The sequence below is a fragment of the Carcharhinus amblyrhynchos genome, chromosome 14 (genome assembly GCF_965287045.1).
Source record: "Carcharhinus amblyrhynchos chromosome 14, sCarAmb.v2.hapA, whole genome shotgun sequence".
NCBI classification, from domain to species: domain Eukaryota; kingdom Metazoa; phylum Chordata; class Chondrichthyes; order Carcharhiniformes; family Carcharhinidae; genus Carcharhinus; species Carcharhinus amblyrhynchos.
Genome location: NC_137337.1, coordinates 41,029,430 through 42,182,862, shown reverse-complemented (window position 1 = coordinate 42,182,862; position 1,153,433 = coordinate 41,029,430). Strand labels below are relative to the sequence as shown.

At 42.2% G+C, this 1,153,433-nt stretch overlaps 8 protein-coding genes, 2 long non-coding RNA genes and 4 other non-coding genes across 25 annotated transcripts; 5 read left to right on the top strand and 9 right to left on the bottom strand.

Moving 5' to 3' along the window:
• Positions 1-261,633: 261,633 nt before the first annotated feature.
• On the bottom strand, positions 261,634-274,558 carry dact1 (dishevelled-binding antagonist of beta-catenin 1). The gene is made up of 4 exons (XM_080202792.1): positions 274,016-274,558; positions 271,342-271,474; positions 268,394-268,549; positions 261,634-263,760 (listed from the first exon to the last, which is right to left on the bottom strand). The coding sequence occupies exons 1-4, from the start codon at positions 274,355-274,357 to the stop codon at positions 261,884-261,886; spliced, it is 2,508 nt and encodes an 835-aa protein (XP_080058918.1). The 5' UTR covers positions 274,358-274,558; the 3' UTR covers positions 261,634-261,883.
• Positions 274,559-347,132: 72,574 nt separating this feature from the next.
• Positions 347,133-889,129, bottom strand: kiaa0586 (KIAA0586 ortholog). 2 transcript variants are annotated; one of them, XM_080202790.1, is made up of 32 exons: positions 888,542-889,129; positions 881,236-881,315; positions 859,609-859,684; positions 856,637-856,703; positions 833,572-833,752; positions 825,216-825,452; positions 815,102-815,309; positions 805,391-805,567; positions 751,375-751,495; positions 670,246-670,402; positions 666,206-666,244; positions 665,992-666,057; positions 633,605-633,831; positions 609,376-609,448; positions 590,766-591,044; positions 584,069-584,261; positions 580,475-580,678; positions 547,281-547,468; positions 540,505-540,621; positions 479,360-479,440; positions 454,368-454,561; positions 454,128-454,246; positions 452,313-452,497; positions 446,482-446,656; positions 441,868-442,111; positions 433,322-433,572; positions 428,561-428,637; positions 414,037-414,168; positions 405,490-405,673; positions 400,114-400,253; positions 390,454-390,541; positions 347,133-347,477 (listed from the first exon to the last, which is right to left on the bottom strand). In XM_080202790.1, the coding sequence occupies exons 1-32, from the start codon at positions 888,753-888,755 to the stop codon at positions 347,335-347,337; spliced, it is 4,917 nt and encodes a 1,638-aa protein (XP_080058916.1). In that variant the 5' UTR covers positions 888,756-889,129; the 3' UTR covers positions 347,133-347,334. The 2 variants fall into 2 exon arrangements, with proteins under 2 accessions (XP_080058916.1, XP_080058917.1); XM_080202791.1 differs by having other exon boundaries at positions 590,772-591,044.
• LOC145352811 (U1 spliceosomal RNA) lies at positions 386,422-386,590 on the bottom strand. Its single transcript, XR_013888586.1, has one exon. It is a non-coding gene; the product is annotated as a U1 spliceosomal RNA (small nuclear RNA).
• irf2bpl (interferon regulatory factor 2 binding protein-like) lies at positions 735,167-738,344 on the bottom strand. Its single transcript, XM_080202789.1, has one exon. The coding sequence runs from the start codon at positions 737,775-737,777 to the stop codon at positions 735,795-735,797; it is 1,983 nt and encodes a 660-aa protein (XP_080058915.1). The 5' UTR covers positions 737,778-738,344; the 3' UTR covers positions 735,167-735,794.
• LOC145352643 (uncharacterized) lies at positions 861,693-887,722 on the top strand. The gene is made up of 3 exons (XR_013888563.1): positions 861,693-861,944; positions 865,842-865,946; positions 886,068-887,722. It is a non-coding gene; the product is annotated as an uncharacterized LOC145352643 (long non-coding RNA).
• A 457-nt stretch (positions 889,130-889,586) lies between the features above and the next one.
• On the top strand, positions 889,587-895,766 carry timm9 (translocase of inner mitochondrial membrane 9 homolog). Of its 3 annotated transcripts, none has more exons than XM_080202787.1 (4): positions 889,587-889,815; positions 892,756-892,832; positions 892,951-893,046; positions 895,355-895,766. In XM_080202787.1, exons 2-4 carry the CDS (start codon positions 892,797-892,799, stop codon positions 895,490-895,492), a joined length of 270 nt encoding a protein of 89 aa, XP_080058913.1. In that variant the 5' UTR covers positions 889,587-889,815; positions 892,756-892,796; the 3' UTR covers positions 895,493-895,766. The 3 variants fall into 3 exon arrangements, with proteins under 3 accessions (XP_080058913.1, XP_080058911.1, XP_080058912.1); XM_080202785.1 differs by lacking the exon at positions 889,587-889,815 and adding an exon at positions 889,823-889,956; XM_080202786.1 differs by lacking the exon at positions 889,587-889,815 and adding an exon at positions 889,964-890,262.
• LOC145352638 (mitochondrial import receptor subunit TOM20 homolog) lies at positions 895,612-913,182 on the bottom strand. Its single transcript, XM_080202784.1, has 5 exons — positions 913,006-913,182; positions 905,990-906,039; positions 900,776-900,857; positions 897,572-897,714; positions 895,612-895,836 (listed from the first exon to the last, which is right to left on the bottom strand). The coding sequence occupies exons 1-5, from the start codon at positions 913,130-913,132 to the stop codon at positions 895,783-895,785; spliced, it is 456 nt and encodes a 151-aa protein (XP_080058910.1). The 5' UTR covers positions 913,133-913,182; the 3' UTR covers positions 895,612-895,782.
• An 11,322-nt stretch (positions 913,183-924,504) lies between these two features.
• arid4a (AT-rich interactive domain 4A) lies at positions 924,505-1,027,606 on the bottom strand. 5 transcript variants are annotated; one of them, XM_080202779.1, is made up of 25 exons: positions 1,027,540-1,027,606; positions 1,026,415-1,026,469; positions 1,008,753-1,008,863; positions 1,008,554-1,008,619; positions 1,001,626-1,001,716; positions 988,409-988,488; positions 988,237-988,334; positions 983,601-983,736; positions 982,587-982,666; positions 980,978-981,054; positions 979,934-980,088; positions 963,580-963,652; positions 961,776-961,870; positions 957,336-957,433; positions 950,242-950,446; positions 947,103-947,371; positions 946,166-946,381; positions 943,801-943,885; positions 936,921-937,116; positions 936,469-936,531; positions 931,219-932,349; positions 929,772-929,876; positions 929,480-929,680; positions 928,120-928,266; positions 924,505-926,417 (listed from the first exon to the last, which is right to left on the bottom strand). In XM_080202779.1, exons 2-25 carry the CDS (start codon positions 1,026,418-1,026,420, stop codon positions 926,314-926,316), a joined length of 3,888 nt encoding a protein of 1,295 aa, XP_080058905.1. In that variant the 5' UTR covers positions 1,026,421-1,026,469; positions 1,027,540-1,027,606; the 3' UTR covers positions 924,505-926,313. The 5 variants fall into 5 exon arrangements, with proteins under 5 accessions (XP_080058905.1, XP_080058906.1, XP_080058907.1 ...); XM_080202780.1 differs by having other exon boundaries at positions 1,027,528-1,027,574; XM_080202781.1 differs by lacking the exon at positions 1,027,540-1,027,606 and adding an exon at positions 1,027,200-1,027,249.
• Positions 1,027,607-1,027,784: 178 nt separating this feature from the next.
• Positions 1,027,785-1,071,524, top strand: LOC145352636 (uncharacterized). The gene is made up of 3 exons (XR_013888562.1): positions 1,027,785-1,028,001; positions 1,062,574-1,062,712; positions 1,065,318-1,071,524. It is a non-coding gene; the product is annotated as an uncharacterized LOC145352636 (long non-coding RNA).
• Positions 1,071,525-1,083,513: 11,989 nt separating this feature from the next.
• Positions 1,083,514-1,111,092, bottom strand: psma3 (proteasome 20S subunit alpha 3). Of its 2 annotated transcripts, none has more exons than XM_080202778.1 (11): positions 1,111,002-1,111,092; positions 1,092,765-1,092,847; positions 1,092,182-1,092,305; positions 1,091,839-1,091,940; positions 1,089,870-1,089,943; positions 1,089,515-1,089,587; positions 1,088,520-1,088,585; positions 1,087,494-1,087,540; positions 1,085,304-1,085,371; positions 1,083,866-1,083,930; positions 1,083,514-1,083,778 (listed from the first exon to the last, which is right to left on the bottom strand). In XM_080202778.1, the coding sequence occupies exons 2-11, from the start codon at positions 1,092,785-1,092,787 to the stop codon at positions 1,083,734-1,083,736; spliced, it is 687 nt and encodes a 228-aa protein (XP_080058904.1). In that variant the 5' UTR covers positions 1,092,788-1,092,847; positions 1,111,002-1,111,092; the 3' UTR covers positions 1,083,514-1,083,733. The 2 variants fall into 2 exon arrangements, with proteins under 2 accessions (XP_080058904.1, XP_080058903.1); XM_080202777.1 differs by lacking the exon at positions 1,111,002-1,111,092 and adding an exon at positions 1,098,570-1,098,689.
• trnak-cuu (transfer RNA lysine (anticodon CUU)) lies at positions 1,109,214-1,109,286 on the bottom strand. The gene has a single exon. It is a non-coding gene; the product is annotated as a tRNA-Lys (tRNA).
• On the bottom strand, positions 1,109,539-1,109,626 carry trnay-gua (transfer RNA tyrosine (anticodon GUA)). The gene is given in 2 exon segments: positions 1,109,539-1,109,574; positions 1,109,590-1,109,626. It is a non-coding gene; the product is annotated as a tRNA-Tyr (tRNA).
• Positions 1,110,832-1,110,904, top strand: trnak-cuu (transfer RNA lysine (anticodon CUU)). Its single transcript has one exon. It is a non-coding gene; the product is annotated as a tRNA-Lys (tRNA).
• Positions 1,111,093-1,111,176: 84 nt separating the features above from the next.
• On the top strand, positions 1,111,177-1,150,673 carry LOC145352632 (uncharacterized). Of its 4 annotated transcripts, XM_080202773.1 has the most exons (13): positions 1,111,265-1,111,372; positions 1,117,018-1,117,166; positions 1,117,297-1,117,475; positions 1,120,316-1,120,404; positions 1,124,855-1,125,040; positions 1,128,743-1,128,861; positions 1,137,778-1,137,929; positions 1,141,006-1,141,078; positions 1,142,737-1,142,848; positions 1,143,430-1,143,554; positions 1,145,537-1,145,612; positions 1,147,634-1,147,749; positions 1,150,328-1,150,673. In XM_080202773.1, exons 2-13 carry the CDS (start codon positions 1,117,152-1,117,154, stop codon positions 1,150,454-1,150,456), a joined length of 1,371 nt encoding a protein of 456 aa, XP_080058899.1. In that variant the 5' UTR covers positions 1,111,265-1,111,372; positions 1,117,018-1,117,151; the 3' UTR covers positions 1,150,457-1,150,673. The 4 variants fall into 4 exon arrangements, with proteins under 4 accessions (XP_080058898.1, XP_080058897.1, XP_080058900.1 ...); XM_080202772.1 differs by lacking the exon at positions 1,117,018-1,117,166 and having other exon boundaries at positions 1,111,177-1,111,372; positions 1,147,658-1,147,749; XM_080202771.1 differs by lacking the exon at positions 1,117,018-1,117,166 and having other exon boundaries at positions 1,111,177-1,111,372.
• The last annotated feature ends 2,760 nt before the right edge of the window (positions 1,150,674-1,153,433 follow it).

The window sequence follows — 1,153,433 nt, the reverse complement described above, 5'->3', positions numbered from 1 at the left end:
TTTCCTGCTGTCCACCCTCTCTTTAACCACTGTGTGCATAGTCATTTGCATAACACTTGCGATTTTCATTTCTAATATCTTATAACTACTTCCTTTTTAAGGCTTCCCTGTCAGTGCAGCTTCTTTCTCATGGGTATCCTTTGCAGTTGCAACTTTCCACCATCTGCGTACGTTTCCAACGCTGCAATATTGCAGCAATATTCAAGCATGACCTTAAATCAAGGCATTTATCACCTCCTGCCAAATCATTTAAACTCTTGAGGTGATGTTCATCATGCCCCCTTCTCTATCTACTTGGGGTACTTCCTTACTCACCAAAAACATTGATGTGCTATTGCAGCGGTCGGGAGAGCTTGCAGCATATCATTCGCAAAGCTGATATTCCTTTAACTTCCCTTGTTGTTCCTCATCATAAATCTGCATTTTACAAAAGACTAAAGCTTAGTTGCTTGTGATGTGTTAATTGATCCTCACTGTTGATGCATAATGATCATCTGATATCTCCGACAGTTAGTAATTTTGAGCCCACAGTTAATAAACCATTCCTCCCTAATGGATTTCTTAGCACAATCACATACTCCATGTTTTAAAATTGAACAACTATTTTCTATTAAAAATCTGAAGCACAATTAAATTTCAATAGCCCTCAGAAACTGACCAACCCTCTGCTTGCTCTCACCACACTGTGAGTTGCTGAGAGTGGCAGAGGTCAGACATCTTGTGCCGAGTGAGATCCTGACCTCAGCAAAGCTGCAGTGGGAGGTGTTGATAGAAGGCCTTTGCATCCCAATGGGATCGGACCTGGAGTCAACGCACAGACACTTATGTACTTCCCCCACTGGCTGTTAGAGAGTGTTGCCAGGATCTGAGAACAGGCCTAGTCCCCCACTAGAATTGGGCCTGTGGCACCAAGGGGGGAGGGGAGGGCGGGGTGGTCAGGAGGGAGAACTTGACAAACAAGGAGGAAAAAAAAATACAAAATTATACACTTTTATGTGTGAAAGCGTGCAGTAAATAAATCAGCAACATGTCCACCGATTGCAAGGGTCACAGGAACGATTACACAATTTGTAAGTGCATCATTGTGCAACAGAAGTCGTACCAGATACATTTATTCAGTCGCCAATTTGACATTAAAATTAATTGACCTGATACTCGTTTTTTTCTGAAAGTCAGTGGGAGAGTTTTAAACTTCACGGAAATATTGTCACAATTGAAATACATGGCTGAAATATTTCTAGGTGAGTTATACTGTAAAGAGGGGCTGAAGGGGTTAAATTCATTATCCCTAAAAATGGGCGTGAGATTGTGCAATGAATCCATGCCTGTTCAATGTAATGCAGAAACTATTCTGGCTGATTACTGTGTGCGGCCAACATTAACCATGCTGTTCAGTGGCTATACATATCACGAGGAGGCCCAAATTCATCATTTCCCAGCATTATTTAAAGCCAGCCTGCCCTGTTGAAAGGTAGTTTGTGATGTTTAAAACCACCCTGCACTATTTAAAGGCAAGCCACACCTCTTAACTGGGAGATGCATCAAACCTGGAGGAATGCAGGAAATGAAGCCAACCTGGCGAATGATGAAGAATGGTACGGTAGGGGAAAACGCAAACTTCAGGGTTTTCAGACTCTGCACTGGGGTCTTTGGCAAAGGAGCTCAAATATATGAGGGATGTTCTGTATCGCACACTTAGCACTGCTGCAAACTCACACCCAGACCTTAGCACTTGCACACACTGCCAGCCATTCAAAATGAAAACTATATCATCCAAACAGAAAGTCCTAAACTCACTGACATGCTGTCCTCTGTTACAGGGAAAGGTGATGGACAATGGGAGGCAGCCGGAGATAACCAGACAGTTCTGTGTGTCCTACTCCAATGGCGGAGATGGTGCTGGCCATTATTGGGGCACCCATTTGCTAAGGCCATTACTAGTGATGGAACGAAAACCAAAGATGTCGCCTCACGCTCAGCCTCATACCTTATCCTCCTTATTTAAAAGGATGTCCAAAAGTGTGCAGGTTAGGTGGATTGGTCATGCAAAATTGACCCTTAGGGTTAGGGGCATTAGCAGCGTAAATATGTGGGGTAATGGGCATAAGGCTTGGGTGGGATTGTTGTCGGTGCAGGCTCGATGGGCCGAATGGCTTCCTTCTGCAGTGTAGGGATTCTACGAGATCTAGTTCTCACTGAATACTGGACTGTGTGAGGTTTTCAGATGGAAGTAGTATCCTTGTATGTTCAGTCAGCTGCATTCAGTATGTAGGATGGAATGACTTGTTCCTTAAGTACTCCCACCTCTCACTGATGGCTCCAAGCACCACATCCTGGCACACTGTCTCAGCTGCTGGGCAGAACATAGTCAGGAAAGAACTGATGAAGATGACCCCACTTGGGAGGATGTCTTCCTTGACAAAGATAATGACCAGGGTGGGAAGGATTCCATGCAGCTCAAATGACCCTCATGTTCTGGACCAAATGCATGTCACACAAATACTGTGTGGACTATTGTTGTAGGTATACCACCTATGGGTAAAATAGCCAGGGTAGGAAGGCACCTTCAAGCCTTGGTCAGCAACCCATCTCAGAGAGGGAACTCTGAAGCCAAACCTCTGGCCTAGTCACCTTCACAGCCATTGGCAATGCTGTTCTTGCCCTGCTCTGATGTTGTAGGTGTGCCTGCAGGTGGCACTTCTCAGTGAGGACATCCTTGCTGAGGCACACATGTCTGACTCCTGGCTGAAGGTCAGGAGGAGAATTGCTTCTACTGCGGGTGGAAATGCCCTCTTGCTAAGAATCCTTTTCACACTCTCCACCATCTCTTCCAACGGCATGTCGTGTTCTGTTTCTTTTTTGCCTCAGTTCATTTTCCAAGCTACGTTGTATTCCAAGGAACGCTCACCTATGTCTGGAAGCAACAGGTTTGTGCAGAAGTCAGCAAAAGCTCCTTCAACACCTCCCACAGAAAGTTTTTACAACAATGGAAGGCAGCAACTACATGAACTGTTGTAATGCAAGCCAGAAGAAATCAACCAGCAACTAACCAATGAGTAGTTAATGATTCCTTTAATAACACTGTTGGGGGTCTGCTTCTTGCTGCTGAACGTGTGTCCAGCCGTATAAAGTTAAGAGACAACACTAGCTGGAGCCTTGAGCTCTACAATGACACAGCTGACCTCAAATCAGTGTTGCAAGCTGATTGATGGCGTGATCTGCCTGCACTCCCGAATTCTGTATTCACTGCACACACACGAACACTCGCACCATTTATATCTTCTTTGATTCTCCTCAGAAAAGTAAACTGCTTTTTTTTTTAGCTCTAAGGACACACATAGCACCTCAGAAACAAATGCGACCAGGCCCAGTTTCACACCCTGGCTTGCCAACTGTGCACAACCGTCGACAGAGTAGACAAAATAGATAGCTATACTCGCCGACTGTGTTCTTGTCTCCAACAAATAAAATAAAAGATTTTTCAATGCAACGTGAGCACATAGTGGAGACTCCCCAGAGATCAGAAAAGAGAGGAAACAGAAAGGAAGGAAATCCCTATTTTCATAATGAAGGAAACAGAGGTGCCTTGAGAATAACATCAAGAGTTGGCAAAACTTGATACATGTGAAATTCAATCTGATGGCTAATGCTCTTTGAATGTGGAAATTCAGAATTTATACCACCTGTGGGGATAATATAAACAAGCTGAGGTAACTGCAGCACAAGCCAGACCTCAAGACTACAGAGAAGGTTCGAGCTTATATTTTCCAATTACACCTTGGAGAATCTGGATTTCATTCCAGGATATCTAATGTGTATTTCAATTTTTCCATTCTCTCACTCCATATGTAACATAAATGTCAGGGTTGATGTACATTGGCATATTGTCACAATAAATTAAAAGTTTGTCACATGCAAGTATTAATCACTTTCTGCCAGCAAAAAACTACAAGCTGATTTTGAAAACGATTTAATTTGACAGGGTGACAGACCAGAATGTTGCAGCGTGAGCTGGTAAGATACAATTTTCAACTCTTGCCAAGATCTGCGTGCAGCAAGTTCCCGACCTAAGCTGATGTTTAAAGATTGTATCAATCAGGAGCACAGTGCTTGCTAAGAAAGTGTTTTCAGGGAGCAAGCCAGTCTCAGGCGCCCTTTACAAACTGGCTCAGAACCACGTTGGCAGGGGACCTGATACCTGTCATGTGCCTGGCAAAATCCTTCAGAAAACATTGCATGTGGAAGGAAAAGGAACTGGCTGGAATTTTCCAGACCTTCCCGCCAGCAGAATCTTCCAGTCCCCCCAAAGGATGGATAGGCTTCACAGCGGAGGAATGGGTCAGCTGCTCAAAACACCGTAGACATCGGTAAGTAAGTATTACTTCCATCTAGGACAACAATCCAATCTCTACCATTCCTGCAGCTAAATGGTTTTTAACTCTAACACACCATTCCATCCCAAGCATTAATTAATCCCCTCAAGAACAGCTTCCTGATTTTAATCCTAAAGTTACTCTTTATTGGTCTTAAGGGCTGAATTTCACATTCCTCGTCAAACAAAAGTATAATTCTAAATGAACCTTTTTCACACAGTGTATGTTCCTCGAAAAGTTTATTTCTCAGATCCCTCCTTTACATAATGTATAAAACTAAGTCTGAAGTGAACTGAAGACAGTGAAAGTGGCTCTTCCCAGACATGGCCAAGTAGGTGTCTCTGGGCTGGAAAACATTCCTGGGCTGATTCCAGATAGGCGCCAGATGCAACACAACTGTCTTTTTACCCTCTGCATGAACTCCTCTTCTTCCTGCATTGGCTGCCTGATGGAATGTTCCTACACAGCAGTGTGGTTAGAGCCAAAGTTGGCAGTCACTCACAGCAACAATGTTGTGGTTAGAGGTCAGCGGAGAAGTTCTTCTGAACGACAAAAAAATCTGCAAACACTACAAAATCAATTGCTAAAGCAATGCTGCAGAAGCAGCAGTTTGACAAGTAAAAATAAATTAAAGCAGCAATAAACAGCTCTGCAAAACCTTGTCACTTCCCGTTTTATTGAGAAGCACACATCCTCCAGTGAATAATGGAATCTCCAATCAACAACAACTGCTTAAGTTGATGTAGCACCTTCAACGTGATAAAACATTGCTTCACAGGCGCACTAACTGCCAAAATGCACAAATCCACAAAAGCATTTGGACTGTAAGAGCGATGAAGGCTTGCTGCAATTAGATAGGGATTTAGTGAGACCACACCCTGGCATCCTCTGCACAGCTTTGGTTTCTGTACCTAAGGGAGAATATGCTTTCAGCATGGTGGTACAGTGGCTAGCACTGCTGCTTCACAGTGCCAAGGACCCAGGTTTGATTCCCAGCTTCCCAGAGTCTGCATGTTCTCTCCATGCCTGCGTGGGTTTCCTCCGTGTGCTCCGGTTTCCTCCCACAGTCTGAAAGACGTGCCAGTTAGGTGCATTGGCCATGCTAAATTCTCCTTCAGCTCACCCAAACAGGCACTAGAGTGCAGCAATTAGGGGGTTTTCACTGTAACTTTGTTCTGGTGTAAGCCTACTTGTGAATGAATGAATAAACTTTCTTCTCTGAAAAACTTTCCGTAGTGGATGTGCAACAATTTTTGGGAGCTTCAAAAAATGAGATGAAATGTATAAAATCCTTCGAGGGCTTGATCAGGTCAGGCTGTTTCTCTTAACTGGGGTGTCTAGAACTACGTCTTAGCCGAAGGGGTAAGCCCATTTAAGACTGAGGGGAGGAGAAATTTTTTCACATAAAGGATTGTGAATCATTGGAATTCTCTAACCCAAAAACTTCAGTCATTCAGTCTACTTAAGGCAGCAATTGGACAAGAATCAAGGAATGTGGGAAGAAGGCAGGAAAATGGAGTTGATCACATTGAATGTTGGTACAGTGTCCAGGCACTGTATCTTTACTTCTGTTCCCAATTCTTATGTTCTTATAAGAGTGCCTTCCAAACCTGCAACTTCTACCAAGCAGAGGACCACGTCAATATGTGCTGGGAATACCACTACTTCCAAATTCTCCTCCATGTCACACACTATCCTGACTATTCCTTCATTGTTGCTGGGCTAAAACCTTGGATCACCACTGTCTTCTGAAGGATAAGTTGTGATGGCCAGTAAATGCTTGACTTACCAGCGGTGCCCAAATCCTGGGAATGAATACCTTTAAAAATATATTGAACAAGACTTGTATTGATAAAAAAAATTGAATTAGGCTTGTATTGAGATAGTACTTTTTTGCACGGAAATAGTCAAATTTCTTTAGGGATAATGTTACTTTCTGATGTACAATTGCAGTGGGCACAGTATCAGTGTTTCATTTTAAGCTCCAAACATCCTTGTGGGCAAGAGCTTGGCATTGAAAGTAGACAAAGGACTTTACATGTCGGAGAGTTGGCCACATTTACACAGCAGCACAAGACTACTCCCAAGTTCTCCTTCATGTCACATACCATCCTGACTATTCCTTCATTATTACTGGGTCAAAGCCTTGGATCACCACTGCCTTCTGAAGTTTTGATGGCCAATAAATTCTGGACTTACCAGCGATGCCCAAATCCTGGGAATGAATACATTTAAAAATATATTGAATCAGGCTTGTATGATTTTGCATGTAGTTTGTGAAATTATCCACTAGAGGGTACTACTTCGTCATCTGGTATTTGTTGATGAGCTGCACAATCATCAAAATCTCTGGTTTTGTGTTTTGCATTTCCCGATTTCCCCAAGGACTTTATTATATATTGCTTTCATTTCCAGTTTCATTATTTATGTCTGTAAAATCCAGCTGAACCTTTTTTTCTCTTTAATTCAGTGCATAAAGATTTGTTAAGAGGCCAGATAAATACACGTTAGTCTGAAACGACCACTGAAGCGTCACGTACCAGGAAAGGGGGAGAGCTGGTGCCACACTGACAGAATAACCAAAGCCCAATCCAAGAAAGGTGAGCTCACTGCGAGGGCTCCAAAGTGAAGCAATATCCAGAACCACAACATTGCAAAGGGAAAGAAAACAATATGAATCATTTGCCTGGCTGCTTAAATCATGCCTTGCAGGTAGAAGGCAGAGCCATAGTAGGTTCCAGCTGACTTGAATTGGTCTAGCTGGGCCCATTGGCAATCAAGCCAATTTGAACATTTTCTGTTTATCCCTTCAAAATGATAAGTTGGGTAAGCTCTGTTAAATTTCTCTAGTTAAGTGGAGGACAATTACCCACCGTCAACAGTGATTGTTTTTGTTTGTTAAGTGTTTAGAAAGTATCATATTTGACAGCAGGACCTATAATTAAAACAAAAGCTTCCAATCCTCCAATACATTTTTTTTTACATTTTGAATGTTGTATTTTTGTCGGTTGTAGGGGGAGGGAATGTGTGCTCTGAGCTGACAGTGGCAGTGATAAATGCTCATAGCAAAGGAATGGAAGTTCTTAACTCAATTTCCTAACAAAAGGCGAACAATCTCTTACATGCTTTCACCAATGCTGAGTAGTATAACAGCAGTGCCATTTTGACTTTTAATTCTTGTAGATTCTTCTCGGCATGTTCAATATGAGATTTTGTGACAAATTAAATAGCTGCATATTCATGGAACCCATTTGTCAACTGATTAAGAATCATAGAATCCTTGCAGTGCAGAAGGAGGCCATTCAGCCCATTGAGCCTGCACTGACAACAATCCCACCCAGGCCCTATCCCCATAATGTCATGTATTTACCCTGCTAATCTCCTTGACATTAAGGAGCAATTTAGCATGGCCAATCAACCTAACCCGCACATATTTCGACTGTGGGAGGAAACCGGAGCACCTGGAGGAAACCCACGCAGATACGGGGAGAATGTGCAAACTCCACACAGACACTGACCCAAGACAGGAATTGAATCCGGGTCCCTGGCACTATGAGGCAGCAATGTTAACCGCTGTGCCACAGTGCCGGCCTTTGTCTCCTGATTTCTAGCATTCTCATCATTCAAGGTTTCAGAATTTGGATTTGGAGTATCAGAATTTTGGAATCGAGTCAAAAACGAAATGCAAACTCTGAAAGGCTTAACCGCACAATTGGTCCACTCGAGAGACACGGTATTAATCTGACAAAATTCCCTAAAGAATCGAGGATAACTTAACTCAAACTGAACTTAGAACCAAACCACTTGTGGGTACATGATCTTGATCTCAATCTGGAGCCAATTACCATGGAAATGCCTGTCTGAATTTATTTAAGGATTGGCATGATGCAATACTTTATACTAATGACAATGACGACAGTGCAAATACCAGGAATGCAGATGCCTTACGATACAGAGCAATTCGCAAGGATTGGAATTAACCTGCTATAGTTCAGCAAGAATCCATCTTTCCTATATTCAATAGTCTAGGAATCTCATATCTCAACATGTTTTCCCTTTCTTAGACTAACAGGACTTTCCATTCATCAGCTTCAGAGGAATAAAAGCTGATGATGATTTATTGATTTAAAGTGGCACATACAGACATATGTTTTCTCCAAGGATCTTAAAAGAGTTATTTTGAAGTAAGAGTAAAATGCCTGAAACCTTTATGGTGTATCTGGTTTTAATAGACACTTCATTTTCTTTCAAGGCCTGAAAGGGTTCAGAACAGTCATTCTGACGCTTGTGTATATCTGAATTAACATCTGAACTATAAAGATAATACGAATGTAAAGGAAAGATGAATTTTCATCACAGGACTTTAATTTTAAAATCTGTCAAAGCAAAGTTTTAATATTTTTGTTTAGTCTCTATTGCACTGAGCATATTACCATTCTCAATAATCAGAATAATGCTAGAAATATTTTATTATACATACCCATTTGATTTCAGAGAGATTTTCACAGTCAATATCACACTTGTATGAAAATATAAATATAAAGGCTTGATTAGTATTATTACTGAGGCAATTGTAATTCCAAAACAGCTTCAAACTTCTAATCTGTTCAGGCAGTGAAACACATGTCTCAACAAAAGATAGCAGCAGGAAGGCAGCTTTGATGTTTCCGATAAACTGGCCACATTCAGTGGAATATCTCATCTATTAATACCAGCTCACAGTCTTTCAGTTGTCTGCTTCATCCACTTGCAATTTTAAGGCCTGTAACAAACATAACTAGCTGTTTTTTTCACTAGTGTCACAAGTAGATTTACATTAACATTGCAGTGAAGTTACTGTGAAAATTCCCTAGACGCCACACTGCGGTGCCTGTTCGGTACACTGAGGAAGAATTTAGCATGGTCAATGCACCTAACCAGCACATCTTTTGGACTGTGGGAGGAAACCGGAGCACCCGGAGAAAACCCACACAGACATGGGGAGAATGTGCAGACTCTGCACAGACAGTGTTCCAAGCCGGGAATCTAACCCAGGTTCCTGGTGCTGTAAGGCAGCAGTGCCAATCACTGTGCCACCATGCTGCTGAACAAGATATTAGAGGCACAAAGACTAAAAACACACTAAAACACACAAATAAAACTAATATCACTTCAGTTTTACTTTCACTCGACGGGCAGATTCTATGACCTCGCTGGAGCTACTCCGGAAATTCCCGCCCAGGGTTGACGGACATTTCCGTTGTCTACCCCTTTCCCGCGCCAATTCCATGGCACGCAAGACAGTAAAATTCCAGCGAACATATTTAAATAACTTGTCCGAAACCAGTTTGGCTGGACGTGACTGACATTGCAATTGGTGCTACAGGATCTTCTTTAGGAGTTGTCAGAAATTGCAAGTCCAGCCCATGCTTCATCTGGCACTACAGCCTTGCACAAGTAGTGTGACTACTTGGGAGCTAAGGAAGAGGGAAATCATAGAACATGCAACATGGAAATATTATTGCTCTAATTTACAAAGAAGAATATGATAGCCTAATATCACCACATAACTGTAATTTCTTATTGTTGGTATCCTTCTGAATTGATGCTGTAGGAACACTAATATTTTATTATAATTTCTTTAACAGGGCATCTAAAGCTGTATAAATTTGGATACTCACAGTAACCTCTTTTAATTTTTTTATTCATTTGAAGGACATGGGCCTCACTAGCTGACCAGAATTTATTGCCCTTCGCAGTTTCCCGAGGGCAGTTGAGTCAACAACATTGCTGTGGCTCTGGAGTCATATGTACACCAGACTAGGTAAGGGCAGCAGATTTCCTTCCCTAAATGACATTAGTGAACCAAATGGGCTTTTCCCGAAAGTCGGCAATGGTTTCATGATCATCAGTAGATTCTTAATTCCCGAATTTTTAATTCAAACTTCATCATTTACTATGGTGGGATTCGAGCCCGGATCTTCAGAACATTTGCTGACTTTCAGGATTAATAGCCTAGCAATAATACCACTGGGCCATTACCTCTCCAGTGTTGCTATGAAGTCAAAAATCTGAGATTCTTTAAATCTTGCTCCATAAGGAAACTCCTCCAATATCATTTTATGATGCAATATTCATTCCAGCCGTCCCTGGATTAAATAAACGAGCCAAATGTTTGTATGCTTGTCTCACTCATATTGTTGATACAATCCATTCCATCAGTTTTATATCCACTCTAACAGCACGCAGGGAATCGTTGCAGAATTTTTCAATCAATTTTACAAGTTTCTCAAAATGTGCCAAATAATGAACATGCACATTGCCACAGTTGTATATTCCCCTTCTGGCACAAAAGCACAAGAAAAGCAGCTGAACTGTAGGAAACAAAATAACTTAAGGATGGTGTCAGATCCAAAGAGCAGTCATATAGGGTTGCTAGAAAAAGTAGTAAGGCTGAGGATTGGGAGCAGTTCAGAATTCAGTAAAGGAGGACCAAGGGATTGATTAAGAGGGGAAAAATACAGTGTGAGAGTAAACTTGTTTACTGTAAAAGCTTCAATAAGGATCTTGTAAAAACTTCAATCAGGCTATTGAGGTTGGCCTATTGGAATATGAAGTCTCTGATTAAGGAGTCAATTGATGGGCCAGTCAGGGAGTTTTTTCCTTGTGTTTAACTGGGAGTGTCAGTTCCTCTGGCATTCCCAAAGGTAGACTGTGAACTGATAGCCCTCTGTGTGCACTGTTGTTGGAATTGTAAATAAAGAGATTTTGGTGAAGGGACTTCGGCCTCCAAAGACTTATTACAAACCTAAAAAGAAAAACACTATTAAATCAAACATAAGTCCTGACAGTCCAAAGCAGGATAATTTATCCTAGAGAACAAATAAATGACAGAGTAATTAAACAACTACTTTGGTTTTGTTTTCACAGACGAATATACAAATAGCTTCCCAGAAATGCAAGGGAACCAAAGGTCTAGTGAGAAGGAGGAATTAAACTAAAAAAAAGTGCTGGAGAAATTAATGGACTGAAAGCCAACAATCCCCAAAGGCCTGATAACTTACTTCCTGGGGTACTAAAAGAGGTGGCCTTGGAAACTGGATGTGTCCAAAATTTTAGAACAGTCCCAGCAGACTGGAGGGTGGCAAATATAACCCGGCTATCTAAAAAAGGAGGGAGGGAGGGAGAAAACAGGGAATTATAGACCAGTTAGCCTAAAGTCAGTAGTAGGGAAAGGTTAGAGTCTATTATAAAGGATATGACAACAGGACACTTAGAGAATATTACCAGGATTAGACAAAGTCAACATGGATTTATGTGTTGTGTTGAGTTACAGGATCAGCCATGATCATACTGAATGGTGGGGCAGGCTCGCAAAGCCAAATGGCCCACTCCTGCTCCTGTTTTCTACATTTCTATGTTCTATGTTTCATCCTGCAGATAAAAAGTGCTGGAAAAGTGTTAACATTTCATGTAAAATATGACTTTTCTTCTGGAAGGAAAATGAGTCATATCGGACTCAAAGTTAGCTCTGTTTCTCTCTCCACAGTTGCTGCAAGACCTGCTGAGTTTTTCCAACATTCTTTTTGTTTCAGATCTCCAGAATCCGCAGTATTTGGTTTTTATTTTTGTGATTGCCATGCAGTACCTTTGCTAAGTGTCTCTTCATTCTCCGCGGCATGTCTTGCTCATCATTTTGCCAAATGTAGTCAGTGAACTTATTCCTTTGTAATTGCAGCATTAGCTGGTCTTTTTTGAAGATTAGTATCATCATGATCATCTTTCCCTAGTCTTCAGGTAATTGCTCTTCTTCACAAATGTTGTTAATCAGCTGTTTGTGTAATAAATAGGAATTTATAATGGGGAGGAACTAAGATTACGACAACACTAAGTGTAGGAAATTAAGATTTTAATATGTTATAGATATCTTTAACAAACTTTCAAAACTAGGTTTCTTCTAGTTCTACCCTGACTTTGTCTAGTGTTTTACTATTGAATGCCTTTACAAAAAAGATGTGCTGGTTAGGTGTATTGGCCATGCTAAATTCTCCCTCAGTGTATCCATACAGGTGCTAAAATGTGGCAACTAGGGATTTTCAGTAACTTCATTGCAGTGTTACTGTAAGCCTACTTGTGACACTAATAAATAAACTTTAAATGTTTAAGACTTCATTTCATTCTATGTTATCTGCAAGCCTTTTATCAGTCATATAGTTCTTTCCACACTACACTTTTTATATTCACATGACTTCATTTAGTATTTTTACCATGGCCAGAATTCTCTGGTCTTGCACGCCCTACTACTGCTGCCAGCAAGAATGGAGAATTTGGCACTTAGCCAAATCTCCATTTATTACAACGGAACTGGGAAAATCCCAGTTGCAGGTGAGGTCAGAGGATTCGAGTCCATATATCTCCTGAATTTCACTTTACTTTTAATCTCTCCATGGAAGTCCATCTTTTGCTGCCACATATATTTGAATTCCACACAATCAACATACAATTGAAAACCTTTCCATATGTACGTGCAGCTCAAACATCAAAGCATTGAAACTAAACCTAGTTGCAAGGTGCATTGGTCCCAGATTGCCAGTAGACCAGCCATGATGATCAGAATTTTACTGCCCCGCCTGCCACGAAATCGGAGTGGGCGAGAGGCGGACAATGGATATGTTTGTTGACCTTGGGCAGGATTTTACAGTTTCGGGACATAAAATCCCACCCATTGTCTGCCATCTCAAGGCTGCTTTTCTGTTTGCCAGACAAGAATGGGGGAAGTTTCAAGCTTTCAGGTCCTAAGTGGAGAAAGACTCACAAATCACACACCATTCAATCCCTTGGAGGATGCTAATGCGGATATCCTGGCTTATCAGTGCAAGGAGGGAAATTCCTGGTGTCACATTATGTATTAATCCACTTCCCATTCACTCATATGAGCACAAGCACATAAACAGAGCTTTACAATGCAATTTCTGGAGGAATGCCAAGAAACCAGCATATACTCTATTTCCATTTTCTATCATCATTAATTTGGGAGAGCAACATCTCACCAATTTTGAAGACATTAGCTAATACAGGGCTATCAGTCTGCAGGTGCCCATTGCGTTCTGTCCTAAATAGTGAATGGCCAATATCAGACTATCCAACAATGGGTGGCACACTAGCCATAACACAATGTCAATAAGCATGTGACAGTCACTAGCTAGCAGTGGAGTAGAAACCTTGTTAATATAATCCCCCATCCCAAAGGTGCTCATATTTCTTGTTTTTCACTTTTGACACTTTGTTATAATGCAGCTTTTAACAGTTTTAAGATTGTTGTTGCGACTTAATTTAAATGCCCAACTTCCACTGCCATGGAATTCAGTACAATGGGAGGAGTTTTCCAGCAATTCACGTCGGTGGGATTCTCTGGTCCCGCTGCAATGAACAGAGATTTGGTGGAGCTCCAAATTCTCCATCCTCGATTGCAGCGGTGGCAGGGTGTGAACGGCTGGAAAATCACGGCCCATGTTTTTCCCTGAAATATTAATACGAATTTTCCAGTGAGCCCTCTTATAGTATAAGGTATTAAGCTAACTTTTAACTGTGTGTCTTTTCTGAATTTCAACCCTCCCCCCACCCCCCCGCTCCCCATTTTAGATCAAAAACAACATATATTAATGCTTCCAGTTGAAATAATGTTGAATAAACCTTTACTTTGCGATGTCCCCCCTTTCCAAATCTGGCAACCATAAACTCAAGCAGCCTCCAGCAAAAATACTCTTGACAGGATTCTAAAATGTATTCTTATTGCAATATCCAGAGCAAGTGTACCGAAAAACCATCATAACGACTAATGCAGAAAAATCCTTCTATTTACAATTGACAATTGTTCCAGTTTCTAAATATCACTGCATTAAAATAACAGACTCTGTAAATTTTATCTGACAGAATTATTGATAGATTTGGTATTTCTACTGTTCGCTCACACAGCTGGGAGTCTCATCATCTCATCTCTTCCCTCTCAAGTGCTCGCCATTTACTATAAGCAGTGGAATGAGCTTTTTGTTTTATATGAACAGATCTCTATATCGCTCCCACAAATGTAGCTTTCACAGTTACAGATTTGTTTAAAAATACAAACAGCGCGCACATTCACTTAACGGTCCTTGGCAATCAGTCGTTGAAATGTGAAGTTTGGAGTTATACTTAATTTGGCAATGGATGTGATTTGAACCGTAAAAAGCCACTTTGTGACCAAGGTGAGTCTCTGCTGAAGCGTATCTGTTTATAACACACCCTTGCTCAGTGTGTGAGTTGTACGAAATGTTGACAGCTAAAGGTTGACCCCCTCAGTATCCATGTACACAAGGAACAGGCACTCTCCACAGACAAAACAAACTGTCTCCAGGCAAACAGATTGGGAAAAATGAACCCATGCTAATTAAAAATACACAAAGGACAACCCTGATTAAACACACATCAGGATTTAGAAATGTGGCGTAAAATCAATGCATCTGTAAAATCTGGATTCTGTGCTCTGCAAACCCAGGCTTCATGACATGAATTTACAGGATTACAGGATTAATGCAATTCTTCTTATCTCCTTCATGATGTACTTAATGTGTAGATGGGATTAGCTAAATGCAATTCACAAGCAGCCTCTCTGTCTAAGTAGCTCAGTTGGACGGTAATAGATATTACATTGAAACCACATAAGTGTTGCATTATTAAAAAGCTGCACTTCCTGGCTAAGTACAAACTCTGTTCATAGCACAACCTAAACAAAATACAGGACCTCTTCTGCTCCCTCCCCACAAAAAAAAACACAATGTTATGAGGCAACAACTCAGAAACGGCCAACTTGCTTCATTTTTGATCTAATTAAGATGTCATGGGATATTTTACTGTTTTAAAAACACAACAAACATGAGCGGGCACAGCCATCTGGAGTGATGCCTGAGCTCTGAACTCTCAGACGCTTTGAAGAGTGAGCCCAGGACTCGGCTAAAGTAGAGGAAGAGCGCGCCTGCGCTGCTGGTGAAGTGGGGGCAGCAGAGAAACACGAGAATCTTCAACCCAAATGCTGTCGTTCCTCAAGTCTCAGTGAGTAATCAATGTTCCCTCCATATCCCCTGTAATGCACTGATGCCATGTCCCTTCTCTTGCAAGTCGGCCAGCAGAACATGCCAGACCATCCTCACATCCCCAGGGACCCCAAACTCTAACAAGGTCAGATTGGGATTCCTTCAACCCCAAGATTGATCACAGTTGTGACCCACACCCGGCACCAGTGCAGATGCTCACACCTCGGTGGGTTCAATACGTGTGTCCAGGCTCACTGGTAAACACCTCACAGCTGAAGATCCATAGCAGCCAGAGGCAGGGATGTCCCAAGGAACCGGCACTCGGAGGGATACCGGAACCCAGGACTCTGCTGAATACCTTGCTGATGATATTCCCCTGGGTCCAGTCATCCCACAGCTGCTGGAGCTCCAAAGGCAGAGTCATGAATATCAGGAAGGGATGACAGCAGACCCCCTTGGAGTGCCAGGTCTTTGGAGGAGTCCCACTGCCTTCTATCCAAGTAGATAGTTCCATCACTTCAGTGCACCGAGGCCAAGTTGGCATCCTCAGTGGAGACTTTGGTGCAGGACATGCACTCCATGGCAGGAGATCTCCATGCCTGGCATTGACTGCATGATGTAGGCACTGGTGGGAATCCATGACTGTCAGCACCAGAGGGCGATGGGGCTTCAGGATCTCACTCCAACTGCCCCTCCGTCCCATGGAGGAGGAAAAGGTCCCAAGAACCCGAAAGGAAGAAGATCGGCAGGAGTACAGCCCGAGGCCCTCCAGCCATGGGACCTTGGGCATCTCCAGCCTACCTGACACCACGCTCACTGTGAGTGACACACTTCCAGCCCCTTACATCAAGGAGGGAAGGTCTGGATTCTCAAAGACCGGGCTCCCCCAGGGACGTCTTGTCAAGGTCGTATCAGGCAAAAGGGTATGGAAGTCTTCAGGCCATCTTAACCTCAGCTCTGAATCCCAGGGATACACCAGAACATAGTGCGAGAGTCAGGAAGATTAAGAAACTGTCAGCACTTGGTGGGTACTAAGGTCACCATTGTGTATTGAATGTTTGGCATTAGATTTCATTTTGTTAACCCAAAGAGCTTTCAACCAGCCTGTTCATGCCAACAAGCTTGGGGAACCACTGTGCTCACCCACCACCTCATCCCTATGGAGTGTGGGAATGGCACTGCTATGTTTCTCCCACCTATTTGCCAGATCCCGCTAAGGAAGGGCATTGTCTCAGCTGCAGTATGGACAGGAACCCAGGAAGGACACAGGAAGTGCTGCCTGCATAGCACCTTCACAACCCTTTTAAAGCAAGAGGCGTCCCCTCGTGAAGAGAAAGTAAGGCCTTCATGACCCGTACCAGCCCTGCTCCCCGCAATGGTGATTCTGGGATCCTCACCTTCAGTCCTGAGTTGAACTTATCCATGTACCCCAAATTCCCTCCAGTGCCCCATGAGCGGTCCATACCATGGTGGGTGCTACTGCCTGAGCACTCACCTCCAAAATCCCCCTTCAGAGGTGAAGGCACTGGGTTTACACTTCTGTAGACCTGTTGTAAATGACACTGGCATGATGTCACGCCACTGCCCGGTGAGGGGGGAGGTCCCGGAAAGATTGCTTGCTAATAATATGCTAAATGAATTTAGATGAGCTTTTTGCAGTCCAGTCACTCCACCAGTGAGGGGCCAATAAGATCAGAACTCAGGAATTTGTTGGTGGGATTCGCACTGTCTGGATTTTGAGTATGTGTGCGACCTCATTCCGCAAACAGAGAGTGCGGGCTCAAACTCACCCCGAGCGGAGTCAGTATTTGAGCATCAGGTAGGCCATCTCCTTCCATTTATTTCTCTAATCCATCCTGGGTTTTAATTTCCCTGATCAATAATTTTAATTGAAAGGTCAGAATAATTAGAATGATATATGGCACTGTCGAAAGTAGTGATGAACTGTTCCACTGTAGGGATTCCTCCGTCAATGGATTAACATGTTTTCGCAGAATATTTGGAGGACATGTAAATTTTTGCTGTGAAAACCTGATTAATGTTGTTGACCTGACATAAAATTACCAAAACTGCAAGTCGATATGCGACTCGAGGTCAGATCTGGAGATAGTGAGCTATCAGTAGCAAACATCCCACAGGATACAGAAACCATCAGCCACTATGTCACAGTGAAGCAGAGAATGACAAGGACACTTACTCAGATTTAATAAGGCAGCATTCCTTGAAAATACACAATTTTAAAAAGGGTACCAGTGTAAAGGAAGTGCTCTATCAATTGTATTTACAACTGAAGAATTTGCACAAGTGATCTTTTATTTAGCTTATTTACTCACAATAAAAGTGTGAATAAAAGAATAAAGGATCTTTGACTATTTTAAAGTGTTGATGCATTTTCCTTTATGTTGTACAGCTAACAAAATAATTCAAATATTGGCATGCTTCATTTCTGACATTGAATTGGAGATTTAATTCCAAGGAGACAAATTCTAGTTGGTATTCATACTGAATGAGTAGGTGATAATTTCAAGAATGGTACAGTCCTTATATTTCCCTTCCTATTGTATTATTTATTGAAATGTAATTCTGAAATTTGTTCTGTTTTGAAGAGTCACCCTGTTATGTTACCTTGACATTTGTCACTGAAAGGACCAGAAAATGATTGCATGTTTCATTCAGATTATACCACATGTTGATTACCCCAGCATAGCTTCTTTCAAAGAGTACCACTGAATTATATATTGTGATTGGAGTGGTTCTGAAGAAGCAGCCTGCATCACAATTAGTCAGGCATTCACATTTCTCATTCGAGCTGTTCAGACTGATGTCAAAGCTTCCTTTAGGAAGAAATGCCTTCACAAGCACTCACCCTTTCCATAAACCTAACACGTACACCTTGGGCAGGTGGGCAGACCCTATCTCTAGTGTTGCCTAATCTGTCCAGCAATTCTCTAACCATTGTGGTTGCGTTCCTTGGAAATGATTAGTCAAGTGATTCCCACCGGGAAACTTTATTTGGTAGCAGTAATGGAACTGAGAGCAAAGTGATGATGCGGTGCTTTGTTTGGCAAATTATACATAAGGATCCAAGTGCAAGAGGAATAAAACTAGACACAAAATGAAGAAGAGTGACTGATAAATATTTAATAATAGTGTGTTATGTAAATGAACTTACAATGACCTCACAACTCTGAATGGCCATTTCACATGAGTATGGATATGAGTCAGTGTAGAGTCTGCATGTTCTTCCTGTGTCTGTGTGGGCTCCCTCCAGGTGCTCTAGTTTGTTCCCACAGTCCAGAGACATGCTGGTTAGGTGAATTGACCATGCTAAATTCTCCCTGTGTGCCCGAACATGTGCTGGAGTGTGGCGACAAGGGGATTTTCACAGTAACATCATTGCAGTGTTAATGTAAGCTTACTTATGACACTAATAAATAAACTAAAGTAAACTAAACAAGTACTTCACAAGAGAGTTATAAAGCAAAATTGACACGGGGCCACATGTAATCAAAAGATTTAAAGGAAGGCAGAGGGATTTAGGGAAGGAATTCTAGAATGTAGAATTCCAGCTGGAGGAGCTTCCAGAGAAAGGGTGGGATGCAGATATGGAGAGTAGGAGCAATTTAAACCTATGCGCTGCCGAAACAAGAGTCAATGTAGGTCAGTGACTAGAGAGGTGATGTGCGAATGAGACTTGTGACTGCTTTCTACACACCTCCCGAGTGGGCAGCCCGTTTTTTTAATACTTCAAAGGGTCACGCACAAGGGAGGTTCTAGCTTCAGAGGCTGCCCCCTCTAAGATAGAACCTTCTCCCTTTCTTCCTACGTGACTGCTGCCTTAAAACCAATCGCTGCCAACCACCCCCCCAACACCCCCCACCCCCCCCCACCACCACCACCACCACCACCCCTCCTTCCTACCCTGTCCAAATGCTGCCTGCCAAAGATACTGGACTTACCAGTTTCCAAGGATCCAAGATCCATTGGGCTCTCTTGTGCTTCTTCATTGCAGTCCCAGCAGTGCCCACAAAGCAGGCCTGGCTCTGCTGACAAAGTTGTCAATTAATCCAATTGGCTCCCAAAGGTGGGACCTGCTCCGCAGTGAAGGGCAAACGTTCCACCTGGCCTCTGTTTAGGCCGCCTGTAGTGCTTTATGGCTGTTGGAGTGCCAGCACCATGATAACTTTGCCTCCATTGGGGACAAGTTTGTCCACACTTCCACCCCAACCCCCAATAATATTCTGCCCTTTTTTCGATGACCTCAACTTCACAGAGGGTGAAATGTGAGAAAAGAGCCAGCAGGACATTTAAATAATCAAGTTTCAAAACTAAAAAGGCAGAGATAAGGTTTGAACAGCAGGTGAGCTCAGACAACTGCAGAGTCGGCAATGTTATGGAGGTGGATATATGGTTGGAAGCTTCTCCAAGGTCAGATACGACACTGATTAACAGTTCTTTGAAGGAACATGGACGTTGCCTGATTAACCTTTTTGGAACAGAAGAACATCCTTCGCTATGGGTATGCTGATGATTCAGTGTAGTGTTTGCATGTTCTCCCTGTGTCTGCATGAGTTTCCTCTGGATGCTCCTGTTTCCTCCCACAGTCCAAAAGGCATGTTGGTTAGGTGCATTGGCCATGTTAAATTCTCCCTCAGTGTGCCCCGAACAGGTCCTGGAGTGTCTAGGGGACACCGGGGACGAGGGGATTTTCACAGTAACTTCATTGCATTGTTAATGTAAGCCTATTTGTGACGCTAATGAATAAATTTAAACTTTAAATCAGCATATATCTGGAACTGACATTATTTTAACGGCTGCTGTCATCGAGTGGAAACATGTATATGAGATATAGGAAGGAGACAAGGGAAGATCCTTTTGGGAAGAGAGCAGGAGACAGGCCACTGCTGACAATTAGATAGTTAAGAATGGAACGAGATGGGAATAATCCCATCCAGAAGGATAACATTGGAGAGGTTTTTGCTAGAGGATGGTGTGGTCAAGGGCCGAGGAGGATGAGGAGGGATAGCTTACCTTTGTCGCAGTCACACTGAATGTAATTTGAGGTTTTGATATCATTCATTTTGGTACAGTGGCAGAAGTGAAAATCTGATTTGAAGAATTCAAACTTAGAGTTCCGGCAAAGATGGGCACAGAACTGGGAGGTGTGAGCATTTTCAAAGACTTTGGAAGGGAAAGGGAGGTTGTTGACGGGATGGTACCTGGAAGGACAGTGAGGTCAAGAATAGCTTTTTGAGAACACAGGTAATGGCAGCAGTTTTGAAAGGGAGAGAGCGTTAGCATCTGAAAATGGAGGATCATTGGCAATATCAGCCAATATGGCACCAGGAAAGGAAGTTTGGTAGTCAGTAGTTTAATGGGAATAAGACTGAGGCAGAAGGAATTGAGATGTGCCGGGGGCAGAAGGGGAGGAATCAGAGAAGTTGGGGAATGATGTGAGGTCAGGGCAAAGGCAGGGAGAACTTTAGAGAAAGTTTAATCCAGCAGACTGGGGGGAGGGAGAACAGTCACAGCGGGAGTTGATTCAATGTTTTCAATCCTTCTGACAAAGAAACCCACGAGCTCTTCACAGTTGTCCCTGGAGGTGAGGGTGGAGGAGATGATTTGCAGGGTTGAAAGAATCTGGGGCTATCTTTGCATCCCAGATAGAGCTGACAACTGTGTTTAAATGGAGATTTCATCACATGACATGATCCCCCTCCCCTCTGCACCCCCCCACCCCCCACAACTCTTGCCATTAGTTGGCGACACATCCATCCTTGTGACGCACTCGGCCAATTGGAAGCAAATACTCATTAAACAATTGGATGCTCTTGAATGCCAACTAAACAATCCTTTCTCCTGATTTTCAATATTATATCTGGGAAAGAGAAATGTTAAAAAAATGACTAAAATGATCCTTTTTAATATCTGTTTTTAATGTGATTTTTTCAGTACCCTGGAGATTGATCTTGAAATCCTGGAGACTCCAGTCCAGGAGGGTCAGCAATTCTAATTCCAGGATGACCCTGACATCGTGTGGGCTTTGGCAAATGACCAAGATCTGAAAGTGCTTTAAAGTTTTTTTTAAAAGTTTAAAGTTTAATTTGTTTTAAACCTTGAAGTTCAATCAGATCTGGTGGTGAGTGGTTAAACTAGTTGTCTGCCATCCTTTCAAATCTGTGACCGTTGGACTTAAGGGATGGGAAATGAGAATTGTACCAACCAGAAAGGTGAGAGAGAGCAATGGTTCTAATGCAACTGTGGCATCAAAGGTGGAGCTGAGGGTGAGGGTGAACAAATCAACCTGCGCAAACATTGTGCTGAGCAGGAAAAGTAGAACATAGGACAGTGCAGCACAGTACAGGCCCTTCGGCCCTCAATGTTGTGCCAAGCTATGTCCGAACCCAAGATCAAGCTATTCCACTCCTATCATTCTGGTGTGCTCCATGTGCCTATCTAATAACTGCTTGAAAGTTTCTAAAGTGTCCGACTCCACTATCACAGCAGGCAGTGTATTCCACACCCCAACCACACTGAATAAAGAATCTACCTCGGACATCCCTCCTATATCTTCCACCATGAAACTTACAGTTATGCCCCCTAGTAACAGTTACATCCACCCGAGGAAATAGTCTTTGCACGTCCACTCTATCTATCCTCCTCATCATCTTATAACCCTAAAGGAAGCCAAAGACTTAATAGTTGAGATTTTTTGAAAGAACAGTTATAAGAGAATTCATTGGGAAGAGTCATTTTTTTGAGGGGTGGAAACAGATGGAAGTGGATTGGATGGGAAAGGATAATATGGGTGGAGAGCATTCAAAGGAAATGATTAGAGATGGCTTTACCTGTGATCAGTATAATTAGTAAAATCAAGTGTGGCAGTGAATTCATAGCATAGGAGGAAGAGGGAACAAAGTAGGTGACCTTTATGATGGAGTAGGTTGTGGAGTCAGAGCCTTATCTCAGGACTGAAATGGGTGCTAATGTTGCAAAGAAGAACAAGCTGCATTTATAGAGTACCTTTATTATAGTAACATGTCACAAAGCACTATAGAGTAGCATTTAAAACAGGGTAGCGATATAAAGGGATAAATGTGATTGTTTGAAATTTGGTATTCTTGTATTTGTCCCGATCAGTGCAATATTCAATTTTTTCAACAATTTTAGTGTAAAAATTTGCAATTAAGGATTTTAAAACAGAATTGTAATCCAAATAAAATATACTACTATCTCCTAGAGTTACCTTTCTGAAACACAAGCAAATTTAGTTTGCAATCATTCATGATAAAGCATAATGAGCGGAATTTTACTATCCCACCCATCTTGGGAATTGCAGCAGGCGGGACATGGACCATGCAAAGGTCAGTTGACCTCAGGCAGGATTTTCCAACATTTGAGCAAGCGCAGCTGAAAAATCCCACCCAACATTGTCCGTACATATCTAATGACTATGTATCGATCCTGGACATCGTGGATTTTGATCTGATTTTAGTACAAATGTAAATGAATATTCATATTAGCAGCAGCCATGTGTGGCTGTACAAATAAACAATATCTCAGATAACAAATTAATGCAGGGGACATGGTATAAATAATTAAAACAGCTGCTGTAAATTATTCCTCATAGGATGCTAATTATCCGTTCTCATCTGCATTAAAAATACATAATGGATGATGCAGTAAATCCCCTGATTGCAATGTTCTTTGTTCTGTGCACTCTTCCCTTTATCACCATGCCAATGATATTGTCAATTTTCACTACCATAACATTAAAGGGAATAGAAAGCAATTGGACTTCTAAATGGCACGTGGAATATTCACTACAACAGCTCTCCTTCCACTCAATGTGAATCTGCCGTTTTATGTCAAATACCAGATACTTGGGATTGGTTATGAAGCCATTCAGATGAAATTATGAAGCATAAAAGCAAGTGTGGCGTGATTATCATCTGTATCTAAGATTAGCATAATGACTTAAAATTGTTTCACAGTTTTGTCATTTTAAAACACATGCTGAATCATTTTGAAGATTGTACATACTTTGCATTAAATGGAAACTATGCAAAACAATGTGTTATGTCTTGTGAAAGTAATAAACAGCTTCCCCTCAATCTATCTGAACTGTACTCTCAAATTCCCAACGCCCTCACCTTTGGCTCACTGATCATCAAGATACATCTGCAGCCTTCAATCTGCCCATGCATTTCCTCACCTTTAACTTTGATGCCGTTGTTCACAACATCTCTGTTCTCTCACTTCCTAATTGGTTTCCCTGTTGTGGCTTTCATCTCGGCTCCCTCAAAACCAAATAGTGAGATATGAGGTGTCGTTATGCCTTGCTCTGCCCTGCCACAAATTACTCAAGAATTACTCCCCGAGAGCACAAATAAAGATGTTGGCCGGAATTTTTCCAGCCGTTCACACTGGCATCCCACTGCCCCTCTGGTCTCACTGCAGATTTGGCCGAGAGTCAAATTCTCTATCCTCGCTGGCAGCAGGGTATGTGCGGCCAGAAAGTTCTGACTGTCTTCTTTAATCCACTATAAATCACTTCTGCAAACAACTCTTCCCACCCTGAAGACTGAAGCCAATATCTTAGCTCCCAACACTAAGATGATACAATTGCTATTGATACAATTTCCTTCCTTTGTCATTGTTTCAGATTGAGCCTGTCTGCCCTAATCCTTAACCTGCATCTTTTTCTCTAGTTTCCCCTCTCTTACCCTTTCCAAGTTCACCTTGTCCAAGAGACCAACATCCTGCTTCCTCAATCCTATTCCCTCCAATCTAAATTGTTAACACTTCATTTTCCTCAAATACTTTCCCACTCCTCTTAAAATCCATTGCAAAAATTCTTCTTCTTAAAAGAAAACATCCTCGACTCATTCATCTTTATTTGGAATTTTGAATTTTTCAGAATTATTCTGAGTTTAGAATTTTGGATGGCACAGTGGTTGGCACTGCTGCCTCACAGCACCCGGGTTTGATTCCCAGCTTGGGTCACTGTCTATGTGGAATTTGTACGTTCTCCCCGTGTCTGCATAGTTTCCTCTGGGTGCTCTGGTTTCCTCTCACAGTCCAAAGGTGTGCGGGTTAGGTGGATTGGCCATGCTAAATCGCCCCTTAGTGTCGGGAACTAGCTAGGGTAAATGCATTGGGTTATAGGGATAGGCCCTGGGTGAGATTGTGGTCAGTGTAGACTCAATGGGTCGAATGGCGTCCTTCTCCACTATAGGGATTCTATGAAAACTTGTGTCTTATCTCTAATCTCCCCATCGTCTCCAAAGTCCTAAGACAGAATTTAGATTTGGCGACAAAATCCCACCCACTGTTAATTATAAGTTAAACAGGCACTTACCTGGACAATGTTGGGCCTCCCATCGGATTACATCCCTAATAGGACTGAAATCCCACCCCTGGCCTGTCAGGCCCTGCTGCTCTCCATTACTGGCAGGGTCACCAGCAGCGGCAACTGCTGTGTTTATCATACAGGGGCCTCTAATAGGGATCATGCCGTGCAGAAGAGGTTGCCAGCAAGGATGGTTGGGAAGGGGGAGGTGTCAGATACAAGGGTGAGGAGATGTCTCTCAGCCAACTCAACCCCCTTCTGAATGCAGGCCCCTTCATCAGGTTATTTCACAGGCAAGTGAGTGACAGGCATTTTAAATAATGCTGGTGCCTGTTGCAGTTGAATGATTTTTGATGAGTGGTGTACAAAGTTGTTGAATAGACGTGCATGATCCAAGTTAGAACAATAAACTTCATGTCAGCTAGTAGCATTGTGTGGCACCGGCACAGAGTCAACTGCTTCTGGTACAGGCAGGGGACACATGCTCAAACACCGAAATGGCATGGTAGAGCAACTGGCAGCTCAGGGCGCACCCCAGGAGGTAGAATCAGACTATAGCACAACCCCAATTTTGATCTGTGGCTGCCAACAGAATGTAACGCCTGGCTCAAACATTCTATTCCAACGTGGCTCAAGGGAAGAAGTACAAATAATTCTGAAACTTCATTTTTAATGACAATCATGAACTAGGACAGATGTGAACAAATTCTAGGAACAAAAACAAAACAACTGGAAAGAAGCCACGAGCATAAAGACCACACACAGGGTATGAAAGAAAACAGCAGAAATGAGGAACAGACATCCCCGCTGACTCAGCAGATTATCTGAGCCAAGCCCCAGTTTTTGTTCGGTTAACTGATCCCACTCCGGGTGGCCAAGCTTCCAGCTGCTGTGGACCCCAGTTCTGGATTTGCTTTCCAAACCTCTTTGTCTTGCTCTCCATCTTTATCATGAAACGTTGGTCGTTTCTCCTGATGTTTCTTTATGTGGCTTTGGACCAAGTTTTGTTGGAGAAACTGCATGTGAGGTGCTTTGGGACATTTTACCACATTAAAAGTTCTAAGTAAATCAAATTGTTGTTATTGTTGCCGACCACAAGACCATCACGGGAGGTGGTGGCCTCGCGGTATTATTGCTAGACTCTTATTCCAGAAATTCAGCTATGTTGTGGGGACCTAGGTTCAAATCCTGCCATGGCAGGCAGTGGAATTTGAATTCTGTAAAAAACCATTGTCAATTATAGGAAAAACCTATCTGGTTCACTAATGTCCTGTAGGGAGGGAAATCTGCGTTCTACATGTGATTCCAGAACCACAGCAATGTGGTTGACTTGCAATTGCCCCCCTGAAATGGGCAATAAATGCTGGCCAGCCAGCAACGTCCATATCCACGAATAAAAAAAATTACAACTGTCTTAATTAAGGAGAAGAAAATTAGCCACAGTTTCTAATCCTGATCACCATCCAGCAAAGCCTCACTAAAGGCCTTATACATGGTAAGGACAGATACATGCTCTTCCTATCGATGAATAACCTACAACCCTCAATGTCAACGATCACAAATTAATAGTAGTTACTTTGTTACAAGGAATCACGGTCAGCTAAAAATGTGAGAAAAAAATCAAACTAATGGCATTTTGCAAACTTTGCCATTTTGTTTAAGGTATAATTATCAGCCAATAAAAAAAAGCTTAAATGCTGTTTTTTTTTTGGTGATGAAAGGCTCTCACTATAAAAAAGCTGCTCGAGCAACTTCTGCCACAGGTTTAAGTGAAGAAATTCACTCAGGAGCCATTATCATGTTGAAGGAAAACAAATTTACACTGGACTATGCGTCAAATTGTTGCTGCATACATTACTAAATTATATAAACAGTCTCGAATTACAAAAGTCAGAAAGTAAATAAAACACTGTCATGTGACTGATTCCATCGCTCCACATCTTTTGTATAAAAGATACAAGGAGATAGATTGCCATGGTGATGCAGTTCCTTCCACGTTTGTTTTCTTAAATATGCTGTTATGCAAAAACATTACATTATAGCCAGCAGTGAGATATCATATTGTGTAAATGAGATTGATAATTCATGAATAAAAGACAAAAATCCATCCATCAGTTATGGTTAGTTTCCTGAGTGGACATAGTTATTGTGTCTCACTGCTGGTCATGACTTATCAGAGCCACAACAGTATAAGTCCATTTCTAACTGAAAAAATAAATTGTGTTAAATTTATTTATGGGAAACTTCTGGCTTAGTGATCAGTGTGATATATTATTGAAAGTAGATTTTTTTCTTTCCAATGGTACTGCTTGTTACAGTCTATGAATTAAAGTACAGTAGACTCCTTCATACAGTTCTCTACACAACATGGCTTTTATACATTTCCCAAAAGAATCTTTATAAATGGGTTCCATTGTGTCTTCATTCGCTGCACTGTAACATTTGTATGGAATTATTGAACTACTTTAAGGCATGAGCACTTACTTTTCATCTAAATTGACATTAACTCAAACACGAGAGCACAGTATCACTATTAGGCAGAACTGTGAAAGTCATATGATGGCACAGATTGTAAATCGCCTCTGTGTTTGGTTTCCATTTGTTTGTATCAGTTGGAGAGTGAATGAAAATGCAATTCCTGGGTGATTATATCACTATTATTGCAGGGTTTTCTTCTCCCAAAAAATATTCCATTGTGTGTATTTCATTGCTGTCTGATACAAAACAAGAAACAGACACATCGGCTGGAATTTTACCACCACTTCCATCCCGGAATTGGGGCGGGCACGACTTGCAGAACGGAATTCTCCGTTGGTCTCGGGTGGGATTTTACGAGACTCGCCCAAGCGAGGCCACAAAATACCGGTCATCATGTAATCTCTCGATTTAAAACACTGGTTTTTCCCTCCTGAAAGTTTTTGCCTTATTTCTTCTCTTTTAAGATACCCCTTAAAGCTACCCCTTGGACTAAATTTTTGATGAACTGTCCTAATAGCTAAGGACCAAATGCTGCAAGTGTGATTATAATAGATAGATGCTTGGTGACCAGCACAGACATGATGGGCCCATGCTGTCCTGTAAAATTCTATGGCCGGAGTTCTCCAACCTCATCCTTGGCTGGGATTTTCCAGTCCCGCTGCAGTGAATGGGGCTTTGGGTTTCTGTTTTCATTGGCAGTGGTGGCCAGGTTCGAAATCAGAAAACAATGATCCCATGTATCGATAACTGTATCTCTTTATGCGACTTAGGTCAATAGGCAGGCTGATCCAATTCTGGGATTCCTGCCTCCATTCCTGCCACCGGCAATTATAATTGGTACCAGCCAATGGTGCGGCACTCGCCACCTGGCCAGCTACATTGCAGGGGGAAGGATGTCATACTCAGCCATGCCCCTCTCTGGAATTTTCATGGAATCATGCCAGCTTCTTGAGGATACATGGTTCACAACCCCTCAGAGAATCTGTGAGCCACTGTCTGGATTTGGGAAATTTTTGGAAGTATCTATGCCCCCGCCATGGTCAAACAAGTGTTTGTCTACATTATAATTGCTATGCTCAATTCCAAAGTTGTTAATGGATTGGCAGGAATCTGCATTCACAGGTTAAAGTGAAGCATTTACTTTGATCGAGGGACACCTTGATGAGGTTATAATTTTTTTTTTTAACTCTGGCTTTCAATGTATGTATTTTTTTTGGACAAGATTATGAGATTTGAAGTGAGTTAAAGTTTCCATTGTTGAAGCTGGACTGACTCTGGTGGATTAACACTTTTACAAGTTGTAAGAGCAGCAATTATTTTCAAAGCAGATTTCTGAACTTTTTAAAGTGCATTCCAAGACTTGCCATTGTCATTATATGACTTACTGGTTCTATAAATGAGTGGACATAGAAGATGTAATGGAGCTATAGAAGAGATGTGTAGGTAGTGTGGGGCCACAGAGATGGCATGTGGAACGTGGAGGTAGCATGGGGTGTGGAAAGGCTTGAGACTGTGTGAGGAGTGAGGGCTGGAGAGCCTTTAAAACAACTGAGATGATGCCAACATGACCCTTCTAACCAGCTCACCACGGCACTCCTCCACCTCTGTGGCCACCTCCAAACTGCCTCTGGTGGCAGTTTAATCCCAATCTGCCCCTACCACCCCAGGTTGAAAATTTGGTTGGTGTGGGCCCATTTTAAGCAGACAGGTCTGCCAGGTCAGGAAATTTCCCAACTCCAGCTTCCTGCCTTCATGGTGAAAATTGAAATTTTTGTCTCATAATTTCTTTGGTAATCAATCCAATAACCCTGCCCCCCCACCACCCAATAAAGTGCCTTGGGATGTTTTACCACATTAACACAAGCTACTGTTATTATGTATACATTTTCGGTCTGCATGCACTTCCTGTCAAATTTATGCGTTATTAATTCTTACGTTAATATTTATAATGGCGACACACCTACATAAACTTGTCATCCTGTGATTGCAACCTTCTGCCTGTGGAGATTAGGGTTGAATCCTGTGAGTACAGATCCAAAATATTCCATGGAGGCAATGAGTGAGAAAATGAAAGCAATATCTTTTTAGTTAAGTGGCAAGATTCACAAAATATGTGACAAACACCATTGTCTAGCATAATAACTCTGAGTGGCATGATGGCACAGTGGTTAGCACTGCTGCCTCACAGTGCCAGGGATCCAGGTTCCATTCCCGGCTTGGGTCTCTGTCTGTGCGGAGTCTGCATATTCTCCTTGTATCTGTGTGGTTTCCTTCGGGTGCTCCAGTTTCCTCCCATAGTCTGAATGCTAGTTAGGTGCATTGGCTGTGCTAAATTCTCCCTCAGTGTACCCAAACTGGTGGCAGAGTGTGGAGATTAGAGGATTTTCACAGTAACTTCATTGCAGTGGTAGCGTAAGCCTACTTGTGGCACTAATAAATAAACCTTAACTTTAAACTCCTTTATGCAGCTTCTGCACTAGTTGACCCCACAAAGGAGGTTAAAAACAGCTCTGCAATCCTTGCTGAAACCAGGAAAATGATTAAAAATTATCACTGTTAGGGGTAAACAAAATTTTCACTGCTGCGGCAATGCAGTTATTTAAGTGGTATACATATAAATTGCATGCAAAGTCATCTAATGATTTTGTCATTACTTTTTTCTGAAAAAGATGCTCTTCTGAGGCCTTAGAAAAACTATGCACACACTTTTAGAGAACAAAAAAAGCTGCCAGCCCAAATCCACTCTTCCTCACCATGAACTTTATTACACTGCAGATGTTCATCTGGAAAATGGATTGTATTACAGAAAGGATATGAGTCTGGTCAAAATGTCTGGCTGGTTTACTGTACATCAAGGGAAACTCTGTCTGCAGTAGAATGGTCTTGAGGCGGCCGTTGTATATTTAAAGTGTGGAGTTGACTGTGAATGAAGAACTAATGACCCAGTGTGTGATTTATAGACCCACAAACTGACTTATATTTCATGCAGAAAGTAAATAGCAGGTAGACTTGCTACTGTGACCAAAAATGTGAAGTGTCCCATAATAGTAATTGAACAGCCAGCCCAGCATTCAATTTCTACTGATGTGAGTGAGAAAGAAACTCAGGCCTAACAAAAAAAAGTTCCTCCCTTTCAAGACATCTCCGTAGTGAAAATTGACACTTAAACGAGGAACGTGGAGCCTTCTGTGCCATTAACGCTGTCACTGAGAAATATTTTTAAAATCGCCAATCAGGAAACTAAGTCCCCTACCTAACCTGCCAATGAAACTATCTTAGATAAAATAGAGAATTTTAAAAAGGACCCATCAGAAAGTAAATTTGAGAAAAGGCAAAAAGAGCATGCTCGAGAAGCAATGTAAATTGTCCACCTGCTCATCCAACAGGAAGAAAATGGAAACACATCCAGTTTCTTGCACTCAAACCACGCGCTCTCCCCCTTCAGATATGTTATTACTCAATGTGCACAAAATTGCAAGAGCTAATGAGCAAGGAGAGAAATCCAGCCAACTGGACAAGTTCACATTCACTTCCCATCAAATTAAATCCTTACGAGTGCCTGGCTGAGAAATGGCAGAATTAATCCGATGCAGGTGTTTCACACAGGTGGAGTGGGTATCTGGAATCCTCTCCTGCAAATGGCTGGCTCGATTCAAATTCCAAGACCGCAATTGATAGATTTTCGATCAGTAATTGTATTGAGGTGATCTGGAACAAAAATGATCAATGGAACTGAGCTGCAGATCTGCTTCGAGATGCTCAATGATGGTGAAAAGTGTTGTATAATTCAAGTCTTCCTTTTCTTAGTGGCACAGAATGGGATTATTCCTGTTTTTATGACAGGAAATAGAACTTAAACTCACAACAGTGAGCTCCATGTCTCCAATGTTTCAGAATGAAGAAGCATACTTATGAAGTTGCATATCCATCAGTAACATATTGAAATTCTTGTGCTAGGGGATGACTACTTTCAGCTGTCACTTTTAACACTTTTGTAACATTAGGTAATAGTTTGATATGACACTTGAAGTGTAACATTAATACTTACTCCACAAAGGACTCCCCATGGACGCATTTGAGAAAATTACATTTATTTAAGCCCTAAGTTCTAGAACAAAGTATATCCTGACTTTAAGGAGATGGTTACTTTCGGCATTAAGGAACCTCCAAGGTGGCCAAGATAGGGTTCTCTAGCTGCAATGTTGGTTTAACCTGCATTTAAATCAAGATGCCATCTTGATAAAGAAGTTGAGGCCCCTGTTAGGAAAGGCCACCTGGAGGGTTGCTAAACAACTGTTTTGATGCTTAAAATGTCTATCGTAATAATGAAAGAGATTGAATGGTATTTTGATGACTCTTGTCTCAACTAACATTTTATCCAAATAGTGACTCCCAGCTGTTTAGGAATAAACTTGGCATTGATTCCTACTTAAAAGAATGCTTGGCATTTTGTGTTCATTACTATGAAGAAGCCTTCTAAAACATATTGGGAGACTTTCTGAAAAGCATTTGGAACACTTTGTCGAGACCTCACGAACACTGGAGCAAAACTAATTCTAAAAATTCTCTGAGAATTTCACCCAAGGGAGTTAATGCTTTGTTATTCCATCTCATCGGAGTTACCTGGAAAAAAAGGAGTCTTCGTTGTAAGCACCCCTAGCATCATGACTACTGTACCCCCATAACATGTCTGCCAAATTCAGATAAGACTGGGTCCTCAGAATCAGGGGGGCCTTTTTGCTGCCTGAATAAACCTCCGATTGGTTTGCAAGAGCCAAAAACAATCCCAAAGAAGCTGCAACGAAAATGTTTTCAATATTGTCTCTTACTCCCAAGATCCAGAAGGGCAGAATTGGTGTGTGATCCAGGTATAGGGCACACACCTAATGAGGCCAGTGGCACGACGGTGAGAAATTGCTCCTGATGGGCTGTGGGTTCCTGTCACAGCCTCAGTGGTAGTTTACCAGTCTCGGATTAACAAAGATTAGCCAGATAAAACCCTGGTGTAAGCCGAATCTGGAACAGGAAGAGGACTGAAGGTAATTGGGGGGGTGGTGGGGGGGAGGGTGTTGAGTGGCAAGCTGCACCAGCCCCTAAGTTTAAAGTGTAAATAAAAAATAATTTCTGGAGGTAGCACTCACCGTCAGAATCTGTGGTTTGTTTACTAAATACTTGAGGTTACAAACTATAGCACACACGGGCAACCTTAAATAGTAAAATGGAGGAGCTTTCCTTGGATTAGCCAATCTTCTTATGACTTAGGATTCCACATTGCAGCATCTAATCCATGTCAAGGACCTCAAACCTAGTTAGGCCACTCAGTTGGGATTGCTTAACCACAGGTCTGTTACTGCAGGCTTGAAATTACTGTTTTCAATTTCTGGCGAAGATTGGAGATGAAACAACATTGTTGTTTGTTCATGGATTCTGGTGAGGAGATATTTGCAGGATAATGGGGAAGTTCATCAATTTTCTGTGATGTGGGATTCAGTAGGTCACAAGTGTCACTGCAAAAAAGTGTTTATGGGGCAACTAAAAGAAAACTCCACATTTGGAGATGTATAACCAGTGGTAAGTATATCACCAAATCGACAAATAAAAGTGTTATTTAGGCAGGAGCACAAATTATGTGGTCAGATCTGGCAGCCCACAAGTCACATTATTCAATTGTTCTTTCAATGAATAAGGCAGGACTCTGAAAAAATGAATACAGGCCTCTACTGCTGATTTTGTGTTTCTTCCAAAATTGTATTTCATCTCCTTTAAGATCACAAAATTAATACTATTTATGAAGGGAGGAGAATCTGAACATGCAATCCAGCATCTTAGAATCATAAAATCCTTACAGTACAGAAGGAGGTCATTTGGCCCATCAAGTCTGCACCGACCACAATCGGACCCAGGCCCTATCCACGTAATCCCACATATTTACCTTGCTAGTCTCCCTGACACTAAGGGGCAATTTAGCATGGCCAGTCAACCTAACCCACACATTTTTGGAGTGTAGGCAGAAACTGGAGCACCCGGAGGAAATCCATGCGGATATGGGGAGAATGTACGAACTCCACACAGGCAGTTACCTAAGCTGGGAATTGAACCCGAGTCCCGGGTGCTGTGAGGCAGCAGTGCTAACCACTGTACCACCGTGCCGCCTTAATCTTAAAAATTAAAGTGGACATTTTACTATCTGCATTAGGCGTAACAATTTATGAAAACACTTACGCTTTGGCTCGTACATAGGGGAAGATTAAAATGGCATGTGCATGCAATAAGAATCTGAAATAGATAGTTTCATTCTCATTCTAATGTTTAATTACTGTACGAGGCTTGCTGATGGCACTTATAAATCGCAAATCACGAAACAGCAGGATTGTGTTAATTTTCAATTCAATGTCATGATCCCTGTAGTAGGGGTTAAAGGTCTTGATTTTTCCTTCTGCCTCTTTTAAGTATGTTTCTGAGATATCAATTTCCACCTTGTTCCATTCCAGAGGCTGGTCACCTCACTCTTGAAAATGATCCTTGGTCCTTCTACAATCCCAATATAATTGTTTGTTTAGGTGCAACTTTGGACTGCAGTATATATGCTCAAATATATTTGCAAGAAAATTGAATATAATAACTACCGGTGACAGAGTCACACAGTGGGTCAGTGCGTCAGAGTCCTGGGTTCAAATGTAGCCTGGGATAATAGGATGAAAGTCCGCTTTGTCTGTTGACTGCAAAGATCCTCAATGCAATGATTTTGACCAAAACATTCTGGTAGAAATGGAATCACAGGACATGACCTATAATAAGGCACCAATTGGTGATCCCACCCAGAGAGGTTAAGTCGATTGTAGTGAGGAGAAGACTGCAAACATGCACACTGCTGCAGTAGACGCACCTTTCAGACTGTGGGACTCAGCTACACTGTTGAAAGGGTTATACCCGACTTTTGGCTGTGTGAATCTGGCCTTGATATCTCAGTGTGGACATAGTGATGAAAGTGGTGATATGCTGCACTGCTATCTCTTATCATGAGGAACACAAATTAAGGATATAGGTTAGACACAAAGGTGCTGTTTGAAAACTGGTCTAGTCATTATTTCAGAAATAATTTTATTTCATTATGTAAATACCATAGGAACATATCAGATGTTCCTCCAGAATCTGATCTGGTTGGGTAGCTTTGCATTTCAGTAGATTGTGAATTGCAGGTTGTGAATTTTGGATGTGTGAAAAGTGGATGCCTGTGTATAAAAAAGGATTTGGTTCAAAGTTCAAAGGCATTGTGGGTGGAAGTCTACAATTTTCAGACTAAGTGCCTGCTAGCACTATGAAGGCTCAAAAACTTGAAGTAAGGCTGAGTCAACAGTTGTGGAGATGAGAATTCACCCCTGCCAGTGAAAGTGATTGTTTTCTGACAGTCAGAGGACTGCAAAGGGATCTGCTCACACCTGCAGCTTCCTAGACAGAGAAAGGGAAATCCCTTCTGCTGAATGGAGTGCTGCAGTGATTTGGAAGCCTTCCTGCTGCCCAGGGGTCATAGAGGTTAAAGTGATTAGGGAACTTGAATGATTTTCAAGGACAGAGACGATAATGAGTCGGATGGTGTCTGAATTCACCATCCTGAAAATTAACACCTTTCCCAGGGCTGAAAGGGGCAGCCATGAGAACCGCACCTTGAGAGAAGAGTGCTAAGGTCAACCAATTGCTCCCAGCCCAAGCCCATCAAACCCCCAGGACCCTTGGCAGACCACCCTCTACAGCCTGGCAGTATCAGAGAGGTACTATCTCCTTTACCCCCCTGCCAGTGTTCTCCCCCTCCTCTTACACCAAATGGAGAGCCAGCGAGGCCTCTGCACCCCCACTTTTCAAAAGGTTATGCCCGCTGAGATCAGAGTGGTGGGGGCATGGGGTATTACTGGTACAAAGGAGAAGAAGCAGCTTCAGGGTGTCAACAGCAAAAGCGTGACTGTCAGCAGGCCCCATCTTCCTAACGGCGGGTCCCTCAACCAAGCACTGGATACTTTCAAACCAATGGACACATTGGGAGTCAACAAGCAAACATGCTAAGGCTTACTTGTCATGGTCCCCACATGGTGATCCCACTGCCTGTCACTGGGTTAACACCAGTGCTGGTAGAATGGGGTCCTCCAGTGGCTGTTAATTGTCACCACTTAAGGGCCTCAATTGGTGTCAGAGCAGAAACTCTGTCTATGGGCCTTCCCACGAAAGACACAATCAAGGTGGAGGGTGGCAGTGACCCCATCTTCCACCCTCCCACCTGAAACAGTGCCGTCTCTGCATTGTTGGGAAGGAATTTGGGACTGAAGGCCAGGAAGCCTCAAGTTATTATGGAGGGAGGTCAATAAGTGAAAGGGCATGTCTCCATAGAACAGCCCAATTTTTGCCAGGCTTTGACTTTGATGGTTTTTTTCTCAGAGAGCTGAGGATTCTCATTTCTGCATTTTAAAGTGCCAGCAACTAAAGATCAGGTCCGTTTCTGGAACTTACAAGGAATCATCAGCGCTCATGAAACAAAATGGCAGCCTAGGTGGGTCCCTCAGCAGGCCCACTCTACAACCATCCCACCTTACATCTGCTGACTGAGGCAACAAACAGCGGGACTTCCACCAGGGAAAACACACTTACCAGCAGACGACAGAGTCAGGATTGGGAAATCTGAATTAGTCTCACCTACTAATTCCCACCTCTGACATAAAAATATGGGCTGAAGTCAGCAATGCGGTAGTGGCAAGTCAGGCCATGACTTGGTTGCTTCCCACTTGCAAAATATGAATACTTATTAAATTAAAATATTTGGAAATAAGTTTGAAATTCAAGATTAAGTCAGCATGTGAGATTCTCATGGTAAACGGTTCATGTTCATTTAAAGTTGGCCTGTGATAGTTATCTCGTGCATTATAATGATATAAAAGCATTCATAAGGGATTGTACAAAAATGTTTGGGTTAATTGATGAAGAATAGGCACTTGTGAACATAAACATGGATAGAAAACTTTGATTGAAGACATCTCTCTCTGTGTGGTTGCCCAGGCCAAAGCGAAACTGAGGCTGGATCACATGACACTTCCCTAAAAATGATGGCATGCTGCTATCCTTTAAAGGCATATTGCAGCATCCCTCTTTCTTTGTAAAGCTACTGCCCCCCATTCCAACAAAGTATAACTATTTACATACATGCCCATGTTTAGTTCCATGACATAAATGTATTAGACTAGTGTATCTGAATTTCTAGAATATTGGTATAATCTGCTCGTAGGCCCAGGTCTTGTGATGCTAGCCTTGTCTGGAAGTTTCTTTCATTACCCACAGTGTTATGCAGGATTGTCATTTTTTGACGTTGTTCCCAGTTGCATTTTGAATCTTATCCTACATGCAATAAGACTGTGTGGTGGTTGAGGATCTGGAGTGGATTGGATTTGTCCTCAGTTACTCTCACTGTGGCATCTTTGTGTGTACTGACTTTATCGGACCTTGGGTCTGAACAAATCCTTGTCACTTTGGCTGGCTAGCTATACATTCTGTGGGATCTTGGATGCTAACTTGATGTCCCCAAATATAAACATGACAATTCAGTATCTGCATTTTTATTGTCTGTTGGTCACCTTCTGTTGCAGTTTTAAAAGTACTCCCTAGTTTCTGAAAGAGTAGAATGGATAAGAGTAGGTAGATTTTTATGCACTGGTCTGCCAAACATAAGCTCTGCCAGTAATGGAATAGTTGCACTTAAAGTTGTCACTCTCAGATGTAATGTTGCAATGTGTAGATCTTAATGGTTTGAGAATTAGGGATTTCAACATGTGAATCATTCATTCAGCTTGGCCAAATCTACGGGGTAATGAGCAGAAAAAAAATAGTGCGATCGACATTCCATTTCTCACAAATTTTCTGACATGACTTAGTAACAAACTATGCACCAATGACTTCCCTAGGCACACCAAATAAACTGAAAATAGCACTTAGAGTGTGCACAACAGTTGTACCTGGTGTATCGTTCAATTGTTGAATAATGGGGTATTTAGTAAATAGTCGATGATGACGATGAAGTTAGTACCATGGATCTGAAGGAGGTCAGATGCAATTTTGGATCAAGGATGTGTAGGAACCTCGTGTGGAATGAATGATTCTTTATGCTGACTTGGCATGTGCTCTTGGCATGCCTCACAGTTCTTGATGACAATTTCAATGTCATTGTTCATATCCAGCCAAAAGACTGTCTCTTTTGTGGATCATCACAACAGATCTATGCCCATGTGTGAATAATGAAGTTATTGAAGAATATCAGGTCACGAAGATTTCAATATAATGACCAGCCTGCCTTTGAGTATGACTCCCCAGGCAATGCCAATCTTGTCTTGGTAAAACCAAACTGGGCTCACATGTTTTTGGACATGCTGAATTGCATCAGGCCATCCTTCAATAATGTTTTCCACAGTTTCTGGAGTGTAGAATCTTTTGCTATTTCTTCTTGTAACTGTTGGCATTTGTGTTGCATAAAATGTACTGCATCAATTGACAGACTTGCATTCTCCTGCAAGCATAACATCACAGCTTCTGTCAAACTGCAAAATTTGTCAAAACATTCTGGATATTTTGATGTTTGGCTGTGCACTGAGGTAACAAGAGTAATTTCTGAGGTTGATTTGCTGTATGAGATCCAATTAATTCTGTGGGTTGTCACTAGTGAGAGTTCACAACATTTTGATTACCTGTGAGTAAGCAGCATGATGGCACAGTGATTAGCACTGCTACCTTACAGTGCCAGGGACCTGGGGTCGATTCCAGCTTTGGGTGAATGTGTGGAGTTTGTACCTTCTCCCTGTGGCTGCGAGGGTTCCCTCTGGGCACTCCAGTTCCTTCCACAGTCCAAAAATGTGCAGGTTAGATGGATTGGCCATGGCAAATTGCCTCTTAGTGTCCCAGGGGCTAGCAAGGTAATCATGATGTGGGTATGCCGGCGTTGGACTGGCGTAAACACAGTAAAAAGTCTGACAACACCAGGTTTTAGTCCAACCATAGATCGGCAGTTCCGATGCGCCACAGCAAAAAACCGCACCGATCTCCTCAGAAGGCAAACACAGGACACAGTGGACAGAGTACCCTTCGTCGTCCAGTACTTCCCTGGAGCGGAGAAGCTACGACATCTTCTCCGGAGTCTTCAACATATCATTGATGAAGACGAACATCTCGCCAGGGCTATCCCCACACCCCCACTTCTTGCTTTCAGACAACCACACAACCTCAAACAGACCATTGTTCGCAGCAAACTACCCAGCCTTCAGGAGAACAGTGACCACAATACCACGCAACCCTGCCACAGCAACCTCTGCAAGACATGCCGGATCATCGACACGGATACCATCATCACACGTGAGAATACCATCCACCAGGTACATGGTAAATACTCTTGCAACTCGGCCAACATTGTCTACCTGATACGTTGCAAGAAAGGATGTCCCGAAGCATGGTACATTAGGGAGACCATGCAGACGCTACGACAACGGATGAATGAACATCGCTCGACAGTCACCAGGCAAGACTGTTCCCTTCCTGTTGGCGAACACTTCAGTGGTCACGGGCATTCAGCCTCTGACCTTCGGGTAAGCATTCTCCAAGGCGGCCTTCACGACACACGACAGCGCAGAGTCGCTGAGCAGAGACTGATAGCCAAGTTCTGCACACATGAGGACGGTCTCAACAGGGATCTTGGGTTCATGTCGCTCTATCTGTAACCCCCATGACTTGCCTGGGTTTGCAAAACCTCACTTACTGTACTGTCTGGAGACAATACACATCTCTTTAAACTGTGATCAGTGCTCCTTCCACTCACATTATCAGCCACTTCAGGTCTTGAACAGCAGGTTAGGTGTAAGGATTCGCATTTTAATCAGTAATCTCTAAACTGTCTGTGCTTTATATGCTCTGTCTGAGGCCAGAACTCTCCATTCACCTGACGAAGGGGGTAACCCCGAAAGCTAGTGAGTATATTATCAAATAAATAGGTTGGACTAAAACCTGGTGTTGTCAGACTTTTTACTAGCAAGGTAACACATGGGGTTGCGGGGATGGGACAAGATGCACTGTTGGAGAGTCGGTGCAGACCCAATGGGCCAAATGCACTGTAGGGATTCTATGACTCTATAGCATTCTATGACTTTTTGTCACCATGATATAGATTGGACCTCCCTTCCAGGAATATGGACTCTGCTCATGGAGTTAGTGAACCATTGTACACTAAAAGTTTAACAGCAATAGGTTTTGCTGTGGCCTTCCATGTCTGCAGATGCATGTCTTTCAGAATTTGCAGGGATAGTATGTTGGCACTGGCCCCTGTATCAATCTTGGCTAATGGCGAACAGTTGCCAACTTCTTTTGGACAGATGATTTGAATTTTGGTAAACACCCCTGATGGCGTGACTATATCTATGTTTTCTATGGATTTAATGGTGTGAAATTGTTTTTATCGCTCTTCATCTTGGCGTGCACACTATTGTCATTTTCGGGTTTGTTAATCACCTCCTTTTTTTTTGTCAGGATACCAGAGGTTCATTTTTATTGCTTGAAGGTAACCATTGTGTATGGTCTGTTTGGATCAGTGCACAGCTCTTTGTAGCTTTGCTCCTGGCACTGCCACTGCCGTTGCCTTCCCTAACATATGCTTTGCAGAATGGAAATAAAGCTGAGAATTTTCTGGGTGCATCCAGACTTGCCACATATTTTGCTAGGTTTAGATATTCTAATAAATGCATCAACAATTGGGGTTGTGCTTAGGTCCTGTAAGTTTCATTGACCTACAAGGATCACTTTGTACTTCTGTCCATCCTCCTCTTCAATGCTATACATTTGGATGTATTGAGCAGACCTTTCTGGAATGCTTCCATGGGACTGGATGTGATCATCAACTCGACAATTCTGTCTGCTAGCTCAGCATTTGAAAAATCGTAGTATTTTCTGTATCTGCTTGATGAAGTGGTCCTGTCGATTGTTGAAATGATATGAACTGTGTTCACTGAATACTGAAGTTTATCCTGATTCTGAACTAGCCTTCCAATGTAGTTCATAATCGTTTTGGGGATCATTTAGCTCTCCTTCTGTTAATCCTGATAGATTCAGCTTGTATAGACCTTTGTTCCCAATTGATAGGCAAACGTTTATGGTTTGCTTTCCTGATTTATTTACCCCTGAATCAGGAAACCATGACCAGAATTCTGCTGCCCTGCCCACCTAAGGAATTGGAGCAGGCGAGGGGCAGACAATGAGAATGCCCATTGACCTTGGGTGGGATTTTACTGTTTTGGGATGAATGAGGACATAAAATCCTGCCAATAGCTCTGAATGTTATTTAAATATTTTGAATTTGAATAAGAGGTCAACTACATCTCAATTTAAAGAGGGGAATTTTGTGGACACTTTGACAATATCCTTTTGACCTCTTTTCTCTGATAGTTCCTGGGATGCATGTCACTACAGCTACTTTTGCATGCTTTTCTGAAGCTCCATGCAATAGTAAACGCAACTTTCTCTGGTTCTCCACCCATGATCTTGTTTTTTTTGTGTTGTTGGACTCTCTCTCAATCACAATTGATCCAATACACACCTTTCCCAATAGAATTAACCTAGTGCTGGTCCTTTCAATGCGCTTTCTTATTAACCTTGAGGGATGCGTCTGATGGCCAGCTCTTTATTTGAGCACGATTCCAGCACTGTTTCTTCAATGCTTCTCTGTGCAGTCACCACAAAGTGATTCCAACACTCTCTGATGCTGCAGCTTAGTTGCAACCTGAGCATAATGACAATGGTCATCTCATGCTATGTAGCATGATCTAAGACTGTAAACCATATTGCATCTTTAGTTAATCTGTTTTACCACTACTGTACACTATGTCATGCATATTATACTGATATAAAGGCACAGATTGCTCATAACAGATTGTGTTAACATGTTATGGGTTTGTTTATTAAGAACAGGCATAGGTGAACATATACGTGGATAGAGAGCTTGAAGGCATCAGAGCTACAGAGCTGTCTGTTTGAGCTCTGCTCCAGGCCAAAGTGAAACTGAGGCTGAATCACAATACACACTTCCCTTAAAGTGATGGCTTGCTGCCATCCCTTAAATAAATAAATAAACATTACAGTCATTGAGGTTTACAGCATCAAAACAGGTCCTTCAGCCCAACTTGTTCATGCCACCCTTTTTTTTTAATGACCAAGCTAGTCCCAATTGCCTGTGCTTGGCCCTATCCCTCGATAACCATCTTACTCATGTAACTGTCTAAATGCTTTTTAAAAGACAAAATTGTACCAGCCTCTACTACTACCTCTGGCAGCTTGTTCCAGACACTCACCACCCTCGATGTGAAAAAATTGCACCTCTGGATCCTTTTGTTTCTTTCCCCTCTCACCTTAAACCTATGCCCTCTAATTGTAGACTCCCCTACCTTTAGGAAAAGGTATTGACTATCTAGCTGACCTATGCCCCTCTATTTTATACACTTCTATAAGGTCGCCACTAAGCCTTCTATGTTCCAGTGGCATTTCTATAATAGGATGACCAGAACTGTACACAGTATTCCAAGTGTTGTTGTATAACTTCAACAAGACATCCCAATTCCTCTATTCAATGTTCTAACCAATGAAACCAAACATGCAGAATGCCTTCTTCACCACTCTGTCCACCTGTGCCTCCACTTTCAAGGAGCTATGAACATGTACTCTGAGATCTCTTTGTTCTATAACTCTCCCCAATGCCCTACTATTAACTGAGTAAGTTCTGTTCTGATTCTATCTACAAAATGCATCGCCTCGCATTTATCTAAATTAAACTTCATCTGCCATTCATCAGTCCACTGGCCCAGTTTATCAAGATCCCATTGTAATCCAAGATAACCTTCTGCACTGTTCACTATGCTATCAAGCTTGGTGTAATCTGCAAATTTACTAACCATGCCTCCTAACTTCTCATTAAAATCATTAATCACGTTGACAAATAGCAGTGGACCCAACACTGATGCCTGAGGCACACTGCTGGTCACAGGCCTCCAGTTTGAAAAACAACCCTCTACAACTGCCCTCTGTCTTCCGTCTTCAAGAAGTCTCACAACACCAGGTTAAAGTCCAACAGGTTTATTTGGTAGCACAAGCCACTAGCTTTCGAAGTGCTGCTCCTTCATCACACATCTTTCTGTGTTTACGCCAGTCCAACGCCAGCATCTCCACATTCTGTCATCAACCCAATTTTATATCCATTTGGCTACCTCATCCTGGATATTACAAAAACAGTTGGCATTGTGCAACTGCATTTGAGGTTAGCATTTTTCCCTGTTGAACTCTGCAGCACAAGGGGTGGGGGGAACAGGAAAATGGCAGCTTTAATAGAGGCTCAGGACCAACAAGAGCAAGTCAGGGCCAAGCTCAGATTTTCAAGGGGGAAGGGTTTGTGGCCATGGGCATGGGGAAATGGGGAATCCAAAGGATTCCAGAATATGAGATTGGCAATGGTCTGATCAGCTGGGTGTGGCATGGGGGAGGCAAATGCAGTAAATAAGAAAGTAGGGAGTGATGTGAGGAGAGGTTTGTGGGAGGTGGGGTTCAGGAAAGAAAGGGTCATGATCTGTAGAACTCGGAAAAGAATGAGATTACGGAGGCAATGGAGTTTGGCAGGAAAGTTGTTGTCATGATGCACAGACTCCCTGTTGGTCCAGGAAGTTCTTCCTTAGCCCTCTCATACTTACTAGTTTGTCCACTGACAGCAGATTCAGCTGCCCACTGAAAAGCTATTCTTATTGTTCAATCACACGTATCTCCCAGGCCCACTGCTGGCACTTCAGATTTTCATTAGAATCGCATGAGAGCCAGCTCCTGCCACGAGATCAGAAATGAAAACTTCTAGTTCCACCATTGGGAATGGCTCGCCGCAGATAAAATACCACCCATAATCCCCATCAATGCTGCTTATGTTTCCATACTGTTTTGCTTGGATCGCTTCCAAAGGACCATGTGACTCCTTAGTTTATCCTAGTCTGAATATTCTGTCTGCAGACTGAACATAAAGGCTTCTTACTGGCACACAACGCTTCCCTCAATCCTCTCAATTGCTTTGCTTGTGGTAACTTCACAGTCTGCCTGAAATGTTATCAACCAAAATGACTGCTGCGGCTTGCCACATTATAGTGTTGGAAGTTAAAATTAATCGAGATCCTGTTAAGCTTACACTCTATCCAAATGATATAGCTACCTGAAAGTAATTTTTAGCCCTTCACATACACACCCCTGGGAGCAAGAATTATTTGTCTTGGTTTGCTATATGAAAGTTAAAAATGGCAAGTAGCTTTCACTAAAACAGTGGCTGGTTGAAAAAGAAACTACACTTAAAACTTCCTCCCAGTTCAGTTTTTGAGCTATTACTGATCCTATGATTTTCGGTTCCTGTCACATTATCTTGCGTAATTTCATCCATCTGGGAGTACCTTGATCTAGAGTGATTTATTGCAGGATTATAGCAAGGATATTGCATGCATGGATAAAATTCATCACATTCTCAAATAAATGATCCGACATGAAAAGAAAGTGATAAAGGAGAAGTGCAAAGATTAAAAATGGAAATTACTTTCTTTAGATAAACATTGAGATCATTGTCTCTAGACATTTGTGGTGAAATTACTAAATCCCATTCTAAAAGAGTGGGCTGCATCAGGAACTTGGAAGCAAGGCAGGGTTACACAGTAAGAATTTATGGTTATGAATAAGTTGTTTACACAGCAGAGCTCCATTACATCTGTTCCTGTGACTATCCACTGTTCAGCAATGAACAGTGGCTGGAGTTCCTCCTTACGTACAATCTGGAAGTGGGATCTGGGGTACTTGCATTTACACATTTTCACGCTCATTTTGCCGATATCAGGTTAAACGCGAGTTTCCTGCCACGCTTATTAGAACAGTCCGGAATTTAATAATGAGCAGAAGTCAGCATAAGCAATCGGGACCCAAGTGATGTGCTGAACATAACTTCTTCCTTTAAGAATGAAAATTTATGCTTCATCTCATTTAGAATTATAGAAGAAGGCCATTCAGCCCACTGAGTCCGCACCTACCACAATCCCACCCATTCCCATAACCCCACATATTCACCCTGCCAATCCCCTGACACTAGAATCAATTTAGCATGGCCAGTCAACGTAACCCGCACATCATTGGTCTGTGGGAGGAAACCGGAGCACCCAGAGGAAACCCACTCAGATATGGGGAGAATATGTAAACTCCATATAGTCACCAGAGGCCAGAATTGAACCCGGGTCCCTGGTGCTGTGAGACACTTTCCTGCCAAACTCCATCCGTCTAACCATCACACACGCTCATTGGGCACAGCAGAATTGACAACTTGTGAACAGGATAGCTTTTCAATTTTTAATGTACCTTATACGATAACAACACATCCAAAGAATTAGAAAATTCATTCAAATCATCAGGCAAACATGAAAAACTGCTGAATAAACTTATTCAGATTTACTCAAATAATATTCATAAGTTGCAATGTATATGCGACCTACCCACTTCCAGGGATATGGATCTCAATGAAGATAGAATAAAAGTGTGCTCAAGAATTGCAATAAAAAAAATTAAAATTATCTGTTTCCTATTTCATCTGATTGTAATTTGAAGAAAGCAACTGAGTGAGCATAATTGCCAAAAGCTCCAGTCTAAGGTTCTACAACTTGGCAGCAAGGCCACTATTATGGATGGAGATGCCTTTGAGCAGAAGGATCATTCAAGAATCATAAAATAGTGAGGAGATTTAAGGATATTGCATGTACCTTAATTACACCCAAAATTACATGATAGTTTAGCCCACGTAAATAGTTTGCCTTCCGTTTGCACATGTCTGTGCAGGAAAGTACGCAAGGTTCCTGATCCACATGGTTTGCAATGCTTTTCTTTAATTACATATTGTTGAAAAAAAAACACATTTGGTTATCTATTCATATATCGATAACACAAGCTTGCTGCCAAATACATGTCCATCATACCTCAAAGTAACCTCTCAAAAATATTGCACATACCACCATGTCACAAACTAAGGGCAAAAGAAAACAGAGATACAGGAGGAACCTTTTTTCAACTAACAGCTGGGAAATATGTGGAACAGATTATTGGCACGGATTTTGGTATAAGAAACTTAATTGAGTTTCAAGAGGAACGTAGGAGATTAAAGGGCGAATTTTTTTGTGGCTTTTAGGATTTTGACAGGAATTATGGAGGAGTTGGAGTTTAGTCTGGGACAAGATGACATAATCGAAAGATTAGACTTAGGGAATTTAGGACAGTAAAGCCAAGAGACATTTCTTTACTCAAAAACAATACAGACATATGGGCTGCATTTTCATCTCAGGTTCGGTAAATTCGAGTTGAGGCAGTTCCTGTCTTCGCCAACCCGAACCTATCACCTTCCCCCATGCCCACCACATCTTCATCTCCTAAAGATTTGGGCATCAAAGTTTTGGATTCCACCTCCTGAGACAGGTTTGAGGTAGCATCAGAGGAATGCAAGTGCTAAAGTGAGCTAGTTATAAGGCCCACATCTGTTCTCAAAGACATTGGTCCAGCCCTCCGCATCTTCCCTATACCTCCCTACCTTTCACCTCCTCACCTCCACCTACCCCTGGGCACAGCAAATTAACAACATGCAAACAGGGTAGCTTTTCCATTTTTAATGTACCTTATACGATAAAAACACATTCAAAGAATTAGAAAATTCATTCAAATCATCAGGCAAACACCAAAAACTGCTGAATAAAATCATTCAGATTTACTCAAATAATATTCATAGGTCTCAATGTGTGTGCAAACTACCCACCCCCGGAGGGGGTACATGTGTCAATGAGGATAGAATAACAATATGCATCCTCTTTTCACCCCTGCCCCCTCCCTTTTCTTATATATCCACAGGCCCTCTCTATTCCCCACATATACACTCTATGCCTCCTCATATCACCCTTTACTTTCCAATGCCTGTTCCACACCCCATCATATTTTCATGCCCCCAAACCCCTCATGTATCCTCCGTAGCCACGCACACAGGCCCAGATTTCCTTTCCTGAGATGGGCAGCGTGAGTTAGGAAACTTCCTGGCTCACTGCACCAGCCTCAGGAGAAATTCCTCTGAATGTCCAGTCAGAGGGCAGCCTCACTGAGCATGTGGAACCCAGGGTCTGATTGGCCAATCTGATTTTGTGTTTTGTTCTCTTGCTGGGCAGCTAGTATAAAAATGGGCCAGAGCAGCTGAGTGACAAGAGGATTGGCCTATCCAGTGAAGGAGAAAATGGTTGGTGAGGAGAAAAGAAGAGCAGTGGGTGAGGAGAATAGCAGTGGAGACAATGCTTGGAAGAGGAGGAGGCAGTGGAGGGAACGAGAAAATTCTCAGTAAGAGAAATTATGTGATAAAGATTCTCCCATAGGAGAGGCTGATGTGAGGGGGACCAAGGGAGAAGGGCCATGGGGAGGGGGGGGTGAATGGTAGGTGGGAGGGGGCATGGGGGAATCATAGAATCTACAATGCAGAAGGAGGCCATTTGGCCCATCAAGCCTGTATCGACAACAATCCCAACCAGGCCTGTCATCTTGGCCCCACACACTTACCCTGATAATCCCCCTGACACTAAGGGACAATTTAGCATGCCCAATAAACCTAACCCGCATACCTTTGGACTGTGGGAGGAAATTGGAGCACCCAGAGGAAACGCGCACAGACATAGAAAGAACATGCAAACTCCACCTGAGGCTAGGATCGAACCCAGGCGCTTGGCACTGTGAGGCAGCAGTGCTAAAGACAGTGCCACCATGTCGCTCGAGGAGGAGGGAGTCCAGGTCAGCAGGAACTAAAAGAAGGGGGCCATGGGAGGAGGGGATAGAGGAGAGTTGCCATGCTAGGGAGGGGGCCAAGGGAGGGATGGTCCAGGGATGTGGGGGGCACAGCGGTAGGAAGAGCAGCATGGCAGAGGGCCATGGGAAAGGTTGATGTGAGTGAGGCTATGGAAGGGAAATAATGTGCGAGGACTATGGGGAATGGGACATGGGGGATATGTACATACCATGTAGCTTTATCCAGATAGCTGGGAAAGATTTGCATACATTTTGTTTCTGTGTTTGCACTATTTCACAACAGAAGATGTCTGCAACGTGATAAGAATGTTTGGGGCTCCCCAGTGTTCTTGGGAGGTCACTAGGTGTCCCACAACTGGAAAGCAATCTAATGCAAAGTTTTTTCACCAGTGTGACATCTGTCTGGGGATTCTCATGGGGGGAAATTCAATTTTTCAGTCCCACTCACTATTTCATTTTTGCTAATTCCCGCACCTATTCCCAACCTACTCTCTCAATTAACAAAATAATTCTCAGATTGTTTGGTAGCCAAGTACATTAAAGGATATGGGTCCAGGATGAATGCATGGAGTTAAGGTACAGATTAACTATGATCTTATTGAATGGTAGAACAGGCTTGAGGAACTGAATGACCGTTTATTCTTTCCAAACAGGTTCCTGTCAACAAATGAATTTCACAGTTATTCTAAATGCACCAAGAGAATATTTTAGGTAAGTGGGCTAGATGGAGAAATGCTTTTCACTTGTCTGAAACTAATACTGAAACTGAAACTAACTGATGCAATTGTTGAATTTAAGTTTATTTATTATTATCACAAGTAGGCTTACACTGCAGTGAAATTACTGTAAAAATCTCTGAGTCGCCACCCTCCAGCACCTGTTCGGGTACACTGAGGGAGAATTTAGCATGGCCAATGCATCTAACCAGCACATCTTTTGGACTACGGGAGGGAACTAGAACACCTGAAGGAAGCTCATACAGACATGGGGAGAATGTGTAGGGTCTACACAGACAGTGACCTAAGCCAGGAATCTAACCCAGGACCCTGATGCTGTGAGGCATCAGTGCTAACCAGTGTGCATGCCACTGTGCCGTCCCACATTATGTTAACCACTGTATTAACATTGTGACTTACTCAAGTTTAAACTTGCAGGAAAATGATCAAAAAATCCAAAAAGCAGGAAAAAAATTACCAATAATATTATTCAAGTTTGCTTAAATCATATGACGACTCATAGATAGCAATCCATACCCATCCCACCCAGTCCCATGAACTATCACCCTAAATACTTTGTGCTTCCTCTGGCCCCTTTCACTTAGTGAAAGTACAAGTAGTGTCCTTTGTGCTGGGATCAAAAATAATAAGTTAGAAACAGCTATAGCAAAACTGATTGCAAACACACCCTCTCTACAGAGGATAGGATCAAGATCGGGTTATTCCTTGTATTGCTTCTAGTACAGAGTTAGATGTCTTATAGAGCTCTGTGGATTACATGAAAGAGCTAAAGTCTATTTTACATTTCAGAAAACAATTACTAGAATACTTCAGGTTTTGTTCTTGCGGTAAATTCATATTCACTGCAAAAAAAAGGTAACTTTTATGAGCATACCTCTGTCTTCAATAATTGGAAACCTGCATGCTCATGTCTTACATAAAAATAATAGCCACAAGACGAATAATTATCTTATTACCACAACATTTTGCACAGTGATTCCATGGGACTGCCTATTACATTATCTTGCTTTCTTCAAAATGTGTTAAAATTCACATTACTAGTTTCTATCACTCAAACTAAAATTAATTGAGCACTGATGCAAAAATATGTGGTAAATAACCAGTAAGACAAATCTTCACTTACACATTACTACTACCAACAAACATTTTAGTAACTTCTCCCAGAATCTTTCAGCTGAGATGCCGATGAGAAGGTTTTGTGATTGATTACTTTTATGGGATTTTTGCATCAAGGAAATGGAGACACAAGAAATGCCATATCCCTTATGAATCTATCCAGGCCTCCAAGTGGGTAAATCTTCTTTGAAGACTGAATCCTTTGTTTCAAAATGTTCTTAATCTTTGCTGTTAAGTAAGGTTGGGTGCAAACAATAATCTCTTTGACTTTTGCCCAGTTGTTTCTCTGGACATCATTTGTGGAATTTTCCTGTCCCGCTCACCACGGGAATCATAACGGGCAAAGGTGGACCATGTAAAGGTCCGTTGACATTGGGTGGGAATTTCTGGCCTTGGGAATGAAATGGCCAAAAAATCCCACTCTATATTTTTGAACATGTAAATATTTCAAGGACATGATTGACTAATCAAACCAAGTTAGCATAATTAACTTTTGATCAAAAGTTTAGTTTTTTTATTATAGGCACAAGTAAGGCTTACATTAACACTGCAATGAAGCTACTGTGAAATTTCCCTAGTCGCCACACTGCGGCACCTGTTCGGGCCAATTAAGTAAGTTTGGTTGCAAGCAATAATCTCTTTGCCTTTTGTTCAATTGTTTCTTAACCAGCACCCCTTTCAGACATTGGGAGGAAACCCATATAGGCATGGGGAGAATGTGCAGACTCCATATAGACAGTGACCCAAGCCAGTAATCAAATCTGGGTCCCAGGTGCTGTGAGGCAGCAGTGCTAACCACTGTGCCACTGTGACAGCAACATCAGCATCTTGACTGGCTGTGTTATATTATGTGCTCCTTTCGGAAGTTGGAGCCACAGGAACACAAACAATATAAAACAAAAATGTGAGTTATTTAATTGTAACTTAATCTGGAACATTTATACACAACGCAGCACAGCAACATCTCATACACCTCTTACATCCACAACATTTGGCTCATGTGAGATGTAATGTCATTTTCTTTGATGCCTTTCTACTTACAGTCCCTTAAAATGATCCCACAACATCTTCCCTCTTTTGCAAAGATGACAATATGTTCCATTAATCAGGAAACAAGTATACAATATACAACAATGTTGTCATTTAGAGTAATTATGCAGGAATCAAACAAAATGGAATTTACAAGTACACAAAACTAAGAATCTCATAAATATAGAAGAAGTCTACTTACTTTTCCAGATCTTGTGATCATAAGCCTCTGCTCAGCAATGTGATCACCTTTATGACATTTTCTGATTCACTGACAACTCAGATATTTTGTCAAGCAGTTCTTCATATATACATGTCCTCACTGTCAAAACATGTTTCTGACTTTATCACTGGCATAACATGATTGTCAGATGCAGTAACATCATATAACTCTGTGACTTGACTTAGTTCCAACTGAGAATAGCACCATCAGGTGTCTTAGTTCTTTATGATCTGAACTGGTCACACATCCTAGCAACCCCTGAAGGATACCAAGTTCCCGATGAATGATGGAGAACTCTGACCCTCTGCCCCATTGTCAATTGTACCAAATCTGCTCCTGCAGGTCCATCAGACAACTTCTTCATCTCCCCTTATTTAGAAAGAAGCATATCTCTTATTATTGAAAAATGATAAAATTGAGGGCCGGGATTCTCCCAAAAAATATTCTAAGTGCTGAATTTGCATAAAAACTGGAGTAACCCCCGTTTCTTTTTTAATGGGATTTTCAAAATGAGTCTCTACTCTGAGCATTGTAGAACGCCCAAGCGAGACTCACGATGAAAATCAGTGAGCGGAACCTATTCCCGCTGGAGAGGCTGGCAGCATAGAACCCAGCTCACGTCCATCTCGTCGAAGCCCTGCCATCCCTCTGGCAGTCCCAATCACACCAACCCGACCCTTCCGCCCCTTGGCAGTTCTGAACCCCTCCCCCATCCTGATGGCCAGCGCTGATCAGACCCTTCCCTTCCTCTGCCACCAACCCTAGTACAGAGTGGCAGCAGGACCCTCCATGCCCACTGATCTGTCCCCAGTAGGCCTTGCCCCAATAGACCCCACCCCCTTGGCATTGCTCAATGCCTAATGGGAGTACCATGGTGCCTCTGAGGCAATGCCACTTTTCCCTTTAGGCAGTGCCAGGCTGATAATGCCCAAGGGGTGCCACCCCTTACCCTCAACATCCTGGAGGACTTTCATGACTTCCTTTCACTCCAGAAGCTGCAAGCTCCTCATGAGTGAGGTGCAGTTGGAAACCCCATTGGAGTGAAATACTCCTGGCAGGTTGGGAGAAGAAGTCCCAGGCCCACTAATCAGATGGAAATATTTAAATCATCTCCATGCTGATTTTGGGGCGGGGAGCCACTAACGGCCTCCACTGATGTCTCCCAGTCTGTTGAGCTGCATTCGTATCCAAAGGAGCAGCTCAGAGGTGCAGTATTGCAACCTTTCTATACTGGTGGCAATTCTCCGATTGCCTGGTACAGATCGTGCCGATCCCGGAAAATAGCGTGCAGGCCAAAGAAATAGTTTTTGCACCCACGCCAAACAATATGCCAGCGTCCCAGTCCCTTTCTAATGACGCAAACCAGATACACCTAGAAAGGGTGTGAGGTCAATTAGCGTATTTAAAGTAGCATTTAATAGACATAGCCCATTCGACACTGCATTCTCCCAGCTCCCAGGACCTTTGGGCGCAGTGTGAGAACTGCAAAAATCACTGCTGGTTTCCATTAGCAGAGGCAAGGTGCAATAGCCAGGACTAGGGACACAGAGACCACTTAAGTCCACGGGTGGTCAGGAGAATGACCAAGAAGTTCCTATCGGGCAGTGCCTCCCTGGCACTCCGGTAGTGCTTACCGGACACCCTGAAGGTGCCAGTGTGATCTTAATTTTTACTATTTTTTTCTGTGGTTCACTCACTCCTTCATCCAGGAAACAAAAATTCCATTCATTGGCGAAATCATTTGAACTCATGGACCATATCCAATGTCTTCCAATGAGCAAGTAGGTATTTAAGTGCCACTTTCTCTATGTTCTTGCTTCTTTAACAATATTGGCTTCATCATAGGCACGGTATTTCCAAAGGTTTGCCTTGTTGCTTTTTTTTTGGGATATTTTCTGCACAGGTTTTATTCAGGCTCCATTTTATCGGGTTTGGTTATTTTTCAGACTCTATTACTTTTAGAGTATCGCAGCTGGAATTTCCCTGATGCTGCCATGAGGACACTCACACACTTTCAGAGTAAGGCCACAGGCAAAGCCACTCAGTACAGAAGTCCCTGCACAGCAATGGTGGCACACTCGAGCCTGCTGTGGGGTTATTAATGAATATCAGATTGCTCCAAAACTGAAGGATTGGGGGAAATACACCACCACTTATAAAGGGCAAATAGAAATTCAAAAACATCTTTCTGTTTACAGATGGGTGATGAGGGGAGAAATCTTTTAAATTAAACCCCCTCCTGTCTCTAATACTAATTCATATTTTTTGCATTTCTCTGTAATTTCCTTGTTCTTCTACATCTTTCCTATTGTACTTGCCCTATAGACTCCTTCAATTCTGAATCCATACACCTCTTTCTACCTATTGGTACTAATGTGGACCGTGACTGCTCACTGCACACTCTTTGTACTCAGAGTGCTCTGCAGCCATTCAGTGACATCCCAGACCTTGGCAGCACAGAGGCAACACATCATCCTGAATTCATGCCTGCAGCCATTGAAACACCTATCTATTCCCCCAACTGTCAAATTTCCGACCACAATTGCTCTTCTCACATTCTTTGCAACTCCCCTGTGGCACCCCAACTAAACCAACCACGATGCCATGGACTTAACTTTGGCGGCAGTCCCCAGATGAACCATCGTTCTCAACAGTATTCCAAATTAAATCCTGGTTGGGAAGTGGGACGCGCCCAGCAAACTCCCGAACTCCCTGCTGGTTTCTTCTTGATAGTCTGGTGGTTACAGCTAACAAACTTTACTACTGTTAATAAACCTTACCAATACTAGTAAACTTTACTAACGCTAATAAACTCTACTTAAAAATGGAATTTAAGTGACTCCCTTTCCTTCTGTTGCCTTGGATTCAATCCCTAAGGTGGGAGAAATGGAAACACAGCAGCAATACTCAGCAGCCAATCACTTTGATTTGATGTATTGTTATCACATCTATTAGTATGCAGTGAAAAGTATTTTTTCTTGCGCTATACAGACTGGGCATACCATTCATAGAGAATGAAAGGAGAGGATGCAGAATGTAGTGTTACAGTCATAGCTCGGGTGTAGATAAAGATCAACTTAATGTCACGTAGGTCCATTCAATAGTTGACATCAGCAGGGAAGAAGCTATTCTTGAGTCGGTTGGCATGTGACCTCAGACTTTTGCATCTTTTTCCCGACAGAAGAAGGTGAAACCTCATGGCTTCCCCACGGTATTACGTCTGAATTTTACCGCCCCCTGCCCAGTTGTTTTTCAGCTTGAGGTTGTCTTGGATACGGAGACGGACACTGTGGCTACTATTGCCTCAGGTCATATGAGACATGGCATCACTTCCTTCAGTGGCTGTCCACTTATAGCGAACCCACAACAAGATATCTCTCCACAAAGCTAATGCTCATTCAAGCTAACTTCATTTTAATTCCTGACACCATCAACATAATTTAAATGAGGGCAATTTTCATGATGTTTATTGCCAATGGAAGCCTCACCATCTAAAAGTGGGAGCAAAAATTCTAGCGTGCACTATGCACCCCATTAAAATGTTGAAGAGTTTGACTATTAATTAGTCATTCATAACAGACAGATGGTTGAGGGAGAGAAGAGAACTTAGAACGGTTGTCAGTTAAGTATTAGTTGGCTATTTTGTGATGGATTTGGAAGTTGAGGTACTATCTTTTCAGAGCAAAAAGTTTCTGTAAATGGACTTAGCTTCCAATGAGAGCTGAGGCTGCATCTTGGATTGGTAGGAAGATTATTGATAGGTAGAATGCAGATGGGAAGATGTTTCTCCAAGACCCAAACAATCATTAGCCTTGTTTAGTTACTGAAGCAGGCACACAGCTGTTGCTGACGTTCAATATCACACTTTCTGTCTGATAATAGTATTTTTTTATTTATTCATTTGTGGAACATGGGGGTTGCTCAGTTTGTGAGCTCTGTGGAAGCTACAGGAAAGTCTTTTAACCTTCAGAATGAAGGCATCAAGAGGTGTTGGGGGTGGGTGTGGTGACTGAGCAGTGAAAGGCTGCAAAGGGAGAAACCACTTTCTTCGTTGACACACACACGGGATGAGAGGTTGTGCTTTTAAGTTGAGTTGGACCACCCACAATTGCGGGCAATTGTTTACATATTTTTGTAATAATGGGTGCACCAATTGTACCAAGTGACTCTGATCATCCTCTTTGTGTTTCACCTACCGGGGAATAAAGAAACATATGATTCAAGTGAAACTTCATCAATGTTCATTTCGCCTGTCTTTATTAAAGGATTAAAGGAATGCACAGAAAACCAGCGCAGTACACAAAGGCTGTTTACACAATGAAGCTCCCTTGTGCTTGGACCAGGTGTCAATACCACACTGGTCGGTACTGGGCAGTGGGAATCAACTTCGAAAGGCAGTTTACTTAAGGCAGCAACTGATCTGCTGAACAGTATCCCCAAATTACTAACGGTGGATACAAGGAAACACTTCACTTGTACCTCCATGAATTTTTCAGCATTCAGCAGTGTCTCTTGCTGCGCGTTTTGTTGCTGTAAGTAGCATCCTCCGAATGAAGGTATTGACCTGTAAAAATGGGTTGCACCCATGTATAAATAATTCACAAAAGCATGTGGCAGTAAACCAGCAAGCAAGCAGTATTCCATAAGTGCCGTAAATCTGCAAAGTGGCACGTTGAGACTCAAATTACAGGAGCTTCAATTTCCAGTTATTGACCTGCAGACAGTACAAAGAATTGCTGTTGATATATTTGACAATATGGATTTACTTTCCTTAATGACCACTTGACAGTGAGGTGAAAAGCATCACCGGCTCCTCCCAGACATGAGCCATTATGTTCAGCTGAAGCCTCAGTTTTAGTGAAATCTGGACAGTGCATCATTGGAAACAGCTGAGGTTCAATGTCACATTTTCTGTCTGATAATGCTTTTTTTTGTTTATTTATTTGTAGGACATGGGTGTTGCTGGCTGGCCAGCATTCATTGCCCTAGTTCTCCTTGAACTGAATAGTTTGTTGGACCATTTCGGAGGCCAGTTGAGAGTCAACCACATTGTTGTGGCCCTGGGGTCACATGTAGGCCAGACCAGGTAAGGACAGCAGATTTCCTTCCTTAAAGGACACTAGATGGATTTTTTTTCCCCTGACAATCAACAATGGTTTCATGGTCACCAGTAAGTCCTTAATTCCAATTTTTTATTATTGAATTCAAATTCCACCATCTCCTATGGCAGGATTCATGCCCAGGTCCCCAGAATATTAAAGTTTATTACTTTATTTATTAGTGTCACAAATAAGGCTTACATTAACACTGCACTGAAGTTACTGTGAAAATCTCCTAGTTGCCACACTCTGGCGCCTGTTCTGGTACACTGAGGGAGAATTTAGCATGGCCGATACACCTAACCAGCACGTCTTTTTGGACTGTGGGAGGAAACTGGAGCACCCAGAGGAAATCCACGCAGACATGGGGAGAATGTGCAGACTCCACACAAATGGTGACCCAAGCTGGGAATCGAACTAGTGTCCCTGGTAATTCCCAGGGCCACTGCTAACCACTGTGCCACCATGCTGCCCCATTAGCTGAGTTTCTGGATTAATAGGCTAGCAATAATTCCACTGGGCCATCACTTGTGAAAGCTTCTGAGGCATTTATATTAAATTAAAGATTTGTTGGTGTTAACTCTATTAGTTTCCAGGGCAGCCTGATCTACATGTGACAGACAAGCCCTTCAGTAGTGTTGAAGAAGCCTTGTCAGACTGCTGCACTGCATTTCTCAAGGGTTCACATTGCTGCCGCTATGCACTGGTGATGGAGAAAATTGGTGTTTCAGGTAGTGAATCTGGTGTTGGATTGTGTTGAGCTTCTTGAGTATTGTGAATTTATCCAGGCAAGTGCAGAGTATTCCATCACACTCCTCACTTGTAACTTATAGATGGTAATAAGGCTTTGGGGAGTCAGGAGGTTAGTTACTCATCTCAGAATTCCTAGTCTCTGACCTGCCTGTGTGGCCACATATTTATATAGCTGATCCATCTGAGTTTCTAATCAATGGTACATTACTGGTGGGGATTCAGCAAGGGCAATGCTGTTGACTGTCATAGTGACATGATTAGATTCTCTCTTGTTGCAAATGGTCATTGCCTGGTATTTGTGTGATGTGAGTGTTACTTGCCTGAAGCTTGCGCAGGTCTTGCTGCATGTGAGTTGTTCAGTATCTGCGAAGTTGTAAATGAAACTGAACAATGTGCAATTATCAATAAACATCCCCACTTCTGGAAGGAAGGTCATTGATGAAGCAGCTGAAGATAGCTGGGCCTAGGACACTACCCTAAGGCACTCTTGCAGCAATGTCCAAGGGATGAGATATGTGGCCTCTGACAACTACTTTGTGCTAGGTTTGACTGCAAATAGTTTGACCCCAATTCCCATTGATTTCAATTTTTAACCCTTTGAGTCTCATTCGGGTCAAATATTGCATTAAAGTCAAGTACCTCACCTCACTTCTTGGCCTCAGCTCTTTTGTCCACCTTTGGACCAAGGCTTTATACATGCCCTGGCATACATCCTTGGCATGCATGGCACCTGGAGTTACCTTGTCTTCACATAATTTTGTGGCCCTTTGAATGATTCCCACAAATGCCCATTATGCAACATGATGCATTTTGTAGAAACATCTACTCCTGTAGATACCTTTCCATATGATAAATCTATTCATCTTCCATACCTGTGTGAAGAATACTGCTGTAATCACACACTCTATGGACTACATGTTGTCATGTAGCCCATATGGAGCACAATCCCTGAACTTTGGGAATCAATCAAGGACATCCATGTCGAAGACACAATTAAGGTAACAGCAGATGTCAAAATAGGAAATGGGAGAAGGGTGCTGATTTAAAATAAATAACACACAAATTTGGGTGGGGTGGGGGAAATGTGATACAAAATTAACCCACACCATTTAAAGTGAAACAGGCAGCACACAAACGTTGTGTTACCTGCTAATTATATGCTGTATAGCCCTGCTCTGAATGCACTGTTGGCTGACAGCGTGCTTCAGTAGGGAGCCCGAGTTTGTGTGAGGCTTGTGTCACTCAAACCAGCTTACATTAGATAAAGCCAGCCTGTATCTTTTATAGATGACACGCATTCTGGCTGAAGCAGGGACTGAGACTGGTTAAAATGGAATTGAAAACCAGGCAGAACCTACAATAATGGCAAAACAGCCAGAGAGGACGGCTCAAGGTTACCTGATGCTACTCTGGAGTTCTTGCTTCAGAAGGTGTACATGAGGAGAGTGATCCCCTTTCTCAGGAGGTTCTCCAGACAAATACTGAGTAGGCATAGATTGCCTTTGTGGTCAATGCCAGTAGTTCACCCCCAAGAACCTGGATGTAGTACCTAAAGCAGTTTAATGCCCTCACACTAGTGGTTAAAATCAGTGGCCGCAATTTAGCAACTGCATTCGCCATGTGAGAGATTCTGTAATGGCCACTAAATTATGCAGAACCTAAAGCACAAATCTCGACGGCAAGATTTGAGTTTCTGAGTTTGTCCATGCCCTGGGGGTAAGGTGATCAGGTTCACACCTACTTAAGGACGCAACTGATCTGGTGAATAGTATCCCCAAATTAATAATAATCGATACAAGGAAACACTTTGCTTGTACCTCCATGATCTTTTCAGCATTCAGCAGTATCTCCTGGTGTGAACTTGGTGCACATAGAAACATAGAATCATAGAATCCCTACAGTACAAAAAGAGGCCATTCGGCCCTCAAGGCTGCACCAACAACAATTCTATCCAGGCCCTAGCCCCGTAACCCCATGTATTTACCCTGTTAATTCCCCTGACACTAAGAGTCAATTTAGCAGGACCAATCAACTTAATCTGCATATCTTCGGACATACTTTTAAATAAATCATAATAATTATGAATAAATCATAAAATTGAATTAGTTTATTTATTACTGTCACAACTAGGCTTACATTAACACTGCAATGAAGTTACTATGAATATCCCCTAGTCGCTACACTCTGGAACACTGAGAGAGAATTTATCGCGGCCAATCTACCTAACCAGCACATCTTTCAGACTGTGGGAGGAAACCGTAACATCCAGAGGAAACCCACCCAGGCATGGGGAGAATGTGCAGATTCCACACAGACAGTAACCAAAGCCAGGAATTGAATCTGGGTCCTTAATGCTGTGAGGCAGCAATGCTAACATAAGTGTATGGGGAGGAGGGAGGTTCCCCTTATCTATGGCAGGGTGATGAGGCATCTCCTTTCTGTAGATGTTCCTCTTATCCACCAGTGTATCGCAATGTTCATATGGGGGGGTCCCTTTAATTAAATTTTGAGACTGTGCCGCCCCTGATACTGTCAGCTTTTTTAGGTCCCACCTCTCCAGCTGGCTGTGTGAACTGTGCCAGCCCTTAGAAATTGCAGAGAGTGCCATTAGATCTGATCAGGAAAGCCAGCTGTGAAGTCTGTCAGGTTGACACAGGTTTTCTCATCCGATCCTGCACTCTGCCAATATTAGGAAGATAATATTCAGTGAATGTATTTTCAAATGCCATCTCATTATAAATGATCCGATGGCCTCACACACTGCTCCATTCACCACTACCTGATGACTTGTCTACCATCAACCATGATTCATACCTCAAATTCAGAGGCTCACCTCACCTGCATTCGCTTAGCACCGCTACATGTCTTAAACCTACATCTCACACATTCGTACACACTGCTAGCTATTCAACCATAACAGGCACATCACCCAAACACCTTACACCACACTTGCTGATACAGTCCTCTCTCACAGGACAAGTTGGCCCATAATAAGGTGGACGTTGAAATGATGAGCGGGATTTTACAGTCTCACCTGCCCCAAAATTGTAAAATCCCACCCAAGGTCAACGAACCTTCCCTTTGTCCATCCCTCATCCAATCCAATTCCTATGGGAAATTCCGGCTGCTATTTCCTCTTGTGGGTGAGCCCAGAAATAGGGGGCACGGTTTTAAAAATAGGGGTCACAGTTATAAAATAGAGATGAGGAAAATCCTTTTCTTTACTTACATAGGATTATATGGTTGGCAGTATTACTGAAAAACTCTGGATCAAGGTTACAGATCTCAAGTAATTGCTCTCTCACACTGGCCTGGATTTTTAGCCTTCAGGCATGTAGCAGAAGTTGAATTAATGCATAGCTTGGCCTGTCTGCCTTGGGAGAAAATGCCCACAAAGAAGGGGTCTTCATTGCACAAGGGTGTGTGCAGCTGGGATTAAACAGCTGACCCAAGAAGACATTTGGAGGCAGGCACAAGGGCTGCTGGGTGTTGTTGAAGGTTATTTAAACCTCTCCCTCCCCTCTTGGTGCTGTGGAAATTTGCCCCAGTTAAAACAAAAACACAAAGGCCCTCCAGCTATTACCTCTCACATCCCTTCGTTCTACAAATGCTCCCCGTACCCCATCCACATCGCCTCATGTCCACTCCGGTTCCAGTGCCAAGCTCTGCCCTTTCACCCATTCCTTATAGCACCTCATTGTGCTCATGCCAAGTTCTTCCCTCTTCCACCCACCCACTATGGCCTCCCCATGCCGCTTAAGCCAAGCTCAGGCACTTCCGTGCTCATTGACCCACTGTACTTTACATAGAACCAATGAACCCTACAATGACTATATTGTGTGTAAAAATGTTTTGGAAAAAAATCATTTTAATGAAGCTAAAAATTGTGTGTGGGTCAAAGACCTCACCCATCTATTTCATGAAATATATATGGAAATATGTTTATTGCTATCTCTAAACAAAATAAGCTATCTGGTTGTATCAGAGAAACCTGCACATCATTATCCCTAAAAAGACACTAACAACTTCCCCATGGGCTGCACAAACCAAATTCAAAGAGAGCTATACAAAGGCCATCTGCATTTCTTAGCTCAGACTGGCCAACAGGAGTCTGCTCATCTGCTAAGACAAAGGGCCCTGCTTCCTTCTTTTCAATTCTCAATGGCTGAGACATTTAACAATCTCTGGGACCCAGGCAAGAGATACACAGCCTTTGTCAAAGAGGGTGTGGAAAGATGGGAGTCAAAAAACAAAGAAAATTACAGAAAAGGAAGAAGCCTGCTTGCAGTGACCATACTGCCTGACTGAACTAAACCCCCCCTTCTGGGGACCATATCCCTCCATTTCCATCCGATTCATGTATTTATCAAGACGCCCCTTAAAAGTCACTATCATGTCTATCATGTGATTCACCTGACGAAGGGACAAACCCCTAAAGCTTGTGAGTTTACTATCAAATAAATTGGTTGGACTTAAACCTGGTGTTGTCAGACTTCTTACTGTGTTTACCCCAGTCCAACGCCGGCATCTCCATTTCATGACTACTATCGACACCCCAGGTTGGACACCAGCCCCAGCTACTGAGCACTGCTGGAGAATCAATACCATCACCTACAAGACTGATGAATTACTGTGTGCCCATCTGATGGTGTGAAGTCAACACCGCCAGATAAGTGATTTAAACAGCATTGTTTTTCAGTACACCAACCAGATACCTCATTGGGCTTTGATTTTGGACCCTGGAACCTGTATAGAGCAATATTTATTTTCTTTATGATCTCTGCACTGGAAATCTTTCTTTTGACTATCCCTCTTTTACTGCATGAACATAAAGGAGGCAATCTTGTGACCCTCCTTCCACTTTTGAGTGTGTACAAATAAACTAACCCTTTGAGTTCATCCTACCTCAAGTTTGCTGTGGGGTTATTTGTAGATGATTGGATCACAACAAAACTGAGGGGTTGGAAAATATGCCACTGCTTATAAAGAGGGGAGCAAATTGAAAACTCCTTTCTGTTTACAGATAGGCGGTGAGGAGACAAATTAGTGCTGTTTATATTAGATCCACTTCCCCATCCCCTTCCTGTCTGTAACAAGTGACAACACTAAATCTAGTAATGATGTGAAATATCATTTACTTAACAGAAAAGGTAAATCTTAAAAGGGAAAACCTTGAGTAACATTTAGGGCAATGGGCTTATGGTGACTGCAGAAGATAAATCCCTTGATTACATGGGATTAAGTGGGATGATGGCTAGGGGTGGCACAATGGCACAATGGTTAGCACTGCTGCCTCACAGCACAGGGACTATTCAATTCAATTATTCAATTCCCAGATTGGATCACTATCTGTGTGGAGTTTGTGCATTCTCCCCTTGTCTGTGGGGGTTTTGTCCAGGTGCTCCAGTTTCTTTCCATTGTCCGAAAGACGTGCTGGTTAGGTGCATTGGCCACGCTACATTCCCCCTCAGTTACCCAAACAAGCATCGGAGTGTAGTGACTAGGGGATTTTCACAGTAGCTTTACCGTAGTGTTAATGTAAGCCAACTTATGACACTAACAAATACATAAACTTAATTAGCTGTCCTGTGACTCGGTTTCTCCATGTTTTGTTAAAAAAAAGGTAAAAATTACAGTCTTTTGAGACAGAGCTCCATCCTGAAATCTTCCAATCCCAGTTATATCAACTGGGATTGTAACAAAAGTCAGGGCTCTTGCAGAATTTCAATATGTGGAGAAATGATTATTGGATGCTGATTAGTAGTAATATGTTGGGATATTTTGAAATGTGGAAAGCATGTTACTGGATGCTGAATAGTAAAAATTGGTCTGAGATGTATTGTTAGATGGTGGGATCTTTGAGTCAGTAAAAAAAATGTAAGTCTATTATTTCTGGAAGCTAGTTTGGTTGGATAGTTAGTTTTGGCCCCATTTCAAAATCATGGCAGAAGTTACAATGGGGATTTTCACAGGAACTTCACTGCAATGTTAATGTAAGCCCAGTTGTGACACCAATACTTAAACTTAGAGGATTTTTGGGGTTCGTGCTTTGTCCACTTTTCCTCCAGACCCTAATCCTAGAGCTTTGCCAACAACAGTAGAAAAAGATGCTGCAACTGGAAAGCAAAATACAACCACAACCCAGTTGGAACCAGAGGGTTAAATACCAAAACCTTAACAAAAAAACTCTTTGTTTAGCAAAGGCATTAACATGATTGTTTCACAAATGAAACCCGATTATATTATTTTCCTAGATGCTGTGTTTACTTAGCGGCATCTTGAAGTTCCTGGTAAATAATAGCAATCATCTATCCAAACACAGGACCAGCAATGACCCATTGCCTTGGCCTGCACTCTACAACCAAGTGTGAATATGGAAATACAGCAGCTGTGTGTGGCAGCTATAACATTAACACAGTCCATCACCAGAGCAGCAACTGTCAGCATCTATTGGAAAAATGTCCTTAATTCTTTGGGCTCATTTCCATTAATGACAATGTTCCACATGGTGCACTGCAGAAATCGGATTCATTAGGAATCTCTTCATTACCATTCGGACAAGGAGAAGCTGGGGATAGTTGCCTTTTTTATTTCATTAGAAAACACAGGATAACATTGGTTAGCATACACAGATTGTCTTTTAGAACTAGTGGGTTCACAGCTAGCTAGCTACAGCAGATAACAGATGGACAACTACAGGCATTTTTTAATGTTTCGCAAGAGGTATTGTTTTTGACAAATTTGAAAATAAAGCCTTCCCAGACACTCTTATTGCTAATGTGTCACTACTTCACAAGGGCAAACCAACCGTTTCTCTTGCAATGATTTGATCTTTTGCAATGATCTGATATCACATGAGTAGTGTTCTAATCCTATACATTAGCATGCAGAATACATGGACATGCCAGGTCACAATATGTTGCAATTGCAAAGCAGGCAGTCAAAATGCTTTAATAATGGCCTATTTGGCACCTCTCTGTCCTTCACCCATGGTCCATGTCTTCAACGTTTCTAGTTAGTCCACGGCATTCAAAGTTACAGAAATCTAACTACTCAGCAGACATATATAAAAGGTGCATGCACTAAATATACTGTGAGACATCAGTTTAAAATGGCAGTGAAAGGAGACAAAGCTGATATATCCATTAATTATTATCTATTCATAGATAGGTAGATAATCCTTCATCATCGCATCAGTTAAAATCCATATACAATAACATCATTAGGATACCTATTCATAGAATCTTTCAGTGCAGAAGGAGGCCATTCAGCCCATCGTGTGTGCACGTACCACTATCTCACCCAGGCCCTAGCCCCATGACCCCTTGCATTTAGTGAGTTGTTCTGACACTCAGAGGCAATTTAGCATGGCCAATCTGCCTAACCTGCACATCTTTGGCCTGTGGGAGGAAACTGGAGCACCCAGAGGAAACCCATGCAGACACAGGGAGAACGTGCAGACTCCACATAGACAATGACCAAGCTGGGACTTGAACCCGGGTCCCTGGCACTGTGGGGCAGCTGTTATGCAAGTATACCAAACAAATCAGAAATAGAGTGGAAGCACCATCTGACCTTTTCAGATACGTCATACTGTAAGGACAGGAAGCCTAATAATACCCAGCGGAACTCGTTCCAACATATTATCATGCACAATGACGTAAGGCCATGTTCCCAATGTCATCGTACCCAAATGCAACAATATAGTAGGCAAGCAGACCTAGAAATCAGGATGGAGAATGCCCACCCTGTTCAAATTCAAATTAATTGCTTAGCTAAAGATTGTTAATGTCCCAACTGACTGGAATAATATGTGCTGAGAGCAATAAAACATTTAAAGAGTGCGAATCACCCCAGGTGGGAATCTCATTTTCACACAAAAAGATTGGAAAGGCTGGTTAACAGTCACCAGCTGGGTCCCTTATTTGACCTCTGCAGTTCAGGCTGATGTGAGTGCAGCCAGGATTTGCTATTGAAAACTATAGTTTATTTATTTATTAGCATCACAAGTAGGCTTACATTAACACTGCAATGAAGTGACTATGAAAATCCCTCAGCTGCCACACTCCGGCCTGTTTGGGTACACTGAGGGAGAACTTAGCGTGGCAAATATAGCTAACCAGCACATCTTTCAGACTGTGGGGGGAACTGAAACACCCAGAGGAAACCCACACAGATACGGGGAGAAAATGCAGACTCGCTCAGATGGTAACCCAAGCCGGAAATCGAACCTGGGTCCCTGGTGTTAAGAGGCAGCAGTGCTCACCACAGTGCCACTGTGCTGCAAAAAAGCTGTGTATCCAGGGGATACACTTACTGTTTGGTGGTTTCAATTTTCCCGCAGAAAGGTGAATTTAGAACCTCAACTGTACCTCAACCTGTTAGTTAGTAAAATCATGGGCGTGGTCTCCATCTTCCAGTGAGGATGAGAGGAGGGGGGAGGAGATCGAGAGGGAAAAAGGGCAGGTGGCAAAGTTCAGGAAGTATAGGTGGTCCGTGAGGGTTGCAGACCTGCTGGGGACAAATTGCTGACAAAGGCAAAATGCTACATCAATGGAGGCTCAGAAGGATTTATGTTGCTAATGGAGTATATAGACAGAGAATGAGCTATCTTCAGATGTTAGGGACACCATGCCAGTGCAGACTTGGGCTTTCCAGAACCACAGAGCCCTCAGTGTGAGATGCTGGCAGGAAAGAACTCTTCCAACTGCATTGATGATCATCTAAAGTCAGAAAGCACAAAGATGACTTGCATTGAATTGCTCTACCACTGGATCCTTTCAGGTTGCCTTTGATTTGATTTGATTTGGTTTATTATTGTCACATGCATTGGGATACAGTGATAAGTACTGTTTCTTGCCTGTAAAGACCTCAGTGGCAAAATGCAGCCTGCTGCACACCACTGCATTAAGGCCTTTACAGATGTAATGCCTGAAAGGGAGGGTCATTGCATTGCATTTCAAATGCACCTCCAGAATTAGCTGGAATAGAGCCAGAGGCTTTGTGACGATTGCAGAGAAGCACTAGATTGTACTGATATTCAGCCTCTTCTTGCTTTGCCTCCAGCTTTAAGGGAAGACCTCTCCCATGCTGCTGACCTCCATGATAATCTCTGTCCAGGCTGGGTCATAAAGGAAGGTCTTCTCTTCCAACCAGCTGGCGTAGACTTCACATCAGGTGGACACAGCCTGGGGCAGGGCATGGAGGGGTCACCCTAATGCAAGGCTGTTCTAGCCCTTCTCCCCTGCCTCTCCCTTCACTCCTGTGTCTCAGCCGTCTTGGGAGCTAAAACTAGACAGTTGTTCAATTTGAATATCTTGTCATCATATTCGTGAGCAGAGTTAATGCCATTTGTGTTCACTGGCAACAAATAATTCAAAGCCTCTGCAGAATTTAACATACTTTCTGAAAACAAACACCTCCTACCTTTAGACAATTGCAGGGTCACCTGACACTGCCCCATGCCAGTGAGTGGCCATATCTTCCTTCTGCTTTATAACCAATGATTACAGCCACTGGTCATTCCGCCCTCCTGTTTGGATTGGGTGGGTGAACAAGAATCCATTGACGTTGTGGGTCTAAAACTGGCCATGAAGCCATTAACTGGTTTATTGCCATTTTATATAACATTCGACGAAGGCAGGACTGGGAGTCAACAATCCACCCACTTCCGTGTGTGAGTCCCACCCACCAAAATGCGACATGTAGCGGAAAAGTAAATGATTGTGCATGCTGGCAATCTGAAATAAAAACAAACAACTCTGGAAATAATCAGCGCATCAGGAGAGAGAAAAACAGGGTTAACAGGTGGAATTTTACAACTCCTTTGGTGGTAGGCTGAAATGTGGGCAAAATGGCACATAAGGATTGTGTGGATGCCAATCCCTTCCATTTTGTCAGTGGTGAGAAAGTTGGCAGATCAGTTCCAACTAAGCCACCTTAGTGGCCAATAAAGATCCATGTGCCACCTCTGTAAGGCATTTTGCCAGCAGCTACAGGCCCCACCGCCATGTGGAGAGACTGCCACATGAAACCTAACGGCTTCCCTATGGGCTCCAGGATGACCTTCCATGTTGCGTATTCCTTATGCGGCAACGGCTATCCCTGTGCCAAAAATGCTGCCAGTGCTGAATGACTCCCACCACAGACTGTTGGGGCCTGCCTAACTGGTGCCAGAGACCCCCAATCCCATTTACCTCTCTTTAACATGCCCTCTCCCTGCAACATCAGCCTCTGCATTGGCCATTGCTAGCAGTGGTGCTGCTGAGTTCCAGTCCTCCAATTGCGTTGGCTCTTCTTGGATACGGGTCACTATTCTTAACTGAATGGCAACCTTGGTGGTGTCAACTAAATTGGCCACCATTGGGAATGCACCTCTGTGGGTCTTCCGCCAGCCAAAACTGTGACGCGTCCCATTATAACCCCTAAGGACAGGGCTTCTACCAACTCACCAAATTCAGCCCCATGTTTCAGGTCGATGATTTTTGTCAGAACACATTCACCTAATTTAGTTTGGCCCCTGTAAGATTATCAAGTGAGCCTTGACACCATTCCACATCAAGCATGGGGCATGGTAAGGAGACAAGCCTCCATGAACTCCCAAAGTCATTACAGTGATTGAACCCATTCTATTATTATCATTCTGCATCACGCACAACATCTAGCCAACTGAGCTAGCCAAAAAGTAGTGCACTGATGCATAGGGTAACTAGTACAAATATTCGGACACTGCAGAAGTACAGGAGTGGATTTTTCCCTTCTTGCCCACCATGGGAATCGTAGCAGGTGGGGCGGACCATGCAAAAATCCATTGACCTTGGGTGGGAATTTCCGGTCTTGGGGCAAGTGTAGCTGGAAAATCCTACCCCTGCTAAATACAGTCGTTATGCATTACCAAATCTACAATCTTGGAGCCTGTTGAATCTGGATTTTTCACAGTGTCAGGTTAAAGTCCAACAGGTTTATTTGGTAGCAAACACCACAAGCTTTCAAAGCGTTGCTCCTTCATCAGGTGAGTGGGAGTTCTGTTCACAAACAGGGCATATAAAGACACAAACTCAATTTACAAAATAATGGTTGGAATGCGAGTCTTTACAGATAATCAAGTCTTAAAGGTACAGACAATGTGAGCGGAGAGAGGGCTAAGCACAGGCTAAAGAGATGTGTATTGTCTCCAGCCAGGACAGTTAGTGAGATTTTGCAAGTCCAGGCAAGTCATGTGGATTACAGATAGTGTGACATCAACCCAAGATCCCGGTTGAGACCGTCCAAGGCATGGTACATTGGGGAGACCATGCAGACGCTACGACAACAGATGAATGAACACCGCTTGACAATCACCAGTCAAGACTGTTCTCTTTCCTGTTGGGGCACACTTCAGCAGTCATGGGCATTCGGCCTCTGATCTTCAGGTAAGTGTTCTTCAAGGCGGCCTTCACAACACACAACAGCGCAGAGTCGCTGAGTAGAGACTAATAGTCAAATTCTGCATGCATGAAGACAGCCTCAACCAGGATCTTGGGTTGATGTCACACTATCTGTAACCCCCATGACTTGCCTGGATTTGCAAAATCTCACTAACTGTCCTGTCTGGAAACAATACACATCTCTTTACTTGTGCTTAACGCTCTCTCCACTCACTTTGTCAGTATCTTTAAGACTTGATTAGTTATAAGAATAGCATTCCAACCATTTTTTTGTAAATTGAGTTTGTGTCTTTATATGCCCTGTTTGTGAACAGAACTCTCGCTTACCTGATGAAGGAGCAGCGCTTCGAAAGCTAGTGGTGTTTGCTACCGAATAAACCTGTTGAACTTTAACCTGGCGTTGTGAGACTTCTTATTGTGTTTACCCCAGTCCAACACCAACATCTCCACATCATGAATCTGGATTTGCCAATGAATACCCCCCTTTCTCTTCTCCTCAACACAATTAAAGTGGATCTAAATTCAGTTCTATGTTCAGAGAGTTAGAGCTTTGTTTCAATTCTAAACCAAATGAATCAGTGACTAATTAGAGAAAGAAAATTGGGAGAAGTGTAAAACGTGCTGCTGACTTATCGTCACCCTTTTTTCACCTGGCAAAAAAAATGAAGATTGAAGATTTGACTTCTGCCAACACCAAGAATCAACTGGCACGCAAGCACAGGGAAGAAAATGAAAGAGAGTTCTCAAAGGTCACTAGAACAGATCACTATTACCCATCTGTCAATCTCCTGCCATGTAGTGATCCCAGCAGCAAATTAAAAATTGCATTTTAAAAGCTTATTAAAAAACGCCACATTTAAGCACCCAGCCAGCATTATCCAGCGACATTATTTGCTCTATCTGTGATCGGTTGTGGGAGTACTGAGCACCAAGCATTCATAACAAACACAGCTTTGCTCTTTGCATGACGTAAACATATACAAATGTGTGAAATCAGCAAGCTTCAGGTAACCATCACCCCACATGGATAATAACAGTGACAAACCGATGATTTGAAAACCTTGGATTATTTTAGATATTTTTAAATTTGTGTCAGTAAGATGCCAGGGCCATTGACTATCAACAATTAGGTTTAGATCAGCCAACAGCATTCCAAGGAAAAGAAATTTACTCAGGCCAGTTACGGGGACAACTCGCTAAACATAAACATCAGTGAATCCTGCAAATTTCCTGCAGTGTTTGAGGACATTATCAGAAACTAACAGTGGCAATTCAAGGAGAAATTTCAAGATGACATTAGACATAGCTCTTGGGGCAAAAGGAATCAAGGGACATGGAGGGAGGTGAGATTAGGATATTGAATTTGATGATCAGCCATGATCAAAATGAATGGCAGACCAGTCTTGAAGGGCCGAATGGCCTATTCCTGCTTCTAGTTTCTATGTTTCTAAAACATCTCATTACATTCAATGTTACAATGATATCCATCTAATGCCATGAAAGTAACAGTTTGGATACAATTTCCAACACTGCTGGGTTTTTCTTATTCATTTACAAGATGTGGGAGTCACTGACTGGGCCAACATTTGTTGTTGATTCCTAACTGCCCTTGATTTTCAGAGACCATTGAGAGTCAACCAGATTGCAGTAGATCTGGAGTCATATGTAAGCCAGATCAGGGAAGGGTGGCTGATTCCCTTCCCGAAATAACATTAATGAACCACTTGGACAGAGTCAGTCACCACCCACTGTAGAATCCATTCAATATTCTTCCCATTGGTTCCTTTGAAAATCAGGCCATTTCTTCAAGAGCTGTGTGATCAGTTCTGACATATTAATGTCCATGGAATCTTAGCATCATAGAAACCCTACAGTGCAGAAAGAGGCCATTTGGCCCATCGAGTTTGCACCAACAACAATCCCACCCAGACCCTACCCCCATATCCCTATATATTGACCCGCTAATCCCTCTAACCTACGCATCTCAGGACACTAAGGGGCAATTTTTAGCATGGCCAATCAACCTAACTCGCACATCTTTGGACTGTGGGAGGAAACCAGAGCACCCGGAAAAAAACCATGCAGACATGAGGAGAATGTGCAAACTCTACACAGGCAGTGACTCAAGCCAGGAATGGAACCCAGGTCCCTGGAGCTATGAAGCAGCAGTGGTCCAGCTGGTGAATTATCTCCTATAGGGTGGGTTATAACTACCAAGCAAGCATCTGGCAAAGTTGACAACGTTAACATAGGACAGAGCAGCGGTTCACCTTATTCTTGTGGAGCCCAGAGAGGTTTTTCTACTCTTTCTCAAAACTAAATTTAGCACTTCCCTATGTGTACCCTTCTGTCTGGTGGAAAAGTGTGAATAGGTAAGTAAGTCCACAATATTCACTTTAGACCCTTACTTCCCTGTTACCAGCTTGCTGAGGAGGTTAAAGGTCTCTCCTGACATGTCTGCACGCATTGGTGTTATGCTACTTTCAATTTTATGATAATAGATACTTTTGACATTGACACATTTTAAATGTAAAAGTCAAAGAAACTGAATTCTCAAAGATAGAGACATTTCTTAATATTTTTCCGGTACAAGTAAAACAGGGATTTGCTAACAACTGTGATATGAGCATTTCATGACATCTTTGTCTAATCAAAATGCATTAGTCAGAAACATACACAACACATAATGCCAAAAGCAACATAGATAGCTCAGAATAAAATCTTCAATTGTCTCGTTCAGCTGATGATGACCTTGAATATAATTGATACATTCTGCCGAATAAAAAATTGCTATTTTTAGCGTTGGATGACAAAACCTTTTTGTGTCCAAGACCCCTCTCGTGCTTACAAATGTTCCTATTTTCTTTAAAATAATTGGAACTGCACTCCATTGCATTAGTACTGTTGTCACGACAGTTTTTCTTTATCTATCTTCTTCTTAAGTTAGAATGAACACTTATTTTAAATTTAGAAATGCAACTATTTTGTTTTGATTAACCAAATCTTTGGGGCTTTTTTGAAGGTTGTGGAGTATTAATGGGAACGTTGCATGTGGTTTATTTTTACAATTTTTTGAAATATGGCTTGCATAAGCCAACATAAAGGGGATACTGTTTCTTTAAAGGGCCTCAGAATGTGAGTGGAATTTGACATTTGCCTGCAGCAAGGGCTGTTTAATATTACACACGCTGGAGACGCGATCCCTTGAGAGGTTAGGTGACTGTGCTCTAATCAGGACATCTATTTTCTTACCATAGCAGGGGTTCGCTGTCTTGAAGCCTTGAACAAGGTCATTGTTCAACCTCTGAATGAACATAGCAGTTCTTCATATTCAAAACATTTTGACTAACTGTACCCAAATATTTTAGCTCTTATGGCTGTTTTTGGCTCGAAAGCACAATGGTCAGGATAAATGAGTAATAGTTATACCCTTATGAGGAGCCATGGTTCACAGCCAATTAAAGTATAAATGTAGGTTCTGCAAAGTAACCCATGTATTTTATGACTTCTGATTCATTCTTAACATAGAAAAAATAAAACTGACTGCACTGTCCACCCACCTCATCTTGGTTAGAACTCAATGAGCTTTGAGAGTTCTTTCCTTGTAGCCTGCGGAATGGGAAATGTTTTGAAACAAGATGATTTGAACATTTTACCAAAACACATACCAGAAGTAATCAAATACTGCAGCACATTATGAATCATACAATTATAGATACGTTTCTGGAAACATCTTACTTTGTGATGTTACATCGTCATGGAGGTTTCAATCAGTCAAGATATGCCAAGAATTAGCAATGACTAGAGTTCATATTAACACAAGCAGCAAAGGTAAAAGCGAAGTAACAACAGAATTTTTTCTTAAATAAAACCACTTTTCTGGGGAAATCTGACCAAAGGCTGGTGGAGTGTTGTTTCCAGCAAAAAAACCGGCATGTTACTCTCCAGGTCTTACGACATTCTGCCAAAATGAATTAAGGTGTGCTTGACGGTGCCATGCAGGGGGGCAGGGTCTCAACAAAGCAGCAAAATCCCACTATACAGACAAACTGAGTAAACCTCCTACCAGCCCACCATGGAGGTCTTAGGGTGGTCCTCCCTACCCCTGATTGACACTTCTCTACACCCCTCCAGATCAATGGCCCCTTCCCACATTTACCCTCTCTCAGCCCCCACAGTCTTCACTTTCTCCTTTACACTCTGCACTCTCTCCTTTCCTTCTCTATGTACGGCATGCTTTGTCTGTATAGCTCGCAAGAAACAATATTTTTCACTGTATATTAATACATGTGACCATAGTAAAGCAAATCAGTCTGAGGCAGCACCCACGTCCAGCCCCCCAGTGGGGCCCAACCCCTGGCATGGTGCCAACCTGGCAATGCCAACCTGTGCCAAGACGCAGTGCCGAGGGGGTGCTAGGCCATTGCCTGGTCGGTCCCTCTCTCCCAGGGGCAAGACTTACCTTCATGACCTTGGGGGAAGCCACCCTCGACAAATTTGCATCCAAATGACCCTGTTGTAAATGGCTCCAGCACATCTTCATGCTGGCACCTGCTAAATATCCAGTCAGGGGGAAGGGTGCTAACACATAGTGCTCACTAATGACATGCTAATGTATTACAGTTATCTTTCTGTGGTCTTGCGGCATGTTTCACATCACTCCACCAGCAAGGAGCTGGTAAGATCGGAACTCGGAAACCCGCTGGCGGGAATCGCGCTCTTTGGACTTTCAGCTGCCATTCCTGCAGACAAAGAGTGCCGGCTCAAAATCACCCCTCGCCCCCCTGTATTTTTGTTCTTTCGGTGCAACATTTAAGATGTTCAACTATTTGGCATTGATCCTTCTTCTCCCAAAACAGCAGAGATTGATTCCTTGACTTGGCATAAAATAAGTGCTGCAAACCGATTTGTTTGAGTACTGGACTGCATTTTACAATCTGACCAAAACAAAACCTACTCATTCTGATTCAGCCTCCATTGATTCCTCCTCCAACCCCACTCTCCCAACAGCCCAGGGCCACTGAGTCCAGTTGTAACACTATTCCCTCCATTGGCTGGAAGCACCTAACTCAGCACAGCCTGATATCAGGCTTTGGGCCTCATTAATCTACACAAGTTTTGGTGACACTCAGGCAAAGCTGGTCCCAATGCAGGATCCCGGTGGGACATTTAAGATGTACAAAGACTTCCTTTCATACATTTCGCACACACTCAGGGTATCCCAAAGTCTCTTGCAGTTAATAAAGTATTTTTGGAGTGTATTTATTGTTGTAATGTGGGAAAGATGGCAGCCAATTTGCTTACAGCAGATTCCCTCACACGCATAGTAATGAAAGAAATGACAGGATCATTTGTTTTAAGCGTTAGTTGAGGAATAGATGTTGGCAGATCAAGAGACCTCCAATGTTCTCCTTCAAATAATGCAGTAGGGTTATTTACATTGACTTGAGAGTCCAAAGATGTGAGGTAAGGTTGACTGGCCATGCTCAATTGCTCCTTAGTGTCGGGGGGTTAGCAGGTTAAATACGTGGGGCTATGGAGATGGGGCCTGGGTGGGATTGTTGCCAGTGCAGACTTGATGGGCTGAATGACCTTCTCCTGCACTGTAGGGCTTCTATGATTCTATGATTCTACGACACCTTGACAATATAGCACTCTCTTAATACCACACTGAGGTGTGGCCTAGGTTACAGCTCAAGTTTCTGGACTGGGACATGAACGTACAACTTTCTGACACAGATGTGAAAATGCTACACACAGAGCCACAATTCCCACGTTAAGAGATGTTACTTAAGTAGAGTAAAATCAATGGTTCCTTTGGTGCTACTCCAAGAACCAAAACTGAACTTTAACTCCTGAGTCAGGAGCCAACATCGGGAAAATTCCCAACTTCGGAAATCCAACTCAGGAGAAAGTTCCTCAAATATCCCGATCTTGGTTCTAAGGGTGATGGTTGCTGACAAGAGTTGGGCCCATTAACTCTGGAAAGAGTTCAGAGGCAGCCAGGGGTGCTGAGGCCAGCTGTTTAAAAGGTTCGGGTTCAATGCTCTAGGGTCTCGTCCCACTGGTAAAATAAAGCGGTAAAACCAAAAACAATCCTCAAGCCCTCATCCCTCACATTCTCTCACCTCCCCCCCTCACACATTCCCCATTCTGCATCCATGCCAATTCATGCCTCATAACCCTCACTCCCCCCTATGGTCCTCATATCCTCCATGCCAACACATGCCCCTCATTCAGTTCCAAGGCCCTTTATAGTCCCATACTAATAAAGTGGCAACCTTTGAGCATTCACCCATGTCCTTTCCTCATACATCCTCAACTCACCCAGTATCTACCATAGGCAGATTTCAGGCGCCATGGTGAGGTAAAATAAAATAAAGTTAAAAGTGTTTACCATACACCACTATATTAAAGAAAACACACTTTCAATGATAACACTCAAATCCCTTCAAGTGCCTAATCTCTTTTGAGAACAAAAATTCCTTCAAATGCTTTCATAGAATTCCTACAGTGCAGAAGGAGAGCATTCGGCCCATTGCGTCTGCACCGACAACCATTCCACCCAGGCCCTATCCCCAAAACCCCATATATTTATCCCATTAAATCCCTCTAACCAATGCAATCTGGGACACTGAGGGGCAAATTAGCTTGATCAATCAATCTAACTTGCACATCTTTAGATTGTGGGACAAAACTGGAATACCTGGAGGAAACCCACACAGAAACAGGGAGAACGTACAAACTCCACACAGACAGTGACCCGAGCTGGGAATCGAACCCAGGTCCCAGGAGCTGTGAGGCAGCAGCACTAACCACTGCGCCAGCGTGCCGCCCTACTTAGAACATAGAACATAGAACACTACAGCACAAACAGGCCCTTCGGCCCACGAGTTGTGCCGATCACATCAACACCTACCAATCTATAGACCTATCTATAACCCCCAATCCCATATACTCATCCAGAAGTCTTTTAAAAGACCCCAGCGAGTTCGCCTCCACCACCACTGACGGCAGCCGATTCCATTCACTCACCACCCTCTGAGTGAAAAACTTACCCCTAACATCACTTCTGTACTTTCCTCCCCGCACCTTAAATCTGTGTCCTCTCATAGCGACCATTTCAACCCGGGGAAATAGCCTCTGAGAGTCCACCCTATCTATTCCTCTCAACATTTTATAAACTTCTATCAGGTCGCCTCTCAACCTTCGTCTCTCCAGGGAAAAGAGTCCCAGCTCCCTCAACCTATCTTCATAAGGCATGCCTCCCAGTCCAGGCAACATCCTTGTAAATCTCCTCTGTACCCTCTCAATAGCTTCCACATCCTTCCTATAGTGAGGCGACCAGAACTGCGCACAGTACTCCAAATGAGGCCTGACAAGGGTCTTATAAAGTTGCAGCATTACCTCCCGACTCCTAAACTCAATCCCTCGATTAATAAACTGATACGTAAACAAACATTTGCATTCATAGCCCCATGCCAAAGATGGTTAATCTATTTCTAACCACTTGGAGCTGTCAATAAAACTATGAATTTCCAAGATGCCCACATTGATACTGATAGATTGTGGGGGAAATCAAGCTGCACTAATCCCTATGTCAACAGTGAAATAGCAAGCTCCAATTTCTTTTAGCTGAAGGCTGAATTATTTTTTCAGAAGTTTAGAAGACCTGAGAATATCAGTGATTTAACTGCTTGGCGCACAAAGCTTAACCATTTTTTATGTACGTTCGTGTCTACTCTTAATAACCTGAAATGGCACCTGAACTCTCCTAAGGATATCTGAGATTTGCAAAATGGTGCACTAGCCCTCAAAATAACTTTGGCAGCTTTAGTCATTTTCCTCAAATGTCTAAAGCCCGAGATTTGTGTTTTACGAATCCCAGTAATAAAAGTTTGATCTGTTTGAAGGCAGTTGCAGTTTCACATGTATAGCTTCCTCCATGATCCGTGAAGATGTAAATTGTAACCCATCCCTGTTTCCATCCAACCAATACTCCCTCTCCACCCACCACCAGTGACAACAGAAATCCTGGGTGCCAGGTTCGGGGGCAGGACTTCTGGAAAGGGTATTCCGGTGCCATTTTAGCTAAGGGGCAGAGCTCTCCCATCTCCTCAGAAATCTAGATCCGAGATCCATATTCGAACACACATCACTGGATCAATTTGAAGAACTATGACTATTGATGGCTCAGTAACACTATTTCCCCACGAAAGAACTGAGAAAGACTGTGAACGTATTGGAGCATTGCTAAAGTTTATAGTTTTTTAAAAGTTCATTTATTAACATCACAAGTAGAGTTATATTAACACTGCAATGAGGTTACTGTGAATATCCCCTAGTCGCCACACTCCAACACCTGTTCGGGTACACTGAGGTAGAATTTAGCACGGCCAATACACCAAACCAGCATGTCCTTCGGACTGTGGGAGGAAACCGGAGCGCCTGGAGAAAACCCATGCAAACACGGGGGAAACGTGCAGAGTCCGCACAGACAGTGACCCAAACCGGGAATCAAACGTGGGTCGCTGTCACTGTGAGGCAGCAATGCGAACCACTGTGTCACCCTGCCACCAGTTCTTGGAGACTCAGTTCTTTAAAATCTGTTGCAGCTCTGCTGCTGCACCATGCTTGTATTAAGCAAATGCTGTGCATCACTTCATTTTCATTAATTTAAAATACATTGATGACAAATAATTAATAGTGCAATTAAATTGCCAGCTTTATTATCTATATGTGAACATGTATATTTGTTTGGCAGGAAACATTACCACAGTGTGTCAGCCCTTTAATTGAATTAGATTTTGAATTAAAATATGTCAGTTTTACATGCAGCCAGACAAGGTGAAGGGGGAGTTGGAGGGAACGGCGGGTTGGTGTCAGGTAGAATCTTCCTTTCAATTCAGTATAAATATCAGAGAAAGGAGACAGGTTATGTTTCCTGGCAGTTTTATCTTTGTATTAAACTGTTAAACTGAAACAGAATATTCTGAAGAATTTATCATCGTTCAGCAATTTGAGCAACAAAATAAATAAATTGCCACAATCTCTGAGCATCACTACTGGGCTCGGTCACTCCATCTCACTGGCAAAATGGTCATTTGCTGCAATGCATTTAAGGAGTGAATTCCATCTCTGTACATTAAGGCGTCTGTTTAAATGCAATTGCGGCATTCCTAACAAGATGCAGGGAAAAAAAAAGCATGAACGAAACAGCTGAATACAAATGAGACAGCTCTGAGGCGGAAAGGGAATTGTACAGTTTCCTACCAGCAGCGCTGTCACTTGTGCATTCACCTACACTTGCACCATTTTAGTTCTGCAATCGAAAGACCAAACGGTAGACACAACATAATATTCCAGCAAAGCAGTCTTGCTACACACAGAGTGAAACGCAAGTGTTATTCCTGTCAGACATGATTATATCAAGATCGTTTGAACATTGCAGTTCTGTGTCTCGTGGCGAAGTGCAGAGTGAGTAATTCCCCAAGTGGCCAATAAAATTCTAGTAGCAGTAAGGTATTGCAAGGACACCCGGTGTGCAGTGTAATCTTATTACATGGTTAGTTTAATTTTTCCAATCTTCTGTAACAATAAGGAATTTTTCTGCAGGTCGTGGGCTCAACGAGTGCTTAAGAAATGCTAACCAAACCTGGGCAAAAAAAAAAGATTTATTAACATTTGCTTTCTGTTTGATGGGGGGGGTGCATTCTTTTGTTTGTTTAACATCCATCTGGCATCCCATGGGAAGAAATGGAAAACAGCAAGATTATGATAACAGCTTGGAGTCGCATACAACTATTAACAGTCCTCCTGGGGGAGGTGGGGGGAGGGCAGGATGATTAATAATCAATAAAATCCAAAACAATTACAAAAATTGAAGTCCACCCAATTACGTCTTTGAAGTGTTTAGTAATAAAACTCCAATCTTAACAAATCTTCTCCTCTGCCACATCCCTTAACCAACGAGAACAAGGCGGCTGTACAATATTAACACAGTGACACTGATCACATCCGCACTGCATGTGTTCATGACGCCATTTTAAACAGGTCTCATGTGAAGCTGTTGCCCCAGGCAATCAAACATCGACATGACTTTCACTCACCTTCTCCAACTGCAATCCTGGGTGTCTCATCCAAATTGCTTGCCTCACTGCTGGGGATATAGTTCCCCACAGATCTCCTGCTGCGGCCTCCGGCCTACTGGCCTTACATCATTGATATCCACTTCAAGCAAGAGTCAAGCCTAGTACACATAAGGCCACCGGCCTCACATTGAGGAATTGGGACACCCAACACTCATCCTACTGGTCTCATGCTCATGCCCCAGTTTAGGTTTCACAGTAATGGTTATTAATATAAATTTTCCAAATCCACTCGCCCACATAAGAGCGTTCTTTTCCATTCTTCAGGATCCAGCATGTGAATAATAGGCTGACACAGGGGGCCACTGCAACTGTTGCATGTTAACATGATGAATTTCTACTCCCAGGGCCTCATGTACATACAATGCCAGGGACATTTATCTCTGGTTTAACCACTGGCCAAATGGCAAAATACAAAAGCACTCTTTATGAGATAGAGTGAGCTCTGTAAAGCAACTGCGAACTCTAATTCTCCGCTGTACATATTACGCTACTCTTTTTGACTTTAACTGGTGTGAAAAACGGGGCTCAAGGCTGCGGAACCAAGACTCACATTTATAGGGCAGGACTTTACGGCTTGGCTCAGGCGGGACTGGAAATCCCCACCCGACGTCGATGGAGATTTCCATTGTCAGACTCCGCCCCGCCACCGCCCATACCAATTCCATGGCGGGCGAGCTGGTAGAGTTCCGACCATGGCTTAAATACAGGGCATGTTCGAGGTTGCCACGTGGTAACACGGTCTTGCAGCTAAACAGACTCATTTTGTAATTCTAAGAGAAAGAGTGGGTTTGTATGGCGAGCTTTCCACTTTGAAGTACAAGTCTTACACAGGGCACAGTATTCATTCTATAAATAAAAAGTAAATTCCATTCCAAGTCACAGCAGTCCTTCCACAATAAACAAAAGTCGGCTCTGGAATTTTCTGAACAGCTTATGCCATTTTCTAGCAAATCATGGTAATTTTCTTTGTATAAACAAACCTTTAAAATCTACCTACGTAATTTAAAAGCTTTCATAACATCCGAAAGCTTTCCCCGCAATGGCTCAATGCATGAATGTGCTATTGAGTCATACAAATCACCCTGGGCTCATTCTACTGAAACGCTATGCTGTCTTATAACATTGGCAGCCATGGTCTAATAAAGTGGGGTTTGGCCTGGTCGTGGAGAGAGGGGTGGTGGTAAGCCCAGTGATGGTGAGAAAGCAAAATAAAATCACAGGATAACTGCTGCTAATTTCGACTGAATTGCCCCACCTACATTGCTAGGTGGATTGTGCTTCGCTATGATGTCCCCCTGATTAACCCTCTCTCCCATTGAATATCTTAAAGGACTGGCATCTCCCATGGATCATCTAACCAAGTTAGATCGAACGCATTTAGGAAGCAACCTATGGAAAGCAGCTGGCCTGGATGGGGTACCCGGACGTGCACTCAGATTCTGTACAGATCAGCTGGCGGAGGTATTCACAGGCATCTTTAACCTCTCGCTACAACAATCTGAGGTGCCCATCTGCCTCAAGAAAACGACTACCATCCCGGTACCTAAGAAAAACCAAGCAGCTTGCCTTAATGACTATCGACCGGTGGCTCTGACATCCATCATTATGAAGTGCTTCCAACCTCCCGGACAACCTGTATCCACTACAGTTTGCCTACCGCTGCAACAGGTCCACAGCAGATGCCATTTCCCTGGCCCTGCACTCAAACCTGGAACGCCTAGATAACAAGGACACCTATGTCGGACTCCTATTTATTGACTACAGCTCAGCCATCAACACTATTATTCTCATGAAACTCATCTCCAAACTCTGTGGCCTGGGCTGCGGCACCTCCCTCTGCGACTGGATCCGGAACTTCCTAGCTTACAGACCACAATCGGTAAGGATAGGCAACAACACTTCCACAATCATCCTCAACACTGGTACCTCACAGGTCTGTGCTCTCAGCCCCCTACTATACTCCTTATATACCTATGTGTGTGGCCAAATTCCCCTCCAATTAGATTTTCAAGTTTGCTGACAACACCACCATAATGGGTCGGATCTCAAACAATGACAAGACAGGGTACAGGAATGAGATAGAGAATCTGGTGAACTGGTATGGCAACAATAATCTCTCCCTCAATATCAACAAAATGAAGGAGATTGTCATTGAATTCAGGAAGCGTAAAGGAGAACATGCCCTGTCTACATCAATGGGGATGAAGTAGAAAGGGTCGACAGCTTCAGGGCTTGAGGTGTCCAGATCACCAATAATGTGTCCTGGTGCCCCCCATGCTGACACTATAGTTAAGAAAGCCCACCAATGCATCTACTTTCTTAGAAGACTAAGGAAATTTGGCAGGTCAGCTACGACTCACCAACTTTTACAGATGCACCATAGAAAGCATTCTTTCTGGTTGTATCACAACTTAATGTGTCTCCTGCTCTGCCCAAGACCGCAAGGAACTACAAAAGATTGTGAAAGTAGCCCAATCCATCATGCAAACCAGCGTCCCATCCATTGACTCTGGCTACATTTCCTGCTGCCTTGGCAAAGCAGCCACCATAATTAAGAACCCCATGCATCCCAGACATTCTCTCTTCCACCTTTTCCTTTTGGGAAAAAGATACAAAAGTCTGGTCACATACCAACCGACTCAAGAACAGCTTCTTCCCTGCTGCTGTCAGACTTTTGAATGGACTTACCTTGCATTAAGTTGATCTTTCTCTTCATCCTAGTTATGACTGTAACACTACATTCTACACTCTCTGGTTTCTTTCTCTATGAACAGTATGTTTTGTCTGTAGAGCGCGCAAAAAAAATGATACTTTTCACTGCATGTTAATACATATGACAATAATAAATCAAATCAAATCAAATTAAATCAAAGAGGGGCAAGGTCATAACTGGCACTGGAACTAATTGCCAATTCATTCAAAACCCATTCTATGACCTGGGCATTGGCACAGCTTAAACAGTTCTCACTAGGTAATGATTAGTAACATTTATTCTGGATATCCCAAATATATCTCACTGTAGGGTGGTTTTCTCTACCCCTACAGTAAGATTTCAGGCTTCATTAACTCAGCGCTTACATCAGACTGCACAATCCATGCAGCCAGGCTGCACTGGCATTTACACTACTAACTTTAATTTAGATTCGAGTGACAGAATCGTAATCCCATTACAAATCTGGCTCTAGGATGGATTAAGGGATAGATGCGATAATGTGAGCTCCCAGCGCTGAGCCCAAACAAGCAGCAATGTAGAAGCAGATTCAATGGACTGACCGAGCTGGAATTATTTTGCTACATAAAGAATGTCTTATTTCAAGATGTATTTAGACTGCAGATACAGCCTCAGGTTTCATCCAGGCAACCTTCAATCTTCATGTCTGGATGAAATGTCAAATCTGCAATGCTGACAGGCAGAGAACTCCTCTCCCGTTTATTCCATTAAATTGCTTATCCATTCCAGTGGCAACACTAAGGCTGTCTAACATTTCAACAATTATCCAGGAGGTGTGAAGGACAGTTTTTACAAACGCTTTGACACTGCTTCTTGTGGAAAGAATATTCTTATCTGGGATTATACAATAACCAATCTTGATAGCTGTAATGTAAATGTGATCCCAAAATCCTAGGTTGCCAAAGGGGTTAACAATCACATTTCTGGGCAAGAGTGATGCAGAATTAGGCTTTGATACTGTAAACCACTAAATATGCCTAATGGTGCAACTGAAAGTAGGATGGGTTATTTGTGAGTTCAACTGTTGCGGCACTACTTCAGATAACAACCCCACTGGTGCCTATCTGCCCCTGCCTCATGATATTTGTGTACATTGCTCCTCTCACCCATACACCCTTTGAGATATGGATATCACAGCTCACTCTTCAGGCAATGAATCACTCGATCAGGCAGCAACCAGATGGGACAGAGCTGAAGCCAAAGATTAGGTACGTATTCTGGGTAAATCAACATCTGTCTATGCAAAGGGAGGCACTGAACCCGGTTCGAAACTGGGGCAAGTTTCCTTAGCAACAGAAACAGAAAATGCTGGAATATCTCTGCAGGTCTGACAGCGTCTACAGAGAGCAAATAAAGTTAACGGCTGCGACTCTCCCATCCTGCCCCGCCAGCATCTGTCAGCACCGGATTTCCGGCATGGTCTGCTCCACACCAGGAATCAGCGGGGAGGCGGGGCTAGTGTTTCAATAATACTTTATATATCATTTCAATGCTATTAGCAGGCCTGGGACTCAATTTTCTGGATCCGCTAGCTTCTCCCACCCGGCCAGAGTGTTTCACTCCGATGGGGATTACAGTAGCTCCGCACTTTCGGGGAGCTAGTGGCCTGACCCCGCTGGAGTGAAGGCGGGGGATGGTGTCCCCTGGGCATGGGCACCCTGGCAATGCCAGCCTGTGCCCCCTAGCACTGCCCAAGGGTCAAAGTGCCAATGCCTAGGCACTGCCCCTCGGGGGTATGGGGCAACGCCAAAGGGGCAGTGTCTGATGGGGCAGGCCTAGGGGGCAATCAGTGGGGGCAGGGGGTTCTGCTATTGGGATCAGTCAACTAAGGAGGGAGGACAGTGATCGGGGTGGGCTGGGGGAGGTTGTGTCTGCCTGCTGCGGGGGGAGGATTGGCACTCCTGGAGTAGGGTGACTGTTAAGGAGCGGGGTGGGAGCTGGAGATTAGCATGGTCTGGAATCGGTGGTGGGGGGGGCATTGGGATTGGTCCAGGAATGGTTGGGGGGCCACAATCAGGTTGTGGGGGGCTCAGAGGGGCAGCACTTTGGGGGTCGCGGTGCTGGCCGACGTTCGAGTTGGTCAGCAAGTGAGTGATTGACAGTTTGGGGCCACTGTGCGTGTGCAGAGGCCTGCTGGTTTCAGCCTCCTAGGTGGGACTAGGCCCCACCCACTTATTTATAATGATATTCACACTGATGACAGTGCACTGAATGTGGGAGATTCTAGTGTGAAGTCCCACTGTAAAAACGAACATGAATTACTCCAGTTTTCACACAAATTCAACACTTAGAATGTTTTGGGAGAATTCCGACCAACATTTCGAGTCTGGATGACCCTTTGTCAGAGCCTTTCCTTAATCTTTGTTTCAATTTAATGGACGGAATTTGTGTTGCTCATGGAAGAAGATCAAGAAAGGAGGATCATATAAGAACATAAGAACATAAGAAATAGGAGCAGGAGTAGGCCATCTAGCCCTTCGAGCCTGCCCCGCCATTCAATAAGATCATGGCTGATCTGTCGTGGCTCAGTTCCACTTTCCCGCCCTCTCCCCATAACCCTTAATCCCCTCTCTTATCAAAAACCCATCAACCCGCGTCTTAAAAATATTTAGCGAGGTAGCCTCCACCACTTCAACGGGCAGAGAATTCCAGAGATTCACCACCCTTTGAGTGAAGAAGTTCCTCCTCAACTCCGTTCTAAACCGCCCCCCCTTTATCTTGAGGCTGTGCCCCCTAGTCCTATTATCCTTTCTGAGCAGGAAGAGTCTCTCCACCTCTATCCTATCCATCCCATTCATCATCTCATACGTCTCAATGAGATCTCCCCTCATTCTTCTAAACTCTAACGAGTACAAGCCTAGTTTATTCAGCCTCTCCTCATAGCTCAACCCCCTCAACTCCGGCATCAGCCTAGTAAACCTCCTCTGCACTCCCTCCAAGGCCAAAATATCCTTGCGTAAGTACGGCGCCCAAAACTGCACACAGTACTCCAGCTGCAGCTTCACCAATGCCCTATACAGCCGCAGCAAGACCTCCCTACTTTTATATTCAATCCCCCTCGCTATGAAGGCCAGCATCCCATTAGCCTTCCTGACCACCTGCTGCACCTGCAGGCTGGGTTTTTGCGACTCATGCACAAGGACCCCGAGGTCCCTCTGCACCGTCGCCTGCTGCAGTTTTTTGCCACGTAAGGGATAATCCTTCCTACCATTATTCCTACCAAAGTGGACCACCTCGCACTTGCCAACATTAAATTCCATTTGCCATTTCCTGGCCCATTCGCCCAGCCTATCTAGATCCTTCTGTAGACCCTCCACACCCTCCGCGCAATTTGCCTTTCCTCCAATCTTGCTCACACAGAAGCATGCTTAACATTTAAAACATCAATTCCAATGGCTAGAATGATGGGTACGTGATCCTCTCCAGCAGAGTATTCTCTAAGTCCTCAATATTCTCAGGCTAGCGGATAGGAATAGGAAGAGGGAAACCTTTCCCACTGTGCTGAGTATTGCAATAGAATGCTCCTTTTGCACTCTATTTTCACGTTTGGAACAGCCTCAGTGTACTGATCTCCCCAAGTTGCACTCTGCCATGTTGAGCCACACCACGAACAAGGAGGCCCAAAAGTTATAAATTCAAAGAAATGGCCTACTGCGTTTATTTTGTTGGATCAGTGAGCCTTAGTCTGATGGAAGAGTCATGGACACACACTGCCACGAGTTTAAAATGTTTTCAATTCTCTGAACATCAGCATTTACACTAACAAAGTGGAAAAACTTGTCATCTGCTGCACTCCTCAAATGTAAAATCCTTTTGAAATCCTAAATGATATAAATTGAGTTACTACAATTCCTGAAACTAAAGGCACCATGAGCAGAATTCTGTTTTTTTTGAAGTGCAATGGTGGGAGGTTCCGGCAGTTTCCACTTGCCGAAGTCACAACAGATTCAGCGCTCAAAGCTTCATTAATTATGCACACGCGAGTCTCTCTCTGAATCAAGTTGGGAGCTGATTCTTCTGACCGCTGTCATCTGTCGGGTTCAAAGGTCCTGCGCCATATTTAAACACCAATGCAACTCACTCATTTCAGGCTCTCAAGCTCACCTGTCTTCACTAGGCCGTGCATGATGTCAGCAACCCAGAGACAAAAAGCTTGCAGCCTCAAGTAGAAATCTGCCTGTTTCAATCACTGCGCCTTCAAGGCCTTGGTTAGAGAAGTCCGGATACAAAGGCATGTCCTCCACCTCGGGATGGATGGAGGAAGCATGGCAAGCTTACCTCTCTGATGTAGGAAGCCTCATTGCCCAGGAAGTCAGTGCAGCTGGCAACTGTGCGAGAAGTGCCACGCAGTGCAGGAAGCAGACAAATGATTTCACCCGCTCTGCCAGGGTAAGTCTTCTCTCAGCTTCCTCTTGTATCAAATTCTCCTCACAGCATCATGTATTCAAACAGCAACTCTCATCATGTAATTCACACATCCAATAACAACCCCTAATAAGACTCGTTCTCACAGGCACTTACACATCAGCACCATCTCATAGTCATGTTTTGCACAATCCATCTTCTGGCCCTTCTGAGGATATGTCCCCACACAGGAGAGATGCATTTCACTCAACCTCTGCTCCATCCGCTCTCTGATCACATACCTTTCCTTCATCTTCAAACAGGCCACACCAACGTGCAGGAGAAATGAGCAAGCCCAGATCAAAGGAGGGATGACAGAGATCAGCATCCTTACAGAATTTGAGGAGGCTGCAACTGATCTGGGACCAGGGATCACTCCTGCAGTGATGAGGAGATTGGCCATTCCCAACAACACAGTAAGGATCTCAACACTGTCCCTTATCAAATCCTGACAATGGCAGTGAGTCACATGGACTCTGAAATCCCTTCAGGTCTTCCGCTGAAACTGCCATTTATTTCTTGCAGGCACCAGCAGGTTGCAGCCACAGGCAACTGAGCAGCACTCCGAGCCCCGGGGGGACACATCTGTGGAGGAAGGAGTCAGGAAGAACTGTCACAGCACTAACTTACACCCTCCCCTAGAGCAGAGCCACACCTCGGTAGGGTGCTGCTTTAAATACCTCACAGAAACATCCCCTCGGCAGTCAGAGACAGGGTCAGCCCAGACCTCCAGCTGGTGGCCAGCCACCCGCTCAGTCTCAGTCAGACAATGAGTCTCTGCAAGTAGCTAGCAGCTCACTGGTGGAAATGCAATGAAGGGCAGCAGAACATTGGGCAGAGATTCGAGGGTCACTCAGCAGACTGGAGCGAACGATGGAGGAGTCTCATCGTGCTCTGTCTGATGTTATTGCTCCAATATGCGAGTGCTTTAAAGCCACCATGAGAAGGTTAGGGAACACTATGGAGATCTTGGTTCAGCAGGTCTTGTCGGATTTGCACTCGGCCCTACACTCTGTGGCCACACACTCTTATGGACATCATCAGGACGTAGGCAACATGGGGACAAGGCACCTTGACTTCCCTCCAGGTACGTCATCTCCTGTAGGAGTCAGACTGGGACTTAGACATCAATTCACAGCAGTTAATGAGGCTGCCTCCATCTCTGTCACAGATGTTGGGGCTGCACCAAGGGATTGTGGTAGGGTTAGAAAGGTTAAAATATTTTGATGTCACCTCTGATTCCCAGGTGTGCGATCGCTGTAAATAAAGTAAACTTAGAACCATAGAATCATAAAATCCCAACAGTACCAAATAAGGCCATTCGGCCCATCGACAACAATTCTACCTGGGCCCTATCCCCATAACCCCAAGTATTTACCCTGCTAATCACCCTGACAATAAGGAGCAATTTAATTTATTGAAACTCAATGCATAGGTATGTGAATGTCCTGGTCAACTAAAAGCTTTTTGATTTTGGAATCCTCTTATCTCAAGGTTCAGCCATCCTCACAGCCCATCAGAGTGTCCCATTAAACTGATTTGCATCCCACTAATGAGACGGAGATAAGGGCCAAGCACCCATGCCCAATTCTCTGTGACGCCAGCGGGAGAATACGCCAGTGCAGAACACCTCTGGAACAATATGGTGCGCAGATGTTGGGACTCGCCTGAACAATGCCTGAGGCTGCCTCGAGGGTTCGGGGTGGAGGTTGGACCCCAGAAGAACACAGCAGTGGGTGGAGGGAGTGTCTCCAGGTGAATCTTCCAGATTCAGTGTCCAAGAGGAAATGCACCTTCCAATCTCAGGATGTTCCTGGTTATCCATCTTCTTTCTTCAAAAATGGGTCAGTGATTTGGCCCCCTTTACAAAGTGGCGACCCAATTGATGGCAAATTATGCACCATCAGGACTGCCCCACTACAATACAGAATTTATGATTTGAATTGATTTAATTTATTATTGTCACATGTATTGGGATATAGTGAAAAGAATTGACCGGAATTTTACTGGTCCAGCTGCCACAGGAATCGGAGCGGGTGAGGGGGGGGCCATGGAAAGATCTATGATTTTACAGTTTTGGGATGCTTGAGGCCATAAAATCCTGCTCATTATTTCCTGTGCTCTATATGGCAAAGCAAACCGTTAATAGAGTACATAGGGGAGAAGGAAAGGAGAAGGTGCAGAATATAGCATTACAGTCATAACTAGGGTGTGGAGAAAGATCAACTTAATATAAGATAGATCCATTCAATAGTTTGATGGGAAGAAGCTGTTCTTGAGTGGGTTGGTACGTGATCTCAGATTTTTGTATCTTTTACTTGATGGAAGAAGGTGGAAGAGAGTATGTCAGGGTTGCGTGACGTCTTTGATTATGCTGGCTGCTTTTCCAAGGCAGCGGGAAGTCGGTGGAGTCAATAGATGGGAGGCTGGTTTGCGTGATGGATTGGGCTACGTTCACAATCCTTTGTACTTTCATGCGGTCTAGATCAGAGCAGGAACCATACCAAACTGTGATACAACCAGAAAGGATTCTTTCTATGGTGCATCTGTAAAAATTGGTGAGAATCATAGTGGACATGCTGGATTTCCTTAACCTCCTGAGAAAGTAAAGACGTTGGTGGGCTTTCTTAACTATAGTGTTAGTGTGGACGGCCTCGGACACGTTGCTGATCTGGACATCTGGAAACATGAAGCTTTTGACCATTTCCACTTCATGAGGTTGGGACCAAAAGATATGGTGTGTTTTCCCACTAGTCTCCACAACGGGAAACACTCCATGTTCCCAGCCGCACCACGGGATACAGTCCTCAGCTGGGAGAATTCCGCCCAAAGATTAATAGTATGTAAATTGCCAGAGCATATGAGCACTCTAATTTCCATATCAGTGCGGCTGTGAGCACTGTGATATTTGGAGCTGTATGTAATGATGTCCCCAATTCACTACATACCAAAGGCTTCTTAAAAAAAACACAATCTCAATAATAACCTAGCCTCCAACAAGTATTATTTTAATCCTAGAATAAACTAATGTATTTTACCCACCAAAGGTTTTAGGATATTTTGTCTGAAAACTGGTCCAATCCAGTTGTGTTCTGAATATGTGTGGTGACCTCTTGAACTCCCAGCAGCTACACAGACAGTAATGACTCAAAGCAAACCTGTCTGCTGTAATCCATATTTATCCAAGTATCATTAAAGCATCTGCGCATTTGCTCCAGCATTGCTTTTGAAGGAAAGAGCTTCATATTTGTCAATTCCCTTGCATTGAAGAAGGTAAAAAGCACTGCACATTATTATATATTGTTGATATGAAGCACAAATTAATTGAAGAGATGACAGCAACGATTCCCTGCAGTAGCTACACATGGGTAGTTTTAGGTGTGGTACGACGACAGTTACAACAACATCGTTTTCAGTATCCATGTATACTGTTTATCTCAAACTCAAACTAGTTATCCTGCCTCAGACAGAACTTTAACGTGCATAGGCATATGTGTTTGTAAAATCTACAAATCTTGGTTAAAATTTTAGCCCCGGATATTCCTCCCCTGTTGCAGCAAGACAGGTCAAGTACTTTGAATGTGCACATCACCAATCCAGGCTAAAAATATCCAACTTTAGGGGGTAAGATGGTTATTGTGGCCTTGTGCACACTTGGCATGCCCCTGTTCCCTGGCAAGGATTAACGCTGGTAAATTAAGGGCAAAATCAATGCCTGCAGTCCTATCTATTGGGTCACCTAACAGCAGACAAAGGGTCTAATGGCTCTGAATAAAGCAGTGTGAAAACGGTAGTGGTAAAGTGATGATGTAGCCATGCTGCTGGACCAGAGGCTCAGTTTAATGCCTTGGGAGCATAGGTTCAAGTCCCACCGCTGGTGGAATTTCAATTCAGTTAATTAATAAAGCTAAGTTGAAAGCTAGACTGAATAATAGTGATCATGAAAATAATATCAGTGATTGTCATGAAAACCCTTCTGGTTCACTAATGAAGGAACTAGTCATGTAGTTGTCAGAACTTGAGCATTGCTGAAAAAAAGAGACATGCTGTCAAAGCTTTTCATCTTACACTCATCAGGACACTTCACAATACCAAGAGTAAAGGGAACAACAACTTATGTTGCATGAGAAAAGAGTTGGCAAGTGGACTCTAATTGTAGAAACGTTGCCATGGAGAATGCAGCAGTGAACTGTTAATGGTTAACTACCAAGTTTTGTTTCAAATACAAACAGGCAGGTTGACTCTGATTGGTCAAGGCTTTGCCATGGTGAATGAACCAGGGAATGTCTGTCCGCATGGAAAAGAGTAATGCGTGGACAATCTCCTTCTACCCACAAAGAACGGGTCTCTGTGTGTGGTTATATGTGATTCCTAATGAAGGAAATCTTCATTCTTTTCTGGCCTGGCCTAATTGTGATTCCAGACAATGTGACTTTTAACTGAAATGGCCCAGCAAGCCACTCAGTTACACCCAACTAAAAGTCAAAAGGAAATCAAACCAAACAAACAATCTGGTATTAACTTAGACACAGGAAACAACAAAGGAAAACCCAGCCCTGTCAACCCAAAAAATTGTCCTGGGGCTAGTACTAAAATTGGGAGAGCTATCCATAGGCTAGTCAAGCAACAACCTGACATTGTCATACTCATGGAATGATACCTCACAGACCATGGGTGTCATTTTCTGACCATGCTCGCCCCAATGCTGGAAAATCCCGCCTGAAGTCAACAAACCTTTGCATGATCCGTGTCCCGCCTGCTGCGATTCCCATAGCGGGCGGGATGAGAAAATTCCACCCACTGTCTCAGTCACCACCATCACCTTACCCAGACATGCTCTGTCCCACTGGCAGGACAGACCCAGCAAAGGTGGTAGCACAGATGCATCGAGAGGAAGTTGCCCTGGCAACCCTAAGTATTTACTCTGGACCCCATGGAGTCACATGGCATCAAGTCAGACATGGGGAAGGTTTGCGATTTAAGTTGCATTTTCAAATGCTTTCTCGTGGAAGACGTCTGAAGTTTCCAGACAATTGCTGTGAAATCATGCAATCCTTACCTGGGAACATCCAGTAAGAGGTTGGGGGTGGGTGAGGGGTGAGGGGGTCGCCCAGTGCATCTTAAGAACTTAGGGATATCCCCCAGGTACACTAGCTCAGAGCTCAGACACTATGAGCTCCAGTGTTCTCAGACTCCTTCAGCTATATTCAATCTTGGAAAAATCCAATCAAGATTTGATTCCTGTAAGCTTTAATTTTTGCCACTTTGAGACATACTTGCTATATAGAACATAGAACATAGAACATTACAGCGCAGAACAGGCCCTTCGGCCCACGAAGTATAAATACATCTTCAAACGTTTTAACTAAAAGTGAAAATGCTGGACCACAAACCCTTATTTCATCTCTACAATGAAGAGGATATAATGGTTGACAGTGTGTACAGCACTGCAGGAGGGGAAGCAAAGAGAGAAATGGGCAGCATGGTGTTCAGTGGTAAGCGTCCTGCCTTAAAGCTCCAGGGAGCCAGGTTCAATACCAGCTTTGGGCAACTGTCTGTGTGGAGTTTGCTTGTTCTACCCATGTCTGCATGGGTTTCCTCTGGGTGCTCCAGTTTTCTCCCATATTCAGGTTCAGTGGAGTGGCGATGCTAAATTGTCCCATGGTCCTCCCATTATATGTAGGATAGATGGATTAGCCATGGCAAATGTGTGGGGTTACAAAAATAAAGCAGGGGAGAGGACCTGGTTAAGGTGCTGTGCAGACTTGATGGGCCGAATGGCCACTTCTGCACTGTAGGGATCCTATGATTCCATGAAATCCAGGCAAAAATGATTTTGGAAGTGGGTATTGAACAGGGTTTAACGTATTCAGTTTTCTAGTTAGGACATTCTTGTGGACTGTTAGACTCAGGTAAAATTGCCACAGAGGCGCATGTTTCAGCATCACAAAAACAGCAAACGAGAGCAAGGAAAACTCACTCTGTGTTCCCAGCTGACAACCTACAACAGCACAAAGGTTACATTGTAAGTAGGTGATTTCTGCCAACTTTTTAAAACAAAATACAATTAATGTCACCACAGCACATCAAGAGCATTAGTTCAGACTGGTTGTATCAGCAGAATTCTTAGCTCATCTTCCCAGGCTGCAAAGCAGAGGTCACTAAACTTTCATTATCCCTCTCTAATTCTGACTGGGGTCACAGTGCTTCTCATCAACATACTGGCTCCACGCAGTCCAGGCACTATTGCTGTAGCATCAACAAACTGGCTACTCACTTGAAAGCGTGTTTAGCGTGTTCATGGGAATGACTCCAAATTACAGTAAATTATCATGGCACTTAGGTGAATGACCAGGGAACCAATTACAAGTGATCTCCTTGGTTTTGAGCCATCCCTCCTAATGCCAGCTTGCTACAATGGCATTTCTGAAAATAAAAGATTTTATAAGCTGCTCTCTCACTTAACTGATGGCTTTTGTAAAGCAGCCAGTTTGCAAGATAACTCTGACTGCCTGTCAACCACTGATCTCTGCTCAGTGGAGGGCGCATTTTTAACGCTAAAATGCAAAATGCTAACGTTGACACTAAGAATGGACTGTTTGCCAGCTCTTGATCTTCATCCACCGGTGTAGTCCCCCTTCATTTGAATCAGAGAATGCCTTTAATGCAAAAGAAAACCATTCAGCCCATCAAGCCTGCAACACCAACAATCCCATCTAGGCCCTATCCCCATAACCCCACGTATTTTACCCTTCTAAACCCCCTGACACTAAGGGCAATTTGCCATGGCCAATTAACCTAACCTGCATATCTTTGGACTGTGGAAGGAAATTGGAGCACCCAAAGCACCCCCCCACAGACACGGTGAGAATGTGCAAACTCTACACAGTCACCCAAAGTCTGGAATTGAACCCAGTCTCAGGTGCTGTGAGGCAGCAGTGCTAACCACTGTGCCACTGTGCTGTGGGAGAAGTAGTTCATTGAGAAATGTGTTCAGACATGAGAAGATTAGAGCCATGGTACAACTGATTTGAATTCAAAACCTTTGTTGCAAATCAGATTGAACTATTTTGCGAACAGAGGAACATCAGAAAATGAGCAATTCAAACTGAAGAAAGGTGGAGCGTGCACTATATACAATGAAATCATTGATACATCAAACACAATCCAAAACTAAACCTGGCTTTATTTTACTTGTAGGCTGTTTGCCATTTTGCAGTAAATCAAGGGGCTAATATAGATCCTTCATAATTTGGATTGGATTTTGATTCAAGCACTGAAAAAAAGCACAGATAGCCAGCTCAGTTGATAGAACATGGCAAACTTAATCCCAGGGTTGTGGGTTCAAGCCCCATGTTAGGCACTTAAGTTTGGGCTGGCATGGTGGCACAGTGGTTAGCACTGCTGCCTCACAGTGCCAGGGACTTGGGTTCAATTCCAGCCTTGGGTCACTGTCTGTGTGGAGTTTGCATGTTCTTCGCATGTCTGCGTGTGTTTCCTCTGGGTGTTTCAGTTTCTTCCCACAATCCAAAAAATGTGCTGGTTAGGTGGATTGGCCATGCTAAATTCTCCCTCAGTGTACCCCATTGTGCTGGAGTGTAGTGACTAGGGGATTTTTGTAGTAACTTTATTGCAGTGTTAATGTAAGCTTGTTTGTGACTAATAAATTAACTTTACTTTAAATGACTTTCCAATGTCATATGCAGTACTGTTTTACACACATCTAGATTAAGAAACATTGGCATATGTTTGTGCCTTTATTCTTGCCTCAAAAGTAAGACTATGGGTGGGATTTTATGGCCTCACTCAGCTCGAAACCATAAAATCCCCCCCAAGGTTAACAGACCTTTCCATGATCCAGCTCTTTCCATTCTGATTCCTGTGGTGGGTCAGCAAAATCCCAGCCTATGTGATAGCATGGCTGCTTTAAGGGGGCAATTCCTAAGGACCCCATGATCTGGCTGAACCTTATGAAAAGCCAACGTGGGAAGCCAAATCCAGCGGGAGCAAGGGCGCCTGACCAGAGTGGGGGGAAATCTCAGTTGGAGCCAGGGAGCAGAGAGTGTAGTCATGTCTTCAGTTCTGTATGACCATTGCTTGTACAGAGATATTTATATTATTGGTAATAAACCCTTCTTAACTTGAAGTCATAATGAGTCGCCCTCAAGTCACTGGCGATGAGAACATCTTTTTTTCAATTGTCATTGGGAGTTTGCAGTGTGCAGCTAGAGGGGGAAGAGAATGAATTATGATGCTACGAAGAAGGAAGATACAAAAGAAACATAAAATGTTTTGAATTGGAAAAATTGAGTTGTTTGACCCAGAGTTGGCAAACCAGGAGTAATATATTGAAAGACTATTATTTATTTACAGTAAGTGAAATAACAACAGAGGAAAAATGAAATGTGATTCTCTGTACAGATTGTGACCCACAAACCTACAGCCTAGTGAGAAGTTTAATATCACCAGACATGAGGGGGGGGTTGCGGAACTTACCAGCTTGTCACATCAGTTGATCGCCATGGCGAGCAATAAAATCAGGCAAGAGATGAAAAACTGGGTTCGTGCTAGTTTCTCACCTCTCGCGATGATACCAGTCCTGTTCTGCTACCGTAATCAGCCCCTTGCCTGAGATGTGTGAGAGGCTGATTTAAACATTAATGAGGTGATTTCAGTATAACTAATGAGTACCAGATGCAATTGTCCGTACTCACTTGCCTTAATGACTTCGCTGGTCAAGATCCTCACTGGCAAGGATCACGTATGGTCCCCACCAACAGAGATCAGATGTGATGTCCTCGCTGGTGGGACCACAGGCCTTTGAGGCCCTCTGGGTGGTCAGGCAGGGCCTGGCAGTGCCCTTCGGTCAACAGTAGTTCCTGTTTCCTACAGAAACCAAATACTCAACTATTTTTTCTAGTAATTGAGGGTCACAGACTCTGCCTAATGGGTTGGGATTGGTTGAAGCAGATAAAATTAGATTGGTTGGAAATAGTAAATGTACGGGATGGAGGTTTTCAAGAGTTACTGTGTAAATACTCGGAGATCTTCCAAAAAGAATTGGGGCAAATCAGTAAGGAATTACCTCAGCCTAAAGATATGCCTGAATTAAAATTATCCCTGAGAGTGGTAAACTATTATGATAGATTCCTGAAAAATGAACCTACAATCTTAACTCCACTGCAGCAGTGTTTGAAGAAGCATCAGCGTTGGAAATGGGGGCAAAACCAGATGGAAGTGTTTATAAAATTGAAGTGGGCTTTGCACTTGTCAGCACTGCTTGTACACTACAATCCAACAAACCATTGGTAATTACGTGTGATGCCTCACCTTGTGGAGTGGGAGCAGTTTTGTCCCACAAGTTGCCAGATGGACTAGAAAGGCCAATTGCATTTGCCTTTAGAACATTGTCCAATGCAGAACAAAAGGTTTTTGCAGATAGACAAGGAAAGCCTTGCTGTAATTTATGTGGCTTTACACTAGATAAAGACTTTGTCAATTTCAGCAAATCACATGTAAGCTCAGACTGAAAGAAATCCAGTAATGTCTAAGGTTGCGAGATGGTAATGCAAGGATGGCAATATAAGTCAGAGCAACTTAAACATACCAGTAACATCAAAAAGAAATGCAAGGGTGGCATGTTATTGGGGGACTGGAGGGGGAAGGGGTGGTATCATGGTTATAGTGTCAACCCAGTGGAGGTGACTTTTATTACTAGAATTGCATGACGCACACCCAGGACAAAGTAGTATAAAAGCACTTGCTCAAAGTTATGTTTGGTGGTCATGCATCGATAAAGAAATTGAGAGAATGATTAGCCATTGCCCAAATGGTGAAGCCAAATAGGCATTGCCGCCATTGGAGCGTATGCATTCCTGGGAATGGCTGGGTAGCCTATGGACAAGGTTACCTATAGTCAGGTTCCTTCATGGAACGTATATTTCTCATACTCATCAATACCCATTCCAAATGGTTGGATGTCCAGTTAATGAAGTCCACAATAGCGACAGCCACCATTGACAAGTTGAGACAGATTTTAGCCATCTGTGGCATCCCAGAAGTCTGAATGTCAGACAGTGTCACAGCATTTACAGTGGAGGAATTTCAGAAATTTGCAAAGTCAAATGGTATTCGCCATGTTCGCTCAACAGCTTATGACCCAGCTTTCAACGGATTCGCAGAATGAGCTGTACAAATATTCAAAACATCAATGAAGAAGCAAACTCATAGGCCTTTGCCTTTACATATAGCAAGTTTCTTGTCATACAATACACGACAAATGCAACCACAGGGGTCATACCAGCCCGATTACTCATGAGACATTGCCTGCGGACCCGGTTGCATTTAATATTCCTGGATTTGGCAGGGAGCATGGAGGCTGGACAAACCTCCCAAAAGTAAAATCATGATTCGAGGAAGTTGATGATTTAGTCCTGGTCAGGAACTTTGCAGCAGGACCAATATGAGTGCCTGAAAAAACTGTGCAAAGGACTAGACCGGTCTCCTGTGTCAGAGGAATATCAGGTCAACGTGTAAAAAAACATGTGGATCATTTGAGGAAAAGAGTTGGGTTAATATTGAAGATCAACAGACTCCTCCTGTGGAGGATTTGAGTTCATCAGTTGCTGATACAGGGATCTCTGTTATTAGCATGGTGCCAAGGCACTCAGTGATTACTGAAAGCAAGGAGACAGCAGCTACTGAAGGAGGGTTGATCCCAGACTGATGAGTTTACCTTTTGTAACAGCTTTCCCAGATGCCTTATTCACTGAAGATTGGAGTGCTGAATTAAGATGTTCCTCCAGAGTCAGGAAAGCTCCAGACAGATTGAATTTGTGATGAGTTTTTCCTGATGGTTCCCTCTCTTGTCTTGGTGAGTTGTGCTTTCCTATGTTTAAAGGTGCTCCTTCTGTTTTATTCATAAGTAAACTTTGAACTTGGGCGGCGGTGGTGGGGAAAGAGTGTGGTAGCGTGCCTCCTTTAAGGAGTTAATCCCTAAGGGCCAGGTGATGGGGCCAGACTCAATGGAAAGCCAGCACAGGGAGATGAGCCACTCGGGAGCAAGGCCGTGCCTCCAAGGTGGGGAAGAACCTCAGTCAGAGCCGGGGAGCAGAGAGTGTAGTCCTGTCTTTAGTTCTGTCTGACCATTGCTTGTATGTACATATTTATATTGTTGGCAATAAACCCTTCTTATCTTCAAGTCATAACATGTCGCCCTCAAGTTATTACAGACTACTTTAAAACAAGTGGTTCTTTACCAAATTGCACAGCAAGCAACCACATCAATGGAGCCATAAGCTAGTGCAGCAGCCAGCATACAAATGAAGGAACTGCTGGCAACAGCACAAACAAAGAGACTGACTTTCTAAAACATGGGCTGATTAACATGAAGAGAATATGAAGGACAATTTTCCAAATAAGTTTATGTTGTATCTGTTATTATTTTCTGTGGGTCTGCAGTCTTAATTGCATTTATTTAATTACAGTTTACAAAGTAAGAACCGCAAAAACCATAATTTCACCGTGGAAGAGTTTGAGTGTATAAATAGGTCGCAAAGGATTTTTAAAGTTTATTTTTCCACAAGTACTTCCTACCTTCTCCTCTTCCTTTCCTGATAATTTGAGTGTGTTCGATACCTTTGGTTGGCATGATAGACCAATGGAAGGCACTAAAAATGCCCAAATATTCTACAGAGGGGATCTGACTGGCAATGATTACAGGACTAAATATAGCCAGCATTTTTGCACAAATGTTACAGTAAATATCACATCAGAAACATTTAATAGTGATGATGTATTTATGATATGTTTAAATATCATATTTTAATTACATTTTCAAATGCAATTTTAAATAATATTTTAACATGATTAACATAATGGGTGGCACAGTGGTTAGCACCACTGCCTCACAGCGCCAGGGACCCGGGTTCAATTCCGGTGTTGGGAATCAGCAGCCATTCCACATGGAGTGGCTCTTCGCCACTCATAAATGAAGCTGAAAAACGTAAATGTTGATTGATTTGGTACATGTCCCAATTTGAAACAAGAATCAAGATTTGCAGACTAGTACACAATGAGCTATGCTAACTGTCATGGCACATGTCTAGCAGTTACTATGTGATCTGCTGGATCTGGGCAGCTGCAACCCTTACCATGGTGGCATCCATCATTATGAAGTGCTTCAAAAGGCTAGTCATGGCACGAATCAATTCCAGCCTCCCGGAGTATCTGGATCCACTACAGTTTGCCTATCACCACAACAGGTCCACAGCAGACACCATCTCCCTGGCTCTGCACTCAACCCTGAAACACCTAGATAACAAAGACACCTATGTCAGACTCCTATTTATTGATTACAACTCAGTCTTCAACACGATTATTCCCATGAAACTCATCTCCAAACTCCATGGCCTGGGCCTCGGCTCCTCCCTCTCTGACTGGATCCTAAACTTCCTAACTCACAGACCATAATCAGTAAGGATAAGCAACAACACCTCCTCCACAATCATCCTCAACACCGGTGCCTCACTAGGCTGTGTTCTCAGCCTCCTACTATGTTCCTTATACACCCATGTGTGTATAAGGAGTGTGTGTGGCCAAATTCCCCTCCAATCCGATTTTCAAGTTTGTTGACAACACTACTGTAGTGGATCGGATCTCAAACAATGACGAGTCAGAGTACAGGGGTGAGATAAAGAATCTGGTGAACTGGTGCGGTGACAATCATAGAAGAATCATAGAGACCCTACAGTGCAGAAAGAAGCCATCTGGCCCATCGAGTCTGCGCTAACCACAATCCCACCCAAGCCCTACCCCCATATCCCTACACATTTACCCGCTAATCCCTCTAGCCTACACATCTCAGGACACAAAGAGGCAATTTTAGCATGGTCAATCAACCTAACCCACACATCTTTGGACTGTGGGAGGAAACCGAAGCACCCGGAGGAAACCCACATAGACACGAGGAGAATGTGCAAACTCCACACAGAAGTGGAGAAGGGAATTGAACCCAGGTCCTTGGAGCTGTGAAGCAGCAGTGCTAACCACTGTGCTACCGTGCCGCCCTAATTAAAAAATTATCTCTCCTTCAATGTTAACAAAGGAGATTGTCATCGACTTCAGGAAATGCAGAGGAGAACATGCCCTTGTCTACATCAATGGGGACGAAGTAGAAAGGGTCAAAAGCTTCAAGATTTTAGGTGTCCAAATTGCCAACAACCCGTCCTGTTCCCTCCCTATGCCATTACTATAGTTAAGAAAACCCACTAACGCCTCTACTTTCTCAGGAGACTAAGGAAATGTGGTATGTCAGCTACGACTCTCACCAACTTAGGCAGATGCACCATAGAAAGCATTCTTTCTATCATATCACATCTTGGAATGGTTCCTGCTCTGCCCACAACCACAAAAAACTACAAAAGGTCATGACTATAGCCCAATCCATCACACAAAGCAGCCTCCCATCCATTGACTCTGTCTACACTTCCCACTGCCTCAGCAAAGAAGCCAGCATAATTAAGGACCCTATGCACTCTGGACATTCTCTCTTCCACCTTCTTCCATCAGGAAAAAGATACAAAAGTCTGAGGTCACGGACCAACCGACTCAAGAACAGCTTCTTCCCTGCTGCCGTCAGACTTTTGAATGGACCTACCTTGCATTAAGTTGATCTTTCTCTACACCCTAGCTATGACTGCAACACTGCATTCTGCACTCTCTCGTTTCCTTCTCTATGAACGGTATGCTGTGTCTGTATAGCGCAGAAGAAATAGTACTTTTCACTGTATGCTAATACATGTGACAATAATAAATCAAATCAAATCAAATCAAATCCAATCATTGCACACTGGAGCCACAACATTGGACAGAATGTCTGCACATTGCCTCTGGCTGATGTCCCCATGTATGTCTCTGCATCTCCAGCAAATCCAGAGACTCGTCATCTGCACGGGGTTGAATAGGGCTTTGGACTCGAGCAGTCCACTCAGTGTCGGCAGTCACTTCATCCACCAATTGTGGACCCGTATCAGTGATGAGCTCATGAGTTTGTGATCCCAAGCCTATTCTAGAAGACCCACTGAAATGAATGTCTCTGCACTAGTGGAGGGTTCAGGTCCAAACTGTGATAATGCATTCTCAGCAGACTCTGAGGCACCATCCTCAGAGGTGGGGTTAGAGCTGCTTCAGTGGCTGATCTTCCTCCTTTGTCTGCCCTTTTCTTGCTGGTACCTGCAATGAAGAAAAGAAAGATTTTGTTGAAGCCTAAGCAGAGTCCCTTATTAAAATAATGGCCTGAATGTTCTAGTCATCCCTCATTGCTGTGGGTTTAATGGTGAGCAGGAACAGACAATATAACAGCATCTACAAAGTCTATTTCACATTGGCGTGACCTGACAGCAGGAACATGCACCACTGCCCATTGCGACAGCTCCCAATTTCTGCCAGAAACCAGTGTGAAGCCACTTCGCATCCTGTTAATCGAAATCCCAACCAGAACTGACGGCCCTGAGCAATCATCCATGCTAGCAACCGGATAGCATGTTGCTCTGGATCATGTCGGAGCAATGTGACATGGATATATCAGGACTCACCTGGAAGAAGAGCTGGTGCAGCTTGGGGAAGGGGGAAGATGGAGGCCTCCAGGAACTGTAGACCCTACCAGGTCAGGTGTAGCAGTGGGTGGGTGGAGCACCAGCCCCGTGGATCCTCTCACTGCAGGAGTTTCCAGGGTATAGATTTTCTCACTGCTGTTCGTCAATCTCATGACATTCTGTTGAGCTGTAACCATTTGTGTTGTGAAGTGATATCAGACAGAGGGGAGCAGAATAAGTAGGAGGGGCTGGTGTGGAATCTTGGAGTGTTGGGGGTATTTGGGGGTAATAAAGGAAATTGAATGACACTGAGGGGTCATGGAATGATTGAAATGTTTTGTGGAGTCACAGTCACAGGGTCATTGAGTCATAAAGTACCAAAGAGGCCCTTTGGCCCATCAGGTCTTCTCCACAAAATTATACTAAATCTAGACTAACCCTACTTTTCAGCATTTGGCCCATAGCCTTGATTGCTATGACATTTTAAGTGCTCATCCACGTCTATTTTTTATTGTGAAGTTTATTGCCTCTACCACCCTTCCAGGCAGTGCATTCCAGACACCTACCACCCTCTGGGTAAAAAAGCCTTTCCTCAAATCCCCTCTGACTTCCCTGCCTCTCACTTTCAACTAATGCATCCCCCACCCTCCTTTACTGACCCTCCAACTAAGGGGAATAGCTGCTTCCTATCCTGTCCAAACCCCTCAATCTTATACACCTCAATCAGATCCACCCTCAGCCTTCTCTGTTCTAAAGGAAACAACCTGAAACTATCCACCCTACTTCATAACTCAATGCTCCATCCCAGGTAACATCCTGGTGAATCTGCTCTGCACCCTCTCCAGGACAATCACATCCTCCCCATAGTGAGGTATCCAGAACTATACACACTACTCCAGCTGCAAACTAACCAATATTTTGTACAGTTCCAACCTAACCTCCCTGGTCTTCTGCCATGACTGATGAAGGCAGGCATCTCATACCCCTTCATAACTACCCTATTAACCTTTCGTGCTGCTTTCAGCATGCTATCCTCTGCTGCGACCTCTGCCAAGGCCACTGTTCTCAGGCAGAAGAACTTCCTGCTGATACCTCTGACAGGAAATTATCAGAGGTACCTTCTGATACCCGATTGGTGAGTTTTCGCTATGTCAGTTCAAATAGGCTTATGGCTCTTAATAACAGGAGCAAGAGAAAGAAAAATAATTGTTAACATGGCAGAATATTCTAACAGTTAATGATTCAGACTTCTTGCTGTGTCTGCGCACTAAAGTCACAGCCACTTCAAGGTCAGCTTGGTTTAGTAGCTCAGTTCAGTAGGTTTGGAAGTTCAAGCTCCACTCTTCGATTTCAGCTGAACTAGAACAATTTTTAGCACTTTCACCTGTGGATATGGATGCAATGATGTTCATTCTGTCCCTTCTTGCAGCCAGTGTCTAAACAGATCCAGAACATATGAGTAAGGCATTCAAATATTGATCTGCTCAACCACAGCCTGACATTGTCCCTCCGAATACCATGCTGCACCAGTGAAAGAACTAGTAATTGCCCACCAAAAGGAATAGGGGGTTGAAACTGTCTGTAATCAATAATCTAAAGGACTTTGACACTGATATCACTGACTGCAGGGATGTTGCACTCCCACCGTGATGACCCTTGACCCGGAATCTGTCAGTCTTTTTAACAATGTTTTAAAAGGCCTTTTAAGAGTTAGCATCAATTGTGAATGGGTCAATCATAGTTTTCCTGAATAATAAAAATTACTGGTCTATGTGAACTGGCAATCCTTGGTCTGGAAGCAGTACCAATGGGAAGGAAGGAAGTGAAGATCAAAGTTGTTTGTCCAGACACAGGGTTGCAAGATAAAGGAGAGCTGGAGGTTGAAGGTGATCAGCATACAGATGCAGACACAAGGAGAAAGTGCACTGGGACAGAAAGTGGGATACATTGGATCCTGGTGAGGAGAAGACATAAATCTCTCTCAGGAAGGGGTCAGTTTGTCTGTTCAACAGGAGACAGGAGCTCTTGGAGGTACTTTGTGAGCTAGCTGAAAACCTGTGGAAATCAGGAATAGCTCTGAGATGCTGGGTGTTTCACCTGAAGTAGCCAAACTGCGAAATGGATTGTTATTGGTTAGGTGAATATAAAGGAATTCTGGAGAGCTAAATCTTAAGGATTGTCATGATCCAATGGGAGAGAGGATTGGGAGAAGTGTGCCCTGCTGATAATAATCATATCTGTGAAACTAAACAGTGAAAGCTATCATCACATTGATCTCCCTACATAAATAAAGACCACCAGCATACTGTGAACTGGGTAACTATATCATGCCATACATGCTGAAGAGGAATATTTGTGGTTTTATAAGCTGTTTCTTTGTTGTATCAACTATTTAAAGTGAAATTTATCTTTTTGTTTGAAGTATCATTTGCCTGTTAATTGATGTTTAACTTACATTGGTTGTGATTTGCATTAAAGTAAAAATTAAATCTAGTTGGTAATTGCAACTTATTCAGTAAAGTTTGTTATTTTGGTTTACAGTTTTCCTCAGGGAGCACAACGTCACAATCAGTTTTTTGTTCATGTATTTTATCATGGAATGTGGGCATCACTGGTAGGGCCAGTATTTGTTCCCCATCCTTAGTTGCCCTTGAACTGAGTGGTCTGCTATGCTATTTCAGAGTCAATTTCATTGCTGTGAGCCTGGAGTCCATGTAGGCCAGGCCAGATAAGGATAGCAGATTTTCTTCACTAAAGGAACCAGTGAACCGGATAATCAATAACACTTTACATGTGTCACTTTTACCGAGACCACTCGTGCAGCATGTTCGGTGCAGGCTTGGAGAGGCAAAGGGCCCATTCCTGTGCTGTAATTTTCTTTGTTCTTTGTACTTTTTGTGGCTAAACGGGCCATCTAAAATGGCGATTTGTAAGGCATTCTGGGACAGTTGGACAAGAACTTAAAATGACAGGCTGCAGCCTAAAAGACAGAGATAAACAGGATGCAATCCTGACGAGTGAATACACAGGATATGGGTCATCTCCCAGGACAAAGAGACTTTCTGGTCAAACTGGGTTGTTTACCAGACATAGGGGCATCATAACCCTTTATTTGGGAGGGAAATGTGTATTCTACATGCTCTCAGCACCTACAAACATGGTCACTGGGGACACACCCAGAGATTGGTGTGGCAACACCTGATTGGACTTTATCGATCAGGGTGATCAAGTCCTGATCAATTGATTGGCAATGGCCAAAAGGGGCGCAAAACTCAACAGGGTATAAAGGGTGCTGCGCAACCAAGAATCTCTCTCTCTCTCTGACCCCACAAACAAGCTACAACAACGGTGACCATCGCCAGCGATGACCAGCACGAGGATGACCACCACACCCAAGGAAGGAAGACCAGAACCAGGGTGCCACACCAGACCAAAGGACCAGACTATGCAGAGGACGACCGAGACCAGCACACAGATAAAGGCCACTATCTGTTTGGGTACTTGCCAGTCACGTAAAGTTAAGTCAAGGTCTTGTATTGGACTTGAACTCTAGTATTTTCTGTAAGATAACTTATTGTTGGTTGGGTGGGTGATTATTGATTGTGTGTCTTAAATAAATATCAGTTATACTAACAAGACATCTACTCACAGTTATTTGTCCACCGTATTAGGGTTAAAACAGACTGTGCAGCAGGCACAACACTTTGAATTCCAGATTTTCTGCATTGAATTTTACTAGCAGTGATGGAAGGTGAACTCCTATCCCCATCGTGCCCCTCCTGGGTACCTGGATTACTAATCCAGTCATATCACTACTTTGTCACTGTCTCCCCTCATACACCGGAATGTAAAGACGTTGAACTCTTCACCTCTAATAAGGACATGAATTGAAATTTTAAACTATTCCAAAGATACAGAGGCCAGACACAGAAACCAAAACCCTGCTTGAATTGGATCGTTAACCAAAAATGAAGCCACACGGAGCATTTAGAATTGAACAGTGGTTCTTTTAGTATGCAGTCCTTCACCTGAATGTTGTTTTCCTCAATCTCCATTAGATTCATGTTCTGTAGATGGGATGTTCTGTCTTGGGATATTTGGCTGAAGTTAGTGTTCTTGAGCTGTAGCATATTGAGATCTCAATTATTCATGACCTCTTAGAGACGTTAACAGGGAACAAAAGGTTTATCAATATTATAGTGATGAAATCATGATGCTATCATTTTGCAGAGCCTTTGACAGAGAATATAAGATCGGATGACATACTAAAGTGAGGGTGAGATGAGGGCTTGTAGGGCCTTTGAGATGAGGACAAAGATTTATAGAATCATAGAAACCCTACACTGCAGAAGGAGGCCATTTGGCCCATCGAGTTTTCACCGACAACAACCCCACCTAAGCCTTATCCCTGTTATCCCATCTAGTTACCCCGCCAGTCCCTCTAATCTACACATCTCAGGACACTAAGGGACAATTAAGCATGACCAATGCACCTAACCCGCACATCCTTAGAGTGTGGGAGGAAACCGGAGCACTCGGAGGAAACCCACGCAACACAGGGAGAGCATGCAAACTCCACACAGACAGTGATCCAAGCTGGGAATTGAACACAGGCCACCGGAGCAGTGAGGCAGCAGTGCTAACCACTGTGCCACCCTGCCACCCAATAATCATACATCATTTATATACAAAGCAATAGAAATGGGAAGCTAGTGTAAGGATGAGGTGAGGATAAGGCAAACTTGGTGCTGGGCAAGATATAAGTTGTAAAGTTTTGAACAAGCTGTAATTTATGGAGGATGGAAGTCACCAAAGTTTGGTTTGTCTTCCACATGTATTTTGATGATATCCATGGCTGCCTTTTCACCTCTTTTGATTCATCAACTAGCTTTGTGCTGTCAGAGTTCATTGAGTTTTAGATACGTCATAGCTTTCGGTGCCAGCGAATTTGATTAACAGTAACTAGCATTTCTCACGTCATAAAAATGAACAACTGCTAACTTTCTGCAGTGAGTTTAATTTGTATCTAAAGTGCAATTACAGGAAAGTCACTTTATCCAGTGCATTTGAATGGGGAGCCAGGTACCTTTCTCATGAAGCTAACGGTGGAGCAGTACATCTCGGATAGCAAGTTCTGCAATTCCGCATGAAGGCGGCACAGTGGCACAATGGTTAGTGCTGCTGCATCACAGCACCAGGGACCTGGTTCAATTCCGGCCTTTGGTCACTGTCTGTGTAGAGTCTGCACATTCTCCCTGTGTCTGCATGGGTTTCCTCCAGGTGCTCCGGTTTCCTCCCACATTTCAAAGATGTGCAGCTTAGGTTGATTGGCCATGCTAAATTGCTGCTTAGTGTCAGGGGGTTAGCAGGGTAAATAAGTAGGGTTCTTGGGGATAGGGCTTGTGATGGGGTTGTGGTCAGTGCAGATTCAATGGGCCAAATGGCCTCCTTCTGCACTGTAGGAATTCCATGATACTGTGGCATTTGAACATAAATGATATGAGTGCTTTTGGTCTCACCATTCTTTTGAGTGCACTTTTGGTCTCCTTTATTCAATATTGAAATGGACCGAAACTGTTATCAAAAATCATCACAGTAGAAAATTGTCCAAATGCTCTAATGACAGATCCAGCAGAAATAATTAGTCAAAATTTTGCATATTATGCAAAATATAGTCTTTGCAGTGTACGCACTTCCCACTAGTCTCATATTTACTATCCATCCCAATTTATACATCACAACTTGTTGACTGCACCCATGTTGGATGGGACAGTGGCACTGCTGCCACACAGCGCCAGGGACCCGGGTTCAATTCCAGCCTCGGGGCGACTGTCTGTGTGAAGTTTGCACATTCTCCCCATGTCTGCGTGGGTTTCTCCCGGTGCTCTGATTTCCTCCCACTGTCCAAAGATGTGCGGATTAGGTTGATTGGCTATGCTAAATTGCCCTTTAGTGTCAGAGTGACTAGCAGGGTAAATATGTGGGGTTACAGAGATGGGGCCTGCGTGGAATTGTTGTTGTAGTGCAATGGGCCAAATGGCCTCCTCCTGCACTGTAGTGGGGTAAGTTCTATGTTATTGTGAAAAAAATAAGGAATGCCCTGACAGATCTTCTGGTGTTTTATTAAAATTTCACCTTTCCTTAATCATTCCTCCTATATATTGGACACCTGCTTATGTGTTGTGCTATATCCTGCACTGAAAGAATTAAATCTTTGCAGGACCCAGTGTAACTTAAACTGAAGAAAATGATTTTGAAAGCCATACAAAAGCTGTTTGAGAAGCAGCAGGAATAGATTTATAATAATAATGTGGTGGATATTTTGTACTTTTGAAACACAGCCCAGCCAGGCTAACAGAGAGGGGACGCAGTCCCTTTCATCTTAAAGAGAAGCCACATTTAAGTCACAGCTTAAAGGGAGAGTAAAAAAACCACATCAGCTGTTTATGGATTCCAGCTCCTCAACTCTCCCGCTGACAGCTTTGCATTTATGACGCTAGGATGCTAGAAGCAAAGCTTTGCAGTCTGGAGCCATGCAGTCTGGCTAACCCTTATTACCTGTTTCAGAAAGATGGATAAAGAAAATAAGCAGGGATAATGTCTGGGCTGCACCGTTACATGAGAGCACGCAACCTAAAGAGAAAACACCAACCTGCAGAACTTCATATCAGTTCTGCAACAAAATAAGTGCAACAATGAGCTAGGAAAAATGATTGCACTAATGAAAACTACTTATTAATTTCTACACACAAATTTGCACTATATGATTTCTCCCTCCCCCCCACCACTCCCAACATTCCCTTTAGCAGCAATTAAAGGATTAAATAGCAAAATAGAAACATCCGGATTTAGAAGGATGTACAGTTTCCAGCCCATAACGAATTAAAATTACACACGTCTTCAGCTTTTTAAAATCGTGCGCATGACCCTGGGAAATGGGCAATTATATCTGACTGCGATGCAGGTCCAGGCTCTCAATCAGCCAGGATCTCTAAAGGCTTTATTATTTGACTGAATTAGGGCAGCTCAGCCTACAGAGAGGAGGTGCGTGACACAAAGCTGAGAACACGTGCCTACCTTCATCACAGTCCATCAAGGGTCGGTCTTGCTGCCCTTACCTTCACCCTGTGCTTTGAAGTAGCAGGAATGCATGTCTGAAGTAGCCTTTCCTCAGAAGGTTTGTGTTTGCCAAGTACACATCTCCACATGTCTGTTTCACAAGTCACCACGGAGCTGTCTGAACTAAGATGCTAAGATTAATGATTAACTTACCATGTACCTATTTTAAAAATAAGGAGGCCCTTGGAATTGCAGTGCAGGTACATTGTACAAACATTAAATATTAATATCATCTGGGAGGTTGGGCTTTAATTCTCATCTTTCAAAAAGTTTAAGATGAAGCACAGAGAAGATCACAACTGAATTATGTTGTTTGGATTACCAAATACTACAACACACAACAAAAAGATTTATTTATTAGTATCACAAATAGGCTTACATTAATACTGCAATGAAGTTGCCCTGAAAATCCCCTAGACGCCACACTCTGGTGCCTGTTCGGGTACATTGAGGGAGAATTTAGCAAGGCCAATGCATCTAACCATCACTTCTTTCAGCTCTCAGGCAGCTTGCCTTTATACAGGGGGTGATAGTTGCACTCTATGCTGGCTGGAGCGAGGGAACTGAGTTTTCTCTCCAGATTCTCTGCCTCTCTGTGCACTGAAAATCTGGGGGTGTGGTTTCAGTCACCACACTGGCAGAGTGGGGCCTGAGCACTGCCAGGGCATATCTGTCTCCCCTGTCCCCGGGGTTTACTTACCTTTGCACTCCAGGCGGGTCTCCTTCAACATCATCCCATTTCTCAATACCTGCTGTAAGCCTCGCTGATCAGCGAGTGGGGAATTCTTTACATGAGGGGAACATATGGTGGGGAGACTTTTTAACAACATTTCACTGAGGTTCCCACCCAGGAAGGGAGGGACCTCACTCCATCACCAGCAAGGGTGGAGAAACTGGAAAACAATGGGCCCAATGTTACCATTGCATTGCGCCAGTTTTCGTGTGTGAAAACTTGGTAAAGTTGGGTGTGAGGCGAATAGCACGATCCACGCCCACGTCCGCGCCGATTCCCCCTTTATCAAGGCCCAAAAATGTCACGATCAGAACTGTGTCTGAAGTAGGTGTGAATTAGCTGTGGATGTCCAGAACCAGATGTTATAGTGTAAGGATGCATGCTAAACCATTTAGGAATGAGGTGAGGAGAAATTTCTTCACCCAAAGAGCAAAAAATATATACATACAAGTAGGGGGAGAGGAGGAAGCAGGTCAGATCGTTCTCTGTTGGAAGGGGAGGAGGGAGGCCAGATCATTCTGTGGTGGGGGGGGGGGCAAGGGCAGGGGGTCCCACTGCCACTCTGTGGGGGAATCGATGGGGGGGAAGTGGGGGAGGGGGTTGCGATCGGTCTGGGTAGTAGGGGGGCTGGATGGATAAGGGGGACAGTTACGTTGTGGGGGTGGGGCAATGTCTATGGGGGCCATTGCTTCCGGGTCGCTTTATCTGCTTTACATGGCCCAGAAGCGTTGTGGCAGGAGAGCGTTTTTCAAATTTTTTTACTGTGCATGTGCAGTTGAAGGCTCTGATTGAGGCAGCAGCATTTCGGCACGATAAGTCCTGCCCACAGCGCGATTCAGACTCACGACTTTTTTTCCAAGCTGAGTGCGTGTGGGGACACAGGTTTACAAGTCTGATCTGAATCACACCCAGGTTCAGCACTTAGAATCAAAATCGCCCCCAGTGTCTCGCTGGTGAGAATCCCATTTTCAATTCTCCCAAGATTTCACGCGGTTTACGCTCACAGCAAACGTGGATGGAAAATCACTCACAGTTCCTATAACATTGGGTAGGATTTTCCAGCCATTCACCCCAACAGGGTTCTCTGGTCCCACTGCAGTGACCGGAGGTTTGGCCGAACGCCAAATTCCCCATCCTCGCTTGCAGTGGTGACAGGGGGTGAATGGCCAGAGAATTCTGGCCAGGATAAACACTTCCTGGCACTTCTCAGGAATGTTGTCAAACAAAGTTTGCCACTGGACCAAAGTAAAAATGTATTAGGGCAGATAAGAGAGGTCATGGGCAGAGAGCTTGAGGGTGGGATATCCACAGCTGAAGGCTCAGTCACCAACAGTGGACTGATTAAACCCGGGGCCAGAACTGGAAGAGCGTAGATTATTTTTTAATTCATTCATTGGATGTGGACATCACTGGTAAAGCCAACGTTTGTTGCTCTTCAATAGTTGCCTTCGAGAAGATGGTGGTGAGCCACTTCTTAATCACTACAGTCCTTGTGGTGTAGATAGAGCCACAATGCTGCTAGGTAAGATTTTGACCCAATGACAATGATGGAACGGTGATATAGCTCCAAGTTATAATAGTGTGTAATTTGAAGGGGAACTTGCTCTGGTGCTATTCCCATTTGCTTGTTGATCCTCATGTATTTCTCTATGTTAGAAGTCTCAGGTTTAGAAAACCTGTTACAGAAGCCTTTGCAAGTTGCTGCAATACATTTTTCAGATGATGGCTATGAAATACCAGTGATGGAGGTGGTGGATGCTAATCAGGCTGCCTTGTCCTGAATTGTGTCAAGTTTCTTGAGTATTGTTGGAGCTGCATGCATCCAAGCAAATGAACAGTCTTCCATCACACTCCACACTTGTACCTTCCCGATGGTGAAAAGGCTTTCATAATTCCCAGTCTTTGATCTTTTCAGTTGGCTATTGTATTTTTGTGGCTACTTCAGTTAAATTTCTGGTCAATGGTGATCGACAGAATGTTGTTAATGGAAGGTTGCAACAACAATAATATTGTTGAATGTCAAGATGAAGTGGTTAGACTTTCTTATTGAAGCATTGCCTGGCACTTTGATAGCATGAATGTTGTTCTGGTCTTGCTGCTGCTTCATTACCAGAGGAGCTGTGAATGGAACTGAACACTATGATATCATCAGCAAGCATGCTCAATTCTGACCTTAAAGTGGAGGCATGTCATTGATGTAGCAGTTAAAGATGGCTGGGCCTCGGGCACTAATATGCAGAGCTCCTGCAGCAACATCCTGGAGGTTGGGATGATTGGCCTCTCACATTGACAACCATCTTCCTTTGCACTGGGTGTGACCCCAGCCAGTGGTAGGCTTAGCTTGCCTCTGTTTCCCATTGACTTCAATTTTGGTCAGGCTTCTTGACATCACACTTGGTTAAATGCATTCTTAAAGTCACAGTCACTTTCATCTCACCTCGGGGACACTGCTCTTAAATCCACGTTTGGACTAAGGCTGCAATGAGCTCCAAAGATAAATACTCCTGGCAAAATGCAGTGAGCAGATTACTACTGATCAACAGCCACTAGAAAACTCTGCCAATGACAACTTGCAATTGGCAGTGGGGCCTGTCAGCCCTTCACAGGCCTTCCCACCACGGGTTTGATCAGTCTGGATGTGGAGTCCCGACCCATCACTCTCCTGCCTGATTAACTGCTCCCCACAGCCTCCAAAACTGCCACAGAAAGTTTCAGTTTTCCCTCATGAGGGAATCTAGAGCAAAGAGTTTAAATTATGCAATTCCCGTTTTAGACGACAATGGAGAAGAATTTCTTTGCTCAGAGAGTTGTTAATCTTTGGAACTCACGATCCCAGAGAGCAGTGAGGCTGGGTGATTGAATATATTCAAGGTTTGTGAAGTTAGACAGATTTTGGGGATTGGCAAGAAAGTGGAGTTAAGGTCACAGTCAAATCAGCAATGACATTATTGAATGGCAGAGAAGATTTGAGCAGAATTGGACTGCTCTTGCTCCTATTTTTTATGTTGTTTTATGTTTTGAGATGATGTCCCTGAGGTGAAGCATGTAGATGAGAAACAAAAAGGCGGAAGGAGAGACCCTTGGGGGACAGTGGAGGTAATGGCAGACTAATTCCTGGGATGGCAAGATTGACATATGAGGAGAGATTGAGTCAGTTAGGATTATATTCAAGTTTATTTGTTAGTGTCACAAGTAGGCTTACATTAACACTGCAATGAAGTTACTGTGAAAATCCCCTATATTTGCTGGAATTTAGAAGAATGAGATGGAATCTCATAGAAACTTATAAAATTCTAATAGGACTAGACAGGGTAAATGCAGGAAGGATGTTCCTGAAACTGGGGATGTCCAGAACCAGATGTTATAGTCTAAGGATGCATGCTAAACCATTTAGGAATGAGGTGAGGAGAAATTTCTTCACCCAAAGAGCGTTAAGCCTGTGAAATTCACCCATACAAAAAGCAGTTGCGGCCTGAACATTGTTTGCTTTCAAGAAGGAGTTAGATATAGCTCTTGGGATGAAGGGGTCAAAGGATATGGGGGGAAGGCGGGTCCAGGCCATTGAGCTGGATGATCAGCCACGATCACGATGAATAGCAGAGCAGGCTGAAAGGGCTCAATGGCCTACTCTGCTCCCAATTTCTATATTTCTATGGAACAAGAAGAGAAACCATTGCAAGTGGATCTCCGGCTACAATTAGTTGGATAAGAATGGAACCAAGAGGGTATCCTCCCATCCAGCTGAGTGGTGTCAGAGAAGCTTTTGGAGGAGGACGGTGCAGTCAAACTCATTGGGACAGCTCCCTGGTGCATTCCTGTAGTCAAGGAGCATTCCTGAGGACAGGGCAGGAAGCTGGCTGGCTATACAGGAAGATGGTTGGCTAATTTGCATAGTTAATCCAGTTAGGGCTGGGTTAGCAACCTCTCCACTATTTTTCCAAAGGTGAAGCAGCCTCCACTATGTTTAGAGACCACCAGCCTAATGGATGTAGCTTCCCTGCAGCAGGTGTGGGGTTGCCCACAAGAGTCAGAGCATGAATGGCACAAAGAGAGGGCTCAGTTGTGACTGAGACCTATCCCACTGAGGGGGTTTCCCCTCCAAACTGATCCACCAGCTGTTCTGCATCCTGCTTTTTCAGGATCTGGTCTGCTTGCCAGCTGGGGCCACGCTGAGTCACTCTCACAGTCACCCTCAGGGGCACCTACCATTCTAGTAAACTGCCCAGACCCCATCACTACTGGCCCTCCAATTGGGCCTGCAGAATCAAGAGCCCACCTGCCTTTCTTAATAGGAAGACAAGCTCAGAGCAATGAAGTGGCTGCTCCCTGGAAAACTGTGGGCCTGCCTTGCTGCTGGATAGTGCTGGCTCATAACTCCAATTTGGCCCTTCACTGAGGTCCTGAAGCTGGCAGGAAAAATCCAGCCAGATTTTCAAGTCTTCGAAGCATGGTTCACTTTGCATGTGACTCACTCCTTTGAAATGCATTCAAATTCACGGAAAATCCAATGATAACCTCAGTTTTTAAAAAATGCTTTTAAAATGGCAGCAAAAGCAGAGAAGTTGCCTTTATTTTCTCCTGTAACTGAAATGCTTTCCATAATATTACATCTGTTTTGAACCGATGTAATTGCAGGAAAATTGCAGCTTAACCTGGGGGCAGAGCGACTCCGGCTGCCACTGGGAGAAGAAAGTTTCAAAGTATAAATGATTACCATTCATTCCCAAATGATGGATTGAGAGCAGTTCTAACAAAAAGTCAGCAAAACTTCAAGCCCACCTGAGATTAGAAAAGCACCTTTCCGAAAGAGTGCAAAATTCACAAAATGCCAACAATTTTCTAGGATGCCACAGCCCATCAGACACTCCCTCCAAGAAAATAAATGTAATTCAATTTCTCTTCTGTGTTTCTATTGGTCGGAGGGAAAAGGAACATAAGCTCAAATGAAAGAATGAGGAGCTTATGTTTGCAAGCTTTCATTACGATTTGATTTTTCTACATTACAGGTTTTTCATTCATTTTGGAGGCTGCTGTAACTCTTTCTGAAACTATTGGTTAACATTTGCCCATTTTTGGCTTTAGCTGATATGTCGAAGCTTTGTCTGTGAACTCCTCACCTTCTCCCCAGAGTGACTCATCTGATTGACCTGAATACGGAGCTGAGATTGATAAGAGCCAATGTGTTAGGACCCCAGTGTATTGAGGAGATCTAACTAAGTACAACCAGTCAATGTCATGCAGTTCACAGAATCCCTACAGTGCAGAAGAAGGCCATTCTGCCCAACGAGTCTGCACCGAGCACTCCAGGCCCTGTTCTCATCACCTCACTTATTTACCCTGCTAGCCCCCTGACACTAGGGTCAATTTAACATGGCCAATCCACCTAAACCACACATTTTTGGACAGTGGGAGGAAACCCAAGCACCAAGAGGAAACCCATGTAGACATAGAAGAATATGTAAACTCCGCACAGACGTTGACCGAGGATCAAATTGAACCCATGTCCCCTGGCGCTGTGAGGCAGCGGTGCTAACCACTGTGCCACCCCACTGTGCCACTGTGCCAAAGTTCCACATTATAGAGATTCCTGTCATTAACCCAGGTAGGACCACCAAACCCAATAGAGTCCTCTGGTCTAAACCCGGAGTGGAAACAAGCCCCAGCTCACAGCAAGAGATTTACCCTGTCATTAATGGGCCATGCTGGCTGCCCAATCATCATTAGGATCCTGAGGGACTGCAGATAAATCTTTAACTTGGAAAATCTGCCTCAGAAAGATGACAGATTTTCAACATCAGGTGCCTATATTTTTGTCAAGTCAATCCCACTCAGGCTTGCCTCATGATAGCCGCAACTGACAATTTGATCTGACCCACCGTGTTTTCATCACTTGAGGATGTAACTAGTGTCACTCTGCAACCCAGTTAGAATGTGTTGGACGCTTTAAGAACACATTCTTATACCCAATCTATTGGCCATGCCTTTCAACAGTGGTATCCAGCCTGGATATCGCTACCTTCAGCATAACAGAGATCCTATTGAAAGACAACTTGCAATGTGTCAGCCATCTTGAAGTTCTAAAGGTCCAAATCTAAATACATGTCAGGCTTCCTATTGGAAACTAGTTGGCAAAGAGGCCTGCCCTACCTGAAAATGATTCTCCTGCTTGGGTACCCAGTGGTATGTTGGTATAAGTTAAGACCATTTCGCCCTTGCAACTTGTGGTAGTGTGGTCCCTTTAAGAGGTGATCCATCGCAGGCTAAGTGTCCTTGTAACCTGGCCAGAACCAATGGAGTGCGAGCGCATGAACCTCAGCTAGTCGGGAGTGAGGGCGGACATCTCCAGAGTTGGAAGTCAGCAATTGGAATCAGGGTGTTGGGAGCAGATCTATATATTTGTGCTCTTAAACCTATAAATAGTTCTTCATATTCAATAAATCTTCAAGTTTGTAATTATCACATCTCTTATCTAGGCTGAAGGGGCAGTAATGGCCAACAACAGAGTTAGCTAATCCAGCCACTCACCCTGTGGATCCTGTGACTTCAGCTGCTGAAGGGTCCATGGGGGCAATGCGCATTCTGCCAGGATCCAGAAGCCTCTGGACCGACTTGACATTATAACCCCTTCCCCAGCCCAGTGTCCTGGATGCAATCTTGTTGCTGTATACCTATGTGTGCAACTGTTCTTCTCTTTTGTTTTGTCACCGATATAGCACAAGGAGTTGAGGAGGAAGGAGTGTGGTAGTGTGGCCCCTTTAAGAGGCAATCCTTCAAGAGTCACATGACCACATGACTGAGTCAGAATCAATGGAGAGTGAGTGCATGAACTTTGGCCAATTGGAAGATTCCTGGGGCTGGAAGTTGGCAGTTGGAATCAGGGTGTTGGGAACAGATCTATACAGTTGAGTTGTTAAACCTATAGTTGTGAAAAGTTCTTTGTATACAATAAATCTTCAAGTTTGTTAATTGCCTCATCGAATCTCCTTGATACAACAATTTTCCCCTTTTGCACCTATAGCCTGTACAATGGTAAAAGAGACTTTCCCTGTCACACTGAGGCATTTTTCATCACGCCTCCCGTGAATCACGATATAATCAGTGGGTAGGGCCTATTCCCACTGTAACAGCCAGCAGCATAGCACTGAGCGGGCCATTGTGCATGCGCCCATCTGTCAGAGCATGTGCAACAGCCCCACACTGCCAGCCCCCTGATCACTGGCCAGCTCGATTGCTGGCCAGCCCCGTGACCCCGCATCACTGACCGACCCCGCGACCCCAAATCGCTGGCCAGCACCGTGAGCCAGCATCACTGACCAACCCCACGACCCCATATCGCTGGCCAGCCCCGTGACCCTGCATCACTGACCGACCCCGTGACCCCGCATCACTGACCGACCCCGTGACCCCGCATCACTGGCCAACCCCACGACCCCATATCGCTGGCCAGCCCCGTGACCCCGCATCACTGACCAACCCCGCGACCCCATATCGCTGGCCAGCACTGCGAGCCAGCATCACTGACCGACCCCGCGACCCCATATCGCTGGCCAGTACCGCGAGCCAGCATCACTGGCCGACCCCGCGACCCCATATCGCTGGCCAGCACCGTGAGCCAGCATCACTGGCCGACCCCGCGACCCCATATCACTAGCCGACCCCGCGACCCCGTATCGCTGGCCAACACCACAACCCCGCATCACTGGCCGACCCCACGACCCCATATCACTGGCCAGCACCGCAAGCCGGCATCACTGACCGACCCCGCGACCCCATATCGCTGGCCAACCCCGCAACCCCATATCGCTGGCCAGCACCGTGACCCCGCATCACTGACCAACCCCGCGACCCCATATCACTGGCCAACACCGCGAGCCAGCATCACTGACCGACCCCGCGACCCCGTATCGCTGGCCAACACCACAACCCCGCATCACTGGCCGACCCCGCGACCCCATATCGCTGGCCAACACCGTGAGCCAGCATCACTGGCCGACCCCGCGACCCCATATCACTGGCCAACCCCGCGACCCCGTATCGCTGGCCAACACCACAACCCCGCATCACTGGCCGACCCCGCGACCCCATATCGCTGGCCAACACCGTGAGCCAGCATCACTGGCCGACCCCGCGACCCCATATCACTGGCCGACCCCGCGACCCCGTATCGCTGGCCAACACCACAACCCCGCATCACTGGCCGACCCCGCGACCCCATATCGCTGGCCAACACTGCGAGCCAGCATCACTGACCGACCCCGCGACCCCATATCGCTAGCCAGCCCCGTGACCCCGCATCACTGACCGACCCCGCGACCCCATATCACTGGCCGACCCCGTGACCCCATATCATTGGCCGACCCCGTGACCCCATATCACTGACCGACCCCGCGACCCCATATCGCTGGCCAGCACCGTGAGCCAGCATCACTGACCGACCCTGCGACCCCATATCACTGGCCGACCCCGTGACCCCATATCACTGGCCGACCCCGTGACCCCATATCACTGGCCGACCCCGTGACCCCATATCACTGACCGACCCCGCGACCCCGTATCGCTGGCCAACACCACAACCCCGCATCACTGGCCGACCCCACGACCCCATATCACTGGCCGACCCCGCGACCCCGTATCGCTGGCCAACACCACAACCCCGCATCACTGGCCGACCCCACGACCCCATATCACTGGCCGACCCCGCGACCCCGTATCGCTGGCCAACACCACAACCCCGCATCACTGGCCGACCCCACGACCCCATATCACTGGCCGACCCCGCGACCCCGTATCACTGGCCAAAACCACAACCCCGCATCACTGGCCGACCCCGCGACCCCATATCGCTGGCCAGCACCGCGAGCCAGCATCACTGACCGACCCCGCGACCCCATATCACTGGCCGACCCCGTGACCCCATATCACTGGCCGACCCCGTGACCCCATATCACTGACCGACCCCGCGACCCCATATCGCTGGCCAGCACCGTGAGCCAGCATCACTGGCCGACCCCGCGACCCCATATCACTGGCCGACCCCGCGACCCCATATCACTGGCCGACCCCGCGACCCCGTATCGCTGGCCAACACCACAACCCCGCATCACTGGCCGACCCCGCGACCCCATATCGCTGGCCAGCACCGCGAGCCAGCATCACTGACCGACCCCGCGACCCCATATCACTGGCCAAAACCACAACCCCGCATCACTGGCCGACCCCGCGACCCCATATCGCTGGCCAGCACCGCGAGCCAGCATCACTGACCGACCCCGCGACCCCATATCACTGGCCGACCCCGTGACCCCATATCACTGGCCGACCCCGTGACCCCATATCACTGACCGACCCCGCGACCCCATATCGCTGGCCAGCACCGTGAGCCAGCATCACTGGCCAACCCCGCGACCCCATATCACTGGCCGACCCCGCGACCCCATATCACTGGCCGACCCCGCGACCCCGTATCGCTGGCCAACACCACAACCCCGCATCACTGGCCGACCCCGCGACCCCATATCGCTGGCCAAAACCACAACCCCGCATCGCTGGCCAACCCCGCGACCCCACATCACTGGCTGGCCCCACGACCCCGCTTCACTGGCCAGCCCCGCAATCCCACATCTTTGGACAACCCTGCGACCCCACATCGCTGGCCAGCACAGTGACCCTGCATCACTGGCCAGCCCCACGACCCCACAAAGCTGGCTGTGCAAACCCCCCCCACCCCCCGCCCCCCGTCACTATCTCGATCGCTGGGCTCCCGGCTATCTCTGGGCAAGCCCAATTCTTCCCCACCCGCCTCAATCGCAAAACCCTCCCAACCCAGCAGTCCCAATCTCCCAAAGTCCCCCCCAGATGGCTAGCTCTGAATGGTGTCCACCCTCCCTCTGTCACTGATCCCAAGTATAGAGTGGCACCAGGAACTCACACCCCCACCAATCGTCCCCAGAAGCCACCAATTCCCCACTAGTGGGGAGCTATTGTAAACCCCACTGGAGTGAACCATTTCTGATGGGGGGAGGTTAGCGGCCAGGAGACTTCAGTCCAGGCCCAGTAATAAAATTCAAATGTCAATTTAAATATTTGAATCAGCTCTGCCCCGATCTCTAGCACTGCAGTGGGCTGGGGGAATCGCCACCCCCATATCTTACACATTAAGCACCACATGCAAATCCTCCATAAAGATGAGGAAGACAAAGCATCTTTCATGCCTTGTTACCGTGAATCCATTGCCAGGTATTGATATGAATCACTCATTATTTGAGATAGATTAATGCATTGTGGTTCTCTGTTATGAAGATCAGAAAATTCCCAGATTCAATTCATGGTGAGAGCACAAGAATTGGTTCAAGTTCCCCTGCGCTGGAGGAGAGAAGAAATCTTCCTCCTCTTGAACAGTTTTCTTAGTGGAATTGTGCATATTATCAAGAGAATGTGACTTGGCTGGGGTCCCAGTTACATTCCCCCAGCCCATCATGTCCAAAAGTCCACACGCACTCAATGTCTAGACTTGCATGTGAATAATGGTCACTTGGGAGATAACATTGTCAGCATGATTACTTTCAAGAAAGGAGGAGGAGGAGGAGGGGAGAGGAAAAGACAGAAAAAACAAATTTTCCGTCCTTAAGATGCGAGTTCCTCTCCTCATGCACCTCTGGGGTAAGTATGGGGAATGCAAAGGTTGTGCCATTCAGCCAGTTTCTTTCCCCATTAGTTAGCTATCTTAATGATGAAAAAGCAGAATTGCTTGCCTAACAGTAGCTGCATAATCCAATACATTTTGATTAATCACTCCATCATCCTGCTGTAGCAAAGCAAATCTAAGTCGCTCATTTTGAGAAATCCCACATATGGAATCTTTTCCAGAATATGATCTGGAGTGAGGAATTCTGTTCCACTGGCAAGGGTGAGGAAGAGAACTGATAACATAGGGGTTGATACAGAGTTAAATGTGAGGACACATCCATTTTAATCACAGGTTTCATTAGCATTTGGCAGCTCTTGTCTTCCACTGGGAGACTGACACCAAGAGTCCAGGCAGAGGCATGCAGTGTTAAACTTGCTGGGGATGTTAGACTGTTCTGCAGCACTCGGAGAGAGAGATCTGTTACTGACCCCTCCCTCCACATACCACAACTGATACTTTTGCGTGACTTGGACACAGAGGAATCTGCATCCAGGAATCCGCACCCAGGAGTCTGCACGTAGTGTCTGTACCCAGGAGTTTGCACCCAGGAGTCTGCACGTACTGGACTAAAACCTGGTGTTGTCAGACTTTTTACCGTACTGTCTGTACCCAGGAATCTGCACCCAGGAATCTGCACCGAGGAGTCTGCACCCAGGAATCTGCACCCAGGAATCTGCACCCAGGAGTCTGGATGTGGAGTCTGCACCCAGGAATCTGCACCCAGGAATCTGCACCCAGGAGTCTGCATCCAGGAGACTGCACATGAAATCTGCACCCAGGAATCTGCACCCGGGAGTCTGCACCCAGGAGTCTGCACCCAGGAGTCTGCATGTGGAGTCTGCACCCAGGAGTCGCTCCCAGGAGTCTGCTCCCAGGAGTCTGCGCCCAGGAGTCTGCACCCAGGAATCTGCACCCAGGAATCTGCACAGAAGAGTCTGCACCCAGGAATCTGCACCGAGGAGTCTGCACCCAGGAGTCTGCACCCAGGAGTCTGCACCCAGGAATCTGCACCCAGGAGTCTGCACCCAGGAATCTGCACCCAGGAGTCTGCACCCAGGAGTCTGCACCCAGGAATCTGCACCGAGGAGTCTGCATGTGGAGTCTGCACCCAGGAGTCTGCACCCAGGAATCTGCACCCAGGAATCTGCACCCAGGAATCTGCACCCAGGAGTCTGCACCCAGGAGTCTGCGCCCAGGAATCTGCACCCAGGAGTCTGCACCCAGGAGTCTGCACCCAGGAATCTGCACCCAGGAATCTGCACCCAGGAGTCTGCACCCAGGAGTCTGCGCCCAGGAATCTGCACCCAGGAGTCTGCGCCCAGGAATCTGCACCCAGGAGTCTGCGCCCAGGAGTCTGCGCCCAGGAATCTGCACCCAGGAGTCTGCACCCAGGAGTCCGCGCCCAGGAGTCTGCGCCCAGGAGTCTGCGCCCAGGAGTCTGCACCCAGGAGTCTGCACCCAGGAATCTGCACCCAGGAGTCTGCACCCAGGAGTCTGCGCCCAGGAATCTGCACCCAGGAGTCTGCACCCAGGAGTCTGCACCCAGGAGTCCGCGCCCAGGAGTCTGCGCCCAGGAATCTGCACCCAGGAGTCTGCACCCAGGAGTCTGCACCCAGGAGTCCGCGCCCAGGAGTCTGCACCCAGGAATCTGCACCCAGGAGTCTGCACCCAGGAGTCTGCGCCCAGGAATCTGCACCCAGGAATCTGCACCCAGGAGTCTGCACCCAGGAGTCCGCGCCCAGGAGTCTGCGCCCAGGAATCTGCACCCAGGAGTCTGCACCCAGGAGTCCGCGCCCAGGAGTCCGCGCCCAGGAATCTGCACCCAGGAGTCTGCACCCAGGAGTCCGCGCCCAGGAGTCCGCGCCCAGGAATCGGCACCCAGGAGTCTGCACCAAGGAGTCTGCGTGTGGAGTCTGCCCCCAGGAATCTGCACCCAGGGATCTGCACCCAGGAGTCTGCACCCAGGAGTCTGCCCCCAGGAATCTGCACCCAGGGATCTGCACCCAGGAGTCTGCACCCAGGAGTCTGCGCCCAGGAGTCTGCACCCAGGAGTCTGCACCCAGGAATCTGCACCCAGGAGTCTGCACTCAGGAGTCTGCACCCAGGAGTCTGCACCGAGGAGTCTGCACCGAGGAGTCTGCGCCCAGGAGTCTGCGCCCAGGAGTCTGCGTCCAGGAGTCTGCACCCAGGAGTCTGCGCCCAGGAATCTGCACCCAGGAGTCTGCACCCAGGAGTCTGCACCCAGGAATCTGCACCCAGGAGTCTGCACCCAGGAGTCTGCGCCCAGGAATCTGCACCCAGGAGTCTGCACCCAGGAATCTGCACCCAGGAATCTGCACCCAGGAGTCTGCGCCCAGGAGTCTGCGCCCAGGAATCTGCACCCAGGAGTCTGCACCCAGGAGTCCGCGCCCAGGAGTCTGCACCCAGGAGTCTGCACCCAGGAATCTGCACCCAGGAATCTGCACCCAGGAGTCTGCACCCAGGAGTCCGCGCCCAGGAGTCCGCGCCCAGGAGTCCGCGCCCAGGAGTCTGCACCCAGGAGTCTGCGTGTGGAGTCTGCCCCCAGGAATCTGCACCCAGGGATCTGCACCCAGGAGTCTGCACCCAGGAGTCTGCCCCCAGGAATCTGCACCCAGGGATCTGCACCCAGGAGTCTGCACCAAGGAGTCTGCGTGTGGAGTCTGCCCCCAGGAATCTGCACCCAGGGATCTGCACCCAGGAGTCTGCACCCAGGAGTCTGCCCCCAGGAATCTGCACCCAGGGATCTGCACCCAGGAGTCTGCACCCAGGAGTCTGCGCCCAGGAGTCTGCACCCAGGAGTCTGCACCCAGGAATCTGCACCCAGGAGTCTGCACTCAGGAGTCTGCACCCAGGAGTCTGCACCGAGGAGTCTGCACCGAGGAGTCTGCGCCCAGGAGTCTGCGCCCAGGAGTCTGCGTCCAGGAGTCTGCACCCAGGAGTCTGCGCCCAGGAATCTGCACCCAGGAGTCTGCACCCAGGAGTCTGCACCCAGGAATCTGCACCCAGGAGTCTGCACCCAGGAGTCTGCGCCCAGGAATCTGCACCCAGGAGTCTGCGCCCAGGAGTCTGCGCCCAGGAATCTGCACCCAGGAGTCTGCACCCAGGAGTCCGCGCCCAGGAGTCTGCACCCAGGAGTCTGCACCCAGGAATCTGCACCCAGGAATCTGCACCCAGGAGTCCGCGCCCAGGAGTCCGCGCCCAGGAGTCCGCGCCCAGGAGTCTGCACCCAGGAGTCTGCGTGTGGAGTCTGCCCCCAGGAATCTGCACCCAGGGATCTGCACCCAGGAGTCTGCACCCAGGAGTCTGCCCCCAGGAATCTGCACCCAGGGATCTGCACCCAGGAGTCTGCACCAAGGAGTCTGCGTGTGGAGTCTGCCCCCAGGAATCTGCACCCAGGGATCTGCACCCAGGAGTCTGCACCCAGGAGTCTGCCCCCAGGAATCTGCACCCAGGGATCTGCACCCAGGAGTCTGCACCCAGGAGTCTGCGCCCAGGAGTCTGCACCCAGGAGTCTGCACCCAGGAATCTGCACCCAGGAGTCTGCACTCAGGAGTCTGCACCCAGGAGTCTGCACCGAGGAGTCTGCACCGAGGAGTCTGCGCCCAGGAGTCTGCGTCCAGGAGTCTGCACCCAAGAGTCTGCGCCCAGGAATCTGCACCCAGGAGTCTGCACCCAGGAGTCTGCACCCAGGAATCTGCACCCAGGAGTCTGCACCCAGGAATCTGCACCCAGGAGTCTGCACCCAGGAGTCTGCACCCAGGAATCTGCACCCAGGAGTCTGCACCCAGGAATCTGCACCCAGGAGTCTGCACCCAGGAATCTGCACCCAGGAGTCTGCACCTAGGAATCTGCGCCCAGGAGTCTGCCCCCAGGAGTCTGCGCCCAGGAGTCCGCGCCCAGGAGTCCGCGCCCAGGAGTCTGCACCCAGGAGTCTGCACCCAGGAGTCTGCACCCAGGAATCTGCACCCAGAGTCTGCACCCAGGAGTCTGCGCCCAGGAATCTGCACCCAGAGTCTGCACCCAGGAGTCTGCACCTAGGAATCTGCGCCCAGGAGTCTGCCCCCAGGAATCTGCATCCAGGAGTCTGCACCCAGGAGTCTGCACCCAGGAATCTGCACAGAAGAGTCTGCACCCAGGAATCTGCACCCAGGAATCTGCACCCAGGAGTCTGCACCCAGGAATCTGCACCGAGGAGTCTGCACCCAGGAATCTGCACCCAGGAGTCTGCACCCAGGAGTCTGCACCCAGGAGTCTGCACCCAGGAATCTGCACCGAGGAGTCTGCATGTGGAGTCTGCACCCAGGAATCTGCACCCAGGAATCTGCGCCCAGGAGTCCGCGCCCAGGAATCTGCACCCAGGAGTCTGCGCCCAGGAATCTGCACCCAGGAGTCTGCACCCAGGAATCTGCGCCCAGGAGTCCGCGCCCAGGAGTCTGCACCCAGGAGTCTGCACCCAGGAATCTGCGCCCAGGAGTCCGCACCCAGGAGTCTGCGCCCAGGAGTCTGCACCCAGGAGTCTGCGCCCAGGAATCTGCACCCAGGAATCTGCCCCCAGGAATCTGCACCCAGGGATCTGCGCCCAGGAGTCTGCACCCAGGAGTCTGCGCCCAGGAATCTGCACCCAGGAATCTGCACCCAGGAGTCTGCACCCAGGAATCTGCACCCAGGAATCTGCGCCCAGGAGTCTGCACCCAGGAATCTGCACCCAGGAGTCTGCGCCCAGGAATCTGCACCCAGGAGTCTGCGCCCAGGAGTCTGCACCCAGGAGTCTGCGCCCAGGAATCTGCACCCAGGAATCTGCCCCCAGGAATCTGCACCCAGGGATCTGCACCCAGGAGTCTGCACCGAGGAGTCTGCACCGAGGAGTCTGCGCCCAGGAGTCTGCGCCCAGGAGTCTGCGCCCAGGAGTCTGCACCCAGGAATCTGCGCCCAGGAGTCTGCGCCCAGGAGTTTGCGCCCAGGAGTCTGCACCCAGGAATCTGCGCCCAGGAATCTGCGCCCAGGAGTCTGCGCCCAGGAGTCTGCGCCCAGGAGTCCGCACCCAGGAATCTACACCCAGGAGTCTGCACCCAGGAATCTGCACCCAGGAGTCTGCACCCAGGAGTCTGCGCCCAGGAGTCTGCACCCAGGAGTCTGCGCCCAGGAGTCCGCGCCCAGGAGTCTGCACCTAGGAATCTGCGCCCAGGAGTCTGCACCCAGGAATCTGCACCCAGAGTCTGCACCCAGGAGACTGCACCCAGGAATCTGCACCCAGGAGTCTGCACCCAGGAGTCTGCACCCAGGAATCTGCACCCAGGAGTCTGCACCCAGGAGTCTGCCCCCAGGAATCTGCACCCAGGGATCTGCACCCAGGAGTCTGCACCGAGGAGTCTGTGCCCAGGACTCTCCGCCCAGGAGTCTGCGCCCAGGAGTCTGCACCCGGGAGTCTGCACCAAGGAGTCTGCGCCCAGGAGTCCGTGCCCAGCAGTCCGCACCCAGGAATCTGCACCCAGGAGTCCGCACCCAGGAGTCTGCACCCAGGAATCTGCACCCTGGAGACTGAACCCAGGAGTCTGCACCCAGGACTCTGCACCCAGGAGTCTGCACCCAGGAATCTGCACCCAGGAGACTGCACCCAGGAATCTGCACCCAGGAATCTGCACCCAGGAATCTGCACCCAGGAGACTGCACCCAGGAATCTGCACCCAGGAATCTGCACCGAGGAGTCTGCACCCAGGAATCTGCACCCAGGAATCTGCACCGAGGAGTCTGCACCCAGGAATCTGCACCCAGGAATCTGCACCCAGGAGTCTGCATCCAGGAGTCTGCACCCAGGAATCTGCACCCAGGGATCTGCACCCAGGAGTCTGCACCCAGGAATCTGCACCCAGGAGTCTGCACCCAGGAGTCTGCACCCAGGAATCTGCACCCAGGAGTCTGCACCCAGGAGTCTGGAGCCAGGAATCTGCACCCAGGAATCTGCACCCAGGAGACTGAACCCAGGAGTCTGCACCCAGGAGTCTGCACTCAGGAGTCTGCGCCCAGGAATCTGCGCCCAGGAGTCTGCGCCCAGGAGTCTGCGCCCAGGAGTCTGCATCCAGGAGTCTGCACCCAGGAATCTGCACCCAGGAATCAGCACCCAGGAGTCTGCACCCAGGAATCTGCACCCAGGAGTCTGCACCCAGGAATCTGCACCCAGGAGTCTGCACCCAGGAATCTGCACCCAGGAGACTGAATCCAGGAGTCTGCACCCAGGAATCTGCACCCAGGAGACTGAACCCAGGAATCTGCACCCAGGAGTCTGCACCCAGGAATCTGCACCCAGGAATCTGCACCCAGGAGTCTGCACCCAGAAATCTGCACCCAGGAGTCTGCACCCAGGAATCTGCACCCAGGAGTCTGCACCCAGGAGTCTGCACCCAGGAATCTGCACCCAGGAGTCTGCACCCAGGAGTCTGCACCCAGGAATCTGCACCCAGGAATCTGCACCCAGGAGTCTGCACCCAGGAATCTGCACCCAGGAGTCTGCATCCAGGAGTCTGCACCCAGGAATCTGCACCCAGGAGTCCGCACCCGGGAGTCTGCACCGAGGAGTCTGCGCCCAGGAGTCCGTGCCCAGGAGTCCGCACCCAGGAATCCGCACCCAGGAGTCCGCACCCAGGAGTCTGCACCCAGGAATCTGCACCCAGGAGACTGAACCCAGGAGTCTGCACCCAGGACTCTGCACCCAGGAGTCTGCACCCAGGAATCTGCACCCAGGAGACTGCACCCAGTTATCTGCACCCAGAAATCTGCACCCAGGAATCTGCACCCAGGAGACTGCACCCAGGAATCTGCACCCAGGAATCTGCACCGAGGAGTCTGCACCCAGGAATCTGCACCCAGGAATCTGCACCCAGGAGTCTGCATCCAGGAGTCTGCACCCAGGAATCTGCACCCAGGAGTCTGCCCCCAGGAATCTGCACCCAGGAATCTGCACCCAGCAGTCTGCATCCAGGAGTCTGCACCCAGGAATCTGCACCCAGGAGTCTGCACCCAGGAGTCTGCACCCAGGAGTCTGCATCCAGGAGTCTGCACCCAGGAGTCTGCACCCAGGAATCTGCACCCAGGGATCTGCACCCAGGAGTCTGCACCCAGGAATCTGCACCCAGGAGTCTGCACCCAGGAGTCTGCACCCAGGAGTCTGCACCCAGGAGACTGAACCCAGGAGTCTGCTCTCAGGAGTCTGCGCCCAGGAATCTGCACCCAGGAGTCTGCACCCAGGAGTCTGCACCCAGGAATCTGCACCCAGGAGTCTGCATCCAGGAGTCTGCACCCAGGAATCTGCACCCAGGAGTCTGCACCCAGGAGTCTGCACCCAGGGATCTGCACCCAGGAGTCTGCACCCAGGAATCTGCACCCAGGAGTCTGCACCCAGGAGTCTGCACCCAGGAATCTGCACCCAGGAGTCTGCACCCAGGAGTCTGCAGCCAGGAATCTGCACCCAGGAATCTGCACCCAGGAGACTGAACCCAGGAGTCTGCACCCAGGAGTCTGCACTCAGGAGTCTGCGCCCAGGAATCTGCGCCCAGGAGTCTGCGCCCAGGAGTCTGCGCCCAGGAGTCTGCATCCAGGAGTCTGCACCCAGGAATCTGCACCCAGGATTCAGCACCCAGGAGTCTGCACCCAGGAATCTGCACCCAGGAGTCTGCACCCAGGAATCTGCACCCAGGAGTCTGCACCCAGGAATCTGCACCCAGGAGACTGAACCCAGGAATCTGCACCCAGGAATCTGCACCCAGGAGACTGAACCCAGGAATCTGCACCCAGGAGTCTGCACCCAGGAGTCTGCGCCCAGGAATCTGCGCCCAGGAGTCTGCGCCCAGGAATCTGCGCCCAGGAGTCTGCGCCCAGGAGTCTGCATCCAGGAGTCTGCACCCAGGAATCTGCACCCAGGAATCTGCACCCAGGAGTCTGCACACAGAAATCTGCACCCAGGAGTCTGCACCCAGGAATCTGCACCCAGGAGTCTGCACCCAGGAGTCTGCACCCAGGAATCTGCACCCAGGAGTCTGCACCCAGGAGTCTGCACCCAGGAATCTGCACCCAGGAATCTGCACCCAGGAGTCTGCACCCAGGAGTCTGCACCCAGGAATCTGCACCCAGGAATCTGCACCGAGGAGTCTGCACCCAGGGATCTGCACCCAGGAGTCTGCACTCAGGAGACTGCACCCAGGAATCGGCACCCAGGAGTCTGCGCCCAGGAGTCTGCGCCCAGGAATCTGCACCCAGGAATCTGCACCCAGGAGTCTGAACCCAGGAGACTGAACCCAGGAGACTGCACCCAGGAGTCTGCACTCAGGAATCTGCACCCAGGAATCTGCACCCAGGAGTCTGCACCCAGGAGTCTGCACCCAGGAGACTGCACCCAGGAATCTGCACCCAGGAGACTGCACCCAGGAATCTGCACCCAGGAGTCCGCACCCAGGAATCTGCACCCAGCAATCTGCACCCAGGAATCTGCACCTAGGAGACTGAACCCAAGAGACTGCACCCAGGAGTCTGCACCCAGGAATCTGCACCCAGGAGTCTGCACCCAGGAATCTGCACCCAGGAATCTGCACCCAGGAGTCTGCACCCAGGAGTCTGCACCCAGGAGTCTGCACCCAGGAATCTGCACCCAGGAATCTGCACTCAGGAGACTGAACCCACGAATCTGCACCCAGGAGTCTGCACCCACGAATCTGCACCCAGGAGACCGAACCCACGAATCTGCACCCAGGAATCTGCACCCAGGAATCTGCACCCACGAATCTGCACCCAGGAGTCTGCACCCAGGAGTCTGCACCCAGGAGACTGAACCCACGAATCTGCACCCAGGAGTCTGCACCCATGAATCTGCACCCAGGAGACTGAACCCACGAATCTGCACCCAAGGATTCTGCATCCAGGAGTCTGAACCCAGGAGTCTGCACCCAGGAAACTGCACCCTAGAGTCTGAAACCTGGCCACTCAACCTGGAAACTGCACCCAGGAGTCTGCACATGAAGTCTGCACCCGGGAGTTAATACACTCCAGTCTACCTGATTGAGTGATATAAACGTGCCTGATCTGTGCTGAGTCAGCCCACTACTGCCGGACATTGCAATCGTCGAATGTTACAGGCCTCAGCAACTCTGAACTGAATTGAAAATGGGAAGCAAAGTGGGCCTCCTACTTAATTTTATCCAGTGATTCTTGTTGAAAGTTTCTCCTAGAGTTTGCTCCATTACCTTGAAAAGCAAGAGAGGAATTTCACAAGTGATTTGACTGAACTGACTACTTATTTATTCTATTTGCTGTGTTGTGCCTTCTCCGGGAAACACAGAGAAGGGGGGGATGTGGTTTGGTGTGAAAGTTTGACACATGATGGGTGGATATTTGGGTACCCAAGAGCAGATGGTGAAACGGTACCACAGCAGGGATTAGCAACTTCACAGGAACAAGAGTGAAAATTGGGAGGTGTTCCAACAACATTACAAAAGCGGGAAAGAGGCAGAGAAAAAAACAAACAGAAAGTCACAGCTAAGGAACAAAGGGATGGAAATAGAGACAAGATATTAAAAGATGGAAAGGCAACCCGGCAGACAGCTGGAAGAAAGAAATACTGGAAAGATGAAATAAAGATCAAAACAAGAATCAAATCAATATTAGAAAAGACAAACATTGAAAACAAGTAACAATAGGTGGTTAATAAACTTGGCAAGCATTAATCCATTAGTAAAATGTCTGGAGTGACACACCCTCAGGACAATCCTGTTTTTCTAAATGGTACAACTAAAGTGCTTTTGCTGTTTCTTCTTCATACCTCTGCTAACTCCCTCCAGCAATGCTTTTAAGTGAATCAGTACATCCTGCCTCCTTCACTGGAAAGTGCTTCTTTAAAGTCTGACCTTCTTTCCTGAAAACAACAAAGTAAACTCGTACATCAAAAAGATTCGCAATGATTCTGCCCACCTATTTGTGCTCTTGCAAAACACCAGTTAGTTTTAGGAAGCTGATGTGAGACTTAAAACAGTGCTACCTTCTTAGCAAGGGACATAAAGTAGATTGAGTCTTCGATCCGAAATTTGGAGTGTCATTTTATGTAGCGTTTCAAGAGATGGATGAAGGCCCGTGTGAGTAGTTTAGCTTAGTTTATTTATTAGTGTCACAAGTAAGGCTTACGTAAACACTGCAACGAAGTTACTGTGAAATTCCCCTAGTTGCCACACTCTGGCACATGTTTGAGTCGATGCACCTAACCAGCATGTCTTTCAGACTGTGGGAGGAAACAGGAGTAGCCAGAGGAAACATATGCAGACATGGGGAGAACATGCAAACTCCACACATGACCTAAGCCGGGAATCAAACCCAGGTCCCTGGCGCTGTGAGGCAGCAGTGCTAATCACTGTGCCACTATGCTGCCTCATAGCTGTCTCTTGTGCTTGCCACTATCATTACTAATACCAGTTTGCCAACATATGTCAATATTGGGATTGTTTCCTATTACAAGGTCAATCAGATTTTGGGAATATTGGCTAGAATCTCCCAGTCCCGCCTGCAACAGGAGGGTGGGTGGGTGGCAGAAGTTAATTTGGCACGAGGGTCTTTAAAGGTGGGCCAGACTTCTTAATGGACAATGTCTGGAAACACATTTGGATCCATTAGCATCTCAGGCATGCTCATTAAAAAGCCAGTTCACCAGGATTAAGTGCCCCCTCAAATTAATCTCTACGCTAGTCAGAAATTAGGACACTCACATTTACAACTATTTATAAGTGAAGTATACCTGGTGACGTTGATTTCTTCCAGGTTTTTGAAGTGAGTAGCCGCTGCTTTCACCATCTTGGGGACCGCTCCAAAATGCCAGCCTCTTGATTGAGGACAGGTGCTGGTACCCGAAATGCACAATGGCTAGAAACAGGAGGCAGGGCCAGCGGGGAAGGGGTGGGGGCAGAGGCTGGATGGGAGAAGCAGGCTAAGGAGGAAGGTAGGAGCGGAGGCTTGACAGGGGAAGGGAGGAACCAACAGGGAAGAGTGTAGCAAGCTGGACCAGGGAGACAGGGTCAGCAGGGAAGCTTATAAATATTGTGAACTGTGAAGAGGACAAGTGCAAAACTTCAAAAGGACAGACATGTTGGTGGAGTTAGCAGACAAGTAGCGAATGAAATTTAATGCAGAGAAATGTGCGGTGATGTATTTTGGTAAGAAGAACATGGACAGACAATACCAAATAAGAGGTACATTCTTAAGGGGCTGCAGGAGCAGAAGTCCCTGGGTGTATATGTGTGTAGATCATTGATGGTAGCAGGAGAGAGCAGTTGATAAAGCATACAGTATTCTGGGCCTTATTAATAGAGGCATAAATTACAAGAGCAAGAGGTTACGCTGAATGTATGCAAGACACTAATTAGACCTCAGCTGGAGTTTTGTGTACACTTTTGGATGCTACATTATAGGAAGGATGTGAACATGTTGGCAAGAATGCAGAAGGAGGTTACAAGAACAGTTCCAGGGATGAGAAACTTCAGTTATGGGGAAAGATTGGCGAGGTTGGGACTGTTCTCCTTGGAGAGAAGAAAGCTAAGAGGAGATTCAATCAAGATGTTCAAAGTCATGAAGGGAGTCGACAGAGTAGAAACTGTTCCCGTTTGTAAAACGATGAAGAATGAGAGGGCACAGATTTAAAATGATTTGCAAAGGAAGTGAATAGGATATGAGAAAAAGCATTTTCAAACAATGAGTGGTTTGGGTCTGGAATGTACTGCCTGACAGTGTGACGGAGGCAGGTTCAATTGAGGCATTCAATAGGGCATTAGATGATTATTTGAATAGCAACAATGTGCAGGGGTATGGGGAAAAGGCAGGGGAATGGCACTAAGTCATAATGCTCATTTAGAGGATCGGTGCAGACATAAGAGCTTTGGAAGTTGCTGTAACCATGGAATTAAAGAAACTCAAAAGTTGCATCTGAGCACAAGAATTCATAAGATGTTGGCTGGACAGACAGCCAGTGAAAGTAAAGGTGGACACTGGAGCCACAGTTTCAATCGTACCAGCAACTGTTTAACAAGAAACCCTTCAACGTATTGCCTTGAAACCCTTGACAATAGTGACAAAAACATAGAGTGGAAAAGTGGTTGTGTCGAGGGGCCATATTGATGTAACTGTGCAGCTGAATGGACAGACTGCAGACTTGTCCTTGCACATGAGTAAAGGAAACTATCCAGCATTAAGGGGAAGAAGCTGGCTGGAAACTTGCCATTGTCTTCAATGGTGAATTGGGAACCATGAGGGATAGCTCAATGAAGTTAAGGGTTAAGGATGAAAGTCAGGCAAGGTGTTTAAAGATTAAGTCAGTGCCACACACAATCAGACCTAAGGTAGCGGCAGAATTGGGCAGGTTGTTAAATGGGAACTCTCAAACCCCTTAATGTGAGTGATTGGGCCATGCTGATTGTACTCGTGATGAAGAGAAACAGATCAGTCCAATTTTATCATCACTATCAATCCTGTACTATGTGTAGATCAGTGCTCTCTGCCTCTGATTGATGATTTATTCACCGGGTTGGCTGGAGGCCAACACTTCAGTAAAACTGGCCTCAGTAAAACATTACTTCACATGAACATGGATCCAGATTCACAACAAAGATTGATGAATGTGATACACAAAGTGTAATTTCAATATAAAAGACTTCAATTTGGCATCACACCCACACTGCATTGTTCCAACATCCAGTGTTACTTAGACAATATCTCAGTTATTTGAAAGAATGAGGAAGAACATCTCTGAAATCTATATCCCGCATTAGAAAATGACAAATTAAGAGTCCAAGAAGACAATGTGAATTCTTTCCATTTTCAGTTGAATATCTGGGTCGTGTTATAGACACAAAGGGACTGCACAAGTTGCCTTCGAAAGTCAAAGGCAATATTGAGGCACCGGCATCTCAAAATGTCAATCAACTTTGATTTTTTTCTGGGCTTACTAAATTATTATGGGAGGTTTGTCCCTAATCTGGCAACCATTCTTAAACCCTTACATAACTTATTGTGTCAGAACAGGAAATGGAAATGAGCGGATCAGTGCGATAAAGTCTTCATACAAGTAAAGGAGGCACAACTAAAGTCAAAAGTCCTGACATATTTTGATCTGAATTTATTCTTGCAACTGGCATGTGACACATCACCTTATGGGGTGGGGTTGGTGGCTTCCCATATAGCGCCCACAGGTGAAGAGAACCGATAGCTTTTGCATCAAAGTCCTTGAATAAAGCAGAGATCAATTATGCACAGAAGAAGAAAGAATTCCCAAGGAACTATTTTTGGAATAAAATGGTTCTATCAATTCCTGTATGGGAGAAAATTGACTTTATTGACAGACCATTGTCCACTAACAATGATATTTGGACCACATACTAGGATTCCATCACTGGCAGCGAGCAGGATGCAGAGTGGGCATTGCTGTTGTCAGCACACATATCCACAAGAGAATATCGAACCAGCATGGGAACGCTGATGGACTCTCCCAATTACCCCTCCCCAACAAGTTGTCAAAGGAAAGATTGTGTGGTAACATTTTCTACTTTGCGGAAGTAAGTAACACTCCTGTAACCTCAGGCCAAGTTAAGAAACATACCAGAAATGATCCAATACTGTCAGAAGTCATGGACATGGTGCTTTGTGGCAAGACCTTAGGAGCAATGAGTCAAAGCCATATTCCATCCAGCCATAAACTATCCATACAGGTAAATTGGCTCCTCTGGGGAATGAGAGTCATCATTCCGCCATTGTTAAGGGAAGGTATGTTAAACAAATTACATGAAGGCCATTGTCCCATTGTAAGGCTGAAGGAGGTATCCAGAAGCTACTTTTGGTGGCTGGCACCCGATGCTGAAAGCCAGGAGAAGGTGGGAATGTGCAAAAATACAGAACCTGCCAGCATTAGCTCCATTACATCCACAAAAATGGCCAGAAGAGGCCTGGCAGAGATAATGCTGACCATTCGAAGGACATATGTTTCTCATTCTGGTCAACATGCACTCAAAATGGCCTGAAGTTGTCATTATGAAGACAGCATCCTTGGAGAGAATAATTGAAAGACTGGGTGAAATTATCAGCCCAGTACCTTGGACTCATGAGCAAAAATAGGCCGCAGTTCATTTCACAAGAATTCAAAAACAATTTGAAGGAGAACGGGATTCAACACATCTGATCTGCTCTTTATCATACTCTCACAAATGAGCTGGCAGAACACTTTGCACAGATGCTGAAACATTTTTGTAGGTAACTAGAGCAAGGTTCATTGTCTAAACATCTGAGCCAATTCCTGCTGACGTACAGAAATACTGCACACTCATCAACACAAGTTTCTCCAGTTTTGCCCATGGTTAAATGTCAACTGCGCACAGCATTTGATTTGCTTAAACCGCCCAAGACAAGAAGAATTGTCAAGAGAAAACAGCAAGATTGGGTTATACAACGAGAAAACAAGGCAAAATGTTGTGTTTTTTGTCAGGGTGATCAAAGCTCTGACAAGGACCTATGCCACAACTGAAAAGGGGATACCTGCCATCATCTTAGCACAGTCAGAACTGGTCTCCTACACCGTACAAACATGAGGTAACGTAATAGGGAGAAAACATGTGAATCAACCTTTGGCAACAAGAACCAATCTGCCAGAGGCAGAACTGACAGAGAGTCCACAGCAAGCTGTGCCAAGAGAAGACCTGGGCCTTCCCGAGAACATGACACGACTCAAACCAATTGAGGAGACATTTCCTCAGTTGAGAACACTTCAACACCAAGTCAACCTCAGAACATCAACTTGACAACCACGGATGAGGTCCAAACCAAGCTGAAGCCACCAAAGGTTGCAGTAAACACAAAAAAAGAGATGCCTGAGGTTCGCCAAAAACCACACAGAGAACAATGGCTCCCAAAACGGCTGACTAATTGACTGCTGTTTATTAAGTGTTCCTACAGCTAATTTTGATTGTTAAGGTATAGTGTTATTGGTGTCAGAAACCCTTGAGTTAAAAGGGGACAAAAGTGTTGTGCATTCATGTTATTTCTAGTGTTTCCTCACTAACAGCTTTGTAGTGGAACACTTTAGAGTCATAGATATTTACAACATAGAAACAGGCCCTTTGGCCCAACTTGTCCATGCAGCCCAGTTTTTACCATTAAGCTAGTCCCAATTGCCCACATTTAGCCCATATCTCTCTGTACCCATCTTACCTATGTAACTGTCTAAATGCTTTTTGAAGGACAAAATTGTACCTGTCTCTACTATTGCCCCTGGGCAACTCGTTTGAGACACTCACCACCCTCTGTGTGAAAAAATTGCTCTTCTGGACCTATTAAGTCTTTTCTGCACTCTTTCTAGTTTAATAATATCTTTTCTTTAATAGGGTGACCATAACTGTACACAGTACTCCAAGTGTGGCCTTACCAATGTCTTGTACGACTTCAACAAGATGTTCCAACTTCTGTATTCAGTGTTCTTACCAATGAGACCAAGCATTTTTCACCACTCTGTCCACCTGTGACTCAACTTCCAAGGAACTATGAACATGTACTTCTGGATCCGTTTTGTTCTATAACTCCCTCCAAAGCTCTATTATTAACTGAGTAAGTTTGATCTACCAAAATGCATTACCTCGCATTTATCTAAATTAAACTCTGTCTGCCATACATCAGCCCACTGGCTCAATTGATCAAGATCCCGTTGCAATCTGAGATAACTTTCTTCACTGTCCAGTCTGCCACCAATCTTGGTGTCATCTGCAAACTTACTAACCATGCCTCTTAAATTCTCATCCTAATCATTAATATAAATGACAAGTAATAATGGACCCAACACTGATCCCTGAGGCACACGGCTGGTCACTGACCTTCAGTTTTAAAAATAACCCCCTACAACCACCCTCTGTCTTCTGTCATCGACAACATGGTCAACTCTCAATTGTCCTCCAAGGGCAACTAGAGATGGGTAATAAATGCTGGCCAGTCAGCAATGCCCACATCCCACAAATGAATAAAACAAAAGCCAATTTTATATCCATGTGGCTACTTTAAGAGACCAGTCATGTGACATTATGGTGATGATGTCAGTCATTTGCATAAGCAAACAGATAGGCAGTTTATTTTTATAGCCTGTAGTGTTAATACCCTTTCAATAAAGTTCTTCCTTTTTTCAACCTTTGAGCTCTGCAGCTTACCATTTAAAACCGCCATGCTATGTCTAACTGCAGGCCCAATGTCACCAGCTGAGGTGAAGGCAGCCTGCTGACTGCTGTGCCTTGTTAATTATGATGACTTTGGTTGGCATCCTCTGGTGGCCTGAAGCCTGGAGTGCCCCAACCTGCCCAGGTGCAAGTGTACCATTGCCTGTTCTGCTGGGTCTGGGTCTCCAAGACAGCTGTCACCCTTTACATGGAGGCTGCCAAAAGCTCATATGTTGGAGCCATGATATCAGACAGAATGTGGATGACTCTGCAATCTTCCATCCACCCTTGCCTCTGACATCTCTGTCTGCTGTTGCCCTGCCTATTCCTGATCTCCAGGAATGAACTCAAAATGATCTCCAATATGTCTCCTAGCACTAAGTCCAGAGGCTCATCACCTGTATAGGCTGAGCAGAGGTCTAGTCTCCAATCTCTTAGAGACCCAGCTGACAGCGGGCCTGTGTCAGAGATGTGTTCATCAGGTTGTGACTCTGAGTTACTCTAGAATGTGCATCCAGTGAGGTAAGTGTATCTGTGCTGTAGGAGGTTACAGGTGAACACAGTGATGTTGCATCCCCTGAAGCTGATTGTTGGGGTACCGGCTGGTTCAGTGGCTGATCTCCCTTGCGGGCTGCCCCCTTTTCTAGCTGATACCTGGGGAAAAGAAAGATTTGGGGAATGCCTAAGCAGGCTCCCTTATGAAAGCAATGTCTCACTCTGTGGGCACATTGTACAATTGCAGACTGGAGGCATCCTCACTGGTTTCCTGAGAGAGTGCTATCCTGCTTTCAACATAGGCACAGTCCTGCCCCTCCCTGGCTAATTTGGTGACTTCATCCTCAAATCGGGGTCGGGGTTCAAATATTGGGCAGATCGCCATGAGTCACTTGTGTTGTGAGCGTTCTGATCCTGCAGTCAGACAAAATGATTGATTGTCATCCCACTGTGGGTGCATGAGCAGTTTAGATGCACGTATGCCCACGTCACCTCCTGAGCCTTCCCCAATCAGTGATCAATAAACAGGGTGTCCTGCAACTGATAGAACATTGAGAACATGAAATTCATGTCCCATCTGCTGATGAGAGCTTCATCCCAAACTGCAGTGTGACATCCCTGTGCACTCACACATAGATACTGCCTGATACTGTCATAAGTATTAGTTTGTCACAATGCCCTGGCAGAGTGTAGCAGATCTTTCGTTCATCTTCTGCGCTGCTGGGCAGTTATCCTGTAGGGCACATGGGTGCTAACCTCTGCTGTGATCTCCTTATAGGCCAGCATGGTCAGATAGGAGGACCTCTTGTTGCCACCTCTGGGCCCATGCCCAGGGGGCACCTTGGATGGCCTAGAGGGGAATCTGTAGCGAATCTTCACAAAACCGTGGGTACAAACCTTGTTTTCCCTGTGGAGTACTGACTGATCTGTGGAATATGGAGATCCTAGTCTGCAGTGAGTGAATAGCTGTCCAGGTGCCCTTTCAATATGGCGCCAGGACCTTTGACCCTGTGGGGTAACCTCAGGGTTGGTAGCTTCCTGCCCGCCCATTGCACAATTTGCCAAGCTCCTCAAGGATGCAAATACAGTGAGCTGAACAGCACAAGATCACACATGGCTAGCAGTCTCTTGTCCCCCTACCCAAACATAATGGAGTTCAGTCTTACTTCCACTCTAGCCACCAAACTTAAACTCCAGAATAAAAAATTCCAGACCATTGTGTCAGTAGCAAGTGGAAAAACCTGGAACTTGGAAAGCACACACTGCATCTTATTCCTGGAGGAGGCGGGGTAGAATCAGAGAGGATTGGATTTGCACCAAAGCCGTGGTGATTTTAACACCAATTTTAACACCAATTGTGTGAGAATTGGTCTCAAGTCACTCGGTGGGTACATTGAGTTGTGAGGGATAATTTTATTTGCCAGCGCTGTCAGTCAGCAGCCTCAGGTACTCCGCATTTTCTCCCCATCGATTCTGGTCAGGAAACCATGGGCAGTGCAGATGAGAATTTCCTGTAGACTGTGACAGTGACTGAGCCTCACAGCATGCAGCATTGATTTGTAAAACATCTCTGCCGATCTTGCTTAGCTGATCATTAAAAGGGATCGATTACCCTTTGATCAAATGCTGTCCAATGCTCTTCGTCAATCTCAGCATACATTGGCTTGAACTCTGTACCAAAGCCAGAAGCATCCTCCCAGCAACTAATGTGTAGGCAGTTGATGATTCTTTTCAATAGGAATCATAAAATCCCACAGTGCAGGCAGAGGCCGTTCAGCCCATCGAACCTGCACAATCCGCATAGGCCCTATCCTCTTAACCCCATGTATTTACCCAACTAGTCCCCCTGATTCTGAGGGGGAATTTAGCATTGCCAACCAGTCTCACCCACATATCTTTGGAATGTGGGAAGAAACCGGAGCACCCGGAGGAAACTCACGCAGACACAGGGAGAACATGCAAACACCACTCAGGCTGTAATCCAAGACCAGAATTGAATCTGAGTCCCTGACACTGTGAGGCAGCAGTGCTAACCATTGTGCCACTGTGCCACCCAAAATAGCACGAGTGGGGAGTCATGTCCCTCACCCACTGCTAAATACACGTTCAACCCAGCATGACGAAACCCAGCTGTCCATTCAGTTCATTTAACCAAAAAAAAGTTTTTGCAACTGTGAATTAACCTTTAGTGATTGGCGAGCAGATTCCTGACCCCTGACTGAGCTGCCACATCAGTGATTTCCTCTTTAGATTATATTCCATCAGCCACAGGGATACTTTGGGCCTGATTCTCCCAAAAAGTTCTAAGTGCTGAACTCACGGGAAAACTGGTATGATTCACAATTGTTTCTTCAATGGGAATTCAGACCTGAATCTCCCACGCTCTGCGCACTGCAGAGATCACAATCGTGAATATCATTAAAAGCTCAGGGAGGGTAGGGCCTATTAGCACGATCGCTGGCCAGCCCGGGGAGCCCTCGCACTGCTGCCCCTCACAATACCCCCAAGGCTCAATCGCAGCCCGATCACAGTCAGCACAAGCATTCCCAGGCTAGCCATGACCCCCCCCATGCCAGAGCACCACAATCTCCAGCACCCTCCCAACCCCCGCCCCGCTCCAGCAGTGACAATCCACCTCCACAACCCCACCTGGCAGACCGCCCTCCCTCCCCTGCTGACTCCCTCCTCACCCCCTCCTCACAGGGGGAGAGGGGCAGACCCCCCTGGAAGGCAGACTCCCCCCCAGCAGACTATACCCCACTAGCCTGCCCCAATCACTAGCCTCGCACCAACCCTGACTGATCCTATTTGTAGAGCAGCAGTGGGAATCCCCACCCCTACCGATCACCCCCTAGGCCTGGCTCATAGTAGGCCCCACCTCATGGCCCCACCCCCTTGGCACTGCCAGACGCCCAGTGGGCAGTGCCAAGGTGCCCCTTGAGTATGAGCACTTTGCTCCTTGAGCAGTGCCAGGATGCCCATGCCCAGGGGCACCACTCCCCTCCGTCCAAACCTCTGGGGGGGCCTGATTGCCTCCCCCTTCACCTCTCCTGGTAGGGAGCAATTGGGGAGTGATTCTCAACCCCACCTGAATGAAATAATCCTGACGGGGTGGGAAATGCTATCGGGCCCAGAGAATTCAGTCCCGGGCCCGATAACGACATTTAAAATAGATTAAAAATACATTTAAATCACTTACCTTGACTTCCTGCCAGTTTCCAGCACAGTCCCGACTGTGCCTGCTTTCCAGCTGTGGGAGATAGGAATGCATGCGAATTCTGTGATATGACTGACACATGCATCTCCCAAGCCGAGGCACCAAAAAACGTGCACATCGGGATGGGAGAAAAGGACCCTTTGTGTCCAGGACTATCTGCGGAAGCGTTCCCGGTCAATCTCTGTGAACTAGACATATTTATATAATTGACAGCTAAAGGAAGCACGGCTGGTGAATACAAATCACATATTTTGAAACTTACTTTACAAATAGCAATTACAGATTATTCTTTATTTCATCCTTCTCTTCTGGTTCTGTAGACACCTGTTGCCCTATAGCACCATTCATTGTGTGTGAGTGCATCGACAGGCTTGAGTATCACTGTCAAAGTTGATTCTGCTCTCACCTAAAGTCCACACACTCCTTTTTCACCAAGGGTCACAGGACAGTGATTAGAAGGAACACGGCCGATATTGCTCTACATCTAGTGTGCTAAGGCCAGTTATAGAACATACAACAGTACAGCACAGTACAGGCCCTTCGGCCCTCGATGTTGTGCCGGGTTATGTCCGAACCCAAGATCAAGCTATCCCACTCCCTATCATTCTGGTTGTTCCATGTGCCTATCCAATAACTGCTTGAAAGTTCCTAAAGCGTCCGACTCCACTATCACAGCAGGCAGTGCATCCCAACCACTCTCTGAATAAAGAATCTACCTCAGACATCCCTCCTATATCTCCCACCATGAACTTTATAGTTATGCCCCCTAGTAACAGCTACATCCACCTGAGGAAATAGTCTCTGCACATCCACTCTATCCCCCTCATCATCTTATAAACCTCAATGAAGTCGCCCCTTATCCTCCTCCACACTAAAGAGAAAAGGCCCTGCTCCCTCAACCTTTCCTCAAAAGACCTACCCTCTAAACCAGGCAGCATCCTGGTAAATCTCCTGTACACTGTCACCAATGCTTCCACATCCTTCTTATAGTGAGGTGACCAGAACTGCACACAATATTCCAAATGTGGTCTCACCAACGTCCGGTATAGTTGCAGCATAACCCCACGGCTCTTAAACTCAAACCCCCTGTTAATAAACGTTAACACACTATAAGCTTTCTTCACGGCTCTATCCACTTGAGTGACAATCTTCAGAGATCTGTGGATATGAACCCCAAGATCTCTCTGTTCCTCCACATTCCTCAGAACCCTGCCGTTGACCTTGTAATCCACATTCAAGTTTGTCCTACCAAAATGAATCACCTCGCACTTATCAGGGTTAAACTCCATCTGCCACTTTTGACCCCAGTTCTGCATCTTATCAATGTCTCTTTGCAGCCTGCAAGGGCCTTCTAACTCATCCACTACTCCACCAATCTTGGTGTCGTCAGCAAATTTACCTTTCAGCCCCCTCTTCCAAGTCATTGATAAAAATCACAAATAGCAGAGGACGCAGCACTGACCCCTGTGGTACACCCCTGGTAACTGGCCTCCAGTCTGAAAATTTTCCCTCCACCATCACCCTCTGTCTTCTATGAGACAGTTTGGTATGCAATCGGCCAGATTTCCTTCTATCCCACACCCCCTTACTTTCTTCATGAGCCTACCATGGGGAACCTTATCAAATGCCTTACTAAAATCCATGTATACGACATCAACTGTTCTACCTTCTTCTACATACTTAGTTACCTCCTCAAAGAATTCAATCAAATTTGTGAGGCAGGACTTACCCTTCACAAAACCATGCTGACCATCCCAGATTAAGCTGCATCTTTCCAAATGGTCATAAATCTTATCCCGAATGACTGTGACAGCTGAAGTGTTCGCCAACAGGATAGCACCAACTACTTTAACAGATGAGCCTAGACAGTGGTTTCATGGGAAATTTTGAGATAAGTTTATTTATTAGTGTCACAAGAAGGTTCACTACAATGAAGTGAAAATCCCCTAGTCGCCACAATCTGATGCCAATCGGGTACACTGAGGGGAATTTAGCATGGCTAATGCATCTAACCAGCACGTCTTTTGGACTGTGGGAGGAAACCAGAGCACCCAGAAGAAACCCATGCTGACATGGGGAGAATGTGCAAACTCCGCACAGACAGTGACCCAAGCCAGGAATTGAATCTGGGTCCATGGCGCTGTGAGGCAGTAGTGCTAACCACTGTGCCACCGGGCACCACTCCCCTCCGTCCAAACCTCTGGGGGGCCCTGATTGCCTCCCCCTTCACTTCAGCGGGGTCTCTTGGTGAGGAGCAAGTGGGGAGCGATTCTAAACCCCACCTGAGTGAAATAATCTTGATGGGGCGGGAGATGCAAGGGGCTTGAAGAAAATGTACCAGTCATATCATGCCTTAAATCTACTATTATGTTGTTTCCTTACATATTAGTCATTTTAGACCCCAGTCATTAGTAAAACTATCCTTTTTAAGAGACAAATATTAGTGCCAGCAGTTATTCTATTTCAAACCATGTGGTCTTTTGAAACATTAGCCTCAGTAGAATTTACGGAGGCAACAGTTAATTATTTAACTCAATCCTATTAAAAAAATGAAAGACTTACTTCTGACTGGGGACCAATATATGGAGGGTTATATTTACAGTCAAGACCTGGGTGTACAGGGCACTATTTCAAACTTTGAAAATGGTGTAACACTTGGAAGTATTGTGAGAAGGAAAGTGATAAGACTTCAAGAGAATACAGACAGGCTGGTGGAATAGGCATATATGTGGCAGATGAAATTTAATGCAGATAAACATGAAGTGATAAGTTTTGGTCAGAAGTACAAGGAGGGGTGACATAAAATCAAGAGTGCAACACTAGAGGAAGTGCAGGAGCAGAGAAAGCTGGTGTGTATGTGGCGGCAGGACAGGTTGAGAAAGAAAATTATACTGAATCCTGATAAATAAGACTGAATCCTAGGGGCATGGAGTACAAAAGCAAGGAAGTTATGAACCCTCTTTAAGACACTTGTTCAGCCTCAACTGGTATGAAGGGTTTAGAAAGGATGTAGAAAGATTGACAAGAATGGTTCCAAGGATGAGAGACTTCAGTTATATGATAGATTGGGCGAAGCTGGGGCCGTTCTCCTTGGAGAAAAGAAGGTTGAGGAGATTTGTTAGACATGTTCAAAATCACAGCGTGAAAGGGAAGAAACTGTTCCCATCGATTAAACATCAAAAACCCTAAAATGATTAACAAAAGAAACAAAGATGAGATGAGGAAAAACCTCTTTCTGCAATAAGTGGTTTGGATCTTGACTGCTGGAATGTGCGGTGGAGACAGATTCAGTTGCAGTTTTCAAAAGGGAATTGGATAATTATCTGAAGAGAAAAACAGGGAGAAGTGGGGGAGTGGGACTAACTGAGTTACTATTGCAGAGAACTGACACAAAGACATGCTGAATGGTCTTCTGTGCTGTAAACATTCTATGAATCTAGTAGATCTACATTCGAAAAAGTTGATAAACACATGAGGAAGGAAAAAGCTGAAGGTTGCTCTGATATTGTGATCAAGAAGGGTGGGAGGAGGCTTGTGTGGAGCATACATGAGGTGGCTGAAATGGCCGTTTTCTGTGCCGTAAACTCCATGCAAAGCTGCCAGCAGGGAAGACAAACAGTATCCCGCATTTCACATCCTTAGGCCTTACAGCCAAGGAATGAATGTGAATCACATCTCTTCCCATCCTCTCTGCCCTCACACTGTCTCTCTCCGCCGTCATTCACACTTTCTAACCCTCCACCCCCTCACACTGTCTCTCCCTCCACCCCTCACACTGTCTCTACCTCCACCCCTCACATTGTCTCTCCCTCCACCCTTTCACACTGTCTTTTCCTCCACTCCCTCACACTTCTGTCTCTCTCCTTCTCACACCCTCTCTCCCCCAGCCACTCTCATACACTCTTCCTCAAGTCCTCATACTCTCCCTCTCTGTCTCTGCACTCCTTGCACTTTCTTTCCCTCCACCCCCTCAAACCCTCCCTCCACTTCTTCACACTCTGGATCCCTCCACCCGCTCACACTCTTCCCATTCACAGTCTCCAATCAATTTAATTTGATGCCAGTGGGTTCCATTTCTCCCATTGCTTCACACACACGCCGCACTGCCACTCCAGCTTCCTCTCATGGGCCCGGCACTGTCACTCTGGCTGCCTCTCCTGCACCTCGCACTGTCATTCCAGCTGCCTCGCCAGGATCCCATTTCCCCACTCCAGCTGCGTCGCCTGGGCCTCACACTGCCACTCCAGCTGCCTCACTTGGGCCCTGCACGGGCCTCCAGCTGCGGGTCTTCACCCCACACTGTCGCTGGTCCCTGCACTGCCTCACTCACTGCCTCGCCAGGCCCCCACTGTCACCCCAGCTATTTCACCTGGTCGCACACTGACCCTCTGGGTGCTTTGCTGGGCACGCACCATCGGCCTCACCGACTTGTGCTCTGAATATATCAATAACAAATGCCGGAAGAAACTAGCCTGTGATTGGACCTGAGCTTTAATCATTTTCAGGCACTTTAATAGTCATCTACTAGAGGCAGCTGAGGGACTTCACTGGTGTATTCTGGGAGAAGTCAACCCAGCAAAATCTACTCAGAAATGAGAAGTGGAAGAACCCCTCTGACGATAAACAGGTGACAAAAATGATTGATGAGGGTAGGGCAGTGGATGTTGTCTACATGGACTTCAGTAAGACCTTTGACAAGGTCCCTCATGGCAGACTAGCACAGGAGGTGAAGTCGCATGGAATCAGAGGTAAGCTGGCAAGGTGGATATAGAACTGGCTCGGTCATAGAAGATAGAGGGTAGTAGTGAAAGGGTGCATTTCTAATGGAGGACTGCGACAATGGCATTTCTCAGGGAACAGTACAGGGACCTTTGCTGTTTGTAATACATATAAATGATTTGGAGGAAAATTTAACTGGTTTGATTAGTAATTTCGGATAGTGATGAAGACCATCAGAGGATACAGCAGGATATAAATCGACTGGGGACTTGGGCAGAAAGATGGCAGATGGAGTTTAATCCAGACAAATGTGAGGTAATGCATTTTGGAAGGTCTAATACAGATAGGAAATATACAGTAAATGGCAGAACCCTTCGGAGTATTGATAGACAGAGGGATCTGAATGTACAGGAATGCACGTCAATGAAAGTGGCAGGTGGAGAAGGTAGTCAAGAAGGCGTATGGCAGTCTTGCCTTCATCGGCTGGGGTATTGAGTTCAAAAATTGGCAAGTCATGTTGCAGCTTTATAGAACCTTAGTTAGGCCGCATTTGGAATATAGTGTTCAATTCTGCACCACACTACCAGAAGGATGTGGAGGCTCTGGAGAGGGTACAGAAAAGATTTACCAGAATGTTGCTTGGTATGGAGGGCATTAGCTATGATGAAAGGTTGAAGAAATTTGGTTTGTTCTCATTAGAATGACGGAGGTTGAGGGGTGACCTGATAGAAGTCCAAAGATTATGAGGGGCATGGATAGAAGCTTTTTCCCAGGGTGGAAGAGCCAGTTACTGGGGGCAAGGTGCGAGGGGCAAGGTTTAAAGGAGATGTACAGGGCAAGTTTTTTTACACAGTGGGTGGTGGGTGCCTAGAACTCGCTGCTGGGAGAGGTGGTGGATGCAGATATGATAGTGACTTTTAAGGGGCATCTGAGCAAATACATGAAAAGGATCGGAATAGAGGGATATGGTTCTGAGAAGAGTAAGGGGTTGTAGTTCAGTTAGGCAGTATGGTCATTGCAGGCTTGGAGGGCCAAAGGGCTTGTTCCTGTGTTGTAATTTTCTTTGTTCTCTGTACTCAGGTTATGGTGGGCCGCTTTGAGTTTACAGGTCTGTGTGAAATCAAAGGTTACAGAGTGGCACTCCAGTGCACTCCAGCAGCACTACAGCACTGAGCTTAGCTAACTCAGCACAGGCAGATATTCAAACCTGATATTTTCAAGCTTGGCAATGACTCAATTACACATTTATTTTAACACTGAGCCATTGAGAGTTTATAATAAATCTATAAGCAACATGTTTTTAACATGAAAGTTTTTTTGTCATTGTATTCTTGTGCATACAATGTTAAAATACATGTATCTCATAAGATATCCTTGGGTAGAAATAAGGAAATTCACATTTATCGCTTGCTCAACGCCTCAGTGCATTGCTTTTGGCTTGCTGAAGTACAGAATTTTAGGGTGCTCTGAAATACCAGACCAGAAAATATGATGCCAACAAAACTTCTCTTACTTAATCTGTCTCTCTTTACCTCCTTCCCTCTACCATCCTCTCCACCAATGCACAGGTCCCAGTTTGCCAAGTTTTGCCCACATTTCAGAAGGCTGAAATCCTGAACGTCTCTCTGCGGGGGCAGTCCTGACAGAAGTCAAAAGGATAATTCATAAAGAATATTTAATATTCAAAGAGTTAGATGCATTGTCTTAGCTTCACATTTTTATTCACCGAAATTACATTAAATACATCAACTAATTTGGGGTTATCAATGGTTCCAGGAGCTGAACAGGCAATGGGAGGCATCTTACCCTGAAATTAAGTAACCCTCTACAATTCAAGGGCAATTAGGAATAGTCAACAAATGTTGGCCTTGGCAATGACACTCAGATCCCAAGAAAGATTAAAGAAACATGGTATATTAGAAAAGAAAACACAAACCTTCAACAAAGATGAACATTGATTTGGTGCAAAATTTAGATATGAGGCACCCATTTTTTGGGGAGCAACAAATGGCTTTGTAATCCAAAATGACAATCGTGATACACTCAGATGGCACATTGGTGACAGTTGGCGAGTGTGGTTAACATCTGTTAGATATCAAAAGACTAAGCAGACTACAAGTTAATGGGCAACAGCACTTCCATTTCAGAGTTCAAGCAAATGTCTTCTCTTACTCACATATGGTTGAATACATGTCCAACAACAGGTAAGTTGCTGCACCAGTGCTACTTGAAGAGGTCATTAACTATTTTTCAGGTTACCTGTCAATTGAATTCTATTAGCTGTTGGTAAGATTGTACAAGTTTTTTGTGTTTTTGAGGGTTCTTTAAAGTTGCTAAAATCTACAGAAAGTGGTGTGGCGGGTGCTGAACGACTTCTTCCTTACTTCAAAACTTATATACAAACCAGTTCCTCCTACATATGGATGCAATAGTAAATATTCTTCTGGGTATATAGCATGACAGGGAGAATGAGCAGAGGATGTGCAAAGCAGAACATGTTGCTGGAAGTGGGAGGAGGAAGAAAAAGGGGAGAAAGACACTCAACAGGAAGTAATACCTGTCCAGAGTGTTCAGGGAACAATTCTACTTCCAGATCCTCAGTAAAGAACACTTCTACAGTTCCCCATTTTTGGGGCTATTGAATTTAGACCCCTAATACACTGCTGCAAATTACACATGTTAGTTTAGCATAATAAAATGAGAAAATAATTAAAGCCATTATGTTTTGCAGCCCATGTTTTTCTCCTCTTGGAATGATTAAGTTACTTTTTTGCACACCAGCATTTCCAAGAGGTTATTCATCAAATGCAGCACTCTTTGTTGTAAGCAGTCATGGATTTATGGAGCCTCCACCTCTGGAGAGTGCTAATATTGGGCTTCCATTCCTGGAAAAATAATCATCCTTTCTCCACTGTAGGAACAACGAGTGTTACAGATGGTAATCTCATTGTGTATTCCACTTAATCATTCCAGGCTTAGCTCAAAGCAACAAGAACTAGTCAATATTTCATTTTACTCTAGCAGGCTGCTAGGTTCTAAATATAATTATGTGCAGCAAAGTGCGAATTTGGGAAGCACTGTAGACCTAACTATAAATATTGTCTCTGGGAGATCCTCAAAATGCAAATGGTAATGAAGAGCGTGTTAAACAAGCAATGTCTCAGAAGACTGATGAATTTCAGCTATGGCTTACGCTGAGTCAGAGGCATATAAATTCATTTTGAACAGTCATGTAAAACAGATGATCGTGAATCAGCGACTCATGTTGCACTGACTTCAACAGGAATAGAAAATCAGGTGAAGAGGTAAACAGGCCAGTGATTTCCCCCTCGTCTATTTTGCATAATTGGACAGACTTTTTCCCCCCTTTTTCAAACATGAGATGTAGCCTTCGCTGGGTAGGCCTTCACTTATTGCCCAATCTTAATTGTCCCTGAGAAGGTGACGGTGAGCTGTTTCTTGAGCTGTTTCAGTCCATGTGCTGTAGGTATGTCTACTGTGCTGTGAGGGAGGAGACTCCAGGATTTTGACCCAGCAACACTGAAGGAACAGTGGTATATTTCAAGATGGTGAGTGGCTAGGAGAGCCCAAGGTGGAGTGCAATGCCTTATCTTGCCCACTTTGATCTTGTTTGTTTCTCAGTTAGGACCATGATTGGATTCTTTTGGAATTTGAATTTGTTCTTTTGGAGCAGGCAAGGAATGGATTTCCCAATCCATTCTGAGCGCTGGCTTTTGTAACTTTAAGGATGGAGTAAAATGTTTTAAAGAAAGACATTTCCATGTGGTATTGTTACTGTATATCTGCTGCTGTTATCCTTCTGGATGGTAATGGCTATGGGTTTGAAATGTGCCGCCTAAAGAGTCTTGGAGTTCCTGTGGTTCATCTTTGGTACACACCGCTGCTATTGTGCATTGCTGGTGGAGGGAGTGAATGTTATGGCAGAGGCTGCCAATCAAGTGAGTTGCTTTGCCCTGGATGATGTCAAGCTTTTGAGTGTTGTTGGAGCTGCACTTATCTAGGCAAGTCAGTATATATCATGTTTCACATATTATATATACTTTATACCGCAAATGGTCCTTGAGTTATGACCTATTCCTGGACTTGGCTACATAACCCACACTGACACTTCAAGCTTAGTATTAAGTAAGGGCATGTTGCATTGCCAGAGACACCATCTTTTGGTTGAGATGTTAAAATGCCACTGTACCTGTCTGCACAGTTGAGCATGAAAAGGATCCTATGCTGTCATTGAAAGAGCAGGGAATGGCTCCTGGTGTCTCAACCATCGCAAAATAGACTAATTAGTTATTTCGCTGTTGGCGTTTATCAGATCCTAATGTACAAATTGGCTGCAATCCTTCTCCACTGTATGCAGTATATTTGCTGTGAAGCACTCTGTACATGCTGAGGGCTGGAAGGCATGATATGAATGAACATTTTTTATTTCTGTAATAGAGAACCAGGGCCAGGATTTTATGGTCCCTCCCATCCAGCGGGATATTACGGTCCCATCAAATTGAATGGAGATTTAAATAGCTCGCCGCTGGGGGAGATGTGCCACAGCGGGGCTATAAAACCTTGGCCCAGATCACCATTACTGGCTAAAATATATCATTTGGGGAAATAGCTTGATGCCTTCAGAAATTTGTATCTGGTTTCAATACATTCAACTGTGAATCTGCTACATAGATCAGAGTTCTATTAAATATCTAAAACAAATCCAGGACTGCAGCGAGATGTTAATCAAATCATGATATAGTTCACTGATGTTTCAACCTTTTTGTTTGTAACTCAAGAAGAAAACAACCATATTCACCATCTGGGATGTTCGGGTGGGTATGTAGGTGACTGCTAAGGCACCTGGGCATTTCTCCGGTGAATAGGACAGGGTACTGCAGACGGTTTGAGTTTTGGATGAGTTTCTGACTCGGGATTTCCTCTCCTTGCATTTTCTTCTTGCCTCTGATATGCGTTTGCTTTTGAAGAAAGTTGCACCATTTTTTATTCAGTTGCACTGGGTGCAGCGATCCTGGGCAAGTTACTCCCCAGACTTGAGCTGATATGAACACTCCTAAGTGAAACCTTTAGAATGTCATTGTAGCATTTCCTTCAACCACCAGGTGAATGCACCCCAGGCTCAAGTTCTGTATCGAAATTTAGTTTTGATAAACGAGTGTCAGGCATTCTGGCTACATGACCAGCCCAGCTCAATTGTGACTGTCTCAGTATGGTGTGGATACCTGGGATGCCAGCCTGGGTGAATATCTCAGTGCCTGGGGTATTTTGTCCTTTGATCTGGTTCACACAATCTTCTGGAGACAACTCAAGCAAAAGTGGTTGAGCTTCTTGGCAAGAGATGCTGGTACAAAATCCAAGTCCTGTATGTATAGAGCAGAATGGGCAGAACTATTATTCTGAAGGTTTTCAATTTGGTCGGCAGACTGATTCCTCTTCATTCACAGGCTGCTACATAAAGTCTGCCAAAGACTGTACTTGCTTGGGTAATTCTTGTGTGTGTTTCATTTTCAATGTAGATAACTTAAGAGAGAGTGCGGTGCCGAGATAAATGTATTTATCCACTGCTGACAGATTGTGGTCTGAGTTAAAGATAGGATTCCCCTGGAGCAGGCTGGTCCATTGCTTCAATTTCCTTTGTGCTGGTTGGAAGGCCAAAGTTGTTATCCGCATTGGAGAACAAGTCTATGTTACATCATATTCCCAGCACTGAACAGGAAGCTAGTGCACAGGCATTGGAAAACAGGGAATTGGGGACATTGGTCTTTGTTTGTGAGTTATCTCAGATTAAGCAGCTTCCCGTCCAAGCGATATCATGGAAAGCATCAGAGAGCCTGGTGGAGAAAAACATGCTGAAGAGAATTGGTGCTGGCCCACAGCCCTGTTTAACACAATTAGTGAGTGGGAAAGGATTAGAAGACCCACCATCATGCAGGAAGGACAAGTGTGTCTTCATGGGATCCTTAAACTAATGTGACCAATTTCTCAGGGCAGCCAAATTTCTCCATTATCTTTCAAAGACCCTCATGCATCAAAGGCCTTGGTCAGGTCAACAAACATGATGTAGACATCTATGTTCTGTTCTTGGTATTTCTCCTGGAGCTGCCTCACTCCAAACGCCATTTTAATGGTTTCTTGACCTTTTCTGAAACTGCGCTGACTCGAATGAAACAGAACTCGGTCAAGATGTTGCACTAGTTGGATCAGAATAATTCTGGTGATGATTTTGTTGACAGTAGAGGAATGAAACTCCTCTACAAATTGTGCTGCAGATTTGTCAATTTCTTTTTTTGCTTGTACAGGAGACATTTTTGTATTCTTGTGGGGTGGATTCTGATTCCTGTATAGACTGAAAGAGCTCCAAACCAGCCATTAACCTCCAGCCTTGTAGACCTCAGATGCGATACCGTCAGCCGACACCCCCACACTCCATGACCTCCCTCCCCCACCGAGGTCTCCCTCCACCACCCAAGGTCCCACACGCCCCCAAGATCTGACCCCCCCACCTCATATCCCCCCAACCCCCTAAGTCCATCCACATACCTTAAAGACTAGCCTTCTCCACGGTCACTCAATTTCAGAGTAACCCTTAACCTGCCTGGCTAACGCAGCTAGTGACTTAAAAAGGGGATATGTTCTCTTTCAAACCAGCTCTTCTGGGCTTCAATGCTGAACCTCAAGGCCAGCTGCACTGCCTGGATCCCGCCTAGCCTGAGTCCGAAGGTCGGGCTTGACAAGCACAGAAGAAAATCCATGGAGTTAAGATGCTGATTGCCACTCCGAGGAAGTTAGGGCCAATGAACAGAACCATGCTCAAATTCCAAGTTGGCCTCCCCCAGTTTTCCCACTCCATCTCCTCAATTCACAAAGTACCTGTTTCTCTCTCCATGCATGCGACAAAACCTGCTGAGTGTTTCCAGTATTTTTTGTTTTTATTTCAGTTTTCCAGAATCTGCAGTATTCTGCTTTTTGTTTTATTCTTATAGTGAACGCATTATTGTTACTGTTCGAAATGGCTTACTGATGATCATTTTCATTGTCATGGGAAAGTTGGATAATCACTTAATGAGTGAGAGGTTGCAGTTACCTGGGATGCTCATTTTAAGAAATTAACGTAAATATCATTTAAGTCAAAGTTTACACCTACACAGTTGATACCATAATCCAAAATGCTTAGTTCAGAGAATCTTACAAAAATAAAACCATTCATACACTGGAAATGCATTATATAATCATAGAATCCCTACACTGCAGAAGGAGGCCATTTGGCCCATCAAGGCTTCACCAGCCACAATCCTACCCAGGCCCGATTCCTGTAACCCCACAAATTTACCCTGTTAATCCCTCTGACACAAAGATGCAATTTAGAATGCCAATCAACCTAGCCCACACACCTTTGGACTGTAGAAGGAAACTGGAGCACCCAGAGGAAACCCATGCAGACACGCGGAGAACATGCAAACTCCACACAGACACTGACTCAAGGCCAGCATTGAACCCTGGCTCCCTGCTACAGTGAGGCAGCATTGCTAACCACTGTGCCACCGTGCCACCCAATTATACATTGTGAAATGGTGAGACATGGATTGCCCTCCCTCACATATATGGTTAAGGTTGGTAGCTTGCCAGGGCAGTATTCTTATGACTTAAGTCATGTTGGGACACATTTTGTGCAACTCTGTGGCCGGAATTTTACTGTCCTGCCCGCCACGGGAATCAAAACAGGTGAGAGGTGGAGCATGGGAAGGTTTGTTGACTTTGGGCAGGATTTTACGGTGTAGGGACAAGCAAAGCTACAAACTCCCGCCCTGTAAGTCTAGCCTGAGAGCTATTTTGGAAGATGCTCAAGAATAGATGATCCATGTGATTTATTGGATGAAGAAAGATGGTAATGTAAAGGCCTTGGTGACACCACGGCTGGAATTCTCTGGCTGTTCACGCAGATGGGATTCTGTGCTCCCACTCTTGGTACACCCCTGGTTGTGTGGACTGGCTTCAATGGGAATTCCCATTGACAGTAGCAAGACCAGAGGATCCTGTCAGCAAGGAATGATACGCCATCTCTCATCGCTGAGAAAATCACTGAGGGGAGGCGCATATCTGGAGTACTGTGTACAGTTTTGGCCTCCTTATTTGGAAAAGGATATAAATGCATTAAGAACAGTTCAGAGAAGGTTCAGTCGACTCATCCCTGGGACAAAGGACTCATCTTATGCAGAAATGTCGAACAGGTTGTGTCTTTACAGAATTAGATCATGTCTCATAAGAACAATGAGACATGATCTTAGGAAAACATATAAGACCCAGAGAAGGTCTGATAGGTGGACATTGGAAAGATGTTTCCTCTTGTGGGGAAGATGAGATCTAAGGGACACAGTTGAAAAATAAGAGGTCTCCATTTTAAGATGGCGATGAGGAGGGGGTCATGAATCCATGGAATTCTCTTCCCCATGTCATTCAAGACTCAGTTAGATAGATTTCTGTTTGACAAGGGAGTCCAAGTTATGGGGGGCAGATAGGAAATTGGAGTTGAGGCTACATTCCAATCACGTGGGTGGTGGGGAGGGAGTTGATTCTCCCAGCCTGCTGCATTCCGCGAGCAGTGCAACAAGCTGGGAGACAGCAGTGGAGACTGTTTAGCAGACTCCCCACTGGGTGCTTGGACCCCCGCGTATCTCTGGGCCAAGATTTCTGGCGTCATCAGCTCTGCATCAGAAAGCGATATTTAAATATTAAATTCAACATTTAAGAATCATTAATGGAACTGGAATTGAAGTCTCTTGGTCCGCTAGTCTCTCCCCCACCCCCCCAACCGCCAGGAGTATTTCATTCTAGCAGGATTTACAACAGCTCCCCACTAACAGGGAGCTGGCAGCCTGACCCAGCTAGAATGAAGGGGGGCCATGGAGGCCCTCCCAGGAGGATGGGGATTGGAGAGTGCCCCCAAGGCATTGCCAGCCTGGTCCCCTGGCACTGCCTAAGGGGTAAAGTGGCAATGTCCAACAGGTACCTTGGCACTGCCCACCATGCATCGGGCAGTGCTAAGGGGGCAAGACAAGAGGAGATCAGAGGATGTGGGGGGGGGGTTCCCACTGCCACTCTGCAGTCGGGAACAGTGGCAGAGGGAGGGAAGGGGCTGATCGGGGCTGGCCATCACGGTAGGGATAGAGGAACTGCTAAGAGTGTTGGGGGACTGCGGAAGTGGGGATTGGGACTGTCGGAGGTTGGATCCAGGAAGATTGGGACTACTGTGGGGGCGGTGGGAGGGCTGGCCTGGAGACATCCACGAGGCCAGTAATTAAAGGATGGGGTGATCGTGCGGTTCCTGTATGATGTGGGAACTGGTGGACCCCAGGGTCCTTCCCAGTGACCATGTCTGCAGTAAGTGCAGGTTGCTGGAGGAGCTCCAGCTCAAGGTGGATGAGCTGGCCTCTGAGCTACAGACACTGAGGCTCATCAGGGGGAGAGAGGGTGCCATTGTCAATGGGGTGCAAGTGACATCCACCCCCTCTAGACTGTCTAAATCTAAGGGTCAGGAACAAAAGGGGGCTGCTGGGAGGAGGAAGGGGGGTGAGGAGCGGAGGCCTCAGCCTCTTAATCTGCATAACAGGTTTGAGGTTCTTGCTTCCACTCTGGAAGAGGACGAGGCAGGTGAGGTTGGTGAGCAAACTGCACACGGTACAGTGATGCAGCAGGACATAGGCAAAGAGAAGGGGAAAAGGAACGTAGTAGTGATTGGAGATAGTGGGGTGAAGGGTATTGACACTGTCCTTTGTCACAATGACAAAGTGCACAGAAGGGTGTGTTGTCTGCCTGGTGCTCGGGTACAGGATGTCGCAGCTGGGCTGCAGAGGAACCTGGAGTGGGAGGGTGAGAACCCAGTTGTGGTGGTACATGTGGGTGCCAGCGACGTAGGCAAAGTGCGGACTGAGGATCTGGGGAGGGAGTATGAGAAGCTGGGAATGGAATTAAAAAGTAGAACCGACAAGGTGGTCTTCTCTGGGCTACTGCCTGAACCGAGTGCAGACGGGCGTAGGGTTGACAGGATAAAGGAAGTGAATGGGTGGCTCAGAGATTGGTGTGGGAGGAATGGGATCGAATTTATGGGGCATTGGCACCAGTATTGGGGTAGGTGGGACTTGTTCGGGCGGGATGGGGTTGGTCTGAATCGTGCTGGGACCAGAGTGCTGGCGAATCGAGTAAAGAGGACTGTAGACAGGGCTTTAAACTAATTAGGGGGGGGGAGGGTGCGAGGGTAGGTGATGTTAGGAGGTCTACAGTTAAGGATAGGGTACAGGTAAGGGAAGAGGCTGAGGATGTCCCAAGTGGCGGCGTTATGGCAAATAGGGTCCAGAAGAAGGCTGGGATGAAAGCGCTTTATCTGAATGCACGAAGCATTCGGAATAAAGTGGATGAGCTGGTGGCGCAGATCGACACAAATGGATACGATCTGGTGGCCATTACAGAGACGTGGCTGCAAGGTGACAGGGACTGGGAGATGAATGTACAGGGCTATCAAGTGTTTAGGAAGGATAGGCAGGAGGAAAGAGGGGGTGGCGTAGCTCTGCTGATTAAGGACAGCATCAAGGTGGTAGCAAGGGATGATATCGGAGCCAAAGAGCAGAAAGTGGAATCGTTGTGGGTGGAGATTAGGAACAGCAAAGGGAGGAAGACGCTGGTGGGTGTCGTCTATAGGCCCCCGAATAATGATCTGGAGGTGGGGCGGGCTGTTAACGCGCAAATAAGTGCGGCGTGCAGGAATGGGACGGCAGTAGTTATGGGGGATTTCAATCTGCATATTGATTGGTCGACCCATGTTGGACGAGGTGGGCTCGAGGAGGAGTTCTTGGAATGCTGCCGGGATAGTTTCCTGGAACAGTGTGTGTTGGAGCCGACGAGGGAGCGAGCTATCTTGGATCTGGTGCTATGTAATGAGGCGGGTAGAATTAGGGACCTTGAGGTGAAGGATCCTCTTGGAGAGAGTGATCATTGTATGGTGGAGTTTCTGTTGCAGATGGAGGAGGAGAAAGTGGGTTCCCGGACACGTGTCCTTTGTTTGAATAGAGGGGAGTATGGTAGGATGAGAGAAGAATTGGCGAATGTGGACTGGGGGAGCGCGTTGGAAGGTAGGTCTGCTGAGGAGCAGTGGAGGATCTTTAAGGAGATCTTTCTTGGTGCTCAGCAGAAATTTATTCCGATGGTTAAAAAGGACAGTAGGAAGAGAGGTAATAAGCCGTGGATAACGAAGGAGGTGAAGGAAAGTGTTAAATTAAAAGCGGAGGAATTTAGAGTAGCTAAGAGCAGTGGGCGAGAAGAGGATTGGGAAAGGTTTAAATGTCAACAAAGATTGACAAAAAAGTTGATAAAGGAGGGTAGAAGAAGCTATGAAGCTGGGCTAGCGCTTAATATAAAAAAGGATAGCAAGAGTTTTTATAAATATATAAAAAGGAAGAGGCTGGCTAGGGTGAACGTTGGTCCCTTAGCGGATGAGAAAGGGGACCTAGTGGTAGGGGATGGGGATATGGCTAAGGTCTTGAATAACTTTTTTGTTTCTGTCTTCACGGAGGAGGACGTGAATAATTTGCCGGGTGTTAGCGATGGAAAGGTGGTAGGACTGGAGGGTCTTAATGACATTACTGTTACTAGAGAGGTGGTGCGCGACAGACTGGAGGGGCTGATTGTGGACAAGTCCCCAGGACCGGATGGAATGCATCCGAGGGTTCTGAAAGAAATGGCGGAGGTGATAGTGGATGCCTTGGTGGTTATTTTCCAGACGTCGCTGGATTCCGGGGAAGTGCCGGAGGATTGGAAAACGGCTAATGTTACGCCGTTGTTTAAGAAGGGTGCCAGGCAAAAGGCGGGGAATTACAGGCCGGTTAGTTTAACGTCTGTGGTAGGTAAAATGTTAGAATCCGTCATTAAGGAGGAAATTGCGAGGCATCTTGAAGGGAATTGCTTGATAGGGCAGACGCAACACGGTTTCATTAAAGGGAAGTCGTGTCTGACAAATTTACTGGAGTTCTATGAGGATGTGTCTAGGGCGGTGGATAGAGGAGAGCCGGTGGATGTGGTCTTTCTGGATTTTCAGAAGGCGTTTGATAAGGTACCTCACAAGAGGTTACTGCAGAAGGTCAGAGGACATGGAGTTGGGGGTAGGGTGTTAGCGTGGATAGAGGATTGGTTGTCAAATAGGAGGCAGAGAGTGGGGGTCAATGGGTGCTATTCGGATTGGCGGTTGGTGACTAGTGGGGTGCCCCAGGGGTCGGTGCTGGGGCCTCAGCTATTTACCATTTATATAGATGATCTGGAGGAGGGAACCGAGTGTAGGGTGTCGAAATTTGCTGATGACACCAAGATTGGGGGAAAGGCAAATTGTGCGGAGGGTGTGGAGAGTCTGCAGAAGGATCTAGATAGGCTGGGCGAATGGGCCAGGAAATGGCAAATGGAATTTAATGTTGGCAAGTGTGAGGTGGTCCACTTTGGTAGGAAGAATGGTAGGAAGGACTATTACTTACGTGGCGAAAAACTGCAGCAGGCGACGGTGCAGAGGGACCTCGGGGTCCTTGTGCATGAGTCGCAAAAACCCAGCCTGCAAGTGCAGCAGGTGGTCAGGAAGGCGAATGGGATGCTGGCCTTCATAGCGAGGGGGATTGAATATAAAAGTAGGGAGGTCTTGCTGCAGCTGTATAGGGCATTGGTGAGGCCGCAGCTGGAGTACTGTGTGCAGTTTTGGGCGCCGCACCTGCGCAAGGATATTTTGGCCCTGGAGGGAGTGCAGAGGAGGTTTACTAGGCTGATACCGGAGTTGAGGGGGTTGAGCTATGAGGAGAGGCTGAATAAACTAGGCTTGTACTCGTTAGAGTTTAGAAGAATGAGGGGAGATCTCATTGAGACGTATAAGATGATGAATGGGATGGATAGGATAGAGGTGGAAAGACTCTTCCCGCTCAAAAAAGACAGTAGGACTAGGGGGCACAGCCTCAAGATAAAGGGGGGGCGGTTCAGAACGGAGTTGAGGAGGAACTTCTTCACTCAAAGGGTGGTGAATCTCTGGAATTCTCTGCCCGTTGAAGTGGTGGAGGCTGCCTCGCTAAATATTTTTAAGAAGCGGGTTGATGGGTTTTTGATAAGAGAGGGGATTAAGGGTTATGGGGAGAGGGCGGGAAAGTGGAACTGAGCCACGACAGATCAGCCATGATCTTATTGAATGGCGGGGCAGGCTCGAAGGGCCAGATGGCCTACTCCTGCTCCTATTTCTTATGTTCTTATGTTCTTATGTTCTTATGTAGGGGCAGCTATGTGGGGTTGTGGGACTGGCCAGTGATTGAGCTGGCCAGCTATCTGCAGACAGGAAATGCAATGCTATTGCGCGAGCGCCAATCTCCGTATGACAGCCTGGCATGTGTGCAATGGCCCCCCTCAGCGCCATGTTGCCAGCCTCTCCAGCAGGAATGAGTCCCACCCCTAGATTTTCAGCATGAATCTCTTTGAGACACTTGCAGTGCTCAGAATGTGGGAGATACATTTTGAAAATCCTGCTAAAAAAAAAGCCAGCAGGAATTACTCCTGTTTTTATGTGAATCCAGCACTTAGAATATTTTGGGGGGATCCTGATTGTTACCTTATCGAATGGCAGTGCAGTCACAAAAAGCCAAAGGACCTGATTTTATGCAGGGAAGGAAAATGAGATGGAAGGGAAAATTATAATGCAGTGAATGTTTGTAGGTGACTGGGAGGTTAAAACCTGCTAAAGACAGTTTATTCGCAACGAGGGAAATTAATCCCAAAATGAATGGTATCTCACATAATCTTGCTTAACAGATGCAGTACTAATGGTAAGTAGGATTTGGCCCAAAATGCTGCTTAATTCTTTAGCAGAAATAAAAAGCAGCTGCTTAAGAACAACATTCCCATTATTGCAGCTGTACTAATAATTATTGTTTTGTGTCTCTTGCAAAACTCGCTTTTCCCACTTGTAATGGAATCTATGTGTAGAACAGCAGCATCAAACGGAAAGAATATACCCATTGCCAATAGTGTAACTGATAATACAGCTGAACCCAGTAAAATGGCCGAACGTCATGCATTCAAACATACAATTACATGTTTTCTCTGTGCGGTGTCATTTTGTAAAAAAATCTACTGGAGTCACATCTTTAAAACTCTGGAGATTAATCCTTTGTTAAGCCGGTTTAGAACAGCTGGCAAAGGAATTTGTTTCAGTTCCAATCTGCATATGAGTTGGATTAAACTGATTTAAAAATGAATCAAGTCCAAATGAAATTCATATGCATTAGATTAAGTTGCACGATCGAGTCCACTTTCTCACATATGACTGATCCCAGTCAGATGATTAGCCAGTTAGTGGTATGAAAGGTCTCATTCTATGTGACAGTTAACAAGTATAATATTTCATCCAATATTAAATTGCATATAACACTGCGGAACGTCAGCAGAGTCACAAACAAACGCGAAGCTGTGTTGCTATCGCAATGCACTGCAATATGGAGCAATAGGAAACAAAAAGGCGCTCACAATCACAACTGGGCTTAGGACAGAATTCCCATTAAGAACTTTCAGAAAGGAGAAAAGTGTAAATCAGACCGACGTTTTCATGTTGTTTATGCACCTTTTTATTGATGACTATGTTGCAGCATTGCTGAAACCTGGGAATAGACTGACTGTGAACATCTTAGCTGAGGAATGGCACCCAGTGCACGCAGATTTAACAGGACAAGAGCTTAAACATAGGGAATGTTTTGTTTTCTAAGTCAATGCCATCATAGAGCCATGATATTCAAACTGTAGTTATAGTCCACTAAAATGAGCATTGAATGTTGCTAAACCAAGCACAAAAACAGCTGGATAGTGTAGATGATTCATACAGAGCACTTAGAATAGAAGACAGTAATTTTAATTATTCCCTAGGCAAAGTTTAAAACTACGAGACTTTGGATAGACTTCATGCTTCATTATTCCCACCACATGGGAGGGTTAAGCTGAAGCTTTTTGTTTCATTCCCTCTGCTGCACAGAAAGAAAATGATGGAAAGATTAAAATAGCGTTGAAGTAGATATCACTCTATTCCTGCCAACATCAAGAAGTCCACCATTTTGCTTAAGACCTACAAATGAATATCCCAGGAACCAGGAAGGAGCTCCATTAACCCAACTGGAGAAACACACCGACTGAAGGTGTGGAAAGTAGTCCAGTCCAAAAGTTAATGTCACCTTCTGTCCAAACTACTCTACCAATAGCAAAAGAGCTACTGAAGCCAGAAGTATAAAAACTGGCGCAAGTGAAAAAAATCGGGTGAAAATGGCAGAACGTAAATGTTCATTTTGATAAGAATGTCGAACCATTGTCAGAGTTGAACATTGGAGAGTCAGTCAGAATATAAACCTTCAATTCTCTCAACAGGAGTCAGCCTGCATGAAAACACGGGGCATGCATAGAGTAGCCGCCTCTATCATATGCGATGGAAATGAATGACCAAATATACCAGCGTATCCATAAGCATATACGAACAACTAGCCAAACTGTTCCTTCACTGTAGGTGGCTGAGCAGGAAGCTGGGACCTCACCAGCTGCACAGAGTGCAGAACAACCATCACTCCCAGACATCCATCAACACCCAACAATGAAAATGGAACAACAGCAACAACTATCATGGAGACAAGTGCCATGGGAATGACAATCTCTGGAGAAGGAACATTACCTCCTGGACAAACAACCAATGACAACTTGTATGCATACTACGAAGCTTGTGTGCCTTTGAGAAATGTATTTTTTTTAAATCATGTTCTCTGCAATCTGCAGACTCTGCAGGTCTTTTAGTTTCATTGTGGCATCACTGCCTGTTTATTTGTCTTTTTATTGCTGTTTTAATGGTTTAAATGGGGCTTTGTTTATTTTTACTCTGGTCCTCAGGTACTTTCTGGGATTTGTTTTGTGACCCTGCATTATTAGGGGGAAGAATGATTGACAGGTCAGGTGACAGTAGTTGTTTCATTTTCAGCTTTGAGCTGCTGTTTTAGTTTAGAAGGTGTTTGGACATCAGACTGAAAAGCAGTGTTTTTCTCTCACTCTCTCCCAGGTATTGGAAATTCTGCTGGTTAGCTGTAGCTGGTCTCCTTACCTTCCAGGAGTGAAAATTCTGCTATTGATAATTTGCTAGCTAGTCTCTCTCTCTCTCCCTGTATTTTGGGAAGCTGTTCTGACTTCAAGCTTGTCTGTGTGTGTATCAAGAGAACTGCAGCATCCAATTGAAGGACTAAGTTTCAGCGTCACGTAAGCATTCATATTTTCTGTGCTAAACCTGTGACAAGGATTTTTTTTTAAATGGAATTTGTTTGGTTGGAACAGTATTTAGCTGTTAAGGTTTATACAATATCATGTTTTTTTCTTGTTTGTAATTGGATAAATTTATTGCCAGTTTTCTTTCTATACATGTTAACTGTATTCGTAAATAAACTTTGTTTGATCAAAGCTCCCTAATTGGTCTGTTGAATTATACCGGAAATAAAACACCTCATGTTTATCCTAGCCAAATCCAAATGGCAAAACCTATGATCCAGGTGGACTTCATAAAACACTCTGGACTTTCTGACCTGAATTATTACAATACCATTAAGGGACCTACATGACTTAATGACTATATATGCAATGCATGTGCAGAGACTGACTAGAAAAATGAGCAGTTAGTTAATGAATGAAAATAGTTGTGGTATAGTGGCTCACATGGTAACTCACAGTTACACATGATAGTGCATGTAAATTTGTTCTTCATTACGAAAAGGGGGATGTTTGTGATTTTTGTTTGTTAAGTAAAGGGAGACATTTGTGTTTTAAATGCAATCATTACTCCATATATTATTTGGCTTGTCATAGCCATATAATTTCTATTATGAGGCACAGGGCTGGAGGCAACCATGTTACATTCAGCTCAACAAAGACATTAATCTAGAAAAACTGTTGCCTTTGAATTCATAACAATAGTCTGCTATAAAGATGAAATCGAATAACACCTTAAACAGCCCAATGTCACAATGAGGAACTTTGCTAATAACAAAAGATGTTTGAAATGATAAAGAACAGCTTCCTTGGCTGATTTATCAATGAATGCATCAATCCTCATTGTGTGTGGACCAAAACAAACGTACACATAGAGGAAAATCGAGTGGACAAGCATACTGATTCAAATAAAAGAGAAGAAAATAGTGTTGCCTTAGGAGTTAACTCTTTACATGCTGATCCATCATTTATAAAACGATAAAATGTAAAGAAAAACACATGCAAAACTCCAGTTGCCACAGGCTAAGCCTGCACTCTGTATAAAGCAGAAAGTGGAAAAAAACATCAAGCAAGATTTGCACATAGGTGATATTCAGCAAGCCAAATTGCAAATACACAATGCAGTCATCAGGCAGAAATACAGTGCAAAGTGATCCAATTTTCAAATGATATCAAGCTAGATGGAAATTAAAAGAGGCAACTTGGAAATATCATGCAGCTGGGCAAGAAATGTAAGTGGATAGACAATGGAAAATGAAATTACAGCAGATAAATGTAAGGTGCCACATTTAGAGCAAAAACACAGATGATGTCCACTAATAGTGTCAAATCGGAGGATCATTGAATAATACAGCACAGAAGGAGACCATTCAGTCCTTCACCTTTTGGTGAAAATTGTCAGGTCCAAAGCCTTCTCAGTATCTCGTGCCATCAGCCCTCAGCTGTTTCTTGATATCACATGGAGTGAATTGAATTGGCTGAAAACTGGCATCTGTGATGCGGGGGATCTAGCTCTGCAGGAGGTCAAGATGGATCATCCACTCGGCAAATATAGCTGGCATTCACTCAAGATAAAATTGAAAGAGATCTCGAAATGTGCAACCACTCTGTAAAAGAAGGCAGACATTAAAAGGTTTGCTCCATTTCTACACCAGCCACTTCATGACGTATTTATGGATTTTGTTAAATTAACATGATCATTAGCGTGCAACGTACTAAGCACTATTACCTCAGTATTCTAAAATTAATTAGCATAATACAAAGCATCAAGCACCATTGCATGCGTGTCTGTAGAGTGTTAGACAATGAATGTGTAGGCTACACTCACACAATTGCTATTGAATCCTCCACTTACTGAAGGAGGGGTTGTGTTTGTGAGCAACCAGGCTGCTGCAATGTACTCATGGCCCTGAAATACTGAGAAAGGTCTTGTGGTCAGGTCCACTGAACTTCCACTCACCCATATATAAAAGAGTCAACATAAAAATGAGGTGCCAACCTGGTGAAGCTACAACACAGGGCAACTTGTGTGCCAACCAGCATAAGCAGCATGGAGTGGGCAGAGCTAAGTGATTCTGCACCAATGCATCAGATCTAAGCTCTGTAATCCTGCCACATCCTGTCGTGAATCGTGGTAGGCGATAGAACAACTCACTGGAGGAGGAGGTTCCACAAATATCCCCATCCTCAATGATGGGGAAGCCCAGCGCATCATGCAAAAAGGCTGAAGCATTTGCCACAATCTTGAGCTATATTTGCCGAGTGGATGATCCATCTTGATCTCTTGCAGAGCTAGGTCCCCTATATCACAGATGCCAGTCTTCAGTCAATTCAATTCACTCCATGTGATATCAAAAAACAGCTGAGGACTGAAGGCACGAGATACTGAGAAGACTTTGGACCTGACAATATTCCGGCAATAGTATTGAAGGCTTGTGCTCCAGAAATTGTCGTGCCTCTAGCCCAAGCTATTCTAATACAGCTGTAACACTGGCATCTACCCAGAAATGCAGAAAATTGCCCAGGTACGTCCTGTACAGAAAAAGCAGGACAAGTCAACCAAAGCCAATTACAACCCCATCAAATGCTTGATTAGTAAAGTGATGGAAGGGTTATCAACTATGCTATCAAACAGTACTTACTCAACAATAACTTGCTCACTGACACGAGTTTGTCTTCCACCAGGGTCCCTCAGCTCCTGACCTCATTACTTTTCCAAACATGGACAAGAGAGCAGAACTCCAGAGGTGTGGTGAGAATAGCTGTCCTTGACGTCAAGGCAGCATTTGACCGAGTGTGACATCAAGGAGCCTAGCAAAACTAGAGTCAATGGGAAATGGAGAAAAACTCTCCACTGGTTAGAGTGATACCTAACACAAAGAAAGATGGTTGTGGTTGTTCGAGGTCAACCATCTCAGGGTATCAGGATGCAGTGCGGGGCATGGTAGCACAGTGGTTAGCACTGCTGCCTCACAATGCCAAGCACCCAGCTTCAATTCTGACATCAGGTGACTGTTTGTGTGGAGTTTGTATTATTTTCCTGTGACTGCGTGGGTTTCCTCCAGGTGATCCGGTTTCCTCCCACACTCCAAAGATGATCATGTAAGGTGGATTGGCCATGATAAATTCCCCTTAATGTTCCAAGATGTTTAGGTTAGTTAGATTAACCTTGATAAATATGTGGGGATATGGGGATAGGACAGGGGAAAGGACCTTGGTTAGATACTCTGTCAGAGAGTTGGTGTAGACTCAACGGGCCAAATGGCCTCCTTCCGCACAAAAGGGATTCTATGATCACTGCAGGAAATTCTCAGCACAGTGTCCTAAACTCAACCATCTTCAACTGCTTCATTAATGATCTTCCTTCTTTCATATGTTCAGAATGGGGATGTTCGCTGATGACTGCGCAATGCTCAGCAGTATTCATGACTCCTCAGATACTGAAGCAGTCCATACCCAAATGCAGCAAACCTGGATAATATCCAAGCTTGGACTGACAAGCGGCAAATAACATTCACACCGCACAAGTGCCACACAATGACCATCCCCAACAAATGGATTCTGACCATTACCCCTTGACATTCAATAGCATTTCCATTGCTGAAGCCGCCACTATTAGCATCCTGGAGGTTACCGTTGACCAGAAACTGAACTAGACTAGCTATATAAATACTGTGGGTAAAGCAGATCAGAGGTTAGGAATCCTACAGCAAGTCTTCTTAAAGCCTGTCCACCATCTACAAGACACAAGTCAGCAGTGTGATGGAATATTCTCCACTTGCCAGAATGAGTGCAGCTCCAACAACACTCAAGAAACTTGACACCATCCAGGACAAAGCAGCCCACTGATAACCCATCCACAAACATCTATGCCCTCCACCACCAACACACAATAGCAGCCATGTGTACCACCTCCAAGATGCACCACAGGAATTCACCAAGGCTCCTTACACAGCACCTTCTAAACCCACAACCACTCCCATTTAAAAGAATAAAGGTAGCAAGCACATTGGAACACCACCACCTGGAATTCTCCTCCAAACCATTCACTGTCTTGACTTGGAAATGTAATGTCATTCCTTCACTGTTGTTGGGTCAAAATCCTGGAGCTCCCTATCTACAGCACTGTGGCTGTACCTACACCACATGGACTGCAGTGGTTCACGAAGGCAGCTCACCACCACCTTCTCAAGGACAATTATGGAGGGGCAAAATACAGGTCTAGCCAGCAACTCCCAGAGCCTGAGAATAAGTTAAGAAAAAGTGTGAGGGGGAGGTTTTTGCACATGATCTTTTCCAGATGAGGAGAAGGAGGGTCCTGATACATGGCCAGGAGGAGAAAGGGCCTGAGCAGCTTGAGGCAGTGAGATCACAAGAAAATCAAGATGCTGGCAAACAGGGTCCAATGCAATGGTAAGAATTGGTTCAACAATGGGTGGATCACGGGCAGTATTCCTATCAAGAAATAAGTGAAAGGCAATGCAGGACGCATCTCCATATGTCCTGGGATGTTTTTGCAAACATCTGCCAGCCCCTCCAGTTCAAGCTCAACTGCAGGCACTCTGGAGAAGTAGTGCAGATCTCCTGGCCTGCCTTGAGTGAATGGCTATCCAAGTGCTATTTAAATATGGCGTTAGGATCGCCAACCCCATGAGGCAACTTCCTGCCCATCCCACTTTGAGATTCACTGTGCTCTGAGTGAATGCATAGTTAATAAGCTGACCAAGGGAAGAGCACTTGTGATCCAGCTCAGTGCAAATCATTCCCACTTTCCCACCCATCACTGGATTTGGACTCTCGGATGGAAGATTCTGTCCAATATCTAAAATCTCCTTTTCAATCTGTTTTTATTTTGATTTTATCGCAGAATATTTTTTTAAATGAGTGGAACGCAGTCCAGTTTATTATGCATACCACATGAATATGCAACATTCTATATTAATTATAGACACTGCCAATTTAACATTGAACCTCTGAACTCTTTGTCGGAATCTGCCAATAATTATAATGCTTAAACTGAGGAGCAAGGAGAAGGTGACCTGAGTATAATGACTAAAAGCAGCTCACTTCCCATAGTAATCCTTCCTGAATGGAGACATGGGTTACCGCAGCTAACATAAATAAACAATGCACTGGAGTTTGGAGGCCTGTTTTGATAACTCCTGTGATAAGTCCCACCACCCTGGATTCAAGGATGTTTTCAGAGTCTTTGTTGGTCAATAGCAGTGCTGGGGAGATATTTTCCCATCTCACAGATGGAATGGAAGCAGCTGCCTTTTGCTGATCAGCAATGAGATTCACTTGGCAGGAAACCAATAGCTTTCTCACAGTTAAAACTGATCTGACTTCCTCTCTAATAGAGTGCAAAATCTGGTATTCATTGGCATCCAGCGCGGATTCAGGGATAAGCAAAAATGTTTTCTGATCTCCAGGGTGTTCAGAGTAGTGGATAAAGAGCTGGCAAAGGCTTCACTCACATTACTTACATGATAGTGTAAAGAATATTCTGGCAGTCGGTTACGGAGTGATTGAAAACAGAAAGAATTAGGTACAAAGAGTTTGGAGAATTTCGAATGAAACCACTTTTTGCTGAATACTGTTTATCTATGGAACAACTCACTGTTGATCAGAATCTAAACCCAGAGCCAATTTGGATGAATAACTGCGACGAGAATCACAGCCTAAAATTCTCGGTCAACAGCAGTTGGTATCTGAAATGTTGCATGAAAGTTTTTAACAGAATCCATGCTAGAAATTATTCAATTAATCTCATTCGCCAACATTGTTTTCTTCGATATGTTCTGCCACCGTTGGACTTCGCTTTATTCTTTCTCTTCCCATTCTCTGCTTCAAGTCCATAGGGAAAACTATTCCTCATCAATGCTTTTTCCTCTCTGATTCAGGGTCACCAAGGTTTAGGGTCATGTAAAATGCTTCAATTTCCTGCCTGTTGTTAATTTTAGCTTTTCATTGGGTATAGCTTCCTGACTCCCCAGCATTGTAGTGAGGGGGGTACCCCAGTGATGCACTGGGAAATCCCTCTCGGATGTTCCGACGTCAGGGTTTATCTAGCAAATGCCTGCAAGTGCTAACTTCCTCTGGACAACTGCCCTGGGATGGGAACCACCCTACTAAGCGATTTAAAGTGCTAATTTCAGATAATTCGGCCAGTTTTACCCTCATGGTTATTCTGGAAGAAATTGAAGGGGGAGAAAAAGCACTATTAACATGTCTGGAATCCTCCTCCTGATAGCCAGACTGCCACCTGTCCCCAGCCCCACCCCCCAACCCTCCCCCAATGTCTGGATAACCCTCTTCATGTCTGGATTTCCATCTTTCCCCCTGCCCCCACCCCACCACCCACAAATGTCTGGATACCATTCACTGATGTCTGAACCTCCCCCCCAACTCCAGTCCCACACATCCCATTACCTTTGAAAATCACCTTCTCCCTTTCAATAAGACCTTTAAGCTCACTTGCTTTATGGCAGATGGTGCTGTAAAAAGGGAGCATAGATTCCTTCACTCCACTTCTTTTGCCACTGGTGCTGTGGACATTTTAGGCTCACACGCGAAAACTTTCATTGTGACGGATAAGCTGAATGATAAGAAATGGCAATAAGACATAATGAAGAAACAGTCAGAAAATGTGGAAATCTTTAGCAGGTTGATTTTAATATAGACATAGGCCTTCTGTTCCCTTTCATTTAGTGACCAAGATTTATATCCCCGAAATGTTGAGAAATATATAGCAGATTTGAGCAATGGCTCAAGGCTCAGGTTTTTAATCAGTAAGTTTGTCGAGGGATAATGGATATGCAGTTATGGTGCTGTAACCTACAGGACCATAGGCCAAGACTGGACTAATTCACTTGGATCCAAAATAAAGTCACTGAGATTATTTAACTTGCCATGCAACAAACCTAATGACAGCATAATACAAAGAGGGCTGAAGTAGACACTGGCCCTGATTAGACCTGGATTGTTCATTTTTAGCCAGTGCAAATACAATGGGCCAAATGGCCTCTCTCTGTGCCATAAATCTTTCTATTCTTCTATGTTTCACTACAAATCACGGAAGGTGAAGGATGATGGTGGAACAGGTTTGAGAGGCTGAATGCCCTACTCCTGTACCTATGCTATACATCTGTAGTACAAAGCTTTAATAATTTCAGTACCGTAACTAAGTATAGTGTATCTTTTCGAATGGAATAGAGTTGTTGATCCTTTACTTCTGGACCTCACTTGCTGCTGGAGATAAGCTGTCCTGTGTAACCTCCTGTTTCTCCTGGATATCCTGCTCATGATCGGTGATCTCCCTCTTCATGTTCTGTGGATGAAAAGTCCTGAATTATGAATATATACATCTCCTGCTGTGCTGTTTTACAACAACCCCATTGACAAAACAATGGATGCATAAGACTGATAAAGCAATGGCGTGATCAATAATTATGCATACAGCTCTAAAGGTTTGATTCTTCTCAGTCTACATATGATAAAATAATGTCATCAGCCAAGTGGGTCAGCAGCCTTGGTCTCCAAGCAACAAATCTGACACATTGATTTGGCAGAGCGACTTTAAGTATCTCAGGCTGTTGAACAACAAATGGATCCTAACAGCTTCCGGAGCAGCATGGATTCAAATGCAGAAAGATGTGGCTGGCATCTCTCACATGCTGCAAATGCCCTTCACATTAGGGAGGTTTAGCAGCTTAGAAATTGCATCAAATTCAAATGGGGCCACAATGGCGCTGCTGTACCTGCTTCACACAGTTGATGAGATTAGAGCAGGACCAGAGCAAACTGGTCGGATGGCCTCCTCAGGATAATATTGCAAACTGCAGCTGCTATTTGCAGTGCCGGGCGCTGATCGCCGGTTACAGTGTGATCAGCCGGCTTAGATAGCAGTGAACATCTCAGTGGGCAGGGTAGGGAATCAGAAGGATTGCTAGAGGTGGCTCTGAGCACCTTGCAGTTTCAATGTGGATCTGGGAGGAGTCCATTTGGATACCCAATAAAATCGTTTAGAATTTTTAGCTTGCCTTTCAGGCGATTGCCTCTCGATGAAACTAACAACAGCACGCACAACGGACTGACCTAGACACTGCCCCTGATTAGGCTATGCAAAGGACCTTAACACTAGTTTCAGCAACATACTCCAAGGTGTCTATTGAGAAATTCATGCAAGCCTGGCCCGAAATGACAGCTCACAGGCCATCCATTATCTGTGCCATTTTGACAGTCTCTGCTGCCTCACAGATCCAGAGATCCAGGTTCAATTCCGGCCTCGGGTCATTGTCTGTGTGGAGTTCTCCCCACGTCTATGCTGGGTTTCCTCCACAGTCCAAAGATGCGTAGGTTAGGTGAATTGGTCATGGTTAATGCATGACATTGCGGGGGTAGGACAAGGGGATTGGGCCTGGATAAGGTGCTTTTTCGGAGAGTTGGTGCAGATTCAATGGGCCAAAAGGCCTATTTCTGCACTGCAGGGATTGGATGATTCTACGACAGCTGAATCCTGCCTGTAAAAGGCATGCAGCACGATCCAGTTTCTAGACCATGCTGTTTACAGTTGAGGGTTTTGCTGTCATGTAGGTGGCAGTGACATTTTGAACTTGGAGAAATCCTGGCCCTCAGTTAAATCCCAACACTGGCTGCTTCTGTCCTGGTGTGCCCAGACAAGAAATTTTGGCCCACCTAAAATCCATGGCCTATTTAACACAATGATTTGACTATGAATCATAGAATCCTGATAGTGCAGAAGAAGGCTGTTCGGCCCATCAAGTCTGCACCGACCATAATCCCACCCAGGTCCTATTCCTGCAACCCCACATATTTACCCTGCTAATCCCCTGACACTAGGGTCATTCAATAGAACATAGAACAGCACAGGCCCTTCAGCCCTCAATGTTGTGCCGAGCTATGTCCATTCCCAAGATCAAGCTATCCCACTCCCTATCACTCTGGCAAATTTAGCTTGGCCAATCAACCTAACCTGCACATCTTTGGACTGTAGGAGGAAACCAGAGCATGCGGAGGAAACCCACGCATATATGGGGAGATTGTGCAAACTCCACACAGAGAGTGACCTGAGGCCAGAATTGAACAGAGGTCCCTGGCGCTGCGAGACAGCAGTACTAACCACTGCGCCACCATGCTGCCCTGCAGTGAGATGAGGCTCATCTCACCTTAAGGCTGACTATAAACATCCAGTGGCTAAAAACTGAGAGTTCCTATTAAAACTGCAGCCACTGACATGGCTGTGCCTCTGGTAAGAAGAGTTTTCAGGTTCTAGTACCAACATCTGGCACAGGAACAATGGAATTCCAGGAAAGAAGGTTGCTATTTTCCTAACACTAATATAATTTTGAAAAGTCTGTATAGAATGTAGAATCTACTTCTAATCCCTTATTTTTCAGGAAACATGGATTTTGGAAAATGCTTTCAGGCTTTAACATCGAAAGCAATTGCTGGGAACTGTCAGTAATAGCCTTCACTCTGTTTCTCTGAATTTAGGAGGGGACTGATTCCAGTGGTGTTTTCTTAGGGAAACCTAGTATTAATTTAGGAAAACTCCAGGCAGAGGGTTGCCTCTCCTCCCTACTTTAATTTAAATACAGCAGGTATTGATTTTGCAATATTTCTTTGCGGGGAAAGATTTGACTCGATTTATTTTTTTAAAAGGACAATTTTGACCTCGGGAAAGAAACAGCAGCAACATCTGTGTAACATCACACAGGCCAAGTCATTTTTCCCAGATGGAATTCCAGCTTCCTGATTGAAAAGTGCAGCAGAAATCTGAAATAATTACAAGGTTATAAATATTTGTTCAACAGCATGAAACACCATTTGAAGGCGTGAATCGCATCTAACCAAATGAAGACTGCACACATTAAAAGCATCTCTGATAGCAAGAAATAGCTACTATTCGGCACTGGTTCGCTAAAAGCAGTTTACAAACTGTAATTTGAGTGCCTTTAATTTCAAATAATATGAGAGGAGAAAGTTGCAAAGCTTTACCAAATGGCTGCAAAATTATCTCCAAAGGTCCGCCCTCTCATATGAACGCTTCAGAACAGCATTTGTATGTTCCCTCGGAAGATTGAAAATGAGGTTAGCACTATGATATGGTACATAGAAAGAGGGGAGGAAGGTAAAAGGTCAATCAGTCCATCATACCTACTTCTTTCAGAGTTTACAGCAGATTTGTCTTGTCTTGCCCGGAGCAGGGATTGTGGTGTAGAGGTGTTCTTCATTTGGCAGGAGGCAAAGAGATCTGTTTTTGACTGCAGGATAAACTGTTGGAAGTTTTGTTCCCCCAACTTTCATGACCTCTTACAATTGGGTCAAGCTTCCTGATGATCAATGTCTTATTTGCATATCATGCATACTCATTAAAAGGCAACCTTGGCAGAATTAAATTCACCCACTATTCCCACCAGCAAGAATTTCGATGTTCTGCTTTACAACTATATGTAAGTGGCATGCACCTGGCATGCTTCACTTCTTCCATGACTTTGAGGTCTATCAGCATTGCTTACTCCTCCTTGGGGACCTCACTTAACTTCACTCAAGTGTCATTATCAAACACTGTCTCCAGAGTGGAAAATTCCACCCTGTGTTAAAATAAAATCAGCCCTCAAGTATTTATGTTGCTTCATGTTTTTTCCTGTCAATGATACCTGCATGGAAATATTGGACTGAAAATTTGCTACACAAAATAGGTGTCTGAACAGCGTGCCGTTATTAATATGCAAATCAGACAACTTGTGATGAGGAAGAGATGGTGAATTGACCTCCAACAGCCAACAGGCATTGACCGCACCCCTGCCCCAACTTGTCATCAGATCCCACCATGTCCGAGGCCTTCAATGCTCCATTAGCTCCCCCCAATCCTCCCTCCCTGATCAATCCATCTCCTCTGCCCCAACTAGTCTTTCTCCTTCCTCCCTGGTCAACCCATTTCCTCCCGCCCTGATCAGCCCATCTTCTCTGTCCCAGATAAAACCATCCTCTCCTCCCTGGTCAAACCGTCTCCTCCCTTTCGAGTAATCCATCTCTTCACCTCTCTGGTCAACTACCTCTTCCCCTCCATCAACCTCTCTTTCTCCCATTTTCCCTGAACAAATTGCCTCTGACCCACCTGACTGAACACATTTTCTGCTCTCTTCACCGGCACAGACTGACTCTGTACCTGATTGGGGGCCCACCTAGTGATAGTGCAGTGTGGGGGATCCCAAATTGCTGTTTCCTCACAATTTTCTGACTGACCTGCCCCCACTCACTGCCCCCCACCCTGCCCCATAGATCCGTCAAGTAACCAGTAAGTACCAGCAGAATCTTCCAGTCCCACCGATGTCAATGGCAATCTGAATGGCTCACTGCATTTACCATGGAGAATTCCACTGCGGCAGACTGGAAAATCCTGGCCTATGAGTTTACAAGGCTCAGCAGAATTAGCGTGTAAGAAAAACAACTATTTATGGCAGGGAAAGGATGCATTTACAAGTTGATAATTACTGTTAGCTTTGCAAAAATGGGGACTCATTAATCTGCCTCCCATGAGTATCAAGAAATTACAAAATATGCAACATAAAAATGAAGAAAGCTTGATGCAGACATTTAGGACCATTATTTCAGACTGAAAGGACCCTTTGAATGATGAGATTTATGTGTTTGCAATGCTACCCAATCTTGAAGGCTCAAGAAGAAACTGTGAAATTTCACTTGGGCAGGTACTAAATTGTTTAGAGAACTTTTTAATTATTTTTTCTAACTTTTCCTCTCTGCCCCCTTTCCCTCTCAATCCAATCTTTATTTCCATCTGTATATTTCTCCTGCTTTATCTAATTTGACTCCAATTCACCCTATTTTATTCTTCCTGGTTCAATCTGTTCCTTTCTCTATCTTTAGATTTCACTGGTTAGGGAGATAGACTGTGGGACTAAGGAGCCAGATGCCCTTTGACCTCACCAAGCTGTTATCAGCTCGCATGAGCAGCAATTTACAGAACACAAATAATACAATCTGAAGGATGAGATAAAAAATCCAATTCACAGTGCTCAGCATTTAATGCCTCATCCAACAATCCCCAAGTCATTGAAATTCTGAAAAATGGCAAATAAACATTGTTCTTCTTTATTTGTAATTAATTAAAAATACAAATACATGCGTGGCTGCACTAACGAAAAAATGTACATCTCAACAAAATGGTCATACATAAAGAGAAACAAAATAACATGAAAGCTGATCAGACTCAAACTACTTGGAACGCAGGGGGGAAAAACTCAGTGATGGAAAAGATACAGAAGACACTAACCAGAATAACTGAAGCACTGCAATATGAGAAGCAATTAAACTGGGTATGTTCTCACCAGGAAAGAGAAGGCTGCGAGGTGGATATGATGACTGTTTTTGATATTTTAAATGGGACAGAATTCCATAGAATCCCTATGGTGCAGAAAGAGGCCATTCAGCCCATCGGATCTGCAGCCACCCTTCAAAAGAGTACTCGACCTAGCCCACTCTCCCCCATCCTTGTAACCCTATGCATTGATCATGACCAATCTACCTAACTGACCCATCTTTAAAGTTTATTTATCATTGTCACAAGTAGGCTTACATTAACATTGCAATGAAGTTACTGTGAAAATCCCCTAGTTGCCACACTCTGGCACCTGTTCAGGTACACTGAGGGAGGATTTAGCATGGCCAATGCACCTAACCAGCATGTCTTTTGGGCTGTGGGAGGAAACCAAAGTACCTGGAGGAGACCTACACAGACACAGGGAGAACGTGCTGACTCAGCACAGACAGTGACCTGAGCCACAAATCAAACCCAGGTCCCTGGCACTGTGAGGCAGTTGTGATAACCACTGTGCCACCGTGCCTCCAATCTTTGGACTATGGGAGGAAACTGGTGCACTGGGGGGGTTGGGGGTTAGGTGGGTGAGTAGTGAATTTATGGAAGAGGCTGTTGTGTGTGTGTGTGTGTTGGGGATGGGGGGTGGTAATCTGCAAAATATGGCACAATGGGGAGAACAGGAAAATTTTGAATCTGAGTTCACAATGCTTTTTATCACCAGCAAGTTTTCCTCACCCTATGTCTAAGTTGTCTGAGTCTGTTGTAGACTATCTGATAAAGATCAATTACCATGATTAGTCATCAAATGCATTATTGTTGGAGCATGCAGCTACCAAATTGTAATACTCAGACTGCAAAAAGGCTAACTCCAATTAGACTTGTGGCCTCTTGGGTATTCTAAGGTTATATCACTACACAGATCAGTGTCTTTCCCCGCCAGGCTATTGTAAAACTATCATTTAGTAGTTTGAATTCCCTGCATGAATACCCTTGCTCTGTTCTGTCAAAACAGAGTTTAAAATGAATTTGACAGGGAATTATGTGTTCTGTTGTAAAATTTGCACTCCTACTGCATCCCACTTCTCCATCATTACCCCTTGCTCCTTACCCAGTGAATGAAGCAAACTCCAGGGCAATCGGTATTGCATAGCTTCCTGGAGTTTCACACTATGCTCAGATGTCTGAAATTTGGCTGAGTACGGGCATTTCATTTATTCCTTCTTTAGAAGCAGTTAACAAAATGGATTAAAAGGGGCACCAAGGAGTCAGATTAATCCCTAAGCTCTTATCTCTGCAGTTAGCCAGCACTTTAATATACTAAATTTTGAAATAAAATTAATTAAGTTGGCCACAATCGGATTTTTGTTTGTTGTAATAATCTACAGAAAAGCTAGAATATTAGTATATTTTTTATCGGACATTTACTGGATCTCTTTCACAAATGCGCCATACATGACTGTGCAGGATAGGTGTAGCTTTCATTTGTTAAGTGTCCCCTTCAGAGTCAATATAAGAGTACAGTAGGGCGATCAGAAACATCTCCATGGTAAATGTTTTTAAAAGGCCTTCATTAGGAGCAGATCATTAGGGTGCGTGAAGATGAAAGGCAGCCCATGTTGTTTGGACTCCACTTTCGTTTACATTTAGCTTTTTATTTCCCTCTACCAGGGAAAGAATGAGTCATTCCCTTTCTTCTCAAGACGGAGCGTCACCAGTCAAGCCAGTTGGTGGCCAAAGTCATTATCAGCTCCCACAAGTGGAAACCTCAGATCTCAAAAGGTTTGCACAACAAATGGCTGCAGCAACATCAGCATCACAGAGAATTAGCACGGGGAACAAAATGCGTTAGAAATTTGAAGGCTTTGATGGATTAGAACGAGAGCCCTTTGAGATCCTTAAGCTTTAGTGGTCTTTGGTTTGGTAATTTAACTCCAGTGCAAATTATCTACTTTAGCTGGGGACAATATGCTGTTTGGCTACACAAAAGGATTCTAATCCAGAAATAATGATCTTTGGATTCCTCGCTAAACAGAATAAGAGTTTGCATTGCAAATTGAAAGTGGACAAAATCGCGTGGATTGCTTTTTGACAAAGAAATTGCATCGAGTTAGTGTAAGAAATCAGTTGGTATTGAATAATACAGCCAAATGACATTTGACAAATGAGTTTCACTGGCAATCTGCTGAGGTAAATTGTTGGGATGTGATTATTTTAAAACAGTTTTGTTATACCTGGTGGCAGTTAAGATCGGGGAAGTATCTAGTAAAACATACTTAAGCTTTGAAAATAGGGAAGTCAGGAGAGAGTTACATTGCAGCAAATACATTGGCCCCAATATTTACAGGGCGGCAATGAAGGAGCAGCGCAGAGGGGTATAGTCATGGAATAGAGGGGAACCTAGAAATCCTGGAAACACAGAGAAGCTGCCAAATCTAATAGCAGGATCTCATTAAGGAAGATTTTCAAAGATGGAAAGAGAGGTGGAGCAGTTTAGGGAGAGAGAACCAGGCAGCAAGAATGAAGCAGCTGGCTGACACGTGTTATACAAAAATCTAAAAGCAGCAACGTAGCTTCAGACAGATTGCCAGGGCTGAGAGAATGTTTGTCACGTCCATTAGAATTGATGTGGCTGGGGTACATCGTGTCAGTCTCGAGCGGTGGTGCCTTTACTGTAGGAGGTGGCTTCAATCTTGCACCTGATAGTAATTTCACAATTTTTCAGGGGTAAAGGGCGTTGCAGCAAAATTCCTAGATCCTCCCTAACACCCATCAATGATTTGCAGGAAAGGGCACATGAGGTCACCAGGTGGGTATGCCTGATCCTCCATTTTGTCATCCAATTTCCATGCTGAGCAATAGACACAGATTGATTGGATTAAACAGGAGCAACTGCCACATATAATTGGTTAAGCAACAGTTATGGTTACTTAGAAGAGGTTTATCCCAAGGATCTGAACAAGAACTTTAACCTGGATATGACACCAGCATTAAACGTGAGCAAAGAGCCAAATGTTAACAAAAATAGAAAATAGGAAATCACACCTGCATATTTTTATCAGAGTTGCAAAGGATGGCGCCATCCATATTCGTAGAGAACTTGGAGTCTCCATTACTTGTATGATCTGAAAAGCTTCCAGACCTTATTTTCATCATTTTCAACAGTGCACTGAAGGACTTTGGAAGCATGTCCTCAGCAGGAAATGTCGTTGGAGAGCAGGCTGAAGGTATGAATCTTTACACAAAGTTACCCCAAGCTGGTAATTGTTAGTTTTAAGTCACCGGGATATCACTGTTCAAAGTTCTGGGATTACAGTTGGAAGTGGTAGACAATAATGCTGTGGTCACCTCTGCTGGTGCAGCAATATCTGGCAGAAAAGTGGGCACCAAGCATTCCTGCCAAGCTTTCACAGCAACTCTACTTCTCTGAAGGCAGCCTCCTATTATAAAATGGGAGCAGCTCCCTCAAACATCTGGGCCATCGAGGTAGGCAGATGAAAGCTGCAAGAGCAAGAGTGTGCGGGGCAATGAGAGACAGAGCCTCAAGGGGCACAGCCAAGCAGGAGGACAGGCAAGCACAGGATATAGCCAGCCATCTGGAAATATTAAAGCGCCAGTGTAGGAGCAGCCTGCATATTTCCAAATGGTTACGGACATCTGTACATCGTGTAGGAAGGACAGACACCTTAAACCAATCGTCGACAAGGCGTGCCAGAAGCAGTCAAAGTGACAGCGACCTTAATGCTTTTCACTCCTGGTTCATTCTAGGGCTCTGGTTAGACCTGTACAGCATTTTACAACAACAGCCTACCAATGCATAACCACAGTTACAGAGGCCCTGCTTGTGCTGATGGCAGACTTCATCATTTTCCCACAGACCCAACCTCGCTGCAGAGGAATAATCGGGTACGCACATGAACTCCCATTTTTAGACATTTGAGATTCAGCAATTCGAAGGCTTTTCATTCTATCAATGTTCTGCTGAGTGTGACCACAGGAAGAGATTCCTGCCCATGTGTTCTCGATTCCCAGGCAGTTTTCATGATGCTTTGAGCCTGTGGAAGACATACCTGCCTCAATTATTCCATCTCATTCTGCTGGCCACTTGGCAACAGCTCTTCACTCCTCTAAGAAACTCACAGAAGGAGGCCCAAGTGCATTTTAATATTAGGCACATTCAGATGTAGATCATCATCGAACAAGTAGAGACACAAGAGACAGAATCTTCCCATCTTGCCTGCCACAGGAACCGTAGCAGGCGGGACACAGACCATGCAAAAGTCCATTGACCTCAGGTGGGATTTTTCCAGTCTTGGGGCAAGCACAGCTGGAAAATCACACACAAGGTCTCACATAGCTGATTACTTTGTAAAGTTAAAGCACATGGAATTTCGAGTAGTGTCTTGAAATGGATAGAAAGTTGATTATGGACACAAAGCAAAGAGTTGGAAATAAATGGGTCTTTTTCCAATTGGTAGACGGTGACTAGTGAGAACTGCAGGGCTCTGAGATAGGACCCCAACTGTTCACATTATATATTCATGATTTGGACATGGGAACTAAAGTATTATCTCCAAATTTGGGTGTGAGGATGAGCTGTGAGGAAGATGCAGAGATGGTTCAGAGTGATTTGGACAGGCAGAGGCAGTATAATGTGAATAATGTGGCAGTATAATGTGAGGTTGCCCATTTTAGTAGCAATAATAGACAGGAAGATTATTATTTGAATGGGTGTAAATTAAGAGAGGTGCATGTTCAATGAGACCTTGGGAGTCCTCTTGCATCAGTTTCTGAAAGTAAGCATGCTGGTGCAGCAGGCAGTAAAAAAGGCAAATGGTATGTTGGCCTCTATAGTGAGGGGATTTGAGTATAGGAATAGGGATATTCTACTGCAATCGTACAGGGTGTTGGTGAAGCCACGCCTGGAGTATTGTGTGCAGTTTTGTTGTTCTTATCTGAGGAAGGACGTTCTTATTAATATTAATATTATCCATATTAATGATTTGGAGGAAGGAATAGAGTGCACTGTGGCCAAATGTGCAGATGATACAAAGGTGGGAGGGAAAACAGGTTGTAAAGAGGATATAAATAGTTTACAGAGAGATATTGACAGTTAACTGAGTTGACAGAAAATTGCAAAATGAAATCCAATGTGGGAAAGTGTGTGATTGCGCATTTTGTAAGAAAGAATGAGAAGGCAGCTTATAATTTAAATAAAGAGAAAATGCAGAAAGCTGTAGCGCAAAGAAACCCTGAAATCTAGCATACAGGTGCAGAAAGAAATGGGGAAGGGAAGTGGAATACTGGCTTTTATGTCAAGGGGGCTGGAGTATAAAAGAAAAATGTGTTGCTGAAACTGTGCAAGACACTGCTGAGACCATATTTAGAATACTGTGTAGAATTTTGGCCTAATGGTGCAAGGAAAGATATGTTATCATTGGAGGCAGTTCAAAGAAGGATAAATCATAAAATCCCTACACTGCAGAAGGAAGCCATTTAGCCAACTGAGTCAGCACCAACCACAATCCCACCCAGGACCTATCCCTGTAACCCCACATATTTACCCTGCTAATCCCCCTGACACTAAGGGGTAATTTAGCATAACTTGGATGATCCCAGGTATGGAGGAGCTTCCACATGAGGAAAGATTAAATAGTTTGCTATGTACTCCTTGGAGCTCAGAGAGTGACAGGTGATGTGATTGAAAAATATTAGATTTTTTGGGGGGCGCTGTCAGACAAGGTAAATGCTGGGATGTTTCCACATATGGAGAGTATAGGAAGAGAGGACATAGTCACGGAATAACAGGTTGCTCATTTAATATTGATTAAAGAAAGAATTTCTTCTCTCAAAGAGTGGTAAATCTTTGGAATTCTTTACCCCAGGAAGTTGTGGAAGCCATGTCCTTGATCATTTTCAAGGCTGTGATCAATATGTTGTAATCAATCGGGGAATTAAGGATTATAGACAGAGGCAGGAACATGGACTTCATCAGTGTTAAATCAGCCATGATTTAATACTGGAGCAGACTGGAAGGGCTGAGTGGCCCACTCCTGTTCATATTTCCTATGGTCTAACAGTCCTCTAACTCCACAACCTAAGCTCTCAGGCTGCCTGGAGGGAGTCAGCTGCTGGAACACACTGCCGCCCCCTCCACAGGTGGAACACTGCCATGTCCTCCACATCAGGAACACACTGCCATCCCCTCCACATCAGGAACACACTGCCATCCCCTCCACATCAGGAACACACTGCCATCCCCTCCACATCAGGAACACACTGCCATCCCCTCCACATCAGGAACACACTGCCATCCCCTCCACATCAGGAACACACTGCCATCCCCTCCTTAGCTGGAACACACTGCCATCCCCTCCACATCAGGAACACGCTGCCATCCCCTCCACATCAGGAACACACTGCCATCCCCTCCACATCAGGAACACACTGCCATCCCCTCCACAGCTGGAACACACTGCCATCCCCTCCACATCAGGAACACACTGCCATCCCCTCCTTAGCTGGAACACACTGCCATCCCCTCTACATCAGGAACACACTGCCATCCCCTCCACATCAGGAACACACTGCCATCCCCTCCACATCAGGAACACGCTGCCATCCCCTCCACATCAGGAACACGCTGCCATCCCCTCCACATCAGGAACACGCTGCCATCCCCTCCACATCAGGAACACACTGCCATCCCCTCCACATCAGGAACACACTGCCATCCCCTCCACAGCTGGAACACACTGCCATCCCCTCCACATCAGGAACACACTGCCATCCCCTCCTTAGCTGGAACACACTGCCATCCCCTCTACATCAGGAACACACTGCCATCCCCTCCACATCAGGAACACACTGCCATCCCCTCCACATCAGGAACACGCTGCCATCCCCTCCACATCAGGAACACGCTGCCATCCCCTCCACATCAGGAACACGCTGCCATCCCCTCCACATCAGGAACACACTGCCATCCCCTCCACATCAGGAACACACTGCCATCCCCTCCACATCAGGAACACACTGCCATCCCCTCCACATCAGGAACACACTGCCATCCCCTCCACATCAGGAACACACTGCCATCCCCTCCACATCAGGAACACGCTGCCATCCCCTCCACATCAGGAACACGCTGCCATCCCCTCCACATCAGGAACACACTGCCATCCCCTCCACATCAGGAACACACTGCCATCCCCTCCACATCAGGAACACACTGCCATCCCCTCCACATCAGGAACACACTGCCATCCCCTCCACATCAGGAACACACTGCCATCCCCTCCACATCAGGAACACACTGCCATCCCCTCCACATCAGGAACACACTGCCATCCCCTCCTTAGCTGGAACACACTGCCATCCCCTCCACATCAGGAACACGCTGCCATCCCCTCCACATCAGGAACACGCTGCCATCCCCTCCACATCAGGAACACGCTGCCATCCCCTCCACATCAGGAACACACTGCCATCCCCTCCACATCAGGAACACACTGCCATCCCCTCCACATCAGGAACACACTGCCATCCCCTCCACATCAGGAACACACTGCCATCCCCTCCACATCAGGAACACACTGCCATCCCCTCCTTAGCTGGAACACACTGCCATCCCCTCCACATCAGGAACACGCTGCCATCCCCTCCACATCAGGAACACGCTGCCATCCCCTCCACATCAGGAACACACTGCCATCCCCTCCACATCAGGAACACACTGCCATCCCCTCCACATCAGGAACACACTGCCATATCCTCCTTAGCTGGAACACACTGCCATCCCCTCCACATCAGGAACACGCTGCCATATCCTCCACATCAGGAACACGCTGCCATCCCCTCCACATCAGGAACACGCTGCCATCCCCTCCACATCAGGAACACACTGCCATCCCCTCCACATCAGGAACACACTGCCATCCCCTCCACATCAGGAACACACTGCCATCCCCTCCACAGCTGGAACACACTGCCATCCCCTCCACAGCTGGAACACACTGCCATCCCCTCCACAGCTGGAACACACTGCCATATCCTCCACATCAGGAACACGCTGCCATCCCCTCCACAGCTGGAACACACTGCCATGTCCTCCACATCAGGAACACACTGCCATCCCCTCCACATCAGGAACACACTGCCATCCCCTCCACATCAGGAACACACTGCCATATCCTCCACATCAGGAACACACTGCCATCCCCTCCACATCAGGAACACACTGCCATCCCCTCCACATCAGGAACACACTGCCATCCCCTCCACATCAGGAACACACTGCCATATCCTCCACATCAGGAACACACTGCCATCCCCTCCACATCAGGAACACACTGCCATATCCTCCACATCAGGAACACACTGCCATCCCCTCCACATCAGGAACACACTGCCATATCCTCCAGCTGGAACACACTGCCATCCCCTCCACATCAGGAACACACTGCCATATCCTCCAGCTGGAACACACTGCCATCCCTTCCACAGCTGGAACACACTGCCATATCCTCCAGCTGGAACACACTGCCATCCCTTCCACAGCTGGAACACACTGCCATATCCTCCAGCTGGAACACACTGCCATCCCCTCCACATCAGGAACACGCTGCCATCCCCTCCACATCAGGAACACGCTGCCATCCCCTCCACATCAGGAACACACTGCCATCCCCTCCACATCAGGAACACACTGCCATCCCCTCCACATCAGGAACACACTGCCATCCCCTCCACATCAGGAACACACTGCCATCCCCTCCACATCAGGAACACACTGCCATCCCCTCCACAGCTGGAACACACTGCCATCCCCTCCACATCAGGAACACACTGCCATATCCTCCTTAGCTGGAACACACTGCCATATCCTCCACATCAGGAACACGCTGCCATCCCCTCCACATCAGGAACACGCTGCCATCCCCTCCACATCAGGAACACGCTGCCATCCCCTCCACATCAGGAACACACTGCCATCCCCTCCACAGCTGGAACACGCTGCCATCCCCTCCACAGCTGGAACACACTGCCATCCCCTCCACAGCTGGAACACACTGCCATATCCTCCACATCAGGAACACGCTGCCTTCCCCTCCACAGCTGGAACACACTGCCATGTCCTCCACATCAGGAACACACTGCCATCCCCTCCACATCAGGAACACACTGCCATATCCTCCACATCAGGAACACACTGCCATCCCCTCCACATCAGGAACACACTGCCATCCCCTCCACATCAGGAACACACTGCCATCCCCTCCACATCAGGAACACACTGCCATCCCCTCCACATCAGGAACACACTGCCATCCCCTCCACATCAGGAACACACTGCCATCCCCTCCTTAGCTGGAACACACTGCCATCCCCTCCACATCAGGAACACGCTGCCATCCCCTCCACATCAGGAACACGCTGCCATCCCCTCCACATCAGGAACACGCTGCCATCCCCTCCACATCAGGAACACACTGCCATCCCCTCCACATCAGGAACACACTGCCATCCCCTCCACATCAGGAACACACTGCCATCCCCTCCACATCAGGAACACACTGCCATCCCCTCCACATCAGGAACACACTGCCATCCCCTCCTTAGCTGGAACACACTGCCATCCCCTCCACATCAGGAACACGCTGCCATCCCCTCCACATCAGGAACACGCTGCCATCCCCTCCACATCAGGAACACACTGCCATCCCCTCCACATCAGGAACACACTGCCATCCCCTCCACATCAGGAACACACTGCCATATCCTCCTTAGCTGGAACACACTGCCATATCCTCCACATCAGGAACACGCTGCCATCCCCTCCACATCAGGAACACGCTGCCATCCCCTCCACATCAGGAACACACTGCCATCCCCTCCACATCAGGAACACACTGCCATCCCCTCCACATCAGGAACACACTGCCATCCCCTCCACAGCTGGAACACACTGCCATCCCCTCCACAGCTGGAACACGCTGCCATCCCCTCCACAGCTGGAACACACTGCCATGTCCTCCACATCAGGAACACACTGCCATCCCCTCCACATCAGGAACACACTGCCATCCCCTCCACATCAGGAACACACTGCCATATCCTCCACATCAGGAACACACTGCCATCCCCTCCACATCAGGAACACACTGCCATATCCTCCACATCAGGAACACACTGCCATCCCCTCCACATCAGGAACACACTGCCATATCCTCCAGCTGGAACACACTGCCATCCCCTCCACATCAGGAACACACTGCCATATCCTCCAGCTGGAACACACTGCCATCCCTTCCACAGCTGGAACACACTGCCATATCCTCCAGCTGGAACACACTGCCATCCCTTCCACAGCTGGAACACACTGCCATATCCTCCAGCTGGAACACACTGCCATCCCCTCCACATCAGGAACACGCTGCCATCCCCTCCACATCAGGAACACGCTGCCATCCCCTCCACATCAGGAACACACTGCCATCCCCTCCACATCAGGAACACACTGCCATCCCCTCCACATCAGGAACACACTGCCATCCCCTCCACATCAGGAACACACTGCCATCCCCTCCACATCAGGAACACACTGCCATCCCCTCCACAGCTGGAACACACTGCCATCCCCTCCACATCAGGAACACACTGCCATATCCTCCTTAGCTGGAACACACTGCCATATCCTCCACATCAGGAACACGCTGCCATCCCCTCCACATCAGGAACACGCTGCCATCCCCTCCACATCAGGAACACACTGCCATCCCCTCCACATCAGGAACACACTGCCATCCCCTCCACAGCTGGAACACGCTGCCATCCCCTCCACAGCTGGAACACACTGCCATCCCCTCCACAGCTGGAACACACTGCCATATCCTCCACATCAGGAACACGCTGCCTTCCCCTCCACAGCTGGAACACACTGCCATGTCCTCCACATCAGGAACACACTGCCATCCCCTCCACATCAGGAACACACTGCCATATCCTCCACATCAGGAACACACTGCCATCCCCTCCACATCAGGAACACACTGCCATATCCTCCAGCTGGAACACACTGCCATCCCCTCCACATCAGGAACACACTGCCATATCCTCCAGCTGGAACACACTGCCATCCCCTCCACATCAGGAACACACTGCCATATCCTCCAGCTGGAACACACTGCCATCCCTTCCACAGCTGGAACACACCGCCATATCCTCCAGCTGGAACACACTGCCATCCCCTCCACATCAGGAACACACTGCCATATCCTCCACATCAGGAACACACTGCCATATCCTCCACAGCTGGAACACACTGCCATCCCCTCCACATCAGGAACACACTGCCATCCCCTCCACATCAGGAACATACTGCCATATCCTCCACAGCTGGAACACACTGCCATCCCCTCCACATGAGGAACACACTGCCATATCCTCCACATCAGGAACACACTGCCATATCCTCCAGCTGGAACACACTGACATCCCCTCCAGCTGGAACACGCTGCCATCCCCTCCAGCTGGAACACGCTGCCATCCCCTCCAGCTGGAACACGCTGCCATCCCCTCCACATCAGGAACACACTGCCATCCCCTCCACAGCTGGAACACACTGCCATCCCCTCCACAGCTGGAACACACTGCCATCCCCTCCACAGCTGGAACACACTGCCATCTCCTCCACAGCTGGAACACACTGCCATCCCCTCCACATCAGGAACACACTGCCATCCCCTCCACAGCTGGAACACACTGCCATCCCCTCCACAGCTGGAACACACTGCCATCCCCTCCACAGCTGGAACACACTGCCATCCCCTCCACAGCTGGAACACACTGCCATCCCCTCCACAGCTGGAACACACTGTCATCCCCTCCACATCAGGAACACGCTGCCATCCCTCCAGCTGTTGTCTTGCACCAGCACAATTGTTCTGCATTGAGTCTGCAGCTTCTGGTGTTGTTTTATGTCGATCAGTGCTGATGATATGAATGGATTAGCCCAGGTTATTTATTCTGTATTCTCCCCTCTACAAAATCTCAAGCTGCTCATGAATGCTCTCCAGATGCTGCCACATGTGATCTCCATGAGGTTGGCCAAACTCTCCTGGGGGAGGTTCTTCTGCTTGAGTGCCATCTGTACCAGGGACCCTTCAATTCACAGAGCATGAGTTTACATTGCCACAGGGAATTCTGCTCGTTGTCTGCACATCTGCTGTGGTGTTCCAAGCACTAAGCTCCATTCTGAAACGCTTCAGGCTCTTCCTCAGAACATCATTGTGCCTTCCCTCCTTCCTGCACAAATATCACTTACTCTGACACCTCCTTCTATATTCCAGTGTTGTACCTCAGACAGTGACCCCCCACTCTAATCACACGTTGGAACTTACTGAAACACAAGTATCTGCAATCGTATCTATGCTTGTCTGATGTGATGCTGTATCCTCAGATATCTCTTCCTCTTCCTGATACCCGAGAGATGATCTGGATCCTTGATTGAAAATTGGCTGGCTAACACGAAGCAAAGAATAAGGATAAATTTGGATTGGCAAGATGTGGTGAGCAGTGTGCCACACAGATTAGTGCTGGGGCCTCAACTATTTACAATACATATCAATGACTTGTATGAAGGCATTGAATGTGTGGTTGCTACATTTGCTGATGACACAAAGATAGGTAGGAAAGGAAATAGTGAAGAAGACATAAGGAGTCTGCAAAGGGAAATAAGTAGGTAAAGGGAGTGGGCAAAAAATTAGTAGATGGAATGTAATGTGGGAAATGTGAACTTGTTCACTTTGACAGGAAGAATAGAAAAACAGCGTATTATTTAAATACAGAGAGATTGCAGAACCTGAGGTCCGGAGGGATCTGGGTGTCCTGGTACACAAATCAGGAAACGTTAGTATGCAACAGAATGTTGTTGTTTATTGCAAGAGGAAGAGAATATAAAAGTAGGGATAGAAATGTGCTAGAAGCAGTTCAGAGAATATTCACTCAACTGATACCTGACAAGAGACAGCTATAACATAAGGAAAGGTTGGCCAGAAAGGGAGTTTAGAAGAATGAAAAGCGTGCCAAAATCTTGCTGCCGTTCATGCCGATGGGATCTTATTGTCCCACCGACAGTGCACCCCTGCCATGGGCTTCCTGATGGCAAAGAATGCGTTCAACAGGAAACCCCATTGACAACGGTGGGACTATAAGATTCCAGCACCAGCAAGTGGTACTCTGCCTCCAGGTGCCATGATACACACCACGGAGAGGGAGGAAAGTCCCCCCCGCCAGGATATATAAGATCCTGAGGGGCTTGACAGGATGAATTCGGAAAGGATGTTTCCCCTTGTAGGTGACACTAAAACTAAGGGACACAGTTTAAAAATAATGTGTCTCCCATTTAAGACAGAGATAATGGCTGGAATTTTACTGTCACAGCCACCAAGGGAATCAGACCGGGTGAGGGGCAGACCATGGAAAGATCCATTGACCTTAGGCGGGATTTTCCAGTTTTGGGATAAGCAAGACTAGAAAATCCCACCCAAGAAGATTTTTTTGCGCTCAGAGTATCATGATTCTTTGGAATTCTCTTTCCCAGGAATCAGTGTAGACAGGGTGATTGCATATTTTCAAGATAAAGATGAATAGCTTCTTGACTAATAAGGGAGTCAAAGGTTATTTGGGATAGGATAACTATAGGGTTTGAGCCACAATATGATTAGCCAGTCATCTTATAGAATGGTGGAGCAAATGGCCTATCCCTGTTCCTAACTTGTATGGTCGGTGTGGCAAGGGTAGATAATGAATGGCCATAACTCATAAGAACATATAAACTCAGACTCAGCAGTCTATTGCACTCTAAGGCACTCAGGAGCATGACAACGGGTGTGAGGTGCCAAGTGGCTTGAGGTAACAAGGGTACATTTGGTTTACACCTCCAGCAAGCTGCTACAATTGGGGGTCTTCTGACTGAAAGCTGCTTGCACAGAGTACACCCTATACTGACCTCCTGGTCACAATTGTTGTAGGGTGCAATGGTGGGAGAGCAGGGATGAGCACCAACAATGAGCCAATGCCATGTGCTGCAGTTACATGAGAAAATGGAGGCAGCCAATCAGGGATTTACAGCTTCCATAGGGTTGGCTGAAACTGGGCCTACTTTACCACAGCTAAAGAGCTATTGGCCATCACATACAGCCGGAGAAATCTTCACTACTCCACTACTAATAAGGGTTAGCAATGACCTCACATAACTGAGTCAACTGTCTCCTCATCAGTCACACCTTCCAGCAATGGTGTCAGAGGCATGCCTCATAACAAAACCCCCGGCACAATTTACCTGCCACCACATCCAGACCCACTCTGGTTTGTGCAGCTTTCAGAGTTGACAAGCCAGTCTCTATCACAAACCCACCTCCCTGGCATAAAAATAGGATAGATGGGCACCTCACAATGGAGACAGGATCATGGGTTAGGAAAATTCACACACCAGGCAAAAAGATTGCCCTTTGAATTTGCTTTTATAAGTTCTTGGGAAATAATTGCACTCATGCAAGTTCTGGCCTAATATTAAAAGCAACTGATTTGATTGTACCATTATCTAATGTAGAATTTCCCCTACTGTGATTGATGCAAAGGATAGTTTGTTTTATGTTCTTGCTGCACATGAGCTAAAATACCATCTGAATAAATAATAACACATAAAGAATTCTCTTTGTTTCGCTGCACAGAGTCTGAAAACACTCAAGTGTGATTGCTGACAATATTTTTATTTTTAGGTGAAAGTGAAGTTTCCACATTGCTTCTTTAATGTGATATCTTTCACCATTTCCAAAATATGATGTGGAAACACTGGCTTTGGACTGCGATAGGCACAGTAAGTAGTCTCACAACACTAGGTTAAAGTCCAACAGGTTTATTTGGAATTATGAGTCTTCGGAGCACTCATAAGAACATAAGAAATAGGAGCTAGCCCCTCGAGCCTGCCCTGCCATTCAATAAGATCATGGCTGATCAGATAGTGGTTCAGTTCCACTTACGCGCCTGCTCCCCATAACCTTTAATTCCCTTATCAATCAGAAATCTATCTACTTGTGACTTAAACATATTCAACAAGGTAGCCTCCACTGCTTCAATGGGCAGAGAATTCCAAAGATTCACTACCCTCTGGGAGAAGAAGTTCCTCCTCATCTCTGTTCTAAATTGGCTCCCCCTTATTTTGAGGCTGTGCCCTCTAGTTCCTGTTTCCTTTCTAAGTGGAAATAATCTCTCTGCTTCTACCCTATCTAGCCCCTTCATTATCTTATATATCTCTATAAGATCTCCCCTCAGCCTTCTAAACTCCAACGAGTACAGGCCCAATCTACTCAATCTCTCCTCATAAACTACCCCCCTTAAGAACATAAGTACATAAGAAATAGGAGCAGGAGTAGGCCATCTAGCCCTTCGAGCCTGCCCCGCCATTCAATAAGATCATGGCTGATCTGTCGTGGCTCAGTTCCACATTCCCGCCCTCTCCCCATAACCCTTAATCCCCTTGCCTATCAAAAACCCATCAACCCGCGTCTTAAAAATATTTAGCGAGGCAGCCTCCACCACTTCAACGGGCAGAGAATTCCAGAGATTCACCACCCTTTGAGTGAAGACGTTCCTCCTCAACTCTGTTCTAAACCGCCCCCCCTTTATCGTGAGGCTGTGCCCTCTAGTTCTACTGTCCTTTCTGAGCGGGAAGAGCCTCTCCACCTCTATCCTATCCATCCCATTCAACATCTTATACGTCTCAATGAGATCTCCCCTCATTCTTCTAAACTCTAACGAGTACAAGCCTAGTTTATTCAGCCTCTCCTCATAGCTCAACCCCCTCAACTCCGGCATCAGCCTAGTAAACCTCCTCTGCACTCCCTCCAAGGCCAAAATATCCTTGCGTAAGTGTGGCAACCAAAACTGCACACAGTACTCCAGCTGCGGCCTCACTAGTGCCCTATACAGCTGCAGCAAGACCTCCCTACTTTTATATTCAATCTCCTGGTACCTTTTCCGGTATCAGCCTGGTAAGCCTTCTCTGTTCTCCCTACAAGACCAATATATCCTTTTGCAAATAAGGGGAACAAAATTGCACACAGTACTCCAGTTGTGGCCTCCAGTACTCCAGCACCTTGTACAGTTGCAGCAAGACCTCCCTACTTTTATATTCTATCCCCCTCGTGATAAAGGCCAACATTTCATTTGCCTTCTTGATCACCTGCTGCACCTGCAGACTGGGTTTTTGTGATTCATGCACAAGGACCCCCAGGTCCCTCTGCACAATAACATGTTGTAATTTTTCACCATTTAAATAATAGTCCATTTTACTATTATTCCTTCCAAAGTGGATAACCTCACACTTACCAATGTTATACTCCATCTGCCAGATCCTCGTCCATTCACTTAGCTCCTCCTTCTTCAGGTGAGTGGACGGGTACCTCTCCACTTGCTTGAAGGAGCAGTGCCCTGAAAGCACGTGATTTCCAAAATAATCAAAGATTACCTAGCTCATTGACCAAGCTTTTAATGACCTGTCCTCAATCTTTTTCATGTGGCGTTAAGTTTTGTCTGAATTGTGTTGGGACGGTTTTAATTTACCAAAAACACTATGACCGGGATTCTCCCAGCCCACTGCACTGCTCAAGAGGGCTGAGAGACATCGGTGAGGAGGTGGGGTGACTGTAGTGGGACTCGTGACTGGCGTACGATCATTTCAATTTACCAAAAACACTGTATAAATGCAAGTTGCTGTTGTTATAAAATCCATTGCATTGCAACGATAAGTGCAAAGAATACAGTCCCATCGAGCCACAACTTGGCAGTGTTTCTGTTGGGAAAATTTCCCAACCTTTTTCAATCCAATGCTATCATGAATATTACATGAACAATAATGTGCAGTCCCAAAATGTATGGTTGACATGTTGCTTTTTTGGAACTGGAAAATTTCATCAACCTCTCCAACCTTCATATGGGCTGCTGGTGATTCTTCCCTTCCCTTCCTTGACTTTTCTGTCTCTATTTCTGAGTATAGACTATCAGTCAATATTCACTGTAATTTCATTGACTCTGTCACAACCTAGGTCAAAAGCCTGGAACTCTCACCCTAACAGCACTGTCGATGTACCTACATCACAGGGACAGCAGCAGTTCAAGAAAGCAGCTCACCACCACTTTCTCAAGGGCAATTAGGGAAGGGCAATGAATGCTGGCCTAGCCACTGATGCCCACATCCCGTGAATGATTTTTTAAAAATTCTGCTTTGTACGAGGGTCTTATTTGATTCTCTTTGTTTTTCAGCTACTGCAAACCTGTTGCCATGTGTTCAGATGATGCAATATTCCATGCTAGTGCTCCAAAATGTCCTTTTTTCTCAACTAACCATTCTGCCTACCATAGCTGGTAGAATCCTCAACCATATCCATTCCATATATGTTCTACCTCTTCCTCCGCCTCCTAGAACCATGAAGATTTTCCTTTTTGCTCTCACCTTCCAACCCTGTATTCAACAAATCGTCGTTCCCACTACTCCAGCATGATGCCACCAGCAAAAACATTTTTCATCCTCTCTCCTTTCTGCAATCCTAAGAGACTGTTCCCTGCATGCCACTCTAATCTACTCCTCAAACAACACCAACACTCCTTCCCCTTCCCACAGCATCTTCCGTGCAAGTGTGGTATGCGCAAGGCCTGCTTTTCTACCTCCTTCCTTCTCATTATCCAAGACTCAAAACTCTCCTCCGAAGCAAGACAGCGTTTTACTTGTTCTTGCTGCACGCTAACGTGATCTCTTCGACACTGAGCAAACCAAATGCAGATTTGGTGGCTGTTTGGTGTAACATTTCTATTCTATCTGCAAGCATGACCCTGAGCTTCTAATCACTTGCCATTTTAACTCTCCACCTTACAGACATGCTAACTTTGCTCTCCCCGCCTTTGCATTGTGTTCCAGTGAATTTAAGCTAGAGGAACATTATTTCATCTTTCGATTAGGACTTTGAAGCCTTCAGATTCCAAAACTGAATTCAATAACTTTAGGTCTTCTCGTTTTGGTTTCTCTCTCTTGTTTTCATTTGGCTTTCGGTTGGTAGCTGCTCATGATTCTGCCATTCACACCTCTTCTTTGTTTGTTAGTATTCCCTTTGGCCTTGCACTGGGTGAATCCTTAGTCATTAATGTGGGCTAACTCCCTACTTCTGGTCCAGAGGTTTAGTCTGGGTAACAACATCTCAAGACAACCAATTTTCTGCTTATTCAGCATTCCAAAATCTTACATTCAGCTCAAATTATATTCACACATCCACATGGGCAAAGTTGCTTGGGTCTGTCTGAGAGCCAGAAAGGAGCAAGTGATCTGTTCCCTCCTTTCGTTCTCCAAGTAGTTGTTCAGACTGTTCTGTCCAGAGCTAGCGAGCTATTACCTTGGGGCACAATTTCTTATACCTGCTCTGCACATGCTGTGCTTGCATGATTGGCTCTGGATAGGCCGAACCTGTCTTCTTGAGGTTCAGTCATTGGCTGATTCTGTGAGTGAGTGACATCAGCCACAGTCAGTCTTGTCATCCACTTGATTATTGGCAATCTCATCATGTTTTGACCATCTTGCATAGCTGGTTCCTTACCCTTCAGCCCCTACATGATACATGGGGAGCCTAGTGGTATTATCATTAGACTATTAATCCAGAAATTCAGCTAATATTCTGGGGACCCATATTCGAATCCTACCACGGCAGATAGTGGAATTTGAATTCAATAAAAAACATTTGGAATTAAGAATCTATTGATGACTATGAAACCATTGTCGATCATCCAAGAAACCCATCTGGTTGACTAATGTCCTTTAGGGAAGGAAATATGCTGTTCTTACCTGGTCTGGCCTAATGTGACTCCAAAGCAAAGTGGTTGACTCTCAACTGCTCTCCAAGGGCAACTAGGGATGGGCAATAAATGCTGACCAGCCAGCATGTTCCAGGAATGAATTAAAAAAAAGATATTAACTCGTCCACACCAATTTCCCAGGCTCCAAGCAACCAGTTCCTATGGCATTCCAGATACAAATTCAACAATAGATTGAGCATATTTAGCTTTTCCACTTGTTTGTTTTGGTGCAATTAATTCATCGGTTTTTCTGTGAATGCTTCATCTATTCAGCTTTGAATATAGCCCCTGAAATCACCTTAGTTGTTCCTGTCATATTCCCTTTATTAAGCTCCTTCTGCTCACACTCATGTGTTCAACACCTGCCATTCCCCTCTCTTATCCACGATTGCTTTTCTTCTGGTTAACCGGTGCACTCTGCTAAGCTGTTTCGCACATCTTCAGAATCTTATATCAGAGCACACGTTATCCCCCTCCCAATTCTCTTGCAAGGAGAAGCTGATGCACAGTTGAAGGGAATCTCCAAGAAATGACAAAGCTGCTGATATCTTGTAAAATCTGACATCAGTGGAGGACACAGCCATCAACATGACTGACAGAAAGAGAGCACACAGAGTGGGGATGCTGAGGCTGGAAGCCATGCGCAGCAGTGTGCCTTTAGGCATTATTTTCTTCCTGTTCTACTTAACTCTCTTGCATGCATGCTCACATACACAGCATGAAAACCTGGTGCTGCAAAATCTTCCCTCGCAGCTGCCATATCATCCTCTTGCCATTCTGTGCTAACCATTGTCCCTTTGCCCTTTCCCTGGCTCCAACAGCTAACTCAGACATAGGGGAGGGACAACTCTTTTGAAGATGTATTGACCCTAACTCTTCCAACCTTCAGCACAGAAATCAACATATTGCATGGTAGAGAGAGAGTGAGCTCAAGGGATCTGCACAGGGTAGTTCACAGATCACAAGCCGGCAGGAGCACATCTGGAACTGAGATAGGGTTACCAATCCTCCAGGATTAGCCTGGAGTCTCCAGGAATTCAGGATCAATCTCTGGGATACAGCTCTGTGTAACCCGAGAGGAAAATCATCAGGACATTTAAAAAAGTTTTTTTTTTGTCATTTTCTTTGAACATTTCTCTTTATCAGATTCACAAATAAGCTTATTAACGACACAAATAGGCTTGCATTAACACTGCAATGAAGTTACTGTGAAAATGCCATAGTCGCCACACTTTGGTGTCTGCTCGGGTACACTGAGGGAGATTTTGTCATGGCCAATACACCTAACAGCATCTCTTTCAGACTGTGGGAGGAAACCTGAGGAAACTCACACAGACACAGAGTGAATGTGCAGACTCCACACAGGCAGTGACCCAAGCTGGGAATTGAACCTGGGTCCCTGCTGTGAGCACAAGTGCACTGTGCTGCGCCAGATAGTGAAAATGGGGAGAATAAAGGCTGTTTGGCTAAACTCAAGAATCATCTAATTGGTAGAGTCTTTTTGCTTTCCAATTAGCGTGGGAAGTTAGTGTGTCACACGGATGGGTATTGGCTGACTAAAGGTTGGAGCGGTGCAGGGGGTGGGGGGAGGGAGAAAACAAGTCATATAGTGAAACCCCCAGGAATACATTTAATCACAGTTGGCAACACTAATCCTAGTCTATTGAAGGGGCAACTAATGCAGGCATAAACTGTTCAACCTCTAAAAGAAATATATTTTGGTGTACCAGTAATTCCTAAATGCATTGTACTGCATATAAGGGTTCTACTATAAAGTCAGTGAGCATGGAGGATTTTACAATCAATTTGTGTCTGTTTCTGATGCACCCAAGGAGCATGTGGTCACCTCAGTGGGTGCCCTCCATGCAGGAGTCTGTTTATCAGGGATGTTTATCATGCAAACTCTGACTCCAGCATCTTCTCCAGGCTAGGAGACTAAATGGATGGCACTTCAATCACACCACAGGCCCTAATAGTTTTGACTATCATAAATCAATGTTCCTGAGCAGAGTGGAAAGGATGGTGATTTGTGCAATATAGAAGGGTCATTGCAGCTGCCTGGAAAGCAGACATACCTCTGAATGATGCACAGATGATAAAAACCCTCCTCAGCCAGACCACTGGTTGTATTTTAAGGCTATCCAACAGCTAATAATTTGCCATCAGGACTCCTGTCACTTTCAACAAGAGGAGACCACCTCCAAGGGCTGCTGGTCAATTGGAGGGCTGGCGTTCAGCAGTGCCCCTGGGAGTAAGTGGCCACTGCTGGCACTGCACCCAATTGAGAAGTACAGTAATGGATGCCACCCCGACAACTAGTTGAGTGGAATATGGGGTTGCCTAGGCCTACCTGAATGGCCCCAACAAGAGAGTGGGGCAGAAGAAAACAAACAGCCTGCTGAACATGCTCTGCCATTCAATATGATCATGGCTGATCTTGGGTTTAATTTCACTTTCCCAGCTGCCCCCCCTTATCAATTCTTTGTGAGTTCAATTAGTTGTCATTCCCAGCCTTAAATATACTCACCAATGGCACTTCCGCATCCCTCTCGGGTAGAGATTTCCAAAGGTTCACAATCGTTTGTGTGAAGAAAGTTGTCCTCATCTCAGCCCTAAACGATCAGTCCCTTATCGTAACACTGAATGCCCTTGTTTTAGATTCTCCAGCCTGGAAAACAATGCTTCAATATCTACCCTATCAAACCCCTTCAGAATCCTGAATGTATCAATAAGATCACCTTTCATCTAGACTCTTGTGTGGAAGCTGTGCCCTCAAAAGCAGCATGATAGCATGGTGACACAGTGGTTAGCACTGCTGCCCACACTGCGCCAGGGACTCAGGTTTCATTCCTGGCTTGGGTCACTGTCTGTGCAGAGTCTGCATGTTCTCCCCATGTCTATGTGAGTTTCCTCTGGGTGCTCTGGTTTCGTCCCACAGTCTGAAAGACATGCTGATTAGGTGCAACGGCCATGCTAAATTCTCCCTCAGTGTACCCGAACAGGTGCCGGTATGTGGTGACTAGGAGATTTACACAATAACTACGTTTCAGTGTTAATGTAAGCCTATTTGTGACACTAAAATATAAACTTGAAACTAAACTCCAATATCGACCCAATTTGTTAGCCGCTCATCATAGGACAACTCTTTCATCCCTGGGATTTATCTAATGAACCCAATGCATTGATTCCAATGTATTGTATAAGACCATAAAGTATAGGAACACAATTAGGCCATTCGGCCTGTCGAGTCTGCTCCACCATTCAATCATTGCAGATAAATTTCTCAACTTCATTCTCCCTCTTTTTCTCCGTAATCCTTGATCCTTTAACAATCAAGAACATATCTACCTCTGTCTTAAATGCACTCAATGACCTGGCCTCTGCAGCCTTCTGTGGCAATGAATTCCATAGATTCACCACCCTCTGGCTGAAGAAATTCCTCCTCATCTCAGTTCAAAAGGGTCATCCCTTTACTCTGAGGCTGCGTCCTCCGGTCCAAGTCTCTCCTACTATTGGAAACATCTTCCCCCGTCCGCTCTATTCAGGCCTTTCATTATTCTGTAGGTTTCAATGAGATCCCCTCATATGTCCTTTCTTAAATATGGAGACCAAAACACTATTCCAGGTTTACTCTCATCAAGGCTTCTTTCATGAAGGCCATGGGCCTGTCTAAGTAGCCTGCAGGGTCATGTGGGTGAAATTAATGAGGTGGAACAATCCTGCAATCTGTGCGAGCCTCCGAGTCCCAACTGGCTGTTTCCAAATGTCCAGATGGGAACTCTTTCCTCCAGCAAACACAGTATCAGGCAGCTGCTTGATGACCTCCAGCCTAACTGTTGTCACTGATCACTTGTGTGAGGCAGAAGGCAAAGATGTTCAGATCTGTGGTGACCTGGATTACAAAAAGGCAATGCTGTGCTAGCTGTGGTTGTTAGTTCTAAATCTTGAGGCGATCAACTCACTTATTGCCTCCCCAAAGAGGCGCAACATCCTTCTGTAGTGTTCCTCATAGGATTGCTGGTATGTTGTCCTGAGCCTGTAAACTCTAACGAGAGGATAAAGATTCCCGGGAGCGTGCCTCCTTCTGTTTTCTCTTTCCGTAGCTACAGTATCGTTCGCAATTACCTCCTGTTACCCCTTCTACCCTAGTTAGAATGGAAGTGCTAGGAGTCACTAAGAGCTTAGGATTTTTTTTTGTTTTATTAGTGTGACAAGTAGGCTTACATTAATGCTGCAACGAAGTTACTGCGAAAATTCCTTGTCGTCATACTCCGGCCGGGTACTGAGGGAGAATTTAGCACAGCCAATCCACCTAACAAGCATGTCATTTGGACAATGGGAGAAAACCAGACCATTGGAAGAAACCCATCCAGGCATGGGGAGAATGGGCAGACTTCTCACAGTCACCCAAACCAGGAATCAAACCCGGGTCCCTGGCACTGTGAAGCAGCACTGTTAACCACCACGCCACCGTGCCAATTGTAGAATCATTAACCATTACGGGCATTTTAAAATTGCCCTCAAGCTATAAAAAAGCAAAATCTCTCCTACACCAGTGCTGCATTCTAGCTGAGAAAAGATCTTATTCTTATATTCTTCTCATCCCACTGGAAATGGTCACTTCCTGATTTGTACCCCTATGGTTTGCTAACAACAGCAATGCTCTTGAATGGCATTGTGTCTTGGCTGTGTCCTTTCATCCTTGTCTACATACATCCACAAGTTCCACCCTATTTCCAGCAGGAATGCTGGATGCCAATTAAGGGCTATCTGAAATTCTGAAAAGACGAATATCCAGCCGCAAGTCATAGAATCCTACAGTGCAGAATTAGGCCATTCGGCCCATGAAGTCTGCACTAACAACAGTCCCACCCAGGCCCTATCCCCCGTAACCCCACATATTTACACTGCTAATCCTCCTGACATGAAGGGGCAATTTTAGCACGGCCAATCAACCTAACCCGCACATCTTTGGATTGTGGGAGGAAACTGGAGCACTCGGAGGAAACCCACGCAGAGACAGGGAGAATCTGCAAAGTCCACACAGTCAACTAAGGCCGGAATTGAACTGAGGTCTCTGGTGCTGTGAGGCAGAAGTGCTAACTGCTCTGCCACCATGTCACCCTAAACACTAAATTGGACACTCAAATTTGAACCAACTACCTCTTGATCTACAGTCAAATGCTCTACCGCTGAGCTATACCCCATCAGTTTAAGTCAGGGAAACTATTTTGCAATTTTCACCTCACTATCATGCTATTCACAGATACAAACACAGCAGCAGAGGCAAAGATCAGCCCACAGATCTCAAATATTATTAGTGTATGTTGTTGGCTGTCCCTCGATGCGAGGATGGCATTTATGCCCAGTCACAAATTTCTGCCATGGGTCTTCTTGTGACAGATGACTAGGGCGACTAGTGTGATTAGCACTGCTGCCTCACGGCGCCAGGGACCTGGGTTCAATTCTGGCCTTGGGTCATTGTGTGGAGTTTGCACATTGTCCCCATATCTGCGTGGGTTTCCTCCAGGTGCAATGGTTTCCTCCCACACTTCAAAAATGTGCTGGTTAGGTGGATGGTAACTTGCCCCTTAGTGTCAGGAGTTCTAGGATGAATACATGGGGTTACGGGGCTAGGGTCTGGGTGGAATTATTGCTAGTGTGGCTCGATGGGCCACATGGCCTCTTTCTGCACTGTAGGGATTCCATGATTCTATGAACAAGCTGGTTCTCAACCCACTGATCTTTGGGCAGAATGTCCCATGAGGGGGTGGGATCTGGACTGCAGGATTTTCTTTCCTTCCTTGGCAGCACGCTGCCTCATCTTTAAGAGGTTGTGACTCAAAAGAGAAGCTACTTCATAGACACGTTGTCGCCATTTTGAATGATTGATAGCAAACCCCTTTCAGTTCATAATGTCAAAGAGAGCTTCAGGGTGTCTTTGAAGCATTTTCTTTATCCTCTCCTGGAATCTTAGCCATTTCAGAGTTGAAAAAACAGGATCTGGTGTGGGAGAAGCTTTTCAACCATCCAGCCACAGTATCCAGTCTATTCCTTTTGGTTGAATACGTGTGGAGTTGGCTTCAGAAAGGGCACGAGCATTTGAATTAGTCTTCCAGTTGAATGTGAAGGATGCGGCAGAAGTATTTCTGGTGGAATTCCGCTAGTGCACTTCTGTGTTGCTGATGCATAATCCGGGCCTCACTGCACTACAGTAATGTGGTGATGACAACTGTAAGATTGGACATACAAATCACTGGAGTACAATCCACAGAGCCGCATGAGGCTTTACTGAGCCAAATACTTTGTTCAGCTCCATGAATGCAATGAAGAGTTCCTGGTGCTGTTCTCGACATTTTCTTTGGATTTGTCTGGCAAAAAATGACCATGATGTAGAGATGCCAGCGTTGGACTGGGGTAAACACAGTAAGAAGTCTCACAACACCAGGTTGGACTCTAACCTGGTGTTGTGAGACTTCTTACAAAAAATGACAATGTCAGAGATAGCTCTGGAAGATGAAGGAGCAGCGCTCCAAAAGCCTGTGATTCCAAATAAACCTGTTGGACCTTAACCTGGTGTTGTGAGACTTCTTACTGTACCCACCCTAGTCCAAAGCTAACATCTCCACAGCATGGCTGTGGAAGATGTGAAGCTACACTATTATCCAAACCTTCTGGTCCTGCCATGGCCAGTGTTCTTGCAGTGGATGCAGCATTCCACACTCAAATCCCTGTTGACTTCAGTAAGACTCAGATCCCACCATTGGTAGGAGCCAGAGACTCCCCTTCTGTGCCTGTGGGGGGATTTCTTCCACCATGGGAAGTAGTTGCTTCAGGAGAATGAACATCAGGAAGATTTGTCTCTGTGGTAGTTGAAGTGATGGTCGCTGCAATAAGTCAATTTCTGACTGCCAGATCTTGAGTAGTTGGGATACATGGGCTCCAGGTTTGAAGGGAAGCTGGTTTGAACAGGCTCCTTCCATTGTCTGCACCTTTCTTCTGCAGTCTTGCATGCATTTCCTTCAAACTTGTAGATGTTCTTCCTGATTGTTTCCAGATTGTTCTGCACCAGTGTTTCTGTCTCTCACACCTGTTGGTCAATATCAGCCAGAGAGTGTTCTCTTTTCAGCTGGTCTTTGAAGCATTTGCAAAGCATACCTCAGTCTTGCATAGATCACCATAAAGTATTGCTTATTTAGCGATCTGGAATCCTCCATACATAACGCATGCCCTGCCCAGCATGATTGGCATTGTAAATGAATGCAATCTAATGAGTAGATTTGTTTTGCTGAGGACTACATTGTTTGTAATTCTGTCATCTAATAGTCATGATGGATCCAAGATAGCATTAATGGAAGCACTTCAACAACTGCATTTGTCTCCTTCAGAATCCGTGATTCAGACCCATGCAATCGCTCTACACATTTAACTTTTGATAGAGATGTGCAGTGAATGGTTATGCCAGACATGCTTCAAGAGGCAGCCATTGGAGTATTGGTTTTGGATGATTGATTGTCTATCTCCTTGTTGACAGTACCATCATTTGAGATAACACTACCTAGACAGGTAAACCTTTCTACTGTGCTGAGGTTACGGCTATCAATGCTGATCTGTGGTGCACTGTAATTTTCTCAGAGCTGTGGTTGGTACTGCACTTCTGTTTTCTGTCGTAAAGTCAAAAGGTATTTTCTACCTCAGAGAAAGTTTACAATGAGCTGCATTATCCCCTGTGTGTGCCAGAAGGGCACAATTGTCAGCAAACAGAAGCTCCATGATAAGCTTTTCTGTGGTTTTGGTATGTGCCAATAGTGGTCGCAGATTGACGGGACAGCCATCTGTTCAGAAGCTGCCCGCTTTCATGCCTGTCTGTGCCTCTTGAAGCATCATACTGAAGAAGATAGTTAAGATCAGTGCCAGAACTCACCCTTGCTTTACACCATTGCTGTGTGAGAGGGCGCCAATTTGTCTGACCTTATTCTGGCAAGCATGGATTTCTTTCCTCCCAGTTGCCTTCAATTATTCTTTGCTTGCAATTTCCCATCGCAACCCAATTCCAAACCTATAAGACTGCAGGAGTAATTTTCTGACTATGCAATTCCAACAAGGTATTTCATCCATTGGGAATGCACATCGGGCATGTGTGCGCTGCACATGTCATAATGAGCATTTAAATTAGTTGGTGGAAATTAGTGCAGCACAATTCAGTATGTAATCCTGGTGGACACGGATCCAAACCAGGAGCGCAAAATCAAAAAAGTGCCCTTAATCGTGTGCAAAATTGTTCACAGATGTGTGAAATTCTTCTCATTGTTCTACAGCTGTAACCTATGTGTTGCTAGGATGTATATGATAAATACACCATGACAAACACCTCCCATACACCAGGAGAGAAAGTAATGGAGCAGAATAGTAATTCAAAATAGAAAAGATTATCCTTATATTTTCTCCACATATTTATCACAGCTCCTTTTTAAATTTTTCCCCTGCACAATTCCAGTGCCTGGCTGCACATTGCAAAAGTGCTCCAAAGTAATGATTCCAAACAGGAGCATGGATATTTATGAGGAAATTAGTCCAAGCTTTGTGATGTCTTTGAAACACAAGCATGAAATATGCATGTAGGGAGCATTCTTGCCTTTTGAAGTTTGCAGAATAAGAGATCAGCCAAGAGAGTGCTGAAGTAACAAACTCTGGAGGCGACAAAGATGTGTGCATTATAGGCTAAGGTTCAAGTTCCACTCTAAGGACTTTGGTAGAAAATCTATACTGACTACCTAATAGTAAGGGAAGGGATGTCTTTCAGATGAAATCTTAAACTGAGGTTTTGTTAGCCCTGTCATGTGGGTATAAAAGACCCCTTGGCAGCACTTTGGGAAATTTTCCTGGCTTCCTGATCAATTTTTATCCCTCAACCACCACATAAAAATAGATTTTTCTGGTTGTTTTCAATCACAGGCTGACATCTCACAATATAGGTTCATTTCCTTGCAATTGCCTTCCGTTATTCTTTGTTTGTAATTTCCCAGCATAACCCAATTCTGTATCAGTAAGATTTCAAGGCTAATTTTCCAATTATACAATTCCAGCAGGGAGCTTCACCCATTATTGTTTTCTGGGAGTTTGCTGCACGTAAGTTGGTTGATGCGTTTGCTACATTACAACAGTAACAATATTTCAAAGGCACCTTATTGGCTGTAAAACAACTTGGGAAAAGGTGGGAGAATGGGGTTGCGAAACATATCAGCCATGATCGAATGGCAGAGCAGACCCGATGGGCTGAGTGGCCAAATTCTGTTCCTAAATCTTATGGAAGCCTGTGAAGGTTATGGAAGATTTTTTAAAATCTTTTTGAAATTCAAATGGCCGCAATCTATAGGACTACAGCAGCTAAGGCAGACTCTGTAATCATTCATGTCGGGACATGAAAACTTTGTAATATAAAATGAAGAATAGCTTTATTGAGAGGATGTAAAACAACTTACAGTTACATAGCACTCCTGCTGCAAAAAAGAAAAGGTTCAAGGTACAAATATACAAGGAAAGAAATAAACATAAGCCAAAGCACACATTAGGAAGGGTGACCAATATTTTAACCAGGAAATGGATCTAAGGAGGGGTTTGAAGGAGAAGGGAAAGATTTAAGAAGGGAATTCCAAAGTGTGAGATATAAATGGCTGAAGAAAATGTGAAGGCATAGAGTTGCACAGATGTTAGGAGTCAAACAAAAGGAATACCTTGAAAGGTTGTAGGGTTGGTGGCTATTATAGAGCTAGGGGTACATGAGACCATGCAGAGACTTAGACATAATAAGAACCTTAATTTTTATTATTCTTTCATGGGATGTGGGCCTCACTAGCATGGCTAATATTTATTACCCATTGCTAACTGCCCTTGAGAAGGTGAGCCACCTTTCTGAGCCACTGCAGTCCATCTTGGTCAGGTACATCTGGAGTGCTGTTAGGATGGGAGTTCCAAGATTTTGATCCAATGACAGTGAAGGAATACTGCTATGGCTCCATGTGCGGATGGTGGCTTGGAGGGGAACTTGCAGGTGGTGTTCCCATGTGTCTGCTCCCCTTGTCCTTCCAGGTTTGGATTTGGAAGGTGCTTTTGAAAGAACTTCAGTGAGCTGCTGCAGCATATTCTGAATACCGTACACACTGCTGCCACCAGGCATCAGTAGTGGAGCGAATGAATGTTTAAGTTAGTGGATGGGGTGTTGATCAAGCAAATTGCTTTAGCCTGAATGGTGTCAGGATCTTGAGTGTTGTTGTAGCTGCACTCATCCAGGCAAGTGAAGAGTATTCCACCACACTTTTGACCTGTGCCTTGTAGAAAGTGAGCAGGCTTTGCTGGGTCAAGAGGCGAGTTACTCAACTCAGAACTCCCAATTTCCAACCTGCCCTTGTAGCAGCAATATTTATATGGCCGGTCTAGTTTAATTTCTGATCAATGGCAACCCCCAGGATGTTGATAGTGCTTTGATGACAAGAGCTGCTACTCTCACCTCCCCTCCTGATTTTAGCTGTTTTGTCCATTTTGAGCCAGGGTTTTATTGAAGTCAGTGGCCCTGTTGGAATCCATACTGAGCATCAGTGAGCAGCTTTATTGCTGTGTGACTACCACTCAGTAGCACTGACACCTTTCATCGCTTTGCTGACAGGATGGTAATTGGCTTGATTGGATTTGTCCTCCTTTTTGCAGACAGCCATGATGTGGAGATGCTGGCGTTGGACTGGGGTAAACACCTTAAGAAGTCTCACAACACCAGGTTAAAGTCCAACAGGTTTATTTGGCAGCACTAGCTTTCGGATTCTCAAGCTCCTTCATCAGGTGAGTGAGGACATGTGTTCTCAAACAAGGCACAGAAAGACACAAACTCAATTTACAAGATAATGCAAGTCTTTACAGGTACAGATAATGTAAGTGGAGATCTCTATTGACCCCCCCAAAGATACACAAGGCCAACACACCCGGCCGTCCCATCGTATCAGACAATGGGACTTTGTGCGAGAACCTCTCTGGCTATATCTGAAACCAATTGTACAAAGAATCCCCAGCTTCTGTCGTGACAGTACGGACTTCCTACAGAATCTCAGCACACGTGGAGCAGTTGAACCAGGAGCACTCCTCATCACAATGGATGTCTTGGCACTCTATACCAGCCTTCAGGAAAACAGTGACCATGACATCTCACAACCCTGCCACAGCAACCTCTGCAAGACTTACCAGATCATTGACATGGATGCCACCATCTCATGTGAGAACACCATCCACCAGGTACATGGTACGTATTCTTGCAACTTGGCCAACGCTGCAGGAAAGGGTGTCCCGAAGCATGGTACATTGAGGAGACCATGCAGACACTACGACAACAAATGAATGAACACCACTCGACAATCACCAGGCTGGAGTGTTCCCTTCCTGTTGGGGAACACTTCAGCAGTCATGGGCATTCAGCTTCTGATCTTCGTGTAAGCGTTCTCCAAGGCAGCTTTCATGACACGCAACAATGCAGAATCACTGAACAGAAACAAGTTCCGCACACATGAGGATGGCCTCAACCAGGATCTTGGGTTCATGTCACACTATCTGTAACACGCACGACTTGCCTGGGCTTGCAAAATCTCACTAACTGTCCTGGCTGGAGACAATTCACATCTCTTTAACCTGTGCTTAACCCTCTCTCCACTCACATTGTCTGTACCTTTAAGACTTGATTACCTGTAAAGACTCGCATTCCAACCTTTATCTTGTAAATTGAGTTTGTGTCTTTATACACCCTGTTTGAGAAAACAAGTCCTTACTCATCTGACGAAGGAGCCCAGGACTCTGAAAGCTAGTGCTGCCAAATAAACCCAGTGTTGTGAAACTTCTTATTTAGCAGGCAGGACACAGCTAGACAATGCTCCACGTTGTCAGGTAATGGCAGTGTTGTAGCTATATTGGAACAGCTTGGCTAGGGGCATAGTTAGTTCCAGAGCACAAGGCAATTCATCTTATGCCTTCCTTTTCCCCATAATTCTGTAAATCTTTCCTTTTCAGACATTGAAATAGAGTTCCCTTTGAAAGGCTGTACTGTACTCTCAGGCAATGGAGATCCTAAGCACTCGCAAATGAAAAGCCTTTTCCTCATGTAGCCATTACTTCTTTAATCAATTGTTTTAAATCTGTGCCCTCTGGTTCTCGATCCTTCCATGAATGGGAATTGCTTCTCCCTGTCAACTCTGTCCAACTGCTTTATGATTTTGAATATCTGTATCAAATCCCCTCTCAATCTTCCCTTCTCCAAGGAGAATGGTCCCAGCTTCTCAATCCATCTACATAACCAAATGTCCTCATAGGATCATTCTCATGAATCTTTTCTGCACCCTCGCTAATGCCTTCATATCCTTCATAAACTGGACACAATACTCCAGCTGATGCTGCACCAGTGTTTCATGCAGGTTATCATAACTTCCTTGCTTACCAGAAAATGTTTGACACAAAGTCACACACAGAGATATAAGGACACGTGACCTAAAGCTTGGACTATAAGTAGGTTTTAAGCATTCAGATGCATTTCATTGATTGTGAAATAAATTAGGGCATCATGAGTTGTGAAGACGACTTTGGTTTTTATAGCACTTCATCCGTCAAACTCTTGTGTTAAGAACTGATTGATATTCTTCATTACATTTGGCTACCAATCAATATACATCAGGGAAACAGAATTGTGCTAAATTATTTTCTTTACACTGTGTATCTAAATTGTTTTCAGTTATATTAAAATACCATTAAGACTAGAAAAACATAGTTATTTTGAGTCATGTTGATTCGAATCATTCATATTTCTATTCATCTTTGGCCTGACCATATTCATACTCCACAGAGCAAGTTACTGATTTGATATTACAATTACTATAAAGAGACAGGAAACATCTCATAGATTTCAGTAATTATGCCAGCCTAACTCAAATCACACTGGGCTCATTTATATAAAGGAATCAATGCAGCCTAATTAGTCAGTTCAAAACAATTTTGTTGCCTAATCTTATTTGTTCATTAAATGAATCTGTCTCTGTAGGTCACCTTGTTTGAATAGGGGGAAAGAAATGACCCATTGCTTAACCTTTGAAACTTCTGATCCAAGAGAGATGCAAGACAAATTAATTGAGGTGGTTGCTATTTGGCATTTGATGGTTTAATATCTCTCTGCTTAAATGTATTACTGTTCCAACTCCAACCTCCTCTTCCTCTTCAAAGTTCTTAAATATGTTGTCATATTATTGGCCCTCCCACAGCACTGGAACATTCTTCCCAAAGACACACAAAAACAGCTTGTAGTGATCACCAGGATCTGTTATCCATTCTAATCCACTCTGCAGCTTCTAACGCTATTGATTAAACCATTAATTTCCAATGTCTTTCCTTCACCACCTCAATGGGACTGCACTTGTTTGGTTCCACTTTCAGTTACTCAATCATCACCAAGGCATTTCTACCAATGACTTCTCTTGACTACTGATTTTAAGACAGCAGTGATTAGCTGAAATATTTATTTCAGTGGATTTATGAACCAATTCACAGCAAGTTTATTAAATCAGTTATGGCTTCATGATTTGAAAGTGTAATTTTTATCATAGATATCATTGAATTCCTGCAGCACAGAAGGGGGCAATTCGGTCCATCAAGTCTGCACCAACCACAATCTCACCCAGCCCCTGTCCCCGTTGCCCAAGCATTTACCCTGCTAGTCCCTCTGGCACTAAGAAGCAATTTAGCATGGCCTATCAACCCAACCCGCACATCTTTGGACTATGGGAGGAAACCGGAGCACCCAGGAGAAACCCGCACAGACACGGGGAGAAGATGCAAACTCCACATAGACAGTGACCCAAGGCAGGAATCGAACCCGGGTCTGTGGCGCTGTGAGACAGCAGTGCTAACCACTGTGCCACCATGCTGCCCTTTTAATTATAAGTTTCAACTCATACTTCCAAAATCTAGAATGGAGAGAGCAAATAATTTATGGCAGTTGGACTGGATTTAGCTGTAATTAAGCGTTATTGTAAATTTCGATTTGAATTGATTTATTATTGTCACATGTATTGGGATACAGTGAAAAGTATTGTTTCTTGTGTGCTATACAGATGAAGTATACTGTTCATAGAGTACATGGGGGAGAAGGAAAGGAGAGAGTGCAGAATGTAGTGTTGCAGTCATAGCTAGGGTGTTGAGAAAGATTCGCTTAATATATGGTAGGCCCATTCGAAAGTCTGATGGCAGCAGGGAAGAAGCTTGAGCCAGTTGGGACATGATCTCAGTCTTTTATATCTTTTTCCCGATGGAAGAGAGAAAATGTCCAGTATGCATGGAGTCCTTGATTATGCTGGCTGCTTTTTCAAGGTAGTGGGAAGTCTAGATGGAGTCAGTGGATGGGACAGTGGTTTGCATGATGGACTGGGCTTCATTCACAACTCTTATAGTTTCTTGCAGTCTTGGTCAGAGCAGTAGTCATACCAAGATGTGATACATCCTGAAAGAACATTTTCTATGGTGCATCTGTAAAAATTGGCGAGCGTTGCAATGGACATGCCAAATTTCTTTACCCTCCTGAGAGAGTAGAGGTGTTGGTGGGCTTTCTTAACTATAGCATCAGCATGGAGAGACCAGGACGGGTTGTTGGTGATTTGGACACCTAGAAACTTGAAGCTCTCAACCATTTCCACTTCATCACCGTTGATGTACACAGGGGGCAGGCCCTCCACTATGACTCATGAAGTTGATGACTATCTCCTTCGTTTTACTGACATTGAGAGAGGGATTATTGTCATCACATCATTTCACTGCGGTTGGGTAAGTAGAAGTCTTAGCTCAGCAAGAGGTTGTGAACAAGCAGGTAAATCATATAAATATCACCCTAACTCTCCCCACTGAACCTGCTATTCCCCCACTCCGCTGCTTTTCCTCAGACATTTTTGAACATTTACTACTAGCATGGACCTCCAAGTAAGCAGGTCAAGAGAGAACCGAAACCCAGGGGCAGGCAAAACACCTAATGATCCAGCTAGGGATCATTTAAAATTGGCAAAATAACTTGTCTGTTTTTTATTACATAGGGATACAGCTTTGATCATTTCCTCACTACTGTGCTGATTGCTGTTCCAGGACATTGACTCGATTTGAATTATCAACCTTTCCAAATACAATGGCGTGTCCCTGTGAGCCAGCATAGCGACTGTGCGAGAGTCAATTTGAAATTCCCTGTTATGAGCCTACAGGATTGATTGAGTTCAGCATCAGTGCACAACTCAAGCCACATGATCACACTGAGACGCGGTACCCTGCGATCGAGTAACACAGAAAGACTGATTATTTTGTGTTCATAAGCCAGCTCCCCATTTTGTGTCTGGCTTTCATTTTCATTTTCAGCTTTTTGATTTCTCTTTGAATGTGTGTGGTCTGATGTGATTCTATGACGACACATCATTTGAGCTGCAGAATGTAGTTACCTATGGGAATCCCTTGTACATGTTAGGGGAAAGTGTAAGATGAGGAAAAGCAGTATCGGACAGCTGTTCAGGAAGCTAGTCTTTTCAGGCAGCACACTAAAAAGCCAGAACTTGCCGATGGAATCCTGATAACAGTGTGTATAGATCAGGAAGAAGTTCCTAAGTCTTAATGACACAATGTGACCAGAATTTTCACTGAGGTGGTTCGACTCAAGAATCCTTTTAAAACTGGCAGAGGGGTGGTGGGGGTACCAACTTTGGGATTCCCAGTCCGATTCTTGGACTGTCTGAGTTTTGGGAGTGTCTTTAAAGGGTGCAGATTGTTTTTTGTCAGCAGCCCATATCTGGCACTCCAACCAGTCAATTTTCCTGGAGTCAGGCCAGGTTTTTAAAGAGCCATTGTTCATGGCCCCCCAGAGGACTCATGGATCCTAGTCTGTATAAGGGGACTTCTAAAAGGTCCCATACAAATTCAAAATGTCTTCCTCATGCCACCTATGTCAGATTACACCCCCACCCACCCACCCCCATATCCCCTCATGGCTCCCACGTGAAGCCATTGACCCACATTGACCCACTGTACACATTCTAGAACCAATGAACCCTATAGTGTAAACTGTCATGCATAAAAAACATCTTAAAAACTGATTCAATGAGAGCTTTCCACTACGCTTGAAAAATAAATTGAGCAATAAACTAATAGAAGTGTCAATCATCCAACGCCTGAGAGCTCTAACAGCTTGAACATTAGAATACTCGAATACCTATTTTCTCAGAGGAAAATTTGTTATTGACAGCTCAGGCTCTCTGATCTCTGCCATCAATTTCATAATGTTTGTTTACACATGTTAAGTGGTTTCAAGGAATTGTGATTTATGGTTTTTGACACTTACAAGGGCCTGGGTGATTGACACTTTTATTAGTTTGTCCTTCAGACCCTTTTTCTAACAAGGAGAAAGTTCTCAAATAATGGCTCCTTTTCATGGATTATTTTTATACGTACCACTCTATACTATAGGGTTCATTAGTTCTAGAAACTGTACAGTGGATCATTAGGCATGGAAGTGGATAGTCTGGCATAAGGGGCATGAGACCATGGGGATAGATGAAACATGAGATGATGAAACAGGTAGAGCATGGGATGTGTTTGGAGAGTGAAGAGGTGTAAGGGGAATCGGAGTGGGTGAGGGACATGCAAATATGAAGGTCCATTGACCTCAGGCAGGATTCCCCTGACAATACTATCCCCAGCTACAACTACATTTGTCTTTTCTTCCTCCAGCTGAACGGCTGCCTGAACCACGGTGCCATGGTCAGTTTGCTCATCCTCCCTACCGTCCTGCTTTTGTCCACACAGGCAACAAGAATCTCAAATCTGTTGGACAAGGGCAGGGGCTGAGGCTCTTGCAGTGTTATCTCCTGAGTCCATCTACCTGCCTCACTCGCAGTCACATCCTCCTGTCCCTCACCACTGACAGAATTAAAGGTGATTAATCTAAGGCGTGCGACTGCTGCCTGAAACACAGCAACCAGGTAACTCTTCCCCTCCCTGAAGGGTGACAACGTCTGAAGCTCAGACTCCAGCTCACTAACTCTTGAGCCGAAGCTCTTTAAACAACCAATATTTGCTACAGATATCGTCACTGTGAACCACAATGAGGTCCACCAGCTCCCATGTGTTGCAGCCACAACACATTGCTTGGCTCTACATCTCTATTTTATTTAATTAGAATTTATTTAATTTAGAATTTAAATTTGTTTTTATTTATACCACTGATCTTTACTTTCAGCAATTTCTGTTACCCTACCAAGCCTTCGCTTGCAAAGTCGAAAGAAGAGAGAAAGACTCACCATTCACTTATTTGTGATATTTCTCTTTTTATTCATCCATGGGACATGGGTGTCACTGGCAGGCCAGCATTTATTGCCCATCCCTAGTTGCCCTTGAGAAGGAAGTGGTGAGCTGCCTTCTTGAATCGCTGCAGTCCATGTACTGAGGGTTGATCCATTAGGGAAGGAATGCCAAGATTTTGACCCGGCAACTGTGAAGGAACGGTGATATATTTCCAAGTCAGGATGGTGAATGGCTTGGAGGGGAATTTTCAGGTGGTGGTGTTCCCATGTATCTGCTGTCCCTGTCCTCCTAGATGGATGTGGATGCGGGTTTGGAAGGTGCTTCCTAAGGATCTTTGGTGAATTGCTGCAATGCATCTTGTAGATAGTACACATTGCTACTATTGAGCATTGGTGGTGGAGGGAGTGGATGTTTATGGATGTGGTGACAATCAAGTGGGCTGCTTTGTCCTGGATAGTGTCAAACTTCTCGAATATTGTTGGAGCTGCACCCTGACTTGTGTCTTGTAGATGGTGGACAGGCTTTGGAGAGACAGGAGGTGAGTTACTCACTGCAATATTCATAGCCTCTGACCTGCTCTGTGTTTATGTGATAAGTCCAATTGAGTTTCAAGTCAATGGTAACCCCAAGGATATTGATTGCAAGTGAGGCAGATAGATGGATCCAAGAGATAGCACTGCAGGAGCCTCAGCTCCTGCCCTTGTCCAACAGGTTTGAGATTCTTGCTCCGTGTGTGGACAAAAGATGTGTTCACGCTTTCCACCTTGTCCTGCAACTGCTGCCACTGGCCTATGGAAAAAATAAAGAAAAACAAGACACAGCAATACTCCCTCTCCCGCCTTCCTGAACTCTGACATTTACCTGAACATCCAAGCATTCAGGGCAAAATGGCATTCTGTGTTAAGACACTGGCAAGTTTGTTATATAGTCTCTGCCTCCCCTGTTTAAAAGAAGTCTGAACTGGCTTACTAACTGCCCTAAATTAATCCTCTGGCTAGTCCCACTCAGGGACCTTGCTTTTACCTTCTTCAGATCTGAAGGATTTTCAAATTTCCACCAGCAATTTGTAAACAAGGAAAGTTACCAGCAACTTGTGTTAGATTTAAGAACAAAATTACAGTCAATTCTCTTTAATTTGTTTTGACCTCTCACACTTACCTTAACTCCCAAGCACACACAGCAAAATGGCACTCTGGGGACAGGGTGATTGCGTTTAGCACTCAGAGTCAGTTTAGGAGGCAGGTGCAGGAAATTTCTCAATGGAGGTTATATAACTGGGGAGCGGGGAAACTAGGGAAAGATTTAATCATACCCTGGCGGTGTCTGTGTAACATTTTCCCCTGGCCTATTCTAAAACTTCTAAGTACCGCCTGAGGGCCCGGTGTCAGATGTGGACAGTTCCTGACCTTTATAATGAACCTCTTGGGACAGAGGTGAACCTCCTCTTAAGGGTGTTGAGCCCTGCCCTGGGCCCACAACAGGCCGCATCTGTGGTATTAACTCATAACAGGCTAGTTCTGTAAATTAATGTTGACCTGTGAAAGCATAGGGACAAGTGCACTGTGCTGTCCTGTACTACTGTCCCAAGGAAAAGCTGCCCCAGTCATTTATCCACCTGCATTCCCACTGGAGCACACTCTGATGACTGATATCTTTTAAAATATGAATTATTTTTGACCTGTTTACAGCTAGCACTGCAAGAAAGTAAAAGCCAATACAATAAAGGGCCTGGTTTAGAATTATCTCACTTTAGAAGCTACTGCTTTTGAAATATTTAGAAAGCTAATTGTTAGACAAAAACATGTTGTGGGTGCTGTCAGTTCAAAGTATTTTCACACTTTCTGGGCTTTCATTCTTGAAAGACACATCTGTTACCTCTTATTTTCTTCCCTGTCATATGGCCAGAGCAAACAATCCCTCCCCCAGACATGGTGAGGGACATCCTCTGCTAACTGGGGGGCTGCCTATCAGAGCAGCTGGGCCCCTGAACCACTCTCAGTCAGACGCCGGGAATCTGCTTGAAGGGTTTTTTGTTTTGTCAGGTGATCTTTATGCAGACAAATTAGTTTCCACACGACCACCACCGTCACTTATCTAGAAAGTTAATGACTGTAATCGGCAGACAAGCCATTTAACTACAAATGTACAAAACTGTGAAACGTCGAGTTTAAAAAAATTCTGGTTTGGAAATACTTCAAATAAATGTTTTAAAAATATGGAAGGAAAATTGAATATTGCCTGCATTAATGTTCAAATTTTTCCAGATCCAATTAACTGAGCAGTGTGACTCTTTTTTATCCTTTGTGAATTCCCTTTTATTTGAAATATTTCTTCCCTTGGCTGTCAAGTGGTCCCAGGGTGACTGGTTGTCCAAGATTTTTGAGAGGCTGACCCACAAAGGTCAGGGAGATCCCAGATTTGACCTGTCTGTGAGGTACTGCTCGGAATGTTGCTTGGATTACCCTCCTCATCCTTGGATTGGTGGGGGACGAGGGGGAATTCATCCAGGGTCTCTTGGAGATCATGACGCAGTGGCCCCTACCCAATGGGGTGGAATCTTGTAGTTGTGCCCTTCCAGTTGGAGGTGGGATGGTTGGCCACACGCAGTCCTATGGTGGCCAGTCAATTAAATCATGCAGTGGGAGCAGGCGGGGGGTCAGCGACCCTATCACTATCTCACGGGATTGGAGGTCCAAGTGCCGTACTTCAAAGGCAGTTGGAAAGATATTTACTCCCTGCGAATCAGCAGCATCAGTCTGGCTGTGTGAGCGGACATTTTGAAAGTTTAACTGCTGCCATCAGCTGCCAGTCTGGTCGCCTGCAGAGCTGCAATTGCTGCAGCAACCACCCACTGTTTTTAAGTATCATCTCAGTGCAGAGGATGAGTGGCCCCACGAAGCCTCCCCGCAGGGTCCCCTCCAGCCTGTCTGGGAACGGTGGGAGTTCCTGCTTCCCAGTGATGGCCCCAGGAGACCGTCCCACCCGACCAAGGCAAACCTGGGTGGAGATTTCAGGTTAACAGCTGTGGGGTCCACAAGTGAAACTGGGTTCAATCAGCAAAAGGGTCAATGGGCGCCTGGGCCTCTGCAAGGGTAATTAGCACACAAATAATGTAAATGTGCCAGTGGAGAGGTGTGCCAGGCAGGAGTTTGAGTTCTGGGTCTCAGCACCAGATGGAACGTGTGGATTGAATGTGTTGCAACTTGTTCATGTTGTGGAAGTTGTACCAGTTGCAGGAGGTATATGTGTGGAGGGGTGGGGGTTAACATTACGTGTCATAGGCCTGCATGCTCTAAAGGGGTTTACTGTCCATTGAGATGATATTTGATTGTTCTGGGTGCCTGCAGGGTGAAGGAGTGCGCAACATCAGAGAGTACTCAAAGACAGGTGGTGGTGTTTCTGACCTTCACATACCAACCATCTTGCCGGTCAAGTTTGTCCCAGTGAGAATCACGGATGGTCTCCACCAGTGGAGGAGAGCAGACATGATGGCCTCGCCAGGAGTATTGGCCATTGACCCTTCCCCCCTCCCTGGGCAGTGGGGGATAGGGCCACGTAGCACCCATAGGGCATTGCCCATGGGAATGAATGGAGGTGGGACTGGAAGAGAATGGGCCCAATTTAAACCCACCACTACTGTGGCTGCCATTTCACTGCAATACTTGGTGGAATGAAGTGGGGCGGGGGGGTGGATTTGGAAATCTACAGGCCTGGTACCCAGGGTGGGGCAGCCCCTTGCTCTGAAGATTCTGATCTCTTTGAGACAGTGAGAGAGAGGAGGCGAGTCCTATTCCCAGAGGGGATGAGGCCAAACAGGGCTGGATTGAGTTCCCTGACACAGTGAACAGACAATGCAGGAGGAGGTGACCTGTTTTGTTCAGGCAAGGTGAATGTAATGCTGAAGCCTCAGGGCAGGTCCCTGGAAATTCAGCCTACAACAGACACAGCAGCTGAAGAGCCTATGTGCGTGCTGTTCTTGGTTATTCCTTTGATCTCTGTCCTTACTGACTTTACTGGCTTTGGCAAGCGAGACAGACCCTTGGGAACGGCATGGTGATGCAGTGGTTAGCACTGCTGCCTCACAGCGCCAGGGGCCCAGGCTCGATTCCCAGCTTGGGTCACTGGAGTCTGTATGTTCTCCCCATGTCTGCATGGGTTTCCTCTGAGTGCTCCAGTTTCCTCCCACAGTCTGAAAGACGTGCTGGTTAGGTGCTTGACCCGAACAGGCGCCAGAGTGTGGCAACTAGGGGAATTTCACAGTAACTTCATTGCTATGTTAATGTAAGCCTTACTTGTGATTATAAATAAACTTTTTTTAAAAAGGGCTCGGAGAGAAGAAAGATTTCCATTTCCACAAATCACCGTCACAATGGAAAAAGGAGCCTTGGCAATCATCAGGGTCATGACAAAGAGCAAGTCGGGAAGGCAGATGTACATCCTTGGTGGAGATGGTGATTAGGGACTGCAATGTATACTTTAAAAGGCTGCAATGCACTCCAGCCCATCTGGCAACATGCATCAGGGAGCCTCAGCAGTGCCCAGGCTGCTGCTGCCTCAGACGCAAACTCTTCTTCTGCTTCCCTAGGTGCTGATATTGAGGCTGTAAGACCGACTCCTTCATCATTACTGGATCAAACGCTAGCAGAACAGGACTTAGACCAAGCACTGTCACACCTGACAATCAAGCAGAACTCTCACTTACCTGACAAAGGAGCAGAGCTCCGAAAGCTAGTGCTACCAAATAAACCTGTTGCACTTTAACCTGGTGTTGTGAGACTTCTTACTGTGTTTACCCCAGTCCAACGACAGCATCTCCATATCAAACCCTCCACCAGTGCAAGTACAGTCAACTCAGTCCTTGTGCACAGTTGAATATGGTGTCTAGGTGATGAGTAAGTCACTAGTATGCAGGTGGAGGAGACAGAGGTAAAGGCACCTATGGTTGGTCCCCCTTAAAGATGAAGGACAGACACAGCCTTGCTCAGCTAGACAAATGCAAGGCCCTGGGGGTCAGAGAAAAGGAAGCTGTATTAACATCAATAGCTACAGGCGCTTCTACATGTCAGTGCTCACAGCCATGGGCTGAGAATGGAGGTGTTCACCAGCTCATGTGCACCCCCTGGATCAAGCTTTGAAAACGTGAACCTCTCCATTGAGGGAGTGGCCAACCTCAGGTAGAGTCATATGTAACCACACCCAGAATGCATGCAGAAATTGTGCACTGATGTACACGGGATGCTTTCCACATTATGTAAACACGACCCTGCAATGGCTCTGATAGCACAGAGATGCTTGAAGAGGATGCCAGTTGTCCCATAGCTGGAACTGTGCACATTTTGCCTTTTTGAGCAGCACGTTAATGGAGTACATGAAGACAGACCTGTGGGTCTCTTATTAATGACCATACAGGAAAATAGTGAAGGTTCCGGGATCCATGAACAGTGAAAAAAGTGACAAATATGCATTCTTCACTGGTGGTAAGAGTAGATCTGTTCCAGGCTGCATCTTCAATGGAAGTGTTCTCACAGGTAGCGCAAATCCCATATCACGCTGTTCCTCCTGGCTCAGAAGAGCTCAGCTGAAATGAGACAAAAACAGAAAATGTTAGAAAATCTCAGCAGGTCTGACAGAAATTGTGAAGAGAGAATCCAGCCAATGTGCCGAGTCTGGACGAAGCTTCATCAGAGCTGAAGACAATAGGATATCGGATGATATTGATAATGTTAGGGTGAGGGGACTGGAATTGACAAAGATGTCATAGACAAAGAGACAAAGGGAATGTAAATGGTGATGATCGTGGCTAAGAAGGGTGCTGATAGCGGCCATTAATAGATCAGAATGTGTAAATGAAAGAACAATGGTAAATACAGTAAGAAGTCTCATATCACCAGGTTAAAGTCCAACAGGTTTATTGGATAGCAAAAGTCACTAGCTTTCGGAGTGCTGCTCCTTCCTCAGGTAAGTGGGAGTTCTGTTCACAAACAGCGCATATAAAGGCACAAACTCAATTTACGAAATAATGGTTGGAATGCGAGTCTTTACAGGTAATCAAATCTTAAAGGTACAGACAATGTGAGTGGTAGGAAGTTTAAACACAGGTTAAAGAGATGTGTATTGTTTCCAACTGGGACAGTTAGTGAGATTTTGCAACGTTGGCAATGTTGTCTACCTGATATGCTGCAGGAAAGGATGTCCTGAGGCACGGTACATTGGGGAGACCGTGTAGACACTATGACAGGGATGAATGAACACCGCTCAACAATCACCAGGCAAGAGTGTTCTCTTCCTGTTGGGGAACACTTCAGCGGTCATGGGCATTTGGCCTCTGATCTTCAGGTAAGCGTTCTCCAAGGCGGCCTTCACAACACATGACAACGCAGAGTCGCTGAGCAGAGGCTGATAGCCAACTTCCGCACATGTAAGAACAGCTTCAACCGGGATCTTGGGTTCATGTCACGCTATCTGTAATCCCTACAACTTGCCTGGGCTTGCAAGATTTCATCAACTGTCCTGGCTGGAGACAAAACACATCTCTTTAACCTGTGCTTAACCCTCTCTCCGCTCATATCGTCTGTACCTTTAAGATTTGATTACCTGTAAAGACTCGCATTCCAACCATTATTTTGTAAATTGAGTTTGTTTCTTTATATGCCCTGTTTGTGAACAGAACCCCCACAAAAGCTAGTGGCTTTTGCTACCAAATAAACCTGTTGGACTTTTACCTGGTGTTGTGAGACGTCTTACTGTGTTTACCCCAGTCCAACATTAGCATCTCCACATCAGAACAAAGGTAAGCAGAGTGTCAAAGGACAACCTGAGACATATAACAGGTTGCCCCTGTTGGGGCCAGGAGGAGACAGTGGTGGGGGTAAAGAGATGGAAGGCTACATTTAAGAAAAAAGTGGAAAAATGAAACGATGGAAGAGAGGAAATAAAATAAATGGAAATGGGATGAAGATGGAAGAGAGAATCCACGCTCTGTGAAGTTGTTGAACTCAATGTTAAGTCCGGAAAGCTGTAGGGTGCCTATTGCAGAAGCTGCAACACCTGCCGCTTTACCTCTTCCTTGCTCACCATCCAAGACTTGCTTCAGGTGAAGCAGTGATTCACATGCATCTCCTTTAATCTGGTCTATTACATCTGCTGCTCCCAATGCGGTCTACTTCATATCGTAGACTGGGTGACTGCTCTACTGAGTACCTTTGGTCCATCTGCAAGCAGGACCCTGACTTTCCTGTCACTTGCCATTTCGACACACTGCCCTGTTCTCCTGTCCACATGCCCATCCTTGACTTGTTGCAATGTTCCAGTGAAACCCAGTGCTAGCTGGAAGAACAACACCTCATCTTCCAATTGAGCACCCTACAGCCTTCCAGACTGAACACTGATTTCAACAACTTCAAAGCATGAACTCTCCCCTCCAGCTTCACCCCATTTCCATTTAGTTTACTTTATTTCATTTAATTTTATCTTATTTATCCTTTCACGTGACCCATCTAATTCCTTGGGGCGACCATAACTGGCTGTCTGCTATGAGTCCCTCTCCATGCATCTGATCTGCCCCAGAGCTGACCCAGGACTTGCTAAAATCTGAACATGAACCTCAAGCTCTTTGATGAATGACTTCAGTTACATTTATTATTGGTTTGGTTTTGGTTCTCAGTGATGTCCGCCCTTCCGCCCTCGTGAAACTTGCTGCAATGGGGAACGTCAGAAGGAAAACAGTAAGATCCATTCCCCAATCCCTCCATTCCCACCCTGATTGGCACAGTGGCACAGTGGTTAGCACTGCTGCCTCACAGCGCCAGGGGCACAGGTTCAATTCCAGCCTCAGGTTACTGTCTGGGTGGAGTTTGTACATTCTCCCCATGTCTATCCTCCAGGTGCTCCAGTTTCTTCCCACAGTCCAAAAATGTGCGGGTTAGGTTACTTGGCCATGCTAAATTGATCCTTGGGGCCCGATTTTATGATCAAGTTGCAATCATTTTCGGGGGCGAGAATTTGGTAAAGTCGGATGTGAGGTGAGTATCGCGATCTGCGCCTGTCTCTGCACTGATTCCCCCTTTACCAAGGCCCAAAAATGGCTGCGATTGGGACGGCATCTGAAATGGATGTGACAGCCATTTAAATGTATTTGCACGCGTTTAAATTGACTTCGTGGCCTACACACCCAACTTTACCAGCACTTCCCCTTTTGCCCTCACGTTCGCCCATTCAGAATGGGCACAAAACAGATATGCCCCATAGAGGTCTGATACAGGCACTCCAGTCAGTGAGGAGGTAGGTACGTAGTGTCCGATGACTCTCTGCTTGAGATTAGTGTGAGGGGGGGCAGTAAGGTGGGTGTGCTGCCACTCTGCCTGTGATCAGTGGGGAGAGAGGAGGGTCTGCTGCCATTCTGCTCAAGATCAGTGGAGGGGGAAAGAGGTCCACTGCCACTCTGTCTGTGATCAGTAGAGGGAAAGGGGGGGGGTCCACTGCAACTCTGCCTGAGATCAGTGGGGGAAAGGTGGGGAGGGGCCCGCAATTGGTCCGGGTGGCAGGTGTTGGGGGGTTAAAGAGGGTCAGTAACGTCATGGGGATGGGGCAATATCTGTGGGGGCCAGGGGGAGGCATTATTTGGCCCGGGAGGGATGTGGGAGGCCAACAGCAGTCTATCATTTTATTTTTACTGCACATGCACAGTTGAAGGCTCCGATTGGAACTGCAGGATTTCGGGCACCCCCTCCACAGGCTTCTGCAGCGCAGTTCAGCATATTTTTGCAGGCAGAGTGCGTATGGGATCTAAAAGTCGGATCTGAAACGCTCCCAGTTTCAAATCCGCCCAGCACTTAGAATCAAAATGGTAAAATAGTGCCTTTTGTGTCAGCGGGACCAGCAGGGTAAATATATGGGGTTACAGGGATAGGATCTAGGGTGGGATTGTTGTCATTGCAGGCTCGATGGGTCGAATGGCCTCCTTCTGCACTTTAGCAATTCTATGATCAGACCTAAAAATCCAGCACTTTGATACGATAGTTTTTGCCAGAGTACAAGTTGTTCCATTTCCACTCCCCTTAGATACTAGAACATACTGTAATAACAGACTTTCAAGATCTGAGGGATGAACGTTCATCTCCCAGTCGAACAATGAAGACATTTGAGCCTCAGGTCATACCTTTAATGTAGATTGACTTAGAAACAATAAAATGCCATCTTTTGCCTTGAGTGTATTTTGTGATGTCAAATATTCTCAACAATTTTTACTGGAATTTGGAAAGACAAGTGACAGTAGGAAATGTAAGGCAAGCAGAAATAATTCGATCAAATTGATCTTAGTTTCAGTGGTGACATCTTCCCGGGTGCTCTGATCAGGAAGTTGGCAAGCGCCAGACTAATGAGAGCCTGCCATTAAAAAGTGGCCAAGTGTCCTGCTGCCATTTTGGATGAGGACGCAACTCTGCCTTGCCACATTTCAACCCAGGAGTTAAAATAAAGCCAGTTGCCTTCCTTTAAAAAACACGGCTTCATCTGTAAAATTTTTTCCACATGAATTTCATTATTTGCTATACCATTCCTTCATTATATGAAAATTAATATCAAATCATTTTATATCAGAAATGTCAAAACTGCATTTCATTCCATTTGTTGCTACAACACATGCCGCCTTTATAGTTTGCATGAGCATATTTAGCATTCCGTATAATGTTTGAATATTTTTCTTGACTGCAGAAGTTAATTTAGAACGTGGGAAAAAATCTGGCAAATGGAGTACACGGTGGGAAAATTTGTAAACGATCCATTTTGGCAGGAAGAATAAAAAAAAGAAACATATGATCTGAATAGTGAGATATTACAGAGCTCTGACATGCAGAGGGATCTGGGTGTCTTAGAGCATGAATTGCAAAAGGTATGCAGGTACAGCAAGTAATTAGGAAAGCTAAATAGAATGTCCTCATTTACTGCAACAGGAATTGATACAAAAGTAAGCAAGTTATGATTCAGTTATTCAGGACATGGTTGGAATAGCATCTGGAGTGTTGCATAAAGTATTGGTCTCCTTATTCAAAGCACAATATAAATGCATTGGAAGTAGTTCAGGGCAGATTTAAGAACATAAGAACATAAGAAATAGGAGCAGGAGTAGGCCATCCAGCCCTTCGAGCCTGCCCCGCCATTCAATAAGATCATGGCTGATCTGTCGCTGCTCAGTTCCACTTTCCCGCCCTCTCCCCATAACCCTTAATCCCCTCTCCTATCAAAAACCCATCAACCCGCGTCTTAAAAATATTTAGCGAGGCAGCCTCCACCACTTCAACGGGCAGAGAATTCCAGAGATTCACCACCCTTTGAGTGAAGAAGTTCCTCCTCAACTCCGTTCTAAACCGCCCCCCTTTTATCTTGAGGCTGTGCCCCCTAGTCCTATTGTCTTTTTTGAGTGGGAAGAGTCTTTCCACCTCTATCCTATCCATCCCATTCATCATCTTATACGTTTCAATGAGATCTCCTCTCATTCTTCTAAACTCTAACGAGTACAAGCCCAGTTTATTCAGCCTCTCCTCATAGCTCAACCCTTTCAACTCCGGTATCAGCCTAGTAAACCTCCTCTGCACTCCCTCCAAGGCCAAAATATCTTTGCGCAGGTGCGGCGCCCAAAAATGCACACAGTACTCCAGTTGCGGCCTCACCAATGCCCTATACAGCTGCAGCAAGACCTCCCTACTTTTATATTCAATCCCCTTCGCTATGAAGGCCAGCATCCCATTCGCCTTCCTGACCACCTGCTGCACCTGCAAGCTGGGTTTTTGCGACTCATGCACAAGGACCCCGAGGTCCCTCTGCACCGTCGCCTGCTGCAGTTTTTCGCCTCGTAAGTAATAGTCCTTCCTACCATTTTTCCTACCAAAGTGGACCACCTCACACTTGCCAACATTAAATTCCATTTGCCATTTCCTGGCCCATTCGCCCAGCCTATCTAGATCCTTCTGCAGACTCTCCACACCCTCCGCACAATTTGCCGTTCCCCCAATCTTGGTGTCATCAGCAAATTTCGACACCCTACACTCGGTTCCCTCCTCCAGATCATCTATATAAATGGTAAAAAGCTGAGGCCCCAGCTTTTGTAGGCTAATACCTGGAAAAGGCAGATTGTCTTATGAGGAAAGGTTGGACATGCTGGGCTTGTATCCACTGGCATTTAGAAGAGTAAGAGGTGGCTTGATTGAAACGTGTAAGATCCTGAAGGGTCTTGACTGTGTGGATGTTTCCTCATGTGGGTGAATCTAGAATTAGGAGCCACTGTTTAAAAACAAGGGGTCACCCATTTAAGAGAGAGATTAAGAGTTTTTTTTCTCTCAGAGTGTCGCAAGTCTTTGGAACTCTACCTTAAAAGGTGATGGAAGCAAAGCTTTTGAATATGCTCAATCATGGAATCACTACAGTGCAGGAGGAGGCCATTTGGGCCATCAAGCTTGTACCAACACAATCCCACCCAGGCTCTATCCCCATAACTCCACATATGTACCCTGCTAATCCCCCTGACATTAACGATCAATTTAGCATGGCCAATCAGCCTAATCCACACATCTTTGGAGTGTGGGGGGCAACCAGGGCACATAGAGGAAACCCACACAGACATGGGGAGAACGTGCAAACTCCACACAGATAGTCACCCAAGGCTGGAATTGAACCTGGGTCCATGGCGCTTTGAAGCAGCAGTGCTAACCACTGTGCCACCATGCCGCCCCAAAAAGCACAGTTAGATTGATTCTTAATAAATAAGGGACTGAAAGTTGTCAGGGATAGACAGGAATCTGGAGCTGAGGTTATAATCAGATCAGTCATAATCTTAATGAATGGTGGAGCAGGCTTGGGGAGGGGCAAGTGTCCCACTCTTGCTCCTAATTTGTAATTTCCTTATCCCTGCTTCTCTATCCTTGTATTTAAGAAGCTCTGAAAATATAGTTTGATGTATTTCCTTTCTCATATCCTTCAGAATTCTGAGATGTACCCCATAATGGCCAGACATTTGGCCATGGTAGGGACTACATTGCTAATTAATAAGGGCCCCAGTGAAATAGCTGGTTTTCCGACACCATTTGATTCCTGAGCTATTGATTACAGTAGAGAAAGCATCAATTTCAAAATCTGACCTTTTTCAAAGCTGCTGACCAGACTACAGTGCACTGCAGTGGCTTTCTGTCCCCTCCCCCACTCCCAACTGAGCAGGCACCCACATTTGCTCTGAAAGATACGAGTGTCTGCACCAGTATGCAAATGCTGCTGACCCAAGATTTGGAAAATAGTCAGTGATGCAGCTTTGGAGTACACACATCCACTCAGTCCCATTCCTACACACTAACCACTGTCAAATTTTGAGGCCTGCATCTTTATTGCTGTTACTTCTGCTAATATTGATAATGCCCTGACTTAATGTTTGAACTTTTGTAAATTTTTGTTGTCTTTTTTTAATGTTTCTGCCTTCCCTCTAAGTTGATTTTTTAGTTATTGTGGCCTGGGTTTCCCTGTGATTCTCCTTCTCACAGAGATATTTTCTTAGCACAACATTCAAGCTGCACGTTGAAACAATCCATTTTTATTCCAGCTACTTCCCCAGTTCTAATCTCCAACATTATCCTCCTGAATACCTCATGACTCCAGAACCACTCGGTTTCATATATCTGTCTTCTGATTGAAAGTCAAGTGTTCTGACAAGCATTTGATCACCTTGGACTGCTGAGTTGATCGTTATTTTGGAAAGATTTGCACACTCATTTTGCCAGTCACTTTATCTTGTCAGAAAGTATATCATTAAAAAGTTGTGCACCTCGCATTGACAAGCCATTATTTACAAGTACCTGGCCCATGTATGTATAAAAAATGGAAACTCCAAATGGAATAACAGGAGGTATTGAAAAGAAGGGTTTCTTGTCACAATATAAGGTCTTCATTTATGCTGACATTCGTTCAGGACAAACTCAGCATGGGTTGACTGTGTACAGCCCCTCCTACTCTACACTTACTGAATGATTCCAAAGATGCAGCCTCATTGCCTGTAACAAGCATCATTCGACACATCACTGGCAACTAATTGTCTTACAAATTTTATCTATCTCTGCCTGCAAGGAAATTCTGAGTGAAACCCGATTATATAGCCGATTTGTCTATTTCCTTTTCTTTTAAAATAACCACACGGTGCCATAGCTGAGTGTCGGGGCTAGAGTCCACACAACAGAGTTGTCATCAAGTGACAATGAAGTGTTAGCAAAGTGAGACAGCCCTAATACAGAATCCAAAGCCTATTACAGGTGATTAATCTGTATTCAATATGTTGCAAGATTGAAGATCCTAGAAAAATAATGATGATCTGCTGAAATGCTTCCAATTAATCTGTACTCGTACTGCGACTTCAGATCTCTGCTGGTTTAGAATTACCGCAAATGTCCTTTTCTCATTAATAATTGAAGGATCCATCCTTTGCTCCCTTCCATTGAAAATCATAATAAATAAGAAATTTTAGCATTTCCCAGTGACAGACATTAAACTAACTGCCCTATAGTTTTCTGCCTTCTATCTTCCTCCTTTCCAATTTATTGGCACCTTTCCAGAGACAGGATTTTCCTCCCCCTCTGTGGCATGTTTCATTGCTGCAAAAGATGCCACTTGCTGGCAGCAGGATCTTATGGTCCCATTGTTAGCAACAGGGTTTCTCATTAAACGCACCCCTCGCCGCTGGGAAACCCATGGCGGGGGTGCATCGTTGGTAGAACCATAACAACCCACCGGCGTAAATGTCAGTAAGAATTATGGAAGATGACAACAAATGCATTTCTGCAGCCACTTCTTTTAACCATAGAACTGTAGACCCTTTACGACCCTGGAATACAGGACATCAGGTCTAGGAGACAAGTCAGCCTTTAGTCTTGTTACCTTTTCTCCAGTGATCATGATTGTTTTCAGTTCCTCTCTCCTTCCTGCCCCCAGATTTCTGAATATTCTCAGAATGGTTTTTTTTGTGTCTTATAATGCAAACAGGGATACAAAATCCTCGTTTAATTTCCATTTTTTTCACCGTTAATCTCCCAGCCTCATCCTTTAAGGACTCAGTGTCACTAGTCTTTTCCTTTTTATACGCTTGTAAAATCTTTTACTGTCCTTTGTTATATTTCTTGTTAGTTCTCTCTCACACTGAGGGGACTTGACAGGGTGGATACTGAGAGGATGTTTACCCTCGAGGGCGAGACTAGAACCAGGGCATGCGTTTCAAAATAAAGGGTCTCCCATTTACGATGGAGATCAGGGCAATGCAGGGGAAATTCTCCTGCCCCACCACGCTGATTTTCTAGCACAGCGGGGTGGGAGAATCTAGTGTCCGGGCATGTGCGCGATTTGCACATGCATGAGAAAATAAGAACTAAGAGCAGGAGTAGGCCATTTGGCCCCTCGAGCCTGCTCCACCATTCAATAGGATCATGGCTGATCTCTTTGTGGACTCAGCTCCACTTACCCGCCTGTTCACCATAACCCTTAATTCCTTTACTGTTCAAAAATTTATCTATCCTTGCCTTAAAAAACATTCAATGAGGTAGTCTCAACTGCTTCACTGGGCAGGGAATTCCACAGATTCACAACCCTTTATGTGAAGAAGTTCTTCCTCAACTCAGTCCAAAATCTGCTTCCCCTTATTTTGAGACCATGCCCCTAGTTCTAGTTTCACCCGCCAGTGGAAACAACTTCCCTGCTTCTATCTTATCTATTCCCTTTATAATCTTATATGTTTCTATAAGATCTCCCCTCATTCTTCTGAATTCTAATGAGTATAGCCCCAGTCTACTAAGTCTTTCCTCATAAACCAACCCTCTCAACTCCGTAATCAATCTAGTGAATCTTCTCTGCACCCCCTCCAGTGCCAGTATTCTCAAGTAAGATTCCTGAATCTCCCAGCGCTGGATTTCTGGCACCATCAGATCCACACTGGAAACCAGTGGGAAGACCAGGAGAGTTATTTTAATCTGTTTTTAATATATTTTAAATGCAATTAGGGAGCCCAGGATTGTATTCTCTGGGCCCACTAGCCTCTCCCACCCCATAGTATTTCACTCTAGAGGGGTTTACAGTAGATTCCCAGTTTTGGGGAACTGTTGGGTCGACCAAGCTAGAGTGAAGGGGCACCCCCAGGGAATCAGGCAGGGGGCATGCCCCTGGGCATGGGCACACTGGCAGTGCCAGCCCATGTCTCCTGGCATTACCAATGGGGTGAAGTGCCCATGGCTGGGGGCATCTTGGCACATCCCATCAGGCATGAGGTGGTGCCAAGGGGGCAAGACCTACTGGGGCAAGGCCTAGGGGTGGGGTGTAGGAGGCGACCAGTGGGGGTGAGGGAGTCCCACTGCCACACTGCATTGGGATTAGTCAGGATGCCAGCGAGAGGGGCAGGCTTAGGGGGGAGGTCAGCTGGAGGGGGGAGTCTGCTTGGGGAATCTGCCAGGGGGTGCGGGGGAGAAGTCAGCCAAGAGAGGGGGGGCGGGGGGGAGTGTTCTGCCTCCCAAGGTGGGGTCTGCACTGCGGGGGTGGGGGGCATCATCATGGGCTGGTGATCATGGCTGCGGGGGGGTGGGGGGGGTTCTGCCTGCTAAGGGGTCGGCACTGCCTGGGGAAGGGGCCAGGACTGCTGGGGGGGGGGGGGGGGGGGGGGTGAAACTGTTAGGTGGGGGCAGCTGGGGATTGGCACGGGCCGGGAACGGATCAGGGGTAGCGCGGGAACGATCAGGCAAGGCCACAATCGGGGTGTGGGGGGCAGCATTGTGGGGGTTGCCAAGCTGACCAGCAGTCAGGAGGCTGATATTACAGTGCCACTGTGCATGTGCAGTGGCTGGCTGGTGTCAGCTTCCTGGGTGGGAATAGGCCCTGCTCCCTGTAATCTAATGATATTCACACTGGTGGCCTCTGCATTGCTCAGAGATTCTAATGTGAACTCCCACGAATAAAACCAACATGAATTATTCCAGTTTGACCTGCAAATTCAACACTTTGAATTTTTTTGGGAGAATTCCAGCATTTTTCTCTCAGGAGATCATCAATGCATAGAATTCTTTCCCCAGAATGTAGTGAAGGCAGTCACTGAATATTTTTTAGGGCTGAGTTAGACAGATTCTTGATTAATAAGGGAGTCAGGGGTTATTGGAGGTAGACAGGAAAGTAGAGTAGGGTCCACATTAAGATCAATCATGAACTTATCAAATGGTGGGACAGGCTCAAGAGGATGAATGGCCTACTCCTGCTCTTAATTCAAAATCTTCGCACCCCAAACCAAAAAGTCTGTAGTTAACCCAGCCATTTAAAAAAAAAACCACCTGTTACACAGCGATATTATTCTGGGAGGAAGCCCTGCCCTGGAGAACTCTTAAAAGTTTACTTATTATTTATTAATGTCACAAGCAGGCTTACATTAACACTGCAATGAGGTTACTGTGAAAATCCCTTGGTCACCGCACTCCAGCGCCTGTTCGAGTACACTGAGGGAGAATTTAGCATGGCCTTTGTGCCTAACCAGCGCATCTTTCTGGACTGTGGGAGGAATCCGGAGGAAACCCACCCAGCCACGAGAAGAATGTGTAGACTGCGCACATTCATCCAAACTGGGATTCGAACCTGGGTTCCTGGCACTGTGAGGCAGCAGTGCTAACTACTGTGCCGCTATGCCACCCCTCCCAGCCTTTTTATTGAACCCAGATCCCTAGATTGTTAGTCTGGATCTTTGCATTATTAGTCCAGTGACAATAGCATTCCACCATCACCTCCCCTAAATTCAATCCTACCTCTCTTTCCTCTTTTAGCCCTTCCTGAAAATCTACTTCTTTGGCCAAGAATTTGGTCATCTTTGGGCCAGGAAAAGCAGGAGTGTTCCTCCTGAGCTCAGAAATAAATCCATAGTATTCTCACCCTGGCCACCTCCCTAGTCTTGACCCATTATCTGATTCAACATATGGCCAGTCAATTTCCTGTCCCCACAGGACTAGCGAGCTGCAGTGGGACACCTATTTGATTTCTCAAATGTATTTAGGTTTGGACTTCACTTAAAAGCTACTGGAATCTCAAAATCCTTGGTAAATATTTATATTCAGCTAAATTTATTCTTGTGTTACTTGAGAGCAGTGATAGTCAAGACAACAGCCACATAGCTGAAAATTGCCAAAGGCATTTGCTGAAAATAAATCAATTGTGAATGTGTAGCAAAAGCAGTGTCTGACAATGTGCACAGTTCATAGATCTAGGCTTTGAATGTCTTCCCATTTCTCCTCCAACAGCCAACTGTTGTTATACAAACTTGAGCACATATAGGGCATGAAACAAGCATAGTTCCAATCGCTTCATTGATCATTTTTGTATGTAAGTGCCAGTAATGTCTTACTGTCTCCCCAGAAAACGTGATATCAGTACCTGAACTTTGTTGTTAATCTCTCTAGTTTAAGGTTCTGCTCATAAGGTCAAACATGACAGGTTAATAATGAGAGTAGACCGAGTTTGCCTGCACTAATTAATTTCCTTCTGTGTTTTAGCAGGTTATCCAGTTAGAAGCATGTTTCTTTTTCCCTAAAATATCCATGAGCTGTTTATGAATTCTCATAAGTTGAAAGGCCCTGTACTGTCATTCTTGATAGCCAAGTTCTGCACACATAAGGACGGTCTCAACAGGGATCTTGGGTTCATGTCGCACTATCTGTAACCCCTGTGACTTGCCTGGGTTTGCAAAACCTCACTTACTGTACTGTCTGGAGACAATACACATCTCTTTAACCTGTGATCAGTGCTCCTTCCACTCACATTGTTGGCCACTTTAGGACTTGAACAGCAGGTTAGGTGTAAGGATTCCCATTCTAATCAGTAATCTGTAAACTGTCTGTGCTTTATATGCCCTGTCTGAGGCCTGAACTCTCCATTCACCTGACGAAGGGACTAACCCCGAAAGCTTGTGAGTTTACTATCAAATAAATCGGTTGGACTTAAACCTGGCGTTGTCAGACTTTTTACTGTCATTCTGCATCACAGCCACGAACTTCACTCTTCAAATTCTACAGATAGCTTGTCAGCGGTATGTTATTTATTTCACTATTACTTTTGTGATGGGAGGTTTGGGAGCAATCATTTACTCAACCAGAGTGGCACCCTTGCAAAAATTAGTTTATAAATAAAACACTCGGACTATATACAATCCATGGTTAGAGGCTGCACTCAGATAAAAGAACAGGGGCAGTTTCACATGGAATATTTTGCTAAAGAGAGTAGGTCAGGTATATTATTAATTTCAAAATATTATTCCCTGTAGAAACCTTTTCAATGCAAAGTGCAGAAAGATTGACCTATTATTAATCTATTCATTATTAGATTCCTACACTCCCCCATACAATTTACTCGTGGCAGCTATCCATCCGTTTGCCAGATTGTGGCCTGGTTCATTTTTAATCTTGCAAACATTAAAGGAAACTCCAGATCCATGCTTTCAGCAAGGAACCAGGGAGTAATCGGAATCGGCAGATGAGAAAGCTCTAAATTTTGACGCTCCCATTTTGAAACGTTAATCATGAGAATGAAGACACATATAATAACAGTGACAAATGCAGCATTTTCTGGATAATCCATCAAGTGGCTCCTGCCAATCTTTACCCTGTGAAAACTCCTGCGGGTGAGGAAGGTCAACAATTGGAGAACAATTTCCACATCTATTGCACTCTCAAGTAAGATGGTAAAATGGTGAAGTGTTTCCCAGAGATACGCTGTAGAACAAAACAAAAACACTGTGGGTGCTGGGAGTCTAAAATAAAAACAGCAAATGCTGGAAATACTTAGTGGGTCAGGCAGCATCAGTGGAGGGTGAAACAGAGTTCACAGTCCAGGCACATGGTCAGAATTTCATTTAAAAATAAGGTGGGAAGAATATAGAATGTTACAGTGCAGAAGGAGGCCATTCAGCCCATTGAGTCTGCACTGACCACAATCCCACACAAGCCCTATCCCCATAACCCCATGCATTTAACCTAGCTAGTTCCCCTGACCCTGAAGGGCAATTTAGCATGGCCAATCCACCTCACCCACACAGCTTTGGACTGTGGGAGGAAACCAGAGCACACAGAGGAAACCCAAACAGACGTGGGGAGAATGTGTAAGCTCCACACAGACAGTGCCCAAGCTAGGAATCAAACCCGGGTCCCTGCTGCTGTGAGGCAGCAGTGCTAACCACTGTGCTACTGTGCCACCCACTGAAGGCTGAACAATACTTCGTGTGAGTGGGCCTTCACCCAGAGATGGGTGGATGTTCAACTGACACCTCCACCATTGCTGTGTAAAATGATAATTGACTGGAGGGTGGGTTTCCAGCACACATTATTAGATGTCTGTCAACGAATCCAAACGGAAGGGCGGCATGTCTGGCATCCGCAATTGTTGCCGTGACCTGGAAGGAGGTCATGACCATTTATTTAAAGGGCCATCTGTCACAGGGTGACCTGCAAATATGTGACTCTGAAAGGCAAAAACAATTTTATTTTTTCAGTAAATGTATCAGGCATTTTTTTTGTGGTGAGCTATCCTTAGGGTAAAGTGCGTTCAATTCTGCAGAGGCTTTGAGTTGATTCTTACCAGTGCAGACAGATGCCATAAAATCTCATCAGGAACATGATAGCAACTTAGAGGAGCTGTTTCACTCCAGTATGCTTTCCTCCACAGACAGCTGAGACAAGGGATCGAGGAATGAGGCGGGGAGGAAGACAAGAATAGCCCCAGGTTTTGATGATGAATCCCTCCGCAACTTCCTCCCGCCTGTGTCCACCAAACGTGAGGTCCTGGGCCTTCCTTTTCTCATCCTACCGCCTTCTCCTGCAAGAGCAGCAATAAAAAAAACACCAAGGACTGGATTTTACAGCCTCACTGGATCGAGGCCGGGAAATCCTGCTGGAGGACGATGGACATTTCTGCTGTCCACCCCTCACCCACTCCGATTCCGTGGTGGGTGGGCAGACAGGGCAGCAGAATTCCGATGCTAGGGTGGAATTTTAAAACCAAAAAGCATTCACATTATTCCAACATTTAATAACAGAATACAGTGAATAATACTTTCAACATTTTTATTACTGAATCCTTCAAGCATTCTAGCTGTTTAAAATCTTCAGAAAAATCTAGAACATTCACTTTTCTTCCAGGGCCAGTTTGCAGCAGTTCATCCAATGTTGTCTCCAACTGCTCATTGGCCCTTAATTAACAGAATGGCCGGAAGGTTCAACTTCCAATGGGCTATTCCCTGTTAGCTGGAACCCTTCGAGATTCCAATTTAAAGTCTGAGTGTGATCAGCAAGTTTGCAGATGACACCAAGATGGCAGGGTTGGCGGATACTGAAGTGGAATGTCAGGTGATACAGCAGGATATAGATAGGTTGGTACATTGGGCAGATAGGTGGCAGATGGAATTTAATCCTGACAAATGCGAGGTGATGCATTTTGGAAGGAATAATGCAGGGAGGAGCTACGTGATAAAAGGTAGACCGATTAGGAGTATAGAAATACAGAGGGACCTGGGAGTGCAGGTTCACAAGTCTATGAAGGTTGCGACACAAGTGGAGAAGGTTGTGAAGAAAGCTTATAGAATGCTAGCCTTTATAGGAAGGGGTATAGAGTATAAAAGCTGCCGTCTAATGCTTCAGTTGTACAGAACGTTGGTTAGACCGCATTTGGAGTACTTGCATCCAGTTCTGGTCACCTTACTACCGGAAGGACGTGGAGACTCTGGAGAGGGTGCAGAGGAGGTTTACCAGGATGTTGCCTGGTATGGAAAGACTGAGTTACGAGGAAAGGTTGGAGAAACTGGGACTTATCTCCTTGGAAAGACGGAGATTGAGGGAGACATGATAGAGGTATATAAGATACTGAAGGGAATAGATAGAGTCAATAGTGAGAGGCTGCTCCCTAGATTGGTTACAATTACGAGAGGTCATGATCTAAGGGTGAGGGGGGAGAAGTATAATTTGGATGTGAGAGGAAGGTTCTTCACGCAGAGGGTCGTGGGAGTATGGAACGCGCTACCGAGTAGGGTGGTGGAGGCAGGAACGTTGGACTTGTTTAAGGTTTACTTAGATAGACACATGAGCGAAGCGAGGATGGAGGGTTATAGTAGGGGGTATTAAATAGGGTCAGAGCCTCGGGAGACACCGGAAATGCAGACTTGTATGTTAACATTTTTGTCTTTTATTCCACAGGTGTCGGTCCACCTCGTTGTCAAACAACGGGCATGCACACGGTGGGTCATGCGTGGGCTGCTCTTGGAGGTTCCGAGAGTGGCCTAGTACTTCGTGTCGGCGTGTGTGCTTGATCCTGGACCGGTAGACGGGCACCGCAACAGCTCAGTGACTAGCACTGCTAGCTGTGCAGGTACATGGATTTGGGCCTGTGTCTGTGGGAGTTTGCGCATTCTCCCTGTGGTTGCGTGGGTTTCCTCCGGGCGCTCCGGTTTCCTCCCACACCCCAAAGATGTGCTCTTAGGCTGATTGGTTTACCAAATTGACACTATTCTCCCCTGAATCTGGCTGTTAGGGGTTCCACTCACATACACGCAGGGCAGGGTAGGTGTAGGAGGATGCGGCGGCACGGGCTCGTTGGGCCGAAGGGCCTGTTTCCCGTGCTGGGTTGGTCTTTGTTCTTTGTTCTTTGTTTGTTTGTTATTTTGGATAGTTCCAACTTTGTTACCAGAACAGTCACCGAGGAAAGTTTAGAAGGATTCAAACCACTTCTAACTCCGGTGTTACTATACCATTGAGCTCTTCCTCACCAACATTCCCCTGGACCCTCTAAATATCCCCCCTGACCATGCAATTGCCCCCCAACCCCTGATTACCCTGCTAACACCAAACAAGTCCCCACTCCGGATTACCCTCTCCAACTCTGTATACGCTAATGACACCCCCTGCCCCAGCTATCCCTATCTCATGACTACCCTCTCCACACTCTGATTCCCTCCCTCCACTTTCCCCAAATACCTCTCGACCACTGGCTGCCCCAACCCTGACTAACCCTCCCAATCCCTCCCCCACTACCTACCACCCCCACGACCATGTGACCCCTCCAACAAAGCCCACCTGAATACTCCCAATCACTGACAACTCGCCACCCCTCTATCAATCGGCCGACTCAGTCATCCCGACCCACCCCATTTTCCCCACATACTTTACACACTTATGTTTTCTCCATAGCTTGTCAAAGTAACTTTGGGACATTAAAATACAGATGGCAGCTAGTGCCAGAAGAAGGGGGAGTGGGTTTACTTCCCCCAGCATTCCTACACTACAAGTGAAGGACTCCAAGAGCAGGCAATGCTTCACGTTTCTCAGCATGTCTGGGTGAAGAATGTGGAGTTCTATTTGAAGATAAGAAACTAGGAGCAGAGTGGCAATCCTACAGTAATTACCATTCCACAGAGGATTTGGCCCAATTATTTATATACTTATATTTATACAGCACATTTAACATGATAGAAAATCTCATGGTGCTTCACATTTGATCTGATCAAAGAGATAGGTTTTAAGGAATGACTTTGAGGAGGATGGTGAGGAAGAGAGTCAGAGAGTTTTAGGGATGTAATTCCAAGGCTTGGAGCAATTGAATGCACAGCCTCCACTGGGGGAATCAATTAAAATCAGAGAGGTTCAAGAGCTAGAGTTAGAGGAGAGCAAGTTTCTCAGCAACTCCAAGGCTGGAGGAACTTAGATATATGGGAAGAATGAGACCATGGAGTGATTTAAAAACAAGGATAATGTTAAGTCTGAGAATACTGGTGAAGTAGTTCCAATGAAGTCACACCAAAGGCAAGCCACAGAAACAGTAGGGTTTATTAAAGAACTGTACTTTGAATGATAGAGTCATCGAGGTTTACAGCATTGAAACAGGCTGTTTGGCCCAACTTGTCCATGTTACCCAGTTTTTACCGTTAAGCTAGTCCCAATTGCCCGTGTTTGGCCCATATCCCTCTGTACCAATCTTACCCATGTAAATGCTTTTTAAAAGACAAAATTGTACCCACCTCTATGAGTCTCTCTGGGAGCTCATTCTAGATACTCACTATCCTCTGTGTGAAAGAATTGCCCCACTGGATCTTTTTGTATCTCTCCCCTTAAACCCATGCCCTCTAGTTTTAGACTCCCCCACCATTGGGAAAACATGTTAACTATCTACCTTTTCTATGCCCATCATTATTTTATAGACATCTATAAGATCATCCTCTGACGCTCCAGGGAAAAATGTTCCAGTCTATCCAGCCTCTCCTTATAACTCAAACCGTGAAGTCTCAGTAGCATCCTAGTAAATCTTTTCTGCACTCTTTCCAGTTTAATAATATCCTTTCCATATTAGGGTGACAAGAACTGTACACAGTATTCCAAGTGTGGCCTTATCAATGCCTTGTACAACTTCAACAAAACATACTCAGTGTTCTGACCAACAAAACCAAGCATGCCAAATGCCTTCTTCATCACCCTGTCCACCTGTGACTCCACTTTCAAGGAGTTATGAGCCTGTACTCCTAGGTCTCTTTGTTCTGTAATTCTCCCCAGTGCCCTATCACCAACTGAGTAAGTCCTGCCCTGGTTTGATCTACCAAAATGCATCACCTCGCATTTATCTAAATTAAACTCCATCTGTCATTCATCAATCCACTGGCCCAATTGATTAAGACCCTGTTGCAATCCGAGATAACCTTCTTCACTGTTCACTACGCCACCCGTCTTGGTAACATCTGCAAACTTATATGCTTCCTAAATTCTCATTCAGATCACTAATATAAATGACAAATAACAGTGGACCCAGCACCGATGGTCACAGGCCTCCAGTTTCAAAGACAACCCTCTACAACTACCCTCTGTCTTCTGTCATCAAGCCAATTTTGTATCCAATTGGCTACCTCACCCTGGCTCCCGTGAGATTTAATGTTATTCAATAATGTACCATGCAGTACCTTGTTAAAGGCCTTGCTAAAGTCCATGTAGAGAATGTCAACTGTACTGCCCTCATTACCTTCTTGGTTACTCCTTCAAAAAACTTCTCACACTCCAGCCCTTGAGTGGCTGTAGGGGCAGTCTCCATGGCAGGTCACCCCACACCCGGGTCACATGACCCATCCTCGTAAAGCGACTAAGCCCTGCATACATAACAGATAAGTCTTCTAAAATCCGGGCATTTCTTAAATCAGAGCGAATGCAGATCAGCAAGTAAAGGAGTACAAGGTACTTGGTGTAAATTAGTATTGGGTCAGCAGGGTTTCAGATGACCTCAAGTTATAAAGGGTAGAACATCAGGAATCAGTCAGGCTTGTGCGGAAGTAGTCAAGACTAAAAAGTAATAAAAGGCATGGATGAAGATATCAGTAGTTAATGAACTGAGGCAGGACAGAGTCAGAAGATATTTTGGAGGTAGAAATGAAAAAGAATCATTTTTCCACTGTAGGAAGAAAAGTTGGACAACACACATTTAGGGCAGAACTTCAACTGAAGGATTCAAGGAATTGTAGATAAGTAATAGAGGATTAAAGTCCAGATTTGACAAAGCACACCCATAAAGATGTCTTCCAATGGCATAAATGTTGTTTGCCTCAAACTCAAAAATGACAACATTTGATTTGATTTGATTTGATTTATTGTTATAACAACATGCAGTGAAAAGTATTGTTTCTTGCATGCTATACAGACAAAGCACACCGTTCATAGAGAAGGAAATGAAAGAGTGCAGAATGTAGTGATACAGTCATACCTTGGATGTAGAGAAAGATCAACTTAATATGAGGTAGGTCCATTCAAAAGTCTGACAGCAGCGGGGAAGAAGCCGTTCTTGAGTCGGTTGGTACGTGATCTGAGACTTTTGTATCTTTTTCTCAACAGAAGAAGGTGGAAGAGAGAATGTCTGGAGTGTGTGGGGTCCTTAATTATGCTGGCTGCTTTGCTGACGAAGCAGGGAGCATAGACAGAGTCAATGGATGGGAGGTTGGTTTACATGATGGATTGGGCTACATTCATGACCTTTTGTAGTTTCTCACAGTCTTGGGCAAAGCAGGAGCCATTCCAAGCTGTGATACAACCAAAGAATTTTTTCTATGGTGCATCTGTAAAAGATGGTGAAAGTCACAGCCAACATGCTAAATTCCCTTTGTCTTCTGAGAAAGTAGAGGCCTTGGTGGGCTTTTGTAACTGGGGGATGGGGGATCAGGACAGGTTGGTGATCTGGACACCTAAAAAATTGAAGCTCTGAACCCTTTCTACTTCATCCCCATTATGTAGACAGGGGCATGTTCTCCTCTATGCTGCCTGAAGTCGATGACTATCTCCTTTGTTTTGTTGACATTAAGTCAACAATGTAAACAAACAGTAACACAATCAGGAATTTAAAAGTTGAGTAAATTACTTCCACTTTTGGCCAAGTTCTGATGTATAAAATTGCCCAACCTCAGGGCCATGGGGGTGGTAGTTTGGGGCGTGTTAGAGGTCATGACCCCTGACCTCACACTGGACCTGCCACTCGCGTATGCAGGAAAGGCATTTATTTGAGATCAGGTATCAAGACATCTTTTCATGAAAATAACAAAGCAACCATTTTATCCACTAAACAGTTTTATCTCCTTCCCTTTCATGAAGACATTAACGGTTAATAGAATACAATTTCACGGAGAGGAAACCCAGACTGACACTTCTCCTCCCTCTATAGTCCATGTGTACTAAGGCCAATTGTTGCTCCCTAACTGGTATCTGGTTGAAGTTACCTAACTCAGCACATAGCGACAAATAAACCCAGAATCTTCAAAGGAAGAGGGGAAAAAGAGGAAGAGGAAGTCAAGATGCCCCAAAGCACAGTGCAACTTTTTGAAGCACAATCACTGTTGTTTTGTTGATAAACACTTATTATAGCATTAGGCAGTGTCCCGACATACCAAGCTTTGGGAAAAGTGCATCTAAAGTCTTTATATGATACAAACTATTTGAGAATTGACATCCAACACAAAAAGATGGCAAGAAAGTTTATTTAGCATGGATAATCAGAGACTATGGCTAGTGGCTGATATAAACTCCCCTGAAATTACGTGAGAAGAGGTGAGGCAAGTGTCTCACCTTCTTTACGCAGACAAGCGATATTATGGTTGAGGCCACACATGAGAGTCGGAAGTACACCAGCTGTTACTGAAAGGGTCATTTAAGACTTCCCGTTTACTAACTGAAAGAAATTTTACATTACCCATGCCTAAATGGTTGGAAATTAAGAGAGGAGAGGGTGCAGCAGGACCTGGATGTCCTTGTGCGCCAGTCACTGAAGATAAGCATGCAGGTGCAGCAGACAGAAAGCAAATGGTATGTTGGCTTTCATTGCAAGAAGTTTCGAGTACAGGAGCCGTGTTGCTGCAATTATACCGGGCCTTGATGAGGCCACACCTAGAATATTGTGTGCAGTTTTGGTCTCCTCTTCTGAGGAAGGATGTTCTTGCTCTCAAGGGAGTGCAACAAAGGTTTACCAGGTTGTTTCTGGGGATGATGGGGTTGATGTATGAGGAGTGATTGACTAGTTTAGGATGTTTTCGCTGGAGCTCAGACAAATGAAGGGGGGATGTCTCATAGAGATTTATAAAATTCTAACAGTCTAGGCAGGATAGATTTAGGGAGGACATTTCCGATGGTGGGGGAGTCCAGAACCAGAGGTCACAATCTAAGGGTTTGGGGTAGACCGGTTAGGATGGCAATAAGGAAACATTTCTTTATCCAAAGAGTGGTGAGCCTGTGGAATTCATTCACACAGGAAATAGTTGAGGCCAAAACATTGAATGTATACAAAACGTAGCTAGATATAGCACTTGGGATGAATGGGCTCAAAGGTTATGGGAAGAAAGCAGGATTAGGTATTGAGTTGGACAATCAGCCATGATGATGAAGAATGCTGGAACAGGCTCAACGGGCTAAATGGCCTCCTCCTGTTCCTATCTTCTATGTTTCTATGTCTCCATTGCAGTGTTAATGTAAGCCTATTTGTGACACTAATAAATAAAATAAATAGAGTATCATCAACTATTATCTGTATGTATATTATGGAGTTTAACTAGTTACACTATAAAATTAATACTACACTTATGTCTCCCCAGTTCCAGTTTAGATTACTGCCCCAGTTTAGAGGAGGAAAAGACTTAAAACTAAGCAACAATCTCTCTGTTCCCCTAATTAATGCCTCTAGGCTTCAGCTCCCAGGTCTTGCTGCCTCTGGTTCCCTCTCTTGCACCACTCCTTTTTGTAAAAAGCCAGGGTAGCATCTCGTCACTTACTGCACTGAATGGCCTCATTTGACAGATCCCCAGAGTTAAGCACTCAGTCTTGAGCTGCCAGCTTCATGTGACTGACTTGGTGCGTCCTCTAAGCCCTCTGTTTTTATATGAGCTGAGATTCCAGTGAGTTGAATCAGCCACTGTTGGCTTGGGTGCCAGTTCTAACTAACTGCTGCTTATGAGCAGGTTATTGAGATCCCATCACATGGGAGCAGCAGTAGAAGCCCTCCTGCACAAACCCACAACCCACTCTCAGGATGATAGCCATCGTGCTCAGCTCACCACTGGAATGATCTCACTCTGCCTTTGCTGTTGCCTTTCAGCCAGCAAACCAAGACTGCTGCCATCCATCCTGGGATGGTGCAGCCCAAAGCCAGGCCTTTAAGGCCATCCAGCGAGGCCATCTGGAGTCTCCCCTGGTTCTTTCACCTTGTGTCAGCCACTGGAGCAGCATTGAATGGAAGCATTAAGAACAGACAAAGGCACTCTCAAAACCGACAGGGAGGGAATGCACAGTTTGGTTTTATTTGGTTTTATAATTGGATATGCAGTTGGAATAAGGGGCAATTGCATCATAGCAATGTTACTGATCCCATTAATCACAGGCTAAGTAGCTACTTTGGAATCCTAAGTTGAAACCCCACCACAGCAGCTGGGAGAATTTAAATTCAATTAATTAATAAACCTGGAATAAACACTCATCTCATAAATAATAATCACCAAATGTCTGGATTGTCATGAAAAACCCATCTGGTTTACCAATGCCCTTTAGGAGAGAAAGTCTGTCATTCTCACAGGGTTGGCCTACACGTGATTCCAGATGCAGAGCAGTGTGTTAGCTCTCAACTACCCCCTGAAATAGTCCAGCAAACCATTCAATTGTATCAAATCACTACAGAAATATCAAGTATAATACAATACCAGATGTAGCACCCAGCACTGGAAAAGAGAAAAGTTTCTTTCCAAACGACTCTGCAAACTGTATTGATCAGAATTGACAAGCTACATGCATACTGTGACAACAAGAGTGGTCAAAGGCTGAGAACTCTGTGTGCAGTAACTCACCTCTTGACTCTCCAAAGCCTGTCCATCATCTATAAGGCACAAGTCAGAAGTGTGATTGAATAGTCTCCCACTTGCCTGGATGAGTGCAGCTCCACCAATGCTCAAGAAGCTCAATACCATCCAAGACAAAGCAATCCATTTGATTGACACCCCATCCACTAGCTTAAAAAAATCTCTCCTTCTACTAGTGGCACACTGCAGCAGTGCCTACCACCTACAAGATGCAGTGCTGCAACTCACCAAGGCTTCTAAACCACAACTTCTATCATCTGGAACAGAAAAGTGAGGGGACACATACACCATCAGCTGCAAGTTCCCCTCCAAGTCACTCGTACCACCTGACTTAGAGCTACATTGCCATTCCTTCACCAACTAAGTCCTGGGACTCTTTCCTGAATAGCATTCTGCTTGTCACTATGTTACTTGGTCTGCTGCTGTTGGAGAAGAAAGGTCTCCATCATCTTCTCAAGGGCCATAATGGATGGGTAATAAATAGTGATCTTGCCAATGGCACACACCCAAAGAACGAAGAATAAATTAGCAAATAAATAAAAAAGAGATGCTAATGGAAAGCTGGTGGCTTTTATTGTAGGATGTTGGTTAAAGGGGATATTGTATTGGGCTGTTTCAGATGGATGAACTGATGGGGAATGGTGGATCCATACTGGCAAAGGGAAATTATCCTGCGGGAAGTGGAATCTGAGCAGGAATTCTGAGGCAGCCTATAAGGAACGAAGGAGGCCAGGACGCATCCTCCCTATCACCTCTCCGGAGGTGGACTCTGGATTCCTGACAATAGCTGTGCCCTCTTGGTGACAATGTTGTAGCGGGCAGAGCAGGCACCACAGTCTAGGAGACACACATTGACAAAAACTGGAGAGCTCCCCCAGAACGGTGCAGGCATCATAAACATGGCTCCACCTCGTTGATGGTCTGTTCCGTGATAATAAGAACATAAGAACATAAGAACATAAGAAATAGGAGCAGGAGTAGGCCATCTAGCCCTTCGAGCCTGCCCCGCCATTCAATAAGATCATGGCTGATCTGTCGTGGCTCAGTTCCACATTCCCGCCCTCTCCCCATAACCCTTAATCCCCTCTCTTATCAAAAACCCATCAACCCGCATCTTAAAAATATTTAGCGAGGCAGCCTCCACCACTTCAACGGGCAGAGAATTCCAGAGATTCACCACCCTTTGAGTGAAGAAGTTCCTCCTCAACTCCGTTCTAAACCGCCCCCCCTTTATCTTGAGGCTGTGCCCCCTAGTCCTACTGTCCTTTTTGAGCGGGAAGAGTCTCTCCACCTCTATCCTATCCATCCCATTCATCATCTTATACGTCTCAATGAGATCTCCCCTCATTCTTCTAAACTCTAACGAGTACAAGCCTAGTTTATTCAGCCTCTCCTCATAGCTCAACCCCCTCAACTCCGGTATCAGCCTAGTAAACCTCCTCTGCACTCCCTCCAAGGCCAAAATATCTTTGCGCAGGTACGGCGCCCAAAACTGCACACAGTACTCCAGCTGCGGCCTCACCAATGCCCTATACAGCTGCAGCAAGACCTCCCTACTTTTATATTCAATCCCCCTCACTATGAAGGCCAGCATCCCATTCGCCTTCCTGACCACATGCTGCACCTGCAAGCTGGGTTTTTGCGACTCATGCACAAGGACCCCGTTTGACAAAGTACCTCACAAGAGGTTATTGCAGAAGGTCAAGGGACATGGAGTTGGGGGTAGGGTGTTAGCGTGGATAGAGGATTGGTTGTCAAATAGGAGGCAGAGAGTGGGGGTCAACGGGTGCTATTCGGATTGGCGGATGGTGACTAGTGGAGTGCCCCAGGGGTCAGTGCTGGGGTCTCAGCTTTTTACCATTTATATAGATGATCTGGAGGAGGGAACCGAGTGTATGGTGTCGAAATTTGCTGATGACACCAAGATTGGGGGAACGGCAAAATGTGTGGAGGGTGTGGAGAGTCTGCAGAAGGATCTAGATAGGCTGGGCGAATGGGCCAGGAAATGGCAAATGGAATTTAATGTTGGCAAATGTGAGGTGGTCCACTTTGGTAGGAATAATGGTAGGAAGGACTATTACTTACATGGCGAAAAACTGCAGCAGGCGACGGTGCAGGTTGCTCCACAGCTGGTTATAGACCAACTGTCTCACATTGTTGAGTGGCAGCGGGTAATCTTTGTCCCTGAGTAGACAACCCTTAGCTCTGTAAAGGCACAAAGTTGACTGCCTCAGGATGAAGGAGTACTGGCTGCTGCCAGGTTACTGGGAATTCACCAACTTGATGTACTATGCAATGGTCACAGGCTAACTATACATAAATGGATTGGTAGCCCTTATTGTTCCTGTACGTCTTAGATTGACATGGGAAACCCACAGAGTCACATAGGTCAGACTCACATCCTGCACCAACTGCAATTCCAGTAACCTGACAAAGCTATATGTCACTGACCCTGCTTTTTCTTGCCAAGAACACAATGTATTCGCCTCTTCTGGCATAGATGATTTCCTTTATCTCCTGGCTGCATCAATTGACAGTACACTGGGAAACTTTGGACATATCATCCATTCCTGCTTAGAAAGGTCCGGATGCCAAAACGTTCAGTGTCACTTTATGACCACCAGCAACACCATCCTCACCTCAGTATGAGACTTCAGGCTGTGCTGAAGGAGGTGGCACTGGCCATCCACTTATTGAACCTGAGTTACTTGAGCCATTGCTCTTGGGTTAAGTTGAAGTAAGAGAAGTGCTGTCAGAAATCTGGTGGTGAGTAGGACCTTCTGTACAGAGTTTTGCTCCTTCTCCCTCTTCACCACTCTCTAATCTCTGCTCCATGTCTGGGTCATATTGCAGACCCAAAGGCAGCACAACCACAAAGCCTATATCTTCCACACAATGGGCCACCAGATTGTCTGGCCTCCCTAATGTAGCTCGCCACAAAACCTCTATTAAAAATCACAGCAGTTGCCCTAACTTTGCAATAGCAGAAGTAAATCAAAAGTACCTCAGATGGAAGACAAATGCCTGGTCCTTTAAATAAAGCTATGGATGGTAGTAAGTGTGGGCTAGGGTGTTCCTCTTAATGCTCTGCACCTACTGTTCAACTGGGAGTGATTAGCACAGACAAGTTTCTGAAACATGCATCAAATCAGTGGGAACAGAGAGGTGGACTTTGTGATAGAATCTCATCCAATGCTTCTGGTATACGATGGACTTGTCATTGCTAACACCCATCACAGCATCAGGCTGGCCAGAAGAGAGGCCCATGCCATTTTCAGCCTTTTCCACAGCAATAGCTCCAGCTGCCAACATTCATTGCAAACAAAGTTTATCTTTTTCCTTTTCCTCCTTCTCTACTAAGTCCATTTTCACCTCTGGATGGCACACCAGCACAGTGGTTAGCACTGCTGCCTCACAGCGCCAGGCACCTGGGTTCAATTCTAGCCTTGGGTCAGTGTCTGTGTGGACTTTGCACCTTCTCCTTGTGTCTCTGCAGGTTTCTTCTGGGTGCTCTGGTTTCTTCCCACAGCCCAAAGATGTGTGGGTTAGGTTGATGGGTCAATTTAGCCTGGCCATAGTTTCAGGAGGATTGGCTCAGTAAATATGTGGGATTATGGTGGGTTTGTTGTCGGCGCAGGCTCGATGGGCCAAATGGCCTCCTTCTACACTTTACGGATTCTAATCTATGATTCTATGCAACTTTAAGGCGGGGGGGGGATGGTGGGAAGGCTTCAGAAATAACACAGTAGGCAAGTGAAGTTAGATTCTCAAGTATTAAATGGGAACCAAAACAGTGACGCTCCTTGCTTAAGTTAAATTGCCAACATTGGTTTACTTACAAGAAATAATTTTTCACCTCAGCTTTCGCAGACTAATTGTGAAACTGCAATTGATAATCATGTTGCATACTGCAGTTGACATCAAAAAGCTAGCTACGGTTCGATTTACTATACACGCACCACAAAATGGATGGATCAGGTAAGATTGGTCCAAAAGGAGAATCCAAACGAGTTATATTTGTTCCCATTTTACCTCCACGGGACTCTGTATTTCTGAAATCCCACATCTTCAGTCTACCAATTCACTCTATACAAGAGCAAACAGTAGCTGGGGTTCCCAGCTGTCAACATTCAAGTCTTTGTTGTTCAAGTTCTGTATCTTGTGATGCATGATCATCCAGGAACAAGGGTAATATCAGATTGCTGACTTAATGTGCCTGCCAGTGCTACCATATGGTATAGTGTTGAAAGGTTGCTTTATTTATTATTTTTCTCTGAAAACAAATTTGGGATTATCTTTTGAGTGCAATTAAGTTAGTGTGAAATTCCCCTAGTTGTCACAGTCTGGCACCTGTCCAGGTCAATGCACCTAACCAGCACATCTTTCAGACTGTGGGAGGAAACGGGAGAACCTGGAGAAAACCCATGCAAGACATGGGGAGAATGTGCAAACTCCACACAGACAGTGACCCAAGCTGGGAATCAAACCCGGGTCCCTAGCGCTATGAGGCAGCAGTGCTGACCACTGTGCCACCCCCATAGTTGTACTGTTAAAAATACACTTCAAGATTGAAGTTGCCTCCCATCCCAATCACGTTAAAATGTACCAATATTTACTCTCACCTTTTGTTTAAATGCACTATTTGGCAATAGCTCAAAATTTTGTGGCATAAACATAATTGTGGTACAGAAAAGTGTACAATGGGCAGAAATGAAAAGCTGGGTTCAATTTTAATAACATCTCCCCGATGCAGCCTGTTCCAGATGTCACTGAGACACTGCGCTTTTAATTAAAAGATCCAGTTTTTAAATTGTCATAAAATCCCTACAGTACAGAAGGAGACCATTTGGGCCATCGTATCTGCACTGACTCCTTGAAAGAGCATTTCACGCAGCCCCATCTCTGGACCTACCTTGTAACCACATTTACCCACTAATACCCCCAACTTACACATCTTGGGACACTACGGGACAATTTATCATGGCCAATCCACCTAAGCAGCGCATCTTTGGGCTGTGGGAGGAAACCAGAGCACCTGAAAAAAACCTACACAGGTATGGAGAGAATGTGCAAACGCCACACATTGAACCCGGATACATGGCGCTGTGAGGCAGCAGTGCTAGCCACTGTGCCACTGTGCCGCCCCTCGTGCATTAATACTAGTGAAGTAACAACATTTGGGTAGTTTTTAATTGTTACAATCTGATGCGCAGTTCTGGGGAAGTGTTTGTGAAAAGCTGTACATCTCTTGTAGAGAAGAATCAGCCAGACCAACCTATTGCTGAGCAAAAACTATCATTTGTATTATACCCAGAGGAATTAACTCATAAAAGGTTGAGAATAATGGAGAGAAACTGGTGAGCATGTTCAGACAGGAGTTGTCTTAGATCACAAAGGGATGCATCAGGGAATGAATTATTATATGGATATAAAGGCAATGACTTTCATTTCTTTAATTAACAGCTCACTCAGAAGCTTGTTAACCAGTTGATAAAATCATTTCCAGGGTTTCCGTATTTGTATTACAGCAGATTTTGGATGTTGAAAGGTTTCTAACAATTTTATCTAAAACTCTGACTGTTTTAATCATTCACAGGATATGGTCATCGCTGCCAAGGCCGACACCTATTGCCCATCCTTAATTAGCATTTAAAAGTGAAGGTGGGCCATCGGTTTGAACTACTGTAAGCATTGCAGTTCAGTACAGCTGATTGATTAGCGAGGCCATTTCAGAGGACAGTAAGAATCAATCAAAATATTATGGATCTGGAGCAGTCTGACCAACTCTGGGCAAAAAAAAGGGACCCTTTGCCATGGGGTTGTGCTGGCGAGACTGTGGAAGCAGGGGTGGGGGCACAAGATTCTGGGAGCAGGGAGGGGGGAAAATCAGGCCTTCACCGGTGTATGAACCTGACATCACATCTGCTCAGCCCACCCAGAGTCTGATCCGACTGCCACAAGCTAGGACTCCACCCACCCCCACAGAGTGCTGAACAATCCAGAACCTAAACCTCCCGTATACCGAAGCCAAACAACTCTCAGAGGAGAATGCCGGTGAGTGATTGTGTGGTCTAGGGTCTGTGCACATGAAGCAACCCAGTGCACATGTGCAAACTCAAAAAGTTCACAAAAGAAATCTGGGTCATGATACACATTGGGAAAGTCTGATCCGGGACACGGGACAGAAAGCCAAATTATGGAATAGTATCAGAAAATCTAGGATGGTTGATTATCCTGTTCTGGAGTTACATATAGGCTGGACCAGCTAAGGACCACAAATCTTTTTCTAAAGGGTATTAGTGAACCAGGTTTTCACAGCACCCTACCTTTCTATTCCAGAGTTTTGTTTAAGTATCTGAATTGAAATTTTCTAGCCAGGAATTTATATTAACTCAGTAATAAAACAACTACGCTACCATGCCCAACAAGATGTAGCCTCTTCACTAAGCAGATTGTAACGGGGAATCTTTGTACATATGATAGCTTGTCACTGGGCAAAAGGATACAGACACAAAATGATAGGAGCAGCTCTTGTGGCATGTTAACCAATCAGAAATAGAAAGAATATCAGTCCAACACCTGCACAGCAGGCAGCTATGATGTGACATAAAGAGCTCGAAGCAGCTACCTGAAGCTCATTCACAGCTCATTCTATTATTAGAATAAACCAAATGTGCTGTTCACAGTCCAAACTGTTAGAAATTCAGTCAATCATTTTTAATTTGAAAATTAAACAGAATTCGTTGTTTTCAGATTTGAAGCTGATTTATTTTCGTCGCCAGAGAATATTTTCCACCGGGGTAAAAATATGAAACGCCGACCACAATGTGTCTGCAAAATCTAGCAATTCAAACAAAGCCACCAGGGTACCATAAATCACAACGTTTGGAGGTAATTGCTACTGACACCATGGTCACTCTGAAGCCACGTTTGCCAGTGTGCAAAATAAGAAGATGAAATAATGAGAATTTCAGCAAGTAACAGGATTCACATTGTGAAGGGAGACTTGGGTGAAGTACTCAAAGTGAAGGGAAAAAACATTTTCCTTTTACTGGTTTTCACTGCAGTAGTAAATTATTTTCTTCCCTCCGGATATATCGATGCCTCATACGATCCATTAATAAAGTGATCTGCTGGTATAGCTTCCCAAATGATGCTCTGATATCAGTAATGATATGTGCAGAGGTTGGCAGGGAGGCCATGACCCACTGATCTTTCCAACAATCAAAAGGCTCCTAACCCCCACTCAGTATTTATTCAGTAAAACAAATAAGCATGGAAACTCATGGTTAAAGGAAGGGAGAATTCCTCAATAGAAAGTGAAAAAATACACTGTCCAGGTATCAATAGGATTGAAGAATGCCTTTGCAATCCTAGGAAATGAGCTAAGGTAATTGAGTGAGTTAGATGCTCACAAGTTAAATATAAATATACTATAAAGACACACTCACATACACAGCAGACTGCCACAGGAGCTCTCTGTCACCAAACTTTCACAGATATGAAGACCAAGTAGTCACCAACCATAAGCACGAGCAACAAGAGCCTTCCACCAACTTTGCTGAGGCCCCCATGGGAGTAGACTGTGGGAGTGGCAGACTCAAGAAAGCTTTTTTTAAGAAAAGCATGATGAGTTGAGTACTTGGATGCAAGGTGAATTCAATTTTTGTTTTCTCTTAAATCGGTCACCTTTAAAAATTTTGACATGTTGGTTATTTAGCAGATGCTGAATGCACATTCTCAGTGTTTCAGTGTGATAGGGCTTGGCTGATCTGGGCACCAGAATCACTGAGCAACAAGCTAATCGTTCACGTCCCTTGCTGAAAGATATTGCGATAGCCCCATTTTTCATACTGCCTCACCTGTCTCCTCACTTTGTTGGCAATGCTAAATTGCTCCTTAGTGTCAGGGGTCTAGCTAAGGTATATACGTGGGGCTACGGGGATAGGGAGCTGGATAGGGTTATGGTCGGTGCAGACTCGATGGACTGAATGGTCTCCTTCTGCACTGTAGGGATTCTATGACGCATAAGACCACTGGAGAAATTCCACCAAGAATGCCTCTGCCACATCCCCCAGGTTCAATGGGAGAACTGCTGAACAAATGCCAGAGATCTTCTTGAAGCCAGCACCACAAGCGTTCATGCCAACTCTGTAAAATCAACTTTAATGGGCTGAACATTGTGCCCAGATGGGCAAAGATCTTTTCCCTGCCAGGTCCTGTTTTCTCAAATCTCAAATGCCAGCATTCCAGGGGAGGACAAAAAAAATGCTTAAATGATATTCCGAGGCTCTTCTTAAAGCACAGCAATGTTAACTTAATGACGGGAGGAGCTTGCTACCAAGTGATCGTAGTAGTGCCAACTTGTCCAATAAACAGCATCACATTTTGAGTGAATGCCTTTATGATGTGGCAGAACAGTGACAAAGAAGGAAAGAAAGAGTAGCAAATGCTGCACTCCAGAACCCTCATGGGACATCCTTGGCCATGTGCCCAAAGATAGATTGAGAATTGGTCATTTCAGTCACAGGAAGAGACCATTGCACAAACTCATGACCGTCAATAGACGTCATCCTCGAATCGAGGGCCAGCCGACAATGATGGTAACAGAAAAGTAAAGCTAGATGTTGTCATGATGGCTAATGTCACCGAGAAGGTGCCACATACATGATGGCCTGAACTTTATGGCTGTTCATGGGTTCCATGGTGGCAAGGGATGCATTCAATGGAAAACTCCATTGACAAAAGTGGGACCAGAAGATCCTGCCACTGGCCAATGACGGGCTGCCTCCCACCACCACGAAACACGTGGCAGATTGCACAGTCGATCTCGCCCAATGTGCCCAAAGTTGTCAGGATTTGTTTTGTTATCGCCTAAAGTAAAATTGAAATAACTTGTTTCAACTTTAATAGAGCTTCCCAACTCAGTCACAACGACGATTAGAATTTAATTCAATTAGCTTTGTCATATGACTCCTTCTTGGTACAACAACATCATTCACTCTCAAAGGATCTGTCTGTTCTGAACACTTTGAATCTATCCAAGTTTTAAATCTCATTGATGTTGGCATCATAATCTGATTATGGAGACTATGCTGCTAACACTTTCTCACTGAGAACATGAACAAACTGGGTAGCATTGAGACCTCAGGAGGCGATCGTCTCTGCCTTTTTCAGAGTTGCTCCAGGTCCAGGGCCCACGAACCAAGCCTGATGGTAGAACCAGCTTAAGTTTTAGTGTGACTGAAGAACCAGAACCTCACGGGGCAACAACTACTTATGGGGGGGGAGAATCCTTTGGGAAAAGGACTTCTGTGTCTTTTCAGCACACATGAGGAAGGCAAGGGAATACACCACTCTTTTCCCAAGTTATATTGCTAATTGAGGGTGAAAATAAGAGGTTCTTATGAGCAACTGAAGAGAGGAAAATGCAGAGCCAAAAGCATGGCGAAATGATGTGGAGATGCAGGCATTGGACTGGGATAGGCGCAGTAAGAAATCTCACAACACCAGGTTAAAGTCCAACAGGTTTATTTGGAATCATGAGCTTTTGGAGCACACTTCCCTTCACTCACCTGATGAAGCAGCAGTGCTCCAAAAGCTCGTGATTACAAATAAACCTGTTGGGCTTTAACCTGGTGTTGTGAGACTTCTTATCATGGAGAAATGAGCAGAGGACCAAGCTTGGTCAGATCATTACTATACATGAATAACCTCATGTCTGTTCTCAGTTTCTACCTCAATAGCATCTTTAGTTTCTCAGTTCTTCTCCGACAGTCTCGAACAAGTCTGCATACTGGGAGAGTTTCTTGCTGCTATATTTAACAGCAGCTGCTATGCTCATTTCCAGATTCCTCTTAGCTCCTCATTTCTAAAGGTTGATATATTCTTCCCAATGGAATCTCACCCCTTCCCCTAAAGCTGTGTCATTTGTTTTTCCTCATTATTTCATGTTGAGTTGTTTTCTCAGTATCCTTAAGTTTTTTTTAAAATAACTTTAAATATGTATTAATCCATGGTTATGAGTATAATCAGTATATTCCACAAGAAGCCTAATTGTCCTCCCAGCCAATTTGTTCAAACCTTTTCCAGAATTCTTAAAAGTTGATTTGACAGAATTATGTATTTGGCACTTACTCAGTGGAGTATCGGAGCATATCAAACTTGATTACATTCAGGAATACCTAAATTTCCATTCACTGCATGCCATCTGAATCACTTAGAGCGACCAGTTAAAATATGAGCTGTGTCTTACGGTTCCCTCACGCACTAGAGCATGGAATAGTTTTGAACTACATTCACTAACCTTAGACTCTGTAGCCTTTTGGGCAATCCTGATTTCTAGAGTCTACTTTTAATTTACATTTGTTTTGTTTCAATTATCGGATCATTCATTTACTTTCATAAAAGGTCATTTAACTCTTTGGTTTGTGATGGTATTGATTGATAGACAGCTCCACAAACATACTGTGGCTCTAAATGCTGCTTGTGAATTAGACAGGAGTAATGACACAACAAAGAGCAGAAGGAACGTGCATCTGTAGCACCTTGTCAACCCTTGGGATGATCCAAATACTTCACATCCCATAAATTGTTCAAGAAGAGAGTTACTGAACCTGAATTGTAACGGTCACCAATTATCAGAAGCATCCCAGTGGTTGTAAAGTTTTTTGTAACATCCTGAAGTTCGAAACTATATAGATTCAACACTTTTCAATGAAACATACACCTTAGCCAAATTTGCAAACAGCAACATGTCACAAATAGCGCGTGGGATGAATGACCAGCTGCTCTGTATTTCTGATGACGCTAATTGAGGCAAAATGTGAGGAAGCTTCTGTATGAGTCTACTCTATTTTTTCTTAAAAGATTTTGAACTTCACAGTATTTCACACCAAGCTGTTCAGAGCAGGAAACAACAAATTCAGTACCTTTGTCTGCCATTACAGACCAGTGAGTTTGACATCGGTGGTAGGAAAATTGTTGGAAAAAATTCTTAGGGATAGGATGTATAAGCATTTGGAGCGTTGCGATCTGATTAGGGATACGCAACATGGCTTTGTTCAGAGGAGGTCTTGCCTTACGAATCTGGTAGAATTTTTTGAGGAGGTGACAAAAACGGTTGACGATGGGCGAGCTGTTGGTGTCATCTATATGGATTTCAGTCAGGTGTTTGACAAAGTCCCTCACGGTAGGCTGGTAGAAAAAGTTAAGACACATGGGATACAAGGACAGGTAGCTAGATGGATTGAAAACTGGCTGGGCAATAGGAGGCAGAGAGAAGTAGTGGAAGGGTCCTTTTCCAGCTGGAGGTCTGTCACCAGTGGTGTGCCGCAGGGCTCAGGACTGGGACCTCTTCTTTTTGTAATATATATAAACGACTAGGAAGAGGGTGTACGTGGTGTGATCAGCAAGTTTGCGGATGACACCAAGATGGCAGGATTGGCAGATACTGAGGAAGATTGTCAGGTGACACAGCAGGATATAGACAGGTTGGTATATTGGGCAGATAGATGGCAGATGGAATTTAATCCTGACAAATGCGAGGTGATGCATTTTGGAAGGAATAATGTAGGGAGGAGCTACATGATGAAAGGTAGACCAATTAAGAGAATTAGTAGACCAATATAGAAATGCAGAGGGACCTGAGAGTGCAAGTGCACAAGTATCTGAAGGTGTCAACACAGGTGGAGAAGGTTACAAAGAAAGCTTATGGAATGCTAGCCTTTATAGGAAGAGGTATAGAGGATAAGAGCTGTCGTTTAATGCTTCAGTTGTACAGAACGTTGGTTAGACCGCATTTGGAGTACTGCATCCAGTTCTGGTCACCTTACTACCGGAAGGACGTGGAGACCCTGGAGAGAGTGCAGAGGAGGTTTACCGGGATGCTGCCTGGTATGGAAGGACTGGGCTATGAGGAAAGATTGGGAAAACTGGGGCTCTTTTCCTTAGAAAGATGGAGATTAAGGGGGGATCTGATAGAGGTGTATAAAATAATGAAAGGTATAGATACAGTCAACAGTGGCAGGCTTTTTCCTAGATTGGGGACAACTATCACGAGAGGTCACGATCTAAGAGTGAAGGGGGAGAAGTATAATTTGGATACTAGAGGAAGGTTTTTCACGCAGAGGGTCGTGGGAGTATGGAATGCGCGACCAAGTAAGGTGGTGGAGGCAGGCATTCTGGACTTGTTTAAGGTTTACTTAGATAGGCACATGAGTGAAACAGGGATGGAGGGTTATATAAGACGGTTTTAAAAAGGGACAGAGCCTCGGGTCAATACTGGAAATGTAATAGTATATGTTAATGTTTTGTCTCTTTAATCCACAGGTGTCGGTCCACCTTGTTGTCAAACGAGGGGCATGCACACGGTGGGTCGTGTGTGGGCTGCTCTTGGATGTTTCGAGAGTGGCCTAGTACTTCGTGTCGATGTGTGTGCTTAAATCTGGACCAGCAGACGGGCACCACAACAGCTCAGTGACTATCACTGCTAGCTGCGCAGATACATGGATTTGGGCCTGTGTCTGTGGGAGTTTGCGCATTCTCCCTGTGGTTGTGTGGGTTTCCTCCGGGTGCTCCGGTTTCCTCCCACACCCCAAAGATGTGCTCTCAGGCTGATTGGTGTACCAAATTGACCCTACACTATTCTCCCCTGAATCTGGCTACAGTAGGGGTACCATTTGCATACACACGGGGCAAGGTAGGTGTAGGAAAATGCTTTAAAATGGCGGCGCGGGCTCATTGGGCCGAAGGGCCTGTTTCCCGTGCCAGGTTGTTCTTTGTTCTTTGTTCTATTAACTGATTTTGAGTACAGCTGGTCATAAGGCAATATAATTGGTCAATTATAGCCAGCTGGGAAGGATAGCAAAATACAAACAGCAGGGATCTTGATCACTATTCTGCAAATCTGTAGTACCAAATGAGATGCACTTTACTATTGCACACACCCTTGTTTACCCAGCATCGAAATAAAGGAAAATGTCACTCGTATCCATGATAATTATTGCTTAAAGGCTCATAATGTCCATAAAAAGCTTTGCTGGCAAATGGCAAAAGATTTGACAAACACATGATGTGATTATTTAACTTACATCACAAAGTTTTATTACTTTGCTTGTGTACAATGCCATTGCCACAAAAGCAGCGGTCCCCCTCCCTAATCATAAAGTTTAGTCAAGTGCTTTTTTTTTCAAAGAAGGGAAGTGTCATATGAATATTAACCTCCCATTATTTTCCCTCTCAAAACAGAAAATCTCCATAAACTGATTTATGATGTAGACATGTAGTTGTGGAGTTATCTTGCTGAGGTCCAGCTGTATATCACAGCAACTTGAATCAATCCATCTACACAGGTTCAAATACTGGGCCCAGAGCAAACCAGAGTCTCAATATAACATTACAGTACAATTAGTTCTCAGCATAAAAATCCATACATGTGCACATTAGATTACACCTACACAGCTGTGACATCTCAAAAGTGTTTTACTTTCTAAGTAAGATTTTAGGAAATACATTGAAATCATATTGCAAAAAGTTGAAAAAGTGCCAAAACCAAAAAGAACATGCTAAAGCCCCCGGAGTGATTTTTAAGTTAATTTATTTGCATTTTTATTAAAATTGAATCCTGTTTTTCATTTTTACTCATTGTACATTTTTCTGTATCACAGTCGTGTTTTATGTCGCAAAATTTCAAGCTAAGTTAAAGCTTTTAAGCTTATTTATTAGTGTCACAAGTAGGCTTACATTAACACGGCAATGAAGCTACTGTGAAAATCCACTAGTTGCCACACTCAGGCGCCTGCTCGGGTACACTGAGGAAGAATTTAGCATGGCCAATGCGCCTAACCAGCACGTCTTTCAGGAAACCAGAGCAGCTGGAGGAAAGACTCTGCACACAGTATCTTAAGTAAGAAGTCTGACAACACCAGGTTTAAGTCCAACCGATTTATTTGATAGTAAACTCGCAAGCTTTCGGGGGTTTCCCCTTCGTCAGGTGAATGGAGAGTTCTGGCCTCAGACAGAGCATATAACAGCACAGACAGTTTACGTATTACTGATTAGATTTCACGTTAGCATTCATATCAGTAATCTGTAAACTGTGTGTGCTGTTATATGCTCTGTCTGAGGCCAGAACTCTGCATTCACCTGACAAAGGGGCAAACCCCGAAAGCTTGCGAGTTTACTATCAAATAAATTGGTTGGATTTAAACCTGGTGTTGTCAGGCTTCTTACTGTGTTTACCCCAGTCCAACGCCAGCATCTCCACATCACAGTATCTTAAGCCAGAAATCGGTCCCTGAGGCAACAGTACTAGCCATTGTGCCACCATGCCATCCATCAAGATAGATTTTCTTTCCTAAACTATATAGAGTTAAATCCTCTCAATTAGGTAAGTGTTTAATCAGTCACAGAGCTGTTTACATTTGTTTACAGCACTGAGCCAAAATTTCACTTCTCTTTTGGAAGTAAAAAGTCAGAAAGTTCACTCCAATCATCACCCTTTTCCCTTACACTCTCCATGCCAACTCTTCTATTCTCCACCCTGGACAGACTAGGGAGATACAATTAGATGAAATAAAATATATATTACAGATTTCATCATATTAAAAGAAACACTTTTTTTAAGCACTTTTTCCTCTTTGTGGTGGAAGGATTCTCAGTCTGATTAACTGCCCATTGAACTGCGTCATGAACATTCTTTTCAAAGATGACCTGGCCTGGTGTGGGACTTGAACCTGGAACTTCTGGTCCAGGGGTAGAGAATCAACCTCCAAACACTCCCACTGTTAAAAGCTGATTCAACACACTCAAATCACCATTTGTGGCTGGATGTGACAGAATTGCAGAGCTTAGATCTTCTCTGTTGGTTGTAGTATTGTTTAACATTCTCTTTTTTCATGTTAGCATTTTATGTTGGAGCTTCACTAGGTTGGCACCCAACTTATGGGAACAAATGAATGTTTTGAGTACCAGTTGCAGGAAATGGAATGATGCAAATAATGATCAAGTTGTAATCTCGAAATGTAGATTATTAAAAGCTCCTGATATTCTTGGTGGCACAGTGATGAGCACTGCTGCCACCAAGAATTTAGCATGGCACCAGGGGCCCGAATTCAATTCCAGCCTCCGGTTACTGTCTGTATGGAGTTTGCCTGTTCTCCCCATGTCCGCATGGTTTTCCTTGGATGCTCCGGTTTCTTCCCATGTTCCAAAGCTGTGCAGGCATTGACCATGCTAAATTGCTCCTTAGTGTAGGGGTGGGGGCGAGGTTAGCAGGGTAAATACATGGGGATACAGGAATGGAGCATGGATGGTAATACTGTCAGTGTAGAGTTGATGGGCCAAATGGTCTCCTTCTGTACTGTAGAGATTCTATGATTCTTGCAAGTGACAAATCATCTTATTCTTCAAGTTATCAATATCATCTTAATGAGGGACAATGGTGTCTTGGGCCTGATGCAGCTCCTGGCATTCCCTTCATTGAACCAGATGCCAGTCACCTTCCTTTATGGTTACGTCAGGGTGTTCCAGACTGTGAGACCCATATCAATGTGGAACACAGTTCTGTGTCTCACGAATACCTGGTTTTCAACTTCCAGATCTATTCTGAATTCATATTCTGTAGCATGCTGCACAGCATGACGAACATGGGACTTTGTCTCCACAAGGTGACCACTTTCTACTGAATCATGCAATCGTGTAGATCTCCCATCATTATGTTAGTGAGGATTCAGCCAGCTCAGTCATCACAGGAGCTACTGAGTCACTCTTAATGATGAATGCTGAAGTCCCCCACCCAGAGTATATCCTTCCATTCACAATGCTTCTTCAAAGTGACACTCAACATGGAGGTGGGAGTGATAGATGGTAATTAGCAGCAGGCTTCCTTGCCCATAATGTAATTTGACCTAGAACCATAGAATCCTACAATGCAAAGGAGGCCATTTGGCCCATCGAGTCTGCACCAAACACAATCCCACCCAGGCTCTTTCCCCATAATCCCATGTATTTATTCTAGTTAATCCCATTGACACTACGGGGCAATTTAGCATGGCCAATCCACCTAACCTGCACATCTTTGGACTGTGGGAGCACCTGGAGGAAACCCATGCAGACACGGAGAGAATGTGCAAACTCCACACCAAACAATACCCAATTTGGGAATTGAACCCAGGTCTCTGGCACTGTAAAGCAGCAGTGCTAACCACGTGCCACCGTGCCACCTATGGTCTAGGCCTAATTAGATAAGTACAAACAGTTTCCTCCCCGAAAGGGCAATCGTTTTTGGTTTTTTTGACAATCCAAAAACTTAATGTTAATAATTGTTCCTGAAATTAAGTGTTTTTAAATCCATATTTATTTAATTAGTAGAATTAAAATTCAAGAACTGCCGTGAACAAATTTGGAATTATGGCTGGATTTCTTCGATATCGCACGTGAAGCAAGGAAAGAGAATTGGGCGTTCAGGGTAATCTCCATTCACTGTAGCAGAACAGGAAAATCCCAGCTGCAGGCAAGATCGAAGAATTCCGGCCCACATCTCCAGATTGTAGTTCAGGCCTCTGAATTATTAGTTCAGCAACATGACCCTGCATGAATATTGATGTAATGCCTCTACTTAGTTACAAACTCAAAAATGCCTTTAAGCCACCAATAGAAGGAGCCTGAGAAACTCTGTTTCATTTGTTACCAATTTAATGACTTTAGCAGAATGTATTAAGGCAAATCAAAATGAAAAATCTCAGCAGGTCTAGCAGCATCAGTACGGAGAGAAAAGAGCTGATGTTTTAAGTACCCTTTGTCAAAGCCTGGTGTAGTATCCAGCATCCACAGTAATTTGCCTTTATTATATGTATTAAGGCAAATATTGTGCTCATCAACAAGGTCAAACAAAGCAATTCAAAATAACTATTCCACTAAAATACCTCTTTGAACATTATGTTCAGCTAAGTAGGACTATGGACAAGAGAATGTTCTGGAAATCCATTCTCTGATGTTGAAAAATCCAATTCCAATTTTCAGAGGCTCACAAGGTACACGCAGCTTCCCAGTAAGTGATAATTTAACAGCGGAACCAGCCTTCCCTACCTGTAAACCAATCAGGTCTAATCCCAGTCCCACAGGCATGTTGATAGTAATCTGCACAATGTTTTTGCTGTAGGTCTTTGCTAATCAAATCCCCTGACATCATCTTCCTTTAGGGAATAAGCAACAGCTTCATGCAGCTCCAGAACAGTTGTTCAGGTATTAAGTTTGTCCACCTGGCCACAAGCTGACCACATCATTGACCTTTCAGGTCAGCCTTCTGCTGATACACTCACAGATTCTCTCAAACTTAAAACAGCTGAACTGTTTTTAGATCAGTCAACAAACTCCGATCCATCATTTCCCCATTTATTGTGAAAGATAATGAGGGCTGCCTTCTGCTTAGTCTAGCAATTGATGAACGTCTGTGGTAAGTTAGAAAAAAATGCAAAACCTAGATTTGCAGTGGGTAACTGGACACTAAACAAGAAAATTGAATGCCCACTAACCAATTGTCTCTCAATAAGAAAGCTCTTTAAATAAAAAATATCAACTCTGTATTTTTATCCCACACCTGAAACAAATTTCCTCTTAGGTTTTTCTTGCTCCCTAATAATTCATTGATAAAAACATGACCTGGTGTAGTATTGAGCCAAATAATCAAGAGAATTTCAGGGACAATTTTTAATCTCTGTTAAATCAGCAAGGACTATGGTTTGGGCATTAAAATTGGCCTGAGTGCCTATTGTCAAGGGAGGTAATGGATCAACCAGTGTTCCTGTTCCTTATTGCTACCTGATTTAGGGAAGTACTTATGTGTGTGTGAACATATGAGGTCAGAGTTGCACATGGTTGTGACTTCTGTTTAAGCTCACATGAAGAATGGCAGATGCCTGACACTATTGCCAGAATTTTGCTGCCTCGCCAGCCCAAGGCTTTTAAGATCTCACCCAAGGCCAATGCAAGCCTCGCCAGTCCCAATTCTGTGGTAAAATTCCGGCCTATATCAACAATGTCCAGCATCTTCAGAAGAGAAATGTCTGAAGTGAGATCAACTAACACACTGTGAGAATCCCCAGGATTTGCATGGTGAATCACTGATTTAGCTCACTGTAGGACTCGTTGAATATGAGCTCCCTGGTGACAGGTGATTAACTAACCAGGTATACCGAACTCTGTATAAAGCAAGCCCCTGAGTGAGTCCATTATTCCATTGTCCCAGTTGGGGCCTGTTGTGTTCACCAGAGACTTATTGTTTTGCTTTACTTTACTTTGTGCAACAAAGCACTGTTCCTTTACTCCTGGAGTTATTATACACACAAATCTGGGACCTTCAAACCAGTACAGTGTTGTACTGCGCCAATAACCAGTATACGTAATAATATTCAGTATATCCAAATAAAAATATTGCTATGGACAGGAGGAAGGGTTAATTTAAACAGCACTATTTTTTCCTCTCACCACTCACATCCATAAACAGAAAGGTATTCTGATTTGCTTCCCCCTTTATAAGTGGTGGCATGTTTCCCAACCCCTCAGTTTTGGTGTGATTCCATTTTTTCTATTAGTAACCCCACAGTAAACCCGAGATAGGATGGACTCAAAGGGTTAGTTTATTTGCACATATTCAAGAGGAGTGCCTCCTTTGTCATCATACAGTGAAAGAGGGATAGAAAAAAGGAAGGTGTACAGTGCAGAACCACAGAGAGAAGAAATATTATTTCATGTAGGCTCCAAAGTCCAGAATCAAAGTCTAATGATGTAATCCTACACAGAGATCAGTCAGAAAGCCAATGCTGTATATTTCACTTTTCTGGTGTTGATGCCGTCACACAATGAGATAGCTGGGCAAAGATGCATCATCCTTGTAGCTGATTGTATAAAATTTCCAGTAGAAGCTGTGTAGATGGGGCCTGGCGTAACAAGCAGACTTGAGGAAAATAGGTCAGCATTTCCATGTGATTAGAGGAGAAACTATTTCCTGCAGCTTTCCCTAGTGTAGGCAGAGGGAGGGAAACTGAAATTAAGGTAAAATGGTGCCATGAGGCTCACATTTGACTTTACATTACTTGCTGTCCCATCCCCTTTCAGGTGAGGTCACAGAGAATAATCTAACTATTCTGCATATGAAACTTGACATTGTCAATGATAAAATGTTTGGCAAACAAGTTGCAAAAATATACATGCTATCAAGAGATTTGGCTGAGCACCAGATTTTCCGTTCTTGCAGGCAGCGGAGTGCGGGAGCCTCAAGAATTCTGGCCACTGTCTGAACTACACATAATGTTATTGCATTGAAAGTGATGTGAAACTCTTGCTCACACCCATGTAGAAAAGATTGTCACTCACCAAAACCAATTACTGCGGATTCCGAATCTGAAACAAAAACAGAAAACGCTGGGAAATCTCAGCAGGTCTGACAGCATCTGTGGCGAAAGGACAGAGCTAACAATATCGAGTCTGGATGGCTCTTTGTCAATCATGACTGAAGGTTGTCAGTCCTGTTAAGGGATTCAAGGTGGGAGTGGGCAGTAAAGTGGAATTGAGGTCAAAGCTCCACCACGATTTTATTAAGTGGAGCTGTACGGCCTACTTTGGCTGCTATTTCTTTTGTTCATGAGACAGTGGGCAGGATTTTCCGGCTGCACTCACCCTGAAACTGGAAAATCCCACCCAAGATCAATGGACATTTCCATGGTCCGCCCCTCACCTGCTGTGATTCCCATGGTGGGCGGAAGGGGAAAATTCATCCCAGTATCTCTAACATTAATTTCTAACTCAATGTTAAATATTTTACAAGTAGGCTCAATGAACACTAAAGGAACGGAAAAGCAAATAACCTGTGTTTATGAAGTACCTTTCATGGTCTGTTTTTAGCCAGTGGAAAGATTTATCCGTGATTCTCACTGACTTTCACTAGGGCTTCTTGATGCCATGCTCAGTTAACTGCCATCTTGATGTCAAGGTCTGTCACTCTCAACTTGTCTCTGGAACTCAGCTCTTTTGTCCATGTTTGGACCAAGGCTATACTGAGATCTGTAGCTAAGTGGACCTGGTGGAACCCAAAGTGAGCTTTGGTGAACACGTTATTAGTGAGTAGGAACCGCTTGATAGCATGTCGATGACAGCGTCTATCAGATTGCTGATTGAGAGTTGACTGGGGCAGTAACTGGCCAAATTGGACGTTTCCTGCATTTTGTGCTCAGAGCATAACTAGATAATTTTTCACATTGTCAAGTGGGTTTCAATGATATAACTGTACTGGAACAGCATGGCTAGTGTGTGACTAGTCCTGGAGCAAAGGTCTTCAGTATTCTTGTCACAATGTTGCCGGGGTCCATGGCTTTTGCTGTTTCCAAAGCTTTCAGACATTTTTCGATCACATGAAATGAATTAAATTGGCTGTAGACTACATCTGTGATGCGGGGAAGCTTGGAAGATAATGGATCTTCCATCTGGAAAATCTGACTGGAGGTTTTGATCCCACAACCAACAGATTAGATCAAAGCTCCACAGTCCTGCCACATCCAGTCATGAATGGTTGTGGACAATTAATCAACTAACCAGCTCACAGGCAAAACATTCAACCTTGTCTTTTACACTGATGTGCTGGACTCTGCCATCATTGAGGATGGGGATATTTGTGGAGCCTGTTCTTCTGGTTAGTAGTTTAATTGTACCACCATTCATCGCTGAATGCAGCAGGACAGTGGAGCTTGGATCTAAACTGTTGGCTGTGGGACCACTTGTCTCTGTCTACAGCATGCTGTTCCCATAGTTTAGCTTGCATGTCATCCTTTATTATACCTTCACCAGATTGGCACTTCATTTTTAGGTTCGCATTGTTCTGCTCCTGATATGCTCTCACTCTTAATCAGATTTGATCTCCTGGTTTGTTGATAATTGTAGAGTGAGGGATTTGCTGGACTTTCAGGTTACAGATTGCGGTGGAACACATCCCTTGCATTGCTGGCCCGCATGCCTCATGGAGCTACTAGATTTGTAATGAATCTATTCCATTTATCAAAGTGTTAATGTCATACAGCATGATGGAGGGTATCCTCAGTGTGAAAGCAGGACTTGATCTCCACAAGGACTGTGCAATAGTCACTGTTGCCATGGACAAATGCATTTTTAGCAGAAAGATTTTTGAGGGTGAGGTCAAGTAAGGTTTTTTTTACTTGTGTGCTGGATCTCTCGATACCTGCCACAGGGCCCAGCCATCTCAATAAGTCGCAGTGCTATCAAGGCCAGTGATATTGCTGATTGTTGCTACTCAGTTTACCAATGGCTTCACAGAACACAATTGCTGGAATTCTACCACTCCGCCCACCACAGAATCAGAGCAGATGAAGGGTGAACAACAGAAATGTCCATTGACCACGGCCACCCAATGTGTCAATATTCCCTTTTCTTGAAGTGTAGTCATATTGTATACTGTAGTTAGCTGCAAGTCAAATGTAAGTCTTCACAAGCTAATTTGGTGGGAGGATCTGTTTTTTGGTTGAAAGCAGGACTTGATCTCCACAAGGACTGTGCAATAGTCACTGTTGCCATGGACAAATGCATTTTTAGCAGAAAGATTTTTGAGGGTGAGGTCAAGTAAGGTTTTTTTTACTTGTGTGCTGGATCTCTCGATACCTGCCACAGGGCCCAGCCATCTCAATAAGTCCTTTTCCCCCTCCTTTGGCAACAACTGGCAGTTTTTCGTTGTTTAACATATGTGAAATCCATGCTGATGCCCCAAGCTCCCAAAGTGGGGATATTGTAAGCTGAATGTAAAACTGCTAGGATTTGTAAAGATTAACAGCCAGGAAGACTCATTATGTAGGTGCAGCTAAGGGGGTGTCACACAATGTATAGGTATGGGCGGCACATGGCACAGTGCTTAGCACTGCTGCCTCACAGCATCAAGGATCTGTGTTTGATTCCAGCCTCAGGTCACTGCCTATACAGAATCTGCACATTCTCCCCATGTCTGCATGGGTTTCCTCTGGGTGATCCAGCTTCCTCCCACAGTCCGAAGATGTGCGGGTTAGATTGATTGGCCTTGATAAATTGTCCGATAGTGTCAGGGGGTTAACATGGTAAATATGAGGAGTTAAGGGAATAGGACCTGGGTGGGATTTTGGTTGGTACAGACTCGAAGGGCCGAATGGCCTCCTTCTGCACAGTAGATTGTATAATTCTAGCTTTGCTTTTTGTTTGCACCCATCTTCCCAAGATGCATGTTTTAGTGACTGATGGCATGATATTGGATCTTCAATGATAGAACAAAGAAAGAACAAAGAAAAGTACAGCACAGAAACAGGCCCTTTTCCCCCTCCTCCCCGCAGCACCACCCCCTCCCCCCTGCCCCAAGTTTGTGCTGATTATGATGACTAAACTAAAAAAATTGTCCTGCCCTTATTCAGTCCCTACCCTTCTATTCCCTCCTTATTCATGTACCCATCCAAATGCCTCTTAAATGTTGCTAATATGCCTACTTCCACCACCTCCTCTGGCAGCATGTTCCAGGCACCCACCACTCTCTGCGTGAAAAACTCCCCCCATACATCTCCCTTAAACTTTCCCCCTCTCACCTTGAACCTATGCCCCCTTATAATTGACACTTCCTCCCTCTGACTATTCACCCTGTCTATGCCTCACATGATTTTACAGATCTCTATCAGGTCTACAAAATTATGAGAAGCATAATCTCTTCTTCCTCAACCTCTGTCTTTCCAGTCAAAACAATCTTAGTTTATTCAAACTCTCGTAGCCAACACCCCAGAGACCAGGCAACATCCTGGTGAACCTTCTTTGCACTCTCTCCAGAGCTTCCACATCGTTCTGATAGTCTGTGACCAGAACTCCATGTAATACTCCAAATGTGGCCTAACCAAGGTTTTATATAGCTGATGCATTTGCAGCTTTTGGGGTGTGTTGGAAGAATTATATTTTCCACAGAATCAAAGATGTTAGGGCAGTAACACTGACTTTCCATGTTCTAAGGTACAGTCCTCGGTACATAGAATCATAGAATCCTTACATGCAGAAGGAGACCATTTAGCCCATTGAATCTGCACTGACTCTCTGAAGAACATCTTAGCCCAAGCCCACACCTCACCCTGTCCCTATAACCCTGTGCATTTACCCATAGCTAATCCATCTAACCTAAATATCTTTGAGCGCTAAGGAGCAATTTAGCATGGCTAATCCGCCTAATCTGCACATCTTTCGAGTGGGAGGAAACTGGACCACCCAGTGGAAACCCACAGACACGGGAAGAATGTGCAAACTCCATACAGAAAGTCACCCATGGCCAGAATTGAACCCAGGTAACTGTCGCTGTTTGACAACAGTGCTAACCACTCTGCCATTATACCACCCCCATGATGGATGTTTCCCCTTTTGGGGGACACTAGAGATAGGAGACATCATTTAAAAATAAGGGGTCTCACATTACAACAGAGTGGAGATCTTGTGTTACAGATGGTAGCACCCCTGCTTCTGAGCCAGAAGCTCCAGGTTCAAGTCCCGCTTTAGGACTTGATGGCCAAGTTCATAATGTGGCCAAACAAGTTGAGTATCAACCCGCAAATCCTTCCAACATACCAATGTTAAGGGAGGAAGAGACTCCTGGTCAGCCATGCTTGATGTGGAGTGATGCTCTTCAAGCTATGTGCTCTGGTGACTGACTAGTGACCTGTTCCAGGAATAACTAGCTACGGAAATAAATGAAAATCTGCCTTAGTGTGCCACTGGGTGCAGGAAGAGAATTGGAATGGAATTAAAACAGACACAAGGAGATTCTTTTCTTCTCAAAGGGTCACTAGTCTGTGGAATTCTCTTCCCCAGGCAACCGTGGGTTATTGAATATTTTTAAGGTTAAATTAGATAGGTTCTTGACTGACAAAGGAGTCAAAGCATTTAGGGGGTACACAGGAAAGTAGATTACAATCAGATCAACACCATCATATCAATTTCTGGTGCAGGCTCAAGAGACCAAAGGGCCTACTCCTGCTCCTAATTCTTACGTATGTGGCATTCTAAAGCATTTTATAGCCAATTAAATACTTCGGTATGTATAGTGTAGGCACTGTTGTAATGTTGGGAAATGCAGCAGCCAATTTGTACGCAGCAATCTTCCACAGAGAATATGCAACAATGACCAGACAATCTGTTTGTAGGGAAATTGGTTGAGGGATAAATATTGATAAAAAACAGTGGAGACTTTCTCTGACAGTTCCCCTGGATATTTTTACTCCCAGATCAGAGGATAAATAGGACCTTAGTATGATCTCTCATCTGAAAGATCCAAGTGTCTATTGGATTCTATGTTCAACTCTAAATTAACTACATAATTCTATCATAAATGCAACATCTATACTTACTCAGAATTTCAATTTTTTAAAAAAATGTCAGGTTCGTTTTCAAAGATTTTGTTTAAAAATGTGTTTTTCCCCTTCTCTGTGTTCATCCATCCGCGGACGCCAAATGCCTCAAGTATCTCAATCAAGTTGGCATTATTTTTGCCTGTGAGAACTACATCTCATGAATGATATTTCCTTATTAGTCCATGGCTGGCTTTACAGACTGCAGAAGAAACTGTGTCGTAATCAGGAATGGGAACCTCAGCTGATTTTTCTTGAATCTAACACAGTGGGAATCTCAAATTAATCACATCCCTATTGTATTCTGGTCTGAGATCAGACTAAACGAGAGCTCTTATAGACTGCATAGTTCAACTCTATATTTGATGGCGCACTTAGCAAGGGGCATTTTTATACCACAAAAACGTGGAACTCAGACCTATCATTTGTTATATCTTCCCTTTTAATTTTGTTGAAAGGTAGGCTGTGTAAATTGAATAGCGCAGAACAGCTGGTACCCTCTTCACATGAGGCCAGAATGTAAATCGTTCTTATGTCATTGCAATATTCTGTCATTCCAATACAGGACAATGGGTTTAAACTAAATGATTTACTCGGGGGAAAATAAATCAATGCAAACTAGCTGGGCAAAATTTCCTATTTCTAACATTGCGATTTTTTTACTGGTTACATTAATTACTGGTGTAATGTATTGATGCTAATGAGACCAATTATGGATAGCCATCTGCTCTGCCTTGTATTACCCAAGGTGAGAACTATTTTAGCTCTCCGACAGATATTATTCATAATTTAAATAAGCTGTTTTGGATACACTTTAATTATCAACATGAATCATCTCATTATGCCAGCATCCAGGACAAAGCAGCCCACTTGATTGGCATCACATCCACAAACATCCACTCCCTCCACCACAAACGCTCAGTAGTAGCAGTGTGTGCTATCTACAAGATGCGCTGCAGTAATTCACCAAAGATCCTTAGACAGCACCTTCCAAACCCACAATCACTTCCATTTAGAAGGACAAGAGCAGCAAATACATGGGGACACCATCACCTGCAAGTTCCCCTCCAAGCCACTCAACATCCTGACTTGGGTCAAAATCCTGGAATTCTCTTGTGAGTCGTCCCACAGCATGTGGATTGCAGACTTTCAAGAAGGCAGTTCACCACCACCTTCTCAAGGACAATTAAGGATGGGCAATAAATGCTGGCCAGCAGTGACACACATGTCCCATGGATGAATAAAAAGTATATATATATATCCCTGTTTGTAAAAGTCATGACGTAAAGAAACGGTGAAGTCAAATTTCAAAACAGTTTAAAGATTCAAGGTAGACAATTTATTAGAGCATAAAACAAATTGTATTAATATACAAATACTATATACAGTTAGCAGTGTACAATTTGGTGCCAATATTGAAACAATTAGATAGTCATGCACATAGAATACTGATAGCTTAAAAACTTCATACATGCTTAGTTCTGACAAAAAAGTTAATCCTTCTTTTAAAATAACCATCTTAGAATATACCTACATCACCTTCATTTTCAAAACAACAAATGTCAAATATTCTTTTATACGGTTGTCATTAGCTTTAACGAACCAGATCTGAAACGTAGAATCTTCTTCTTTAGGTTGTGCGATGCTTTGATTTTGACAAAGGCCTTTGGCGGAGGCTTCTTTAGCTCAGCAGTAGACGCTTGCACGGGTCGATTCTGAGCAAACTGAGGCCAGACCAGTGCACCACTTTCATCAGAGTCACTAGAAGTAGTAGTTTCCCCAACAAAATCTACCTCGCTCAGACTAGACTCACTGTCTCCAAAGCAATTGGTGGTGTAATTGCTCTGCTCATCCTCACTGGTATCTGCCACAGTGGAGTGGAATAAAGATTCGCACTCTGCTGAATATTCTGAATCACTTCCTCTGAAGGCATAAACACCATTGTTCTGCAGATTGGTCTTTGTGTACACACTGGGCACAGGACAGAGTGCAGCTCTCCTGTTGCGTCTTCTAAATCGTCTCATTGCTTCTTCGTGAGAAACCTCTACAGGGGATCTCCACTTTCGGTAATCAACCCTTTGTTTGCATCTGGACTTGACCAGAACAGTTTCCCTTCCTTGCCCATTGCATTTAGCAGATCTAACCCCAGTTTGTTTGCCCAGGATGCTGTTCTCAGATATAGTGTGGAATGTTTTCTTTGTTTTAGAGGCTGGCCTCCTTACATTTCGTTTTACATGGACAATATCGTTGGAGAAATGACATTTTTTTGGAACAGCTTTGGATTTTTGTTTTAAGGTTTGAATGTTTGTTTCAGGAGCCATGTCACTGTGTGGTTTGCACTTCAACGTAGAGTTCTTAACTTTGCCGAGCTTTATATTTTTCGTACCTTTACGAGATTTTATCGTTTGCTGCTGTGCTGGAATGAATTGAGCATTCACTAACTGTCCACTATCTTCCAAGCTCTGCACTGAGGATCCTTCACTCTTGAGATCTAGAGGTGATTTCTCCTCCACAGGAAGTGATGTTGGAGGTGACCTTGTGGGCCTTTTAGGAGACACCACTTTAGGAGGTTGCACAACATCGTTCTCTTCATGTATTGTCACACATTGATATGAATTCTCTTTAGGTGCACAAGTGCCACAGTCACCATTCCTTTCTTGACAATCTGTAGCCACAGTGCATTTAGATAGTCCATTTGTCACATTAGCCTTTTTCTTTGAAAGGCTACTAGGCTGCAATTCATTAACACTCTGAAGAACGGTTATTCGGTTATTGGTCGATTCAGTTTTAGACGTTTGTGCATTTTTGTTGTCTTGTGCATTATCATTGTTCAGTAGTTGCCTCGTTGGGGACACCACGCCATTTTCAGAGGCAGTGGGAGGATGTGTAAAGACATTCCTGAACACTTTCAATTCAGTGCTACATGGCGAGATGCATGCAATTTGTCTGACACAGATACTACCTTGCCTCAACATTCCCTTTAGTGGATCTGTATTCAGGCTGGTCCTTGGCTTGTTTGGCCTTACTGGCTGGATTTTCTTCTGAATAAGACCAAATATGTAATTATCCAGTTTTTTCATTGTTGAAGGGTGTACAGCTGAGCAGGAATTGTCCTGGGGGGCTGGAAGAGCAGACTCAATGTTTACAGGTTCCAACTGAGGTGCCACTGGCAAGTCGCCTATGCCATACTGGGACTTCTCCTCCTCTTTAATGCTTCCAGTTGTAGGATGAAAAAACATGGGGCTCTGGACTGCCACTGCATGTAGAGGACTTGGATAGCGATACACATCATTACCATTCTTGGAGATCAAGTCACACTGATACTTAGGGTGGACATCAGCAGCAACATCAACTGAGCTAGAATACGGTGCGGAGAAGGAGCGCCGAACAACACCCGTATACTGGCAATCAAGCAGTCCCTCGCCATGATCCCTCCAGCCAATGATATCCTCTGCAAACAAGAAAGCAGCAATCAGACATCGCACTTTCTTTCACTCAGTGACCATACTTGCAATTCCTCAGCTTTGCCAAATCTATTGGTGTTTATGCATTATACATTATTTTTTACAAATAGACTGTCAGTGAAGAACCTACCCAGAAATAAGTGTTCCACTTTTTGCTAAGAGGACCTTTCATTTCATGCAAATCGAAGATGCTAGGAAGGCTCAGGCACAGTGGATGGAAGTCTGGTAAGTATGTTACAAGATGTTGCATTTAAAGCAAAAACAAAGAACTTACATATTCTTCCATTTAGAGCAAAAAGAAGACAGCATTAATGAAATAAGAAAGCAGCTGCTTTCGTTTTTGGGAAACCAGTTGCCAGAAGCAACAAAATATTTAAAGCACTTTTTTAAAAATTAATTTGTTCCATTTTTGTCATCTTTTCTCCTAAAAGTGTTGATTTTATTTTATTTTTTCATGGGATGTGGGTGTTGCTGGCTGGGCCAACATTTATTGCCCATCACTAATTGCCCTTGAGGGGCATTTAAGAGTCAACCACATTGCTGTGGATCTGGAGTCACAAGAACAGCAGATTTCCTTCCCTAAAGGGTATTAGCAAATCAGATGGTTTTTTACAATGATCAACATTGGTTTCATGGTTATTAGTAGATTTGTCATTCCAGATTTTTATTCAAATCACATTTCAATGTCTGCCATGGTGAGATTTGAACCCATGTCCCCAGAACATCAACATGCGTTGCTGGAATCCTAGTCCAATGACAGTGCTTCCTCCCCTTAATAGCAGCATGATGCCAATGACCTGCTGCTACCTTAGTGAATTGCCCCATTTTCTTAAGGTAGGATAAACAAAAGAATAGTTGTAAGTGATTCAACTATGGAATGAATAACAGCTGAGGTTGATAATATCTTCATCAGAGTAGCTAACCAAAGACCAGTGACTGAAGAATGGTACTGTGAAGCTAATTACCACTCCACAGTGTGCGATTTAATTACTACTTAAGCTTAGAGCCATTTTTAGCATGAAAAATATTTTCTTTAACCTGCATATTTGCTTTGCTTAAGAATGGATACAAAAAATATCATCAGTCCAGAGGTACTAGTTCCAAAGGCCTCAAATCAAGCTCCTTCTAAATGGCCCTGATATGATAAACTATCCATGCTGGGAGATATAAATGTCTACTGTAATTAAGATGTTATATATTGGCATTTTTTACTGGAAACTATTCACAAAATATGAAATATTTCATAGAATTAAGTATTACCTGCCTTCTATTGTTCTGGAGTTTTGTAAGACAATCGAGTTTTAATTATTCATTTGAAAGTTTTGTATACAGGTTTGAATATTGAATGTATTTTCTGTACGTAGGCAAGTACAGGATGTCTGTCAGTATATTTAAGCATAATCGTATTGTAAATATACATCAAAAGGATAATCAGTGTAATCTTTCAATGACTAAGGGCAGAATTTAATCCACCCCGCTATGGAGGGAAAGATGGCGGCAAGAACACTTAATTGTGAAACTACTTAATCATTTAATTATCCTCATAAGTTTAGTTAAATTGGAGAGATTGGGACTGTTCTCCTTGGAGAGAAGAAGGCTAAGAGCAGAGTTGATACAGATGGCCATTGTCATGAGGAAGGCGCTGGACAGAGAAAACAAGGAGAAACTGGTCCCACTTGGAAAAGGATCAAGAACAGGAGGGCATAGAATTAAAGTGATTTGCGAAAGAAGAAAGGATATGAGAAAAACCCTTTTCGCACAGCGAGTGGTTCGGCTTTGGAATTCACCGCTGGCAGTGTGATGGAGGCAGGTTCAATCGAGACACTCATTAGATAATTATTCCAGTAGAAATAACGTGCAAGGGTAGGAGGTAAAGTCAAGGGAATGGGATGAAATCATGTTGCTCGTTTGGAGAGTCGGTGCAGGTACGAAGGTCTGAATGGTGACCTTGAAACTATTGTTGTTAAAAAAAAACCCCTCTGGTTCACTAATGTCCTTTGGGAAGGAAATCTGCCCTCCTTACCTGAATTGGTCTACAGGTGATTCCAGACCCACAACAATGTGGTTGACTCCAAACTGCTTTTTCAACTGGCCCAGCAGCAAGCCACTCAGTTCAAAGACAATTCAAGATAAACAACAAATCCTTGCTGGCGACGCCCACATCCCACAAAAGAAATTTTAAAAAGCCGCAGGGCAAGTTGCCAGCAGCGGGAAGGCGTCCCACAATTAAGTTTGGGAGTGGGATGTTGCCTCTCCGGTTAAGTCACCCATTTGTGCCAGAAAGGTAATTAGGCTTGTTAATGAGTCAACTAAAGCAATTTTAAACTAGAATTTGCTGTGATTTAGCTTTCTGAACTGCAGGAAAAATCCACGTGGCTGCAGAAACCTACTCAGTGAAATGTGGCAATGTATAAGGATATCAGCCTAATCTGGTGTCACTGTGAATCTGACCTGCACAGATGTTTAGCCTTTTGTTGTGTTCTGATCCAGTCTAAAGTATTTGAAGTTCCAAAGGCCTGGTTTAAGATGTGTGGGGAGTGGAGCCCCTTTCGGGGAGCTGACCTTTGGCAGTCAGAGGGTCAGGCCCTTAAAGTGGGCACGCTTACTGCAGGAACAGAGATTCAGCTCTTAAAGGGGCAGTGCAAAAGTGTGTCCTCACTTTGCAGGCACTATCAATGGGGTTAATTCATCCTGTGATCCTCACTTCATTTGGATCTGAGGGTGTCTGTGATGTTTGTTAGGGCAATGATCCAGATGCAGGAGGCAATGCCAAAATAACCAGCCAGACAGCAGGGAAGATGCAGAAGCTGGCTCAATGCCTAAACTAGAACTTATCACACACGTTTGACCTACCTGCAAATGGCTGAGAGGCAGTCCCTGCATCGATTATACCTCTCACGTGAGAGTATCATAGATCTATGCACCTTCACGAGGCTAACCCTCACCCAAGGGACCACGGTACTAACCCAATAAGAGCTGCCTTTAAAGTTAGTGCGGCATTTAATTCCTGTGCCACTAGCTACTTCCAGGGCACAACCAGGGACCTGTGTGACCTCCACAGCAGCCAAACACTGCTGCATCAAGAAGGTCAGAGTTCACTTTTCAACAGTACTGGTGACTTCATGATGTTTTGTACAGATGAGGAAAGTCAGACTCCTCAGTCCCTGGGCTTTGCGACCATCACCAGAATATATTTGTGCTCGTCTGGGGGAGGTTATGTAATAAGCCCTCACTAAACCATGGGGTGATCCACTGAATGAACTGTAATATTTTAAACCTCCTCAGTTGCCCTTCTAATGCCACAGGTGAGCTATGGGAAATTGGTGGACTCTTTCTCCTGCACCTGAACCACATTTGAAGTGCACAGCTTGCATTCAAAGCCTATAGGATGAATCACAGGCAAAGACTGGGCTGGTTTAAATATGATGCCTGAGCCTGCATGGCCATCAGTTCATGCAGGATTCCCTGTCATGTGATCCAGCAGCAAGCCCTCATCATCACATTAATTGGCCAGCTGCCACATGATCAAAATCAACAGACCAACACGTGATCCAGTCCAGCCGGCCAACACATGATTGAGTTTAGGGTTCATCATAGAACCCCAGCGGCACAGTAGGGGGCCATTTGGCCCATCGAGACTGCACCAACCATAATTCCATACTGGCCCTATTCCCATAACCCTACCTATTTGCTCTGCTAATCCCTCTGACACTAGGGTCAATTTAGCATGGCCAATCCACCTAACCTGTATGTCTTTGGAGTATGAGAGGAAACCGGAGCAACCAGAGGAAACACACGCAGACCGGGGAGAAAGTGCAAACTCCACACAGACAGTGACCTGAGGCCAGAATTGAACCAGGGTCACTGGCACTGTGAGACAGCACTCTGCTACCATGGCGCCCAAAGCATATTTCCAGTCCCGCCAATGGGTCACACGACTAGAACATTAAATCCAGGTCTGAGTTCTTTTGGATGACTGAAAAGATTTTCTTTTTAAACACAGTAATTCCAAATCTTCGTTTATCCTGAATTAGCATTAACTGTAGGGTTTGCTTTACATATTTCCATATAGCAACAAGCAGATTCTTCTAAAAGATTAGAACAGTTTCTGAGTTGCAACCTTCTTCGTGACACATCCGCCTAAATGCAGGATGCAAGTTAGATACAACCGCCTGTCCATTTTGGTACTCAACTATCCAACTGTTGATCTTTGCTGGTCTATAAATCTCAAGTGTCAATCATTGGCAACTGGGTATTTATAGTCACTAATACGCAATTTGTTGATTGCGGGCGAGGTACAATAATTCATCCCATCATTTTTTTTCCAAACACAAATCTGTGTGAAATTATACCTTGAAAAATATGAATTCACCCAACAGTTATGGTTTTCTTTCTAAAACTCATTCATATTGCTCAGTGAGATTAACTTTTGGCAAAATTAGCAATTGGCAATGAGTTGCTGGATAAGCATATGATGCAGCAAGGAGGAGATTGTCACATTACCAAAGACACAATCAACTCTATTTCAGTTCTATCAGGTCAGACTATAAGCTCAGTGACAGATTTTCAATCATATTAGTCTCATTAGTTCAGCCTGAATTCCTCTAATGTGCCTCTTACCTGCTGACTTTGGCCGTCCATCTGTGATGCTCAGTGATGCATCCGGCAGAGCGTAGGAGCAGGTGCTGGAGTGACAACTGGATAAACATTCACTGAAAACCGAATTAGAGGAGTTTGAAAGTGACCCAGATGCTCCATCACTTAATTCATAAAAACCTGTTAAGACAGAAAGCAGGTTGGCATTTTCAATGTGCAAGTTCACTGACAAACACTCGTTAAAGTCACAAGTGGTTTTGAATGGCTCACCGGCATACAGCAACAATCAGCTCCATATCCTTATAGGATTTATTTTTGCAAAAAAAACCCTAAGCTTCTTTAGTTTAATCTTTAGGAATGCTAAATATGACAAAGTAAGAAGATTGACAACTTTACACTTCTCTAAATTTGCAGAATGCCTTCTTACTAACTACATATTAATAATTACTAGCAGATATATTGTACATATACAAGTCTTGTTGTAACCTTCAAAGCACTCAATTACTTTGAACAAATATAACTTTTTGTCAAAGGAGGTTTGATCTTTAAAGCAAACTAAATAGATTCAAAGTATGCTTTTACTTTGCAACGTAATTCATTATATAAATCTGCATGGTTATGTTTCCATCTATTAGATTTCCACTGCCTGTAACTACTTTCCTTCTCTTCCTTCTGTGTCCTGCCCACTACAACTCCCGTGGCGGGTGGGATGGGAGAATTCCACCCAATATATTTGGGTGTTGCCTGTCAGGTAAATGTTGGCCAGGGCAACTGAATTGAACTGAACTGAATCCACTGTAACCACTGAGACATGCTGGGACACAGATCCATTTTTTTAAGCATATCTTCACATCCACACTGTTTTTTTACCCTTTGGAGAATAGTGGAGAACTGGGTGGAAGGATTATCAGCCCGTTGAGGTGTGTGATTAATGCTACTTCCATGGCCAACAAGTCCTGGTGCTGGATTCAAAGCCAGAGCTTCCAGTCCAGAGAGATGGTACCGCTGAAGGCCACAAGGCCTCCTTATATAGATCAATGGAGTACTGGCAAAGCACGGACATCTCAACTAAGTGACTGCTTTTCAGTTGTGAGCCTTGATAGTTTGTGTCAGCAGGCTATCTGAACACAAAAAGCATGACAACCAAGCCTTTCCCTGTCCTCACTTGACATCAACCCTTATATTCTTGTCAGCAGGACAGTGATCAGCACCAGGAAAGCGAACCAGATTTTCCCCATTACCAGGTTTGCTATGTCAACAGTCACACTTTTACAACAAGGCTTGGTGAAAATCAGCTAATGAAAACAAAGCAGGGATCAAATGTGAGATCTTCAAGATAGTAAGCTCTTGCAGGGTTAGTAACATATGGGAGAACGCAGTTGGCTATTAAGCCATTGTGAAACTCAATATAGCACTTACAAAAAAAGAGGAATGACCTGTGAAAACTGAAGGGAGGAAAGGGGAATAATTTAGGGTAGCCTCCGAGTTCGAACATCAAGGGTTCAATCCTCACTCCAGGGCTTGAGCACATAGACTGAGATGGAAGACTGTGGGAATGCTGCACCATTAGAATTACTGTCTCTCAGATCAGATGTTAAAGAGAGGTTCTGTATACCTTCTTGGTGGATGTAAAAGATTCCATGACCAAGAGCAGAAAGTTCTCTTCGTGTCCTGGCCAACATTTTCGCCACAGTCAACAGCCCAAACACGATTGAATGGAATTTTCCCATCCCACCCACCATGGGAATCTTAGCAGGCAGGACACAGGCCATGCAAAGGTCTGTTGACCTCAGGCAGGATTTTCAGACCTTGAGGTGAGCACGGCCAGGAAGTCCCACCCATTAATTGGCCATTTATCTCATCATGTTAGTGATGCTTTGTTATGTTATATTGCACTCCATCACAATAGTCACTATGCTTCAAAAGTAATTCAGTGCCTGCAGGATTTCCAGATAACGTCTAAGATTTTATAGCATATTCATTCTACGGGGAAAGTCTATGGTCTATGTCAATGTACAAAGATTGCAAATAGAATATCAGTTGGACAACACAAAATACTTTGCTAAAAAATGTATTTATAAAAAATTAACTAAATCTTCCAATGATTGTTAGCACTATCTCCTCACAGCTCCAGGGATCTGTGTTCAGTTCCAGCCTTAGGTGACTGTGTGGAGTTTGCAAGTTTTCCCTATGTCTATGTGTATTTCTTTCGGGTGCTCCGGTTTCCTCCCACGGTCCAAAGATATGCAGATTAGGTGGATCAGCCATGTTAAGTTGTCCTTAGTGTCCCAAGATGTGTAGGTTAGATAGGATTAGTTATGGTAAATGTGTGGAGTCATGATGTGGAGATGCTGGCGTTGGACTGGGGTAAACACAATAAGAAGACTCACAACACCAAGTTAAAGTCCAACAGGTACCTGGTGTTGTGAGACTTCTTAATGTGTGGAGTCACAGGGATAGTGTGGGGGTGAGGGCCTGAGTAAAATACTCAATCAGAAGTTGATGCAGATTCAATGGGCTGAATGGGCTCTTCTGCACTGTACAGATTCTGTGGTTGCCTTATGCAGGATGTTAGTTCATCAAGTTTTAACTGTTCAAAGTCTGTATACACAGAAAAGTGGCAGTACATAGGGTGGAATTCTCTAGCCGTGCTGGTCTAAAAGCTGGAAACTCCTGCTCAGCCGTCAATGGTGTTTCACATTCTCCACAACCCGCCTGCTAAAATTCCAGTGGCAGGCGGGATGGGAGAATTCCGGTCAAGATGTCTGACTTTATTCTGTGAACCGTACTTACTGATGGCTGATTATGGATCACAGGACTTTGAAACAGTGTGATCATTTGTGCTAGGAAACAAATCTGCGAACTGCAAAGGATGCTAAGTATTGCAAGGGTTTAGTCAGTATTTACTGTTCCTCTTCATGTAAATCATCCTTTAAAATGTATATCTAGCTATCTACCGGAAAGATATTGACCTGAGCTGGGTCGGCTGTCTGTTTCCAAGTTGTCGTTTGGAGTCTTTTCTGCATCCAGCTGAAGGTCACTGATCTGTCGATCCAACTCCTGGAGCTGATTTATGAGGCCAGCATCTCTCCTCCTCAGACAATTCTGGAAAGATTGAGGAACAACTTATTTTAATCAATTGCAGAGTTCACTGCAGTCAGACCACCTTCTCTTTGAGACCTGCAGAAAAGTTCAGGCTTGCCACAATTTACAGAGAATGTTAAGAAATGCTCTTCAATGATGTCCACTTACTGAGCTACATAAGTCTATGTTTGACTTCCACCATTCCAGTTACACCATGAAACCACAAGTGTGCCATTCTGTAGAAATAATGCTGCATTAACCACTCAGGGGGGAGGCAATGGTATAGTGGTATAATCGCTAGACAATTAATTCAGAAACTCAGCTAATGTTCTGGGGACCTAGGTTCGAATCCCACCTCGGCACATGGTGAAATTTGAATTCAATAAAAAAAAACTGGAATTAAGAATCTACGGATGGCCACAAAAACATTGCCAATTGTCAGAAAAACCCACCTGATTCAGTAATGTCCTTTAGGGATGGAAATCTGCTGTCCTTACCTGGTCTGGCCTATATCTGACTCCAGAACCACAGAAATTGGGCAATAAATGCTAGCCAGCCAGTGCCACCCATGTCTTTGATTTGATTTATTATTGTCACATGTATTAGTATACAATAAAAAGTATTGTTCTTGCACACTACACAGACAACGCATAAAGGAGTGCAGAATGTAGTGTTACAGTCATAGGCAGGGTGTAGAGAAAGATCCCACAAATTATTTTTTTTAAAAATCCAGCACTGATTTAACTTAATCAACTATTTCAATTTTGGTTACACCAACTAAGTTATGCTTACTGCTGCACTTTACTATGAAACTGTAGGGTGCATGAATAAAAAGCCGTTAATAAAGATCTTTTTGAAAAATGTGATAACACAGTCCTAGCGGAAACCTAAATGCAGAGAGAGAAAAAATTCCTGCAATAAAGCAGCCACTGAGTCAAATGAAAATGCTGGTGTAAGGTTATTTGAGTGAAAGACACAAGTTGAAATTCTTTGCAAGGGAACATGTTTCATTTTTTTTTCTTTATTTGGCAGTTTGCCACTTCGGTGAGTGATTTATCCACAAGATTATGGGAGGTAATTGCTAACGGTAACTGTTCCCCCGTTTAAAACAGAGCTTTATAATGAAGATATTCCAACAGCAAATCAATATTAGCTCTTTTTTTATAAAAAGGTTTTTTTGTTTGAAGAGCAAAGCCCCGTATTCAAACCTCCATCCGTAATGAACTGGATCCTCTATGAGTCTGGCCTGACAGAAAGTTCACTGTGATTAATGACCTTGGGACTCAGCATTGGCAATGGGCTGGCCGGTTCCTATCTGACCATATGTCTCCAGTATTAAATCTGATCGAACTAAACTCACTTTAAGAAAAAGAAGCGTTAACCAGCCATTGAATCCAAGCGAGCGCCGATGGACTGGAATGAGCTTACACAGAGGGAAAAATTGCTCAAGGTGAGAGTGGAGCCATTCCCTTCCCAATTTTTTTTCTCTTAAATCGAGATCGCTTTACAAAATACACCCCAAAAACAGCAGGCTGAAAAAGCAAAACCCCCTCGGATTTTATCAGCCAGTGAGTGGAATAGTAATTGTGTAGGCAGGGATGTGAGTGAGTGAGCAATAACTCCGTTTTGCTCTGGTCTAGGCCACTTCTATTGTTCTGTAGTCGGTGCAGAAACACTGTACAGAAAAAAAAGCGCCCGGAATGATTCATTTCAGTCAGCTGATCAGTTAATATAAACAGAGGTTTCACTCGACCCCCCCCCCCCACCCCTCCACCCACCCTGCAACTAGCTCTGCAGGAGAGCGCCGCTTTGCTTGTAAAGTTAATTTCACTCACTCTGTGTCTATTGTAACAGACCGAGGGGCTTTAAAACATGCAGCTGGACCTCCTCTGAAGAAGAGATTAGTAATTTTTTTTTGCCTTGTTATTTCGTGAGCAGGAAGTTAATTTACTGCATTTTTTTTTAGGGGAAAAAGAAAAAGTCACGTCTCCTTTCCTCTCTGCCATTCAAAGTCCTCTCTCCAATCGAACTCACTCAAGGCTGTAAAATCAGCAGCTGCATTCACGGTCCCGGCCTCCCCCCACCCCCAACACTTTTATCATTCACCTTATATTACAGTACCGCTTCGTTCGGTTGTTAATTCATTACAAATGGAAGTTAATTCAGTTCCCACCCGTTATTCGCCCATTGCAAGTGTGGAATGCCTGAACTGGCGGAGGCAATGGACTGTACATGTAGCACCATCAATCTAAACCCGCAATAAGATCATTCCAAACAAATGCGAAAAATATTAAGGAACCTCACGCGGACAGAATTTAAATTATTTCTGAACAGGACAGCCTTCTTAAAAGTTAAACGACAACCCTCGCTTGGTTTCTGCCTGCAAACATCACAAACCATGTTAGGCAGCTAAAAACATTCATTACAATTTAGAACATCAAATTTGCAACAGTATTACGTTGGTGGCAAATCTCTTTACAGAAAATAAAGGCAAAAAAATCTTGTACTGGTACAATGTATCATATTTAAAGTTTATTTCGCAGAGATGTTTTAATTTCTCACCAATTGTTTCTTTAGCATGAGAATGTTATCTTCTAATTGCTTTTCCTCAGGGGTCAGATAAAGTTCCCCTTGAGATCCCTTTCTCTGTTCGTCTTGGAGCACTGGAGTGTGTTCCGAGGGTCTCAGTAATTCCATTGCACCCCGCACCAAATATTCCTGCCTTTGCTTCAGAAAATCCAGCTCCCCCAGTCCGGCCAGGGTGGCTTCGAGCCTGTCCCGGGTTCGGCAGCGATCGCTGTCAGCCTCAACCTTCTCCCGGCTCCGGATCTCACCTTCCAGCCGGATCGGTGGCCGATCCCCCTTCGCAGGCATGGTTAACGGGGTGGACGGTGGCTTCAGCATTGTATCGGGTTACAGGAACACTTTCCCTCACTTTCCCCCCAACCAATGTCTCTTTTTTTTGGTTCAATTTTCTTCTTCGTGTTATATTTAACCCACTCTGGGGAGTTTTCTCCCCCCCACCCACCGGGGGTGACAGAACAGTGCCAGAGAGAATGAAGGCTTGCAGAGCTTAGTTGAGAATGCTGCAGCAGCGTCCGCCGTTGACAGCTCCACTCTACCCACTTGCCTTGACTCAGATGCAGAGGCAGTCGGGCGCGTCGATGCGTGAGCCCGCAACTTGCGTCCCGACACTGCCCCCCTCTCATCTAATCCACTAATCACAATGTGGTGAACTCCAACGCGGCTACCTCAAACTGCACCAAGGGACGTCACCTTTGTCACAGAGATAGCGGCTCATCTGTACAGCACATGAGGAGAAAGGGGGACGTTTCAAATTATAGCCTTGTATGTGCACATTATCCTGTCTTATAAAAAAGGGCAAAAAAATCTCTTGGCATTTCAAATGCAGTGAAATGTACAAGAGGAATTGCATCTTACACTCGAACTGTCACAATTAAAATTCATCAGTATCATGTTTTATTTATTAGTGTCACAAGTAAGTTTACATTAACACTGCAATGAAATTACTGTGAAAATCCCCTAGACGCTGTAGTCCGGTGTCTGTTCGGGTTCACTGAGGGAGAATTTACACCTAATCAGCATGTCTTTCAGACTGTGCGAGGAAACCCATGCAGACATGGGAAGAACGTGCAGACTACGCACAGACAGTGACCCAAGCTGGGAATCGAACCCAGGCCCCTGACTCTGTGAGGCAGCAGTGCTAACCACCAGCAGTGCCACCCCCAATATTTGCAAAGAGATGCAACTTTCAAAATGATGTTAGGTACAATTTGCCACACAGGATTAACAGTGAAAGGTTCTGTAACTGCTAATGGAGACCGCAGTGGGTTGATTTGCTTGGATTTATTATTGTCACATGTATTAGTATATAGTCAAAAGCATTGTTTCTTGCCCGCTGTACAGACAAAGCATACCATTTATCGAGAAGGAAAGGAGAGAGTGCAGAATGTAGTGTTACGGTTATAGCTAGGGTGTAGAGAAAGATCAACTTAATGCCAAAAGAAGAAGGGTGAAATATACATATTATGTAGTGCATGCACATTTTAACATTCAGATTTGGACTGTTTAAAAGTGTTACTCATGTCCAAGTCTCATAGCAATAAATTCAAGCTGTCTTGTGCCAGAGAGCAAGTCATTTTGTTATCAACATTTCTTAGTCTTATGGGGTGGCACGGTAGCACAGTGGTTAGCACTGCTGTTTCACAGCTCCAGAGACCTGGGTTCAATTCCCAGTTTGGGTCATTGTCTGTGTGGAGTTTGCACATTCGTGTCTGCGATGGTTTCCTCCCACAGTCCAAAGATGTGTGGGTTAGGTTGATTGGCCATGCTAAAAATTGCCCTTATTTTCCTGAGATGTGTGGATTAGTGGGTAAATATGTGGGGATGGGGTCTGGGTGGGATTGTGGTCGGTATGGTTAAAAAGGATCGTAGGAGGAGAGATAATCAGCTGTGGATAACGAAGGAGGTGAAGTGTTAAATTAAAAGTGGATGTGTTTAGAGTAGCTAAGAGTAGTGGGCGAGAAGAGGATTGGGAGAGGTTTAAATGTCAACAAAGAATGACAAAGAAGTTGATAAAGGAGGGTAGGATAAACTATGAAGCTGGGCTAGCGCTTAATATAAAAAAGGATAGCAAGAGTTTTTATAAATATATAAAAAGGAAGAGGCTGGCTAGGGTGAACGTTGGACCCTTAGAGGATGAGAGGGGGGACTTAGTGGTAGGGGATGGGGAAATGGCTGAGGCCTTGAATAACTTTTTTGTTTCGGTCTTCACGGAGGAGGACGTGAATAATTTGCCAGGTGTTAGCGATGGAAAGATGGTAGGACTGGAGGGCCTGAATGACATTATTGTTACTAGAGAGGCGGTGCTCGACAGACTGGAGGGACTGATTGTGGACAAGTCCCCAGGACCGGATGGAATGCATCCAAGGGTTCTGAAAGAAATGGCAGAGGTGATAGTGGATGCCTTGGTGATTATTTTCCAAACGTCGCTGGATTCCGGGGAAGTGCCGGAAGATTGGAAAATGGCTAATGTTACACCGTTGTTTAAGAAGGGTGGCAGGCAAAAGGCAGGGAATTATAGGCCGGTTAGTTTAACATCTGTTGTAGGTAAAATGTTAGAATCCGTGATCAAGGAGAAAATAGTGAGGCATCTTGAGGAGAATTGTTCGATAGAGCAGACGCAGCACGGTTTCATGAAGGGGAAGTCGTGTCTGACGAATTTATTGGAGTTCTATGAGGATGTGTCTAGGGCGGTGGATAGAGGAGAGCCAGTGGATGTGGTGTTTCTTGATTTTCAGAAGGTGTTTGATAAGGTGCCTCACAAGAGGTTATTACAGAAGGTCAGGGGGCATGGAGTTGGGGGTAGGGTGTTAGCGTGGATAGAGGATTGGCTGTCAAATAGGAGGCAGAGAGTGGGGGGTCAATGGGTGCTATTCGGATTGGCGGTTGGTGACTAGTGGAGTGCCCCAGGGGTTGGTGCTGGGGCCTCAGCTATTTACCATTCATATAGATGACCTGGAGGAGGGAACCGAGTGTAGGGTGTCGAAATTTGCTGATGACACCAAGATTGGTGGAACGGCAAATTGTGCGGAGGATGTGGAGAGTCTGCAGAAGGATCTAGATAGGCTGGGTGAATGGGCCAGGAACTGGCAAATGGAATTTAATGTTGGCAAATGTGAGGTTGTCCACTTTGGTAGGAATAATGGTAGGAAGGACTATTACTTACATGGCGAAAAACTGCAGCATGCAACGGTGCAGAGGGACCTCGGGGTCCTTGTGCATGAGTCGCAAAAACCCAGCCTGCAGGTGCAGCAGGTGGTCAGGAAGGCGAATGGGATGCTGGCCTTCATAGCGAGGGGGATTGAATATAAAAGTAGGGAGGTCTTGCTGCGGCTGTACAGGGCACTGGTGAGGCCGCAGCTGGAGTACTGTGTGCAGTTTTGGTCGCCGTACTTACGCAAGGATATTTTGGCCTTGGAGGGAGTGCAGAGGAGGTTTACTAGGCTGATACCGGAGTTGAGGGGGTTGAACTATGAGGAGAGGCTGAATAAACTAGGCTTGTACTCGTTAGAGTTTAGAAGAATGAGGGGAGATCTCATTGAGACGTATAAGATGATGAATGGGATGGATAGGATAGAGGTGGAGAGGCTCTTCCCGCTCAGAAAGGACAGTAGGACTAGAGGGCACAGCCTCAAGATAAAGGGGGGGGGGCGGTTTAGAACAGAGTTGAGGAGGAACTTCTTCACTCAAAGGGTGGTGAATCTCTGGAATTCTCTGCCAGTTGAAGTGGTGGAGGCTGCCTCGCTAAATATTTTTAAGACGCGGGTTGATAGGTTTTTGATAGGCAAGGGGATTAAGGGTTATGGGGAGAGGGCGGGAATGTGGAACTGAGCCACGACAGATCAGCCATGATCTTATTGAATGGCGGGGCAGGCTCGAGGGGCTAGATGGCCTATTCCTGCTCCTATTTCTTATGTTCTTATGTTATGTTCTTACAGACTTGGTGGGCCAAATGGCCTCTTTCTGTAATGTAGGGATTCTATGAAAAAAAATTATTGTATTCCCCTGTTTTGAACAATATTAGCATATCAGCTCATGCTGGGATTTGGGACCAGCTGCTTTCTCAGCATCATAGAACCTGAATGCATCAGTAAATGAGGCGGGAAGTTTGATTTGAGCTCATTTTCTGCCAGCTTGCTCATGGGCATATTTAGTTGTTAAAGAAAAAAACACAGATTGGTGCAGGGGAAGGATAAAGAGTGGCTCAGGGTGTGCACAGCTCCTGATAAAGAAGTCAATCTTCAATGTCAAACAGCAATGTGAACCTTCTCCAAACTTCACTCTTTTTTTGAAGTTGGCACCAAACATGCAGACAGATAAGCAGTGTGAAATCCAGCAGAAAATGCTGGCCAGGTTTGACAATGCCACCTGTATCCATTGAAATCCTTATCCTCAAATAATAATTGGTGAATTACAGAACAATTTTAGAGGGGAACTCTAATTGTTCTAATATAGACTGGGATAGAAGTAGTGTAAACAGCAGAGAGTTTTTAGGTGGCACAGTGGTTAGCACTGCTGCCTCACAAGTTTGATTCCCAGCTTCAGTCACTGTCTGTGTGGAATTTGTACCTTTTCACAGTGTCTTCATGGGTTTCCTCCGAGTGCACCTGTTTTCTCCCACAGTCCAAAGATGTATGGGTTGGGTAAATATGTGGGGATGCTAAGTTGCTCCTTAGTGTTGGGGGACTAGCTTGGGTAAATTCATGGGGTTATGGGGATAAGGCCTGGGTGGGATTGTGATTGGTGCAGACTCAGTTGGCCAAATGGCCTCCTTCTGCAATGTCAAATTCTGTGAGAGTTTCTAAAGCGTGATCAGGAGAATTTTCCACATCAATATGTTTCAAGAAGGGACATATAGCAGAATCTGATTCTGGAGAATGAGATGGGACAAGTGGCAGTAGGTAAACATTTAGGAGACAGTGATTATAGTATCAGGAGGCATCAGTTCATTTTGGAAGAAGAGGGAACAACACAGAGTAATCAATAATTTCTCAGGTGAGTGCCAATTTTGATGGGCCAAGTAACTTGGAATCAAAGATTGACAGAAAAACACTGTACTGGGACAATTGGCTGCCTTTAAAGAGAGGATAGCTCAGATACAATCAAGGGACATCCCTTGGGGAGGGGGAGGTGGGATAAGCAAAGTCAGAGCTCCTCAGTTATAAAGAGCCAGATTCTAGGATGAAGCAAAAAAAATGTCTATTTGACAAGCATCAGAACTATAATATAAGTGAAAATCAACCTGACTATAGAAAGATTGGGAAAGAACTGAAAAGGAAATTAAAAGCAGCAGCGAGAGAATCTGAAAAGAGCTTTACAGCCAGTAAGAGGAACAGGGAGACTGATAAGGGACCAAAAAGGGGATTCATGCATAGCGTGACATATGAAATGAGTATTTTGTAGCTGTCAGATGAAGCTGCCAAAGTTATAGTAAAAACGGAGGTAATTGAGATACTGGTTTGGCTAAAAATTGATAAAAAGAAGGTATTAGAAAGGCTGGCTGCACTTAGAATTGAGTACCAAGACCAGTCAGATGCATCTGAGCATGCTGAAGATGGAAATTGTAGAGGCACTGGCCATAATCTTCCAATCCTCCCTGGACACAGGGCTGGTGTCAGGCGATAGGAGAATTGAAAATGTTACATCCTAGTTCAAAAGGGTGTTAGGACAAACTCAGCAGCAATTGGGACAGTGAGTTTAATCTCAGTGGTGGGAAAATCTTTAGAAATGATAACCCAGGGATTGGGCAAAATGTGGATGAATTAAGGACAGTAGGAAGTCTCACAACACCAGGTTTAAGTCCAACCAGTTTATTTGATAGTAATCCCTTTGATAGTAAACCCATGAATTTGATAGTAATGACTTAAACCTGGTGTTGTGAGACTTCTTACTGTGTTTATCCCAGTCCAACGCCAGCATCTCTACTTCATGAATTAAGGACAGCCAGCAGAGATTTGTTGAGAGAATATTTCTATGGAATAGTAGAGGTTAAAAAGAATTCTAGAGTTCTTAACCCATAGACGACAATCAGTAAAGACAAGCAGTCAGTTTAATCTCAGCAGTGGGAAAATCTTTAGAAATGCTAACCCAGGGATTGGGCAAAATGTGGATGAATTAAGGACAGCCAGCAGAGATTTGTTAAGGGAATATTTCTATTGGAATAGTAGAGGTTAAAAGGAATTCTGAAGTTCTTAACCCACAGACCACAATCAGTAAAGATAAGCAGCAACACCCCCCTCCACAATTATCGTCAACACCAGTACCCACAAAGCCATGTCCTCAGCTCCTTACACTCCTTCCTTACACACCTATGACAGTGTGGCCAAATTCTCCTCCAACTCGATTTTCAAATTTGCTGATGACACCACCATATTGGGTCAGATCTCAAACAATGATGAGACAAAGTACAGGAATTGGTGCAATGACAATAATCACTCCCTCAATGTCAACAAAATTAAGGAGATAGTTATCAACTTCAGAAGGCATAATGGAGAACATATCCCTGTCTACATCAACTGGGATGAAGTGGAAATAGTTGAGAGCTTTAAGTTATTAAGTGTCCAAATCACCAACAACCTGTGCTGGTCCATCCATACCACAGTATGGTTAAGAAAGCCCACACACACCTCTACTTTCTCAGGAGGCCAAGGAAATTCGGCATGTCTACTACAACTCTCACCAACTTTTACAGATGCACCATAGAAAGCATACTTTCTGGATATATCACAGCTTGGTACAGCTCCTGATCTGACCAAGATCACAAAAAATGTAAAGGGCTGTGAACGTAACCCAGTCCATCATGCAAACCAGCCTCCCATCCATTGACTCAACTTACACTTCCCACTGTCTTGGAAAAGCAGCCAACATAATCAAGGACTCCCACGTATCCCGGACATATTCTCTTCCACCTTCTTCCGTCGGGAAAAAGGCACAAAAGTCTGAAGTCATGTACCAACTGACTCAAGAACAGCATCTTCACTACTGCCATCAGACCTTTGAATGGATGTATCTTATATTAAATTGATCTTTCTCTACACCCTATCTATGAGTATAACACTACATTCTGACCCTTCTCCTTTCCTTCTCAGGTTTATACTCTATGAATAGTATGCTTTGTCTGTATGCCATGCAAGAAACAATATTTTTCACTGTATACCAGTACATGTGGCAATAATAAATCAAATCTAACAAAATTGAGTTTTTCTGATGAGATAACAGAGAGGATTAATGGGGGTATTGTAATTGATGTAGTGTACATGAAACTTCAAAAGGCATTTGATAAAATGCCACATTTGGTTTAGAAGCAAAGTTCAAGCTAGTGGAATAAAATGGACAGTGGCAGAATGAATACAAAGTTGGCTGAGTGACAGGAAAGGGAGAGTAAATAACAATTACAGTTTATATTTATATTGAGTCTTTACTTTAACAAAGCAGTGCAAGGTACTTCAGAGGAGCATTTAAAAAAAAATGACCCTAAGCCATGAAGGATTAAGTTAGGGCAGTCACAACAAAAGCTTGCAAAGAGGTCGATTTTAAAGAATGTCTTGAAGGGAGGGAAAGTAGAGGGAAAGTAGAGAAGTGGAATGTAGTGACTGTATCTCAGAGCTCTGGGCCTACACAAATAATGTGCTGCCACCAATAGTAGAGTCTTTAAATTCAGGATATTCAAGAGACTTAATTAAAGGAGCACAGATATTCTGGAGGGTTGTAGGACTGGATGAGATTATAGGAGGTGCAAGGACTTGGAGGGAATTAAAAAAGGAGAATTTTAAAATCAAGAAGTTGCTTGACCAGGAGCCAACGTAGATCAGTGAGCATAGGGTTGGTAAGTGAACTGGGCAGCAAGGTGTTAGATGATATCACATTAATGATACATAAATTAGGGGAGGGAGGCAGGAGTGCATGAAATATACAATTCTAGGGGAAACAATGGCACGAAGGAGGCTTCCAGCAGCTGATGATGAGATCAGTGAAGAAATTTTGTCTTTTCAATCTGGAGTATGGCTTATGGTGAAGTTCTGGAACCAGAGAGCACATGAAGAATAACTTTTTTTTTACACAGTGAGTGGCTTAGACCTGGACGGCACAGCCTCATGGTGTGGTGGAGATAAGTTCAATCTTTCAAAAGGGAATTGGATAATGTCCGAAGAGAAAGAAAAGATGCAGAGTTACACTTAAAGGTGAAGGAGATAGACAAGCTGAGTTGGTGGAAAGCCAGTATGGATACAATGGGCCAAATGGCATCCTTTTAAGCTGTAACAAGTCTTTAATTCTATTTTCGTTAAAGCCCTTAAAATAAAACATAGCGAATGGATGCTATTGGTTTGGAAGAATGTATGAGATTGACCTTTGTAAAGTGAAATTACAGGGAGAATTTAAACCTTTGATCTCTCTTCCAAAATATTTATTTTGCACTATACTATAATTTGTTTCTGAAGTACAATACAATCTAACAGTAGCTGCAATTTACCATTTGCTCTTCTGATGCTAAGCAACTGTAACTTGCATTTCTCTTTTTATGTCAGTGATGTGCAACCTAGGCATGAGGGACTCTCCTTCATCTCAGTGTGCCGCAAGATTGAAATCGGACCCCATGACCATGACCCCATGAATAAGATGAAATACATTTAATACCAACCAAATATTTCATAACAAGTTATGGAAAATGTTTAATCTTCCATATATTAATAGAACAGCCATCAATTTCAAATTGTAAAAATAAAATAAATACTTACGCTTTGGAAGAACGAGAACCTCACTTGCCCTTGCTTTACACACATATCAATTTCAGTCGTATCAGTAGGAAAATAACGAAGTAGTTGGAAATCAGCAACAAAAACAAAAGATGCTGGAAGATCTCAATAGGTCTGGTAGCATCTGTGAAAACAGAAAGAGACAAAGGCCGGAATTTTACTGGTACATCCGCCCCAATTCTGGAGGCAGGCAAGGCTCGGAGAACAGCATGCTCTGTTGGCCTCGGACAGGACCGTACAAACCTCGGGGCGGGGGGTGGCGGGGGGGGGGGTGTGGGGGGGGGGGGGGGGGGGGGGGGTGCCAGTAAAATTCCACCCAAAGTTTCAACAGAGTCATCCAGACTTGAAACATTAGCTCTATTCCCTCTCCATAGATGCTATCAGACCTGCTGAGATTTTCCAGCAGTTTCTGATTTGTTTCACATTCCAGCTCCGGCATCCGCAGTAATTTGTTTTTATCTTGGGAATCAGCAAAATTTGGCAATTCTGCATAGGCAATGGTCCTTAACATGTCTGGTGTGCCACATTTAGAAAACCCTGATGTGGGTTGCCCGCCACTGCTTTATATTATCCAACATTACAATAGTGATTTCATTCACAGTACAGCGCTTTAGGAATGACCTGCAAGATCATGACAGGTGCTATATAAATGCACGTTCTTTCTTTGATAGCTCAACCCTGCACTAAATCCCCACTAATATCCATCAGATTAGATTTTGATTTGATTTGATTTATTGTCACATGTATTAGCATATAGTGAAAAGTATTGTTTCTTGTGTGCTAAACAGCTGAAGCATATCATTCGCAGAGAAGGAAAGGAGAGAGTGCAGAATATGGAATTACAGTCATGGCTAGAGTGTAGAGAAAGAACAACTTTACATGAGGTAGGTCCATTCACAAATCTGATGGCAGCAGGGAAGAAGCTGTTCTTGAGTCAGTTGGTATGTGTCCTCAGACTTGTGTCTTTTTCCCGATGGAAGAAGGTGGAAGAGAACACGTCCAGGGTGTGTAGAGCCCTTAATTATGTTGGCTGCTTTTTTGAGGCAGTGGGAAGTTTAGACGGTGTCAATGGATGGGAGGTTGGTTTGAGTGATGGACTGGACTTCGTTCATGACCCTCTGTAGTTTCTTGGGCAGAGCAGGAACCATACCAAGCTGTGATACAACCAGAAAGAATGCTTTCTATGGTGCATCTGTAAAAGTTGGTGAGAGTTGTAGCAGACATACCAAATTTCCTTAGTCTTCTGGGAAAGTAGAGGCATTGGTGGGCTTTTTTAACTATAGTGTCAGCATGGGAGGGGACAAAGGGACTAGGACAGGTTGTTGGTGATCTGGACACTTAAAAACTTGGAGCTCTCCACCCTTTCTATTTCATCTTCATTGATATAGACAGGGGTATGCCTTCCATTATGCTTCCTGAAGTCAAAATCATGATGAAATTAATTTAGCTCAGATGGAAAAGGTGACTGCTCACACTCATGGCGTTTAGGGTTCCAAAGCAAGTGACTGTGGATATTGGAAAACTGCAATAGGAGTTTCTGATGGAAGGTCACAGACCTGACTTCTCTCTCCAGAGCAGGTCGCCAGACCTGCTGAATATTTCCAGTTGTTATTTCGATTTTTAGTTGCCTGGGTGACCTTACTTCAGATGGTTCTGGCTGCACCCTACAAGAAAAGCATACTTTATTTCGCATCCCTTCCTTTAACGGTGTGGTCGATTAAAACGAAATGAACAGCTACCTCTTTTATTCACGTTTTTTTCGGTTGGGTGCCAGAGGCTTAACCAGTTCGCACACTGCGAAGTGTGTGTGTGTGTGTGAAGGGAATCAATTGTTGTTAAAATGATGAAAACGTGCTTTCTCCAAACGTATGTATCGATTTCTGGGACATCAGCAAGGCCCTGAATGGGAGCCTGAAGTGGGTTAGGAACATTGGACTAACTGAAGTTACAGATTTTCTGAAACTGATCAGGGCTCTGATTCGAAAAAATTTGACCAAGTGAGAGAATCTCCAATAAAAGAGAAATTCCTCTCTCCCACCCTTAAGTCATATCTGTACCAAACGGACTTCCGTTGCCTGCCAATCATCACTAATAAGAGAGAACTGCTATAAACGCAGCCTAAAAGAATCTACATCTTCTTTGCATTGAACGGTCAATGAATTATTGCAAATTAACACAAATTCATTATAGACACGCTTTTTTTTAAATGACAGCCAGGGTTCTGTGTTGGTTCAATCTGTTAGAAAGATTTTTGAGGAGGAACTTTGGACTGATTTCCAACAAGTAAACAGTCAGAAAAGATAAGCGAGTTACAACGAGTTCTTGAGAGCGGCCTTTCTCCACTGTCATAGGCACCATAAAGATTACATTCATTGTCCTTTCATCCACTAACCAAGCCGCCTCTCCACCACTTCCTCCAAATTCCCCTGTTGTAAATTTTATTTCCAAATTACAAGAATGGGGCTGGCAACATTTAAAAACGAACTGCAGCCCCCAGATCCCAAAATCTAGTCGATAGCTTCAATCCCATTAGCCAAACTCAGCAATCAGTGACTACATTTTCTTAGCGAGAAGCCGATATGGATATCCAACTGTGAGGACTTGGGTCCCTCTCCCCGCTGAAATAGTCCCCTGGTGTGTGTCACAGGAAATAATACGATTTAAAAGCCCCGAAAATATCTCATTAGGGTCAATTCACTTCACCTTTTCTAAGGTCAGGTCCAACTGGGTGGGGGAAAAGGGGTTGTTAAACTGACAAAACCGTTTCTTTGAATTAAAAAGAGGGAGCACAACTTTAACATGGTCAGAACATGGGTTGTAAATTTGGAATGTGAAGTATCGCATTGGGTGATAAGAAAGGAGAAATAGAAGCGATTCTTTACAATGAGGAATGAACAGAGTTGAGAAGCATTGAGTGCTGGATTATGTTGGGGAGGTCGATTCTTTAAATCCGAACGTTTTGTTAATATGGACAAATAAGGAGTTCGAAGATCTGCATCTTTATTCGATCCCCATCAGCCCTCTGATAAGAATCCTGACACTTTGAAGTTTTCTGGAGAATTGGCTTTTGATGAATTGCTTGTTAAAGGGGCACCCACATAAAAAGGGGGTTTGATTACTGAGACAGAATGTGTTATTCCTGGGAAACATTTCTACAATACTTCTTTGTCAGCTGTTAATGAAACACGTTTCCATCGCCGTCAATGCTCTTATCATCGAAGCTACGTGATACTAAACTGATTTCTGCACAGGATGCTGTGTCAGGCAACTTTCCCTAGAGTCTGAGAGTCGATATGTATGGCTTCCTGTGTAGAATAACCAGACTGACTGAACCGTGCTGAGTGAGGCACTTTGTAATCACATTTGGAGTTATGGTAAATGCCGCTTTATTGAATCTGAGCTTCTACTAATTCACATCACGAGATGTTTTTCACGTGAAAGTACAAGAAATCCTTCTGAAGCACAGAGGTTAACACGACGTTTCGTAACGTACTTCAGAACAAGCACCGTACAGCCGGGCTGAGGAAAACTATCCATTCTTATCCTACTTCATCCGTTCGAAAGCAAACACCATACAACTGTTTCCTAATGATTCCAGAATGTTTGCCTTCACAATCTCCCAGGAAGTTCAAATGTTCAGCACATTTCCTCCAGAGAACATCATGACATGAATCCTAAAGATGCTCTTTGACCAGTTTGAACCTTTAAAAAAAAATTTTTGAGATATGAGTGTCACTGGCTAGGCCAGCATTTATTGCCCATCCCCAGCTAGCCTCAAGAAGGTGATGGGAGCTGCTGAACTGCCGCAGTCCCAGTGGCTAGGAACTCACTCCAGGATTTTGACACAGTGACAATAAGGAAACAGTAATATATTTTTCCAAGTCAGGATGGTGGGTCGTTTGGAAGGAAACTTCCAGATGCTGATGTTCCCATCTATCTGCTGCCCTTGTCCTTCTAGATGATAGTGCTCATTAAGGTCCCAACCCAGGAGGCTTGCTGAGTTCCTGCAGTGCATTTTATAGATGCCACCCACTGCTGTGCATTGGTGGTGAAGGGAGTGAATGTTTGTGGGTGGGGTGCCAATTAAGTTGGCTGCTTAGTATGGATGGTGTCAAGCTTCTTGAGTGTTGTTGGGGCTGCACTCATCCTGGAAAGTGGCGAGTATTCCATCACACTTATGCCTACTGGCTTTGGAAGTCAGGAGGTGAATTACTCACCACAAGGTTCCTAGCCTCTGACCTGCTCTTGTAGTTACAATATTTATATGGCTGGTCCATTTCAATTTCTGGTTAATGGTAATCCCCGGGACATTGATAGTGGGGGAGTCAGCAATGGCAATGTCATTGAATATTAGTGGATGATTGTCAGTTTCTTTCTTATTGGAGATGATCAGTGCCAGGCACTCTAGAGGCACAAATGTTACTTGCCAGTTCTCAGCCTAAGCCTGGAAATTGTCCAGCTCTTGCTGCATTTGGACATGAACTGCTTCAATATCCAAGGAGTCACAAAAGGTGCTGAATATTGTGCCACCATCGGCGAACATCCCCACTTCTGACCTTATGGTGGATGGAAGGTCATTGATGAAGTAGTTGAAGAAGATTGAGCTGAGGACACTATCCTGAGGAACTCCTGCAGAGATGTCTTGGAACTGAGATGATTGACCTCCAACAACCACAACCATCTTCCTTTGTGCCAGGTATAACTCCAACAAGTGGACAGTTGTCCACTTGATATCCGTTCACTCCAGTTTTGCTAGGGATTCTCGATGCCACATTCAGTCAAATGCTGCCTTGATGTCATTCTCACCTCTAGAATTCAATTCTTTTGTCCATGTTTGAACCAAGGCTGTAATGAGATCAGAAGCTGAGTGGCCCTGCTGGAAACCAAACAGAGCAACAGCAAGCAGGTTATTGGTAAGCAAGTGCCATTTGATAGCACTGTTAGATGATCCCTTCCATCACTTTACTGATGATCAAGAGTAGATTGTTAGGTTGGTAGGTGGCTGGGTTGGATTAGTCCTGCTGTTTGTGTATGTACTGGGCAATTTTCCACTTTGCTGGGTAGACCCCAATATTGTAGCTGTACTGGAACAGCTTGACTAGGGATGCGGCAAATTCTGGAGCACATGCCTTCAAAAAGTATCCTGAATATTACATAGACTCACAGCATTTGCAGCAACCTTTGTCTTCTTGTCCCGCTGTCTTGGCTTACCTTGAATTACTGTACCAGATATATCTTTTCTATACTCTTTACTACCTTAAATCTATTAACATAGTTAAAGAAAAACCCTGTACATTCTGTCTAGGCCCCAAGCTCTGAAATACCCCGACAATTAATTTATAATGTTAAAAGGGGCAATGTAAATATAAGCTGTTTTTAGTGTATTTAAGTTCCACCCAAGAAACATTATTTTTTGCTATCAACTTTTGTTATTGTAAGTTTCTCTGCAGGGTGGCATGATGGCACAGTGGTTAGCACTGTTGCCTCACAGCGCCTGGGATCCAGGTTCAATTCCAGCTTAGGTCACTGTCCGTGCTGAGTCTGCACATTCTCCTCATGTCTGCATGGATTTCTTTCGGGTACTTCAATTTCCTCCCACATTCTGAAAGACATGCTAAATTCTCCCTCAATATACCTGAACAGGTGCCGGAGTGTGGTGATGAGGGGATTTTCACAGTAACTTCATTGCGGTGTTAACGTAAGCCAAATTGTGACAGTAATAAATAAACAAAAAGTATATTATCAGGAGCCACAGCATTTGCAGCAACCTGTGCTTCCCTGTCTTGCTGCCTTGGATTACCTCCTATCACTCTACCAGATATACCTTTTCTATACTCTTTACTACCTTATATCTATTAATATAGTTAAAGAAAAACCCTGTACATTCTGTCTAGGCCTCAAAGCTCTGAAGTACCCTGGCAATGGACGATTTATAACATTAAAAGAGGCTATGTAAATATAAGCTATTTTTAATGTATTTAAATCCCATCCAAGAAACATTATTTTCTGCTGTCAACTTCTGTTATTCTAAGTTTCTATACATACATTAATAATGGAACCTGCCAGTGTGAATGTCATGCAGCAAATTGCACCATCCTGCCATTGGTGGCAGCGTAGCATCTCTTTTTTGTTGCACTTTCTATCTCCTCAGACTGTACGGCAGCGAAACTACGTTCCACTCAACTTTATTTCTCAAATTACCCTCAGTTCTGCTATTTTAAAGCTACAAATTATCAAATAAAATCAAACTAACACATAAGATAAGGCCATAATGTACTACTTCAAATTGAGTTATGTCTGCACGTCAGGGTTCAATTATCTCTCATCTTCAAATCAACTTCACTGTAAGATTGTATTTGCTTTTGACTACACTTGTGCAGCATCTGAGATGATTTACTGAAACTTACCTATTTTACAATCTAATGGAAATGATATTTTCATTTGAAAAAAACCCCACAATCGTCACCTTACATTTTTGGCATTTTTAAATTAATTCTCCCACTTATTTTTGATCAGCTGATGAAACATGCCCAGGTCCGAAGATAACAATTCACTTTTGTGTCCCTCTACTGAGGTATTTAAATCGAGAAGACCTTTGCTGAAATGTTTGCCAACACCCAATCTTGGTTCTGCTCTTGACATTTCAGGACATTTCCTATAGCAGCTGGATCGATGTTAACAACTGTGGATGAGAGGTTCCGCTCTTTATAAGCATCCAGGAAGAATTAAAGAAGGATGAACGATGATGATGTGTGAGTGTGATATCTTCTGCAATCTATACCTCTGCCTGAAAGGAGTTGAAAAGTCACAAGGTACTGTCTCAAGTTACAGTTGCACACACGTTCTGTGGAACACCAGATCTCTGAACTTTGAAAAAGCAGGAATCCTAATCTGTTTACACTAGATTGATTTGCATCCTTTATTTTTGAGCAGGTTTAAATGGCAACCAGATGTGGGGACTTTATTCGTAACTAAGATTGGAGTAAACAAATTTGCACCACTTAAATAGTGCATTTTAATTTGAAACAGCTGCCCTCTCAGAGAAGCCACAGTCACCATCAATGGCACAAGCAAGGCTTCTGATGACAGTGAGAAAAAGGGAAAATTAAGTATAGATGTGGCCATTGCAAGTGGATCAGAGGCACAATGTTAAATGTATCTGAAATAGAACCATCAGCAATATAGGACATTACCCTGAAAATAGTCTGTATGGGAGCAAAACAGTTTCTAACGTCACATCATTTATTTCACAAACATGCTCGTCATCATTTTAGTGTAATACAGAAAAGTCCAACCTGCGTATTTTATCTTTATCTGGTCTGGGAAGTTTGAATTTTTTTTGTAACTCCATACATGTGTCATCTTAAAACGTTAGTCCCGAGGCTAACCAGTAACCCATAGCATTGATCCACAAAGTTCGGGGTCTGAGTTCATCACGCATTGGACTTCTGACCTCAGTTATGAGAGCTGGAAGTCAGCATTACAAGCCCTTTGATATAAAATTCCATTCACTTTGGTTGGACCTGGAGACAGCTTATCTTGCAGCAGGGTTTTGGTTGAGCTGAGATTTATGGAGGGCGGAAATTTGTGGAGGGGAATGGTTGGCCAGGAGAGAGTATTGGAATAGTCGAGCCTGGAGGCAACAAAAGCTTGGATGAGGGTCTCAACAACAAATAAAACACAAGGCAAAGGTAGAAATGGGCAATTTTATGGAGCTGGAAATCTTGGATGAATTGTAATCTCCTCCAGTGAAACATTTAAAAATCCAAAGCTTTTGGCTTTTGCCACACCACTTGCATCTTTGACACTGAGTTCATCCCCTCTTTGCAGCCACTCTCCTAGGCTGAACCAGATTGTTTACAATACCTAGTATCCTAACCTGAGCCTCAATACCCATACCATTTCCAACACAAGAGCTACTTACTTCTACCTATAGAACATTGCCACTTTCCACTCTGTCACTAAAACTTTCATCTATGCCTTTGTAAAGTATATTTATTAATCACAAGTAAGGCTTATATTCACAATGCAATGAAGTTACTGTGAAATTCCCCTAGTCACCACCGGCTCCTGTTCGGGTCAATGCATCTGACCAGCACGTCTTTCAGACTGTGGGAGGAAACTGGAGCACCCCGAGGAAATGCACGCAGACAAGGGGAGAATGTGCAAAGTCCACACACACAGTGACCCAAGCTGGGAATTGAACCCGGGTCCCTGGCCATGTGAGGTGGCTGTGCCAACCACTGTGCCACCGTGATGCCCACATCTCCACAGTTAACTACTTGTCATCTCCACAGTCAACTACTTCAACCCTCTCATGATTGGGGTCCAATACCCCGCCCTTTGTAAATATCCGGTCATTCAAATCTCTGTTGCTTATATCCTATCCAGCACTAAATCCTATTTATTCATCACCCCTGTCCTTATTAACATATTTACTGGTGTCCTGATAGCTCACATTTAAAATTCACATTTTAGTGTTTCAATCCCTCCAAGGCCTCACTTGTTCCAATCTCTGTTCTCTTCTTTCAGCCTTACAAACTCCATCGCCAAACTCTCCCCTCCTCAGGCCTCCACTCTATATTCTGTTGCCCCATTCTCTGAATCTCCTCCCTATTTCCCTCTCTTACTTTAGGACCCTCTTTAAAATCCATTTCTATGACCATGGTCTCCTCTCCAACCTCTTCTTCTCCGGCTTGGCATCCTTTTTTTCTATATAAGGCAATCCGCTGATATAGGTTGATGCAATTCACACTACTCAACTACAATGTGGTTGTAACCTTAAGAAAGATTTTTGCAAGGTAAAAGATGACAAATTTACAACTCTTTTAAAAACAATCACTGCTGCAGGAATTACTTTGGTTAGAAAAATAGAAATTCAATTCTTTGAACTGCAAACATGCTGAGCACAATTAAAAAGTGTCCTCTGTTTCTTTAGTGGCATCGATTCATCACAATGTTCCCCCTTCCTTCTCCCTTCATCAAAAGTGGGGGCTGGGCAATGCTTCCCATCCTCCAGCAACCCTGCTAAATCATCATTTTCATGCAACCTGCCCTGACCAGCTAAGCTTTCAGGAGAGAGCCATTGAACGCTCACAGCGGTCAACTCTGGCTGAATTTTATTTGCTATATTTTCTATTCCAGAAATTAAGGTAAACTTTAGCATCCCGTCTCACCTTGGAGAAGGGATCAGCCACCTCAGCCAGCTAGCAGAAAAATCCTTGTCTTTATGGCACGGTGCCATACTAGACAAAATCCTCAGCATTTGACTCTGTGATTGCCATCTCCTTGTTCTAAATAGCAGTTTGCAGGCTTTGTGGAATTATAGTTCCCTACCAGGGAATTTGAAGTCTCCCAACATGAAGTCAGCAACACAGATGGCATTGGTGATACAGCCTCCCAGACCAACACTTGTATTGTGTCCCAGCAATGAAGGGGGTGAATTTATACTCGTTCCATAGATTAATTCCTGCTGTTAAAGGCTCCCTAAAACCTATTACTTCAAATTGCATTTTTAATCAACATTCCTAATTCTAATACCAGCGCATAGTTCATAGCCTTATAGACAAAGTGTTTGAGGACATTGAGTGTATTATATTGATTATTGTGTGCAAATAAATACAAACTATTTATGTATGAATGCAAATTTGTTGTTTTTTTAATGGCTGCATAACACAATAAGCAGCAATTCCAAAGCAGTTACAGTATAGAAACAGATAATTCAGCCCAACTGGTTTATGTTGATGTTTATGGTCTGCATGAGCCTCTTCCCATCTTTCCTCACTCGGTGAACATATCCTTCTATCCTTTTCTCCATAATTTATTCACCCAGCTTTTCATTAAAAACATCTATGCTATTTGCCTCAATTACTTGTGATAGTACGTTTGATATTCAAACCACTTGCTGTGTTAAAAGGTTTCTCCTGAGTTATTTTTTGGATTTACTAATGACTGCCTTTCATTTAGAGCCTCTGCTTTTGTATTCAACAACACAGAACAAAAATGGCTACGAAAGCAACAATCCACACGCATCCTTGGTGATCCTTTCAAAATTGTGTCGTGAAATGGTTAATGATCTGCAATATATGTTATGCAGCACTACAAAATGGAAATAAAGGCCTGACCAGAATCTGCATAAAAAGCAAAGTGCTGCCATTTATTCTGGAGAATGAGGAATTGGCAATGACAGCAATCATCGGGAAGCCCACTTTTCCATTTCCTGCAACCCTTCTCTGTCTAGCTTCCAAAAAAGGCAAGGGATGGATCGTATTTAATAACCTGCATTGCAGAGAAAACGATGAAAGATAAAGGACAGGCTTTAATTAGCAATGTTACTATTGAGCATTTTGGAAGTCATGATTGTTCATTTACATGAGTGCTGGAAATATCAATAATGTGGAACAGCAGAAGCAAGTGTGTAATTAAATGCAGTTGTGTTCTGCTAAGTTGTGCGTGTGATTCTTGAATATTTAAAATGCACACGTCCTTAGAATACAAATTGTCCTGTGTGTATTATACTCACGAGAGTGACAGCAAGGTTTCCACTACTTTTTACACAGCTGACTAACCTTGTATTACTTCAGCAGGCAATGCAGACGGCTACAAATATTCAGATGCCAGAATGACTGTTAGATTTTTAACCATTATTATTCAGATGGATGTACAGAATGGTTAAATTATCTCTCTGCCAGACAGGCATTATAATTAATCAACTCTTGAAATTGTTATAATGGAAGTGAGAATTATTAGGCATTGGTGTAATTAGTCCTTTGTATCTTCCTTATAATCATCAGTTAATTAAATCATTGCATTTTTCTCACTTATCTATGAGTAGCTATTTGCAAATTAGTTAATATTCGAGTTACTGGCAAAAATTAAGCTTCTGAGCGTATAAGTACAAAGGGGAACAATCTGGAGGTCACTTTAGCCATCGGCACAAATCCCACAATGGCCACTAAATCTCAAGAGAGGCCAAAAGTGGGATTGGTGCTGTGGAGATTTCCAGTCATAATCTTCCCAGCCCCACACTGATGATGTGATCAAGTTCATGCCCAGTGAGGGCACAAACTTAATTTCCATGAATCTGAATCCATTAGAATATATCTAGTGGGGTTAATGTTGTTCTTTCCACCCTCAACAAATCTTTCCACCCACCAGCTATGATGTCACGTTGGAGTGAATTACCACTGCTCTTTAAAAATGGGAACCAGGCTCCATGACCCCTGGAAGGGAGGAAGAAGCTGAGCACCACTGTCTTCACTGAACTCCAGGAAATCCAAGGGGACCAGAGGCCACTGGGCAGCCCCAGGGGATGAGAGGGAGGATCAGGAGTGTAGGAGAAAGTGGAGGGTAGCTGTTGAGGCCAGCTGGCGTTATTCATGGGGGTCACTAAGCTCACTGTTGGAGGAATATGAATCCGTTGGTAGTGGTCAGAGAGTTAGCTGTTTGTGGTATAGGAGCCTGGAAGGCCTAGGGGTGTTTGTCACTGGGTGTGAGATGTGATCATTGCCATGCAGCCTGGCCAGATGGGCAGAGTGGATGAGATCCCACAAGACAATGCAACTCAGAGCCCATTCCGGGTGAAGGGGTATGTGAGTTTACCTGAAGATTGGCAATCAGGTAAGATAAAGTATGGAGGGATGACACCAAAATCTCTAGCTTGAGTTAGCAGTGAGGAAGGAGGAACTAATTATGCCCAGTTTGTATCCTGAGGTTTGGGCTCATGATACTAATTGGTCCTTAGGAGTTAACCATTCAGGACGTCAGCAGCACCACCTCCCCCCCCTCCACCCCCCGCCCATCCCACCTACACACACACACACACACACACACACACACACACACACACACAGTTAAATCTAAGGCTGAGACAGCTTTAGGTGTCAGGTGGTGGCTCAGGAAAAAGTGTCGAGGGGGTTGTATCTCCCCAGTCTCCTCCAGGCACCTCCATCCCCAGCCACCCTGAATTTCACTAGCCAGATGTCCACAGCCTGTTGCAATAAGTGAGTACATTTCTTTCCTGAAAGATCCCCCAGTGGCCTCCAGTGTGAAGGAAGGGATCGCCACGTTGATGGCCAGCCTATGAGTCAGAGTGGATGGGGGAAAGTGCAAGGGACAGCCCTATTTTGCAGATGGCAGGGCAAGCGTGCAGGTTATGTTCCTGCACTGGCTGCCCCCAGGTCACTGGCCAATGGGTCAAGGGATGGTGATGATCAGTTGGTGGAACACACACTTCTCTCTCTCTCTCTAATTGTCACAGGATCCTGGGAGATTTGGAGATGGAGTCAGTGGAGCTTGCAGTGATATTGATCACAAAGATACAAGAGGAAAGACTCCAGCAGCAACAAGTGGCGGGTGTCACTATCGATGGAGCCTCCAAATGAAAACCAGCTGCCCTTCTTTCCCATGGAGTGACCCACAGACCCACGAGCATCCAGACGAAGGAGAACCCACTGGTGCACAGACCCTGGAAGAGCCTTGCCCATCTGATTCTCCCCTTCCAGAGATTGGCACACCTCTGGATCCAGACAGGACAGGGTTGCACTACTTCACTAATGCCAGCTGAAAGTAGGCCAGGGCACCCTAAGTTCTGGCCTCCCACAGGATGCCTGCCAAGGGCATCTCAGGCTTCAGGATGTGGTAAACACCATGCTGCCTCCATCTCAGATGTGCATCCTGTGGGCACATCTAGATATCGTGGGAGGGTACGTAAGGTTAAGTAAGTGTAGGTGCACAGTGGATACAGATGAAGTTAGACACTGCTAGTCACAGACCACAGTCACCTATCTAAACCAATAACTGCCGATAATTGATAGTCACAACTTTTAGGATTCAAAAGCTTTAAGTTAGCTTTTAATAAAATGATGCTTCTCACCATCGGGACACAGTTGTTCTCACGGATCCTACATTCTCTTGAAACAATGAAACTGTGTCATTTACAATGACTGGACTCAGTCATGATGCAGAGAGTGCTAAACCCTTGCCTTAATCCCCCTCCAGAGCATAGGGACAGAAGTATGTATGTGCTCATCCTCACTCTGATGTGAGCTGGGGAGATCTAGGACCAGCCAAGGATAAAGCTATCATGTACGCCCCCACAAAATGGGCACACACATTCATTTTGCTCATTTGATTTGATATATTATCGTTACATGTATCAGTATACAATGAAAAGTATTGTTTCTTGCAGGCTATTCAGACAAGCACACCGTTCATAGAGAAAAAAAGGAGAGTGTGCAGAATGTAGTGTTACAATCATAGCAAGAGTGTAGAGAAAGATCAACTTAATGTGAGGTAAGTCAATTCAGAAGTATGATGGTAGCAGGGAAGAAGCTGCTCTTGAATTGATTGATACACGTCCTCAGACTTATATATCTTTATCCTGATAGAAGAAGGTGGAAGAAGTATGTCCGGGGTGCATTGGGTCCTTAATTATTTTGGCTGCTTTTCCGAGACAGCAGGAAGTGTAGACAGGTCAATGGATGCAATGCCAACTTGAGTCATGGCTTGGGCATCGTTCACAATCCTTTGAGGTTCTTGTGGCCTTGGGCAGAGCAAGAGCCAAACCAGGCTGTGATACAACCAGAAAGAATGCTTTCTATGGTGCATCTGTAAAAGTTGGTGAGAGTCATAGTGGACATACCAGATTTCCTTAGCCTTCTGAGAAAGTAGAGGTGTTGGTGGGCTTTCTTAACTATAGTATCGGTATGTCAGGGACCAGGACAGGTTGTTGGTGATCTCGACATCTAAAAACCTGAAGCTCTCGACCGTTACTATTTAGTCCCGATTGATGTAGTCAGGGAAGTGTCCTCCACTACACTTCCTGAAGATGATCACTATCCCCTTCATTTTACAGACATTGAGGGAGAAATTATTGTCGTTGCACCAATTTACAGATTCTCTATTGCTTTCCTATGCTCCATCTTGTCATTGTTTGTGACCTGACCCACTGCGATAGTGTCATCAGCAAACTTGAAAATCGAGTTGGAAGCGAATTTGGCCACATACTCATAGGTGTATAAAGAGTATAGAAGGGCCTGAGGACACAGCTTTGTGGGTGCCGGTGTTGAGGAGGATCATAGAGGAGGTGTTGTTGACTATCCTTACTGATTGCGGTCTGTGGGTTAGGAAGTTCAGGATCCAGTCGCAGAGGGAGGACCCAAGCCTGAGGCCATGGGGTTTGGAGATGAGTTTTGTCAGAATAATGGTGTTGAAGGCTGAGCAGTAGTTGATAAATAAGAGTCTGACTTGGGTCTCTTTGTTACCTAAATGTTCCGGGGTTGAGTGCAGGGCCAGGGGGATGGTGTCTGCTGTGGACCTGTTGCAGCAGTGTTTAGCAAATTGAATTTGATGATCAGCCATTGTCAAAATGAATGGTGGAGCAGACTTGAAGGACTGAATGGCCTACTTCTGCTTCTAGTTTCTATGTTTGTAATCACCTACATAGGGTCAAAGTCAAGCCCAAATATGGCAGGGCGTACAGCTGTTAGCTCAGCTGGACTAGATATGGTACACTATAATGCCAAAAATGTGCATTTGACTCCTGATCTGGTCGAGGTGGACTTCAGACCTGGCTCCTTACTCTGTTCGTGAGAGAGGAAGCCAATCGCAAACTCCATCACTGACAAGAACTGCCAAGATAACAGCTCAGGATTAAGCATTAACAGACCATGAGCTGAAGAACCTGCTTTCAGACAGAACGTGAATGACATGTAATTGGACAGGACAATGACATGTGAAGTCTAAGTGTAAAATAAAAAATCTTGCAAGGTAAAATTGTTCACGTGTGCATTCCTTGAATAGTGTCGAAATAGCAAAGACTGAAACTGAATAAAGCAGCCTTAGTAAACTGAATACCAAAACCGTCCAGTGTAAATGAGAAATCAACAACAGCAATAGGAAATGGAACTACGTAAAATGCCAGAATATATCTTGGAGATAATCATTAAATTATATAGAGAACTGATTCTACTGCACTTTGAATGTCACCAAATCAATTTCCTTGTCTGTAGGCAGCACAGTGAATACCACTGCTGCCTTACAGTGACAGGGACCCGGGTTTGATTCCTGGCTGGGGTCACTGTCTGTGTGGAGTCTGGATGTTCTCCCTCTGTTGTGTGGGTTTCCTTCGGGTGCTCCAGTTTCCTCCCACAGTCTGAAAAATGTGTTGATTAGGTGCATTGGACATGCTAATTTCTCCCTCAGTGAACAGGTGCCGGAGTGTGGCGATGAGGGGATTTTTACAGTAACTTAATTGCGGTGTTAACGTAATCCTACTTGTGACACGAATAAATAAATATATTGTGATGCAACAGAACATGGAATTGCATTTGTACCTTTCTGCTTTCCTGTGTTGACTCTTGACCTGATCATTCAGCTCTTCCCAGTATGTCAGCCCAATTTTTACAATTGCTGAATATTTGTGCTGTGCGGTAGAATAATCAAAAAGCTTTTCTAGAGTAAATAATCTTACACATATTTTCAGACAGTCACAACGCTGCTGTTTCTTTCACCTAGTACCCACCTCACCTGGTGTAGGAGTGACCAGACCGTGTATATGTCTTAATGAATCTGCTTAATAATTGGAAATATTCCAGTTGTTAAATCACAGGTATGCAAACAGTTATTGCTGGAACATCAGCTTCCTTTCTCTCCTTGTGGCAGTGTTTATTTATTTTAATGTCACTGTGTCTCGTTTTCTGTTGGTCTGTCCAGTTGTTTTGCATAGTTGCGGTTTCTGCTTCACTTTCTGAATGGAATTGTGTAAAGCTTGTAATGATGTGACGCCACCTGCATGGATTACTGCCCTTTCATTTTAACAAGAAATGCAGCAACTGGGTGAAAATAAGCTACTGTTTAAAATCAGTAGCAGTTATAACATAGCTCCATTTCAAGTTGCTCCATTTGAAATGTTCTCTTCTAAAACACCAGATTCAAGTCTGCAGATGTTAGCAGCACAGTGGTACACTGGTTAGCATTGCTGCCTCACAGCCCCAGGGACTCGGGTCCAATTCCTGGCTTGGGTCACACAGTGTCTCCCCATGTCTGCGTGGGTTTCTTCCGGGTTCTCCGGTTTCCTCCCACAGTCTGAAAGACGTGCTAGCCATGTGCATTGCCCATGCTAGATTCTCCCTCAATGTACCTGAACAGGCACGGGAGTGTGACGACCATGGGATTTTGACAGTAAATTCATTGCAGTGTTAATGTAAGTCTACTTGTGACACTAATAGATAAACTTTAAACTTTACATGGATTAACTAGCGCAGTAACAAAGACAAACTGGAATTGCTTAAAATGCGCAGTACATTCATCAACACTCGAAAGGTGAGTAAGCTTCAGGTGAGGTTGTGGAGCATATCTTGATGTTGACTTCACTGGATGCAGATGGGCTTATGCACCATTAGCTTCTGTAATTTTAAACCTGGATTTGGATCAGATTCCCATAGTATTGTATCATTCCTGAGACAATGGTATGGTATTGATATGACAGCACAGAGCTCATACCTAACATCTGCTTTCCCAAAACACTAAAGTGGCTTGTCTTGTGTGACCTGGCAAGCATACACAGACTAACAGTTATATTAATGCCCAACATCTCCATGACCGGTGATAAAGCACTAAATCAAAGAACAAAGAACAACACAACACAGGAAACAGGCTCTTTGGCCCAACGAGCCCGTGCTGCCATCTTAACAATGTGTTTTTCCTCCCCCACCCTTGACCCATGTCTATGCTTATGGTACCCCCATAGACTCAACAGGAGAGGCGACTGTTATTCCAGTCATTGTAATTGACATATTATCACCCCACCCTCAAGAATAAATTCTCTTGATTTCTCTTCCATCCTCTTCTTGCTGAGCAACGCAACGGCCACAGTGAAGAGTACAGCTGGATGACTGATCCGCTCCCAGGCTGCTGCCATGGTCATTTGAAAGCCAGCAAGCCTATTCCAGGCCTGACCCACTATACATGATTACTGCTCCTGATTGTAAGTGATTCCTGCTGGAAACATGTGCATAGAATCATAGAACCCTACAGTGCAGAAAGAGCCCATCGAGTCTGCAGCGAACACAATCCCACCCAGGCCCTACCCCCATATTCCTACATATTTACCCACTAATCCAACTAACCATGCATCCCAGGACACTAAGGGACAATTTTTTAGCATGGCCAATCAACCTAACCCGCATATCTTTGGACTGTGGGAGGAAACCAGAGTACCCGGAGGAAACTCAAGCAGACATGAGGAGGATGTGCAAACTCCACACCAACAGTGACCTGAGCCGGGAATCGAACCCAGGTCTCTGGAGTTGTGAAGCAGCAGTGCTAATGCCGCACAAGGATATTGGAGTTGTAACTCCAGTGAGTTCCAGCATGAAATCAAGGTAATCAATTTGTTACTGACTTGTCCTGTGACCACATGAAGCTGTGTCTCCTCCTCCAAGCCCCACAAAGGAAAGTTACAAACAGACTCGGAGGATCTATCCCCACCCCATCCTTTTCTGAATTGCTTCAGCCAAACAGGAAGTCGTAGCAATTGAAAAGAAGGTGCTGTTGATCACTTTCATTTGTACTTTAGTATAAATTATTTTGGGCAAACAAATCTCAGCCTTTTGGCTAAGATCAAGCACTGGATTGCACCAAAGATGGGGTGCTGTGCCTTGCCTTTTCAGTTTGGCTCTTGTTTATGCCTCTCTTGGGAACCATGAACTGAATTCAATTGAATTTTGAATTTGTTTCTTGGAACAAGCAAGGAATGGATTTGGTTTTGCATAGGCTTTCCTGGGAAAATAAAACAGAAAGAGTTACAAAAGAACATAAGAACATGGGCGGTATGGTGGCACAATGCTGCCTCACAGCAGCAGGGACCCAGGTTCAAATACAGCCTCGGGTTGCTGTCTGTGTGGAGTTTGCACATTCTCCCCATGCCTGGGTGGGGTGTGGGTTTTCTCCAGGTGCTCTGGTTTCCTCCACCAGTCCAAAGATGTGCAGGTTAGGTTGATTGACCATACTAAATTGACCCTAGTGTCAGGGTGATTAGCAGAGTAAATATGTGGGGTTATGCGAATAAGACCTGGATGTGATTTTGGTTGGTGCAGACTTGATGGGTCAAATGGCCTCTTTCAGTGCTGTAGGGATTCTATGTAAAGAAATAGGAGCTGGATTAGACTATTCAGCCCTTCAAGCCTGCTCCACCATTCAATGATAGCATGGCTGATCTTCTACTTCAATCTTCCTGCACTATCCCTGTCTCCCTTCATGTTTTTAATATTACGTTAATTTTATAGCACAGAACAGCCTATTCGATCCATCGTGTCCATGCTGTCTCCTGCTCCATTAGCAAATATGGACCCAAACTGAAATGGCTGAGGTGAACCAAGAGTGGGGCCAATGAGCATCTGTCAGACTCCCACAGGCAGCTCCCCTCTTTCAGAACTGAAATTTGGATCACATAAAAACAGAGAATGGTGGAAAAGCTCAAGAGGCCTGGTAGCATCTCTGGAGAGAGAGAAAGTGTTAACGTTTCACATCTGGGACCTTTCATCATGACTAGGAAAAGGTAGAAATGTAACAGACCTTGAGCAATTGAAAAGAAGGAGAGTGGAAAAAGAATGAAAGGGAAGGTCTGTGATACAGTGGAAGACAAGAGAGATTAAATGACAAAGGTGCAGAGAGAATGGGAAAGGGAATGGGACAAGAAAGGAACAAAACATGTATCCAGAGGATTAAAAGAGAAAATGCTGGAAAATCTCAGCAGATCTGGCAGCATCTGTAAAGAGAGAAAAGAGCTGGCATTTTGAATCCAGATGGCCTTTGTCATAGCATATATTCAGAGGAGGTGTGAATGGCCAAATCTTGAACAGCTGTCAAAATAAAATGGCACATATATCAGGATCTGAGATTGTTGAACTCAATGTTAAGTCTAGAAGACTGTAAAGTGCCTAATCAAAAGGTAAGGTGCTGCTTTTTCAGTTAACTTTGATCCAATTTCATTGTCTTTTGCCTCCTGAAGTGTTCCACAGAGGGCAGCATGAGGGCAAGATGTAGAATTAAAATAACATGGGACCAGATGCTCAGAGTCATGATTGTGGACTGAACAAAGAGGCTCCTCAAAGTAACCCAAGGGTCCTGTCAACCATGGTGGACATAATTCTTCACTGAGGAAAAAGTAATGACATAAAAAAGTGTTGCTATGGAAGGTTGCATTGTCAGAACAGATGTGATTGAGCTGCAGAAACAGGGAGAATGGAACAGAATACCTAAAGGAATGAGAGTGTGAGGAATGGTAGTCAAGGTAGCTGTGGAAGTCAGTGGTCTTGGTGCAAACATTCATTGGTAACCTATCCCCAGAAATGAGAAGTTGAGGAAAAGAAAAGTCATGTGAAAGTGAGAGAAAAGTGGAAATTGGAAGCAAAGTTGATGACATTTTCCAGTTCTGGGTGACAGCAGGAAATGGCACCGACACAGCCATTGATGTACTGGACAGAAGTGAAGGCAGGTCCCCGAGCAAGATTGGAACAAGGAATGTTCCACAAATCCCACAAAAGAGCAGGTATAATCAGGACCCATAGCAAAAATTATATTTGGATGCAGTGAGAGGAGTTTAAGGAGATATTGTGCAAAATGAGAACAAGTTCAGCCAGATGGAGGAGGGTGGTGGTGAATGAAGACTCATTGGTACAATATTCAATTATTCACTTGTTCAATTATGTGTGACTGCTGACTGTTCTCTGTGTGCTATTAGTCAAGCCTGAGTGTGGTAACAGAGACAAACAAAAACTAAGCAGATGTTAGAAGCTGGAGGAATGAAAGTGCAGACATTTTTAAAAGTGCTTGTAAATAAAACTCAGGCATTCATAGAAACCTAAGTGTCATCTCTGCATATCTCTGAGTCATTAAAGATTGGATGTCAGGTCAAGGATGAAACAGAGGGTCCTGGTGGGGGGAAGGCAATATAGAGGGATTGGACACTCCAGTTCTACTTTTGCCAGGACTAATGAAAGGTCATTAACAGGAAACATTGGCCATAATTCTCCCAAAATATTCCTAAGTATGAACGGGAAACAATGGTGCATGTGATCATGATCGCAATCCACCTACACGCAACTTTCTTTTGGAGTTTGGGGTGATTTGTATCATGAATGAGACGTGCAGGACCTAAAGACGCTGGCAAGACCAGTTCCTCAGAGGCTGGGGCACCATTTTTAAATGGCGCCATGTTCTCAGAATAATAGCATAGATGCTCCCCCCCCCCCAACCAATCACCAGCACCAGGCTCCCATCCCCGAAGTGCCAAGCACTGCCAGGGGCCAGGGGGCAATGCCAGGGCATTGTCCAGCCATGCCCTCAACCAACTGGGGGCTACAATGAGCCCCCTGCCATGGTCATCATACCTGGTGTCTGTTTTTAGAGAGCGGTAGTGATTCCCGATGGCTTCAGGTTAGGCCGGCAGGTGGGGAATTCCATGAACTGAGTGAATTCAGCTTAAAGAAAATTCTGATTTAGGTATGCTAATCTAGTTCATGCCCAGCAAGGACATAAACCAGATTACGTCACCTGCTGGGGGCACATACAATCTCAAAATGAGAACTCCCCGACATACATCCCATTTTGGCGCCTTTTGCAAGAGTCTCCAGCCACTACAGGACTTGTGAACAAGACCAGACAATTGCACCCCCTCCACCCCAGCCCTTAACTCTGTGTCTCTCTCACAGATGCTGTCAGATCTACTGAATATTTCCAGAATCTTCTATTTTTATTTCAGATATCCAACACCAGCAGTATTTTGCTTTAGCATTAGAAACTGGGCTGTTTGCTTCACTGGCAGCAACACACCCATAAGTTAAAGAGAGAAGTGAGGGACAATAAGGAGGGGTGAGGATGGGAATGAGGGTGTTGATTTGTAGGGCTATCAGGGTGGGGGCAAGGTGTTCATTCCTACCCCTTCTGGCTTTACAGAAGGGTTCATTTCAAACAAAAAGACCTGTAGTTGGCGACCTAGAAGAATCCTGCCCTGTTCGTTGGTGACTAATTTTGGAAAGGAATTCTTCAATGGGCTACTGGTCCCTAATAGAAACCCTCAGTACAGAAAGAAGCCATCCGGCCCATCGAGTTTGCACCGACCACAATCCCATCCAGGCCCTACCCCCATATCCGTACACATTTTACCCACTAATCCTCTAACCTATGCATCTAATGTCAATTTAGTATGGCCAGTCAACCTAACCTGCACATCTTTGGACTTAATTAACAGAGATGGGCATCAACATCTACTTCAGGTGTATTTCAGGGCACTCAATAAAAAAGGGATCCCACTGATTTAGTGATAGAACTAATGCCAGCAACAATTGGGTGCTAAATTGATATAATTTATACCTGTTTGACGCATGAAAAATGGGTGCAACGTACACCAATTTCTACCCTGATCTGTTCTGAGTAAAACTGAAAAATAGTTACTTGATGTAATTCGACATGATGTCAGCCAAAAGAAGGAGGCTGCACTGAGCGTTAAAAATCCATCTGCAGGTACTAATATTTTCCACAACAATAGCACATTGAAGAATTCATACACATCGCAGACAGCACTGAAAATATTTGAAGTGGCACTGATCGGACAGTGTACAATCACTAACAGAAGGTACAGCTGGCTTCTTATATTTACTTTTACAGTTAAGTCTTGCCGACCTGGGGACATTATGACAAAAGGTGCATCTGACGTTTCAGCTTGTCTTCCTCTTTCGGAAGCTGACTGATTCACTGTGCATTTCCAGCACTTTTTTTGTTTCAACCTCATATTTGAAACCATTTTCCATTACTTTTCTTATTCATTCATGAGATTGGGCATCACTGGCTGGGTCAACATTTATTGTTCATCCCTAATTGTCCTTGAAAGGCTTGCTTGGCCATTTCAGAGGGCGTTTAAGTGTAAACCACCTTGCTGTGGATCTAGACTCACATGTAGGCCACACCAGGTAATGTTGGTAGATTTCCTTCCCTTAAGGACATTCAGGAACCAGGTGGGGTTTTTACAACAATTGGCAGTGATTTCATGGTCACTACTAGACTTTTAATTTTAATTGAATTCAAATTTCAACACCTCTCATTGTGGGATTCGAACGCGGATCAACAGAGCATTACCCTGAGTTTCTGGATGACGGGTCTAGTGACAATAGCGTACAGCATTGTCTCCCTGACGTGAATGCACCCTTAGCAATATCGCAAATTATTTTTTTTTTCATTGTACTGCTGTATCCAAAAACTTTAATTAATTCCAGATGAATCTGAATTTAAAGTTGAAACTCTGGAAAGGAAATGTTGATAACTCAGACTTCTGGAGATATTAGAAATATTCTGTGGTATAACTTATTTTTACTTGGATCTCATAAATCACACCAGTGTTCCCCATCAGAATACGCTTGAAAGGGCATTGTCCCAACACTATGTGGTAGAAACTCAGAAAACATTGGCTGTCTGCTAAATCCTTATCATCTCAAATCATGGACTAACATGGAACATTGGTGAAGCAGGCCAGGCCTCAGCAACCTCCCCCTTACAGTTTGGATTGTTTCTCAGTGCTGCATTGACATGCCATCATTCAGCAGTCTAGAGGTACCTCCTAACATCCGTCCAGCTGGCTACACTCTGCCTATCTTTAAAACCTTTCTTGGACCTATATTTTCAACCCATTTTTCAGTCAACTTTCCTGCAAGCATTTGCTTTAAGTACCATGAATTTCTTTAAGATCAATGCCAAAGCTGAATATAAAAAGCTCTGTAGATATTTAACCACAACTTACATTGCTGGGAGAATGTGAAAGCTTTCTTTTGGTCTTGGGATGGAGACAATATTAACAAAGCAGCAATTACCCATCCATAGTTGCCCTGAGAGCATTATGAGTCAATTACATTGTGTCATCCTGTAGTCCCATGTAGGCCAGACCAAGTATCAGTGGCAGATTCTCTTCCTTGAAGGGCAGCAGCAGATTCGTTAAGTTTTTACATTGTGCAATAGTTTTCCTGTCACTTTTTTTGATTTCTAAAGCCCACAAGCTACTACATTCAATTTCCCAGTTTACCACATTAAGTTTCAAATTGACAAGCCCTGAGTTGCTAGGAGTGTTACAACCATTAAGTCACCATATAAAATAGCGTTGGCAGTGGGCAGCAGTTAACCTTAGTAACACTAAATTAAACTAAAGAAGGAAGTTTGTCACTGTTAAGACCAGGTGAGAAGGGGTGAACTGTCTCCGCTCTATTCAACTTCTTCAGTTAGCCACAACAAAGGTTTGAGTTTCTTATTTACAAGTGAAATAGGGTGGGCCTCCATACCACCACCTTCCTGCCTACTCCCCCATAATACAGGGAATGTTGGGCATACTTAAATAAATAATAGGGAAAACAATAGCCCATTGGTATTATTGCCGGACTATTAATCCAGAAAGCCTTTTCTATATCAGAATATATTTAACTATTTAAACTGTGAGTAATAAGGAGACAATCAAGCAAGGTAGCCTTGCATCAAAGACCAAGCATTTTTGTTAACCAGCACACATAAGCATTTACACACACACACACACACACACACACACACACACACACACACACACACACACACACACACACACACACACACACACACACACACACACTTTAAACATTGTGGCTGATTTAAGCTGGCTGGTTTCGTGGATGCAGTCAGATGTAAAAGATCGTCCAGTCATTATGAGATCTCGGTTCACTGGTAGGTTTCTGGTGGGATGGGCTTCTCGGACCAGGTAACACATTTATCCCTAAAGAGAGAAAGGGAGAGAAAGAGTAGCCCTCAGTTTGTTTCCTCTACTGAAGACATTCTTGACATTTCCTTTTTAACTTGTAATTTCTCTCTGGTGGCTGAGTAACTTTACATTGAAATATTTCACCCATTGTGTATTTCCAAGAGGTTCAGGTGGGTCTGTCTGTGGCAGCCATTGTTTAAAAATCCAGTAATTTCTGTTCTTATCATCTCTTCCTTAGACAGTTACAAGTTTCAATGGGTGTCTGGATTACAGGAAATGTCTCTCTCTTCACATTGCTCATGAGGGTGATTTTTTGGTTTCTCACCTTTCACCTTGAAATGTGAGTGTGCATTTTAAGCAGTTTGTTCTGTCTCAGTTAAAATTGCAAAATTTCCAGTCAGTTGAAAGGAAAGGGGTAAAGCTGAACTGTTATCAGAATGGAGGGCTGTGATAAAAGACAGAAGCATGCTTAGACCGTGTCCTGTATTATTTTAGTATTGCACGAACATAAATATCAATTGTAAAAGGGTCTGTTTGAAAATCTGTTAGTTAACTTGAGGAGCCCCAAACCCACACCATGAGTTGAACAATACAGTCCATTGGGGGTGGGTGGATGGCATATCTCCCCGGAAACCAGGTCAGCGTGGAGCCAACATGCTCCATGCCAACCCACTTCACTGCCATAAAGCACGGCAGGGCAGACTAACAAGGCCCGAGTGGGGGGAGGAAATCCCACCTTCTGGAACAGCTGGATGATCAGATAGGCTGGGAGCTCCATCAATCCCAGCAGCACCGGTGTCAGTGAAGATGATCAAGGCCCATTGGTTCCCGGAGCTAGAAGAATTTTTGATATGTTAGGGAGCGAGGCAAGTGGGGTTGAGTGGATTTAATGGAGGGAGCGGATAAGAAAGTAGAGGTGGATCAACCTAAGGGGACCACCCTGCATCCCCCCCCCCAGCCACCACCACCACCACCGATCAGCATAAGGCAGCCCCTGAAGAATAAACCCACCCCCCCACTTCCTTTCTGCCCTTAAAGCATTTAATTTTTTAAAAATTGGGCTTCCCACTCCTGCATGCCTGCTCATGTCAAAGGTTTTCTGGCAGGGACAGTATCATTAGCCTGATTGACACTTGATTCTTTTTCTTCATGGGATATGGACGTTGCTGACTGGCCAGCATTTATTGCCTGTCCCTAGTTACCTGAGGGTAATTGAGAGCCAAACACATTGCTGTGGCTCTGGAGTCACATGTAGGCCAGACCCGGTGAGGATGACAGATTTCCTTCTGTAAAGATCATTAGTGAACCGGATGAGTTTTTCCAATAATCCACAATGGTTTCGTGATCATCAGTCGATTCTTAATTCCAGATATCTTTTTTTTATTGAATTCAAATTCCACCATCTGCCATGGTGGGATTCGAATCCTGGTCCCTGGAACATTAGCTGAGTTTCTGGATGAATAGTCTAGAGATAACACCACCAGGCCATTGCCTTCCTTATTGTTTATTTAAATATGCCCATCATTTTCTGTATTATGGGAGAATAGGTAGGAAGATGATGGTATGGGGGCCCCACTCTATTTTACACCCCCCTGCAGCAACAGCATCCCCCCCCCCTTTGCGGGAAACAACGCACAGCTCCACGCTTTTTCAGCCCAATGAAAACATAGACCACTGCTGGGGGAGGCAGTGTGGGCATCAGACTCTCATAGTGACTATAGGCACAACTGTTGCTTCAAGGCTTCCCATACATCTATGCCTCTCCCTCCCAGATACAACAGTTCCACTTAACGACTACAGGGGTAGTTATTGTTTCAAAGATCAGACATGGTTTGGTGCATTTAAATATGGCATGCATGCAGAATTTAAGTATCTTTTCAAACTGATTCTGACAGAGATTGAAAGCCATTAATTAGATTCAGCCAATGTAATTGCTTGTAAATTGTAGCAATTATAATAGGATTTAGCTTGGGGGAGAAAGCCAGTGATTTGGAGAAAAGCCCAACGACAGACACCAAAATTTTACCATCTAAATTTAGAAATGTTTTCTCAAGCATTCTGCTTAGCACATCAGTAAATGATTCAGCTCAGAAGCATTGATTTGTTAATTGTTGTCTGGAGTGCAAGGTTCTCTAGATTAACTAAATTGACATTTAAACTTCAAGGGAACAGATGGAAATGATCTCTCATTTACTGTAAACGTGTCAAAATAAGAATTAATTTCTGATCCGTGGAGACCAGAAAATATACTCTGACATTTGATATGATATATTGTTCTCCTCCGCAATGCTCATTTCACTGTTTATCTGCTTTGCCATGCACATAGAAAATGAATTATGCTGGGGGTGTGGGGGGCTGGTGTGAAGTGTCGTAAGCATGCAACAGAACCTTTTTAGAGAATGGGATTCTCTGAATGCAAAGGTTCAGCCAACCTTTGAGTGACTTTCACAGGGTAATCCCAGAGGCTGGTATTATCCTCAAGGTGCTCTCAATTGGCCCGAACAATCACTAATGATGTGTATGCCTGGTGGACCTCCATATTGATGATGTCTTGACCTAAATTTCTACTTGGAAATCTTGTGCCCCTCAAACTAACAATGGCAAAAAGGTGTTATTTGGAGATTAGTTGCTAATTTGCATCCGGCTGAATAGCACTTGACTGACAACATTAGCAGTCCCTTTTTGCTGTTGGTAGTATTAATTCTACCAGCCCTTCTGAAGTCTGCCCTAACGTCTTCAGGCTGTACACTGATTACAGTTGAGAGACTCGGACAAATCAGTGACTTACAGTGAACTCAAGATGGAGGTGGCATGTTGGTGTTGAAAAAACTAACCTATGTCAGAATGTCTGCAAGAACCACAGACCCTTACCGAATCAATACTAATTACCCGGTGGAGTGGGGGATGTCTGTATGAGAATTCAGGGTGGTGATAGTACTGTATGGAATAGCTTCAGAATGTTAATTGGCTGACATTGCAATCCAAATTAGTTTAGCAGTTCTGTACAGTGGACCATAGTCATAAAAACAAATGTTCACAGAAAGAAAACCACTAAGTGGGTAGAGAATTTGTTTTATTGAAATTAAAGGAAAATTGGGTGGTACACAGTGGCACAGTAGCACTGCTGTCTCACATTGCCAGGGACGGGGGGTTCAATTCTGGCCTTGGGTGACTGTGTGGAGTCTATACACTCTCCCTGTATACGCATGGGTTTCCTCTGGATGCTCTGGTTCCCTCCCATACTCCAAAGATGTGCAGCTTAGATAGATTGGCTACGCTAAATTGCCCCTTAGAGTCCTAAGATGTGTAGATTCAGGGATTAGAGAGGTAAATATATGGGGGGGATGGGGTAACAGGGATAGGGCCTGGCTAAGATGTTCTGTCTGAGAGTCGGTGCAGAGTCGATGGGCCAAATGGCTTCTTTTGTATGGGAGAGATTCTATAAACTATTCCAAGTGTTGGAAATCAGGAATCAAAACAGCAAGTGAAGAAGAGTTGTATTCAAGTCAAAATGTTAACTGCTCCTCTTTCCAGCAGATACTGCCAGACCTGCTGAGTATTTTTTTATCTCTCTTACTGGAATTGTTTTGAATTTTAAAAATCATGTAACTCGGATGAGCTGACAGTGCAACAAGAACTTATCCACAGGAGCTGAGTTACTTCAATCATTAACCCCATACCCCAAACTTATGGGCCTGTATTTCTGAACTTGATCATTTGTGGTAATTGACTAGAGTACCAAATGTATCAGAAAAGGTGGAAAATATGAAGAACCAGAGAAGACTCTTCGGTGAAAAATTTGTGTGAGGGGTGTGGTGTGGGTGTCTCAACTGTTTACATCACCAAAAGAGGTGTGAATCATACAGTGCGAAAGGAAGACATTTGGACCATTGAGTTTGCACTGACCACAATCCTACCCAGGTCTTATCCCTGTAACCCCGTGCATTTTCACCAGCTAGTCACCCTGACACAACAGGGCAGTTTAGCATGGCCAATCCACCTAACACACACACCTTTTGGACTGTGGGAGGAAAGTGGAGCGCCCGGAGGAAACCCACACAGACAGAGACCCAAGCCGGTAATCGAACCCGGCTCCCTGACACTCTGAGGTAGCAGTGCTAACCATTGTGCTATCATGCCAGGTGGGGGAAGATACATTTGCAATCATCTTCAATTAGCAGTCCCAAGTGAATGAAGTCTCAGCCTTCTGCAAAGTCCCTGGCATCACAGATGCCAATCATCAACCAATTCCTTTGATTTCATCTGTTATCAAGAAACGGCTGACGGCGCTGGATACTGCAAAAGCTATGGCCCTGAAAATATTCCAGCAATAGTATTGACAACTTGTGCTCCAGATCTAACAGCATCCCAAACCCAGCTGTTCCAGTGAAGCTACAAGAGTGGCCTCTTCCTGACAATGTGGGAAATTGCCTCGGTAGGCCCTGTGCAGAAGGACAAATCCATTTCAGCACATCGCACACGTGTGACACACACACACACAACACACATGCATACACACCACACTCAGCCTCCTCCTGATCATCAACAAAGTGATAAATAAGAACAGAAGAATTAGGAGCAGGCCATTCAGCCCCTCAAGCCTGTTCAATAAAGTCATGGCTGCTCAAATTGTGGTGTCAACTTTCTTTTTGCTCCACATAAGCCTTGACTCCGTTGTCAATCAAGAATCTAACTCAGCCTTGAATATGTTCAATCATCCATCCTCCACTACTCCCTGGGAAAAAGAATAGTGACTGTCTGATAATGAAAGTTTTCCACATCTGAGTTGCAAATGGGAGACCCCTATTTTTCAAATGGTGTCCCCTGGTTCTGGATTCCCCCACAAATGGAAACATCCCCTCAGCATCCATCCTGTCAAACCCACTCAGGAATTTATATGTTTCAATAAGATCACATCTTGTATTATACCAGTGTAATAACCCAATCTGCTCAACCTTTTCTGATAAGCTAACCCCTTCATCTCAGGCATCAGTTGAGTGAATTTTCTCTGAACTGCTTCAAATGAAATTATACCCTTTCCTAAGTAAAGAGAGACCAAAACTGCACACAGTTTTCCAGATACAGTCTAACTAAGGCCCTATACAACTGTAGCAACATTTTCCTATTGTTATGTTTCATTCCCCTTGCAATAAATGCCAACATTCAATTTGCCTTCCTAATCGCTTGCTGTACCCGCATTGTAACTTTCTGTTATACATGTATGAGGACATCCAGATTCCTCTGCACCATAGCATTCTATAGTCTCTGTTTCAATAATGTATAGTAATTCCTGCCAAAATGGATAAGTTCACATTTTCCCACATTATATTCCATTTGCCAATTTTTTTCCCTATTCACTTAGCATATGCATGCCATGTCCTCTTGACAACTTATTTTCCTGTCTACCTTTGTGTTATCAACAAATTTAGCCGCCATGCATTCGCGTCCTTTCATCTAATTCATTCAGATGGATCGTAAAAAGTTGAAGCAAAAACTGACCATATTAACCTTAAAATTACCCATTTATCCCTCCTCTCTGCTTCCTGTCAATCTTCTATCCATGCCGATTAGTCACCCCATACATCATGGACTCTTATTTGATGAAGTAAACTTAGATGTGGCCCATTATTGAATGTCTTTTGGAAATCTAAGTACATCACATCTACAGGTTCTTCTTTATCCATCTTGCTTGTTACTTCCTCAAAGAACTCAAAATAAATTAGTCAAACGTGATTTCCGTTTCACAAAACAATGTTAACTCTGCCTTATTGTACTCTGGTTTTCTAAATGCACTGCAATTATCTCCTTAATCTTGGATTTTAGTATTTTTCCCATGACAAATGATTGGCAAATGGCCTATTGTTTCCTCTTTTATGTCTCCCTGCTTTCTTCATGGACAGTATAATCGACAGTGCTATCCAATAGCACTTACGCTGTAATAAGCTGCTCACTGACGCTCAGTTAGGATTCCACCAGGGCCATTCAGCTCCTGACCTTAATACAGCCTTGGTCCAAACACGGACAAAAGAGCTGAATTCAAGAGGGGAGGTGAGAGTGACTTCAAGGCAGCATCTGACCAAATATGGCATCAAGGAGCCCTAGCAAAACTGAAGTCAATAGAAATCAGGGGAAAACTCTCCACTGGTTTGAGCCATTCCTAGCAAAAAGGATAATAGTTGTGGTTATGGTTGGTGGAGGTCAATGACCTTAATCTCGGCAGGAGATCCTTGGGGTAGTGTCCTAACCCAATCATCTTCAGCTGCTTTACCAATGACTTTCCTTCTATCAAAAAATCAGAAGTTTGGATGTTCATTGACAGTTGCACTATGTCCTGCACCATTTCCAATTCCTTCATAAAATTCAGCCTAACTACCCCCTCTGCCACTGATGAATCATGGCAACAGTGTGTCCCATCTACAAGGTGCACTACAGCAATTCATCAAGGCTCAGTTGACAACACCTTCCAAACTTGCAACCTCTACCACTTAGAAGGAAAGGGCAGTAGTTCCATGGGAGCCCCACCACCTGCAAGTAGCCCTCCAAGCCACAGACCTCATCCTGACTTGATATATAATACCGTTCTTTCACTGCCACTGGGTCAAAGTCCTGGAATTCTCTTCCCAGCAGCACCAAGTGTGTATCAGTCCAAATAGATTACAATCATTCAAGCAGACAAATATTTTAGCATTTAGACAAGCACTTCGATTGATCACTTGATGCATAGCCTTGTGTGATATGATATTTTGTGTGTTGGAAAATGCGATGAGAATGGACAGGTGACTGAGGCAGACACAATGGAGCAAAGGACTTCCTTCTGTGCTGTAAAACTCAGTGGGGCCAATCTTACCAAAAGAATTCTAAGTCCCAAATGAGCATCCAAATGGGAGATTTAAAAATCAAGTCTTATCTGACTTTGTTAAAAGAGTTGTCTAAACTTAGAATCTGCCAGTAGGGGGAATGGATGAAGCCTAATTGCCCAAAAGCCAGCTGATAGCAGCAGAGGGTGCCATTGTGCACGTATAGATTTCTGTGCTCTGTGAGCACAGAATCCTGTCACTGCCTCCCCCAGTTATAGCCGGCCTATATGACCAATCATCCCCCCCATCACTATGGGAGTTCTCAGCCGATCACTGCTCCTGCCACCACCACCCCCCACCTCCCCCAACGCACATACCGATCACACCACCCACGTGTCCAAACCGATCATCACTCCCACCACCCCTCCCCCTGACCCGGGCAGATTGTGGCAGAAGCCTCCACCATCCCCACCACCCCCCCCCCCCCCCCCCCCCCCGCCACACCAATCGCTGTTGCAGAGTGACAGTGGTCCCCCCTGCTCCCCACCAATCGCAGTTGCAAAGCGCAGTGGTCCGCCTCTCCCTCCCCCCAAAATGGCCTGTCACCAGTCTGGTCCAGCCTCCTCAGGTACCACCCTTCAGTCCCTCCTTAGGACTACCTGGTGCCCATTGGGCATTGCAAGTTTCCAGGCTGGCAGTGCCAGGGTGCCTGGTGGGCAGTGCCTGGCTGCAAATGTCAGGGTGTCAGATTGCCAGTGCCAGGCTAGCACTGCCCACGTAGCACCCCTTCTGGCCCCACCCTCTGGGGGCAGCCTCAATGGCCTCCAGTTCTTCAGGTGAAGCCAACATATCTGCTCCCATTGATGGGGATGATATGTGAGCCTTGCTGGAGAGAATCTCCACCGCTGAGACTAGAGAGGGAAGTAAGCCTGGACAATAGTAGTATACTTGTAATATTTAAATCTGAATTCTTGCCTCTCTCACAATCGTACTGGCTCATCCCACCCATGGCTGACTGGTGAGAAGGTAAGATCACAGCCAATGCTCAATGATAACTCACCAATTCCTTCTCGATGACTATTAGAGTTGGGCAATAAATGCTGGACCTGCCAGTGACATCCAAATCTCATGATAGAATATAACAAAGTACACTATTTAAATAAGTAAACCATTTTTATTACTATTTTATAATGTTTTATCGCTACTTCATGTTTCAAGTAAATAGTTATATCTACCCACACTCTCGCAACTGGACACCATTCAGGACAAAGCAGCCTGCTTGATTGGAACTCCATCTGCTAACTTAATCCTTAGAATGGATTTGCCTGCCACTGGGTTTAAAGACTTGTAAAATGCAGCACGTAACCATCCCATTGACTATCTGACCATTTCCAATCTGTCTCCCATTTTATTACCATGCGACAATATCATTCCATAATGCGTAAAATTCCAAAACCCAGAAATGACTTGGCCCAAGCGTTCCAGGCTGCAGAGGTTTTCATGTAATAGAAACTGTTAGGTAGCTTTGCGGAAAGCAATTGCCAAAACAAAAGTCAAAAATGCCATTGTCAGAATAACTAAATTTGCAACACTGGGGTGGCAATGGTTGAGTGGTATTATCACGACACTATTAATCCAGAAAGTCAGCTAATGTTTTAGGGGACCCGGGTTCAAATCCTGCCGTGGTTAATGATGAAATTTGAATTCAATAAAAAATATCTAGAATCTACTGATGACGATGAAACCATTGTCAGAAAAACCCATTTGGTTCACTAATGTCCTTTAAGGAAGGAAATCTTGTCCTTACCTCATCTGGGCTACATATGACTCCAGCAATGTCGTTGACTCTCAATTGCTCTCTAAGGGCAACTAGGGATGGGCAATAAATGCTGGCCAGCCAGCGACACCCATGTCCCACGAATAAAAACAACTTAACAACATAGGAATTAGGAGCATGTACATGATCCATTGCATAAGGTCATGGTTGATCTTAATTTGACTTCAACTTTAGTTTTAAGCCATAAAACTTATTTTCTTCAATTGCTCAAGTAACCAAAACTCTAATAATTTCAGTCTCAATTACACTCAACAATTCACCATCCATAGTAGAGAATTGGAAACATTCACAACACTCTGACTGAAGAAATTTCTCTTCATCTCAGTCTGAAAGGTCTGATCTTTGACCCCTTGTTCTAGACTGTCTAGCCAGGACAAACAGCCTTTCAGCATCTACCCTGCCAAGGCCTCTAAGGATTTCATTTTCAATGCAGCTGTCAGCTCTTCACTATCTCCAACTGGTCCATATAACAAGTTGTATTTATGTAATGTCTTTAACGTATTGAAATGTCTCAAGGTCATTACAGAGTATTAAAGAACAATGTCTGGCACCAAATCACAATGTAGAGATGCCGGTGTTGGACTGGGGTAAACAGAGTAAGAAGCCTCACAACACCAGGTTAAAGCCCAACAGGTTTATTTGGTAGCAAAAGCCACTAGCTTTCAGAGCGCTGCTCCTTCATCAGGTAAACACAGTAAAAAGCCTGACAACACCAGGTTTTAGTCCAACCGATTTATTTGATAGTAAACGCACAAGCTTGTGCGTTTACTATCAAATAAATCGGTTGGACTAAAACCTGGTGTTGTCAGACTTTTTATTGTGTTTACCCCAGTCCAACGCCGGCACATCCACATCATGACCTTCATCAGGTAAGCAGGAGCTCTGTTCACAAACAGGTCAAATAATGCAAGTCTTTACAGGTAATCAAGTCTTAAAGGTACAGACAATGTGAGTGGAGAGAGGGTTAAGCACTGGTTAAAGAGATGAGTATTGTCGCCAGCCAGGGCAGTTACTGTGATTTTGCAAGGCCAGGCAAGTCGTGGGGGTTACAAATGGTGTAACATGAACCCAAAATCCCAGTTGAGGCCATCCTCATGTGTGTGGAACATGACTATCAGTCTCTGCTCAGCGACTCTGCATTGTCATGTGTTGTGAAGGCCGCCTTGGAGAACGCTTATCCGAAGATCAGATGTCAAATGCCCGCGATCGCTGAAGTGTTCCCCAACAGGAAGAAAACGCTCTTGCCTGGTGATTGTCGAGCAGTGTTCATTCATCCATTGTCGTAGCGTCTGCATGGTCTCCCCAATGTACCATGCCTCTGGACATCCTTTCCTGCAGTGTATCAGGTAGACAACATTGGCCGAGTTGCAAGAGTATGTACCGTGTACATGGTGGATGGTGTTCTCACATGAGGTGATGGCATCCATGTCGATGATCTGGCACGTCTTGCAGAGGTTGCTGTGGCAGGGTTGTGTGGTGTCATGGTCACCATTCTCCTGAAGGCTGGGTAGTTTGCTGCAGACAATGATCTGTTTGAGGTTGTGCGGTTGTTTGAAGGCAAGAAGTGGGGGTGTGAGGATGGCCTTGGCGAGATGTTTGTCTTCATCAATGACATATTGAAGGCTCCGGAGAAGGTGTCATAGCTGCTCTGTTCCAGGAAAGTACTGGATGACGAAGGGTACTCTGTCCCTTATTTGTCTTCTGAGGAGGTCAGTGCAGTTTTTCACTGTGGCACGTTGGAACTGTTTATTGATGAGTCGAGTGCCATATCCTATTCTTATAAGGGCATCTTTCAGCGTCTGGAGGTGTCTGTTGCGATCCTCCTCATCTGAGCAGATCCTGTGTATACGGAGGGTTTGTCCATAGGGAATGGTTTCTTTAACATGTTTAGGGTGGAAGTTGGAGAAGTGGAGCATTGTGAGGTTATCCGTGGGCTTGCGGTACAGTGAGGTGCTGAGGTGACCGTCCTTGATGGAGATGCGTGTGTCCAAGAATGCAACCGATTCCGGAGAGTAGTCCATGGTGAGTCTGATAGTGGGATGGAACTTGTTGATGTCATCATATAGTTATTTTAGTGATTGTTCACCATGAGTCCAAAGGAAGAAAATATCATTGATGTATCTAGTCTATAGCATCAGTTGAAGGTCCTGTTCTGTGAAGAAGTCTTGTTCGAACCTGTGCATGAAGATGGTGGCATATTGAGGTACAAATGTGCTCCCCAAGGCTGTCCCATGTGTCTGGATGAAGAACTAGTGGTTGAAGGTGAAGACATTGTGGTCCAGGATGAAACGGATGACTGTAAAATTGCATCTGGAAACTGTTGTTGGCTTTGAGTACCAAGGCAGTTTCAGCAATGCTGTTATTGCAGGGGATGCTGTTGTAGAGCGCCGAGACATCCATTGTGACGAGGAGTGCTCCTGGTTCAACTGCTCCATTTGTGCTGAGTTTCTGTAGGAAGTCTATAGTGTCGCGACAAAAGCTGGGGGTTCTTTGTACAATGGGTTTCAGGATGCCCTCGACGTAGCCGGAGAGGTTCTCACACAGAGTCCCATTGCCTGATGCAATGGCATGGCTGGGTGTGTTTTCCTTGTGTATCTTCGGGAGGCAGTAGCGATCTCCAACGTGGAGAGTATGTGGGATGAGAGCACGGGGGGTGCTCTGAAGGTCCGGATCAAAGGTCTTAATCAGTCTGTTGAGTTGATGGGTGTGTTCTTTGGTTGGATCTGCTGGTAAGTGTCTGTGGTATTCCTCGTTCAGTTGTCGGTACACTTCTTTGTAGTAATCCGTTCTGTTCATTATGACGATGGCCCCTCCTTTGTCTGTTGGTTCGATGACAATGTTGCGGTTGGTCTTGATAGGATGGATGATGTTGTGTTGTGTTTGGGTGATGTTCGGGGCTGTCTTGTGAATTTGTATTGACGCACCTCCTGAGGGCTTGGGCATATAAGTCAAGTTGAGGACAGCGGCCTTCCGGAGGAGCCCAGTTCGACTCTTCCCTCTTCGGTTGCTGCACTGCGGATCTCTCTGTCGGCTGTTCCAGTTCATTGGCTGTCTCATTGTGTTCGTTGTTGGCCTCTTGGGGTTTGTAGAGGAACTCCCACAGCCTCATTCACCTGATGAATGTCCGCTGCGAGACTGATGGGGTCTATTTTGGTGGTGGGGCAGAAATTGAAGCCTCGGCTGAGAACTTTGATTTCATCTGGTTGAAGTGTGTAGTCCGACAAGTTGACAATGGACTTCCCTGCAGTGGTACTGTTTTCCACAGTGATACAGGGGGAGGCTTAGTTGTTGCTGCTGGTGGTGATGCCGAGTTTCTCAAGTTTCCTGTTCTTGATGTGCGTGTAGATGGTGGAGTCGCTTTGCCTCATCTTCATAGCAGAGTTTCGCAGCTGGTCTGCGCCTTGAGCGCAAGTTGAGAATATGGACTCTATCTTGGTTTCCAGGATGTGGCGTTTGCTGTAGTACTGGTGTGTGAGGCGGTTGAGGCGTGTGAGAGAGGTGCAACAGAAAAGTCTGTCAGCATAATCTGTGTTATAGGTTGACCTGAGTGTGTTCGTGATCTGTAGGTCTTTCAGTATCTTGTTTGCTTTGTTGCATCTTTGTAGAAACTTGATGTCTGTGTTAATATGCACGATCTTCTTGGAAATCCTCTCCATTTGGAGCCAGCAGTTTGCAATGTTGGTGGCAGTCATGATGTGGAGTTGCCAGTGTTGGACTGAGGTAAATACAGTAAGAAGTCTCACAACACTAGGTTAAAGTCCAATGAGGATGTCCTTGACGATGGCCTCAACCGGGATCTTGGGTTCATGTCACTCTATCTGTAACTCCCACGACTTGCCTGGGCTTGCAAAATCTCACTAACTGTCCTGGCTGGAGACAATACACATCTCTTTAACCTGTGCTTAACACTCTCTCCACTCACATTGTCTGTACCTTTAAGACTTGATTATCTGTAAAGACTCGCATTCCAACCGTTATTTTGTAAGTTGAGTTTGTGCCTTTATATGCCCTGTTTGTGAACAGAACTTCCACTTACTTGATGAAAGGGCAGCGCTCTGAAAGCTAGTGACTTTTGCTACCAAATAAACCTGTTGGACTTTAACCTGGTGTTGTGAGACTTCTTACCAAGTCATAAAGCAGATATTAGATCAGATGATCAAAAACTTGGTCAAAGAGGCAAGCTTTAAGAAGTGTTCTAAAGGAGGAAAGCAGGTTAGGGAGGTGAAGAGCTTGGGCTGAGGGGTGGGGGCGGGGGGGAGAGGTGGAGGGGGGTAGGGGGTATTGCAGAATTTAGATCCTAGACAACTGAGGACGCTGTCATCAATGGATTGGAAATGCACAGGAGACCAGAATTTGAGGAACGTAGATATCTCAGAGGGCTGTCAGGTTGGAGGAGATTGCAGAGGTTGGGAGAGGCAAGGCCACAGAGGATTTTCAAAAAAAGGATGAGAATTTTAAAATCAAGATATTGCTCGACCTGGAGCCACTGTAGGTCAGCAAGCGGGGGGAGCTAAGGTAAATGAGACTTGCTACAAAATAAGACACAGACAGCAGAGTTTTGAATGACCTTATGGAGGATAGAATATGGGAGGTCAGCAAAAAATATGTTGGAATAATTGAGGCATGGATGAGGATTTCAGCAGTAGATGAGCCGAGAAGGGAACAAAGGAGCAATGTTATGGAGACTATGCCGGTTTCTGCTCCTTAGTAGCTTTACTGTAATAGCAAGTTCCTCACTCTCATCACTCTCCTGAATTCCTTATTGGATTTAACTGTGACTATCTCAAAATGACGTGTGATTTTAGATTCTTTATAACCTTAAAAGCTTTTATTAAACCATCCCTCAGCCTTTATTTTTCTCAACCCATTCAATCTTTTCCGGTCTCTTGGTTCTGGTTGATTTTGGTGCCCTCATTGCTGTTGTTATTTTTCACTCCTATTAACTGAGTGCAAAAATGGAAAACGTAGCTGATCTTGCTGAAGTCTCAAATGATGTTTTTCCGCACAATCCAAAGCTACTTAAAAGAGACCCATCCGTAAGACTGCATGACTGATTTGTTGTCTGAAGTGTATGAGTAATGGAACCTTCTTCATGAAGAACTGATAAAAATGGCATTGATCGTTACTTCCTGAATATTTATATGCATTTGCTGTGACATTAGTGTACTGCGTAAGTTACACAAATCGCATGAGGCATCTTGAGCTGCGTTTCAGATGTATTTAGCTGCTGTTTTGAAATTCCCTAAGTGGGGAGCAGTAAAACCTGATCTCTGGGCTAAATGTCTCTTCAGTTTGAAGTAAAGCCACTCAGTGAGTTTGCTTTGATCCCCTGACTTCTCCTCATCCAGACATCAGTTCCATTCTCTTCTCCAGTTACTGGGGTGAAAAACACAAGCTTTTCAGAGATTATCAGAACTCATAAGTCAGTGTACTATCCTGGACATGTGGATACTAATTAAAGAAGCCAGATAGTAGGTGCCCAATTCACAAAGTAAACTGTGATTTCCAACTCAGTAAAAAAAAGCCAATTCCTAAAACTGGATTTGTTCCACAGAAACAGATCATCTCACCGCAACAAGGTTTCCAGGTATTCCTTTCTGAAGAGGAAAGCCTTCAAATAAACACAATGACACCACATTACATTTCTGTGGGTCATTGCATTGGAAGTTAAGCAGCTACTTCTTTGATTCCTCACCAAATCATCCATCTGTCTATCAAATAGACCATTATCACCTTGAATATCTTGCTTTTTGGTTAGTACAATGATACTGATATGTCAGAGCAGAGAAGCTTCAAGTTCAGTCTCAGGCTCTGTGCTGACTGAACCAAATTCAACTGCTGCAAGAAGGTTAGGAATAGCTTCAGTATCCCAAATCCAGAGTCAGAAAAATCAAGCAGAAATTGCTCTCCGTCCTGATCATCACCCAGTATCTTCCCAGCAGCAATGCATGGACAGCGACTGAAAGCAGATTAGATTTAACTCTCAGACTCACCACAACGTTATGGTGCAGGAGGCCATTTTGCCCATTTTGAATTTACACTGACTCTCCAAACGAGCATGACGACTTAGCCATTCTCCTGCCTTTTCCTCATACCCCTACACATTGTTACTAACTGAATCATAGACTATGGGGGTAATTCTCCCAGCCTGCTGCGCTGCAAAAGCAGAGCAGTGGGCCAGGAGACTCAAGCAGAGCCATTTTGCAGGCTTTCTACAGGACACCATGGCCTCTGCAAGCCTCCAAGCATCCCCACCCTACCCCTTCCCCCCACCAGGAACACTTCATTCCATCAGGGTTTACGATAGCTCCCTGCGGCTGACCCCACTAGAGTGAAGAGGGGGCTAACGAGGCCTTCCAAGCAGATCGGGGGGGGGGGGGGGGGGGGGGTGAAGGATGGTGCCCCCGAGGCATTGCCAGCTTGGCAGCCTAACCTTCTGGTAACGCCCAAGGGGAAAAGTGGCACTGCCCAGGGGGTACATTGGCACTGCCCAAGGCATAGGGCAATGCCAAGGGGGTGGGGCCTATTGGAGCTGGGGGAGATTGGTAGAGGGAGGAGGTCCCACTGCCATTCTGCAGTCCAGCTGGTTGACAGCACAAGGGAGCCCAGCAACTGGGGCTGGCCACCGGGTTGGGGCAGGGAGGGGGGTGGGTAGTTGACTTGCTATGGGAATCGGGGCTGCCAAGAGTGGGTGGGTGGGGGGTGTAGGGGGAGATCGATGTAGGCCTGGGGCAAAGGGGTTGGGGGGGGTGCTCAATGCTGGCCCGGGCACAGCTGGAGTCCAGCAATCAGGCCAGGGAGGGTGGGAGTTGGGGGGGGGTGCTGTGAGGCAGCGACATGGGGTCACAGGCCTGGCCAGCGATTGAGCTGGCCATGATCGGGAGACTGGCAATGCGGGCGACTGTGCACGTGCTGATCTTGGCAGTAGCCTGCTCAGTGCTATGCTGCCACGTCCCCAGTTGGAATAGGCATGTGAATCACACTGGTGCACTCTGCAATGCACAGTGTGGGAGATTTGTTTTGAAAATTTCGCTGAAAAAAACTTGTGTGATTTATTCCAGTTTTCATGTGAATTCGACACTTAGAATTTTTTTGAGAGAATTGCCCCCTATAGCGATAAAAATTCCTGTGGCCTAATTCTCCAGGTGAAATTTTACTTCTTTTTATGCAAAATTGTCAATAAAATTTGAATATTAATTTTGGTGATTTCCACTACCACAGAAGGATTATTGGCACAGTGCATTAGCAAAGACAATACAACTCACACATGGATTTTGCAGTCCATCAGCTATTACTATTTTTTTTAATATTGTAGCACTGGTGGAATTTGTTTGGGGGATGTGAACATCACTGGAAAAGCCAGCAATTACTACCTTTCCTAACTGTCCTTGAGAATATAGTAGCAAGCCCCCTTCTTGAACTACTGCAGTGTGTGCGCTGAAGGTACTGTGGGGAGGGAGGCCCAAGGTTTTGACTCAGTGATGGTACACATTGCAGCCCTTATCCATTGGTGATGGAATGAGTGAATGTTTGAGATGGTGGATGGGGGTGTGGATCCACTTCAGGCTGTATGACTCACATTGATTATATAGAGTGAATATTACATGTATCACAATTATCTGGAAGCACTTCAGTGTGCAACTTGACCTGCATAGACAACCTTTGCACCATTTGTAATGACCATTTTGTCTGTAATATTTCTTTGACTGTATTGAAGCACCTCAGGATCCAACATGATGAGAACTACAATTTGTGCGGTGGCCATTTTGAAATGATTGTAATGTTCTTTCAGATGTTTTATGAGTGAAGTATATTGTTGCAAAAAAAATGTTTAAGATGGTAGATGTGTTATCAATGGACTATTTTGTCCTCGGATCTCAAGCTTTTTGAGTGTCGTTGGAGCTGTACTTGTCCAGGGTATTCCATCCTGACTTGTGCCTTTAGATGGTGGACATGCTTTGGGAAACCAGGAGGTGAATTACTCGCCGCATTATTCCAGCCTCTGGCCTGCTCTTATAATCACAATATTTATATAGTTAGGTTCTGGTTAAGATTCTATTCAATAGTGACACCTTGCCACTTGTCAGCCCAATCCTGAAAGTTATCCAGGTCATGCTGTATGGGAACATGGACTGCTTCCGCATCTGAGGAGTTGTGATTGGACTGAACACTTTACAATCATCAGTGAACATCCACATTCTGACCTTACGATGGAAGGAAGGTCATTGCTGAAGCAGCTGAAGATGGTTGGGCCTAGGACATTACCCTGAGGAATCCTGCAGTGATGGCCTGGGATTGAAATGATTGTCCTGTGCCAGTTACAAACATCTTCCTTCGTGTCGGGTACATCTCTAGCCATCAGAGAGATCTCCCCCCGATTCCCATTGGCTTGAGTCTTGATAAGGCTGCCGGATGTCACACTTGGGCAAATGCTGTCTTAATGTCCAAGGCAATCACTCTCGCTTGCGCTGCGAATTCAGCTCTTTCATGGTTACATCAAGGCTGTATTGACCTCTGAAGCTGAGTGGTTTTGGCAGAATCCAAACTGAGTATTTTGGAGCAGTTGATTAGTAATAAATGCCACTAGATAGCACTAACAATGACACCTTCCTTCACTGTTGACAATTGAGAACAGATCTATGGGGCCATAATTCTCCTGGTTTTTTATGGACAGGATGGATCTGGGAAATTTTCCACATTTTTATTATATAGATGCCAGAATTGTAGCTGTACTGGAAGTGTTTGTCTAAAGGTGTGGCTTGTTCTGGAGAACAAGTCTTCATTGCTGCAGTTGCAATGCTATTGGGACTGTAGGTATTGTTGTATTCAGTGCACTCAGCCATTCCTGGACATAACACGGAGTAAATCAAATTAGTTGAAGATTGAAATCTGTGTTGGTGGGAACTTCAGGAAGTTGTAACATTTTAATAATGGTTTCCCAAACTTTTCTGGCCAAGGAACCTTTTTGACCTCCCACAAGAATTGACAGAATCCCCAAGAAAGAGTTACATTATGTTGAAGAGTTAAACCACAAAAAAAATTGCTTTTGTGCAATAGATACAAACATACATATATTTATATATAGATAAATATATAAATGTCTTTTCAATTCTTGTATGTGTCCATTTATTATAATTAAAACATTCTCTTATTCAAATAAGTATTTAACTATTACTTTTTTTGTCATTTTTATTAGGTCGCATAGTGCTGTTTCTTTCGCTCACAGATTTGTTCCATATGAGGAATGCTGCTGGAGAGCTGGATTCTTGTATCAGACACATACACACACTTATACTTTTCCCTCTCACACACACCTGTCCCTCTCACACACACCTCTCCTTCTCACATACACCTTTCCATCACACACACACCTCTCCCTCTCACACATACTCTCCCTCACGCACACTTCTTTCCCTCACACACACACTCTCCCTCTCACACACATCTCTCTCTCACACACACAATTCTCCCTCTTACACAACCTCTCCCTCTCACACACAGTATCCTTCATACACAGCTCTCTCTCTCATACCCTCCCTCACACACACATCTCTCTCTCTCTCACATAACTCTCCCCCTCACTTAGACACACTCTCCCTCTCTCACACACACGTCTCCCCCTCACACACACACCTCTCCCCCTCACACACACCTTTCACTCTCACACACATCTCTCCCTCTTACACACACACATTTCACTCTCTCATTCAAACCTTTCCTCTCACACACACACAATACTCACACACCATTCACATATTCACAAAACACCACTCGTGCACACACATTCACATATACATACCATCACACATATACACTACTCACACACACACACATACACACCATTTCCATATACACATCATTCACATATACACACACCATTCACACATACACCATTCACATATGCACATCACTCACACACATACTCCACTCACACACACGCCATTCACATATACACGCCATTTACATTTATGGTCCAGGTCAGAAACTCCATCATGTTTTATGGAGCCTGCCTGGATCATAAGTTTTACATCCTGAATTTGGCTAGGATAAGCATGGTAGATTTCACATCAGGTATTATTCAAATGACCCACTAGGGAGCTTTTATCAAATAAAGTTTATTTAGGAATATAGTTAACATGTATAGTAAAAAAATTAGCAAGTCTTTTATCAATTACAAGCAAGAAACAAAACAACCACCATAATGTATAACCCTAAACAAATATATCTGATGTGTTCCAATCAAACTAATCCTGTAGACAAAAGACCCTTTTCATAGGTTTAACACAACAAATGTTCACATGATACTGGACTTGAGTCCTTTTGATGAAGTCTGCAATTCTTTGGATAAACTCAGAATAGTTTGAAGTCAGAACCATTTCCCAAAACACCAGGGACTCTGGGCAAGCCCCAACAGCAGATTTTGCACCTTTAGAAAGGCAAGACCTTGCTTTCAGACAACCAGCAAAATTTCTAATATCAGGGAGAGAGAAACTGCTTTTCAGCTTGATGTCCCTCCTAAAACTAAAATCCAAACTGTAGCTCCAAACACAAAACGAATAAACTATCACCTGACCTGCCAACCTGTTTTTTCCCCTAACAATGCAGAGTCATGAACATCCCAGTAAAAATAAAAAACCCTCATTTAAGCAGCAAGAAAAGGACATCTCCAGTCAAACCAGTGCCATAATTAAAAAACAACTGAAGCCAAAGGGCCTGCTTACAACTGCAGGAAACATAATTTAGAAAAGAAATCTCTTAAAGGTACACCAACATCACAATACACACCACTCACTTACACACTATTCACATATATACACCATTCACATATAAACACATCACACACACACACACACACAAGATTCATATATAAGCACCTCAGATTTACACACCATTCACACACACCAGCTCTGATATTTAAGGATGACATCAGGACGGTAGTGAGAGATGATATAGGTTCTACAGAAAAGAAGGTTGAATCCATTTGGGTGGAAATTAGTGTTAGTAAGGAGAAAAAGTCACTGTTAGGCATAGTCTGTAGGCTACCAAATAATGGCATCATGGTGGGGTGAGAAATAAACAAAGAAATAACTGATGCATGTAAAAATGACATAGCAATTGTCATGGGGGATTTTAATCTACATATCAGTTGGTCAAACCAAGCTAGTCAAGGCAGCCTTGAGGAGGAGTTCATTGAATGTACCTGCACTGGCTTCCTTGAACAATATGTAATGGAACCTACAAGGAAGCAAGCTATCCTAGATCTGGTCCTGTGTAATGAGACAGGAATAACTTAATGATCTTGCCATTAGGGATCCTCTTAAAAGAAGCGATCACAGTATGGCTGAATTTAAAATACAGGTGGAGCGTGAGAAGGTAAAATCCAATACCAATGCCTTGTGCTTAAACAAAGGAGACTACAAAGGGATGAGGGAAGTGTTGGCTAAGGTAGACTGGGAGCAAAACCTTCATGGTGGGTCAATTGAGGGACAGTGGAGGACTTTCAAAGCAATCTTTCACAGTGCTCAGCAAAAGTATATACCAGTGATAAGAAAGGACTGTAGAAAAAGAGATAATCAACCATGGATATCTCAGGAAATAAAGGAGGGTATCAACTTAAAAGGAAATGCATACAAAGTGGCAAAGATTAGTGGGAACCTAGAGGATTGGGAAATCTTTAAAGGTCAACAGAAAGCCACGAGAAAAGCTATAAAGAAAAATAAGACGGATCATGAGAGTTAACTAGCTCAGAATACAAAAACAGATAGCAAAAGTTTCTAGAAATATATAAAACGAAAAAGTAAATATTGATTCTTTACAGGATGAAAAGGGGATGTAATAACTGGAAATGAAAAAATGGCTGAGGCATTGAACAGGTATTTTGTGTCAGTCTTCACAGTAGAAGACACAAATAACATGCCAAAAATTGATGACAGGAAGACTATGGCAGGTCAGGACCTAGAAACTATCATGATCATGAAAGAGATGGTGTTGGACAAGCTAATGGAGCTAAAGGTAGACAAGTCTCCTGGTCCTGATGGAATGCATCCCAGGATACCAAAAGAGATGGCGGAGGAAATAGCAAATGTACTCGTGGTAATTTTCCAAAATTCACTGGATTCTGGGATGATTCCCGTAGATTGGAAAATACAAATGTGATGCCACTGTTTAAAAAAGGAGGTAGGCAAAAGATGGATATCTGTAGACCAGTTAGTTTAACTTCTATAGTCGGGAAAATGCTTGAATCTATAATCAAGGAAAAGATTAGCGAGACATCTGGATATAAATTGTCCCATCGGTAAGATGCAGCATGGGTTCATGAAGGGAAGTTCATGTTTGACTAATTTGGTGGAATTCTTTGAGAACATTACATGTGCAGTGGACAATGGGGAACCTCTGGATGTGGTGTATCTGGATTTCCAGAAGGCATTTGACAAGGTGATGCACCAAAAACTGCCCCATACAATAAAGGTGTGTGGTGTTACGGGTAATGTACTAACATGGATAGAGAATTGGTTAACTAATAGAAAGCAAAGAGTAGGGGTAAATGGGTGTTTTTCTGGTTGGCGATCAGCGACTAGTGGTGTGCCTCAGGGACCAATGTTAGGACTGCAATTGCTTATTATTTACATAGATGATTTGGAGTTGGGGACCAAGTGAAATGTGTCAAAATTCACAGATGACATTAAGATGAGTGGCAGAGCAAAGTGTGCGGAAGATGCTGGAAGTCTGCAAAGGGATATAGATAATCTAAGTGAGTGGGCGAGCGTCTAGCAGATGGAGTACAACGTTGGTAGATGTAAAGTCATCCATTTTGGTAGGAATAACAGCAAAATGGACTATTATTTAAATGATAAAATATTGCAGAATGCTGCTGTGCAGAGGGACCTGGATGTCCTTGTGCAAGAATCACAAGGAGTTGGTTTGCTGGTGCAGCAGGTAATTAAGAAGGCCAATGGAATTTTGTCCTTCATTACTTGAGGGATGGAGTTTAAAAACTGTGAGATTATGTTGCAGCTGTATAAGGTGCTGGTGAGGCCACACCTGGAGTACTGTGTGCAGTTTTGGCCTCCTTACTTGAGAAAGGATATATTGGCGCTGGAGAGGGTGCAGAGGAGATTCACTAGTTAAATTCCAGAGTTATGAGGAGAGACTGAGTAGACTGGGGCCATACTCATTGAAATTCAGAAGAATGAGGGGAGATCTTATAGAAACATATAAGATTATGACGGGATTAGATAAGATAGAAATAGGGAAGTTGTTTCCACTGGTGGATGACACTGGAACTAGGGCATGGTCTCAAAATAAGCGGAAGCAGATTTAGGACTGAGTTGAGGAGGAACTTCTTCACACAAAGGGTTGTGAATCTGTGGAATTCCCTGCCCAGTGAAGAAGTTGAGGCGACCTCATTGAATGTTTTTAAGGCAAGGATAGATACATTTTTGAACAGTAAAGGAATTAGAGTTATGTTGAGCAGACGGATAAGTGGAGTTGAATCCACAAAAAGATTAGCCATGATCTTATTGAATGGCAGAGCAGGCTCATGGGGCCAGATGGCCTACTCCTGCTCCTAGGTCTTATGTTTTTATGTTCTTTTTCACATAGACACATCATTCATATATACATACCATTCTCATACACATGCCGCACAACATATGCACACACGTACACACCACTCACACTCACACATCATTCATATATACACACCACTCTCTCTCACACACACACACACACACACACACACACACACACACACACACACACACACACACACACACACACATCATTCACATATACATACCATTCTCATACACACTACTCACTGTCAACAGGTTTTCCCATTGCTCGTAGCCTCTGCTGCCAGGGAACCCACGATGGACGGATGGTTGTTGTCGACAGGACCAGAAGATCCCGCCAGTGGGAATCTTGCTTTAGTTAATTGAGCAATGTACGTTTGCCTATGCTGGTGTTTGACTCAATGCCTAATGATCATAGTGACAGAGACTTCAGATCAAGTAGATTGGGGAGTGAGGGAGTGTTCATATTAAAGCTAAATCAGTGTGGAAACAGCCACATAAGATAAAATCTTGGAGTTGTTCAGGTGCAAAAAACAATCACAGAAATATGAAATGTGAATTGCAGGGATAGTCTTTAACCAAGGCACGCCAGACACATTGCTTATTTTTTGCACCATTTTTAGTCAATTTAAAAAGAATTGTAAACTGCATGTTTTTATACCAGCTTGGAATAACGAACAACACAAAATACATAATTACAGACAGACTTTCAAAACACATTGAATATATGATCAGAGTATTTCAGCTCTTCCTCAGGCTTTTTTTCTCCCATCACCAGTTATGAGGGAATACAGACAGCTAATCTGTTTCCTGGCTTCTGACCATGTCACTGTAGTGTTGTGAGTGTGAGAGAGCTGGTGATTTTTCCTGTGAACTTTACTCATCCTGTGAGGAGAAACACCCAGTCCCCAGCGGGACTAAAACTGAGTGACTATAGAGTAACATCTTGGGCAGAGATGACCGTTAGATCCATATCGCGCTTTTCAAATCTTATTAACTGCCTGCAAACACAGAACTGATGGATTTGATGACCTTTCCATCAAAACACCAGGCCAATTTCCTGTTCTATTACCTCAAGCAATTGCCTTTAATATAAAATCCACATTCTCACCTCTTCTGTTTAATCTTTTGATTTAAGTTCTATGTGCGCTGAATCATATATCTTCTGCTTCTGCGCCAATGACTCTGGGCTGTCCAAATCCTTGCTAATAAATATTTACCGCAGTGGATGAAGCCTGCCACTCAATAGCAAGCCATATTTCTGGTTATCTTTCAACTGCAGCGGAAAAACTGAGAAAGAATATCTCTTTGTTTGAATATATATAATTTTTTTTAAAGTGTAAGCCCAGAGTAATACTGGGATCATCTGCTACTGTCAATCATTGCTGACTGCTCCAATCCTATTTTCATCCACATTTGATTTGAAATTCAGTGATGCTAAAACAGAACAAAAGCAACTGGTTGCCTTGCTGCACTGATGCTCGTAACATAGCAGTGGGTGCAACTCCACCCCTGCAGGAAACAGTGCCGTGGGAACAAAGAAAGGAAAATGTTGCACTTGCATAGTGATTGCCACACCTTCAGGACATCCTGAAATGAGGGATTCACAGGTAGTGGGGCATTTTTGATGCGTTGATTTAAACTTTATTTATTAGTGTCACAAGTAGGCTTACATTAACACTGTAATGAATCACCTAGTCACACTCCGGCACCTGTTCGGGTGCACTGAGGGAGGATTTAGCACGGCCAATGCACCAAACCAGCACATCTTTCGGACTGTGGGAGGAAATTGGAGCATCCAGAGGAAACTCACACAGACATAGGGAGAATGTGCAGACTCTGCACAGACAGTGACCCAAGCCAGGAATCGAACCTGGGTCCCTGGCACTGCTAACCACTGTGCCACCGTACCATCCAAATCTGATCTGTTGTAATGTAGGCAATGGTCCCACCAAATGCATCAAGATAAATTACCACAAAACTGTAGTGGTGGAGGGTTGAGAAATAAATGTTGACTGGGACACCAGAAGAACTCCACTATTCCTTTTCAAATAGTTGGGTTCATGTCTTACATTCAACTGAATAGGCAATAAGACCTTAGTTTAACATCTCATCAGATAAAAGGACATATCCAGCAATATAGCACTCCTTCACTGCAGAATTTAAATACCAGCCTAGGTCAACTTCTCAAGTCTGTGATGTGAGGCTTGAACTCTCTTTGACTCAGAGACAAAAATTAGCCAAAAGGCTTGGAAAGGCAATAATGGGGCAGTGAATGAGTTTGTGTTTTTAAAAAATATATTTTTTCAAGAGATGTGGGCATCGCTGGCCAGAACAGTATTTATTGCCTATCTATAATCTGTAAGAGAGTCACTTTCTTGAACCGCTGCAGCCCCTGAAATGTAGATACACCCACAGTGCTGTTAGGGAGTTCCAGCATTTGGATCCAGCAACAGTGAAGGAATGGCAATATATTTCCAAGTCAGGATGGTGTGTAGTTTGGTGAAGAACTTGTTGGTGGTGTGGTTCCCATCCATCTGCTGCCCTTGTCCTTCTCGATGGCAGTGGTTGTGGATTTGCAAGCAACTGTCGAAGGATCTTTGTTGAGTGCATCTTATAGACGGTACACACTGTCGCCACTGTCCATCAGAGGTGGAGGGAATGAATGTTTGAGATGGTGAATGGGTGCCAGAGAAGCAGATTGCATTGTCTTGGATGGTGTCGAGCTTCTTGTGCGCTGTTGGAGCTGCACTCATGCAGGCAAGTGGACAGTATTCCATCATACTCCTGACTTCTGCTTTCTAGATGGTGGACAGGCTTTGGGAGTTAGGAGGTGAGTTACTGAGTGTAGAATTCCCAGCCTTTGACCTGCTCTTCTAACCCCAGTATTAATACAGCTAATCCAGTTCAGTTTTTGACCAATGGTAGCCCCCAGGATGTTAATAGTGGAGAATTCAGCAATGGTAATGTCACTGAATGTCAAGGGGTGACATGGCTAGATTCTCTCTTCTTGGAAATGGTCGTTGTGTGGCACAAATGTTGCTTACAACTTATCAGTCCAAGCATGGATGTTGTCCAGGTCTTGCTGCATATATGTACCAACTACTTCAGTATCCGTGTGTTGCAAATGGTGCTGAACGTTGTGCAGTCACCAGTGAATATCCCTACTTCTGACCATATGATGGAGGGACTTTCGTTGATAAAGTAGCTAAAGATGGTTGGGCCAAGGATACTACCCTGAGGAGTTCCTGCTGTGATATCCAGGGACTAAGAAGATCGATCTCCAACACCCACAATCATCTTCCTTTGTGTGAGGTATGACTCCAGCCAACAGAGAGTTTTCCCCCGATTCCAGTTTTCCTGGGGCTCCTTGATGTCACACTCAGTCAACTGCTGCCTTGATGTCAAGGGCTGTCACTCTCACCTCACATCTTGAGCTCAGCTCTTTGTTCCAGGTTTGAACCAAGGTTGTAATGATGTCAGGAGCTGAGTGACCTTGGCGGGATCTAAACTAAGTATCAGTGATCAGATTATTGCTGAGTAAGTGTCACTTGATAGCACTGTTGATAACACCTTCCATCACTTTGCTGATGATTGAGAGTAGATTTATGCAGTGGTAATTGGCCAGATTAGATTTGTCCTTCTTTTAGCAGATAGGACATACCTGGGCAACACTCCGCATTATAGGACAGATGCCAGTGTTGTAGTTGTACTAGAACAGCTTGGCTAAGGGTGCAGCAAGTTCTGGAGTACAAGTCTTCAGAACTATTGCCGAGATATTGTCAGGTCCCATAGCATTTGGAGACTCCAGTGCCTTCAGCTGTTCCTGGATATCACATGGAGTGAACTGAATTGGTTGAAGACTGATATTTGTGAGCTGGGCATCACAGAGGAAGCAGAGGTGGATCACCCACTTGGCACTTCTGGCTGAAGACAGTTTCAAATACATCATCCTTCTCTTTGGCACTGATATGTTGGGCACCCCGATCATTCAGGATGGGATATCTGTGGAGCTTCCTCCTCCTATTAATTATCCACTATTATTCACGACTGGATGTGGCAGGACTGCAGAGTTTAGATCCAAAGTTACAGATCATGGTTGTATAATTCTGCTGCTGCTGATGGCCCACAGCACTTCATGGATGCCCAGTCTTGAGTTGTGAGATCGGTTTGAAATCCATCCTATTTAGCACAATGGCAATGTCACACAACACCATTGAGGGTATCCTCAATGTGAAGACAGGACTTTGTCTCTACAAGGCTATGTGGTAATTACTCTTACCAATATTGTCATGGGCAGATCCATCTGCGAAAGGTAGATTGGTGAGGATGTGTTCCAGTCAGTTTTTCCCTTTATTGGCTCACAGGCACCAGGGACCTGAGTTCGATTCCTGTCTTGGGTCACTGTCTGTGTGGAGTCTGTGCGGTGGATAGAGGAGAGCCGGTGGATGTGGTCTTTCTGGATTTTCAGAAGGCGTTTGACAAGGTACCTCACAGGAGGTTATTGCAGAAGGTCAGGGGACAGGGAGTTGGGGGTAGGGTGTTAGCGTGGATAGAGGATTGGTTGTCAAATAGGAGGCAGAGAGTGGGGTCAATGGGTGCTATTCAGATTGGCGGATGGTGACTAGTGGAGTGCCCCAGGGGTCGGTGCTGGGGCCTCAGCTATTTACCATTTATATAGATGATCTGGAGGAAGGAACCGAGTGTAGGGTGTCGAAATTTGCTGATGACACCAAGATTGGAGGAAAGGCAAATTGTGCGGAGGGTGTGGAGAGTCTACAGAAGGATCTAGATAGGCTGGGCGAATGGGCCAGGAAATGGCAAATGGAATTTAATGTTGGCAAGTGCGAGGTGGTCCACTTCGGTAGGAATAATGGTAGGAAGGATTATCACTTACGTGGCGAAAAACTGCAGTAGGCGACAGTGCAGAGGGACCTTGGGGTCCTTGTGCATGAGTCGCAAAAACCCAGCTTGCAGGTGCAGCAGGTGGTCAGGAAGGCTAATGGGATGCTGGCCTTCATAGCGAGGGGGATTGAATATAAAAGTAGGGAGGTCTTGCTGCGGCTGTACAGGGCATTGGTGAGGCCGCAGCTGGAGTACTGTGTGCAGTTTTGGGCGCCGTACTTATGCAAGGATATTTTGGCCTTGGAGGGAGTGCAGAGGAGGTTTACTAGGCTGATGCCGGAGTTGAGGGGGTTGAGCTATGAGGAGAGGTTGAATAAACTAGGCTTGTACTCGTTAGAGTTTAGAAGAATGAGGGGAGATCTCATTGAGACATATAAGATGATGAATGGGATGGATAGGATAGAGGTGGAGAGACTCTTCCCGCTCAGAAAGGATAATAGGACTAGGGGGCACAGCCTCAAGATAAAGGGGGGGCGGTTTAGAACGGAGCTGAGGAGGAACTTCTTCACTCAAAGGGTGGTGAATCTCTGGAATTCTCTGCCCGTTGAAGTGGTGGAGGCTATCTCGCTAAATATTTTTAAGACGCGGGTTGATGGGTTTTTGATAAGAGAGGGGATTAAGGGTTATGGGGAGAGGGCGGGAATGTGGAACTGAGCCACGACAGATCAGCCATGATCTTATTGAATGGCAGGGCAGGCTCGAAGGGCTAAATGGCCTACTCCTGCTCCTATTTCTTATGTTCTTATGTTTGCACATTCTCCCCATGTCTGCGTGAGTTTCCTCTGGGTGCTCCGGCTTCCTCCCACAGTCCAAAAGATGTGCTGATTAGATGCATTGACAATGCTAAATTCTCTCTCAGTGTACCCAAACAGGCACTGGATTGTGACAACTAGGGGATTTTCACAGTAACTTCATTGCAGTGTTAATGTAAGTCTACTTATAACACTAAGAAATAAACTTTTAAACCACTTGCCGCAGATCCAGTCTAACAGCTACATCCTTTAAGATTTGACTAGCTCAGTCAGTAGTGGTGCTGACTGAGCACCACTGACCGAGATGTGATGGTGATGGACATTGAACTCTTGGTGATGGACATTGAAGTCACCCACGCAGAGTACATCTTGTGCCCTTGACATCCTCAGTGCTTCCTCCGAGTGGTGTTCAGCATGTAAGAATACTGATTCATCAGCTGAGGGGGATGCAGATGGGGTGTAAGTGCAGAATGTTTCCTTGCCCGTGTTTGACTTGATGCCATGAGAATTCATGGGATGCAGAGTCACTGTTAGGACTCCAAGGACAACTCCCGCTTAACTGGATACTGCTGTGTCGCCATCTTTGGTGATGGTGCTACCTGGGAAATAGTCTGTAAGGTATGATTCTATGGGTATAATTAAGTCAGATGGTTGCTTGACTAGTTTGTGGGGTAGCTCTCCCAATTTTGACGCAAACCTCCAAATATTCATAAAAAGGACTTTGCAGTGTTGAGTTTGTTGTTGTCATACCCTGTGCCTAGGTCAATGCCAGGTGATCCATCCCATCGCAATCCTTTTGGTAGTCTTCACAGCAGTCGATACAACTGAGAGAGGACAGAGGACAGGTCAGAGTCAACCTGGAGTCACACCAGGTAAGGATGGCAGATTTCTTTCCCTAAAAGACATTGGTAAACCTGATGGATTTTTAAGACAATCAACAATGGTTTTGTGGTCAACAGTAGACTAGTTTTTAATTGCAGATTTATTAATTGAATTTAAATTCCATCAGCTGCCTTGGTAGGATTTGAACCCATGTCTCCATAGCATTAGCTTAGACTTCTGAATCACTAGTCCAATGACATCACCACTCCACCGCCACTTCCCACATCCTAATGGCTGTTGGATTCTGAATGAAATGGTCAGAAGCCTAGGTTGGAACACAGAATAAGACATATAGAAAGAGAGGCAGAGAATGAAATAAAATACTTAAGGATACAGAATTTTCTCATTGTTGTAAGATTTAAGTGCAGTTAAATCTGAAGTTTCACAAAGATGCCAATGTTAAGTTTACGTAGCTATTGTTTGTAACAATGCTTAAAAGCCTCTTCTGATTTATGAAAATGGAAAATCGAAGAATAGCATCTTTTGAGACATGTCATCTTGCACCCATCAGGACACTTTGCAAGGATACCAATAAAAGGGGAAAGTAACAATTCATACTGTTTGAGAAGTGAGTGCTGGTTGGTTGGAAAATGGACTCTGATTGGTGAATGAGTTGCCATGGAGAAAGCACCAATTGACAGTGACTGACAATTAGAATAAAGAACAAGGAACAATACAGCACAGGAATAGGCCCTTCAGCCTACCAAGTCTGTGCCGAGACAGATGCCTCTCTAATCTAATATTCTTGCCTCCATATCCCTCTATCCCCTGCCTATTCATGTATTTAGCCAGATGCCTCTTGAATGTTGTTATATGATCTGCTTCCACCACCTCCCCTGGCAGCGCATTCCAGGCATTCACCACCCCTTGTGTGAAAAACTTGCCCCTTACATCTCTTGTAAACTTTCCCCTTCAAACTTACAACTATGCCCCCGACTAATTGACCCTCAACTCTGGGAAGAAGACTCTGACTACCCATCTATTCAAGCCTGTCATAATCTTGTAAATCTCTATCAGGTCCCCCTCTCATCCTCCAATGCTCTAATATAAAACAAACCAAGTTTGTTCAAACCTTCTTCATAGTCCAAATCCTGAAAACCAGGCAACATCCTGGTAAATCTTTTCTGCACCCTTTCCAATGCATCAACATCCGTCCAGTAGTGTGGCAACCAGAATTGTACATAATATGTGACCTAACCAAAGTCTTATACAGTTGCAAAATGATTTTCCAATTCCCATACTTGATGCCTTGACCAATGAAGGCCAGCAAGCCATACACCTGCATTCTTGACAACTTTGTCCATCTGAGTTGCCACCTTCAGGGAACTGTGGATCTGCACGCCTAGATCCCACTGCATGCTAATATTTCTAAGGGCTCTACCATTTACTGTATACTTTCCTTCTGCAGCAGATCTTCCAAATTGCATTACCTCGCATTTGTCTGGGTTAAATTCCATCTGCCATCTTTCTGCCCATGTCTCCAGCTGATTTATATCCTGCTGTATCCTCTGACAATCCTCCTCACTATTCGCTACTCCCCCAATTTTTGTATCATCTACAAATTTACTAATCAGACCACCTACATTTTCCTCCAGATCATTTATATATATTACAATCAACAGTGCCCCCAGTAGTGATCTTTGTTTGTCACAGAATTCCAGTTAGAAAAGTACCCTTCCATGCTACTCTCTGCGTTCTATGCCCAAGCCAGTTTTGTATCCATGTTACCAGATTACCTCGGATCCCATATGACTTCACCTTCTGTATCAGCTTTAAAGAATCTTATCAAAGGCTTTACTAAAGTCCATGTATACAACATCCACTGCCCTGCCCTGGTCAATTTTTTCTTATCACTTCCTCAAAGGACTCAATCAAGTATGTGAGATAAATGTAGAAGTTTATTTATTAGTCATGAGCAGGCTTACATTAACATTGTAATGAAATTAATGTGAAAATTCCCTCGTTGCCACATTCCGGTGCCTGTTCGGGTACACTGAGAGAGAATTTAGCATGGCCAACACACCTAACCAGCACATCTTTGGACCGTGGGGGGAAACCAGATCATCTGGGGGAAATCCATGCAAACAGGGGGAGAACATGCAGACTCCACATAGACTGACCCAAGCTGGGAATCAAACCTGGGTCCCTCGAGCTGTAAGGCAACATTGCTAGCCATTGCTGCCAATTCACAACCTCCCCTTCGCAAAACCATGCTGCCTATTGCTAATAAGCCTTTTCTGTTCTAGGTGTAAGTACATCCTGTCCCAAAGAATCTTCTCCAATAATTTTTCTACTACTGATGTGAGGCTCACAGGCCTTAATTTCCCGGATTGACTCTTTTGCTCTTCTGAAGCAAAGGAACATTGTTAGCTACCCTTCAAACTTCTGGTACCTCACTCGGAACTAAAGAGGATACAAAGATTTTGGCCAAGGCCTCAGCAATTTCTTCCCTCACCCCTTTCAGTGTTCTGGGATAGGCCCTATCTGGTCCTGGGGGCTTGTCCACCTGTATGTTTTTCAAAACCTCCAATATTGCCTCCCTTTTTATCTCAACATGTCCTAGAATGTCAACATCCCCCTTTCTACACTGACCATCCATCACATCCCTCTCCTTTGTGAATACTGATGCAAAGTATTCGTTAAGGACCTCACCTGGCTCCACACACAAATTCCCTCCACTGTCCTTGAGTGGACCTAACCTTTCCTTTGCTTCCCTCTTCCTCCTTATATATGTATAACAAGCCTTGGGATTCTCCTTAATCCTGCATGCCAAGAACATTTCATGGCCCCCTTTTGCCCTCCTAAATCCCAGTTGAAGCACTTTCCTGCTATTTTTGTATTCCTCAAGAGCCTTATCCGTTTTCAATTTCCTGAAACTTATGCATGCCTCCTTTTTTTTCATTAAGCTCACACTGCCTCTTGTCATCCAGGGTTCCCAAATCTTGCCAACTTTATCCTTCATTTTACAAGGACATACTTATTCTGAATTGTTAACAACTGACTTTTAAAAGACTCCCACGTATAAGATGTGGATTTACTCTCAAACAGCCACCTCCCATCTATACTCCCTAGCTCCTGCCTAATACTGTCATAGTTAGCCTTCCCCCAGTTTAGTACTTTTGCTCTGAGACTACTTCTATCCTTTTCTACAAGTATCTTAAAAATTATAGAATTGTGATCACTGTTTCCAAAATGGTCCCCCACCGAGACACCAATCACCTGTCCAGGATCATTGCCCAGAACCAGATCTAAGATTGCCACTCCCCGAGTTAGACTATCTACACATTGTCTCGAGAAGCACTTTTGGACACACTGAACAAACTTTGTCCCATGCAAGCCCCTGACACTGAAGGAATCCCAGTCTATGTTGGGGAAATTAAAACTGCCCATCACAACAACCCTATCGTTTTCACATCTTTCCATAATCTGCTGACATATCAGTTCCTCCACTTCATCCTGCCTGTTGGGAGGTCTATAGTACAACACCAACCGCTCCTGTTCCTGAGTTCTACCCATATGGCCTCACTGCATGATCCCACCAAGGTGTCCTCCCTCTGTATAGAATTCATAGAAGTCATAGAACCCTACAGTGCAGAAGGAGTTCTTTCGGCCCATCTGTGACATTCTCCATGATCAGTAAAGCAACACCCCTACCTCTTTTGTCACCCTCTCTATCTTGCCTGAAACATCTAAATCCTGGAATGCTAAGCTGCCAGTTGCCCTTCTTTCATCCAAGTCTCCATAATTTCTACAACAATTTCTACAATCCAAGCTTTAAGTTCATCCACTGTGCCTATCATACTCCTTTCTTTAAAGCAAATACACCTCTGACCATCTGTCCTGTCATGTTTTGTACACTGTCCCGTGTTTTATTTCTCTTAGCCTAACTAGAGCCATTCACTCAGTTCTCCACAGTCTCTGCACTCTGTACTATGGAACCTTTTTGATTTTTGTCTTTGGTTTCTCTGTCTTCCACTTTTCCCCTTACTGCCATTGGTTTCTGTCCCCATTTTACTTCCCTCTGACCTTCTGCATCAGCTCCCATCCCCCTGCCACATTAGTTTAAATAGATCCTATGCAACAGCACAAGCAAACTTACTATTACTTACGTGGCGAAAAACTGCAGCAGGCGACGGTGCAGAGGGACCTCGGGGTCCTTGTGCATGAGTCGCAAAAACCCAGCCTGCAGGTGCAGCAGGTGGTCAGGAAGGCGAATGGGATGCTGGCCTTCATAGCGAGGGGGATTGAATATAAAAGTAGGGAGGTCTTGCTGCAGCTGTATAGGGCACTGGTGAGGCCGCAGCTGGAGTACTGTGTGCAGTTTTGGGCGCCGCACCTGCGCAAGGATATTTTGGCCTTGGAGGGAGTGCAGAGGAGGTTTACTAGGCTGATACCGGAGTTGAGGGGGTTGAGCTATGAGGAGAGGCTGAATAAACTAGGCTTGTACTCATTAGAGTTTAGAAGAATGAGGGGAGATCTCATTGAGACGTATAAGATGATGAATGGGATGGATAGGATAGAGGTGGAAAGACTCTTCCCGCTCAAAAAAGACAGTAGGACTAGGGGGCACAGCCTCAAGATAAAGGGGGGGCGGTTTAGAACGGAGTTGAGGAGGAACTTCTTCACTCTAAGGGTGGTGAATCTCTGGAATTCTCTGCCCGTTGAAGTGGTGGAGGCTGCCTTGCTAAATATTTTTAAGAAGCGGGTTGATGGGTTCTTGATAAGAGAGGGGATTAAGGGTTATGGGGAGAGGGCGGGAAAGTGGAACTGAGCCACGACAGATCAGCCATGATCTTATTGAATGGCGGGGCAGGCTCGAAGGGCCAGATGGCCTACTCCTGCTCCTATTTCTTATGTTCTTATGTTCTTATGTTCAAACACCTCCCCCCCCTCCCCACCCCCCAAGATATTGGTTCCAGTCCTGCCCAGGTGTCGACCGTCCAGTTTGTACACATCCCCTCAAACCGGTTTCAATGTCCCGGGAATTTGCACCATCCCTCAAGCCACATATTCACCTTAGCTATCCCGACATTCCTATTCTGACTAGCACATGGCGCTGTAGCAATCCTGAGATTACTACCTTTGAGGTCTAACTTTTCAGTTTAATTCCTACCTCCCTAAATTCAGCTTGTAGAACCTCATCCCATTCCTTACCTATATCATTGGTGTCAGCAGGTTGTTCACCCTCTCCCTCCTGAATGCCCTGCAGCCATTCCAAAATATCCTTCATCCTTGCACCAGGGAGGCAATATATCATCCTGGAGTCTCGCTTGCATCCTCAGAAACACATGTCTATTCCCCTTATGATTGAATCCCCTATCACTATAGCTCTGCCACACATTTTCCTGCCTTCCTGTGCAGCAAAACCAGCCATGGTGCCATGAATCTGACTGCTGCCACCTTCGCCTGGTGAGCCATCTCCCCCAACACTATCCAAAACGGTATATCTGTTTTGGAGGGAGTTGATCGCAGGGGACCCCTGCACTGCCTCCTTATTCTTCCTCTGGTGGCGACCACCCATTCACTATCTCCCTCAGTAATTTTTATCTGTGGCATTGACCAACTCACTGAATGTGCTATTGTCGACTTCCTCAGCATCATGGCTGCACCAAAGTGAGTCCATCCACAGCTCTGGAGCCGTCAAGCAGTCTAACAGGAGTTGCAGTTTGACACACTTCTTGCACGTGAAGGAGCTAAGGACACTGGAAGGCTCTCTGAATTCCCACATTGCACAAGAGGAGCATGACACGGGTCTGGGATCTCCTGCCATGATTTAACCTTTAAGTTAACTTACAACAACAACTACAATGCCAAGAGGAAAGAAGAAAAATAAGAAAAGAAAAACTACTCACCAGTCACCAGCCAATCACTTACCTGTTGGCTGTGATGTCACGATTCAGTTTCTTTCTACTTCTTACTTGCCCTCAGGTCTCTCTTGCAGGTCCGCCTCTCCAGTCATCCCAAAGATGAACATCTCTTTCCCCTCAGCACTGAATTCCCACTCAGTTCCAAATTTCCGATACCCTCACTCTGTCTGAATCTCTCTCCCACTGGTGTAGCCTCTCTCCCAGTGTGCAGATCAGAACTGGCTATTCTGCAATGAGAGAATCAACTCCTGACCCAAAGTATGTCCACCTTCTACAAGGCACAGGTTAGGAATGTGAGAATGCTCCCCACTTGCCTGGATGAGTGCAGCTCTAAAAGCACTCAAAAAGCTCAACACCATCCAGGGAAAAGCATACCATGTAATTACCACCCCATCTACTGCCTTAAACATTCACTCCTTTCACCACCAGTACACCATAGCTGCAATATGCACCGTCTGCAAAATGCACTGCAATAACTTGCCTAGGCTCCTTCGGCAGCACCTCACAAACCTGCAACCACTAATACCTGGAGGACACCTGGTGGTGAAAGGAGTGATCATTGTCCCTTGATCATTGATACAGTGTGAAAGAGGTTCATTGATTTCACCAGTGCTGAAAAGGTGAGTGGCATCCTTTATTCAAAGGCTGAGCCCCTCACTCTGACTTCACACCACTCTCCTACACAGCAAGTTTCAGACCAACACACCTGACAGATGCACACCCTCTCTGTCGCAAAGCTCCTCATATCCACATCACACCAGCCACCACTGTCATCCACCTTCATCTTATTACAGTGAACACCCATCCCCATAAGTCTGTCCCCTCATCCCCTCAATTTGCTCCTCTTCTCACACTCATAATTCTTCTTTCTCACTTTGCAGAAGAGAGAACAGAACAGGGAAAGGCAGGCAATCGAATGTGGCTTTCTAATAGGACTAGTGGTTCAATGTTGGTGTACCAGATGGGTGCACTGTCTCAATTATATGAAGCATGACTGTATGAGTAAATCCAAGCATGCGTGGCAGCTAATTGAGTGGCTGCAGGTATTCTGGCCACATTAGGTTCATCTTTTTCATCCGACTCTTCATTTGCTCCTCCAAAGACCTCTCATCATCATCATCCTCCTCCTGCAGCTGCAGTCCTTGCTGTAGCTCAATGCTGTGAACGGTACAGCACACTGCTATCATTCCAGACACCCTTTTCCGTGATACTAAAGGGTGTCCTCAGATCTGTGCAAGCACATGAATCGTATCTTCATCACGCCAGTAGATGGTGAGTGACACTCCTTGCACTCAAGGACTTCAGTTGAACCTTTCCTGAGTGTCACATACATGACAATCTTTCAATGGTTACAGACTAGCTGAACATTGATGGAGTGTAATCCATTCCGACTGATGAATATTGCTGTTTGATCTCAAAGCACATTGATTGCAATGTGTATGCAATCAATCACTCCCTGGACTTGAAGGAATAGAGCCTTATTGAAGTGATCGGTGCAATCGGCAGCAAGGCAAAATGCCTTTCTTGCAGGTTATAATTGTTCTTCCCTTTACTATAGATTATCTGCAGAAATTTAGCGTCAGCTTGTTGGATTAGGGGTATAAATCTTGGTTTGGGTGCTGTAACTGTGGAGTTTGTGAGAGATTCCGGGATCAAGACCCGGACAATCCCTCCCTTTAAAAAATGTGGTCAAGTGGTCTAAGGAGCTGTATTTAGGATCCAGTCTCTGGAGATGTGGCTTCAAATCCCACCGTTGCCAAAAGTTTCATCCAGAGCAGCAAATCCTGGAGCCCTCTCATTCTGACTGATTAATCAGTAACGAGTGGGTACGAGTGACGGCTCTGGCATGATATAGCATCTGTTGCCTGGGAGATTGTGAGATTCTGCAGATGTAACCAGCAGTTCCCTGGAAGAAGCCAGAAACAAAGAAATGTAGGGCTGTGGTGACTGGACTGCCATTGGCAATGCACGCCCAGCTGGTCCACCTGACACAACGTCTTCTTCAGGAGGCTGCAAACATCAATAGCAACCTGATGTGAAAGTCTGAACCTCCTGAGGCACTGGTGCTCAGTCATATCCAGAAGGCTAATCCTCTGCCTGTATACCTTGTGAGGAACATGGAGTTGAGATCATAACTAAATCTCACTGAGTGGCAGAGTGGACCCATAGGGCCGAATGGCCAGCTACTGTTCCCAAATGGTATTTTCCAATAAAGGCTTTCTAGTCTTCCAAGTGCTCAGCCTCACTTATCCCCAATGTCATAGAATCCCCACAGTGCAGATGGTGGCTATTCGGTCCATTGAACCTGCACTGTCATCAATCACACCAGGCCGTATCTCTGTAATTCCACGCATTTAAGCTGCTAATCCCCCTGACACTAAGGGAGAATTAAGCATGGTCAATCAACCTAATCCACACATCTTTGGACTCTGGGAGGAAACCAGAGCACCTGGAGGAAACTCACACAAACAAGGGGAGAACGTGCAAGCTCCACACAGACAGTGACCTGAGGCCGGAATTGAACCCAGGTCCTTGGTGCTGTGAGGCAACCATGTTAACCAGTGTGCCATCTTGTTCAACCTGGCAAGAAGATGGGGAAATCTGCGCCCTGACAGTTTAAGCTTGAATCCACTGTTAAAGGTTAATTCAATTAGTTTAGCAAATGTTATCCTTCTCCTTTGTGAATACTGATGCAAAGTACTCATTAAGGACCTCACACGCCTCATCTGGCTCCACACAAAAATTCAGTCCAGTGGTACTAACCTTTCCTTAGCTACCTTCTTTCTCCTTATATATGCATAAAAAGCCTTGGGAATCTCCTCAATCCAGCCTGTCAAGGACATTTCATGGCCCCTTTTTGCCCTCCCAAATCCCTGTTAAACCTCTTTCCTGCTTTCTTTTTATTCAAGAGCCTTATCTGTTTTCAATTTCCTGAAATTTATGTATGCCTCTTTCTTCTTTTTCACTGACTTCAGAATCTGTCTTGTCATCCAGGGTTCCCGAATCTTTCCATCTTTATCCTTCATTTTTACAGGGACATACCTGTATACCCATCACAATATCCTTGTTGTTTTTACATCTTTCCATAATCTGCTGACATATCAGTTCCTCCACTTCACACTGGCTGTTGGGAGGTCTGTAGTACAACCCCACCCACTCCTGTTCCTGAGTTCTATCCATATGGCCTCACTGTATGATCCCACCAAGGTGTTCTCTGTATAGCTATGACATTCTCCCTAATCAGTAAAGCAACACCCCCACCTTTGTTATCATTCACTCTTGCCTGAAGCATCTAAATCCTGGAATGCTGAGCTGCTAGTCCTGCCTTCTTTCATCCAAGTCTCCATAATTGCCACCCAACATCATAATTCCATGTAGTAATCCAAGCTTTAAGTTCATCCGCCTTACCTGTCATACTCCTTCCGTTAGAGCAAACACAGCTCAGACCAAATGTCCTATCATGTTTTGTGCACTCTCCCTGTGTTTTATTTCTCTTAGCCTTACTGAAACCATTCACTGAGTTCTCCACAGTCTCTGTACTCATGTATTGAGGCCCTTTTGAGTTTTGTCTTTGGTTTCTCTGCCTTCTACTTTTCGCCTTACTGCGTTTTGTTTCTGTTTTCACTTCCCTTTGACTCCCTGCTTCAGTTCAAATCCCCCTGCCACATTAGTTTAAACCTTCTCCAACAACACTAGCAAACACTGTCTCTAAGACATTGGTTCCAGTCCTGTCCAGGTGCCGAATGTTTGATTTGTACTGGTCCCACCTCCCTCCAAACCAGTTCCAATCTCCCAGGAATTTGAACCCCTCCCTCTTGCACCATCTCTCAAGCCATGTGTTCATCTTAGCTATCCTGACATTCCTACTCTGATAGCACGTGGCATGGTAGCATTCCTGAGATAACTACTTTCGAGATCTTACTTTTTTGTTTAACTCCTGACTCCCTAAATTCAGCTTGTAGGACCTCATCCCATTTTTTATCTATATCGTTGGTGCCTACATGCACCACAACAACTAATTGTTCACCTTCTCCTTCCAGAATGCCCTGAAGCCACTCGGTGACATCCTTGACCTTTGCACCAGGGAGGCAACACAATGTCCAGGGTGCCTCGCTTGCATCCTCAGAAACACTTGTCTATTCCCCTTACAATTGAATCCACTATCACAATAGCTCTGCCACACATTTTCCTGCCCTCCTGTGCAGCAGAGCCAGCTACAGTGCCATGAACATGGCTGCTGCCACCTTCCCCTTGGTGAGCCATCTCCCTCAACAATATCCAAAACAGTATATTTGTTTTAAAGGGAGATGATCCCTGCACTGCCTTCCTACTCTTCCTGTTCTGGTGGCCACCCAATCCCTCTCTCTCAGTAATTTTTATCTGTGGTGTGAACCAACTCATTGAAAGTGCTATCCACGACTTCCTCAGCATCTTGGATGCTCCAAAGTGAATCCATCCACAGCTCCAGAGCCGTCAAGCTAAGTATTGTCTGAACTTTAAACTTGACCTCGATTACTCGAGACACTGCCTGAGGAATGAATCAGCGAGTGGCTGTCACTTATTTTGTTTAGCTGAAATGGGTGCAATGTGTGTACATGTTCTTTGTGTCTGCAAAGAATAGGTCCTTGCATATTACTAGCTTCCAGTACACACAAATGTGTCATACTGTGAGCTCAATTGACTATCTTAAATTGGTCATCAACAAAAATCTTAGCACACTGAGGATTATTAAGCAAATTGCACAATCACATCTAATGTTGGACACTTTTGTTTTGCAAGTGCCAGCAGGTTGGGTATGGTCTGTACCTTGCCTGTTGTGAACAGTGGCTAGGGCATGTTGCTTGATATGATCTGCCAGACGCTGGAAGGTGCAGCATAGCATCATGCTGGCACTGAAATTCATGTAGTCCAAAGATGTGCAGGTTAGTTGAATTGGCTATGCTAAACTGCCCCCTAGTATCAGGGGGACTAGCTAGGGTAAATGCATGGGGTTATGGGGATGGGACTGGGTGGGATTGTGGTCGGTGCAGATCCAATGGCTGAATGGCCTCCTTCTGCACTATAAGATTCTATATATCACATTACTCATTTGTACAATCGGTAGAACAGTTTTTTGACTTGATTGTAGCATCCAGTTAGTAGTGAATACCGCTCATAGTGTGACTACACAATAGCAGAGTGAAACAGCTAGTTTCACCTGTTGCTCAAATGTTTGAGACATGTTGTCTTTCCAGGGTAATCTGAGATGGACTGGGCATCATTAGCAAGTGGAGGAAAAACATGCAAGTATTTGGAAAATGTCAACAGAGCTAATTAACGATCTCTGAATTTTGAGCCTAATAATGATCTCTGCAAAATTCAGTGGAAATTGATGAGTGCGAAAAGATTTGAAATAAGGACCAATCTTCTTGTTAAATCTATGCCAGCTTGATTACTGTCAGCAGCCAGACATTTCACTTTGTTTATCACTCCAGCTTTAATGGTAATTGGTATTATCCTATTCTAGAAATGTTGGCATGGGAGAGAAACTAAAATAACTGATGCTAACTGTGCATCAATCAGAGTTTAATGTTTTTCTGTAAAAGACAAGATAATCATTATCTGATTTCCTAGGGCGGCATTGTGGTTAGCACTGCTGCCTCTCAGTGCCAGGAACCCGAGTTCAATTCCTGGGTTGGGTCACAATCTGTGTGGAGTCTGCACGTTCCCCCCACATCTGTGTGGGTTTCCTCCAGGTAGTCAGGATTCTTCCCATCATCTGAAAGACGTGCTGGTTAGATGCATTGGCCATGCTAAATTCTCCCTCAGTGTGCCTGAACAGGAGCTGGAGTGTGGCAACTAGGGGATTTTCATAGTAACTTCATTGCAGTGTTAATGTAAACTTACTTGTGACACTAATAAATAAACTTTAAACTTAGAAAAAAACTTTAAATTTATTGTTCATTGGCAACTAAAATACAATCAAATGGATCAGATTTATTGCAACATATTGCAATCAAAAATGTTTTTAAAAAGCTTTTGAACTATGGTTACCATTTTTATTGAAAATATAAATAATGACCAAAACTTCATACTAAAACATTCAAATAACAACGTTCTCAAACATCCATAGAAAAAATACATATTCAGCTTCTTTTATAAGGATCAGATGGGAAGATTTAGAATATCTCAGCACCAGAGGTATCATCAGCTTCTATAGTACTGATACTGTCAGACTGGTTCTCTTCATTCATGGAAGGTAGAGTTACAGACATTTTCAAAGGAGTTGCTTGAAGTTCACAAGACTTTTCAGCCTGGGTACCTTAAGAATAATGAAAGTACATTGCCATGAACTTAGATTCCAAAATCTTGAAAAATATATGTAACTTTAAGGTCAGTGGAAGGTTTTCCATAAATAAAACAAATTAGACTTTCTTGTGGCACGAATATCGTTTCACCTATTGATACGTGGAAAACATTCACTTTAAGTGGTAACCCTTTATGATTCAGGAAAGGAATTCTTGGTCCTTTTAATGGCACATTTGGTAACAAACTGATCAAATATCTGAAAATGAAATTACTAGCTTTATAATCAATTGCCACTGTTGACAGTGATCACACACCTAAGTATCAAAGATATGAAACACAGTCGGTTTGAAAGAGTAAAACTGCAACACAGTTGTACGTGGTTAGCACTCTTGCCTCTCAGTGCAGGGACCTGGGGTTGATTTCACATTGGGTGACTGTGTGGAGTTTGCACGTTGTCCCTGTGTCTGCCTGGGTTTCCTCCCACAATCCCAAGATGTGTAGCTTAGGGGGATTGTTGGGATAAATGTTTGGGGTTACAGGGATAGGCCAGTGGGCGGGCCTGGTATAACGTACTGTGTTGGAAAGTTGGTGCAGACTCGATGGTCTGAATGGCCTTGTTCTGCACTATAGGGACTCTATGATTCTATTGCTGTTCTTTTGCTTCACACATCACAAGCAGAAGTGGATTGGTACGGGCCTTATTAGATGTATTCCAAAAATTAGCAATGGAAACATCAATCTCAAAAATGCCTTCTTGGATCATCAGAATATCTTCCTTAAAGATGCTAATATAAGTGGATCCTCTAAATGGTTCGTACACAGGGCTGAAATAAACATATTTATCAATGACAACTGAATAATTAGTACCTCAAGTATTATTTTCTTTGGTTACAACAAATTAAGATATATAATTAGAGCCTAGAATGTATAGATAATGTGTATGCTGTTCACTGTGGTAATGAGTGGGTTTTATTGTTTGTGTGTGTGTGTGTGTGTGTGGATTGTGGATTACTTTGGGCATGGATTCCAGGTGGTAACAGGGGTGTTACTATACATTTCTGTACTGGCCCATAGTGTCAATGCCCTATAGGTGGTGGCTTTGTTTGACAGTTACTCAAATCTGATGAGCTGGAGCATTTTCTAGGACCTAGACACTAGGTGCTTAGTATGAAGCTGCTGTTGAAATGTTCATCGTGGGTCAGATTTTAAAAAATGATACGAATACTTGACCAAGGGGTGAAACAATCCTGGTCTAAATATTCTCTTTGGCAACAAATGCAAATTAACTTTTGGTCTTTCAACTGTATAATATATATTAAACTTCACTGCAAGTTGTAAATGATTTAATGCAGGAATTTCTCATGCATAACAGTTCCAAATATTCCTCATTTCTTGTACAAGTATCTTGCTAATCCTAAAACCATAAAATATATTCCAAAGAGAAGCTTAAAAAAAAGCATTAAGATAATTCAGATTTGATTTTGTATTGATCCCAAAAGCTCATTTTTTCAAAAAATCATATTGGTGTTACTAACATCTGCTTTTCCTCCTAGAGGAAAACAGATACTCAGTCATACGTTACTTGGATGGAGTATTTTATTGTAAAAAATAGCACATCCATAAAAAAAAGCTTTTAATGCCAGTAGGCATTCTTGTTACATGATTTTTGATAAGTAAAATTAGTTTGCATGCCAGAAATATAATTCAATTATTTTCTATCAACACTCCAATACTTCAAGTAGAATCTCAGCTTTTTTAACAGATGGTCCCAGAGTTCAATAACAATCGTTTTCTTTAAGGTTGGCATTGTCTTCTGCATAAAATATACATTTTTGCTCTTCCCAACACTGATGAACTGTAGCTGAGTGACACAGAACTAGAGGTAGCCAAGTAGACAGAAGGAATGGTGTTATGTTGTGACAGCATCTGGCTCTTTGGTGATTTCTTGCAAGTGTGGTGAAAATTAATGTTGAGAGTTTTATCGAAATATAGTGAAACATTCATTTATCTGTCTAGTGTAATTTGCTAGGAGTGATCGTGACATATTTTCATTAAAAATCTAACTCATGTTGATGAATGTATTACCCATAAAAATGCACAGAGCCTTACGCATACTTACTCATTAAGTTTCCATAGAATTGATGGCTATGATAAAATATACCACGCTGCAACACAAAGTCAATATATGTAATAAAACTGACTAGATTTTACTCATAAAAAGCTGGAACAAGCTTTGTGATACTAATCACTATTAATTTCAAATATTTGGATTTCTTATGATTTTCCAGGTCTTTGGCTTGAATTTAATGTTGCTCAGATGGGTGTGTGCCCGACCTGCAAGCGTGTAAAATTGCAAGAGAAGATATTGGTGCATATCCTGATATTATCGCTCTCTCGTGCAAAATTTTAGGCAACTGGCATGAGTCAGAAGTGCGCCCACCAACAATCAAGACGCAATTTAAATTAATTAAACAGCAATTCACTGACTGGGATTTTACATGGCCAGTCTGCCTTTATGATTGGCGGGTGGGCTGATTGGCCAGGCAGCCTTTACGTTTAAGCTGCACACTCGATCCGGGGTGGATGAAAGTCAGGGCTCAAATACAATAATAAACCTGTCTGGGAATTGAGGTCTGTGCATGATTGTGCTCCCCAGACACTGGTGGCATAGTTTTCCCACTATTATTTATTTTTTAAAAGTTAGCAACTCTCTCAGACAGCTCCATAGTGGCTGTACCTCCTGAGGAAGCTCCCTTTTCTGTGCGCCCACCCGCCACGGCAGTGCTCAGTCTTTCACAGAGCGCATTTCACACTGGATGGCTGTTAATTGGCCAGCCAGCGCAATGTCACATTATTAACTCTACTTCGGACAGTAGTGGATTTCATATCTACTCCTGCTTGCACCGACTCTGGGTGCACCCAAATGTAAAATTTAGGCCCATGATTCAAAAATTGCTAATTGCATTTTTTCGTAAGTGCCAAAGGAAAACAGAAAATCCAGGTATTGCTTCATGTGAAAATAGTATTATTAAGTTGACAACTCGCAACTTCAAAAGGACTACTTAAGTAAATGAAACCTGCTGAGTCCTTAAATTTGTTCTTACATTGCTGAAGTTTATTCAGGATGAAGTGACCTTTGAGGAACTGCTTGATATTATACATGGAGTTATAGCAGGAAGCAACTCAAGACTCTACTTAAAAAGAAAGTGAAGAACTGGCAAATTGGTTTAGTTGTAAATAAATCTGATTTGTCATTTTAGCTGATGGAAAAATATATGCATTTGTCCTATTTCTTATTGAGTTACATTCCTTCTTTAAGACTTGCTTATTAATTCTATAAGGTGCCCAATATGTGAAACGACACTGGGGAGGGGTGCAGAGTCAAGTTTAACATGTTGCCATGTGCAGGAAGTTAAAGAGCAAAATATGCTGTGGTCTTGGAAAGTTGGCAGGAACCCACTGACTTCTTGCATTTAACCTGAGCATGTTCACTAGCATGTAGGAAATCACAGTGGGACAATTTTACTATTAACATTTGCTAAACCGAATTGAATGGATCTTTAATATTGGATTCTGGCTTTAACAGTAAGTGCACAGGTCTGCCAGCCTTCCTGGAACTTGCCAGATTGAACATGGCGGCAAAGTGACACAGTGGTTAGAACGGCTGCCTGATAGCACCAAGTGCCTGGGTTCAATTCAGGCCTTGGGTCAGTGTGTATGGAGCTTGCATGTTCTCCCCATGCATGCATGTGTTCTTTCTGGGTGCTCCGGTTTGCTCCCACAGTCCAAAGATGTGCCATGTTAAATTGCCCTTTTGGGTCGGGGGATTAGCAGGGTAAATTTGAGGGGTTATGGGGTACGGACTGAATGGGATTGATGTTGGTGCAGGCTCGATGGCCTGAATGGACTCCATTTGCACTATATGGGTTCTATGATATTGGGGACTAACATGACTGAGTATTTGGAAGACTAGAGATATGAACATTGGAAATTACCACTTGGGGGCAGTAGCTGGCCATTCAGCCCTATGGGTCTGCTTCACCATTCAGTAAGATCTGGTTATGATCTCAACTCCACGTTCCTCACAAGGTATACAGGCAGAGGATTAGCCTTCTGGATATGACTGAGCATCAGTGCCTCAGGAGGTTCAGACTTTCACATCAGGTTGCTGTTTATGTTTGCAGCCTTCTGAAGAAGTCTTTGTGTCAGGTGGACGGGTGGGCATGCATTGCCAATGGCAATCAAATCACCACAGCCTTACATTTCTTTGTTTCTGGCCCCTTTCAGGGATCTGCTGGTTACATTTTGCAGAATCTCACAATCCCAGGTAATCAATGCTATATCGTGCCAGGGCCGTCACTTGTGTCCACTTATAGAGTCATAGAGGTTTACAGTTTCGGCCCAACTTGTCCATGCCACTTTTTTTTTAAAAACCCCTAAGCTAACCTCAATTGCCCGCATTTGGTCCATATCCCTCTATACCCATCATACCCATGTAACTAAATGCTTTTTAAAAGACAAAATTGTACCCACCTCTACTACTGCCTCTGGCAGCTTGTTCCAGACACTCACCACCATGTGTGAAAAAATTGCCCCTCTGGACACTTCTGTGTCTCTCCCCTCTCACCTTAAACCTATGCCCTCTAGTTTCAGACTCCCCTACCTTTGGGAAAAGATATTGACTATCTAGCTGATCTGTGCCCCTCATTATTTTAAAGACATCTAAAAGGTCATCCTTCAGCCTCCTACACTGCAGAGAAAAGAGTTCCAATCTATCCAGCATCTCCTTACAACTCAATCCATCAAGTCCAGTAGCACCCTAGTAAATCCTTTCTGCATTCTTTCTAGTTTATTAATATCCTTTCTATAATAGGGTGACCAGAATTGCACACAGTATTCCAAATGTGGCCGTACCAATGTCTTGTACAACTTCAACAAGACATTCCAATGTGGGCCAATGAAACCAAGCATGCCAAACACCGCCTTCACCACTCTGTCCACCTGAGACTCCACTTTCAAAGAGCTATGAACACGTACCCAAGATCTCTTGGTTTTGTAACTCTCCCCAACGCCCTACCATTAACTGAGTAAATCCTGCCCTGGTTCAATCTACCAAAATGTATTATTACTGATTAAGCAGTCAGAATGAGAGGGCTCCAGGATTTGCTGCTCTGGATGAAACTTTGGCAGTGGTGGGATTTGAAGCCATGCCTCCAGAGACTGGATCCTAAATACAGCGCCTTAGACCACTTGAACACACTACCACATGTTTTAAAAGGAGTTGTTGTCTGGGTACTTGATCATGAGATCTCTCGCAAACTCCACAATTACTGCACCCAAAGCAAGATTCATACTACTAGACCAATGAGCTGACGCTAAATTTCTACAGATAATCTACTGTAAAAGCAGGGACAATTGTAACCTGCAAGAAAGGCATTTTGCCTTGCTGCCGATTGCACCGATCACTTCAATAAGGCTCTATTCCTTCAAGTCCAGGGAGTGATTGATTGCATACACATTGCAATCAATGTGCCCTGAGATCAAACAGCAATATTCATCAGTCGGAATGGATTACACTCCATCAATGTTCAGCTAGTCTGTAACCATTGAAAGATTGTCATGTATGTGACACTCAGGTGAGGTTCAACTGAAGTCCTTGAGTGCAAGGAGTGTCACTCACCATCTACTGGCGTGATGAAGATACGATTCATGTGCTTGCACAGATCTGAGGACACCCTTTAGTATCACGGAAAAGGGTGTCTGGAATGATAGCAGTGTGCTGTACTGTTCACAGCATTGAGCTGCAGCAAGGACTGCAGCTGCAGGAGGAGGATGATGATGATGAGAGGTCTTTGGAGGAGCAAATGAAGAGTCGGATGAAAAAGATGAACCTAATGTGGCCAGAATACCTGCAGCCACTCAATTAGCTGCCAAACATGCTTGGATTTACTCATACAGTCATGTTTCATATAACTTGAATGAGGGGTTCAGCTTTTGAATAAGGGTTGACGCCTTTCCTGCACTGATGAAATCAATGAACCTCTTTCACACTGTATCAATGATCAAGGGACAATGATCACTCCTTTCACCACCAGGTGTCCTCCAGGTATTAGTGGTTGCAGGTTTGTGAGGTGCTGCCGAAGGAGCCTAGGCAAGTTATTGCAGTGCATTTTGCAGACGGTGCATATTGCAGCTATGGTGTACTGGTGGTGAAAGGAGTGAATGTTTAAGGCAGTAGATGGGGTGGTAATTACATGGTATGCTTTTCCCTGGATGGTGTTGAGCTTTTTGAGTGCTTTTAGAGCTGCACTCATCCAGGCAAGTGGGGAGCATTCTCACATTCCTAACCTGTGCCTTGTAGAAGGTGGACATACTTTGGGTCAGGAGTTGATTCTCTCATTGCAGAATAGCCAGTTCTGATCTGCACACTGGGAGAGAGGCTACACCAGTGGGAGAGAGATTCAGACAGAGTGAGGGTATCGGAAATTTGGAACTGAGTGGGAATTCAGTGCTGAGGGGAAAGAGATGTTCATCTTTGGGATGACTGGAGAGGCGGACCTGCAAGAGAGACCTGAGGGCAAGTAAGAAGTAGAAAGAAACTGAATCGTGACATCACAGCCAACAGGTAAGTGATTGGCTGGTGACTGGTGAGTAGTTTTTCTTTTCTTATTTTTCTTCTTTCCTCTTGGCATTGTAGTTGTTGTTGTAAGTTAACTTAAAGGTTAAATCATGGCAGGAGATCCCAGACCCGTGTCATGCTCCTCTTGTGCAATGTGGGAATTCAGAGAGCCTTCCAGTGTCCTTAGCTCCTTCACGTGCAAGAAGTGTGTCAAACTGCAACTCCTGTTAGACTGCTTGACGGCTCCAGAGCTGTGGATGGACTCACTTTGGTGCAGCCATGATGCTGAGGAAGTCGACAATAGCACATTCAGTGAGTTGGTTACACCACGGATAAAAATTACTGAGGAATATACCACCAGACAGAGGAAGAATAGGAAGGCAGTGCAGAGATCCCCTGAGGTCATCTCCCTCCAAAACAGATATACCATTTTGGATATGGTTGGGGAAGGTGGCAGCAGCCAGGTTACCGTCACTGTAGCTGGCTCTGCTGCACAGGAAAAAAGAACGGCAGAGCTATAGTGATAGGGGATTCAATTGTAAAGGGAATAGACAGGTATTTCTGTAGACACAAGTGAGACCCCAGGATGGCACGTTGTCTCCCTGGTGCAAGGGTCAAGCATGTCTCCGCTACAGAACATTCTGGAGGGGGAGGATGAACAGCCAGCTGTCGTGGTGCCTAGGCACCAACAATACAGGAACAAAATGTGATGAGGTCCTACAAGCTGAATTTTGGCAATTAGGAGTTAAACTAAAAAGTAGGATCTCAAAAGTGCCACGTACTAGTCAGAGTAAGAATGTCAGGAAGCTGAGATGAATATATGACTTGAGGGATGGTGCAAAATGGAACTGGTTCTGGGGAAGGTGGGAACAGTATAGATCAGACATTTGGCACCTGGACAGAACTAGAACCAATGTCTTAGGGGCAGTGTTTGCTAGTGATGTTGGAGAAGGTTTAAACTAACATGGCAGGGGAGGGGGATTGACAAAAATCAAAAAGAGCAACAGTACGGTGTACAGAGACTGTAGAGCACACAGTGAATAGGTCCCACAAGGTTAAGAGAAATAAAACACAGGGAGAGTGTATAAAACATGACAGGGCAGATGGTCTGAAGTGTGTTTACTTTAACGCAAAAGAATATGCCAGGTAAGGCAGATAAATTTAAAGCTTGGATTACTATATGGGACCATGATTTTGTGGCAATTATGGAAACTTGGACAAAAGGAGGGCAGGACTGGCAGCTTAGCATTCCAGGACTTCGATGCTTCGGGGGGAGGGGGGGAGGTGTTGTTTTACTGATCAGGGAGAATGTCACAGCTATACAGAGGAAAGACATCTTTGTGGGGTCAAGCAGTGAGCCCATATGGGTAGAACTCAGGAACAGGAACAATGCAATCACACTGTTGGGGATGTACTACAGACCTCCCAACAACCAGCACAGGTGGAGGAACTGAAATAGCAGCAGATTAAGGAACAATGTAAAAACAACAGGATTTTAACTTCCCGAACATAGACGGGGATTCCTTTAGTGCCTGGGGCTTGGTCAGGGCAACATTTGTTTAGTGTGTCCAAGAGTCCTTCTTGAGGCAATATGTAGATAGTTCCTTCCCGAGTTGGACTATCTTAGACCTGGTTTGGGAAACAAGCCTGAACAGGTGATTGATGTCTCGGTGGGGGAACATTTTGGGGACAGTGATCACAATTCTATAATTTTCAAGATACTTGTAGAAAAGGATAGAAGTAGTTCCAGAGTGAATGTACTAAGCTGGGGGATGGCTAACTATGACAGTATTAGGGAGGAGTTAGGGAATGTAGGCTGGGGGCACCTGCTTGAGGGTAAATCCACATCTGATTTGTGGAAATCTTTTAAAAGTCAGTTGTTAACAATTCAGGACAGGTAAAAATGAACGATAAAGATAGCAAGATTCGGGAACACACGATGACAAGACAGATTGTGAACTTCATGAAAAAGAAGCAGAAGGCATATATAAATTTTAGGAAATTGAAAATGGATAAGGCTCTTGAAGAATATAAAGATAGCAGGAAACAGCTCAAACAGGGACTTGGGAGGGCAAAAAGAGGCCACAAAATGTCGTTGGCAAGCAGGATTGTGGAGAATCCCAAGGTTTTATATACATATGTAAGGGGGAAGAAGGTAGCTAAGGAAAGTTCAGTGGAAGGAATTTGTGTGTGGAGCCAGATATAGTGGGTGAGGTCCTTAATGAATACTTTGCATCAGTATTCACAAGGGAGAAGGATGTGGTGGATGGTGAGTGTAGCAATGAAAATGTTGATATTCTAGGATATGTTGAGATAAAAAGGGAGAAGGTATTGGAGGTTTTGAAAAACATTAAGGTGGACAAGTCCCCAGGGCCAGATAGGATCAATTCCAGAATACTGAGAGAGGTGAGGGAAGAAATTGCTGTGATCTTGACCAAAATCTTTGTATCCTCTTTAGCCACAGGCACGGTACCAGAAGATTGGAGACTAACAGTGTTCTTCTGTTTAAGAAGGCCATGAGAGACAATCCGGGAAATTACAGACCTGTGAGCCTCACATCAGTGGTGGGAAAATTCTTGGAGAAGATTCTTGGGGAAAGGGTGTACTCACATCTGGAAGTGGCAGATGGCAGCATGGTTTTGTGAAGGGGAGGTTGTGTCACACAAGCTTGATAGAGTTCTTTGAGGAAGTGACAAGAAAAATTGACCAGGACAGGGCAGTAGATGTTGTATGCATGGACTTCAGAGAAACCTTCGATAAGGCTCCTCATGCAGACTGATACGAAGGTGAAGTCACGAGGGATGAGGTGAGCTGGTAGGACAAATACAAAACTGGCTTGGGCATAGAAAGCAGACAGTAGCAGTGGAAGGGTACTTGTCTCACTGGAGGTCAGTGACAAGCAGTGTTCCAACAAGGATCAGTGCTGGGACCTCTGTTATTTGTTATATATAAATGATTTGGAGGAAAATGTAGGAGATCTGATGAGTAAATTTGCAGATGATACAAAAACTGGGGGAACAGTGGATAGTGAGGAGGATTTTCAGAAGATACAAGAGGATATAAATCAGCTGGAGACCTGGGCAGAAAGATGGCAGATAGAATTTAACCCGGACAATTGTGAGGTGATGCGATTTGGAATGTCTACTCCAGAAGCAAGGTATAAAGTAAATAGTAAAGCCTTTAGAAATATTAGCATACAGAGGGGTCTAGGTTTGCAGATCCACAGTTCCCTGAAGGTGGCAACTCAGGTGGACAAGGTGATCAAGAAGGCAGGTGTATGGCATGCTGGCCTTCATCGGTCAGGGCTTTGAGTATAGGAATTGGAAAATCATGTTGTAGTTGTATAAGACTTTGGTTAGGCCACATTTGGAGTATTGTGTACAATTCTGGTCACCACTCTACAGGAAGGATATTGATGCATTGGAAAGGGTGCAGAAGAGGTTTATCAGGATGTTGTCTGCTTGAAGGATATGGCTATGAAGAAAGGTTGAATAAACTTGGATTCTTTTCATTTGAGTGTCGGAGAATGAGAGGTGACCTGATAGAGGTGTATAAGATTATGACAGGCTTGGATAGTCAATTAGTCGGGGGCATAGGTTGAAAATGAGGGAGAAAATTTAAAAGTGATGTAAGGGGCAAGTTTTTCACACAGAGGGTGGTGAATGCCTGGAACGCGCTGCCAGAGGAGGTGATGGAAGCAGATTCTATACCAATGTTTAAGAGGCATCTGGATAGACACATGAATAGATGGGGAATAGGGGGATTTGGACCACATAGAGGCTAGAAAATATTGGGGAGGCATCCGTGTCGGCACAGATCTGGTGGGCTAAAGGGCCTGTTCTTGTGCCATACTGTTCTTTGTTCCTGTAGGCACCATAATCATGTAGCTGGTCCAGTTTCTAATCTATAATGTTGATAATGGGGGAACTCAGTGAAGGTAAGGCGAACGAATGTCAAAGGGAAGTCTCTTGTTGGAGATGATCATTGCCTGCCACTTGCCTGGCACAAACATTACTTGCCACTTGTTAGCCCAAGCCTAAATGCTGTCTGAAGAGTTGTGAATGGAAGTGAAAATGATCTGTTAATATTCTTATCTATTACATTTCTGTGTTCTGCGTTTTCTGTAAACTTTGAAATTGTGTCCTATAAACACATGTCCAAAACACTTATTTGTCAAAAAGCTGTAGCTCTTGTATCAACCCCTAGAGAACACCACTCCACACAACCTTCGAATCTGAGAAAATATTGTTCACCACTACTCTCTGTTTTCTGTCCCTTAACCAACTTTGTTTCCACATAGCCACTGTTCTTATAATATCTTGGACTTCAAGTTGCTAACAAGTCTATTATATGGTCAAATGCCTTTCATAAGTCCATGTGCAAAATTTCAACCACACCACCTTCATTCCTCTTGTTACTTTTATCTTTCTGTTAGGATGACCAAGTTTTCCTGAGTTCAAACCTGATGAACATATTTCAAAAGAGTATGCTGGTGCCCTAATGGTGCAGCAGGTTTATCCAGTGAAACTGAGTCAGAGGGAATATCAAATCCCTGACTGTTCCATGTTGGCGATTTCAGCTTGGGTAATAATTGAGTTGCTTCAGTTATCTTAGCTAAAGAAGGAAGTATTGGACAGATTCTTCTCGAGTTCTCTGCCCGGAGGCAGGTCCTTGGCAATTAATCACCACGGCAAAGTGCTGTGATTCTTTTTACTGCAGATAGAGCAGGAGGCAAGCCCCAAGTTATATATACAAAACACATACATATTTTGGGCCAAGACAGTGTCAACTTGACTGATGCCTCCTGCTATCGCATGCCTGCTAATGCTCACTATCACATGAATAATAGTCAATCAGTGATGTACCAGGAGTTCCCATTGACCATTGAATTGAACCCCAGCATGGAGTTAACACCTTTAAGAGAGGAAACAAGAGGAGAAAATTGGAATGGAAAAAAAGAATAACAAGGGGAAATATGCAAGTTAGGACCCTATTGCATATTTGCAAAATGGCCAGCACATGTAAACATGAATATATACTGTAATAAAACAGAAAATATTGGAAATACTCAGTAGATCAGGTAGCATCAATAGAAAAAAGACAGTTTGCAACACTTCAGTGAAAGCAATTTGTGTTTTAACCTAAACTACTGAGCTGCCAGAGGAGGTGGTAGAGGCAGATGCAATTACAATTAAAAGACATTTAGATAGGTACATGGATGGGAAAGGTTTAATGGGATATGGGCCAAACACAGGCAAATGGCACTAGTTCAGTTTAGGAAACTTGGTCAGCATAGATGAGTTGGGCCAAACGGCCAGTTTCCGTGCTGTATGTCTCAATGACTCTATGTTGGTTCAGCATATATGCAGATTTAATGCAGTATTTGAAAATCAAACTTTCAATGTAATCATAATTTCATCTGAATCCAGATAAACAGTTCAAAACAAGTTGCTGGTCAGGTTTTTCTTACTACTAATATCCAAGTGGGAACTGTCCCCAAGTCCACAATAACCCACTAAAAAAAGGGATAGTGAAAGAACTCTCGGCATGGCCTCCTTAAACAGAAATGTAGGTATGTGTGGTACATAGGCAAAGATTTCCTTATTCCAGCACCTAGGCCTATTCTTTTGTAGCATACAGGAAAATTAGTTTTTTTAAAATTCATTTTTGGGACATGGGTTTCGTTGGCCAGTTTGCATTTATTACCCATCCCTAGTTGCCCGAGGGTAGTTGAGAGTCAACCACTTTGCTGAGGCCCTGGAGTCACATATAGGCCAGGCCAGATAAGGATGGTAGATTTCCTTCCCTAAAGGACATTAGTGAACCAGGTAGGTTTTTCCGACAATTGACAATGGTTTTGTGGTAGTCTCAGTAGATTCTTAACTCCAGATTTATTTTGTATTGAATTCAAATTCCACCATCTGATGTGGCAGATACCCACAACATTAACTGAGTTTCTGGATTAATAGTCTAGTGATAATACCACTAGGCCATCACCTCCCCATGTTATGCTCATTTGTGGATTATATAATGCAGCCTGATGTTCCTTTAGGTGCTGCGCCCAGACAGCTATTTATGTCTCTGTGGAAGAAAAGGAAAATCTGACCAATCTTAATTCAAAATTACTTAACTAAATTAAACTAAATTCTTGCTTTGTATTGTTACTTACATTACCTACTTCAAATTATTGGGTTTATTTTTTTTGGAGGAATGTTAATGAGTGAATTATCAGGAGTAGAATGCAATCACTTTTTCTGGAGTTTGGTTACAGTATTTATGAAGCTCGTATCACTCTTGGTGTATAAAAATTGACATTCTCAATAACATGAACCGTTCCACATATAGGGAGTCATTCTACACACTGCTGTCACTGCTTAGATGTTTCACGAATGAAAAACTACTTAACAAGTTTACAACTTCCTGGAAACAATAGCCAAACTACCAGCACCTGTGAGAAGGGGCACATTTTTCCCATTCTGGAGGACTTGGGACAATATTATTTACATGTTTTCTCTTAATACTGGATTCCAGCAACTTTGACATCAATAACTTTCAGCTGCACACTTTAAATACTGTTTTTTCCCAACAAACCTGCTGTCACAGATGGTGTTCTCTAAGCACAAGTGTTATCCCAATGTGCTTTTGAATGGAACACCTGGGGCTATTTCATACAACATAATCAAACTTTCAGGGACCACTGACAGATTTTCCTTCTAACAGTTTCTTGAGCATACAAAAGCTAGCTCATGTGTGGCTCATCATTACAAGTTAGTTGTGAAAGCCAGATGGTATTACAGCACACTGAAATAAATCGTAGGCAGAAATCATTTCAAAACAAGGCTCTCAACCTAATCTGTGTTGCTTTGGTGATCTGATCATCATTTTATCTGGAAGCTGTGTTTGAGATTGATACTTGGTTCATTATGTATTTGATCTTTGTCATTTGTCAACAGGAGAAATTTACAGAAATTCTCATTTTACAACCTGTATTCTGGTGTGTGGAAAATGCATTCTACCATCTGTGATATAATTCTTCATTCTTCTGTGTTTCATGCTTTTCTGAATGATCAAATCTACATAGTAAATGTAGTGTATGCGTTCATGATTCATTGAAAACTCATTATAAGTATCTGTTATTATTATAGGGATGGTGCTGTGATATGGATTTTCATAGGGACATAAAAATTGCCAGATGATGAAAGACCAGAGTCAAGTAGTTCACTATCTACTATCCAGGAAGTTGCGTTCAAAAAATAAAAATGGAGTTGTTGACTAATCAAGACAATTAATATTTATGGGCTGGATCTTATAGGGGGAGCTGTGATTCCCACTACCCCCTGTGAAAATTTGGTTGTGGGGGGAGAAGCCAGTTTTTGGCACTGTAGTTTGGGGTGGGAAAAGCAATGATTAGCCCATCAGAGATGGTGATGGGTTTTTGTGCTGTATTCTTAGCCACATTGGGAAAAGAATTTGCAGGATTCACACCGCCTATGTGGTGGACAGCCACCACACTACATAATCAGCTGAGCTCTTAAATCAGTGGAGAGCTCCACTTAAAGGCTGCCCTAGTGTTCCCCAGTCACTTCTTCAAGATCCATCAAAGAGAATGCAAAGAAATCTGCACCTCAACTTTTGGAGAGCTCCCTCGCCAGGTTTCTGGTTGCCTTGAAGCAACAGTGAAACGTTCGCAGACGGCGGGGCGACCCTCAAGGTCACCAACCCAGCATGGGAGGCAGTGGCAGTGGCAGTGCTGTGCTGGTAAGCACCAGCTTCCTGTAGAGGAGGATAAGCATCCAGTGCTGCAAACATAGAAAACAGGAGTAGGAGTCGGCCATTTCGTTCTTCAAACCTGTTCTGTGATTCAATATAATCATGGTTGATTCACTATCTTAACGCCATACTCCAGCCCTCTCCTCATACCCCCTGACATCTGTAGAGACCAGAAATCTATTTCCTTCTTAAATATATTCATTTCTCTCCTCTCCAACCTTCTGTGGTAGGAAATTCCATAGGTTCACCACTCTCTGAGTGAAGAAATATCTCCTCATCTCAGTCCTAAAAGACAACTTGTATCCCGAGTCTGAGAGGATGAATGATCTCCTTCAGTCTACCAAGATAAGTCACTCTTCTCATCACTCTCCACTCACACAACCATCACACATCCTTAAAACACAGTCACTGACACCTCATGAGAAATCACCACTCACTTTCCCACACACATCCTTGTTTCCCCTACGGCTCATCTCCTCATTATCTCCCTGATCTCACTCATCATCCTCTTATGCCAATCATCTGTAACATCAGCCCTGGCACTCAGCCTTCCACTCTCTCCATCAGTCTTCATGCAGGACAAGCAGGTTCACAATAAAAGTGATTGATCCCTGATGGGTGAAGGGATGTCCAAGTGCTCACTGAGTTCGAGGACAGAGCCCTCCAGCTGGCCAGACAGGAACTCAGTTGTTTTTGCGCCAAGGGCAAGGTGAGTGCCAAAAATACTAAGTGGGGACCTAGAACACCCTCATCCATCACACCAAGCTAACGTGAGTCCTGCCTCTTCAATAGTTATGCCCCTGTTGTACACTAATGACATCGCCCTTCCCATTCAAGCACATCAGGAGAAGAATCCAGCAGGCACAGGAAGTCCATCCTAGACACCAACTTGGAGACCTGTCAGGGCTTTCACCCAAAGCCTACACTAATGCAGAGACACATACCTCAGTAGGACTTAGTTTTAAAGAGGGCTTGGTATCATAATCTAGGGCAAAGAGATGGGCATCGCAAGGTGCCATCACTTGGTTAATGCTGGAGGCCAGGAATCTGCTGAACCCCAGTCAGAAGATGAGCCTCTGGACTTTGTCATCCCTCAGTTGTTGGATTTCCAAATGCAAGGAATGTCAGCTACACTCCTCAGATTAAAAGGATGGATCCTTTGGGGGCCAACTATTTCCCCCTTCTCTCGACGAGGCCATTGCCTCTGCCTGACCTTTGCTCACTGAGTTGGTTGTCTCTTTCTCTATCTCTGAGCCCCAATGCCTGGTTGCACCCACTGAACCCCATGGCCCAACGCCTGGTTGAACCCCTCAAAATCCAGAGGCCCTTAGCCTGGTCGCAACCACCCGCTCCCACTCCAAACACCTATCTAATACCAAGGCTGACAGCCTTTCCTCCACAAACTTTTAAGTGCCCTCTCTCCTCCCTGAGAAGCCAGTGGTCTGTGGCGAACTGCATACTCATCTGTGAACTCCCCTCGCAGGTGAGCTCACTGGTTTCACAATGTTAAAACCTGTCATGAATGGTGCTACTGTGGGTGAACTTTCCAGCGAAGGGGAGGTTTGTTGCAGGGAGACTCATGTTATAGTGGATGCAAATGGACGTTCTGATGTTGCATGGCGGGAATCCTGTTGCATCATTGGCAGGGGGAACGAGAACAGTCTCTTTGGGAAATCCTGCCAGTGCAAATCATGTTTTTTTTCCCCTCTTGTGATATGATGGGCCACCAATGCCATTTACCCCCAAATAGGGGGTGCAAAACCCTGGGGTTATGATCTCAGTGACTGCTCTACAACAATTTAACGCTGAGAGGTGGGACGTGGCTCAGTATTACAATACCAAAAGGCAGGCAGCAGCTACAACAGGCCTTGCAGATTGGAGCAGATGGGAGACAGAGGTCCAGCAGTCTCACAGTGCATACATGTGGTCAAACTGTCAATAACATAGCACTCAACTTGCTCTACTCAATCAGTGGAGATTTTGGGTGGGATTTTACAGCCTTGCTCGGGCTAGACCACCTGAGGTCAACAGAGATTTCCATTGTCGACCCCCGCCCGTGCCAAATTTCATGGTGGGCAAGGTAGTAGAATTCCCACCATATTTGTGCCACTGCTTGAGCACTTCCGTTTGAATATCCTTTTCTTACAACACTTCAGCAGCAGCATTACATTTAGGCATGCTGCAGTTTTCTCGACAGGTGTACACTAACGTGCCCCCAGACTGTTTGCTATTTTCGCTCGCTGCTTTGAAGAGTTTCTCCTAACCCTCCCCAGCCCATTAATAGCTCCTTAATGAGCTTAATGGGCAGTTATTTGGAGACAAGGTTAATTGTCGCATTTCCTTCTACTTCCCCCATCCGTTCAAAATAGCAGCAAGTCCTGGCTGCGTCAGGAGACTGACACACTATCTGGGAGTGCTATTTTCAAAGCACACCCGCCCTTGTCCCCATGGGCAACTGAAAATCCAGCGGATAAGAGTCTGATGCATTGTCATGGTTCAGGTATCAAACTGTTTTCTGCTAATTGTAATAATTGCACAAATAAGACTCATGCTTCCAGATATCCTGAATCATTAGCCAACATATAATTGTTCTTTCTCACAAGAAGTGTTTGATGTCTGAATACTCTTCTGCCAGTATTTTCCTCCACATTATTAGCTCCTCTTTGTTGTACGGTTGTTTGGTGTTTCACAGTGAGATCTGGAGTCATTGTGGCTAATCATTAGCCATTTGTTAACTCATAATAATGTACATATCCAAGATATTGTCATGCACGGATGCTGTCACCATTCTGGCTCCTTCCAGACTCTAGTCCACACATAGCCTACTGTCATGTGATTCTCTATATCATACCATGGGCAGTACTCTTCTCTAGTCCCACAATAATCTTCACTCCGCCAAACACTCTTATCCTACATTCTTTACCTGAAGGCAGAAGTCACTTTATAAATATGTCTATAGCACTGAATTAAGGTGATAAAAGCAGTTTCTACAAATGATCAGATAGAAATTTTCACTCTTTACAGGAAAACATTGTCTGAAACTAATGGCTGAATACGCCAGGATAATAGTCAAGCCTTACAACAATGAATGAGCCCATTGGAAAGGGTCTGGGTTGTTACCATGTTCCATTACGTGATCATTTTATAATCTATGGTAGATTTTCAGTTTCACCTTCTTTTATGTTTGTGCTATCCAGACAGCAATCTTTTACAAAAGACCTAATATAGATACTGGTAACATGAAGCAAACACATGTGAGAAGTTTGACCCGATCTTGCATCCATGAACTGGATCACCCAGGTGGAATGTACAGGTGTAAACAGGCAATGGAGCATCATATACCTAAGTTTCCACTCAATAAAATTGGCCAGGCTCTCTTAGTGCATGATCCTCCACACCCAATTTTTCTCTGTGCTAGATGATCGAAGGAAAAGAAAATCTGTTTCATGTGGCTGAGTGTCACGTATAACATATTTCGATGTTGACACTTGAAGTGACATTAAGAGGCTCAAGAGTAGAAAGATTTGGAGAAAAGGCTTTTTTTAAATTTTGAAACATTTTGAAGAACAAAGGACAAAGAACAACCCAGCACGGGAAACAGGCCCTTTGGCCCAACAAGCCCGCGCCGCCATTTCAACAAAGCATTTTCCTACACCTACCCTGCCCCTTGTGTGTGTGAATGGAACCCCTAATGTAGCCAGATTCAGGGGAGAATAGTGTCAATTTGGTACACCAATCAGCCTAAGAGCACATCTGGGGTGTGGGAGGAAACCGGAGCACCCGGAGGAAACCCACACAACCACAGGGAGAATGCGCAAACTCCCACAGACACAGGCCCAAATCCATGTACCTGCACAGCTAGCAGTGATAGTCACTGAGCTGTTGTGGTGCCTGCCTGCTGGTCCAGATTTAAGCACACACAACGACACAAAGTACTAGGCCACTCTCGAAACCTCCAAGAGCAGCCCACGCACAACCCGCCATGTGCATGCCCCTCGTTTGACAACAAGGTGGACTGACACCTGTGGATTAAAAGAGACAAAACATTATCATGTAATATTACATTTCCAGTGTCGTCCCGAGGCTCTGACCCTTTTTAATACCGTCTTCTATAACCCTCCATCCTTGTTTCACTCATGTGCCTATCTAAGTAAACCTTAAACAAGTCCAACGTGCCTGCCTCCACCACCTTACTTGGTAGCACATTCCATACTCCCACGACCCTCTGCATGAAAAACCTTCCTCTAGTATCCAAATTATACTTCTCCCTCTTCACTCTTAGATCGTGACCTCTCGTAATAGTTATCCCCAATCTAGGGAAAAACCTGCCACTGTTGACTCTATCTATTCCCTTCATTATTTTATACACCTCTATCAGATCCCCCCTTAATCTCCGTCTTTCTAAGGAGGAGAACCCCAGTTTTTCCAACCTTTCCTCGTAACTCAGACCTTCCATACCAGGCAGCATCCTGGTAAACCTCCTCTGCACTCTCTCCAGGGTCTCCACGTCCTTCCGGTAGTAAGGTGACCAGAACTGGACACAGTACTCCAAATGCAGTCTAACCGACGTTCTGTACAACTGAAGCATTAGACAACAGCTCTTATACTCTATACCCCTTCCTATAAAGGCTAGCATTCCATAAGCTTTCTTCACAACCTTCTCTACCTGTTTTGACAGCTTCAGAGACTTGTGCACTTGCACTCCCAGGCCCTTCTGCATTTCTATACTCTTAATTGGTCTACCTTTGATCATGTAACTCCTCCCAGCATTATTCCTTCCAAAATGCATCACCTCGCATTTGTCAGGACTAAATTCCATCTGCCATCTATCTGCCCAGTATACCAACCTATCTATATCTTGCTGTGTCACCTGACAATCCGCCTCAGTATCCGCCAAACCTGCCACCTAGGTGTCATCTGCAAACTTGCTGATCACACCATGTACGCCCTCTTCCAAGTCGTTTATATATTACAAAGAGAAGAGGTCCCAATACTGAGCCCTGCGGCACGCCACTGGTGACTGACCTCCAGCCAGAAAAGGACCCTTCCACTACTACTCTCTGTCTCCTGTTGCCCAGCCAGTTTTCGATCCATCTAGCTACCTGTCCTTGTATCCCATGTGCCTTAACTTTTTCTACCAGCCTACTGTGAGGGACTTTGTCAAACGCCTTACTGAAATCCATATAGACGACATCAACGGCTCGTCCATCGTCAACCATTTTTGTCACCTCCTCAAAAAATTCTACCAGATTCGTAAGGCAAGACCTCCCCTGAAAAAAGCCATGTTATGTATCCCTAATCAGATTGCAACGCTCCAAATGCTTATATATCCTATCCCTAAGAATTTTTTCCAATAATTTTCCTACCACCGATGTCAAACTCACTGGTCTATAATTACCAGGGTTATCCCTACTGCCCTTTTTAAACAGCGGCACCACATTCGCTACCCTCCAGTCCTCTGGGACCTCACCTGTGTCCAAAGAAGAGACAAAGATTTGCGTCAGAGGCCCAGCAGTTTCATCTATCACCTCCCTAAGCAGCCTGGGATAAATACCATCAGGCCCCGGAGCTTTATCCGTTTTTATGCTACCTAAAAACCCTAGCACTTCCTCCCTCGTAATGGATATTTCCTTCAAATGATCTGCAACTCCCTCCAAGACACTACACGACACCAAACCCCTCTCCTTCATGAATACCGACGCAAAGTATTCATTCAGGATCTCCCCCATTCTCTCAGACTCGATGCATAGCTCCCCTCCTTTGTCCCTAAGAGGACCAATTTTCCCTCTAACCACTCTCTTGTTCCTAATATAAGAGTAAAATGCCTTTGGATTTTCCTTAATCCTATCAGCCAAAGCCATTTCGTGCCCTCTTTTTGCCCTTCTAACTCCCCTTTTAAGCTCCCTCCTACTCTCTCTATATTCCTCCAGCGCTCTCTCCGTTCCCAGTTGTTTCGACCTAACATATGCCTCTCTCTTCTTCCTGACCAAGTCTTCAATACCCCCTGTAATCCACGGCTCTCTAATCCTGCCTTTCCCATCCTTCCTCTTTGCCGGCACATGCCTTTCCTGCAACATTATCAGTTTGCCCTTGAAAGCCTCCCACTTACCAACCGTGGACTTGCCCGCTAACAACCCCTCCCAATCAGTGTCCTTCAGCTCCCTCCTAATCCGGCTATAGCTCGCCTTCCCCCAGTTCAGCACCCTCCCCTTCGGACGGCACTCGTCTCTTTCCATTTTTATCCTAACTGGATAAAAGAACTGGATTCCTATTTGGTGTAGTGCTCACAGCTGTTTTTTGTCCAAAAATCAAGGCTATTTATATCTATGTAAATGTTCCCTATTCTACCTCATTCAGCAGCTACTCCAGTGCAGCATGCTGGAAGCCTTCAGCTAGTCCAACTACATCCAGGTGCCTGATGATACATAATGGCAGCGGAGCTGCTAATCATTTTTTCTTTGTCCTGACCTGCTCTTGAGTATAAATATGAACCTTATACCTTTATTTCAGCATTCAGGCCAGGCCAGCCAGGGATGATAATTAAAGGCAATGCCAGCAATTATAAAGCAGAAACAACATAAGCTTACAAGAGATTTTCTTGATTGACTATGTAGCTGTAAAGTAGGCAGCTTCACTGGAACAGGGAGTAGTAATTTTGAATACTCGCTTTGCACATCTATGATCCAATGTTAGAATGTTTGCAGCTTGGTCCTGGGACCTTCCTGTTACTGCTGGATTGTGTCACTGAATTCTCAACTTGTTAAACTTGTGACTCTGCATCTGTGGGACAGTGTTTCACTCAGTTATCAATCCATAGGGTGGAAGGAGAAAATGGGACAAAAGATATAGACCTTACACATGATAGATGTTGTGAATGTGTACATATTAAACAGAGTTTGCTTGCAACTCTTCCTTCCTTTTTTTGGCAGATATTGAAGGGGATTGAACTGACAGATGCAAAGGTGCATCAGCAATTCTGGGCATAAAACCAGTTGCGAATTGGACTTCTGGGACCTGGTTTCTTTCTTCCAAAAGAGGTGCAAATCAGATCACGAAGTGCTGAACTTCAGTTTTTCTCCACGAAAAGCTATTTTTTGCTGCTTTCTTGACCTCAGAGCACTTGTGTATGGTCTATTCATGGGTCAGCAAGACCTTGGGTGCAAAATAAACATGGATCTCCTCTGAGGTCAGAATCCCTATTCAGGTAAATTGTATTTTCCCAAGTACAATTTTTATGTCCTGGTGTGGGTTTTGGAAGCCCTAAAATAAGCACCTCCTTGGAATTTGTGACCACTGGGGAAGCTGCTAAGGAGTTGGGGACTTTCTGAAGGCGTGAAAGGTTTTAACATCATCAAATATCATTACTGGATCCTATATTCTAATGTATATATGTTCTTTATGTAGTAATTCATCATAGGGATCTGTCCTGCAAAGGTAAGTTGACGATTACATTGCATACTGTTGTGTAAATTTTGTCATGTATTGCAGCACTTTTTAAAATGGGGAAAGTGCAATTACACATTAAAAATGTAAAAATAAATGTTCTACCAGACTTTGCTATCATGTTTTGTGCTGTTATTTGAAAAGATCATTAGGTCCGACTATGAAAAAACACTGCTTTTGAAATTCTAAAAAAATCTTTGCACCTGCTCCCCCCAATTAATTGATAGGCACTCCACTTCGAAATGCAAAGTGAACACCATTCTGATCTGTCAGTTTCAAGCAACGTAGCTGGAAGCTTTTGTTAATACTGTTACAGCCATCATGAATGTTTGGCTGGGTTTCAAAAGCTCAGCAGGTGGTCTATTGATCCAAGAACGATTGAAACTTTTGAGAGATTGTAATAACACAAGATTGGAGAGACGAAGGTTGAGAGGCGACCTGATAGAAGTTTATAAAATGTTGAGAGGAATAGATAGGGTGGATTCTCAGAGGCTATTTCCCCGGGTTGAAATGGTCGCTACGAGAGGACACAGATTTAAGGTGCGGGGAGGCAAGTACAGAAGTTATGTTCGGGGTAAGTTTTTCACTCAGAGGGTGGTGAGTGAATGGAATCGGCTGCTGTCAGTGGTGGTGGAGGCGAACTCGCTGGGGTCTTTTAAAAGACTTCTGGATGAGTATATGGGATTTAATGGGATTGGGGGTTATAGATAGGTCTATGGATTGGTCGGTGTTGATGTGATCGGCGCAACTCGTGGGCCGAAGGGCCTGTTTGTGCTGTAGTGTTCTATGTTCTATGACTTTGATGTAGTCTCCTTTGTTTACAAACCAAATCAGCATTGAAAAGATTATAATTCTTTTGCACTGGAGTCATTTTTTCCTTTCTAGTATCAATAATAATGTTTGAAATCAGGATTTTATTAGATTGGAAAAAATTGAACTTTTAACAATGATTTTTAAATAATTCTCATTGCTATTGCATAGATCTGGAGGGCTACATAGTGCACACTGGGCGAGAACCTATGAAGGGGAGAATGAAGTGATACAGAGGATGAAGGGCATAAAGTGGTAAGGGGAACAGAAGGGAATAGGTGATGTGACAGGTATGGGGTGGCATTGTGAGTGGCTCGGGAGTGATGGGGCATGGAGATAGCATGGGCAATTGAAGCGAATAGATGGCACCAGCAATCTGTGAGAGAATGGATTAGCACGGGGGGAAGGGGGGAGGTGGGGGGTGAGATTCAGGGAGCATTTAAATAATATAGAGAGCTGGGTTGCTGTGTTGGAGAACAGAGGTGTGCCTAACTGACCTGCCTCTGCATCCATACTCCTCACAAAATCCACAGTGGCTCACAAAAGGCACTACAAACCTGAGCCCTGTCTGACAAGACAAAATTCCCCAGCAAAGTCACACTTCGGTCACATGCATTTTGGAAGGTACAAAGGTCCTAAGGTGAAGTTTTTCCAAGTCCCCAGAAAAATCTGGCCCTTGGTATCAATTTCAGCCACAGCTGAGACCTAAGTCATGATAGGCTTGCTAACCAGGGGATTTTAAAATTGCAAACAGAGACTGGGTTTTGACATGAATCTGCTATTCTAGAATCAGAATTTTTACCAATATAAACAAATGTTTGTTACACAGAAGTATTTTGCCTACACCCCTGGATAGGGTGGATCAGTGATCATTTTACAATCTGCCATTATTTCATTGATATCAATGAGTCATTTCCAACACTAAAGACTAAATTTCCAACCTATCCTCAAAGTGGCTGAACCTCTCCAATAGGGCTGAACAATAAATTATCCCTTACATATTACGTATTTTTCTGCAAAACATGTAAGTAGGGCTCAGGTACTTGCAGTTTACTTCAATATTTTTTTCTCATGTTGTTTTTCTCCTTTTCATTGCATTTTAAATTAGTGTGTTTCTGGATAAAGGAATGTATAATTACAATCTACATTTTGCCTGATTTTATTTACTGAGAATCAATTTGTCCAAACATAAAAAGGTGCTGCAGTAAATACTTGGCGATGATACTTCTGTGACCAAGATCTCACTTCACAAAAATTGGATTTTTTTGTAAACATAAAAGCTAACCTCATCAAAGAGCGTGCAAAAGACCTTGGCTCACATATTAAAATAATTGATGGAACTTTAAATAAAACTGGACAAATGTGAGGTACAATTTGATGTTATTGGGCATCTTATGGTACCAAATTGGCAATGCCAACCTGTGCCAGAGCACTATTTGGCCATGTCCCTCTCTGAAGAGGGCTATGCTTATCTTTGCGCCACAGGGGAGACCCCCATGACAAGTTCACGGCTGCGTGAACCTGCGTAAACTGTGTCGATGTGACAATACATCAGCAGAGTTTGAAGACGTGGTGAAGGGTCAAGATACGCGGGGGGAGGGGGGATGTTTAATTATATTAAAATGCATGCAAATCAGGTTCATGCCTGTTATGGCTGTGATCCTGATTATGTCACCAGCGAGGAGTAGGGAAGATCCGCCAGCTAGAACTGTGACTACCGGATCTTGAGCCTCAACCAGTATCTTTGCAGATGGAGAACACAGGCTCAAGATATCACCCACAGGATTTATCTAAGATTGGCAGCTCTTATTAATACTAGGCTGCTGTGGGAGGGAAGCCTGGATTCTTTTATATAAAACTTTTTCTGTGAAAAGCTAGGTGATTAGCAGTATCGCTACTGAATTTCATTACTTGTATAAACTGGCTGAATTTGTTAGAAATGTATCTCCGATGAAAATGCATTTCCACCACATCCATCCAGGTGGCAGCTGAAATAATCAGGAATGATCTTGTTGTTTTAACTTGAAATTAGCTCTGATTTACTATGGACCTGTTCCAATAAGAAATTCTTGGCCTAACTCATATCCAGTAATAACATTAGGCACTCACATTCCTGGTATCCATGGGGATAGGGAACAGTTAGGGCCACAAAAGGCCCTACTTGTATTGGCCAAAGTATTTATGTAGGCAGAAATTAACAATGAGCACGCTAGGGTCTGTGCAACATCTTGACTGTGTGCAAAGGCTTTCGCTGTAGGCCCAACATGTAGCCCGAGGCTTTCCTGCCTGCTTCTTGGAACTTCTCCCACTGCCTCCTGTATTCTTGGCCCTGCTCCAAACACCCTTTGGATCCTCTTCATGGCTTTTCATTTTGAGTCTCAAAGGGTCAATAGCTGCCTTGGCTGCTGCTTCTCTCTAGATTTTTTCATGCTTTTCCTGTCAGCCCAAATATAATGTCTTATATTTGGAAAAAGAAAGTAAATAGAGAAAGTAAGTAGAAAAACAAGACGAATACTTTAAAGAGAGCTTGAAAATGAGTTTCAAAAGAAAATTTGAAAGCAAATTTTAAAATCAAAATGGAAACAACACTGAATTAAATAGGTAGAATAATCTTTTTGAAACAGAATTGATTCTGGTTCTGAAACTTGGGAGGGAGGGGGAATTTAATTGCCTGTTTATGGGCAAGGGAATGTGGATGTGTTAAATGCACGCTCACTCCAGCTCAGACAGGCAACAGATAAACGTTGTGCTCCTTCCTCATCTTAAATGACATCAGTAGCTGCCAAGCTGCATATTCAATAGGGAAGCCAAGCAGAGTGCAGAGCAAAGCAAGGTGCACCACCTACCTGCACTTCTCAAAGGCAGCCCGTCTCTCTAAAGAGGGAGCTGCATACATTGTATAGTAGCTACATTCAGCAGACTGTACGTCGAAGACATGGATAGAAAGAAAGGTACAAGAAATAGAGCGACAGGCAAGAGAGAACGCTCCCAGGTTTGTAGATGTGGTGTCAGTGGCATTAGTGCAGGAGGAGGAGGAGATGGGACGGCATATTTCTACAGGGGCCAGAAGGTCCTCAAGGCAAAACCTGAGGGCTGAAAGGGAGCAGGTAGTCAGAGGGGTGAATTTCTGGAGTCTTATCCCAATAACCTGGCTGCAATGCTTTAAGAAGTTCAATAATGTGCAAATTCACATTAATTTGAAGTTCAAATTCACAGAATGAACCTTAATATAACATCTTCTACCCACCATACCACTAATCTCTCATGCTGCCCAATGCACCTTCATCTCTCACCCATCAACTATCTCTAGTAATCAGAAATCATATCCAACATTCAGATATCCCACCTCACACTTATAACTGCACCAATGCTGCTGGCCTCACATCTCTCACTGCTTCCACATTCCTCCAGCTATTTGGCTGTGGCAGGCACTTCGCCCAGCAGGCAGGCATTGCAACACACCCACCAGGATCAAGATCCATTTCCAATGGGGACTTTTTTTTTAAACAACTTTGATCAGTGTAGCTCTGTCAAGACAATGGGAACTGCTAACCAGCCAGATACTCATCAGACATTCAAAACCTCCTGCGGAGGACAAGTTAACTCCATTTTCTGGTCATTTTACTCATGAAGTATGTCGAAACGTTTCAGAGATGAAAAGATCAAAAAATGGGATTATTTGGCCCGCAACAATGACTGCAAGACGTGCTAATCAAATTCATTCCTGTAAATATACAAACAGGGATTTTAAAAAGTTGTTCTGCCAATCAGAATCAGGAGGAGGAAGAGACAGAAACATTACAGTGACCTGAAAATACTGCTGTAAGAAATATCTTTCTCTCTCTGAAGCTAAAGTCTGTCTTCAACACATTGCAAACCTGAATCAAGTCAATTCCAGATTCTACAAGAAACTAACTAACTTCAAATGGCCACAACAATCTACACCTCAAAGACAAGCAAAGGGCTTACTTGTGTATTCTTTTAAGTTTTTATTAGACTCTAACTTTCTGATATCTGTGTGTGCATCTTCACTTTTTTTCCTCAGGTTTAGCAATTAATAAATACTCTTTCTTTGACTCAAGCAAAGCTGGTTTCTTAACAAGTAAATACATTTGGATTGGAAAAGGTATTTATGGGGAAAATAATTGTTTAAATTTTTGTTGTGATCAACTAAGGGGAGAAGGGGAGCCAGTTCACTCCTCCTCACCCATTCCTAACAACCTTCTCAAATCTGATCTTACCCTCATCTTGTTATCTTGCAATGATATGCAAGCTGCAGATAGTGTGACCGCGGACTGCTCGCTTTCCACTCAATCCCCTTCCCTCAACTGTCTCCGCTTGCACTTAAGCTTTCAGATACCCAAGACAGCCAGTTCAGTCTCTTGTTTAAGGCTGTGAGCAAGGGCACATGTCTGATGAAGGAGCAGTCATAAGAACAGCCACCAGCTCAGACACTAACAAATGAATATTTTTGATAGTAGCATCGAGGCAGGATTAAGCAAATGGCGAGTCACCAGGCATGACAGGATTGCAGGCAGGTGAAAGAGAAAGGACAGTTTGCGTGCCTGCTCCCCAGAAGCTGAAGGTGCAGATGAGTTCTGCTGCAGAAGCCTCTGACAGAGATTTCAATGGAGCAATGTATAGGAAAATGCATTCATGCATACCAAAATGTTTGGTGCACTGGAAAACCTACCAGGCATTGTTGTTATCGTTATGGAGGAGTTGGACTCCGATGTGTCAAGGGACTTTGCGCAAAGTTTAGAGCCTATTGTTGATCTGACTGTGGCTTCAACTCCACATTCCTTCATACCCCCTATACTTATTGACTCCCCAAGAATCAATCCAACTCAGCCTTTAAAATATCCAATGACCTGCCTCCACTGCTATCTGGGGAAGAGAGTCCCACCATCTCACGATCCTCTGAAAGAAAAATTTCCCCTCATCTCAATGTTAAATAGAAAGCCCCTCACTGTTAAACTGTGTCCCTCTGAGTAAACTGCGTTCTCATCTCTCCCACAAAGGGAAATTTCCTTTCAGCATCCACACTCTTAAGTCCCCTCAAGATCTTATGTTTCAGTAAGATCACTTCTCATTCTTCTAAATTCCAATGGATACAGGCCCAACCGGTGAAAGCTTTCCTCATAAGATAACACCTCAATCCAGGAATCTGCCAAGTCACTCTTCTCTAAACTGCTTCTCATGCAAATGCATCCTTTTTAAATAAAGAGACCAATACTGTACCCAGTACTCTCAATGATACTCCTGAATCAGGATGCCCAGGCCAGTGAGAAAACTGGCATGCTCCCCACTGGCACTGGAACCGGAACCATCCGTCAGGTGGGTTCCATCCAACTAATGGATGAAAAATGATGCAGCTCGTGAATCAGAGATCAGACGCCCTTTAAAAAGGCTTTTCCAATCTCTGCATTCATAGACAGGTCCCCCTCCTCCCAAAAACTGAAATGTTGACCCCCGTTGAAAAGGGGAGCACTACCAACTTGTCAACCAAGGGGGGTATTCTCCCCTCCACCACTGAAATAAAGGGCCAGCCCCCCAATCACCACACGGGCATGAGGATGACCCAACACCCCTCAGCCCCCCTTCCCCCCTCAGTCCTGCATGCGATCACAGCTACAAGCTCTTTTGTGTAAACATTCCAGTGAGGAACAATGGAGATACCTGAGATGCATTCAAGCATGAAGGAAAAGGTAAACAAACACAGCTTTCTACATTCTGAGTAAAAACATTAAGCTGCCGTTTAAACGGGAGCTCAAGGGACTCGACAGAAATTGAATGGGAACAAAAGGTTTTGAGACGGTTTGAAAGCATTTCAAAAGCTCTGAGCTTTCTATGAAGGCTCGGAGAATTGAAATAAAGGCTGTATTCAAACAATGAGGCTGAGTGAAAAGCTGTGGAGATGGAAATTCCCCAGGGTGAAAGTGATTGTATTCTGAAGACTTGAAAGGGATCTTCGCAAAACTGCAACTTTTTAGACAGAGAAAGAGGAATCCCTTCTGCCAAATGGAGTGCTGTGATGACTTGGAAGCTTTCCTGCTGTACAGGGGGCATGGAGATTTAAGTGACCAGGGGCCTTGAATGGTTTTAGTGGGCAGAGACAATAATGAGTATTTTACTCCAGAATGATGCCTGAATTCACCTCAAAAACTGAACAACACCCTTCCCAGGGCTAGAAGGGGCAGGTCAACCAAAAGATCCTGAATTCGAGGGGAGAATGCCCATTTATGCTTACTCTGTTACTTGTTGACTAACCAATCCTCTATCCATGGTAACATGCTACCTTCTACTCCATGAGCTCTTATGTTACATAGTAAACTTTATGTGGCATGTTGTCAAATGCCTTCTGGAAATCTAGGTACACCACATCCACAGGTTCACCTTTACCCACATTGCTTATTACTTCGTTGAAGAGCCCGAATGAATTAGTCAAACACAATTTCCCTTTCATAAAACCATGTTGATTCTGCCTGATTACATTAAGATTTTCCAAGTACCCTGTTATAATCTCTTTAATAATAGATTCCCGCAATTTCCCTATGACAAGCATTAAGCTACCTAATTGGCTTCTACCTGCTTTCTGTCTCCCTTCTATCTTGAATAAAGGAATTATATTCACTATTTCCCAATCTGATGGGGCCTTTCCAGAATCTAAGGAGTTTTGGAAAATTAAAACCAATGCATCTCCTACCTCAGCAAATACTTTATTTTAAGACCTCAAAGTGAATTGCATCAGGACATAGCTGCTTGTCAACTTTTAATTCTAATAGTTTTCTCAGTATTCTTTCCCTCATGATTATAATTGCTTTAAGCTCCTCCCTCTCTTTCCCCTCATGATGCGCATTTATTTCTGGGATGTTATTTGCATCTTTACAGTGAAGACAGATGTCAAATATCTGTTCTATTCATCTGCCAATTCCTTTTTTCCATCATTAATTCCCCAGAGTCATACTGTAGGGGATCCTACTCTTTTCCTTTATAAATACCTACAAATCTCTTACTGTCTGTTTCTACATTTCTAACGAGCTTTCTCCTGCACTCCAATTTTTCCCTCATTATTTTGTCAGCCATTCTTTTCAATATTTTACATTCTGTCCAATCTTTTAACCTGCCATAATCTTCTCAGAATTGAACACATTTTCTTTCAATTTGATACTCATTTTTTGACCATGGGTCAACTCAGGTAGGAAAGGTCGGGGCATTGCTGGCTTTTCCCGCCATTTTTTTGACAAAATTAAAATAAATCCAGGAGGCGGGTCCCATGAGCTCGCACTGGCAGGGCAGGGTCTTCCAGCAACTTTGACCCCTGACAGATCAGGCATCGTTTTTAGAGGACACCCCAATCTGAAAGCAAATAAAAAAGCACAAATACCTTACAGAACACCACTTCCCCAAGGAAACCCCTGCGTCCCCAATGGACACGGAAACTCTCACACCCGCCAACACTTACACACCTACCTGACCGACGCACTAAACCTCCCCAACAGAATCCCCAGTGCAGCCCAGGCATGACCTTCTTTCCCTGCTGCAGACTCTACATACCTGTGCGCCCTGCCGGATTCGGTCTCACCCAGTCCCCATTTGTCAAAAGCTGTTGTAAAGCCTGGTGACGTGATGTCACACCGGCGGAGGACTTTCTGACGTGGGGGGAATGACACAGCGGGGGAGGCACACTAATGGCATGTAAATATGTGCTAATGGGATTCCCAATCTGGCATGACGGGAACCCCAGTACCTAACTGACAGGGTGTGGGGGGCCCAGTGGGGACAATCCCAACAGGAAATCCCGCTGGTGCAAAAGCTGTTTGGGAACTTCTGCTGGATTCTGTGCCCCCTCTGATACCAGGGGATGGAAAATCCTCCCCCAACTATCTTGAACTTCCTTAGTTAATCATAGATGGTAAGTTCTTCTCTGAGAGCCTTTCTTTCTCACTGAAATGCATCTTCCTAAGTGTTACTAAATATCTCCTTAAATGTCTGTCATTGCATTTCTACTGAAATAACCTCATTTTCCAGTTACTTTAGCCAGCTGTCTTCATGCAGTCATAATTGCCCTTGTGTAAGTCCTTTGGCACAACTTTAGCAACTGAATTTTAACCATCTTGATTGGCCCTTCTGCCATTTCCTCATTGAAGTGTTTCTATGTTCCTGAGTGCATAACATCTGGTCCTGAGATTATTCTTAAAACCCCTAAGAATTGTTTCCTTACCAATCGTACCAATGCACATTTGCCATTTTGCTTCCTCATTCATAAACATTTGGACATTTCTTTTAAGCGATGTAAGTATAGCAGCAAAGTATTCATTTACTTCTTTAACTATAGTCATAAATGCACGCCTTTGAGTTTCTACAACCACCTTCAATGGTTTCCGTTTCCTAAAGGATTTTCCTCTATGTTGTCTGCAAGATTTTTCATACATTTTTGCTGTTTGACATTTCTTATACACATATTCTCTTTTATCTTCCATTTGTGGATAATGAAATTTCTCATGCCTGCTTTGTTGCGAGTTCTCTTGGAAGGAGCCATTGGTCTCACATTCTTTGAATAGTTTCTTAAACACTGTGGCTCTAAATTTCCACAAGAGTTCTCCCAATCTCCTGCCATAACTTTGGCAGGGAAGACTGCAATGGCCATTTTCAATTGCTTATTCCAATCGTTCTGAAGTTCCATCCATTGAAGTTAGCAAGGAAACGGAGAGAATGGAAATCGAGAGCCAGTGTTTGTTTACAGTGCTTATAACATCTGACTTTTTCAGGTTAACCTGTTTGATTCACGTAAAATAAGAACAAAATAGTATGTGGCAAACGTGCTTGAAGAAATACATGATTACCTACAGAATTGCTTACTTTTCAGCAGTAAGGTTGTTCAATGAACATTGAAAAAACAAAAGGCGTAGTGAAGTGTTGTCAAAGTACTGGCTCTCATCTAATTGTGAGATAACTTTTATCCTCAGTCAAACACTGCTGAAATAAAGTATACGTTGAGGAATTCCGCCTCTGTATTGTAACGAGTAAGCGCAAGGCTCATGCAATCTTGAGTGTCATCTAAATGAGGCTGGTAGTCTCCAGAGTCAGGGTGTACACCCCTGAGTTGGCTCACCCGTGAAATGTGATCTGATTCCCAGATGGTGTGTTACTGCAGTAGACCTTAGGTAGGTCTTGGAAGGAGGTGGGGGCAAAATTGGGAGGAAAAAAACAATTTGGCTCAAAATTCTTATTTCTCCATTTAGAAGTATATAAGACCAGTTCAAACCAGTATACTTATTTCCCTGTTTAACTGTTTTTTTTTCCTTCTAGATGGGAGCCAGTAAGATGGCTTCAGAGCTGCATTCGAGGTGACAGGAGCACATCTGCTCCTACTGACTCCAAAAAGCCTGACTTTAGTTAATTCAAAACCCACTTGCTTGCATAGTGTCCCACATTCAGATAGGCATATTTTACAAAACTTATCTGCACGGTGGCTGACCTCCTGCAGTTCCTTCAAAGATTACCGGTTAAGAGTCATAGAGGTTTACAGTATGGAAACAGGCCCTTCGGCCCAACTTGTCCATGCCGCCCTTTTCTTTAACCACTAAGCTGATCCCATTTGCCTGCATTTGGCTCATATCCCTCTATACCAACCTTATCCATGTAACTGTCTAAATAGTTTTTAAAAGACAAAATGGTACGCCTCTACTACCACCTCTGGAAAATGTGTTCCAGACACCCACTATCCTCTCTGAGAAAAAATTGTCTCTCTGGACCCTTTTGTATCTCTCCCCTCTTACGTTAAACCTATGCCCTCTAGTTTTAGACTCCCCAAAGATGTTGACTATCTAGCCGATCTATGCCTCTCATTATTTTATAGAACTCTATAAAATCGCCCCTAAGTCTCCTATGCCACAGGGAAATAAGTCCCAGTCTATCCAGCCTCTCATTATAACTCAAACCATCAAGTTCCGGTAGCATTCTAGTAAATCTTTTCTGAACTCTTTCTAGTTTAATAATATCCTTTCTATAATAGGATGACCAGAACTGTGCACGGTATTCCAAGTGGGGCCTTACCATTGTCTTGTACAACTTCAACAAGACGTTCCAACTCCTGTATTCAATGCTCTGACGAATGAGACCACACATGCTGAATGCCTTCTTCACCACTCTGTCCACTTTCAACCTATACCCCTAGATCTCTTTGTTCTATAACTCTCCCCAACATCCTTCCACTAACTGAGTAAGTTCTGCCGTAGTTCAATCTACCAAAATGCATCACCTCATCTTTTTTCCAAATTAAACTCCACCTGCCATTCTTCAGCCAACGGGCCCAATTGATCGTACATAGATAGTACATAATGCAGATGGTACTAAACACAATCAGACCAGTGCCAGCTGCATTCAGGGCAAGTCTACTTGGAAAGGGGGCATGAAGATGTTAAGCCTCTTTATTGCATATGAAAATGACATAATGCTTACTTCAGGCACAGGAGACTGTTTTGATACTTATACTAATAAGACAGCAGAGAACTTGCTGCACAGAATTTGTGCATACCCCACCATCCCTTTTTGATACTTTTAAACATATCTTATGTATATAAAACAGGGGCAACATTATCCAATGTCTGGACCTTTGTAATAGTCCAGAGTTAGAGAAGTATGCTTTACAATGACAAAGATGAAAGCAGTCAGGAAATGACTGAATTTTAACATGACCGAGTTAACAGATTTATGGAATTTGTCAAGAGTTCAAAAGTTACTCCCATATATTTAATAATTGTGCAAATTAGTCGGAAGTTAAAAATCACATAAAGGGGATGATATAGGCTCAGAGCGAATGGGCAACCGAAGTTTTATGCCTGATTTTCTTTCCACTGAAGCTTAGTTCAATCTCTTTCTTAAAACTGGTTTCACAGTCTGACAACTGCTTTTATCTGTTTTGAGATAGATTTTCCAAGTCAGTGGAAAATGAAAACTGATGCAGTGAAAAATTTCCTGTTTCACGCTGCTGGTGCGGATCAATTTCACCCACAAAATGTCCAAAATCTCAAGAAGGGCTGTGTGCTTGGATCCAAAGTGGATTTTCTGCACATTGATGCAAAAATAGCTGTAAAACTCAGCAGTAAAGTTTAATGATCTAACTCCCAAGCACATTAAAGATAGATGTTGTAACACCCCTCAAACAATTGGATCACCCGAGAGCTATGAAAAAGACATTTCAACCTATTTTTACGTTTTAAGAAAGCAAGTACTCCTGCACTAACATGCTTGGTTCACATGTTGAACCACACTGCAGTGCAACAGGCTGTTTTCTTACTGAGCTCCATGGGCCTGGGCTCAGTGAGGCAAACCAGCATGTTATGCTCTTCATAACTATATGGACAATGGAAGATGAGATAGAAGCAAAAGAAGAGGTAGTTAACAGATATTAACAAAATAGATTGAACTAAATTTCTTACAAACTATTATACAAGAAACTGAGCTGTGTTATTTTATATGCTGATCTAAGTACATCATGTTTAATGGCAACACTGTTGATGGAACAGTTCTCAGTACATATGGAACTAATAGGAATATGCACTGGTTCAAGTTCTATGTTACTTGTTTTCTGGTAATAGTTCCAAGCTGCAAAGCACAGCTGTAAGGCCAACCCAGACAGTTCTTTGTGCTTACTTTGATAATAGGGGGGCCTACAAGTGTCAGGATAGAGGAAGGGCAGGAACGTTTGGCTGTGAAGTCTGACTGATGTAAAACAGATGGGGCTTAGATGAAGGCCAATACAAAGAAACAATCAGGGCATTCAGCATGGCTAGCCAGCCACCTCAGTGAATCGAATGCAGACAATTACTGTATCAATTCTTACTACTTCAAACAAAAGGCAGTCGTGTCGCTACGGGTTTTGGATTTGTTACTGCAGAATAAGCAGAGTATAAAGAGTTGCATTTGTTTACATCCTCTACAATCTCTCTCTCTCGACATAAAACACACAAACACACACATTAATGGTTGTCAGAGAACCTGAGTTTAAATAGGTTACTGATGGGTGATCCTTGGGTAGATTTCAATAACCTCTCTCTACTTATGAAACACTGATAATCCGAAAACCTAGTGAGGAATCCTTTTGGAATCCTTCTTTAAATTGCGTGATTCTCATTTGCAAGGATTTTTTCCGTAATAAAGCCTGTGGTGCATATGACTAATCCCGATAATTTGCATACAAAAAGTGCAATTACCGGGTTAAAAAGACATCAGACATCATTTTATGCAATACTGCAGCCCATCGATCCAGGCATGACAGGGCCAGTATGTTATGCATCCTGCTGACTCCAAAAACCTTTTCATTCATTCCATGAGATTTAGTGGTTTGTTACAAAGACGCCTTAAAAGGTAATGCAAAGATGTGGAAAGTGCTAGCTCAGGACATTTCTCCATCACATTCTCTAAGCTTCCACTTAGCAGATACTTTCCAACATCAACCACTTCCAGTTTAAAATGTGAAACATTTTTATGTGCCACCTATAGTGCAATTGTATATGACAATTAACAATGGGACATCACACCTGAATTTAAATTCATTTAATTTTAAATTGGTTTATTATTCTAACTTTTACTTATTTTAACTTTTACTTTTGACCCCACTAAGCCATTCGTAAATTGAAAAGAAAGATAATCTTAAACTATCTGCCATTACAAAAACAGATGCAGAAATTGCAAGCGCAAGATCTGGAAGAGAAAATAATGACTTGCATTTACCAGTGACTCTCACAGCCCAAAGTGCTATTCGGCCAATGAAGTATTACTGAATTATAGCCACTGTTGTAACTGAGAAGATGGCCTGCAATTACGGAGTTAGATGTCTTTAACCTAAACTGAAGAGCCCCTCCAAAAAGTTTTAACTGTTGCTTTTGTTGACATAAAGTGTTCCACTGATGTTAAAAATAGATTGGAGATAAAGCCACATCGGTGTAGCCCTGGTTCTATGGGCTACATTCCCTTCAGATGAAGCTGCCCTATTGGGGATACAAGAACAGTGAATTTCCCTTATGGTTTCAACTCATATTTTAAAACCACGAAATCAAAGTTGTGAATCACTACAGTTCTGCTTGTAATTTAAATTGGTCACAGAGGTCATATTTTATTAATAGCACGGAAGCATGATGATAGTAATAATGCATGCCTTGCTTTATCCTGGGAGCAGCCCAATACTCCAGCTTTGGCAGTCTCAGCCTTGGTACACATTCAAGCTCTGATACTCCCAATGTGTGATGGATTACAGATATTTTGTGGCCTCTAAAATGGAGCAGCTCATGGTAGCAAATGCTGTCTTCTTAAGCACATTACCTGTTGCAGGAGCATATGAAATGGCTCTGGCAATATCCATGGAGACATTTAGATTGTAAATGTGTCAATCTCTCACCTGCAGGGCTACGTAATGGCAGGAAGGCAGGGCAAGAACAGTTATGGTTTAATCTTATGAAATGAAATGAAAATGAAGAGTTCCAGTGACAAAGACAGCAAGAAGAATAAAACTCTTGGTTTAACTTAGCCCAGTGTGTAACTGTCTCACCTACTGAGTTCTGAAATGTGGACATGCAATATGGGCTGACATTCCAACACAGTGCTGAGGGTGTACTGTGTTGTTGTCAAGTGGATGATTCTTAAACCATGCCTTCATCTGCTTGCTTTGGTGAATCAAGCGGACATTGAAAACCCCACGTCATTATTCAAGAAAAAGCAGGACATTTTCCCAGTGCCCCAGCCTACATTCCTCCCCCAGCCAACACTAACAAAATCACATTAGCTAATCACTCATTTAATTTAAGGCAAATTACCATGCTCGCTATGGCCGCTGAGTTTACCAATATAACAGTCACTGCATGTCAAAGCGATTTGACACTCTTCAAAGAGATGTGATAAATTTTCAGCAGTTTTGAAAAGGGCACTGTTAATGGATTAAAATTCAGTGTGCTGAGAGATGGGGTTAGTTACTCTTAAAAATCTCAAAAGGCTTCAATTTGACAATACATGCTAAACACTTTCTCAGGTATTTGGTAAGATGTAAAATACATTACTATATGTTCACAAATATTATGCTTTTCCACGCACAACCTTGTGTATTAACCCTCTGTTCATTTTGCTTCTCAGCCATTCCATAGCTAGGAAGGGAAACAGCTTACAAGCTCACAGACTTCTACCAACTGCACTCTGGAGACAAACACAAGGCAGCCCATGAGACTGATCAGTTTTTCTGCAACATTCCCCTCTCAGCTTGGACTCAACTCCTCTCTTCAACAGAAGAGCTAAGACCTAGACTGGCAGTACAGGGAATCATAAGCAAGAAGCTGCGGCCTACCAGGCAAATCCTCTCCTTTTTTTGTCACAATTGCTGATTAGAAATGCTGTTACTTTCACAAAGACGGAAGTGCTGTGGCAGATGAGCTGTGGAGCAGTCAGATTTTTGGAGTATTTTGCTTTGCACCAGATGTCACCATGGGGACACACTGCTGACAGGAAATCACAATCAGTATGTGGCGACACAACATACAAATGAGAAGCATTTGGATAATCTACAGAAAGTTGGAGTGCCGGCAGTTAAATATCAGATTTCTTCAGCAGTAGATATTAAAACTCCTTCCATATCCCTCAGTGCAGCATATTTGCTGCATTTACGATAAAGCCATTGTACAGTTGACTACAGCTGCCATCTTGTGGTGATACAGAATATAGCAACTGAAAACAATTTAATCTTTAGACTGCTCTCCAGTGAACAAAATAGGTTATTACAATATACTTTATCTCTGAATGTGCCTGCAATGCTATGATCAAGGGAGAATATTAGTGAGCAATATATAAACTTGAAACTTTTAACATGAGCATTGAAATAAACTGATTGATTTAATGACCCTGAAGATCCACAGCTGATTCAACATAATTCCTCAATATATTTGGCAGCAGTCTGGACCTCGACATTGGAATAGGTGTAAGCCATTCAGCCCTTCAAATCTGTTCACTTAGACTATTCCATTTTCCTTCTTTTGCCCCAATTCAATAGCCACACCTGAAATCAAACCTGGGACCCAAGTACCCTGGGTACCATTGCACAACTTATTGGGGGGAGGGGGAGTATTTGCATGATCTGAAAACAGCCATTGTCAAAGGGTCAGTGCCAGACCTGGGACTCTCTACACTGGGAGTTCACTTGCCCCAGGCCATCAGAGGACCTCAGCACACCTGGTCAAATCAGGGGTATTAGTCCTAGCAGGTCGAGCTCACTGCAGGCTCAAACCTCCCGCAGACTAATTGGGTTGAATATATACCACTGAAGAGGACCTTTATAGAGGTTTACAGCATGGAAACAGGCCCTTCAGCCCAACTTGTCCATGCTGCCATTTTTTAAAAAAAATCCCAAAGCTAATCCCAATTGCCACATTTGGCCCATATCCTTCTATACCCATCCTACCCATGCAACTATCTAAATGATTTTTAAAATTGTACGTGCCTCTGCTACTACTCTGGCAGCTTGTTCCAGACACTCACCACACTTTGTGTGAATAAAGTACCCCTCTCGACACTTTTGTATCTCTCCCTTCTCACCTTAAACCTATGCCCTCTAGTTTTAGACTCCCCTACCTTTAGGAAAAGATATTGACTATCTAGCTGACCTGTGCCCCTCAGTATTTTATAGACAAGGATGTCCTTGATCTCTTTCTTGGAGGCTTCATCTGAGAGGGTAACTGATCATTCTATCCAGGCTAGGAAAACTGGCACAACCTTAGTTGAGGAAATTTTATGCTGGATATTCTGGCCTTCCTGTTCTGGTCAATGCACCAGATGGTGCTTACTGCCATTAAGGAACATTCCCTTATTCCTGCAATATCAGCCAGGGTCAGTGATGCAGATTCCTTATAGATGCAGTCTATGATTTTCGGTGCCAGTGCATTTTCTTGAATGGAAACTATTTTGCATCAAGAATGCTCTCGCTAATTAGGAATGATTTAATTTCAGTAATATCAATGTATAAATAAGTTTGCTTTAAAAGAGAAAATACAATAGGACAAAAGTTAGCTAAGTGTGCACTTTCCACACTGACTTATTCTGCTTTGCGATATATCACTGCACCTCAACTGGTTATTAACACATTATAAACCTTTTTAACAAATAGTCCCATTGCAGACAGGAAGTACTCAAACCATCCAGTAGGATACATGTTGCCATGGATTCCCTACAAATTGTAATAAATAAAGGCAGCGACTCTGACCCACAGGCTGCTGCTACCTTGTCACCTCCACTGCTGTGTGTGGGGCTAGAGATCAGAAGCTGCAGTGAAAGTACAGGACTGAAACAAAATTATTTCCTACAAGCATTATACAAATTTTGCAGTCGAATATCCCGCATTTGGGGACATCGCAGGCGTCAGCACACCTGAAGTGCAATGGGCTAGCCTCGTCCTGGGCGAACCACCTGCTTGATCATGGTTTCACCCCTGCCATACATGGTATGGTTTACTGAGACAGCAAAACAAAATTAATTTAATTCATACAAAGTTTAACACTCAGAAACCACAATATTACTAAAAAGCTCACTGCATATTGTCTTGTCTTCTCACAGATTTCAATTATCTTCAATGTTGTACTTTGTGGACAGAATTTCGTGATGGCAGCTGGATGCAGGGTCGCAGCTTGTCATCCTAATTTAGGATAGCTACCTCTCCCAAAATCTGTCAGCCGATCAGAGGGTCTACAACTCATCAGTGTCACTGGGAGCAGTGGCCTGTGATAGACTGAGCCAGGTAGGAGACTACGTCAATGGACATGTGCTCTCACAGCCAGGTAAGTGATATCTGGTATCCAGGGCCAGTCAAGCAGTTCCTGGCAACGGCGACGGCGGTGGGGGTGGGGGCGTTAGTTTGGCTGGTGAGGGCAGGCAGCACTATTGCCAAGGAGGACGGCCATGGGCCAAGCCATCTCCCCACATGGCAGAGGCCGCACTCACTGCCAAGCCAGGAAAGGTGGGAAGAATTCTTCAAATGACTCAATTGGCTTATGGGCAGGAGAACTGCCCTCCACTTTCCTCGCCACTGATAAAGTGGCAGCAGGAGAACTTTGGGAATTCCACCCATCCACCTGCCCAGATCATGCTACATCCCTGTGAGTCCCTGCCCATCTACAGAGAGCTGGTAAAATCCCATGTTTCTTCAATCAGGCCAATATGCTGCCCTTGCCCCACAGTCTATGAGTGGAACTTTTTGGCTGCTCACACCAGTGGGATCCTCTGGTCCCACTGACAGTGCACTCCCGCTGCAGGTTTCCTGAAGTGTGGGGTGGAGCCAGTGGGAAACTCTATTGACAATGGCGGGACCAGAAGATTCTGCTATCAGCCAGCAGCAGGCCACCTCCTACCATGAGAAACGTGCCATGGGGAGGCCAGAGAATCCTGCGCCACCTCTTGCTGAGATTTCATGGATGCCTTAACTCTCCCAACATTTTTCTAGCAGGGGCCCCTTTTCCTAAAACTCAGTGATCTTCCTTCCAATAAAAGAATTTTACCCACTGCTCAAAGCCATTGCTGTACACTTTGTTTTCTTTGGCAATGTTTAAGTTCAAGTACTCTGGGCAGTAATGGTGATATTTCTATGTAAGATTTATAAAGTTGATATATGTACAGGGGCAGTGACATTTCAGGAATGTTTGCTTTCCTCTGCATCTCCTATCTCAATTTGCCCATCCGTACCTCCTATCCTGCCATTACCAGTTATAGCTCCTTCTTTGTTCATTATAAATGGTGTTAGGATTCTGCTCACGCAGCCTGGTAGAGACCTGCAAAGACCTGAATAATTGGGCAATTTAGTGAGTTCAGAAAATCCTGCCCGGACCGCATATGGCATCAAATCTCAGGATCAGAAGCATTACACTACACTGAGGCAGGGAAAAGGTTAACTGACTTTTCCACCCAAGAATGCAGCCTTTACAATCCTATTTAAGAACAGACCAAATGTTTAGCCGCATCAGTAAGTAAATTTGCCATCAGCTGCGGCACTGAGATATAGAAAGACGGGAAGGTTCCAGTTCAGTCTCTGACCTCCCCTGTTTACACAGTAAGAAATCTCACAACACCAGGTTAAATTCCAACAAGTTTATTTGGCAGTAAACTTGGACTTTAACTTGGTGTTGTCAGACTTCTTACTGTGTTTACCCCAGTCCAATGCCGGCATCTCCACATTATGACCCCCCTGTTTAGCCAGAATGGTGTGGGGATAGGAGCACTCAATTGATCTCATATCCTCGACTAAAGAGGGCAATGAAAAAAACAATTAGCTACTGTTTCCCAAGTGACTTGTGCTGGAAAATACATCTCTGTAGCTGGTGAGGAATCAGATACATTTGAGGTGAGGTATGTGAGAGTGTTTGGCAACTGTTGGACGATACCTTCGCATGATTTAGGGACTGTAGCAGGCGAGGAGACCATATAGTGATTTTTAAAAAGCAGTCCGAACCTTTTTCGAAGTGCACGAGCAATTTATTTAAATGTGCAGCTCCATTAAATTATTTTGCTTGGCTGCACACACATGGGAATTTAAAGGGGCTGACTTGTGCACAGCCTATGCAGAGACTTTTGGGTCACCATGGGGCCTCACAGTTTAGAGGAGACATTGGTTTCAGCCACTTACAGACACTTAGGCCTGGATTTCCACCACGAGGGAGAGGCTGTCTGTGGTGGTGAAAATGCCAGATCTGGCCAAAAATACTAAGTGCTGCTCCTCAATCCAGCATTTCCCATCTTCACAGGGACAGGACTGGAGTTGAACGAGGATTTGCTCGCAGACGATGAATAGTTGGTCATTTAAATCAACAGCTGCCCTCACTGAAATGCGATTTGGGAAAGCCAGGAGCGTGCTAATTAAACAGGTAAGAGGAGGTCTGAACTCTGTGCATGTGTATGGATCGCCAGGGTACCCCTATGGATAGGGTCCCAGGGCACCTTTGGGAGTGATAGTGTACCCTTTGGGAGAGATACGGCTGTCTTTTGGAGAGGTATGGCACTCTTTGGGAATGTTAAAGTGAACATGATCATGCAATTTTTATGCATAAATGCATTAGAAATGTCCAGCTGTCAAGGAAGTATTAAAGTGTCAAACCTGTCAAGGAAGTGTCAAAGCTGTCAAACCTATTAAAGCTGTCCAGGAAGTCTCAAAGCTGTCAAGGAACTGTCCAAAGATACAAGGATGGAGGAGGTAAAGGCAAAGGGTGGTGGGCATGGGTTGGTACTAAGTTGTCATGAGAAAATGGGGAGTAGATAGAGTAGCACTGAGAGACATAATAGTGTGAACAGCCATGAGTTGGCATAGGTTGGCATGGAGTGAGTGTGGGGGAAAGTTGAGGGCTAGAAGAATTTCTTTTGTTGTCATTTATTATTATATTTCAAAACAATGCTAGAGCACAGAACCAAGTCTTATGCCCAGCCCACTTCCACACCTGGCAGCCTGCACCTTCATTCTGGGGTTGCCCATGCTAATTCCTTTTCCAACCTGTCCACCAAGAAAAATCCCAGTTGCGAATGGCCATTCTCACAAGGCCTTCTTTGCCAGGTCAGGAAATCTGCGGCCTTGGGGAGCCCAACCCAGGATGAAAACCTGTACTGGACAGTCTTTAATTCAATCTGCTTGTTACAATTTCTGGGCTATATGCCAGATATTACCTCAGGGTCAGAACCTCTGGTGCCTCCTGCAAAAAGTTACCACAAGGTGGGCTTTCAGGTTGTGTACGGAGGGGGGGGTGCGCCGGGTGGTACTTGCAGAAAAGGGAAAGAAATGATGCAACACAGGCATCTACCTGATGCTCTCAATCTCAGTGATGAATAAATTCATGACGTTTTCACAGTCGGCTGGAGATTGTATAACACTTCTAGAATTTCTATTGGTATTTCCGCACGCTATAAAATAATTTATTACTATTAGAACTTGAGTCAGTGAAAAATGGTAGAAGCTATAAAAATGAAACAAATACATGACAATGTAGACATGTGATTTCCTCAAAATACTGAAAATGCTTTTGATCTCATTTCAACGTTGAATTAACCGTGAAACACTAACAGAAATGCTATAACTTTGCAAATTGGATTGTATACTTTGAAACAGCTTCATTTGTTTCAAGATGAGGTTTTTGCTCCCAAGAGGAAAACAAACTTCCACTGTATATTCCTTGTGAACGGTTCTTAAATTTGAAAGGCTCTCAGCCAGTTTTCCAAAAAGCTTTGAATAATTGCATCCAACTATAGCACTGCTGCTGACGACAACTGCTTCAGTCAACAAACACAACACAGCAACCAGACTCCAGGCATAAGAGATACACTGACAGTGACTTACTTGGCTGTACAGTATCCGTGGTTCTACTTTCGACTTTTATCAGGAGTGCAGTTCCTGTTTTTTGCTCCATCGCTGGTATGTCATCGCCCTAAAGAAAGTTGCAACAAATCATATGAAGTCATAGTCACTTTTCACAAGACTTCCATAAACAACTGATGCCTTAGTCAGGAATCAAAAGCTAACCCCAAAGTCTGTTCTTTTCAAATTAAATTACTAAAACTACTTTTCAAAGACTTTGTACGAATTACTTTCAATCATCCAATGTAACAAAATGTTGGTGTAGTTGAAAATTACTTTCTGGCGCACGCATCCCCCCCCCCCCCCCCTCCCCCCGATGAGCGTGGGCCAGAGGCAGAGGCAGGCAGGCATGGAGGTTCAGCTGTTTCCCTGGAGGTGGGATGGTGGGTGGATGACGTTGGCAAGTCTACCAGCCAGCAAGTGAGAGGTAGCTACTTCACCTTGTTAAGCGGTTATTAAATCCATTCTAAAAATCCATTCTAAATCCATTTCCTGGTGCCTTAGAGGTCGTTCCTGTCTGGCTGGTTTGAACTCAGCAACAGGTTGCCCAAAGGAAAGGTTTCCCCCGGCATCAACCTGGCACTCACACGGGTGGCTGCATTTTGGGGTGTCCTGTCCCTCTCATACCTGTAAAACCTGCTTTTTATCCATATGTTTCCGGAGTGTTGGAGGGCTTCCTAATGGTCCTTCAGCTTTGAGAGCCCACCTGCCACCCTTAATTGGGCCAACAGCTGGCCATTAATTGACCAATTCCGGGAAATATTAACTCCATTTTAGCCTGACAGCAGGATCCTGAAGCCCATGGGGAAAATCCTGTTTGTGGTTTTGGTATAGGAAGCCAATTATGAGAAACCTGTTTTTTTTGTATCATTCAGATAGTCTTCTATTTGGGTAAGTTAAAAAATATAATTCTTGAGACCAGAGAGAGAGATAATGGTGTGGTGCAGTGCCTGACCTCCTCAGTGAGAACAGCTTAGCAAACTGATCTAAGGAGTAAAACTGCAATTTATCTTCAGAGTTTATTGGCAGGGAGTTTGACAAGATCTTGAGATGTATTTTTGAAAATCTGAGCGATCCCTAACTTTAGGAGAGTGGCACGGTGGCACAGTGGTTAGCATTGCTGCCGGACAGTGCCAGGGGCCCAGATTCAATTCCAGCCTAGGGTGATTGTCTGTGTGGAGTTTGCACGTTCTCCCTGTCTCTGTGTGAGTTTCCTCCAGTGCTCCAGTTTCCTCCCACAGTCTAAAGATGTGCAGGTTAGGTGGAATGGCCATGGTATATGTGCAGGATTATGAGAATAAGAAAGGGGGTGAGGGGCGGGCAGGTGCCAAGTAAGATGCTCTCTTGGAGAGTTGGTGCAGACTCAGTGGGCTGAATGGCCTTCTTCTGCACTGCAGGGATTCTATGCTTTGACTTTCACTTATATATGGATGGTAGCAGAAAATAAAGTCATCCTATAAAGACATACAAATATATGGATTAAGAGCAGAAGTAGGCCAGTCAGCTCCTCAAGCCTGCTCTGCCACTATTTATCCTTATGGGAGAGTACAGCCGGTGAAGGTTCTTGCTATTAATAGGAATAGGAGAATTACATCAATGTTTCATGTTTCTTTGTTAAGATAGAAGCCATTGTACAGTCCTCAGGCGATGTGTAAGTGTACACGGATAAAGAAGAGTGAGGCTCCATTAGTATAAAGGTTACGAATGAGTCAGCCATAGTTAACATCGCGGCAAATATGTATGACTGAGGAGAAAGCTATGGGAGGTCAACTAGAGCATGATTTATAATTTTTAGGAGTGGGTGGGTTTTCCAAATGTTCGTGACTGATGTGATTTGTTTTGAACTCCATATTCCCATCTATCCCCAACAATCTTTGATTCTCTTGCCTGACAAGAATCCATCGACTGCTGTCTTAAAAATATCTAATGACCCCACCTTCACTGCCTCTTGAAGCAGAAAATTCCAAAATTACACAATCTTCAGAGAAAATATATCTCCACATCTCTGTCCTAAAAGGACAACCCCCAATTTTAAAACAGCACCCCCTAGTTCCAGACTCACCCACAAGAGGAAACATATTTTCCATGTCCACCTAGTCAATATCATTCAGGATGTTATATACTTCAACCAAGTCGCCCCTCACCCTTCAAAATTCCAATGGAAACAGGCCCAGTCTATCCAATCTTTCTTCATTAGACAACCTGCTCTTTCCAGGTATCAATCTAAGAAACCTCCTCTGAACTTCCTCTAATACATTTACATCCTTCCTTAAAGAAAGAGACCAAAGCTGCAACATTATTGAAGATGTGGTCTCGCCAATACCCTGTATAACCAAAGCATTGCAACCTTACTTTTATGTTAATTTCATCTCATAATAAAGAATAGCATTCCATTCACCTTCTTAATTATTTGCTGTGACTATATATTAACTTTTTGTGACTTACGCACGAGAACACCTAGATCCCTCTGCATCTTGGAATTCTGTAGTCGTTCTCTGTTTAAATAATATTCTGCTTTTTAACTCTTCCTGTCAAAGTCAACAGCTTCATATTTTCCCACATTCTACACCATCTGCTAGATTTTTTGCCCAATTTCTCAACTATCCACGTCTGTCTACAAATTCCTTATGTCCACTTCATAACATACTTGCCGACCTACCTTTGTGTTATCTGCAAATTTAGCCACCATGCCTTTGCTGCACTCATCTAAGACACTGATATAAATTATATAAAGCTAAGGCACCAGCACAGACCCCTGCAGGACTCTTCAAACATCCCAATCAGAAACAGACCCATTTAAGCATACCTTCAGATTTCTGTCAGCCAGCCAATCTTCTATCCATGCTAATATCTTAGCCCTTATATTATGAGTTCCTACTTTGCAAAATAACCTTTTATATGGCACTTCGGCAAATGCCTTCTGGAAATCTGAGTACAGTACATCTAAGGCTCCCTTTATCCACAGCGCATCTTACTCCTTCAAAGAATTTCAATAAATTGGTTAAATATTATTTCCCTTTCACAAAATTGTACTGACTATTCCTGATTACGTTTAGTTTTGCTAAGTGCCCAGCTATAATCTTCTTAACGACTGATTCAAACACCTTCCCCAGAACAGACGTCAAGCTAATTGGCCTATGGTTTCCTGTTTTCTGCCTCTCTTCTTTCTTGAATAGAGGGGTCATATTTGTTACTTTCCAATCTAATGGGAACTGTCCAGAACCTAGCGAATTTTGTAAAATTAACACAAATGCATACGCTACCTCATTAACCAAATCTTTTAAGACACTAGAATAAATCTATCAGGCCTGGAGACTTATCAGCCTGCAGCTCGATCAGTTTTCTTAATACTGCTTCCCTCATGACTGTAATTTCATCAAATCCTCTCTCCCTGCTAACTCCTGATTTATTATTACCAGGATGTTTCTATAATGAAGACAGAAACAAAATACCTGTTCCTTTCATCTGCCATTTCCTTATTATTTATCATTAATTTCACATTCTCACTCTTTAGAGGACCATCTCAGTTCACTTCAGCTGTTTCAGCTTTGATATCCACAAAGCTGCTCTTATTTAAGTTTAAAATACTAGTCTTAGACCCACTCTTCCTCCTTTCAAACTGGATATAAAACTTGATCAAATTGTGGTTGCTACTAGCGAGGCCTTTACTCTGAAGTCATTGGTTAATCCAGTCACATTACACAATACCAAGTCTAATATAACCTGCTCTCCGGTTGATTCCAGGATGTGTTGCTCAAAGAAACTACTTCAAAAGCATTTTATGAACTCCCTATCCAGGATGCTACTGCCTGTTTTTTTCCTAATTGTATGTAGATTTAAAAAACCCATGGTTATTTTTGTCACTTTATCACAAGCACCCAGTATTTCTTCTTGTGGTTACTCATACGGGGCCTGTAGACAATTCTTATTCTGATCAGAAGAGGGATTAAACAAGGAGATTCCCTTCCCCCCTATTATAGAACAATGTAATGAATATATTATTATGTTCATTAGCTGATAATGAACATAATATTCAATTCCAGCCTAGAGGGACTGTCTGTGTGGGATTTGCACATTCTTCCTATGTCTGCTTGGGTTTCCTCCCACAGTCCAAAAGATGTGTGGTTAGGTGGATTGGCCAGGCTAAATTGTCCCTCAATGTTAGGGGGATTAGCAAGGTAAATATGTGGGGATAGGGTGGGATTGTTGTTAGTGCAAGTTCGATGGGCTGAATGGTCTTCTTTTGCACTGTGGGATTCTATGATTCTATAATATCTAGAGACTTTAACAAGATGTCCATCACCTTGCTTGCCTGTGCACCACTTCCACTAGTTACTTCTTTCCCCTACTATTCCTCACCTGCACCAAACAAATTCTACATTTTAACTTCCTGAACCAAGGTCATATTTAAATATTGCACCAATGCTATCCTCCATTAGCAATGCTACCCCTCCACCAAACTCGATCTCTCATCCCTCTTACATGAAGAACAACTTTGTCAATTTTCACCACAGACTCATGAAGTCAAATTCCTTTTATACACCGGAGAGCAGGAACAGTGGAGGATCAATTACCTATATGCCAATCATCTGCATTGTTCAATCACCCAAGCTGAATAATGCCCTTTCTTACAAATTCTGAAAATCACATTGCATTAAAGATGCACACAGTACAATATGTAACAAAAAAAACCTGGTTTCCTGTTTGACTCTCTGAATAAGTTCATTACCAGGACACCATACAGTTCCAGTCAAACTAGATAATTGAGGCTCTACTGCATGGAATTGCAGTGGAATCAAGTGGGCAGGGCTCATCACAAACATAAGATGTGCTATAATAAAATGCACTTAAGTTATGGATGTGACATAATTACACAGGAGAATCTTGCTACACAAGGTGTAGCAGATTTCATTGAGCAACAGTCAGTTTTACGTGAGTGAGGCCAAAGTACTGTTTTACATTTAATTGAATCAATACTGAAGACTTTTCAAGGAGATAAATCCCTGGGAGGTTCATCTGAAATCAAATTAGTGTGGCATATAATGAACAAATTACATGAGAATTTGTCGTGACTTATTCCTCGTAAACTTAAGTTTATTCAATAATTTGACGTTCTGAAATTAGTTCATGGTGTGCAATTCTTGCTGCTTCTTTGGATTATTCCAAATCCACAGTTAAAAAGTCAAGTAAATATATGTAGCACACATATATTTGAGGTAGCACAGTGACTTGGCATGCTGCACTATCAGTTTAGGAGTCTTAACTCAAATCCTTCCCAGAACAATGGGAATGTAATGCTCTATTGGGAAACAGGTTTGTGCAGTTCCAACTCAGAACTCCGTGCATGTGAACATAAACCATCGAATGCCCATATTCAGTGTAATTGGATCCAAATGGAAAATCTCAGTTGAATGGCCACAAGGATGGTTGCTGATTAAGGAGTTTTCTATTGATGTTAAGGGTAGGTACAGTCTGAAGGAGAAAATAACAAATTTGGGTTACAAAACTGAAACATGTAGCTAGAATAAATAATTCAAGCCTTTGACACTCATCTTCACACAATATAACCCTTTTCAATCTGAAACTATAAAGGCTAAATTGTAAGCATGGTACATTTCCTCATGAACCCATTATGGGTAGATTTTCACCTTCACTGCTTTGGGTGATAGCCTGGCAGAATGAAACATCTGCCCATTATTGAACCTGCCTGAGTTACATTCCTTTGTTTGGATAAAGGGCAGATGAACTTTTTCTCTGCCAGATTAGCGCCCAGGTGCTGAAGGTGAAATCACACTCAAAATAGATGGCGCGTTTCCAAAGCAGGCCACTATGATGAGAAAGAGCCTTGGGCATCCCAGTTTGTTTCAACAGCATTGTAAATATCTCATATTGTCCCAAGGGTGATACAGGATTTTTTACCTTAACTAGCTGCTGCCTGGAATTTTCTTACCTCGTCAACAACAGAATCAAAATGATTTTTTTCCAGCATGATCACAATTTGGATGTTGGAAATTGAAGAACTATTCAGAACTGAACTTTATTTTTCGCACTCAATCAATTAAGACAATGAGCAGATATCTGAAATGGTAGTGAGTCATGAAGATCATTTGTTCACTTATTGGGTCACACAATTTTGCAAAACCTCTGCTTTCAAAACTCATACAACCTTATAATCCACATACTCGTTGGGTGAAACTCAAATTTGGCTGAGTGTCAGTTATGGTGGGAAAACCGGAGTGAATCCCACTGTCAGTGCAATCTAGGCTGGAATTGTTAAGACACTTGAAAAAAACAATTACTTTCCATGGGAATAATGCCTTGCATGTCTCTGAATTGGCCGTCCTGGGGTCAGCTGAGCAGTTCAATGAAGGGGACACTGAATTTAAACGGCTCCACAGCACTTGCTCACAGTTCAAAAAAGAGGATGGCAGCAAGAAAGTCAGATCCAAGGTTCATGGAGGGCACTCTAACACGGATGCTGAATTCTATGGAGGAGACCCTGGGAGTGTCCAATCCACATGATTCGTGCCTTCCAGAGTCGGAATCACCTCCTGCCCAGCAAACAGAATAGGTTGGCACCACACACTTGTGCCACCCACAAGTAGGCCACAGGTTTTCCAGGTCCTGGCCCTCCAGAGGCTGTCCGCCAAGGCGTGGCAGCCGCAGGCGCCTCAACCTCAAGCGTGGATCTTCGGGGGATACCTAGATGCAGCGGTGGGATTAGGAAGGTTAAGAAATTGTAGTCACGCAGTGTGGGCACTGATGACGTTAGACACTTATGTACAGCACTCAATTTGATCTCATAATATGTTATAACTCAGTTTTGTTAACCACTTTCAGGCTGCCCGATCTCTCATTGGTGAGAGCAATGACCAATCTAACATTAGGGTTGCATTCAGATTTACAGCACCACCTCCATCCCCACTATGCAATGGTGCCATCGCAGTGCAGGTGGTTTCCCTTGCATTGACATGATACAGGGAATCCTCTAACCAAACTCCCAGCCCTTCCCACACGAGACAGCATCAGGAGAGATGACCAACTCTGTGCAACAGTGCTCTAAAATGACCCAAGCCACAGTGAGTCTGCAAGCTGCCAGCAGCCAGATAGGAGTCAGACATCCACAGTACCTCTGAGATGCATCACAGCCCTCTCCTCATTGCAGGTTTTCATCATGGTGCTGCACCAGCACCAGCTCCGAGGTACATGGGAGCAGCCACATGCAGAAGAGGCACCCGTACCCTCCCTATTTCTGCATCTCCTAGAACTGTGTCATGATGAGGGCATCTTTAGACCACCTTCCCATGCGCATGGGACCACTGAAGACTATTCAGGAGGGTCTTGGATTTCCTGGTCACACCTGAATGTTCACTTTCAGAGGTAGGCACTGGGAGTGGGGGAGTCAAATGGTTACTCTAATTCAGAAACTGGAAACCCTGGGCAGGTGGGGAGCGGGTGGGAACCCCTTGGCCCTTGTTTCCGAGGCACTAGGTCTGCCAGCATTCTCACTGAGGTTGAGCCTTGGACGTAGTGCTGTGGGGAGTTAACAAAGGGTTAATTCCTGAGAGTCAATCAGCGCCACGGCTTATTAACAAGCATAACTGGTTCCTTCCTCATTGCTAAGAGGCACACTTGTAACTCAAGCAGCAGCTATTAGCGAGCTCACTGCTGTCATCCCTCCATAATAAAGGTCAGACTTCACAGCCCCCTCAACCGCATCAATTCCACAAATGGACTTATAGAGCATCGCAAGGACAATTTAGACTCCTAGCAGCTATGCTCTTCTTGGTGGATAGTGATTACGTGCATATTCATCCCCAACCTCCCTCTTGGAGGTCATTCTGCCGGGTTTCTGCTTTTCATACCAGCTGGTTGGGAACATATATAGGACGGATGATGTGTTGTGAGGCACGCTAATGAGAGAGTAATGCATGCAAAGTAGGCTCACACCCTTCCTGGATGGAAACCTGATTGCGTCATCAGATCTCAAACCAAAATCTTGCCATCAAGACATGTTTTTGGCATCTGACAGGATTTAGTGGCCATTACAGAATCGTGCTCATGGCTAACACAGCTGCAAAATTGCAGTCATTAGTTTCTGTGAGGATGCGCAGCATTTTTCATTGCAGTTGATCTGAAATCAAGCAAACGAGTCTGAGAGATTGAAGAATTGCTGCACAAATGAAGTCAGTGCACTAGTTTCAAAATGTTTGGACTTAAAACCAGCCATGCTACAACCTGATCATGTTTCCAGATTGAATTAATCACCATTGAACGTTTCCAGTAACTGCAGGAGCTTGTGGGTCTTCCAGGAGGCTCTTAAAATTTAGCTTTTTTGTATTTGCAAGGACACAAATAGATGTGTTTTGATGTCCTTTCTAATTTATTAAGAAGCTGACTACCAGATTCAAATGTAACTAGTAAAAAGTTCAATACAGTTTGTCTTGAATAATTCTCTAATTTAAGATTGTGTTATCCATTGTGATTATTTTTAGCCTTAACCCTGTTTTCAGCTGTGTTAATAAAACTGCACCAGAGATTAACACACTGACATATAATCATGGAATCATGGAATATTTTTAATGAATGCCTGAACCTGCTGGTTCATGAGGCATTTTATGTTTGGCAACCACTGACATCAGCCTCCTCCCCCACTGAACATCGCCAGCATTCCCATCGCTCCCACGAATGGTTCCCCCCACCATCACAAATAAATGAATCCCGGCACATATGCCAGTGGGATCCTGTCTATCATGTCCCTCTTCCCCCAGAGGCCAAGCTCACCTTTGCACCCCCGGGAGGAGGGGGTGGGTGGGGGAATCCCCACACCTGGTTAACGTCTGGGTGAACCTGTTGTAAGAACATAAGAACATAAGAAATAGGAGCAGGAGTAGGCCATTTAGCCCTTCGAGCCTGCCCCGCCATTCAATAAGATCATGGCTGATCTGTCATGGCTCAGTTCCACTTTCCTGCCCTCTCCCCATAACCCTTAATCCCCTTGCCTATCAAGCCTTGCTGACATTAAAATTTAGTGAGCAGGGTAAGTCAGGTTGCGGGGGCGGGGGGGGGGGGTTGTTAATTATATTCAAATTTATTTAAATTAATTTAAATTAGGTTCTTGCCTATTATTGGTGTAAACCTAGTTACATTGCCAGGAAGGGCAGCAAAAATCAGAAATCTCAATCTCACTGGTGAGGTTCCCAATTTCTGGATTTTGTCAGATTTTGAGCCCCCACCAAATATCCCATGCACAAAATGCAGACTCAAAATCTCCTCCTTAAAGTTCAAGTCCTAAATTTCAAAGTCTTTCTGTTTTCCAATCCAGTCCACTTATAATTGGTAACCTTTGTTCCAATTCTCAGTCCTGTGCACAAGCAAGGTTAAGGGTGACAGATAAACTTCTATATGCTATCAATCTGGTGCAACAACCGCAATTTGTGTAGTCTGGGGAGCTTGCTGTGTTCCTTTGCAATAGATAATATTCTGAATCTTAAAACTTTGACTAACTTTCAAATTGCTCCAAAATGTGTTGTAGACAGTTTTCCTTTCTGATTACTTGTGGTTTATTTCAATTGCAAAGTGTTCAGCTACAACAGAAAACTTTTAGAAATAGCAGTTCAAGCAGACCTCTCAGGTGTTTACCTGTCCCCTATCTTCCGCCACAGGGATCTTCAGGGGCAACCCTTTCACTTGACTGGTGCGATGTGCTTGGTCTGGACATAGTTCAAGATCTGCCAGGGTCATGGGTCCATAGCTGGCATCAAACTCTCTTCCACTCTTCTCTAAGAATATAAACATTCAAAGTATTAGAAATGAAATAACATAAAAACATTGTGAATTGCAGAAACACCAAAGAATGCAGCTCTCCCTATCTGCTCCCATACTGGCTGTAATTATTCTCAACAAGTTGTGATGTAAATTCACCACTAGAAGATCAGGTTGCAAAATGGTTGGGCAGCATGGTAACACAATGGTTAACATTGCTGCCTCACAGCGCCAGAGACCTGCGTTCAATTCCTGGCTTGGGTCACTGTCTGAGTGGAGTCTGCACGTTCTCCCCATGTCTGCATGGATTACCTCTGGGTTTCCTCCCACATTCTGAAAGACATGCCGGTTAGGTACATTGACCCAAATAGCTGCTGGACTGTGGTGACTAGGGGAATTTCACAGTAACTTCATTGCGGTGTTAATGTAAGCCTTATTTGTGACAAATAAATAAACTTTACTTTATGGCATTTGTTGCCAATATCACCTCTGTAGCAAAATAAATTAAAAGCAATTGATTGTTTTACCATTGTTTGGTTACACATACAGTTGCAATTACCCCTTCCATAGAGGAACACAGGTCTACAGGGATTAAATGTTATTGGAAGACTAGCAAAAAAAAATCAATTTCATTGCATTGATTATTTCTTCATGAACCTGACCAGAAGAAACAAGCAACATTCCTGTTATTCTATGGGGCAAAGAGGCTGAGATTAAAATGTTGCTGATATTTTAATCAAATTTTAACTGAAAGCAGTGCTGGCTGTATTAGTAATATAAACCAAAATAGATTGAAACAGGCAATGATGGCCAAGGAAGGAAAACATTGCTTAGACTTGGAATTTCCAGAAGCAGAGGTTTCCTGTTTTCTTCTGAGAAAATCCACTTATTTCTGATTTGTCTCGATTTTACACCAAAATATCAGGGCAAGCAAATTTCCTCCGTCATTTGTGCCATTTCTGAGTTACATCTGCCAAAACCCCACTTAGCTCTCTTTAATATAACTCCACCCACAAGGAAATGACTAGCGAGTACAATTCTCCTGTACTTACACCAGCTCCAAATGGGCATAAATTTACACCCCAAAATATATAGGACAACCTAATGTCACCATTTCTGGTGTCTTATGGACTTTTTTCATTTCTCCTTTTTTGAGATAGACAATATATTTTCTGTATTTCTGAATTTTTTAAATTAAAATCTGATAGATTAAGAGAATAGTTTCCACAAGTACATTCTCTTAACTTGCTATGCTTAACATACATAAGTGATGGCTTGATAGCTTCAAACTGTATTTGCATAACATCAAAAAGATACATACAGTTTACAAAATAGATGGTGTATATTCCCTGCTTTTCTCAGGCCCAGATCGTTTTTGCTAATTTACACTCAAGTTAGCAGCGATTTTTACTCTATGCTGATGAGATTCTTAGCAAGTCTTCTCACGCATTGCTGTTAGCAAGAGCAACATAAATAACTACCACAAATTTCAATGTAACACAAGTTGAGGAAATCTGTCCCATATTGTGAAAGATAGAAAGGAGCTTACCAAAGTCTCAGTCCGAACAACATTGTAACAGATGTTCTGGCAGTGGTGCAGCTAATGGCCCTAACAGTATTAGTACTATGCATGGACTTGGACTGTGAATGAACTTATTTGAAATCTGAGTTATTCATTCTAATTTTTTTAAAAAACATTTATTATGAGATGTTAAAGTTGTATATTATTGAATAAAAGTGGTTATCCTATAAAAGAGCTGCTTCCTCTTAATAGAATCTGAGTGAATACGCAAACACAAACATTACCTGTTAGTTTCATAATTGTACTGAGGGCATATAAAATAAATGAGAAAGGTGAGGAGGCTTAGTTTCATCATTACCACAGTTCTTCATTGTATATCCTGCATATACAACATGCATTGGGATAGCTTTTAACAAAAATAGGAATTGCTACAAGCATAGACAGCACTTTAGTATTCCCCAAACAACATGTAAGATCCCTCTCGCCTCTCAAGGCTGACTCTTGACTATCACTGTGAAAATCTGCTATCAGGGTTAAAGTAGTCAAGTGATGGAAAATATACATAAGAACATAAGAACATAAGAAATAGGAGCAGGAGTAGGCCATCTAGCCCCTCGAGCCTGCCCCACCATTCAATAAGATCATGGCTGATCTGTCGTGGCTCAGTTCCACATTCCCGCCCTCTCCCCATAACCCTTAATCCCCTCGCTTATCAAAAACCCATCAACCCGCGTCTTAAAAATATTGAGCGAGGCAGCCTCCACCACTTCAACGGGCAGAGAATTCCAGAGATTCACCACCCTTTGAGTGAAGAAGTTCCTCCTCAACTCCGTTTTAAACCGTCCCCCCTTTATCCTGAGGCTGTGCCCTCTAGTCCTACTGTCCTTTCTGAGCGGGAAGAGCCTCTCCACCTCTATCCTATCCATCCCATTCAACGTCTTATACGTCTCAATGAGATCTCCCCTCATTCTTCTAAACTCTAACGAGTACAAACCTAGTTTATTCAGCCTCTCCTCATGGCTCAACCCCCTCAACTCCGGAATCAGCCTAGTAAACCTCCTCTGCACTCTCTCCAAGGCCAAAATATCCTTGCGTAAGTGCGGCGACCAAAACTGCACACAGTACTCCAGCTGCGGCCTCACCAGTGCCCTATACAGCTGCAGCAAGACCTCCCTACTTTTATATTCAATCCCCCTCACTATGAAGGCCAGCATCCCATTCGCCTTCCTGACCACCTGCTGCACCTGCAAGCTGGGTTTTTGCGACTCATGCACAAGGACCCCGAGGTCCCTCTGCACCGTCGCCTGCAGCAGTTTTTCACCACGTAAGTAATAGTCCTTCCTACCATTATTCCTACCAAAGTGGGCAACCTCACATTTGCCAACATTAAATTTCATTTGCCAGTTCCTGGCCCATTCGCCCAGCCTATCTAGATCCTTCTGCAGACTCTCCACACCCTCCGCACAATTTGCCGTTCCACCAATCTTGGTGTCATCAGCAAATTTCGACACCATACACTCAGTTCCCTCCTCCAGATCATCTATATAAATGGTGAATAGCTGAGGCCCCAGCACCCACCCCTGGGGTACTCCACTAGTCACAACCGCCAATCCGAATAGCACCCATTGACCCCCACTCTCTGCCTCCTATTTGACAGCCAATCCTCTATCCACGCTAACACCCTACCCCCAACTCCATGTCCCCTGACCTTCTGCAATAACCTCTTGTGAGGCACCTTGTCAAACGCCTTCTGAAAATCAAGAAACACCACATCCACCGGCTCTCCTCTATCCACCGCCCTCGACACATCCTCATAGAACTCCAATAAATTCGTCAGACACGACTTCCCCTTAACAAAACCATGCTGCGTCTGCTCTACCAAACAATTCTCCTCAAGATGCCTCGCTATTTTCTCCTTGATCACTGATTCTAACATTTTTCCTACAACAGACGTTAAACTAACCAGCCTATAATTCCCCGCCTTTTGCCTGCCACCCTTCTTAAACAACGGCGTAACATTAGCCGTTTTCCAATCTTCCGGCACTTCCCCGGAATCCAGCGACGTTTGGAAAATAATCACCAAGGCATCCACTATCACCTCTGCCATTTCCTTCAGAACCATTCAACTTTCCTCAATGTTAGAGGAACAGAACAAAAATATAAGTATGCCTCTTGCAAACACAAAGTAAATAATAATAGTTTATAAAGTAAACCAATGTGCAGATTAAAAACAGGCAATATTCTGAGTAACCTTGTATATGCTTCATAAAAGGTTAGCATCCAGGTACATCAAGTATTGGGGACAGCAAATGGATTATGGGTCTTCACTGGGAGTATAAAAGTAGAAATGACATGCTACAGCTGGATAGGGCACTGGTGAGACCGTATCTGGAGTACTGTGTACAGTTTTGGTCTCCTTAAGGAGTGACATAACTGCGCTGGAGAATGTTCACTAGATTTATTCCTGGAATGAAAGGGTTGTCTTATGAGGAAAGGTTGAGTAGGTTGAGCCTATGATCATTGTAATTTTAAAGGATGAAAAGTGATCTTATTGAAATGTATAAGATTCTTGAGGCTGCTTGGCAGGGCAGATGCTGAAAGGATGTATCTTCTGTTGGGGAAATCTAGAAATGGAGATAACCCATTTAGTACATAAATGAGGAGGAATTTCTTCTCTCAAGAGGGTTGTTAGTCTTTGGAATTCTCTTTCACAAAGAGCAGCAGAGACTAGGTATTGAATCTATTCACAACTGAGTGTGACAGATTTGTAATTGACAAGAAAGTTAAGGTTGGTGGGGGCAGGAATGTAGAGCTAAGGCCATGATCAGCTATGACCTTATTAAATGGTGCAGCAGGATTAGTGGGCCACATAACCTAGTCCTGCTCCCATTTCTGAAGGTCAATGATCTTGTAATAAGGATTTCATACAGATTGTCCTATTAGGATTATGAGGTTAGAAGGAGGAATTTTATACTCAATGCTATCTTATATGTGCATAGTAACAGAATTTGGGCTTAAATGCTGGAAGATAAACAAAAACAGGCCTGGTATTCTGCTCCTGACTGTGAATTAATGACTTTGATACAAATGTGCCAGTTTGGCTATTGGGTGAGGAAAGCATAAAATTGACTATGGTATCTCATGTACTCAAATATTCAGCTTACACTTACTCCCTATGTTCACATATGAAGAATGCATTGTGGCAGGATGCCTGTGAAGAGTGCTGTGTATGAATCTGTATTTTCAGAAGAAGAGATAAAAGAGGCAAAATCTGAAGGATAATCTTTGCCTTGTTGGACTCGAACATGATAAGATTTCAAAGGGAACACCTCAAAGCACGAGTCACTGAGAACACAGGGAAAATTAGAATGAGTCAACCTGGTGCCGTCTTGAGGCCACCAACAAAATAGTATACAGCAACTACTACCAGGTGAACAGCCACATCCTTTGCAAAGTACCAAGGGATGTCAGACAACTTATGGATGGGAGAAAACTTTCTAAAGTAGAAACGATTGGAGTGATTCCAACCATTGGTACTCAGCTCTTAGTCTTGTAGCTCAGAAAGGAATTCTTGCTCAGATCACTATGAAGCCCGAGACAATAAACAAACTAGAAGAAAGTTTGACTGAAACACTGGACATGTCAGATTACAGGTAAATACAATGATATAACTTTCTCAAGACATAATTCAGTTCTCTGCATTCAAGAGGTAACTATATCCCACTGATTACCTGTTTGAATATCAAACTGCCCTGGTGATGGTGAATGCCTTCTTCGCAGTAAGCTTGTGCCTCTATTCATTGGTAAGGGATTTATGTATTGTGACTGTCCAGTCAAGATGCTTTCTGCTGCTGCAGTAAATCTGGGCATCTGGCCTTCACTAATCTGCCCTGTGCTGCTATCATCATCGGAATCCTATGTTGCAGAAAAAGAAAAGGTGTACATGTAAAATTCACAGTGGACTTAGTAAGTGATGCACACTTTAACAGCTTGAGTAACCATGGGTACAAGACGTTGTTTTTAGTATAAATAGGTGATAATTTAATTCCCTCAGCTAATTCAAGAAGTATGCAACAATCAAGGTAGAGCATGAAAAATCTCATTATTGACTTTATCACACATTTCCAGATCAGTTAATGTGCAATCATTTGCCATGAAGAATTCTTCTACATACTTTCAGAGTAATAAGTCTAAACTCCAACCTCAGAATAAAGATCTGCATTATATCAGTGTAATCATCCTGTTTCCCAAATTAGATACACTTGTCACCTTACAAATGAGTTTGTAAATTTAATATTTAGTTGTCAACTGAACCACATTTTAGGAGATTTGTTTGTTGATCTCGGCCCATTTAGCTAATTATAAAAAAATTAAATGGTTCTAAATTCACAGCCCAATCTCCACAGCAACAGCATACATTATAGATAACACTAATTCAAAAAATGCACCTACATTCAAAAGAACATCCTTTATTTGGCAGTTCAATGCAGTAAACTTTCACCTTCATGACCTGAATGTTAATGAGATAGTGCAGATACCCAACCATCACAGAATATACCTGATTTTCATCCCAATGAATACTGAAGTGGTTCTCTAACAGACAAACAACCTGCACCATCAGGTTATTATTCATGTGGTGAAGATGAAAATTTGCTTTGCAATCTGAAGCCCAGGATTAAAAGAAGAATGCTCTTCTCTACAGGAGCATGCAGATATCGTGCATTTTCTTTTGCAAACTTTGAACAGTATAATCAACATTGTTTTACAAGCTTTACCTTTTGATATTTGTGCATATAGGCTGAGATAGAAAGGAAGCACTTACTCATGGATGAGTGTCAAGTCAACATCAGCAATGCCACAGGCAACTGAGTCACGTACCCTGACAGTTTGGTGGTAGGCATTACACACTTTGACTATGTGCATTCATAAAATAACATGGAATTCTTAAAATAGAAATATAGGCCATGCAAAGCCCAATGTTTACTGTACAATTCTACATCAATGCTGAAGTTTACTGTTAAAAAATGGAAGTTACTAATGAGGAGAATCTGAGGTTAACAGCAAGATACTTATTCAATCAGTGTATCCTTTATTCTGTTTGCTCTTATGGGAAACCTGGACTCACCACTGAATGTACACGAAGCTTTATCCCATATACTGTCCAAAGCCATATTCATATATATGATCATTTGTACGGTAAACATTTTAACAACAAGCATAAACAAAAAAGCTCATTTGAACAAAGAAATGTTGGCCAGGAAAGCAGCGAATTCTTTGATCTGCTTTGAATACTTTCACAGGCTTATTAATAGCTAACAATTATTTAAATTGATTACTCAACTAAGATTTGTCACCTCTGACAATGTTTCAGCATTGCACTGTGAGGGGAAGGGAGTGATTTTTTAATCTAGAGTGGGCTACTGACGGAGAATTGTTTTGAAGAGTTAATTGCTTGCCTGCTGGTTGCAGCTTCTGCCTGACAATTTTAACTAACAGTCCGAACTTAAAATTCATATGGAATAGATAGGAAGAAGGGACAGAGTGGCTGCACAATATCTAGTCCTGGCATTTAGATGAATGATGGGGAAAGAGTTCTGAGAGGATGTCACAGGGATAAGGTTGTGGGAACTGCGGGAAAGTCTGAGGTAGGAAAGGTCTTGACACGGCTTGTGTTTACAAAGAAGCAATCCTAACCAGCTCAGTAAAGTTTTTGACTTAGGTATAGGATTTCATGTTTCCTGACAGATGCTAACCTGCTTTTACCTGGTGTGAAAGCTGTGCTAGCTTTGTCACTCAAACCTGGGTGAAAATGCAATTGCATAAATTCATGAGGCATTCAACTGCTAACTTCGGAACTTTGCTGGTTAAGATCGCAGGCGGCAAGAAAGTGGGGCTTTCTGAGAAGGTAAATATGCTGCTCAGTTTAAACTGTCCAACTGCCTAGTCTCCACTGGGAGTATAGGGTTAAAACTACCTCCACCATTTTGGTCCAGATCTTAAAAAGCAACTGCCATATGAAATGGTACACCACTTTTTCAGCAGGCAGCAAGAAGGATTGAAGCCTCGGTGGTGGGGGAAGGTGGTCAAGCAACATAAAGAACATGCAAACATACAAATTAGGAGCAGGATTAGGCCACTAGGTCCCTCAAGCCTGCCTCACCATTCAATAAGATTATGGCTAATTTGATTGTAACTTCTACTCCACATAGCCACCTAGCTCCAGTAAAGAACTGTTAGGTTCACAGATGCATCCATGGAGATATTGCTCATTGAAGCTTAAGAGGGAAAGGGATGTCTTTTGGTCACTAAAATCAGGAGGCCCCAAAACAGGGTGATTCATTCATCACCCCAAGAACTACCGCACAGCTCAGTCTCACAAACAAAGCAAAGGTAAGTCAAAGTATTGTTCTCAATAGACATCTCATATCACTGAAATCTTCATTTCTTTCCTTGTTTCTTATCCATCCCAACAAACAAAATTTCAGCCGATGATAGGATTTAAAGGACAGGTACCAAATCAAAACCAGACAGAAATATTTAATTCATTCACCACAGTAAGGGTTATGCTGTTGGAAGCAGGTGTGTGAAAGCCAAGTTTCCTTGAATCCAAACATTTATTCTTTATTTTTGTGGGCATTATGCCTGATTTCCTAGGTTTACAGAATGAATGCTTTCCACTTAATTCTGCAAGTTACAAGCAGTTTTTACTATGTACTTAAAAAATACATGAATAGACAGTCTCAATGCATCAGCAATGGTTTAAAGAAGTACGCTGAGGGATTGAAGGCCATATACTTAGGGGTAAGAATATAATGGACACACAAAATCTATGGGGAGGTATGAGAATATTTCAAGTAAATTCCAAGTATTTATTCACATGTTCCAGATCAAACTGTAAATGAATTTGAGAAATATTATTCAGATATATTTGGATTGCTTAATCTTCCCAAATTCTGTTGCTCCATGTCATTTATATGGATTAATAATGCATTTCAATCAAATATAAGTTGTAAGGATATTCTCAATTACTGGTAAACTATAAATGTTTTGGGCATCAAACAACACTTTTAAGTATTGCTATAAACATAAGAAACCAATGGGCAGGGAAAGGTCATCTAGTTCATCAAGTGTGCTCCACATTCATGATGGCTGCAGCAAGGTAACCAACGATTCCTAACACCCAGCAGCCATGTAAACTCCTGGCAGAGGCTAAAAAACATAGCCAATAAGAAATACTCTGGAAAATTCCCTTCCATTTCAGGGGATCAGATGGACCATATGTTATCCGTTAAACCACTCACGTTCTGTATGATGCAATCTACAGGGGTTACAGTGGCTAAAGTCAAAAAGGTCTGAAAACATTTTGTGACAAGAAATTATGCACACAATATAGTGCAAGATGACAAAGTCACTACAACATGAACAGCTGGAAAATTATAGCACATTTAGCATCTGTGATCAAATGCAAATACTTCTCGGCCATTTCAAATGCATGAAATTGTAGCAGGACCATGAGATGAATGCAACTGAGCAGCCACCCGATCTGGCTGGATGCTGACTTTCCAGGTGCCTTACTATATAGGAACAGATTACAAATCTGACCAAATTATCAGAGATAGCCAAGAGAGGGGAGGGCAGTTGATAGTTAGAGGGGGGGAGGAGAGGACAAGGGGATCAGGCAAGAGGAGCAGAGGGTGTTGTGGGACCTGTGAGAAGGTTAATCCTCTGGACAAATACAAAAGTGAAGAATGCCATTGGAAAGGATTTAACTTTTTTCTTTTTTGTCTGCGATTGTTTTATAGCAGTAGTCTTTTCTGGAATTATTTACGGTATGTGGTTGTTGCTGGCTAGGCCGACATTTATTGTCCATCCCTTGTCGTCCCTCAGAGGATGGTGGTGAGCTGCCTTCTGAATTGCCGCAATCGTTGAGGTGTAGTAGGTATACTCACAGTGTTGTTAGGGAGAGAATTCCAAATTTTGACACAGCCACAGTGAAGGAACAGTGATATATTCCCAAGTCAGGATGGTATGGGACTTGGAGGGGAACCTCCAGGTGGTAATGTTCCCAAGTATCTGCCGCTCTTTGTCTTTCTCTATGGTAGTGGTCATAGATTTGGAAGATGTTGTCTAAGGAATCATGATGAGTTCCTGTAGTGCATCTTGTAGATGGTATAGAAGGGTGCCACTGTTTGTTGGTGGAGGGATTGAATGTTTGTGGAAGGGGTGGCAATAAAGCAGCTGTTTTGTCTTGGATAGTATCAAGCTTCTTGAATGTTGTTGGAGTTACACTCATCCAGGCAAGTGAAGAGTATTCCATTACACTCCAGACTTGTGCCTTGTAGATGGGGAAAGGTTTTGGGAGGGGTGGTGTATGTGCGTGTGTGTGGGGTCAGGAGGTGAGTTACTTGCTGCAGAATTCCTAGGCTTTGACCTGTTCTGATAGCCACAGTATTTATATGGTTAATTCCATTCAGTTCGGTTAAACCTCCATATGTTGAACTAGCCTCAAAAGTTAGAACATATATTTAAAATGGCAGATTTCTAAAATGTCAGTGTTGGAAATCTGCCAAACAGTGGAAATTTCTTGTTCCAAATCCATGCCTCAGTCAAGAACTGTTCAACCTCCCTCTTGAATGCAAGCAGAAAGGAAGCATCCAGTGCCTCAGTTTGCATTACATTCCAATGACTCAATACTCTTCAGGGATAGAAACCTCTATCAGGTCACTTCTAAATGTACAGTGTCCTAAAACTTGTTATAAAGGAATTGGGGCATAAGAGCAAATAAGTCTTACTACAATTATTCAGAGTATTGGTGAGGCCGTACCTGTAGTACGGTGTGCTTTTATATATTTTTGAAGTTATATTGTCTCACATAGTTTTATCACTCACAAGAGGACCTGATTCTGCATTCTTGTTGGTGTGGGAGTACATTTCTGAGGAGATTTTGCTCGGAATCTTAGAATATCTGGAAAAACTACAATCTGTCTTTAATTTACTGAAAGGCTGTCTGGAATAAAGTAATAATCTGGGTGGGCTCTGTTCCTTTGTGGGGAGATGGATCCATGTTCAGATTCATTTAAGCAAAAAAGAATAATTTTATTTATTGGTCACAGTTGGCTTATGTTAACACTGTAATGAAGTTACTGTGTAAGTATCCCTGGGATCTCACCCTAAATTGGGAGGAACCATCTGAGATTTGTGCCTATCTTGCAGCTACATATCTTACTGAATTGAATGATACAGGGACAGTTGAAGCAGAAGATCAGCTGTGATCTTGTTGAATGGGGAGCAGGTTCAAAGGGCCAAATGGTCATATGTTCTAATGTGAAGTACGTAAAACCATCTCCTTCAGCCTCTTTGACACATGCAAGAAGGGTCACTCGCTGCAGAAACTTAAACTCTGCTTTCAGAGCTCGAGCAGTGGCTGGATATGGACATTCATGAAGCAGCAAGGGAACAGATGATCATCAAGCAGTCAAAGAGAACAAGGTGGGTAGTCCGGAAGTGCCCTGGGTTTCTGCTTGTCAATCGATTTTCTATTTTAGATACTAGTGATGGCATTGGTTCCTCAGAGGAGTGCAGTCAAGTCCAAGTTTAGGGCACCACATGTGGCTCTGTTGTACAGGAGAGAAAGAAGGTGTAAGGAAGGGTGGTAGTGATAAGGGATTAGTAAGTTAGGGGAGCACACACACATTTCTGTGGTTGTAGATGTGACTCCAAGACGGTATGTTGCATCTCTGATGACAGGGACGAGGATGTCACAGAGCAGCAGGAGGACATTCTTCTGGGGGCGGTAATCGGCCAGAGGTGATAGTCCACGTTGGTACAATGACTTATGTAGGAAAGGTGGGGTTCGGGCCTGAAAGTAGGTTTTAGAAAGCTAAACAGGAGATTGAAAAGCAGGACCTCTAAAGCAGTAATTTCAACATTACTCTCAGTCCTGTATGCAAGTGAGTATAGAAACAGGTGAATTGAGCAATTAAACAAGTGGCTGGAAAGCTGGAGTACAAGGAAGGGCCTCAGATTTCTGAAGCATTGAGACCAGTTCTGGGAAAGTGGGATCTGTACAAGCTGGATGGTCGACAGTTGAACAGAATTGGGTCGAATGTCCTCACGGAGAGAATTACTAGGGCTATAAGGGGTGGGGTCTTTGATTTAATTTATTATTGTCACATGTAATAGTATAAAGTGAAAAGTATTCTTTCTTGCATGCTTTACAAACAAAACAGAGAAGGAACGGACAGAGTGCAGAATGCAGTGTTACAGTCATAGTTAGGGTGGAGAGAAAGATCAACAGAATCAACTTTAAATGGGAATGGCAGGGGGATGGGAACCTGAGAGCAAATTCAGAGCAAGGAACTGATGAAGGAAAATTAGTGAGTGGCTCTGAAAGACAGAAAGATCACAGGTTAAAAAGCGTACAGGACAGGAATTTGGCAGTATTAAAAGGTATATATGTAAATGCAAGGAACATAGTAAATAAATCCAATGAGTGAGGGCACAGATAGAAGCATGGCACCATGATATCATCACTATAATGGAAACCTGGCTTAAAGAGGGGTAATTCAAAGCGTTTCAGGCAGGACAGAGAGTGAGATAAAAAAAAAGGGAATGTAACATTATTGAGAGAAGAATCAATTACAGCTGTGAGAAGGAATTATATGCTCAATGAAGCATTAAATGAGGCCATTTGGTTGAGCTCAGAAATAGAAGAGGGGCAGATACACTGCTAGGATCGTACAAGACACCTCCAAACAGAACAGCAAATATATAGGCATATTTCTGAGAGCAGAAACAATAGGGCAGTAATAGTTGGAGACTTCAACTACCATAAAATCAACTGGAATATAAACAGCATGAAAGGCATTAAAAGGAAAATCAGCATTAAATCAGTAAGAGATATTCACAAGCGAGGTTCTACAGACACAGTATAGTCATGTCACCACAAAGAAAAACTGTCTAATCTCGAGGCTCCTGGTTATCGAGAAGTATACAATGTGAGATAAAACAGAAAAAGACAGTCACAAAAGACTTAATACCGTAGAAAGCCAGGAGGAGTATGGAAAGTACAGGGATGAAGTAAAAAAAATGAAGGAATGCAAAAGAGAGGATACAAAAAAAAACTGGCAGGTATGATCAAAGAAAACCCAAAGAAACCTGCACATTAAGAGCAAGAGAATAACTAAGGAAAGGGTAGGACCTATCAGAGATGTAGGTTAGATGGATTAGCCATGGTAAATGTGTGGGGTTACATGGACAGGACGGGGGAAAGGGTCTGGATAAGATGCTTTGTCAGAGAGTCGGTGCAGACTTGATGGGCTGAATGGCCCCCTTCTGCATTGCAAGGATGCTACAATTCTATGTAGGTGGCAACATGCATTAATGCTGAAGATGTGGGTAGGATTCTCAATGAGTACTTTGTCTCTGTCTTCATTAGGGAAAGACATTCTTGTTGAAGAGGAGGAGTGTGAAATATTAGATACAATAAGCATAGTGAGAGAGGAAGTACTGGAGGGGCTGACATCCTTGAAGGTGGATAAGTTACTATAGCTGGATGGATTGTATCCCAGACTGTTAAAGGAAGCCAGGCAGGAAATAGTGGATACTCTTGAGGATCATTTTCCACCAGAGATAGGCGAGGTACTAGAGGATAAGAGGTCTGCGAATGTTGTCCTGTTATTTAAAAAGGGTGAGAGGGATAGACCAGAACGTTATTGGTTGTTGAGGCTGAATCATTCAGCTCCTTTAGAAGGTACATGGATCTGCCTGCCTGCAGTGCTATAACCTGCAAGGTTACGGCCAGATGCTGGGATGTGGAATAGAAATGAGCAGCAATTTTCTTTGTTCTCTTTCTTCACCAGTGCGTACACGATGGGTTGAATGGCCTCTTTCTGTGCTGTAACTTTTCTATGGTCCTATTCTCTGCTGGTGTTGGCAACATGCATATTACTCAGCTACAAGCCTTGCCAGGTTTTGACGGGCACCCTGGGACACGGTGCTCACAAACCCGACCACAAGTATAACTCCAGTTCTTAAGTGCCCATTAATTGGCCCACAACCTGCATCTCTTCCACTGTGGATAAAAATATCCGTGGGACAAGGGGTTGGTCAGGCAGGTGGCAGGCATTGTTACCAAGGTGCCCTGTTTTAAGTCCTGCCAGGAGGGAGCGTCCATTGGTCTGTAGTTTTTTGGTTCTAGTTTGCTGCAGTCTTGAAGTTTTGTGATAATTTACCTAAAACAAAAAAGCTTAGTACTAAAATACACTATCTGTTTTTACCTGAGGATGATGTACTTCTTGTGGGGCATAGGGACCTTGACTGACTTCAGCTAACATTGTACCGAGTGAGTATTTTTGAAATCCTTTGGTGGGCTTTGAAATTACTTGTCCTTCACTGGGGGGATCTTCATCCTAAATAAAACAGTTCAACGTAAAGAAGAAATTAGCAAATAAATTGAAAGCATTTCGAATTTTTAAAAATCTCTAATAACATACCATTTCACCTTTAGATTATATTTTCACAATAATTTCCATCTACTGAGTTTCTGAACAGAGTACAGGCGTGCGCATCCTATTGTTATCTTAAACCATTGTAACTGAGGGCTCGCTCACACAAAATTAACCCTGAAAATAAATTGAAGCCACCTGATTCAGTAATTCCCAAAAGCTTGATTATTTGTAACAACCGAGTCTATGTCAAAACAAAAATTCTAATTGTTGCTCACTATGGATGTAGATGCTGGTAAGCCTAGAGTCATAGAATCCCTACATTGCAGAAAGAAGCCACCTGGCCCATCGAGTCTGCAAAGACCACAATCCCACCCAGGCCCTACCTCATATCCTTACACACTTACCCGCTAATTCCTCTAACCTACGCATCTCAGGACACCAAGCGGCAATTTTAGCATAGCCAATCAACCTAACCCACATATCTTTGGACTGTGGAAGGAGACCCACGCAGACATGAGGAGAATGTACAAACTTCACAACCAAGCCGGGAATCAAACCCAGGTCCCTGGAGCTGTGAAGCAGCAGTGCTAACCACTGTGCTACCGTGCCACCTCTGCTCCTTCTTTTCTTGCTCTACTTTTCTTCTTCCTTCTCTTCAATACGCCTGCCTTTCTGTCAGGCTCCCCCTCCCTCTGTATGATAGCTCACTCCGTTCATGGGTTTTCAGGACTTGAGCACACAATGTCAGATTAAAGTTCTGGACAGTATCAAGGGAATGCTGCAGTGTGAGAAATGGGATTTCTCAGCTGAGTCCACAGAGACCCTGTGTACCAATCAAGCTGATGCAGAAAAAACCCAATGCATAATTCAAAGAAGATCATCTTCCCAGCGCCCTGGCATGCATTTATCCCAAAAGCACCACCAAAACAGATTGTCAATTAATTTGCCTCACAGCTGTTTACAAGGTCTCGCTAGGTTTGTCTACATAGTGAATCATAGAATCCCCATAGTGCAGAAGGAGGCTATTCAGCCCATCTAGTCTGCACTGACCACAATCCCACCCAGGCCCAATGCCTGTAACCCCTCATATTTTACTCTGCTAATCCCCTGACACTAGGATTAAATCTGCATGCCCAATCAACCTAACCCACACATCTTTGGATTGTGGGAGGAAACCGGAGCACCCGGAGGAAACCCACTCAGGCACAGGGAGAACATGCAGACTCTACACAAACAGTGGCCCGAGGCCGGAATTGAACTCGGATCCCTGGCGCTGTCAGGCAGCAGTGTTACCGTGCTGCCCAATGTGGCTACATATTGAAAAGTAATAAATTGGCTATGAGACACTTTAGGATCCTGAGAATAAAGCACTACATAAATGCTGGTTCTCTTTTTTGGAGCACTCTTCCTTCCCTTCTGTTTTTTTCTCTCATTTCCATTCTTTTACTTTCCTGTTTCCTTTCCATCTCAGCCTCCGACATTCCTTTTATCCGTCACTTGCTTTTTTTCTTCCAATCAGCAGCTTTCTATCCCTTTCCCTGTATTGACTTTCCTTTTTGTCTCTTGCAGTTCCCTTCCTTTTGTGTATCTCTCTATTGCCATCCTGTTCCCAGTGACTTGAAATTGTAATTTATCCATCTGGCTCGATAACCACTGGATCTAGCCGTCACAAATGTACAATTTAATCATCAAAAATTTGTGACAGGATATGCAGCTGAAGTCTTTTCAGAATCACATCCCATAATTTATTGATGTTGTATGGCATATGCATTGTGTCCCTAAAGTATTCAGGATACTTCATAACTGAATTAGTTCATCAAATTAAAGCCACACAGAGGTTCAGTTCCCAGTCTGTGTGTTGTTATATGTGCTCAGGTAGCATTACAATGTGGTAATATAATCAGGGCCTAGTTTTAAGGCTGATTAAATTGGCTATCCTAAATTAAAGAATTGGGCACATTAAAATCAAACACAGTTAAACCTCAGGCAGGCCAATTATACAAATACACAAACATGTCTGGGTGTGGCCCAACAAAGATCATTGTACTCTACTGAGATCCAGCAGGAGATCATCACACTCCATTGAAACGCACTGGTCTATTGATTGAACAATAAGAAGTCTCACAATACCCAGTTAAAGTCCAACAGGTTTATTTGGCAGCACTAGCTTTTGCAGCCTCAAGCTCCTTCTTCAGGTGAGTCACCTGTTGGACTTTAACCTAGAACATAGAACATTACAGTGCAGCACCGGCCCTTCGGCCCTTGATGTTGCGCTGACCTGTGAAACCAATCTAAAGCCCATCTAACCTACACTATTTCAATATTATCCATATGTTTATCCAATGACCATGTAAATGCCCTTAATGCTGGCGAGCCCACTATTGTTGCAGGCAGGGCATTCCACGCCCTTACTACTCTGAGTAAAGAGCCTACCTCTGATATCTGTCCTATATTTATCACCCCTCAATTTAAAGCTATGTCCCCTCGGATGGTGCTAGCCATCTCCATCCGAGGAAAAAGGCTCTCACTGTCCACCCTATCTAATTCTCTGATAACTTATATGCCTCTATTAAGTCACCTCTTAACCTTCTTCTCTCTAACAAAAACAGTCCCTCAGCCTTTCTTCATAAGACCTTCCCACCATAGCAGGCAACGTCCTGGTAAATCTCCTCTGCACTCTTTCCAATGTTTCCACATCTTTCCTATAATGCGGCGACGCGAACTGTACACAATACTCCAAGTGCGGCTGCACCAGAGTTTTGTACAGCTGCAAATGACCTCATGGCTCATGAAGTCCCACAACCTGGCATCTCCACACTATTGTTAGAAGACCAGATTTTCTGTCACCTAGAGTTCCTGCAGTTACCTTATACGGTTACATGTAAGCAACACCATGGAGATGGACACCTGGGGGCAGGCCCCGATGTCCTGTCAGGCAGACATCAAGAAACCGACTGGGTGTTGGGACCCCATTCCGAGACCTCATTGGCCAGAAACCAGACAAGTTTCTGGAAAGGCAGACAGGGAGGGGGATAAAGGTACATATCTCAGACACACCGGCAGTGAAGACTTGATGAGGGGGGTGACCTTGACCATCCAGAAGATTGACCAGAGAAGGAGGGAAGGAAGAGCTGCCATCGAGACTCACCTTCATGATGATGGATCGGAGGGACTCAGAGAATCGAGCCTGCACTTTAACCAAACCATCTTTGTGGGTAGTGTACTTGAATCTGGGGTATCATTTGGTTTTATGTGGGTAATTTAAGGGTTAATTGTGTTATTATTAATAAACTTGTTGAACCTTTACTTGTGTTTGTCCTTTGTCCATCTTGCAAATAAGGGCACCCGGTAAAACCATGGAATATGCAAACTAGTCGAAAGTATCTGAGAATTAACAGATACAACAACAGCCAATTACAATTGGCCTCAACAATGTTAAGAAAACAAATTTTGGTTGCTATCTTCACTGTTGTCCAATGTCTGTCTGCGTAAGTGTGGGTAATGACAGGATTGGGGTTGGCTGCCTGCCTCACACATGGACAATGTGGAACTGTACCTCAACTAAAAGTCACCTTTCTTTTGGGAAACCTCGAGAGATACAGAGGTGAGGACGGGAAGACTTAGACCCGCAATGAAGATGGCCATCAACATAGCCTAGAAAAGACTTTCTCCCATAAACCACCCTCACCTTCCCCTTCCACCTCTTCCCAGGTCTCAAGGTAGCACTCTTTCTGGATGCCAGGAGAATATATTCCCCTCTTCTGCTGACCATAGTATGTTAGATGCCTGGATTGAATAATTGGCTAGTGGGCCCAGATTTCAAACAACAGAGATCATGTGGCTGAATTTCACCTCTGGGCATCTGAACCTTGCCCATCAAGCTGAAATGAGGGTCATAAGCACATGCTGTATGGGAAATAATTACTCATTTTGATTTTTCTCATTTATTGACCAGAAGGCTTGTTCACCATTCAGTTAAGGAAGGCAGGTGAGATTCTTGAAGCAGGAGGGTAATCAGGGGCTGCCCAGTTTGACAGGAGTAGCAGTGGCAGAAGTAGTTGGCAGAAAAGTTAAATGAGGGAGAAGACACTTCAAAATGGAGGATCTAACTCAAAGCGTTATAAAAATTTAATTAAAGAAAGTCTTTTGCAGCTCAACCATCACTGTGTGGGAGAGGGGGGAGATGGTGGGATGCAGCACTCAGGCAGGCAGTGAGGGCCTCCAGGCACAGCCCCCACACCACCCTCTGTCCAGTCTACCACCGAGTGGCCACTTCCAGGGACATAAACTGGCTCCCACTGTCCGTGGGAACCAAACGCCCAACTGGAAAACTGGCCTTTAATGAGTCTGGTTCTTTACCCACCAAGAATGGCTTGTAGTGCTGCCATCTCCCCATTCTACCTGCACATAAATGGCCTGCGGGCTGGATGGGGGAACCAGCACCTGGCCTGTGGGGCTCACCAATCTTCTCCCACCCCCCAGGCTCTGATCTTGGACTTAATGGGGTGTAAAAATCAAACCTTTGAGCACAGAGATGCTGTTGCAGAACCAAGGGGAACATTCCTCCCCTGGCCTGTTGGAACATTGGGCAGAAAGTCTAGGCCAATGTTTTTCCGGGAGGTGAGAAGTAAAGCAAATGCCACATTGGAACAGAAAACTGGTAGAAGTAATTAAGCTTGGCTTAATGAAGTTTGATTTGGCTTTCAAGATTTTTAGACTCCTGATTATCTAAGTTAAATAGCCAAAGAACTTGCTGGTAATATCAGAAACAAAACACAAAATGATGAAAAGTCTCTGCAGGTGTGACAGCACCTGTGGAGAGAGAATAGAGCCAATGTTTTGAGTCTGGGTGACTTCTTGTCAGAGCAATATCAGAATCTGTTCAGGGAACTGTTTTCTCTATCTGCTCTATATAGTGGAAATTACATTTAAAACCTAAGCAACAGTATTGCTTGAGCTATAAGCTGAAATGAAAATGAAAGCTAAGAGGGTCCATCGTTCTGGGTACATCACATTATAAAATAATTGAGACACACAAGAAATTATAAGAATACGCTAATTGCTTTAAAATTACTAGTAATGCTTTAGTCCTTTGCAAAGCTATTATAAATTGCAGAGATAAGAATAGCAAAAGACAGAAAGGACTGAATTTTTTTGTGACAAGGAATCATGTAATTACAGCATATTTTATGATCTGTAGCAAAATGCAAATGCCTCTAGATCACTTCACATGGGTAGAATTATTACTGTGGAGCAATGAATTTGTAAAAAATCACCAAAGTGACCTCAACACTTCAGCATTCAAAGCAGTTAGTGCATGTAATACAGGATGAAGTCCACCACTAACAAGAGAACATGACCTTGCTGGATTAGGTACATGCAAAGTGAAGCAAAGGGCATCGGCAGTACTACACAAATTATTTCCCAACGTGACACAATTTTAACTCATCACCACCTTGTCAAGGGCAGTTAGGGATGGGCAACAAAGGCTGGCCTTGTCAGCAATTTACCAATCCTATGAACACATATACATAATAAATATACATAAAAAGATAACTCTTGAAAATTAACATGACCCCATACACCTACAAAAACAAAACAGGAATAAAGCAACATAGTAATATTTGGTATGTTATTATTAAAGTTCACATATTACAGATAAACATAATAATGCATCCTATTAATGATCCTATAAATCATGGAATCGAATCATAGAATCCTTACAGTGCAGAAGACAGCCCATTCAGCTCATTGAGCCTGCACTGACAACAATCCCACCCAGGCTCTATTCCCAAAACCTCACATATTTACCCTGCTAATCCCCTGACACGAAGGGCAATTTAGCGTGGCCGATCAATCTAACCCGCACATCTTTGGTGTGGAAAGAAATTGGAGCACCTGGAGGAAATCCACACAGATACAGGGATTGTGCAAACTCCACTCAGTCACCCAAGGCACGAATTGAACCCAGGTCCCTGGCGCTGTGAGGCAGCAGTGCTAACCACTGTGCCACCATGCCGCCCTAAATATTAAAATCTGTTTTCATAGAATCATAGAATTCCTACAATGCAGAAGGAGGCTATTTGGCCCTCGAGTCTACACTGATATCAATCCCACCCAGGCCCTATTCCTGTAACCCCATATATTTATCCTGCTAATCCCCCTGACACTAGGGTCAATTCAGCATGACCTTTATAAAGTACTTTGTAAAAATTGTTATTATTTTATGCACTTGGGAAGGTTTCAGTCAAACTCTCCACATTCTATGGCAGCAGTAGACTTCGTGAAGCTCCTTTTTCCCCACCATATACACACACACACACACACACACACACACACTCAACCCACCTCCCCCTACACACTCATTCATGCTCTCCCTCCAATCCACAATGCACTAATTTTTAAAATTCATTTGCAGGACATGGGGTTGCTGGTTGGTCAGTATTTATTGCCCATCCCTTGCGGTCCGAGGGCAGTTCTGAGTCAACCACATTCATGCATTCTATTCCCACTCAACCTCCATTCACTCTCTTCCTCCCATCCCTACTCAGCCCTCACTTACTCAGCCTCTCCTCCTTCATCACCTCTATAAGGATTTCACCACTTTACCCAGACATGGGGGAACTGGAAAACGGACATATGATGGATAAAAGGGATAATGGGGAACTATTTTGTAAATTGATCTTAATTGTAAAAATTATAAAACAATGATTGCTGTGAGACAGAAGCAGCTGTCAGGGCCTAACCCCCAGGCGCTGGATATCAGCCCCCAGGCCTCAGCCCCTCTCCTGACTGTGCCACTCCCACATCAGCCCCCGGCTCCATTTTCTGTCCTGTCCTGGCCCTGTTTCCAGCAGTTCCAGCAGCTACTCCTCACATCAGCCATCACTCCACCTGATCTTCCTCCACCCAACGCCACTGTCAATGTGTAGTTGGGGTTCCTCCTCATCTGACACCATTTAGATCCGCTCTGTCGGATAAGGATATGTCACATCCCTGGGAGTCAGAAGTTTAGGTCCCGGGGAATCAGATCCATGAGGCCAGGGAGGGTAGGCTATTCCAAAGCTGAGCACTTGAATAGCATGGTGATCTCAAGTAGGCCGAGCCAGAGGAAGTGCAAAGTTGGATGTGGGTTGTGATAATTGCTCACTGAAACTCCCTCGCTCCTAGAGATGGACCCTGAGGTGACCAGCGGGCAGACTGCAGTTGGGTTGGGGTTGAGTCACTCCATCTGTAGCAGGGGCCACACACTGGGTGAAAAAATCCAGCCATCCTGTGCCAGCAACAGGAAAATGGTCCAGCACAGGAAAGTGCTGTGCAGATTGAACCTGGCAGCCACTGAGTGTCCGAGCAGGTGGAAATTGGGGAAAAAATTGAAAGGGTGGAACTCTTTGATCCAAAAGTCAGAATTGTGTTAAATGTTGTAAATTCCTCAACCCTGAAATTATGTAATTATCTTGTTATTTAAAAAAAACTTTTTAAACATAATTATCTTCTGAGATGGTGTAAAAGATATTGTGATATAAATGTGTCAATGTTGCACAGGTATCTGTTTGTAAATATGTTTTTGGTGGTCATTTAGCTTCAAGCATTAGCTTGCGATGCATGTTTTGATCTCACTATCTTAGTGACTTACTGAGCCAGTGTTTCTGCTTAATGTGCTCGGGTATAGGGTCACTAGGGTGTCTTACAGAGGAAAGTGGGTGATGAGGACGCAGCCTGTGAAAGAATCCACCTGATTGTCTCTCCACTAACTTAAATGAATATTAAATCATTAAAATTAAATAGATGTGAACCTCTCACCCCAATTATTCTCTATCTGGTGCGTCCAGATAATCTTTTGCATCCATTGCATTTACTGTAAGCTTGCAGATCTATAAAGTATCTTATTTGAGGAAGGCAAATGTAATCAGTTAAATGATAGCAGTATACATAGAGGATGTGTCTAGGGCGGTGGATAGAGGAGAGCCAGTGGATGTGGTCTTTCTTGATTTTCAGAAGGCATTTGACAAGGTACCTCACAAGAGGTTATTGCAGAAGGTCAGGGGACATGGAGTTGGGGGTAGGGTGTTAGCATGGATAGAGGATTGGTTGTCAAATAGGAGGCAGAGAGTGGGGGTCAATGGGTGCTATTCGGATTGGCGGTTGGTGACTAGTGGAGTGCCCCAGGGGTCGGTGCTGGGGCCTCAGCTATTTACCATTTATATAGATGATCTGGAGGAGGGAACCGAGTGTATGGTGTCAAAATTTGCTGATGACACCAAGATTGGTGGAACGGCAAATTGCGCGGAGGGTGTGGAGAGTCTGCAGAAGGATCTAGATAGGCTGGGCGAATGGGCCAGGAACTGGCAAATGGAATTTAATGTTGGCAAGTGCAAGGTGGTCCACTTTGGTAGGGATAATGGTAGGAAGGATTATTACTTACGTGGAGAAAAACTGCAGCAGGCGACGGTGCAGAGGGACCTCGGGGTCCTTGTGCATGAGTCACAAAAACCCAGCTTGCAGGTGCAGCAGGTGGTCAGGAAGGTGAATGGGATGCTGGCCTTCATAGCGCGGGGGATTGAATATAAAAGTAGGGAGGTCTTGCTGCGGCTATAGGTCATTGGTGAGGCCGCAGCTGGAGTACTGTGTGCAGTTTTGGGCGCCATACTTATGCAAGGATATTTTGGCCTTGGAGGGAGTGCAGGGGAGGTTTACTAGGCTGATGCCGGAGTTGAGGGGGTTGAGCTATGAGGAGAGGCTGAATAAACTAGGCTTGTACTCGTTAGAGTTTAGAAGAATGAGGGGAGATCTCATTGAGACGTACAAGATGATGAATGGGATGGATAGGATAGAGATGGAGAGACTCTTCCCGCTCAGAAAGGACAGTAGGACTAGGGGGCACAGCCTCAAGATAAAGAGGGAAGGGTTTAGAACGGAGTTGAGGAAGAATTTCTTCACTCAAAGGGTGGTGAATCTCTGGAATTCTCTGCCCGTTGAAGTGGTGGAGGCTACCTCGCTAAATATTTTTAAGACGCGGGTTGATGGGTTTTTGATAAGAGAGGGGATTAAGGGTTATGGGGAGAGGGCGGGAATGTGGAACTGAGCCACGACAGATCAGCCATGATCTTATTGAATGGCGGGGCAGGCTCGAAGGGCCAGATGGCCTACTCCTGCTCCTATTTCTTATGTTCTTATATGAATTGATTTAAAAGTTTTTAAGATTATGGATGATCCTATTTTGGTCAATGATAATTTACATTCTTAAGATAACCAAGGTGACACAGTGGGTGGCATAGTGGTTAGCACTGCTGCCTCATAGCACCATGGACCAGGTTTGATTCCTAGCTTGGGTCATTGTCTGTGCAGAATCTGCGTGTTCTCCCCGTGTCTGCATGGGTTTCCTCTGGATTCCTCCCACAATCTGAAAGACGAGCTGGTTAGGTGAATTGACCAGGATAAATTCTCCCTCAGCATAGCTGAGAATAGGTGCCAGAGTGTGGCAACAAGGGGATTTTCATAGTAACTTCACTGCATGTTAATGTAAACCTATTTGTGACACTAATAAATAAACTTAAACTTAATTCCATTAACTCTAGGGCATCTTACTGATTATGAATTAATTTACTGGTGACATTAAATTTCTGACCAAAATAAAACTGCTACTGTCTGTTAAACATTAACACTTCAAGAAGACAGACTCAATTGCGTTTAGTCTACGGCAAAGAAATGTCCAATTGTTTATCTCTCTAAATGACACTGCCTGCATTATATTTTTCATTATTCAGCCAGTACAGAAAGTAAAGAATATCTAGCACTCAAGTTCTGTACTTTTTGTGTAAATACAGGACATGGTGTTAAGATTTCTGATAATGCTTGTCTTTTATTTCCCTTTTCAAGCTCTCCTGCCAATTTTCTGCCCTTCTCCTTTCCTGATTACATGACTTCAAGCTAGGGTACAATTCCACAGCTTTGCTTACTCTCCAATTCCTCAGCGAAGCTGCTATTATTCACTGTAGAGCTTAATTCTGTCCTCACTGGGTAGCAATCAGAAGCAAGAACGCTGGCTGACTTTCTGCTCAATAACTCAAAAGACATTAAGGTAGCTTGCAGAGCCCATACTGCTGCCAAGTGATGTCGGTTAATTCAGAACAGAATGGGAATCAAACCTGGGACAGCATTTGTTGAATAAGCTTGATCAGCCTGCCAGGTAGTTAACTTTTTTTTTTACTCAGCAATACGCTACAGAAATTTCAAGAGTGAGCCTCACTTGACATTACTTGTAGGTGTTGGTCTGGTGATTTACTGCAATACTGCCAGCTTAGGAAAGACATACATCAGATAGGCTGAGCTTTCCTGACATTACTCATTGGGATGTGTGGAGAATAGGTGACAACAGGATTGGTCTTGTTAGCAATGCCCACGGTGGCCAAATAGCCTGCTGACACTTTAAAGTCCAAAAATAAGTACCTTGCATTTGTCTTTCCGAAGGAAGAAGATGCTTACATGGGATTACATAGTGATATAGGATATAGAAATAGAAATTTGGTCCACCCAGTCCATGCCAGTATTTATGGTCCACTTGAGCGTCCTCTCATCTTTTCTCATTTAAATTTACCACTGTAACCATCTATTCCTTTATCCCCAAACTGCTTGTTTAGTTTTCCCCTAAATGCATCAGTACTATTTGCTAATCATTCCCTCTGGTAACAAATTCCACATCTGTAACACAGTGCCAAAATCATAGTGAAAGAAGGTGTAATTGAGGTGCTGAATGGACTAATCATTGATAAAGGGGAGACGTTAGAAAGGTTGTCTGTACTTAAGGTTAATAAGTCACCAGGACCAGATCAGATGCCACCTAAGATACTGAGGGAAGTAGAGTGGAAATTGCTGAGACACTAGTCAAAATCTTTCAATCCACCTTCAATACAGGGACTGGAGAATTGCAAATGTTACACTCTTGTTCAAAAAAAGGGTGTAGGGATAAATGGATCATTGTCAGATTGGCAAACTGTTAAGGGGCATATGACAGGAGTTTGTGCTAAGACCTCAACTATTTACAATCTATATTGATGACTTGGATGGAGTCAAGTCATCCATCCATTTGGTTACAGTAACTAAATTTGCTGATGTTACAAAGATAGGAATGAAAGCAAGTTGTAAAGAGGATACAAAGAAATTGTAAAGAATTATAGATAAGTTAAGAGAGTGAGCAAAGATTTGGCAAATGGAGTATAATGTGGGATAATGTGTCCACTAGGTGAGAAAAATAGAGAAGCAGAACATTGGTTCATTGGTGAGAGACTGCAGAATGCTGAAGTATGGAAGAAACTGGGTGTCCTCGTATATGAATCACATAAGTCAGCATGCAAGTACAGCACATAATTAGGAATGCAAATGGAATGTTGGTCTTAGTTGAAAGGGGGAATGGGATAGAAATGTGGGAAATCTTGCTGCAATTGTCCAGGGCACTGGTGAGGCCACATCTGGAGTACTACAAAGAATACAAAGAACAACCCAGCACGGAAAACAGGTCCTTCGGCCCAACGAGCCTGCGCCGCCATTTAAAGCATTTTCCTACACCTACCTTGCCCCATGTGTGCACAGTACACACAGTTTTGTTTCCTTACTTAAGGAGCGATATTTTTATTTTGGAAGCAGTTGGAGAAGGTTCACCAGTTTAATTGCTGGAAAGAAGAGCTTTTTGGGGCTGTCCTCGGTGGAGTTTAGAGAAATGAGAGATGATTTTATAGAAACATACAAGATTCTGAGTGGGCTTGACAGGGTTGATGCTGACAGAATGTTGCACTTCATGGGGGAATCTAGAACCAGGGGAACAGTTTAAAAATAAGTGATCTCCTGTTTAAGATGGAGATTAGGAAGGTTTTCTTCTCTCAGAGGGTTGTTAATCTGTGAAATTCTCTATCCCAGTGAGCAGTTGAGGTTGAGTTATTGAATATATTAAAGGCAGAATTGGACAGATTTAGATCTACAAGGGAATTAAGGGTTATGGGGGTCAGGCAGGAAGTGGAATTGAGATGACAATCTGATCAGCCATCATATTAGTGAATGGCGAGCAAGCTCAAGGAGTCAAATGACCTACCCTGCTCCTATTTCTTAAATTCTTGTGATAAGCTCAACAACTACAAATCAGTCAGGTTAATCTTGGTGGTGGGCATGTTTTTAGAAATGATGATCTGGGACAAAATTCGCAAAATTAGCAGATTTGGACATTTGTTGATTAATTAAGGAAAGTCAGTACAGATTTGTTAAAAGCAAATTATGTTCAACTAAGTTGCTTTTTTTTCAATGATGTAACTGAGAGGGCTGATGTGGGATACCTGGATTTCCAAAACGTGTTTGATAAAAATAGAGGTTTATAAGAAAAGTTAAAGCCCAAAATCATGAGAGATCTAACAGAGGAGCTAATGAAAACCTGTTCTGATTGGCAAAGGGGCCAGAAGACAAAGGGCTCAGGTTTAAGGTAAGTGGCAGAAGAACCAAAGGAGAAACTGGGTGGAATTCTCCCCCAAAAACACTAAGGGTGCAATCTGATGAAAAAAATTCTCCAAACAAGTGAGTAAACAGGAGATAATCATAGAATCCCTACATTGCAGGAGGAGGCCATTCAGCCTATCGAGTCTGCACCGACCACAATCCCACCCAGGCCCTATCACCGTAACCCCATGTATTTACCATTGCTAATCCCTCTTGACACTTGAGGACATGGAAACATAGAACAGTACAGCACAGTATAGGCCCTTCGGCCCTCAATGTTGTGCCGAGCTATGTCTAAACCCAAGATCAAGCTATCCCATTTCCTATCATTCTAGTGTGCTCCATGTACCTATCCAACAACTGCTTGAAAGTTCCTAAAGTGTCTGACTCCACTATCACAGCAGGCAGTGTATTCCACACCCCAACCACTCTCTGAGTGAAGAATCTACCTCAGACATCCCTCCTGTATCTCCCACCATGAATTTTATAGTTATGCCCCCTAGTAACAGCTACATCCACCTGAGGAAATAGTCTCTGCACATCCACTCTATCTGTCCCCCTCATCATCTTATAAACCTCTATTAAGTCACCTCTCATCCTCCTCCGCTCTAAAGAGAAAAGCCCCAGCTCCTTCAACCTTTCCTCATAAGATCATAAATCAGGCAGCATCCTAGTAAATCTCCTCTGCACTCTCTCCAATCCTTCTTATAGTGAGGTGACCAGAACTGAACACAATATTCCAAATGTGGTCTTACCAAGGTCCGGTATAGTTGCAACATAACCCTACGCCTCTTAAATTCAAACCCCCTGTTAATAAACATTAACACACTATAAGCCTTCTTCACGGCTCTATCCACTTGAGTGGCACCCTTCAGAGATCTGTGGATATGATCCCCAAGGTCTCTCTGTTCCTCCATATTCCTCAGAACCCTGCTGTTGACCCTGTAATCTGCATTCAAGTTTGTCCTACCAAAATGACTCACCTCAGGACAATTGAGCATAGCCAATCCACCTAACCCACACACCTTTGGAGTGTGAGAGGAAACTGGAACACCCGGGCGAAACCCGTGCAGTCACAGGGAGAATATACAAACTCCACACAGACAGTCACTTGAGGCTATAATTGAACCCGGGTCCCTGGTGCTGTGAGGCAGAGTGCTAACCACTGTGCCATCATGCCATACTGTTTTTGTCAGTGAGTCGCAATCTTGTGCCACTTCATGGAAAAAAAAAGCCTGGATACTATGCTCGCCAATGGAGGGATGGGGTGTGTAAGCTCACCAGCGAACTGAGAGATCTCCTACCAAAGAATCTCACTCCCCCAACCCCCACCGTTTCAGGCATCAAGAGATTTGGATCTGAAATGCACTGCCAGACTTTGTTGGAGGCAGGTTTAATCATGAAATTTCTTGTGTAAGTACCTGAATAGAAAATAAATAGCTGGGCTGCAGGGAGAAGGCAGGGGAGAAATTTCAGCTGAGTTGCTCTTGCAGAGATGGCCTGGGCATGACATTTCATAATTCTACATTTATCATATACTGGCAACTCAACTGAGGGACCATCCCAGGATTATCACCCACAAATTGTGTTGCACCAAGAGTCAAATTTAACCAATGGCTTAATTCCAAGGGTGAGATAGAAGAATTACTGCAATCATAGATTATACTTGGTCCATTATGGGTAATATTGTTTGGGCATTAACTCTTATTGTATATCAGAATTGTCATGCATCACAGATAAAACACATGCAGTTACAAAATTGTATTTTTAGCAGCAAAATAATAAATCAAATGCAAAACCAGGGGTAGCAGCAAATTTGAATTCAAAGAGTTTGTCAAATGACTTTGCAAAACCACATCTTTTATAAACTTACCATTTCTTGAGAATCCTGAAGTGTACTGGACAGACTAACATTGAGGTTGGGAAAAGATATACCTCCTTCTATTAAAGCTGAAAAAGATAAGTTATATTCAATAACTAATTAATCACCAGTAAGTGTTATTAAAAAATTCCGAAGGCACTGGATACAGCAAAAGCTTTGGTCCCTGACAATCACCTAGCAGTGATACTGAAGACTTGTGGTCTAAAACTAGCTGTGTCTCTAGCCAGCTGTTCCAGTTGAGCTACACATTGGCATCAACCTAACGTGTAAAATTGTCTAGGCACATCCTGGCCACAAAAGGCAGGACAAATCCAATCCAGCCATTGCCATCAGCAATTATCAGTGGACTGAAGGAAGGTGTCATCAACAGTTCTATCAAGCAGTAATAACCTGCTGATGCTCAGCTTGGATTCCATTAGGACTACACAGCTCTTGACCCCTTACAGTCTTGGTGCAAACATGGACTGAATTCAAGAGGAAAGGTGAGGTGAGAGTAGAGGCAAAGGTGGCATTTGACCCCACATCCTCTCTATCACAAAGACCATTCATGTCCACTTCCATAACATCAAAGGCCTCTGCTCATACCTTGGCACATTTATTGCCAAAAGACTCATCCATGCTTTTGAATCTTCAGTCCCAACTATTCATTTGGGTGCCTGCACCCCTCCGCCGTCTTCAATTCCATCTCAAATACTCAAATACACTAGTGCCCACAAGGCTGTGTTCTCAACCCCCCAATATACTATACTATATGTTGTGTTCTCAACCCACTACTATACTCCTTATACACCTATGACTGTGCGGCCAAATTCCCCTCCAATTTGATTTTTAAGTTTGCTGACGACACCACCGTACTGGGTTGGATCTCAAACAATAACGAGACAGAGTGCAGGAATGAGATAAAGAATGTAGTGAACTGGTGCAGCAACAATAATCTCTCCCTCAATGTCAACAAAACAAAGGAGATTGTCATCAACTTCAGGAAGCATAAAGAAGAACATGCCCCTGTCTACATTACTTGGCGTCATTGTTCACAATCAAAGTGAGATCCTCTAGCTCTATAACCAAACTTGCCTTTCCACCAAGCTCTTCCTTCATCTAACTGTACCTCTTGTGCTGTCCTACCTTTCTTTGCCCCACCATTAGTAGGTATGATTTTAGCTACCGAGGCCCCAAGTTCTGGATTTTCTTTCCCAAACTCCTCTATCTCTCTAAAAAAAACCCCTATCCCTTTAATACCCTCCTTAACATATGCCTTTTTGACCAAGCTTATGATCACTCTTCCTAAAAGATCTTCATTTGGATTCATACAGAGGAGATGTCAGGGGTAAGTTTCACAGAGGAGGTGTCAGAGGGTGGTGAGCGAGTGGAATCGGCTGCCGTCAGTGGTGGTAGAGGCGAACTCGCTGGGGTTTTTTTAAAAGACTTCTGGATGAGTACATGGGATTTAGTGGGATTGAGAGTTGTAGATAGTTCTATGGCCTGGTAGGTATGGATACGATTGGTGCAACTTGTGGGCCGAAGGGCCTGTTTGAGCTGTAGTGTTCTGTGTTCTATATGTACTTTTGTGGCCATGACTCTGTGAAGTACCAATGAAACATTTTTCTACATTAAAAGCACAACATAATTGCAAGTTGTTCTGGACGGAGGTCCCCAACATGTGAAACGTCAGGAGCTTTTTCATTGTCTCATTCTTGCCTATGTGAAAATGTCTGTGTTCCAGTAAAATGCAGGTCCTGGCCACATAATCTAACCAGTGCATTACTCAAGGAATGCTGCAGAATCACTGATGCCTTCTTTGGATGGAAAGAAGACTTACATTCTATGGCATCTTTCACCTTATCAGGGTGTCCGAAAGCACTTTACTTAAGTACTTTTTGAAATGGATCAGATAATCTAGTGATACAACTGAAGGATACACATTAGTGAGAGCATTGGGAAGAACCCATAAGGCTCCATACCTGGTAGTATTCTATGGATTATTTTAAGAACAAGAAAAGTTGCACCAAAATAGAAAATGTTGAAAAATCTCAGCAGGTCAGACAGTATTTGCAGAGACAGAACAGGGCTAATGTTTTGAGTCTGAATGACTCTTTGCTCATCAGAGCTGAAGACAAATGGAATATAGATGAGATTTATACTATTGTGTGTGCATGTGTGTGTAGGGGGTGGGGGGATGTTAGCTAGGGAAATTGACATAGATGTAATGGACAAAAAGACAAAGGGAATGTAAATGGTAATGATCATGGCTCAGAAGGGGGCCGATGATTTCATTTAAAGATCTGAATTTGTAAATTGCAGAACATTGATAAGCTGAGTGTCAAAGGACAAACTGAGACAGGTAACAGATGGTCCTAGTGTAGTGACATCGTGGAAGAGGACATAGTGCTAAGGGAAAAAGGTGGCCACTGGGATTAAAAAACAGAGGGAAATTGAAAAATGAATCAATAGAAGAAATGTAAGTTTAAAATAAATAAATAAAATTGATGGAAATGGAGTGAAGGTTGAGGAGAGAATTCATGGTTTGAAGCTGTTGAATACAATATTGAGTCTGGAAAGCTATAAAGTGCCTAATCAGAAGATGAGGTGTTATTCCTCCAGTTTACATTGGGTTTCACTGGAACACTGCAACAGGCCAAGGATGGACATGTGGGTATGAGAGCAGGATAGTGTGTTAAAATGTCAAGAGTGGTACAGTCATTCTGGCTGAACATCCCTCCATTAACCACCACTACATAGAAAAGGAAAGTATGAAGGGAGGCTCTATTGGAAAACAGATGGTTCATGTCATTTAAAGTGTGCCAACCATTCATTAAAGGGAGACACACATAATTTTCTTGTGGGAGTTGTTTAATCAATGCTATTAAAAGGTTCTTAGATGGAATAGCTAAAATAAGAAAAAATTGTTTTCAAAAAAAATTATTGTGGCACCATGCAAAGCATGCTGTCTCACAGCACCAGGAACTGGAGTTCGATTCCCAGCTTGGGTCACTGTCTGTGGGGTTTGCACGTTCTCCCCGTGTCTGTGCAAATTTGCTCCAGGTGCTCTGGTTTCCTACCACAGTCCCAAAGACTTGCTGATTAGGTGAACTGGCCATGCTGAATTCGCCCTCAGTGCACCCGAACTGATGCTGGAGTGTAGCGACTGAGGGGATTTTTACAGTAAATTCATTTCACTGTTAACATAAGCTTACTTGTGACACTATTAAATAAATAAATACTGCAATAAAATATTGAAACATACCAAACAACTGACTTTAGTTAATGCCACCAAGACTTACTAGGCACTCCTTGTTGTTGAATACAAATGAAATGAATATTTTCACTTTATGAGAAATGTAAGAGTAACTAATTTAAATTTAAAATTTAATTGGGAGAATTTCAACACATCAAGGGGTAGAAAATAATAGCGAATCATATGTAAACAGTAAGCTCTCATTTTATATTTATATAACTTAATTAATTTTTAGGCTAAATAAAGAGTTTTTGTGGCAGGATGTTGCTGACATTTGCAGCTTCCTGGAACAAGACTGCTGTGGACCAGGTGGATATGCAGTGCATGGTTATCAAGGTGGCTATCACTGAAGGGCCACGCCACCTCCCCTACCCCTGTAACCACTTCCCCCAACTCCATTTCCGTGCCTCTTCCTGAAGTTCTGCACTGTCGTTTCCCTTCAAGGAGAGAAAACAGACCATTTTCACTGTGAAGAAATGGATTATGTGATGAGAAGGGAATAAGACCAATTGTGATAGGTGACTGTGAGATATCAATATGATGAGAGTGAATGCAAGAGGAATGAGTGGACTTGCAAGTTGTGATTGTCTGAGAAGTGCTGCATGAGTAAATACTGCAGAAGTCAGAGTGCAGAGATGCCATTCAATCTTCCTACCCTCACAGATTTAAAGTTTAGAGGGGAGATGAGGAGAAACTTCTTCACTGAGAAGGTGGTAAGTGTTTCAAGTTTGGTGCCTAGTTTGGTGGTGGAGACAGAAATCCTTATCTCATTTAAAGGAGACTTACCTGGATCTGCACCTAAAGAGCTGTAATCTGGAAGGCTACAATCTGATTGCTGGAAGGTGGGATTAGAATGGACAGCGAGTTTTATCTATTTCGATCGGCGCAGATGCGTTGGGCTGAATGGGCTCTTTCTGTGCTACCACATTTCTATGGTTCTATGAACTTACTGAACCTCTGGGTGGATGGAATCCAGGTTCAAGGGAGCACATTCCTGCTGCTCATTTTCTCCACTACCTCTACCCGTGCCTACTTGGTTTGAGACTGGCCTCACGCCTGCAGGAAACAGCACCTCACTGTAGTCCTACAGATCCTGGAGCAGAACACAGAGAGAGGAGTCAGGGTCCAGGGGGTCAGCGGGGGGAGTGGTGGCAGCCTCCCCACTTCTGCTTTCCATTTCTGCGGCTGCTGAAGTTTGAGGAAGTAATATACAGTACAGACACACTGACTCCTGTTAGGATCCCTTGATTAGAAATCATTTCTTTGAATGATGTGGGGTGTCAAAACATCCACCCTTGACGATTGTCCGGGAAAGTTGGAATTGGAAGCTAATGCTATCGTTGATTTACCACAGCAAAGGTCTCTTTAATGAAAACAGGTTCACAACCTGCTACCGGACATTTCTGAGACTTGCTCAATATCCCACTGTTTTATCTCTATAGTACAGTGCAACAGCCCATGAGTTAAACATTTCCTGATTTATTGCTAAGTAAGTGGTCCTGTTGCCACTTTAATACCTTTTGCTGCAGTCAGCTGTCCATAACTTATCAGGACTTCTCCTTCAGAGATGTTTCGATCAGCAGTCTCAGTTTCAGTGATGGAGATTGTTGAGCTACTTTCTTCAGTAGATGGTGGTGGAGTCAGCGATTGAGCAGGGAGTGTTGGAATTTGGATTTGTGGCGCAAATGGAGTTGGGGGTGCAGGTATGACAACACATGGTGGCAGGACCAAACTCTCAGGTTCTTCATCCTTGGCTACTGACATAACACTGACACACAAAAGATAACACATAGAAATTAATAAATGGACAAATATGCAGTATTATTTTACATCAGAAACTGTTTCTGATCCAGAAATCTAAAAAAATTCAAAAAGGAATTTTGAATATAGGATAACTAATGAATCAATCTAATGTCCACTTGTAGCACAGTGATTAGCACTGCTGTCTCACAAGCCAGGGGCTGGGTTCGATTCCCGCTTTGGGTCACTGTCTGTGTGGAGTCTGCTCGTTCTCCCCGCGTTTTTGTGAGTTTCCTCCAGGTGCTCCGGTTTCCTCCCACAGTCCAAAAGATTGGTTAGGTGTATTGGCCATGGTTCAATGTACCCGAACAGGCACCGGAATGTGGCAACTAGCAGATTTTCACAGTAACTTCGTTGCAGTGTTAATGTAAGCCTTCTTGTGACACTAATAAATAAACATTGTAAATTAAACCCACTGAACTACCAAAGCTCAAATTTGTGAAGATTCCCCATTGCCCCAAGAAAGGACTCATTGTAAAATTAGAGGAGAAATCAACACAACACCAGGAACTAAATCTGAAACATTAAAAAAATTATGGAACATTGATGAGGCCTTACTCTTAGTGGCTCACCATCCTGGGCTGCATCTACGCAGCTTATCTGAGCTGCAAAAATAATATTGTTTCTTTTAAGAAAAAGGGAAAATAAATTGCATAGACACAAGCATATTGGTTGTTCAACTTCTCTTCAGCTGCATTTTTTTTTAAACATTTCTTACACCTACCAAGCAGATGGTGCAAAAAAATGATTTGGCAACAGGAAGGCAGGAATGCTCAGGTACATTAGCTGTTATTTTCTTCTTAGCTGCTAGCTCATTATTTCAAAACCAAGTTTAGCACCAGTAGAATGGTTTCACTATGTGCCAACATAGACATTGTACTCAGGATAAAACTGACATTCAGGAGCAGACTAAGTATAAACCAAAAATCTTATAAAAGCAGTCCACGAGTGAATACTCTTAAGCAATCTAAATGGACTCAATATTTATTGGTTGCAGTTGCAATTGTGGAGTGGTGCGTGTGCTGAACACTCCTTAGCTTGGGCCTAAAATGTTTACTTTCACCATCAGTACATTGATTATGGAAAAAGCAAGCACAGATGTTCGATTTTTGCAGGATAATGACATTAACAACATTTATGTGTGACACTCACATCAATATCTCTGCACCCAGTACTTCTGAAAATGCAGTGTAAGCTGCACAGATCCCAGCATACTGATGTGCATCAGGTTATTTTTAAATAAACTTTGTGACTTTGTTTTGCTAGTGTGATAATCAGGAGCATATTTGTCCTGAGCTTTCTTTGTTAGTAGCTGATGGCACGACAGATGCTGACAGCCAGGACACACTATGCAGTTAGTGCATGATGATGTCCTTACCGAAGGATTAATGATCAGGACATTAACAGAGGCATGTGTTGATGGATGATAGACAGGTCATTACTAAAAAAGGTATATTTTACATATATAGACAAAATTTAAAAAGCTTGCATTTATATAGCGCTTTTTGCAATCACTGGACATTTTAAAGCACTTTGCAGTCAGTGAAGTGCTTTTGAAGTATAGTCACTGTTGTACTGTACAGAGGAGACACTTTTGTTAAAATACTAACCTTCGCTATTTGTATTATAATAAGGAATAGGTGATTAAGGTATTAATTTTATAATTGATAGGACTAAACAAAACTGTTGGCATGTTTGTGATAAGCGGGTCTTTGGTGATTGGGTAATTAACTGATGTGAAGGACTAAATAGAGGCATTTTAGAGCCCTTTGTAATTATAAATAAAGCTTTAGTATTTTATAATCAACAGAGATACAAACAGTGGAACACAGATGAGAGGAACAAATTCTGCAACATACCAGTGATAACATCCTAGGAAAGAGAAGTAAGTGACAAAAATAGGATCATTCATTTGAGGAGAAACTAGATAAGCATAGCAGGGAAATGGGAATACAGGATTTTGCTAATGGAGTTAGATGAGGAAGGCTAGAAGGAGTTTCGATTGTAATTCTAAGTAAAACAAAATAGGCTGCTAACAAAAACAAATGTATATCTCACAAGTAGATGGAAGTAAGAAATTTCGAGGAAAAAATAAGCAGAATTAATGCTAACCACTGATGAATCGTCTGCATCCCATTTCTTATTTCTGTTGGTCCCTCTCCTCTGAAATAATGAAAATATTTTTAAAATGTCTATCTTCTTCCAATCAATTTGTCTCAATTTACTTTATTCTCTTTCTGCTTTTACAGTTTTATTTCCTCTTTGCTTTCCTGTCCCATTTTTCCCTTCACCTTTTTTCTATTTCCCACCTTTGTTTTGCAGCATTGTTTTAACCATTTTTGGGTGAATTGTCAAGCAGGTGGGGCAGGGATTCTGATCCATAAGTGCACGGACCACTGACTCCCATCCCTGCCATTTCAAGACACTGGGTAAAATGTTTTGTGGCCAATTAATGGCTGCCCAACAGGAAACTGGCCAGCTGCTGAGTGGAATGGTGGGCAGAAAACCTAATTGGGGCTGAAAGACAAGACATCTGGAGGACAGTGGGAGTTGGCCATTAACTGGATGCATTGGAGAAGTTAAAGTTTATTTATTCATCACAAGTAAGGCTTACATTAACACTGCAATGAGTTACTGTGGAATTCCCTTAGTCACCACACTCCAGCGTCTGTTTGGTTCAACACACCCACCCAGTGTAGCAAGGGGTAGCAACTTGTTTCAAATGCTGGTTACTGTTGTTCTGGTAGTATATGATTCAGAACTCTTGCTAGGAGGAAAGTATATTACAGCATACATGCCCACTGCCCTCAAGTGCTTGGGAAAATACACAAATTCTACCCTACAACTCTCTTTGCCTTTCCACAGATGACTGAGAGAATGGAGCCAGTTGCTGAGTTCCTGACCAAGCATGGCTCCACAATTTGATAATGGCTTTCTATGAGTCCTCCTTCAGATTAAGTAACTGATGGGAGATCCTCATACCTGCTGATGGGAAGTAGAGACTTCCCAGCCAGACCAAAGGAGCCTGGATGGAAGTCACACAAGTAGTTGGCAGCTATGGGGTTGGCCAAAAGACATGGTTGCATTGCCTTAAAAGGCTTAATGACCTTTTACAATTTGCCAAAGTGACTGTATAACCATTTTGGAGATGGACCTATATGGAAGGGTGTGAGAGTGTGATGTGTCTCAAGTGTGGGATTACCTGGTGTCATGACTTTTCTACAACAGATATTATGTAATGTCTCTTTTATTTGCAGGAGACTAGGGCACATAACTCTCAAGTGCCAAGTCAGGAGGTGGTCCAGCCAACCTGGCAATTCTCTGGAGAATTGGGCAAGATGAGGTCAAAGGATGGCTCCAGAGTGCTAAGTAATATTCCAAGGATACATAGCCTTATCCAGCAAATATAGTGTTGAAGGGGGGAGATGCTGAAGTGGTGAAAGTTGGAGAAGATGGCAGGGAAGTAGCAGTGATGGTTTTGGACTTTGGAACCTTGCAGAATTTGGGAAGGAATGAGTGTCTCAATGTTGAAGGGACTGAGGCTTAGACCCTGGTTACCACCTCCCAATGGCACCAGAGAATTTTTTTTAGGAAGCGCGTCTTTGTGAAGTCAGCATAAGTGATGACGACGGAGCAGGTGCAAAGGGCTGAAAGGCCTACTCCTGCTTTTGGTTTCTACATGCCTTTCAGACTCACTGTTTCCTCCACAGGTGAAACTTCAGCAACTACAGCCACCAACCTTGAACCTGTGAAGAAGGCCTCAGAAGGTGAAGTATCACATCTTGCACCAATATAGGTACAGATACCTTGGTGAGTATGCTCTAAGGGATCCACACACTGGTAAGAGCACATCACAGTAGTAAAACTAACTGAAAAAGAGCAAGTCACTGGCAGGGAGTCTATCTAGATGCTGAGCCCCATGTTGATGATGAGCCTCCAAAAGGTTCCATCAAGTGGCAGATGCTGCACATACAATGCAAAGTACATGGAGAAGTGGCAGAGATTCCAGAGAGGTTGCATACACTGGCATGGGCAGTGGAGGAGTCTATGCAAGCCATGAGTGCTGCAATCTCCTGCTCTTCAAATACATTTCATTGAGAGACTGGCAACTGTCACGAAGGGTCAAACCCAACAATTCACTGATCAGATATTGCATACGTATTCTGAACTACAATCCATTGCCTTATCTCTGAGCTTCAGTGCCCAGAGTCAAGGTGAGAAGAAACAAGAGGCCTGGTGTTGAATCCATGTTCTAGTTTCTCACAGGAAAGCAGAGAGTTCCAAATGGACTCCACAACAATAAATGAGCAACTGCTGCTGCCATCATGGGGAATGCACCTCTCAGGATACTTTTGATGGGATCAACCTCTCCTCCACCCCTCCGCCATTAACACAAATGCCATGGCAACAGGTGAGCCTCCTTCCGCTGTGCAGGAGATTCTCAGCATGTTGGGGCTATCACAGCCTCAGAATGAAGCAAACAGACCAGTCACATATGAAATCACAAGGGGAATTATTCAGTTTCATGAAATATGAAGTGTCAAATCATTTTGTTAATTATTAACTACTTTTCATTTGATGCTTCGAATGCATTAGTGAATCATGTTTGTGATGTCAATGCTTTGATTAGGATTGGCTGCATGCTGTTAAGGGGTTTGTGCTCATTTGTAACCTCTACACTGGCATTTGCACAGGCAGTCCTGGTGTTCATGCATGGGAGATAACAAAGATGTTCTCATTGAACAAAAGACACATTGCTAAGTGGAATCCTCACATTATTAGAGTCTCACAACATGTGGGCATCCAGAGCATCTTAGAATCATAGAATCCCCTCAGTGCAGGAGGAGACCATTCAACTCATTAAGCCTGCAACAACAATCCCACCCAGATTCTATCTCCGTAACTCCAAGTGTTTACCTTGCTAATCCCTCTATATGGCTAATGGCTAATCAATTCTCACCATCTTATACGACTGGCTGGCACAGCTCATCATTAGATTCATTCGAGTTTCAGTTCTTTCTATCAGAGCCTCCCTTGTCTGGGGGGCCTGGTTGTGCAAGTCACAGTAGACAATGACCATGAGTAAGGCTCTGGCAAATGCATGTTGCAGAGCACGACCATAACTATCTAAACATTGGAAGTGTATTTTCAGCAGATCAGTGATGGTATTGGCCATTTTTTTAGGGTGACCTTTATCTTCCAGAAGCCAACCATCCAAAGCTTTCAAGCCATTGAACATCCCTGGCACCTGGGAGTGCCTAAGTATAGATGCATCGTAACCCGGGTACTATGTACGCACCTGCAATGTCTTTGATCACACACAATCTGCACAATGAAAGGGTGATATCCTTTTCTATTTACAAATCCCTGGATGTCCAGATGGAGTTTATATTGCCATGTGTGCAATTGATAACCTCTGTCAGAAAACCAACCATGGATGCAAAGCCTCTGGATTGTTCTACTTGACTGTAGTTGTCAGTCGTAAATAAGATGAATTTATGAGCACGCCTGAATATGCAAACCATGACAAATCTTTGCGAGCAGTTAAAAAAACATACTATAATCTAGGCTTCATTAATACAGGCATAGAACACAAGAGTAAGGAGATTATGCTCAACTTACACAAGACACCAGTTAGACCTTAGCTAAAGTATTGTGTATAATTCTAGGTACTACATTTTAGGAAAGATGCGAACATATTGGAGGAAGTGCATGGGAGGTGTACGTGAATGGTTTCAGGGATGAGAAACTTCAGGTATGAGGATTAGTGAGAGAAGTTGGAACTGTTCTACTCGAAGAGGGGATGGCTATGAGAAGATTTGATAGAGGTATTTGAAATTATGTGAAGGCTGGATAGAGTAAGAGGGAGAAACTTTCCCACTTATAAAAAGTTCAAAAACGAGAAGGCATAAATTTAAGGTGTTTTGCAAAAGAAGCAAATGCGACATGAGAAAAATTATTTTCACACAGTGAGTTCAGATCTGGGATGCATTGGGGAGGCAGGTTCAGCTGAGGGGTTCAAGAGACTGTTAGATAATATTTAAATAGAAACAAATGTACAGGGGAGGGGTATGGGGTAAAGTCAGGGGAATGGCGCTAAGTCATAATGTTCATTTAGAGAGGTAGCAACACATAAGAAGATCATTAGCATCACTTGAGTGCCAAAATGTGCTACGTCTGAAACACATTTCAAAATCTGCCACACTGTTTGACTGTTAAAGTTTACACTTAAAAGTAAGGGGTAAGGGGGTCAGTAATGTTGGGAGATTCTCCAATGTCCGTGAGGGAGTGGGGGAGGCTGTATCTGACCAGGAGAGGTCTCTCAGCAGAGCTGTTCTTTTTCTGCTTCTTCTGTGCATGTGCAGTTTGTGGCTCTGATCTGAGCTGCTGGCTGTCTGGTGAATTAGGCCCTACCCACTGCCTCCAGTGGCTAGAAATGGTCTAGCTCATTTTTTCAAAGACTGAGTGCATAAAATTGGGTGTGAAAACTCACCCGAAAAGCGGATCAGCAACTCTCCCATTTTCACTCTTGTTGGGCACTTAGAAAATACCTTGTAAAATTCTGCCCATGTTTTGAATTAGGGTGATATTGGCTTTCATTTCATTGGAAGCCACAGGAGGGCAATAAGCAGCATATATGTTATAAACCCATAATACATCAAAGGGTTCAGATTATGCCAAAAATTATGAAAGTATCCTCCAAAACATTTACATATATAACAGTATACAGGGCTTGGAAGAATGTTCTACTTTCATTTTGCTGAGCGTACTGGGAAATCTGGTTGGAATTTAATGCTGAACATTAGCTGATTGGATGGCTTACCAGCTATCACATGCAAGTTGCTGCCATCACTGTACTGCAACAGCATAATAAAGCAATAACATGGTGACTCATTGCCTGTTTTACAGACCTAAAAGGACTGATTTACAGTCAGATACCAAGTTGCTCAAATGCCTTGTTTGCATTATTCACCAAGTATGTAATAAGAACAGCATTCCCCTGTTAAATGGCAACGTAACTTTCAACTACAGGCAGTTTTAACATAAACCAGACTCTTCCTGCAGGGAAGCCTTAAGTTAGTGACCAGTCGGAATATAAAGTTCTTGGAAAAATGGTTTCTTTCTGATTTATAAAGTTGAACTGGAGATATCGGATGTCATCTTAGCTTCTGATGAAGGTGTGAAATATGCAATATCAACTAGATCACGCATCAAACGTCTTGAGTGATTTTTGTTTCCACTGATTTGAATGGAAAGGAACATTACGCAGCATATGAATTGAGCAGCCCCTCCAGTAAGACTCATTTTTCACTCCCGCAAGGCTGAACTTTACAGTTGTCCCACCCCAGTGTCTTCAAAAAAAGAACGAAGAAATGGCAAGAAAACAGCCAGGAGAAAAAGAGAGACATGATCACAATGGTAACATCAGCTTGCATTTACATAGTGCCTTTAATATCATCAATGCCCTATAAGTTTCATGTGGAAATTATCAAACAAAGGTTAACACTCATCCACGTTTGGGGGTATTATAAAGGTCACCAAAATCAATCAACTGATTTAAAGGGATGTTTTAAAGAAGGAAGCGATGAGGTGTAAAAGATTAAAGGAAGCCTGGATAGTGTGGATTGGAAGGATCTATGTCCATTAGGAGACAGGTCAATAAAAAGGGAGTATTTTTGGTGGAACATAAAGATTTAAAGCAATTAGTAGAAGGCTAGGAGGTGTTTTCTTTTTGTTTAGTCCTTAATGGGGTTTAGGTGTCGCTGGTTGGGCCTGTATTTGCTGCCCATTCCTAACTGCCCTGAACATTTAAGAGTCAGTCACATTGCTGTGGATCTGGAGTCACATGTAGGCCTGACTAGGTAAGGATGACAGGTTTCCTTTCCTAAAAGACACTGGCAAACCAGATGGGTTATTATCACAAAACAATGGTTTCATGATTATCATTAGACTTTTAATTCCAGAATAGTCAGTACCCAGAAGTTAGAAATGATTTTAATTCCTTTAGCCTTTCTTGGGTAACTATTGTGCTAAGAGAGTCGGAACCATCTAAAGTCTGTTTTAAATTGCAGTTTTGGATCGTTTCAAGCACAATTTAAATGCCCAATGGAAGTTGAAACTTCCCAGGAAATTCCCATGCAGTCCTTGTGCGGGATCTCCAAGGGTTCCCTCAATGCATCTTCCATGGTACCTCCAGAGTACAACTCCCCCTAGGGAACAGAACCTCTCAGCCTATATTTTCATACAGTAACTGAGCACTTACATAGCTCTTGGCTGAGGTGCTGCTTCTTGTATAGAGCTGGGATTTTCTTCCTCCAGAGGGAGCTCTGCATCTCCCCAGGGTTTGGGAAATTGTTGCAAAGGCACTGAGCTTGTACTCTTCACCTTCTCAGAGGTAGGTTCTGTTACTGGTGATGGCGTCGACACTCTTGAAGGTGTAGGGACCGGTGTGATAACAGGAGTACCAACAGGACTTGTTTTGCTTGGAGACACAAGTCTTGCAGCATCTATGACGAAGTTAAAATATTAGTTATTTATAAACCACAATACAAGTGTGCAAGAGCTGGAAAATAAACATTTGAAGCGTCAAACCTGTTGTCATTTCATTAACATACAATTCCTACTATTCAAACTTTTCTGAAATAAGTATCGATTAAAATACTGTAAGTAATTCTTCTGTGGTTTTCTGAGACAATACTTTCAACATTATGACAATTGTTGTTGTGAAGAAATTTTTCCAGGGTTCACATTTATCAGATCTGGTTCTATATTTAAGATAATGCTTCTTTGTTTTTAATTACCAGAATGAAGCACAATTCCAAAGATGTACAGGTTAAGTGGATTGGCCATGTTGAATTGTCCCTTAGTATCCCAAGATGTGCAAGTTTGGGGAATTAGTGGAGTAAATACATGGGGTTACAGGAAAGGGGCCTGGGTGGGATCTTCTATTGGAGAGTCGGTGCAGACTCAATGGGCCAAATGGCCTCCTTCTGTACTGTAGGGATTCTATGACTCCTTATCTGCCTTATCTATCCCTCATTGACAGTTCAGTCAGGTCATCTTATAGGATGAATATGACTCAGGTTTACCCAGCTTTTCTTCCTTTCGTACCCATATCCCAGTATCACGCTGGTGAATTGCCACCCATCTCTTTTTCCCCAAGGGCACTATTTTCGGCCTAAAAGGGAGTACTCAAAATTGATACCAGCAGTCTGTCCGCTAACTGATTACATTCTTTTGGATTCTTCTCTTAAGAAAGCAGTCCGTGATAGCTCAGCAAAAGGAGACTACCAGTACTTTGGTTACCCATCTGAGTAACTGGAGAAGAGTACTTTTCATCCCTTCCATTTATTTAATTCTCCATTTTGAAATTATTGACTTGTTCCTTTTACAGCTCGAGTAGAAGGTGACAGTTGGCCTTGTTCCCAGGCTTCTGCCTCACTCTCGGTGACAGCATGCCACATCACTCCTTTGTTTCCTTTCAAGTAACTTTATTCAACCCAGTACTTGACAAGTCAGACAACCTTGCTGAGAAAGTCATAAGAAGGGAACCTACTGGTGTAACTGCTCATCAGTCTACTTAATCAGTCTACTAATACACCATGTTTCCAGATTACCTTCCCCCAAAATCTAGAGCAAATACTGGCTTATCATTTCTTTGCAAAAAAATTATGTTCAAAAATTAGAAAACCTGTTTTCAATTAAATGTAATTCCACTGCATACAGACTCATAAAATGTAATAGTACAGACATAGGTCACTCAGCCCAAATCTATGCCAGTGATTTTCTCTAGAAGAGCCACACAGTCTAAACCTCTGCTCCTTTTCACTTGTCACATCTTTTAATGTTCCTTTTTATTTAAGATGTTTAAAAAAATTATTTATGAACTCTACTTCACCAATGATTTGTGCGGGAGAATTCCACATTTTAAACATATTGCATCTGTGCAACTGTTTCCCAGCTTCCTCACCAACTCTTCTTCCATTCATAGAATCATAAAATCCCTACAGTGCAGGAGGCCGTTCAGCCCATTGGGTCTGCACCCACTCAACTTTATTTTACCTTACCCAGGCCTTAGTCCTGTAACCCCACAAATCCCTCTAAGTTTCACATCTTGAGACACTAAGGGACAATTTAACATGGTCAATCCACATAACTCGCACATCTTTTGACTGTGGAAGGAAACCAGAGCACCCTGAGGAAACCCACGCAGACACAGGAGAACATGCAAACTCCACATAGATAGTTACCCAAGGCCAGAATTGAACCGGTGTCCCTGAGGCAGCAGTGCGAATCACTGTGCCTCTATGCCATCTTTAAATTGTGCTCATTTTTTTGTTACCTTAAGGATTTGAAGAAAGCAGCATAACATTACTCTTCAGTCAGCCATCCCTTAACCATGTCAAAACAAGATTCCCAAGCGTTTGCATTGTTATCGTTTGGCTGATTGTTCGAAAAGCTTTGTCATGAAATGCTTAGACAGTTCAACCACGCAACAGGATCTAAACTGGGCAATTAAGAAGAGCAAAGTAGCAGAGTTACTGGTCACTTTCTGAGAAGCAGAAGAGAAAATAATTCAATCTTGCCCATCTTTAAGATCCTCATCAGCTGGAAACTCTACGCTTTGTGGCAACACAAGGTAAGCTGTATAAAAAAGAGGGCAAATGGGCTGATGATTAATAAAAATAGGCAGCAATATAATCTGTGTTGAAATTGTGCTAAAAGTGCCCTGGTTTGAATAAACATTGAGAAACATAATCAGATTAGCAATCAAGGTTTACTTATTGATGTTTCTTTACTGCTGAATGTAATGTCAGTTTAACCCAACAAACTGACTTCAATTCTCAGTATTTACAAATATGTTGTAACTTTGGATGGAGGCTGCATGCAAGTGGCACTTGTAGAGTCTCCACAGGCTCCCACTGGAACTACAGTAGAAGATTAGCACAGTGGAAGCACAGTGGCACAGTGGTTAGCACTGCTACCTCACAGCATCAGGGGCCTGTGTTCAATTCTGGCCTTGGGTCATCGTCTGTGTGGAGTCTGCATGTCTTCCCCGTGTCTATATGAATTTCCTTTGGCTCCTTTAGTTTCCTTCCACACTCCAAAGATGTGCAGGTTAGGTGCATTGGCCATGCTAAATTCTCCCTCAGTGTAACGAGCCAGTGGGTGGCGACTGGGGGATTTTCACAGTAACTTAAATGCAGTGTTAATGTAAGCCTACTTGTGACACTAATAAATAAATACACATTTTTCTTTTTTTTTGGGGAAACAAAACTGTCATTAGTTTCAGGAAAACAAATGCCTTTGAAAATTTCCTCTTATCATATAGGAAATTGCACCTTCACAATGGCAGGAAACAATTAAAAGGAGATTTAACAATTGCACCAAGAGTCAGTAGAGTCACACAACAAGGCACTTTTATCCCAATAAGTAATCCTACCTCACTAAACCACTGACCATGTAATTTCCCTTCCTGGTCCCCATGTTAACTGACAGTGTAATGGTTCTCTCACCACAAGGACTCTCTCTCCTTCAAAACTGTCATCATCATCCTAAGCCCCGCCCAACAAAAAAAACAAAGCTTGACTGCACCCTACCGCCAACATACCCTTTTTTCCCCAAAATCCTATGAATTTGTGGTCATTCGCCTTGCCCCGAATTCCATATTTTATTCCCTTCAATCTCGTTTCTGCGCCTGCCACTCCTTCAAAAGTAGTTCACATCAAAGTCATAAATCACATCCTATGTGACCGTGACAAAGGTAAACTCTTTCTCCTCGCTCTTCTTGACCCGTCTGCAGCCTTTGACAAGGTTGGGCACATCATCTTCCTCCAATGTGGGAACACCACCCCTGCAAGTTCCGTTCCAAGCCACTCACTGTCCTGACTTGGAAATAGATCTTTGTTCCTTCGCAGTCGCTGGGTCAAAATCCTGGAATTCCCTCCCTAATGGCACTGTGGGTCAACCCACAGCACATGGACTGCAGCGATTCAAGAAGGCAGCTCACCACCACCTTCTCAAAGGCAACTAGAGGTGAGTAATAAATGCTGACCAACCAGCGATGTCCATGTTCCTCGAATGAATAAAAAAAACCTCTCCACTGTTGTCTAACTGGGTGGGAACGCGCTCATCTGGCTCCATTCTTATATACCTCATTAAGAGTAGAAAATCATTGCAACAGTTTCTCAACCCATTCCCGCCACCATGATCTCTGGTGTTCCCCCAACAGTCTAACGCTGGCCTGCTCCTATTTCGCAGCCACATGCTGCCCCTTGGCGACATTAGTTTTTAATATATAAGCTGACGACATCCAGCTCTCTCACCCCACCAGCTTGCCTGGCTGTTTCTCAAACTCCCCATCACTAAATTATCAGACTGTCCATCTGACATTCATTGCTGGATCAGAAATTTCCTTCAATTAACTTGTGAGAAGCGCAACGTCATTTCCTTCAGTCCCTATGACAAACTCCATTCCCTAATGGGAATCATCTAATTCAGACCACTTGACATCCCTAATTCTCTGGAAGTCCTGTCTATCTTCCTCTAAGATGGTCTTTAAAAATAACCTCTCTGACCAAGCTTTTGGCCACCTGTCCTATATTGCTTCATGTGGTTCAGAGCTGCTTTACACAGCTCTCGTGAAGAAGTGTCTTGGGACTTTTTTTTAAAAAGTGTTGCATAAATACACCTTGCTATTGTAATTAGTATAACAATTGCTAAAGTTTATTTGTTGTATAATAAAATGTGACAGAATTAGTTCCAATGTTTAAATAAATTAAAGCCTTCTTGTGCATTTTGACAAGAAAATTCTAGACCATCCTTCACCCTATGGAACATACTTTCAGGCATCCTTTTTAAAGACCTTCCTACTCACCTGGCAATGGCTTCAGTAAAGGCTCCAATTCTGGTTCAGGCTCCGATTCCTTTTCTTCCGATATTGCTACAGAGTTTTGGGGTGTTATATCTGGTGTTTGGATTAAAGGTGGACGTCCAACAGGTGGTGATGGAGTGTGTCGTGGGGTTGGATCTGGTGTTGGGATCAACATCACCTGCAAGAATGGTCATATGTCAAACACATTTTACACATGGAGATTTTGTGAGTATAACTAGAAACTTCAAACCAATATGTGAGAATAGATTCTCACACAAAGTAAATTACTGGCTGGAAGAGCAGTTAGAAAGTCAAGATCATTGACTCTATCATTCCCTTAATCAATGCATAAATTATAGATAATATATATTTTCACAAACAATGTTTAGTCACATCTATTCAGATCGTTTTCATATCTTTAGTCACATCTATTCAGTTTTGGTGAACTATCTATAGTTTAATTCTGTATAAGAGTAAGTAAAATAACGAAAAAATAATGGATTATATTCATAAATGGCATTTTATAATATAGGCAAGACTGTTTTTAGGCAGGAAATGAACCCAGACCAGTTAACTGTGACCAGTTTGTCCTTGGCAGTTCTATTTAAAAAAACAAGACAACACCTGCAGGGTGAAATCTTATCAAAATATGGAAACTGTCAGGATCTAATTGAAAACTAGTGAAACAGGCTGATTTTCTCTCCAAATCTTGTGGCATTTTGTAACAAAAGCTGCCGGGTGTGTTTTATGTCATCATGCTGAGTGGCGAGGCCTAAATGCGCCAGCAAAGCCCAGCTCCACTGAGATTGGGAGGCACCCAACAAAAGCAAAAAACTATCTCTCCCCAACCGCACCACGGAGGCCTCAGGCTTACTGCCTCGCCCGCGATCAGAACCAGCAATCTGCCCCACCTGAGATTAGAGCCAGACCCCTACCCCTGCCAAACAACCATCGCTGACATCCTCAGTTTCCACGTTTGCTCCCCCCTCCCACTGCCACCGACCACCACAACCTGTGCAAGAGGGCAGTGCCGGGGACAGTGGCAGGCCACTGCCTGGCCATGTCCCTCTGCCTTGGGGGCTATACTAACAGATGGGGAATCCCCATGTCGGGTTCATGTCTGGGCGAACTGTTGTAATCCTTGCCAACATGATGCCACATCAGCAAGGTTTGAAAATATGCCTGGGGGAATACGAGGTAAGGGCGGCAGTAGGGGTGTACAATAATAATGTAAGTTTATTAAAACATGTCCACTGATTATGCCACTAGCAAGGGGCAGTGAAAATCGGAAATTCCAATCTCACTGGTGAGATTCTTGATTTCTGGGTTTCGCCACTGCCATTCCTGCGCATGGACAGCGCAGCCTCAAGTTCGCCCTGCAATCTACTTGACTTTATCATGAAAAAAAGTCATGGACTGTTAAGTTCTCTGATAAAAATTAGATATGATTTAAAATCAAAAGCTTCTGGTGAACATCTATTCTACTGGTGTGTTTATTGAGTCTAGTCTTTTAAATGATATATTCTAACCACTTCATGAAATTTCTAATATTTTATGGGTGAAAACAAACTGACTCATGTCTAAATTAATTAGTGTTTAGGTTTCCCTGTCTGCTAGCCTATCACCTATCCAATATATTGCAGCATGGGTTAGGTCATAGTTCTCCTCATGACACATTCTCAATTACAACCAGGTTGTCAAGGGGAAGGTCAATAGGTTTCCCTGAGGCACAGAGTGCAAAATCAGTAGTAACCATAGCAGACAGTCATGAACTGAGCAAATAGAGATAGCAGAAACATGAATTAAAAGGAAGAGGAGGCCTTTCGGTCCTTCAAACCTGCTCTGTAGTTAAGGTGTGGGAGATTTATGTAAAACATTTGCAAACCTGCACCCAAAACTACACTAAATATCTGCTTGATAATCAGTTTTACTGTCTATAGAAGTGCATTTTTAACATGTGATTAGCGTGAGACCAAATGACTAAACAAATTACCAGTGAAATCTAACAGAATCTTAGAAACTGAAGACTGGGAAAGTATAAATGGAAACTATGCTGTGCACTGGTTTATGAAAACAGTACTTTCACCTCCTGCATCCAGATCCAAATGCAGTACCAATTCTCAAATGGTTGGTAAAAGAATATTCTTAGTGGGAGGTTCCAACTAAATTTACCACTGGTGCTTAAAAACATGGTAGTTCATGACCACTGAATGGATTTCCCAAAGTACACAGGGTCTTGTTCTCAGAATGTATTTCAGTTCAATTCCTGGACCAGTACTCCACGTCCTGTACAATCACATCATTTTTAAGTGCAATAATGCTTTTAAAGAGAATATTCTGAGACTGAAATGACATACAAATACTCAGTATGTGACTGAATATCAAAAGTACAGAGGTAAGTTAAACTTCAGTATTTTTCCAAAGACGGCACAGTGTTTGGCATTGCTGCTTCACAGTTCCAAGGACCTGGGTTCAATTCCCAGCTTGGGTTGTTGTCTATACGTAGTTTGCACATTCACCCCTTGTCTGTGTGGGTTTCCTCTGGGTACTCCGGTTTTCCTCCCACAGTCAAAAGATGTGTGGGTTAGGTTGATTGACAATGCTAAATTGCCCCTTAGTGCCAGGGAGATTAGGTTATATACAAAAGGTTATGAGGATGGCATTGTTGTCAGTATAGGCTTGATGGACCGATTGGCCCCCTTTTGCACTGAAGGAATTCTATGATTTTAAAATTCACATTGAATACTTAATTTTGCTGTAAGGATATTAAGCAAATAAATCAAATTAATTTCAAATTCATTCCTAAAGAAACAATCATTAGCTTGATGCATATTTTCCCTATAATATAATGCAAATAACAATCTCTGCACTTCACACCTAGTCCTAAGCATGAATCATTTCATTTGTGAATCAAATTCTCTAGGTAGCTTGAAGGTGTTATGTATTTGTATTTATTCCTAAAGGTTCACTGGCACTCTCCTGGATTAATGTGTGCACTGGAAATTATGTAATAGACCCAGCACAGGAAACAGAGAAAGAAGCAGCAGCCATGGAAGAGATCACACACCATTAATAAAGTTCCATTCATTTATAACCAACATCTGTCCTGTGTATCAATTCTCTAATACTCAACAACAACTGGAGGACTATGGACCTTTGCTTGCTAACTGAATAAAAAATAAACTTTCACACACATTATAGAGATTAAGAGACTAGATGGACATGAATAAGTGATAGTCTATAAGCAGATTAAAGAGTTCAATTAGGTATCTTGTGTGTTAGAAAATCGAGATAGTTGCAGGAAACACAGTTGTGAAGCGTACGTATGGGAAACCGCCTTCAGTGAAAAAAAAATGACTTGATTTGATTTATTGCTGTCAGGTATTGGGATACAGTGAAAGTGTTGTTTCTTTTTTAAAGTTTTTGTCTATTAGTGTCACAAGTACACATATTACACTACAATGCCACAAGTACACTTACATTAACACTGCAATGAAGTGTTAATCCTCTAGTTGCCACACTCCGGTGCCTGTTTGGGTACACTGAGGAGACTTTAGCAAGGCCAATGCACGAATTAGCACGTCTTTCAGACTGAGAGGGGAAACCGGAGCACCTGGAGGAAACCCACACAGACACACAGGGAGACTGTGTAAACTCCGCACAGACAGTCACCCAAACCGGGAGTCAGACCCGGGTCCCTGGCGTTGTGAGGCAGCAGTGCTAACCACAGTGCGACCCTTGCGTGTTATACAGACAAAAAGCGCACTGCTCATAAAGTACATAGGAAAATAGAGGATGCAGAATATAGCGTTGCAGTTACAGCAAGAGTGAAGAGAAAGTTCAGCTTAATATATAATAGGTCCATTCAAATCTCTGGTGCCATCTTCCTCTTCACCCTTTCTGTAACTGCAATGCTATATTCTGCATCCTCTATTTTCCTATGTACTTTTTGAGCAGTACATTTTTTGTCTGCGCAAGCATCGCACAGTGGTTAGCATTGCTACCTCACAGCACCAGGGACCCGGGTTTGATTCCTGGCTTGGGTCACTGTCTGTTGGAGTTTGCATATTTTCCCCATGTTTGTGTGGGTTTCCTCCGGATGCTCCAGTTTCCTACCACAGTCTGAAAGACATGCTGGTTAGGTGCATTGACCCGAACAGGTGCCAGAGTGTGGTGAATAGGGGAATTTCACAGTAACTTCATTGCAGTGTTAATGTAAGCTTTACTTTTGACTAATAAATGAATTTTAATTTCAACTTTAAAGCTGTTCTTGAGTTGGTACATGACCTCAGGTTTGTGGAACATTTTGAAGAAAATAGGGATCATTGGAGCTCTTATACTGAGCATTTTGGCTATTTTGCACAGGCAAACAAAATAGCTGAAGATATTACGGTGCCCACTTTCCTGAGTATGATGGGGGAAAATCTTCTATTCTCCTTTGTAGATTAGTGCAACCTGCCAGACTTAGTGCTAAAACATACAAGCAGGTTGTAGACATTCTGCAAGACCATTTTCACTGAAACTCCTGGAGATTGCAAAGCGCTTTAAATGCCATAAAAGGAAAAAAGAGGGGGTGTCAATCACACAATTCATGGCAGTCCTTAAAAGACTTACAGAATATTAAGTTTGGAGATGTGCTGAATGACACTATTCAGGACAGATTTGTTTGTGGAGCATTGGAAAACTCAAGTAATTCACGCTTTTTTTTTCACACTAGAGTTCACACTAGAATCTCCCACACCGTGTGTAATGCAGAGGCCACCAATATGAATATCACTGTTTCAGGGGCCAGGACTTATTCCCACTCTGGAGGCTGAAACCAGTGGGCCTCTGCATATGCGCAATGGTCCCAAACTGTCAGCTCCCCCAATTTGCTGGCCATCTCAATCGCTGGCCAGGCCAGGACCCCCACAGTGCGGGCCCTCCATGGCCTGATTGCAGCCCCCTCATCCCAATCTCCCAACTCCCTCTCCCTGCAGTGCCAATCTCCCCCCCTGCCGCAAGTGCAGATACCCCCACCCCCAGCAGATCCCTCCCCACCCTGGCTCCCTCCTCCCAGCCCCATTAATCGCTAGTCACCCTCCTGTTCCCATCGATCCCTAGGCAGAGTGGGAATGGGACCCCACCAATTGCCCCCTACACCCTGCCCCATTAGTTTCCCCCAATTGGCCTCACCCCTTGGCACTATCCATGCCCAGTGAGCTTGGGCACTTTGTCCCTAGGGCAATGCCAGGGAAATAGGCTATCATTGCCAGTGTGCCCGTGCCCAAGAACACCCCTCCACCACCCGAACCCCTGGGGGACTCTGATTGCACCCCCCTTCACTCCAGCAGGGTTAGGTCGCTAGCTCCCCGAAAGTGGGGAGCTTGTGTAATCCCAGCTGGAATGAAATAGTGTGACGGGGTGGAAGAAGCTAGCGGGCTCAGAGAATTCAGTCCTGGACCATCTAATAGCATTTAAATCATATGTAAAATATAACTTAAATGCTGACCCGCCTACCCACTGATTTCCAGTATGGAGCAGGCCGTGTCAGAAATCCGGCAGCTGGAGATGGTAGTGGAGTGCGAATGCTCGTGGGAATCCCACAAATGGTGCCCCCCCCCAACCCCATGCAATTCTCCTGGCCTGCTGCACTACAAAATTAACACAGTGGGATAGGAGAATCGCCCCCATAGTCTCAGACTACTTCTGTATCTGTGCCACACACTATTTCTATACTATGCCATTTATATTTTGATTAAATTTAGAAACAGCACCAAATGTTATTTTCATATATCATGAATCTAAATCTGCTCAGTATTCCAAGTGTTTTGCAGAAGAAGATGCATTCTTACTGGTGAAGGTGTTTCTTCTTGAGGAAGTTCTCGTATCGGAGTTCTGTTCTCGCTTTGGTTTTGACCCAGCATGATGGCAATAATCTCAGCAAGTGCTTCATCTACAAACTGTCGAACCATTTGCGAGTCCACAGGAATTCCTGCATCCACAAACAGCTGGAAGCCTCCTCCACCAGCAGCTTCAACTATTTTTGAAACAAATAACATTCTGTCCACTTAGTTCTGGCTATTCTCGTAACAGCATAAATATTCATCTATAATGTCATTTTCTGTTTTTGCAATAGGAAAAATAAGTGCACCTTTAACGATTGCCAGTGTTAGTTTTAACCCTCTGGCCATTGCTTGGAGAGGAAGAGAAAAGTTGCCTAATTTCATCAAAATGAATGAAACAATTGTGAAAAATTAAGATAAAGAATTTAAACATTTACCTTAAATAATCGCTATATGGTACAGTAATTAGCATTGCCTCTTCACAGTGACAGGGCCTGGGTTCATCTCTGCCTTGGATGACTGTATGGTGATTACACGTTTTCCCCATATCTGTGTGGGTTTCCCCAGGGTGCTCCAGTTTCCTCCCACAGTCCTGAGATGTGCGGGTTAGGTTGATTAGCCATGCTAAATTGTCCCTTAGCGTCAGGGTAAATTAGCAGAGTAATTACGTGGAATACAGGGATAGGTCTGGGTGGGATTGTTGTCAGTGCAGGCTCAATGGGCCGAATGGCCTCCTTCTGCACTATACAGATTCTATGATTTTTTGATACTATTAATCTATCAAAAACATCATGAGGAAAAAATATGTTGCTTTTTTACACAGAAAACATGCAATACATTGGCATATTTTCAGAAATACTGATTCAAAAACCTGCAAGTATCTTCTACCGGTCCAGAATCAGGCTAAGGTCATGTTTATCAATTGATAAAATTGAATGTTAAATGCTGAGAAAGGCGACTGAATGTCCACCAGCATATTAATATCTTACAGCGCAATCGATAAGATGTGTATTTGGAGCTCTGATCCCCACAAGGCGCAACTACCAATTTTAGTCACGCTTTCAGACAGGGTTACAGATTGGAAAGCTGAGAATTCCCCAAAGAGAGAATTGCAAAACCAAAGGCTTGAGACGTGGAGGTTACTCTCGTATACCTCCCAGTCACAGTGGCTGGTTTGCAGACAGCCACTGCTGAATCCTGACATCTGTCAAAGAAAGTGTGTGTCACAAAGAATCTTCAGAGAGAAGAAAGCTGACTTATCATAGAATCTCTACAGTGCAAGAGGAGGCCATTCAGCCCATCGAGCCTGCACTGACAACAATCTAACCCAGGCCCTATCCCCGTAGCCCCACGTATTTACCCTGCTAAGGGGCAATTTTAGCATGGTCAATCAACCTAAACTGCACATCGTTGCAGTGTGGGAGGAAACTGAAGCACCGGAAGGAAACCCATGAAGACATGGGGAGAATGTGCAAACTCTGCACCGACAGTGACCTGAGGCTGGAATTGAACTTGGGTCCCTGGCACTATGAGACAACAGTGATAATCACTGTGCCACCGTGCCATTCATTGTGCCACTGTCACCCATAAAGTCTCAAACTATATTGTCATGTAGTAACAAATAGTGTGCACGAAGAGGTAAAGAATTCAATCTCGTTCAACAGAGTAAGTTTGCGGGAGTGTTATAAAGTTTTACAAAGATAAATTAAAATCTTAATTGAAGTAGAACTTTGAATTAAAACTTGATATTTTACAATACAACAAGAGGCATTCTAAACCAACAGATCATTACAGTAAGAAATTTGGAATAGGCTGGAGACTCACCAATATCTGAGTCCAATAGCACATTCTCCTCATCTTCATACTGGCTGACATGGGGCACAGGCTGTTGCTGTAAGGGATACATCTCACTAATGACACGGGACATGAGCTCTTGTTCAACCCTATTAGAATAAGGATTTCAATTTTCAGTGACATCAGAAAGATTATGATATACAGGTAAATCTTGACAATGCATTGAGCCTGCAATTTAGGGAGTTTTGGTGTGTCAGAAATATTACCTACCACTCAATCAACTGGTTTTCTATGGATTCCTTGCGTTTTATCATCCTGTCTACAACATCAACAACTGGTTGAGGGGCAGGAGCAGAGGGAGGGAATGGTGGACCTTTGTATGCCACAGCAGTGGACTCAGCAAAACCCTCTAGCTCTATACCCGGTTCGGGTGATCCTTGAAGCTCATCATCAGTCTCTGTGTCCTAGGTACACAAAAAATGCAGAGGGTAAACAGGAAAAAACATTAGATAAATACAATTCTGTTACATCGCAACTTTGAGACTCAGTTTCAAGAAAGAATAACTTAATCTATCTAGATCTTTGATGTCTAAACTAAAATCTAGAATTAAATGTAAGTGGCGAGATTCCCTAACACCCCAGCCGTGTGTTTCCTGGTAATGGAAGAAGGCATGTGTTTCCAAAGGCAGGATTCTCTGATTCCACTGCTGTCAATGGCATTTCCCATTCATGTCACCGCGAAACCTGCAGGCGGGGATGCGCTGCTGGCAGAATTCCGCTGGTGTGATTCTAAATTTATGTACTTTAATTCTGATCAAACTTACAATTTTGTTGTTGTGTTCCTACGTATTACAGCTCTCTTCCTAAATCTGTTTATATGTGCATATGCAGAGAATATATTACAATCCCATGGGGGAACCAAAAAAATCAAAATAACTAAATTTACCGAATAACCCCTAATGAAGCAATTACCAACAAAGTTCCACTTTTTTGTAGATTTTACTTTTAACACATCAGAACCAATGCAAATTAAACATGAACTAAGAGACAAATGATGCTTCAAAGGACAAATTTCACTTTAAATTGTTGAAACAAAGAAAACCACACAAGCATCTGCATTACTCGCTACAAACATGTGGCACCACATGCAGTTCAAAAGTTCCTTAACCCAGTCTTTGGTATATAGGATCCTTTACTCAGCTGCATCTCAACCAAAGACAACCAAATGGCAAACTCCTTAAGAACCTCCTCAGCTAGGTTCACAACAGTCTTGAAGGCACAGCATCTCCGGAGATTCCTTTACACAATTGTTTTAATAAACTTCATTAAATAGTTTAAAGTTTATTTATTTATTAGTCACGAGTAGGCTTACATTAACACTGCAATGAAGTTACTGTGAAAATTCCCTAATTGCCACACGCCAGCACCTGTTTGGACACACCGATAGGGAGGATGGATCTCCTCCTGTGTTATGGAGAGGATGGGTTTCCTCCTGTGTTAAGGGGAGGATGGACCTCCTCTTGTGTTTAGCATGGCCAACGGACCTAATCAGCACACCTTTTAGACTGTGGGAGGAAACTGGAGCACTCAGAGAAAACCCGTGCAGACACGGGTAGAACATGTAGACTCTGCACAGACAATGACCCAAGCCAGGAATCGAACCCAGCTCCCTGGCACTACGAGACAGACAGAAGTGCTAACCATTGTGCTACCGTGCTGTCCCTAACTAATCCGGTCAACACTGACAAAAATTAAGCAGCAAGCAGCAAAATTGTCCAATTCACAATCCTTACTCAAACCATGTCTTCAGCTTTCTGTTCTGTTTAATAGAATCACTCACACACACAGCTCCTTGTAAATATGTCTTCTCTGATCTCCCTCTTCGCTCCTTTGTCTGCAGCTCCCTTTCTGCCTGGTCACATGGATTTCATACATTAATTTCCTTCATGTTGGTGCCTGCTTCCAGATCAAGGGCTGTCAGGTCACATAAGAACATAAGAACATAAGAAATAGGAGCAGGAGTAGGCCATCTAGCCCCTCGAGCCTGCCCCACCATTCAATGAGATCATGGCTGATCTGTCGTGTCTCAGTTCCACATTCCCGCCCTCTCCCCATAACCCTTAATCCCCTCGCTTATCAAAAACCCATCAACCCGCGTCTTAAAAATATTTAGCGAGGCAGCCTCCACCACTTCAACGGGCAGAGAATTCCAGAGATTCACCACCCTTTGAATGAAGAAGTTCCTCCTCAACTCCGTTCTAAACCGCCCCCCCCCCTTTATCTTGAGGCTGTGCCCCCTAGTCCTACTGTCCTTTCTGAGCGGGAAGAGTCTCTCCACCTCTATCCTATCCATCCCATTCATCATCTTATACCTCTCAATGAGATCTCCCCTCATTCTTCTAAACTCTAACGAGTACAAGCCTAGTTTATTCAGCCTCTCCTCATAGCTCAACCCCCTCAACTCCGGTATCAGCCTAGTAAACCTCCTCTGCACTCCCTCCGAGGCCAAAATATCCTTGCGTAAGTGCGGCGACCAAAACTGCACACAGTACTCCAGCTGCGGCCTCACCAATGCCCTATACAGCTGCAGCAAGACCTCCCTACTTTTATATTCAATCCCCCTCACTATGAAGGCCAGTATCCCATTCGCCTTCCTGACCACCTGCAGGCTGGGTTTTTGCGACTCATGCACAAGGACCCCGAGGTCCCTCTTGCACCGTCGCCTACTGCAGTTTTTCGCCACATAAGTAATAGTCCTTCCTACCATTATTCCTACCAAAGTGGACAACCTCGCACTTGCCAACATTGAATTCCATTTGCCAGTTCCTGGCCCATTCGCCCAGCCTATCTAGATCCTTCTGCAGACTCTCCACACCCTGCACGCAATTTGCCGTTCCACCAATCTTGGTGTCATCAGCAAATTTCGACACCATACACTCGGTTCCCTCCTCCAGATCATCTATATAAATGGTAAATAGCTGAGGCCCCAGCACCGACCCCTGGCACTCACATGCACCAGTATTTCTTGGTATCCAAGAAAATTACAACTGATCCCTTTACAGGACTCATAAAAGTCTTCTTCAAACATTCTTAAAAACAATTACAGATCCCACTGAAATTTAAAGAAATTACATACTTCCCTTACTGTACTGCTTCTGGGTTAAAGTACATTTAAATAAAAAACATTGCAGAGCAGGCAGCTGGACAAAGAATGTATTTTCTCAATGAAATAATGTTATTGTATTCAATGTCTTATTGTTACCAGTAAGTTTATACCAGAAGTGTGGTACAAAGAGCAAAACAGGAAACGTTTTAAAATGCCATTCCACATCATTTTTATTTATTTTCCTAAACATGCTCTGTTTATGCATTCTGTATCTCATTTTCTGTATTTTATACACCATCTTGAATATTATTTCAGTAAGCATTAACATCAGAATTGGAAGCAACAAGACCCACCAAATCTTAGAAAAAGTGTAAACTTTTACTCACTAATTTCTCCCCTCCCTAAAAGTATTTACTTTCCTGTGGGCTACACAGGAGGAGTTAAATAACCTCATTCAGCTCACAATACCCAGAATCTGTAACACACAAACACACATGCCAGAGTTCATACACCACACAAGTCTCAAGACTCCACCCAATCTGGTTTATTTTTCCCACACTGCTTTTATCCCTTGAATCATTTCTCCTTCTCGTGTGTGCATCAAGTCTGGACTCAAAGGCATCAATGCCATTTGTCTGCTCCTCCCCCCCGGGCAGGAAACAGGATTTGCAAGTATTTCCGGACACCAAATCCGCCCTGAGGAAATATAGTTACACTCTGGGATTTTTTTGGAGGCACTCCTTGTTTGAGAAGATTGGGATAGGTTTCCTTTCCAAGTAAGGGTGGTGGGTGGGCTCTTGAAGCTGAAGGGTCAATGCAAACTGCGGCTTGCAATGAATAGCGAGTAACTGAAATAGCGTTTCGACATTAAGGTTCCCTTTCGCCAAATTTTTAAAAGTTTAAGCCAAAAAGATATGGCAGCCAGGTCAACAGTGCGGGGCTGGGGCCTGGAAGTCACTAGGAAGGGAAGGCCTGCCTACAGTGCTCTCCCCCCACCCCACCTTGCCTGAGGCTGAATGCCCATCTCCAGGCAGTGAAACTACTCCTACTGATTCAAGAACCTGGAGCTCAGCTGGAAAGTTACCGCCAGCCTTTTTTTGACTTGAGCTCTTCAGAAGCCATATGGCTAACTGCCTTGTGAGAGTGGGAAGACCTGCCCAGGCAAAAATGGCCAATGCCAGGGGCAGGAAACCAGCATGCCAGCTGGCATCAGTATATTCCAGCTGCGTCAACTAGGATTCCTTGCCTCAGCAGGGCCTAAACATTGAGTCCTCCACATGGCAGCGAGTTCAAAACTCATATCCTACTGTGTAAAGAGATTATTTCCAAGTTCTTTATTTGATTGGTTCATGGCTACCTCATATTTAGGTAATTTTGTTATTGAGGTATAGCTGCAAGCTTTCTGAGAACAAACAGAGTAGATGGCAGTCACAGACCGAGGAGGGCCTGATATGATCTTATTAATGTGTAAGCCTTGGCACAGTCCATTCAATTATGGAGAGTTTGACAGCTGAGTTCAATCTTGTCTTCACCTGACATCCACACAAGTGCATTTCTGGATACAGTCACTGGATATCAATTAGACCAGGTGCCTTGTCTCTTCGCCTCCCGAACCCAGAAGTTCTGCGGTCAAGTATTTGAGCAGATCACTGCTTGGGCCGAGGTCAACTAGCTCAACAGAGGTCAGCGATTGAACCATGGAGCATCCTGGCCTGAAATAAAACAGAAAATGCTGGAAATACTCAGCAGATTATGGCAGCATTTGTGGAGAGAAACGCGGTTAATGCCCTGGTTCTACACCCTGGTAGTTATACTCTGGCAGTGACAACTGGAATATCATTGCCAAGGTGGTGATGGAGCTGAAGGAAGGGGTGGGGGGGCGGTGCAGCGTTTTCTGCTCCCATATCAGAGTATCTCTCATGTGGCGGGCGGGGGGGGTGGTTTTGGTGGAGGGAGTTGAAGTCTGACAGGGAGACCGTACGGGTGAGGTCTCAGACTGGGTGAGGTCTCAGGTTACCTTCGTACCTGCGTGGTGTGGGGGCAGGGTAACCCAAACATTTAGTGGTGGTTGGGGGAAGTTGCATGTCCATGAATGGTTGGAAGTGCTTCCCTTGTCTGCAGGGAATTGCAGTGTCCGTGTGGTTAGAAGCTGACATTGAACTCTGAAATCATGGTATCATTTAACCATTTAAAAATAGCACCCTGGTAGCTGTAAAGTCACGCTTGCCAGCAGTTTTCATGTTGGGGATTTTTTTGCAACCAAAGAGTGATTGAATCCCACCTGGTTATCTCATTTTTCCCGTGCTGAAGAGGCCATTTGGCCCATCGAGTCCGTTTAAAGTTTATTTAATAGTAACAAGTAAGTGTACATTAAAACTGCAATGAAGTTACTGTGAAAATCCCCCATTCTTCACATTCCGGCACCTGTCTGGCTACACTGAGGGAGAATTCAGCATGGCCAATGCATCTAACCAGCACGGCTTTCACATTGTGGGAAGAAATCGGAGCATCTGGAGGAAACCCATGCAGAACTAAAAAACGTGTCGACTCTACAGAGCCAAGCCAGGAATCAAACGTGGGTCCCTGGAACCGTGAAGCTGCAGTGCTAATCACCGTGCCATCGTGCTGCCAATTCACCGACAGAGCATCCTACCTAGGCCCTATCTCCAGAATCCCGTATATTTATCCTGCTAATCCCCGTAACCTACACATCTTGGAAGACTAAGAGGCAATTTAGCATGGTCAATCCACATAACCTGCACGTCTTTGTAATGTGGGAGGAAACGGGAGCACCTGGAAGAAACCTATGCAGCCACAGGGAGAACATGCAAACTCCACACAGACAGTCACCCAAGGCTGGAATCGAACCTGGGTTCCTGGCCCTGTGAGGTAGCAATACTAAGCGCTGTGCTGTCCCAAAAGTCACTTCAAGTTGGATGGCCTGAATGACATTCCACTCACAGGGTTTCAATTTCATCTCCCAAGACTCTTTTCTACTGGATTCGCAAGTCTGCACTCCAGCACCAACTCACAAGCACAACCTTCGGTCTTTGTTTGGGCGAGGCTCATAAAATTCCACTTGAGGCCAATGGAGAATTCCATCCTGCGAGCCACATGCACCCTGATTCTGGGGCAAGCATGGCGGTAAAATTCCCTACTGCTCCAAAGGGGTATTTTCATCCCAGTAGCCTGCAGCATGGCGTCATTAACCTTTCGCTGCCTTCTTTGATCTTCAAGGTTCCTCCGGAATCCTCTTTGATTGTTATGGCTTCACACTGATGACACCAAAATTGGTGGAAAGGCAAATTGTGCGGAGGGTGGGGAGAGTCTACAGAAGGATCTAGATAGGCTGGGCGAATGGGCCAGGAACTGGCAAATGGAATTTAATGTTGGTAAGTGCGAGGTGGTCCACTTTGGTAGGAATAATGGTAGGAAGGATTATTACTTACATGGAGAAAAACTGCAGCAGGCGACGATGCAGAGAGACCTCGGGGTCCTTGTGCATGAGTCACAAAAACCCAGCTTGCAGGTGCAGCAGGTGGTCAGGAAGGCGAATGGGATGCTGGCCTTCATCGCGAGGGGGACTGAATATAAAAGTAGGGAGGTCTTGCTGCGGCTGTATAGGGCATTGGTGAGGCCGCAGCTGGAGTACTGTATGCAGTTTTGGGCGCCGTACTTACGCAAGGATATTTTAGCCTTGGAGGGAGTGCAGAGGAGGTTTACTAGGCTGATGCCGGAGTTGAGGGGGTTGAGCTATGAGGAGAGGCTGAATAGATTAGGCTTGTACTCGTTAGAGTTTAGAAGAATGAGGGGAGATCTCATTGAGACGTATAAGATGATGAATGGGATGGATAGGATAGAGGTGGAGAGACTCTTCCCGCTCAGAAAGGATAGTAGGACTAGGGGGCATAGCCTCAAGATAAAGGGGGGGCGGTTTAGAACAGAGTTGAGGAGGAACTTCTTCACTCAAAGGGTGGTGAATCTCTGGAAGTGGTGGAGGCTGCCTCGCTAAATATTTTTAAGACGCGGGTTGATGGGTTTTTGATAAGAGAGGGGATTAAGGGTTATGGGGAGAGGGCGGGAATGTGGAACTGAGCCACGACAGATCAGCCATGATCTTATTGAATGGCGGGGCAGGCTCGAAGGGCTAGTTGGCCTACTCCTGCTCCTATTTCTTATGTTCTTATGTACTTAAAGTTTATCAAATACCGCCTTTTTTCTGCTTGGAGCCCCTTCCTCTGCTCCTTTCTTTCTTCTCAGCTGGGACCTTCTCCCTATCCCAGGTCTATGACTTTTCTCCATTATGGTGCTCCACTCCAGGTCATGTGACCCAATTGTTGCACCATTTTGTTTTTGCACAGGCACCCTGGGCACTCCCTTGTTCCGACTGTGCATGCACAGCCCACTCCTGATCTGCATGTGCTGGGAGTTGCAACTCCCGGGGTATGCTGGGAGTTGCAACTCCCGGGGTATGCTGGGAGTTGCAACTCCCAGCCTCTGATGATGATAAGGGAAGTTTGGACCTGGCAGCAACAGGCAAAGAAAGCTCCTGCTGCTGATGATTCAATGCTCCTCAATGTCAAACACCAGCTGGAAGGTGCACGTGGGGTAGTAAGGGCAAGAGTGTGCTCTGCAGTTGGAACTTCAACGTCTATCACCAAGCAAAGCCACTGAGTCTGCTGATTCCCGAAAAACATACTCGAGTTCACCCTCACCAATACCTGTGGCAAATGCATCTGCCCACGGCAGCACTGGTGGGAGTGATCACCGCATAGGCTTTGTGAAGACTTACTGCAGGAATGTGACATTCAGAAACTTGTGATGATGAGGACATGACGTACATCTGCTCAATGCAGCAAAAGGATATCATGGCCTTGTCCTTTTGATCTCGCTATGACTGCAGGAGACCTCTGATTGGTTGGCCCAGATCTGCTCTTCTTTGTTAACAGTTTGGTTGCTAGGGAAACATTTGCTTTTTCACACAGGGTTTTCTGTGAGTCATGCTGTTTAAAATCTGATCCTTTAGCATATTCTGCGGTGCCTTGACATGGATTGCGAGCACTTCTAGGAAAATTACAACTGGATTGTTCAAACAAAGGGACCCTGCCCTCAAACAAATCCAGTTAGTGTTTTTTTAACCTGTCTAAAATTGACAAACTAAGGATTAGAAAGAGCAAATCATTACACAAAGCACTCTACAAGATGGTGGCTCCTTTAATATAATTTCACTTGCTGACTGTCTCCTTCCCTAACGTCTGTTGTAATATACACATCACGTGATCTTAAGGAGATTGGAAACCTTTGTGCTGAAAGCACTTCCACTGCAACATGAGACAGGAGGGAAAAAGCAATCAGAATTTCTTTTATGTGTTTAATTAAGCTGTAGTAGCTGTGTACATATTACGGGACATTTTAACTGATTACAGGGTGGAATCAACTAGCAGCTGATTGTGCATATTTCATGGGTGGGGGGGGAAGCATTCACACAAACAGCAGTGTAATTGGCAAAAGAGTTAAAGAATACTACAGGGGAAAAAAAACAGGGGACTGAAGCAAAGATCTTTAAAGCAGTGGCTGAGTAGTGACGTGTGTACAACAACTTGTGGGGCTGAGGTCAGGCTGGATGAATGATGATGGACTCAAACATTGATCTCACCCCGTGATCATGTGTGGACTACTCTCAATCTGCTGAAGCAGTCGGCATCACGTGATCTCGGTGCATTCCAGCTTAACGCATTGCCAAGTTCTTTGTTCATAAACACAGTTGCAGGCCATGAGCAAAACCCAAAACCGAGAGCGGCCGTTTAAAATCCACAGTTCTCTCAAAGCTGGGGTCACGCTTTGAAAAAAAAAGCACACACATGCACACACACTGGTAACAGACATTTCTGCAAACAAGAAGAAAAAAGAAATGCCAAAGTAACGTTTTTACACACACACACAAAAAGAAGAAACACTGAACGGCTCATGTGAAACCCAGAGATCAACTTCCTGGCAAGGGCTGCGGATTTTCTTGAGGTCTGCACAATTTTTATGCTGTGGCCTCTTGCCAAGGCAGGCTTCCAGACAAACATTTTTGTGCCAAGCACGCTGCTTTTGAAGTTAGGAAACGAACTGAAAGGGCATCTGTTATATTTTGTGCTGGAAACTGGAGTGGTTTCGACTGGCTCAGGAATGGAAAAGACAGCCCCAGGTTCCAGTGCAGCATTTTGTTTTCTCTGGTCAGATGTGTGTCGTTATTTTTTTTTGGAATCAGCGTTATACTTTATTGACATGGCAGTGGGGGGAAAAGGGGCATTGAGCCAGCGGCATGAGCTATGGATTAATAAATGTTTTTTTAAGAGGAAAGTGTAATCCATAGAACAGCCTTATTAAAGTTTATGAAGCTGCAGAAAATAGGATTTACATGTGCTGCTGCAACACACAGAAATGCTTTTGATTTTGCTTTAGGATGGGAGTACCTGGCTTAATGTTTGAAATCAATCAGGCCCATTTTATTGAGAACCGTAAATTGAAATTACAGAAATTGGAAAAAAAATGAAAAGAAGAAGAACACATTGTTTTTATCAAATATGTGGCAAAAAACTGATCATGTGATGCAACACACTTGCAACAATAAACTTAAACATAACTTCAGTTATATTGAGTCACATCTGTTACATCGACTTGAAGATAAATGTCACATATTGAACCAATTAAAATACGTAACCCACTGAGGTCAGGAATAGTATTTCTCCACCATATGTATAGTTTAAACAAGGCTTGGTCCAATTATGATTTTCCTGCTATTACAGTGCAACAAATGTTAAGAATGCTCCACTTTAAGGAGTACAAAATGCTGCTGCATGCTGGCTTCATCTCGTCAAACCACCGAGAGCTACTGAGAGCTTGGATTCCTGACCAGGAGATGGGTGTAATTAGTCCCCATTTTGTTTATTATAAGACAATAGTTTCCAATATTTTGACACAGACAAAGGATGGAATGCTCTGTAGGCAACGGATCTTGCCCATTAGTCAGAGAGCCAGGAAGAGTCCCATATCGCCTCTTTTCAGGAAGGCCTACCAGATAAAGTGTCAATCAGGATGTTGACTGGGGACCTTCTCCAAGATCAAAGGAGGGAGGGGCAGGGGTGGGGGTGGCCAGCCGGTATTTATTGCTTGACAGTGTCACCCAAGAGGGTGGTGGCTGCTGCCGGTATTGCACCCACCCGAGGGCCCAGGGTCACTGGGAGACCTGAATCACATATGAATGATGGAGAGGTGGGGTTTGCACAGTGCAAGGGTGAGGGTAGGGCAGAGCAGTAAGGGCAAGGTATTATCCAGGTGAGGCCTGAGGCCCAACTTTCAGCATAACTCAGCTGAATGCTTTGTCTACACAATTTGCCCCAGTTTCTCTTACAATGTGAATTTTGTTCTCCTTGCTTTCTCCAGTTACGTTTGTCTCTGAGGTTTTCTCCCTTTTTCCCATCTCCCTTATCCTGCAAGTCCATCTTTTTCCCTCCCTTGTACGCAATCTGTATGATCACCTAAAACACAACTTATCTCTCAATACCTACCAAGTTTTTCCTACCAGTCTTTTTGCCTGTCACACTAATCCTTTATTCATCTCTCTCATTTTCCATATTTTTTTTTCACCTACTGAATGTTTGCTTCACTTCTCTTTCATTTCCTCCCACGCTACACCTTTTTTTGGCAAGCCCACTGCTATTAAGTTCATTACCTATGTTTATTTTCACTGTCCTGCTTTCATGGCTGCGACTATAGCTCAGGATAGCTGTCAACAAGGTTGTGTCTGACAGAATAGGAAGGTTGGTTAGGACTCCGGGTGGAACTATGTTTATAGGGAAGGACAAACTCAGGTCAGGGAAAGCAATAGGACCAAAGGATTGATGGTTCAAACTGTAGTTGCATTTGGAGGGGAAATTTCAGTAAAGGAAGGATGCAGGTTTTAAAATTTTCACACTTGTTTTTAAGTCCCTCCATGCTCACCAGCCCCATCTCTATAATCTATAAGACCATAAGATGTAGGAGCAGAACTAGGCCAGTCGGTCCATCGAGTCTGCTCCGCCTTTTGATTATGGCTGATACATTTCTCAACCTCATTCTCTCACCTTTTCCCTGTAACTTTCGAACCCCATACCAATCAAGAACCTGTCTCTGTCTTAAATACGCTCAATGACTTGGCTTCCAGAGCCTTATGAGGCAATGAATTCCCCAGATTCATCACCATCTAGCTGAAGAAATTCCTCCTCATATTGGTTCTAAAGGATTGTCCCTTTACTCTGAGGCTGTGCCCTTGGATCCCGCAGAACCTGTTCCAGCCCCAGAACCCAAGTTTTCTGCTTTCATCTATTTCTGGCCTCTTGAGCATTTCAGATTTTAAATGATCCACCACTGTTCCTTTTGCCCCAAGTTCTGGAATTCCCTTCTTAAAATCTATCCTTCTCTCCATGAGTGGGATTTTCCAGCACATCCTTCACTGGGATCGCCCGAACCTCCCACAGTGGTCCTGCCACAATGGGGCCAGAAAATTCCGGTCTACCTCTCTTTCCTTCCCAACAATCCTTAAAAACCTACCTCTTTGGCCAAGCTTTTAGCTATCTACCCAGAAGTTGCCTTATATGGCCCAGTATCCATTTTACTTCATAACACTCCTGAGAAGCACCTTGAGATGTTCTCTAATGATAAAGATACTAAATGAATGTAAATTGCTGTTGAGATTTGGTCACATTGAAGATTTCCTTTTTATCATTGCAAAATTAGAAAGCTGGTAATCTGTCCAATGTAGATTTCTAAAAGTAATGTATAATGTGGTAGGAACTATAAGTAGAGGCAGAAAGGCAAATGGAAATGGTTGCCTTGCACGTTCCTTTGGAATTAAGGTCCGCGCTGACTATATGATCAGAGAACTCTATAATTCTATAATTCTGCACAGTTACCCTCTGCAATGACATAACTCTTTGAGTTGCCGAGATATACAAGACAGATGTTTAAACTGACATCACCAACAGACATTTGCACTTTCTGTATGACCTGACCCAGAACATATGAAGGACATGTGACTTGGTGTAGAGCAGAGTCAATGTTAAGAATAAACAGAGATGACACCAAAGCAGACGGAGCATTTTGTTTTGTGTCTTGCTACTTTTTGAGACTTTTAGCAACAATGTGACCCAATGTTGCATACGTCAATGATTTTAGGGCATTTAAAAAATAACCAATTCAATGCAAAAAGTAAAAATATGATTCAAAATATTAAATGGCCAAAGAATATAGGATTTTGAATAACGGTGGTACAGTGGTTAGCAGTGCTGCCTCACAGCAGCAGGGACCCAGGTTCAATTCTGGCCTTGGGTGACTGTCTGTGTGGAGTTTGCATGGACTTCAATGGTATGTGCGGGGTTTACGGGACAAGCGGGCGGGTGGCCATCAATAATATGCTCTTTTGGAGACTTGGTGCGGATTCAATGTGCCAAATGGCCTTCTTTTGCACTGTAGTGGATATTGTTAGTGATCTAGAATATTTTATTTAATCTATAATACTGCTGTTACTCGTGATTGTTTTCCAACCACAATGTCTCAATTGAGTAAGAAGTATAGGAAAGAAAACACAGGTAGGGTATGATCAAGATGTGAGACAATGATTAAAGTTCCCCCGTCTGTGAGTTAGATGTTTGTGGGTTCAAGCCTTACTCCAAGATTTGCATATGTTGTCAAGGTTGACACTTCATTCCAGTACCAAGAAGCCGCATCTGTTCCCTCGGATGAATGAAAAAGATCCCATCACTCTACTCAAAGAAGAGCAGGGGAGTTCGCCCAGCGTTTTGGTCAACATGTACTCTTCAACCAAAGCCATCAAAACAAAAATCATTAGGCATTCATCTCACTGCTAATTGTGAAACCATAAATTGCTTCCCATGTTCGTTTACAGACAGTTGTAACTAGAGAGGTCTTGAGGCGCAGTGGTAGCGTCTCTGCCTCTGAGCCAGAAGCCTTGGGTTCAAGTCCCACCCTAGGACTTGATGGCCAACAAAGGAGCATTCATAATGCGGCCAAACAGGTTGAATGTCATCCTGCAAATTCTTCCAAATATGCCAATGGCTGACAGTAAGAGCGGGAGAGACTCCTGGTCAGTCATTCTTGATGTGGAGTGGCGCCCCTCAAGCTGTAAAGCCCTGGAGACAGATTAGTGACCTGTGCCAAGAATTACCAGCTATGGAAACAATTGGAACAGTAGTAACTAATCACTTCAAAAGTAATTTGTTAACCTTAAAGTGCATTGAGACAAACTAAGGAAGTTTAAGACATTTAGTAAATTCTGGTACCCTTTCAGGTATCAGATGGTACTGGTTGCAATTATGACAAATTGGAATAAAAATAGCTGCAAATCTTTAAATTGCAGCACTTTTATTTTGTGCTTGCTTAGTTTTAGCCTTGTTAGCAATACAGTTTGAAGCAATTTAATGTAACTGCACTTACTTGTGGCTTGCAGCCAGGAAAATAAATGGAAACAATTGCCTCCAAGATTTACTGTTCCTTGATTCCAAGGCAAAAGTAATAAATATATGCTATAATTTTTGTTTGACATGTAAAGCCACATGACTCTCAGGTATTTTTAATAGTTTACCTATTCACACTGAAGGGGGTGGGGGAGTGAAAAGTCAGTGAGGAAGAAGGTTGAGGAAGAGGTTGCAGACCTTGTTAGACAGCACTGCTGGCAAGTCTGAGATGAGGTCAACTCACCCAGAAACGCAGGCGAACCTTAAATAGATGGAAAAATAATCAGGGCAAATGAAGAAAGGATTACACTGCTCATGCATTGCCCGATGTTCATTTAATATTACAGGAACATATTACAAATTAACTTCGACACATGAGAGATTTCACCCTATGGACACTTTCTGAATAAATACAAGAACTGATACATAAATGCTATTTGCAGTCATGTTATTGAAATAAGTTTTAGTTAACTGCAAATTTGTCCTCTGGAAAATATTTAAATAAATCATAACAATCCAATCTCTAATTTTGATGTTGTTAAATTCCAGAAAAAATAGTTAATTTTTCTTTGGTTAAAGCCACTATGTATAAACAGAATGCCCAGCAGAGGGCAGTACACAATAAGAGGACTGTGGTAAGCAGTTGTTTTCTGGAAATAACAAGTCCATATGATTTTAGAAGAATATTTTAAAACATTTGTACGCCTATTAAAAGCTTAGTGCATAGCTGAGTGACTGATGACTCATTCACTGTGCTGTCAGGAGCATGACAACATGTACCACCACTTCTGCCTGAATCAAACCTGCCTTATCCCTAATCTAGTGTAAATGTCACACTGCATGAAAGGAAACCATGTTTTGTACATTCACTTGCTACCAGGGCCCACCAGATACTCCTTTCAAAAAAGAATGCCAACTAAGGTGTTGCACACACATCATGATCAATGTGCTTTTGTGTGAAACGTTTTCAAACCGCTTGTTCTACATTTAGAAATGTTCTAACCAATCCCCTTTGGTGAACTGTGAGGTGATCAGCTCAGGCTTATCCTGTGAGGCTCCATTTTGATGGGACACGTTGTTACATAGAAACCCAATAGCATGGTAATCCTATCTTCGATTTACATTCCTGCCTATTGAGGCTTCACACCAGGAGTAGAAGCTTGTACAATTCCCCATTGTGATTCTAGCGAGTTCAGAAGAGATATTCTATCCAATATGTTATATTCTAACCAATATATTCACTTCTCCCACAGCAATGGTAATGATTTAGGTCAAATAATTTTTTGGAATAATCATTACTGAAGGAATTCTCAAATCTATTAGCCTTGACATAATTTATTCCATAATAAAAGTAAACTACTCCAGATGCTGGAAATCTAAAATAAAATCAGAAAATGCTGGATAAACTCAGCAGGTCTGGCAGCATCTGGGAAGAGAAACAGAGTTACGGTTTTGGGTCCAAGTTATCCTTCTGCAGAACTGAAGCAAAGTAGAAAAGTTGCTAGAACCAATTCCATATGAGTTCATGGCATTACTGTGATAACAAATCAAATAAATTTACTGTTAAAATAAAGAAATGTAAAGAATTATGTAGTTGGAAAGGGGGCTGAGGAGGTGGGGCAGAACAGAGGAACAGGGATAGGTTGGGGCAAAGGAGAGATTGACAAATTTGTCTTGGACATAAGACAGAGGGGAGTGTTAATTGTGCCATTAAAAGATGAAGAGTGCTAATAATGGTAAAAGGTAAGAGAGCAGAATGCGTTAATGGAGCAACTGAACAGCAAGGATCAGGTGGCCAAGTGGGGGAGGGATGGGGTTGTGCTGGGGCAGGCCAGGAAGCTGAAAAACAACTAACAACAAACTACGAAAGGGACTAGGGGCAGTTTAAGGTGGAAGGGGGGAGGTTTACTGTCTTAAGTTGTTGATCTTAATGTTGCATCCGGAAGGCTGTAATGTGCCTAATCGGAAGATGAGGCATTGTTCTTCCAGTTTGCATCAGGCAGCACTGGAGCATTTCAGCAGGTCCAGGACAGACATGTGGTCATGAGAGAAAGTTATTGAGTTGAAATAGCTAGCACCTGAAAGGTTGGAATCATGCTCGCAGACGGAATGAAGATATTCCGCAAAGGGGTCTCCCCAGTGTAGAGAAGACCTTTCATCCCCTTCCCACAGTACCTTCCTTTGCGATCACAGAAGTTGAATTACCTGTCCCTTTATCTCCTCCTTCTTGGCCCAAATACTCCTTTCAAATGAAGCAGCATTTCACCTTCACTTCCTTTAACTTAGTCTACTATATTCACTGCTCCTAATGCAGCCTTTTCTTCATAATAACCCCATCCCTTCCCCACTTGGCCACCTGATCCTTGCTGTTCAATTGCTCCATTAACGCATTCTGCTCCCTTACCTTTTACCACTATTAGCACTCTTCATCGCTTAATGGCACCATTAACACTCCCCTCTGTCTTACACCCATGCCAAATTTGTCCATATTTCCTTTGCCCCGGTCTTCTATTCTGCCCCACTTCCTCCATCCACTTTCCAACTATATAATTCTTTGCATTTCTGCCTTACTTCAGTTCTGTAGCAAGGTCATTGAAACCTGAAATGTTAACTCTGCTCCGCTCCACAGACACTGCCACTCCTGCTGAGTTTATCCAGCATTTTCCATGATATATTCCATGTTGTGGTATTTTGATCTATTATTTTATTGTACTCTGTTACTAATAGCAAAATTGATGTAAATTGCTGGAACAACTTTATTTTTGGATCAAAAACAGAAAATGCTGGAAAATCTCAGCAGATCAGACAGCATCCGTGGGGAGAGAATACAGCCAATGTTTCGCGTCTGGATGAACCTTCGTCAGAGCTTCATTTTGAGCTGTCAGACCTGCTGAGATTTTCCCGCACTTTCTGTTTGCATTTCAGATTCTAGCATCCACAGTATTTTGCTTTTATCTTGTATTTTTGGATCTTACTGCATGACCTATTGAGATTTCTCAAACAAATCTGTCTTGTGAATCAGAATTATATATAATGGGGGCCAAACTGTGCAGCCTCCAAAAATAAGGATGATGATGTATGATTAACCTGTGCCAGTGACATGCCGACTTTACACTTGCTGCTCATTTCCAGGATCACTCTGTCCGGTCAGTGATAGCTGTGCTGCTGCTCACTGGATGGACATCGGCAGGGTGCCAATAGTACAACTTAAAGCTAGCCTGCAGCAAGAGTGGATCAGCAGCGCCACGACTGGTCAAGTAGGCTGAGCCACAAGGGGCACACCTGGCAGTCTGAGCTTGTGGCAGGTGATAAGAGAATGAACAAAAGGGAAAAGCTTCCCTGTTTTCTCACCAATTACATCCATGACAGTAGAGGTTGGAGTGACTATCACACAGTCCTTGTGAATACAAAATCCCATCATTCTGTGTACGTGGCACTATCACTGTGCTAAATTAAATAGATTCAGAACAGATCCACCAGTTTAAAATTGAGCATCCATGAGGCACTGTTGGTAATCAGCAGCAGCAGAATTGTATTCAACAAAAAATTGTGACCTCATGCTTAGCAAAGTCCTCATTTTATCATTACCATCAAGCCAACAGTTCAATGGTAAGTGCTGGGGCAAAACTAGGCACACCTAATAATGAGGTACCAAGCTGCTGAAGCTAAGGTCAAAGCTCTGCAAGTCCATCTAATCCAGTCATGAATGGTGGCTCACAATAAACAAGTAACATTAAGATGATGCTTTGCAAACATTCTTATGTTCAATGATGGGGGAGCCCAGCACATAGTACAAATGACAAGGCTGAAGCACTTGCAACCATCTTCAGGACATGTTAAGTGGATGATCAGTCTCAGTCTCCTTCTCAGGTTCTCAGCATCACAGATGATCAGTTTTCAGCCAATTCAAATCACTCCACATGATATCAAAAACAGCTAAAGGCATTGGATACGACAAAGCCTACGGGTCCTGACAACATTCCAATCATACAACTTAAGACCTATGCTCCAGAACCAACCATACCCTGAGCCAAGCTGTTCCAGTACAGCTAAAACACTGGAATCCATCTGGCAATGTGGAAAATTGCCCAGGTATTTCCTGTACATAGAAAGTAGTAAAAGTCCAACCTAGAAAGTTATTGCCCCATCAATCTATTCTTAATCATCTGCAAGGTAATGGAAAGTGTTTTCGAGTGGCACTTACTTGGCAATAACCTGCTCAGTAATGCTCAGTTTGGGTTCTGCCAGGGGCATTCAGATCCTGACCTAATTACAGCCTTGGTCCAAACATGGACAAAAGAACAGAACTTCAGAGGACGTGACCTAACTTTGACATCAAAGCAGCATTTGACAGAGTGTGGCATCAAGGAGTACCTGTAAAATTGAGATCAATGGGAATAAGGGAAAAATTCTACACTGGGTGGATTTATACCTGCACAAAGAAATACTTGTAGTTTTTGGAAGCCAATCAACTCAGCCTCAGCACATTACAAGCAGGAGTTCCTCAGGGCAGTGTCCTAGGCGGAACCATCTTCAGCCACTTCATCAATAGCTTTCGCTCCAACGTAAGATCAGATGTGGAAATGTTCACTGTTGATTGCACAGTGTTGATACCATTTGCAACTCTTCAGATAATGATGCAATCTGTGTCTGCATACAAGAAGTCAGGGCAACATTCAGGCTTGGGCTGGTAAGTGGCAAATAACATTCAAACCATTCAAGTACCAGGCAATTCCCATCTCCAACAAGAAAGAATCAAACATCTCATTGGCATTCAATAGCATTGCCATTAGTGAATCCCCCACCATAATACCCTGGAGGTGACCATTGACCAGAATATTAACTGGGCCAACCATATAAATGCTGTGGTGCCAACAACAGATCAAGAGTTAAGAATTCTGAGGCGAGTAACTCACCTCCTGACTTTAAAAAGCCTGTCCACTATTTACAAGACAAAAGTCATAAGTGTGATAGGACACTCAGACCCCCAATCGGTAAGATTTAGTTATGGACCAGTAACAGTAGACAAAGCTTGAGATTCAAGACACTTTCTAATAGGTTTCACTGGTTTTGAGCAAATAAAAATAAACTTTACTATACAAGGTCAGTAGGATAAAACAATTTACAGTATCTATCTTATACTCTTTCATCCAGAGTTAATAGGAGGTGCATGTGAATTAACAGGCAAACTGTGCTTGAACACACCATGCTAAACAATAAGTGCAGATGCAACCAAGACAGAGTCCACGGATTGCTCAACAGCCCACCCAGTTGTCAGTCATCAGTCTCACTAAAACTCTGTCACTCTCACGAAAGATTCCAATCTTCACCTTTGAAGATATAACCTGAGAATTCTCACTCCAATGTAGACAACATCAACAATGGCCCACTTCAGAGTTTCAATCTCGTCTCCCAAGGTTCTGTTCTCCTGGATTCCCGAGTCTGCCAACTCATAAGCATGGCTTCAACTCTTTAGCTGCACTGAGTAGAACGCCATTGCTCCAAATGGGACCACCACGCTAATGGCCCAAAGCACGGAGTCACTTCAGCTGCCTTCTTCAGTTAAAAAGCCTGCTCCATGCAGTCCTTTTCCTAGTTGAAGTCTGTTTCCTTGCTCTTCTCTTTTTAATTGAGCTGGGACATTATTCTATCTCTGTCCCCTCTCTGGGATTCTTCTTTTGGGACCTCTCTCTGTTCCTTGCCTGGGACAAGTTCCTTCAATGTGCTCCAGACCTGAGTTTTGCAACGTTTTCCCCTTCTTTCGTTATGTACATGTGTGATGGGCCCAAAGAACTTACATGGCAGAAGTGCACGAGGATAGCCTGCTCCTGGTCTGCACACACAAAGTTTGTTGGGTGTTGAAGTTCCCAACCTCCACTCTTGATGTTAAGATAAACTTGCTTTTCATAACAGCCTGGATGAGTGCAGCTCCAACAAGCTCAACACCATCCAGGACAAAGCAGCCTACTCAATTGACACACCATCCAGCACCTTAAACATTCACTCCTTCCATCACTGGTGCACAGTGGCAGCAGTGTGTACCATCTATAAGATGTACTGCAGCAACCTGCCAAGCCTCATTTAGCAGTATCTTCCAAACTCACATCCTCCAGCAGCCAGAAGACCAACTGCGGTAGGCATATGGAACAACGCCATCTGCCAAGTCCTCTCCAACTATCCTAACTTGGAATATCGTCATTCCCTCAGGATTGCTGGGTTAAAACCCTGGATCTTCCTCCCAAATAGATCAGATGGCTTCAAATAGGCAGCTTACCACCATCAGTAGTTGGGAATGGGCAGTAAATGATTGCCCTGCTAATAACACTCATGGTCACCACTGGCAATGCAATCTTTGTTGTGGCTGCTGCAGTTAGCAGATTTCAGTGAGGGACATTCTCACTCTGTTCAAATACTGCACTCATGTCTGGAAGCGACTGACTTTGCAGACACCTTAGGGTGAAAATCCTTCAGTACCATATCACTCCATGTGGACTTCTGCAATCTGAAACCAGTAGAGGAAAACGCTTGTAGAATTTTGGTAATATCTGAAGGAATTAACCAAAAATTAACCTGTAGGTAGCTGACAATCCTTTTAAATAGTGCTGATGGAGTCTTCCTGCTGTTGAATGCACATTCAGCTATGCAAAGTTGAGGGAGGTTTTAGCTGGAGCATTTCTGACCTTCAAAATGGCACAAAATATGCATTACAAGCTGAGTGACATCCCGATCTGCCTGTTCTGGATAATTCCAGTAGGTGTTCGCCTCACTTGCTGAGGTCTGTACCCATATGGTGTCGGGTTTCATTAGCCTCACAAGTATGCATGTGCACCATGGATGTTATATAATCCCTACAGCACAGAGAGAGGCCATTCAGCCCATCGAGTCTGCTCCAATTTTCCAAAACAGCATTGTACCCAGGTCTTCCCCTCTGCCCTACTCCTTTAACCCCACACATTTGCCATTACTAATCCATCTAACCTGCACATCTTTTGATTGTGGGAGGAAAGCGGAGCACCTGGAGTTAGCCCACACAGACACGGGCGATCTTATCATTGCACCCCTCCGACTGATGGGCAGGGTGAGTCGGCAAGAATGCTCGGGAGCTGGCATGGCAGAACATGCCATTTTGTATCACTAAAAGCAGTTGCAAAACCTAAAACAAGGTTGCTAATGTATCCAAGTTCTTGCCCAAAATATTTGAAGTTTTTGAGACATTCCCTAACATATGGCTGAATTGTGCAAGTGTGTACAATTAAGTGGTTTTATTGCTCTGAAGTTAAAGCATTAGGAATGCATCCACTGGTGTATAAAGATATGTCTAAGACAGGGCACAGCAAGCCAAGGCTCTGCTCTGCACTGCTCACTCAGATACATTAAAATATCTGCTAAGGTATGTAAGGCAGGAAGATTTCTTTATTCATTTTAAAAATCAATGAATAGATATCTGTACCCTGTACAAGACTGACGACAAATGTTGCAATCTAATTCCTATTGAAAAAAAAACATACATTTACACAAATTTAATTATTGTCTACCTTATTTTCTTCCAATGCACGTGAGAGATTACATGTTTTGTTTCGCAGCTGACTAACATTTACAAATGATCAGCATTTGCCAATTTTGGACCCCCTTCCATCTGCACGACATTGCCTGTACTGCAATAAGCAACACTACAGCACCCAAGTCCTCAGTTTCCTTCATACCGGGTTTACTGACAGGGGGTCTTTGCAACCGACAAGAGTTCCAGAGAAAACCCGATGGATTCAGGTAGGCTAGTGGTTGAGAAGATGTGTTGTCATTGGAACTTGCTGGCCACTAACCAGAGTGAATCTTTGGTGACATCACTGGCTGAACGAAATCAAGAATCAGTTCCTATGCTCTGTGCAGCCCACTGAACCTAATTTAACAGCAGCTTTAGAGTCACAATGGGCCCCTGTACAGAGTCTCTGATACAAACAGTCCCAGGACATGAATCCTGAACTGTCAACGTTATCAGTTAAGAGCATAGGTCTTGCTGTATAACCTCTCCCTTGCAACTTTACAAATTTTTCCAAAAACTGTCATACAGTTGAACTTGTAGAATGATTGAATGTCTTTGTCTGAAAGTTTTTAAAGCTGATGTCCATGCTGCTCACCAAATAATTTTCATATTTTTGTTTGAATGTTTTTGCTTTATCTATATTCTTTTATATAAATTAGTATAGCTTCAGAACATAGGCTAAGTGAGTGGGCGAGGACCTGGCAGATGGAGTATAATGTTGGCAAGTGCGAGGTTATCCACTTTGGCAGAAATAATAGTAGGAGGGATTACTATTTTAAAAGGCAAAAAGCTGCAGCATGCTACGGTGCAGAGGGACCTGGGGGTCCTTGTGCATGAGTCGCAAAAACCCAGTCTGCAGGTGCAGCAGCTGATCAAGAAGGCGAATGGAATGTTGGTCTTTATAGTGAGGGGGATAGAATATAAAAGCAGGGAGGTCTTGCTGCAACTGTACAAGGCACTGGTGAGGCCGCAGCTGGAGTACTGTGTGCAGTTTTATCGCCGCACTTGTGGAAGGATATATTGGCCTTGGGGAGAGTGCAGAGGAGGTTCACTAGGCTGATACCGGAGATGAGGGGGTTGGACTATGAAGAGAGACTAAATAGACTGGGTCTGTACTCGTTGGAGTTTAGAAGGATGAGGGGGGATCTTATAGAGACGTATAAGATAATGAAGGGGATGGATAGGGTAGAGGTAGAGAGATTCTTCCTGCTTAGAAAGGATAGCAGAACTAGAGGGCACAGCCTCAAGATAAGGGGGGGCAGTTTAGATCAGAGTTGAGGAGAAACTTCTTCACTCAAAGGGTGGTGAATCTGTGGAATTCTCTGCCCGTTGAAGTGGTGGAGGCTACCTTGCTAAATATATTTAAGTCACGGGTAGATAGGTTTTTGATAGACAAGGGAATTAAGGGTTATGGGGAGAGAGCGGGAAAGTGGAACTGATCCACTTCAGATCAGCCATGATCTTATTGAATGGCGGGGCAGGCTCGAAGGGCTAGATGGCCTACTCCTGCTCCTATTTCTTGTGTTCTTATGACTTTATTTCACAGCAAGTTAACAATCAACTCAAATCGTAAATAATCTAAGTCATTGGAACATAGAAGCAGGAGTAGGCCATTCAGCCCAGATCCTGCTCTGCCATTCAATATGATTATGGCTATTCATGTGCACATTAATGCCTCTTTCCCACAGTATTCCACAATAAGTAGTCTCACAATACCAGGTTAAAGTCCAATAGGTTTATTTGGTAGCTTGTGCTTTATTTCACATTAGATTCCGTCTGCCATGCTCTTGCCCACTCACTGGGTGTGTGGGTGTTTCCCATTAATTAATGCTTGATCTACATTGATTTTAGTTTGTCTGTTACAGTAAACATCTTAAAAAGAGATATCTTGTCAGCTGCTTTATTTCTGTTAGTCGTTTGTAAAATTTATCACTGCTAAAAGTGATCAGTTTCCATGGCAATTGTAATATCTGTAACCATGGTAACATTGAGTAAATACTTTAATCCAGCATTATGCTACTGCTACAGTATCCTATTTTGCAGGAATATGATGAAGATCATATGTGCAATGCATGTACTGTACGACTGGCCCAAGACATGAGCACTGTGTGATTGACCTAAAAGCTACATACTATTTGATTGGTCTGAAAGCAACGCATTGTGCGACTGGCCTAAAACATTGCACTGTAAGATTAGTTTAAGAGCAATTCTCTATTTGACTAGTTTAAGATCTCTGTACTGTATGACAATTTAAGAGCTCCTCTTCCCCTACACTGTCAATTATTACAAATAACCGTCTGGCTACTGCTGAATTCCACAAAAATAATCCTGGCATGCAGTGACTGAGGTATTATTACAGCCAGGGAGATAAAAAAAATCAAGACTCTTTCTAGAAGCTATCTGTAGCAGTAGAACTAAAAATATTACCATATAAATGTAAGAATGCTTACATTTTGATCAGCAGTTTCCCTCTGCCTATTTGTCTAACCTCTGTGCTCCTTACAGTTTATGCATACTAAACATGGGAAAGGGAAAATAGCACATGAGCAGCTAGAATCTAAAGTTCCCTGCTCACATATAAAGTGGTGCTGCACCTTGAACCAAATTAACGTACAGCGCTGAATGTGAAAATTACCTTGGGCAGGATTTTCCAGCCCCAAAACTGGAAAATCCCACCCAAGGTCAACAGATCTTTGCATGGTCCACCTCTCACCCGCTATGATTCCCATGGTGGGCAGGCAGGACGAGAAAACTCCGCCCCCCTCCCCCCTTTGAAAAAGAGAAAATTAAACAAATCAACATTTTGATAATTGAAATTGTATTTTTTATCAATATTGTCAATTGTCAATATTAATCTATAGTGGTATCTGGCGATAGCAGCATCCTGAGTAAGGCTAGAATTCAAAATTTTACTGAGCAAACAGTAGCTACCGAATTCTTATCCTATACTGGAACAATTACAAATAGAAAATATATTTAATTCTCGGACTGCACACAGATCATAAGATCAAGTGGGAGAGAAAGATAATCCCGTTTGGGAAAATGTTGCAATAATATTTATTCCACAAATAAAGGGGGACTACTGACCATCAACAGTATAAAGTAAAATGCCCAGGTTTTTTTTCTGGAATGGAGCAAACATAACAAATACTTTTATTGCCAGCACATTTTCATACAAAACCAATTCTCTTTTCTAATCGTTTGGTAGGTTTCTTTTGCGTGGTTAAAGAAATGTCCACCGAGGTGGTGTTGTGTGTGATTGCCATGTAACAGGTAGGATGCCTGAGCAGCTACGAATCTGTATTCCACACCAGTGAGCTTTGTTTTTCTGGTGCCGCAGAAAGCTCAGCAGCAGTTAGCAGATGATGGTTGCTATGGTTACCACTGGCACTGGCTGCCGCTGAAAGCTGTCGCAGCTGTTTGGATTTATTTTCGACTACCGGTAGCTCATGGGGAGCTGGTTCCATTCAGCTTATTAACTCAGGTGGAAGCACCTCCACATCGCCTGTGCATGGAATAACATTTACATCACGTAGCAGTAATCCCCACATGTGTAGTATACTGTTACTTATATTTCAATTCTCCCATGACAGAAATATTTTTATACTTGAAATGGTAAGCTGTTTCATTTAGCAGGAACGCTGACCTGTATTTCAATCAGAGATGCGGACCTGGTCAGAGTTTAACTTATCACACAAAAGTTGTTGTTGTACACAGTGGGCTCTTATTCTGCTGAGAGATTTGACTATACATTGCCTTGTATATATACTGCGGTATCAACATGTGCTTCCCCGCAGTGCAATAAGTAACAACAATTAAAAGAAAAGTGCTTATTTGGAAAGTATTCCAAGTATCGTGTTAGGATGCATTCTGTACAATTTCACTGATTGCTTACAGTGTGGTCAGGAGCTGATAAGCTATTGTTCTGGATTCTCCTAACAGCACAGAATTCAATGATGCCAAAACATTGCCACAGCACAGAAATAAGGAACATTCTTTTCTAATCAGCGCTATACTGTTTCAACAGAATTGATGTCAATTAAATTTTCATAATTTCCTTTAAATGGGCAATTTAGATTTACATAATGATAAATACATACGTTAACTTGGTAATTACCTTTGGTAAATCCGCAACAGCAATGTAACTGGCCCCTGGAAAATTTGTACCATCTTCTTCATTTTGGACTGCCTCTTGCGACTGGAAAAAAAAATAGGAAGTATTGATCAGAATCACTGAACTTATCTGAGAAAGAACTACTCATGGTGTGCAAGCAAAGGCAAGCCTATATCTGTCCACTGCTTTTAAATATTTACAAACCACATGGTCATTTAATTGCTCAGTAGTTACCAAAATTAATCCCATTTATTTTGTCCCCATTTTTGGATCCAATGACATACTGAGAGCTTGCAGATCTGCACAAACCACAATATATGAGACTCCTGGGGTTTGATGGACTGGCAGAGCTTTAGAACATCATCTTTCATGTCTGGGAACTGGGCTCAGTTCCAGTCAGATGTAGGAAAGGATAGTTTCCTCCTTTCTGACCGCCATTCAGCACTATGAGGCAATTTCAATTCCAACCTCAGAAGACATGAGATCGTGGGCACAAAAAAAACCAAGAACTGCATTTCGATCTAATTGCCGCATTTAAAATGAGACCAGCTCCTCCTCCTTTCCTTCATTATGTTTTTAAACATTTTAATGGTAGACATTAGAACATACACACACCACATTCCTACTCCTCAGTCAACAAAAATTAGGACTCTAGGTTCACAGCTTTCCACAAAAAGGCATAGATTCAAAACAGACCTAGCAAATCAAAACAAGGCATCCATGAAGTGCTCCAACAAAAACAGAAGAATGCTGGAAAGTCTCAGCAGGTCTGACAGCATCTGTGCACAGAGAGTAAGGCTAACATTGAGTCTAGATGATCTTTCAGCTTGATTCTCTCTCCACAGATGCTGTCAGACCTACTGTGTTTATCCAATCAGCAACAGCAGTAATGTTTTCAACCCCAAACTATAACCTCATGACTCATCATATCTCTCCCTCTACCATTACCATGAAGCAAGAGAATCAATCCTGGAAGAGTGCAGGAGAGCACGCCAGGAACAACACCAGACTTACCTAAAAATTAAGGTGGCAAATCTGATGAAGCTACATCACAGGACTACTTGTGTGCCAAACAGCCATATCAGCATGCTTCAGACAAAAGTTGAGCGATCCCATGACCAACAGATCAGATTAAAGTTCTGCAGTCCTGCCCCATCCAATCATGAAAGGTAGTGAACAATTTGAACAACTAACCAAAGGAGGCAGCTCCCCATCCTCAGCCCAGCACATCAGTGTGAAAGACAAGGCTGAAGTATTTGCAGGTATCTTCAGCCTAAGTTAATGAGTGGATGATCCAACACTGCCTTCTCCTGAGAACTTCAACATCACCAGATACCAATCTTCAACCAATCTGATTCATTCCACTTGATATCAAGAAACTGCTGAAGGAACTGGGTACTGCAAAGACGATGAGCCCTGACAACATCCCATCAAGAGTACTGAACAGTTGTGTTACAGAACTAGTCACGACCCTAGTTAAACTATTCTAGTACAACTACAACATAGGCAACTGCCCAGCAACGGGTGGCATAGTGGCACAGTGGTTCGCACTTTTGCTTCGCAGTGCCAGGGATCCAGGTTCGATGCCTGCCTTGGGTGACTGTGTGCAGTTTGCACATTCTCCTCATGGCTACATTCGTTTCTCAGGGTGCTCTGGTTTCCTCCCACAGTCCAAAGATGTGCAGGTTTGGTGGATTGGCCATGCTAAATTGCCCCATGGTGTCCACACATCTGTAGGTTAGGTGGATTATCCATGGTATTGCGCAGGGTTGCTGGGATAGAGGGAGGGGTGGTCGTGGTGGTGGTGGTGGTGATGATGGTCGGGGTAAGATGATCTTTCGGAGGACCTTACCATGTCAGTTCTATACATATTTCTGGCTTTCCCTGCAACCTCCTGTAAATATAAAGATCATTGAGTTTCTATTGAAAGTGAAATTCTTTGCATTGTTTTCTGATTACTTTTATCCTGGATCACACTAACTACTTTTTAATAACGGAAACACAGCGCTCTGTGAAACTTTAGTAGTTGGTTAGAACATATAGAAAGACACAGAAAAAATAAAAACAGTAATTCCTCCTTTATATAAGGTATAGTTCCACTGTCTATTGTAGTTTTATATAAATTACAGCATAACGAAGAACAGAGAAATCAATAGGATTATTTTAGAAAATAAACTGAATTATATACTGACAATGAAATACGTTTCCCAAGAGTGGTGTTAAGTCACTTAGTAAAACCTTCAGCCGACAGTCTGCTGATTGCAGCTGTTTTCTCATCAACCAAGTCCAGTTGCTGATCTACCATCATCTCACTGCAATATTCATGCTTAATCCACGTCTTCTCTTATCCCTACACAATCTCCTCTCACACTCGCCGCAATATCCTTTCACCCTTCATCACAATTTTCTCTCACCTCTCCCCAGCACAATGTCGCACTCTCCTCTCACTACCGCCACAATGTCCTTTCTTACTCCATCGCAATGCTTACTCTTACCCCTCCAATGAAATGTCTTGTCTTACCTCCAGAGCAATGTTCTCTCTCACTACTTACCTAAATGCCCTCTCTTACTTCAGTTTCCCAGGCGTGCAATGCCTTCTCTTACTCCCATAGCAATATCCTATCTTACTCTACCATAACTGTCCTCTCTTACCCCCACAATGTCTTCTCTTACCGCCAAGGCAACGTCCTGTCTGACCCTAATGCAATGTCCTCCCTTACCCTTACTCTCGCTGCAACATTTTCTTACTCACCCTTACTCCACAACCTACCTATCCCACCACGGTGTCCTCTCTTTCTCCTTCCCTCCACGATAATCAACCTCCACCACTCCCAATTGCCAGAGAACATCCTCAGGGGTCACAAACTGAGGTTGCCTACTACTGGTTTTCCCACCCAGCTGCAGTTCCAGCTGCCAATTTGGCCAATTTCACCTCCTGATTCTTAACGTGTCAGGTTCTATACATATTTCTGGCTTTCCTGCAATCTCCCTGTAAATATAAAGACCGTTGAGTTTCTACTGAAAGTGAAATTCTTTGCATTGGTTTCTGATTACTTTTAACCTGGAGCGCACTAACTACTTTTTAATGACGGAAACACAGAGCTCTGTGAAACAATAATAGTTGGCTAGAAGACTTAGAAAACATGGAAAAAATAAGAACAGTAATTCCTCTTTTATATAAGGTATAGCTCCACTGTCTTTCATAGTATTATATAAATGACAGCATAATGAAGAACATAGAAGTCAACAGGATTCTTTTGGAAAATAAACTGAATTATGTACTGATAATGAAGTAGATACTAGCAAACTTTTATGGGAAGAGCAATGCCCAAGTAAGTACTAAGCATAAAATTGACTGATTCTGGCTATATCCCAAGCAATTTATTTAGAAGTAATTTTAAAGTATAACTTTTCAAAGTAAATGCAGAGTTATCAATTTCAGAGAAGCAAACATGGGGTAACTTTTAAAAAGTGAATGAATTGTTTCAGGTAATTTAAATGCACATCCAGAAGTTCGCTTGGAGTTGCTGTTACATCTTTTGGTCCCCAGAATTTATAAATAATTACACGTCAGATTCAAAATGCTGGGGCTTCATTCAGTGTATTCTTTTCAGCTCTTCTTGTGGATGGAGAACTAATAGATTGATTTATTACTACACAACACACAACTACAGTGCAGCAGTGAAGTACGGCACCCCTGAATATTGTTAGGATGATGGAGAAAAAAAACTCCGGAATTATACATGGAGATATCGGATTTTAAAAAATAGCCACATTTTAGATTTGAAAAATGCATGATGGCACAGTGGTTAACACTGCTACCTCACAGAGTCAGTGACCCGGGTTCAATTCCCACTTCAGGTCACCCCGTGTCTGTGTGGGTTTTCTCCAGGTGCTCTGGTTTCCTCTTCCAAAGATGTGTGTTAGGTTGACTGCAACCTAAAATTTTCCCTTAGTGTCAGACGGGCTAGCAGGGTAAATACGAGCGGTTACATGGATAAGGCCTGGGTGTGATTGCTGTTGGTGCAGGCTCAAAGGGCCATATGGCCTCCTTCTGCTCTGTAGGGATCTTATGATTCCATAAAAATGGACGCAGACCCCGAAGATGGCTGAGAATGCACATAGGCACTGACAGGAATGGCTGCAGGGCATTTCTCTAAGAAACAATGGAACCTCTTCCCCTGTGGTTCCAGACAAGGCAATTCTAAAGAAATCCAAGACTGATTATCATCTCTGGTAAGGATAAAGGATTATAAATGCGATCTCATCCTAAGAGCCTGGGTATAATTGTCTAGACTGCCTAGTAGACTCCAATTCAAATACACAAAGACAGGGCAGCACAATGGCACAGTGGTTAGCACTGCTGCCTCACATGTTCGATTCCCGGCTTGGGTCATTGTCTGTGTGGAGTTTGCACATTCTACCACTATATCTGTGGATTTCCTCTGGGTGCTTTGTTTTCCTGCCACAGTCCAAAGATGTGTGGGTTAGGTGGATTGACCATGCTAATTTGCCCTTTAGTGTCGGGGGACCAGCTAGGGTAAATGCATTGGGTTATGGGGATACAGCCTGGGTGGGATTGTGATCGGTGCAGACTCAATGGGTCAAATGGTCTCCTTCTGCACTATAGGACTCTAAGAAAAGCTAGCCAAGAAAGCTGCCCAGTGTCTGTCTGTGGGTGTGTGTGTGATGTGACAAAAGCAGCTGGAAGGTGGAGGTACCCCAGCTGGACAGGGACAAATCAAGGGGTCTTATCCAGATCAACAACTTTTGGGGAACTTCATCTGAAGCTGGTCATATATATTCACATAACAGGGGAAGCAATAGCTTAGTGGTATTATCACTAGACTATTAATCCAGTAACTCAGCTAATGTTCTAAAGACACAAGTTCAAATCCCGCCATGGCAGATGGTGGAATTTGAATTCAGTAAAAAAAACTTGGAATTAAGAATTTACTGATGACCATGAAACCATTGTCAATTGTTACATAAACCCATCTGGTTCACTAATGTCCTTTAGAGAAGGAAATCTGTTGTTCTCTTGGACTGGCCTACACATGACTCCAGAGCCACAGCAACATGGTGGACTCTCAACTGCCCTCTGGCAACAAGGGGTTGGCAACAAATGCTGGCCAACTAGTAATGCCCATGTCCCATGAATGAATAAAAAAATGCTTCCTAGCAATGAATAAAGTATCATTCACTCTTTATTTAAAGAAATAGCTTGTGCCTCTATATCATTTTAACTGTTCCAATCATTAGCTTGTTTTCTAAATTAAAGAAAATTAATAAATCAACTTTTACAAATAACATCGACACCTTAAAAGTCAAGACATAGCTTGTTTTATTTTCGCAGATTATTATTCACATTATGGCTTATTTGGTAATATATTGTGAGCAGAAATTTCTACATTCAAAGGGTGGTGAATGTGTGGAGTCACTACCACAGAATGAGGCCAAGATGTCTGATTTCAAGAAAAAGCTGGATATAGCGACTAGGGCTAAAGACATCAAAGGAAAATGGAAGGGGGAGGGAGAAAGAATCAAGATATGGAATTTGATGATCACCCATGATCAAAATGAATGGCAGAGCAGGCTGGAAGGGCTGAATGGCCTATTCCTGCTTCTAGTTTTTATGTTTCTATCTCTTTAAGAGGATTTTCTTGACTGTCTGTACATGTATTTTTATAAATCCATGTCCCCTTGGGTAATGCGGTGATGATGGTGTTGACTCATGAAGTTCAAAGAATTTCTTAAATTGTCTGTAAATGAATTGGCTTCCATTGTCACATTTTTTCAAGAATCTTTCACTCAGTGAACAGAACTCTTACTGCTGAGATGACTGCGGCAGCTCTCAATTCTCTCACATTTACAATAAAAGGGAACTTTGAGCAGTCATCTGCTACTATGAGACACCGTTCTTGATTGTGCATGTGAGTAGATTGGCTCCCACAGTTTCTCATGGTCCATGTGGCATTTCAGTCACTTGTCTTCTCTTTCTACTGTACATTTCTGTACTTCAGCCACATATTGCAAGTAGACAGCATTCTTTCAGTGTCTTTGAAGAAGTAGCCAATCCAGTACACTGCTCACCTGTCTCTCAGCTTAAACTTTTCCATTCCAATATGGCCTTCATTTATCTTCTGGAGAAACCCATCCTGCATCATTTTGGGCTTCTGGATCGACTAGTAGAATGCCATCTCCAATAGACCAGTACTACCGGATTGCTGGCTGTGTTTGCGGTATCTTAGGCTATCCCTGGGTCACTTGCTGAAACAGTATCTGTAACTCTCCACTTTTGCTGGTATCATATCTAATTTGACTCAGTTCTGCTGCTGTTACATTCACTCCATGATGGTGCTTTATACATAGAACTTTTATCTTATGTTTCTCTTGCGGCAACAACCGAGACATCTGCAAACAAAATTTCCCTGTTAATGCTTGAATATCAGAATGAAATCATAATTCTGAGGCCTCAAGGATAACCCCAGCAGTCTTGCTGGAACTCCACACAGATTCATCTTGTAGATGTGAACGATGATCATTCTGTATTAACTTTCTCCCATTGAGAAAAGGATGGAATTTCTCACATTCATACATGACTGCCAAAAGCTCTTTCTCTGTTGGCATATCTGATTTCAGCTAATGTTATGGAGTTTTGGATCAAGTGCTTTTGGTTTTCTCTCTTGCACTAGAGCTGCTTCCAGTCCTTTTGTAGCATCTACCTGCAGAGAGACAGATTTCTTTCTGCTGTGGTATGACAGACTTGTCTCCTTGCATACTACTTCTTTGGGTTTTTTGAAACTCATCCCATATGATCAGACCGTCTCCTTTCTGATTGGTTTGGTTCACTTTAAGGCCAAAAGGTAGATGCAGAAATTTATACCAATCAAAGGGTGCATTGAATGTTGTCAACAGCAAAGATTCCTCATCAAGATTCACATTTCAGCTTCATCGACCTTACTGAAAACTTTTGCCTTGAATAGAGAGTGGGTATGATCTCATTCAGTGTTGGAATAGGAGATATCCATGAAGTGGAGATGCCGGCATTAGACTGGGGTGGACACAGTAAGAGGTCTCACAACACCAGGTTAAAGTCCAACAGGTTTATTTGGAATCACAAGTTTTCGGAGCGTTGCTCCTTTATCAGGTGAGAAATAGGAAAGTTACAATCTGGTTAGGGACTGTTAATATTTAAATAAGAACTCTGAATAATCAACTATAAACCTGACACAAGTGCTCACATCTTTAAACAAAAGCAAATTTTATTCCATGTCAATAAAGAATTGAGCAAAGTAGACACTGTTAATTTAACACTATTGCTTATAAAGACTTTTGCTATAAACTCAGTTATATTTTCTCTTTCTCCTCAAGTGTTTCCTTATATTATGAAACTTTAAGGTTCATTCACTTTTGCAGGGACCAACTCAAAAGGTATATCATCACTCTCCAGAATTCAACCTGATTTCTCTTCAGTGTCCCAGCTATTCACCAAGGTACAAGATTTCATGGGGGTCTTTCCATTAGCTTTTGGCTGAGCAATTCTCCAACACTGGATTCCACAGCTCAAGCACAGATCTCACTATGACTCCTGCGTAGTGGCTTAAAACATCAGAAAACACCCTTAGTTTCCAATAGCCTGGTTTCAAACTGTAAGCAAGCTGATTATTTCCAGAGCTTCAATTGTAACAAGGTTAACTGCCTTTCACTGAGGATTACTGGAGGTTTCTTCCTTTAGTTTCAAGGTAAAAAAAACTTCCAGTCATTTTTCCCCCCTTTCCAACTTTGTCTTATATTGAATACCAGCTCACAATCACATGCTGAGTCATCAATGATAGATCTAGAATTTACTCTACTTCAGGTGTAGATCTGGCTTCATTTCTCAGTTTGCAAGTTGCTAGAAGCTGTACAACACCCAAAACTAACGTAGTCTTTTGATGCTTCACTCAACCAGTATTGCCTGCTGACTATGCCCACACTGAATTCACAATGAAAACTCAAAGAATCTCACTAAGCTCCATCCAACTCCCTGCCTATATGATACACATGGCCTGTCCCAAGGTAGAAATGCAAATTAACTACATTTCTATACTAATATTTTCCATATTTTGGGAAACCATAAATAACATCATTTCACTGGATTAACTGCAGAAGTCACATCTCTTTTTCTTTATATCTAAGTACGCCCACCTATTGTTTTATGAGCTTACCTTTCTAGATGTCACCCTTTTAAGTCAACATGGCCCCAACCTTTTGTGTGAAATAAACTCCAAGCTTGTTTGAATTGCATTCACTTCAGGGTTATTACCAGTTTCTCAACCTGATACTCTCACATTTTCTACAATTAAAACTTTAATTCTCAAAATTAAAAATTATATAATAAAACATATGAATTACGAATGAGGTATTCACAACAGTAGTCACAGAATCCATACAGTGCAAAAGGAGGCCATTCAGCCCTTCAAGCCTTCACTGACAACAATCCCACCCAAGCCCTATCTCCACGAATTTACCCAGCTAATCCCTCTAACACTAAGGAGTAATTTAGTATTGCCAATCCACCTGACCTGCACATCTTTGGACCATGGGAGAAAACCTCCCATGGAGTTCCCAAAGGAAATCCACGCAGACATAAGGAGAATGTGCAAACTCCACACAGACAGTGACCTGAGGCCAGAATTGAATCTGGTCCCTGGTGCTGTGAGGTAGCAATGCTAACTAAAGTGCCACCATGTCAACCAGTATTCATTCCTCTTTATTGCTTGATTAAGATCTTTGGGATCCAGGCAATTTTTAGCAGTTTGTTTGGCTTCTCTCTCATAATGATGGAATTTACCCAATCTGGCGGCTCTGCAACTGTGATCATCTTTTCTTCCCTCTCTTGGAGCTCTCTTTCGAGCTTTCCTTTCAACTTAATTTGTGTTTTACCTCTGGGGTGAATCACTGGTTTCATGGGTGGATAAATAGTGACATAATACTCAAATTCTTCAAAGCAGACAACCATTCCATCAAAACACTCTGGATACATTTGAACCAAATCTTCCTTGCTTCTAATTGGAGGGTACTTTTCAATGGGCATTACTTTCCACCTCAGTGCCGCCTCCTTCATCTAATTGGTTACTGTAATAAGCTGAAACTCTGAAAATGCTCAAGGACAGGATAGTACGAAAATCTGTTTCTGGGACTGTATGTTCTCTATAGTTAACATCTTTTCCTTGTGTATCCCTCTGATTAGGATTGTTCTGGGCTATCAAATCTCATTTATACTTTATGTCATTAGCATTACGTTGCTCGGTTTCAGAGAGCCTTTTCTTTTCAGAGTGCCCATTTTCTTTCAAAATTTCAACAATGATCTAGAACAATCGGAGAGGAACAATGTTACTCTGTGCTCTGTTATCAAACTTTATTTCTCACACTCTTCCTGATCTGATTGGTTACACAAGTTTATTTTCTCTGCTGCAACCAGCCATTTCATGCAATTGTATCATTCTTATTATGTGCTCAAACTCATCATCACGTTTCAGGCTGTGGATGTTTTGGTTTCTTTTATTTTTCATTTATCCTTTGCTCTGTCACTGGGAACTCATGTACCATTGACTTTCTTTGTTCTGCGCATCTTTTTTCAGTCGTTGCACTTCTCAAAAGATCTGCAGTTTAATATTTTTATGAGACATTTCCTTTTGCCTGTGAGCTCACATTGTCGTCGCAGCTCTTGGCACATCTTTCTCTCTGTATGATGTGCATTCTTTCGTTGCTGTTTCACTGCATCAACCCTTCTGAATGCCTTTCTTTGGAGTTAACTGAAAGTTAGCCGTTTGAGTGGTCAGCATCTTTATCTCTTTACTCATGCTCTGGCACTGATTGCAACCTGCAATATTGTGAGCTTATTCTTTCCAATCAATTCCTTTTTGTACTTCAGGTTGTGCAGAGACCCAAATGAATTGACCTTTTCATCTGTCTCAGAAAATTTACATTTTCTGGCTGAGTTTATCAATCTTGTTACGAAATTGTCAACAGACTCACCCGATGCTTGCCTCGGGCTTTAAAATTTGCGTCAGATATATGGTGATTTGACTTTGATTTGAGACCTCTGCTGAATTTTTCCTAAATTGCATCTGGGTTTGTGCCGTCATCTTCACTCAGCTTCTAGCTTTTAAACTGATTTAACCCTTTCTTTCCAGCCCACAAATAAAATGCAGCTGATCCTTTGCTCTTCACTCGTGCCTTTTAGAAAATTATGCAATGCCAACCCATATTTATATTTAAACTTTTCTAATGCCTCTCTACCATCACCAGCCTCCTGATTTATCATGGGCTGTGTTTATCACTGCAGCAGCCATTTTATTTTTGCAAGCTTCATTCAATTTTCCTCTCTCTGCCACTAAGTTGTGTTGATTTTCAAATTTGGTACTAAATTTGTTTAAAAAGTTTGGGTTTTCACTCACAGCCAACGTCATTGTCACCACTTTATGCCTTCTTGCTCCCCCAAGCTAGAATTAATCACACTTCAAACTCAAAACATGCAAGAGCTTCAAGGAGTGTATTTATTTTCAGCTGGAAGACTAAAGACTGATGCATTGTTACTTGCCACATGACAGCAAGGCAGCAGAGAAATGTGGGACCCTGGGATATATATTCACATAACAATTAGATGTTAACTCTTTCAGAATGATAAAACAATATAACCGTTTGCCAGATTCTCAAAATGTGTGATCAGTATGTTTTCAGACCAAATGTCTCAATTTTCCTTCTCTGATGACTATTTGCTAAGATTTCATACTTCTAAAAACTACTTCACAATTAACAGTACAATGTTTTCTAACTAGCAAGCTCGAGTTCCACCCATATTTCAAAGGAGCAATATAATTGAACTGCACACTAGATACACGTTCAAATTCTGGCTAAGTTGTCAGCACTGTAGAATCCAGAAACATTTAAATTCATTTTATATTAAGAAACGCAATGTGCTGTTTTGACATGTTTCTGGCAGCAACAAGTAGGGTTCCGTTTACTCCAGGGACCATTACTTACCCTGAGCTGATACATTTCAAAAATAGCAACTTCATTTTGCTAATCTGTGTTTCAATCACATACACCAACAATTGACCTTAAACAATCATCAACAACTCTTTTCATAAATTCTGTTCTGGCAAGAGAATGATCAAAAATTTCCACCTTCGCTAATGAAGTGTGCAGTTAATGTGGAACAAGGAAGTTTTCTATTTATTTTGGAACACATATATAGGACTCAACTGAAGTCAAAATGTTATACAGGTAAATACTGATGTTGCTATTGCATCTGCTTTTCTAATCAGTAATGTTTGGCTAAGGGTGCTACTGGATGGCTCATGACTTGAAACAAGCTAGAGCAGCAGCATCTCATCTTCTTTCAACTTTAGATTTTGACTTTTTCCTCTATCTTTAACCTCCTTTTCTTTTCTCTTTTATTCCATACGTGTAATGTGTCAATGCAAAACATCCCCTTCCCCTCTCACATCAGGCCACTGCCTTTTATTCTTAAAGTTGTTAGTTTTTGTCACAGTTTCTACATTCTCCCTTCTCTTCTTGAAGAAGAGTCAATGAACCCAAACCGTGAACTCTGTCCCTCTCCTGACAGATGCTGGCAGACACGATGAGTTTTTCCAGCATCCTCTGTTCTAATTATTGCAAAAGCATGGTTATGTATAATTTTTACAGCTGACTTTTGACCATTGGAAACAACATATTTATGCAATCATTTCTATTAAGTTATTAGGGAGAAGAGGCTGAAATGTTTTCCTGAGCTGAATTCTTGCTGGAGTTCAAGGGATTAAGAACCATGGCCAAATTTTCCGACTAGCGTGGGAACCACTGTGTCTGATGCTGACCTGTCAGCAAACTGCGCACTTACCTGGTTATATTTAAAAGCACCCAATTTCTGATGTAGCAGCAAGAGAGACCAGTAAAGAGAATCAGCACAGAAGACACACTATTTTTATGGCACTTGCAACTGTATGTTAAGTTTCATTGTCCGGTGTCAATGTTAGTGAATGGGTGTGTGGATGAACTGTTTTCACGAATTCTGATCTGACAAGAGATTGATCCTTCCTCCACCCACAACTATATGTATGCATGTACGCACACATATTAAAACCTCGTATCTGAAACATTAAGCACTTGTGCCAGGCTCAACTGGAGCATTGCAGCAGGCCAAGGGTGGACATCCGGGCATAAAAGAAATGCTTTTGCAATCTTCTGCTTAAGGCATGCAACATATTGTGTGTTATCTGCAACTTTAAGACTTGAATAGCTGTAAAGACTCACATTCTAATCAGTATTCTGTAAACTGAGTGTGTGCCCTTACATGCCCTGACAAAGGGGCAAAGCCCCGAAAGCGAATGGCGTTTGTTACCAAATAAACCTGTTGGACTTTAACCTGGTGTTGTGAGACTTCTTACTGTGTTATCTCTCACTTTCAGGGGAGCTCAAAGATGGTGGCCTGAGAATTTGAGAGACAGAGAGTTCGGGGGGGTGGGGAGGCATGATCTCAAATTAAAGTTAAACACTCCCCCGCTCCCACAGCAGGCACCCGAAGGAACACCTCAAACCCTCAACCAGAGAAGGATAACCTTCCTCCCAATACTTCATGAACAGCCCCCCATCCACATCATTGTTAGCATCAGGGTGACTGAGAATCTTCCCAGCGCAAATCCCATTTTGGTCCTCTCATCAGAGTGGGATTTGCCTCAGCGGTGAGCAAGCCTTGAAAATCCTTTCCCCCCACAAGAATCTTAAAGTGCTTCATAGGCCAGCATGCGGAAAGCAAACACTAAACTGGAGTAGGACAATTAGGAGGGGTGGCCAAAAGCTCAGATGGAGGTGTGTTCACAGAAAGCTTATAAAGGAAGAGATGGAAATGGAGTGTTTTAGGGAAGGAAATCTAGAGATTAGGATAGAAATGGCTGAAGACTAGCAAAAGTGCTGATCAAAGGCTGAATTCACAAAAGGCCTCTGTCATAGGAATAAATATTCATAAGAGGACTGGTAGTGAAGAAAGGTCCTTGACCTGAAACATGAACTCTGTTTCTCTCTCCACAGATGCTGCCAGATCAGCGCTATTTGTCATCAGGTATATGGACATAGACAACTGCTATCCACAGACTAGCCAATATAAGCGTAAAATTAACTTCATACTAAACACCCACCCACAACTATGCACATGTACACACATATTAAAACCTCATATTAGAGACAATAAGAAACAATAAACAGGTTGTTTTAAACTGCTTATTGTTCATTTGTTTGAATTATGATACCATTCAAACCTCTTGAAAAGATCACTGTCTTATAATCACTCACTGATATTCATTATCCTTGATGTAATATCCCCTATTTAATACACAATAACTGCATCATTTCCTCGAACCCAGATGTAGATTATCATTTAATAAATTTGCAATGATTATGTTGTGATTGTTAATACTTCAGTAGTCTTAAGAAGGTGATACATGGGGTGCCCTTAGTCATGTTTGTCCATGACATCAAACAGCAGGAGAAAGATAAAACACCATACATGTTCTTTAGCTGCATTTTTTACATTGTTGTGCATGAGCCATCGGCCTGAATTTTAGGCCTGGCAGGAGAGTGTGACTGGCGGAAACGGAAGCTGATGTGAAATTCACTCCTGCCCACAATCAGCACCTGGCATCGATCTCACATCGTCTGGCCAGTTAACTGCTGGCCAGCATGAAACGTGCACCAAGAATGGTTAAGCGCTGCTGGCAGGGCCAGGAGGAGGGCAGGTGCCAAGAGGAATAAGGGTGCTGGCGGGGGGGTTTAAAAGGAGCTTCCAGAAGGCTGAGAATCAGTTTTCAGCAGCCTCAGGAAATTGCTTTGAATTTTTCTGATTAATGTTGTTCAGTGATTGTGCCGTTGGTGCTGCAATGCGTCATCCATACGCGAAGTCCATGCCAGGTGGGATAAAAATGCCCAGAGTCAGGTTGCTCTTCTGATGAGTGCTGGCAGGTTCTGTTTGGAGGCAGTCAATGCCCCAAGTGACATCTTGTTGCTGCCAGATGAAAACAGGAGGCCACCTCTCTTAACAAAGGAGGCCTGGACGGACGTGGCAGGGCAGGTAGGTGGATATGACATCGTACAAAGGGCCTACATCTGCTGCAGGAAGAGGTTCAATTATCTTCTTCACCCTGCCAGGGTGAGCACTAAATCCAGATGGAACTGTGGAGAGAGATCTTTGTGGATGGCAGCACTTGTTACTGCTCTAGGGTGTGAAACACAATAAGAAGTCTGACAACACCAGGTTTAAGTCCAACCGATTTATTTGATAGTAAACTCGCAAGCTTTCGGGGAATGAGAGTTCTCCATTCACCTGACGAAGGGGCAAACCCTGAAAGCTTGCGGGTTTACTATCAAATAAATCGGTTGGACTTAAACCTGGTGTTGTGGGACTTCTTACTGTGTTTACCCCAGTCCAACGCCGGCATCTCCACATCTAGGGTGTGAAATGCAGACTGTAAACTGGCACGCATTCCTGTGCCTCAAAAGACCAAAATGCTGGCAGGTATGTAAGGATGAGGTGAAGCAATGTGATGGGTGTTTTTTTTGGGGGGTTGGGGGGAGGCTAGTACGTTCTGGTATGTAGACGGGGTACAAACGAAGGCACCTTACAGGAGGAGTCACAATGTGCAGGAACGAGGACAGACAGCTGGAGGTGTCCCAAATCTTCTGCTGTTAAATCAGGCGTGGAAGCAAGTGCTGGAGTTGGTGGAGGAGAGGGGCAGGAATCTCAGAGGAGGCTAAGAGTCCAGTGGACAACACAGAGATGGGGGGAGCGTATGAGAGATATAGGGCAATGGTTGTAAGACTGACGTGTGAAATTCACTAATCCCCATTGATTACCACTTGAGTCTTTGCTCAGTGAGATGTCCATTCTGAAAAGCAATCATACTGCATGCACTGAATTCTTAATGTTGTTCGAGATCGACACTTCTTCTTTCTCCTGTGAATGGAACATCCTCATGACTGCAGAGGGGACCCAAGGACCCTACCTTGACCTCACAGAATGACCAGCAGCCAGATGCTCTTGAATCTCATCCTCTCTCTGCACCATTCACCAGCGCAGATACAGGCATATCGGTGGGCATTTGCATTTCGAAGAAGATGGTAGCGCACAGTGGTAAAGGTGTGTCATACCCACCTGAGGGAGAGGCAGAGAATCCACAGGGTGCAGTAAGTTGGAAGATTTCTGGAGTCCAGAATGATTCTGAGTCCAAGGAAGATGATGCTCTTCTGAGGTCGTCAAACAAGCGGCGGATGTTGAATGCCCAGATCAATGCATCTGAAAACCTAGCAGAAATCCCCGAGAGTCTACATACCATGCGGAGTGTAAGCACTGTACACAGAGTGGTAAGTGTCATGGAAAGGCAGTTCTGGGAATTCAGTCAGGGGTTTCTGAGGGTATGCACAGACCTGTGAGCTCACACACTGATGGTGACCACACCAGGTCACTGCCAGTGTGAGAGATGAATGAGGCACCTAGTGAGACCGCTAGGTGCCCATCTACCAATGGTGAACAGGGTGATTCAAACGAACCTCATGTTGGCAGCTCCATGCAGGTGGGGGTTCCTCTCACTGCATTCCTGATCATGGCAGCAGGTCCTCTGCTCCTCTGCCAGTGACCATCACATCTGATGAGAAATCAACAACTGAAGTGTGCATAACCACGGCTTTGGACTTTGTCACCCAACGGGGTCTACACAGGCCAGAGGACAGCTGCTAGGATCATCAACGCTGATGGGCATCAGAGTCAAGAGGCTGCCAGTGAGGGAGGAGCACCAAAATGGAGAGCTTGCAAGCAGAAATTTAAGTCATTATAATCACATGAGGTGTCTCACAGGTGATTCTTTTTTCAGTGATATGTGTACAATGGTGCCTCTTGCTTTCAATATGAAAATGCTACATCATCTGAAATGGTCTTAGTGTGCTTCCATCAATTGTTAAGGCAGAGGCTTGGGAGATGTGTGACATATATAATGAGCGACAAAGTTTCTTTCAAACGTTAAGGCCAGAAGTGGAGGGTGACTGGAGTACCACATCAGCACTAATCAGCGTTTCCCTTGCCACCATTTTGACTCCTTGCTTTGGATTCCTAACTGCAAGTCCTCTGAATCAAGGCCTCACTGATCTCCCTGCTTCCTATTAGCAAACTTGAATTGAGATCTTGCTCTTCTGGAGCTGTTCAGACTCCTCAGGCTCAGCACCGGAAACATCCTCTGCACCCTCTGGAACAGCAAATAGTTTTCATGTGCTAATCAATCCCCCCTTGAAAGAGCCAATTATGCAGGGCACAGCAGACTATTTCAATAAGGGAGACACATTCCAAAGAATATTGCAATGATCCCTTGAGTGGTCCAGGTAACAAAACCGCATCTTGAGTAGGCCTAATGTCCTCAAATATTGCCCTTGTGGAGGCATAACTGCGGTTGTAGTTCTCCATGGCTGCAGTCCTTGGGTTCCTTAGTGGCGTTGTCTGCCACCTTTTCAGCAGATAGCCTCACTCCCGCAGTAGCCAGCCATCCAAATGTGCTGGTGTAGTGAAAAGCCTTGGCAGGATGTAAGTATCTTGGCAGCTTCCTGGTACCTGGCGCAAATCTGCAGCATCACACATTTGTGGTTATATGCAATCTGGATGTTTAGAAAATGGAAGCCCTTTGTATTGTCAAAGGCACCCAGCTCCACTGCGAGCACTGTTTATAGGGACATGCGTGCAGTTACAGCTCCCTGAATTTGGGAAAATCCTGCAATTGCAGCAAAGCCTCTGGCTCGCTCTGCCTGGCCTCTTCTATTCTGGTGTGAATGAAAGTGTTGACGCTTTGGAACAGAGAATTTGCTGCAGTTATGAACAATAGAAAGTGGGATTCCACATTGATCTACCACTGACTCCTGGAATGAACCTGAGACATAAAAGTTCAGGGCTACTGTCACTACATAGTTGGAGGCTATTCTAGGGCCAATCATCTTACAGATTGAGATGAAGGTGTTTCTGGACAGACAGAGCTTTCTTCACCACTGAATTTCTGATATGTCCAGGTAACATAACTGCTTCCTGTACATTGTTCTTCTGGGCATTGGTGCCTTCTCCGGACTCTTCTGCCCTGCAAATCCTGCTGGCCCTCCACCCCTTCTGGTTGTGCCACTCAATCCACAGGGCAGATTCTGAGACAGTGCCTGTGGGCAATTGGCCTCCTCTTCCTTCAGACTTCTCCTCCTCCTCTTCTGAGCACATCTCTCCAGCAGAGTATGCAATCCCCATGTTTGTCCAAATAGTTGCACAGGCTTCTGCACTAAAGAGGCCAGTCTGTGGAAAGCCTCTGCAAATGCTTAGCAATCACTGAATTATCCAAAACACCCAAAAAATACAGAAATGATCTCTAAATCAGCTACATGCAACTCACAGAAAAACTAGCTCCTCACCGTCTTCTGGGCCTTTTATCCAACCCTGGATGTAGAATGAAGGCTGCTTGGTTGGTTGACCCATGCGCCGAGCATAAACGTACATAGGCTACTGAAGATCGTTGTCAATTGGTCTTTAAATGGGCTTAATTAGCTCTTTAACTGTTAGTGGGCACGTTTCCAACATCCTCAGGTGCCTGTGCTATTCAAAATAGAGTATGGTGCTCTCCTAATACATTATGTCCTCACTTAAAGTTGTAATTACACATATGAGAGAAGCAACTTTAAATGAATCATAGGTTCCCATAAGAATCAATGTTAAAACAGGCATTTGGTTCCTTTCTCGATAAACCCAAGCTGAAATACTATACTGTTACATATGCAGTACTGTGCATTCCTAGCTAAAGTAACTTGTAAAATGAATCTATAAATATAAAAGAAATACTGTATAAACACAAATGAGATGACACTAATCAGTTTCTCTTTCTTTTTAGGTAGTCCTTCATGTTCAACGAGACTTGCTTCAACTTCAGTTTGACAGATTCTTGCAATGCATGATCCCAAGACTCTTATGTGGGGCAGGTATTGCTTGGAGGGTCAGTTAGATGAGTTGTTTGAAGGTTTCTGCACTCTCTCCATTGCCTTGAGTTCGTCTCTGCATCTCCTGGTCGAGTATTTCTATACTTGGTGCCTACCTAACTGATGTTAGTTGGTCACCATGAATCAGCAGAGATATCTGACCTCTTCATGCATCGTAGACATCCCTAAAGTGTTTAAGTGCAGATGGCTTTCAGTGGTTTGCACCTCGATGCTGACTCCAACATTTCAAGAAGCCAGCACACCACCACTTTCTCAAGGGCAATTAGGGACGGGCAATAAATACTGGTCTAGCCAGAGACATCCACATCCCATAAGCACATTTTAAAAAATAATCCTGGAAAAGTTGTTTCTGAATTTTTGAAAAACATAATTTTGAATCCTTTGACATCACTTTATGATGATAAGAAATGGCTCAGAATAAAATAAAGCACTGACACATGATGATGACACAAATATGACATAAAATCAGTATTGAAAACATAAATTGGGGAATACTATCTCTAATCTGGAACTATACAATACAGTTTTCAGCAATCTGCTTTCTGGTTATGTACATTTGACCCTCTTCTATGATATCTGAACAGTAAGCATGTCATCTGTTCAGAGAAGATAACATTCTTTATTTGAAAGACAAATGTAAACAGTGTGTCTGAAATAGTGAAGGACTACACTGGTACATCAAGTAATCAGTGCACATTAATTTTGGCTTGATATTTTAGCATTTTCTTAACAAAGAGGCAGCACAGTGGCACAGTAGTTAGCACTGCTGCATCACAGCTCCAGGAACCTGGGTTCGATTCCTGGCTTGGGTCACTATCTGTGTGGAGTTTGCACATTCTTCTCGTGACTGCATGGGTTTCCTCTGGGTGTTCCGGGTTCCTCCCACAATCCAAAGATGTGCAGGTTAAGTTGATTGACCATGCAAAATTGCCCCTTAGTGTCCCAGGATGAGTGCGTTAGAGCGATTAGTGGGCTAAGTATGTGGGATTACAGGGATAGTACCTGGGTGGCATTGTTGTCAGTGCAGACTCGATGGGTGGAAGGGCCTCCTTCTGCACTGTAGGGTTTCTATGAATCTAAATAATTTGTAATAAAATTGCAACTGCTACATAAAATGTTTTCATTTTATTTTAACCCTGTCTCAGTTTCTTTCAAAAAAAACCAAGCACTCCTGGCAAGCTATCATTGGCCCCAAATTTCCCAAGAGCTTCCCAAAGTATTGCTCAGACTCCAGCAGAGCTCACACACAAATGGCAAGGACTAAATTGTGAAAGGTCTCTGACATTTCCAACATTTTCCCGCCTTCTTTATAAGCGTCGGAACCTGTGAAAATGCCATCAGAGCTGCTGTGGGGGTTTAGAGCTCTTATACCAGAAGTTCCCTCTTTCAGACCTCAAATGGGGCCTAGCTTATTGCTGGAAGTTGGTATGTCCAATAAAATGAGTGTAAAGTGCCCAGACGACCATCCCATCAGCAGCCAGGCAAGAAACGTACCCAAAAGATGGACATGAATAGAAAGTTCCTCATATGTGATAACAGTGGCAGTGGACAAAGGAAATATGGATGGAGTTGTGAAAAAGGGAGATACCATCTCAAAATGACAAAAAGCCACCAGATCTTCTGACTGCATGGATGAGCATTTATTGGAAATGCATCTGCAGTAGCACAAGCACCCACAAGCTGCATACAAATATGATGCTCTCTAAATGATCCCATAAACTCTGATGAAGCCTGCAGTGCAAGATGCTGGCAGATGTTACTGTCATGGTCACAGCCTGCGGATTTTGAGGACTGAAGTGATAGGCTTGCTATCATGTTTTTCATCACACTTGACCTTGGATGCCTACAGATGATAACTGAGCCAACTTTCTTTTGACGAGGGCATGTGTTCTTAAAAGATGCTCTCAGGAAGAATTTATTTTATTGTGAATCAGGACAATTCTTGTAACTAACTAACCAAGTTTTGTTGCAGTCAATGCAATGCCCAATTTTTCTCTCCGATTGCCAGTATTTTAACCATTCCCCATCTGTCCTACAGGTGTTATTGATCTATTGCTGAGACACACAGCTATGGGCACCAAACACCTTCTCACAATTTGCCCAAGTGGCCAATGCTTATGTGTAAGCTGCAACAGAATGAAGAGATAGGCTATCCTACTGCTGGAGCATCAGAGCAAGGGCTTCTGCTGTTCTCACACGTGCTTACAGCAAAGCTGGTTAGCAAGGTAGAGCAGGAAATTAGCAGATTTCCCCTCTGCTATCTCAGGAACACAGTGATGAAATTTCATCATTCCCTGATCTTTTCCTGGATGTCATCAGCTAATTCTCAGCACACTACTGTACCTGCCACCTACCTGATTGTTGACAATTGCAATTTTTTAATAAACTCACTTAACGGTTGGGAGCGCCTGCATAACCTAATCCTTTATTTCCAAATCATTTCAATACTTGTATTGATTTTCATTTGAAGCATTCACCAAAGCTTTACCTGGCAGTAGAGATTTATTTTCTGTTTCCATTTTAACATTTCAGTCAAACTACGAAATCAAATATGGGCTAAGTTGAATAACAATTCCTCTTGAACTTTAAAACCTTTACTCACAAGTACTTGTTATGAAGGGTGATATATATATATATATATATATATATATATATAACATATAAAGCAGTCATTGATTCATGAAATAAGAAAATGTTGCAAAACGGAACATTAAATATAAGCTCCTTTCCCCAGTGGCTGAGTTGCAGACTGAAGTAGATTGTTAGCTCATGCATTTTGGCATTAGTCCAGATTTCAGCAAAGGGAAAAGGAAACGATCTGTGTTTGCAGAAAAGAGGTGGACTTCAGCTTGTTCACTCAGCACTGCCAATTCAATGAAATATATTTCAATGTAGTGTGATTGGCCACAGAAGTTACATATTCCCCCGGTGTTGGTGAGGGAAGAAAGGCATTTTTTTCAGCAGGAAGAGAAAAAAACTAGATGGGCAGTAGGAATGGAGGGGGTTAGTGGTGTCTGAAAAAGGAAGAAAGGTCAATGTAAAAAGATGGGAAAAGAAATGTTAAGAGAGTTCTTTGCATAAATCTTATTGACTAATAAAATGCCACTCTTTACTTGGACATTCCTGTCCAAAACACGCTTCTTTTTTTAAACTTCCTTTCCTTCACACTTGGGATTATGATTTTTTTTGCATTGTCAGCTGTGCCTTCACTAAAGCATGGGCTGTGCATTGGATTGACGCCCACATGTTAATAATGGACTCTGCACATTGTGATGAAGTAATAATTGGGACTGCTAATTGAACTCACTATGCACTTAATTCTGGCAGACTTGTAATTATCACCACACAGCTGCATGCCAGAGCCCTTACCAGTTGTCACGTTGAAACATGTACCTAATGAGTTAAACCTTAGATAACCTGTTTTTAAAAAATGGCACATCAACACAAGTTACAAAGAACCTAATGAGTCATCACACTAACAGCTACGTACACTATTTTTTCAATTAGCAACACATTTCAAGGCACAATAGTCTGATTCCACAATCAGTGCATTTTCAAGCTAAAACACAAACCCTTCAGTTGTTAATTATGCCTGTTCCAAGTACAGGAAACCAGTCTGGCCCACACCCCATTTTTTTTCTATGCAGTGGTTGTGATGAATGCACTGCAGATGAGAGACCACCCCAAGGGCTATCTGGAACAAAGCCAGCAGGAAAGGAAAAATAGATTTCCACTGTACTTAAAGCAAGCATGCCTGTATTTGGTAGAAGATAGTATTCTGTTGAAAAGGAACAGAACCATACTGCTGCTTTATGTACACAATTCAGTCATTTAGCCCGTCATATAAAGTTACCTTCTGAAATATAGGTTATGCATCAAAGCTGCAATGCAATCTATAAACAAACTGTTATTTCCATGAATATTCCATTTGGTTTTAACAAACAGAATCATGTTATAAGGGAGAAAATTATTAAGCATCAGTCAATAGATCAAAATGGTCATTATTGCAAATAAACAGAGAATAAAGTCAGGTAACCTATGTCCTTTTACAGAACAGAGCCTTGTCCTCTCAACCATTCTGAGAAGAATCATGCTGCAATGTGATCATCCTTACTGCTGACTATATATTCTCCCTCATTTCAATGATAAGGAAATGTTAAACTCTTGCTTTATATAATTTCCTTTTGGCGAGGTTGGGGGGGTGTCGGTTTGTTGGAAGGGGACAGAAATGTCTGCTATTTTTGACCAACTTCTAATTGAAAATTGCCTTAGTGGCTCCCTTTAATTTACACTATATCAATACTGACAAACTAATAGGATAATGGATAGCGAGAATGGTTGCAAGAAAGTGTTCTCATCAAGCTATTCAGATGAGATCATAAGCAATCACAGCATTGCTTAAGCAGCTTATATCTTAACTATACCCTAAAATAAGAGCATGTAGTGTAAGAGCTAACAGATGGGATGTGCTAATGTATGACATAAATGATGTACCATTGACACTAATAAGAGATTGCAATGGTACCTACTCGGAAACCTGTTTAGTATAGTGCCAGGAAGCAAGTGTTAAACAGATACCAGAGTATGTCCACTGTCTGTCAAGAACCAACTCCTACATCTAGAGTCTGATATAGAAGAACACTTTTCACAACATGGTGACAAGGATGGAAACAATACATTCACTGTTAAAGAAGGAGTCACAGAGTTAAGAAACCTTTGAAAGCAGCATGGAGAAAGTTGGAGGCAGAAAGAAGCATGCTGGAGAGAGATAACGATGACTGTACCTAAACAGCAATCTGTAGCCCAATGGTTTCCCTGCCTTAAAGGTACTCAGAGAGGCCAGTAGTGGGAGATATGGAAACACCATTTTCTCCATTACCAAGCAATGTCAGGTCTTTACAAAAAAAGAACCAACATTTCAAGTTAGTTCCTTTCTTTATGCAATTAGTTAAATAGCAGACAATATTCTCCAAAGGTGAGATATACAGGAGTCCACCAATGACTTTCATTCTATTATTAAAGACTTTGGTACCTATTTTAGTCCAAAGCAAAATTTAGTTTTTGAACAAACACATTTTAATCACCAGCTGGGGGGGCGGGGGGTGTGTGGTGGTGGTGGTGTCGTCAATTGACTGATTCCTAACCGATCTATACCACTTAGCTAGTTCTTGCAGATACAGGGCACTGAAGGACAAACTATTCCAAGATCGATAATTGTGGATGACAGGGATGAAAAACTCTGACTTCCTGCAGACAAAAGATGACCTTACTTTGATTCAGACAATCCAGCATGCAAGGCAGGCTAAGCTTACTGCATTTATTCAGAGGATAATTTGTACAAGGCTTCACATGACACTGTATATTAGGTAGGTCAAATGGGCAGCAGCTCTACCCATGTGAAAGCCCACCAAATTAAGAAAAGGAGCATTGAAGAAAATCCAGGACAGGTGCCAAGACTGCCTAGGAAGGGGGCACAGAATGCTTCCAGTATGGCAAAACTGGACATTTCAAGCATTTTTGCAAATCCAATGGTTTTAATCAAAGTCAAAGACCAGAAAACACTTAATAAACATATTCCTTCTTGGTTATAAAATCCTTTAGTGAGGCTGTCCAGTTTCAGTCAAAATCCAGATATAGTTATTGTCTAGACTAGTTCCACAACCACCATTTGATGTTGTTGACTGTGTGATATAGTCAAAATCCTGGCAAGAATCATAGGAGGCAAGGATAAGCCCTAACAAACTCCTATATTAAACGTGACAAGCTCAGAAAGCTTTCCAACAATACATACCCATAAGTGTGGGTATAAAGCTCTCTGATTAATGCTATAATGTTGGTAGAAATGGTTAGAAATTGTGGCAGGAGCCAGGGGCATTTTCTACTCAGAGTTAAAAGCTTTTTTTTCAAATTCAAGTAGGTGACATTTAGCGCTCATTGTACTTGCATTGTTTGGTTGCCACCTCCCACAGCATAAAATATCTATCTAAAGACAGAGCTCTGCTCTGCGAAGTGAACCTGTTGACCACATCAATCATCTCTTAGAGGGTTCTTGGCCCAAGCAAATATTTTAGCCACTATTGACAGTAGGGTAGCATTGCGGTAATTGTTATAGTCTGTTTTGGATCCCTTGGCTTTGTAAAAATATATACAGGTACCTGAAGGCCAATACACCGAATAATTCCATCAGTCTATACTTACAGAAATCACTGGTACAAGAAATTGACTGTGCCTTTGTCAACATTCTGCAGGAGCTAGAAACATAGAAAATAGGAGCGGAGTTGCCTGTTCTGCTATTTATTATGATCATGGTTAATCATCCAACTCAGTAACCTGTTCCCATCCCCATCCTCCTCCTCCTCTCCACTCCTCCAAACCGCACCCCCCCGCCCCCCGCCAACCATATCCTCTAATCCCTTTAGCCTCAAGCGTTACATCTAACTCCTTCTGGAAAACATACAAAATTTGACGTGTCAAATGAGTGAGAAAACGGGAGAGTTTCAGACCTGTTTTGTGGGCGAGTTTAAAAATGCAATCTTTTGACAATCTGTCACTTTTTTGGGCAGAAGTATGATTCTCACCAGTGAGGGGTGGGAAGGGGGTGCAGCCTAAGCTCGCTGGTGAAGTTGACTGCAGACTTCAGGATCCTCCCGATGAGTCACCTGTCATGACCCCCTCCGTGATTCACTAATGACATGCAAATCAAGTCATTAATATTTAAATCAATTTCGCGTCCTTTCGACCTTGCTGGCACAACATGGGCAGTAAGATTACTTGAGGCAAGAAATTGGGCACAAACCCAATTTTTCACCTCTCACAGAATACCAAGATCCAGTAAGGCTACGCCCACAATGTTTTGGTCTCATTTGCTTTCTGTGGTAGAGAATTCCACAGGCTCACCACTAACTGGGTGAAGAAATTTCTCCTCATCTCAGCCCTAAATGTTTTAACCTGTATCCTTAGAACTGTGACCCCCAGTTCTGGACTTGCCCGCCCCAGGAACATCCTTCTTGCATCTACCTTGTCTAGTTCTGTTAGAATTTTATAGGCTATGAGACCCCCCTGTTCTTCTGAACTCCAGCGAACATAATCCTAACTGACTCAATCTTTCCTCATACTTCAGTCCCGTCATTCCAAGAATCAGTCAGAGTTAATATGCGATACCTCGTATGCTGCTTTTAAATTCTTCAATTTGGATGAAGTTTCTTCAATCCTGACAAGAATGAGGGCCTTGCGAAATATCAAAGTATCAATTGTTGCATTTTGGCTCGACTGACGAGTTCCTGGGGTACATGTTCTCCTCCAATTCTTACCTCTTGCACAGCCCTATTCCAATTGCTCCATCATTGGAGGCTGTGCCTTCAGTGTTGAGACCCTAAGCTCTGAAATTCAATACTAAACCTCTTCATCTTTCCTTCCTCTTTAAGACTCTCCTTAAAACCTGCCTTTTTGACCAAGCTTCTGGTCGCCAGTTTTAATATCTCAGTCTCAGGTTGATGATGCGTATGTGAAGCACCTTGCTTTACAAGATACCATATTATGCAACTTGCTGTTGTTGTATTTTACTGGCAGTGATTTGAGCTACTCAACATAACTTTTGATGACTGAGCTTCTGGGGAGATCAAGATTGTTAATCACCTTTAGAACTGCAAAAAGATAATCATTTGAGTTGCCACACTCAGTGCTTCAGAAGACCCATTAGCCACAAGTGTTTTTAATAATAAGTTTTTTTTTGGTAGTTCCATTATTGCTGTACCATGTGTATCTAAATATACTTTCTGGGAAAAGAAGTTGTCATGTTTATTTGAGACTCTGGGCAGCACAAAAATCAACAAGTCATCACAATTTCACAGTTCATGGCCATATGTTCCAATAATCTTAGCCAAGCTTGATATGTCAGCTGCTCCTTTTTTGTCAAGATGTCCCGAAAGGAGAAAAAAAAATCCCACTGAGAAACAGACATCCCTACAGTGAAATAAATTCCCTTGTTTTAATGCAGATCGCATCATTGACAGGGAGCCTGAAGGTGATGACGGGCTGGATTCTCCGACCTCGCCCATAGCTAGGATTCTTAGCCCTGCATGGGGATTGAGCGCCAAATTTTTCATTCCCGCTGACAGAAATAGCGGGACGTGTGAGACCAGCGAATTCTGGCTGACAAGTCTCTCAAAGAAGTGAGGCTGACACTTCTAGGTTTCAGTTATATTTGCAACAGGGTACAACAATGCAACTTCCTAACAAATGTTCACAGCTGAAGCAAAACTGTTTGATAAACTTTAGTTTACAAGATTAGTTGCACTATACCAAGGTCACAGTCATTGATTGTTAGGGTAAATACAGAAATCCCACATTGTCTGCACATGCAGTTTGACTTTATTAGTCAACTTCCAGTGGAATTTAGCTTGCAAATTGAAGAGTTTGAAGTGTCCTTCACAAAATATTTACAAGCTTCACAAGATCTGAGATCAGGAGGTCTTTTTTCTTCACAGGCCAAACTGGAAAACTCAAAAAACTGATTAAAATGTTTAGAAATAGAAAAGTAACCTATTCTGCATTGGATGTTTATTGGTAGATCAGATTCTGAAAAGGTTGATTGCTTGCATACGTTAATGGTTGGTACGTATGCTAAACAGTGGACACATTGAACAGAAAACAATTTGATGCTGCTAACACCTTTTATAATGGACTGGTCCTGGAATCTGATTAAGTGTTCTCAGCTTGAGACAATTGAATGACGTGTGGGCCTCTATAGTTCCTGAGCTGCTGGCATTGTAGAAATGTTGTGATGAGAAAGATAATCAGTAATGGATGAATAATGTAGAATGTAAAGTTAATGTTTCTGAGAATGATTGATGCATTTATTATGGCAGAAAGACACTTTTTAGATTAAATCAGTTAGATAGAATTCATGTTAAAAGTTGACCAAGGTACTGATTTACTGAGTTGCAAGCCTTTCCTCATTCTACATGTGTTGACTTCTTATGAAAAAGAAACATGGCAGTCCAAGTTTGGAAAATGTGCAGGCATAACCTGTTATCAGCCATATTGCTTGAACCAGGCAATGCCAAAATAACTAACAGCCTATAAATCAAGAGGCACACATATTTTCATAATGCTAAACATGCCAAAAATCAAGAGTAAAGAACCTGAGCAAGCATGTCAGTGATATTGCCATTAAAGTAGGGCAGACGGTCCAGTCCGCTGTAGTGTACAATGGTTAAATTTAGAACTGATGGAGTACGGGTGATTTACACGGCATATTTTGGAATGCTAGTAGTCCTACAGCTAGGCATTCCTAAAATTAGCTAGCTCAACCAACACAAATTTGGACACTGCATTGTATAGATCTGGGATTACAATGGGAATAGCATCATTGATGCAACTTTAACAAAAGTACAATCTATTGAAAAGACAAAAATCTTTCAAGCTACATCTTTCAGCATGGTTACATCTGACAAGTTTACCAGTGCAAGTTGCCTATGTCAAATGTTGTCATAATTCAAAGTCTGACTGCACTTCTGTGCCAATTCTAATTTTGCATTCATCTTATGTTACTGATTAAAGTTTGTTTGATCAGCAGCTGGTACTTGTTCCTTTATCTTGGGGATAAATAAGGTCACAAATTATCTACTATCAACAATACTTCCTGCATACACTACCAAACTGTAATTGTCAAATAAAGTACTTCCCACTGATGGAGGAGCTTGCATGCAATGGAATCATTTAAACTATTAGCAAATAAATCTTTGCCAGACTCAGTAATGCCCATCACAAGTTCGTGGTTTTTCTGCTATGCAACTGAAACATTAAAAATTGAATCACAGTGACTGAAAGCCATTTGATAGACTTGTAAACAAAACATGGACATAAGGGTAATAATGTGATATGTTTGGCTTTTAGCAATACTTCTGAGGTAACAGAAAAAACTAGTTCAAAAATTAGAGAAGTACTGAAGAAATCATTTTAAAATGAATTGAATAATGGCTGGACAAAATGGAACAAACTATTAATTGTATGCAGTTGGTGGAAATGGAAGCTACATGCTTGTAGTATGCAACTCTGCAATAAAATGCATGAAAAAGTGTGCAAAGATTGGCTTCAGTTCTACCCTTCACCAATTGCCTTTCTTCAACATAACAATCCACGTGAATGTCAAGTCTTAGTGGAGCCCCACAGATTGTTGGTATTCTGAAAGAGGATACCTGAAAATTCACAACAATATTTGTGGATGACACCAAAATAACTGGGCCTGTGATGAATGAAGGCAGGCTACAAAGGATTTTAATTGTCTTGGAAGGCAAGCAACCAATTGGCAGATAAGGTTTAATGGAGGTAAGAGTGTAAAATAATGCATTTAGGGATGCAGAACACAAAGAGGCATTACCAAATTAAAGGAAAAGCCTGGTCTACATGGATCAGTAATGGGATTAGGGAGACAAAGTAGATGGATTTAAGATTTTGAACTTATGTTGATACAATCAAAGAACAACTACTTCTTACATTATATAGAACAGGGGTTCTCAACCAGGGGCTTATGAAAAATTTTCATGAGATCTGCCAAATCAGCATCATCCAGGAATATATTTTTTTATAAAAATCCCATTCTGCAAGCGAGAATAATCATAACCAGAATCAGTGGTACCCTACTTATTACAAAGAATGATACCTCAAAATCAGCTTTTTATTTTACCCACCACCAAGGAATGAGAATACAATTTCCTGTAAGGATGCATGATGAGTCATGTAGTGTTGCAGTTGCCAGTGAGGAAAGGTGACCCACCCCTTCTATTCCCCCAGATTGGTTAGTGCCAGCTGGCAGTGGGTTCTTACTCCAGCAGACTATACAGGGCATGCTCTCCTGCCTGCCCTTATAAATCATGCTTTTTTATTTTGGGGGAGTCAGTGTTCTAGAAGTAATGTCACTGCACTTGTAATCCTTGGGCCCAGGCTGATACACTGGGAAAAGTGTTGAAACCCCACCACAGCAGTTAGTGAAATTTAAATACAATTCATAAATCTGGACCTTAAAAAACTATCCACATAATGACCACCACCTTTGTCAATTGTTGTAAAAACCCATTTGGTTCACTAATATTCTTTAGAGAATGAAATCTGCCAACCTTATCTGATCTGGTATACAAGTGACTCCGGACCCATAGAACATAAGAACATAAGAAATAGGAACAGGAGTAGGCCATCCAGCCCTTCGAGCCTGCCCCGCCATTCAATAAGATCATGGCTGATCTGTCGTGTCTCAGTTCCACATTCCCGCCCTCTCCCCATAACCCTTAATCCCCTCGCTTATCAAAAACCCATCAATCCGCGTCTTAAAAATATTTAGTGAGGCAGCCTCCACCACCTCAACGGGCAGAGAATTCCAGAGATTCACCATCCTTTGAGTGAAGAAGTTCCTCCTCAACTCCGTTCTAAACCGCCCCCCCTTTATCTTGAGGCTGTGCCCCCTAGTCCTACTGTCCCTTCTGAGCGGGAAGAGTCTCTCCACCTCTATCCTATCTATCCCATTCATCATCTTATATGTCTCAATGAGATCTCCCCTCATTCTTCTAAACTCTAACGAGTACAAGCCTAGTTTATTCAGCCTCTCCTCAGAATGTGGTTGACTGTTAAGTGCCCTCTGAAATGACCTAGCAAGCCACTCAGTTGGATAAATATCACAATGAAGTCTAACAGGAATAAAACTGGACAAACGACCCATCGTCAGCATAAGCACCAGAAATGGCAATGACAACCCTCCTTATTAACATATGGGGGCTGGCACCAACATTGGGAGAGCTATGCCACAGATTAGTCAAGAAAAGCCTAACAGTAATACAAAATGAATTACACCTTACAATGTCCCCACACCACCATCCTGTCCCATCAGGGATGATAGCACAGCAGAAAAGGACAGCAGGACTAGAGGGCACAGCCTCAAGATAAGGGGGGGGCAGTTGAGAACAGAGTTGAGGAGGAACTTCTTCACTCAAAGGGTGGCGAATCTCTGGAATTCTCTGCCCGTTGAAGTGGTGGAGGCTACCTCGCTAAATATATTGAAGACGCGGGTAGATAGGTTTTTGGTAGACAAGGGGATTAAGGGTTATGGGGAGAAAGCGGGAAAGTGGAACTGAGCCACTTCAGATCAGCCATGATCTTATTGAATGGCGGGGCAGGCTTGAGGGGCTGGATGGCCTACTCCTGCTCCTATTTCTTATGTTCTTATGTAAAAATTCAGGAAGGAGTTGCCCTGAGGATCCTCAACCTGGATTGGGAAACCCATGGCGTCTCATGGAATTAGATCAAACATGGGCAAGGAAACGTGTTGTTGATTACCACCTACACTACCCACACAACCCCTCACCACCCCCCCTCACCCCCTTCCACTCAGCTGAAGAATCATTACTCCTCCATGTTGAACACCAGTTTGAGGAAACATTAAGGGTGGCAAGAGCTTAGGTTGAAAGTAGCATGTAACATTAGTGCCAACAATATCAAGCAGCCGTTTGGTTGGCACCTCATCCATAAACAGTCACTCCATCCACCATTGATGCACAGTAGCAGCAGCGTGTACAATCTACAAAATGCACTGCAGGAACTCAGAAAAGCTCCCTTAGACAGCATCATTCAAATCCACAAACTATTACCATACTGGAAGGACAAAGGCAGCAGACACATGGAAACACCACCATCCTGACTTGGAAATATATCACCATTCCTTCACTGTCACTGGGTCAAAATCCTGAAATTCTTTTCCTAACAGCGCCATGGGTGCATCTACACCATGTGGACTGCTTCGGTTCAAGAGGTCAGCTCACCACCTCCTTCACAAGGGCAATTAGAGTTGGGCAGTAAATGCCGGCCTAATCAGCAAAGCCTATATCCCTTGAATGAATAAAAAAAAGTACTCTGGATGGGGGAACTTCAGTAGCACCATTACTAACCAAGCTGGCCAAGTCCTAAAGGACAGAGCTGCTAAACTGGGTCTGCAGCAAAAGGAGAGAACCAACAAGAGATTAAAACATACTTTGAGCTCACTCTCACTAATCTTCCTGTTGCCAATGCATGTGTCCAAGACAGTACTGGCAGGAATGACCAATACATAGTCTTTGGGGAGGCAAAGTACTGCCTTCACATTGAAGCTGCATTTTCCCAGATGGTATTAAGTTTCCTGACTGCTGTTGGAATTGTACTCATCCAGTTAAGTGGAGAATATTCCATCGCACTCCTGTTTGTACCTTTGCAGATGGTGTACAGGGTTTATGAAGTCTACAGATGAGTTACCTACTGCAGGATTCCCAACCTCTGACCTGCTCTTATAATCAGACTATCAATGTGCCTGATCCAGTTTAAAGTTCCTGGTCAATGGTACCCACTGGATGTTGATCGTGGGAGAGTCATGGCAGGCATGGGTTGTTTCAGTATCAATGAGATGAGAATTGTACTACATATTGTGCAATTATCAGCAAACTTGCCCCCTATCGATCTTATTATAGAGAGAAGGTCATTGCTGAAGAAGCTCAAGTGGTTGAGCCGAGGACACCACCCTGAGGAGCTCTTGCAGTGATGTCCTGGACTTCAGATGATCGGTTTCCAAAAACCACAACCAACTTCCTTTGTGCTACATATGACTCCAAATCTTTGCAGAGTTTCCTGAACTCCCACTGGCTAATTCTGCTCAGGTCTCATGACATCACATCTGTCAAATGTCAATCACAGACACTCTCAACACACTTTTGAATTCAGTACTTTTGTCCATGTTTAGACCAAGCTGTAACAAGGTCCAGAGCTGAATGGCTCTGGTGGAATTGAAACTGAGTATGGGTGAGCAGTTATTGGTCAGTAAATGATGGCACCTTCCCTCACTTTGATGATGATCGAGAGCTGTCTGATAGACAATAATTTACCAGGTTTTGCAGTTTTTTTTGTGGACAGGAATACCTGGGCAATTTTTCACTTTGTCAGATAGATGTCACTGTTGTAGTTACACTGGAACAGTTTGGGCAGGGGGTCTTGAAACTGTGCCCTTGCTATCCTCAGTGCTTCTTCCAAATGGTGCTTAACATGGAGAAGTACTGATTCGTCAGCTGAAGGAAGGCAATAGGTGGTAAGGACCAGGAGGTTTCTCTGCCTATGTTTACCATGATGCCATGAGACTTCATGGAGTCTAGAACCAACGCTGAGGACTATCAGGGTCTCCCTCCCAACTGTATACAACTGTGTCACCAGGTGAGTCTGTTCTGCCAATGGGACAGGAAAAACCTGGGGACAGGTGATGGAGATGTCTGGGGCATTTGTTTTAAGATCTGATTCAGTGACACATATTGGGCCTTTTCAAGGGAACTTCTTACATCCAAGGAAAGGATTTTAAAAAATGGTTGCTTGACTAGTTTGTGAGATAGGTCTCTCAAGTTTCTCTCTCCAAAGTTTTTCCACCATTTAGACAGGTGAACAGTGAGGAACAATACGGTTGGTGTTTGCAAAGTAATAAAGTTCAGCGGTGTACAAGAACAGTGAAGGCCATTTGTAATGATGTGACACAACAGAATGAGGGAATGTGAATACAAACTGAGAGGTAGAAACACCACTGAGATGGCGGTCAATGTTTTAGAACAGCTTGGTCATGGGAATTGCAGTAGCTTAAATTTCTTCAATTTGACAAGCACCTTGAAGATTATTGAACACAGCTGCAACAACAACAGGAAAGCAGCTAAATGGATCGATGGTTTCCTCCAACCTCTGTTTCGTAGTTCAACATTTCCAATATCAATATAAACAAGTATTAAAAATGCATATATAAACATATAAAATCTTTAAAAACAAAGTACATGACCAAATCCTATAATAATGATCAGATGCAAGAGGACAGAAACCAATATGAACTGCCTATAACGGTTTTGTGCATGGACCCTGTCTGTTATAAGCAACTAGGCAATTTATGCCTCAAGTCACAATTAAGCAGAGATTTTAGTTTCTATGGTAACTGTGATACTGTGTGATGCCGTATCTCTGGTTCTCCACATTAGCATGGCTGAGCATGCTTTGGATCAGCTGTATTGGATTTTTCTTTTACATCAAACTGTTTTTAGTTGTAATCGATGAATGCATCACGTTTGATACATATATATAAAAACGCATTAGATAGAATTTAAAACATTATCAGTGGTAAGATTTAGTATTTTAAAATAGAAAACTGGTTTATGCTCCACAACTTAAATGACCAATTTATTTATCATCAAAATCATATTTGTAACCCAAGGATTTATATCAAAGAATTCAGACAGCACAACAGAAAACATTCCTATCACTTTTTTCATAAAATATGTGACAGAGTGAAGTCTGATTTAAGCAGCATGAAATATTATTGGACATTCTGAAGCAGGGGTCAAAGTACTTCCTTTTTGGAGACTCAGCTTGAGATTTTCTCGATGGCTACATTTTGATTTTTGGGAGCTACCTTTTGATTTTCAGGACATCCATTTTCATTCTCACTAGCTTTCTCTCACTAGGTCGTATTACCAGCTGTGATTGTCACAAAAAATGACTAAGTATTATAACAGCAAAAAGGCTGGAGTGATCGACTGGAAAGGACCAGACCACAATCGTCCCACACTTAGTCATTTTTTGAAGAGTGGTGAGTTGCGCAGCGGTTCTGGGAGTAGCAGGACCTGAACAGGTGGATGAGTCTGGCTGCAAAGTGATCAGGCACCATTCTGAAAGGATGCCCCAATCTCTCTGTGCACTGGGAGATCCTCTCCCTCCGCCCACAGACATTGGGACATCCTCCCCCCTCAGCAGCGGCATGTTTCCCCACTTCTCCCTGGCACAGACTGCCAGCAGCGGGATACTCCCAATGGGTTCTCCAACATGCCCATGCCCGCACCCCCCTTCACGACATCCCCCTTCATAGCCCCCATTCAGGCTCCACCCCACCTCCTTGGGCAGTGCCCAGCTATGTCCATACCCATACCCAGGGCTTCAAAGGTCTCTGAGCCCACGACATGGTCTCTACTAATGGAAACCAGTAGCGATTCTCACCAGGCTCATGTCACGCCCGATGGTCGGAAGATCCCAGAAGCTGGGAGAATCCAGCATTGAACAGATTAAGCATATTTAAGCGTGGGGTTTGGGTACAGATTTTAGCTTGGTCAGTATCCATGTTTTAAAGATGTTTACGTGTTGGTTGTCCTGAATTGGCATTTAGGAACTGAGTCTGGCTTTTGGGTGTCCAAGTAAGGATTTGAGGCATTGGGAGGTCCAAGTGCAGGTTTTGGTAGGCATTTCTTACTTCCCTTTAGAATGACCTCCTTTTGAAATGATTGGTGTTGGTGACAGCGTAATCAGCCAGAATAATTGTTCCAGTGCCTCCAATCATGGGTTCCCTCTTCCTGCCCTTGCTGTTCCTCCAATCATAGATTCTGTCTCTTGAAGAGCAGCAAGGCTGGATGGGAGGCAATCTGTGCTTGGAAGATTTGGATTAATGAGCATGGGAGAGACAGAACCTGTGAGGGAGGACAGCTCCTCAGGTTCTGTCTGATCTACTTATGCATCAACTTTTCTCTCATTTATGGCCCCAACATTGATTTTTCTCTGATTTTTAGGAGACTGTCCAGGGTGAATTCGCTCACCACTCCTTTGCATTTTGATCCTTATCTTGAAGCACTCAACGTTGCTGCTACCTAGGATAGCATTAAAACACAAGTAGCGATACACATTACGAGAGTAAATTATACAAAGCTGCTAACTTGGTAAAATATTGCAAGGCATTTCACAGGAGAATTATCAAACTAAATTTCATATTGAGCCAGGTGAGAAGCCAATAGAGGCTTCTATAAGAGGAAAGAAAGGTAGAGAAGTGGAAGTTTTAAGAAAGTAGTCCTCATGAGACAAAGACTCAGTTACCAATGGTGAAGCTATTAAAATCAGAGATGCATAACAGGCAGCAATTTAAGAAGCATAGATGTCTCAGAGGGCTGCAGGGTTAGAGAAGGTTACACTGATATGGAAGGGTAAACCATGGAGGGATTTGAAAACAAAGAAGAGATTTTTAAAATAGAGGCATTGCTTAATCAGGAATCACTGTAGGTCAGTAAGTACAGATAATGATAGATGAACAAAACTTGGTGCAAGTTGGGATATGGATAGAAGAATTTTATGCAAAATAGAAGATAGGAGGAGAAGATTAAAGACAATGGATTGGAATAATGTTTGGAAGACTTTGTTTTTCTTTCTACAGCTGCTGCCAGACCTGCTGAGTGGTTCCACCATTTTCTGTTTTGATTTCAGATTTCAAGCATCCACAGTATTTCATTTTTAGTTTATGCATTGGAATACTTCAGTCTATAGATGACAAAGGCACAGATGAGGATTTCAGCAACAGATAAGCTGATGGAGGAGTTGACTCGGTCAATGTAGAGGTAGGATGTAGACAGTCTTCATGATAGAAACATAGAAAATAGGTGCAGAAATAGGCCATTTGACCCTTTGAGCCTGCATTACCATTCAATATGATCATGCACTTTCAGTATTCCATTCCCACTTTCTCTCCATACTCCTTGATCCCTTTAGCTGCAAGGACCACCACCAGCTCCCTCTTGAACATATCTAATGAACTGGCCCCAACTGCTTTCTGTGGTAGAGAATTCCACAAGTTCACAATTGCTTAGCCCTTATTCTTGGACTGTGACCTCAAGTTCTGAGCTTCTCCAACATCGGGAACACTTTTCCCGCATCTAGCATCTAGCCTGTTCAGTCCCATCAGAATTTTATATGCAGTGATGTACAGTGAAAGTGTGACATGTGGTTGGAAGTTCACCTCAGGATAAAATATGACACCAAGGTTGCAAACAGCCTATTGCAGCCTCACAGTTGTCAGGGAGAGGGGTGGGGTCTGTGGGGACAATGGCTTCAGTTTTCCCAGTGTTACGTGGAGAAGATAACTGCTGCTCTAGAAGGGGTCTGATAGTTTAGAAGCGATTGCAGTATGAAGACAATGTGGTGGAGGTAGAGCTGGGTATACAGTGGAAAAAGGGTGAATCCAAGAAATCCAAAAGGGGGTTTTCTAAGTAATCATACCTTCTAACGTTTCATTCTGCGCATCTAAGTATATAACAAATATTATAACTTATTACACTGGATTTTTATGAAGGTGGTGTGATTTCCTAGAATCATTTAGAGCTTGTGCACATTTGTTTTTGAAGGATGTAGATGCTTAAAAATTTGTAACACCATTCAATTTATTATAATCAGTGAAGTTATTTTAAGTGTACTCAGGTATCATGCTGCTGAAAATCACTGTTATTTTTAATTTTTTTGATTTGTTTATCAGATGTGCACACCATGAGCAAGACAAGCATTTAGAGTCCAATCCTAACTGCCCTCAAGGTGGTGAATTGCCTTCTCAAACAGTTGCAGTCCATGTGGTGTAAGTACACCCACAGTGCTATAAGGTAGGAAATTGCAGGATATTTACTCTGCAGCGGTGAAGGAACAGTGCTATACTTCTAATTCGGGAAGGTGTGTGACTTAGATGGGAACTTGCAGGTATTGTGTTTCCATGCACCTGCTGCCCTTGTTATTCTAGGTGGCACAGGTAACGACTTTGGGATGTGTTATTGAGAGTTGTAAATGTTTAAAGCTTATTTAATGTTTATTTGTGTCACAAGTAGGTATATATTAACACTGCAATGGAATGCAGTTATTGTGAAAATCCCCTGGTTGCCATACTCCGGCGTCTGTTCAGGTACACTGAGGGAGAATTTAGCATGGCCAATGCATCTAACCAGCACATCTTTTGGACTGTTGAAGCAGACTGGAGCATCCAGAGGAAACACACACACACAGGGTAAAAGTGCAGACTCCCCACAAAGAATGACCCAAGCCAGGAATTGTACCTGTGTCCCTGGCACTGTGAGGCAGCAGTGCTAACCACTATGCCAAAATGCCACCCTACTGGTGCACTGATTTTAGAGACAGTGAATGTTTAAGATGGTGGATGGTGAGATGCCAGTCAAGCAAGCGGTTTGTCCTGAATGACATTAAACTTGCGTGTTGTTGAGGCTGCACTCACTGGGATATGCCATCACGCTCCTTGCTTCTGCCTTGTAGATGGTGGAAAGGCTTTGGGGAGTCAGAAGTTGAGCCACTCACTACACATTATCCAGCTTCCGACATGTTCTTGTAGACATAATATTTATGAAGCTATTCCGGTTTAAGTTCTGGTCAATCATGACTCCGATGATGTTGATGATGATGGATTTGTGCTGGGATTGGGAGGCAGTTAAATGCTGTCTTGTTGAAGATGGTCATTGATTGGCACTTGAATGGCTGAATGTTTTCTGCTGCATCGGAAAAGCAGCCAGCATTATCAAGGATCCCATGCACCGTGGATACACTCTCTTCCACCTTCTTTCATCAGGAAAGAGATACAAAGGTCTGAGATCACATACCAACCAACTCAAGAACAGCTTCTTTCCTGCTGCCATCAGACCTTTGAATGGACTCATCTTATATTAAGCTGATTTTTCTCTGCACCCTAGCTTTGACTGTAACACTACATTCTGCACCCTTTCCTTTCCTTGTCCGCTATACTCTATGAATGGTATGCTTTGTCTGTATACTGTGCAAGAGACAATACTTTTCACTGTATACCAATACGAGTGATAATAATAAGTCACTTTATTATTAACATAACCTAAACCAGAATATTATCCAGATGTTACATCATCCAATTTGTGACAAGAAACTGAACATTGAGCAATCATCAGCAAACATCCAAGGTCTGACCTTATGATTCAAGGAAAGTCATTAATGAAGCAGCTGAAGGTGGTTGCGGGCCTAGGACACTACCTGAGTAACTCCTGCAGCGATGTTCTGGGGCTCAGATGCTTGGCCACTAGTAACCACACCCATATTCCTTTACGCTAGGTGTAATTTCAGCAAACAGAGAGGTTTTCTCCCCACTTACCAATGACGCAATTTTATTCAGACCTCACACTCAGTCAAATGCTGCCTTGATGTCAAGGGCAGTTGCTGTAACCTCATCTCTGAAACTGAGCTCTTTTGTCTACATTTGGAGCAAGGTTTGACTTCTAAATAGTTAATTTGTGCTGCATCCTGTTCTACCAGTGTTACAGTTCCAACAAAAAAACAGCATAGACTGCTGCTGCTGCGTGACGTGGTGTATTTCAGATCTGTTGAAGTGTACCAGCCTGCTGGATAAAGATAATTGAACACAGCTGCCAGCCGTCTGATTTCAGCACATGAAGGGGAAAATAGTTACAGGCTACATCACTAAAACTGCCCACTCCACAGAATTTTCAACAGGGAATATTTGTATTTATCTGCAAAAAAATCTCAAAAATAAATAGTTTGAACACATGATATTCACAACTGGCCCTCGTTTTCACCGCAATCTACAGAATGCATTTCTGATAAGCCTTGGGTATTTTCAAACTATTAAGTGTTGACACATAGTGGCTCATTTAACAATGATATTATCCTCAAAATGGTACACAGCCCATGCTAAAGTATCTGATTTGCTGTTGCAGTAACTGCATTCAGTTATTCTGCTCACGTTTTTATTTGTGTGGTTGCACTCAGGCACTGCTTCCTACACATCGACCTCAATATTAATTCGACCAAACACTACGGAAAAATCATTAACTCTAGAACTGTCACATTTAGGCTATTTAGCAAATGAATATCACTGCCAATTTTGAACAAATAAAATTTGTGTCACAGTGTACAGCTAACTCAAAAAAAAATATTTTTCAAATTATTTTTGAAAGCACACCTATCACAAGATATGTAGCATTCCGCTGGCACTTAGTATTTCTTCAAAAGACAAAGAATATTGATGAAGAATATAACCCAACCTCATAAGGGTCCAGTTAGGGCAGTAATATGCGGTGCCACACTTAATATTCAATTTGTGTTGCATCAAGTGGAGTGCTGGGCAAAATTACCTTTCCACAAAGGGGCGGATGTCTCACTGAATCGTGTTATATGCCTCTTGGCAGCTTTCCAAATCAGAAATGAGAAGAGATTCCAATACATGTTGCCAACCTGCCCTATTGGTATCGCAAGCACAGGACTGGTATGGGAGCTGTGGACTTAATTGGGCCACGGATGGGGGTACAGGAGGGGACAAGACCTAAGCAATCTCTTCTTAGGAAGTAAGTATCAGGGAATAAAATAATGTACAAAAATAGGTCACAGGTAATGAAGAATTGCATTTGCATTAACTGCTCCCATTCGATGTATTTAGATTCCTCAAGAGCAAATAAAAGGAAAAAAAATCCATGTCAGATTCACTGTGCAACCGTATAATTTCAATCCGTATCCAAAGACACAAGGCGTTGTGTAAAAATAATTCCCATAACATAAAAATAATTTCACTGTGAATTCAACTACCCTCCATCACTTTAAATTTCCTTAAGCAAGTGAGTAGCAAACTGAAGGTTTTTAATACAAGTCCCTACAAAATCTTGAGTACCATCATATGCAAGGTCACTTCTGGTTTGAATTAGAGGTAGAAATTCAAAAAGAAATTGAAATTTAGTATTTCAGTGTGCCGTTTGCTGCAACAATTCTAGTTTTTGAATGGAGTTGTTCTGTATGAAAAATATACAATTAGGAATTTTTGTGTCATGCACAAATAGTAAGAAACCTTTACATTTACCTGTGCAATGTACTAGGTTGGAACACATGAGGATGGATGGGTATGGGGTTTGCAATGCACGGTTAACCTATGCAGATTGCTTCCAATACAAGCAGCACATCAAATTCTTTATGCAGTCTAACCTGCTCGACTGTTAAATGTCGCCAGCAATAAACATGCTATTGAGTCACTGTAATCCTCAGCAGAAGGCCCAAATCTGTGCGAGAACAACATCAATTAAAGCCACCCTGCACCACTTAAAGCCAACCTGAATGACCCAAAAGGGAGGCGCTGAAACTGTTTGTGGAAGAATGTCACAGCAGGAATAAGAGTAAATTATAGTGCAACAAGGAAGAGAGTATGATTCTGTGATGCTGAATTGGTGCTTTTGTAGAGGTCGTCCTCCAGACAAACTGCAAAGGCAGTGGGATCAGATAACCATGGCAGTCAGTGCCAAGAATCAAGCTCAAGAACTTGAATACAGTGCTGTGAAACATTCAGTGATCTCATTTGAATGGTCAAGGTCAGCAAATGCATTTCCAAATTCCTCACCCACAGACCACAATCAGTAAGGACAAGCAACAACACCTCCTCCACAATCATTCTTAACACCGGTGCCTCACAAGGCTGTGCTCTCAGCCCCCTACCATGTTCCTTATACACCTATGACTGTGTGGCTAAATTCTCCTTCAACGCGATTTTCAAGTTTGCTGACAACACCACCGTAGTGGGTCGGATCTCAAACAATGATGAGAGAGTACAGGAATGAGATAGAGAATTTGGTGAACTGGTGCGATGACAATAATTTCTCCCTCAATGTCAACAAAACGAAATTGCCATTGACTTTGGGAAATGTGGCGGAGAACATGCCCCTATTTACATCAATGGGGATGAAGTAGAATTGATCAAAAACTTCAGGTTTTTAGGTGTCTAGATCACCAACAATTTGTCCTGGTTCCCCCACGCCAACTCTATAGTTAAGAAAGCCCACCAGTGTCTCTACTTTCTCAGGAGACAAAGGGAATTTGGAAGGTCAGCGACAACTCTCACCAACTTTTACAGATACACCATAGAAAGCATTCTTTCTGGTTGTATCTCAGCTTGGTATGGCTCCTGCTCTGCCCAAGATTGCAAGAAACTACAAAAGGTCATGAATAAATGGAGCCTAATCCATCACACAAACCAGCCTCCCACCAATTACTCTTTCTACCCTACCCGCTGCTTTAGCAAAGTAGATAGCATAATTAAGACCCCATGCACCCTGGACGTTACTCTCTTCCACCTTCTTCCATCGGGAAAAAGATACAAAAGTCTGAGGTCACGCATCAACCAACTCGAAAGCAACTTCTTCCCTGCTGCCATCAGACTTTTGAATGGATCTGCCATATATTAAGTTGATTTTTCTCTGCACCCTAGCTGTGACTGTAACACTATATTCTGAACTCTCCCGTTTCCTTCTCTATGAACAGTATGCCTTTTTTTTGCACGCAAGAAACAATACTTTTCACTGTGTGCTAATACATGTGACAATAAAAAATCAAATCGAATCAAATCATCCCACCAACTGCACCACTAACTTCACTGGCCTACATATCTGCTCAATGCACCACATCTCCATCACTTACCTACCAATAATCTCTGCAGTAAGTCTCACACCCACATTTCACAGTTGTACACACTGGTTGCTCTCTAACCATTACAGCCATGTCAACAAGACAGATTGCACCACATTCAGCAACATATTTTCCTCTCTCTCATAGGTCAAGTTAGCATGCAAGTGAAAGCAGCAGATGGTAAACGATGGGGACAGACATTGCTGCATGTCCTTACCCCAGTGGAGATAATCGCTATGACTGGAGTAGTCATAGCAGGGGAACTGAAACTAAAGATGACAATATTCTTGTCCTTAATTCTCCTTCTCACATTGTACTTCCTTCTTATTTCACAATCTCACCTGATTTACAAGATGCAGGTGACTGCTCTTGCTTTCCCCATCTCTCCCACACCACAGCCTTATTACCCTTATGCCTCTTTCCTTCTAGATACTCAAGAATTGCAACTTGGCCATGAAGTGTTGGAACAGCAGGAAGACACCACCGTGAATGAAGACCATCATGGTGGTTTAACCATCAGCTCAGATACTGACACTGAGACTAATTTAGAGAATAGCTGAGAGGTAGGACTTGTAAATGTTGAGAATTCGGGCACAAATAGCCTGTGGATAGGGGAAGCAGAAAAGTAGCGCAGGTACCAGTTCTTTGGAAGGAGTTCGGTTGCACAGAAATCAGGTGAGGATATTGATGGGGCAGGCTGAAGAAAAAGGCTGATCCTCGGTGCATTGGTAGACATGCCAGGAAGGCAGCATGGAATGTCAAGGACTGTGGAACAACCTGGCATTAACTTGGCTGAGATTTATTGTACAAATAAACTTGGAGCCCATCCCTTCCACAACAGCCAATATTTGTGACTCAACCATGATGCAGCATGTGATTTCCAACTTCACACCTTCTATTGAAGCACAATTAGTCAACCGAAGTCTGGCTGTTGCAGTGGAAGTTCCTTCTGCAATGCAAGGTCAACTGGTTAGCATGGAAGCTCAGACTACTCTCACTGCAAGTTTGCAAGAGCAAACTGCTGACACTGCAGCTGTGAATATTAATGTTGAAAAGGCCTTAAAAGGTGTCCTAGCAGTCTGACAATCTATTCTCAAACAGGTTACCAGAAATGTTGATATGATACTCTGGGAAAGCAGCATAAACCTGCTGCCTCCCTCAGGATGACTGCATTCATTACCCCATCCATGTTACTGCCCTTGCCATTGACTGTCTGCCAGCCATCCCAGACTACTGCTGCCCAGGCCAAGTGCTGCAGGCCCAGAGCTACTCAAGATCGTCTTCCATGGTCATCTCTTACAATACAAAATGCAATGGTGAATTCCTTCATGCAACAATAGATGGAAACAGGAAGTTATAAATATCAACTGGAACAGCCTGAAAGGAGCCTGATGTGGCAATGCTGTTATCACCCTGCTCTGAGCATCGAATGGTGCCTGTATCAGGTGGCAGATTTCAGTGAGGACATCCTTAAAGAACTGCAGATGTCTGACACGTTGGGTGGGATTTTCCAGCCATGTTTCACCCAAGACCGGAAAATCTCGCTCGAGGTCAACGGACCTTTGCATGGTCCGTGTCCCACCTTTGGCAGGCAGGACAGTAAAACTCTGCTGATCATTTCTCACTGAAATTCAGATGGTTAAATTATTCCTGAATACCCTGGGCAGAAATGGTCTCCTGCTGAGTATCCTTCTCCCGTCCTTTTTCCAACTCTGCGTCATCTCCGCATATTCTCCTTGCCATACTGTATTCCAAAATGATTGCACAAGACTGCACTTCTATTTGAGAATAACAGGCTTGTGCAAAATCTTTTAAGACAGGATGAAGTCCTTCAGCATGTATCTCTTCCCCACCTGCAGACCTTAGCAAATTTACAAAATTCCAGAAACCACCAACATTTCTGCAACGGACTGGCACGGTGGCACAGTGGCTAGCACTGCTGCCTTACAGCGCCCAGGGCCCCTGTTCAATTCCTAGTTTGGGTCACTGTCTGTGAGGAGTCTGCACATTCTCCACGTGTCTGCATGGGTTTCCTCTGGATGCTCCGGTTTCTTCCCATAGTCCGAAGGACATGCTGGTTAGGTGCATTGGCCATACTAAATTCTCCCTCAGTGTACCCGGAGTGTAGTGACTAGGGGATTTTCACAGTAACTTCATTGTAGTATTAATGTAAACCTACATGTGACACTAATAAGTAACTCAAATAAATTGCAGCAGGAGCCATGAACCATAGTCTGTGCACTTCCAGAGTTTTGCTCTGAATCTACATTTTCAATGTAGCATGGTTAATTGTTAGTGATAGCAATTAGATAATTACATTCGACAGAGCAGTTCTTTTGAAACAGAATAAAATTAACAAAACATTCCAAATAGCTCTTCCAATGGCATGGCTGGTTAATTATCTGGTATTGAATCATGCAGTTCAACACCCAGTCAGTGCCGTTAGCAGAGTTGAACTGGGACAAAAAGAGTCACAGCTTTGCTGGTTGGGCAAGGGGGAAAACAACTGAGGTTCTGTTCCTAATCACCATTCAGTCATTTCTGTTAGAAAATTTTCATGCAGGTAACGATGGTATTGAACTACGGTATTTTACTCCCCTCCCATTCAAATAGGTTTTCACTATCAAGACTCTACATTAACAACAATAGCAAGGGGATATAATCTATTGTGAAGCTGTATTCCAGCAGCTTCAAAAGAAGAGACTATTTATGGGGAGGATTAACAGATTTCAGCTTTCAACATTTTAAGTCAGGAACAAAGCTTTTAGACAAAAACTCAGATGCATAGCCCCTCATTTTTCAAAACTGAGTAGCCTTCAAGGCCCAAGATGATGTCTACAGCATTTGTGTGCAAGCTCTTGGTGCAAGCTACGTCAGATGTCCCATTGGTGATTCAACAAATTGAGACTGAATAAATATTATACAACGCCTGAAGGTATCATGGGACCTGCCTTCAGGATTTCATTTCATATCAAGTACCAAAAAAATCAGGAAAATCCAGCAGTGGAGCCAGTGAACAACACACAGTTTTTCCCACCCGAGTTCAGGCTTAGTCAAAAAATTGGAAAATCGCAGGCAACGTTTTCCCTAATTTTTTCCAAATAGAAAAAAAAGGCTAAAAAAAAACTTGCAATAAAATCTTGATGACAATATTGCAAGAGTGTGCTAGCTTACAATGTACAAGTAATGTCAGGGAGACTAGCCGGGTAAACATTTGGGATTATGGGGATAGGGGCTGGGTGGGATTTTGCTCGGTGCAGACCCAATGGGCTGAATGGCCTCCTTCTGCACTGTAGGGATTCTATGATTCTATAATCCTCTATAATAATATGTTCCATGTATATTAATTTGCCACCTTATTCAATTCCACCAATATTCAGGTACTCGGTGTTTCTACCCATAATTGGTCAATTAACATTTGCATGAAAATGTTCTCGATTTTCTTCCCATATTGGTACAGTGCTGTCAAGACTGATTTGGGGACATTACTTTTCAAGTCCCCAACCTGGACTATTCCTCACAGATGTATAACAAACAAGCAATGCATTTACACAGGCTTGTTCAATTAGCTAGAGCTTATTAGAAAAAAAATAATGGATGCAAAGTTGTTGTTACAGATATGCCATGATGGAAAACATCCTATGCACAACAGCCTCACTGAAGCGAAGGGTTAATTATGCATAATCCACTAATACCAAATGCAAAAAGTATGTTTGCACTTGGGCCATTAATTGCTTTTCAGTAACAAAAGTTGAATGTCTGAAAATGTTGGTGTCGATCCAATTCATTAATGACTAAGACTGATTCAAAGAGTACAGTAACAACACATTTAATGAACAGGAACAAGAACAGCCAATCTACTGTCAAGAGGAAACTCTCAGACAGATTGAGAGACAACTTTATGCTGTCAAGATATAGAAAAAACATACAATGATTAGTCATGTATTTATGGGATGCAATTAAAAGTTAAGAGTTTAGCAATGTCAATTTCTTCATGTGCTTAATCACCACTACAAACTGGCATTCATTGCACCATCATATTATAAGCAGTCCATGCTTATTATTTTATGTGATTCATTGAGCACTGATTGGAAATATGGAATTAAACCACGTGGTAATTTGCCATGGTAACAGTAACACTCATCAGAAGTGATTCAGATTAACACGTCCGATGAAAAGCATGAATAAATACGTATAACAAAGCACTTCTCATTGCATAAGAATATGTATGGAGCTTTTTCCTATTTTTAACTATTAAAGCTTTTGTATAGCTTTGCATGCATTCAAATATACACACAACACATACTGTTTGTGAAACAGTTACGAGCTCATATGGTGATAAACCATTTGAGGAATATTGCAAGTATCCTTTCATTCATTCTAAGATGAAGAAAAGATAGAGTGCACTTGTATTTGTGATCTTGCAAGTTATTTGCAAGGGAAAAGTGTGGTGAGTTACAGTTTACAGAATCAAAGGAGAAAACACACCCAGAGTTAGTGACCATTGCAGCATGGTACACGGCCAAAAATCTGATCCAATGGTACCACATTAAAAAAAAACTGAAATCCACTAAAACAACAAAAAAAACCACAGAGAATTCAAGAACATAATAGGGTCACTTCTTTCTAAATCTGATTCAAAGTTTTCTCTTAAGTTTAAAAAATGGCTGATCTATTCTGCTTTTTGTTCTCCTCAGTTTAATGAATGTCCATCAAATTAATATTGAGGTTTACCACAAAAAAAGGTAATCTTTTGAGAAATGTGATAAAATCTCTGTACAGCATCAGAAATACATGCAGAGGGTAAGGGTATAGCAAACCTTCTTTGTGCTCAGAACACCTCAACAATATGTAAGGAAGATAAATATTAGTAATTGACTTGCTGTCTACATATGGAACAATTTCAACAAAGAATTAACTCTCATAAATTAAGTGTTGTTGCATTAATTTCAAAAAGCTAAATTACATTTTTGGATCATTTGCATGACCACTAATTTCACCCGATTGCTCAGTCGGCAAGTGCATTGCTTACTCTTCACAAGCCAGAATTAGAAATCCCAAGCTTGCTTGCCTTTTTTATGTTGTCCATGATATTTCGGTTTCATGACCATGGAGTATTGACAGGAAGCAGGATGCTGAATCAGCATTACAACTGGGGGTTGTACATGGCACAAGATGTCATGAGATCCTGGAATAGAGCCGACAGTTCATTGCATTGAAGTGCAAAGCAAATTTCATTTGTGTTGTTCCTCTAATTTGACATGGTTAACCTCTTTCCACTTACAGTTCATAACTATCTTAGCTTTATTCAGCATCCAAAAATACATTTCTTCTTCCACATTCCTCATAAATTGTTCAGTAAACTCAATCAAGAAAAATATACACATTTTCCTCTTTAATGACAAATATTCCGTTGGACCTTGTGCTCCTTGGTGTTCTTTCAGCCAAGATCCTGAGCGTGTTTTCTCCTTTGATTCTGTAAACTATAACTCACCACACTTTTCCCTTACAAATAACTTGCAAGATCACAAATACAAGTGCACTCTATCTTTTCTCCATCTTAGAACGAATGAAAGGATGCTTGCAGTATTCCTCAATTGGTTTATCACCATATAAGCTCATAATTGTTTCAGAAACAGTATGTGTCATGTATATGTTGTGTATACATATGATGAATGCATGCAAAGCTATACAAAAGCTTTAATAGTTAAAAATAGGAAAAAGCTCCATACACATTCTTGTGCAAGGAGAAATGCTTTGTTATAAGTATTTATACATGCTTTTCATCAGATGTGTTAACAATAGAGGTTCTTCAATTTACAGCACAGGCACAATGGGCCAGAAGTCCTCTTTTCATACCACATGATTCAATGAATTGAGTTTCATGGTCAAGTTGGGGTGGAAAGAAAATTCTTACTCCTAATCACCATTCAACAATTTCTAAGGTTAATCCAGACTTAAGAACATAAGAACATAAGAAATAGGAGCAGGAGTAGGCCATCCAGCCCCTCGAGCCTGCCCCGTCATTCAACAAGATCATGGCTGATCTGAAGTGGCTCTGTTCCACTTTCCCGCTTTCTCCCCATAACCCTTAATCCCCTTGCCTACCAAAAACCTATCTACCCGTGTCTTAAATATATTTAGCGAGGTAGCCTCAACCACTTCAACGGGCAGAGAATTCCAGAGATTCACCACCCTTTGACTGAAGAAGTTCCTCCTCAACTCCAGTCTAAACTGCCTCCCCCCCTTATTTTGAGGCTGTGCCCTCTAGTCCTGCTGTCCTTTCTGAGCAGGAAGAACCGCTCCACCTCTACCCTATCCATCCCTTTCATCATCTTATACGTCTCAGTGAGGTCTCCCCTCATCCTTCTAAACTCTAACGAGTACAAGCCCAGTCTATTCAGCCTCTCCTCATAGCTCAACCCCCTCAACTCCGGTATCAGCCTAGTGAACCTCCTCTGCACTCCCTCCAAGGCCAAAATATCCTTGCGCAGGTGCGGCGACCAAAACTGCACACACTACTCCAGCTGCAGCCTCACCAGCGCCCTGTACAGTTGCAGCAAGACCTCCCTACTTTTATATTCAATACCCCTCGCTATGAAGGCCAGCATCTCATTTGCCTTCCTGACCACCTGCTGCACCTGCAGGCTGGGTTTTTGCGACTCATGCACAAGGACCCCCAGGTCCCTCTGCACCATAGCATGCTGCGGCTTTTCGCCCTGTAAGTAGTAGTCCTTCCTACCATTATTCCTACCAAAGTGGATAACCTCACACTTGCCAACATCGTATTCCATCTGCCAGGTCCTCGCCCACTCGCTCAGCCTATCTAGATCCCTCTGCAGACTTTCCACACCCTCCACACAATTTGCCGTTCCACCAATCTTGGTGTCATCAGCAAAATTCGACACCTTACACTCGGTTCCCTCCTCCAGATCATCTATATAAATGGTAAATAGCTGAGGCCCCAGCTCCAATCCCTGGGGCACTCCACTAGTCACCAACCGCCAATCCAAATAGCACCCATTGACACCCACTCTCTGCCTCCTATTTGACAGCCAATCCCCTATCCACGCTAACACCCTACCCCCAACTCCATGCCCCCTAACCTTCTGTAACAACTTTTTGTGCGGCACCTTATCAAATGCCTGCTGAAAATCGAGAAACACCACATCCACCAGTTCCCCTCTATCCACCGCATTAGACACATCCTCATAGAATTCCAATAAATTCGTCAGAAACAACTTCCCCTTAATGAAACCATGCTGCGTCTGCTCTATCAAACAATTCTTCTCAAGATGCCTCGCTATTTTCTCCTTGATTACAGATTCAAGCATTTTTCCTACAACAGACATTAAACTAACTGGCCTATAATTCCCTGCCTTTTGCCTGCTACCCTTTTTAAACAGCGGTGTAACATTAGCCATTTTCCAATCTTCCGGCACTTCCCCGGAATCCAGCGAGGTTTGGAAAATAATCACCAAGGCATCCACTATCACCTCCGCCATTTCCTTCAGAACCCTTGGATGCATTCCATCCGGTCCTGGGGACTTGTCCACCATCAGCTTACTTGAAACGTTAGCTCTTTTCTCTCTCCACAGATGCTATCAGACCTACTGAGATTTTCCAGGATTTTCTGTTTTTGTTTCAGATGTCAGCGTCCACAATATTCACAATATTTTGCCTTTATCTTATTGAACTCACTGTTGTGTCCAGAAGACTATAAAATGTCTAATTGAAAGATAAGGTGCTGTTTTTCAACGTTCTATTAAGCTACACTGAAGCGTTGTAGGAAACTCAGGACAGAGAGGTCAGAGAATTGAAATGGCAAGCAACTGGAGGATTGAGGTTACACCTGTGGACTGAATAGAGATGCCTGCAAAGTGATCACCCAATCTTTATGTGATGTCTTCAACATAGAGGACATGAAGTTGTGAGCAATGAGCACGGTATACTAAATTGAAAGAGGCCCAAGTAAATTGTTGCTTCACTTGAGTGTTGGGGCCTTGAGCAGTGGAAAAGGAGGAGGCAAAAAGGCAGGCAGTACATGTCCTGCAATTGCTGCGGAAGAGGCATTGGAAAAGATGGAGGTGAATGAGAGGATGTACCATGGTGGCATCATGGTGAATGTCAGAAAGGATCATCTGTTGAATATGAAAGCAGTTGGAGTGAAAGGTAAGGAAAATGGGTACCCTATGATGGTTCTGGGAGGGAGGGAAATGGGTGAAGCAAAAGTGAAGGCAATGCAATGGACACAATCAAGGGCCATGTAAACCACAGTGCAGAGGAGTTCTCAATTGAGGAAAAAGGGAGACATATCAGAAGGGCTGATATGAAAGATAGCATTATCAGAACAGATATGATGAAGATGCTGAAAAAATGGAAGTGGGGTGATTGAAAATACGGTCAAGATAGCCATGGGACTTAATGTGCTTATAATAGATATTGATTAATAGCTAATTTCCAGCAATGGAGACAGAGAAAAAAGGGATCAGTTGAAAATGGACCATGTAAAGGCAAAGGAAGGGTGGAAATTAGAAGCAAAATGGTGGAATTTTCAAGTTTGGGTGAGAGCAGGAAATGGCACTGTTGCAGTCATCAACGAACCAGAAAAAGTGAGGGTCAGGACATGAGTGGAATATGTTCTACATAACTCAGCTCAGGAAAAGGCTAACAGAACTAGGAGCTAAACGGGTCTCACGTCGCCAACACATGCCTGCAAGCATAAAGCACATGAACATTCTAAAGAGTAAACTCCCTGAATCACAGAGGTTTCCATTCTACAACATTTGATTATAGGAAATAGCCATGGCTGGTTCGTAATCTTTTGATGAGGTTTGCAGTATTTTTTTTCATTGGATTCCTAATCTAAAGGCATGATGAGAGCAAATGACTTGAGTCTGACAATACACTCTGGCTCTAGTCCCAAACAAATGATTGGCTGATCAACATGTAAGTAAATAAATAGGACCAGGCTCTCTGGTTAACTTCAAATTGCTTTAAGATAAAAGAAAATAAGATTGGAGGTATTATTCAGCAGGTCCATCATTGAAGAAAACAGATAATATATTGCATTTCATATGTAGGAAGGTCTTATGGCGCAGTGGGTAGCGTCCCTGTCTCTGAGCCAGAAGCTCCAGAGTTGAGTCCCATCCCAGGACTTGACGGCCAAGGAAAGTGCATTCATTGGATGGGCGAATAGACTGAATGTCAACCTGCAAATCTTTCCAAATATGCCAATGGCTGGTGGTAGGAGTAGGAGAGACTCCTGGTCAGCCAAACTTGATGTGGAGTGCTACCTCTTAAACTATAAGCCCCTGACAACAGACAGCAACCTGTTCCAGGAATTAACAGCTATGGAAACAGAAGAAAGTCTGCCTTAGTACACCATTGGACGCAGGGAGAGAATCAGATGGACTTCTAAAGTTTAACATTTATTTATTCGTGTCACAGGTAGGCTTACATTAACACTGCAATGAAGTTACTGTGAAAATCCCCTAGTTGCCACACTCTGGCACCTGTTCGGGTCCACTGAGGGAGAATTTAGCATGGCCAATGCACCTAACCAGCATGTTTTTTTGAACTGTGGGAGGAAACCAAAGCGTCCAGAGGAAACTCACACAGACACAAGGAAAATGTGCAAACTCCACACAGGCAATGACCCAAGCTGGGAAACGAACCAGGGTCCCTGGCGCTGTGAAGCAACAGCACTAACCACTGTGCTAATGTGTAGACCAATCATCAGAATTGGAATAAATGCAGATGAGCAACACTTAAATACAAACTAAAATGTTTAATGGTCAGGTAATTATAGCAGAAGATAATACAAGGCAAAATGAGAGAAATTAAAGACAAGTCTCTCATTAAGGCAATCACATGTTAATATTAAACTATTTAACCAACTACTGTTTTTGATTTAGCTATTTGCATGTATGCATATTTGCCTTTCCCTTTGCTCTGTTGCTGTTCTGTAATGTCTGAGTTGTGTTGAATGGTCACAGCTTAAATGCTGCCTTGTCTATTCTTTCTACAGAATGTTGATTAACCTGCTGAGTGTTTCTAGCATTTTCTGCTTTTCTTTCAAATTTCCAGCAACTGCACTTTGTTGATTTTGCTTTTTATTCAAATTATTTTATCTTAGCAAATAATTAGCAACTGTATTTAAAAACAACACAGGCTCTCTTGAGCTTTTTATTTAGTTGTCCCAAGTGTCTTTTCTGTTGAAATTTCAATGGAACGCTGTGTCCTCCATTTGATTCAAGCATTGTGGATCTCATACCTCACATTCAACAAGCCTCTGATGCATTGAAACTGCCATGGTAAACACATTTTAATTACCTGAACACTGTTCATTTGTACTATTATGGTTTTAAAATATATATTAGTCCAAACAAGAAAAAAATACACAAATAAGAAAGACCTTCTTCAACACAAATTATATTAGTGCAGTAAAAACTACCAGCAACCAACCAGCTTTCAAACCAAAACATTCTTGCCTCAGTTTAAAAAAAGTCACGGAAAGCCACACATTCACACATCATTAAAAGTAGCAAGCAGGTATACAGAGAAAAGGAACAGTATACTTTATTAAGTTTATTCCTCTCCAGGCACGACTACATGTTTTCAAAAGGGTTTGAATGCATGGCAGCACTTAAAAAAAACCTTGAAGTTCTTGCCTGAAGCATTGTTCTTCTGTTCCCTTTATCAAAGTCTATGTTTGCAGAAATACTCTGAGCAAAGCCAAAACTCAGGAAAATAATTGCACACATTAAAGGCAAGAATCAGATGAAAAGCCATGGTGATTAAATGTATAATCATGGGGAGAATTTCTAGCCCCCAGTTTGGATGGGGGTTTGGGCATGAAGGCAACTGGGTGCAGAATTGTGCACTGCCAGTACCTTGGCTCCACTACGATCCCAATGCCACGTCACTTCCGAGAGGCAGGATTCAGTTGGTTCAGGATTAGAGGCAGGACCACTCAGCTCGGCAAGTAGTAGATAGCTGAAACAGCTAGTTATGGGCCTATTAAGGTCCATGGTTGGAGTCCCTGGAGACAATTGAAAACGGTTATATGAAGTAGTGGAGGAAGCCTCCTGAGGGCAGACTGGGGAGGAGGTGGGGGATGGAAAGGGAGAATTCCGGCTAGGTTTAAGGCTCTTTCGCCACCAGCCTGATTTCAGCTGCACACTGACCTATGGAGAAACTCTCCTCTACAATGGGGCCAGGTCGTTGAGATCACTTTTGCTGTTAAATTTTAAAATAAGCTGAAGTGAGAGTATCTCCATCTTGAGGCATCTGCTCCTTCACTTATATGCTCATGGCTTTGAGCTGGAATCTCTTATCGGAGCTTTAGCTTTGACAGCCCAGCTGCTGTCTTTAACTGGACAGCAAGCCCACCATCTGGTTACTAATTGGCCACTTCAGTGGAGAACATGCTCCAATGGGGACAAATTAGAAAGGGTCGAAAGCTTCAAGTTTTTAGGTGTCCAGATCACCAACAGCCTGTCCTGGTCCCTCCTGATGCTGACACTATAGTTAAAAAAGCCCACCAACGCCTCTACTTTCTCAGAAGACTAAGGAAATTTGGTATGTCAGCTACAACACTCACCAACTTATGCAGATGCACCAAAGAAAGTATTCTTTCTGGTTGTATCACAGCTTGGTATGGCTGCTGCTCTTCCTAAGACTGCAAGAAACTACAAAAGGTCATGAATGTAGCCCAATCCATCATGCAAACCAACCTCCCACCCATTGACTCTGTCTACACTTCCTGCTGCCTTGGTAAAGCAGCCAGCATAATTAAGGACCCCTCACACCCTGGACGTACCCTCTTCCACGTTCTTTCATTGCGAGAAAGATACAAACTCTAAGGACAAGTATCAATTGACTCAAGAACAGCTTCTTCCCTGCTGCTATCAGACTTCTGAATGGACCTACCTCGCCTTAAGTTGATCATTCTCTACACCCTAGAAATGGCTGTAACACTACATTCTGCACTCTCTTGTTTCCTTCTCTATGAACGGTATGCTTTGTCTGTACAGCGTGCAAGAAACAATACTTTTCATTGTATGTTAATACATATGACAATAATAAATAAAAATTTCAGGGAAAATCATAGATGAGTGACCATTTTCCACATAGTCCAGACTTCTGACTTCTGTTTGATCACTGCAAAGTCCTAGAGCCCACATTAACATCCTGTCCCATGTTTCACTCCTTCTAGATAAAGTATTGATGAGCAGATATTTTAGTTAACTGAGGGTGTGGTCCCTCAGTTCTTTTCAAAGCTAGGCCAGAGGCTGAATGTACAGAAGGCACTGCAATAGACAGCAGCCATCTCCAAAAAGACCTTTTAGACCTGGATTGGCTCTTTCCTGAAGAAGGTAATGAGGAAGAAGTCGTTGTAGTGCCAAGTTACCGTTGGAAGATGAGGTCTTAGAAGGTGGTATGCCACTCAAATCTGGTGTTGAACCATGTGAAATCTGCTTTCTTTCGTGGTATCAGCTGTCATTACTGCAGCAGACATAGTATTCGCGACTACATCCCACTGGAGCCCACCTTGAAGATTGCTGGTTAACAATGAAGAATCCAAGGAAACAAAATGCTTGATTCCACAGGGGATCACACTATCAGGGTGTTGATGGAGCCTATTAGCTTGTGTGAAAGAAGATTGGTGCCTACACTTCAGTCTGATGTGAAAATCTTCCCACTAAATCTTTTCTTAAAATGCAGAAGCTAAGGTCAAATCTTTAAAGTTTCCATAAACAGGGAGTCCTCTAACAGGAATTTCTTCTTTGTACCATTTTACAGATTCATCCCATTATTGAAAATGGTGTTCAGTGTCATCTTACCCTCAGAAATTCTCCCCACTGCCCATGGTGAAGGAGACTCGCATTGAGGAAAGTACTGGAGGTGAATAGAATCTGTCATTGTGAAATGGGGTTAGAGAAATGCACTTGTAGTTACCACTACCTGCAGAAAGTGAACGTCCTGTCTGAGATGTCATTAGGAAATTATCTCTTCTTCATTTCCTGCAATGCCTACAAGAAGTTTGTTGTTCTTCTTCCCGTCATACAGTTCTGTTAGTGCCTCAGATGTTCAATTTTTTGGCCTTTATGCAGCAGTGAATGAGACAGCTGTGAGAGTCTTGATTGCAGTTGAAGATTCTCACCTTCTCTGGTCTTTCCTGGTATGTTTCATGGGAGCAGGAGATTCCTGCGCTAGTCCCAATTACTTCTCTTCCAGTTCAAGATGGTACAAATGTTAACGTCCTCCAGTCTTCTCTCTTGGATCTTTAAAAATGTTACACAGCATTTACAGCAGACCTGCAAAGCTGCTGCTCCATTCCAAGATGTTGTACTCCAAGGAAGAGAGGAGAAGCCACATTTCTCCAAGACACCTTCCCGGAGCACAGTACACCGTGGAAGATTAAATCCCTCGTAACAATGACCTGGGAGGGGATATAGGTGGGAGAGGGGTGAAGAGTAGGAGGGGGAGGCGAATAGAATGTGCCATTGTGAAATGGGCTTACAGAAATGCATTGTAAATAATTTAGAAAATAGTTTAATACAGTTATGAAGAAGTTGATAGTATACTTGTGGGGGTAGGTGTAGCATTAATAGAATAGTTGTGGTAATGAATGATATAGACCATGAGATAGTGACAACAGTGGTCATGTGCTAAATGCTCAGGAGACAGAAGGGATCAATCTGTACTCATGAGGGTCATGCCTGCTCTGCAACCTATCTTAATAAACCAGTTTGAAGTAACTACAGTCTCTCCAGTTAAGACAGACCACACAACCAGCATATAAAACAGTGCTATTGAAGGAGCCTTGGGAAGTTGCTGAAGTCCATCATGGAGGTAGTACAGATTGCTGCTATTATGCACCAGTGCTGGAGGAAGTGAACATGGAAGGTGGTGGATGGGGTACCAGTCAAGTGGGTTGCTTGGTCCTATATAATGCTGAGCTTCTTGAGTGTTGTTGGAGACCTGCTTATCCAGGCGAGTGGAGAGAATCCAACAACACCCCCGGCATGCCATGTAGATAGTAGACCGTTTTGAGGAATCAGGAAGTGCGTAATTCACCACAGAATTCCCAGCGTGTGAACTGCCCTTGCAGTCAGAGTGTTTCCAGTTCTGTTTTTGGCCAGGCAAGCTCACCTACACTCTTCATTGAACCAGGACTAATGCCCTGGTCTGATGGTAATAGTAGAGCAAGGGATATGTCGAGTCATGTGATGGTTTACAGAACTATGGCATTATAAAATTTTGCTGATACTGATGGCCAACAATCCAAAGATGTGCAGGTTAGGTTGATTGGCCATGCTAAAAAAAATTGCGCTTAGTGTCCTGAGCTGCGTAGGTTAGAGGGATTAGTGAGTAAATATGTAGGGATATGGGGGTAGGGCCTGGGTGGAATTGTGGTCGGTGCAGACTTGATGGGCCGAATGGCCTCCTTCTGTATTGTAGGGTTTCTATGATTTCTAATTCCTCATGGATGCCCAGTTTTGAGTCGCCAGGTCCGTTCTGAACCTATCTCATTTATGCCACACAATGCATGGAGGGTATGCGCAATGTGTAACTGGAACTTTGTCTCCACAAGCACTGCAATGATCATTCCTCCCAATGCTGTCATGGACAGACGCATCAGCAATAGGTAAATTTGGAGGACATGGTCAATAGGTTTTTCCTTCTTTCTGGTTTCCTCACCATCTGCCACAGTCCTAATCTAGTAGCTATGTCAACTACAGTATCCTGGATTGACAGAGCGAGCTGTTCACATCATAGAATGAGACAGCATAGAGGAGGATACTTGACCCATTATGTCCACATAGACGCTACGATAAAATGAGCTAATTAACCTCACCACTGCTCTTTCTCTATAGCCCTTAAATTTGTTTTCCTTCAAATAGTTATCCAATTCTCTTCCGAATGTTATCAAATCTGCTTCCACCACCCTTTACGTAGTCAATTCCAAAGTGAAAATTGTTTCCTCATGTTTTCTCTGGCTCTTTGCCAGTCTGGTCAGTGATGGCACAATTGAGCCATTTGGTGATGGACATTTAAGTCCCTCACCCAGAATACATTGTGTGCTCTTCCTACCCTTAGTGCTTTTTCCAATTGGTCTTAAACATAGAGGAGTATTGATATTAGCTGAGAGGGTTTGGGGGAGGGGTGTTGTTAGGGCTACAGGTGGTAATCAGCAGGAGGTTCCTTGCCCAATTTTGATCTGATGCTAGAGACTTCATGGGGTCTGCACTCAATGTTGAGTCAAATGAGGATTCAAAGGACAACTCCCCCCAAACCCCCACTGTATACCAATATACCATCATCTCAAGTGAATCATATCCAGGTATGGTGATGGTAGTTTTTGGGAAATTGTAAGGTATGATTCTATGAGTATGACTATGTCAAACTATTGTTTGGCTAGTCTGTGGGACAGCTCTCCCAATTTTGGCACACAGACCATCAGAACTACTTACAGGGTTAACAGGGAGGAGTGTGTCATTGTTGTTTCCCGTGCCTAGGTCGATGCCAAGTGATCCGTCTGGTTTCATTCCCTTTTGACTCTGTAGTGGTTTGGTACAACTAAGTGGGTTGTAAGGCCATTTCAGGAGAGCATTTAACCACATTGCTGTGGGTCTGAAATCACATGTAGGCTAGGCCAGCCCACGTGTGACATCGGACCCAGATTCCCTTTGCAAAAGCAGATTCATGAAAGGTGGTTTTTATTTTAAACAACCTTTCTTGTGGGCCTGGAGGGCTCCCCCTGCTCCTACAAAGAAAAATTCCTTACCTGCTATAAAGAGTTTCTGTCCTTCCTGAGAGCCATGATGTGGAGATGCTGGTGTTGGACTGGGGTAAACACAGTAAGAAGTCTCACAATGCCAGGTAAAAGTCCAACCAGTTTATTTCTTTCCTCACACCTGACAAAGGAACAGCGTTTCTGAAAGCTTGTGGGTTTATTATCAAGTAAACTGGTTGGACTTTAACCTGGTGTTGTGAGACTTCTTACTTCCTGAAAGCTACAGGCATCCATTCACCTGATGTGGAAGCCACAGCAGCCTCCTCATTTAGCCTGAATTAAAATGCATTCAATATCCCACTAATGTAATAGGCCCCAGTCTGCATTAATTCAAGAATCTATCAACTGGTTTTGGCCAGAGTTTAAGGCACCTTAACTGTAGTGAGCAATTAAAATTGTGGCCAGTGGGATTCCGATGGGAAAGCGGCAATACATCAGAATATAGGACTTAGTAACAGGAGTAGGTCCTTCCAGCCTGCTCCACCATTTAATAAATTTGGTTATGGTTTCAGGTCCACTCTTCTGCCTGTCCCCATAACCGTTGGCTCCCTCATCTGTCAAAGATTTAGCTAACTCAGCTTTGAATAAATTTAAACAGCCAATCTCCACTACTTTTGGGAAAAAGAATTGCACAAACTAATAACTCTCTTAGAAAAGAAAGAATTCTCCTCATTTCATCTCTGAAAAGGAAGACTACTTATTCATAAACTATGTCCCTTAGTTTTAGTCTCCCCCACAAAGGGGAGCATCCTCCTGATAACCACTTTATCAAGCCCCCTCAACATCACATATGTTTCAATAAGATCACCTCACATTGGGCAGAGGCCCAAGCTGTTCAATCTTTCTCGAAGATAAGCCCTTCATCCCAGGGTGGAGTCAAATGCACCTTCTCTGAATTGATTCTAAAGAAGTTGTATCTTTTTTCAAATAAGGAGACCAAAACTGTACACAGTACTCCAGATATGTTCTCACCAAGGCTCAGTACAGCTGCAGTAAAACTACCCTACTTTTGCATTCCATTCCTCTTGCAGTAAATGCCAACATTCCAATTTGCCTTCTTAATCATTAAGCAGCTGTACCTGCGTATCAACTTAATGTCATTCATATATGAGGAAACTCAGATCCACCTGTAACACCAAGTTCTGCAATATTTCGCCATTCAGTAGTATACTGTTTTTCTATTCTACCTGCCAAAGTGCCATATTTTCCTACATTATACTCCAAATGGCAATGTTTTACCCACTCAATTAAGCTATCTATATCCCTTTATAGACTCTTCACCTCCTCTTGACAACTTACTTTCCCACCTCCCCTGGTGTTATTGGCAAATTTAGCTACCATACATTCAGTCCTTTCATCCAAGTCATTGATAGAGTTTGTAAAAAGTTGAGGACCCAATACTGATCCCTGTGGCACTCTATTAGTTACAGCTTGCTGATCCAAAAAAGATCCATTCAACCCTTGTCTCTGCTTCCTGTTAGCTAATCAATCTTTTATCCATGCTAATACGTTGTCCCCATCACTGACGTGAAGCTTGTTAAGCCGCACTTACTGAACATATGTTTGCCATGGATCTCACTGGTGTCCAGAAGCTCCTACGTTCTGAAATCACATCAAATCACCTGTCCTGCCATTCTTATTGTGCTTTAATTAAATGTTTTTTAATTATTTATTTTCTTTCTTTATATACGTTTTATTTAGAGTCTCTCCTTACCACCACTTAGAACATAGAACAGTACAGGCCCTTGAGCCCTCGATGTTGTGCTGAATTATGTCCGAAACCAAGATCAAGCTATCCCACTCCCTATCTTTCTGGTGTGCTCCATGTGCCTATCCAATAACTGCTTGAAAGTTCCTAAAGTGTCCGACTCCACTATCACAGCAGGCAGTGTATTCCACACCCCAACCACTCTGAGTAAAGAATCTACCTCGGATATCTCTCCTATATCTCCTACCATGAACCTTATAGTTATGACCCCTAATAATACCTACATCCACCTGAGGAAATAGTCTCTGCTCATCCACTCTATCTACCCCCTCACCATTTTATAAACCTCTTATCAAGTCGCCTCTCATCCTCCTCCGCTCTAAAGAGAAAAGCCCCAGCTTCCTCAATCTTTCCTCATAAGATCTACCCTCCAAACCAGGGCAGAATCCTGGTAAGTCTCCTCTGCACTCTCTCCAATGCTTCCACATCCTTCTTACTGCACTAATTTAAACCATAGTAACAAAAATAGATCGTCACCACTTAAAACAAAATAGTTATAAATTTACATATTTTTCCATTTCCAGCTATTTATTCACTCTCCCCAAGAACAGTTACTCACCGGTCAGTTAACCTGTGGCTTTCCTGTGATATCAGGGTTTGATTGGTCCCCCCCCGCACCCTGGCCAGTGAGATAGGTTAGACCTCCTTGTCTTTTGTTACTGAGACCATGAAAGATTCAGGGGATTGTGTATACGGTTTCCATGGCAAATAGGGTGCACAGACTCTAACTGCAATTTAAGTCAATCTGCCCTTCTTCTATATGTGGAATGCATGTGGAAGTAACTCCACTGTCACATAGCATTATGGATTGAAATGCAAGGCCTGTGCCTAAAATTGGCAAAAGACAAAAAAAACTTGTTTTTCTTATTGTTTGCTCCAGCAGTTGAAATATCTTCCCTTCACTCCTACATAGGAAAGCTCTGAGTGACAAAAGGACAGAAAGATATCAGCTTTACAGTGCCCACTCAAGAGATAATATCTGGTTTAATGTTGATAATAATCAGTACTTGGGGATTTGGCAGGTGCCAACTTTAGCTGGTTTACATCAAACATTCGTTCAGAATCTTGGAGGAGGAATTGGCTTCATGGCAAGTGCACTTTTTTAGTAAAGTTCTCCAGATGAGGATCTAGATTAAACAATTGGGGATGATTAAGTCTGGCCCACAACACTGAGCATGAAGCCATTGGCACATCAAGATGACCATTAGTTCTTGATGTTAGTTTTTCTGCCCAACAATGTGAAACAAATAAGGTCCATGTGACAATGAATTAGACACAGTGCCTGATGGCTGGATACAAAACCATTCATATACATAGTTCATGTGTACCATAATGGACTGAAGAACAGCAAGCATTTGCTAATAAATCTTGATACTTTTCATTACTTGAAAAACCATTCCAAGAGGTATGGTGTTTGTTCATGAGGATGGTGACAATATATTCACTTATTTTAATGGTTCATGACTCACCTTGGTACTTGTGAAGAATTCTTGGCTCCAACCTGTACTCAATTGACTAATGACCAACTATACTCAGCCAGTATCAGAACCAGGTGGGTCTACAGAATCCTAGAACATGACTAATGATTGATCATCTAACCTGATTTATTAATGCTTAAAGGAACTGATCTATCACCAGTTATATATAAGCAAAGGGTTTTGTCACCTTTGCTAATATATAACTCCTCAAGACAATGTTCTAATGAGTAGGATAGATGTATCTGTGGCAAGTTACAGAATGTTAACTGATTAACCTTCAGAACTATTCCAGAATACACTTGGAAGGAGAGATTCCTAAGATCTGGTGCTTGCCAACCTGTACCTAAGGTTCTCTAGGCTTTGATAAATGGGCTTCTATGAGAAGCATGTCTGCAGTCTACATTCAGCAAACAGAAATTCAGTAGCCTGATATAGCATTCTTTTAAGCGTGATGATGGGTTTCATGGATTTGGCAGATGACCAAAGCTGCCCACCAAAATATTACTCAAAGCTAAACTTTTGCCAAATGCATCCATCATTACTGAAGTGTGATATCACCCCCTCCTGCTGGCTTAAGCTTGCCTGCCAAGTGGCAATTTCCAAATGTTATTACTAGTGACTGCTCGTGACTTTAAGTGAAATGTCATCCAAATGTGGATTCTAATGAATTATTTATAAAAGACAAGAGGGAAATAAACACAGGAAGCACAGAATATTCAAGCTGACAGGAATTATTCCTTTAAAGAGAAAGGAAAACATTTAAACATCATGACAATAAAGGTACCTGTATCGGAGTTTGTGCAGGATGGTTCATAATCTGGTGCTGTTCAGGGCTTGATGATCTCTGACTTATTGCAGGACTGATACTGGGAAGGCTATCAATATCTACACTTGGCAGTACCTGAAGACAAACAAAATTATCTTTCATAATTTTTTTCATTCTTATAATTAATCGTCTGCAAAAGCAAATTTCTGATTTCGCAAATAAGGTTCTTCTTGAATATGTGTTCCAAGTTATGAGAATTATTGAAAGTTTTGTTATATTGAAAATACTTTTTTAAGTTAAATAAACCATTGTGATTGATCTTTGTTATTTGACTTGGTTTCAACATATTTTGTTTCTTTTTTTGGTTCCTAGGGCAGCACGGTGGCAGTGTGGTTAGCACGGCTGCCTCACAGCACCAGGAACCTGGGTTCGATGCCAACCTTGGGTGTCTGACTGTACGGAGTTTGCACATTCTCCCTATGTGTCAACATGGGCTTCCTCCGGGTGCTCTAGTTTCCTCCCAGATTATGCCGGTTAATGAATTGGCCATACTAAATTGCCCCTTCGTGTCTAAAGTGCTTACCTACATTATATGGTCTGCTGGAGCACATTTGTTTACCAGTTGGACAAGTCCAGAATTACCATTGAATCATAACTCTCTCTAAACCACTAACTGACTATTGCAGATTTAAACAACAAAACTGTTTTTCTTTTATCCGTGTTTAGGATGTGGGCAACACTGGCAAAGTAGTATTTATTGCCCATCCCTAGTTGCCTCAGGGCACTGAGAGCGAACCACATAATAAGTGATTGGAGTCAGATGTAGACCAGACAAGGTTGATGTGGCAAAGCTCCCTTTTGTAGCTTCCATGATCTTATATGGTGTGTGCCCACAATTATAGGTAGACTTAAAGAGAATATCCAGCACACAAAATAGTCATTCAGCCCAACCACTCCAAGCCAGTATTTATATTCTACTTAAACCTCTCCCATCCTTACTCATCTAGCTTTATCAACATAATCAGCTATGCTCTCTCCCTTCCACGATTACATAGTTTCTCCTTAAACACACAAGTAAGGATAGTCCCTGGTGGGGAGATGGACATGTCTGGGCATCACACTGGCACTGCCAAGGAGTAGATCCAGGGAGGAGAGGGCTTCAGTTGAGGAGGTCCATGTGGAAGAGTCTCCATGTGGGTGCTGTTCCCTGGGTGGGGGTGGCAGGGAGGTGGAAGTATGTGGCTGAGGTGACCCATGTCCATTGGAGAGTTTTGTTTTTTCATTTTTCTAAGCTCTGAGCACTCTCTGAAAATGGTGTTCCAATCACTGTAGTATCGACATTGCCCCACCCTGTCAACGTAATGGAGAGAAACATGCATCTGGCATTTTTGAGCTAAGAGCTAGAAAATATGGCTAGAATCCCAGTGCGCCGCTTGCCAGCAGCACACTAGTTTTCTCACTTGGTCCAGCACTTCAGAAAAGAAAGGAAATTTCACCCATTATATTTCTTATCAATGGAGCTAAGCTGACTGGCCTATCATTCCTGGACATGTTTTATCCTTCTTCTTAAAATATAGATACAGTATGTTAGTTATTTAATATTGCACGTTTATTTTCCACATGATGCAGCCTATGAATTTTTTTTTAAATGCTCTCTTAGCTGTCCCTATAGCTAGTGCACACCTCTTTCCTGGTTCCTCAATTTTTCCATGTTTTTATTAACCCAAACATCTCATTTGTGTTTAGCTTATTCTTGTTTTTTTAGCAGAATATATTTTTCCTGAACTCTGTCGAACACCATTTTTACATCGTCTAGCAAAGTTATTGGCCATTTAGTTTTCCTGCAATCTATTCACAGTCCCTTTAAAATAAAAGCAGATTAAAAGGTAAAACAGTAGATAAGCACTTGTAGATCTAGATAGGTACAGAGGAGATGTCAGGGGTAAGTTTTTCACTTAGAGGGTGGTGGATGAGTGGAATCAGCTGCCGTCGGTGGTGGTGGAGGCAAATTCAATAGGGTCTTTTAAGAGACTTCCGGATGAGTACATGGGACTTAATAGGATTGAGAGTTATAGGTTAGCCTAGTAGGTAGGGATATGATCGGCACAACTTGTGGGCTGAAGGGCCTGTTTGTGCTGTAGTTTTTCTATGTTCTATATTTTATAACTGTCAATGAAGACATATTCTTCAAGAAAGAAAATCTCTCTGAGAAGGATGAATCATCTGTGGCTAACTAAGGAAGTTAAGGATGGCATAAATTTGAAAGAAAAGATGTACAATGTTGCAAAGTTTAATGGTAGGGCAGAATTGGGAAATTTTAGAAACCAGCACCGGGTGATGAAAAAAGAGAGTGAATTAGCAAGTAAATAAAAGCAGATAGGAACTCTTAAAAGTAAATAAAAAAAGGAACTAGGTAGAAGAACTAAATTTTGGGTCCTCAGAGGATGACGGAGACTTTGAACAAGTAATTTGTATTTGTTTTCGCAGCAGAAGACACTTATAGCATCTCAATAAAAGTAGAATATCAAGGAGCAAAGGAAGGGAGCAACTTAATATAATCACAATCACTGGAGAAAAACTAAAGGGGCTAAGGACTGCCAAAGTACTTTCAATGTGAAGGTCTGCATACTACAGTCTTAAAGAAAGTGGCTGCAGGGATAATGGACGCATTGATTGTAGTCTTCCAAAATTCTCTAGATTCTGAAAAAGTCCCAGTGAACTGGAAAACCACAAATGTAACTCCCCTCTATAAGAGAGGAGAGAGAAAGAAATCAGGAAGCTGTAGGCTACTTAGGTTAATATCTGTCACTGGGAAAATGCTGGAATCCATTACCAAGGAATTCACTGCAGGGCATTTTAAAATTTAAAATACAGTCAAGCAGAGTCAACAAAACGTGAACTCTGTTTTGACAGATATATTTGTTGAGAATGCAACAAGCAGGGTGGATAAAGGAGTACCAGTAAATGTAGTGTATTTGGATTTTCAAAGGGCATTTGAGAAGGTGCCACGTGAAAGATTATTACACAAGATTTGTGCTCGTAGTATTGGGTGTACTACAGTAACATGGCTAGAGGATTGGAAACAGAGAGTCAAGATAAATGGGTAATTTTATTGTTTACAAACCCTAATTCGCACAGAGTCAAAGGATTCACTGCTGGGGCCTTAATAATTTACAATCTCCTGCTGCTCAAGAGGTTAGTAGCTTATGCTGGAGAGCGCAGGGTGTGAGTATCTATCTACAATTATTGCCTGATGAAATTTCAAATCTCCAGCAGATTGTCCAAGAGTAAGCACTGAAGGGAAATTGGGCCCTCCTTCATAAAGGGAAAGGGAGGGAATTAAGTGGCTCAGACCTGCTCCGAGTAGCTGGCTACAGTTTGACATGACATTAGACAGACAGAGAAGGCTGCCTAGCATCCACTCTTTTGATGATTAATCCATATGGAGAGAAAATGAAAGAAGGAAAATAACTTAAGGTCCATTTAAAGAAATGTACAGAAATAAAGAACGTTTATTGTTTAGTCAGAGCATAAGGTGAACATTTGCAGCTCTTTTACATTCACATGGACAAGTAAAAGTTAATATCTGTGGAAGATGAAACACCAGAAGGGAAGTCATGAAAGCCCATGTGATGTGTATTGGTTCAAATATTCCCAAATCCTAGTTTATGTTTCCATATGTAAACAGCTTCATGAACATGAGTAGCACCATCATTCATCACCACCTAATTACAAGTTTATGAAATTAAAAAAATTCAGAACAAAGCTAATTAATAATTAAATGCTTTCCAATTCAGTACTTCTCAACGTCACTGATTTAGTGTGACATACTAAACCATGTAACAAAAGAAAAAGACTTCAGTAAAAAGGAACTCAGGGTAGGTGAGTACTAATGTTTTTTCAAGTCCTACTGACATATGGGAGCAAATTATGACCCGCAGGAGTGGGTGAGTTGGGGGCAGGTACAAAGTAAAAATTTTAAAGATCTCAATTCTGACCATAACCCGCCAACTTCCAATTTAATAGAGGGTGAAGGGGTCAAGCAGATAAGCCATTCTCAGTAGACAAGATGGGTTCAATAAAAGATTTTAATTAGGCTCCTTGAATCCATTTTAACAAGACTTTTATTTTTAACCATTTGAGGTTGTGCTTGCTGGGACATGGGCAATGTAACTGGTAAATGGAGCTGGGAAAGGCTGACTGCCTGATGTAAATACACTTACGGTTTCAAAATTTGCAGATGGCACCAAATTAGGTGAGTACTTAATACAGAGGAAGACTATGACAAAATATAGGAATACATTTCCTATATAGCGGAGGTGATAGTGGATGCCTTGGTGGTTATTTTCCAGACGTCGCTGGATTCTGGGGAAGTGCCAGAAAATTGGAAAGCGGCTAATGTTACGCCGTTGTTTAAGAAGGGTGCCAGGCAAAAGGCGGGGAATTATAGGCTGGTAAGTTTAACGTCTGTTGTAGGTAAAATGTTAGAATCCATCATCAAGGAGGAAATAGCGAGGCATCTTGAGGGGAATTGCTTGATAGAGCAGATGCAGCACAGTTTCATTAAGGGGAAGTCGTGTCTGACAAATTTACTGGAGTTCTATGAGGATGTGTCGAGGGCAGTGGATAGAGGAGAACCGGTGGATGTGGTCTTTCTTGATTTTCAGAAGGCGTTTGACAAGGTACTTCACAAGAGGTTATTGCAGAAGGTCAGGGGACATGGAGTTGGGGGTAGGGTGTTAGCGTGGATAGAGGACTGGTTGTCAAATAGGACGCAGAGAGTGGGGGTTAATGGGTGCTATTCGGATTGGCGGTTGGTGACTAGTGGAGTGCCCCAGGGGTCGGTGCTGGGGCCTCAGCTATTTACCATTTATATAGATGATCTGGAGGAGGGAACCGAGTGTATGGTGTCGAAATTTGCTGATGACACCAAGATTGGTGCAACGGCAAATTGTGCGGAGGGTGTGGAGAGTCTACAGAAGGATCTAGATAGGCTGGGCGAATGGGCCAGGAACTGGCAAATGGAATTTAATGTTGGCAAGTGCGAGGTGGTCCACTTTCGTAGGAATAATGGTAGGAAGGATTATTACTTACGTGGAGAAAAACTGCAGCAGGCGACGGTGCAGAGGGACCTGGGGGTCCTTGTGCATGAGTCGCAAAAACCCAGCTTGCAGGTGCAGCAGGTGGTCAGGAAGGTGAATGGGATGCTGGCCTTCATAGCGAGGGGGATTGAATATAAAAGTAGGGAGGTCTTGCTGCGGCTATATAGGGCATTGGTGAGGCCGCAGCTGGAGTACTGTGTGCAGTTTTGGGCGCCGTACTTACGCAAGGATATTTTGGCCTTGGAGGGAGTGCAGAGGAGGTTTACTAGGCTGATGCTGGAGTTGAGGGGGTTGAGCTATGAGGAGAGGCTGAATACACTAGGCTTGTACTCGTTAGAGTTTAGAAGAATGAGGGGAGATCTCATTGAGACGTATAAGATGATGAATGGGATGGATAGGATAGAGGTGGAGAGACTCTTCCCGCTCAGAAAGGACAGTAGGACTAGGGGGCACAGCCTCAAGATAAAGGGGGGGCAGTTTAGAATGGAGTTGAGGAAGAATTTCTTCACTCAAAGGGTGGTGAATTCTCTGCCCGTTGAAGTGGTGGAGGCTACCTCGCTAAATATTTTTAAGACGCGGGTTGATGGGTTTTTGATAAGAGAGGGGATTAAGGGTTATGGGGAGAGGGCGGGAATGTGGAACTGAGCCACAACAGATCAGCCATGATCTTATTGAATGGCAGGGCAGGCTTGAAGGGCCAGGTGGCCTACTCCTGCTCCTATTTCTTATGTTCTTATGTTCTTATTGCAGAATGGGCATGTGATGGACAGGCAGTTTACAAGTATTAAAAAGTGTAAGGTGATATACATTTTGGTAGGAAGAATCAGGTGGTCATACACTCCTTGAAAAATAAGCAGCCAAATGGGCTAGAACAGTGGTTCCCAGCCAATATGTCGTGAAGATCCACCGAGTGTACTGTGAAAAGCTATTCAAAATTCATGTAATTAAACTTAAACAGACCTTTGCCTCAGCTCTATGGTTGGCAACTGTAAGACACGATGAATCTTAGGTCTCCCGCATATGTGCCAGCCGGGAAGAGCCACAAATGCGCAGTTTAAATTTTTTAAAAATTGGTTAGGCCCATGTGAATGACTAACGGACTTGGAGCTGAGGACAAAGGTCCCATGCGCCTGCAAAAACAGTGAAAACGCAAATAGGATGCAAAAACTCTAGGAGAAGTGAGAAAGACAGGGAGAGGTTAAAAAAGGAAGAGGACAGAGAGATGTTAAAAACAGAGTTCTCAGTAAGGAAAGAAAATAGAAAAAATAGGTGTGCCTCAAATTTTTTTTATAGAATAGAGACATGCCATGACATATAAAAGGTTGGGAACCACTGGGTTACAGAAGTGAAGGGATTGGGGGGTATAGATACCACAAATCCCTTAAAGTTGCTGTACAGCTCAATAAAGCCATAAAGAAACAAACAAAGGATTGGGGTTCATTTCTAGAAGTATATAATTTGTATAAAGTTGATGTTTCGTAAAACTTGTATACAATTTTGGTTGGACCATGTGGGTACTGTAAACTCGTTCTGGTCTCTGAACAGATCTCTGACTCGCGCCCACTCTCGCTCCTTGCACCATAAAATCCCTCAATTTCCTCCTTTCTTGCCCTGTGATTAATTTCAGCGATGCATCCTGCAGGGCTTCCTATTAGGTGAGTTAATCAATATCCATCTCGAATAGCACCATACCTGTACTGTTAGTTTGACTGGATCCCTCTTTTCAGATTTCATGTGTACAACTGCTACGTTGGGCTTTTTCACCTGAAGCTGCGGTTTTGGAGGAGATGGAAAAGCTAAGGTTGGTACAGTGATAGAATGTGCACTGTCAATAATCAAATCTGCAGCTTGTGGAACAGCACCATCAATCCGTGGCTCACCTAGAAATGCAAAGGAAAATTTATCAAAATGGATGACAAGGAAACACCTTCACCAAGTTATACTCCTAAAATGGTCATTAAACTCACAGGTAACAGTATCAGGAAATATTTAGTTAAGACACCAAAACTCAAGCTGTCACAATTTAGGATGGAGCTCTACTATAGCCAGTCCGAGAAAATCTCTTGAAGGTCTCGTACTGCTTTGCTTTAGTACATCTCAATATCAGATTAGAAATTAATGTGTGAACTTACTGCCACATTTCTTTAACAAATCTCTTTCACATTAACATGAAGATAATTATCTGAATGCTCCTCAGATCCAAAACAAGAGTCTCTGTATTATTACCCAGTGAAAATATAGCAGCTTCTGTGTCAAAGAAAATTACATTTTAAAATGGGAAAGCTTAAAAATTAAACTGATAGCTAGTGCAATATACTCTGGGAAGCTGTCAGTGCCTACATATTCGTGCTGAGTGTCTACTTTGAATTTAAAATATAAACCACCCTACTAAATCACACAGAAGGACTGACCCATATTTGCGCTGAGAAAGTGATTTTTGGCTGTGTTATACGAAGGAGACTAATCATTAGGCTTAGCTTCACTGGACAAGAGAGATGGGCAAAAGTCAGCAGGGATTCCTATTTACTAAGCAATGACATGTCAGAAAATGCACATTGTAGTTATTGGACAAGTCCAAATGACTCAATACTACACAATGCATTTAGTCATGGATGAGAACAGAAATTCAATCTCAATGAACAAAACAAAAAAAATTCTGATGTGCTTTGCCGAATATAATTAGTGATAAACATTGACTTATTTGGCTATTTACACAATAATGTGCTGGAAAATCTTCATCTCGGAATAATTTTAACTTTTATCATCGAATATAAATAGGTGATAGCAAATTTGCAGATTGTTTTACACCTCATCTAGTTTCTAGAAAATGTTAAAATTACCACTTAAATGATTTTAGACATTAGGAATGTTATGAATTGTGTTATATGTAAAGACTGGGAAGAACCATGCATATAACTACACTCACACAATAAGGAACACTCACGATACAGAATAGAAAATTGAAACTCATAATATTAACTTCTACCTAATCAAGAATCTGCTTATGCCAGGGGCTCAACAAAAGCAATTTGGCTGCATGCTACTGGAACTATTTTCAATCAAATCATCTAAATAATATTCAGATATTCAAATAGGTATTGTGTACAGATATGGATTGAAAATACATCTATTAAGTTGTGATATTTTTTGGCTGGACAGATGAGATAAGAAAGGAGAAAGGTGATGATACTGATGGGCAGAGTCCATGTTATTGAAAGGAATGATGAAAGGCACTGTCGCACAGTGTTTAGCACTGCTGCCTCTCAGCGCCAGGGAGTTGGGTTCAATTCTGGCCTTAGGTCACTGTCTGTTTAGAGCTTGTACATTCTCCCTGTGTCTGTGCGGGTTTCCTCCAGATGCTCTGGTTTCCTCCTACAGTCCAAAGACGTGAAGGTTAGGTTAATTGGCCATAATAAATTGCCTCTTAGTGTCAGAGTAAATACGTGATAGGGCCTAGGAAGGATTGTTGTCAGTGCAGATATGATGGATCGAATGGCCTCTTTCTGCACTGCAGGGATTCTAAGATTCTATTCTATTCTACAATATACATTCCATAAGTGGTTTAGGCAGTGTCAGTAAGGTTACAGGTCAAAAATAAAGTGATTATTACATTAGTGGGACTGGATGACAGGCTCCATATTATGAAGGAAATGGAAGAGGAAATCTACACATAGATCAGGGAAATGAGTGGGAATAACAAATTTACTATTGTAGCAATTTTTAAATGCTCTATCATTGATTGGGACAGGGAGGAAGCAAATGGATAAAATAGAATGGAAGTCTTAGTGTGCACAAGGCTATTTTATCATGCTCACATATCTACAGAGGAAAAAATGATACCAAGTCAAGTTTTGCATGATTAACTCTACCAAGCTGAGGAAACTGAGAGCTGAATTTTAACATCTGGACCCCATACTGTGGGAGTGGTTGGCAGTGGGTCAGGAACATCAAGATAAAGGAGTGTTTTTGCTGTAACTTTTTAACTGAACCACAGCATTAACATTCCGCTTCTGAGTATTCCACCTAATTTGAGTGGCTAGGGATGTTGATGACCTGCACTTGTCTTCTGGAACCTCACTATTTAAAGCAACTCTGTGAGTATCAGAATGGATTAATCGTGCAACTGTCAAGATAGAACCAGGTCCTCAAGTGATGGTAAAGAATGATAATGTAGTTGATGTGATATATATGGGATGGAATCTTACCAAAAAATGACAAAATGTTATGGTCTGACTGAAAACCGACATATTTGAGAAATAGGCCAATTTTCTCTCCAGATATCATGTACAAAAAAAAACAGGGGAACCGTGTTTCAAACCCTGGCTGCGCTGAGATTGGGTGCCACTTTTAAATGGCGACCACAGCTTACATGCCCATTCCACTTCCACAAATACACGAGTCCTCGCAACTAAAGCTCCCCATAGCACCCGTCCCTGGCAATGCCCCAGGTTACTGCCTGGCCATGTTCCCCCCACTCTCCTCTCGGGGCTGTAGTCACCTTTGTAGCCCCGGGGCTACACTCACCTTTGTATCCCCAGGGGATTCCCATGACAGGTTTACACCTGGGTGAACAGCCAAATAAGTCAATGTTTATCACTGTTGCAAACTTCTCTGAAATGGCATCACGTAGGCAAGGTACAAAAATTTAACAAAGGGGAAATATATGGCAAAAGGTGTATATAATAATATTAAAATTTATTTAAATTTATTAAAATCAGGTTGTCACCCATTATGGACGTGAACCTGAGTACATCACCAGCAAAAATTAGAAATTGCGATCCCATGGACAGAAAACGTAGGCTCAAGATCACCACTATGGTCTTCCAAAGCAATTTGGTAAAATGTCACATGAAATGCTTATTGCCAAAGCTGATATCCAAGGAATTAAAGTGACAGTGGCAGTACTGATACAAAGTTGGCTGAACGACAGGAAGTAAGAGTAATGGTGAACAGTTCTTTGGACTGGAGGAAGGGATACAGTGATGTTCTCCAGGGGTCAGCATTCAGACCACTACTTTTCTTGACATATATTAATCACAGGCTTGGGTGTGCAGGTCACATCTTCAGAACTTGCAGAATACATAAAACTTGAAAGCATTGTGAGGATGTTAGACATCAAAGAGGATTGTGGAATAAGTGGAAACATGCCGAAAAATGTGAAATTGTACACACTTGATAGGAAAAGAGGCAACATTCAATAAAGGGTATAATTGAAAAGGAGGTGCAGTAACAGAGATATTTGGGGGTATATGTGCACAAGTTGTTGAAAAATAAAGTGTTTAAAAATGCATATGGGAACCTGGGCTTTATTAATCGAAATGTAGATGACAAAAGCAAGAAAGTCATAAAAATTATTTACAAAATACAGGTTCATATTCTTGCAGCAAATTCAGGGTACTGCACTTTAGGAAAGAGGTGAAGGTTTTAGAGATGGTGCAGAGCAGATTTATGAGAATGATACTAGGGATGAGGGACACCAGCTATGAGGATAAACTGCAAAGCTGCAGTTATTCTTCTTAGAGAAGGAAAGATTGAGAGGAGATTTGACAGAGGTGTTCAAAGTCATGAGAGGCTGGGACAGAGTATCTAGTTTCACAAATGTTTATGTTTCTAGAATGTGTCTTCAATTTAGAGGAAGATGGAGCAATGATGGGGGCCATGTGACCTGTTCTAAGCCTCTGTGGTTTACTTGTTAAAAGTGTGCCTCAGTTGAATTTTATCGGAAAGAAGGTACATGATGTTCACACCTGTAAACAATGACCAGAGCGGCAGTGCTGACCATGGAAAGACTATTACTGTCCAAGTCCCAGGGAACTGTTAGGAATATTAGGTTCTATAAGTGATTATACTTTAATATGTCTACTGAATTCCAAGACAGATGGAGTTGGGAAAGCTAATCGGTACTTCTACCTGGATTCAAAGCCTATGTGATTCACATTGCAGTGGAGCTGGGCATTGAGAGGGGAAGAGTCTTTGAGAAGCCACTGCAGAATTGGGTAGCAGAATTTCCTAAAAATCACTGAGCCTGATGGTATCAAAAATCTGAGCGACACGTAGATTTGGAGGCAGAAAGTCTCTAATGTTCATCACTCAAAATGTAGATGGGAGCTCATGCTCAGATTAAAGAAACTACACTTGTGAGGGTTTAAACAAAGCTGAAAGATTCACCTCACTTTGGCTACAGGAACAAGCCTCCTCAGTAGTCCTCACTGTGAAAGTTAGTTTGGGATTAGAAATTATCCGATTGAAAAAAGAAAAAGAAGCTACGAATTACTTTGGACTCTTCTTTCATGTAAAATCAAGTGTCTACTTAAGAAATAGAGTCAAGTATAACCTTAAAAATTGGTTGTTTTTAATGTTAAATGGAGAATTTGTTCTGTAGTTCAGAGTACAAGTTGCCTATTGAAATAGTGTTTAGTCAATACTATCTTTAGCTTGTATGTTACAGTAAAAATATTAAAACTTGAAATCTTGTTATGTGGTCCTTTCAGTCATTTCCAGCCAAAGTTCGATTTATTCTCAAAAAATATAGAACCCTACAGGGATCACAATAATTGAGAAATTGTTCTCTTTGGTGGAGGGTTGAGAAGCAGAGGACACAAATTTAAGGTGATTGACAAAAAAATTAAAGGTATGAGAAAACACTATTGTGACTGTTAGAATCTGGAATGCGCTGAGGTTTTAGAGTTTTGCAGCAAGTCGTACTCATTTGTCACCCTATTGCCACCACAATGATCAGTGCTGAGGTCTCAGCTCTTTACTGTAATGACTTGGATAAAGGGGTGAAGTGTATTAGACTAAGAAAGGAGGGGCTTCAGAGATTTGCCAGGTTGCATGTTGAAAAACTGTTTCCACTAGTGGTGATTGGGTGAGAAGAGGAAACCTGAGTGGGAGGATGCTCATGCAATGTCAACAGTCGCACAGATCACTATAAAATGTTAGTAAGGTAATAAATGGAACACTCCATACTGTTCTAAGTTCCACACTACAGAAAGTACATTCAGTCAATAGAGAGGGTCACGATGAAGATTCACGAGGATGCTATCAGAAATGAGGAAATACGAAAATGCATCTAAATTGTAATTGTTTTCTTTAGAAGAGAGGAAATTATCAGGATATTTGAGAGAGGTACTTAAATTTGTGAAAGGATAGGGCAGAGTAGATATAAATCGATTGTTTTTAGTTGTTGAGAGATAGAACACAAGGTGACACAGATGTAATATTGTATAAAAAAGAAATTTAGGATAGGGTGTAGGAAAATAAATATTTTTAAGGAAAACTGTAATGCGGTGGAATGCGTTACTGGAGTTAGTGAAGCAGAGATCATGTCAATATTAAGAATAAAGTCAATAAGTTGTTGAAGGAGAAGGGGTTAGAATGGGAGCATGATGGGGACAAGGGATCAGAGCTGATGTGTGAAGGAAACATACCTGCATGAGTAGCAGATTGAACAGGCTCATTTTGTGTTCGAAATTTTGTGCAAGTCAATAACTGAGTCCCTACATCCTTGAGCCTTTTAATTTGAAAACCTCATTCATATCATTCATTCTTTTGTTGCCTAATGAAAAGAAACCAGATATTTTGAGCCTGTTCTCATATGAAACTGGGGAAACCTAAATTATGATGTATAAATGTGAATGCTCAGAGAATCAACAATAAGATGCTGGAACTGGAGACAGCAGCAGCAACAAGGAACTACTATGCATGAGACTATCAGAAAATTGACCCATCCCAGAGGATGGGAATTAATGTATTCGTGCATATCAAATGATCAGAAAATATGCAAGAGAATAGGAGGTGGTGTAGCCATACATGACACCTGGTAGGCAAAAGAAGTTATTCAAGTGTGAAGCAAAAACGAACACACAATAGCTCCATGTGACATCTCTAACATGAACAACCAACCCAGGGTCATGCTCTAGTTCTCCATTTCAGCAGTTAAAAGGTAGCTTACTCTGTGAAATAGTTGGAAAGGGAACAAAAAAAAAATTTTCAAGGGAGATTTAAATCAAGCTGATATAAATTGAGAAAAGTCAAAGTGTTGAAAGTCAGACCTGGTCATTTAAAGACAGGACCTGCTTCATGGTTCAGGCCTAGCAAAAGTCACTAGTGGTATTGCACATCTCAACCTGGTTTTCAAATGACCCAAATTACAAAAGGTGGATGTCACAGCATTCTAGTGGACAGCCATTGCAGAAAGTTCACGTTCAACATATTCTAAGATTTAAAAATACCAAAGAAAAACTCCAGCACTTAAAGGTGGCAGTTTCTCACCCCTTTCTCACATGCATTAGAAGCGGAAACAAATGCTGCTTTTGTCAGCAATGGAATAAAAATAAATTAATAATTCAGGGGCCTGGAGTAATGTTCCAGAGCTACGAGTTCAAATCCCAACATGTCAGCTGATTGCATTTCAATTTAATTAGTAAATAAATTGGAAATAAAATGCTAGTCTCAGTAATGGTGACCATGAAACTAACAGATTATCATAAAAATCCACCTGGTTGATGAATATCCTTTTAGGGAAGAAATTTATGAGGCAAAAGTCTCCCAAATAAATTCCAAATGTCAAATTCACAGGAAAACTTGAGTGATTCACATTTGTTTTTTCAGTGGGAGTTCACGCTGGAATCTCCCACACTGTGCAATGCAGAAGGCACCAGTGCGAATATCATTAGATTTCAGGGGGTAGGGCCTATCCCTGCCCAGGAGGCTGAACCCAGCCGGCCTCTGCATTCAAATGGCCCTGAACTGCCAACCTCCCTTTTGCTGGCCAGCTGCAACCCCCACAGTACTTCCACACTGACTCCCCACTGTCCAATCGTGATCCCTCTTGACTATTCTTGGTCCAACCACCACCACCACCCCCCACCCCCGCCCCCCCATCCTGGAGTGTCTCAATCTCCAGCTCCCTCCCCCTCCAGCAGATGACAGACCCCCCCCATTCTACCCCCCCAAGCCCATCTCTATCTGCAGCACCCCCTCTGACCTCCCACCTCTCAGCCTGTCCTGATCACTGGCCACCCTCCGAACTTCATCGATCCCAATGCAGAGTGGCAGCAGAACCCCCCACACTAATCGCCCCTTAGGCCCTGCCCCCATATGACCCTCTCCCTTGACACTGCCCCCAATAGCCCCACTCCCCGCCCCCTCGCCCAGGTCCCCGCTTCTTGGCACTACCCCATTCCTGATGGGCAGTGTCAAGGTGCTCCCCAGGCATTGGCCATTTGCCCCTTGGGCAGTTCTGGGGCACAGGGTGCTGCTCATGCCCTGGGGGCATCCCCTGGCACCAGACACCCAAAAGTGGGGACCTACTGTAAACTCCTGGCCAGGGGAGGAGGGGCAGCAGGCCCCGATAATTCAGGCTGGCCAGCTGCCCCTCCTCCCTATACTGCCTATAGCAGTAATGCATGTGCAAATCCCAACGTGCCCGGCCGCAAGATTCTCCCACCCAGCAGCGCCGGAAAATTAGCGCAGTGGGGTGAAAGAATCACCCTCATTCTCTTTACATCGTCTGGTCTTCACTTGATTCCAGGCCCAGAGCAATGTGGTGGAATCTTTGCTAGCCTCTGAAACGTCCTCGCAAGCCACTCAGTTGTAACAAACCACCACAGAATTCCAAACTGAGAATAAATCCAGACTGACTACCCAGCATCAATCTAGGCACCAGAACTAACAAAGGTAAACCTGCCAAGTCCACCCTGCAAAGTTCTAGTCATATGGCAAAATTGGGACAGTTGTCCCATGAACTGATCAAGCAACAGTCCGATTCAGGAATAATCATTCGATCATACCTTCTAAGTAAGAAGTCTGACAACACCAGGTTTAAGTCCAACCGATTTATTTGATAGTAAACTCACAAAGCTTGTGAGTTTACTATCAAATAAATCGGTTGGACTTAAACCTGGTGTTGTCAGACTTCTGACTGTGTTTACTCCGGTCCAACGTCGGCATCTCCACATCATCATACCTTCTAGCCATGTCTCAGACTTCTCCCACATCACCCCTGGATATGTCCTGTCCCAGTAGTAATACAAGCATAAGAAGTGGTTGCACAAAGCTTAACAGTCTGCAAGAATTAACCCTGTGAGTTCTTGACATTGACAATTAAATACCATATCATCAGGTCATATTTGAGCAAGAAAACCTAGCCAATCACCACTATTTCCCTCCCTCAGCTGGTGAATCAGTACTCCACTATGTTAAACATCAACTGGAAGAAGCACTGAAGGTGGCACAAAATGTACTCTTGAACTTCAATGCCTATCACCAAGAGTAGCTTGGTAGCACCACTAGTACGCAAGCTGGCTGAGTCCTAAAGGGAATATCTGCCAGACTGGGCCTGCAGCAGATGCTGAGGGATTCAAGGAGAAAAAACCTACTTGGCCTCCTCTTCATCAGCTACACTTCACAGAGGCAGCTATCCATGACAGTCTTGGTAAGACTTAGTCTTGTGGAGACAAAGTCCCATCTGCAAACTGAGGGTATCCTTCCTCATGTTGTATGGCACTACCACTGTGTTAAATAGGATATATTCAGAACAGATCTAGCAGTTCAAAACTGGGCATCCATGAGGCATCAGCAGAACTGCATTCAACCACAATCTGTAATCTCATGATTAGTATATCCTTCATTCTTCAATTACCATCAGGCCAGGGAATCTACAGGTCAGTTGATCAATCCTGGTTCAATAAGGAATTGCAGAGAGCATGACAGTAGCCTCACCAGTTTTGTCTAAAAATGAGGTACCAACCCGGTGACACTATGGGCCCGATTTTACCATTTTCATTCTAAGTGTTGAACCTGGGCACAATGCAAGTCCAACTTAGAAATCTGCTTTCAGGTGTCCCCATTTGCACTCAGCCACCTCCAGTCCCATTCGTGCTGTGGGGGCACGCCCAAAACAATTGGGGCTCTGAACTGCACACGCGCAGTTCAAAAAAAATTGAAGAAGCATGCCTGTCACATCATTCCCAGACCGGATAATGCTTCCCCCAGCCCCCACAGACATTGCCCCACCCGCACTGCATTACTATCTATCCCCCATCCTCTACCACCCAGAACAATTGCAGCTCCCTCCTTCCTTCCTCCACTGATCTCAGGCAGAGTGGCAGCGGGCCCTCCCCCTTCCCCCACTAATCTCAGACAGAGAGATTCCCCTTCCACCCTACAGATATCAGGCAGAGTGATCCCTCTCACTCCCAGCCCGGACCATCACACACAAGGCCCCATCTCACTTATGCTCCAATAGCTGTGTGACACCTCTCTCTCTCCCCCCTGTTGCTAATCATTTAGGCACTCATCCACCACCACAGCTCCCCCCTCCCCAGCAGCACACCTGTAAGTGCTCACTTGCTTTTCCCTCAATGCTACAAGCAAACTGCATGAAACTTGCTAGAATGCTCTGCCAAACTGCCTGCAGCTGATCTACCCTAATGAAGGGCAGCTCCATAAAAAACTCCAGAATGGACAGGCAGGCAGTACAGGACAACGTGCGCATGACCCCTCCTTGATTTTCTGAGGACTTGGGGAGGCTACTGGATGCAGCAGAGTTGAGGCGGGCCACCCTCTTCCTCCCAGAAGGACACAAACTCAAGGAGGCTGATGGCCATGTGGCCTGGGAGGCAGTCACCACTTCGGTCAGTGCCAGGGCTCTGGCCCCCTGAACTGTCAGGCAGTGCCGGAAAAAAATCAGTGACCTCTTCCATGCGGCAAGGGTGAATGCTGAACCTCATTCAGCATGTTCCCCCATATCTCCCCCAGATCTTCCTATTTCCAGTATCCTGCATGCTTCCAGCTCCTGACCCCCAAGCACCTCCTTCCTTTTCCCCCAATGAGCCCCACTGCACTTGCCCTCTTAGGGTCACCACCTGATTCTCTGCATGAGTCACGTCACCATTTATTTCATGGTTCCTTCTGTCTCCACAGAAAACGACCAAGCACAACACTCATGAGAGGGCGAAGACAGAGGGTGATGAGCCAGACCTTGAGGTCTTCACCCCGTCCGTGGAAGGGGAGACGCAGGCTGTCAGCGACAGCACGGTCGGCCTGCCATCCAGACATGAGCACCTGTCATTTCTACACACTTTCAGGCAACTTCTTGGGGTATGAGTTTTGGGTGCAAGGGGCAAGGTGTAAACGAGATGTATGAGGCATTTCATTTGCACAGAGAGGGTAGTGGGTGCCTGGAACTCACTGCCCGGGGAGGTCGTGGAAGCGGAACTATAGGGATATTTAAGGGGCATCTCTACAGCTATCTGAATGGGATGGGAACAGAGGCATATGGGGACAATCAAATCAGATGGACAGCCTGGTTGCTGCAGGGTTGGAGGGCCCAAGGGCCTGTTCCTGTGATGTAATTGTCTGTGTTCAGTGTTCTATGTTCAAGGGAGGCATGTGATTTATGTGTTTGGCATCCCGGATTCCTCTCCCTCCAGTGCACTTAACCTTGTGTCCTGTGTTTCAGGGACAGATCCTGACGCCCCAGGGTTTTCTGGACCGCAGGTCCCGGCTACAGCTCCCATCCATCCTGAGAACGATAGCTCATATGAGTCCTCGGAGAATATGGGTGAAGGGACCTCTGAGGGTGGCACCGTTTATCCGTCAGCTTTTACCTCATAACTCACCATTGCAGAAACAGATATGTCAGTGGTTCCAGTTAGTGTTGAGCTTCTGGGTCACAATCTGGTGAGCACGACAGATCTGCTGATGTACATGGGGTGGAAAAGGAAACACCTGAGGCCTCAGGTGTGCGGGGGCCTGCTGGGGGCAAGGACACAGCTGGCCCCAAGCTACATGCTGGGCCTCTGAGATCACTTCTCCCTCAGCTGCTGGAGATGCAGCAACAGAGTCAGGGAATGCATGAAGGGGCTGACGGCCACACTGGACCAACTGCGGGGCTGCTGGGAGGAGTCCCAAAGCTTCCAGGCAGACCAGCTATTGCCTGTCATGTGTACTTCCAATACCAACACTGCAAGGGTAGTGTCTGCAGTGGAAAGCCTGGGGCAGGGAATCCTCACCATGGGTGGCAGGCTCCAAGCAATGACCGAGTCACAGCAGGCCACAGCGGCGGGACTGAGCAGGCTTCTCGAGATTCTGCGGCCCATGGCTGAAAGGCTCGAGAGCTTGCAGGAGACCCAGAGGGACGGCACTGAGACACAGTGGGCAATGGCAGCAACCTTGAGAAGGTGGCCCAGTCTCAGAGGGCCACAACTGAGGGCTTGCAGAGCTTGGCCCAGTCTCAGAGGGCCATGGCTGAGGACTTGCAGTGCATGGCCCAGTCTCAGAGAGCACGCTGCAGCCATTGAGAGACGGCCCATGACTCATCGCGAAGGAGTCAACCACCATGGGTAGGACGCAAGTAGTCCAGGACTGGCAGTGCCAGGTGACGCCAGAGCTTCTGGAGCTCACTACAGAAGCACCAGTGTCTCATGTAGTGACCCAGGGGCCAAAAGGGACGCCAAGGGAAGAGCCCACACCGGGGCCTTCCAGCTAGGAGACTATGGCTATGGAAACACCTTCTGACTCCCCATTCGGGCATCTTAGGGGCAGCGGGATGAAGAGGATGTCATGGAAACATCCCAGACACCTGGAAGCCGGCCAGAGCCCTCAAGGTCCAGGGCCTCCAGAGGACGTCTGCAACACACATCACAGGCCACAGGACAAGGTCAGACCTCCTCTTCTGATGTACATTCTGGGGAGTCACTGAGGTTTAGTGCAAAGCCGTGTAAGGTTAGGAAGTTGTAGTTGTACTGAGATGGCGCGGGTAAAGGCCTGCACTAGTTAGAAAGAACTGTAAGCATCTTAATGTTTTCTGTTCACAAGTTTTTGTGTTTCACTAGCTTATCTGAACACCTTTATTGTAAATAAATGTTTTTTCTCCACAACCACCTGTGAATAGGTTGTCTTGAATAGGATTCCTGCCCCATTGACGTTCACCCAATAGATGCCTCATGGTGAAATCAGTTGGGGTGGCCCCTCAATGCGGTGTCATTGAGAAAAGGAAGCCATTGGTTTCTCATACCCCATGAGTGATGACCTCTCGTCCCCCAACCCACCCCAAGGCTCTGCATGGGGGTTTCGGATCCATTACCCCACAGGCGTGGGCCCAGGTGCGAGCGTGCATGTGGATCTCAGGCAGCAGTCAGACTGGTTTGCACCAGGGCATCATCAGAATGGTGCTTAGTGAGTCGACATCACTCTCCTGCCTGGGGAAAAAAAAATCGCAAATAGTACCCAGGCCCATCACTCTGGTGTGACAATGTGCAGGATAAATGGAAGGCATTTTTCGGGAGTGGGTGGGAATGGAACCCACAATCACCATCCCCTAGCGACTGAACCGCCTGGTTATCAGAGCCTCCCTAGCTACCCTCACATGTCTCAGCCCTGCACCACCTGACTGATGTTCCAAGATGTTCTCATCCTCCTCTTCCTCCTTCTCTCTTTCCTCCTCCTCCTGCTGGTCGTCCTCTCCAGTGATAGCTGGCTCGTCATTCTCCACATCCTCTTCCTCCTCCAAGAGGTCACCTCGCTGCAGAGCCAGATTGTGCAAGGCACAGCACACCACCACTATGCGGGAGGAGATCCAGGAGCTATACTCGAGGGCCCCTCCGGGTTGGTCCAGGCACCGGAATCGCATCGAGGACCCCAATGCACTGCACTCCTGTTGCACAGTTGGCGACATGGGCCTCATTATAGCGGGTCTCCACCTCAGTCACAGGCCTCTGCACAGGCATTATCAGCCACATCTGAAGCGGGGAACCCATATCACCCAGGAGCCATCCCCGCAGCCTGGATAACTCCTCAAATGCTTGTGGGGTGTCCGAGCTCCTTATAATGAAGCTGTCAAGCATGCTGCCTGGATGTTCGGTGCAGATGTGCATGATGATCATATTGTGGTCTCACACGATTTGTATATTCAGGAAGTGGAACCCCATCCTATTAACAAATTGTCATGGATTCTGTAGGGGGGCCCTGAGGGCGACATGGGTGCAGTCGACCGCTCCCTGAACATTCGGCATCCCCGCAATTGCAGCGAACCCTGCAGCCCGGGCTTCGTGATGGGCCTGGTCCAGTTTGAATTTGATGTACTGCCCAGCCCGGGCATACAGGGCTTCAGTGACTTGCTTGACACAGGTGTGGACGGAAGACTGGGAGATGACACAGACATCTCCACTCATGCTCTGGAAGGCGCTAGTCACATAGAAGTTCAGAGCAGCCGTCAATCTCGACAACCACTGAGAGTGGGTGCCCCCTCTGCCCCTAGACTCCAGGTCCTGCAACAGGTTGCACAGGTGTTGCACGGTATCCTTTTGGAGTCGGAGACATCGGCGGCATATGGTTTCCAATGTCTCCTCGAAGGACATTCGTGCACGGAACTGCCAGGGTCACTGCTCCCTCCTTCTCCTATATCCCTGTTCTGGGTGAATGGTGGCCACCTCCTGCCTCTGGTGGTCGTCTCCCTCTGGTCCTGCACGTGGTAAGGCTTGGGCCTCCTGTGCCCGCAATTCTTCCTCCAGCTCCTCCTCCTCAACTCCAGTAGCAACCAAAAGAGCAGCAAGATCGATTGGTTGCATTGCAAAAGCCATCGCGTCACTCTGAAAGGGTGGTGGCGGGGGGAGTGAACAAATGTGGAAGTCATGCAACGCTGCTTGCCCCTAGCACATCGACAATCACAGCCATGCCCCCAATCCCCCCAGCCACAATGCTCCACACAATCACAGTCCCCCCAATCCCCCCAGTCACATGCTCCACACAATCACAGCTCCCGGTAAAGTTGGGAGGCTGCAGCAGTGCTACCTGCAAGGGCTTTGTGCACATCTTTCAGCCTGAAGTGCCAGGACCCAGCAGCACTGGAAGATCTGAGGTCAGTGCTGAGACCCGGGTCCATGCTGCAAGACAAACACTGGAGATTGTGCACAGCAACAGCCCCCACCGCCATACACTCGCAGAGCTGCCACTGACCCAAGAAAGAAAATGGCCGCAACAACAGGACACCTGTGAGTAGCGGAGCACCGTCAAACGCCATGCACTTACCTCCTTGCCAACCCTCACTGATGAAACATCTGATTCAGACTTTTATTTAGCAGGTCCACTACAGCGCGGTTCCGGATTGGCAAACACAGTGGTTAAAGGGAAATGCTGATAAAGTTGGGTGGGCAGTTCATTAATTCAATTTAAATACATGCAAATATATTTAAATCGCCATCGTGCCTGTTTTGGGCGCAAATCGAATCGCCATCATTCTCGGGTTTCGGTAAAGTGGCAACCTGCACGGACGCAGGCGTGGATCACGTTAATGGCCTCACACCCGACTTTACCACGTAAATCAGGCCCTATAAGACAGGACTGTCTATATTCATGCTAAAAAACAAAAGCCTTGAGAAAGACAGAGTTAACTGATCCCACCTTCAAGCAATCAGATCATGCTCTGTAGTCCTTGCCACATCCAGTTGCAAATGGTAGTGGATAATTAAAGATAAGGTGGCTAGGTGGTAATGTTACTGGGCTAGTAATCCAGAGGGTTAGTGTTCTAGAGTCAAAAGTTCAAATTCTACCACAGCAGGTAGTGGAATTCAAATTCAATGAATAATCTGGAATTGAAAAGATACTCTCAGAAATGGTGACCATTTAACCATTGTCGATTGTTGGAAAAACACATCTGGTTCACTAATGTCCTTTAGGGAAGAAAATATGCCACCCTTACCTAGTATGGCCTACACCTGACTCCAGACCACAGCAATGTGGTTGACTCTTACCTACCCACTCAATTCATGGGTAAGTAGGGATGGGCATCAAATTCTGGCTCAGCCAGTGGTGACCACATCTCATGGAAGAATAAATTAATTAATTTATAAAACCAACCAGAGCACAAAGTTCCACAAACATCCCATCCTCACATCAGTGCAAACATATTTGCAAACATCTTCAACCATAAGTGTCAAGTGGATGGCCTTCTTCTGAGATCCCCAGTATTGCAAATGCCATCTTCAGAGAATTCAATTTACTCCATGTGATATCAAGAAATAGCTGAAGACATTGGATACCACAAACATGGTATAAGCCTTTTTTTTCAAAGAACCCCACAGTGCAGAAGTAGGCCATTTAATCCATCGAGTCTGCACCAACCACAAACCCAACCAGCCCCTAGTCCTGTAGCCCCATGTATTTACCTTGCTCGTCCCCCTGACACTAAGAGGCAATTTACCAAGGCCGATCAACCTAACCCACCCATCTTTGGACTGTGGGAGGAAACCAGAGCACCTGACAGAAACCCACACAGACACGTGGAGAATGTACAACTCCACACAGACAGTAACCCTGGCGCCGTGAGGCAGCAGTGCTAACCATTGTGCTTGTGCCACCAGGATGAAACTGAGAAGATGCTACAGCAAAGTTAATTTACCGGTCATCCTTCCAATAAAGTGGTATTCAAGATTGGTCATGGTCCCAAAGCCAAATGGCTCTATAAGAATGGGATGTAAGTATTACTGGCAAGACCATTGTTTGCTGTCTATTTCTAATCTCACCCGTGGCTGTACCTATATCATATAGACTTCAGAAAAGGCAGCTCACTACCACTTTTGCAAAGGCAATAAGGGATTAGAAATTGATCTATATTGTTGTATGGGTGTTATGGTCTGAAACTGCAATCTTCCTGAGTCCACTGCCACAGAGTTATGTAGCATATGAATTTTGGACAGCTGTCTCATGATTCCAACATTGGTTTGATTGGGCCCTGTGTTGCTGGCTGCCTGAGCATCATGCGAGGATTAAGCTTCGTTTGCAGAATACACAGTGCAGACAGCCTGCTCTCCTTAAAGACAGTCTACTCCTCTTATCACAAAAGGCTACTATGCAGGTACAACAAGTAATTAGGCAAGTTAATAGAACATTATTGTTTATTGTGAGGGGAATTGATTATGCTTCAATTGTACAAGAGTGGCCACACCTGGAGTACTTTGGACAGTATGGTCTCCTTATTTAAGGAAAGACGTAAATGCGTTTGAAGTAATGCAGAGAATGTTTACTAGACTAAATACCAGAACCGGGCAGTTTGTCTTATGAATAAAGGTTGGAGAGTTTTGGTTTGTATCCGCTGGAGTTTAGGAAAGTAAGATGTGACAGATGGATATCGAAAGGACATTTCTTCTCACGGAGAATTTAGAACTAGGAGTCACTGTCACAAACAGACAAAAATCTGGCCTATACACTGTCAGGGTGCAGTAAGGTTGAGAGAGAGAGAGACACTTAAGGTGTACTTCATTGGCTGTTAAACAGTTTGTGATGTCCTGGTGCCATGAAAAGTGCTACATAAATGTGTTATTCCTTCTATTTTTCTTCTTCTCTTCTTCTCACCTTAATGCTTTCTTAAATTACTCGAGAAAATAGTTCTAACACCCACTAAAGCTGCAACTGGTTTGTAATGAGTATAGTTTGTCATCTCTCACTTTCTCTTTCACTGTCACTGGCACCAACACCTTCTCAGTTTAAGCAAAAAAAAACATTGACACAAATTCTACCTGAATTAAACTTTCGAAATTTCTCCTCTCGTTGTTCTTCAAATACTTTTGAAAAATAAATCGAGAGAATTCTTCTCTAATTTGGCTGGTTTAAATGCTGCTGGAGCCACTTCAGAAATCGTGGACACCGCACGTACTCAAGCTGCAGAATCTGCTTTCCACTAAGTGTTTTTCTGAAGTTGTCCATGCGTTGCCTATTGAGAGTTAGTTTGTACACTGATGGCTAAAAATGCTGAAATTGGAAATGCACAGGAAATAACTCCTCATAGTGATTATCATATTTACACTGGGCTGTCGAGGTAGACAAAATGTGATCTGTGGTGCTGCAGAGGAAATTGTACTATTTGGTGTTTTTCTGTCACGGCTGAGGATATATAGACTGAGAAGGAAGTGTTTGTTATGGTAGAACAATGTGGGACACAGAGGCTGCAAGATAAGGTGACTTGTTTATGTTACTATATGATGTTTTGTCTAGAAATTTATGGCTATCTTGAACACAGCAATTACAGGTTGTACTGGTTGTGACACTTCCATTCAACCTTAAAATGCAAGGAACAACGATAAAATTACAGAAAGTTACAATCAAAACTTTCTGCCCAGCAAGTCTCCACATGAACTATTTAGTCTAACACCACTCTCACACATTGAAATAAAGATTTACAGCACAAAAGGAGGCTATTTGGCCCTTCATCTCTGTACTGGCTGAAAGAGAGCTCTCTAGGCTAACCCCATCTTCTGGCTCGTTCCATAGCCCTGTCGGCCACAAAGCTGAAGTGCGTGTTTTTTTAAAAACCATTAGGGTTTCTGCCTCTACCAGCTTTTTAGACATTGAGTTCCAGGCCTGCACTACCTTCTAAGAGAGAAATTAACTCAACTCCCTTCTAATCCTTCCACCAATTACTTTAAATCTATACCCCCTGGTTATTGACCTTTTTGCTAATGAAAAAGATCTTCCAATTTACTCTAAGTCCTTAATAACTTGATGCACCTCAATTAAATCTCCCCTCAGCTTACTCTGTTCTAAAGAAAACAAGTCTAGCCCAACCAATCTTTCCTCACAGTTAAAGTTCTCCAATGTTGGCAATATCCTCATAAATCTCTTCTGTTTCCTCTCTCATCTGATCACATCTTTCCTGTAATGTACTGACCAGAACTTTATGCAGTGCTGTAGTTACAGCCTAACTCACATCTTATATAGTTCTAGCATAATCTTTAGGCTTTGGCCTATAAAGTATGTATCCTGTAAACCTTCTCAACTACCTTATCTATCTGCCCTACTTTCAGGGATTCCTCGCCTACTTTCAGGGATACCTGCCCTACTTTCAGGAATTTGTAGACATACATTCTTAAGGTTCCAAATCCTACCACTTATTGTATATTCCCTTGACTTGTTTGTCCTCCCCAGACAGAGTACCCCTCACTCTCTGGACTGAATTCCATTTGGCACTTTTCTGTCCATCTGACCAGTCCAGTGAAATCCTTCTGCAGTTACAGCTTTTTTCTTCACTATCACCCACATGACTGTTTTACATATTTGCAAGTACCTTAATCATGTCCCAACATTTAAGTGTATATCATTGATATGTGCCACAAGCAGCAAGAGACTTGGTACTGGGCCCTTCAGATCCCCAGTGGAAACAGCATATCAACCTCAAAAACACCCATCAACCATAATCTTGCCATTGAAACAAATTTAAATCCAACTTTTTGCTACCTTTGTTACATAATGTGGAGATACCTGTGTTGGACTGAGGTAAACACTGTAAGAAGTCGCACAACACCAGGTTAAAATCCAACAGGTTTATTTGGTAGCACAAGCCACTTGCTTTCAGAGCACTGCTCCTTCATCAAGTAAGTGAGATTAATTTAAACCGCCCTGATTTCTCCTCTTGCTACCCTTCCATTAACAGGAAAATTTTTCTGATTTCCCCCTTAAAAGTGGTGGCATATTTTGCCCAACGTTTCAGTTTGGATTAATAATCCCACAGCAAACTCGAGATAAGATAGGACAAGAGGGATGGTTTATTTTACATACACACAAAACATGGGAAAGTGTTTTGCAATGCCATCCATTTTGCATTCATAATAATAAAAGGTCAAGGAAAACAAAGGAGTAAAGAGCAAGACCATGATAAAAATAAGAGTTGTAGTTTCATCTGAGTTCAGAGTGCAATGGTATATTCCTTCAGTAGTTAGCAAGCTGAAACTGTTGCAGCATTAAGTATCTTCCTCGAGCGAGGTCTTTCACAATGGAAGAAGGCAAGCAGAGATGATCTGGACGGGACACCTTGAATCCCGTGAGCTTTTAAGTTACTGATCAGTCTGCCATGTGGGACCTCGCCTAAAGCTTTTCTATCCATGTTGACATCTACTGCACTACCCTCATTAACCTTCCTTGCTACTTCCTTAAAAAACTTAGTCAATTTAGTCCGACATGACCTTCCCTTAACAAATCCATGCTGACTGTTCTAGGTTAATCCATGTTTTTCTAAATGAGGATTTATACAGTCCCTTTTCAGTCGTCATACTGTTTAATATTCCTCTATCAGAGTTTTTTGAGAACGCAACTAGCACGGTAGATAAAGGGAACCAATACCTGTTGTATACTTGAATTTCTAAAAGGCTTTCGATATGGTGCCACACAAAAGGTGGGGCATGAATGGGGCTCATCGAGTTGGGGTTAATATACTACCATAGGTAGAGGATTGGTTAGCAGATAGAAAGCAGAAGTTGGATATAACTACGGCTTTTTCAAGTTGACAGGCAGTGATTAGTAGAGTGCTGCAAGAATCAGCGCTGGGGTCTCAGCCATTTACAGTCTGTATTAATATCTTAAATGAAGAAACAAAAAGTAATGTGTCTTAATGTATCATCTTTGCTAATGATACCAAGCTAGGTGGAAGGTAAGCTGTGGGGAGGATGCAGAGAGGCTGCAAAAAGATGTAAACAGGTTAAGTGAGTGGATAACAAAATGGCTGAGGGAGTATAACATAGGGAAGTATGAAGTTATTTACTTTAGTCACAAGAATAGGAAAACAGAGTATTTTTCAAAAGGTGAGAAACTTCAAAGAGACTTGGATGTGCTTATACAAGGAACACAGAAAGCTAGCATGCAGATGAGGCAAGCAATTAGGAAGGCAAATGGCATATTGGTCTTTATTGAAAAATACAAAAATAGAGAGGTCTTGTACAGTTATGTGGAGACTGCATCTGAAATACTGTGTGCAGTTTTGGCATCCACATTTAAGAAAAGATATACTTGCATTGGAGGCGGTTCAGCAAAAATTCACTAATTTGATCCCTGGTATGAGGGAATTTTCCGATGAAGTGATGCTGACTAAATTGGGTGCGTACTCTGAAGTTTAGAATGATGAGAGGCAATCTCATTGAAACCTACAAAATTCTGCATTGCCTTGGTAATTCCTTGAAGAGATTCAGTCAATTTAATCATAGCGTCATAAAGTTTTACGTTGCAAAAAGAAGCGCCTCCCCCCATTGTGTCTGTGCCAACCATCACATGCCTATCTATTCTAACCCCATTTCTAGCACTTGGTCGATAGCCTTGTATGGTATGGTGTTTCAAGTGCTCATCTAAATGCTTCTTAAATGTGAGGACTTCAACCTGTACCACTCTTTCAGGCAGTGAGTTCCAGATTCCTCCCACCTCTGGATCAAAACTTCTTTCCTTAAAGCCCCTTCCTTTAACCTGTCCCCCTTGTTATTGAAGGGGAAAAGTTCCTTCCTAACTACCTTATCTATGTCTCTTGCTGAAGCTCAAAGGCACACTTGTGTGCTGGTCTCCCTGGTCTGTTGTTGGAATATTGCAGTCAGTCTTGGATAATATGCCTTAATTTTCCTCTCAAGCATCTAAATTAGTTACCCATTGCCTCTAGATGGGTAGCAATTCCAGCCATATACTGGCTTCCAGCAAAATGGCTCAGGGATGAAATGATGCTGGTACAACTGGCTGGTGGTGCAAACTTACGCACCTGTTGCTCTCACCCCCATATTGGGGCAAGAAAATGAATGTAGACAACAATCTTTGCTTTTACATCCTTCCTATGTAGTGTATCCAAAACCTGCTTCAATGTGGATCACTGCAGACTAATTATGTTCTTGTGTAAGTTAATATTACTATTGATTACATTTTTGTGCTCCTTAATTATTTGTAGCTTCTATGTCTCATACTATTCTATGTGCATTCCTTAGCTCCCTCTGTTCCAAATTCTATTTTCACTTGCCTTGGTAACTTGGTACATGTGTCACAGGCACAGAGAACAAACAAAGGAAATTTTTGCATTTTTTTCAGCCATTGGTTTTATCTTGTGCATTTCCATAGTCTTCAAATGACAGCAGAATGACACTTTACTGAAAGTTAACTCTGGCTTCAATTTCTAAATAAATTTAACAAACAGTAAAAGAACAATTAAATAGTAGTACTACAGTGTAACATTTACAGTAATTCTTAAAGCTCAGCCAGCTCCTCGGGTAATGGAAAGTAATCGTTTGTGATCATTGCATTAAATAATGAAGTCACATCCTTATATAACTGTTCTTTTGCACAGCAGCTGTCTGGGGAACAGCAAAACCTTTGTCTCTCCAAAGGTTTAAGATGAAAATTCTGCTTTGAGTAAAATAGATCAATAGATACAAAAGCAAAATACTGTGGAAGCTGGAAATCTGAAATGAGAACAAAAATGCTGGAAATCAGACAGCATCTGTGGAAAGGGAAATAAAGATAACTTTTCAGGTTGATGACCTTTCATCAGAACTGGCAAAAGTTAGAAATCAAAGAGGATTTTGGCAAGTGGTGAGGTAAAAGGGAGAACAGAAGGAAGATATCCTTGTCCAGATAAAGTGTGGGTTGTTTCATTCAGAAGTGAAACCCTGATCTCTGAACAAAATGAAGGCACGAGTCACAGCCCAGACAGCTCTCTCCTCTGTGCAATGGGGAATCCTCTGACCACAATGATTGTCTCGTCCCAAGGTCACTACCCACATAAGTGATGCCTCCACCTTGATGTTGACTGTAATTGCTGCAAGACTATCATGCCTTGTGTTGCTGGGTTTGTGATGTTAAATATACATGTCTGAGGTGGGTCTGTCCTCCCTTCTTGACTGCATTCTGGACAGATATAGGTAAATGCTGAAGGGGAGAGGTGATGATGCAGACAAAGGATCAAGTACTTTTGAAGTCCAGCAGTGTTCCAGGAAGGTCTATCTGAGATGAAACTGCTCACTTTGACCCAGTTAACTATACTACCCTCTTCCAATTCCTCTCCACTATTGTCCAGCTGTGTAGGACCATACACCACAGGTCTTGTTCTTACCCAAAACAGTTATAGCCAGAGAATCAAACACCTGCGATGGGCTTCACTTTCTACACTTGCACTGTTATCTCTGGAGTACCCAAAGGATCTAACCTATTTCCCATCTATATGCTGCAGCTCGGTGATATCATGCAAAAACATTATGCCAGGTTTCACATGTCTGTGAACAACACCCAGCTCTACCTTGCCATCACCTCTCTCAAGCTATCCACTGTTTCTAAATCTTCAGGCTGCTTGTCCAAAATGGAGGATATTTCTGCTCATTTAGTACTCTAATTAAATGTTAAGAAGATGAAAGCCATTGTCCTTCCCTGCTACAAACTCTATTCCCTAGCTACTGATTCCACTCCTCTCCCTCGGACCAGATCATAGCCATATTTGATCCATGATGAGCTTCTGACCATATATCCATACCATCAAGACTGTTTACTTCCTCCTCCATAACACCACCTGTCCCCATCCCTGCCTCAACTGCTACTGTACTCTCATCCATGCATGTGTTTCTTGAGCATCCCAATGCCATGTTGGCCAGCTTCCCATTTTCCACAAACCATAAACTTGAGCTCATCACACACAATCTGCTGCCTGTATCCTAACATGCACCAAGTTCCATTCACCCATTGCCCTGGCGCTCGCTGAGCTACTTTGGTTTCCAGTACAGTAAACCCTCCATTTTAAAATTTTCATCCTTCTTTCCTAATCTTTTACTGCCCTGTTTTCCTTCCCTAGCTCTGCAACCTTTTCCAGCTCTGAGGTCCCTGCACTTGTCCAATTCTGTTTTGTCACACATTCCCAAATCTTATCTTTCTACCTTTGGTGGTCTTGCTTGCAGTTGCCTGGGTCACAAAAGCTGGAATTTACTCCCTAAACCTGTCCATCTCTCTCCTCAAAACCAACCTTTGACATTCTTTTGTTCCCTTTTTTAATACCTCCTTATATGGCAGAGTGTTTGATAACACTTGCATGAAGCAACTGCGGACATTGAAGACACTATAAAAATGCAAGTTGCTGTTACTGTCTTTGTTACCACATCTCAGGGGCAGTTAAAAGAAAAAAGTGGAAGTCCGGATGTAGGTTAACACCACAAATCTAAGAGGTATACTGGTGTTGACAGATGGGTTGCTTACTGATGGGTTAGTGGATAAATGCACCATCCATAACACTGAGCCACACAGACAGCATTACATAACCCACAGGTTGCTAAATATAATGAGAAGTGCACAGTGCAGTCGTCATTTTTTGTTGTGGAAAGCCAATCATGTGGTACCTTGGCACATATCTCACTCAGACAAATAAAGTGTCGAATTGCAGTGTATTTAAGGAGAGCCCTGTTGAGGCTGTGACCTCATTAAATATGCTGGTAAAATGCTGCTAGTTCCGGCTAATGCTGTGCCATTGAAGGTCATTCAGCTACCCTGCTGGCGAGCATCACTGAAGAGGCATTGAACTTTAGTCCTTGCATTAATAAGAAGGCTCCCTGTACATACACTCAAAATTTATAAAGGGCATTGGAAGCAAATGATGCTTTAAGTGAAGAATATTGGAGCAGGCACGTTGAAATGCCAAATGAGATACTAATGGCAGATGTTTATGAGTAAGAAATTCTTGCATTATTAATTTCTTTTGTACTTAAGAATTTTGTTGCAGATGAGTGCATAGCAAATTATACTGTTGGAGCTCAGTATCAACTAAAATCTTTGGAAAATAGACTATTTTCTTTAGTTTCCATAGTTTGTTTCATTTCCCTGAAGTAGAAGCTGGGGTAAAAATTCATATTCAGAAAATTCATTTTTGTTTGTCAGAATTCAAACTCCAGAACAAACTGCTGTTAGATTTTTGCATGATATAATCTGCACTAAATGTGCAAACTAATTGTGGAGCTTTCAGCAAACACAACAATACATCTGCAGTTGTTGATTTATTCATAGCATACCAGTAGACCCTGAAAAGGAATTAAATTAGGCAATTCTGGATGATTACTTTTTTAACAAATCCACGAAGTAATGGGAGAAAGCAGAGAAGTAGGCTTAGTTGGGAAATAGCTGGAAGCCAGGAGTGTTTAAAGGCAGCCCCTCAGAGGAGACTAAACTCAGCGAGGCAAGAAGGACCACCCACATTTCTAAGTTGAAACATCTTTGATTTTCAAAAATCAGTTGCCTTTTGTAAAAAGGGTAGATCTATACAGTACTCTTAACTATCAGACTGGACAATTACTATTATTTTGTACATCAACTAATTTATCAGCATTCTTTACTTCTTATGAACAAGTGTTTATGTTTTCCTCGATCCGTGGAGCATTAATGTTTTTTTGCCTTTTGGAATAGCCAGGACAGTATTTTGGACTGTTTTTCAGTGGATTTAAGTTTTAATTGGCATACCTGTGGCACAATGCAAAAAGAAACAACCTTTGTAATCTTTGGAGTTTTAACATATGTATCCCTGTAATTGTGTAATATCCATTGTAGACCTTTCACTAAATAATGCTGTGGTGCCTGTGGAAGCTAAGGGTGGCAAAACTACACAAAACATCACATAAAGACTGAAATTTTAACCAATTAAAATCAGTTGTAGTAGTAACCCATTGCCAGCCTGTAATTATATCTGCAATGCAGTCAGGATATCATTAGTTTGCAGTTGCCACAGTGTCACTGTTGACAGTTCTGTGGTTAATGGCGTTGACAGATTTCAGGCAGCCATCTCCTGGCATAATGAAACGCTTCATTTATTATTTTGTGCTGAGCTATTTTTAGACATTAAAGCAATGCTCTGCCTGTATAGAAACCTAGGAAATGACCATTAAGAAACATGATCTATTACTATTAGATAACTGTGTTGCATTAAATGTAGTTGGTCATCATACAGAGCAGATAATGTCGAAATATGTCTCATGAAAAAGCAGCACTATAGTTATCTTAAAATAAGTAACTGTGTTCTCATAAAGGAAAGCCCTCGTTAGCCATTCTAGTCCAGTAATGTGCAATTACTCCTTCCATTGGTTGGTCTGTTACAATAAAGTGTAGCTTCAATCAAGGACATTTTCCTCTGCCTTTGTGTAGGCATGCGTGTTCCATTGTTTAAGATCAGGAAAAGGATCTTATTTTGACAGCACGTCGTCTGATTGCCAGTATTACTTCATCCAATTGTTTTTCAAATCATTTTCTTCGATATTTGAGAGTGTTGCAGCAAAATTGGTTTATCAGATGGTCAGGAACAATCAAAGCATTCTATATTTATTAAATATAAACGAGCCAGAGCATTGTTGGATTTTTAGATCTGAGTGAAAAATAAGCAGTTACTTTATTGGTCAAGATTTAAAGCTCATGCATTGAGCCATAGAAATTATGCAGCACAGAAGGGAGCCATTTGGCCCATCTTGTCCATGCTAACCAAAATACACTTCACTGAGACTGATGTCCTCACGGGGAGGTTAACTTGTCCTGTACAGCAGGATTTAATTTGGCAGGAGGATGCACCAGAATGGAACATTTGAGAAGAGAAGCCAGGTGCACAGTGGACTGAGAGATGCAAACAGTGTTTGAGTAAAGAATAGTTCAGAAAAGAAACAAAGGACCAGACTGTGGTCGAAAGCAGTGAATGTGCACAAATGCACTTACTGTGGAAATTAAGGTTGGTGAGCTGCAGGCAGGCACAAATTTTCTGCAACTTTTAGTGGCAATGGTAGACCACCTGAATTACAGAAGGGCAGGATTAGGCGCGTGCATTTATTGAGGAAATTTGTGAAAGGGGGGGAAAATAAAGAGTGGCAGTATTGCTCAAATAAACTATATAGCACTAGAAGCGGATGTAGTTGAGGGAGAAAAAATTTACTGGTAATGTTACTGGACTAGTAATCCAGAGAGGTAAAAGCAAATTACTGCAGATGCTGAAATCTGAAACAAAAACAGAAAATGCCAGAAAATCTCAGCAGGTCTGTCAACACCTGTGGAGAGAGAATCATCCTGACTCAAAATGTTGGTTCTATTCTCTCTCCACAAATGCTGTCACACCTGCTCAGCTTTTCCAGCATTTTCTGTTTTTTATTGGTAGTGATGTGGAAATGCCAGCATTGGACTGGGATAAGCACAGTAAGAAGTCTCACAACACCAGGTTAAAGTCCAACAGGTTTATTTGGTAGCACAAGCTTTCAGAGCACTGCCCCTTCACCTGATGAAGGGGCAGTGCTCCGAAAGCTTCTGGCCTGTGCTACCAATAAATCTGTTGGACTCTAACCTGGCGTTGTGAGACTTCTTACTGTGCTTTTATTAGTAATCCAGAGGCCAAGATGAATGCTCCAGAAGCCTGTCTTTAAAAGCCATCAAGGTGGGGGGGTGGGGGGCAATGTAAATTCAATTGATTAATAATGCTGATAGAAAAAGCTAATTTTAGTAATGATGATCATGAAGCTACCAGATTGTTGTAAAAAGCCATCTATTCACCAATGTCAACTGGGAAAGAAATCCATCGCCCTGATCCAGTTCAACTCACAATAATGTGGTTGGATCATACGTGCCATCTGCAACCCACTTAGTTGTCTGAAACCATGACAGAAAAGTCCAATTCCCTTCCTAAAGACACTGTGGGTGTATCTCCACCACATGGACTGTGGTAGTTCAAGAAGATGGCTCACCACCATTTTCTTAAGGGCAATTGGGGATTGGCAAGAATTGTTGGTCTTTCCAGCAACTCCCATCCCACGAGCTAGTAAAAGAGGGTTTAAAGACAGAATCTGTCTGATAGAATTAAGGAACAATAGGTGAGTTATCTTGCTGTAAGGTGAATATCTAGGCCACAAAATAGTGAAAAAATGATACAGCAGGAAATGTGGCAGTAAAGGAGAAGAGAAAGAACTGAAAAGGGTTGGCAAATTAAAAAAAAATACACTCTAGATGGGATGCAACCTGTCTTACTGAGAGAAATCAGGGTGGAAATTGCTGTGGGCACAATTTTACAATTCTCCTTGGCTTTGAGGGTGATGTTGGAGGACAGGAAGAATTCAAATGTTGAATCTCTTTCAAAAAAGAGAGAGGATAAACATGGCAGCTATAGACTGCAGTCAGCCTAATGGCCATGGTGAAGAAACATTTCAGAGAGATTAATCTGGGACAAAATTAATTGGTACTTTGAAAAAATTGGCCTAATTATGAAAGTCAGTATGGACTTGTTAGAGGGAAATCATGCTTGACCAACTTGAAAGAGATTTTTGATGAAGTACCAGAGAGGATTGATGAGGATGGTGCAGGTGATTTTGTGTATGTGGATTTTCAATAGGCATCTGACATTGTATTGTATAATTGATTTGTAAGCACAATGAAAGTCCATGGGATTAAAGGGACAGTGGCAGCATGGATACAAAAGGAAAATGGTTACAAAAAATGGAGATTGGTGATGAACAGTTGCTTTTCAGACTGGAAGGAAATATGTGATGGTGTTCCCCGAGGACCACTCCTCATTTTGATATTTAGGTTAACAACGGACTGGTAAAGAGAATTCTAGAGTACATTTTGGTGGGACAAATGAGGGGAATCATATAAACTAAAGGATAAAATTTTAAAGGGATGGCTTGGTGGCACAGTGGTTAGCACTGCTGTCTCAGAACACTAGGGATCCAGGTTCAATTCCTGGCTTGGGTGATTGTCTATGTGAAGTTTGTACTTTTCCGCACGGATTTCCTTATGGTGCTCCTGTTTCCTCCCACAGTCCAAAACTGTGCAAGTTAGATTGATTGGCCATGATAAATTGCGCCTTAGTGTCAGGGGAATTAGCAGGATTACTGGGATAGGGCCTGGGTGGGACTGTTGTTGGTACAAGCTCGAAGGGCCAAATGGCCTCTTTCTGCACCAGAAACACTGACTAGAAACAGAGTGACCTGGGGTCATGTGTACAAAAGCTAATGAAGATTACAGGATAAATGGAGAAGGCCACTAAAAGTATGTACGAGGCGCAAAAGCCATGAGATGCAATTTTCAGTTCTGTACGGCTGCTGGAAACTGCACTCCAAAAGATGAGGGAAATCCTCGGAATTTGGAACCCAGCTCCTTCTGGCAGTGTGTGCAGTGAATCCCGCTGTAAAGGATATTCATTTTGATTCCTGCATACACACTCAGCCTGACTGGGTGATTTGATGTTCAGTTTGCGAACTTGGACCTTGTCACTCATTAAAGAACATAAATTTAGCTGCAAGAGGGAAGCAGCCTCAGTGATGTTTAAAGGACCAGGCACCCAAAAATTCAGAATAACTTCTGTGCTACAGTGTCTCTGGAAGTACTGTTGCATGTCTTTTGAAGCAATGTGCTGAGTTCCTGGATTTGGCAGCGAATGTTGCTGCTCCGTGCTCACAGGAAGGGCAGAGGATTTGGTGACCAGTCTGCGCAAAGGCTGTGACAGGCATGGTGATTGAGTAGCTCTGGGTCTGCAGCAAATGGTGCAGAGGCCACAGAGTGTACAAGCTCTGCACTATGCCCTCAGCCAACCTGGAACCAGACTCCAACACCTTCCTACACAATGGCAGAAGAACATAAGAAGTAGGAGCAGGAGTTGGCCATCTAGCCCCTCGAGCCTGCCCCGCCATTCAATAAGATCATGGCTGATCTGTCGTGGTTCAGTTCCACATTCCTGCCCTCTCCCCATAACCCTTAATCCCCTTGCCTATCAAAAACCTATCAACCCGCGTCTTAAAAATATTGAGCGAGGCAGCCTCCACCACTTCAACGGGCAGAGAATTCCAGAGATTCACCACCCTTTGAGTGAAGAAGTTCCTCCTCAACTCTGTTCTAAACCGCCCCCCCTTTATCTTGAGGCTGTGCCCCCTAGTCCTACTGTCCTTTCTGAGCGGGAAGAGCCTCTCCACTTCTATTCTATCCATCCCATTCAACATCTTACACGTCTCAATGAGATCTCCCCTCATTCTTCTAAACTCTAACGAGTACAAGCCTAGTGTGTTCAGCCTCTCCTCATAGCTCAACCCCCTCAACTCCGGAATCAGCCTAGTAAACCTCTTCTGCACTCCCTCCAAGGCCAAAATATCCTTGCATAAGTACGGCGACCAAAACTGCACACAGTACTCCAGCTGCGGCCTCACCAGTGCCCTATACAGCTGCAGCAAGACCTCCCTACTTTTATATTCAATCCCCCTCGCTATGAAGGCCAGCATCCCATTCGCCTTCCTGACCACCTGCTGCACCTGCAGGCTGGGTTTTTGCGACTCATGCACAAGGACCCCGAGGTCCCTCTGCACCGTCGCATGCTGCAGTTTTTCGCCACGTAAGTAATAGTCCTTCCTACCATTATTCCTACCAAAGTGGACAACCTCACATTTGCCAACATTAAATTCCATTTAAGGCTCTCTAACAGGACTGCCAATGGCAGCATCTTAGCGTGCATCCTCAAAAGCATTCTCCTATAGGCCACCCCAATGATGTCCTCATTTTCAACCTCTTCCTTCGGTGACTCCTAGCTTGATTAAAGTCACGATTGCCCAGTACTTACATGCACACATCACAATTTGATATTGGCCTGTAAAGTCAGTATCAGAGCTAATTGCTGCAAATGCCTGGGTCTTTGAGTCAATGCTATACTGTTGTTTCTGCTCTTCTCCTGTGGGTGATGTGGCTGTGTAAGTGACAATTTATGGGTGTAGGAAATCAGGCGGGGAAGATTGCAGTGGAGCTCGAGGTCCATGATCACACCATTAGTAGCTTGCTCATCAAGCCAGATAGCAAACTGTTGGTGAGCTGAAAGAGTATAAGGCAGTAACATACTATCATCCTCAGCAATGCCAGATTCTTGGTCACATCTGGGCTCATGATGCAGGTAGCCATCTTCAGAGGCCTCAGGTGAATGCACCTGAATGTTAGACCTAAGTCCTGACCACGAGGAACTGCTGATGGATGAGTGATGAGATTATTGTGCTCTGAGCAGCGTGAAAGGTTGTTGGTGTGGTGGATAGGAGATGTCGTGTGAAAGTGCGTTCACACGTGATGTTATTACACATCTTGTGGTACTGCTGCTAGCTCCTCGGGGGCTTCTGCTTGTGTGCCCTGTTGAAGGTGTTCCTTGAAGGGTTTCTGGTCTCCCGCAGAAACATGGACTCTCTTCTCCCATCCACCTATCCAATGCAAGTCTCCAATGCCACCTCCATGGTTCTTTCAGCTTCTCAGTGCTAATGCTCTATTTCCTTTGTTTCAAATTACAGTAATAACATTCAGCCACAGCAAGCTGTGATTTTTTTGATTTGATTTATTATTGTCACATGTATTAGCATACATTGAAAAGTATTGTTTTTTGTACGCTATACAGACAAAATATACCGTTCATAGAGAAGGAAACAAGTGAATGCAGAATATAGCGTAACACTCATAGCTAGGCTGTGGAGAAAGATCAACTTAATGCAAGGTAAGTCTGTTCAAAAGTCTGATAGCAGCAGGGAAGAAGCTGTTCTTGAATCGATTGGTATGTGACCTCAGACTTTTGTATCTTTTTCCCGAAGGAAGAAGGTGGAAGAGAGAATGTCTGGGGTGCGTGGGATCCTTAATTATGCTGGCTGCTTTGCTGAGGCAGCAGGAAGTGTAGACAGAGTCAATGGATGGGAGGCTGGTTTGTGTGATGGAGTGGGCCACATTCACGACCTTTTGTAGTTCGCTGTGGTTGGGGCGGGGCAGGAGCCAAACCAAGCTGTGATATAATTAGAAAGAATGCTTTCTATGGTGCACCTGTAAAAGTTGGTGAGAGTTGCAGCTGACATGCCAAACTTCCTTAGTCTTCTGAGAAAGTAGAGGCATTGGTGGGCTTTTTTAACTATGTTGTCAGCATGGGGGGCAGATCAGGACTTGTTGTTGGTGATCTGGACACCTAAAAACTTGAAGCTCTCGACCCTTTCTACTTTGTCCCCATTGATGTAGACAGGGGCATGTTCTCCTTTATGTTTCCTGAAGTTGATGACAATCTCCTTTGTTTTGTTGAAATTGAGGGAGACATTATAGTTGCTGCGCCAGTTCACCAGATTCTCTATCTCATTCCTGTACTCTGTCTTGTCATTGTTTGAGATCTGACCCGCTAAGGTGGTGTCATCTGCAAACTTGGAAGGAAATTTGGCCACAGTGTCACAGGAAACCCACGCAGACACGAGGAGAACGTGCAAACTCTGCACAACAGTGACCCAAAGCCAGAATTGAACTCATGTCCCTGGCACTGTGAGGCAGCAGTGCTAACCACTGTGCCACCCTTTTCCTAGCAAACTAGGATGCAAGCCATCCAAACTGGGTGACTTACCCACTAAACATAGCCAACTTTTCCAGAATGTATTACCTATTAATTTTCACCTCATTCTTCATCTTTACCACCTGTTTCCAGCACTATTTTGTCAGCACCCTCTCTCTTGTAAATACTCAACATATTCATTAAGGTTTCTTGCCTTTGCCCGTGCTTCTAACATATATCATCCTTGTAATCCTCAACAGACCTCACATCACCTCTTAACATCCACTTACTATTAAAAGCTAGTAGAAGATTTTTGTGTTCCCGTTTATGCTAACTGCCTTGGGATCCTTTAAACTCACGGGTTTAATGTCTCATCCAAAAGGTGGCAACATGCCCTCCATACTGCCGTGAAAAATTAGTCTGGATTATGTGCTGAAGTTTCTGGAGTGAGTCTTGAACCACAATCTTCCATCTTAGAGGCGAGAGAGCTACTGCTGAGTTAAAGCCAATACAAATACTGGCCGGAATTCTCTGACCTCACCCACAGCTGGGATTCACTGATGTGAATGGAGATTTGGCCAGATAACAAATTTGACATTCTCACTGACAGCAGGTGCGAGGCATATGAGATCGGAGAATTCCAGCTTGTGTCTTGAGAGAACAGAGCTAACGTTTCAGGTCTGGATGAAATCTTCATCTGAGCTCTGACAAAGTCACCAAGACTTAAAACGTTGACTGTATTCTCTCTCCACAGATGTTGTCAGACCTGAGATTTTCCAGCGTTTTCTGTTTTTGTTTCAGATTCCAGCATCTGCAGTGATTTGAACAGCATCTTTCCTGACGCAAATTTGATTGTTTCTGCGGGAAACAATGGAAAAGAACCAAGTGCAATCTCTTTGGCAATACCTCTATCAATTAAAGTCAACTTGCCAACCAATCAGTGCTGACCTTGCATGCAGTATAGAAATTGTTCTTTCTCTTACAATTGATATTCTTGCATATTCTGTATTGATGAGTGCATGATGAAAAACTTTGACAGCATGTCTCAGCCATTTTTAGTTGTTCATTCTGCATGGTAACAGAGCACAGGGATTTATTTCATTTTGGAACCAACTTTATCCTTATGTTTCAGAATAACCCATTCTATGTTATACCATTTGCTAGCATGCAGCCCAACTAGCAGACAGTGTGCCCAACATTTCAAAAATTGTGTGTAAATTGTGTGTGAACTGGTTTTTGGAGCCTACTATTTTGGAATTAACAGGAAAGAAAAACAATACCGTTTGACATAGCTAGACAGTGGAGGGTTGGACCTCCTCAAGACACGAGGAAACATTGTCAAAAGTGGTGCACTCAAATTCACATGTATTTATGCTGCTATAGCATTAACAACTCCAGTTCTCTGATTTCAGCAGCCTGCTCAAGCATATAGCATAACCCATGGCAGAATATTAAATAGGACCTTCATGGAATAGAATCCTACCCTATTAAGGATCAACTGTTAGCAATGTCAATGCCAGTTTCGAGCATACTATTTAAAATATTGTGTATGTCACTTCCTGAACACTTTCATTTTGTCATAATTTTTGGTCATTCTTTTGTGCCAACATTTCACAACAATCTAGAGATATTGGCTCAGGAGAGGGGTGCAGTCTCTTTTCCAACTCTATCGCCATCCTGTCTATAAACGTGTTCATCAACTGACTAAGTCGTCTTGAAAAACAGGAAACCAATCTTTTGCAGGAAGAGTACACAAGACAGCACAATGACCAAAGCCAAACTTCACCATTTTGTAACAGCAATATCCATGCCTGATAATCAAGTTTAATTTTGAACATACCTAGGGCAACAGCCATTGGGACAAGATGTCCTTCAACTGGTCCTGAAATGGGTGATGTAGAGGTTATCTGATGCGTTGGACTAAACAAATACTGGTTGTCCTGAAAACGTGGAACAGAGATGTGCAACTCTCTCTCTGGACTGGTTATGATTGTCTTCTGTGCAAATCGAGTAGTTTGTGTTCTGGCAGATTTCATCTTGATCCCTATTAAAATAGCAAGATGGTTATGAGACATCAGCAATAAATTCAGGGCACTGGAATTCTTGTATCTGAAGGTTAAAGCTGTTCAGTCATTAATATTGGTCAGCCTGTAATTGCCAAGAAAAAGGTATCTACATTTGGAGTTCAGTATTCCAGAGGGTCCAGCATATTATTTCAAACTTAGGCAACCTACTGGATAGTTCCCAAAAACAGAAGTGGGGAATTGTAATTTACAATTAATCTGTATCTATTGTTTACACTGCAGACAGTATATCAACTTCATGATGCCTGCATGATCTCTGCAACTAGTCTGCTTTAACCGTGTTATTCATAGGCTGGACACATCAGCAGGATACCAATATCATGAGTGACTAGCACAACTTAAAGCTAGTCAGCACTGCCTGAAGTTAGCTTGAATCTCTCAGGAGGGAGGTGCTGAAACAGGTGGAAAACTCATGATCAAAGAGAATCTGACTTGAAAGAATGAGAAATTGCATGGTGGCAGGAAAGCCAAGATCCAAGATTTTCTTCTGATGCACTAGAAGTCTTATGGAGGAGGTGGAAAGGAGAGGAAGTGACCTCCTTCTGCTGGGGGCAGGGGGAAAAGGTGGCCATCTAGATACCTAGGGGACAGGAAGGGGAACCACATTGCATTGATTATAAAGGTGCAGTGCAGATAATGTAGATATCCTCAGGGCAAACATTGGCAGAGGCTATCTGAACAGCTCACATAATGTTTTTCAGTGATATCATCAGAACTTAGATGAGGTCTTCAATGGGGTTGCCTGTAAAAGAACAGTGCTGGTATGCACAATAAAATACTTGTTGCATTGGGAAACCTGTGAGAAAACCTGTGGATGATGTAATGGAGCATGGAGGATTCCAGCACCAATGTGATGTAAGATATAAGAGTGTATAGCCTCATTCTTAGATTATTGTTTCTCTTCCCTCATCTAGTGGTGCACATGTCAAACTTGCAGATGCTTTCACAGCTATTTTGCCTGGGACAGGTCGTTAGTCTGTCACCAGAGATGCCACTTCTCAGCAAGCACGGCTGACTGAGAATTCCTCCCACTCTTACCACTTACTACTGGAATGCATTGGAAGGATTTTGCAGGTTGATACTCAACCTGTTGGCTTCATTATGAACACACCTTCTTTGGCCATCAAGTCCTGGGGTGGATCTCCAACACACAGCTTTTGGCTCAGAAGCAGGGGTGCCTAACATTGCACCACAAGATCTCCATCATCCTTTAGATACCTATCTTTAAATAGACTGCCTCAGTGACAATGCAATAGTGGATGGCAAACTGAAATTTTACAAATATATCCAGCTTCAGCTTGGAAGGAGCCAGATGCACAAAATTTCATTGCCGTAATCACCTTTACAACCACTAGCAAATGGTCTTTTCCCTGATCTAAGGTTGCTGTTGTGTTTGCAACAGGTGGCAGATTTCAGTGAGGAAGTCCTTGATGAAGCACAGACATCTCACATATTGTTCATCACTGAGTTTCAGGTAGAAGAATTAGCTCCATGGGTGGAAGGCCTCCTTCAGACAGCCCTTCCCCACATCCTCTCTCTTTGCAACTGTTTGTTTTTCTTTGCATGACCGTTGTTTATTCTTCCAGTCATGCTCCATTCCATGTCGAGGAGCAACTGGTTTACGAGGAGTCCTGAAGTCAGTAAAAAACTTCTTCAGCACCTGCTACACCACTCCTGTAGTCCTTTTCAACTATAGAAAAACACTTGTTGAACCATAGTAACAGCCAGAAGAACTCAACTGGTAGCTAAACTGTTAAGTGGTTGTTGATCTTTTTAAATAGCATTGGTTGGCATTTCTCTCGGCTGTTGAATGTTTGTTCAATTGTGTAGGGTTAAGAAATGGCACTAACTGGAGCGTACAGATCCACAAAGCCATCACTAGCATCAAATCAGCTTGCATGCCAATTGATGTCATGATCTGTCTGCTCTGAATAATTCCGGCAGATGCCCACTGTGCACCGACTCACACTTGTACCAAGATATCTTCCAGAGAAATTCATCCCATAAGTGCGCATGTGTGGCATGGATACATTTTGAAGCTCAAAGGACAAAACAGCACCCCAAATTGGGTGCTAAGAAGCTCAATTTCTCACAGACTATCTAATCACAAAGCCACACAATTTGATCATGTGTTTATGTTCCCTTTATTTTTCCTTCTATCACCTTTACGACTGGAAGAATGAACTTTCATCTCAGAGCATAGAACACTTGCACTGCTCTTCCTCTGCTGCCGCAGAATCATATTTCACTCCAAAATACACATATAAAAAGTTATAAAATAAATTTGTTTCCCAAATGAAAGCAACCCATAGTATTCTTCGGAGTTGTGAAACAATTGAATCAGCTATTTTTGGAGATCTGTTTGTTAAGTACACAGATGCAGTAAAGTGATAAAGCAGAATTGACTTCCAGGGCCAGAACTTTCTGGCCATTTACACTGCAGGATCTTCTAGTCCACCGACAATGCGTGCATGCTGTGGGTTTCATGGCAGCAGTGAGGGATGCATTCATTAGGAAATCCCATTGACAATGGCTGGACCAGAAGATTCCACCGCCAATCTCCTCCCACCACCGCGAAACATACAGTGATCTGTGCAGTAAATCCCGCCCCGAGTCATTCTACTATCGAGTTCTGAAATGCATTGTCTTGCTGTGTAAAAACTGCTATCCAAATGCAAGTTGGTATTATGGATAGAAGCCTGGGTGGTGGTGGTAGTCTGCAAATTATTTCAACCACAAGTGGGCAACAAGTGACTCAAACACTGTCTGTTTTATATAATCTTCCTTTCCTTCATGTTTCTTACCTCAGTTTGTTGAAGAGAAAGTTTCAGTATGCAAAAAAATTTAAAGACCATTTCTATCATAGATGTCAAAAAAGCCCAATCCAACTCAGTATTATTTACATTTTAAATGCTAAGAAAAGTCAACTACAACTAGATCTATGCAGCTCTGTAACATATGGGTAGCTTGCATCTGATTAAGCTTTCTTTGAAGTGAGTTTGGTAAGTTTTCTCCCCTGAAAACACAAATATATACATGATTAGGAATAAAATGAATAAATTATTGCAGACATCTTCATGTATTACTAAGCCATTCATTGTTGCTGTAATTAAACACATCTGGTAATGACCTACTTAATGGTAAATCAGCATCATTATGGTCTCTTCATTTAATTAAATGCAGATTCAAATTGGAGGGAGAATCAGATTAAACGTGCAAGCCTTGCCTGACTGATTAAACAGAACCAGACTTGTGAGACATTTCCTAAAGCCAGAACAGCAGAACAAATCTGAAGAACAACATAAATGGTAAAACATCAAACACAATTTAGAATGAAACAAATCACTCACCCTTAATATTCTCAACCACTTTAGGCCTCTGAGGTTTGGACTTTGGTACAGGAGAGTTCACCCTCAGATATGGGTCTTTTTTATATGTACTGCGATGGCCCTGATAAACTGCCTTTCCATATATTCTTCTGAGGTAATCTTCACTTTGCAGCACTGGGTCAGTCAAAGTAATCCTATTCACATCAGCCAATATCTGTATCAGAAAATACAAAATTAGTTTTGTGCATGTCTGTCAACTCCAAAGTTTAATTATTCATGTTGGGTCGAAATTTTGTCTCCAAAGGAAATGGGAATCGGGTTTTGAAATAGTGAACTTAGTTCTGTTTTGCTATGTGATGATGATGGTGCAATTGATATGGAGATATATATATAAAATATATATTTAAGGGGAACGTTTAAAAATTCATGCTACAGACAGTCAGTATGTCTGGGGGGAATGCAACTCAGATGTTGGGAGAGCATTGCAGTTATTCACTTTAGCCTTACAAGCGGCTATGTTAAGTAGGGTTAATGGATTTTTGCTTACGTAAGTTCCCCTGGGATTTCTGATTACAGTAATTGACAGGGTCATGTGATGATGTGGTTTATGTGCAGCCTGGGTCTGTAGTAGAGAGAAAAAAAAAGCTTTTGCAGAACGCATTAGATTGCGGCTGAAGTTGGAAGGATTTGGCAGGTTTTTGGAACCGTCTCTCTGGAAGCTTCAAGGATGACGACATTATAGTATATTTATGGTTGCTAAGTAAATTTAAAGTGATATTTAAGTCTGTAAGAAAAATGTTGCCTATTTGGAACTGAAAAAGTGATAAGTTAGAAGTTAAAGTTGTTTCCGTTTCAATTTTAAATACTGTTAATAATTAAGTTGTTCCCTTTGTTAGAGTTACACAATACAATCCCTACAATGCAGGAGGAGGCCATTTGACCCATCAACCCTTCACTGACAATAATCCCAGATAAGCCCTATCCCCATTTACTTTGCTAAATCCCTGATGCTAAGGGCCAATTTAGCATGGCCAATCAGCCTAATCTGCACATCTTTGGAGAATGGGAGGAAACCGGAGCACCCAGAGGAAACCTAAACAGAAAGATGGAGAATGTGCAAATTCCACACAGATACTTACCTGAGGCCAGTATTGAACGTGGGTCCCTGGTGCTATGAGGCAGCACTGCTAACCACCGCGCCACCACGCTGCCATATTTAAACTGTGTTATTAAATAACATTTGTTTAAATATAAAGGATCCCTACTTGGTCAGTGGAATCATTCCTGGAAGGAAGTATCCTTTCCTCACATTTATGCCAAAATAGAAAAATTGTTGGGGTCTGGTCTGGCATCCTAATGTAATTTAGGGTTCTGGTCCAGGACCTAACAGCTGGAAAATCAATTTTCTTTTGGTTTCCTGATCCCACGTCCTTTTACAGATCAGGAAATCCTGGCTACAAAATGCAGAGGCATCCTTTCCAAGTTGGGGATTCCCATTGAAAAGGAACCACAGAAGCATTGCATTTACTCCACCACACAATCTTCATGTGTTGATATAGGTTTTGGAAGTCCTGAAAAATATGCATCCTTGGAAAATTCATGTTCACTGGAGAAAACCTGCTAAGAAATCAGGGACATTCTGATCGGTAAGTGCAAATATCACTGTGAGATGCTGTAGTATAATGTAAATGTGCTTTTAAAGTAGTGATTATCATAGGGCTTTGTTCTACAAAGTTAAGTTGACCATTGCATTGACCATCATTGTGTAAATATTGACATACATTACAATACTTGTTCCATTAGTGACAATGCATTAATGTACTTTATCAACTTGAAAAAGTACCATGATGTATTCATAAACATGGACATACAAATTGGAAAACCCTCAATGTCATGTTTGGCATTGGGATTTAAATGTACAGACTAGCTCTGACTGTGGAAAAAAAACTCCAAATTTTGAAAGTTGAAAGCAACCTCTGCGCCTGCTCCTCTCTATTGATTGATTTGAAATGCAAAAGACATTACCTGTTTTTTTTATTACAGTTTTTGAGGTTTTGATAACTGTGGTTGTTATGAATGTTTGGCTGAATTCTAAAAGTCAATGGTCCATTGACACACTGTTCAGTGGAATGACTGATGATTTTGCGGTTCTAACAAAATACCCTACTGCTGATGCAGTTTCAGAGTAATGGTCATTTGTTTACGTAACTTAATGGCTACTTAAAAGAATTCATTTCTCTTTCAATGGGTACATTATTTTGCAATATCAATGGCAATATGTCTGAATAATAATTTTATTAGATTGTCATATGTTTCAATAAATTCAAAAGGATTACCATTGCTTTGCCTAGCTCCAGAGAACTGTACATAATAAATGCTGCATGAATGACAATGGAGCATAAATGGGTGACAAAGAATGAGTATGGGAATAACATGGATATCTGATATGCATGGGGGATCTTGGAGGGGCATAGAAAATAAGAGTGCATGGGTGAGATGAGGGCAATGTGTGATGGTTAAGGTTTATGGTGCCTTTAAACAATATTGGGAGCCAGGTTGTTGTCTCCAAGAACAGAGATGCACTTCTTCATGACTCTCAAAATGTATTACAATTGCAAACCCTGTGTGAAAAGACAACATTCCAGGGAGAATCACACATAGGTTAGGTTTGCATTTCAGAAGGTGGAAAAGTGCACAGGTCAGGTTACCCTAAACACACATGAAAATCCGTGTAGAAGCTCAAACATTAATCAATCTCCAATTTCCAATTCTAAATGTACATGCCTGGGAGAAGGCAAGATAGTTGACGTGGTCTGATTGATTGGCCATTCCTATTACTGTCTCCCTTTTTCCTCCTCTTCTCCACCACCAATGACATCAGCTGCCCATCCATTACTCTTTCTGCAGTAGGTAAATGATGCCAAGGAAGTAGATCGGGAATATGACTAATTTCCTGTCATTGCTTCCACTGGATGACTGAAAGAAAAGATCAACAAAAGGGAGGGGATAGTAATTGTGGGAGGCAGGAGCAGGAAAGGGATCTGACCAGAACTCCTTCCCAAAACTTCTGCAACTATTCTTTGGCGTTGGAGTTTAAAATTTAGAGAACATCTGTTTGCTTTATCATTTGCCTTGCCGATTTCATGTGCTGCAAGTAGTTCCCAAAAGCAGCAAGTAATTTCCCTCCTCACAGTGGCAGAACCTCAGTGAAAGGGCATAATTAACTGACCAAGACCCAGAAAAAATGTGACATCCCAAAATAAGAATTGGTTTGGTTGGTAGAAGTTCTGTTCCCTCTCAACTCACTTCTTGCAGCAATGGCACTATGGAGGCAAGTCCCTCAAATCTTTGCACCACACTGTTCAGTCTTTCATGATGGCAAATGTTTTGAATAAATTGATTTTAAATTTGTAGATTATTAAAAATTAGGATACAGCAAAATCATTAGATATCTAGGAGAATAAGGCCCATAGGTAATAAAGTTGCTTCATTGAAGATGAAAGAGTGTTCATCACCAAAAGCTAATAGAAGTGTCACTCAAATGTGACACTGACAGTAAAGTTTGAGATTTAATCCAGAGTCTGTATTGGAATCAAAGAACAAGCATCTGGCAAGAAGAAGGACGATCAGATATGCTTCAAGTGAAGAGAGGAGTATGACAAGGCTGTATACTGTTGCCAAAATTATTCAATCTGTACACAGAACAAATTTTCAGAGAATTAGATGTACTTCCAGAGTAACAATGGGAGACAAGAACGTAACAAACTTGTGCTATACTGATGACACAGCGCTCCTTGCAGAATCGAAGAGGCCCAACAAAATATCATAGATTAAGCAACATCTGTAAGTTTAGAAAATTGATTAAATATGAACACCAAAAAGACAAAAACAATGGTAGTTAGAAGGAATACATTAGAATAAACCAGAGTGAAAATTTAAGTGAATGGTGTCACACTGGAACAAGAGGATAAATCTGACTTTTTAGGACAAAAAGAACAGAAGTAGGCAGATGTGATGCAGAAATGAGGTTAGAGCTAGCCAGACTAATTTTGTGAAGATGAAAGATGTATTAAGAACAAGAAAACTCAAGCTAGAAACAAGGAAAAAAACGCATTAGGTGCTGCATTCAATCCACTTTCCTGTATGCTTCAGAAACCTGGACAATAGATAAAGAAAATAGGAGATTTTGAAATGTGGATACTGAGCTTAAAATTCCATATACAGAAAAATTAAGAGCAAAAGGAACTCTGAAAGGTGACAAACAGAAAAGAAAACATCAATAGCTAGGCTACTTGGTCAGAGCTGAAAATCTAGAAATGCCTTCCGGAGGGCAAAGGCGAAAGCAGCAATAAAAGGGTTCGACCTAAGTGTAGCTGGATGATAAAAATCAAAGTGCAGTTGCAGAGAAGCAACAATGGATGGGCGAAGGTAGCGCAAAACAGACACGCATGACATAACATGACAGCAGATCTCCTGGTAGGAATAGCTATAAGCGGTAATAGCAGCAGCAGGTGAATAGAGTGAAAGACAAAGATTTTTTTCACTTCTTTATATTTCTGTGAAATATAAGCATTTGAATTCCTAGCCTTATTTTTAAATCACCAATTTTTTACTCCCATTATCTGTGCTAATAGATTTGTAATATAAAGTCCATTTTTCAACTGAAAACTTTATCTGTCTGCCAATGTAAGTGGCAGAGATGAATGTCCCCAATTTTTATCTGAAAGTGTAAATCTATGATTCGCTTCTGCAGTGGATCAATTTAAAATCTTATTCAATAATGTAAAATATGAATAGGAACATTTCATTGAAGCCTTCAGCAGTAATGCCCAGTATTAAATTAAACCAAGGTTGAGTACACAACCAGTACTTATCCAGCTACATTCAGCTGACAGTAAGTAGAAGTCTACAGTTGATCACAGTGTCTCTGTCCCAAAGGGTTAGAAAAATCTGCCAGGATTCATCGGAAAAGGTATTTGTCAGTATTTAAGTCCAAAGATGTGCGGGTTAGGTTGATTGGTCATGGTAAATTGCCCCTTAATGTCAGGGGGACTAGCAGGGTAAATACGTGGAGTTATGGGGATGGGTAGGGTTGTGGTCAGTGCAAACTCATGGGCTGAATGGCCTCCTTCTGTACTGTAGGGATTTTATGATTCTAAAAAGCCTCTCATCAAGCATTTCAGTGAATTGTTTTGAAGTACAGTGATTTATGCAAACTTAGTAATGATATGGCACAGCAAATCTCACATCAATGCGATGAATAATCAAGATAATCTGTTTTTGTTTGGTGAACAGGCTATGAGTCCTACAAAAATACTGCTGTGAGATCTTTAATATCCATCAGAACTGCTGGGTGAAGGCAATGTCAAGTCAGTTAAAAGTCTCATTCAAAGGACAATCAATTATTAGCCTGCATTCTCAGCATGAGAGCTGCCTGGTGCAGACAAATTGGCACCGTATTAAACAGAGCTGAATTTTAACCATCCCCCTCACAAAAAAAATGATAAAAATACATTTCTTACAGGCACAGTATCATGTGTCCAAGACTATGAAAGGTGCTGTATAGGATGTTTATAAAGTCGATGTGCAGCGCTCCCTTGGTACTGCGCTGAAGTATCTGGTTGAGTTAAATGAGAAATTCCTTCAGTGATTCAGGAGAGATCAGCACTAGGTGCAATTGTAATGGTCCTCATAGTTAAATAGGTTGCCAACATCAAGGGCAAGATTTTGGGTTTTGGGTCCAGACCTTGGCGCTGGGGCCAGAGTGAAACACAGCACTGCATGAGATAGAGTCACCTGAGAGCGATTGTCCCCAAAATTGAAAAATTATTGGCCAGAGGTCAGCTCACTATCCATTTAAGAATGGGGCAGGCTCTCAAACCTGAAGAACCAATGGGAGGCCCTCCAGGTCAGAAGCGCTGGTTCAGATGAGAGAAGGGGCATCTCCATTCTAAGGAACCCTCTCCGAGTTTTAAAACTTTTAAATTTGAAAAATGCGCTCAATAGCCGTCATTGCGAAGTGGGTATATCAGTACAAGGCAACCTGCAGCTACAGGTGTAGTCAGGCAAGCATGAGGCCTTCAAAGCCTGCCTGGAGCTTCAGCCATCCTAAATGCTGCCAGGGGCTGCCTCCAGACAGCTAACCTATTCCCTGATGAAAATTCAAGTTGGCCTCTGTCAATAGGCCTTAAGGCCATTTAACCAGCTTAATTGGCTCCACTGTTTACAGATGGGCTGCCCTCCCAATCCCAACTCTGCCTCCAGGAACATGGCCCTGTGGCAGGTTAGTGCTGGCAAATCAGCATGCCAACCAGTGGCATGAACTTCTGTGCATGCACACTTACCTCTGTATTCACCCCCACCTGGGTTGAAAATCTTGCCCAACTCCCTAGGCACAATAATTAATTAGGTGATATTGGTGTTTGTGGAACACCAATGCAACAGTAACCAGGAATTGGAAATTTAAAACAAGGGCTTTCCAAAATAATTCAGTTAAAATTATATTTTTCACTGTTGTATAATGTATATATTTGGTACTTTCTTAACGACGTCTTGAAAGTATTATGAAACAAATCATGACAAGGCACTCGTATTTAGTATGACATTATTTTCATGCTGTGTTTTTATAAAAACGTATCATTAAACTGGATCATTGAATTCAATTTTCTTAACATAAGAAATGCAAAATTGAATGACAATGACTCATAATAGTTCTAACCTTCACCTTTGGCCTCGGTTCCTTCTGTTGTGATGACTGTACGACAGCCTTGCTTCTCGGGTTTTTACTTCCACAAGGTTCCTTTAACTGCTGTGGCAGATTTCTTGCTATACTCAAGGACCTCTTTGTTGTTAATTCTGGTTTATTTTGGCTTTTATCCTTCACATCTTTGTCAAATTTGATAGCCTTGACATCACCTCCTTTCCTCATAAAACTCAGCTCCTGCTCTTCTTGCTTTGATGAAACTTTCTGAAGAAAATTCTTCTTTGCAGTTTCATTCTACGTAGGAAATTGTTTATTTATGGATAAGAGATAAAGTGTTAGGACATAAAACACAAACATAGCCATTCATAATATCAGTCTTATCTCTATCAAAGCAATGCTGCTGTGCAAGGGTGTTTAAATACTCTAGTGTGAATGTTCAATAATTATCAAGCATCAAATTTAAACAATAAAAGTCATGCTTTCAAAAAAGATTTTGGGATTACCCTGAATATTTTTGATAACTAGAGTATAGGAATATGCCTCTTTTTAAAAAAAAGTAAATCACAGTAAACTATAATGTTTGAACTATTTTATATGATTTTTCCAAGTGTTTTTCCTTATTTGTATTTTCTCATACCAGATACCCTCCTAATGAATCTGTGTTGCAGCCTTTCAAAACCTTCAATGTGCTTCTTCTAGAAAGGTGCAGATCACTGTATATGGTACTCTAACTGAGGTCCTAAGCTTCTAAATCAGCTCATCATTACCTCTCGACTTTTATATTGTACATATCACGATAAAACCTAGAATTCCATAATTACTTTTACTGTAGTCACATCAACTTGTGGTGCTGCCTTTAATGTCCTTTGAAATAATCTGCCTTGCCCAGTGAAGATATGTCCTATTTATAAACACAGACCACATTCAGAGAACACAGAGAACAGTACAGCACAGGAACAGGCCCTTCAGACCTCCAAGCCTGCGTCGATCATAACGCCTGCCTAAACTAAAACCATATGCACTTACAGAGTCTGCATCCTTTCATTCCCATCCTATTCATGTATTCATCTAAATGCTGCTATCTTACCTGCTCCCATCACCTCCCCGGGCAGTGCATTCCAGACATTCACCACCCTCTATGTAAAAAAGATACATAATCGTCTGGAACTGTCTTTCTTTTAAAAATGGACATGAAACAGACCACTAAGATGGCTGCCAAGGATCAGGTGACTTTTGCATAAAGGATTAACTCCAGTGTGAAAATGCCCCTGGAAAATTCTCAAATGCAAATGGGTTTAACAGGCGCAAAGTGACCAACCTTACCAACTCAGTGAAAGCGATCCAATAAAATATGTCTTCCAGTGAGCAAATCATGGCTGGAATGTCAATGGATTATCAAGCATTTCATCATTGTGTATCAATCACCCTGGCTCCAATCCAGTATGTGAACAAAGGAAGGCACTGAAAAGTGCACCATGTTTCTGAAACTGAGTGCAGTTAATGTATTAGCCCAAGAAGCAGAGAGCCTGGGCAGTCTGCAAAGAATACCAACTACAGAACACCAACTGCAAACCAATCTGGAGATGTGACATCTTAGAGGTCTCTCCAGCCATTTCTCTTCAGAGTTTACTAGAACAGAAACTTGACCTATTGGTTAAAATAAACCACAAGTCACCAATTTTGTGATGTGCTGAAAAAGCCATCCCCTCAAGGGAATGCTGCAACAATGTTGATGTACCACCCAGCTATAGCAACCAGGCATACTACATTTTCGGAATGAACTATATTCTTCAACAGATCCACAATGACTGCTTTGCCAAACATGTGGACAATGAACTATTCCTTTGTTTAGAACTTGTAAAAATGCACTACCCTCTTGAACTGTATCTTTCTCGAGTACGTGTACACGTGTGTGTGTGTCTATGTACACGTATGCATGCACGTGAGTGACATGATATTGAGACTTTCAGGGTGAATGTGTGAATAAATAATCCTTCTTAATTAAACTCCACAAAAGCTTGCTGCTAATTGTTTAAAAAGTAAACACACTCAAAGGTTGAGAAACACACAAAATTCCCTTTTCAAAAACACACTTATTATGAACAGTAAGGGAAAAGATACAGGAATTTCAGTACTGTCTCAACCTTGTCTGTAATACTGCATACCAAGTTTATTTCCATTCAGAGTACAATTACTGCTGTTAATTTTTTTTAACCAAATGAATCAACTCATTTATAATCATTAAATTTATTCTGCTTCCCAAACCCTAATCTATGTCTTAGCATAACAACTTCCTTCAATCTTCTAAAGAATTAATTCAAACTTTTTTTGGTATCAATTGAAAATTTTCACACCACCAGGCTGCAGTCTATTCTATTAATTGATTTTTATTTGAACACAGGTGGCCCCAGAAACTGAACACTACCAAGTCACTCTGAAAAGTTATCCTTAATTCTAACTCTTACTTTTTCATTTTCACCAATCCAGTGTGTTATTCTCACCTTAATTCCATAAAACCTTAATCTTTGCAATCTTAAACCTTTTGCCCAGATGATGGATGCTTTGTCCCCCATCACATGAAAAGATTGCATTAACAATAGCTCAAACCTACATGCATTAGATTTGCATCCATTGATCTGTCTTAAAATAATAATACTTTCTTAATAGGTTGTGCTGAATACAATCTCCTAGACCCACACATAAAATCGCTGAATCTATTACACTGCCTGGGAATGTGACATTAATCATTCAAAGCTATACTCCTACAGGGGCTGCTGGGACAGAAGGATGGAAATATGCCACATTGCTTCTTAATTCTGCGCCTTTTACAAATTTCAGCAGTCTAGCAAAGCAGTGCAAATTTAGGAGAATAAATCTCCTCCATGGCAACCACAACAGCAGCTGTTCAGATCAATCTGTTAAAGGATTGCATACTGCAACTAAATCTGGACAGTTCTGTATACGCTGTCAATCTGAACCTTTTTGAAATATATTTCAAAAACATAATTGATAGAATGGATTTTATCTTGTTTTCTGGATTTCTTCCCTGCATAGAACAGAGCAGGATTCACTCAGGTATCCTTCAGGCAATCTGCTGTGTTGACAAGCTTCAGTGCCTTGGTTACCATGGGAATAAGGGACTCCAGGTTAAGTCTTATTGGGATTAAGGTGCAAAATGTTCACACCTGAAAATAATGGTGCTTTCCTCAGGTTTTGGAGATATCCAAACCACCAGCAATGCATTCTGACAATTTCTCCTCCAAGTTGTACTATGGCAAATATACTAAAATCTTTAGATTGCTGCGTGATGTGTCCCTTTGATCAGCAATCGTCCTCCCTTATGTTCTGCCTGGTAGCTCGCAGAGAACTCTCAGCCGTTTTTCCTGATCACAGCAGCTGCAGCCCTTTGTCTTAATGAGAACCCACACCCCAACCCACCCTCTCTCCCTTTATGTCCAAAAAGCCAGAGAACAAAGTCTGCCCCCCAGTTAACACACTACACCTGCCTTTGTTTTCAGTCACGAAATGAAGCAGAAAGAGAACTAAAATATACTGCTCAACCTCCATTTGTTCAAAGTGAATTTCCATACACTGAGGCTGTCCTCCATTCCCTTGAAGTGAAAAGATTTTTGAAGTATAACAACTGAGGTGAAACACTGCCAGTTAGAAAAACCAAACTTGTGTTTATGCAATAGCTATCACCATCTCAGAATGTTTCAAATTTCCTTCCAGACAAGGCAATTCTTTGAAGTGTAAACATCATTCTAATGAAGGGAAAGACGGCAGCCATCTTGTCCTGTGTTACATCCCACAGACAGGAATGAGATAAATGACCAGATCATCTATTCTGGTTGTGTTGGATTAAAAGTTGGCGAGGACACCAAAACTCCAATTTTCTTTAAATAACACCATGGGTTCTTTTATGTCTGTGGAGACAAATCAGTTGTCCACCTGATGAGCTGCAGGAAAGGATGTCCCGTGACATGGTACACTGGGGAGACCATGCAGACGCTACTACAACGAATGAATGAACACCACTCAACAATCACCAGGCAGGAGTGTTCTTCTCTTGTTGGGAACACTTCAGCAGTCACAGGCGTTCAGCCTCTGAACTTTGGGTAAGTGTTCTCCAAGGTGGCCTTCACGACACATGACAACGCAGGATCCCTGAGCAGAAACTGATAGCCAAGTTCCGCAGACATGAGGACGGCCTCAACCGGGATCTTGGGTTCATGTCACACTATCTGTAACCCTCACAACTTGCCTGGGCTTGCAAATTCTCACTAGCTGTCTTGGCTGGAGACAATGCACATCTCTTTAACCTGTGCTTAACACTCTCTCCACTCACACTGTCTGTACCTTTAACACTTGATTATCTGTAAAGACTCACATTCCAACCATTATATTGTAAATTGAGTTTGTGTCTTTATATGCCTGTTTGTGAACACAACTCCCACTCACCTGATGAAGGAGCAGCGCTCCGAAAGCTTGTGGCTTGTGCTACCAAATAAACTTGTTGGACTTTCTGTTGTGAGACTTCTTATTGTTCTTTTATGTCCAGCTGAACAGACAGCAGGAATCTCAGTTTCATGTCACATCCAAAAGACAACACTGCTGACAATGCAGCACTCCCATAGTGCTGCAGTGAACTGTTGGCCTATTCTTTGACATGGGCTTGATGCAAAGATATTTTAAATACACACAAAGTTACACAATTACGCTTTCCATGCTCACAGGACAACAACTGTTGGTGCATTTGGATCTAATGGAGAAATCAATAGGAGCCTTGAAGTAAATTGTATGAATTATCAGGATTCATAATCTTGATGAATCCTGGATTATCAAGGTAGATCAGTCGGTACAATTTTCTACTTGTAAGTGTTAAAATGATCGCATTTGTTCAATAGTGTTACTGTCAGGATATGTGAAGGACATTTAGCTGATGACACCAAGATTGGGGGAAAGGCAAATTGTGCGGAGGGTGTGGAGAGTCTGCAGAAGGATCTAGATAGGCTGGGCGAATGGGCCAGGAAATGGCAAATGGAATTTAATGTTGGCAAGTGTGAGGTGGTCCACTTTGGTAGGAAGAATGGTAGGAAGGACTATTACTTACGTGGCGAAAAACTGCAGCAGGCGACGGTGCAGAGGGACCTCGGGGTCCTTGTGCATGAGTCGCAAAAACCCAGCCTGCAAGTGCAGCAGGTGGTCAGGAAGGCGAATGGGATGCTGGCCTTCATAGCGAGGGGGATTGAATATAAAAGTAGGGAGGTCTTGCTGCAGCTGTATAGGGCATTGGTGAGGCCGCAGCTGGAGTACTGTGTGCAGTTTTGGGCGCCGCACCTGCGCAAGGATATTTTGGCCCTGGAGGGAGTGCAGAGGAGGTTTACTAGGCTGATACCGGAGTTGAGGGGGTTGAGCTATGAGGAGAGGCTGAATAAACTAGGCTTGTACTCGTTAGAGTTTAGAAGAATGAGGGGAGATCTCATTGAGACGTATAAGATGATGAATGGGATGGATAGGATAGAGGTGGAAAGACTCTTCCCGCTCAAAAAAGACAGTAGGACTAGGGGGCACAGCCTCAAGATAAAGGGGGGGCGGTTCAGAACGGAGTTGAGGAGGAACTTCTTCACTCAAAGGGTGGTGAATCTCTGGAATTCTCTGCCCGTTGAAGTGGTGGAGGCTGCCTCGCTAAATATTTTTAAGAAGCGGGTTGATGGGTTTTTGATAAGAGAGGGGATTAAGGGTTATGGGGAGAGGGCGGGAAAGTGGAACTGAGCCACGACAGATCAGCCATGATCTTATTGAATGGCGGGGCAGGCTCGAAGGGCCAGATGGCCTACTCCTGCTCCTATTTCTTATGTTCTTATGTTCCTCTCTTGTATGAATGTCTCCATTCAATAGAATGGAAAAATCAAATATGGATAAATTTAAAAAGAAACCCAAATTCAATTAAAATATGTACTTACTGACACTGTCAATCCTCCTTCCTACTTTTGTACCACTCACCCTTACTTCTCTAGATAGCATCCTAGATTATTCGAGGGTCAGTGAACCACAGCATATGCCACAATTTTACTACGTGGCAAGTCAAGGAGGCAGGTTTCCAAGTCTATTTCAGCCATTATGGGAATCTATGCTGGTGTTACTCTGAACTACACAGTAGCTGTCTAGCCAACTGAGCTAACTTCCCCCATTTCTGAATATGATTTAATGCTGTTTGACAGATGTAGACAAAAAACTGGCATCCAGAAGTGCAATGTCACAAGCGCCAATAGCATTCTTCACTACTCAGAATCATATTGAAGGATAACTTTATACCTCCAATCAATAGCACAAGAACATCCATAATGTAACTACTTGTGGTTGAGCTGCACTGATGAACAACGACTGGCATGATAATCCATTCTCCCTTCCTAACATCACTGTACCTACACTATCTGGTCTTGCAGGGGTTCAAGAAGACAGCTCACCACCACGTACTCAAGGGCAATTAACGGTGAATAAATGCTGGCCAAGCCAATGACACTCACACCTCGTGAAAGAATAAAAGAAAATTCCAAATTACTTTTCAAACAGGTAATTTTGAAATACTGCCCCATTTAAAAAAAACGTATTACCCAAACACAGCTAGAGAAGCATCGCCTTGCTAACAACCAATGCACAATGGAACAGTAGCTTGTAAAATCCTTGCTGTGTACTGATTAGTAGCAGCATTTAGCAACAGCACCTGGGTCTGAAATCTCTAAAGTTCATAAATACAATCAAAATGAATGATGGAATATAAAGTTATTTCCACAAGTGAATTTTCAAAAGATCTAACTTTAAATACAAGTACATGGGAACATTTGAATATTCCTCAAGAGATTACATTCAAGTGACTTGACATCATGTTTCTGTACAAATGAGTAGTTGTAATCGTAACAATTTCCTTGGCAAGGATGACAAGAAGCAGCTACTGTTTTGGAGAGAGCGAGATGATATTGCAGTGCTGAGTCATGGGCTAACAATGCTCTTTTAGCTGTCAATTAATTTTAAAAGATCAAAATTAGACTCTTTAATTCCAAATAGAGGCTCTACTTAGATCTGAAAAAGTATTTCAAATTTATTGTCTTTACAAGAAGACAGATTAGGACTTGGTGCAAATTAGAATCCAAGCAGCAGAAATTTGGATGTCCTCAGGCTTATGGCAGGTGAAGGATTGGAGGCTAGCCAGGAGAGCAATGCTACACTCTGGAAGTGACAATTGCATTAATAAGAGTGTCAGCATCAGATAGGCTACATTAGGGGCAGAGATAAGGGACATTACTGAAGTATGAGCAGGCAGTCTTTGCGGTGACAAGAATATGGGGTTAGAATTTCAACTCAGAGTCAAATAGAATGCTGAGGTTGTAATTGGTTTGCTTCAGCCAGAGAAAGTTATGAGGAAGCAGTGACATGGGTATGGAGTTTTATAGAATCCCTACAGTACAGAAGGCGGCCATTCAGCCCATGAAGCCTGCACCGACACTGATCCCACCCAGGCATTATCCCCTTGACCCTATATATTTACCTTGCTAGCCCCCCTGATACTAAGAGGCAATTTTTGTACTGTGGGAGGAAACCCACACAGACACAAAGATAACATGCAAACTCCACACAGACAGTGACCCGAGGCTGGATTCTAACTCAGGGTCCCTACTGCTGTGAGGCAGCAAGGTTAACCACTGTGTCACTGTGCCCCCCACCGATTGTTGGGGATGGGTGAAGAAATTGCAGCTTATGCTTTCAGGCAACAACTGCAACTTATATTTATATAATGCCTTAACAAAAAAAAATCCCAAAGTCCTTCAAAATAGCACTATAAAACAATGTGACATGGAACCACATAAGGAGATATTAGAGCAGATAACCAAAAGTTTGGTAAAAGAGGTAGGTTTAAGGAGTGTTTTAGAGAAAAGTGAGGCGTAGAGGTATAGGGAGGACATTGAGAAGCTTCGAACCTAGGCAACTAAAGATAAGGCCACCAATGGTGGATTAACTATAATTGGGAACACACAAGAGGCCTGATAGGAGAACAGAATCAGGGAGGATTGCGGAGCTGGAGGAGATGGCAGATATAGGGAGGGGAAAGGCCACAATGAGATTTGAAAACAAGAATGAACATTTTAAAAACAAACTGTTGCTTGACTAGCAATATGGGTAAGAAAGCACCTGGCAATGGGTGAATAGGACTTCTTGCTGATTTGTCATGCAGGTCTAAATGGGGTTTTTCTGGAGCTTGTCTATTTTTCTGAAATAATTTGTTCAGGACTGTAGTTTGTTAAATCCATTACTCCTTCTTACTAAGAGCCAATATATACATATTAGATCCTCTGTGCAAGGTTGCAAATTCTATTCCTTCCATCATCACATTAGGAGCTTCTGATGTTAAGCTTGTAATCTACCAATCCCCCCAAGTATTTACCACTATATTATTTACATCCATCTGCATCTACCCCATTCTAAAATTTCTCAGACTTCACATGGTTAATCTCTCAGGTGCCTTGAGTATGCCTTATGTCTGTTTCAATTTTGAACCACAATCCCATCATGCAAGTTTGAGAATTTGTCACATGCCCACATTTCTACCAAGGCTTCCTTTTCAATTATGGCATATCTTTGTTCTGTTTCTGATAATGATCTTGAAGCATAGTAAATTGGTTTACATTTAACATCTCCCTACAATTGAAATCATACTGCCTCCAGACTCTTTGACAATGTATCTGCTGCTACTGTAGTTGGTAATTCTGGTTCATAATGTGGCAACACTTCAAAGGAGATTAAAAGTTGTTTGATCATTTTGCTGGTCCAGCAGCACTATTGACCATGTCTCAAAAGTGGTCCCAAAGACCCACTGCCCTCTGCCAAATTTGGTGGGGACTTGCCACTTGGTTGACCAGCCTAAGAAATCTTGGAAGCTGTTACTTTCCTGAGTTGTGGAAAATTCTCTGATTATTTTTGCTTTTCTATGGATCAACTGTGATTTCAGTGGCTTGTACTTTGTGACTTTGGAATTTGATATTAGCTTTGGTGAACTCACATTTTTCATTCAATATTAGGCCTACATCCTGTAAGACTCTCAATCTGCTTTAACTCTGGGGCCATGTTCTTCTTTTGTGGAACCATGTACAAGTACGTTATCCATATGGAAAATTACTCCTTTAATGTCTTCTGGAGTTTGATACATTGTTGTCTGGAAAATTTCAGGAGTGGGCACAATTCTGAATGGTAATCTAGTAAAACAATAATGATCGAATGCTATTATAAATGTGATTTGCAATTAAGATTCTTTGTACGGAGGTAACTGCCAAAATCTGCTGTTTGCTTCCAACTTGGTGAATAGAGTACTCTCGCTTCATTTGGCAATACTGTCATGCATCAAGTGGTTCTCATATTCCACTGATTTGTTTACTTGAGTTAAATGCCAGCAGATTCTTAGAGAGTCATTTGGTTTTGGGACCACGTGATCCTACACACCATTTTATTGGCAGGGTGACCAGTGAAATAACTCTTTGTGCTAACATCTTCTCAGTTTCACCCTGGTGGCATAGTGGTTAGCACTGCTGCCTCACAGCGGCAGGGACCCGGGTTCGATTCCCGGCTTGATCACTGTCTGCACATTCTCTCCACGTCAGCATGGGCTTCTTCCAGATGCTCTGGTTTCCTCCCGCAGTCCGAAAGATGTACTGGTTAGGTGCATTGGTCATGCTAAATCTTCCTCAATGTACCCAGAATGTGGTTTTTCACAATAACTTCATTGCAGTGTTAATGTAAGCCTACTTGTGACACTAATAAAGAAATAAACTTGACTTTGTCCAAGAGTGAGAGAGAGACTTTACTAAGTGTAAAGAGACAGACTGGTTTAGCATCAGCTCACACGGTCAATTGACACTCTGCCTTTAGTTTTCCACGGCCTGTAAATAATTCTGAAAATTGATTATAAATGAACTGCGGTAATACACATGAGCAACTTCATCCACTTTTATGGATTAGCTTCAATTTTTGGCATGCCTTCCTGCTTAGTGGAGAGCATAATTGATTTTGTATGACTTGGAGAGGTTTGATGATTTCTCTAGCCATCTAATTTAACTTTGCCATGAGTTGGCCTTTGACTTTCAGTATAATGCCACTAGGGCCCTGTAATCTGAGGATTACAATGTAATCTGTCTGAGCCATTTGATTTTGTCTGATAGAATAGAAACACCTGCTTCTGTGTCTAATGGACATTTTTCATGTGGTTCCACAGGTGCACTATGATTGTTAATATTATGACACTTCTATAAATAGAACACAATAACACTTGAATGAGGTCTGATGTGATTCACTTGCAATCTGTAGTCCTTAAGGTTGCACACACACCCCATGCCTCTTCCTCCCCCCCTCCCACAACTTCATAGGGATACCCCAGGCTAGGTTTATGTCTCATGGAATCATGCATGTGCAGAGAGGCAAAGTACTTGCCAGAGCCCTTGTAAGCCATGCACAAGAAGTGCCTTTCACATGCTCATCTGTTGCAACACCCCAGCATTCAGTACTACACGTTGATATTCCCCTTCAGTTGTCCAGGTGAGCTGACCTGCATCTCCACCTATTCCTGATAACCCAACTCCCACGCTGTATCTCAAGCTCTCCACCATGAAGCTCTGCATAGTTGAGAGCATGATGTGGGTATGCCGGCGTTGGACTGGCGTAAACACAGTAAAAAGTCTGACAACACCAGGTTTTAGTCCAACCGATTTATTTGATAATAGACTCACAAGCTTTCAGGTTAGTCCCTTCGTCAGGTGAATGGAGAGTTCTGGCCTCAGACAGAGCATATGAAGCACAGACAGTTTAGAGATTACTGATTAGAATGCGAATCCTTACACCTAACCTGCTGTTCAAGACCTGAAGTGGCTGACAATGTGAGTGGAAGGAGCACTGATCACAGGTTACAGAGATGTGTATTGTCTCCAGACAGTACAGTAAGTGAGGTTTTGCAAACCCAGGCAAGTCACGGGGGTTACAGATAGTGCGACATGAACCCAAGATCCCTGTTGACACATGACAGCGCAGAGTCGCTGAACAGAGACTGATAGCCAAGTTCCGCACACATGAGGACGGTCTCAACAGGGATCTTGGGTTCATGTCGCACTATCTGTAACCCCTGTGAGTTGCCTGGGTTTGCAAAACCTCACTTACTGTACTGTCTGGAGACAATACACATCTCTGTAACCTGTGATCAGTGCTCCTTCCACTCACATTGTCAGCCATTTCAGGTCTTGAACAGCAGGTTAGGTGTAAGGATTCGCATTCTAATCAGTAATCTCTAAACTGTCTGTGCTTCATATGCTCTGTCTGAGGCCAGAACTCTCCATTCACCTGACGAAGGGACTAACCCGAAAGCTTGTGAGTCTATTATCAAATAAATCGGTTGGACTAAAACCTGGTGTTGTCAGACTTTTTACTGTAGTTGAGAGCAGCCATGGTTCATTTGAACCATCATAACCTTCCACTTCCAATCCAAAACATTTGCCTCCCCCTCCCCATATGACCTACAACCCTCACATACCCATCATCAATGAACCCTCCCCCCCCAGGTGTAACATTTGATATTTCCAGTTACCCTTCAATACAGGTGAATGTCCATGTCCTCTACCTTCCCCCCACCCCCATGCTTCTCCTTCAATCTGCCGATCCTCAGAATCTGCTTTTACTTCCAAATCTCCCCAGTGCCCCTTCAGCTGCTATTACCAAAGACTAACCCTCCCACCCTGCTGGTTTCCATTGACCCTTTAATTTTGATCATCCCTTCCTGTCAACAATTCCCTCAGTATGCCCTCCATGATTCATCAGTTGACACGATGGATTCCTCCCTCTGAACCCCTTTCCTCTCTTGCCCACCCATGCCCATTCACACCTGCACACCCACCATATCCGATCATACCTGCTCACCCCTCATGCCTAGTCAGATCTCCATAACTTCCCATGCTGTTCACAGCAGCATACTGCCACCTCATATCCATCACAACTGCACCATAATGGATCACTGTAGCATCTCTCACTTTCCCCTACCATTCCCAATCTCCTCTGCCCCCCCCCAAGGCATGCACACCCATTTCATTCCTCGCTTCCCTGTTTATTCCCCACCCAGCACAGACCATTGTTACTCAACAGTACCCCATGTTGCCATCCACCTGCAGTGAAAATATCCATCTCGCTCTAGAAGCTACTGCAGCAAAAAGATCCATGTGGTTGATGCTCCATCCATGCACTGCTACACCTGACATTCCAGGGTCCACGGTCACGGGAGGACTCCATCGTCTGATCTCCACAAGATACCCCAGGCGCTCTTACAATAAGTACCAATATGTGCACATATTGGTCCAGACATGTTCCGATTGGACGGATATCTCATGGGTGGTGCAGATAATTGGAAAAAGGGAGACAATTCTGGTCAGGTCTTCATCTGCATCCCATTAGCGTGATGCAAATGGCTTCATACTGGCCACTGACAGAAATAATGACTCAACATGACTGGTGGGAGTAATGGTTGGTCTGCAGTGGTAATGTGGTTTCCATGCTTCCAATGAAGACTGGAACTGTTGCTGCTTCAATGGTGCTATAGAGGACATGGACATTCACCTGTATTGAAGGGTAACTGGAAAGGTCAAATGTTACACCTGGGGGGAGGGTTCATTGATGATGGGTGTGTGGGGGCTGTAGGTTATATGGGGATGGGGAGGCAAATGTTTTGGACTGGAAATGGAAAGTTACAATGGTTCAAATAAATCGTGGTTGCTCTCAACTATGCAGAGCTTCATGATGGAGACCTTGAGATGCTGCATGAGAGTTGGGTTATCAGGGGTGGGTGGAGATGCAGATCAGCTCACCTGGACAACTGAAGGCAAATATCTGCATGTAGTACAGACAATGCTAGGGTGTTGCAACAGATGAGCATGTGAAAGGCACTTCTTGTGCATGGCTCACAAAGGGCCGTGGCCCTGCACATGCCTGATTCCATGAGACACAGTCCTAGCCTGGGGTATTCCTATGAAGTTTGGGGGGAAAGGGAGGAGGAAGAGGCATGGGGTGTGCGTGTAACTTTAAGGACTACAAATCCCAAATGAATCACATCAGACCTCATTCAAGTGTTAGCATGCTCTATTTATAGAAATGTCATAACATTACCATAATGCACCTGAACCATAATGAACCACATGAAAAATGTCCACCAGACACAGGAGCAGGTATTTCTATTCTATCAGACAAAATCAAATGGCTCAGATTACATTGTAACCCTCAAATTACAGGGTCCTGATGGGACTACATTGAAAGTCAAAAGCCAACTCATGGCAAAGTTGAATTAGATGGTTAGAAAAATTGTCAAACTTCTCTAAGTCATACAAAATTAATTATGCTCTCCACTAAGCAAGAAGGCATGCCAAAAATTGAAGCTAAGCATAAAGTGGATGAAATTGCTCATGTCAAGTCTGCGCACACTGCTGTTCAGACTCAGGCATGTGTCTCAGCTTGAATCTGTTGCACTCACGATGCTGCAACTTTTTGGTAAGTTTTGAATCTGTTCCTAAGGTCCTTCTTTCAAAGATCTCTTGACTTGCCAGGTCTGTAGCTGCTTGTTAAAATTTTCTGTGTCTTTTACTGGCCATCTGCTGCCATCATCTTTTATCATGTGTTCGGAATCTAAACAGGGTCCTTTGGGGCTCTCTGACAAAGGGTCATCCAAACTTGAAACGTTGGCTCTATTCTCTCTCCACAGATGCTGTCAGACCTGCTGAGATTTTCCCGCATCAGCATGCACAGTATTTTGCTTTTATATCATGAGGTATTGTTGTTCCCTTTGAAATCTGCCATTCTTGTGCCTTTGCCGATGAGTGCAAGATGAAAAGATTCAACAAAATGTCTCATTTTTGAGCTATACTCAAGTTCCATGATATCAAGTGAGTATAGGCAGGTTAATGGAATGGGCAGATTGGTGAAAGGTGCAAACCACCTACATGTGATGTTTAGTGGTTTGGTAAAAATGCAAGGAATAAGAGTATAAGCTGACTGAAGAGATGTTGAAGGATAAGAAAGGACAAGAAATTTCTGGGGCCCATTCTATCATCATGTGAGAGAACATCACTCTACCCGTTTATGCTTGAGGCAGAAGCCTCTGTTTCAAATCCTGGGGGATGTGATCATTTGTACAGAACTGAATTTACTGTTACCAGATTATACTCTCTGGATTTATTATGATCCAGGATTCCATTCCTATAAGGCGATCTACATGCTTATGAGAGTTAAAAGATACAGCAAAGTGGTTTTTCAACTCAATCTAGAAGCTGTCCCAGCATGTACTATCAATGTCCAACAACATACTGATGAAGCCAGAACAAATATGTGCAACAAAACTATGCTTAAATGAGGCCATCATTGGTCAGAAATCTGCTGAAGGAAATTCAAAACAGTATCGCCACTCTGGGAAACATCAGAGAGAGCACGAATGATTGGTGCCCAACTCTCAGGTGAACAATGTTGAAAGAAATTCAATGATCTCACCAGAGTTGCCAAAGTACTTTTTAACACCTCCTACCCCACTACACACAAAACTTCATTCCCCTGGTACTAGCCAGCAAGCAGTGCACCGCACTTTATTACACATCCTTGTCCTGATACTCATCACTTCTGTAACTCTCACTTCTGCACACCTCACAGCTGAAACACGGCATATCAGCAATTCCAAAATGACAGGGACATTCTCTAATCAGCTCAAGATTGTCAGTGGCAAATTTGCTTCTTTCTTGCGAGGGAAGTTCATCCACAACTTCAGGATTCGAGAGCGAGAGCAGGGATGTGGAACGCCTCATCTTATAGGAGGCTGAGATTGCAAAATAGTTCTGCTGCAGAGAACTCAAATACTGTCTTCCAGTTTCCTGACCACCGAAGGCGGCTGATGAGCATATACTTGGAAATGTTAGGTGCATAATGCAGCCTGCTTGTGAGCTTGCATAAAATGGAACAGAGCATGGAGGAGTCCAGCTCAAATGTGTTTTCAGGCTGCAAGCAGAGCATGGAGAACATTGTGTCTAACATGGACTGAGTGATCAATCAAAATGACAGGAGCACCCACTGTTGCAGGGTCTCTCCTAAAACAAACATTCCGTATCATAAAATGGCTCAACATTAACCTTAATTTTATTGCTCTGCAACTAATGATAGTATCTAAAGCTCATCTTTAAACGAGTCCTCGAATACTCGTGCTCTTGACTATAATGTATTACTTAATATGCATAAATTACTGTTTTGTGTTAGTTATTTTCACTTTCAATGCCAGGGATATTTCACAGAAATAACAAGGAAAACGGTAAAAATATCTCTCAAAGGTGCTTGCATGGGGTGCATGCAAAGAGAGTATCGATAGGAAGCTGGATTGTGCAACACCATCACCATGGAAACTACGGTATTATTCTACAAAATGCAAAACAGATCAATAGAATGTGGCTGGTGGAGATGCAAGGAATCAATGCTGCTCTGTTATTTTCACGCATTAGAAAAACAAGAGAGAGGGCTCCTGCACACAGTTTTACTGTTGGTGACTGCCATTGTTATCAGTACCATTCAGGCAGAAGTTTTACAAAGAAAAGATCAACATGCAGCAAATCTGAAATAAAAGCAGATTCCTCAGCATTGGAAAAAGAAAGGCAGGTTAACATTTTCGTGAAGACTATTCAACGCTGATGTAGCTGAAAGATCTGTTCTGCTTTTCAAAAATGTATCTATAGGTTTTGGGCATCGCTTGCTGGGTCAGCATTTATTGCCCATCTCTAAATTGCCCTTCTGAAGGTGGTGGTGAACTGTCTTCTTGAACTGCAGTCCCAGAGGGGTAGTGCTGTCATGGACAGAATTCCAGGATTTTGACCCAGTGATAGTGAAGGAAAATCAGTATCATTCCAAGTCAGGCTGGTGAATGACTTAGAGGGGAACCTCCAGGTGTTGTTGTTTCCAGGTATCTACCACTTTTGTCCTTCCAGTTGATAGTGGTCAAAGGTTTATGGACACAGACATAAGACATAGGAGCAGAATTAGGTCATTTGGCCCATCAAGTCTGCTCCGCCATTCAACCATGGCTGATTCTTTTTCTCATCCCCATTCTCCTGCCTTTTTCCCCATTACCCCTGATTTTCTTATCAATCAAGAACCTATCTCTGTCTTAAAGACACTCAATAACCCGACCTCCACAGCCTTCTGCTGTAAAGAGTTCCACAGATTCACCACTTTCACAGATTCTTCCTCATCTCTGTCCCTTTAGCCTGAGGTTGTGCCCTCTGGTTCCAGTTTTTCCTACTAGTGGAAACATCCTCTCCATGTCCACTCTATCTAGGCCTCGCAGTATCCCGTAAGATGCTGTATAAGGAACATTGGTTGAGTTCCTGCACTGCATCTTGCAGATGGCATACACAGCCGCCACTATTCATCAGTGGTAGAAGGGTTATGTGGATTGGCCATGCTAAATTCCCCCTAGCATCAGGGGAACTAGCTAGGGTAAATGCATAGAGTTATGTGGATAGGGCCTTGGGGAATTGGGGTAGGTGCAGACTTGATGGGCCAAGTGGCCTCCTTCTGCACTGTAGGACTCTATTATTTGAAGGATTGAATGTTTATGGAAGGAGTAGAATTAAGCGGGCTGCTTGTCCTGGATGGCAGCAAGCTTGTTGAGTGTTGTTGGAGCTGCACTCATCCAAACAAGTAGGGAGTATTCCATTACACTCCTGACTCATGCCTTGTAGATGATGGGCAGGCTTTAGGGAGACAAGGGATGAGTTACTCAACACAGGATTTCTAGCCTTTGACCTGCTTTGGTAGTGTCAGATATTTATATGGCAAATCCAGTTCAGTTTCTGGTCAATAATAAGCTCCAGGATGTTAATACTGGGGGATTCAGTGATGGTAATGCCATTGAATGTCAAGGGGTGATAGTTAGATCCTCTCTTGTTGGAGAGGTCATTGCCTAGCACTTGTGTGGTGTGAATGTTACCTACCCACTTAACAGTGGCTTGGATATTGTCCGGGTATTGCTGCATTTGGACAAGGGCTGCTTCACTACCTGAGGAGTCATAAATGGTACTAATTGTGCAATCATCAGCAAACATCCCCACTTCTGACTCTAAGATGGAAACAGCTTTGAATAAGATGGTTGGACCGAGGATACTATTCTGAGGAACTCCTGCTGTAATGTTGCTGTTTCCTTTTACTTTCCATGCAGTTCACACAAAACCAGTTTGTGATACTTTAAATGCATGACATACCAATTTTATTGCCATTTCTGTGAAATATCCATGCCATTAAAGATGAAAACAGTAACAATAATACAATTGTGATTATTCAATCAGTCAGGCTGATGTTTTCAATGGAGATCAGCTCAATAAAAGGGTTTCTATCCAAAATGTTAATCAACCTATTTGCAATGCAGATCGGCCTACTTTGCTTCATTTTTATTCACTATTTATATAACATCTTATTTAATACAAACTACTCCTTTAAAATTTTGAAATACATGAGGAAAAACAACAGGGGCTTTCTACAAATAAGTCCTGGGTGTTATGAGCAGTAGACATTTGTGCACACATCAGAATAAAACTTTAAGGCAGATGCCACTGAAACTAGCTCTTGTGTGTGGAAACTAAAGCTGCTTTTACATTGGTGTCAGTCTGCTGTCTGTCCACCTAACATTAACTGATATTTTTTAAAATTAGATTCAGTGATTCTGACACCTACAGCGCGAGGTTCACTCTTTGAGAGCCACCAGTGAAAACATCCCAGTGAAATGAATATAAAAGCAGCTTAGGTATGACTCTCAAATTCAATGGCTTCAACTACAAGTAAACAACGTGCAGCCTAAGCTGCACAAAGTGAAACGAATTGAAAGCACCAAGCAGTTATACGCACATCGAGTCTTATTATGCCTCTCATTTTTTTTCAAACAGTTCATACTTGATAAATTACTTTGCAATAATAATACAGACAAATTTGGCAGCCATTTTTGAGATAGTATGATTCAGCAAATAGCAATGAGATCAATGAGCAGCCGATAAGTTTTAGTTCTGTTGACAAAAAGAGAAATATTAACCAAAAACTATTTTGTACGATCTGGGGTATCAATTTCTCTCCAGACAGCCTTTCTACAGGGTATACTGGTCTGAGACCATGAGTGTACATGAACAATGGAATCGTTAGAGCTAACACAAGCATTGCTAAATCAGACCTCATGCAATTACAAATCAGATCCCTCATGTTGTATGTCTTGTTCCCAGCTTAACTTGAGTAGATTCAAAAAGATATTTATATTATTTGACATAATAATATTCATCATTTAAAATTAGCTAACTATAAAACACAATTGTTTACACATCATTATTGGGTTAAGTCAGTGCCATGTTAAAGGACAATGTATGGAGCATCATATAATCATTGCTAATCACAATACTGAAAATTCTTTTACATGGTCTCCCCAACAAAGACCAGTGATAATTAATTTTCAGATCAAATCAAAACAAATACTCAGTTGAATATTCAATTAAAATACATTAATTAAAGAGAATTGATCACATTTTTTTCTTAAACATACCTGTATATCCTGGCTAATGACAGTGATCCAGGCATCCACAGTTTTCCCAATTCGAATTTTTTCAGCTTCATCGCTGAAATATAATTTAATTAATTACTATTAATCTCTTATATCATTCATTCCTAAGTCTATGTCAAATTTGTCGGCCTGTTAAAATCATAATTTAAAGATACAAGGGGGTTAAAGATATTTCCCTACAAGTTAACCAGGATTGTGAAGTTTCCATTCTTAGTATTATTTCAACCAAAGCTATCCTAGCATTTGAAAATCACTGAATTTCAAAGCAGTGAAGATATATTGTAATATCCCCTTTGCAGATACTACATTAAGTAGCAATCTTGCACTGAATGTAACTGTACAAGATCAGAATTGAGAGGGGAACAAATATTTCAGGGTTAGCTTCAGTTCGCAAGTTGCATCACCTCTGAGCCAGATGGCTGAGGGTTAAAGTCCCATTGCACAGACATGAACACATAATCCAACCAAATTTAAAGTGCAGTACTGTGGGCCATGCACTGCCTGAGGGGCTACTTTCCAGATGAGAAGCTTTGTCTGCTTCTTCAGGAATGTAAAATTTCTTGTGGCATTATTCAAAGAGTGGAGCAGTGTGTGTGGGTTGGATGAGTTCTCCTTCTGTCCCGATCAATTTCTATCCCTGAACCAGCACTACCAAAATTGATTAGATTGCTCGTCTCATTGTTTGTGGGATCGTGCTGTGTATACATTGGCTGCCACATATTTTCATAAAAGTTACTGTTTTTCATTGGCTTTGAAATATTTGGGATGCCCAAGCAAGCAAAAGGTGTTATATCAGTGGAAATTCATTATATCTTTCAGAATGGCTTTTGGACTAGTCAAATCATTTTGGAATTGGTAGCTGCATAATATTTGCTAAGTTGTTCCTTGCAGGGAAAATTCTTCTCAATCCACAATTTCAACATGGCATTTATCAGCTCCCACAAGTCATTTATTTCACAAAAATATTACAGAGCAACAGCAAACTAATCACTATCTACAATAGGGTTATACGAAATGTCAGGTAATCAAAGATGGAGGCTAATTTTCAAGACAGAAATTATCTGCATCTTTGTCCAAATGCATAAATCAGAAGGATACATTTATTCAACTGCTATGACTTTCTGATTTGTGACAGCAGAATCAAACTAAATTATTTCCACATGTTGAAGTGCTCAGTTAGCTGCCAGATTACTGAAGAACTGAACTTATTCAGATATGTCTCATGAGGAGGACAACGGAAGTGCATTTTTACATTTTCTGACTAAAGGCGGCATCCAATGAGAAATTTGTAGAAGTTAGTAAGGGATTATGCTAGGTAACTTATGTTTTACTTCTAACTGTCAAACTGAATTCCACAGTCATCCTTTCCAGCCGGCACTTTGTGGTCAGCAGGATTTTGATTGGCCCAACAGTTATAAACAGATGAAAGACTGCATGCTGGTCCTGTCTGGCTCAGCAAGCTCACTTGGCAAGGCATCTGTTCCGGATGCAGGTTCTTGTTTAGCAATATAGTGGTGCCTCTGACCCAGCCATAATCTTACTAAACCCAGACAAGTCATTTGTCTCAGGTTCACCTTTCCCAAATATTATTTTAGCATCAGAGCTCTGATCTGGCATTTGACCTTGTTCTGTTGTTATTATCATTGCATTTACTTGATCATTTAAAACAGTGAAATCTGACTACCGAGAGCAGTTCAAAATGTGTGCAATTCTGCACATTATTTTCTCTGGGGATCTGTTATCAGCAGTCTACGGAACAAACCACATGTTAGGAAGCTTAATTCGAATTTCTGATAATCCCATATTTTTTCCCAATGTGATCCTAATGCCACTGCCTAGAGTTGAAGAAATGTGGTCTGGTACACATGTCCAAAATGAGAGCATGCCTTAATATGGGTCATTTTTAAACAGCAAACTTTATTGTGTCAATGATTGACTTCAGAGTCTCTGACAGTGGGCAGTAATATCTAACAGGAATATTGGCATCAGCACAACTCCTAACACAAAGAGGAATCTGATAGATGCTCAGCTGAAACTAACAACAAGGCATATATAAATAAATTACTGCAAGTCAAAGTGACCCATTCAAATTACAGTATAAATGTGGACAGAAGAAAAATACAATGTGTGACCTTATTTTTCCTGCTTGAGGAAGAATTTAAGATTACTGTACTTTGTACAGTACAATAAATCTTTGATCTATTCTTGGCAGCCTTTAAGTAATACATGTTTTCTCAGGAATGTATTTGAACTCCAACATCAGACCAGACAAAAAACATTAATGATTTCTTAGACAGATGTGAAAAATTGCCAGGTAGGTTGTTCAACAAACCATGCAGCCCTAATTATAATATTTTATTCACGCAAAGCACTGGATCCAGTTTAGGTCGTATTTTGTACTGTACTAGATCTTTTTGTGTTGTTCAGGAAATTATCTAAGAGGTAGCTGAGCTGAGGTCACTAAGCAGCAGATAAAAAATAGTGTGCATTGCATGCTTTGGCAACCTAGCTGGGAGTACATCTGGTCTAAATACAGTCTCTAAGGGAGGTTTGCTTCATGAGAATGCAGTACAGCAGGAAATTACATCAGCATTTCATGGAAGATTTCATAAATTATATTAAAAAGGATTTCTACCAGCGTCTAATACCATGCCACCTGGCACATGTGCAATCGAGAAAAATTAAAATGAACAGAAAGGGGAAGTGATTTCAGCACAAAAAAGGCTTCATTAGAATTTTTTTTAATCAAGTATAATCATTAATTTTATCCTCCAACAATGGTCAACCGCACAGTTATTAAAGCAACAGCATCAAATTTCTCTCTTCCTTTTCAAGTACTTTTTGGACATGTGTACCAGACCACATTTCTTCAATTTTAGGCAGTTGCATTAGGTTTCTCTCTTCAAGTAATTGTACTGTAGAGATTGCCCTCATCAATGCTACTATGAACGTCTGCTAGAAAGTACACACATTGTTTGGGTACAATTTACCATTCAATTTTTGGGACAGCGACAAGTCTTATAAGATCACTAGTGTAGCAGTGCGTGGAGGGTGAAATAATCAGACAGATTTTCAGATGAACTTTACTACTTTTGATTGAAATGAACAAGTACACCTCAGCAACAAAATAATGACTATATGGTTATTTTTAATTTGTTCTTTCACAGAATGTCAGTGTTACTGACCAGGCCACATTGGTTCCCCAGCCCTAACTGCCCTCAAAAAGGTGGTGGTGAGCCATCTTCCTGATCTGCTGCAATCCTGGTCATGTGGGTACATCCACAGTGCTGTCAAGAAGGGGATTCTAGGATATAGGGAAGGAATGGATATACAGTTTCAAATCAGGATGATGTGTGGTTTGGAGGGGAACTTGTAGGTGCTGATGTTCCATTGACCTGCTGCCCTTGCCCTTCAGTGTGGTAGGTCACAGGTTTATAAAATGCTGTTGAAGGAGACTTGATGAGTTGCTGCAGTATAACTTGCATATAGTACACATGGCTGTCACTGCGCATTAGTAATGGAAGAAGTGACTGCTTAAGGGGGTGCAAATCAAGTGGGCAGTTTTGTCCTGGATGGCATTGAGCTTCCTGAGCGTTGTTGAGTTGCATGCATCCATGCAAATATTCCATCATACTCCTGACTTGTGTTTTGTAGATAGCGAACAGGCTTTTTGGAAGTCAGGAAATGAGTTACTCACAGAGAAATTCCCAGCCTTTGAACTGCTCTTTGAGCCACAGTGTTTTTATGGTTAGTCCAATTCAGTTTCTGGTCAATGGTAACTCACAGGATGGTGATTCAGCAACAGTAATATCATTGACTGTCAAGGAATGATGGTTGTTTTTTTCTTGTTGGAGATGGTCATTGCTTGGTTGTGTGGTGAGAATATTGCTTAATACTTGATAGTCCAAGCCTGATTATTGTCCAGGTTTTGCTGTATATGGACAAGACTGCTTCAGTATCTGAGGAGTCATGAACGGTGCTAAACATTGTGCAATTATCAGTGAACATTCACATTTCTGACCTTATGATCAATAACCTGTTTACTGATGCTCAGTTAGGGTTGTACCAAGCCAATTTCATTACATACAGCCTTGGTGCAAATGCAAACAAAAGAACTGAACTCAAGAAGGGAGGTGAGGGTAACTGTTCTTGACATCAAAGTAGCATTTGACTAAGTGTGGCATCAAAGAGACTTGGCAGAACTGAAATCAGTGGGAATCAAGGGCAATACTCTCAACTGGTTGGACTCACACTACCACAACAGAAGATGGTTGCAGTTGTTGGAAGCCAGTTAACTCAGTCCCCGGGCATTGTTACAGGAGCTCCTTGGAGTAATATCCTAGGCCCAACCACCTTCAACAGCTTCATCAATGATTTTCCCTCCATCATTAGGTCAAAAATGTGTATGTTCGCTGATAATTGCACAATGTTCATGTAACAAGAAATTAAATCCCCTTGCAAAAAAGGGTTAAGATATCATTTGCCATCTTAATTGTTTGTTGAACCTGCAGTTTGCTTTCAGTGTTTTATGAACATAGACATCAAGATTTCTTTGGATGTCAACACTTCCCAGTCTCTCACCAGTTAAGACACTCTCTGCAATTCTCTTGCAGAGAATTACCCTATCAAAATGGATAGCTTCACATTTTTCCACACTATATTCCATCTACTGTGTTCTTACCCACTCACTTAGCATTTCCAAATCAAAGTACTACTTGATAGCATTATTGATGACACCTTGCATCACTTTGTTGATATCAATAGTAGACTGATGGGGCTGTAATTGGCAAGATCCTGCTGTTTGTGGCAATTTTCCATATTGTTGGGTAGATGCCTATGTAGTACATTAGTTGTACTGGAGCAGTTTGGTTAGAGATGCAGCTAGTTCTGCAGTACAAGTCTTCAGTGCTACTGTAGCATATTATCAGGACCTTAGCTATTGAAGTATCCAGTGCTTGCAGCCATTTCTTGACACCACATGGAGTGAATCAAATTGGCTGAAGGCTGGCATCGTTGACACTGAGGACCTTAAAAGACTCCATGATGGATCATCCACAAGGTATTTCTGGCCAACGGTAGTTGACAAAGCTTCAGCCTTGCCTTTTGCATTGATGTGCTGGATTCTTCAATGGGATATTTGTGGAGCCTCCTCCTCAGGTTAGTTGGTTAATTGCCCACCACCATTCACGGCTGGATGTGGCATTTGACCCCAAATAAATCATATGACATGTATTTTAATGTATTAACTAAGTATACAAATTTTATATCATATTACAAGTCGGTTAACAGAGGTGACTTAGCAAGTTCAATTTCAAACTGACATTCAAAATCCAAATGTGTGTATTGCAGAAACAGCTTTCAGAAAAAAGCACAAATTGACAGAGAATGATAAAGTGACATCAATATCTCTAACACACTTCATCTATTAAAAATCATAGCAACATCTAGAGTAAATATTCTTTGTCTATTAAACAGTTTTCTTAATTCCAAGACAGCATTCATAATTCCACTAACCAAACTGACCACTCCAACTTGAATACAAAATAGAGCTATAAGGGATTTCATACTGTCTAAAATAAATCTAAAATTTGTTACGTACTCCAGAATTATGGTATCCCACAGCAAACTCATCTGCATAGACAGTATTTACCTTCAAGCACAATGTTTCTACAATCTGAAAACATCATTTGTACTTGCTTACGAGAGGGACGTTCATGAAGAAGATAAATCCAGAATGAAAACTATTGGAACCAAATGATTATTAATTTTAACAATGGTGGTATGCATCCCTTTCTGACAATATTTTATATACAAAAATGCTGAAAATATTCAAATGCCAACCCCGTCGCTTTCCAGAATACTTACTTGTTTCATTCAAAATCTTAAGATCTATGCAGTGTTTTGTGTTGGATTGCATGATTTTCTCCTTTCATCTATCCCTATATCTCAATTGTTAGGATTGGATAGTAAAGCACAACTGCATCCAAAAAGACTGAATAAGACTCCTCTACATTTCAGTGAAATCCCAAAATTTCAAGAATTGCACTGATGCATTATTTTTGGATGAAAATTCCATTATACCTTAAAGTGAGGCACTAGCCAGATAATGGGTAACAATGTAACAGGTACAGTAGCATATTGCTTATGACACTGAACTAGTGATGTAGAGTCTTGAATTAAAATGCAGAGGCAGGAGTTCTGCAGAATTGAAATTCAGTTAATTAAATAAAACTTGGAATAAAAAGGTCATATAAGTAAAACTATCAAACTGGTGTAGAAACATATCTGATTCATTAAAGCCATTACCTGGTTTGGCTTATGTGTGACTCCAGACCTACAGTAGTGTGATTGATGCTTAACTACTTTCTGAAGCAGCATCTCACTTATATTTAACCAATTCAAGAAACAATATGAATAAAATCAGGTGAATCATCTAGTACTGACCTAGGCATCAGCTACAACAATGGCACACCAACCCATTCAACTCTGCAAAGTCCTCCTCCCTAACATTTTAGGGATATCTCATGGCATGGGATTCCCTTCCTAACAGTGCTGTAGGTGCATCTTCATCATGTGAGCTGCAGCAGTTCAACAAGTGATGTTGAGATGCCGGTATTGGACTGGGGTAAACACAATAAGAAGTCTCACAGTACCAGTTAAAGTCCAACAGGTTTTTTTTGGTAGCAAACACCACTAGCTTTTGAGGCTCTGCCCCTTCGTGAGTTGAGCGGGGAGTTCTGATCACAAACAGGGCAATATAAAGGGATACACTCAGTTTAAGGTCTGGAGACAATACACATCTCTTTAACCTATGCTTAATGCTATCTCCACTCACATCATCTGCACCTTTAAGACTTGATTAGCTGTGAAGACTCACATTCTAATCAGTATTTTGTAAACTGCATGTGTGCCTTGATATGCCCTGTTTGTGATCAGAACTCCCCACTCACCTGAAGAAGGGGCAGAGCCCCAAAAGCTAGTAGTGTTTGCTACCAAATAAACCTGTTGGACTTTAACCTGGTGTTGTGAGACTTCTTACTGCAGTTCAAGGCGGCAGCTCACCATTATCTTCTTGTGGGAAATTAGGGATGGGCAATAAATGCTGAACTTGTCAGTGGTGCCCACATCATGGGAGTGAATAAATAGAAAAGAAATGTGATCCTTTAATGACCAGGAGTAATCAGCCAAATGGGAAAACAACATCCACATATTATGTATGTACATAGCTCAGAAGTAATAATGTATACTGGGGACTCAACCACTTTCAGGAAATCTTAATATAAACAGTTCAAATCTAGGATGAGTTGGCTGGATGTTTGATTTGGTTGATTGTACATTTTTCCATTAAAATTCAGATTATTTCCAAGTATATAAATTCCTCACCAATCCATCTGAGTTGAAAATCTAAACGCTGCAAGGATGAATTTTGCCAAATGGCATGTCTTCAATCTCATTAAAGTTATTTCCTATTTAGATTGGCACCCGTAATACTGTGCTATTCAAAAAGCAGGGCCATCAAAAAAAAGGAACATTTTATATTCTGTATTACTGGCTTACACACTGGTGTGTTTTCAGCTTCAACCTAATCTCAACGATTCTAGAGTGAGCACCAGAAGTTCCAGCAGGTACACCAATCATTTATCTTAACAGATGGAGATTGTCTTCGAGTTCATTTTCCATAACTTACCGTACATAAAATTCAACATTTACCAAGAGAAGGCAAGTCATCTGTATGGGGTTCAAAGACAGTAGCCTAGAGGTTCACTGGTAAACTGTCGATTTTGTGATGCTGATCGGGTGGGCAGCTGCAGGAAATGGAGCAAAGATTAGCTTTCCTGGATCCCTGCCTACATTTGTACCAGCTCTAATTTTCACTCATTCCTGGCAGCCAGTGGAAATATTCACCCGCATTTTGGCAGCTGCATTCAAATGAAATGATTTAGCTATCTCATCAATCCCATTGTCCATCAGTTCAGCTTCTTTTCCACTGTCATGATCATGCCAGTATAAAAAAGACATCCAAGTTTCCAATGCACTATTCTAAAGGTGGATTTGAACCATCTAACCTTAAAAGTTAAATGGAGAAAAGAGAGCCTCTGCCTTTATATTTGGATGGGGATACTAGCAGGTGGGTTCAATTTACAGGTGCTGTTAAAACTATAGTTAATATTATTTCCATTGCTATTTTTGCTGACGTCCACTTTATCATCTGTCTTTGTAACATTAGTTGAACCACAACCATCTATACCCCCAATGTTTTCCCTTTCCAAGATAAAATGGATAAAGGAATGCCCATTGGAAATTCCTCTCTGTTGCTGTATCTTGGAAGACCAGAAGTAATGGACAGATGCTGACCCGGTAGAATTCTGTCACGGACACAAAGAACTGCCTTTGTCCCTAAACAAGTAAACAAACAGAGGCAATTTTATCTGCACTGAACAAAGGAGCAAATGCAGCAAATTTCCAAAGGAAGCAGTTAGATTTTGGAATGAGCAGACATTAAGTTCACCTCCACCCCTTCCACGTTGCTGTTAAAGTTACAAAAATCATTAAATTCGATGGGTAGAATTGTTCCATCCAGGATTAAGTCCTGTTGTGGCAGGGGAGGGGGGGGGGGACCTGGCGTAATTAATTATGCATCTGGGCGTTTGCGTCATCTTGTATGGCGGGGCAGGCTTAATGGCACGTGTCTCACTGTCATATCAGGTGCCATATTTAAAAGGTCACTAACTCACTGTTGAAGGAAGAAGATGGATTTCCTCAAAGATACTGAAGCTGGAAGAGGCACCTGATGCGTGCTGCTGTGACCCACTATTGCAGTATTGCAGAGTCCAGGATCACCAGCAACCTCCATCCTGAACTCCAGAAGCAGCCTTCAGGTAAGTCCCAACTTTTTCTTCTTCAGGCAAGTCCCAATTTTTGTTTCTGGTCTGGAAAGGCATATTTTTCTAGTGGCATTATGAAGAATCGGGTGTAGGGAGAAGATTCTAATCATTCTCATTAGCGAGATGTAAATTGATTTGACCCAGGTCTCCAGTGAGATTTCCAATCCACTGTGGCAGACATGAGGAGATACTGTTGCAATTTCATGACAGCTTCAAACCAATTGTTGGATATCCTGCAGAATTCTTGCCCCACCTCCCTGCCCGCAATTGATCCCACCAGTAGGGGAATTCTGCCCTATGTGACAGGATAATTCTGGACATCCACTTTGGATATCTGTAATACAATGCAGTATAGACAGAGGCAAGTCAGTCAAGGATTTCTGGAACTAGCAAATTCATCAGCTTTCCTCTGGACAGTCAACACAAGCTTGATTGGGTAATGAAAACTGACAATGTACAAAAAAAAACCAAGGTCCAAGGATTCATAATTTGCATCTCCATGGTTTTAAATACTTCATTCATCAATGTCCAACAGGAACATGTTCCACTCCCTCAATGTGCAAGTCAACTGCAACCAGCAGCAAGCTTCCTTGGGAGTGGCCAACTTTTAAATCAGGGAAACATGTTTCCAGTGGATCCCACAGAGATCAAGGCTAGGCTTTACAGTCTTGGTCGATGCCACTTGAGTGTTTTCCAAGGATTCCAACTGAGCAGCATTATAATGAGGTTCATTCATCAAAGTGAGGCACCACTCAGATGGCATATTTTAAGTACATGAAGCAACATGGGGGCCTCCTGCAATACAATCCAACAGGAGTCTCAAGGATCATGGTTGTCTGCTACATGTTACACAACACTGTGTTTCCTAGAGGGATAACAATTCCAATCAGTGCATGACAACAGTTACAGTCTGGAGCCTCTTGCCACCTTCAAGATACATTCAGCCTAAACTCAGATAAGAAATAATTCCTTGATCACAATATCGTTCTTAAATCTTGTGCCAATTTACTTAATTCCCTTAAGTGTGATGTCATTCACATTCCCTTCTGAACGCATCCAACTCCCATCATGTTATTTGATGAAACTATTATAAAAAGCAGAGAACTATGTCTGCATGCAGAAGATTTACTATAATACTTTTAATTATAACCACTATTACCTGTGCAGCTAGTTTTTTTATATTAACCTTGATACCTGTGTGCAATACCACCCAAGTGGCAAGAGTATTACTAAATTTCCATAGAGTATCATGGGACTGCTGTACCTTTTATTTGGGGAAGCTAAATTCTGATATGCCTCTGCTGTAGGCTGCTGTTAAATGGGGAGTCGGACCCTTCCCCCTTTCAGTCAAATATTTAGGCAATTAAAATGACACCTGGCTATATGTTGCCATTCTTGATATGTCAACTACTGGGCATACTCTCAGTTTGACCATTGATCTGTGTGCAGGCAGAGCTGAAGGTACTAATGAGTTCAGTGCAGCGCTATGAAATACCTGACTACACCCAGCCCAATTTATGTGGAGGTTCGAAGAAGCGGGCCTCTCCAATCTGGCACTTCTGACCTTTCTGCCCTGGTAAAGTCATTAAAATATTTTCTGGCACCAAGTGCCATGCAAGAATTGGTCATAATTACTTGCATTGTCTTGGTCATTCCTGTTACCCTTTCAGTGCTGCTCTGATTGGAGACTTGCCTCCTTCATTCACCCTGTTTCTTGCAGAAGCTGTTTGGTGGTTTTATCAATGTTTTATGGGACTCTGTGCTCCTGCAGGCCCTCCCTATAATTGAACAGCTTTTTAATCTGTTCCTTAATAATTTTGGATGTAGAATACCCTTTAAGCTACAGTAGGCCACTTAAATCCTGTGGCAACACATTAGTTCCTACCCCCAAAATAATGAGTTCCCAGAGGTGTTTAACATGCCGGAAGCTCACCAAGAATTTGGTAATTAGCTTGAACTTGGAGACTACAGAGCACATTGGATAGATAAAATCATGCCCAGTCATATTTGCAACAAGTTTCATCCATGCTGTTCTTTTATTTTACAAAATGCCTTAAGGAAATTCAGAGACATGAAGAAAAACGGACGTCAAGTGTATAAGAAAATCCAATGGAAGTGAGACCAAAGACTTCGGTGGATTTTTAAAATAATTCTGAAGGACGAATGGGGGATTAAGTTAATAATAGCACAGGACACCATTCACCCATCAAGTCCATGTTGGCTCTCTGTAGAGCAAACCATTCCTCCACTCCAACTGCAGAGGATGAACTCTCTCCTCCACCTTCACCTCACTTCCATTTATTTTATTCCATTTCATTTCATCCCATTCATCCATTTTATCATTCTTCTTTTCCACTTTTATTTTTCCACTTCTCCATTCCAGCTCTCCTTCTTTCCACACTCTCTCTCCCACTTCAGTACAACTGTCACATTCCTCAGGCAGTCCTTTAACAATCTGTATCTCTGTTCTGCCATTCTCGCATTCTGATCACTTAATGGACACTCTTGGCATCTTCTTAGCCTTCTGCATCCTCATTTACATTCCCTTTGTCCAATTCCACACCTTCTCCCCTGCCCCCAAATTGTATAACTCTCTGCTGATTTGCTTTGCTCTTAGTTCTGATGAAGGGTCATCTAGATTTGAAACGTTGACTCCAATCTCTCCCCACAGATTCTGTCAGACTTGCTGAGATTTTCCAGCATTTTCTATCCTTTTTTCAGATTCCAGCATTCACATTATTTTGCTTTTATTCCTCCACTCTACTCCTGTAGCCTTGCAGGATTACTTCCCTCAAGGATCATCCAATTATTTTTTAAATTATTAATCGCCTCTACTTCCACCACTCCTATAGGCAGTGATTTCCAGTTCATTACTACTCACTATGTAAAAAAAGTACTACGTGCCATTCCCCCAGCATTTCCTGCACAAATCTGTGTCCGCTAGTCATTGTACTATAAGTTAATGGGAACATCTCTTTATTGACCTTATCTAAACCTGTCACACCATTATTCACCTTGAGCAATTTGCTCCTCAATCTCCTTTGCTACAAACCCAACATAATGTTGTAGCTAAAACCTGTCATCCTTAAATCATTCTGGTACATCACCTCTGCACCGTCCGAAGATTTTTTCAAGTTTCCTGAAGTGTGATGACCAGAGCTGAACACAATATTTTAGTTGTGGCATTGCCAGGACTTTATAAAGAATCAGCAAAATTTTCCGCTTTTGTACTCAACACCTCCATTCGTGGAGCCAAAGATCCCAAATGCTTTGCTAACTCTCAAAGTCTGCCACTTTCAAAGATCTATGCGCATGGACCCTCAATTCTCTCTGACCCAGTAAACTCTTTATAACTGTGCTGTCCAGTTTATATTGCCTCTCCCTAACCTTTCTGCCAAAATATATTATGTCACTTGTCTGTTCATTCTGCTAGCCTACCATGTCCTGTTATAGTTGATTGACATACTACCCTCCCTCATCCTTCAATCCAAAAAACAACCATTTACAATTGTCCTTAAGTTGCTTTTGTATTCAAGCTGATACCCATCTTCCTATTAAATCAGCCTCAATTTTATTAACCAGTCTTTTGGGTAGTACTTTGTCAAACATCTTCTTAATATAGACAGCATCCACTGCATTCAGTTAATCAGTCTTCTCTGTCACTTCATCAAATAATTCAATTAGAATCGTCAAGCACAATCTGACTTTACAAATCTATGCTGGATATCCTTAATTAACTCAAACCTCAAGAATGCCCATTGAATATTTTTTTCCTCCTTATTGCTTCTAAAACATCATCCTTGACTACTGTATCTGACCAGCCTACAGTCTAAGACAAAAGCAAAATGTAGCAGACGTTGGAAACCTAACATAAAAATAGAAACACTGGAAATATTCAGCAGGTCAGGCAGCATCTGTGGAGAGAAACAGAGTTAATGTTTCAGGTCGATTACCCTTTGTCAGAACGGAGGAAAGACAGAAATGCCACTAGCTTTGAACAAGTGAAAACAAGAACAAGAGGAAAAGGCTGTAATGAGCAGAGGGCAGGAGCGGTTAAATTGACAAGAGATTTCATGGTACAAAAGCCAAAGGGAGTGGTTATGAACAGGTGAAGGAACAAAAGATGTGTCCCGATGAGGTGTGAATGGCTGGATAGCAATAATTTGAATGCAGAGTGAAGAAATAATGGAAATGAGAAAAATTAAAAATTAAACAAAGGTTAGCAGAGGTTATTATCTAATATTTGGTGACTTCAATGTCATGTTCTGAAGGCGGTAGAGTGTGGAGTCGAAGATGAGATGCTGTTCCTTAAACTTGCCTTGAGCTTTATTAGAAAATTGCAGCAGGCCAGAAACAAAGGTCAGAGTCAGAGCAAGGTGTAGAATTCAAATGACAATCAATTCAAGGTTATGCTTGCAGACTGAAAGGCAGTGTTTTGCAAAGAGGTCACCCCAAATGTTGCGGAGACCACAGCACGAGAAGTAAATATAGTGTACTAAATTTAAAGAACTGCAAGTAAATCAGGGTTGACTAAGTTGGATTTACTTTTAGTTCTTCTAATTTACTATACTGTATTCGCTACTCGCAATGTGGTCTCCTCCACATTGCATTTTCTGTTTTTATTTTTTGTTTTGGACAGCCCTTACACCCTTTCTTAAGGATATCATCTTTGCTACTTTCGTATAAGAATTATGTATTTCTGGCTGTTTGTCCGACCTACAAAGCGAAGCAGCGATGAGAAATTGATATGCCTTGAACCTGCTTGTACTAAATTAGAATTGTGAGACACTGGAATTTCAGAGGCAGTGTGTAATCACTGAGGAAGATGTGTGTGCGCATGAGGATGCTGTTCAGATCAGCACATCTGCAATTGGACAAGAATGGCATGCTTGAAGAGTGGGATGGTTCTAATTGGCAGCCTCAGGGGAGTCTGCTGGAGAAATGCCAGTTTAAGGGGAGACTCTGACCAGATTTTGTGCAGTCAGAGAAGAAACAGAAGAAAGAAGACAAAAGACAAGAACAAAAAGTCAGAAACCTGAAAAATATGCAAGGCAACAGAAAACAACAAATGAAGTGTGCTCCTCCATCCAGCTGCTAACATGGGAAATACACTGCTTGCATTGTTCTGGGAATTGCTGCCTAAACTTTACTTTAGATATATGAGATTTGCCTCTTCTCTTAACAAAGCTGCTTTATAACTGAATTTTTATTGTCACAACCAATCCTCTGCAAGTAATGAGTTAAAATTTTACATCAACCATTTCTCCCATTTTTAGGGAAGACTGGAAGATTATGGCAAGCCTTTCCACTATCTCCACCCCCGCTTCTTCTGTCAACCTGGGCTGCAAACCATTCAAACCATGGCACTTATCCATTCTAAGCATTACCAGGTTTTCCTGTACATCCTTCCTATCAACTTTCTTCCCATCCATTATCTCTACCATCTATGCTTCTGATATTTTGTCAGCATTGTATCAATCCTTACTTGGAAGACAATGAATGAATTTTTCTAGCCTTTTCCTGCATCTCTAATCATATATCACCTTTTTTGTTCTGAATAGGTTGCAACATGCCTTTGACTATCTGCTTACTATTTACATGCCAGTAAATGATTTTTGGGCTCTCTTTTATGCTAACAGCCAGTCTATCCCCATTCCCTCTTTGTCAGTCTTATTTTCCCTTTTCATTTCCCGCTTCAACTTATAGTATTTGGCCTGTTGTTGTTAATGTTACATTAATTGTATTGTTAAGGATAAACAAGTGGAGGGTACTGATTAGTTAAGTATCTTGAGAACACACAAAGAGAGGCACCCCAGCTCCCCAATTTGAGCTGTCTGATGGAAATCCTCTTCCTGCCGTTCCATTCTGTGCCAAAGGATTTCCTGTATGGGTCTGGCTGCACAACCTTCATCTGCTCACCCTTGTCAACATCTGGACACCCTGCCATTCGACAATGGCCACACACACAACCAAGCAGCTGGTGGTTGTGAGGGAGGGTGTAATTTAACCTGAGAGTTGACTCTTTTCCATGGTTATATTTGCGCCCAGGTGTCCATGGAGAAGGAGCATGCAATTTCCACTACTATGCTTGAGGATTTCTGTGACAGTGGGCACCACAAGGACTGAAGTGCATCATTAATCCCAAAAACTATCATAGATTCATAGAATCCCTACAGTTAGGAGGCCACCATTCAGCACGTCAAGCTTGCACTGACAACAATCCCTGTAACCCCACATATTTACCCTGCTAGGCCCCCTGATGCTAAAGGTCAATTTAGCCAATCAACCTAATTTGCACCCGGGGGAAACCCATGCAGACATAGGGAGAATGTACAATGTACAACTTCACACAGACAGTCACACAAGGCCGGAATTAAACCAGAGCCCCTGGTGCTGCGAGGCAGCAGTGCTAACCACTGTGCCACCCAAATGTTTCATTTAATTTTGATAAGTTTCCTTTCAAGTTTTGTTTTGCACATGGTAGACTCATCCAATAGAAGATTAAGATGGATCACAGACTCCCAGGCTGCCTGCAATTTCTGCAGCATTGAGGAATCCGATTCCATGGTCATATGGGTCTTCTGAGATTTCAGCCCCATTCCCTGATTTGAGAGTTAGCGCCTCACCTCATCTTTGGCCACGATGAAACAAAAAAAAGTGTGTTTGAAACATCTCGGATGAATTCTGAAGCAACAACTGTTATATCACTTATAAGCAAGGTGGTGAAGTTGGAAACCAGAAGCTAATCTTTTTATTTGACACTAGATTTATTTGCAGAGTGCAACATTATATATATTTGCTTTCTCCCTCAATCACACCCAGTGTCCCAAGTACGTCTCTTTATAAATTTTGAAGTACAGTGGAGAAGGGGCAGGAAGGGTGAAGAATCTCCTTGTTTGCCTGCTCCTGGGCCTGGCCAAATTGGCTATTAAGAAGAACAGGCAGCAAGCAGTCGAGGGGGACACCCAGGCACGGCACTTAAGGGAGTCTTTCAAACAAAAAAGTTTTGTTTATTTATCTTTACCAAACCCCTTTAAAAGAGAGTTCATTGATTAATTTAACTGTTGGACTCAAAATTATGAAAATAAAGGAAACTTGTATGCTTGATTTTTCTTTCTGTATTTGGAAAGACATCCAATCTTTGGTTCTGTCAATAGCGACTTCTCTCATTTCTTATTAGCATTTTTGCTGTATGGGCATTAGTAGGATGAGCAGGCAAATGAATCAGAAAACATCAAATGGTTTTGGCATGTGCTGGATCAAATGCGACTGTGACTGAATTATTTAAGTTTAGGAATCATTTCTTTGTTGGCATTCCCAGGAAGTTATGTCCAGCTTATCAGCTGATGATGAGCTATGGGAACAGAATCATAGAATCTCTACAGTGCAGGAGGCCATTCGGCCCATTGAGTCCACACCAAATCTCTGACAGAGCGTCTTACACAGGCCCTATCCCCATAACACCGCACATTTATAAAATCATAGAATGTTTTGGTCATTCCCACTGTGGACAAAATGTCCTTCCTACAAATTGCAATGCATTTTCAAATATTTGCCATAAATTCTGTGTTTTGCATGGAAAAATAGAAGGGCTCCAAAGATTTGAGAACTTGCAACTAAAACATGCATCCACAGGCTAAAATGAACAGATAGTTTGTACTGTACCGCACCATAAAAGTATAATTGCACCACATATGAGAAAAATAACTTAAAATAGAAGGTGTTGCATTTGAAGTTATGTTTGGAAGATAAATTGCAATTAAAATAACTGGAATCTGAAATCTGTTCACCACAATGAGTTGTGTTGATTTTCTTAAACAGCCATAAAATTGAAAGACAATGAATGAAGATAACATTTAGTGCTATAAGAAGCAAAAGAATTGTATGCTCAGAGTTGATACAATTCAATTTCTATCACCACGTGATAGCTATTTTAATCTTACTGGTTTCTAACAACCACTTTAGAATGGTATGCAGAAACTCTTAAGCTGTATTTTTCATGCAATAACTTAGGACTTAAACTGAATTTAGAAATTTGGTTCGAAAGGTTGATGTCTAAAAAGTAAGTTCAACATTGAGTTACATCTCTTACTTTTTCCTCAACTGAGTGACAGTCGTCTTTAACATGATATCACAAGAATATTTGAAGTTTATAATCCAAGTGCAAGACTATGGATTGAATTTTCATCTTGGAGGCAGGAATCTGGAGTTGGGAGGTCTCCCAATGCTGTGATCCTACCTTCTGACACTATAACTGTAGTGGAGAGTCGAGGGCAGGCAGGAGTCTGGCCTGCCATCTCCAGCACCAAGGTGGAGCCAGAAAGGGAGGTGGGCCAAAGTCAAGGCATCCAATCCAAGTTGGAAGATCTGCCTCTATTCGCTGAGACATCAGTGCAGTTATGGAGATAAGTATGAGGCCCCACAACCTTGACCCTCTTACCCCAACAATACGCCCATACACACCAACACCCCTGGGCTCCCATATGACCCCAATCCACTCATCCAGTATCCACAATAAAAAGGAGCCATGAGCCTTATAATAACATTGGGAAGATTTCTAAGAGGCTATAATTTTGTCAAAATGAACAAACAATATTTAATATACACTTTAAAAACCAAGCTGCTCTTAACAGCTTGTAAAAGTGTTAAATAATCAAGCTCATTTCTCCCTTGACAGGCTGTGTCAAAACCGCTGATAAACAGAATCCATTGGTGGTTTGAAAGTCAACCAAGCATTCATAATGGGATTCCATTGAACAAGTGCATAAATCAACCCCGGGTAGCTGAATTATTAGTTGATTTGTAATTCAGTCACTTATGATGCGATTCGGTTGACAACTGTCAACTCCTCTGCCAAATACATTCAAGTTTTTGAAGATAGCCAGAAGCTCAGTCAACTGTCAAAGCTTGAAACAACCTAATAGATGGCTCAGTTAAACTGCAAGGGTAAAAATCAAAAGCTCTGGGCATATTTCACACCATTAACTCTGAAGTTTGATACTGTACAAAGTAAAGGATCAACATAGTAAATGGGGATAAGTTTTCAGAGGAATTAATAAAGTTCAGACTACTCGTGTATGATAACAGATAAGGATTTAATCTTTTCCTTTTTTTTGGTATCCAGCCTAAACAACATTTGAGATAGCAGTTCTGAACCATATTTACTTACTTGGAGAATTTTTAAATGCTCGTGGCTGCAATGTAACTGCCTAATCATTTTACAAGTGTTTGATATTATTTATACAGATGATTTGAAGAGTCAGTTTGTTTACTCAGGAAGTTTTATGGGCTATTCAATGAATTGCAACTGTTATTTTAGATTTAAGATTTCTATTTACTAAGTGAATGAGGGCAGGAGAGTGAGAAGCTAAAAAGGTAGGGTGGGAACGAGGTGGTGAAGGGTCGAGCTGGTGTGGAGAGAGTGAGGGGTAAAAGAATAGGGTAAAGGAGTGAGAGGGTTTAAAGCGGTCAGAAGTTTCGATTGCATCAGATGCATCCTAGGGTGAGGTTTCTTTGGGAACAAAGACAGGCCTTTTAACTTGCCCATTCTGAATGAAGCCTCCTTCCATGGTGCCTCAAAGTGGCAGATTTGTCTCCAAGTCACTTAGCTTCTGGAAAATCTTGCCTCCTGGCAGTTGAGATGGAGGCAAATCATGACAGCAGAATTAATCCCGTATCCCGATTCCTGCCTTCAACTGGAAAATCCGGCCCACAGACTTAACATTTCAAGTCAATTACCTTTCTCCAGAATTGAGACGGTTACAAAAGGAATGGATTTTAAGCAAGTGAAAGGGGGAAAACTGGAGAAAGAACAAAAGTAATGCATTTGAAGACAGAAGAGATTAAATAACAAAAGTATTAGTGATACAAGGCCAAAGGGAGTGGCAATGGGAAAAGAAAAACAGAAAAGGTGTGTCTAAAGGAGGTGTGAATGTCAGATAATGAACATGTGCTGTCAGAAAGCAAAAACAAACAGAAAACGAAAGCAAAGCCTGCATAGCAAAAAGAAACAAAATAAGGGCAGAGGTTAATCTGAAATGTTTGAACTCAATGTTGAGTCTGCAAGGCTGTAAAATATCTAATCAAATGATGGCATGTTATTGCCTAAAACCTGTGTTGAGCTTTTTCAGAAACTGCAGGAGACCAAGTGAACAGCTATCAGCATAGAAGTGACGAGCAAGGCAGGTGAACTCAGGGCATGGTTGGGTACATGGGACTGGGATATTAGAGCAATTACTGAAACATGGCTAAGGGAGGGAGAGGACTGGCAGCTCAATGTTCCAGGATACAGATGCTATAGGAAAGATAGAACAGGAGGTAAGTGAGGAGGGGGAGTTGCACTTTTGATTTGGGAAAATATCACAGCGGTATTGAAAGGGTATATATCCAAGAGTTCACCCACTGAGTCTATATGGGTAGAACTGAGAAATAAGAAGGGGGAAATCACTTTGATAGGGTTGTAGTATAGGCCCCCAAATAGTCAGTGGGAAATTGAGGAGCAAATATGTAAGGAGATTACAAATAGCTCCAAGAAGAATAGAGTGGTAATAGTAGGGGATTTTAACTTTCCTAACATTGACTGGGACAGCCATAGTATTAGAGGCTTGGATGGAAAGAAATTTGTTGTATGTATTCAGGAAGAATTTCTCATTCAGTATGTCGATGGCCTGCCTAGAAAGGGGGCAAAACTTGACCTCCTCTTGGAAAATAAGGAAGGGGAGGTGACAGAAGTATTAGTGAGGGATCACTTTGGAACCAGTGACCATAATTTCATTAGTTTTAAGATAGCTATGGAGAATGATAGGTCTGGCCAAAAGTTAAAATTCTAAATTGGGGCAAGGCCAATTTTGATGGCATCAGACAGGAACACATCTGTAATGGATAAGCTGTTAGAAGGCATTCTGAGAGACAGAATCTATAGGCATTTATCAAGGCAAGAAATGATTAGAGACAGTCAGCATGGCTTTGTGAGTGGAAAATCATGTCTCATAAATTTGATTGAGTTTTTTGAAGGGGCAACCAAGAAGGTAGATGAGGGCAGTGCAGTTGATGTTGTCTATATGGACATTAGCAAGGCCTTTGACAAGATGCCGCATGATAGTTGTTGCATAAGATTTGGGGTGGTACAGTGGCATAGTGGTTATCACTGCTGCCTCACAGCTCCAGGGACCCGGGTTCAATTCAGGCCTCGGTTACTGTCTGTGTGGAGTTTGCATGTTCTCCCTGTGTCTGCGTGGATTTCCTCCGGTTGCTCCAGTTTCCTCCCACAGTTCAAAAATGTATGAATTAGGTCATTTGGCCATGCTAAATTGACCCTGGTGTCATGGGGATTAGCAGGATAAATGTGCGGGGTTATGGGAATAGGGCCTGGGTGGGATTGCAGTTGGCACAGACTCGATGGACCAAATGGCCTCCTTCTGTACTGTGGGAATTCAATGATTCTTTGATTAAATGTCATGGATGCAGGGTGAGGTAGCCAAATTGATACAAAATTGGCTTGATGACAGAAAACAGTGGGTGGTTGTAGAGGGTTGTTTTTCAAACTGGAGGCCTGTGACTAGCGATGTGCCTCAGGGATCTTATTGGGTCCACTGTTATTTGTCATTTATATTAATGAATTTAAAAGGCAGGGTTAGTAAGTTTGCACATGATACCAAGATTGGTGGCATAGTGGACAGTGAAGAAGGTTATCTCGCATTGCAACGGGATCTTGATCAATTGGGCCAGTGGGCTAATGAATGGCAGATGGAGTTTAATTTAGACAAATGCGAGGTGTTGCATTTTGGTAGATTGAACCAGGGCAGGTCTTACTCAGTTAATGTAGGGTTTTGGGGAGAGTTACAACAAAAAGATCTACAGGTACAGGTTCATAGCTCCTTGAAAATGGAGTCACAGGTGGACAGGATGGTGAAGAAGGCATTTGGCATGCTTGGTTTCATTGGTCAGAACATTGAACACTGGATTTGGGACGTCTTGTTGAAGTTATACAAGACATTGGTAAGGCCACACTTGGAATAATGTGTACAGTTCTGGTCACCCTAATATACAAAGGTTATTATTAAACTAGAAAAAATGCAGAAAAGATTGACTAGGATACTTGCAGGAGTTGACGGTTTTAGTTATAAAGAGAGGTTGGCTAGGCTAGGACTTTTTCCTCTGAAGGGTAGGGGGCTTAGGGGTGACCTTATAGTAGTCTATAAAATAGTGAGGGGCATAGATCAACTAGGTAGTCAATATCTTCTCCCAAAGACAGGAGAGTCTAAACCTCGAGGGCGTAGGTTTAAGGTGAGAGGTGAGAGACACAAAAGGGTCCAGAGGGGCAATTTTTTCACAGAGGGTGGTGAGTGTCTGGAACAAGCTGCCAGAGGTAGTAGTAGGGGTGGGTACAAATTTGTCATTCAAGAAGTGTTTAGACAGTTACATGAGTAAGATGGTTATTGAGGGATATGGGCCAAATGTTGGTAATTGGGACTAGCTTAGTCATTAAAAAAAAAGGCGGCACGGACAGTTGGACTCAAGGGCCTGTTTCCATGTTGTAAACCTCTGATTCTAACTCCGAAGGCAAGGTCGTGAATTAAAATGACAGGTAATCAGAAGCTCAGAGTCATGCTTGCAGCCTGAATGGAGATATTCCCCAAGGTGGTCACCCAAGTTGCATTTCGTTTCCCCAATGTATATCGGCCCACACTGTGAGCACAGAATACAGTATATACTAAATTGAAAGAAATATATACAAAATTGCTGTTCACCTGATAAGACTGTTTGAAGTCTTGGACAGTGAGGAGTCAGGATGTGAAAGGGCAGGTGTTGCATCTCCTGCGTTTGCATGGAAAGGTGTCATATGGAGGGTGTGGATGTTGGGGGTGGCTGAGGAATGGATCAGGATGTTGCAGAAGAAAAGACCCTTCAGAATGCTGAAAGGGAGGGGAAGACATGTTTGGTATTGGCATTATGCTTGATATGGCAGAAATAGTAGAGGAAGATGGATCAAGATTATTTGGGCCTTCGTTCAGGAAAGAAGTCTCCTCAGATCATCCTGGTGGGGGTGGTGGTGAAGAGAAATTGGATGCCCATGGTGTGGAGTAGGTGGTTGAGGCCAGGAAATAGGAAACTGTTATAATGACAGAGAATGCCAAAGGAATTGTGGATGTAGATGGAACGAGATTGGACAAGGAGAAAAGAAAATAGATTCAAGAGGGAAATAAATCATATCCTCTAGACACATAGGCCAGAATTCTCCAGCCGTTCAGGCCAGCGGGAAACCCATGGAGAATGCCGTTAGATTCTCCCACTATTATCCAGCAGGATTCTCTGTGGGTTACTCACAGGCGCGGGGTGACATAAACGGGAATTCCCATTGACAGCAGCAGGAACAGGGAATCCCGCCGCTAGCAAACAACACACCAACTCCCGGAAACATGCAGCCGGGAGGCCAGAGAATCTCACCCATCTTTTCTTTATTTATCCCATGGCTCCTCTCTTGAGTTTTGCACCACTAACCTCTTTGTCACTTAATCTCTCCTATCTCACGCCCTGTTCACTGTTCACTTGCTTAGAACCTATTACATTTCTAACTTTCTGGGTCTGATGAAAGGCCAATGACCTCAAATATTAACTTTGTTTTCCTCTCCACAGATGCTGCATGACCTGCTGAATACCACCAGCATTTTCTCTTGCTAAGTCTAAACTTCCCATTCTTGAACAATCACACTGAAAGATTTTACACAGTGGTGTTATTTTTACTTAAGAAAAGTCAAACATGAAATAAAGCAGCAGGCAATAAACTGTCAAGAGCTGTCATATTAAGTTACTCCAATAATTAATTGCTCATGCATTTTTAAAGCATTTTTTGAGAGAGCAAGACTATCTCTTATGTTAACGATCAGCATCCTGGCTGTTCAAGGATCAGTTATGACAGTGTTTGGACACACCGGTGATCTGGAATATCCACCATTCTCAACTAAAGACCATTCTGATATTCAGAAGATGGAAGAATATGTAAAGAAAACAATTGTAAAAAACACTATAAAAAAAAACTCCATGGAATTTATTCCAAAACAAAATAACCTCTCCAGAATGCTTGGGACCAGGTCACTTCTGGATTTTGGGATTTTCTAGATTTTAGAACGACATTTTAGAATTTTAGAATGCTTAACTGCAAATGTGTGAACTGGAAAACACCATAGATATAAATATTTACCAAAAGCATAAAACAATGATGAAACATTATAGAATCACAAAAAAAATGTTTTACTTATTCAAATACCGTATCATCCACGTTTCCAACTAAAATAATGCCCCAAGTTATTTTAGTCTGCTCAAAAGATTTCCAGGCAATAGTTTTTTTTTCTAAACAATAGATTTTCATACTGGAGAGGTTGTAGTTTATCAGATTGTGTCAGCTCTAAGGTTCACCTTACTAATTCTCTCCCCCTCAGTTTGCACAATTAAAAAGGTGCATTGTTTAATGATTTCAGTTGTTACTCATCACAGAAACCAATTAGCGTATTACATAAGTGTTCTCTACCATTAACTGCTTTTCTTTGCTTTATAAGTGATATTTACATAAATGATCTGAACATGAGCATTAAGAGAACAATATCACAATTTGCTGACAAAACTAATTAGGTGACATAATAAATTGTAGGAAGAATACAGAGATTTTGGTAATTTTGGGAAATAGGTAAATTTGTAGCTAATGAGGTTGTTGTGTAACAATGTGGAATAGTAAATTATGGGGAAAAGAACAAGAATACTCCAGATAGTTAAAATTTTAAATGGCAGACAGGAACATTAAGTAAAAAAGCAACCATGGATAGCTGGCAAAAGTTCTGGTATATTCAGATCCAAAAAAAAACAGCAACATCACCTTTTCATTTTTGTGGATGTCAAAAAGTTAAATTGGGAGATGCTCAGGATGTGAAATTAATCTTTTACATTGGAGATCCTAGGTTCAAGGTTCAACAGGAAGATTGCCTGCCTGCTGTGAGAATGCTGGCTGAATTTCATTTGGGCAATTACACTCCAGTTTCTGATGAGCATAAAAAACAGAATAAAACTGCCTCCAATTTGGCAATAACACTCAGAGTCTGATGACTGAGCTAGGAAGCAGCAAAATATCACACTGGTGCTTTTCTGTAAGCAAATTGCTGGGGAGGAATAGTGGCAGCTCTGCCACAAAATGGTGTAGTTGGATCGCTTTTAAGGTTGACACTGGGCGTTTGCCAATATCTCTCATCATGCACACAAACATCCTCCTCCCTAAAAGCATTAAAAACAGGATTTATCTGATTGACTAATTTTCCTCTTGGAAATTACTTCTTTACCTGTTCGCAGCCAGGGAGTCGACTAATGAATATATAGAAGCACTGTCTTTTGCTCGAACAATTGCATCCAGATTTTCTTCAATGAATTTCTTATTGGTTTGCACCTCACGTAGGATTCTTTCAGCATCTTCAAACATTGATTTTGATGCTTTTACTGACTGAATCAGTGAAGGCTTCTGAGGGTGACTTGAGTTTGTCAGTTTGCCAATACAGGTGGGTTGCTTGAGCTGGAATTGAAAATACTTCAGATTAAGCTTTGGTAGATAAAAATGTAATTAAGAAAAAAAAGATAGAATGGAATACTTTAGGGACATTCATATATTGATAAAATGTTCAGGAATACATTCACATGTCTATTAAATATTTCCAAATTTACGCACATCTACTTTTTACCAGTGAAATAATGCTAGCCATCATGCGTAAAGAAGCAACTGCAACACATTTATTTTCAGTGACAAAATAAACAGACGTAAAGCTAACTTTGCAAAACCGTATTGATGAAATGTAAAAATTGCTGTCAATAATCTGTCTGACCAAACAGCACATCTCATCTTATATATAACATTATTAATATTCCTTCAGAGAATGAAACTGACTTTAACCTCACCAACGTTTGATATATTAGGAAGAAAGTACACGCTGCATGCAATTCTAGCAAATATTTGGTTCTGTGCTATAGTCCCATTAAACTATTTCAAACTTTCAATAAATGGTGAAAAGTATGAAAAAACATGATAAAGTAATTTGAGAACAGTGTTTCCCCCCAGTTATTTGGTAGAAAAATACTATTCAGCTCAGAATAAATGTAACAAGTTTGCAGTGAACTGTCGGATGCATTAAATATTTAAATGCTCATAAATCTCCTCCCTTCAAGTACTTTGACTAAAATTTTCCATTTAATGTCACTGATAAAATTATATTCAAGGGGATGAACAGAGACACAACTGAAGCATTAGGAAAGGAACCACACATATTGCTGACGAAAACAGAGAATACAGAAATAGAGAGAGCGATTTTCCCAGAAATCGGAAAAGGCTAACGGCAAGTGGGAAAAGTGACACTGAGCCCATGAGTGACAATGACATGTCACATACTGTGGCACTTTAGTACCAAAAATTTTCAGCCACAGGTTCCATGCCATATTGCTGGTGGGGCAGCCTCTGATTCATTTCACCCCAAGAAATCCCACAACACCAGTTTAAAATCCAAACAGGTTTATTTGTAGGAAACGCCGCAAGCTTTCGGGACAGCCTGTCCCTTCGTCAGGTGGCTGGGAGTTCTGGTTGTAAAGATGACACAAAGACCCAATACGCTGCAGGAAAGGATGTCCCGAGGCTTGGAACATTGGGGAGACCATGCAGACGTTACGACAACCGATGAATGAACACCACTCAACAATCACGAGGCAAGACTGTTCTCTTCCTGTTGAGGAACACTTTAGCAGTCATGGGCATTCGGCCTCTGATCTTCGAGTAAGCGTTCTCCAAGGCGGCCTTCAGGACACACGACAGCGCAGAGTCGCTGAGCAGAAGCTGATAGCCAAGTTCCACACACATGAGAACGGCCTCAACCGGGATCTTGGGGTCATGTCACACTATCTGTAACCCCCACAACTTGCCTGGACTTGCAAAATCTCACTAACTGTCCTGTCTGGAAACAATACATAGCTCTTTAACCTGTGCTTAAATCTCTTTCCACTCACATTGTCTGTACCTTTAAGAATTGATTAGCTGTAAAGACCCACATTCCAATCATTATGCATGTAAATTGAGTTTGTGTCGTTGTGTCATTTTTACAACCAGAACTCCCAGCCACCTGACGAAGGGACAGCCTGTCCCGGAAGCTTGTGGCGTTTGCTACAAATAAACCTGTTTGGATTTTAAACTGGTGTTGTGGGATTTCTTTGTGTTTTACCTCAATCCAACGCCGGCATCTCCACACCATTTCACCCTGCCAGCGCTTCAGTGCTGCAAGCTTAGGGTGCCATTTTTAAAGGCCGCCCCAGCTCACACTTCATAGGTCACCGGGAAGTGATGACTGTCAAGAAAGGTTTCAGGCATCTCCTTGGAAAGGCTGCTTGATGCAGTGGAGGCCTGACGTAGTGACCTCTATCCATGCTCGGGGAGAAAATCAGCTCACCATGTCATCAACCCAGCATGGGAGGCAGTGGCATGGTCGTGAGTGTCAACACCTGGAGAAGAAGACAGTCATCCAGTGCAGGAAGAGGATGAACGATCTCCGTTCTGCCAGGATAAATCACTTCTCATCACTCTCAACTCACACACTCACTCCCCCATCACACATCCACAGGGGTCTTAACCGCCACTCACTCTCCCATACATCTGCATCACTCCTGCATGTCATGTCCTCATCAGCTCACTGGTCCCAGTCACTAACCACGCATGCTAGGCATCTTTATCATCTGCCCTGGCACACATTCTGCTTACACTCTCTCCATCTGTCTTCATGTAAATCAAACTAGCACGCAACAAGAGGGAGAGATCCCAGAAGGGCAGAGAGGTGCCAAGACTGTATGTCCTCATGGCTTCAGCTTGCAGGGGAGGACGCCAACTGCTCCTGTGTTTATGATGAGGTCAGTGGCAACAAACCAAGCGAGGATCCAGCACTGCCTCATCCATCAGACAACAGTGCTATGAGTCACGTCTCCCATTTCTAAAGGCCCCTGACATGCAGTAATCTTTCTTTCACAGGCACATCTGAGAATTAGCACAAAGAATTCACAGCCAGGTCCTCAACCATCACTTGATTTCAGACTCTCAGCCACTGACTAAGATACTAATAATATGTGGAATGTAAAAGATATCAAAGAGACAGTTTCTGCATGAGCAGTAAATGGATTTCATCTAGAGTCCTTGTGGTTGAGAGGGAATTGCAAGGATAATGCCAAGCTCATTGGATGACAATGTCACACACTGCGTTCTGCTGCACGGAAGTCAGATGAGGACTTAGATGGGCAGCCTACATAAGGCTGATGGGTACGCACAATGAAAAGCTTGGTGCACTGGCAAACTTGCCAGAATCTGCGGCCAATGTGAAGGAGCATGGAAGAGTCAAGCACCAACTTGGCGCAGGGCTTTGCACAGAACTTGGAGCTCATCCTTCCCAGCAACAAAGCTGTGGCCGACTCCGCCAGCACAATTGGAACCAACCACTTAACAGTGCCTGATGTCCAATGTCTCAGCTTCTGTTGCAGCACCAGCAATTTCCACCAGAAATGAGTGCTGCAGAGGAAATTTAGGCTGAAGTCATGAATCATCAAGCTTGCTGCCAAGAAAGCTCAAACTGCAATGTATGGATTGCAGTGTGTGACGGAATCTGTGGTTTCAAAGCTTGTATATTTTGGAAATGGGCCCTAATTGAAAAGGGAAAGTGAGAAAGGAACCTGACTTCCAATTTCTAAGAAAACGAAAACTGAAATTGAAATTGGAAACCAAAACCCCTGGCTGAAATAAAATAAAAGGTCCCAGAGCTCTGAGCTCAGTAGATGTTGATTCCAGTGCAGTAAAGGCAGACTAAAGAAAAGGGGCTAGATCCAGAAACTGAGAATAAGCACAGATATACACTGCTGCAGCTATTTCTGTTATTTGAAGCTATCATTGGTATATCTACTTCATCCAGACCGTCCTAAGCAGAGTTGTGGAAGTTCTTCAGATGTGCACCACTTGTGGGTGAATGCTGTGCCCATGGAACTCGGGTTGTTTGTCTGCTGCTGCCAGCTGGAGATCAGACTAAAACCTGGAAGAGGAACTGAAATTCTTTGTGATGAGGACTGAGTTTTCAAGGACTTTGTGACTGCTATTGCCAAGTCCATTTGTAAGATCTGTCTTAGTTGTATCTGCCATTTTGTGTGTAACTTTTAGTTTATAATCAAGCGCAATTTGCCTGTCAATTCACATTTAATTTATACTGATTTGGAGTGTTAGAGTATAGGTACTTAGCCAAGATATGATTTAGTGTTTTCTTTGTCTGACTTCTAAAGTAATAAAAAAGTTTAAAACATGAGACTTTGTAGCTTCTTCTTTCAGTAGGTAGCTAGGATTTTAGATTTCTCCATTTTTCAAATAAAAGTTACTAGTCTCTACTGAAATCATAATGAGCACGCAAGGGGGCTTGCAGATATCTCAGCAAACCAGCAATCTCCCACAACATTCCTGAGCCACTGCCCGCAAGGTCGGGAATGTCTCCATGGAGAACAATGCTTTCTGTCTTCTTTCAGGGTGATAACATTCTTCCTCCCATTCCTGCCACTCAGCTAATGTCCTGGCTGTTGCAGATAAGCTAGCCAACCCAGTCTGCAGCTGGGCCTTCCAAATTAGAGTGAGCCTACCTGCAATCTTCTCCATTGAAAGTCAGTGGCCTTCCACCAGCTACATTACAGCCATTGTGTAGATGTGCCAGGGACTGTAAAGGTACACAGAAGACAGACACTAAAGGAATAGATAGGGGGGACTTTTGTTAACAATATAGAATAATTTAATTGATAAATTTGGTTTGGAATATTTATTTTCTGTTCCTTTTTAGTTTTGCAATTTGGCCCATTGGACATTGTGATGGTCAGCAACAGAGGGAAGATTTTTGGGGTCGGGCAGAGAGAGGGCATGACCCCTTTTTTGCGTGCTCTGCCACTTTTCATTCAACTTGTGTCAAACCCTTGTTGCCTCTTGTGATGCCTTGCCCTTACATTGTGCTTGTTGTCTTCTTGTCCCCTGAAGCTTTCTCATTTTTATTCATGTTATCTTTCTTTGTGTAGAGTGGTGGACAGGGGTGGGGGGAGTTATTTGTGTGGTGAGGGAAAAGGAAAAGGGGGGTGAGGGAAAAGGAAAAGAAGTTGATAAAGAAGGGTAGGATATGAAGCTGGGCTAGCACTTAATATAAAAAAGGATAGCAAGAGTTTTTATAAATATATAAAAAGGAAGAGGCTGGCTAGGGTGAACGTTGGACCCTTAGAGGATGAGAGGGGGGAACTTAGTGGTAGGGGATGGGGAAATGGCTGAGGCCTTGAATAACTTTTTTGTTTCGGTCTTCACGGAGGAGGACGTGAATAATTTGCCGGGTGTTAGCAATGGAAAGATGGTAGGACAGGAGGGCCTGAATGACATTATTGTTACTAGAGAGGCGGTGCTCGACAGACTGGAGGGACTGATTGTGGACAAGTCCCCAGGACCGGATGGAATGCATCCAAGGATTCTGAAAGAAATGGCGGAGGTGATAGTGGATGCCTTGGTGATTATTTTCTAAACGTCGCTGGATTCCAGGGAAGTGCCGGGAGATTGGAAAACGGCTAATGTTACACCGTTGTTTAAGAAGGGTGGCAGGCAAAAGGCAGGGAATTATAGGCCAGTTAGTTTAACGTCTGTTGTAGGTAAAATGTTAGAATCCGTGATCAAGGAGAAAATAGTGAGGCATCTTGAGGAGAATTGTTTGATAGAGCAGACGCAGCACGGTTTCGTTAAGGGGAAGTCGTGTCTGACGAATTTATTGGAGTTCTATGAGGATGTGTCGAGGGCGGTGGATAGAGGAGAGCCGGTGGATGTGGTCTTTCTTGATTTTCAGAATGAGTTTGACAAGGTGCCTCACAAGAGGTTATTACAGAAGGTCAGGGGGCATGGAGTTGGGGGTAGGGTGTTAGCGTGGATAGGGGATTGGCTGTCAAATAGGAGGCAGAGAGTGGGGGTCAATGGGTGCTATTCGGATTGGCGGTTGGTGACTAGTGGAGTGCCCCAGGGATCGGTGCTGGGGCCTCAGCTATTTACCATTCATATAGATGATCTGGAGGAGGGAACCGAGTGTATGGTGTCGAAATTTGCTGATGACACCAAGATTGGTGGAACGGCAAATTGCGCGGAGGGTGTGGAGAGTCTGCAGAAGGATCTAGATAGGCTGGGCGAATGGGCCAGGAACAGGCAAATGGAATTTAATGTTGGCAAATGTGAGGTTGTCCACTTTGGTAGGAATAATGGTAGGAAGGACTATTATTTACATGGCGAAAAACTGCAGCATGCGACGGTGCAGAGGGACCTCGGGGTCCTTGTGCATGAGTCGCAAAAACCCAGCCTGCAGGTGCAGCAGGTGGTCAGGAAGGCTAATGGGATGCTGGCCTTCATAGTGAGGGGGATTGAATATAAAAGTAGGGAGGTCTTGCTGCAGCTGTATAGGGCACTGGAGAGGCCGCAGCTGGAGTACTGTGTGCAGTTTTGGTCGCCGCACTTACGCAAGGATATTTTGGCCTTGGAGGGAGTGCAGAGGAGGTTTACTAGGCTGATACCAGAGTTGAGGGGGTTGAACTATGAGGAGAGGCTGAATAAACTAGACTGGTACTCATTAGAGTTTAGAAGAATGAGGGGAGATCTCATTGAGACATATAAGATGATGAATGGGATGGATAGGATAGAGGTGGAGAGGCTCTTCCCACTCAGAAAGGACAGTAGGACTAGAGGGCACAGCCTCAAGATAAAGGGGGGGCAGTTTAGAACGGAGTTGAGGAGGAACTTCTTCACTCAAAGGGTGGTGAATCTCTGGAATTCTCTGCCCGTTGAAGTGGTGGAGGCTGCCTCGCTCAATATTTTTAAGACGCGGGTTGATAGGTTTTTGATAGGCAAGGGGATTAAGGGTTATGGGGAGAGGGCGGGAATGTGGAACTGAGACACGACAGATCAGCCATGATCTTATTGAATGGCGGGGCAGGCTCGAGGGGCTAGATGGCCTACTCCTGCTCCTATTTCTTATGTTCTTTTGCTTGTGGGTACATGGGGCAGTGGGAGGAGAGGAAACTTGAAGAGGTAGAAAGAGGGCCTGAGAAAGGGAGACGGATTTGTGTACTGCATTGGGTAGAATCCCGAAATATTCTAAAAATGCATAGAGCGGTAGTGACAAATGATTGATGAAAGGGGAATTGAGGTTGTGGTTACTGGTATCACGTTTGTATGAGCTCTTCATGGAAATCTTGGCCAGAAAGGGGATATCTATATTGCCTCCTCCCTTCCTCAAGGCTCTGCTCCTCCTCCTTATGCTGGTGGCTGTCAGTAAGCTGCACTTTGAAAACTGTGACAAATTTCTTCACAACCTGCCAAAACAATCAACAATCTAAATGAACAACCCACATTATTCTAATAAAAAGTTAACTTGCCCCATCTCCCAATATTTACAGATCCTTTAAAAATTCCAGGATCCAGATTCAGATTCTCATCTTTGTCCAAAACAAATCAGCTCTTCCAATTTTGTTGAAACCCATCCATTAGTTTTTTTTTGAGAGATATTGTTTGCAGACAAACCAGAGGAAAAACATTCCTTCTACCAACCTTCAGTGATGGAGACAACAATCCTACTGATAGCTGTTGACAGACTCCTTAAAATTAGTGAAGAATTTAATACATTTGAGGGAATTCAACAACAATCCAAATCCCAGGTAGCATTTCCTGAGTATGGCTGCTTTATTCCAGTCTTGATTCTAACGTTAGATTAATCCCCACTGGATAAATTTAGAGTGGTGCGCTAAACTAGCTGAGATGGAATTACTAATCAAGAATATGCAAGGGGTTAAGTCACCAGGCTTTGTTCAGTTTATTACATAAAAGCATGCCAGTATAACTAAAAACCTTAGCACAGATGTAAAAGAATGCAGATGGATGCCAAATATTCCAATATAGTCGATCCATATAGTCATCTTATTTCAATTCTGGCAAAGGTAGTTCTGTGCATCATATGCTTATTGTAACTTGGCCCAGCTGTTTAAGCATTGCACTATACATGCACCAATTTAAAACTGGCAATATAAAGACCCAAGAGTAATGAATATCAAATACATTGATCAGCAGCACTTACGGGAAATGCACTATCTTGACGAGGAACAATAAAGTATGCAATTCTGAAACGAGGAATAAATTTACCACATGGGCACAAGAGGAAATAATTGTGTCTTTGCTATTGCCAGCAGAGAGGGTACTCTTCAATTAATACTACAATATAATCCAGACCCGAATAGATCACCTAATCTTGGTATGATCATCCAGTAATTTTCTCATATTTGTCATCTGGGACAGATTGTGAATATAATTTTGCAGTTCCTCATGGAAGGATTCATAACAGAAGAATTCATTTTACATACAGAGTGGGATCAAATGAGTTATATGCTAATTATCAGCATTTCACACTATTTGTGTTTTGAAAGCCCATTTCATGTGTCAGCTTTTACTGATAAAAATCAGCACCACCAAGTCTTTTTTTATTGAGCAATTGTTCCTTTCCGTATTCTGCATGGAAGTAATTCCAGTTGATAAACATTGAGAGTAGGAATTCTCTCAAGGATAGGACTTACTGCCTACACTTTTGTGAGTGTCTTAAATGGGAGTGCCATGCAAAGAAAGACTTGCATTTATATAGCACCTTTCAAAATCTCAGCACATTCCAAAGCCCTTCACAGCCTATTTTTGAAAAGTAGGAAATACGGCAACAATTTTCACACAGCAAACAGTCATGTGATTACCACATGAATCTGTTTTTACAATGTTGAGTCATGGATAAATATGGATCAGGATGCTGTGGGTAACTCCCTCGCTGCTCTTCAAAATCACACCGTGGGATAGTTTTAAGCCACTTGAAAGGGTAGACTGTTTAACAGCTCATCTAAAAAAAAAGCACCTCTGACAATTTAGCATTCATTCCCTCAGCACTGCACTGGAGTGTCAGCCTTGATATCTTTACTCTAGCCTTGTAGTGGGAATTGAACCTATAACCTTCTGACTTAGGCAAAAGTGTTGCAAATTGAGCCATGACTGATACAATGGAAAGGAAGAATTCAGGAAAATTAAATAGCAATGAAGGGAAAAGTGTACAAAATGGGGCATCTCAGCTGTGCACATACAATTCAGTGCAAGTGCACCAGCCACTATTTTGGATGGGACCAAGCAAGAGGTTTTCTCTATCCACATCATAAGCAGGCATTAAGCTACTAACAAATGTAAAGAAGGAACCGAAACACCTGCCTCTGCTCCCTCTTGCATTGAAGCATATTTAGTGAATCTCACTGATACTTCCCCCTTTCTTGCTGAAGGCAGCAGTGAAAACCCAGAAGCAGCGGGGACTAACCAGAGGGGGAAAAGGCACACCTGGAAGTCTAGCCTTAGCAGGACATGAGCAGTGGGCACAAGTTTCCAGGTTTACTTCCAGGTCAAATGTTATCCTGACTTGGAAATATATCAGCATTCTTTCATTGTAGCTGGATCAAAATCCCAGAAAGACAAACTCTGGCAGTACTTTCACCACAAGACTGCAGCAGTTCAAGAAGGCAGCTCACTCAGCAGCTCAATGCAGCAGTTCACTAGCTCCTTTTTAAGACAATGTGGGCAAGTAAAAATGCTGTCCTCTTCCGTGAAGCCCACATTCTGTGAATGAATAAAGAAAAAGGCTGTGGATACCAGTGTACAAAGGGGTTTGCAGAATGGCCAATCTGCCCTCCAACAGATCAGAGATTGCTGATCATAGGAAATAGGAGTAATGATTCTTTGCTGTTCTCTCTCAGGATATCATTCATCCTCCCAGCCTTGCCACACCTCTATCAATCTTACAATTGGGTGTCAGTCAGCCGCTTCAGACTGTGCTGCCCATGCTGGCAAGGTGAAGCCTGAAGCCAAGCTTCCTAGACTCTCAGGTACTTGTCCTCCAACAGCAATGCAGTTTCCTCCACTGAAAGTCAGCAACCTTACACTATGCTGCAAGAAGTGTAGGTTAGATGGATTAGCTATGGTAAATGTGTAGGGTTATGGAGATAGAGCAGGGGAAGAGGGTCTGGGTAAAAGACTCTGTCAGAGAGTCAGGGCAGACATGATAGGTCAAATTACCTCTTTCTGCACGGTAGAGATTCAATGATTCTATGTGTGGGTTGCAAACCCGAGTCGTGAGCCATGTTGCCTACAGATAACTGTTGTCACTGAGCAGCCACCCTTTGGCTTGCACTTTGCTGAAATACAGTTGGCACAGCAGACTCTGTAGTGTAAAGGCATCATTACTGCTGCCAGGAAACCTGCAAAATGCACTGTATATGGTCACACACCAATGCTCATGCATTGAGGGAGTGGAATTCCTTTAAGTTCTAGTACATAGAACACAGATGGTCTACAAATCACTGAGAGCAGTCATTTACACTCTTTCACCATGGGAAAACCAGCAAACCTTATAACCTCTCATGCTAATACTGCCTGCTTCTCTTGGGCAAGAAGAAATGAAATGAAGGCAACTCTCTTTGACTCCTTTTAGAAAACAATGGGAACAAACTGGGAGATGTTGTTAAAATCTCTAACAACAGCCTGGGAAGAACAAGGCACATGATCAACTCTGTAGTTGGAAATGTGGATCTTGAACTTCTGAGTTTGGAGTTGTGGCTGCAGTAGGCAGCAGATTTCGATGACCACATCCTTTTTTTTATTCATGCATGGGATGTGGGCATTTATTGCCATCCCTAATTGTCTGTGAGAAAGTGTTGGTGAGCCACCTTCTTAAACCACTGCAGTCCAACTCATTGCAGGATTCCTAACCCTGATCTGCTCTTGCAGCACAGTATTTATAACAATTTATCATCAACAGTAACCCTCAGGGTATTGATAATGGGGGATTCAGTGATAGTAATACCATTGAATGTCATGGACCAATGATTAGATTTTCTCATAATAGAAAGCCTTTGCCTGGTACTTGTGTGGTGTGAATGCTATTTGGCACTTATCAGCCCACAACTGGATATTGTCCAAGTCTTAGTGCGTTTCCATTGAATCGCAAACTTTGCAGAAGGAAGCCATTTGGCCCATCAAATCTGCATCAACTCTCCGAAAGAGCATCCTACCCAAGTCCACCCCTCTGCCCTATCCTCCTAACCCTGTTCATTTACTGTGGATAATCCACCTAACCTACGCATCTTTGGACTGTGGGAGGAGACCAATCACCCGGAGAAAACCCATGCAGACACAGGGAGGACATGCAAACTCCACACAGACAGTCATCCAAGGCTGCAGTTGAACTTGGATGCCTGATGCTGAGGCAGCCATGCTAGCCACTGTGCCACCATGCCGACTCTTTGGACAGGGACTGCTTACTGTCTGAGGAGTTGCAAATGGTATAGAACATCCTGACTTCCAACCTTATGATGGAAGGAAGAACATTGATGAAGCAGCTGAAGATGGTTGGGCCATTACCCTGAGGATCTCCTGGAACTGAGATGATTGAGCTCCAACAACCACAACCATCTTCCTTTATGCTGGGTATGACATAAACCAGCACAGAGTTTTCCCCTGATTTGACTGATACCAGATTTGCTAAGGCTTCTTTTGCCAGACTTGGTCAAGTGCTGCCCTGATGCCAAGGGCAGTCACTCCCACCTCCAGAGTTTAGATCTTTTGTCCCTTGTTTGAACCAAGACTTGAGGTGGAGATGTCAGCATTGGACTACCTGATGAAGGAGCAGCACTCCCAAAGCTTGTGATTCCAAATAAACCTGTTGGACTTTAACCTGGTGTTGAACCAAGACTGTAACGAGGTTAGGAGTTGAGTGACCCTCAACTGAGCGTCAGTGAGCAAGTTACTGCTAAGTAAGTGTCACTTGATTGCACTGACGATGACCCCTTCCACCACTTTATTGATGATCCAGAGTATATTGATGGGACAATAACTGGCCAGGTTGGATTTATCCTTTTTCTTGTGAACAGGACATATCTAGGAAATTAGGGTAAAGTAGGTGACAGTGCTGAGGATGCACTGGAACAGTTTGATTAGGGGCACAGCAAGTTCTGGAACACAAGTCAGTAGTATTGCCAGGGATTTGTAGTATTAAGTGCCTTCAGCTGTTTCTTGATATCACAGAATGAATCAAATTCGCTGAATATGCTGAGAATCTCTGGGGGAGGCCAAGATGGATCATCCACTTGGCAGTTGTGGCTGAAGATCATTACAAATGCTTCAGCCTCATCTTCTTCACTGATGTGCTGGGCCCCTCTATCATTGAGGATGGAGATATTTGACAAGCCATCTCCTCCAATGAGTTGTTAATTGTCCACCACCATTCACAACTAAATGTGGCAAGACTGCAGAGCTTAGGTCTGACTGGTTGATTGTGGAATCGCTTTGTTCCATCTGTCAGTTGTTAGTTATGCAGCTTGGAACACAAGTAGTCCTGTGTTGAAGCTTCAGCAGATTGACATTTTTAGGTATGCCTGATGTTGCTCCTGGCATACGCTCCTGCATCCTTCATTGAACCAGGGTTGATCCCCGACTTGGTGGTAATGGCAGAATGAGGGATATGCCAAGCCATAAGGTTAGAGATTGTGGTTGAGTACAGTTCTACTACTGCTGATGGCCCACAGTGCCTTATGGCTGCCCAGTCTTAGGTTGCTCAATCTTTTGGAATCTCTTCCATTTAGCGCTGTAGTACTGCCATACCACAGGATGAAGATATGCTCAAAGTGATGACAGGACTTAATGCCCACAAGGATTGTGCGGTGATCGTGGACACATATATCTGTGGCAGGCAGGTGGGTGAAATTACGTCAAATATGTCTTTCCCTCTTATTGGTTCCCTCACCATCTGCACAGACCCAGTCTCGTAACTATGTCCTTAAGGACACAGCCAACTCACATTAAGGTCCTCGATCAAGAGTACGTTCTGCTCCCTTGGCATCCTCAGTGTTCAACATGGAACACCACTTGGAGGAAACACAGAAGATGGCAAGGGAACACTGAGGATGACAAAAAAAAGCACGCCAAAGGCCATTTGTGGCACCTGGCACACGCTATCTTTATCAGGGTTATCCTGATTATGTGAACATAAGAACATAAGAAATAGGAGCAGGAGTAGGCCATCTAGCCCTTCGAGCCTGCCCCGCCATTCAACAAGATCATGGCTGATCTGAAGTGGCTCAGTTCCACATTCCCGCTTTCTCCCCATAACCCTTAATCCCCTTGCCTACCAAAAACCTATCTACCCGCGTCTTAAATATATTTAGCGAGGTAGCCTCAACCACTTCAACGGGCAGAGAATTCCAGAGATTCACCACCCTTTGACTGAAGAAGTTCCTCCTCAACTCCGTTCTAAACTGCCCCCCCCCCCCTTATCTTGAGGCTGTGCCCTCTAGTCCTACTGTCCTTTCTGAGCAGGAAGAACCTCTCCATCTCTACCCTATCCATCCCTTTCATCATCTTATACGTCTCAATGAGATCTCCCCTCATCCTTCTAAACTCTAATGAGTACAAGCCCAGTCTATTCAGCCTCTCCTCATAGCTCAACCCCCTCAACTCCGGTATCAGCCTAGTGAACCTCCTCTGCACTCCCTCCAAGGCCAAAATATCCTTGCGCAGGTAAGGTGACCAAAACTGCACACACTACTCCAGCTGCGGCCTCACCAGTACCCTGTACAGTTGCAGCAAGACCTCCCTACTTTTATATTCAATCCCCCTCGCTATGAAGGTCAGCATCCCATTTGCCTTCCTGACCACCTGCTGCACCTGCAGGCTGGGTTTTTGCGACTCATGCACAAAGACCCCCAGGTCCCTCTGCACCGTAGCATGCTGCAGCTTTTCGCTCTGTAAGTAGTAGTCCTTCCTACCACTATTCCTACCAAAGTGGATAACCTCACACTTGCCAACATTGTATTCTATCTGCCAGGTCCTCACCCACTCGCTTAGCCTATCTAGATCCCTCTGCAGACTTTCCACACCCTCCACACAACTTGCCGTTCCACTTATCTTTGTGTCATCAGCAAATTTCGACACCTTACACTCGGCTCCCTCCTCCAGATCATCTAAATAAATGATAAATAGCTGAGGCCCCAGCACCGATCCCTGGGGCACTCCACTAGTCACCAACTGCCAATCCGAATAGCACCCATTGACACCCACTCTCTGCCTCCTTTTTGACAGCCAATCCCCTACACGCTAACACCCTACCCCCAACTCCATGCCCCCTAACCTTCTGTAACAACCTTTTGTGCGGCACCTTATCAAACGCCTTCTGAAAATCGAGAAACACCACATCCACCGGCTCTCCTCTATCCACCGCACTAGACACATCCTCATAGAATTCCAATAAATTCGTCAGACACGACTTCCCCTTAATGAAACCGTGCTGCGTCTGCTCTATCAAACAATTCTCCTCAAGATGCCTTGCTATTTTCTCCTTGATTACGGATTCAAGCATTTTTCCGACAACAGACATTAAACTAACCGGCCTATAATTCCCTGCCTTTTGCCTGCTACCCTTTTTAAACAGCGGCATAACATTAGCCGTTTTCCAATCTTCCGGCACTTCCCCAGAATCCAGCGACGTTTGAAAAATAATCACCAAGGCATCCACTATCACCTCCACCATTTCCTTCAGAACCCTTGGATGCATTCCATCCAGTCCTGGGGACTTGTCCACCATCAGTCCCTCTAGTTTGTCCAGCATTGCCTCTCTAGTAACAATGATCTCGTTCAGGCCATCCACTCCTACCATCTTTCCATCGTTAACACCCGGCAAACTATTCGCGTCCTCCTCCGTGAAGACCGAAGCAAAGAAGTTATTCAAGGCCTCAGCCATTTCCTCATCCCCCACAACTAAATCCCCCCTCTCATCCTCTAAGGGTCCAACATTCACCCTAGCCAGCCTCCTCCTTTTTATATATTTATAAAAACTCTGTGGGTGACAAATTGGGCTGAGTCACGTCCATTTTTTGAGAGGTCTGAGTGACCTTAGGGTTCCAAAATGACATCTGTGAGGTGAATGCACATGAGTTAACAATAACTGGACGTAAGCAGAGCACGTAAATCATGACATCAGCTAGCGTGCAGTAATGATTTGGTACCAGTTGTACCATTTTGAAGCTCCATGCTCCAGCCAACTCCTCTTACTATCACACAATAAAGCATAAAGCAACATGAAGGACTTTCCACCAGTGTAATTAAGAGGGAAATTAGTCATTTTTGGGAAAATTCCACCCTCTGACCTTTTTGATATGCCACCTCATCATGGTTTTGACTCAGCTACTGTTGATTCAGGAGGTAACAGACAGGTCTGTAGGTTATGCTTTCTGTTTGGTTGAAGTGTTTGAAATTTGTAGGCTTGGTTGATTTGTTCTCAGTGCTGCTGTCATTGCTGGATAATTCTCATTCTATCAAGCACCAGCACTGACAACAGCCCTGCCACAGCTCAAGATTCAGACAACTGAACCCAGCAGAATTACAGACAGAACAGACATCCCGACAAGTAGGGAGGGATGCCAGCAGAAAGTAGAGCACGAGGGCACAAACATCTTGAAAGAAATTGTTACTTTATAGGTGTTTTGAAGGTATCATCCAACAGTATCAGTCATGGCAAAGGTTATGGCATGCAGAGTCAAGTGACAAATAGCTGAAACAATAGCAAATGGCAGCAAGTGAAATAGAGTAGGGACAATAGATAGTTATTCAGACCGGAGTGAGGGAGAAAGCAGAGTTTCCCAAAAATCAGTACTGGGGCCTCTGTTATTCATAATTTGCAGCAATGACTTAGACTAAGGAATCTGTAACACCAACGATACCAAACTGGGTGCAGAAAATGGCCAGTGTGGCTTATTCTGAGGAAGAATAAAATATAATACAAGAAAACTTGCACATTGGGCAATTAAGTGGGAAATGAACATAATAGATACAAGTTGATGGGCTTTGGTGGAGAAAATAGAAACACCATCTACATCAAGGAGCAAAGGGATCTATGGATACAAGCTAACAAATCACTAAAAGCAGCATGGTCAGTTAGCAAAACAATTATTGTTAAAGCACTGGGATTTATTTCTGGGGTAAAGAACTTAAAATTTGCAAAATTATATTAAATCTATATCGGTTGCACTTAAGACTACTGTGTACATCATTGGCCTCCAATATCCATATGAAAAGGACAAAGAGGTACGAGACAAAGTGGGGCAGGGGTGGGGGGCTTGTCACTGGCATGGGGAGGTGCCCAATTGCAGAGGTTACTCAAGCAGCCCCTTATTTCCAGCGGTTAAGTGAAAAGACCCCAATTTTCTGAATTCATCATATAGAATCCCTACAGTGCAGAAATAATCCATTCGATCCTTCTAGTCTGCATTGACCCTCCAACCGAGTATCTTACCCAGGCCCTATCCCTGTAACCCCATATATTTACCCTGTTAATCCCGCTAACCTACATATCTTGGGATACTATAGGGCAATTTACTGTGGCCAATCCACCTAATCTGTACATCTTTGGATTGTGGGAGGAAACCGGAGCACACAGAGGAAACATGCGCAAGCAAGGGGAGAACGTGTAAACTCCACACAGTTACCCAAGGCTGAAATCAAATTCGGGTCCCTGGCACTGTGAAACAGCAGTGCTAATCACTGTGCCATCTTTATCAAGCTATCAGGCAGCTGGGAATGGAAACGTTGGAGGAGGATTTGGGTCAGGAAACATATGTCCATGATATTAAATATGCCCCCCTCCCAACCTCCCCACTCCCCAAAACCCTTTTTTTTGGTTAAAATTCTCCCTAGTGGTTTTTAATTGTGGACAATTCCAAACTCGGGACCATAAACACAGGTAGTTAAATCTAATGGGAAAATAAGGATGAATTTCTTTGATCTGAATGGTTGAAATGTGGAAATGGTTGCGCAAGTAGCTGGGATGCCTTCAAGGAGAAATTCGGCAAGTTAAAAAAAAAGAGCATTTGAAAGACATGCTTTCTTTCTTCAACTCAGTTGAGTTAGAGACTTATATTATGATGGAAGAAAGACAGACCTACGGAAAGGAGTACTTTCTGAAGTCACAGTTGTAGTGTACAGCAGGATTCCACAAATAACAATTGATAAAGATCAGATTGTGTATTTTTGATGATGGTCATTCAGAGATGAGCAGTGACCAGGGGTCCAGGGATAACATCCTTGCTCCTCCTCAATAGTACCATGGGATCTTTTATGTCAACCAAAAAGAGTAGACAAGGCCTTTGGGCCTCAATTTAACATGACAGCTGAAAGTCAACACTTGCAACAGTGCTGCACTCACTCAGTACTGCACTGGAGTGTCAACCTAGATTCTGGTGCTCAGATTTCTGGAGTGCTGGTTGAACCACAGCCTTCTGATTCAGAGGTGAAAGTGCTACTCACTGAGCCATGACTGTGGAGTTAATGAACACCAGCACAGAATAGTTAAACCAAAGGGACTGTTTCTGTGCCATTTATTCGACGTGAAATAAAGAATCTTGGTAGGCTGAAGACTGACACAGTGGAGTCCTCATACGAGTATTTTGTTTCTGGAGCTAATGAAATCCCAATATTAAATAGGTCCTGGTTTGACTCATGAGTGGAACCAAGAAAGAGCACCTGCTCGGGGTTATACTGCATGAGAGATAAGTTGGAACCAACACATGAAAGAAAACAAAATATCAAGTCATTTATGTCATTGCTGTTTGTGGAAGTCTTGCTGGATACAAATTGGCTGGCATGTTTCCTAAAGTAATTCCAGCTCAAATAAAAAAGTACTTTTTTGGCTGTAACGCATTTTGCAACTTCCTGAGATCATGAAAGGAGCTACATAAATGCAAGTCTTTCATTCTTTCTTCTTTTAATAGGCGATGTCAAGGGTAGCGAAGAAATTGAGTAGAATCAACCAGACAGCTAGGCACAGTTACAAAGGATGTCATTTGTGACTTTGACAGTGTAGTTTCAATTCCCTGGGTTGGATGGAAGCCAATAGGAATGTAATTGGAAGGAAACACTTTCTAATACTTTGACTAAGCAGCAGAATTCAGGTGGTCAGGATTTTGATGAGAGGGGATGCTGAAGGGAGTCCTGGGCTTCATATATAAAATAACTAACAACCACCAGGTTAGGAATGGGTGAGATATTATCGAGGTGTGGGAATGTTTCAAGAATGAGAGCAGCATGGAGGCACTTGGACAAAAAAGGTCATTTGTTCTGCTAGTTGCATCCTGGATAGATGTGAGAGATTACACAGTTTTACCAAGTTAGTGTGTACAAGTGTTCCAAAGATGTGCAGGTTAGGTTGAATGCGCAAGGATATTTTGGCCCTGGAGGGAGTGCAGAGGAGGTTTACTAGGCTGATGCCGGAGTTGAGGGGATTGAGCTATGAGGAGAGGCTGAATAAACTAGGCTTGTACTCGTTAGAGTTTAGAAGAATGAGGGGAGATCTCATTGAGACGTATAAGATGATGAATGGGCTGGATAGGATAGAGGTGGAGAGACTCTTCCCGCTCAAAAAAGACAGTAGGACTAGGGGGCACAGCCTCAAGATAAAGGGGAGGCGGTTTAGAACGGAGTTGAGGAGGAACTTCTTCACTCAAAGGGTGGTGAATCTCTGGAATTCTCTGCCCGTTGAAGTGGTGGAGGCTGCCTCGCTAAATATTTTTAAGAAGCGGGTTGATGGGTTCTTGATAAGAGAGGGGATTAAGGGTTATGGAGAGAGGGCGGGAATGTGGAACTGAGCCACGACAGATCAGCCATGATCTTATTGAATGGCGGGGCAGGCTCGAAGGGCTAGATGGCCTACTCCTGCTCCTATTTCTTATGTTCTTATGAATGGCCATGCTAAATTGCCCTTTAGTGACCCAGGATGTGTGGGTTAGGGGCATTAGCAGGGTAAATATTTGGAGTTATGGTGATAGAGCTTGGGTGGGATGCTCTGTCGGAGAATTGGTGCAGACTCAATGGACCAAATGGTCTCCTTTGCACTGGCCATTCTATGATTATGCACAGCCATGGATATTGTGTATAATTTGCTTCAGCAGCAACTTTACTTGTTCCTGGGATGTGAGTGTCACTTGCAAAGCCGGCATTTATTGCTGATCCGATTTGCTCTTGATCAGGTGGTAGTGAGCTGCATTCTTCAACCACTGCAGTCCATATTAGGTTGTTACACCCACAGTGCTGTAGGAAGTTACAAGAGTTTGGCCTAGCAATAACGATGTAATGTCAAGTCAGGACGTAATGTAATTTAGAGAAGAACTCGCAACTGGTGGTGTTCTCATGCATCTGTTGCCCTTGATTATCCAGGTAGTACAGGTTGCAAGTTTGAAAGTTGGCTGAGAAAGAACCTTAGTGAGTTGCTGCAGTACATCTCACAAATCAGCGCTATTGACCAGCAAAATAGCGAAGGCCAATTTGGATATTGGAAATTTTTAACTGATTTGCAAGCAGAATTTAAAAAATATTTATAGATTCATCACAATTCATTTCTTCAAAAAGGTACCTTGGTTGATAAAACACAAAAAATAATTATGAAAGATGAACACATCAGTAGCTGTACACAGTACTCCATGTATACAGCTTACTAACTCTAAACAGCCTACTCACTTTGAATGGCTTACTAACTTAGAATAGCTTACCCATGCTGACTCTTTCTACTTACCACCCGCTCACTGCTACTCTCGCTTGCCACTTCCTTCTCGACTGTCCCGTTCTCTGCCCTTTCTTGCTCGCTGCTATCCTCTCCCAAACCCTTGCTGTGAGCAAGGGCTCAGGAGTGTGGCGTGAGTGACAGGCAGCCAGAGGGAGCAAAAGGAGCTGCGAGCAGATGGATCAACGAAGAAAGTGGAAAGCAAGAGGGCAACTGAGCAGGAGGGAAGCAGCAAATGAGTGGGAGGCAGATAAGACAGGAAAGACAGTGTAGGCCACAAGCAGCCCAAGAGCTGCACAGTGAAAACCACCATATAAGATCCACACTGCTGCCACTTTGGGTCAGTGATAGAGCAAGTAAATGTTTAAGGTGGTGCATGGCATGGCATTCAAATGGGTTGCATTGCCTTGGATGGTGTCAAATTTTGTAAATGTTGTTGCAGCTGCATGCATCCAGACAACTGAAGAGTTTCCAATTCACTCCTGACTTGTGCCTTGAAGATGGTGGACAGGCTTTGAGTTCCTCGCCACTCTGAACTGCTCCTCCAGCCACAATTTGTATATGGCTGGAACAGTTCAATTCCCCAGCATGTTGACAGCAGGGATTCCAGAAATAGTACTGCCATTCAGTTGGTTAGATTCTCCCTCGTTGGATATGGTTATTGCCTGGCATTGTGTGACATGCACATTACTTCCCAGTGCCAGCCTGAATGTGGTCTGGGTTTTGCTACATGTGTGCATGGGCTTGCTCAGTGTTTGAGGGATTGTGAGTGGTATTGAACACTGTGATATCATCAGTGAACATCGCCATTTCTGACCTTTCGATGGAAGACGACCATTATCGAAGCGGCTGCAGATGGCTGAGACTAGGACACGACCCTGAGGCATTCTGGAAGTAACATTCTGGGGCTGAGGTGATTGGCCTTCAACAACAGCAAACATCTTCCTCTGTGCCAGGTATGAATCCAACTGGTGAAGTTTTCCTTCAGATTCCCATTTATTTTGATTTTGCTGGGACTCCATGATGTCACACTTGGCCAAATTCTGCCTTGTTGTCAAGGGCAGTCACTCATTTCACTGGAATTCAGCTTCATTGAAGCCTTGGTCCAAACATAGACAATGAAGACTAAAGCTAAGTGGTCCCAGCAGAACGCAAATTGAGCACCAGTTCATACGTGGTAGGCAGGAATGTGGGGTTGAAGTTACAATCAGACCAGCAACGATTTTACTGAATAGTAATGGAGGCTTGAGGGACCAAGTGGCCTACTCCTATTCATATGTAGTAAAACGTTTGCTGCTGAGTAAGTGCTGCTTGATAACACTGTCGCTAACCTCTTAGATAATTTGCTGACAACAAATGTGGAGTCAATGATGGAGGGGTAATTGGCTGACTTGGATTTATCCTGCTTCTTGTGGGTAAGACATAGCTAGACAATTTTCCACATTGTCAGATATATGCCAATGTTGTGGCTGTACTGAAACAGGTTGGCTATGAATGTGGTTACTTCTGGAGCACATGTTATCAGTACTATAGTCCGGTTGCCAGAGCCCATATCCTTTGCTGTATTCAGTGCTTTCAGCCATTTCTGGAAGCCAAGATGAGTGAACAAATTGGCTGAAGATTGGCATCTATGAAGTTGGTGACCTCACGAGGAAGCTGAGAGGGATCATCCATTCAACACTTCTAGCTAAAGATGTTTGAAAATGTTTCAGCCTTTCAAGTTTAAAGTTTATTTATTGGTGTCACAAGTAGGCTTACATTAAGATCGCAATAAAGTTACTGTGTACATCTCCTAGTCACCACACTCCGGCGCCTGTTTGGGTACACTGAGGGAGAATTCAGCATGGTCAATGCACTTAACCAGCACATCTTTTGTACTGTGGGAGGAAACCAGAGCACCCTGAGGAAACCCATGCAGATACGGAGAGAACATGCAAACTCTGCACAGATAGTGACCCAAGCCAGAAATCGAACCTGGGATCCTGGCGCTGTGACAAAGCAGTATTAACCATGCTGCCCTAACCAGTGTGCCATCATACTGCCCTGCCATATGCACTGATGTTTCCACCTCTCTCTACCAGAGAAATTTGTCATTTATGCTTAAAAACAATCATTTAGCCATCATTTGATATCAACTGTGCTCAAAAAACAATTTTGTTATTTATTATTTGTAATTTATTATTGTCATCAACTGCCATCAAACCACAGCACTCAGTCATTTGCGATTAGCAAAAGTACTTATTTTGACGGTAAAACAGAGTTTGCTCTGAAGGAAACTGGTGTAATAGAGGCCATGACAAAATTTGACCACATTTTTCACACGTGTACCATTTTTATTCATTGGAATTGTAAAGGGTTGTTATTGTTCTACTTTAGGAGTGAGAGCTCCCTGACAGGCACTTGAGATTTTAAACCAGATTTATAATGTCAAAAATACAATAACTCCATGGGCAGAATTTTACATTGCCCTGCCAGTGGGTCTGTAGATGGATCGTGAGGGTGGAGTAGATGATCAGAAAACCTTTTGAGGCCTTTCTACCAGGTTCCTGCCCACCCCAACCTTTCTGCAATTTCACACTGGTTTGGGTGAGGCCTCTGTTGGCCTGCCAACCTTAATTCAATTGAAGCCTCTATGTGGCCAATTACTGACCAGTTAAAGGCTGTTTCCTGCTTAGCTTCAATTTTCAAGCTAGCGGGTTCAAGGGCAGGGGAGGAGCCCAAAATTTGGGTTGCAGCTCACATTTTATGCCTTTAACTACATTTGATACCTTAATTTTGATGCCTTCAAGCACATTTCGTCTCAAGGATGGGAAAAATGCGCCTGTACCATAAGAAACTCACGCTAAATGAACATTTGATTTTAAACGATTGTTGATAAATTTGAACTCGTGAGTGTATTTGAATGCATTAATGGTGTCAAACCTTACAGTCATCATCTAAGTTGGGGATGTTTTTGAAGTAGCCGCCTTCTCCACTTAGCTGTTTAATTGTCCACCATCAATTTCAACTATCTAAGGCAAGATTGCAGAACTTTGATCTAATTCATGAGTTGTGGGATTGCTTTGCTCCGTCTATAGTATGCCATTTCCACTTTTTAGCACGCACACAGACCAGATTGTAGCTTCACCGGGTCGGCACTTCATTTTTAGGGATGCTGCTACCATTGCTTCCCTGCACACCTTATTGAACCAGCTTTGGTACCCTGGCTTGATGGCAATGGGGTATAGGCTGGGCCACGTGGTTGACGATTGTGGTTGATTACAATTCTGTTGGGGGACTGGTTAGCTCAAATAAACCCTAATAGCATGGAGTTCAATTCATGTTTTGGCTGGGATAGACTCGCAGCCTTTCTCCTTGTCCTAGCAGTAACAAAATGATTGCCAATATTTGCCAAGGACCTGCCTTTGTGCAGAGAACTCAAGAAAACAATGAAAATTCTGTTGCTACTGATGTCCCACAGCACATCATAGCTGCAGAGCTTTCCTCTGCTATATCTGTTGTGCGTCCACTCCATTTAGCATGAGTACAGTGTCACATAACACCCTCTGAATTTATTTGATTTAAGGTTTTAAAAGGAGGCAATAAAGAAAGGATAAAACTACAGGAAAGGAGAAAAATTATCAATGTGAAGAGAGTTAAAGGAAAGTGGTATTTTTTGTACTATTACAGATAACACATTATTGATGTTTGAAGATTAAATCCTATTTTCATATATGTGTCACATTTACTAAGAAGCTAAAAAAAACAATGGGGGGGGTGATTCTCCCATCCCGATTTTTTAGCGCAGCAAGCAAGACATTCACATGTCAGCCGATTTGCAGAATTTGCGCATGCGTTCCTGCCCCAATAGCATCACACAATCCAAGTACTTTGATGTCAACAACCACACTGAAAATTAACGTAATGGACATTTGCATGTGTTTACATACCTCACCATTTGGTTCGCAGATCCGCAACAACAATCTCCACCCTCATTAGCGTCTCCCACCCCTCTGGCATGATGTCATTCTGGCGCGATTTACACTAAGTATATAAAAGTCAGAAGTTGGCATGGCAGAGTTGAACATGAGTAAGGAGATAAGTTTGATGAAGCTGTAGCCTTCAGAGTGCCGGGGAGGTTGGAGACACGGCCTGGAGTTCTGCTGCTTGCTCTGGGAAGCTTCCTGGAGATCTTCAGGTGCTGTAGCCTGACCCTGTGGGTGGAGTGGAGTCCTTAATGGAGTAGGCTGCTCTCTGCAGCCACTGTTCCTTTGTTCTGGCTGTGGAGTGCAGTGAGGGGCTGGACTGAGTGCTGGGATTTTAGAGTGGTGGGGAAGTGCACCGTGTGCTGCTTGAGGGTTAATCAATTCAGACAGCTGGTGCTCCAAGCAGGAGTGGTCAGGTTAACATTAACACTCATACTGCATGTAGGGGTGGCATGATGGCACAGTGTTAACACTGCTGCCCCACAGCACCAGGGCTCCAGGTTCAATTCCGGCCTTGGTCATTGTGCAAACTCCACACAGACTTCTCCCCATGTCTGCGTGGGTTTCTTCTGGGTGCTCCAGTTTCCTCCCACAATCCAAAGATGTGCAGGTCAGGTTGACTGGCCATGCTAAATTAACCCTAGTGTCAGGGGGATCAGCAAGGTAAATGTGTGGGGTTACAGAAATAGGGCCTGGGTCAGGTTGTGTCGGTACAGACTTGATGGGCCAAATGGCCTCCTTCTGTACTGAAGGGATTCTATGATACTCTGCAGTGAATGGGAATCCATCCTGTGTGCCTGCCCCGTGACACTAACCTGCAACACATGCCTGGAAGGGATTGTTGTTGTTGCACTCATGACAATGGCTCAAGGAGGCACATTCATCATGCCCACACACCAACCTAGATACTCTCCTTGCCAGCCATGCACAATGCCAATGACAGGCAACTTAATCAGGTTACGCATGGCACCACAGATTGTGTTGTGTTGCCAGCATCCACAAGTGGGGACACTGGACCCAGTGAGAGATTGGTGGGGTTGGGGGAGGTGCTGGGGTAAAATGCAAGCAATGACATGAATCTATAAATCTTTCTCTCTCTAACCTCCCACTGTGCAGAATGGATCTGGGACTGATTTCTTTAGAATTAGCCATCATGGTGGTGGCTCAGGAGGTGGAGGACATAGAGAGGTCACCGCAGAAGTGGAAGGAGGGGAGGGGGCTGCCACTGAGAGCCAGGAAGTGAGACAACAATGTCCCAAAAGGATGGTTAGAAGGAGGATGATGCAGTACCAGACCAGGCATTCATTTGACGGGATTTCAGAGATTATGTGCCATCATCACTCCGCCTATCCAAGGACACAGTCCGGCATCTGTGTGAGGTATCTCACACCTAGCACTTGAGAGGAGAGGCAGGTGCCCACTCCCAGAAGAAGTTAAGGTGAGGGCAGCCCTTAACCTGTATACAACAGGGTCATTTCAGGCACCCAGTGGTGAACTCTGTGGAATATCCCTGGCCTTTGTCCACAGATGTGTTTGCCAGGTTGTGGATGCATGGTATGGCTGGGCAGGCCAATAAATCTATTTTGATATTGGGCAGACTCAGCAGCATAGCCAAGCTACAAGCAGCCATTGCAGGGATGCCCCGAGTCGAGGGGGCAATGGACGGGACACACATTGCCCTCCGGCCCTCGCAAGGTGAGGGTCAACCATTCATCAACTACAAGGGTTTACACTCCCTGGAGGTACTGATTGTCTGTGATGACTGGATGATCATCAGGTCTGTGCATGTTATCCAGGGAGTGTCCATAACAGCTTTGTGCTGAGGCAGTCAGACATCCCTGGGCTCTTTGAAGGCCAGCCCAGGCTGCTGGGATGGCTTGTGGAGAACAAAGACTACCTGCTGAGATCATTGCTGACAACGCAAGTACAGAGGCCCGAGACTGAGGCGGAGACCCACTACAATGAGACCCACACTGCCACCCGGTCCATAGTAAAGAGGCGCATAAACTTGTTCAAGATGTGGTTCGCATGCCTGCACCATTCTGGGGGTCCCCTGCAGTATGACCCTGTGTATGCCTCATGCATCATTATTGTGTGCTACGTCCTGCACAACATTGCGCAGCAGCAGGGAGACCAGCTGGAGGAGGAGGAGAAGCTGAAGTGAACCATATGAGGAGCTGGAGGATGGAGGGCTTGCTGCAGTGGCAGGTGCCTGGCAAGGCAGGGCAGCGAGGGAGGCCTTGATAGTTGCCCACTTCACATAGGTGGTGCTGTGCAGAGTGGAGGCTGCTCTGAACACACTTACACCACATCCCAAGAGTTACTGCAATCACCACCCCCTCACAACCCCAGACTGACCCCTGACAGGGGGTCCTGTTTGACGAAGAGTTCATGGATGGTGGGGAAAGTAGGGCAGATAGTCTGTAACATTTGGCCAAGTATCGCGCAGCCTGCCCCTCGCTGCACAGGACTGGGGAGAAATGATCAGTCCCAACGCACCTGTCCCCGATGAGCTCAATGCATTCTATGCCCGTTTCGAACAAGAGATCAGCGAGACCATGCCCTCCACCCTGGATGAACCTGTATCGAGGGTCGTCATTGTAGATGTCACAGCAGCTTTCTTGAAGGTTCCCCCACTGGGGCATCTCAGGGCCAGCTGGATGAACAGGGTGGCACTGAAACATCAGTGTTATATGCAAGTTGGCCAGGGCCTTCCATATCTCAGCCACTCAAGGGTATCACAGGTAATGGGGCATGGATCACAGCTGACTATGGGGCAGATGCATCTGAGCCTCCAGGACTGGCACAGCCAGGTGAACCAGGTGGAGGTGCCGGAGTTAGACTGAGGTAAGCACAGTAAGAAGTCTCACAACACCAGATTAAAGTCCAACAGGCTGGATGCAGTTCTTGGGGGAGGGGGCGGGGGGATGCCACACGAGGGGACGGGGGGGAGGCGGGTGCTGTTGTTGGATGTTCTTCAGGCTTTTGAGCATGGTTTAACATTCTGCAGGTTTCAGAATGGGATACACACTCACCCTTGTTGCCTGAAGAAGGTCATTCTGTTTTTTCTGGCACTGTTCCCTGGACCTAGGTGTCAAGGAACTGGCATTAACTGCAGCTAACACCTCCCCCCAAAATGCCTACATGGCGCGATCCCTTGGGCGACAGCTCTGAGTGGGGAACAGCAGCTGCCACCTCTCCTCCACTGTGTCCATCAGGCAGGCCTGGTCAGCCTGGCAGAACATCAGGGCAGGTTTCTTTCCAGCCATCTTCCTGGGGTGACTGGCTGTGTGTGTATTATTGCAGCTTATATACAGTTCTGGCTTAATAGGGGAGTTCAGGTATAGTCAGTTTCGGCCAACCATGGGCCCATTAGTAAAAGAATCCTTGTGAGAAACGTAAAGGGAACCAGGTTTCAATAGAGGATGGGCAATCTCCCAGGGTGCTCATTGGCTCTCATTTAGCAGGGCACTGTGTCCAGGGGGTACAATGCTCCAGGCTCTCGTTCAACAAGGGGGAATGCTCGCAGGCGGGGAGCGTGCATGGCAGCACAGCACTATTTGTGTGAAACCAGTATGTGGGAAGGCAGGGGTTAGGGATGGAGAGGCCAGCGATGTCCATGGGGGGATGGGGGGGCAGCAATGACTGTGGGGAGTTGAAGCCAAGTATCCCAATGCTGGGAGATCTTTTTTAAGAATCTCCCAGAGAACTACGTGTCCACGGGGTCCCGCTCATTGCACCAATTTCAGCCTCTTCAGCGAGAACAGGCTCTACCCCTGGTTTTTAATTATAATCATGCTAGAGGCCTCGGCAGTGCACAGAGTGTGGGAGACTCATTTCGGAAACAAGCTGAAAACACCAGCGTGATTTACTCCAGTTTTCATGCAAATTCAATGCTCTGAATCTTTTTGGGAGAATTCTGGCCAATATTTCTGCCAATCTTGAAGAATCTCACCTGAATGCCTACTGCACTGATAAAACACCAACATAAGATTGCATTGTATATTGTCTGCTCTGAAGAGTAATCTGACAGCTGACATTCGCTTCTCTGTCACAAAGAATTACCATCTCATTGTAACTGTACAGCAATGAAACTTCTCACAGATATCTATTATCATCACTCAAAATGATTGGAAAAATTAGCTGTTTAAAATTTAACTTATAACTTTCTAACTTAAAATATATTTATTGATCAGTTCAATTCAAAAGACCACCTCCGTAGCAAACATCTCTAGCAAACACCTCACTTTATATCTCTCCCACAATTCTTTCAAATTAATACCTTCAATCAGAGTTTTTCATGTTCTCTGTAGCAGTGAAAATCGTCCTGTGCTGCTCATGGCATTTGGACTGCCTAATTACCTGGATTATCTTTTCCAGGGTTAGATCTCCCTTTGCTTGCAAGAGATAACAGAATGTGTTGTCTGCTATTTCTGCCACTATTCTGTCTCTGGTAAGATCAGATTTGAAGCCTTCATATTCTCAACCTTTTGCCATCCTGTATAGATCAGTGATGAATGAATCGACAAGTTCACCAGGCTGCTGGATTCGCTTGATAAATCTAGTATTGAGTATTTTGTTGCTTCTTTGATTAAAATAAATAACAAATGATTTTAACGCTTCTTCACATTTAATAGAAAACTTATTGATTTCCTGAATTGGAATAATGCCATCCGCAATCGGGCCTACACAGTAAAGCAGTGTGTTAACCTGCTTGGCTTCTGACTTCTTGGTTAAACCTGAGGCAATGCTGCACCTTAGGAACCTTTTCCTCCAAAGGCCTTATTGTGTGATTGATCTGGGCCTTGAATTCATCTGAATTGATTTGAAAGTTGTGGAATTCTTTTCTTGCTCTGCTGCCCAGATTGGCTAAATGGTGGGTTCCCAAAGTAAGTTCGTGGTGGAGCTTGTGTCAGATCATCTGGAAACACTTATTCTCTCTTTCCCAACATCAATCTTTGGGCTGCGACTCTACTCTCTCCCCTTTGATTCAAGTACAAGTTTCTTCCAGGGAGATGGCCTATGTTGGGAGTTAGAGCAACAGAACACACTTCCCTGTGCAATGTAGCTCTAGTACATTGGGCTGAATTTTACTCTAAGATGCGGCTTGCCCCTAGACACCCTCCTCCACCCTCTCCAGTTTAAAATCTGGGGTTCAGCTTGCCTCTGTTTTGTCGGGAAGCCCAAAATGATTTTAGTTATTGTTCTGTTAATTAACTCAGAATGGGCCTTCTGTATCCATCTGGGAGGTACTGACCAGTCAAATGACTGGCAGTTCTCCTGTACCGGGAGCAGTGGCCACTGCTGAGACGTAGCATGGACACATTCCTACTGCTGATAAAATATTATCAGCAGTGGGCTAAGGCCCTTGACCATTTCAAGTGGCCCAAGGATGGATGGGGTGCCCAACTCCTGTCTCAAGTAAAATTCCAGAAGAGACAGATAGGTGACAGGCAAAGCATCACCATAATCCCACCTGCCTTCCCAGCGATCATAACATTCCACACTTTGTGTCTGTTCAGCACACAGCAGATGCTTAGGAAGGAACAATTAATCTCATATTTTAATGTATGGAACTATTTGATATCAAACTGGTGACTTTACAGATGCAAATCGAATAAAATTCAATCAACTGTGACAAAAAACAAGTTAACTGCAGCAATAAAATTTTGGCATATAATTGTTACACAATTATATGTAACAATACAATTAAAATAAATCCCAATAAAGCATATACTGATGTGTCTTGCAAGCAGCAACCAAAGCAAAGTCTGGAGAATGTTCAAACTAGGCCTCTGTAGCTGATACCCTCAGCTTATATCTGGTTGATGAGAAAATCACATTTTGAGATAGCTACCTGGCAGTTTTATAGTCCTCATGATGCACCTAATCCCTCCACCATTTTGGAAGCCAATTAAAGGAGTTGAAAGATTGAAAGGATTTGGAATCCTTTGGGAATATCGACACCTACTTGCTCCTTTCTATTTTCTAAATTGAGAAAAACAGCAGCCTTGCAAACTGAGGCAATTTATTTGGGTTTCTATCCCATGATCTTTCTTATCTCCTCATAAAGATTTTGACACACTTGAGTGCACTTTGTCATATTCAAGATGAAGAAATAGCTGATTGCTATTGAAAGCACAGATACGATCATGAAGCATTTTGTGCTTCAAAAACATTTTTTCACCTTCTTTGTAATTGCAAACAAGTTCCAATCCCCTCATTTTATTGCCTCAGTTTAATTGTTACTCCTATTTTCTTGGGTTTTTTTTCCCTGCTAGGTCATAATTATCACACTTTTCCACTCTGACCAGATATGCATATTTGTCCATAGGTAGGAGGGAAAGTTTTTTTTTCTCTGCCCTGATCACATCAAAGTCTGCTACCTGCTCTTCATAAATAGATTTACAGTTCCATCACACAGAGAAAATCTTTCCCCATTGCATTGTTTATTTCATTCCACCAATCAAAGCGACAATGAATCTTTTCCCTGGGATTTTGAGCTCAGTAGAAAGCACACACTTTTATTGCTGACATCAAGAAGCAGAACCCTGTGCATTTGTTGCACACCACTGGTCCTGATCCATTTCTGCATTCCAAAACTATAGGGCAGAATGTAACCCTGCCAAGGGTGGAAATGGAGATGGATGGGTTCAAAAATACTGGTGCCAATCAGCATGCTGTTTCTTGGCATCATTCCCGGCTCAGATATTTTGGGTGAGGTAGTTTCAGGGCTTGGCATAGCTGCACGCCCCCAAATGGCAAGCGGTCAATTAGACCCATTAAGAGCCTTGTTAACAGTAAGCAAAGAAGGTTGACTGGACTGTTCCAGTTTGCCTCCAGCTTGCAATGCCACAGTCGGAATGTCAGCATCCCATGCAGGTCTGCAGACCCTCCCTGGTTGCAGGAGTAACCAAACGCCGCCAAAGGTAGCCAAGTTGCTTTTTTTATTAAATTGCTGCGTGGGCACTTCCACGTTGAAGCATCCTGTCAGTTACTTAACCTTAGTGCTGCTGCCTGCTTCTCTGACGCTAGGAAGCCTCTGATTCACCATTCAGCGTCAGCAATTTGCCAGCTGCCTTTACTTTGGCAGGTAACTTTTTTCCTTGCCAAGAGGTGCCCTGGTCAAAATCCCAGACACTGCCTCCCTCTGGGAATGGCTTCATGACTCAAACAGTCCTAGCTCCTGTTTCCCACCACCATTGTGAAAATTCTGCCTGTAATGCCTGCCTGAATTGCTTAAAGTCAACTTCTTTGGAAGAAGTTAGTTACGAATAAAAAATATTGTATATATTTTTCTCAATCTGCATTTTATACGTATAAGATGATGAAAGGGATGGATAGGGTAGAGGTAGAGAGATTCTTCCTGCTCAGAAAGGACAGCAGGACTAGAGGGCACAGCCTCAAGATAAGGGGGGAGCAGTTTAGAACGGAGTTGAGGAGGAACTTCTTCACTCAAAGGGTGGTGAATCTCTGGAATTCTCTGCCCGTTGAAGTGGTTGAGGCTACCTCGCTAAATATATTTAAGACGCGGGTAGATAGGTTTTTGGTAGGCAAAGGGATTAAGGGTTATGGGGAGAAAGCGGGAAAGTGGAACTGAGCCACTTCAGATCAGCCATGATCTTATTGAATGGCGGGGCAGGCTCGAAGGCCTACTCCTGCTCCTATTTCTTATGCTCTTATGTTCTTATTCAGGACCCTACATTTTGTATAATCATGGGACAGTTGCCATTAAGCCTAAAATAAGCAAGGTCATCCTTACAGTTTTAACAACTTGCAAAGAACGGATGAAAGCTCAGTATATTTCAGATTTTACAGAGGTTTTGTTAATTAGTGTCACAAGTAGGCTTACATTAACACTGCAATGAAGTTAAATCCCCTAGTCGCCATACTCCGGTGCCTGTTTGGGTACACAGAGAGAATTTAGCATGGCCAGTGCACCTAACCAGCGTGTCTTTTGAATTGTAGGAGGAAACCGGAACACCCAGAGGAAACTCATGCTGACACAGGGAGAACATGCAAACTCCATACAGAGTGACCAAAGCCAGGAATCGAACCCGGTCCCTGGCGCTGTGAGGCAGCAATGAGAACCATTGTGCACTATGTCACTCCTCAAAGGTTGGCATCCTTACTGTAGATTTTGGCACTCCCTTGGCAGAGAAGAAGCTTGTGGTACAGTTGTATGAAACTACATATAAATTATGCCCTTCTAAAATTTGGATGCAACTGCAATTTTATGCCTGCAAATTACACTAGAATACTATGTACTTGTGAGAATCAAATATTACAATCTGTGATTGCCAACACAAATCCAGCTATAAATGTTGCAGGCTGCAACATACTTCTGAATTTTCAGAACCCTCATCTTCACAAAGTGAATCCATGATTTAGAAGCATTTAAATCTACTACAGCAAAACTATAATTTATAACATTGGTTCTTTCAAACCCAAATCAGCAATTAAATTTGTAACTAGGTCAATGACCCTCGCTGGGAATTTCTGTGCGTGGACAGTGAATGAAGGCAGGACCAGACTCAATGGTCGCATCAACTCAGTTAAATAGCCTTCACCGTCAAGGTTTAAACACTGGAGGATGGTTGCTATTTGTGGAACTGTACCCCAACAAAGATTGAAAGCTGAGGCCGGGGGAAGGGGGGGGGGGCAGAATTGCCAAAGTGATAAAAAAAAAGATTGTTTTACTTAAAAAACTAACTGCATTGTTTACATTAGCAATATGCATTAATGTAAAGTGCAGGTTATTAGTGAAGAGCTGTGCATACTCCTCAAAGCAAGCAGCTTCTGTTTTTTATCTTGTTTTTCAGCTGAATGTTAAAGATGATGATGGCACACTGTCTAAGTGTTGAAAGCAATCATGAGAATTCTTTGATGTAATTTTATTGTGCTTCACGTGGCAGACAGAAGGTAAAATGTGCTGGAAAACTACCAGTATGAAATGTGACAAACCTTGGGGGTGGGGAAGAATTCAGGATTGAGAGTACAGTGGAGGTGAACAGGGTAGTAATCTCCATGGCAACTCACCAGATGATGTTGCAGAGGTGCCGAGTCAATAGACTTGTGGTTGTTGCTCTGGCTGGCACTCGCACTCTATTTGAAAGAAAGGGAATCAAGGGTAGAAATAAGTAAAATGTCATATCTTACGACCAGGTTTTTTTTAAATGAATTTCATTCCTGTCTCAATGTGCTGCCAGAGTTGAACATAATGTGAATATTTAAGACAAATCAAAAGACAAACCTTAATGTCTTGCACATGAGATTGCCAGTGCTCTGCTTCCTGAAAGAGATAGCATGATAACTGTTAAATCTCCTGTGAAACAGAACCATTTTGAATCATTCGCCCATCAGCTTCTGACTTTACTACAAAAGAAAGCACAGTGAGCAGTTAGACTATAGATAAAATGGTGCAGCGATTCTAAACTCCTGGCTCCTACAATTCAGGTCAATGGCATTCAAATGTTCACAATAAGCCTCAATCTCTGCTTACAGTACTCACATTGAAAAGAAGTAAGAGCCTGAAACAGTTCAAATTTCTTACATCGAATAGGTTTCTGTCTTTAAAATATAATCTGCCTTTAATGTCCAAAAATAAACAGAAACCATTTCCTATTCACTATTCAGTAGCAATGAGCAGCTAGCACAATTAGCATTTCCATCTGTCTTGAAATGTGATGACTTTCGAAATCTTGCATGGATTTCGACCAAGATTACTTCATGTATTCAAGACACGAGTTTGATAACAGGCCAATTTAATGATGTAATCATGGCACTCAATACTTTTAGTTTCCATTGTGGTAGCTTTGAGGCATTCATTATTGATCCGATTTGAAGGCAAATTTCAGATTACGAAACCAAATCCAGTAAAGTGTATTGATGATATAAAAAACACAAATTCTTTTGAGATTCAATAAATACATTAATCTCCTCCTTTTCCTTAATGAAACTCACTTAGCTCAAAGACTTTATAGCATTCCTTTTTCAGAAACATCGAACTAATCAATATAACAAATCCTCCTGCTGGCTCTATTTTGACATTAGAGGATCTGTAATCTCAAAATACTCCAAAAAGCATTTTAAAATTCTATCCCTTTTTTTAACGATACTATACAAGATGATGTTGGTATATTTTGTTCTGTGAACATATTGTATAATGGAAGATAAGGATGACTTGTGTTGCAAATGTCCAAAATGTTTGAATTCCATTTTTCACACTGACATTTTTCAACATAATTGCAGGAATCATATTGGACCAGAATTGGAATAAATCAACACAATCTGGTCTACCACCAGAAATATTGCAAAGGGAACAAACTGGCATCTCAGTAGTGTTAACGGAGGAAGGCTCTGACGTTATTCCACAAGCTAAATTAACAGATTATGTTCTTAATAAGGGTTGTGAATGACTAAATGCCCACCTACAAAAATAAACACCAATGATGTATGTGATTAAGACCAAGCATTATCTCAAAATGTTTATAATGTACATTCATCAACATCAAACTATAGGTTTGAGAGGATGGCCTTTTCACTAGAAAATTAAATTTTCCATAAAGGGAATAAAAATCAAATAACGGATTCTATTTTTTAGTAGTATAACAGGAAGCATAATTCCAAAGTTCACATGACACAATTAAAATACCTGAAGTCTTTGTGTGCTACAATATGAATGGGATGATATCAGACCGTTGATTTTATTTCTGCCTTGGAACTCTCTCCTGCCTATGCAGCAGCCTGCTCACAGCTTAGATACGATGATTTTCACTACCTGCACCTCCGCCCTGCCGAATCCTATGTCATCGTTATCCCTCTAAACTGCAAATTCTTCTGTTATTGTTCTGCACCTCAGTATCAGACATCCACCAAAGGGTAACATTTGTCCTGCCACATACTCAGGGTCTGGGCTACCAGATGTTTCCAATACATTCAAACTGTGATGCAAACCATTTGCATGAATAAAGTCAAGGAGATAAATTATGTGCAAATTAAAATATTCTCTAGCATTATAAATAAATCTTATCAAACTATGCAACATAATAATTCTTTTCTCCTAATTAAAGATAGCCAGAAGATAAACGACATATGTGAACAAGTGCTATGCAGATTTTTAGTCTTACAGTTACATTCATGACCACAGATGTTGGAAATCTGAAAATAAAATGAGAATGCTGGAAACACACAGTGGGTCAGGCAGCATCTGTGGAGACTGCAACGTTTAATTAAAGCTAATTGCCATTGGTGAGAATCCACCTGTAACATTAACTTCCTTTTCTTCTTTATGCAATTTAACTCATTGGGGATGATTTGGAGCCCACGTTAGCTGTGAGCGCAAACGACAATGTGGGCACAAAATCGTGCAGAAAGTCAGAAAACGGGTTTCTTGCCATTGAGATCTCACTTACTGGATTTCCACGCGCCTTGTCAATGATGTAACAACGTACCCACCCAGGGAGTTTGGGAACCTCATTTCAATACACTTACATCTCATTAGCAGGCCATCCCACCATCACTTCTCACCAGCTTAATGAGTGGTTTATAAAATGTGAACCTGGCGACCTCATCCCCAAGGAGGACGTTGGAGGTGACTGTGCACGTCACCCCCATCCACCTGGGATTTCCATGGAGAGGGGGACCTCGATAAATCAGTCTTGGGCCCAGTGGGACTGGGAGTGGTGGGGAGATGCCTTGAGTAAGGTGACTGGGGGAGGGTGGGAGCGTGGCAGTGAGGGGGAGGAGGTGTGGTGACGGGGAGGGGTGTTGGGAGGGGAGGGTCGGGGGCACGGTGCCAGGGGAGAGGGTGGGGGGGGGCGGGGAATAGTGTGTGCGGAGAGGGTGGGGGATAGCGTGCGGGGAGGGAAATAGTGTGTGCGGGGAGGGTGGGGGAATAGCGTGCGGGGGGGTCGGGGGGGAGGTGGGGGTGTGGTGGGGGCGCTGAGTTGGGAGAGGCCTTTGTGGGTTCTTGGCCAATATGGGTGTGAGTAAGGGAGTGTAGCTTAGTGCTCAGAGCAGTGAATGGCCATAGGTGAAATGTTCAGTGGTTTAAATGTGCAATGGGTCACGGCATTTACAGGACTTGTTAGTGTTCATGTTCTTTTTCTCTCTCTGGGTTATAGCAAATATACAATCATGGTGCCTGTGATTATCCTACTAGTCATAGGGCAAGAGTGACGATGCCAACGTCAATGTGTGGCTGCACAGTGGTAGGAGCAGTACCGACAAAGAAAAGGATTGGTAGGGTCTGCTCAGCTGCCCCACACAGAGTTGTCTTTTGGAGAGGACAATAGCGGGGCAGACTGTACCGACTGGATGACTGAGAACCAGTGCAGGAGGAGACTGTGGATGCCCCACAGAAAGTTCACCCACCGTTGCCAGGTTATGCAGGAATTGGCATCATGTGGGTAGGAAGTTCAGTGGAGGGACCTCCTCATTACCAGGATGACACCAGCATTGCTGCATTGTGAGTGTGAAGGAAGGTCAACAATCAGCTGACACTCTCACAGATGGGGGATGAAGGAGGCATTGAGTGTCTGGTTGTCACATGAAAGATGACAGGGCATACAGCAAGGTGACCTTGCTGTCAGGCCTTCTGCCCATGAGGGTAGAGGACGTCACGCCTCTGCTTCATCCCATCCAGCATCTTGGTGAGGACTCCCTCTGAAAAGCTTGAGGCCATCTTGCTGGCTGCCATCCCCAAGATTGGATTCAGAATAAGTGCCCCCTCCTCTAGCCCTCCCCCAGTTGATGAGCTTAAGTGATGCCAGGTGGGCGAATCAGAGTCAGATTGCCAGGGGTGTAGCGTGAAACTCGTGGAACATTCCACCGATGGCCATTCATTGCTCTGAGTGCCTTCTCACTAAGCTAAACTCCCTTACTGTCACCCACGTTGGCCAAGAACCCACAAAGGCCTCTCCCAATTTGGCGACGCAGATAGGCATCTACCATGGAGACCTTTAGTGGCACTCAGGATTTGTCAAGCGCAAAAACATTTTTCCCAAGTGCCTGAAGACACAGCACAATTTTTCACTGACGATACTGGCAGGCTGCTCTCTGGTTTTCTTGCTGAAACTGACACTTAGCCAAAATAACAGAAATTTCCACCCATGTGGTGTTTCCAGCATCTGTTTTTAATTTCATCATTGATACTCAGGACAGGTACCTGACCAGCATTATTCTGTATGAAATTTTAACATCGCTGTTTGCATTCATGATTCAAATTCCTCATCCTGTATTTACAGTAAGGGGCTGCAGATTCTAACAACTTGCTTGCAAAAGTGTCATTACCTGTAGAATTCCATGCATTTCTCTCTTCAGTCTACCAAGGTCATGCAACACATCAGTGGCTTTCTGTACAGCTGGACTACCTTTGCTAGCCGCTGATCCAGAACCCCTAGAGGGGGCTACAAAGGCTGTAAACGATTCAGTCAGCGGGTTGCCAGAGCTAAAAAGAAGCAAATGACATTCACCATCTGAAACCTGACATCGGTTGCATACTGATATATATTAACCCCTGACAGATCAGAGCATTTTTAATATATGGTATCATGATACATAACTGTTGCAAAGACAGAAGAAATTAACACATCGTACCAACTCTAATTAGTGAATGACTAATAAATATTTCTAATGTGAGAGAAAAAAATCATTATGCTTTTGTAGAACGAAGATACCCACATTCAGTGATTACCATGCTGTGTAGTTTTTTTTTATTGAAAACCTTCAGTAGAAGATCGTTCTGCCAATACTGGAATTGTTCAATAGCATTTGAACCATTTTATAGTCACCTTGACTAGTTAGTAAATTCAATCTTTGTCAATAATGTCTTAATACATACAATGCAGATAAAATACTCTCCTAATGTTTTGGTCCCGATTTTGAGTTCATCAGCAAAAGATAACATTCATCTCTGACCTTGAAGAAAGCAGTCCACAAAGATTTATACAAGTTATGTGGAATAGATTTCACCTTTCTCAATGTTAACTCCACTCTTGAGCCAATTATAGGGAATCTTTGACATCAGTGACAATAATCAAGCAGGTTAAGCAGCCAATCACACTAAAGAATTCTCACAGACAGCAAATCAAGAAGTAAAAAACACTGATTATCTTTCACTCTTTAATCATTTCACAAGGATCAAAATAAAGATTGGGATATACACCTGATTAAAGCAGAAGCTCAAATATTGTAAACAATAGCCTTCTATTCATTGATCTATCAATTACATATCCACCTCCACTTTGAATACTTCTAATGATCCAGTCTCCACCAACCTTTGGAGCAAAGAATTCCAGAGATCCACCAATCCCTGCAAGAAGAAATTTCTATGCACCTCAGTTTTAAATGACTGGCCCTTTATTTTGTAGCTATGCCCCCTTGTTTGAGACTCTCCCACTAGTGAAAACATCTCACCATCGACCCTGTCAAGCCCTCTCAGATCTTGATTTTGAATACAGTCACTCCTCACTCTTCTAAATGCCAAGGAATACAGACCCAAACTATTTCTTGTCTCTTGATAGGACACCCATCTTATCCCAGGAGTTAGCCTGGTGAATCTCCCTTGGACTGCCTCCAATGTTTCAAAATCTTAAAGGGGACTAAAACTGCATGCATTATTCCAGATGAGGCCTCACCAACACCCTGTACAATTACAGCAAAACCTCCTTTTTTTAAACTTCAACCCCTTTGTAATAAAGGTCAAAATGCCATTTCCCATCTTAATTACTTCTTGGACCTGCCTGCTAGCTTTTTGTGATTCATGCACAAGAACACCTAGATCCATCTGTACTTCACTCACCTGCACTCTCTGTATTTAGATAGTCTGCCTTTTGATTCCTCCTATCAAAGTGCATGACATCACACTTCCCCACATTATCAGGTTTTTGCCAGTCACCCAATCTATCTATATCCCATTGCAGAATCACAATATCCTCATCACAACATGCCCTTCCACCTGTCCTCGTATCATCAGTAAATGTGGAAACTGTATATTCCATTCCTTCCTCCAAAGTTATTAATGTAAATAGTGAATTATTGCGGGTCATGAACTGATCCCTGCAGTACTCTAGTAGTTACATGTTTGCACTCTGAAAAGGATCCATTTATTCTGACACTCTGTTTTCTAGGTGGCAGCCAGTTTTTAATCCATGAAAACACACTTCCTCCAATTCTATGTGTTTTTACTTTATGCGCTAGCCTCTTATGCGTAACCTTGTCAATGCCTTTTGGAAATCTAAATACACCACATCTAGAGGCTCTCCTCTATCTACTCCCCCTTGTTACTTGCTCAAATTCTTTGAGAATGTGTGTCAAACATGAGTTATCTTTCATAAAACCATGTTCACTAGGTTTGATAATATTCAGCTTCATAAGTTCACAAGATATAGAAGAATTAGGCCATTTGGGCCATCGAGTCTGCTCCAACATTCAAACATGGCTGATATGCTCCTCATCCCCATTTTCCTGCCTTCTCCCCATAATCCTTCAACCCATTACCAATTAAGAATCTATCCAACTCCTCCTTAAATTTACTCACTGTCCTGGTGAGGGAGTAATCATTCCTAATTATCTGATTATTGACATAATTGGATGACAGATGTCACAGAGCAGTTGCAGATGAGCCACAGTGGATTTGTGAAGATAATGTGAGACAGATAACCATAGCATACCTTGACAGCAGATCTCCAGGTAGGAGCAGCTACAATAGCAAAAAAAGGGAAGTTCATATTGATTCAAGTTATTTTGAAGATTTTAATTGGTGAGGACATCAGTAATGCATCCAGCTGGGGAGCAAAGAATCACTGACAGCAACTTCTGATTTCTGTGTCAAGTGTGGAGGTGAGGATTCTGGAAATTAAGCATAATTAATGACCCCATGTACCCTGGATATTCTCTCTTCTACCTTCTTCTGTCAGGAAAAGGATACAAAAGTCTGAGGTCACGTACCAACCAACTCAAGAACAGCTTCTTCCCTGCTTCTGACAGACTTCTGAATGGACCTATCTCGCACATTAAGTTGATCTTTCTCTACACTCTCGCTATGACTGTAACACTACATTCTACACGCTCTCTTTCCCTTCTCTATGAACGGTATGCTTTGTATAGCATGCAAGAAAACAATACTTTTCACTGTATACTAATACACGTGACAATAAATCAAATCAAATTACTGTCAGTTTCACAGAGCAATAATGGAGAACTGACGGTTGAGCCATCATTACAGTGATGAGCCAAAGGGCTTCTTTCTGTGCTGTGCTACGAATCTCAGTTGTTACTTTTATCAATCTTTAAGATTAAAATTATGTCAACTAAAGGTATTAAAGAGATTATAGGGAAAGGCAGACACAATGATTTAGATTAAGATCAGCCATGATCTAACTGAATGGCAAAACAGGACCGAAAGGTCTACTCCTGTTCCTATGTTACCGGCCTCTGCAGAAGACCTTGGCAAAAGGCACTAATTAGAACTAGATGGGAAAGAGAGTAAAAATACCAGATGGCTCACAACATACACTGCTATTGCACATTTCCCAGCAGTATATAATTAAGCAGCACTGCAGAGAACTACAAATACCTTCTTGTCAGTCTGGGTGAGGGAAGAAGTAAGGAGCTTGAAGAGAAACAAGGCATTTTGAGGAATTTGAACTCTGCAAAACCAATGAGCAGTATAAAGAAATCATCCACATTGCCTCGCCAAATGCATTTGTCTTTCACTTTATCCTTGCCTTCTCTTTCCACAACCATGAAATCAAGTTAAAGATAGGTTTGCAACAAAATGCCAAACTGTACTTTGCATATTTATAGAAACATTGTTTCTTCTCTCCTATACTATGTAGCTGAAAGGACAGATATTTGTTTAATGCTACACATACAAATGTGACTGAAGGTTCACAAACATAAGTGAGACTCAGTACTGCAAACAAATCATATAAATGCATATGTTTATTTGTCACAACGTTTCAGTTTTCATCCTGAATGCTTTGTGTGTGCATTCCAAAGGGGACAAAAAATGGATTCATGTGTGCAGAATGAAAATATTCCTGGCAGTTTCAACTGATAGCTTCAGCAACAAATTGTCATTTCATAGATTCTGTCAGCATGCCCCCACAGTGCCAAAGAAGGGTGACCTGGATATTTTCACACTGAGCCGTTTGGAGGATTCAAAAGGTCAGACTTCAAAAGTATTATTTGCCTTCGAAAAAAAATGAAACGAATGCAGCAGAATTTAAATCAAGCCGAGACATGGGCAGACAAGTCTGCTAGGAGTATAAATCACCACCATTGTACGTTGGTTTGTCTCAGGTTTTTTTTAAGCAGAAGTATGAAAGCAAAAGTTCTCAGACAGATAAAAAAAACTTTGTGATTAGAGCAATTTTCCCCATTTTAATTGTTGGCAGAAGTACACATGCATTTCTCGAAGACACGTTGACCTTTTAAGCCATGGAAATGTCAGCAGCCATCTCCTGCTAAAATCTTCAAAGGGAAATTCTTTTGCCAAAAGCCCCTTAGTCCAATCCATCGATACCAATGCCCTGAAGTCTATGATGTACTCTGGTTGGTAATGCTTGATTGCTCAGAATAAAAATGTACTAATGCAAGTTTTTCCTTCATTCTCAAGCCAGTAGTTTACTACTGACCTCAGGACCCAAACCCATCTGTCACACTAATGCAAAAGAATCATTTACATCAGTGCTATTTAGTTACAGTCACATTTTGTACCAAGAAAACAGCCACTTGGATTTTTCCTGAACTTTGAACTGTGCCTATTGAAATAATCAGCTGTTTCTTTTTTCTAATTCTGATTCAACCAGAAAGCGCACTTGCCTTTGTTTTAATTAAATAGGCAGATTCCTAACTGGTGCAATTTGTTTGTTCTGCATTGTTTCTCTTAACCTTGAAATTTTATGGGCATCAATGACTCAGGAAGGTTATCCAGCTGTAGCAACACCATATAGACCAGGAAGTTAATACAAGTCCGATTCCCCAGTCTGTGTTTGGCTAGCTGCTGGAAAGCAGAATGATGAGAGGGGGGCCCTCATGGTCATAGGTTAGAAAGGAGAAAAAGCATCACGATTCTCACTTAGGTAGCTATCAAGTGACTTTTGTTTAAGTCTCTTGTTCAATGAGAATAGGATAGGATATAGTGACGCCCATCTCCCCCCTCCACCCCACTCTGCACTCTACTTCACACCTCCCCTGTCCTCACTGCAGTGCTTGCTAGCATTCACTGTTGAAGCTCTCAGACTAATAATGGTGCTATAGATAAACCCCAAAAGGTGTCTGGACCCCATGGAACAGGAATTTGGTGGATAGCCAATGATTTCGGGAACAAAGAAAAATGAGAAAAAAATGCATTTAGTCTGCATTCTTTCCCATTTATGTTTAATTATCTCTTTTGAGACTGATTAAATTGTTTTAAACAGCTGAAAAATGTCAATAACTTGATTTTGCAAAGCCAGTTGCAGGTAACAAAATATTCAAAACTGCAATTGTTTTGCCTCTCTTTCTCAGTCATTTATTTTTGTTCACAGGAGCCCAGAAGATATCATTGTACTGCGAGAGAAATCTGATGAAACCAGCGCAATTCAATTCCCCTGCAAATGGTAAACAGCTTTTGCCTCAGGGGAATTTCCACTCAGAGTCAGAAGCAGCTTCCAATAACTGTGTTGAACGCGCCTCACCATCCTCTGTACACAATTTAGTCATTGCATGTTAAACGGTTCATCAGTCAGTGAATCTGGGTTTTAGATCCTGTATATCATAATACACTTTATTTCAGTCACTAAAAATATTTTGTTGATGTATGCTGTATACCTAGGCAGCAAACAGATGTTAGGTTGAAGCCATTAGCTCTGCAACACTCATCACACACACTCTCTTGGGTTAGCTTACATAAGCTAAATTTAGACAGTGGCAATGTTCAAAACTAGACAATATGCTGCTACATTCGCCGTGTACCTGCAAAATCAAAGCAATTTAAAATAAATCTAATGAAAAATGAAACCGTTCAGGAGTTAACTGGAAACACTGGATTCATTGAGACCTGAATTTGATTCTCTCTTGATGGGTGTATGTTCTCTCTGCTATGAAGGTTTCAGACACAAGATAACAAAATTACCTCACTGGGGTGGAGGCAACATTTTTTCTCTATTGTCATGACTGTCAAAGGAGAAAAAGCTTAATTCAAACATTAAACAAGTACTAAGGAAAGCATTCACAAATCAGCAAAGCGCAAGACAAAAGTAGACAGATTTGATACAACAAAACAAAAGAAATGTTTGGAAAGTACCCAAAGGGAAAAAGTCTACAATAACAGCAGAAAAACAAAGTATGTTTTTGTGACTTGGACAAAGATTCAACGCAAAATGTTATTATATTTCATTTTAATGTCTAATATTGCAAGCTGGATTCCTTCAAAACTCAGGATCTTGTCAGACGAGGAGCAAAATATAGATCAGTAAGCATAGAGGTGGTGGGTGACATGGGACTTGGTACAAGTTAAGATACAGGCAATAGAAATTTGAACGAGTTCAAGTTGATGTATTGTGCAAGGTAGGAGCCTGGTCAACAGAACAATGTAATAGGTGAGTCAAGGCCTAACCAAAGTATGAATGAGTGTTTCAGTAGCAGATGAGCCAAGTTGGTGAGAAATTGGGCAACGTCACAAAGGTAGAATTAAGCAGTCTCTGTAATAGGCAGAATATGCGATCACAAGCTCAGGTCAGGATTAAAAAGGTGCCGAAGTTGCAAAACGCCTCGTCAACATCTACACATCAAATTGCACTTAATCAGTGTCTTCAGCATAGCAACATATCCCAAGTATTTAACAAAAAAGATATGTGGGGAATTAGTTTCAATCGCTAGCCAATGCTCTTGTTGCTGGGGAACAAGTGAACAGGAATCTTGCTCCTGGTTGCCACCCAGTGATTCCTGTTTAATAGTGAGCACACATTGCTAGTAAGACAAAGAGGAAGGTGAAAAACAATGAAGAGAAAAGCTATTGATAGCCTAGAATTTCTCTGATTATAACTGCAAAATCCCAAGTGGATTTTAAATATCATTCAAAATCATGACTTGCCATTGAAATATTGTTCAGAACCTGCAGCCCTGCAGCGAACACACAATAAGGAACACTGGATATCAAATTTTTCTTCCCCTCAAAGTTACAAAGGATCAAAAATGTTTTCCTCAAAAATAGGCTGGTACTAGTGGCTTCTTGTTTTCATAATGTGTGGGATAATTTTCTTCAAGAACATAGACCTGGATTTTAGCTAATGAGTTGAGAGTGGGATGGCGGGGGGGGGGGAATGGTGATGGTTTACTTTTGTTGTGAAGTTGGAAATGCAGAAGAACAGTTTTCCCCATTGTTCTGTCATAACTGCAGGGCTGCTTTGAGCGGGTTCCCTGCCCACAGGCAGGAAACAGGAAACCTTGGGGAACCCTTTAGCAAAACTGGGAAACAGAGATTATGATGATCAGGTTAGGGAGTGTGTGCAATGGTGCTCTAAATGCTGGGAGTAGAATCCAACAGTGTTCCACAGATTTCAATAACAATGGGTTTAGAAAGGGTTTATTAGTGCTTCTGCATTGGGAGAGGTGGGGAGCTTGGCACTGAGGAGGGAAGGTTTGGTCAAGGGGTAATGGAGAAGTCAGGATTATGATTGATGGGGACTCCAATGGGTAATCCTCTATTAGCAACATACAATGACTGTACAAACATTATCTCTGGGATTCTAGATAATTATAAAAAGCTTTAAATTGTCTCATTCAAATTCAATGTCACCTGAATGGAGAAAGAAACAATTCTAGGCAGCAGGCTGCACAGGTATGATGTGAATATAGCTGATTTATGGCAGGGTTCAAATTAAAAATAATGTTAATTGTGATGCTCGTTCCTATAGAATTTTACATTCATTTGTGAAGGCACACAGAAAATAATAAAACACATGTTATGTAATGATTATTTCTAACTGCAGGCCACAAGCTCGTCATACATCTGGAAGAACTTGCTAAGAGTCTGAAAGTAATTTAAGTTCCACTTGATTTTCCCAAGTTCAGGCCAGTTTTGGATAACAGCTGCTTGTGAACGATCTTCTACAAATATGCGTTTTATGAAAACACACAGTCACATGGATTTTTAAAAGGAGCAATAATGACTGCATGATATTTCTCTTCGAATATAACAAAGACAAATGTATTAACTTGCTTCTGGGTGATCCAGAACTGCCTCCATCTGAACTGGCAAGACGGAACTTTTTCAGCTCCCACTGGAAACACCATCCCATTGACCTCAATTCGATTCCTGTTCCCAGCTGCTTGCTTAGGTTGAATCCGATGGCTCACAACCGTGACCCAAAGCTGAATGTAAAATTCCATAATCACAGAGCTTGCCTTCATCCACTTCCATAACAGTTACCCTCCAACCCTACTGTTTGAGATCCTCATTTAATTGGTAGACTCAACTTCTCCAGTACATTCTGTGTTGCTACAGCCACCACCCAGCATAAACAAAATCTAACTCATCCAGATTCTGCTATCCACTTCTTCCCTGTCTTGGTAATTGTGATGGTTGGGGATATATAAGAACATAAGAAATAGGAGTAGGAGTAGGCCATCTAGCCCTTTGAGCCTGCCCCGCCATTCAATAAGATCATGGCTGATCTGTCGTGGCTCAGTTCCACATTCCCGCCCTCTCCCCATAACCCTTAATCCCCTCTCTTATCAAAAACCCATCAACCCGCGTCTTAAAAATATTTAGCGAGGTAGCCTCCACCACTTCAACGGGCAGAGAATTCCAGAGATTCACCACCCTTTGAGTGAAGAAGTTCTTCCTCAACTCTGTTCTAAACTGCCCCCCCTTTATCTTGAGGCTGTGCCCCCTCGTCCTACTGTCCTTTCTGAGCAGGAAGAGTCTCTCCACCTCTATCCTATCCATCCCATTCATCATCTTATATGTCTCAATGAGATCTCCCCTCATTCTTCTAAACTCTAACGAGTACAAGCCTAGTTTATTCAGCCTCTCCTCATAGCTCAACCCCCTCAACTCCAGCATGAGCCTAGTAAACCTCCTCTGCACTCCCTCCAAGGCCAAAATATCCTTGCGTAAGTACGGCGCCCAAAACTGCACACAGTACTCCAGCTGCGGCCTCACCAATGCCCTATATAGCCGTAGCAAGACCTCCCTACTTTTATATTCAATCCCCCTCGCTATGAAGGCCAGCATCCCATTCGCCTTCCTGACCACCTGCTGCACCTGCAAGCTGGGTTTTTGCGACTCATGCACAAGGACCCCGAGGTCCCTCTGCACCATCGCCTGCTGCAGTTTTTCGCCACGTAAGTAATAATCCTTCCTACCATTATTCCTACCAAAGTGGACCACCTCGCACTTGCCAACATTAAATTCCATTTGCCAGTTCCTGGCCCATTCGCCCAGCCTATCTAGATCCTTCTGCAGACTCTCCACACCCTCCGCGCAATTTGCCGTTCCACCAATCTTGGTGTCATCAGCAAATTTCGACACCATACACTCGGTTCCCTCCTCCAGATCATCTATATAAATGGCAAATAGCTGAGGCCCCAGCAACGACCCCTGGGGCACTCCATTAGTCACCAACCGCCAATCCGAATAGCACCCATTGACCCCCACTCTCTGCCTCCTATTTGACAACCAATCCTCTATCCACGCTAACACCCTACCCCCAACTCCATGTCCCCTGACCTTCTGCAATAACCTCTTGTGAGGTACCTTGTCAAACGCCTTCTGAAAATCAAGACCGACCACATCCACCGGCTCTCCGGGTAATTTTCGTCCCTTTCCCAATGATGACAACAGGACATATTTTCAGCAGAGTGTTTTAACCCCTTGAGTGCTGCGAATGTAAAGAATAGGCACAAGCAGGCTTTCTTGTAAATTTAAATCAAAATTACATTTACTTTCACAATGTCCAAAATGTAAACACAACAAACCCCCATTCCCCAAACACACAGTCATGCATACACAGGAACACACACAAGAAAGTGTAACTTCTAAAGATGTGACATGAACTTAGATTACTAAAAGGGGTAATAGAAACAGGTAATTTCTTTGTAGCCCTTAAGATAACGATTGAAAACATTATGTGGTTCAAGGATTCTCTCCTGGTTCCTCAAGAATGGAGATTTCTCATTTTTCAGTCAAGATTGGAGCTTATACCTCTGTAGGGAAGTGATATAATCTTGTAGGTTAAACAAATTAATGCCTCTTCATTGCCTGAGATGGTTTTCTTTATAATGCAGGGCTTTTCCTTTTTTCTGGGCAAGATCTTGCTTTCTGATGTGCTTGTTCTAGCTTGCTTGCTGGGCTTTCTTTGGGAATGAATAAGTTATCAGCTCCCTCTCCAGTCAGTTGCAGTCATGCAACAACAGTATCAATGTATTCCATTGTCCACATTAATCCCTTTCTAATGACACAAAATGATCATGCCCAGAAAGAGCATGAAGCTGATTAGCATATTTAAATAAGTAGCATTTAAATATGCATAGCCAATCCGACATAAGAATTCTCCCAACTCCCACAAGTGGAAAACAGGTGCAAGTCCCAGGTGTACGCCAGGGGACTCAGAGGCCATTGAAATCACTGGGTGGTCAGCAGCATGGCTGGGCAGTATCCATAGTATCCACCTGGCACATGCAGTGCTGACCAGTCACCCTGACATGAGTGCTGGGGCAAAGCCAAGGGGGTGGGGCCTGAGTTGGCACTATTGCCATAATCCTAAACAGCACCTCATTAACCCATAAGGCAATCTTTTCCTAATTCATAAAATCCCTACAGTAATGAAAGCAGCCATTCAGCCCATCAAGTCTGCACCGACTCTCAACAGAGCATCTCATCCAGGCCCTATTCCCGTAACCCCACATATTTACTCTGCTAATCCCCTAACCTACACCTTTTGGGACACTAAGGAGCAATTTATTATGGTCAATCCACCTAACTTGCACATCTTTGGACTGAAAGAGGAAACCAAAGCACCTGGAGGAAACCCATGCAGACACGGGGAGAAAATGCCAACTCCACTCAAGACAGTCACCCAATGCCAGAATTGAACCCGGGTTTCTGGCGCTGTGAAAAAGTGTTAACCACAGTGCCTCATGTACCTCACTAAGCCTTTGACCTTGTCAGCAAAGATGGACTCTTTGAACTGCTGCATAAAATAGACTTCCAGGCTGGACTCTTGGGTGTTATTTCTTGTTTGTGTGAGAATATGTACAGTTTCAGAAGACTTCTGCTACAGACAGGGGTGAGTTGCAAACTGAAGTCCTTTATTTTTGCACTGTCTGCCTATAAGCAGAGGTGATTTAATTTTTGAAATAGACTGTGGCCTGTTTCCCCAAACCATCTGTTTGAGAAGTCAATTTTGAACTGACTCGTAACAAGTTCTCTTTCAGGTTAAGTGATAAGTATTGTTTATTCAAATATTCAAACCCGGAGGATGGTCATCACAATCACATACACACAGAAGCACACAAGAGGTTGGAAAGGAAAGCAAGAATACCTTGGAACAAAAAACAAAGATAAGAACATTAATTCATATGAATGTTAGAGTCCAGAATATCAGAGTCTAATAAGGGTTCAGAGGGTTCAGCTGGCTGAAAGTAGGAATTGCCAATTCCTTCAAAGTTGAGGATGATGCAGAAAGGTGAGGTTAGCATATGATCTGATGGCAGGAATCTTCCAGTGAACTAGGCTTCAAGCAAATTTAGACTTGAGACAGGTTTTGTTGCCAGCCTAGAGTCCTGCTTTGGTGTTGACAGACTGGATGTTAAGAGCAGACTGCCCCACGAATCCAGGAATGTAATGGATAAACATTCCAAAGGCCAAAAGAGCTTAGATTGTGTGGTGTTATTCACTGGCGAGTCAGTTTCAGGTTAACAATCAGTTTCTATGTCTCTGGTCAAAATCCAGTGATCAGTGATATAGATGGTTGCCATCTATTCTCTACTCCCTTGTGTCATTGAGTGTAAAATCATCTCATCCCACATAATGATAGGGATGAGATTCCACAAAGATGAGTGTTGAGCTTTGTCCTATAATTATTATTGGAAGTTCCCAGAACTATCAGCAACTTACAAATCATGTGACCCATAGCAGCCAAGTTTTTGATCCAGAAAAGTCATTTTATCTTTTTAATAAGTAGAAAGATTTGATATATACACTTTATGATCTCTTTCATGTCTTATGGACATGATGCTTCCAAGTTCAGCAGTGAAGTAAAGCAAGGCCATGTCCTGGCACCAACTCTCTTTGGCATATCTTTCACCATGCTGCTATTGTACGCTTGCAGTGATTCAAATGAGGATGTCTACCGGCATGTCAGGATTGATAATGCTGTTCAACATGACAAGACTGCACATCAAGGCCAAAGTGCGTAATGTCCTACTCTGAGTTACTGTTTGCTGCTGATGCCAGGCTATGTCCCAAACTGAAGTTCACTTGCAATAATTTATAGATTGGTTCTCTGGGCCTGCAAGGAGTCTTGCAATAACAATTATCAAGAGGAGCCAAGTTATAGGCCATGATGTAACCTTTACCTCAATACAACAATCAGCAACTGGATTGCCAAGGCCACTGCTGTCATGTCACAGTTGAAAAGGCAACTGTGGACCAACAGCAAACTAAATGAAAATATAAAGCTCCCCATTAACCAGCCTTGTGTTCTCAGCACCCTCCCTATAGTTGTGAGACAGGAACAACTTATCCAAGCCAAGAAAAATGGCTGAACAGCTTCCACCTCCTCTGCTTCAGATGAATATCTGGTATCTCCCTTCAAGACAGAGTGTCAAACATGGGGATACACCAACAAGGTTGACCAGGATTAGAACTGAAGTCCCCACTGCTGACCAGAATGCTTGAAAATGAGCAGTCAGGAAGGGCACAGAAAAAGCACAGGGTAAAGAAAATGACCAGATGGCAGAAAAGAGCACCCACTGGATGAAACTATCAGCCAAGCCCTGGCTAACACTATTATCTGTGCCAGCAGCAGAAGGGACTACCACTCACAATTTGACCTATACAGCTACAATTCACAATGATCAACACAGAAGTGACATACACCTTCGGCACAGTCCATCATCTTCTGAAACGCACGGATGCCTAACTAATTAGTCATGTACCAGAGATCTTCTAAACCAAAGTGTTAGACCAAAGACTGATGAAAGAACATATCCACAGGAAAACCAAAATTTTCAGCAGTAATGCCTGCAGATTTTTCATGCAGAATGGAATATGAGAGACTGAAAAATTCAGTAATAGTCCAGCAGCATTCTCCTGTCTCAGAGGCCTCTGATTAGGATCAAAGACCAATAAAAAACAACCTAGCGACATGGAAACTTAAGGAGTCATTTGAATCCGCATAGGTCAGCGCCATGAAAAGTTAGCCCCTTGAAAGTAGGAGGTCAGAAGTCATAATAAAGAGCATTTCCAATATCGTCTTACTCAACGAGTATCCAGCTGATTGTAGCTCATTCTTAAAAGCAAGGTAGAACAGATGCAACTAAAAAACAACTTTAAATACTCTTCCATTTGGTCAATAGTTTACTCTCCTGGAAAATGGACCATTTGAAAAACAAATCTATTAAAAAAAACAATTTTTGAACAAGAAAACATTTGACCTATTAGATATGTTCCTTTCTTTTACTTGCCTTTATCTAGTTTACTGAAGAAGACATATCAAAGAATTATAAACTCTAGGATAGAGTCTTACAGAACCTTCTCTTTTTTCCGAATGTAATCCAAGACACGGTTTTACATATAAATATGCACAGAAGCTTGACTTCATAAATACATTAAAGCCACTCGAGTCAAACTGTAGAAATCCTACAAATAAAAAGCAGTATATAACTGAAAGAAATGTTTAAATATACAGCTCAAAGTGCAATAATAATTTGCAATAAAAATGTACGTGAATTTCACAGTGCCTTCAAGGCAGCATTATTGATTTGCCACTTCATTTCACACTATAAACAAATAATTTCATATCACAAAATTTTCAAAAAGCACAATGAATTCACAGTTATTTTTAGATTTAATAAGCACTGTAGCTACTGTAAGAATTACAGTCATAATTTGCATATGGTTACTTACTAGCAATTACCCTTCAAGCTTCACAGTAAAAAATGCTACTGCAGAGTTACTTGAATTGAAGAACAACATTGCTTGTAGAAGCTGCTCAAGTTTACTGCTAACTGTAGTAAAATGAAAATTGCTCTTATTAATTTCTGAGTCTACTGAAAAAGATCAGTTCCCAAGGGCAGTATGGTGGCACAGTGCTTAACTGTTGTCTCACAGAGCCCGGGACCCAGGCCTTGGGTGCGATGATTTTTGGACAGTCAGTGCAGACATGATGGGCCAAATGGCCTCCTGCATTCTAACAATTCTATGATTCTCTCATCTGGAGTAACCATGCCTGTAATAGCTAAACTGCTTTGATTATTCAAATCACATTATTTAAGGTGTAGTAGAATCCACCTCACAGGGCACCAGAACATGGAGCTAAATCTTACAAAAACTGGCAGTGTGTTGTTTCTGGCAAGAAAACCAACAAGAAACAGGTCAGTTTTCTCTCCAAATCTTAAGACACTCCGCTAAAAAAAATCAAGGGGGCGTGTTTCACGCCAACTTGCAGCAGGGTGGAGCCTAAATACGTTGGCAAAACCCTGGTGCTCAGAGCTCATCAAGGTGTGCTGATCATAATCTGTATAAACCTCCATTCAGCCCGCCACAGAGGTCTCACGGGCTCCCCTCCACTCTTGATCATCAAACCCATCTCACCCACCCCCATGTGATCAAGAAGGCGAATGGAATGCTGGCCTTTATAGCGAGGGGGATAGAATATAAAAGCAGGGAGGTCTTGCTGCAACTGTACAGGGTACTGGTGAGGCCGCAGCTCGAGTACTGTGTGCAGTTTTGGTTGCCGCACTTGTGCAAGGATATTTTGGCCTTGGAGGGAGTGCAGAGGAGGTTCACTAGGCTGATACCGGAGATGAGGGGGTTGGACAATGAACAGAGACTAAATAGACTGGGTCTGTACTTGTTGAAGTTTTGAAGGATGAGGGGGGGATCTTATAGAGACATATAAAGATAAGAACATAAGAACATAAGAAATAGGAGCAGGAGTAGGCCATCTAGCCCTTCGAGCCTGCCCCGCCATTCAATAAGATCATGGCTGATCTGTCGTGGCTCAGTTCCACATTCCCGCCCTCTCCCCATAACCCTTAATCCCCTCTCTTATCAAAAACCCATCAACCCGCGTCTTAAAAATATTTAGCGAGGTAGCCTCCACCACTTCAACGGGCAGAGAATTCCAGAGATTCACCACCCTTTGAGTGAAGAAGTTCCTCCTCAACTCCGTTCTAAACCGCCCCCCCCCTTTATCTTGAGGCTGTGCCCCCTAGTCCTACTGTCCTTTCTGAGCGGGAAGAGTCTCTCCACCTCTATCCTATCCATCCCATTCATCATCTTATATGTCTCAATGAGATCTCCCCTCATTCTTCTAAACTCTAACAAGTACAAGCCTAGTTTATTCAGCCTCTCCTCATAGCTCAACCCCCTCAACTCCGGCATGAGCCTAGTAAACCTCCTCTGCACTCCCTCCAAGGCCAAAATATCCTTGCGTAAGTACGGCGCCCAAAACTGCACACAGTACTCCAGCTGCGGCCTCACCAATGCCTTATACAGCCGCAGCAAGACCTCCCTACTTTTACATTCAATCCCCCTCGCTATGAAGGCCAGCATCCCACTCGCCTTCCTGACCACCTGCTGCACCTGCAAGCTGAGTTTTTGCGACTCATGCACAAGGACCCCAAGGTCCCTCTGCACCGTCGCCTGCTGCAGTTTTTCGCCAATGAAAGGGATGGATAGGGTAGAGGTAGAGAGATTCTTCCCGCTTAGAAAGGATAGCAGGACTAGAGGGCACAGCCTCAAGATAAGGGGGGGGTGCAGTTTAGATCGGAGTTGAGGAGGAACTTCTTCACTCAAAGGGTGGTGAATCTCTGGAATTCTCTGCCCGTTGAAGTGGCGGGGGCTACCTCGCTAAATATATTTAAGTCACGGGTAGATAGGTTTTTGACAGACAAGGGAATTAAGGGTTATGGGGAGAAAGCAGGAAAGTGGAACTGATCCACTTCAGATCAGCCATGATCTTATTGAATAGCGGGGCAGGCTCGAAGGGCTAGATGGCCTACTCCTGCTCCTATTTCTTATGTTCTTATGTTCATCCACTGATCATTGGACCCTTCTCCCCAATCCCCTCTAAATGCCTTGCATTTTCTTCTCAGCAAACAACATCAGCCTTCCTTTGATCTCTAACAATCAAACCACCTAGGCCAACTATCGGGCAGAGTTCAGAACAGTCACATGAATCCCCCCTTCATTTACCCTAAACTTCAAGTTACAGCCACAAAATACAATAATTTTATTAAGCTCAACTGTAATTATTATATAAAGAATGAAATATGAATAATCTTCAAAAGTATTAAGTTAAAAACGTATGGAATTTTCATTATACTGGAAAAATTGACAAACCAGGAAAACAAAATTAGTTTCTCAAGGCCAGGATGGTTGTTCAGCAGCAGCTACGAACTTAGTACATTATCGCAAACCCAGTTACACCTCATTCCATCCATGATAACATAACAATCAATGATGTTATAGTAAGACTTACATCATGAACTGATTTTGGAAGATTTATACGAGTAGGCCTTTTTTGGGTGCTGTGGTTTCTTACTCCATCACCCAAAGAATCATTGGTGCATGGCAACCCTGCAGCCATTTAATGTTCCCAGAGGCATTAATTGGCTTAAGATGGGACTGCCACTGCTTGCTTGGCCAATCTGATTGGGCAGCGGATCTGTAGTCCCAGCAGTACCAGTATCAATACTGGCCAGAACTGGGATTACAAGCAGTCCTGGTCTCTGGGCCAGGTGAACGTAGAAACGGGCCCTTGTAGAAGGTTCCACCCCTACTCCCCCATTCACAGCCCAGTTAACCTACCAGGTTGCCCCCTCCCCGCTATTCCTGAACTGTTCTCACTAGCCTAAATATTGAGGCTGGACAAGAAGAAGCTCTTAAGGGCCTCAACTGGGCAAATCTCCTCTAAGATTGTGGACAGGTCGTGGCATGAAGGCCTCCAGGAAAAATGTTACGACTCTCCCCCGGCACTTGCAAACCTGCCAACACGGAACTATCAAATTCTGCCCTATTTGTGGGAACTTCAACAGCACACCCATGGATGTGCATGGAATCACTGAAACACCTTCTGGGCTTCTGTGTTTCACGTATGTGGATGCAAGAAATTTCTGTCACCTTTACAGTTGTAATGACAGTGAACACTGACAGTCTCACCATCTTTGCAACCTCAGAGTCTGAGCCCATGTATAATACATTAACTGTCTCATGAAAGCTACATATTTTGTATTCAAAACCTTTATTTCTAAATGTCATGTCTTCTGGTCACGCTCTTACATAAAAGATTATAATGGGAAATGCTTATATCAAGAATTACCACTCAATTTTCTGATACCTACTTAAACTCACAACTGCACCACTTGATCATCAAGTAGATCTGAATCAACGGAACAGGCTCAAGGGCTGAGTGACCTCTCCTGTTCTTATGGAATCTACTCTGTAGCTTCATTAATTTTGTGAACTTTATCTCTCTTACTCTTTCATAAGAACATAAGAAATAGGAGCAGGAGTAGGCCATCTAGCCCTTCGAGCCTGCCCCGCCATTCAATAAGATCATGGCTGATCTGTCGTGGCTCAGTTCCACATTCCCGCCCTCTCCCCATAACCCTTAATCCCCTCGCTTATCAAAAACCCATCAACCCGCGTCTTAAAAATATTTAGCGAGGCAGCCTCCACTACTTCAACGGGCAGAGAATTCCAGAGATTCACCACCCTTTGAGTGAAGAAGTTCCTCCTCAACTCCGTTCTAAACCGCCCCCCCTTTATCTTGAGGCTGTGCCCCCTAGTCCTACTGTCCTTTCAACTCATGTCACATCACTAAACATGTTTTACTTCTTCCTGGCCACACTCTTGGGAATTATTTTCCATTCCAATGCCTCCATCAGCCTTAGCTCCAATTGCTTTTCCTATTCCAAGTTCCACTGTATACAGGAGACCATTTCACAATGCTGTTCTTCAACCTCATTTTTTTCCTCCAGAGAAAACACTCTGCTGCAAGAAATTAAGAAAAATAATTAGAGAAAAAGTAACAGAAAAAGGAAGAGAAAAAACACAAAAAGATAAAGTTGGTAAAGAAGACAAGAATAGAGCGGAGGAAGGCAAGGTCAAATAGGCACAGATGAAATAAAAAGCAAAACAAAAGAAAAACAGAAACAGAGAGACAGTAAAATATAAACAGAAAAAGAAAAAGTTGAGGCACTAAGAAAGTCATGGAGAAACATTAAAAAGCTACAGACTTGGGGAGATGATAAAGCAACTCACGAACATGGATCCCAAAACTGCTGACTGGAACGTAAAAATATGTTCCTCTAAGGACACATATAAAGTGAAGTAGTCTTCTACAATTACCACCCAGAACCCTGTTGGACTTCAGCCTAAAGTCAATCCTTAAGTATCAGAAATTGGACATGACGGTGTAATGATTACGTTACTGACCTGGTTATTTACAGGCCTGGTTCAATAATCCACTGAACAGGAGTTCAAATCCTACCACTGTTGTTTAACAATTTGACTTCAATTTTTTAAAAAATTGGAAATACAAAACTGGTATCAATAAAAGTGGCCATGAGAATGATCTTAAAAACCCAGCTGGTTAATTGATATCCTTTAGGGAGAGAAAATAAAAATTGCCATTCTATGTGACAACGGTACCACAGTAAGGCCTCTGAAGCATGACTTAGCAAGGTGCACAGTTGTATCAAACCACTAGAGACAGCACTTGAACAACAGGACCAGCCGTCATCTTCCCAGGACAATTAAGATTTCCAGCCCTATCAGTAATGACCACATCCTAAGAATTAAGTTAAATTCTCTAAGTTTGCTCAGACATAAAAGAAGCTCTCAAGGGATAACTGCAATTTGTTGAGAAATAAAATGGCAACATTAGCTCTATGCAGATAACATACATAAAACAGTGACCTCAAACTACCGATGAGCAACACTACAGGAAATTAGTTTAAACAAGGCTGGAATGGACAATCACTGTTATAACAGATGGTTGGGAGTAATTCAACTGAGCAGTTATGGTGATGTCATAAACCACAAGAGCAGAATTTGAAAGGTTTATAAAACCTGAGCAGAAAAGAGATTGAATGCAGCCTCAAACAATCCTTGTTTCATAGTTCCATTTTTAAATTCAACAAGATCACTCAGTGTTACTCATATTGGGCTGAATTTTTGCTCTGAAGTCAAGACCCTGGGGTCAGGTGAAGGTCCAGTATCCTGATCTTCCATCACATCAGTGCCCAACATTCAAAATGAGTTTTAAATAAAGGTCAATTAGTGGCCAGAGTGTACTCTCACTGTCCAAGTAAGGCTGGAGGCAGGGCTCCCCGAGGCTGGAGGGCCAACAGGAGATCCTTTGGGCCTCACAAGTCAGCACTCCTCCCATCTGCTGATCTGGGTGGAAAGAGAGACAGAGAGAGAGAGAGAGGGAGAAGGTGCCTCAAGAGTGAATGAAAATATTTTAAGCATTAGAAAAAGGTCAAAGTTGCCAGCCCCCAGCAGCAGCAGCTACAGTCCAACAACTTTGATGGATTTGGGGGTTTTCTAGGTAGATGGAACACTGGTCTCCTTAGGCCTTGGGCCACGTTGGGGTCCACTTACGATCACTGCCCCCTGCCTCCAGTCTTCCCAGAATGAAAATGACCCAGAGGCAGGATGACGGCAAAAACCAGCATGCTGAGTGGTGATGAGAAACCTTGGGCCCTTCTACCACCAGTCTCAACTCCATGGCCATTTTGAAATTTAACCCAATGTATCATGTAGTGCATGGTCTTGAAATGAGAATAATGTTATGTGTATAACGCACAATTTACCTACAGTGACAAATCAAATTCTATTAGTATTATTTAGGATTCGAGGATTTTTATTTTTTATATCCATCATCCTTTACCTACGCATTTCATTTTGAAACTGAGAACAAAAAACAGAAGGGTATGCAAGAAAGGCATGGCTATGAATAGATATCTGGTATTCAGCAGTGCTGGGGACAGGAATATTCAGCTTTGGTGGCACAGGAGATAAAATTTTGGGATTTGACAGCAGCAGCGTTGGGTTGTCAAGATTTTATAGCATTGTGAAAAGGGAACCTGAGATGTGGCAAAATGTTGGGTTTGTTTCATATTCAGCAATGGAGACATGAAAGAAATGTTCTTCCTTGAACAATGTCATCGGGGGCTGACATAGTGAGGTACTTGAATAAACAGACAGGGCTGAAGCTCAAGAACAGAGAACAAAGGCAGTGATGACCATGGAAAAAGATTTCAGCACACAACTCCAGTATCCAAAAGGTACGATGTAAACACATTTATAACATCTTGCCTTTTTTTTTACAGCCACTGATAAGTAATCCCTGTTGAAAGACGAAGCTAGCCTGAATTTTCCAGCCTGTCCTGCCAGCAGGATCTTCAAGTCTCACTGGACTGAATGAACGTTTGAATGCCTTGCTGCATTTTCCGAGCTTGGCACCACCCTGCCATGATGGGGTCAGAAAATTCCACCCAGTGAGTGAATAGGCAACTGGTGGTATAGCATAAGTTTCCCATTTCTGCTATTTCAGGAAACATGGAATTAGGATGTGATCTGGAAAAAAATTTTTAAAAGTAACAAAGTCTGAACAACTTGAAAATTGAAGGCGAATGATCTAGGATATGGGCTGGATATTTTTGAGCAACTACATTCTGAACTGAAAAGAGAAAAATAGAATAAAACAGGCTGACAATTACTAGCACCAGCTTTAGACTAATACCCAAAATGGATTTATATTCCAATTTCTCTTTTCCGGTCACAGGGAGAAATAAATGACAGAATTTAAATTACCTTGGGGGTCAATTATGATAGTCATGGGTGGGAACATCCTGACATTTGTGCCAGGAAGCGGCCCCATGGATTTTCAAAGCCATTATGTTATTGTTTGACATGGATTTACACATGACTTTATGCGATGGAATATACTGCTTGGGGTAACTAGCTAGTGAGAGTAAGCCACCTCTTCAGTGCTGCCAAGCTCCATCTCAAGAGAGACTAAAGCCTGGAAACAAGTGAACTATTTACTCCTTCAGACTGAGGAGAAGCATAAATAGAGAGGAAAGTGTTAAGAGTATAAAATTGCAAGATAATAGTTTTTTTTAAATAGCTTGATAATTCGAAGACATGCACTTTTTTTCCAGGACGGAATCCAATTATATAGCTGTGTATTATTTTCTTACTTGCATCTTATAAAATTTATTTCCTTTGTATGTTTTACTGCAATGCTTAACATGATCACGTACAATTGAATGCATTCCCATCATTGCATAATTAACAACAGGACACTTTTTGGCTATTTTATCAGTTTTAAAAAGCTATCTCGCCTCCCAAAGGACTGAACTCTCATAGCTTTTGTTCCACAGTTTTTTCATTTTCTTTTAATAAAGGCAGCTGGAGTCAGAAGGTTACCAAAGATCATTTTATTTGAAGAAAATGTGTAAATTATGAAAGCTGCTGCAGTAATTCATGTGTTCCATGTTTACACAGTCCCACAAGCATACCAGTGGTGCACACTACTCCCGCACATTTTTCCATTACAAAGCAAATTGTGCTCTCCTAGTGCAGATGATCATGATTTACCTAAAAAGATTTTCCTCTTCCTCAAACCAGCCAGCAATTACTCCACAATAAATCTGCATTTTTTTTAACAATTCTCCTGTTGGGCTCAGTTCACCCCATGCAAGGGTGAAGGATAATGAATTCATAGATCTGTACGTGCAGCAGATGACAAGTGGGTGTTTAGAATTCTCAGTTAAAGATAACGCCTGACAGTGACATTTGTTGTCTGACTGATGAGTCATCCTCTGTTTACGCTCAATGTCAGCTCTAGAATAATAAAGACAGCCTGGGGGTGCACATCAATGTTTTTCATTCTTGTTGCAGCTTCAGTGCAGACAAAAATACATTTATGGGAGGCCATTTTTCTCACTTTCTAATGCTGCTGTCTTCCATTAATAGGGTGGTGCAGAATCTCAAGGGAAGAACAAGCTAATCAAATGCATCTGTATCTAGGCAACCATACCCATGATTTACACGAGTAGGAACAGCTGAGATTCTTCAGGCTGATGACCAGCCACAGAAACATCAGAGAGCTGATATTTCAGCCTCCTTCATTTATGCTCTCCCATCACACTGACATTCAAACCTCTCCCAGCAAACACCCTCCTCCTCCATTCAATAAATGGCCACTCGAGCATATATAATACGCTCAGCATGAATAGACGCAACTAAGCAAGATTTTAACATGTGGAAAAGCCGAATTATAATTCAGCTAGCTGTCAAATACATTTAAAATTCCTGTGATACGTTCATCCAGAACATTCTTTTCTGGTCATGTGTTTTGAACAGTCACAGAATTCCTCCTGGAGCTTTTACAAAAGGAAGAGGAAAACATTAAAAATATATACATTATACATGGAATTGTGACATCTATCAAATTAAGAATGAAACAAAAGAAGTGAGTCACTTAATAAGAACCTGTACCTAACAGAGAATTAACAGATAAAGTGTCACAATGCAAATAATAGCCATATACAAGGTCTGTGTCAAACAAAAGAAAATAAACTAACACACAAGGGGTTACGCCATAAAACTAACAAATCTGATTATTATTTCATAAGCATTTCTCTTTAGTGAAACTGTCATTTTTTAAAAATTGAACCAGGTGGGTAATTGTTTTTAAAATATTGTTGTTTTCAATAGTGAAGATGAGGAAATAGAAGGAAAATATTCTCTGTACACTCATACTGCTGACCTATACTCTCCTTTCAACTCGACACTTGACAGGAATTGGCTTGGGGAGCTCCACAACTACATAAATTTCACACTTTTCAGTCTCGATTTCTGTGACTTAAAAACAATCTTCAAAATGAACGATGCTTTGAACAAAGGAATTCACAATCTGCATCATCTGTTTATCTCGAAATAATTAAATACTTTTTTTAAAAAACCGTATCTGTAAAGTATCAATAGTGTCTACAGTTAGATGCAGCAACTACTTATTATGTTATCAATAACGTTATGAGGTCCTGTGGCTTAAACAAAATGACTTTCAAGTATACACACTCAACATTGGTTTACTGGCATCTGTAACAGGAAACAATGGTATACTGAGAATTTTGTTGCTGAGTCTTAACTTCAAAGCAGTGAAAGATCATCGCCTGGAGGCTTTGAAACACCTGGCAATACATGACTAAGTGTTAGTGTAATTATTCATAAGAAACAAACAAAAATAAAAATAAGTATGCAAATGTCTGTAATATAAAGTATGTGGTTGCATCGAACTGTAATAATAACCCTGTTATAAAGAAAGATTTGTATTTATTTAATGCTTTTCACAATTTCCATTTGTATGTATAAATAGGTTAGGTTGACTCCGTTGTCAGTCAAGAATCTAGGGATACGGAGGAGGGGGGTGGACAGGAAAGTAGAGCTCACAATCAGATAGCCAATGGTCTTTTCAAATGGTGGAACAGGCTGAAGGAGCCAAATGGCCTATACCTGCTCCTATTTTGTATGTTTGTAATACATTTAAAACTTTTCACTACTATAAACCCATATGCATTCTAAACAAGGGTAACCTAAGAACTGAATGCCATTCTCACTTTCAACTCTCCAATAATACCATTACCTTGGCTGATAGTGGTATGGTGTGGCTGAACAATACAACATCCTAAGTTAAATTCCTGGCCTATGCTGAATTAACAAATGGAAATAGGATGCTATAATTGCCCTCTGCAAATCGGGGTATGAAATGGAAAAGTTGGTCAGGATTTCAATCGCTACTCCTTAGGTTAATGTGAGAAAAACACTGAGCTATAAATCCACCTCATGATTGGTTAACATTACATCAGCTCACATGTGACGATTAGCTCCTTGAGCAAGGTACTGGAGGCTGAGCAATGCCTGTGGAATTGTGCCCAGGCATCAATTAGCAACTTCAGTAGAAAATACCAGGGAAACAAAGACGTAATAGAATTTCAGAAGTTCTTATTAATGACTATTCTTGTTGGTTTAACAACTCATTTGCCAACCATTCCGTTTCTTTTGAAGGCTGGTACTCACAAGACATATTTTTATCAAAATAGCAAAAAGTTGATGGGCACTTCAACTTTACCAGTTCAGAATTGACACAATCTTCATCTTAATACCATTACCATTTGATATCAGAAAAAGATAAAATAAAATTTTCAAGCAAAAAATATTGACAACTGTTTTTGCACACTTAGTAAACTTTAAGATGAAGTACTCCAGTTTGCAGTGTCATTCCATTTTGTGCTAAACATTTCATAAATTAAAAATGAAAAACTTGCATTTAAATTGCTCCTTTCACAACTTCAAGACATTCCAATGGACAAATAAAATTCTTTTGAAATTGTTGTTGTAAATTAGAAACAAAAAAAGGCCATTCAGCCCCTTGAATCCAAGCTGCCATTTGATTAGATCATGCTTGAACTATTCTGCCCATGTTGCAAAATCCTTAAGACCTGCCTACCATAAATCTAACAAACTCAGTTTTGAAATGTTAACTACCCTTGTCTTGAATGCTTTTTGAGGGAGTGGATTTCAGATTTCCAATACTCTTTGTGTGAAATAATGCTTCCTAATTTTACCTTTAGCAGATAAAGCTCCAATATTAAGGTTATGCCCCTTGTTTTGGATTTCACATTGGAAAATAGTTTCGCTTTACCCTATTAAATGCTTTAATCATCTTAAATATCTCAATTATATACATAGAACATAACAGCACAGTACAGGCCCTTCGGCCCTCAATGTTGTGCCGAGCTATGTCCAAACCCAAGATCAAGCTATCCCACTCCCTATCATTCTGGTGTGTTCCATGTGCTTATCCAATAATCACTTAAAAGTTCCTAAAATGTCCGACTCCATTATCACAACAGATAGTGCATTCCATACCCCAACCACTCTGAGTGAAGAATCTACCTCGGACATCCATGAACCTTATAGTTATGCCCTCTAGTAACCGCTACATCCACCCGAGGAAATATTCTCTGAATGTCCACTCCATCTATCCCCCTCATCATCTTATAAACTTCTATTAAGTTGCCTCTCAGCCTCCTCTGCTCTAAAGAGAAAAGCCCCAGCTCTCTCAACCTTTCCTCATAAGACCTACCCTCCAAACCAGACAGCATCCTGGTAAATCTCCTCTGAGCTTTCTCCAATGCTTCCACAGCCTTCTTATAATGAGGTGACCAGAACTGCACACAATATTCCAAATGTGGTCTCACCAAGGTCCTGTATAGTTGCAGCATAACCCCACGGCTCTTAAACTCAAACCCCTTATTAATAAATGCTAACACACTATAAGCCTTCTTCACAGCTATCCACTTGAGTGGTAACCCTCAGAGATCTGTGGATATGAACCCCAAGATCTCTCTGTTCCTCCACATTCCTCAGAACCCTGTCTTGACCCTGTAATCCGCATTCAAGTTTGTCCTACCAAAATAAATCACCTTGCACTTATCAAGGTTAAACTCCATCTGCCACTTTTCAGCCCAACTCTGCATCCTATCAATGTCTCTTTGCAGCCTACAAAAGAGTCTCCAACTCATCCACTACTCCACCAATCTTGGTGTCATCAGCAAATTTACTAACCCACCCTTCAGCCCCCCCTCTTCCAAGTCATTGATAACAATCACAAATAGCAGAAGACCCAGCACTGATCACTATGGTACACCACTGGTAACTGGCCTCCAGTCTGAAAATTTTCCCTCCACCACCACCCTCTATCTTGTGTGAAACACAGTAAGAAATCTGACAACACCAGGTCAAGTCCAACCGAACCACTCGATAGCAAACTCAAGCCCCCACCCCCCACCCCGCCAGGCGAACAGAGAGCTCCAGCCCCAGCCCCAGACAGAGCACACAACAGCACAGACAGTCCACAGACCACCAACCCCATAATCTTTTATGCTCAACAGAATTCAAGCTTGTTTAAACAATAAAAGCAAATTACTGAGGATGCTGAAAATCTAAAATAAAAACAGAAAGGCTGGAAAATCTCAACAAGTCTGGCAGCATTTGTGAAGAGAGAAAAGGAATTAATGCTTTGAGTCCAATAGAACTCTTTTTCAAAACTAGACCTAGATTTGAAGAGTCATATTGAACTCACGGTTTCTCTCTTCCTAGATGCTGCCAGACCTGCTGAATTTTTCCAGCATTCTCTGTTTTTATTTCATAACCTATGTAACCTGCCCTCATAATTTAATTATTTTAGTCACAATATCATTCTGGTAAATCTGCTTTGTGCATCCTCTAAGGCCAATATATCTTTCCTAAGGGCAGTACCCAGGGTTGAACACAGTACACCCGATGTCTAACCAGAACTGAATACAACTGCAGCAGAATTTTCACCCTGCCTTGAAATGAAGGTTAATATTCCTTCAGTCTTCTGAGTTACTTTTCTTTCTAAAGGGAAATGTGCAGCCATCATTTGCACAAAACGGTCATAAACAACAGTGAGATGACCATATAATGTGTCTAGCAGTGTTCGCTGAGGGATAAACAGTCAAGAATCTGCAAGTTCTTTGACATATATTGACTTAGTATAATTTAAATTCACCTGAGAGCCGATAATGGTACAGCTTTACACCTAATCTAAAAGAGGGCACCAGCAGCTGCACAGCACTCTCTCGGTACAGCACTGAAACGCTAGCATAACAGGTGAAATGGGGCTTGAAACTATGAACTATTGACTCAAAAGGTGAGAATACTACTACTGAGCCACAGCTGACATCTCAAGATTGATTGTAATTTCTTCCTCAAAGTACTCCCTCAAGTGTTCAGTTGCTATTGAGTGGGATGGTGATGACTGCAAATGTTCAAATGCTGAACTTTCTTTTTTAAAAGGGTAATAGTTCAGTACAAATAAAATGTGTTAATAGCATTCTACTCTGGGTAATACCTTGTGATGATGTCAAGCAAGTCACGAGATAGTGCTTTGGGCAAGGGGTCAACAATAACCAATCCAAAACTTTCTGAAATTGCATCTTACAAATTGTTTTAAAATGGCTTTTCAAAAGGAAGAAAAGGGAAACGTCTCTAGTTCATTCTCATGGACATCAGTTTTTCTTATGTTTTTGTCAAAACTTAGGTCATATGGCTCTATTGGAGGCCTCATTTATTACCTGCTACAAGGCAGCCCTTCCACACCGAACAGAAGGTTAGTGCACAAATCTTGCAATTCCACTTTAATTTAGCTTTGTTCAGCCAGAGCACGAGTTTACACAGGCTTTTGTCACCTTTGATTTCCTGGGAGGGACTCCAACGTCAGTCATAGAAGATGACTCACATGAAAGAGTCTACCTTGCCTGGGGCTACAATTTTGCTTTGTTTCTTTAAGTGGTTAGATCTCCTTACAACTACTTTTTGCTTTCTCATAAACTAAGTTCAGACTTTCTAATAAAGAACAATACTGTCCTGACAAATAATAATAGGTGTACAGTACATCTCCAAAAGAGACAAATTTAACTTAAAAACTAAAAAATAAAGTAACAAAATAATGTTCACATGAAAAGCAAGTGACTTGTTTGGAAAGGTCAGAGTACATGATTTTCCTTCTCTGAAGATTTCACATTCTAAAACTAATAAAAAGGAACCCATGTCACACTCATCTGATTGCTTAATTGTCAAGTAATGATGATTCAGCAGTTTTCCCCTACACTGCCCTGACTAGTCAAGTAGCTGTAATGCAAATAATTTTTCTGCGCGATGGCTGTGGGCCAGAATGTGGACAATGAATGCCCCAGGTCTGACCTTGCCTTCAGTAATTCTAATTCTTTCCCTGTCAAAGCTGTGGCTTCACATCCTGCTTCTCATGAAAGATTAATCAAGTGAACTGTCTCACAGATGGTCACATGATGCAATTCAAAAGCAGAGGGTCGGTATAAGCTACTAGAATGACAAGCAGCAGTGTAAAGGGATTTGACTTTAATTATATATGCTGCAAGATAAAGGGAGAAATTAATGCCCATTTCAAGCTGATAAAGCACTCAAGCCTACGTGATGCAACCAGGAACTAGTGTAACCCTGATGGTTTAATTGTGTTTGCAGTGCCTCAAGCCAAGATGGCTCCCAGCCTTTGATGTAAACAAACCTAAAATAATGAAAGAGCCTGCATTCCTTTCAGCTGGAATAGCAAGGGAGTGCCTCAAAATATCTGAAGTTGAAATGCTGAACCAATCTTTTGTAACGTGCTTAGCTTCCCTGTTAAACAAAAATGAATTGGTCTCAAGATTGCCCTGCAACAAGTTTAAGAATTAACGAGTGAGGAATTTCTGTCTGATACCCGATATGGCAAACACTGCTGCTGAAGCAAACACTGCTTTCTTTGATACGGGCATCTAAGCTTTCAGGCAAAATAAGGCTGTGATGGTAGCTGTGTACCTCTGTTTTAATAACTTTTTTTTAAATGCTCCAAGAATGTAATTTTTTACATTTCTTTCTCACTTTCTACTGTTAATTCCCTATTTTTACTTTCCCTTAATTTTACTTCAAATAGCTAATGTATTATCAGTAACTGGTAAAATATAAGCTAAGACAGCAGCAATGCATTTTAGCAAACCGAGGATTAATTTCAACTTTAAGTTACTTTGACTTTTATTCATTAAGACCCTCCCTTGAATATTCTCCCGTCTTGATATCGATGAAGTGTTTCTCATTTCTTACTTGCTTTTTTTTTTGAATTAATTGTGGTTCATGCGTCACTCCTCACATTTGTACTGGTCGTAAAGTATAAATCAGCAGATTGTGGATACTACTCAGTACATCAGACATCCTGGTGCTTAGCATATTGAATTCATGCTGCTTACACAGCAACACAAATTCAGTCTCCATCAATCACCATGGTTTTAAAGTAAACATAGTAAGGAGTAAAATCTGCTGCAGTTGAACTTACATTCAAATCTGAAAGTATCACAAAGCAATTCTATACTGTTATTGAAAAATTGGCAAAACTCCAAACAATGCATATTTTCTTTCTTAGCCAGTAGAAGTACATCCTTCAAGTGGCCCAGGGACGAACTGAGGAGGTCTGTAAAACTTACAGAGCCAAGATAAAGCAAGAAAACGAAGGTCCTCCACCACATAGTTATCACTGCAGAATGCCTCCCTCCATCAAGATCAACAGCAAGCTCCTGAAGAATGTGGGCCACTTTCCATTTTTCCCCAAGAATGGAAAACTCCAGTTTTAGGCCAAAGCAAAAGTCAAGTGAACTAGATTCTTTTAAAATAAAATTGTATTCAGAAACAGTTACCTTTCTTGATTATTAGCTACAAATACAAAATTATTGTATCAACTGTACCACCTCAAAGACTAACTTCCTCAGTTGGCATATGCAGGACTGGAAGCAACGATGGATTTGGTTGTCAATGTCTGCTATTATTAAGAGGAGGTTCCCAAGAAATGGAAAATGGTCCACATTCTTCAGGAGCTCACAGTTGATCTTGATGGGGGGAGGCATTCTGCAGTAATAACTATGTGGTAGAGGACCTTAGTTTTCTTCGTGTTTAATGAAAGGTCCATTTTCTCACATGATTTGGAGGAGTCAGCAATGACCCAGAGCTCAGTTTTTGAGTGAGTGAACAAAGAACAATATAGCACAGGAACAAACCCTTCAGCCCACCAAGTCTGTGCGACACAGATCTCTAATAATCTCTCTAATCTAATATTTTCTTGCCTCTAGGTGGTCCATATCCCTCTAATCCATGCCTATTCATGTATCTATCCAGGTGCCTCTTGAATGTTGTTATAAAATCAGCTTCCATCACCTCCTCCAGCAGTGTGTTCCAGGGATTCACCAGTGTGTGGAAAACTTGCTCCTTACATGTCTTTTAAACTTTCCCTCTCTCACTTTCAATCTATGCCCCTGACTAACTGACTCTGCCACCCCATGAAAAAGACTCTTGACTATCCACCCTATCCAAGCCCATCATAATCAGATCCCCCCTCATCCTCTGACACTCCAATGAAAACAATCCAAGTTTGTTCAACTTTTCTTCATAGTCCATGTCCTCCAAACCAGGCAACATCTTGATAGATCTCTTCTGCACCCTTTACAATGCATCAATATTGCTTCCAGTAGTGTGGTAACCAGAATTGTACACAATACTCCAAATGCAGCCTAACCAAAGTCTTGTACAGCTGCAACACGATTTTCAAATTCCTATACTCAAAGCCCTGACCGATGAAGACCAGCATGCATTACACCTTCTTGACCACCTTGTCTACCTGAATTGCCAGAGGGCAGCACGGTTAGCACTGCTATCTCATAGCATCAGGGACCTGGGTTCAATTCCCAGCTTGTGTCACTGACTGTGCAGAGTCTGCAAATACTCCCAATGTCTGTGTGGGTTTCCTCCAGGTGCTCTGGTTTCCTCCCACAGTTTGAAAGATGTGCATTGACCCAAACAGGCGCTGTCAAGTGACGACTAGGGGAACTTCACAGTAACTTCATCGCAGTGTTAAAGTAAGCCTACCTGTGACTAATAAATAAATTTTACTTTTACCTTCAGGGAACTGTGGAGCTCAGCACCTAAATCCCTCTGTATGCTAACATTTCTAAGGACGCTACCATTTACTATACACTTTCTTTCTGCAGCAGACCTTCCAAATCGCATCACCTCATATTTGTCTGAGTAAAATTCCATCTGCCATCTTTTGGCCCAGGTCTCCTGCTGATTTATATCCTGCTGTATCCACCTCACTATCTGCTATGCCCACACAAGTCGTCTGCACACTGGAGGCCAATGTGTGAGGTTCCAACCGGTGAGGCCATCCCGATTGCAGCATAAATTCCATTTCATAAATTGAGGTTAAATCTTACAAACAGCCTTGCGCCCTTTTCGAGCACAAGGCTGATCCCGCTGGATATCTGGTGCCGGTAAGATCTTGAGGAGAGGGAAATCAGGCACGAACCCAATTTATTGGCACTCTCAAGATCTTACTGGCTCGCCCCGCCCTTTGGACGTGGGTTACAATGGTAAGATTGTCCCCTTAGTCTTTAATCACTTCAATGGTAGTCTGCTTTTTTGCACACTGATGTAAATCCTTTAGGATGCTTAACTACATCATAAGTGTTGTCATAAATGCCAATTACTTGGTTTATGCCATGAACTAAGCATGTTTTTTGTGCTTTACTTCTGAATAGCAATCCCTTCAATAAAGCACAAGAGTTTACAACTGACAAAATAATGTTGACGTTCTTCAAGATGATTCAAAAATTCAGGATACGGAGAGTTAAAATTCTAACAATGTTATTTCTGATTAAATGCTCAAATGCATTCTGTACTGAAATTACAAATTCCAATCTGAACCCTATGTCAGTAGAATTCTAACTCTTGTTTATTGTATTTGAAAGTCACTAAGGAATTAAGCTTGTATTTGGCTTTCCTGGAACTGCCTGAAACGACATCTACTCTTTCACCTTAGAGAAGTGTGCTGGGAATTGCAGTGTTTGACTTGCCAGAAATTTCATAATGGTGCCTCGCTGTTTAAATGTCAATAACATACTGATATTTTTCAATGTTTTGTTAATTGCCTTATAAATAAATGAACAAAATTACACTTGGAAAGGGAAAGAATCATGCAAATAATACCCCCCCAATTTGTTATCCAAAGGTTTTCTGAAGTTGCCACATACTTCGTTTCTGTTTTACATTATCACAAATGAGTTTAAGTTTGGTACTGGTTTTAAGTCTGTCAAAAAGTGGAATTCCAACAGCTAATTAACTTTGAGTTGTTGCCAAATTAAAATTACAATATAAATAGCAGCTAAAGAAACTAGATATAATTAAATTTGTATTAGTATACCTTCCTTGTTCATAACTCCCATTCACCTTTAAATGCAATGACTGAATCAGAATATCTTCATATTCTCCCCCCATATTCTTCAAAAAGGCAATGAAAAGCTGGTTTCTTTGAACTCTTTAAAATTAGTGTCTTTTCACACCCATTTATAGACTAATACCTATAACCTTATAGTTCCAATAGCTGCATCCTTAGGCCACGATTCTCTCAAGAAAATCAAAGTGCTGCAGCACTAATCAGGGAGGATTCAACAACTCTTTGGTTGCAAAAAAATCCCCAACGTGAAACATGCTGGCAAGTCTGGCTTGAGAGAGATCAGGACGCCCCAATCTCAGAACAGTCCCTGCCCCAACCAAACAACCGCCCACAGACAAGAGAAGCAACCTGAACCCTTCACTCAGAGGGGGCAACATCCAACCCCCCGCACCACTAACTGCTGAAATCATCCCTCCTCCCCACACCACACCAGCATGAGGGTGACCCAGATTCCTCCCCTCCCCCATCTCCCAAGACCCCACAAGAGACAGACTCCACTTTTGGGGGCAGAAAATGCCTCACATCCTTCAGTCTCCCTCTTTGGCAGTGCTAACCTGGCACCGCCCCCTGTCGCTGACATGAGTGTCACTGCCAGGGTGGCATGGATAGAGTAGGTCCAACCATGTATCAGGCACCAAACTGAGCACCCTGGCATGGACATAATATGTATCCAGAGAAATAAACAGTGGCCTTTGGGTTTGCTAGCTTCTTTTATAGCTAAAAACAATCTCCAGTACATGGATGCTATTCCAGAATAAAAGATTGAAAAAGACCCATTATGAGGAAAAACAGCAGTCAGACTGTGCACCTGGTCTTTCTAGAAAGATCTGAGAAAGAGATCTTCCGAGAAAGAGAAAGCCCATTTTTAAAAGCTGTGGTTAGAACCAGCAGCTGCTCACGAGTAGGCAGCTCTGATCAAAGAGAAAGTCTATTTTTAAAAAACTGCAATTAGAACCAGCAACAGCTCAAAAGAGGAAGCACTTCATGTTTAATTGAACATGAACTGATTGTATCAACAATGAACTGTTTGATTTGCCCTGGAGCTGTGAGAAAGCAACTGGTGGGTCAACAATTCCTTGTGTAAACAAACCTCAGCTAATCCCCTCTTTGATCTACTCTGAAACTGTCAATCAAAACAGTTCTAAGAGTCTTGAAAGCAGCTGGGGCTCAGTCAAGCTAGAAAGGAGGATTCTCCCTAGTGAAATTCAATGGTCCTGTCAGAGTGCTTCAAAGAGCTTTCAGAGCAGCTGGGGCTTATGAGAGAAAGCAAGGTGATCTGCCTAGCGAAACTGATATCTCCAGTTAATCAAAGTACTTCAAACAGGTATGGCAATGCCCACGGCTTCCGAAAGCAACCAAGGGCAATCCCTACTGTAGAATGAAGTGCTGCTGTGATTTTTTAAGGATTCCAGGTATCCAAGAGGCAGCAGCATCCAGTTTCAAGCCCAGTACTTACATTTAAATACATCAAAATTAGCAGTCTCAGCCGGCTCTGAGCAAGAACCTGACGGGGGCAAGCACAGGAGGCCGGGAGACTTGCAATGGGTTGGGCACCCAGTGAGAATCTAAGTTTGGTCCTTTCGCCATCAGGATTCCTAGCTGGGGCTAACAGCTGCAAATTATTGCCCCCTTAGAGTTTCACTTCACATGTGGACCATCCATGTGTCTTCAATTGTTAAAGTTATCACCAAGATGTTAAGCTGCTTATTTGGTGCCAAATACTTGCTTTACTCACAACTAATTTAAAATTCTTTCTGAAGTGCCAGTATATTACAAGATTTGATTACTGATTCAATAATATGGAGATTCTAGTCCAACCACTTTTTTCCTCCTGCACAGTGCACAAGGAAAAGATTTTCATCTGATATGAAATCCTCCTCATACATCTAATCCTTTAACAACCTTCCTTTCTGATCACAATCTTTCTGGTCTTTTGATTGCAACTGTGGTCAGTGTTGCTCAGGAGTTTTCACTCTTGTTTCTTCTAAGTTTCAAATACTGTCATGGTCCAGTACATCAAAATTTCAATGAAGACTTGAAAGATTTCTGAATGCAAACAGACTATTAAAATACTACTGTTAATCTTGTGATCTTTGACATTCTGAGCTCCAGAATCTCAAGCAAATACTTAAAACCTGGATCACTCGCTGCCATTTGGGGAATTCACTCATCTCTTTGTTTAAGAATAAATAACTATAGCATTCCGGCCAGCCCATCTTTCTGTTTTACTATGCACAAAGTATTGAAACTCAATGTGCGCGCAATAAATGTGAATGAATCTCATTGACCTTCTATTATATTATGTTAGTCCCTCATCCAAACTTGATTGCGTGAATCTAAAACAATAGATAAATCCCCAATTTCAGAAAGAACGAGCTTGGAAAGTAAACACACAATGTCTGATTCCTGTGGCAAGCCTGGGCACAGAAAAGGAAACCATTGATTCACCAAGAAATCAACAGGGGGAGGTAGGGTCAGAATCACATCCATAGCCTTGAAAGAACTAAGCCCAGGCTCAAAATGGAATGGGGTTAGACAAATCCCTGAAGAAATCCATAACCTCCTGCAGGGGACAACAGAGCCAGTAAAGATTAGGGAAATAGGAGAGAAGCCATAGGAGTCCCTCTGGAGGCCAAAGGACCTACTGAGGTAGAAAAGGTCAACATGGAACCCATCAATACTAAAGAGGTCAAAGGTAGGCCAATAGAATTTAATGAGGCCAAGGTAAGGCCCATAAAAGATAAAAAGAATGAAGGGGCTAAACCAGAGGTCTAGTTAGCAATGTATTTCATAAATAGAAATATAGGAAGTCCCCAGATCGGCAGACACAGGTGAAGAAGACACCTCACTCCATCTAAGAGTCATAGAAGCTAGCCAGCTCCCTTTGGGCAGTATTGTCCTAAAGGACATGAGGCAGATTGGGGACCAATCCATTCCCAATTCACAGAAAAGGGGAAGTCAGTATCTCTTAAGGTGAATCACAGTCGCCAAAGCCACAAGGGAAAGATGGGGCAGCTAACACACAATTAACCATAAAACCATAACAGGATCAAGCTCAAAACTTAAATCTATTTGAACATAACAGTTCAATTTCCAGGGCAATTGATGATAAGTGACAGGGTAGAACTCAGTCACTTCAAATAGGTTTAAAAATAATACACACACTATCACCATAGAAATTAGAATCAATGAGCCAAAACACAAATTATCAAACTGTTGGAATGTGGAAATATCCATGAAAGGATTGAGCCTTACAGGCAACACAACAAACTCTGTAATTTACATACCAGAAGCTTCAAAACAGAATCCAATCTTATAAAAGCCTGACTCCTCCCTCTGATGTGGAGATGCTAGCGTTGGACTGGGATAAGCACAGTAAGAACGGGGTTGAGAGACTTCTTACTGTACTCCTCCCTCTGAGCCAGCATGAAGTTTGAACTTCCCCAGCTGTAAACTGCATTGAGAAACAAATGTCTGCGAGTTATATTCCCAAAACCTTGTGTACTGATTTGAATGAACATTCACCAGATAACACGTAACTAGGGACATTAAGAGCAGGGGATGAGGGAGAGAGCAACTGTAGATGTATGAAATTATTGTGCATGAATGTCTTGCTATATGAAGAAGTCAATGCGTAATTTTTCTTCGCAAGGAAGCCAAGCCAAAAAAAATGATTCTATTTCTTCCCTGGCCAGTGGAGGCATGTTATATTCCAGCATATATAAACTTTCAGGTGATACATTAAAATTTTGAACATGGATTACTAAAATGGCCACAGCAAATTATGTGACTTTTGACAGTTTAAAGGCAGTTGAATCTCAAACAAATACATGAACATCCACAGCCATCAGGAGAATTCAGACCATCCTTAAACAATGGGATGTATATCAACAAAAGAACTCAAATATACCAGCCAGTCCATCTTTCTGATGTTTCAATGTGGCCTCCAGAAATGAAACATTGAAATTCAATGTATGCTAGACAAACATGAATGGATCCCAGAGACCTTCCATTGTATTTATGGCAGTCCCTCATCCAAAGTGGACTGGATGAATTTCAAACAACAACACAGGACGTGTAATCAACATATCATCCCTTTTTGGGAAGAGGTTCGAAGGTGAGAAAGCCACTTTGATTTTAAAGTAATATTAAGAAGCTGTTCGGCAGAAAGAATTCCATCAGAAAGCAATAATATCAGCTGCTAGTCATCTCAGGAACCAAGGTAGTAAACAGTAATTAGCTTGAAAGTGAGAGGACACCCTCCCCGCCCCAGCCTGAGAACCAACCTCCTAGAAATTAGCTTACTGAGAAAATTCTGTTTCACAAGACCTTTGCATCAACTCATCTAAGTAGCCACAGGCCATGCCACAAAAGAGCCTGAGACAATCATAAAATGTAATTCCATTGTTCTGCCTTCATTTGCATCTAATCTTTGTGTCCGAGGTGTCACATTTTAAACATCCAGGGCAAGTGTGCGCTAATAAAATAACCTTATTTTTAAAACTCACAAAGACTTACTACAGGGATATTTAAATTGGGACAATCATGAGGAAAAAACACAACTTTCATGCACAAACATACGGATCACTGACAATAAAAAGCAACACTAAATTCTGTCTGTGACACGCCGTTCTACATGTCCCCTCCCCCACCCCGGGTTTTAAAACTGAGCACATCCAAATCCGGTTCACCCATCACTGCTGTTCAAATCCCTCCAATGGTCTCTCCATTGCTCTATAACTACCTCTTTCGCCCAACTCAAACCTCATGAGACTCCCACACTTGCAGTATTGTAGAGCCCTTAAGCTGTCAAGAGCAAAACTCCTGAATTTCCTCCCTAAATTCCTTCTTTTTAAGTCAAAACTTCAACTTTAACAAAGTCTTTCGCCTCTCCCCTCTCCCCTGAGATTGCTTTCTTGGCTTGGTATCAATTTTGGTTAATTACACTTCCTATTATTTCTTGGTTGGCCTTTTCTATCTTCCACCCTTCATAAACTTCAGACCGTCCAAGACTCTGCTGCTCATGTCCTAATTCAAACTAAGTTCTGTTCACATATCCCCTCTACTTGCTGGCTTGTGTTGTGTTATGACAATGGGTTGATGTTAAAATTTTGACAAGCACCTTCTAATTTTGCCATAGACTCTGACCCCCTCCTACCACAGTAACCTCTAAGAACTCTGCACTCTTCCAAATCTGCTCTCTCATGCATCCCCAATTTTAATCCCTCCACCATTAGCAGCCATCCTTTCTGCTGGCTGGGCCCCAAGACTGGTAATTCCCACCCAAAAATTCACCATCTCTGTCTCCTTCTTTAAGGCATTACTTAAAACCAATCTCTTTTAATTAAGCTTTTGGGCTATCTGTCCTCACATCTTCATTAGTAACTCTGTCAAATTTTGTTCAATAATGCTCCTGTGAAACATCAAGACATTTTGCCACGTTGGGAAGTGCATTGGGATGATTTTTGACAAAATAGGTGCTATAAAAATACACGTTTAATAATTATCTGTATAATTCTTTGCTCCATTGGCAGGATTATCAAAGGGAACTGCTGTTCTTCATCATTGTGCTAAAGTATTTTGTGCTAGCCCAATGGTGCAACAAGTTATTCCAGTGCACGAGCCATACAGACTAGAAGAGCTAAAAACAGAAAATGCTGAAATTACTCAGCAGATCTGGCAGCATCTGTGGAGAGAGAAATTGAATGAATGCTTCAGGTCCATGACTCTTCCAGAATTTTCTGCTTTTATTTCAATTTCCTCAATCAGCAGACATTTTGCTCTTAAGACAGGGAGAGTTCCCAGTCTGATCTCAATCGATCTTAGCTCTGAAGGAAATAGTAGTGATGTAAATGACCTCAACACACCTCAAGTGGAAGGGTAAAATTAGACAGGGTTCCACATCTTAATTGCTATTCAATGACCCCTACTGGACATGTGAAGAACTGAGCTCAGCTGCGATACTAGTTCAAAAGGCTCTCTCCTCAGTTCTTGGGTTTCAAAATAAATATGAAAATAAGTCATTTTTGTGCCAGCATTGATGGACACCTTGCTACCATCTACCTATACTTCAGCGAGACATTACTTTCAGCAAAGGGAATATTAATAAGAACAGATTTTTGAAAGATTAATACTGGCAATATAAAGTTTCAAAATAGTTATCTTACGTTTGTGTCCAAATTCAATTAAAATAGTTAACCTAATAGCTGAAAGAGACAAGTTTAAATTTTTAACTTAAGGAATGCAGGCAGTGCTTATTCTGACTCTGCTTATTTTGTTCTCAGGAAGAGCCTGCTTTTCAACAGAGCCTGCTTTGAAACATTACAGAAATTTTCAGATGACCTCAACGTTGACTGTACACTAATTTTATGAAGTGGTGTCCTATGGACCTGGTACAAAAAACACAAGTTGACATCCTGTGCAAACATTACACCAAAGAATGTTAAAGATAAATGATTAACCTCTAGTGCAGATTTCCTTTGCATAATTACTGGCACTCCACACTTAATTGCTGAGTTTATGGGCAGGCCACCATTTCCCTTCAGTTTTCACTAAAAGAGAATCACAATCTCTAAATCATGAATGTTTTAAAGACAATGCGGCAGTTTTTCTGCTTCAGTTAACTAAAACGACAAAACAGTGCATTACACCAGTCATTTTTTTATAACTTTAATGACTAATACAGAATTTCATAGTTTGTGATGTTATGTACAAGAGGTCATTCACTTAGGAGTACAAGAAAAATGCTAATTTTGCATTGAATTTGGAGATAACATTCTGTTACTTCACAGATGCTCAAATTCTGAAGGAATTATAGCTACAAAATGTAATGTACGGTGAGGGCGGATTGCAACATGAACATACATAAGTAGGAGTAGGAGCGACCATTCAACCTCTCAAGACTGCTCCACCATTTGATAAGATCATGGCAGATCTGATTATGGACTCAACTCTTCTTTCCTGTCTACCCCCAATACCCTTTTAAATCTACTGTCAATCAAGAGTTTATCTAACTCAGCCTTAAAAAATATCTGATGGCCCTGCCTCCACTAACCCAAGGAAGAGGATAATGGCTAACAGCTTTTAGAGAAAAAAATCTCTATCTCTGGCAGGCCCAACCTGTTGAATCTTTCCTCATGAAATAACCTTTTCATCCTGGGAATCAGTGGAATGAACCTTCTCTGAAATGCTCCTACCAATTATATACAAATGAGTGCCCCTATATTGTACATTGATTTGCTCACATTAATGCTGAAAAGGAAATACCAACTAGTACGTGATATTGTATACGTGGTACGATGTTGAGTTTTTTTTTGTTCGTTCATGGGATGTGGCTGGGCTATAATTTATTGCCCATCCCCAATTTGTCCATGAGGAGGCAAGTTTAGAGTCAATCGCATTGCTGTGGATCTGGAATCACATGCGGGCCAGACCAGGTAAGGATGGATGGTCGATTGCTTTCATTAATTAGCGAACCAGATGGCATTTTATGACAATTGAATGGTTAGATTTTTAATTCCAAATTTTTATTGAATTCAAATTTCACTACCTGCAGTGGTGGGATTTGAACCTGGGTCTCTGGATTACCAATCCAGCGACAATACCACTGAGCCATCACCTTCCCTAGTAGGCAATAGTCTACAAAGGCAATGTAACAGGCAAGCATTTATTCTAACTTACGTTCCGCAGATTTTAGCCTTCTTTTGCATTTCCAATTAACCAACAAAATTCCCAAACCACAAAATGAAAACCTATTTTCCAAGACTGTAACATTATTGAAAGACTTTTGATAGAAAAAAAACGAATAGGTTCTCTCCATTTGAAAAGACAATGCAGACAAAGTGGATGAAATACCCTTGAGAAACTTGATATGGTTACATCCTCTGTTCCAAATTGCACAAATATTTCCATTCTGAAAAAAAAACGCCACTACTTGGCCATGTCCTAGTCTGAGTTGTCATTCCTCTGTAAAGTTGACTCACAAAATAAACAAGAATGCTGTCCTGGCAGTATTCAATGACCCAAATTAATGTCCAAGAATCTGTTTTTGTCCACCTTGGGGCCAAATAGAGGGCTTGAAAACAGGCTTGTATTGTACATTCCTGCTCATCTATCCATCTGGATCCAAGTACTTGCATTTAGGTCAGCTTTGAAAATATATGTTTAAATTACTTGGGACATTACCGTTACTCTTAAAAGAAGATGCATGAAATTCTGTCAGAAAGTAGATAATAAAGGATATCTCCAGATCCTAAACCAATGAGTGAACTGTAATTTAGGAGAATTTACTTGACTGCAGTTGCATGCAGATGTTTCCCTTACAGCCTTGTGAAAGTATTTAGTTCTCCTTACAACTGGTAATATGTATTTACTAATATAATTTCATACACAGTGCATGTTCTATTTTGATACTTAAAGAATTACTATTGTAATAGTACAATATATAAAGTAAGGATATGGTAGCATAGTGGTTATGTTACTTGACTACTGCAGCAGGCGACAGTGCAGAGGGACCTCGGGGTCCTTGTGCATGAGTCGCAAAAACCCAGCCTGCAGGTGCAGCAGGTGGTCAGGAAGGCTAATGGGATGCTGGCCTTCATAGCGAGGGGGATTGAATGTAAAAGTAGGGAGGTCTTGCTGCGGCTGTATAGGGCATTGGTGAGGCCGCAGCTGGAGTACTGTGTGCAGTTTTGATCGCCGTACTTACGCAAGGATATTTTGGCCTTGGAGGGAGTGCAGAGGAGGTTTACTAGGCTCATGCCGGAGTTGAGGGGGTTGAGCTATGAGGAGAGGCTGAATAAACTAGGCTTGTACTCGTTAGAGTTTAGAAGAATGAAGGGAGATCTCATTGAGACGTATAAAATGATGAATGGGATGGATAGGATAGAGGTGGAGAGACTCCTCCCGCTCAGAAAGGACAGTAGGACTAGGGGGCACAGCCTCAAGATAAAGCGGGGGGGGCAGTTTAGAACGGAGTTGAGGAGGAACTTCTTCACGCAAAGGGTGGTGAATCTCTGGAATTCTCTGCCCATTGAGGTGGCGGAGGCTGCCTCGCTAAATATTTTTAAGACGCAGGTTGATGAGTTTTTGATAAGCGAGGGGGTTAAGGGTTGTGGGGAGAGGGCGGGAATGTGGAACTGAGACACGACAGATCAACCATGATCTTATTGAATGGCGGGGCAGGCTCGAAGGGCTAGATGGCCTACTCCTGCTCCTATTTCTTATGTTCTTATGTTCTTAAGACTACTAATGCAGAGGTCTGGATTCAGGGTTAATTCAGATTCTATTGAGGAAACTGGGGAATTTAAATTCAGTTAATTAAATAAAATAATCTAGAATGAAAAGTTAATATCAATAATGGTGACCATGAAACTATCAGATTGCTGTAAAAATCCATCTTATTCAATCACGTTCTTAAGTAATTGAAATCTACCTTTCATAATTGGACTGCCCTTTATGTGATTCAGACTCTAACTACTCTTTGCATCAACTTAAAAAGCCACACAAATTATATTAAACTACATAAAATACAATAATAAAGCCTTCATCAACTGAGGCACCAGGCATGCCAAAGATACATGCATCCAAGACAACCCTGCAAAATACTCCTCAATAAGTTGTACTTGAGCTGTCCCACAGACTATTCAAGTAACAGCCTAACCTACCTTTCATCGAAGTCTCAGACCCCACCTTCATGGTTCCTGACACAACTTGGCCCAATAGCAGGATTGATCTGCCATAAATGTGGTAGAGTGGTATACAGTTGAAGGGAGTGGCGTTGGGAGTCCTTAACAATGACTCCAGACATCTGATTAAACATGGGCAAGAAATTTTCTGCTTGTTACTGTCCACCGCCCTGCAATAGCTGATGAGTCAGTGCTCCTCGACATTGAACATCACTTGGAAGAAGCACCGCGTGGCATTAGCATAGAACGTACTCTAAATAATGGACATTGAACTCTCCAACTGGTTCGGCATCATAACTACTTACCAAGTCCTGAACGACAGTTTCCAAACTAGGTGGTAGATATTAGAAAAATAACAAAAAAACATTTTTACTAATCTACTCGTTCCATAATGGACTTGGTCACAGATAAAAGGCTGCAAGTATTCAGCAGAATTATACTCCACCATAATCTGAACCTCATGGCCTTGAATATCCCACACTCTACCACTGCCATTAAGTTATGAATTATAAAGCAGCAGAACAGCTTCAGGCATACCTAAAAATTGACAACCTGTTGAAGTTACAATACAGTACAACATGCATGCTAAACAACAGGGGCATATTATAGTCAAACCTAAGCAATCCCATAATTAATGGATCAGGTGTGTTGTGTGGTGGACAATTAAACAACTAAGAAAAGAAGGCTCTACAAACATCCCTATCTTTACTGTTGGTGGGCACAGCAATTCAGTTAAAAAAAGGCTGAAACATTTTGTTGTATTCAGACAGAAGTGCTGAGCAGATGAAATGAATGGATGCCATTTGAGCAAAGTCCTCAACATCACAGATGTCAGTCTTCAGCCAATTTGATTCACTCAACATCAAGAAACGTCCGACAGCACTGAATGCACCAAAGGCTACAGGCGCCAGCAGCATTCTGGCTGCAGCGCTCAAGACTAGCACTCCACAACTAGTCACTTGGTTAGCCAAATTGTTCCAGGACAGTGACAATATTGGTATCTAGCAACAAGATGGGTAATTAACTAGGAAATATTCTGTCCAGAAAAGGGGCAAATCAAATCAAGCCATTTACAATCTGATCAGTCGACTCAATTAGCAAAATAATGGAAAGTGTCATGGGTAGTGCTAACAAGCAGCACTTACCAATAACCTACACCTTGATGCTCAGTTTGCATTCCACCAAGACCATTTAGCCCCAGACCTCATTACAGCCTTGGTCCAAACATGGACAAAAAAGCTGAAGTCCAAATGTGTTAAGATAGTCTTTGACCCAGTATAGCATCAATAATTTGTGGTAAAATTTAAGTCAATGGGAATCAGAGGAAAACTCTTCACTAGCTGGAATCATACTTAGCACAAAGGAAGATGATTGTGGTGGTTGTTGGAGACCAATCATCTCAAACCCACAACATCTCAGCAGAGTTCCTCAGGAAGCACCCTAGGCACACCTATCTTCAGTTGCATCGTCAATGACCTACCCGTCATCTTAAGGTTGGAAAGGCAAAGCTGGATCTTAATTTGTGGACTGAGTCCCACAACCAGGGGCCTAAAGTAGGAGATCCAACTTTAGCAGAGGCGGACTTGCAATGAAACACACAGCACATCAACACAGGGCCCTGACCAATGGGGTGGCCCCAAACTGAGAGGTGGCAGTGGCAGGATCAGAGCCTTGTAGTTCTTAATTTGCTGATACACTCATCAGCAAGCAATGGAGAACAACATGGATCTGATTGGAGGAGTTCACTTAGCGCAGGAAAACACTGTCCTAGTTGAGAGTTGATGGTAACTTGAGAGCAGTTCAGATGGATTTGTTGATTGTCTGGTCTGAAGTTTCAGAACTTTTTTCCATTAGTAAAGCAGCAGCCTTATGACCACAGTCAGGCAAGCAGCCTGAGGCTAGAGTGAGGTTGCTGACCTTACATCAGAGTGCAGACCTGCAAGGCCAAGAGTGAGGGTTGAGGCGGTGGTGCTGGCCAATGGCCATCAAGGGTAGCAGCAGGGCAACTCATTGGGGGAAGGAAGAGGAAACAAAAAGTGCAGAGGCTAGGCCAGATAGCCAGCAGCAGCCTGGGCTAGGCAGATACTGCAGCCAGTCAGAAGTCCACACAGTCATCGAGACTAGAGGCTCAGCCATCCAATCAAGAGGTGAGCTGTTGGGACTGGGAGGTGTGAGGCCAATAGGCACCAGCGTGGTTTTCAGGAAGCAGTGGGGCAATTCAAGCAGAAGCCATATCTGAGAGTGGGGTGGCTGGACTGTAACGAGACTGGCATGGGTGAGAGCAGAGGCCAAAGCTAGATAGCCAGCAGTAGCCGGTGAGCCACCAGCACACTGACAAGCTGAGATCATCAAGGGGACCAGCTGCAGCAGGGGGCCACACGACCCCATGGCCAGGGCTGAGGAGGGTAAAGAAGTCATGTTACTGGGAAGCAGAGCATGATGTCACAGGGTTTCTGGCATGGAGGCAGAGCACGGGGCTCCCAAAAGTGCAAGTCTACCTCTGCATGGAAGCATCGTCCTGACATGGCCAATTACGTCACTGTTGATACATCTACCACGTGAGAAGACAAGGACAGCAGATGCAAGAGACCATGATCAACTGTAAGCTCCTGTTCAAGTCACACGTTCTTACTTGGAAATTTATAGGATGTCCCTTGAACGTCACTAGGTCAAAATCCTAATACTCTCTACCTAACAGCACTCCTCAGGATACGAACTGTTGTGGTCCATGAAGATGAACACCACCTTGAGTGGCATTATTGGTGGGCAAAAAAGGCTGCCCTGGTCAGTGACATGCATATCCAACGAACAAATAAAGAAAAGCTGCAAACAAAGGAGGCCAGGGAATATGGCGTTAGGCCTGAACAATTTATCTGCCTTAATGGAATGCTTTAGATTGCACACATTTTAATCAAGAAGCCCAGGGCATTGAAAGAGATTTCTGACATCGTTGTCTGTAAATGTTGTACCATAAAGCTGCAACTAATGCAAATGGAAACAACTCCCTCTTGTATTTGTACCTTCCAATGGAGAATGATACTCCTATTTACTTCATGCTCTATGGTGTACAATTATTAGAAACAGTAAGTTATATAAGAAAATAAATACAGTAGTGTTAAATGGTACTTTCAGTAGCACAGTTCAAAACAAACTTTGGTACATGAGAAGTTAATTATCTAGTGCCCTTGCATTCCTGGATAAAATCAATCCCGTCCGAAAGACTGGTTGCCAGAAGCAACAACGCATTCAGTGATACAGGAGTCAATTCCGTTACATTTACTTTTGTGTGCTTTCAACACAGAAATCTAGACAAAAGATAGCTACAAAATTAAAGCTATTAGAATGTGAAAACTGGTGGAGGACAGTAGCAGATACATCAAGAAAAGGACATTGAAGACGGTTAAAAATAAATTGTCATTCTTAATTTCTCAGTGCCAAAGGCTGGAGCAGCGTACTCCTTTATGATCATTTTCAACAGCACCATTTATCACACTCAAAACATTGTTCTCAGCATTTAACGCTTAACACACCAGCAATTTTCAATTGTGGATAGATCCAAATGGAGTGGTGAATCTCTGGTTACATTCCATTTGCTGCAAGTAGCAATTAACCATTTCCTGGCTGGGCTTCTTTTGAAAACAATTTAAGCTATTTGGCAATTGTAACATCCTGCCAGACACCAGATGTGTACAAACACTTGTAGTATCCGACAGACATTTCAAAGCCAAGAAAGAATATCTCAGGGCCTATTATAATTATTCAAAAAAGGACCACCCCAAGGGATATTTTGGTACAAGAAGTGTCTATTTCAAGTTTTTTGAAAATAAATGGTGTCACAATGAACCAATGTATTTCACAATAAAACTTGCATCTTAAATTTTGAGCAAAATTACTCAATGTTTATGCACATCAAAAACAGTTATGGCTAACTTTTTTATCCACATCAAATAGAGATTGCCTGTCTTAGGGATAGAACTTATTTTTCCATTTTGAACATGTGAAATTAGCATAAAGCACTTCTAGGCTAAATGTATCACCGTTCGGAACATGGTCAAGTAAACGTACTCTTTCCTATCACTACCTTATCAAACTCAGAGGAGCACTCCTCAGTGTACCAATTGGCATTGTCTATTTCTTACATCAATTCTCCTCATGCTACTTATGAGTCCAAATATATGGCAGCTAAATCGTGCAGGTCCGCATTCCCTTGGAATAAGGGGGAAGACTAATCAAATTCATTTCATGAGGACCCCTTCAATGGGCAAGAATCATTCAATACATCATTTTAGGCTTTTTATAGAAATGTCCACATCCCATGAACAAATAAAAACTTATATCAAGGTCTCTCTAACCATGTTAAATGTACACATCATCACTGGTTTACCATAATAATCCAAATAACTTTACATGAATAATAGCTTACTTATATCTGCCTAACCTTAAATCAGTGAGACTAGCAATACTGATTTAGGAATTTAGAATTTCGTAAGTGATAAATTCACAATTTAAAGTTAATTAGGAAGATAGGTTGTGGTAAGTAATTTTAATTTAAGATGAAGGAGGACACGAACTTAATACTGAAAAATGTCATACAAAAGTCTTGATAGGCCTTATTGTAACTATCAATCGCAATACCACTGGGAGACAGACAAATCCAGACCTCCTCTTCCTGCAAAACCATTCCTTGATGTCACCAAAGGCAAGTATCCATGAGAATTTCCTTTGAAAACAATAGGTGGTCATGACTTACTGACCCATAAACCACTCAGGAATTGTGTGACCCTTGAAATCCGTGTTACAGTCTGGGCACGGAAATTTCACAGAAAGTAGCATAATTACTGAGGGTTTTGTTGTTTTGGCAGCTCTCTAGTTAGTCTTAAATTGTGGTTGCCTTTGTCGTCTATGCAAGTTTGGAACACACCCAGTTGAGATGGCACAAAGCAACTGCAGAGGGCTGGAAGCCGAAGCTCGTATACCTCCTTTGGGGTATCTGTTTGACATTTGTTACAAAAGGTCAGTACAGAAATACCTTGTTTTAAGTCGACACATTCCTGGAAACAACTATTTAAAGCAAAGCCATTTATATTGAAGCAGCTTTCCCTATTTAAATGGATGTAATTTCAGAAGATTTGTGCCCAACCCAAGATTTTTGGCCCTGTAAATGAAATACATCATTTTATAGGCCGAAGAACAGACACAACAGAAGGCACTTGCAATTCAGAAAAACAATTAAAACACCATCAATGAGGTGGGAAGGACTTACTGGGAGGTCAGAGACAGAGGGCTCCCTTCCAAAGAGTAACATTTTGCTTTAAAGAGTGGGTGAATGAATTTGCTGAACCTTGTGGGAGTTTCAGGATCACCAGAAGGGAAATGGGAGATTGGAGAGTGTGGGACAGGAGACTGGGAAAGATTCCGAGCCCAGGAGTGGGAGGGGAAGATTCAGAGCCGTTAGAGGTTGGGTTGAGAGGGGTAGCTATGAGAGAGCATGGGGGTTACTGAACGAGGGATTGAAGAATGGGAAGGTGGGGGATTGGGGAGATATGCAACCACTGCTCCTTTTCCCATCACAGCCGATCCAGCCATTCCATCTCATGTAAGGGCTACCTGCTTGCTCTCTCTCTCCTTCACGTAAGTCTGCACAGAGTCACAGGCTCCGCTCCACTCTCCATCTCCAACCTCATCTCTGGCTCAGATAGGACACATTTAACTCTCCTCTCCAGGACATGAGCATAACTCCCGCTTGGCTCCAAGTTTAAACTACGCACCACGTTAAGCCAGACCACATCAACCATCCAGGAAAGGGGGAAGATAAACCATCAGTGCAAAACAGTGAGCATCTTCAAGAGTATTTTTTTAGTTCATTCATGAGACCACTGGCTAGACCAGCATTTATTGCCCATCTCTTTTTGACCTCAAGAAAGTGGCGGTGAACTGCCTTCTTGAAACACTGCAGTCCATGTGTTGTAAATATACCCACAATACAGCAAGGAAGGGAGTTCCAGGAATTTGACCCAGCAACAGTGAATGCATTGCTGGAAGTAGTTTACTATATTTTAATTTGGTCTCTGCCTAACCACCGAAGAGTCATTTCTATCCCTGGATTGGTCTTGTGCTCCTCCCCATGTTGAGATTTATTTTTGCTTTGATTATTTTAGTAAGACAGCTGGCTGTTCTGGATTTTGTTTTTACTTCAGATTTCAAGCTTCTGAATTTTTCATTTCCTTTCTTATCTTGACTTGGTCAGGGTATTCTGAATTCCTAAATGACCTGACTACCTTGAAACTTTGGTAAAATACATTACAACAGGGCAAGTCATTTAAAATTATTAAATCAGTAACAACTTTTGAACTATATTACAACAAAACTTTCCTTGGAACTACTTAAAATGGGATACAGCTGTATAAAACACACTTTTCAATACAAATATAAAGGCTGATTTCCCTTGACATTTATCTACAAGGATTTTTAAGCTAGCAGACACACAGATGAAGAGACTTTGCGGCAAGTCCAAAACTTAGTTCAATAATATTTACATTAGAAGTAATTTTGAAAATATTTTCCACAACGGATAGAAGATTGCCACAGCAGTTTAGTCTGTGATGCTTTTATTAATGCTATAAAACCAAAGTATTTTTGGTCAACCTCATCATACAGCCAGCACAAGCAGCAGAAATCCAAGGTCTTTCCATAAAATGTTTCTATACCTCCAATGCATGAATCTAACTAATGTATCAACAGTTTCAGCCTCACAAGGAAACCAAATTTTATTTCAGTGAGGCATTGAGCTTCCTTTACTTGTTTACCTGAAAACTATTTTCCATTAGTACAACAGCTGTTTTATTTTGTACATTCAAGTACTAACCAGTAATAGTGTAAGAAATTAGTTAGTGGGGAGGTTGACAGAGAGTAGAGGAAGTGGGGGAATCTGAGCCCCATCATTAATTTTGTGTCGCATCATTGACAGGTTTAGCAATAATACAGCCTTCTTAATTAAGATTCCATTTAAACATGGCTGAAGCCTGAACCATAAATAACCCATGTGAAAAAATGCAGCATTTTGATCAGGATTTATACAATTGACAAAGCAAAATAATGAATTGGTAAATCACACAAGCTTTAATCCTGCATTTTAGTAAAAAGTGACAGATTATTTAAAGACAAATATATTTCAGATTGTTCCAAAATATGCTTACCCCTCTGGGTAAGACTTGGGTTTTGAATTTGTCACCTTAATTTTCTACCCATTTATTTATTAAGTGGGAAAAATTATGCAAACTATTTCAGCAATATTTACTGCTGGGTAGAACATGAATGACAAAATAAACACATTCTTTTAATTTGATGATGGTGATTCAGTAAAGATGATGCTGATATTCTAGGGCTTTGCAGTAAAATTATCAGGAATAAAATGCATCTTTGAACTTGAAACAGGTATTCATGTGTGTGTTTGCGTACTTCCTAAGACATCATTCTTCTAGATTAGTTGCTCAATGTCACTTCCAGGTGGATTCCAATCCACCCAAGTACCTAATGCAACCAGGAATCTCAAATGAAAATAAGAAGCCAATACATATTTTATTTGTCCAATGTTCAGAGAATGGATAGGTATATTTCATTTTTGAGTTCCTAGCAGATATTTTTCCCTATATTGTTGCACAATTGTTGATTTAACTGTTAATTTTTCCTTCATTTTATTTCACTGTTTTCCCCTCTGCTTTACGGTTGGATAAATTAGATTTCTGTCATGAAGAACCTGACATCGTCCCTTCAGCTATTTTGGTGATTCTGTTTGGGTGGGTGGGGTGGGGAGATGTGGAAATCAGAATTTAAGAAACAAGGCAAGGTAGAAAATTTGAAAGACAAATCCTTCCCCAATGACAAAAACTCTTTGATTTTCCTTACTGGAATAGCAAATTAAATTCACCATCTTCTGTTTCCTTGGCCTCAAGCCAAGCTCCCTCGCAGAATTCTCACTATGTAAGCTATTGGAATACTAATTTTTCTGGCATCAGAACTGCACTGCTGAATTCACTCATGTTCATGTTCCGGCGTTCACTAAATTTCAAGCATCCTCTTTTGATTGAATCAACATTGAATCCAAACTCAAAACATTTGTCAACCAATTGCGTAATCTGACCTCTATGAGCAATCTTCAAAAATAACAAAGTATTTATCTCTCTGAAAATTGCTGCTAACTAAATACCCCAGATGGCAGCACATATACAACTATCTGTAGGCAGCTTTTTTGTTTTGTGCTTGTGCATAATGAGATGTGTTACCAAGCTGGATCACTGGCAGCAAACAAGGACAACTATGAAAACAATGCAAAAAAAAAGGCCTCTGGATGCATGCATCCAACAATTCAAACTTACTTTGTGTGTGCTTGAACATCTACACTGGCCCACTCTTGTTGTTTAATGCTGCACTTCCTCCTTGAGCTAGCAAATAATATGCTCAGATGCCAACATCTTTGTGCGTCCTATTCCTGTTGTTCCATGATTTACTGACATGACCTGAGGTTCACAAAGAAATCAAGGCTAGAATTTGTCAAATTTGAACTAGGTTTGTGATGATCTGGCTGGGCCCAAAGCTCCACAGCCCAAACCACCAGGCCTTTCCTGGAAAGTCAACTTATAACTGCAGAATACGTGCCAAGGATTGACATCTTCGAAGAGTCAAATGACCAAGGGTCACCCACTGCCTGCTTAACACTGCAACTAGGAGTAAGTGTCAACAGCAAAACAAGTTGTTCATTTTCTTCTGATTCTCATTCCCAGCTTACATTTTATGAGATAGAGCACTTCAAATCTGGCAATCTCAGGACCAAAACTGTGCCAGATTTCGGTACATGTTGGCCTACATTAAAAAAAAAATCAGAATCCATTAATTCAAATCAGAATACCTTAATTCAGTGAAAAGGGGACACAGAAAAACCAGCTGATCATCATTGCACGATAGTTTGGGTTAATAAGCATGTCACTGCTGACATTAATTCACTTCTCATGCATTGGATTTAATAACTCTTTCACGCCTCCCCCACCTCCCTACATCAGTACACCTGTTTAAAATGAGAAAAGATCAATCAAAAAAATGTTAAAAATACCCTGTAGTTATAACTGAAAACTATTTGCTTTTTGTTCATGCAAGATTGTGCCATAATCTTTAATAACTCTCTTTGAACTGACTTGGGCCAGCTGCAAGAAGGCAATCAGAGCCCATGGAACTTGAGGCTTTTGGGATTCAAACGCAATGTTTGAATTTAAGCCCTTGGGCTTCTATTTGGGTGGCCTTAATGGCATCAAAACACAATACAGATACCCTGTATTGTAACAAGACAACTCATATCCTGATGCCAAGCACAACACACGATGAAATATTCTATCTCACTGGATTCTGTATGAATCTTTTTTTCTTCCTGGGTGTGTTCAACCACATCTACACTGGGTTGGGTGGGGACAAGGTTCACTGGAGCATCAGACACAAGTTGATCAGTACTCAGTAACTCCTCAAACTTCTCCGAGCTGGGCTGGATCAAAATAAGCTGGAGTGCAGGAAATGTCAGGCACATGAAGTTGATCAGTGCTAGGCAATTCCCTCAAGCTTTTCCAAGCTGGGTCTGGTGAGGCCAAGGTTCGCTGGGGTGTGGGAAAATATGTCTGATTTTCGGACACACTTGATTTTTATGTAGCTGCATCTGAGGTGCTCTATTAGTAACATAATACATAAATATGAATGAAGCAAAATGCTCTACACTGACTTGAAAATTACTTTTGTTGTCTCATTGCTATTTTTAGCCACACTCACTACTTAAGTAATAAATTAAGTTTATATGGTGATATAATTAATGTAAGGTTCTACTTGGCTGTTACTCAAGAAGTTTAAATTTCAACCCCATGCTTGCATTGGCCAGATTTTGTAGTCAGCAGCAAATGAATGGTGCTCGCCATTCACGACACTGGCAGCTGCCCACAAAAACTTTGGTATGTTTTTGAGCAGAAACATCCTGTCATTGGGCACCTGATTTGAACACAGCGCACTCCATGTGACAAGGTTAAAAAAAAAGAGGCTTTTTGACCAGATTGAGGGTGAAACATGGAGCTGGATTTTAACTGTGTGACTGAATAGGTTTTAAATGAGTTAAACTTTTTATTTGACTTTAAAACAAGAAATATTAATTGGATTTAAACCATACGTCTGCAGGCTGACAAATACCCTGGGTCCACATGGACTTCAGCTTAAAGTTTTGAAAGAAGCAGCTAATAAAATAGTTGACGCATTGGTTTTAATTTTCCAAAACTCAGGCAAGGTTTCATGAGATTGGAAGACAGCAAATATAACTCAAAGAGAGACAGAAAAAAAGAAAACTACAGGCCAGTTGGTCTAACATTTGTCATAGGAAAAATGTTAGAAGCCATTATTAAAGACGTTATAGCATGGCACTTGGAAAAATTCAAGATAGTCAGGTAGTCAATATGGTTTTGTGAAAGAGAAATCATCTTTAACCAATTCATTGGAATTCTTTGAAGGAGCCACTTATGCCAAAGAGGAACCAGCAAATTTTATTATACTTTGATTTCCAGAAGGCATTTGATAAGGTGCCACATCATAGATTATTGTGTAAAATAAAAGTTCATGGCATAGGAGGAAACATATTTTCCTAGACTGAAGATTGGCTAGCCAACAGGAGACAGAAGATTGGCATAACTGGATCTCCTTCTGACCTAGATGTCAGAACTGAAGATATGGATGTTTGCTGACGACACAAAGACAAATAGGAAAGTAAACTGTGAAGGTGTAAGGAAGTTACAAAAGGACATAGGTAAAGTGAGTGGGTGAAACTCTGGCAAATGGAGTATAATGTGGGCAAATGTGAAATTGTCCATTTTGGCAGGAATAAGAAAAGCAGCTTATTATCTAAAAGGTGGGTGCAGAGGATTCCTCTGCACCTACCATTTAGACAATAAGCGCATGAAGCTCTAAAGACTAGTGTATATATACAGCAACTATTTAGGAAAGCCAATAGAATGTTCTCATTTGTTGCGAAGGTATCGATTACAAAAGTAGGGCGGTTATGCTCCAGGTATATAGGGCATTGGTAAAACCACATCTGGAGTATTGTGTACAGTATTGGTCTCTTCAGTTAAGGAAAAATGTAAGTGTATTAGCTGTTCAGAGAAGGTTTACAAGCCTAACAGCAGGGAAGTATCCACGAGAGTTTAGAAGAGTCAGAGGCAATTTGATCAAAACCTTTAACAGCCTGAGGTGCATTTACAGGGTGGATGTGGAAAGGTGATTTTTACTCATCAGAAAATCTAGAACTAGGGATCACTGTTTTAAAATAAGGGGCTGTTCACTTAAGACAAAGATGAGGAGAAACATTTCTACCTCAGAGGGCCATCAGTCTCTGGAACTTGCCTCATCAAAAGGCAGCGAAAGCAATCTTTGAATATTTTTAACGCTGAGCTAGATAGATTCTCGATTAACAAGGCGGGGGGTGAAAGGTTATCAGGGGTAGATAGGAATGTGGGATTGAAGTTACAATCAGATCAGTCATGATCTGATTGAAAGGTGGGGCTGGCTCAAGGGGCTGGATGGTCTACTCTTGCTCCTAATTCACATGCTGATTTAGAAAGCAAAACAGAGTGTGCAAGTAAGGTGGGCATAAAGAGGGATAAAGGATGGAAGCAGTTTTTTAAAAAATTAAAATTCTCCAACACTAAATTACGAAGAAATAACTCCACAATTACGAAAATATATTCTGTGCCATCAGAATTGAGTAATTATGACTTATCAGCTCGTTAAAAAATTACTTTCACATAAATGCACCAGCCCTAACTTTTCTGTGTTTAGTTGGTAACAAGTGGATAAGAACAACAACTTCCACACTAATATAACATCAATGCTGAGTCTATCAGCACAACACTGGCGTAGCTCAACCTGGAGAGCAACAGGGTGACAGAGTGCAGTGCCCAGATTTTCATGTTTCACTGTGCAGATACGTAATCCAGAAGCTGTTGGCTGATTTACTCCATAATAAACAGAGATCGCTGTGAGCCTCACCTACTTCCCAACACAAAATCCAGGTCAATATGAAAATCAGGATTTTGAAAAATAAACTTTAATTCGCTGCATTTATAACTTCTATAAAATCAAAGCTATTCAACCATACAGAATGGAATATGAAACTAAATGCAAATACTTTTGCAAAATCTGAGTCAGGTTTTTGTCAAAGTAAGAGTTAAAGCACAGAACATACAACCCAGAATAATAATTACACTGGGACTGCAAGTTCCCACAGATGTGTTTTTATCCAATTCCTTTCATTGTTTCTTTGTAACACAAAGACTACAATTCTGAGGCATGAAACCCCAGTATGGCAACAGACAATGCATGCTTCAGCAAAATCCACCAACATATCATGTACAACTGTAGCAACGTAAACCAATATGCCAAGAAACAAGTAACCCTTTAACTATTCTCCGAAATAACCGCACTGAAGACATTCAGACTGCTTCCCCCAAATTTCCTTTTCCATCAAAATTATGGATCAGAGGAGATACTAAATTTATAGAAATTACTTTTGCAATAGTGCCCTACATTACTGGCTGTTGCTGAATTTTTCAAGGTTTTCAGGACAGGGCAACTAAAATGAAAGCTCTGAAGTAGTCTGTTTCCCATGTATAAGCCCCAGGGAGTTAAATCACACTTTCCCAGATTAGATTCCCCAGCTGGTATATGATACAGCAAAAATGCTCTGATATTTTTAGCTGGTGCTCTCTCAAGTCCAGATCAGGCAAAAACAACCATGGTCATGCATTTCCATGTAATTCTTTTTAAAGAAACTGCCCAGTAGCAGAAGTAAAAGCAACATTTTTATGAATTAATTCTGGGTGATAATATTCAAACACAGTAGCCAGTGCAGGCAGCCAGTACAGTTTATAGTTAACTGCACTGACATTCTTTACCATTATGTGCAGTTGTTCTTTAAATCCGAGAGCAGTCCTCATTATGCAATACAAGTATATTCTGATTTTTTTTATATGCACAACGGCATTCAAAAGCGTTGTATAACTACCAGCATTGCCCAACTCTTGAACAAACGTAACAGTATACCATTCTGCCAACCAGCTACCCATTTGCAACTGCCACATGATATATTTAGTGTTGAGAGAAACAAAATAGCAAGGGAGGGTCAGCCATTAAATGTGTGTGCCAATTCAGCAAAGCTATCTTTGAAATTCAACACTCAACCATCCTGCACTCGAAGCTCCTCTGCATCATTCTGTAGAATAATCAATTTTTTTAGACTGTGCGGTATTCTACTCACATGCCACAGTAATAAAAGCCTACTTAAATGAGAGGCAGAGCAGCTGCCAGAATATAGAGCAGCTAAAAATAAAGCAACGACAGACTTAGTCTTTGCAGCATTACAGTCACAAAGGAGCTGCTATTCGGTTTCTTCTCTGTAACTATGCAGGCGCACAGGCCCTCAGAATCATCAATTAACAGTGAAATGATTTGTGAATAATTCTTCCAATTGGATAGTGTATCATCCAAATAAACAGCCTTTTTCTGTTTTACTTGTACAAAAATCAAAATTTCCAAATCCACATTGCTCCGAAATGTATGGTAAGTATCCTCATTACTGGATTTGTCACATTTTGATGTGGCATATCATTTGGTTTTATTCTTTCTAGAAATAACCTATAAACAGAACATAAAGAGCACCTTTGAATAAGCTTCTTATTCCATTAGGGAAGGGTGTGGCCAATTACTAAAACTTTCTTGAAGATTTTCAATTAAAAGTATTATTTCTTTGTATTTAGTTACTTGCACTTTATGTGGCATGAAAAATGCATTTCTGTCAAAAGAAAGCTTTTCAGTAAAGATGTACCAGTTCAATAAATTAAGTGCTTACTTAAGAAAAAATAATAAACCAACCTAGAAACAGCCAAAATATATTAATGCCTACAAGATTTCCTGAGTAATTTTGTTTTTAAACTTCTACCAATATATAAGATTTAAATAAATTCACAAATGTGGATGTATTTTCATAAATGATTTTTGTAACTGTAAAGTTGTATATCAGTAAAATGTAAGAGATTGTAAGCTATAATTTAACCAACTACAAGAAAAAATATTTAGTTTTCATTGACCATTGCTTTGCCCCAGTATGAATCTTTTCATTTCCAATACACACATACTTAAATCAGCATTTGAAGTAGTTATTACACTATCATTTTTACTGCATGAGGTTATCCTAACTCTCTCAGGCTCATACTAATGGCAATCTTGATTGCAATAGCTCCTAGAAATAAAAAAAACTGAATAGATTACTATGTGTGTTTGTGAATTACTGTACAATGCAGGAATTGTAAGAAGTCATTCATCTCTGCTCAGTGAAAGGAGATTGATGACAGTAAAGGATTGTTTCTCTGACTTACAGCAGCACAGACGTGTAACATGCACCAATAACAACTGTTCCTTCAGGAACGCCACTGGGAATGAAGGCTACATCACATGACTGTCTAGTCCAGTAACCAGTCAAGCATAGTTAATTCCATCTGTGTCCACATGCCTTCACATTCCATTCACTGTCTCGCAGAGTTTTCAATCACATCAGGAGCTTTTTGCCCTTATGGAAAACATGCAACAAGTTCTGTTGCATACACATAAAAATATATACTTGTTCAGCAACAAAACATGGGTCATTAATGAGAAAAACCTAACATACATGCAGAAACTGGTGAATGTTTTGCACAAATTGTAAGAACTACAACAAAAATGTTTCAATCAGCACAAAGACTTGTGAACGACTGTTTTTCAATCCCTGCTACTTTGTTCTGTAACACTACAGCACATGTTAAAACGCAGCCTCATGTCTGAGCACCACTTCATCATCTTGGCAGAATAGAAAGTTGTTTTGTCGTTTAAAATATTCCAGCGATTAGAAAGGCAATTTCATCATTATCAATACATTTTTGAAAATGTCACCTTAATACTCACAATTTGAAATTAAGTCAAATCAGAAGTGGAATGCAACCTAGTTTTAATTCAGTTAATAAAAATCCATTGGTGTGAGGTCTTAAGAATCAAAGGCCTACAAACTGCACAATGATTGGTCTCCTCTTTAGTCACGTTGAAACTAGATCCTCGAGATTATCGGATTGTAAACATTGGTATAGCGATCATAAATATTTAAAATACCCATAACAAAACTAATTGTGTATGTATGGAAATATCACAAATGAATCAAAATTTCACAGATTTAATGCAGAGCATACGATTAGGCCAGATACACCTTGTAAAGTATGCCAAAGGCTGTAATAAAGCTACACACAGGTGGAGACAGTTAGCAAAACCAGAAATAAGCTGCTTGCTCCCAGAGTTTCCTTGTTCTTAAATAATCCATAATATAGAGATGGAAGTCAAGTGCATCTTATTCACAGCAGGGATTACAACAGAATGGTTACATACAGCTGTTGCAAGCAACTCAACGAACAGTAGATATAAAATTATATAATTCATAAACTAGAATCGCTTTATTACTAAACTAGAAAAGGAAAATAAGTAGATAGGTTGTCCTATGCTGTCTTCTGCACTTAATAACAGATGGGTATGAAGTAACAGTGGCTACCAGAAAATTGTCTCCCTTAACCGGAAACAACATGATGTATGGATACAAAAAGCAAAAGGGGAAATATTCATGAAACAAGGTCCATCAGTTGCCATTTTTAGCACAGGAGATGTCAGTTAATGGATACACTTTTAAGCAGCACTTTTGTTTGAACAGGCAATATTTACTCAGGCATCAATTTCCTACATATCCTATGGTGTTTGCTTAATATAAACAATTATATAATGGAATGTTTTGCTCACTGTTGGGTTGCTTCCATGAAATATTTGGGCATTCTTGGAACATTCATACACTAAAATAAAACCAGTTAGCAGATTCAGGACTGGTGTTGTACGGAAATGTCATTCAGCTTCTGGCAAGAGTATTGTACATTTGACAACTCTTCTTGCAGAACGTATCCTGTTATAAGCAATGGCATTATCAAGTTAAATGTTTAGTGTCAAAAAAAACCTGATTGATGAGACAAAATCTATATAAACTGAATAGCAAGCTTCATTTTTAAAGTCTATTTCCTTATCTATCCAGACTCAAGTCAAGTTGGATAATTTATAAAAGGAAAACAGGTTCTTAATAAGTTTACAGAACGCTACCCATATAAATATATTCACCTCCATGTAACTCAGCTTTTCAGAAAAATAAAACGTTTATATATTTTGCATGATATAAAAAGTTGTGTGCTCAATAACTAAAATCTTTCTGCTGAATCTTGCAAAATGTTTTCTTAAATCCCTTCAGCAAATGGAGACCAATGTATCGGGCAACAATAGGTAATTAACAAATTTTAAATGACGCGGCAGCAATATTGTGAAGATCAGCAAACCTACAATTCTTACATTACATGCAATTCATATTTAAAACTCATGTTTTAAAATGCCTTCCAAATAAACCAAGTTAACTTTATTTGAATAGATTCAAAATTAAAAATCATTTAATTTCATCCTAAAATGTGTTCAGTATTGTTAACATGCTCCAGGTTTTAAACTAAACATTTGTTTGAAACAAATGCAATGGTTTCAAATTCAGAGGGCACTCAATGTGTTAGCCACACTAAAAATAACATGCTTGGTTGGCTTGTCCACAAGTGTAGCCTGAAAATTTTTCAGACATTAGTTTCACAAGCTCTCAGCTGCCTTCAGGTCAGGTTAAATTCCACTTCTTGAAAATTCTGTTGCTTCATATTTGCTAAGTTCGTAAACTTATTCTATACAAAGTGTCTTTTGTTGCTGTACAGCAATTTTTTTTTACATCTACTTCATTGCAGGTAAAGCAAAAAAAATGAGAAAATGTACCATTGCCATTTGTTTGCTAACTTCAGTAATCTGATGTACATCATGTGCTTCTGGATACAAGATTAAATTTTCTCTGCAAGTGTCGTTTTTGAGAAGCTACTGCAATTAGTATATGAGCTCAAGATTGATTCCATTTACAAATCATTCCCTTTCCCTCTTTGCGAACACCTTGCTTAACCACAGCTATGGACAATAACCAGAAATACTTCCATATTTTCAAAAAATATAACACACCTGTGGTTACTGAAATGTCTTCTAAGCAAACTCTTCGGTACCAGAAACTAACCACTTCCCTCTTCTACCCTTTTGTTTTACCCATGACATAAATTGTGACCTGTTTATCCTTTTATTTTCCCAATATGATAAAAGTAAACTGGCAGTAATGATAAGACTTTGCATTTTATGAATGTGAAAAAAAAGTCACTAATGTCTCAGAGGACCATACGCTGCTCTTCCCCTTTCTGAGAGGGGGAAAGCTGATTGGTGATGATTTAACCTGAGCGTCACCGCACCTCAGGCAAGGGAAAGGTTGAGAAGGCGGGGCCTTACTGAATAACCTCAGCTGGTATGGAAACAGGAAACAATGTACTTGTAGTCAACAGAGATTTAAGCTATAACGTTTCAGCACAGATTTTTTCTTAAATCCCGACATCTGAAACTAATTGAAGTTTAATATATACTGGTCAAGGATCCACAAAGCCAGATTTTAAAGAAGTTAGAAAAATATCTAGTTGTCAAATGAATTAAACTGAAGAGCTCTCAGTTCTTGCAATAATTATCACAAATAAATAATATTTAAACGGTACTGTGCAATACAGGCATTAGCATAAGAGACAGCATACGAAAAATACTTTCGAATATATTCATATACATCGCTTGAATTCTTACTTTACGCAGCTATGAGGCCAAGAAAAGCAAAATATTGTTAATCCAATTAGTTGTTTAAAATATAACATTCATTTAGCTGTACTGCTCTTATTTAATTTTTTAAAAGAATATTTATTTAAAAGTTGAGTTAGGCATTAATATTTCAACCCTCAACACAAATCTGTTATCTGAGCCACTTGTTGCAGTGTTTAGCACACACTGCTTTTCTTTCCACCACCAGGAAGAGATCATTGATTCCTCGTTCGTGCAATGAATTCTGGGTTGGTTTCAATCCAAGCTGCTTGTGTTCTGTAGCATTGCTATAAAACTTTCCAGAGATTTCTGGCTCATAAAGAAGTAAATATGTGTTTTGTTTATGAGCCAAAGTCTCTGGAAAGTTTTATTGCACAGCTACAGGACACAAACTGGCTACAATTAAGTTATGTTTCCCAGAATGCATTACATGAAGGTGAAACAACAATGTCCCCCAGTGGTGAAGCTATTCAATGTTACAAGTAGCCTAACTATATAATAATTCTAAAGTTTATACTGATATTTAAGATTTTTGATGCATGATTCCTGTCAAAGCACATTCTATTTGAACATTGCCTTTCAGAATTCTACAAAATCTAAAGGACTGTTTTTAATGGTTTCTCCCATCAGTGAAATCCAATCAAATGTGCAATGTTTGAAAACATGATGACCAAAGGAATATTTGTGTTTAAAAGGATACGGTATGTATTCAATTGTACGTATACACTACAAAGCATGTAAAGGCGGCGCAAGCAGCATATTAACGCTAATTTGATCTCTTGACTCAACACTTGGAAAATGTTTTTATAATTTATTTTATTTCTGCAGGATATTAGAACTTCAAAATCTAAGTAACACAAATCCAATCTGTACTCTTATTAAATGTCTTCCCTTTTGTCATTTCCAGTTAAGAAACTATATGGATGGCTTCCACCCAGGCCTCTACCTAACTGTTCTACAGCTACCTGGTTTCACTTTTTATTGATGCTTTTACTAAGTGTTTGGAAAAACAGATAAGTAGCCATGCAAAACTTCACTGAAATATGATCCAACCAGAGAAAACGTGGTCATGCTGATTACCAGACATCATAGAAAAAGGTTCACCAAAATTGCACTAGCAGGCTTCTTTAAAGCAGTGAACTTTCATCAGCAGACTAATACCTTCAGGTATCTTTTAAAGTGTAAAACAGAGAATCAGGAACTCCTGACTAGATCCACCTGCAGTAGGGAGGCACCAAGAGAACCCAAAAGGAAAAAATGCTGAGGGTGAAGAATTCAGTCACGTTTAAAGTATATTAAAAAAATTTGACTGAAATTATTTCACTTGTCGAAATTGTGCATTATTTCACAATTTTTAGCCCCACACTATTTTGGCTAAATCATCGCAAAGGTTAATCGAAGGACTTGAATTAATGCAGCAATGTTTTTAAATTAATGATTAAAACATTCAGATTTACGGTGCACAGTCAGTGTTAGTCCAAGGGAAGTCGCTGAATAAGACTGCTGCTCAGCGAGCAAACTAAAATAAAATCCACAACACAACTTTTGTGATACATTTATTTCTTTAAAAAGTAACATTACAGATACAAGGACTTTACACTTATAATCATATACAAGTATTAGCAGAAGTAACAAGGTTAAAGGAAAAGCTGCCTTTAAGAGAATACTTTCAACAGGTTGTGTTTTATTTATTAGCTCAATGTTGTAAACAGAAATCTATTGCTCAACAACTCTGAACTGATCAAGTTCAACACATAAATGAATCACTAAGTGCACCCACCCATATCCCTTCTGCTTGAAAACGTTGCCCCAAGACACTATTTTATCAGCAACAGCATTGTGTTCTTAGTTAGCTTGGAACTACACATAGTCTTTTACAAAGGGACTTCTCAGGAAATTTTTCATAAGCCACCCAAATGTATGGCTGATATAAAATGGTAAGTATCTTATAATAGAAAGGGCTGCACCTATTAGGTACTTTTTTTCCCCTTTTGCATCTGCTTTCTAAGCAGTTTTATAATACTGCTTGTACTCCACAGTTCCACCAGTGGCATACATGATGCAAATATTTAAACTAGGTAACAAATAGCTATAGGTCGAGCTACTTTAAAAATCAAAAGTCCCATAGTGGAGAAGGGAACATAGATCAGAATGACTACAGAATAAAGGAGATGGTAACTTTGCAATGCAAAATATAGCCAAATAGGATTATGCTGTACATTTAAATCATCATATATTTAAAGCTTGTTGGACTCAGAAAATTTCAGGCCATGACATGCAGTATTCAAATAGCAACTATTACTCAGACAAGGCAATTTTTTCAACGTCAAACACATCATACGGGGTTAACTTCAACAAAGTCAAAAGCAAAGGACTTACAATAGGAACATTTGTTTAAATCTCAAATGAAACATCCATTTACCTTTCTCTTGGAAGTGTTTTATGTTGTTTGCTGAACAGTAATATTTGAATAAAATTAATTTTAATCGGCATTTACAACTAAGCAACTTCTAGTGTAACCCCAGCACATTTACTCTAGTTAGCAAAATTACTTATATTAGATGTCAATACAGTTGGAGTTAAGTAATGCCATCAAATATCAGTAAAGTTGATTATCACTAAATTAATTTGAGGATACATACAAGAGAGCACACAGAATAACCCTCTCATAATTCTTAAGCAACAGCATGTTACAGTCTGAAAAGCACAATAAAATTTCTTAAGAGGGAGGCTGAAATTGTACCAAAGCTTGATATGTGGATTTCCTACATGTCAAAGAGTAAATGATACACTAACTGCCAAGCTTGGAATATCAGGTGTTCTAGTAAGCAACTGCAGACAGATGCAGTAGCCTCAGTACTTCAGATATACTATATACAGATTGCTTGTTAGTTTGAAGAGAAATTAATTCTCACTCTGATCAACCGATCCATAAAATGCTGCAATGAACCCAAGTATTAGATAATATTCTGTATCAGTGAACTTTGAGTTTTGAAGTTCACTTTCCATTGATTGGAACAATATTAATTCCTCTACGGCAAACAGCACGTCATGGAGTGGATTCAGCTGGTCCATCCTTGGCAACATCTAAAAATCTTATTATTTTCTACTCTTAAAACCATCAGGCCAGACCCAAAACACTTCAGATCTAAAAGTCTGCTTGTCAATTGGACTGGCATAAAACACTTCATTAAATGTCCTAAGGACCTTTCTTTTTTAATTTCTACAGCTTGATACTTAAACATATCCTGATACTGTCTGGCTTCTCTCTGTACCATCAACTCTTCCTAATTGACCATTCCCCCCCCCCCCATCCCCACAAACTTTATAATTGTCTGTCCTGATGATTGCTTTTATTAATTGCTTTTGCAGCATAGGTCATTTTAAAAACTTAACTCTTATGTAATAGACTTGCACATACCAACAGAGTATATTTTGTTAAATATATAAATTTAATTGCACAAATATTGGGCCAACTTTTTACACTCATTGTTCCTTCAGGTATTTTGCTCCTCAACCCCATCTTTTTAGATATAAAAATTCTAAACCAAGTAATAATTCTATTACCCCTCTACAGTATTTTTCTGATGCTTCAGTACTCAGTTAATGCTGTATAATGTATGCTTTGCTCCTTGCAGGACTGGGATCATCTGGAATACTACAGAATTTTTGTTTACAATGATAAATGTGAAATAGAATGGCAAATGGATAAACATACATTAGAACAAAAATACTCCTGGTTCAAATAATAATACAAAGATAATGCATCATTTCCCAAGTTTTAAGACTATCCAAATCTTAAACCCAATAATATTTTTAAATCTATCAAAGAGTATTTAGTCAAGAATATGTTCAGGATGATGCAGCACCAAGGCATTAGAAAGCGGAAAGATCCATTTCAAATGATCTTGTGCATATCAAAGTGAAGATTTCAGCTTTAGTATTGGTGGTGGAGAAAACGGATAGGCAACACCCTCTCCGGATCTGCTCTACATTCAGTTATTAGAAAATTTGAAAAACAAACTTAAAATATGGTCGTTAGTAAATTATTTAGATTATACTATTGTTTAAAACATTACTGGAATTTATTACCTAGACCATATTGTGAGAACATATAATTTGGCAGGGACCAAGATCAAGGCTATAAGCAAAATGCCTTATCAAACATCAACAATAACTATTAAAATCCTTGTAATTAAAATATAAAAATAACTCCCAACTTTGTACCTTCAGAATCAAAATCTTCAGATGAAGAACAGCTGTATAAACAAACAAGTCTGGAGCTATAAATCTTGAATGCACCAGCCCTCGATTAAAGATCAAATAGGGTTCAGTTATCCTTTGAAAATAGTATCAGCTTTTCCATTAAGGAACTTAATTTGTGCTGTTAATCACTTATATGCAGCTCAGCAGCAATAGCAAAAATAATGAACTATTAATACCAAAGTGAAATTGTTAGGTTACAGTACAGGGGGTTCTGTTATATATTGATAAAATGCTTATAATGGGCTTGATTAAAAAAATCCAAAAACACACTTCAGCTCTCATCACATTTCCCTATTCCTTCAATTAAAAGTGACAGAATTTAGCTTTGGGATAAAGATGCAAAAAGGTTGATTCAAAACAAATAAAAACAAAAATATCACACTATATCGCCAGTTAATTAAGTCCATGTTCACACCAAATTCCTCTTTTATTTTCACCATTAATATTTTGAAAGTGAGAAATGAGTACTTCAAATATTTCAATGTTCAAGGAAAGTGCATTTTTCAGATATTTAAATTCAATTGTGCACACTAAGAAAACATTAACTGCAGCAGTCCAGTTGCAGTACCTACTGCATCGAGTTGCTTAACATGTACACTGTGGAAACATAACTTGAGATCATACATTAGGACAAACTATCAGAAGTGTAAGCATTGCAAATGTGTAAAAGGCAAGGAAATAGTTTTTTTTGTATCAGAAGAATGTTTTTCAACATCAATAAATATCAAATGGCTGGTTTTAAAGTGCATATGATTTGAAGAGATGAATTTAAAAAGCATTTTTACTCAGACCAGGGATTTGCTGCATAGAATGCAGGATACAGTTCCCTGTACCAGCACCACAGCCCTTGCTTTCATCAGCTCAAAATGATACAGCTGCTTTTTGGTCTTAACATCTGTGTTCAAACTTGTTACAATTACCTGGACCACTACAGTTAACTAACTGCCATTGATTTCACACAGTAACATTCGATCACTTTAAAGTGCCTTTAATCTCAGAACAATTATTTCATATTTTGTTTCAGTGGAACTCATCAGGTTTTAGTCCAGCAAAAAAGTGAATGGGAAAACCTGAATCAGCAGTTTATTTTTGAAGCATTCAGGTGATTTATAAATATGTGGGCTCTTTGCCAAAATAAGTAAATATTGCAATGATAGTATTTATTTAATTAATTATAAGAATGACATCTCTGACAGCGATTGCAGTAATGTAACTTTTAAAGCAATAAAGCAGCCATTTTCTCATAGGTATTCACATCCAATTTGTTCACATTTCCTACAGTCTGTAAAGAAATTGACTAGTCAGGGAGCTTATTCATCGAATTTATTACAATTTATTCAGCTCCAAGGCACATTACAGTCTTCTGTTACTACAGAAATGTATAAAGAACAAACAGAGCAGTTTTGTCATATACAGTACAGCATTTTGCTCTACTATTTAAAGCATTCGTGCATCCATAAAGCAAAAAAAGTTATAAAAAATTCAGATCACTGAATCATAAAATGAAATATTTTGCCCTTGGAAACTAATAAAAAGAACCCCTCACCTTTTTAAAAAAGTCACTTTGTAGGAGACTATCTCCAGGGCGTGTAACATAACTAACTGTGACCATTCTTTGTAACAATTTGTTTGCATTTCTGCAGACGTCAACACTGGCCTTGGCAATTCAGCGAAGTGCATACATTTACAAAAACACACCAGCAGCGTTAATTGCTAAGTGCTATGATTTTGTACCTAGCCAACACACTGCCTCAATAAGTGAAAACAGTATTAAGCAATAATATCTGATATTCTTTAAACAAAACCAGGTTCATCCTTCAAATGAAGAAGAGTACATACCTTGTTTCAAAATATAGAAACATACGACGGAAATGAAAAATGTCTATACATAAGACTAACTTTTTAGTTCTTATTCACATTTTACTTCAATTACTGAAGTTAAAAATTATGGGTCTCTTTCTTTTTTGACCTTTACGTCCCCTGCTAAGATTGTAGCAATCTCTCCTTGCATGAATGCCCAAGGGACATTTGAACCTACTAAAGGGCATTTTTCTCCACTGGGGCAATAAACTTCTCCATTCGCCCCCTGAGCCTTGATGCTCTCCCGAGAGCATGGGAAACAGAATTTATGATTGGGCACTGATGGACATTGCACAAAGTGAGTATCCTCCAAACGTTCATGACAAATGGTGCAGCACAGGGGCCCGTTGTTGGCCATCGGTGAGTCTGGAATGTTTGGGGGATGAACGGGGTCTATGCTGGGATTGGGATGGTTGTTAGGAGGGGCCACGGACAGAGCAGCATCCCCGTTCCTGGACACCATGCGGCGCTGGCCGCCCCCTGAGGCCGGGGACACCGGACTGTTGCTGTTCCTCCTGGTGCTGGTACTCGTGGTCGAATGTACGGAATTGCTGCTGTCCTTTGGCGAGTGGGCATTCCCGAGGGTGTCAGCCACGGACATGAGGGCGGCCATGGGGGACTGTCCATTCTGGGTGCTGCACTCGGGGGGGGTGGTCCGGTTGGGTGGTAGAGCGGAACCACCGTGCGGCACGCCGCCTGCCCCGAAGCTGCCGGATACCGCCATAGTGAGCTTTAAGGCTTCGTTCTGGTTAGAGAGCCATTGCTGCTGCCGCTCTTCCAGCTTCACGCTGCCCGCGTCCGAGTCGGGCTCGGGGGACGCTTTCCGCTTGCGCATCCCAGTTCTGGAGCTGTTGGGCGGGGGGCGCGGCATGTTGCACAGGGCAGTGGGTAAGATGGGGCAATTGGCGTCGATGTGGGGCTGCGGCAGCATGTCGGCCCCCACCACCTCCTTGAAGAAACGCACTGACTCGGGCAGGAGGTCACCCAGGAGGCGCCAGTCCCCCGAACCATGTTTCTTCTCGTACTCTAAGTACTTGAAGCCTGACGATAGGCCTCTGCTGAAATCCTTCATACAGTCCTGGTACATCTGCTTGGCCACCCCGGAGGCGCTGGAGAAGACATTGGCCGAGCCGCTCGGGTACTCGATGAAGATCTTCAGCTCGAAGTCCATGCCGGGCTTGGAAACGGCGTCGAAAGCGAAGACCCGGCCCAGCAGAGAGTGATCCTTCTTGAAGCGCACATCGAAGGGGTTGCAGTTGGACAGGGTGAGAAGCGTCTCCCGCACGATTTTGGGCTTGTTGGCCCAGTCCTCCGAGCGGTTCCTCAGGCTCTCACCCAGCTCGGCCAGGGTCTCGGCGTTCCGCTGCTTCTCCTTCAGCTCCCGCTCCTGGTCGCTGCTGGACACCGAGCCCGGCCGCTTGTTTACATCGCTCAGCACCTGGCTGCTGACCGTCACTGATGTGCCAGCCAGGCTGCTGGAAGGTGACGGCCGGCCGAGCAGCCCGTGCGGGGCCAAGGTTCCTGCGGACGGACCGTTTAAGGTGGTCTGAGGCAGCAGGTTGGGCGGCACAGTGACCGGGCCCGGGGGCACGATGCCGTGATTTCTCCGCGATGAGTTGGGACTCTGCCGGTTCAGTTCCGGCGGTATGTCCTCGGGTTTGGGGAATCCATTGGGTCCGTTCAGGCCATTGGGAAGCCTGCCAGCGTGGGCGAGGCTCGGATACTCGAAGCGCGGTCTCTCGCTCAGGGAGTAGCGATCGAGAGGCGGCTGTGGCGCCTTGGACGAGCCGTCGACGTGGTTGAGCTGCTGAGTCGCCTCCTTGCTGCCTCCCAAGGACTGCACTTTGACAGGGGGCGGCCCCGGAGAGCGGCCCTCCTGGAAGCCATGAGCCCGCTTCAGTTGCCGCGCCGTCTCGATAACAAACTCGATGCGATCGGCCCCTTCGTAGTTGACGCAACCCCGGCACACAGGTTCGGTAAAATCCCAGATCATGGCCCACGGCATGCGGGGCAGATCGCAGAGATAACACGACTGTCTCCGGGACGAAGAGACCTGTGCAGCGGACATGGTGCGAAGGCGTTGGGGGTTGAGTGGCTGGGCCCGGGCTGCCTCGCTCGCCTTTCTCCTGCTCCGCTCTCCGCTTTCTCCTCACCTCCCGCTCGCGCCACCCAGCTTCTCCGAGCGCCGCGTGACGTCAGCGCCGCGCTGCAGACCGCCAGTGCGCAAGTGCAGCTTCCCCGGCTCCGCCGCCAGTGCGCAGACGCGACTTCCCCAGCCCCGCTGCCAGTGCGCAGCCGTAGCCTTCCCAGCCAGCATGGGGCTCTCAGCCCAATTACTCTGAACGTGACTCAGTCCGATACACCAAGTCATTGAACACGCGGTAGTAGTGGAAGAGGTCCTCTAACAACAATATTTTCAAAATGAATGCTAGAAACTTTCCATTTTAATACTTCAGTTACCAAAGCACATTAGGGGAATGCTTATTAAAATAGTTGCGTTGCTGAAACATTCTCCTAATCCCTTCTACAACCAAAAGGTAAAAGTTGTACTTAAAGGCAAAATGAGACACCAGCTCAGCAATTACATTTTAAATCCTAGACTTCAGCTAAACGACGCAATCCCAGGCAGGGCCAAGACAGCACAGAAATAACATTCATTTTGCTGAGCAATTGGCCTGGCTTCCCCGACTGCAACATCGGGCTAAGTATTAATGACGAGAAACAAAACTTGCGATAAAAGGATCTCCTTTGACCGTCATAAAGACTGAACACATAACAATAGAGTAGTTACTGTATAAAATGCATATTTAAATAGTGGGTATGTGAGATCAGTCAAGGTCCTACTCCCCCACCCCCAGCTGCAGCTCCAGTTCCGCCCCATGACGTCAGGGCCTGTTCTATTTCAGTCCCCTCAGAATGTCGCAACTCCCCATCCCTTTTGCACCAAGTCACTTACAGAGCCAGCACATTGCACTAATACTGCACTCATCCAGCTCCTCTGCTTTCTCCACTCTCAGTTTAATAGCAATCTATTCATTACAAGACTTTTTTTAAGATCGCCCCAAAACTAATGCAAGGGGGTGAGTATCTTAGCACTACAATCTCAGCATTTCAAAACTAAACAAACTCAAACCGAGCGTTTTTGGCCAGGCTTTCTGTGAAAATGGTAAAAACGAGTCATCGTAACGTCAGAAAAGTATTAAATCATTGCATAGAGGTTTAAAAACTCGGTCACTATCGAGCCAAATAATTATGCAACATCCACCCACATCTAACCCCCTGTCAGTTTCCTGTTGTGCAATTTGCTATGTGCAAAACGGCAATCTAAAACGATAAGCTCTCTCCCAATAAATGCTTCTATTTACTTTTTATGAAAGTAGTTGCCCGATGGTGCGTGCCCCGAGGTGAGGGAGGCGCTGCTTGTTTTTCCAGTATGGTTTAATCATTAATATGGATGTGGGCCATCAACTTCGAAGGCTACGTCAGCACTTTGAAATAAACATAACCGTTTGGTTACTGTTTAATAAATGTAAAATTTAACTCAACTTGTAATGGCTATTAAATAGGAATATAAAAATGAACAAAAACAAAGCCAAGTGGGAAAAAAATCTTAAAACTTGTATTTGATTTCCCCTCATTTCAATTCAATGAACAAGGAAACAAATCCATACTTTACGAACATTCACTACTTATGTTATAGATTGTTTTCAACTTTTTCATTTAAAATAATTCCGATACTAAAATTAATTTCTTTAGCGCTTCACTAATCGAGCTTGAATCACAATACATCCCTTCTCCACCCGATTCCACATAAAAGAAATGATCCGTGTAGCACCCACTCATTCCCCTCCTCGTAAAGCTCGCTATTTTAACCAGTGTAAATACAACTTCAATTTTTTTTCATAATACGTACCTACTGCTAAAACTAACAAATCGACAACGTTTTTAAAAATGTTATAACGGTTCAGTATTTGAGCATCTTAGTTGTACAATTGAAATTCGGACACTGAATTCGGACCCTTCACTGAAAAGCACAATTTAAATATTTGCCATAATCATACAGGTCTACATTAATTCAAAATGACTAATGAGAATTGTTTGTTCTCCATTCTGAATTTAAAAAAACATAAGCATGTTTCTCGGATCTTAAATATCACATAAATGGAAAGCCCATCTTAAAGGGTCTTGTCTCGACAGAATATTTAGTGATTTATCAACACATTATCAGTTTCCATTAACATGTGCCTACGATTTTTAAACACACTTTGCAATTCTCGATGCAGAATTATAATTTATACAGAACTGAAAATGGGGCAGAGTTATGACACAGAAGTCATTATGTAGCTGAGCTTTTGAGGTGAGATATTTCAGAAATATCATTCATCTAAAACCATTCGACCACTACCCGCCCCTCCAAGGGATGGGACAATGACGTGCATTTCAAAAGTATCTAATGCGACCTCATTTAAACAGATTTTTTTTAAAGTAACAATGTTATTTTGCGCTATTCACTCGCAATTCCTAAGGATTGATCATCTAGAGAATGCTATCTAGGTATCACATTGGGTTTTCTGTGTCATACCTATTTAACGATCATTGCTACTGGACTACAGACCCCTTTTAAGTCACCTTGCCCAACACTGACACTGCGAGTGAAACGAGAAGCAGAGTAGAATCTGCACAATCCCTACTTTAGTAGACATAGTAAGTGCCGAGACGGATAATTAATGATTCTCTGCTTTGTTTACTTCCTGCCCAAAAATAAAATTTTAGACATGTACATTACAGAGATTTTTATTACTAGCAAGTGGTTAAAAAAAAGTTTCTTTAAAAGTATTTACCAAACTTTGTTCCCCTCTTTTGTGTTGATTTGCACTAAAAATCGATCCTTTACATAAACATTTAAAAATGTCCTATGTGGTGCAACAGATAAAGACATTTTGGAAAGTAAACGAAAAAAGAATACAACTAGCCTTGAAAAAAATGAATATGTATACACACATATGTTCACCCATGTTAACCCCAATTTTTTTTAAAGTTGTGGCCAATACAGAATCTATTTTTAATCATACAGTTAGCAGGGTTTTGGCAGACATGTTGAACATCCCCTTAACAGCTGTAAATAATTAAACTTACAGGTCAAATTAAAACATAGGTAATTCATATCAAATTGGAAAGTTTGATCTAATGATACAGTAAAGCATATGGAAATGTTTCTGTTACTTAATTTAAAGTTAAAAATTATTTAAATGCATTTTAAAACCATTTTTAACTTTTATTATGATACTAGTTCCATTGTTAGGCTATTGGGTACAAAGTACATTAGGAGATCATCTTTACCTTTAAGAACTCATTTCAAATTATTCTCAGTCAGCTGCAACAGAAGTTTCCTCATTATGCGAGGAGCAAGACCCTAAATTAAAATGAATTAGATTAATCTAAACCTCATTCTTAATGTGCAATGGGCAGTAGACTTAGCACTAAAGTGACACAATAATATCTGTTATTTGCCTGTGAATATGGGGCTATTGTCCCATTTTGTGTGTCCATCATAAAAGCCTCTGTTTAAAAGTAACAGTTATTATTCATTGACCCAGTGACTAAAGAAGAACACAAATCAATTAGAATAATCACTCAAGTCACAGAACAATAGCTTTTTCCATGTGCCAAAATATATCAATTTTCTATGAAGTTATAGTTAACACATCTGGTTAGCTCTTTAACTTGACATTACAATATCTTTTGTTTTGGATCTAGACAACTTGCATATTCATTATTCTCTATAAGGAGTTTTCAAGAAGGTGATCACCTTTGTAAAGAGCTATAAATAATGTAATCAGAAAATGTACACATTTGGTACAGACATACATTACTTTTCAGTGGAGGAAAATGAAATGCTAAAGTCAATCCATTTGACTTGTAAAGGATTTTACTTCCACTGAGTGTTATCTCTTTTCTTGGCAATCTACAAATACATTGAGGTTCCTTTACATTCTTTTGTTGAATCTTTATGTCTGTACTGGACAACACATCTTATTAGCATTAAACACTTTCCGTAATAGGGATATCACAAGCTAGATAAAAAGACTGGAGCTCCCCCGTTTTTACCGAAACCTGGGGAGCAACTCGCTGGAGATCATGGTGGGGGGTGGGGGAAAGAATGGCTGGGAATCAGAGAGAATCGCTGAGAATGGGGAATGGGAAGAGAATGGTTGGCGATCAAGGGGTGAGAGAATGGCTGGCGATCAACGGGTGAGAGAATGGCTGGCGATCAACGGGTGAGAGAATGGCTGGCGATCAACGGGTGAGAGAATGGCTGGCGATCAACGGGTGAGAGAATGGCTGGCGATCAACGGGTGAGAGAATGGCTGGCGATCAACGGGTGAGAGAATGGCTGGCGATCAACGGGTGAGAGAATGGTTGGCGATCAACGGGTGAGAGAATGGCTGGCGATCAACGGGTGAGAGAATGGCTGGCGATCAACGGGTGAGAGAATGGCTGCGATCAACGGGTGAGAGAATGGCTGGCGATCAATGGGTGAGAGAATGGCTGGCGATCAACGGGTGAGAGAATGGCTGGCGATCAAGGGGTGAGAGAATGGCTGGCGATCAAGGGGTGAGAGAATGGCTGGCGATCAAGGGGTGAGAGAATGGCTGGCGATCAAGGGGTGAGAGAATGACTGGCGATCAACGGGTGAGAGAATGGCTGGCGATCAACGGGTGAGAGAATGGCTGGCAATCAACGGGTGAGAGATCCGCTGGGGATAGGTTTGGACACAATCCCACAATGAGATTGTGGTCAGCTCAAATTCGATAGGCCGAATGGTCTCCTTCTGCACCGTCAGATTCTATGATAATCTATGATTTTATGATAATCTATGGCAAATTAAATCTACAAAACAGCATCAATTCTCTCATTGCATACCATATATCCATGCAGTCCAAAAGGTCATAGAGGTTTGCAGCGTGGACACAAGTTCTTTGGCCCAACTTGTCCATGCTGCCCTTTTTTTAAACCCCTAAGCTAATCCTAATTGCTGCATTTGGCCCATATCCCTCGATACCCATCTTAACCCATGTAAATGTTTTTTAAAAGACAAAATTGAACCCGCTTCTACTACTACTATGTCTGGCAGCTTGTTCCAGACACTCACCACCCTGTGTGTGAAAAAAGTGCCTCTCTGGACCCTTTTGCATCTCTGCCCTCTCACCTTAAACCTATGTCCTCGAGTTTTGGACTCCCCTACCTTTGGGAAAAGATATTGGCTATCCAGCTGATGTGTGCCCCTCATTATTTTATAGACCTCTATAAGATCACCCCTCAGCCTTCTACACTCCAGAGAAAAAAGTCCCAGTCTATCCAACCTCTCCTTATAACTCGAACTATCAAGTCCTGGTAACATCCTAGTAAATCTTTTCTGCACACTTTCTAGTTTAATAATATCTTTTCGCTAATAGGGTTACCAAAACTTTACACTCTGGTCTGAATAGCAATACACATTACATGCAAATTAGTTGATTTGAAATGCAGTTGTTAATAAATAATGTTTCTTTTTTTAAGTGTATTTCTTTCTTCCTCCAACAATCTTTTTTTTCTGGTCAGATTCTGAGAAGTATGTGCACTTTCAGAGGATTGAAGACCGGAAGAGGTTAACAAGAGGTAGGAAAAGACAAGGTCATGAAGAAATTCAAACATGAAAATCAGAAATTTAAACTGGAGGTGATGGGGCACCAGCATTCATGAGTAAGAACAGAGGTGAGTGTTGAACAGAAGCCGTAATTAAAATCATGTACACAAAGAAAAATAAAGAGGAAAAGAAAGATGGGTATAAAATAGAACTATAAAAAAGTAAATTTTTAAAAATCTATATCAATATTTAAAATTTGAAAAAATATGACTCCACACTTATCAAGATTTTCAGTGCCACGGAGATGCTTTGGCAATAATTACGCCCACCATCCATTAAAAATTCACATACACTTAAAAATGGACAAGCCCTAACATTTTCTGGCATGTTTATGGAGCATCCAGTGTGTAGATGCCACAACATCATGCACGTATTTCAAAGCCAAATCTCTTGGTGGTGGACTTTGAAACAACTCTTTTGGAAGACCAGGGAAAATCAGACAGTAATGTCCTCGTTTTCACATTTAACTGTACACGTGTGGACTATTTACTCCATAATAAGTGAGAGTTGATAGCCTCACTGTTATTATTACCACAAAATCCAGGCCTATGTTATTCTTTAGACCTCTCCTGAATATAAACAGAACACGGGTTCAATGAATCAGAATGTTGTTGGCAATACAATCTTTTCCATACTTATATACCAGAGTTAATATAAAGTAAATATTAAATACAATTATCCATGTTTTCAGTTTTACTGTTAATCATTCCCTACTCCAGTTCATTGCACACAATTACCATCCTTTAACTGTTGAATACAGAATTGAAATGCAAACCATCAACAAAAAGGTTTCAATCTCTAAAGCATGCATATCTAAAATTAATTCTCCAGGTTTCTATCATTAAATATTATCACAGTCACATAGAACTGATACTGATCACAGTCTGGAGGTACATATCACTGCCTGGCATCATTTCAGACCAACACACATTAACCTCAACAGGATGGTGCATGCTATTTATATATTTTGCTCTGTTGGATTTTTTAAAGATATTTCTATTTTACTGAATATAAGCAGCATTATAACTCACGTCTGTGGTAAACTGACAGTTCCAGGTGATAATTTAGTCCTGTGCTCAAAATTTCTTTACAGGTGTGGGGAACCTGACTTGCAAATGTTGCTGACAGTGTTCAGAGTGGAAGACAAACCTTGAAAGAGGGTTAAAGCTCCACATTGTACAGAATATTATGGTTGGCCCCAATGAATTCGGCCCAAAAGGCAGTCAGACAATTTAACAGTCACAGACCGAGGCACATAGATACTTGCAATAACCAAATAGAATAGATTGCGTTTGCAGGTTTTTGTCCATAATATATGTTAACATATTCAGAACTTGATGGTATGTATTAAGTGTAAAAATACAGCAATAGGCTTAAAGTCAAGAGGTAGGCAACAGCTTATAAATACACTGTCCTCACTTTAAGTCACCCTGCTTAACAATGTTTCATTTTAAAGCTGTTTATTCTTTAGGGTCTGTTTCTCTGATTCACATCCTGATTTCCATTTGTTCATCTCATTGCCATCGATAGAGCAATCAAACAATGCTGCTGAAAGCTCAAGAGTTGGCTTAGGTGTTTCTGAGATCAGGCCAGTTTCTGCCCTGTTTGCTGCCTCAGTCCCACCCTGCTTATTTCCCCATTCACCAACTTGCTTGCCATTTTGCTCCACATGGCTAAAAGTACTATTGACATGCTGCTTCCACATCCAGGCAACATAATGGGGACAATCTTATCAGAATATGGCAAAGTGTCAGTTCTGATAAGAAAACTGGCGCTCCACTAACCAATTTTCTCTCTACATTTTGAGCCACTTAGTCTGAAAAAAAAGGACATAGTTTACACTATCACTGTGGCAGGACAGGGATTCTGAGGGCCGTCACAATCAGCTGCACTGAGATTGCGATGCCATCTTAAAAGGACACCCAATCAGACAACAAAGCTTACTTCACATCACATCAGTGAGGTATGAATATTTAATGAGGGGGAAAAATTTGGCAAGAGAGAACTAGATAATTGTATTTTGTTAAATTTATTAAAATCTGGTTCACACCCATAATTACCTCACCAGCAAAGAGTGGGGAAATCGGAAATCACTGACAGGATTTGCAATTTCCCGCTTTCTCAGGGTTTAGTTCACCTGTCAGCAATCCCACACAAAGAATGCAGGCTCAAGATCCCTCCCAATCTGAGGAAAGTCACACTTGGGAGTGGGCAGCAACTTGCTGGTGATCATGGGGGCAGGGGGGTGTGAAGAATGGAGGGAGAGGCGCGCTGGGGGCCGGAGGGAGAGGCGCGCTGGGGGCCGGAGGGAGAGGCGCGCTGGGGGCCGGAGGGAGAGGCGCGCTGGGGGCCGGAGGGAGAGGCGCGCTGGGGGCCGGAGGGAGAGGCGCGCTGGGGGCCGGAGGGAGAGGCGCGCTGGGGGCCGGAGGGAGAGGCGCGCTGGGGGCCGGAGGGAGAGGCGCGCTGGGGGCCGGAGGGAGAGGCGCGCTGGGGGCCGGAGGGAGAGGCGCGCTGGGGGCCGGAGGGAGAGGCGCGCTGGGGGCCGGAGGGAGAGGCGCGCTGGGGGCCGGAGGGAGAGGCGCGCTGGGGGCCGGAGGGAGAGGCGCGCTGGGGGCCGGAGGGAGAGGCGCGCTGGGGGCCGGAGGGAGAGGCGCGCTGGGGGCCGGAGGGAGAGGCGCGCTGGGGGCCGGAGGGAGAGGCGCGCTGGGGGCCGGAGGGAGAGGCGCGCTGGGGGCCGGAGGGAGAGGCGCGCTGGGGGCCGGAGGGAGAGGCGCGCTGGGGGCCGGAGGGAGAGGCGCGCTGGGGGCCGGAGGGAGAGGCGCGCTGCTGATCAAGAAGATAATCACTCATATTCAGGAGAAAAAAACCTGCTGTGAAATCCAACTCCAATTTATATATTGAAGTATAATGGGAAAATCTGATTCACAACATTGTTTTGTTTAAGGTACACTTTTAAAGAAAACAACTGTGATGTTAGGTGAGGGATCACTGTAGTAGCTGACCAATCCCAATGAATGATAAAAGCAGACAGAGGATGGAATTATGTTGTACACCCCAGGTGACCATGCAGGCACAGAATGAAAAATCGTTTGAGGAATTATAGCAACACTGTGTTAGGACAAATAAGTATGCAGCTACAGGGACTAGGTGGTATAAAACTGCATTGTGGGTGGAAAACATGCTTGTGGCAGAAAGGCTGAAGAAGACAATAATAGACAGTAAGCTGCAGTTACATAGGAAGTAAAGCATAATTTAATATGCATCAGTAACCTGACTTTGGTTAGGGAGGAAGGAGTTGAATTTATTTGCTGTACATTGTGAAAGAAATGAAGCGTTTTGTCTACTTTTGTAGTATAGCATGGGCCAAATGCACAGCAGAACAGCTCTTACTCTGCCCTAGCAACATAACTTAACCCCAGCATCAGAGGAGCATCTACTACCAGTGTGAATTTTCTATTCCCAATTGCAAGCATCTTTACAGCCAGATAGATGAGATTGCCAATGAGGGTTTCATGTCAAATTATGGCAGTTTTATGATTTGGGCCCATGCTGACTTAGTCCACTTAACTAAACTAGGTTGAGTGTGCGAAAATTGACTTCACATAAAGCATCTACAGCCAACATTGTAAAGAAACATAGTCAGCCTGACTGGGTTGTTTGCTGTTATATAGCAGAATATTCAGCTAATGAAGAAACCTACTCTTGCTGTGAATAGCTTTTGTTTCTCCACAAGCACACATAAAACCCTTAAAAATAAAACTTTTCTCTATAAAGATAATGTAACTTTATTTGTATCTTAATATTTAGTAACTGCATAAAGTCATCTATCCATGCTTCTTACGGACATAGCATTCCACCTCCACACCCAAAGCCATACGGCATAATTTTCCATCTCTGTAAACTCTAACTGATAGGCTGCCAAAAATATGATAAAGTTCAAACAAGCTGTACCCGACTCAACAAGTGTTTAGCAAAGATGCGGCCAAGCAATACCCCTGCTTCTGGTCTCTATCAGCGATTAATGGTATTTGAAAAACAACCAAAGCTTTATGTTGCAACTTCACAACATTCACAAGGAAGAATAAACAGGCAAGGAAGGACATGATTGAAAATTCAGTAATCATATGGGAAATGGACATGCACAGGCCCTAATTTCATAACTGAAAAGCAGATAAACTAATAGATAGTTTATAACTATGTGTTAAAACTACATATATCAGCACTGTCATGACCAGGTGAAAAGAAGTGAACTCAACCTCCTTGGTTGTTTACAACAAAGACTCTAGTTTCCTTTTCATGAAAATATGCTTTTTCCAAATTAAAGTAATATTTAAACTGTAAGCAATAAAGAGCCAATCAAACAAAGTCTTGAACAAAGAGCAAATTTATTAACTGCTAAACCGAAGAAAAATAAAAAAAAGTCAAGCATTTGTCTTTCATGCAACCATTAGGCCCACACACACAAACACATATCAGAAATAAGGAGAGTCAGAGTCCAATAAAAAAGGTAAAATAACCAAATGATTAATTTATTATTAAGTGTCCTTTGATTGTCCTTGAGGCATAGATTTTAAATGCTGCAAACAATTTAGGTCAGCTAGCTTCTTGGATATGGTCAGATTGAGAAGATGTTGCAATTATTACAAGCACTCAGTTCACTGGTAAGTTTCTGGCAGAGTTGGCTTTTCAACTGGGTAACACACTTATTCCAAAAGAGAGGGAGAAAGAGCAACTTTCAGCCTGTTTCCCCTGCTGATGACTTTTTTTGACATCACCTGTTTCGCTTGCAATCTCTCTCAAGTGACGGGGCCATCTTGTTTTGAAATACCTAACTATGTATTTCCATGAGATTTATGTGTGTGTCTGTGGCAGCCATTTTTTCAATATCCAGTATTTTGTAGTTTTAATGTCACTTCCTTAAACAGTTATGAGTTTTGATGTCTAGATTATAGGAAATATCTCTTTCTTCACACTCCACTGAAGGTGATTTGTTTGTTTCTTGTTTTCACCTTAAAACATGGCTTGGCATTTTAACCTAGAGCCTTGGTTAGCACTACCTCAGTTCAAATTGCAAAATTTCCAGTCAATTGAAAGTTGAAAAAACATTTGAAAAAAAAGTTGAAAAAATGTTCAAATAATCTCATGACAAGACACGTATGCAAAGTACATCAACCACTGCAGTTGAAAAAAAAATGCAAGAAATGTGCAGTAAGATCTGCATAAAATAATCCAAAAAATATTTGGAAAATATTTTTGGACATGGAAAATTATAGTCTAAGCTGCTATGAAAGATATCATAGATTTGTTAAAGGTTAAGCTCTAATAAAATGACACAGATCTGAAATATTAACTGAATCTCTCTCCACAGACGCTGCCAGACCTGCAGAGCATTTTCTGTTTTCATTTCAGATTTGAAGCATCCACAATATTTTGCTTTTATTAAAGGCAAGCCGTATTTAACCAACTTGACAGAGTACTTTGTTTAAGTAAAGGAGAGGGTTGATGAGGGTGGTGAAGTTGATATAGTGTATATAGAATTTAGTTAGGGACCAGACAAAGTTTCAAACAACAGACTGTGAGCAAAATGAAAGCCTGTTGGATTAAAGGGATTGAAAGCAGAGAGCAGTGATAAATGACTGTTTTTCAGAGTAGAGAGGAGTACACAGTGGTTTTCCAGGTTCAGTATTAGGATCATTGCTATTTTACACATATTAATGACCTAAACTGGGTACACAGGGCATAATTTCAAAAGTTTGCAGCTGACGCACAAAACTTGGATCTGTAAGTAAATAATTAGGATGATAGTGACAGACTTCAGAAGAATACAGACAACCGAACTGGCAGGCACATAGCTGATGAAACTTAACAAAGGGAAATGCAAAATGACATTATTTGCTAGAGAAAAAAGAGAAAAATAAACTAAATTTTAAATGTATCTACAGAACAGAAATTACTGGGATGTGTGAAAGCAAGTCTTTGCTGGTGGCAGGACAGGTTGAGAACATCATTAACAAAGCACGTAGGATTATTGCATTTATTAAAAGAGGTACAGAATGCCATTCAAGGAAGTTATAATAAATGCTGGTTATGCCTCAACTAGAGTATTGTTTCATTTCTAGGCACCACATTTCACAAAGAATGATAATAAGGCCTTGGAGCAGGTACATAGCAGGAAAGTAGGACTTCAATTATGCGGAGAGACTGGAGAAATTAACAAGAATTGTTCTCCTTAGAACAAAGAGCAATGATAAGGCATTCAAAAAGTGCAATAATTAGAGGACAGATTTAAGGTGTAAGCAAAAAAACAAGAGGCAGCATAAGGAAAATATTTTTTATGCAGTGAGTTGTTATGTTTTGGGATGCATTGCCTGAAATAGTAGTAGATTCAATAGTAGTTTTCAAAAAGGAAATTCAATACTTGAAGGGAAAAAAATTACAGGGCCACAGGGACAGAGCTGGAGAGTGGAACTAATTGGACAGCTTTTACAAAGAGCTGCACAGGCGCGATGTACCGAATAGCCTCCTTCAGTACACTGTTATTCTGATTCCATTGAATACTGAATAAAATGTATAATTCTGTGTTTAAGGTACAGAAATTATGTTTCCCAGCTACAAGAATTATGCTAAATGTGAAAAGATGATTTCTTTACATATTAACTTGTCTTTTAACTTGCATAATGTTTGAATTTCATTTAATTAAACATGCACAATCCAGAATTTTTAAAAAAAATTGTTTTACTCATTTGGCAATGGATGAAGCAATCAATTCATTATTAAAAAGGCAGCAGATGAAAACATTGTTCATTGAATAACTGCTGTCACAAACATATTCAGGATTGCTTAATAAACTTTGCCTTGTTGGACTAGGGAAAGGCAATGAAAAACTCTTTAATTGTGGAGCACAAACTAGCGAACACTCCAGCATAGATAATGGAGTTGGTTTTATACAAGCCACTCTTTACAATTCATGCCAGGCATAATTTTCCTGAACTTCTTCCAGCTGCCTCAGTAACAGACAATTTTCAATCCATTTGTACTAAAAACTGGTGAATAGGAGAGGGGGAAAAAGCAGATACTCTTGATCTTTGTGAAAATCCCTGCAAATGTCTACAAGTAACCCTTTTTTCCAATAATGAAGCCATTGTCCTTTCAGCTGTAGTGTACTTACCCACAAAAATACCACCTCGAATCCATCAAATTCAAAAATAAAAAGAAAGAATGCTCAAGTAATCTATCACAATACTGACATTCTGAAATTTCAAATTATTCGGTAAATAAGAAACTGAGCACTGTACACCTCTCTAGAAATAATTATTGGGTAAGATATTTTAAATGAACACTTTCATGTAGAAGAATGGATAAGTTGTTAAAGATCAGAATTCAATTCATTGAAAGTGACTAAAGGTTACTCAGGTATTTCATTTTAAAAAAAGTGTACTTTTAGCCGTCTTTAAACACACTAACAGTGTAAATTTAAAATCTCACTTTGTGCAATCATCTTAATGGGTTAATTTTTAGCTTCCGCTAAGTACATGGAAAATAGCCAATTGAAGAATGATGGGAAATGAAAGCTTGCCAAATACAAACTGCCAGCATTAAGCAGTCCTGACAGCTATGCTTCTTATAAACTTGGCAGCAGTTCAAAGTGCTTTTTCAATTGAAATGCTGGAACCTTGCCATGTGCATACAGATTTGCTTTGCCTCTTCTCATAAGGAACTGATAAATGCTGTTACGGTAACCATAGAAACAGAAGGATATCAGAATGGCCTTGTGATGTAGCCTCCTGTCTCTGGTTTTGAGAAAAAAAAGTATTGAGTCCACTACGATTACATGTTTGCACAACACTTATATATAGTGTTAAAAAGGCTTAAAATCAGACAACATCAATGGCTTTGCAGCTGGAGGATATATTTTCAGTTAATTCCTATTAAGGAAAAAAACTACTGCTGTGCAAGTGCAGCTAAGTCTTTTTTTTACCTGGACCTGTCTGGATGTCTGCCTGCAGTCGTCATGGCAACACTGGTCTTCTCTACAGTATCTATCTCACTTGCTGGAGTTTCCTGATTATTTAGAATCTCTTCCAAAAAATTCCTATTTCCTGTCGTGAGAGAAAAAAATAAAGTTCCTGTTACCTGCACAATTTGCTGAAGTAAATAAATAATTTAATTGCTTAATCATTCAGATCTAGGTCAGGGCACTTGAGATACCTGAAAAGGAAACAAACCCTAAACCATTCTTTAAATTACCAGCACTGACCACATTAATTTGGCATGAAAATCAAAACATAGGACAACATAGTACAACTGCAGCAATCTGAAGAAAATTCACCTCAGCAAAAGCTGTATAAGAACACCTTAAATATGAGTGCAATTAGTACAAACCTATCAAAAGAATTACAAATAGCCCATAGTTTTAGGCATGTTCTTAAACACTGCAGCACTGGCAAAAAGTTAAGCATACACAGAGTGCTTACTGATTTCATTGATTGATCAGAGCGAACTCCTGTCAGCTTATGAGCTTAGCTTCCAAATAACGCCATTTCACCTGAGGAAAATAACATGCTTATAAAAAGACAGGTAAACCAAGAGTCTGCAATGCTTTTTAAAATAGCAACAAACATTTTGTTTAATTAATTATATATTAAAAACAGCATTGGCTTGCATCATTTTAATTGCATTTCACCTGAAGGTGGCACTATGAGCACAGCGTAATGCTGCCGATTGTTATCTGACTGGGTTGCAAGGAGAAACTGAACTGAAGGACAAAAGTCGAGATGGAAAAACAAACAAAACAATCTGTAGGAAAGCCCAGAATTCCATTCTCTAAAGAATGAGGATCTCACCGACTGTGCCCTGACACCTCCAGACCCCATCACTGAACTGCTGTTTGACAATCATTTCTTCTCCCATACTGAGCAGCTTTTCAAGAACTGGCACTCCCATCCCCTAACTGAGCAACTTTGTGACAACTAGGACTCCTCTGCTCCCTCCCCACCCCAACACTATACTGATCAGGATCCAGATAAGGCACTCATTTCCCAGAGAAAATTTGGCGACTGGCCCATCCGAAATGAACAATCTTCCTCCCACACCATGCCGTTTTTCCTTTGTCCTCTCCTTCACCATCACACTTCTTAGTCTTATTCAATTATCACCTCTAACATTGCTTGGCCTGAATACTGTCATTGATCTCAACTCCCCATGGGCACCACCACAGGAGGTTGATTGCATTAAAATTCCAATTTTGTTCAGTAAGCCTGCTTACAATATAGAAAAATAAAGCCAAAATAAAATCAGCACCAGCATTTTTAAGTAGCACCTCAAATTTTCACATTCTTATTTGCACTGTGGGTGTTGAGAATCCTTTTTACATGAGGATTGTATAACAGTAGAAGTAAAATACTGCAGTGATTGGAAATCTTAAATTAAAATAGAAAATGCTGGAAATCTCAGCAGCTTAAGAAGTATTTGTGGAGACAGAGTTAACGTTTCAGATCCATGACCTTACATCAGAACATGCCTTATCAGGATTGTCATGCAACTGAAATGTTAACTCCATTCACTTTACAGATGTTGCCAGACCTGTTGAACATTTCCAACGTTTTCTGTTTTAATTTGTGTAACATAAATCCTGATATGCAGCTGCTGTAGTGATCTTGGTTCCAGGCACAATATAAATAGCTCTCTGAATTACACAGCTCCACACAGTGGTGGCATGACTATGTTGCTGTCAAAATTTACTTGTGTAATTTCACTTTAATTTTAAGGTGTATTTCAGTATGCAACAATGCTTAATGATTTCACCGCCTTCCCTTTTTTTAAAATTGTACACTCCCCTTTCTATTGTTTAGAGCACTGCTCCTTGTGTGGTCTGGTCTTTCCAATTTGAAAATTCTGAATTAGTGTTTAAAAATAAAACACAAAACAACAATAAATTAAGAAAAAATAAATCTGACTGCACACATATTCAGAACTGGTGTGCTGGGGTTTGGAAGGCAATCTGAGAGTTTGTATACATAATCCTGATTCAAGGTTGGAAAGTATGCAAGGTTATAAAACTGTAAATTATGTAATGATCCAAAGCAGCAATTGGTGCACTCAATTTAAAGTGTTTAAATTAAATATACAAATGCAAGACATACATCTGTAAATTGTATTTCTAAGTATTAGTAAAGCTTGAAATAGCTACATCATACACTGAGATCTGAAGCCAAATGGGAATACAATATATTTGCCTGCAACATCCTGGCTCTCCTGTGTCGAACTTGAGGGGGGTACCTGAAAGATGTACTGGAGAATCCTTCTCGGAAGTTCCCAGATAACGGATTACCAGGCAATTGTCTAGAACAGCTAACTTCTCACAGACAATTGTGCTGAGCTGGGAACTATCCAACAAAACGATTTAAATTGTTAACCTAGGATGATTCTGCCAGTTTTACACTCAGTTACTCTGAAAGAGTTAGAAGGGAAAAAAAAGCACTTCCAACTTCACTGTACCTATTTTAAAGATCCCAAAGAACAGGATACCATCCAGACACCTGACCTGATCTGACCAGCCCCATAGGAGTTCCCCAGCCTACGATGTCCAACCGCGCCACCCCCCCCGCCATGATGTCTGAACCCCTCCCCAGCTCCAACTCCATACCCACCCACCCCTCCACCCTTGTTCTGAACCTGAAACCCAACATCCCATCCACTTAACTTGGAAACTTATCTTCTCCCTTTCAATGGGATCTTTAATCTCATCAGCTTTGTGACAGCTGATGCTGTAAAGAGGGGGCATGTCCTCGTTTGCTCTGCTGGTTTTGCACTTAGCCTTTGGAGCCAGGGTCATGTTTGCTGCTCGAGTCTCATCTGGCCTAAGTCAGGAAGTTCAGTGAGACAGGCACTTTAGAATTTAGAAAGGGGCGGCACGGTGGCACAGTGGTTAGCACTGCTGCATCACAGCACCAGGGACCCGGGTTTGATTCCTGGCTTGGGTCAGTCTGTGTGGAGTCTGCATGTTCTCCCCATGTCTTCATGAGTTTCCTCTGGGTGCTCTGGTTTCCTCCCACAGTCCATAAGGTGTGCTGGTTAGGTGCAATAATCATGCTAAATTCTCCCTCATGAACCCAAACAGGCACTGGAGTGTGGCAACTTGGGGATTTTCACAGTAACTTCATTGCAGTGTTAATGTAAGCTTACTTGTGACACTAGTAAATAAACTAACGTCATTACAGAGTGATAATTTGCCATTGACTGCTGCTCTGAGGAAGTTATGGCCCAATAGGTATAGTTTTGTGGCAATACAGGTGCTCATCCATTTCCCAGATGACACTGATAATGAATACATTATGATGCATAATTTGACACTGATACACATAAGAAAATATTGGGGCAGATGACCAAAAACATTGTTAAAGTGTTGGTTTTAAAGCGTGACCTAAAGGAAGAAAGAGAGACAGAGAGGTTTAGGGATGATTTCCAATGCTTAGAGCTTTGGCAGCTGTTGGCAAGGCCACCAACATAATGGTCAAAAGGAATATATTGTCATATTAGGCAGTTTAATCCTGAGCATTTACATTGAAGATTTAAAATTATAAAGAAGCTAGCAGACATTCAAAACATTTGCAGTCAGTTTAATATACTTAACATAAGTAGGAGCAGGATTAGACCATATGGCACAACATGCCTGTTTTGCCACTCAATATGATCGTGGCCGATCAACTTCATCAAAACTTTCCAGCCAGCTCCACTTAACCAATTCCATCATTACATCCATTTCTCCCATACCATCCCCACTTATGTCACTGCATCCCTCCCACAACATATTTATGGATAAATTCTTACTCTTAATCCATTTCATCATCATATCCAACCCTTCTATGCCATTCCCTTCCTCATGCCATTCCATCTTTCACATGCTACCTATCTACTCTTCCCATGACATTCCCTATGTTATGCAAAACCAACATCATCCTCTGCCTTCCATGCCATTCCCATTCTATGCCATTTCATCCTTCCCATGCCACTGCCATCTCAACCCTTCCATTCCATTCCTCCCCCTCATGCCATGTAGTTTATCCCTCCCATTGCATCTATCTGATGCCATCTTTCCTCACCTCCTTTCCTTTCATCTCCATCCCAGGACATGCCATCCTACCCATACCATCTAGTGTCATGCCCTCCTAGCCACCTTCCCATGCCATGCCATCACTTCTCATGCCTCTCATATCATCCCTCTTTTTAATGCATGCTATTCCATCCTGTCCATCACCTCCCTCACCATACGATCCTTCCCAAACCACCTGATGCCATCACCTCTCTCCCACTCCTCCCAAGTCATTCCTTAATATTCCATCTTTCCTATGCCATTGCATCCCTCTCAAGCCAACCCCTCCCTCCCATGCAATACCCATCCAATGGCATTCCATCCTTCATGTGACACATATCCTATGCCATTCCTATCTCACACCATTCTCATCCCATAATTACTCTGACCCTTGCTCCCAGTCACCACTGCACAATATAGCTGTCCCTTGGTTGACACAGACTCATCATAGATGATTACAACACAGTAGGAAGCTGATAATCCCATCATGTCTGTACTGGGTCTCGAACAAAAACAATTTACTGAATGCCACTCCCCTACCTTTTCATCACCTTTACAAGTTCATGATGACCCTTAATTAACTCAAACCTCTTCTAGTGCTTGTTGATAATTTAATAACTTTTGTTTCAAAAACCTTAGTCACCACTCATGTTAAACTTACCAGCCTGCAGTTAGTCGGCAGGTCCTTACACCCTTTCTGGAGAGATATCATGTTTGCCACTCTCCAATCCTCTGGCACATCCCTCATATTTTGGGATGACTGGAAGATTATGGTAAGCCCTTCTGCTATCTCCATTCTCACCTTCCCTTTGCAAACTAGGATGGTAGCAATTTGGACCAGGTGATTTATCCACTTTAAGTAAAGCTAGCCTCTCCAATACACCTGCCCTATCAATTTTCATCCCATCACTGTCACTACTGACATTTTGTCAGTATCGTCTTCATCTTGAAGTTTAGCTAATTAAAAATCATTGGGATCAGTATGATCAACCAAAGCACAAAAGTAGTGCTGACACACAAAGTGGAACATGATCTGAGCTTCACTGCTTAATCTGGGGCAGCAGAGCGATGGCTGTGGTGGTGGTGGGATGGTGGTAGTGGTGGGGTGGTTTGGATGTGGTGTGGTGGCGAGGAGATATCTTTCCAGTCTATTCTTCCAATGCATTACCCACCTCATGCGATTCCATCCTTCCTATCCCATGCCATCCACCACCATCCTCTATGCCTCCAGTCAAACTATCTTATTACTGATATATATGCTTAACAACCATACCCACTGCCGACCAGTTCTCCAATGCCATTCATCCCCTCTCTAATCCTTTCAACAATATTAACTGTGTTCTTGGACTCCACTTCTGCTCTTTTTCTCCACCAAACAACCTATGGACCAATCGGGAGGGCATGGAGGGGCACCATAGTTTACAACAAGGTTTGTTCCCCTTTCACCCATGAGCTCACTAAACTATACTGGCTCCAGGTTAAGCAACATCTTGATTTAAAATGGTCATCCTTGGTATCAAATCTATTCATGGCCTTGCGCCTCCCTAGTTCCATAGTATCCTTTAGCCCCCTCACCCTCTTAATAATCCCCAATCTGCCCAGAGACAAGTCCACGAGACCTGGTTGGCATGGCAAAGAAGCCCTGATCAAAGTTTATTGAAAGTAAGGTGTAAGTTTGAACACCTGGACACAAAGGATGAGGCAGCTGGTCTTGTTGAATACATACTCACGGATCCTCAAAGTCAGTCAGAAACAGAGTTTTTGGAAAAAAGACCAAGCAGAATGCTGGTGTCAGGGAATCATGATAACATGATAGATCAACAGAATCTAGCAATTGGGAATATACTTCTGGTGGTCATATGTTTAAAAAAAACTATTTAAAAATGAAAGCTGTGTAATAGTAGAGACAATTTGGCTAGGTTGATAGAACTAATGTTTTTGATATGTTGATAGGTCTAGCAATATATGTAAACAGATGTTTACCTAAGATAACTTGAGAACAATGGAGAAAAGAATGTCAAGTGTTTGAGTAAAAATGTTAGGATTCATAGGAGGAGTTGAGGTTCCTACAGTTTTAAAATCTTGGAGAATGTTGTTTGGGAAAGATTAACTCTGAAGTTAGGGAAATGCAGGGATTTAGAACGGGGTAAATTTAAAGATACTGCATGTAGCCAATGAGTCAGGTCAGTGCATTTCTAGCTGACTTTCTTATTGTGCATTTTATTGTTTAGACATTTATTTTATTTAAAATCACTACAAAGACATCTGGAACATTCTTCTCTGGTTCTGATATCTTTCCTCACATTATCTCAAATTGCAAAAGTACAGTTGAAAGCAGGTGTTTCAAGCTTCCCTTCTGGGATTTGGAATACCCTGGTGTTTAACATCAGCTGTGCTCTTAACTGGTAAGGACAGATCCCCTGCATAATGTAATGAAGCTGGCAGAGAATTAAAGAACCAAGGAGTTTCCAGAGGAAGCATCATTACAGGAAGTCCATTTGATTATACTCAAAAGACTGAGTGAAGGGATCTTTCAAAAAAGGGACACAGGAAGATTCACTCTGTGAAGCAGGAAGAAGAGATCCTATCAAAGACATGAGTACATTTCTGTTGAGGGAACAGTGTAAAGTATCAACATAGTGTAAGATTTTTGGTTGCATTAAGATATTAATGGGGAATACCTTTTCTGTTGCTTAGTGTATTACTTGTCCACTAAATGTTTAATTAATGTCGATTCTACTAAATCTTAAAATGTGATGTTTTGTCATTTGATTCTTCATGTCTGTATTTGGGAAATTCACATGTCTTTTTATAAGTTATTGGTTCAAAGAGGAATTGTTGCATTGTAGTATTTACTTCTAATTGGCTTTAATTTTAATTTTCATGCACTCCCATAAAAAGACTTCTTTTCGGGATTTGTCTGCCCTGAAGTTGTGCTAATGAGCTGACTAAAGAAAAAAACTTCCACGTTAATCTATCTGAAACTCACCAATTCCATTTTGGCAGTAATAATTCTGATAATCGCATCTTCTTTATTTTATTAGTTATTGTTGCCACTTCAAAATGGCTTCTATGAACTACATTTTGGCAGCCATTCTCTGCTGACTTTATTTGCCTGCAACAGAAAAAATCCACAATGCCAAACAGGTTCGAGAACTGCCATTTTTAAACAGGTGACAGAGATAGGACTAAGGAACAGGTTCTAAGAGACTATGAGGTTCTGGAACTAAATGTAAAAGCAAAACACAAAAGTAATAATCACTGGAATACTACCTGAGCTATGGTCAAATTGGCATAGGGTAAATAAAATCAGATAATTAAATTTGTGACTCAAAGACTGGTATGGGGAAAAATGGGTTTCAATTCGTGAGTGACTGGCACTAGTATTGGGGAAAGAGGAAGCTAAATCATTGGGACAGCCTGCACTTGAACCATGCTGGGACCAATGACCTGGCAAATCATATAACTCAGGCTGTAGAGAGAGCTTTAAAGTAATAATTGACGGAGAAGGATTCATGTGAGGGGATATTTCGAAAGAATGAGAAAGGATAAGGCAAGGCAGCATAAGAACTAGGAACAGGAGTAGGCAATTCACCCCCTCAAGCCTGCTCTGCCATTCAATACGATCATAACTGATCTTGTCTCGGCTTTAACTCCACTTTCCTGCCTGTTCTCCATAACCTTTCAATCCATTACTAATTAAAAACCTGTTTATCTCCTCCTTAAATATCCTAACATCCACTGAACTCTGGGTAGCGAATTCCACTGATTTGGGAAAAGAAGGTCTCCTCATCTCTATTTTAAACCTGCTACCTCTTATCCTAAAACCATGACATCTTGTGCTAGGTTGCCCCACAAGAAAAAGCATCCGCTCTATATCTATTTTGTCAATACCTTTTATCACCTTATGTACCTCAATAGATCTCCTTTCATAGGCTTAAACTGCTCATTTGAATTACAGGGAAAGATAATCAGAGTATGATAGGAAGGGACAGAACTTAAATGCACCAGCAAATAGGGTGAGAGCAGGGGGTAAACAAGGCAGAATTAAAGGCTACTTATCTGAATGCATACAGAATATGTAGCAAGATCTATGAATTAATTACAATAAATGGGCATGATCCATAGAACATTTAAGAAAAGCAGCAGTAGGCTGCTCAGCCCTTCAAGCCAACTCCACCATTCAATGAGGTTATATAAATATAGTCCCTCCAGGGCAGAAGGCCATTCACCTATCAAGTCTGCACTGACTCTCTGACAGAGTATCTTACCTCTATCCCATTCTATACCCATACCCCCTCACATTTCCCATGGCTAATCCATCTAACATACCCATCTTGAGATGCTAAGGGGCAATTCAGCATGGCCAATCCACCTAATCTGTGCATTTTTGGATTATCATGGGTGATTTTCTACTTCAACATTATCTTCCTACCCTATCCCAGGATCTCTTGATGTTTTTAGTATGTAGAAATCTATTGATCTCAGTTTTGAGCACACTCAGTGACTGAGCCTCTACAGCCCTTGGGCAGAGAACTCCAAAGATTTACCATTCTGAGTGAAGAAATTCATCCTCATCTTAGTCCAAAATGGCCTACCCCTTACTCTGAGACTGCATCCGCAGGTTCTAGATCTGCCAACAAGGGGGAATATCCCTCCTGCATCTACCCTGTTTCGTCTTGTAAGAATTTAAAATCAGAATCTCTACAGTGTAGGAACAAGCCATTTGGCCATCGAGTCTGCACTGACTCTCTGAAGGAGGATCCCGTCCAGATCCTCCCCCACATACTATCCCCATAATCCCAGATTTTTCATGGTAATTCCCTAACCTGCACATCTCTGGACATTTTGCATGGCCAATCCACCTAACCTGCACATCTTTGGACTGGAAAGAAACTAAACCATCCAAGCAAACACAAGGAGAACATGCAGACTCCGCACAGTCACCCAAGGTTGGAATCGAACTTGGGTCCCTGATGCTGTAAGGCAGCAGTGCTAACCACTGTGCCACCATGCCACCCATATATACATGTTCAGTTCAGTTGTTTCTCATCAGTAGTAACCTCCCAGGTGCTGATAGTAGGGGATTCAATGCTGGTAATGCCAATGAATGTCAAATGCTGATGGTTAAATGCTCTCTTGTTTGAGATGGTCATTGCCTGGCATTTAAGTGACATTTAATATCTGCATCACACATCAGCCCATCTGAATGTGTCCAGATCTTGCTGAATACAACTGAAGAATTATGAAAGATAGTCAACATTGTGCAATCATCAGCATGGTCAAAAAGCTATGTTTCAAGGAGCATCCTAAAAATGAGGGACTTAGAGATCCAGTGAGGTTTGAGGTCAGACTGTTCCTAATCCTTTTAAACTCCAGAGAATACACATCCAGTCTACTTAATCTTTCGTTACAGGACAATCCCTCCATACCAGGAATTAACATGGTGAACCATTGTCGCATTCCCTCTGTGGCAAGTATATCTTTCATTAGGTAAGGAGACCAAAACTGGTTCTATAAAATTAGGAATATACTCAGTAAGTATCACCAGCTCCAGAAGCTTGAGCTTCAGGTTTTGGAACTCAAGTGGCAAATGGAGTCACTGTTGTACATGCGCAAGGCTAAAAGCTACGTCAATTGCATGGTTTAAGGGAGCTGGTCACATTGCTGGTTAGGAGCATTCAGGCAGCGGAAACTGGGTGACCATCAGGCAGTCTGGAGAATTAGTGCGAGAGGGAGGGTATCAGATTTCAGAAGCATTGGGATCACTTCTGGGACAGATTGGACCTGGTCCAAATATGAATGAGCACACCTTAACTGGACTGGGACTAAACCTCACAGAGATTTGCTAGTGCTACAGGGGAGGGTTTGAACTAGCGTGGTAGAGGAATGGGAACCTATCCTGACCACTGACCATATTAGGTCAGTGCCCAGGTAACCTTCTCCCTCCCTGATGCATCGCAATGTCTGCAGCTCGGTCACTAGTTTGTTAATTTTGAGCCAAAGCTTCTCAAGCTACAGACAATTGCCATGGATTGCAGTGGCATCCAACAGCTCCCACATGCTGCAGCCATGACACATCACTTGTCCTGTCACCTTATTGTGTTAATTAAATGTATTTTTCTGAATTAATTTCTAGTCTCCCTCTTCCGCGAACTCCCGGCATTACAGTCTGCACACCCAAGCAGCACACAGGGACCCCTGTATTTATGCTCTCTGAAAAACATAGATGAGTCGGCTCTGCTAAAGCTCAGAAATCAATTTAAGCTAGCTACCCAATAAACTCAAAACAGCTGCTCTCAGAGAACTTGTATAAGCCTGTTTAAGACTGGAAGAAATTTAACTTACCTCTTAAATGGTATTATTTTGTTAATTGCTAAACATAAATAAAAACTAGATTTTAGAAAGAAATTAACCTTAAGATCCCCTCATTCACCAAACTCCTGGCTTCATACTCTGTGCACTCAAGCACACCAAAAGACCTTCTGTATGGTGAGATAGTCGGAGCCAGATGACCAGTGGGGCGTCCAAGGCTCCACTTCAAGAATACTTGCTAGTATGGCGTGAAGGCCCTAAGCATTGTCTATCACACTTGGGAGTCATTGGCTGATGAACAAGGGAAATGACAACATCTCCTGTGGGCTGGCTTGCACCACCATGGCTGTGAAGGCCAATCATTGAGAGGTTGATTCATTGCCATCAGCAAATGTGCACAAAATTAAGATGCCTCTGCCTAAGTGAACTGTTTGCTCTGTGCCCATCATCTTTGGTGGATGGACCAATGCCAACAGCAGACTTATTTTCTTAATTCTTCAGGACAACCGTGATTGTTGCCAATGCTAAAGTGACCTACCCTACTACAGTCAACCTTGTGCTATCCAGAAGTCTACCAACCAGAATTCTCTACTAATTGGAATTTATGATAATCCCTGAACATAAAATGTCATGTGACCAATTGGAAGAAGTTATATTATCCAGCGTCTACACCAGTATACTGTATTATTTTATATTTTAGTGTCCTGAAGATTAAGAAGTAAAACGACTACTGTTCTTTACTTCCTGAGTACATGCATATTAGTTCATGCTACAAATATTGCTTTGTATTCCATTGACCAACAGAACTATTAACTGCCATTTTTAACCGCCTATTTAACAACACCATCCTGCACTTGACAGATATTAAAGATTTTACTGTATTTAAGTCACTGTTGAATAGAACCCAAAGTCTGTAATTTGGCAGAATCTCTAGATGTATGTAAGGATCTCAAGCAATGGGATGATTTGGAATTTGTGGGGTTTTAAAGCTGGTCTTTGGTGAGGACAGTAAAAAGTCTCACAACACCAGGTTAAAGTCCAACAAGTTTATTTTGACTTTATTTGGACTTTAACCTGGTGTTGTGAGACTTCTGTGTTTACCCCAGTCCAACGCCGGCATCTCCACATCTTTGGTGATGAGGCAACAGTTCACCCAAAAGGGAACAAACAGCAGCCTTATCAAGGCCTGTTTTAGAATGCTTGTAGGTCAACAAAATACTGCTCAGCAAGTCTGGTGATAATGTGTATCAACATGCGTCGACCATTAGGAGAATGTCCTACCTGAGTATTTGGGTGGTTAGAAATTTGCACTAAGATTGGCATTCTGAGAGGTTGATTTCCAATACAGCAGAATTTGTCCCAGGGATACTATATTACTATTCAGCTGATTCATTGTGTATTTTGCAGATTTGTGCATCTGAGAAGCCAAGTCTGGTCACCTGTATCTTCCTACATTGCTGCAGCTATATTCCAGAGGAAAATTAGTACAATAAATCCTAGCAAAACATCGGAGTTTGGTTTGTAAATGATTTTGAGCAAGGCCACTATTTTTGGATCAGGACAGACGAGTCAGGATCTTGTTAATGTATTTTGGATGTTTTGGTATATTTAAATTTTTGTTCAAAAAAATCTGCTCCCTCAGGGCTTTCTACTCCCCTATGTTATTGTGAAATCCTGTTTTGAATCATTGAAAGTTGGACATGGTAAATCTGGCACAAGCCGTTTGTAGGTACCATTCTGGTTGAATGAGCTATCTTCCTACAACAGGAATCATCTATCATCCATGTGTGAATGGAAAGGTTCAAGTAGTACACCAATTATGCAGAAATCAGTAGTTTTGACTGGAAGGAGTTCAAGACTGGGAATTGAGGATCTTTAGACTCACACGTTTCTGAATCAGGATGTGACTACATGAAATCCAGTGAGCAGTTGATGAGTGTATTGGGATGCTTATGGAGAAGCACTTGCAAATTACAACAATAAGAGTGGAGTGTTATTGATTTTCTCACCCAATTTAAATCTAACAAAGGGATATCTATCTCCTTACCTAAGGATAAATAGCACAATGGAAGGCGTTATTGGAGACTGCCAAAATGGTGAGTTGACTTGTGATTAGCGGATTCTCTCCTGCTACCTATGCTTTTGAGGGAGAGTGGTACTTATTGATAATATTGTTGTGGAACCAGTCCAGATAGGTATAATTGGGACAGTGTTGCAGTGGGCACAAAGCTCAGGTGAGATACATCTTCAATAAACCTCTTGAATCTTGTTGTAGATCTTCCATAGATATTCAAGTTGGTTAACAGCAATACCGTCTTGTAGTGGTAGCTATGTGGCACCCATCCATAACATAATAGCAATGGTGCCTGGCACTTAGAAACATACTGGTTCAGTACAACGTCTCTGCTTTTGTTCTCAATACCTATACTCATGAAGCCTACGCCTCCATATGCTTTGTTTAGTACTCTCTGGCACCTTCAAAGACCTATGCACATGAATCACAGGCCCCACTACACTCTTTAGAACTATGCCTTTCAATCTATTTTGCCTCTCCTTATTCCCATTGCCAAGGTGTACCACCTCACATTACTCTGTATTGAGTTCCATCTGCCACTTGCTAGCATAGCGATCTCCCATTGTAGTTGACTGGTATCATCCTCAATGTTTGCCAGATCTCCAAGCTTGGCAACATTGGCAAATTTTGACCATGACTTGCTGTTTTCTGTCCTTAGGACAATTTGTTTATCCAAGTTGACATTGAACATTCTATTCCATGAGCCTTTTACAAGCGGACACTGAAGGCCCTATTTCACCATTTTGATTCTAAGTGCTGGGCGGACTTGAAACTGGGAGTGTTTCAGATCCAACTTTTAGACCTGTTCTCAGGCGCCCCTATACGCACTCTGCCTGCATAAATATCAGCGATTCCAAATTGCGCTGCACAAGTCTATGGGCAGGGTTTAACCCACCCAAAACCCTGCAGCTCCAATTGACGCCCCCAACTGCATGCGCAAAAAAGAATAATAGAATGCGGCTCCCCTGCCATATCGCAGGGCCTGATAATACTTCCCCCCGATCCCCACAGACATTGCTGACCCCCTTATCCCCCCCCCCACCCCCTCTGCCATCCAGACCGATCACAGGCTCCTCCCCTCTTCCTCCCCCACTGATCTCAGGCAGAGTGGCAGTGGACCCCCCCCAATTCCCCCCACTGATCTCAAGCAGAATGGCAGCAGACCCCTCCCTTCCCCCACTGATCTCAAGCAGAGTGCCGTTGGATCCATCTTCCCCTGTCTCCCTCTCACCGATCTCATGCAGAGAGCCGTCAGCTTCTCGGCATTTACCTCCTCACTAACTGGAGTGCCCAAGTTGGACTTTTGTGGAACATGTCTGTTTCATGCTGACTCTGGATGGGCGAACATGGTGGTCAAGGGGGAAGTGCTGTAAGACTGGGCATGCAGCCTATTAAGTCAATTTAACTGCATGCAAAACATGGCCATTTTCAGGCCTTGGTAAAGGGAGAACCTGTACAGTTCCTCGCCTCGCCTCATGCCCGACTTTACCAAGCTTTTGCGCCTGAACACGGGCGCAACTTGATGGTAAAAATCGGCCCCTGACTCTCCAATGAGCCTCACTTTTGTTAACCACCTTCTATATGGTACTTTGTCAAACACTTCCTTAAAATCCAAAAAGACGACATCCATTGTTTTCCCTTCATCAACTTAGAGTCATAGAAGTTTACAGCATGAAAACAGGTCCTTCGGCCCAACTTGTCGATGCCACCCTAATGACTAAGCTAACCCCAATTGTCCACATTTGGTCCATATCCCTTGATAGCCATCTTACACATGTAACAGTCTAAACGCATTTTAAAAGACAAAATTGTACCTGCCTCTACTAATACCTCTCTATCACTTCATCAGCCTTCTCAACTACTTCATCTAAACTTCAGTCAGATTAATCAAACACAATAAGCGTTTTACAAATCTGTGTTGGCTCCACTTAACACAAATCTCTCCAAATGCCTGCAGACTATTTTCACTGATTTTGTTTCTAAAATCATACCTATCATGGATGTATGGATGTTAAACTGACTGGTCGATGGTCATTAGGCATGTCCTTCGTTACACCCTGTTTTGATTAAGCGAGTTACATTTGCCACTCTCAATCCTCTGGCACTGCCTCCTATGTAAGGAAGATCGGAAGATGGAGATGACTATCTCCATCCCACTTCCTTAAATAAGCTGGATTGTAAGCCATCAGGGCCAAGAAACTTACCCACTTCAAGCATAGCCAGCTTTTCCAGTGCATCCTATCCATCAATTTTCACTCCAGCCAATACCTTTACCGCCTCTGTTTCTATCAATGTTTTGTTAGCATGCTCTTCTTTAGTAAGCACCAATACCAAGCACTCACTAGTATTCTAGCTTTGCTCTGCCTCATTGCCTCTTACTTAAAATGTACTTATTAATTACAAGTAGATTTACATTAACACTGCAATGAAGTTACTGTGAAAAATCCCAAGTTGCCACACTCCAATGACTGTTCAGGTACACCAAGGGAGAATTTAGCATGGCCAATGCACTTAACCAGCACATTGTTTGGACTGTGGGAGGAAACTGGAGCACCTGGAAGAAACCAACATAGACACAGGGAGAACATACAGACTCCACATAGACAGTAACCCAAGCCAGGAATTGCACCTGGATCCCTGACGGCGAGGCTGTAGTGTTAACCATTGTGCCATCATGCCACCACACGCATCCCAATGGTTTACGATTTACATGCTGGTAGGTAGAAGATTTTGGATTTTCTTTTAGGTGAATTGCCACTCCATTTTCATATTCTGTCTTTGGCATTTTATATCTTCCTAGTCGCTCCCCCTTTCAACTAATGGTGTCTGGCTTGTTTCTCACTTGGAACAATGCACCTGACATGCATCAGACCCTACCTTTCTTGTTTCATTGTATTTTCTATCTCCCTTGGCATCCATGGAGCCCTCACTTTGGTACCCTTACCTTTCACCCTTGTTTTCTGACCTATTCCTGAAACACCACTTCCTTAAAGATGATCAATTGTCCTATTACAGTTGGTTTTGTCAATATTTGGTACAATTTTACCCTGGTTAGCTTCCCTATCATTCCACTGAAGTTAGAATTGTTCCAGATTAGATATGTTTATCATATGTAAACATATGATAAAATTATTACTTCAAATGTACCCCCACGAACACTTGATCCACTAGACCCACCTCATTCCCCAGCATGAGACTCAACAATGCCTCCTTCCTAGTTGGACCAAGAACATAACTGGTCAAAGAAAAGGTATTGAACACATTTCAAAAATTCCTCTCCTTCCTTATCCTTCACTCAAACATCATACCAATCAATTTTTAGGAACTGATCTCCTTTAGTTGGCGAACCTATGCGATCTGGACTCCATGTGATTCTAGTCCACATTATGTGATCAACGGCTGTAATTGGTCTTGAACACCATTCAGTAGTGCAAATAATAACATGCTACTAGAAGGAACATTAGCACCTTCCCATGATAACATGGAAGAGGCAATAAATACATGCTTTTCAAAGTTGCCCACATTCCAACGAAAGGGGATCCTATCAGTTTGTCCAGCTAAATTGCTTTAGCGTCCTAAGTGTCGGTCAGGGGAATTAGTGCAGTAAATCATTATGAAGTGCTTCAAAAGGCTAGTCATGGCACAGAACAACCTCCTGGACTGCCTGGATCCACTGCAGTTCATCTACCACCGCAACAGGTCCACAGCAGACACCATCTCCCTGGCCCTACACTCAGCCCTGGAACACCTAGATAACAAATACAGCTATATCAGACTCCTATTTGTTGACTACAGCTCAGCTTCAACACCATTATTCCCATGAAACTCATCTCCAAACTTTGTGGCCTGGGCCTAGGCTCTCCCTCTGCAACTGGACCGTGAACTTCCTAACCCACAGACCACAATTAGTAAGGATAGGCAACAATATCTTCTCCACAATCATCCTCAACACCGGTGCCCCACAAGGTTCTGTTCTCAGCCCAATACTAAAGTCCTTATACACCTATGACTGTGTGCCCAAATTTCCCTCCAACTCGATTTTCAGGTTTATGGACAATACCCCATAATGGGTCAGATCTCAAATAATGACGAGACAGAGTACAGGAATGAGAGAGAGAGTCTGGTGAACTGGTGCAGCAACAATAGTCTCCTTCAATGTAAACAAAAAGGAGATTGTCATCGACTTCAGGAAGCATAGGGGAGAACATGCTCATCTACATCAATGGGGATGAAATAGAAATGGTCAAGAGCTTCAAGTTTTTAGGTGTCCAAATCACCAACAACCTGTCCTGGTCCCCCCATGCCGACTCTATAGTTAAGAAAGCACACCAACGCCTCTACTTTCTCAGAAAACTAAGGAAATTTGGCATTATCAGCTACGACTCTCTCCAACCTTTACAGATGCACCACAGAAAGCATTTTTTCTGGTTGCCTCACAGCTTAGTATGGCTCCTGCTCTGCCCAAGACTAGAAGAAACTACAAACGGTCGTGAACGTAGCCCAATCCATCATGCAAACAGCCTCCCATTCATTGACTCTGTCTACACTTCCCGCTGCCTCGGAAAAGCAACCAGCATGATTAAGGACCCCGCGCAACCTGGACATTCTATCTTTCACCTCCTCTTGTCGGGAAAAAGATGCAAAAGTCTGGGGTCACATACCAACTGATTCAAGAACAGCTTCTTCCCTGCTTCTGTCAGACTTTTGAATGGACCTACCTTGATTAAGTTGATCTTTCTCTACAGCCTAGCTATGATTGTAACACTATATTCTGCACTCCTTTCCTTCTTTATGAGCGGTGTGTTTTGTCTATAAAGTGCACAAAAACAATACTTTTCACTGTATGTTAATACATGTGACAATAATAAATCAAAAATATGTGGAGATATGGGGATAGTGTCTAGGTAAGATCCTCTGTCGGAAAATCAATGCAGTCTCGATGGCCTCTTTCTGCAGTGTTGGGATTCTGTGATTCTATGAACTGTGAAAAATCTCATCTATTGTTTGAAAAATAATGGATTAAGTTAATAAATACTTAAACTTTTGTACCAGCTACCATAACATGCACATTCCCTGCTGCAACGAAGGAAAGAAATTACTAAAACTTATAAACTGTGAAATAGATTAGTGGGCCAAGTATAGAATACTCTCCAGCACATATTTCTAAAGAACCTGCTAAGCAAAAATAAGTCATAATCCAGAAAGTTTTGAGCGACTAACAAAAGTTAACAAAAGGGCAACTTCCAGCACAGAAAACAATTCCACAGTGCTAGGAGGGCATTTTAGATCACACTCACAAAATACACAAAAGTTTACCAAAAAGTACCAATGGAGCTGCTGAATGATATGTAAGCAGATTTGAATACTATTATGGTAAATGAAAGATTATAGAAATATTAAAACAGCAGTGTATTAAAGGATCAATTATAAAAACATTTATAACTAAACGTGATGATGGAGAAGATAACACATGAACAAAACCATGCAGATTAGCACTGAATTAAAAGGTCAAGAAGGTCGACCTTGCAACAAAAATGCAAATATTCAATGGGTATGAGAAAAATGGTCTTTTAAAATTGCTGATAGCTTTGTTTCATCACACCACACAGATATCTTTTCAAGATTCATGTGTGAAGCAGTTTAAATAAAATTAACATTCAAACAGTCTCTTGGCAGCACAGAAGCTGAGCATTCTTGATATCTCTTTTTTGAGCAAAACTCAACATTAGTATTTGTAAAGCATTTAGCTTGCCCAGGCCAAATGGGAAAAGCAGGTTTAAAGGAGGCACTTTGCTCCAGCAATGTAAAGATTGGATTAGGATTATCTTGTACCTGGCTGGAAAGTACCAGAGGCAAAAAGCAGTTCACTCTTTTGTCGGGTTAGAGATTATTGTATTTCTTTTAAGGCCAGAGGGATGAAAGACACACACACATACACATCTAAATTGCTGGAAGTGTGACATAACAATATTTCCTTAATAAATTAGATTAAGGGATTGAGAAATAAGCAAAGGAAGGAAGCTGTACAATTCACTCATCATCTTATAAAAATAGAGAAACACTGGAAAGGATGCTGAAAGGATTTACAAAGATAAAACCAGAACAATGAGGCAATGAGATCAGAAAAGGATAGAGAGGATGTGTATATTACCTTGTGAAAAAGAGAAGGCTGAGGAGTGACCTAACAAAGATATTTAAAATTATGAAATGTTCTGATGTAGTGGACAGGAAGAAAATTTCCACTAGTAGGAAACAGCAAAAGTAGAGGCTACAAAAATAAGATAGTCACCAAGAAATCAAGCAAAGAATTTAAAAGAAAGTGACCCAAAGTGCAACTTAGAAGGAGTAGTTAAGTCAAAGACAGATTAAGGGAAAGCTATATAAGCATATGAGAGAGAAGGAATAGAGGCATTTGATGGTAGAGTTAGATTAGGAAGGTTGCACACAAAATTTGTAAGGAGCATCCAGAAGGGCTTCCTGAAACAGTATGTAGACATTGAGGAATGAGCCCAGCCAGGTGGTCAATGTTTCAGTAGGGGAGCAGTTCGGGAACAGTTACCACAATTCAGTAAGCTTTAAGGTACTGATGGATAAAGATAAGTGTAGTCCTCAAGTTAAGGTGCTCAACTGGGGGAAGCTAATTCCAACAGTGTTAGGCAGGATTTGAAGAATGTAGGTTGGGAGCAGATGTTTGAGGGCAAATCAACATCTGGCATGTGGGAAGCTTTCAAGTGTAAGTTGACAGGGATTCAGGACCAGCACATTCCTGTAAGGATGAAGGATAAGTATGGCAAGTTTTGGGAACTTTGGATAACAAGAGATATTGTGAGCCTAGTCAAAGAGAAAAAGAAATCATTTGTCAAAGTTAGGAGGCTGTGAACATACAAATTAAGTGTGGAAAACAAGGAAAGTAGAAACTTAAACAAGAAGAAGGGCTAAAAAAAGGTTGTGAAAAAGCAGGATTAAGGAAAATCCTAAGGAATTTTATACATATATAAAGAGCAAGAGGGTAGCCAGGGAGTGGGTTGGCCCACTCAAGGATAAAGGAGGGAATCTATGCGTGGGTGGTTTCATTAAAGGGAAGTCGTGTCTGACAAATTTACTGGAGTTCTATGAGGATGTGTCTCGGGCAGTGGATAGAGGAGGGCCGGTGGATGTCGTCTTTCTGGATTTTCAGAAGGCGTTTGACAAGGTAAAAATAGGGGTAGCAGCATAGAGCGGGCAGCGTCGGGAGCGGGCAGCGGAGTGAGTGGGAACAGAGTGAGGAGGGCTTTGGCTCGCTGGGCTTAGGAGAGAGCAGGCTTAGAGAAGGTGAGTGACAGATTTCTACCTTTGGGAGCTTACAGGAGGTTGGGACATGGCAGGGAATATAGGGAGGAATGTAAGTTGTGTCAGGTGCCACATGTGGGAGTTCATGGTGGTGTCACGTGTCCCCAAGGTCCACATCTGCAGTAAATGTTTGGAACTGCAGCGCTTGAGGGCCCGGGTCAGGCAACTCGAGGGGCGACTGGAAGATGCATTTCTAGTCAGGGAGAACGAGGAGATAATGGCTGGGAACCATGAGAAGGAGGAGGTCTCGAGGGCTGAAGAGAAGGGAGGATGGACGACTGTGAGGAGGGGAAAGAGGAAGAAGAAGAGCAGTCAGGGTCCCCCAGCCTCCCCAGAGGCCCCCCAAGGTTCGTTGACAGGGGCACAGAAAGATAGGCAGGAGGGGGAGACTAACTTAGAGGGACAGAAGGGGGCCGGTAAGGTGATAGTGGTAGGGGACGGGAGGGTCAGAGGTATCGATAGGAGGTTCTGTGGACAGAGGCGTGACTCCAGGATGGTGGTCTGCCTCCCTGGAGCAGGGGTAAAGGACGTAATGGACAGGGTAGAAGGAATTTTGAAAGGGGAGGGGGCACAGGCTGAGGTCATAGTACATGTAGGGGAGGGGGACATAGGAAGGAGCAGTAGGGTAGAGGTACGTAGGCAATTTAGGGAGCTGGGGGCCAAACTAAAGAGTAGGACCTCCAGGGTGGCACTCTCTGGGTTGCTGCCCGGTACAAGCAGGGCAAAGAATGAAGAGATCATGCAGCTGAATGCATGGTTGAGGGATTGGTGTAGGGTAGAGGGCTTTACTTTTGTGGATCACTGGGAGGTGTTTAGGAGAGAAGGGCAATTGTACAGGAAGGGTGGGGAGAATTTGAACGGGAGGGGAACTAATGTCTTAGCAGGGAGGTTAGCTAGGGTGTTTACGAAGGGTTTAAACTAATATGGAGGGGGGGTGGGGAGGTGGCTGGGAGAGAGTCGGGTGAAAGGAAAAGTATCAGGGAGAAGGAGGTTCCGAGGGACACTTGTGGGTTGAACTGTGTCTGTTTCAATGCTAGGAGTGTGACAGGGAAAACGGATGAGCTTAGGGCCTTGATGTGTGTCAGGCAGTTAGATGTGGTGGCTGTAACAGAGACGTGGTTAAGGGAAGGGCAGGACTGGCAGCTGAATGTTCCTGGGTACAAGTGTTTTAGGTGTGACAGAAGAGGGTTGAAGAGAGGTGGAGGGGTGGCACTGTTGGTAAAGGAAAACATCACAGTAGTGCAGAGGGAGGACAATATGGAAGAGATAGGGATTGAGTCGCTGTGGGTGGAGTTGAGGAATAAAAAGGGAGATATTACATTGCTAGGGGTGTACTATAGGCCACCCAACAGCCCGAGGTCAGTGGAGGAAGGTATTTGCAGGGGCATTTTGGATAGGTGCAGGAAGAATAGGGTGGTTGTAGTGGGTGACTTTAATCTTCCTGGAGTGAATTGGAGGGGGCCTAGAGCTGGGGGTACGGAGGGAGAGGAGTTTGTGAAATGTGTTTTGGAAGGGTCTCTAGAGCAGTATGTAACTAGTCCGACTAGGGGAGAGGCTATACTGGATTTAGTGTTGGGTAATGAGCCGGGGCAGGTGGGAGAGGTAGAGGTAGGCGAACATGTGGCTAATAGTGACCACAAGTCCGTCTACTTTAGGATAAAAATGGAAAGGGACGTGTGCCGGCCGAACGGGAGTATGCTGAACTGGGGAAAGGCGAGCTATAGCAGGATTAGGAGGGAGCTGCAGGACACTGATTGGGAGGGTCTGTTAGCTGGCAAGTCCACGGTTGGCAAGTGGGAGGCTTTTAAAGGCAAAATGAAATGGTTGCAGGGGATGTATGTTCCGGTTAAGAGGAAGGATGGGAAAGGTAGGATTAGAGAGCCGTGGATTACAGGGGGTATCGAAGACTTGGTCAGGAAGAAGAGGGAGGCGTATGTTAGGTCGAAACGACTGGGTACGGAGAGTGCGCTGGAGGAATATAGAGAGAGTAGGAGGGAGCTAAAAAGGGGAATTAGAAGGGAGAAGAGAGGGCATGAAATGGCTTTGGCTGGTAGGATTAAGGAGAATCCAAAGGCATTTTATTCCTATATTAGGAGCAAGAGAGTAGTTAGAGGGAAAATTGGTCCTCTTAGGGACAAAAGCGGGGAGTTATGCATTGAGTCGGAGGGAATGGGGGAGCTCCTGAATGAATACTTTGCGTCGGTATTCACGAAGGAGAGGGGTTCGGAATCGTGCGGTCTGTTAGAGGGAGCTGAGGATCAGCTGCAGGAAATATCTATTACGAGGGAGGAAGTGCTAGGGCTTTTAGGTAGCGTAAGGACGGATAAAGCTCCGGGGCCTGATGGTATTTATCCCAGGCTGCTTCGGGAGGTGAAAGATGAAATTGCTGGGCCTCTGGCGCAAATCTTTGTCTCTTCTTTGGACACAGGTGAGGTCCCAGAAGACTGGAGGGTGGCAAATGTGGTACCGCTGTTCAAAAAAGGTAGTAGGGATAACCCTGGGAATTATAGGCCGGTGAGTTTGACATCGGTGGTAGGGAAATTAATGGAAAAAGTACTTAGGGGTAGGATGTATGAGCATTTGGAGCGTTGCGGTCTGATTGGGGATACGCAACATGGCTTTGTTAGAGGGAGGTCTTGCCTTACGAATCTGGTGGAATTCTTTGAGGAGGTGACAAAAATGGTTGACGATGGGAGAGCCGTTGATGTCATCTATATGGATTTCAGTAAGGCGTTTGACAAAGTCCCTCACGGTAGGCTGGTAGAAAAGGTTAAGGCGCATGGGATACGGGGTCAGGTAGCTAGGTGGATTGAGAACTGGCTGGGCAATAGGAGACAGAGGGTAGTTGTGGAGGGGACTTTGTCCAGCTGGAGGCCAGTGACCAGTGGTGTGCCGCAGGGCTCGGTACTGGGACCTCTCCTCTTTGTAGTCTACATAAATGACTTGGAAGATAGCGTAGGTGGTGTGATCAGCAAGTTTGCTGATGACACCAAGATGGCAGGGTTGGCGGGTACCGAAGTGGATTGTCAGGTGATACAACAGGATATAGATAGGTTGGTGCATTGGGCAGATAGGTGGCAGATGGAATTTAATCCTGACAAATGCGAGGTGATGCATTTTGGAAGGAATAATGTAGAGAGGAGCTATGTGATTAAAGGTAGGCAAATTAGGAGTATAGAAACACAGAGGGACCTGGGAGTGCAGGTTCACAAATCCATGAAGGTTGTGACACAAGTGGAGAATGTTGTCAGGAAGGCTTATGGAATGCTAGCCTTTATAGGAAGAGGTATAGAGTTTAAAAGCTGCCGTCTAATGCTTCAGTTGTATAGAACGTTGGTTAGACCGCATTTGGAGTACTGCGTCCAGTTCTGGTCACCTTACTACCGGAAGGACGTGGAGGCTCTGGAAAGGGTGCAGAGGAGGTTTACCAGGATGTTGCCTGGCATGGAGGGGTTGGGTTACGAGGAAAGGTTGGAGAAACTGGGACTGTTCTCTTTGGAAAGACGGAGATTGAGGGGTGACATGATAGAGGTATATAAGATACTGAAGGGAATAGACAGGGTCAATAGTGAGAGACTGCTCCCTAGATTGGTTACGAATACAAGAGGACATGATTTAAGGGTGAGGGAGGAGAGGTATAATTTGGATATGAGAGGAAGGTTCTTTACGCAGAGAGTAGTGGGGGTATGGAACGCGCTACCGAGTGGGGTGGTGGAGGCGGGAACGTTGGACTCGTTTAAGGTTCAGTTAGATAGTCACATGAGTGAAACGAGGATGGAGGGTTATGGTAGGGGTTATTGAATAAGGGTTAGAACCTCGGGAGACACCGGAAAGGCAGGCTTGTGATTAACGTTTTTGTCTTTTCACTCCGCAGGTGGAGGTCCACCTCGTTGTCAAACGAGGGGCATGCACACGGTGGGTCGTGCGTGGGCTGCTCCTGGAGGTTCCGGGAGTGGCCTAGTACTTCGTGTCGGTGTGTGTGCTTGATCCTGGACCGGTAGACGGGCGCCGCAACAGCTCGGTGACTAGCACTGCTAGCTGTGCAGGTACATGGATTTGGGCCTGTGTCTGTGGGAGTTTGTGCATTCTCCCTGTGGTTGCGTGGGTTTCCTCCGGGCGCTCCGGTTTCCTCCCACGCCCCAAAGATGTGCTCTTAGGCTGATTGGTTTTACCAAATTGACACTATTCTCCCCTGAATCTGGCTAAGTCAGGGGTTCTATTTGTAGATACGCAGGGTAGAATAGGTGTAGGGTGATGCGGCGGCGCGGGCTTGTTGGGCCGAAGGGCCTGTTTCCCGTGCTGGGTTGTTCTTTGTTTCTTTGTACCTCACAAGAGGTTATTGCAGAAGGTCAGGGGACATGGAGTTGGGGGTAGGGTGTTAGCGTGGATAGAGGATTGGTTGTCAAATAGGAGGCAGAGAGTGGGGGTCAATGGGTGCTATTCGGATTGGCGGTTGGTGACTAGTGGGGTGCCCCAGGGGTCGGTGCTGGGGCCTCAGCTATTTACCATTTATATAGATGATCTGGAGGAGGGAACCGAGTGTAGGGTGTCGAAATTTGCTGATGACACCAAGATTGGGGGAAAGGCAAATTGTGCGGAGGGTATGGAGAGTCTGCAGAAGGATCTAGATAGGCTGGGCGAATGGGCCAGGAAATGGCAAATGGAATTTAATGTTGGCAAGTGTGAGGTGGTCCACTTTGGTAGGAAGAATGGTAGGAAGGACTATTACTTACGGGGCGAAAAACTGCAGCAGGCGACGGTGCAGAGGGACCTCGGGGTCCTTGTGCATGAGTCGCAAAAACCTAGCCTACAGGTGCAGCAGGTGGTCAGGAAGGCGAATGGGATGCTGGCCTTCATAGCGAGGGGGATTGAATATAAAAGTAGGGAGGTCTTGCTGCGGTTGTATAGGGCATTGGTGAGGCCGCAGCTGGAGTACTGTGTGCAGTTTTGGGCGCCGCACCTGCGCAAGGATATTTTGGCCTTGGAGGGAGTGCAGAGGAGGTTTACTAGGCTGATACCGGAGTTGAGGGGGTTGAGCTATGAGGAGAGGCTGAATAGATTAGGCTTGTACTCGTTAGAGTTTAGAAAAATGAGGGGAGATCTCATTGAGACGTATAAGATGATGAATGGGATGGATAGGATAGAGGTGGAGAGACTCTTCGCGCTCAAAAAACACAGTAGGACTAGGGGGCACAGCCTCAAGATAAAGGGGAGGCGGCTTAGAACGGAGTTGAGGAGGAACTTCTTCACTCAAAGGGTGGTGAATCTCTGGAATTCTCTGCCCGTTGAAGTAGTGGAGGCTGCCTCGCTAAATATTTTTAAGAAGCGGGTTGATGGGTTCTTGATAAGAGAGGGGATTAAGGGTTATGGGGAGAGGGCGGGAAAGTGGAACTGAGCCACGACAGATCAGCCATGATCTTATTGAATGGCGGGGCAGGCTCGAAGGGCTAGATGGCCTACTCCTGCTCCTATTTCTTATGTTCTTATGAGCCAGAAGAAACAGGCAAGGTATTAAATGAGTACTTTGCGTCAGTATTCACCAAAGAGAAAGACTTGGTGAATGATGAATCTGGGAAAGGAAGTGTTGATAGTTTGGGTCTTGAGATCAAAAAGGAGGTGGTATTGGGGTTCTTGAGAAACATTAAGGTAGAAAAGTCCCCAGGGCCTGATGGGATATACCCAAGAATACCGAGAGAGCCAAGGGAGGAAATTGCTGGGGCCTTGAGAGAAATCTTTGTATCCTCACTGGCTACAGGGGAGGTCCCAGAGGATTGGAGAATAGCCAATGTTGTTTCTTTGTTTAAGAAAGGTAGCAAGAATAATCCAGGTAATTACAGGCCGGTGAGCCTTACATCAGTGGTAGGGAAATTATTGGAGAGGATTCTGTGAGAAAGGATTTATTCCCACTTGGAAATAAGTGGACATATTGAGAGGCAACATGGTTTTGTGAAGGGGAGGTCACGTCTCACAAACTTGACCGAGTTTTTCAAGGAAGCGACAAAGCTGATTGATGTAAGGCAGTGGATGTTGTCTACATGGATTTTAGTAAGGGCTTTGACAAGGTCCCTCATGGCAGACGGGTGCAGAAGGTGAAATTCATGGGATCAGAGGTGAGCTAGCAAGCTGGATACAAAACTGGCTTGGTCAAAGAAGACAGAGAGTAGCAGTGGAAGGATGTGTTTCTGAATGGAGGGCTGTGACAAGTGGTGTTCCAGGGATCAGTGCTGGCACCTTTGCTGTTTGTAATATTGTAAAATTATTTGGAGGAAAATGTAACTGAATTGATTAGTAAGTTTGTGGACGACACAAAGGTTGGTGGATTTGCGGATAGCGATGAGGTCCACCAGAGGATACAGCAGGATACAGATTAGTTGGAGACTTGGGTGGAGAGATGGCAGATGGAGTTTAATCTGGACAACTGTGAGATATTGCATTTTGGAAGGTCTAAAAGAGATAGGAAATATATAGTAAATGGCAGAATCCTTAAGGGTATTGACAGGCAAAGGGATCTGGGTGAAAAATACATACATTTCCCACATAGAACACATTGATCATGGACAGAAAAAAAAGTACATTTCTGTCCATCACAATGATATTAGAATGGTTTAAGACACATCATCCTCTTCTCTCTTCAACATTGGTGTACTTCACCTATAGATCTTGACCTTAGTTTCTTGATTGTAAAACAAAAATACTGTGATATCCAAATCCACTTGAATCACTAATTTTTTCATTGTACACATTTGCACTCCTTCTGGAAAGATCTGTACTCTCACTAATAGAACAATGGGTGATCTTGAAGGGCTTATTTTGGGTACTGGCTAGGTACATTCTAACAAAAGCAAAAGACAGGGAAACCAGAGACTGGGCTCCATGATTGGTGAGGAGGCTAGAGAATATGACGCATCCCAGATAAATTCTTGAAATGAGAACCAGACCAAACACAATAATGAAGTTCAAAAGGAGAGCCATATTCAACTCGAAATGTTAACCGTTTCTCTCTCCACAAACGCTGCCAGACTTGCACAGTGTTTCCAGCACTTTCTGTTTTTATTCCAAATACATTAGGTTGAGAGGGAAAGAGAAGTGAAAAACTAGACATAAATATTGGAATACAGAGTAATATATCAAAATTTGCTTATGATACCAAACTTGGAGGTGCGGCAAAAAATTAGGATAAAACTAGTTGACTGCAACAGGATATAGGTACTTAGCAGACGGACAGACAAGTGGCAGATTAGGGAATTTAATAAACATATGCAATGATGAATCTTTGTCATATGTGCACTTGTTGGAACTGTTACCATTTCCTATCCCTGGGATAGGAAGTAGTAATAGTTCCAACAGGTGCATAGGTCCTGAGAATTCATATGCATTGATATTTGAAGGTAAAAGGACATACTGAGAGAGTAATTAGCAGAGTATAAAATAGAAGCATTGAGTACAAAAGTCGAAAAATTATGCTCAACCTATATAAAGCTCTGACAAGACAATAACTGGAGTGTACTGTAGCCAGTCCTGGTCACCACACATTAAAAAGGATGTGAAAGTTCTTGAAAGGGTGCAAAGTAGATTTATTAGAATGCTTCCTAGGATGAGAGATTTTAGCTCCAAAGTTAGATTGGAGAAGCTGGGCTGTTCTCCTTGCGGCAAAAGGTTAGCAGAGATTTGACAGAGATATTAGATTATGATAGTTTAGATAAGGTAGACAAAAAAAAGCTGTTAGGGAATGTAGATTTATGATTTTGGGCAAAAGAAGTGGTGGGTATTGAGGTTTGAGGAAGAGCAATTTTTTACACAGTGAGTGGTAATGATTTTGAGTGCAGTGGCAGCAGAAATGATCAACAATTTCTGAAGAAAACTGGATGTGCCCTTGAGGGAAATAAACTTGCAAAGCGATGGGGACAGAATGGGGGAATGGATCTAAAAAGAGTACAGATCTTTCCAGAAGGAGTGCAAATGTGTACAATGAAAAAAATAGTGATTCAAGTGGATTTGGATATCACAGTATTTTTGTTTTACAATCAAGAAACTAAGGTCAAGATCTATAGGTGAAGTACACCAATGTTGAAGAGAGAAGAGGGTGGTGTGTCTTAAACCATTCTAATATCATTGTGATGGACAGAAATGTACATTTTTTTTCTGTCCATAATCAATGTGTTCTATGTGGGAAATGTATGTATTTTTCTTACCCTCAGAGTTCCAACTTAAATGAACCCAGCAGAAAACTTTTGTGAGATTTGAAATAAATATTATTTATTATCACAGATGTTTAAAAAGTGCAAGGTCTCACTCACTCGACTCATACACATTATCACTGACAAAAAATTAAATATAGATGACAAACAAAAATATGATTATGAAGTATGTTTGTCTCAGTCTCTCTTTCGTGGCTGGCCTGTAGTTTCTTAGATGAACTGATGCTTTTACCTAAATTGAAGATTTAAAAGGAGAGGTTTCTCAATAAGCTGCAAGACTTCTTGTAGTTGAATTAAAATCAGTTCAAACTCTTGGATAACTACGCTAGTGACTCCTCCAACACTGCCACCAACCCATCAGCAGACTATCCAAACCCCCAGCCCGAACAATTCTCCTTCACACTGCCGCTATCTCCACCAATCTCTCTTAACAACCTATCCTACCCTCTCATCCACTTACCTTACACACTTATCTCTTCTCTCTTAACTTGTCCAAGTGGCTTTGGGACATATAAGTTTCCCAATATATGGCTGACAGAGCCATACAAAGGGGGCATGGCTTCATAACCCCCCATCACAACACTGAAGGACTCCAGGAGCAGGAAACAAGCCACATTTATAAACAGGCATGGATCAGAATTCTGGCTGATAAATATGGAGCTCCATTCTAAGATAGGAAAACAGGACGAGAGTGGCAATCCAATTGTGACTGCCACTCCATGGAAGATTTGGCCTATGAATTTCTTTTGTATTTTCTGCAGCTTTATTTGTGACAAGTGGACATTTTTTTAAATCATTGCTCCTGTTACATGCATCATAAAGGAAGAAGTAAATTATGCCCAGCCAACATAATTTCAATATCTATGTTTTAAGTTGGTCGCTAAGAGGTTCTTAAATTGATGGATACAGCCTTGATATTTAATATGCATCAGAATACATTATCATCAACAATATTGCTTATTATTTTTACGTTTAAGAAGTTTTTCAGATATAAATTAGCTAGTACAAATAATCCTTGCACATTTCTGAACATTTGATTCCAACCAACACTTATGTGGGAATGATATTTCCTGCTTCTCCAAACCTGCACCTGAATGGCCAGACAATGCCAAAATAATAAACATCCAATTTCACACTTGACATACATCACATAATCCACTTCAACTGAACTGACCAAATCTTAATAATTTTGATATTATCTTGCTGTATTCAGACATGCATCATCACCCCTTGTTATGAATAATAATGGTTATGGCTGGAGCTCAATCACAGTAAATCAAACAGGCAATACTGAGAGTCAGGGTTTTAAGAAAATAACAAAAACAGGGAAACAGGTAACTCTGAAAATGTATTTTAAGAAGAGTGAAGTACAGAGTTCCTTTGTGTATAGAAATCTCCATTCGGAGCCCCCAGCAATTGAAAATTCTTCACAAATGCTCCCTCAGAAGCTGAAGTGTCATTGGCAAATCAAGATAAAATTAGCAAAATCAAAAAGAGAGAAAATTGCAATGCAAACAATATTTGGACATAAAACTGCATGGAATGCTTCACTAGTAAGGGAAAGAGTAGAAGTAAAAGGAGAGGCAGGGAAGGAAAGACAAAGAGGCACATGAAGGAAAAACACAGGAATAGAGGAATAGCAAAATAAAATTCAGGATCAGAAAGGAAGCAGAATAAACCTAGAAAGTGAATGGGCAGCAAGTCATTTGACTGTCAAATCTACCAACAGAGTGTTCCTGAGTATCGAACTAATTTGTCTCTCTCCCCAGCCAAAGCACAGAGATGAATTATACAAGCTCCTTTGCTGCCCCAACTGAATTTTTCAAACTCAGCACAAAACAAGATGAAATCTATATCTTTCCTCAACCGAACAGTTCAGTGACACACCACTCACCAAGCCAATCCAACCTTGTTATATTGACATTTTTATTGAACAGTTTACATTTCTTATAAACTGATTAAAGTATTAGTGAAACATTTGACAGTTAGATTTCAACATACTTTTACTTATAATTAATTGAATACCATAGGTAACAAAATGTTTATATGATAGGACAACAACTTGTGTCCACACAGCACTTAAGCATAGTACAATGAACCGTGCTTGCTGGGGAGTCATCAAATATAAGTTTACTCTGGGCTGCATGAGGAGATAGCAGGACAGCTGACCAAAAACTTGGTGAAAGAAAACATGCAGGGGTTTTTTAATTAATTTGTGGGACATGGGTGTCGCTGGCTGGCCAGCATTTATTGTCCATTCCTAGTTACCCTTAGAGGGCAGCCGAGAGTCAACCATTGCTGTGGATTTGGAATCACATGTAGGTCAGTCCAGGTAAGGATGGCAGATTTCCTTTCTTAGAGGACGTTACTGAACCAGATGGGTTTTTCCAATAATCAACAATGGTTTCAGCATTGTAGATTGTAACAAGACTTCCTTATTTCCATTTCAGTTCCTTTGTAATAAACACCAATGTGCCATTTGCCTTCCTAATTGATTTCTGAATTAGGATAAAGGTAGCAGAGGTTTGGAAAAATTCCAGTTTACATAGGATGAACAATGGGACCGAAGTCCACAGAACACTAGACTAAGAGAGTCTGGAGATAACCAGGCACGGATGAGAGGTTCAGCACCAGATGGGCTGAGATTGGCAGGGAGATAGGTGATATTACAGGTGAAGTAAGCAGATTTGGTAATGGACAGGAACTGGGGTTGGGAGGTGGTGGCATGATGGTAATGTCATTGGTCTAGTCATTCAGAAGGCTAGGCAAGTGGTCATGGGGCGCTGGTTCAAATGGCAGCAAAGCAGCTAGTATAATTTAAATTAAATTAATAAAATATGGAAAGCCAGTATCCGTAATGGTGACCGTGAAACAATAATTAATTATCATGAAAATTTATCTGGTTCATTAATGTACTCAAGGAAGAAAATCTGCTGTCCTTATCTAACTTAGCCGACTCTAGATCCACAGCAACGATTGACTCTTAACTGCCCTCTGAAATGAACTAGCTAGTCACTGAATTCAAGGGCAATTAGGGATGAGCAACAAAGGCTAGCCTTGCCAGTGATGCCTACATCCAATGAAAGAATAAAGAAACAGTTCGTATTGACAATAATGAACAAAAAGACATATATATGACAAAAAAATTAACATGTTGATTGATATGGCACAAAGCATATCTGACTGTGAGAATGATCCCAACAGTGAAATGAATGTAACAGATGTAAATCTCAAAGTTCATTACCCACGACATTCATAACATCGAGATTAGCTGTAATGGCGTTGCTACAACTTTCACTGTGACTTAATTTTGGTTTTAATTTGTTGGAATTTGATAATTTATACAACCAATTTTGTACTCATCCTTCTTTTGCCAAATGCTGATATATAATTAAACCTGAAAATACTGAGTTGCATTAAAATCACCGAGTTGCATAAAATGGAAAACAAGTATTCACCCAGCAAAAATTTATAAGTAAGCCTTTTCAGTTGCTAAGGTAAAAAGTTTATTATTTTTTTTCTATCATTGACAATGACAGTCTCAATTAACACAGGCTGTGGAACTTCATAATTGTAAAATACGACAATATACAGAAACACTGTGCAAGTGAGACATCTGAAGCAATCTAAATTTAAACAACATGGAATTTCTTGTGGTCTAAATTTATTGCAATGTAATTTTCAGACATTTTCAACAGAATTTTTTTCAGTGGCACCCTTTTCTGACATGACCAAGCCTTACTGATGGCATGATATTGGGCTTTCATCTGATTTCTTTTAAATCTCCAACATAAACAGAATACTTGATAACTTCATGTTACTATTTCTACTGTAATCAAAGATGGCCAGGATCATGCAACAATACCACTGCTAGCTTGGACAAATATTCAGCTGGTGTCAATCATTGATAACTCTGACATCACTATGAAGAAAAGCATGGACTTAGTTTTAACAGGACTTTATAATAAAGATCCTCTGTAACCTAAGTCGAGATCTTTAGCCAGTACATTTTGCAAAATTCCTACTCTGCTTGTAGTAACTGATTGACTGGACTTCTTGTTATTTTGGATGACTGTTCTTTGTAGCTTTGCCTGTGGTCTTCTGCTTCCCTTCCTTGGAATGTTTTATCCTGGGATTTAGTGTTTGCTGTGATATTTTCAGTTACAACATACACGTATTTCTCGTGTCCTGAATGCTGGGTTTCACAGGAAGGTTGTGCTTTGAAATGTCCCCTTTACCTGGTGCCAGCGGGTAATGCCAGGGGGCTGTGTCTGGGCATGACCCTCTTCTCCTCAAGACAGGCATTCATCTGAGCTCCTCTGGCAGATTTGCCAGTGGCATGGCATGGGAGACCCATCATGATTCACATCAGTGTGCATTCATAGTGGCGTAACAGCCCAAAGATAACATTTAAATGTATTCTAATGTGGGTCCCAACATTGAACATCGGGATTCCCGTCATGCCATTGGCAAGGGGCAAGAAATCCTGCCAGTGTAAATCACACTTTACTACCACCTTAGGGTTATCCACTCCTACCACCAATCCTCACACACCCCAAAAAAAAGGGAGCAGAAAATGTCCCACTGATTGCTCAGAAATTCATCTCTTTTTAAAAGTTACTGGTCCCTACAGTGATTACAACATTTTCCTGTTCATCATCCTGATCTCTTGAACTTTTAAAATTTGGATTAATTATTCATTGATTCATCAAAGCACAAAGACTGCTCTCCTGCCTTTGTATGAGATGACGGAGTCCTAGAAATCTTTCTCTGACATGTTTCAATAAACAAATGCAAGTAAGCACCTCATTCTTCCCCTCCCATTACAGCATGCATCTCATCACCACAAGAGAACATATGTTACAAGAAATTGTAATAATTAAATTATTAATAATATTATTATTAAGTGGTGTTAATATAGAATATTCTGTCTTCATTTCTGAAGTTGTCCAGTTGTATGTTTGTTCTGTAGAAGGGTCATTTGTTCTCAAAATGTTAAATCTGTTTCTCTCTCCACAGATACTGTCAGACCTCCTCAGTTTATCAAGCATTTTCTGTTTTTATTTTATATGTAGATTTGTTTCTGTTTGCTTGAAAATACCTTTTGATTATAGCTTGTCTTTTATAGATATTTATTTAGGCATATTTTATTTTTGATAAAATATTGGCTATTTTAGTTTTGATAAAATATAAATGTTTGAAAAAAATCTGAAGCGTATTTGGTTAGTTATTGGGAGACATTTAATTCAGTTAAACTGAATGCAATGCATTTCTGAACTGTCTTGGGAGATTTTTATTCAAACCTCCATCCATGTTTATGTTGATGAGAGTTTATTTTTTTAAGTGTGATTTGATAATGTAAGATAATAAAGTGCAGCAGTAAATGTATTCACAACTCAGCAACCATTTAACATAAAGCTTTCAGCTGCAGTTGATTAGAAATTAGTTAAACCTACAGATAATTTATTTTAAGGAAATGTGATTGTAGCTCAGCACACATAAGGTAACTTGGGTTCCTGCATGACTCACTTGATATGGATCATGAGCTGTAATTCTCATTCATATGGCATAAAATGCTACAGCATCTAGATTCAGCTGCTTTCGGCTTTAAGAAAGGCATTTTTTGTAATTTGGAGCCGAGTGATCATACTGCACCTCAGCATTGTGCTATTGATTCTAGAATTATTATCTTAAAACATCAAGCTTGTGATAAACACATCAAAACCTCTGCTAGCAAAGGTGAAAAATGTGATGCAAATACAGACCAAATGAAGCCAATGCTTCATTTAACACTCACCAAATCTATTGAAAGCAGCAATTTAAACCCCTGCCAGTTACTTTATACAGTGACTCCCAGATACTTAAAAAGAAAATTATTTGCCTCATCCTTTTTCAGTATGTCACATCTCATAGTGATGAAAGCAGCCAAACAATCCAATTTCTCCATTGTCAGACATGAAGCAATTGCTAGGAAGTTTGCATGAGCCTGGTAGCTTATCCTGTGCTTAACAGCAAGCTCTCATCAAGTGGATGAGAGCACCAACACATTGCACTACCACAAGGTCACCAAAAACAGGCTAGTTTGAAACAAAAGCCTGTGTCTTGAGATTGTGAAGACTTAACTACAGATAATCCATTTCAACAACAATTTGTATTTATGGTTTTAATGAACAAATTTTCTGAAAGAGCAGGCTTTTTTTTGCCCTCCTCAGCCCTGGGATCCACGTTGTCCCTGCTTACTCGGCAACCTTGCCGTCTGTGTGGGCTCACTGGCTACCTAGCTATGGTATGGCCTCAATCTCGCCCTTAGTTGGCCAGACCTCCTCAGCCCTTGCCTTCACCTTTGGTTCATTGCTGACTCGCCCTCCTCAGCCTGACTTTTAGCCTGGTCACCTCACCCATTGCTCCCCTCAATGACTGTTGGTGCTTCCTCAGCCCTCACAACTCACTTCTGCTCAACAACAATCTCAGGAAATGTGCTGGCTCACTCACTAGCTGCCTCACCTTCTGCCTTTCTGGCCTCACCTCGTCTTTGCCCACTAGCCTCTTCAGCCATGCTGACCTTGTTGAGTCACCCCAGTGCCCACCAGCGCCCCCCCCCCCCCCCCCCCCAAACAACCGCTGGCACCTCCTCAAACCTCACACCTCACCTCTGCTCGATGACAACAACCTCAGGCTCACTCTGTACCGGCTCACTCACTAGATGCCTCGCCTGCCGTCTTGCCTCCTTAACCCACCCTCAGTTCATTGTGCAGCAGTCCTCTCAGACTTGTTGTTGGCTTCGTCAACTTGCACTATTCCCTTCGACAACCGCTAGCACTTCCTCCTTGATCTTCGTACCCAAGCAAAGCTCGATGTTGGATTTGGCTGCTGTAGCCTCCATTGACCCCTGACTCTGCTCAGAAATTGGCTTGCCTCTTTTTTATACTTAGGTTGCCCACTCATACTCCTCAGCCCTAACATGGGGTTGAGAGTTGCCCCATGTCGCTCCCCTTGATGACTGCCAGCCAGTGCCTGCCCTCTTCACTTGGCCCTAAAGCTCATGAGTGCCTGCTTGGCTATCTTGCCTTCTCAGCCCTGGTTAAGTAACCTAGGTTGCTGTTTTAAAAAATACGATCCTTGTTACTGGTGCTCTCTCCTCCAAAGTCACCAAGCTCTCAATGATCTTGTACAGTGTTTATCCGCTCAAAGAGGTCTCCATCAATCAGAGGCCGATGTTGCTCTGCACTAGTTGCTGATAGGTTCAAACGAGTCTATCAGCAAATTCAGAATTCTCAGGCTCTGACTGGTACCCCAAAGCCACCGGCCAGCATGGGGCCTCCTTACTGCTCGGGGGCCTAATGCTTTGGCATGAAGTGTTTCATTGCAAGTCCGCCTCTGCTCCTGATCCCCCCCCAAAGTCTGTCCACCACTTACACAGCACAAGTCAGAAGTGTAAGAGAATACTCTCCACTTGTCTGGATGAGTGCAGCTCCAAGAGCACTCAAGAAGCTTGACACCATTCAGGACAAAGCAGCCCACTTGACTGGTAGCCCTTCCACAAACATTCAATTGCTCCACCGCTGATGAACAGTGGCAGCCATCTGTATTATCTATGAGATGCACTGCAGGAATTCACCAAGCACCATCCAAACCCACGATCACTACCATCTAGGACAAGAGCGGCGGTTCTCCTCCAAGTCACTCACTATCCTGACTTGGAAATGTATCACTGGGTCAAAATCCTGGAGTTGTGGACGTGCAATCATTGAATATGTTCAAGACTGGAGATTTATTTTTATCTCTCAGGGGATCAAGAATTTGAGGAACAGGAGAGAAAGTGGAGTTGAGACAGAAAATCAGTCAGATCATACTTACTGGCAAATTGTCTACTTCCTGATCATCTCATGTTCAGGCTTCCTAAAAATTAGATTCCTGCTATTTCCCAACACCTCATATTAGGTTATCAGGCCTGAAGTTTCCAATTTTCTATCTCCCTCCTTACTTGAATAGTGATGCTATATTTGGTAATTGCTTATCTGCTTGCTCTATTGTAAAAATGTAAGGAATTTTGTAAAATCACAACCTGTGCATACCTCTACAACTACATCTTTTAGTATCCAAGGATATACACCATCAGGTCCTGGGAATTTATCAACATTTTAGTCCCTTAATTTCTCTAATTCTTTATCTCTGCTGATAATAATTACCATGAGATCCTCACCCACATTAGCCTCTTTGTTACCTTTCTTTTCTGGTATTGTAATTTGTGTCTTTTTTTGTGAAGACAGACAAAATATTTGTTCATCTCAGCCATTTCCTCATTCACCATGATAATTTCTCTGATCACTGCTTCTATAGGATCAGAGCTCAATTTAGCTACTCTCCTTTTCACACTGTAAAAGCTCTTGCAAGCTGTTTCACATTTGTCTGATTTATTCTGATATTCTATATTTACTCTTTTTAATCAACATTTTGCTTTCCCAATCCACAGGCTTACTACTACTTTTCGCAACATTATAAGCCTTGTCTTTTAATCTAATACTTCTCAACTTCCCTAGTAGTCAGAGACAAATCTTTCCCACTGAGATTTTGTTTTTATATGAAATGTATTTTTGTTAAATTTTTTAGTTGTTTCTTTAAATTCTTTCTATTGCTTATTTATCACCAGGCCTTTCAATCCATTTACCCAATTAGGATAACTTTTCCCAAGCATTTTTTTTACTGTGAGACTAATAATTAACCCTTCCTCAAATCTAAAATTGCTTGATTCCTGGTTGTTTCCAGTTGTTCCAGGAAACTGTTGCAAAAACATGCTACATATTCTCCATATTCCAGACTACCTTTGCTAATTTGGACATAGATAAAGTGAATAGGCAAAAATCTGGCAAATAGAGTATAATATGGGCAAATGTGAAATTGTCCACTTTGGCAGGATGAATAAAAAAGTTTCTTATTTATATAGTGAGAGATTGCAGGTCTCTGTAGCGCAGAGGGATCTGGATTCTGTTGTGCATGAATCACAAAAGGCTAGTATATAGGTACAGCTAGTAATTAGGAAAGCTAATAGAATGTTATCATTCATTGTGAGGGAAATTGATTACAAAGGTAGGAAGGTAAATGCATCAGTTGAACAGGGTATTGGTGAGATCACACCTGGAGTATTACGTATAATAATGATCTCCTTATTTCAGGAAAAATATAAATGCATTAGAAGAAGTTCAGAGAGGTTTTACAAGACTAACACCCAGAATGGGCAGGTTGATTACTGAGGTATGTATCCATTAGAGTTTAGAAGAGTAAGAGGCGACTTGATTGAAACTGCTGATGATTCCAGAACTGTTGAGCATTTCCAGCATTTTGTTTTTTAAAATCTCTTAGTTTGTCTACCTTATAAATGTTTTCTGAATTCAACTAAAAAGCTTTCATAAAAACAAAATACATTTTGTTTATATATAATGTATTTTGAGAAATATATTTTGAGAAATGCTAGGAATGCTTAACAGGCCAGGCAACATCTGTGAAGAAAAGCAACATTAACATTTTAAGTTTATCATCTCTCAACAGAACTTTAAATTTAATTACAAATTTTTATACCAGGTTATGGATGAACTTCAATTACTGATGCATAAAGTTTAAATTAAAAATTTACATCTTGTAAAATTACTTAGCACACCAGATATACAAGTTTCAACTATAATTTCAAACATTGTACAAGTTCAAATGTATTCCAATGCAGTCTACTTTTTTTAATACAGTGTATTTACAAGCACAGTGGATGACTTACACCACTGTTTCTGTTTATTACTGCCTGTCCCACTCTGCTGTCTTCTTCCAAATTGTTACACTGCTACATCGCCTTAACTTTTCTCTTCTGGAATTCTAAATTTCCCTTCACCTCTCACTTTAGACTAAAGCTCCATTCACAGCTGTACTTATAAATTTGCCAGGATGTTGATCCCAGCTCAGTTTAAGTACAACGAATAGCAACTCCCTCTTTCCCTAGTATTTGTACCAATGTCAAATTCTCTAATCTGTCTAACCGTGAGCCAACTTGCATCCGGCTTAGATGGTAGTCCAGAAATTATTACCCCTGCAGTTGTGCATTGTGATTTAAAATCTAGTTCCTCAAATTCCCTCAACGGAACCGCATTACCAGTTCTACCTATGTCTATGATTCTATGTGGATCACGACAACTTAATCCTTCCCCGTTCCAGTGCAAGTTCTTCAAAGGTCTATCCACAAACAATATCTGTTTTTCAACGGGTACTCCTTCCCTCCTATTTATTATTTACATCTACCAGATTTTTCTTTAACTTTTTCTTTTTAATGATGGTATACTATTAAGTTAATTTATCTTTTGATATCTCATTGATTATACTGATTCAATATAGTTAGTTACTTAGTGTTGTCCTTTCACTCAAATTACTTAGCACTTTCTTTGGGAGTTAGAGTTAAACTAGTTTAAAGGCATTCAGTAAATTCTGACATATCGCCATGGAGATGAGTGGAGTTTAAGAAGATTCTCTGATTTCACTTGAATTTTTTGCAGCAGGGGAAGAGGCTCGATACTGAAAAGGTGCAGCTCTTAGTATGCTCCAAGCAGTTAGGGCTCAGGAAAGCCCTAGGAACCATTCAGTGCAGCTGAGTCACACTTTTGGATCTTATGTGGTTTGCAGCTCAACAAGAAGCACTGGAACTGTTACCAGACTCAAGGCAGCTAGGGCTCAGAGAAGTCTGGGGAGCTGAGAGGATGGTGGAAGGTCACTGGTTCCATTTGAGGCAGATCTGGCTCAGAGAGTCCTGGGAGTCATTTATAGCTCAGTGGAACCGGAAGACTGGAGTTTGGAGAAACTTGGAGCTTTTTGAAGCTAGCAGTCTGCAGAACACTTGGAATTATGCCAGTAATTCAGAGGTGGAAGCGCATTCTGTGAAAAGCAGTCTCAGGAGAAGTGATTGACCCATCGGGAGGTGAACAGTTCAGAGTCAAGGCAGCTTTTGAAGGAATTCAGAGGTTTGATCTTCAAAACTAACAGTTCAAATTTCTTGTATGGGAGACAGTTTTAATAAGGTATTGTGATTCACAGTGGTCACTGACATCTAGTGGATTGCTAAGAAATTAAAGGGATCTGTCTTGGTCACATCTGCCATTTAATTTGCATAATGGTGTGGTTCAACCACAGTTTGCCTGTTAATTCATGTTTACTTCATGTTAATTCTGAATGTTAGCGTATAAGCTAGATATTGTAAATAGATTTACTTTTCTGAATTTGTACAGCAAAGCTAAGTTGCTTGCTTAAAACTGTGGGTTTCTTAGTGGTAACTGGGATTTCAAAATGTGTCTACTTTAAAGTTAGTGGCCTCGAACCAGATTGTAACATAATGAAGAGTCTCAGTTTCTTTTCCTGTCTTCTCAGTCATTGTATGGATTTTGTACTCATATTATAGAATTCTACAGTGCAGAAGGAGGCCATTTGGCCCATTGACTCTGCACCGATCACAATCCTACCCAGGCCCTATCCCCATAACCCCTAGCTTGTCCCCCCCCCCCCCCCCCCCCCCAACCACCACCAATGCTAAGGGGCAATTTAGCATGGCCGATCCACCTAACCCACACATCTTTGGACTGCGGGAGGAATCTGAAGCACCCAGAGAAAACCCATGCAGACACGGGGAGAAAGTGCAAACTCCACACAGACAGTGACCCAAGCTGGGAATCAAACCCGGGTCCCTGGCACTGTGAGACAGCAGTGCTAACCACTATGCCACCTGTTCTACATATAATGTGCAGTAAGTAATCTCACAACACCAGATTAAAGCCTTACAGGTTTATTTGATAGCACAAGCTTTCAAAGCGCTGCCCCTTCGTCAAGTGAGTGGAGAATTAGGTTCGCATACAGGGCATAAAAAGACACAAACTCAATTAGAAGATAATGGTTGGAATGGAACTCTTAACAGGTAATCAAATCTCAATGTGAGTGGAGAGAGGGTTAAGCACAGGTTAAAGACATTTGAATTGTCTCAATCCAGGACAGTTAATAAAATTTTGCAAGCTGAGGCAAGTCATGGGGTTTACAGAAAGTGTGACATGAACCCAAGATCCCGGTTGAGGCTATCCTCATGTGTGAGGAACTTGGCTATCAGTTTCTGCTCGGCAATTCTGTGTCATCTGTCTTGAAGGCAGCCTTGGAGAACGCTTACCCGAAGATCAGACGCTGAATGACCTTGACTGCTGAACTGTTTCCCAACAGGAAGGGAACACTCCTGCCTGGTAATTGTCAAGAGGCATTAACGGATGAATGATCACACGTGACTTGCCTAGGGTTGCAAAATCTTACTAACTATCCTGGCTTGAGACAATTCACACCTCTTTAACCTGTGCTTAACCCTCTCTCCACTCACTGTATGCACCTGTAAAGACTTGATTACCCTTTAAGACTCACATTCCAACCATTATCTTATAATTGAATTTGTGTCTATATATGCCCTGTTTGTGAACCCACTCACCTGATGAAGGGGCAGCGCTCCGAAAGCTTACACTACCAAATAAGTCTGTTGGACTTTAACCTGGTATTGAGAGACTTCTTACTGTGTTTATCCCAGTCCAACGCCAGTATCTCCACATCATTTATAATGTGGAACAATCCACCAGATTGTTCATACTACCAGTAATATCACACTTTTTTTTTAAGCTCAGCAAGCTTCCAACATAGATGTTATCAAATGGTGCCTTTCAAAAATCATTATATACGCACCATCCATTTCCTTTCAGTGATCTAAACACTGTTATTTCCTTCAGGAACAATATTCAGTTTGTCAGACTCAACTTGCCTTTTATAAATCATGTGCACTGTTCTTAATTAACCCACGACTTTTTAAATGAGAAACAACTGCATTCCACATTAGGGCATTTAGAAGCTGATACACTTTCTATATTGGGCAACCTCACTCTTTTTCATCAGAGGTGCTACATTAACACCCTTTCATTTCTCAACAACAATGAATTATATTTGTATATCACCTTTAATGTCTTAAAATATCTCATGGCACTTCACAAAGCATTACAATATGACACCCAGCTACATAAGGAGATATTGTCTGGTGCCCAAAAGCTTGATCAAAAGGGTAGATTTTAAGGAGTATCTTTAAAGAAGGAGAGGGATAGAGAGAAATTGAAAAAGGGTATTCCAGGGAGCTTAGGGCCTAGATAGGTAAAGTTACAGCCACCAATGGTGAAGTGATTATAATGTGAATGCTCAACAAGGCCAGAATTAGATGATCATTGATATCTCTGAAGATTGTGGGGCTGAACAAGATTATAGAGGTGGAGAGGGCATGGCATGGGGGGGAATTGAAAAGAAGGATGAGGATTTACAAATCAAAACATTGCTTGACTGGGAGCCAATGAAGATCGGCAAACATAGGAGTGCAAGATGAACTGGATTTAGGATTGAGAGAGCAAAGTTTTTAATGATCTCAAGTTTACTAAAGGTAGAATATGGGAAGCCGCCAGATACGTATTGGAATAGTCAAGTCTAAAGATAACAAAAGGTATCAGTAAATGTTCAGTATCAGATGAGCTGAGGCAGGGGTAAATTGGGTGACATTATTACAAAGGTGAAAACAGGTGATCTGAAAGATGGCATAGATATGCAGAGAATATCATGTCAGTGTAAAATATGGCACTGAGGTCACGAACAGTCTGGTTAATTACTAGACAGTTGCCGGGGGAGGGATGGAGTCAGTGGCTAGGCAACAGAGTTTGGAGCAGAGACCAAAAAAACAAAATTTCATCTTCCCATTACTTAACTGAAAAAAAATTCTGCTCATCCAGTACTGGATGTTGAATAAGCAGTCTAAAAATTTAGCAGCAGAGGAGCATCAAAAGAGATGATGGCCATTTTACAAATGAATATCCATTTACTGAATTAGGCAGCAGAAGACATTCTGATGATTCACAACTGTTTTATTGTGATATCAAAGATCAGTCACTTTGCCCTTCTTGGTCCTTTCCCTGTCCAAAAGCCACTCCTAACTGGGGAGAAACCTAGCTCTTAACGCAAGCCTCAAAGAGCATCGTCTGTTCTCAATTCACTCTGAACTTGGACCGCATTTCTAACACTGTCAGGTTCCCTTTCTTTTCAGAAGAGAAGCAATTATATTTAGGCAAAGGTACAAAAATGCTTTTCAAAGCTCTCAATTCTTTTCTGATGCCTCAGCTCTGATGAAGGCTTTTCTGCCAGTATGTAGCACACTTGTGTCAGTGGCGAAAGTAGAGCTACTAGCCATTCGCTATAATGGAAGATCATTATATTGTACTGAAGACAACTTTGAATTCTGGCTGTGTACTAACTGATTTGGTTTGTTTGTTTCACCCTGATTTCTATCCCTCTAAGTAAATAAACTGGAGCTCTAACTGAGGGAGACAGAATTTTGAAGGACTCTTATGGCTGTGATTGTTGCCATATTTGCTGAATGGCTATCTGAGAAACTGAGATCGCCACCTTTCTATATCCACAATTTAAAATGCAATTTACAACTTACATTTACTTCAATTTGCCTGTTAATTCATGCTTAAGTTATGTTCATTTTGGTTTGATTGTTAAAGTAAAAACCATAGAAGTGAAACTTTGGCCATTTTTATTCATTGGGATCCTTTTGATTTGTTAGTCTCCATGGGTCTCATCAGGATAGACTTCCATTAGGCTGCAAAATCTGATCACTGGAATTTTCCACAACTTCAACAAACAAAATTTCACATTTACTTTTACTGTATTCATTGGGAATCAACACAAATGCCTTGAATGCTCAAGCCTTGGTGAAGAGTCAGGAATTGGAACAGTTGACAAAGGATAATCTGAAGGCTGCAGCACATGAAATTGGTGTCAGCTTAAAAGTAGGAGTGAAAAAGGCAGAGATGGTTCAAGAATTGGCTCATCAGATGATGTTGGGAAAAAAAAGGACGGTTCTGCTAGTAATCAAATAGAACTAGCGAGACTTCAATCAGAAATTTTTAAAAATGGAAAGAGAAAAAATACATTTAGAGAAGGAAAAATTAAGTTTGGAAAGAGAAAGGTTCCAAAATGCATACATTGGTGGGAAAGGGTGAGGATGATCCAGAATAACCTCTTTAGGAAAAACTGAGCCTATCATGTTTGTCCAGTTAAGTATTGTTCCTCCAGCTGATAATGTCCAAGCTAGTAAATTCAAGCAACAAACATCTCCCATATTCACTGAGGACAAATCAGGTGATGGAAAGTTATGGAATTTTCTTTTGCCCCTGAGTGAAATATACCATGCTCTTCAGGGTAGCCAGGCTAATCGATTACTATCCTTATAGATACAGCATCAGCACAGTCACTGGTATTGATGGTGGCATGAAGCTTTCTCCAAAAGATATACTGAATTTCGAACTATTGATTCAGAGTATTGATGGAAATTGTTTACCCATTCCTGTATATAATGTTAATTTAAAATGTGGTTTAGTCATTGGTCCTATTACTGTCGGTATCATTCCCTCTTTTACCCACCGAAGATGTTGACTTCTTGTGAGGAAATGGTGTGGTTGGGAAGAAGGTATTATTTTCTCCAGTCATTTCACAAAAGCATGTTGTGGGTGTTGAAAGTGAAGTTGTACAGGAAAAGCTGAGAGACTTAAAATAATCAATAACTTTCAGTAAACAGGATGTGAAAATCAATGTTTCAACTAAAGATGTGTCCAAAGAGTCAGACGTTTAGCCAGATTAATTTAACAACATTGGCAGCTGTAGAGTAGATGAGTTAAAGTCACCTGAATTAAAAAATGCAGAAAAAGTGTGAACAAGATGAGACAAAGCAGATGACAAGAGTACTTAAAATTAATGATGAAATAGAAGGAAAACATAATTTGAAGGAGAGTCAAAAGCTTTGTCCAATGATGACACTATAGAGGTGCAAGGAAGGATACATGCTCTTAATTCAAAATAAAGACACAATCACTCTTACTGGAAAGAAATGAGGCACAGCTTCACAGTAGGGAACAAAAAGCAAAAATAATTAAGAAAAATTGAGAACTAAATAAACAGGACTAGCAAGCTTTTTTGGCTCAATATTGACCTAACATGAACAAAGTAAAGCAGCAAAAGAGGATTGTTCTTGACATAAGATTGAACAACAAAAGAAGGCATTGTTAAACTGGTGTTCCCTGGAAGAGAAAACCAAATCATGGAGGATAACTTGTAAATATAATAAATAGGAGATAATCCTGAATTTAGGCAAGGTGAGGTGAATTTAACTGTTAGAAGCAACAATTTGGATGGTTGGCTAGTAAAGGAACTTCCCAGAAATTAGACATGGAAGAGAATGGAGATCAGAAGCCAAATCCTGAACAGAAGGCACAGAGTCTGTTTGAAAATGTGAAAATCCTGATGGCAATTTATTGCCTGGATTTAAAGAAGAATAAAGGTAATGTTGAATCCAGAGGGTAAGAAGTGATATGACAGAGAATTTCTTCTTGAATTCCAATTCACAGCCACCAGTACCCAGAAGCAAGATGCTTTGCTAGGATTCAGGAATGTTGTACTTGAGAAAGTTAATCAGAACAAACAAATTGTAAAATCTTTGGGTCTATCACAAATGCTGATCAAGGATTCTCACTGTACAAAGTCCAATACAGATTTTAATAAAAAGCAATACAAAAGTTCAAAACCAAGAAGCAAATGGCTTTTAGTGGAATTTGTTGTAGCCATTTACACTAAAATATTGTACATGTCGCCACCTGAAACAATATGATTGCAAATGCTTTGATAAGAGTTTGAAAATCAAGGGGCAACAATATCTTAAAGCCAGGTAAACGTATAAGATTGTAAAATAACACTATGTTTGCAATGAACCTTGTTTTGTAAATACGAAGTGATATGGTTGTTACTTGCGTAAAGTGTAATACACTAGTTGTTAAAGTGTTTATCATGTTAACAATTTGCTGTACTAACTTTACTATGATGAAGTTAACTTTTCTCAGGAGTAGGTGACATCCTTTGACCTAGAAACAGTTAAAAAAAACTTATAATTCCTTTAAAATGTCCAGGATATTTGTAATTGTTTTTCAGAATGTTTGAAAAGATTTTTAAGCACATGCATCAGTTGCATGTGCAACTTTCTTGGATTATACAGATTCCAGAGACATTTTAAATAAATTAAATATTTTACTTACTGTACCTCTTCAGATCAATGTTAGTCACGATTTGCGTGTAGCTATCTGAATTAACCAGAGCAGCTTCAGCAGTACCTATCTTTCTGTCCCATTTATCATCTCTACAGCCTTCCAATACCAAAAATAAATGGGTATTACATCTATACATATGACAATGACACACATTTCCACCTCAATTCCTCCATTATCCCTATGCTGTCAAAATGCTTTTCTAAGAAAATATTCTGAATTCTTCCAGTCAACAATAGCTTCATAAAACCAGTTCACTGATACAGACCATCTCTGATAAGTCTTTACATAAAAGACACCGAATTGTCTCAGGAAAATGGGTACATCATCAGCTTCTAGTCATTGAGCTGTACATACAGATCCCCAGAAACTGATTCTGATGCCTGAAATAAACTGGAAATTTATTGTGAGTTAAGGAATACAATTCCTGCTTAGTGCAATGGCAGATGGTTTGAAGTAAATTCACAAATTTCAAGATGCTATTTTTGGAACGGTACAAACAGGGACATCTTCTTTCAGGCAGATAGTATCTTCCTGGGAGCATATACTGCAACTGATGTGACTTAAATCTCATATACGATTTTTCAAAGCAGCAACATGATTCTACTGTTGTGTTAACATAATTTGGTTCACCAATGAACTTTAAGGAAGGAAATTTGCTACCTTTATCTGGTCAGGCTAACCTGTGACTCCAGATCTACACCAATGTGGCTGATTCTTAAATGCCCTCTGAAATAGTTCAGCAAGCCACTCAGTTCAAGGGCAATTAAGGAAGGACAACTAATGCAAACCTTGCCCACATCCCATGAAAGAATAGAAAACAATGAACAGATTGCAAACTAAAAAAATCCCTTCTTTTTAAAGAAATAGAATATTGAAAATGGATGTGGTAAGTCCTTACTTCTTTCAACTTGATAATTTTGGCTTCAAAGTAGCTTTAACAATGTCCCACAGCTTAATTATCTTCATGGCACTTTGCCATCTGCCAAAATAACAAAATCTCTACCCACCAAGCCTCCATTCTCTTTAAAATATTTTACATTTTAGTAGAAGCTATGACAATAATTTACTGATTTATTTAAATGTTGCTTCTAGCAGACCTCAGGAATATAGTGTGATTTGGAACCGCTCTGAAAGCACAAAATCAGATTGCATTTCCATTGAAAACCTGCAGAACATTTGTTTGGGAATGATGAACAAAATTAATAAATTTAGAATATTCATTGAGCAATCTTACATTTATACAATGTAACACTAAAATAGTTGTTCACAAATGCAACCTTAAGAATATTTAGCTCACACTTTCCCATTCTCTGTAGAGAACATCTGAGCTTTGGTTGGATCCTTCCAACAAGAGTGCAACTGAGAATGGTAATCAGTGAACTGAAATAAATCAAACCATCGTTCTGTATGCTAAATAAGCTCTCAGCCACTGTACTACCCAATTAAGACAAATGAACTTATTTGCTTAAGCAGTCACTCGGATTCCTATTCAGCAATGTGATAGGATTAATTTGCAACTGTCGTTACAAATTATTTTAAAGAAAACAAACACCAAAAAGTACAAGTGTATGAAACATTACTGGGAATAAAGAGCACTTATATGAACCATATTAGTCTCAGATAAATACAGTATCTCACTGTTAAATGTATCACTAACAAATAACATTGACAGATGAGTGAGAACTTGTATGAAAGGTTAACAATTAGCAATAAGGATATATTTGATAAGATTTAATCATATATTATGCTTTTTTTCTTTATGCTGTAAGCATATAAATAAGATTCTATAGTTCATGGATTTGTCAGCTTAAAGTCTCTATTTTCTAGAAAACAACTTTTAAAAATAGAATTCAATTTATATTGCATTATTCATAATCTCAGGATGCCCAAAGTGCTTTACAACCATGGGAAAGTGGAAGTGAGGTGGAAGATCAGCTTTGCTGTTTTTGGATGGAGGAACACCTCGAAAAACCTAATCTTGCTCTTATTTCTCCAGTAATGTGAAAAACACAGCAGTCAATATGCAAATACCAACCAGCAATGTGAAAATGGCCAGAACACCCATTCTTTTGTGTGTTTGTGGAGGGTGAGCATTGAAGCGGACTTTAGGAAAGTGCCCTGAGAGGGCAGACCTTTGTTTAATGTCTCATCTGAAAGACAGCAAAGTAGCATTCTCTCATTATGGCTCGAAACCATCAATCTACATTCTGTTCTCAAGTTTCTGGAGTGAAAATTGAACCCACAGCAAACCTAGACACAACTGACTCTTAAAATATTAGAGATACTGACAGCCATCATTGTACATTGAAATAAGTAAGTGAATTATCTTTACTTAATAAATTGCAAAATCAGAGAAGGTTACAGCACAGGAGGCTGCCACTTGGTCCAATGCAACTGTGCTGGCTTGCCCAAGGAGCAATTCACCTCATGCCAATTGTCCAACTTCGCCCAGCAGCCCGATACATCCTTCTGTTTCAAATAATGCAATTCCCTCTTGAAAGCTTTGACTTTATCTGCCTCTATCACACTCTCACACAGTGCATTCCATAATAACTTGCTGCATTTCCTCATTCACCATTGTTTCTTTTCTCAATTACCTTCAATTTGAGCCCTCTGGTTCGCAATACCTCTACCAATGGGAACAGTTTCTTCCTATGTTCTGTGTCCAGACCCCTCATGATGAATAACCCTATTCAACCTTACCTTCTTCAAGAAAAACAGGCCCAACTTCTCCAATCTATTTATGTAACTGAAGTGCCCCATCATGGAATCATTCACATCTTTCCTAAAATGCGAGGCCTGGAACGGGACAAAACACTCCAATTGAGGCCAAACAAGTTCTATACAAGTTTAACGTCCTTACCTATATCACTATTAATAGTTCCTAGAATGTTGTATGTTTTGTTAAACATACTCTCAATTTGTCCTGTCACCTTCAATGATTTATGGATATAACACCTAGGTCGCTATGCTCCTGCACCACCTTTAGAATTGTACCTGATTTCTAAAATTGTCTACCTGTGTTCTTCATATCAAAATGAATCACTTCATGTTTCCCTGCATTAAATTTCATCTGCCATATGTCCAATCATTCTATCAACCTGTGACCTTTTGAAGCTCTACACTATCCTCCCACAGTTTATACTTCAAATTTTGTATTGTCCACAAATTTTGAAATAATGCCATGTACACCAAGGTCCAGGTCATAAATATATATCAAGAGGAGCAGGGACCCTGATACCAACCTCTGGGAAACTTGACTATAAATATTCTCCCAGTCTGAAAAACATCCATGAACATTACTGAGTCAATTTCTTATTTATGTTGCTACTGTTCCTTGTAGTCCACGAGTTCTAAATTTGCTCAAAAGTCCGTCAAGTAGTTTTTGGAAGTCCATTGCACTATGACCACCCTGCCATTAAAATCAGCAAAGAAATTCTGGCACACATCAAAACCAGATGAAATTACCTTGAATCTGACTGCAGTGCTTTCTTAAAAAGTGAAGCCTTTAAATTTAGTATCTCTCTTGTAGGGGATGGCTCTGGCCTGGATATTGGGTGGTGTGAATGTTACTTACCATTTATCAACTCAACCCTGAATGTTGCCCATGTCTTGCTCCATGTCATCAGGGATCGCTTCATTATCTAAGGATCTATGAATAGAACTGAACCTTTTCAATCATCAAAGAACATCCCACTTTACAGCTTATGATGGAGGGAAAGCTATTGATAAAACAGTTAAAAAGGCTGGGCTTAGGATACTACCCTGAGAAAAATCCTGCAGCAATGTACTAGGGCTGAGATGATTGGCTTCTAACAACCTGAACCTGGATTCTAGCCAGTGGGCAGCTTCTTCCCCAACCCTTCCCACTTTCCATTGACTTTTATTTTACCAAGGCTCCTTGGTGTTACACTCATTCAAATACTACCTTATTGGCAAGCACTGTCATTCTCAATTCACCTCTGGAATTCAGCTCTATTCTTCAGGTTTGGACCAAGTGGTTCTGAAAAAATCCAGAATCCTATTCGGAAAGAAATTCCAGGATTTTGACCCAACAAAGTAAAGGAATAATAATAGTTTCAAGTCAGCATGATATGTAGCTTGGAGGGGAACATGCAGGTGGTGGTGTTCCCACATACCTGCTGTCCTTGTCCTTTTAGATGGTAGAGGTTGCAAGTTTGGAAGGTTTGTTGAAGGAGCATTGGTGAGTTCTTGCAGTGCATCTTGTAGATGGTACACAAAGCTGCCACTGTGCGTTGGTGATGGAGACAGTGAATGATGACAGTAGCGAAGGATGAAGATGGGATATCAGTCAACCAGGCTGCTTAGTTCTGGATAGTGTTGAACTTCTTGAGTGTTGTTGGAGCTGCACTCATCCAGGCAAGTGGAAAGTATTCCATCAAACACCTGACCCATCTTCTAGATGTTCAACAATTGTAGGTGTGCAGAGGTCTAGATTAGGTTACAAACATATGGAAGGAAAAGCCATGGAGGGAATTAAAGGGAGTAAAAAAAATTGTGTTGTCCAACCAGGAATCAATATAGGTCAGCACGCACAGCAGTGATGAATGAATGAGAATTGGTGTGAATTAGGATATTGGCAGCAGAGAATTGGATGAGCTCAAGTTACACTAGAAGAATGGACACAAGTGATGTACCTGATAATGGCAACACGTATGGCCATGTGGATGTGAATGATGAATTCAGAAACCTGACAAAATTAGAGGGTTCCACATTACTACCATTTACCCATAAGGAACTCAATGGATTGGTTAGCTTCAACTTGCAACAGATCAACAATGGACCTATACATTTGTGCACAGCTGATTAGATAACAATGCTGTTGATCCACTGGCAGTACGTAAGATGCAAAAATATAGTTTAATGATGGCTGTGGTCTACATAACCAATGAAAATGCACTGCATATGCCACATGTGGGATGTGGATAGGGCTACAACATGTGGCATTAATAGCATCTCTCTTAAAGCACAGCCTCTGAAAGCAAAGTCCCTGGGTCAGCTACTATTAGGTTTTATATTCTGGAGTGAGTGCAGGTGGCTGCCATATGCCTTTTGTACTACTCAGCCAGTCTATCCTCATTCCATTGCATCTTCATTCTTTCAAAAGAAATAGAAGGCATTCTCAGAAACAGCCATTATCATTTTCACAGAGCTTGCATAGAGGGACATGGGAGAGGTGAGGAGTAAACAAGCAAAAAAAAAGCACCACAGACATGAAATAGGAGCCAAAAGTAGAAAACAATGATGAAAATCATCGGAGACTGAATAAAGACTTTCATACCAGCTGGTGAGCACCTCAACTGACTCCTGCCCTACCCCCCAATAACTTCAGATGCCTGTTTTCTAGGGATGTGATTTACATACGAGATTAACAACATGGTGATGACAAAAATGGTATCCTGCCATATCATCTAAAATATGTATAGAAATGTTACACAGAAGTGGGGAGGAGAAAAAGTGGACTGAAATACCGTCTAAGAGATCCTCAACCCATTTCCCGCCCAGCACAATACTGCTTGGCGATGGGTGATAAAAGCATGAAAATTCAGGTTATGTCAATTAATTTAAGAACACTGCAAGGGATTCACAGAACAGATGGATTATATCATCTGTACTAACTGCAACAGTGTCAAACAAGGATAAAAGAAATAGTTAGCTTCAATGAAAGAGACAAATATTACAGGATGCACCATAGTCATTGACTTGAAATTAAATCTTTCCAAGAAACATTTGATCACTTGGTCACTGGAGTGCTCAATAGATCATCCACACTGAAACCTCATAAGTAGAGATCAAGCTCGTAAGAATAAAATTCTGAAGTGAACAGATTTTACCTGACTGGACTTTCTTTCAGGGATCCAGGCAGAATATGATTGTAGTCCCACTTGTTAACTCAAACTGGAAGGTATATATGACACTGCACATGTCAAATAAAGTACTTGGAGAACACTGGGATTTCTTGCAGCAATATTGTATTGGTTCAAGTCAACTTCCTGGTAATCAATGTGTCTCTTAGGGCAGCAATAGTTCAAACATGAGTAAGCTGCTAACTGCTCGAAAGGCTCTCAGTATAAATAATTTTATATGGTGACATGAAATATACTGGATGAAACTTAAAGTTGGATTTCACTCAGGTGACTACTTGCAACCATACTTTGAGAGCCAAGAAAATCACCTCACTTGCTGTCAGTATTAAGGTCAGATAAAATGAAAACATAGCTTAGACAGAAAACAAAATCCTGTAGAATTATCAAATGCCAAGTAGCTTATTCCAGGGCTTGGTAATCATGCCAAAAGTATCTTTTAAAAGAAACCGAACAATGTCTTGATCTGTTAAACGTGCTGCAACATGAAGGCTTTTACCACACCAACTCAGGGTTCCCTCCTTTTGAATTAATCAATTCTGAATTCAAATATGATCTGAAATCTCATTAAAGAGTTGAAACCTGCACTCCTAACCCAGGTAAGAGGATGGTACAAACTGTGCCAAGCATGCATATGTTGCATTTACACTGCACTCAAATACTTACGATTAAATTAATATTTTGTTGTGGTGGCATTCTGCATTACGAGGAAAGCCATGTATGCACACGCAACACCTAGAGCAATGGATTACTGAAAGAGTTCACCCTACCCATTGATATTTTCCATAAGTATAGACTCGTGGACAATTAGAATTTGCAACCACTGATTTGATGATTCCAAACATCAGGAGGGCTGGTAAGCATTTTTGTCCACATAGATAATAAGACTATACATTCACACTTTAAGATTTGATGCTTGTCAGTTTATCTCACTATGTGAGAACAATGCATGTACTCAAAACTTATTTCCAATTAGATTAAACCCAAAAGATCTGAGAATTTATTTTCTTTGGAAAGCCACACAACTGAAGCGCGGTGGCCACAATACAAAAATCCTGGTATATCACTGTAGGAGGAAAATTCAAGTTTTACATTCTCTTAATTCTCAAAGCACATAATCTGTTCATGGGTTAACCCTTCAAAATATTATCTGACAGCTATAAGAATAATGTCATGTCAGGAGCCAACTGTAAATATCAAATTAATTATTAATTAATTTGGACTGACTGATGAAACATGAATGGATTAAGACTGCTGATTACCAGCCTACATTGAGATGCAAATGAGATATCACATTTCCTTTGTGATGCTAAGCCAACAATTCACCATTTCCTGGTGCTGAGCAGATCATACAACAAAGATATCCAGTGGGAATCTACTATGGAAGTTACATGTGGTACAACATTATAATCAGTGCATCAAAATGTAGAAATTTTACTCTTTTGAAATGTTGATTCTTTTGTTACCCAGTAACTCATTAATTGACATCCTGCTATTCCAGGCATGTTTACCACATGGTATCTTTCCCACCCCCACTAACTTCAGGACAGTTTTTCCACTATTGAAAATTGAATGCGAGAACTCCTGACCAGTTTTCTCTGCACCTGTCCCCAGCGTCATGGACGGACAAGCAAGCCCCATTAAGTTCTGCCCATAAATTGGCTTATTTAAACATTATCTATTTGGGACATGGTGCTCACTGAATTATAAATCTAGTTAAAAAGACAGATTTAAGATCACAGATTACATACTGTATTGCGTGGTATAAAACTAAAATAATTGTATCCAGGACATACTTTTAATTCCACAAATATGACTTCCTGAAATTTTTTTTATGTTAACATTTAAATTTTTTCTTTTAACTCTGGAAACAGCAGCAACAACTTGCAATTAACATAGAAAAATATTGTAACAAACAGCTTCACTGCAGTTTAAAGAAAGTGAGCCAAAGAAAAAAACTATTGAGACGTGGCCAAAAGCTGGATCTTGGAATACATGCCATGGTGTGAAATGCAATGCCTGAAATGGTTGTGGAAGCAGACTTTTCATTTTTAAAATGGAACTAGTTATATACTCGAGAAAGAAAAAATACAGGGATAAATGCCAAGGAAATGAAACTAACTGCATATCTCTTTTGAAGGGTCAACAAAGGTTGGAGACTGAAAAAACGTTGGCTTAGCTTCACAAAGAAAACCCAATGTACATCGGCAGTCCTTCTGTGCTGTATGACTCTATTATAAAGTATGATGTCCTAAACCATCCTCATTGAAGAGAAACAAAAATTTAATCTTCAGTAAATTTCTCCTACCCAACAGTAAAAGACAACTCAGCATGTTTATAATGCAGCATAAAACATGCAGGCTGTAAAACACATTAATGAAATAAAAATAAAACAATCAAGTTTCCAAATCTTTCATACACACACCTGCCTCTGGATATTTCATTACTAATTCAATGTTAAGTATTACTCCTTTCTTTTTAGTTGTATGAGTTTCCTAAAAATGTTCCAAAATCTCATCTTACTTATGGTTTCAGTTTAGCATTGCCTTTTCTGTAATCCTGATGAACAAGAACTGAATTTGTTCCCGATAAATTAGTCAGAGTTTTAACATTAGAAATGGAATCTTGATATTATGTAACAGTACAACTGAAATAATATTTCCCATGATTCACATTAGAACTTTTACCATTATTTTGCAATGCACTGTTGAATAACTTAATGCTTTATATCTACGAAACTTCATGACAGTCCTGAGCAGCATCAATCTGGCAACGGCAACTAATGCTGGCGGAAAAGATCAACTCGTATCAAACAGTATTATTTGTGGGATTAATTTTCTATTCAAATTTTGGTGCCTTCAATGAAATGTACTTTTATAACTTACACAGTGGCTACCGGATCTTCTTTTTTAACCATACCTCGATTTCTATGGGTGGACACTGCATTCACTTTGGCCTTCTGAACAGCAGACTTTATCTTCTTTTGCTGAACTTGAACATCCTTAGACATTGGTACAGGGGCAAACCTACGAGGAGCAGGAGTCTGCAGAGAACTTTCCATGCCAAATCCAGCAGTAACAGGTTGGCTTCGACAGCCTGAAATTAAAGTCAGTACTTGAGAAAAATTAATAAATTTTGACTTAATTCTGTTGCATAGGTATTCTTGTTCAAAACTGATACAAGTGGTAACTGGAAACTAACCATACAGAAAGGTGCCCCCAATCAAAGTTGCAATTGTTTGCACTAGAGTTGGCTTTAGTGCCCTGGAACAAGAATGGAAAATAAAAATCAGTAAGAAGTCTCAACACCAGGTTTAAGACCAACCAATTTATTTGATAGTAATCCCACAAGCTTTCGAAAACAGTGTTCCTTTGTCAGATGTGTGGAAGGTTCCGCACACCTGACAAAGGAACACCGTTTCCGAAAGCTTGTGGGATTACTATCAAATAAACTGGTTGGACTTAAATCTGGTGTTGTGAGACTTCTTACTGTGTTTACCCCAGTCCAACGCTGGCATCTCTACATCAAAAAAAAAATCACCCAAGCTTTCTGAGCCTGATCTCTATCCTTTTATGTATGTTGGAAAGTAAGCATCTGTGAACAGTCAGTGAGGACGGAAGTGGTTTGTCGTATCTTAGTTGTTAAATACTAAGCCCAAATAGAATATTATTGCCCATGCAATAAGGATACTACCTGACAGGGATGACAAAGGGAGTATCAACAGATCTATATTTCCATATGAGTCAGCAATTTCAGAAAAGGAAAGGGGAAATGTAGAGAGGGAAAAAATAAAAAAAATTAATGACAAAATTTGAAGATAAATTGAAACAAGACCAACTGTGAAGTCATTTTTCCTCACACTTGCGTTTCGGCGCTATTACGATCAGTTTTCAAAGCCACTGCATGCTTAAGACATGAACGATGTAGGATCTACAGTGTTTTATTTATAAACAATTCATTTTCTTTTCAGAGAAGTACTCAATGTTCAAAATCATGGTTCTCTTAAAAATAGGAATCGTAGCTAATTGATTGAAGATAGATCACTACTTGTTCTAATTCCCAATTTAAACTTATTAAGGTTTGCAGAAGAGTAAAGATACAAAGCTTCATATTCAAATTACTAGTTAATTTGGGATCTTCTCCACCTTTACCTATGGAGCAACTAGATGATTTGTAAACAAAATTTTACATAAACTTCAATCTGCAATTATTCTCAGTACAATTCTTGAAAGATGGTAAAGGTGGTGGCAATTTAATTGAAGCGTTCAAATTGGTAGGTGGGTCAGAATATAGGTTTTTGATAACTGACAAAAGAACCAGCGAAGGGAGGAAAGGAAAGATGATTTTTTTTAAAAAAATCAACATTGCAAATGATTATGATCTTAGTGCATTACCTCAAAGAGCAGAAGTAGCTGACTGAATAGTAATTACTAACAGGAAATTGGGTACAGAGTTATGGGAAAAGAGCATGAGAATGGGACTAATTAGATAGCCTTTAAAACAGTCATCATAGGTATGACGAACTCAATACTTCTTTCTGAGCTGTAAGAATTTATGATCTACAGTCTTTACATGAGCTCTTGGAAAGCATTGCATCCTACCACATGATTCTCTTTTATTTGAAAGCAGACTGGATATTTGCTGTCATCAACCTGAATACTCTGACTTTTAAACCAACAAATTGTTTTATTTAGGTAAGATAGATGCAGAAACACTGAATAGTTTATCGAGTAAAATATAGATTTGTCTGCATATCTTGACACATAAAACATGTGCATATGGTGCGACGCCAATAATCTCTCCCTCGATGTCAACAAGACGAAGGAGATAGTTATTAACTTCAGAAAGCTTAGTGGGGGACATGTCCCTGACTACATCATTGAGGACAAAGTGGAAATGGTTAACAGCTCCAAGTTTCTGGGAGTCCAAGTCACCAACAACCTGTTCTGATCCCTCCACGCTGATGCTATCTTTAAGAAAGCCCACCAAGTGCCTCTACTTTCTCAGGAGGCTAGGAAATTTGACATGTCCACTATGCCACTCACCAACTTTTACAGATGCACCATATAAAGCATTCTTTTTGGTTATATCACAACTTGGTATGGCTCCTATTCTGTCCAAGACCACCAGAAACTACGAAGGGTCATGGAATGATTCAATAAGCAGACGCAGCATGGATTCATAAAGGGAAAGTCAGGTTTGACTAATTTACTGGAATTTTATGAGGATATAACAAGTGCGGTTGACAGAGGGAACCGACAGATGTGGTGTATTTAGATTTCCAGAAGGCATTCGATAAGGTGCCTCACAAAAGGTTGCTGTATAAGATAAAGGTACATGGAGTTGGGGGTAAGTGTTAACGTGGATTGAGGATTGGCTATCTAACAGAAAGCAGAGACTCAGAATAAATGGGTGCTTTTCCGGTTGGCAATCAGTGACTAGTGGCGTGCCACAGGGATCAGTGCTGGGGCCTCAACTATTGACCATATACATAGACGATCCGGAGGAGGGGACCGAGTGTAGGATAACAAAGTTTGCGGATGCGGATGATTGGGAAAGCAAATTGCATGGAGAACACAAAGTCTGCAGAGAGATTTGGATAGGCTAAGTGAGTGGGCAAGGATCTGGCAGATGGAGTATAACGTTGGTAAGTGTGAGGTTATCCACTTTGTAAGGATTAATAGTAAAATGGACTATTATTTAAACAGCGAAAAATTACAACATGCTACTGTGCAGAGGGACCTGGGGGTCCTTGTGCATGAATCGCAAAAACTCAGTTTGCAGGTGCAGCAGGTAATCAAGAAAGCAAACAGAATGTTGGCCTTTATCGCGAGAGGGATGGAGTATAAAAGCAGGGAGGTCGTACTGCAACTGCACAAGGTACTGTTGAGGCCGCACCTAGAGTACTGTGTACAATTTTGGTCCCCTTATGTAAGAGAGGATATATCAGCTTTGGAGGGAGTACAGAGAAGGTTCATCAGGTTGATTCTGGAGATGAGGGGGTTAGCTTATGAGGAGAGATTGAGTAGACTGGGCCTGTACTCATTGGAATTTAGAAGGTTGAGGGGAGATTTTATAGAGACATAATCTCTGGAATTCTCTGCCCGTTGAAGTGGTGGAGGCTGCCTCGCTAAATATTTTTAAGACGCGGGCTGATGGGTTTTTGATAACAGAGGGGATTAAGGGTTATGGGGAGAGGGCGGGAAAGTGGAACTGAGCCACGACAGATCAGCCATGATCTTATTGAATGGTGGGGCAGGCTCGAAGGGCTAGATGGCCTACTCCTGCTCCTATTTCTTATGTTCTTATGTTCTTATAATGAAGGGGCTAGACAGGGTAGAAACAGCGAGGTTATTTCCACTTACAATGAAAACAAGAACTAGGGGGCATAATACGGGGGGAGTCAAAATACAGGGGGAGTCAACTTAGAACAGAGTTGAGGAGAAACTTCTTCTCCCAGAGAGTAGTGAATCTTTGGAATTCTCTGCCCAATGAAGCAGTAGAGGCTATCTCGTTAAATGTGTTTGTCACAGATAGATTTTTAACCAATAAGGGAATTAAGAGTTATGGGGGATGGGTGGGTGAGTGGAACTGGATCCACTATCAGATCAGCCATGATCTTATTGAATGGCGGTGTAGGCTCGAGGGGCTGGATGGCCTACTCCTGCTCCTATTTCTTATTTGTGTCATGAGCGAATTCCAGTCCATCACACAAACCAGCCTCCCATCCAATGACTCTGTCTACACTTCCTGCTGTCTCAGAAAAGCAGCCAGCATAATCAAGGATCCCACACACCCCACACATACTATCTTCCACCTTCTTCTGTCAGGAAGAAGATAGAAAAGTCTGGGGTTGCATACCAACTGACTCAAAAACAGCTTCTTCTCCACAGCCATCAGAGTTTTGAATGGGCCTACCTTGTATTAAGTTGATCTTTCTCTACTCCCTAGCTATGATTGTAACACTACATTCTGCACTCTGTCTTTTCTTTCTCTATGTACGTATGGTACGCTTTGACTGTATAGCACGCAAGAAACAAGATTTTGCACTGTATACTAATACATTTGGCTATAATAAATCAAATTAAATTTAAAAAATAAAGACATCACTCATTTTCTCGCTAAACATTCTTTAAACAGAGGTTACTTGAGGCATCAAGAAACTAACATAGCTCCCCTTGTTTACAAAAAAATTGCTTTGAGCTGAAACCCTGCCCTGGCTGTCCAGTTCTCCAATACAAAGTCTCTGAATGAAGTGCCCCTCAAAAAAAAAAGTCCAGCCAATGACATTGCCCATTTCAAGTCATTACTAAGGGTTAGACCTATTTTTGAGTTTTGACAAAGGGTCATTCAGACTCGAAACGTTGGCTCTACTCTGTCTCCACAGATACTGTCGGACTTGCTGAAATTTTCCAGCATTTTCTGCTTGTTTCAGATTCTAGTACTTTGTTTTTATTTTTTGATTTGTCAGCAGATGCCTTGAGGCCATACTTGCCAGATATCCTGAAGAAAAGCAGGAAATTGCTACATCTCTCAGTTACATTTAAATGAAAATCTATTTTTCACTACAGAAAAGCAGCTTGTGATTACAAATATTGTCCATGATAAATTAATGAGTTAACATGTGAGATATCCGCTATATAGAGCATATAAAAGCTTGCACCATGTGGCAGAGACCATCCCTGAGGGCCATGCAATCAGGCCAAATGCTATGGAGAGGCAGCGCATAAAGCCAAGCCAATTGGATGCAAGGGTGCATGTCCTGGGTTAGAGAGGAACCTCAATTGGAGCCGGAGAGGAGAAGAAAGTGGATGCGTATAACAGTTCTATCAAATCCTTGTTTGTACTTATAAATATTGTTGGTCATAAATCCTTTATAATTTGAAGCCATGACAAGTTGCCTTCAAAATTATTACACTGGCGACAAGGAGTTTCATTAGTTGTCGGGGGGATCGTAGTGTGCAGATAGAGGGAGAGTGAGTGTCAAAACAATAATGAAGCAAGGAACATATGCCACATAAAAATGCCTTTAATTGGAATTATTGTGCCATGTGACCCAGAATTGGAAAACTGGGGGCAATTTATTGAAAGGCTGCATTTTTTTTTGTAGTTAATGAGATCTCAGCAGAGGAAAAACAAAAGATTCTACTCTCAGTGCGTGGCCTACAAACCTTCAGCCTAGTGAGGAGCAAATATCACCTGATGCTCCAGACACAAAGAGGGAAATTTTTCCATCCCGCTCGCCATGGGAATCATAGTGGGCTGGGGCAGACCATGCAAAGGTCCTTTGACCTTGGATGGGATTTTCTGGTTTTGGGGCAAGCGCAGCCAGAAAATCCTGCCCAAAGTCTTTTGACCAGATAGGGGAGTTGGTCAAAAACCATTTTAATCCCTGAACTTCAATCATCATGCTGTGGTATAAACATCATTCAACAGTCCAATAGCCAAAGGAGACCATCTCAAGTTTAATGGCCAGATTGAGAGGGTTAGCAGAGCACTAGCTTTAGGGGAGATGTTAAGAGACCATTTGGTCTGTGGAATAACAGCTTCATAATATCAAAGAAGTTACTGGCTGAGGCCAAATTCTCTTTAGAAAAGCTGTGGAGATGGCCCTGAAGACTGAAGGAGCTGACCAGAGCGTAAACAAGCCACAAGACATGCCCAACGAGGTAAACAGTTTGTGGCAGAAAACAGCTGCTGTGCAGCCCGAGTGAGGGCGCAGCAGAGTCTAGAAAGGGGAGAACTCCCACAAAATAAGTATGTTACCAATGCAATAAGAAGGATTAGTTACGAGCATTGTGCAGGATGAAACAATGAGGACAGATGTAACCAAGATGGCACCGGAGCCAGGTGATTTCTTGCAAGCTGTGCCCAGCATACCTTCTAATTCTATCTTTTACTTTCGTTCTATGCTTCTTAAACTTCATTCTCTTTTCATTAAAGTTGATCTTTCATTATACCCTGGCTATGACTAATAGTACATTCTGCACTCTCTCGTTTTCTTCTCTATGAACAGTATATTTAGTTTGCATACCGCGCAAGAAACAATACTTTTCACTGTATGTTAATGCATGTGGCAATAATAAATCAAATCAAAAAATGTGAAAAAAACTGATTAGTTTAACTCTGTTAAAAAAACTGGATGAGGAGCTGTAAAAAACTGAGGTTTTCTAATAGGAACTGGGACGAATAAAGGTGCTAAAGCCAAAATTTATTTGATTCCCATACCATGCCAACATTTTTTCAGGCCCAAGCCAGTGCCTTATGCATTTCATCATAAGGTTGAAGTAGGGCTTAGGAGTTCAGAAAATTTAGCTATTCTAAAACCTGTACAGTTCACTGAGTGGGCTGCACCATAATCCCTATCCTCAAACCAGATATACTGTAAGAATCTGTGGGAATTATAAATCAAAGAATTCAGATAGAAAAATACCCTATCTATACCATTGAGGGCCTCCATGCCAAATTAGCACTGGGTCTAAAGTACACCAAGTTAGACATCAGTCGTGCTTACCTGTAGCTGGAGTTGAATAAAGAGTCCCAGAGGTTAGTTACTATCAACACCCAGAAGGGGCTGTACCAGCATACACATTTACCCTCTGGAATTTCATCAGTCTCTGCCATCTCTCAGCATACAATAGAAAGTTTATTACAGGGCATTCTTAACATAGAGGTGTATCTAGATGACATCATAATGATAGGAGTCTCACCTGAGGAACACAGGGCAAACTTTGAGAAAGTTTGAGAAGATTTTTAAAAAATAGATGGCCGTTTGAAATGAAAGAAATGCATTGTCCAGGTGGATGAAGTTACATATTTGGGTCTCAGGGTGGATGCTGAAGGTTTCCATCCTTTGGAGGATAAAGTTAAAGCCATTAAAGAAGCACCCAAGCCTAAAAACGTATGAGTTAAAATCACTCCTTGGAATGAAGAATTATTTTGGCAGATTCTTACAAAATGTGTCTACAATCTTCACCCCACTTCGAACAGAGAACACTACAGCACAAACAGGCCCTTTGGCCCTTCACCAGCTTTTGAAGCAGCAGTGATGGAGATGGGAAAAGGAACAACAAGTAAAGCAGGCCCTGCAGTTGTTGGCACTGCTTGTACACTTTGATTCAACAAAGCCATTGATAGTTACCTGTGATACCATATGGAGTGCAAGTTTTGTCGATTGTTAGAAAAACCCATTGGGTTCTTCAGGGAAGGAAATCTGCAGTCCTCAACTGGTCTGGGCTACATGTGACTCCACAGCCACAGTTATGTGACTTAACTCTCAACTGCCCTCCAAGGGCAACTAGGGATGGGCAATAAATGCTGTAAGAAGTCTCACAACACCTGGTTAAAGTCCAACAAGTTTATTTGATAGTAAACTCACTAGCTTTTGGGGTTTGCCCCTTCGTCAGGTGAGTGGAGAGTTCTGATCACAAACAGAGCATATAAAGGCACACACAGTTTACAGAATACTGATTAGAATGCGAGTCTTTACAGCTTATCAATTCTTAAAGGTGCAGACAATGTGAGTGGAAATAGCATTAAGTATAGGTATGCCCTGTTTGTGAATAGAATTCCCACTCACCTGACAAAGGGGCAGCGAAAGCTATTGGGCTTTGCTACCAAATAAACCTGCTGGACTTTAAACCTGGTGTTGTGAGACTCCTTACTGTGTTTACCCCAGTCCAATGCCAGAACTCAGCTTGTTCAAAAATTTTGGTTTTTGGTTTTGAAGATGTTCTGTGTATCCTTGGTATTAAACTTACACGCTGCTTACTTCTTGCGTGGCTATTCTAACAATACAGAATGGAAGTTACAAATTCAAAATAAGGTCCCAAAAATGTTATGGGAAAAAAACCTTAGCTGGAATTTATAGAAAAATTATAAATGCAAGCATTAAGAATTCTACTTATGGCAACATTTTAATTGCAAACAGCTGACATATCTTCTCTCCCTGGTTTACGAAACTTTGCTGCTACTATTATTTAGAGTAAATATAAATACATATAAATTGCATAAAGCTTTAATCTTCTAATTTATTAACCACCTATATTGTGACGATAGTATGTTACAAGATTCTTACTCTTTATAAAGTGTCATTTCAAATGGACATGTAGGCATGCAGCTCTAAAGCATCAGGTAAGCAGCTCTGCAAGAGTGTAAATCCTCCAATGACAGCTTATATACAAAAAGATCAGAATATTGATGTAACATCTATCGCGTATTCACTTAAACAGAAAAACAAAAGTAATTAAATTTGGGAGACACAATGAAAAAGAAACCTGAGATTTTATGATTGCACAATACATTGCACAATATTATCATCCCACCTAATATTCCAATTTCTAAATCAATAGACAGAACCATAGTGCCCTCTATTGCATAAAACTAAAAATATTCTTTCGGTGAAGTAAGATAGAATGGTGTGCGATAACTGACTCATTTTTAAGGTTTCCTATTAACTTTATAAACTGAATGGAAAATAAGAGTCATAACTGAATAAGCCAAACTATGATATTCTGAAATTATACTGGCTACAGTTAGACAATTTTACCAAAAATTTTATGAACACAATAGTGAAAATGTATGATGTAACTACTACAAGAGTTAACAATATTTACCTTCTAAAACAAACGTTGAGCTTAAGATTCTGTAACATAATTGAGAACATAGCTCATCGGATAAAATATGCTCATTAAACCATAATAATGAAAACAATTTTTAAAGAGAATATTGGATTATGTTGATGATTAGGAACAGGTAATATATTAAATTTTCATTATTCATCATGATCGGGGCATTGATTTATTTACGGTGACTAAGTTCAGTTTTTATTGTATGGTATTTTTAGATTTTTGCTGATGTTTTGAGATCAAATCTTGCAATTTGTTGTGCTTCGCTCATCATAACCATGCATTCATTTATGCTGTGGAGACAATGATGTTAAAATATTATTTGTGTCATAATCCTGGAAAGACAGATTGATAAAATTTCTAAGAACTTTTCAAAACCCTAATAAAAGTTCATCAAAATCAATTTAACATTAATAATACCTACAACCAGAATTAGAAATTCTCGTGGTCAAAAGCCCAGAGATTATAAATGCACGATTATTCGGTCTGGAAATAAGATGATGCTGCATATTTTTATTGTTTTAGAACCAAAGATTTACTTCAGAGTATTAACGTACTGGCCTTCAGTGGTAAAAATAATACAATATTATAGAATGAGCCCACAATTTTACTCCTAACACGTACACCGAAATTCTGGACCAACATAGCTGCCAAAATGAATTCTCTTTAATTTTCTTGGTGGTGTTGCATAAATCTAACTCCAGACAGTACTATATGATATCAATGCATTATTTTAAAGAGCAGGTTTGAAATTAAACCCAACTGCAAAAATGTGCATCATTTTTATGCCAGATTAAATATTTAAGATTCCTAATCTTTTTACTTCAAATCAAAATTATTTATTATATACTTTTTATTCAGGTAAAAAACTAATTCCTGTTAATGTCGCCATAAGAAACATTGAGTGAAATTTCATCACAAAAGATTTGTTTTTATTCTACAGAATTGTAATCGACAAAGAAAATATTTCTCCATCTGACATAAAACTGCTTGCTCTTCTCACCCAGTGCTGCTGCAGAGGAGTCAGATGGCACATCTTTGAGAGAAACATAATGGATGCTGTTGCTTGGCAACTGCTGACGGCCTTGATTCAGAGCCTGTGTTGCACAACAACCTGTTGCTGAACTCTGTGTCATCTTGTCAGAATGTGTTGGAGGTGCACTAACGGGATGGATGTTGCCTGTTGTGAATGCTGAAGTCAACATTCGTGACTAAAAGACAAACATAAGAATAACTTATTATGATCAATGTATAATAATATAGCATAACTAACTTTTTATTAAGCACTGCAAGTGAATGTGACGCAAAGTTCAAGAAATTACATATGTGTATAATCTCAGTTTAAGACAGGTCAAGTAATATTCATACAATCGTAACAATCCTGGATACGTCCATGTAGATTGTGAATAGTACAGCAATTAACAATTTTCATTTCCAAAGAGAAGACTGGGACTAGCGATCCACTTGATAAACATTCATTGTACAGACTGAAAAGAAAATCAATAAATAGAAAATCAAAACTACTCTTATTGCTACTACATAGAGTCACTTGAAAAATGTTGCATCGAAATCAATAACATCCTGACAGATTTGTGGTGAATGGCTCAAGGTAAGTCAAGCAATATGCATGTTATAAAATAGGAATTTCAACATATGGGACCACTGATTTATATTAGTGTGACCAAAGAAATTAAATACTATCTGAAATGTGCATTTTATGCCATAAGTGCTTAAAAATTTACAATTGCATGCAGATGCTATCAGCTTTGACTGTAAATTCCTATATTCACATTCAGGATGGAAAGTGCCTAAGTAAATGTAGCACAATTATCAAAGGCAATTAGGAGCCTACAATGCTGGCTTGCAAATCCCATCATAAGAAATAAAAAACCTCCTTGAGGTTCTGTAGTGTGATTAGGTTACATGACTATTTTCATTTTGAATATGGGCATAGAAGAATCAAATAAAGACACTAAAATAACAATAGAACTATGACTTGAAATAGCAATCAAATTATATCTGCATGTCCCAGTCAAATCACCTCCCACTCTATATATTCCACAGAAGTCCATTTTGATCACAACATTCTAGCTCCTCCAGATTTGCTCTTGGTAGAGCATCAGCTATTATTTTGTCAGTTCCCGCTTGCTACATGAACGATTTTCAAACTGTATGGCTGCAGCATTAAACTCGAACAAAATGGTCACATGTTCTTGGTATGAAACTTTGCTAAAAAGATTAAAGGATTATGGTCCATATAAATAGCAGTCTTTGTCGAGTTGCTGGATACTTGATTTGATTTATGATTGTCACATGTATTAGCATATAATGAAAAGTATTGTTTCTTGCATGCTATACAAAGAAAACTGTACATTAAAGAAGGGAATGCAGATTGTAGTGTTACAGTCATAACGAGGAAGTTGAGAAAGATCAACTTAATATAAGGTAGATCCATTCAAAGGTCTGATGGCAGCAGGGAACAGACTGTCCTCGAGTCGGTTGGTACTTGACCTCAGACTTTTGTATCTTTTTCCTGACAGAATAAGGTGGAAGAGAGTATGTCTGGGGTGCATGGGATCTTTGATTATGCTGACTGCTTTTCAGAGGCAGTGGGAAGTGTAGACAGTGTCAATGGATAGGAGGCTGGTTTGTGAGATGGACTGGGCTTCATTCACAACCCTTTGTAATTTCTTGCAGTCTTGGATAGCGCAAGAGCCATATCAAGCTATGATACAACCGGGAAGAATGTTTTCTATGGTGCATCTGTAAAAGTTGGTGAGAGTGATAGCAGACATGCTGAGTTTCCTTCGCCCCTGAGAAAGTAGCGATATGTAGACTTTGAAATGTGATAGAGCCAACAACAAACTCAAAAGTCTCTTTTTCTGCAGTTAGATATTGCCGCAAGCAAGAATTTAATTTCTTGAGAAAAGTAACTGACTTACTAGCTGTTCGATCCCTACCCTATCACCCCCTCTTGTCATAATACTGCACCAACACTTACATTGCAGACATCAACAACCAGTTTAATTAGTTTCACATAATTTGGTGCTGTTCAAATTGATCTGGTAGCCAATACAGCCTTCAAGTTGTTAAAGGTACTTTGACACTCCTGTGTCCATTCAAACTTCTTTCCTCGCTTTAATAAGTTTGTCAGAGGAGACACGACAGTGCTGCAATTCAGGACAAATCTCCAATAGAATCCACTTTCGCACATATACCATAGAATTTCTAGTCTTGTCTTTGGCATTGGAAAGTCCAAGATAGCCCTTATTTTTGTTTCTCTCAGCACTACTTGGCCATGTCTCACAGTGTGGCCCAAATAAGTCACATTTGCTTTGGCAAATTCATGACAAAATTGGATCTCTGTAACTGATCAAACAATTGGTTCTAGTGTTGTAAATGTTCCTCCCAGATTTGGCTGAACACAACCAAATCATCAACACAACACACTGCATAATCCTTCAATGGTCTTGTTGGTTAATCCTTGAAAGGTTGCTGGTGTATTCTTCATTCCAAACAGCATGACTTTACATTGAAGAAGTCCATCCGGGATGACAAAAGCTGATATCTCTTGCACTCTATTTGTCAATTTAACTTGTCAATATCCCTTCAATAAATCAATTTTTGTAACAAACCTTGCTTGTCTAATTTTCTCAAAACAGTCTTTTAGTCACAGAATCGAATATAAATCCATTTTTGTCATCACATTGACTTTGCGATAATCTGTACACACCGTTGTGACCCAGCTAGTTTCAGTACCATTACAATAGGTGAGATCTAGTTACTGTGACTCAGTTTAATATTATTTTCCAACATTAACTTGACTTCTTCCCTCACTTGGGCTAACTTCTCTGGATAGAGTCTACAAGGAATGTTGCCTTATGGGTGATGCATCTCTCACAATAACATGATGTACCGATAAAGACAAGCTCTCTGGTCTATTATACAAATTGATTTATGAGTTTGAAATTACTTTCATCTTGACAGTTTTCTGGACAATTTCAGAACATTTTCGAAACTGATTACTGGAGAATCAACTGTGTCACCACTTCTGTTCCTCAAACGGACTAGTGTACACATCCTCAAACGGACTAGTGTACACATTCACAGCTGTACTTGACAGGACCTTAACATTAAGGTACAAGCATATTTTGACCACTTCAAATCTTTCAACTCCGTCCTCTGAAAATTTAGACACTAAAGTGCAGTGGAATTGGCATGATCCTCTTTATTCTAAGCTTTTCTCTAGCCAAGGCAAGTTGTGTGATTTATTTCTTTTCAATAACATGACTGACTTTTTTTGCTGTTTGAACTGGGGTTAAATATGTATTATGTTTTTGGAGAAAACAGAGATCCAGAGACAAACAGGACTTAAACAAACAGAACAAAATTCCCGAATAACTGACAGCCCTGAAGACCTTCCATTTATTTTCTCGTTTTGAAGCTCAAGCTTTACAATTTCCACTTCAAACATTTTCATTTCTTTTGCTCTTTTTCCTTTCTTTACAGTTCAAGACTTTTTCAATTTTCTTCCTCTTTTTCCGCCAATTCAAGTATTTTCATCTCCTTCTTCCCCGTCACAAGCTGCTCCAATTGCAACTGAATATTTGCGCCCTCTAGCTATGACGCACCAATTTCAGCTGTATCTTCTTAAGTAATTACCCAGTGTTTAGAATTAAGAGCATTTCAACCTTACAAAATTCTGCTTTTATTTCTACTGACAATTTAAGTGCTAACTCTCCCAGTAAATTTAAGTCAAGGATCTCACATAATCTATGGTTATTTCTTTCATTCTCATTAAAGTTTAGCAACAGTCAAAGCCATTTTGAATTCCACCTGTGTGATATTTTTCACAGCAAACTGTATTCCTATGCCCAATACCTCCCTGTATTTGTTTCTATAAGGATTCACAGATCCTTAAAAGTCAAGGATTTTTAACTCAGCAAGATTGTTTTCATCCCAGAGTGAAACCTGACTTAGTAGATTCTGATTTTTTTTTTGTTAAGAAATCATGGAGGTCAGTTACTGAACACCTAAGAATCTGCCAATATATTGTTAACACAAAGAATAAACTGTTTATTTAACAAGAAAAAATGAACTATATTATACTAGACAGAAAGGTTGGAAAGATTTCCAGAAAATGATTCAAACTTTCACTACTCCTTTTATCCCAGCAACCCTTACAGACACAAAATGCCAGTGAAGATTTACTGTCTCAACACCAAAGTTTCTAACTTGCTTTAGCTTAGTTTCGAAGAGTTTTGTTCCAGATGACTTCTGAGCAACAACCAAATGCTTTTCTTCAGCTGGTATCTCTCCCTGAGACACCCAAAAACTGCAATCTAAACTCACTATCACTTCAACTTCAGAGTAAATACATGAGTTTCCTAAACTCAGTTCCCAGCAGGCTTGCAAGGTTTTTTATTAGAGAAATTCAATCTTACAGACCACCCCTTCCACATTTCCCTGTCTCTTAGCATACCTCTGGACACCTGTTGCCAGATGTTTTTAGCTTTTGAATTTTTAACTTCACTAAACTGCTAACTCCTTGGTGAACCTTCTTCACTTCAATTGTTATAAAAAAACTTATTAAAAATGTATGTATACAAATATAGCCCCAGACTTCTGACACCCAGCTCGCAAAAGCATATAAGTGAAACTAAAGCCAGGTTTCACCTGTCTTAACAGCCAAATACAAAAATGTAAATTAAATGTAAAGCTATATATGGTTCCTAACATTTCAAACAAAAACATTTTAAACGTACAAGAGCTAAACAAAACAAATGCCACTAACTGAACACTATTTCATAAACACATATACTATGAACCTGAAAATCACAACAGCACATTCCTGGTACTACTTTTATTTCCACCCAAGAACTCCCCAATACTTACAAGATCTTGAGAGTTCCTTCACTTCTTCTTGGACCAAATCAAAGTATGCCACATCTTTCAGGAAACAACTTGATTCTTCTCACTCTCACACTATTCTCTGAAGGATGAGACTTCTTGGATCCTTCCATTACCATCCAACTAGGCAAACCCTCCAAACTCTCCTTCAACAGCTCATGATCGTGAACTACCCCACTAGAGCATGGGCCTCACTGCATTCTTGTTTAGTGGCTAAAAGTAGTGGGAGATTAGAAGATTGGGAAAGGTTTAAAAATCAACAAAGAATGACTAAGAAGTTGATAAAGAAAGAAAGGACAGACTATGAAGCTAAACTAGCACTAAATATAAAAAAGGACAGTAAGAGTTTTACAAATATATAAAGAGGAGGAGGCTGGCTAGAGTGAATGTTGGACCCTTAGAGGATGAGAGGGGGGATTTAGTGGTGGGAGATGAGGAAATGGCTGAAGCCTTAAATAAGTTTTTTGCCTCGGTCTTCACGGAGGAGGATGCGAATAGTTTGCCGGATATTAAAGATAGAAGGATGGTAGGAGTTGAGGGCCTGAATGCGATTACTGTCACTAGAGAGGTAGTGCTTGATAGACTAATGGGACTGATGGTGGACAAGTCCCCAGGACTGGATGGAATGCATCCCAGGGTTCTGAAGGAAATGGCAGAAGTGATAGTGGATGCCTTAGTGATTATTTACCAAAATTCACTGGATTCCGGGGAAGTGCCAGAAGAATGGAAAACGGCTAATGTTATACCGCTGTTTAAAAAAGGTAGCAGAAAAAGGCAGGGAATTATAGGCTGGTTAGTTTAACGTCTGTAGTTGGAAAAATGCTTGAATCCGTCATCAAAGAAGAAATAGCAAGGCACCTAGAAAGGAATGGTTTGATAGAGCAGACGCAGCACGGATTCGTTAAGGGGAATTCATGTTTGACGAATTTATTGGATTTCTATGAGGACGTGACTAGTGCGGTAGACAGAGGAGAACCGGTGGATTTGGTGTTTCTAGATTTTCAAAAGGTGTTTGATAAGGTGCCTCACAAAAGGTTGCTACAGAAGGTTAGGGTGCACAGAGTTGGGGGTAAGGTGTTAGCGTGGATAGAGGATTGGTTGTCTAATAGGAGGCAGAGAGTTAGTATCAATGGGTGCTATTCTGATTGGCGGTTGGTGACTAGTGGAGTGCCACAGGGATCGGTGCTGGGGCCTCAGCTATTTACCATTTATATAGATGATCTGGAGGAGGGGGCTGAGTGTAGGGTGACGAAATTTGCTGATGACACGAAGATGAGTGGAAAAGCAAATTGCGCGGAGGGTGTGGAAAGTCTGCAGAGGGATCTGGATAGGCTGAGCGAGTGGGCAAGGACCTGGCAGATGGAGTACAATGTTAGCAAGTGTGAGGTTATCCACTTTGGCAGAAATAATAGTAGAAGGGATTATTATTTAAAGGGCAAAAAACTGCAGCATGCTATGGTGCAGAAGGACCTGGGGGTCCTTGTGCATGAGTCGCAAAAACCCAGTCTGCAGGTGCAGCAGGTGATCAAGAAGGCGAATGGTATGCTGGCCTTTATAGCGAGGGGGATAGAATAGAAAAGCAGGAAGGTCTTGCTGCAACTGTACAGAGTACTGGTGAGGCCGCAGCTGAAGTACTGTGTGCAGTTTTGGTCGCCGCACTTGCGCAACGATATTTTGGTCTTGGAGGGAGTGCAGAGGAGGTTCACTAGGCTGATACCGGAGGTGACGGGGTTGGACTATGAAGACAGACTAAATAGACTGGGTCTGTACTCGTTGGAGTTTAGAAGGATGAGGGGGGATCTTATAGAGACATATAAGATAATGAAGGGGATAGATAGGGTAGAGGTAGAGAGATTCTTCCCACTTAGAAAGGATAGCAGGACGAGAGGGCACAGCCTCAAGATAAGGGAGGGGGCAGTTTAGATCAGAGTTGAGGAGGAACTTCTTCACTCAAAGGGTGGTGAATCTCTGGAATTCTCTGCCCGTTGAAGTGGTGGAGGCTACCTCGCTAAAAATATTTAAGTCACGGGTAGATAGGTTTTTAACAGACAAGGGAATTAAGGGTTATGGGGAGAAAGCAGGAAAGTGGAACTGATCCACTTCAGATCAGCCATGATCTTATTGAATAGTGGGGCAGGCTCGAAGGGCTAGATGGCCTACTCCTGCTCCTATTTCTTACGTTCTTATGACAACAAATCAGAAATGCCCTTGATTTTGGACAGCCCTCTGTTATTGGTTCCAGCATTTTCTCTCTCTGTCTTTCTCAAAGCTATTCCCAAGCTGATTTGTTTCTGTGAAAAAAATCACCCAGGCATAAACTCAAAACCAAACAAAATACTCCTGGCAATCTTTCTCCACAGCAATGTGACACATCTGGGATGCCCAAGATAGAGATTTAAACTAACTATCCTCAATTTCCAAAGCTCTCCTTTGTTCCATGAATCCATATTGTTAGGGATCAGATCAGAAGCTCCAAGCATATTATGAAGTTTGTCTAGACCTCAGCTTTTACTTTTGACTTTGGTATTAGGATGAACATAAGTTGTTTTGCTCCAGCGTTGTTCAACTGACCCACCAGGAAGCTTTTATCAAAATAGACTTTACTTAAGAATACAGTTAGAATATAACCAAAATGACTTAGCATAACTTTTACCAATTAAAATCCTTAAACATAACAAAATATAATTCTCAACAGCTATCCATCTCTCTTGATCCAATTTAGCAATCTCCCCACAGACATAATTCCCTTCCTCTGAACCAGTTAACACCAAAAGCAGATGTGCTTACATGGATGCTAGATTTCCAGCCTTTTAGCACCTCAGGGCAGAGATCCAGGCAGACACCTGTCTTCTGACTCTCATACAGCAGACTCTCAGAGAAAGAGTTTTATTTCCTGACAGATTGCAGTCTCTAATTTCAGAGAGAAATAAAGAGGCACAGCTCTCCCACAACTCCAAGCAGCATCTAAGCTTGAGTTCTCTGTGTCGGCCTAGCTCCACCCAGTCATCTGATATTGCTGTCAATTAACCCAATCAAGTTCTACTTTGCAAAACCCCAGGGGAAGTCACAAAAATCAGCAGAACAGCATTAGTTTATTGTAGCAAATATGCTGCTGCTGTAACAAGAGAGTATGCTGGTTACAGACCCAGCGATACTGGTAAGAACAGACCATTAAAACAGAAATATGACGAAAATACATTTCTTAAAGGCACAGTATCGTCACCATATGAATAATTTAAGCCCTTTATTGAGTCAACTGTAGACATCGTGTCTCTACCAAGAAGCTCAGAGAGATGACCCATTGTTGAAGGTTTTCCTACTCAAAACTCTGACTTTATTAAGTAAAGATTGATTTGCAATTACTTGAGGTTTGTTTACAAACTTCTCAAACCAGGTGTTTCCACTTATACTTAAATATTTATGGTTCCAAACTAAAAATTGTGAACATCTATTTTTTTCATATGATGCACATATCCTGTCCATATTCTCAAGTTGCAACTTACAAGTCTTATAATTTAAAATCAGCATTTATAATGACAAATACTTATATCATATTTCTTAATGGCAAAAATTGTATGTCAATATTATGGCTTTGAACTTTGATTAGCACATTACACAAGGGTTTCTGAAAGAATGAGAGAAAATTTTCAAAGGTTATGAATAAATTATGTAGGGAAAGGGACAAATAACTGCAGATGCTGTTTAAATGTTACAAATTATGTAGGAATATCCTCCAGAAGCAGGAAAAGCAGATGGGAAAACAATCTAAATGAGGAAACTAGGGAGGCAGATGAGCAAATATTAACTGAGAGAGAGGAGGGGGAAATAAATAAATGACTCAGGTCCTTATACCACCAGGCAATAGACCGTGTACACCATCATACACTTATATCAAAGGAAGAACTTGTATTTATGTAACAAGAACAACTTAAATTTACAAAGTGCCTTCAGTGTAATGAAGCATCTCAAGGCACTTCAGAGATGCATTGTATAACAAAGTATGACACCGGGCAACCGAAGGAGGCATTAGGTCAGATGTCCAAAAGCTTGGGCAAAAGAGTAGATTTTAAGGAGCGTCTTAAAGGAGGAATATGGAGAAGCTTAAGGATAGTATTTCAGAGCTTGGGGCCTAAGCAGCTGAAGGTCAATGGATGTTGCAATTAAAACTGGCAGTCAACAAGAGACCAGAAGTGCACTTACCTTGGAGAGTTGAGACACCTGGAAGAGATTACAGAGATGGGAAGAGGGGAGGCCATGGAGGGATTTGAAAACAAAGATGAGGATTTTAAAATCAACTCATTGCTTAACTGGGAGCCAATGTAGGTCAATCAGTAGGATTTGCTGCAAGTGAAGACAGGGCAGCAAAGTTTTGGATGACCTCAAGTTTAAAGAGGTAGAATGTGGGAAATGAGCCAGGAGTGTTTTGGAATAGTCAAGTCTATAGGTAACTAAGGCAGAAGAGTTGAGACAGGGGTGAAGTCAGTCAATATTAGAAACAGTCTCAGTGATGGCATGAAAACGAAATCAGAAGCTCATCTTGGGATCAATTGTGAGATGAAGATTGCGACAGACTGGCTTAATCTCAGACTGTTGCCAGGGAGATGAATGAAGTCAGTTGCTAGGGAAGAGAATTTGAAGCAGAGATTGAAAACAATGGCTTTATTCTTCATAATGTTTCATTGTAGAAAATTACCCTTCATCTAGTACCATATGTCAGATAAACAGCCCAATAATTTACCAACAATGGAGGAGTCAAGAGAGGTGGTGGTGAGGTAGAGCAAATCCTACTGATTGACATACATTGGCTCCCAGTTAAGCAATGAGTTGATTTTAAAATTCTCATCTTTGTTTTCAAATCCCTCCATGGCCTCCCCTCTTCCCATCTCTGTAATCTCTTCCAAGTCTCACAACTCTCCAAGGTAAGTGCACTTCTCGTCTCTTATTGACTGCCAGTTTTAATTGTAACATCCATTGACGTTCAGTTGCTTACTCCCTCAAAACTGCAGTACTGTATCAGTCTGCACTGATTGTTTGTTCAAGCCTGCAATACAGTGTACCCCAGACAACGTTCTGCTTGTTGCAGAATATTAAGCATGTGGATTGTCAAAAATCAATTAATTTAGATGTTATGTCTATCATGTTTGGAAACTGCCAAATGAAAGAAATACTTTTTTTGGATAAACTATTAATGTATACTGTAGGAATACCTGAAGCTCCAATTGCTGTTCCTGAAGTTTCTCCAAATGACATAGTCGTTGATGCAAGAGCACATTTAACTGCTTCTCCAGTTCTCTGACTCTTCCTTGCTGTTCTTTGGGTCCTGGATCCTGAGCCCGAGCTTTCACTTGCTGTTCTACAATCTGTTTCATCTGTTGATCCATTTCCTGGAGTTTAGTCCCCAACTCAGCCACAGTAGAAAGCTTAGTTTCAAGGTCACTCTGGGCCTAAAGTTAACAAGTTACAAATAATTTGAAAGCTATAAATGCTAGTTTAACATTTATTATAGGGAACAGCAAACACAATTACATCCATTTCTCAAATGTGCGCTCATCACACCCACCAAGTAATTTGAATTGCCATTTGATTATATTTTTATTTTACCAATATAATTTTTTAAATAATTCTTAGGATGTATACATCAAGATTCTTATTTATTATCCCAGCCCTAATTACATTGAGACAGTGCAGGTTGGCACCATTCTTAAACCACGGTAGTCAACGTGGTACAACCCAATTTGAAGCTCAAGCCTAAAATCTTGGGATTAAAAGTTGCATGCTTGAGTAACTGAGCTTGATTTGCTATAGTTTAGTACCCATAATAGATTAAAAATCTTACAAATTCTATAGGCATCCTGTCAACTTTCTCAATTAGATAGAGTTCTGTATTGAAATTTATAATGGGAATTGCTAAGTGCATGAAGAAAATAGTGGCGTAGTGGTAATCCAGAGGCTCAGGCTAATTCTCTGGGGGACACGGATTTAAATCCCACCACAGTAGTTGATGGAATTTAAATTCACTGAATAAACCTGGAATTGAAAGGTAGTCTTGGTAATGGTATTAAAAATAGAAAATGTTAAATAAACTCAGCGGGACTGGGAGCACAAATGGGGAGAGACACAGTTAGTGTTTCGAGTCTCGGTAATAGTAACTGTGAACTCACTTTAAATGTGAATTCATTATTAACTGTCAAAAACCCATCTTGTTCATTAATGTCCTTTCAGGAAGGAAATCTATCCTGACCTGGTCTGATCTACATGGAACTTCAGACTGACAGAAATGTATTTGACTCTTAACTGTCCTCTGAAATTAGCCTAGTTAAAGACAATTAGGATGGGCAACAAATGTTAGTCTTGCCAGTATTGCCCACAACCAATAAAATAATAAAATACATTCTCTTCTTTTCAGAGAAGTGGAAATACAAACGAACAAGTTTACACAGCACTTCCAAATACTAGGGACATAGAAAAACAATGACTGTCTCTCTTTCAAAAGAGATTGAATTACATCTGCATGCCCTGATAAATTATTCCCCTGCCTCTGCCCCTGCTTCACGTTGAGACTAATTTAATGGTCTGCCTGTATGACATGGTAGATCAATCTGTATTTAATAATTTACTGACCTCTCTAAAATAAATAATTTTTCCTCTCCTTGAAACCCTTCAACTCCTCTCAACTTGTCATATTATAACTGAGTGAAGAGGGAGGTAATCAACTTGCGCATCCTTGCCTTGATACTCTTTGATTCATAGACTTGAAGATGCACATGAGTGACCGAGACAATTCTCTGTTCTCAGTGAATTCACTCTTGCAAATCCAGCCAATATTTGGAATTTTTTGCAGATGGAAACCATAATTATGAATTCAGAATCTACCATTCCAGGGCATAACATGTTCACGTGACATTAGGCACTGCAATTGCCTTAATTACCAGTGCTTTTCAAAAAGTCCATGAATATTTGAAGATTAAATATAATTCACAGATAAATGTGTACCAAAAAAGTAATCCTTTCTCTTTTCTCTACCACCAACTGGCTCCTTAATCTGCAGTTCCCCAGGCCCCTCCACCAATAAAAGGAACTCATTGACTTCATTGTCAATGTATTCTAGATTCCTTCTTTCACTTCATCCACCAAGCCAAGTTTCTACTAAGAATTCCCATAAACCGAGTCCGCAATTTCCTCTCCGATATTTCTTCATGCCGATTCCAGGTAAATCTTGTTCAAGAAATGAATCTCTTGCTTTCTTATTCTCGTTAAACTGTTAACCATCCAAACTCCCTTCCTAGCCTCCATGCTGACTGATGTTGTAAACTGTTTGCCTTTCTTCCTCCCTTTCAAAGCTGCAGTGATCTCTTCATTCCCATTTCAAAAAATCTAACATGGAAGTCTCGTTCCTTCTAAATTAAGATCCTCTCTGTCCTCTCAGGTGAACATATAAGTTCTCGTGGCACTAGTTCAAAGCAGAGCAGGGGAGGTATCCCCCATATCCTAGCCAATGTTTATCCATTAGTCAATACCACAAAAACAAATTATTGCTATGTCACTGCCAGGCTTTTACTTAACAACAGTGACAAAGCTTCCAAAAGTAATTAATTAACATAAAGCACTTTGGGATGGCCGGTAGTGATAAAACATGCCATATCAATGCAAATTTGTCTTTCTTTTCACATGTACACACTCAACACCCAACTCTACCTCATCACCAAACTGTCTAATGATTGCTTGCCTCAACATACAGTTCTTGCTGACATGAAATTCTGAACAATGAGTATTTGGAAGCTTCCTAGCAATCTTTCTTTTGCCACTGTCTCAACATCCTTTTTGATCCTAAACTGAATTTTTGATCGCATAATTTATTATAAGAACAACAATGTCCTGATTGGAGACAGTAATGCTTCATAAAACAGAAAGAGAGAGAGAGCTGCAGTAGAGCACGGTCATGATTGCAGAAAGCAGCAGGGGATCAGCAGCATGCTCAAGTTTGAGAGAAAAGAATCACAAGGAAGGCACAAGTTGACTGGCTAGTGAATATTATAGCCTTGTTTCCCTTTGGCACTGTATTAAATTTATGGTGTAACTATTTAAACTCCATTACATAACCACAGATAATCAAGTGATGTTTCTAAACCTAATTAGTTAGAAGTTAATAAAACGACAGGGCAGGTGATGTGCTGCAACTATAGCATGGAGGAAGTGGTGGACATCTGCATGATCAACAGCAATCATGCCTGCAGAAAGAGTCTGCAGCTTGAGGAATCTTGACTTAGAATTGATGAGTTGGAGTCTGAACTTAGGACACTGCAATGCCTCAGAGGGGGAAAATTACTTGGGTACTTTGTTCCTAAAGGCAGTCACACCCCTTAGGCTAGGTATTTCAAATTTGGTACGTGGTCAAGGGCAGGCTGGTGTGACTGTCACTGAGGCAGATGTGGGTATACAGGAGGTAGCATTGGAAAAGCTTCAGTCTCTGTAATTGCCCAACAGGTTTGAGGTTCTTGCAGCTTGTGTACATGGTAGCAGGGAGCTTGAACAAACTGACTACGGCACTGAGGTGCAGGGGGCCATTTAAGTTGGGGGAGTTAAAGGAATGCAGTTGTCATAATTGTTAGTATTGTTAGGGCAATATATACAGTTTTCTGCAGCCAAGAGCTGCATCATGAAGGCTGTATTGACTGTCCATTGCCAAGGTCAAGTCCTTGGGGCTGAAGATGAACTTGGAGTTATCCAGTTATCATGTACCATATGGGTGCCAACAACGTAAATAAGAAAGAGGTTCTGCTACAGCAGGCCTTCTCAAACTTTTCCAGCCATGGAACATCTCACGACCACCCAAGAGCATCCGAGAACCCCAAACATTCCCATGATGTCAAAGACATGGTTTATTCCCCTCAATGAATCCTATTCCAAAGCCTCTCTCAGAAGTCTTCTCTCAAAGCCCCCACCCATTAATTCCCTGCCAAAACCCCCAGCCCAATTAATTCTCTACCAAAGGCTCCCATGGATCCCTTCCTAAAGCACCCCATGAATCTTCTCCCTGAGCATTTATCTCTGCTGCAGCTCCCACTCCCTTGTCAAATAGACTGCTACGTCATTTTCTCAGTTGCATTTCTGCACAGTAACAGAAACAAAAACAAGAAATCAAATTGACCAGAGTCCATCTTCCATGAGCATTGGCACCTATTAGAAGCCAATTCTCAGGAGAGGTGGCCTCTGACTGGTCAATTTGACTTTAAGTTGGGATAGTTAAAGCAATGCAGTTGTCGTCATGGACAGTATTGTGAGGGCAATTTGACTTTTTGGCATTCTTTGATTTGTGGTCATTGCTCTTTCGCAAATCTTTGCATCTTTAGCTGACTTATATGTGCATTTTAGTTCAGTGCTTTTTTCAGGTTTTATACTGTCTTCATGTCACGTGGCTGCCAGAATTACGACAGGCCCCCTGGAAGCCTCCCACACAACACCAGAATTCCGTGGACTCAATTCTGGAACCCCAAGATAAGGGACTGAGAATAGCTAGTGGCTAAATTAGAAAGCAGAACCACATTGGTCATCTCTGGATTAGGACCTGAGCAATGAGCAAATTGGCACAAGGCAAATAAGATCATGGCTCTAAGATTAACGCAGGATAAATAGGTTTTGTTTCAAGGAGCACCGGCAGCAGTACTGGGAAAAGAGGGAACTGTACCATTAAAACAGCCTCCATTTTAATTAATTCATAATTCATATTTTAGGAACATAAAACTTAAATTGCTAGAACTAAAAGAACACTGGTTGAGAAACTGCAAAACTAATTCTGATGTACATGCAACGCAATACAAGTCTGGGTCAATTATGATTAAATGTTAGCCTTATGCTTCTCTTGCAAGGTCAAGAGTCGATGGTGAAAAAATTTAAACAATGAATGATCCATCTTTAAGCTTGAAATGGACCTACGGCATCTGAACAGAGGGTCATTAAATCCATTAGAAACACAAATTATCCACGTGGGTTAGAAAATCAAAGAGTTGTGTTGAAGGTGAAATAATTAATGTACATTTTTTTAAGGATATCTCAAAGCATTTTAGGTTGCCATAGAGATAGTCAGCGAGACTTTCCAGCCCCGCCACATTTGCCCACAGTGGAGCCATTTAAATTCCCGTTATCTTCAATGGTGCTGGAAGTTTCCACCAGCAGGAGTGGCCTGAAATCCCACTCAGTGATTCAATGTGAAACCTTGGTTCAAAGGTTCTTTGTATTTAATTCATCTGTCTGGGTTTGCTGACAGAAGCAAGTAGTTCAGTTTGCGAAGAGACAGAGACAGTTACAGATTTAGTTGCATGTAGGACACAACACACTGAATCGGTTGAGCCAAAGGCAATTGAAGCAGGGAAAACACTATCTTTACTGTTCACCAAACGGAATGCAGGTACAGACTGGAGCTGTTTGGAATTCAAGAGCTGTAACGAAGCTGGAAGGTTTGCCTTGTTTGAATTAGAGGAAAAATCTACAGTTGTCTTCACAGAGCCTTGTGGAACGAAACAGTCAGCTTGGATTGTTGGCTTGGAAAGAGTTGAACAAAAGCGAGAGGAGATAACAGGGAAAAATAGGCTATGCATGTCCAAAGCCAGGAAAGGGAGCTGAACATCCACAATCCTTACTTCTGTAAAGAAATTGGGGGGTCACTTTGTTCAAAAGCCAAAGAAAGGATGTCCAATAATCTTGGAGAAATACCTTGGAGAAAGCCAAAATACTGAGGAGAATTAAATAAATTCTGGAAAACTGTGGCACCTTTGGGTTGGTCCCTTAAAAAAGTGAATGAACCTTCAAGATTTAAGAAAGGGAACTCTTGGCGACAAATAAAAAATAGAACTGAGTTTGCAGCACAAGTCTTTCTAGGCTATATTGTCAAGCTGATGGTACTTGCTTCAGTCAATTTCTCTTTATATGCAATAAACTTTGTTTTTATTTAAAAACGTGAAAACAGATTTCCTTCCCTAAAGGACTTGAGTGAATGGATTTTTATAAGAATCAACAGTGGTTCCATTAGATTGTAAATTGAATTCAGATTCATCCAGATTTTTACTGAATTCAAATTTCACCACCTTTCGCGATTTGAATACAGGTTTCCAGTACATTACCCTGGTCCCTGGATTGCTAATCCAGCAATAATAGCACCACACAACCAACTCTCGCTAAATTAGTGTCTTAAACCTAAATAAAGGTAACTACAAGAGTATGAAGACAGAGTTGACTAAAATGGAATGGGTGACCAAATTCAAAGGTAAGAACAGCAGTGAGACATTTCATAACCCTCAAAAGAAATATATCCCATCTGTGAAGAAAGGTCAACCAGAAGGATGCAGCATTCCATTGCTACTTAAGGAAGTTAAGGGTGGTACAAAATTCAAAGAAAAGGCATACAATCCTGCAAAGATTAGTGGTAGGGCAAAAGATTGGGAAAATTTTAAAAACCAGCAAGGGATAAGTAAGAGCGAAAACTTGGTGTATGAGAGAAAACTAGCAAGAGATACGAAAACAGACAGCAAAAGCTTCTACAAGAATATAGAAAGGATAAGAGTAGCTACAGTGAGCATTGGTACCCTGGAGAATGACACCAGGAGATTAATAAAGAGAAATGAAGAAATGGCAGAGACTTTGACAAAGTATTTTGTATCTGTTTTGACAGTAATAGATGCAAAAAGCCTCCAAGGAATAGTAAAAAATCATTAGGCAAACAGGAGTGAAGAACTTAAAAAACTATCACCGGAGAAAAAGTACAAACAAAATGAGGCTAAAGGCTGACACCTCCCTGGGCCTGATGCCCTACATCCTCATGGCTTGGTAGAAGTGATTGCAGAGATGCCTTGGTTGCAATCTTCCAAATTCCCTAAATTCTGGAAACATCCCAGCAGATTGGAAACCTGCCTATGTAACACCTCTGTGCAAGAAAGGAGGAAGACAGAATCCAGGAAATTATGGACCAATGACAGCCTAAAGCTATCATTGGGAAAATGCTGGAATCTATTGTGAAAGGAGTAATAGCAAGACATTCAGAAAATCATAATACAACCAGGCAGACTCAACATTGTTGGTGGGAGGGAAATCGTGTTTGACCAATTTATTAGAGTTCTTTGAGGATGCAACAAAAAGGTGGATAAAGAGGAACTAGAAGACGTACCGCACTTGGATTTTCATAAGGATGCACATACAAAGAGACCAGCACATGATATTGAGGGTCTTGCACGAGCATGGATAAAGAACTGACTAATTAGGAAGGCAAACAGAGTTGGTCTTTATTGCAAAGGGGGTAGAACACAAAAGTAGGAAACTTTGCCAAAACTGTACAAGGCCATACCTAGCATACTGTGTACAATTTTGGTCATCTTATTTAAGGAAAGACATACTTGCATTGGAAGCAATTCAGAGAACGTTCACTAGGCTGATAGCTGGGATAAGAGATTCATCTTATGAGGAATGCTTGAGCAGTTTGGATTTATAGTCATCGGAGTTTAGAAGAGTAAGGAGGTGATCTTATTGAAAAATGTAAAATCCTGAACAGACTTAACAGGGTAAATGCTGATAAGATGTTTTCCCTCAAGGAGGAATCTAGACTATAGTTTCAAATTAGACAGAGAAGCAATTTATTTTCTTTGAGTGTTATTAATCTCTGGAATTTTCTACCCCAGACAGCTGGGTTAAGGCAGAAGAGGCAAGAGGGCCCAGGAGGAGAAAACTAGAATAAACATCTTCCCCTAAATTACCATTTATGAAATTACTTATCTAAATAGTGTACTATTACATAACACTGCATTCTAGAAAGTTTACTACCAAAAATAAGGAAAGACTAATTAAACAACTCTTCAGATCATATATTGTTACAACAGTCTGTGCTCAAACTGCTCAAAACTGAGATTTATTTTTGTTGAGTTATTTTGCACTTCCTCTTGCTCTTATTTAGATTTTGTTGCATTTTATACTGGCTGAAAGTTTGGGTAAGTAACCTGCAACACTATCTACCAATGCTTCTATGAACTCAGCCACTAGATGTCAACGAGCAGCCTGGGCTCCCAAAAGGATAATAACTCAATATATTTGGAATTATTGACAAGGAACATGTTTACTGTTTAATAACAGTGTAATGTATCACCAAAGTACAATGTTGTTATGCCATAAAATCTTACTTCATAAAGGATCCAGCCAACAAAATCAATTAAATGGTTATGATACTCCAATCGACAGAATTACTATGCTTCTATATTAATATTTAATGATTCAGGCAAGATTTTAAAAAACAACTACAATCACAACATTCCACTACAAAAGGATGGACAAAGCAGTCTATTCTTTAGTCACACCCAGTGCTATATCTGGCCAGGTACCAAGAAGCATTTTTGTATCTATGAAAACTGCTTTTGAAAATGGGCATTAATAAGTTTCCATATAAAACTACAAAGGTTAATATTAACAGAATGATATAACTGCAATTTGTAATATACAACTTATCGTTGGTGAAATGACAAGCCACATGTAGCCCCAGATCACACAGCAAGTATTGCTGAATATGCCACGATAGATTTCACCAACCTTGAGGAGAGGTGCAGCAGCGACAATGGCTGCTGCAGTGGCAGCTGCTGTAGTCGTGACAGAATTGAGTTGATGGTGGGTCTCTCTTGCATCATGTGTAAAAGACTCCTTATCTTCAACAGAGGATTTACGCAGAAGCTGTACTTTCACCTTTTTCCCTATATGTCCGCTCTGTACCTTTCTGTGTTAGGTGGGGCAAAAGTATAACATGGGTTATACAGAATCCAGAAACATATGCAATCATTTTAAAAAATTCTTTTATGGGATGTCTGTGTTGCTGGCAAGGCCACTCCTAATTTTCCTTGAGAAGGTGGAATCTATTGAATCTACTGTCACTGTCCACTATTTTTCCTACTCCACAAACAATTCCATTACAAGCAAAATAGAGGTGCACACTCATGTAATGGAAATATTTCTGCAGTTTATTCATATAGTATGTACATATACATATATAAAAACATATTGTTCCACAGCATTACTGTAAGTTATCATATGCTATTTAAAAATATTTCAGTCAACAACAATTTGCATTTACTAAATGTATGATCAGTGTTTTTTATAATACAAAAATACACAAATTTTGCAATCAGTGTCACTTGGTAGTTCAGCGTTGTGGTCTCTACAACATAGTAATTAATCGTTATCAACCAAAATAATTAATGGCTGGTTGTAAATGCAAGTTTAGCTGAGAAAAAAGTTTGGAATTAATTACCAGCAAATTCAATTTTCAGTATTTTTGAACGACAGAAGCACACAATTTATGTTCAGTTGAAAAATATTTGATAAAAACAGGAATGTCAATGGGAGCTTCAACGGGAGGATATTTTAAACCTGTAGTGTGTCTTTCAACGCAAGCATGCTTCGGTATTTCTTTCTACAAAACTATGTGAAAAGAAGACAACTTTGACAGTTCTACAACACAACACAACTTGATCAAGAGTATTTAAAACAATTTACTCAACAACTTACAATTACAAGTGTCAATCCAACATTTGAAAATAAAAATTAAGGAAATATAACATTTAAAAGCAAAAAAAAGTCTAAAGCTCCAGGATTCAGCAAGGTCTCAAATTTTAATAGCATATTAATAGAAAAAACTAATATTTTCCCATGATCATAGTCAATTGACTATTACCGATTAGGTTCTCAGTTAAGTCACATCTGCTTTATTGCTTTCATAACATATTTTTCTTCCAACTCAGATTGAACATATCAGCTCATGATTTTAAGGGAAATGATTTTATGTCTAGATACCTATTTATTAACATTTAGCACTTTAACTTTGGGAAACACAGTGATACTTCTCTAAAAGGCATTCTTATGTCGCATACTGCTATGAAAACTAAAAGCACAGATCAATACCGGTGACCCATAACTCCTTGGAGTGGCAATCAGCTATGGATTGCCACCCCATACTGATTTATCTGCACTTAAATTCTGAAGCGCCTGTCCCATACAACCTTCCAGAATCAGGCTGGGTGAGAATAAGAAAGCATGTTCATGGCTCCAGCTGTGAAATGCCAAAGGAGAAGGAGGACATGCCTTCTTTTTATGGCACCATTTGCCATAAAACAATTGTTTAAAGGTTTCATTGAAAGGGAGAAGGTAAGTTTCTAAGGTAAGTGAATGGGATGTGGGTGGTGATGGCTTGGACTTTGGCAGGGGTGATCAAGACATTGGAGGGAGGACGGAGGTGATCCAGACATTGGAGTTTGGACATTAGAAATGGTGGGGGGGGGGGGGGGGGGGGGGGGCGGGGGAGGAGATAAAGTCAGACACTGGAGGAAGTGCTGGTAGAGGTATGGGGCTGGGTCAGTGGAGGGGAGGGGAGTGTATCAGATCAGTGCCCTCTGAAATGATCTAGCAAGCCACTCAGTTGCTACAAAGAAGCCAAAAAGGAATGAAACCAGATAGACAACCTGGCATTGACCTGCACACAGGCAAACCCAGCCTTGTCGACTCTGCAAAGTCTTCCAAACTAACAACTGGGGGCTTGTGCAAGAATGAGAGCTGTCTCACATCTACAGCCTGATGTAGTTATACTCACAGAATCATACTTTACAGATAATGTCCCAGAATGCATCATTACCTTTGCTGGCTATGTCCTGTTCCACCCCGCCGGACAGACCCAGCAGAGGTAGCGGCACTGTCATGTACAGTCAGGAGGGTATTACCCTGGAAATCCTCAACATTGACTCTGATCCCCCTAAAGTCTCGTGGCATCAGGTCAAACATGGCAAGGAAACCTCCTGCTGATTATCACATACCATTCCCTCAGGAATCAGTATTCCTCCATGTTGACCGCCACTTGGAGGAAGGACTGAGGGTTGCAAGAGCATTAAAATACTCTGGGTGGGGGACTTCAACGTTCATCACCAAGAGTGGCTCGGAAGTATCACTACAGATGAGCTGACTGGGTCCTAAGGGACGTAGCTGCCAGACTGAGACTGAGCCAGGGGGTGAGGGACCAGGGAAAAACATGCTTGGCCTCATCCTCACCAGATGCAAATGCATTTGTCCATGATGGTATCAGCAGGAGTGACCACCATACAGTCCTTGTGAAGACGAAGTCCAGTCTTCACATTGAGGATACCCGCCATTGTGTTGTGAGGCACTATCACCATGCTAAATGGGATAGATTTCAAACAGATCTTGCAGCTCAAAATTGGGTATCCATGAGGTGCGGTGGGTCATCAGCAGCAGTAGAACTGTACTAAACCACAATCTGTAACCTCATGGCCTGGCATATCCCCCACGCTACCATTACCACCAAGCCAACATTTCAATCTTGGTTCAATGAAAAGTGCAGGAGTGCACGCTAGGAACAACATCAGGCATAGCTAAACATGAGGTGTCAACCTGGTGAAACCACAACACAGGACTACTTGATGCCAAACAGCATAAGCAGCAAGTAACATAAGAGCTAAGCCTTTCCATAACCAATGGATCAGATCTAAGCTCTTCACATCCAGCCGAGAAGGGTGGTGGACAATTAAACAACCCACTGGAGGAGGAGTTCCACAAATATCCCCATCCTCAATATTGAAGACGACCAGCACATCAGTGCATTTGCAACAATCTTCAGCCAGAAGTGCCAAGTGATGATTCATCTCAGCCTCCTCCAGATGGCCTCAGCATCACAGATGCTGATGTTTTCACCAATTCAATTCACTTCACCTGATATCAAGAAACAGTTGAAGGCACTAAATACTGCAAAGGCTATGGGCCCTGATAACACTCCAGCAACAGTATTGAAGACTTGTGCTCCAGAACTTGCCACACACCTAGCCAAGCTGTCCCACTACTGCTATAACACTGGCATTAACCCAGCAGTGTGGAAAATTTCCCAGGTATGTCCTGAACACTAGATACAGGACAAATCCAACCCAGCCAATTGCCACCCCATCAGTCTACTCTCAATCATCTGTAAAGTGGCAGAAGGGTCATCAACAGAACTATTAAGCTTATTCATCAATAACTTGTTCACAAATGCTCAGTTTGGGATCCACCAAGATCACTCAGCTCCTGACCTCATTACAGCCTTGCTTCAAGCATCAGAGGTGAGAGTGATTGCCCTTGGCATCAAGTCAACATTTGACTTGAGCATGGCATCAATGAGCCCTAGCAGAACTGGAGTCAATGGATATCAAGGGGAAACCCCTCCCCTGGTTGAAGTCATACTTAAACATCTTCCTTTGTGCCAAGATGTTTGTGATGATTGGAGATCAATTATCTCTGCTTCACAACATCACTGCAGGAGTTCATCAGGGTAGTGTCCGAGGCCCAACCATCTTCAGCTACTTCAATGCCTTTCCTTTCATTACATGGTCAGAAATGGGGATGTTCGATGATGACTGCACAACATTCAGCACCATTCATGACTCCTCAGATACTGAACAGCCCCTGACTAAATGCAGCAAGACCCAAGACAATACCTAAGCTTGAAAAGTGGCAAGTAACATTCGCACCACACAAGAGAGGGTCTAACCATTGCCCCTTGACATTCAATAGCATTATCATCACTGAATCCCCCGCTATCAACATCCAGTGGGTTACCATTGACCAGAAACTGAACTGCACCAGCCATAAATACTGCAGCTACCACAGCAGGTCAAGAGGAGGAATCCTGCAGCGAGTAACTCAACTCCTGAGCCTCCAAAGCCTCCACCATCTATAAGGCATAAATCAGGAGTGTGATGTAATACTCTCCACTTACCTCCTGGATGAGTGCAGCTCCAACAACACTCAAGAAGTCCAACATCAAGGACAAAGCAGCCCACTTGATTGCTACCCCTTCCACAAATATTCAATCCCTCCACCATTGACACAGTAGCAACAGTGTGTAGCATCTACAAGATGTACTGGAAAAACTCATCAAGGTTCCTTAGGCAGGATCTTCCTAACCCATGGCCACTATCATCTAAAAAGACAAGAGCCAGATACCTGAGAACACCACTACCTGGAGGTTCCCTTCCAAGTCACTAACCATCCTAACTTGGAAGTATATCGCTGTTCCTTCACTATTGTTGGGTCAAAATCTTGGGTTTCCCTCCCTAACAGCACTGTAAGTGTACCTGCACCTTAAGGACTGCAGTAGTTCAAGAAGGCAGCTCTGGAATTTAGAAGAATAACATTTCATTGAAACATGCAAGATTCAGAAGGGGCTTGACAGAGAAGACAATGAACTGTGTTCCCCAGAATTCAGAACACAGGGGAACACAGTCACAGAATAAGGAGTTGATCATTTAGGACTAAAGTGAAGAGAAATCACTTCACTCAAAGCATTATGATCTTTGGAATTCTCTCCACTAGATGGTTGTAGTGCTGCATCATTGAATATATTCTATGCTGAGATAGATAGACTTCTGGTCTCTCATGGAATCAGGAAATATGGAGAGCAGACAGGAAAGTGGAGCTGCAGTGGAAGAGCAACCATGATCATATTGAATGGCGGAACATTTCTTAACTTAAGTTCTTCCAAAACGTTTTAGTTTCAATGTGAAATGTTGATATGATAATCATGATAGCAGCAAGTGCATATATTGTCACAGATAAATTTAAGGTCTTGCCTTTAATTGTCCATGATCAAATATATTTATTTCAATGTGGACATGTGTATCTTCTTAACTTTGGAGTGACTGAGTTAATTTAAGTAATCCCACAGCAAGCTTTTGTATTCTACAAAGATTTGTTTATTTTTCACACACATGCCTGAGAGGTTAACGAAAATGATGTCTCACATGACGCATGCACAACATCATACGCATAGAAACTAAATACAGTTGAACCTAAAACAGTAATTATAAAAATGAAATAAAAGGCCTGTTGTTTCATAGCTGAGTTGTCACTTTAGCTGAAGCGGAAGTCTCAAAAATGCAGAGGTTTCTCAGTATTTATGATGGTTCTTTGATTAATTTATGCAGAGGTTGTTTTTATGGGTAGACTTGAAAATAGATCACTTTAGAGAAGAGAGCGAGCTTATTTTCTCTTCCAAAATATTGTAAGTAGTTATTGTACTGCTAAGCTAGCTGCAGTGGTCCATAGCTTTTCCTTTTGGACCCCTTCTCTCTCTCTTAAAATTCTGTCTTCATCTCTGAAAATGTCTGAAAAATTTAAATTTTCTACGAGATGTACAGCAGGGAACCAAGGCGGCCATGGTATCATGTGACCTTACATCAATGTTGAGTCATAAAGGTTTACAGTTTTGGGAATGGGTTAAGAGACTTTCCAATTAAGTCTTAATTTTATTTCAATTATTCAATAGAAGTCATTGATATATGAAGAGGTCACAGGTGGCACACTATTGGGTGAGGAGTTGGATCAAAGAAATAAAGGTAGATAATGAAGAAGCCGATCTCATGCCTCCTTTACTGAATTACAACTGAGAGGCTCAAACACACAGCATGGAAACAGGCCCTTCAGCCCAATTTGTCCATGCTGCCCAGTTTTTACCATTAAGCTAGTCCCAATTGCCCACGTTTGGCCCATATCCCTCTATACCAACCTTACCCACGTAACTATCCAAATGCTTTTTAAAAGACAACATAGTTGTCGAGGCAGGTACAATCTCTGGTAGCTCATTCTAGACACTCACCACCCTGTGTTAAAAAAATTGCCTCTCTGGACCCTATTGTATCTCTCTCCTCTCACCTTAAAACTCTACCTTCTAGTTTAGACTTTCCTACCTTGGGGAAAAGGTATTGACTGCCTACCTTATCTATGCCCCTCATTATTTTATAGACCTCTATAAGATCACCCCTAAGCCTTATACGTTCCAGGGGAAGAAAGTCCTGATCTATCCGGCCTCTCCTTATAACTCAAACCATCAAGTCCTGGTAGCATCCTAGTAAATCCTTTCTGCACTCTTTCTAGTTTAATAATATCCTTTCTATGATAGGAAGACCAGAACCGTACACACAGTATTCCAAGTTAGCCTTATCAATGTCTTGTACAACTTCAAGACATCCCAACTCCTAAAAGTTTATTTATTAGCGTCACAAGTAGACTTACATTCACACTGTAATGAAGTTACTGTGAAAATTGTGATAACTAAGTCTTTTCCCACTTTTTTTTAGGTGGCCAAAGCCTTTAAATTTGACCAAGCAAATTTGCATTTTTACACAATTGGAGTTCTGTTTATCTCCTGGCCAAAACCACAGTGAATCAGATTTCCCTGTGACTCAGGCACCTTTGTCCTCAAGAGAGAAAATGGTCTCATCCTCAAACTGTCCAGTAGCTTTGAGGAGCCATCTTAAGGTTTATTTTTTAAAATGTAAACTTTTTAAATATGATTTTTTTAATTACCATCATGCAGGTACTTTGTCATGACAATACATACAATAAACATAAATTTAATTACCAATGAAGGCTAGTAAGTGATAAGAAAACTACACAGAAAAACATAAATTGTGGCAACATTTCTTGAAAATTAAGGTTTAACTTCCATTAATCAGAGTCTATTTTTACATAACAATAAATATTTGAATGATCGATGAGAAGAAATGTTCCATTTTGTAGAAGTTTGTAAGTTATAACAATAGGAGAAAGGGGAAGTTGTTCGTTTAGGTGGACTTTACTAAAACTGGGCTGGGATCATAATCATCTGTCCCTCCATTCAAGGGTGACATCTATTCAGGTCACGTGTATCTGCCATGGATCTTCATATAGTTGAATTGGTCAATTCTCAAACCGCAGACATTTGGGCACCTGGGGCACGACATCCCACAAAAAGGTGGAATCTGGGATGCAGGATTTTTTTCCTTCTCTGCCGCCACTCTGCCTCATCATAAGGTGATTGGACTCAAAGCATGATGCAGCTTGAAAAACAAGTTGCCAACATTTTGAAAGATTGGTGATATGCTCTTCCCACTCATCACTGTCAACACTGTCTCGCTTAAAGGAGAAATTCAAACTCCCTTTGTCATGTTTCCTTTGTCGTTCCCTCAAACACCAACATTTGAGTTGAAAAAACAGGACTTCACAGAGGAGTGTTATAGGGGACGGGGGCACCATCTTGAGTGTGAAGGGGATTTTGTCCATTTGACCTTGCCCAATAATGCCGTGGCGGCGTCAAAAATGCTTTGCATGCCATGGCAGTCAGCGTACTCGATCTTTCTCTTCCCACTGCCTGCACTTTGTCTTCCAGATTTGTTTTTGGGTAATCAGTCTGGAGCTGTTAGAATGCTGTCTTCCTGACTGCAACCTAGTGTTGTTCTACCAGGCTATGAAGACTGCTCATTTTTGTTCCAGGAGGTCACATATTTCTGCATCATTTTTGCTGCGAAATTGATCTTCTTTATCTTGGGACTTAATCTTTGGTCCTTGCAATGTTTTGGTACTAAGTGGATGTTTATCACAAGTTGATAGTGTATCCAGCAGGCATCAAACCCCGCATGGGTACAGTAATATAAACATTTGATCTTTAACTCCAAAAATGATTATAATCTAGGAGGTGTCAGTATTTTGATCTAGGATATCTTCATGTGGTTTTGTACGTGTCTTTCTGGCAGGAGGGGATTTTGGAATAGAATAGAACTTTTCTTTAACACTCTCGTTACACGAAAGGGCTGTGCCATAAGCACTTATGATATATTGATTTTGGCTGAACAGTCAGTGAATTGTCATGAGTCTTTAATGTATATAAATTAAAATAAGTGATTAGAAAGTTTTCACAGAGTTGGTGGCAATCAAAGAGGGCTCGGGGGACGGCCGTGGCAATCAAAGAGGCCTCAGGGGACGGCTGTGGCAATCAAAGAGGGCTCGGGGGACGGCCATGGCAATCAAAGAGGGCTCGGGGGGGGCAGTTGATTTGTGACTGTGCAAATTAGGGCAAATGTGCCTCTTTGGAGCATTTGTATTCTGCTCAGCGCAGTCAAAGAGCTGAAGTTATGGCTTGTGAGTTAGTGCTGGAGTGCAGACTGGAGAATACAGTGGAAGGAATCTTGGGACACAACACTGAAACCAGGCAAGGTGAGCTATCATTGAGGCTATCCAAGTTGGAGTGACTTGTGGACAGAATTCCAAGGTGAGATCTTTGAAGGTGAAGATTACAATCTTTGTAAGAGAGACAGAGCTTCAACAAAATTAGTTGACTTTCAGTGCTTACCAATATCTGGATGAGTTGTTGAGAAATCCGTGGAACTTGCCTTGGCTGCTTCTATCATTTATTGTGCGTCAACCACAATTTGCCTGGTCTTTCAGATGTACATCATATTAACCCTGAATGTTAAACTATAATACTGTTATTACGAGTTGTTTTATCTTGCTGCTTTAGTTTTGTTTGTTCTCTTAACAAGGTCTTGGACTGAAACCTTGTTTACTTTAAACAAAAGGTTATTTATCCAGAACTGAATCTTATCAAAAACTTTGGGTCTGGTCCAAGATCATAACATAAATTGGGGGCTTGTCCGGAATTTCGAATCCACAGACAGATACTAGTGCTGGTACTTGCTGAGGTTAAGGCAAACAAAATATTCATGCTGAATTTTATTATACCGATTGAAAAACAGAAGAACATAAGAGCATAAGAAATAGGAGCAGGAGTAGGCCATCTAGCCCTTCGAGCCTGCCCCGCCATTCAATAAGACCATGGCTGATCTGTCGTGGCTCAGTTCCACATTCCCGCCCTCTCCCCATAACCCTTAATCCCCTCGCTTATCAAAAACCCATCAACCCGCGTCTTAAAAATATTTAGCGAGGTAGCCTCCACCACTTCAACGGGCAGAGAATTCCAGAGATTCACCACCCTTTGAGTGAAGAAGTTCCTCCTCAACTCCGTTCTAAACCGCCTCCCCTTTATCTTGAGGCTGTGCCCCCTAGTCCTATTATCCTTTCTGAGCGGGAAGAGTCTCTCCACCTCTATCCTATCCATCCCATTCATCATCTTATACGTCTCAATGAGATCTCCCCTCATTCTTCGAAACTCTAACGAGTACAAGCCTAGTTTATTCAGCCTCTCCTCATAGCTCAACCCCCTCAACTCCAGTATCAGCCTAGTAAACCTCCTCTGCACTCCCTTCAAGGCCAAAATATCCTTGCGTAAATACGGCGCCCAAAACTGCACACAGTACTCCAGCTGCAGCCTCACCAATGCCCTATACAGCCGCAGCAAGACCTCCCTACTTTTATAGTCAATCCCCCTCGCTATGAAGGCCAGCATCCCATTCGCTTCTTCTGACTTCTTCTTCTGACCTTCTGAAGGCCTTCTTCTGACTTTTTTCTGCAGAAGGATGACTTATCCTTAAATGATTTGTAACAATTAATCACGGCTAGAGTTTGAGTTAAAAGCAGAGGTTTTTATTCTATCAGTAATAATTGAGGCAATAGCACAGCATCTGGGATTGGACGATGGAAAAGTTAAATTAGATAGCAATTCATTTGGGTTGCCAATATACAGCTGCACAATAAACAGCTTGAAGTAGAAAAATAAATGTAAAAGTTTGAATGTGAAGAAATACGAAAAGTGTCCTGATGGGTAATGCTACGAACATATACTCAAGTCCTTTCGAAGAACAGTCTTCAGATTATAAAAAGGCACTACTTGAAGCTGCTGAACTTGTTCCTGAGGCTTATCAATTAAAATTTAGCATAGTTCAGACTAAATCCAGTCAGACATTTTGTTGAATTTGCTAAGGAAAAATAAATGGCACGGAAGTGATGGTTTTGCTCATTTAGGTTAGGGAAAACCTTTGATAATGTGAGGAAAATTATGAATGAGAAATTTAAGAATAGCATTCCAATTTCAATTAAATACAACCTGGATGAGCTGTAGGTATATACAGTCAAAGAGTCATGTCTGGCAGGTGCATATGATTTTTCTCACAGACAGCTGTATGTTCACAACTTGTCATATGGAAACCAATAGAGAAACTAGAGAAATAGAAACTTGGTAATGGGAAACATTCTGGCTTTAGGGAGAATACAGATCGGGGTCAAGTTAGCAAAAATGATAACGTAGAACCATAAGTGAAGTAAAGAAAATAGTATGTTCCCGTTTTAATAAAGCTGGACATTCAAAATGATTTGTTGGAAGCTGAGGTAAATCAGCTGCAATAGTAGGGATGCTCGAGAAGCCTTTAGAAAAGACTGATTTTGAGAAGGGACGAAGTGGTAAAACAGTAACAATGGTACAAATGAAATACGTTCCCTCAGAACTTATTAAATGGGGAACGTGACTCGGGGTAGGCAAGGAGATTCTGAATACTGCTAAAATCAGTCAGGTTCCAGAGGTTTTAGAGGTTTTGTCTCAAAGGGAGAATTATTCCCTTACTCCTCTGATGAAACAAGTAAAGGAATTAACATTTTAAGGGAGACTGGAGCAGATCAGTACTTGATGGTGGCATTATGATACAATTTACGTTCCAGATTGTTTAATGATGCAAAAAGTATTAATACTTTTTGGGGCTACTTATGGGATTTACAAATCTGTTTCCCTGTGTAAAGTCAAGTGATGAAGTGAATTATTACATCCAATTGTTACTGAATTGTTCCTAGTTTATCCATTGAAGGGATATATTTTATACTGGAGAATGAATGATTTGGTAAGTTTGAAATTCTTACCATCTCAGAGATTTTTAGGAGAGCCAGTTGAGATGAGAGAAATAGAGATTTTGCAGGAGGAGCATCTTGGACTGTTCTAGAGCTAGAGCTGAAGCTCGCGAGGTTAGGCAGGATGAAACGAAAAAAAACTACTTACTGGCCAAGAACCAAGAAAAGTTAGTATCAAAAATACAGGAATGTCTAAGGTTGCTTGAGGACTTAGGTTCTAGTAAGAAAAAATTGATTAGGAGTTGAAAAACAAGAACTGGTTAGAACACTTCAATGTTGGTCATAGGAAGTAGAGCACTTAAAACATCTTAAATTCAGAGGAAATTCAACAAAGATAGATCTTCAATTAAAATTTTTTGAACTTCAAGTATCAGAAGTCTCTTAAGTACAGCATGATGAAGAATGCCTTGAACAGGAAGAGGAATTGCTGATAAATTAGGAAATTTGATTTAATGCCAAATAAAAATCAAGACTGATGAACTATTGGAACTTTGTCATGAACAGTGCAATGAAATTCTTGATTTCAATACAATCGAGATGAATGGTGAGATTCTCCCAAAAATTCTAAGTGCCCAAATTTGCATAAAAACTGGAGGAAATCCTCATGCTTTTCAGCGCACTTTTCAAAATGAACCTCCCACACTCGGTGCATCACAGCGTGCCCTAGCATGAACCCCATTAGAAATCAGTGGGCAGGGCTTCATCCCGCTGAACAGCCCAGCAGCATAGCAGACACACTTGCACACAAGCACCCTCGCCGATCCCTAATTCAAAGTGGAAGCAAGATCCCCCCGCCCAACTCACACCACCTCCTCCCCAGAGCACTGTCCCCTGGGCATTGCCACTTTGCCCCTTAGGGAGTGTCAGGGGCCAGGCTGACACTGTCAAGCAGGCAACATCTGGGGGCACCACCCTTACCCTACACTTCTTGGGAGACTTCCGTGGCCTCCTTCACTCCAGTGGGGTCAGACCACCAGCTCCCCACTAGTGGGAAACTGTTGTAAACCCTGCTGGAGTGAAACACTCGGGTGGGGTGGGTATCCTCACCTACATGCCAGACAATGCTGGAAATCTGGCAGCTGAAGATTTGCACAGGTCCTGGCTCCCAGTGGGGGAGCCCACTACACAGCCTCCGCTTGAGTATCCCAGCCTGCTGCACTGGCTGGGAGAATTGCCTACAAAGTGCGCATTATGGAAGAGCAGATCCAAACATTAAAAGCAGATAAAGAAAATTTTAAGAAACAGATTGAGGATCTAGCAAGTGAATTAAGAGTCCACGGAGCAGTTACAGAAATAGTCCAGAATTCCCACATTAAGTATAACTTGTATAAGATTCAGCCAATAATTCTGAAACAAAGGCAACTGAACCAACCAGTGCAGTTGGCAAAGTACAGCAATCCTGAATCAGTGAAAATTCAGGTCTACAAGAGCTTTTGCAAATATAGAAAAAGGAGATTAGCTGAAATAAACATTGATCCTTTACAGCAGAGACAGGAAAAATCTTCATGGTGAATGAGAAAGTCGCAAAGATGTTGAATAAATATTTTATCTCTGTCGTCACAGTAAAATATACAAATTACATAAAAGGAGTACCAAGGAGCGAATAAGAGGATGGACCTTAAGTTAATTATTATTAGCAGAAAAACTATTTTGGAGAAACTTGTGGGACTAAAAAACCAACAAGCCCCCTGGGCCTGATCACCTACATCTTAAGGTTCTAAAAAGATACTAGATGCACTTTGTTTTGATTTTGCAATATTCCCTAAATTCTAGAACGGTCCTGGCAGATTGCACGTTAGCATGTATAATACTGCTGTTCAACAGAGGAGCGAGAGAGAAAACAAGGAACTACACGTCTGTTGGCTTGACATAAGTCATTGGGAAAATGCTTAAATCTATTAATAAGGAAGTCAACATGATTTGTGAAAGGGAATCAGTATTTGATGAATTTATTGGAGCTTTATGAAGATGTAACTTTTTTAATTCATTTGTGAGACATGGGTGTTGCTGGCTGGCCGGCCAGCATTTATTGATGTGGAGATGCCGGCATTGGACTGGGGTAAACACAGTAAGAAGTCTCACAATACCAGATTAAAGTTCAACAGGTTTATTTGGTAACAAAAACCACTAGCGCTGCCCCTTCATCAGGTGAGTCACCAAATAAACCTGTTGGACTTTAACCCTGGTGTTTAAATCTGTTGGACTTTAACCTGGTGTTGAGAGACTTCTTACAGCATTTATTGCCCATCCCTAGTTGGCCTTGGGAAGGTGGTGGTGAGCTGCCTTCTTGAATCGCCGCAGTCCGTGTGCTATGGGTTGACTCACAATGCTGTCTGGGAGGAAATTCCCAGTGACTGCAAAGGAACAGCAATATATTTCCAAATTGGGATGGTGAGTGTTTTGGAGGGGAACTTGCATGTGGTGGTATTCCGTGTATCTGCTGCTCTGTCCTTCTAGATGGAAGTGTTCATGGATTTGGAAGCTGCAGTCTAAGGACCTTTGGTGGATTGCTGCAGTGCATCTTGTAGATAATATATACTGTTGCTACTGAACATCGGTGGTGGAAGGAATCGACACTTGTCAATGTGGTGCCAATCAAGCAGGCTGCTTCGTCCTGGATGGTGTCATGCTTTGTGTTGTTGGAGCTGCACCCAACCAGGCAAGTCAGGAATATTTCAACACACACCTGATTTGTGCCTTGTAGATGGTGGACAGGTTTTGGGGAATCAGGAGATGAGTTATTCACCGCAGTATTCCTAGCTTCTGACTTGCTCTTGTAGCCACTGTGTTTACGTGGCAAGTTGAGTTGAGTTTCTGGTCAATGGTAACCCCAAGGATGTTGACAGTGGGGGGATTCAGTGATGGTAACACTATTGAATGTCAAGGGGCAGTGGTTAGAGTGTCCCTTATTACTGATAGTCAATGCCTGGCATTTCTGTGGCACAAATGTTATTTGCCACTTGTCAGCCCAAGCCTGGATATTGTCCAGATCTTGTTACATTTGAACATGGACTGCTTTAGTATCTGAGGAGTTGCAAATGGTGCTGAACATTGTGCAATAATCAGCGAACATCCCCACTTCTGACCTTATGACAGAGGGAAGGTCATTGATGAAGCAGCAGATGATGTTTAGGCCGAGGACACTATCCTGAGGGACTCGTATAAAGATATTCTGGAACTGAGATGACTGACCCTCTATAACCATCTTCCTGTGTATCAGTATGACACCAACCAGTTTGCCCTAATGCCCATTGATTCCAATTTTGCCAGGGCTCCTTGATGCCACACGGTCAAATGCAACCTTGATGCCAAGGGCTGTCATCGTCACCTCATCTCTGGAACTCAACTTTTTTAATCCATATTTGAATGGAGGCTGTAATGAGGTCAGGAACTGAGTGACACTGGCAAAACTCAAAATGGGCGTCACTGAGCAGGTTATTGCTGAGCAGGTGCTGCTTGATAGCACTGTTGATGACCCCTTCCATTACTTTACTGATGATCAAAAGCAGACTGATAGGGTGGTAATTGGTCAGGTTGGATTTGTCCTGCTTTTTGTGTACAGAACGTACCTGGGAAATGCAGTGCTGTGGCCATACTGGAACAGCTTGGCTAGGGGAGCAGCAAGTACTAGGGCACAGGTTTTCAATACTATTGCAGGAATGACATCAGGGCCCATAGCCTTTGCAGTATCTAGTGCCTTTGATCATTTCTTGATATCACACGCAGTGAATCAAATTGGCTGGAGGCTGCCATCTGAGATGCTGGGGGCCACTGGAGGAGGCAGAGATGGATCATCCACTCGGCACCTCTGGTTGAAGGTTGCTATGAATACACTCATGTGTTAGACTCTTCCATCGTTGAGGATGGGGATATTTGTGGAGCCTCCACCTCCAATTAGTTGTTTAATTGTCCACACCATTCACAACTGGATGTGGCAGAACTTACATCTGATCACTGGTAAGGTCAATAAAGGGGGAGCCTGTAGATGTATTACTCTGGATTTCCAAAAGACACTCCATAAGGTGCCACACAAAAGGGCTTTTGAAATTGGGAGTAACACATTAGGGAGGTAGGATCTATTAACAGATTTACAGCAAAGAGTAGGGATAAACAGACATTCTCCAGTTGGCTGGTTATAGCTAGTGCAATGCAGGGGCCTCAGCTATTTATAATCTGTATTAATGACTTAAACAAAAAAATTAAGTAATTTATTTAAGTTTGCTGATGATATAAAATAACGCGCGAATGTCAGCTATGAAGAGAATCATAGAATCCCTACTGTGCAGAAGGAAGCTACTCAGCCCATCTTGTCTGCACCGACTCTCCAACAGAGTATCTTACCCAGGCCTTATCCCTGTAATCCACTTAATCTACACATCTTGGGACACGAAGGGATAATTTAGTATGGCCAGTCCACCTCACCTGCACATTGTTGGATTGTGAGAGAAAACCAGAATATTCGGAGGAAACCCAGACAGACAGTTATCCAAAGCCAGAATTGAACCTGAGTCCAAGTGCTGTGAGGCAGTAGTGCCACTGTACTGCCCCTAGAGGTTATATAAAAATTGTCAAGAGATATAACCAGGTTCAGTGAGTGGGCAACAAGGCAGTAGATGGGAATACATTGTGGGAAGTGTGTGTTATGCACTTTAGTAGCAAGAATAAAGTAACAGAACTTTTTTTTAAAAAGGCATTAAAATGTTGATGTTCAGAAAGACATAGGTGTAATCATACAAGGAACACAAAGTTAGTATGCAGATACAGCAAGCAATTAACACCGTAAATTACACATTGATGTTTTATGCAAGGGGGCTGGAGTCCAACACTAAGGGAGTCTCCTACAATTGTTTGGGCTTTGATGAAACCACAAATGGAGTACTGCATGCAGTTTTGGTCTCCATATCTAAGGAAAAATATACTTGTATTGGAGGCATACAGCTCATTATTGGTTCCTGATACAAAATGTTTGTCTCAGGGTATGATTAAATTGGGATGATATTTTCTGGCGTTTAGAAGGGTGAGCTCAGTCAATTCCAATTGATATATACAAGATTATGACGGGACTTGAAAGGGTAAAGGTGGTTTCCACTGGCTGGGGAACATAGCATACAGGGGCACAGCTGTGGAGCATCCTTAAGTCATTAAAGGTATTATCAAAATACAAGTTCTATCTTTTCTTTCATTACTTCTGTCTTAACATACCTCGTCAGATATGCATGTGTAAACAAACTGCAGTTTATAGTAGGATTTGGCTAATTAAAGAAACATAGGCTTGTCAAACACAAATAGCAATCAGTTGGATAAAGAAAATACAGTCAATACAAAAGGCTTGTTGCAAAAATATAGGCCCATAGAGAAAAGAAAGTTGATTAATGGACAGGAAACAAAGGCCAGAATCTTAGCAGCCCCACAGCAGCAGGATCAGGAACAAAAAATGGAAATAGCACAGCAGCTCAGCTTCTGATGATTGCTACCCTGAGTGATCTTGCCAGAGACAGGCTCAATCCAATAGCAGATGCCTGCAAAGCAGTGGTGGGTAACCAATTGAATCAATTAACAGATCAAATTGGGGCAAATTCCTGACACTAGCAGGATCTTCTCAGTAAGGCCAGAGCCCATCAGGTGCCTAGAGGCAGCCTTCCAGTGGCACGCCTGACAGCCAGCAAGCCCCCTCTTAATCCCCATCACATAGTCACTGCAACAGATGTCAGCCAGGGCCATAAAGAATCCTACCAGCCACACAATTGTAGCCATTCTTTATTTTTTAATTTTCTGAAATCCATTTTGTGGCACCCTCATAGTGCCCTACCTGCTTCATCAGCCTCCACCTCTCCCAATGGGGCTGCCAGCCAATCAAGTGACAGGTCCTTTGGGCCTCCTATCTCAGGAACCCACCATCTGTCCTTAAATGTGCAGTGAATAGACAGGCAGCCTCCTAATTGGTCATCTCCCATAAGATTGTGATGCCATTCAACTAGCCAACACTAAGGAGATTGGGAAATGCTTATAGTCCCAACGGCAGAAAAAATTCAAAGTTGATAAGATTCCACCCAGAGTTAGTGAAAATAGAAGTTGCTCAAATTAGTGAAGAGTTGAAAGCGGGTCAAGGATCAATAATAGATAGATCTATTATTTTTTGGTATGTATGATGATTTGGACCTGAGCTGAGGACCACAATTTCAAAACTTGCTGAATCCACAGAAGGAAGTGGTTTGTCAGACAGGAAGACCATAAACAACATAAGCAGTGAGAACTCGGGGGACAGAGCAGTGAGGGTTCAGGAATAAACACTGTGTCAAGCAGCACAGGAAGAGGTTAGCAATCCCAGTGTGGAGCAGCATGAGAGGAGGGCGGCAAACACTGTGGAGCAGCATGGGAGGACAGTGGTGAACCTATTGTAGAACAGCACAGGAGGGGGGTGGTAAACACAGTGTGAAGCAGTGCAGGAGGAGGGTAGCAATCCAGCGAGCAGCAGCAAGGGAGAACAGCATCAAACCTGGTATAAAACAATGCTCGGGCTGCCAGATACTGAATGGAATCATTTTTTTCCGAATAGATCCACAAACCAGTACCACCCTCTGATCTGTGGGGAGGAGAAAGGAGAACAGTAGGAGTGCGTGTTTGCATGTCCTAGGCCCATACAGCGCAGCATAGTGTCCAGACATCTTGGACCCCTTGCTCTGTCAAGCCCGTATGGTGACTGGTGTGCTACAGACACCCCACATGAAAATAACTCATGCACAGGCATCTTCCACCCCTTAAAATTAAATTCAGGACCTGGAACATCAGAACCCTCATGGACAACCCTAACAGCGAGACTGGAATGGCATTTTGATATCATAACCTGAAATTTCAGATGTTTCAACATTGACATCACAGTCCTAATTGAGACTTGGCAGACAGGGGAAGGCCAGCTCCAGGAATAAATTGCCAGTTTCATCTTCTTCTGGAAAGGTAAACTAAAAGAACATCATGGCCTCCACCGATTGGCTTCGCCATTAAAAACAAATTAGAGATTCCCCTCATGGGGAATAACAAACACCTCATGACCCTTCAGCTTACCCTAGCCCAGAACCACAGCACTACAGTCCTCAGCATGTACACGCCAACATTGGAAACCACTGATGAGTCCAAAGAGGAATTTTACTCCGAACAATCCTTGGCCCAAATCCCAGCAGATGACAAGCTGATCCTCAACGTCAGATGTGGAAAGGATACAGACCTTTGGGGATGTGTAATTGTCAGAAAGGGGTTAGGGAAATCCAATACCAATGGTACCCTGCTCCTGACAAAATGTTTAGGACATGGCCTTATTATTACCAACACCTTGTTCCATGAGGGAGACAGGTACAAGGTTTCATGGCAACATTCTTGCTACAAGCACTGCCACCTGCTTGAATACATCATCATCCAAGTGAGAGACCACAAGGACTTGCATACCATCTGAGCCATGATAGGAGTTAACAACTGCTGGATGGAGTACCGTCTAAACTGTTCTGTGATAAACACCAATGCAGCCCCAAAGCAGCAACAGCAACAGAAATCATGTCACAAAAAAAAGAAAAAAAAATCAATACTCAGGCACTCAAAAACCTTGATAAGAGAGCCCTATTCAGTCAGTGCTTCGTGACCAACCTGATGGATCCCAGTGACCCAGAGATGCAGAGTTGTCCACATGACCTCTACAATCAGCAACTCAACCAAGAAATACTATGTCTGGTTCGGTGATAACGCAGTAAGAAGTCTGACAACACCAGGTTTCAGACTTCTTACTGTGTTGACCCCAGTCCAACGCCGGCATCTCCACATCAGTGATAATGGCCAGGAAATCCAGAAACTAATAAACCACAAGTACAAGGTTTTTCTGAACCTGAAAAAGCAACCCTGATCGAGAGCACAAAAGCAATTCTAGAAACGCTGAAGGCTGAGGTCCAGCAAAAAAAAAACACAACCTAAGGAACAGATGGTAAGTGCAGTAAGCGCAAAAGATCCAACAGTTAGCTGACAAGCAAGACCACCTATGACTGAAGCAAGCCCTACCCCACTGCCAACATGGGAAGAAAACCAAAAATGGAGAGATGCTTATCAAGGACAGAAAGGCAGTCATCGCCCTCTGGAAAGAGCAGTTCAAAGACCTCCTCAACAGAGGCACTGTCTTCAATGCAAGTGTCCTCGACTCTATCCCACAGCATGCTAACTGCTACTATCTCATCACAAACCCTACCTGACACAAAGCAGAAGAAGTTATTTGACAGCTAAAGAACAACAAGGCAGAGATGGAATCCCTGCCAAAGCACTACAACATGGAGGAGAAATACAATTGTTGTGAATACATGACATCATTTACCTCATTTGGAAGGCGGATGACATGTCAGATCTGAGAGTTGTCGTAATTGTGGCCATCTTCAAGAAAGGTGACAAGTCTGATTGCAGTAACTGCAGAAGAATTTCTCTGCTGTCGACCACTGGGAAGGTCATCACAAGAGTTCTCCTCAATTGCCTTCTCCCTGCGGCTGAAGGGCTCCCCCCAGAGTTGCAATGTGGATTTTGACCACTAAGGGACACAGTGGACATAATCTTCCCTACACAGCACCTACAAGAGAAATGCAGGGAACAGCAGTAACTCTTGCATGTGGCCTTTTTTTGACCTCACAAAGGCCTTTGACACTGTCAATCGCAAGGGATCATGGAGTGTCCCCAAATGTTTGTCACCATTCTCTGATTGCTCTACAATGACATGCATGCTGTGATCCTGGCCAATGGATCCATCACAGACCCAATTTATGTTTGGACTGGGGTCAAGCAAGGCTGTGTCACTGAACCAACATTGTTCTTGATTTTCCTTGCTGCAATGCTCCATTTCACTCTCAATAAACTTCCCATTGGAGTGCAGCTAAACCACAGAAACAAACAGGACTCTGTTTAACCTCCACCACCGGCAGGCTAGATCCAAGTTCCTCCCATAAGTGTGATTTAAGGGATTCAATATTATGCCCTCACACAATGCTGATGGGTGAGGCCAAAGAACAGGCCAATAGCATTTCAAATAATATAAACAGAGTACAAGATTAAAGAAACAAAGTTATATAAATTATTAGGCCAGAGCTGGAATGCAGTTTTGGGTCCAGAAAGAGTTTTAAAGCTATTGTGTATACAGCAGATATTCTATCAAAATACTGCCTGCTGATGAGTTGAGACATGAAATACTTAGCCTACTCTGCTGCAGTTGGAATAGTATAATAGGATATGGAATAGATTTTACATATTTAAGAGCTTTGATAAACTTAATAGAGAAAGTCTATTTTGTCTGGTTGGGGGAGAGTTTGTTGGTGATAAAGGATTACTAATTCAAAATTGTTATTCGAAAGAGGAAGCAAAGAGAATAGGGGTAACGTCTTTACCTAGAGGATTGCCACAGGCAGTGATATTTCCCTTTTTAAGGGAAAATTGGATAAATATTTCAAACAAGCTATGGGAAGAAGGTGGGGCTGTAATCATTACTCTAGTAAAGAAACAATGTGATAAATGGCCTCCTATACTAGGCATATTGACAATTATACATCATCTCATTTTCTCTGAACTAAATTTAAACTATCATCTATTTTCCAAATGTTTATGCTTCTCATGTTACTTAAGATTCTTTTTCATCCATATCCATTGTTAAGTCATTACAAATTTTATATTGTATCTGCATTTCCAAGTTCACACGATTTTATATGGGTCTTGCTCATTCCAGCTGCATATCATCATTCACTAAATTAGGATGCAGGGCCGCAGTACATCAGTGAAGCGAATTGGCAGACAGCCAGAAATTGACACTTACACAGATGAGACAAGACACAGGAAATGGTAGATCTTAAAAAAAAGTGATAAACAATGACAAAGAAAGACAGACAGAAACAAAGCTGCCAACAACTCGATGAGAAGAGTGGGCAAGAGCTACTAAATGGGAACAAGGAAAATTAGTGCATAGAAAGCAGTCAAAAGACTATTACGAGAGACGGATTTTTTTTCTGTCCATGAACAACGACAGAGAGCAATGACTTTATAACAAATTCAAAAAGTGAATTTGCAATTATACACCATGCACAAGAGGAATGCTTCTCCTATTATGGCGATGGCTCCAAATATTCCACAGGCTCAGATTTTGCTGTGAGTAGTTCACTTCACCTACAGTACCCACAGACGTGACAGGCTAGGTTTATAATATTAGGGCATCAGTTTGAATTCAGCACCCTCTACAGATCATCTGTGGTGTCTGTGAGCAAGAAAAGCAGTGCAAAGATTTCTCAACTAATCAGAACTAGAGCATCTTCACACTCACACAGACAACATCGCGGGCAGTACCAATTTACATTTAAATTACTGAAAGTGAAATAATTTCATTTAAATCTCCTACTTTTTAAGGGAAATACATAAAGGTACATAAAAGAGCTGTAAAAACTGTTAAAAATATTCCAATGTTATATTTTTCTAAAAATCTGTAACTTAATTTTCTTCTGAGGGAAGATTCAGATGAAGACTCCAATCTGTCAAATTAATTTTTCAGGTCCGGGCAGGTCTTTCAGGACCAATTATCTTCTACTAATTTGTTAAAAACAGATTTACTTCTGACTCAACAAGCCATAATTTTTACAGCCATTTTGAAAAGGAAAAATGGTGGGGTGATCTCAATGCAAATTCCATTGATGAACACTGGAATGGAGCAGACCATGGAAAAACAGTTTTTAAACAGATAGCAACTTGCAGATTTCAGCACTTAACTGGCCTTGTGCATGCACCAAACTTATTATTTGTACAGCAAAGCCTAGGCTATCAAGTTCTTGTTTTCATAATATTGAGTATTGCTGAAAAAGAGACATGTTGTTGAAACTTTTCACCTTGCACTCATCAGGGCAGATATGCAAAAATACCAAATCTCAAAGGGAACAGCAGTTTGTGCTGCATCAGAACAAGATGCTGACTGGTAATATTCCAACTCTTAAGCAAGAACAACACAGAGGTGCCAAATACCAATGAGTTTCACTATGGATCCACAACAGTGCCAGGAAAAAATGGATATTGCAAACTCACAGATGCAATGACTATTATCTTTTTCCATGTAAAATTGGCAACCATGGCTCAGTTGGTGGCACACTTGTCTCTGAATCAGTGGTGCAAGTGTTCAAGACCCACTTCAAAGACTTGAACACAAAAATCTAGACTGATACTCCTGCTCAGTGGAGACCTTTTAGATGATAAATTAAACCAAGGTCCCACCAGATCTCTCAGGACATAAAATACATTGTTGCACTATTTCAAAGATCAGGAAAGTTATCTCTGATATTCTGGTAAATATATATCCCCCAAATCAACATTACTAAAGACTCAATTGTCATTATCACATTGCTGTTTGTGGGAGCTTGCAGTGTTAAAATTGTTTGCCATGTTTATTACAACAATGATTACACTTACAAAGTACTTTATTAGTTGAAAAACATTTCATCCTGAGGTCATGAAAGGCACTATAATAAATCCAAGTATTTCTTTATGGACCTCAATGAAGAGTTAAACCACATTTGTATAAACCAATAGAAAGGATATTGGTATAGTGACTCAAAACTGGCAATCTCAGGGCCAAGGCCATGCTGGATTTCAGATTTTGCCAGATTTCAGGTCAGGCAATTTATGTCAAACAAGTTGAGATATCGTCAAGGGTCATTCACAGCGTAGGAATAGATTGGTGCACAAACGGTGAAGTAGATACCTTGTCAGGTACTACACCAAATGTGCAATGCCTAACTGAATTGTCCGGGGAAGTTTATTTTACTTTACACAATTAAAATTCAGATCATTCTAACAATATTTGGTTTTCATTTTTGGAGCCAGCATATCAATGGTTAACGTAATTCACCTTTCATCCATTAAAATAGCTTCCATATTTTTTCTCAAACTGCATGTAGAATCTCCTCCCCCCACCAGCACCACTGTATCCAGAAATAGTATCACAAGATATTAAAATTGGCACTCAGCAACTTACCGCTTGACAATAGCTTTCACTGCTTCTTTCTGTCCTCTGGTATACTGGGAAATCAAAATATCATTTCCTACAAAATTAAGAATTCAAAGTACAGTTTTATGCAAAACTACTGTAACAAGTCATTTAAGCATAACTAATTCTAAACAGCCATAGCTACCTTTATACAGATCATCTCTTACTTCCAAGTTTGTGCCCACTGATCATGATTTTTGAGAAGTGAAAGTGTCCCTTCCTCCATCTACCTGTGCTAAGGAAGGTGCAGAGGAAAACTTTTCTTTCAAGATATTTTCTTTACCTCCATTCTTTAAGTTACTCCCTACCATCCCAATCAGTATGATGAGATAATCTACAAATAGAACGCTGCAATCACACGGTTGGGAATTTATGACAGCAACTTCATATTCTCATTTGTTTCCTTCACTGTTTCATTATAATTTCTCTATAATTTCATTTTTGCCTCCTACTGGGACATCCAGATGAAATCAAGAACAACTTTGTTAAGAACCCCGCTGATGTTACCCGCAAGAGTGTCTCAAAAACCTGAAGCCCTGGTCCTAGTGGTGTATATTTGTTTGAAATAATGTGAAGAACAATGTACAGTTCAGTGAGGATCCAATCAAGTCATTGTGTAAACAATTAATAAAGAGTATTTAGAAAACACATAACAAGAAAGACTAATATGCACTACGATAATTAAGTGTACAAATAACTAAACACAACTTATCTGAAATTACCAGTGGTTCCCAAAATATACCCATGTTCCCTAACTCACCAGGTCACTCTTTTCCCAAACAACATCCACTTTAGTAACTCTAAGTCAAATATAGCTCTTAATTACCGTACAATACAGCTCAGATAACCAAGTAGGAGAAAAGGTCTTTTGCTGGTTCAGCAAAGGTGCAAGACTACTTTTAGAAGAGAATATCTGCAACCTGCCAGGGCTCTTAATATTAGGTGCACCACGCCTCCATGGCTCTGATCATAGATGGAACTGGCCCCTCTGAAGATTTCTGGCCCATTTGGCTGTTGGATGGAAAACTAATCTCCTTCATCAATTAGGGTGCTGTGCAACTGCTTTGATATCCCACCTTGTGGATTTGGCTGTCTAACTTCAAAATTCCTTGTATTTAGTTGTTATCATTTTGTATAGCCCACTCATCTTTGATGAACTATGTTTCTGATATGGCAATTCATGCCTCAATCTCTCTGGACACCTGCCAATCTTGTTACTTGTTTGTTATTTTGCTTTCATATCAAGTTCACTGTTAACCTTATTAACTTCCAAATTCCTAACACCTATGGAGTGCTCTGTCCAGAGGCATATTCAACCCACTTCTGCCATGAAGAGGGCAAGGAGTCCTGAATCCACTTCAGCTTGAATGGGGATGAAACCCCATGTTGCTCATATCAATCTGATCTACACTGGCTATCCAATCAGCTGAGCTAACCCCTACCTCATCCACTCAAGAAGAAATTAGGGAATAGAATCTGCATCTACATGTGACCTGGACATATAGGCCCAGAACTTCCGACTTCTGATGGGCAATTACGCTGCACTGGGAACTATCTAATAGTCTGATTTAAATCAGAGACTTTGAACGGTTCCAACTTCATTGGCAAGATAGTTACCCTGGAAAAATTAGAATGAAAACTATTTCACTGAGAATTATACCACTGACTCTACCCCCAATCCGTCCACACCCATCCAATTACCCATACCACTCCCGACTATCCCTCTGATTACTCCCCACCCACCCACCAACCAACACACCCCAGCCTGATCTCTGAAGGAACAGCAGTATCAGCAGCACCACTGGAGTGGCTGTCACTGCTGGGACTGCACCTGGAAGATGAGGGACAATAGAGGAATGATTTCCTCGCAATCAGTTAAGTGGAATCTGAGGACATTGGGACCAGTCAAGCAAGCCCCTTTGAGGGACTGGGAGAGACAGGGATACTGATGAGTGCAAGCAATGTCACTGCCATAGGCACAGCCATTGTCACCGGGCGGCGGTGGCCGTGGCACTCTTCTTGAGCCAAGAAGTGCCTGAAAAGGAGCCCATCCACCCTGAACGGCTGCCAGAATTTACCTGGTGGTTTCCCCACATTTTGGAGGCCATCTTTTGCTTTTAGAACGCAAACGTTGTCAGGGCCTTAATTATTCACTTAAGTGGATCAATTGGCCTCTCGGCAGGGTGGTGGAGCACTGGCAAGATTATATGGGGTGGTGAAAGATGGCAAGTATTCCAACTCCTGCTTTCCTTCAGTTCTGACGAAGGGTCATCCAGACTCGAAGCGTTGGCTCTATTCTCTCCACAGGTGCTGTCAGACCTGCTGAGATTTTCCAGCACTTTATCTTTGTTCCTGCTTTCCCTTGTCATTTTATAGGCCCCCTGCCTTCAGCCCATACCCAGAGGGTTGATAAAATTCCGTCCCACTTCTTCACATACAGGGGTAGTGGTATTCTGAAAAGTTGTCCCCCAAAAGGCCGCTGACAGTAGACCAATTAAAAATTTCTAAACTAAGATCAATAGATTTTAGTTAAGCAAGGATTTAAGGGATAAAGATATGACAGGTAAATGGAACGAAGATAAAGATGTCCTAGTATAGCTGAATAACAGGCTCACAGGGGTGAAGAGTCTACTCTTGGTTCTGTGTTTCTAATTTCAAAATTAATCAAACTTTACTAAACAACCACTATCAGATTTACAGCACAAAATTCATCCAAAAAAAGGCAATTTCATTTATTTACCCTTGAAATTGTATTTTCAGTAGACCAATCATGAACCAGCGTTTACAGCAATCACAAATAAATTCAGTCTGTGTCACACTGCTCTATTAACTAAAAGAGGGCGCAAGCAGTTAATGACTCATTTTAAACAAATACTGTAAGTTATGAGTCCATTCCACATATTTACATTCTCAGAACGTGCCACTAAAATTCACTGGAACATGAGCACTCTTAATCATACCTTCGTGTTTGCTGCCATCTGCTGGTTCAGTTGGAAAGTGTCTTGCGGTTGCTTGTTCATGATTTGAACTTGGACACTGGTTTACAATACAAAAACAGTAAATTTTCTAAAATTTTTCAAAGACGTGCATCAATTCACAAAATTGCAACGAAGAAAAGATTTTCAAAACAAATTGCTTTCTTACTCTTCCTCGTTCTTTGCAAAAGGTTTATTTCCCACATTACAACAACAACTTTTTGATCGACCTGATGCTTTTAAATTAGCTATTAAAATCCAATACTTTCTTTAACTACTGAGCCTAACTTTCCATACTTAAGTACAAATACACAAAGCAAATGCATAATAGTCTGCAGTAGAGACAGGGAACAACCGAAATAAGAAGATAAGAACATAAGAAATAGGAGCAGGAGTAGGCCATCTAGCCCTTCGAGCCTGCCCCGCCATTCAATAAGACCATGGCTGATCTGTAGTGGCTCAGTTCCACATTCCCGCCCTCTCCCCATAACCCTTAATCCCCTCACTTATCAAAATCCCATCAACCCGCGTCTTAAAAATATTTAGCGAGGTAGCCTCCACCACTTCAACGGGCAGAGAATTCCAGAGATTCACCACCCTTTGAGTGAAGAAGTTCCTCCTCAACTCCGTTCTAAACCGCCCCCCCTTTATCTTGAGGCTGTGCCCTCTAGTCCTACTGTCCTTTCTGAGCGGGAAGACTCTCTCCACCTTTATCTTATCCATCCCATTCATCATCTTATATGTCTCAATGAGATCTCCCCTCATTCTTCTAAACTCTAACGAGTACAAGCCTAGTTTATTCAGCCTCTCCTCATAGCTCAAGCCCCTCAACTCCGGTATCAGCCTAGTAAACCTCCTCTGCACGCCCTCCAAGGCCAAAATATCCTTGCGTAAGTACGGCGACCAAAACTGCACACAGTAGTCCAGCTGCGGCCTCACCAATGCCCTATACATCCGCAGCAAGACCTCCCTACTTTTATATTCAATCTCCCTCGCTATGAAGGCCAGCGTCCCATTCGCCTTCCTGACCACCTGCTGCACCTGCAGGCTGGGTTTTTGCGACTCATGCACAAGGACCCCGAGGTCCCTCTGCACCGTCACCTGCTGCAGTTTTTCACCACGTAAGTAATAGTCCTTCCTACCATTATTCCTACCAAAGTGGACCACCTCGCACTTGCCAACATTAAATTCCATTTGCCATTTCCTGGCCCATTCGCCCAGCCTATCTAGATCCTTCTGCAGACTCTCCACACCCTCCGCGCAATTTGCCATTCCACCAATCTTGGTGTCATCAGCAAATTTCGACACCATACACTCGGTTCCCTCCTCCAGATCATCTATATAAATGGTAATGAAAGTAACCACTCATGAAGGAAAAGAGTGAGGTTCTGCAGCCAAACTTTCAAGAGACAAGAGAAGAAATTAAACAGCAAGTCCTCAAAAGGTGATGATCTCAGGATTACTCAGCGTCACAAACCAGGGAGGGGTAGTAAAATAAGACATGTTAATGTGTGGCTGGAGAAAGAGTGATGGAGGGAGGGTTCAAAGCCCTGGAGCACAGAGACTATTCCAATACTTATACATAAGATGCATGGGTTACATTTCAACCAATTTCACTGCATCATGGTTAACTTATGCTGTGGACGAGGCAGAACAAATTAATTTGGCAGGAGGCAGCACACCGGGTTGAAGCGTTGGAGAAAAACAAAGTGGGAGGGACAAATAGCATAAGAATACAGAGTACTGTAGAATTGTAGAATAAAGAAACATAAAGGGGATTAGAAAGAGGAGGAAGGCAGGCCAAAATGGATATGGAATACATGTAATATATGCATGGAACATGGTCAATATGATTGGTGGACGGCTAGCACAAATTGCCACATGGGATTATGATGTAAAGTCCTGCTGTTCACAACGGTTTATTCACATTAAACCTCGCAAACGGAGAAATCGCCAACAACGAACACGTTTCTCAAAGAATCTTAATTAGATAATTCCAGCAAACTGTGATGCAGTGTGTGTGGGGGGCAGACGGGGGAGCCTCTGAGCAGCAGCATATCGATCAAAAATTCAAAATTGTTCGAGCTTCACTTCAGCTCCCAGAATAATAATCATTATCAAAACAATGCTGCGATTGCCACTTTATATTTTTAAAGAGCCTAGGCAAGAAGATGAGCTGCTGCCTCCAGGTCAGAAAGCTTCTACCCACTTGAATCAACAAACACTCAGCACCGGTCAAAAGCTTTTGGGAAAGAGAGGAGTAAAAACATCGATAAACAAAACATTGCTCAGGAATGCGGCGTACCAAATGCAGAGTGCAGGTAAGTGAAAACGAGAACAAGGAAGTCACGAAAGGCGGGACCTAATTATAGTGGCAATAACAGAAACCTGGCTCAAACAAGGGAAGGATTTGGGAATTTAATATTCCTAATTACAGTATAGTCCGGAAAAAGAGGAAGGAACGGCAGTATTGGAAAGAAATGATGTACTTGAAACTCCAAAGACAGAATCCATTTGTTTGAAATCAAGGGGGGCTAGCAAAGCTATTTTGGCGTTGAGTGAATCCTATTCGTCACCAAATAATTGGAAGAATATAGGAGAATAAATCTGGGGGGAAATCATAAAGTTACAAGAACTATAGATTAAAGTGGAAAATTCAATTATCTTAACTGAGGCTAACATGGGAGAGTTAGGTTAAAGGGGAGGAATTTCTGAAGAGAACTTTCTTGATCAGTATATTTGCAGCCTGACAAAAGGAAGCAGCAGTTTTGGAACTGCTTCCAGGTATTGAAGTAGGGCAAGTGGATCATGTTTCAGTTGTGAAGCATTTGGGTTATAGTGAGCACAATGTTAGGTTTGAGTGGTTATGGAAAATGGCAAAGAGCAATCAAATGTAAAATCAGTTGATTAAAGGAAGATTAATTTCAATGTTTAAAAATATTCTGGCCGGGATGGATTGGAATCAAATACTGACACATTAAATAACAATCGAGGGTTTGGGACCTAAGAGCAAGAGAGTACTCACTGGACACAGTGCCACACAGGCAAAAGGAAAAGAGCCCAAAGCTGGAGCTCCCTGGATGATATCGAGGTTGAAACAAAACAGAAAAAGGCTCACAATAAATGTCAGATCCATGATACAGGGAGAACCAGATAAATATAGAATATGTAGAGACTGAAAATGGAAAAACAGGGATAAAATGAGAATGGATTAAAAAATTTTATAAATGCAAAGTCCTCTGCCTCCAAGAGAATATCTCCACTTTGTTCCCTAATTGGCCCCATCCTTTGACTACTTTTTAACTATTTATATGTTTATAAAAGACTTATTTTGTTACCTAAACCATTCTCAAATAATAAGAACAGAAAATGCTGGAAATGCTGGCATGAAGGTAGCAGCTCAGCTTCTTGCCTGGTCCCTTTAAAAAAACAAAGTGGCAATCGAGGTTCTTTTTGATAATGATCATTATTCTGGGAGCTGATATATAATCCACACAGAAAATGTTGGAGATATTCATCAGGTCTAGCAGCATCTGTGGAGCATTTAGTTTATTTAGTGTCGCAAGTAGGCTTATATTAAGACTGCAATGAAGTTAATGTGAAAATCCCCTAGTCACCACACTCCAGCGCCTGTTTGGATACACTGAGGGAAAATTGAGCATGGCCAATGCACCGAACCAGCATGTCTTTCGGACTGTGGGCAGATGGAATTTAATCCTGACAAATGCGAGGTGATGCATTTTGGAAGGAATAATGTAGAGAGGAGCTATGTGATTAAAGGTAGGCAAATTAGGAGTATAGAAACATAGAGGGACCTGGGAGTGCAGGTTCACAAATCCATGAAGGTTGTGACACAAGTGGAGAATGTTGTCAGGAAGGCTTATGGAATGCTAGCCTTTATAGGAAGAGGTATAGAGTTTAAAAGCTGCCGTCTAATGCTTCAGTTGTATAGAACGTTGGTTAGACCGCATTTGGAGTACTGCGTCCAGTTCTGGTCACCTTACTACCGGAAGGACGTGGAGGCTCTGGAAAGGGTGCAGAGGAGGTTTACCAGGATGTTGCCTGGCATGGAGGGGTTGGGTTACGAGGAAAGGTTGGAGAAACTGGGACTGTTCTCTTTGGAAAGACGGAGATTGAGGGGTGACATGATAGAGGTATATAAGATACTGAAGGGAATAGACAGGGTCAATAGTGAGAGACTGCTCCCTAGATTGGTTACGAATACAAGAGGACATGATTTAAGGGTGAGGGGGGAGTGATATAATTTGGATATGAGAGGAAGGTTCTTTACGCAGAGAGTAGTGGGGGTATGGAACGCACTACCGAGTGGGGTGGTGGAGGCGGGAACGTTGGACTCGTTTAAGGTTCAGTTAGATAGGCACATGAGTAAAACGAGGATGGAGGGTTATGGTAGGGGTTATTGAATAAGGGTTAGAACCTCGGGAGACACCGGAAAGGCAGGCTTGTGAATAACGTTTTTGTCTTTTCACTCCGCAGGTGAAGGTCCACCTCGTTGTCAAACGAGGGGCATGCACACGGTGGGTCGTGCGTGGGCTGCTCCTGGAGGTTCCGGGAGTGGCCTAGTACTTCGTGTCGGTGTGTGTGCTTGATCCTGGACCGGTAGACGGGCGCCGCAACAGCTCGGTGACTAGCACTGCTAGCTGTGCAGATACATGGATTTGGGCCTGTGTCTGTGGGAGTTTGTGCATTCTCCCTGTGGTTGCGTGGGTTTCCTCCGGGCGCTCCGGTTTCCTCCCACACCCCAAAGATGTGCTCTTAGGCTGATTGGTTTTACCAAATTGACACAATTCTCCCCTGAATCTGGCTAAGTCAGGGGTTCTAATTGTAGATACGCAGGGTAGAATAGGTGTAGGGTGATGCGGCGGCGCGGGCTTGTTGGGCCGAAGGGCCTGTTTCCCGTGCTGGGTTGTTCTTTGTTCTTCTTTGTTCTTTGAAACTGGAGCACCTGGAAGAGACCCATGCACACATGGGGAGAACGTGCAGATTCTGCACCCCAAGCCAGGAATTGAACCTGGCACTGTGAGGCAGCAGTGCTTACCATTTGCCACCCTCGAGAAAAGCAGAATTAACAGTGATAACTTCTTGCCAGAGATAACTCTGTTTTGCTCTCTCTTCAAATGCTGCAACACCTGCTAAGCATTTCCAGCATTTTCTGTTCTTACTATTTGAGAATGGTTTAGGTAACAAAATAAGTCTTTCATAAACAAATAAATAGTTATAAAGTAGTCAAAGGAAGGGTGGGGCAAATTAGGAAACAAAGCAGGGATATTCTCATTGGGACAGAGGACTTGGCTCAGATATAAAATGAGTACTTTAAAAGAACACAAGAAATAAGAACAGGAGCAGGCCATACAACCTTTAAACCTTTTCCATCATTCAGCAAAAATATAGCTGACCTTCCATCTCAGATCCACTTTCCCACCTACCCCCTCATAGCCTTGGCTTCCTTAGTGCCCAAAAATCTATTGGTCTCAGTCTTGAATATTCTGAACAATGAGTAACCACAGCCCTCTGGGGTGCAGTCTAAAGATTCACAATTCTTAGTGAAGTGATTTCTCCTCATCTCATTCTAAATGACTGACCCCTTATCTTGAGACTAGTTCTAAAATCTCATAGCAGGGAAATAGCCTGTCAACATCTATTCTGTCAAGCCCTTCAAAATCTTTTATGTTTCAAAGACAACATCTCTTGTTTTTCAAAAATCAAGAAAATATACATGCATTCTGCACTCTCTCCTCAAAGGCCAACCTTCTCACCCCAAAACTCAATCTATAGAACTTTCATTGATAATCCTTCGAAAGCAAGTAATCACTTCCTTAGGTGTAGAGATTAAAAGTGTATCCAAGTGTAGGAGAATCCCAAGGTTTTTATGCATATATTAGGAGCAAGAGGGTAGCAAGAGAAAGAGTAGAGCTAATCAAAGACAGTGGAGGGAAGTTATGTGTGGAGCCACAGGAAATGGGTGAAATGGTTAATGAGTACTTTATATCGGTATTCACCAAGGAGAAGGACATGACGGATGTTGAACAGTCTATAGTGTCAATATAATTGAAGGAGGAACTGTTGAGTATCCTAAATTGCATTAAGGTAGACAAGTACCCAGGGCTTGATGGGATCAATCTATTTATTACTGGGGGAGGCAAGGGAAGAAATAGCTGGGGCTTTAACAGATATCTTCATATTCTCTTTGACCACAGGTGAGATTCCAGAGGACTGGAGAATAGCCAATGTTGTTGCCTCATTTAAAAAAAGGAAGCAGGGATAATCCAGGAAACTATCAAGCAATAAGCCTGACATCAGTGGTGAGGAAACTTTTAGATAAGATAATGAGGGACAGGATATATGCACATTTGGAAGAAATGGACTAGTTTGTGACAGACAACATGGTTTTGTACAGGGACAGTTATTCCTCACCAACTTGATTTGAGTCTTTTTTTTGAAGAAGTGACAGATAATTGATGAGGGAAGGGATGTGGATGTAATTTATATGGATTTTAGTAGGGTGTTTCACAAGGTCCCACATGGCATTCTGGTACAAAGAACAATATAGCACAGGAACAGGCCCTTTGGCCCTCCAAGCCTGCACCAATCATGTGTTCCTAACTAGACTATCTGATTGTATCCCTTTCTTCCCAGTCTGTTCATGTGGCTATCTAGATAAGTCTTAAATGATCCTAGCATGTCTGCCTCAAGCATCTTGCTTGATGGTGCATTCCAGGCTCCCACCACCCTCTGTGTAAAATATGTTCCCGGCATATCTGTATTGAACTTTGCCCCCCACCCCCACCTTACCTTGAACTTGTGACTCCTTGTGGTTGTCATTTCTGACCTGGGAAAGGGCTTCCAACTGTTCACCCTATCTATGCCCTTCATAATTTTATAAACTTCTATTACGTCGCCCCTCAACCTCCGTCTTTCCAGGGAGAACAATCCTAATTTAGTCAATCTCACCTCATAGCTAAGACCCTCCATGCCAGGCAACATCCTGGTAAACCTTTTCTGCACTCTCTCCAAAGCCTCCACGTCCTTCTGGTAGCGTGGCGACCAGAACTAGATGCAATACTCCAAATGTGGCCTAACCAATGTTCTATATAACTGCAACATCATATGCCAACTTTTATATTCCAAGCCCTGTCCAATAAAGGCAAGCATACCATATGCCTTCTTCACCACTTTTTTCACCTGTGTTGCCACCTTTAAGGACCTGTGGACTTGCACACCCAGATCCCTCTGGGTGGTTATACTCCTGATGGTTCTGCCATTTATTGTATAGCTCCCCCCGCATTAGATCTGCCAAAATGCACCACTTCGCATTTATCTGGATTAAATTCCATCTGCCATTTTTCTGTCCAATTTTCCAGTCTATCTATATCCTGCTGTATTCTCTGACAATGTTCATCACTATCCGCAACTCCAGCAATCTTTGTGTCTCTGTAAACTTACTAATCAGACCAATTACATCTTCTTCCAAATCATTTATATATATCATAAACAGCAGAGGTCCCAGTACACAGCACTGCGGAACACCACTAGGCACAGGCCTCCAATCATAAAAAGATTCCTCTAGTGCTACCCTCTGTCTTCTAAGGCATCATGATCAGCACAGTTTTGGAGGGCTGAATGGCTTGTTCCTATGCTGTATTTTTTTTTGTTCTTTAGTACTCTAGACATGGTTTCACCAAATAAACAACAAGACTTTCTTATTCATATACACTAATCCCCTTGCAATAAAGGTTAATATACCATTTGTCTTCCTAATTGCTTGCTGTACATTAACTTCCTGTGAATCCAGATCCCTCTGCAAATAAGTTTTAGTTCTATTCTTCCTAGAAAAGTGGATAATTTCAGATTTCCTTGTAACCTACTTCATCTGCAAACTTCTAATCCACTCAGCTCACTTGTACATATTCCTTTATATAATTCTCAGCTCATTTTTCCACACATTTGTATTTTTTACATGTTTAGGAAGGATGCAGGTTTCTTTGAGATCTGATCACATGATTTGATGGTGAAGTCATTAGGGTGTGTACTTAGGCTGCTATTTTACTTGCAAATTTGCATTTGATGCAGTGCAGCGAGCAGCTCTTCAATAAAATCTGTTGTATTGTTTGAATCTACATGTGCAAGCTATGTTCTTTTCTTTGTCAAAACCCACAACCCCTAACAAAGTTAGGTCATTACAGGAAGGAAATTGGCAATGAGGATGAGATTTTGTTTCATTGAAAAAAGATTCTAAGTAGCAGGGGAAAAAAATGTGGGTCCTCACACTGGGGAGAAGCAACAAAAGGATTAAAGATTAAACTGCCAGTGCCAGGAAGAAATAAGAAAAAAGCTCTCTGTGTTGTTTTTAAAAGGAGTGTTTTTCCAATCAGAGAAGGGAGAGATTCCAGGCAGTATCTGGAATATCTGAAAAGAGTGTATGCTTTGCGGTATAGCTGGGGCTACTTAAAAAATGCATCAAGTCAACGATCTCTGGATTAAAAAAGGGAATGCTGAGATGACAGTATTAAAAAATATATAGTGAGAAGTCTTGAGTTGCTGATGCCTGCAAAAGAAATGGTGGATCAGTTAGAATCCATGGGTCCTTTCAATTGAGAAAATGAATCTTGGAGTTCCTGTGTCAAGCGTTTTCAGTGCTTTGTACAAGTGAATAAACAAATTTTTCTCAGTACAATAGGATGTAAACTTGTAATTTGCTGTAAAGCTTAGTTTGACCACAAAGCCAGGAAGCAAAACTTACAATGACTTGACAAAGATCCTTGAAGAGCATTACTTTACAAAGCCATTGAACATTGCAGAACGGTTCAGGTTCCACCAAAGGAATCAAATGGAAGGCAAAAACATTGCTCAGTTTGTGGCAACCTTAAAAAGGCTCGCATAGCATTGTGAGTTTGGCGAGTCACAGCAGTTTCTCTTTGCAATCATCTGGTTTGTGGTCTCCAAAATGAGGCTCTCCAAAGAAGATTACTTCTACAACATGCTTTGACTTCAAAGACAGCCATAAAAATTGCAGTGTAGATGCAACAGGCTGTTAAAGAGGCTTCACAATTTGATGCAGGAAGATCCAAAGACTGGGAACTGCCGATAAGTCAAAACAGCAAAACTCATGTCACAGATGTGCCAAAATGGGTCAGTCGAGTGAATGCTGGGTAATTTTCTCAGGATCAAAATAGGCAGTTATGCAACCTGCTGACAACAGTCATTTGATCTGGTGTACAAAATATTTCTGTGTTGTGATCCACAATCACTCAGTGGTCTCTTTTGTTAGATTACATAGAAGGGCAGGTAGTGAGGAGGATATTGAGGACAGGAATGAAGCATCTAGCAGACTTTGCATTTCCAGTTTGTAGGATCCGCAGCATTTGCAATGATTTCAATTTCCTGTGATAGTCCTTCACCTCTAAATACATGATGAAAGAATTGAATTCTGCTTTCACTGATCAAGCATCTTAAACATAAATGAGGTTATATTCTCATTGTAGGCATGCATGTAGGCTGGTCTCAAGTTTACTTATAGTGCAATGATAAAGAGGAGAATGCCATCACTGATGTTCAGCGTGCAAGTCCTTAAAATGCAGACTGAATCATATGCTGAAATACTTCAACTGCTGAGTTGGTTCCAAAGTTGAGCTTCTTGTATCAAAAAAGTCCAGTGTGAATGATGAATACTGTAAGATACCTTGATCCATCTGCAAGTCAGATATCAATGAATATCAGTGTCAAGTGCCATCCTTGTTGAATGGCTTAGTTTGGTGACTGCATATCAGTGCAGATTCTAATCTGGTTCTGACTCTTTGCTTTCTTGACGATGTATTTGTGAGGATCAAAGGGTCAGCCCCAAATTTCTCAAAAATGTGAAGGTGAGGTAGGCACTGAAGTTCTTTCTCTGTTTGTTTTCTGACATGAAAACAAACATTTGCTGATGCCAGCAAACTGAAGAAAACTGTTGGCACACATAGGAATTCCATATGTGACTGCAATATTCTGCAGATCCGTTGCTGTGTGGAAACTGTGTCAAATTTGCCATGTATTAAAATGTAATTGAATGAGACTGGCGTTTATAGAATCCTAAAGTGTAGAAAGAGGCCGTTCAGCCCATCAAGTCTGCACCAACCATAATCCTATCCATGCCCTATCCCTATTACCCCATGCATTTGCCGTAACTAGTCCACCTGACACTAAGGGGCAATTTAGCATGGCCAATCCACCTAACCTGCACATCTCTGGTCTGTGGGAGGAAACCAGAGCACCGGGAGGAAACCTACACAGACATGGGGAGAATATGCAAACTCCACACAGATAGTGACTCAAACTGGGAATCGAACCCAAGCCCTTGGCACTGTGAGGCTATAGTGCTAACCACTGTGCCACCATGTCGCCCTAAAAAATCCTAAGAACTTTTGAGTAGTTTGCCATTGTTGTAAGGGAATTTTTTCATTTTCCCTGATAACTTCCAATCTTTAGAATTCTATCTCTCTATTAATCAAGTCAAGGATTCCATATACTTTTTTAACAGTCTTCCTCACTTGTCCCATCACCTTCAAATATTTATGCATACCCACCCAGGTCCTTCTGTTTCTACATTTGGAGTTGCAAGACCCAAAACTCAAGGATATTTCTATGAAAGAGAGATGTTTGAGCAGCATCGTGCCTATGCAAAGCTTTGGTGATTGAATTTCAAGATGTGAGCAGTACTCTTGCAGTCTTTTTGAGAAAAAGACTGCAAGAGTACTGCCAGTTGGCTCACATCTTTTCTCAAGGGTATAACAGTCCTTCATGGCAATGTCAGACTTGTCATCTTTGCAACCCAAAATGATATATGACTGTTTTGTTGGATTAACCAACATATCAGCAGCTAATAGAGTAACAGAATAGAGCCACAGTTTCAAAACCATGCAGTCACTGTATCTCATTGATATCAGCATCTATGTAGGATTGCATTGGATACATGGCACAGAAACAAGCCATTCAGCCCAAGAAGCCCAGATCAAATGACTGTTGTCAGCAGATTGCACACGTATCTATTTTAATCATCAGAAAACTATTCAGCTAATTGTGAACGAAAGCCTGGTTAGCTTAGGTGCAGTTCTCTTAAAGGTAAACCATCAATCACTTAATGGCAAGCAGATTGCTAATGTCCAAAAGGCAACATTTTTGTTAATGTTCCATACAAGCTTCCTCCCATTCTTTTCTCATCCGAATCTAAAATTATAACACTCCATACCTTTCTCCCTCATATGCTTGTCTACCTTCTCCTTCTTTGTATCTAAATCAAGGGAAATCCCACTATAAACTTTCCTTCAGTTCAAAAAACAACTTTTCACCCTACTTTCCTTTTCCTGTCACTCAACCAATTTTGTATCCACATTGCTACTGTCCCTTTTATTCCATCAGCTCTAATTTTGCTCATAGGTCTGTCACGCAGCACTTTTATCAAGTGTCTTTTGGAAGTCAACATACACCACATCAATAGCATTATCCTCATTAACCCTCTGTTACCTCTTCAAATAAAAAACACAAGTTAGTTAAACACAACATGCCCTTAACAACTGCATGTTGGCCTTGCTTAATTAACCTACATTTGCCCAAATTTCTATTAATTTTTACCAGAATTACTGTTTCTAAAGGGTTCTTTATCACTGAGATTGAATGGGCAAAATCTTGGCAGATGGAATATAAGGTAGGAAAATATGAAGTTATGCACTTTGGTAGGAAGAATAAAGGAACTTAATATTATTTAAATTGAGAAAGACTGAAAAAAATTGCAGCACAGAGGTACTTGAGGGTTCTTGTTCGTAAATCAAAAAAACTGGCATGAGAGTTCAGCAGGTATTACGGAAGGCAAATGGAATGTTGCCCTTCATTTCAAAGTGAATGGAGTATGAAAATATGGAAGTCTTGATAAAAGTATACAAGGCAATAGACCAAACTTGGAATACTGTGAACAATTTTGGTCCCTTTATCTAAGGAAGGATAGTACCAGCATTGGAGGCAGTCCAAAGAAGGTCCTGGGTATGGAGGGATTTTCTTACGACAAGAGGTTTTTTTTTTAAAACAGGATGTGAGTGTCACTGGCTGGGTCAGCATATATTGTTCATCCCTAACCACACTCCATTACAGAAGACATTTGAGAGTTACCTACATTGCTGTGGGTCTGAAGTCACATGTAAGCCAAACCAAGTAAGGACAGCATATATCCTTCCCTAAAGGATATTAGTGAACCAGATGAGTAAGTTGAACCTGTATTCATTTGCGTTTAGAAGAACGAGAGGTGACATTGAGACAATATAGGACTCTCAGGGGGCTTGACAGGGTGGATGATTAGGGGTTTCTGCTTGTGGGAGAGTCCCGGACCAGAAAGCATAATCTCAGAATAAGGCATCATCCATTTAAGAGAGAGATGAGGAGGAATTTCTTCTCTCAGAAGAAATTATGTGAATTCTTTACTGCAGAGGGCTATACAGACTGGGTTGTTAAGTACGTTCAAGGATGAGATAGACAGATTTTTAATCAGTAAGGGAATCATGGGTTATGAGATAAGACAGGAAACTGGAGCTGAGAATTATCATATCACAAAAATTGATGGCATAGTGGTCAGTGAAGAAGGTTATCTCAGATTGCAACGGGATCTTGATCAATTGGGCCAGTGGGCTGATGAATGGCAGTTGGAGTTTAATTTAAATAAATGCAAGGTGATGCATTTTGGCAGACTGAACTAGGGCAGGAATTACTCAGTTAATGGTAGGGCATTCGGGAGAGTTACAGAACAAAGAGATCGAGGAGTACAGGTCCATAGCTTCTTGAAAGGGGAGTCACAGGCGGACAGAGTGGTGAAGAAGGCATTCAGCATTCTTGGTTTTACTGGTCAGAACATTGAATACAGGAGTTGGGACATCTTGTTGAAGTTGTACAAAACATTGGTAAGGCCACACTTGGAATACTGTGTACAGTTGTGGTCACCCTATTATAGGAAGGATATTATTAAACTAGAAAGAGTGCAGAGAAGATTTATTAGGATGCAACTGGGAGTCAATAACTTTGAGTTATAAGGAGGCTAGATAAACTGGGACTTTTTCCTCTGGATCATTGAAGGCTGAGGAGTGATCTTACAGACGTCTACAAAATAATGAGGGGCACAGATCAGCTATATAGTCAATATCTTTTCCCAAAGGTAGGGGAGTCTAAAACTAGAGGACATAGGTTTAAGGTGAGAGGGGAGAGATACAAAAGGATCCAGAGAGGCAATTTTTTTGCACAGAGGGTGGTGAGTGTCTGGAACAAGCTGTCAGAGGTAGTAGTAGAGGCGGGTACAATTTTGTTTTAAAAAGCGTTTAGACAGTTACATGGGTAAGCTGAGTATAAAGGGATATGGATGAAATTCAGGCAATTGGGACTATCTTAGGGGTTAAAAAAAGGGCAGCATGGACAAGTTGGGCTGAAGGGCCTGTTTATATGCTGTAAACCTCTATGACTCTATATCAGATCAGTCATGATTTTATTGAACGGTGGAATAGACTCAATGGGTCGAATGGCCTACTTCTGCTTCTATGTCTTATGGTTTATTAAACTGACTGGCCATTAGTTGCTAGACTGACATTTACACCCTCATTGAACAAGGGTGCAACATTTGCAATTCTCCAGTCTTCTGGCACCACCCGGAGTCAAAGGACGATTAGAAAAGTATGACCAGTGCCTTCACAATTTCCATTCTCATTTCTCTCAATATACTTGGATGCATCTGGTCCTGGTTCCTTATCAACTTTAAGTACTAACCAATTCCTCTTCCTTATTAATTTTAAATCCTTTTTTTGTCCAAATTACCTCCTCTATAACCATGGCCTGGATAGCATCTTCTTCCTTGGTAAAGACAGCTGCAAAGTGTGCACTTAGTATATTAGCTATGCCTTCTGGCTCCAGGTGCAAGTCCCTCTTTAGGTTCCTAATTGGCATTCTTCATCATTTTACCATCTTCTTAATATTTATGTGCCTATAGGAGACTTTGGGATTCCCTTTTATCCTGGCTGCCAGCCACTTTTCATTCTTCTTCCCTGCTCCTCTTAATTTGCTTTTTCACCTCCCCTCTGAACATTCTATATTAACCCTGGCTTTCAACTGTATTTTCAACTTGACATCACAAACACACATTTTTTTCTTTGTTTTAATTTCTATCTCTTTTGTCATCCAGGGAGCTCTGGCTACGTTTTCCCTACCTTTCCCTATCAAGGGAATACATCTTGATTCTACCCAAACTGTCTCTTCTTAGAAGGTAGCCCATTTTTCATCTATTGTTTTTCCTGCCATCCTTTATTTGATCCAGGTTCATTCTTAGCCCAAAGAAATTGGCTGCCCCTGTTCATTATTCTTACTGTGGCTTGTTCTTTGTCCGTTTCTATAGTCAGCCTAGACCCTCTGATACAATGATCACTGTTCCCTAAGTGTTATCCTCCTGACATTTGATCCAATTGGCCTATCTCCCAAGAACAAGGTCCAACAATCCTTTGTTTCTTGTTGGACTGGAAACAAATTGCCGTGCAAAATCTTCCTGAACACATTCTAGGAATTCTTTCCCTTCTCTACCCTTTACACTCCTGCTATTCCAGTTCATACTTGGATAATTAGGGGCGGCACAGTGGTTGGACTGCTGTGTTACAGTGCCAGAGACCTAGGTTCAATTCCTGGCTTGGGTCACTGTCTGTGTGGAGTCTGCATGGGTTTCCTCCGGGTGTTCTAATTTTCTCCCACAGTCCAAAAGACATGCTGGTTAGGTGCATTCACCATGCTAAATTCTCCCTCAGGGTACCTGAACAGGTACCGGAGTGTGGCAACTAGGGGGTTTTCACAGTAACTTAATTGCAGTGTTAATGTGACCCTACTTGTGAACTAATAAATAAACTTTAAAAACTTAAAAGTCTCCCATTAAGACTACTCTATAATTTCCTTGCAGATTTGTTCCTGTACATCCTTCCTTTAAGTTGGTGGCCTATGGGCCATACCAGGTAATATAACTGCACCTTTTTAACTCTTTGGCTCCAGCCAAATAGATTCTCTCATTGACCCCGCTGGGACATTCTCTATCTCCAGCAGTGTATTGCTCTCCTTAATCAATACCACCAACCCTCTTCCTTTTCTGGCTTTCTTTCCTGAATACCTTATATCCAGGAATATTTAACACTCTGTCCTGCCCTTCTTTGAGCCAGGTCTCTGTTATAACCACAACATCATATTTTCACACAAACAAAAAATACTGGAAAATCTCAGCAGATCTGACGGCATCTGTTGAGAGAGAATAGAGCTAATGTTTCAAAGTTGGATGACCCTGCATCAGAGCTAACAGCTGAGAAAATCAGCAGAGATTTATATTATGGGTGGGTGGCAGGGGGGAGAGATAACGTGCAGGCTCCACACAGACAATGACCCAAGCCAGGAATCGAACCTGGATCTCTAGCGCTGTAACGCAACAGTGCTAACCATTGTGCCACCCCTAATTATCCAAGTATGAACTGGAATAGCAGGAGTGTAAAGGGTAGAGAAGGGAAAGAATTCCTAGAATGTGTTCAGGAGGATTTTGCATGGCAATTTGTTTCCAGTCCAACAAGAAACAAAGGATCATTGGATCTTGTTCTTGGGAGGTAGGCCAAGTGGATCAAATGTCAGGAGGATAACACTTAGGGAACAGCGATCATTGTATCATAGGGTCTAGGCTGACTATGGAAATGGACAAAGAACAATTTAAGAATAATGAACAGGGGCAGCCAATTTCATTGGGCTAAGAATGAACCTGGATCAAATAAAGGATGGCAGGAAAAACAATAGATGAAAAATGGGCTACCTCCTAAAAAGAGATAGTTTGGGTAGAATCAAAATATATTCCCTTTATAGGGGAAGGTAGGGAAAATGTAGCCACAGCTCCCTGGATGACCATGTTCTTGGAAGGTAGGCCAAATGGATCAAATGTCAGGAGGATAACATTTAGGAAACAGCGATCATTGTATCATAGGGTCTGCAGAGATTTATATTATGGGTAGCGGGGGGGGGTGTAATTGGACAAAGAGAATGTAAATGTGGATGAGTAATTAATTAATGTGTGCATTAAGTGATTTGCTTTGAATCATATTTTCACAATGCAATCTGCACCATAGCTCACCAATATTATTTACCACACTCCATGCATTCACATACATGCATGCACGCACAGTAACTATGATTTAGACTTTATTTCTTACTCCCTTGCTCGATCTCCACTTATTAACTATCTATTCCTTATTTTAGTGCTATCTCTCCTGGTATTATGTGCATCTTGGTATTCCCCTCTGACATTATTTTCTGGTTCCCAAACTCCTGCCAAATTAGCTTATAGATTAACCCTCCCTAATAGCACCAGCATTTATATTTAGATAAAACTACTAGGAACAGGAGTAGGCAATTCAGCCACTCAAACTTGTTTTGCCATTCAATACGATCGTGGTTGATCTCACCTCGCCTCATCCCCACCTTCCCGCCTGCCCCCTATAATCCTTCAACGTGTTATTAATTAAAAACCTATCTCCTTAAATTTGCTCAAAGAACTTAGTCCCAGCTCTACATAGTTGCAACCTGTCCAGCCTGTTTATTGTCATTGCAATTTGTCACTCATAAATGCTAAGACTGCTACGTGTCCAACATATAAACCAAGCCATGATCATCTGACCCTTGAAGCTTGGACAACTCTGTCCTATCTGTGCTGATATTTTTTCTTTGATGTTTTGTCCAACTTGAGTTTAGTGGGTCTGGTGATTTGGAAATAACTCTTTACACAGCTGTTGCCTGATTGATAAATAAATTTGAAGTCAGAACACCAATATATACTAGTATCAGCAATTTGAGATCATCAACTTGAAATATATGAAATTAATTACGGGAAATAAAATCTTTAACCTTGTATGTACATCCTTCCCCTGCCTCACAATCACAAAGAGAGATTGAGAAGTTTACAAGAATGAGAGATCTAAGGTGCTAAAAGGAGATTGATGGGGGCGGGGGGGGGGTCATAGAGGCAACGTTTCCCCTTGTTGGACTTTCTAGAATGAGGGTTTTAGACTATGGGGTGGCATGACGGATTTAAAAGTGAGGAGGAATTACTTAAGTCAAAGGGTCACGAATCAATGGAATTCAGAGTGCAGTGGACACTGGAACGCTGAGCAAATTTAAGGAGATATGTATGTCAGGAGGGCCAGAATGACTCAGAGGGAAGGAAGGGGGCTGGCAATGAGATAGTGGTGGGAGATGGGAGGGTCAAAGGAATTGATAGGCGGTTCTGTAGGCAAAAGCGTGACTCCAGGAAGGTAGTCTGCCTCCCTGGAGCAGGGGTACAGGACATATCAAAGAGGAGAGAGAGAATTTTGAAGGGTGAGGGGACCCAGGCTTAAGTAATTATACACATAGGAGAAAAGGACGTAGGAAGGCAGAGTAGGGGGGATGTACATAGGCAATTTAGGGAATTGGCGGCCAAGCTCAAGAGCAGGGCCTCCAGGGTGGCATTCTCTGGGCTACTGCCTAGTAACAGCAGGGCTAGGAATAATGAGATCATGCAGCTGAATGCATGGCTGAGGGATTGGTGCAAGGTAGAGGGCTTTATTTTTGTCGATCACTGGGAAGTATTTGTGGGAGAAGGGCACCTGTACAGGAGGGATGGGGAACATTTGAATGGGAGGGGGACAAATATCTTAGCTGGGAGGTTAGCTGGAGTGTTTCGGCAGGGTTTAAACTAATATGGAGGGGGGGGTGGGGATGAGACTGATAGCTCATTAAGCACTGGGATCGAAAGCGAGTTGGGTGACAGGGTAGGTTTGATTGAAAGGAAAATTATCCGGGGAAATGAGGATCCGAGTGGGCCTGGAGGGTTGGATTGCGTCTGTTTCAATGCGAGGAGTGTAACGGGTAAAACGGATGAGCTTAGGGCCTTGATGTTCGTGAGGAATTTACATGTGGTGGCAGTTACAGAGACGTGGATAAAGGAAGGGCAGGACTGGCAGCTGAATATTCCTGAGTATAAGTGTTTTAGGTGTGACAGAGGAGGGTTGAAGAGAGGTGGTGGGGTGGCGTTGTTAGTTAAGGAGCACATCACAGCAGTGCAGAGGGAAAATGGAGGAGTTAGGGCTTGAGTCGCTGTGGGTGGAGTTGAGGAATAGGAAGGGAGCGATTACTATGCTAGGGGTGTACTATAGGCCACCCAACAGCCCAAGGGCAGTGGAGGAATGTCTCTAAATGTAGAGACATTTTAGATAGGTGCAGAAAGAATAGGGTGGTTGTAGTGGGTGACTTTAATCTTCCTGGAGAGGATTGGAAGGTGCCTAGAGCTGGGGGTATGGATGGGGAGGAATTTGTAAAATGTGTGCTGGAAGGGTCCTTGGAGCAGTACATAACTAGTCCGACTAGGGTGGGGGCTATACTGGATTTAGTTTTGGGTAATGAGCCGGGGCAGGTGATTGAGGTTGCAGTAGGTGAACATGTGGCTAACAGTGACCACAAGTCTGTCTACTTTAGGGTAAAAATGGAAAAGGATGAGTGCCGTCCGAAGGGGAGGGTGCTGAACTGGGGGAAGGCGAGCTATAGCTGGATTAGGAAGGAGCTGAAGGACACTGATTGGGAGGGGTTGTTAGCGGGCAAGTCCACGGTTGGCAAGTGGGAGGCTTTCAAGGGCAAACTGATAATGTTGCAGGAAAGACATGTGCCGGTAAAGAGGAAGGATGGGAAAGGCAGGATCAGAGAGCCGTGGATTACAGGGGATATTGAGGACTTGGTCAGGAAGAAGAGCGGCATATGTTAGGTCTAAACAACTGGGAACGGAGAGAGCGCTGGAGGAATATAGAGAGAGCAGGAGGGAGCTTAAAAGGAGAGTTAGAAGGGCAAAAAGGGGGCATGAAATGGCTTTGGCTGATAGGATTAAGGAAAATCCAAAGACATTTTACTCTTATATTAGGAACAAGAGGGTGGTTAGAGGGAAAATAGGTCCTCTTAGGGACAAAGTAGAGGAACTATGCATCGAGTCTGAGGGAACGGGGGAGATCCTGAATGAACACTTTGCGTCGGTATTCACGAAGGAGAGGGGCTTGGTGTCTTGTAATGTCTTGGAGGGAGCTGTAGATCAGTTGAAGGAGATATCCATTACAAGGGATGAAGTGTTAGGGTTTTTAGGTAGCATAAAAACTGATAAAGCTCTGGGACCTGATGGCATTTATCCCAGGCTGCTTAGGGAGGTGAAAGGTGAAATTGCTGGGCCTCTGACGCAAATCTTTGTCTCTTCTTTGGACACAGGTGAGGTCCCAGAGGACTGGAGAATAGCTAATGTGGTACCGCTGTTTAAAAAGGGCAGCAGGGATAACCCTGGTAATTATAGGCCAGTGAGTTTGACATCGGTGGTAGGAAAATTGTTGGAGAAAATTGTTAGGGATAGGATGTATAAGTATTTGGAGCGTTGCGATCTGATTAGGGATACGCAACATGGCTTTGTTCAGGGGAGGTCTTGCCTTACGAATCTGGTAGAATTTTTTGAGGAGGTGACAAAAACGGTTGACGGTGGGTGAGCCGTTGATGTCATCTCTATGGATTTCAGTAAGGCGTTTGACAAAGTCCCTCACGGTAGGCTGGTGGAAAAGGTTAAGGCACATGGGATACAGGGACAGGTATCTAGATGGATTGCAAACTGGCTAGGCAACAGGAGACAGAGAGTAGTAGCGGAAGGGTCCTTTTCAAGCTGGAGGTCTGTCACCAGTGGTGTGCCACAGGGCTCAGTACTGGGACCTCTTCTCTTCGTAATATACATAAACGACTTGGAGGAGGGCGTACGTGGTGTGATCAGCAAATTTGCAGATGACACCAAGATGGCAGGATTGGCGGATAGTGAGGAAGATTGTCAGGTGACACAACGGGATATAGATAGGCTAGTATGCTGGGCAGCTAGATGGCAGATGGCATTTAATCCTGACAAATGCGAGGTGATGCATTTTGGAAGGAATAATGCAGGGAGGAGTTACATGATAAAAGGTAGACCAATTAAGAGTATAGAAATGCAGAGGGACCTGGGAGTTCAAGTGCACAAGTCTCTGAAGGTGGCAACCCAGGTGGAGAAGGTTGCGAAGAAAGCTTATGGAATGCTAGCCTTTATAGGAAGGGGTACAGCGTATAAGAGCTGGCGTCTAATGCTTCAGTTGTACAGAATGTTGGTTAGGCCGCATTTGGAGTACTGCGTCCAGTTCTGGTCACCTTACTACCGGAAGGACGTGGAGACCCTGGAGAGAGTGCAGAGGAGGTTTATGAGGATGCTGTCTGGTATGGAAGGACTGGGATATGAGGAAAGATTGGGTAAACTGGGGCTTTTCTCCTTAGAAAGACAGAGATTAAGGGGGGATCTGATAGAGGTGTATAAAATAATGAAAGGTATAGATAGAGTCAACAGTGGCAGGCTTTTTCCTAGATTGGAGACAAATTTCACAAGGGGTCACGAGCTAAGGGTGAAGGGGGAGAAGTATAATATGGATACTAGAGGGAGGTTTTTCACACAGAGGGTCGTGGGGGTATGGAATGCGCTACCAAGTAAGGTGGTTGAGGCAGGCATGCTGGACTTGTTTAAGGTTTACTTCGATAGGCACATGAGTGACACAGGGATGGAGGGTTATAGGCGACGGATTTAAAAAGGGTCAGAGCCTCGGGACAATACTGGAAATGTAATACTACATGTTAATGTTTTGTCTCTTTTAATCTGCAGGTGTGTCAGTCCACCTTGTCAAACGAGGGGCGTGCACACGGTGGGTTGTGCGTGGGCTGTTCTTGGATGTTTCGAGAGTGGCCTAGTACTTTGCGTCGTGGTGTGTGCTTAAACCTGGACAAGCAGATGGGCACCACAACAGCTCAGTGACTATCACTGCTAGCTGTGCAGATACATGGATTTGGGCCGGTGTCTGTGGGAGCTTGTGCATTCTCCCTGTGGTTGCGTGGGTTTCCTCCAAGTGCTCCGGTTTCCTCCCACACCCCAAAGATGTGCTTTTAGGCTGATTGGTGTACCAAATTGACCCTACACTATTCTCCCCTGAATCTGGTTACAATAGGGGTACCATTAGCATACACACGGGGCAAGGTAGGTGTAGGAAAATGCTTTGCTAAGATGGCAGCGCGGGCTCCTTGGGCCGAAGGGCCTGTTTCCCGTGCTGGGTTGTTCTTTGTTCTTCTTTATTCTTTGAGATAGACAGGTTTTTAATTAATAACAGGTTGAAGGATTATAGGGAACAGGCGGGAAGGTGGGGATGAGGCGAGATGAGATCAACCACGATCGTATTGAATGGCAAAACAAGTTTGAATTGCCTACTCCTGTTCCTAGTAGTTTTATCTAAATATAAATGTTATTTAAACTGACCTGTTGAAGTTTCTTTTAAGGAGTTAGCAGTGGAATATACAAGTAATTGGTTTGAAACAGCACTAATATATTTTGCATGAGATCCTTAACAACCATCAGAAAGAACAGATTTCAACCAACCAAACTGGCCTGAATTATAACAGGTTCTTCAATGGAGGAAATGCTGCTGAAGCAAATTTATTGGAAATTAAGCAATTTCTTACCGATTGTGATAACTTGTTTCCATTGGTTGCTTTTTGAGTCTGATCACCAGATAATTTTGTTCTAAAATCATGCACATGTCCTGAAATCAAATCATTATGTATAAATTAATAAGCATAATCAAAGTGCCACTTATATTAAAGCTTAATCAATTTCCATGAAATGCAACTCACATTTCTTTGTTCTTTTAAAAATACCAAGACATAATTAAACAAAACTAACAAAACCAAATAATCCACAATACTCATAATTAATAAAATATAAACAGTTTGCTATGTTGATTTCCATAAAATGCCAATAAATAAATTTAGAAAAAGACCAGATTTGCTTTCAAAAGGTCCACTTTAATGCAGTAATTTCAATTTCATAAAACTTGCAGAACTGTATAATACTAATCCAAATAATAATAATACTAGTCCCAATAATAAAGGGAGTAGGAGGCGTGAGTAAGGTTGGTGGCGTTCCGGCAAATAGGGTACAGGTGAAGGCTGGGATGAAGGCACTTTATCTGAATGCACGAAGCATTCGGAATAAAGTGAATGAGCTGGTGGCGCAGATCAGCACAAATGGATATGATCTGGTAGCCATTACAGAGACGTGGCTGCAAGGCGACAGGGACCGGGAGCTGAATGTACAGGGGTATCAAGTGTTTAGGAAGGATAGGCGGGAGGAAAAAGGGGGGAGCGTAGCTCTACTGATTAAGGATAGCATCAGGGTGGTAGTAAGGGACGATATAGGAGCCAAAGAGCAGAAAGTGGAATCGTTGTGGGTGGAGATTAGGAACAGCAAAGGGAGGAAGACGCTGGTGGGTGTCGTCTATAGGCCCCCAAATAATGATGTGGAGGTGGGGCGGGCTATTAACGCGCAAATAAATGCGGCGTGCAGGAATGGAACGGCGATAATTATGGGGGATTTCAATCTACATATTGATTGGTCGACCCATGTTGGACGCGGTGGGCTTGAGGAAGAGTTCTTGGAATGCTGCCTGGATAGTTTCCTTGAACAGTGTGTGTTGGAGCCGACGAGGGAGCGAGCTATCTTGGATCTGGTGTTATGTAATGAGGCAGGTAGAATTAGGGACCTTGTGGTGAAGGATCCTCTTGGGAAGAGTGATCATTGTATGGCGGAGTTTCTGATGCAGACGGAGGAGGAGAAAGTGGGTTCCCGGACCTGTGTCCTTTGTTTAAACAGAGGGGAGTACGATAGGATGAGAGAGGAATTGGCGAATGTTGATTGGGGGAGCGCATTGGAAGGTGGGTCTACTGAGGAACAGTGGAGGATCTTTAAGGAGATCTTTCTTGGTGCTCAGCAGAAATTTATTCCGATGGTTAAAAAGGATCGTAGGAGGAGAGATAATCAGCCGTGGATAACGAAGGAGGTAAAGGAAAGTGTTAAATTAAAAGCGATTGCGTTTAGAGTAGCTAAGAGTAATGGACGAGAAGAGGATTGGGAGAGGTTTAAATATCAACAAAGAATGACGAAGAAGTTGATAAAGAAGGGTAGGATAAACTATGAAGCTGGGCTAGCGCTTAATATAAAAAAGGATAGCAAGAGTTTTTATAAATATATAAAAAGGAAGAGGCTGGCTAGGGTGAACATTGGACCCTTAGAGGATGAGAAGGGGGACTTAGTGGTAGGGGATGGGGAAATGGCTGAGGCCTTGAATAACTTCGTTGTTTCGGTCTTCACGGAGGAGGACGTGAATAATTTTCCAGGTGTTAGCGATGGAAAGATGGTAGGAGTGGAGGGCCTGAATGACACTATTGTTACTAGAGATGCAGTGCTCGGCAGACTGGAAGGACTGATTGTAGACAAGTCCCCAGGACCGGATGGAATGCATCCAAGGGTTCTGAAAGAAATGGCGGAGGTGATAGTGGATGCCTTGGTGATTATTTTCCAAACGTCGCTGGATTCCGGGGAAGTGCCGGAAGATTGGAAAACGGCTAATGTTACGCCGTTGTTTAAGAAGGGTGGCAGGCAAAAGGCAGGGAATTATAGGCCGGTTAGTTTAACGTCTGTTGTAGGTAAAATGTTAGAATCCGTGATCAAGGAAAAAATAGCGAGGCATCTTGAGGAGAATTGTTTGGTAGAGCAGATGCAGCACGGTTTCGTTAAGGGAAAGTCGTGTCTGACGAATTTATTGGAGTTCTACAAGGATGTGTCTGGGGCGGTAGGTAGAGAGCTGGTGGATGTGGTGTTTCTTGATTTTCAGAAGGCGTTTGATAAGGTGCCGCACAAGAGGTTATTACAGAAGATTAGAGGGCATGGAGTTGGGGGTAGGGTGTTAGCGTGGATAGGGGATTGGCTGTCAAATAGGAGGCAGAAAGTGGGGGTCAATGGGTGCTATTCGGATTGGCGGTTGGTGACTAGTGGAGTGCCCCAGGGATCGGTGCTGGGGCTTCAGCTATTTACCATTTATATAGATGATCTGGAGGAGGGAACCGAGTGTATGGTGTCAAAATTTGCTGATGACACCAAAATTGGTGGAACGGCAAATTGTGCAGAGGGCGTGGTACGTCTGCAGAAGGATCTAGATAGGCCGGGCAAATGGGCCAGGAACTGGCAAATGGAATTTAATGTTGGCAAGTGTGAAGTTGTCCACTTTGGTAGGAAGAATGGTAGGAAGGACTATTACTTATGTGGCGAAAAACTGCAGCAGGTGACGGTGCAGAGGGACCTCGGGGTCCTTGTGCATGAGTCGCAAAAAACCAGCCTGCAGGTGCAGCAGGTGGTCAGGAAGGCAAATGGGATGCTGGCCTTCATAGCGAGGGGGATTGAATATAAAAGTAGGGAGGTCTTACTGCAACTGTACAGGGCACTGGTGAGGCCGCAGCTGGAGTACTGTGTGCAGTTTTGGTCGCCGCACTTATGCAAGGATATTTTGGCCTTGGAGGGAGTGCAGAGGAGGTTTACTAGGCTGATACCGGAGTTGAGGGGGTTGAACTATGAGGAGAGGCTGAATAAACTAGGCTTGTACTCGTTAGAGTTTAGAAGAATGAGGGGAGATCTCATTGAGATGTATAAGATGATGAATGGGGTGGATAGGATAGAGGTGGAGAGACTCTTCCCGCTCAGAAAGGACAGTAGGACTAGGGGGCACAGCCTCAAGATAAAGGGGGGGCGGTTTAGAACGGAGTTGAGGAGGAACTTCTTCACTCGAAGGGTGGTGAATCTCTGGAATTCTCTGCCCGTTGAAGTGGTGGAGGCTGCCTTGCTAAATATTTTTAAGACGCGGGTTGATGGGTTTTTGATAAGAGAGGGGATTAAGGGTTATGGGGAGAGGGCGGGAAAGTAGAACTGAGCCACGACAGATCAGCCATGATCTTATTGAATGGCGGGGCAGGCTTGAAGGTCTAGATGGCCTACTCCTGCTCCTATTTCTTATGTTCATTGTATTCCTAAAGAAATGCAACATAAACATTTTAAAATACATGGTGATAAAGAAACAGAAACGTGGAAATACTCAAGAGTATTTTCAATGATTTCTTCTTTTCAGATTTACAGCATCTGCAATACTTTGCTTACGCATTGCTGGGTTAAAAAATAGTTTTGGTGCAATTTTTAGGATTTGCAAACATGCCTTAAAAATAAATAAATAAAAGAAATAGCCTCACTTTGAATGATCTAAATAGGATTCTTGAGGTATTGAAACAAAATATCTACATAATTTTGTCACTTCAGTTGATTATCACTTAATTCATTTCAGCAATCAATAATATGGACAGTAATTCCAAATGACTTTGTGACAACATAGCGATGACTTAAATTTGCACTTCCATTGGAGATGAAATGCAACCATCTTCAGAGATGAAATTCCTGTTTTGAACAAAAAAAAGTAGTACAGCACAGGAACACGCCCTTTTGTGCTGATTATGATGCCCTGACTAAACTAAAAAAAACCTTCTGCCCTTACTTGGACCGTACCCCTCCATTTCCTCCCTATTTATGTATCCATCAAGATGTCTCTTAAATGTTGGTAATGTGCCTGCTTCCACCACTTCCTCTGGCAGCAAGTTCCAGGCATCCACAATGTGGAAAACCTCCTCTGCACACAACAAAGAACAAAGAAAATTACAGCATAAGGACAGGCCCTTTGGCCCTCCAACCCTGCACCAACCATGCTGCCCAACTTAACTAAAATCCCCTACTCTTCTGGGGACCATATCCCTCTATTTCCATCCTACTCATGTATTTGTCAAGACACCCTTTAAAAGTCCGCTTTCACTACCTCCCCCGGTAACGAGTTCCAGGCACCCACTACTCTCTGTGTAAAAAATCTGCCTCGTACAGCTCCTTTAAACCTGTGCCCCCTAGTAATTGACATCTCCCTTAAACTTCCCCCCTCTCACCTTGATCCTGTGCCCCCTTGTAACTGACACCTCCACCCTGGGAAAAAGCCTCTGACTGTCTCGGCCTCTCATAATTTTATCTCTGTCAGGTCTCCCCTCAACTTCCGTATTTCCATTGAAAACAATCCTAGTTTATTCAACCTTTCCTCATAGTCAGCACCCTTGAGACCAGGCCACATTCTGGTGAACCTTCTTCGCAGTCTCTCCAAACCTTCCACATCGTTCTGATAGTGCGGTGACTAGAACTACACACAATACTCCAAATGTCCTGGTTCTTACTTCAAAAGGTTAATTGACCCCAATCTCTAGCTACCAACTCCATCCCTCTCCAGGTAATTGTCTGAAGCTAAACAAAAGATGTTTAGGACCTCCTCAATGATCATCCTCAACATTGGTGCCCCATATGACCGTGGTCTCAGCCCCCTACTATATTCCTTATACACCTGTGACTGTGTGGCCAAATTCCTCTCCAATTCACTTTTTAGGTTTGCTGATGACACCACCATAGTGGGTTGGATCTCAAACAATGATGAGACAGAGTTCAGGAATGAGATAGAGCATCTGGTGAACTGGTGCAGCAACAATAATCTCTCCCTCAATGTCAACAAAACGAAGAAGATTGTCATCAACTTCAGGAAGCGTAAAGGAGAACATGCCCCTGTCTACATCAACAGGGATGAAGTAGAAAGGGTCGAGGGGTTCAAGTTTTTAGGTTTTCAGATCACCAACAACCTGTCCTGGTCTCCCCATGCACCACTATAGTTAAGAAAGCACACCAACGCCTCTACTTTCTCAGAAGACTAAGGAAATTTGGCATGTCAGCTACGACTCTCACCAACTTTTACAGATGCACCATAGAAAGCATCCTTTCTGGTTGTATCACAGCTTGGTATGGCTCCTGCTCTGCCCAAGACTACAAGGAATTATAAAAGGTCGTGAATGTAGCTTAATTCATCACACAAACCAGCCTCCCATCCATTGACTCCGTTTACACTTCCTACTGCCTCAGTAAAACAGCCAGCATAATTAAAGACACTATGCACCCCGGACATTCTCTCTTCCATCTTCTTCCGTCAAGGAAAAGATGCAAAAGTCTGAAGTCACGTACCAACCGACTCAAGAACAGCTTCTTCCCTGCTGTTGTCAGATTTTTGAATGGACTTACCTTGTATTAAGTCGATCTTTCTCTACACCCTACCAATGACTGTAACGCTACATTCAGCACACTTTTTTTTCACATTTCCTTCTCTAGAAATGGTACGTTTTGTCTGTGTAGAGTGCAAGAAACAATGCTTTTCACTGTACGTTAATACATGTGACAATAATAAATCAAATCAAAAAGATGGTTTACAACATTGATGTCATATGTGACCCCAGGATGAGCTTCCAGTTATATATCTGCACCATCACAAAGATCCCCTATTTCCACCTCCGTCTCCCATCTGCTGCTGAAGCCCTTATCATTGTTTTTGTTATCTCTAGACCTGAATATTCTAACATGCCAATCTTTTACATTCCACCCTCCATAAACCTGAAGTTATCAAAAACTCTCCTGTCCAGGCCCTTTCTCAACCAAGGTCTGTTCATCCATCATCTGTGCTTGCAATCCATGTTGGCTCTCAGTCAAGCAATGTTTCCATTTTAAAATTTCCCTTCTTGCTTTCAAATCCCTCTCTTGTACCTTTGATCTCCTCCAGCTCCACAACCTGACAGTACATCTGTGAAGCAAATTGTGATGTTGCATTAGAAACGCTGTATAAATAAAAGCTGTTGTTGCTTCCATGCCCTAAAAATCACCTTTGCCCTAGTCCCAGAATAAGTCATCTTATATACTTTCAATGGTGAAGGTGAGAAGAAAACAAGTTGCAATATAATTTTGTATGTTTATTACATAAAATATCAAGTATATAGAAACAAGCGATACAACCCATGCCAGTTTATTCTTGCACCTGTGCTTCACTCTAGTCTCCTCACCAAACTCCTTATACAATTCCAACAGAATACCGTAACCCTCATATACTTGTCTAGCCTCTTTTAAATGCATTAGTACTATTCTCTTCACACAATCCCTGCACTCCTCTGAGTAGGGAAGTTTATTCTAAATTCCCTATGTCGTCTTGAGTGTCTATTTTAACCACAATTGCTGTCTCTTGGGGAGTATGTATTTCTTTAGAATAAAAAGTTTAAAGAATTTTTACTGTCATATGTTGGTTTATATTAACACTGCAATGAGGTTACTGTGAAAAGCCCCTAGTGGCCACAGTCCAGCAGCTGTTCCTGTACACTGAGGGAGAATTTAGCACGGCCAATGAACCTAACCAACACGTCTTTTGGACTGTGGGAGGAAACCAGAGCACCTGGAGGAAACCCACGCAGAATAGGGGAAAACATGTAGACTTGGCACAGACAGTGACCCAAGCCAGGAATCAATCCTCCCTGGTGCAACATAAATATGTGGAAAAGTAGGCTTACATTAACACTGCAAAGACGTTACAGTGAAAATCCTTGACTCATCGCATTTTGGGCCTGTTTGGGTACACTAAGGGAGAATTTAACATGGCCTAACCAGCACGTTTTTTCGGACTGTGGGAGGAAACCGGAGCATCCGGAAGAAGCCCATACGGATCGAAGAAGAAAATGCAAACTCCACACAGTGACCCAAGCCGGAAATCGAACCTGAGTCCCTGGCATTGTGAGCCAAGATTGCTAACCACTGTGCCGCCCACTTGATTATTAGTAGGCATACAATCATAGTCCTGTAATTTTGAAGGCATTAATTCAACATCATCATTGTTCAAAGATCACCTTCGAACATCCAATCTTTGCTATGTGGCAGTACCTTCTTGCAAGTAATTGTTTCACTGATGGGAATCAATGCATAATGATTTGGATTTTTTTACTTTTTACCAAATTAAATTCAAATTCATAGATGGAACACTAGAGAAGAATAGACATTGACCTGGTGGAGATGCTCCTGCTGACACATCTATATCAGATGCTGATTTGTCGCTCCGAGGTTTATTCATTGGCAGAGCGGGTGGAATATAAACTGGTTCCTCTGCACCACAAGCAGAAGTTACTTCAGGCAACTTCTGCACTGAAATTCGCTGTCCGCTGGCAGTCCCAGGATAGCAAACACCACCCCCTTCCACAGCACTGACCGGGAACTCCATTCGCCCCGCCGCCCCTTCCCTTTGCTGCCGGAGGAGAAATGTGGTTTGGGGGATTAGCGGCGGTCACAGGCCCAGGCCCGGTTCCCTCCAGTCGGCGGCTGCTTCCCGCTTCACCAACGCCAACAGTTTCAAAATAATTAACACAAATTAACCCGCCAGTCACCTCGCCGCCTGTTTCTTTTTAATATACTCTATCAGCGCAAAGAAACTTCAAACAGTGTCAGAAACAAATGCGTTAACCAGTTAGACGGCAGCGGGTACCCGGGACCCCGGCCAAGTCTTTGCCCCGCGAAGGGCGGGCTTAAAGGCGTCTCCAGGGGCAACGGCCGCACCGCATCTGTCTGTTTTAGCGGATTGCGGTGGGAACAAGGGCGGTGGAGGAACCTTCCTGGGGGTCCCCGGGGTGGGTGGGGAGGGACAGGATTGATGGGGTCCGGGGGGGACGTGATCGGGGGTTGATTGCTGTACTGTGTCTGGGGAAGCTAGGGACTGTTATTTCGTATGGGATGGGTGTGTGTGTGTGTGTGTGTGTGCTGGGGGGGTGGGGGGGCTACTGTTATTTCCTGTTGGGGAGGTGGGGGAGAGCTATCCTGTGTGTGTTTGCAGGTGGCACCGGGGCTGTTATTATTCGCTGAGGGGGAGGAATGGGAGGAGGGAGCTATCTTGTTTCCATGGGGCGGCGGGGCTGCTATTATTCCCCGAGGGGAGGGGGGACAGGTACCCTGAGTGTGTTTGCAGGGGGCGGCGGAGCTGCTGTTATTCCCGCTTGAGCTGAGACTGGGTTTAAAATTCAAACAGCGCTCGAGCCACATCCGGGTCCCGCCGGAACGTTCATCTCAATGAAAGCCAAACCAAACCTGGTTTTCTGTCTGGCACTTTCGATTGAGCCTGGATTATTTAAATTTCCTTTATAAAATAAATCTCTTCCAACTGAAATCTCTTTCTTGAAGTGATATAATCAGCGGTCAGTTACTGTACGGAACTGGGTCACTTTTATTTGCCTGATGTCGCTCGTGAATGTGCGACTGAGAGTCGGGAGTGACGGCGGGAAGGTGCTCCGGTAAGTCATGGCGCCAGTGGGGGTTCGGCGCGGAGAGGATGCTAAAGCTGCTCCTGCAGCAGAGGCTCCGATGTAGCTCCATTGACCGCGGCCACAGTTACAACCCCGTGAGGGGGAGGATGTTGGGTGGCTGCTGTACAGGTTGAGTTCGTGTTCACAGCAAAACCTGTTTCTTTAGGATTGCTCCTGTGAAGGTTAAACACCCATATGGGCTGAGTAGGATCACACGGCCTGTTACTGTATAATTCCTCATCCAATAATGAAACGGAGCTATGCGACGTTTTATTTAGCTCCATTATTTTCCCAATCCAAGAGGTCGCGGGAGCCATCAACTTCATTCCTGCCGGTTCAGCTGTCTCTGCTGAACCTGTTCAGGTCATTTTCCATTCAAACTACTGAAATGGCAGCAAAAGATGTTCCTCCACCGTGATGACTGTGCTCTTTCACGTACGTATGCCCCCCCCCCCCGTCCCCCAATTGGGACAGGGTATGTCCCCTCATTCCCCTCCAACCCCCAAATTGGAATAAGGTGTGTTCCACACCCCCCCCCCCCCCCCCGACTGGGACAGGTTGTGCTCACCACCACCCTCTCCCAAACTGGGACAAGGTGTGTTCCCTCTACCCCATCCCCCCTCCCAAACTGGGACAGGTGTTTACCACCCCCCCCCTTCCTCCCACCCAGACTGGGACAGGGTGTGTTCCCACCTCATTTCCCCCCCCCCAAACAAAACTGGGACACAATGTGTTCCAATTATCCCCCCCTCCCCAAAACTGGGACAGGACGTGTTCACCCCTCAGCCCACCTCCCCCAAAAGTGGGACAGGGTGTTTACCCTCTAGCCCATCCCCCAAAATGGGATAGGGTGAGTTCCCTCTACCTTCTTGCAAAAGTGGGACAGGGTATGTTGCCTCCACCCCCCCCCCCAAAAAAAAACTGGGACAGGGTACGTTCCCTCTACCCCCTCCCCCCCTGCCAAACTGGGACAGGGTGTGTTCCCTCTAACCCCCCCCCCCCCCCCCCCTGCAAACTGGGACAGGGAGTGTTCCCCCACCTCCAACCAGCTGGGGCAGGATATCTTCCCCCTCCCCCCCCAAAAAAAACAGGGACAAGGTGTACTCCCTTCTTCTCTCCCGCCTCCCCACAAAAACGTGCTACTGTACTGTCCAAGTGGTGAGCACTGCTGCTTCACAGCTCCAGGGACCTGGGTTCGATTCCAGCTTGGGTCACTGTGTGGAGTTTGCACATTCTCCTCGTGTCTGCATGGGTTTCCTCCAGGTACTCTGGTTTACTCCCCACAGTCCAAAGATGTGCGGGTTAAGTTGATTGGCCATGCTAACATTGTCCCTTAGAGTCCTGAGATGTGTAGGTTAGAAGGATTAGTGTATGGATATGGGGGTAGAGCCTGGGTGGGATTGTGGTCAGTACAGACGATGGGCCAAGTGGCCTCCTTCTGTAGGGTTTCTATGATTTAGGCTATGTTGCTCTCCTTTGTGACTGGGTGTGTTTCTACACTCCCCCTGACCTGGGACCTGACTCCCACTTTGCTGTAACTTTCCATCCTACCAGGCTGTGCATTTGATGGATCATCTGCCAGTTCCACTATGTACAGTATGATCTTACCACCAAAAAGTCTTCTATCTCAATGTCCCAAAAGCTGTTTCCTCCATTGCGTTCTGATTCATTCCTGCATCACCCTTATCACCTGCTGTGTTTCCCCACAGATCCCCATGAGAGTGCTCATCTGTGAGAAGCAATTTCACATGTACTTAGTACAGTCTTTTCTACATCAGGGAAATCAAACACAGATTTGTTTTCCTGAACTCCCTCTTTGTCCTGAGCATCGTGCTAATTGCATTTTAATTTTTGTATCTTTCAAATATGCCTTTTGCCTTCAATACTTTTTCAAAGAAAGACTTGCATTTACATCGCACCTTTCACAACCATCAGGTGTCTCAAAGCACTTTTTAGAGCCAATTAAGTCCTTCGAAGCTCGAGGAATAATACATTATTTTCCTACTAGGCCCTTTCCAACCCTCTGACCTCAAGACTGAATTTACACTCAACCTTAACTACCATTCTTAATTTCTTTTGGCTGTGCAACGGATGTACTGACATTTATGGGGATAGGGGTGGGGAGTCCTGTCAGTACACTACTGGTGAGATGTGCTTCTGTTGTTCTTCCACCAGGTGCCTCAGCCACTCGAACCAATTTCACTGTCAATTTTCTGTGCATGGCTTTCTATCTATCTTCCTTCTACCGTCCAAGCTAAATATAAAGCATGTACAGTTTAGACCCAAAACCTTATGCAAACTTAGGTAAACTTGTGGAATTAACTGCCTTGGGACAATATCAAGGGTGAATTAGCTACGAAGGAATGAACAAATATTACTTTTGGGACTACCCAGATAGACTACAAAGTCCATTTCTGACTTTTTATTTCTCTGGTTTTCTAGTTACAATGCAAATTGTTTTGGTTTTGTCTTAATCATATTACATACAGCACAGAAATAATCCATTTGGCTTTGCTGGTTTGAGCCAGGCCTCCTCCCACTCTTCATATTACTCTCAGTATAACCTATTCATTTGTCCCTTGTGTTTTTTTAGTTTTCCCTTAAATGCATATATGCAATTTACCTCAACTTTGTGGCCTTGTGCTGCAACTTTCAAACTTCTATCTCCAATCTCCTTTTCTTCTCCCAAGTGCTTCAGCATGTTGTCACTTCCCAAATACTTGCCCGCGTGAGGTCATGAAATACTGGCCAACCTCAGTTTTGGTATCTTTTTTGCAACTTCTCCGGTATCTCTATATTGCTTTTATATGGAGATCAGATCTGCACGTACTGTTTCAAGTATGGTCTAATTGAAGTCCTATATAAGTTTAATACAACTTTTCTTTTCAATTCCAATGTGTCTATACTAAAATTTTGTTTCATTGCCAGATACAATAATCCTTCCCAAGATCTAAAAAAGCATAGTTGTAATGGCACAAATATCAGAAACAGACCAGATAAAACAGGTAAATTTCATTGAAGGTTACTTTAATATTCAAAAGTTAGTAAACACATTTAAGTGTTACTAAGGCAACAGAGGATTTAATACCATAACAATGTTCCTTTTTTTTCTTCTACATGCAGTTTAAAGAATTCCTGGGCACATACAATAAATTGACTGAGCACTGCTTTATGGACTGTGTAAAAGACTTCACAACGAGGGATGTGAGAACAGAAGAGGTATATCTGATACTTGTTTTTTTAGTGAAATCATCACAATTGTTTCTCAGTGTGACTTCTATTCAACCACTATAGTTTTGTGAAAGCACTGAAGAATCGTACCTTCTTGGTTTTGATTTAAAAAATACACAAGTGCTTTCTACTTTGAGCAAAACAACATTTTCATTTACGATAATTCAATGAAAGACAGTGTTGTCATTTCACGAGCCTTAAATGCTGATTATGATCAATAATAAGGTTGCAGTACATTGAATGTTCTGTGGTACTCAGTTTATGCTGGTGGAAAGGAATACTTATTGCTAAAACTTTAATATAGTTAGGGTGAATTTTACAGTCCCCCTCCCCACATTGGCATATTTGAAGTGGGGACACATCAAATAAAGTGGGTGGGCTGCACCTGGCTTTCCACCCACCCCTCAAGATCAATCCCCCATATTACATGGGGCAGATATGGGTCAGGTGGTCCTCACTTAAGTACCTCAATAGGCCCTCTTGGGCCTATTGAGGTACTTAAGTGACCTACTTCTGCCTCCACAAATATACATGCATGGGCTAAGAGGCAGGATAGAATGGGATTACCTTCTTTGCTGGGGCCCTCTGTGCCCATTTGGGCCAGCTCCCAAGGTAGTATCCCACTTTGTGCCTGACCTCCAATCCCTGCCCAATCAAAATACCCAGACTTATTTAGTATTTGCAGCAGTGGACAAGTGTTGATCCCTTGGAGGCAGAAGTCCTAATCTCAAAGTCATTAAGGCTTCTCCCAGTATAGTAATACTTCATGCCACATTTGAAGTTGGTGAGGTGCCACCCAACATTTTGACCATTTGGGGAAGAAATAAGGGCCCTATCCCCATCCAACCTACTGCCACTGCCACCACCACATTGGACAACAAAGCAAACTTATTTCAGATGCTTTCTCTCCCCAGAACTTTTATCTTCACAGATTAGGAATGTAGTGTTAAAAGTGAATATTTTTTCCATTTTGTGCACCATCAATCAAATTCAACAGGAGGTGTAGCTCTTTCACATTCCCCTTTGCTCTAACCAGAGCTTAACAGAAGGAGAATAAAAACTAGAAAGTCCAATGGATCAGTATCATAGAAAATCATGAGGACATGAATGTTTTTTTAATTGGTATTACTGAAGGATGAAACTGTTTTTGTGTAAATGTCAGAATTTTCCTTTGAACACTTCCAAAAATATTCTGAGGTCATTCATCTCAGTTGATTAAGATCTTGGTTATTAGAGGCAAAAGTAACTAGAACCCACCATGAATGTGAAATGCTGCATTGTTCACAAACAAAAAAGTAGATAACATTGATTATACCAATCACTGAAGGTTACATTTTCTAAAGTGAAATTTTTAATTTTATTTCTGATAATCACTTGATTTATCCAACTGCCACACAATTCCAAATCGCAGCTATTGATCTATGTGGGTAAAAATTTATCATGACAGTTAAATTTTAAATATACAAATAGCTTCTGTATTTCATTAAGTGGTACGGATCTCACTCCATTGAATCATAGAATCTTACAGTGCAGGAGGCCACCATTTGGCCCATCAAGTCTGCACTGACCACAATCCTACCCAGGCCCTATCCCTATAATCCTGTGCATTTACTTATGCTAGTCCCCTAACAAAGGGGTAATCTATCATAGCCAGTGCACCTAACCAGCACGTCTTTGGACTGTGGGAGGAAAGCCACAGACATGAAGAGAATGTGCAAACTCTATACAGACAGTGACCCAAACTAGGAATTGAACCTGGTCCCTGGCACTGAGAGGCAGCAATTCTAACCACAGTACTGCCCACTCCAGCCAGTTAATCAAAAGCATTGTTGGCATTCTTGTGAAACATGGAATATTGTGGTAAGGCAAAAGTAGTACCAACTGAACATCATCCTATTTTGTGACCCTTGCAAAGAATAGAGATAGTAGTAAGTGAATGAACCTAGGGGACTTCAGATTTGGATTGGCTAAACCTTAAAAGTAGCTTTTCCCTCCTTAGGAGGAGAAGTATCTCAATTTATTCTTTTTCATCCAAACCTGCAATTTACATACTGACTTTCTAACTAGCATTTGTGAACAAATATTCCTGATATGTTTAAGTTTTATGTTTTAAATTATCCCCTCAGCGTGGTGTTCAAATATGTTGAGCACTATTCTGCAAACTGCTTTGCACTGGTGATAACAGCTATTGTGTTTATTTGCATGTGTAAACCGTTTACATTGGAAGGGGAATATGAATGTTTGTTGTTACCAATGGAAGATGCACTTTCAAATGAGCTATTTATTTTCAATGCAGGTAACCTGTTCAGAACATTGTCTACAGAAATACTTGAAGATGACCCAAAGAATATCAATGCGCTTTCAGGAATATCATATTCAACAAAATGAAGCTTTAGCAGCTAAAGCAGGACTGATTAGCCAGCCTCGGGTATGAAAATGGACCAACAGAGTTGGTGTGAATGGAATGTAAAACAGTGTTGTGGCACTGGGAGAATGGCCACAAACGTTGATGCCTATTAAGATACAACTGAAATGAACATTTATAAGAAAAAGTAGATGGAAACAGAATTTATTATGTCTGATGGACCAACGCTTCAGGTTTATTTTGGAAATGAATGGTACACCTGTAAATTGTTTGTCAGCTTAAGTCTGCAGTAATCACGGAGGTTAAAGTCCCCATGATGATGGAATAAACTTATTGGAGCTGAGGACGGTGTAAACTTTTTATTCAACGTCATCTTCTACCAAATTCTGTGCATTCATACCTGCAAGGAAACGCTAGGAAAGAGAAAGTCACATTTATTATTACAAACAAGGAAATTACCAAGACCTATTTCTCTTGTGTTTAAATATTTGTGGTGTATGCATTCATTTCATCTTATACTTGATAAAAATGTTTAGGACAAATCCAGTTATATTTTGAAACTTTTTTTTAACATTAAACTTGTTTTCAAAATACAATTTTCATTCAACTCAGTGCACTAACAACATGGCAATAAAATCTTCAAACTATTCACCTATTGCTCATCATAATATTTTGCTAAATTTCTAAGTACCCTTCACTTTAACAAATGAAATAAAAATATCAGTTGCCTCATTAGCAGCCCACTTAACAATTGGCTATATAACATTTTGATTAAGAAGAAACTTTTATTCTCGGGAGGTTATCTTGTATGTAGCCAGTCTTGATTGTTTATCCTAGATACCCAAACTTTCAAATGTAATTCACATTTACTTTTATGTTTATACTGTCTTAAGGGAGGGTTATAGAAAAACAGTGGTAAAGAATGACCAATTCTAAATCCATTGTACTCCATAGGTAATGGGGAATATATTTTCAAATAGATTTGGTACAATTCTTTAGTATTGCAAAAATATTTTTTAAAGAAATTTTAAAAATAAGTGGGCATTGCATTTCCTTAAATGGTACAAATACGATTCTCTAGAGCACCTAGTTTTACATAACTTCAATTGACCCATATTTTTTCTAATTAAGGCACAATGTAAGGCCAAATAACTTCTGCACCAACAACTCTGCAATCACAAAATACTTTTATTGCACTGTGGCATCTTTGTAAATAGTCTTGGTGAATTTATCAAAGTTTATAAATGGGCAAATATTACAGTTCAATGATTTTTCTTTTACTAATTAAATTTGAAGTTGGAGATTTATGACGGAACACAAGATATAGAAAGAGTAGATCACACAGCCCATCAGGCTTGCTCTATCATTCAATATGATTACAGAGTTTGAGCTTCAACTCCCCCATCCTTTGATTCCCTGAGACCAAAGCTCTGTCCATCTCAACCTTAAATGTATTCAATGGAGAATCTTCACCCTCTCAGAAGTAGAGAATTCTAAAGATTCATAACCCTTTTAGTGATGTAATTTACCATCACAGGCCTAAATGATTGTCCCCTCATCCTGAAAATTTTCATGTTTTAGATTCCCTACCCAGTAGAAATAATCTTCCATCATCTAAACTATCAAGCTGCTCAACAGTCTTGTCTGTTTCAATGAGATTGCCTCTCATTCTTCTGAACTTCAGGAAAGATTTATCCATTTACTTGGTCTCCCATCCCTGAGATCACATTAGTGAACCTTCACTGTAACTGCCTCCAGTGTAATTATATTTCTCCTTAAATATGGAGACCAAAACTCAGCAAAACATTCCAGATGTGATCTTACCAAAGTCCTATTGCAAGTTTGCCAATCAACTATCCTGCTACTCAGGCAGTGATTTACTTTTTGTATTAAAAAATCTTCAATACGTTAATATAAATTTAAAATATGGGCTTGATAAGTGATCATATTCCTCTGAAAATCTTAATGTTCCTTGCTGGCCAATGCCAGACTAATTAGATTTGGAAATTTATTAAAAGAAAATCTATAAGTAGACTACCATAGAACATTTTAATATCATTACATCTTGCATGTACTGATTATTTGAAAATATTTAAAGTAAAAAATGAACAAATTTATAAATGCATACAGAATTTAATATAGTCATACCTGTCTAACAGCAGGCAATCTTTGGATAAGCATTTGGAACACTGGATGTGGTAGTGTCTGCTGAAGAACCTGTAATAGTTGCTGGGGCTGACCACACACTGATACAGCATTGCTTAAATGATCAACTCCTTTCTCATAGTCACCTGAAAATCAGAAAAGTAATGGTTACAGTTATAGACTAGTAATATAGAGATTGAGAGTTCCAGTAACTCTTTGGTAAATTGTCAAACTGAATTCAATCATTCTGATATTTTGTCGGTTGAGCCCAGAAAAATAATCTTGAAAGGATGCTGAATTTCAACTGGTTTAATACTTCACATTCTCCCTGATCTGGCCTACACATGACTGCATCCAACACAATAGATTACTGTTAACTTCCTCAAATGAAAAATAATCATCACTATGAACTTTTAGCATTAGCACAAAGACTAAAGAGTTCAAGATGGCCTACATATCACCACCATCATAGGGTAACAAGAAATGGATAATTAATTGGCCTTGCCAGCATTGCTCACATGCTGAGTATATATATTTTAAATCAGCACATATTTTACTGTTTGAGTCAGCAGACACAACTATTTGCCTTTTATATCCATCAATAACTCATCCTTCAGGTGCATGCCTCACCTTTGGTCTGAATACTATTAAACCATTTAAGCCTACAGAGCTAAATCAGATCCTGGCTGATCAATTAACATTTCCAGCCTCCAATTGCTCCTATTAAATTTAATACACATGCAAAAAAAACCTCGCCCTTTGTTTACAGAGTTCAACACACCAGGCAATGCATTCACCCATCAAGCTTCAAATTAGTTTTACATTTGCAATGGCCTTAATTTAAATGGAAGCAACAGAAACAAAGGTTAGTCAAAGTCATGACTCCTTTTCCTCCCATTTTCAATTTTAATCTTTTTTATTGAAGAAAATTGCAAGAATTCTGATAAATTGGTCAGGCATGATTTCCCCTTCATGAAGTCACGCTGACTCTGCTCAATCACATTATGGATTTTAACTGTTTGGCTATTACATCCTTCATAATGCAATCTTAACATTTTTCCAATTACATGTTAAGCTAATGGGCCTATAGTTGCCCCCTTTTTTGTCTCCCTCCCTCTGTGAAATCATTGGCAGTTTTCAGAATTTAGGAAGATTACTAGTGCATCCACTATCTCTGTAGCTACTTACTTTAATTTCCTAGGATGCGTTCCATCAGGTTCAGAGGACTTACCGGTCTTTAGTCACAAGTTGTCCTTGTATTTTTTCTCTAGAGATAGTTATTGTGTTTATTTCCTCCTCCTTTTTGCCCCTGATTAATATTTTTGGAATGTTACTGGTGTCTTCCACGATGGGGACTGACGTAAAGTATTTATTTAACTCCTTGGCCACTTCCTGGTTCCCCATTATTTCTTCACCAGTCTCATTCTCTAAGGAGCCAATTGTTCACTTTGGCCTCTCCCTTTTTATATATTTAAAGAAGCTCTCACTATCCGTTTTTATATTACTTGCTAGTAAGTTTACCCTCATAGCTTATCTTCTCCCTCTATTATTTTTGGTGCTCTTTTGTTGGTTTTTAAAACTTCCACAATCCTCTAGCTTATCAATCTTTGCCACATTGTATGTTTTTGCTTTCAGTTTAACACTACCTTGAACTTCCCTGGTTGATTTATCCTCTTCCTAGAATCCTTTCTCACCAAGGTATACTTCTGTTGCGAGTCATGAACAATTTTCATAAATGTCTGCCATTGCTGATCAATGTTTTTGTACTAAATTCCTTTCCCAGTCCACCCTAGCCAACTCTCGCCCTCATTTCTTTGTAACTACCCTTATTTAATTTTAGCACAGTTGTTTCTTATCCATATAGAACCACAGAACTTTACAGCACAGAAACAGGCCTTTTGGCTCCTCTTGGCTGTGCCTAACCATTTTTCTGCCTAATCCCACTGACCTGCACCTGGACCATACCACCCCTCCACACTCTCATCCACGTACCTGTCCAAGTGTTTCTCACTCTCAAATGGAATGCTAAATTCTACGTTGTTACGGTCACTGTTTCCAAGGAATCTTTAACTCGGAGTCTTTACTAAACCTGTCTCATTACACATTACCAAATCCAAGATAGCCTAATTGCTGGTTGCATCTAGGAAACTGTCCAATATAGTGCATGAATTCTTCTTCATGGCTACCTCTGCCAACTTGATTTGGCCAATCCTCATGAAGATTAAAGTCACTCACAATTAACGTACTGCCTCTTTTACATGTCCTTATCATATCCTGATTTATTCTCTGACAATATAGCTACTGTTAGGGGGCCTATCTTCTTCCCCATGTTATTTTTGACCTACACCCATATGGCTCCTACATCTTCCAATCCAAGATAATTTCTTGCTATCATACTTGCACCATCTTGTATTAATAATAATACTTACCACCTTTTCCTTCCTGCCTGTCCTTACGAAACGCCCTGAATATTTAGATCTCAGCTTTGATCATCTTGTAACTAATGCAAGTACAGCATGTTGTGGCTGAAAAGGGTAATCAACATATATACCGAGTATATGCAAAAACATCAATTTTAGGGACACAAAACATGATCAGCTCACACACCATGTTAATTTATATGCCTTGATTAATTGCCCAACATTTGTTGGAAAGCAAGTGCATAACCGCACCAAAAATAATAATCACAACACCATCTTTAAATATAAAAGATGTGGAATCCAGGGTGGCACAGTGATTAGCACGGCTGCTTCACTGTGCCAGGGATCAGGGTTCAATTCTGGCCTTAACTGTTTGTATGGAGCTTGCATATTCTCCCCAAGTCTGCGTGGGTTTTCTCGAGATGCTCTGGTTTCCTCCCACAGGTTAGGCGGATTGGCCATGCTAAATTGCCACTTAGATGGGCTGGCTTTCGTAAATGTATGGGGTTATGAGGATATAGTAAGGTTTGGGCCTGGGTAAGATGATCTTTTGGAGAGTCAGTACAGACTCTACGGGCCGAACACCTTCCTTCAACACTGTGAGGATCCTATGGCTGTAGTTAGCATCTTTAAAATGGGTTTTGCCACTGAAAGTGGTTGGAGAAAAGATGCTTAATGAAATTACGGCACAGCTTGGGACATGATCACTGTCTAACTTTCGTGTCAGTACAAAACCTGGTCTAGTTGTGAAGAAATGTATAATGAACAATAATATCCAAGGGTTTACCTCTTGCCAGCAATTCTTCTCCCAACTGGACCTCTTCAAGAAAAAATTTCTGTACAGCTTCAACATCTTTCAGATCAGGTAACTGAATTTACAAGTCAATGAAAAACATGTGTCACATCAGTATTCAGCTCTAACATTTACTTCAAAACCCAAAATGATTATAAATCTCTAACTTACCCCAATGATTATTCATGAATATAACGATAATTTTATACCAAAATTGTCCTGCATAGCTGGACACCACAATAAGATCTATTATTTTCATGTCACTATAATGAAGTGGTAATTTCAGTGGACGCTATGTACACCAATAGAGAAATGTTACATTATTGGAAGTGCAATCCTTCAGATGAGACATTCATCTGAAAAGAGTCTCAGTTTCAGTTATACAATTTTAAAAGCAAAGGTTTTTCACTATCTTGGCCTACATTCTTCCTTCCACCACCAAGAACAACTTTATTAATTTGTTATACTACAAGACTTTGTTGTACATGAACCGGCTGCCGTGTTTGCTGCACAACTACATTTCCAAAGTAATTGATTGTGTTAATGGTTCTCTCCTCTCTGGCACACTCAAAATCTGCTTCAAAATATTATCTCTGTGCTCCTTAAAAGCAACTTAGCCCATCCATTCTCTAATTATCATCTTAAATACAATCTCCCATTTGCTTCATAAGCTCAACTTGCTGTCATCTCTTAACTCTGCTCAAGTCACCCAAAACTCCCTGTTCAAATTTTCTTTGTTTAACTTCTCCCCTTATCACAGCACCAAAACAATGTTAGCTAAAGGTATGAACGTCTTTCATCACAGCAACCATGATGCATCATCCCTCCTCAACTATCTTTCTGTTTTTGACACCCAAACTCAAATTGATCAGAACTTCTTCCAGCTTTACATCTGGAAGAATGAAGTCATTATCTTTGGCTCCAACACAAATTCCCTAGCTTTAATCTCCATACCCTCTTTGTTACCAAGGTCACTTCCTTCTTTACAACACTTCCTGCCACCAACTTTACATCAAATTGTCACCAAACTGTCATACTATTTTAACTGAACCCCTGTTGGTCTTCCACCCTCAGTTTTCCAGGAACTCCAACATGCATTATGCTTAAGTCCACATACCTGCTATGTTTTTCAACATCCTTGAATGACCTTGGCTTCCTGTCCTGAATACGCTTATTTAATACTGAAATAGTGCCCCTCTCAATACTGTATTCCTTTCTGAATACGCTGTTCCTCTGACTCTGGTCTTTTGTACATTCTCTCTCCATCTTACCACTGACGGCATGATGGCTGGATTCCGGGGAAGTGCCGGAAGATTGGAAAATGGCTAATGTTACGCCGTTGTTTAAGAAGGGTGGCAGGCAAAAGGCGGGAAATTATAGGCCGGTTAGTTTAACGTCTGTTGTAGGAAAAATGTTAGAATCCGTGATCAAGGAGAAAATAGCGAGGCATCTTGAGGAGAATTGTTTGGTAGAGCAGACGCAGCACGGTTTCATTAAGGGGAAGTCGTGTCTGACGAATTTATTGGAGTTCTATGAGGATGTGTCTAGGGCAGTGGATAGAGGAGAGCCGATGGATGTGGTGTTTCTTGATTTTCAGAAGGTGTTTGACAAGGTGCTTCACAAGAGGTTATTACAGAAGGTCGGGGGCATGGAGTTGGGGGTAGGGTGTTAGCGTGGATAGAGGATTGGCTGTCAAATAGGAGTCAGAGAGTGGGGGTCAATGGGTGCTATTTGGATTGGCGGTTGGTGACTAGTGGAGTGCCCTAGGGGTCAGTGCTGGGGCCTCAGCTATTTACCATTTATATAGATGATCTGGAGGAGGGAACCGAGTGTATGGTATCGAAATTTGCTGATGACACCAAGATTGGTGGAACGGCAAATTGTGCGGAGAGTGTGGAGAGTCTGCAGAAGGATCTAGATAGGCTGGGCGAATGGGCCAGGAACTGGCAAATGGAATTTAATGTTGGCAAATGTGAGGTTGTCCACTTTGGTAGGAATAATGGTAGGAAGGACTATTACTTACGTGGCAAAAAACTGCAGCATGCAACAGTGCAGAGGGACCTCGGGGTCCTTGTGCATGAGTCGCAAAAACCCAGGTGCAGCAGGTGGTCAGGAAGGCAAATGGGATGCTGGCCTTCATAGCGAGGGGGACTGAATATAAAAGTAGGGAGATCTTGCTGCAGCTGTATAGGACACTGGTGAGGCCGCAGCTGGAGTACTGTGTGCGGCCACACTTACGCAAGGATATTTTGGCCTCGGAGAGAGTGCAGAGGAGGTTTACTAGGCTGATTCCAGAGTTGAGGGGGTTGAACTATGAGGAGAGGCTGAATAAACTAGGCTTGTACTCGTTAGAGTTTAGAAGAATGAGGGGAGATCTCATTGAGACGTATAAGATGTTGAATGGGATGGATAGGATAGAGGTGGAGAGGCTCTTCCCGCTCAGAAAGGACAGCAGGACTAGAGCGCACAGCCTCAAGATAAAGGGGGGGCGGTTTAGAACGGAGTTGAGGAGGAACTTCTTCACTCAAAGGGTGGTGAATCTCTGGGATTCTCTGCCTGTTGAAGTGGTGGAAGCTGCCTCGCTCAATATTTTTAAGACGCAGGTTGATAGGTTTTTGATAGGCAAGGGGATTAAGGGTTATGGGGAATGGGCGGGAATGTGGAACTGAGCCACGACAGATCAGCCATGATCTTACTGAATGGCGGGGCAGGCTCGAGGGGCTAGATGGCCTACTCCTGCTCCTATTTCTTATGTTCTTATGTTCTTATAGCAGAATTTAATAAACTTAGTAGTACTCTAAGGGGCTTCTTTGCTTCACATTCCTATCTCTGAACATCTCTCTTCATCTTTAAAAATCTCAAAATCTCAACTCATTTTCATTCATTCCCAATTCCCTCCTTTCTAATTCAATACCCATTTCCTTAAAACCTATTTGGAACACTTTTGAGTTAAAAGATGCTTTTCAAATTCAAGCAGAAGTAGAATGTTATAAACATCGTATAGTGCTGTATAAGCTATGTACGTTTGTAGATTCAAAGGTTAATCTGCATCAGCAAGTCACTTACGTCCCATGCATTGCTTTTGCAATTTGAATTTAGTTTATTTTCTTATTCCTAAATAAAAACAATATTTTAAAAGGATCAGTACCTATCCTTCATATAAGCAGAATTAGAAGATGCCCAAGATTTGAATCAATTAACTGAAATAATAATGATTTAACTGGGAGTAATGGTAGATAGCGGAACAGAGAAAATCCAACAGTCCCTTCAGTTACATCATTTCCAAAGCAATAATAAAAGACATACATGTATAAAGTATCTTTCATAATCTTAAAATATCACAAAGCATTTTATAGCCCATGTAACAATTCTTTTTTCCAGTTATTGTAACGAATGTCCCATATTCTCCTCTGGTCCGTCATTATTTTCATTTCACTATCATTTTTAGAACAATTTATTCAAAATATTTATTTAACATTTACATCATGTCTTCATCATCCAGATTCAGTCTTTCCCCTTAATCCCTGAGCAATTGGACTCACTTTAGCCATTTGTTTGCTGTTAATATGCTTCTAAGTCCATACCATTCCATTTCAGCCCCTTTTCATATTCCCTTTTAAACACTCAAACCTTGCCATTCACCATGACAATATATTTCTCATGATTTTATTTAGTTCTATTAGTCCTAATTTTATTATCCTTTCCTATTCTTATAGTGAACCTAATGATTTTGTTGCCATAGTTGTACAAGTTTTTGTCAATCTTCTACAATAAAACCAACAAATCCTTCCTTCATTGTTGGTTTTAAAAAGGTTACCACAAGAAAATTGTTGGGGTTTTACAATGTCTCATGTATTTTATTAAGGATAAAAGGACAAGAAATGGTCAGTTAGTATATCTCAGCTCCCTGAGATATAGGTTCACATAGAAAGGATCATTCCATCCAATATAATAAAAATAAAAGCAAAGTACAGTGGATGCTGGAATCTGAAACAAAAACAGAAAATGCTGGAAAATCTCAGCAGGTCTGACAGCACCTGTGGAGAGAGAGAGGCGCAACATTTCAAGTCTGCATTACTCTTTCAGAGCTAATGAGCAAAGAAAAGATGAGGGTGGTGAGGGGTGCTGTAATAGGACAAAGGGAATGTAAATCAGGATGAAGGTTGAGAGAGGTGCCAGAAGTGTCCATTAAGTGATCAGAATGTGACACTTTTAGCACTTCTCTCAGCTTTCTTCATCCTCACTTCCATTCCCTTTGTCCCATTACAGCAACCCCAGCCTCCACCCTCCCACCTTCACACTATAAATCTTTTCTGATTTTCATTGCTTTTAGCTCTGACAAAGGGTCATTCAAACTTGAAATGTTGGCTTTACTCTCTCTTTACAGATGCTGTCAAACCTGCTGACATTTTCCAGCATTTTGTTTTTGTCATCATTCCCTCTAACACGGGCAATCCTATTCACTACTGAATCAGGAATCTGTCAATTTATTTATGACTGTGTCAAATTAATCGAAAAGCTAACTTCTGGGTCATAAAGTTGTTGGTAATTTTAGCAAGGGTAATAATTTTGAAAACTTGGATACATTTCCCCTGTTTTGTCTAGTTCCAATCAGAGTAGATTTTGCTCCACTGGAATTTAACTTATAAAGCTAAGAAACAGAACCAAATATTCTCTTTTGAATAACTAAATATAGCAATACAATGGGTATCCTGGGATGTGTGGAAGCCAACATTTTGTTTGCCTTGGCAATTGCTGCCAAATAATATGATATTAAAACATTTCTTAAATAGATTTTTCCACGAAGTTTTCTTCTTTTGTTCCTGAAGCTTGGTAAGTTTATGCAGAGTCCTCCAATACTTCAAGTTGTTGATCATTCTTCATGTATCAAGGTAGAAAGGGAATATCAGCTGATCATTAAATATAAACCAAATCACAGTTTACCACAAGCTTTCTCCCACCCACAACCTTTACAATAGGAATCATTGGATAGTAATGAGAAGCAAGAACTGAAATTGATTCTCCTTGTGCCTACCCAGTTTATAATCAAATGCCCTGATGCTAATGTCAGCAAGTTCCTACTGCCTTCAAATGAGATCAGTAGACCCTCAGGATTGAATCGGGAAACGTTCTTGGTCTAAATGCCTGTTTCCCCAACAATTCCCAAGAATATACCATCCATACATCATTATAGATAGTCAATCTTACCTTGTAAATACAATCATTTTCTTTATCTTGTTTCTTCTGTTTTCTTCTTCCTAGAAATTTTGAGAATCATAATAGCCATTTAAAATCATGGAAACATGAAATGCAAAATCAAATCTAATTTCTGAATTTTGAATCAGAGCACAGATGGCAGTAAAGGAATTTCTTTATTAATCGCCAGAAAGGCAGGAATTTAAAATAAATCAATAAAATAAATAAATGATCATTTACATCAGGGAACATTTCTAATTGCAAATTACAGCCTCATTAATTCATTTTATGTACTTTGAAGCACATGAAGTGATCTTTAAGATCCTTGTGATTTTTCTTAACGATGATTATAAAACTTGAGTGGCACCTGGTTAACACTGCTGCCTTACATCGCCAGGAACATAGGTTCAGTTCTGGCCTCAGGTGACTGACTGTGTAGAGTTTGCATATTCTCCATGTCTGCACGGGTTTCCTCCAAGTGCTCTGTTTTCCTCCCACAATTCACAGATGTGCAGGGTAGGTAGGTTGGCCATACTAAATTGGCCTGAGTGCAAAGGTTAAGTGGATTAGCTATGGTAGTTGTGCTGGGTTACAGGGATGGGGCAGACCTGGATGGGATGTTCTTCAGAGGGTCAGTGCAGTCTCAATGGGCTGAATAGCCTCCTTCTGCACTGTAGAGATGCTATGACTCTAAGGAATAATTGTAGCATAGCTGGCAAGACAAATATTCAACATACCTTGTTCAGAGAATCACAACAATGCAGGAGCAGGCTATTCTTCAACTGTTCTTATCTACTAAAGAAAGATATTTTTTATCTGATCAAACTTGTTTTTTAATAATCAGAAAGGATATGTTGGTTTTTGGCCTCAACAGTAATTCAAAACATCCCAGAATTTTTTCCATTGTCCATTAAAATTTAACTACGTGGTTATCGAAAAGCACACTGTTTCATTATGGTTCTAATGATTAAACGATACACACTTTGCCCTTAAACAAATATGGATTATTTTAATGCCAATTCAAGATTCATTTAATATTGAAATCGGAGCTAAAAAGATATTTGTTTCCTTAGGTTAGACAGAAAATTAGTCAATATTCAGCCAAATGAAAAATTGGATGGCAAATAAATCTTGAGGGAATAAAGGAATATGTCAATGCACTACTTCATGTTTTGTAGTTTTGGTGATTTGGTATTTATAATTACCAATTAACTTTTAGAGTTCTACTGTTTTGACATGCAATTTAGTTTTAAAAGGTTTACTGGTAATTGTCTTTTTAAAAACAATCACTTGCATAGACCTCCTTGGTACATGCAACATTATGTATTAAAATTGTACCAGAATGTAGCTCTCAAAGTGAAAACGGACATAACACCACTCTTTTTCTTTGCATTAAGAGACAGAAATCCCAGATCACCTATTGAAAAATAAATTCACACAACTTCCTGATCTACTGAATGAAATCAAAATAAACTTATTTTAGTGTTCCTCCTAGCCCTGCACTGACAATAATCCACAATAACAATGGTTATGTTACACAACAAGGAAAGGTCTGTTGTGAATATAAAACTTCAGTACTGCCACAAGCTGACATACTCCAGAGATGGTCAAACAATGTTATCAGCACACCACCAATGGCTCATTCTCAATTTACATTTTACACTATGGGCCCAATAGCTTTTAAACTGAATTCTGCAGCTGAGTAATAATAGTCAATTAAAATCTATCAAAATTGTGACAATTGTCTTGACTTCTTTTAAAACTTCAACACTGATGTAACATAATTATATTGGAAGTTACTGTGTATTGTAGCAGGTTACATATTCTCATCGATGTTTGCCAACCTTGAGCAAGAAGGAAAAGGAAAAGATGGGAACTGGAAAAGATAGGAAGAAACATACGTTGACAAATTATGGTTGATCAGAGAAATTAAAGTTAGTATCAAAGGAATCTTAACTTTCTCACCTTAACCTTCTGAACTAGAGAATACCACATTGTATGGGGAAACAGAAAGGAGCTTAGAAAGATGGAAAATGGGACAGAAGGGAATTTTAGTTTTATTTATAGAAATATACACAGGGGCCCCACTATAACATAGTCTGCTACAGCACGGAACGCAATATAATATGGATCCCTCTTGGACCTCAAAATTTTAAGTACTTGTCCAGTCTGGTATTAGAGTCTTCCTGAAGGCTTCTATATAAGTAACTAAACTCTGCTTAGGTAGCAAAGGCATTTCAGCTGACCTCAACACTACTGATTTGGAAAGAGGCAAACCTGCCAGTGCTGCTGCTGGATGTCCAATAATTCCTGCTGGATAGCGTATTCATATGTAAGCCCAAGTGCTGGGCACCAGCAAAAGAGACAGCTTTGAGTGGGCCCAATGTGTACACATCTTATTGGCCTAGGAGAAAGGCTAATTGATCTCAGAAACAAAAATACCCATACCTTTATGCGCAACCGGATGTGTTTTTCACCAAGTACACTGTAACATGATCTTGAGATATGGACCCCATGAGCCACATTATAGCAGGATCTCAGTGCAAGTCAAACATTAAGAGTTGAACATTGAGTTTATAACACAAATATTACTCAGGTATGCTTTCCTTTACTGAACAGAACCTCTCCACTTGCACCTTCATGTGTACAGATCATTCTGAGAAATATAATCAGAGTAGTTATGCAACTTACCACTATTATGTTAAAGTTGATCAAAAATCAAGATTCAAGTATTACAGATACTTCTGAAACAAAGGCTAATCGATCAAATTATCCTGTGAAATTTGTTTCACTTTACCTTAGTCCTGTAACTACGTACTCACTAAGATTAACCAATCTGAAGTACTCTTTGATGGTTCCATCATCACATTGGAGAGTGCAACAAGTAAGAGAACAAGAATTTATTGAAAATAAGAACAGTTATTGTTTCATAACTCAATTTCAAATTGAGTTATCAAATTTAAAATGCATCGCCATGAAGCAGAATACTTATCAGTTGGATGCAGAGTCCTTCGTGATTCCACAAAAGACAAATTACAATGACAAACATTATCGATTTATGTCAAGATTTTGCATGCCTCCTCCCTGAATGAGGACATTTAATATCAAGGCGTAGTCTTGAAAATTCAGGTGATTTCAAGTGAATTTGGACATAAAGCTCTGAACAAAAATGCTGGTTCACCTTTCTTTATGGCTCAAAATAACAGTGTCCCTGCACAGAATCCATGGCGTGGATAGACACTTCCTCACTGAGTGTGGGGAATGCTGTTAGGATTAAAAGCAATGGTCTTTATACGACTCAATCTAAACATAGAGAAGAGCCAAGTGTAAAGACTCATCTTATAAAATCATCAGGAGACTAAAAACTGCATTACAACTACATCCCCCAATTTATTTATTAAGTATACATGAAATATTTTGCCAGGCACCTGGTACACCACTCAATGTGTTATTAAGCCCCATAGATCAATATTTCTCAATTTAAATCCCTGATTCCTATTGAGTTAGATTACTCCAGCAAAAAATCTAGAAGCCCTACTAAAAATTATGCATTCTGTATCAACGCTAACTTTCTGAATCTCTCCTCTTCTTTGATGTTGTCAGACTGCTTGTCCTGATGTTCAGTCCAGGATGAGCCACAAATACTTTCAATTAAACATCAGAAATATTAAAGATATTATCTTACCTCATGTCACAAATTCCATCCCATCACCACCAGTTCCAATCCCTATCCATTCCAATGTCTTACGTTGAACCATACTGTTTGCAACTTCGATGTCCTATTTGATCCCATGCTGAGCTTCCAAGCCCACATGTTGTCCATCACAAAGAGTGCCTACTTCCACCACCATAATAATTACACACCTGCAAGTGAAACCCTCAAAACCCACCTTCTACTCTCCACAAACAAACTGATGCAAACTCGGCTGCCCACATCTAAACACATGCTGCAAGTTCCATTCACCTATCACCAGCAACTTGTTCATCTACCTTATCTGCTGTAGATAGATAACAGATAGTGTCCCTGTACAGAATCCATGTTGTGAATAGATACTTCCTCCCTCCTTCACTGAGACGTGGGGAACACTGTTGGGATTAATCAAAACTTTGATTTTAAAATGTTCACCTGTGTGTTCAAATCCTCTGTGTATCATAGAGTCACGACAGTGCAGAAGGAGATCATTCACCCCATCGAATCTGCACTGACAACAATCCCACCCACACCCTATCCCTGTTGCCTCACATATTTACCCAGCTAATCCCTCTAACCTACGCATCCCACGACACCACGGAGCGACTAAGCATGGCCAATGCACCTAACATGTACATCTTTGGACTGTGGGAGGAAACTGGAGCACAGAGGAAACCCACACAGATACAGGGAGAATGTGCAAGCTTCATACAGACAGTGACCCAAATTGGGAATCGAACCCAGGTCTCTGGGGCTGAGAGGCAGAAGTACTAACCACTATGCCACCATGCAGCCCTTTGTGCCACCATGCCACCCTTGTCTCTAACTGTCTCCAATCATCTAAAGAAATCTCCATTCCTTCAACCTGGCATTCCCTTCATACCACTGTTAGTACCGTGCATTCAGCCATCTAGGTCCCAAGATCTGCAATCTAATGAAGATTGTAGTCACCTAATATATTCTTCTTTGAATCAGTGTTAATTTTTGTCCACTTGCACTCTGGTGAAGCCCCTTTGTATGTTTCCCCTATTAAAGACGCCTCAGAAACATATTTTGTTCAGCATTGATGGATTCACACCTTATAATTACTGTGATGTCTCCTATACAAATAGCCTCATAACATTCACGAGTACTAATGGACTTTGAAAAATCATAGAACATACACCCTCAGCAAATCAATATGTTCTTAAAAAAAAGGAGAGAACTTGGGAAAAATGTGGAAAGAATATATCTGACAAAAAAATCTCCTTCTGGCAGAGAAAACCAAGATGTGGGTATGCCGGTGTTGGACTGGCGTAAACACAGTAAAAACACAGAAAACCAAGACAAGATTTGCTGGAGCTGTTTAAAATCATGAAGGGTTTAGATAGATTAGGTAAAGTGAAGCTTTTTTCCAGTGGATAAAGGATCAGATACCAAATGGCACAGATACAAGGCAATTTACAAAAGTACCAGAGGCAACATGTGAAAAGGCTTTTTATATATAATGGTTAGAAACTGGATGCACTGTCTGATAAGAGTGGTGGATAGAGATTCAGTTGTAACTTTCAAATGTGAAACTGGACAAATACATGAAAGCAAAAAAAAACAAAGTTTTGGGCAAAAATTGGGGGAGTAGAACTCAGAATCCCTACAATGCTGAAGGGGACCATGCCACCTTTAGAGCCTGCACCGACAACAATCTACCCAGGCCCTATCCCCATAATCTCATGTATTTATCCTGCTGATACTAGTCCCCCTTATACTAAGGGGCAATTTAGCATGGCCAATCCGTCTAAACTGCACATCTTTGGACTGTGGGAGGAAACCAGAGCACCCAGAGGATATCCACACAGGTGTGGAAAGAACATGCAAACTCCACACATACAGTGATCCAAGGCCAGGATTGAATGCAGGTCCCTGGCACTGTGAGGCAGCAATGATGACCACTGTGCCACACTCCAACTGGATTACTCCTTGAAAGAACTAGTACTGACTCAATAGCTCAAAAGCCCTCCTTCTGTGTTGTATAATTTATTGATTTAGCTGTAAAATTCTAAATCTAAATACTGTCTAATAAAGTCATTTTTGTAGCAAGTTTGAGAAATTTGTTGCAAAATTATTTTAGAATGGTTCCTACCTGCAGAAGATACTGAAAAATTAAATTTCTAATTTGGCTTGGAAAATAACAGAGTATCACTCAGAATTGTTTACTACATTTAATCTGTAAAATATTTCAATTGACAACATACTCTATCATTTTTATCATCAGTAATGTAACAATCCTGCCCTAGCGCAACCTCAACCCACCATTTGTCAATATAATCATACTGGTCGGCTCGATTCAGGGTTTTAAACTCCTAACAGCAGAGAGTAATCTCTTTGCTTTACTTCATTTTTCAATGTAGGAGGGCAGCTGCAGAAAACTACATAAATATTTTTCGCATTAACTGGGTTTTGCCATAACCACTTGGAATTGCTTGTTTTATGAAATAAGATCCCGATCTTTGAATTTAATTCATTTGTGTCACGAACACTGTATCATTGAGTTATCTCTAGACATATTTTACAGTTAGAGATATTTTAATGGGAATTTACAGTAACCAACACATCCAAACGCTATACAATTTTAATTGAAATCATTCACCACACATGACACGTTATCCACTTTGTGTGGGCAGATTGTGTATTCATTAGAAAGATGTCTTTATCAGCAAGGAAATCAAGGTTATGGGGATAAAGCAGGAAACTGGAGTTGAGGATTATCACAGCACATCTCACTCAGTGGCCTCGATCAATGCCCTACTTTTACTCTTGTGGTCTACACTGATCCTTGGGCTGTGTTATTCCTTGCAATACACCCTGACACGACAAGTATCCGATACTCAACGAATGCTTATTTTACAAACACAATACTACTGCAGACACTGGAACTCTGAAAACAAGCACAGAAAATGCTGTAAATATTCAGCAGCGCAGGCAGCATCTGTGAAGAAATACTTAGGCAAACATAGTTTTAGAACCAGCCGAAACTCACGTTATAAAGCAGATTGTGCTGCAAGGAGGATGCTTTTATTCCAGTTCAGACCCACGTTCTTTAAAGCAGCTGCACTCTCCTGTAATTTAGCAAGTTCATCCACGCTGGAAAATCAACTGAGGGAACGATGCCGGGGCCCCCGAGGGGGTGTCAGTTATTCTAAATAAATTATATATGTTTCTGTAACTGAGCAGCCTCCATTCTAAATGCAATGTTTGTAGAGTGTTGGTAAACAGGACACAACCACCTGCAGTTAACACAAACATCCATTTGTCGCCGGTAACTGGGAGACGCTGAGCGAGGCCCGAGGGCAACACTTACTTTCGCGCAACTTTGCTCTGAAATCGGGGGCACTTCTTCTTTTTCTGTCAAAATATATACAATAGCCGATGAAGGCTGCTCCAAAGACCCCGGCCACGATGGCCCCTGTCTTACCGACCAGCAGCATTTCTGACCGCTGTCAGCTCCCGCTGCAGGCCCCAGCCCAGCGACCCGAGCCAATCCGGAACTGGAACCCCGCCCCAACTTCCGCCACCACATACTGGCAACAAGTGTGACAATTAGAGAAGGCGGCCGGGCGCCATCTTTCTGACTGGAACAATCTCAGGATTCATAGGATGGTACCATCTTTCTGTCCCTCTCAAGGTACGATGTCCTAAGAGAAGGTTGGCATGGTGCTAGAGTGATATCATAGAATCCCTACAGTGCAGAAGGAGGCCATTCGGCCCATCGAACCAGCATCGACAGCACTCCCACTCAGGTCTTGTAAGAACATAAGAACTAGGAGCATGAATACACCATCTGTCCTGCTGCACCATTCAATAAGATCACCGCTGATCTTTTTGTGGACTCAGCTCGACTTAGCCACCCGCTCACCATAAACCTTAATTCCTTTACTGTTCAGAAATGTATCCATCCTCGCCTTAAAAACATTCAATGAGGTAGCCTCAGCTGCTTCACTGGGCAGGGAATTCCACAGATTCAAAACCCCTTGGGGTGAAGAAGTTTCTCCTCAACTCAGTCTGCTTCCCTTTATTTTGAGACTATGCCCCCTAGTTCTACTTTCACCCGTCATGGGCAACAACTTCCCTGCTTCTATCTTATGTGTTTAAAATTCTTATATGTTTCTATAAGATCTCCCCTCATTCTTCTGAATTCCAATGAGTATATCCCCATTTACTCAGTCTCTCCTCATAAGCCAACCCTCCCAAATCCAGAATCAACCTAGTGAATCTCCTCTGCACCCCCTCCAGTGCCAGTATTTCCTTTCTCAAGCAAAGAGACCAAACCTACACAGTACTCCAGGTGTGGCCTCACCAGCACCTTATACAGCTGCAACATAACCTCACTGTTTTTAAACTCCATCCCTATCGCAATAAAGGATAAAATTCCATTTGCCTTCTTAATTACCTGCTGCACCTGCAAACTAACTCCTTGAGATTCCTGCACAAGGACACCCATGTCCCTCTGCACAGCAGCATGCTGCAATTTTTTACCATTTAAGTAATAGTCCATTTTGTTTTATTCCTATCAAAATGGATGACCTCATATTTACCAACATTGTACTCCATCTGTCAAACCCTCGCCCACTCACTTAGACTATCAAAACCTTTGGCAGACTTTCAGCATCCTCTGCACACTTTGCTCTTCCACCCATCTGACTGTCACCTGCAAATTTTGACACACTACACTTGCTCCCCAACTCCAAATCATCTATGTAAATCATAAACAATTGCAGTCCCAACACTCATCCCTGAGGCACACCACAAGTCACCGCCACTTAGAAAAACACCCATTTACCCCCACGCTTTGCTTTCCATTAGTTAACCAATCTTCAATCTATACTAATACATTACTATTACACTGTGCACCTTCATCTTACGTAGCAGTCTTTAGTGCAGCACCTTGTCAAATGCCTTCTGGAAATCCAGATACACCACATCCACAGGTTCCCCATTGTCCACTGCACATGTAATGTTCTCAAAGAATTTCACCAAATTCGTCAAACATAACCTGCCCTTTATGAACCCATGTTGTGTTTTACCAATGGGACAATTTATATCCAGATGTCTCGCTATTTCTTCTTGGATGATAGATTCAAGCATTTTTTCTACTACAGAAGTTAAGCTAACTGGCCTATAGTTACCTGCCTTTTGTCTACCTCCTTTTTTAAACAGTGGTGTCATATTTGCTGTTTTCCAATCTGCGGGAACCACCCCAGAGTCCAGCGAATTTTGGTAAATTACCACTAGTACATTTGCTATTTTTCCTGCCATCTTTTTTAGTACCCTGGGATGCATTCCATCAGGACCAGGAGCCTTGTCTACCTTTAGCCCAGTAACTTGTCCAACATTACCTCTTTCATGATAATGATAGTTTCTAAGCCCTCACTTGCTGTAGATTTCCTGTCATCAGTTTTTGACGTTATTTGTATCTTCCACTGTGTAAACACAAAATACTTGTTCAATGTCTCAGCCATTTTCTAATTTCCAGTTATTACATCCTCCTTCTCATCCCTAAAGGACCAATGTTTACTTTAGCCACTCTTTTTCATTTCATATATTTGTAGAAACGTTTGCTATCTATTTTTATATTCTGAGCTAGCTTACTCTCATAATCCAGCTTTCTTTATAGCTTTTTTCGTGGCTTTCTGCTGACCTTTAAAGACCCATAATCCCACATATTTATCCTGCAAGTTCCCCTGACACAGACTCTCTGATAGAGTACCTTACTCAGCCCCTCTTCCTCGCCCTATACCCATAACTTCACACATTTACCATGGGTAATCCATCTCATCGTCACATTTTGGGACATTCAGGGGCAATTTAGCATGGTCAATCCACCAAATCCACATATCTTTGGACTGTGGGAGGAAACCAGAGCACCCAGAGGAAACCCATACAGACAATGGGACAATGTACAAACTCCACGTGGACAGTCACCTGTTAGCGCGAGTGGACGAAACGACCACTACAGACTCAGGGTGAAGTTCAATAATGGCGCAGCTTTATTTTCTTTACGTCAACAGAGAAGCACAGTCAGGACATACAATCGGACTGTCCCGAAAGTGCTCCAAAGACTCCCCCACAAGGGGCTACAGTTATACCTGAACTTCGCGTTTCAAATGCTAATCCTTTATTTACAGTATTTGACTTCAGCCATTCTGTTTCGATGTTTTCAAGTGTTTTAAGTGTGTGTTAATCGTTTTTGTCTGGTTGGTTATCAATGGTCTAGAATCTCTGGGGTTTGAACCATAGGTGTGTTATTGATCTCAAGAGTTTTGAGGGGCCAGGGACGCTTCCTTAACTGTGTTAATTTTAGGTGTCTCCATGGGTTGTTCGATTGGTTTAGAAGTGCTGATTTTGATGGGGTGGGGATGTGTTCTTTAATTTAGTTCCTGTAGGTGCCATCCTGTTCAATTTCCCTTATGTGCTAGCCCTCATTTGCGTTCTAAAAGCATGCTCTTGCCTACTGATCAGTGTCTGTTACTTTGTGATTTTAGTGGACGGCTCTGAGGATAGCTTTAGTTTGCTTCCATTTTGTGTGCCCAATTTCATAAAATTTGTTGTCCGATAACACACCCAAGACTGGAATTAAACCCGAGTCTTAGTGCTGGGAAACAGCAGTGCTAACTACTGTGCCACCATGCCATCCAAATGATGTCTTCTTTTGTAGATGGTTGACCAGGAACCTCTCTCACTCTTCCCACTAGCCACAAGGGTATTGGAAGGATTTACAGCCCTGCTTCACCATGCTGGAGCGCATCTTCCTAGCCACTGTGTCTTGAAGTGGGACTTGAACCTGGAGCTTCTGGCTCAGAGGCAGGGACAGTACCCACTATGACAAAAGACCACCTCCACAGGATCATTAGGAACTAGAAGTTCCAAGTCAACAAACTCGTCCAAAACTCAATTGTCTCCAGTATCCTGTACTATTGGCAGCAGAATCTTCCAGGCATAGATCAGCTACACACCCACCTGAACCCTAGCAAACACCCCAGACAGTAAACATGGGCATCTTCACTCCAAAGGATGAACAAGAACAGGAATGAGGAAAGCCAGTCAGGCCATCTAGATTGATCACTCCCAAGGATTCCTGGACCTTCCCCACTCCAGTTTCGGGTCATTCTCAAGAGCAACAGGACAGGCTAACACAGCTCTACTTTAACTGCAAATTGTATAGTAGTCCTGCCTCAATTCCAAACTCAATTTGCTTTCCAAAGCCCTTGTTACCTTGCAAACTTCTCTTTCTCAAAATCCCATGTTTGAATCCCTCCAATCAGGTTTCTGACCACTGTCCTTCACCAGCACAGTACCAAAACATCCTATCAAAGTTAGTGGCATTTTATGTAACTGTAACAAAGACAAACTACTTGTTTTTGATCTCTTGGCAGTCTTCCACAAGGTTGAACTCACCATCATCCTCTAACAATACTCCACCATCATCTATATGGATGGGACTGCATTTGCCTGTTTTCATTTGTACCTATCTTTTAGAGCCAGAACATCACCTGCAATGGTTTCTAATCCTGCTGTTTAACCATTACTTCTTGTGTCCCACAATTATCTATCCTTGATCATATGAAATAGAGCACAAGTTTGCCATTTGCCCCCTCACACCTGCCCTGCCATTCAGTGAGGCCGTAACTGATCTGACTGTCGCCTTAACTCCACTTTCCTTTTTGCTGACCATAATCCTTGGCTCTCTTATAGAGCAAAAATTCTGTCGAACTCAGCCTTGAATATATTCAATGATCCAGCCTCCACTGTCTCTGGGGAAGAGAACTCCAAAGATTAATGACCCTCTGAGAGGAGAAATTCCTCCTAATCTCTGTCTGAAATAGATGACCTCTTATTTTTATGCTGTGCCCACTAGTTTGACATTCCTCAACAATAGGAAAGATCATCTCAGCATCTACCATGTCAAGCCCCCTCAGAATTTTATGTTTCAATAAGCTCATCTCTCTTTCTTCTGAATGAGAATACTTCCAAGCTGCACAATCTTTCCTCATAAGACAACCACTTCATTCCAGGAAACAGACTAGTGAACACTGGAGACCAAAACTGTACACAGTATTCTAGCTACAGTCTCACCAATGCTGTGTACAGTTGTAGCAAGACTTTCCTATTTTTATACTCCATCCTTCTTGAAATAGAGGCCAAAATGCCATTTGCTTTCTGCCACAGAAAGAATTTACATTTTCCTTTCTATTCCCTTAATCAGTATGTTTCTATGTAAAAGATACGTGTTTTCTTCCCCTCAGACTGATTGCCTAATTTAAATAATTACAGCTAGAGGAAGCTTTTGTGAGTTTTTAGAGAAAGGATATCTGTTATCATACACTTGCCCCAAATGTTTAAAACACGATGTCTTACACACACAAAGACTAGATACAGATTAAGGTAAACCAATACAATTATCATTTATTCTCAGTCGCTTTCATGACAGACCTGCTATTTCTGAGATGAATCAAATTTTATCTTAAATGAAGGCCTTGTAAAGCAAAGGGTTCTCAGTAAGCCAGAGGCTTCTTGCAGTTGAATTTCCGAGGTTGGTTCGCAGGCGAACTTGGAATTGGAATAGATTTGAGAGCTTTTCTCCCACTTTCACTTTTGCTGTTTATTGCCTTAGCTACTTAGATGGAACTCTGCAGAACAGCTACTTGTTGTTATTTTAAAAGCAGACAACAAAATAGTTTATTCACCATGTGACTTGTACAAATTCAAAGTCCTTTTTCTAAAAAAAAAGGGTGGTGTGTTGATTACACATCTTGTGTTATCCTTGTGACACCTTGAAATTCACCTAGTGTAGTTTGGACGAGGGACAATTATAATGTAATGGAAGGCCAATGGGATCCATTCATATTCGATGAACACATATTGGGTTTCAATTTATCTTTGTCAACGAAAAGATTATGGAGTGCCTACAGTGCAGAAGGAGGCCATTTGGCCCATCAAGTCTACGCCAACTCTCTGACAGGGTATCTTACTCAGGCCCTCTCTCTCAGCCTATCCCTGCAACTCCATGCATATACCATGGCTAATACATCTAATCTACACATTTTGGGACACTAAGGGGCAATTTAGCATAGTCAATCGACCTAACCTACACATCTTTGGACTGTGGAAGGAAGCTCATGCAGACATGGGGAGAACATACAAACTCCACATCTTTATCCTCCACATTGCAGCATGCTACCATTCCATGGTGCCTTTCATTAACTTTCAGCCAACTTAATCAGCAGTGAATCATCTCCAACTTTTCCCATTCCAGTCCTTTTGTGCCAACTGGAATAACATCTGTATCAGGCACATCAAGCCATTCAAACTCTGGCCTCAATCTCTCACCCGATTTGTTACTTTTGCCGATGTCCAAAAAAGTGTTTGATTGAGTGGGGCAATCTGTACAGTGTTTTCAACGTACTTTGGAGGGCCAATTTCTCCTTTGTAATACTCCTGAAAACTCAGGGTGGTATAGCTCTGCAATTTGTGCTCAATTCCCATCATTTTCTGTAATTTGGTGATTTTTTTCCCCCCAGTAAAATGTGATCCTTGGTCACTATCCATGTACAAATCACCCAACAATATTGCTTGTCATGTTGCAGGCATGGTGCAAAAGCGAGAATTTAAGTTTTCATCAATTGTGAACTTAAGATTCTCCAAATCTCCTTTCATCTTTATCTAACTTGTGGATAGTTCTTATTAAGTATTATTACTCCCAAGCACTGAATTGTCTCAATGCAGGGTGGGAAGGCTTGTCAGTCTGGTTTCAGACTTTGATCCTAGGGGTTTCTGGCTTGACATTTCCCTTTTTTTAATGGACGGCACGGCGGCACAGTGATTAGCACCGTTGCCTCACAGCACCAGGGACCTGGGTTCGATTCCCAGTTTGGATCACATTGTGTGTGGAGTCTGCATGTTCTTCTTGCGTTTGCATGGGCTTCCTCCAAGTGCTCCAGTTTCCTCCCACAATTCAAAAGATAGGGTGGTTAGATGCATTGGCTATGCTAAATTCTCCTCTGTATACCCAAACAGGCACCAGAATGTGGCAACTAGGGGATTTTCAATAACTCCATTGCAGTGTTAATGTGGGGGGGTGCATCCTGTATGTCAGTGCATTTGGTTTCAAGATGGGAAGGGGTCAGGTCATCATGGGACATTGAGGCATCAACAGAGAATTCAAGGGTAGGATAGGATCCATAACCATAAGTTTGAGATCAAGGATTAGAAGAGGAAGTAGAAGAGGAAGGATGTGATCGGAGGGAGGAAAACCTGAGAATTATGCACTTTCAGGACGATGGTAGAGATTTCCATGGTCACCAGGGGGAGATTCGAAGCTGGTTTAGAAGTACAACACCTGCACCATTAATTTCTGACCTGAACCTACAGTGTAGTTGAAACAAAGCGTGAAAAGAGCTGCAGGGGAGGACTCCCAGGACCTGTGGCAGTATTCGACCACTGCACTTGGGGACTGGTTGAAGGAGCACCCTCTTAAAGTCCAAATATTCAAATGAAGAGGAAAGCACAATTGAGATATTTAGGAGCATAAACCCAATTGAAGGAATCTGAAGCCTTACCTGTTATAACATTTTCATGCAAGAATGATTTAGATCAAGCCATTAAATGGTCTCATGCCAAAATCCTTTGTGCCCCTCTTGGCAATTCCCAATTTTAAGAATGCATCATTAGACAATGGAGCAATGGGACAAAGTGCAGAAGACTGTTGGCCCCAACACCTCTAAACCTTGCAGCTGGCAGGTTTACACATGGAAACCTCCATCCCCTCATTGGTTTGCACAGCAGCCTAAATGACCAAACCTCAGGCTTCCAGCACCTTGCAGAACATTTACTGTCATTGCAGTGCTGTCTATTGGGGTTGGGGTGGACAGTGGAGGTGATCCTGAAGGCTGTAGCAGTGCTGCAAAGGGACTAAGGGAATGTGGTGGCCAGACCTGAAATACTCCATTGGCCCTAGTCAGTGACAGGAAGGTGACTGCTGGAGGCTCAGGTGCTCATTTCTCTGTCCAACGTACCTGCAGAATGAACGATGGATGGACCAGCTAACATAGCATTAATACTGGGATACAGGCAGCATGCTGGGCAAAAGGGAAAGATTCACACTCATCGGTCATTATACTGACCAAATAAGGTAGATGTATATGTGTAACAAATGGAAGACAATGACAATCAGCAATGATGAATCATTTTGACCAGTGTCCTTCGTGCCAGGTCCATCTTACTTGCTCTCCTCTTCATCTGTGGCCCAACTCAATCTCTGAATGAGTGCTTACACTCTTGTGCTATCATTCCTCATCCTAGGAAGGTAAGGCAACTTCAAGAGCATGTGACCTTTCTGTAATGTGATCATATCTACAAAGGACATTTCATGCAGACCCTTCTAGCATTTTGCCAACACGGTACTGGCAACAGTAGCCCTACAAGAGACAGGAGTAGCACTGAAATCCTCAGTGCACTCTTGGCAATATGCCAGCATTATGACAAGGCATCACAAGGAGGTCCTTCTCCACTGTGCCGTCATGCATGAGTTTGATTATCAGAGAAATTCAGTTTTTGGGGTCAGCCAGACAATTAGGCAAGACAAGTATAGGAACATGCCTTCTTCCCTTGGGCTGGGCCTTATATTTGTAAGCAGTGCAAGCTTTAAATTACCGGACCAAGGACATCTGCTACTGAAATGAGGACTGTCTAGTAAAAAAGACATGACCAGTCAACTATGATCACATATATCATTACAAATATGGCGCATTCCCACCTCCATAACACCATATAATCCAGTTCCTTCCATGGAAACCCTCAGACAGTTATTATCTAGACTGGACCAATGCACATCCGGCTGGTCTCCCACATTCTACTCTACATAAGGCTGAAGTCTTCCAAAATCCTGGAACTTACTCTCCAATACACCATGTAGACTACAGTGGTTCAAGATGGCAGCATACCACCTTCTGAAGGGCATTTAGGAATAGGGCAATAAACGCTGGTCCAACCATTGATGAATATAAGAATGATAATACATTAGGGTCACTATCACAGGGGACATAATTTTTAATTTTTATTCACACCATTCCAGTGCTGTGACAGGGGAAGAACTTGATTGAAGAGATTGAACCACTGCTTGGGAGAGCAGGGACATAAATTTGAACATATTAACCTGCGAGATAAACAAAGACTTGAAATGAGTTGGTAGTTCACAGATACACATCTTTCAGGATAAACCAGAAGTGGTAGGCTAAATGCCTTCTTTTCATCTTATATCACCATAATCTATTAGGATAACATAATAGGAAAACAATCAATTGGTGCTGTTTTTGTCCATTAATCTAACAGTATCTATCTTCATGGAATGCTTCAGTGTGAAATTAAGATACTGAGTTATTGTTTTGATGATACCACTAGAAGTCCAGTTGAGGGTTCAGAATTACAAGCACCAGCATCTACAGTCACTCGAATTAAGCAATTAGTCTACTGGATGCAAAATAAATAACAATCAAGCCATTGTTCCACAGATTTTCATTATAGAGATTTTCCACAAGTATTAGTTTGTAAGGTATATAAAAGTGAAACTGACAGAAATTGAATACTTTCAAAAGATTTTCTCAATTTCAAGATGCCCACTTCCAATCAGTTTCTAGAACCATAAAGCTATATGCCTCTAGTTTATAAAGTTACTGTTCTCATTGCTCACTGTCCCTCTTATTACAAACTAATAGCGACACATTAAATATATGGCATTATGAATACATATCAAGCAAAGAGCTTGGATGATAGCTTAACATTGTAAAAAGAAAGTTGGTTTGGGTAATCATTAACCTGTTAACTCTACTATTCCTTTCTTCAGAGACTGCTTGAGCAAATCCATAATTTTCCTATTCTTATTTCAGATACCAGCATCAAGAGTCCTTTGCCTCTTACTTTTAAGAGCTTCTCCTGAAAAACGTACATGGCTGTACTTCAGTTTTCCTTTTTTTGCATTAAGAACATACTCAGTAACAAACTTGTTCCTTCATCTCGAAATGGACTAAAGAAATAAGCACTTCTAAGTTTAATGGGAAAAAATGCTCGATTCTCCCTATGGCTTACCATATACAAGTGATAACATGATTGCCAGCTGTACAAAAATAATTATTCATGACAACGGCATTTGTTCTGCCCAGCATACAGATCTGTAATTTACTTGAGCGAGGGCTACCAACAACTTTCAATACATGTCCCTTTTGGTGTTAAATAACAACCTAGGGCATTTCACTTAAGGAAAATGGACACCAAAGGAGTGTTTCGGAGAGTCAGAGAAGCATAAAGAACTTGGTTGGAGGAGGGTTGGCAGGGATAGGCATAGGCAAGGGCATGGGAAGCTTTAAATATAAGAATGTAATTTTAAATGTGAAGCATTGGGAAATCAGGAACCAAAACAAGTCTGAGAGATCAAGTGTGATGGACAACATGATTTGATGTGGGATAGGAAACAAACTGGATAGCTTCCAGTAAATATAAAAGCTTTAGGAGCACGAGAATGGGAGTCCAGGAGCAAGAAGAATTTTGAGGTGACAGGCAAGGCTGAGGCAGGGCAAAGCAGTGCAATGTTTCTAAAGTAGCAGGTAGTCTCATCAATGATGAGATCAGATGTTCACCTAGGAGCAACAGGTCAGTTTAGTTTGGAAACTTCCAGCTTCCACCTAAACAATGGCATGGATTGGGTTGAAGTCAGAAACAAAGGAATAGATTTTGAACTTTGGGGTCAAAGAGTCTGCTTTGGCCTTCAAGTTTAAAGGAAGTCATAGCTCATATAAAACTGTCAGCAAAGCAACTAAACATAGAGGCATCCGAGAGGCTGAAAAAAATAATGGAGAGATAGATTTGAGTTTCAGCAGCATACATGTGGATGCTGACCCAGTGTCTACTGGGTTTGCCAAAGGATGGCCACATAGATGTCTCTAAGATAGATGCTTATCTGACTCTGAAAATAACTGCAGGATTGGAAAGAGAAGCCACTGCTGGAGATACTCACTAGTTACTATCGGATAAGTAATAACTGAACCAAGAATGGGCAACAGTGCTCAACAATGGAGGAGAGGCATTGGAGAAGGAGACTATAATGGGCATGTCAAAGGTTGCAAAAATCAGAGGAGGAGAAGGAAATCGTAACAAGACACAATGCCCAGAATTCTTTGACCTAGCCCGCAGCTGGGATTCTGCAGCCTACTGCGTGAATGGAGATTTGGCTGAGCACAAGCGTCTCTGTTCTCACTGGCAGCAGGTTGCGCAAGACCAGAGAATTCCAGCCGTTACCTCTTTCTCAAAATCCCAAGGAAATGTGTGTGCGAGTTTCAATATCTTAATGGTTTAAATTCTTCCTATTTTGCATTATGTAAATGAAATGAAATGTTAATTTTAAAAACATTACTGCAAGTAGGAAAGAAAAATCGAAAATATCAATTATTTCTGTATCTGTTAGAATTTATGTTTTTCCTTGAAGGCACACACCACATGAACGATTCATTTTCTTTTCGCAGAAGTTATGCCACACCACCTCTAGTAGTGATTGAGTTGAATTTCGGTTTTCTTAATATCATATCACCACATTCCAATTTTCCAAAAATGTGAGTTCTTGATTTCATCCATATCACCAAGGGAGGTTAGTTCAGGAGCATGCTACTTGAACTCATATTCTCTGCCACTTAAACAAATTGAGAACAGCAAAGGCAACTGCTTAAAAGTAGGATGCCAGCCCACTGTCTTAGCTGGGGAATGGTGCATCATGCAGAAAATGTCACAAAAAGTGACAAAAATAATTCAAAACAGGTTTCTTAAAACTTGGCCTTTATTAAACTCTGTACTGAGCTCCATTTTATTTCACATTACGATACACCAGCTTTGCAAGTGGAAGAGAGAAAAAAAAAGTTTGCTCTGCTTTTAGAAAGTTAAGCCATTGTCAAATTATTCTCTCCCACTACATATGTGGAAGAAAAAAATCCATTGAAATAACTACTACAATTTCACGCTGTCAAGAAATACAAAAAAAATCTCAAACATAAAATGAATGGACATTGATTTGTTAGCAGTTCTATGGAATACTATTACAATCCACCTCAGGCCCAATGCTGTTTTGAACCACAGTATCATAATATACAAACAGTCTAGAGCATTCACACTATTACTCTACAGTATATTAAACATTGGGAAGGGACACCAACTCCTTACAATGTACAGTACAAGTATGAATAAAAATTGATAAAATAATCACATCTGTACACAATATATGTGCAAACTGTATCTGTTAAATACTTGGTTCTGGAAGAGTTGAAATATATACAAAGTATGCAATGGAGTCACCATGGCTGTACCCATGGACTGAAAATTGTACACCACCACCTAATGGTAACCATAATTCCTTGTAGATTTTGTTGTTGTGCTATGCTGCTATTAATTGTATGATGTTTGGATTGTAGATAATTTGGCATAGTTTCAAAGGTTGGACCAACCAGCTTTGTTTAACAGGGCAATAATACATTTTACCATTAGGCAGTGTGACCATAAAGCTAGACAACAGAACCCTATGGGATATGCAATCAGGGCAAGCGACCCTGCTTTTGAAATGATTGAAATCATTAATTCAAGGTTTGTAACATCTTTTAAATTAGAGTAAACAAACCTGGAAAACTGAACCAAGTCTGAAAATATCTTTCTTTTTGTTTTAAAAATACATAAAAAATACAAGTATTATGTCCATTGCGTTGTCTGAATAAATATACTTCACAAGTTGCAAGATAATACAATTTTTTTTATTTTACACAAAATTCTCAGATCTAGAAATTTTTGTTAAATAACTTCATTGCTGTGATATATTTGAAACTTTTTTGTAATAAAATAAAAACTCTGCAATTACATATAAAAAGAGACAAAATAGTCTTGCTACAGAAATTAGTCTACTGAAAACCAGCTTCTCCAATGACTGTAAACATTACAAAATTTAAATAAGAAATCTCATTTGCATAACTGTGTGCTCAAAATCCAACAGCAAAATAGCGGAAGACATTTTTCATTACAGTTTCAGTTTTCAATACACTAAATTTCCTGTAACAATCTATTTTGTCCCATTTCCAAATTACACAAAATAGGGCACTCTGCTCACCATGTACTTTGGCAGTTCAACATAGCTAATGCTCCCACAACTAAGACTGAATTGGAACTACTAACCCAATATATGAACTGAGCTGACTGGGCTCACACTTTGCATCATCCGTTCCATTATCAATAAAGCTTTCTTCTGGCGCAGTTATTGTTTCGCATGTGTCTTCCGAAGAAAATGGTCACATTCATTTTATTAATTCACTGAGAGGCTTCCACAAAGTGCTTTTTCATGTAATAGAGTGGACAGTAGTCATCAGTGAACCATGTCGCTTTTCAAATTACATTCAACTCTGTGCCTTGCAGTGCTAGAGGAACTGGAAGTTAACCAGGTGGAGTAGGAAATATTTACTTGAATCCCACTGGTAATGCACAAGTCCAATCAGCTGAGTGCTTCCTATGCTAATGTTCCAGGGTTTATAGCACTTGTGTCATGGCAGCAGCTGCTGTGGAAAGGGATAGTGAAGGTTGGAGGGGCGTTTCATCACCTGCACTCTACTGCCACACTATTCTGGGCTGGTGAAGAGGAAGTAGGACTCATTCCAGTTTCTGAAGAAGCAGAGGATGTGCCCGGAGCTGCAGTTGTAACTATAGAGTAAAAGATCATATAAATTAGCAAATAGATCTGCATAAAATATTGTACAATGTCAGTACGAGCACTGAATTATTATAACTGCTCCTTGCAAGATCTCAAAGTTTATAATAGATTGTTTTGTTCATTGAACTTTCAACACGCCGTCCCAAAGGCTGACAGGTTCAACTTGATACTCCACAAGTGCCCAATCCAGACTATATCATCAGGAGACGAGCCCAACAGAAAACCAGATGCTTCCCCACAAGGAGGGGTGGGAAAAAAGCTCATAAAACCTGGCCAGTCACCAAGTGCTGTTTTGCTGGCTCACCAGCAACATGAGATGAAATCTGGGAAGTCTGTCATCTTCTTGGGGAGGGAGCATTAAAAGACAGAAAATAACAAGAGTAAGAAACACAGTTTTAGATCTTACCACAGCATGAAAATTTAACACTTTATGAAGAAATATTAAATATAAAGACTCAATGACTGATGTTATTTTGGCTAGTTTCACATCAAATATTATGTAATCAATTTCAATCAAATTACTAAACAGTAACAATGATAAAAACATGTTTGGATCTTAATTAAAAAATGCAACAGTATCATCTAGCTTGAGGAAAAATAAAATGGAATTGTTCAAGTTTCTTTTGTAGCATGTAATCTCTTCATTGTAAGATTTACATTGGATTGGTCATTGTTTGGGGGCTTGGAGAAAGCAACTAAAAACAAAGGGAACATTTTTGATGGTGAAATGCAACAAATGGCATTTCCCAGGGACTGGTACTGGAGGCATAAGTTCTCATTATAAATATTAATGATGGTCGAAGAAGCTGAGTGTTGTGATCCCAAGTTTACAAATGACATAAAATTAGGAGGTACGGTTGTGAGAAGGTTAGAGAAACTAAAACAGATGAAATGAATGGGCAAAAACATCGCATGGAATTCTAGTCGAGGCCATCCACTTCAGAGTGTTTCTTTAAAGGAAACCACTAGGAGAAGTAAAGGATTTGAATGTTCATGTAGACAAGCAAGTTAAAAGTTAGCACAAGTGTGCAAAAAATAATTTTTAACAAACTGAAATGGGACGGCTGTCTTTATCTTAAAGGAACTGGAAAATAAAGGAGAGTAAGTGATGCTTCAATTGTGCAGAACCTTAATATGGCCTTGTCTGGAATACTTTGTTTAAATTTTGGGTACCACAGTTCAGAAAGATACATTGGTTTTTAAGAGGGGGTGCAGCACACATTCAGCAGAACTATGTTGGTATAATAGGTTTAGATTTTATGTCAAAGTTGCATAAATTTAGTTTACATCACCCTGAAGTTTAGAAATTGAGCTGTTAAAAATAGCACAAGTTTCAAAAGCATGGATATAGGGAATCTCATCCCTCTGAAGGAAAACTGAGAACAAGGAAACATAATTTTGAAATCAGAGTTCAGCCAAGAGTGAAAGTGAGAGACATTTTCTCTAAAGAGTAGTAAAAAATTTGGAATACACGATCCCAAAAGGCTGTGGGTGCTGGGCCTATTGAAATTTCAAAACGGTGATTCATATTTAGTGGGATACACATCAAAAAGTGCATCAATGCAGTTAAAGTACAAATCAACAATTAACTGACTGAGCAGCTGAATGGCCTACTCCTGTTCCTATGTAAAAAGAATATGAAACATTGTTATTCATGCTACTGTGCAAGTCATCAATTACATTGGACTGTACCTTCTCTTTCTTTCTTTTTTAACCGTTTTCTCCTCCTGTCTATGGATGCTACTTCAGATTTCAAAGACATGTAATATTTTCTGATCTCCTGTAATTTGTCTTGTAAGAAGGCTATTCGTTCAGCACCTGTCAGGTTGTTAAGGTCAGCTGTTGAAAAGAGAAGTGATTAAATCTACAAATTGATTTTCAAAATTCAGTTTCCAATTATGTTACTATAAATAGGCCAAGATGTGAAATGAATATTATACCAATACAATACATCACCAATACAAAATTTCAATTTAATTTCCAGGAAAGCAATTTAATACCCAACTTTTTAATATCTTTATCCACCATACTCTATTATCAAAACCTTTCATGTTTTTAAAGATTTTGATTATGTCTTGCCTCACTCTGTTGTCCATCTCATGCTGATTCCCTCCAGCATCAACTTGGCAACATAAATAAAATGATAAACATGACATGATTGGGGTAATTTAGAGTCAGAGAGTAATTTACAAGACAGAGGGAGGCCATTCAGCCCATTGAGTTCATGTTTGCTCTCTGTGGATCTAGCCTGTTAGCCTTATTCCATCTGTAGCTCTGCAAGTTCATTCCTTCAAGTACCTATCCAGTTTTCTCTCGAAACAGATCATTGTCTCTGCTTCCACTGCCTTTGTAACGTTCTTAACTAACCCAAATCTCTCCAAGGGCCTATTGATCTTTTCTCCCCAGTCGTTGTTTCTAAAGCCTTATCCACAACCGACATCAAACCAACTGGCCCAAAGTTACCCTTTCTTGACATTTACATTTGTAAACCTCCAGCCCTCTGGCATCTCCACTGTGATAAAGACTGGAAGATTATGGTAAGCTCTTCCACCATCTGCCCCTTCTTCCTTTAGCAACCTGGGATGCAAGCCTTCAGGACGAAGTGATTTACCCACTTTATGCATGGTCAGCATTTCCATCATATCTTACATTTCTATTTCCACCTTACCCATACCTTTACCATCTCTGATTCCACTGATACTTTGTCAAATTCCTCATCATTAATAAACACTGATAGAAAGTATACATTAAAAATTCTCGCCTTCCCTTGCCCACTTAAGCACATATCACTTTACTTATCCCAAATAAAATGCACGTTACCTTCATAAGAACATAAGAAATAGGAGCAGGAGTAGGCCATCTAGCCCTTCGCGCCTGCCCCGCCATTCAATAAGATCATAGTTGATCTGAAGTGAATCAGTTCCACTTTCCTGCTCTCTCCCCATAACCCTTAATTCCCTTGTCTATCAAAAACTTATCTACCCATGACTTAAATATACTTAGCGAGGTAGCCTCCACCACTTCAACGGGCAGTAACGAAATGTTTTCTTACTGAGCTGGAAACTCCATTTATAAGTCCTGGGTGATGTACCATCACTTCCCTCTTTGTCTTTATGCTTATCCCCATCTTTAGCATTTGGAGAAGTCCTTGAAGGAGACCTGCCAAGTTTTTGAGACTTATTTGTGTTTTTCACTGGAGTGCATTTATTGGAGTTGTCGGTGACTGCAAGGTCCTCACTGTCACTGCTATTACCTATGCAAAAAAAAAATCAGAATTAAAAATATGCATGTACTTAAAAAAAAAATGTAAAAACTCATTTTCAAGTTCCAGCTTCAAAGCCTACCAGTTCCATTCTTTTCATTCTTACTGGACACATTTGATCGTTTGTGACTACGCTTTTGTTTCTTTGCTGGTGTCCCATTGCTATTGTCGCTTATTCTTTTCTGACCTACATGAAATTGAAAAAAATGAATGTAAAAGTAAACAATGCTGCTGGAGAACAACTAAGCTGCTGAGTAACTGAAGTCACAGATATTAAAGAACTCAATATTTCCTGGATTTCATATAAATATTAGCATATTCATGCCTGTAACTACAAATCTTATTTGACAAGACACTGGTATAAATTAAAGTCAATGCTGAAGTGTTTTTTTTAAAAGAGTGCTTAAAGATGGAAAATTCTACTGTGGATACAGCCAGAGTCAAAAATCAATATATACCTGGAATACACAAGAAATTGCCCCTTAGTGTCCAGGGATGTGTAAGTTAGAGGGATCAGTAGGGATATGGGGTTAGGGCCTGGGTGGGACTGTGTTTGGTGCAGACTCAATGGGCCGAAGGGCCTCTTTCTGCACTGTAGGGTTCTGTGATTCTGTGAAGTGTTTCACCCAAATCTTGCAATATTACCTGAAATTTACTTGGATCGATCCAAATACATCTGATAAAAGTTAAACCACAGGTGGGCCATATGAAAATAAGTAATTTTTCTTCTGCTTCTTGGTTTTGTTGAACAAATCAGTCCCATTAGACTATTCCCCTGAATGGCTTCCAATGTGCTGTTGTTATTCATGAAAATACCCAAGGATTTGGGTACTTGGCTGCCATGTTTCCAGAGAATTAGTTTTGTATACGGCGTGCACACAGTTGTTTCTGATTGATGTTATCCAGTGATCCCAGGTTACACAAGATTATCCATGAGCAGGCGCATATCTTTTAGATGTGGTTTTGCTGTTATGTCGAATAGTGAACTAGGCTATACACTGCAATGGCTCACACCAAGAATATGTCCTTTTGAGGTACTGGAGACTGAGTTTTACTCCAGCATAAATTAAACATTTCCAAAACAGGACGCAGATAGAAACTGTAATTCTTAAAGGTGTGCAAAATAATAACAAATACGCAAGTGGACTAGTAAGGATATTTTCAACAGGATGGTACCTAGGGAAACATTACCAAGAACAGGAACAGTGAGCTTTCTACTTGGCTTGGCAACAGATCATGCATGCAGCTATTTCCTTGAAAATATAGTATGCAGAATATTGATAGGAGGAGATTTACATTCATACAAACTTTGTAAATAGTGTTAAGAATCCTTTGCCAGAGACGTCTAAATCGGTTGCGTGCTTGACTAACAGGTCAGAAAATGGTGTCTGGCAAAGAGCAGTGAGGAGAAGTGAAAATGCAAAATCAAAAGTGCCCCTGACGAAATCTGAAACATACTATCCAAATTATTCAACATTTCAGAATTAATTCCCTGTTAACAAAGGCTGCTTATCTATATAAGTACCTACCCTTTTCCTTGATCTCAGCCTCCTGTACTATAATGCTGCTGCTCGAGCTTGTACTGGCATCAAACCCATTGGCAGACTCGCTCTCACACAATCCTTCCTGCGATTCTCCAGCAACACTGTCCACTTCTATAGTGATGTCACTTTCACTTTTTACGCTACGAACTTCATCCTGATGAAGCAGTGCTGGGGAAGAAATTGGCAAAACCTGCTGCACCGACGCAGATACAACAGCTATTACCGACTCAGGAGAATTGGATCCTGAGTTTCCAGCATTCATATCTTCACTATTACTTTTCTCTTTTTCATCAAAGTCATCCAAATCTACCTCATGGCAAACTAAAGCTTCAGGTCCAATTGGAGGCATAATATCTTCTTCAGTTTTCAATGAAATATCTTCTTCAATTTCTAAACAGGGAGCTTCCAGTTCCTGCTTCACACACCTGTCTGTCACAATCTCTAAAGGAGAGGCTTCACCATTTTCGAGTTCTAACCTTTCAACAGTTTCAGGTTCTTCGCAATTGCCTGTAAAGCACTCCATTTTCTCAATACCTTCATCTTTTACAGTTTGCATTTTTTCTTCATTTTCTGTACGAAGCCTTTTATCAGGTGTTAACTGTTCTGGAGATTTTCTTTTCCCTGGCTTCTTCTCATCATTTGTAAGCTCAGTTGTCAAGCCAGGATCTGTAACTGGAATTGCTTCTTCAGGCACATTGGGAGCAGGTAGCAGCTTCACCTCTGAGCTTTCTAATGTTTCCATATTTTCTCTGCTTTCAGTAATTATGTGATTAGCAAGGACAGTCTTGTTATGTTCCGAATATAATTCCCGTGTCCTACTCCTCCTTCCTTTGCCCTTTGGCGACTTGTCTACAATCTCTTTCCGTACATCTTCAGCCTGAGTTACCATTTTCTCATTATCAGTTTGTTCTATACTTTCTACTTCTTGCTTTACAGATGTGACTTTCAAATTCTCCTCACATGGTAATTCCCTTGTTTCTTGCGTACAAATATCTTTCAGTTTTTTCCCCTCAGATTTCTCTTCTTCATCTAATGTCTTTGCTGAAACAACATCCTCTTTGACGGATTTGTCAGCTGAAATTTCTACTTCACTTTCATCTGAGGAGTTGCTAGACCCTATAACAAAACATGATTTCAAATTAACTATTGAGAGTAAGTAAAAAATAAAAATGCAACATTATAATATGTAGTTCGACTAATATCTTATTCTGGAATGGACAGAAAATATTAAAGATGTAGTGCTAGACAATTGGCAGAGAGCTAGCACATACCTATATTTGAGAAGGAAGATAGAACAAGTCTAGGGTATTATAGACCAGTCAGCTTAACTTTGGTGGTCAGAAAAATATTGGCATTTCTACTAAAAGTGAGAACAGAAGGAAACTTAGAAATTAAAAACATAATAGCATGGATTTCAAAAGGCTTGAACAATGTAATTGAATTTTTGTGGTGGTAACAGAGAGAGTAGACAATGGTAATGCAGTGGTTTTAATTTATTTTGAGGTCTTTTATAAGATATCCCATAATAGACGATTGTAAAAGAAGAGGATGAGAAGACTGGGGACAACTGGCAGCACAGATTGCTAGCTGGTTTAAAGACAAAGTCAGAGTAAAAACTAGCTATTCAGAGCAACAGAAGGTGGATAATGTTATTCCACAAGGATTAGTGCTGGGAAAACTGCAGTTCATAATTTACATTAACAATTTAGACTTTGAGAGCAAAAATACAACTTGACAGCAAATTGGAGGATGGTGGTCAATATTGAGGAGGACTACAACAAGTTTACCGGAAGGATTGATAAATATGCAAAATGGGCAATTAGCTTGCCCAGTTAAGTTCAACACTTAAACATGAGGTAGTGCATTTTGATAACAATAATAGGAAGATCACTTCTTACTTGCAAGGTGCAGGTTGAGGAACAAAGAGAACTTGGGAGTACAAATACAATAATCACTAAAAATTGCACCACTGCTTAACAAAGCCATTAAAAAAAGCAAACCAAACTAAATTTCAAAGTAGGGAAATCATGCTAAAACTGTATTGAATCTTACTAAAATCACACTTTTACAATGTGCAGTTCTGGTCACCTTATCATAAAAATGATTTATAGATACTTTACAAAATGCAGAGAATACCGAAAAGGATGAGACTGGAAATCTGGGAATATCCATATCAGGAAAAACTGAACAAGCTGTGTTTCTTTCCTCTTGGAAAAGAAAGGCTGAGAGTTGACCTGAGGTTTCTTTAAAAATAAGGATCACCCATTTCAAACAGAGGACGCAAAATATTCTCTGAGGATCATGAATCTTTGGAACTAGACAGTCCTTGGAATATTTTTCAGGCAGAAGTTGATAGATTCTTTGTAAGCAAAGAGGTGAAATGTTATCAGGGTAGGTGGGGAATGCAGATTTGAGGTAGGCTGAGAGGCAATCTGATAGAAGTCTACAAGATTGAGGGGCATGGACAGAGTGGATAGTCAGAAGCTTTTTCCCAGGGTGGAAGTGTCAATTATGAAGGTTAAAGGTGCGAGGGGCAGGGTTTAAAAGGAGATGTACGAGGCAGGTTTTTTTTTACATAGAGGGTGGTGGGTGCCTGGAACTCGCTGCCCCGGGAGGTAGTGGAAGCAGGTAAGATAATGAGTTTTAAGGGGCATCTGGACAAATACATGAATAGACTGGGAATAAAGGGATATGGTCCCCAGAAGGGTAGGGGGTTTTAGTTCAGTCGGGCATGGTTGGTGGAAGCTTGGAGGGCTGAAGGGCCTGTTCCTGTGCTGTAATTTTCTTTGTTATTAACAGATCAGTCAAAAGCTTACAAAATGGAAGAACAGACATGATGGGCCGAATGGCCTACTCCATCCCCTTGTTTATATGTTCCTTCATATAATATGTCTTTAAAATTATGAAAGGTTTAGACAAAATGGATTCAGAGAGAATGTTCCCACTTGAGGGGAAGAGCATAGAGTCCGTAGGTATAAAACACAATCCAATAGAAAATTCAGAAAAAAAACTTTATCCAAGTAACAAGAAAGGAAGACTTGCATTTATACTGTGCCTTTCATGACTGCTGGACAGCTCAAAACAGTTCAGTCATTGAGGTACTTTTGAAGTTTAATCACTGTTGTAATGTAGGAAATGAAGCAGCCAATTAGTACATGGCTAATTCCCACAAACAATTATAATAATCAGATAATTTAATTTTTGAAATTTGATTGAGGGTGGGCATTGGATCGAGCACTGGGAATAATTCCCTGCTCTTCCCTGAAGTAGTGCCGAGGGATCTTTTACATCCACTTGAGCAGGCAGTTGAGGCCTTGGTTTCATGTCTCATTCGAAACAAAGCACCTTAGACAGTGCAACATTCCCTCAACACTGCACTGTAGTGTCAGCCTTGATACATGTGCTCAAGCCCTGGAGTGGGACTTGAACCCACAATCTTGTGATGCAGAGACAAGAGTGGAACTCACAGCCACAGGGAATGGTTGATGCGAATGCTATAGATACTTTTAAGAGGTTCAGATAAGGATATGAAGGAGATGGGAACAGACAGCTAAATTGTTAAGATTCAGGTGAAGTAAAATGGGAGTAGGCTTAAGTGGAGATTAATTACTAGCAGGAACAGGTTGAATCAAATGATGGGTTTCTGTCACTTATCCTCTGTAACCCTTTGTAAAGAAATGTGTGTTTTGATTTAAACACAGCAGAAAAAAGTACTGTGCAATATGATTGTATTAACTGAATTTATTTTGCTCTTAATATTGCCAGCAAAATAAAGACAGTTCTGAAAAGTCATATTCAACTCAACACTTCAACTGTCTTTCTCTCTCTACAAATGCTGCCAAGTATTTCCAGCACTTTGATTTCAGAATTTCAGCATCTGCACTATCTTGCCTTTATTAAAAAGGAAGATTATACTTCAGCATGGAAAAAAGAAAATCTGTTTGTAGCAAATTTGTCAAATTTTCTGACTAATCTGCTAGAACAGGCCTTCTTCTTTAACCATTGGTAGTAAATATGCTACCATTAACGATGGGAGAACTTCTTTACTGGTCATTGAGACAAATTCTTAATTCTGGGTTAAAATACAAATAATAGTGTTTGCTGTGAAACAACAAGTATTTACAGACCAACAACCTGGAGCAATCAAGAGTCAGCCTCAAAAACTAGATGTTATATTGTTAGTGATGAACAGTACATTTTCATTAAAATATCACACTGGAGCAAGTAGGGCCTCATCTAAAACAAACATACTTTCATTCACTTTGAAACAAACAGATATTATTTTACCGAGTCTTCAAACAGTAGATTTAGATTACTGGAGTAAATAATGGTCAAATACCTCAGCCAGTCACAATTAAGCCCAAACAGGTAAATACACAAAATGTATCCTATAGTCAACAGTTGAAACATGCTAATCCTATCAGCTTGTGAATACCACAAACCTTAAATGTTGCACCAACCATTTATGTCACACCACTGGCTCCAAAATTCAGATGTTACAGCAATACAATGTAACTAACATATACAACTACTTCCAGAGGCAAAGTCAGTTTTGCTAAGTGGTTTAATTCCCTTCTTTGATGAAAAAAAACCTGTGATACAAGACATTGTAACCACTGAGGCACCATGTCAGCTGTCAGTCCCTCCACATAGATCAGTAATGTGATTTCTATACCACTAACACTGGTATAGTCATCTGAAAAAGTCATAGGTCAGAAGCATAAAATAACAACGACTGCTTCTGAGTGTGTATGTATTAGCTAATCTCAGAAATCCAAGATGAGGAAACACTATCTTAAAATCAGAACTAGGTCACTCAGGAGATTAGTTTGGAATTATCACTTAATGCAAAGTGTGTTAAATGCATGGAACTCCCTTGCACAAAATGCAGTAGACACTAGCTCAATTAATAATTTGAAATCTAGGATTAATAGATTTTTTAAGAGTACAGAGCTAAGGTAGCTAGATAGAGAAGACAGAGAAGATATGTGTCAGCTATGACCTCGTTGAGTTGACATATCAGGAGCAAGAGGTTAAATGGTGTACTGCAACGTAGACCCAGTTGTTATAGAATCATTGCTGGTGTTTCAAATCCATGCTGAAATGAGGCAAATTTGGAAACCAATTACCAGCACCATACAATAAAAAATACATATAGGACACACACTGGTGCTTTAATTTACAGGTACATAAAGCAATAACTATTAGGTCAGGTTAATAACCAATTATCTGTACCATTTGATGCTTTGTCTGAATCATACATTCCAGAGCTACGCCTGGTGCGCCTTCGAGGAGGACCTGGAGAAAGCAAACATCAGGAGTTATAAACACTCAGCAAAAATCATATATTTAATTAAACTGCACACAAACCCAAAAGCCCCAGCATATTTGCCAGTTGGAAAGCAAGACGAAAATGAGAAATCGATTCAATGGAACTTCAAAGTTATGCATTTTTAGTTGAGAGCAGCTTGCCAGACAGTCCAACATTTAGACCAGTTTTACATTTGGAGCTTTACCCACTTGCACATTATAGATTTTGAAAGAATAAGTTTGAATCAAAATAAAAACCATATTACAGCAGTTTTAAGGATACCTATCAATACAGTGTAGCATTTATCATAAGCATTAGAAACCTCAAGTCTCTTCAAGGAGAAAGAAAAAGTAAAATGCAGCATTTAAGTTCATACCTTCTACTCCATTGAGAAGAGGTGAAGAATCAGACACATTATTCCTCATACTTCTGGTTCCACTTTTGCTCTCATTACTTGGAGTTTTGGATGAACTACGTTGTGAATTGGCAGTTGGAGGCGATTTCAGACTAGGTCGCCCACGTTTTGATTTATTTTGCTTGTCGTCATCTTTCTTTTCATGATCTTGTTTATTCTGCACATAACAAATAATGAAATTAGCATCTACAGAACAACAGCTTTAAATTTATTTAAATGGTGCCTTTCAAATATTAAAACATCTAAGAGGTGCATCTCAGGAACGTTAGGAAACAAAACTGACGCCAAGTCACAGAGATATTAGGGCTGGATAGGTGATCAAAATCATGATTGAAAAGGCAGGTTTTAAGAAGAGAAAGAGGAAGAGGGGAAGGAGCAAAAGGCATGGCTTCTAACGATGGATCAATATCAGTCAGACAGAGATACATGCACACAAAGGGTTGGGGGTGAGCCCTTGAATGGAATTGTAAGCAAGGATAATGATTGTAAATTCAAGCGCTGAATGGACTAAGTACCAATGTTGATCAGTGAACACAAATTAATGCTATCCAAGATGACAGGTGGAATTTTATGGGCCCATCACAGTGAAATTTGCAGTATGCTGTTGTGACAATTCTGTACCTTTAAGAAATGTATTTATATAATGTTTCTTGTGCAGAGTGCGTAGAAGTTAGGGTGCTTGTTTTATTCTGAGCTAATGCATTTTTGAAAATGTTTGGTTTTTCTCTGGGTTTCAGAGTTGGGTTTAATTAGATTGATAGAAGCAGAGCCATGTGAATGGGCAGAGCTAAGCATAAAGAGACAAATAGGCAGTTTCTGCTTGGGTCTGCAAGTAGCAAGAAGTCTTTCTCTTTCTCTCCATGCAGGCTGCTGTTTGAGTATCAGAAGACAGTTATTTCTCTCTCTCTAGGGGTGTTCAAAGACTGGCGGCGCACATACCAGCATGCAAACCTGTGTTGTTTGCTAACTGATTTTGAAGTGGGGTTTATGTCAATGACAAATATTGCTTAAATTGAAACTCGGAACTTAACTAGCAGTTAAAAATTGTATCCCTTCATGTTTAAGTAATAAGTAAAAGTTAAGCTAATTCATTCATTATATTTAAATTGTACCATTAAATAAAGTTTGTTTTGATAAAAGCTTCCTTGTGTGTCAATAAAATCACACCTGGAGTGAAACACCTTATCCTCACACTAAAATAGAAAAGATTGGGGTCTAGTCTAGCTTCATAATTTACTTTGGGTTTTCTGATCTGGTCCCTATAACTGTCCAAACTGACTTCAGCAGGGCTGGAAAATCTCACCTGATCGTTTGTTTAAAATTTAAAATTTTACAGTTTACCTTATGAATCTAAAAGTGATCAAATATCTTGGTTTGAAAACATATACAAACAACAAGATTTCAGAAGTGCGGCAACAATAATCTCTCCCTCAACGTCAACAAAACGAAGGGGAATGTCATCGACTTCAGGGAGTGTAAAGGAGAATATGCCCGCCTGCATCAACAGGGGCAAAATAGAATGAGTCAAGAACTTCAAGTTTTTAGGTGTCCAGATCACCAACCTGTCCTGGTCCTCCCATGCCAACACCATATTTAAGAAAGCCCACCAATGCCTCTACTTTCACAGAAGACTAAGGAAATTTAGCATGTCAGCTAAGATTCTCACCAACTTTTACAAATACACCATAGAAAGCATTCTGTCCAGTTGTATCACATGTTGGTATGGCTCCTGCTCTGCCCAAGACCGCACGGAATTACAAAAGATCGTGAATGTAGCCCAATCCATCACGCAAACCAGCCACCCATCCACTGACTCTATCTAGACTTTCCACTGCCTTGGCAAAATAGCCAGCATAATTAAGAACCCTACACACCCCAGATATTCTCTCTTCCATCTGCTTCCATCAGGAAAAAGACAAACTCCAAGGTCACGTACCAACTGACTCAAGAACATCATTTTCCCTGCTGCTGTCACGCTTTCGAAAAGACCTACCTTGCATTAAGTTGATCTTTCTCTACACTCTAGCTATGACTGTAATACTATATTCTGCACTCTCTTGTTTCCTTCTCTACGAATGGTACTTTCGTCTGTATAGCGCACAAGAAACAATACTTTTCACTATGTTAATACATGTGACAATAATAAATCAAATCAAGTGAAAGTCTGTTTACAAAGTGTTACACGATATTACAGCCCAGTTCTCTCAACAAGTCTATACTAGTGTTTACGGTCCACATGAATCTCCTCCCACCTAACTTTTTCTGATCTATTAATTTATCCTTCTATTCCTTTATTCCTCGTGTTTATACAACTTCACTTTAAATGCATATAGCCTGTTCCTTCAAATACTTTTTGTGGCAGTGATTTCCATATTCTAACCACTCCTAAAGAAATATAGTACTTCAGGATTTAAAAAAAATACAGACAACAAAGCTGCAGTTATAGACAGTGTTTTACATGATTACTTTTGGGGGAGGGGTCATGATTATTAATGGGAATTTTTCCTCATGATCAAATGGCAACTGCTGTTGATAGTCTTTGAATAGAATCAGAGGATCTTTTACATTCACTTAAGCAAGCAGAATGGCCTCACTTCAATATCTCATTTGAAAGATAACACCTGAAAAAAGGAAGCATTCTCTCCATACTTTACTGGTGTCAGCCTAGATTACTGTGATCACCCCCCAACAAGGTCCATGGGAAGTAAACTGATTGATCTCTCCGTGGGGTTTGTTGAGTATGGGTTCCCCTGGTAACAGGCAGTGGCCTGCCCAGTGGAACGTTACCTGAGTTTCTTATAAGGTAGGCCTAGGCCTGGGCCTGCTGAACTGTAGCCCCAAGTAGAGGCTGCCGTGTATACATCATGGTAGTGGTTTTATTTTGCATTTTGAAATAAACTACATTCCTTTCCAGTCAGGCTTCCTGAGTCATTATAATTACATCGTGACAGGGACTGGGAGCTGAATGTCCAGGGGTATCAAGTGTTTAGGAAGGATAGGCGGGAGGAAAAAGGCGGGGGGGGGGGAGCGTAGCTCTACTGATTAAGGATAACATCAGGGTGGTAGCAAGGGATGATATAGGAACCAAAGAGAAGAACGTGGAATCGTTGTGGGAGGAGATTAGGAACAGCAAAGGGAGGAAGACGCTGGTGGGTGTCGTCTATAGGCCCCCGAATAATGATCTGGAGGTGGGGCGGGCTGTTAACGCGCAAGTAAGTGTGGCGTGCAGGAATGGAATGGCCATAATTATGGGAGATTTCAATCTACATATTGATTGGTCGACCCATGTTGGACGCGGTAGGCTCGAGGAGTTGTTCTTGGAATGCTGCCGGGATAGTTTCCTTGAACAGTGTGTGTTGGAGCTGACGAGGGAGCGAGCTATCTTGGATCTGGTGCTATGTAATGAGGCGGGTAGAATTAGGGACCTTGCGGTGAAGGATCCTCTTGGGGACAGTGATCATTGTATGGAGGAGTTTCTGGTGCAGATGGAGGAGGAGAAAGTGGGTTCCCGGACACGCGTCCTTTGTTTGAATAGAGGGGAGTCCGGTAAGACGAGAGAAGAGTTGGCGAATGTTGACTCGGGGAGCGCATTGGAAGGTAGGTCTGCTGAGGAGCAGTGGAGGATCTTTAAGGAGATCTTTCTTGGTGCTCAGCAGAAATTTATTCCGATGGTTAAAAAGGACCGTAGGAGGAGAGGTAATAAGCCATGGATAACGAAGGAGGTGAAGAAGAGTGTTAAATTAAAAGCGGAGGCGTTTAGAGTAGCTAAGAGTAGTGGGCGAGAAGAGGATTGGGAGAGGTTTAAATGTCAACAAAGATTGACAAAGAAGTTGATAAAGAAGGGTAGGAGAAACTATAAAGCTGGGCTAGCGCTTAATATAAAAAAGGATAGCAAGAGTTTTTATAAATATATAAAAAGGAAGAGGCTGGCTAGGGTGAACATTGGACCCTTAGAGGATGAGAAGGGGGACTTAGTGGTAGGGGATGGGGAAATGGCTGAGGTCTTGAATAAATTTTTTGTTTCGGTCTTCACGGAGGAAGACGTGAATAATTTGCTGGGTGTTAGCGATGGAAAGGTGGTAGGACTGGAGGGTCTCGATGACATTATTGTTACTAGAGAGGCGGTGCTCGACAGACTGGAGGGACTGATTGTGGACAAGTCCCCAGGATCGGATGGAATGCATCCGAGGGTTCTGAAAGAAATGGCGGAGGTGATAGTGGATGCCTTGGTGGTTATTTTCCAGATGTTGCTGGATTCCGGGGAAGTGCCGGAAGATTGGAAAACGGCTAATGTTACGCCGTTGTTTAAGAAGGGTGCCAGGCAAAAGGCAGGGAATTATAGGCCGGTTAGTTTAACGTCTGTTGTAGGTAAAATGTTAGAATCCGTCATCGAGGAGGAAATAGCGAGGCATCTTGAGGGGAATTGCTTGATAGAGCAGACGCAGCACGGTTTCGTTAAGGGGAAGTCGTGTCTGACAAATTTATTGGAGTTCTATGAGGATGTGTCTAGGGCGGTGGATAGAAGAGAGCTGGTAGATGTGGTCTTTCTTGATTTTCAGAAGGCGTTTGACAAGGTGCCTCACAAGAGGTTATTGCAGAAGGTAAGGGGGCATGGAGTTGGGGGTAGGGTGTTAGCGTGGATAGAGGATTGGTTGTCAAATAGGAGGCAGAGAGTGGGGGTTAATGGGTGCTATTCGGATTGGCAGTTGGTGACGAGTGGAGTGCCCCAGGGGGTGGGTGCTGGGGCCTCAGCTATTTACCATTTATATAGATGATCTAGAGGAGGGAACCGAGTGTATGGTGTCGAAATTTGCTGATGACACCAAGATTGGTGGAACGGCAAATTGCGCAGAGGGTGTGGAGAGTCTGCAGAAGGATCTAGATAGGCTGGGCGAATGGGCCAGGAAATGGCAAATGGAATTTAATGTTGGCAAGTGTGAGGTGGTCCACTTTGGTAGGAATAATGGTAGGAAGGACTATTACTTACGTGGCGAAAAACTGCAGCAGATGACGGTGCAGAGGGACCTTGGGGTCCTTGTGCATGAGTCACAAAAACCCAGCCTGCAGGTGGTCAGGAAGGCTAATGGGATGCTGGCCTTCATAGCGAGGGGGACTGAATGTAAAAGTAGGAGGTCTTGCTGCAGCTGTATAGGGCATTGGTGAGGCCGCAGCAGGAGTACTGTGTGCAGTATTGGTCGCCGTACTTACGCAAGGATATTTTGGCCTTGGAGGGAGTGCAGAGGAGGTTTACTAGGCTGATGCCGGAGTTGAGGGGGTTGAGCTATGAGGAGAGGCTGAATAAACTAGGCTTGTACTCGTTAGAGTTTAGAAGAATGAGGGGAGATCTCATTGAGACGTATAAGATGTTGAATGGGATGGATAGGATAGAGGTGGAGAGGCTCTTCCCGCTCAGAAAGGACAGCAGGACTAGAGCGCACAGCCTCAAGATAAAGGGGGGGCGGTTTAGAACGGAGTTGAGGAGGAACTTCTTCACTCAAAGGGTGGTGAATCTCTGGAATTCTCTGCCCATTGAGGTGGTGGAGGCTGCCTTGCTAAATATTTTTAAGACGCGGGTTGATGGGTTTTTGATAAGCGAGGGGATTAAGGGTTATGGGGAAAGGGCGGGAATGTGGAACTGAGCCACGACAGATCAGCCATGATCTTATTGAATGGCGGGGCAGGCTCGAAGGGCTAGACGGCCTACTCCTGCTCCTATTTCTTATGTTCTTATAATCAAAGATAGTGTGGCATGCATGCTCAAATTGATCAAAGGGTCATTTTTGTTCCATACTTTCTGTTAATACTCTTATTGCTCTTGTCTCTAGTGCCCACCTGCCTGCAAAATTCCTAACTTCAAGAGTTTCTTTCAGATTGAGCATAGAAGGCTAACATTAACTAGGAGCTTCCTTGAAAGCGAGTCCAATACCATCAAATTTACATTCTTATTATGCGGAAAAGAATGCTTAGCAGCTGTGTAAGACAGGGATTTCCACAACTTCTGGCATTAGCAGGTTGGAATTAAAACAAAATTCTGAAAGAACATGCCCCTTTTAAGATGCAAACAAAACCCGCCACGCATTTTCAGTATTTTCTATTTTTATTTCCTTACTTCCCCACAATACACTTGATTTCTATTGAAAAATAAATAATAGAAAGGAGCACGGGAAAACAGACATCAGGAGATTGGAACAGTACAAAATGACCAACACAGGTAAAGGATATGTTGCTATCTCTGGTTGCTCTGCATAAAATGAACCCACCAACTTAGGTTCCTTAATACAATTCCTGTATTATACAAGCTAACCCTTAAGTGTCCAAAGGTGTGAGAGTTAGGGGTAATCAGCCATGGTAAATGGACAGGGTTACGGGGAATGGGGGGGTGCAAATGGCCTCTTTCTGCACTGTAGGGATTGTATGGAAATATATAATTACCCATCAACATGGAAATATTTTAAATTATTTTAAATTGTTAGAATTGATCAGATTGAAAGTCTATTTTGATAGAATTTGGTAAATAGTGTAGAAATATGACATAATGTGGATTAAAGGCAGGTATAAGGAGTTAAGGTATCATTCAGCTACGATCAAATTAAATGGCGAACTCCTATCCCCACGTTGCCTGTGAGGGAGGAGAAAGGCCCAAATACTGGAATTTACAGCAGATAAAGTGGTAATCTTGCAAACATTCTGTTTAGCAACTCCTGCACCACAAGGACCCATCAATAGTCACTGTACATCTGGCTAAAATGGTCCTATGATTTTTTCCCCCCCCCCCACGCTATGATGTCACGCAAAAACTATCAAGAAGTGATTAATAAAAACAGGGTACATCTTTTTATACCTTTAATTTTCTTCTATGCTTCCCTTTTGGTGCACCTCTTTCTGAAGGCCAGAGAATTCTATCACCTTTTACCCATTCGTCATACCTGAAGAAGACATTTGATACTTTCAGAAGCTCACAATATTTAGTGCAACACAAACAGAACATGTCAAAATCTGCTCCAACTATTTGAATGGAATTCATTTTTACATTTAACAAAGAAGTGCAAAGGGAACAGAAGACAATATGATATATCTCTATCATGATCAAAGGCAAAAAAGAATAGTAAATTCTGGGAAAAATAAGTCCAGATAAAACTAAGCCTGTACAATTAGAACCAAGTACTCAACTGTAATTTTAAGTCAAATCAGAAATAGAATAAGAGACTTATTGAATTTGGAGTTTGGCATCACAAGCCAAAATAAACAGAAGTAAAAGAAGACACCAGATCCAGCTATATAAATCAGCACTTTTATATAGTTTCTCTGCTCCACCTCTTTATACACTGAATAAGGCTTTTCTTCTCCTCTTATCGTCCAGTCAGATGGCATGAAAAATGTTAATAAATGGATAATTTTAATTTCAATTTTCCTTCTGTAAAATGACTAAAATACTGAAGGTTCACTATTTATATTAGTATATAACAACACTGAAAGGGCTTCAATTCTTGTTAAAGTCAGTCAAAGAATGGATTACATTTTCTATACACAAAGCAGAACACAAATTCATGAGAGGTTGCATTGGAGCAAATAGACCAATTCAGTAATTTATATACCAGATTAAGAGGTGCAGAACAGAGGGAAATACTGAACATATTGTAATACAACCTGTAAAATGAGTGAAAAGATCAGTGTGGAAGGTCAGCACTAACATCCAAGCTTATAAAATCATAGATTGGTTACAGCATAAAAGGAGGCCATTTAGCCTGCCACGTTTATGTCAGTTCTCTGCAGCAGCAATTCGCCTCTGCACATTCTTACTTTTCAGATAATAACTCAATGCCTCAGTTGAACCTGTCCTCACCACACACTCAGGCAGTGAACTCCAGATTCAAACCACTCAGTCACTGTCATTTATTGCAGAGGAGGCTGCCATTCAGCCCATCAAAACCATGTTGGCTCTTCATGGAGCAAGAGCATTTCCACCATTCTCTCCATAGTCCTGCAAGTTTATTCCTTTAACTACCCAGATGGGCAAGTCCAGCAGATCCATGGGAAGACCACCACCTCAAAAGCCACACACCATCCTAATCTAGGACTAAATTGCTAGTTCTTCACTGTTGCTAGATCAAATCCTGGAACTTCCTTCCTGACAGCATCCATTCAGATGGATTATGTAGTTCAAGAAGGTGGTTCACCACCACCTTCTCAAGGGCAATTAGGAATGAGCAACAAATGCTGGCCTTGCCAGTGACACCAATATCCCAGGTAAAAAAAAAGCACTTTGCTGAATGGTCACCCAGAATCAACACATGGCAAGATACCAAAAGGAGAAAAAAAAATGCCAAAAGTAACCAATTAAAACCCAAAAGGGCTAATTGTTTTGGGACTGCACTTTTAGGTCCACTGTACCTACTTTCTGCTAGGATGGCATAAGGTTTCGTGAAAAATGCATGGTCAAAGAGTCACAATGGTCTGGAATTTCTTGAAAACTTACATCAAAACATGCAGATTTTCATTGTAAAAGTCAGAAGAAATGTATAAATGTCATACTACAACATTATGCACATTATAAATAAGCTGTAAATCTCAAACTTTCGGTGTAGCAGGACCCAGGTATTTTATGGCAATTTTATTTTTATTTCTTCTCACTGAGGCAAAAACGTACGTTCTATTTTGTGGCCCCAATGCAATAAAAATTGAAAAGTTTTTACAGTTGCAGTTTTTTTACCATTTGGTGTCTGATGTGCATAACGCCAATTTGAGGGTCTTTGGAATTTAATCTTTATGTTTAAGGTGAAACTTAAAGGGCCACCAAATAATTTAGGTGCCTTCCTTGGTCCTTGACTTCTTACACTTAGTTTACATGGATTTTCACACGCTTGCAAGTAATATGACTGAGGAAATTACGTAACTTACTAACACGAAGACTGGCGAAAATTTCAGCATCATTTGCTGGCCATACACCATTTCAGGCCAGCATCTGAAATAGACCCTAAGTTAATACAGCAGTGCCCCAAACTTCTCTTTTAAAACAGTCTTGAGGTGGAATTAAGTGTGTACTATCAATGAAGGAACAATAATGCATTTTAGGAACTGCAATTCTGATGGCCTTGTAAAAATTACAATCAAGCTTATTCAGAAATCAAGTCCAAACTACAGTAGCCAACAGAAATAAACGGAATGATTAAAATAATTGCAACAATTTGTAAAGTCAACGTTCTTACCGTGTATTCCAACCATAGTAATGTACTAAATAGATAACCTCGCCATCATCAACTTCAGAATTTCTGATATTGGCTTCATAGATTTTCTGATTTTTTCCACGCCCATATTTTACTTTAACTTTGGTTCCAGAAGGGAATCGTTCAAATTCATCATCATCCTCCTCCTCCTCTTCCTCCTCCTCCTCTTCTTCCTCCTCTTTATTTTCATTCCCTTCTCTGAGAAAAACAAAGAAATAAATGAATGATGAAAATGAAGAGGTATAGCACAGGCTCTAAATTGTCAGAAATAAATTTTATTTGTGGATTTCCTCAGTGGCATCATTAAGGCACCATCTAACTTGAAACTAGGCCACATAGATCACAAGGTGCGCAGGCTTCATTTCGTTCATGGTGTGTGCTTATGCAACAAGCTTCGGCCCCTGCCTGGCTTGCCCGCAGTATATTTTCCCTAAAAAAAATGCAACCGTAAAAACAGATTTACACATCATTTATCTCCCCTGTTTATCGAAGCAGTGTATAAACTGGCTGCAACATTTGCCTGCCGAAGAAAAATTCATAGGCTAAGAAATGCTTCAGGATACCCAAAGGATGCAAAATGTAGCAAAAGTAAGAACTAAGTTCTTTGTTTTCTAATCAGTTGAACTTTGTCTTTAGGAGAAACAAACCTACACATTCTCATTTACTCCGAGCAAGGGTATCCAATCAGATACAATGAAATTCAAGCATAATTACTTCATGGCTTTGCAAACACACAAAACAGTTCATCAATTCTCTGTAGCATCATCGCATTCCAAGCATTTTTCAAAAAAATGTGCATCTCGCTACATAGAGGCTCTTTTGTAGATCATACGTACTTTTATGTGCAAAATCAATACTTGTGTGTGTATATATAGTATATAAATATATTAAGCAACAGCATATTAAACAATGTACATACCTTTTTTGTCTATCCTCATGATCCTCTTCAGTGTCTTCATCATCATCCTCCTCTTCCTCAGAATCTTTCTCAGACTCTTCCTTCTTATTCTTCTCAACTCTACTTTTGGGTGTGGACACGTTTTTCTGCTGTCCTGTGTCAGTCTCTTTCCCCTGTTTCTTGGAGTCCTCCTTCACTTCTTTATTTTCTTTACTAATTTCCTCGTTCAGCTTTTCTTTTTTTAATTCTTTGACTTCTTTTTTGACAGGTGTGACATTTCTTCTCCGACCCTAAAGCAGGTAGTTTAGTTAAACTCAAGCTTATAATTAAATCTTCAATATATTAAACAAAAATATTCAATTTTCTATTCCTTCTGGATTTCAACGCAAGTCTGTATGATAAAGGCTCCTTAATCAAAGCAGATTAAGCAGTCCTATTATTCACCTCAGTTAGGTATTGTTAAAATATGCACCCTGATGAGCAATTAATGTTTCATTGTTACTTTTCCTTAACAACATGCAAAAACTATTAACGGTGAACTAGTAGGTGTTAAGATTTGAAAATAATTAAAAACCTTTGCAAAGTATATTATCAAAGAACTGGGTTATCAAATCACCAATACTGCTTGGGAATAAATATAACAGAAGTTAACAGCATTTCACAGAACAAACCTGTAAAACGTCATATATATTGTGGTGCTGTTAGATATAATGTCTAATATTAAACAAAAATATATTAAACATAGGCATTTGCTATCTCCGGGAAGTGATTCAAAGATCAAAATGCACAGTTATCTGAAATATTGAATTTCTGCAGATGTAGAATATCAAACTAATTGTTTTCCATTCCAGCAATAAGCCCAAACAGACATTAAACATAGATACACAGTTTTAATAACCAAGAATCTGTTTTATAACTAATTATATATAGTACACATCCCAATACAGCCTGCCAATTTAAAGTGAATTACATTTGTTCACCCAAGGATTAAATTAACAGAATTTCTAAGAATTTGTACTAAAAGCATCTAGCCCAATAGAAAACCTTAATCTTTCTAATAAAATAACTGAAGATGAATTTTTACAGTACCATTTGCTCTTCTGCAAATTGCAATTTGCAGTATTGCAGACAATTAGTGCAAACTAGTCAGGGGCAAAAGTCATTATCAATTAAGGAAAGGGGATTTTTTTGTACATCTTTTGGAAAATTCTATTAATATTTAGACATACAACACTGCTTTGACTTGTAATGTCCTCCTTCAGAACTATATTTTCACTTAATTTTAAAAACTCAATAACATGACAAATATTAAATTGACACAGAAAAACAGAGAATCATTAAATCCCTTCAATCCTGCACTGACAACAATCGCAGAATGGCCCTACCCCCATAACCCACTAATCCTGCTAAGGCACATTTTAGCCTGGACATTCCACCTAATATGCGTATCTTTGAGTTGTGGGAAGAAACCAGAGCATCGGGAGAAAACTCACTCAGACCAAGGAGGAGAACGTGCAAACTCCCCACAGAGTCACCTGAGGCCGGAACTGAAACTGTGTCCCTGTTGCTGTGAGGCAGCAGTGCTAACCATTGTGCCATCATGCCATCTTAGATAAGCAACAGTTTTTTTTAAACTGCAGTTAGCACATTCTGTGGATTCTGATGTTTTAATACTTCTTTACATCTACTTATGCCAGAGCCCCTCCAATAACCAAGTAGTAAAAGGCATAGTGTATCAACAACATCCACAAGCACATATCCCAGTAAAATTTGCTGAATAGGGATCAATAGATTGAATAGATGACATCCTCTCTGCTGTTGGGACAAGACTAGATGATTTCAGATTAAATTCCCAATGTGTCTGGAGTTGTGCAAAGAGAGAACTGGCCTCAGAATCAAGCTTAGGGGAAGGAATATTAGCAAATCAAGAGCTTGGAATGTCAACTGCTATCCTGACCCTTACTGGATTATGTAGTTAGGAATGAGAAAATAAATTTCAACTGTGATAATACATCGCAAACGAAACAACATGTGAAGAATTGCCATCTCAACAAGAACTTAAGAGAAATTGGTAGCTGTGGTACTGCATCCAAGTAAGAGTAAGCACTATTAGGAAAGATTCTGATGGGGTGCTTGGCAGGATAGATGCTGAGGGGGAAACATCCTCTCAAGGTAGAAACTAGAGTTAGGGCACAGTTTCAAAATGCAGTCTCCCATTTACGTCAAAGGCAAGGAGGAATTTCATCTTTAAAAGGGTCATTAATCTTTGGAATTCTCTACCCCATAGAGAGATGGAGATTTGGTCATCGGAGAAATTCAAGGCCGAGTTAGACAGGCTATTGGTGTACCAGGGAATCGAAGCTTATGGGAGGCAGATAGAAAGGGGGAGTGAAGGCTACAAGTAAATCAGCCATGATCTTATTGAATGACAAAGCTGCCTCGAGGGGCCTGCTCCTATTTGTTATGTTCTTTACAAAACAAGTATAGAAAATTGGAACATCTACTCAGTGCCACGCATCATCTATTTTCAATGTCTTTCAGGTCTCCAGCATACCGTTCTTGATTCGGCCACTAGGTGGTGTTGATGTCTCCTGCCTGGTGGAAGTTTCTGATCCTCAGAAATGATTAAAAAATCCTCAATTTGCTGGGCAGCTTTAAAGGGATAAACATGCCCTGACGTTCTTCCTCCCTGACCTCATCACCCTAATTTTCTTCAGCACTGGGGAATCTCCGTTCTATGCAAAACAAATCTAAATAGGTTCTAAATTATGGTTTTATTAGAAGTTATGTCAGGTACTACAGACTTCATCTAAGCAAACTTCAAAGCAGTTACTACAAGATGGTTTGTGCAACCCAAAGACTTTAGATAATTTACCCTGAATTTAATTCCTTTCGTGCATGCTGATCAAATTAAATTGATGATCAAGATGGCAGCTGAAAACTGGATCACAACTTTACAACAATACCATAACGTTTATACACAAAATGTTGATGATGTGTGGCAACACAGTAGTGATTTACACTTGAAACTCTGCATTAGGATGGTGATGACTCTCAAACAACCAATGTCATTGCTGCTCAGAACGTTGTACAGAAAATTCAACGTTTAACCTTTACAATGTCCTGTCAGCAATTAGTTTCAAGCTGGAGAATTACTTACTCTCGGAGATCTCACATCTTTTTCCTCTTTGTCATTTTCAGTGTCATCACTTTTCTCATCATCTAAATTTGTAGGTGCTTTCTTTGGATCACATGTCCCATTCTCTTCGTCCTTCTTCACTGGTCTTCCTATAGATTCCATGTGGTGAATGGTCCTGAAGCGAAGGTCAGCTGCACGACAGTATTCCTCAAAACCATACAAGTACCTAAGATACAGAAAAAGAAAGGAAATGCATAGATCTGGAAATAAAGCCACTGAGTATAACTAGATTTGAATATAAAACTTGCAGGCAGGAAATCAAGAATAATGCTCAAAATATTTCAATCATAAAGAAACCCAACCAGGGTATCTCAACTAGATATGCAACACTTTGTTCGGTTATGAACCCTTTTACAGATAGACAAGTAAACTAAATTACACATTTCTTGCTATGATTTTGATGTATTAACTTCAGTCAGGAAAAATGATCATATATAGGAAGCTCGCATATTTTGTAGCCAAGCAATTTCAGAAAATGAACATTCATACAAATATTCCCAGATTTGGAGTTTTAAACGTATCCACGAGCATTTGTAAAAAGAACACAAGCAAATCTGAGTGATAATGATTTTTTTTAAAAACTCTTATTTAAAAGGCTGCAGTAAATTATGACAAAGTTCACATCAGTGGGGCGGCACTTTCAGGGAAAGAGACAATGGCCAGAATTCTCCAGTGTCATACGCCCCACCTCCGCTGCCAGCGAGAACGAAGAATTTGGCACTCGGCCAAATCTCCAGCCACGAGGTTGGAAAATTCCAGCCAATGTCATTAATAGGAATATTGGAATGGTTTTAGGGAAACAGGACTATAATTCTGGGGTAGGCTCAGATCTGACACAATATAATACAATAATCTGGTCAAAATAGATCAACTGCTTTTCTGATTGAAGAATTCAGGATAGTTAACACTATCACCACTAGTTTTATTATGCTGATGCTAATGTCTTAGGCAGAGAGTCATCTTTCATTATATTGGTGTATTTGAAATTTTAATAAATAATCATTGATGGAATTTTTCTTAAATTTCATCAGCAACTGATTTTTCCAACCAGACATTCCCCAATCAGCTTGTAAATTTGGGTAACAATGTACTTAATATTCCACTATTTAAACGAATGGTAGAACTGAGAAACAACAACTCAACTGGTGAAAAAAAAAGGAGAATTTGTAGGGCCATACAGTTGGAGAAAACTACAAAGATAGAGGTACAATGCTGTGGGGAAATTTTAACATTTAAGTTGTTCTAATCTCTTCAATCAAGTTTCTGCTCCTCTCACGTATCAAACACTTTAACCAAAGTCATAATCAACATTTTCAGTAATTGATTATGGTGCAGTATGATTCCTTATCCTCCTCACTTTCAACTTTCAATACAACTGTCACAAGATCCTCCTTCAATGTCACTTCCCCATTGATCATTCTGAAACTGTCCTTGCTTGATTCAAAATTTTAAGTAGTCAATTGTAGCTGATACCTTCAATAGCTACACCTTCTCACAAGTTCCAAGATTCTTAGGCTATTTCTTCTTTCCTCATTTAGAGATCACCAACTGACAACATTATCCAAAGCTATGTTGTCAGCTTTTACAGGTCTGCCAATACTACCATGTCCCCCTTCTCTCAACTCCACTTCCTCTGCACTGTCAGATAGTTTTCCTGACATCCAGGGTAGATTTTCCGACCGTGCTTGCCTCAAAACCAGAAAATCCAACCCGAGATCAATGGACCTTCCCACGGTCCGACCCCCATGGCAGGTGGAACAGGTTAATTTTCTCCCGTGTCTAACCGCTGCCTGAACCCAGTTGTCACTAGAACCCTCATTCGTACCCTAGTCACATTCCCACTAAATTATTTCAATGCTTTTCTCATTGACCTCTCATGCTCCATAAACATCAGCTCATCCAAAAATGCCTTTATCCTATCCCAGAATCAAGTTTGCCCGTCACATTAGGTCTCATTGGTCAACATCTCAAATTAAAATATTTTGTGTTTAAATTCTTCCCTGATTATACCCTTCCCTTTGTCTTCTAACCTCTTCTAGCCCCACTCTCTATTCCCCTGACTGAGCTCTTGTGCACCAGGAGGGGGCAAATCATCCCAACACTGGTACTATGCCTTCCATTGTTTCTCTAAAATTCACCTCTTTCGGCAAGATTTTGGTCATCTTTCTGGTCTCTTCTTTGTTTGAGATTGGTTTTCTGTATGGCTCCAAGTTATCCAGGATTATTTTTCTACGTTTAAAGGTACTGAAGAAATGTGAGTTGGTTTTGATACACTGCAGCATTGAAAACCAAGTGACGATGTCTTGGTGCAGAGAAACGAAAAACCACAGTATCCTGAATTCAAAGTTTATGAAGTGTGAAAACAAAAATACCAGCAACAGAAAGAATGGAGGGTCCAGCCCCAAGATGATAAAAGTGTGGATTAGGGTTTCACTAGCAGAACAGAAAGTGTTGGGTGAAGAGCTGTAATGTCCTGGAGGTGGAAAATAAATAGTATGACTGATCAAATACAAGAAAAAAAGCTGAGCTCAGGAATTAGCACTTGAGTCCAGGTCTCAGACCAATATTTCCAGAAAGTTCTCCCTTTATAAGCCCAACTGCTTTTAAATAATCATAAATTCTCAAATGCTGTGCTAGGAAAACAACTGACAAGAGGCAAGCTGAGGCTACAAACTTCAAACCTTTGCCCCTGAATTGTCAGTACTATGATGCTGCTGCCAGATTTCTGTAATGCAATTTACCCAAGTGTGATGTTACTTTTAATTAAGGAAAGAAACACAAAGCCTGGCCACTATTCCAATAACTAATTGCATCCAGTGAAACCGCACACATCTAACAAAACTGACGCAACATTACAGAATAACAGCAGTTGACCAAGCATACTCAGTGTTGAGGTTGGAAATAAGGATAAAAGAACATAAACGTTGCTTAAAGAGGAAGGCTTTAATCTTGTTGACATTAAGCTGGTTGCAACCATCACTCATCTAGCACTTGATGTCATTTAGGTATCGGAGAAAAGGGTGAAAACCACGAGATCGATTGAGGAGGTACAGAGATAAAGTAGTCATTGGTGTCCATGCAGAAACTAATTACTTCTTTTAAAATTATGTGACCAAGCAGCAAATAATGAAGAGGAGAGAGGTGAGCAATGAAGTTCAACACAGATGATGGTGCAGCACAAAAGGAAAACTGCACTGCACCTACAAAGAACACATATATTCAAGACCAAAGCTCAGATCGAACACAGGAAAAGCATAGCAGAATATTTGACCAACTCAAACGTGGAACACTGATCCAAAAACTATTAGAATTTCAACTCTACTTTTCTGTCGTCAAATATGGAAACATTTTACCCAAAGAAATTAAGCTCAATTGTTAATGCCTAATGCAGTTGCATTACAGACTGCCTTAAACCTACCAGGGAGTTTTTGGGTGTTGCGTCTCCATACACAAAAAAAGCCATATTCAGAGATAAAAGAAATATATTATCTCATGACTTTATCATCCTATTTTCAAGGACCATCATGCTAAAAGTAGAGTGAAGTTGCGATGCAGCTGGCTGCATTCGGTCAACCATTGCCAAACCTCCTCTTGCAATATGTCAGAACGTTAAAACTCATGAACATCTCACAGCTGGAAGTTATGAACCGTAAGCAAGCTGACAATATCTGTACTAATTATAAATTAGCATGCAAAAGGAATGATGTGGGAATGGAGTTACAAGTGCAATAACTCAGTGATGTGTAACTGCGGTGAACAACCACGAACAATGAATGGACCATCTATTCCATTGTCAACTCCCTCCATGTCCCATAATGCTACAAACCTTGCATGAATACAAAGCACATGTACCTTTGTGGCACAGTGATTAAAACAAAAAGCACTGTGACACGTTACAGTACTGGCCTCTTCCAACATGATACGTGGGTTAAAAGAAGATTTACTCACGGAAAATTTCCAAGCTCGTTAAGATGTGCATTTCCAGAAGTAGATCTCATACCAGGTCAGTTATCAGAAAGTGGGACTAAGTAATTCAATTCAAATCAAATCTTTTTCAGGTTAAGAGATGAATTTAGCTCACTTTTCTTTTTAAAAGTTATTTTAATTTGTCACGTTCAAGTTGAGACTGCTGTCTGAACAATCAGATAGACAGCTAAACCAGGGATATATCAGCACAGCTAGCAGCAAGCTGCTATATATAGGTTAATATATTCGTGCTTAGATTGCAGTTTAGCATTGAGATACAGATGTTCATATATTCTATATTCCAGGGGTGGACAATTTGGCCTGTCTAAGACAGTTGTTCATTTATCCATTTATTAGTTTGCCTACAAAGCAATACAGGTTACACTTGAGGTTAATTTTTAAAAAATATATTGGTTTTCAAAACGTGGGCATCATTGCCAGGTCTGGAATTTTTCTCCCATCTCTTACTACAATTTGGCAAGTAGTAGTGGTCCTTTGTCAACCGCTGTAGTTCTCGCTGCAAAGATTCTCCCTCTGTTCGAGAGCCTTGGGATTTTGATATAGCAGGAATTAAAAAAGATCAATATCCAGGATGACATAAAACTTGGAGGAAAACTTGGGAGTTAATAATGTTTCCATGCACCTGCTGTCTGTCATGGTCCTTTTAGCTGGAGGTCGCAGGTTTCTCCTGAAAAGTTCTGGCCAGTCACTGAAATGCATCCTACAAATAGCATACTATGCTACATCCTACAAATAGCACACTAAGCCACAAACAATGCAGGGAGTGAACGTTTACATAAATCGATGAGGAGCTGATCAAGCAAGACTGCTTTGTCCTCACTGGTCTAAAACTTCGCATTTGATGTTGCAGCAAGTGGAGAGCAATTCATCACATCCTAACTTGTGCCTTGTAGGTAATGGAGAGGTTTTAGTGGCTTTGGGGAGTCAGGAAGTTTGGCACACAACATTGACTTTAGACCCGCTCATAATCATAGCATTTAAATGACTGGCCCAGACTGATCAAGGATACTCCCCAGGATTCTGATGGTGGGGGACTCAATGATGGTGATGTTGTTGAATGACACTGCATGATGGTTAGGTTCTCTCTTCTTTAAGATGGTCATTTCCTTGAGTGAATGCTATCTGCCCTGTGTCAGCCAGAGGCTGGATGTTATCCAAGCCTTGCTACACGCGGACATGGTCAGCTTCATTATCTAAGAAATTTCAAACAGAAGTGAACATAGCGCAATCAACAACCATCAGCTCTACATCTGACAATGATGGGGCAGTTGGAGATAGTTGCGTCTAGGACACTGTCCTCAGGACCACTGAAGTACCCTGAGACACAGAAGATTGGCCTCCAACAACCGCAACAATCTTCCTTTGTGCCAGGTAGGTGTCCAGCCACCACAGATGTTTCCTGATGCCCACTAACTTCAATTTTATTAGGGCTCCTCCTTGATGCCACACTTGGTCAAATGCTACCAGTGTCAAAAGCAGTCACACCTCACCTCTAGAATTCAGCTCTTGTGTCCATATTTGGGCCAAGGCTGTAAATGAGTCTGCAACTGAGTGGTCTTGGTGGAATCCAAACAGAACACCAGCAAGCAAACCACTGGTGAGTAAATGCTATTTCAAAGTGCTGCTGACAACGCTGTTTCTTTATTAATGATTGGGGGTTGGCTAATAGGGCAGTAATTGGCCGGGTTGGACTTGTCCTGCTTTTTGTGGACAGGACATACCTGGGCAATTTTCCACATTGTCGGGTAGATGCCAGTGTTGTAGCTGTACTGGAACAGCTTATCTAGGGGTGTGACTAGTTCAGGAATACAGGTTTTCAGCACTACAGCCGGGATGTTCTCAGGGCCCATAGCCTTTGCTGTGTCCAGTGCACTTAGCCGTTTCTTGATGTCACGTGGAGTGAATCGAATTGGCTGAAGACTGGCATCTGTGTTGGTAGGGACCTCAGGAGGAGACTGAGAAGGATCATCCACTCGGCACTTCTGGCTGAAGATTGTTGCAAACACTTCAGGCTGTAAAGCGCTTTGGGACATCTGGAGACATAAAAGATGCTATATAAATGCACATTGTTTCTAATAAATATGTTTAGCATTTATAGACTATGCCCTGGTCTATTTATTCAACTTCCTTCTTAGGCTAAGGAAGATCATATAATGTTCGCCCACTGGGTTCAGTACAAATTGAAAGGCACACTCTTGAGTCACAGGGAGCAAGGGTTTACCTATAGGAGTACCTTGATAAACTAAACACAAGATGAAAAGCTAGAGTTGTTACTTTGTTTTCAAATTACCCAATTATTTGATATCAGCACAATTAAATAGTCAGCCAATAGTAGGCAGCAGAATCTTGAGAAAAATAAAAGCCTTTCAAACAGTAATCCTAATAGCAAGACAATCCTACTGCCCTATGTTAATCTTTCTTCAGTAAAGAGAGCTCCCTCGTGTAGCTCTATTCACAGCATCCAAAAAAAGCCTTAGGGAATCAGACTATTTATCGTACTTACCGCTTATCAACATTTAGTCTGATGACATTTTTCTTAAAACAGATTCTTGGCATTATATGCAAGTTTGTTTAAGCAGGAAGATTACCTGGCCATTTATGTTCTTCAGTTTGCCCTGGCCACATGTAGAAATTGAAAAGATTTACACATACACAAACAAGCTGCAATTAAGAAATGTTTGTGAATCTGCAATTTGTGGAGTCTGACCATCTTGCTCAGTGATAAATTGAGACATTGTGTTTTAATTTGAATAGAACCAGAATAAAAGAAAATTTTGAAGAATTCAGTGTTATTCAAAATATTTTTCAGCATTGCAAAATAAATCATAAATGTAGAATTTGCTCTTGAATCAAAACTTGCTTGAAGTATCTGCAGCCATGCATGTCCTATTAATACAGTAAATTAATAGAAAAGGAGTAATGGAAAAATGCAAATATAAAAGGTGCAAAGTTTTATCCGCTGTCTTCCCAGGAAGATTTTTAACATGAATGTGTCATCTCCAAATACACAAAATTAGTAAACTTAAACTTAGTTTTAGACAAAAAGTAAATATATCAGAGCTACTTACTTCTTGTAAGCAGTTTTAACATTGTAAGAAGCAGCAGAGTTCAGAATTGGAATTCCAAGGTCCATGTATATTTGTTTCCATACAGAACCACTGTCAATCTGCAGAAAGAAGCAGAATTTAGTAACTAAATTTAGTTACTAAATAGCCAACAAGAAAAGACAGACAATATTCTAAAATAGTTTATCAATCCAGTTGTGTGGTTCCACTGTTACACTAGTAACAGTTAACACAATCAATTCTAGTCAACTGAAAGACTAATTTGCCACATCACTTCATCCACTCAACAAGAATTCAGAGTTTCCAGTTACATAATTGTGTATCTAATTAAACTGGGAGATTTTCAGGAATGGTGAGTTTTTTTTAAAAAGATTGTTAGGTGGTGTCATTAAATAACTTAAACAGCAAGTATCTTTAAATTTTAGCATACATAACATAACATAAAAACTAGGAGCAGGAGAAGGCATCTAGCCCTTCGATCCTGCCCCGCCATTCAATAAGATCATGGCTGATCTGAAGTGGATCAGTTCACTTTCCCACTTTCTCCCCGCAACCCTTAATTCCCCTTGTCTATCAGAAACCCAACTACCCCTGACTTAAATATATTTAGCGAGGTAGCCCCTACCACTTCAACGGGCAGAGAATTCCAGAGATTCACCACCCTTTGAGTGAAGAAGTTCCTCCTCAACTCTGATCTAAACTGTCCCCCGCTTGTCTTGAGGCTGTGCCCTCTAGTCCTGCTATCCTTTTTAAGTGGGAAGAATCTCTCTACCTCTACCCTATCCATCCCCTTCATTATCTTATACGTCTCTATAAGATCCTCCCCGTCAGCCTTCTAAACTCCAACGAGTACAGACCCAGTCTATTTAGTCTCTCATCACAGGCCCCTCATCTCCGGTATCAGCCTAGTGAACCCTCTCTGCACTCCCTCCAAGGCCAATATATCCTTCCGCAAGTGCAGCGGCCAAAACTGCACACAGTGCTCCAGCTGCGGCCTCACCAGTACCCTGTACAGTTGCAGCAAGACCTCCCTACTTTTATATTCTATCCCCCTTGCTATAAAGGCCAACATTCCATTCACCTTCTTGATCACCTGCTGCACCTGCGGACTGGGTTTTTGCGACTCGTGCACAAGGACCCCCAGGTCCCTCTGCACTGTAGTATGCTGCAGCTTTTCACCTTTTAAATAATAATCCCTCCTACTATTATTTCTACCAAAGTGGGTAACCTCACACTTGCTAACATTGTACTCCATCTGCCAGGTCCTCGCCCACTCGCTCAGCCTATCCAGATCTCTGCAGACTTTCCACACCCTCCACGCAATTTGCTTTTCCACTCATCTTCGTGTCAACAGCAAATTTTGTCACCCTACACGGCCCCCTCCTCCAGATCATCTATAAATGGTAAACAGTTGAGGCCCCAGCACCAATCCCTGTGGCACTCCACTAGTCACCAACTGCCAACCAGAATAGCACCCATTGATACCAACTCTCTGCTTCCTCTATCCATGCACCTTACCCCCAATCCATGCATCTACTCCAGCCAATCCTCTATCCATGCACCTTACCCCCAACTCCGTGCACCCTAACCTTCTATAAGCAACCTTTTGTGAGGCACCTTATCAAACGCCTTTTGGAAATCTAAAAACACCACATCCACCGGTTCCCCTCTGTCTACCGCACTAGTCACATCCTCATAGAAATCTAATAAATTCATCAAACACGACTTCCCTTTAACGAATCCATGCTGTGTCTGCTTGATCAAACCATTATTTTCTAGGTGCCTCACCATAACTGGCAAAAATATACCATAAAGGTACTTCCAGCAAAAATGATTCAGTCAAGCTGATATAATAATAGCAGTTGTAAAGTTTCCATTTCAAATGACAAATCCAAAGGAAAGGTTCACTTAAATTACATCTGCTGAATACCACAGACAGCATTTAATGCATTTGAATTCATTTAACTGATGATTTCAAATAGTGTAGTGCAATAACTTTACCACGCCATTTTCTAACAAAATTGATTATAACATACAGGATCTCAATTGGTTTGAGAGCACAGAGGTACCCAGGTAGCTAAGTATAAAACATAAGAAAACATTCAGTCCTTTTAGCCAATTAAAATATATAAATAACATCCAGGATGGAATATCAAGCCAGATCAGACTCTTTGTAGATGACTGCCCAATCAAAAAGCCATCACTGAAGCAACAAACGAGGTTAGTATCCAGGAAGGTTGAAATAATCTCCTCAAATGGGTCAATATATATAAAAATCAACATACAGAAGTGCAACATCATGTGAACCAGCAATACTCAATGTCCATCAGTACCCAACTACACAAAGCACGATTTCCCCTTTGATTCCCCTAAAGGATGCCCTTAAGTACCCAAATCTGAAATAATTCTAAGTGGAACACACAAAATCAACAAGCAGCTACTAGTGCTCTTAAGCCATCATTCCTCAGGTACTGTGAAGGAAATCTGTACCAAATATAGTCAGACCATACCTTAAGTACACAAACTGCGAAAAGCATTACCATCCTTGAGAAAGTTCAATGATAAACAATTCACTTGGTTACAACAATTAGATACCAGTGATTCGTAAATTGGCAGTGTCTCCAGAACTGAAGGAAGGCCTACAGGTTGACAGGTCTCTAAAGTTTTGAATGGACAATTGAATATTTATAAGCAGGATACATCAAGGTCAAAAGTGACTTGTGCTCAAAGATTTCAACACCAGCTCCAATTGTACAAACCCCAACGTGCTTCCTCTGCCAGCTACTTTTCCCAAGAACAACCGCCACAAACATTAATCTCCTCTATGCCCTCAAGGAATCTTAATGCAAACCTATTCAACCTTTTAAATTAATGCATCCATTGACTGAAGTCACTGTGCACTTCTTGTGAAACTTCCCTGGTGGAAGGCTACAGAGGAAAACTTTCTCAAGTACTAAGTAGGATTCAGCTGACCATGTATAATGTTTCACTTTTTCTTTCCTAATAAGAAAGATTCTACAGGACCTAACTACAATTTTTGCATGGATTGTAATTGAAAATTTTGATTCACTTAAAGGTGTTGCACTTAAAAGTCACATTTTTCAGAAATGCAACTACAATGTTAAGCAAGGAATCACCATCTGGTAACTTTTTAAAAAAAATGTAATGGTTATATTAAATGAACACAAATTTAACTTTGTCTAGCCATCAACACATAATTTTGTATACTGGAATCAAAATAAGAATGCAAGAAAACACATTTGTTTGTATCAATCCTTCCTTAAGAGTTCTATTTTAACTTTTTCAAAGCTGATGTAAAGCAAAGGTGCAAGCCTACAAGCAACTTGTCCCAAGTCACTATTGATCAACTTGATCATCAAGTCCCAGACTGAAATTGCAAATTTTTAAAAAATGTTCAGCTATTCTCTGTGCAACTGAATAATGTAGTGTGTCAACAAGCCTAAGTGGTGAAACAAATACTTCAGTGGCAAAGTTTATTTATTACAAGAGAGGCTTACATTAACACTGCAATGAAATCACTATGAAATTCCCCTAGTCACCACATTTCAGCACCTGTTTGGATCAATGCACCTACCCACCTTTCAGACTGTGGGACAAAACTAGAGCACCCAGAGGAAACCCATGCAGACACAGGGAGAATGTGTCCCTCCACACAGGGACCCAAGCCAGGAATTGACCCCAAGTCCCTGATGCTGTGAGGCGGCAGTGCTAACCACTCTGTAGTGCCATCCCCAAAGGGAAAAAGAGCATGCAACTTGGAAATAAATACACACTACACAAAACAATAAACATGGCCATTCACTCTTTAACCTTTGATAATGTTAAAAATCTTAAAGTAACTTTTGCCACAATTACTAAGTTTTCCTTGAGGAATCGAACTCAACAAATTAAAATAAAAAAAAATTCACAGTAACTTCACTGCAGTGTTCATGTAAGCCTTCTTGTGATAGTAATAAGCTTTAAAAATTATTCCTAAATTTCAGCATTTATCATTTCAACAATCTAAGAAGTAGGGGCTTTTTGAAGTATGAAGTAGAACTCATCAAAAGGTTACACAAAACGAACCAAAATGAATGGGAGCACTTTCTTTCAAGACTTATTGTTAAATCATGATAATTTGTACTGATCCTTAATTTCAGTGTACACGACTGACAGTTCAATTGACATTAGTGCCTTCCAACAAACACAAAGGAATCAATTACACACATCCCATTAGTGCCAGTTTAAAAAAATGCACTTCTAAATTGCAGCTGCTAATTTAAACAATTCCAAAAATCTGGGAATACAAAACCTTGTTACAAATTATTTAGAAAAAAAAATCAACTTATTTTAAATCAAAGTACAAACTCATGGCACTGCTTTGTTCCTTGAGCTGAAAACATCGCTTTTCTGAGACAACATGCCCAAATTAGGTCAACTTACATTGTCGCAGCCACCATGTCGATGTACCAGTCTGAAGAGTTTGAAGAGATTTAGATCCTTATAGCCCAGTACAGGTGGTTTATTGATGGGTGTTCCTAGAAAATGTAATTAATTGGTTACATTCCTAAAATGCAAAAAAGTTTCAGAGAATTAAGCAAAATTCTCAATATACCACCATGCTGTAACACCAATGTTCCCTTTTAAATTTAGCTTTTACACACGGTATTTTGATCAGCGGACAGTCCCATTAAACTTACTTGCATGGCCAATCAAGTTTGACAATTTGGAATAATGTGAGCAATTTTGGGTCCCATAATTGCTGGCCTTGGATAGAGTCCAGAGGACTCTGGAATCACGAGAATGATCCTGGGAATGAAAGGCTCGACATATGAGGAGCATTTGAGGACTGTGGGCCTGTACTCAATGGAGTTTAGAAGGATGAGGTGGGGAATCTCATTGGAACGTACAGAACACAAAGGTCTGGTTAGAGCAGATGTGGAGAAGATGTTTTCATCAGTGGGAGAGACTAGGATCCGAGGGCACAGCCTCAGAGTAAATGAACAATCCTTTAGAACCAGAGTGAGGAGGAATTTCTTCAGTCGGGGGTGGTGAATCTGGGGAATTCATTGCCACAGAAGGCTGTAGAGGTCAAGTCAGAGTGTTTTTAAGACAAGAAGTTCTTGATTGGTTAGGGGATCAAAAATTACAGGGAAAGGTCAGGAGAGTGGGGTTGAAAAACAAATCAGCCATGATTGAATAACAGAACAGACTCAATGTGCCAAATAGCCTAATTCTGCTCCTATATCTTAGGGTCTTATGAATGGCATAGTGGCACAGTGGTTAGCACTGCTGCCTCTCGGTGCCAGGGAGCGGAGTTTGATTCATGGCTTGGGTTACTGTCTGTGCGGAGCCTGCACATTCTCCCCGTGACAGTGTGGGTGTCCTCTGGGTGCCTCCCACAGTTCAAAAGATGTGCTGGCTAGGTGTACTGGTTACACTCCATTCTCCCTCAGTGTACTTGAACAGACACCAGAGTGTGGCAACTGGAGGATTTTCACAGTAACTTCATTGCAGTGTTAATGTAAGCCTACTTGTGACACTAATAAATAAATTGTAAAGTTAATGTGGGGGTACACACCCAGTTAGCTTAGCAGGAGAGTGCATAGCATCAAAATACATCCTCACTTTCCATGCATCAATTTTCACATGGTTTACCTTATTTTGTAAATCAATTATATTCACAGGCCAAACAACCATTTCACATTCAATAATTCAACTACATGTGCATCTTTTATTCACAATGACTATGGATATTTATCAAGCAAGTTTGTGCATCTTAATCCAAGAAGCTTAGAATTATTTACATTATATATTTTGGTGAAGTTTTGCATTTGTTAGTAATGGATGGAGAAGTAAGATGTACACCCCATTAACACACTTAGTCTTACATTAATTGACCTCTCCAAAATCATAGTGAAAAATTATTTAGCATTCCAGCTGAAATTCACAGTACTGCTGTGTGTGAATTGCAATCTCAGTAATCTGTTATAAAGTAGCACTGGCACAAAGTTTCCAACTGGGCAAGGAGACTGTACAGTGCAACACATCTGAAGTCACTTTGGGCTTTATTTCTAAACATTTTGGTTACACAAGTCATTTCCACTGATAACTTATAAAAAACTTCCAGTTACATATTTATTGGCACTGTCCATACCCTGTTACACTTTCATTAAATTAGAAACAAGTTCATCTGTCAGAGTATACACACAAGATAAAAGGCAGCTTCTGTTTAAGAAGTCCTTACCTCTATCCTCCATAAACTTGTACAGTTGCTGCAAGAAGTTATCTCTCTCTTCTGGATCAAGCTCCTCTTCTGACTGGAAAGAGATAGATATCAACAGTCAAATCGAGTCCCATAACGAAAGTTACAATCAGAAACCATGACAGAATGTAGTGTGCAAATACGAACACATAGGATTTTCTCAAATCTAAATCTTAACCATCTTGTTCAGGCACAGCTATCCTTCTGCTGACTTTGGAAGACAGTTCAACAATCATTTTAATCTTATCATTTTCCATTCTTTTGGAAACAACTGATTTATCCTTGATATGAATGCTGTAGAACAATAAATTTATCCTCTTCTTGAGTAATCCTCCTGAAGTCAAGTTTTTGACAATTATTCACCTAACCTTAATGAAGTGCTGCCATTTTTTTCACTATGGATAGGAGGCAGGCCCTGAGTCAAATTCAGCCAGAACAGGGATAAAGCCCCATGTTGTTGATTTTAATTGGATCCACAGCTAGCCATCTGAACATAAGAACATAACATAAGAAATAGGAGGAGTAGGCCATCTAGCCCTTCGAGCCTGCCCCGCCATTCAATAAGATCATGGCTGATCTGTCGTGGCTCAGTTCCACATTCCCGCCCTCTCCCCATAACCCTTAATCCCCTCGCTTATCAAAAACTCATCAACCCACATCTTAAAAATATTTAGCGAGGCAGCCTCCACCACCTCAACTGGCAGAGAATTCCAGAGATTCACCACCCTTTGAGTGAAGAAGTTCCTCCACAACTCCATTCTAAACCGCCCCCCCCTTTATCTTGAGGCTGTGCCCCCTACTCCTACTGTCCTTTCTGAGTGGGAAGAGTCTCTCCACCTCTATCCTATCCATCCCATTCATCATCTTATATGTCTCAATGAGATCTCCCCTCATTCTTCTAAACTCTAACAAGTACAAGCCTGGTTTATTCAGCCTCTCCTCATAGCTCAACCCCCTCAACTCCGGCATCAGTCTAGTAAACCTCCTCTGCACTCCCTCCAAGGCCAAAATATCCTTGCGTAAGTGCAGCGACCAAAACTGCACACAGTACTCCAGCTGCGGCCTCACCAATACCCTATACAGCTGCAGCAAGACCTCCCTACTTTTATATTCAATCCCCCTCGCTATGAAGGCCAGCATCCCATTAGCCTTCTTGACCACCTGCTGCACCTGCAGGTTGGGTTTTTGTGGCTCATGCACAAGGACCCTGAGGTCCCTCTGCACCGTCGCCTGCTGCAGTTTTTCGCCACATAAGTAATAGTCCTTCCTACCATTATTCCTACCAAAGTGGACCACCTCGCACTTGCCAACATTAAATTCCATTTGCCAGTTCCTGGCCCATTCGCCCAGCCTATCTAGATCCTTCTGCAGACTCTCCACACCCTCCGCGCAATTTGCCGTTCCACCAATCTTGGTGTCATCAGCAAATTTCGACACCATACACTCAGTTCCCTCCTCCAGATCATCTATATAAATGGTAAATAGCTGAGGCCCCAGCACCGACCCCCTGGGGCACTCCACTAGTCACCAAGCTCCCAATGTCCCCCATGCCTATATACATAACTGTTTCTATAAGAAAGAGAATGCGTAATTAGTGGACAAAGATAAAATTGAAAAAAAAATCCAGGATGGCTACAATATAGAATGCACTACCTAAAAGAGTGGTCGAAGCAGATATTTTCATAACTGGATACATTCTTGAAAATGCAGGATGCAGAACAATGGCAAAAAACCTGGGGAATGGGCTAAACTGGAAAATAATTTTAGTGAATCAACACAGACATATTGGGCCAAATGGCTGCCTTCTGTCATGTGTGAACCTATGACTCAACTCTCTCTTCAAATGGCGTCACCATAAAAGTGAGCAGAAGCAGGTTTTGGTGAATAACTGGTTTAACAATTATTGGGCTATCTGAAGCTTTATCAGATTACATTTCCCATCACCAAAACTGCCGACGAATCTAAAATCGTTCACAAATGTAAAGATAAGCCCAGCTTCTCTTCATCACAAACCATCTTCTTAAACCACAAACCTCCAACAAGAGTGCAAACAGCTCATGGTCATGCCTGTCAAAGATTGTGGCCATCCATTCAACAGCCTCCCTCTTTTCCCCAGCCCATTGGACAAACTTTCCCAAATGTTCAACACCAGCCAAGCCCCGAACTTAGATCATCTCTATATTCTAGCCTATCTTCTACAATCTCTATGGCTTCAGTTTGTCCATGAGACCTAAACCTCTATTAATTCATTGTAAAGTCAGATGGCAAAGTAGTAACTGGACAAACCTTTTCACACAAGTTTAGATTTATTTGCAAAATGCCATATGTTAGTCTCCTCCTTAATAAACACCCAGTGTCTCAGCAGTCTTTCTTTGTGCACAATGTACTTAAATATCAATGTCCTTCACCTGTGTATTGTCTAGGAACTAGAAGCAGGAATAGGCCAGTCGGCCCTTTGAGCCTGCTCCACCATTCATTTTGATTACAGTTAATCATCAAATTCAATATCCTGATCCCCCTTCCTCCCACATCCCTTGACCCCTTTAGCCCCAAGAGCTATATCTAATTTCTCCTTGAAATCACACAATGTTTTGGCTTCAACTACACCCACTAGTTGAAGAAGTGTGTGTTCAACTCAGTTCTGAAAGGTTTACCCCTTATCCTCAACTATGATCCCTAGTTCTGGACTCCCCCACCACTGGGAACATTCTTTCTGAATTTACCCCGTCTAACCCTATTAGAATTTTATAAGTTTCTATGAGATCCCTTCTCGCTCTTCTAAGCTCCAGTGAATATAACCCTAACTGACTTGGTCTCTCCTCAGATGAGGAACCTGCCATCCCAGGCATCAGCTTGGTAAACCTTCTCTGTACTCCCTCTATAGCAAGGGCATCTTTCCTCAGATAAGGGCATCAAAACTGCACCCAATATTCCAGATGTGGCCTCATCAGCGCCCCACACAACTGTAGCAAAACATCCTTATACCCAAATCCTCTCCCGCTATGAAGGCCAACATACCATTTGCCTTCTTTACTGCCTGCTGTACTCGCGCGCTTACTTTCAGTGACTGATGCATGAGAACTTCAAGGTCTCGTTCCACCTTTCTCAATTTACACCTATTCAAGTAATAACAGTCTTCCTATTATTGCTAACAAACTGGTTAACCTCACATTTATCCACATTGTACTGCATCTGCCATACAGATGCCCACACACACACACAGCCTGTACAAATCACACTGAAGCATCTCTGCAGCCTCCTCACAGCTCATCTCCCACCCAACTTTGTAAATCTGGAGATAATACATTCAGTTCCCTCTTCCAAGTCATTAATATATAATGTGAACAGTTGCTGTCGTAGCACAGATCCCTGCGGAACCCGACAAGTCACTGCCTGCCAATCAGAAAAAGACCCATTTATGCCAATTCTTTGTTTCCTATCTGCTAACTAGCTTTCTATTCATCACAAGATACTACCTGCAATCCCATGTGCTTTAACTTTACATTGTAGTCTGTTATGTGAGACCTTGTCAAAAGCCTTCTGAAAGTCTAAATAAACCACATCTACTGGTTCTCCTCGGTCAACTCTATTAGTTAACATTCTCAAAAAATTCCAATAGATCCGTCAAGCATGATTTCCCTTTTGTAAGTCCATGCTGGCTGTGTAATTATACCACTGCCTTCCAAATGCGGAGTTATGAAATCCTTGATTAAAAACTCTAGCAACTTCCCCAGTACCGATGTTAGGCTCACTGATCTGTAGTTCCCTGTTTCCTCTCTACTTCCCTTTTTGAATAGTAGGCTTACATTAACTACTCTCCCATCTATAGGAACAATTCCAAAGTCCAAAGTATTTTGGAAAATAACCACCAATGGACCTACTATTTCCAGGGCCACTTCCTTAAGTACTCTGGGATGAAGATTATCAGGACTGAGAGATTTATCCACCTTCACTCCCATCAATTTCCCCAAAGCCATTTCTCTGCCAAAGCTGATTTCCTTCTGATCTCCACTAAAACATGTCTTTCTCAGCACTTCTGGTACACTATTCATTGCTTCAGCCTTCACAAAGGAAGACAAGTACAAATTTAATTCCTCAGCCATTTCTTTATTTTCCATTATGAATTCTCCCATTTCTGGCTGTAAGGGGCTACATTCTTTTTGTCAATCTTTTTCTCTTTACATATCTCTAGAAACTTTTAGTCAGTTTTTATGTGCCCTGCTAGCTTACTTTCATACTTTATTTTTCCCTTCTTAATCAATCCCTTGGTCCTCCTTTACTGAATTTTAAACTGCTTCCAATGCTCAGGCTTATTGTTTCTCCTTGCTAATTTACATGCTTCTTCCTTGAATCTGATACCATCTCTAATTTCCCTTTATTACATATGGAACTTTTAGTAAGAAAAATCCCCCCTTAAAACTTCGCAATACAATCTTTAAAAATAATCTTCCATATTCATTTCGCATGTAATACAAGATGTCCTTACAGGATCTCTAATTCACTGTTTGCACAAGCATTTCTCTTTTGCAAAACAATCTGACAATTGGTGCTCAATTTATTTTCTTTCTAGAATCTCTGTTATACTAGTGAGGTCAATCCTTAACCTTTTTTTCAGGCACACTTCGTTAAATGCACCTCATCCCACAGGATGGTTATCTGCACAAATGGCAAACCATTCTCAGGACATTCCTCATATAGGATTTCCCTTAAAATATCTGGCAATATTTTGTTTATTCGTTCTACTAAACTTAAGGTACCACACTTTTGATTTACTATTTAGCTTCAAAACATCAAAACTTGCACTGGGGTTTCTCTATTCCATGGCCAATATAACTGTGCAATAAAGCTTGTTAACCACTCTTTTTTTTCTTCAGGTGTCAAATCACATCTGTCATGACCTAGAAGATTTTTTCGGGATACAGATAACACATTTTAGATATCATTGTTGATTCAAGGTTATTCCTGATTTATCTTGCCTCAGAAGCCGAATTCCCATCTTAAATTCACCTTTAATTTTATTTATAATGAATTGCTCAAATTCCACTTAACCATCTCATTAAAAAATCATCAGCATGCATCACAAAGATTACCAGCAGAACACCGCTGGATCTTCATTCAGATGAGTACAGCAAGACTAACCTTATTGAAAAATACCGTGTCTGTGATGCAGCATTTAATCCATAAATGCATTTGTTTAATTTTCACAGTGTCCTTTCTATATTTCAGGGTATGTCCACATCTCTCTTCAGAACCATAAGCTACTCCTGTCACTTTAGCCTTGTATATCCCATTTCGGAAGGCTTTTTCCGTAGACACCCCATGTTTCAAGGCTGGCTGTCCTCTATCTAGCACTTCAAAGCAGGCACCAAAAGCCTTCCAACTATTCAACTGTTTCTGTTTGCTCTCTCATTAGTCAGTCTTCTAATCTGCTGGCAGCTGCCAAAACATTAGTCACAACACCTGATGCTTCTAGTTCTGCTCCAAGATTATTCTTTTGTCCTTATTCTATCATAAACACTATGATCTCTACTTGTCCTCCTATGAGTTTCTGAATTACTCCTACAGAATTTCTCATTTCCATGAATAGAGGTTCTGTCACAAGGACATGATCTTCCCTAGTGCCAGAGTCACTCCTAGACCCACTATGAGAATTCACACAATTATTTTTGCTTCCCACTGTTCCATCTCATTTTGCCATTCCACAGATCTGACCTCTATTTCTTCATCTTGAACATTTAGCTAATATTTGAACTGGTAGCTTTCTCTGTGGTTCCTACAATAGCATCCCTCCATTCACCATACCTTTCTGGTATTAATGAGACCCTAATACCGACTTGAGATTGTTGTCCTTTGGATATTAAAGCCCTGCTCTATACAGCAGTATTGGTGCACTCACCATCCTGTCCCCAATCCACCATTTTCTGTTCCTCAAAACTGTCAAACATACACATATGAGGGGTACAGGGTGCTTCACTGCCTTCTATTAATTGTTCAGATTCTGAAAGTTTGTAAATCAATCCCAATTCACCGAGATGAAGGGATCCTAATAGATTGACTACTCTGTCAGAGAACCACTGCCTTCTCTATTTCTATCTCCTTAACTAGATGTTCCATTCTTTCTGACTCTCTTCTATAGTGTCCTAAAACCCCAAGATTAATCTCAGACAGCCTTACGCAATGCCATAAGGCTTTCAGAATTTTCCTCAAAGATTTTTGCGTTGATAAATATTTTACTCCTTGCATGTAAAGCAGTCAAGTGTGTCGAAAAAATTGAACTGATTGTAGTGCCTTCTCAGGCCAGGGAACTACTGCACACGACAGAAGACACTTTGGAATTCTGCCCACAGACCAACAGATAAAGGCTATAGCTGCTCTCTGTTTGAAGCAAGTTATTTGCATGGTCTGCTACGTTATTAGCTTATAGTTTGGCTTATCAGCTAAAAACTTATGGAATATTTCATTGATCACTAATTTTTTCCCACAGTTCATTGCTGAAAGGATGTGGGTGACAGAATGGCACAGTAGTTAGCACTTCCACCTCACAGCATCAGGGTTCAATTCTTGCTTGACTGTGTGGAGTTTGCACAATCTCCCCACGTCTGCATGGGTTTCCTCCGACAGTCCAAAAAACATGCTTAGGTGCACTGGCCATGCTAAATTCTCCTTCAGTGTACCCGAACAGATGCCCAAGTGGCAACTAAGGGATTCTCACAATAACTTCATTGCATTATTAATGTAAGTCTACTTGTGACACTAATAAGTAAACTTTCATCGATGGTGTTCCATGACCACAATCTTCATATTTCCACACATCTCTAAATTTGTCATTGATGAACTTCACTCTCATTGTCAGTCAGAAATCTAGCTGGTGCTCCCAATCTGGTCCTTACCCGCTTTTCCATAATTTATCTACAACCACTTTTGTCCTTATCATATATTACTGTAAAAAGATTGAATCTGGTTTCTATGGCTTTAAAATGTAAAATGAAAATGTTTCTGTCCTTGATGCATACCTTTAAATCCTTGCCTGCTACTTGATTAGGTTCATGCCAAAAGGGAGACTTACAATAGGCTGTGATGTGTAAAAAATATTTTTACATATATCACATTAAGTTAACTCTTTGATGAGTATCACTCACAACTATGAAATTTAGTAGAATTTTAATTTACGATGAGGGATGAGCAAATAGCCTATGTAACTTCAATTCAACATGCTTTTTTCCCCTTCAAACTTTTAATCACCCAACGTTTTTAACATTGATTAGAAATGCCAGCTTAAGAGTGCCCTGGTTGGTTAGTTTCATGTCCAGTTTCATTTCTGCCTCTCTCATGGAAGACTTGCTCAGGAGCTAGGATATATTCAATGGGGATTACGCTTGCTATATTGTATGGAATCACCACTCTTTTCAGTGATCTCAGTGTGTCGTTATCCTTAACAATATTGAATTTCCATACTTCCTGATTTTACTTCAATCCTTATTACAAGATGACAGAAGTGTTATTTAGGCCCAATCTGTTGCACATGCCATTGAAGTGCAACTGCCATCTAAAATAGCATAGTGAAATAAATCATATAACATAGAACAGTACAGCACAATACACGCCCTTTGGCCCTCGATGCTGTGCCGAGCTATGTCCGAACCCAAGATCAAGCTATCCTATTCCCCATCATTCTGGTGTGTTTCACGTGCCTGTCCAATAACTGCTTGGAAGTTCTGAAAGTGTCCAACTCCACTATCATAAGAACATAAGAAATAGGAGCAGGAGTAGGCCCATCTAGCCCCTCGAGCCTGCCCCGCCATTCAATAAGATTACGGTTGATCTGAAGTGGCTCAGTTCCACTTTCCCGCTTTCTCCCCATAACCCTTAATCCCCTTGCCTACCAAAAACCTATCTACCCGCGTCTTAAATATATTTAGCGAGGTAGCCTCCACCACTTCACCAGAGAATTCCAGAGATTCACCACCCTTTGAGTGAAGAAGTTCCTCCTCAACTCCATTCTAAACTGCACCCCCCCCCCCCCCCCTTATCTTGAGGCTGTGCCCTCTAGTCCTGCTGTCCTTTCTGAGCGGGACGAACCTCTCCACCTCTACCCTATCCATCCCCTTCATCATCTTATATGTCTCAATAAGATCCCCCCCTCATCCTTCTAAACTCACAGCAGGCAGTGCAACCCACACCCCAACCACTGAGTAAAGAATCTATCTCGGCCATCCCTCCTATATCTCCCACCATGAACCTTATAGTTATAACCCCTAGTAACAGATACATCCACCTGAAGAAATAGACTGGACGTGCAAAGACTATCTATCCCCCTCATCATCTTATAAACCTCTATTAAATCGTCTCTCATCCTCCTCCGCTCTATAGAGAAAAGCCCCTGCTCCCTCAGCCTTTCCTCATAAGACCTACCCTCCAAACCAGGCAACATCCTGGTAAATCTCCTCTGCAATCTCTCCAATACTTCCACATCCTTCTTATAGTGAGGTGACCAGAACTGCACACAATATTCCAAATGTGGTCTCACCAAAGTCCTGTACAGTTGCAGCATAACCCCATGACTCTTAACTCGAACCCCTTGTTAATAAACGCTACCCCACTATAAGCCTTCATCACGTTCTATCCACTTGAGTGGCAACCTTCAGAGATGTGTGGATATGAACCCAAGGTCTCACTCTTCCTCCACATTGCTCAGAGCTCTGCCATTGACCCTGTAATCGCATTCAAATCGGTGACTAAAACTCATTACCGGACTAAAGCTTCTTCTGACTAATACAATTCCCTCAGGCTGATTCATGTAGTCATCTTTAACTTCTGAATTCTGTTTCAATGATCACTTCTAAAACCTGGTTGTTCTACTTTGGACAGTTCATTGTATAATGATATTTTGAGTCACATCTGAAACATCCATTAACAGTTTCCCAGGAAATCCTATGGTTCACTCGCCTATTATTTTTAGTTCAATCCTGTCATCTGCCAGATCTGTTAAAAATGCCTCAACCCTCGTGTTTGTAACTCCTTTGTATCAACACATGTACCCTGATCTCAAAAAGCTGCAATCACTGAATCCTCCATCATTTGTGACACCACAGAATATCTCATCAATGCTGCTGGAAATTATTGCTTCCTCAGGAATTTACACGAGCAGAAAAAAAAACTCTAAGAAACGATCTTTTTCTGGGAATTGAATACTAGTTAAGACAACCCTAACTGAAACCTCAGCACTATCCCTCAATTTAAATGCAAACACTGAATAAGGAAGGAATCTTCTTTTATAGTCTGTTAAAATCCATAATATATTCCTCTGCGGAATGACCACCTGTCTTCAGAAATCTACCAGTCTGACTGTGCTTCTTTGGCATCCAAATGAACCATCTTTCCTATAAAGATATTTCATGATGCTTAACAGACGATCCAAATCATCATCAATTTCCAACTGATGGGCATCCAGCTCAGAATACTTCATTTTTGATTAATTTTGTTAGGAAGCAACTATGCCAAAGCCATACTTTATTTTCTCTTCAGTAACTTATTTGCATATCCACTTCATTTTCCATTAGTCATAAGATTTGGATACAGAGAACATTGGGGGAAATAATAACTTGACAACTTGCTTTCTGCCATTCTTCACAAAAGCAGCTTGGAGATAATCTTTGGTCTGAAGATTTTTGTTCTTACTATTCAACCTTCAGCTTTAGGCAACCATTCTCTATTATCAGATTAATTCATTCTGAAGCCAGGTGATGATGTAGAAAACCAGATGCCAATCTTTTTGCTTTATAGTATATTTATCTACAGAATGTATTGTTACATACATCTCCCATCTCCTGAACCAAGAACACTGTTCCAGAAGTCTTTATTTATAAATGCTCAAGTATTTAATCAATTACATCCTTAACCTTGATAATAAACACAACATACCATTGGTATTCCGTTCTCTTGAATCTATTCTGAACAAAAACTGCTGACCACTCAACTTCCCTTCCTAAGTCCCAAGTTAACTGACATTAAATAGAGCCCTCTCCTCACGTACTATCCCCCAATAATTTTCTTTCGAGTATATGGGTGATTAGTTTATGTGCACAGACCTATCAAAATTTTTGTGCAACTGCAGAGGTGGAGGGAACATTGGTTCACACCTACTGTCGTCACCTTCTCCTCAAAAACCCAACCTTGATTCATCTATCCATGCAATCTTCCTTTCCTCTCCAATCCCTTGAGCATGCTGTCAACCTTTCAAGCTCATGCCTACCTACAATTTCATTTTAAGACACTTCAGATTTTGAGTACTGACAGTTCTTGTCAAAAGGCGGTAACAGACTACGACAAATAAACTATTCCTCATCATCCTTCTCAGCCTATCTTCAGACTACAAAACCGTTGACCACACTATCCCAAAAATGTTACACTGTTTGGTAGAATCACATTGGTTGCATTCTTACCTGTAGCCAGAGAATTATTTGCAGTGGTATCCTTTCCAATTTCCACATTGAAATCTCTGCAATCCCTCCAAAGAATCGATCCTTTGCTTCCTTCTTTACTCATCAGCATGCTACCCTGTGCCAGCATCATCCAAAACACATCAGATTCCACCTGAATGCAGATGCCACAGACGGCCCTAACTCACCACCATTTCTTTGGGTTCCTTTACTGCCTCTGATTTGTCACAATGTTTGCCTTACTTGGAAGATTAAAACTATTGCTAAAATCAGTTGTCTACAGTTGCCATCTCTGACAAGTTTAAGCTGAGTAAGACCGTGAGCAACCTCAATGTTTTTCTTGAGCAGTGACAGTTGAGGTGCTGGAGGGAGTGCATAATCACCAAGCAGTCCATCTATCTAACCACCCTTCAAGAACTACCTGCCCACCTGTGGTAGAATCTGCAGATTACTCATTGGAATCAACATTTCAGAAACCATTAAGTTGGAGCATAAACAAACTATTCTCGATCCCAAGGGACTAAGAAGAAGACAAAAGTATATAATTGGTGGTAAAGCACTTTGGGATGTCCTGCACTAATGAGGAGTATTTTCTAAATGCAAGATTTCCATTTTCTTTTGATTCTGGGATCAGATTCCAACCACATATTTGCACCATCATTGCTTACTTCCACCTGTACGAAACTAATCAACTCCAATCTTGTCTCAGCTCATCTGACGTTGAAATCCTCATCCATGTCTCAGTTGCCTCCAGACCCAACTTCTTCAATGCACTCCCTACAGACCTCCCATTTACCACTTTACATAATCTTGAGTTGATCCAAAACACTACTGCAAATATTGTAACTTAGCCCATTTGTTTGCTAATTTACACTGGACGCTGGTCCAAAAATGCATCAACTTTAAAATCCTCATCTACGATTTTGAATCCTCCGTTACAAGTCTCTGAGATCTCCATTCACTTCCAATTCTGGCAACTTGTGCATCCCTAAATTTAATAATGCCACCTGTGATGGTTGCGCTTTCAGCTGCCTTGGCCTGAATATCATCTGGAATTCTCTCAGTAGTCTCTCCACATCTGTTCTCTTTCCGGACGTTCTTTAAATTCTAACTGTTGGATCAAGTGTTTTGTTTTCTGTCTTGATATATCCATATGCAATTCAGTGTTTCTCTTGAAGTCGCTCTTAATCGCTTTGAGGTGGCTTACTACTTTAAGTGCACTACACAACTTTCAGTTACTGTTGTTGAATCATGTGTTTGTATCCTGCTTCACATTTCTCTCCCCTCTCCCCAAAAGAAAACATTTAAACCACTTCTCCAGCAAAATGCAGCAAATGCAATTTTCTGATGTTCAATTTCGAACGAGATCCAAAGAAGTTCCTTTTGCTGGCTATCATTGAGCAAGATAGAACATGCACAACAAGCAGTCAACTGCCCTTGTTCTAGCACAGGTAAGTACATGATCAAAAATACCAACATATTCTATATTATTTTTAAATAACTCAAAAAGCTACAACTCTGAAGAAGCTATATTCTGGCATGCTGCAAAGAAGGGAACGAATATGGCAAAAAAATAGTGAGTATACTTCTACTTATGCTACCATCCTAGTCGGGGCCATGGCATTTAAAAATAAATTTGAACAGTGACTCAGTAACCACAAGATCTTATGGTTGAAAACAAATCAATTTTAGTATACAAGTTAAGCAAATACTGTGAATATTTAAAAGTTATAATGAAAAACATTATAAAACTCATTTACATATACTTTAGGCTAAAATTCTCAGCAGAATCTCCACATTTTTAATGTGACCTGCCCAGAGAAAGTCTGGCCTATTTATCAGGTTCTTGGAAGGTTAATTCAATTTTTGTGAGACAAATGCCGCATTCTTCTGAAATTCACAGAATTTGTCCTTGATGTTTCAGCTATTCTTTGTGGAATGAAATTTGATGGGGATCCTTCCATTAGTTTTAGTTAAGCGATCCTCCAATTTTCCTTTAAAACCTTACAACTACAGACTTCCCGACTCAAACTTGGGTTTCACTGCATTCATGATTAACGCTTCCCCTTCAGAAATACCCCAGATTGTGATAGACCTTTTTCTTCTGGTCCACAGCCATTTTTCAGCTCCTTGCATATTCTTTCTCTGCCTGAACACAGGGCTTACATTCATAAACTCAGGTGTTTTAGTTCCAACGCAAAAGACCTTGCGGAAAAAGCCACAGACAACTTCCCAGAATTTCAAGCAAGGCTCCATCCTAAATTACGAATCTTTATAGAGACAGAGGTTAGTTGAAATGCTGGCTAGTTTTTTAGACTAATTAACATCCAGTTTCAAAATCTTTTGACCTGGAGGTCTGCGTTAATAATTTACATTTCTGGTGAAATCAGGGCAATTCTCTTCAGATTTTACTGTCTGCAGTCCCTAGATAAATAAAGACCACTTGCAATTTTTATGGCTTTCCATAAACCCTCCTAACTCTGAACTTATGAATACAAATGGATCTCTTTTAACTACCATTATTTGAGGTGTTCTGGCAATTTCTAACATTTTAATGACCTTGCCCATACAAATTTAACCTTTGCAAAACTAAAACTTCTCTAAAGTATTAATATGAACCTTGAACTAGATGATTATCACACTAACTCCAAAGCATTTCCACCCGAATAAATGATAAATATATTTATAAAGCAACTACATGTCTGTGCTCATTATGAACCAAAGTTTGAAAAAAACTGATGCTCTTTGCTCCAGAGTATTCCAATACATATCATAGTTTTGAATCACTGCTTCATTATCAAATCTGAAACAATGAATTCAAATAGAAATACATGTTACAAAAATAGTGTATCTAAATCTATTTGTTGTTACCCATTTCTGAAATATAGCAGTATAGAACTATTAATCAAAAAGGAGAATTATCACCTTGTATATTACACATGAAATACCTTAAGATTAATACTGTCACATACTATGATCTGGCCACTTAATAAAAATCCTATGTTTTTTAAATATCATATTGCCATTTGTGGGAGCTATACTCAAATTGGTTGTGATTTCAAAATTACATCACTGACGGCACAAAATAAGTTAATAGACTGTAAAACATTTTGGAATGCCCTGTGGATGTGAACGGCGTATATAAACGTAAGTATTTCTTTTCTCCTTTGCCACAAAAAGGTATAAATATTTTTCTGCTTTGGTTGGAACAAATAGAAATTGCAAAGAAATGTTTATCTCAAAAGCCAGGAGCTTAATGCTGATGTACTTGGCAATCAAAATGCCAGAGGACAGGTGCTAGAATAATTTATTAGATGGCCAACTCGTTAACGAAAATAGACGAGGGAAAGACAGACACACACACAGCTTCTGTTTTTTTTAAAACAATCAAAGTTCAAAAGCATAAGCAGCCAGCATGGACATTGACTAAATGGCCTCTTTCTATACTGCAGATCTCTATTAGTCTATAATATTATTTGAGCAATTGCTACCTGGTCCAAGAACAGATCACAGCAGTTTCACTTTTACCAGATCTTTTTCCTTGGCATTGCTCGTGATATATTAGAATCATAAAAACTGGATTATAAAATGGATTATAGCTTAATATTTACATTTTGATAGCCATTTCATAATGGACACAATAGAACTTCCTTGAAGAAAGCAGTCTGCTGCAACAGTGTATTTATTTTGGTTTGTTCTTTTAAGTACACCAAGTCTAACTAGACCACTGCAAAGATCTGATCCTCCAGCTACTCAGCCCTGCAGGCAAGAGCTGATAAAATGAGAGGTTAATTGGAGCCTCATTACTTTTGTTCAGGACATTCGCTCTCTTCAAACTGGCAACTGCATGTCAATCTCCCAATAGGGAGGCCTTGTGGCACAACAGTTAGCACCCCTAACTCTACACCAGAGGTTCCAGGTTCCACACCAGGACTTGTTGGTCATGGAAGGAGCATTCAACATGGTTCAATAAGCTGATAATCAGCTCGTAAATCCTTTCTCCACTTCCTCACTATTCCCCAAAGGGTTACAAAAGTGTGGGTGTGAGGGTACTACGGCTACTACCACTACTACTACCTCCACCCAATTCCTTCATTTAGGAAAATGGCAGAAAAAAGTGAATAGCTTTCTCTCACTCCCGTATTGTTATTTGCTGTGTTAGAAATAATTTATTTAAACCAAATGAGGTGTATGTTCAATACATTTAACATACATCATGGTTTTAAAATAGGACAGGTATGATCTATTGGAGTGTGGTGCACATGCTACAATTGAATGGCTTATTAATATGGATAAACTTTCCAGAGTTATATTATTCAGATATGCAGTTTGTTTTATGTGAATGAATACATGTGTATATACATTTAAAAGATAATGGAAGGGTCAATCAAGAAGAAAAAAACATTTGCTTCACAGCAAGTCAAACAATCTAAAACCACGAAGGAGTCAAAATTCTGCAGCACAATCCATCTGGCCAAAAGCTTTTCACTCCCTTTCCTAATTAGCCAATTAATATCATTACTTGACTTTACTGTTTTGTTTGGGCATGGAAAAAAATCCAACATTAAGTTCAAGTCATGGAAAGCTGATTTGAAAGTATGGCAAACTTCCAAAGGCTGTCTGCCAAGCTGCTGCAGTCTTGAATTACATTTGAGCATGCTCACAGTAAAACCAACAGCATGTTGCTAGGGAAACACTGTAGGAAGTGGAGTGGACACCCACCCATTTCAGTTTGAACATGAAGGTTTTAAAACAATCTTTCCACAGTGCAGTCTTAATGGTACCAAGCAGTGAAAATGAAACCAACTTTAGTTAGGAGTAAAACTTCACCCAAGTGAAACTCAGTGTTGTGTTGCCAAAATGAAGGTTTTCTATGCACACATTCCAAAATCTTAAGCAGTTCTGTCAAGAATTTAAAGGATTTAGCAGTTTACTGGAAATTGAAAAATCTGTGGATGCAATTTTCTGCTTTCAATTTATTCTACTTTCAAAGTTCAGACAATTGTTCTATTAGGTGGCATGTACACATTATATTGAGAAATCTGAAACTAAAAAGAGTAATTGTTGTAAAATGAGATAACTTGTTGACTTGTTAGCTTTATGAATATAGCAATACTGTTGCATATAAGCTAAAGTTATTGATGTTTCCTTCCAACGGCTTGGAATTGGTGACTATTAAGATTGGAAAATACATGAAACTTTCATTGTTCAGTTTGCATTCTTTTTTTCAGCAAATTGCCTTCAGATTTTTTCAATAAACTCAAAATCTGCATGTAGGTTATCATAGAATCATACAGTGCAGAAAGAGGCCATTTGGCCCATTGCGTCTGCCCCGATCACAATTCCACCCAGGGCCTACTCCTATATCCCGACATATTTACCCACTAACCCCTCTAATTTACACATCTCACGACACTAAGGGGAATTTTTTTTTTAAGCACGGCCAATGAACCTAACCCGCACATCTTTGGATTGTGGGAGGAAACCCACGCAGACATGAGGAGTATGTGCAAACTCCACACAGACAGTGACCCAAGCTGGGAATTGAACCCAGGTCCCTGGAGTTGTAAAGCAGCAGTGCTAACCACTGGGCCACTATGCCACCCTTGGCTATCGTGGTGGTTATGTTGGGTGTCCAACTTAATAAAACATTACAATCTTAATATGCTACAAGCCAATTCAAATTCCTCCACTATGATCAATTTTAAGCTAGTTTCATGTTATACATATTTAAGTTTTCCATTTGAGAAAAAGTCACGAAAAATGCTTAACCAAAATAAAAACCAACCTCTGTATATTAATATATTCAAAGATGGCAATCAATTCCTTGTGATAGTTTCTGATCTCAAATTTAAATTAAAAATTGTTCAATAAAATAAACTGCAAAAATGTCCTACCTCATGCTTCTTTTCCTCATCTTCCTCATCATTCTCTGCTTCCTCTTCCTCCTCCTCTTCATCACTACTTGAGGATTCCAAGATGACACTCATATCCACCTTCCAGCTCTCCGGAACAATCCTTTGCTGGTAGAATTTCTGAGCTTCTTCAAGTGCTACAGAAAACAAGTATTTAAAAGTTAGAACTTATTAATTTTGTTTATATCTGACAAACAGATTCCTAGAATTTTACAGCACAGAAAGAACCATTTGATCCATCATGTCTATGCCAACTCTTTGTAAGAGCTGGCCAATTAGTCCCACTATTTCTGCATAGTGCTGCAAATTCTTACTTTTCAAGTATATAAAAAAAATCCTTTTGCAGCTGACTATTGAATATGCTTCTGCTGCCCTTCCAGACAGTGCATTTCAGATCATAACAACTTGACAAAATCATCACCTCAAAATCGTATCAATTTTTCACCTTTTATCTATGCTTGCAGCCTCCGAGTGAAGCTAACTGGTACAAATCATTGCTGTACATTGAATTCAAACTGTCCAACATATTTAAAATTAGTACCTAATTAACAGCCACTAAAGTTGTGACTTGTACATTACCTGTGTGGAGCAGATTTAGATTCAAGCCCAGAAATCAGAAAGAACACCATGATAATTATTTGACCCACACACTCCTGCCATCATCTCAAACCAAAATCACAGGATAAAGTTGGAATAAATGCTAGTGGGACTAGAACAAGCTTTACAAATGGTAAAACAAGAGACTCCATTATAAAATAAAAATCTGATGGATTATCACAGTATTTCGGCTAATGGAATAAAGGCTCCTACATGAAGAGCCTAGCAAACCAGAAGTATAAGTGTGTTCCACAGTCTAGAACTATACTAGGTCATTTCACTCTGCCATTTAGATGTTACTGTCTAAAATCAGAAAATAAGGCAAATGTCTTTGTAAATGCCATGATTCAAGCACGTTGATCACAACTAGCTGTATTAGACACTAGGGAAAGATTTGTAATTCACTCCATCTTAGTTTCCTTCCCTTACCTTGTTTAACAACTGGGTCTGGTTTTGAAACTTTGTTCCAGTCGAGCTCTCGGATATCTTTTCTTGCTATAGGGTAGCTGTTATTTAAAAAAAGACACCAAGATTCAACATAAAGTAAACAACGTTGACTTTGTCACATAAAACCTGATATTCTATTAGACTTCACAGTTCCAGAACTAACTATGTACCAAGTAATAAAAACCAAATAAATAAACAAAGCCATCTCATTTTCAATAAACTGTCCCATCCATGCACCACCTTTGTTATTTAACACATAATTAGCTCAATATACTTTTGGAAACTGAACTTCAAATGCAGACTACAGGAGCAGATAACACATACAGCATCCTGTCCCTTAAGGCTTTCTTGACATTGTTGCAGCAGTAACAAGGAGATGGTCACATTATGATTAAAGAAATTTTTTTACATCCGTAAGTCTGAACACTTGGAAATACAACGGCCAATAAGGCAGTCAAAAAATGTGCATTTGAAAACTGTATTTAATTTAGTCATTTAATGGAGTCCTGGTTAAAATTAAAAATTTAAACTGCCAACCAATGTGCCATGATGAGAATGATTGTTCTGGCTTTATCGATTATGACTGCATGAAGCAAATGGCCAAGTCACATCTAGGTTATCTTAAAAGGAACAATTTACAAATGAGAACAATAATTGCTTTACAAGAAGTGAAAAGAAGACAAGGGCAGCAAAGCACCATTTGGGTCACTGAAGCTTAACATAGTGCAGAGTAGTACCCAACGGTACTAGGGCAGCATGGTAACGCAGTGGTTAATATTGCTGCTTCACAGCTCCAGGGTCCTGGGTTTGATTCCTGGCTCAGGTCACTGTCTGTGTGGAGTTTACACATTCTCCTCGTGTCTGCGTGGGTTTCCTCCAGGTACTCTGGTTTCTTCCCATAGTCCAAAGATATGCAGGTTAGGTTGATCGGCTGTGCTAAGAAATTGCCCCTTAATGTCCAGGGGTAAGTAGTTAGAGGGATTAGTGGGTATAATATATAGGGATATGCGGGTAGGGCCTGCGTGGGATTGTGTTTGGTGCAGACTCGATGGGCCGAAGGGCCTCTTTCTGCTCTGGAGGGCTCTATGGTTTGATAATAGTTAGGTTCCTCTGTGGTTTCTGTTGAAGTTGTAACAGATTGGGAGAACACCACTGAAAGCACTGGAATAACAGCATTTATGAAAACATCAGGGGAAGTTTTGGTATATAAAAGTTGATATAGTCAAATACTTGAGTCATTAAAGGATTTTATCATATTTTACCCTAACCATATAGTTTCTTAAAGATAATGACAAAATACACATTTGTGAGCAGTTTCAAAGTCAGCTCTAGTGAAATACATGTCTATACGTGAAGCCTGCCAAAAACTCGTTTTAGTGTCCTTTCTGAATTATTTGTAGAAAATAACATCTCATCTCTAACCAGCGATGAAATCAATGTATAGCTTCACTTTACAATGAAGCTTTCAAAAATCACTTAAGTCAGTGTGAGACATCACCTACAACCAGTGTAGCTTATTTTGGAAGTTGATAACAGATTTGCATTCTCAAATAGCTTATTTTCCATCCATGCATTTCATATCTATACTTACAATTTGGAGTCTGCAAAGGATCGCACTAAGCATTGGTCCTTTTTCACAGTGATTTCATCACTGCAACTTGGAGACAGCACCTGAAATGAAAAGACAAGTACTGCTTTTTTTAAGGTTGGTTACCAAGTAAACCCAAAATAAATGTAGACCCACGATGGGATGTTGTCTAGTAAAAATCATTAGAGCAGTTCAGAGTACCAGCAGATGGGAGGGAAAACAGTCTGTATAATTCAAAACTCTTTCTTCTCAGGTACAGAATATCAATTTTGATTGATTAAACAAATCAAGATGGAAGAACAGTTTGTAATAAAATACACAATTTTCAGAAACTTTCCTTTAAACCTTCAAAAGAAACAGCAAACATGAAGTCAAATCAGAGTCATCTTTCCCCTCCAAACATCTTGATATACAAGTCTAACCATCAGATATTGTAAGTGATTTGACTGAAAGCTTTTCAAAGTACAGCCTGAACTTTTCTCATCAGAACTAAACTTTCCAGCAGGGATTCACTGGATTGTACTCAAGATTGCCAACATGAGCTGATTCTCCCCTTCTCAAACCTAGAGGAACAAAGGTCAACCTCAGTAATCCAATTGCTACCCAAGAACATCAAATTCAGAAAAAACCAGAACAACGTCTTCAAACTACCTGGTCTCTTACTATTTGGTGTAGCACAAAAGGTATCATTTCACTGTAGACTATTGGGAATGTGATTCAATTTCATTCCCATCAGACTGTGCGCATGCTTAATACTAAGGTGTACTCTTTACAAAACTGGTTCTGTATCCAATTTTTCAGCAATAAACCAAATAATTACACTGCATTATTTGCATTTGTTTCTAAATCAGTTATTCAATGGAAAATAGACATGTTATTTCAACAAACAGCACTTATCAAACACTTCCAAATACACCACCATGGTCAAAAGCAAAAATGTTTAAAATTAAGCGCTAATGGTCCAATTACGTACCTTAAATCAAGATCTTGAAAGGTAAATATGATAGCATCACTTACCAAAGCCGGATACCAGCCTTTTCTCTTGTCTGCGTTACAATCTACATAAACTACTTTGCCCAAAAGTTCATCATTAAGACGTCGCTTGTCATCATCCTCATCTTCACTTGGCTCTTCTTCCCTTTCATCCTCAGGTCTGCAAATTAATTGTTTTTAAAAAACCATCACTGTTGGCTTGTAGATTTTTTTAAAGCTGAAATGTACTCTTCAAAAGAAGCAGTATTCCAAATTTAAAATTATTTGTTCTGAACCGATTGGCTCACTGTGGTTAGTAGTTCCTGGCTAATATCATACTGAATACGGAAAAAATACTGTAATATACTGAATTGGGAGACCACCCATTCTCCAAGTCCCAATACTTCAGAATTTCCTTCAATATTTTGTTGGCGTGGAAACACAGCCCAACTCCTCAGATAAAACATTAATGGGAATCGAAAAGACAACCTATCTCCAATTATTCCATCGTTAACTCTGAAGTTGTCACATGAAGAAATCACAAGAATTATCTACTGGGCAGCATTTATACTTAACCATCTTTACTGCTCTGGATTACAAGTACCGAGTAATTTCAAGGCAATGGCCTAATGGTATTGTCGCTGGGCTATCAATCCAGAAACTCAGCTAATGTTCTGGGGACCCAAGTTCGAATCCCACCACGGCAGATGGAATTTGAACTCAATAAAGAATCTACTGATGACCATGAAGCCATTGTCAATTGTCAGAAAAACCCATCTGGCTCACTAACATCCTTCAGGCAAGAAAATCTACCATTCTTATCTGGTCTGGTCAACACGTGACTCCAGAGCCACAGAAACGTGGTTGACTCTCTACTGCCCGTGGGCAACTAGGCATGGGCAACAAATGCTGGCCAGTGACACAAAAGGGAGAGATTACGATGCTAGGGGTATACTATAGGCCACCCAACAGCCCGAGGTCAGTGGAGGAAGGTATTTGCAGAGGCATTTTAGATAGGTGCAGAAAGAATAAGGTGGTTGTAGTGGGTGACTTTAATCTTCCTGGAGTGGATTGGAAGGTGCCTAGAGCTGGGGATACAGATGGAGAGGAGTTTGTAAAATGTGCGTTGGAAGGGTCCCTGGAGCAGTACGTAACTAGCCCGACTAGGGAGGGGGCTATACTGGATTTAGTGTTGGGAAACGAGCCGGGGCACGTGGTTGAGGTTGAGGTAAGCGAACACGTGGCTAACAGTGACCACAAGTCTGTCTACTTTAGGATAAAAATGGAAACGGATGAGTACCGTTCAAAGGGGAGGGTGCTGAATTGGGGGAAGGCGAGCTATAGCCGGATTAGGAGGGAGCTGAAGGACACTGATTGGGAGGGGTTGTTAGCTGGCAAGTCCACGGTTGGTAAGTGGGAGGCTTTCAAGGGCAAACTGATAATGTTGCAGGAAAGGCATGTGCTGGTAAAGAGGAAGGATGGGAAAGGCAGGATTAGAGAGCCGTGGATTACAGGGGGTATCAAAGACTTGGTTAGGAAGAAGAGGCAGGCATATGTTAGGTCGAAACAACTGGGAACGGAGAGTGCGCTGGAGGAATATAGAGAGAGTAGGAGGGAGCTAAAAAGGGGAGTTAGAAGGGCATAAAAAAAAGGGCATGAAATGGCTTTGGCTGACAGAATTAAAGAAAATCCAAAAGCATTTTACTCTTATATTAGGAGCAAGAGAGTGGTTAGAGGGAAAATTGGTCCTCTTAGGGACAAAGGAGGGGTGCTATGTATCGACTCTGAGGGAATGGGGGAGATCCTGAATGAATACTTTGCGTCGGTATTCACGAAGGAGAGGGGTTTGGTGTCTTGTAATGTCTTGGAGGGAGCTGTAGATCAGTGGAAGGAAATATCCATTACGAGGGAGGAAGTGCTAGGGTTTTTAGGTAGCATAAAAACGGATAAAGCTCTGGGGCCTGATGGTATTTATCTCAGGCTGCTTAGGGAGGTGAAAGATGAAATTGCTGGGCCTCTGACGCAAATCTTTGTCTCTTCCTTGGACACAGGTGAGGTCCCAGAAGACTGGAGGGTAGCTAACGTGGTACCGCTGTTGAAAGAGGGTAGTAGGGATAACCCTGGTAATTATAGACCAGTGAGTTTGACATCGGTGGTAGGAAAATTATTGGAAAAAATTCTTAGGGATAGGATGTATGAGTATTTGGAGCGTTGCGATCTGATTAGGGATACGCAACATGGCTTTGTTCAGGGGAGGTCTTGCCTTACGAATCTGGTAGAATTCTTCGAGGAGGTGACAAAAACGGTTGACGATGGGTGTGCCGTTGATGTAATCTATATGGATTTCAGTAAGGCGTTTGACAAAGTCCCTCACGGTAGGCTGGCAGAAAAGGTTAAGGCACATGGGATACAAGGACAGGTAGCTAGGTGGATCGAAAACTGGCTGGGCAATAGGAGACAGAGAGTAGTAATGGAAGGGTCCTTTTCTGGCTGGAGGTCAGTCACCAGTGGTGTGCCGCAGGGCTCAGTACTGGTACCTCTCCTCTTTGTAGTATATATAAACGACTTGGAAGAAGGCTTACGTGGTGTGAACAGCAAGTTTGCGGATGACACCAAGATGGCAGGATTGGCAGATACTGAGGAGGACTGTCAGGTGACACAGCAGGATATAGATAGGTTGGTATATTGGGCAGATAGAGGGCAGATGGAATTTAATCCTGACAAATGCAAGGTGATGCATTTTGGAAGGAATAATGCAGGGAGGAGTTACGTGATAAAAGGTAGACCGATTAAGAGTATAGAAATACAGAGGGACCTGGGAGTGCAAGTGCACAAGTCTCTGATGGTGGCAACACAAGTAGAGAAGGTTGTCAAGAAAGCTTATGGAATGCTAGCCTTTATAGGAAGGGGTGTAGAGTATAAGAGCTGCCGTCTAATGCTTCAGTTGTACAGAACGTTGGTTAGACCGCATTTGGAGTACTGCGTCCACTTCTGGTCACCTTACTACCGGAAGGACGTGGAGACCCTGGAGAGGGTGCAGAGGAGGTTTACCAGGATGTTGCCTGGCATGGAAGGACTGAGTTACGAGGAAAGGTTGGAGAAACTGGGGCTCTTCTCCTTAGAAAGATGGAGATTAAGGGGGGATATGATAGAGGTGTATAAAATAATGAAGGGAATAGATAGAGTCAACAGTGGTAGGCTTTTCCCTAGATTGGGGACAATTACGAGAGGTCACAATCTAAGGGTGAGGGGGGAAGAAGTATAATTTGGATACGAGGGGAAGGTTTTTCACGCAGAGGGTCGTGGGGGTATGGAACGTGCTACCGAGTAGGGTGGTGGAGGCAGGCACGTTGGACTTGTTTAAGGTTTACTTAGATAGACACATGAGCGAAACAAGGATGGAGGGTTATAGTAGAGGGTATTAAATAGGGTCAGAGCCTCGGGACGACACCGGAAATGTAGTATTACATATTAATGTTTTGTCTTTTTATTCCACAGGTGTCGGTCCGCCTTGTTGTCAAACGAGGGGCATGCACACGGTGGGTCGTGCGTGGGCTGCTCTTGGAGGTTCCGAGAGTGGCCTAGTACTTTGTGTCATTGTGTATGCTTAATCCTGGACCAGCAGACGGGCACCGCAACAGCTCAGTGACTATCACTGCTAGCTGTGCAGATACATGGATTTGGGCCTGTGTCTGTGGGAGTTTGCGCATTCTCCCTGTGGTTGTGTGGATTTCCTCTGGGTGCTCCGGTTTCCTCCCACACCCCAAAGATGTGCTCTTAGGCTGATTGGTGTACCAAATTGACACTATTCTCCCCTGAATCTGGCTACATTAGGGGTTCCACTCGCATACACACAGGGCAGGGTAGGTGTAGGAAGATGTGGCAGCGCGGGCTCGTTAGGCCAAAGGGCCTGTTTCCCGTGCTGGGTTGTTCTTTGTTTATATCCCATTCATCAACAAACAAAGGTTTACTGGCGACATTCTAAATGCGGTTTGAGCATTTGATGTATGGTGATTTCAACATTGTAATGAACGAATCCTCAACAGTGGGAACATTCCTTGCCTCAAAACTGATGACCAAGTCTCTCAACATCAGAACTGATTCAGGAGATTATTCAAATTCACGATAAAAATACCTAGTTGCACTATACTCAAATAATATTAGTGACTGTGCAAAATGGTTTACCATGTTCTCCTTTGAAACACACATTCCTTTTTGTTGTTTCTTTTAATGTCTAAGCAATTTGTGAGTAAATAACCTGTTCAAAGAATTCCATCAATGATGTTTTAAAACCAGATGCCAAACACAAGTTCACTCTGACTTTCCTCTCCAGGAGGAGTCTCTCCTTAAATTGAAGAAATATTCAGTGGAACTTTAGTGAAATTTAGTGAATTTATGATCATCGAGCATAACCTGGGGAAATTTTACAATCTGGAAATACCACTCAACTGCCTTATAAAATTACATCAGATTGTTACCTCTGATGTCTGTTGTAATCAGAAGTTTAAACATATTTTCGTGAGTGCTATGCAGGGAATAACCCCTCTAACTTAATTTTTCATTCTTAATTATTTTATATACAAAGAACCATTTTCTAGGTTAAGTCTCAGAAAAATACAAGAGCTCTTCCACAAAACGTTATGGGAAAAACAAAATGTACATAACGGTAAAAGGTACTTACGCAGGAGCAGAGGACAATCTCCTTCCTCGGTTTGTTTTCTTCCCAATGACCGGTGTGCCGAAGTGTTCCGGGTTTGTCAGTGGCAACTGATCAAGGGTCTGAAAGCAAGCACTGAAGTTATGGTTCTGTATTGTAAAGATTACTTTATGACTATATCTGGACAACTGCTTACCTCACTCTCTGCAAAATGCCTCTCTCCCTTCAGGCACAGAGATGTACGCCTAAGGGTCCTCTCATCCCCGTCATCAAACACTGGACAAAAAAAACAAAATCAAAATTAAAAACAGAAATCAGGTAGCAAATTTATATCCAGAACTATGGCATAAACTGCTAATCAGATCAGATTTACAGTAATTCCAGCCAGTCTCTCAAATACAATGTTAAACAAAATTTAGAGAAAATGCCACAGTTGTTATTTGTGACAGCAATGGTGTTGCATCATAGCTCAATGTGTAAAACTGCTGTACTCTTTGGTATGACTGACTGAAAGAAAGAAAATAATGCTATTGGCATCTTTGTTTTGATGACAGCACATAGGTACTTAGAGAATAGCCTAGCTTGTTTCAAGACAAAATCGACCTGGAACAACTGTATCTAATAAAAACAATCTGTGGTATCTTGCCTTTATGATGTCCATAATACGCATCTGAGAGAAGCCTCTACTAAAATATAAGCAACCGATGGTCTTTATTGAAATTTAGATTTGGCTGGTAACTTTGTTTTGAGATTTACATGGGATGACATTGGATATACAGCGAAGAAACAGACGATTCAGCCCAACCAGTCTATGCAAGCACTTACATTCCACTCCAGTATCATCCCATCTATCAATATCCAAATCTATCATTGTAGTTCTTCTACCTTTTCTCCTTGATGTGATTGTCCAACTTCCTCTTAAATGTACCTATTCCACTCCATTTGCTTCAACCAACTCAAGTTTTATTCCAATTGAGCCATTTTTCTAAAATCTTTAGAGTGAACTCAGTAAACTGGAAAGCCTCCAGAGCAGATCAGCAACAAACTATCACATAAGGTTTAGTCAGACCTTGAGTCTAGTCCAGCTCATTTTGAAGTTTAGCAAAGCAAATACAACTGTTCTTTTTCCACCTAGTAGTTGTGGATAGTTAAATTTGTAACTGCTCTAAATCTAGAATGCATCATTCTTTTGCTTATTTACTCACTTACCAGTTAACAAATTTGTAGCCTAAACCAAGTTCTAATCAAGCACTCCAGTAATTTTCAAAGTTGAAGCAGTTAGAACTTTTCTGTTAAACCTTGAGCTCGCTATAAAGGAAGGCCTCAGCTTACAGGTTGCTAGAATATGCCTAAAGGAGACTTGGAGTGAGTGAATCAGAAGAAAGAATTTGAAGATCAGTACAGACTGATATAATTGAAAGACTGCCATTAAGTAGTTTAAGCTACCACAAGATGGCCTACTTCCATGGGGAAGGGGTCTAACTGGTGTATCTCATACCCTGCGATGCTAATATATGGGTTGCCTACTGGAAGGAGGGGCCAAAACTTAAGTATCTCCAATCACCAACATTAATTTCATATATGTTGAAACATCAGTCTTCAGAACTGAGAAAACTACAAAAAAGAAAATTTGAAATAAAAGCAAGCAAGATGAGGGTAAATCACAGGCAGGTCAGCATCTATTAGGAGAAAAGTTTATTTTTTCCAGTATAAAAACAGAAAATGATAGATAACCCCAGCAAGCCTGGCAGAATCTGTGGGGAGAGAAACAGAGTTAAATTTAGAGTCCTTATGGCTTCTTCAGAGTTTTTCTGTTTTTATTTCAGATTTCCAGCATCTGCATTTTTTTGTTTATTTATGTTGTTTTCCACTGTGTTGCGGTTACAATAATTCTAGGTCAGAATACAGAAAAATATAATTCATTGAATCCCTAGTGTAGAAGGGAGCCATTCAGCCCAACACACCTGCACAGGCACAATCCCACCCAGACCCTATCCCCCTAACCCTATGTATTTACTCTCCTAAATTACCCTGACACTAAGGGGCAATTTAGCATGCCAATCAACCTAATCTGCACATCTTTGGACAGCAGGAGGAAACTGGAGTACTTGGAGAAAATTCATGCAGACATGGGGAGAATGTGCAAACTCCCAGACAATCACCTGAGGTCAGAAATAAACTCGGGTCCCTGGCACTATGAGGCAGCAGTGCCAATGATCATGCCACTGCGTAGCCATCCAGAAGATCATAATCTGCCATCCATTATATTATAATCTATCTTTTCTTTTTCCAGTTGCCCTTGAGCTGCTGTGTATTTCCAAAACGTTCTGTTTCTTTTGAAATATCACACAGATTGTTTTAATTTCTAGGCAGGTATCATGATAAAAATCTCTCAAACAATGACTAAGAAGCTACTGCTCATCAAAATTTACAACATAGAAGGTGGTCATTCAGCTTCATGAGTCAGTTCTCTTAAGAATGCAGTCCTACTCCACTTGCCTCTGCCGGTATCTGTCTAAATTTTGCCATTTTAAAATATATGCTCAGTTTTCTTTAAAAAGCTGAATGGATACTGCTGCCACTGCTGTCCATGACAGGCCATTTGATGTCATAACACCATCCCATTAAAAAATCTCAATCTCTCCCCACAATGTTTTGATGATAGATCAGGTGTGTTCATTCTTGGATTTACTCCCAGGTGCATACATAACTATGACAAAGGTAAACTATTCTGCCTCATGACCTCTTTGCAGCCTTTAACATCCTCCTTCCATGACCTCTCCAGTTTCTTTCAGTTGAGTAAGACTGTACTCACCAGGCTCCATTCATCTATATTAACAACGCCAGTCAATGACCTACTGTGGCGTCTCTTCCCACTTTTGCACCATGACCAATTATATCTGACAAGGATCTATCCTTGATCCTCTCCTATTTTTCAACTACATTCTATGTACATTCTACAGTTTGGCAACATCATCCAAAAAGACCATGCCAATTTTCATATGTGAGCTGACAGCAATGATCTCTACTGTATAACCATCTTTCTTGATTCTTCCACTGTACCAAATAATCACACAGCTTGTCCAATATCTTGTGCTGGATGAGCAAAAATTTCTTTTGTTTAAATATTGGAAAGACTAAAGCCATCATTTTTTATTCCTGGGACAAACTATATTCTCTAGCTACTGACTCCTCCCTCTCAAACTCAGGCTAAACCAGACTGTTCGTAACTCTGGTATCACAACTGACATAGAACATAACAGCACAGTACAGGCCCTTTGGCCCTCGATGTTGTGCCAGGCTATGTCCAAACCCAAGATCAAGCTATCCCACCCCCTATTATTCTGGTGCGTTCCATGTGCCTATCTAATAGCCGCTTGAAAGTTCCTGAAGTGTCTGACTTCACTATCACAGCAGGCAGTGCATTCCACACCCCAACCACTTTGAGTAAAGAATGTACCTCGGCCATTCCTCCTATATTTCCCACCATGAGCCTTATAGTTATGCCCCCTAGTAACAGCTACATCCACCCAAGGAAATAGAGTGGATATGCAGAGACTATCTATACCCCTCATCATATAAACTTCTATTAAGTCATCTCTCATCCTCCTCCTCTCCAAAGAGAAAAGCTCCAGCTCCCTCAACCTTTCCTCATAACTAACCAACCTCCAAACCAGACAGCATCCTGTAAATCTCCTCTGCATTCTCTCCAATGCTTCCACATGCTTCTAAAGCTTCTGGCGTTTACTATCAAATAAACCTGTTGGACTTTAACCTGGTGTTGTGAGACTTCTTAGTGTTCTATGAGACAGCCAGTTACTTATCCAATCGGCCAAATTTCCTTCTATCCCACACCTCCTTACTTTCTTCATGAGTCTACCATGGGGAACCTTATCAAATGCCTTACTAAAATCCATGTATATGATATCAACTGCTCTACCTTCACCTACACACTTACCTCCTCAAAGAATTCAATCAAATTTGTGAGGCAAGACTTACCCCTCACGAAACTGTGCTGACTATCCCAGATTAAGCTGCATCTTTCCAAACGGTCATAAATCCTATCCCTCAGGGCCTTTCCAATTAACTTACCGACCACCGAAGTAAGACTAACTGGCCTATAATTACCAAGGTCATTCTTATTTCCTTTCTTGGAGAGAGGAACAACATTTGCCACTCTCCAATCCTCTGGCACAATCCCCATGGACAGTGAGGACCCAAAGATCAAAGCAAACGCTCCGCAATCTCATCCCTTGCCTCCCAAAGTATCCTAGGATGTATCCCATCTGGCCCAGGGGACTTATCGACCCTCAGGTTTTTCAAAATTGCTAATACATCTTCTGTCAGAATATCCACCTCCTCCATTCTATCAGCCTGTATCACATGAACATCCCTTTCCTTAGTGAGCACTGAAGGAAAGTATTTATTCAACACCTCACCAATCTCTTCTGACTCCATGCACAAGTTCCCACTACTACTCTTGGCTGGCCCTAACCTCACCCTGGTCATTCTTTTATTTCTCATATAAAAGAGTAAAAAGCCTTGGGGTTTTCCTTAATCTGACCCGCCAAGGACTTCTCGTGCCCCCTCCTAGATCTCCTAAGCCCTTTTTTCAAACTCATTCCTAGCTACCTTGTAACCCTCAAGCAACCCAACTGAACCTTGTTTCTTCATCCTTACATACGCTTCCTTTTTCCTCTTGACAAGACATTCAACTTCCTTTGTGAATCATGGTTCCCTCATTCGGCCATTTTCTTCCTGCCTGACAAGGACATACCTATCAAGCACACACAGTATTTGTTCCTTGAATAAGCTCCACTTTTCATTTGTGCCCTTACTTGACAATTTCTGTTCCCATTTTATGCTCCCTAATTCTTGCCTAATCGCATCATAATTATCTCTGCCCCAATCCCTCTCCATTGCAATAATGGAAGGCACCGAATTGTGGTCACTATCTCCAAAGTGCTTTCCCACAAACAAATCTAACACTTGGCCCGGTTTATTACTCAGTACCAAATCCAATATGGCTCCACCTCTTGTCAGCTTATCTATACATTGCGACAGGAAACCCTCTTGCACACACTGTACAAAAAGTGCCCCATTTGAACTATTTGACCAAAAACGGTTCCAATCAATATTTGGACAGTTAAAGTCACCCATAATAACTATCCTGCAACCTCCACATCTATCCATAATCTGCTTTGCCATTTCCTCCTCCACATCTCTATTACTATTTGGGGCCAACAGAAAACTCCTAACATGACTCCTTTCCTATTTCTAACTTCACCCATATTATTTCAGTGGGCAGATCCCCCTTGAAACGCCTTTCAGCAGCCGTTAAACTATCCTTGATTAACAATGCCATTCCTCCATCCCTCTTATCACCTTCCCTACTCTTACTGAAACATCTATAATCCAGAACTGCCAACAACCATTCTTGTCCCTGTTCTAACCATGTCTCCGTAATGACCACAACATCATACTGCCAAGTACCAATCCACGTTCCAAGTTCACCTACCTTATTCCGGATGCTCCTTGCATTGAAGTAGATACACTTCAACCCACCATCCTGTCTGCCTGGACACTCCTGCGACCTTGGTACCTTCCTCAGTACCTCACTACTTTCAACACTGGCTTTTGGACTACAGCTCGTTTCTCATCCCCCAACAAATTAGTTTAACCACCCCCCCACCCCCACCCCCTACCCCGAAGAGCTGTAGCAAACTTCCCACCCAGGACATTGGTGCCCCTCTGGTTTAGATACAAACACTCCTGTTTGTACAGGTCCCACCTTCCCCGGAATGTGCTCCAATTATCCATGTAAATGAAACTTTCTCTCCTACACCATCCCTGCAGCCATATGTTAATCTGCACTCGCTCCCTGTTCCTCAACTCACTAGCACATGGCCTGTCAACAAACCAGAGATGACAACATGCTTTGTCCTAGCTCTCAGCTTCCATCCTAAATTCCTGTTTTAAATTCCCATCCCTTCTCCGTGTGTCGTTGGTACCGGTGTGTACCACGACCTGCGACTGATCCCCTTCCCCCTTAAGGATCCTGAAAACACGATCCGAGACTGCACAGACCCTTGCACCTGGGAGGCAACATACCATCCTTGAGTCTTTTTTGCCGCCGCAGAACCTCCTATCTGTTCCTCTAACCTTTGCGTCCCCAATAACTATTGCTCTCAATAACCACTGACCTTGAGCTCCCAAACATGTGTCCACGCCATTACCAAGAACACCTATTGTTATTTCCATTTCGACTCAGTTCCTGCCTCAGATATGCCGCTGAAAATCAAATTCATGCCTTTGTTACCTCCAGACTTAATTATTCCAATGCAGTCCTGGACAGCCATAAGCATTATACACTCTGTAAATTGGAGGTCATCCAAAGAATTCTGCTTACTATGTCCTTACTTGCACCAAGTTCCATTCACCTACAACCAATCTGTTTGCTGATCAACAATGGCTCCCAGTAAATCAACACCTTGAGTTTAAAATTCTCTCTCTTCCTTCCAAATCCCTCCATAGCCTCATTCCTCCCTCCCTATCTCTAATCTCTTCCAGCCCAAAAACTTTCAAGCCCTTCGCACTCCTCCATTTCTAACTTCTTAAGGATTTTTGATTTTAACTATTGGTGGACAGGCTTTCAGCCATCCAGGCCCAAAGCTCCTGAATTCCATCCTTAAACCTCTCTGCCTCAGATGTTTTTGGCTATATAACGTAATATGACTATGTGGTTCGATGTCAAATGGTGGTTTACAAGGCTCCCATGAAGCACCTTAGGGTGTTTTAAAGATGCTATATAAACACCACATGTTGTTGCCAATAAGGGATTTCATGGAGTTTGCCATTCAACTAAAATAATTTGTAAAAAACTGCCAACATTTCAGACCGTAATATTTTCAAAATAATCCAAGTCAAATTTCTACTACTGGCTACTTGATCATTTCTTCCTGCATCATATTATAGATACACTTAATTTATTAGCTTTCTCCTAAACAAGACAGTGATAAGACCATGAGTGAAGGATGTTTGGGTGCCAGAGGGGTGGAGGCCCCTGAGGACAGTCTGTTTGGATCTTTACAAGATTTACCCAGAAATTAGAAGAAGTTTTAATTCTTCTCACTTTTTTTTCCTGAGTAGCTAATAGGAAATCATCCGAAGTTTGCAATTTAGAAATCACATTTTTGGATGGTCCACTGCATACGGCAATTGCCCAGTAGTAGTTTTTGCTTCTGGACAATTGCCATGCAAATGCTTACCTGTGAAGTTCCAAGATCCCCACAATGACTCTGGGAAAACTGGAAGTTAAGACCCATGTAGATCATTCCAATATCATTCCTATATAAACTGGATGGATTTAATTAATTTCACATGAAAGGAATTGGAAGTTACAGTTTCTTTCAACCACACCCTTGCTACACTAGAGTTAAAACGCAGACTTCTCAGTAAACTTGACACACAGGCTGCAAAGACCAGAATAATGTAGTGTTATGGGTGTAGTCTGAATTTTACACATCACATTTCCTAAAGAATCCGTTCCTGTCAAGGGAGTAAATGGCCACTTAACTGAGTTATTAAATCTTAACTGCAGTACATTTGAAACTCAGCCAAGAATATGGTGAATTCATCTTGAATGTGTAATATTATAAGTTTTACTTAATATCAGCTCCAGGCTAATAGATGCAAATCACAACACATCACATCACAAGGATTATCAAGCAAGTGCAAAACATCAATAAACCATAAATCCAACTGAAGTACATGTGCATGTTTTACTAAGGAAGGCAAATGATAACAACTGATACATTAATTAATATTAATAAATTATAGTGCATTTTAAAATAGAAGATATTTGGCTCATCTTTCAATGTAGCTAAAGGAAACTTGAGCTTATGCAATGAATTTGATACAATTATCCCTTCATATTACAGGATCACTGTGATTCTCCATTACAGCAGTTTGCCAGTGCTGTAGAATTTATCCACTCTAAATTGCAATACTACATTTCATAGTACTAGGCAATGTAACTCTATTTCTGGCTGCTGAGCCTTCCTAGACTGAGGGAAGATACAGCAACCAGAAATAGTAACAACTTGTACATGCTGCTTTGGTATTGTGTATTAAGGCATTTCAACAGAAAACAGATAGCTTCTACAGCACAGGCAGCCCTGGGTTTTTACAATCTAGCAACAAAGAAAGTCTCTGAGTGCAGTATTTGTATTTAAGTTGAGGGCACTGCATTCTTTTGAAGTTGTCTGCAAAAGAAAAATCTACTTCAAGAAATACTTACTGCCTTAATTGAGGACAGATATAAAACTGGGATAATAAGACTTCCATTCAGGATGGTTTAATTTTTTTTCATAAACTGCTCAAAATTAGAAAATACAGCAAAGTTGACAGGATCATGCAATAAATAACAAATTGGAAAAGATAGCAAATTGGAAACAATTACAGCAGCCAGGAGATGCTAAACAAACCACCATGCAAAAAAATCCACTAATGTAGTGGGTTATGCTAATTTCTAACAGTCTATTTACAAATAAGATTGATGCTATGATAAATTTTAGTATCAAAAATATTGTTAAATTGGAGGTTATTTTTACATTTGGAACACATGAACACGAATAGGCCATTCTGCCTCTTCAGCCTGTTTGGGCCGGCATTCAACGATATCAGGATGGACTTGCCAAAATCAGACTAAAAGCACAAGCCCAAATTTTGCAAGGAAGAGGAGTGGAAGAGCACAGGTGGTGAAATGGTTTAGAAGTTATCTATTCTCCTCTGTAACACAGGTTCCATCACAGCTCCCACAGGGTTGAAATTCTCCCATTCCACCTGATGGTAAAGGACTATTATGCAATGAGTTTGGAAAGTCTCACTCACATTCCAAATATGTACAAGTCCACATCACATAAAAGTGTCCCTTGCTTGGTACCAATTTGTAACCATTCCAGAAGCAAAGCGCCTCGTGTGGAAAACAGAAGAAAATCAGTTTCAACATCTTGTTGAAGACCACAAAATTCACAGTTTTAAAAAACCATGTCCGATAAAAAGTCTTTTTTACGATCATCCTTCTGGTTGCCTATCACAAAACTACAACTCCATCCACAAATGATTGAATAATGTCAATAGACTATTTCCCCCTTTGGGAGATTCTATTGGCATTTCATAAAATGGTTGCAGTGCAGGAAGAGGCCATTTGGCCCATTAAGTCTGTGTCAATTCTCTACATGAGCAATTCGTTTAATGGAACTCCCCCATTTTCCCTCAGCCCTGCAAATTTTGATTGAATTCTCTTTTGAAATTTACGACTGAATCTGCCTCCACCACACTCACCAGCAGTGCACCCCAAATCTTACCCAGTTGCTACCTATCCACAGTGGCAGTGGTGAGCACTGCTGCCTCACAGCACCAGGGAACCAGATTTGATTCCTGGTTTGGGTCAGTGTGTGTGGAATCTGCTTGTTCTCCCCGTATCTGCATGAGTTTACTCCGGGTGCTCTGGTTTCCTCCCACAGTCTGAAAGATAAGCTAGTTAGGTGCATTGGCCACGCTAAATTCTCCCTCAGTATTACCCAAACAAATGCCAGAATGTGGCAACTAGGGGGTTTTCACAGTAACTTCATTGTGGTGTCCATGTAAGACTACTTGGGACTAATAAATAAACTTTAAATCTTCAGCTTTTGTTCTTTTTCAAACCACCTTACATTCGTGTGCTCTGGTTGCTGATCTCTCCACCAATAAGAGTACTTTCTCCCCATCTACTCTGACCACTCATGATTTTGAATACCTCTATTAAATCTCTTCTGAACCTTCAGTTCTCCAAGGTGAACAGCTGAACATCACCAATCCATCTAGTCAAGTGAAGTCTCTTGTCTCTGGGACCATTCTTGTGAATTTTTATACACTCTCTAATGCATTCATATTCGACCATAATGGATCTCTTCACACATCAATGCATTAAATTCCATCTGCCGCCTGTCCACCCATTCCATCTGTATCCTTTAGAAATTCTACATAATCCTCAACAGTTCGGAATACTCCCAAAGTTTGCGTCACCTGCAAATTTTGAAACTGTGCCCAGTGCGCCAAGTCCAAGTCATTAAAAGATGCCAATACGACCCCTAAGGAATCCCAATACAAAGCTTCCTTCCAATCTGAAAAACACTATTTTACTACAAACATTTCCTACTACCCAATCAAGTTTATACCCATGTTACTGCTGACCCTTTCATTTTCTTGCCAATGGCATTTAGCCTCATGAGGCAAGAAGCAAAACCCCCTCCTGAAAAAGTCTGCCTCCTGTGGAAGAACATACGCAACACTAATTACATGTGAGGCATTCTTCTAAGATAAACCTGATCTTCATATGGCAGAAGGAAATGGTGAATCTTTTACTGCATCAGGGGGTTTATGAAATCCCCTTCAACCCTTTTGGTAAAAGTTTTCCATTAATAAGTTATTGAAAGAACACAGATCTAAGTATGTGGAGAATGGAGTGGAGGCATAATGATAGTTTCATTGGACTAGTAATTCAGAGATCCAGGATAATGCTCTGGGGGCACGGGTTCAAATCTCACAATAGCAGCCAGTGGAATTAAATAATTCTGGATTTGAAAGCCAGAATCATCTCATGTCATGATAATGAAACTATCATCTATTCTTGTGAAAATCCAATTGGTTTACTGATACTCTCTACGGAAGAAAATCTGCTGTCCTCATCTAGTCTTGCCTGTGTGACTCCAGACCCACAGTGAAGTGGTGGACACATAACTGACGCCCCCAAAATGGCCTATCAAGGGCCATTAGTGATGGGCAACAAATGCTGGCCTTGGCAATGATATCCACATCCCATGAAATAAAGAAAGAAAGTACAATTCTCAGTATAACGTGTTATTTGGGAGCTAACCAATGTTATAACAAACACAGCATTAAAGTCCCATTACTGCCATGCAGTACCTCCAACAAGGATAATAATACCTGGGAAATGAGAGTTAACATTAAGAAGAAGCGCTGCATACAGTTTAGAAAACCAAAAAGATCAACACCAGAAAAAGTAGAACAGAACCAGAAAATGAAAACTAAACCAAAATTAAACTGAGAATGAAAAGAATAAAGATTCAGTTGCCTGCATTCTAAGACAGGACCAATAGCATGCATCGCTTCTAGAGATAATGGCAGGATGAGTTGGGCCAGGAACCTAAACAAGCAGTTTGTCGCTAATTATTTACATCAATTCAGTTATTAATAAGTGAAAATGTTTCTGGCACCAAGCATTATTTGCTCAGTTGGATACACTCTTGTTTCTGAAGCAGAAGATCAGTAGGTTCAACAACACACCAAAAAGGCAGGTAATAATTTAGATTAACAATCTAATGCCATACAGAGGGAGAGCTATGTTGCCAGAAGTTGCATCCTTCAATGGAAATGTTAAACTGAGGTCCTGTCTCCTCTTCAGAGCATTAAAATTGAACTGTAATGATGATAAAATGATACTTTGAAGGATGAGATCAAATGAACTAAACTCCTTTTCATCTCAATTTATTAGATTACCAGTCCATTCCTCACCTATCTTGATGTATATACCTTGGTATAGTGATTCCCAGATCGTATAAAAACCTTCCTTCCACATCTATGTACACTTTACAGCAGGGGTTAAAGCATAGAAATTAGTAATACAAAATACTGTAGACTGTTTCTCTTTCCAAACCCAAGTCATCTATACTGGTGCTATCAACATGCCATGAGATTAGTTACAAACGGTTTTACAGAGGCTTGTACTGCATGCATTTGGTGGCAATTTATTACCAAAAATAGTTACAGAAAGGTTTAGGCTATGCAACAGAACTTTATTGATGGGCTGGATAGACTGCTTAGGCCAAGGATAATTCCCCACAATAGAAGAAAAACATTTTCTCTAAAATTGTGCCACATCTTGAATTTTGACAAGTAACTGTAGATCGAAAGACACAGAACTTAAGAAATAAAATAATTAAATGGGCGAATAATTAACTGGAACAAAAGCAAAAATATAGTAACTGCTGGAAATCTGAAATATAATAGAAAATGCTGGAAATATTCAGCATCTATGGAAAGAGAGAAACAGAGTTCACGTTTCAAGACCTTTCATCAGAACTGAGAAAGGCTAATGACTTGAAACATGAACTATATTGCTCTCTGCACAGATGCTGCTAGCTCTGCTAAGTATTCCCAGCATATTCTGTTTTCTATTAACAATTAATTGTTTCAGATGCAGAACAGCTTTGGTTCATCTGACACCACAATTCCTGAAAATCCATTCCTTTATCTGCCAATTACACTTAGAACTCTTACATTAAGAAAAATTCTTCTGTAGCTGAATGCTTCTCCTACATGCAAGAATGCTAGGAGCTTTTTTTTCTATAAACACAAGCGCACCAATTACAAATAGGACTGGTAAACTACTTTTTTTTAAAGATTATAGTAATATATAGACACTGCTGGAGAACTCTTACTGATGCATCTTGGTAAATCAGCCAACACATTCCAACTTGTCACATGACAGATGACATCATATCCTGTCTGATTATGCATACATATTATGGGCCTACCCACTTAAAGACATACCACTCTAAAGCTTATTCTGGTTACAATTTTCATTTTTCAGAAGAATATTAAATTTGATAATAATTGAGCCACTATCAGTTTTTATTGTTAAATTTAAATATTAATACTTCTCTATCTATTAAAGGATATAAAGCATATGAAATTTGGGTGGCACAACGGCCCAATGGTGAGCACTGCGGCCTCACAACACCAAGGACCCGGATTCAATTCCGGCCTTAGGTGAGTGTCCATGTGAAGCTTGTACATTTTCCCTGCGCTTGCGTGGGTTTCCTCTGGGTGCTGCAGTAACTTTGCTAAAGTTGCCCTTTCGCGTCAGGCACAGCAATATGTGTGGGGTTATGGGGATAGAGCCTAGATAGGATTGTTATTACCACAGGCTCGATGGGCCAGATGGCCTCCTTCTATACTATAGGGATTCTACGATGCTCTGAAATAATGGGAATTGTACAGTGAGAACTGGACCTTTGCAATGCAGAGATTATCAGGACCCAAATGGTTTCCTATGCTAGTGCAAATTGCCTAAGGTGTTGGGTGCAGTGTGGGCTGGTCAGAGAAATATTCCAGATTTTCACCCCCCTTTCCTAAACAGCCCGAGTTTCTTCTTGAATGTTGCTTGAGTTCTGGATGGGATTAGTACATATATTGTGATACACAAATGTATTGGATAGCGTATCTTGATCTGAATTAAGCATCTTAATACATTTCTATAACATTATGAGTTTTAACAAGCAGAATTATAAATCTAGTTTCAAAAACATACTGAAGGTAGTCACAAAACAAATAAAGCAGTTCACTCACCCACAGTATACCAGCTGGCATCTGTCAGTTTATTGATGGCAGCCTCCTGGTAAGAGCCATCAGACCCTTTCACTTCCACCAATGCGCCAATCTGCATCATAATACAAAGCATTTTGGAACAAACATAACCCATGTGAACCTTATAGTGCACCTATCAAACGCAAAATGTTGCAATAACATAACCTGCACAAATCTGTGAAGAATAATTCCAAACAAAGAATCATAGAAATAAAACAGATCATAAGAACATAAGAAATAGGAGCAGGAGTAGGCCATCCAGCCCTTGGAGCCTGCCCCGCCATTCAATAAGATCATGGCTGATCTGTTGTGGCTCAGTTCCACATTCCCGCCCTCTCCCCATAACCCTTAATCCCCTTGCTTATCAAAAGCCCATCAACCCGCATCTTAAAAATATTTAGTGAGGCAGCCTCCACCACCTCAACGGGCAGAGAATTCCAGAGATTCACCACCCTTTGAGTGAAGAAGTTCCTCCTCAACTCTGTTCTAAACCGCCCCCCCCCTTTATCTTGAGGCTGTGCCCTCTAGTCCTACTGTCCTTTCTGAGCGGGAAGAGCCTCTCCACCTCTATCCTATCCATCCCATTCATCATTTTATACATCTCAATGAGATCTCCCTTCATTCTTCTAAACTCTAATGAGTACAAGCCTAGTTTATTCAGCCTCTCCTCATAGCTCAACCCCCTCAACTCCGGCATCAGCCTAGTAAACCTCCTCTGCACTCCCTCCAAGGCCAAAATATCCTTGCGTAAGTACGGCGACCAAAACTGCACACAGTACTCCAGCTGCGGCCTCACCAATGCCCTATACAGCTGCAGCAAGACCTCCCTACTTTTATATTCAATCCCCCTCACTATGAAGGCCAGCATCCCATTAGCCTTCCTGACCACCTGTAGGCTGGGTTTTTGCAACTCATGCACAAGGACCCCAAGGTCCCTCTGCACCGTCGCCTGCTGCAGTTTTTCGCCACGTAAGTAATAGTCCTTCCTACCATTATTCCTACCAAAGTGGACCACCTCGCACTTGCCAACATTAAATTCCATTTGCCAGTTCCTGGCCCATTCGCCCAGCCTATCTAGATCCTTCTGCAGATTCTCCACACCCTCCGCACAATTTGCCGTTCCACCAATCTTGGTGTCATCAGCAAATTTCGACACCATACACTCGGTTCCCTCCTCCAGATCATCTATATAAATGGTAAATAGCTGAGGCCCCAGCACCCACCCCTGGGGCACTCCACTAGTCGCCAACCGCCAATCCAAATAGCACCCATTAACCCCCACTCTCTGCCTCCTATTTGACAACCAATCCTCTATCCACGCTAACACCCTACCCCCAACTCCATGCCCCCTTACTTTCTGCAATAACCTCTTGTGGGGTACCCTGTCAAACGCCTTCTGAAAATCAAGAAAGACCACATCCACCGGCTCTCCACTATGCACCGCCCTAGACACATCTTCATAGAACTCCAATAAATTTGTCAGACATGACTTCCCCTTAACGAAACCATGCTGCATCTGCTCTATCAAGCAATTCCCCTCAAGATGCCTCGCTATTTCCTCGTTGATGACGGATTCTAACATTTTACCTACAACAGACGTTAAACTAACCGGCCTACAATTCCCTGCCTTTTGCCTGCCACCCTTCTTAAACAACGGCGTAACATTAGCCGCTTTCCAATCTTCCGGCACTTCCCCGGAATCCAGCGACGTCTGGAAAATAACCACCAAGGCATCCACTATCACCTCCGCCATTTCTTTCAGAACCCTCGGATGCATTCCATCCGGTCCTGCTGACTTGTCCACCATCAGTCCCTCCAGACTGTCGAGCACCGCCTCTCTAGTAACAATAATCACCATGTCCAAGAATTATTTTGTGGTGAGGTTTCATCACTGATGTACTGCCTGTGTCAATAGTCATGCAACAAGATACTCATCAGCTTGTTTAAGGAAGGAATGACTGGATTAAAATGAATCCGTGTTGCAGGGAGCACATATTCTCTTGTAAGGTTACTTGTAATATTTTGAAGTAACATACAATATTGATTCTAATATAAAATGTCTTGGGACTGTACAAAAAATTGTGTCAGGAAAGGTCTTGTGGCTAGTGATCCTCTCTCTGAGCCAGAAGCACCTGGTTCAAGTTTCACTCCTGGGCCTTATGGCACAGGAAGGTGTGTGCATAATATTGCCGGAAAAGGCCAAATATCAACCTGTAAATCTTTCCAACGTATGCAGACTGCAGGCAGTAAGAGTGAGAGAGACTCCTGATCAGCCATGTGATGGAAAAAAAATTGCAGCATTTATGATCACTTTGTAGTTCTGGACTATAACATTCATTTAAAAGTGAATATTGCCACAGCAATTTGGACTCCTCGACAAACCAGTAGGCTCTTTTGGCAGATGCCCACCCACTGTGATCAGGTTGGTGCCAACAACAGAGAATTCGGTACTAATTCTGTTTGGGATGAATTTGGAACCTGGTTCCTGCCAGGTGGAGATTGTGGTACGATGGTCAGGCCTGCCTTTAGTCAGGAGAACTGAAGAGTAAAAAAAAACTCATGTCTATGCTACCACACTTCTATACTATGTCGTTGCCACAAAATTAAAGGACACAACATAGATTAAGCATTTCCCCAAAGAAATCAGGCATGTTTGTTTTTAAAGGAAGGAAAATTCTATCAATTTATGTCAGCCCTCAAATGTTAACGCCAATTTCTAATTGTGGCACCATTTTAAGACTATTGCAAACAGCAAAATGACATTGGAAAGCATTGCCCTGGCTAGGCTGTGCCTAATTAGCTTAACTTAACACTTCAAACCTGCTGACCTTTCAGCTGCAATTCCACCCCTGCATTGGCTAGCAGCAGTGGGTTAACAAACTCCAAACTCAATACCATAACAATGGGACCTATTTGATCAGAATTAAATTCATCTTGTTAAACAACCATTCATTCCACGACTGATGCACCATGGCTGCAGGATGAACTTATAGGAGATGTACTGCAGCAACTTGCCAACGTTTTTTAGAAAACACATCCCAAACTCATGATCTTCATTATCCAGAAGGACAAGGGCAGCAAGTGCACAAGAACATCACCTCCAGTCTCTCTTTCAAATCACACACTATTTTGACATCAAAGTATATCACTATTTCTCCATCATTGCCAGATTAACGTTCTATAATTCCTTACTAATTAGAACTTTGAGAGTACTCTTACCACCATTGACTGTAAGGGTAAAGTAGTGATGGTTGACAGCAATTAGGGACGGGCAACAAACGCTGTCAATGCCAGCGAAGTCTACATCCGTGAATGAATTAAAACACCCTGCTGGCAATCCTTGGTAATGTGCAACTTTTGAAAACAAAAGAGTAATTTGCTCAAATATTTTTCCTAAAGTTGGCCTGATTCTCCTCCTTTCCCTTTAGCTCTCTCAGGAAGTACCATTTCTAACAGCTGGGAAGGTGTGGCTGCACTGGGTGTGCACTGAAATACCTGACAGCCTTCCCTGGCCCTGCTTTATTATACTTTTATAGCTCATGACTAACCATCTGTCTTTTTTCAGCCTTTTCCACGTTACACGGGGTCACCACTAGCTGACCACACCTTCAGACCAACCTTCCAATTTTTGGATTTGGCAGTGGTTTTACAGCCAAATACCCTTCCTGCCGCTAACCCTCTCTGTTCATCTAGGCTGGGGATTAGCATCGATGCACGCTGGCTTGCCTGCAACAGCAGCTGAGGTCTTTCATAGTCAACAATTCTTGAAGTGAAACTTGAAATTGGGCTTCTGGTTCAGAGGCAGGGAGATACCCGCTGAACCACTTCAACTCTCTACAGCTTCCATCTTACAGGAGGATGGAAAATTGCTGTTACAATTAAATTGCTTAATTCTGTAGAAATGTTGCTCATGAGGGATCAGAAGTCTCAGATTTGACTGAAATCATTTGCTAATGATTAGAAAAAACATGAATTATTTTAACACCAGAGCAGGGCACTGGCAAATGAGCATAATCAATTAATAGAAGATCTTTCTACATAGTTCTATTTCTAAGCTTGTCCACTTTAGGTAACATTATGCTTATGGAGATCAAATGGATAGAATGGAGAGAAGGTGGTGAGTGCACTCTGGATCAAGTGGAAGTAAAATTACTGCCATGTTAGATCATATAAAGCTGCAAAGGACAAACATGTCAAAACCACATTAATCTACATCATGTAACCACGTGAAGCAATACTTCCATTAAGAAAAGCTAATAATTAACATGAGCCATTTTCTACACATATCAATCAGTAACCAAATTCAGCTGATATGGAATACTATTCTGTAACTAGATCTCTTAATTAAATTTTATTTCTAACCACTGCATTGATGTTCAAATTCAAAAGTCAAATCAAACAAAAGCAGAAATCAAACTGGAGATCTAACCATTCTTTAGATTTAATCATGATTAGTTTCACTTTAGTGTTTTTAGTCAATTTTTGAGAATCACAAATGAGCCTACTTTTAAATGATAAAATATCATTTTGAGTGTACTCTATGTTCCTGATCTAAATGACAATACATTGTATAATTTCCATCACTTCAGCTATATACCTGTCACATGCCACACTGCAACAAGTAGAATATGTGCTTAACTAAAATTGCAGGTGGGAAGAAGGCAGTCATAAAATACATCCTATCTAGTTTTTGATGACAATCAAAATATTATAATTCAGAAGCCCAACATTTTTACAAACCAGATTAATCATTTAATTATATCTTCCATAGGTACTGTGTCATTCTGCTTGCAAACATTCCAGGGTTCAAAGAAAATCTAGAGTGGTTTTATTTTAATTGTACCAATTGGTCAACAATAATTGAACTACATCCAATAATTTTTTAAATAGTCATTTGATAGTACAGAACTTGAGTATTGTTGAAAAATTGTAAACATGCCTAGCTGATCTGGCACACGCATATTGTACTTTACCAAACTACTTCGCTGATTTGCACACACAACACAAATGTCTTGTAGAATTGAGGCCTCGAGGCCAACCCAGACATACATATCTGTAAACCTGAAAGGGACTGGCACAGTCACCCTTAACAAGTGTGACCATGGTTTCAATATCTGGAGAGATATACAGTGGTTCTACAAGCTGTTTAATGTCACCACCCTATTATCTTTTGAGGAGCTGTGACAACACTTTGATATTCCAAAACACTCCTTTTTAGACACTTGCAAGTTTGGGATTTGTCCTTAATAAGACAACTCTTTTTGAGATTTCACCAATTGTAAAAATCCTGATATCTTCGGAGCCTAAGCAATTAATTAGTAAATTTTACGACACTTTATGTTCAAGATCCTGTGAGAATACATTCAGAAACAGACCTTGCAGTAAATATTGATGAGAAGACATGGGGTGATATTTAGGAATGTGCTAATAAAATCTCAGTCTGAAGCAGAACAAAAAAGACTCAGCATAAGGTTATTACATATTCTGAATATTACTCCAAGTTCACGGCAAAGGTTCGACCCTGACTGATGTCCTCGTTGTGCCATAAGTGCAAGCTGGACATGGTGGAATCACCTGCACTGTTTTTGGTCCTGTATCACAATTAAATCTTCTTAGGATTCTTAATATGACTTTCAAGTTTAATCCCTTGCATTTTATACTGGGTCTCCCAGATAGAAAGATAAATGTGCCAATGGGAAAAGACTGTACAATTATCCTAACATTTGCAGCACAAAAAATATCCTTTGCTCATGGATTATTGGTAAGCCTCCTTCAATTCAGAATTGGCACACATTTAACATGGAATATATCCCAATGGAATTCTTGGCCTGTTTACTTTGAGCTAAAGTGGATATATTTCTTATGTATGGCACCCCTATATTAAAGTTTTAGACTCCATACTATGAATTATTCCTACAAGGTTTTCCATAGGTTTTGTAGCTCTGTCGCCATTATCCTGCGACTGATGGTGTGCAATGCTAAGCCAATTATGGCTTTATCCTGATGTACCCTGATTTTCAATATATCCTTTCACTATCTGTGTGATGTGAGGCGCTGGATACAACGAATAATCTGAACCAACTGAGTGGTACTTTTCTGTCTCTGTCTCTTTACATATATTTGCTGAAAACGATCATGCTGTTCTGTATTAATCTGAGGGCTTGTTGCATTATTTGTAAAAATGAAAATTCTTTAAAAAGGCATTTTTTTAGAAGTGTCCGTTATTGCCTATAATTCTGTGATTGGACAGCACTTGCTGAACAATCCTGTTAATGCCAAGAATTATGCTAACAACCATTCAAGATAATCAGTCAGGCTCAGTATAGCTCACTTACGCGTGCCAGAAGCAACATTGTTTCTACACACAGGATCCTGCCCTTTGCAGAAGGAGCAGCAGCCAGGTACAACATAGGATCCTGTGATCAGATTGGTACCATTTTGGATCCCACTCCCTGATCTGAACAGTCAGTGCCAACCTTCCCTCTTCTTCAGGTCGCCATCAAGCTTCCTTCTCACCGACCTTTCCCCTGATATACCTACTTGGCGCCGCTAGTTGCCGGCAACCATTTTCCTTGCTGACCCTCCCGAACATTGCTAACCTTCCGGCTTGCCACCAACCTTTCCTCACCCTGACCCTTCTGGTCACTGCTAACCTGATCTTCTCACTCCCCAACCACCCCTGTCAACAGCGGAACCTCCTTTTTGCTGAGCATTTCTCTCGCTGCCCCCTCGCCATTGCTGCTGCCCCTCCCTCTCACTTATTCTTCCAGTCATTACCAATCCTGGATAAAGGCTGTTAATATTATAAAAATGCAAAGAGGGGTGGTCTGATGGTGGGTTAATTTCTCCACCAATGGAAGTTTTAGATTGGAGGAATTCAAGCAAAACATCAGTGAAAAGTCATACATACCCTTAATGGGCCTTTCACTTGGTCATCCTGGACAACTTGTGTAGAACTGTCATGCTTAAAGATAACCTAGATAATATGACATAACAGAAGTAGGTTTAGCATACTGAAAATTACATTTCAGCAAGGTTTTATAGTAGAATCTCAAGTCAAAAGTAGCTAAATAAAAGAACGGAGTTCTGATGAACAGCAAGGAACACACCTTGACCTTTACCAGTCGCTTCACGGTCTTGATCTTTGCCTCACAGAAGGCACCACGGTACTTGGCACTAACATCTGTCCCCACTGTGAGATAGGCAGGCTCATCAGCTGCCTGTAGATTATAAAACATAATATTAGGGCATAGAACTATAAATCATAAGCCATAAATTAAGGCAAAGCAGTTGGAATAAAATGTAACATGGAAAATCCAAAATTGGCCCTAACATTGAATTCTAGAATAAAATAACAAAGTCATATTCAACTCAAACCATTAACTCTGTTTCTTTCTTCACAAAAGCTGCCAGACCTGCTGAGTTATTCCAGCATTTCCCATTTTCATTATGGAATTCTTGAATACTGTTTCCACTGACAATTCCATTGGTCAATACATTGATAAATGAGGAACTGAGGTGTAGAAAGATCCTAGTCTTTGCCGTTAACTCAAGCAACAAGAGGGAGAGGGGTGCCTAATAATTGCTTTCAGTGTTTCCAGGGTTGAACCAGGAAGCGGGGGGAAGAAAGTGCATAGTTCAGAATTATGTTGCTGAAAATAACAATGTGCTTTGTCTTACTATAAAAAAGGGAAAATATTCTTAACTGCTATTAACACATTGCGAAAACAGAATTTGTGATGTCATCTGACAGGAACTTAACCTGCTGCTGTCAGTCCACTACTACGAGAATGCATATTCACGATTTAGCCTCTGATGACCCTATTTCCAGGCTGAATAATCAATAAATAGGTGTTATTCACATCATTGAAACAAGGCATCCCAAGCTTAATCAGCTTACAGTGAAATTGTGATGAGTAAAACTCAGATGACACAAAATTCCTGTTATGTCAAATTTGTCAACCATTCCCACTGACAGAATAGCAAGCCCCACAGAATGATGCCCATGATGAGCCCAAGTTCCACATAGGTAACTCCGGATTGCCCAAACTTGTCCAAGCTTGTCACATAATGATGCTGACCAGGGTACAGTTAGGCCACACAAAAGTATAAAATCATGGCAGCTGAGGAGGCTGATGACCCTGAAAAATCTGATGAATGCCTGTCTGCCAGCCTGTTTCCCAAGGCCACACAGATTTTGCACTGTAGCGCAAAAATCATTGAAAACATGTTTTACTACACTGACAATATGGCAGACTGTACCATGTACATCCGAAGACAGCATGCTAAGCAGAAAAAAATTACTGAATTTCTCTGGAGCTAACTCTTGACATTTTACAATACAAACCACTGACATTTTACAAGGTCAGGGCAATGTGAGGTGGGAACAGAGTAAATAAAGATTTTTTCATACATGTACTGCTTTACCATTTTTTTCATTTGAATCTGTTGCCTTACACTTTAGACAGTATTTGTAGGCATACTGGGTTATGCATTCAGGTTGGAATGGGGCTTCCTCCACTATCTGGAATATTTTCTTAACACAAATTGGGAGGTGGATCTCCTTACTGACATTTTATTGTAGTACCATTATATGGCAGTCAAGCATAACCCATTTTCTGAAAATCAACCACATCATGTCTTGTAGCCAGTTTAACCATCTCCAATCATCACCTGACACCAAAAGTACAATGTACTTGATTATATTTTTAAAGTAGTTCTGCCTCTTTCAACATTTATAGAGTAACAGAGTTTACTATGTCCTCAGATGGATAAATCACCTGCTGATATCAAAGTCCAAGTTCACAAAAATAAACAAAGAACAATTTGCATTTATATGGTGCCTTTCATGAGCATCATCCAAAATCCCTTTAGAGCCACTGAAGTACTTCTGAAACATAGTTATAATGAAGACAGCCAATTTGTCCATAACAAACTCCAATAAAAGCAAAAGATAATGACCACATAATCTGTACTTCTGGTGTTGATTGAGGTTCAATCATTTATCATCGGCATCAAGACCAATGTTCTGCTCTTCTTCAAAATAGTACCATGGGATCTTTTATGTTCACCATTAGAGGACAGACAAGGACTTAAGTTTATCTCATCCGAAATGCAGCCCCTTGAATAATGCAATGCTCCATATATTGAATGTTAGCTGATGTTTTGGAATTTGACTTGAACCTAGAATTTTCTGGCTCAGAAGCAACAGTGCTACTCATAGGGCCACAGCAAACAATTAATGACAGATGCAAGAGCTAAGAAATCCTAAGGAACTAACAGATCAGATCTAAGCTCTGCAGTCCTGCCACATTCAGTTGTGAATGGTGGTGGACAATTAAGCCAGTGGGAGGAGGTAGATTCACAAACGTCCACAGCCTTAATGATGGAGCAGCCATCATATCATTGCGGAGGAAAGCGCTGTAGCTTTTACAGTCACCTTCAGTGAGAAGTGCCACATAGACGACTGATCTCAACCTCACCAAGAGGCCCCCACTATCACAGACACCAATCTTCTATGAATTCAACTCACTCCACGTGAAATCAAGAAATGGCTGAAAGTACTGGATACTGCAAAGGCTATGGGTCCTGACAATATTCCATCAATAGTACTGAAGACTCATGTTCCAGAATTAGCCATGCCCCCGGACCAAACTATTTCAATACACCTACAATACATCTGCAACTGCCCAGCAACGTAGAAAATTACTGGTATGTTCTATCCACAAACAGTACAAATCCAACTTGGACATTTACCACTCCAGTCAACTGTTGATCATCAAAGTGAAGGAGGAATCATTACCACAGGTGGGAAAGGTAGCAGGCGACAGAGAGGAGAAAGAGAGCTGGTGCGAGGGTTAGGAAGATGGAGAGAAGGCAGACTGAGGCAATGAGACGAGGACGAGGGCGAAAGAACCAAGAGGGGAATGTGAGGGAACGGCGATTAGAGACCAGGTTGATGGGTAGTATACACATTTGACTAGTATAATGTAGTATATACATTTCTGGTGGCATCAGAACCATTCTCGTTGCGACAGCTGTCAGATGGATCGTTTTGCTGAATGTATGGAAGTGAAAATTGCTTCTGCTGATAAAATGAATCAAATCATAACTGCAGTAGAACTCCATCTTTCTTCTTGCAACAAACATGCTCAATTAACAAACCAAAGCATCTTCTGTTCCTTAGGAGAGGAAAGAGCTGACAATGAGTCCAGATGATCTTTTGTCAAAGCTCTGACAAAGGGTCATCTGGACTCAAAACATCAGCTCTTTTCTCTCCTTACAGATGCTGCCAGACCTGCTGAAATTTTCTCTTTTGGTTTCAGATTCCAGCAGCCAGAGTAATTTGTGTTTATCTTCTATTCCTTAATATATTAACTGGTAAATGGAAACAATTTAGGTGAAACACAATAGACATGTGCTATTTGAAAGAAATTCTATCTTCAGCACAAAGTAACTTCCTAAACCACTCTAAAACATCCACATCCTGAACACTACTTGTGTTGATGTTGAACATGATGGGTCAGATCTTCAATTCAGCGAATTGCATGCATTTTACACCAATCAGAAGACTAAATCAACCAGAAAACTAACAAAATGGCAAATGCAACTTTTGCATTAAACATTTGACAGCTCACTTTCACACTGGCAAGATACTAAACTAAGACCTACTGCCACAAATCATTATTTTCCAATGTAATCAATGCTCATTCCTTCATATAATCCAGTAAGACAGCTTACGTTTTATTTATTTGACACATCTTATGATTTACTTTGTCATTCCTCTACTGAATGCCAATAATTCCAAATGATGATAATGCCTACTTTAAAGCTAGATTACACAACTAAATATAACTATACATCAATAAAAAACACATTTTTAAATTTGTAGTAATATTTCAAAAGAAAGAGCGACAGAATTGTAAGAATAGGGGCAGGGTTTGGCCATTCTGTTCCTTGAACCTGCTCCATCATTCAATAAGATCACTGTTGATCTTCCACTTGCCCACACTGATAGATTGGCAGATGGATTAGATGGACATGAGGAAAGGTTTTCCCACCCAGAGTGTGATGGACATCAACAATTCACTGGCTTAATTGGTGGTCAAGGCTGAAATCTTAACTCATTTAAAAGATACCAGAATCTGTATCTAAAGTGCTGTAACCTGCAAGGTTATAGACCAGGTGCTGGAAAATTGGATTAAAACGAGCCATTAGTTCTTTTTTCTCTTTTTGGTCTGCACAACTACAATGGGCTGAATGGCCTCTTTCTACACCATAACTTTTCCATGGTTCCAATCCACAATTCTATATCAGTGATTTTAATTTAAAAATTCCCTTGTGAATCAAATTGCTTCGCTAAAGTTGAGATCGTACAAAGAAAAAACTAGTTTTGTATTTCTGTGGTGACATCGTCTTCACTTTTGATAAAAAGAGAACAAAAATAATCAATTGCAGCTTGATAAGGACTGAAGAATGCTTGGAAATTTTGTAAGCATTTTAGAAATACTTACACATTCATTGAATAATCTCTCACAACTATTACTCATTACTGTAGATGTATAGAAAATTAACAATTTCTCAATAACAGCGGCAGCTATTAAATAGATGCATACAACATGAAGTAGAAATAAGCTGAAGGATATTTTAAGGAAGTTAGATGAAGGTGGTTGAGGCATGGCCCAAGTGGAGCATAAACACCATATAGACCTGTTGGGCCAAATGCCTGTTGCTGTGCTGTAGTTACTATGCAAGCTAACACTGCACCTACATTGTAGCTGAACTGCATTGTAACTGACTATTATGAAATTTTCACCCGAACAAGAAACCATTTTCTCTACTTTCCACAAGAAGTTCTAAGATGGTGAACACTCAATATTAATAAAACTGGGTGAAAAGTCACAGACCAGAACGATTAACTGTTGTCATCTCCATAAACGTTGCCTGATATGTCAACTGCATTTTCTACTGTTATTTCAGATTTCCAGCATCTTCAATATTTTGTTTTTGCAATAATAAAACTAATTTGAAAAATGGTGAAATCCATTTAACACTCACTACGATCAGAGGTGTGGGGTTATAGCCAAAAAGACACCAAAGAAATTAGCTTTTTCACTGCTGTCAAGGTGTTTAACACAACCTGATCAATGCATTTTCATGTTTAAATGATTACAATGGAGTAGATGTTACTGTTTGTACTCGTCAATGAGACGCTAAAGATGGCACAAATTTTAGGTAATCGCAGCGTATTCAAGGAGAGGTCATAAAAATGTAATTTTTTTTAATAGTGCGATCACCATTTGGAACTTTCTGCTGCAGACCATTAGTTAAGCAAATGAGTACATTCTTGAAAAAGATACTTAGATTATTGCTTTAAAGAGCGGAATATCAAAGGTGAGGACAGTTAGAATAAAGTCAGGACACATGTGGAAGAATATAATAGCTTTTTCTGCTGTAAGAGGGGAGGGATGCTGCAGAAGAGGCTATGGAAAAAGAAATTAAAATGCACAATGCTGTCTTTCTGATGAAACATTAAACCAAGGTCCCAACTGCATTCTCAGTTAGGTGCAGAAAATCCCATGGTGCTATTGAAGAACAGCAGAGGGCTTCTGCCCGAGTCTTCGGCAACATTTCTCAAACTAACATCAATACAACAAATTATTTGACCACAATTCTTCACCATTTGTTGGACATGGCTGTGCTCCAATTAATTGGCTGCTGTATTTACTATTAGAATAGCAACTGCGCTTCAAACAAAACTACATGCTTGTCTATATAAAGTGCTTTGGGATATCCTAGGTTCATGAAAATCCATAAATAAAAGTTCTTCCTTTTTCTTTGATGCAAAGTTTCAAGGTATTCCCAATCATAACAAGGCAATAAAAAAAAAATGACACTGTAAAGTGCCTATTTCAAATTGAATCAGATTTTTTAGAGGGAAAAGATAACCCAATGCCCACAGCACCTGAAGTCAGTAACATTACCAAACCATGACTGGACATGCACAAGGGAGTAATTCAACAGAGAATTTCAGCAAAGTCAAAGTACATTCAAACCTGTGCACTTTTTATGACCAAAACAGATCACCAACAGCATTTTAAATACATATTTTTGCTTATATTGTAAAACATACTTCGAAACAAATAAACTTAATTTTAGACATTTTCTTTGTGCCTAAAATGGAGCAAGTTCAGACAGCACAGCCTGGAGGATTTAAACACTGGTTTTAAAAAAGGGGAGGGATTAAACCCAGCAATTACTGAATAGTTAGGCCATAATCAATGGTGGGGAAGTTTTTTAAAAACAACAATCCAAATGTAATTAATTAATTTTCATTCATCAGCCCATACTTTCCCAAATACCAAAGCATGACTTTGTGAAAGTCAAATTACGATTGACTAACTTGTTTGAGTTCTTTGATGAAGTAACCAAGAAGGTAAATGATGGTAGTGCTGTCTGGAGTTCCAGGATACCGACCCAGTGATGGAGAAGGAACCGTGACATCGTTCCAAGTCAGGATGGTGTGTGACTTGGAGGAGAACTTGCAAGTGGTGGTGTTTGCATACATTTACTGCCCTCGTCCTTGAAGATGAGAAAGATTGTGGGTTTGGAAGATATTTCAAAGGAACCTTGGTGAGTTGCTACAGTATATCTTGTTGATGGTGTATATACTGCAGCTACTGTGTAGTAGCATGCGGTAACATTCATGCTGTAGTGAATGTTGAATGCGGTGGATGGGGTGCCAGTCAAGCAGGACGATGTCAAACTTCTTGTTTTTGAAGCTGCATTCATCCAAGCAAATGGCAAGTACTCCATCAAACCCTTGACTCGCGCCTTGGACAGAATTCTCAGCCCCTGGCTTGCTCTTATAACCAGTCAATGCTAACCACCAGGATGTTGATACTGAGGGATTCAGAAATTGCACTGCTGTGTGGCACGAATGTAACTTGCCACTTATCAACCCAAACCTGAACGTTGTCCAGGTGTTGCTGCTCATGGACATTGACTGCTTCAATATCTGAGGAGTCACAAATGGTGCTGAACGTTCAGCAGTGAACCACCCCATTTCTGATCTTATGATGGAGAAACTGGATCAAATTGGTCTCTAGCAGTTGCCTCTTGCTCTAGCTGCAATGTATCACCTGCCCTGTCATCTTTGTGTTATATTTAACTCATTGGGATTCAAGTTTAGAAATATCAATTAACTGTTAGGTGTAGTTTACCAACTGGTTTAACTAGTAAAGCTATAAATTAAACACAATACTTATATCTTCCTTGTACTGGTTTAAACTACTGGCACCCATTTAGAGGGATAAAAACTTAAAGCTCACCAAACACCTATATGTTCAGACCTCATTCCACACAAATCAATACTGACAGGGTGAGCTGGCACATTTTGTAAGCATAAGGAGGGCACATACTGATTGTAGACAATACTTTGAATGTGCTGGAGAAGCCAAGAGATGCATGGACATGTTAATGGATTAAGTCATAAGCAAAATACCGCAGATGCTGGAAATCTGAAAAGAAAACAGTAAATATGCAGGTCAGGAAGCATCTGTGGAGAAAGAAACAGAGATAATGGTGGAACTTAATGTCGGCAATACGGGTGGGAGCCAGGGTTGGTGGAATCAACCTCTGCAACAAAAATGGGTGGCTGTCGACAATCTCTGAAACATGGAATATGGAACTAGTAGCTGGCTGCCTCCAAGCATCCCAACTCTACCAGGGCCATTAAGTCCCAGAAACCAAGCAAATCGGCTCACAGCTCCCTGTGCCAGCAGGAACATTGGCCATTGCCAATACTGCATTATGGCCTATGCAAAGCATTGCTAATGATCTTCCAGGTCATCCAAGTGTGGCATGATGGAGGTTGACAGCAAGGTCAGGGGATTCCTCAAATCCCTCCTTTCCTGATACTGGGTCCCTCAATTTACAGACTGCCTATAGTACTCCAAGGCCATCCTTGAGCCATCCTGTCTGCGAACCATGTGTGATAAATACAATGCAAGCAAATGGGAGGTCATCATTACAGATTAAGGATAGAGCTGAGTGTTTTCTCAATTATGAAAAGCTAGAAAGAGTAGAAGTCCCAAGAGACTTGTGTATGCTGGATGAAATAACACAAAGTTTAACGGGATGCTGGCCTCTATATCTAGAAGACAATAATACAAGTTATAGCATAGCCAAACAAAGTCCTGGTTAGATCACACAGAGTGGCATGAAGGACATATTGGCCTGAAGGGAGTTCTGATTTACCAAAATGATACCTGGACTCCAGGGGTTAAATTATTAGTAACAATTACACAGTTGGAAGTTATGGGGTGATTTGATTGTATTTTCAGATATTAGGGGATATAGAAAGAGTAGATAGAAATAAATTATTTATACAAGATGGGCAGTCTAGGAGTAGGAGGCAGAGCCAGGCCTTTCAAGCTCCAGGGATCAATGGCCTATGCCTGTTTCTATGATCATATGATCTGGAGGTCTCTACACATCATAAAAGCATACGTTAACACGACCATGAAAGAAAGGAAATGAAGCACAGGCATTCACTTCTGGAGTGATAGCGGTGGAAAGGTAGGGTGTTAAACTTGCATAAAACCTTGATTAGATTACACTCAGGGAATATTGTGCATGGTTTTCATTTTGGATATTGAAGGATCGGAGGATCTAAAAAGATCCATAGAACAAAAAGACTTGCATTTCCACAGTGCCATTCATGACCATAGCATATCTCAAAAAAAGGTTACAGAACAGGCATGGAATATTTTCTCGAGAAAAAAAGACAGCTCAAGAGTGATCTGATTATCATCAAGATTTGATACAATTGACAACAACACGCACTTCATTAAAACTATTAAACAGTTAACCAACTATGGCGTTTAACAGGAACATCATCAAAAGTACGGCACTGAACTACATAAAGGAGATATTGGGGCAGATAATTAAAAACCTAGTCAAAGACGAAGTTTTAAGGAGCATCTTAAAGGGGAAGAGAGAAACGAAAACAGGTAAAGACAGGCAGCATTGGAGGAATGCAGTGATTTTAAAAACTTGTAGAAGAGTAGGTTATACAGATAGAGACATAAAAATATTTCTACTTGTGGGAAAGTCCAAAGCCAGGGGTCAGGAATATTAACCACTAATAAATCCAATAGGAAATTCTGGAGAGACACCGCTTCAAGATTTTGACCTAGCAACAGTCATGTATTTCCAAGTCAGGATGCTGAGTGGCTTGGAGGAGGACTTCCAGTCAGTTGTGTTCCCATGTATCTGCTGCCTTTGTCCTTCTAGGTGGTAGTGATCATAATTTTGCAAGGGTGCTGTCTAAGGAGGTTTGTTGAGTTCCTGTAACGCATCTTGTAGATGTTACATGCCGCTGCCATTGTGCAAAGGGGATAGTGGGAGTGAATGTTTGTGGATGGGGTGCCGATCAAGCAGGCTTTGCCCCAAATAGCATTAAGCTTCTTAAGTGTTGTTGGAGTTGCGCTCATCCAAACAAGTGCAGAATAACTCATCACACTCCTGACGTGTGCTCTGTAGATGGTGGACAGGCTTTTGGAAGTCAGCAGATGAGCTGCAGGATACCTGGCCTCTGACCTGCTCTTGAAGTCACTGTGTTAATATGGCAATCTAATATGCTAGCAAATAACTACTTCAAACACTACTGTAAAGATAACCTGAAATTTGCAACTTGCAAATAATTGCAGTGCATTTTTCATAGAATCTGACACTGCAGGAGGCAGCCAATCAGCCCATCAGGTCTACATGACCACAAGGCCACCCAGGCCCCATTCCCACAATTCCATGCATTTACCTCAGCTAGTTCCCCCTGACAATGAAGTGCAATTTAACATGGCCAATCCAAATAATCCACATATCTTTAGACTGTGGGAGGGAACCAGAGCACCCGGAGGAAACGCACGCAAACACAGGGAGTGCAAACTTCATACAGACAGCAACCCAAGCTGGAAATTGAACCCAGGTCTCTGGTGCTGTGAGGCAGCAGTGCCAGCCGCTGTGGATTATACAGACTGCAAAATAAATCAACAAGCAGAGTATACCTGAAGCGTCTGAAATTATTTTGTTTAGACATCTGAATAAAAATCTGTGACCAAATATTAACACAAATTTTATGCAGTTTGATTTAAAAAACCTATCTTTTCTGTTATACCTAAATTAATCACAAATTATTGAGACTTACAATGTGGAAAATCAATATAGTAAGCCAACGACAGATGATGTTTGTCACACACGAGAACATATTTGCATGGTTCCAAGGTCAGCAGCCCAACAATTAAATCTGCTTCAATTACAAATCATGGCCTGAAAGTAGGACATAAAACTCTGGCAAATCAGACATTTTCTCATGCACATTCTGAACTAGTCAATAAGTCCATCCATACTGGGATGTGTTAATGAGATTACCATTCCTTCACACCAACACAATGTCTTCCAGAACTTGCATTGGAGGTCCACTGGACTGATCTTTGGCGCCAAATACTTCTATCATAATGATAAGCTAAATGCTCGAAAGGACCATCAAGAGGAGATATGCATATTTTCCAATTAAAAAGGGTTGGCCCACTTTCCTGATGTATTGCTTGCAAATCCTGGAAAGACATTTCAAGCCAAGAATGATTACTGGATTACCTCTGATGATTTCCACAGCCTGTTACTATTTTCCCCTCAACTATCGCTAATGATTCCTGAATCTTTACTAGCTCATTGAAATAAATTTTCCATAATTTCATCCACAAAAAGAAAAATTCAGCAGATACAAAATGTAACACAAATGCAATTCTGCTGCCACAATGGAGGCTGAGGTTCCCCCTTCTATGACCCCTCCTTCATTTATGTAGGCAACTTCCAAGAGACTCTCTCATCCAAGTAATTAATTTCCATAATGCAGCATCATCAGATTTAACACATTTGTATTTGTTATCAAGATTGTTTGCATTTCAAGTTTTTAAAGCATCATTACAGCCATGTTTACAGCAATATACTTCGCTGATTTTATTTGTTTTTGTACATTTGTTTAAAGTTTTTTTAAAAAAAAGAATTTTGATTTGGCTCTGCAGATAAAATTGCCATATAATTTTTCTTATTTCAGACAGCTATATTCTCAGCAATGTATGTTATGCACTACTAAACTTTCTAAACTCAAGCATGTAGCCAGTTTGCACGTCTGTGGAATCATTCTACGTCTTCCTTCCCCTGTCTGTGGGAAAAGCGCCTCACCAAGCAGCTTCAATGTACATCTCTGAGAAACCACACACTATTTTTAATTCATTTTTATTAGTGTCACAAGTAGGCTTACATTAACCATGCAATGAAGTTATTGTGAAAATCCCTGGACGCCGTGAGGGAGAGTTTAGCATTACCAATATATCTAACCAACACATCTTTTGGTCTGTGGGAGGAAAGCTGAGCACCCAGGGTAAACCCATGCAGACACAGAGAGAATGCGCAGACTCTGCAAGACAGCGACCCAAGCTGAGAATCAAACCCGGGTCCCTGGCACCGTGAGATAGCAATGCTAACCACTGTGCCACCATTCACTATTAAATGCAAGAAGAGATTTCATCTTCAATAATAAAGTCATTTCACTTTTTTTTAAAAAGGAAGGCTGCTCAGTTTCCTGGCTCACTGATTAAGAGTGGCATGGAAACATGAGGCACTGGTTTATCTCTGCAAATTTTCTATCTCCAGGAAAATTGCTGACCAGAGGCAGACCTTTCCCTGGCAGACTGAAATTTGAATGAATGAATCCCCACCTTGTCTTTTGACATATTTGGAATAGCTAAGTTTAAATCTGCATTTCTGGAGGTTTGGGGGGAAAAAAATGCTCTTCCTCACTTGGGAACTGATGTGCAGTTTAGAGAAGCCTAAATAAAAGCCAAAAAATGAAATTAATGAAAGATAACTTTAGAAGTCGTTTTTCAGTGCAAGATTCAAGAGTGTAAGGAACTTCTAAAGTAATCAAGCAGTAATCGCAATCATGCGTTCATTTTCAGCCAAAATGGGTTGGTTGGCTTCATTGTAACAGGTCTGTCCATAATCCAACAAAATAAGATTTTCTAATTATACTTGAGAAAATGATTAATCCTTCTTTTCCTGAAAAAAATCTGTCAATGTAGTTTAACAATATAGCAGCAAAACTTACATCAACAAAGGAAAGTAGAATTAATTTGAAAACTGGAACTCTACAAGCAGTGTAAAACTCATCTGCACCAAATTTGTAAATTTTTAAAGATGAAAATAAAGAACCATTCATAAATGTCCTCCAATAAAAAGGTATCAAAGTTGTTTGTCAAAATTAGACAGAATATAAAAAGCAGCAAAAACTACTATAGGATTAGTAAAAGTTTCTACTGATCTATTTTAAAAAAGTTAACAAAGTAAGGGCTGATTCTTTTGAAAGTGAGTCTGGGGAATTAATAATGGAAAATAAGGAGATGACAGATGAATTGAACTAACATTTGTGTTGATCTTCACAATAGAGGATACAAATAACATTCCAGAAATAATGTAAATCAGGAATTGGAAGGGAGTGAGGAACTTGAAAATTACAATTACCAGGGAAGTAGTACTTAACAAATTGTTGGAAATGTGGGTTGACAAGTCTGTGGGTCCTGATGGATTTCATCCTAGGGTCTGAAAGAGGTGGTGAGTGATATAGTTGATGTGTTGGGTTTAATTCTCCAAAACTCCTGAGATTCAGGGTAGGCTCTACTGGATTGAAAAATAGCAAATGTAACTCTTTTATTCAAAAAGGGAGGAAGACAGAATCTAGGAAGCCGTAGGCCAATTAGCATAACACCTGTCATAGGGAAAATGTTAGAAGCTATTATTAAAGACATCATAGCAGTTGTGTGAATGCAAAATCATGTTAACCAATTTATTGGAGTTTTTTGAAAAAGTATTGCGCTGTCGAAAGGGAACCAGTGGATGTACTGTCCTCAGATTTTCAGAAAGCATTTGATAAAGTGCCATGACAAAGATCCTTGCGGAAAATAAAAACTCATGACATAGGGGGTTACATACTGGCACAGATAGAAGATTGGCGAGTTAACAGGAAAGACTATGCATAATTGGGTCACTTTCTGGCTGGCGAGAACCAACAAATGGTGTGCCATTGGGATCTGTGTTGGGGCCTCAATTTACTTATAGAATTTATTTATATAAATGATTTGGATGAAGGGGCGGAAGCAATGGTTTGCTTCTGATACAAAGTTAGGCAGGAAAGTAAGTTATGTGAAGGACATAATGAGGCTACAAAGGGACATAGATAGGTTAGGTCAGTGGGCAAATATCTGGACATGGAGGACAATGTGGGAAAATGTGAAATTGACCATTTTGGCAGGATGAATAAAAAAGAAGTGTATTATCTAAACAGTTGGAGACTGCAGAGTTCAGGAATGCACAATAATTTGAGTATCCTTGTGCACGGATCACAATAGTTAGTCTGCATGCACAGCAAGTAATTAGGCAAGCAAATAGAATGTTATTGTTTATTACAAGGAGAATTGAACACAAGAGTAGGGAGGTTATGCTTCAATACTGCAGGGCATTGGTGAGACCGCATCTGGAGTACTGTGTACAGTATTGGTCACCTTATTTAAGGAAGATGTAAATGAAAATGTGTTTGAAATAGTTTGGAGAACATTTATGAGACTAATGCCTGGAACAGATAGGTTTTCTTATAAGGAAAGGATGGGCAGCCTAGGTTGTATTTGCTGGAGTTTAGAAGAGAAAGGGGTGAATATTTGAAACATATCAGATCCTGAGGAAACTTGACAGGATGGATGTGGAAAGGATGTTTCCACTTGAGAGAATCTGGAACCAAGGGTCAGTGTTTAAAAATAAGGGATTGTCATTTAAGAAAATTATGAGGACAATATTTTTGAGGGTTGAGTCTTTGAAGAACTCTTCTCAAAAGGCAGTGGAGGTAGGATCTTTTGACTAGTTTTAAGACAAAGGCATATAGATTCTTGATAAGCAAAGGAGTGAAAGGTTTACAGCATGGAAACATGCCCTTTGGCTCAACTTGTCAATGTTGCCCTGTTCTTACCACAAAGCTCATAGCAATTGCCCACATTTGGCCCATATCCCTCTATACCCATGTAACTGTCTAAATGCTTTTTAAATAAACAAAATTGTACCCATCTCTACTACTGCCTCTGGCAGCTTGTTGCAGACACTCACCAACCTGAGTGAAAAAACTGCCCCTCTGGACTCTTGTATCTCTCCCCCTCACCTTAAATCTACGTCCTCTAGTTTTAGATTCCCTACTGTTAGGAAAAGACGTTGACTATCTACGCTCCTCATTTTTTCCATAGACCTCTATAAGATCACCCCTAAGCTTCTACGCTCCAGGGAAGAAAGTTCCAGTCTATCCAGCCTCTCCTTATAATTCAAATTATAAAGTCCTGGCAGCAGCCTAGTAAATCTTTTCTGCGCCCTTTCTGATTTAATAATTTTCTTTCTACAATAGAGTGACCAGAATTGTACACAGTATTCCAAGTGCAGTCTTACCAAAGTTTTGTAATACTTTAACAAGACATCCCAACTCCTGTATTCAATATTCTGACCAACAAAACCAAGCATGCCAAATGCCTTCTTCACCACCCTGTCTACCTGTGATTTCACTTTCAAGGAGCTATGAACTCGTACTCATAGATCTCTTTGCTCGATAACCCTCCCCAATACCCTACCATTAACTGAGTAGGTCTGCCTGATTTGATTGACCAAAATACATCAAGTTATCGGGGTAGATAGGAATGTGGTGTTGTGGTTACAATCAGAACATCCACAGTATTATTGAATGGCCGATCGGACTCAAAGGGCCAAGTAGTATTTTTGTATGTTAACACTTTTATTAGACCAACAAAAAATCCCTTCTGTCACTGCATGGCCATTTGTTTTTTGATTGCTCCATCAAATTTTATTTCACATGCAAAAACTGAGAAATCACCAATTCGGCTTAAATGTCACAAATGGATTTATTACTAAAAATTCTACTACTATGACGTGCACTTTAAAAAAAAATCTAAGTGATTTTTCTCCAACTTTATTCAAATATATTTTCATCTTTACTATTTTAAAATTTGCATTATGCTTCATTAAGTTTTTTTAAATTTTACACATGCCTAAAAACATTATTCAACTGTAGACAACTTACTGGTGTAAGTGTTTTTAGCTGCTAAGATTTAGTGTTTCAGTACTACCCAAGAGCTAACCCAATTTCTGATCATCTTGTGGATATGCACCAAGTTATGTTGTGGGTTCCTAAAGAATACAATTAAACTGTAAATGCAGTTTCTTCCACAACAATATAAATACATCCTCAAAAATCATTTCTTATTTAATCAATTTCAAGATCTGGGCATAACTGACAAGGCCAACATTAATTGCCCATCCCAAATTGCCCCCAAAGCTGGTGAACCTTCATCTTGACTGTTGAGTGCCTGGGCCATTTCAGGAGGAATTTAAGAGTCACCCACATTAGGTCCACATATAAACCAGATCAGGTTCAGACTGGTGAACCAGGTGGGGTTATTATACGCCAATCCAGTAATTGCATGTCATTATGATAGATACCAGTTTTCTTTCAGATTATTAGTCCCAGGCCATTAGATTGCTACTCCAATAAGACAATTACTATGCTACCTTTCCCAATGACAAAAATGTCTACACTTGAGATCAAGCACTTGCACTTATCATTTAACCCATTATCAATAGGATCCAATAACTTAAAAAAATGCTTAAGTTTGAATGTGAAATGACAATGTGACATTTATGAAAATACTTTTGCCATGTATACATGATGCTGATTTCACTGCTGTATTAGTACTTTGCAAATTGAGATTTAAAAACAACTCAAGTAGATAAATGGCTTCAAAACAAATATTCAACGCAGCCTGAAACAACTCATTAACCAGTACATCTTCTAATCACATCTTTAACCTTAACTGTATTCAGAATTAAACAACTCATATCTAGTATCTCAACACTGGATTGATACATGCTGATAAACAACAATTACAGAAGTGAGCAATTATTATTCATGTTTTCCCAAATAGGATTTCTAATTAAGAGCACCAAAGAGTAATATTTTTCTCGTCAACCCATTCCTTTGGATTTTGGAATGTACAAAATATACGATCTACTGCTGTTATTTTAAAGTGGGTTTTTTAGCTTTTTATGAAAAACTTGCCATTGCTCAACAGCATGAATTAAGTAAACATCACTGGATTTAAAATGAAGAGTCTGGTGTACTCTTGAATAATATTCAAGTTAGGCAGTCTGTTGAATGAGCAAATTTCAGCACAATAATTTTCAAAAGGATCTGAAATTGGAGAGTGAAAATCACTTGTCAAATTTGGGAGCAATCCGATCTTGAGGCCTGAAGTTGCAATACTGTTTGCTCACACATCATCCCAGCATAACCAAAATATCGATATTTATAAGTAACTACTTACCCAGTAAGAAAGTCACTTACATTAGTTATGGGCAAAATATTCACTTGCAGTTCAACAAAACAACTGTTTTTCTCTATTAACTGCAATGCTGATTAAATGTTGCATTTTGGGATGAAACATTAAATCGAGGCCCCTTCTATCTCGAAGCAAATGTAAATGTTCTCACGATTCAAAGAGAAGCATTCTCCAAATGCACTAGCTATTATTTATCCCTCAAACAACATCACTAAAATATATTATTTAGCAATTTCTCTCACTATGTTTCTAGGGAACTTATATGAAAACAGATTGCCCTGTTTGCCCACATAATAATAGTGAATACATTTCTACATTCTTCATTTGCTGACAAGTACTTCAAAATGTTCTGAGGTTGACACTATGCAAGTGCAAATTCTTCTTCAGGTACGTAAAGCAAACATCAAGAATGTTCACGTAAAAACAAAAATATTTTCCAAGTTGTGTCTAAGCTAGACAGTTATTATAAACTAAAAGAAGTGATGTCTTAGCCGACTGATACTTTGCACAATATGTTTGGCATTTATCACTTACAAGCATATTAATTACGTGAAACAGAGCATGGTTTGCCGACTGTAATTACAACTGGAAACTTACAACCAAACAAATAAACTAAAACAAATCACAGTTCGTTGAATGCTGTTACAACTGGAGACCATTATAAAATCCAAACATTGCACACATACCAAAAGACAAGGCAACTGACCATTAAACAGTTCAAAACTGTCATTCGGCAAGTGCACAATGTTTGAATTTGCTTTGCAGCTTTCAATAGTGACAACATTCATTAACACTGGACTGTTTCAATGATATGGTTGTAAAAGATGGATTTGAGGGGCAAAGAGCTGCAATTTGAAAGGCACAAACAGTCTTCCAGCACTTTATTCAATCTAGCAAGTTTGAGAGGACTTTTCATAAAATAACCACCTTCTTTTATTCCTTGCCATAACCTGTGTCATCTAAGTGTAAGTTTAGTACTTCACAATTTTGCTTGTTCTGAAATGTTTCCCAAAGTTTCATCCATTGGATCTATATTTCAAAAGGCAGCTTTATTGGTTATCTTCATTTATCAGTAGATATTAAGCACAACAGTGCTCCAATACTCCTAGTATTATTACTGCTCAACCTGCTCTGGAGTTCAGGTAACTATTTTAGAAAGAACAGTCTATCTGAGACGGTCAAGCATTACCACTGTGGACAAAAGTAGTTAACATAACTCCTCAAAAGAGAAACATTGCCAAGTAATGGAGTCAATGCATAAACAACTTACCTTCATTTTCGGTTACCCTATTTGCTTGAGTACTTCCAGCTCGAAGTTGTGATCACTGCAGTGAAGGAAACGATACAATCAAAGTATGTTCGTAAATTTAAATTGCAATCAACAAGAATCTGTACCACGCTAAGAAACAGGCTTCCAACAGACTGAAATGTAAATAACGTGTTTTTCTCCCTCGTTCTACACCACCGTCCTATAAAGGGGAAGCTACGAAGTTCACACCCATGATAGTATTAAACAATCTGATAAACAAATTACTGGGAGATCAATGAAGGTTCAATTGAAACCGAGCGTGGATTTTGAGGACAATTTAACTGCCCCTTCCCGCTTGCTCCTCCATCCTGTGTCACGTCGCCATTGCTCTCTCGCTTTCTGCACCATGTCAGTTCAACTAGCTCAGATTCTGTAGTACAATTATGGAGGTGTCCCGGCAAATCAGTCGCCTTCTCCGCTCATAGATCGACAGCCAAACGCACCCTCCCCCTCCAACACCCTCCCTGCGAACACAAATCGGTCGTTTCGCCCCACTTTTCCCTTTGCAGTTCGAGAAACGATTGTGGAAACGCACCATCTGGGGGGAAACAAGTGAGGCCAATACTTTAAAAACAGGTCGATGGGAAACAGTGGCGAAGTTAAAAAGAGGATTGCTACCTCGGACCGCCTTCCAAGCCCGCCCCCCCCCACCCCCATCTAAAGGCGCTTTAACAAAAATCGCGACGATCGAGGTTCCGCACATGAATTAAAAAAAAGCACCAAACCACCGTAAACATACAAGTCACCTTCGTGCTGTCCCAACAGATTAAAAAAAACCTTGTTTCTTAATTGAGCTCCCGGTCCAAAGAGGGAAGCAGCAAAAAATGCGTGAACAGGCGGGTAGTGGAGAAGTCGGAGCCATTCAATGCCCACCTACGTTCACTTTAAACGGAGAGGGGGGTGGGGGGGGGGAAAGGGCTCCAGCGGATTCACCTCATAACCGAAAACCAACCGACCTCCGCCCACCACGATATTTGAAGGCTAGATTTGGGGGGGGGGGGGGAAACGGGTTGGATTTTCTTGCACTAAGAAGTGAAGGGTTAGCCTTGCAGATGGGGGCACATTCACACTCACACAGACACTCACACGTCCACCACTAACGTCCACTTGCCCGGGTCCCAGCGAAAACCGAAATAACAAGCTGTTGAGCGAGCCTGCCCTCCTCGGACTCCGATTGGCTGAATGTTGAGCGAGACGGTGGGCCCCGCTCACCCATTGGCTAGGCGGTCACATGGAAACGGCTCCGAGCGGCCGCTGAAGCCCAGGGTGCAGCGCGCCGCCCTCCTTCTGCGCAGCCGCGGTCTCCCCCTCTCCCCCCACCCCCGCACAGAAGCCAGGCGCAGGCGCAAGCGGGAGAGGCGCTCCGGCGCCATCTTGGTGGCGATTTTTTTTTGCCGTTTTGAGCTCCCTGTTGAAGCAGCAGTAGCGGCGATGATGACCGCGAGGAGGATGAGGCGGTTCGGGCGCTTCTTTGCTTTTGGCTGCCGTTCGGCAGGTTGGCCGTCGTTTTTTTTTCACATCGGGTTCGTTAGGAGGCGAGCTGATGATGTAAGTTTTAGGATTGTTACAGGGCGCTGTTACAGGGGGAAAAATAAAAGGTCAGATGAAGGCTATTTCTGTTCTGGTCATGGCGGGGAGGAGGGGGGGTTGAGTTGGTTGGGTTGAATGGCGTCTTGAGCTGTTAGTGCGTCATGGAGCTGTTACGTACCCGGAAACAGCTGCGGCAGTAAATAGTGTGCACGCGGCACGCGCCAGGGCCTCCACTGTCAGCCTGCAGGTTTGTTACTGCGGTAGTCATGATGTGGAGATGCTGGCTTTGGACTACGGTAGACACAGTAAAAAGTCTCACAACACCAGGTCAAAGTCCGACAGGTTTATTTGGTAGCAAGCGCCACTAGCTTTCGGGGCTCTGCCCCTTCGTCAGGTGAGTGGGGAGTATGCCCTGTTTGTGATTAAAAGCGGAGGAATTTAGAGTAGCTAAGAGTAGTGGGCGAGAAGAGGATTGGGAGAGGTTTAAATGTCAACAAAGATTGACAAAGAAGTTGATAAAGGAGGGAAGGAGAAACTATGAAGCTGGGCTAGCGCTTAATATAAAAAAGGATAGCAAGAGTTTTTATATAAAAAAGAGGAGGCTGGCTAGGGTGCACGTTGGTCCTTTAGAGGATGAGAAAGGGGACCTAGTGGTAGGGGATGGGGATATGGTTAAGGTATTGAATAACTTTTTTGTTTCCCTCTTCACGGAGGAGGACGTGAGTAATTTGCCGGGTGTTAGCGATGGAAAGGTGGTAGGACTGGAGGGTCTTAATGACATTACTGTTACTAGAGAGGCGGCGCTCGACAGACTGGAGGGGCTGATTGTGGACAAGTCCCCAGGACCGGATGGAATGCATCCGAGGGTTCTGAAAGAAATGGCAGAGGTTATAGTGGTTGCCTTGGTGGTTATTTTCCAGACGTCGCTGGATTCCGGGGAAGTGCCGGAAGATTGGAAAACGGCTAATGTTACACCGTTGTTTAAGAAGGGTGCCAGGTAAAAGGCGGGGAATTATAGGCCGGTTAGTGTAACGTCTGTGGTAGGTAAAATGTTAGAATCTGTCATTTAAGGAGGAAATTGCGAGGCATCTTGAAGGGAATTGCTTGATAGAGCAGACGCAGCACGGTTTCATTAAAGGGAAGTTGTGTCTGACAAATTTACTGGAGTTCTATGAGGATGTGTCTAGGGCAGTGGATAGAGGAGAGCCAGTGGATGTGGTCTTTCTGGATTTTCAGAAGGCGTTTGACAAAGTACCTCATAAGAGGTTATTGCAGAAGGTCAGGGGACATGGAGTTGGGGGTAGGGTGTTAGTGTGGATAGAGGATTGGATGTCAAATAGGAGGCAGAGAGTGGGGGTCAACGGGTGCTATTCGGATTGGCAGATGGTGACTAGTGGAGTGCCCCAGGGGTCGGTGCTGGGGCCTCAGCTTTTTACCATTTATATAGATGATCTGGAGGAGGGAACCGAGTGTAGGGTGTCGAAATTTGCTGATGACACCAAGATTGGTGGAACAGCAAATTGTGCAGAGGGTGTGGAGAGTCTGCAGAAGGATCTAGATAGGCTGGGCGAATGGGCCAGGAAATGGCAAATGGAATTTAATGTTGGCAAGTGTGAGGTGGTCCACTTTGGTAGGAAGAATGGTAGGAAGGACTATTACTTACGTGGCGAAAAACTGCAGCAGGCGACGGTGCGGAGGGACCTTGGGGTCCTTGTGCATGAGTCGCAAAAACCCAGCTTGCAGGTGCAGCAGGTGGTCAGGAAGGCGAATGGGATGCTGGCCTTCATAGCGAGGGGGATTGAATATAAAAGTAGGGAGGTCTTGCTGCAGCTGTATAGGCATTGGTGAGGCCGCAGCTGGAGTACTGTGTGCAGTTTTGGGCGCCGCACCTGCGCAAAGATATTTTGGCCTTGGAGGGAGTGCAGAGGAGGTTTACTAGGCTGATACCAGAGTTGAGGGGGTTGAGCTATGAGGAGAGGCTGAATAAACTAGGCTTGTACTCGTTAGAGTTTAGAAGAATGAGGGGAGATCTCATTGAGACGTATAAGATGATGAATGGGATGGATAGGATAGAGGTGGAGAGACTCTTCCCGCTCAAAAAAGACAGTAGGACGAGGGGGCACAGCCTCAAGATAAAGGGGGGGCGGTTTAGAATGGAGTTGTGGAGGAACTTCTTCACTCAAAGGGTGGTGAATCTCTGGAATTCTCTGCCCGTTGAAGTGGTGGAGGCTGCCTCGCTAAATATTTTTAAGACGCAGGTTGATGGGTTCTTGATAAGAGAGGGGATTAAGGGTTATGGGGAGAGGGCGGGAAAGTGGAACTGAGCCACGACAGATCAGCCGTGATCTTATTGAATGGCGGGGCAGGCTCGAAGGGCTAGATGGCCTACTCCTGCTCCTATTTCTTATGTTCTTACGATCAGAACTCCCCTCTCACCTGACGAAGGGGCAGAGCCCCGAAAGCTAGTGGCGTTTGCTACCAAATAAACCTGTTGGACTTTGACCTGGCGTTGTGAGACTTCGTACTGTGATTTGTTACTACCTGCAGCTCTCCAAAGAGCAGCAGAATGCAAAATCACACTCGTCCATTTACTCACTCATGGGGAAGGAAGCATTAACTTGCATTTGCAGAATGTCTTTAAATATCATAATGCAATCTTAGGCCCTTTTTGTGATTTAATTTTATTATTATCACATATACAGTGAAAAGTATGTTTCTAGTGTGCTATGTAGGGGTGGTACAGTGGTTAACACTTGCCTTGCAGCACCAGGTCTGGATTCAATTCTGGCCTCGGGTCATTGTGTGGAGTTTGCATGTTCTCCCTGTGTCTGTCTGGATTTTCCCTAGGTGCTCCAGTTTCCTCCCTCACTCCAAAGATGTGCAGGTTAGGTTGATTGGCCATGCTAAATTGTCCCTTAGTGCCAGGGATTAGTAGATAATTTTAAAGTGAACAACATAGGTAAGAAAGGGGATGAGGTCCTGAAGTGTGAGTACAGAGAGTTGGGAAGAAGGCTAAAATGCAGGACCTCAAGGTAGTCATTTTGGTCTACTACTGGTGCCATGTCTTACAGTAGGAATAGAAAGATTAGGCAGATTAATGTCTGGCTTGAGAGCTGGTGCAGGGGGCAGGGATTTAGATTTTTGAATCAATGGCATCTCTTCTGGGGAAGGGCTGACCTGCCCAAGATGGATGGGTTACACCTGGAGGGGCATTAATACCCTGGTGGGATCGTTTAAACTACTTTAGCAGGGGGGTGGGATCCAAAGCAATAGGGAGATGGAAGAGAAGGTTGAGGACAGGACAGAAGTTAAAGAGAGAACATTAAATATTAAAGGTAGTGTCAGTCACCCTGGTACTATACAGATCAGGCAAACGCAGGACAGAGAGCAAGGGAAGTCCAGATTAAATGCATTTATTTCATAAGAACATAAGAAATAGGAGCAGGCCATCTAGCCCTTCGAGCCTGCCCTGCCATTCAGTAAGATCATGGCTGATCTGACATGGATCCGTCCCACTTACCCGCCTGCGTCCCATAACCCTTAATTCCCTTATCGATCAGAAATCTATCTACCCGTGACTCAAACGTACTCAATGAGGTAACCTCCACCACTTCAGTGGGCAGAGATCAAAATTGCACACAGTACTCCAGTTGCAGCCTCACCAGGGCCTTGTAAAGTTACAGCAAGATCTCCCTGCTTTTATATTCTATCCCCCTCACGATAAGGGCCAACATTCCGTTTGCCTTCTCGATCACCTGCTGCACCTGCAGACTGAGTTTTTATGATTCATGCACAAGGACCCCCAGGTCCCTCCACTCAGTAGCATGCTGCAACTTTTCACCATTTAAATAATATTCCTTCGTACTATTATTTCTTCCAAAGTGGATAACCTCACATTTGCCAACGTTATACTCCATCTGCCAGGTCCTCGCCCATTCACTCAGCTTATTCAAATCTCTGTGCAGACTTTCCATGTCCTCCATGCAATTTGCTTTCCCATGCAGCTTTGTGTCATCAGCAAACTTTGTTATTCCTACACTCAGCCCCGTCCTCCGGATCGTCTATGTATATGGTAAATAGTTGAGGCCCCAGCACCAATCCCTGCGGCACACCACTCGTCACCAACTGCCAACCAAAAAAGCATCCATTTATTCCAATTTCAATGCAAGAGGCCTGTTGGGCAAGGCAGATGAACTCAGGGCATGGATGGGTACATAGGACTGGGGTATGATAGTAATTACTGAAACATGACTAAGGGAAGGACAGGACTGGCAGCTCAATGTTCCAGGATGCAGATGCTATAGGAAAGATAGGAGCGGGGGGGAGGGTTGCACTTTTGATTGGGGAAAATATTATGGCAGTACTCAGGATATTTCTGAGGGTTCACCCACTGAGTCTATATGGGTAGAAATGAGAAATAATAAAAGGGAAATCACTTTGATATATTTTACTAGATGCCCCCAAATAATCAGTGGGAAATTGAAGAGCAAACATGTAAGGAGATTATAGATAGTGCCAAGAAAAATAGGGTGGTAATAGGGGATTTTAACTTTCCCAACGTTGACTGGAACATCCATAGTATTAGAGGCTTGGATGGAGAGAAATTTGTTCTGTATTCACAATGAATTTTTCGTTCAGTACGTGGATGGCCAAACTAGAAAGGGGGCAAAACTTGACCTCTTCCTGGGAAATAAGGAAAGGCAAGTGATAGAAGCGTTAGTGAGGGATTACTTTGGGACCAATGACCATAATTCCATTAATTTTAAGATTGCTATGGAGAATGATAGGTCTGGCCCAAAAGTTAAAATTCTAAATTGGGGCTAGGCCAATTTTGATGGTATCAAGCAAGAACTTTCAGTAGTTCACTGGGGGAGTCTGTGGGAAGGCAAAGGGACGTCTGGTAAGTGGGGGACTTTCAAAAGTTTGTTAACCAAGTTTTAGGGTAAGCACATTCCTCTTAGAGTGAAGGGCAAGACTGGTAGAAGTAAGGAACCCTGGATGACTCAGGATATTGAGGCCCTGGTCAGTAGAGGAAGGAGGCACATGACATGCATAGGCAGCAGGGATCAAGTGGATCCCTTGAGTATAGAAAGTGTAAGAGTAGAGTTAAGAGAGAAATCAGGAGGGCAAAATGGGGCTACAAGATTGTTTTGGCAGGTAAGACAAAGGAGAATCCAAAGAGCTTCTAGAAATACATAGAGGGCAAAAGAGTAACTAGGGAAAAAGTAGGACCTCTTAAGGATCAACAAGGTAATCTATGTGTGGATCCACAAGAGATGGGTGAGATCCTAAATGAATATTTCTCATCAGTATTTGCTGTTGAGAACAGCATGGATGTTGGGGAACTTGGGGAAATAAATAGTGATGTCTTGAGTGTATATATAATAGAAGGAGATGCTGGAAGTCTTAAAGTGCATCAAGGTAGCTAAATCCCTGGGACCTGATGAAGTGTATCTCCTGGCACTGTGGGAGGCTGGGGGGTGGAATTGCAGGTCCCCTAGCAAAGATATTTGCATCATCAATAGTTGCAGGTGAGTTGCCTGAAGATTGGAGAGTGGCAAATGTTATGCCTTTGTTTAAGAAAAGATGAAGGGAAAAGCGTGGAAATGCAGGCCAGTGAGCCTCACATCTGTAGTGGGTAAGTTGTTAGAAAGTATTTTGAGAGACTGAATCTATAGGCATTTAGAGACACAAGGACTGATTAGGGACAGTGGCTTTGTGAGTGGAAAATCATGTCTCAAATTTGATTGAGTTTTTTGAAGGGGTGACTAAGAAGGTAGATGAGGGCAGTGCAGTTGATGCTGTCTACATGGACTTCCGCAAGGCCTTTGACAGGGTGCCACATGGTAGGTTGTTGCACAAGGTTAAATCTCATAGGATCCAGGGTGAGGTAGCCAAATGGATACAAAATTGGTTTGATGACAGAGGATGGTTGCAGAGGGTTGTTTTTCAAACTGGAGGCCTAAGACCGGTGGTGTGCCTGGGAGATTGGTGCTGGGTCCACTTATGTGTCCTTTATATTAATGATTTGGATAAGAATTTAGGAGATATGGTTAGTAAGTTTGCAGATGACACCAAGATTGGTGGCGTAGTGAACAGTGAAGAAAGTTATCTAGGATTGCAACGAGATCTTGATCAATTAGGCCGATTGGCTAACAAATGGCAAATGGAATTTAATTCAGATAAATGCGAGATGATGCATTTTGGTCGATCCTGCCAGGGCAGGACTTGCTCAGTTAATGGTGGGGTATTGGGGGGAGTTATAGAACAAAGAGATCTAGGGGGAAGAGTTATAGAACAAAGAGATCTAGGGGTACAGGTTCTGAGCTCCTTGAAAGTGGAGTCACAGGTGGACAGAGTGGTGAAGAAGGCATTCGGCATGCTTATTTCAGTGGTCAGAACGTTGAATAGAAGAGGTGGGACGTCTTCTTGAAGTTATACAAGACATCAATAAGGCCACACCTGGAATACTGTGTATAGTTCTGGTCACCCTGTTATAGAAAGGATGTTATTAAACTAGAAAGAGTGCAGAAAAGATTTACTAAGATGCTATCGGGACTTGATGGTTTGAATTATAAGAAGATTTTTCCTTGAAACGTAGGGTGCTTGGGGGTGAGCTTATAAAAGCCTATAAAATAGTGAGGGGCTTAGATCTGCTAAATAGTCAACATGTTTTCCAAAAGGTATGGGAGTCTAAAACTAGAGGGCAAAGATTTAAGGTGAGAGGGGAGAGATACTAAAGGGTCCAGAGGGGCAATTTTTTCACACACACGGTGGTGAATACCTGGAACAAGCTGCCAGAAGTAGTAGAGGCAGGTACAATTTTGTTTTTTAAAAAGCATTTGGACAGTTACGTGGGTAAGATGGGTAGAGAGGAATATGGGCTAAATATGGGCATTTAGGACTAGCTTAGATATTAAAAAGGGGGGTGGATGGACAAGTTGGGTCAAAGGGCCTGTTTCCATGCTGTAAACCTCTCTGACTCTTAAGCATTAACATGCATTTACATAATGCCCTTAATTGTCATAAAGTGAGCTAAAGTTCTTTTTGATTTTTAATTTGGTTTATTATTGTCATGTTGGGATACAGTGAAAAGTATTGTTTTTGTGTGCGATACAGACAAAACATGCCATTCATAGAGTACATAGGAAAGAAGGAAAGCAGAGGGTGTATAATGTAGTGTTGCAGTCACAGGGTGTGGAGAAAGGTCAGCTTAATATGTGGTAGGTCCATTCAAAAGTCTGGCAGCAGGGAAGAAGCTGTTCTTGGGTCAGTTGGTATGTGTTGTCAGATCTTTTAAGTGTATCAAGAAACATATTGACTTATCTTCTGAAGGTGTATTTGTAACTTCCATGCACATCTGACAGTTAGACACTATGTTTTTTCAGAAAGACTAATGTCAACTATTCTGGCTCTTTAAAATTGTTTGTGTACAGATTTTTAGGGAAATAGTTTCAAGGGAATGATTAAAAAATCTGAATCTTTAAATTGTTCTCAATCTACAAGCCCTCTGACAAACCAAAAAATCTCTTGTGGACTCTGCTGTTTTGAGATATAGAAACATAGGAAATAGAAAAGGGAGTAGGCCATTCAGTCCCTTGTGCCTGCTCTGCTGGTCACCTGAATCATGGAACATCCTTCCTGCATCTACCCTGTTGATCCCTATAAGAATTTTGTGTGCTCTGATGCAATCACCTCTCATTCTTAACTGTAGCGAATACAGGCCCAGTCTCAATCTCTTCTCATAGGATAGTCCTGCCATCCCATGAATCAGCCAGGTGGCCCTTTGTTGCACTCCCTCTATGGCAAGAATATCCTTCACTCAATGAGGAGAACAGAACTGCACACAGGTATGGTCTCAGCAAGACTCCTGTAATTGTATCCTGTTGCCAGAAAGGCCAGCATACCATTTGTCTTCCTAATTTTAATTTGGCGAACAAGAATTCTTAATCTTAAAATGCAGCTAACAGCTTTCTGCTGTGGCTCTGTAAACACAGGACCTACTTTAAGATTGATAGTGTTGTCTCTTAGTTGGCAATAGGTGGGAGGGAGCTTTTAATTCATGTAACTGGACTTGATTCAAAACCGAGAGATAAAAGGACTGTTTGTGTACCTGTTCTAAACTTGAAATTTCCTTTTAACACAGGAAAGGCTTCCTACTTCTGCAATGGGTAACGGTTACCAGATCTGATTATGGAGTTGGCGTTGTGCAACTATCCCTTCCTTTTGAATTGACCACCACTAAAACTGAATGATAAGATTGAATTAAGTACTCCAGTCCACCATATTTTAGTTTTGAAAGATGTCTTGATATACAGTAATCCGATGTGCTGTACATCAGACACAATCTTTACTTACCCTTTCATAGGACATGGTTGTCACTGGAGAGGCCACCCATTTCTAATTGCCCTTGAACTGAGTGCCTTGCTAGACCATTTCAGAAGTCTCAATTTTTCTGACCCTGTGAAGAGAGAAATATATTTTATCCTCTTGTCACGTCACTCTGGCACCCCAGCATCTCTTTTGGCGAGTGTAATTACAACATGCTGAGTTCATATAGACAATTTCTATTGCCAACTTAGACATTTAATAGAAAAAGTTGACAACTTTGAACAAATTGATAACTTGTAGCTGTCCCACAGCATCCCCCCAGTATACGAACTAGAAGATGTTCCACAGCGTCCCCCCTTCTGTGCACAAGGGGCGCTCTTTTGAAGTAGTGGTATTCTTTCTAATGGCCTGGCCAATATTTATCAATCAAGCAATATCACTAAAACAGATTATCTCGCTATTCTGTGCACAAATTGACTGCTGCATTTCCTGCATTACTTTAAAAGTGCCCTGCTGGCTGTCGAACACTTGGGAATATCGTGAGGTCATGAAATGCACTGTATAAATGAAAGTCATTTTTATTTCGGCAGAGATTGAAATTGTGAGCAGTGTTGCTGAAAAAGAGGCGGTATGTTGATATGGTACACAAGTGTAGAAAAATGAATTAACTGTGCAGATATAAACAGATATATTCAGGATTACAGAGACATGGCTGCAGGGTGACCAGGGATGGGATCTGAACATCCAGGGATATTCAGTATTTAGAAATGACAAACAAAAAGAAAAATGTGGTGGAGTTACATTGCTGGTTAAAGAGGAAATTAACATCATACTGAGGAAGGATATTAGTTCTGACAATGTTGCATCTATATGGATAGAGCTAAGAAATACCAAGGAGTAAAAAACATTCGGTATCGTATGTAGACCCCCAAACTGTAGTGGTGATGTTGCCAATTACATTAAACACGAAATTAGAGGTGCATGCAATAAAGGAACATCTGTAATTTTAATCTGCCTATAAATTGGGCAAATTAATTAAGTTTTCATTACCATAGAGGAGGAATTCGTGGAGTCGGACACCTTAGGAACTTTGAAGCAGTCATTGGATAGGCAATTGGAGCACTCCAGAATTATAGGGAGGGGATAGCTTAATCTTGGGATTGGACATTGCTTGACACAACATGGAGGGCCCGAACTGTGCTGTACTGTTCTACATGGGTGGTTTTCTGGACCAATTTATTGAAGAACCAACTGGAGAGCAGGCAGTTCTAGACAGGGTATGGTGTAATGAGAAAGGAATAATTGACAGCCAAGTTGTGCAAACCCCTTGGGGCTGAGCTGCCATAATATGATAGAATTTTTCATCAAGGTGAGGAGTGACATAGTTTCCTTTCAGATTCGGGACCCTAGTCTCAAAATCAACTGTGATGAAAAAAAGGCATGAGTTGGCTATGATAGATTGGGAACAGTTACTTAAAAGGATGACACTGGATAATTCATGGTTGAACTGCAGCAATTGTTTATTATGCAATAAAACTGAAAAGGTGACCAAACCATGGCTTACAAGGGAAATTCGAGATAGTATTAGATCCAAGCGGGCGGCATACAAAATGGCCAAGAGAAACAACAGACCTGAAGATTGGGAGCAGTTTAAAATTCTACAAAGGGGGACTAAACTACTGATTTAAGAAGGGGAAAATAGAGAATGAGAGTATGCTTGCAGAGAACATAAACACTAATTGTAAAAGTTTCTTTAGGTATGTGAGAAGAAAAAGATTGGTGAAGACAAATATAGGTTTCTTACTGTCAAACAGGGGAATTTGTAGTGGGGAACAAAGAAATGGCTGACCAACTGATTACGAACTTTGGTTCTGTCTTCACAAAGCAGGACACAAATAAGATATCAAAAATTTTGGGGAACACAGGGTTTAGTGAGTGGGAGGAACTGAAGGAGATCAGTATGAGTAGAGAAATGGTGTCGGAGAAACTGGGTTTTTGAAGGCTGATAAATTAACAGGGCCTGATAATCTATATTCCAGAGCACTTGTGGAAGTGGCCTGAGAAATAGTGGATGCATTAATGGTCATCTTCCAAGGTTCTGTAGATTCTGAAACCATTCCTACAGGTGGAAAGTAGCTAATATAACCCCAATATTTAATAAGTGAGGTAGAGAGAAAACAGTGAGCTATAGACCATTAAATTTTAGAATCCATTGTCAAAGATTTTATAGCAAAGTACTTGGAGATTTGTGGTAGGATTGGACAGAGACAGCTTGGATTTATGAAAGAGAAATCACACTTGACAAATCTACTGGAATTCTTTTGAGGATGTAACTAATCGAGTTGGAGGGGGAAGCCAGCAGATATGGTTTATTTGGACTTGCAGCAAGGCTTTCGACAAAGCCCCACATAAGCAATTAGTACGCAAAATTAAACACATGGGATTGGGAGTAGTGTATTGAGATGGATAGAAAACCGGTTGGCAGACAGGAAACACCATGTGTAAGATGAAAGCACATGGGATTTGGGGTAGTGTATTGCGATGCATAGAAAACTGACTGGCAGACAGACCCATTTATTCCTACTCTGTTTTCTGTCTGCCAATGTTTCCCATGCTGTAAAGCTCTATGACTATGACAATCTGCCATTCATTTGCCCATTCACTCAACTTATCCAAGTCACTCTGGATCTGAATCCTCTTCACAGCTCACCCTCCCACCCAGCATCATTTTATCATCAAAACTGCAGATATTACCCCACTAGTCACCGTCTGCCATTTTGAAAAATACCCATTTATTCCTACTCTGTTTTCTTTTTCAAAATGGCAGACAGTGACTAGTGGGGTAATATCTGCAGTTTATGATAAAATGATGCTGGGTGGGAGGGTGAGCTGTGAAGAGGATTCAGATCCATCAGAGTGACTTGGATAAGTTGAGTGAATGGGCAAATGAATGGCAGATTGTCATAGTCATAGAGCTTTACAGCATGGGAAAAGGCCCTTTAGCCCAATTTGTCACCCTTTTTCATCACTAACCTAGTCCCAATTGCCCACATTTGGCCCATATCCCTCTATACCTATCTTACACATGTAACTGTCTAAATGCTTTTTAAAAGACAAAATTGTACTCACCTCTTACTATCTCTGGCAGTTTGTTCCTGACAGTCACCATCCTCTGTGTGAAAAAAAATTCCCCCTCGGGACCTTTTTTGTATCTCTCCCCTCTCATCTTAAACCTATGTCCTCTCATTTCAGACTCTCCTAACTTTGGGAAAATATGTTGACTACCTAGCTGATCTGTGTCCCTCATTTTATAGATCTCTATAAGATCACCACAAAGCCTCTGTTGCTCCAAGGAAAAAAAGTCCCAGTCTATCCATCCTTTCCTTATAACTCAAACCATCAAGTCCTGGTAGCATCCTAGTAGATGCAGTATAATGTGGATAAATGTGAGGTTCCCTCCATCAACTGGTGTTTTTTTTAATGCATTAATATCTTTTTCAACCATTTCCTCTATTCCATCCACCTGAAATATGCTCAGTAATATATTCCCTATTAATGCATATTTTTCTCCCCCATGAACGCTGCTATGCCAGATCCATAACATTAATTACAAACGTTTAGATTTTATTTGTAAATATCCTTGCATTTGGTGTGTAGTTGCTCTTTGAATTGCACTCAATATTACCATGGTTTTCTCATTTGAATACCATCAGAATTCCTATAGTTTTCACTGCTGTGATTCTGAGCTGTAGTTCATTTGTTAGCACCTGAGTAAAAAAATCAAGGCTCTCCGTCCAGGAGTGCTGCATCATCTTGCGTCATTTGGTTGAGGTGTTAAACTGAAGCGTTTTTGGATGTTAAAAATTCCATGCTAATAATTCTAAGAAAAGTAGAGAAGTTATTCCTGATGTCCATGCCAATACTTATACCTCAACTTAAAAAGTAGATTATGAGTTTTGTTGAAAGGAGACGTGTTGCCAAAGTTTTTCATCTTACACTCTTCAGGACAAACTCAAGAATGCCCAAGTTCAAATGATCACAACAGTTTATGCTGTAGGAGAAGAGGGTGCTGACCTACCAACCGATCATTAATAGAGGAGTTAATAACCAGGGAGGCTAGATTTAAGGTAAGAGGTAGAAGACTAAGAGGGGAGATCAGGAAAAACTTTTTTTCATTCAAAAGATGTTGGGAGCCTGAACTTGCTGCCCAAGAGAGTGGTTGAGTAGAAGCGCTCGTAACATTTAAGAAGTATTTAGATATTCACTAGTGCTGCCATAACCTCCAGAGCTTTGGCCAAACGCTGGAAAATGAGATTAGTGTCGTCAGAACTTGTGGACCTGATGGACTGAATAGCCAGCTCCTAGGCTGTGTGTATGAATCTAGGTAACACAAGAGGATTTGAAGTGCACATTGGCATTCAGAAGTCATTTGATACAGTGATACATAACACACTTGTGAGCAGAGTTGTACCTTGTAGCATAATAGGGACAGTAGCAGCATGTATATTAAATATGCATGACAGGAAAAAAAAGAGAGTAGTGGTTAATGGATATCTTTGGACAAGTGGAAGGTTTGTAGTGAAGTTCTTTTCTGCAATGGTCAGATATGTAGCAGTTCAATTCAATGCAAAGAAATGTTAAGTGATCCTTTCTGATAGGAAGAATGTGGAGACATAATAAACAAAGGGTACAGTCCTAAATGGAGTGCAGAAATAGAGGGACTTGAGTTTATAAGTCATTGAAGGTGGTAGGACAGGTTCGGAACGGGGGTGGGGGGGTGATTGGTGTAATATGAAGGCATTGTAGAGAGAATGCAGATTCCTGAGAGCGCTTCCAGGGCTGAAGCGCTTAAATTGTGAAGATGGATTGGAGAAGTTTGGACTGTTTCCCTTTTGCGTAAAGAAGGCAGAGAGGAGATTTGATAGAAATACTTAAAATCATGAGTGATCTGGTCAGAGTAGATAGGGTGAAACTGTTCCCACGCATGAAAAGATCAAGGGAGAGTATATTTAAAGTAATTGGCAAAAGTGATTTGAGAAGAAACATTTTCATGCAACGAGTGATTGGGGTATGGAATGCACCAAATGAGTGGGTTGGGAGCAGGTTTAATCAAAAAATGCAAAAGGGAATTAGGCTAATGTCCGAAAAGGAAGAACGCGATGGGAGAATGGTACTAAATGAATTGCTCGTTCAGGCATGATAGACTGAATAGCTGCCTCCTGCATCTTTACAATTCTGTGATTCTGTTCAATGAAAATCATTCTGTTTCTCTTCCATAACTTTAACATTTATGAATGTAATTCCACAGGATCGCGAGTGCTATCATGTAAATTTGATTAGTTCATCAATAATGTCCCCTCGTATGTTTCTAATCTCATCTAATACCATGGCCATACTGACTGTGGTGGTTACTGAGGAAAGTAACCAACTGTTTCTGCCAATTTCACTGTAAGTTCACATCTGAATTTACTTACCTGGTTCCTCACTACCCTGTTTTTTTTGTTCATCTCTCAAATACACTTTGGTTTATTGTTATGTTTCTGTAGCAATAGGAAATATAAGTTAATGCTCACACTTGTTTCTAGCCACCTTAACTAACCATTAATTGGGATGATGTGTAGCAACAATTATCAAACCCTCTAATTACACCTTTCTCTAATTTTTCTTCTGTATCTCCTGTTACCCTCTCTCTCTCTACTCATGTGACCAACGTCCTGTTCCCTTGGTCTAATTCCCACCAGCTTTCTGATCAACACTTTGGCCACTGTCAGCTGACACAAACAGAGTGGTTGCTGGAAATCTGGAATTAAAAGTCATATTGGCTGACAATAATTGCTCCTTGGCTACTACCCTTCAAATCTGTTGTCATCACCTCTCTCCAAAGCTGACCCAAGTATCTTGTGCCTTTACAAACTACTCCTTCACCTCCAACCTCCCTTTCCCCTCTCAAGCCCTTGAATCTTCTGCCTTGCAAATTTGTGCCCAAATTTCTTGCATCCATTTACTGTTTACCCCACTTTGAGGATGTCATTTATGACTTTGATATGTGACTGGTGAATTATCTTCCTCCTCCACCTCTCACCAGCTTCTGACACGGTTAACCACGCCATCCACTGTCCCATTCCTGACTATCCAGACATAAATAGAGAATCATGTAGGAGGGTGGTGAAGGAGATGTGGATGGATGATGTCAGCAGCGTATGTGTGGAACCTAGCATTGGTTTTGGATGATGTTACAGGGCAGCATGTTAACTCAAAGTAGTCATGGGCTAAGGAGGGGAATTGGTAAGTGTTAGGGTGGCAAGTGGGACAATGGCAGGATATTCTATAATAATAAGTGGTCAGCATATTTTGAATGCACCCGTCTCCACCTAGCACTATTACATTCCCACTGACCCAAGCTGTGTCAACCCCAAGAGCCAGAACCTACTGGCGCTAATTTTGATAAACTCCTTCCCATCCATCTCAGGCTTCCTGCTGCTGCCCTGTGAGCTCTGTCAATAGATCAACAATCCCCACCCCCTTCTGCATTTTCCTTGCAGAATGTTCACAACTGAGTAAACAATGTATTTGTCATCCTGACCTCATTGTGCATGATAACATTGCCAGCTTGAACGTATTGGATACTTGACTTGTGGGTGGTGACACCTTGGCCCTTGCTGAAACCTCTTAAGGTAATACCTGCCCTACCAAGTCACCATGGTAGTGGTGGTGTCTTTTAATATCCTTGTTCCCCATACAATAATCGCACCCCAGCCAAAGTAACTCTGCTGTTCCAATCTTTCAATCACAAGACCATCTCTGATCAATTCCCTGTATAAGACGGGAGTTGCATCTTCACTTACTTTCAAATTTTCCCATGGAAAATAGACTCCTCATTACATTTTCAGTATACTTAACTGTTGATCCCTTGGTTCTGTTTGCCACAATACTTGTACAATTATTGATTTGCTCCATCAATCACCCCTTCACCCTGTCTCCTTTTCCATTATTTCCAATGAAACATTTGCTTTCCCTCCCTGATACAAATGTAGGGGATGGAGACTTGAATACAGAAGTGGGTTAGTCATTCATTGTTGCAACAGGATGGATCACATCTTACACTATCGGGCTATGCTCATATTATGCCAAGACTGTCTGGGACTATCCTGGAAGTGATGAAGGAACAGCCAGTTCTGAAGGCTAGTGGTATTTGCTATAAATAAACTTGTAGGACTTTAACCTGGTGTTGTGAGACTTCTTACTGTGACCATCCTGGAATGCAGAGTTAACTCCAGTTTAATCCAGCCACTGTCAGCCATCTCCTTAAATTCCCTTGCATTGGCCCTCCAATCAAGGATCTCATGGACAACTAGAATTGAGAAAATCTATTAAGTTACCACTGATGCAAAGATGCCCCTGCCTGCCTTGCCCACTGAGTTAAAATTTTCACTACATTTTCTCCTGCTGTAGCCCTATGATCATGTTTCCTTTTCTTCCTCATCTCCCCACAATTTGTCACCTCACTGGTGTCCATGAAATTTCCCTCCCCACACACACACACACACCTCCCCCCCCCCCCCCCCCACCTTATTCTCAACTACTGATGTCCTGGATTTCTTTTTTGATTATTGTGTTCACTGACATGTAAATGGTTCCCACTTCTCAGTACCGACTCCTTCCCTTTCAAATCTATCATCAGTATCCCACAAATATCCTACTCTTTGCAAGCCTTTGCAAGCTGTTGCTCCATCAGCAACTTCTATGTCCTTTTGGTATGTTGCCTCCAAATGTATGTCCACCTATCCCTCAATCCTACCTTCAAACCCTCCAAACTGGTTTTCACACCTGTCATAGTACTGAAACAGCTTTAAGTTATCACTTAAATGATATCCTCTGACTATCCCACACTTATCCTTCTCGTCCTATCTTTGGCCTTCATCTCAATCAACTGCATCGTCCTTCTCTGATGCTTTTTAGGATCAGCTACTGTGCAGAAGGCCATTTGGCCCATCGTGCCCAGGCTGGATTTGCTAAGAAACAATTCACATAAAACCACGCCCTGCCCCCTCTCTACATTCCTGCACAATTTTCGTTTTCAGGTATTAAAAAAATTGTGGCACAGGAGACAGTCACTGTGCCCATCATGTCTGCACCAGCTGTAGAACATGTCCCTCCCCCAGCCTAATCCCATTTTCCAACACTGCAGACTTGGAAGTGTTACAGGACTTCAGGCATGACCAAGCCTTTCAATGGGTTGAGAGTTTCTGTCTCTATTCTCCTTCATGCAGTGAATGCAGGCCCCAGTCACCCCCTGGGTCGACAAACAAACCCTCATCCCCTCCAGTCCTTCTACCAGTACTTTAAATCTATGCCCTCTTGTCACTTATCCCTCTGCCAAGGGCAGTAGGTTCTTCACATCCTCCCTATCCCGGTCCTCCATGATTTTGTACAGACCAATCAAATTTCCCCTCAGCCTCCTTTGTTACAAGGAAAGCAACCCTATCTATTTAATCTTTTCTTGTAATTGCAATTTTCCAATCCTGACAACCTCCTTAAATCTCATCTGTACTCCCAACTGCAATTACATCCTTTCTATAATGAGATAACTAGAACTGCACATGCTACTCATATTGAGGCTGAATTAGTGTTTTATATACCTCCAGCATAACCTCCCTGCTCATGTATGTTGTATATTTTTTTCTTCATCCTCCAGCTGAGGGATCAAAGCCAGAGAATCTCATGTGACTTTTCATAAAAGTCCTGAGGAATTATCCTTGACTCACTTTTCATTCATCTTGCTGTATCAGTAACGTAGACCTATGCGGTGTTCATCAAGAATTTGGGATAGTCTGAGGTGCTTTACGACCAGATAAGTCCTTTTGAAGTTTCAGTGTTATAATAGAACCAATTTGGTACAGTGTGATTTTTTTTTTATATAGTGATGTTGGTTGAAGAATGAATATTGAGCAAGACATGAGAGAGCACTTTGCTCTTTGAACAGTATTGTGGGATCTTTTGCAGCTGCCTGTGAGGGATGTTGAGGCCTTTGTTTACCATCTTATTCAAAAGGCATCACCTCCAACACTGTAGCACTCCCCCAGCACTGAACTGGAATGTCGATCCATATCAGGGGACTGCAACCTAACGTAAAGTTTATTAGTCACAAGTAGCTTATATTCACACTGCATTGCAGTCACTGGAAAAAAAATTCCCCTAATCACCAACTCTGGCGCCAGTTTGGGTACACCTGAGGGAGAATTTAGCATGGCCAATTTACCTAACCTGCTTATCTTTAAACTGTGGGTGGAAACCGGAGCACCGAGAGGAAACCCATGCAGAAACAGGGAGAAAGTGCAAACCCTACACACAGTGACCCAAGCCAGGAATCAAACTGGGTCCCTGGTGCTGTGAGGCAGCAATGCTGACCACTGTGCCACAGGGCTGCCAGATTCATCTCACTTGCAGCTCCTAACCCATTTCAGTTGGATTGCATGAACATGAAAAATGCATTTAAAAAAAAATTAAGTCAAAAAATGTAAAGAGTGGTGGTTTTCATGGAATCACGCAATGCAGAAGAGGCCCTTTGACCATCGAGTCTACACCAACACATTGGAAACACTGACAGCACATGGTCCATATCTCTGAATGTTATGATGTGCCAAGTGCTCATCCAGATACTTTTTTTCAAATGATGTGAGCACCCCACCTCTACCACTCCCCCTCCTGCCCCTCACCTTGAACCTATGTCCCCCCATGACTGATCCTTAAAACTAAGGGGAGCAGCTGCTCCTTATCCACTCTGTCCATGTCCTTCCTAATCTTGCATATCTCGATCAGGTCACCACTCAGTCTTCTCTGCTCCAATGAACATAACCCAAGCCAATCCAACCTTTTTGTAGTGGCGATAAGTGGGAAATCAATATGCTTACTTTTACAGTTTCAAGTGACTATTTTAACACAAAATAAATCATGCTGTAAATAAACTGAATTGTATCACTACACCATGGTTATAGATGATGCCTTTATTCAAAGAACAGGTTTTAAGATTCTGACCATTATTGTCAATTATTCTAGATGTGCTGTTAGAAATTATTTTCTTTAACTAGAATCAGTAGAATACCCTAAATAAGTCTTAATTTTACATCTTAAAAAAGAATAACTCTGGTCTAATTCAGTTTTGATTTTTTTTTCCATTGTGCTCATTCAGTGCATTTATTTTGTTTATTATAGAATACACAATTTGCATATATCAGAAATGCTTGGCATTTGCCAAGTACTTGGTTTAGAAATGCCAGATTTTCTTCATGCAGTTCCTAATAGTTTTACGTAATTTTAGTTACCTCTTTCTACCATATTTCTGCTGGTTGGAATGTTGAGGGCATGCACATTGTCAAAAAAATTAGTGCCTGATCTCCAAGAGTGGAATTAGGAAAGGGAAGAAGAAATTTTGAACTCGTCTGCAAACTGAAATTGATGTTAGATCAGTTGATTTTTAAATCTGAGATTGAGATTTTTGTTACTCAAAGGCATTAAGAGACATGGGTAAAGACAGGTACATGAAGTTATGTTACAGATAATCCATGATGGCATTGAATGATGGAACAGGCTCAAGGGTCCAATTTCCTGGTTCCTTTTCCTATGTTCCACTTGTGTCCCTCCCTTTTGAATGCCAGAAGTGCCAAGAAAAAGTCACATGACCAATTCCATTAGTTTTAAGATAGCTATGGAGAATGATAGGTCTGGCCCAAAAGTTAAAATTCTACATTCGGGCAAGGCCAGTTTTGATGGTATTAGATTGAAACTATCAAAAGTTGATTGAGCATCTGGAACGAGCTGCCAGAAGTAGTACTGGAGACGAGTATAATTCTGTCATGGATAAGATTGGTATAGAGGGATATGGGCCAAACACAGGCTATTGGGACTAGTTTAATGATTAAAAACTGGGTGGCATGGACAAGTTGGGCTGAAGGGCCAGTTTCCATACTGTAAACATCTGTGACTATAAATGGTGGCACGGTGACATAACGGTTAGCATTGCTATCTCACTGTGCCAGGATCTTGGGTTTAGGTCACTGTCTGTGTGTGGTCTGCACGTTCTCCCCACATTTGTATGGGTTTCTTCCCACAGTCCAAAAGACATGCTGGTTAGGGGCATTGGCCATGCTAAATTCTCCGTTTGTATACCCAAACAGGCACTGGAATATGGTGACTAGGGGACTTCCACAGTAACTTCATTGCGTTGTTACTGTAGGCCTACTTGTGACAGTAATAAATAAACTTTAAACTTTTGAGTGATCTTTATTTCATCTTGAATGCCTTTTGCTGAATTTTCATTTTTCTTCCCCCTAATTAACTAAACTTGGACCACATGTTTTTTGAGATGATTTGAAATCCTAATTCTGGCGTTTGAAATCGAAGCACACAGTTTTTTTTAATCGAATTAAACTTAAAAAAAACTTAAGTTAACTTAATATCTTAAACCCTATTCAAAATATTAACACAGATCTTGCACCAAGAAACAGTTCTGTAAAAGCAGCTATTGAACAAAGAAAAGTACAGAACAGGCCTTTCGGCCCTCCAAGCCTGTGCCAGTCATGATGCCAGAACTAAACTTTAAAAAAAAAACTTCTGATGTTACTTGGTCCACATCCCTCTGATTCCTCCCTATTCAAGTACCCATCCAGATGCCTCTTAAATGTTGCTAATGTGCCTGCTACTGCTTTGCAGTATTAAAGAATTCCACTTGTCAAACTAACCATCTAGTTGGCCTCAGACTAATAATTTTGTGCTGTGGGCTTATCTTGGAGATATGAGAAAGGTAAACAGTTTCCCTCATTAATGTTAGCTGGTTTCAAATTCAAGCGAGAGTATTAAAGCTACCACCCAGTTTTCTCTACATTTACAGTTCTAACAGATTTTAAATAAACATGTTTTGTAAGAATGCCCCTCTTGCCCTCCCCTCTTCCAGATAAATAGAATAGTCTCCAATCTCTGGAGTTGTTTCTGGGATTTTGCTTGATGCGAAAATGCACTGCAATTGCTAAATCAACCCTGAACAATTTTCAATAAAATAAAACTTGAGCCAGAGAATAAAGCGGCCCTGAGGGAGGCTATTTGGCTATTGTGCCTGTGCTGGCTCTTTGAAAGAACTGTCCTCAGTTCTCTTCCCAAATGTTTGCCATTGCCCTGCAAATTTTTCTCTTTCAAGCATTTATTACATTCCCTTTTTGAATGTTACCATTGAATCTGCTTCCATCACCCATTCAGGCAATCATAGCAAAGTGCTGCTTTTTTTTATTTCTGATTTTTTTTTTACCAGTTACCTTAACTGTGTGTCCCTTGGTTACTAACATGTTTGCTACTGGATACAATTTTGCCTTATGCCATGCATGATTTTGCCTCATTCAAATTTTCTCTGCACGTAATATTAACAGCCCTAGCTTTTTTAGTCTCTCCATGTTACTCAAGTGTCTCATCCCTGATGCCTTTTTAGTAAATCTCTTTTCCACCCTCTACAAGATCTTGGCTTCCTTCCTAAGATATAATGCCCAGAATAAGTCACGATATAACCAGTGCATTATAAACGTCTAGCATATTTTTCTTTTCATAGAACCCTTACGGTGCAGAAGGAGGCCATTAAGACTACACCGACTGCAATCACACCCTGGCGCTATCCCCGTAATCCCGCATATTTAACCTTGCTGATCCCCTGACACTAGGTTCAATTTACCATGGCCAATCTACCTAATCCGTACATCTTTGTGTGGGAGGAGACCCATGCAGACACTGGGAGAATGTGCATACTTCACACAGACAGTGACCCAAGACTAAAATTGAGAGGCAGCAGTGCTAACCCCTGTGCTGCTGTGCTTTTATGTTAATAAGACTCAGGATCTTGATTTTTTTTTCTGGGCATGCACTTAATGGCTTATGTACTTACACCATCACCCACCACCCTGATGCCTTTGCATCCCATTTAAAATTGTACTGATTAGTTCATATTGTCTTTCGTTATTCTAATCAAAATGTAGCACTTCATCTTTCCCTGCATTAAATATTATCAGCCAGGTGTCTATCCATCTTAAATTCCCTAAATTCTCTTCTCATCTGTTTAGTTCATTGAGTTTTGTATTATCTGCAAGTTTTGAAATGATGCCCTATAAATCCAAGTACACGTCATTAAAGGAACAGTGGTCCAAGTACAAAGACCTGTGTGGGGATATCATTATTTGTTTTGAAACAAGACATTAAACACATGCATTGTCTCCCCTCTCTCCAAAAGGCGTAAAACATTCTATGGAAGTATTTCAAAGAAGAGCAGGTGTGTTACCTCTTGTAACCGAGCCAATATTTACTCCTCGACCAACATTTCAAAAATAGATTAATTATTATCATGTTACTGTATGGAAGTGTGCTGTACTCAATTTGATTGCCATGTTTCTTGCATTGCAACAGTAACAATACTTAAAGTTTTAATTGGCTGTAAAGCACTTTAGGATGTGCAGAGATTGTGAAACGTGCTTCAAAAATGCAAACTTTCTTTTCAGTTTTGGGGGGGGTGGGGGAGAGAATTACTCACAATTACTCACCATTACTCTCAAAACCATACTGGGACTAGCTACCACAATCATCTTCAAAATAGCGGTGATCTTCCTGTCTACTTGAGGGGCAGACAGGACCTCAGTTTAATGTCTCATTCACTCTGACACTGCAGCACTCCCTCAGTACTGCACTGGAGTATCAACCATTATTTTTGTGCTCAAGTCCCTAGGATGAACCCACAACTTTTTGCTTCAGAATAAAGTACTGCAAACTGAGCCGCAGCTAACAATAAATGTAGATGCAGCTCATTACGAAGAGAAAATGAAGTATTTACCTGTTTTAATCTTCAGTACATTACACAAATTAAAATTAACTTGTTTTTGGAAGTTTACCATCAAAATGACTTCTGTCTTGCATACTGGAAATGGTCTATATTTCTTTGGGCCTGCCTGAAGCATAGAAGTTGCTAATAAATAACAGTCTGAGAAAACCGGTGGATGACAGTGCTAAGAACATTGTATATCATTAGGTAACTAATCAACTTCAATCGATTGAGAACAGTCTGGCCTTGTGGTCTCCAAAAAAAACGGGGTATCTAAGAAGGTCGCTGATTTAAACAAAAATCTTATGTAGTTTCAGCCAGGTCAGGAATGACAAAAATTTGGATTTTATGCCTTTATGTAATCAGTGGTGTATTTTTTGAAGTACAGTCACATCTCTAATGTAAACAAGCAAAGCGGTCAATCCAAGAACATGAAAACACAACAGTATGTGACGTTGGTTGATGGACCAGTTGGATGGGACATCGGGAAAACTCTCTGTTCTTCCGGTAGTGCCATAGGATTTATATCCAGTGATGAGGCAGATAGGGCCTCAAGTTTTAATCTTCATTTAAAGATAAATGACACTCTCCTCTTCAAGGATAAATTAATAGTTTACCAACAGCAAAAGATTAAATGACCTATAGAGTCCATAACAGTGAAATTAGTAAGCACAACTCACCATGTTTTAATGTAATAAAATATAAATGGCACTTCACAGAAGCATTATCAAATGAAATATGACAGACACAAGGACAAGCTACATGAGGAGATATTAAGTCAGATCAATTAAAGTTTGGTCAAAAACATAGTTTTAAGGAGTGTCCAAAAGGAGGAAAACTAGGTAGAGAGTCACAGATGTGGGGCCTTGGCAAATGAAGGCATTGTCGCTGACGGTAGAGCAATTAAAATGGAGATACTCGAGGCAGAAATTAGATATCTCAGAAGATTGTGGAGTTCAAGCAGATTGCAGGCCACAGAAAAAGGTAGGTGTTAAAGGAACTATTTGAATGGCACATTGTGGCAATTAAATTTCAGAGGGCTGTAAACAAACTTATTTAATATATACATAGCGAGATTCTGAGAGATATTTTCAAAATTATAAAGGTCACCATGAGGTAAGTAGCGATTGCTTGCACTGATTGGCAAGATTGTAAACGGAAGCTACAAATTTAAAGTGATCATCACAGCTGAAAAAGTGGTTCCAAAACATCTATTGAAATTTTGTTTAGAATATGAAGCACTCTGAAGTGGGAATTATATAGTTGTTTGAAAGAGGAATGTCAAGTATATGTGGTGAGCAGAAAGTTAGATTATACCAGGTGACCTATGTAAGAAAAAATTTTAAAAGATTTTAAATGGGCACAGTAGTTCAGCTGTAATTTTTTGTATTAATATTAGCAGGTCATTCATTGTACGGATAATTGCTTTAGGTCCATGTTAATTTTTGGCCTTGGGAAGCCATTTATGAGATTTGGATATGTGACATTCTTGTTAATTACAATTTAAACAGCACTGTTCAGAGACCAGATACAAACACCGACTCAGTACAACTGCAACAGATAGGGATTAGGTAATGGGGAATGAACTATAGACATTAGCACAATGCATTTTGCAAGGAGGGAACCATGAGTTTTCTGATCCTTGCATGTCCCAATTAATATTAACGTATAACGTTTATAACATTTGAGAAATTTGTTCCTTGGTATTAGAACAAAGAACAAAAACAGCCTGGGAAACAGGCCCTTCGGCCCAACGAGCCCACGCCGCCGTTTTAACATTTATGTATTCCGTTTATGTTGATAAAATTTCCAAGCCTCTGCAACAATTTAGATTTACCATGCTGCCCATTTCATGAATACAGTTTCACTGATATTAAAATAAATCCATTTGCTGCTGCTGTTGCAGTAGAATTTTATGAAATAAATGGACATTTTGAAAGTTAATGTCCTCCTGTCATCCAATTGAAAACAAACGTCCCTCCAGGTGCATGACTTCAGAAATAGCCTTTTTGCTTAGCTGCATTATTGAGCAGCACTTGGCAATGACTTTAAGATTTTAAAAATGTAGTGTGGCTGCCAAGAATGAGACAATGTTACTGCTTGGCAGAGTACTGCTTTTACAGGGACTGGGCCTCTTTAAAAAGACGAAAAGCAGCAACACTTTTTTGATACTTGCCTTAAGCCATGGACCAGCCACATTATGTGGATTCTCTTTAACATTATAATGTTCTCCATATTCCACTTTACATGAGTGGCACAGTGGTTAGCACTGCTACCTCACAGTGCCAGGGACCTAGGTTCGATTCCAGTCTTGGGTGACTACCTGTGTGGAGTTTGCACGTTCTCTCCATGTCTGCGTGGGTTCCTTCCAGGTGCTCCGGTTTCCTCCCACAGTCCAAAAGGCATGCTGGTTAGATGCATTGGCCATGCTAAATTTTCCCTCAGTGTACCCAAACAGGTGCCAGAGTGTGGCAACTAGATTTTCATAGTAACTTCATTGCAATGTTAATGTCAACCTGCTTGTAACACTAGTAAATAAACTTAAACTTATTTAACAAATGTTTGTATGTTATTCAAAAAAAAGAAAATGCTCCCAATAACTCAACTCTAATTATAGAATGCTCTCTGTTTGGCTCATAAAATCTCAAAAAAAGTAGTTTTTGACGTAAGGACCAATCTTCTCAGCCTCAGGACATTGCTACAGAAATGCACTGAGGAACTCCTGAGGCCAACAGTCATCAGCTGTTTCATCAATGACCTTCTGTGTATCATAAGGGTAGACATGGGGCTATTTGCTGATAGTTGCATAGTATTCAGTACCATTAGCAATAACTCATAACTGATCATTGCCAAGAAAACTTGATTATCTTCCTGTGATATCCAGTGGCATTGCTGCCATTGAATACCTCCCCTACCCCTGCCCCTCACAATTTCAGGATATTCCAAAATTACCATGTAGCCACTCAGGTGCAACACTTTTGACTTTCTTTTTATGTCTTCCTCAATTCCAAATATCTTTCAGAATCTTAGTTTGTAGTCTGTTAATGTTTTAAATCTAATTTTTGCTTAGCGTCTCACCGAGGATGCTTCGGGCTGTGTGAGGAGAATGAAAAACAATGTGATTCTTCACATATACCACTGATTCTTGTAACTACGTTGGAATGCTCATGGCATTATGTATAGAGTCACATGGTAATATACTCAGAGAACAGTCTCGAAAGAACCATTAAGAAAGCAGCCTGCCTGCATGAGAACTGCATCATACGTGACTATACCTTGGATCTTTAAATAGTTAAAGACCAATGAGCAGTTCATGTTTAAAAATACAAGTTTAGATATCTCAATGAGGAGATATTGAAAGAAACCATCACATAACATATAGTGGCAGCAAACAGCCCCATCTTATGACAGAAAATGGGGCTGCTGACTGACTAGAGTGGGGTGTTTGGAAGAGGGTTTGTTTGTGTTGTGGACGTGAGGGAGTCCTGAAGTGGAGCTATTTTGTGGTGAGTGAGGAGGATTAGCAAGAAAGGGCTGGTGTCTTTGGTTAAGCAGGGGAGAGAGACTAATTACAATGTTTGTGTTGTGGGGGGAAGGGAAGTTCAGTGAGCCCTCTGTCATGAGGGAATATAGTGAGTATAGCTGAAACATACATGAATATAGTATTTTTACGAAGTACTTGAAAATTCATTTTAATATTTTTGATTTTTATCAATTAATAATAAATTTACTGTTTTGTTTTTTATTCATTCATGGGATGGGTGCGTTGCTGGCTGAGCCAGCATTTTTGCCCATCTATAATTGCCTTTCAACTAAATTTAGAGGGTGTTTAAGAGATAGCCCCTTTGCTGCAGATCTGGAGTTTCAGATAAGTCAAGCAACAGTGATAGGTTTCCTTCCCTTAAAGGACATCAGTGAACCAGATGGGCCTTTATGACAATTGACAATGGTTTCATGGTCATCATTAGATTTCTGATTCCAGATTTTTATCAACTTGACATTCTACTATGGTGTGATGTGTACTCAGTCCCCAGAGCATTGTCCTGGGTCTCTATTATCAGTCCAATGACAATACCACAATGCAGCTGTATGAATGATTTTTGATGGTGTCTGGGATCATATTAATTTTCAAGTATTAAAATGGGGTCACATCGGAAGCATTGCTGTAATATTCTAGTCCAATATGGCCTTGATAACTGCGCTTCTAAATTAGCTTGTAAAGCACTTTGAAAAAGCCAATTTTCACTGTAAATGCAAGTCTGTCTTTTATTTAATGACAACCCTTTCAACACATGGTACCACTACTCCCGAGTAATGCAGCATTTTTTTGGTCAGAACCAGAGGATGCATTGGTTAATAATTCATTATGTAAATACATTACCGTCATTAATTTTCTGTAATTTTAACAATAAGCAACATCACAGAAGATCACTTAAGTCTTATTCTGACATGCCTGATTGTCTGTTACACTTAAATGTATCTTTTACTGATCGATCTTTCCTGACATTAAGCCCAATAAGTTTGAGAATATGGTCATACTTTTCCCTGCATCTGCTATCTTTATGGTGCTGATCTTCCGCATTAGCTCCTTTATTTCTCCTTTGTCTTATTTTTCCATTTAGGAGATACAGCGTGGTAAGGGAAGAAAGCCACCAACTTCAGGTGGCCTTTGAGATAAGGGGGTGTGCTGAAGAAGCTTTGCTTATTTTCAACAACTTTCTTATACGATCCCATAATCACTTACACCCTACCTCTTCAGCTTCCATTTTCCTTCTTCCCTCCATAGTCTTATCACTATTACTTCTTGTCTTGAATGACCCACTGTCTCCTCTACTATCCTCCTTAACTCCTCATTAGTCATCTATCAAGCTAAAGCCCACCCCCACTTGACAGTTTTGACAAAACCAGATGCTGTTTTAGGAGGCCCCTTCACCCTCGAATTTCTTTCTTGACTTTCCTATCAATTATAATTTTAATTTTAGTTTTTTAAGTTTGCCTTTTCATTAGAAAAATGTTAGCATGGGGATACATCTTGTCTCCCTTTGAGGTTTTTTTTCCCCCCCTACTCTTTGCAACTTCTGTTTTGCAGGTGTACACCAGATTTAAAAAAATCTGATCTCTTCAATCGTTCCCTGGGCAATTCTATCAAGTATAAGTTCAGGCTATCAAGAGAGGCAGATGCCTTCAGGCAGCAATTTATTGAAGGCAGTAAAGGACTATTTCAACAAACGTAGACATGTTATATCATGAACTATCCACTTCTGATTTAAACTTCCATTAGAAATACGGTGACTAGGCAGAAATTCTCCAAAAAATGTTTTTGGATCACTTGTGAGAACCCAGTGGATAAAATAAACACTTGTTATTGTGAAACACATTCAGTGTCACTTTCCATTGAAATATCTCACCACGTAAAGGAGTGATCATAGGTACTTGGGGAAATGTACACTAACTTTAATGTACAATTGAGTTCTTAGTTTGAACTTTGCCCTTTTTTATATATGAATCTTTTTTAATTTTGATGTAAAACCAGATCCATTGTAAACTGTAAAACTTAATTTTGATAATATGTTATAATTTGAGATTGGGCTGCAGTGAAGCTGTTGGTATAGAAAGACTAATGTGCAAATGCTCCACTGGACAGTGACTGTTGGCTCATTCAAAGGAAATGAAACTTATTAATTGAGGGACGTTTATTATATTGAACTTGACATGAAAAAATTGTAAAACTTAAACTGCAGGTCACTGAAAATCAATTGTTAAGCCACTATGACGTACTACTTCCAGAATGACAATTGAATTAGTGTCCAGATCCGATTTCTTTTCACAGCTTTTATGTTGTAGTGAATAGATCTTTGTTTTTGCTTTTCTCTTTCCTGAAGGTGCTGGTCTGTGATTTAAAAATAATTCTCTGCATGTCCTTGTACCTAGTACCTTGCTCGGGGCTATTTGCAGGTGATCTCAATGCTCATCCTCCTTTTTTTCTTTCTCCTACTGCAGCCAAGAAGGAAAATTGATAATATGCATACCCATGGTAGGCAACTGTCTTATTATTTTATATACAGCATAGTCGTGTTCCAGATGGAGTGACTTAACAGAGCCACAGTTAGATGAGGGCCAAAGTTACCAAGTTTCTTGGTGAAAGTGTAATTTTAATGTATCACGGTTTTCTCATCCCAGGTCAACATTCAAAATATTATTAGAGGTAAAGATCTCCTCGTTAGATAAGAAAAAAGACCTGTTCTATAACATTTGCAGTCTGAGAAATGTTATGTGCCTGTGCATGCGAGAAGCTCAGCATCCTGAAACATATCTCATTTTACTCCTTTTGTGCGTGTTCTGCTGAATGCTGGTGGGAGGCATCCTGCAATAGAATCAAAACTTTAGGCCTAGGAGATGTGGAAGTCTGATTTTTTTTTTGTTTTTGATTTGAATTTCTTTGTAAGGATAATAAACGTTTTAATTTGTGGTACAACCTGCACATGAGACGAGTGAGCACAGCTAAAAGTCGGTTGGTTGTAATTTTGACTACTTCTATCAATACTGCTTTAAATTATTTGAACCTTGTCAGTCGTACCATTAAAACCTGTTCCCCAACAAAAATGTACAGTTGCATTATTTAGGTTGAAGATGAAAAAAGTATCAATATTGCAGTTGTAATTTTACAGGACATTGCCAGGATGAGCAAAATATATGAAAACTTTTCTCGTGCAAAATGTAACAGTCAACCTTTTTGTATGTCTCTAGCAATAATTATTGTACCTCATTATATGTTGCATTTTTAATCGCCTTCCCAAAGTGCTTTGGTGCTTTCTTATGGCATGTTCTTCTCTACAAAAGTACACATGATAATTTGGATTAGAAGAATCATTGGTACAAGCATTTTGGAATGGGCTGGGCACATCACAAGTGTGTTCAACTGTTCTAATCTCTCAAATTATTTTTTGATCCACAGTTATTGATTGCAAGCCCATCAGAGTGGGATTTAAATTAACTTTGAGTCTGTCAGGATTTTAATGGATTGTTGGCAGCTGTGCTTTTTTAAGAAGTTTCAATGTGATACTCTATTTGTGAGTTCAGCAGATCAGATATTTTTGCAGAATCTGTTTCCAACGTGAAACTTAACCAAAGACTTTATTTTTCACTCTAGTTCTCAATGGTTAAGAACCAATATATTTTAGTAATTCAGCATTGAAGTTTGTACCAAAAGGACATGGCCGATTTGTCCACATGCAGTAATAGTATCTCAGCTTTCTTGCTATTTTGGAGTAACTTGCGTTTTAATATAGATGAGTTCCTGTGGTATTCCGCATGGAATTGAGGCAACATGTAGTTTTTGGGTGAAGTATGTATTGAGATTTAATTGGACCAGACGTAGTTAGGAATGGATTCCCCAAGGATCCTTTCATAATACTATCAGTCTTTTATAATACTTTCAGTCAGAAAATTTAATAATCCCAGGGAATCTGAGTTTCCTGTGTTTCCTTCACTCTGCTATTGATGAGATAAAACGTCAACTTGTACTTGTAGTGGATTACATTTCATTTCATCCTAGCATTCACTTCCTGAAGTCATCTGGCAACATGGCAATTGATTTTCACATCTATTTCAAGGTACAAATAATTGATTTCCCACCTTAGGGCAGGAGAGCCTGTGAGGAGGTTTGCTTTGCTGTGGAGAAAGGCTGCAGGATTGATGTTGGATCAACAAATGCAGCTGAATCTGTGTCCTTAATCTTGGTGCTAAACAAGTCAGTTTGCGCTTTCAGATTGTCAGAGTAAAGGGGCAGGCGAGAGGACTTTTATGATGACTGGTGAAGAAAAGAAGTTGGGAGCAGGGGAACCTTTCTCCCAGATTATCCTGAAGTTGGAAAATTTTCATGGAGAAAGGTGTAACTCAATAACATTTCATCACCCGTACAATTCTGAATGGTAAAAATAATTTTGTAACAGACACACTGCAAACTGTCCCTCAGGAACTTCAGGGAACCTAAAGAGGAATGGGAATAAAAACAGAAAATGCTAGAAAAACTGGTCTGGGCAGAATCACAGTATCTTTTATACAGTGCGGAAGGAGACAGTTTGGCCTGTTGAGTCTACACTGGCTCACTGAAATAGAATTCTACCTAATCTCACTGGCCTGTCTTATCCCCTTGCACATTATTTCTTTTCAGATAATTCTCTTTGAATATCTTGATCAAACCTACCTTCACCAGTCTTTCCAAGAAGTTCATTCTGGATACTAACCACCTTCTCTGTGAAAGACATTTTCCTTGCATCACTTGTACTCCTTTTGCCCATTATTTTGAAGCTATGTCCTCTAGTTCATGATATATTCCTGAGAGGGAACAATTTCTCACTATTTACCTTGTCCAATCCCCTCAGGATTTTTACATCTATCAAGTATCCTCTCTGCCTTTTATTCTCCAAGGAAAACAGATCCAACCTCTTCAATCTATCCTCTTTGCTACAGTTGTTTATCCCTACATAGAGTTAGTTGTATGATTCTTCTGCAGACAAAATGTTAACTCTTTCACTGTCCACAGATGCTGCCAAACCTGAGTTTTTCCTGCATTTTCTGTTTTTGCTTTAGATATCCAGCATTCACTGTATTTTGCTTTTACTGAGGAGTAGGAATAACCCATTTTGTCCTTTGATGGAACAAAGATGGGGGAGGGTTATTACCAGGGTGACTGGGTTGGGAGCAAATAAATGTTTTCCTGGAAACAGGCACCAGAGTGAAGATAAGGGAATGGTTAAGTAGTTGAAGTTTTGTGGAGAGTAGAGGGACAGGCAAGGCAGGTGGTCATTTGAATACACTGATAAGAGTGGCTTAGGAGAACTTAGAACAGAATGAAAAGTAGTGTCTCAGAGGTTGGAAATGTGAAAAATATGAGGAAGTGGCCAAAAATGGACTTTTTCCAAACTGAGAACAGTGCCTCACACTATGAAAGGCAAAGTGGAGGAGTTGCTGAAGCAGTTAGTTGCAAAGCCTAGGAATCATTCAGCCTCTTTGATTTACATATTGGCAGCTCCAGTTGTTCCTGTTCTTAAAAGTGATGGTCCTGTGCATATACGTGGCGATTGCAAACTTACCTTTAATCAAGCTTCCAAAGTGGATTCGTGTCTGTTGCCGAGGGGAGAAGATCTGTTTTCAACCCTTGCAGGGGCAAGATGTTTTCAAAACTAGATGTGAGCCAGGCATGAGAAATGCTTGCTAGAGGAAGATTTGAAGCAATAATTGACATTGTTTGGTTTTTGGTGTATCCTCCAGTGCAGCAATCTTCCAACGTACTATGGACAATCTGTTAGAAAGCATTCCTCATGTTGCAATCTGTTTGGATGACAGTATAGGCAAGACTGAGGAGAAGCACCTCAGCAACCTGGAACAAGTTTTAAAAAGGTTTTCAGAAGTGAGACTGTCTGAAGTGGAGCAAGTGAATTTTTCAGTCACCAAGTGTGCAGCATCTAAGCCACAGATTCACAGCACAAGGATTGTCTCCTATTTTGGGCTTTAAGGAAGCTCTGGAACCCAGGAATGGGCCGAGCTCTGATCATTTGTGGGTTTGATAAACTATTATGGAAAGTTTATGCCAGACTTGTCTACAGTGTTGGCTCAACTACCTACTTTTGCACAAAGAAACCACATGGAAGTGGAAGTCTGCATAGAAGAAGGGTTTCAAAGCTGTGAAAGCACTGCTGCCATCTGCAAATCTGCCAGACCATTTTGATCCAGACAGGGAACTTATTCTGTAATTTGATGCTTCTCTGTATGGTCTGGGGGCACAACCTGCTCATGTAACGGAGGATGGGTCTGAAAAAATCATTAGTTTTGCATCTATGGTGCTGATGAAGGGATATTCACAGTTGGACAAAGAAGGTCTAGCTATTGTTTTTGGGGTGAAGAGGTCCCATCATTATCTCTGATCGTTTGTTCACCAAATGTACTGAGCACAAGTCGTTGATGAGCCTTTTTCAGCAAGTCAAAATGTATTCCTTCTGTGGCCTTGGCAAGAAGTCAGTCCTGGACACTTAGCTTGTCAGTTTATCAGTAGAGCATTGTGTACAGGGCAGGACAATGCCAATGCGGACAAATTGTGTCATCTCCCTTTACCAGATTTGCCAATCCAGTTATTATGCTTTGAGAGAGATTTGCAGACTTATCCAATCTCCAGTGAGTATGGAACAAATTAAGCAGTGAATGGACAGAAACCCTATTCTTGCAAATTAAAAGATTTTGGATGCAAGAGGACTAGCTATCATAGAAGATTGTGGGTTTGAAATCTTTATGTGAGGTGCAAAGACAAGTAAATGTGAAGGATAGTTGCATACCATGGAAGTTGTGAATGGCCATTCCGCTGTTGTTCGCAAGTCATGATGAAATTTGAGCCTCATCCAAGTGCCTCTCAAATGAACAGTCTAGCCAGGTCATAGGTTTGGTTGTCTAATATGGACCAAGTGAAATCCTGTTCTGCATGTCAATTTAAGAAGATAGTGCCATCAACATCACTACATCCTTGGGAATGGCCTGATTGTCCTCAGTCAAGACTTGATTTGGATTTTGCAGACTCTTTTATGGGTCATGTGTTTGTGGTCATCATGGATGCACATTCTAAGTAGTTAGAAGTACGCAAAGTTTAAAGTTTTACTGTCAGAAGTAAGCTTACAATAACACCGCAATTAAGTTACTATGAAATTCCTTTAGTCACCACACCCGGGCACCTGTTCGGGTACCCTAAAGTAGAATTTAGCATGACCAATGTACCTGATCACATCTTTCAGACTGTGGAAGGCAATCAGAGCACCAGGAAGAAAACCATGCAGACACAGAATGTGCAGACTCCACACAGACAGTGACCCAAGTGAACCCGGCCCCCTGGCACTGAGGTAGCAGCGCTAACCACTGTAACATTACACTTCTGTTACAGTAGAGAAGCTACGGCAAGTTCTTGCAACGCATGTTTCTGATAACGGTACAACATTTGAGTTATTCAAGAATCTATGCAAAGGATTAGAATATGCCATGTGCATACTGTGCTATTTCACCCAGCTTCAAATGGTTTGGTAAAGTGAGCTGTTCAATCATTGAAGAAAGGATTGATGAGACTGGCAGGTGAAACTTTAAAGACCAAGCTCTCGAGGTTCTTATTTTGGTATCAAGTCATGTGACAAACAACCACAGGACTTTCGCCAGCTGAATTATTGATGTGTAGAAGACCAAATTCTCTCCTGGATCAGAGCAAGAGTGGGAAGGAGACTGAAAAAACAGAAGGAGAAACATTATTATGCAAAGAAGAGATTTTTAAACCCAAATGATTGTGTTTATATCAAGAATTTTGGCAGCAACCAGCACTGGCTACCTGGAGTTATTCTTCACCAAAATGATCCAGTATCTTTAGCAGTGAAATTGAACAATGGAAGAGTTGTTCACAGACACCAAAGTCATCTTTGTCTATGCCGTGACCGTGAGATGGCAAAAGTTCCAAATAATACAAGAAGAAAATGCTGTTGTGGAGATTCAATAAGTGATTCCTGCTGTACCAGAACTTCCAGTGGATTCTACTTCAGGAAAGGAACATTCATGCACAGATACTCGACCTATTTCTGTGCCCACCAGTTCAGTTGAATAAAGTCCAGCAACACCACAATCAATTGAGTTACCAGTGGTACTGTGTGCGGATTACAGCATAATCGCTTGTGAAAGACTGACGTATAATTAAAGCATTAGTTTCATTGTATTTCTGCCCTTGAGGAGGATTGAAATCAAGAGGCGGGAGAAATGTTAATGTTAATATTATGCATCTTATGTCACAGCACAGCAGAAATTAATTTAAATATCAGTTGCTGTTGCCAGTTGTATATATTCACATATTGACTGTTATTAGCTCTGATTCTTTACTGTTAGTGTTATTTTGATATTTAACTAGAATCTCCTGATTGAATCCACACTATATTTTAAACTTCGTTATTTTTATATATTCACAACTCATTTTAACTGCGTTTTTTTTGTGGTCAATTTACCACAGTAATGGTACTAGAAAAGAAAATATTTAATTGACACATGGACAAAAGTAATCTGAGCAATGCTCTGTTTTTCTAGTCTATTTAGAGAGAAATAAAAATTCTCATTGACAAATGTGGGAGAATGAAGAGGAATCTGAAATTGCGCTTCATGCTGTGCCCTGATCAGGAACCTTCAAGCTGAGAGTGGGCGAGTGGAGGCAAAGAGTGAAAAGAAGTGTCTCAGCTTTCATCCTGCCTTTTATCATAATGAGAACACCAATACATTTTTCTTTTTCCCTTTCTCCTTTCTCTTCCCACCCCCACCCCCATCATGAAAATGGTAAAATGTGTGTGTGTGAAATGAAATATAGCATATGGTCATGCTTACATGGTTTCTCTTTGATTTTGTAGAACTATTTCCTCATTTCCAAATGATAGTTTTCTGATCAAATCGATTGAAGTGGTTTTCATCTAATTTCTTCAATGCGTATGCTACACTTCGACATTCCATAGTCGTGAAATATCCACCGAGAACCACACCAAGGGCTTGGTAAGCATTTGAATCTAGATTAAAACGTTCAGTGTATTTTATGAAGTTCTGCAATCTGAATCTGGAATTTTGCCTGAAGGACACTGGTTAAGAAATCTGCAGGTTACCTGGAGTCAGTGGCAGTAACAAATTATTCTTGTAAACAGACAACAATCACCTAACATTCTATTAATTGTAGAAGGAGTGGCACAGTAGTTAGCACTGCTGCCTCACAGCGCCAGAGACCCAGGTTCAGTTCCGGCCTCGGGTTTTTGTGGAGTTTGTACATTCTCCCCGTGCCTGCATGGGTTTCCTCCAGGTGCTCCAGTTTCCTCTCACAGTCTAAAGGTTAAGTTGATTGGCCATGCTAAACTGACCCTGTCTAGCCGTGTAAATATGTGGGGTTATGGGAATAGGGCCTGGGTGGGATTGTGGTTGGTGCAGACTCGATGGGCCGAATGGCCTCCTTCTGCACTGTCGGGATTCTATGATTCTCTGATCCTATGATTCTGATCATATGAGTTTCATTTTTAGCAAATAAACCTTCACTTTGAATTTTTATCATTACCTCCAATACAAAGATCATCAATCAATGTCCTAAGAATTTTTTAAATAGTGCATTATACTAAAATCAGGGCATCTATTTATCATCCACTTTTTTCTGATTGTGATCATTTCTACATTGTAGAGCATGTATACACTCTCCTGGGCAAGGTGAGGTTGTTGGGGTGGGTCATAGTAAAAGAACAAGATGTTTTCCAACAATGAAGATGGAGTAATCGCACCTTTTAATGTACTAAGGCACTCTAAATTAAATACAAGGTTTTTATTTTGCTGTGCGTTCATATATAACAATGCTTCATATTACTGGAGGTAGGGGTGGTTATATTGGGGCATGAAATGTAATATGGCATGGTTAATTCTCCTGCATATTCAGCAATCCAGAAACCTTTTGACTATCTGCGTGGAGTCACTGTTAAATTACAAACTGCTCTGGAGAAATTTAATTTAACCTTATAGAGAAGTACACAGTAAATTGGTTCAATGACCAAAATGACTGCCATTTCCTGGAATGAGCCTGTGGCATGAATGTTGTGAACTGTACTTACTTTCAGTTCTCTATTCCGAGCAGTCCATGATGTAGTGTAGGTTGCAGATCTGGTACAGGAGCAAACAAAGCTTAGTGATTTTAAAAAAAGTCTCCTGAAATGGAACCCCCTAAAAAGGTACCAGAAAATCCACCTATTTCTAGAAGCAGCTGGATAAATCAGGATGGTTTGGCTCACTCATGCCTGACGAAATGGTCACCCAAACCACCACCACCTACTTTAACTTCCTCCAGCATGCACATCGTGTTGACTAAGATTTTAGTCAGGATTCTTATTAGCAGGGCAGGTCCACCAGAATTAATCTGGACCTTGGAGGGCTGCGTTGACATTGCATTCCTTTGAGTAGACTATAGAGGGATCGAACTGAGGTGTTCCAAATCATTAAAGGATATGATAAGATGGTTTTTTAAAATATCCTCTAGCCAACAAGCCTAGAACTGGGAACAGCAGTTTTTTATATCTGAAGAGCCTTTTCTAAAAGAATTGCCCAACATACAAACTGTTCAGAGATGCAAAGTAAAAATGGAAATGAGCAAAATGTTGATTTTTTTTTTCACTTTGAATGAAACACCAATAACAAAATTACTGAGCTTTTATAATAAACTTAAAAGGAATTCTATTTGTCCAGTGATCTTATTTTTAAGATTTCTGCTTAGTTCAGAACAAAGACAATTTTGTTGGCTCCTTGATTCTCCTGATATAAAATAGCTGAGAATGCATTCGAAATAATTTGTTTTCAGTTATATTAGAAACATTAATGTCACAACAATAAAACCTAATCCTTCAACCCAAGAACTTGGCTTATAGCCATAATATAGATGTAATGGCCAGAACAGGTTTATTTTCAAGCACAATGGCATTTTAAACTCTAAAATTTACTATCATTATTAACATCCAATTCTTACAGGAAAATTGTTACCTTTTGTTGACATTCTCTTAACTTCATATTTCTAGATTTTTTTCATAAAAATGAGAACAGGTCAGTAAAGGTTAGGAGCTGTATATGAGACATTCATGAGCCACATGTGGTCAACCCCTGCTCTAGATCAAGGAGACATTCGTGTCCTGTTCAGAGCTTACGTCAGTCAGCACTGTTTCATAAGAAAGGTCATGCAATTATGGAACTTCCTTTCCCCAAAACACCACTGGTGGGAGCTCAATTGAAAATTTTGATAGGTAAGAGTATTAAGGGTTATGGGGCAAAAGTAAATGAAGTTCAAAAATCAATGAACCATGATCTAAATGACTGGATAAGGATCTGAGTGACCACTTTCTGCTCCTGGTTTCCATTGAGCCTCCTTAGTTTCTGGCTCAGGAGTTCTCTTCCAATAGAATTCTCTCAATTGGTAATGAGCTTATATGGCAGAGACCACTGAGTTAAGAATAATGGCACAGGCCCTATGGCAGCAGGAATAAAACCACCCTGTCCCGTTAAGAACCACTTCCTCATCACAGCAAGTCAACATTGGGCACCTCTCAACTGTTTCCATACCGACCAAGGTCTTTGTGTACTCCAGTTAATGATTCACATCATTGAAGATTGCCCCCGACAAAATTCAACAGAGGGAAGCTATTGCTTGGTATCGCCCATACTTAAAATAAATTGGTAATGCAGACTAGAGGAGAATGTGCATGGGTGAAAACACAATAGCTGCAGTGAGTCCCTAAATATGGCCAAACACTTCCCAAGTAATCTGTGAGCTGTGTCCCTTTAACAAAGTACTACACCCATGATGAATTGGTCACAATTATCAAGTGGTGGAGCACGAACTTGGCTGTTTTGTAGAATGCCTTAATTGAATCTGACTTCACTACATGTATTCCAGATCCTAAGCACATGCTGCGTGAAAATGTTTTTCCTCATGTCATCATTGCTTTTTTTGCCGATTATCTGTTGTCACGTTCTTGATTCTGCTGCCACTGGAAACAGTTCTTTTCTTTCTGCTCTATCCAGATCCTTTATGATTTTTAATCCTCTGTTGTAATCATACTCTGCCTTCAAGAGTGTTATGGTTCAGGTCAGAAACTCCATGTTTTATGGAGCCCGCCTGGATCAGACATTTTGCACCTTGAATTTGGCTAGGATAAGCATGATATGTTTTACATCAAGTATGATTCAGATGACCCAGTAGGGAGCTTTTATCAAACAAAGTTTATTTAAGAGTATGGTTAACACGTATAGAAAGAAAATTAGCACTAACTTTTATCAATTATAAACAAAACAAGCACAATAATGTCTAACCCTTAATAAATGTATCTAAGATGTTGCGATCCAACCAAAACTTCCTTTAGACAAGCTTTCACAGATTTAGCACAGCAAAGACTAATGCTCATGCAGTACTGGAACTGAATCCTTTGGATGAATGCCGTGCAGTTGATATACTTGGAACAGCTTCCCAGAACACCAGGGAGACTCTCTGGCCAAGCCATCAACACCAGATTTTCTATTCCAGTAAGGCTAAAATCCTTGCTTTTAGCTAAGCACAACTTCCAAAACCCAGAGAGAGAGGGACACTGCTTTCAGTCTGACATCCACTCCCTTTTAAATACAAAACCTGCAGCTCAGAAAATGAAGGAGCTCCTGTCACCTGACCTGCAAACATTCTTCCTCCTGATAATGCAGGGTCATAAAACTAATTCCCAAAGTAAAAGTAAACGTCATTCAAACCACTTGAGCAACAAAAGGACTCCTCATAGACAGCTCAACACCAATGACATCGGATATATCTCTTATAGGTACACTAACGTGACAAGATGTATATATTTATATCACGTTTCTTGTAAGAGATATGTTTAAAATTCCACTCTGTTCTGAGGGGTGACGGTTTATATCAGAAAACCTTTAAGCTAGTAGCTGGGGGAACAAGATAAATACCCATTTAAACATGGGAGTGTTTGTTTAAGCAGAGTTAATGCATTGTGTTTACTTGAGTTCCCTCTTGGGGTTTCAGAGTAGGGTTTTTTAATTGACAGAGTCACTTGGTTAATGGAAGAACTAAACTTGCAGGAAAGAGTTTCAGTTTCATGTTGACATGTAAGTACTTGCTACCTGGGCTGCCAGAAGAAAGCAGTCTCTCTCTGTCTCTATCTCCTAAAGGCTTTCTGAAGACTCCAGAGTTGGTAATTTAAGTCAAAGCAGGTGTGCCTGTGTTTTGCTAATTAATTATAAAGAGAGATTGAAGTTTAGAAGAGAAATATTGCTTGATTGAACTCCTAATGATAGGTTAGTGGTTAAGAATTGTGTCTTGTGTTCAACTATTGTTCAATTGTTAAAAGCTAAACTAAATCATTTGTTATAGTTAAACTTTTAAATATAATTTTGTTTCGATAAATTCCCAGTTTCTCAGTAGAATCGCACCTGGATTGAAATATCTTCTCCTCAAATACTTAAATATAATTTTTTTGGATCTAGTCTGGCTTCATAATTTTCCCTGTGGTTTCTGATACCCTAACTCTATCAAATCTACTCTTAACCTTCTGTAAGGGAACCAGACCCAACTTCTCTCGTTTATTATATAACTGAACTTCCTTATCCCTGGATCCATTCTCATTAATCTTTTTTGAGCACTCTAATGCCCTCGCATCCTCCCTAAAGTGTAGCATCCAGAACTCAACATGATACTCCATTGAAGCCAAACCAGCGTTCTCTATGAGAATAAGATCAATCTTCCTTGCTTTTGCCCTTGTTAATAAAATCCAGAAAGCTAAGTGCTTTATTAATGGTTCTTTCAATCTATCACACCATTTTCAACTATTTCTGCACACGTACACCTAGATCCCTCTGCTCCTGCACCCTTTTTAGGATTTTTTTTTTTATAATTCTGTTCTCTGTTGCAAAAACCAGGCTTCCCTCATCAGCGAGCAAGGGGCCAGGAATTCCCAAGTCCTGACTAGCGCCTCGAGTTTTACGCACGAGTGGATCAGGGCAGGTGCCCCTGTGCAGTGGTGTTTTGGGATGTTGTAAGATGTGTAATTGGCAGGTCTCATGAAGATGTTCTGAATCTTGTATTAATTAATGTTTGTGTTTATTAATTACTAACTATTTACATATGAGGCCTACCACTGTCTTTATGCTTGCCTCTACCCGTACTGGCCGTGTTGACAATTGCTGTAAGCTAAAATGATATTGATGGATTGGTGGAGTGGGCAGGAAGGTGGGCAGATGGAATTCTACCCTGATAAATGTGAAGTAATGCTTTTATGGCAATCAAACAGTAAAAAGGAATGCAGAATAAATGTAAATATACTGAGAGGGGTAGATAAAGTGAGAGATCTTGGCATGCAAGTTCACAGGTCCCTGAAGGTAGCAGTACAGATAGATAAAGTTGTAAAGTGGCACAGTGGTTCGCACTGCTGCCTCACAGCGCTAAGGACCCGAGTTCAATTCCCGGCCTGGGTCACTGTCTGCGGAATCTCCTTATGTTGGCGGTGGGGGGGGGTGTCCTCCAGGTGCTCCAGTTTCCTCCCACAATCCAAAAGAAGTGCTGGTTAGGTGCATCGGCCGTGCTAAATTCTCCCTCAGTGTACCTGGAGAGTGGCGACTAGGGGAGTTTCACATAACTTAATTGCAATGTTAGTGTAAAGCTACTTGTGACTAATAAATAAACTTCAAAAACTCCTTAATTGGCAGAGGTATAGATACAAAAGTAGGGATGTAATGATGGAACTGTGTAAGAACTGCTGAGGCCACGTCTGGTATATTGTATGCAGTTCTGGTCACCACGTTACAGGAAAGATGTAATTGTCCTCCAGAGTGCAGAGAAAACGTAGTAGACTATTGATATGACTGGAGAATTGTAGCTACGAGGAGAGTTTAGAGGGATAAGTGTTGTTTTCCTTGGAATAGAGAAAGCTGAGAGGTGACATGATTGAGATGTACAAGATTTTGAAGGGTAGGGAGAGAGCAGACAGGAGGAAACTGGCAGAGAGCTTAAAAACCAGCGGTCAGATTCAAGCTAAGTGGCAATAGGATTAGAGGGGACCTGAAGAAAAACTTTTTAGGCAGAGGGTGATGGATGTCTGTAATTTGCTGCCCGAGTTGGTGGTGGTGGCAGAGAACTTAAACTCGTTTAAAAAGCAGCTAGATCTGCACCTTAAGTGCTGTATGTTGCAGAGCTGTGGCCATCTGTAGGAAGATGGGATTAGAAAGGGCACCTGAGTGTCCTTGGACTGACAATGGATAAGATGGGCCAGTAGCCCCTTTTATCATTTCTATGGTTCTATATGTCCAGTCCAAGAGTTCCCACTAGAGGCAGGTGATGTGTCCCTTTTATATCACAATGGGTGGTACTGTACCCACATTACCCTTTCTATGCCTGAAACTACATATGACTCCTTCCCCAAGCCTTTATCTAACATACATTACCTCCACTACATCTCTCCCCCACCACCTGTCTATGTTTATAGGTTCAGGTAGTCAGAAGGCTTTATAATTCTTCCAGTTCTTGTCTTTACACCAGTCAGGGGAGTGAGAGACTCTTGTACTGAATTAACCTTGATGAATAGGAGGTTGTTTTGGATGTGGTCATTCTGGCATTTGGTGGATTAATCTTAATTCTTTTTTCATTCTTTGGAGTTGAACTGTTCCTTCTCAACTCCCATCTGGCATCATTGGTTTGTCCCTTTCTTATGGTGAGAATGAACTTACAGCTCATCTACAGTGCTCATTCTGTTTTAATTTTCCTTCATGTGTATTGCCATGATGCACGTTTGGATGGAAAGTGTCTCATTCTGTTGTGTGGGTGAGACTTTACAACAGGCTCATCTTGCAGTTTAGTTTTCTGTCTGACAAATATCTCAATGGTTTGCTTCATTGCCTCTGAGGTGTGCTGCAGTCAGTTGATGGCTGCTTCTGTATTCCATCCATGCCTATCTGGCTAACAGTTGCATTAGCCATAGGTTGCAGTGTCTGTGTCATGGGGTTTTGAGGTATGTTAACAATCGGTGTCAGAGCCAGTGATTGAGACTCTTCTTGTTGCTGGTTCATCTTTTGCCATTCATGGTAGTCTGACTACTGAGGAACTTCTAACACCTGCAAATGATGGATCCCCCCCTGCTGTTATAGTGATCAGAAACCACTCTTTCTCTCTGCACCCCCACCCAATCTTATGGTCCAGCACTCCCCCACTCTGGTCCTCTTGGACCCCAGTTGGAATGTTTCTTATTTTATTTCTGAAGAGTCGGTCACCCTGTGGGTTGGTACATTAGGAGAATCTAGGGTAACTCAGTTGCAATCGATATTTCCTGCTCTTGCAGAGGTGCAAATCTTAACCCTGGCTCTTCACAAAACAGGAATTTTGGAGTTGCTGTTTTAATTCATCCTAACCTCTTGGATGACAGTATTGTGTTAAGCTATACCAATTACCTTACCTGTCTCAACCAGAAGACCTGTATTTTCTAACAGCAAGACTTCTGCCTGCGTTGATTCTGGTAAAACCCCGAACTGCAGCTTCTACAATAGTAGCATTTAAATTTCACTGCCAAAGTGTAGGACTCGCCCTCAAAACAGAATATCGCTGTATTACCTCTCCTTCACTGCTGCCATTGTCAAGACTGCAAAGGTCTTGACTGCCCACTTCTTGACTGTAATGCCATCAAGGACACACCTGTCAAATGGTGTCCTCTTTGTGATGGCCTGGGGAGACTCTGCAAAATCTGCACCATCTTTAATGAAGGCAGGTGCCTTGGTCATTACTAGCATTGATTTAAGGCAATGTATTTTTGCATGAGTGAGCTATGTGCAGAAACAGTTAAAATTTGAGTCAATGTTTTGAGTCCAGTGTGACTTTTTTCAAAAAAGAGACTTATTGGACTTGAACTTGAACTCAGTTTCTTGCTTCACATGCTGCTAGATTGATTTTTTTTTCCAGCATTTTCTGTTTCTGCTTTATGGTTTGTTCGACGAGTGAACTAAAATGGTAAAAATTGAATCTCGTGGACAAGACTTGGGTTTGATCCTTAATTCGTAGCCAGTATCAGCCAGGTGGCTTGAGCAGTATTAAAATATTCAGCAGTGAATTGAAAGCTATAATAATCAGCAACAGTTCTGCTCCAACTTCTTACTTAATGACCCATGCCACTGAACACCATCCATAATATAAGCTGAAATAAATAATGCATGGAACCCTTCAACCTTCCATTTATGATGGTATATCAACCGTTCAGTGAAAAAGCAATTCTTAGTGCCATGGAGATGGGAAGTGTGCAGGATTTCCTACTATACAATCTAACTTATTTGTTACCACTTATTGTAGAACACTTGTCTTGAGCCATAAATGCTACCTTTAGTGGTGATAACTTGGAATGTATTTTTGTAATAAACAATTGCATATTTAAAAGCAAAATTATAAAAAAAGCGGTAGACAGAGGGGAACAGGTAGATGTGGTGTTTTTAGATTTCCAAAAGGCGTTTGATAAGGTGCCTCACAAAAGGTTGCTGCAAAAGGTTAGGGTGCATGGAGTTGGGGGTAAGGTGTTAGCGTGGATAGAGGATTGGCTGCCTAATAGGAAGCAGAGAGTTGGAATCAATGAGTGCTATTCTGGTTGGCAATTGGTTACTAGTGGAGTGCCACAGGGATCGGTGCTGGGGCCTTAACTGTTTACCATTTTCATAGATGATCTGGAGGAGGGGGCTGAGTGTAGGTAACGAAATTTGCTGATGACACGAAGATGAGTGGAAAAGCAAATTGCATGGAGGGTGTGGAAAGTCTGCAGAGAGATCTGGATAGACTGAGTGAGTGGGCGAGGACCTGGCAGATGGAGTATAATGTTAGCAAGTGTGAGGTTATCCACTTTGGTAGAAATAACAGTAGAAGGGATTATTATTTAAAAGGTGAAAAGCTGCAGCATGCTATGATGCAGAGGGATCTGGGGGTCCTTGTGCACATATCGCAAAAACCCAGTCTGCAGGTGCAGCAGGTGATCAGGAAGGCGAATGGAATGTTGGCCTTTATAGCAAGGGGGGTAGAATATAAAAGCAGGGAGGTCTTGCTGCAACTGTACAGGGTACTGGTGAGGCTGCAGCAGGAGTACTGTGTGCAGTTTTGGCCGCCGCACTTGTGCAAGGATATTTTGGCCTTGAAGGTTTGCAGAGAAGGTTACCTAGGCTGATACCGGAGATGAGGGGGTTAGCCTATGAAGAGAGACTGAATAGACTGGGTCTGTACTTGTTGGAGTTTAGAAGGATGAGGGGGGATCTTGTAGAGACATATAAGATAATGAAGGGGATAGATAGGGTAGAGGTAGAGAGATTCTTCCCGATTTAGAAAGGATAGCAGGACTAGAGGGCACAGCCTCAAGATAAGGGGGGGACAGTTTAGATCAGAGTTGAGGAACTTCTTCACTCAAAGGGTGGTGAATCTCTGGAATTCTCTGCCCATTGAAGTGGTGGAGGCTACCTCGCTGAATATATTTAAGTCACAGATAGATAGGTTTCTGATAGACAAGGGAATTAAGGTTATGGGGAGAAAGCGGGAAAGTGGAACTGATCCACTTCAGATCAGCCATGATCTTATTGAATGGCAGGCCAGGCTCGAAGGGCTAGATGGCCTACTCCTCCCATTTCTTATGTTCTTATGTACAAGATTTTATGTATAATCAGCTTCGGCTATTGTTGCCAAAACACCCTAAGTGACTTAGCCCTCCGCGTATAATTTTAGGTCAACTGCACCTCAGCAAGACTGTACTCCTCCTCAAGCGAAACGTCATATACTCCTGGCTTTTTGGCATTCTGCTGATATCTCAACGTAATGTTAAAATTTACTGTCATTTTCTCAACTGTCATGGGGAGAGAAAAGGCCAGTCTTAACTTATTTCTACCATTGTGACCAATGAACTAACCGACCACTAGTTCAAATCTGACATGTGGGAGTCTTTTAAGGAGCAGTTGATGGGGCTGCAGATTAGGCACGTGCCTGTAAAAAGGAAGGATAGGAAAGGTGGGATTTGAGAGCCGTGGATAACCAGGGAAATTGAGGGTCTGATCAAAAAGAAAAGAGGCGTATGTTAGGTCCAGGCAGCTTATAACAGATGGAGCACTGGAGGAATACAGAGAAAGTAGGAAAGAACTCAAACGAGGAGTTAGAAGGGCAAAAAGCGGTCTTGAAATGTCCTTGGCAGACAGCAGGTGGTCAGGAAGGCGAATGGGATGCTGGCCTTCATAGCGAGGGGGATTGAATATAAAAGTAGGGAGGTCTTGCTGCAGCTGTATAGGGCATTGGTGAGGCCGCAGCTGGAGTACTGTGTGCAGTTTTGGGCGCCGCACCTGCGCAAGGATATTTTGGCCCTGGAGGGAGTGCAGAGGAGGTTTACTAGGCTGATACCGGAGTTGAGGGGATTGAGCTATGAGGAGAGGCTGAATAAACTAGGCTTGTACTCGTTAGAGTTTAGAAGAATGAGGGGAGATCTCATTGAGACGTATAAGATGATGAATGGGATGGATAGGATAGAGGTGGAGAGACTCTTCCCGCTCAAAAAAGACAGTAGGACTAGGGGGCACAGCCTCAAGATAAAGGGGAGGCGGTTTAGAACGGAGTTGAGGAGTAACTTCTTCACTCAAAGGGTGGTGAATCTCTGGAATTCTCTGCCCGTTGAAGTGGTGGAGGCTGCCTCGCTAAATATTTTTAAGAAGCGGGTTGATGGGTTCTTGATAAGAGAGGGGATTAAGGGTTATGGGGAGAGGGCGGGAATGTGGAACTGAGACACGACAGATCAGTCATGATCTTATTGAATGGCGGGGCAGGCTCGAAGGGCTAGATGGCCTACTCCTGCTCCTACTTCTTATGTTCTTATGAATCCTAAGGCATTTTATTCATACATTAGGAACAAAAGAGTTGTCAGGGAAAAAAATCGGACCTCTCAGGGACAAAGGAGGGGAATTATGCTCAGAGTCTAAGGAATTTGGGGAGATCCTAAATGAATACTTTGCATCAGTATTCACAAGGGAGAGGGACGTTTTGACTGGAAGTGCGGACCCGTTAGAGAAAATCTTCATTACAAGGGAGGAAGTGTTAGGTTTTTTAGGGAACATTATGACTGATAAATCCCCAAGGCCTAATGGCATCTATCCTAGGCTGCTCAGGGAGACAAGATGAAATTGCTGGCCCTCTGACAAATCTTTGTCTCTTCATTGGACACAGGTGAGGTCCCAGAGGATTGGAGGATAGCGAATGTGGTACCGTTATTTAAGAAGGGTAGCAAAGATAACCCGGGTAATTATAGGCCAGTGAGCTTGACGTCCGTGGTAGGGAAATTGTTGGAGAGGATTCTTGGGATGTATGCACATTTAGAATAGAATAATCTCATTAGTGATAGGCAGCATGGTTTTGTAAGCGGGAGGTCATGCCTCACAAATTTGGTGGAGTTTTTTGAGGAGGTGACAAAAACGGTTGATGAGGGAAAGGCCGTGGATGCCTATATGGACTTTAGTAAAGTGTTTGTCAAAGTCCCTCATGGCAGGTTGGTGCAAAAGGTTAAATCTCATGGGATAAAAGGTGAGGTGGCTAGATGGGTGGAGAACTGGCTTGGCCACAGAAGACAGAGGGTAGCAGTGGAAGGGTCTTCTTCCGGCTGGAGGTCTGTGACCAGTGGTGTTTCACAGGGCTCCGTACTGGAACCTCTGCTGTTTATGATATATATAAATTATTTGGATGAAGGTGTAACTGGTGTGATCAGTAAGTTTGTGGACAACACAAAGATGGCCGGACTTGCGGATAGCAATGAACATTGTCAGAGAATACAGCAGGATATGGATAGGCTGGAAAATTGGGCGGAGAAATGGCAAATAGAATTTAATCCAGATAAACGCAAAGCGATGTATTTTGGTAGAACTAATGTAGGGGGGAGCTATACGATAAATGGCAGAACCATCAACAGTATAGACAAACAGAAGGACCTGGGTGTGCAAGTCCACAGATTCTTGAAGATGGCATCACAGGTGGTGAAGAAGGCATATGGCATGTTCGTCTTTACAGGACGGAGCATGAAGTATAAAAATTGGCGTCTGATGTTACAGCTGTACAGAATGTTAGTTAGGCCACGTTTGGAGTACTGCATCCAGTTCTGGTCGCCACACTACCAGAAGGACGTGGAGGCTTTGGAGAGAGTACAGAAAAGGTTTACCAGGATGTTGCCTGGTATGGAGGGTCTTAGCTATGAGGAGAGATTGGGTAAACTGGGATTGTTCTCCCTGGAAAGACGGAGAATGAGGGGAGACCTAATAGAGGTGTATAAAATTATGAAGGGCGTTGATAGGGTGAACAGTGGGAAGCTTTTTCCCAGGTCAGAAGTGACGATCATGAGGGGTCACAGGTTCAAGGTGAAGGGGGCAAGGTTTAACTCAGGTATCAGAGGGACGTATTTTACACAGAGGGTGGTGGGGGCCTAGAATGCGCTGCCAAGCAGGGTGGTGGAGGCGGACACGCTGTGATTGTTTAAGACTTATCTGGATAGCCACATGAACAGACTGTGAATAGAGGGATACAAACAAATGGTCTATTTGGACCAATGAGTGGTGCAGGCTTGGAGGGCCGAAGGGCCTGTTTCCTGTGCTGTATTGTTCTTTGTTCAAATCAGCACATAGGTAAGTCTCTTAGTAACAAGCCAGATAGGTGGCTTCAGTGGTATTAAAATATTCAGGATTGAATTTAAAGCTAAAATAATTAGCAACTTGGTGACTCAAGCCAGCCAAGTAAAATAAATATTTATATTTTAATTTTTTACTGCTCTCTACCTTTTACTACTTTATGATCTGTCATCATTCTTCTTCACACCACCCACCCCCCCCATTCTTTCCTTTTCCCTACTTCATCCCCCATCTCCTTGCCACCGCCACTTAACCCTTTCTACATTCTACCTCTGTCCCATTGTCTCCACCTCACTGCCCCCCTCCTAAAAAAATCACCATCTGGCACAGCTTCTCTGCTGTTTGGCCATTTACACCTTTTATTCTCTCTGGGCACAGCTATTAGCAGTCTTTCCTCCTGGTTTCTATGGCTATGACTCATGTTTCATTCCCTCCCCCTGCAATATAAATATTTCCCACTTTCTATGCCTTTTGGCTTTGACAAAGGGTCATCTGGACTCGCAACTCCCCCGTCTCCCCTCCCCAAATCCCGAAACATCAGCTCTTTTCTCTCCTTACCAAACCTGAGATTTTCCAGCATTTTCTGTTTTGGTTCCAGAGGCCTTATCTTATTTTCACCTTTTGTGTGACATCTTTTTGAATGCCTTTTGGAAATCTTGGTATACTGCATTAACTTGTTCTCTTTTATCTACCCTAATTGTACTATGCTTTTGTAAGTGTATTAAGACAGTAACAGATTCAAACATTTCCTCAACAAATATTAGGCTAACTGGCCAATAGTTTCAGTTGTGTGTCCCCCTCCTTTCTTAAATTGGTGTAACCTTTGCCATTTTCCAATTTGATGAAACTGTTCCTGAATCTAAGGAATTTTGGAAAATCATAGTGCATCCTCCTATCTCTGCAGCTCTTTTAGAATCCTTGAGTGTATGTGGTTTTCTGTAGCCCGATTATAGTCCCTTAACTTTCTCCAGTACTATTTCTTCTATCAATTACCTTAATTTCCCCTTTTCAGCCCTTGGGTTACTCTCTTTCAGGCATGCAACCTCTGTTTTCTGTGAAGCAGACGTAGAATACAAAAAAACTACAGCACAAATAGGCCCTTCGGCCCACAAGTTGTGCCGATGATATCCATACCTACTAGGCTTACCTATAACCCTCAATTCTATTAAGTTCCATGTACTCATCCAGAAGTCTCTTGAAAGACACTATCGAATTTGCTTCCACCACCACCGGCAGCCGTTTCCACTCACCCACCACCCTCTGAGTGAAAAACTTACCCCTGACGTCTCCTGTGTATCTACTCCCCAGCACCTTAAACCTGTCTTCTCGTAGCAATCATTCCAGGCCTTGGAAAAAGCCTCTGAGAATCCACCCAATCTGTACCTCTCAACATCTTGTACACTTCTATCAGGTCACCTCTCGTCCTTCGTCTCTCTAAGGAGAAAAGACAGAGCTCCCTCAACCTATCCTCATAAGGCATGCCACCCAATCCAGGCAACATCCTTGTAAATCTCCTCTGCACCCTTTCAATAGCTTCCACATCCTTCCTGTAATGAGGCGACTAGAACTGAGCACAGTATTCCAAGAGAGGTCTGACTAGAGTCCTATAAAGCTGCAACATTATCTCCTGACTCCTAAACTCAATCCCTTGATTGATGAGGGCCAGTACACCATACGCCTTCTTAACCACTTCCTCTACCTGCGAGGCTGATTTAAGAGTCCTATGGACCCCAAGGTCCTTCTGATCCTCTACACTGCTAAGAGTCTTACTCTTGATATTATACTCCTTCATCCCATTTGACCTGCCAAAATGGACCACTACACATTTATCTGGGTTGAAGTCCATCTGCCACTTCTCCACCCAGCCTTGCATCCTATCTATGTCACGCTGCAACCTCTGACATCCCTCCAAACTATCTACACCACCACCACCAACCTTCATGTCGTCAGCAAACTTACCAACCCATCCCTCCACTTCCTCATCCAGGTCATTTATGAAAATTACAAACAGCAAGGGTCCCAGAACAGATCCCTGGGGCACTCCACTGGTCACCAATCTCCATGCAGAAGAAGAGCCATCTACAACCACTGTCTGCCTTCTGCAGGCAAGATGTGGAGATGCTGGCATTGAAACACAGTAAGAAGTCTGATAACATCAGGTTTAAGTCCAACCGATTTATTTGATAGTAAACTCTCAAGCTTTCGGGGTTTGCCCCTTCATCAGTTGAACGGAGAGTTCTGGCCTCAGACAGAGCATATAACAGCACAGACAGTTTACATGTTACTGATTAGAATGCGAGTCTAACCTGCTATTCATGTCTTAAAGATGTGAGTGGAAAGAGCATTATGCATAGGTTAAAATGTAAAGTTAGTAGTAAAGACTCACATTCTAATCAGTAATCTGCCTGTGCTGTTATATGCTCTGTCTGAGGCCAGAACTCTCCATTCACCTGACGAAGGGGCAAACCCCGAAAGCTTGCGTGTTTACTATCAAATAAATTGGTTGGACTTAAACCTGGTGTTGTCAGACTTCTTTCTGCAGGCAAGCCAGACATGCAATATTTGTTCTATGTCACTGCCATTTCCTCATTCTCCATGATTATTTCTCCTGTTTCTGCTTCTATAGAAGCAATACTTACTTTAGCTATTTTCTTCTTATACTTGGAAAAACTCTTGTCTGTTATATTTCTGCCCAGTTTACTCTTCCTATTAACTTGGCAGTGGCCCTTTGCATTCCAAACTACCCCCAATGCTCAGACTTGTAACATTGAGCCTCTTTTAATCAAACACTATCCTAAACTTCCTGAGTTAGCCAGAGATGAATCTTTCTTGCTGCGTTGCTGAATTTTTGTTTATCTATGGGGCATATTTTCATTGAACATTTTGAATTGTTTCTAACTGCTCATTTACTTGTAAACCTTTTAGTTTGTTTACCCAATCAACCGTAGCCAGAATGTAATTGATTTTAAGTGTAACATTTTCTGCATGTGGGTTGGAGTATGACGCTTTCAAACTTGACATGGAATTCAATGGTGTTATCACTATTCCCCGGTGGAGCTTTTACTATGACAATACTAATTAACCCTGCCTTATTACAGAACACTAGATCTAAAATAGTTCTCACCCCCTAATTGGTTTTGAAATATACTGCTCCAAGAACATTCAACAAACTCATCATTGAGACCACAGCTGTCAATTTGATTTTCCTTCTTTGTAAAGATTAATGTCTCCCACAATTATTAGTTTTTTGTTACAAGTGCCAGTAATTTGTTTAGTGCTCTATCCAATGGTAAAACTATTGTTTGAAGAGCTATGAACTACTGTCTGGCATTTACTGGCTCTTAATTTCCACAGTAAAAAGTCTCTCAACACCAGGTTAATTTGGTAGTAAAAACCACTAGCTTTCAGAGTGCTATCCCTTTGTCGGGTGAGTCCAACTTTAACCTGGTGTTGTGAGACTTTTTACTGTTTATTCCAGTCCGACGCCAGCATCTCCACATCTTAATTTCTACCCAGACTGATTCTACTTCATGATCATCTTCTGAGGCCAGGACCTTTTTCTCAAATGTTCTCCTTTATTATCAGGGCTACCCTTCGTCCTCCTGAAATATTGTGCACCTTGGAATATTTATTTCCCAATCTTATTCACTGTGCAACTATGTCTCAATGGTGATTAAATTTGAACAAGTTTGTGTCATTTGGTCATCTATTTTTTTGAAGATGCTTTGTACATTCAGATAAAGAGCCTTGGTTTCATTTTTTTATTTGCATACTCTGCAGTGACCTTATTCCCTGATGTATAATTTATTAAACTCTTGTCCTTTCCTGTCCTGCACTATTTTTACTCTCATTGCCAAACTGTTCAATCACTTGACGGTCTCTGAATTTCTAGTTTTCCCTTCACCTGAATCCTGTCCCATGTTAGTTTACTCAGCTGAACTCAACATTGTTACACAGATAAACAAAGAACAACTGCAATAAAAGGCACGCAGGTCAGTTAAGCTTACCAAGCCTTAATTTCAAGTCTCCTTTGAGAAAACATTTTGGTGAATGCTCTTACAGGATATATCACATTTACAATTGGCTTCATTGTCATGAGACTCTTCTTGGTAATACTTCCATCCTTCCCTTCAAATATTAATCAAATTCTGAGTTTAATCTGTCTTGCTACCGGAAAGTAACCAAATTATTTTTTGCTAAATTTCTGCATGTCAAAACAGCCAATTTTAAATTGAAAAAACATTAGAACACTTCAGTTGTCAACATAACTACTTTCCGACTAAGGTAAGTCAAGATCCTTCCTTTAAAAAGGATCAAAAAATTTAAATTCAAGTGTTTTGAAAAAAAAATTGGCAGCAGTCAATAATTGTCTGGCAGACCCTTCTAGGTCTTAATTTGTTGCTCAGCAACACCTCCCTTGAGGGGCACATAAATTTTATTGTAGCAAACATCCCATACAAATTGGATTTAAACAACTTGAGTTTTACTACATATGCACAATGTACATTTTTGTACAAGTTAATATTGAGATGTCAAACTGTTTGCCAATGCAAATAAAACACATGGTGTTTTTATTTTCCCAAAGTTAATGATTGTTGCTTTGTGTTAATACAGGAGCATGTATCCTACATTCCCAATGGACTGGAGTTTTGGTGGAAATTCCACAATCCACCACAAGTTCAGGATTTAGGATTCTAAAGATAGTATTTTACACTTCAGTCTACAACAAAGATTAAATGTTAAAGTTTAGGCCAGAGAGATTTCTCCCCATAAAATTGTACAAAGCATCGTGTAATGCACCACCAGAAGTTGATGGAAACAAACTTGCAGCGATATAATATTTAGCTTGGTAAGAGTTGAATCTTGAGGAAGATTGGAATTCTTTGCCCTAATTTCGAAGTGTGGAATGCAAGCAACTGCTATTATGGACCATTCAGCCAATGGTTAGTGATAGAAACAGAGTTTGGTCAAAGGAAGTTGTGGACCTGGTGGAAGATGAAGTTAAGGAGTACAGTGACTCTACAATTGCTGGGGTCCTGTGATGAGCTCCATTTTAGGCTTCCTACAAAATTAATTTAGTGCCTCTTCTATTCTAAAAACATGCCTGTTTGAATAATTGCTATGTTGAAATCCAAGCTTACTGTTTGTCAGAATGCAAGCAAGGTGGTAAATATTGTTTATTTATTAGTTACAAGTAGGCTTACATTCACATTGCAATGAAAATCTTAGTTATCACACTCTGACGTTGTTCAGGTACACTGAGGGAGAATTTAGCATGGCCAGTGCACCTAACCTGCACATCTTTGGACTGTGGGAGGAAATGCAAGCAGACATGAGAACATGCAAACTCCATACAGACTGACTCAAGCTGGGAATCAAACATGGGTCCCTGGTGCAGTGAGGGAGCTGTGCTAACTACTGTGCCACCATCCAAGGCAAGCAAACATGGAACTCTGGCCTCCCTTAGAGGCAACAAAGGCTTTCACTGGATCTCCAGCCAGTGGCCAAGATCCCTACCACCTCTTAAATACTGCCTGTTTTCTCAGCATAGATGCAGTTGACTTGAGTATTTCCAACATTTTGAATTTTTGATTCTATAAACTCCTGAAAGTAAAACATTTCAGAATCTAAAGAACCCCTACAGTCATTAGTAGGCTATATGGCCCAAATCAACCTAACCTGCACATCTTTGGACTGTGGGAGAAACCCACGCAGACATGGAGAATATGCAAACTCCACACACTGACCCAAGCTGAGAATTGGACCCAGGTCCCTTGAGCTGTGAGGCAACAGTGCTAACCACTGTGCCACTTACTACATTTTTATTACATGAAAATCCATTGAAGTTTGAATAGTGTCAGGGTCCACAGCCTTTGCTGTACCTTGTGTACTCAGTCACTTATTCCATGGAGTGAATCAATTGACTGAATACTGGCTGCTATTGGGATCCTCAGGAATAGGTAGAGTTGGATCATCCATGTAGCATTCTGTCTGAAAAGGTCACTATAGAACACTACTTTTGATTTTAGAATGCATGTAGTCTTGTGCTTATAGCTTCAAGCTTTGCCTGCTCCTAGCATGCTCTCCTTATCAAATAAAGGTTGGTCCTCTGACTTGATAGTAATAGTCAAGCGTGAGACATGCCAGAGCAGGACATTAGGCTGCTGATGACAACTTGCAGTACTACTTGAAAACACAAGAGAAAGCAAATCCACCTACAGCATACAGAAAACAGCATCTGTTAATAACCCTCAACTGTATCCTTAGGTGCATAGAGGACAGACTTAAGAATCTTGTGATTTGAGTATTGATTAAAAATGGTTAGCACTGCTGCCTTACAGTGCTAGGGACCTAGGTTCAGTTATGGTCATGGGTGACTATGTGGCAGTACTCCAGTTTCCTCCCACGGTTCAAATATGCATGGGTTACATAGATTTGGCCATGCTAAATTGTCCCTTAGTGTCCTGAAGTGTGCAGATTAGGGCAGTTAGCAGGGGTAAATACATGGGGTTACAAGGATAGGCATAGGGTGTCATTGTTGTTGGTGCAGGCTTGATAGGCTGAATGGCCTCTTGCACTGTAGGCATTCTAATAAGTAATTCAGATCAGAAACCAATGTTTTGCAGTAATCAGTAATTCATTCAAACAGAACTGAATGTGTTTTCAAGTAGTACTGCAAGTCGTCATCAGCAGTATAACGTCCTGCTGTGGAATGTCCCACGCTTGACTATTACTATCAAGTCAGAGGACCAACCTTTATTTGATAAGGAGAGCATGCTAGGACCAGGCAAAGCTTGAAGCTATAAGCACAAGACTACATGCATTCTAAAATCAGAAGTAATGTTCCACAGTGACCTTTTCAGAGAATGCTACATGGATGATACAACTCTACCTATTCCTGAGGATCCCAATAGCAGCCAGTATTCAGTCAATTGGTTCACTCCATGGAATAAGTGACTGAGTACACAAGATACAGCAAAGGCTGTGGACCCTGACAATATTCAAACTAGTTCTGAAGACTTGTACTCTTGAATTGTTATGGCTTTAGACAAACTATCCTTGTACAGGTACAACGCTGGCATTCACACACAAAAATAAATCCAGTCAAACCAGTTATAGTCCTAATCTCTTGATGGAAGTTGCTTTTGATAATGTTATCGAGTGGCACACACTACTAATAGCCTGCTCAGGTTTCCACCAAGCTTTCTTGCATTATAGGTCCAGACAGGAAAATGCTAGAAGTTCAGAGACATATAACCAACCATGACTATAAAGAAACTCCAGTAAAATTGAAGTCACTAGGAAACCAAAGAAAACTTATCTGGCTGGAGACATACCTAGTAAAAAAAAATGGTTGGGGTTACTGGTGGCCAATTATCTGTGTCCAGGACATCTTGCCCCACATGTGGCAAAGCCTGACATTCAGGTATGGGCTGATCAGTGGTGTGCCATATTTGTCAAATGCCAGACAATGATCAATGACATTACCATTGACTTGAAACTTAACCAAACCAGATACAAATCCTGTGGATATGGAGGTCAGGGGCTTACTCTTAAGCAAATGACTCATCCTGACTCCTCAAAGCCTATTCCCCATTTAAGGCACAAGTTAAGAGTGCAATGTAATACACTATTTGCCTGGATGAGTTCAGCTGTAACACAAACTTGACAGCATTCAGGCCAAAGCAGCCTGCTCAAATAGCACTTCTTACCACTAAATATTCACTCCCTCCATCTTTGCAGTGACCGCAACAACTTGTCAAGGCCTCTGAAAACATCCTCCAAACCTGTGATCTGAGTACTGCCTAAAGCACACAAGATCAGCAAGCATAGTCAAAATCCTGAATTACACCAAATGCAACAGCTCAAGGTGTTTCACTCCTATCTTAAGGGCAATAAGATGGCCTTACAAACAACACATCCTGAACAATAATTAGTAAAAAAAAAGTTTTCTCCACCCCCACGCGAAAAAAACTTCTCTTCTGAAACCTTATTTCATGAACCTATAGTTAAGTGTGCAAACACTGACTGACTTCTAGACCAAGTTGAGCTTGGTTACAGCAATTGTAACTGTTCCATAACACCAGAGAAAATGCACTGCTTCTTTGGAATCAAGTCCAATTAAGAAAGAATTTAGTCAATAGGTAAGGTTTTTATTTTGGTCACTGACAGCATTTCATCTTTTAACCATGTGAAGTTGCTTTCAGATCCATTTTTACAAGTTATTTTGTAAAGATCAAATTTACAGACATTAGAAAACAAGCTTTGAACTTGATAGTATATCACTCAAAATAAAAAGGAAAGGGCAGAGGTCTAGTTTCAAACTAGATTGTATATTTTAAAAGAAACTAATTACATGTTGTCTTCATCAGATTCATCATCTTCTTCAAGAGATTCCTAAGGAAGAAAATAAGTATGGTGAGGAGAATGCGTTATGCAGAGAGCAAATTGCAAAAGTCATGTTATGAAATTTATTATTTTTACTTTGGCGTATTTTTCTGCTTCCTCTTTGATATCTTTAGGTACAAGTTCATGTCTGCCTTTTGTAACTGCAAAGAAAAACATTGAATAATAAAAGTATCAAGGAAAGCGAATATCTTTGTCTTTTATTTTTGCCTTCCATCTCTTTCCTAAATCTGGAAACCCAACACATGAAATGTACCTGGATGTATTGGAGTTTATCAAGCCTGAATGGTCTAAGTTAATAAAACAAGTCAAGATGCAGGTCTAGCAGCATTTGTGAAGACAAAGGCTGTTTCAGGTATGCGACTATCAGAGTTGATGTAATCGGTTTTGAGCAATGGGGTAAAACAAAAAAAATCTGTGGGAGGGTGGGGGAAGGACAGGAGAGATTAAATTATAAAAGATTATGACAAAGCCAAAGAGTGGTAATGGGACAAGTTAAAGAAAATGACATCTAGGAGGTGGTGTTAATGGCAGGTTAGCAGCATTCAAAAGCACAGGAAAAGTAATAAGGGGAAAAAGTGTTGTAAAGGGAATGGTCCCTTCAGAATGGGTTGGGAAGATTTTACAGTGGCATGAAGTTGCAGGGTGGAGGATGATTGATCATCGAATCACATTACAGAAGGGGGAAAATCATCAGGATCAAACCTGGATCCCTGGCATTGAGAGGCAGCAGTACTTGCCACTATGCCAATTTGTTGAAAGAGGCTGATAGTTTCTCTTGTTCTCAGCCTTGCAATGTGTGTGTTCTGGGCCAAATTGGGGGGAAACCTCCCCTTGAAGACACATTAGAAGCACTATAATGGAAAGTTATCAGAATGAATTCAAAAGAAAACTAGGTGAATACAGCAGAGTCCTTACAGGAAATGCGTAATGAAGAAGAACAGTCATGGTAGCTGCAGGCTTATAAAGGAAGTTGTTTTTTGATCCCTCACCCACTCTTTCCAAGAAGGCATAGCTTGTAAGGTTACATACAGCAGAGTTTGAAGAATCATGGATTTTAAGCTTATACTAATGAGCCAATTATCTGGTGAATTAATAGCAGTTTGGAGTACTGTAGATCTGTCTAGCTCGAACAGTTACACAATCTGCCAGAAGATTAATTAAAGTGCGCCAACATTGAACTAAAGGCCCTCCTTGGTTGCAGCCCCAAATTTGCTTTCTGAATCGATTGAGTACGTTAGGATTAATTTGTTTTGCTATCAAAAAGTTGATTGAAAAATTGATTCAAAGGAAATTTGGGATTGTACCACCTTTTCAGCACAAGAAAGATTACATATAGTGTTGACTAAATATTACTGCATTAGGAACAAGCAATATACAGAAACCAGCAGAAATATTAACATTTTCCCAACACTTGTATTTTTGAATTGATGAACATTAAAAATTACTAATGTTGTGAGTGTTATGTCAAAATAATTATCACTACACGTAGATATTTTAAAAGAAAAGACTTTACTTTGTCCAACCCAGCTTAGCTCCAACTCAAAGGATTTATCCTTTACTTCGTCGTGGACTATGTAGATTCTGAAGATAAAACAGTAAATAGTTAAAAATCATTTTTAAATAGTAAATAGAATCCCTTCTATTTCCTTCCTTGAGGGGGGACTTTCCTAGTAATATACTACGGAATGACAGATTTGCAAACGGATTAGTAACTGCTCCATCCGGTGGTCCATCTGAGAATAAATAAAGACAGCAATATTCATTTTAATTTACTGTCAACTGATAACTCTTGGTCTACAGGCTAATATTTTAAAATTAGCGAGGTAAAAATTATTCCACTTAACATTACTCGTATTAGCATACAATTGCCACTAGCATGCATGTACATTAAGCTGCCAGCAGCCTCATCTTAAAGTTACAATTCTTATAATGGCTTTTGTAAAGGCCAAGTAATATGCTAAGTAGGTTGTACAGGCATGCAACTTGCTCTCTGACCTTACTGAATACAGGGCATTTTGGTCTGCACTTAAGAATAGTTCTACAATTTAGCACCAAATTCTAGATGGATAACATGCTCATTTGTCTTTATAAAAAAAAAATCACATTTTACACTTAAATACATTTTTTGCCTCGAGCAAATTACTCCTACTATTACCCCAAAATCATGTCATATCCTGTGCTTTTCTTTAAAAAAAGGGACAAGATGAACAATGAAACAAGAAACAAGCATTAACAGATGCACAGCAAATATCTATTCTGGCTAATTGTGTATCAAACCCCAAACATATATCCAACAGTATAAATATTTCATTTCCCACATAGCCATTCCTATGGCCAAGACTAATTAGAATGGTTTCCTATTGTTGACTCAAAAATAGGATTAGGCAAATTTGGAATTCATTTCACAAGCAATCTGTACTTTCCTACAGAGACAGCAGTGTTGCCTTCATCCCAAACTGGATTAAAACCTTGGCCCCATAGATGATCCTGTCAAGTATCTGCTCAAGGAAGGCATCAGTGTAATTAACAATAAGTGGGGAGTTGACAGAAAGTAAAATTACTTAAGGTATCAACAAAACCAGTAATCATAAAATGTCACATGAGAAAACTTATTTTTCTGGTGCTCTCATTGATTCTCTAAATGTGTTTTATTTTGAAGAGTTTCTTTCAGCTTTTCCTTAATTGCAAAAACCAGGCTAGGGCAATAGTAGAAGTATTCATTTAAATCTACAACTGAAAATAAATACAAGTGATGTCAAAAGGGAGAAATGCACCATCATCAGAAATTCTGGCCTTTAAAAAAATGTTGCCTGCTACTCTACACAAAAATGTATAGGTTTTAGCCACTTAATTATTTGGTGATGTAACAGGATCAAGCATGCATTAAGATTAGTGAATGTCCTTTCAACTGCAGTTTTATGACTTCCCTGGCAGTTGTTATATTGTGTGGTAAGCAACTTCTCACCTCACGCTAATACTGGAGCTACAATTGCCAAGTGACACATGCTAAAACTAATGTCACACAGCAGCTTGAATGCAACACTCCAGGATTAGAAATCTATGATCTGTTTCAATATTGAATATTGGAATATCAAAACATTAAGCCACAAATGGGTTTTCTGTTCATTTTTATGTCAATTAATGTCTAGTGACTTGCATTTTAAAGGAGTTAAAAATATTCTCAGGAGTAGATAAGACACACAATACACCAAGCCTTAAAACAGTAATATGTATAGGGCATAATTAGAAGCAACCCACCTGGAGGTTTTAGTACATTTTCTACTAAAATGGTCTTGGTCCAACACCTAAACTTTGCCAAGGTGGATGGCTTCAACCAGGCAAGTCCCTGGGCTAGGGAGAAAATACCAAGGTCCCTATTTTACACTCCTGAACAGAGAGAATTTGTGCAGACTCTACATGTATAGACAAGGGCTGAGGAGAAGTAAACTGCTAGTGATCGCTGCACTCCTCAAAACTTGGCACTTATCATTTATGCTCTTATATGAAGGTTGCTGTAGTACTAGAGAAATGTTTGAATCTACAAATCGCTATGCTAGTCATGGCAGCAGAAATGGCAGAGGGAAAAAAAATTCAATTGCTGTAACTCAAGTAAATTAGACACTTGAGTGCTTCTAATACTGTTTAAAATAATCTAAATAGACAGCAAAAATCATTCTAGCCAGTCTTGAAATTATAAACTTACATTTTTGCAACTTCTTTAACAACTTCTCTGCAAGTCATGTCTTTCATCTGTGAAGAAAGATTTGTAGAGAAAAACAGTGAGCAAGTATATACACTAGTCAATTAATTAGCTGCACATGTACTACAAATTATCAAGTGTAATCTTCAAGTGGGGTTAAAGATCAAGGGACAATTGGACTTTGGCATAAAAGCATGTTTCAGCCTCCATTTTAAAGTCACGCATTATGAATCCTTAATAAAGTCAAATAATTATGTCCACATTTAAATCTGGCACAATGTAGCACCTTCACTGGCAAGAGGATGTAATTACATCATGGCCTGGTATACAATTGCACATGCATCTTGTAGCAGAACTGACAGGCAATGGACACAGGTTATCGTGCAGGTATATAGATATTAACAGTTTTGAGCAAGTTCTTAAAAAGGTACTTTAAAAAAGACAAGTAAGAGCAAGAAATTAATAACTTCTAATCAAGTGAACTTGCATTAAACTTAGGCCGTCTACTTTAATTTTAGATCATAGCCTCAAAAGGGATAGATCACTTTAAATATAGCTTCCCATCAACAATAAACCATTGTTCGTGGTTATACTCATTATAATGATCAACATCATGGATGAGTTGCTGGTATTTTAACCCTTCAAGAAATCAGTCTTAAATTGACCAATTTTCAGATTGTGCTGCCAGTGCTACATTAACAACAGGCAAAACTCCTAATTAATCCTTTGGTGCATGAGCTCCAACGCACCATGTCTCCAACATTTATTCCCAATGAAATACCTTGTTTTAGTAGATCTATCATGCAGTGTTTTCTAATGCTATACCATATTATACTTCCATAAATTAACAGATTAACACCCAAGATTGCAGCACGCATTAAGACCAACTATATACACAGATTTCATTAACCTGAATGCTGAGTAAACTTAATGCATGTTTTGCCTGATTTGTTAATCCACAACAGTAGAACTGATGTCACAAAAATCTCATTACCCAGTTTCTCATATCCCTTACAATTTGTATCTTACCTGCAGCTTCTCAATTTCTGTTTTTGCTGCTTCTTTAGCTTTTCCAATTGCACATCCCCAGTAACCCTACAGCAATATAGCACAATTTTGTAACACAAAATATTCCATATTCATGAAGGCAACAAAATTTAAAAAATAAATATACAGCAGATATTCATTCCATGACCCAAGTCTCTCATACCAGCTTGACACAGACAACATAACTTGGAAGGCACTGTTATAAAGCAGTACAATTAAGATAATCTGCTATTGCCCTTACAAATCTTCAAGCAGTTAGTTCTCCAACTGAATCTAATTTCCTCTTTGGTCAAGAATTATCCAAAAAGCTAGGGGGTGGGGAGGGAATGAAGAAAAAAATTGAACAACAAGAAAAGTGAGTCTTCTGTTAGTCCCTCAAATTGAAAACAAAATATTTGAAATTGCAATCTGTACACAAGACATCTCAAAAGATGACCCAAGTGCAAAAAATTAGTTCCCATTTACTTCATTATTTTTAGTTGTCAAATCAGTTGTATATATACTAAAATTTATTAAATGATAAATTCAAATGTTCAAACTTGTGTATGCAATTTACATTAGGATGCATTGCATATATGCTGCAAATTTGGCAGTTCATTATCTGCCATACCAGTGTTAAACAGTAGTGTAAATTTGGTGTCAGGAACCAACAAGATTGGAATAAAGTGGGGTGGAGAAGGAAGCCAAATTCCACCCAAGTTTGACATGACAACGTAAACCCTGTGCAGTGTCAAACTGAAGTTTACAAAATTTGATATTGGGCACTTTTCAAATCCAAAATTAGAATTATGCAGATTTGTCAGTAGAAACATCTTGTCAATCTTCCCACAAAATATGAAGAACATCTTCCTGCTAATACAAGTTTGGTTAATATTTGCTGACTCGTTTTAAAATCACTGCTTACATTATCAATTTCCTAATAGCGAGTAATTACAGAAAAGGTCAGGCAGACAACATATTCTTGGAGAGGTACTTACATGGGACACTCCTGAAGGATCAATCATGTACATCTGAGCTCCATCATCTTTGTCATAAGACCCCAAAATGAAGCTATAAAGAAACAATGTTTTGAAATTGTGTGTCACTAGGATTTTCAATATCCAAAAATGCTACAAAAATTCTAATGCAAAATATTTAGCATAGGAGTTAAGTCTCTATGGCTCGTGCATTTTTCATTCAACATCACACCACAGTTCCATAACTGTTCATTCACATTCTTCTCTTCTCCCCAACCAAAGCTGAGGTATCTTACATCAAATGTGTAAACATGTAATATAAAAAAAATCACATTTTTAAAATCACTATGGTAATAAATTTTACCAATAAAATTACCTGCTTCCAAATGGCCTCACTGCACTATATAACGTATACGCATGGACGTACATTGCTACTCGGTCTGCTAGATGCTAAAAGAAAATTTAAGTCAATAAACTTAAGTACTTTACAGAAAAAAAAACAACCACCTATATTAGCCAAAATAGTTATCTTCTAGATTTTACATAGTTTACATAGTATAAATTTCAAAATTGGAAAATAAGCAAAGACTGTGACCTAATGATAATAGATGTCTGTTCAGTAAATAAATGTACCTGTAAACAAAGTGAACACAAGACATTAGTGTTGAAAAGATACCATCTAAGCCACACCTGTTCAAATTCTATTGAACAGCACTGACTTAGCAATAGACTTCATGTACACTTAATGGATTTGACAATTTATGGTTTAAACTTTATCTATAAAATAGGTATAAAAGTAGAAAGGTGGAGAATGAGGGGAGAGGTGTATAAAATTATGAAGGGTATAGATACGGTGAACAAGGTTAACCTTTTTCCTAGGTTGGAAACAAAAATTACGAGGGGCCATGGGCATGGGGCAGGGCGGGTATAATTCAGATGTCACAGGGAGGTCTTTCACACAGAGGGTGGTGGGGACCTGGAATGCACTGCCAAGTAGGGTGGTGGAGGCAGGCACACTAGAGTTGTTTAAGGCTTACATAGATAGGCACATAAGTGGACTAGAGATAGAGGGATACAGGAGACTGATCTAAATAAAGATCAAGAGCCTTGGGACATCCCTGGGAATCAAGTGATTCCTACGGACCTTCCAACATATTGTATGGCTCACTTGTCTTACTTCTGAGGACTCCATAAATGTCTGTTGAAGTTTTGCATGTTTCTTTTACTTCACAGGTGATTCGGTCCACCTTGTTGTCCAACAAGGGGCATACGCACAGTGGGTCATGCAAGGGCTGCTCTTGGATGTTGCTTCGAGAGTTGCCTAGTGCTTCACGTCGTTAGTGTATGCTTAAACTGGACCATCTGATGGGCAACACGACAGCTCAGTGACTATCACTGTTTGCTGTGCAAATACATGGATTTGGGCCAGTGTCTGCGGGAATTTGCACATTCTCCCCGTGATTGCATGGGTTTTCTCCGGGTGCTCCGGTTTCCTCTCACACCCCAAAAACGTGCTCTTAGGCTGATTGGTGTAACAAATTATCCCTAAATTAGTCTTCCTTCAATCTTCCCCAATAGGTGTAGACAAAGGTCATAGGTAGAGGAGGGCACTCAATGTTAAAATGGCGGCGCAGGCTTATTGGGCCAAGGGGCCTGTTTCCCGTGCTGTGTTGTTCTTTGTTCTTGCTCTTTGTGAACTGGACAAGAATGACCAAGGCAAGAGAAAATGAACTAGGTTGTATTAAGTACTCTGTAGTTACTGATGTTTGTTTAGTTGTTAATTGTGTGTTTTAGAGAAGCCTACGATTCTTATGTAGCAAGTAGCTGAGCCACAAAGACCAGAAAAGCTCCCTAATTTGTGCTGAGTTTCTTGATCAGAGCGCAGTGGCAGAAATATTACAACTAGCCTCAGCTCTTCAGTATGAGCAAGGAAGGCACGATGGGGGGAAAAAAGAGAAAATAAAAGACAGACAGGCATTTACTTTTGGTATAGTTGCTATTCAGCAACCTCTCTGACAGAAATGCATGTTTATGTCCATGTATAGCGAGGGCAGTAGATGGCTATGCTACACCAACCTTGTAGGCAAACCGCCTGCAGCTGATATTTAAATATGGCATCTTGGGTGAAAAAGAAGTTTCTGATAGCCATGGGGACTGTAATATTTTCAGGTTGGGCCAGGAATGACAGAATTATAACAAAACAAATCATTTGTGGGACAGATTTTTTTGGACTAAATATCATTGTATGGTTAATCACCTGATTAAGTTGTAGGTTTTACATTGTGTAAATTACTCATTTAAAAATTCAGAGCTGCACTAAGGTAAGTGCTAAATAGATTTCATACCCTCAATGGAATATCATATCCATAGTTGGATCTAAAGTTGGAAGCTTCTTCTCTTGCAATATCAGTAAGAGACCGTGCATCTGCCAGAAGACCTGCTACTGCCTGTGGAATGAAACAAAAACTGCTTATTGTAACGTTCATTAAAATTTAGACCTGCAGTGCGATCAAAGTCCATTGTTGTAGTAAAAATACAATTTTTAACAATAACGCTTTATTCCGTATCAATTCCTTACGCACAAAAACAAGTTTGTACACAGGGCTCATAGATATAATAAGAATGTTTCAATTTCACTTTATAAACATGCCATTTTTGGGGTAAAGGCTGCTTATAAAATTATCTTACCATTCCTACATGACGATCGATGTTAAATATGCGTTTGTTGGAGCCTTGTTCATACAGTTTAGAAAGGACCAATTTCTCTACTCCAAACACTACTCCATCTTTACACCTTATCCCAACGGCTGTGCTGTCAATTTAAATCAAAACAAAACACATTGAATGTGCTAAGAGAATTTGCTAATGTTTTGGGATCACAAACATTTGTGCATGGGCTAACTTTTCAGTTTGTAACAATTCTGCTTTAGTACTTTAAAATATGAAGAGTTTCTAAAAGAGTTGTCATCAAATGTAAAATGAACATTGAACTAAATCTCAATCTTGAATCATATTTTGAAATGAATTTGTTTCATGTCCAGAATGGAGGGCTGGGGGAAGAACTAAGATTTATTACTCCTGATCATTATTCAGCAACATCTTCTCAAAGTAATCGAATAGACATTGGACAATGATAGAGTTAAGTTTTGGAGTTGACACAAACATGATTAATTTTCCCATGTGAATAATAACCAACCAATGCCTGTGTAATAATACCCCAGCAAGGAGTCAACACAAGAAAACATTTCTGTAATAATGTTGGGCTCCTTACCTACTGTTCTCTACAGCTTTCATTGCATATTCAACCTGGAATACCCGCCCATCAGGAGAGAAGGTGGATGCTGATAAATCATACTGGAAATTGAATGCAAACGAGAAAAAAATTATACAACCATAAACAATACTAAAATTATAAATTCCCTTTGAATATAACTGGCATCAAGTATAAAAAATGTTTACAGAGAATAAACAGCACAGAAACAGGCCACTTAAAGCCCAGTCCATGCTGGTGTTTATATTTCACACAAGTCTCCTCCCATTCCAGCTACTTCACAATTTTTTTGAACCTTTTTATTCCCTTTTCTCTCTCACATATTCACCTAATTCCCTTTTGATAGCATTTCAGCTTTAGTTGATATTCTGACTGTCCTTCCCACAGTATTTCTTCTTCAGAAGTATCAGTATTCTGTAACCGTTAGCTAGGAATAGTGTTCACTAATCCTGCTACACTAACTCCTAAATTTCTGTTACTTACCTTGCTGCATGTGTGCTTTCTTCTGGTGTGCAATTGTACTCTGGAGTAAATAATCCAGTAAATCATTTTCCTCTTGTATTTGAGTGTCTCCAGGATACGATTCCAGCTCAATGTCTGAGCCAGTGTCTCAAGGAAGGGAGATTTCTTACAGGTGCCACAGCCTTGGACTGTCTCATTCCCATATCTACGATCCCGACACACTGCTTGATCTGCCATGTCTTAATATATTTCTATTTAAATTAAGGATACTTACTGGGTATGATACTGTGGATGCTAATCCCTCAACATGGAAGCAAGTATGCAACAGCTAGTAGATGGTAATCAGTAGGAAGAACTCTGAGCAATCTCTATACTACTTGCATGTATGTAACGTCTTTAGCAGAGGTTTAACAAAATCCAAACCAAACTGTATATGGAAATATTAGGACAGTTAAAAATATAAGAAATAGGAGTAGGTTATTTGGTCGAGTCTGCTCTTCTATTCATTGAGATTGTGAATGATCCAAGTGGTTTTAACTCCACTTTCCAGTTAGCACCCATTATCTTTGATTCCATCAGTTAAAAATCTGAATATATTCAGGGCCGATTTTGACAATGATTTTCACTGTTTGCTGGGATACAAGGATTAATGACTCAAGAAATTCCATATCACCAATAGGAGACCTCTTATTTTGAAGAAATTCCCCCCCAAGAGTACCTACTCCCCATTATTTAAATGTTTCAGTAAGACAATCTTTTCTTCAGAGTATAAAGCCAACTTGCTTAAACTTTCCTTGAAGAAAGCGCCTTTTTTTCAGCAATCAACCAAGAACCTTCACTCTGATGCAAGTATCCTTCTCAGTGAGACCAAAACTATACATAGTATTCTAGGTATACCTTACCAATTCCCTGCATAGTTGTAAATTTATACTCCATCCTTCTTGCAATAAAGGCTAACATTCTATTTGCCTTCCTAATTACTTGCTGTACCTTCATGCCAATTTTTTGTGATTCACGTACAAGGACAACCAGATTGCTACCATTTGGCAGTTCTCTTAAATAACATTCTGCTTTTCTATTCTTCCCACCATAGTAGACAATCTCATCTTCCCATACGATGATTCCATCTGCCACAATTTTGCCCACTCATCTATCAATATCTCATTGCACACTGTATCCTCACCACAACTTGCTTTCCTTTCAGTCCTTGAAGTCATTAAAATAGTTTGTAAATAGATGATGCAAAGTGATCCCTACAGCACCTCACTAGTTAATCAGGTTGAAAATAACTCATCAGTCCTGAAAATATCTGATTTGCCAATCTTCTATCCATGCTAATATATTAACCAACACCATGAACTCTTGTGTAGTAAATCTTGTATGTGGCACCTTGCCAAATGCCTTTTGGAAATCCAAATTTTCATTGATTGATTTTAGTCCAATGAGAAATCCATGCTGGATCTGGTTCTTGGGAATGAGGAGGGCCAAGTGGATCCAGGGTCTGTAATCATTGTATCATAAGGTTTAGGTTGGCTACAGAAAAGGACAGGGAACAAACCGGAGTAAGAATTGGGGAATGATAAAGTCCAATGGGGTGCAGATGGAATTTGGCCAGATAAATTGGAGTTGAGGATTCAAAATTTAACTGAACAGCGGGCTGCCTTTACAGAGGAGAATTTGGGTACAATCACAGTGCATTTCCATGCGGGAGAAAAGTAAAATAAGGAAATCCAGAGCTCTTCAGATGACAAAGAGTAAGATTAAGTAGGAAGAGGCTGCAAATGACAAGATGTCACCTGAATAATAATTAGACTGAATATAAAAAGCTTAGAGAAGAATTGACAAAACAAAGGAGAAAAACAAAACACAACATGGAGAGACTGGGATCTAACATAAAAGAGAAGACAAATGTCTTCTTTAAGCTTAGAAATGGTAACGGCAGCAAAAAGACTAGTAGAGACGATTATTCACTGTTAGAGGGATGCAGCCATGAAGACAGGACATGGCTGAGTTACTAAATGAGCATTTTGCATCTGTCTTTTCTAGAAATGAGATGCTGCCTAAGTCATAGTGAACAGGAGGTAGATGAAACCTCGATGGGTTAAAAACAGAGGGGAAGGATATTAACTAGGTTGGCTGTACTTAAAGTTGATAAGTGATAAGGGCTAGATGAAATGCAACCAAAAATACCGAAGGATAGAAGATTGGAAATTGCAGAGGCACTGGCCATAATTTTAAATCCTCTTTACAGGGTTGGTGTCATGAAGACTGGTGATGCCTTTGTTCAGAAGGGCCCAGAAAAAAACAAGCCGGTTTAATCTCACTGGTGTGGAAGTTTTTAAAAATGTTAAGATAAGATCAATGGCAACTTGAACAAATGCAGGTGCAGTAAGGAAAACCAGCACAAATTTGTTAAGGGAAAATCATATTTAACTAACTTGCTGCAGTTTTTCAATGAAATAATGGAGAGAATAGATGAGAATATGATGATTGGACATGATATACATCCATAAAGCATTTGATAAAGTGCCACACAATAGACTTAAGCAAAGTTAAAGCTCATGGAATATAAGGGACAAGAAGCAACATGGGTACGAAATCAGCTAAGTGACAGGAAACAGTATAATTCATGCATGTTTTTCAGACTGGAGGAAGGAATCTAGTTCTTCCTGATAGATAACCACCTAAACATTAGCGTAAGGACAAAAATATCAGCGGCTGACAAAACTTGCAAGTATTGTGAACTGCAAGGAGGATAGTATAGATCCTCTAAATTATGCTGACAGATTGACAGAATGGGCAATTTAATAGAAGTGTGAAGCAAATCATATTGGTAAGAATGATGGAAAAAGTCAATATAAGAGGTACAATTCTAAAACAGTTGCAGTAACAGAGAGATCTGGTGGTATACATGTAAAATCATTGAAGGCAGCAGGATACATTGAAAAGGGAGTTAGAGCATACATGATCCTGGACCTTGAAAATAGGGAAAGAGAATACAAAGAGCAAATTATGAAAAACATGCATAAAACACTGGTTCAGCCTCAACCAGAGTGTTGCATCCAGTTCTGGGTACCAAACTTTAGGAAGGATGTGAAAGCACGAGAGAGGATGCAGAGAAAACAAAATCAGCTGCAGAGATAGATTGGAGAAACTAGGCTGTTCTCCTCAGAGGAGAAAGCTGAAGGGAAATTTAATAGCAGTATTCAAAATCATGGGTCCGTTTGGCAGTAAATAGTGGAAAACAGCGACATGAGAAAATCCTTCTTCACACAACTTGCTGTTAGAATCTGGAAAGCAGAAGCACTGCCTGAAAGCGTAGAGGAAGATTCAATCATGACCGTCAAGAGACTTGGGTCATTATCTGAAGAAAAAAAAATTTGCACAGCTATGAAAAAAAAGGCAGGGGATTAGCACTAACTACACTGCTGTTGCAAACAGTCAGCACTGATACAACAGGCTTTTAATTCTGTGACATTTAAGCATCCATCACAGAATCATAATGTAGAAAAGGCCTTTCTGCCCATCAAGTCCACACAAACACACAGAAACACCTGAACTCCCACCTAATCCCATCTACCAGCACTTGGCCCACAGCTTGAGAGTTGGGCTTATTTTATATAATTACAATTACATAAAGTTCATAATTCATTCATTACAGAATAAAATAATCAATTGATAGGGCAGAACTTAATGCTAAAAATAAATACACGGTGCATGATGTGCAAGAATTCCAAACTTCAAAAGGGAACAATAATTTATACTGCTTGAAGAGGGTGCTGACTGGTTGGCAAGTGGACTCTTCATCTACCCAAGTTCCAGCACTCGTAAGCAAGACACACCATGAACCCAACTGAACCTTAAATTGATTGTCATTTCAAATCTTAGCACAATCAGATCTAATGTTAGACACTATGCTATGAGTTTTGCAAGCACAGGTTGGTTTGAGTACAGTCAGTGTGCTGTTTGATACAATCCAACAGTCACTGGGACAAACAGCCTATAAACCTGGCATCATGCCAGCATTAAAACTCATCATATTACGTGTGTGTGGTAGGCAGAACATTGTTTTAGCTGGACAGCAGCATCCGGTTAGTGGAGAATACTACCGGTGCTGCTACTGCACAACAGCAGTGCAAAATGGCTAGCTTCACCTGATACTTCACCTTTCCAGGGCAGTTTTGAAGTAGACAGGCCACATCGAAGGACCAAAAGTGGCAGTCTTCAGCCAATTCTACAGTGAACAATGATCTGATCAGAGTAGCCATTATCCCTCGGTTTAGCTTTTATATACTCTATTTCAATATCAAGATTGCACGGTGTGCAAATGGCTCAGGCTTCTTTCCAAGGTTACCATTGGACTATTGAAATCTTAGCACAAATATTAATCTTTTTGGCAATAAAATAAGTACAAACCTAACATATCAATCTTTAGACAAATCAAATTCATAAACTCATGTCACTGCTTCATTCTCAACGTGATTTTATTTTCCTTTTCAGAAAAACAGATGCAGGCAGCATCTGTGAGGAGACATACTTCAAGTCAGTGACTCTTACATAATCCCTGTTTCTCGCTCCACCGATACTGCCTGACCTACCGAGTATTTCCAGCAGTCTTATTTTAAATTTCCAACATCCGCAGTAATCAACTTTTCGATTTGTTTTTCTTTCGTTGAGAACTATTGGACGGTGGCCAAGACACAACATGATATCGTTGGAACACTTCATGAAGAGTGAGGAAGAGGAAACCGATTGAATATAAACAACCCGATTTACACTTTACTTAAATTAATCAGCAACTTGTTAAAAAACCTAAGTCATGATGTGAATCAACTCACGTGAAATTTACAAAAAGAATTAGCTACAATCCGTTCACATATCGAAAAGAAAATTGATTTAAATTTTGAAGACCCAGTTATCTTGCCGGGGTGATTTAAAACTCAATTATTCCGCTAACAAGTAGGAAGGCACACTCCGCGGTACTCCTGGTTTAAAAATGAAACCGCCCCCTCGCCGGTACTTTCGCTTTTGACTGTGGAGGCTCCCGGTGACTCAGCAGCTTCAGCCGCGGAGACATGGCCAGAGTGCCCGGCCCGCATCGAAAGTGCCCACAGACACCTAGACCCCGTCTAGCCCGAGCTCACCGTTTTCCCCCGTGCCTTGCTGCTCCTTGCGGAGTTGCCGACCCGGCTCCCCGCGGCCTAGCTCCCAGGCTCAGGTGAGAAGAGATCAGGACCAGGCCGGAGCCCGACACCACTGAGCGAACCGTCTCTAACCGAGAAATCCCCTAGTCTTTCCCATTTCATAGTTCAACTGCGTCACCCACTGGCCTCGTCCACTCACCCCGGTACCGATGGAGCTCATTCCGAACCAAAGATCAGCCGCCGCTCTCACTCAGCTTCCCGCTCCACGCCACAGTAAGGAGCCTTCCCATTGGACAATACCGTGCTCCCCTCTCCACCAATCAACAGCGTTCAAACTGCGCTCAGGCCGCCCTATGGCCTCCGGCTGTAGAGATCCCCGGATTGAATGTCCACGTGACCAAAACATTGCCGCCAGTTACAGGGTGGAGGGAGCCATTTGTTTCGATTCTCAGAAGAGGATGGTGAATCTGTTGCTTTTACCGTATCTTGGCACATCGTCGCTATTCAAATAATCATCTAACACCTTTTTAAATGCTTCAATTGAACCTGCCTCTGCCACACTTCCAGATGATGCATTCCAGACCCCAACCACCTGTTTTTTTCCACATCATTTTAAATCTGTGCCCTCGCTCTTGAGCCAGGGCTGGAGAAGGCCATTTGTCCTGCTCCCCAAATGAGCATCGTGACTTAGTGCCACCCTCCGCCCCCACCTTTTCCTGTATCCTAGCACATTGTTTCTACTCAAATCATCATCTAATCCCCTCTTAAATGCTTCAATTGAACCTGCCTCCACCACACTTGCAGGTAGTGCATTCCAGACCGCAACTACTTGCTGTGCAAAAAAAAAGGTTGTTTCACATCACTTTAAGTCAGTAACATCTTGTTCTTGATCCTTTTACACATGGGAACAGATTTCCCTATCTACTGTCCTGCCCCCTTATGATTTTTGAACACCTCAGTCAAATCTCCTCTTAGCCTTCTCTCAAAGAAGAATAGTCACAACCTCTCTGTTCTATCCTCATAACTGAACTATTCATTTACACTCCATGGAGATCCAGCATTAACATAGTAAGCCACAAGGCAGCCTACAGAAGTATTATGTAGCAAACTAATGACAATGTGCCACATAAGGAAATATTAGAGCAGATAACCAAAAGCTTAACAACTTGGGTTTTAAGTAGTGGTTTAGGAGTGAGGGGGTGGGGGAATGGAATGTCAAAGCAGCTGGAGGCACAGTTGTAAATAGAGCAATTAAAATCAGGAAGAAAAGCACAGACATGATCAGAGACAGCAGCAGTGGTAGATAATAGAAAGTTGGCAGCAGGGATGGTACATTGGAGTATGAAAAATTGAGAGACAAAAAAGATCAAACTGGCATCATCAGGAAATTAAGTTGATTATTGGCTGGTGAGATTTAGAGCTTGTTTTTTTTCCAAAGTTAGGAACTTAATGTAAGGAACTGGGAAATTAAAATTGTAATTCTATTTTAGATAATAAGGATTAAGTTAAAAAGATGGATGGCAGAAACTTGCAACCCTGAGTAGACATCATCTTCAAATTGAGGCACAGCTGCTGCCACTGATCTTCCAGCAGCCAGAATAAGAAGCATAGAAGCTATTGAGGGTTGGGTGTTCCTGATGTGGAGTCAATAAGCAGGAATTGCGAGTGGGGTTAATGCTCAGCATGAAAAGTCCAAGTGCATGAACAAGTACAATTGTCAGATTTGCCTTACAAAGTTAGTAGAAGCAATTAGCAATGGAAGCGTTGCAGAGTGAGAGCAAGGGAAACTTAATTGCCAGACCTGGAAACAGAATTCCTAAGACCTTTTGCACACCTTTGTGTGATCTCGGTAGATGTGAAAGAATCCTCAAGATCCTGTACCATAGCGGAACTCTTGGGTGGAAATAAAATAGAACAGGAGGTGACCTGTTGAGATTATTGGGTTTAAAATCATAAAGGTTTATGAAATATAGTGTTAAAATGGAAGTACTTGCTTTGTTTAATTGTTTTGCAGGAAAACATTTGTTTAAAACATGAAATCTTGATGGGTAATTTTCAAATAATAACTGGAAGTTAAAAATTCTTTTTAAAAGATAAGTGGTTTCTTTCAAGATCATAACATTTCCCAACCAGTATTCTGTTCTGAATACTGATGGGAGTGATTGTTCAACCCAGGAAGTGCAGCCAGAGCTAAGTCCATAGCATCATGGCAGGTTCAGATAAACAGGAGGACATGAAGTAGGCTGGAAGAGCAATAAGAGATTCAATAGTTAGGAACAGACTAATGTTTCTATGGTTGCAAACATGAATTTGCAGATGATACAAAGCTGGATGTGAGGGTGAGCTGTGAGGAGGATGCAGATGCCAGGTCAAAGATGTCATTGTATGGCTATAGAGCACCCTGAGGGAGGGGAGGGGAGGAGGAGGGGGGATGAACAGCCTGTGATTTTGGTCCACATTGGTACCGATACGGTACGTCGAGGAATGTGCTTCTGCTGTCAGAATTTAGGAAATTAGGTAGGAAGTTATTAAGCAAGGTTTCAAAGGTAGTAATCTCCAAACTACTTCTGGTACCACATGCAACTGAGCTCAAAATAGCAGAATAAAGCAGATGAATGCATGGCTGGAAAGCTGATGGGGGAAGAAGATCTTTAAATTCCTGTGATATTAGCCAGTCCCAATGAAGATGAGACTTGTACAGGTTGGACTGGTTGTATCTAAACAAATCCTGGACCAGTTTCTTTGCAAGGCAATTTCTTGTGCTACTGCGGTTTCAGTGTCATCAGGAAGTTATACTCGAGAGGATTACCAGGGTGCACAGAATACTGGGAGAGACAGATAGCATCAGTGTAGGAAATAGTAAGGTTGTAGGTAAGTTCAGCAAAAAGGGGAAAATAATAATATTGGAATTACTGTATGTGTGTAAATACATGGGGTATAATAAATAGGATTCATGAGTTGCAGCAGATATAGTCATTAGAAATAAGATGTTATGATACCTGGCTCAAAGAAAGGCAGGACTGGGTATTAAATATTCCTGAATACCAGGTGTTCAGGAAAGAAAGGAAAGGATGGATAATATGCCTCAGGAAGCCCAACCGGAAAGGAATGTAGTTTATTACAGAATGCAAAGTAAAACCACTACCATGGTGTACACACACTAATCCCTGCTGAAGCTACAGTTCAGCAGGCCCAATCCTGGGTCTAACATAAAATGTTCAGGTAATGAGTTCTAACTGGGCAGACCACTGCCTGTTAGCAGAAGAACTTATACTCAAAGAGCTCCACAGATAGATCAGTCAGTGATTCCCATGGATCACATGGGGATTATCATGGGTGACGGTGTTGATTAAGGAGAACATTACTGTGCTGGAGAGAGAGGATACCCCAGAAATAATCTATTTGGCCAGAATTAAGGAACAGGAAAGATGCAATTATATTGTTTGTGGTAGTCTGTAGACCACTAAATATTAGGAAAGATGTAAAGGAACAAATTTGAAAGGAAATTAGAGAAAAATGAAAGAATCGTAGAGTAGTTAGAATAGGATACTTTATCTGAATAAAGACTGTAATACTAATAGTGTAAAGGGCAAAGAGGGGCAAAAATTCCTAAAGTGTGTTCAGGAAAATTTTCTGCAGCAATATATTTCCAGTCAAACAGAAGGCATTGCTAGACCTGGTTCTTGGGATTGAGGTGGGACAAGTGTATCAAGTGGACAGTAAGGAAACATTTAGGGGACAGTAATCATATCGTATGGTTTAGATTAATCATTGAAAAGGACAATGAACAATTCAGAATATGATTAACTGGGGAAGCCAACTTTAATACAATAAGAATAGAAATGACTGAGATAACCCAGAAACAGGGCCTGTACTTTGCAGATTTGTTTGGATACCCTTCTGGAGAGGTAGGATACCCCTTTGAGTATGGGCCCAGGATACCTTTGAGGAAGGTCAGGTTCCCTTTGAGGGAAGTCAGGTACCCTATGGGGGAGATCGAGCGTCCTTGGGGTTTCTAAAATTAAGAATGAATGTGCAAAAAAAGCATATAAATTCATTGGAACTGTGAAGCTCATTGGAGTTGGCAAAACAACTGTCAATGATGTCAAAGTGATCTGTTAGAGGGAAATGTCAAGCTTTCAAGGTATTTAAAAATCCTGTCCTTTAAGTATTTGACAAAACTCTGGAGTGTTAAAATATTGCTTGTTATTTCACTCCATATGTTGACATAAGCCTTAGAGCTACCATTACTGCTGCTTAGTGCTGAATGACTAATTTCACAACTGTCCATTATAGAACAAAGAACAACCCAGCACGGGAAACAGGCCCAACGAGCCCGCGCCGCCATCTTAACAAAGCATTTTCCTACACCTACCTTGACCCATGTGTATGCGTATGGTACTCCTATTGTAACCAGATTCAGGGGAGAATAGTTTAGGGACAATTTGTTACACCAATCAGCCTAAGAGCACATCTTTGGGGTGTGGGAGGAAACCGGAGCACCCGGAGGAAATCCACGCAACCACAGGGAGAATGCGCAAACTCCCACAGACACTGGCCCAAATCCATGTGTCTGCACAGCTAGCAGTGATAGTCACTGAGCTGTTGTAGTGCCCATCTGCTGGTCCAGTTTTAAGCACACACAACGACGCGAAGTACTAGGCCACTCTCAAAACATCCAAGAGCAGCCCACGCACGACCCACTGTGTGCATGCCCCTCGTTAGACAACAAGGTGGACCAACACACCTGCGGATTAAAAGAGACAAGACATTAACATGTAGCATTACATTTCCAGTATTGTCCCGAGGCGCTGACCCTTTTTAAAACCGTCTCCTATAACCCTCCATCCCTGTTTCATTCATGTGCCTATCTAAGTAAACCTTAAACAAGTCCAGCGTGCCTGCCTCCACTACCTTACTTGGTAGTGCATTCCATACCCCCACGACCCTCTGTGTGAAAAACCTCCCTCTAGTATCCAAATTATACTTCTCCCCGCTCACCCTTAGCTCGTGACCCCTTGTGTTATTTGTCTCCAATCTAGGAAAAAGCCTGCCACTGTTGACTCTATCTATACCCTTCATTATTTTATACACCTCTATCAGATCCCCCCTTAATCTCCATCTTTCTAAGGAGAAGAGCCCCAGTTTACCCAATATCATAGCAGGGTGCCTGCATTTCACACTTTGATTGACAGCTCCTGGTTGTTATGGACTCTTTGAAGTGGGACTATGAATACCAATGCTTGTTTTTCCAGGATTATGCAAGTGAATGAAATGTTTCTTCTTGTAAGAGATAATGTAGTTGAAGGAATGTAAATGTAATAAATAATCTTTTATAAATTAGATTGTTTTTAAGAAAATTCTGCAATAAACTCTGGAAATGTATTTTATTCATCTCAGCCTGGGTACTGAAGTTTGAACGCTGGTAACTACTGGGTGAGTTGGCATAGGTGTAAGGATAAAACATAGTCGATGGGGGATAGGCTGGGTGAGTTGGCACTAAGTTGACATAGGCCTCAGATATGCAGACACTAATTTTGGCAATTTATGTTTTTGCATTTTATTTCTGCTTTGCTCTTGATTTTTAGAGAAACTACTAAGCCTGTATTGAATATTTAAAATTTATTTTGTAAACTTTGATTTTAAGTTAAGCAATTGATCAAAGTAATCAGTCCTGATATTATTAACCATGGACTTGTTTTTCCCAAGACTTTGTTTTCATTTTTTTTTCAAAGCAGGCCACCCACACTCACAGATGTTTGTTTGTGCCTTTTCAGGCTAGACTTTCTAAAATAAACATTACGGTTTAACAAGAATCAGTTTCTTGCATTCCATGACCCTTGAATTGTAAACCCAGACAATGGATAACCTTGCATATGGGATGTCAGCTAAGGTGCAGAATCAGGAGATAGAGCTTGATTGATGGACAGATGACTGACGGCAGCTGGGAGACATCATTAAAAATGCACAAAAAGCTTGAATATTGTGAAGTCAGCAAGGATTGCAGTGCCTATGAGAAAAATTTGATAAGGACTCATGTACCAAATTCTTGTTTTGAGAAAGCCTGAGTAAAAATCATGAAAGATAGGAATGAAACCAGAAATTGGAATCAAAGAGCCACAGCATCCAACATTTGGGGCTGCAGTCAAATTGAAACAGTCAACCACTGAAGACTACGGACAAAGGGGGACATTGACAGAGTGACTTACTTGAGAGAGTCCACCCCATGCACAGTTATTCAGAGACTTGGTGATGTATAAACCAAAGGGAATTGTACCATTTTAGGGAACTAATTTGAGGTTATTTTACTATTTTAGTTGTTGCCTTTCTTCCTTTCTTTTAATAGATACACAATATATACAAAGTGCTTTTTCCTTCTTCCTTTCTTAATTTTTAATAAAGTTATGTTTCTTTTCCTTTCTTTTAAACATTAAAAATTGTTTAATAAAGATTGTTGTTTTCACATGTTATTTGGTATTGAGTCATTCATTCCTGTTATGTCTAGAGTACAGCTGCAAACCTATGTGAAACTCCACAAGGGCCTGACACCATTACAGAAGGATAAAGGGCCATTGGGTAGGTAGAGGGACATAGGATGGCATGGAGGGTATGAGAGGTCATGGAGATAGGCAGAGGGGCATAGTTTGTCATGAAGTGTTTGGGGCTGGGGGGGTGGGTGGGGTCATAGGTTAACAAGGAGCATATAACAGGCCATGGAGTGGTGGGCAGAAGGTCAGAGGTTGGCATGGAGGATATGAGGGGCCATGGGGTTACGTGGCAGGCATGGATTGCCATGGGTGGAGTATGTGGATTTAAGGTGGTGTGCGGGAAGAAATGTGGAAGACTGATTTATATTGTCTGTTTTTAAAAATCAAATTTCAACACAGTGGTGGAGCACAGAGACTGCTGCTGCCCAGCCCCTCCTCCCCTGACCTCTGCACTCATTCCGGGGTCACCTAGCCTGAATCCCAGGGAATCCTGCATCCTGGAATGAAAATCCAACTTTCTGGGCCGTTTTTGCCTGGGTTGGATTTGTGGAGCTGAGAAATAGCTCAATTCTGCACTTCCAACCCAAGAGTGAAAATCCAGGCCAAAGAGTCTGCAAAGATTGGTTAAGTGAGTGAGCAAATATTTGGCAGGTGGAGTATAATGTGAGCTTGTCCACTTTGGCAGGAAAAATAAAAATCAGAATAGTGTACAAATGGATCTAGGTAACTTAGTATATGAATAACAAAAGGCTAATCTACTTGCCTGGCAAGGGAGAGTCAATGATCAAGCGGATTGATCTCCCAGGTTAGGGTAAAGGATTAGAGTAGCTGATGAAGTTAAACCAAGACATTGCGTGATGCAAGTTTTCAAAGCCATCTCGGCCTTTTGGCTAAGATGAAGCATCAGATCAAGCCCAGAATGGGGTGCAATGCCTTATCCTGTCAAATTGGATCTTGTTTGTCCCTCCCGTGGGGACCATAAATTGAATTCAATTTGAATTTAGTTTTCTGGATGGAATTTTTTTTTAATTTGAGGTACAAAGGGATCTAGGTATCTTAGTACATGAATCACATAAGGCCAAATGCAGATACAGCAAGTGATTGTGAAGGCAAATGGAATATTGGCTTTTCCTGTCAATGGAATGTAATAAAGCAGTAAAGTGCTGTTATTGCTGTACAAGGCATTATAGGAAGGAGACCACATCTTTGATACCATGTAGACTTTTGGTATCCTTATTTAAGGAAGGAGATAATTACACTGCAAGCAGCACAGAGGAGATTCACGTGTCAGGACTGAAGGTATTGCTTTAAGAAGAAAGGTTGAACAGGTTAGGCCCATACCCATTGGGGTTTAGAAGAATGAGAGATGATCTTATTGAAACATGTAACTTTTTGAGGGTCCATGCCACAGACTGTTGCTAGGAAGATGTTTTCCCGATAGGAAGTTGAGAATTAGTGCCACAGTTTAAAAATAAGGGGCCTTCCAATTCAGATGAGAATGAGGAGCAATTTTTCTCTCAAAGTATTGTTCGACATTATAATTCTTTTCCTCTAAGCAGTAGTGGGGACTGAGTCATTGAATAAATTCAAGACTGAGTTAGGAAGATTTTCAATCAGCAAGAGAGTTGAGGATTATATGGGGTAAACGAGAAAGAGGGAGTTCAGCCCATAATCAGATCAGCTATGATCTTATTGAATGATAAAACAGGCTCGAGGGGTCAAATGGCCTACTCCTGCTGAGTGAGTGCTTTTTTCTTCCAATGATAGGGCACCTGCCAGGTTGCTAACCTGCCAGGATTGGCTTGGAGTCTTCAGGAATTAAAGATCAATCTTCAGGACACTGTAATGTACAACCCTATAGAAAAATCATTGGGCATTTTTTGGCTGATGTCTTTTTCAGACATAAAAATATTGAAAATGGGAAAAGAAAGCCTGTTTAGCTGATAGTCAAGCGTCATCAAATTAGATAATGTGTCTTTTTGCTTTCCAATAGGCATAAGAAAGCAGCACGTCACATAGGTAGGTGTGTTGGTTGACTAATGGCTGAAGCCCAGGGACAAGTTGTGATGAAACTTCCAGGAATACATTTAGTTATGGTTGACAATCCTATCTACAGAGACATGGCTGCAAGATAGCATAGACTGGAACCTAAGTATGGAAAGGTAAGTAACAATGAGCCCAATGACCTCCTTCCATGATTCTGTTACCAAGCCCCAGCCACGATCACATAAGAACATAAGAAATAGGAGCAGGAGTAGGCCATCTAGCCCCTCGAGCCTGCCCCACCATTCAATAAGATCATGGCTGATCTGTCGTGGCTCAGTTCCACATTCCCGCCCTCTCCTCATAACCCTTAATCCCCTTGCCTATCAAAAACCTATCAACCCACGTCTTAAAAATATTGAGCGAGGCAGCCTCTCCTCATAGTTCAACCCCCTCAACTCTGGAATCAGCCTAGTAAACCTCTTCTGCACTCCCTCCAAGGCCAAAATATCCTTGCGTAAGTATGGTGCCCAAAACTGCACACAGTACTCCAGCTGCGGCCTCACCAGTGCCCTATACAGCTGCAGCAAGACCTCCCTACTTTTATATTCAATCCCCCTCGCTATGAAGGCCAGCATCCCATTTGCCTTCCTGACCACCTGCTGCACCTGCAGGCTGGGTTTTTGTGACTCATGCACAAGGACCCTGAGGTCCCTCTGCACCGTCGCATGCTGCAGTTTTTCACCACGTAAGTAATAGTCCTTCCTACCATTATTCCTACCAAAGTGGACAAACTCACATTTGCCAACATTAAATTCCATTTGCCAGTTCCTGGCCCATTCACCCAGCCTATCTAGATCCTTCTGCAGACTCTCCACACCCTCCGCACAATTTGCCGTTCCACCAATCTTGGTGTTATCAGCAAATTTCGACACCATACACTCGGTTCCCTCCTCCAGATCATCTATATAAATGGTAAATAGCTGAGGCCCCAGCACCGATCCCTGGGGCACTCCACTAGTCACCAACCGCCAATCCGAATAGCACCCATTGACCCCCACTCTCTGCCTCCTATTTGACAGCCAATCCTCTATCCACGCTAACACCCTACCCCCAACTCCATGCCCCCTGACCTTCTGTAATAACCTCTTGTGAGGCACCTTGTCAAACGCCTTCTGAAAATCAAGAAACACCACATCCACCGGCTCTCCTCTATCCACCGCCCTAGACACATCCTCATAGAACTCCAATAAATTCGTCAGACACGACTTCCCCTTAACGAAACCGTGCTGCGTCTGCTCTACCAAACAATTCTTCTCAAGAAATAGCCTCGCTATTTTCTCCTTGGTCACGGATTCTAACATTTTTCCTACAACAGACGTTAAACTAACCGGCCTATAATTCCCCGCCTTTTGCCTGCCACCCTTCTTAAACAACGGCGTACCATTAGCCGTTTTCCAATCTTCCGGCACTTCCCCGGCTGCAATTTTATAAAAAAGATGTTTGCTCTGAGCTGTTTGCTGTTCTGCTCATTATTTTTGACCATGTATCTATTTTGTTTAGGAAAATCTTATGGTGCAAAGCCTGCTACTCCAAAATATTCTTGATTATATCTTGATTCAGCCTCTAATTTTACTGTGCTTCTGGGCCATTACTCCTTGCCTCCTTCCTTTCCTGAGCTGGGTGGAATTAGTTTGATTTTTTCCACTCATAGCCAGGGTTAGCTGTATTTTCCTCAGAAGGTCAGTCTATAGAGAAACAGTGTAGGTATTTCATGTCAATGAAAGAACTAATAAAAGGCCATTGCCCTGAAACATTAACTGTTTCTCTCTCCACAAATGTGCCTAATCTGCTGAGTGTAGGAGGATAACTTAGATCCAAAACATTAACTCTGTTTCTCTCCACAGCCCTGCTGAGTTTGTCCAGCATTTTCTGCTTTTATTTCAGATTTCCAGCATCTGCAGAATTTTGCTTTTATTTGCATATTTCCACAGTCTTTTTTGTTTTATAGTGGTACTTTCATTTTGATGTACCCTTTGCTTGCTGACTTTCCTTTCACTCTTTGCTGGTCTCAGCATGCCATGATCTCCCCAAAGCTGCCCTCCAATTCCCCATATCAGCACTGCCTTCAGATTCATTCGCCCCTCACACTGGCTGCCTTCCTTGTGTCACGACCCTTTTCCCCTTGTGATTAAAATTATGCAGTCATTGGCAGTCAACTGCACTAATCCCCTAGACACATATATAGTTCACAAGACTTCCTTCATATTTCTCCATCCACTAGCTGGCTTGCCTTTCCTTTATAATGCCTTAATAAAATTTACAAAGCAATAGAAACAAATTTGGAATGAAATAATGCAGCAAAATGCTCCCGCCCAACGTGGGGCTCGAACCCACGACCCTGGGATTAAGAGTCCCATGCTCTACCGACTGAGCTAGCCGGGCCACACTATAAAAATTCCGCAAGCCGCCATTTGTGCTTTATTAGTGACTTGCGTGTTCGTGTGTAGGATATTTATTCAGACTTATATGAACACAGCTTTGTGCTTCAGCAATGAGCAGAGCTTCCGCCTGGAGCTCTTCTGTTTAAAGAAGTGACAGGAGGTGAAATATAAACCGAAAGATGGGAACAAAGCAGACGAGAAAACATAGTCAATGAACCATGAAAGCAAAATCGAAATGACAAAAAAGTTAATCTCCTTCGAGCCGGAATCGAACCAGCGACCTAAGGATGACTTTACGAAAGCACTACAGTCCTCCGCTCTACCAGCTGAGCTATCGAAGGAGCACTGAAAAATCAGCCCCCACAATCACCTAAAGAATTTAATACAAACTTTTGAAATGAGGTAGTGCATTACTGTATTTTTGATAATTACTTACGGTTGAAGATTACATTTTAATTTTTTTATTTCACGATTGTTTAGATCTTTAAATCTTAAAAAACATTGACCAAAGAAATGATTTTAGATTTATCTATGTTCAACAGCCCTTCATTTCCTAAGATCTACCGCACATTATATCACCCCTTTGCCCATCACTGAGTTATGCTGCACCGCCACTCCACAAGCTGCACATAATATGGTGCTTCCCATAGTAATAGAATATTTTAAAATTAAGTGGATCTGGGATGATCATTTGAGAGAAAAACTTTTTTTGGGGGGTAGGGGGTGGATTATTTGGTTTGCAACAATTTGGAAACATCACTGAAGTGGATCGGAATAGTCATGGGAATGAGGGAGAATTGGAAAGGCTGCGAAACAGAAGTCACGGAACACAAGAATGCTAAGACCAGCGCTGACTCGCGAAGAGACCATTAATAAACATTTCAGTGGCGGAACATGGTTGGACTGGGACAAGGCAAAGCGAAAAGTGAAACTAGTTTCACTTGTATTTGAAATGGGGAACGGAACGGGGCGGGGACACTGAAAAAACTTATCACCTTTTAAGGCTAAGAGCAGAGCGAAGGCTGAGCCGCCCGGAGACAGGGATAAATGGAACAGTTACAACTCCCTAGGAAGAAAATAAAAGCAGCAGATAGATACCCTTCAAAACTCGGCAAAGTGAAAAAAGGCCAGCAATCTTTTTCTTAAAAAATACACATTTTATACTGTAAACATATGTTATTTAAAATTTAGAAAATATTTTTTGCAAAGTTGTATTTTCCCAGAGTCCAAATTGTGCACTTACAAAATTGCAACCAACTATTTAGGATTCCAAAGATAAATGTTCCCATGGGGAAGGTTCAGTGTAGTAGGGACTCTGTATCATCAGAGGAACGTAGCGGGGTGACGCTAGTTCTTTAGATCACTTTGTATAGTCCTTTATCAGGTTTTGCATCATGCACCTTACTCTTTTGCAAAGGGGCCAGACCATAGAAATAGCGCACCATGCACCAATAAATTATTAAATATCAAATAATTACGAAATGCAAACTCAAGTTACACGTACCAAATTAACTGGAGGTAATCACTGTGGTACTTCATATGCACAGCCCGGCTAGCTCAGTCGGTAGAGCATGGGACTCTTAATCCCAGGGTCGTGGGTTCGAGCCCCACGTTGGGCGCTTAACTTCTATTTATTCATTTTATTAAAGTGTTTCGATATTAAACTCTACAGCCCATTCCCATACAGAATAGTTAGCCTCCCTTAGCGTTGCTCACCGGGTGATGAGGGGCCAGGCCGGGATGGGATCGGCCATTTTACACGGGAATGATCGGTGCAAGCTCAGAGGGAGGGCGCTTCTTTATTTCAAAGGCGTCTCGACTCCGATCAGCGCCATTAATTAGTGTTGATTGAGAACTGGCGCAGTGCCCGCGCCGTTCTCACTCAGTCTGATCGTGACCACCCCCCGACGGTTGCTATGGTGACGGGCCTGGCGTTCCGCCGCTGGGGCCTGCGGGCGAGAAGCGGCGCCCAGGCCGAGATGGAGCCGTCCACCGAGGAGAAAATGGAGCTCATCTCCTCCGTCTTCACCTCCTTGGGAGAGAAGGAACAGAACGAAATGTTGTCGCGTCTGCTCCGTGTGTGCCAGGTAGATTTTCCTCCTGATCCAAAACCCGCTTCTCTTTCCGGAAGATTAATCCACCAACGCGCTTCATCATCCAGACAAATACAAATGGGATAATACACAATGTTCACTGTAAACCTTTATTAAGTTATAAGTATTAGTGACATCTCTGTTTTGAGTTTTCTATTAGAAGCATAATACAATCATCATGAATTTTAAACATACAGTCGAACCATGGAAAATATTCTCAGGTGCTGTCCCTCTGCAGCACCTCTTGATCACCAATGAACCTTCTAAGGTTTAAATATTAGTGTCACAAGTCGACTTACATTAACACTGCAGTGAAGTTAGTGAAAATCCTCACATTTAAAGCTTAAAATATATTAATGATTGCTACAAGTAGGCTTACATTAACACTGTAATGAAGTTACATGAAGATCCCCATGTTTAAAGTTTATTTATTATTGTCAGAACTAGGCTTACATTAATACTGCAATGAAGTTATTGTGAAAATTCCCTAATCGCCACACTCTGGCACCTGATCGGGTACACCGAGGGAGAATTTTATCATAGCCAATGCACCTAATCGGTGTCTGTAAGGTCAATCGTTTGCTATATAAATGTTCACCCTCCAATGACTTCCTGACATTTAATTTGTGTCTACTGGATGTGGAGTTGCACTTTGCTGTTCTTTGTGTTGACTTATAAGATGCACCCCTATTAAAGAGATCCTGCAGCTGTGCTATGCCTGAGGTGGCTGGAGCTCCTTTAACTGCAGTCCACAACTCTCTGCAGAGAGGCAAGAGGCTGGCACTATGGTGTACAATATACAAAGGAATAAGGAAAATAAGTGTGAGGAATAATAGTGTGAGAGCCTTGTTTGTGAGCCTTGTCTTTTATTTAAAGGGGTAACTTGCAGCTGTACAGTTGCAACCAATGAACTGGGTGGGTGTGGTGGTGGGGGTTAGTGGTGAGGGGGGTTGGGGATGGGGGGGTGGTGGGGGTTGGTGGTGGGTTGGGGGGGTGGGGGGAGGTGGTGTGGGGGTGGGGGGAGGTGGTGTGCGGGTGGGGGTGGGGGGGAGGTGGTGTGCGGATGGGGGTGGGGTGGGGTGAGGTGGTGGGGGGGGGTGGGGGGAGGGAGAGGGAGGTGGTGGGGGGAGGTGGTGTGGGGGGTGGGGGTTGGGGGTGGTGGTGGGGGGAGGGGTGTGGGGAGAGGGGTGGGGTGGGGTGGTGGTGTGGGGGGTTGGGGGATGGTGGTGGGGGGTGTTGGTGGGGGTGTGGGGGGCGTTGGTGGAGGTGTGGGGGGCGTTGGTGGAGGTGTGGGGGGTGTTGGTGGGGGTGTGGGGGGTGTTGGTGGGGGTGTGGGGGGTGTTGGTGGGGGGGTGGGGGGTGTGGTGGGGGGTTGGGGGGTGTGGTGGGGGGTGGGGGGTGTGGTGGGGGTTGTGGGTGAACATAAGAACATAAGAAATAGGAACAGGAGTAGGCCATCTAGCCCTTCGAGCCTGCCCCGCCATTCAATAAGATCATGGCTGATCTGTCGTGGCTCAGTTCCACTTTCCCGCCCTCTCCCCATAACCCTTAATCCCCTCTCTTATCAAGAACCCATCAACCCGCTTCTTAAAAATATTTAGCGAGGCAGCCTCCACCACTTCAACGGGCAGAGAATTCCAGAGATTCACCACCCTTTGAGTGAAGAAGTTCCTCCTCAACTCCGTTCTAAACCGCCTCCCCCTTATCTTGAGGCTGTGCCCCCTAGTCCTACTGTCTTTTTTGAGCGGGAAGAGTCTCTCCACCTCTATCCTATCCATCCCATTCATCATCTTATACGTCTCAATGAGATCTCCCCTCATTCTTCTAAACTCTAACGAGTACAAGCCTAGTTTATTCAGCCTCTCCTCATAGCTCAATCCCCTCAACTCCGGTATCAGCCTAGTAAACCTCCTCTGCACTCCCTCCAGGGCCAAAATATCCTTGCGCAGGTGCGTTGGGGGGTGGGGGTTGTGGGTGGGGGGGTTGTGGGGGGGTGGGTTGTGGGGGGGTGGGTTGTGGGTGGGGGGGTTGTGGGGGGGTGGGGGTTGTGGGTGGGGGGGTGGGGGGGGGTTGTGGGTGGGGGGGGTGGGGTTGGGGGTGGGGGTGGGGTGTTGGGGGTGTGGTGTGGGGGAGGTGGGGGGTGTGTTGGGGGTGTGGTGTGGGGGAGGTGGGGGGTGTGGTGGGGGTTGTGGGTGGGGGGTGGTGGGGGTGGTGGGGGGTGGTGGGGGGTGGTGAGGGGTGGGGGATGGTGAGGGGTGGGGTGGTGGGGGGTGGGGGTGGGGGGGAGTGGTGGGAGTTGGTGGGGGGAGGGGGGTGGGGGAGGTGGGGTGGCGGTTGGGGGGGTTGTGGGTGGGGGGGTGGGGAGGTGGCGGTTGGGGGGGTTGTGGGGGGGGTTGGTGGGGGGGTTGGGGAGGTGGCGGGTGGGGGGGTTGTGGGTGGGGGAATTCCTATTGAAACATTATTAGTAGCTTAGGAAAGGGCCTCATAAATTTCTTTAGCAATTATCAAGTGGCTTGTGGTTGGGAGTGGGCTTGTGGAAGTGTTTGTCCCTTGCCTAGAGAAACCATTTTGCAAAAAGAGGGAATCCAGACTGCTCCACACAGCAGTAAGTGAAAAATATGCAACCAATGGTGAATAGCAAAAACTTCCAAAAACAAAATTCTAGACATCAGAAATAAAGATGTTTCTTTCTTGACAATATTAGCCTGAACTTTAAGACAAATAGCATTTAAACAGCAGATGTATGACAGGTTTACATCGTCTCACCTGCGCCTAGTATTGTTAGAGGAAATATGTGTGCAAAATCCTCTGACGTTTATTTGAATATATTGCCAGCCCTCTTTAGACACAGTCAGATATCGAAATCATCATTGAGAAATGATTTAGAAATTTGGGGTGCATTGCTTTTTAAGAGGAAAATGGGAACAGTGCCTATTTTTAGGGTGGCATTTGGGAGCAGGACAGAAGCAGTTCTGACCCTTTTCATAACATTGCAAGATTTAGGCCCAGATTTTCTCTCCTGGGACAGGTGCACAGAGCCCAACCTTTAGAAATGGCTGCTCAGATAATGGATTTCTGCTCTGGGGATAGACTGGGTTAGAAGTCAGGACGGGTGACCCGGCAAAAATTGAGGAGGATGTCAAATGCAGAGGCTGGCTGGGCAACAGAGCTGACTTGGTGCTTTGGCATTGTGATCAATAAAAATAATAAATAAGAAATTAAATATTCCTCCAGCCTTCAACCCCCCACAGACTCTAATATCCCAAGCATGCCAGTGCATGCTATCTCTGTTTCCCCACTCATCCTCCATAACACCTTATGCCGTCTGTGCTATCTCATAACCCTCTGCTCATCCCATTGCCCTTTATTGCTTCTATGCCAATTTAGTTCTAATATCTGCCAACCCTTGCCACCCTTTGTCTGTACACCTACCATGCTAACTCACCCAGTATCAATCATGGGTACATCTCAGAGATGTGGTAAAATAAAGCTCTACACAATCAAGTTGTAAGAGTCTATTGCTGACTTCACTATATTGAAAACATAACACAAACATAAACAGTGCCGTGCCAGGGACCCAGGTTCAATTTGGGCCTTGGTTAACTGTCTGTTGGAGTTTGCACGTTCTCCCTGTGTCTGCATGGGATTCCTCTGGGTGCTGCAGTTTCCTCCCACAATCCAAAAATGTGCAGGTGAGGTGGCTAGGCCATGCTAAATTGCCCCTTAGTATCCAAAGATGTGTAATTTATATAGATTGGCCATGATAGGTGTGTGGAATGCCTGGGTGAGATGCTCTGTTGGAGAGTAGGTACGGACTCATTGGGTCAAATGGCTTCCTCTGCACTGTAGAGATTACATTATTTAGCATATTGGTCAACGCAAGGCTGAAACAGTTTTGCTGGGGTGAGAGGGTTGGAATTGGATAGGAGTTTGAATTATAAGGAGAGGGAGGATAGGCTGGGACCTTTTTCCCTGGAGCGAAGCAGGATGAGGGATGATCTTACACAGGTTAATAAAATCATGAGGGGCATAGATAAGGTGAATAGCCAAGGTCTTTTCCACAGGGTAGGGGAGTCCAAAAGTAGAAGACATAGGTTTGAGGTGAGAGGAGAAATATTTAAAGGGGACCTAAAGGGCAACTTTTTCACACAGAGAGTGGTGCGTATATGGAATGAGCTGCCAGAGGAGATGGTAGAGGCTGGTATAATTACAACATTTAGAAGACATTTAGCCAGGTACATGGATGGGAAAGGTTTAGCGGGATATGGGCCAAAGACAGGCAAACGGAACTAGTTCAGTTTAGGAAACCTGGTCAGCATAGGTGAGTTGGGCTGAGGGGCTTGTTTCTGTGCTATATATCTCTATGACTCTACAGGGGCGCATTTGGCCCATCGAGTGTGCACTGGCTGTCTGAAAAGAGCATCTTATATACCTCTACTTCCATGCCTTATCGTTCAAGTGTAGCTCGCAAATTCTTTCTTTTCAGAGAGCAATCATTCATAAAAATCCACTTGCTACATTTTCATTCCTTCAACTAAATAGGTATTCATAACAGCAAACATTTCATTCAAGTGCACAATCTCTTATTTCGGCAAACATTGGAATTCTTAATCATTGGTCAGAGTTTATCATTACTTTACCCATCAATCAAACTGTGAAATGGTAGGCACCCTACTTTGATAATGAATGGTTGTGAAATCAGTCATGCAGCACTAACCTAATAATGAAAATCCTTCGGCTTATGTCAACAGACAGAATGAAATGGCAAGCAATCTTTTTTAATACTTAAGACTTTTTTTTCAAATATTTAAAGGACATGACTTAATAGGTCCCTTTGACTGGTGCTTCTGACAGTTTTAACAGTCTTTTTGACAAGTTCCTTTGACAGGTGTTTCTGACACTACGCTGATGATTTTGATAGGCCAGTTGACAGTTCTAATGAGCTTGACAGTAATGGGTTTATACACTTTTACGCACATTCATGCCTAATTTTAACAATTCCAAAGGGCACCTTACCTCTCCTACAGAATACCTGGTAAAAAAAATTAATTTAAATTCACGACAGTGCAAGTCACTTCAATATGACATGCACTTCTATGCAGTAGCTTGGTATTCAAAATCATATTAATTAATCTGTATACTCTTTATAATAGGATAGCTTGTAGTACGAACTGCCCTGTCAATGATGTTATCAACTTAAAATATTTGGAAAAATAATTAACAATCATGTGACTTTTTTCACACAGTGAGTGGTTTGGATATGGAATACATAACCTGAGTGTGTGGTGAAAGCACATACTCCCAGGGTTTTCAAAAGAGGATCGGCTAAGCTAAATTACAGGTGGAAATGGTGGGTGAGTGGGATGAATGGAGTGCTCTTGCAGAGACCTGGCATGGACATGATAGGCCAAATGGCCTCTTTCTTTGCTGTGGGCATTCTGTGATTCAGTGATGGTATAATTGCTGTCTAAAGCTAGGGTGAATGCCAACTTAATTTAATTATTAGTATTCTTTGTTCTAAGTTAGATGATTATTCGTTGAGGCTCGTAACCTAGGGTGACAGTTTTAATACTGAAGGAGTATTGTGTTGTTGCTATCCGCTGCCTTCATAATAAACCGAAGATTTGTCTCACTTTTAGGTGGATGTGGAAGATCCCACAGCAGTATTTGAAGAATAGTGATCATTTATCACAATTGTTTTTCCCAAGATCTTGCTAGGTCCAAATCACCTATTATATGTTCTCAATCAAAAATGTAGTTATTTGGTCATGAAATGCTTTGGGATGTGGTAAGAGGCTTTATAAATTTAAGATTTTTCTTTCATTACAGAAATGATTATAACAATGTCTTTAACTACAAATTCATATCATACCTCTTTTTGGCACAAGTCTGATTACCTGATTATGTTTATTTTCCAGCTGCCACAGCTAAAAAAGATCCACACCGAACTCTGCCCCTTGTTATCCATTGATTTTGTATTAATCCTTCCACATGAACTGGTAGAAAGAATATTTTCATTTTTGTCTGCAGAAGATCTTTTCAGGGTGGCACGCTGTAGCAGATCTTGGAGGGAATTTACCAACAGTGACATTTTGTGGTAAACTAAAACTTATTTACTTGCTTTAATGTAACATTCTGAATGTTAATTAAAATTATCTTTAAACAACAAGTTGTATAATTATTGTTTGTAAAAGAAAAATGCTATCTGTAGATGTAATCCAGTGAATTTGGACTGATATACAGACTGCAGAAGATTGTGTGAGGCACTGGCCTACATTTCCTGGGACCAGAGTATAAATTCTGCCAACTTAAATCGTATAGCTATCTTGCATGAAAATAGTTTGTGTGGTTTCAGTTCAGTTCATAATGGGTAAGGATATAGAGGACAATAATAGCCCCTGTACGGCATTTATTAGCATAAATTGGTAAAGAAATAAATAATGGCCAGCGTTTAAAAAGAACAAAGAAGCAAGAGATCTGCATCTGTTGCTGGAACAGACTGACATAAGCTCTTCACTGGGTGCAAAACCTGACTTGATTCATATCGATACTGCCCAAAATGGAAAGTTATAGAATTATACACCACAGAAGGTCCATGCAGCCAGTGCTGGCTATTTGGAAGGTTAATCCAATTAGTCCCAAATCCACTTTAAATCTGTGTCTTCTAGTTACCGTGCCACTTGCCAGTAGAAACAGTTTCTCTTTACTCGGTCAAAACCTTTCATTATTTTGAACAATTGTAATAAGTCTCTATTTAACCCTCTCTGCTTTTTAAAGAACAACCCCAACTTCTCCACTACCTCCATAAAACTGAAGACTCTCTAATCCTTTGTAAATTCCTTCCACACTCTCTCCAAAGTCTTGACATCCTTCTTAAAGAATGGTGACCAGAATTGAGCACAGTCCTTCAACTGAGGCTTAACCAATGATTTATTTAGCATAATTTCCTCGCTTTTGTACTCTGTGGGCATAATTTTAACTCAATCAAAACGTATCCGCTTACATCAAGTTAAAATCAAATAATAATTCCCACGATGTTGCATAGTTTGTTTAATGTTTTCAACTTGATAACCATTTCCTCTTGAGTTCCTCACTTTAATGAGAATAACAGTAGGCATGCTAAAAATGAAAAACTGCAATAACATGCATCCTGCTTAAGTATTGGTATTTTTAAAATGTTTATTCATGTGATGCTTTAATTTGAACAGCCACAATTTTAAATTATACCAAAATCTGGATTGAAGACAATTTTACAAAACTCATAGGCAGATTTTCAGCATGTTGGTAAGGCTCCGTGGACCTTTAGAAATGATGGATAGAGTCCAGATGCAGAGCTTCCATCCCCATTTCTAACAGATCCCGCTTTTTGCTAGCAGAGGAAGGGGACAGTGTATGATTCACACAGGTCGAAAACCCCAAATCAGCAGAGTTATTTGAATTTGGTGCTGAGTTCAAAGAGGCCCTATTTTGGCTGTTTTAACAATGTCAACCAGAGTATAGGGGTTAAAAATTAATGGAAGAGATCTAAACTCAGGGTGGATAATGTCTGTTTAAGTGTCATGATCTGAAATTTTTCAAAACCCCTGCTCTTTAAACTTAAACAAAGAATTGGCTTAAGCTGTAACTGAGAATTTTTTTAAAAAAAATTAATTAATGCTGGACTGCTTTGATTGGCAGGCCATCTAATATATGTTTAAACAAATCTGATTCTGCTGTTTCAGTAGAGCTCTTCGTTAATTTTTGAAGGGCTACTATTGTGTCATTAAGAATGCTTGGCTGAGTTTCAAAATCCATGATTATCTCTGAGTTCACAATTTTATTGCCTGTATAAAGAGGCTATTAAAACATTAGCTACCTTTGATGTGAGTCCGAATAGAGTTTGTTTTTACAAGAGATTCAACACTTGAGATTTAAATGCTCTGAACGGAGTTCATGAATTGGAGTTATTTAATGGTCAAGGTGTGTAGGAGTGAGAGTTGCGTGAGATTGTTAGTTTTTTTTCATCTCTGCATTGTTCCTGAAGTATGTCCATGGTTGACAATGGGTGAATGTGCACGAATAGCTATGCAGGTGATATGAGAGTATGAACAGCCACATATGGATATATGGGGTGGATGGAAAGCATGAGTTGGCATGGAGGGTCCGTGGAGTGTGGGTGGGTAGAGGGCATGGGATGACATGGAGGGAGTAAGGAAGGGGTGGGTTGAGGGGTGACGGTTAAAGAACTTAATAGTTTCTGAAACAATCTGATTGTCCGACAGCTTCCCAAGGCAGGACTTCCTCCCTGACGGAGAGAAAGTCCCATCCAGAAACATATATTGCTGCTCCCAGTGTAAAATTGCTGCTGGGGTGTTGGGTAGAGAGTGCAGAAAAAATAGTGCTTTGTAAATTCCAACCCCTGAGGGAAGTTAAAATCTTAGTTCCAATTCTTTATTTGAGAAATTTATCAGAGTTTAATTAATTCAAAATAGACTGGTCTTAATCATATTGTTTTAAAAGAAGAGGAACTTTATAAAATGCCTTGGCTGATAACTGTTGAAAGATGATCAGGATAACATAATCAGAGAAGCCTAGAGAGTAGAATGTATGTGTGTCATTCCGAAGGAAAATACATTGTTATAAATTGCTAACTGATGTCATTTCAGGGAGAAATTTAAATAATTTATTGCCCTTCATTAGCTTCATCAGTCTATATACTGTGCATCTCTGAACAAATAAGGTTGAACATACCACCTTTTTCTCATTAAATTGATATGTTGCTTCTTTTTAAAAGAAAATACTTGTAGAACACAGGTGGAGAAAATAGAAAATTTCAGACATTTGAATTGTTTTGAAAATTGAAAATTGTGAAAGCAAAACATTTGCTGCAGTATAAATGGTTTGAATTTTACATTTTGTCAGCACATCATGTATAATACTTAGCTTTTATTTTAATAGGCAGCCAAAATGTGCTATTCAAAATTGGCTTAATTTTGACACTGATCAACAACTCTTCTCCATGAACCAATACAGTTACAGTCCCACAGGTAACAACACACTGTGCATTATCTATTGGTTGGAAGTGCTTCTGCGAAATTTTACTCATGATTGCCATTTAGAATTATAAATTTTTAGTTAAATTATTTACTTCCATTTTAGAATATCTGTATGCAGTAAAGGATATTGTTGAACTGATTTAGAAAAATGCTTGTGAAAATACAAATCATCTGCTATGACTAAGTTTAAGAAATTCAATGTACATGTTGCTGAAGAAGACATGTAAATAATAGGATAATAAATACCGAGAATATTCATTGTTTGAATTGTGAGATGTCCACTGATTACAAATGAATAAATATCATTCATTTTAGTATACAAAATTAGTTGTAAAATGTTACTCCATTGTTAAAAGAGGTACAGCGCTTTATGAATCTTATTGTAATATTCATATTCCTTGAATTGACAGTTCATACCAATGAAAATAATGTGACATAATTGCAGATATTTGTGCTTATAACTTCCACTGATCTAAACCAGGGGATGGGGGAGCAGTGGGAATCTGTCTTTTCACTTTGAGATCACGGTGTCCTTTAAAAATGACACCTATTTCTCTGTGGAACTGACCTTGCTGGCATCTTTCGGTCCCGTCCTTCAGAAATGATGGTGCAAAACACATCCTATGTTTTTTTTTGACAGTGTCAGAAAATCTGGAGAGAAAATCTGCCTGTTTCTCTTGGCAGTAGCACACTGGTTTTCAGTCAAAATCTGGAACTTTGCCATTTTTCTGGGAAAATTCCACACTCCACTTTAATATATATGTTAAGATCTGCAAATTGCTATACCCTGTTCTACAGCATTTACCTTCAAGTGTCTGCATCTCTTTAATGTTGAACTGCTGTACTTTAAAGTTGCAAGCTTGCAATACTTTACCACACAGTACACAGAATTTTCCACTCCTGCCAGTACCTGGGCTTACAACAGGTGGGGAAACAAAATTTGGAGTGATAGCAAAAGTCAGTATCCCGACATGCAGGCATGCTGGTACAATGCTTAGCACTGCTGCCTTACAGTGCAAGGGACCCAGGCTCAATTCTGGCCCTGGGTGATTGTGTGGAAGTTTACAGGCCTGATTTTACCATAAAGTTGCACCCTGTTTTCAGGTGTGAAAATTTGGTGAAATAGGGTGTGAGGCGAGAAGCACAATCCACGCCTGCCTCTGTGCCCATTCCCCTTTATCAATTGCCAGAAATTGCCACCATCTGGACTGTGCCCAAAATGGGCGCAACATCAATTTAAATGCATTTGCATGCATTAATAAGCTGCACGCCCAAACTTACCGGCACTCCTCCCTTTACCACTACATTCGCCCGTCCAGATTTGGCGCGAAGCAGACATGGTCCGCAAAGGTCCAATCTGGGCGCACCAGCTTCTGAGGAGATAAGTTCTGAGCTTCCAGCGGCTCTCTGATTCAGATTGGCGGAGGGGGGAGGCGGGTAAGATGGCTGTCTGGTTGTGGTGGGGAGGAGAGGGAGACAGATCAGATAGCTCTCTGGTGGGGGGTCAGATTGCTCTCTGGTAGGGGGAGGGAGAGAGGAGGGAAGTGAATCAGATGACTGTCTGGTGGGGGAGATTGCTCTCTGGTTGCAGGGGAGCAGGGAGGTGGGTCAGATGGTTCTGTAGTGGTGGGAGGGAGGGAGGCGGGTCAGATCGCCCTCTGGTGGGGAGGAGGGAGGGAGGCGGGTCAGATCGCCCTCTGGTGGGGAGGAGGGAGGGAGGCAGGTCAGATGGCTCTCTGGTGATGGGAGGGAGGGAGGCGGGTCAGATCGCTCTCTTGTTGGGGGAGGGGGAAGAGGGAGGGAGGTGGGTCAGATTACACTCTGGTGGGGGGAGGGGGCAGGGGAGTCCGCTGGCACTGCATGTGATGTTTGGGGACGGGAGGGTCTGCTGCCACTCTGCGTGCAATCGGTGGGGGTGGGGGGGGGGAGCGGGAAGGAGGGGTCATTTCCACTCTGCATGTGATTGGTGGGAGGGAGGGGGTAGGGGACCAGGGGGCCATGATCAATCTGGGTAGCGAAGGGTGTGGGACGGTCAAGGGGGTCAATTATGTTGTGGGAGTGGGGCAATGTCTGTGGGGGTCACAGGGAAGGCTTTATCCAGCCCAGGAACAATGTGGCAGAGGAGTGTTTTTCTATTTTTTTTACTGCGCATGCACAGTTGAAGGCTGCGATTGGAGCTCAGGATTTCGGCTGTGATAAGCCCTGCCCATAGGCTTCTGCAGCGCGATTCAGAATCGCTGATTATTTTTCAGGCAGTGTGTGTATGGGGACCTAAGATGTGTGGGTTAGGCGGATTAGCGAGGTAAATACATGGGGTTGTGGGAAAGAACCTGGGTGGGATGTTCTGTCAGAGAGTCATTGTAGACTCGGTGGACCAAATGGCCTCCATCTGTGCTGTAAGGATTTTATGAAATTTCCCCCAATCGCCTGATAAGACCTTCCCCTACCAAACTGTCACCCTGGATTTGCCATTCTACCGCATCCTACTGCCTCCGCTGACTGTTCCCTGTTATCACCAGTACCCTGTGTTCATCCTCCAGATTCTCATTGTCAACACAGGATTCTTAACCTTCCATGGGATACTGGTCCTCTTCGGATGACATTATTCCCAACCTTCCCCCATAAGCCTAACTTCCTTGTTGATCTTCACTCCATTCTTCCACCCTACCCACCCCTGACTCTACCACTTGCACCCTATCTCACCCCCACCCTCCATCTCTACTTCCAGTCTTTGCCTGCCTCCCATCATAGAATCCCTACAGAGCAGAAAGAAGCCATTTGGCTCAAGGCTGCATGATTTTCCGAAAGGGCATCCCACCCAGGCCCACTCTCTGTCCCTTCCTCATAACCCCGTGCTACGGCCAATCACCCCAATCCACACATCTTGAGATACTAAAGGGCAATTTTGCATGGCCAATCCACCTAACCTGCACATCTTTGAACTGTGGGAAGAAACTGGAGCATCTGGAGGAAACTCATGCAGTCACGAGGAGAAAGTGCAAACTCCACACAGACAGTCACTCAAGACTGGAATCAGATCCAGGTCCCTGGTGCTGTGAGGCAGCAATGCTATACACTGTGCCATCTTGCCACACATACACCTTGTCCGGCCTTGACACAGTGTTTGCTTATAATGCTCAAGAGAAATTACATGAGATCCCAAGAAGGAGAAAGCAACATCTACAAACCTCAAAATTGTGGAAGAGTGAAGCTAGCCTAGTGTGTATTTATATATTATACACACTCACAGTTGTAAAACTGAACATTCTAAATTCTCAGTGGCAGGAAATCTAATTTGGGGGACAAACATAATTTTTAAAAAATCATTTATAGGATATGGGCATTGCTGGCTAGGCCAGCATTTATGCCCATCCTTAATTGCTCTTGAGAAAGTGACATGAGCTGCCTTCTTTAACCACCATAGTCCATGTAGTGCTATTAGGGCAGGAGTTCTAGAATTTTGACAGTGAAGGAAAGGCAATACATCTCCAAGTCTGGATGATTAGCAACATGGGTGGGAACTTCTAGGTGGTGGTGTTCCCATGTGTCTGCTGCCTTTGTCCTTCTAGATGGTATTGTATGTGGGTTTGGAAGGTGATGCCTAAGGAGCTTTGGTGAGTTCCTGCAGTGCATCTTGTAGAGGATTCACACTGCTGGCATTATTTGCCAGTGGTGGAGGGAGTGACTATTGGTGGGGAGGTAGTCATTGCAGCAGGCTGCTTTGTGCTGAATGATGTTGAGCTTCTCAAGTGCTGATGAAGCTGCATTCATCCAGGCAAGTGGAGGATATTTAATTATATTCCTGATTTACACCAGGCTTTGAGAAGTCAGGAGATGAGTTACTTGCTGCAGGATCTCAAACCTCTGCTGTTGTAGTCACAGTACTAGTCCAGTTCAGTTTTTCTTCCTTAGTAATTCCCAGAATATTGATTGTGGGGATTCAGCAATGGTGGTGTTATTGAATGTCAAGGGGCAAGATGACCCTTTAATGAGCATGCATGAGATATTAATGAATACAGATAGGGTTCTTGACAGTGTTTGGCAGAGAGCTCAATCTGCCTTGAAAGTCAAGAGATCAAAATTTGCACTGTTTATTCCACCATCAGGAAACAGAAACTTTCCTTCTCACCAAATTAAGTGCTCCTGCTTGCACAATTCCCACCACTTTCAATTTCATACTAAATATCTGCTTGTGTTATTCTTTTGCACATATCATGCACCCTCTGCTATCTTGAGTCTATTGACATGGCAGTAAGATATTCACTATCACTTATATAACAGAATAACAACGTCTGGCTGGGATTTAAGACAACTTGAGAATTTTATGGCTATGCTTAAGTGCCAGTTTAATGGTTTGTCACAATAAGCCTGGAGTGAAATACCATGCAATATTTTGCTCTTTGATGTCTGTTAATAAATTGTCACCTTTTCATTTTGTTAGGGCTAACATCTCCAAGATACAGCAATGTTACACTTTCTGATTTTCCATCATTGTCTCCAACCTGCCGATGGAAAGAGATTTACATTAGGGCTTGTCACCTGAATCAAAATTGGACATTGGGTAGATATACAGTTTTGCCTTTACTTCGAGGCCATCAAGAAAGAGTAGATTGTCTCGACTGTGATGGTGAGTGATATTCAGTAGCAACAGAATGTGGAAAATAAAAAAATGTAGATTCCGAAATGAACTGCAATATTTTTTTTCTTGTAAGCATAAACATCTACAATTTTAAACACGCATGCAGCCTTCATACACATTGACTAAGCGGCTATTATTCAGATGTGAACCTTGACTGTGAGCACTGGCTGACTATTCAGTCATAAGTACAATAAGAACATGTACTTGTATAGCACCATTTATATCAAAAAATGTTCCAAAAGATAGACAGAAACAAAATGATAAAATAAACACCAAGTCACAGAAAAGTAGATATCAGAAGTTGCAATCAAAAGTTTGGTCAAGAGATGTGTTTTAAAGGAGGATCTTAAGAGGAGTTAGGAAGTGAGTTCCAAATAGGTGCAGGGACAGTCATCAAAGATTGGTAAAGGGAAGGGATGCACAAAAAACACAAGTCAAAAAAAAACAGCGATCCAGGGGGAGATGGATTGTAGGAAGGAACAAGACTAAGTAGGAGAGAATCTCAAAGAAATCACTCACTCGGGTTGGTCCTCGCATCAAATGGTTTATTTTTGCCTGCAGGGAGATGACTTCTGTTAAAGCTCTGTGCCTCTCTCCGACAAACATAGGAAAAACATCCATTCTTCGATATTTTTCAAACATCTACATCAAGGCTGGACCTTATCCAATAATATTGATTACAGATTACATGCATTAGTCACATATCCAATGAGAAAAAGTCATTACATAAGGTGGGCTAATGCATGTTCAGCCGTGATCTCATAGACATGGTTCTCATACCACCTTATTAATGTTATCTTCTTTTTTCTCATCTTGAGTCCTTGAGCTTACAATCCCGTGGGCCTGGGAGACTGCTGCAACCTAGCTACCCATGAACGAATTTACTCCCTTAAACAACAAGTTTATGATTAAACTTGTTTTCGTGTATCCAAATACAGATAAGGGAAGCAGCTGTCCCTGCTGTTGTACACAAGATTTTCCCAGCTAATTGTGTTCAGGAATGTGGCTAGTATCCATTTTGTGTCTTTTAATATTATGTACTTCTGTTTAACATGGTGGAGCTTACATGCATGCCTTCTGTTATTGTATAACAATAAATTCGTATGTATTTATTATATACTATTTATCCCCACTGATGTAAATTGCTATACAGGTATCTACAAATGTAAATTGTTATACAGGCACCTAAACCTATTCTTTAAATCTTCCTTCAACAAGACCATGAAAGGATGGGAACACAATTGCAAAAGCCTTGCACACAAACTAAATTGTATCTTTATCTGTTTTTACAGATGCAATTCCTCTTCACTATGGACATCCAATTCCTTTACACCTCCATTCCCCACCAGGATGCTCTGAGAGCTCTCTGCTTCTTCCTTGAATAAAGGCCTGAACTACTTCCATCCACCACCACCCTCCTCCACCTGGCTGAATTTGTTCTCTCATTGAACAGCTTCTTCTTTAACTTGTCTCACTTCCTCAAAATGTGTGACTGTGTGTAACCTAATGGGCCCTAGACATGCCTGTCTTTTTATGGTTTCTGTGGAACATACCTTGTTCAGTCCTTCTCAGGTCACCAACAACTCTTTTTCCGATACGTTGACGACTATATCGGTGTTGCTTTATGCCCCCATGTGGGGCTGGAAGAATTATCAATTTGGCTCCCAATTTCCCCCCACTTTCACCATCACAAAATACATCTTTGACACTTCCCCTTCACCCGTTTTCACCTTCAAGTGGTTTATCTCTGACACTTTCTTTCCCTTGATTTCTGTGTCTCCATTTCTGGTTATAGACTACCAATATTTATCACAAGCCCACCAACTCCCACAGCTACCTCAACTCCACCTCTTCAACCATGCTTCTTGTAAGGAGTTCATTCCATCCTTCCAGTTTCCCTATCCCCATCACAACTGTTCTGATGATGCTACCTTCCACAGAAGTTCTTCTGATATGTCTTCCTTTTCCCAGGGCCAGAGATCCCCCCCCACACCATTGTTGACAGGGTGCTCAACCATGTCCAATTCATATGCTGCACTTCTGCCCTCATCCTATCCCTTCCCTTCCAGAACCACAGTAGGATAGACCTTATCCTTACTTTCCACTCCATTTGTCTCCATGTTCAAAGGATCATCCTCCACTAACTCCAACATGATGCCACCACCAAACGTGTCTTCCCCTCACCTCCCCTATCAGCATTCTGAAGGGACCATTCCTTCGTTACACCTTGGTCCACTCCTCTATCACTCCTAATATCTCATCCTCTTCCCACGGCATCTTCCCACCGAGTGTAATACCTGCCCTTTTACCTCCTCCCTCATCAACCAAGGCCCCAAACATTCCTTCCAGATAAAGCAGTAATTTATTTGTACTTTTTCCAATTTATTCTACTGTATTTGCTGCTCATATTGTATTTTCTTTGACACAGGGGACACAAAAACTACACACAGTATTCAAGATGTGGCCTCACCGATGCTCAGTATAACTGAAGTATAACATCCTTACTTTTATGTTCAATTCATCTTGTAATGAAGGATAACATTCCATTAACCTTTTAATTACTTGATGTCCCTGCATACTAACTTTTTGTGATTCATTCACCAGAACACCTAGATCCCTCTGTACCTCAGAATTCTGCAGTCATCCACTGCTTAAGGAATACTTTTCTTTTTTATTCTTCTGTGAACAACTTCACATTTTCTCACATTATACTCCATGTGGCAGATCTTTGCCCATTTACTCAACCCTTCTGACTCAGAGGCTGGGATACTACCATAAACCAGTAATCACTGTGCCCTGACATGAGAACTGTGCTGGTGTCTGTGGAGTACTTGACCATATTTTAATCTCTGTTCACCGGCTGTCTGGACTCAGGCTCAAACCTTCTAGTTTCTGAAGAGACAGCAATGCAACTAAGCCAAAAGCTCACTTCCTCCTTATCAAGTACTTTAATAAAAGTACAAATGAGCAATATCTGCAAATGTTTTTTCTACAAGGTTACTCAGATACAAATTGCTCTGCAGAAATAAATTCTGTCTTTCTTAATTAACTGATATAATGATAAATGAGTGTCAATTTTATTCACATTATGACTTACTATGTTACACAATAGTCTTTTCCTTTTTGAACAAATAGTGTTTTAGAATTTGTTTCTGACACAACTTCCTTATCCATGGATATTTGAAAAATTGTACTCTGAGGCTCTGCCATTTCCACTCAGCATTCTAGGATACACATCAGCCCAATGTCTTTTCCACTTTGAGTTCCATCAACTTTTTCAGCGCTTCTCTACGTGTTCTTTCTTTCCAATCTCTTCCCCTGCAGACTTTCATTCTCATTTTCACAAGAGCTGCTTAGTTCTCATACTCTGTTCTGACTTGAAATGTCTGTGCAATGGGACATTGTTTGACATTCCCATTGATTGCACAATAGAAATGAGAAATATGATAAATGGGTTATTGCACATGCAAACCAATGTGCTACCTACCTCATGGTACTGTGAATTAATGTATTAACATTTATTCGTTGTGTCACATACCACATTATTTTTATGTCTAATTTAAAAAATACACATGACCTGAATTGTACACATGGACTCAATTCTTTTCAACAAAATATTTAAACATAACAGAACTTTCATCTCACGTTGTCCCCATTAAAATATGCTTTCTGCCTCTTTCATGTTCACAGGGAAACGACTAGTAAGCGGAAGTTCAGACAAAACTGCCCGTGTATGGGATTTGTCCACTGCAATTTGTCTCCACGTACTGGATGGCCATACAGATGCTGTAACAAGTGTTTGCATTAAGGTAGAATTTTTTCCATCCACCTACCAGCAAGAATTATTAAACAATCACAAGAAGTCACCATATACTTTAGTATTTACAATTTTGTTTGCACTTGTTGCTAACTTATCAACCTGCTAAGTGTTGCTCTGGATGAGAAGAAATTTCCTTCAATTAAACATTGGGAAGCCCAATGCTATGGGTTTTTAATTCCCACTATTCTACTTCATTCACTTACTGACTTCATCCCTGTTTCTGGCAATTGCATAAGGCTGAATCAGACTGTTTGTGATCTTTGGCAGAAGTTTAAGATCCCTCGCCAGTGTGTTTGCAGGCAGGGTGCATGCAAAATTCCCATATGGTCTTTTTGCTGTTGCCCCTCCAATCCTGGGGCCAAGAGGAGCCCGCTCTCTCTTGGCACAGTTGAGGCCCTTGAATGGCTGCTAAGAGCCACTTCCCACCCAGATTCAATTTTGAGGCTGATAGGAGAAGTTCAGGGGTGCGTGGAGAAGCCTGGTATATCACATTGCTTAGGCTGGAAGAGGTGTTGCCTCCCTCAAAGGCCCCCTTTCCATATCAGACAAGGTCTGCCTCCTGTGGATTCTCCCTCCTTCTCTCGCCATTTCATCAAGGTGCCATGCTCTCATTATCCGATATATCTTGGACACTTTCCCACCCCACTGTGAGACCCTCTGTACTTACCTGGCATTGGATCCTAGAGATTGCCCATAGCCCTATTCCTCACCACTCCTGCTGCTGGCCTTGCTTGGACTACAGCTGGCTAATCAGATCGGTCAGCAACTCTCTGAGACAGGACTTCCATCCTGGTAATGGGCAGAGGTCACATCTCCAACCACTTAACATTCCTTGGAGCATTAAGTGGCTGTAGGGCTGCCATGATTGGTGGGGATGTGTTGCCCACTGAATCTTTGGATGGTAAGATGGAAGACCTTGCCATCCAAAAAATTCTGCCTTTGGTAACATATTTTACTTTGAGGTGAGCCTCTGTGCACATATTCACACCATCACTAAGACTGGCTTTTTCACCTCTGCAGCATCACCTGACTTGATGCCCCTGTTTCAGCTAATCTGCTGCTGAAACCCTCATCTACAACTTTGTTGCCTTGAGATGAGTACTCCAACACTTTCTAACTGCCTTGTACATTCTGATGTAAACATGAGGACATCTTGCTGCCCATGTTCTTATTCTTACCAAGTCCTGTTCACCTATCATCCCTGTGTTCACTGATCTACAGCAACAGGTCCCAGTCACGCAACTGCTTGATTTGAAAATTCTCATCCTTGTTTTGTCCCACCATGCTGTTCCCCAACCTATCTTGGCAATCACTTTGAGCCACAACCTTCAGAGACAGTGGTGCTCATCTAATTTTAGCCTCTCAAACATCCTTAATTTTAATTGTTTCAACTATTGGTGACCAAGCCTTCAGTTGTCCTAAATTCAGGCTCTAAAAACTCCAGGACTCCCTTCCTAAACCTCTCCATCCTCTACCTCTCTTTCCTCCTCCACTTCTTAAAACCTTCTTCAAGCTGGGTTTAATGCAGCCTATTGTGGCAGTAAATATGGTGGTCAGGCTCACTTAATTAGCCACACATCAGTCTCTTGGAAGGGGGAAAACTCTTCATAATTAAATTAGAATGGCCCATGGGGGAAACTTGCCCGCAGATTGTTAATTAAACTCATTATTGAACTAACTGACACCAATGATTCCTGGGCCCACCAGAATGTAGTGGTTGTTCTGAGATTACATGGGAGTGGCATGACTTCCAGTGCTTCTTCAGTTACATTAAATTCCAGCTTTTGGTTTTCTGCCTTCGTAATGCCTCATGTGGCTCAGTGTCAAATTTTGCTTTATAACCTTCCTATGAAGCACCTTGGGACATTTTATTGTGGAATGATTTATTGTGTTAAAAATACTGTATGAACATAGTGTTGAAGGTATATAAATAGATCTTGCTGTTGTTATTTCATGGAAGTAATTTTACAATTGGTAGTAAAACAAAATAGTAGTTAAAGTTGCCATGTTAACTCTATCATCTGTGCATTAGCTTAGACTTATTCAAAATTAAACAACCTATAACTGTTATAACTTTAATTATTTCTCTACTGTAATATCATCAGAACACTCAATAGCAATCCACATCTGTTGCTCATGAGTAAGCAGATCATCCAGTCAGAGAATGTAAATAATATTCCATTCTCCGTTATTCTCTATTCCTATGACACAATGGGTTTGAATTTCTAAAGAGCTTTTCCTGTTTGGTGTAACTTTTACGGATGAACTATCAAAATTTTGTAAAAGAGATAAAGGCTTCTCTACAGCTGATGATCAGAAAAATCTCTGCAAAGTGATTAACATCATAATCTTGTAAAATGCATTTCACAAAATCATTTTTAAAAATTAAAACTTGGAAACATAGAAACAAGAAGCAGGAGTGGGCCATTCGGTCCCTTGAGCCTGCTCCGCCATTGATTTTGATCATAGCTGATCATCAAATTCAATATCCTGATTCCCCCCCGCCCCCCATATCCCTTTAGCCCCAAGAGCTATATCTAGTTTCTTCTTGAAATCAGATTTCTTGGCCTCAACTGCTTTCTGTGCCAGTGAATTCCACACATTCGTCACCCTCTGGGTGAAGAAATTTCTCCTCCCCTCAGTTCTAAAAGATTTGCCCCTTATCCCCATACTATGACCCCTAGTTCTGGACTCCTCTACCATTGGGAACATTCTTTCTGAATCTAGCCAGTCTAACCCTGTTAGAAGTTTATAATTTTCTACGAGATCCTCCTCATTCTTCTGAACTGCAATGAATAATCCTAACCGACTTAGTCCCTCCTCATATGACAGACCTGCCATCCCTGGAATCAGCCTGGTAAACCTTGGCTGTACTCCTGTATAGCAAGGCGGTCCTTCCTCAGATAAACACACCAAAACTGCACACAATACTCCAGGTGTGGCCTCACCAACGCCCCACACAATTGCAGCGAAACATCCTATCCCTATACTCAAATCCTCTCGCAATGAAGGCCAACATACTATTTGCCTTTTTAACTGCCTGCTGTAGCAGCGTGCTCACTTTCAGTGACTGATGAATAAGAGCACTGCGGTCTTGCTGGGTATCCACCTCTCTCAATTTACACCCATTCAAGTAATAAAATGTCTTACTATTATTGCTAACAAAGTGGATAACCTCACATTTATCCACATTATACTGCATCTGCCATGGATATGCCCACACATTTAGCCTGTCTAAATCACACTGAAGTCTCTCTGCAACCTCCTCACAACTTACCCTCTCACCCAACTTTATATCATCTGCAAATTTGGAGATAATACATATAGTTCCCTTTTCCAAATCATTAATATATAATGTGAACAGTTGGGTCCCGGCACAGATCCCTGTGGAACCCCACTAGTCATTGACTGCCAATCAGAAAAAGACACATTTATGCCAAGTCTTTGCTTCTTTAAAAGAGGCCTTAAAAGAGGTCAACTCTTTGCTTCCTATCTGCTAACCAGCTTTCTATCCACCTCAAAACATTACATGCAATCCTATGTGCTTTAACTTTACATTATAGCCTGTCATGCGAGATCTTGTCAAAAGCTTTCTGAGAGTCTAAATAAACCATATCCTCTGGTTCTCCTTCATCAGCTCTACAAGTTCAATCTGAAAGAATTTTAGTGCAATTGATGTAAAAGAAGAAATACATGCAAGTAATTTAAAAGCTATAATCCAATTTCAAGGCTGTACAGACATTCACTAATTATTTCAATATAACGCCATCCCAAAATGATTGAGTTACACCTTTTGATTCAGTCGTGTCTTTCTAGTATTATACACGTTAAATTTAGACTAAAGGCTACATCATCTCAGAAGTGAACTGATTCAATTTGATCCCACCATATTATTAATCTTGAATAGGTCATGTTATTCAATAAACAGTAACATTCTAGGTTTTCTTCCTAAGGTAATCCCAATTTGCTTCAAATGGGTTACAGAAGCTTGAAACAAATTCTTGACAAGCAGGGCAGGATTTTTTGAACTGTTTCTGGGTCCCTCAGGGGGTAAACAGTCACCAGAAATGATTTTCACAGCACTCTCTCCTTAATCATCTTGTACATGGGTTTGGCAGTCACTTAGCAACCATGAGGGCAGGAATGGAGGCAAGACTCTTCAAATGTGTGCCTGATTTAAATTTACTACATTTAGTCATTAAAACAGTTGCCATTTCATTCTTTAAGTTAAGTTTGAAAGGTCTTGGAATCATAGAATGTCTCAGGTGAGGCCTGAGGGACAAGGTCTCAGGGACAAGGAAGCTCATTGATTTGTGGTCCTCCTCGAGGCAGTAGAGGAGAGGAAGGAGGTTTTCTTCCTGGAGAATGACAAAAGGAGCCCACCAGACTAAGCAGGCTTGCATTGAAATAGCTGACCTTTTGACGGAAGATGTGTGGCAGATAGATCCAGTGTAGGAAGTGGTTCAATGACCTGATATTCTCTGGCAAGATGAGGAGATGGTGGTGAGAGATTTAAATATGTTTATTTAGGGGTACATTGCATTCTACCTGGTCCGCCAGCATACTGAACATTGAGTTGCATTGGAAAGTTTCAGCACAGGCAGAAGCTTCTATTTTTCATAGACCTATTCTTATGTCGCTGAAGGATGCAGGGATCAAGCCAGGAAACCATCTCCCTCATCATTGCTAAGCCAAGAGCAGCAACAACACAGCTCCAAAGAAGCACCATCACACCTTACAAAGCACCCATCAGTAAGTGCAGGTATTGTCACCTCAGTGATTCCTTGCATGTCGTTATCTAGTGTAGTACTTGTTGAAGGACTTGAGACCGGTATGTAGGAGGAGGTGACTCAAACAGCTGTGGTCTGTCCCCCTTTGGTTCTTGCCATAGACTGTTAATCTCTTTTTTTGTTGCCAACTTCATCCCTTTAAGCTGCATAGTAGGGCCTCCATTAACTGAATCCTGAATCTTGTGGCACAGCCTCTGTGTTGTCTTTTCTAGATTGTGGCATGCTCTGTCAGGCCTTGCTTTTCTCCCCTCAGGGTTGTGTTTTTGCTGTATTCACCCTTATGTTTTAGGTCTTTGTGTGCTGTCTTCTCTAGCTCCTGCTGTTTCCACTGTTTATGATTAGCAAACTTCTTATTCTTGTTGACCAGGGATGCATGATGGAAAGCAGCAATCCTTTTTCCAAGGGTCGGAAACCTGAATGTTCCTCCCCATAAATTTGAGAGTTTCCTTATGGTACGGCGTTTTGAGGTGCACTTCCTTTTTTTTATTCCTCTCTGGTTTGGAGTTTTAGGGAGCATGTAAATGCATTTTGGTTATGCTTGTTGTATTTTCCAATATACATTTGACCTTCATTTTTATCAAAGCATTCATATTCATCTTCCATAAGCTCTTTGTCCTTTGTTTCTCAATCCTGAACCACATTTGTTACAGTATGCTGAATCTTTGTTGTTTTGCTTCCAGCACTACCAGCCTGAGCCTTGGCCCCAACAACTTTTAGGGTTTTTTCAGCAGCTGTTACTTTCAGTTCCTTTAGGCTTTTGATTGAACCTGCTTTGGAGTCTGACTCAAAGTTCGCTTTAGTCTGGTTTAATTTGATTCTCTCCAGCCAGGTTCTCCCCATTACAGCTGGATACTTACCCTTAATGAAGTGCAGGGACAAGTCTACAGTCTGTCCTTGTAGCTGCCCATTTATATTGTTAAAGCACCTCAACGGTATAGGTTTTGAGTATTATCTTTGAGTTTCAAGGCGATGTGTCATAGATCCTCTTGGGGGTACACCGTTTCAGTACCAATAACACAGTGGCTCCTGTATCCACCTCCATCTTTACTGGTTATCTGTCCAGTAGAGGTGTGACCCAGTAATGGTTGGTTGCACTAGTAATTGCCAGTACGTGTAACAATAGTTCATCATCTGACTGTAACTCTGGTCCTTTTTTACACCCTTTTGGTGTCAATTGGATACTCTTCCCTCTATTTTTTTCCACTTGATTTATTTGGGTCATCCTTTTTTCAATTCTTGTTTGAAACTTGCTTCTTTCTCCAACATGTCCATTCAATATACCCCTTTTTACCACAATGTCTGCACTTTGTATCTTTGCTCCAGCAATCTACTTCTGTGTTCACAATTTTTGAACAATGGTGGCAATTTCAAACCAGGTGTCTGTGTTTGGGTCTCAGCTGGTACCTTGTGGACTTCAATGCTTGAGCTTAATTATTCGGCTTCCTTAGCTGTTAGTTCCATAGAGATTGCGACTTCTAAAGCCCAGGTTTAAGTTGCTTTATGTTAACAGCCTTTTTGGAATAGCTTCGCTTCTTAACCCACACACTAATCTGTCTCTAATGGCGTCATTCAAGACATCTCCAAATTCACAGATTTCAGCTAACATCTTTAAAGTCACTTTGAATTGTTTGATTGTTGTTGGTTACGTTTATGGAATCTGAACCTCTCGGTGATGACAAAGGGTTTTGGTAAGAAGTGGCTCTGCGGTATCTCCACTATTTTATCATAGGTTTTTCAAACCTGGTTTTTATGATTGAATCTCCCCCCCCACCATTGTGCTCAGGAAGGTTGGGGCTAGATGTCACCTGAAATTTAGTTGCCTGGTTGAATCTTTCAGTTTATGAGCTGCAGTGCTCGATGCTTTCATCATACAGTCCCATGGGGTCATAAACTCCTGCCATTTTTACTTGCATAAGCACAAATGTACCACAAAGTTTTTTGCACTACCTTGCTTTTTTTTCTTTCAACCAGAATCTCCTGAGCTCACTTACTCCTTCTTAATTATTTGTTGCAATACTTGCTACTCACAGTAGAGGGAACACTATTCCAGGTACTGTTTCAGAATATTCTGAGCAGAGTACATGGAAGCACTTTTCTTTATGCTGATTTCTTTTGAAATCTTTGTTTAAATTCTGATTTGTTCAGTGGTTGCTGCCGTTATTCAATATCGCTCTGTCATCAGCTTTGGTGGAGTGATGTTTTTATCCTCTTAATTCTTTCTGAAAAGCTGCAGCATTGATGATGATTTTTCTTACTTCACCGGACTTCTCCAGTTCTTTTTAAGTGTTTGCAGTGTGGGTTCAACTACCTCACCACCAGTTTTCTTTGTGGCATTTTGAAAGTGAAGCTGCCAGCTTATTGGTAGGCCTCCAGATGCTTACCCGCCACTGGTAAAATTGTATGGTGGTGCTGATGAACAGGTCAGTGGCAGGAATGGCATTCCATGGCATAGTGCCACAGTTGCCATACTGCCCTCTTGGGACTGTAAAAATCCAGCCAATGGAGGCTAGATTAAACACATTCATGTAGGAAATTTCTGAGGAGTTAAGGTATATTGCTAGGACAAAGGAGTTTTACTGTATCTGTTATACATGACCTAGGGTGCTTGGTAATGACACTGGGGGGAAAAGATAAGAGGTGGGTGGCTGGTTGGAAAAAAATAGCAACAGTAACATGCCGTTTGACATCTAGCTTCTGTTTCCAGCATCATTGCTACTTATGAGAGTTGTGGGGGGAGCCTCAGCCTTCTGAATTCGGCAATGCTTCTAAGCAGGCCAATTAATCTCATTAAGGAATTGTTAAAAGCCCAACTCTCGACACTTTATACATTTTACTCAAGGCAACAGATGTTTTGCAACTGTCTACCTGTAGGCAGGCAAGGATCAAGTTATGAAGACCAGAAAAGTTTCATGCTTATCATCACTGGTAGCGCTTTAAAATTAAAATTTCATTTTAAATTTGCATTTAAAATCAGGCAGGAGTCAGAATTAATAATTGTGCCAGTTTTGAAATGTGGGTAAGGTGGTTTGGACTCCACCTGAGTACCAGGGAAGGCACAGCTGGAAATGGTAATACACTATCAGAAATCAAGGCCACTGGAGATAAAGAGCACCAAACCTCACAGGCAATGCAGAGCCAGAGGAAAGTGACAGCGGCACAAAGGAGGAGGTGACCTTACCCTAAACACTGAATATACAGGTAGAGGCAAAGAGACTTTAGCGTGACTGAGAGCTGAAAGAGACCATGGCCTTCTCAGCAGATGGTCACAGAAATCAGTGCCTTTGTCAATATGTCCTCTGTGGAATCTCACAGATGGCTTGCAAAGCAGTGCATCACCCAGGTAACAAGTGCCCTCTTCACCAAGGCTGGATAACAAATCACAAGTGATGCAGCATTGCAGGCTCAGAAGGCACTCGTTCGGGGGTCTGGACCTGATCAGATCATGCCCTGCAAGGCATTCAGTTGTTATGATGGTCTGCTGTGCTCTCTATAACATGGTCTTCCAGAGAAGTGTGGACTTTGAGGACAGTGAAGACTTGGAAAGGGAAAGCTCACTGGGGGGTGATCAGGAGCAGGAGGTAAGAAAGGACAAGGAATTAGTGGCAGAGGAAGATGATGCATGACAAGGTAGTGTCTTCAAGGTAGCCTTCTAGAAGAGGATCACCCTCCTGGATGCCAGACTTCCAACACCTCTGTGACATCTCACGCCCCTGTGATCCAGTGGAAATCTTTGAATCAAACTCCCTTTTTGAGGACTACCATCAGCCTTAGTGAGGGCTGCACTGGGTGTCTAAATAAGCTCCCTAGTTCAGCTGACCTACCTCCATTTGTGCCTTCACCAGCTTTAATTTGACCAGAAACCCATCTCCATTACAATTAAGACCTCACACCCATGAAAGTCTGAACTTCAGCCAGTTTCCCACCGGAGGCAGGTTTCTGACAACAGATCTGTCTCCTGCTTTGCACCTCTGCAAAATTCTGACACCAGGAGTTGAAACAGTGCCAAAACATGGTAAACATTCCATCCTTAAAATGTCTTTTTAAAAAACATATATGATGCCACAGCTTTTGTGTCTGAATGGTGTAAGTATTAATAATATAAATCTGATTTTCAGAATGAAGTCATTGTAACAGGTTGTGCTGACAGCTTGATTCGAATTTTCCAAACTGAAACGGGTATTTGTTTGCGAGCGCTGATGGGTCACAACTCAGGAATTGATCATCTCTGTTTTGATGGAACACAAGTGGTCAGTGCCGGCTCGGATAGGTAAAACTCAAATTCTGCAGGTAGCATATTCATTTTTGAAGTGATAGTTCAATATTTTTACTAAAGATCTGTTAATAATTGATGTGAGGATAAAAGTATAATGTTATTTAAGGACAGGATTTTTCAGATGGTGGGGTTATTTGAAGCATTGGCAGGAAATGCATTCCAGCTAATACCCGCTGCCCTGCAGCTACTTAACACTCCAAAGAGAATTAACTGGCTGGAGATGGGACTTCTGCCCATCGCTCAGGCAGAAGTACTGCCTTGGAGTGTTACCAGATAATCTGATTAGCCAGAGGCTCTGTGGTCACAGCAGTGCCTGGTTCAGGTAATGTGGCCGTTGCTGGGACTACAGTAGACAATACCCCAAGAAGAGGAGCTGATGGAAACTGGCCAAGTAAGCCCAGGATATCACTGAGGCTTGGCTGCCAGGTAGGGTGAGGGAGATGAATGGGGGGGTGGGCCAAGATTTGAGAGGCCAGTAGAATGGGTTAAAAGGAGGGAATGATCTTTAGGGGGTGCCTCGCACTGGCACAGGAGACCCCCAAAGGAGTCTCGCTCCCTCCTTACCCAACACCAGCTCCCCTTACCACAGGTAACATTACAGCAGGTTGGGATGAGGCATTTAAACCATAGAATCCCTAGTTCAGAAGGAGGCCATTTGGCCCATCAACTTAAAAAAATGAAAACAATTGAAATCTTTAATGGGAAATATTTTGAAATTATATATATTTTCAATAAAAAATATTGTATTTGACATGTAACTGGTGATAAGGCTTTAATTGTAAACTTCTTAAACTACTGAAAACTGTATTAAAAAGTAGATTAGGAAGTTTTTACGATAAAAGGCTTTTGCTGGAGATCAGTTCAGTTGAAGAAAATAGAAGATTTTCCTCAACATTGTTTATAGTATAAAGATGTGCTGTAATATATAAAAATTGGGGAACCACTTGTCTACAGTACTATCGAGCGGCATTTACTGAGCAATAACTGCTCATTGATGCTCAGTTTGGGTGCCATCAGAACCACTCAACTCCTGACCTCATTACTAGCTTGATCCAAAAGATTTGAACTCAAGGAGTGAGGTGAAGGTGACTGTCCTTGACATTAAGGCAGCACTTGATCAAGTCTGGCATTAAAGAACCCTAACAAAATTCAAGTCAATGGGAATCAGGGGAAACTCTCCACTGATTGCACTGATATCAAGCACAGAGGAAATTGGGTATGATCACTGGAGGTCAATCAACCCAGTCCTTAGTTGCTTCATCAATGACCATCACTCCATCATAAGGCCAGAATTGGGAATATTTGTTGTTGATTACAAATTGTTCAATACTATTCACAACTCATCGGATACTGAAGCAGTCTGTGTCCACATGCAACAATACCTATATTCAGACTTGGGCTGATAAGCACCACACAAGTGCCAAGCAACGACCATCTCCAACAAGACAGAATCTAACCATCTCCCCATGACATTCAATGGCATTAGCACTGCTGAATTCCCCACTATCAACACTTTGGGCTTTATCATTGACCAGAAACTGAACTGGGTAGCCATATAAATATTATGGCTACAAGAGAAGGTCAGAAGTTTGGAATTCTGTACTGAGTAACTCAGCTCGCGACTGCCCAAAGCCTGTACATGATCTACAAGGCAAAAGTCAAGAGTGTGGTGGAATACTCTTCTGGATGAGTACAACTCCAACACAGTGGCAGTAGTGTGTACCGTGAACAAGGTGTGCTATGGCAACTTACCAAGGTTCCTTTGACAGCATCTTGCAAACCTGTGATTTCTACCGCAAAGAAGGACAAGGGAAGCAGGTGCATGGGAACACCATCACCAGCAAATTCCCCTCCAAGCCACACACCATTCTAACTTGGAACTGTATGACCATTCCTTCATTATCACTGTGTCAAAATCCTGGAACTCCCTAACAGCACTATGGGTGTACCTATACCACATGGACTGCAGCAGATCAAGAAGGTGGCTCACTATCACTTTCTGATGATTAAGGATAAATGTTGGCCTAGCCAGCAACACCCACAACCCATGAAGAAATAAATAAAAAGAAGGGCTAATTTTATATGATGAAACGTCACAGTTCTCTATAGTAGGAAAAAATCCAGGTATTTTGAAAACATTCAAACAATTTAAGGATTGTTTAGATTTATTTTAACTTCCATCCTAGTCCAATCACTGCCATTTATTTTACTATCTGAAAACTTAAATTAAAAATGAAAGGATTCAATGGTTTTAACTTCCTGGTTTGCCATGTATCAACATTAAAATGTATTAACTGTTTGCTGACATCATTACTGTGGCATACCCTTGAATTTGTGTTAGATTCAAATACCTTCAGAAAAAGAAAAAATAAAACTACCACAGAGATCACTTAATCTTGGAGAACAACTTTCTACAAAGTCAATGGCAAGCACCATTGCTTCGCCACTGACTAAAAAATCTCATATGTTTCATCTTGCCACCCTATATAGTTTCTTTTTATATTTCATGGTAAACCAACTGTCCTTTCCATCCATTTACAAACTCTTGTCTCTCTCAGCCGTGCAATTTTGCGAATTTGTCCAAGAGAAAGAAATATCACAGCTGATCTTGTCCATACACACACATATGCAAAATTGTGTGTCCAGACGTACATAAATATCATCATTGTATAGTTATTCAGGAGGAGGAATTCTGGATTTTTCTCCCATTTTTAGTCCAGGGCACTAAAACCAATGTGGGACTGTACCTCAGCCAGTTAATTTAGCCCATACCAGAGATCAAACCTTCTGGCTACTCACTGATTTTACCAGCCAAGCTTTTGGGGGGATAATAGTGCCTTGGTACCTTTTTGATCACTATGTAGTGGTCACAAAAGAAAACAAGGTATTCTAGAATTGAAAGTTGTGCAAAAGTAACTTACATTAAGAAAAACGATTAGTTTATACATAAAGAAAATTTATCATGACTGAACTTTGGCAAGAAATATTTGTTTGATGTTCATAATTTCATGTTAAGATATAACTTTTCTGTAAATCAATACTAGTTTTATCCCATTTGCTTGTAAATCAGAACTATTCGAGTTTGGTCAATTCAGGATGGCCGATGTAAGAAAATTCTACAAGGTCACGAAGATGAAATCCAGGTAATGCTATTACCTGTTTAATTAACATCTGCTGCTCGCCTTTACATTCAATTTATGAAATTCAGTAATTATATAACAAAAAAGGTCTTTGTATATAGGTTACAACAGATTCAATTTCTAGTTTTGGGCACCTGAATTTCCAAAGTGCATCAATTTACACTTAAGGGCAGCACATGGCATAGTGGTTAGCACTGCTACCTCATACACTGGAGACCCAGATTCAATTCTGGCCTCAGATGACTGTGTGGAGTTTGCATATTCCCCCCATGCCTGCATGGGTTTCCTCAGGTGCTCTGGTTTTCTCCCACTGTCCAAAGATGTGCGGGTTAGGTGGATTGACCATGTTAAATTGTCCCTTAGTGTCAAGAGGATTAGCAGAGTAAATACATGGGATTATGGAGATAGGGCCTGGCTGGGATTATGGTTGGTGCATACTTGATGGACCGAATGGCCTCCTTCTGGATTCAATCATTCTATGATCAAAAGGCTCTCCACTGGTAATACAGATTTAGAAAACCACCCCTATAGTTTACAGATATAGGAGGAAAAATTGGCAGTCTTTCTGTTAAAGATTCTTCAATTAGTGAATGTAACCTATGAATATCCCTTTTGTAAATAAAAAATGTCAAATTATGTCATTTTAAAATCTTTCTTATTAAGCCATAAGGTTGGAGGAGTCTTGAAAGCCTCATAGTTGGTGGAACCATAAACCAACTAAAATGTATGGATTAGCACTGGCATTAAGGTTGGAGTCCCTTAGCCATAATTATCAATCTAGCCTATGTAGTGATCATGTCATCTTAGTAATAGAACCAAGATTACTGCGCTCTTGAGGCACTTCACAGGTAGAATGGAGAATTGTTCTCACCATGCTGTGCAAGGTTGGCTTGTTATAATTTATTCCCTGTTTGTTTCCATGAATGAGCAATGAATCTTGTGTGACATTGGTTGCTTTAACTGCATGATCAGTGAGCATGAGTGGAACTGTTCTCCTCAATGGTGACAGTTTGAATAATCAAACATGTAAGGGTCAGAGTAGGAAATCTGAGCAACATCTGTTTGATACAAATGAACAGTACTGAAAAATGAGCAGTTGAAAAAAATGTTGATTTTAGTGTGGGACCAATTTCAATAAAGTTGCTAAATTAATGAGTGTTAAAATTATCACTATATCATTATAAGGTGACACTTTGAAGTCTCAAAATATTTTGAAAAGTCTTCTTTTTCTGAAGTTGATGTCTTATGAATTAGGTGGCCAGCTCAATGGAACACTCGTGCACTCTGTAAATGTTCCCCAATGAAACAATCCTTGTGGGTAAATAATAGACAGTTCCTCCAAGTCAGTTATCCAAGTGTTGTCTTCATCATTTACCATTTGAACAATATTATTCACAAAATAAGTAAAAATGTATTAAAGTTGTAATTTTGGGTATTAAAAGATTGCTAATGTTAATGATCAGTCTTAATGTTTGTAATAGGAAAGCATTTCAAAATAAATGCATTGTTGTGGGAGATACATGTTTAAAATTAAACTAACACTCTACATGATATTTGTAATAATTTCAAATGACTGTACATGTTGCAATATGTTTAAACTGCACACAATAAAATCACTTCTATCTGTTTAAGATGATGCTAACCATTTGCTTACTAAATAGTACTTGACTATGAAAGAGCATCTAGTTGCTAGCACATCCTGGGACCACACTGTAAGAATGTGGAATATACAAAAAGGAGAATGTACAGCTGTACTAAAAGGCCATACAGAAGGTAATTACTCTTAAATAAACACAAAAAGAAATGTTTGTAAAAGAAGGCAATGTCTGTTTACAAGACATCTAAAGCATATTTTTCTCTCTCTGAACCCAAAGTATGTTCCAAATGACCTAGTCTGACCCCACTATATTTCTAGGTTAAAATTACTACCTGAGGCGCCCCACATTTCCCTGATGTAAAGCTGTCCCTTGGCCATAGCAATGAGGGAGAAAATGCAGCTCGTGCCTGAAAATAAAAGTATTTATACACTGTGTGCTGGAGATCAGAAATAAAAACAGAAAATGCTAGAAAAGCACCTGTGGAGAGAGAAACAGTTAATGTTTCAAGTCCAACATGACTCTTCTTCGGAATCTGCCAAGGAAATGTGGATCACTGTTAGTCGTCATTGGCTGCGGGGCCTTCTAGCCACAATCCAGTAGGGGTTGCCAAAAGGCCTCCAATCTTGCCAATGTTTTGAATTTGCGAAAAAAATTTTGTGCATTCAAGTCCTGCCTAAGCTCCTAAGAAGCAGTTCATGAAAATAATTTGTTCTGAGATTGTATCTGTTTACATTGTGTGCCTTTTCCTCTCCACAGTCGTGAACTGCTGTCAATTTAACTGGCAATATGTGGTGAGTGGAGGAGGGGATTGCTTAGTGCTTATCTGGTCAACAGACAGTGGAAAACTGCTGTGTGAGTGTCAAGGACATACAGGGGATGTGGTAAGTAGTTTGCACAAGTGACAGAGATAGAGATGGCAAAAGATAATGTAACCATGAAACAAAATGTTACAGAGTGCCAGCTAACAGTTAACAAGTCTGATGTGCTGTCAGTTGTACAAAATTTAATTTAGACTTACTGCTGTGTATCAACTGCTGGTTGTAAAAAATGCTTAACACTACCAGATTTAGAAATGGGCCAGGATTCTCCCAGCCCTCTGTACTGCTCGAGTAGCACAGTGAGCTGGACGACATCAGTAATGGGCCTGGAATGGGACTTGTGACTAGCATCCAGTGAGTCTCCCAGCCCGTTTTGTCCACGTAATCAGATAGAAGGTGAGCGATCGGTGTGTATCCAGTAAGTGGGCAAGATCTATTTTCCAAAAGTTTATATTTGTCTTTCAGTTTGTGATAAGATTAATTAATATCAAAAATAAAATAAATAATTGAATAAGATAATTGAGTAATTAAAGATCACCAGTATGGCAGGACAGGTGATATGTCAAGGCCAGAGCACGTGGAAGCTCCTGATGGCGCTATCCAAGGCAAGCACATCTGCAGTAAGCGTCCTCAGCTTGAGGAGTTACAGTCAGAGGCATTGAACTAGAGTTTGAGTTGAGGAGACTGCGACACTTCAGGGAGAGAGAGAGAGAGTTACCTGGACAATGTGTTTTAGGAGACAGTTACACCCCTTAGGATAGAATCTTCCAGTTTGGAAAGTGGTCAGGGACAGGAGGGTGTGACTACAGCTGAGGCAGGAAAGGGGACCCAAAGGGCAGAAGTGCATGAGTGTCAGCCTCTGTAATTGCCCAACAGGTTTGAGGTTCTTTCAGCTTGTTTGAATGAGAGTGGGGGCTGCAGGGTGGATGAGCTGGCTGACAATGGCACTGTACTACAGGATGTGGGGAGAGTACGTAAGAAAGTTGCAGTGACAGGGGACAGCATAGTGAAGAGGACTGACACTGTTCTCTGTAGCAAGGAGTAAGGATCCAGGCAGCTGTGTTGCCTGCCTGGGGCGGATCCCATTGTCAAGGTCCATATAGGTACAAAGGTAGTATGAGGGAAGAGGTTCTGCATAGGAAGTTTGAGGAGCTAGGCACTAAATTAAATAACAGAACCTCCCAAGGTTATAATCTCTGGATTATTATCTGAGCCATGTGCAAATTGACATAGGGTACATAACATTACAGAGATGAATATGTGGCTCATAGGTTGGTGTAGGAGAAGAGGGTTTCTGTTTATGGGGCATTGGCATTAGTACTGGGGAAAGTGGGGGCTGTATCGCTTGGACAGCCTACATCTGAACCATACTGGAACCAGTTTTTGCATTCTGCATGACTAGGGAAGTAAAGAGGGCTTTAAACTAAATAGAGGGTGGTTGATTCCATTACCCCCCCTCCCCCGAGTCTGTGTGGGTTTCCTCCAAGTGCTCCAGTTTCGTTCCACAATCTAAAGATTGGCTATGCTAAATTGCCCCTTAGTGGTCAAAGATGTATAGGTTAGGGGGATTAGCAGGGTAAATATGGGGGTTACAGGCTTAATTAAGATGATCTGTTGGAAGAATCAGTGCAGACTTGATGGGCCGAATGGCCTCCTTCTGCACTGGAGGGATTCTGTGATGGAACTCATTTCGATGATGTGTGCAGGGCCATGATTGATGTTGCAATGGCAACGAGAAACCTATCACCAAATTTTGCCTTTTTTCCATTTCTTATCCAGCATCTTCCCTTGAGTGCTGTACCATTTTCCACCCTTCTTGCCTCTCATTTTAAAATTTGTTCTCCATCAACCCCACCTCTTAAAGGTCCTACCCAAATTCCTTCTTCCTACCATTTCTCTGTCTCTTCACCGACTTGATATATTATGACGTCTTATGTTCTTGCCTCTTTATTTATATCTCACATTATTGAAAGAAAATAATATCGCCTACATTTTGTACTTAGTTGTACAGTTTTTGAAGTAATTCTTCAATCTATTCTCTACAGTATTGTTTGATGTTCAATGAGAAGAAAATTTGCTCTGGTTCATCAGACAGCAGCATTCGGATCTGGGACTTTACAGGTGTGAAAAATATATAAATTTATTTTGGAAACTCATTTTCCTCTTAGTGCCACAAATATTTCCATCAATGATATAAGCAGTTTTTATATAGGTCTGCATTTATGCAACTCTTCAAAGAACTTTAAAAGGCTATGCTCAATTGATATTGATTACATAATCAATGGATTCTATATTCCCACCAAATTATCTCCACTCTATACCAAGCAAGTCAAAGAATTACATAGATCCTATAACAAAGGAAGGCATCTAACCAACAGGTTTTCACATGAGCTTCCTTCCACTTTAGTTACCTTTTCGATTCTGCCCCTATAAATTCTCTTGTTCTTTTGCCCCTCATGTAACATGCAACAAAGTGCCCCTTTATTATTTCTGATTGGATAAGGAACACTGCCAAGATATAATAGAAACTTACCAATTTGTGACACTAATATTAATGCTTTCCAGCACTGTGCTCTTGGTATTATTTTATTTGCATTGATTTCCATCAAATGAAAAAAATCAAGAGTTTCAAATAGAAATCATTTTATTCAGTGTCTTTCAGAATTAAACTTAAATTTAAAAATCAAACCATATTGTAATATTTGTGTACTCTTATGACTGAGAATGTATAACACAGAGAAGCTATTTTGGAGTGCTGTGGATGCAAAGGAGGGCTTTCCACCAAACTGCATTAGGCTGAAAAGCCAAAGTCTCAACACGCTGATATAGTAACTCAGATAAAAGGTCTATGTTAGACGAAGGCTTAAACAGACAGGGTCACTGACTGCTATGCTACTTTATGATGGGCTTTATTAGGGGCAGAACATTTGCCACTATAAGGGCAAAGGCTGGGAATTCTCACACCAGGAGGTTCCAATCTTTGCAAGTTTGTGAGCTGGGTGAGACAGACTGAATGTTGAATGGAGGACTCATCTAAGAACCATTTCAAAAAATCCGCATCATTCATAAAAGAACTTGCTGGGAGAATTTGCTGGGTTTTCTCCAGAAAATCCTTGGCTAAAAGTTTAAGCTTCTCTCCTATGGTAGACGCTCGAGATGTGCAGTGGCATAGGTAATTCCATAAACTTGGGCAGTCAGCGTCACAGGTCAGCATGTATGCTGTGAGCAAAGCCCAATGGGTTACAATTCCCATATTTTTGTTTCCAGCAAAATTATACTTGGGGCGGAATTCTTTCCTTTTGAGACTAAGTGCAGTGACAGGTGGCTCCATGGCACCTGCCCTGCCAACCAGGGATTCAGCACTTGTCTATACATAATTATTTATCTTCCAAGTTGCCCTCAGACTATCCTAATGGGCTGGCGGCTGATTCATTTGCCTGCCCTCAACTGCAGGTTGAAGGCCCTGGTGTCATATCTAAACACCAGTTCTACAAACTCATACAACTCTTTCCAGCCTACCTGTCTTCACCAGCGTGCAATAAAAAAGGCAAAATGAGATGTTGGCATTTATTGCAAAAGGAATGAGTATAAAAGTAAAGAATTGTTGTTATCAATTCCCCAGGTGGTAGCCATAACATAGGATTTCCCCACTCCAAATAGCAAACATTTTTCTATCAAACTAAAAAAGGAAATGTTGTCTTGGGTTATGTTACATTTAGCCACAATATTGAGCAAAAGCAGGATGCTTAACAAAGACATCCCATATAAGCAAAGCCTAGAAGTATAATTCATGCTGTCTTTACCATAAATATTTGTGTGACAGAGACCAAGAAAGATGATAGAAAAAAATCAAAAACTTTAAAAATGAAAGTATCCTTAAGTGTGGATTAAGGAAGCTATTCAATCCGAGTTCATGCCAGCAAAAAAAAAAGTACAATCCTCCAGCACTATCTTCTTCCCTTCCTCATTGCCAAAAAGGAAAACATTTGCTGGGCATATGTTGAAGAGTGTACCACACTTGGTTCTTGAATGAATATACAATTGTTCAAAATTGCTTTTTTAAAAATTTGATAATAAATAGTATACTACATTGGTGTAAAAAGGAGTGAGGTACTCTAAGGAATATCAATGATTTCCCACAGGACAATGTCTCTTTACCATGTCAGAGCACATCGGGGTGGTGAGGTGTCTACACCTAAATGGAAACAGACTCGTCAGTGGAGGTGACAGAAAGAAGATTTTAGTCTGGGATGTAGCGGTAACTATAAGTTTTAGTGCATTTTGTATTTCTTAAACACATTTTAATTGATCATGATCAACGCAAACTTTCCTGTTTGGGAATTACCCTTCTTTTACTCTCTTAAAAAAGGCTGAATTAAAGCAAATCAAATCAACATGTTTTAAAACACATCCTTTTTAATCAAGTTAATCTGAGGCAAATTTTTTTTTAAAAATGAAACAAGATTATCTACAACAACACTAATGACAAATCTTCTGTTGTCTAATAGAAAGTCAGAAATAAGATTGCTATTGATTACATTGTTTTACATTCCAAAAATAACGCACATTAAATATGAATTACAAATGGGGATACCACAGAGTGTTAGCACATGGATTCATATTTTACATAAATAAGTTACCACTTTAGGTATGCCATACAGCTAGTTGCAAATTTGAACATCTATAATACTTCACTGACTGAGGGAAAGTTAATAGGGGAATCATCTTGAACTGACACTACTGTGTAACAGCCATTTTCAGAATAGAATTAACGGAGGAATGGAGATCTCCAGCAACTGGGAGTGCAGTGTGGTGCTAAAAGAATTAAAGAAGGCAATCGAGAGCCAACAATAGTAACAGGAAATGCTGGAAAAACTCAGCAGATCTGGCAGCATCAGTGAATAGAAAAACATAGTTAACATTTCAAGACATATGACTCTTCTTTGGATTTGTAAAAAGGTAGAAATATGATGGGTTTTATGTTGTTGAAAACGGGGAAGGGGCACTTGGAGCAAAATAGGTCAGAAATGCTTTAGGTGGCAGAAGAGATTAAATGTCAGAGGTCATAAACACATGACAAAAAGAGTGGCAATTAAAGACTAAAGTAGATATTAATAACAGAACAGAAATCAGCACTGTCTGAAAGCCATCAGGTCCTATCCCCATGACCCCATGCACTTGCCCTAGGTAGAATGTGTTAATAGTAAAAAAAAAGTTAGTGCTGTCTGAAAGCAAAAACATGAGAAAAGCAGACTGGCATGGTGTGTGGAGCTGGGAAAGAGTTCAAGTGTTAAGTTGCTGCCTCACAGTACCAGGGACCCAGGTTCGATTCCCAGCATGAGTTGCTGTCTGTGTGGTGTTTGCACATTGTCCCCATGTCTGCATGGGTTTCCTCTAGGTGCATCAGTTTCCTCCCACAGTCCAAAGATGTGCGGGTTAAGTTTATTTATTTGTCACATTGCAATGAATTTATTGTGAAATTCCCCTAGTCGCCACAGTCCAGCACCTGTTCAGGTCAATGCACCTAACCAACACATCTTTCAAAACATGGAGGAAACCAGAGCTCCTGAAGGAAACCCATGCAGACACAGGGAAAACGTGCAAACTCCAGGCAGACAGTGACCCAAGCTGGGAATTGAACACGGGTCCCTGGTGCTGTGAAGCAGCAGTGCTAACTACTGTTCTACTGTGCCACCCATTAGATGGATTGGCCACACTAAATTGCCCCTTAGTGTCAAGGGGACTACCTAGGGCAAATGTGTGGGGTTATGGGGATAGGGCCTGATGGCATTATGGTTGATGTAGAGTTGATGGGCCAAATGGCCTCCTTCTGCACTGTGGGTTTCAATCAGTGAAGACCACAATGTCGCATGCAAATTGTGATGTTTATATAACTAAGTGATATAATAGAGCTTGTTTGGAATCAGAAATGCTTCTAAGTTATATACAGAATTAACCTCAGCAATTTCACAAAATAGTTACGAGTTTTATTCCATTTTAGTTCATTAATTTAAAAAGCCTTTCAAAGCACCCGCTTCCCATTGCATACGTTTCTGAACTAGTTGTTTAATAAAATGGTTTCATGGTCTTTTTGCCTCCCATATTCTATTCATTCTAAGCAGTTTAAGGTTTTTCTAAATAACTTTTTGTATCAGTCACAAATTGATCCTTTGTCAGAGAATTCCTACTGTGCAGAAGGTGGCCACTCTGCCCACTGAGTCTATACGACCACAATCCCACCCAGGCCCTATTCCCACAACCCCACACATTTACCCTGCCCATCCTCTGTTACTAGGGTCAATTTAGCATGGCTAACCTAACCCACGCATCTTTGGACTATGGGAGGAAACCCATGGAGACAAGGGGAGAATGTGCAAACTTCACACAGACAGTGACCTGAGATCGGAATTGAACCCGGGTCCCTGGTGCTGAGGCAGCAGTGCTAATCAAGAATTCATTCCCTTTCCCAATTTGGATTTTAGATCACTGTGCATATTAGCATGAGAACAACCCTAGTCTTTGAATGAACCCCTTTCCCCATGAATTGAAAAATCATTGCAGCAACTTCTTTCTCACATTTGTAACCTGTTTCTCGCAGTGAATCCAATTGTCTTTCTATGCATCAATCACATTCTTTTTCTAGAAATGTTTAGTTCAGATTTCAGCCTTTACATGTTCCTATAAACCGGATTAATTTATTTATTGGGCATGTAAATTGAGTTGCGCTTGTCATCTAAAGTATTAATTTTACTAAATAGTCAAGCTTCATGATGCACAAGATAATATTTGTTGCTACATTTATGTCCTTGATTTTTATGCTTTTACTTCTTCTGTAGAATGGAAAACTAGTCAATGTGGTCCACAGAAATCCATCTCTCCTCCACAAGATCTGGGTTAATGAGACAAAGGTCATCACAGCCTCTCCTGAATCACCAGGAATTTTAACAATTTTGAGCTATTGGTAAATGACTGCAGTCAGATAGCTACAGAGATATCAGTTACTGTTCTTGAAAAGTAGGGAAAGATTAAACTCACCAACAACATACAAGTCAAGTGATTCATGATTTGGTGATTGAATAAGCATGAATACTAAATCAAGTTTATGTAATAACAGAATCATAGAGGTTTACAGCATGGAAGCAGGCCTTTCGGCCCAAATTGTCCATGCCTCCCTTTTTTTTTGTTAAAGCCACTAAGCTCATTCCCATTGCCCGCATTTGGCCCATATCCCTCTATACCCATCTTACACATGTAACTGTCTAAATGCTTTTTAAAAGACAAAATTGTACCCACCTCTACTACCACCACCTCGGCAACTTGTTCCAGGCACTCACCACTGTCTGAAAAAAAAGTCCTCTGGACACTTTTGTATCTCTCCCCTCTCACCTTAAACCTTTTCCCTCTAGTTTTAGATTCCCGTACCTTTGGGTAAAGATGGTGACCATCTAGCTGATCTATGCCCCACATTATTTTGTAGACCTCTAAGATCAATCCTAAGCCTCCTACGCTCCAGAAAAAAAAAAGTCCCAGTCTATCTAGCCTCTCCTTATAACTCAAACTGTCAAGTCCCAGTAGCATCCTAGTAAATCTTTTCTGCACACTTTCTCGTTTAATAATATATTTCTATAATAGGGTGAGCAGAACTGTACACAGTATTCCAAGTGTAGCCTTATTAATGTCTTGTACAACTTCAACAAGAAGTCCCAACTCCTGTATTCAATGTTCTGACCAATGAAACCAAGGATACCAAATGCCTTCTTCACCACCCTGTCCACCTTGACTCAACTTTCAAGGAGCTATGAACCTTTATCCCTAGATCTTGTTCTATAATACTTCCCAATGCCCTACCATTAACTGAGTAAATCCTGTTCTGGTTTGATCTACTAAAATGCATCACCTCGCATTTATCTAAATTAACTCCATCTACCATTCATCAGCCCACTGGCCCAATTGATCAAGATCCTGTTGCAATCCTAGATAATCTTCTTACTGTTCCACTATGACACCAAGATTGGTGGCATCGGCAAAATTACTAAGCATGCCTCCTAAATTCTCATCCAAGTCATTAACATAAATGACAAATAAAAAGTGGACCCAGCACCAATCCTTGAGGGCACACCGCTGGTCTCCAGTTTGAAAAACAACCCTCTATACGCACCCTCTGTCTTCTGTTATAAAACCAACTCTGTATTCAGTTGGCTACCTCATCCTGGATCCCGTGAGATTTAACTTTATGAATAACCTACCATGCAGTATCTTGTCAAAGGCCTTGCTGTGATCTGTGATATTTTTCAAGAAGCAGAAATTAAATGATAAGACCTCTGATACCATAGATGAACACACAATTCAAATCAACTGTCAAACCATTGGGATGCACCAGAACTAAGAAAAATCTGACCAGTTAGTTTTTAACTAACACTGCCAAGTTTGTGTGATTGGCTTGGTAAGTACTAAGCTGCTTAGAACTTTGCCCAAAACAGTAAGAATCAATGAAAACTCAAATTAGCTGTCACATTTAAAACAATAAGTCACTCTTAGCATACCTGAAGATTCTTTACTCCATGCAAGTTGTGAATTTAGAAGCTATATATCTGAATACCTATAAAAATAAGTATGTTAAAATGATCCTAATGTATGAAGACTCTTTTAATTGCTTTCTACTTGAATCAAACCACTATTTCTGTGAATTTCCTTGAGCTTCTTCTACTCTGCTGCTGCAACTGATGGAAGTTCAACAGAAATTGCATTTATGCATAAGCCTCTAGTGGTTGAATGGAAGATTCAAGGAATTTCATGGTCTATTCTTTCTTTCTCCTGTTTTCTGCATAGCCAGCTCCTGGCTAACCATATTCTTTCACAAAGGTCTATACTATGGAATTGTTCATTTATGAATTTTGATATTTGCTGCAGTGTAGAGATCAACTTTTTAAAATAAAAGTTAATATTAATCTATCTGTTCTTGCTTCAGTATTGAAACAATCCAATATCATATTCAGTATCAAGCAAATTGGCAACTCATTTAACAAAACACTTTCCAAAAATCTGTCAGGCTCAGGAGATCAAAAAGGGATAGATGTACTTTCTCCAAATCCTATCAAACAGTGCTTTAAGATATGGAAGTCCCAACAAAAGAAATTTTCCCCACAAATCATGATTGTGACTTACATACGTACTAGGACTTTGTCCCATATGGGACCAGAGGAACTATGGACAGCAAACTCCAGTGGCCCTGGTACATCAATTTCTTTTGCTCCAGGTGGTGTCTCACTCTTGGGAGTCCTCCTTAAATGTATTTTACCAGGTCTTCTTTGGCTCCATCTTGTTTCATCTGGTAGCGTCCTCTCTACTGCTATGCTCACAGGGCATACTTCCAGGATGCAAAATGTGTGTCCTGCTAACCTCAGCCGTTTCTCCAGCGCAAGGTAGCTCTCATCAGTCCACTATATCAGCTCTTCATTGGTGATGCAATGCCTAGGATCTTACAAAGGTGCGATGTTGAAAGACATCTAACTTATATGAAACCTTTGTTGTTCTCTTCCATGTCTCACTGGCATAGATTGTGGTTGGTATTACAATGAACATGAAGCATCACAGTTACGTGGCCGTACTGTTGGTGTTATGTGCCCACACCTTGTGAAGCTGCTAGAAGACTAATGCTGCTTTGCCTGTTCTTGTGCAGATATCGATCTCTACATCACCCTCCCTGAAGATGTTTCCTATGGAGGGGAAGTGATTGATGTTCTCAATGGTTTTGTTGCCCAATAGTGATGGGAGGGCATTGTTGCCAACCAGTCATCGTAGTCTTGATCTTCTCACAGTTAGTGTATTGACTAACCTTGGCACCACTATTCTCAAGACTGGCAGTGACCAACAGATTGATTTCTTTAAATGATAATGCAAACCAAATGGGTTTCAACAACCATCGACAATGGTTCATGGTCA

Coding starts and splice junctions, on each gene's coding strand:
- LOC145352632 (XM_080202771.1), top strand. CDS start 1,111,202: ATGGTGACGGGCCTGGCGTTCCGCCGCTGGGGCCTGCGGGCGAGAAGC. Junction 1,125,041..1,128,742: donor AGATTGTCTCGACTGTGATG/GTGAGTGATATT, acceptor TCATGTTCACAG/GGAAACGACTAGTAAGCGGA. Junction 1,141,079..1,142,736: donor GTCACGAAGATGAAATCCAG/GTAATGCTATTA, acceptor CTTACTAAATAG/TACTTGACTATGAAAGAGCA.
- LOC145352638 (XM_080202784.1), bottom strand. CDS start 913,132: ATGCTGCTGGTCGGTAAGACAGGGGCCATCGTGGCCGGGGTCTTTGGA. Junction 906,040..913,005: donor CAGAGCAAAGTTGCGCGAAA/GTAAGTGTTGCC, acceptor CAAAATTTCTAG/GAAGAAGAAAACAGAAGAAA. Junction 897,715..900,775: donor AGAAGAATTGCTGGCAAGAG/GTAAACCCTTGG, acceptor TCTGATTTTCAG/GTGACTATGAGAAAGGAGTT.
- irf2bpl (XM_080202789.1), bottom strand. CDS start 737,777: ATGTCCGCTGCACAGGTCTCTTCGTCCCGGAGACAGTCGTGTTATCTC.
- arid4a (XM_080202779.1), bottom strand. Junction 950,447..957,335: donor GTTAAAACTGCTTACAAGAA/GTAAGTAGCTCT, acceptor TCTGTATCTTAG/GTACTTGTATGGTTTTGAGG. Junction 932,350..936,468: donor TTCAGACAAAGCATCAAATG/GTACAGATAATT, acceptor GTTTTGTTATAG/GGTCTAGCAACTCCTCAGAT.
- psma3 (XM_080202777.1), bottom strand. CDS start 1,098,590: ATGAGCTCCATCGGTACCGGG. Junction 1,092,306..1,092,764: donor AAAGCTGTAGAGAACAGTAG/GTAAGGAGCCCA, acceptor TTAAATTGACAG/CACAGCCGTTGGGATAAGGT. Junction 1,085,372..1,087,493: donor GTTAAAGAAGTTGCAAAAAT/GTAAGTTTATAA, acceptor TTTTATCTTCAG/AATCTACATAGTCCACGACG.
- dact1 (XM_080202792.1), bottom strand. CDS start 274,357: ATGCTGAAGCCACCGTCCACCCCGTTAACCATGCCTGCGAAGGGGGAT. Junction 268,550..271,341: donor AGACAGCCGACCCAGCTCAG/GTCAATATCTTT, acceptor CTGTCTTAACAG/GTTTTTATGAATTAAGTGAT. Junction 263,761..268,393: donor TGGACGGCCAAAGTCAGCAG/GTAAGAGGCACA, acceptor TCTTGTTTGCAG/AGGATATCATTGGCTGGAGG.
- kiaa0586 (XM_080202790.1), bottom strand. CDS start 888,755: ATGGAGTTCCCGGTCAGTGCTGTGGAAGGGGGTGGTGTTTGCTATCCT. Junction 856,704..859,608: donor AGATGGCAGCAAACACGAAG/GTATGATTAAGA, acceptor TTAATTTTGTAG/GAAATGATATTTTGATTTCC. Junction 833,753..856,636: donor GTGAAAGCTATTGTCAAGCG/GTAAGTTGCTGA, acceptor CACCTAACACAG/AAAGGTACAGAGCGGACATA.
- timm9 (XM_080202787.1), top strand. CDS start 892,797: ATGGCACAAATATCAGAAACAGACCAGATAAAACAG. Junction 892,833..892,950: donor AAACAGACCAGATAAAACAG/GTAAATTTCATT, acceptor TTCTACATGCAG/TTTAAAGAATTCCTGGGCAC. Junction 893,047..895,354: donor GGGATGTGAGAACAGAAGAG/GTATATCTGATA, acceptor TTTTCAATGCAG/GTAACCTGTTCAGAACATTG.